The 1,070,641-nt window shown below is 36.2% G+C and overlaps 4 protein-coding genes, 1 long non-coding RNA gene and 3 pseudogenes across 47 annotated transcripts; 4 read left to right on the top strand and 4 right to left on the bottom strand.

The window, feature by feature from the left end:
- The first annotated feature begins 10,612 nt into the window (after nt 1–10,612).
- Nucleotides 10,613–176,009, top strand: LOC103564643 (regulator of G-protein signaling 22-like). 10 transcript variants are annotated; one of them, XM_070631852.1, is made up of 30 exons: nt 10,613–11,530; nt 13,722–15,201; nt 17,967–18,069; nt 22,125–22,328; nt 53,313–53,375; nt 65,720–65,941; nt 71,259–71,344; nt 71,991–72,159; nt 74,826–74,955; nt 76,818–77,433; nt 79,007–79,168; nt 86,616–86,790; nt 91,305–91,438; nt 96,095–96,209; nt 97,644–97,766; nt 98,569–98,670; nt 133,285–133,479; nt 135,646–135,738; nt 137,756–137,928; nt 138,908–139,070; nt 141,431–141,589; nt 144,117–144,185; nt 146,492–146,653; nt 150,714–150,893; nt 154,454–154,612; nt 167,254–167,352; nt 169,042–169,135; nt 169,252–169,332; nt 169,595–169,642; nt 170,478–176,009. In XM_070631852.1, exons 2-29 carry the CDS (start codon nt 13,739–13,741, stop codon nt 169,597–169,599), a joined length of 5,499 nt encoding a protein of 1,832 aa, XP_070487953.1. In that variant the 5' UTR covers nt 10,613–11,530; nt 13,722–13,738; the 3' UTR covers nt 169,600–169,642; nt 170,478–176,009. The 10 variants fall into 10 exon arrangements, with proteins under 10 accessions (XP_070487953.1, XP_070487951.1, XP_070487957.1 ...); XM_070631850.1 differs by having other exon boundaries at nt 78,983–79,168; XM_070631851.1 differs by having other exon boundaries at nt 10,701–11,530; nt 13,669–15,201; nt 78,983–79,168.
- A 22,984-nt stretch (nt 176,010–198,993) lies between these two features.
- Nucleotides 198,994–210,935, top strand: COX6C (cytochrome c oxidase subunit 6C). 2 transcript variants are annotated; one of them, XM_008540526.2, is made up of 4 exons: nt 198,994–199,122; nt 200,136–200,263; nt 202,575–202,703; nt 210,807–210,935. In XM_008540526.2, exons 2-3 carry the CDS (start codon nt 200,150–200,152, stop codon nt 202,686–202,688), a joined length of 228 nt encoding a protein of 75 aa, XP_008538748.1. In that variant the 5' UTR covers nt 198,994–199,122; nt 200,136–200,149; the 3' UTR covers nt 202,689–202,703; nt 210,807–210,935. The 2 variants fall into 2 exon arrangements, with proteins under 2 accessions (XP_008538748.1, XP_008538749.1); XM_008540527.2 differs by lacking the exon at nt 198,994–199,122 and adding an exon at nt 199,128–199,267.
- Nucleotides 210,936–211,901: 966 nt separating this feature from the next.
- Nucleotides 211,902–989,218, bottom strand: VPS13B (vacuolar protein sorting 13 homolog B). 22 transcript variants are annotated; one of them, XM_070631834.1, is made up of 62 exons: nt 988,927–989,218; nt 988,313–988,491; nt 972,091–972,234; nt 946,692–946,812; nt 935,276–935,443; nt 928,863–929,044; nt 925,119–925,293; nt 917,493–917,761; nt 914,533–914,628; nt 913,929–914,051; nt 913,325–913,462; nt 912,301–912,388; nt 898,668–898,859; nt 893,465–893,634; nt 890,088–890,282; nt 882,827–882,951; nt 846,657–846,838; nt 771,508–771,642; nt 770,558–770,731; nt 670,361–670,470; nt 658,529–658,676; nt 629,225–629,352; nt 619,036–619,270; nt 578,916–579,136; nt 561,516–561,716; nt 548,807–548,978; nt 548,160–548,274; nt 546,388–546,454; nt 542,051–542,459; nt 531,866–531,977; nt 491,273–491,476; nt 478,905–479,031; nt 476,702–476,845; nt 420,440–421,127; nt 399,520–399,657; nt 383,525–383,920; nt 366,179–366,381; nt 363,574–363,781; nt 356,743–356,927; nt 313,134–313,330; nt 303,938–304,119; nt 302,327–302,676; nt 296,957–297,118; nt 271,571–271,726; nt 262,949–263,212; nt 262,184–262,267; nt 261,831–262,006; nt 261,182–261,352; nt 260,630–260,831; nt 259,315–259,503; nt 256,288–256,434; nt 254,009–254,292; nt 251,725–251,852; nt 251,311–251,510; nt 237,881–237,999; nt 233,647–234,449; nt 229,402–229,578; nt 227,231–227,401; nt 220,604–220,780; nt 218,343–218,445; nt 217,646–217,895; nt 211,902–213,732 (listed from the first exon to the last, which is right to left on the bottom strand). In XM_070631834.1, the coding sequence occupies exons 2-62, from the start codon at nt 988,457–988,459 to the stop codon at nt 213,484–213,486; spliced, it is 11,976 nt and encodes a 3,991-aa protein (XP_070487935.1). In that variant the 5' UTR covers nt 988,460–988,491; nt 988,927–989,218; the 3' UTR covers nt 211,902–213,483. The 22 variants fall into 22 exon arrangements, 18 of the variants coding, with proteins under 18 accessions (XP_070487935.1, XP_070487936.1, XP_070487931.1 ...); XM_070631835.1 differs by having other exon boundaries at nt 383,525–383,917; XM_070631830.1 differs by lacking the exon at nt 546,388–546,454 and adding an exon at nt 545,696–545,837.
- On the top strand, nt 719,912–722,248 carry LOC103555139 (aconitate hydratase, mitochondrial-like; annotated as a pseudogene).
- An 8-nt stretch (nt 989,219–989,226) lies between the features above and the next one.
- LOC103555138 (uncharacterized) lies at nt 989,227–1,013,390 on the top strand. Of its 4 annotated transcripts, XR_011543463.1 has the most exons (5): nt 989,227–989,462; nt 989,893–990,090; nt 991,855–992,048; nt 998,079–998,178; nt 998,260–998,530. It is a non-coding gene; the product is annotated as an uncharacterized lncRNA (long non-coding RNA). The 4 variants fall into 4 exon arrangements; XR_011543464.1 differs by lacking the exons at nt 998,079–998,178; nt 998,260–998,530 and adding an exon at nt 1,013,170–1,013,390; XR_545926.2 differs by lacking the exon at nt 998,079–998,178.
- A 28,879-nt stretch (nt 1,013,391–1,042,269) lies between these two features.
- Nucleotides 1,042,270–1,042,739, bottom strand: LOC139085141 (bcl-2-like protein 13; annotated as a pseudogene).
- Nucleotides 1,042,740–1,042,850: 111 nt separating this feature from the next.
- LOC103555135 (bcl-2-like protein 13) lies at nt 1,042,851–1,043,586 on the bottom strand (annotated as a pseudogene).
- Nucleotides 1,043,587–1,055,922: 12,336 nt separating this feature from the next.
- On the bottom strand, nt 1,055,923–1,063,729 carry OSR2 (odd-skipped related transciption factor 2). 9 transcript variants are annotated; one of them, XM_070631825.1, is made up of 5 exons: nt 1,063,275–1,063,645; nt 1,060,485–1,060,621; nt 1,058,416–1,059,184; nt 1,057,254–1,057,353; nt 1,055,923–1,056,421 (listed from the first exon to the last, which is right to left on the bottom strand). In XM_070631825.1, exons 3-5 carry the CDS (start codon nt 1,059,069–1,059,071, stop codon nt 1,056,347–1,056,349), a joined length of 831 nt encoding a protein of 276 aa, XP_070487926.1. In that variant the 5' UTR covers nt 1,059,072–1,059,184; nt 1,060,485–1,060,621; nt 1,063,275–1,063,645; the 3' UTR covers nt 1,055,923–1,056,346. The 9 variants fall into 9 exon arrangements, with proteins under 9 accessions (XP_070487926.1, XP_070487923.1, XP_070487927.1 ...); XM_070631822.1 differs by having other exon boundaries at nt 1,055,923–1,056,503; nt 1,063,275–1,063,629; XM_070631826.1 differs by lacking the exons at nt 1,060,485–1,060,621; nt 1,063,275–1,063,645 and adding exons at nt 1,059,299–1,059,497; nt 1,059,783–1,059,861.
- Nucleotides 1,063,730–1,070,641: the final 6,912 nt, after the last annotated feature.

The raw sequence follows: 1,070,641 nt of genomic DNA, 5'->3' as shown, positions 1-1,070,641 counted from the left end.
GTTCGTTTATTCTTTCACAGTAGATATTTTACTTACATCAGAAGGAGGGAGAAGAAAATGAAGTTACTAAAATTTAGAAAATAGCCACTTGTTAGTAACTGTTATAGTTAATCGGAGAAGCCCACTTCTTTCTTCCCAACATGCACTACATCTTCGGTTTCTTATTAAGCAGGCTATACAGCTTTCCTCTCTTCCATCCAGCAACCTGAGAACTTTGAACTTCACCTTTCACTTCCAGAAGGAGTTCCAACTGATTGCACCTCCACAGACCGGCTTGAGAGATTTAACTTGATCTTCCCAGTCTTCCTAGCTGCCAAATTTTTTTTTCTTTTTCTCCCCAAAGCCCCCCAGTACATAGTTGTATATTCTTTGTTGTGGGTCCTTCTAGTTGTGGCATGTGGGACGCTGCCTCAGCGTGGTTTGATGAGCAGTGCCATGTCCGCGCCCAGGATTCGAACCAACGAAACACTGGGCCGCCTGCAGCGGAGCGCACGAACTTAACCACTCGGCCACCGAGCCAGCCCCCAAAGCTGCCAATTTTTAAATTTCCAGGGACACATAGCAGAGTTTCCTACTTCTTAGTCCACAGACAGGCTAACATAAAGCATAAATATTTTGACCATCAGCTCTCTTACAATGTACTTCTCTCAACCAAAGAGGAGAGGTAATCCAATAAAACAGTCCAAATAAGCTTCCCTACAAGAAGTATTAGATAATACCACTGTTATCATAAAAGAAATAAGATGTAGTGCTCCAGAAAGTGTAACTTTAATCATTGCAAGCTGTCCTGGATTCTGACTTCCAGTTGAGGTATCAAGATGATTCTGGTGCATAAGACAGTCTATGGAGATCAGAATGGATCAACACATGTAGAATACAAATGGGTCCTGGGACCCTACAGAGGGGTAGGGTAATGACAACTGGTAGCAAGGAGATCCAGAATTTCAACAAGAGTTCGTGTTGATGCTAGTTCCCAGTCCAACACCCTCTTTCCTATCAGCAGGAACCAGTAATTGTAGTATCACTATGCAGCATGGTCAGCGGAAGCTATTATCAATGGTAACAACTAACTTTTCTTGAGCACTTACTATATGCCAGATATCATTGCATTGCCCTCTCCTAATGAGAGTTTTTGTCTTGCCATCTCAGATGCTAGTGCTTTTAACTCCTTATTATATGGTTATGGAGATGCAAGTTGCTATTTTTCCCCTGTTATCTTTGTTTTCCTTTTTCCTTGATCAGATTCATTAAAGTATATCTGCATAGCTTGAAGGTCACGGTGTTGGAAAAGTATTCCATTATATTTTACTGGATATTCCCAAAAAGAAGCATTAGATCTTGTGGGAAATAGATGGGTTTTATAATTCTGAGGTCAGTAATGGGATGACACCCAATTTAGAAGGGAAGCAAAAAGGCCAAAGACTGTGGTGGGTAAAGAATAGGAAAATATATCTCACTGGTTTGAATTTGGGGAATTGGAGTAAAGCTAGGACAAGCTACATGTAACTAGGTGTCTCTTTTGCCCTTTTTGGGGGGAATGTAAAAATTATTCTTATTTGAATGATAGAAGGGAGTTATGCTCTTTTACTCTTCAGTCATAATAAAATATCTAAAGGAAAATAAATTAGCTGGAGAAAAGAAAAGGACAATGTTTAAATGGTGTTTGGGGTTGTGTAGATTTTATTTAACCACAGGCAAAATTCCTGCCCTGTTTACATTATGGTGGAATGGGGAGAGGACATTAAATAAAATAACTAAATATATTATATGGTATTTTATAAGGTGATAAGTTACACAGAGAAAATTCGGCAGAGGACGAGGATTGCAAATACTAGGCAGTGAAGGGAAAAATGGCTGTAATAGAGATTTGTTTGAAGAACTAGAGAGGGCACTATTCACTCTACCTGAGTGTGTGGAGGAGGTATCAGAGAAGAGCAGTCTTGGAGAACATGTGATTCACCAATTCCTCGCCTTAAGTCCTACAGGTAACACAAACTTAACAACCTCATACTAAATTCATCTTATTTTTCCCAAACTTCTACTCTTCACTCCCTTACCTCCTGCCCCCACGCTGTTGATTCTGCCAATTGAATATGTTGAGTCCAGGTTCTTCCCCACTCCTACTATTTTCCAGAGTAATGCAGTAGCTTCCTAAGTGGTCTCCTTGCAGACACCCTCATCTCTCTTCCTTCTGGCCTCCATTCTGCCACCAGGATGGTCTTTCTAAAATGCTCTGCATTGGCTAAAGGATAAACTTCGGACCCCTTCTTTTAAAAATGATTTTTTATTGCAGTAACACTAGATTGTAACATTATGTAACTTTCAGGTGTACATCATAATATATTTAGAATTCTATGTAGATTACATCATGTTCACCACCCAAAGACTAATTATAATCCATCACCACACATGTGTGCCTAGTGACCCCTTTCTCTCTCCTCCTTCCCCTGTTCCCCTCTGGTAACCACCAATGCAACCTCTGTTTCTATGTGTTTGTTTGTTTGTTGTTTTTATCTTCTACTTATGAGTGAGATCATATGGTATTTGACTTTCTCCCTCTGACTTATTTCACTTAGCATAATACCCTCAATACCTTGTTGTCACAAATGGCTGGATTTCATCATTTCTTATGGATGAGCAGTATTCCATTGTATATATATACCACAGCTTCTTTATCCATTCATCCCTTGATGGGCACCTAGGGTACTTTCAAGTCTTGGCTATTGTGAGTAATGCTGTGATGAACATAGGGGTGCATGCATCTTTATGCATTTGTGTTTTTCAAGTTCTTTGGATAAATACCCAGCAGTGGAATAGCAGGAGATCTATTGGTAGATCTATTCTTAATTTTCTGAGGATACTCTGTTCTGCTTTCCACAATGGCTGCACAAGTTTGCACTCCCACCAGCAGTGTACAAGGGTTCCCTTCTCTCCACATCCTCTCCAATACTTGTTTCCTGTCTTGTTAGTTATAGCCATTCTGAACAGAGTGAGGTGATATCTCATTGTAGTTTTGATTTGCATTTCCCTGATAATTAATGATGTTGAACATCTTTTCGTGTGGCTGTTGGCCCTCTGTATATCTTCTGTGGAGAAATCTCTGTTAGGATCTTTTGCCCATTTTTTAATTGGACTGTTGTTTTTTTGCTGTTGTTGAGATGTATTAGTTCTTTGTATATTTTGGATATCAATCCTTTATTTGATATATGGTTTACAAATATCTTCTCCCAGTTGTTAGGTTATCTTTTGGTTTTGTTGCTGATTTCCTTTGCTGTGCAGAAGGTTTTTAGTTTGATGTAATCCCATTTGTTCATTTTTTCTTCTGTTTCCCTTGCCTGGTCAGACATGGGACTTGAAAATATGCTGCTAAGACCAAGGCCAAAGAGCATACTGCCTATGTTTTCTTCGAGAAGTTTCATGGTTTCAGGTATTACATTCAAGTCTTTAATCCATTTTGAGTCGATTTTTCTACATGGTGTAAGATAATGGTCTACTTTCATTCTTTTGCATGTGACTGTCCAGTTTTCCCAAAACCACTTATTGAAGAGACTCTCTTTTGTCAATTGTATGCTCTTGGCTCCCTTGTTGAAAATTAGCTGTCCATAAATGTGTGGATTTATTTCTGAGCTCTCGATTCTGTTCCGTTGATCTGTGTGTCTGTTTTTGCGCCAGTACCATGCTGTTTTGGTTACTGTCGTTTTGGAGTATATTTTGAAACCAGGGAGTGTGATACCTGCAGCTTTGTTCTTTTTCCTGAGGATTCCTTTGGCTATTCAGGAGCTTTTGTTATTCCATATAAATTGTAGGATTCTTTGTTCTTTTTCCGTGAAAAATGTGTTGGAACTTTGATGGGGATTGCATTGAATCTATAGATTACTTTAGGAAGTAGGGACATTTTAACTATGTTAGTTTTTCCAACCCAAGAGCACAGAATATCTTTCCATTTCTTTGTGTCTTCTTCGATTTCTTTCAACAATGTTTTATAGTTATCGGTGTACAGATCTTTCACCTCTTTGGTTAAGTTTATTCCTAGGTATTTTATTCTTTTTGTTGCAATTGTAAACGGGATTGTATTCTTAATTTCTCTTTCTGCTACTTCGTTGTTAGTATATAGAAGTGCAACTGATTTTTATATGTTGATTTTGTATCTTGCAACTTGACTGTATTCATTTATTATTTCTAAAAGTTTTTTAGTGGATTCTTTAGGGTTTTCTATATATAAAATCATGTTGTCTGCAAAGAGTGACAGTTTCACTTCTTCTTTTCCAATGTGGATCCCTTTCATTTCATTTTCTTGCCTTATTTCTCTGGCTAGGATTTCCAATACTATGTTAAATAAGAATGGTGACAGTGGGCATCCTTGTCTGGTTCCTGTTCTTAGAGGGATAGCTTTCAGTTTTTCTCTATTGATAATATTAGCTGTGGATTTATTATATATGGCCTTTATTATATTGAGGTATTTTCCTTCTATACCCATTTTATTTAGAGTTTTTATCATAAATGGATGCTGTATCTAGTCAAATACTTTCTCTGTATCTATTGAGATGATCATGTGATTTTTATTATTTTTTATTCATTTCGTTAATGTGGTATATCAAGTTGATAGATTTGCGGATGTTGAACCATCCCTGCATCCCTGGAGTAAAACCTGCTTGATCATGATGTGTGATATTTTTAATGTATCGTTGTATTCGATTTGCTAGTATTTTGTTGAGGATTTTTGCATCAATGTTCGTCAGTGATATTGGCCTGTAATTTTCTTTTTTTGTGTTGTCCTTGTCTGGTTTTAGTATCAGGATATCAGGATAATGTTGGCTTCGTAGAATGAGTTAGGAAACCTCACCTCCTCTTCAATTTTTTGGAAGAGTTTGAGAAGGATAGGTATTAAGTCTTCTTTGAATGTTTGGTAGAATTCACCAGGGAATCCATCTGGTCCTGGACTTTTATTTTTTGGGAGGTTTTTGATTACTGTTTCAATCTCCCTACTGGTGATTGGTGTATTCATATTCTCTACTTCTTCTTGATCCAGTTTTGGAAGGTTGTATGATTCTAAGAATTTATCCATTTCTTCTAGATTATCCAATTTGTTGGTGTATTGCTTTTCAAAGTATTTTCTTATAATCTTTTGTATTTCTGAGGTGTCCATTGTAATTTCTCCTCTTTCATTTCTGATTTTATTTATTCTCTCTTTTTTTCTTGGTGAATCTAGCTAAAGGTTTGTTGATTTTGTTTATCTTCTTTTTTTTTTTTTTTTTAAAGATTTTATTTTTTCCATTTTCTCCCCAAAGCCCCCCGGTACATAGTTGTGTATTCTTCGTTGTGGGTTCTTCCAGTTGTGGCATGTGGGACGCTGCCTCAGCGTGGTCTGATGAGCAGTGCCATGTCCGTGCCAGGATTCGAACCAACGAAACACTGGGCCGCCTGCAGCGGAGCGCGCGAACTTAACCACTCGGCCACGGGGCCAGCCCCTTTGTTTATCTTCTTAAAGAACCAGCTCTTGGCTTCATAAATTTTTTCTATTTTTTTTTTTTTTAGTCACTATTTCACTTATTTCTGCTCTGATTTTTCTTATTTCCTTCCTTCTGCTGATTTGGGGCTTTGTTCCTCTTTTTCCAGTTCCTTTAGGTGCACTGTTAGATTGTGTATTTGGGATTTTTCTCGTTTGTTGAGGTAGGCCTGAATTGCTATAAACTTCCCTCTTAGAACTGCTTTTGCTGTATCCCATAGATTTTGGCATGTTGTATTTTCATTTTCATTTGTCTCCAGGTAATTTTTTATTTCTCCTTTGATTTCTTCATTGACCCAGTTGTTGTTCAGTAGCATTTTGTTTAATCTCCACTTATTTGTTGCTTTTCTGATTTTCTTCCTATGATTGATTTCTAGTTTCATACCTTTGTGGTCAGAAAATATGCTTGGTATTATTTTGTTCTTCTTAAATTTATTAAGACTTGCTTTGTGTCCCAGTATGTGATCAATCTTGGAGAATATTACGTGTGCATTTGAAAAGAATGTGTATTCTGTGGTTTTTGGATGGAATGTTCTATATATATCTACCAAGTCCATCTGTCTACTGTGTTGTTTAAGGCCAATGTTTCCTTATTGATCTTCTGTTTGGATGATCTATCCATTGGCGTAAGTGGAGTGTTAAAGTCCCCTACTATGATTGTGTTACTGTCTATTTCTCCTTTTATGTCTGCTAATAATCGCTTTATATATTTAGGTGCTTCTATGTTGGGTGCATAGATATTTACAAGTGTTATATCCTCTTGTTGGATTGTTCCCTTTATCATTACATAGTGCCCTTCTTTGTCTCATTACAGTTTTTGTTTCAAAGTCTATTTTCTCTGATATAAGTATTGCTACCTCAGCTTTCTTTTCTTTGCCCTTTGCTTGGAGTGTCTTTTTCCATCCTTTCACTCTCAGTTTGTGAGCATCTTTAGGTCTGAAGTCTGTCTCTTGCAAGCAGCATATATATGGGTCTTGTTTTTTTTAAATCCAATTAGCCACGCTTTGCCTTGTGATTGGAGCATTAAGTCCATTGACATTTAAAGTAGCTATTGATAAATATGTATTTATTGCCATTTTGTTACTTTTTTCTGGGTGTTTTAGTAGTTCTTCTCTGTTCCTTTATTATTCTCTTGCTCTCTTCCCTTGTGGGTTGATGGCTTTCTTTAGTAATATGTTTGATTTCTTCCCTCTTATTTGTTTATTTATTATAGGTTTCTGGTTTGTGATTGCCATGAGGTTCCTATATACTATTCTATGCATATAGCAATGTATATTGAGTCGATGGTCACTTTAGTTTGAGCTCTTTCTAAAAGCTCTACTCTTTTACTCCCCTTCTCCCACATTTTATGTTTTTGAAATCATATCTATTTTCTTGATTTGTGTGTGTCTATCTATTATCCTTTTATCATTGAAATAGGTAATTTTAGTACTTTTGTCTTTTAACCTTCATATTATCTTCATAGGTGGTTGATCTGCCACCTTTACTATATTTTTGCCTTTACCAGTGATTTTATTCCGTGGTTTTCTGTGGGGTTTTATGGATAATTTTCTTATCCCTATTTGTGGTCTTCTCTTTCCCACTTAAATAAGTCCTTTCAGCATTTCTTGTAGAACTGGTTTCTTGGTGAAAAACTCCTTTAATTTTTGCTTGTCTGGGAAGCTCTTTATCTATCCTTCCATTCTGAATGATAATCTTGCTGGGTACAGTATTCTTGGCTGTAGGTTTTTTTCCTTTCAGCACTTTAAATATATCATGCCACTCTCTTCTAGCCTGTAGGGTTTCAGCTGAGAAGTCCACCAACAGCCTATGGGCTTTCCCCTTTATGTCACTTGTTGCCTTTCTCTCACCACTTTTAGGATTCTCTCTTTATCTTTAATTTTGTACATTTTAATTATAATGTGTCTTGGTGTGTGCCTCTTAGAGTTTATCTTGTCCAGTGCACTCTGTGCTTCCTGTACCTGAATGTCTGTTTCCTTCCTTAGGTTAGGAAAATTTTCAGCTATTATTTCTTCAAATATATTCTCTGCCCCTTGTCTCTCTCTTCTCCTTCTGGGATACCTATAATACAAATGTTAGTGTACTTGATATTATCCCAGAGTTCCCTTAGACTGTTCTCATTCTGTCTAATTCTTTTTTCTTTTATCTGTTCAGCTTGGGTGATTTCCTCTAGTCCTTCTTCTAGCTCATTGATCCATTCTTCTGTCTCATCTACCCTGCTATTGAATCCCTCTAGTAAAATTTTCATTTCCAGTATTGTATTCTTCATTTCTGATTGGTTCCTTTTTATATTTTCCAGTTCTTTATTGACATTCTCACTGTGTTCATCCAGTCTTCTCCCAATATCAGTGAGCATCCTTACAAGTTTTTGTTTGAACTCTTTGTCAGGTAGATTGCTTATTTCTGTTTCATTTAGTTCTTTTTCTAGGGTTTTGTCCTGTTCCCTTGCTTGGAATGTATTCCTTTGCCTCCTCATTATGCCTCTTTCTCTGTGCTTATGTCTATGTATTAGGTGAGTTAGCTATGTCTCCTGATCTTGGAGAAGTGGTCTTATGTAAGAGATGCCTTTTGAGGCCCAGTAGTGTGCTTCCTTCTCATCACCAGTCCAAATGATCCAGGAGTGACCCCTGTGTGGGCTACTTGTGTCCTTCTGCTGTGGCAGGGTTGCTCTTACTGCAGGTGCCCACGGAGTCTATTCTTTCCCTCCTTGGCCGGCTGTTACTAAATCGGGTTTGGGGAGCCCCAACACCATTGTCTACAAGGTCTAATAGCACACTCTTGTTGCAGCTTTCCTATTAATTGGGTGGGTGCCCAGTGTAGCTGGTTGCTAGGCTCAGGGGCTTACTGTTGCGGTAGGCCTCAGGCCTGCAAGGCTGTTGTCAGCTCTCTTAGTATTGCAGCTGAGTGGAGCTGGCCCCAGGCATGGAGCACCCAATTGCTTCAGGCTGTGGAAGGTGGGGCCAATCCTCTTTGTGGCTGTTGTGAAGCACAGGTCTTCTGCCACTGAAGAGCCCCACTCACCACAGGTCCACACACACCATCAACACAGTCCTGGTCTGTGCACACTTCCTGACCCCCTGGAGTGTACCCTGTCACCCAACTGCAGAGGTCCCCACCTCTCCACCAACGCCCCCCACAGTTCACCTGGTCCTCACACAGGCCCAGTCCCACAGAGGCAGACACTCTGGCCTGCCTGTAGAGGATCAAGGCACCCAGTCTATGCAGGTCAACAAGTAGCCTGAGGGCTTGCTGTTGGGTGGGGCCAGTTCCTAGGGCAGGCTGCCTCCCCTGGCTAAACTGCATAAAATCTGCCCTCTAGTGGGTCTGGCAGACCCCTTGGGCTAACAGGCCAGGGGAAGAACTTCAACGGTGTCTGCCAGCATCTGTGTCAGCACACCTGTACTAGATCACAACAGTGGCTGCCACCAATGTCTCAGTCTCTGGAGAGGTCTCATCTCTCACTGAGATGCACCCAGAGCCTACCAGGTGAGTCTCTTTTCACCAAAGGTCTGTGCAGCCACCTTTCTGGTGATTTTGGGTTGCTCTCTGAGACAGGTGAATTTGTACATAGGCCTTTAAGAGCTGGGTGTTTTTTTTTGGCTTTTTCTCGATAGCATCTTCTGGGAGTATTCCCCATTGTAGTTAATAGCCAGCAAAGCCAGATAGTATAACCCTCGTCTCAGTTGTGCTGAGCCTGAAGGATGCTTATAGCGGTGATGGGCCCCTGCTAAAGTCCCTACTTCTCCAGGGAGGGCTGCCTACCTTAGGGTGCCTCCCTCCCTGCCAGCTGTGAAGCTCCACAGTTCATGAAGGTGGCTTTTTTTCTCTCCAGAGGAATTTATGCCTCTTCTGCCTCAGTCAGGACTGTCCCTTGTTGTGGGGGTTCTTTGTATCCAGTTTGCTCTCCAGGGTAATTTTTCCAAGAATAGTTGTAACCTGGTTGTGTTTGTGGGAGGAGGTGTGTTCGGAGTCTGCCTGTTTTGCCATCTTGATGAGATCCCCTAACTTCAGACTCTTAACCTGCATCCAAAACTCTCCATGATTTGGCTTCTTCCCTTTCTCAAGAATTTTCTTCGCCTGTTCCTCAAACAAGTCTTAGTTTCCAGCCACAACCAATAATTTACAGTTTCTCTAATGTGCCCAACTGTTTCAATTTCCCTGCTCTTGCACATTGTGTGTGGAGTTGGAATCACCTGTTATCTGCCTTTTAAATTGCAATTTGTCCTTCAAAACCCACCTCTCCTTATGGTCTTTATGAAGTTAACTCTGCCTCCCTCTTCTCCTGTAAGGTTAGTAGATCCGTCTTTCTTTTGCGCTACTACCATTCCTCTGTTATACAACTGAGCCCCTTAAGGGCAGTAACTGTGCCTAACTCATGTTGTATTCCCTGTTCCCAGCTCAGTAGTTGGCACATAGTCAGAGCTTAATAATTGTTAGTGAGTTTGACTTCGGATATATGGCATTTAGGATGAATAAAGGGCATCCAGATGGAGAAATGTTCAGTCAGAGGAGAGGGGTGGTGGCAGCTGTTACTGGCTTAAAAGTAATGGCTGAAGCTCTGAATGAGAATTATGAAAGCACAGAAGGTAAAGTAAGAAAAATGCTGAGGTAGGACGCCTCATTTAGGGACTACGCACCGGAAAAGAAGTCAGAAAAAGGAGACCAGGCAGAAGCTGCCAAGAGCAGAGGATGGAGACTGGCATATACTAGGTGCCCTGTAAATAAAATATCCCTTTTTAGATGCCTAAAAAACAAGCATAATCCCATCTAAAGATACTGTAACCAAGTTGTCATACCTTTCAAATCTTATCCTGTGTATATCTATACTTCTAACCTAAAAGGAGTCATTCGATTTGTAACCTGCTTTTTACACTTGATTATCTCGGGAAACATTTTCAAGTGAATATTCTCCTACACTATTTTTAATGGCGCCCCACTGTAGGACCTATCGGCCTTTCTATATGATGTTCTCCAAAGTGAGAATGGGGAGAGGAAGAGCCTATCACGTTAGGAGGCCCTCGCTGTGCTCTGGGACGGGTGGAAAGGTGAGAAAGAGAGGACTAGACCTCGGCGGGCCAAAGCGAGGGCCGGGGGCTTGCAGCTCGCGGGGCGGCCGGCGGGGGGCGCCGCGGGGCGGGAGGAAGGACGGCGCGGGGTGCGGCGGCGCGTAGCGGTTACTCAGGGCGGGCAGTTCAAACCGAAGGAGGAAGTGCGGCGGCCCCACGCGAACGCGGCGTGGGGGTTGCCATAGCCGGGCATCCCTGGGGGCGAGGCTGGGGCTCTTCCCCGGCGCGCCCGGCGGCCGCTGCCTCTCTCTCCTCCCGCCAGTCGGTCTCGGCGCCCCGCCTGGCCCGCCAGCGCCGTCGGTGCGGCCGCGCCGCGGTCTCCAGGTGGGCGGGAGCGGGGGCCCCAGGTGTGGGCCGGCCCCGCGCCCACTTTCTTCCCAGGTGCTGGGACTGGAGAGGCGCCTGGAGCCGTTCGCTTCTCCGCTCGCTCCGCTCCGGCTGACCCCCTTCCAGCCCTCGGCCTGTCGGCGGCTCTCTGGGCCCGGGGCCCTGGCGGCCGAGCTGAGCCGAGCCTGCCCCGGCGGCCTGGCCTCGGGACGGGCCGGCCGGGCTCACTGACGCCCGCGGAGACCGTTACCCACCCCGCTGGCCGCCGGCGGGGAGCGCTGACGGCGCGGCGGCTTTCGCTGCCGGTTCACAGCCCGAATCCAGGAGGGTTCCTCGGTTCCAAGGCCAGCTGGAGGAACAAGGATGTCGACGGTACTGTTGTCTGCAAAGCTGCAGGAAATTCAGAATGATTTAAGCCTTTTCAAATGTTAGAAATAACTCCTGCAGCGTGTCCTTTACGTACCCTTCAAATTTTAGCAGTCCTGGTGCTACTGCAGGTTTCAATTAATTGTTCAAACTAAAGTTTTCTTTTTAAGTGCTGTTACTTTGGCATGAATTTTAAAGGCAGTCAGAGATTTTCTTGTTTGGAATCCTACATAACTGACATCTAAGAGCTCAAGATTTCCTGATGGTAAGATTTTCCACTTTAACAAATGAAGGAAATTTGGTGTTGATATAGTTAAATAATAAGTATTTCATTCTCTGATTTTACAAGTCCTTTTTTTTTTTGAGCACTGAGATAAATGTTCTCAACTCTTTAATCAGGAGCCTGGTTTTAAAAAATGGATATTGAGGAGGTGGTTTGATTAATCGGTGAGCTGTTGAATCGGTAAAATTAGTCAACGGACATTCCATAATTTTCATGAATAATTTTAAATAATTAAAATAAGTTTTGAAGAACCAAGTTTTGTTTGAGACCAACCTCTTGGGGTAGTAGAAAGATGAACATGATGACAGCAGAGAAAGGACGTTGGAGTCAACTCCGAATGTGTAGGTGAACAGAAAAAAACACTAGAAAGGTTTTATGTTTGTAACAAGTGGCCTAAAGGATGATAGCAGCATCCCAGCTTTCTTTCTAACAATTTACCTCTCAGTTTCCCAAATTCTAGCATGGTGAGACACCTAGTGGTGAGGTATAAGAATAGTTACATTTGTTTTAACTTTATAAAGGGACTCCTTGACGCAATTTTACCATATGATGTGAGTGAAAACTGTTAATAGAATGATTCTCAGAGAGTGGGAAACTTTCGTGTGTGGAGATGTAATTTGAAAACATATTCTATCTCATTAACTTAATATTTTGAAAACAAAAATTGTTTTAAAATATAATACAAATTACAGAATGCAAAGTTTGATGATCTTGGCTAGTAGGCATGTCCAGAAGATATAGCAGTGAGTCTCACAATCTGAGGGGATGTGGATCAAAAGGGAACACGTGTGAGATTTACCAAAAAGGAATATAGGTTTAAAGATTGAAAAACACTTAGGTAATTTGCCCAGTAATAATGATCTTCTAATGATCATTATACTATAAAGAAACTATTTCATTTTGTGGTTAGAGTAAAAATTTTGTTGTTTAAAAAACTCATTCACTCATATATTTAACTTATGTAACTTAGGCATACATTACTTTCTTATTATAGTCACTAAAATATATCTTTCCAAGATCTTTTAATAGAGAAAAATTAAATGTATTTGTGGTCTGGAGAAAACTTTGAAAGAATGATAACTTTCTTAGTGCCCTTTGAGTAATCTAGAGAAATATCAGAAACTATGATAACTTTCTTATCTTGCTTCCTTTGAGTTAATATTTAATTTGGGTTTCTAGAAAGAAGGAATGTAATGATACTGTTGAAAAGGCTAAGGAGTAAAGTATTTGCTAGTGTCATTCCTTTCAAATATAATTACTGTCATATTTCTTCTTTAAGTGATTTACTTGAATTCTTTATTCACAATTTCAAGAATATTATAAAGGGGGAATTTCCCACAAATAGTTGCTTGTTACCTATTCAAGCCTGCAACTGGACCGTATGTCTCGAAATATTTAGAAGATGAGACATGAATGAGTATAACATGCCAAATTTGAAATGGCCTTATATCTGTGGGGCAGTGGTTCATTTTGGTTAGCGCAAGAAGAATGTGTAAGTAATTTATCAATGAGCCAACGTGTCTCTGCAAAGCTGTAAGTTTGGGAATCCAGATTTTGTGAATGGTCGTGGGGACTGGATTTCTGAGACAGGTCTGTGTTACAAGTATGAATAACATTATCCTGGAGTTGCTTAGCCAAATTGCTGTGAAATCTAGTGGCAGCGCTCATTTGACACATTTCCCAAAGACATGTTTAAAAATTAGTATGTAGTTTTTTCAAATAGCTTTATTTACATCCCAGAAGTTTGAAAGGAAATATCCGACTAACTAGATATAGGCCAGCACAAATAAGTTAGAATATTAAAACTACAATTATGTACTTCAGTGCTGTTAAAATCATAAGGTAAAAAATCATCTAAAAATGATGCTGCCAGATTTTTTATTCTCAAGTTCAATAAAATAATAATTCACTAAGTTCAAGAAAATATTTTTGCATGGGGCTTAGTCAAGTAATCTGTGAATATTTATAACTTGAAAGTTTTGTTTTTTATGATGTCAAGTTGTTTTAAGTAATTTACACATAAGTATAGAGTAGATTTGGTTTTTAAAGTAACTTTTTTTATTGCCATAAAATTTTCCATTATTATCGGTACTCATAACAAATCATGTATTTTGGTGTAGGCTGTCAGACTACCTATTTCAAAGGAAGAATAAAATTTGGTTTCACTTTGTAGAAACAGAGATTTTCAAGATGTCAGAAAGGCATTCAGGTCAAGCTTGCACTGCAGCAGGAAATGAGGTGGACTCTCCTACTGTTAATTTCAAGTACTCCAGCTTCAGAGATTTTTGTTCCACATCTTCATCTCAAGATAGTGGCTACAGTGAGTTGTTAAAATCTTGCAGCTTTGATAATACAGAAAAAGAGTATTTCGGAAAGAAAGAAAAAGGCCCAACATTAAGCTATGAACATCCCGAAACTTCAAATCTGGACTTAACACATCCTTTAGAGTCTCCCACTCAAAAAGAGAGATTTGTCTTCCCTAGGAAGGAGAAGGATAAAACCCCAGAACTCTGTGAAACTCCTAAAATCAGTGGGAAAAAACTTCTACCACGCAGAAGGTTGACCATATCCTTCTCTCTTCTAAAAGGGGACTTTGAATCACAAAATAATTCTCTAGAAAGTAGTTCAAGCCAAGCTCTCAACTTAGAAAAAAATATTCCAAGCAGTGCTTCAGGTTTTCAAGGGCGAAATAATTTTAGTTCTTTGGGTACTAGCACTTTGAAAACAGAAGAAGCAACTTCCAGCAGTCAAAAATTGAGACTAAATTTTTCTCAACAGAAGACTTCCACAATTGATGATTCCAAAGATGATTGTAGCCTATTTGAAGTTGAATGTATATCTCCAATTCCGGGCAATAATTTTAAAGACTCTATTACACGTGACTTTAGTGATAGCAGTGTGTGTATTAACGATGAGAATACATATCCTGAACTTCTGGGCTCCTCTGTTAATGGCACAACTTGTGGAACAGATGAGGACATATTTGTGACTCCAGTAAGTAATCTTGTAGCAAACATTAAATTTAATGCAAGACAAAGGCTTTCTCATTCAACTGAAGTGAGAGGCAATATTTCAACACCTGAAGACAGTGGTTTTAATTCACTTTGCTTGGATAAAACAGAAGATTCTCTCTCTGACCAGGAGGGTTCTTTTCAAGAACTACATAAGAGAACTCTAAAAGTAGGGGACACCATAAAAAAGTCAAGGCGTCTTGGAAGGTTGAGAAGACTGTCCACCCTTCGGGAGCAGGGCTCACAATCTGAGACAGAAGAGGAAAAGCAGACCGTGCATTCTGACTCTGAAACAACATCAGAAACTGTTTCGGACATGTCAGAGAGCCAGCTGAGCAGTGATAGTAAGAGTGAGGATTTGATTTTAAGCTTTAAGAATTTATCACAGACCCCAGCCTTGCAATTAGTGCATGAGCTCTTTATGAAAAGCAAAAGGAAAAGATTCCAGCAAAGCGGTGCACATGAATTCTTAGAAGAAAGGGATGAGGGGAAAATTGCTGTACTACAGTGTGTGCTTGCAGGACTAATTGGCAAGAAAATGGGTATAGAAAAACTGGACATCTTAACAGAATTAAAATATAGAAATTTAAAGCATATTCTTGCTATGGTATTAGATTCCTTGACTACAGAAAGCCTATGCAGGTAAGAAATAAAATTTTTTTTTCCGAAACAAAACTGCCTTTTATCACTTCTTTTTTAGTTGAAAAGCTTTTCTATGAGTGGAGTAGTTGTTCTGTTCTTTATTTGTTTTGTTTTATTATCTTTATCTTTGATTGTCCTACATTTTATCAAAGGTGGTATAGTGAACTTCTCAATAGAGCTTACTGGTATAGCTCCCTCTATTTAAAAGCCTGCTTTAGAAGCAACAATATAATCTTGTGGATAAGGTTCATTTCACTGTCATTTGGGAAGAGAGTTTCTAAAAGTTGAACTTTAAACTTTCAAGATGGCAAGCTCCACGAAAGTTACTTAATGATTTATTTAATAGTTCACATCCTGTTGTCAGACTGCAAATTGTATTAAAGTTATGACACTTGGTCAGAAATAATGTAAAGCATTATGGTGACTAAGGAATGACAACATATAAAGATACCATTTAGTTATTTAGTCTGAGTTCTAGAATCCAAGAACAGTGGTTAGCTTTCATTTTAGGGTTTGGTCTTTTCAGAGACCAAGGGCAATATGGATTATTTCATTTTCATTGCTAACACAGCAGTGAAAGTTAATTACTTGGTAGAATTTCAAGGAATTAGAAACTGAAGAATTTGTGTTCACAGAGATTTCAGTATATTGAGTGGTGCTACATAATTAAAGAGAAACTACATCAGATATTTAGGAGTATTGAGGGTAGGAACTATGGCTGCAAAGACTAAACTAAGACTCTTCATACTGGCAATTCTGGAGTTGCAGGGCTCTCAGAAGACAAGAGCCTTGGGAATGCCATGACCAGGAAGGAGGGAAGCCATGTGGAATAGGAGTTCTGTAAGGTGATGCTTAGAAGAGGACATGCTGGAGAGATAGTGAAGCTCTTTTTCAATAGGGTATATCAAGAGTTTGGTTCAGGGGCTGGCCCCATAGCCGCGTGGTTAAGTTTGCATGCTCTACTTCAACAGCCCAGGGTTTCACTTATTAGGATCCTTGGTGCGGACCTAGCACTGCTCATCAAGCCATGCTAAGGTGGCGTCCCACATAGCAGAACTAGGAGGACCTACAACTAGAAAATACAACTATGTACTGGGGGACTTTGGGGAGAAGAAAAAAATAAGAGAGAAAGATTGCCAACAGATGTTAGCTCAGGACCAATCTTAAAAAAAAAAAGAGTTTGGTTCATAGAGTCTTTGCTGTTTTGATGGCCACTGCTACTTCTAGTAAAGCCCCTCTTCACCTTTCCCCCATAAATGAGTTGTAGGCTATTGTAGAGAATTGTAGAATTTCATAGCTAGAATTCTTTTGAGATATCTAGTCCAATCACGTGTTTTGCAGATGAGAGAAGTGAACTCCAGGAAAATTAAGAGACCTGCCAATAGTGACTCAAGGAGACAGGAATAGATCCAGGTCTATGATTGAACCCTTTGATTTCTAATCCAGTACTTTTCTACAAACTTTTATAAAGGTTTAAGGCCTTTCTGAATAGATTTGATTGGGAATGTATTTGGTGTAACCCAAGTAGGATAATAAACAGATTAGTGCACCTATATGTGTGTGCCTTTAAAAAATGTTCAAACAAGATATTATTTGTTTAGAAAAATTAATGATATGGCTAAGATATAGGAATTTTACTTTTATGTGTCAGAGTATTTGGATACAGACCAGTTAAAAACTTGGGTGATAGTTTTGGGTGCTCACTTGTGGAAGTAGTTGATATTCAGTCATATTTCAATGATTACCTCTCCTGTCCAGGCCTCCAAATTTATAGTAGTTGTACCGCAGAATGCATGTATAATCTTGGTAATGTGAGAGATTATGGTCATTTGAAATAGCTGTGGCAAATACTCAGTTATATGTTTCATTTCTTCCCCATCAATGGATGACTTTCTGCCTATTCCTCTCCATCAATCTGATGTAAAGCATATGTATCAGTTTAGGGAGAGGCAATGGCAACTGAGGTGGCCATGGTAGCTGGAAGAATAGTAGTATTACAATTCAAGTATTACCTGGGGCCCTCCATAACCAGTGACTTTTTTTTTTCAACTGTCTGATCTTGTTCCCTTTGAGTGATTTGTGAAGTTAGAGTAATAAAAAAAGACCAGATTAACAGTTGAAGAAATACCTTTTCTTTAACAATTAGTACTGCCAAAGTTGTTAAATAAGCAATCACTGGGCATAAATTGCATTTTTTCCTTAGCTGCTTCATTCTCATAACCTTTGGTATATAAAATGGGACTTTGTAGTGTTACGCATAATAATATTTATTTGGCACTTAGTACATCCAGTGAAGGATTGATTGTTCTTGTGTTTGTTTAATCAAAATGACAGATATATTAAATACATTAATAGGAGAAATTGATTAAAAAAATCTCTTGTGCTGTAGATGATAATCATTTGCTGCATGTCATGTTCCAAATTTTTAATCTTAGTGTCACATTTGAAGTTAAATCCTCTTAATCAGTCTCCCTGTGGACTCATATTGGCTTTTATGAAACTATGTTTTTCCCTTAACCATTTATAAGATGATAATCTATCAATATAAATTCTGGCATATATTTAGTATTTTAATAAGAATTCTTTCATATGGTGAATCAATATGAAACATTGATGTAGATCAAGTCATATTTTTAATGTACATTTTTAGGCTTAAATTTACTTTCCAAAATCTTTAAAACAAGTTTTTCTTATTAATTGCTATATGCAAAAAATGTTAATCTTGTGGAATATATACAATATAAGGACTGATCTTTTTGTTATAGTGTTTGGAAAGTGAGCAGAAACTGGCGCGAAATTGTTGTTCAAGATAAAAAAGCAAATCAGAGGAGGAAATTTTATATCACAAAACTGAAAATGGATTCTGAGGTAATGTATATAATACTTTTCTAAAATGGATTTGTATAAATATCTGATGATCCCATATTGCTGGCCAACTTAATTTAGTTTTCCTGATTTCTTTTAACCTTTTCCATTTAGCAAACATTCACTCATAAACTCTTTACTTTTCCCAAACTCCATTTCCTTCCAGTCCATAAGTGGAGTAGACTACCTAGCATCAAGAACATCTTGTTGAGTTTTGTTGCTGTTTAAGTGTATGTACTGTTAGCAGTATTTGAATACCAGTGATGTGCTGGATCCCATTCAGAATTAGATATCCTTATAGCACTTTCTATCCTGTCTTTTGAGTAGATATTACTGTCACTTGCTCAGATTATGATGATGAACATTTCTGACATGGTCCCTGCTCTCTTGGAGTTCATACCCTGTGTGTGATAACAGGTTAACAGGTGATTAAAATACAGGTGTGTTAAGAGAAGCCCAGAGTTAGTTCTATTGGAACATTTAAAAGGAGTGTTTAATACTTGGGAATCAAGGGAAGGCTTCTCAGAAAAAGTGCATCTTACTGAGACCTGAATCATGAGTTAGCAGTTAGCCAGATGAAGACGGGGAAAAGCGTTTCAGCAGAGGGAATAACATATATGAAGCCCTGGAGGCTAGTGAGCATGGCAGATTAGTACTAGTACTAGTAGAGCATCATAAACCTGTACTCTTTTGAAGATTTGAGGTCCAGCTTTGAAGTTACAGGAAAAGTCCTACAGAAGCAGATTCGTTCTTCCTAGGGACGTACTTTGTATAATAGGCATCTGATGACTCTGGCCCCCCTATTTATTGTATATTTAACTTTAGACCTTTCTTAGACATTAATACCAAAAGAAACTCTGAGAGTTTACTCCCTTATTCTTGGTCTAGTGAAAAGTATTTAATAACATCTTATAAGTAAATTTCTAAGTTGAGTAAATATAATAATTGACATGAAGCATGGCATAAACAAATATGAATACCTAAATACAGATTTGTGGGTTTCTCATTACAATGAAATATGAGCGACTGATGTTAACTAAAATGTTGACTTTCTACTTTACTTTTAAGAAAAGTTTTACCTTTTCACTTGTGATGTTTCCTTACGAGTTACTCACAGCTCCTGGCTACTTACTGCTGCAGCTGCTGGCTCTGGGAGCTTATAATCCTGAAGATATTAGTTGCCTTCTTAACATTTCTTTTTAGAGTGCTTCCTTACATGCTAAGGACTTAAAAAACAGTTTTTTAAGCAAGCACCTATTAATATTAAACTTTTAGCTCCATGTACTCCTTACATCCTATAAGGAAGAAACAGGTGGTTGTGTTTGGCAACACCAGGTAATTCTAGATAAACTATTCTATCTTCTAGGCTGGCTACCACTTTTTTTCCTTCTAATTTGGTTTCTTAAAGGACTACACTTTTTTTCCTTACTTGAACTCTTTTTCTTATTTTGATTTGCTTTTTAAATTTTTTTTCAAAGAAGAACAAGTACATGGTTAAAAAAGTCAAATTGGACAATAAGGCTTATAACAAAACATGCATTCTCCTGCCCTGTCACTTCCTACTCTGGATTCTTCCCCATCAAGGCAATCACTTTCAACTCTTCAGCTGCTCCTTCTGATATGTACCTCTCCATTTCTAAATAGCATGCCTTTACTGCTATTTCTTTGCTTTCTTTCAACAAATTTAGAGATTGTTTGTTCTCTAACCTCTTACCACTACTACCGCTACCTGTCTACCCACCTGTCTCTCTGAATTCCTTTTTCCCTTTCTCCTCTTACCGTCCTTTGAAAGTGAATCTGAATTAGGTGCTGACATTATTAAGACTGTACTGAGATTGTTATGACTCTTGACAGCTGTAACGTGCAGTACAGTATGATTACACCTTTTTTCTTATATAACTTTTTTTTCCCCAGAGTTAATAATTGCCCAGTTTCTTTCTTTTTTGCTTAGTGTTTCTCTATAGAGATCCTTGATTCATCTCCCATTATCCACCAGAGCTGGAAACCTCCTCTGTGTAAGTCCAGACAAATCAGGTATTCTACCTGTTCCTTCTTTTCTCCGAGACGTCCTTCCTGGTGCCATTTGCCTTCCTATTCTGATGTGGACTGGTTGCTTTCTACCTGATTATCCTAGTGTATGTCATTAACCAAAACAGAAAAACTATAAAACAAAGTTTTTTAATGGTTTTCCTCACACTTGTATAGCATCACTGACAGCTCCTTAAGTGTGAAAATTAGAAGGCACAGATCGGCTACATGTAATAGGATCTCAATTTTTTCTATTTGCTGTGCAGCAGTGAGAATGAGCATTAGCATTAGGATACCATATCTTTTCCATTGAATTTCTTAATTTACTGTATTCTTCAGTGTTTTGTTATAATCATGGAAATGAACAACCATAAGGTGACTCCACTCTCACATTTAAATATTTTCTGGTAACATGATGGTGACTATGTTTTGAAAAATTTTGGCATTCATAAACATATGCCTTTGTTGACTGCTTTGCCTCCTATTGTTAAGAGATATTAGCACACATTTTAAGCCCCAGGAAGACAAGGATTAGACTGTTTTATTCACTTGGCACCTTCAGGTGTTCTATAAATATTTGTTAAATGAACAAATGTTTCTTCTGTGGCTGAAATTTGCTTCAAAATATCCCTATTTGTTTTTTTTCTGCATGCGCAGTCACTGTGTTTACCAACTGCCTTGAAATCCATTGAAATTTTAGTATGCTCTTTTGCCATGTGCATGGCCTAGGCTGCAAATAATTTATACAAATGTAATATAAGAGAGTATTGAGTCCTATATGAAACTGTAATACAGTTCAACTGTATTCATTCTAATTTCTGAAAACTAATATTCATTCATTATACTTATGCATATGTTGTTAAACTGTTAATCACATAATTTTTCATGACCAGCTATCCTCATTTCCTATACTTATCCTACTATAATTTCTCATGTTTTAGCTCTCCCCGCTGTTAGGAGCCAATTGTGGCAAAAGGAGACTATCAAGGAAGAGGAATCAAAATCATAGTTGGACACATGAGAAAGTTCACATTTTATTTTGATAATTGGTTAAGAATGCCAATTTGCTAAAAAAAAAAAAAAAAGCCTTACTATTTTTTTTTTCTCTTACCAACCTTAACAAAATACAAAGCTATAAGGATTAGTATTGAAGATAATACTTGGCTGAATATTTGAGTAATGTGGAAATCCAGTTCAGATACGAGATTTTTTTTCTCCTTTGAAAATATCAAAGCTGTTCAAAACTTAACTGTAAAAATGAGTCAAATATTTACAAGTATTGCAAAAACCAGTCGAACAAATTGGGTTTCATGGTCTACCCAGAACCATTATTCTTCTGACGTGTGGCTAAGGTGAGAAACGTTCAAGGAATTCCATGATACCCCATAGCAAACTTTGAAAAGATTCACCTCACGGCAGCCTGGTGGCGTAGTGGTTAACTTCCCACGCTCCACTTCAGGTGCGGACCTACACACCACTCATCAAGTCATGTTGTGGTGGCATCCCCATAGAAAATAGAAGAAAATTGGCACAGAAGTTAGCTCAGGGACAATCTCTTCTTAGACCTTGGCTTAAAACAGGGGTTAGCAAACTCCAGTCTATGGGCCAAATCCTGTCCATCACCTGTGTTTTTAAAGTAAGTTTTATTGGAAAACAGCCCTGCTCTTTTATTTATGTATTTCTACAGCTGCTTTTGCTAAAACAGCAGTTGAATAACTGCGACTATCTGGCCTGCAAAGTGTAAAGTATATACTATCTGGCCCTTTTTGGGAAAAGTTTGCCTACTCATGCAAATAACCAATCGTACAAACTTAAAGCTAGCATTTATTGTTTTAATTTTTTCTTTTTATGTTTCCTTAACTTTTAAATGTTAGATGAGAGAACATTTTTTTTCTAAAAAGGAATGGTTTAGGGAGAAAATTCTAGTGGTGTGAAACCACTTCCAAATATTTAAATCACACATGTGCATCAGAAAGCCGTCCTGGAACTCTTGATATCCTGGTATTGACCCCTCTTGTCTTTTACCACAGGGGGCTATATTAAATGTTGAGGATGCTGCCACTCGGCTCCATGTTTTAAATCGATCAGCTTTAAGATCTGTACAAGCTCAGGCTAGGACACCAGGTTCTCAGAAAGAACAAGTTTCAACATTTTCTCCTTGGGGAGAAGTTTTGACACCTATAGCAAGCTCTTCTATTACTCATTTAAGTAGTAAACAGGAAGAATATGTTAAGGTGAGTATTTATCATAAGTTATTAGAAATAAATATTTACAGAGTTTGAAATAAAGCAATTTCTCTATATGAAACTGGAAGATTTAGTGTGTATGCTTTCACTGCAGGTTGCCAAAACACTTTTTATTGATGAAGCATTAAAACCTTGCCCAAGGTGCCAATCCCCTGCTAAGTACCAGCCATATAAGAAAAGGGGACTGTGTAGCCGCACAGCCTGTGGTTTTGACTTTTGTGTGTTATGTTTGTGTGCTTATCATGGGTCTGAAGAGTGTAGTAGAGGAACAGCAAAGCCAAGAAATAGAAAAGATGCTCTTCCAGGAAGTGCCCAGAGTAAGCGGAATTTAAAACGCCTCTAAAGAGACTTTAAATATACAAGAAGCATTCCCCCTAAGCAACGTTTTGTCTGACTTAAAATTATGAATATTTTGAAAGCATGCAAATTTTCCCATTAATGAAAGATGATGATTTATTTCCTATTTTGTATATATATTATAATCCATGTCATTTTATGTTTTCTTTAAAGTGGTGAGTTTTGAAAAAATTTTATTTTACTATGTCACTTTTACCCATTTTAATAACTATGTTTTAAATAAAGAATTTTCCATGTTATCATATATATGTATTTAACTGTTTCGTGTAACATTTAAAAATTGTGCATTTCATCACTATGTGTTGAAATGTTCTTCAGTCACTTCTTAAAAATAGTTTTCCAAATAATATTACAAATTTTGAACTTGAGACAGATGGCCTTATAGATTTGCAAAATGAATATTTGATTGAAATGAAATATAAATAAAATGTTTTCAGAAGTTCTATTGAATTTACTCCATAATTTCAACCTTTATCTTAATTTAATGAGTGTCATTTTTGGGCAGACTTCTGGTTAAATAAAATTTACTTAATATTGATAACTAAGGATGTAAAAAGTAACTTATTAGACATATGTGGTTATTTACAATGGGAGTCTTAGTTAATAAACCCTCCTAAGTCACGCATTTCATGTAAGTACTTCTTAAAAGTCCAGACTTATAGTCACAGATTTCATTTGTTTAGTCTAGCTTGGGTAGCAATATTGTGACATATTTGGGCTGGTTGAGAAAGGTGGTTTTTTTAAATAAAATTTACTAAATTGTTTATAATGTACCTCTTTCCAAAAATGATTTGAGGTTGCATGTTCCATTTATAGAAGAGCAACAAGAAAGAGAGAAGTTCTATTGTTGAACAAATTACTAAAACCAGGGGAAAATTTGAAGATAGTTTCATAATTTCTTTGTGTTTAGGTAACTGATGTGTGCATATGTCTGTGTACACACTATACACATAGATTTAAAATGTCACTCTTCTTATATATTATTTTAATAAGACAATTTTAAAGTGTGGATTAGATGTAGATATATTTAGAAAAATTTCCCTTAAATTTTAGTTTGTCATTTAACTCACTAAAAAATTTTGATTAACTGCTACGTATTAAATTTTACCCGTATCCTTTGTAATTCCATAAAGAATTTTTGGAGCCTAAATATAAATGAGTAAATTGTTAGTTATATTTAATAAGTTACACAGTCCATAAATTTTATATCACATTTTCTGACTTATTTGATTCTAACCATGTTTAGTTCTTAATGTCTATTTAATTTCCTGAGATATCTTCCACATCAGGATCAATACGCTTATTAATTGTTCAATTAAGGCTTAACTTTTTTCCTCCATCAGAGAAGTTTCTCTGTCCTTAGGAAACTTATTCGCAGTCTTGATTTTCTTAATTTGTGAATTCAACTCTTTGATTTAATCCAAACTATTTGTCTTTGGCCTCCCTTCCTGTGGCTTAGATCAGATCATATCTTCTTCTGTCATGTGAACACCTTTGCTATTCTATGTTCTTGATTTCTGCCTGGCCTAAATGCCATTCCATAAGTGACTTTTTAGGTCTTAAAAATCACAGATTCAGTTCCATGATATGTTTTTTAAAAATGAAATGCGAGATTGTCTATTCTATATAATTTTAAATGTTTACATTTCCTGATATTATGAAATTTTATTATTTTATTACAGAATAATGGAAAAGGAAAGATAAGCATTTCTTTTACCTTTTTACACATGAAATTGTCAGTAGTGCAAATGTAGGAATCTGGAATCCTATTTCCAGTCCATTATGAGGCACGTTGTCATTGTCATGTGTATTGCAGTCAGAATGCCTTCGCAGTGTGATCACATTTGTCATCTTGTGGTTACCCACTCTATTAGGATGTAATATTTTAGTTCACTCTGGTGGTGAAGAAGTAAATTTTACCACATTTGGTTTTAGAAATCAATAAGCTATGTGTATTCCTTTCTACTGCAGGTACAGTTAACAATGGAAATTCGAATCTTTTATATCTCTGTTTTTAATTGGGATTTGAGTATTATGATCAAGCAGTTGTGAATGAAATAGTATAAGGACTTAATACCTTATATTTTAATGATTTTATAATAAAACTTTCTGAAGAAAAAAGATCAGAGTAGAAATTCAAAAGGAAAGCTTCTTAGTGATAGGTTTTATATTTGTGATGAGGTCAAGAGGTATGTAGGTTAACTGGAAGAAAATCATACAGTATTCATGAACAACTTTATTAAACCAAAGTTCCAGCTATCCAGAAAATAACCAACATTGTCCTAATTATTGTAAATTATTGTGTAGTATAGTAAGTGACTGGAGCAGTTACTCTAGCTATCTTCTCCCATAGCATCCTGTACTTACTCTGTCATGGCACTTAGTTCACTTTATTTATATTGCTTGTTTAATTTTCTTTCCCTATAAGACTGTAAGCTCTGCGAAGGCCTGGAGTATATCATGTTTGATTAGATACTGTTGGATCCCAGCACCTAGCCTAATGCCAGGCAAGTAGAAGGTGCTCAATAAATATTTATTAAATGAATAGATTTTTTTAGTGCTACTAGTAATTTTTATCCAAGTAAACCATTATAATTCTATCCTAATAATTTGTTAGTTTCTTAATATTTGATTTCAGTGATTAATGTTTCATTATACAAAAAAGTAGGATCTAAAGGATTGCTTAACTTGCTTTTAACATGTAATCAGTGGATTTGTTTGGTTTACTCATTCTCTTAGTTGATTTCTGTTACAACTAGATAAAGTGTAATGGAAGGAGCACTAGGCTAGGAGTCAAAAGCCTGGGTTGGTATCTTGAACTGCTTACCAGCTGTGTCCTTATGCAAGTCACTTATTGATTCTGAGCCTATTTTACCTATAATTAAGAGAAATTCAAAGAGATGATGTATCGTGAAATCACTCTTGAAACCTTGTTACACCAATCTGTGTTACTACATATTTGGCTGAATGTGAATAGAATAAAACAAAATAGCATTTGTGGGGATAGAAAATATGACCTTGATATATCATTAGCATTATGCTGAATGAAACTATAAAGTCAACTTCTAACTTGCTTGTAAAAAAATGTCTGGTTGAAAAAAAAATTCAACCAACCATGAATTGAGCATTTGCTATGTATAAGCACTGTTCTAAATCCTTTACATGTGTTAACTCATTTATTCTTCACGGTGACTCTATGAGGCAGTTATTATCTTATTCCTTTTATATGTCAGGAAACCAAAAATCAGGTTAGATAATCTGAGATCATACAGACAGCAAGTGAGGGGAGCCAGGATTCTAGCAGAGGTAGTCTGCTACTTGTACATGACAAAACTCTTTGCAGAACCCCTGTTGATAAATTCAATGTGCATATAATTACCGTGTCTTAAATGGGAGATTGTTTTGCCATTTAAGAAAAACCTATTGGTATACCAGGAAAAAAATAATTCTAATTTAGAACAATTCTGCCTGAACAGAGTAGTTCTTTAGCTCATGAGTGGTTTAAACAACTTTATCATTTGGAAAACTAAATGAGTTTCATGAATATGCTATAATCTGAGAGCTCAGTTCAAGAGAAAGGCCACTGCTCCAGTCCCAAGGTCTTTATAATCTAAAGACACAAGGCATGAAAACAAAAATAAGTATTATCACATTCCGGTAATTACTACACTCTTACAGGTTCTTATTATGGGGTGAGAGAAAGTAATAAGAAAAAGTTTACCAACACTTATTGATGAGTCTGCTCTGTGTTCCCAAGAAGAGTCTAAAAAAGAGAGATGATTAAATTTGGCATTTTATTTTTATATTTTGTTTCACTTTTTAGTAAGGACATAAGAATGAATGTTGATTCTGGGGAAAGCCAATAAATGCTTTACCTTCTACTGATTTGAGATAAGAACTTCTCTTTCTTTTCCCCCTGTGGTCTGCCCCTTTGACATCCTTGCTAACTAATGGGCCAGGAATATTTTTTCTATTTGACTTCCACTTGTTTCCATGAAGGACAGGTATTTCCTATTTCTGACTTCCTAGTTTGGAAAAAAAATGGTCAGAAACTTGCGATAAGTAATATAAAGAGAGACAACAGTTTAAGAGTTCTCTGATCATTTTATACTAGCGTTTCTATGGGCACAAATATGGATATTTAAATTTGTTCCAGCTGTTTAAATACTTAATAAAGCCATATTATAGGTTTCTTAGCAATAATTTAAAGGTAGAACTGCTGTTGAGAAAACATTTTTGATACTTACTTAGCACTGTGTAAAGCTAAATTTTTCCATTACCTTTGCTTAATTTATGACAAAAAGCAAAATTGTTGCCAATTTATGACACAAGAATTTACTGAACATTTTCAACATTTTATCTTTTATGTTCCTTGTTTGCATTAAGTTATTTATATGGCCTTATTTTAAATTGTGTCTCTTAAAAATAGTGTAACATCTATAGCAAATGTTTTCAATGTAAAAGAGAGAAATAGTCCTTATGTTTCTGTGTGGAGGAGGGTAATATTTCAAAGCTCACACTAAACCTTCCACAAGGGGGCACCAAAGACTCACTTATAGTGATTTTGGCTATTCTTCAAAAAAATAAGTCTAGGGTTTTTTTTGTGGAAGATTAGCCCTGTGCTAACTACTGCCAGTCTTCCTCTTTTTGCTGAGGAAGGCTGGCCCTGAGCTAACATCCATGGTCATCTTCCTCTACTTTACATGTGGGATGCCTGCCACAGCATGGCGTGCGAGCGAAGCAGTGCCATGTCCGCACCCTGGATCCGAACAGGGGAACCACAGGTCGCCGAGAAGCGGAATGTGTGAACTTAACCGCTGCACCACTGGGCGGCCCCTAAATTTAGTTTTTATATGTTTAATATTGATGTACTATGATATTGCCAGATAGGGGAAATGTTCCTTGACTTAATTTTTAAAGTATATATAGAATAAATTTTCGTAATAGTTATTACTCGGAGTTGCTAATTAAAATATTTTAGCTGACTTGCAAGAGTGCACTATTTTCTGGGGTGACTTTTGACAGAACACCTTGTTGGTGGCCAGGTCTGTGCCTTGGCCATCTGCCCTCCTGGCTCCCTCATCACCAAGAGTGGAGCCAGAGGAATGGAAGGAGCACGAGTGGTGGAAACATGGAGGTGAGTGCTGGTTATGAATGGTGGTGGTACGCTACCAATTATTTCCCTCTGGTATTCTCATTTCTGCAGAAAGATGGTACTTAGTTCAGGTCTCAATCACATCCTGCCTAGATTCTGTAAATACCTCCTAACGGGTCTCTTTGCTTTTACTTTCTCCCATCTGAATCTGTCCTAAATATCTATTGCCAGATTATTTGTACCAAAATGTGGCTCCAGTTACGTTGCTTCCTATTAAAAATGTAGCAGAATTTAGATCTCTTAATGGTCCTAACTTTCTAGCAATCTCTCCCACCATTCCATTCTGTACACTTTGTTCCAGCCAAACTAGCCTCCTTACTGTTTTCTAAACTTGCCCTGTGCTTTCTCCCACTTCCTTTCTCTCGTGCCATACTAAATCCCATCAAATCCAGCTAATCCTTAAATTCTTTCCATGAATCATTTGCTGATCTCTCCAACAAGATGAAATTTATACCTTCTTTGAATCTAGTGTCTATTTATACCTTTCTTGTGGTATTTCTGGCATGTCTTATTTGTATTAAATTCTTTACTTGTCTTCTGCCATTAGCAAGTTCCTTAAGAGCAGAACTGTTTTACTCACCTCTCTCCCTCCTTTAGTAGAGTGTCTTATGCATGATGGATAATGCAGCAAGTATTAATTGAATTGCTGAATTAATGATTGTCATCTGATATGACAATGAATCATAATGGTATGAATATGATAATGATATGTTGAATGAGAATGAAAATATGTATCTATGTATATGTGTATGTACACACACACATATGTTAGGTGTTTAGGGGCAGAGGATATTGGCCTTTAGAGGTGAAATATGCATCACTTGATGATTAAGTGGTATATAATTACATGCAGAAAATAAACAATATGACATTCAAATTTTTATGTGCTAGGGTGGCAAAGATATTTACATTTTTTTGTGTTGGCATTCAAAAGAGGGAAATAAATGTTTAAGACATAGTACTTATATTAAAGGAAGAAATGTAATTTTCTTTTTTTTTCCCAGCTTTATTGAGATATTATTCACATATAACTTTTTTCTGTAAGTTTAAGTTGTACTATGTGTTGATTTGATACACTTTTATATATTGCAAAATGATTACCACCAAAGAATTAGCTAATACCTCCATCCCATCACATAATTACTGTGTCTTTTTTTTTGTGCTGAGAACATTTAAGATCTACTGTCTTAGCAACTTTCAAGTATATAATACAGGAGTATGAGCTATAATCACCATGCTGTACATTAGGTCCCCAGAACTTGTTAATCTTATAACTGATGTAGTTTTGTTTCTTGAATGTTTTCATGCCTTTCGGCAAATATCAATGGCTTGAAGCGTAATTGAGTGTCACCTGATAAAAGCTGAATAATCATATATTTAAAATAAATATTTTAATTATAATAAAGTCAGGGGTTAAGAACAAACAAATTATGATCTGGGTGATCTTACTGAAGTACAAATCTGAGTGTGTCTCATTAGTTTAAAATCTTCATTGAGTTGCTGAATTAATAATTATTGGTTGTTATATGATACAAATTTTATCCAAATCTCAACTTTACTTTTTCTTCTGATATCATAGGCAACTTCAAATATAGTTATTTGCTTTTGAGAGAGCTAACATTGAAACACCACCCCCTTCATCCTCCCTTTGCTCCCACCCTCCAGGTACTCGGAGTCTGCCAATGCTACATTCTCCCTCAGAATGTCATTCTCTCCCTTCCCTATGGCCTCACTCCTACTTGCCTTTTGTGTGTGTGTGTGTGAGGAAGATTGGCCCTGAGCTAAAATCTGTGCCAATCTTTCTCTGTTTTATGTGGGATGCTGCCAAGTGTGGCTTGACAGCGGTGCTAGGTCTGCGCCCGGGATCTGAACTTGCAGACCCGGGGCTGCTGAAGCACAGCACGTGAACTTAACCACTAAGCCACTGGGCCGGCCCCCCTACTTGCCTTTTAAGATTCTGCTGAGTAGACACCCGGACTGATCACCTTCTTCTACCCGTAGCTGCTTATGTCACTCTCCAGAGCCCCTTTGTCTCTGTATCATCACAGCATTTATCAGAACTTTTGTTTTCCTCATTAGGCAGTGAAATCCTCTGACCTGTGGCTGGCCCCAGTTCTTAGTCTAGTGCCTAAACACTAAACAGAAGTTCAGTGTTTGGCAAATGTCTTCCCAGTCACCTCTGCTATGCCCAGCTTGGGTCAGGTATACATGGGGTGCAATGGGAGCAGAGAGGAAACTCCTCAGTCAAACAGTTCTTCTGTATCATTGTTAAAAATAAAGAGGTGTCAAGGCTGCTGACATGAAAGGCCTTTTTTCTTATTCTCTGCTGCCAGGGAAGTCTACACTGATGTCTCTCTCCTTATATACTGATACAGAGGATAATTTGCGCTCATTTTCAAGCTACTTTGTAAATGCTCTTGAATTATTTCATGAGGAGTGTAAATATCCCAAGAGCAGGGACTGCCCTTTCTTACCTCTCTCTAGTGCTCCAGTGTCTACTACTGTAATCATATAGAGACCTAGTAAATGTTGACTAAAAGGGCTGTGGAATCCTGAGACAGTGACCCCAATTTAAAATATTTATGGATCTTTATTGTTGGTGGCTAATATTTAATTTGGCCAGGAAGTGAACTATGTGTCTTAGACATTATCTCATTATATTAAGAGCAATGCTATGAGGATGATACCAATATTATTTGCATTTTTTCCAATATGAGACTTAGAGGACCTTAAAAATGTGTTTGTCTCACACCAGTGAATTTAGGACTAGGGTTAAAGTAGTAACTGTTTGACTCCAGTCTTGGCTTTCTGCCCGCTCACACTAACATGAGTAGTGCCTTGTCCTGTGGCAGCAAAGCTTTGAACATACATTGACACATCATAATCAACCAAAGTCCATAGTTTATCTTAGGGTTCACTCTTGTTGTTATACATTCTATGAGTTTGGACAAATGTATAGTGACATACGTCCACCATTATAATATCATACTGAGTAGTATCACTGCCCTAAAAATCCTCTGTATTCAGCCTGTTCATCCCTCCCCCCATCCCAACTCCTGGCAACCAGTGATCTCTTTACTGTCTCCATAGTTTTGCCTTGTCCATGATGTCATATAGTTGGAATCATATAGTATATAACCCTTTTAGATTGGCTTTTCACTTAATAATATGCATTTAAGTTTCCTCCTTATCTTTTCCTAGCTTGATAGCTTTTTCTCTTTTTTAGTGCTGAATAATATTCCATTGTCTGAATGTACCACAGTTTATCCATTCATCCACTGAAGGGCATTTTAGTTGCTTCCAAGTTTTGGCAATTATGAATAAAGCTGCTATAAATATCCATGTGCAACTTTTTGTGTGGACATAAGTTTTCAACTCCTTTGGGTAAATACTAAGGAGTGTGATTGTTGGATTGCATGGTAAGAGTATATTTAGGTTTGTAAGAAACCATCAAACTGTCTTCCAAAGTAGCTGTGTCATTTTGCGTCCCCATAAGCAATGAATGAGATTCCCTGTTGCTCCACATCCTTGCCAGCATTTGGTGTTGTCAGTGTTCCAGATTTTGGCCATTTGAAAAGATGTGTAGTGGTATCTCATTGTTTTATAACTTTCAATAATATAATCTTTATTTCTTCATAAAATATAGCTCATTCACTTAACACATATTAATTGAACACTTACCAGGCTTTGTTCTAGGTGCTGGAGCTACAGGAGAGACCAACACAGGTCAAAAAATCCCTTAGAGCTCAAATTCATTTTTAAAAAAATGTAGGAGAGGAGAGGAAGCAAAACAGGAGAAGGAGGAGAAAAAGAAACACATTCTCTACTTGTAAAAATTGCAACATCTTAGAGCAATATTAGATTTTTACAACTTTAACTAGGGAAGGGTTAAAAATTGAATTATCTCATCAGTTTGTGCAAGAAACAAAGTAATGGCATGGAATATATTGACAATTGGAATAAATCTAAACCAGCACATCCAGATAGTAGTTATCTTGGATAAATTAAGAAAGTGACATGTGGCTGGTCCCGTGGCTGAGTGGTTAAGTTCATGCGCTCCGCTTCAGCGGCCCAGGGTTTCACCAGTTCAGATCCTGGGCATGGACATGGCAATGTTCATCAGGCCATGTTGAGGCGGCGTCCCACACACCACAACTGGAAGGACCCACAACTAAAATATACAACTATGTACGGGGGGGTTAGGGGAGAAAAAGGAAAAGAAAACCTGACTAATGAATGCATTAAACTAATTATGTTCCTTCAAAAAATTATGAACTGTTAGGAAATAGAAAAAATGTTGTTTTCTACTTAAATGTGATATGGATATGTGTAGCTGTTACCTAATATAGATAAGATATGTAATTTCACAAAAAGAAAAGATAATCATGATTATCAAAAAAAGAATGGAAATAAACAATATATAAATTTTATAACCTTGTTTCTGATCTCCTTGCCACAACTCCAGTTACTTTAGGGATTGGAGTGGGGGATGGTATCATCCATCATTAGATGTTGAGTTGCCATCCGGCTCCTAGGAAAAACATTCTACTTCATTGTCATGTCATTCTGATTCATCTATGTGTAAAAATTAAAAATATAGTTTAGCTATGTGGAAATAAATGAAAACAACCCAAATAAGAGCAAGTAAAGGCTATTTATTCAGAGCTTGCTATAGGAAGGAAATTGGCCACCATCGCTTGCATTTGGCACAGACTAAAGGGCAGGCAAGAGAACAGGAAAGCTGTATAGTGAAAAGCAGGGAAGACTTCAGGTATGGTCCGATGGGAGGTTGTTGGCATGGGGAAGCTGGAAGCGGGCTAATTAGAATTGAATGGGCATCCTATGTGATTGGTTTGGGAAGCGTATTTGGTTTTCTCTGGTTGGTCCTGAGTTGGAAGTGGGGACAAAAATTAGGGAAACTGCTGGTTACTGACCAAGTCCCGACCATTCTGGGCCTATTGCTGCAGAGGATGTGGATTGGCTTCCAAGTCTGGTTACTGCAGAGGTTATGAGTGAGAGTTCTATTGTTGTATATGGTCTGGCCATTGTCCATGTGAATCTTCAGACTCTCAGCCATATAAAATATTACCAACAAAAATTAAAATCACAATAGTGATATGAATTTGGCCTTTGGTGCTATTCCTGTTCACACTCAGAAAAGTTTAGAACTAGGCTTAAGTTGGACCCTACCACACAAAAACCAAGGAAGGACTGGTACTTTTAAATCATTAAACAGGTAGAATGCTTGAAATTTTGCTCTTGATTGTCAAGGAGGTATATACCCATATACATGCTAGCCGTTTCTCCAGCAGTACTTGGGAGAATCATTAAATAAGTGTCTGCTGTTTCTCACCCTGAGCAGGGTACATGGAGCAGCCCTAATGCAAATTAATCCTTGCAGTTTAGGTTAGCCCTTGTGACATTTGGTTTGGGGCTCATATTTGAAACCTGATTATTGTTCTTTGTCCACAGCAGCTTAACATGATATCACCTCTGTCCTATTCCATGGTTATGTTGGTTTCTCATTCTATCACCGTTTTGGTTGGTTTCCAGGCAGACTGTCTGAGATGCTCTCCAGGGCTCCCCAGATTGAATTGCAGGAATACTACAAAGTGTGTATTTAAGTAAGGCCATTCAAACACATCCTTCATATTTGCTAACAATAATGTTCAGAACCAGAAGAGAATAAATAGAAACTTAATTCCTTATAAATATATGTAGATATATTTCCCATTATTAACTTTTGGTTTTGAACTGCATTGGTTTTCAACAATGATATAGACTAGTTGTAGAAAAAGGCTTTTTTGGAAAAACTAGTTAGTTTGGAGGCAGAGACAGAATAAAATGTTTTAAAAGGAAAATCTAGTCATCAGGGAAATGCAAATTAAAACCACAAAGAGATAACCACTTTACACCCAGTAGAATGGCTGTAATAAAAAAGTTAGATGGTAACAAGTGTTAGTGAGGATGTGGGGAATTCAGAAGCCTCATCCACTTCTGGTGCTAATTAATATAAAATGGGTTAGCCAATTTGGAAAATAGTCTGGCAGTTCTTCAAAAAGTTAAGCATAGAGTTGCCAAACAATTAAACATAGGATTACCTTTTGACCCAGGAATTCCACTCCTAGGTATATAGCCAAGAGAAATGAAAACATATGTCCACACAAAAACTTGTACATGAATATTCATAGCCGTATTATTCATAATAGCCAAAAGTACAAACAACCCAAATGTCTATCAACTGATGAATGGATAAATCATGGTATATCCATACAATGGAATATTACTTAGTAATAAAAAAAGAATGAAGTACTGATTCATGCTACAACATGGATGAATCTTAAAAGCCTTATGCTAAGTGAAAGAAACCAGTCACAAAAGACCAACATGTGATGTGATTCCATCTTTGTGGAATGTTCAGAATAGGGAAATAGAGACAGAATGTAGCTTAGTGGTTGTTTAGGTAGGTGGGAGGTGGGAATAGGACATGATAGCTAAGTATGGAGTTTCTTTGAGGTGATAAAAATGTTCTAAAATTGATTCTGGTGATAGTAGCACAACTCTGAATCTACTAAAAACCATTGAACTATATACTTTAAAGAGGTGAATTATATGATGTATGAATTACATCTCAATAAAGTTGTTACCCCCAAAATAAAATCACCAAAACATTAGAATAGTTTATAATCCATGCATTTGGGTTCAAGTTACCATCTTTGTGGTTCTTGTGTTGTTTTTTAAATCTCATGAGATGATTTTTAGAGACAGCCTGCACGGCATGGTTGTTCAAGAGAAAGGCTTTGGATCAGACAGACCTGGATCAGCTTGTGGCTTCAACACTTTTAAGCTGTTTGTCTTTGAGCAAATTATCTCACCTCCGTAAGTCTCAGTTTCCTAAACTGTTGAGAATAATAATACCAATCTCTTAGGCTTATTACTAGAGGCTCATAGTAAGTGTGCACTAAGTGTTCGCCAATTTCAATTGGCCTTAATGTTCAATTATTGACTTTTTATTGGTATAGTTATCTTTTTTTTTAAAAGATTGGCACCTGAGCTAACAACTGTTGCCAATCATTTTTTTTTTCTTTCTGCTTTTTCTCCCAAAATCCCCCTGGTACATAGTTGTATATTTTAATTGTGGGTCCCTCTAGTTGTGGCACATGGGATGCCACCTCAGCATGGCCTGATGAGTGGTGCCATGTCTGCACCCAGGATCTGAACCAGTAAAACCCTGGGCCGCTGCAGCGGAGCGCGCAAACTTAACCACTTGGCCACGGGGCCGGCCCCAGTATAGTTATCTAAAACAGGGATAAATCTTTTCTGTGAGAAGGGCACAGTGCAGAATGATTGCAATGGAGAGAAGATATTTCAACAAATATGTACTGAGTGGTAGGCACTCAGCAGAGGGTCTGGAGTTGGGGGTGGGGGATAAGATAAAGTATATCTCCTTCAATCTCCGGTTTACTGTTTGGTGGGTGACAGTGAGGAGGGATGGTGCACCTCCCTGTACAAATTACTGTAATATTAATATAATTTTCAGATATGAGTTTGTACCAGGTATACAGGAGCAAGAGGAGAATCCAATGAATGGAATTCATGGGAAAGTATACTAAAGACACCCAAGCTGAGTATAGTAGTGAAGAATGAGAAAATTTTGCCTGATAAAGGCCAGAAGGGCCTTCCTAGTGGCAGAAACAGCACAAGCAAATGCCTAAAAAGACTATTTATATGTCGACTCTCAAATTTATATCTCCCAAATTCCAGGCCCCTTTATCAGTTGCAAACTGAAAATCTTCACTTGGATGGCTAATAGACTTAAACTCTCCCCACAGTGTGGTCCACTCACAGCTTTCGCCATCTCCGATGATGGCAACTCCATCCTTCCAGTTGTTCATGCCAAAATCCTTCAAGTTATCTCAACTACTTTGTTTCATTCCCACATCCAACTTGTCAGGAAATCTTGGCTCTACCTTTAAAACGTATGCAGAATCTGAGTCCTTCTCAAAACTGTCACTGTTGCCAGCCTGGTCTGAGCCACCATCAGCCGTTGCCTGCTTCTACTTGTGCCCATCTACATTATCTATACAGCACCTAGAGTGAACCTTTTCAAATTAAAATCATGACACTTCTCCCTTCAAGACTGCCTATGGTTGCATTTCACTCAAAATGAAAGCCCAAGTCCTTTACAAGGGCCGGCAAAGCCCTTCATGATGTCCTCTCACACCTCCTCTTATCTTTCGGTTTTTTTCCACTGCTCTCCCCTGACCTCCTTTGGCCCTCTGATTTTGTTTGGCCACGGTAGTAGTTTATTGTTTTATTTTTGTCTTTGCCTATGTAATATTGAAAAGGCAATAAATATACTAACTAGGCAGGTGTTACGGTTCCTTGCAATACAAGCACCCATTGTTTTACTCCTTGCTTGCTTAAGCATTTACATGACTGCAGGCCCCTGGCAAGCCTGGGAACAGCTTACAGTGTAGGAGGCAAATGTGGAGCCACTGAAGGTTTTAAGTAGGTTAGATTTGCAGTTAGATTATTTTGCTTTCAGCATGGAGAATGGATTTAAGGGGAACTCCACTGGAAGCAAAGATTGGAAGAGGAACAAGTTAGGAAGTTTCTAAACAGTCCAAATGGAAGCCTGTGCTAAGGCTGAGGTAGGTAGTGGGAGTGGAGAGAAGATTCCAGCTTGACTGAATATGGGATTTCTGGCTTGAGTTACTTGATGAACATGGGATTTATAGAGGAAGATGCAATTTGAAGATAAGGAATGGGGGAAATGTAGATTTCCTTTTAAACATTTTGCTTTGGAAAGAAGAGCCACTGCTGTGTACCAGCAAGCAATTGGATTTAGGATTCTTAGGCTCAGAGGGAGAGGTCTGGGCTGGAAATTTGAGTTGGCCATGACTTTTCTAAATTTTTTTTTTTCCTAATTAGAAGTATCATTTTTCTTTTTCCAAATCTCACTTTTCCCTTAAACTCTTCCATCATAACTTTTTCCGGAATACATACTACGGGAATCTTCAATTTATCGTTCTCTCGTCAACAGCCGCCTCGGGTAATTTTTAAAGCTTAAATATTTTGAAAATGCAGCAGTCCTAGTCGATTGGAGCAAAAGTGTGGGGGAAGATCTGGTTCCTAAAGCACATGAATATTGAACTCTTGATACAGGCATTTCATACAGCTGGGAATGAGCTCAAGAGCTGTGTGTTGAACGTCCTCCATCGATAGCAAGAAAACTCTTGAGGCCCGACTCTGCGTCTTCCGTTTCTTCCTCTCTTCTCAGGACCAGCTCGCCCGGCCCCTCCCGCACCGGCTTGCCGGCGGGGCTTTTCTCACTGTGGGGCGTCAAATTTCCCGGGCGGGCGCCGTCTTGCCGAGGGAGAACAGGCCTGAGCCGCGGTCACCACAGTAACGAGTCCGCGGCTAGTTCGGTCTTTAAGGGCGACGCGCGTCTCCGGGGCCCTCCCGGGTGGCCGCGCCGGGGTCGGGGCGCGCGTGGTCCCCCAGCCGTTGGCGGCGGCTCACGCCCCTGGCCCGGAGGAGGACAGGCTGGGGCGGCCCGCGTGTCCCTTCCTCGGCCCAGGGGCCCCGAAAGGCGCGTGACCGCGCTGGCCTCGGGCGCCGCGCCCAGGCCCGGGGCCGCCCGCTGGTCGCATTGTCGAAGCTCCATAGCAACTCGGGCGAGGCGGGGGCCACACAGGCCGGCGCAGCCCAGGCCCGCGCGCCGGCCGCGTCCGCGTCCCTCCCGGGGAGAGCCGGGCCCTGAGGACGGGCGCTGGGCCCGCGCGCATGGGGCCCTGACGGCCCGCGCGGGCGCCGGGCGCGGGCGACGGCGGCATGCCCCAGAGGCGGCTCACCACCGGTAGGGGGCGGGGGCGGGGACGGGGCCGGGGCCGGGGCCGGGGCGCGCGGCCCGCCGCTCCCGTCGACCGGGGCGAAGCCCGGCCGGACCGCGCACTGCCCCCGGACTGTGCTGCTCGCCCCGGCGTCCCCTCTACCAAGCGTTCGAAAAACTGGTCCCTCGGCTCTGTCGTAGCATTTTATTACGCATTTCACCCCCACCCCGCCCCCCCATTTATACTGCCTCCTTGGCACCGTCTTATTTTATCTTGCTTAATTCTGCGTTTTGCAGCAGGAATAATGGAGGCCTCCATCTTTTAAGGTTAAGTCCAGGGTCACAGTGAATTAGTGACCAAGCTGGATCCAGAGGCCTTTCCTCCCCACTTCCACCTTGAATTCCAACTTAAAATTCAATCCATGTGCAGAGAATGAAGAGAGGGCCAAAATTTTACTGAGCTTTCCCATGCATGAAGCAGGGTTGGATGCTGTCTCAAATTATTTCATTTACTTTAAAAGGAAATCAGATTTGAGTGAGATAATGTAATATTTTATCTTGTTTCAGAGCCACCAGCTATTACAGAGGAAGATTTTGTAAGTACAATTTAGAGGGCTACTTATTTTTTTCCTTGGCTTTTTAAAAATAGCAAATCATAGATGGTAGAAAAAAAGCTGTGTATTTTCTTTTCTCCTTTTTGCCAGATGAATATAATAGAAGCTTTGGCTTAGTAACAACGGTTCTGAGTACAAGACTTCTTTACATTCTTTAACAGGTACATTTTTAAGAAGGAGCCAAGTGAATTTTATGGTGGATTCTATTCACTGTTGAGGTTCTTTTACATAAACGACCTCGTTTAATGTCTCTAAACTCTGTGAGGGGTAGGTTTTATCTCCATGGTTTTATTGTGATGTGGCTGTGCAGTTCCTGTTTGCAGTAAACATTGGTAGATGGCATTGATTGATTGATAATAAGTGGTCAATTTTTAGTTTTAATACCTTTAAAAATGTACTAAATATTTTAAGGACAGACTTCTGGAGAGTTGAATAATAAGTCCTTTGTCAAGAACATTATAAACGTTGTCATTTAGGCGAGTGCTATGCTTTGGGTGGGTTCTATTGTAATTCCTACTGTGTATTTAAGGAACTTTCCCAAGGTTAAACAGCCAGACAGGAGGGAGCAGAGCCTAATTCCTACTGAGGTCTGAGTTTGATCCCAAGAGCTCTAACCACTTCTCTGTATTATTTACTTATGTCCTCCAGCACTTCTCTCTTGTTAGCTAATTATCCTATTTGCTTTTGGCTATTTATTCAACAAACTTGAGTGCCTCTATATTCGTAGTGTGGTGCTAGATGCTGAGGACAAGTCTCAAAAAGTTCGTGATCTAGCAGGGGCTTTGAGAGGAGAGAGCTAATGCTGCATCTGCTAGCAGCTTCCACTTTCATCCTTTAAGACCTCTTGTCCACTACTGAGAGAGAGACCAAGATAGAGGCATGAAGAGCATGTCAGAAACTCAATCCATCTTCTTGCTGCCTTGGTATAAATCTGTGTAGTGGCAAATTTCTTTAAACTGCTTCATGAACTTTTCTTCATTCTAGCAGGAGGTCAGCATTTCTGGAGCCACCTAATCTTCTCCATAGAGTTCCAGCATAAACTCTCTGAAGAGCACTCACCAACATGACACTTAAAATTTGAGCAGTTTACTAACCTCGTTAGGTCTTTGCAACTGTCTGGGAACTCATAACAGCCTGATATCGCCACACCTCTTTCTCTTGATGTCTTTGATGCCACTGTCTCCCAGTTCTCCCATCTTTCATTTTTATGTTCCTTTTTCTGGCTTCTCTTTTTCTTTGCCTGTGAAAGTGTTGACCTTTCAAGATTCTGTTCTACGGGCTTCCTCTGGGTGAGCTCTGCTCCTATGCTAGTTTCAGCTACCCTTATTTCACAGGGCTTCCAGATCTACACACCTCCAGCCCAGACACCTCTTCTGATGTCAGAACTCTATATCCATTGGGTTATTGGGCACCTTCATCATCTGGATGTCCCTGCATCACCTGAACAGTCTAAACTGAACTTATTCCCCCCCATTTTGTTTTTCTCCCTCTTTTTCTTAATTTGGTTCATGTTATGGCTAGCCATTCAGTCATGCAAGCCAGAACCCTCCTTCCTTTTTCTTCACCTTCTGTGTGCAGTCATTTCCCAAGTTCCTTTCACAGCCAGATCTTTTTCTCCATCCTCACAGCTACTGTCTTATTTCAGGCCCTCATCCCTGGGCCTGGACTTTGGCAGTAGTCCTAACTGATATCCCTGCCTCCAATATTCCCTCTGCCAGTTCCAATTTTTCTTTGCCTAAAGCATAAAGTGCAAACTCCTGTGCGTCAACTGTGCTGGATTACTTGCTATTGCTTTGCTCTGTCTACCTTGAGATTTTTCCTTCTTCCATCACTCCACCCTGGCTATCAGGTTGCTGTTAACTCTTTTAACAACTTACCATGTTACTCGATTGCTGAGCGCTTTTATTAATCCTACTATTTATTGAATGCTGACTATATGTTAGTATTTAACCTCAAAACAATCCTATTAGTTAGTTATTAACACCCACATTTCATAGATGAGGAAGTCACAGTTCACAAATCTTGTAACTGGTAGAGCCAGAATGTCAAACGCCTCCCTTTAGCTTTCAGAATCTTTTCTGTAACTTTTCAACCTTCTTTAACGTTACCTCCCAATGCTTTCAGTGTGATAAAGACAATGTTCATACTGTTTTTGGTTTGTAAAGTACTTCCACATGCCTTCTGCTCCAGCCAAACTGCCCCACTTGCCTCCTTGCCTCTGCTGTTGAGTTTTGTCTCACTTGCCCTCCCCCATCTATTTCACAATCTTGCACATTCTTCAAGGCCCAGCTCATCTCCTCCTTGAAATCTTTCCAACCTAAAATCATCCAGACTGCCTTTGAGTTCTGTGCAGCTTTCAGTTGAGACCAGTTCGTGGCCAAATCCTCAAATTCATATATTCACCAAGCATTATCTGTAGATTAAATAATTCATATATCTTGCACATATATTTCCCTCTGTTTTTCAAAAGTGTAAACATATTTTTTCTCATTAATATTCTCAGAAAAAACTGTGTGGCAGAGATCTCTAGTTCCCCAAAATACATTCTACTCTTTTCTGTGATACATACTAGACATATTGCTCTCCAGAATAAAGACTACATTTTCTAGCCTCCCTTGCAGCTAAATGGGGCCATGTAACCAAATTTTGATCAATGGAATGTAAACAGAGGTGTCAGGTCCTACTTCTGAAAAGCTGATATTTACAGAGAGTGACTGACTGACCCCTGGGTCACACAGCTAGTAAGTAGTTGAGCCACAATTAGAACCTGGGTCATTCTGATTCTAATACTTCTAAGTGGAGAGAACTATTATAACAGGAGAGAACATGCCCTTTTTCTTCTTTCCTGCTGGCTGGAATGAGGATGTGATGCTTGAGCTGAAGCAGTCATTTTGGATCATGAGGTAGAAGTGGCATCTTGAGGATGATGGAGTCACAAGATCAAAGGGACCTGGGCTCCTGATATTTGGGAAGCCACAATGCCAGTCCTGAACTGCTTATGATTACATGAGAAGAATAAACTTCTGTTTTATTTAAAGAGTGTTATTTTGGTTTTCCATCGTTGGCAGCAGAGCCATATACTAACATAAAGTGCTCCTATATTCAAAGGAACTATTTTTGTATTGTATTTTCTCAGTCAGTGGATCTAAAAAGTACAATGCTGTTGTGAACATATGCAAAATATTTTAACCTTTACATGGGATCTTCATACTCAAAGGAGAGACTAACTCATTTGGAATAAATCATTTGTTGTCAAGGACACATTGCCTTGTGTATATTTTAACTTTTCATATGTAAATTTTGCAATTTCTTCACAAAATTATGAACTCTTACAGGGCTGGTGCCATGTCGCAGTACACCTTAATATTACCTCGAGTTTGAAGTACAATGCCCAGAATATGCTATTAGATGGTTAATACATTTTGGTTGATGGATATTTTAATATATAATAATTAGTATAATTTGTTTCACTTAATTTTTTTGCAAAGCTTTATTTGATATATATTCTTTATTTCTTAGGCACCTCTCTCCTGGCATTTTTCTATTTTAGTGTCTTTATTAACTTTGTATTTAATTGGTTTTTGATAATTCTCTTAGGGAAAATATATACAAAAAACTTAATATATTCAGTTCTTTCATTAGTTCCTTTGGACAATGTATGAATACATTCTTGTAAATAATTCAAACAATAAAAGTGGTAAAGTGAATACTTCTTTTCATTACTTCCCTCAATTCCAGCTTCTCTTGTTTTCGTATTCCATAAAAACTGAAATATAAATCATAGCTAGAATAGTAGAGTTTAGACTGCTTTATGATACATTGAGATTTGATTATGTGTTAAGTATATGTTGAGAAAAGTTTAAAGTGAGAGTGACTCTTAAAATTCTTTTTAACTTTTAGATAGAAAATAAATTAATATTAAAGACTTAAGTACTTGACTCTTAAATCCAAAATAATCGAATTTTTTTCTTGTGCCTTAAAAATTGTTTGAAACTATGCTGGTAGATATGTCATGCCTCAAAAGTAGTCTTTGTGGAGTAACAATTTTGTACTATAATCCATTTTATTGAAGGTTTTCTTTTATTTAAAAACCCCACAGTTTCATTAACTTTCAAAGCAGATGCCATTTAAAAAAAAAAGATGCCATTTATTTTAGCGTTAAATTGAGAGACTGTAGTTTCAAGCACTATTTACTGTATTTTACTTGTGTGTTCAAATTCATATTCTGTTATTTGTATATGTTGAATGAAGTTGTAATAAACTCAGAGCATTTCCCAAGGGTGAGGATATTGTTATTATTCTAATGTAATATGCAAAAAGATCCATATTTCCAGTCCTGATGAACAAGACTATGTAATTACATGAAAATTAATGACTACTTGGTGTTTATTTTTTCAAATTGTAACTATGGTAAACTGTGCATCATTTGGGTTAGAGGAACTGTGAGCATGCCCTTGGGTTGATGTACTAGGTGGCATTATATGGAAATGGTGGAGGGCAGGAGCAGGTGGATGTAGGCACCTCTTCCACTTTCCCCATGTTGCCTTTCTTTCCTTAACAGAATACAGAGCTAGATGCCAGAATTGTTTTGAACAAGTCATTTGGAAACTGAGATGGATCACAGAGGTCCTTTGGAAAGTGTTAGGCTATTTGGAATTCTTTCATCTCTATGGAGTCCAATTCTCTGGTTGGAATCAAATTCTTTGATGCTTTTTGAAACCGCAGAAACTGCGTTAGAAGTTCCACCAATAAGTTAGTCAACAAGTATACTAAGCAAGTACTTGCGCTAATTGCTGTATTAGGCACTGTTGGGGACATACATTGTCAGTCACTATTCTCAAAAGTAATATACCTTCTCATTGGATAAATGACCTTTAATGTGAAACATTAAGAGTATACATGGTTTGTATTTAAGTGTGCATTGTGAGGTTTGAACCACATGTTCATTAGGTCTCAGAGAAGTGTTTTATCCATAGGTAACGTGTAGAATTGGAGAAAAGGTGATAAAGGGTGTGAGATACTCTCTCTTTTAAATTAGAATATCGGATTGTAGGGAATTTTATACAGGAGAAAGCCTTAGGGTATTTGGCCAAATGAATGGACTGAAGTCAAGTAGGCTTCATCTAAACATTTCATGATTAGAGAGTATGATTAGACAGCAGGGAGTTAAGAGGTTCCTTTACCTTCCCCAGGCCTTTGAGAGCTTCCTCCAGGAGAGGAAGAATGGAAACCAAATGGAAAAGTACTGCTAGGTAGATGCTGATTGTACTATGTGATGATGACCCTTGGGAACAGAAGGAGGAGAGTCCATGCTTTTGCTCTTCATTGCATGAGCCACTCTTATTTTCTCCCTCCTTCATATATTCCATTCATAATATAATACAATTTTGTGAACCAGTGAGGATCTGATGAACAGAGTTTTGGCTCTTAAATTTCCCAAACTCCTTTGATCTAAGCAAGATATATTTCCCTTTTTTTTTTCTCCTCTCCAAAGCCCAGTATATAGTTGTATATTCTAGTTGTAAGTCCTTCTAGTTCTTCTGTGTGAGCCACTGTCACAGCATGGTTACTGACAGATGAATATTGTGGTTCCACACCTGGGAACCGAACCTGGGCTGCTGAAGCAGAGCACACTGAAGTTTAACCACTAGGCCATAAGGGCTGGCTCTAAGCAAGATATACTTTCTTTTTTTTTTTTTATTGAGTTAATGATAGGTTACAAACTTGTAAAATTTCAGTTGTACATTATTGATTGTCAGTCGTATTGCAGGTGAAGCACTGCACCCCCTGTGCCCACCCCCCACCCCACCTCTCCCCTGGTAGCCACCAATCTGTTCTCTCTGTCTACATTTTTAAATTCCTCATATGAGTGGAGTCATACAGAGATTGTCCTTCTCTAACTGGCTTATTTCACTTAGCATAATTCCCTCAAGGTCCATCCATGTTATTGCAAATGGAATGCTTTTGTTCTGTTTTACAGCTGAGTAGTATTCCATTGTAAATATATACCACATCTTCTTTATCCATTCATCTCTTGATGGGCACTTAGGTTGCTTCCATATCTTGGCTATTGTAAATAATGCTGCAATGAACATTGGGGTGCATAGGGCTTTTGGAATTGCTGACTTCAAGCTCTTTGGATAGATACCCAGTAGTGGAATGGCTGGATCGTATGGTAGTTCTATTTTTAATTTTTTGAGAAATCTCCGTACTGTTTTCCATAGTGGCTGCACCAGTTTGCATTCCCACCAGCAGTGTATGAGAGTTCCTTTTTCTCCACAACCTCTCCAACATTTTTTACTATTAGTTTTAGTTATTTTTGTCATTCTAATGGGTGTAAGGTGATATCTTAGTGTAGTTTTGATTTGCATTTCCCTGATGCACAGCGATGATGAACGTCTTTTCATGTGCCTATTGGCCATCTGTATATCTTCTTTGGAGAAATGTCTGTTCATGTCTCCAGCCCATTTTTTGATCAGGTTGTTTGATTTTTTGTTGTTGAGTTGTGTGAGTTCTTTATGTATTATGGATATTAAGCTTTGTCAGATATATGGCTTGCAAATATTTTTTCCCAGTTAGTGGGTTGTTTTTTTGTTTCAATCCTGTTTTCATTTGCCTTGAAGAAGCTCTTTAGCCTGATGAAGTCCCATTTGTTAATTCTTTCTATTGTTTCCCTTCTCTGAGAAGACATGGTGTCCGAAAAGATCCTTTTAATACTGATGTCAAAGAGTGTACTGCCTACGTTTTCTTCTAGAAGCCTTATGGTTTCAGGTCTCACCTTTAGGTCTTTGAGCAAGATATACTTTCAAAAAGCCACTTTGTGGAGGTTGTTTCACCTTGTGTTCTCTTTTTCTGACTGTTTTCATCTTTTGGCAATCTCTCTCCTTTTTATTTTATTAGTTTGTTTTATTAGAGTCTGTGTTAGGCCATCAGTCTTTTCTCTTCAGGTTTCATGTCCTCAGCATAATCATTCAAGCATTCATTCAACAAAAACTTTGTAAGCATCTATTATCTAAGGACATTGGGAATTTAAAAAATGAGTAAGAAACAGTCTTTTTCCTCTAGAAGTTCACAATCCAGTGGGTGAAACTTGTAAACAGATAATTATAGTATGAAGTGTCAAAGATTATGTTAGGGAAAACATAGATGACCACTACTACACCTTTTTGGAGAAGAAAAAGGATGGGTAGGTGAATAAGGGGAGAAAAGATTTCCCAGGTAGAATAATCAACATGTGCAAAGGTACAGAACTATAAAAAAATTGCTATGACTGGAGCGTGGTAGTATGAGATGAGAATAGACAGCTTGACAGGAGCCAAATTGCTTTAATCGTAAGCCCTTTTTGTGGTAGAAAAGGATTGGGGGTTGGGAGACAGGTAGACTTCTTGTATTAATTGACGTGTGGTTAGGAGACTGACCCATAATGCCATGTGGGTGAGGAGGGGTTGGAAAAATGAGGTTTGTCATCAAACCCGAGGAGGATTGAGGAGGGTGAAACAGAGGTCCCATGGGTCTGACCCTAAGTGAATAGGATCCTAGGGTGGTGGTCAGAAGATGATCAGGTGATCAAGGATTTATTCTAGAGTCAGTGATAGTAGTTTGGGATCTGTCACTTAGTACACAGGAGGCTAAGAAAGCTGTCCATAAGGTGCGAAGAAACTTGATAGTGTTTTCTTGTACATAAGCCCCCCTGCAATATTTTATTATGAAAAATTTAAACATATAAGAAAGTTAAAAGAATTGTATAGTGAATACCTGTATACCTACCACCAAGATTTCACAATTATTAACATTTTGCAACTTTTGCTTTTTCTTGTTTCTGTCCTTCTGGCTGTTGTGTCATCCATCCATCAATCCATTTTATTTTTTTGCTTTTCAAAGTAAGTTGCAGATATTGATATGATACACATCACCCCTAAACATTTCAGCATTACTATCATAAACTATTCAGTATTCAGTATTAGTTTATGATTCTTTTGTTGATGTAAAATTTATGCACAGTGAAATGAAAAAATTTTAGGTGTACCATTTGATGAATTTTGACAAATATATACACCTGTGTAATCCAGACCTCCATCAATATGTAGAACATTTTCATAATAGAAAGTCCCTTCATGCTGCTTCAGTTGAATCTTGCCCTCATTTTCCAAAGACAACTACTGTCCTGTTTTTCACCATAGGTTAGTAACAATAGATTATAGATTTAGCTTCATATAAATGGAATCATACAGTTGGTTTTCTTTTGTGTAAGACTCCTTTTTCTTAGCATAATGTTTTTGAGATCCCTCCATGTGGTTTCATGATTCTGGTGTGTACATACTTTTCTTTTTATTGTGGTAAAATATACATAAAATTAAATTTACCATTTTAACCATTTTTAAGTGTGTGATTTAGTGGCATTAAGCACATTCACATTGTTGTTCAACCATCACCACTACCATCTCCAGAACTTTTTCATCATCGCAAACTGAAACTCTGTACTCATTAAACAATAACTCCTCTCCTCCTCCCCCTCCCTCTGGTTATCATTATTCTACTTTCTGTCTTTGTGGATTTGACTGTTCTTCATACCTCGTATAAGTGGTATCATACAATATTTGTCCTTTGTGTCTGATCTATGTCATTTAGCATAACGTTTTCAAGGATCATCCATGTTGTTGCAGGTATCAGAATTTCATGCCTTTTTAAGGCTGAATAGTATTACATTGTATGTATATACCATATTTTGTTTATCCTTTCATATGTCAGTGGACATTTGGATTGTTTCCATGTTTTGGCTATTGTGAATTTTGCTGTAAATACAGGTATACAAATACCTGTTCAAGTCCTTGCTTTCAGTTCTTTTAGGTATATACCCAGAAACAGAATTGCTGGGTCATATAGTAATTATATGTGTAATTTATGGAGGAACTGCCATACTGTGTTCCACAATGGCTGCACCATTTCACATTCCTGCCAGCAATGTACAATTGTTCTAATTTCTCCACATCCTTACCAGCGCTTGTTATTTTCCTTTTTTTTTTAAATTGTAGCCATCCTCATAGACGTGAAGTTATATCTCATTGTGGTTTTGATTTGCAGTTCTCTTGTTGCTAGTGATGTTGAGCATCTTTTCGTGTGCTTATTGAACATAAGTAAATGTTCTTTAACAAAATGCCTATTTAAGTCCTTTCCCATTATCTTCTTTTTGCTGAGGTTCTAGAGTTCTTCATATATTCTAGATATTAAACCCTTATCAGAAATATGATTTGCAAATATTTTCTCACATTCTGTAGGTTGTCTTTTCATTTTCTTAATAGGGTCCTTTGATGCACAGAAGTTTTTAATGTTCATAAAGTTCAGTTTATTTTTTTCTTATGCTTTTGATGTCATATCTAACAATCCCTTGTGAAATCCAAGGTCATGAAGGTTTATCCTTATGTTTTCTTCTAAGTATTTTGTAGTTTTAGCTCTTACATTTAGGTCTTTGATTCATTTTGAGTTAATTTATATAAATGGTATAAAGTAAGGGTACAGCTTCATTCTTTTTCATGTAGATATTCAGTTTTCTTAGCCCCATTTTAAAAAGAGTGTCCTTTCCCCACTAAATGGCCTTGGCACCCTTGTTGAAAATCAATTGACTGTATATGAGAGGATTTATTTCTGGACTCTCTATTCTGTTCCAATGGTCTACATGTCTGTCTTTATGCCAGTTCAACACTGTTTTGATTACTGTCATTTTGTAGTAAGTTTTAAAATCAAGATGTGTGAGTCCTCCAACTTTCTTCTTTTTCAAGATTGTTTTGGCTTTTCAAGATCCTTGAGATTCCATATGAATTTTAGGATGTGTTTTTCTATTTCTGCAAAAAAAAAAAGGCCTTGGGATTTTGATGGAGATTATATTAAATCTGTAGATTGCTTTGGGTAATATTGTCATCTTAACAATATTTTCTTCCAGTTTGTGAACATAGTATGTTTTTCACTTTATTTATGTCTTCTATAATGTCTTTCAGCAGTGTTTTATAGTTTTCAGTGTACAAGTCTTGGCCTCCTTGGTTAAGTTATTCTTTTTATTGCCATTGTAAGTGGAATTATTTTCTTAATTTCCTTTTTGGATATACATAACTTTTTAGTATCAGGTTTTGTGCTTGAAATGACTATATGCAATTCTTTATTTTTTATTTATTTATTTGTTATTTTTTTAAAGATCGGCATCTGAGCTAACATCTATTGCCAATCTTCTCCTTTTTTTCTCCCTTTTCTTCTTCTCCCCAAAGCCCTCCAGTACATAGTTGTATATTCTAGTTGTAGGTCCTTCTGGTTGTGCCATGTGGGACGCCATGTTCAGGGTCGCTTGATGAGTGGTGCCATGTCCACACCCAGGATCCAAACGAGTGCAACCCTGGGCTGGCGACGTGGAATGCATGAACTCAACCACCCGGCTACGGGGCCGGCCCCTATGTGCAATTCTTAATCAAGACTTTTTAATGGTGATATCTTAAAATTCTTGAATAGTCTCTGTTGGTGAGAAACTATATCACCTAATAGGTGTTAAAAAATTTTAGACTATTTTTCACAGCCATTCAAACTTTGCAAGATTTGAAATTGAAGTTAAAATGTAACAAATATAATGTTAAAATTTCTTAGGACAGGGGCCGGCCCGGTGGCCGAGTGGTTAAGTTCATGTGCTCTGCTTCCGCGGCCCCGGGTTCGGATCCTAGGCGTGGACATGGCACCACTCATCAGGCCATGTTGGGACGGTGTCCCATTTGCCACAACTAGAAGGACCACAACTTAAAAAATATACAACTATATACTGGGGGGATTTGGGAAGGAAAAAAAAAAAGCAGGGGGAAAAAAGAAAGATTGGCAACAGCTCAGGTGCCAATCTTAAAAAAAAAAAGAAAATCTTAGGACAAACAGATTTGGAAATCAATAAAATGTTTCATATCAAGTATTTCAAAATAAAGATGAAGCTCTATATTGCAGTATGTACATACATTTTTCAAATGATCACTTTGTATCTAGCTTGGATACTACTGTAAGGATCCCTCTGTTGCTAGCAGACAGAGATAACTGATACATGTGAAGGAACAGATTTAGGGGCTATTATCTGTAGCCTTCCAGAATCTGCCCTCCTCCTTTCCTCCAAGCTGTTAGCACGTTTGGCTAAGCACTGTCTTGGACATCTCAAACAGAAACTCCTCCAGCAGCTTCATGGGGCAGTGGTATGCTCTGCAGCTGGTTAATAAATCCATTTCCAGGGGCTTGAGCAACTCCTCAGCTGTGCTCAGTGCCTTACAGAGGAGCAGTGGTGTGGGATGTGGCCCGTAAATCACCATCTCCAGGAGAGGGAGTTGGATTCAAAGAGTCACAAACAAGGTTACCCACAACCAGAGATCACCATCCTGGGAGCTTCAGCCAATCCTGGCTGTGCCTGGTTGCCTTGTGGGCTGAAGAGGTCCACTTTCACTTGACCCATTGAATTCCATTGTCTGCACACCACTACGGATCATTGCGCACCTGATGGGAAGCTCTGGTCTAGTGAGTGGCTTGTTTAGAAAGGAGAAAAGAAGAATTTAATGTATCTTAGGAAGAATAAGCAAAAATAGATTCATCCTGATAGGTATAATTTTGGAAATATGGTCTATCCTATCTTCTGATCAATTCCCAATCTAAAGTGTGTCAGTTTAGAATTCTGCATTGGAAGTTAGATGAATGGCTTTGGTTTAATGTCTGAATGTGTTGAAAGGAAGTTGGAAATTTGGATTGTTTTTCTACTTCTGCCATTAGCTAACTGTGATCACCTTTATTATGTTTTGCTTTCCACTCTCTTTGCTCACGCATTTCTCTGTATACTCTGCATTATTGCCTCTCATGTGTTTTTTTCTAAATATAGAATTTGAAGTTACTTGAAATGCATTTCAAATGCCATTTCCCCCATTTGAATCTCTTCTGATTCTTCCTACCAGGAGGATATTACCAGATAATATCTTTCCCTTCTTTTGGGAGAAAACAGTTTATATTATAATTTTCTTATAGTATTATATTCTTTCTTGGACTATGGTTTTTGTCTGGATTTATCTTATTTCCTCTTCCTTCTTTATATGGTCTTCTTAGCATTGTGAAGAAATTGTAGTTTATCTAATTTGAGGGTACAGTAAAATAATTTTTTAAGCAAAAAATTTTTTACCTACCATAATTAGCAAGCACATATAAACCATGCTGCTTAACCCTCTTTCATGAAGAAATATGAGAAGTTTGGACTGAAAATGGAAAAGCTGACTTCACTTTCACAGATGGCACACCTGTAATAGATGAAAAAACAGGTTTCAAGACTGTATTTAATTCAGAAAAAATGTTCCTACCTTCCATTGCATCATTCAGCAGAGAATATGTACTGCAAATTTTGTCAGGTTCATGGAATAATATAATGGAGGAATTGATGGTAACTCAACTTTCTGCTTGATTGTACCACTAACCAGTTTATCGATTATTTGGAAGATATTAAACATGGATCTGGAGACTTAGTTCGTTTTAATACGGCCATGTAACTAGATTGTGGAAACTTATTGAGAGTAACCGAGCTGCTTCTCCAGATCAAGGCCTTATTAAAAAAAATATTTTTTTAATTAAAGGCCTTTGAGAATAAAGGGTGTATCAGATCCTCATTGGCTCACAAGACTTTGTTACTGATGCGAAAAGATATCTGAACATATTGAACTAGAAACTGCAGTGGGAAAATGTGCTCGTTTATTTAGAGAAGTGCTGTCTTTCCCATTAAAGTGCAACGAGGGGATTGAGCAGATGGCACTTGGAAGCTACACTTATTTCCATTGCAGAGCTGCCCTGATATGAGCGGAAGCGCTGATGTTTAATATTGGTACAAATTAAGATACAATTTCAGAAAAGACATACACATTTTGATGTATTTGAATAATACTTTAAGTTTCCATGGTTCTAAGTGCAAACTTGAGGATGTGACAGAAGGCCAAGGAAATGCTCTCTCAGTGTGGTTCAGTCTCGGGGACAGAGGGAGCTGAAACAAACTGCTCATCAAGGGGGTGCTACTTGATCAGGCTCTGCGGACTGGTGTGCCTGAGACTCTCAGCATCCGTGCCGAGATGAGATCAGAAATTGAGAGAAAACGAGCAGAAGCTTTATGGTAATTTGGCAGAGTATGTTTATATCTATTGAATCTAATAGTGAAAAATTGGTTTTGTATTATGTATATCTTTTATTTCATTTTCTAGTAATTCATTCTTATTGTATTTTACCAAAGTTATCTGTCTGAAATGGATTAGGGAAAAAAACGAAACAAAACAGGTACTTCATCACAGATAGTTTAGAAAGCATTGAATCCAGAGTCTCTTAGAAGCATGAAGCATCTGGAAATGAATATATGAATCTGAGGTTTATCTAGAAATTTCTGGTAAGGTGGGTGGCCAAATTCTAAGGCAATATTTAGGTCCATCTGACTCTATAAAGTACAAATTCTGTTTTATAGCTAAAAATTAAAAATAAAATGCCTATTTTAGAAAAACTAACTAGGGACTGTATTCCACTATGTCGTTAATTTAAAATACTCACCCTTCCCATCTGTGCATTTAGGATCATGAGCCCAGTAGTGCAAAATTTAGCCACCCTTATTGTAGCACAATGCCTTCTGCCCAGGAGATACCAAAAACATTTGTTGAGTTCAGTTAATTTCTCCTAATAGTTAGGAGAAAGCTGGATAGTTCACTAAATAAAGTCCAGAAAATTAAAGTAACTTTGAAAGGTAAAATTTGAAAGGTTTTTAGCCTTATAGCCTCTACCAAATGTTATCTGCCTGGTTCTGCTTGATTAGACCTTTGCCAATCAGCACTTTGTTTGAGAATATGTTACTAAGGCACCACTATGAAGGTAGTAGATTTGTGAGAGTCTAAGTTTGTTATTGTTGTTGTTTTAATCAGTTGAGATTTTTAGTAAACTAAATCCTTAGTTTGTTGTTTTCGTAAGTTCAGATTTTTTGTAATTTTCTTGATATAAAAATTATAAGTGACTTCATAACTCTATTCTGATACAGCAATTACTTAAAGAACTTACCCTGAAGATCTGTTTTCCAAAGTAGATGTTAATATACTGTAGTATCTTCCTTATACTTTAATACTATCCCTCAATAAATTTTCAAAAGTTGGCCGATATAAGAAGAAAATAGTCACCCATATGGAAATAATAGCATTGTGTCATATTGTCAACTTTCATGTTAGATTTGCAAAATTGAAATATAATTATGAATAACAAAATAAACACATGTACTGTACAACAGAGTATGCCATGATGTGCTTTTGATACAATGGAAACAATTACTAATAAAATAAGGTGTTTTATTTGGAAGAGAGAATTTGTTCTTGGCAGTGGCTTTCCAATTTTACCAACTTTAAAAGTGACTATATTGGTGGATGAGATAGTTATGGAAAAAATGTATACAATCTTTATGCTTAGAACACATGCATTGTCAAAGTTTCTTCACGCAAAAGTTAAGCAGGACCCAGACTACCAAAGCTATCTCATTCTGAGGGGGAGGCCGTAGAATATTCTCTTTACTTAGCCTGTCACTTCCATTAGGCAATTTAAGAAATTTACATTCTGAATTTCATTTTAACGCCAAACACTGGTTCTGTCTTTATTGATTCTGCCTTTATTTTTATGAATATATGTGTATTTTGATATGTCAGTGGGAAATATACCATGTGTAGTATTTTTTTGGTTGATGTTTCATTTCAGTGTTGTGCTGTATTTTTCATGTGTTCTGTTTTCCAGCTAAGGACAGTAGCAAGGTCTTTTAAGAGTATGCTGCACTCTATTTTCTTATTTCTTCTTTCCAGAGATTGTAGAACTGTCTTCTGTTTATAGTGAAGATTCACTGTTGACTAACACAGATTTGAAGACTTCTGTTGTAATCTATTGATAGAAGATTTAGAGAATAATATTGGCATGTTTTAAAACATCTTTGTATAAGCATAATATTGTGTTTTGTATTTTTGCAGGAAGATTCTTTGGCAACAGATGATTTCCTTGTGGACTACTTTAATGAATTCCTAAGCCTTCCAGTGAGTGTATTATTATGTTCTATGGAATATATTATCAAAGCAAACTATTGTAATCACTGGATTATCTCGTAAGAAATTTATCAGGGATAATTTTTTTTAAATATTAAAGCATTGAGGTAAAGTTTGTGTCTTTTTGTGGAGTTAATCATTTGGGTTTGCATCATATTTAGGAATTATTCTTACTGAAGAAAGCTGGGTCAGTTATACCACAATAAAAAAATTTTAGGGGCTGGCCCCGTGGCACAGTGGTTAAGTGCACATGTTACGCTTTGGCGGCCTGGGATTCACCGGTTCGAATTCCAGGTGTGGACATGGCACCACTTGGTAAGCCTTGCCGTGGTAGGCTTCCCACGTATAAAGTAGAGGAAGATGGGCACGGATGTTAGCTCAGGGCTAGTCTCCCTCAAAAAAACCCACAACTTTAAAAAAAATAAATAAATAAACAAAAGGAAAAAAAAGAAAGCTGGAATTTTTCTATCCATCAAAAGCATTCTGTACAAAATCTCATACAGTTGTATTTAGCACCATTTCAGGCTTTGAACAGAGGTGATAAGGACAGAATATTAAAAAAATTAAGAAACTAAATTTCTTGCCTCTAGGCAGTTATTGTTTTCCTCTTGGACAAATATTAAAGTGGAATTTGTGTTAAGTCAACTAGAGTTTTATATCAATAGTAAATAAGACATAGGTGGATGCCAAATAATAGATTTTCAGTCTTAGCAATGAACAATAGTAAGTATTGAGGAATTTGGGAAAAGTGAAATGGGGGCACATAAAAGCACTTACATTGTTGTATTAAATAAAGTTAATCAGGAATGTCAGATAAAAGAAAGATAAGGTTTTTGTTATTGTTATGAAATCTTTTCTCTTTTTTTTTGTGAGGAAGATTGTCACTGAGCTAACATCTGTGCCAGTCTTCCTCTGTTCTATGTGGGATGCCACCATGGAGTGGCCTGACAAAGGCTGGTGGTAGGTCCATGCTTGGGATCCGAACCTGTGAACCCTCAGACCGCCAAAGCGGAATGCGTGAACTTAACTACCACACCACTGGCCTGCCCCCTTAAAACTTTTTAATTAACATATTTACAAGGAAAAATTTGGAATATAAAAGTCACAAGTAATTTTAAAGGGAGTGGACCATAAAATGTGAAATCTCTTAAAGCCTAAATCTGAAAAATGTCTTTTGAAGGGAAAGTACTAGAAGTACTTTCTTGCCTAGATTAGTTCTTGTATATATGTGTGTATCTATGCATGAATGTTTGTTGTTTTGTGATATTTTCTTTTTTTCCAAAAGAATTTGTGCTCTCTCCTCCATCTGGCACAGCTAGGTCTCTGGTTAGGTTGGGACACCAAGCTACCCTCTCCTTTCCAGCAACAGGCCTGAGCAACATGACCAGATACCCGGGGCGCGGAGGCTTCTTGTGTGTCTGACTCTTCAACTTTCATCATGCAATTGTATACTGTTAAAAAACCCAGCAGCATCACAACATTTTCAGAATTTTGCTCTTCCAGATTATGTAGTCTTTCCTCTAGGCTCTACAGTTTCCATTCTTTCTCCAAAAAAAGTATACTTTTGTGACATTTTAAAAAGAAAAATCCCTATGTTGGATCTGATTTCAATTTCTCAAGATTGACATTTCATTGCCTCAAGATTTGTGATTATCTTGAGTTTTACTTGCTCCAGAAAATAAATTCCCTGCCTAAATTTCTTTTTAAAAAAAATTTATTTTAATTTATGAAAGTAATATAACAATAGAGAAAATTTGCTTAAAATGTTAAGAAAAATTCAGTCATAGTCCTGTCATCCAGTCAGAAGAGATGTTACTATTTTTGTGTTTTATTTCAGGCTTGGGTGAAATGACAGAGTGTGATTTCTGTTGAACTCTGTCTATGCAGTCATGTATTCATACCACCCCAGCAGACACCTACACTTTGACCCTTTCATATCTCCCAGGCTGGCCGCCTGGGCGGCTTCTCCCCTCTTTCTGTGTCCAGATCCTTCTGCTTTCACATTCTTTCTCTGTCTCTTTCTGTTTTTAAGCCCCTTTGCATCTACATTTGGTACCACACAGTCTGCCTGTTAACTAACCATGCTTCATGCCACAAGATGAGAGAAGGGGAAATGTCACAGGTTTCCAAAAAGAATTTGGGGGCAGGAAGGAGATGGGATGATGGATTTTTCAACCTAAGTTCCTGGCAAGATTCTAGAACAGATTAGTAATGTTTGGTTTATGAGCACTTAGCTAAGAATTAGAAGCCAGCATGGTTTACTGAGAATTAGTATGGCAGATTAATCTTTTTACTTGGATAATTATGGACTGGTATTTTAGGGAACCATAAATTTAATTTATTATGATTTCAATAGAGTAGTATAATAATAATAATAATAATAAATTGAACCATGTTATTTCCTGCTCAAAACAGTGTTTAGTGACTTCTCATGACACTCAGAATAAAATCTAAAATGCTATATGATCTGGCTCTTGCCAGATAAAGATCTCTTTTGGTCTTTATTTCCTGTGCCTCTTCTCCTTGTTAATTCTTTTCCAGCCTAACTAGCCTTCTTTATGTTTCTTAAGCATGAATACGCCAGTGTATTCAGGGCCTTTCAGCCTGGAATGCTTCCCCCAAGACACTTGTATCACTTTCTCCCTGATTTAAATCACTTCTGTTTAGAAAGCCTTCCCTTCCAGCCCTATCTAAAACAATACACCCAACACATGCTCCACTTAGGCTGCTTTATTTGTCTCCAAAGCCCTTATCATTATCTGTGAAGTTAGTTTTCAAATATTTGAATGGGTTCACTACCCATAGCCAGTAGGGATTGACTATTAATAGCCTGTAGACTGAAGTCCAGATTCCTTCGTATGGAATTCAAGACCCTTTGTAATTTGGCCTCAGCCTGCCCCTTCTAGCTTTATCTCTAGCTTCGTACTTCTTGTGTCACCCTTTATACTCTTTCCTGCCTCCTCTAACCCACCCCTACCCACCTTGACCGCACAGTATTCTTCCTGTGCTCATCTCCCAGGGTAATGGTTAGTTAGTAATAGGAGTGAGACGGAACTGCCATTGAGCTCAGCTCCTCCACTTGTTCCCCATGTGATCTTAGACATATTCCTTGACTACTTAATTCCTTGATTTCTTTCTCTGTGAAAATGATATAATTGTTTTACAAGATTGTTGTGAAATGAGGTAATGTATATTAAGTGCCTGACACAGAATTAGTGCTTCTCTTTCCTTTTCCTTTACTAACTAGACCGTCTCATCTTTCATTCCTGAAACATGAGGGGCAGTCACTCTTTAGCTTGATTGGTGGATCATTGTCACTTTAGAGGATAATCTTCTGTGCCACACAAATCTGTCATTGGCTTTGAATTTTAAAAATTGTTTTTCTCAGAGACTTGAATGAAACATTGCAAGTGAACCAGTGTTTCTTCAGCTTAAGGTCACTTAGCTAGAAAGTGACAGAGTTCACCCATGTCCACATGGCTCAAAAACTTGTCCTACTACATGGTAATAACTATAGCACTGGCAGCAGAGGAATAAGCTGATAATTTGGATACAAGAATCTGGTCTCATTTTTATCATGATAATCTGAGATGGAGTAAAACAAACAAATCTAATGTATTTTTAAAGTGCATTAACAGAAGTTAAGATCAAGAAAAATATTAATCTGGAGCATAGAAGGCACTCAATGAATGCTTTTTTGAATTTGATTGAATTGTCAGACCACATTTGGGATATTGTTTTCCATTCTTGGTGCCACATGTTAAGAGCTGCTCTGCCCAACCAGACTTGGGGAGACTTAGCCAATGAACACTCTGAAAGCCACGTCAGATGAGGAAGGATTGAAAGAAGTGTGGGTGTTGAACCTGGTCAGGGAATAGGTAGAAGGGTTGGAATAGAGCATCTCTTTCCAAATATTTGAAGATCTGATTGAGGAAGAGGAGGTAACATATTCTATGAAGCTAGAGTGCAGAACCAGGGCCAGCATTTATGAGGAAATTGATTTTCGCTCACTAGAAGAATGACATTTAAAGTTTGTTTTCTAACAATAGAATGGGCTGGCTTGTGAAGGAATAAACTCCCTGTGATTGAAGATATTCAAGTATAGGTTAGGAAATCATTTTGGGGAATATTTTATAGGGGACATATGTATTGGTTGGGAGATTAGACTTTTCCAACTAAAGAAAATTTGATTAATTCATTCTCTGTTTATCTTATCTCAGGAGCTAAATTGTAGATTTCCTGTGGCCAAGGATAGGTCTCTTTCTTCTGTATTTCCCAAAGCTTCTTGAGGATGATTCTGTTTTTATTTTCACATCTTCCATGTAATATTCTTGAAATAGACAAATAAACCTTCTAATCTTTTCTTCTGTCTCCTCTCCTCTACCACCTGCGCTCCCTCCACCCCCCAAAAAACCCAGTAACCTAAGCCTGAGAGTGTAGAAATATAACATTCTCCGTCCAAAAGGGCCCTTAGGTAATCTAGATTTCTGAGACTTCTGATACTACTTCCACATTTATAGTGACGTGCCCAAGGTTTCATAACTGGATTGTGGCAGAAATGGGCCTAGGAATCAGGCTATCTGGCTCCTACACTATTTCTTTCCATTACACCATTACACCCTTGGGACACACTGTAAGATCCAGAAATTGATGGCTGGTAGCCTGCCTCCATGTTATTGTTTGATGAGGGGAATCCAGGACAGTTGCCACTATTATAACTGATTATGGCACTTTCCAAATCCTAGCTTTCATAACTTCATTCCGTTTGTTCTGGTGCCAGGTTCACATTCGGATACTGTTTTCATTTGGTGTCTGGGAGGTTTTTTTTGCTGTCAACTCTTTATGGACAAGTGTTTGCTTATTAAGTTTTCTTCTTTGCTATAGTGTGAAAACACTTTTTTTTCTTTTGGTTTTGTTTTATGTGTTTCATGCTCAGTGACTGTTGTGGGATTGAGTAGATGAGCCCATATACAGATTTAGGTTGGTCCTCTGTGGGTGGTTTAGAATGTTTGTGACATTTATGGTTTGCAGAAGCCGAAGGGGTGGCCTGTTCTATACCCTCTTTGCAAGGATAGGTATGTCATGTGTTTGCCAGACCATGCTTAGCTATGTGCCTTTGGAATTTTACCATAACTTCTTTTTTTGGACTGATTCTCCACACTTTTTAAAAAATCTGTAAACTATTATAATTTCTTGCAGGCTTATGAAGGAGTTATATGTTAGATGGATTGTTGGGTAAGGGGAGAGAGGAAGAGAGTATAGATTTGGGGAATGAGTGGGATGAAGAGGAATGAAGGCCAAAATTTAAATATTCAAAGATTGGTTTTTAAAGGTGTTGATGTAGCTGTAGGTACTGCTTAGTTCAGCCTTTATTCTTGTGGATGTTTTGATAAGACTTGTAGCTCAAACAATAAAGTACTCAAATTACCTAATATAACTCATTTTATTAACCAAGGATATTTTCTATGCATTTTGTGTGGCACCTTATTCCTTCCATTCCATTGGTGAATATGTCCAGTAAATAGTTTATGGTTAAACATCTAAAATGACAGTAAAACTTAGATTAAAAGAAGTTGTTACTGGTAACTGATTTGTTATATTCAAGTAGTCAGATGTTTTTCATTCGGCTGACTAGGATGCATGTTTAAAATATAGCTTTGGAGCTCAATTAGGAGAGACAGAGCAGAGATGAACATGTATTAAATTAATCTAGTCATTAGTTTTTAATTTAAATACTATTCAGCTAAATAATTTGGCACCTGGTAAGTTTCAGTGGTGCTGGGCTGGCAGTTTAAGCATGTCACTAATTATTCACAGGTTTTTTTTCCTCTTCTTTTCAAAGAAATGTGGAACCAGCAATTTATTGTGGTAAAAATATTTTCATGCACTTTTTCTGTGAGAATATTTTTCACACATGGATGACTAGTACTACAAAGTTAGCTTTCACCACCTTCAGGTCAATTCGTTTTAGAACATTTGGGAAATGATACCCTCGAAATAAGAAAATTAAGTAAGGGAAAGAGCAGTCTGTAACAGTTTGTGGAGGATTGGGTTTGAGGCTCAAACTGAAGACTTTTCCTGTCATATGAGTAAAAGCTGAGTGTTCTCTAAATCAGCCTAGTCAGCTTTCTGGGAGAAAGATTTCTTATATTGTTCATTTCTATCTCCTCCACCTATGTGTCTTTTATTGTCACATACTAAACTAATTTTAGGAGTTTTATAGATAAGCTTGGAAATGGTAAAAACACAGGACTAGATGTGTGAGAGAGTGTATTTTTAAGCAGACAACAGGACTTTGTGTAATAATTAAAGACCAGGGTCTTTCTCCTGTGCATACGATATAGGTGGCCAGCCCCCTCCACTACACGTATGTGGATACGAGAGAGTTGGCATGAAGTAATGGGCAGAGTGTGGGCTTTGAAATTATCTTAACCTGGATTCTGTCTCTCCCCAGCTGAAAACTCTTCAGTGGCTCCGCATCCTTCTAAACAGTGATTCTCAAACTTGAGTGTGCATGAGAGTCACCTGAGGACTTGTTAAACGCTGAATACTCGGCTGCACCCCTGGAGTTTCTGATTATAGGGAGAGGCCTGAAAATTTGTATTTCTGGCAAGTTCCTAGGTGATGCTGATGCCACTGGTTCAGGCATCGCACTCAGAACCACTGACTCCAGAGAGTAAGTTGAGAGTTATAGCGTATAATAGAAAATCCTTGATGAACTCATCCTCTGCTTTTCTCTCCAAGCTAATATCCTGTTATTCTCCCCTTGAATATTAAGCTTCAGCAATGTCCAACTGCTTGCAGTTCATGAAAGGTGCCCTATTATTTTGTGTTCCTGTGTCTTGATGCACTTGCAATTTCTTTTTCTTCTTCTTCCCAAAGCCCCCCGGTACATAGTTGTATATTCTAGTTGTGAGTGCCTCTGGTTGTACTATGTGGGATGCTGCCTCAGCATGGCCTGACGAGTGGTGCCATGTCTGTGCCCAGGATCCGAACCGGCAAAACCCCAGGCCATGGAAATGGAGCGTTTGAACACAACCACTCGGCCATGGGGCTGGCCCCCACTTGCTATTTCATTTGCTGAATCCCCTTCTCTCCATAGTCTGCTTGATGAGAATGCCTATTCATTCTTCAAGACCCAATTTTCTCTATAAAACTTCCTTAATTTCCTGAAGATAGTTAATGATCTTCTGTGCCATCACTCTACTTTGTAAACACTTCTATCGTGGTTATTATGTGTTAAAGTGGAGTTGCAATATACACACATTATTACTAAAAATGAATTGTTCGCACTCTGCAGAGACAGTGAGGATGATTTAAAGAGTAAGGATGGTTTTGTCTGTTGTACTAATGCATAAACCTACGTATACCAATCCATGAACATCATGGAGAGGATGTGAGATGGAAGATGAGAATCTGTCATTCCCTTAATGGGTCTCATCCCCCTTCTTCTCATAGTGTAGTCATATTATCTTGCTTGGAGTAATTCTAGTGCTAAACATATATTTCTGTTTAAGATTAACTTTAAACACAAGCGCATCACTTGGTCGTTAACTGAAGAATCAGTGACCCATTTTAATGCCAGAGGAAAAACTGACTAATCAACTTCGTGAGAGATAGGACAACATTGTATTTTATGGGTGTTTTCAAGGGTTTCAAGAGATAATTTTGACTAAATATGATTTCACCTTATGTACTGACTAGACTTTATTCTCTTTGTAGGGTGAGCCTTTATTGTCTCTGTGTATTTACATATCTTTCTTTTGTTAGATTAGCATACTCTGAGGCCAGGTCTTTGTCATGTTCATTTCAGTTAGGGTTTTGTGGAGGATGCTCTGAATCGGCTCACTCAATGGAGCAATATATCATCTATCATGATATCTCATTTAATAAGGATTCAGTAAATGCTAGTTGAATATATGAATGAACTAACAAAGGAACAGGGGAATTGGGTGATCTTATTGAAGAGCAGAAGATATAGACTCTTTTTTTCCTGGAGAGACGATCATGGACTGATGGAGTGTCAAACATGGAAGGCACCTTAGAATTATTTGTTAAAACCCCTTTATATGGTAAATCTCAGGAAAGCAAAGTAATTTGCCCAAGATTTCTTCCATTTATTCATTCCGCTTAACCTTTTCTAGATAGATTCTAGTTTAGCCAAATCCCTTTTAAAGTACAGTAACTAAACTGGATATAATATTCTAGTATTACTACTGTGGTCTTTGTGGACAGATTTTCTGTTTAGCATTTGCATGTTACACTAATTTTAACTTATTTCAGTATTTCATTGACTCTTCATCATAGAGAAAAATGAATGACTGTATACTTGTTCCTTCAAGGGCAGAAACAATGTTTTGTTCATCTTGCATCCTCTTTGCTTAGGACAATAATTGACACTTGGGCATTCAAAAGTTTTGTTGTTAAAATAAGTTAACTGGGAGAAGCTTTGAATCAGTTATTTGCCATTTTTATAAACTTAGAATCACAGTGCTATTAAGGACCTTCAGAGGTCTACTCCAACTCATGGCTTTTTATATAGAAAAATGCTTATTTACCCTTGGCAAAGACTCCATCCCATTTTAATTCCATGGAAATAAATTCTTAAGTTTAAAAGTTATAGATATTTTAACAAGTCATATAGCTACATTTCTTTTTTTATATAGGAATATTTCATGTTATTTTATCATAAACATGATTAATTATGGTTTTCTTTTTGTCTTTCTTTTTTTGTAAAGTACTTCTTTTTGACCAATTCTTCTCCTCACTTTCATATGTGTACATCCTTCAGCTTTTCTTCCTCAGAATGGATATACTCTGTCTCTTTCCCCACTTAACTCGGTTCAGAATTCCACTATTTTCGTGAGTGCCTATGAATAACAGGAACCTAAATCACATGCGAAACTGTAGTTACAAGGGAGTCTGGGTAATATAGTTTTTGGTTGTCCAGACTTTGCATTTCAGGAGGTTGGAATGGATCCCAAGTGAGCCACTCCACAGGATCTGCTGCAAGCCCTACTGAGATCATGTGTCAACCCTAAGTTTAAAGCAGTTTCATAGTCATAAATCTGGAGTTCTGGGGCCAGCCCCACGGCCTAGTGGTTACGTTTGTGTGCTCCGCTTTGGCGGCCCAGGGTTTCGCTGGTTCGGACCTTGGGCGCCAACATGGCACTGCTCATCAGGCCATGCTGAGGCGGTGTTCCACATAGCTCAACCAGAGGGACCTACAACTAGAATATACAGCTATGTACTGGGGACCTTTGGGGAAAAGAAAAAGAAAAAAGATTGGCAACAGACGTTAGCAAAAAAAAACCATCCAGAGTCCTGTAGTAAGCTCATTAGGGGCCTTGCTGTAAAGCCATGGAGAGATCATTTAATCTTTCTCAGCTGCAGTTTTGCTTTGTGAATTGAAAATAAAAGCAATTGCTAATTCCCTGCCTTAAAACCTACCCTGGCCCCTATGTGTAATGGGGACAGTAACCCATCCTGAGAGTTAATTACCTCACCAAACCTGGTTATGATAGCAGTAACTCTGAGGTAACAGCAAGCCTCCCCAGAGGGTGGTGATGGCTCTACTTGTGGATGTGAACAGTCTACCTCACCAGCTCATGAGACAGCAAGCAAAACTCCAGACTGCTACCAGGAGAATCTTCCTAAAACATAAATCAGACTATGTTACTTCCCTAGTTAGGATTTTCCTATTCCACCCTCTTTCCCAGAGGATCAGGATAAGCCTATGCTTCTTAAAATGGCATGTAAAGCCTTCCATGATCTGGTCTTATCTACGTCATCTATTGCAAGTCTTTCCTCTGTTCCTTAAACTATTCCAAATATAAACTATTCTAGTTATTTTCCAACTGCATTGAACCGCTTAAAATTACCCATATACATCATGCTGCTTCCATGCCTCTGTGCCTTTGCTGGTAAAACCAGAACACAGGCTTTGGGATCAAAACACTTTGGGTTTGAATCCTAGCTCCACTAACTTCATAAGGTTGTTACTTAGCACAGTGCCTGGCATAGAGAAGGTGGTCAGCACATGCTAGTTTTATCATATGTGAGGCAGTATAGTAAAGAAGGGGAAACGTGCTGTCATTGGGACCAGACAGACTTGTTTTTATAGCCCTGATCTAGCACATTATAATTCTGAGTCCATGGGCCATCACTTAACCATCCTGAGTGTCCATTTTCTGTAAAGAGCTTTCTCAGTAATGTGGAAAGATTCAAGATAGTGCATTTAAAGTGTCCGTCACATGCCTGGCATGTGGTAGATGTTCAGTAAACAGTAGTTCTTATCACGCCTGTTATTTCTACCAACTATACCTTAACTATTTACTGCTAGTTTAAGATTGGCTACTGAAGTCTCAGAGTATCACAGTCCCTCAATATTTTGTGTGTGTGTTTTTTTTTTTTGAGGAAGATTAACCCTGAGCTAACTGCTGCCAATCCTCCTCTTTTCGCTGAGGAAGACTGGCCCTGAGCTAACATCCATGCCCATCTTCCTCTACTTTATATGTGGGCCAAGGAATGCCATGTCTGCACCTCGTATCCGAACCGGTGAACCCCAGGCTGCCGAAGCGGAATGTGCGCACTTAACTGCTGTGCCACCAGGCCGGCCCCAGTCCCTCAATCTTTTTACTTGAGCATTTTTCACTTGATTAGCAGGAAATATTTTATTTGTCTGTAGAACTAATTGGCATTCTTTGCTTTGGACTATCACAGCTTGTGCTCCTCTGGCTACTAGGTGTGAGGTTAGGAGGCAGAAAAAAGAAAGGAAATAATAAATAAAGGTCAAGCTTGTTCTCTTGTTCTATGGATACTCAGAACAAGAAGAAATCTTTTCCAGATGGTCTTTCACATTATAAGGCTTCATTTACCCCACCCTAGTTAATATTTGATGTCCACTCTCTACCAAATTTAATTCAGTTCCTTTTCCCAACCAGATTAATCTGTTTCTGATATCAGCAGACTTATTTATTTGTTTAGTGATAGTATGATTCAGAGATAATATTTGACATTTAGGTGAGTGGTGCCTCTTTGAATCCTGTTTTTGAAAGACAGATGCATTGGACAACCAATGAAATATATTTATTGTGGAAACTTTATACACAATTTACTGCTAATCATTGTTACTTATTCATTGAGCTATACTTTTCATTTTGAGGGGAAATCTTACCCCTAAGGCTTTTTGGACTGTGAACTGACATTCACATTGAACTCTATTGTCCGTACACTTTAAACTCCTTAGAAGGGGGGACAGTCAGACTTCAGAGATGTGATATTATCTCACATGGCATATATATGTTTATATACACACACACACATATGAGTATATATACATATACACATACATATTTCTAACTAATTTTATGTTATCCTGCCATTTATTAAATTTTAAGTATAGTACATCTAGCAATGTCTTAGTAAAACTTGAAAGAATTAATGCTCTCCCTAGGGGAGTTCAATGTCTTCTACCTCCTGGCTAAAAATATGTAAATTAATCTGCATGAGGAGGCAGTTCACTGAAGGTATCCTAAAATAAATTAATATTCTGAAAAGGGGACCTGATTCTAGGTTTGGAGGGCAAAATGGGAAAAGACACAGTCAATCCACCATTTACTTGTTATGCACTTGAAGCCTCCAAACATGTTCAATGATTTACCCAAAGTCCCAGAGCTGCTAATTGGCAAGCTGGCATTCAAACTCAAGATTCCTGACTGTTGTATATTAACTGACTGACTTTAAGTAAAAGTTGGCAGCATTTAGTAATTAATGAAAAATCTCAGAAATCTTATTGTCTTTCACTCTTTATTTTTTTTTTGTTTGGTCACAATGAGAGGAATGGTGTTGAAATAGTCTTAAATGAATAACACATTGTACTCAATTTTCTCCTTTTGGGCAAGGGAGACTTTAGCTTTTATGGTTCCTGGGGATGAAAGAGATAAGAAGAGTGTTATTTCTTCTTGCTTTACTCATTCTTCCCGAGTATCCACCCCCTTCTAAGAGGATAGCATTGCTTCATAGAGACAAGGTGTGTATTTCTTTCCAATTCCAAAGAAGCAAAGAGGTTAGATGTTTATGCAAAGGGAATTTCTGCCATAACATATGCTGACACTTATCTCATGGTTTAAGTACATTGGGCAGGAAGAATTCAGTGCATTACCTTACCTGTAGTCAAGAGATTTCCAAACTCCTAAAAGGAAAGAGGTAATGATTAAGAACACAAAACTTTGTATGGGTATATATGCATATATGTCAGTATCAAGTCTTCTTGGAACAGTGAATTTCTGGTTTTTAAAAATTTTAAGATGTATTTCCACAAATTTATTTTACAGACCTTTTCAAAGGCAATTAGATTTAATGTGGATTATGGAGTTTTTGAAGTAGTTAACAATGCTCCACAACTTCTGGAAAAGCAACTGAAAAAAATTCTGCAAAACCAGCAACCTCGAAATCCCATCTATGATGTTGTAAGGAAAGGAAAGAATGATGTTAAACCTATTCAAATGAATGCCCCCTATGAAGATGAGACCATTAATGTCAACTACAATATTATGGTGAGAAAGTATATTTGGGTTTATGTCTTGCTAGATAGATAAAGTGTTAGTGAGATTAACGTGAGGTTCCTTGAGCTTCCCTTTCTGAAATGTAGCTATACTTATTAAATTTTAATTATGCTTAGACATAGTATTTGTTAGTTGCTGTATCACCTTATTCGTATCAAATGGTCGTTTTAGTCTAGCAGTTTTGTTGATGTTTAATTATGAATATGAGAAGGTTTGCACAATTTACTTTGAATATTTAGAATATCAGGTTAATTTGGGGCAGTATAAATATGTCTATCCTTTATAGTTTAGATGTGTTCTAGAAAATGTGGGTATACAGTGAATGTATTTCATTTGGGTTCCATCTTATCAAGTAGCTGGGAATTGAGATTTCTGACCCCAAGTTACGTTGTGTGGCTCTCACCTCCCTGGTCTTAAATTCAAACCTCAACTTCTGGATTTTGTCTCCTTAGTATGAGGTAAAAAAAACCTGGGTTCTGATATTGACTCTTCAACTGACTAGGCTGAAATAGGTATAATGCTTAAGACATAACTCTTCTCCAGCCTGAATTTTCTTCAATTCTTCTTTTACTGAATTCAGCTATGTTTCTATCTTTCTTATGTCCATCAAATTAAATGCATTAATAATAATAATAGTATTTATAAATCTTTTTATAAGTGCTAAAAATAAAAATAGTAATGATAACTATATTACAGAATTGTTTTGAAGTTAAAACAAGGAAATATATTCTGAACTATATAGTAGTACCTAAATTGTTAAAAAAATTCTTTTACTAGGTGTGACTGATATTTATTGGTTTATTCACTTCCTTTAGTGAATAGAAATTTTTTATTTCATCGAGGTCTTTATAGCCTATTTCTTTATTGTTAAACGAAAGCTATTTAGGAACTTCTTAACTTGAGTTATGTGTTTTGATGCAAGTTTCTCAAAAAGATCTACTAGGTGACCTTATTTGATTGACTTGAAGGTAGACTATGATTCATTAAATATATGCATTGTAAACAGCAAGGCAACAATGTAAATTTAAAAAAATAGATATAAATAATATAATAATAGTGCAGATAAAAAGGAATAAAAATATACTCAAACCAAAAATAGACAGAAAATGAGAAAAAAAGAACAAAGAATATATGGAACAAATAGAAAACAAGATGGTAGATTTTAAACAAATCACATCAGTAATTAGTAGCACATTATTAATATACAAAAATAATTACATTAAACTTAAATGGACTAAACACCCCAATTAAAAGTCAGAGTTAGATGGGATATGACAGAAAGACCCAACTATTTTCTGTCTGTAAGAAGTTCACCTTAAATATAATACATGTAATTAGAAGAATGGGGAAAGATATACTATGCAGTTACTAAGTTAAAGAAAGTTGGAGTGGCTCTATTAATGTTAGACGAAGTAGACTTCAGAACTGGTGCTCCAGTGGTTAAAAGTGAGCACTCTCACCACTGCTGCCTGGGTTTGTTTCCCAGTTGGGGAACCACATCACTCATCTGTTGGTTGTCATACTATGGCAGCTGTGTGTTGCTGTGATGCTGAAAGCTATGCCACTGGTGTTTCAAATACCAGCAGGGTCATCCATGGTGGACAGGTTTCAGCAGAGCCTCCAGACTAAGACAGACTAGGAGGAAGGACCCGGCCACCCACTTCTGAAAAAATTGGCCATGAAAACCCTTTGAATAGCAGCAGACACTGCAAAAAGACTGGGCAGGGTTCAGCTTTGCTGTACACAGGGTTGCTAGGAGTCTGAATCACCTCAATGGCACTAACAAAAACAAAAACTTCAGAATAAGAAATCTTGCTATGGATAAAGAGAGACATTGCATAATGATAAAGGGTGAATTGGTATTCACCAAGAAAGCAAAAAAACCCATAATACATACCCACCTAACAACAGAGTTTCAGAATATGTGAAATGAAAGCTGATAGCACTGAAAGGGGAAATAGACAAATCCACAGTTACAGCTGGAAACTTAAACACTGCTCTCTAAGTAATTTATAGGAAAAATAGACAGAAGATCAATAAAGATACAGGAGAGCTGAACAACACTAGCAACCAAGTCAATCCGATTGATGTTTATAGATCACTTCAACCCACAACAGCAGTGTACACATTCTTGTTCAAGTACCTTTGGACCATGTTCTGGGCCATAAAACAAATTTCAACAAATTTAAAAGATTTGGAACCATGAAAAAATGTTTTATGATCATAACAAAATTAAACTATAAAGTAGCAGAAAGATATCTGGAAAATCCCCAAATATTTAATTAATTAAACAACACACTTCTAAAGAGCCCATAGGTTAAAGAGTAAGTCCCAAGGGAAATCAGAAATTATGTTGAATTGAATAAAAATTAAAATACAACATAAAATTTGTGGAATGCAATTAAATAAGTATTTGGAGGTAAATTTATAGCATTAAGTGCTTATTAGAAAAAACTAAAGTTCTCAAATCAATGACCTAAGCTTCTATCTTAGGCAACTAGAAAAAGAAAATTAAGCCCAAAGTAAAGAAATAAAGAATATAATAAATGAAATTGAAAACAGCAAAATGAGAGAAAATCAAGGAAAATAAAGGCTAGTTCTTTGAAAAAATGGAATGAAATCGATAAACTTTTAGCCAGAGTGATGAGGAAAAAAATGAAAGAGTATATAAATGATTAATATCGTAAATGAAGGAGGGGACATCACTACAGATGCTACAGACATTCAAAGGAAAATACGGGCATTTTATGAACAACTTTATGTCCATAAACTCAACAATGTAAATGAAATGGATGTATTCCTTGAAAGATGCAAATTAATAATGCTCAATCAAGAGGATATAGATAATCTGAATGGTCCTAAATATATTAAAGAAATTGGATTCATAGTTAAAAATCTTCCCACATCATACTTAATGGTGGGAAACTCAAGCTTTCCCACTAAGAACAGGTATAAGGCAAAGATATCACTCTCACCACTTGTTTTCAACATCGTATTGGAAGTCCTTGCTGATGCAATAAGGCAAAAAAAGGAAATAAAAGTTATACAGATTGGGAAGGAGGACATAAAAATGTTCACAGATGACATGATCATCTATATAGAAGATCTGAAAGAATCAAAAAAAATCTAGAAGTAGTAAGCAATTATGGCAAGATTGTAGGATACAAGATTAATATACAAAAGTCAATTGCTTTCCTATATACTAACAATGAACAAGTGGAATTTGAAATTAAAAACACGATACCATTTACCATAACAATACCATCTACCATAATAATAAACACTACTGTTAGCACCCCCAAAAATGAAATACTTAGGTGTAAATCTAACAAAATATGTACAAGATCTATATGAGGAAAACTAGAAAATTCTGATGACCAAAATCAAAGAAGAACTAAATAAATGGAAGATATTCCATGTTCATGGATAGGAAGACTCAATAATGTCAAGATGTCACTTCTTCCCAACTTCATCTATAGAGTCAATGCAATACCAGTCAAAACCCAGCAAGTTATTTTATGGATGTTGACAAACTGATTCTAAAGTTTATGGGGAGAGGCAAAAGAATTGGAGGACTGATCCTGCCCAACCTCAAGACTAATTATAAAGCTACACTAAACAAGACAGTATGGTATTGGTGAAAGAATAGTCAAATAGATCAATGGAACAGAATAGAGAGCCCAGAAATAGACCCCCAGAGATATAGTCAACTGATCTTTGACAGCGGAGAAAAGGCAATACAATGGGGCAAAGATAGTCTCAACAAATGGTGCTAGAACAACTGGACATCCACCTGCAGAAAAATGAATCTAGATACAGACCTTACATCCTTCACAAAAATTAACTCAAAGTCTATTATAGTCCTAAAAGTAAAACACAAAGCTATAAAACTCCTGGATGATAATAAAGGAGAAAACCTAGATGACTTCAGGTGTGGTGGTGACTTTTTAGCTACTATACCAAAGACACGATCCATGAAAGAAATCATTGGTAAGCTGGACTTCATTAAAATTAAAAACTTCTGCTCTGCAAAAGGCAACATCAAGAGAATTAGAAGACAAGCCACAAACTTAAAATATTTGCAAAAGACCCAACTGATAAATGACTATAATCTAAAATATTAAAAAATCTCTTAAAACTCAACAATAAGAAAACAACCCAACTAAAAAATGGACCAAAGACCTTAATAGACACTTCACCAAAGACAATATAGAGAGGGCAAATAAGCATATAAAAGATGCTCCACATCATATGTCATCAGGGAAATGCAAATTAAAACAATGAGAGATACCACGACATACCTATTAGAATGGCCAAGATCCAGAACAGTGACACCACCAAGTGCTAGCAAGGATGTGGAGCAATGGGAGCTCACACATTGCTGGTGGGATGCAAAATGGTACAGCCACTTTGGAAGACAGTTTGGTCACAAAATGAAACCTACTCTTATTATTTGTTGTTGTTAGTGCCCTTGAGTCGATTCTGATTCCTAGCAACCCCGTGTACAGCAGAGCAGAACCCTGCCTGGTGTTTTTTGCTGTATCCTCTCACCTTCTGGTGCTACATAACACAATGCTCCACTGCTGTTAATATGGTTTTTGTGGCCAATTTTTTTAAGAAGTGGGTGGCCAGGTCCTTCTTCCTAGGCTGTATAGTCTGGAAGCTCTACTGAAACCTGTCCACCATAGGTGACCCTGGTGGTATTTGAAATAGTGGTGGCATCACTTTCAGCATCACAGCAAGATGCAGCCACCATAGTAGGACAACTGACTGATGGGTGGTGTAGCTCCCTGTGTGGGAAACAAACCCGGGCCGAGGCCAAATCTTTACCACTAGACCACCAGGATAGGCACACTTATCATATGATCCAGCAATTGCACTCCTGGTATTTACCCAAGGGGCCTGCAGTGACCATAGTGGCCTTACCAAGTGTTCTGGTTAGCTCTTTTTCTGTTTGCAATTATTTTTAGCCCATTTTATAAATGTGAAAATACTGAGACTGACTGACTTTTTTCTCATACCTCCTCCTCTAATAAGTTACTTAACTTTTCTGGATTCAGTTTGTTAATCTGTAAAATGGAGATAATAATTGATGCAGGGTTGTTGAGAGAATTAGAGAAGTACCAGAAGGCAAGAAGTGGCTTCAAATTTGTGACTCAGGGTTCTTGCTTTCTCCTGTGCAAATAGAAGGTAGAGGCAGGGCTCCTTGTACTAGCTAGAGGTCGTTATTGCTCTATTGATTAGGCCTTAGTTGTCCCAAAAGGTGATTTTCTTTGATGCTCTTTCTTTTTCACTTGTCCTCTAACAGTGTCTCAGTCGTGAACAGGGTATTCAGTGGATCAAAAAAGAAAGACTTCCAGCATTTCTGGAAAGCGATTGCTACTTTGAATACAGGTATTGTAAGCCTATCAGTATAGATATTTTTAAATGTCTATTTTTTTCACCTAAAATCATTTTTCTGTACTTTCTTAACAAAACTGTACATCTTTAAACTCATTGGAGTTTGTATTTCACTTGCTATATTATAAGAATGATAGAGCTTTGGTAAAAATCACTTAAGTTTTCCAAAGGTATTTCACAGAAACAGTACCCAATAAACGTACTTTAGTCGTGCTTCTTTGATCATTATATTTTAAAAATTATCTACTTGTGATGATGGTATTTATGTGCAGAGTGTTAAAAAATGAGTATAAGTGTGCTATGAAAAAGACAGATGTCATATTCCAGGGCCAAGTTTTTCTTTTATACTCCCTGACTTTTAAAGTGTTAGTACCTAAACATTCTGAAATTTTACTAAAATTTGACCTTTGCGTAGAACAACTATATTTTAAATTGAAATAAAATAAATTGAAACAGAATAATTATTAATTAGTAGTTCTATGAATAAACCATTAATTTTAGTAGATCCTAAGAGAATCATCCTGCAGAGTTAGGAGGGGAGATTGGCTTGAATATACAAAATAAACTTTTAGCTTTTTTTTTTCCTGAATTCTAGCATATTTGAAACTTATTTCAAGTTTGTATGGTTTCTAAAATGCAGGTTAGCCAAATTGGTCTCACAAGTAAGATGGAGTGGATCAGGCATGAATATCACACTAGGCACAGATTTTTCTCCCTGGGTCCTGAAAAAACCACCCAGTCCACCACCTCCTGCCATTGAAGAAGACAATGTTATAATTATGAAAAAGTTCTACATTTCTCTTGGCGAGGTAAAAGTATGAGTGTTTCTTCATGACTTGGCTCTTCAATGAAACTTCACAGAGAAAATGATTTCAAATACTTCTAAAGTAGATTTAGCAAAAATTCTTGTGGATTTGTGCTGAGTCATTTGCTCTGCACTGTTTCACCTGAAATGTAATTCAAATTATTATCCTTGCAAGATTGAAGAACATGCTCAGTGTTGCCTGGGAATCAAAGGTAACTTGAATTATGGTTTCATTGTGCATTACAAAATTTTTATTCTTTGGGTTCTGCACCTTTTGTGAAAACGATGATAAATTGGGTCTTCTCCCTATTGTCAAGATTATTCCTCAGTAGTAAAAATGCATTACTGTTTAACTGTTATAAATTTTTCCTCCATGATTGGAGAATTGTTGGGTTGTATGAGTGGATTTGAAGAGGTCTCAACTAGAATCAAATGTCCTTTGGTAGAGTCGTGGTGTAGTGAAAACTGTTCTTTGATCTTTGGCCTCTAATTATCAGATCTTCTCTCTGGGAACACATTTCTAATACAGAGTTCTGTACAAAATCAGGAATTGCAAGTATGTAGCCCATGTGTTACTGTTCTTCTAGTTTCTATTCATGACAGACATTGCTAGTCAATCATGGCAGTTTTCCTGCTGAGCTAGGCCTTGGCTCCAAGTTCTTTTCAACACAGCGCTCTAAGCAGGCACTTGCGATTGATCAAAGATGTCTTGCAAGGGGAAAACTATTTGCCATCATTGTTGTAATGGAGAGACATCATATCTTACTTGAACATTTTTTTTCATGTATAGTCCCTATTTAATTTTGTACTTTAGCATTTCTATCACTAATATTTGGCAAAAATGCTTAACATTATGCCAATCCCATTATTTCCACTGAATAAAGCTTAGAGATGTATCAAAGGCACAGTTTTCTTCTCTCTTTTACTTATTTTTAAGCATTTATTTCTTTTCTTAACTTATATATTATAGAAATGTCAGGAATGTTGTAAAAATATGTACTGATAATAGAGGTCAATAAATATGCAAAGGGAGGAATCAATCTAGGAGAATAAATTCTGATTCCTTACATGTAGATTTAATCAAATATAAGACAATAAAATCCAAGAGAGTTTACTTTTGCTGTTTTCAGTGGTTAAAGAACTCATTTCTCTCCACTTGATTAATACTTTAACTGTGTGTTGTGTTTTTAATAGCTTTTGAATTTTGAGAATTCAAAGTTCTTTGGGCCTTGAAATCATTTAAACCATGACTATAGATAGAGATTCCTCTTTATGCTAATCAGTAACATTTCTTTGAGCCTTCAGTTATACCATCTAAACATGGACAAGTGACCCATCTCTTAAGAGTATAAAGTGGAATAGTTAACTGCTTTTATGTCTGACTAGTTCTTTCTGCCCCATCTTCTACTCTCTTTTTTGTGCAGTTAAAATAGCAAGAACTCTTTCTTATTGGTCTCTCTCAATTCCTTGAAAGTTACTTAATTATTTTGGCCTCTTCTCAGTGCTTAGGATACTGCTTGGAATAGAGTAGTCACTCAATAAATATATGTTGAATGAATATATAATTAATAGTGAATGACTTGGTTTTAAAGGAAAGAAAAGAGGGAACAAAAGGAAATTAGAGTCTTTCAAAGCTTTTATCTACCAGGAAACCTTACCTCTAAGAGGGGCAGTGACTACACAGATGGCATCTCTCACTTCTCTCTTTTGCTTTTGAACTCATTGTGTGGCCTGACTTGCCCTACTAATTCTGCATAATAGTCAGGGAACAATAGCTATTCCATTTGAGCCCTGCTTCTTCTGTGAATGCTCCTTAGGCTAAGGGCCAACCAGCTGACTCAGTTGGAGAAAGGTAAAGTGAGAAATGAGAGTAATGCTGGACACTCCTTTCTCTGCTTCTGTTGAACAACTTGGATTATCTTAGAAAAACAGGTGAGGACATTACTGAGAGAGGCAGGCAGAGGGATTTTCCCAGGAAAGCTGAGATAGGGGCTTCTTAGGACTGGGGTTCTAGAAGCTGAGGTTCAGCTGGCTCAAGGATACACAAAGCAAAGGAAAAGCTGAAGGCTACGTTGAGGGGCAGGTAGAATCAGGAAACAAGTCTTCAGGAAGTATCCAATCCAAGCAAAGTTGTGAAAACTGAATCTAAGGCAAAGGGACAGTTGAGCTTGGAGAGGTTTCCAGTGCTACTGAGAGTAAGTCTTTGTTATATTAGGGAAGAGTTGTTAAAAGCACTGAGCCTGGTCAGACAGAATTGGGGGCCTGAAATAATTGGGAAAGTCATAAATGGGAGTAGCTGGCAAAAGATGCATCCAAGGACTGATGAGTCATGATGACTGCCAAGTTAAAGTTAGATGGCATAACTTAGTAGTGAAGCCAGAAAGTGTGGTTGCATGCCTCTGGTGGAAGAGTGGAGAATTTGATGGGTATTGAGCTCATTTTTTTCCTTTGGTCATCTAATATGAAAATGATCTGAATTGAAATTTCCTTCCCTTTATTCTGTTAGCTAATGAATTTTTCTGTATACAACATTCTTTTATTTCATGGCATAATTTTTCCTTTGCATATTGTACTATGCAAATTGAATATTATCATAATGATTTGTCCAGGTTTGTGATTGTAAGAATACTGCTAATCTTATGTTAAATGGATGTGTTTCTTTCTTCCTAGGCCTCCTATACTCAAACGAAAGATTGGTTTGCGTTAGCAAAACAAAGTCAGCAAACAGTATCCACCTTTTCACTTCCGTCTTGTGTATTCCACAACAAAATTGAATCACCAGTTATTTCATCTGTTTCTGGTAAGCAGAAAAGGATAAGAATGACTTCAGAACTCCTCCTTAAGTCATCTGTTGTTGTTATTCTAATCTTACAGTACAACACTTTGTGGTTGGGCAGAAAAAATTATTTCCTCCTCCTGACCCCCAATTCCACTTTCTACTGTTTTTTTGAGAGGCAGGTTGGTATAGTGAAAAGAGGATGAATTTAGAACCCAGCTCCCATACTTACTATCTGTGTGACTTTGGTACATTATTCTGCTTCTGGAAGCCTTGCTTCTCTCATCTGTAAGATTAGAATAATGGTACATACTAAATGTAGAGAAAATGCCTGGCCTCATGCTTGGTGCCTAATAGGCAGTCTAATAAATGTTCGTCTTATCTTTATTTCCTATCACAGTTTACAAATTCTTATTATTAAGCCTTTGAAATAAAGTGGGTGCAACATTTCTCTCCTCTTTAAAAGTCAATAGTCATTCCTGGAACTTGAGTTTTCCTTCCATTTTTAAGTTCAGACTATTTTTCACCTTGAAAGGCAGATAAATTTCTACTGTGGGGAACTTTTGTGGATGATGCCAATTTTACATAAAAAAAGAAGGAACCTTCCGGAAATGGGAGTCATTAACGTGATATTTCTAGAAGAAAACATCAAGCAATGTGATTCAGGAGAGGAACTCAGCAATTCACTAACAGTTCTTACCTAATTACGTTGAAAAGTATAAGCAACCTCTGGGGACAATAAATCTGGGTTCACTAGAATTGATTCTTGATTCTCTAGAAATCTGGGTTTACCTAGAAACTAAATCTAGGTAAAGAGGAAAATAATCTCCCTAATTGAAAATGGCTGAGTTATTAAGTTTCTTGCTGTTTTCCCAAAATGGTAAAGTGGAAAATTGAAGGATAAAGATAGTGAAGATAGGAAACAGAACAAGAAAGGGTAGCAGGAAGGTGGTAAGCAAAAATGCCAGCCTGCTCTCTACCTTCAGTTCTGTGGGATTGAGTGTATACACAATATCCTTTCACAGGTTTGCAAGAGTCCTATCTCTCAGTATTGGGGAAATTTGGTTTGTTTTCAATAAAAATTGTAATAAAACATTTCCAGCTCATTGAGATTTGAAATCTATTACTGAGAAAATGCCCATTGAGAGTGGGACACAGATGACAACAGAGTCTTCCTGATCCATGGCATTTCAAGGGGTAGATTTACCATGTGAAATCACTGACATCAGATGTTTAACTGATTTCTGAAAGAAAGAGAAAATAGGAGCTAAAGACTATATCTTTCGAAAATGTGTAAAAACAACCCATATGTATTTGTCAGCTTTCATACGTACTTTATCCCATTTTATAATTTTAATGATAGGTTGTAAATATGATAGTAATTGAATCTTTCTGATAAAATAGTGAATTTTTTTAAGTTACTGATATGACTCCAGTTCTGATCTGTTCATCTGTTGTCTCATCATCTATGGCAGCTAATTTTACTTTATCATACAACATGAAATAATAAAGCACATACAATAGTTTAATGTAATTCTTTAATAGACTTGGCCTATACATATTGACATTCTATATTAGCCTGAAATATTACATTTTAAAAGTGTATAAAGTCATTTTGAAGATCCTCTGTATTAGGGGTGTCACCTATTTAGTTCATCTGCCACCATTATCTCCTTACATGTCCAGGGGAGATATAGCTAATCCCTGTTGGCAATTTTTTCTCTACTGGTCCCAAATGTCGCTTTAGACTCCTTAAGACACTGGTCCATGCAGTCACGACCTTTGATTAAATCCGTTTGCCATTCTGTCTCTATAACATCTAGTTAATAATTAAAAAAACTTGTGCATTCGTATTTGATCTAATAGCCTTTTATGATTTAATACAGAGAGTTTTATCTTTGATGATGGAGTTCACCCCAGGACAAAAAAGGACTCATCTAAAACCACTAGATTAATTTCTGAATTTGAAGAAGAAGAAGATGGATCTATATCTCTACAAGATACTCCTTCTCAAGCTCTTCTGAGAGAATACCTTGAAAAGCAACAGGATGTTAATGAAAGCTTGACATTGCACTTTTCAACATGTGAAGAATTTTTAAAATCTTATGTAACCTTTATTTTGAGAGTAGCAATTTATCAAGTTCTTGGAGAGCCATTTAGAGAAAGCCCAGGATACATAAATTTCAAAAATGTAACAGAAGTGGTGTTTGATGAGCGTTTTGAGCCTATCCCTGGCAAGAATGTTTTGTTAAGTAAAACAGTTCAAACCAAAAAGGAAAAGTCAGAAGAGATGTTAGAACAAGCAAGTTCAAAGAGTGAGAGCATTGGGCCAGAAAGCAGGGCTGACTGGTGGATTTCTCACAAAACTTACGACATTGGCAATAGAAAGGAGTTTGAAAGATTTAAGAAATTTATAAAAGGCACATCAGGAGAGAGATATTGCTGGCTGTGGATGGATATTGAGAGGTTAAAAGTTCTTAAGGATCCTGGAAGGCGTCAAAGGTATTTTTCTATTTTTTATTTTTCAATAGTTTTAAAAACAAATTATGGAATATTAGTTTGGGTCATTTCAGCCCAGGCAGAAAGCCTGAAATAAATATAAAAATGTATACTTTTAGAGGAATGAATAACAGTAAAATTTATTTTATTATAATATTGATTTCATTGCTTCTATGATTTCATAGCTTTCAGATACTAATAGTAGCAATTATTCGGGTTTGCATAATGTTTCTTCCCATAGATTTTAAACTTGCTCTCAAATTAATTATTCTATTTTATTTTTATAACACTCTAGTGATGTATTTTTATAGAAAAAAATAATTTATCAATTGTATACCCATACTGGCATAAGCTACCTTATATAAAAGATACCTTATGCCAGTGTAAGGGCCTGCTGTTCCTACCAGTTTGCTCGGTTAACAAATTCCACGATCTTTAGTTGGATGCCACTCAGACATTCATATCTGAATGAGATATCCACTAGATATCACACTGGATACCCTCGAGAGCCTCTTAGAGGTCTGATTGGTTACGTGTCTCTTTTTGGCCACTCCATATGTTTTAGATTACTGTAAGTCTTAAGAACCTTAAAAAGACCTTGCTTTAGGAAAGTCCTTCTTGTGTCTGTATTCTCTTGATCTGCTTTGAAGCAGATCAACTATAGTAGATTGCAATTCCCATCAAGAGGTTGACTGCGTATGGTCTAGTGACTGGATTATTCCAATTATTTCAGTGGCTTTCAGATCATAGAGCTCATTGTTGTTCACAGTTATAAAAGCAGGGATTACCAAAGGGGTGATTATGAAACATGGCCTGATTAATCATGGCGTGGAACACCACTACCCCTTTTCAAGACATATTAGGGAAGTTATCTGCAAATAACCTACATAGGTTCTTCAGGATCAATACAGTATTAGTTTCTATTGTTGCTGTAACAAAGTACCACAAATTTAGAGGCTTAAAGCAACACAAATTTATTATCTTACAATTAGAAGGTTACAAGTCTAAAATGAGTATGCAGGTGTACATTGCCTCTGGAGGCTCTAGGGGAGAATCCATTTCCTTGCCTTTTCTAGCTTCTGGAGGCCACCTACTTTCCTTGGTTGGCGACCCCTTCCTCCCTCTTCAAATCCAAGAGCATAACATCTTCTCTTCTCTGACCTCTGCTTCTATCCTCACATCTTTTCTCTATGACTCTGACTCTCCCATCTCCCTCTTCGAAGGACTCTTGTGATTATGTTAGGATCACCTAGAAGATCCAGGATAGTCTTCTTAAAATCCTGATGACATCTGAAGGGATCTGCAGAATCCCTTCTACCATGTAAAGTAGCATTCACAGGTTCTGGGGATTAAGACATAGACATCTTTGCGAAGCTGTTGTTCAACCTACCAAAAATACCCTTCCCTTTCCCATAACTGTGAGAAACACTTTTATCTCCACGTTGGTACCCCTGTAATTCAGTGTTGCTTTTGAGATAGTTCATTACTTGTCTGAAACATTTTAGAAGTGAAAATATTTGGCTAGTTGAATATTGTATCAATGTGTGTGTAGATGTGTGTATGTGTTTTATTTCAGACATCTTGAGAAAATGAAAAAATGCTATCTAGTGAGCAGTGGAGATTACTACCTTTCTGCAGAAATCTTATCAAAATTGAAACTGCTAGATGGATCTCAGTGGAATGAAAAACACTTAAAAAATATTCAGACTGAGGTTTTAAAACCCTTACTTCTGTATTGGTAAGAAAAATAATGTTAATCAAAGGTATTTGTTTTCACTTTTCTTAGGGTAGTTACAAGTTATACTTTTTATCTTGTGGATATATAATTTATGGAAATTTAAAATGATAAGATTATTATATGTTTGGCCCTCATTAAAGTACTTATCCTTTAGATAATTTGTATGTTTAGGGGACTTAAAATCCATGATAAAGCTGGACAGTACTTAAGCTCCATTTTAACTTTGTGATCCCATCCTTCTACATCTGACTTTCTTATGGTTGGTATCTCATCAAATTGATGTGTGTGTGTCTGCATGTGTGTACATGTAGCTAGGGTTACAGATTTATTATCTAAAACTTTTTTTTTAAAGATTGACAGCTGAGCTAATAACTGTTGCCAATCTTTTTTTTTTCTGCTTTTTCTCCCCAAATCCCCCCAGTACATAGTTGTACATTTCAGTTGTGGGTTCCTCTAGTTGTGGCATGTGGGACGCTGCCTCAGCATGGTCTGATGAGCAAGCGATGCCATGTCCATGTCCGGGAATCTGAACCAGCAAAACCCTGGGCTGCTGAAGCGAAACTCATGAACTTAACCACTCGGCCCTGGGGCTGGCCCCTCTCAAACGTTTTTGAGCAGTTACTATAGGCCAAGTGTTATGCTAAGGATGTAAGAGTAAAACATGGTCAAATCTAGTGATTATAGTCTAGTGGGAGGAGCATATATATGAAATGAGTATAATAAAAAAAAGTATGGTGAATGCACAGATACAGAGAAGAAGTAGTATTTCACCTGGGAGTCGAGAGACTCTAAGCAAGGAAAAGAGAATGGACATAGTAGGAAAAATGCATGTCATTTGCGGATCAGTGAGCTGTCCACTCTGGCTCTGGTGGATCTGAGTATGTCACTTCTCTGCTTCAAATCTTTCACTATTACCCCAAAGTTTTCAGTGTAAAGTTCAGATTCCTTAAGTTAGCAAATAAGGTCGTCATGATTTGTCCCTTGCCCAATTCTCTGGCATCATCTCTCATCTAGGTGTTCCAGATTACTTGTATGCTTTGTACTTTTCCATATTGAGAGAGAATGTTGTTTTTCTCTTTCTTTCTTTAAAAACTTCTATTCTTAAATATTTAAGACATACAGAAAGGTATAAATTATACTACAGTGGACACCTATGTACACACCACCCAACTTAATAAAACATTACTAATATAGTAGAAGCTTTCCTTTTTTTAATTTAACATTTTGTTTTGAGATAATTGTAGATTTATATGCAGTTGTAAGAAATAATACAAAGAGATTTTGTATATCTTTCATCCACTTTCCCCCAATGGTAACATCTTGCATAATTAGTATAGTTTCACAATGAGGAAATTGGCACAACTCATCAATCTTTTTCATATTTTACCAGTTTTACATGCACTTATTTATGTCTATGTGTATAGTTAGTTCAATGCAATTTTATCGCATTATTTTTATTTTTCCTTTTTCTGTCAAAGCCCCCCAGTACATAGTTGTGTATTTTTTTTTAGTCATGGGTCCTTCTAGTTGTGGCATGTGGGATGCCACCTCAGCATGGCTTGATGAGCCGTGCCATGTCCGCGCCCAGGAGTCGAACTGGCGAAACCTGGGCTGCTGAAGCAGAGCTCGCGAACTTAACCACTCAGCCACGGGGTCAGCCACATAGCACGTTAGAGATTCATGCATTCATCACTACAGTCAAGATACAGAACAGTTACATTATCACAAGCATCCCTTGTACTGCTCTCTTATAATCACACCCACCTCCCTCCCTCCCGCTCTACCCCCATCTAACTCCTGGAAACCACTAATATAAACTAATATTATATAAATGAAATAATACAATTTGTATAATCTTTGGGATTATCTTTTTTCATTTAGCATAATTCCCTTGAGATCCATCCAAATTGTTGTGTGTATCAATACTTTTATTTCGTTGCTGAATAGTATTCTATTGTATAGATATTATACATCCATTTACCCATTGGAGGACATTAGAGTTGTTTCCAGTTTTTTGCTCTTACTAATAAAACTGCTATAAACATTCATATACAGGTTTCTGCATGAGCATAAGCCTTCGTTTCTCTGGAGTAAATATCCAAGAGTGAGATTAGTGGGTCATATAGTGAGTCTGTTTTCAGTTTTAAAAGAAACTGCCAAACTATTTTCCAGAGTTAATGTATCATTTTACATTCCCACCAGCAGTACATGAATGGTCCAGTTTCTTTGCATCCTTGCTATTGTTTGGTGTTGTCACAATTTTCTATTTTAGCCATTCTGATAAGTGTGTAGTGATATCTCATTGTGATTTTACTTTGCAATTTTCCAATGGTTAGTGATGCTGAACCTCTTTTCATTTGCTTATTTGCCATTTGAATATTCTCTTCAGTGAAATATTTATCTATTTTATCCATTTTCTAATTGGATTGTTTTCTTTCTTATTGTTGAGTTTTAGAGTTATTTTTGTATTCTAAATACTAATCATTAGTCAGATAATGGAGTTTGCAAATATTTTCTCCAAGTCTTTAGCTTGTCTTTTCAAAGATGAGCTTTCCTTCTTAAAAGGGTCTTCCAGAGCTTCCAGGTTGGTCAGCATAGGGAGATTTGGGGAGAGTGGCACACTCAGAGAGCATGGAATCTCCACACCCCTTCCCGCTTACCTTGCACTATACATCTCTTCCACCTGGCTGTTCCTGAGTTATATCCTTTTATAATAAACCAATAATTTCAATTAAGCAAGTAAGTAAAGATATTGTGGATATTGGGATCCAGAATTCTCATCAATGTGGAAGAAAGTTACAAATGTGGAAGCAGAGTGAACCCTGTGGTGAATGGACTGGAATTGGAGGTGGAAATGGAAAATGCAGCTTTCAGAAACTCAAGTTACCATACTCAATTATGGAGAGTAATTCACTGGGGAAAAGAAAAGAAAGGTCAAACCAAACAACAGAAGTTCATGAGGGCAAGAAAGAAAAGAACTTTCAGGAGAAATTCTGAAGTTAATCACATGTGGGATTTTCCCTGGGAGGGTGGTGTATTGCAGACTGTCTCTAAATGAATGGTTCCAGATAAGTTTTGCTCCAAACATTTCACTAGGGTAGGGGCAAATAGCTCTTCGGCCAAGTTGATTCAACTAATGCAAACTTTCCTACATCAAATATTACTGCCTGCACCTACTATTAAGAATAAATATAACTGTATCTGAAAGACCAATAAAAAGAGAGTCCTTCATAGAGCAAGATTTTAAAATTTTGAAGAGGTCCAATTTTCAACTTCTTTAATGGATTATGCTTTTGGTGTCAAACTGAAGAACTCTTTGCCTAGTTCTAGATTCTGAAGATATTCTATGTTTTTCTAAAAGACTTGCAATTTTATGTTTTACATTTAAGTCCGTGGTGCATTTAGAGTTAATTTTTGCATAAGATGTGAGGTTTAAGTCAAGGTTCAGTTGTTTTGGTTTCTTTTTCTTTTTTTCTTGCTTATGGATATCTAGTTGCTTATCCTCATTTATTGAAAAGGCTATTCTTCCTCTTTCCTTCTTTTCTATGTTTTACACTAACATATAGTAAAGTTAAATTGTATGGATTCATATAACCACCACAACAATCAGGATACAAACAATTCTGTCACCCCAAAATACTCTCATACTACCCATTACACTCTTCCTCCATTCCTAACCCCTGGCAACCACTGATCCATTCTTTGTCACTGTAGTTTTGTCTTTTTGAGAATGTCATATAAATGAAGTCATGAGTATGTAACCTTTAGAGACTGACTTCTGTTGGTCAGCATAATGCCTTTGAAGCATAATGCATAATGTGTCCCAATTGTTTCATACATCACAGTTCATATTTTTAAAATTTAGCTTTCCAGTTCTTCATTGTTGGTAAATAAAAACATGATTGAATTTTGTGTGTACTCGCTCAGTATCAGAGAGGGCAAAAGCCCTTTCAGTCTCAGCTGCTAATCTCAGATTGGCCTGCTGTTCTTCTCTGGCCATTTTGGTGCTCCTCCATTCATTCTCAGGTCCATCAGACTCTTCCTTCTTCCTTTCATCTACTCACTAATACCATGCAGGTCTTACGGCTGATAGTAGTCTGTACCCACCTGCTCGTATTTTGGTGTATGTGGGGATACCTTCTCACATTAACATTTTGTTGTAGATGTCCGTGAGTTTTTGGTTTTGCTATCTAGTTGTCCTGTCCATTTTTTTTTTAAAGATTGGTACCTGAGCTAACATCTGTTGCCAATCTTCTTTTTTTCTTCTTCTGCTTGTCCCCAAAGCCCCCAAGTACATAGTTGTATATTGTAGTTGTGGTCCTTCTGGTTGTGCTATGTGGGACGCCGCCTCAGCATGGCCTGATGAGCAGTGCCATGTCCATGCCCAGGATCCAAACTGGTGAAACCCCGGGCAGCTGAAGCAGAGCATGTGAACTTAACCACTCGGCCATGGGGCCGGCCGCTGTCCTGTCCATTTTTTATGGAGGGATTCTGAGAGGTAGAAAAACAATATTGCTGACATTGCCATTTTCCCAGAATCTTCTCTTCCATTTTTTTCTTGATCTAGCTAAATCCTATGTACTGTTTAAAATTCAAACCGAAACATAAATAGTTTAATGAATATTATCACTTTGTAACTATCACATGGATTGGGAAATAGAACATCACCAAGACCCCTGAAGGTCCCTTCCTGATCACAGCATTCCTCACTCACCCTCAGAGCTAACCACAGTCCTGACTTTTGTGATTATCATCTTGCTTTTCTTTCTTTCTCTCTCTCTCTCTTCCCCTCCCCATCCCTGTCTTTTTCTTTTGAGGAAGATTGACCCTGAGCCAACATCCATGCCTGTCTTCCTCTACTTTATATATGCAAAACCTGCCACAGCATGGCTTGATACATGATGCATATGCCTGGGATCTGAGCCAGCAAACCCCGGGCCACCGAAGCAAAGCCCATGAACTTAACTGCTATGCCACCAGGCCGTCCCCTCCTCTTGTTTTTCTTTATAGTTTACCAACCATGTATCCAAATAAATCCCTAAATATATACTTTCATCTGCCTGTTCTGCAACTTCATGCGAATGGAATCAGGTTGTATGCATTCTTTTGTGTCTTCTATCAACATTATATTTGTGAGATTCATCTGTAATTGCTCTTGAGTTTTGTTTTTTTTTTCTGCCTTATCTCCCCAAATCCCCCCCAGTACATAGTTGTATATCTTAGTTGCAGGTCCTTCTAGTTGTGGCATGTGGGACGCCGCCTCAAAGTGGCCTGATGAGCAGTGCCATGTCCGCGCCCAGGATCCAAACCAGCAAAACCCTGGGCCGCTGCAGCGGAGCGCGTGAACTTAACCGCTCGGCCACAGGGCCAGCCCCTTGTTCTTGAGTTTTATTAATTTTCATTGCTGTATATGGTATGCCGATGCATGAATATACCATAATTTGTTTGCCATTTTTTTAACATTTGGGTTGTTTCCTGCTTTTCACAATTACAGGTAATGCTGTAATGTACATTCTTGTACATATATCCATTTTTCCAAAGTAGTCATATCAATTCATGCTCCCACCAACGGAATATCAGAGTATCTATTGCTACAAATCCATGGTAACATTTAATATTGTCAGACTTTAAAATTTTTGCCTTTATATTTGGTGTGTCGTCAGTGTCTTGTGGTTTTAACTTGCATTTCCTTGATTACTAGTGAGATTGATAATTTTTTCAATGTTTATTGGTCATTTGGATTTCAACTTTCATGAATTCCTGTTAATCTTTGGCCTATTTTTCTATTGGGAGATACACACAGACACACATATGCATATATATACACACACGTACATACATACATGTATATTGGATACAGTTCCTTTAGTGGTAGTATGTGACAAATATCTTCTCCCACTCTCTAGAGCTTGAGAATTAAAAAGTGTACAATCAGTGTACATTAGAACTTATGTGATGGAAGCATGAAAAATAATACCAGTTTAGGATTGACTGTGAAATTTATTCCACAATAGTTGATGAATTTACGTAGTAGACAATAAAAAAATTAATACAATAAATGAAATAAGAATGCAAGATTAAAATGATAGGGGCAGGAGGGAATTATGGGGTCATATGAATATTCTGTAAAAAGGAGAATCGGAAAATTGAGACACCTAGATTTCCTGGCCAACACATGTATGATTTATTTGATAAGTATCTTGTAAATATGCCCACTTACTGGCTGACATGCAAATAAGAGGTAATTTTGGATATTTCCAAGACTGCAAATAAAGATTCTGAAATATGGTGTAGAATGGCCATCTAGATCTATATAGAGTGCTTTCTGACCCTAAACTGTTATGGACTTTGGATTCTCTTCCATCCCCAACCTTTGTTCACATCAGGGAGATGTCTACCCTCTTCCTATTTTAAAAGGAGGCAGTTTTCTACTAGGAACTGAAATATGGAGTGGGAATTAGTCTTTGGGCTGAGGCATCAGGAGGAGAACCTGGTCCAAGCAGCAATTAGCAGCAGGCCCTGACAGCTGGAGTTAACTCTATAGCCAATAAAGAGTTAGCCCACAGACTAATTACCAGGATTTCATCCAATTAACTGTGGCCTTGACATTGTGCCAAACATTTTTTTTCTGTTTCTGGCAGTAGTGTTGGTTTTCATTTTTATAAACTGTTCTGAAATTAATTGCTACCTTCAAATTTAAGGCTTGAAAATAGATTATATGAATCATAATCCACATTAGTAGTATATTTAAGCATTATAAAAATATTTATATATTTTAAAATTTTAATTTTATCTACCAGTTTTTATTTGGTTTCATAGATAAATACTAGACTGCCTTAAAATGATCACAGATGCATTTTATGTTCATTTTACTAGAATCCGTAAGTGATTTTCAAAAATTCATTCATTGAATAGATTATAGATTTCTTTTTCTTATCAAGCAGATAATAATTTGAATGTAACTTTATTAATTGTTTTTTCCTGACATATATTGCCTCTTTATATGAGTGAATGTGATTTCAGGCTGTTAATGTATCATAGAAAATTTTTTTTTTAAGATTTTATTTTTTCCTTTTTCTCCCCAACTCCCCCCCACCCCGGTACATAATTGTATATATTCTTCATTGTGGGTCCTTGTTGTGGCATGTGGGACGCTGCCTCAGCGTGGTTTGATGAGCAGTGCCATGTCTGCGCCCAGGATTCGAACCAAGGAAACACTGGGCCGCCTGCAGTGGAGCGCGCGAACTTTAACCACTCAGCCACGGGGCCAGCCCCTTTAGAAAAATATTTTTTTAAGATTAGGCAGCAGGAAAAGAAGTAGAAATTATTAGAGAAGGGGTATCACAAGACTGATAGTCGTGAGCTTGGATATTATACATTTTGTAGGCTTTTGATTTTTGAGGCTTGTTGTCTAGTTTAATCTTAAATTTGTTTTTCCTTTCACCAGGGCACCAAGATTCTGTGTTACTCATTCATCCTCAGCAAAACATGCTATTGCTGAACTGAAATTCTGGCACCTCCGTCAAGAGAAACCAAGGAAGGATGTTGACCCTTTTCCACAAATGGCAACCCTCTTGCCATTAAGACCTAAATCTTGCATTCCACAGATGTCTGAGATGCAGGTAGGATGTACATTGATACTTTGATCTCTTTTTTAAGTTGATATTAAAATATCCATGCTTGGGTTTTTGTATACTAATACTTAAGTTTCATCATAAGCTTTTTTGTTGTTGTTGTTAATGCACATGCTGCAACAATTAGGAAATAAGAAAACCTATAGTCTGTTCTCCATCAAGCAGCCAAAGTGATCCTTTAAAAATGCATGATGATGTCACTCAACTGCTCAGAGTCTTCTAGTGGCCTCCTCTCTCACTCAGAATAAAATCCAAGGTCTTTACACAGCTGTACACACCCCTGTTAACCTCCTGACCTCATTTCCTACCACTCTTCTCTAACTCAACTACACTCCCCTGCACTGGCCTCAAGCGAAAACCTGGGAGCACTGCAATTGCTGTTCCCTTCACTTGGAGCACTCTTCCTCCAGATATCCACATGTCTTTCCCCCCTCACTCACTCACTTTAGGTGTCTGCTCAAGTTTCACTTATTCAGAGAGGCTATCCTTGACTCTGCTATAGAAGCACACTTGTGTAGACTAACACAGATACCCTCCATCACTATCTAAGCCCTCTGTTCTGCTTTACTGTATTTATGGCCATGTGATTTATGTTTATTGTCTTTCACCTGCTACTAGAATATAAGGGACTTTTCTTTATTAACTGCTTATCTCCAGTGCCCAGAACAGTGCCTGGCACATAATAGTTGCTTAATAAATATAATTGGAATGACTGAGTGAGAAGTAGCAACAGCAAAATTAGAAGTAATGAGCATTCTTTCACCATGGGGAAGAATAAAATAGTACAAAAAGTTAAGGGAAAAAAGTCTAAAAAGAGAAGAAACGTTAACCAACTATAGAGAAGTAAATAACCGTACATACTTGCCATACAGTAAATGTAGCTAAGACCTGCATTTCAGAAGTAAAGAGCCTTATTAATCTCAGTAGACTTTAAAGATGTTACAGAATGTTGTGTTATTGGCCATAGTCACATACAACCCGTTCAAGAAAGATTACTTTTTCCTCAGGATCTCTAATTTTAAAAGGCAGGAAGATCTATAATAAAGTTTCTAAAGTTTTACTTCTACAAGTAGTGTTTTAGAGCTGGAGGGACTTTACGCTTGTTCTCTGTCAGTGGTTTCTTAACCCTAGATAGTTATTAGAGTCACATAGAGAGCTTTTAAAACATACCAATGCCTGGGTCCCACCTTCAGAGATTCTGATTTAATTGATCTGGAATGGGTCAGAGTCACTCTGTAAAATCAGGGGGTTGCCTTAGAACCAAGGTTCTCAACCTGCCTGAACATGAGAGTCACATTTAGAACCTACATTTTAATAAGATTCCTGGGTGATTTGTATGCGAAGCACTGCTATAGGCTGGTGGTTCTCAAGCTTCAGCATCCATAAGAGTCACCCAAAGAGCTTGTTAAAACAGATTCCTGGGCTCCACTTGAAGATCAAGATTCAGTAGATCTGGGATGTGGAGTTAGAAGATTTGCATTTCTAACAAGCTCTCTCCCAGGTGATGCTCTTGCTGCTCGTCTGGGGACCACACTTTGAGTTAGTGTCACTTTGGTGCACTAATGGTTTATTATCCATTGTTTTGACCTTTTCTTTTCTTTTTTTTTTAATTTTAATTTTTTTTGGATGTACATCATATTTTGAATTCTGTATACATTACATCATGTTCACCACCGGAACACTAATTATAGTCCATCCCCTCACATGTGAGCCTAATTACCCTTTTGCCCTCCCCCCTCCCCCCTTCCTCAAAGGTAACCACCAGTCCAATCTCCAGTGCTATGTGGGTTTTTTTTGTCGTTTTTATCTTTTACTTATGAGTGAGATCATATGGTATTTGACTTTCTCCCTCTGACTTATTTCACTCAGCGTAATACCCTCAAGGTCCATCCATGTTGTCACAAATGACCGGATTTTGTCATTTCTTATGGCTGAGTAGTAGTCCATCGTGTATAAATACCACATCTTCTTTATCCATTCGTCCCTTGATGGGCACCTAGGTTGCTTCCATGTCTTGGCTGTTGTGTAAACCTTTTCTTTTCTTTTTTTTCTTTTTGAGGAAGATTAGCCCTGAGCTAACTGCTGCCAATCCTCCTCCTTTTGCTCAGGAAGACTGGCCCTGAGCTAACATCCATGCCCATCTTCCTCTACTTTATATGTGGGATGCTTACCACAGCATGGCGTGCCAAGCGGTGCCATGTCCCCACCTGGGATCCGAACTGGCAAACCCTGGGCCACCAAAAAGTGGAACGTGTGCACTTAACTGCTGCACCATTGGGCCAGCCCCTTGACCTTTTCTTGACCTCCTTTGCACCTCGTGGCCTTTTCGTTTGCCACTCCACTGATAAATCGAATCTTCCCCATTAGCCAATGTGACTTAGTAATCCTGTCACCAAGTTAATACACATCTTAGAGGTGTAGTGTAGGGAACACGTCATGTGATAACGTAAATATTTGTACAAAGAACTTTGTACAACATTTGAGAGTTAAGGGAGGAGACAAAGTAAGTGGCATGGATAATGAAATGAACTTGAATAAGAGATCAATGCCAAAGGAGTGGGGAGAGATTGGCTTGCGTGAAAAAGTCTTATATACGTAATTATGACTTCTCATCTGTTGTCTTCCTTTGGCTTCCTGAGTGTCATTACTATATGTTGTCATTCATGTTTTCTAGTTGGATAACTCATTGTGCTCTCACTCGGTTTTTCTTTGGTAGAGAACACTCTAAGGAATGGAACTCAGTTCTGTTTTCTTTATTTTTCCTATTTTAAAATTAAGGTATAATTTATATACAGTAAAATTCACCCTTGTTAATGCACAGTTCTGTGTGAATGTTGACAAATGTGCACATTGTGTAGCCGCTGTGACAATCATGGTTGTAGAACAGTTCCTTTACATGCGCCCCACCCCCACCCCCGCCCCCACCCTCAACCGAATTCCAGTGCCCTTTTGTCAGTTTTTTTACCCATCAGTTATTTTTTGGCAACTCTTCCAGCTTTCACCCAAGCCAGAAAGCTCAAAAATTCTAACTTAGGCCTTTCTCTGTAAAATATACTTAAAATATTTTTATTTTAAGAGAACGTTTTATTGTGGTAAAAAACACCTAACATAAAAGTTACTATCTCAACTGTTTTCAAGTGTTCACTTTAGTGGTAAGGATGTTTGCATTGTTGTGAAACAGAGCTCCAGATCTTTTTATCTTGCACATTTGAAACTACATACCCATTAAACAGCTCCCCTTGCCTCCCTCTCACAGCCCCTGGTAACTACCATTCTACTTTCTGTTTCTACAAATTTGATTACTTTTGTATGATACATTTTTAATAAGCTCAGCCCCCGTGTGTGTTACCACTCATTTACTGAGTGTCGTTTAATGTCATGCTGTGTTCTGAATTACTAAAACAGATGTAAGCATTGATACTTAGGAAGTTATAGTAAAACGTACTTAAGTAATTAATTTTGGTTATGGAATTCTTAAAAATATATTAATAGTTAGGCATCTAAAGTGTATATACGATTTTATTGTTTGTTCTAGTTAATAAAACATCACAAATATATTCCTTGCTCTCCAGCAACATATGTTCTAATAGAAGTTGACATATAAGAAATGTTTATGTTTGTTTTTCAAGTTATAAAAATAATAAAACTACTGTAAATTTGGGAACTGAAGAGACAAATCACTTCTGAGCTCATGTACTTCTAGACAACTATTAATGTATTTTGTCTTAGGCTCATCGTGAATTTTTAGTTTTGATGCACTTATACTTTTGTATTCTGGTTATTTCTTTTAATATCTTCAACAACATTTTCCCGTGTGTTATAATTTTCATAATCCTTACTTTTAATTATTATATAATGCTACATTTGTGTATATCCAATTCTCAGATAATTGTTTCTTTCTCCTCCATTTGAACATTTAGGTGTTTATACTTTTTTTATTCATGCATGTAGCATCTCATATTCTGGATTTAAATAGTTAACTTTTACCAAAAAGGACATTTAAGAATGGGAATAATAACTATGAAAATAAAAATGTCCAAAAATGGAAGGAAAGTTCTGTTAAGATATAGGTCTCTATTGTGGACCAATGGTATCCTGCCTTCCTTTACGCACCCTGACACCATCTATTCCCCACCCTACCACATTCACGAGCACTAGCACTAAAACCTATTCAGTTACAGAATAAAGAAAAATTTTGCAAAGTTCTTCCTCCAGGAAAAAGTCTTCTTTCGCAATGAGTGAGTAAGGATAGACAAGCCTTCTGTCTTTCTTTCCTTATAGTCTAAATATCTGTAGGGGTTTCAGCCTGCTGGTTGCATAAAAGTGGGTGTTTGGGAAGCAGAATACTTTTAGTCTAGTGGGAAGCATAGTAGGTGGTAGAGTGAGGGAAAAAATTTTCTAGGGATCAAAACAAATTTGAGGTATATGTGCAGAGCTATGCTTTACTCTGTTGTTTTTTTTAATTGCTCATTTTTCACTTTGTTCATCTTACCACTTTTTAGAAAGAAGAATCCAGTTTATTACAATCTCCTAAATCACCTAAGAAGCCACCTAAAGTGAAAACAGCAAATCAAAGACCTTGGAAGAGCGAGTCTTTGTATCCATTTTCTTCTAAGGATGATGTGATTGAGAAAGGGTAGGTGCAGCTTTTTATGCGCCAAGTGCTTTTCTGCCCGTGGTAAGATTTTTGAAGAATTTAAAAATTAAATAGAAATTGAAAAGTAATACTCTGATTTTTTTTAAATGAGTTCTTCTATTTCAGTGATATGTATTAGAGGATTATATTTCCTATGCATACTCTAAATTAGTGTTAGAACTCCTGAGATTAGTAATTTTAGAGAAGTGGTGCCTTTGATCTCCAGCTTCTCATGAGCTGTGCCATCAAAAGACTTCTCTGAAATTACCCTCCACTTCTTACTTGGCCCTGTTCAATAATTCAGTATTTCTCAAATTTGAGATTTGAGAACTCATGATACTCTCAAGAATATTGTTATTAGTTAATATATTACTTTATTCATTTAGATTTGCCCGTTTATTTACCCTTTTCATTGTTCTTTTTTTCAAATGGGATTATTTTGCTTCAGCCTGAAAAAATATACTTTTGTATTAACTTTGGTGTAGGGTCTGCTGGTAAATAATTCTTTGCTTAATAATTTATTACTTCGCTTTCCTTCTTTTTTTATTGAGATAAAATTCACACAATATGAAATTCACCATTTTTTATTTATTACTTTTGATTTTTTGATTGTTGTAGGCTGTTTCTAGATCAGCCTGAGGTGTGAACTTACAACCTTCTCAGGTCTTTTCTAGCATGTGCCTTTCCCTGGGTATGTGTGGTCATTTTCTAATTTTTCCCTGTATATGTAATTCTTTTGAATTCCTAGCCTTTAATGTCTGGGTTCTAAAAGCGGGGGGGGGGGGGGGGGGGGGCGGGGAATGAAGGGATGGCTAAAAAGGGCACTTCTCTTTAAATTCCCTGGAAATCACTCAGGCTGAGGGAGACCGGTGCAACAAGATGGGGAGGTGCTACAACAATAGCCACCTGCCTCTTTGTTTGCACCTCTGTGATCTGAAGCAGCCATCAGAGATCAGAGCACAGATCCCTGATATTTGGAGAACAAGGTCCTTTTTGCTCACCCCGGTTCTCGCATGCTGTGTGCAAAATGCTCCTGGAACACATACCCGCTGTCTGCCACTGCACTAGGGGTGGGGGATGGGTAGCTGCTACTGTGCTAAGAGTTCTAATTGACCAAAATTAACCACAATTTACTGTCCAAGGCTTCCCCTGAAGCTGAAAGCCTTAAGTAGACTCCAGAGTTCTGTAACAGTTACACCGGGTTCTGCCGCTGCAATTGTTGTCTAGGTGGGGAGACAGGTTCCTGGTACTTCCTCCTCTGACATCTCCCCAGGATCCTCACCTCTGGGAATTTTTATCCTCTGAGTTTTGCCCCAATAATTCTTGTAACTACATTGTTAGCACTTTATTCCTTCTAGCAGATTAATTTTTTTTTGCTTACCTACTTGTCTTCAGTGGAAGAGTTCGTCTAAATCACCTTGTCTGCCATTTCCAAAAGTAGCAGTTAATGAGCTTTAGTGTAGATATTTGCTTGCATTTTATCAGTTCTTACTGCATCCCCATGAAGAAGGCATTATTCTGAGTTTTCAGGTGATGAAAGAAATGAAAAGACATATAGGTATGAGTTGAGAGAAAAGTTGAATTTTTAAAACTACACCAGGTTTTCATGTTTATGTTATGGCTAGAGTATAGTGTATTACAGTGAAAAGGCAAGATACAGGCTAAAACATTATGAGGTTCAGATAGTAAAATTTTTTGTGTCACATTATGGTATTTGGAGATTATTCGCTATGCAGTAGAGAACATCTAGAGAGTTTTTTGTGTTATTTATTAAAATTATTTTCAAAATTGGAAATATACATATAGTTCAAAAATAGTGGCATGCTATGAACTTATTCTGTCCCTTTTTTTAATATGTCTTAGATTTTTCATAGCAGTAATGTACTATAGTAATAGATACACAATAATCTATTTTTTCTGTTGTTTCTTGTTGTCTTGTCTCCTCTTATATCTGATTGTCTTTCATTTTATACCAAACATATTTGTACTCTATTGAGGGACATGGATATTATTTCCAATATTTTTTGTTATTACAAACAATGTTGCAGTGGATATTCTTGTCCATTTGCTATATTTTACGTGTATGCACATCTGCAGGATAAATTCCTAGAAGTAAAATTTCTGAGTCAAAGTTCATGTGCTTTTTAAGTTTTGCTAGATATTATCAGATTGCATTTCATAGGAGTTGTAACGATTTATACTGCTTTCAGCGTGTGTGACAGTGTGTGTTTTACAATACCATCAACAACACACTATGTTTAAGAATTATGTTTCTATGATTTTCTGTGAACTTATCTTCAGAAGGAGGAAAGGCAGGATTAGAGGAGGCAGATAAGTTCAGTTTGGGGCACTGCCTAGGCGAGTGCTCCAGTGTCTAGATAGTGTCTCGCACACAGAATGTGTTCAATTAATATTTGTTGAATGAATGAAGATAGATCCTAAGGTACATTTGAACGAAGAGATAAAACTATGTGGGATCTATGTTTCTCCACATCCTTGACTACACAAATTTTATGTTAAGTGAATTACATCTTAATTTTTAAAACTATAATAAATTATAAAACTATAATAAATTATGTGTAAAATTAAGATAATAACTACGTTGGGATATACATATCCAAAAAAGTTGAATATAAATCTGGAGCCCAGAAGAGAAATCAACTATGAGTAAAAAATTAGAATGAGCTGTGAAGTATCCCCTCCTCTTCTAATTTTGGAAGAATTTGGTGCCATTTGGTAGAATTCATCCGTGAAGCCATTTGAACCTAGCCTTTTCTTTTTTTTTTTTTTTTAAAGATTTTATTCTTTTCCTTTTTCTCCCCAAAGCCCCCCAGTACATAGTTGTGTATTCTTCGGTGTGGGTTCTTCTAGTTGTGGCATGTGGGACGCTGCCTCAGCGTGGTCTGATGAGCAGTGCCATGTCCGCGCCCAGGACTCGAACCAACGAAACACTGGGCCGCCTGCAGCGGAGCGCGCGAACTTAACCACTCGGCCACGGGGCCAGCCCCCAAACCTAGCCTTTTCTTTGTGGAAAGATTTTAAATTATTGATTTAGTTTCTTGTTATAGGTCTATACATTTTTGGTAATTTGTGTCTTTCCAGGAATTTGTTGATGTCATCTAATTATCTAATTTATTACCGTACAGTTGTACATAGTATTCCTTCATAATTCTTTCAATTTCTGTAAAGTTAGTAGTGATGTTTCCTTTTTATTCCTGATTTAAGTAATTTGTGCCCTCTATTTGGGAAGAAAAAGCAGAAAAAAAAACACAACACTTTCATCTGCAAATAACAGGAAACTTGACTAACAATGGCTTAGGCAAATTGAACTTATTTTTCTCACAGAACAAGAAATATGAGGGTAGGCAAATACCAGAATTGGTTTACCGGATCAGAAGTATTAGGCCTAAATCTTTGTAGTACTCTTGACCATTCCTTCCTAGTCAGTGGTATTACAGCTCCTGACATCAGGCTTTCAAATCATAAAGAAGGAGGAAAGGTGATTTTCATTAATCCGCTCCCTTTGGTCAGGAAAGCAAGCTTTCTTAGAATCTCCCCGTCAGACTTCATTTTATATCTTATTAGTCACAACTATGTCATGTGACTATCCCTCTCTGCAAGAGAGTCTTGCAAAGTGAATATTTAGCTTTGTCAGTATCTCAGTGGTGTTGGTTAAAGAAGCATGTCACTAGGAATGGGTGTTGAGTTAGCCAATCAATCAACAGTGTCTGCTTCATGGGGGAGTGGAAACTGAAGCATGTTGTACCTACATTTTCTCTAAGAAGAACTTGCAAAGTAATCTCCTGGTGGATTGGAGTGGAGAGAGATTGGTGAGGTGGAACAGGCGTGTTTTATGGACCTGGAAAATAAGGTTTGAGTAATTGCAGTGGGTTATGGGAAAGGGAGCTGGATAGGAAAATATAAAAAGATAGTGTCCAAAGTTGTTAGTCTAACTCCAAAGTGTTTCGTTATCTCACCCCAAACTACCATACATAAATCCTTGTGAATCCTACCTGTTGTGAGGATTAAATATGATAATATGAATTATATTTAGTATAGTGTTTAGTATGTAGTATGTAAGGATTAAATATGATAATATGAATTATATTTAGTATAGTGTTTAGTATGTAGTATGTAGTGTTCACTGTTAGTGTCCTCTTGCCCTAAGCAAATTAATTAATTTGCTACCTTTAAAACAAGACTTTCCCTACCCACCTCCATATATTGCTTACTATTCACACTATTCTCCCCATCTAAAGAACCCTTATAAACAAACACCCCCCCCCCCCGCATATATACACAAAAATACCTCATATTCATTTTTCAGGAAAGATCTCCTTTATTTAGTTACTAATATAGCTTAAAGGGACTTCTCATTCTTACACTCCCATAGTATTTATTATTCATCCCAGTCATTTGGTATCTGTAATATATTCTTGAATTCATTCAAGCAGCACATATTTTATTGAGAGTTATCTTTCTGTAGGACTGTACTTATTTTTCTCAACTACCTCTTGAGGGCTAGACCTGATGCTCATACGTTTTTTTTCTGATTCTCTCATATCCTCAGAAGCACTCTTAATATTTGGTGCCATGTATACCAAAGATGCTCAAAATATGTTTGTTGATCAGTTAGTTCTCATCTCTATAATTTAGGTCAAGGCAGAGGTCAGAAAGCAGCAAAGTTATTCGTTTAACATCTTTTGCTGACATTTCTGAATGTTTGAAGCCCCAGCTGGATAGAAAATATACTTATACAGAAGAACCTTTGGTAAGTATTTTGAGAAATGATTCATCTGATTCCTCATTTAATTAATCAATGTCCCCTGATTTTAGAGAATTTTTATTGATTTAGCATTATATTTTCTTCTAAATATAAAACTAAACACCACATTTTATTTTTTCTTTGCAAAAGGAATTTTACCCAAAAAATTAATCTGTGTTTCCTTTTGAAGTGCTATGTTGCTATATACTCCATTGATTACTGTTTTCAAAAACAGCTGTGTTCTGATTTGGTATAATGACACTTCAGACACAAAATAAGACCCTCTAGGATTTTTATTAAATTTTTAACGTTTTTGATTTAAAAAAATAGTGTTTGATGTCATGTTTGAGAAGCTTAGAATTTTTATAAAGCAGAGTATTTCCAGAGTGTGGTACCTTAATAATGTGGATTTCATACACCAGTTCTGGATGACATTTTGTATTCCCTAAGGATTATACTTTGGGTAGAAACCTTGGTAGTCCCAATATAGTCTGAACACTTAAATGTGAGGGTGTATAACAATTTATTTTATTCTAAGCACACAGTTCTTCTTTTCTTCTAATTAGGATTTTTTTCCTACCAAAATAAAGATTTTTTAGTTTTGGAATGCCAATAGTTAAATACAATAAAAAGATTATATTCTCACCTCAGGATTTGTTTAGTTGTGGATAAAAAGAGTGGCAGAGAGACACTGTAACATACACAGAGCAAAAAGCTTACTTAGACTCTAAATTGTTCATGCCACAATTATCTTAAGATTATAAGGAAGACTGAGTTCCACACAACAAATAGCAAAGAGTTCATGTGAATAGTGGATCCCCTTTCATATTCTAAAGTCACTCTTGTGCTTGGAAAAATAGCCAGCTTTCTGTGTTTCAAGCACAGTATTAGAGTTGCCAGCATTGTTGGCAGAGAAACCCATAAATAGCAAGTTTTATGAGAACTTATACTGCCATTTACAGTCTAAAGGCCATGACCTGTGTGGGGTGAGACTGTCCAAAGAGGGACCCCCTACGGACAGTTAATGAGCAGCACTGAGAGGCCTTGAAGATAGTTCTTTTTATAACTCTCTTGTAGCTATTATAGCAGCACCTCAAGGCTAAAATAACAGTAAACATGTAGGAAAGAGGCCACCAACAGAGATTTGGAAGACTCCTAAAATGGTATCACTGTGTCTGCAACATGAAAATAATTGAGGTTTAACATTTTTTTAAATCAGATTGGTTTATACTGGAATGAACTCTGCTGCAATAGTTGGCTCCATAAATTAATCTATATGACAGTCATATGCAAACATGCTGCATTAATTACATATTTGATACAAAAGAAAATGAAATAGTCCAGTGGGAGAATGACAGAATTTATGAACCCTGTTGTACAATGTTGTAAAAAAATTACAGTGTTTCTGGGTGGGTAATGGACTTCTGTTTTGCTATCTAGGTTAAAACCATGGCAGATGGTGCCTTGGGAGGATTTGACATGGAAAATTTGTTGCAATCTCTTTATGTAGAAAATAGAGCTGGCTTTTTCTTTACTAAATTCTGTGAGCATTCAGGAAACAAGGTAGAAAATAATTGTTTTAAATATAATTTTATACTTTTAACTTCATTTTAAAATGAGAGGTTGAAATAATTCAGTGCTCAAATAATTATATTTGATGTTAAAATTCCCATCTCCTCTAGTAAGAAATTTCATACTAAATATTTAGTAAGAATCTAAACATCTCAATTATAATTATCTTTGGTTCATTATCCTACTAAAATTACAAGTAAATAGACAAGGATTGACTTGCATTATTAACAATAGTTTATTATCATATAATTTTGTTTCAATGTAATATATAGTAAATTCAGAGTTGATTTCTATCAATCCTTTAATTTTTATTTTTAATAATTCTAATGATTATGAATTACAATTGATAGTGGCAAGCTTATTTCCAGTTTGTTTGTTTTTTTAATTACAAACAGTCTTCATTTTGCTCAAATGAAAAGTATTTCACTGGCTCAGTTATTACAGTAGTGTTTATTTCTGGTATGGTGTACATTTGCCCATATATATCAAAATACCTCCAGATTTTGGTTTCATACTAGAAATATGTGATTCCTCTTTAATTGTTAACCAGAACACTTGCTGTTTTAATGACCAATTATGTGAGAGGCATACATGCAAAAATGTAATGTTCTAGTGACAATACCAATAAATATTTTCTATGTTGCCAGTTTGTGATAGGAGATAAAACTGCCTTAAACTGAGCCTGATTTATGGTAACACCAAGGAGCTAAACAATTATTTATATTTGAAATTAGAGCTTTGTAGAGCTTTAGTAATTGGGTGGTAATAGTTTATGTACTTTTTCCATCTGCAGTTGTGGAAGAACAGTGTGTACTTTTGGTTTGACCTACAGGCTTATCATCAGCTTTTCTACCAAGAAACGCTTCACCCTTTTAAAGTATGCAAGCAAGCCCAAGTAAGTGGTAAATAACGTTGGTTCAATGTGAAGCTCTAAGTACACAGAGAAGTGAACAGTTGTGTTCAGCCCCAAATAAGAGAAATCTGGGAGTGGAGGCAAAAAGGCAGCAGTTAAATTGTTGCCATGGGATTACTTTATTTAAATAATGTCAGCAGAATATTGTTTTATAATCTGATTTGTGTATTCTCAGTTTTATCTATTTTATTTGGTTTGCTTTGTTTTCTCTTTGCTACCAATTACTTGTTTTTTTTCACTTGTTCTTCCAATAAAGGACATCCTGTCTTTTTTCTAATCTGTGCATTTTTGGTTTGGTTGTGAATGACTTAAGAGGGAACCCTAAGAGAGGACGTGTAATGAATCGTTGAAGTGATTGGGAGCAGAGGCATTGACCAAAGCTGTTCTCCGAGCTTTCTGCAGAAATCAATTGTTGGGTATACTTAGGCTGTTGACCTGTTGAAGGGGCGGGAAAGGATGTTGACTGACTGTGTGTGGTGTAGGCCCTGTGTCATCGCCTGGTCTTCTGTGCTACACACCATTTAAGACAGATTCTCAGAAGTGGAGAAAAGAACATCTGAAGACCACCCTGAAGCAAAATAAAGGAAGAAGAAAAAAAAGCAATATAGGAGGAAGAACAGAGGATTCTCTGCTAAGGGAGACAGAGAAAGTGGCCTGTTTTTGTCGGGAGAAGGAAAGAGAATAGAATTATGACTCAAACTGACTTATCTTTTCAATTTTTTATTCTGAGGATCTTTTATGGCGAGAAGTCTTCAAGCCTAGAAATCTGCTAATCGCTTCTATATCTGTTGACCACTTATGTGGTTCTTATAATCTGGAGTAACCCCATTCCAGAGACCCTCTCCCTAACCAATGTGGAGGAGATTAGCTTTGTCATATTATTTATTATCTTATTATAATCTTATTCAGGACATCAGAGAGTACTGCTGGATTTTTATTGTTACTTCCACCACCCTGACTCTGGCATTAATAACTACGCTTTGTAAATCAGCTGACAGAGCTTTGTACTTTTTACCGTGAGAATAAAGGCTTCAGCTCCTACATAGCCCCGATCTGGCTCCATGAAATCATATGTCTAATTTGCAAGTACCATTTTCTGAGACCACACAGTTGGCTCTTCTGCTTGTTAATCCTTAACCTGTTAGTCTCTACTTATCCTCCTCCCCCTAACCTATTGGCCCTGTCTGCTAAAGTACCATCTGTTATTTTTATTATGTTTTCACTACTACACAGTGTACTCCTCCAAAAATCTTCAGCTGCTCAATTACATGGGCTTTTTTTCTTCTTGTAATCACCATATTTTCATGCACTTGTAAAAGCAGAGATTGTGTTTGAGCTTGGTAGACTTATGCGTTCTCAGTAATGATGTTATTCAGCCAGCTATAAATGATTATGAAACAGGATGCAGTCAAGTTTTGGTTATTCTGAGATCGATGATTCTGTTTTGGGATTATCAAGGCCCATAAACTTTTTATTCTCCTCTTGGTTCTCTTTTGGTGAGTCAAAGCAGAGTAGGGCTCTGGGAGCAATGGAGACATTTGCTTTTAGGTGAATAGGGGGAAATCAGAGGAGCAAATCATGTGATTTTGTTTTACTTGTTTGCTTTTTGCACCTTTGGTTGCTTTATTTTATTTTTTGGTTAGTGGAGCATCTGTCTAAATTGGTTTAGGTTTTAATTATCTAAGATTTCTGTGCCTCCAGATATAAGAATTGCCTCTAATACCATAATCCTACAGATTTATTTTGCAGTATGAAATGCCATTCATTTCTTTATAATGGAAATGCTGTATGTCTTTCTTCAAAGGTACATTTACAATACAGATCCTTTGATTCATAATGCCAATGGCAGAATATAATCAGCTGGCACTATGTTAAAATTGCTATGAACTTGATTTTATATTGTTTTTATATATCCACCACGCTGTATGGTAGGAGATCAAGAGTTGATTCCAAGAGACTTATATGCTTTCCTGTATGCTAGTAGGCAAATTACATACCTGGAACTTTTATTGCCTCGTGAAGTATTACAGAAATATCTATAGGCAGAGTAGATGTTGGGTTAGTGACAATGATTTAGCATGACTAACTATGGTCCAAGAGTTTGAACTACAGTCTGGGCATGCCCTGAAGATTTCACTGCATGCCTTCCAGATCGAATAGTGCACAGGTAGAAACCAGTTGAAATGGTTTTGGAAGGAGAAAAGGGATCACCACCATAGTGCAGAAATAGTCTTTGACTCTAACAACAGCTTTCCATGGGAGCATCTATCACTGCTAAGATTTAGAGCCTAGATTGCTCACACATAGTCGTACAGCTTTTTTTTTTCTTGAGATCACATTGGTTTATAACATCGTGTAATTTCAGGTGTACGTTATTATCTATCAGTTTCTGTATAGACTGCATGGTGCTCACCACCAATAGTCTAGTTTTTATCCGTTACCATACATTTGTGCCATTTTACTCCTTTTGCCCACCCCCCACCCCCTTCCCCTCTGGTAACCAGTAATCTGTTCTCCTTATCCAGGTGTTTATCTTCTACGTTTGAGTGAAATCATACAGTATTTGTCTTTCTCTGGCTTCTTTTGCTTAACATAATACCCTGAAGGTCCATCCATGTTGTTGCAAATCGGACAATTTTGTCTTTTTTATGGCTGAGTAGTATTCCATTGTTTATATATACCACATCTTCTTTATCCGTTAATCAGTTGATGGGCATTGGGGTTGCTTCCACGTCTTGGCTATTGTGAATAATGCTGCAGTGAACATGAGGGTGCATAAATCTCTTTGTATTGTTGGTTTCATGTTGTTTGGAAAAATACCCAGTAGTGGGATAGCTGTATCATATGGTATTGCTATTTTTAACTTTTTGAGAAATCTCTTTACTGTTTTCTATAGTGGCTGCACCAGTTTGCATTCCCAACAGCAGTGTATGAGGGTTCCCTTTTCTCCACATCATCTCCAACACTTATTTTTTGTCTTGTTAATTATAGCCATTCTGATAGGTATAAGTTGATATCTCATTGTAGTTTTAATTTGCATTTCCCTAATAAGTGATATTGAACATCTTTTCATGTGCCTGTTGGCCATCTCTGTCTCTTCTTTGGAAAAATGTTGTTCAGATCCTCTGCCCAGTTTTTGATCAGGTTGTTTATTTTTTTGTTGTTGAGTTGTATGAGTTCTTTATATATTTTGGAAATTAACTCCTTGTCAGACATATGATTTGCAAATATTTTCTCCCAGTTGGTGGGTTGTCTTTTCATTTTGTTCGTGGTTTCCTTTGCCTTGCAGAAGCTTTGTAGTCTGATGTAGTCCCATTTGTTTGTATTTTTTTTGTTTCCCTCACCTGAGTAGACATGGTATTTGAAAAGATACTGCTAAGACTGATACCAAAGAGTGTACTGCCTGTATTTTCTTCTAGGAGTTTTATGGTTTCAGATCTTACATTAAAGTCTGTCATCCATTTTGAGTTAATTTTTGTGAAGGGTGTAAGATAATGGTCTACTTTCATTCTTTTGCACATGGCTGTCCAGTTTTCCCAACACCATTTGTTGAAGAGACTTTCCTTTCTCCGTGGTATGTTCTTGGCTCCTTTGTTGAAGATTAGCTGTCCATAGATGTGTGGTTTTATATCTGGGCTTTCAGTTCTGTTCTATTGATCTGTATGTCTGTTTTTGTGTCAGTACCATGCTGTTTTGATTACTGTAGCTTTGTAGTATATTTTGAAGTGAGGGATTGTGATGCTCCAGCTTTGTTCTTTTTTCTCAGGAGTGCTTTGGCTATTGGGGTCTTTTGTTGTTCCACGTACATTTTAGGATTCTTTGTTCTATTTCAATGAAGAATGTCATGGGGATTCTGACTGGGATTGCATTGAATCTGTAGATTGCTTTAGGTAATATGGACATTTTAACTGTCTTTATTCTTCAAATCCATGAGTATGCAATATCTTTTCTTTATGTCTTCTTTGATTTCTTTCAATAATCTCTTATAGTTTTCAGTGTATAGATCTTTCACCTCCTTGGCTAAATTTATTTCTAGATATTTTATTCTTTTTGTTGCACTTGTAAATGGGATTGTATTCTTGACTTCTCTTCTGCTAGTTCGTTGTTAGTGTATAGAAATGCAACTGATTTTTGTATGTTGATTTTGTACCCTGCAACTTTACTGTATTTGTTGATTATTTGTAATAGTTTTTTGGTGGATTCTTTAGGGTTTTCTATATATAGAATCATGCCATCTGCAAATAGTAACAGTTTTACTTCTTCCTTTCCTATTTGGATCCCTTTTCTTTCTTTCTTTCTTTTTTTTTTTTTTTTGAGGAAGATTAGCCCTGATCTAACATCTGCTGCCAATCCTCCTCTTTTTGCTGCAGAAGACTGGGCCTGTGCCCATCTTCCTCTACTTTATATGTGGGACGCCTGCCACAGCATGGCTTGACAAGCAGTCAGTAGGTCTGGACCCAGGATCCAAACTGTCAAATCCTGGGCAGCCCAAGTGGAACATGCGATCTTAACCACTGCCCACCAAGCTGGCCCCCGGATCCCTTTTATTTCTTTTTCTTGCCATTTGCTCTGGCTAAAACCTCCAGTACTATGTGAGAGTGGGCTTCCTTGTCTTGTTCTTGTTCTTGGAGGAATAGCTATCAGTTTTTCACTATTGAGTGTGATGTTGGCTGTGGGTTTGTCATATCTGACCTTCATTATGTTGAGCTACTTTCCTTCTGTATCCATTTTACTGAGAGTTTTTATCATAAGTGGATGTTGGATCCTGTCAGATGCTTCCTCTGCATCTGCTAAGATTATCATGTGATTTTTAGTCTTTATTTTGTTAATGTAGTGTGCCACATTGATTGATTTCAAGATGTTGAACCATCCCCTCATCCCTGGAATAAATCCCACTTGATTGTGGTGTATGATCCTTTTAATGTATTGTCACAGTTGATTTGCCAGTATGTTGTTGAAGACTTTTGCTTCTATGTTCATCAATATTGGCCTATAATTTTCTTTTTCTGTGTTGTCCTTGTCTGGTCTTGGTATCAGGGTAATGTTAGCCTCATAAAATGAGTTAGGAAGCATCCCATCCTCTTCAGTTTTTTGGAAGAGTTTGAAAACAATAGGTATTAAATCTTCTTTGAATGTTTGGTAGAATTCATCAGAGAAGCCATCTGGTCCTGGACTTTTGTTTTTTGGGAGGTTTTTGATTACTGTTCAGTCTCTTTTTTTTGTGATTGGTCTACTCAGGTTTTCTGCTTCTTATTTCAGTATTGGGAGGTTGTATGATTCTCTGGATAAAAATGATTTAAAAAATGGATAAAAAAGGAATTTATCGATTTCTTCTGGGTTATCCAGTTTGTTGGCATATATCTTTTTATTGTATTCTCTTATAATCCTTTGTATTTCTGTGAAATCCATTGTTATTTCTCCTTTCTCATTTCTGATTTTAGTTGGGCTCTTTCTCTCTCTCTTTTTTTTGTGAGAAAGATTGTCCCTGAGCTGACGTCTGTGCCAGTCTTCTATTTTGTATGTGGGATGCTGCCACAGCATGGCTTGATGACTGATGTGTAGGTCTGTGCCTGGGATCTGAACCTGTGAACCCTGGGCTGCTGAAGTGGAGCACGTGAACTTAACCACTACACCACTGGGCTGACCCCTGAGCCCTCTCTCTTTTTTTCCTAGTGAGTCTGCCTAAGGGTTTGTCAATTTTGTTTACTTTTCAAAGAATCAGCTCTTCTTTTCATTGATCCTTTCTATTGTCCTTTTAGTCTCTATTCCATTTGTTTCTGCTCTGATTTTTATTATTCCCTTCCTTTTACTGATTTGGGCTTTGTTTTTCTTTCTCTAGTTCTTTTAGGTATAGTGTAAGCTTGTTTATTTGAGATTTTCCTTGATGTTTGAGGTAGACCTGTATTGCTATAAATTTCTCTCTTAGTACCACTTTTGCTGTATTCTGTAAGTTTGGGTATGTTGTATTTTCATTTTCATTTGTCTTCAGGTATTTTTTTATTTCTCCTTTGATTTCTTCATTGATCCATTAGTTGTTCAGTAGCATGTGGTTTAGTCTCCACATATAATTGTGACTTTTCCAGCTTTCTTCTTGTAGTTTATTTCTAGTTTCATAGCATTATAGTTGGAAAAGATGCTTGATATGACTTCACCCTTCTTAAATTTATTGAAGCTTGTTTTGTTTCCCAATATACGGACTATCTTTGAGAATATTCCATGTGCACTTGAGAATAATGTGTATTCTGCCGTTTGGGGATGGGATATTCTATATATATCTATTAAGTCCATCCGGTTTAGTGTTTCATGTAAGGCCAGTGTTTCCCTATTGACTGTCTGGATGATCTATCCACACAATGTCAGTGGGGTGTTAATGTCCTGTGCTATTATTGTGTGGCTGTCAATTTCTCCCTTGCTGTCTGTTAATAGTTGCTTTATATTCTTTGATGCTCCTGTGTTAGGTGCATATATATTAATAAATGTTATGTCTTCTTGTTGGAATGTCCCTTTTATCATTATATAATGCCCATCTTTGTCTCTTATCATTTTTTATCTTGCAGTCTATTTCATTTGATATCAGTACAGCTATACCTGCTTTCTTTTGCTTGCCATTTGCTTGGAATATTATATTCCATCCCTTCACTCTGAACCTATGTTTATCTTTAAAGCTGAGATCTTTTTCCTGGAGGCAGCAAGACCCCAATAGGGTTTTATTTTTTAATCCTTCCAGCTACTCTGTGTCTTTTGATTGGAGAATTGAACCCATTTATATTTAGAGTGATTATTGATTATGAGGGCTTAGTACTGTCACTTTATCTCTTGTTTTCTGGTTGTTCTATATTTCCGTTGTTTCTTTTCCCTTGTATTTCTGCCATTTCAGTTTGGTGGTTTTCTGAGTTTTCTCTTTCTGATTTCTGACTCTGCTCTGATTTCTTGTTTAGTGGTTATCAAGAGGTTTGTATAAAAGATCTCTTGGATGAGATAGTCTATTTTCTGATAGCCTCTTATCTCCATTAGCTTATGCAGGTTCCATCATTTTCTTCTTCCCCTTCTGTTTTTGTTGTCACAAATTATTCTTTTTTGTGTTGTGAATTTGTGACCAAATTGAAATGTTTATAGTTATTTTTGATGCTTTCTTTCCCTTTATCCATTATGTTATAATTAAGTATTTGCTAAACTATTCTAATATAGAGCTGCAATTTTCTGACTCTGTCTATTTATCTCCTTACTCAAGGTTTTGTAAACCTTTGCTTTTTAGTTTCAGATAGGACGACTCCTTTCAATGTTTCTTGTAGGCAAGTCTAGTGGTGATGAACTCCCTCAGCTTTTGTTTGCTGGGAAAGCTTTTATTTCTCCATCATATTTAAAAGATAATTTCTCTGGGTAGAGTATTCTTGGCTGATAGTTTTTCTCTTTCAGTATTTTAAATGTATCATTCCATTCTTTCTTAGCCTGTAGGGTTTCTGCTGAGAATCTGCTGAAAGCCTGATGGGGGTTCCTTTGTAGGTTATTTTCTTCTGTCTTGCTCTTCTTAATATATTTTCTTTGTCATTGGCTTTTGACAGTTTTAATATTATATGCCTTGGGGAAGTCTTTTTGCATTGAAATAATTAGGAGTTGTATTAGCTGCAAGTACTCGCATGTCCAGACCCTTCCCCAGATTTGGGAAGTTCTCAGCCATTATTTCTTTGACTAAGCTCTCAGCTTTTTTCTCCCTCTCTTCTCCTTCTAGGGTTCCTATAATCCTTTTGTTACTTTTTCTAATCGAGTCAGATATTTCTCAAAGTATGTCTTTATTCTGTTTAAATCTTAGCTTTCTCTCCTCCTCCACCTGACTCATTTTTAGGTTTCTGTCCTTGAGCTTACTAATTCTGTCTTCCATATGGTCTGCTCTATTTTTTATGCTTTCTGCATTATTTTTCATCTCATTTATTGTGTTCTTCATATCCAGAATTTCTATTTGGTTTTTTTTAGAGTTTCAATCTTTTGGTGAAGTAGTTCTTCTGTTCGTTACTTTTATTCCTGAGCTCATTGAACTTTCTTTCTGAGTTTTCTTGTAACTTGTTGAGTTTATGAGAGCTATTTTGAATTCTCTGTCAATCAGATTGTAATCTTCTATGACTTCAAGTTTGATTTCTAGAGACTGTCATTCTCCTTCTCTTCTGCCATGTTACTGTAGGTCTTCATGGTATTTGATGAATTGAACCTCTGCTCCTATAATTTGTGGTAGCTACTACCTTTCTTATTTGAGTACAGCTTTGGTTTCTTTGGTTCTGTGCTGCTCCTGGTTGTTTTTGAGAGCCCATACTTTCCCCGCTCTCCTACCTCTGCCAGGAGCATCATCAGTGCCCTCCTTGTGCCACTTTTGCCTCTGGGGTTGCCAGTGCCTTCACTTTGCTCTCAAGTGTTGCCAACAGGGTCACCAGGCTACGAGCACTTCTGCTGCTTCTGGGGTCACCTGCGTCTTGTATTCCTCCACTGACTCTCCATGGGCTCTGCACGGGCTTGGATGCTGCTTCCCCATGCACCTGTGCTGCTGCTTCTGAGTTGTCTGAGGGTGCTCGTTGCCAGGGGTGCTGGGTTTACAGGTGTCACTGTCATTGCTGGGAGCTTGGGGACTGGAGGAATTGTATGCAGCCCCCTCCTGCTGGTGAAGCTCGTGTCAGGGATGCCACCACTGGGGGCTGGGTCACTGGTTCTGCTGTGATTCCTGAAGCCTCTGGTTGTGGGTTCCACCTGCCACTGCTGGCAGAGGAGCAGGGGCCAAGGATGAGGTTTTTGTTGTTGCTTACTGTGCAGCCTCTGGTCTCTGGCACTAGCTGGTATGCTTTGAAAACTCAGGTCATAGTACATTGCCCCAGCCAGGAAAACTTGAGTTTTGTATACTATGTCCACTGTTGGAAAGACCTTGTCACTGTTGGGGGAGAGGGCGTACATACTTGATCTGTTGGGAGATGGCCAGGTAGCAAGCTGGCCCACCTTCTCTGTCCCCACTGGGACTACTCACAGGTGAACAGGCTACATCGGCTGGGAGACTAAGGAGCAAGCTGGCCTGGCTTCTTCACCCCCACCAGGACCACTCTTGGGTGAGTAGTCTGAGTTTGCTGGGAGATGGGCAAGTAGCAAGCCAGCCTGCCTTCTCTGCCCTCTTCAGGACTACTCACAGGCAAGCAGCCAAGTCGTCTGGGAGACGGGCAGGTAGCAAGCTGTGCCTGTTTTCTTTCAGGCATGCCGGCCAGTGTGGAGAATCTGTGCCCTGGATTGCTCTGCCGGGGGATGGGGTAGGGGGCTGTTCCTCTAGTTCTACTGCCTCCTGCGAGTCCAGTCCACCCATCTGCAGCTGCAGTATAGATACCTGCAGTGCAGATACCTGGATCTCTTATGTGCCTTGTTATGCTGTGTAGGAAATCCTCTGTTGATCAATGGATGTCCAGTTGGTTGCAAGTTAGAGGGGAGAGACAAAGGGAACAACTCATTCACGTGATGCTGGCATCACCTCCCAAGTTTTTTTCCATCTTTTTTTTTTTTTGAAATTACAGTTGTACATTATTATTAGTCATGATATAGGTACACCACTTCACCCTTAGTGCCCTCCCCCCACCCCCCTTTCCCCTGGTAACCATCGATCAGTTCTCTTTGTCTATATGTTAACTACCACCTATGAGTGGAGTCATACAGAGTTTGCCTTTCTCTGTCTGGCTTATTTCACTCAACATAATACCCTCAAGGTCTATCCATGTTGTTGTGAATGTGAGGACTTTGTCATTTTTTATGGCTGAGTAGTATTCCGTTGTATATATATACCATATCTTCTTTATCCAATCATCAGTTGCTGGGCATGTAGGTTGGTTCCATGATTTGGCCATTGTGAATAATGCTGCGATGAACATAGGGGTGCATTGGACTTTTGGAATTGCTGATTTTAAGTTCTTAGGATAGATACCCAGTAGTGGGATGGCTGGGTCATAAGGTATTTCTACTTTTAACTTTTTGAGAAATCTCCATACTGTTTTCCATAGTGGCTGAACCAGTTTGCATTCCCACCAACAGTGTATGAGGGTTCCTTTTTCTCCACAGCCTCTCCAACATTTGTCACTCTTGGTTTTGGATATTTTTGCCATTCTAACAGGTGTAAGGTGATATCTTAGTGTAGTTTTGATTTGCATTTCCCTGATGATTAGTGATGATGAGCATCTGTTCATGTGTCTACTGACCATCCATATATCTTCTTTGTAGAAATGTCTGTTCATGTCCCCTGCCCATTTTTTTTAATTATTTTTATTTTTTATTAATGTTATGATAGATTACAACCTTGTGAGATTTCAGTTGTACATTATTGTTAGTCATGTTGTGGGGACACCACTTCCCCCTTAGTGCCCTCCCCCACTCCCCCTTTTCCCTGGTGACCACCGATCAGATCTCCTTGTCAATATGTTAACTTCCATCTATGAGTGGAGTCATATAGAGTTCGTCTTTCTCTGACTGGCTTATTTCGCTTAACATAATACCCTCGAGGTCCATCCACGTTGCTGCGAATGGGCCAATTTTGTCTTTTTTTATGGCTGAGTAGTATTCCATTGTGTATATATACCGTATCTTCTTTATCCAATCATCAGTTTCTGGGCATGTAGGTTGGTTCCACGTCTTGGCTATTGTAAATAATGCTGCGATGAACATAGGGGTGCAAGGGACTCTTGGGATTTCCAATTTCAGGTTCTTAGGATAGATACCCCGTAATGGGATGACTGGGTCATAGGGTATTTCTATTTTTAACTTTTTGAGAAATCTCCATACTGTTTTCCATAGTGGCTGTACCAGTTTGCATTCCCACCAACAGTGTATGAGGGTTCCTTTTTCTCCACAACCTCTCCAACATTTGTCGCTCTTGGTTTTGGATGTTTTTGCCAGTCTAACGGGTGTAAGGTGATATCTTAGTGTAGTTTTGATTTGCATTTCCCTGATGATTAGCGATGATGAACATCTTCTCATGTGTCTATTGGCCATATTTATATCTTCTTTTGAGAAATGTCTGTTCATGTCCTCTTCCCATTTTTTGATCGGGTTGTTTATTTTTTTGTTGTTAAGCCATGTGAGTTCTTTGTATATTATGGAGATTAACCCTTTGTCAGATAAGTGGCTTGTAAGTATTTTTTCCCAATTAGTGAGCTGTTTTTTTGTTTCAATCCTGTTTTCCCTTGCCTTGAAGAAGCTCTTTAGTCTGATGAAGTCCCATTTGTTTATTCTTTCTATTGTTTCCCTCAACTGAGGAGTTATAGTGTCCGAAAAGATTCTTTTGAAACTGATGTCAAAGAGCGTACTGCCTATATTCTCTTCTAGAAGACTTATTGTTTCAGGCCTAATCTTTAGGTCTTTGATCCATTTTGAGTTTATTTTGGTGTGTGGTGAAAAAGAATGGTCAATTTTCAATCTTTTGCATGTGGCTGTCCAGTTTTCCCAGCACCGTTTGTTGAAGACACTTTCTTTTCTCCATTGTAGGCCCTCTGCTCCTTTGTCGAAGATTAGCTGTCCATAGATGTGTGGTTTTATCTCTGGGCTTTCAATTCTGTTCCATTGATCTGTGGACCTGTTTTTGTACCAGTACCATGCTGTTTTGATCCCTGTAGCTTTGTAGTATGTTTTGAAATCGGGGATTGTGATTCCGCCAGCTTTGTTTTTCTTGCTCAGGATTGCTTTAGCAATTCGTGGTCTTTTGTTGCCCCATATGAATTTTAGGATTCTTTGTTCAATTTCTGTAAAGAATGTTCTTGGGATTCTGACTGGGATAGCATTGAATCTGTAGATTGCTTTAGGTAGTATGGACATTTTAGCTATGTTTATTCTTCCAATCCATGTGCATGGAATGTCTTTCCATCTCTTTATGTTGTTGTCAATTTCTTTCAAGAAAGTCTTGTAGTTTTCATTGTACAGATCCTTCGCTTCCTTGGTTAAGTTTATCCCAAGGTATTTTATTCTTTTCGTTGCGATTGTGAATGGGATTGAGTTCTTGAGTTCTTTTTCTGTTAGTTCATTGTTAGTGTATAGAAATGCTACTGATTTATATATGTTGATTTTATACCCTGCTACTTTGCTGTAGTTGTTGATTATTTCCAATAGTTTTTCTATGGATTCTTTGGGGTTTTCTATATAGAAGGTCATGTCATCTGCAAACAGTGAGTGTTTTACTTCTTCATTACCTATTTGGATTCCTTTTATTTCTTTTTCCTGCCGAATTGCTCTGGCCAACACCTCCAGTACTATGTTGAATAGAAGTGGTGAAAGTGGGCACCCTTGTCTTGTTCCTGTCCTCAGAGGGATGGCTTTCAGTTTTTGTCCATTGAGTATGATGTTGGCTGTGGGTTTGTCATATATGGCCTTTATTATATTGAGGTACTTTCCTTCTATACCCATTTTATTGAGGGTTTTTATCATAAATGGGTGTTGGATCTTGTTGAATGCCTTCTCTGCATCTATTGAGATGATCACGTGGTTTTGTTTTTCATTTTGTTGATGTAGTGTATCACGTTGATTGACTTGCAGATGTTGAACCATCCCTGTGTCCCTGGTATAAATACCACTTGATCATGGTGTATAATCTTTTTGATGTATTGCTGTATTCGGTTTGCCAGAATTTTGTTGAGGATTTTTGCATCTATGTTCATCAGTGATATCGGCCTGTAGTTCTCCTTCTTTGTGTTGTCCTTGTCAGGTTTGGGGATCAGAGTGATGTTGGCTTCATGGAATGTGTTAGGGAGTACTCCATCTTCCTCAATTTTCTGGAATAGTTTGAGAAGAATAGGTATTAAGTCTTCTTTGAATGTTTGGTAGAATTCTCCAGAGAAGCCGTCTGGTCCTGGACTCTTATTTTTGGGGAGGTTTTTGATTACTGTTTCTATTTCCTTACTTGTGATTGGCCTATTCAGATTCTCCATTTCTTCCTGATTCAGTTTGGGGAGGTTGTAGGAGTCTAGGAAGTTGTCCATTTTTCTAGGTTGTTCAATTTGTTGGCATATAGTTTTGCATAGTATTCTCTTATGATCCCTTGTATTTCATTGGTATCTGTTGTGATTTCTCCTCTCTCATTCCTAATTTTATTTATTTGAGATTTCTCTCTTCTTTTCTTGGTGAGTCTGGCTAAAGGTTTGTCGATTTTGTTAATTTTTTCGAAGAACCAACTCTTTATTTCATTGATCCTTTCTACTGTCTTTTTTGTTTCAATATCGTTTATTTCTGCTCTTGTTTTTATTATTTCCCTCCTTCTACTGACTCTGGGCTTTGTTTGTTCTTCTTTTTCTAGTTCTGTTAGGTGTCATTTGAGGTTGCTTATGTGAGCTTTTTCTTGTTTAGTGAGGTGAGCCTGTATTGCAATGAATTTCCCTCTTAGGACTGGTTTTGCTGCATCGCAAATGATTTGGTATGTCGTGTTCTCATTTTCATTTGTCTCCAGATAATATTTGATTTCTTCTTTAATTTCTTCAATAATCCATGGTTTGCTCAGAAGCGTGTTGTTTAGTCTCCACATTTTTGCACCTTTCTCTGCTTTTTTCTTGTTGTTGATTTCTAGTTTCATACCATTATGACCAGAAAAGATGCTTTATATTATTTCAACTCTCTTGTATTTATTGATGCTTGCTTTGTTTCCCAAAATATGGTCAATCCTTGAGAATGTTCCATGTGCACTTGAGAAGAATGTGTAACCTGCTGTTTTTGAGTGATGTGTTCTATATATATCTATTAATTCCATCTGGTCTAATTTTTCATTTAATTCTATTATTTCCTTGTTGATTTTCTGTCTGGATGTTCTGTCCATTGGTGTTTATGGTGTGTTGAGGTCCCCTACTATTATTGTATTGTTGTTGATGTCTTCTTTTAGTTCTGTTAAGAGTTGCTTTACAAATTTTGGTGCTCCTGTGTTGGGTGTGTATATATTTATGTGTTATGTCTTCTTTGTGGAGAGTCCCTTTTATCATTATATACTGTCCCTCTTTGTCTTTCTTTATCTGTTTTGCTTTGAAGTCTACCTTGTCTGATATTAGTATAGCGACACCTGCTTTCTTTTGTTCATTATTAGCTTGGAGTGTTGTTCTCCATCCCTTCACTCTGAGTTTGTGTTTGTCTTTGGGGCTGAGGTGTGTTTCCTGGAGGCAGCATATTGTTGGGTCTTGTTCTTTGATCCATCCTGCCACTCTGTGTCTTTTGATTGGGGAGTTCAATCCATTTACATGTAGAGTGATTATTGAGATGTGGGGGCCTACCACTGCCATTTTATGTCTTGTTTTCCGGTTTTCTTCAATTTCCTTTGTTTCTCGTCCCATGGTTTAATCTGTTCTGATGAAGAGCTGCTACTCTCTGTTGTTGTCCTTCTACTTATCTCCTCTGCTCTTAGTTTTGTAGCCCCTTTTCTTTTTTTGATTTTTCAGGAATGAGGGTTTTCCTGAGGATTTCCTGAAGAGGAGGTTTTGTGGCAGTGAACTCCCTTAATTTTTCTTTATCTGGGAAAGTTTTTATTTCTCCATCGTATTTGAAGGATATTTTCGCTGGGCAGAGAATTCTCGGCTGTAGGTTTTTGTCCTTCAGATTTTTGAATATATCATTCCACTCTCTTCTAGCCTGTAAAGTTTCTGCTGAGAAATCTGCTGATAGCCTGATGGGGGTTCCTTTGTAGGTTAGTTTCTTCTGCCTGGCTGTCCTTAGTATTTTCTCCTTGTCGTTGACTTTTGCTAGCTTCACTACTATTTGCCGTGGGGTTGGTCTTCTTGCATTGATAAAGTTTGGAGATCTATTGGCTTCTGTCACCTGAAGATCCATCTCTCTCACCAGATTTGGGAAGTTCTCAGCCATTATTTCTTTGAATAGGCTTTCTGCCCCTTTCTCCTTCTCTTCTCCCTCTGGTATACCTATAATCCTTACGTTGCATCTCCTAATTGTGTCTGATAATTCTCGGAGAGTTTCTTCATTTCTTTTTAGTCTTACTTCTCTCTCCTCCTCTGCCTGCAGCATTTCTATATTCCCATCTTCCAAATTGCTAATTTTTTCCTCCATATTATCGGCCCTACTGTTCAGTGCATCTAGATTTTTCTTAATCTCCTCTATTGTGTTCTTCATTTCCAGTATTTCTGTTTGGTTCTTCTTTATCGTATCAAACTCTTTTGTGACATAGCTCCTGAACTCGTTGAGTTGTCTATCTGAATTCTCTCTTAACTCATTGAGTATTTTAATGATGGCTGTTTTGAAGTCATTGTCATTTAGGTTATATATCTCATTTTCTTTGGGATTGTTTTCTGTGTATTTGTTATTTTCCTTCTGTTCTGGAGATTTAATGTATTTTTTCATATTGCTTGATGTTGTAGATTTGTGCCTCCGCATAGAGATAGAGTTTAGTTGCTCCTTCCACTTGTTTCTGCTGGTGTGGTGGGGGAGCAGCTGTTTATACTGCACCAACCAGGAACCCTATCTGCAGTTGCTAATTGGGCCTGGGCCCCTCCTTGTAGTCACAGTGGTCCTTTGGATTCCCTCTTCTGCCATGAGGGCCGTCACGGGGGAGCTTCAGGCTGCTGGTGCCTACTGTTGCAGCCCACCTAGACATGCTCCCTCCTTGGGGTCTGCAACGGTGTTATGGGCTTTTCCAGCGGCCAGGGGTAGGATCACTTATATTTGCCGCTCCATCACTGTCGGCACCCACAAAATCTCACTTGTCCACTATGGGTCGCAGCAGAGCTATTGGCATCTTCTACAGTCTGTGGTTAGCTCACCTCACTATGCTACTTTTGTCCCGGGGTCTTCCAGCCTTGTGGCTGTCGGATGCGTGCTCTCTACTAGTGCTGTGCAGAGGCTTTCGCTGAGGCTGCTGTGAGCCTGTAGGGTTTCCCCCTAGGCTACGGAGCCGGGTCACTGGAACTCCACCCAGCCCCAGTCCTGTTCCCCAGGAACTCGGGGAGCCCTTTGCCCTGTCTGGAGGATAGCCGGAGATCCTGATTTCAGTGGTAGCTGGTCGGCTGCTGCCCTGCCTGATATTCTCGTCTCCGGGACCCTCCCGGTGTTGTGGATGCTGGGCAGAGCCCCTCCGCTAATGGCAGACGGAGAGTTTTGTCTGCTGCCCCGTCGGAACTCTGGAGCTTGTCCCCCACTCCATGGAGCTGGCCTCTGGAACTCCACCCAGCCCCAGTCCTCTCCGAGATCTCCGGCAATCCCTTGCCCTGCCTTGCAGGCAGTGGCAGCCGGGGGGCCACCGCACCCTCTGTGATTCTCTCTGGGACCCTCCAGGTTCTGTGGACACCAGGTGGGATCTCCCCGCCAATGGCAGGGCGAGACTCTCCCCGCGGGCTCAAGTGTGTAACTCTGGAGTTTCCCTCTGCATTTAGGAGTAATTGCGGGGAGTTTAGGTAGGGCTCTGGTCACCTGTTTCCACCGTCGCTCTTCTGGTGTGTGCTCGCTCTTGCCCTAGGTGTGTGTTGATCTTCTGGGGGTGTCCGTTGGAAGAAAGCCGCTTGCAGGTACTACGCTGTTTGGTCGGGGTCGGAGAGTTTTCACCTATCTCCACCTCCTCCCAGAGGGAAGTCCGTCCGCCTTCCGATGTATAGTTGCGTGGGTCTCTCAGACGTCCTGAGATGCTATCTGGATATCCTTTGTTAAGCGATGAGTGTCCAAATAATGGTAGACTCGAAGGGGGAGAGACAAGGAGGACTACTCATGGCACCATCTTGGATCTTCTTCCCCATCTTTTTTTTTTTTAAGATTTTATTTTTTCCTTTTTCTCCCCAAAGTCCCTGGTACATAGTTGTATATTCTTTGTTGTGGGTCCTTCTAGTTGTGGCATGTGGGCCGCTGCCTCAGCATGGTTTGATGGGCAGTGCCATGTCCGTGCCCAGGATTCAAAGCAACGAAACACTGGGCCGCCTGCAGCGGAGTGCGCGAACTTAACCACTCAGCCACGGGGCCAGCCCCCCCAAGTTTTTCCATCTTTTAATGTAGTATACTGAAATAGATCACTTCCCTTTGATCTGTTTTACAGTTCATCTATTATTTCTTCAGCAGATTTCAATCTGCTGTTTAACCCATCCATTGAACTAAATCATTTTAGTAATTAAGTTTTTTGTTATTAGGCATTCTACTTGTGTTTTTCAAATCTTTCCACTGTTTTTTTGGTCTTACTTTTTTTCTCCATGTGTTTTATTTCTTCTTTTACGTCTTTAAGCATTTTAAACATGTATTATAATCTATAGCCGTGTTAGTAATCTATTCCTGCATAACAGTATTATCATAACTTTGTGGCCCAAAACAACACACGTTTATTATCTCATAGCTTATATGGATAGGGAGTCTGGGCACAGCTTTGCTGGGTCCTCTTCAAGGCTGTAAATCAAGATGTCAGCCAGGACTGGTTTCTCATCTGGGGCTCAAATGGGGAAGGATCTGCTTCAGTGCTTACATGTTGTTAGCATTCAGTTCCTTACCGGCCACTAGACCGAGAACTCTGTTTTTTGCTGGCTGTCAGCTAGAGGCCACCTCAGCTCTGTGCCATGTGGCCCTCTCCATCTGGCAGCTCACAATATGCCAGCTTGCTTCTCCAAAACCAGCAAGGGAGAGACTTTCTTAGTAAGATAGGCATTACCATCTTATGTAACATAATCACATACACACAATTATATAAATCTCATCACTATTGGTGTATTCTGTTGGTTAGAAGCAAGTGACACATTACGCCCACACTTGGAGGTAGAAGATTATGAAGGGGTTGAACACTAAGAGACACTGTGTTCATGGGAGCCACCCTAGAGTCTGCCTTCTACAGTATCTAATAATTCTGTGATTTGTAGTTCTTGGGAGAAGTAATTCTACTATTTTTTTATTTCTGCTGACATGGTGGATTCTTTCCTTGTGTGTTTTGTAATTTTGAATTATGAGCTCTTTAGTGAGGTTTTTATCTATGTGCTTCTGCTAGGCATGTTTTTAATGCTAGTTTTTCATCTTGGAGTTTCCTCATTTGCCAAGGGTTATCTTGAAAACCAATCCCACATGGTGGTAAACTCGCAATAATGAATTCTCAGGAGATATATTTTTCTTTTACATAGAGTTTGGGCCAAGACAGGCAAGCTTCTTTTTTATTTCCTGGGTTTGGTGGGTGTATATATGTACGTGTTTTTCCCACTCTATGTTTTGCTTTGTGTATACTCCTTCAAGGACCTTGGTGTATGTGTGGGTCTCAGTGTAACTTTTTCACCTTGTGAGGGTCCAATGCCTTGTCTCCTGTACTCCGTGACTCTTATAGCCGACATCCTTGGCTTCCCTGTGGTAGTCCCATCGTCAGCTCATGCTTATCACTCTGGTTTTCAGTTCACTGTGTAATAATTTTGGCCTCTGGTGATTTTCCTTACTGTGTCAACCATGCATTTAAAGGGATATTTGTTATACTTTATCTAATATTTCTAGGCATTTTATAGAGGAAGAGTTTTTAAGTAATCTAGCCTGCCAAAGTACCAGGAAAGGCAGTCTCTGTAAGAAGCAGTCATGTATTTTCTAGCTTAATACCCATCGTAAACATATGAGGCATTTTTATTCTATTTTTTATAGATAAAAGAAAACTAGATCTCTGAAATGTTAACCTTGCCAGGATTTTGTAGCTAGGAGTAAAATTAAGCTCAAACTTGAGATGCAGAACCCACTTCAGTGCTAAACTTTACCTCCTCTACCATATGAAAGTTCTCATGTCTACCTCATAGGATTTTTGTAAGAATTGCATAAGACATTGAGGGTGGAAATATTTCATAATATAATATAGAGCACTCTATGGAATAAGTAGGTATTATTATTATTAGAGTCAGTACTTAAGTTTCTGTCAATTACCTGGGTAGTGGGGAAGGAAGATAGGCATTTGGAAAACTGAAGAAAATAGGATGGAAGAACAATAGCTCCTAAGTCAATAGCTATTCATTCGACCAATACCATAACTTATTCTAAGTTTCAAAATACAACTTAAATCAAAATATACTTCATAGAATCACAGCCTTTTAAGAATATCTTTTGCAGTGTTCTGTTACTTATTAATTAACATTCACTGAGAGCCTGCTATGTGCCAAGTAATGTTCTGTGAATACAAGGATGATTAGGACAATTTCTTGGCTTAAAGAACTTACTCTCTGGTCAGGGAGAGAGATAATTACTGAGTTACTTCAATTACGTTTAAAATAAAACCAGATACTAGCATCTTAACTGGAGATTAAATAACTTCTTTCTTTACCAGCAGATAACAGTTGGTTATTGTTTTTTTAAATAATCATCAGCTTCTTTTCAAATACCTGTAGGAGGGAGGGAACTACTTTTTTCCCCCTCATTTTTAAGCCAAAAGCTTTCATCCTTTGGTCTTATTCCTGCCCTGTGAAGCAATACAAAATAAATCTCTCTCTTTTGGATGACAACTCTTCAACAAAAAAATCATACTGTTCTATTTTATTCATATCAACAACTTTAGACTAAATCTCAAATCTTTTCAGTATCTTTAACCATAGGTAGATGAAATCTTGACATTTGAAAGTGTCTTACTCTTCACATCTCCACCCAGTAATTTGACAACCTGGAAATATTCTGGCCTAATGCTCTAGTGAGAGACTCTTGTTGCTTCTATTTATGTACATTCCTGCAAAGAAACCACTTGATGAGTTCCATGGCAAATAAGTCAATCTAAGACTACTCCTATCTCTCCAGGGTCTAGAATACTGTCACTGGTTTACTCTTGTGTTAGTGAAATTTCTCAAGAGAGGAAGGAAACACAAAAACTGAGCCAATAAATGTCATCAGACCTATACCATGCATTGGTGGTTTTAGGAAGCCATAAATTATGTAATAGTAATGCCGAATTCATTAAAGTATTCATTCAGCAATTATTTATTGCTATCCTTCTCATCCTCTCTGACCCTAACTCATTTCAGTTTCCTGTTAGGTGATCTTAGACACATTGTGGATGCTAATGAAGTGCATACCAGGTTGTGCAGCATAGCCCTACCTGAGGGCTCTAGAAATACTGAGAAAGAAGAGACCACGTAGCTCTTTCCTCATAAAATTTGCATTGTCCTGACAGTGTTTTCCAATGATGTCTGAGCTAATTTTAGGTAACCAAAACCTTGAGTGTTACCTCAGATTCCTTTGAAAAAACTTTTTATGGCATAAGAAGGGCAGTGTTGAAGATTTTTCTGATAGTCATCTTAGTTTTTTTCTTTGCTTGCTGTCATCCATTACCTTAAGTGTTTAGCTCTGCTTCTTGCTTGGCATTTACAGGACTTCAATACTTCAGGGTGGTCCTGACATTTTCATTAAAGTTCTACGAGCTACGTGCCCCTTCTCTAGGCTGGTGGTGTATTTTCAGGTGCACTAACAGAGCTCATTATTTATACAGCAGCAGCATTAAGAATCAAGCTATGTTTCGTAAAAGATGAATGGATGTGAGTGAGGGGTGAGGTTGGGGTAGTGATTAAATGTGGAGAATCATATACCTCTTTATAGCTTTATGGTAAAATTCAGTGTCTTCATTATTAGGTTGTTTCTTGTGTGCTGGGCAGTTATTATTCAGGCTTTGCTACATTATTTGTTTTTGTTACCAGAGAGATGTCCCAAGTAGCAGTCAGGCTTGGACTTCTAAGCACAATGAATCACTGAGCACAGAATCAGCAAGGTTCTTGTCTTACATCCCATTTTGTTGTGTGTGCTAGTGAAGTGGATTTGGGAAGAACGCATATAGCAGCCAGCTTTCTGGCTTACAGTTATTCATTCATTTCTCCCATTCCTGATTTTTATACAAGCTGCCCAGATTTAGTCTTAAGATTTTGAATATTGTAGGTTTATGGACCAAAAATGATCTCTAAATACCCTCTTTTAATCTTCTTGTTTCCAGAAAAGTACATCTGAACTTCTCTAAACCACATTTATCATTATACCTGACAGTTATTTAATATTTACTATCTGTTAGGTTCTGTGGTGATCACTTTACATGGATAATTTTATTTAATTCTTGAAAATCCGAAGAGGTAAATATTGGCATTATCCCCATTTTATAGATTAGGAAACTGAGATTTAGAGAAGCTGAATACTTTCCTAAGGCCATCCATTTAGCAATTAGTGAGCTTGGAATTAGAACCAAGTATTTTGACTCCAGACTCTGTACTCTTAACTTCTAAGTCATTGCTTTTTTATTAATTGTCTCTAGAAAGAGGAGTATCTATCACCTTGTTTAATCTTTCATTTTCATATCTTAAAACATCTTTATGAATATTTAATATCAAATTTCACCCTTACCATTTCCCCCCACTGGGCTGTAAGTTCTATGAAGACAGTCTGCGTTGTATACCTTGTGTGTTCAGAACTGGAGGTGGCATATAAAAGGTGCTCTAAAATTATCAAAATAAAATGCTTTTTCGTTCCTTAGATTGCCTTAAACTGCTTAGTAATAACTCTTTTTTGTGTAGTTGTTTATTTTATTCCATCGTATATTAATCAGTTTTGCTTAAAATACCTTAAGCAATGGCCAAAGTCAGTCTTAAGCCTAGTCCATTTTGTCCCTTGAGTTTGTGGTTTGTTTTTGGCTTGACTTAACATGTTCTGTTTTCCCTTCTGATTTTTCAATCTGTACAAAGTGATTGAAGTTTGTTTTATTCTTTTATCCTATTGGCATTTTCTTAGGTTTTCTTTTGCATTGAGTTTTCCTCAGTAGAATCTGAATAATTGCCAGAAATTCTCAGTTTGATTGTCATCACGTTATCTTTTTTGTGCAACTCGATCTTGTGTTGATCTCTGTAGTGGTTTGCCTCTCAGTATCAGGATGTTGCAATCTCTAGATCCCATTTTTAAGATTTCCTAACTGAAAAGCCCCAAGGTCTTTCACATGAAAATCCATTTGTGGAAAGCTCCATCTGTAATTTATTCCTTCTCGGCATAGCTCCTGAGTAATGTTTTTGAGCTCCTAATGGGATATGAGAGGTCATTAAAAATCATCATTTTTTCCTCCTTTTGCAGAAAAAAGAAAACATTGGATTGCTTTAAGTTGCTCATTATTTTCTTTTTCTGCCTCATATGAACTCAGATAATGATGCTCTGTGTCTGCTAGAGCTGTGAATGGTTATGAAAACAGAATTTTTTTTTTTCTGAAGTAAGTATTTTGTGATTTCTGAAAGTGTCCTGTATCAGGGCATTTATATTCCTCTTATAAACCCCTCTAGGGACTCTGCCTTTAGCTTTTTGGAGCAGAGTTTCATCTTATTGTTTCATATAAATTCCGAGGATAGACTTGTCGAGCCTGGTTGAGAAGATCCCACATAAGTTGCTATTTGCCTTCAAGTATAGCAATATGTTTCCTTGTTGTTGTTACAGTGTAGTGGACATCTGTTCTGCTGTGTTTAAGATGATCTGTGAAGTGATTTTGGTCTCTTTGGGGTCCAGACACTGCATTAAGATCCATTAATACCAATTTTATTTCTCATGATGCTTTAATGTTTCTTCTTTGTAGCTGCTCCTTGTACTTTCTCATGAGGACAAGTTAACGAGTTTTTCCCCACTAAACTCTTACCTCTTCTGATTCACTGATCAAACTGAAGTTAAATTTAACATTTGAAGTTTAGCTTTGCCCTTTTCTGGATAAAGACTATACAGAATATAAATAAACAATTTCAAAGAAAAGCTCTTGTGCCCTCCTCTTGTAGTTCAGCTTTATCTATTAAAAGGAACTTTACTGTATTCGTATTTTAAGAAACAATGTCTGTTAAACAGTATTTAAGTGAACTGTGTTGTAAATTAGCATATTTTGGTGTGAATTGTTATATTCTGGCACATGGCTTTGTCTCCAGTAAATATTTGAATTAGTTGGTGTCATTTGCTTTTTTCCTACTTTATTTCTCTTTCTTTAGTGATCATGATAGGAAAAGAGAAATGTATTTGCCTTATAATCAGTGGTGTGATGATAGATGTTTAAAAACCAGCTCTCTGGAGAAAAAAGCAGCTCTGATTTGTAGGGTTTGCTGATCTCTGGGTGTAAATACTCTCACCATGGATTTCAAGCTGCCAGCATGACGTCACTGAATACAGAGTTGGGAAGAGATGTGCAATAGCACACCTTCATATAGTATTTCACCGTACAGACCCGGTAGAGGTAAATAACCTCGAGTATGGATAACAGTAAATCATTAGGAAGTGATGAATTTTGAGTATTCATGATCTTTGTTTTTAATATAATTTATTTAATTGTAAGTTTATATAATTTAATTTTTGATAATGACTGAGTTTAACAACCTGCTCACAAAATTCCTGAAAATTCATGAATTGGCTCTTGTGAGCTGGTACTAGCTGGTTCCAGCATACCATTGCTTGTAATGGAGGAAGAGAGAGAATGACAAGAGAACTATCATTCGATCTTCTCCATTTTGTTTCTCTAATGTTACGGCTGGAGACAGCTGACCCTCCACCTTCAAATTTTTCTCCTACCCTTTAGAGACTGCTTATGAACCCCTTGCTTGCATCTACCAAAGAAGGCACCTCACCTTTGCTCCAGAATCTCCAGGTCCTGCACGGTTTACTAGGAACTGAAAGAAGGCACTTATGAAAAAAACTTGGTGTATTTCAGTAGCCAAAGGCTTTTTTCTTCTTTGTCTTTAGAGTGTATGAAATAGTGTTATGGGTTTTATGAGGTATGTCTTCTTCCCAGTGGGCCACTAGGTCTTTGTTGATACCACCCTGTCAGTCCATCTGGCAGAACTCTAATGCTACTTCCCAATAAATAGAAGAAAATAGCAACAGCAGACAGCTTTATATTTCCTATACTCTAAGCGGGCATCTTGGACAATTACTAGAAGAATGTGAAAGATACATATCTTTCTCCAGCCTTACTAGTTACACGATTAGAATTCCTTCTTTTACCATTGCAGTGGAATAATGGATCTAGGAAAAGAGGCCTTGCTAATGACACCAAATGCTAAAGTGTGAATGTTTTCTCCTAATCTCTGGAATACTTTAATAAGTTATTTTGAAAATCTACTTTTTAAATGTCCCTAATTTCAGTTAACCTGGTGATATGCTCTGTTAGACGTCCCATAATCTAGTATGAAGATCTCACAGTATATGGGTTTTGGCACATTTTGTCCCTAGTTTACTGAGGGACTCATTTTAAGTCACACAGTTCCAAAGTTGAAGTTTTGCATTTCTCTTTCTTACTTCCAGTCCTGGCCTGGTGGTGACAGCAGAACATCATGTAATCAGTGTTACCAGGCAATCATAGAAAGATGCATATACATGATCATTAAAATGAATACATCAAAACAAAGTATGTGAAACTGTTCCATTAACATAAGTAACAGCTGAAATGTAACATAACAAATCAACACATGTGCTACAACATTTGGTATTATTCTTGACTTTTCTTTTTAAGGCTACGCAGAAATTGTTCCTGTTTTCATTGGAACACAGATGAGCATCAAGCTGCAGCTCATCAAATGGCCCCTTCTTATGGAAAAGATGCTTTCCCAGAGACTGTGCTCACCTTTAGCACAGTGAGAATACTTTACTGGGTGCTTCTACAGCATAATTGGAATCTAACCCCATAGCTGTCATCATTTAGTCTTTGGTACAAAGAGAAATTTAAATAGCACAAACAATTGTGGAAAATATTTCATTTTTTTTTGCTTTTGACACTGTTAAAAACAAGAATAAATTCAATAAACCCACCATTCTCCTTTTTCAAGTACGTTTATCGAGGCTTTATGATGCAGTAAGGAAATATCAATACATTCCAGGATCAATAAGAATGAATAAAATGTGAAAAAACTAAGCCTGGAATGCATTAGGATATATTTGAAAAGAGATTGGGATCCACTTCCATCCAAGAATATGCTCATTGATGTACACTTTCAAAATGATTTGAAAACTGTTAAGTGGCAATGATGAAATCCTGCGTGGAAAATATCTGAGGGTTGGAAAAAATATAATTTTCTTTGGGAAATGTCATATTTTAATTTGAGCCATTTCCTATGTAGTGCAATACAGCTGTTGTGTACAGGGTATTGGCTCTAACTAATAAAGCATCTGAGATTTCCTTAAAGAGGCAAGCATAGAAACATTTTTGTGTTTTTTTCCTATAATTCCAACAAGCTACTGTGTATTAAAAGTAATTTAAATTAAATATTGGTCATCATCTTAACATCCCTTAGAGAGCGAAATGTTTATCAAAATATTATTTTTCTCCTTTTTTTTTTTGGTCTTCATTTCTCCCAGTTTGTTTCTCTATTCCACTTCCCAATTCAGTTCTTCCTCCTGTCTCCATGGTATCCATCCTACGTCTTTTTCTCTTGATAGTCTTGTTAACTATCGTATGGTCTTGAAAGTTTAGTTAAACAAGAAAGTTAACTTCCAGAATTACAAGACTTTGCTCTTTTTCCCTTATACAGATGCCAAGAAAGTGAGTCACAGGCACAGGTGTAGAGTGGGCTGGGCAAACTGCCCACCGTGCATTTCCTGATTACATAACCTTTGAGTGTCTCCAGGAGAGATGGGGTTTAGAGCTGTGCTGTGTGCAGTGCCAGGCAGTCTGATCACAGACAGGCAGTGCTTGTATCCCTTCTTAAAAACTTTCCTGCTGGGTTGTTAAAGCATCATAGGTTAGTGTTTAAATTGGAATCATGTTGGCCACAGCTGTGCCTGAGTGAATCTCTGCTTTAATGTGAATCAGAGTGACTGACTGGGATATGAAGGGAGCATTTTATTCAACATTAGCTACATTGTTATTTACTCAGTGGCTAGAAGGGAAGAACTGGGTGGCCAATAAAAAAGAAAATGACCCAGGATACTTAAACAATGTTTCTAACCCACAATTAGGCTGTGTATTATTTAGCTATCATATAGCCTAATCTTTATATTACATCTTAAAGTCAATTTACATCAGCTTAAACATGATTTTCATCATCTTTATAAAGATTTTAAAGGTGTTTAGTTTTTTGATTTTGGTTCGTATATATGATTACCTCCCCTCCTGTTTGTTGTTATAGTCAGTTGTCAGTTATACACTTGTAGATTGTCCCTGGATTATTAGAAACACATATTAGAAAGACATTCTCAGATTTTAATGGCATAATTCAGTTGAACATACTATAAATTTACCGTGGGTCTAATAAAGGATTAACAATCAAATCAATTTTCTTCTCCTCACCGCCTTAACTACCTTTGTCCCTATCACCCTGGAGCTGTGACAAGAGCAGCGAGACCAGAGACCCTGGCCTCAAGGAAGACAAAAAATGTGCATATTTTGGGCTTGAGACACCATGGGGAGGATGATCTTTCAAGTCCCTTTCTAATGCTTCCAGTTCTGTGATTTTATAGTAAGACTGGTAAAGAATCAGGGAAATGGGGGGGAGTATACTGCTCTTAAGGATTATCCTGGTTATCATAGTGGGGGTCGATCCTTGACCAAAGAGAAATTACTTAGGTGATAATGAAAAATGTTCTGATAAAGTGGCTGTGAGGAAGCCCTGTACCACCACCAAAGAAAAGTGGGAGGGCAAAGGAATGTTTAAATTTAGGTGCAATCAAAGAGGGAAAATATTTTTAAATTTCTATTAAGGTTTTCATTTAGTGCATTTATTCACAGGGAAATCTGTGAAGCTTCAATCCAGGTTGTAAATAAAATATTCTTGGTGTGGGATTTTGGCTTTTGATAACAGCTATTCAATCCATATGATTGCATGTTAGGAGAATGTATGTTTCTTAGCTAGGAATATCTTCTGCTCTTCTTTTATTTTCAGCTTTAAATATGTACTGAGAACTTCTAGAAGTCTTGTTTTAGAGAAACTTCATAATTTTATCTAACTGGTGTCAGTTAAATATAGCGAGGCCATATAATTTATCATCTAAACTAAGACTCTTTTGAGAGAGAAAGGAACACTATTAATAATTATGCCAGGACAGTTGGCTTAAACCAGAATGGGGACCTAATTATAGCTCCTTAAGACTATGGGATATGCAGCTACATAATATGTGTGAACCCCTGTTGGCTTCATAGAGCAAAGAAAGAGCATGAGATCAGGAAGGAAGGTAGTAGACAGTAGCCTAGAAAGGGTCTGGCCTCACTTGGTCAGAAGACTGAGTTTTATTATATAGTTGTTGGGATGGAAGTGCTGCTGCTTACTTCCTCCTTATATTTTTATACTTGTTCTTGTCAAGTTTCTCCTTGCATTTGAGGAGGAAGGAAAAAGGAAAGTGGGTAAGAGTCAAAGATTGTGCTGTGAACGGCATACTATTAATGAGATCTGGAAACAAGAGGAAGGCAGAGGCTTGGGAGGCTAGGAAAAGATAATTCATTATATTACTGAGTCAATGAGTTTGAGGGTCTATAGGCTATCCATGTAGCTGTAACAAGTAGGCAGTTAGAAGTGACAATTTTGAGTTCAGGAAAGAAATCATGTCAAAAGCTAAACATATTTGGGTTTTTTCCACATATAGTTGACTGTTAAGTCTCTGGGAATGGATGAAGTCTTTCATTCATTCATTCTAAATTTAGCATTATGCTGTATGCTAGGGATAGCCAGCCCTGGTGGTCTAGTGGTTAAGATTTGGTGCTCTCACCGCCATAGCCAAGGTTCATTTCCTGGTCAGAGAATCACAGCACTTGTCTGTCACTTGTCTTACTGTGGCTGCTGTGTGTTGCTGTGATGCTGAAAGTTAGGCCACAGGTATTTCAAATACTGACAGGGTGACCCATGGTGGACAGCTTTCAGCAGAGCTTCCAGACTAAGACAGACTAGGAAGAAGGATCTGACCACCCACTTCTGAAAAAAGTGGCCATGAAAACCTTATGAATAGTAGTGGAACATTGTCAGATATAGCACTGGAAGTTGAGAGGATGGCACAAAAAGACCAGACAGGATTCCACTCTGCTGTACACAGGGTTGCTGGAAGTCGGAATCCTGACAGCACTAACAACAGAATATGCTAGGGATACAGTAATAAATAAAGTAGAACTATTCTCTGTCTTCATAGAGCTTATGGTCCAGTGGGAGAAACAGATGAGCACAGGGTCCCATGGGAGCATGTAAGAACAATACCTAAGCCAGACTTAGGAGTCAAGGAAGACCTAGTCCTTTAGGATGAATGTAAGCTCAGCAAAAAGGGGAAAGAGGATAAGGGTGGAGTACGTAGCAGGCATAGAGTGTTTAGTGTGTGAAAACCCTGCGAGAGAGTGGTTGGCATGTGAGAGAAACTGGAAGACTGTGAACTGAGAAGAAAATATAATTGACAGTAGAATGTATCCCCGTTTAAGGGGGAATGGAGGAAAAGGATTCAGCAAAGGAACTTAAGAATGGAAATAGAGAATCGGGAGAAGGTGTTGAAGGTAGAGGAGAGAGTCAAGAAGAGGGTAATCAACAGGGTTAAAGCTGCATAAGGAATCCAATAGGATGAAGATTAAGGTGAGAAGCTGTTGAATTGGTGATTATGTGCTTGTTAGTGATCTTAGAGATTAGTTTCATTGGCGTGAAGACCAGATTGCAGTATATTGAGGAGCGAGTGAAAAGTGAGTATGAAGATTTATAGAGAAGAGACAGATAGAAGTGGAGTGATAGTTTGTGGACAAAGCAGTCAGAAAAAATATTTTAGAATGACAGAGGCACTTCACTTGAACACTTTTGTAGCATAAGGAAGGAGATTGGAATCAGTGGAAAGGTAGATTAAGGAAACAAGGCAGGAAGGAAATAACCGATGTTACAAGGTTCTGGAGGAATGTAGTCAGGAGCACACATGAATGGTTTATCCTTGGGAAGGAATCTTGCTTTGAAACCTTAGAGAAAGAAAAAGATTTAGAAGAAAGCTCTTGAGATGAAAGTTGAGGGCATTCATCCCAGTGGTTTTTCCTGGGAGCTAAAGGAAAGTCTACTGAAAATGAAGAAGCATAAGGGTACAAGTGGGACCTTTAAAGAGGATGGCAAAGTGTAGAAATGGGGAGATGGAATTGATCAGAAATAAGCGAAAACTTGCCAAACTTTGCAGTCACAGCTGAGGACAGTTTTTTTTTTTTTTAAATCTGTTTATAATGGAGCCAAATATCATAGTTTTTGTTGAAAGCTTGGGAATAGAGTTAGAAAAATGAATGAGTGATTAGGCTGACCCAGAATTGGGCCTTGATAAGTCAGAAGATCAAAGAGGAAGGAATGAAGGATGTCTATAAGAGTGTAGGTGAAATGATGGACAGTCTTCAGTCCTCATTGTGTAAGAAAGTAAGGGAAACTAGGTGGTGCCTGATTTATTTAGAGGACACAAAGAAGCTGCAGATTGTGCTGAGGGTAAAGAAAAGCTTGGTGAGAGATATAAAAGGATGAAGAGTAATGATCAGAAAGAAGGTGTGCTATCAATGTAGTTAATGATAAAGTGAAGTGAAGCTCATTCTGAAGAAAATCATGAAGCAAAATTCCAGCAGGCAAGAAGCTCAAGCCAATTGGATACAATCACATACAGCAGTCTGGCTTTAACCTGGCATCATGAAATGTCCACCATGGCGTATGATGGACCGTATCAATAGCATCTAGAGTCTCTCATGGGACTGTGGGTAGCAATAAATCTTAGAGATAAGACATGGGGAGTGAAGGAAGACTGAGAGGGAAAGGGTAGGGAATAGATTCCACGTCCACCAAAAGCTGACAGTCATTATTTCTGTCACCGTCATTCTAGTCACCATTTCAAGTTCTTTTGTACTTTACCCTCTCACTGTTATCATGTTTTTAAATCAAAGGAATCATCCTGATTTCTATACAAAGAGTTTGGTATGTGGCACATCGTCTTTTTAAACTATAGCTTTGAATGTAGCCGACCCAATGACAAAGCAGTTGCTTCATTTTTCCGTTAGAAGATATTCCTGCCCAAATATAACCTGACTCCTTACTGATTTTTAACTTAAGAAATTTGAAGAGTCAAATTTACTTTCTTTTGAGGTAAATTTTAAATTATTGAAGCAAATTCTAGGATGTTTTTTGATGTTGCTAATACGATCGTTTTAATTTCTAGTTCCTTAATTTACCTTAGTATGACATTATTTTAATTAATGCGCTTTTTAAAACTTCTAACTTAGAAAAAGAATAGACTTGAATTTGGTACAATCTTAGCTTGTTAGACTTACTAGTTAGACTAGTTATATTTATAAGTCATTCTTCTAAATAACTCCCAAGGTTAGAAAAATTTGCTATGTGTGACTGTGTGTAAAGCAGATTTTCAATTTAAATATTATATAATCATTTGGTAAGCGTATGATTCACTTTGGACTATTCTACCCTGAGGACTATTTATCTATGCTTTAGGGAAGGAAGTTTCCAGGCTTCAGATTACCTAATTAAATAGAACATCCAGAAGGGCTCTTACGTATGCTCCTTCTCCCGTATTTCACAACATTTAGGAAGAAAGAGATATTCTCTGCTGCTGTTCAAGACTTATCTTTTTGCGGGGGGAGGGGGGGCAGGGGGACATGGGGGGGCACCTTAGCCCTGAGCTAACATCTGCTGCCAATCCTCCTCTTTTTGCTGAGGAAGACTGGCCCTGAGCTAACATCCGTGCCCATCTTCCTCTACTTTATATGTGGGACACCTGCTACAGCATGGCTTGATGAGCAGTGCGTAGGTCCGCACCTGGGATCCCAACTGGCGAACCCTGGGCCACTGAAGCAAAACATGAGAACTTAGCTACTGCACCACCAGGCTGGCCCCCAAGACTCATCTTTCACAACTTCAAAACTTGAAGTTCTGTTCCATCTGCTAATTTCCCCTCTCCTTAACCTCATTAATGTTATTTAAAGACGTTTTAAGTTCTCTTTTTCTTGCTAGAAATTTTCAATACATGACTCATGAAATTTTCCCTACCTTTTCTCTTTTATCATCTTAAAGCTTTTTCAACAACCACCCTACTAAACCTTATAACATATATGCTATAGAATTTCTTAACTTACCCAATTCCAATGTCTCGTATCTCCATTTCTCCTAAGTTAACTATGGGGATGGCCATATGTTGGAACCCATCATAATTTGGAATTACTTCAGCTTTAAGTTTTTGAACTCTGAAATTCTCCTTTCAGATTATAATTTCACTTTAGGCTACAAATCTCCCATTTATCCATTTAACAAATATTTATTGAGCGCCTATTATATACTGAACTTCATAGTCCTCCCTTTTAACCATGTCCTCCTGCCTTATCTTTACCTCTAGTTCTGTGATACTCCAGCCTGCATATTATTGTATTACTACCCTGATTTAACCTCATTTGCTTTCTTACCTATAATGAGCCTCCTGGTAGATCATTTCAATTGCACTTCAACCCATAACTTCAATTTTTTTGTTGTTTTAACTTCACCTTACTTGACCTCTTCTAGTTTTACATATATGTATATATATATATGTGTGTGTGTGTGTGTGTATACGTGTATGTATAAAACTATTGTGTATATTTTACATGTATATTTTGTTTTTATATATGTAAACATTTGTATATAAATATATATGTATATAAACACTGTTTATTACTGTCTCTGTCTTTAACCCTTCCTTTGGCTTCTACAGCATTATTCTGCTTAGGTTTACTTTCTTCTTCTGACTTCTCTATCTTAGGCTCTTTTACTATTTCCTCTGACTTTCTTCATTATTATTGTGTTTTACAATCAATATTTACCTACGTATTTATGCTTTCTGTTGTTCTCTGGTGCATCTTGCTTTTGTCTAGGACATCTCTTTAATTTACTTATTTTATTTATTGAGTGCCGGTCTACTGGTGAAGAATTCTGTGTTTTGTTGATTATGGCATCTTCATTTCATTTTCATTTTGGGAAGGTGTTTTCACTGGGTATAGAATTGCAGGTTAGCAGTTGTTTTGCTTTGGCACTTTAAAGACTCAAGGCTGGAGTCTAGATCTGGTCCACCCCTGCTCTCAGGGTGTTGTGAGAGCCTAGGGTGTTTACGGGGGCTTCCCCACAGGCAGGTCCTAAACTAGAATCCTTGTCCCCTCAGCACTGAGAAACTTCCCAGAACTCCACTTATAGGTAATTATAAGGACTTTGGCTTTTATTCTATGCAAGATGGGAAGTCACTGGAGAGTTCAAACAGACGAGAGATATGCAAAAGAGTTTTTCTGTTTGCTGTGGTTGGAAAAGATAATAAGAAAGCAAAGAGAAGCCTGGAAAGACCAGTTAAAAGGCTGTTGCAAAAAACCAGGCAAGAGATAAAGGTGACATATAATTTCTTCTCTGGCTATTGAAATAATTTCCAAACTGCTTGAAATCTTGATCTACTCAAACCATTTCTCCCTTCTAATGCCAGATTGATTTATTTCTAAAATTCATATCCATTGATGTCACTTCTCAGAGATTCCCCATTATATATCTTTAGGATTCCTTACCAAAGGATAAAAGCTCATATCTATGCTCTGGTGCCTGCCTCCCTTTGTAACATCCTCTTTTTATACCTCTTTCCTTTAGTCAGTGTTATGTACTTGGAGCCTAGAATCTCTCCATAGGTTAAAAAACTGCTTGGGCCTCTATGCCTTGGCCTATGTTTTCCTTCTTCTTGAACTATCTTTCTCATCAACTCCCTTCTCTTACCTGATTGACTCCAATTTATCTTTAAAGACTCAGTTTAAGGATTAAGGATAGCAGAAACTTTTCTTCTCTTGGAAGAGTTTGGATTTCTGAACCTTTTCTGTCCCCATTCCAAGACACAAATGAGTTTTTTCTGTGAATTCAGTACATTCAATAAACACTTGTGTCTTCTACTCTCTGCTAAGAATAGTTTTAGGAGTTGGAGAATCAGGTGAATAAACTGCCATATTTGCCCTCAAGGACCTCATTCTCGAAGAAAAGACGCATAAATACGTAATTGCATTATAGTATGATAGGTATAGCAGTAGAAAAGTATGATCTTGGGAGGAGCGTGTGAGTGAAGGCTTCCTAGAGGAAGAGGAATCCATACTGGTTTTTAAAGAATAAATCAGAGTTTGTCAAGCAGACAAGGTGCATGGGGTAGGCCGAGTATCCCAGATTGAAGGAACAATATGTGCAATAGCATAGAATGGCAAAACAGCAAGGTTTAGGCACATTACAGAAAAATTGCTATTTGAGTATAACATTTAAAAGGTGATTAGGAGGCTATCCCCGGGCCGAGTGGTTAAGTTTGTGAGTTCTGCTTCAGCAGCCCGGGGTTTGCTAGTTTGGATCCCAGATGTGGAGCTACACACTGCTCATTAAGCCATGCTGTGGCAACATCCCACTTGGAGAAACTAGAATGACTTGCAACAGGGATATATAACTATGTACTAGGGCTTTGGGGAGGAAAAAAAAATGGAGGAAGATTGGCAACAGATGTTACCTCAGGGCCAATGTTCCTCACCAAAAAGAAAAAGAAAATAGGAACTAAAAGGTGATTAATGGGAGGTGAGCTTGAAAAGAATGGACATGCAATCATTGAAGATCTTATCTGTAAGGCCTACCTCTCTTGTAGTACTTATCATACTGTATTTTAACCACTAGTTTTCATCTCCACGTCACCACCAATGGGCTTCTTCAGGGCAGGCACTGGGTCTTATTCATTAATCTTTGCATATGTAGCACCTGTTCAAGTGTCTAAGATGTAGTAGATACTCAGTAAATGCTTATGTTACTAATGTGGACCCTTTAAAACTTTTAAAAGATTATTTTACATAAGACCATTATTTGATATTTGGCACAAATCTATGTCTGTCTGTCTGTCTATCTACTGCCTGGGTTGAGTCTGGACATTATCAGAGCCAAAGTCTAAGTGTAAAAATAAAATAGAAATAAAATGCAATTAATTAGAGATTCTTAGTAAAACTACATTTAAATCTGATGTGCAAGGCATGATATATCCAGGATGTAGCATTTTAAAAATACAATGTTACTAAATTGCTTATCAGATTTAACTAGCTATTATTGACATAAGATAAATGACTAAAATGGAATAGACATTTATGCAGATTTGTCTAGGAAGATGGACGTTCCATGTCTATCTTTCCATTCACTCTTATTTCCTTCTTATATTTACCTTCTTCCATAGCACTGGACACCAGATGGAAACATTTTTACAGCAGAAAGGGATAATTAGCAGCAGTCTTAAGAACTCTGCAACTCAGTTAGGTAAAGCAGGTAGTCTGTTGGGTCTCTAGATTAGAAGACAAGAGTCAGTTTTCAGTCTAGTGTGTTCTTGCCTCTTGTTTCCAAAGGGGCCTTCCAAACCACTTTGGAAAGTAGCACAAATGGGTTAGAAATGTCATGAACATAAGGAAAAAAGGAGACATATAACCTGGAATCAATCATAGAAATAGTAGTAATCTGAGAAAAATTGGAATATCTAAATCACACACTCTTGTGCAAGATCCTCTGGCTAATTGACTAATTACTGTTGAAGAAATAGAAAAGAAAATGAAAAGCAAAGTCTTTTGGATAAACATATTGCTTTGTCTTAAGTAGTTTTACACATCTTCAAGAAAAAAATGACTTGAGCTTGTTTGCCGTCTCTTACCTTTTTTTAAAATGCCTTTGCTGAGGCATCTGCTAACCATTACTGGTTTCTCGTAACGATCTCTCTTTTCTCCCTTAGTATCTTTTTGCCACATACATTGCTCCTTCAGCCACTCTTGACATTGGACTCCAACAGGAAAAGAAAAAAGAAATTTATATGAAAATACAGCCACCATTTGAAGACCTTTTTGACACAGCAGAAGAATACATCCTTCTCCTCCTTCTTGAGCCCTGGACACAGATGGTAAAATCAGACCAAGTTGCTTATGGAAAGGTATTGTGGCACTGACAAATTGTTTGTGAACCATTCAGGTTTACTACAAGACTGATGATAAGCAGCATTGTTAACTCACAAGAGAAAAACAACAACAAGGGTCTCTCACTTGGGCCAGGGATTCAGAGTTAAGATTTGGGCAGGCTCAAATTTGGGGCAGGGAAAGTGTTTATTAACTTTATTTTTTTGCCAGTTTCCCTATTGTCTCCTAACAAAAGATATTTTTAACGTCAATGTCATTTTTAGTTCTCTGTACAAATATGTCAGCAGAGAGAAATCTGAGTTTTGGTTTCCTGTGAACCAACAAAATGTGCCATGATAATATACTGGCTTTGTCCCTTCTTGCCATTTCTCAGCAGTGGCTTTAATTTTGATTAGTGGAAAAAAGCCCATTTAGTTTTATACTTGATGAGTTACAGTAAATATTACACCCATGGAAAATATAAACGTTTCATTTGTATTGTGGAAAGCACATTGTCCGACTTCAGAGCTGCTTTTAAAGCAACTGCAGATGTTCGTCAGGTCGGACTGCTTGATTGGATAAAAATTTCAACACATCTTTTTTCATCCCAAAGAGGTTATTTTAAGCCTCAATGCTTGAATATTTTCACCATTCTTATTAATGGGTGGAGGAAATATTTATTTTGGATCATAAATTAAAACCATTCATGGGTATTTTTCATATTAAGTTAATGCATATACCCTGTACGGGAGGTTATTTGGTGGAACTCTGCTATCTTTGTGTTGCTATTTGTTTATATCTCCTCAACAACTTCTTAGATAGTCGTGTCTTCTACTAGAAAGCATAGGTTAGGTAATTAAGATAAAATTAATACCGGGGGCCAGCCCCATGGCCGAGTGGTTAAGTTCGCGAGCTCTGCTTCGGCAGCCCAGGGTTTCGCCGGTTTGAATCCTGGGCACGGACATGGCACCGCTCATTAAGCCATGCTGAGGTGGCATCCCACATGCCACAACTAGAAGGACCCACAGCTAAAAAAATATACAACTATGTACTGGGGGACTTTGGGAGAAAAAGAAAAAATAAAATCTTTAAAGATAAAATTAATACCAAAACACCCTGGATAGAGTTGCTTTATTGGATTTTAACTTAAAACAACCCTATGGCTTACTAAATTAAATGACCAAAATAATTAAATTTTTATTCCTGATTTCTCTTTGTCCTGAAAAATTAGCATTGCATCATTTCTACTACAAAAAGATATAATATTACACTAGGAAGATTAAGATATCATATGAAATTTTAAAAAATTCTTTCCATTCACTATTTTAAATAAAGTGTATGGTATAGAGGAAAATGGTCCTGAGATAGGATCCTGAAGTAATAAAAAAGATTAAAAATTATAACTAACTTCCCTAAACCAAAAAGTTTTGTCATTAGCAATGATTCCTATAAAATGCGTGGGACAAATTATACACTCTTTTTAATAAGAGGAAAAATAAATCTTAATTTTAGAAACTTGCTTAAATTCAGCCCAGAGGACTTCTCTAAAAGTTCAGCTGACTGGATTACGTAGACTCTTTCCCAAAAGAGACTACCAAAACTAGCTATTAAATGCAGAAAATTCTCAGTGAGCCAAACTAATTTTCTCTGCAATAGAGAAATGGAGAAAGATCCTGTTCTCCTGACTATGTAAAACAGTGCAATCTATCGAAGGCTGAGATCTAATATGAGGTTTAGATGACTGGCTCTCTCTTCTCTTGCTATAGCAATGAAAAACCTTTGCTCACAGACTAAGAAGAATGGAGTTCAGTCATTTCTTGTTCTTCTATGGATTATTTGGTCCCTAAAGCTGGCAGTGCCTGCCTTCATGACTAATATCGTGTCATAATGAATAGAAACTGAAAATGTGACCCAACAATGTTTGTTAGTTCACATGGGTTGTCCAGAAAGGAAGAATGATCTTTGGTGGCACTATATCATTACATAGAAATGTTTGTATTTTTTATTGCACGCATTTAAAGTCTGACTTTGCTGTAGCTAATATTTTTTTGCTATGTTGGTCTTCCTGCTTTAGCCTCCAAAATAATTTATTGGCAAGTGTATTTGGTTTTTAGCCCACTGTTACTGGCAAATTGTACATTCTTTCCCCACTTTTTCATAATGCCATTCTATTGATGTTACACACTTTATTATTATTGTATTAGGTGGAGCTGGTGGAAGAAACTCGACAGCTAGACTCTCCACATTTCAGAAAGCTACAGGCTTTGCATAAAGAGACATTTTCCAGGAAAGCTGAGGTAAGACAATGAAAAACTTTTTACCCTGAAGAGGATTACCACTGCATATATGGCAGGTGGAGGTGGGAATCATATATTGAGCATATCATGTATTAATAATGTAGGAGTTAGGCAGTTTCATTTTTCTGCCATTCCTTTGCCTAGCATGCTGCATTTGAAAGGTATTACATCTTTTGACACATTTAATAACAAAGCTGGAAAAAAAAAGCAGATAAGGTAGCATAGGGAGCCAAGCAACTCGCTTGCCTTAGCTGAGAGCCTTCAAACCGTATTATATTACTTTGAATGTTACTGATTATTTCCTGTATGACAACAGCTTTATTTGTTGTCAAGTCAAAAAAGAGTTAAATTGGGCTTTCCAAACAGAAAAGGAACTGTTGTGTGACAGCAATAGGCAAAACAATAAAGAAAAAAATAGGGAAAGGATTTGAAGGAGTCAGTAAAAAGATCGTAGGATATGCTAACATATTAAAATGTTATTTTGATTTATAAATTTGCAGCTTTTGTATTGGCTAAGTAATCATAATATATCCATAAAGTCGTAAAATTAGATGTGTGTGTCTTCATAAAAATGACAGTTTAGGTGCATATTTTTTGACATGGAAAATGCCCTGGACATATTGTATAAAAATATAGGGATTGGGGCTGCCTTGGAGGCGTAGTGGTTAAGTTCACACTCTCTGCTTCACTGACCCGGGGTTTACTGGTTCAGATCCCAGGCATGGACCTAGCACTGCTCGTCAAGCCACGATATGGCAGCATCCCACATAAAACAGAGGAAGATTGGCACAGATGTTAGCTCAGCAACAATCTTTCTCTCTCACACACACACGCAAAAATGTAGGGTATCGTATGATCCTATTTATATAAAATTATATGTGTATTTCTGTATGTATACACATATTCAAAGAGATATCTAGAAGGATGTTCACCAAAATGTTAAAGATAGTTAGCTTTGAGTGGTAAGGTTTCAGATGATCTTTTACTTTCTTCTTTCTAAATATTTGAAATTTTATTCTTTTAATAATAAAGTTTTATAAAAATAGTGAAGTTATTTTTAAAATGTAACCTTCGTGATCATTGCTTTATTAGCATAGAAGTTCTCTATTTGAGACACTAGTGATTAATACCTTGGAAAGGTTACATAAAAATCCATAAAGGTAGCACATTATAAAGTAGTATTTTAAACTTTAAGAGCTAAAATTTATAACACTCCCAATAATACTTCTACCTATGGAAAATTAATTTTTAAAATATTGGTAGTTTATCTCATGGTCTGACACTTTTCAAAAACGAGTAGGGAGATGAATTAATTGTGTAAGAAATTATATAAGGAAACGATTTTCAAAGAATAAGCATAAGCTCTTTGCCCTATAGGGCTTGTAAACTGTCCACAAAACATCAGAGGTCTTGAAAATACCTAAAAATTAACTTTATATGAAGGTGATTACATTTAAAGAATGTACTATTAGATAAATGTCTTGCATTACTCTATAACTTTTAAAACTAAGTTATAAATAGAAGAATGTTTTATGTTCATAATATATTATTAAGAAAAAGAATCAAGTTACAAAGCTATACATAGATGTAGAGTCCTATCTTCATTTTTAATAAACTACATTTGTGTATACAAGACTGGAAGGATATATATAAAAATATTAATGGTGGTTGGCTCTGAATGATAGTATTATGTATGCTTTTCCTTTTTGTCTTTTTATTACAAAAGACATTACTTCTGTACTAAGAAAAATTATAAAATTAATATTTTATTAACAAGTATATAGTAAATATTTACTAAATGTTCCTGAAAAGAAAGGAATGGAATGGAAAGGAGCAGAACAGAATTTGATATGAGTTAGAACTGGATCCTAGATTCTAGATTCTTTACCCAGTTCTACCATTGAATTGTTAAACAGCATTGGCCTAATAGTTACTTTTTATTTTAGTTTCTCTATTTAAATTTGGGGGAAAAATTGTTGTGTTTAAGAGATTTTTACAAAAAGTATTATTTCACTAGGACACTACTTGTGAAATTGGACCTGGTATTTCACCACTTCATGATGCCTCTAAACAAACAGAATATTGGAATAATGTTCCTGAGGAATATAAGCATTTTAACTTTAATGATCTGCTTAAGAACAAACTGGAATTTGAACATTTCCGTCAATTTCTTGAGGCTCATTCTTCAAGGTGAGGAACAGAACATTTTAAAACGTATTTCTCTCTTAAAACATCATTTTTCTAAGATACTTATTTTTTTAAGCTACTTATTTTGATTCAACATATTATAAAAGTGATTTAGTGCTAGATTTTACCCATCTCAGTAAAAATTAATGAGTATAATTATCTGAAATCTGTATGGATAACTTTTTGTTGCAGAGTGTGTTCTGATAATAGCAAAGTTCAGTTAAAGTGGTTAAGCAATATTTGTTGATAATTTTAGCGTTGGCTAAATTAAAACACCAGTATGTTTTATTCTTTCCCTTTTTGCTGTTTCTTTCTTTTGCATTTTTCTCGACAGGTGCTTTAATTATATTTCTGAGAAATGTCTCTTTTACATTTCACTAAGCTATTGAAATCACTGTAATATTTCATAATTTTTATTAGCTAATACATAAATAAAGCATTGTAGTTTTGCACAGAATCTTGGAACCTTATGACATATTTATCTAATGTAAACTGAAGTATTGACCGTGTTTTTTTACAATAATTTTTCTCCCAACAGAAACTGATTAGACCTGGGAGCCAAATTTCGCATACATCATTTCCCTTCTTTGTGATTAAGATTACTCTAAATTTAGCATGTTGCCAAGTAGACATGCAATAGGTGGAAATTTTCCAATATTTGAAATTGACAATGATAGTCCATCATTAATGGAAGAACTCTGAGACCCTACCAATAATGATGGTAGATTCTTTTCTGATCCCAGTACTTGTATTCATTTATATTTTTAGTCAGGATGAGGAATACAATAGAGTCAACCTAACTGGCCTAGAAAGGGATCAGAGACACAATATTCTACTCATTAGTTCTATGATCTAATCAGTTGTGCTAACTAGTCAACGCAACCACTTTCTAAGTTCTGTCAAAACAACAACTTGTTTGGTGTTTAGTAGAATTGAGAGAACAAATAAGAAGGACTATGCTTTGTTCTTGTTTTCATTTTAGCATGGACCTCATGTGCTGGATAGACATTGAGCAGTTCCGAAGAATAATGTATGGAGATCAAAAGCAAAGGGAGGCAAAATCTAGACATATTAAAAACAAATACCTTAATAAAAAATATTTCTTTGGACCCAACAGTCCAGCTTCTCTATATCAGCAGAACCAGGTATCAACATATAAATGTATTTTTTATAATTAAGTATGAAAACCAATAATTTATTTCTGTTTTCCAAGTCACCTTTTTTAATTTTCCTTTTATGACATATGTTAGACACTTTTGATATCTGATTTTGTTAGGTATTCATAATTATCTACAAATTAAGTATCTTTAAAATTCACTCAAGTATACATATTATAAAAAATGTTATTTTAAAAAGTAATTTATAGAATAAAAATAACTTATTCATCCACTCATCCATTCACTCAGCAAATATGAGTGCCTGTAATATGCCAGACATTGTTGTAAGCGCTTGGGATAAGTGGTGAACAAGGTGGACAAGGTCCCTGCACCTTTCAACAAGCAGAAAAACAGCCATTATAAGCCATTAAGCCTCATCTCTACCTCTTTTCTGTTCTTCTCTGAACTGATATTACTCCAGACATAATCAATCTTTGAAAAATCATTTGCCATTATATTGTTTCCAGAAACTATTTTCATTGACCAGAAACATACGTTTGGCCATTTTACTATACCAAAGTAAGATGGCCTTAATCACAACTTATTAATAACTACAGTGTCATTATTTACAGCAAAAATGTCAGATTGGATTTGAGTGTTCATGCTTTGAGTGCATGGAATATGGCTCAATTTTTATGCTTCTGAAATATAAATAATTAAGTATTATAATTTATTTAGTTTGAAGTTTGCTAGTACTACACTACTACCTAGAAATCAAATGTATAGCATTTGACTTCCTCATTTTGGTAGTTTAAAAGGATGCGTGTCCTATTGGCATACATTTATAAAATATGAATTTCAGATTAATGCTAAATTCAGTAAATTAAAGAAAAATTCAGAGGTGTTCACAAGTAGGGCATACCAAATTAAAAAGCTAGATCCTTGGGAAAATAAACAAAAGTCTTCGAGAGTAAGAGGGAGAAGAAATTCTAGAATTAAGCAACCTTGACAAAAATGTCTTGCCGTTAGTTCCGTCAGATACAAATCTGGGATGTATTAGCAAAAGTGGTTGGGTATCTCAATAAGCACAAATATGAAATAAACACATGGAAAGCGTTTGTTTTCTGTTTGGCTTGTGCTACGTTATGTGAGGTTTTGTGGTGTCTGATGCTACTGTGTGAACCCTCCATAGTATAATATGCTGGAATTTAAAATTCAGTGGAAAAAGTTACCCATTGCTATCATAACAAATGATTGTGCTTGCTACAGAGGAGTTTTCCCAATGACCCTGCTTCCTCACTTTCGTCTTTACTTTTATTTTTATTTACTTACTTTATACTTAAGGATATCCACATCACATTATGTTTTATATAGATTATGCTAGTTCTAATTTCAGTTGTGTGGTAGGTTCGCTCTTTCGTTAGCAAAACAGTCTTTTCTCTTTTTCTTTTTTCTTATTTTTTATACAAAAACAGTGTTATTGTTAATATTATTTGATTATTATTATTAAAGAATGACTAAGAGGGGTTCTCTTTTGTTTTCATGTAAAACGTATTATTATTACATATTAGTAGGATTTGGTTAATCTTATTAATCAAAGGAGAACTAAGAAGAAGGTAATTTTTCCATTGAGCAGTCCAAAAGTTTTGAGTGATGTATACACAGAAACAGGTAAAAAAAAAACCCAATGATTTATAGCAGGAAAGAGCCATTAGTAGCTTCTTGAAATCACAAGTTTTTCAGAAGGAAGATTTGGGCCACAAAGAAATTATGTTTCATAAAAGGTGCTACCTGTGCAAGTCAAAGACTATTGTTTGTATAACCTGACTTCCTGCTGCCTGTTTTCTTCTTAGAAGTTGTTGTAACAGCCCTCCATCATTACTACCACCATCTCCCACCATCTCCAACCCAATGTTTGTTGGTAAAATACACGTTTATAATATCTGAGTCAAGCTTGTCTCCTAACTAATTAACGCCTCATTTTCCTCATACACAAAAAGAAAATGCTTTCTCAAACAAGTCAGTTTGACCAGAATCACAGATTCATATTATACCTAAAGGGGAACTTAGAAAACTAAGAGACTAATGCTTTCATTTTGCAGTTGAAAATACTGAGAGAAGAAATGCCATGAAGAAAAATTTCATTCCTGTGTTCTTTGAAATATATCATAAGCAAAATCATACATGTAAAACAACTGTCACAGAAACCACAATTCTCAGTTTGATGTTAGAGGAGTTGTCTGTCTTTACTATACCAATGATAGCCAGGAGATAGGTTGTAGAAAATGAAAATCGTGGCACCTATCTGGTGCTCAGCAAATGGTTTTGGGGTGAATAAAGCAATGACCATTAGTGTTTCTTTGCCAAAACATAAGTTTGTAGTTTCCGTTTCATATTTGTTTTCTTAGATAATGAATTTAAGTGGTGGCTGGGGAAAGATTCTCCACGAGCAGCTTGATGCACCTGTTCTAATTGAAATTCAGAAACGTGTCCTAAATAGGCTAGAAAATGTGTGGTTGCCATTGTTTCTTGCAAGTGAACAGTTTGCAGCACGTCAAAAAATAAAGGTAGGTAAATTACTATAATCTTTTTTTTTTTTTTTAAAGATTTTTATTTTTTCCTTTTTCTCCCCAAAGCCCCCCAGTACATAGTTGTATATTCTTCGTTGTGGATCCTTCTAGTTGTGGCATGTGGGACGCTGCCTCAGCGTGGTCTGATGAGCAGTGCCATGTCCGCGCCCAGGATTCGAACCAACGAAACACTGGGCCGCCTGCAGCGGAGCGCGAGAACTTAACCACTCGGCCACAGGGCCAGCCCCAAATTACAATAATCTTTTGATAGCAATTGATGGTACCTCTCAAAACATCAGATGTGCATACCTGTTGGCCTAGCCATTGTTCTTCTATGGCGTGGTGGTTAAGACAGTGGAGTCAGACTTCCCAAGTTTTAATCTTAACAGTGCCACATATTAATTGTACAACTTTAATCTTTATAACCTTAGTTTCCTCATTTACAAAAAAATGGGGCTAATAAGGGTAATTGCTTCATAAGTTTGTTGAGAAGATGAAATGAAATGATGTAGCTTAGTTTTGTAGCATGCCTGGCACACAGCAAACACTTAAATATTATCTATTAATATAGTTATTTTTTTTTTTAAGATTTTTTTATTTTTTTCCTTTTTCTCCCCAAAGCCCCCCGGTACATAGTTGTATATTCTTCGTTGTCGGTCCTTCTAGTTGTGGCATGTGGGACGCTGCCTCAGCGTGGTTTGGTGAGCAGTGCCATGTCCGCGCCCAGGATTCGAACCAACGAAACACTGGGCTGCCTGCAGCGGAGTGCGCGAACTTAACCACTCGGCCATGGGGCCAGCCCCTAGTTGTTATTTTTTATATGATTAAGTTCTCACATAAATGGGAAGGATGTAAAAGGGGGAAGAGTTAAATGAATTATGATAATTTCATACTATGGAAAACTGTGCAGATTTCCATATAAAGTGAGATTATAAAAATGAGGTTAAAATGTAAAAATGAGATTTCCACATGTACTGATATGAAAGATGTTATTTGCTGAGTGAAACAAGCAGGATACAGAACAATATATAGAAGGTAATCCCATTACATACTCTTATATCTCTATATCTATTTATGCGTTTCTTTCTTTCTCTGTCTGTCTATCTATCTATCTGTCTGTCTGTCTATCTTTGTGTTTATGAAAAAAGACCTAAAAGAATCTGCCTCCTGGGAATGGGTTTGGGGAGTGAGAAAGACTTTTACTATGTAAAGTAGGGTGGTTTTTGTTTTTGCTTTGTTTTATTTTTATTTTATAATGAGTATATATTACTTTGATAATTTAAAATGTCATTATTACACCTGAAAACAGGCAAACCTAATCTTTACAAAATCACACAAGGGGCAGATAGCATGTAATTTTAGACTTTAGTATGCGAAGCACATGTCATTAGTATTGATCAGGAAGAGTCTAAATAAGCTGCCCTCTATATTCAGTTTATCAAACACTTTGAGCCTTACTTATCTGGAAATAGCATTAGTCTTCTGAGCATCTTGAGTTATGGAAAACACAGTACAGCTGGGAAATTATAGTGTGCTATAGAAATTACAGCATAGAGAAGAAGAGCTGACTTGTTTAGGCAAAATGTTCCTGGAAATAAACCTTGGGACAACTCAAATTTCATCATTTCCTTTCTTCAGGCTAACCCCAATTCTCTATCCAAAACCAAGTAAAAAGACATTTGGCTTACTAATATTATTTGCCACGTTTTCTCACTGTGTTTACCAAAATAATTTTATTGTAACTTACAGCCATTTCCTGACTTAGCATTCTTTGGGTGGCCAACAACATAAATTGATTTTGGCAACCTTAAGCTGAGGACATAAGTGACAGATTATAAAATGGTACTGAAGCATCTCACTTAGGGGAAGAGTTGACACCCAAGCTTTAGAATGGCCGGGGTCCAGAACAGCCTTGGGAACCCAGCAAGAAGAATTCTCAGATCTTTGCTTCAGGCTGTGGCTATCAAAAAGACTTAGCAGCTGTGATTCTAGTCCCTGTCTCTCTGGGTCAGCTCCTGGATCTCTCTGCTATGGACAGGGGAGATAGAGCCACATAGCACAGATTTGGCAGGAGTGGTTCCCAAGAAAGGGAGAATATTGTGAATAGGCAGGAACCTCAAGAAATAGCCACTGTATTTCCTCCCTATATTGAATAACTTTTGTGCTCTTCTAAAAATAGTTGTGGCTAGAAAGTTACACAAAAATCCAGGAAGTCCTAATTATCTCTCCAGCTGCAGTTTCCATGTGACCCAAAGTGAAACTAGTTTCTACATTTGGGGTAATACAGACAAGTATTATCATCTCCACATTGTAGATGAGGAAACTGTTCAGAGAATTTGAGTGACTTGCCCAGGGACCTGGGCAGCGCTTCCATTTCTAAGTCTGATTCTCTTTCTCCTGACCTGCAATATCCCTTCTCCATACTGACCTTTACCTCATTTTTTAATGCTATTGAATTAGTAAATGATTTCAAAACTTTAGACATTCTGAATAAATGGGATAAAATAATTGGTTTTGCTTGTAGGTACAGATGAGAGACGTAACTGAAGAGCTCTTACTACAGAAGCGTGAAAGGAAAATCGGGGTCTGGAAGGCAAGTAACATTTGGTATTTTCTTCCTCTTGTAAGTTCCACTCTGTCGAAGTATTATATTTTTCTTCCCCTTCTTGTTCAAAGACTCTCACTGTAGACACTGCTGTCTGAGCCACCAACTGACTGCCGACACTATTCTTATTTGTCTGATGGCATCTGGGGTAAAGCGATTCTACCAGAGCCCTCTTCTTAGAGTTCCTTGGCCTGTTCAACCCTAGAAGTGTTGATTGGACTTTAAATATGTATTTTTATTTATTTTGCTTATGATGGACTTATTGAGACAAGCTGTTCATTCTGCCATATGGTAGCTTATTTATTATTGAGGGTAAATTACACAAAAAGAATGAGAAACATGCAGCAGAATCAGCAGGTTAAATTATCTTACATTATCCTCTTTATTTAGAATTATGTTTTAGCCTTAAAAGAATTAAGATAACTGTAATTTTGGTGATTATTTAAACCAATATAATATGATACCTTAGTAGAAATTGCCTATTTTGTTTCTTAACAAGCGTGATAAACACAGTCGTCTTCTTGAGCCTACAAATTTATGTGTATTCGTCTTTCTGCAGGTCTTGATAGAATGTCAAAGTAAACCCAGGTGACCCCCTACAAACTAATAAAGATAAAATTTTATTTGACTGTTAGAGGAGTGTATGGCTCCGTTAGGATGCTCTTTTTCTGCATTTTTCTCTTGCAAGGAAATAAACCATTCTTATGTCTTTTGCTGTATATTTTTATTGAAATACTAAGTAGAATGGGCTTATATTTCATATTATTGTGCATTATATATTATGTTATTTTCTGTTTAGTTAAATTACAGGTTTTAGTTAAATTACTGCGTTTTAGTATCTTAAGATGCAGGTCTTAAAACATTATTTGCTGAGTGGGTTTTAAATAAACATCCCAGTCTAATACATAGTTGTTCCTATTTATAGGGCTATAATTTTAATATGGACCGTATGATAAGGGTCTTAACTTTTTGTCTGGAGAAGAGACATGTGCCTCACTAAAATAGTGATAGACACCTGCTTGCTTTATCTAGGGTACAGGCACCACTGTTCCTCTAAACTGCCTGGAGTTGCCTTCACTCTTCAGTCTCTGACTCAGGCATCATCCTTAAGGCCCTTCTCTGTAAAGCTTTTACTCCTCCAGGCAGAATTAGTTACTCCTTCTTTTGTGTTCTCATAGCACTTTTTGCATATTGATGATCATATACAATTTCTTTCAAGAAACTTACTTTATGCATTGTCGGTAATGGATATTTATCATGTGTTTTGATTGATTCTTACTATAATTCCTAAATTCATCTAAAACCGTGCTTTCAGAATGGTGCTTCCTTGCATGTTTGTAGGCTAAACTCAGATTTGAGGAACGTCAATAAAATTTGTTCCGTAAAAAAAAAAATCTGTTCAATAAAATCTCTTCCTTACGTTTTTGAATCTGAGAGGCTAAAGGGGGGAAATATGAGTAAATCTAAAATGGTCAAAGTAAAAAAGTAGACATCTTGTATTTCGAAATTGTAAAGCTATAAAATAAGTAATACCTTTAAGTATTACTAAAACACCATAGGTCCTTCTGGCTTTTTTGTTATGTAAGGTGAGTCCTCAGTCAGAGGAAGTTTATTATTAAAAAGAATGTATTAATAATTATTTCTTCTTATTATTAATAATAAATTTGTTATTAAAATCATATAAAGATGTCTCACCTAAAAACATAGCTTTTCCTGGATAGAATTATAGTGAAGCTCCACAGTAAATTTCCTACTTAAATTAATAGGATTAGTTGGTAATTTTTTCTAAAAATTTTGACAAAATAGCTTAAATGTTTAACTGCTTTTACTTTTTAACAGACAGGAGAATTATATATTAATATATAACATATAACATATATAATATGTGTAATTATAAAGTCAATAATAATTTAACAATATATAATCATAACATTATGATTACTTTTTCTGTTTAAGCACAGAACTCATACTGTACACTAAAATGTAGTTTTTCACCATATTCCCTAACTGTAATGACTGTTAACATTCTTAAACAATGTAGTCATGTGTTCTAAATCATCCAATCATTTCTTTTTCTCCGTACCTCTTAAAAAAACAATGCCATAGAAATATAAAGGAGACAAAGGGGAGAGGAACAGAGGGGAAAAAATTCTCAAAATCTATTGTATCCATTCCATAAATTTCAATACCTGAAAAGTAAAGGAGATAGAAGTTGGTAATTTTTAGCCTAATAAATGACTTTCTTATTACTTTTTAGAACACAACTAATTTTCTGTATTCTCTGTTTTGGACAGCCTGTGGAGAGTAAGTGGATATCTTCATCTAGTGACATCATTGCTTTTCGTAAAGCATTATTGAATCCAGTTACTGCAAGACAATTTCAACGGTTTGTGGCTCTAAAAGGAGATTTATTGGAAAATGGGGTACTCTTTTGGCAAGAAGTACAAAAATACAAGGTATTACATTGGGAGCTAGAGAAAACCACCTCTTTTTGAGGAGGAAATGCATTAACATATCAGATTCTTAGCTATATCTTTTGGACAAGATTTGTATAAGATATCCCCAGTTTTGCCATCTTCATACCAAAATGCAAATATTGAGATGTTTACTGGTCTATGTTAGATACATTTATTATTGTACAGTGAAGAGTAATAGTGAGCCCTGAAATGATAATATTAGGTTTTTCAAGGTATTCACATATATTATGATCAATGAAAACATTCCTGAGAAGAGTTTTAGCTATATTTTGCATATCACTTATCTGTAACATACCATACACATTTTTTCCTGAAGATATCCATATTCAGTACTTTAACCAAGACCTCTTTACAGGAATTCCTTCCAACCATATTTACAGCAATAGTAATCAAATATAGTGGATTATAGACAAATAAATCAAAAGAGATAAGAGAAGCTTTTCTATTAGAAAGAATGGCCAAATTGTTAGCAAAATAAGTAAGTGAAAGAACAAGTGGTTAGGTGCAAATTTTCAGGTTTAAGTGGTTAGTGGAACCATATAGAATCTTTGCATTGAAGAGGACGAAAGGACTTTCTAGGTTATATAGTCTAAACTTAATACAGGAATGTTGTCTAGAAATACCTAAGAGTAGGCATACAGCCTCTACTTAAATGCTCCCAGGGGTAGCAGGCTCATTTGCTTGCAAGCAGCCTATTTTATCCCGTTATAAAAGTAGGGAACAAAAATAAACTGAAATTTAAGAGGCTAATGCTCTAAATTGGCCTGTAAGTATGAATTATGCCATACTAATACTCTGCAGCATTATAGTCTATATAGTTAGTACTTGCTCAATAAAATCTGTTTCCAAACTATCTCCAACACCTCATGGAAACCTTTTCTGTTATTAACAGTTTTTATACTATTCTCAACTTAGAAATTTTCTCAGGGAAAAAAAATGTTTTGAGACAAGTTTTTTCAAAATCTGTCAGAAGATAAGTAATCCTAAAAATTATATTTTTCCTTTCTTTTCTTTTCTTTTCTTGAGAATTAGAAAGGAGATAGAGTCTGTTTTCCAGGATAGGAAATTATTATGATGGGGCAGATTGATCTTTAAGCTAATATGAATATGAGTAAGCCCAACCCTGCTAGAACAAGAAGTAATGAGATAAACCTTGCAAAACAGTAGTTAAAAAAAAAAACCATAGACTCATACATAGTCAACCCTTGGTTTTGTGACCATTTCTCTTTCAATGTTACCCTTGGTCTTCATTTAAATATCTTTTCCGTGGTATAGAATGTGGGACATATAATACTAAGTAGCTATTAAAAATCATGCTATAGGAGTGAATTTGTTCATTCACCAAGTGTTTATTAAGTATCTGATGTGCCAACCATTATGCTAGATTGTAGGAATAAAAAAAATGAATACAATGCATTGCCCTCCCTCAACGAGGGGGACATCCATGAAAACAAATATCATGAAATAGTGTCGATTATGATCCGTGTTCTGATTAGGTATCATTTTGGCACAGAGGAGGAAATGATACAGGGAGGGTGGTGGGTCAGGGAAGTCGCAGCAGAAGTGATGATAATTGAATTGGGTCTTGAGGGAGTTTGTCAGGTGGAAAGCATTCTACCTAGCAGAGTCTTACTGAGCTCACTTTTATATGACTTACTCTTATTGTTTACTATCTGCCAGATATTGTCTTAATACTTTTCATGTAATAAGTAGTTTATTCTTCATAAGAAGCCTATGAGGTCAAAGCCATTATTCTCACCATTTTACAGATGAAGAAGCTGGCACAGAAAAGTTGAGAAATGCTGACATCATACAGCTAATTAAGTGGTAGAGCTGGAATTTGAACCAAGGCATTCTATTGCTAAAGCTTGTGCCCTTAACCACTAAGTTATGCTCCCCCCAGCAATGATTGTGGTAAAATGCAACGAGATGGCTACAGGGATCTTAATCAAACATTATTCTGAATCATGAAAGATTGGAAAGAACCCAGATGTTCAACAATAGAACGCTGGTTACTTAGTTATGGTACATCTATACAATAGAATACTCTGAAGTCATTAAAAATTATGCTGTAGGAGAATAATGAATGATGGGAAAAGATATTCATCATATTGATTTTTTAAAACCTAGCTACTTAGAAAACATATGATTTAATCTAACGTGTGTGCTTGAGCTTGTGTGTGTGTCCGTAGAGAAAAGATTGGATGGATATATTCATCCAACAAATACTTATTGAGCACTTGCTAAGGGCCAGACTAAATCTTGAGGATACAACTGTGATCAAAACAGTCTTTCCTGTTAGACTTACAGTGTCATGGGAGGGACAAACACGTACAAGACAGGCAATTATGAGAGTGTGATTAGTGCAGTGGTGGATGGAGCACAGGATGCAATGGAAGTAACTAATGGACATCTCTCCTGGATGGAGGGAGTCACAGAAAGCTTACTAGAGGAAAGTATGCTTAAACTGCGACCTTGATAATAGGCAAAAGTTAATTAGGTTAATGATATAATAGGACAGAACAATTAGAAAAAAATATCACTTCTAATTCTGTCTAAATTCTATCCTTTCACTCTCAAAATTAAGACTATAGAACTTCACAAATTTCTTTTTATTGCACAAGCCTTATATTCCATAACTATAAACCAGGCTCACAAATAATTACACATGATAATCTCACTATTAATGGCAAAAAAATTACATTTTTGGTAACATACCAAATACATCGTATGAATAGACATTTTCTGAAGAGATGCTAAATTGAGTAAAAAGTACTAACTGTTGTTTCAATGTAACATTTATGTCAAGGTTTTTTCGTATATAACTCATGCCAAACTGTATGTAAAGTTTTACATGGTAGGCACTAGAATTTTTCTTTCTTTAATGGTGTCCGTAAGACAGTTATTACAATGCTCACCGTACAATGAGTACTAAATAAATGTTGGCTCATTTCTGGCCTAGAATTACAAATTTCCAAATTTATTTGCTTTCTAGTCACTTAGAGAACAATGTCTTTGACAGAGAGTGCCGTAATTCAAGCTAACCTACCTGTTTATTTTAAAAAATGATAGCCCTAGATCTGTGACATAAAACTGGGTCTTTTTAATGTGGAACCACTATTTTTAAAGTTCTTTATCTATGGAGAGGATAATGTAATAGGTTAACTTAAAAAATATAGATACTAAGAGGGGCTGGCCCCGTGGCCGAGTGGTTGAGTTCGCGCGCTCCGCTGCAGGCGGCCCGGTGTTTCGTTGGTTCGGGTCCTGGGCGCGGACGTGGCGCTGCTCATCGGGCCACGCTGAGGCGGCGTCCCACGTCCCACAGCTGGAAGGACCCACAACGAAGTATACAACTATGTACCGAGGGGCTTTGGGGAGAAAAAGGAGAAAAATAAAATCTTTAAAAATATATATATATATATAGATACTAAGAGAGATGTAATGACACACCTGTCACCATCAGCATTCCTGCTTATGTTGCTGGTCTTTTTGAGCCTAAATCACCTTGGTATAGAAGCAGTTCTGGTTGGAAAAGCTTTTGCATCTACCTGTGATTTGAGTTAGATGCCTGTTCTCAGTGCTCTCCTAGGACCCTGTGTATATGTCTATCATAGCACTTATTAACTATCTCAAATTGTAGTAACATGTATTCATGCTTCTCCTCCAGGAGAGACTGAGCGTTTAAAGGGTAGATACTGTGTCTTGGGGCTCAGTTCAGTGTCTGGGATATAGCAGGCACTCAATATAAATTTGTTAAATGGGTCAAAGTAGACACTAAAGCTGTCTCTTTGTCTAAGAGAAGAGGCAATCAGGATTAAATGAAACCTGTATTTGCATAAGGTATATGCATCAAAGTCTTCGTTTCCTCAAACCCAAGAGAAATAAAAGCTATGATTTTTTAAGATAGCCTTGACGTGTCCTAGTGCCCTCTTAAGTTAAAATGTATATATTAACTGAAAGATGTATGGACACGATTCTGTAAAGTGTTCTAATAATGCATTAATCATATATTCTTGTTCTATCTTTCCTCCTTGTTCAGGACTTGTGCCATTCTCATTGTGACGAGTCCATCATCCACAAGAAGATCCTGACTATTATCAACTGCTTTATTAATTCTAGTATTCCACCAGCTTTACAAATTGACATTCCATTAGAACAAGCGCAGAAGATTATTGAACACAGGAAGGAGTTAGGACCATATATTTTTAGAGAGGCACAGGTAAGAGATCAGGGCATGTGGCTAAGCATAGTTTAAAATAGATTGACAAGTTAGATATTCTTTTAAAGCTTTTGCATTATTCCTATTTGGCAGAGTTCCAGTCCTCCTAATACTGAGATTTATTCTATTTAATTAAAAAAATCTTTGCTTATGCCACAGAACATAAGAAACTAGTAACTTATTGTCTCGTTGATGATAATATACAGCAAATACAATTATTTAAATACTATACTTTGACTTCCATGATTATCATTTTTGTTTCTAACTTATTAAATTCCAGCTAATTCTTTATTCCTTTCCCACCATTCATATTTCCTTTTAAAATATCTGCTACCACAAAAATGTGTAAAATATGTGTGTCCCAAGATTTGTGTATTTTTAGAGATTTAAATATTCACATAGCTCATAAAATAAGTGAAAGGAGATTTAAGTACCCAACCAACATAAAGTACACAAGCTCAAGAAAGGAAAATCATGCCTGTTAACCTGCTCAAGTTACTTCTTTTTAAGATAAATAATAGAAAACAGTGATTTGGTGAACATAATTTATTTGCATTTTGAAAAGCCTTTTAGTCATGTTGTTCCTGAAAAATGATTAAGAAAAATAAATTATAATGGGGTAATAGGGAAGGCCATGTCATGATTTAAGTGATATAAACCAGATATTTAGGGTATGATTGCCCTTGAGCATGGAAAAAGGCCATTATTCCTTAACATTCATTTGTGAGCCAGCTGTGTTCTTAGTCCTGTAAGGAACTGAAAGTGAACTCACAATCCAAATTATGCATTAAAATAGGCAAAAATATAGAGGAGTGATTGAGGATGTGCTAGGGAGATACAGAGAAAATATGGTGCCAGAACTGTAGCGTCTGCTGATAAACAGACCTTAGAGATCTCTGAGCTTAGGTCTCCTGATAACCAGGCCAGGTCTTGCCCATCTAGATCAAAGGCTTTGAGTCTGACAGTGAATGTCTGGAGCTACTTACATTGGTTGGTTCCAGCACACTCTCCAGGGATTGCAGCCAGTGAACTTTATTGAAATCCTCTAGTTTACACCTTCTCCCTGACTTCCTAAAACCGAGTCCTAGACATATCTTAAATATGGACTTTGAAGCATCTGAAAATAAGGGAATCTTTATTTAGGGGCCTCATTCTACCAAATCAATTATTCCTCTTGTGTTTCCTGAGAAAGCTCAGAGAATAGCATCACCTCCTACCAGGGTATAGAAGCCAGAGATCTGGTTGCCATCTTCATGTGTTCCCTCTCTTTCATTCCCTTACCCCCATGTGTTCAGTCCTTAAACATATCCATTTGTCTCCTTATCTATCGTTCTATCTACTTTTCTCCAACTCCATGCACTACCTCAGTTCACATCTGCAATGTCTCACATTGATTACCAAAACTCCCTGCCTCTGGGCTCTCGAAACCATTTAGCTCACTGCATACAGAGCCATCTTTTTCAGAATGTCTTCTGGATCATGTCACTTCTCTGCTTTCTATTTCAATTGCGCCCCATTGTCCTCAGAATGAAGACCATACTCCTACATATCCATCTAGCCACATCTCTTACCACTCCCTGCCATCTATCTCCCAGTCTTACTGAAATATTTATATTTCCATAAAGGGGCCTTATTTTCTTCCCTCCTGAGCTCTTTGCAGTACTGTCTTCTCTCTCTTGTATTTCTATAATATCCTATATTTGTTCCCATCAGAACACTTATCATACAAAATTGGAAATGACTATTGTCATGACTGACTTTCCCATTAGACTGTAAGGTCTTTGAGGGCAGGGAATGTTTCTTATTTACCTTTGTGGCCTGAATTCCTGGCACAGAATAGGCACTCAGTAACATTTTTGAACACATTAATGAATGATGTGAGAAGAGATCTATCATGACAGAAAGGAAGAAGATCAAATTGGAAATGACAGCAAAGTTGAGTGAAAGGGCTGAAGAGTAAATAAAAAGCTGTTGCCTGTTTTAGTAGTATTATCAATGTGGCCTCTGCCTATCCCCTACCTGCATCCCTAATAGCTTGAAAGTTTTCATCATTCAGACAAATTTTCACTGGCTCTTTTTACTCAGATTTAAGTCATTGCCCATCTGCTGGCAGTGAACAAAGTAGCTCTATATTTGTTAAAACATTTTCTTACCCACAGTTTGGTTATCTTTTAAGGTTCTGAGGTGCAAGGTAATTTTCATGAATAACACGTATGTTATTCACCTGAAATCTTAATTGCAACTTTTAGGAATAGAACAATTTTATGTCTGCCATTGAAAAATTGTGTCGTAATTGAGACTTGGAAATAAATTTATTTGAGAGCTGAGAATGACTCAGGTTTTGCAGAGATAACTGAGAAGTAGGGTCGTTAGTTGGTAAATAGAGGAGGAGGAGGAGTATTTAAGTTTAAGTTCATATAAAGACTACTATGATCCCTTAACATTGAAACAGGGGATTACTTAATTAAATGCATGACAGGTAAATGTAAATGAAATTTTTTTAAAGCCTGCATTTCATCAAATAAAGTATCTCTAGCATTTATGTTCACAATCCCAAGAGGCTATAGAAATCAATGAGAAGATTGTATTTTAAAAGGAGTAAATAATTTTGGAATTACTAATAATGTTCATGTACAGAAAAGAGGAGCAATGAAATGTGCCAATTCAGGACTCTGTTGATCACTGCAGCATTTACTTTTTAAAAGTTCCTCTTTTCCCCTGAAGAGTTGGCTTAGAACCTAATGGGATGGTTCATTTTTCTCCAGGGTGTTAAGTAAAGGCTGTTCCTAGCAACAAGATGTTGGACTTGGTCTGATGTTAGAAGGTCCTACCTTCTTGAAAGTAATGTATGCCTCTGGAACTAATGGAAAAACTTGGCATGAGAATTTGAGCAACAATTCTTATCTCTGTAAATATCACAATGAATCACTTAATGTAGAGTGTCCTCATAGAAACCATTTGTCCAGGATACCACTCTGCTTTTTAAAAGTTACTTTTCTTGCTCTCACATAAAAGAGAGATTATATCATTTAAAAGTTACTCAAGATTTATTCTTAGATCTGCAGCTTTGTTTAAGAGCTTTTCCAGAGGCAAAATGGTATTTCCTTTCTCTAAAAGAAAGAAAAGGGGGAACAGAGAGGAGTTTCCCTTGATGAACTGAATATTTGGAATACTTGCATAAAACAGCAGAGTGTGTGGTGTGGCAGATCTACTAGTATATGTTTTAAAAGAAAACATAAATTTCTTATTTAAAAAGACCTAATGGATTCTTTATTAATACAATCAATTGGTTAGGGAAACATAAAGAATAAAGTGACTTTTAAGTGTATCTAAGTGTACTTTTTTTTAAAAGAAAGACTTTCTCATTGGTAGTAAAAAAAACATTGATGATAAGCATGTGCTGAGCTAAACTATACCAAGATGTCTGGAGACAATAAGTTGGAGGAAACATGCTGTATATTAAAGATAGAATAGTTAACCCATTATTATGGTGAATTAGAGTTTAAATCGGTACATTTGTATAAAATTGTAATCTGAGACATACTTTGTTTTTTATACAGATGACAATTTTTGGAGTTCTATTTAAGTTTTGGCCTCAGTTTTGTGAGTTTAGAAAGAACTTAACTGATGAAAAAATTATGAGTGTTTTAGAGAGAAGACAAGAATATAATAAGCAGAAAAAAAAATTGGCAGTCACAGAAGACGAAAAATTTGCAAAGGTGAGACAAGACTCATTTTGGGTTTAATCAGACTTTTAAAAGGTGTGTGATATCTGTGCATTTATAGAAGAATTTGGGCTGGGGAAAAATACAGACAAGTTATGGAATACAGATTTTAGTGGCTTTTAAGCCTTCAGTCAGAGGTTTCAGACTTGGTTTTGCATTCCTCAAAATGTCATCTCTTCTATGTGAAAGCTTTCTTGACCCTAGTAGGCAACACAAGCAGCTCACATCCACTGTAATAACATTCCTGCCTCTCTTGGCATATGCTTTCTATTGTCTTGTGAATGAGTTTTTGCATCTGTCATCCTCACTGGCCTGAGATCCTCCAGGATAGTATGTGTCTTATTCATCTGTGTCTCATAAGCACTTGCACTAGTGTCTCGCACATGTTCAATTATTATTCATTGTTTACTGAATAAATCAGGAATGAATGAATGAATGAATGAATGAAAAGATATTATGTACTGGAGGGTAGCATTTTCAGTATTACAATTACAGAATGATACATTGACTGCAAATTTGTAAACATGAATCATAGATTGCCCAGCCTGCCTGTTTGTTATTCTGTCCCTTTATTCATCCATTCATCTATCTTTCTTTCTATTTATTTTCTTTGAATTGAAAAGGGATAACTGCTCCCAAGTAATGTGTTTTATTTATTTATAAGCTTATAGTTATCCTATTTTTAAAAGAAATTAAAAATATATCAAAAGGTACAAATATAATAAGCACTCTCATTTGCACAGGATGAAATAAACACCGTTAACATTTTGCCTCATTTGCTTTATTTTTCCCCCTAGGAAATAAAATATTGCAGAAAGAGTGAACTCTCTTAACCCCAGCCCTGAGTTCTATTACTCTGCCCATCCCCATTAAGTTTGGGATATATTCTTCCAGCTCTTTTTAAAGATGGTGTTTTATATGTGTATATGTATTCATACACAATACAGAGGACTATTTTGTATGTATTTTAACTTACGTTAATGGTACCATATTGTATTAGTCCGCTTGGACAACCGTAACACAATCCCACAGACTGGGCGGCTTAAACAACAGAAATCTGTTTTCTCTCTCTTCTGGAGGCTGGGAGTCCCAGATCAAGGTGCCAGCTGATTTCGTTCCTGGTGAGATGTCTCTTTCTGGCTTGTATATGGCAACTTTCTTTCTGTGTCCTCACAAGGTGGGGAGAGAAAGAGATCTCTCTCTTTTCTTTTTCTTGTAAGGCCACAATACCTTCAGATTACAGCCCACTCTTATGACCTCATTTAACCTTAAGTACCTCTTAAGGACCCTCTCTTCGCATACAGTCATACTGGAAGTTAGAGCTTCAACATATGAATTTGGGAGGGGGACACAATTCAGTCCATAGCACATATTGTGCAATGTGTGTTTCTACATCTTGCTTTTTAAACTCAACTTTATGCCTTTTAATTCTACCAGCATTGCTATATTTAGATCTGGTTTATTCGATTTAATTGCTGCATACTATTCCATCATATGAGTAAATATACTGTTTTAATTTATTTCTCTACTGTTGGATATTTGTTTTCAGTTTTCACCTTCACAAATAGCACTGCAGACAATATTCCTGTAAATGTCTTCATATTCACATGTATAAAAATTTTTTTGGAATTGCAGAATAACAGAGTATGTGTGTTTTTAGTAGAGTAAGTGCTACCATTTTGTTTTCCCTGTGAATGTGTCAGTTTATATTCCTACTAGCAGTGTATGCGAACACTGCTTTTCCCCATTTGGTGGTCCCCATTTGGTATGTTTAGACTTTGAAATTTTTCCCAGTCGTATGATGACAAATAACATCAATGCATTTATTTACGGTTTCTTAATTATTAGTAACATGTTACTGACTGTTTAAATATTTTGGTCAGGATTGTAATGAACCTATAGATCAGGTTGGGGAGAATTGACATTATAACACTATTGTATCTTCCAATCCATGAAAACAGTATATCTCTATTTAGTTCTTCTTTAATTTCTCTCAGCAATGACCTGCAGTTTTCAATGACAGGTCTTGAATGTATTTTGTGAAATTTATTCATATTTCATATTCAAAATAGTGCTATTGCTATGATATTTTTTAAGTTTCAAATTCCAAATGATTTTTTATAAAAATTTTTATTTTGAAATAGTTAACATTCACAGGAATTTGCAGAGATAGCAGAGAACTCCCGTGTACCCTTCACTCATTTTCCCTGATGGCTACATCTTACCTTAACTATAGTACAATAGTAAAATCAGAAAATTGACATTGGTACAAGGTGTGTGTATAGTTCTCTGCCATTTTATCACATGTGTAGATTTGAGTAACCAACACTGCATTCCAGATATAGCAGAAACATCTCCCTGGTGACTATAAGTCATAGCCACCAGCACCCGCATTGTCCCTATGTCTGGCAGACACAAATCTGTTCTTGTTTCTATAATTTTGTCATTTTGAGAATGTTATGTAAATGGAATCATACAGTTTGTGATTTTTTGAGATTGGCTTTTTCCACTCAACATAAATGCCCTTGGGATCCATCCAAGTTGTTATGTATATCCATAGTATGTCCTCTTTTTTGACGAGTAGTTTTCAGTGGTACATTTATAGCACAGCTTAACCATTTACTCATTGAAGGACATTTGGATTGTTTCCTGTCTTGGGCTATTACAATAAATATTAATGCAAGTTATGTGTTCTTTAACAGCAGGGATATGTTCTGAGAAGTTGTGTTGTTAGGCAATTTTGTCATTGTGCGAACATCATAGAGTGTACTTACACAAACCTTCATATACCTAGTAGATATAGCCTACTACACACCTATGGACTAATCTCATGGGACCACCATTGGACATGCAGTCCATTGTTGACTGAAGTGTCATTATGTGGTGCATGACTCTATAATCACTCCTGCTTTCATATTCTTTTTTTTGTTGTTTGAGTACTTTTATTTATAACAGCTTTATTGAAATTTAATTCACATACTATAAAATTCACACTTTTAAAGTATACAATTTTTTTATTTTAATATATTCACAGAGTTGTACAACCATCACCACTACTTAATTTTAGAATGTTTTCATTACCCCGAAAAGAAACTCCATACCTATTAGCAGTCACTCCCTATTCCTCCATCCCCTCAGCTCCTGGCAGCCACTAATCTACTGTCCATATCTGGACATTTAATATAAATGAAATTATACAATATGTGACCTTTTGTGACTGGCTTCTTTTACTTAGCATAGTATTTTCAAGGTCCATCTATGTTGTAGCATTTATCAGTACTTCATTCTTTTTATGGCCAAATAATATTCCCCTATATGGTTGTACTACATTTTGTTTATCAATTCATCAGTTAATGTAAATTTGAGTTGTTTCTACTTTTTGGCTTTTATGAATAATGCTGCTGTGAAAATTCTTACACAACTTGATGTGTGGACATGTTTTCATTTTTCTCTGGGAACCAGAAGTTGAATGGTGGCTCATAGGGTAACTGTATATTTAACCTTTTGAGGAACTGTCAGACTTCTCCAAAACTGCAAAACCAGCTTACTCTCTTTTGATGTTTGCATGGTATATCTTTTTCTATTCCTTTACTACCTATATCATTATATTTGAATGAGGTTTCCTATAAACAGCATATAGTTGTGTCATGCTTTCTTGGCTTATTTTTTTTGTAATCTACTCTATCAATCTCTGTCTTTTAATTGGTGTATTTAGTCTGTTTATCTTTAATGTAACTATTGATATGTTAGTTTCCAAGTCTGCTGTGTTATCTTTTTTTTTGTTCCCTCTGTTTTTCTTTTTTTTTCTCTTTACTTTGTCTTGCATTCCTGTGGATTATTCAAACATTTCTTACAATGTTATTTTGATATATTTTTGTTTAGTGTTTAGTGTTTTAGTGGTTGCTTTAGCTATTACATTATACATACATAACTTATCACAGTCTATTCATGTTGACATTTTACCAGTTTGAGTAGGGTCTAGAAACTACCTCCCTTTAAGTCCTTTTCTTCTCACCTGTTTATAATTATTTTAAATATTTCCTCAACACATATTGAGAACTACATCAGACAATTTTATAATTTTTGCTTTAACTATCAAACATAAATTAGGAAACTCAAGGGGAGAAGAAAAGTCTGTAATATTTACCCATACTTTTGCTCTTTCCATTTTTCTTCCTTTCTGATGCTCCAAGACTTTTTATTTTGTCCTTTCTTTTCTCTATAGTAAGGTGTACTTACTGCTCTCAAGTATTTTGTCACTTACTGCTCTCAAGATTTTTTCTTTGTCTTTAGTTTTCAGAATTTTGATTATGATGTATCTTGTATGGATTTCTTTGGGTTTACTCTGAGTATTGGTCAGGTTCTTGAGTCTGTAGGTTTATATCTCTTTCCAAGTTTGGGGGCATTTATAAATGTATTACATATATGTGTATATGTGTCTGTATATGTACATGCTTTCTTTCTGATCCCTATATATGATTTATATACATATTATATATCATTTGTATAATATATGTGGATCAGAAAGAAAGCATGTATATATACATATATATATATGATACTATATAAATCCCCTATCTATCTATCTATCTATCTAGTCAAATCTCTTTTCCCTTTGGGTAACTTGTAGCTTCATTTCTGAGAGATTTTTGGTTTTTTCTTCAATCCTTTTTTTTTTTTTTTGAGGAAGATTAGCCCTGGGCTAACTACTGCCAATCCTGCTCTTTTTGCTGAGGAAGACTAGCCCTGAGCTAACATCCATGCCCATCTTTCTCTACTTTATACGTGGGACGCCTACCACAGCATGGCTTTTGCCAAGCAGTGCCATGTCCACACCTGGGATCTGAACCAGTGAACCCAGGGCCGAGAGAAGCAGAACGTGTGAACTTAACTGCTGTGCCACCGGGCCAGCCCCATTCTTCAATCTTTAAGTTCAGTAAACTGGCATTTTACATTTTCCTTTTTATATTTCCTGCCTATTTCTGTCCTGAGTTTCTACATATGTGTTTTGGAATATTATTTCTTATATGCAGATTTTTGTGTAGGAATATTTAATTCATTTTGGCTGCTCATGTTATAGTTTTCCTCTGATTCATGATTTGATTTCTTGGAGAGTACGGTCATCAACTAAAATGTTGGCGTTCCCACTTTCTGTTTTCTTCTTATAATGATTGTGACCTGCTGTTTTCTGCTCATTTTTAAGTGTCTTATATTTTCCTCAACCACCAATAATAGGGATGTGGAGCAGTCAGAACTCATATACTGTGTATGGGAATGTAAATTGATAGTCACTTTGGAAAACAATTTGAATTTATCCAGTAAATTAAAAGATGCACATAAACTTCTTCAACTTTGCAAGTCTACTTGTACATATATATACCCTAGAGCAAGTCATGGACACATATATCAGGAGAAATGCACGTGGTTTACAGCAACCAAGTTTTCAATAGCAAAAAACAGGAAGGTATCCAAATGCCTATTAATAGAAGATTGGATAAAAAAAATTCGTACAGAATACTGTGCTGTGATGAAAAGCAAATAAACTGGAACCACAATAATAAACATGGATGAGTATCAGGAGTATAATGTTGGGTGTAAAAGTTGCAAAAGAATAGAACCAGTCAATTCTACTTATGTAAAGTTCAAAATCATACAAAACTAAGCAATACAAATGTGGTAAAATATAAACAAGAAAAAGGAATGATAAATATGCAAAATTCAGTATAGTGGATACTTTTGTAGATGGGGTGGAGGTGAATGACACAAAGGAGAACAAAGGCATTGGTAATATTGTATTTCTTAGGCTTTGGTGATGTTGTTATTGTTCATATCTTATGTGTGTTATAAATATTTCTGTATGTATTTAATATTCAATAACATTTTTATATGAATGATGCTACAGAAAAAATAGATGAGACTTTCAGAAGCTTATCATTGGTTGGTGTTTTTATCATCTGGAGGTTGAGGGTATTTCAAGTACAGAGTGGGAATCAGGAGCCAAAAAATAGGAGAGGTGCCTGCAAAAGTTTGCTTGTCTCAAATCAGTTCTTCACAATGTGGCTTCATATATTTTTGTTGATATATTATGAGTTATGTAACCATGGGGCAAATTCAAGCTCATATATATAAATGAAATGTTATTAAAGTTAAATATAATAAATTTTGGATTACTTATTTTAAAAATTTCCACCATTATTTCCCTTCCAATTGTTTAGGTGATAAATGATAGATCAGATAATACCAAAGCTTATTTTCCCCTCAAACCAACTATACACCTGGCCCAATCTATGTAATCTGAAAAGGAACAGAGTTCACTAAATGAAAATCCTCACATTTACCTTCTCCAGTCCCTTGAGGTAAATCCATATCCAGCTGAACTGCATGAATGTGATCCTAAGATGGTAGGCTAAGGAGGGAAAGATATTTGAAGGATTGATTTAGGGGAGAAAAGAATGTTGTCTAACTTAGGTATGCTTGGAGCTCTTTTCTGATTCTACCTGTGGCACTTCACCAGTCGGATGAGTCTAACATGAGTCTGCTGTTATTTTCTACTAATGTGGCCTAAATAGCTTCTCAACAGAGTTTTCCATACTTATCCTTTTTCTTCCTTCTTTTACTAGACTTTTATTGATTGTCTACTACATTGAGGTTTATTGATCATCTATTACATACTGATCCCTACTACATATGCCAGGGATATGAGTATAATTTACATATAATATAAGGTAGATAGATACACATATACACTTAACTACAAATGATATAAGCAAAAAGACTGAAATCACAGAAAATTAGTGATTAATTATTTTATATTATTTACCTTATAGAAAAGGCAAATTTGAGTTAGTCTTAAAAAGTAAGATTTTAGCAAATGGTTCTAAATATCTATTTACTGAATGAATTAATATAGAAGTGAGGAGGATATAAAGAAGATCTCTGACTGTACCTCAAACTCTGTGGAAAAGCTTCAGAGCTCTCTAAGTGTAGTCCTTAGTATTCTCTATTTGCTTAGATATGTGGTAAACATATTGTCTGAAACAAAAGTTGGGACATATGGTATGATGAGAGTAGAGAAAATCTTAAATTGCTACTTCTCCAGAAAATTCAGGATGTATATTTATATCATCTGTATTATACTTTGGTTATAAAAATGCAGATGTCTTTAGTTGATCTTTTTGTCTGTTCATATCTGTTAACTGGTAACTACTAACAGGGTTAGATACAAATATTGACAATTGAAAAGCAACCCTTTTGTAGAGTGAATGATCCTAAAGAAAAAAAAAAAGGAATTCTAGCCGACAAATTGGGTAATCTAGAAGAAATGGATAAATTCTTAGAATCATACATCTTCTCAAAACTGAATCAAGAAGAAATGGAGAATCTGAATAGACCAATCACAAGTAAAGAGATTGAAACAGTTATCAAAAATCTCCCCAAAAATAAAAGTCCAGGACCAGATGGCTTCTCTGGTGAATTATACCAAACATTAGAAGAAGATTTAATACCTATCCTTCTCAAACTATTCCAAAATCTTGAGGAAGGATGCTTCCTAAGTCATTCTATGAGGCCAGTGTTAGCCTGATACCAAAACCAGACAAAGACAACACAAGAAAGGAAATTTAAAGGTCAATGTCACTGATGAACATAGATGCAGAAATCCTCAACAAAATATTGGCAAATCAAATATGACAATACATTAAAAGGATTGTATACCATGATCAAGTGGGATTTATTCCAGGGATGCAGGGATAGTTCAGCATCCACAAATAAATCGATGTGATATATCAGATTAACAAAATGAGGAATAAAAATCACATAATCATCTCAACAGATGCAGAGAAAGCGTTTGACAAGATCCAACATCCATTTATGATAAAAACTCTCAATAAAATGGGTATAGAAGGAAACTACCTCAACATAATAAAGACCATATATGACAAACCCACAGCCAACATCATACTTAACAGTAAAAAACTGAAAGCTATTCTTCTGAGAACAGGAACAAGACAAGGTGACAAGACACTCTTGTCACCATTACTCAACATAGTACTGGAAGTTTTGACCAGAGCAATTAGGCAAGAAAAAGAATTAAAAGGGATCCAAATAGGAAAGGAAGAAGTAAAACTCTGTTTGCAATGACATGATTCTATATATAGAAAACCCTAAAGAATCCACCAGAAAACTTTTAGAAATAATCAATAACTACAGCAAAGTTGCAGGGTATGAAATCAACATAGAAAAATCAGTTGCATTTCTGTACACTAACAACGAACTAGCAGAAAGAGAAGTCAAAAATACAATCTCATTCACGATCACAACAAAAGAATAAAATATCTGGGAATAAATTTAACCAAGGAAGTGAAAGGCTTATACACTGAAAACTATAAGACCTTATTGAAAGAAGTCAAAGAAGACTTAAAGAAATGGAAAGATATTCCATGCTCATGGATTGGAAGAATAAATGTAAAGTATCCATATTACCTAAAGCAATCTACAGATTCAACAAAATCCCAATCAGAACCCCAATGACATTCCTCAAGAATCCTAAAATTTATATGGAGCAACAAAAGACTCCGAATAGACAAAGCAATCCTGAGGAAAAAAAGAACAGGGGCCAGCCCAGTGGCATAGTGGTTAAGTTCGTGTGCTCCACCTCAGCAGCCCAGGGTTTGCAGGTTTGGATCCTGGGTGTGGACCTGCACACCACTCATCAAGCCATGCTGTGGAGGCATCCCATATATAAAGTAGAGGAAGAATGGCACAGATGTTAGCTCAGCGACAGTCTTCCTCAATCAAGAAAAAAAAGGGGGGAAGATTGGCCACAGATGTTAGCTCAGAGCCAATCCTCCTCACAAAAAAAAAAAAAAAGCTGGCGGCATCACAATCCCTGACTTCAAAATATACTACAAAGATATAGTAATCAAAACAGCATGATACTGGCATAAAAACAGACATACAGATCAATGCAACAGAACTGAAAGCCCAGATATAAAACCACACATCCATGGACAGCTAATCTTCAACAAAGGAGCCAAGAACATACAATGGAGAAAGGAAAGTCTCTTCAGTAAATGGTGTTGGAGAAGAGGAGTGTCAGAATGATGCAGCATAAGAAAGACTTGTTGATTTTAAAGATGGAGGAAAGGACCATGTGCCATGAAGTGCAGGAAGCCTCTAGAAGCTGGAAAAAGCAATGAAATGATTCTCTTCCAGAACCTCCAGAACACAGCCCTGCTGAAATCTTGATTTTAGGACTTCTCACCTTCAGAACTGTAAAATAATAAATTTGTGTTGTTGCAAGCCAAAAAAAAAAAAAAAATGATGTTGGGAAAACTGGACAGCCACATGCAAAAGAATGAAAATAGACCATTGTCTTACACCATACACAAAAATTAACCCAAAATGGATGGAAGACTTGAATGTTAGACCTAAAACCGTAAAACTCCTAGAAGAAAATACAGGCAGTATATTCTTTGACATCAGTCTTAGCAGTATCTTTTCGAATACAATGTCTACTCAGGCAAGGGAAACAAAAGAAAAAAATAAACAAGTGGGACTACATCAGACTAAAAAGCTTTTGTAAGGCAGAGAAAACCATGAACAAAATGAAAAGACAACCCATCAACTGGAAGAAATTATTTGCAAATCATATATCCGACAAGGAGTTAATTTCCAAAATATATCAGGAACTCATACGACTCAACAACAAAAAAGCAAACAACCTGATCAGAAAATGGGCAGAGGATCTGAACAGACATTTTTCTAAAGAAGATATAAAGATGGCCAACAGGCACATGGAAAGATGTTCAACGTCATTAATTATTAGGGAAATGCAAATCAAAACTACAATGAGATATCACCTTACACCTGTCAGAATCGCTATAATTAACAAGACAAGAAATAAGTGTTGGAAATGATGTGGCGAAAAGGGAACCCTCGTATACTGCTGTTGGGAATGCAAACTGGTGCAGTCACTATGGAAAACAGTAAGGAGCTTTCTCAAAAAATTAAAAATAGCAATACCATATAATCCAGCAATCCCACTACTGGGTGTTTATCCAAAGAACATGATTTCATGTATCCAAAGAACATGAAATCAACAATTCAAAGAGATTTATGCATCCCTATGTTCATCACAGCATTACTCACAATAGCCAAAACATGGAAGCAACCCAAGTGCCAATCAATGGATGAATAGATAAAGATGTGGTATATATATATACAACAGAATACTACTCAGCCATAAAAAAAGACAAAATTGTGCCATTCATGACAACATGGATGGACCTTGAGGGTATTATGCTAAGCCTAATAAGCCAGAGAAAGACAAACACTGTATGATTTCACTCTTATGTGGAAGATAAACAAACACATGGACAAGAAGAACAGATTAGTGGTTACCAGAGGGGAGGAGGGAGGGGGAAGAGCAAAAGGGGTAAAGGGGCACATATGTATGGTAATGGATAAAACCTAGACTATTGGTGGTAAACATGATGCAGTCTACACAGAAACTCACATATAATAATGTACACCTGAAATTCACACAATGTTTTTTACGCCAGCATGACCTCATTAAAATAATTTTAAAAAATAAAAATAAGGGAATTCTACATTTGAATATTCTTATTATATGCAAGAAACATATTGGTGTCACTTATTAGCACAATTTCACACATGCGTTTATTTTAACATGGAAAATGTAAGGTAAGAAAGACCAATATAGTAGAAGATGTTTGTTCCAAAATTTTATTGTCATTGAAGACATATGAGGAAATGCTGGAAAAAATGAACATAGGAAACCCACAACTTTTTTGTAACATAAAAATGTATACTTTGAAAAACATCAGTTACTGTGAAAAGCATTAGATTTCCTTAGGTGACCATGGGCATGGGACTCTTAAGTTTCTTAACCTCAATTTTATCTATCACCTAATGGTAATATTAATCTCACATGATTTTAGAGGGATTAATTAAAATATGTATAGAAGACCACGTGAGCGATTCCACTATGTAACTGTAAGGTTCTATTTGCTCTGGGACAGGATAGTGTGGTGGATAGGAGTGCCGTCTCTAGAGTCAGACTGCCTGGTTTTGAATCCTGGCTTACCGTTGATCAGTTGTAGTATCTTGGGCAGACCACTTCATTTCCCAAAACCTCATTTTTTCCCAGCAAAATGGTGATAGTAATAGAATTTACGTTGTGGGGTAGGATTAAATAAGACATATGAAGCACAATGCACATCATAAAGTGTTAGTTATCTTACTAATATTGAAGCAGTAAGTGTCCTTTTTAACACAAATACTAATATGAAATACATCCTCCTCCATCTCTTATTCTTATAAAGGAATCAAATGGAACTGATTAATCTGAAGAAAATTATGACAGGAGAAAGAGAATCTCATGAAAAACTTTCATGTAGTTTAATATCAACTGCTTAAAATGAACACTGGCAAATTATTATAGGATCAAAGTGATGTAACTAAATAAAATTTTTAAACTTTATTTAAATGGCAAAAAATAAAGCTAAAAGACAAACTGAGAAACATAAAATCTATGATGTAAGTTATAAAAATAAATCATAAACGAGATAAATACTTCTAACAGAAAATTGGGCAAAGGTGTTAACAGACAATTCACAAAAGAAATACAAATGATTAAAAGCATTAAAAGACGTTTAACCTCCCTTTTAGCCAAAGACATGCAGATGGGCAAAGAAGAAAATATCCAGTGTTGGTTAAGGGTGTGAGAAATAGGCCTACAAACTCATGTGTTATTGGAGAAAGTATGATCATATATTGTTTCAAATCTTCATTCTTTTTAATCCAGCAAATATACTTCTAGAGATTTATCCCAAAGGAGAGAGTTTGAAAAATGCACGAAGATGTATATACACAACATCATTTCTAATAGTAAAATATTTTAAATGACCTAAGTTTCTAATAGCAGGCATTGATTATATTATCTATGGTCATCCCTTTACTGGAATATTATTCACCCATTGAAATAATGATATAGTTTGTTCTTTTATCATTCAACAAATATTTGAGTGCATGAGACCATTCGTCCATTGAAATTGATGGTGTATTTTATTCATTTAATCATCCAACAAATATGCAAGTGTATCCTGTGTGTTCTACAGTAGGCATACTTGGTGAATGATACAAAGGCCCGTCCTTTGCATTCCTGTTCTACATTTATTCACATAGAAACATTGTTACAACATTTTGCCTGAAAAAGCAGATTTTAAAAAGAGTACGTATAGTGTGATTTCATTTGACTTAAATTTATGCAACAAAATATAAATATTAAAATTATAGATTATATCTAAGCATTTCCCTAGTGAGAAATTTGGATAGATGTCATGAAAATGTTTGTAGTGGTTTTTCTTGGATGCTAGAATTTGGGGGTGATTTTTACATTCAACTCCATAATTTCTGTCATTTATTTTTTAATATTTTTATATTAATATGAAATAAAAGATTTAACAGATTATGTCACATTAGTGATAGTGACTTGATGAAACTTCAGGTGTGGTGCCCACTGCAAAATATTTTTTCATATGATGTTATGACTCCCTAACTGTAAGTTTATATTAATACTGCATTCTGCCTTTTTTGGAATAATGTAATTACAGGATGGAGTCAAACAATATACAAGTACTTCAGGTTCTGCTGTCAAAACCTCTGCTTTAGTCGGTGACCCAGGTTTAGGCCTACAAGCATACAGCCGACAGGTAAGCAGGAAAGATGTAGAGATACCACTTCTCCTACAGACCATTGGATAGTAGAATGCAGTAACTCAGTCATTTACATTAGCAAAGATTGTTTGTTTGGTAATGAGGCTAAAATTGTAATAAGAGGAGAGATTGGAAGAGAACTTCCTTGACCCTTCATAGAACATTAAATTTCAGCTGATCTTGGACAGTATAATCAAGGAAAATAATTTCTTGGTACATATGAAGAAGATTTCAGTGGCAGAAGTTGAAATGGCTATCTTAGTGGAAAAGAGAGAATAAGATATAGAACAAGATAGAACACATATAGGTTGATGTATTCTTGGGTTAAGAGAAGAAAGAAGAATGTCAAATGCTTAGTCTAAATTTTTTAATTCTTTGAAGTGGTCATAAAATTGGCCAGTACATAACCATCAACTGATATATTTACAATTTGTATGTTTATATTTACATTTACAACTGTACATTAATATCGGTTCCCTAAAATTTTGTGGGTTTAATTTATGTCCATTTTTAATGACTTATAGTGAAAGTGTTTGCATCTTAGAATAATACTAGCTCAAGAAACAATCTTTTTGGTATTTAGGAATGGCAAATAAATTCAGCCACCCACCTAAGATAACTGATAGACTATGAAGCTATTGTTGAGAGAATAGAAATGTCCAATTTTGTGGAACCATACATTGAAAAAGATATATCTAAAAGTGTATGATACTTAATAGTGCCATTTGGAAGTACATTCATTAGCAAATGATTAGCATTACATTTCAGAAACATGGTGTAAAAATAAAGGGGGAAATGTAGAATTAGAGATACCAGGCCTTTAATTTTTAGGCTGTCAATTAGAAGTCAGTATTACCTTGAGTGGGGAAAAAAAATCACTTAATCTCCTTTGAGCCTGTTTCCTTATCTATTAGAAAGAGAAGAGAGAGAGAAAGGGATGATGATGATGATGATGATGTTGATGTTTTCCTGTCATATGTCTCAAGATTTTTGTAAGAAACTAAAAAGCTTTTGGAAACCAAAGCCATTTTATAAATATAAATTATTATTGTTATTGTTGTTGCTATTTAAGATACACATGCTGAATTACTCTAGAATTTGCTAAAATAATAGTACACTGCCATTTGGCAAGTGCACATGCTTGTATATGCATTTGTTTTAGATAGGTTTTGCACATTGAAGAATTGTAATTAATCCAAATGTAAAACTATCCCCCCCCCAACTTGGATCTTTTCTAAGCACCAAACTGCATAATCAAATTAAATATGTAAAAGTGACTGAATAGCTATCGAGAAGTCTATAAAGCTTTTGTGACATTGATTCACTGAGAAATAGAACATCATCACCTTCACTTCCCCCACCACACACACAAACTGGGGCCAGGGAATTAAAAAATCTAGGTGAAGGCTATAGAAAAAAGCACCTTTACTTCATCATAAATCTTCTTATTAAAACGGAGTAAGGTAGATCGGTAACAATTTGTGGTACCCAGGTAAAAGGTTAAATGAGTGACTTCTGTTTGTGAAAATTCATAGAATTATAAATTTATGATATGCGCACATTTCTCTGTATGTGTTAGACTTCAATAAGAAGTTTAAATGAAGGGGCTTATATAAGCCGTATTACCTTCAGTTTATTTCCTCGGGCAAATATTTCCAAAATTAACTTTAAAAATTGTCTTTCTAGCCAACCTGGTGCTACTCCAAGTACATAGAAGCCTTAGAACAGGAAAGGATTCTTCTTAAAATTCAAGAAGAATTGGAAAAAAAGTTGTTTGCAGGTAATTATTGCTTTTTGTTTACAGAGTTGCTATGTTATCATTTATCACAGATTAATTTTAGAGAACTTTGCCAATGATTACTGCACTGTTTTCCTTATTTCTCTATTTTTGTGCAGCCGCACCATCTTTTACAAATTTTAAGTCTACTGCTTCGGCTGCATCTCTGAAAAAGACTGTATCTTGCCACAACATCCTGAGTGAGTTTCCAGTGATAGTCTATCTTCAGTTGTTTTCCCCTTTTTGTTAGAATTCTGCCGCTCACCTGGCCATCCAGAACATACAGATACAGGGCAGAAAGGGATGAGGACTGACTCCCTCCCGACTGCTCTGACCCCCGAGTTAGGAGAATTTCTTTGTGTGTGTGTGTGTGTGTGTGTGTGTGTGTGTGTTTTCTCCTGTCTCTTTCTGCTGAGGAGGAAAGACTTAAGATGTATACCTAACACTTCATCCCCTTTCCAGAGTGAGAGCACTCATGTGAGCGTATATCCTGCTGCTGATAGGTGCAAGGTAAGACTGAAAGTTGATCATACCCTCTATATCCCTCTAAGACACACCCTCATGCACACTCACACATATGCACACCCTCAGAACACATGCACACACACATACATGCCCCGCTAACAAATTGATGGATAGGAGCCTCTTGCCTCCCTTCTGAATGGCACAGTCTCCTGAAAAGGAAGGCTTCTGGGGAATGATCATTTACTGCTGCTATTTACTCCTTATCTATTCTTCTCTTCCACAAAGAACATGTATGGAAGAATGGGCTCGAGCTCAGTTTCCCAAGTTTTCACAAGCTGAGATTTCCAAGCTCCACTTTCCCAAGTTGGGAATATAAGAAGGAACTGAAAATAACTGAAAATCAAACCGGGGTCCTTCTCTCATATGGATACTGATGTGATTTTATGGTTTTGATTGGATACTAATGTTAGAGTTTAACAATGCCCCCACAAAGGAGTAGTGTAGTATAATGTAGGGTAACCCATTGACCTAATGCTTGAAGAACCCAGTAAAAGTCTCCTTTCTCTTATCTTCTGTCCTTCAGCTTGGCTTTTTGTTTCCCCAAATCTTCAGTTTTCTGGTTCTTAGGTGGGTGTGATGAGGAGGCCTTTTATGTTCTTAGCCTGCTCATCTTTTTTCTCTTGTGGTTGATCCTGGCCACTACTCCCTTCTGACAGTTCCCCCACGCCTTAGACCAGCCTCACAGCAGCCCCAACATTTAGGTTTTGCTGACACATCTGTTAACTTTTTTGATCCTTATTACAACTCTGTGTAAGTTTTTTGTTGGATTTGTATTTTCTGTAGTTGCTTATGTTTTCAACCATTTATTTTTCTTTTGCAGAAATTTAAACCAAATTTAACTGTCATGGAAGCTCAAGTGATTTTGATGGTCTGCATTAGAGCAAGCCTACCATCTAAATAAAGTTTGGCTTGTTTTACTCCCACAGTTTTAAAATACAGCTATCCTATTCACATGACACACAAGACTATAAAATGTTTAAAAACTTATTTAGAATAAAATGACTTCTAGCTAGGTTAGAAGAATCAAAATGTTTTGCTTATCACAGACCTTAAGGAAGGATAATGTTACACTCCTCAAGTAATCTTTCAACAAATATTCCTTGAGCATTTACTATATTTGATTAGCAGATATATTCAGTAGGTGGTTAGGGGACTAATATTCCTAGCAATAAATTGACGCAAAAGATAATGGGAGGAGCCTTCCCCACCCCATCCCTATCCTCAACTCTAAAGGAACCATATATTAAAGCAGTGGTTCTCAAACTTGAGTGGGCATAAGACCCACTTGTGACATTTTACGACAATGCAAATTCCTGGGCTCACTCTCTGAAGAGAGTCTGATTCTTGGGCAGTAGTTCTTGAGCAGGCCCCAGGGATCTCCCTCTTTAAGGTGATTCTGATGCAGGTGTTCCACAGACCACTCTGTGACAAACTGTTAAGGCAGCAAGATAAGAGATTTAAAAAGTAAAAGCCCTCTTATTAACAGGAGTTAAACTTGTAGCAAAGAGAATCCAGACATACCCTCCTATCCTCTTTCCTGGAGGGAAAGGAGAATGTGCAAGAAATGACCTGGGAGGATGAACCTTCACCATCTGTAGGCCTCAGGACTCAGAAGCTCAAAGGACTATAATCTGGATTACTGGATTGGAAGCATTAGACTTCCCCTCTAATACAATCCCAGAAAGTATTTTCAGAGTAGAAACTGCCATTCCTAATTCTCTAAAGAGTGAGACATTTTAAAGGGGGAAAGCATCAGATGGCACTTCAGAGATCATTTTTTTCTAAAGTAGTGGTTTTTGGACACTTTCTTTTTGAAGCGTTGGAACCTTGTATTTTCCTCTGCTTCCATACTGCCTCATACAGCATAGCGGCTGTGAAGTTTGTATCTGTGTTCCATTCATTGCGCTTGTTCTTTGTTTCTTTTTTTGTATTCCACTTTTTTTCTGCCTTCTCTTGGTTTTAATTGAGCATTTTATGTGATTCCCTTTTGTCTCCTCTCTTAGCATATCAATTAGACTTCTTTTTAAAATTTTCTCATTGGTTTCCCTAGAGTTTGAAATATACATTTACAGCTAATGAAAGTCTACTTTCAAAATAACACTATACTGCTTCATGGGTAGTGCAAGTACCTTATAATAGAGTATGTCCAATTCCTCCCTCCTGTCCCTTATCACGTTGCTGTCAATTCGTTTCACTCATCCTAAGCTATAATCACTGAATGCATTATTGCTATTATTATTTTGAACAAACTGTTTTCTGTTAGGTCAATTAAGAATAAGAAAAATAATACATACTATTTTACCTTCATTTATTCCTTCTCCAATGCTCTTCTCTTCTTTATGTGTATCTGAGTTTCTGACCTATATCATTTTTCTTCTCATTGAAGAATTTCTTTTAACATTTCTTGCAAGGCAGGTATGCTGGAGACAAATTCCCTTAATTTTTATTTGCCTTAGAAAGTCTTTATTTCTCCTTCGCTTCTGAAGGATAATTTCACTGGATACAGAATTCTAGGTTAGTGGTTTTTTTCTCACAACACTTCAAATATTTCACTCCAGTCTCTTCTTGCTTGCATGGTTTCTGAAGAGAAGTTTGCCATTCTTATCTTGTCCCCCTGGCTTCTTTCAAAATTTTCTCTTTGTCTTTGATTTTCTGCAATTCAAATATGATGTGTGTAGGTGTAGATTTCTTGGTATATATCCTGCTTGTGTTCTCTGAGCTTCCTGGATCAGTAGTTTGGGGTCTGTCATTAATTTTGGAAAATTCTCAGTCATTATTACTTCAGATATTTCTTCTGTTCCTTTCTCTTTCTTCTTCTTCTGGTATTTCCATTACACGTATGTTACATCTTTTGTAACTGTCCCACAGTTCTTGGATATTCTGCCTTTTTCATTTTTGTTTCTCTTTACTTTTCAGTTTTAGAATTTTCTGTTGACCTCTCTTCAAGCTCACTGATTCTTCCCTCAGCTATGCTAGTCTATTGATTAGCCCATCAAAGGCATTCTTCATTTCTTTTATGGTGTTTTCAATTTCTAGCATTTCCTTTTGATTCTTTCTTAGAATTTCCATCTCTCTGCTTACATTACCCATCTATTCTTACATGTTGTATACTGTTTTATTAGATCTCTTAACATATTAATCATGGTCATTTTAAATTTATAGTCTGATCATTCTAAAATCTCTACCATATCTAGATCTTGTTCTGATGCTTGCTTTGTCTCTTCAGACTGTGTTCTGTTTTTTGTTTTCTGGGGCTTTTATTTTTTTTCTTTTAGCATGCTTTGTAATATTTTGTTGAAAACAAGACATGATGTATCAGGTAAAAGGAACTGAGGTATATGGGCCTTTAATGTGCGGTTTTATGTTTATCTGGCTAGGAGTTAGGCTGTATTTACTGTTTGCTGCAGTTGTGATGTTAGAGGCTGAAATTTCCTCTATGTCCTTGTTTTTGTCTCCTCTGTTGTTTGGGGTTTTCCTAGAGACTCCTTAATAGGGTCTGAGGCTTGCAGTTCTTTTAGCTGTAATCCCTGTTATTATATAGGAGCTTTGTTGATGTGGTGGTAGAATATGAGAGGAGAGGAAGACTGAGATTGGATCTCAGCCTTTTAGTAAGCCTGAGTTGAGTATTTCCCTTTCCCCAGGTCATTTAGGCTTTGATGAAACCCCAGCCTGTTACGCTGTGGTGAAATATCTTCCCTTTAGGGTGGGCCTTGTTAGGAAGAACAGAGAGCTCTGGGTGTATTCCAAAATGGTTACTTTGCTCCTCCCCCTGCCAGAAGCTGGAGGGAGTTTTTCTCTGATCTTTACAGTGAGAACGTGGTAGAGCTCCTGGAAGTAAAATTCAAGAATGTGGGGGCCCCTTGGATTTTTTAACTCTCAAGCTAGTCTACACTCAGGCAATTCATCAATTACAATTTAAAGTATTCCTGCCGAAATTAGCTCTAGCTGTTGGCTTCTGCTCCCAGTAACTGTAATTCTCTGTATCTGCCTGTCTGTCTCTGCAGTTTTAGGGGCAGCAGTTTGCCCTGTTAACACAATTCTTTGAAGGATCCAAGAAGACTTGTTGATTTTCAGTTTGTTTAGCTTTTTTTCCTTGTTGTGAGGATGGCAGTGATGGCTTTTAAACTCTTTACATATTGGGTGGAGGCCCTGAAGTTTGACACCAGTATTTTAAGGGATTCTGTAGTCAGTTTTATTAAGATAAAATTAAGAAAACTTAAAGTTTTTATTGTGTTATATGTATATTTTTAATTGATAATTTTTATTTTATAAATATTTACATGTTCATTTTTGACCTACCCTCAAAGCGTCCCACAGCATGGGCTAATCTCAATTTTTCCCACTAGAGGCAATTCCTTATATTAGTGTGCTCAGGAAGTGTCTTCTGGCTGTAGTTCTACTGATTCTTTTTAACATCTCTTCAGTGCATCTCCTTCTCCTTCTCTGTCCCCCATTGGACGACTGCCTTATTCTAGATTCTTATCATCTTGGATCCAAGTCCTAATTAGTATCTCTTTCTCCTGCCTGGCCTGCCTCCAGCTGTTCTCAGAGCTATCTTTCTAAAATGCATACCTTCCTATGTATTACCTTGCCTAAAGCCTTCATTGAGATGATTGGTAAACCTGTTATATTGGTAAAATAGAAGTTCCTTACTTAGCATGGCATATGCATAAGACCCTCCTGTCTTCTGATATAAACATTCAGATCAGGCATTTGTTCCTCTAGGAAGCCATCTTTGATATTCTTTTCTTGCCCTAGATCCCTCAAACAGCCACAGAAGTTATCACTCCCTCTTCTGTCCTACCACTCGAGCTTGTTCATTACTCTATAACAACACTAGTCGCCTTGACTGTAATTTTTTGTTCACATACCTATTTCCCTAATAAAACTGTTATTTGAATTTTCGTTCCAGCACCTTACACAGAACATCTAGAAAATAGATTTTCATTAAATGTTTGTTGAAAACATGAAAGAGGGGCTGGCCTGCTGACATAGCGGTTAAGTTCGTGCATTCTGCTTTGGTGTCCCAGGGTTTTGCCAGTTCGAATCCTGGGTGCAGACATGGCACTGCTCATCAAGCCATGCTGAGGTGGCATCCCACATGCCACAACTAGAAGGACCCACAACTAAAAATACACAACTATGTACCGAGGGGCTTTGGGGAGAAAAGGGAAAAATAAAAAAGTCTTAAAAAAAATAAAAAGAAAAAATGAAGGAAATATGTTCCCTGTAAAATCGTAGGAAGATAAAAATCACTGTTCATCTAACAAAATTCAATATAACGCTACTCACAAAAAATTGCCATTGGTGTTTTTGTAATTATAAATACATAGTAATGTGGCAATTTTATGTAAAGTATATAATCTCTGTTCTATCTACATCACTTTTCATATTTATGAAAATACATCTTTGTGTCATCATGTCTTTCGGAGAAGAAATTAATGCTTATTAAATCACGTTAAATCACTTTAATCACTTTAGGCCTGGGTTTCTCAACCTCAGTACTATTGACATTTTAGCCAGCTAACACTTTGTTGTAGAAGATTATCCTGTGCAATGTAGGGTGTTTAACAGTGTCCCTGGCCTCTACCCACTTTATGCCAGTAGCACCTCCCCAGTTGTGAAAACCCAAAATATCTCCAGACATTTTCCTAGTTGAGAACCACTGCTTTAGACTGCTGTTTTATTTTTTGAAATTTCTAATTACAATAGAACCTTTAAATTCCAGTTCCCTGGCATATCATTTTTTTAAAAAAAGATCACACCTGCTGGCTCCATAACACTACCAGCAGTGCCTTATAACTGATGATGACTTATTTGTTTTAGTGAGTATCTATATTACATCCACTTGAATAATTTCTCTTCTTTTACATCATCTTTGGAAATATAATGCCTAAAGAAGATGCTCAGCCAATGTTTGTTGAATTAATAAAACTTAAATTCTTTACTTACATTTAATGTAACATATACTATATTTTAGGTAATCTTAAAAGTAGCTTTAAATCTGACTTAGGTTTGTACAAATAAATAAATAAGTTTTAATTGTGCTATATGTTTGCATCTGATCTGTTTCTTGATTTTACAAGTTTTCATTAAAGAAAAGACAACTTGCTTTTTGAAGAGTCCTAGGTTTTAAAAATACCCAAATTACTATGTATATGATGTCAGCTTATACCTTTAAAAACATGAGAAAGTTGAGCTCATACTTTGTTTGCATTATTGTTTGGGGTGAATAAATGTATTTTGAAATAAATACAATAGTGAAATAATACAAAAGTAATTTGGCCAGTTGGGTCAGATTCAGCTTGTGTGTATTATTTTCTAATAAACAAATTTAATATTAGATATATAACCTAATTCATGTTATATTTCTTAAATGTGTGTCATCACTTATCATATAATTGAAAATTTCTTTATAGTACATAATCTGTGAATAATTGATTTTTTCTTAATTGGCATACTATTTTTAAAATTACAGTGACCTTTCTGCTTCAGAAATATCTCAGTTGGTATATATCCAATGATTCAGTAAGCTTTGGTTCTAATCTTGGATCTATTGCTACCTTTCTGACTGAGGGTCATTTATTTTACTTCCTTCAGTCTCGGTTTACTCATGTGTAAAGAACAGAGGTTCCCTTTGTTTTTTAGCTCTAATATTATGTGATTCTATGAGTTTCTAATATTGAAGCTTTTTAAAGTGTAACTGTCTGCGGAGGTTTGGGGTATTCCTCGATGATCAATTATTTCTATATTTTGAATTAGAACTTTAGATCAAAAGATGAAAAGTAAAACTATACTTCTATGCTATTTCCTTTTCCAGAGTCAAATACTCTAATACTATTCAGGCCTGGCCTGAAGTAGTTATTATTTTAGAAAACTCTTATTTATTGTAATTATTATAAAACTAATGTATGTGCTTAGTAAAAAAAAAAGATTTGGCCCTGTGGCCGAGTGGTTAAGTTCGTGCACTCTGCTGTAGCAGCTCAGGGTTTCGCAGGTTCGAATTCTGGGCACAGACATGGCGCCACTCATCAAGCCATGCTGAGGCGGCATCCCACATGCCACAACTAGAAGGACCCACAACTGAAAACATACAACTAAGTACTGGGGGGCTTTGGGGAGAAAAAGGAAAAATAAAATCTTTAAAGAAAAAATTCAACAGTACATGATGATGAGTGGTAATCTCCCTCCTTAACCCCATCATACAGAGACTGCTATTTCCCAACATCTATCCTAATCTTATTCCTTTTAGTAATGGAATCCCCAAGTTTTAGCTATTCCCATGACTACCTATCCTAATCTAGCCTATTGTTTTAGATGACCTTAAAATAGCCACCATTAAAATAACCGACAGAAATGGGCTAAGCACAGAAGTGAATAAATAAAACAAGAGAGTTGGCAGGTTTAAGAACTGTGACCAGAAAAAATTTTGACATGGAACCAACTGGTGGTAAATAGACTGAAAACTTACTAAATTTTAATGGAATTGTATTCTCAACAAGCCCACAAACCTGGCCTGAAAATGCCTGTAATTTTTCAATCTATAAAACAACCTCCAGGTCCCCAAACTTACAGGCTGTGAAATTTGTGCCATTTCCAAAGAGGCCTACTTTCCAATGCCAACTTCAGATGTGGCCTAGAGGATAATAGGTAAGGAAAATTTTCTCAGAAGGCAAAGCCAGGGGCCCCAAAGGACAAGGGAGTTTCTCCCATAGAGTAGAATCAGGATCTAACAAGGTGTCTTAGTTTGGGCTTGTATAACAGAATACCATAGACTGGGTAGCTTATAAACAACAGAAGTTTATTTCTCACAGTTTTGGAGGCTGGGAAGTCCAAGATCGAAGTGCTAGCAATTTCTATGTCTGATGAGAACCCACTTCCTGGTTCCTAGATGGCTGTCTCCTTACTGTGTGCTCACATCGCAGAAGGGAGAAAGGAGCATTTTGGGGTCTCTTTTATAAGTGCACTAATCCCACTCATTAGGGCTCTACCTTCATGACCTAAAAACCTCCCAAAGGCCCTGTCTCCTTTACCATGATATTGGAGATTTGGATTTCAACATAGGAATTTTGGGAACACATAAACCTTCAGTCCATTGCACAAGGTGTCTTCACAATTCCTGCTGAGAAGATGAACTGTGACTACTGGGTTGCCCAGTCTTCCCTTTTCAAACCATCATAATTGTGTTGTTTCTGTTCTCTGCTCTGGTTTATATGTCAACATGAGCCATCAGCTTTATGCTTTATAAATATTGTCAAAATCTCTGGTTCCTTTTCCATCTTCAATACTTTTAATACATTCATTCTCTTTGGGCTTCTTTATTATCATATCTGTGGGATTTTCAGAAAAAGGTATATAAAGCATATACTTAGTTTTGACATATCAAATTTGGTGACTTTAGCAACTTTTAAAAAACTGCTGAATTGCTAAATAGTGTGAGACTTCTAGAAAGGCTGAGTGAGAACTTCAGCAAATCGTCTCACCAAAAAGAGACAATCAATTTGGGCAAAATTGTCAAAACAACCACTTGAGAATTATAGAAATGGAAAGAGGTATACAATAAATTGAGAAGCATTTATTCAAGAAAAACTACTAAACCTAAGAGGAATAGTTAGGAATCTGTGGCATCTTGGTCTAGCATTGCTTCCATTCTCCTCCTCCTGTTCCATGATGTAGTGGTTCTACCAGAATGGGGCAGGTCATAAGGACCAGCAGCCTTGCTGCTAGAGGGGGCTGATTTGATTTAGATCAGAAGTTGGAAAAACTAATTTCCAGAAGTTTTGGCAAAACAGTGAGACTATCCAGGAACAATAGCAAATATCCAGGAAGGCCAACTTCACGGCTAAACTGTCATGCCTCTGATTGGGGCAAGCAACATACTAGCAGACCAGCCAGAAATGTAAGAGAAATCTGTGATGAGAAAGCCCTAGTGGTCACTGATAAACTTTTACATATCCCTGGTTATTTGGAAGCTGGTACGCTTGCACTAGCTACACACATGCTCAGGAGAGATCAGAGAGAACCCTAACTATATACTCATTGCCTGTTGAGTGTGAGGTCTGTTTACTCAGAATGTGAAAGTTGGGGCTACCTTATAGACTGCCTAAACTTTGAATGTGGTCCCTTAACCACACATCGATGCATCAGTAAAGAATGGAAACCTTACTAGCTCAAAGTGTTTAAGTGCAACTTCTGACCAATCATTGGCTGACCACTAAGTTGTGCTGATCCAGAGGTGACCCATAGGAAGAAACACTTAAAAGTAAAAGCAAGAATATTTTTAAAAACTGGGCAGAGACATAAGCAGCTGCACACTGGAGAGGAATCTCCCCTATAGAATTAGTCCAGGCAAGTCACTAAACAAATAAACAAACAAAACTACAGCAACCCCCTGGGGCTGGGGGAAGAATCAGAATCCAGAGATGCTACAATATATTATCTAAACTGTCAAGTTTTCAACCAAAAAATTACAAGACATGAAAAGAAATAGGAAAGTATAATCCATACAGAGGAAGAAAAGTAGTCAATAGAAACTGTCTCTGGGGGGTCCCACATGTTAGACCTTGCAGACAAAGACTTCAGATCAGCTATTATAAATATGCTTAAATAACTAAAGGGAGCTTTAAACAACTAAAGGAAAGAATGATGACAATAATTAATTACATAGAGAATATCAATAAAAAGAAAATTTTGAAAAATGGAAATTCTGGCATTGAAAAGTGCAGTAACTGAAATGAAAAAATTCACTAGGAGAGTTCAACAGAAGATCTGAACTGGCAGAAGAATCAGTGAACTTAGAGATACATCAAGACAGATTAGCCAATTTGAAGAATGGAAAGAAAAAAGAATGAAAATAAATGAACTGAGCCTCCAGGAACTCAGGAACACCATCAGGCACACAATATATGCTTAAAAGGAGCCATAGAAAGAAAGATGCATTAAAAAAAATTTATAGTGGCCAAAATAGTTCCACCAATTAATGGAAAACACTAATCTACACATCCAAGAAGTTCAAAAGCAAACTGGATGCAAGATTTGTTTAAAATCCAAAAATCATTTAGTGTGTAATACACTGTATTAATAAAGGACAAAACCACATGATCGTTTTAATAGAGAAGCATTTGACAAAATCCAACTGCCATTCTAATAAAAACCCTCAACAAATTAGGAATAAGAAGAGAACTTTCTCAAACTAATAAAGAGGAATCTACAAAAAACCTACAACTAACGTTATACTTAATGTTGAAAGGCTAACAGCTTTCCCTCTAAGACTGGAACCAAGGCAAGGATGTCTACTCCTGGCACTTGTCTTTATCATTGTGCTAGAGATTCTAGCCAGTACAATCGGATAAGAAAAAGAAAATGCATTCAGATTGGAAAGAAGAGGTAAAACTGTCTTTATTTGCGGATAGCATGATTTATGTGTAGAAAATTCTAAAGAATCCACAAAAACCAGAGCTAGTAAACTAGTTCAGCAAGGTTGCAGAATTCATGATCGATATACAAAATCAATTGTATTTCCCTATTCTAGTAATAAAGAAACCAAAAATGGGCACAATGAACACATGCTTTTCACAATAACACCAAAATGAATTAAATACTTTGGAATAATTTTAACAAAGGAAGTGCAAGACTTGTACATTGAAAACTGTAAAACATTGCCAAGAAATTAAAGATCTAAATGGAGATGCATGACCTGTTCATGGAATGAAAGACTCAATATTGTTAAGATGCCATTCTCCTGAAATTTATCAACAGATTCAACACAATCCCTATCAGAATTCTTCAGACTTTTCTAGTAGAAATTGACAAGCTGATCCTAAAATTTATATGGAAATGTAAAAGATCCATGCCAAAATAAATTTGATAAGAGCAAAGTTGGAGGACTTATACTTTCCAATTTCAAACTGTACTATAAAGTTACAGTAATCAAGGTAATGTGGTATTGGCATCAGGATAGACATACAAATCAGTGTTATAGAATTGAAAGTCCAGAAATAATCCATATATTTATCATCAACTGATTTTCACTGAAGGTGCCAAGGCAATTCAAAAACAAATTATATCATACACAAAATCTTACTCAAAATTGTTCATAGACCTAAATGTAAGCAATAAAACTGAAACTTTTTAAAGAAGATAGGAGAAAAATCTTCATGACCTTGGGTTAGGCTAAGATTTCCTCATACTAAATCAACTACATCATAGACCAATGAATGAAAAAAATAGATAAATGGCACTTTGTAAAATTTTACAACTTTTGTACTTCAAAAGATCCCATTAAAATAAAAAGACAAAGGACTGAAAGAAAATATTTGCAAATCATATACCTGCCAATGGACTTATATCTAGAATATATAAATCTTACAATTTAATAATATGACAACCCAACTTTAAAATGAGAAAAATATTGGAATAAAGATTTCGCAAAATATATGAATGGCTAATAAGCACATTGAAAGCTATTCAATATAGTTAGTCCTTTGGGAAATGCAAATGAAAACCACAATGAGATATGAACTCACACTCAACTATGATGGCTATAATCGAAAAGACAGACAATAACAAGTGTTAAAGGGTATAGAGAAACTGGAACTGTCCTACATTGCTGGTGGGAATGTAATTGGCAATTGGGAGACATTTGGCAGTTCCTTAAAAAGTTAAACATATTTACTATACTGCTTAGCAATTTGACTCCTAGGAATCTACCCAAGAGAAATGAAAATATTTCCACATAAAAAATTTGTATGCTAATATTCATAGCAGCATTATTCATAATAGCCAAAATGTGAATACTACACAAAAATCAGTCAACTGGTGAATGGATAAACAAAACGTTGTGCATATATACAATGAAATACCATCCAGCAATAAAAAAGAACGAACTACTGATATATGCTACAACATCCATGAACCTCAAACACGTGATGCTAAGTGAAAGAAGACAGGCAAATAGCACTTATTATATGATTCCAGTTATATAAAATATCTAGAAAAGGCAAATCTGTAGAGACAGAAATTAGATTAGTGGTTGCCTGGGGCTAAGGATGGAGACAGGGATAACTGTAAATGGGCGTAAGGGATCTTTCGGGGGTGATGGAATGTTCTAAAACTGGACTGTGGTGATGGTTGTAATACTCTATAGATTTACTAAAAATCATTGAAACTTAAAATGAGTGAATTTTATGGTATGTAAATTATACCTCCATAAAGCCATTCACAAAAAATTACTGAATTGCTAAATTCCATGCACCAAAGAAGTGTCCATCTTTATTTTTCATTTGTATATGAAGTGTTTGCTGGTATTATTAAAGGGCTATTACAATAATTCTCTTTCCTACAGGAGAAGACCTTAGGCCTTAGCATCAAGCACATACCCGTTTATTGTCTCACACTTCCTACCGTGTCTATCATCTCTCCTCATGTGCAATAAAACCAGAAAGTCTTAATGTTTTTAGTCTCAAGTCCCTTTTATGCTCCTAAAAATATTAATTAAATATTAAAGATCTTTTTTTTACGTGGTTTCTGTCTATTGATATTTACTGAACTAGAAATTAAAACAACTGTCAAAAAGATTTATTAAAATATCAATAATAAACATATTAAACATAAATGTGTTAGCATAAATTACACATTTTTAATTTTTTGTGTTTTTTGTGTGTTATTTTGTTTTTTGAGGAAGATTAGCCCTGAGCTAACATCTGCTGCCAGTCCTCCTCTTTTTGCTGAGGAAGACTGGCCCTGAGCTAACATCTGTGCCCGTCTTCCTCTACTTTATATGTGGAACGCCTGCCACAGATGGATTGCCAAGGAGTGCCATGTCCTCACCCAGGATCCGAACCAGTGAACCCTGGGCCACCGAAACGGAATGTGCGAACTTAACCGCTGCACCACCGGGCTGGCCCCCACATTTTTATTTTTAAAACCTGTTTTTGAAACAATGTAGTTTAGGGAAAGATTGTCATTGTTTTACATTTTTGCAAGTCTCTTCAATGTCTAGCTTAATAAAAGATGGCTGAATTGTTATATCTGCTTTTCCTTTCAAAGTGTTGTGATATGTTGTTTTGGTCAAACTACATGGAGAAAATCTGGCCACACACAGATATGTAGTTGGAAAAGGGAGAAGTATTTAAATAGCCTTCTCAGATAATTATGGGTATTCTTCTTTACACTACACCAACACTTGAACACTGGTAGATTCTTAAAGGTTAATTGCAATATGGAATCCGAAACCATATCAACACTTTCCATTCTCTGCTACGTGAAAATGCATCTGTCTATGTTGCTTGTGAAATGGGTCTTTTCATCCACGTGTGATTTTGTAACCTCATGCACTGTTCTTTTGAAAAAAAAGTGGTTCACTCTGAGTTATGCAGATGTTTCAAATGTTGACATTTTATTGTATAAAATCAAAAAATCACCACTGATCTCATCAGAAAAAATTTTAAGTATTGGGAAGCTGTCAAACTCACAGTGGTAGATTTAAGTTTTTCAGAATTCTGATTCTGGCTTGTAAGCTCATATTCTATCATTGGGAAAAATACTGTCTGTTGTATTCCTTAAAGTAACAGTCTCACTTTGTACGTTTTTGAGAAAACATCTGCCAGGTACCCAAATCTGAATAACTATAGTTTGTATGTCAACCCTTTCAAGTGAAAATGGTGTTCCATGAAGAAAGTGGGTAGGTCAGCTGGCAACTCAAACAATTGCACAAATGCTTTTTCTGGAGATAACCATTATACTTTGGTATGCTTTCTGTTTACTTCCCAATTCATCAATTAGAATATTAAAAAGATGTATACTCAAGGGTGAACATTTAATGACGCTAATACTTTTGGACATTCTTAAGTGAAACTGGCTTCTTTTTTTCTTTAAAAGTGAAGAATACAATCATTTTGGTGCCACTGCTTTGATACATATAAAGGGGCCAGAAGTTTTACCCACCATTGTATTAGCATCATCAGTACAAATATCAACACAGTGGGAAAAAAGCACGTAACATCTTAGTATTATTATGAAAATAGTTTTGACCTCATGGACTCCCTGAAAGAAGAATCTGCAGACCACACTTTGAGAACCATTGAACAGATTACTTACAGCTCACAAATAGATCATGGCAGTTTCACGCCTAGTCCATCTGCCTGGGAATCGCTTCCCTCTTCCACCTACCGAGCTTCTAACCATTTTTCAAAGGCCCAATTAAAACATTCTCTCCTTCTTAAAGATTTCCCTGACCCTTTCCTCCCTTCCTACTGAGTTGATCTTTTTCCCTTTTCTCTTGCCATGGTACCTTGCACGTGTCTTGCTATAGTACTTATCAATTGTGTTGAACTTTTTGTTTTACATGCCTTATTCATATCTTCAGCACTTATTTGACACTCAATAATTCAATGAGGCTGAAATTTTGTAATTGCATATCAGAAAATCGTAGCAATGACTTTTTCTTTTTACTCTTGCGGGCTATTTTCTAGTGTCTAAATACAAAAGTGCTGCCATCACATCACTCTGCACTGTATATGTGGCACACTCCATTCCTATATAATTATAGTTCTTAGTTGGGTGCTCTGATTTGTTAGTTATTCACATATGCATTCTATAAATGAATATAAACCTACCTATTCAATTCCAATCATAAGAACACTAAGACTATGTAGTGCTAAGACTATGTACAGTATTTTTGATCATCTGTTTTATCTTTTCTGAACCCTTCTTTTCAAGTTAAAGTAACATTTGTGTACTAAACTTCCATTTATCATCAAAAGAAGACAGTAGCTTAAGTTTCTTTCAAAGAATAATTAATTTGGCTCATATGAAAAACACTTTATAAGATAATGATAACACATTCCATGTGAGGATTTAAATGGATTGTTACAAAAAATCAGTGTGCATTTTTTTTATTTTGTGTACTATTCATTTTTAAGGCTTGTCAGCAGACAAGAAGAATGCATTTATTGGATTATGATTCTAATTGCAGAATTTTTTTGTCCATTAAGACTATTATGGGCATGGTCCTTTTATGCTATATGTATTTGAAGTTTCAATCATGCCATAACTATAATTTCTTTCAAATCAAGAGAATTATTGCTCCTCAGAAAAATATTCTTGCACACACAAAAGCAATAATCTCTTTAACTAAAATGTGAAATGAGACAAATGACAGGACAAAGAAGGAACAAACACATTGTCATACAGGAAGAATGTGCTAGCGTGCAAGAGCTTATGCATTACTGCTGTTAAGACAAATAATGTGCCGTATCAACAAAATGTAACATACTGTGTAATAAATTTTGTAAATGTATGTGGGGGTTGGTGTATGTGTTTGGAGGATGACTATTCTTGTTGATAAGTATTCATTATTATATTTCGGCCCAAGGAGAATGACGGTTTTAATTCAGATGTAATTCAGTAAAGACCACTGTGTAATCATTATCGCCATCAACAAACATGTGCAATTGGTCCAAAAGTCACAAAAGCTGTTTCTGAGTTCTTGTTTGTACCCACCATCTTAAGATTACATCAGAGTTAAAGCATGCAAGACTTGAACTGACTTCAAAGACTAAACTTAGACTTCTAGCTAGTTTAGCTTTTTTCTTTTATTGGTTCATGTTTTCCATTTGGCTTCCATATCCTGTTCTAGCTCGATGACCCTTCTAGAATTTCATTTACAAATCTTACAGCCTTGCTTGGTGAAACACACTAATTAATGTTGTGGTGGAGGCTGAGGATTTTAGCGATCTCATGCCTCCTGCTTGGAAAGATACCTGCTGTTTTTCCACCCACGTCTAGCACCATATTGAACATGGCAAATGCATCTTAAGTGGAACTCTAAATGCATTTAATCAAAATGCATTTAAGGAGGACTGTTTACATGATCTGCCGCCAATACTATTAATCATGAAGGTCAAACCTTTCAATGCAACAGAAACATGAGATCTATTTTTTCCTAATTAGATTTTTTCAAGAAAAAAACAATAAAGTAAAAACAGGTCATTTTATGATTTTTTTTTAAAGTCCCAAGTAAAGCTTAAGCCAACAGCATTCCAGCTTTATAAAATAGACAATTCCATGGATTTTGTAAATCCCTTATGAATTTATTCAGTAATACTACTTTAAGTGACAAATTCCAGTTCCATAGGTGTTTGGCTTGCCTGGCAATCCGATACAGGTAACCACACTCAGATTTGCAGCTTTATGCTTGAAGAAGCTTTGTCTGTGACCACCTTCTCAAAATATTTTTTTAGTGCATGGTATGTCTGTCATACTTTAGTCAGAACTGAATAAACCTAAAATTACTTGTGTTAATTTGCCTACTAAGCTTTTAGCAGATCCAGAAGGTGCCATATATTTTTGGTTGATTCTAAGGTCACCTTATCTGTATGCTGTCTTGTGTTGGTGCCAGTACACATCAACTCAGTGTTTTTGAGCAGCATGTAGGGGCCAGCCTTTTAGTAGGCTTAAAACATTTGAAGAAATAGCTGGGTAGTATTATAAGCACGGTACTTTGTAGCTCCTGAGTTTATGGTTAAGTTTCAACTCTTGGATTTCTGCAACCCTAGCTAACTGATGAAGAGGAAAAACATGTTACTCTTGAAACTCCAAATTCAGTGAGCCTGGAACATAACGCCCTTGTTTAGTGGGCTAACTTGGCCACATTAGTTGGCCATCTGTAAACCAAGGGAGATGGAAAGGATACTTTGTGAATCTGTGCTGTAGATGTAGCAGCCTACACTGCCAAATTCAGAGTTCTTTTTGCCAGGTTACCTTATTATCCAAATCCTCATGTATTTGAAAGCTTTATGTGTCCCTTGAGACCTTGTGATGAATGTGATTTCACCATACTTCCAAGAATCTAGAGATTCAGGATTAACTAATGAAAAGATAATTTATAATATATTTACCTTGAGCTCTGATTGGCAGTATTTGTGTTAACATAGCCCGTGTTCTGTCTAACGTGTGTGTGCGCAAACACAAAGGAATGACAAGTTGGTTCCAAAGCAACAGTTTAAAAAAGTATGAGGAAAAAGCTCATATGTGGCTTGCTTAAGCCTGTTTTCCTCATGATTTAAAAACATCTTTTCTAGGATGGCATGCTCTGATTTGTCTAACATTTAATTGAAAGTTTATTTTGAAATATAGAAAACTCTAGTTCAGAAATCCATTTCTTGACTTCTACTTTTAAAATACCTATCACAATTCTCTGGTACTTTAACACATATGCCATTAACAGTAATACTCATATTTTACTAAAAGAGGTGGGAAAAAGCTCTGAGTTAGACTTCAGGTACACTAGGACTCTCTCTCCTGGGGCTGTACCCATTTTCACTTGTCCTGGTTCAGTCTCTCTCTCTCTAGAAGACAGAGGGAAAAGCACAGATCATTGATACACTGACCTTAATTCTACCAATAATGAGAATAGCTGGTGATATTAAAGAAATAAGAAGCTTAGAGAACAGTGTTTTAGTGTTCAGAATGAGAAAAGAGGTGTCTGCAGGACTCTGGGAGCTCCCCAAAGTTTGGGACTGAATCATGTTCATTTTTGCTTCCACAGAAACTGCCACAAAGTCTGGCCCGTAGTAGCCTCTGTAAATATTTGTAGACTGAGCATCTTAGACTGAAAGAATTTTTATATTTCTTAAGTTATTTAGAGAAATGGTAGGTGTGGTCTGATTCCACTTAAAATGGGGTGGCCTACTATGGAAAACAGTATGGAGATTCCTCCAAAAACTAAAAACAAAAATACCACAGGACCCAGCTATCCCACTACTGGGTATCTATCCAAAGTACTTGAAATCAACAATCCAAAGTGACCTATGCACCCCTATGTTCATCGCAGCACTATGCACAATAGCCAAGACATGGAAACAATCCAAGTGCCCATCGACCAATGTTTGGATAAAGAAGAAGTGGTATATATATGTAATGGAATACTACTCAGCCATAAAAAAGGCAAAATCATTTCATTAGCAACGACATGATTGGACCTGGAGGGTATTATGTTAAGCAAAATAAGCCAGACTGAGAAAGACAAATACCATATGATTTCACTCATATGCGAAAGATAAACAAACACATGGACAAAGAAAACAGTTCAGTGGTTACCAGAGGAAGGGAGGTGGGGGGTGGGAATAGGGGGTGAAGGGGAGCATTTATACAGGGACAGACAAAAAATAATGTACAATTGAAATTTGACAATTATGTGAACTATTATGAACTCAATTAAAAAATTGGGCTGGCTTAAAAGGAATGAGAATATCAAAAAGTCAAAATAAAATAAAGTAAAAATTTAAAAATAAAAATATACTTATGGGGGCCAGCCCCGTGGTCAAGTGGTTAAGTTCTCGTGCTATGCTTTGGTGGCCCAGGGTTTCGCTGCTTCAGATCCTGGGCGCAGACATGGCACTGCTCATTAGGCCATGCTGAGGTGGCATCCCACGTGCTACAACTAGAAGGACCCACAACTAAAAAAATATACAACTATGTACTGGGGGGATTTGGGGAGAAAAAAAAAAGCAGGGGAAAAAAATATATCTACTTACGGATAATCTCAACGTGGCAGGAAATAGAGAGGCCAAACTGAAATTAATGTGGTTGTTCAGGTTTTAAATGCTAAACTCTTAGGTGAGTTTAGCATTTAAAAGCCTATATACAAAAAGCCTATATGTAAGCGCGACACTTATATACAGCTGCAAGACTAATGCCAAGAAGACTGAAGAGCACTGAGGCTTGAGAATAATACTAAAGACATTGACTTGTTTTAAATACTTTATTATTAAAAACGTGAAACATATGCAAAAGTAGAGAGAATAGTTTAGTGAACTCCCACATTAACTATCATCTAGCTCCAATAATGATCACTTTACCAGGGGTCAGCAAATTATGGCCCAAAGGCCAAATCCAGCCCACTACCCGCTTCTATAAATATAGTTTTACTGGAACACAGGCTTATTTCTTTATATTTTGTCTGCACTGCTTTCATATTACAATGACAGAGTTGAGTAGTGGCAACAAAGACCTTGTCCCACAGCAACTATTTGGCCCTTTACGGTAATAATTTGCTGACTCCTGACTTATTTCTCCATAATCAGCACAGCCCACTCCTGTCCACCTGCCTGCCAACCCCACTTACATTATTTTGAAGCAAATAATAATCATGTCATCTGATTGGGAAAAAGAGATTTCACAATAATTCCTTAACAAGATAAATAGTCAATTAGTGTTCAAATTTCCAATTACCTCCAGGTCATAAGACTTTTCAGTTTTTTTGTCTTTCCTCTTTACAGTTTGTTTGTTTGAATTAGCATCCAAATAAATTCCACACATTGGGATTGATTGACATGCTCCCAAAGTCCTGTTTAATCTACAGGGGTTTTTCCTGCATTTTTCACCCTTTCCCTTCATTTATTCCTTGCAATGAATTTGTGTGTGTGTGTGTGTGTGTGTGTGTGTGTGTGTGTGAGGAAGATTGGCCCTGGGCTAATATCTGTTGCCAACCTCCTCTTTTGCTTGAGGAAGATTGTCACTGAGCTAACATCTGTGCCAATTTTCCTCTATTTTATGTGGGATGCTGCCACAGCATGGCTTGATGAGCAGTGGTAGGTCTGCACCCTGGATCCAAACCTGTGAACCCCAGGAGCTGAAGAGGGGTGTGCAAACTTAACCATTATGCCACCAGGCCTGCCTGGCAATTAATTTTTTTGAAGCAACCAGGTTGTCCTGTAAAGTTTCCCATAGTCTGGATTCTGCTGATAACATCCCTGTGGTGGTATTTAACATGTTTCTCTGTCCCTTGTATTTCCTGTAAATTGGTAACTGAATTTAGAGGCTTTCAGAGGGATTTTAATGCTCTTCAAAGAAGCAAGACGATGGCCACTGCTTAGAGAAGGTAGTGTGAAGATAGGATTATCTGTTCCATTTTGCTCCCTTTATCATCATCAATCTAAGAAGGGTTAAAAAAAAAAGTACAAGCAATTAAACTTGAATAAAATTAAAATCCAAATAAAACCCAATTAAAACTCAAAATAGTTGATAAGGGAGTAAATGATAGATTGTGTTGTAAGAAGTGTTAACGTGAATCCTCAAACGTAAGCCCAATGGATACATAGGAAATGAACTCTAATTCTCTTTACTTTTCTCTAGTCAATCTAATTATAATTCCTCATGCCACTGGGTGGTGGAAATTTAACCAATCAGCTGGAATGCTCTCCCATCTGCTCAGTCTGATGAGCTAATCCTATTAAAAATCTTACCTCCTGAGTGAGGTCTCCTGGTTCAGGTGGGACCTCTCCCTCACGCTTACTCAGCTGCAGTCCCATTAGCCTTTTTGCTGTTCTGGAACACAGCAACCTTGTGCCACCTCAGTCGCTGTTCTCTTAGCAGAGAACACTCTTCTCCCAGATCTTCGATCTACTTCCTCACATCAGTAGGGACTCTGCTCAAAGGTCACCTCCTTGGAGAGGACTTTTCTGGCCCTTATCTAAAAAGGCACCCCACCAGCACACTGTTTCATTTCTTCACAGAACCTACCACATTAGAAGTTATAGTGCATATTTCTTTGTTTACTTGTGTGTTCTGTGTCTCTTTTGAGAACATAAACTCCATGAGAAGCAAGAACTTTGTGTTTTTCACACTATATCTCTAGTGTATAGAACAGTGCTTGGCACACAGTTGATATTTGGTAAATATTTGTTGAATGAATGAATGATCTCATACTGATCTCATCTTCCAGACTTTCTTCTGGATTCACTATTTCCATCTCATTTTGGTCCTGAACTCTTCTCTTGTATTGGGTTTCATGACTCTTCTCTTTAATGAAATTAGCAGCTACTGGAGCACAGATAATGAGTTTTAGAATTCCTTACCATCTCCCATAATAGTTGGCAAAGATCAGGGACTTACAAATAGTAAGTACTCAGTAAATACTTTTTGAATTATAATGAGAGGATTTGGCTTAGCTTGTTCTTTAAAATGAAGCTTAAAACATCACATAGATTTGTTCTCCTTCATATGGTATAACTGAATATTGAGTACATTTTAAATTCAGGATATTCATAATCCAGAGAAGCTAAAGGTAAATGTGAAGGAGGGGGTGTACAAAAAGAGACAGGTAGTAATGGGTGAGATTCTTCTTCTGAAAGGTTTGCTTGGGGCCCCCGATTTTAAATGTGGCCCAGTGTCAGGGAGCCATGCAGTCCTCTGACGGCTGTGTGCTGCTACGGTGACTGTCTACCCAGAGGAGCATCTGGATGCCAAAGACATCCATGTTTATTGGATTCGATTAGTTCACCACAACCATAAATTAAGTCAACACAAGTTCAAAGTGGGATCCCAAGTAACTACTAAGAGATCCTCTTTTTTCAAACCAGTTAAAAATTTATCATGTCCTATCTTAGAATGATAATTTATATCTTTTGGCTTTGTTGCGTCCTCTTAGAAGTTAAAATATGGTATTTCCCCCTTCTCTTGATTTGTTTTTTTTTCTTTCTAGTAAACTTTGATTTTTTTGCTCTCCCTGTGTTCTTAATGCATTTGAGTTTAACATGACTCATTTAACATCTTCATTTCATAAAGGCCTTTATCAGGCTAGGGCATGTCTGTGTATAGCTTCTGTGATTGATGTCCACTTGATTGTAGGAAAATTGTTTTTAATTACTGCTAGCTCTGAAATGGCCAGAGAAGCACCAATATCTGGCACTTAGTTATTGCACAGACTTCGTCACTATTAGTCTGAATAAATAGCCTCTTAGATTTTCTAGGTGGGAGCTAGGAGGATATATCTATTCAACTAAAGAGAAACAGAAGGTTATATAATAATCTACTGATGTGGAGAGTGTCTTCAGTGGATTCTTGGGACTATACTGTCAGCCATTAGGGACAGCAACACAGAGCACACAGTAGGTGCTCAACCAATCATCGTAGGCTAATGAGTGTGTCCACTGAAGTAGATTTGTTTCTCTGGAGGTGCTCTCCACAGCCCTGGTGTGGGAGGAATCTCACTCTAGATTCTATTCCCGGTTCTGCTATTTTTCTACCGTGATGACCCTCAGTTTCTTTATCTAAAAAACAAGAATCTCTGCTTGTCTCCTAGGATTATTGAGAGGACAAAATGAAAACACATATCTGAACATGTTTGGCAAACTACTAGATGTTACATAGGGCTTACAAATAGAGTGAGGCAACAACTCAGCCTTGGAGTGGCCAGAAAACATGTCCCTGATCCACATACAAATCTTGGGAGAGTCCAGCATCCCCTAGAATACAGTACTCTATCAGCCTAAGTCTTGGGGAGCTGATGCCTCAGGTACACACCTCCTGAGGGGCCCTAATATCCAGAGTTCCCTTGGGCCAGCAGCTGGAGGACTCTTTGGTAGCAGACAGGTTCTGTTATAAAACTCAGGGCTTCCCTGAATATTTCACAGCTTCTCTAGATGTCAGGTCTGGGCCCCAGGATGCCTGTACCCTGGAAGGACCATTCTGTTTTCAACCTAGGAGAAATTGTGGTGATCAACATAGTGTATTTCCAGTGCCACCTTAATGTCCCCATTTCTTTTCCACATTCCTCACTGTCTCTATCACTCATTTTATCTGTCTCAGCATTTTCATGTACCTCCCCCCAACTAAAACGGATGCATTTTTTTTTTTACCTCCTGTCCCAGTCAGGACAAGCGAAGTTTGTCTATAGAACCAAACAATTCCTGAATCTCCGTGGAATAACACACTACTACACTGCTCATTTCTCACTCCCTGAAGCTGGCCAGTGCAGGTTAGCAGGAGGGCTCTGTTTATCTCAGTCTCTCACAGAGCCAGGTGACATTGTGCCATCTCAATCAATAGTTCCACTATAACAAAGGCAGGGCAAAGAGAACATGGCAAACCACATCCTGGGTTGTAAAGCTGCTACCCATAAGTGACAACATGTCACTTCCACTCATGTTACATTGGCCAAAGCAAGTCATATGGCTGTTCCTAACTTTAAAGGGATCAGGGAATTATAACCCTACCACATGCTTTAGAGGAGAATAGAAATATTTAGACAGTACTAATCATGACCATGCCTCTGTGGTAAGCAGAATAATGACCTTTCAAAGATGTCCACATCCTAATCCCTATATTATGTTATGTTACACAGCAACGAGGAATAAAGTTGCAAGACAGTCAGGAAAGAGATGTGACATCAAAAGCGGGATTGAAGGGATGTAATGTAGCTGGCTTTGAAAATGGAAAAAAGGGAGTGTGAACCAAGGAATGCAGGTTCCTAGACACGAGAAAAAGCAAGGACACAGTTTCTCCTCTAGAGCGAAGGGAAGGAACGCAGCCCTGCTGACACATTGATTCGAGTCTAGTGAGATTTGTGTGAGACTTCTGAGTTATACGACTATAAGATAATAAATTTGTGTTGGTTTAAGCTACTAAATTTGTGGTGATTTGGTATAGCAATGATAGGAAAGTAATACACTTATCTTTTAAAAAATGACATTTATTATTCTTTTTTCTAACTATAAAAAAAGACATGAACAAACTTGGAACACAAAAAAGTAGAAAAATAAAATATAAAACTTATCCACAAGTTTTTTGTGTGTGCTCTTTCTATATTATTTTCTGCATATGCATACATACGTATATTTTCATGCATACATCATAAAATTAGATCACACAGCATAGTTTTACAGCCTGCCATTTCATTTATCAATAGATCTTGAAGATTTTCTTATGACTAAAATGTTCTAATTGTGCTATTCAGTTCAGTCACATTTGACGGCTGAGAACTAGAAATGTAGCGGTCTGAATTGAGATGTGCTGTATGTGAAAAATGCACACCAGATTTTGAAGAGCTCGTATGAAAAAAATGTGAACTCTCTCTCTAGTAATTTTTATATTGATTTCATGTTGAAATAATAATATTTTGGCTATATTGGGTTAAATATAATATTAAAGTTAATTTCACTCATTTCTTTTTATTTTTTTAGTGTGGCTACTAGAAAATTTTAAATTACCCATTTGGCTAGCTTTATATTTGTATTGGACAGCACTGTTCTAAAACATAATATTTTAAATGCAAATGCTTGTTCATAGTATAGCTGATTTAAGAGCTTATGTGGAACTTTCACCATGTCTCTCTCACTTAGGGTGAGGTTTAGGACTGTGGGGTATCAGAACTGGTCACCTCAAAATGTATCTCTTTGACTTGATTATTTTTAAGAACAAAAGACTCTGAAAGAAACCTCGACATTCCCCCTAACTGCCTAAAGGAATTTAAGATAGAAGTCTTGTCCCAAGCACAGGCCATCACCACAGATAACTCTGGGTATAGGTAGACTCTGAGGGTCCTTGCTAAGCCCATTCTTATCAAAGTTCTGTCTACCAAACATTTGCTTTTCCATTTCCATGTGACTTGCCTTCCTTCTCTTTGAAGTCCCAAACCACCCCCACCCCAACCCCCCAACATTCTCCTTTGTCTTTAGCTGAAGATGGTATTTAAGGTGGCAGTTTTGGCCATTCTGATGAGTTGCTCAGTTTTCCTGGGTTTCTCCCATGTATACACGTCATAAAGCTTTCTTTGATTTTCTCCTTTTATTCTGTCTCATGTCAATTTAATTCTTAGGCCAGCCAGAAGGATCTAGAGGGTAGAGGAATTATCTTTCTCCCCTACAGGACCATCTTTGAGGAAAGAGCTATATCTCTTCTGAACTGTCCCCATTGTTTGACATAAGCTGCAGTGACTCCATTTAGATATGGGACAGTGCTGCAGCTGATGAGCTTAGAACACTCAACCAGTTCCCTCCTTAAACCACACTGCTCCTTCTGTGACTCCCAAGCTCTGCCAGACAGCATCAGTGACAGTGAGGGATCTCTCCCGCAGAGGTTGCCTTTCTGGGAGCATGCAGAGCCAGCAAACTTCCAACTCATCTGGAACTATGTTCATCATTGTTAGTCTCTCGGAGCAAGAGGTCATTTTGTCATTTTCAGATGATCACTCACAGCATTTGCTTAGTCAATAACAATGTTGCTGAGAAGAAACCATAGCATCATTTTACCAGTCCCTAAAAGTTCCCTTGGATTCTTATCTACATCTTGAATATGGTCAGGTAAAAAAAGTACCCCAGACCCAAACTTTGTGATGATCCATATCTAACTCTGACTCAGCAATCTTTTATTATTTGTAAAATTTCAAAGTAGAAATAAGTTATAGGTAGAAGAGTCAACAGATCTACCCCTAAGGTTTGTCAAATACTGTAACTGCTCTATTTTACCTCACAGGGAGGTTGTTGTTTTTAACTTCTCAGTTCCTCACATTTTTCTTAATCCACAAAATTATTCATGGTCCTTCTCATTGATACTATATCACTGATGCATCTTACAGTTGAAATGGTTTTACACTTTTTAGGAAAAAGAGGCTAATTTGTTTCAGGGTCCATTCATTTCTTTTAGCTCTTGGCATTGTAATTTGCCTTTCTAGGTATTGTATACACTTTCCACACTGTGAGGGGCTGAGCACAGGTGAGAGGGCCAGGTCATCTCAGAAGCATCTTGAGAACAGAGTAGTAATGGGAGAGCCACGATAGAAGTTCCCCTAAGCCCTGACAAGAGGTTTTCACATATTGAGGTATATGGGGTAACTATTCAGCTTCAGGACTGGTTCAGCTTGACCTAGAGAGGCCTGATTTATGGCCTGTTGGGCATGTTTTGTACATCTGCTTTGACCATTAAAGTAAAGAATGCACTCTTTTGAGATAAGAATGCATACCTTCCCTCCTACACTCTATTGGTAATGCCTGTGTTAGTCCCTTTTTCTGCCATCAGGGTCATGTTGACTTGCTAATTTGCAACTGAATACCTCTTTGAAACTTTGAAAATATATCCTGGTTGTGTTTGATATATGTCCTTTGTTTTAAAAAGATATAAGTCTGTACTGAAAACCATGCTTCCTGGAATGTTTTCTAAGGTCTTCCTGGGTTATAATCCTGACTCTGACTCAAGTAAAATTCACCTTATTTCTTTTATCTATAGAATGGTTATTGGTTATTTTGCATTGAAAGCCCGTAAAGTGGCATCTTTTCAACACATTTTAAGGCAACACATTGACCTGGTGATTGTCAAGGCCAGGATGAAAAGACATAGGAGAAGCAAGACTGTTGCATCGTTTCTCTACCAATCAAAGGATCCTTGCCTCCTCCAACTAGATGTGTCTCTGGTTGAGGATCACCTTGAAGGGGACTGATTACTAGCCATTGTGAATACTTAACTGAAACGTAACTCCCAGTATCTTCCACCCAGCCATCCTAGTTTATTCCTTGGGGCCATACAGAACAAGCCCCATCCTTTCACTGAGCCATCTTTTACTCTGGTGTAGACCATGAGCTTGAGTCAGACTGACCAACTCTTTCTCAAACTTCCAGTATAAAACAGATACCTCTTCACACAGACTATCTTTATCCTTACTCTACTCTATTTTTTCCATTGAGCTTATTACTATCTGACATATTTTTGTTTATTGTCTGTCACTTTCTCCAGACCCACTAGAATGTAAGCTGCATGAATGTAGGTTCTTTGTGTTATTGGAACGGTACTTGGCACATTATAAGCACACAGTACTCTCTGTTCTCACAGTCTTACAGATCAGCAAGATGCCTACTCCATCCCAAACCCATTACATCCCCTGAAAGAAAGAGAGCCTTTTTCCCAGTAGTTTTTTTTTTTTTTTTAAGATTTTATTTTTCCTTTTTCTCCCCAAAGCCCCCTGGTACATAGTTGTATATTTTAGTTGTGGGTCCTTCTAGTTGTGGCATGTGGGATGCCACCTCAGCATGGCTTGATGAGTGGTGCCATGTCCACGCCCAGGATCTGAACCAGTGAAACCCTGGGCCGCCAAAGCGGAGTGTGCAAACTTAACCACTCGGCCACGGGGCTGGCTCCCCCCAATACTTTTAACAGAAGTTGTAGAATTGAGTTTCACTGGCCTGTCCAGAGTCCAGTGCCCATCCCCAGCAAATTGCTGTGGCCAAGGGGATGGGCTACATTGTTTGGCTACTTTTGGGTGATATGCCCAACTGGAATAGGGTTTGGCTCTTCTAGAACCACATGGCTGGAAGTGGGGAAGGGTTGGTTCCTGGGAGGACAATCAAGTACTGCTATTAGAAGGAGGAAGAAAGAAATTCAGGGCAAGCAAAAAAGAGAGAGGGAGGAATGCATATTTAGAATGTTTGCCAAGCACTATACATGCATGCGTTATCTCATTTAATTTGCACTACAACCCAACAAAGTAAAAATGGGTAACATTTTAGAGAGGAGAAAGCAGACTTAGAAAGATTAAGAAATTTGCCAGCTAGGGGCCGGCTCATGGCCAACTGGCTAAATTCTCTTGCTTCGCTTCTGTGACCCAGGGCCTCGCTGGTTCAGATCCTAGGCATGGACGTAGCACCACTCGTCAAGCCATGCTGAGGCAGTGTCCTACATAGCAGAACCAGAGGACCTACAACTAGAGTATACAACTATGTACTGGGGTACTTTGGGGATAAGAAGAAGAAGAAAAAGAAATTTGCCAGCCAGAAGGTTATGGGCTGGCACTTAAATCCAGGTCTGTTAGGCTCTAGAACAGAACCCACATATGCCCTCCCCTCTGTTTACCCTTATCATTCAGGTTCTATTCAGGTCATTCACCACGGGTTATTGTGATTGGCCCTGTGCTTGTCTACCCATCCGGTGTTCCCAAACAACCCACTCAGCACTCTATCCAGGCCAGGCTTTCTTCCCTGAGCGTGTCTATTGTTGCCACATTCTCATGACCAATGTTGTTTCTTAGATTTCTCCACTTCTCTAGGCCTCTCAATTAGACTGAGACTCAGTTCTGCTTCCATCTCTTCCATGAGTTCCTTGAAGCTTTCCCTGATGATTTAACACATAGCAATCAATCCCTGTGAACTCTGAAATTTACTGCTTGTTCTCTGGGTCAATCATGGGAGAGGGGATGGAAAGGAAATGGGAGCAAATCCCATGTAAAGATTTTTAGCTGGGTAGGCCCTTGTTAAGAGGGCTGAAAAAAGCATTGTCGAGGTACAAACCCACTTTGGCCCTCAATTAGCACCTTTTCTGTGTGGCTGAAAGTTTTCACTTCCCAGAGTGTTGACAAGTTGAGGATAAAGACTTCCTGACAAGAACACACTTCCTTGAAGATCTGTCCTACTATATAGCAGAGCCTCGTACATAGTAAATGCTTAATCAATATAAGTTGAATCAATATCACTATCTTCTGTGTCCCAGTGTACCTTCCACAGTGCTTGCTGAGTTGACTCAACATCATATAAATCTAGGTTATTTCAATGATAACCAAGCCCCTATTGACACAAAATAACCAATAACCATTCTATAGATAAGAGGGAAAGAGTGAGTTTTCCTTGAGCCAGGGTGTGGATTATAATCCAGGAAGACAGTTTCCACAAAGGAAGAAAGTGTTCCAGAGAAGCACCATTTTCAGTAGTCTTATACCTTTTTAGAACAAAGAATATATATTAAATACACCCAGGAAGCATATTCATCAAAGTTTCTAAGAGGTATTCAGTTGCAAATTAGCAGATCAACAGGACCCTGAGGCTCGGAAAAGGACTAATATGGGCGTTACCTATAGGGCAGAGGAGGGGAAGTATGCATTCTTATTTTGAGAGAGTGCATTCTTAAATGGTTAAAGCAGATGTACAACGTATGTTTGATAGGTCATAAATTAGGCTCCTTTAGTTCAATCTAAATCAGTTTTGAACCCAAATAGCTACCCCATATACCTCAATATGTGAAAAATGTCTTGTCAGCTTACATACCACTTTCCATAAACTTCCAGTTGTCTTCCTTTAAAACACTTGTCTTTTACTAAAAATCTCATCAAATACTTCCATCAACACTTGCTCAACTCTGCCAGGTAGGTAATTGCTTCTGCAGTAGCTGGGTCAGGTCTCTGGGGTGGCACCCACCGCTTGGGATTTGTAGTCATCTGTTTACGTCCGTCTCATCTGCTGGGCTCTGAGCTCCTAGAACTCTGCTGTCTTATTCACCCTTTACCCAAACCAAGCGGTTATTCTCATAAGGGTAGTTATAATGAAAATGTCAGCTTGTGCACATGGTTCCGGCAATCTATGAGCCCAGGATGATTTGTATTCTATTTGTAGAGAATTATTTTTTTTTAATTCACATATTAAATACCTTCGAATTCTCTAATAAATTCATATTAATTCTGTATATGAGCAAGATTAATTTCTCCAACATACTAAGGAAACCCACTCAGAAGGTAACCTAAATTGAAGGTCACCCAGGCAAGCTAACTAGTGGTGAACTTCAGCGGACTGGTGTGAAGCGCGCTGCAGGTCTCTTGAGCTCTTTCGGCTACCGTTGCTGGGTCCTCTGCGTTCGCTCTCCTTCTGCGCCTGCGCGCTGCCGCAGAGTCGTCCATTTCTCCGTCAGTCAGGAAGGACGCCGGTGTTAAGGTGAGCTGTGTTGCGTCCTTCGTTCGGGGACGCCCGAACCATAACCGCCACCTCCCGCTCCCTGCTCTCAGTCTGCCGTGGAGCTGAGTCGTGACTGCATCTCTGTGGTCGAGGAACCTCGGACCTCTCGGCTGCGTCGACCCCTGTACGCCCCCACCGCGACCTCAGGAGGGCGGCGGGCTGGCGGCGGGGCCCCCAGGAGCCAAGTGGGCTGCGGGGGCCTCGAGGAACCTACCGGGCTGCGGAGGCGGCCGGCCTCGGCCCACTTCCCGCTGCGTTTCCCCCTAGTCACTGTGACCTTGCTTAGGTCATTTGGCCCGTCTGGCCCCTGTTTTCACCCGCGGAAAAGGAGTAGGGGTTTCCTCCTCAGCCTGCCTCGAGGCGTAGGGGCCGGCGCTCGGCGGCGTTAGCTGTGCGCCAGCGTTTGTGACTCCACGAGGGAAGCTGGAGAAGGGCAGCCGTGCCTGTGGCGGGAGGGAAGGGCCGTCCCGCCGCGGCCTCCTTTCCGGCCCTGCCCGCCGCCGCGTTAGCCGGAGTCTGCAGGCTCGGCCCGCGCCGCCGCTCACTGGGCCTCCTGGCCCGCTTGTAATCCTTTACCGCGTGGCCTTGGACAAGTGACATAACTTTCGTGTGCCCCAGTTTTGTCATCAGTAAAATGGGAATGATGACTGTCTCAGGGGTGTCTGGAAGATTAAAAGCTGTAAGTGCATTGGCGCTTGTCGGTCTAGAGCCGCTGCCCAGCTTCCTGGGTCTGGGGGAGTCTTGTTGGTAGTTTCTGCTCCGCGGTTACTGTCGCGGCCGCAGTTCTCTCGCTTATTTAGGGTGGTCGTTCCGTCTGTGAGAGGGGAAAACGAGGAAGCAGGCTGAGCTTTAAACACGTTAGGCTTTGTGGGAGGAGGCCGTCGCCTATCCTCCCTCTGCCTTTCTAGGTAATAAATACATTATGCGGCAGAATTCTTTAGATATCTTACTATGTTCTAAGACTTCTCTTTTCTTACTATTTTACCTACCAGGGGGAATAACTACCATGGCTTCCAGTGCTTTGACGAAACCCCAGATGCGTGGCCTTCTGGCCAAGCGTCTGCGATTTCACATCGTTGGAGCATTCATTGTATCCTTGAGTGTTGCAACTTTCTATAAGGTATGTATGTTTGATTTTTACTCTGCGTATGGCCCAAATATGTCTTTTAAATTTAAAAATGTATTTTATTTTCATAAATAGTTTAGAGTCTTTTAAAGGAACTCCCTCTTTAGTATGCCTCCTTCCACTTACCTTTCCTCCACTCACCTCAGTGTGACAGGAAAGTACTTCATATTCCTGGGATAGCTTGTCCTTCGGTAAATGAAGCTAGGGCTGCCATGACAAAGTACCACAAACTGGGTGGCTTAAACAGCAGAAATTCATTGTTTGTTTGAGAGGCTGGAGATCTCAGATCAAGGTGGCTGCAGGGTGGATTTCTTCTGAGGCCTCTGGCTTGGCTTGTAGATGGCTGGCTTCTCCTTGTGTCTTCAGATGGTCCTCTGTGTCTTAGCCTGTGTCTGTCTGGATTTTCTTTTATCAGGATGCTAGTCGTACTGGATTAAGACCCACGCCAAAGACCTCGTTTTAACTTTATTACCTCTTTAAAGACTTTATCTCTAAATACTGTTACATTCTGAGGTGCTGGGGGATTAAGACTTCACACGAATTTTGGGAGAGAAAGTTCAGCTCATAGCACAGGCTATAATTGTTTTATTTAAGCAGAGGGATGGGGAAGGCAGTAGTTCTGTTTGGCACCTTGAAGAATTGTTGCCACAGAGTTGCATTTTAACTCTGTGCTTTCTATGGATTTTAGTGTTGTGCCTTTTGGTTTTTTTAATAAGTTTTTTTAAATTGTAAAATACACATAAAATTTAACAAATATTAAAGTGTGCAGTTCAGTGGTATTAAATACATTCATAATATTGTGCAACCGTCACCATCTCCGTGACTTTTCGTCTTGTAAAACTGAAACTCTGTATCCGTTAAACAATAACCTTCCATTCCCCACTCCCCATCCCCACCCCGCGGAACCACAGTTTTGCTTTCTGTCTTTGATTTTAACTACTCTAGGTATCTCGTATAAATTAAAAAAATATAAAATTCATTTGCTTTTATTTCTTGGGTTTGTTGACTGAGCCTTTTATGTTATTTCTCTCTGCCTTAGTGTTCAATGTTTTTAAAACAAAAAATATTTTTCTTGTTATGACAGAATGCTCACAGTTGCTTTGTAGGTAGGTAATGGGTCCGAGCAGACCTTGTTCAGAGGGTTGCAGTGGGGCTTATGCCTCTTGGTTTTACTGGAAGAAGTTGGGAATTCAAATAGGTGAAGCGGTAAAACTGGCCAGATGGAAGGCTCTTGCTGTGTTAAGATGAAGTATCATGATTCCATGTTTCTGCAGCACCTTAACTGATGTGGATTGGCACTAGGAGGAATTTTTTTTTTCTTTTGAGGAAGATTAGCCCTGAACTAACTACTGCCAATCCACCTCTTTTTGCTGAGGAAGGCTGGCCCTGAGCTAACATCCATGCCCATCTTCCTCTACTTTATATGTGGGACACCTACGACAGCATGGCTTGCCAAGCAGTGCCATGTCCACACCCGGGATCCAAACTGATGAACCCCAGGCCACTGAGAAGCGGAACGTGTGAATTTAACCACTGTGCCACCGGGCCGGCCCCAGAAGAATTTTTTACTGGTTTTTATATGCAGGATGGGATTTGAATTTAGATTATAATACACACATTGAAATCTTTTAGGCAGTGTTTTCTGGAGAATAAAACCTTTGCCAGATGACAGACCTGTGTGTGAATCCTGGTTGAGCCACCTACCAACTAGTGCTTCTCCCTAGCCCTTAATCAAGTCACTTAAACTCTGAGTCCTTTTCCTCATGTGTAAAACAGGTCAGTGTCTATTCTAAGGGCTTAACGTTGAAGTCTAAATCACCCAGGGCTCTTGCCAGATAGAAAGCTTCTGTGCCTTTCAGAGGCACATGGTTACAGAATCAATCTCAGACTCCTTTGAAATTAATAGTATAACTTAAATTGAATCAGAATATTTTAGCTGGTCTCAGCTGTGGAAATATTTAGCTTTGGCCAGAGGGAAGGCTGCAGTCTACCTTCTCCCTAAATCTTTTAGCTTTCTGGGTGTCTCCCTTTGGCTCTTACCAGTCTGTACACACCCCCCCAACACCCACCCACCCACGCAACAAAATCCATCCCTAGGCAAGGAGGGCTCCTCTTGCTAAGTAGTTTCCCTAAGGCTGCTTTTTCTTTCCTTGCATCTGTCTCAGTGCCTCCACCGTTTGTTTTAGGAAATAGAGGGTTCAAGTTAAAGGTGAACACACACATAATGTATTGTGATTTATGTTGTCTTTAGTATTGTTTCTAATAATCTAAAAAATAAGTTCTAATGGAATATGTTACTTTTTAGTTTGCTGTGGCTGAACCGAGAAAGAAAGCATATGCAGATTTCTACAGAAATTATGATTCCATGAAAGATTTTGAGGAGATGAGGAAGGCTGGTATCTTTCAGAGTGCAAAGTGATTTTGGAATATAAAGGTAATATGGCTATTTGAAGTTACTGTTTAGAATTTTTTTAAATTGTGGTAAAATACACATAACATAAAATTTACTGTCTTAACTGTCTTTTTCCCTTTGCTGAGGAATATTCGCCTTGAGCTAACAACGGTGCCAATCTTCCTCTATTTTATATGTTGGTATGTTGCATGGCCGCCAACAAGTGGTGTAGGTCCATGCCCAGGAACTGAACCTGGGCCCCCGAAGTGGAGTGTGCAGAATTTAACCACTAGGCCACAGGGCTGGCCCCCTGTCTTAACTATTTTTAAATGTACAGTTCGTTATTGTCGAGTACATTCACATTGTTGTACAGCCAATCTTCAGAACTCTTATCATCTTGCAAAACAAACTGTACTCATTAAACAACCCTCCCATTTCCTTCTATTGCATGCCAGCCACCATTGTCCTTTCTTATGAATTTGACTAGTTACCTCATGTAAGTGGAATCATCAGTATTTGTCTTTTTGTGACTGGCTTATTTCACTTAATGTAATGTCCTCAAGGTTCATCCATTACAGCATCTGTCAGAATTTCCTTTTTAAGGGTAAATAATACTTCACTTTATGTATATACCATATTTTGTTTACAGCCATGCATTGCTTAATGTTGGGGATACAGTCTGAAAAATGCATCATTAGGTGATTTCTTTGTTGTGTGAACATCAGAGTGTACTTACATAAACCTAGATGGTATAGCTTACTACACACCTAGGTTATATGGTAGTAATCTTATGGGACCACTGTTGTATATGTGGTGTGTTGCTGACCGTGATGGCGTTATGCCGTGCATGACTGTATTCATCTGTTAGTGGACACTTGGATTGCTTTCACCTTTTGAATTTTGTGAATAATGCTGCTATGATGTGTGCAAATGGCTCTTTGAGACCCTACTTTCAGTACTTTGAGTATATACCCAGAAGTGGAATTGTTGGATCATATAGTAGTTCTATTTTTAGTTTTTTAAGGAACCGCCATCCTATTTTACATAGCAGCTGCACCATTTTACATTCTACCAGCAGTGCACAAGGGTTCCAGTTTCTCCACATCCCTGTTAACACTTGTTCTCTCTCTTTTTTTTTTTTTTTAAATAGGAGCCGTCCTAACGGGTATGAGATGGTGTATCATTTTGGTTTTCATTTGCATTTCCCTAGTGGTTAATGATGTTGATTGTGTTTTCTTGTTCTTTTTGACTGTTTGTATATCCTCTTTGGGGGAATATCTGTTAAGTCCTTTCCCCATCTTTAAACTGATTGGTTTTTTGTTGTTGTTGAGTTGTAGGAGTTCTTTAAACGCCTTGTCAGATATATGATTTGCGAATATTTTTTCCCATTCTGTGAGATTGCCTTTTCACTCTGTTGATTGTATCCTTTGCACAGAAATTTTAAACTTTGATGGAGTCTAATTTATGTAATTCTTTTATTGCTTGTGCTTTTAATGTCATATCCAAGAAATCATTGCCAAATCCAATGTTATAAAGCTTTTTTTGTTTTCTTTTACGAGTTTTATCTTTCACTTTTAGGTCTCTGATCTGTTGAGCTTTATAGTAAGTTTTGAAATCAGGAAGTGTTAGTCTTCCAACTTCGTCTTCTTTTTCAAGATGGTTTTGTCAGGATCCCTTGATAGTCTATAAGAATTTTAGCATGAATGTTTCTATTTCTGCAGAAATACTGTTGGGATTTTGATAGAGATTGCATTATAGATGTAGATCACTTTTAGTATGGACATCCTAATAATTATAAGTATTCCAGTCCATGAACATGCAATGTCTTTCCATTTATTTGTGTCTTTAATTTCTTTCAGCAATGTTTTATAGTTTTCAGTATACCAGTCTTTTGCCTCTTTGGTTAAGTTTATTCTTAGTATTCTTTTTAATGCTATTGTAATTGGAATTGTTTTCTTTTCTGATTCTTCATTTTTAGTGTGTAGAAATGCAACTGATTTTCATGTGTTGATTTTGTATCCTATAATTTTGTTTGAGTTTATTCTAACAGTTTTTTTCTGTGGAATCTTTAGGGTTCTTTAAGATCTGGTCTTCTGCAAACAGAGATAGTTTTTCTTCTTCCTTTCCAATTTGGATGTCTTTTATTTATTTTTCTTACCTAATTGCTATGGCTAGGACTTCAAGTACCATGTTGAATAGAAGTGGTAAGAGTGGGCATCCTTGTCTTTTTCCTGATCTTAGAGGAAAAGCTTTCAGTCTTTCATCATTGGGTATGATATTAGTTGTGGGCATTTCATATATGGCCTTTATTATGTTAAGGTAGTTTCCTTCTCTCCCTAATTTGTTTCATGATAATTGTTATCATGAAAAGGTATTGAATTTTTCAAACGCTTTTATCAATTGTGATGATCTTGTGGTTTTTGCCTTTCTTCTGTGGTGTATTTCATCGATTTTCGTGTGTTTAATCATCCTTGTATTCCAGGAATAGTTCCGACTTGGTCATGGTGTATAACCTTCTTCAAGAGCTGTTGAATTCTGTTTGTTAAGAGTTTTTGCATGTATATTTATCAGGGATATTGTTTTATAGTTTTCTTTGTCTGGCTTGGGTATCAGAGTAATGCTGGCCTTGTAGAGTGTTTTGCATTCCTTAATGAGATGGTCAATCAGGTGTGGCCACAAGAGTAGACAGAGGCTTAGGAAACATGGTAGGGGCCATCTCTCCCCACCCCAGAAATGTTCTTCAAGATGTCAAAACATGTTAAAACACAGAAAAAAAAATATACACACACACAATACATACAGTGAATTTGGAAGTGTTCTTCCTCTACAGTTCTTTTGGAAGAGCTTGAGGAGGATTGCTGTTAATTCTTTAGAAGTTTAGTGGAATTTACTTGTGAAGCCATCTAATCCTAGGCTTTTCTTTGTTGTGAGGTTTTCTTTTTTTAAGGAGCATTAGCCCTGTGCCCTTTTTCCTCTATTTTATACGTGGGATGCTTGCCATAGCATAGCTTGATTAGTGGTACCTGTGTCTGTGCCCAGGATCTGAACTGGTGAACCCCAGGCTGCCAAAGCAGAACGTTCAAACTTAACTGCTACGCCACCGGGCTGCAAGTTGTGAGGTTTTTGATTGCTGATTCAATCTCCCTACTAATTATAGGTCTGTTTATGTCATCTGTTTCTTCCTGATTCATTTCTTGGTAGGTTGTGTGTTTCTAGGAATTAATCCATTTCATGTATGTTATCTAACTTGATGTACAGTTGTTTATAGTATTTTTATAATTCTTTTTATTTCTGTAAAATCAGTTATAATATCCTCTCTTGATTTCTGTTTTTAGTTATTTGAATCTTCTCCCTTTCTTAGTTGGTCTGGCTAAGGTTTGCCAATACAGTCAGGCGTTACTCAATGATAGGGGTATGATCTGAGAATGTGTCATTAGGTGATTTCATTGTTGTGCAGGCATTATAGAATGTACTTAACGCAAAGCTAGATGATATATAGCTGACTACACACCTAGACTATATGGTACTAATCTTATGGCACCAGTGTTGGATATGCAGTCTGTCCTTGACTGAAATGTTGTTATGCAGTGCATGTCTGTATTGATTTTTACAGATAAGCACCTCTTGATTTTGTTGATTTATCTCTATTTTCCTATTCTTTGTTTTGTTTATCTCTAATCTTTGTTTCCTTCCTTCTGCTAGTTTCAGGTTTAATTTGCTTTTCCTTTTCTAGCTTTTAGGTGTTAACTTCAGTTGTGGATTTCAGATTATTTCTTTTTAAATTTTCCTTGTGATAGCCTCTTTGACTCATTGGTTGTTAAAGAGTATGTTGTTTAATTTTAACATTTACGGATTTTTCTGTTTTCCTGCTGGTATTGATTTCTAGTTACATTCTACTGTGATCAAAGAAGATGCTTGTATGTTTTAAATCTATTAAGTCTTGTTTTGTGGCCTAATATATGGCCTGTCCTGGAGAATGTTCCATATGCACTTGAGAAAAATGTCTATTTTGTTGTTTGGTAGAACGTTCTGTATCTGTTAAGTCCACTTGGTCTGTAGTGTTGTTCAAGTCCTCTATTTTCTTAATGATCTCTGTGGTTTTAGCCAGAAAAAGTTGGGTATTGAAGTTGCCTACTATTACTGTAGGGCTGTCTCTTTCTTGCTTCAATTCTGTTACTGTTTGCTTCATATATTTGGAAGCTCTGATGTTTGGTGCATATATATTTATAACTGTTCTATCTTATTGGTCACTTGACTGCTTTATCTTTATACAGTATTGTTCTTTGTCTCTTCTGACATTGTCTGAATTAAAGTCTATTTTGTCTGATAGTAGTATAGCCACCCTTGCTCTCTTACTGTGTGGAATATCTTTTTCCATCCTTTCACTTTCAAACTGTGTATGTCCTTAAATCTAAAGTGAATCTCTTGTAGACAGCATATAGTTGGATCCTGTTTTGTATCCATTCTGCCAGTCTGTGTCTTTTGATTGGAGAGTTTAATCAGTTTCCATTTAAGGTAACTACTTATAGAGAAAGACATACTATTGCTATTTTGTTAATTGTTTCTATATATCTTAGAGCTTTTTTGTCCTTCATTTCTTCCCTTAATACCTTCCTTTGTGTTTAATTTTTTTTTGTAGTGATGTGTTTTGAATCCCTTCTCATTTCCTTTTGTGTATATTCTATGGATATTTTCTTTGTGGTTACCATGGGAATTACATAAAACATGCTAAAATTATAACAGTCTACTTCAGACTGATAATAACTTACTTTAATCACATATACAAATTCTACTCTTTTACAACTTTGTTACCCCCACTTTGTTATTAATGCCACAAATTACGTATTTATATGTTGTTTACCTATTAACAGATTTATTTTATGCTTTTAAATCCTACAAAATTAAAAGTGGAGTTATGAAACAGTTATAATAATACTGGCTTTTATATTTGTCCATATATTTGCCTTTACTGGAGAACTTTTTATTTGCACATGGCTTCAAGTTATGGTCTAGTTTCCACTTGAAGAACTCCCACTGAACATCTAGTGATAATGAACTCCTTATCCATTAGCTTTTGTTTATCTGGGAATGTCTTAATTTCTTCCTATTTTTGAAGGACAGTTTTGCTGGATATAGAATCTTGGTTGACAGGGTTTTTTTGTGAGCAGTTTAAATATATCATCCAACAGCCTTCTGACCTGCAAGGTTTATGCTGAGAAATCCACTGGTAACCTTACAGAGGCTCCCTTGTAGGTGATGAATCAATTTTCTCTCATTGCTTTCACGATCTATTGACTTTGGTTCTTTACAGTTTGATTATAATGTGTCTTGGTGTGGATCTCTTTGGCTTTATCCTACTTCGAAGTAATATCTTGTATTTGTTTATCCATTTCTTTTTCTCAAATTTGGGAAGTTTTTGGCCATTGTTTCTTCAAATAAGTTCTCTGCCCCTTCCTTACTTCTGCGACTTCCATGATGTGTATATTGGTCTTTTTGATGGTGTCCCCTAAGTCCCTTAAGCTTCTTTTTGCTTCTGAGACTCAGTAGTTCAAATGAACTGTTTTCAAGTTTGCTGATGCTTTCAATTCAGTTATTGTATTTTTATGCTCTGGAATTTCGATTTTTTAATAATTTCTCTTTGTTGATATTATCAGTTTGTTCATGTATTGTTTTCCTGATTTTGTTTAGCTGTCTGTGTGAGTTCTCCTTAGCTTGTTGAACATATTTAAGACAGTTTTAAAATCTTTGTCAAGTAAGTTGGAGGCATGTGTTTCTTTAGTATTGGTTTCTGGGGATTTATTTTATTCTTTTGAATGGGCCATGTTTCCCTCTTTCTTTCTATACCTTGTGATCTTTTGTTGAAATTTGGGCATTTAAATAAACAGCCACCTCTCCCATTCTTTGCACACTGGCTCTGTGCATGGGAAGATCTTCACCAAACAGCCTGGCATAAAAGCTCAGGTTTTCTGGGGATCCATCTTCCCTGAGCCCTTGCATGTGCTTTGCTTCTAGATCCCATGTATACTTGGCTGCTTTTAAGTGTTAATTTCCTTAAGAGTCTCGCCCCTGCTTCCTCTAGGAGCCTTATCAGCTGTCTGTTGTATTCCTCTGCCCATAATCTCTTGTCCATAGGTGCCCATGAGTCTGCAGTCCCTCTGCAGATCTCTCCTGTCATGGGACCCACCACTGCTTTTAGCATATCTAAACTATGTCACTGTTCCCATCAGTGCTCTGAGAAAGGCAAGCTAGAAAACAGTCCCTTGGGAAGCCCTCATACAAGTTGGAATGTTGCAAGCAGATTCCACTCTTTTCCTTCTGTCCTGAGGGAGGAGCCAGGAATTGGTCAGTTTCCTCCTGACCACACTGTGCTGCACTGAGGAGGGTGTGAGGCAAGGGTGAGGAAAAATTCGATGAAATTTTCTGCCTTGAGTGCAGCTTTTTCTTGTTGAGGTGTTTGCTTGGTTGCTGCACCTTCTTAACTGGTTTCTAGATTTCTTACAAAGACACTTTGGTCCATATGTTGTTGCGTTTTCTGTGGGGGAACAGGAGTCTGGAGCTTTGTAGTCCACCATCTTGTTGACGTATGAAGTTATTTTTTTATGTTCCAGGTTATTTCACGTTTTATGCTGTTATTAATTGCTAGATTGGCATTAGGAAAATCACACTTTAAGAAGTACTTTAAAAAAACAAAAGGATTTGACACCTTTTATAGTTTAGTTGAGTGTCCATTATTAGTGATTTTGTTGGCTTTCCCTGGATTCTGGTTTGGTCTGTCTTATCCACAAAGTCCTTGTGCCTTATGGATGGTGTAAATTAGGGTTCTGTGTCTAGAAAGGGACTGACTTGCATGCTGATGAAAGGTCATCCACTAAATTGACTTGAAAGCATGTGTCCCATACCCGATGAAAGTATTCATACTCTGGAATCTTATCATTCATGTATTTAAATTTATTCAAGGTCAACAAAAAAGCAAGATAGAACAACATAAGTAGAATTAAAGATTCTGTTGACCATCTCAGTCTGAGTTTGATGTGACAAGGGAAATGTGAATCTGCTGTTTTTTCCAGGCAGGCTGATCCTGAATGAGAATTCCAGCTGGTGGGTGGGTGGGTGGGTGGGTGGGTGGGTGTGTGTGTGTGTGTGTGTGTGTGTGTGTGTGTTCCTTCCCACGTTACAGGGGGTGGGGGAGACCTGCTGCATTGGACTTAAGATCAGTTTTCTAAAAGACTCAAGGATAATTTTGAATATAAGTAATTTTGCCTAATATAAGACTTATTCTATAATATTCCATTTCTATAGTTGTTTATCTTAAGAAAATATCTGAAATGCACATAGATCCATACACTAAGTAGCCACAGTATTACTAGTAATAGTAGAAAAAAATAGAACTTTATTTCCAGTGGTTGGAAAATTGATAAGGAGTTATGCTTTTTTCATACTATGGACTATTGGGTCCATTAGGAATTATATTCACAAAGTAACATGAAGAAATTATGTAATAGAAAATTAAGAATGTTTTATATAAAGGATGATCTATGTTAAATAAAAATTGGATAGAAAAAACAAGTGGAGGTTAAAGATCAAGAAAATAGTAGTTCTGTGTGGAATCTTGACGTTGCTGTTTTCTCATAACTTTGAAATTTTCACATTTCCCACAGTGGGTATACATTTCATAATCAGATGTTAACAGGCTAATTTTTAATATTTGTTAGACTTTTATCTTCTTTATTTATAAGAAGTTGTGTTTAAAAATCAGTAAGGAAAATCAGACTTGGAGGTAGGAATAGAAATATCATTTAGAATAGATTGGCTGCTAATTCTAGGAACAGTATGTGAGTATGAGAAGGAAATGGAGGGGGGTGGACCTGAGAGAGAAGAAAAAAGCATAAGTTGGTAAATGAAAGCAAGAAACCAGAGTAAGATGTGGTATGCCCAAAATGGAAAAGAGAGTGGTCAGGAAGCTTGGTGGAGAATGGACCCAGAGCCCAGGCAGCCTCAACTGGGCTTCTCCTGGGCTAATGGTGAGTGAGCAAAGTGTGGGCTCCACTAGTAGGAGTAGACCTCAGATGATCTCAGGGGTGGTGAGGTATTAAAAGAGATACTTAATGCTTGTCATTAACTTAGCCACTATGTTTTTCTCCACAGAATTTCTTTGGGTTGAGTTCCACGGAAGTTTGTCACTCATTGACCTGTGTTCCTGAACTATGAAACATCAATATTTGGGCTAAGGAATAGTTTCTCTTGATAAATAAATAAGAAATACATGGACAGTAAGTCTTTGCTCAGTTATTCTTACTGATATAATTCAAGGCACTTGCATCAGAACTGATTAGAGATTTTAACTGTGTTCATGAACCTTATGAAGATAATTTGATTTCACTATTATAAATTTCATCATTTTGGGACATTTTTGATTGCTCTGCCGTTTTGTCCATTTCACTGAGATACCACTAGGTGCAGTTTCTTAGTCCTAGGCCATGGATTTAAGGCCTGCATGAGCCTACATGACTGCAGTCATCCCTTGGTATCCACAGGGGATTGGTTCCAGGACATCCCCCCCCCCATACAAGAATCCAAGGATGCTCAAGTCCCTTAAACCTCCATATTGACACATTCCCCATCTGCAGATTCAACCAGCATAATCAACACAGGACATAATCCTTGGGCGTCACCATCACCGTTTGGTAGTTCTGCTCGATCAACCACCAGACAGATATAATAGATAATTGAAATTTAAGGATCTTTACTCAGTATTGCTTTACTAAAGAGTATGTATATGCATTTGCATTTCGGAATATGTATCTATCTAGTCCAGAAAAAACTGTTACTTAACTGGAATTAAGTAATGTCTACTAATGACCAACAGAGTATAGTAACTAACTAACTTTTTTTAGAGGAGGTCTTAGGACCTTTATTAATTATGCTTTTTTTTTGTTGAGATCAAAGTGATACCACTGAGAGCTTTAAAAATGGTTTATTTTAGGGGCTGGCCCTGTGGTGCAGGAGTTAGGTTCGCACGCTCTGCTTAGGTGGCCTGGGGTTGGCTGTTGGACCCTAGGTGCAGATGTATGCACCGCTTATTGAGCCATGCTGTGGCAGGCATCCCACGTATAAAGTGGAGAAAGATGGGCATGGATGTTAGCTCAGGGCCAGTCTTCCTCAGCAAAAAGAGGGGATTGGTGGCAGATGTTAGCTCAGGGCTAATCTTCCTTTAAAAAAAATTATTTTAGGCACAGCTAATTTAATCACTGATTGTCACTTTATTATTAGGATAACAAAAGCTGTTTCTTACCCTTTTTAACTCGTGCAAAATTCTTGAGTCCCAGTAAATAATGTCAGCTGTATTACACTCAGGTATCACTGAAAAACTGCATTTAAAAACCCTTGGTGACAATACACGTTTATGTGTGATAATTTAAGAATTTCTTTTATTTTAAGCAGTTTTATATAATAATAATTCTTAGAAGTAGTATGCAAAATTGCCATAAAAGAAGAATTAGTACATATTTACATTCTTAAAAGTAGTTACTCTTGAGGTTAGTTGACAAAACTGTCACTTTCCTAAATGAGTATGACACAACAAACTAATGGAGGAACCATTTCTTCATATTCAGCCTGAGTTGTCCATTAAGTCTTGCTTTCCAGAAACAATTATGCAGAGACTTCTTATACCCAATGACATGTGAGGCATAAAGATCAGTGGGCATGTGAAATGAATTTTCTTAGCATCTCACAATTGTAGGTTAGTTATAGGTTGCAGGCCCAAGTTTGGATGTAATCAGTAAAAATGTGTTTTAATAGGAGTATGAGGAGATATTTACTGAATATTAAGGATGATATCTGGTGACCCAGGGTGTTAAGCCAAACCCATCCTTAAATGCAAAATTATATCAGACACTGGGAGTATGTTTGTACTTTATCAAGTCAATTCAGCCAAAAAAAGTATTCGGACGGGTTCACTCTTAAGATCAATGCTGGGGTTCTTGACTCCCCTCCAGTGCACCAGGGCAGTATGAATTCTGCTCTACCCCTTCCACGAGGGAGTGTCAAAGTGAGTTCCTAGTAGTGTTTGTTTTGTTTATGAAACTAAAGAAACTCACCTGAGCTCTTTGGGTTTGTTTTCATCAGCAGACACAAAAGATTTACTCCAAGCTTGCCTAATAAAGCCTAAACTGGAAAAACATTTTTCCAGCGTGTACATGAACAGTCATCAGAATGTCCTGTAAATTTTCAGTAAAACGCAGACTTTAAACTATGAATATACATAGCAGCTTTCACTTAAAGAACAGCATCACATTAAAGTAACAAATTCAATAGGTTAAAAACAACAAAATCGTAAACATTTAATTTCATTTAAAGAATCTGAACCTTTGCAGACAAGGGTATTACTGGAAAGATGATGTCTTAGCCTGAAAACAGATATATCTGGGAATGAAGTTTTAATCTGTCTCTCTATTCTAAGGTCTTGACCACATTTTGCATTAGAGCAGAGAGTTAACGGATCCTAATTGTAGTTGAAATGTTAGCAAATATAGAGCCAAAAGGAATGCATTTTCTATGTGTGAGAAGACTACAACATATAGGATTCTATTAACCATTGTCCCCAAATGGGAAAGGAACAAGTTTTTAATCACTCCGTTATAAATTATCTCCTTAGTTTCAGGGAGAAGGAAGAATCTGAATTTTAGAAGAGGCTAGAAAATTACTCTACCTACAGCTGTAGATAAGTGTTGGCCTTGCGTCCATATTACATGTTAGAACTAGTTAGGTTTCTCTTTCAAAAATAAATTGCACAAGCAGGAATCAATACCTTAGAGGGGACTCAAGGGAACCCTTTCCTCAGGGCTTTATTTTTCACCATGGTAAATTTACTGATGAAGACTTGAGCAAAATGTGGATCAACCATGTAATGGTATGTTTTCATGGTGGAGGGGAGAGGTTCCACAGCCACCACAGGACATGGTGTCTGCATGGAGGAACAGCTGGGGGCCAGGTGACATGATGTCTTTGTGACGTAGTCTACAAGTCTGTTGTACTGTTGTTCTGACAGTCTCTCTCGGGCTCCATCCACCTGGTATGCAAAAATAAAGATTGTTTAGTTGCCAAACCATGAGAAGGAGACGTCTGTAACAAACTAACTTATTCTTTATCTTTTGCCTTGATACATTTGTACATTATGCCTTTTAGGTATCTAATAAAGCCATTTTATCTAAAACAGTGCTTTTATTTTCTTCTGAACTGTGGCAGTGATAACTGCAACTTCAGCAGTATAACAAAAGCTCTGCATGAGAATGTTAGGACAGCCTCCTCTGAATAAGCTTTTGCTGTTGTGTAAAATTCCCATGTTTGAAGTTGATGATTTGATAACACTTTACTCAACTATTAAAACATCTGTCACTGCTCTTTACTAACCAGCCCAGGAACAAAGGAGAAAAGCGTCTTTCCCTTGCCTAAATCTAATCAACATTAAACTCAGCACCCTGAAATAAAAGCTCTCTTTCCTGCTTCCTCAGACCTCTTCAGACAGAACCTCTTCAGTTGGATAGGAAAAAAGTGGAGAAGAGCAGCTCCTTCAAACTAGTGGCTTTGGACAGAGCATTAAAAAAAAAAAAAACCTTTTGAACTGTAACATTTTCTGTTTTTATAAATACTAGGATTTAAAGCCAGAAGAAATAAATAAAAAAAACTGGGCAGAGGAAGGGGAAATTTTTATGGAAAAAAAGGGAGGATGCAAAGTACATTTATGGTTCATAAAAGTCTGGCTCATCTTCAGTGGAACTCAAACAGGAGAACTGAGATATACTACCTAACTTCTTAAGTGAGATTTTCTGAGAAAGCACCCATCAAAGGCAGTTGGAGCTATAAATTCTTCCCACCCTGAAATTCTGTAGCTATCTAGTGTGTAGATCAAGTGGAGTGGGAAGTTTCTAATGTAAGCCACTGGATCTGTGGGAATCAGGTAGCCACTGACCTTTCAGTGGTCTTTACCTACCAAATGTTGGCAAGACCACTCCGGAAGAATTATAAACATTTCAACGAGTAGTAATATAAGGAATTTCTATGTATTTCTGTAGGGCACAGAAACAATGCAGCCAAAAGCACCTTAAAAGCTGCAGAAAGCCAGAGGGATGGTAAAGACACAGAAAAGGGGCCTGCCAGAGGAATGAGGGCATCTGTTCGAGTTCGGGTCTCATATTTTTAAGCTTGGGAAAGAAAATAAAGGCCCCCAAAGTATTCACTGACAGATGAAAGCTGTGCACCACCAGGCAAAAGCCAGAGCTCTGATGATATCATTTGATGGGGTCAGGATTCAGCTGGAAAGCTTTGAATACACAGAAAATCTTAATTGCTCCTCCTGAACAGCAGCACAGGAAAGCCTGTGTTGTGAAAGGAACCTGGCCAAGGAATAAATTGACCTTCTGACTCATTTTGAGCCTCTCATAAGGGATTTCAATAATGTGCCAGGCATATTAAGCAATTATTACCCTAAAAATGGCTACATTTAACCAAGAAAAGCAAACGCTAATTTAAAAATATCTGAATCCTGCCATATTTGAATATACTGAATGATGTCATCTACAAATTAGTTCCTTCCAAAATTCAAAGGAGCCGTGTTTCCTAGCATCTAAAGCAAAAAACAAGAAAAGCCATTTTATATAAAAATCTTAAAATACTGTTCTTAGTTTTCCCTGAAAGACAGCAGGTAGGCTTCTTAACCCAGCTTTATGTCTGAGGATTAGGTCGGTATGCACTGACATGAGCATGCAATTGAGGGGAATTCACTGTCAAGCAGGGTCCTTGCATGACACCTCCCCCCCCCCCCCCCATTTTGAAAATACATTGGATTACAGCCCTTTTAAGGAATGGTTTACTGTCTCAAACAAAAGAAATATGCATTTTGTTCTGCAGCTTGGGTATCCTTTGGGGTGAGTGGCAGAGGTTAGGGTTTGGACACAGGACTGAGTGGGCAGCTGTTTCTTATGAGGAGTCGAGGGGAGAGGAATAGTGGAATAGATGTAGAGAAAGACTTTGGAGGCTGAAGGCATACTGATATCCACCCTTTCTGTCCAGTGCCAGGTGCTCCTGTGAACGTTCAATATCTGTCTCTAATAGCTACCCTGCTCTCAGTCATCTTTTCCTCTCTGATTTAACCATCCCTTAATTCCAACCCTTTGTTATCCCTGAAACAACGGAAAACCAGTGTTGAGCATGATGTCCAGAGTATCAGTGCTTCTGCCTCTAACTCAGGGATCCTATGGTCTCAGTTAGCCTTGCCAACTTCTAGGGGTAGTGACTCCAGCTATCATCTTAACCCCTAGAGAAACTGAAGTCTGTTCCCCTCCAGCTATGATAATTCTCCACAGTACCCTCCTCAAACAGAAAAGCCAAAGAGAGAAGGATTGCAATTGAAGACAGTGGAGACAGTTTAACAGCAAAAGATGAATCTCTAGTCTCAACTAAGATCTCAAGTATTTTCCAAGCAGCTAAGGAATAATGGTCACAGATATTCCTCAGGGCCTTGGAAGTTTCTCTAAGGACCAAGGACTTGAAGATAATGATACTATCCCTTGCCAAATCTTGTAGCCAGATCACTGCTGCTTTATTGTTAACTGGATCAGAAGATTTTGGCAGATCTAATAAAGGCAGCCTGGACATCTGACCTCCGTTTATTCCCAGAAAGTCATCAACTTGAAGAGGCAGTGTAGTCCTAGTGCCAAGCCCCAGCTTAAAGCCTGACTGATTATGATCCAAGAAACTAGGGAAATCTCGGAGTTGTTGTGGTTGGCTGCCTTCCATCTTCTCAGATAATTTTACCCAAACAGTGGTGTGAGGGAGATGCAGGCTCCCATAACCAGGAAGGAAATAAAGGAGAAATGGGCAGGACCTGCTGGAGGCAGGTTTGCTGTCCTTTCCTGGGGCCACTCAGTCCCGAGGTTAGCACCAGCAGGCTCCAGCTTGCCAGGGATCCATCTTGCCGTGTGGGAAATGACGTTTGTTTCTGAAGTCAACACTGCCCGTTCAGAAGATCAACTGCCCGTTGATGAGGCAGTTACTGGGGAGGCAGGGACAAAGAGCAATTTTCCAGTGGGCACACCTGCTTACCGTGGGATAGAGTGCAGGAAGCGGTGCCACTCTTTTCAGGGCTCACCTTTGACCCCTGACAGCATGCCCCATCTGAGCATCCGTTCTACATCAACTTGTGTGTGGCCAGGAGCCAGCAGTCGGCACATCTCAGAAGCCATGTGGCCAGGGAGCTGTCTCAAGAGCCTAAGCAGCATCCCCAGGAGGTACCCTCTGGTACTTAGGGGATGGGAACCTGTCCATGGGAAAGGGAACATAGAGCCACACAGAATACAGGGCAGTGGGTAGGAGAGAGATCTGTTCACAAAACTTGGACCCCTGAAGTCTCAGGGGCTGGGAATGGCAGAGGCAGTGGGTTAGACCTCCTGATTTGTGAACTTTCAAAGGTCCAGCCTACTGCCTGTGCCTTGTTTCACTTGACACCCCTCACTTCTATGGTGGTCCTCTCCTATACTCCCAGACTGCTGCGGGCACTCTCAGGCCTCGTGTAGCCATGGGCCTGCTTTGTGAGTAGTTGCATGGAATTGCTGCCTTTGTCCTGGCTCTTGTACAGACCTACTTGTTTTGGAGCTCTACTGTCCTGTCCTGTCCACTCTAGCACTGCAGCCCATGATAACCAAGCCTTGTTCAATTCATACGGTTGCTTAGCCCCAGGCTGTGGGTCCATCTAGCTTACTGCTGGGCTCTCCTGTGGAAGGTTCACATGAACACCTATGTAAGGACTTCACAACCCCTTTCTGCAATGGCCCTCTCACCTCCCATACTCTTTTCTCTGGTAGCCCTCCTGGTCTCTGGCAGCCACTCCAGAGGCTGCAGGCTCATAAATGCCTGGTACCAGTGGTTGGCCTGCATCTTGACCTTACCAGCAGCTAGCCTTGGTCACCCCATTTTCTGAAATGTACCTCCACATCACATGCCACTCTTGGCTGCTTGAGCTGTACGATGAGCAGGTTGTTTTGCTTGCTGTCCTGGGCACAGTCGATCTCCGTGATGGGAAAGGCCTGCTGCTGTGTATCCTCGCTGACACTCACCACGAAGAGCACTTCCGATGTCAGCAGCAAGCACCCTTCGTGCTCCTGGCCTGAGCCCCTCACCAGAACCACATCCAGGGCCATGTGGACTTCTGGTCTGCCCAGAGACTGTAGCATTTTCCTGTTTCAAAGGAGAAAAGTAAGACCAGGAGCCAGCTTGGAAAAGATAGTCACATATCAGTGCTCACTGTTTGTACCAGGGGTTGGGGCAATCCTACACAAAGCTCCCCAAGGGCAAAGGGCCCTCACCAATCTGATTATTAATTTTAGCTTGAAATGTAATTGTCACTTTAATTATCAAATGCTCATTCCAAGGGAACGTCTGCCAATGTGCATCCTTCCCTGAGTGGCACACATGGGGCAAGGGAGTTCTGCTGCCAGTCCCAGATCTGGGGATGGCAGGCAGCCTTTCCTTGGCTCTAGGATGCCCTTGTGCTGCCTGAGATGCTGAAAATGGCTGCTCCTCTTGGGCTTCCCTGGAAGCATGACCTCTTAGCTTGAGAGCAAGCCAGGCCCTGTTAACATACAGTGTGCATGTACGGTTGACAAGCATCTAGATAAATTTTACCAGACATATTTGACATGGCCATTCAGAGCCTGGTCAGCAGGTAGATCACTTGGCTGATAGCGCTGTTTAGGAAGCTGAGAAAGTCCGGCTCCGTGTAGAATACCTGTGGTAAGAGAAGTAAGGGAGTTTTACTAGTTGCTTTCTGGAAAACAGTTCCATGCTATAGTGATGTCATCTGCTTAGAGCCATCCATAAACTGTTACAGATCCAAAATGATGTCATGTCTTTGGAAGCAAGTATATAGATAATTATTAAACATTGCAATGCTCTTAACCCTGGTGATCTTACTTTAGCTACAAACTGAAATATGAATGAGCTACAGTTCAAGCATAGACTGGCAATTAGAGAAAGCATAATGCTCCTGGGAGTAATTGGTCCTGAGCAACAGTTTACACATCATTGATAATTTATGTGACAAAAAAGTCAAGATTGTTAGTTGACTTCCTTGCTTAATATTACAATACTTCTGTATCTGTGCTGTGGCTGGTCAAATAATGAAAAATACAACACACACAGAAACACACAAAGGCACAAGTTTTGCCTAGATACATTATTTAAGTGACTTAATCCAGCTGTTAAAAATGAATCCAAATACATTTATGAGCACTCTTGGGGCCTCTGGTTTATTACATGCTCTCCCTGGTGCCAGCACCAAATGAGGGCACCAAGCAGCAGCCATGCAGGCCTCCAAAGAGACTCTCCAGAACCAAAGATGGTACAGCATGTGTGCTTTCTGAGGGCTTGTAAATGTTTATAAATGAAGCACAGTCATTAGACTAAGAGTTAGTGGTTTGTAAAACCTTCAGTGTAGTAGTAAAAGTTTTACAAGAATGATGGAAACCAACGAGGCCATGTGAAGCTCTGTTCTGAGAAGCTCTTACACAAGGGAGCGTGCCCCAGCCCTGGGAAACACACCGCGAGGGACAACGGCATTTCCAAAACTAAAGGAATTTATGAAGTATGACTTGACTTCACTGGAGTCAATAGCAAAAGGAATACTGTTTTTATTGATGTGTAAGCATTTGATAAAGGAGCATTTAACTTCGTCCACTTACAAGTTATAGCAGTTCTTTTAGTCAGTTTCCCTCTGAGTGAAAATGTCATTCACAGAAGGAGAGAGAGAGAGAAATGGGGAGGGAGGAGGCGAGGGGAAAAGCGAAGAGGAACACATGTTCATGTCTGTGTGGTCTCTCATAACCTCTCCGGATGGTTGCCTGAGTGTGGGCATTCATCTCCCGCTCTCTTCCTTTCAGACACTATTTTTATGCCCTGATCTGGCTGCCTCTTGTCAGATCTGCTGAGGTGTTGGATGCCTGCAGTGAAATGTACCCCACAGACTTTATGGCCAGATGCAGATGCAGAGCGCTCACATGTCTGACAAACGGGAGGGCTCTCCTGTAGTTTGCAGTACTAGCTAGACAGCCTGCTTTGTGACCAAAATGATGACACTGATTTTAGGTAATAAGGTAACAATTCCAGTTACCTGTTTATTTAAAATCACCTTAATGTGCTCAGCCAAGAATGCAGAAAATAAGCATGGGAAGAGGTGCTTCCTTTCACACCCACCCATTACTCCTGTGCACACCCACGCTTGGGGAGCGATCCTGGCACTCTGTCTATTTGGGGAAAGGGTTTTCGGTTGCAGATCATGCACCTTTGCTGCCACTGGCCAGGAGACTCGGCCTGGCTGTATCCGCAGCATGGAGTCTGCAGGTGAGAAAGCCACGCCAAACACAAAGCTATGTGGGCAAGTGTGTGCACACCCACATACACACACACATGCATGCTCCTCTCTTTCTCTCATTTTGTCCAAATACATACACGCTGTCATTTAAAGATAGCTTCCTGCCTTATAACCTAGTTTTCCTTTCAAATTGCTCACCAGAAAAAGTAGTAATTCTATTCTCTGCTTCGATATATTCTACATATTGCCCTCAACCTCTAATGGGTTATCTTTCATTAAATTGTTATTAAATGTACTGTAAAAAGATTCTGTGACATACGTATACTGAAATTACTAATTGATTTCCTGGTTCTATAATTTTATTATTATAATTTATTATTAGCACAATTCTACTTTTTGTGTAAATAAGCAGGAGGAGGTGAGAAAGATAGCTATTTATCTATTTATAGATTTATCCATTTTATTTTTCACTCCTTTGCCATGTGAAGGGCTACACTATCTTTGGGAATCGTTGGTATAATAATGCAAATTAACTGGTGATGTCTGAGTTGGCCTGACAGGATTTTCACTGACTCACCGTAGCCAGTCTGTGACACAAACTCAGCAGCTCCTCCGATGGGCTTTGTGAACACCCCCATGATTCCTTTCCCCACGCCTGAGATAACACCCTTGGCCTTGTGTCGTGCTGAAGCATGAGCCTCAGATGTTTTCTGGAAGTTCTGCATTGGTTGATCGACTATACCAGCAATTGCACCTGAAAAACAAAAAACCCCAGTAAGGACTGAGGCTTAAAATTCTGAGAAAGTGAAAATCTTCAATCTGGAACACAGTTTTATTTGGATTGAAAATGAAACTCCAGCCTCATTGTAAAGTTCTTTACTATACATGTATTTACCAATTATCTAAGTACACTGAGGGCTCTTTAAGGCAGTCATTTATTTTCTTCATCAAAGCACAATGTTCGGGCTGGGTTTGGTCCATCACAGTCAGGATCTGTAAAGTTCAGCTCAGAATGTAATAAACATGTCAGACTACTCCAAAGTGACATCCACACACCTTTCTCCCCAAACCAGGCAACACAGTTTAGGAAAGAGAGTAACAATTCCTTAGGAGGAGAGAGAGCCTGCTCAGCCTAATAAATTTTCACTGAATCAGGAGGATGAAAATACTGGAAGGGAGTAGCCCCTTTCTGGGTTCTCTCTTTTAATAATAATAAGATCAATTATTTAAGAACAGTTTAATATTAATAATTATTTAATAAAAAGTGGTGATATAGTCATTATTTCTATTATAGCTAATTTATTTTGAGTGCTTACTATGTACTGGTGACTGTGCTAAGAGCTTTACTTGTATGAGATCATTAATCCTCATAATCCTAAAAGTCAGGCATGATTTTTATCCTCAGTTCCCAGATAAGGCCACTGAGGCACAGAGAAGTTAAGGAGTTTTTCCCAAGGTCACGCAGCTGTCCTATGCTTGAGCCGGGATTTCAGTCTTGGGAGTCAGAGTCACAGCCTAGCTCTTAACCACCAAGCTATTCACTGATTCTGTTTATAAAATAGGCTCTTCCCTTTGCAAGTCTTGGAAAAACTTCCTTCTCTTTCACTTCAACTAAAGTTTGGCCACTTACTCTTCACTTGAGAACAGCTACAAAACCCTGCCTCACCACTCTCTGCTCTAACGGCGTTCTGGAGGGGCAGCCAGGTCATATACTGAGTGTAGGGTGAATCCCTCAGCCTCTTTTGTGGGTCCATCCTCCTTGCTCCTCTCACTCTGAGGGGCCAATGATGAGATCTAGTAAAGGCCCCACCAGTCCTATTTTTTTCCCATGATGGAGTAACTCTAACTCAGTAAGAGGTAAAAATTTCATTACAATTCTTGATAGAATTCTTTGTTTTCAACTCAGACCTGCTGGAATTAATGAAAATGCACAGTCCCCCTGGTAGAAATTTTAGTATATGTCAAATCTCATTATTCCAAATGCCACTAACTCAAAGTCTCTGGGGTAAACGGAGATTTCCAGGCCTCAGTTAATGACCTGCTAATTTCAAGCAATATTCCATTGAACAAAATCCAGTAAAACAAAAGGCCAGTTCCTTGAGGTCAATTGTAAAGGGAATGTTCTTCATGGATTCCATTCCTCTAAGATTGACAGAGCCATTTAAGTTTATGGATTGACAGATTAAGAATGATCTGAGGCAACAGGTCTGTTTCCCAGCCTAGACCAACGCTTCCCAAACCTAAGAAATGATGTGGGAGATGGAGGAAGCTGCTCACAGCCGGCCCTGGCGCCCTGCTCTCAAGGGCTGGGGAGTGCTGCTTCAGTGCCTCCAGGACACCTAGTCTTGGCACTCAGGCTGGGGAGCTCACCTTGCATTTTCAGCCTGAGGAATCTGAGCTCTGCTCTCCCCATCTATAAGGTCGGGAGTCAGAGAGCTGAGAAGTGTACAGGGAACCAGCCACACTGGGGTGGTGGCTGCCATCAGTGCTTGAGAGAGGCAAGAACCCTGGTGTCTTCTCAGCAAATCATTTCACAGCAGACATTCAAAGTGAATAGCATCAAACCAAAGAATAAAGCTTTTGTGGTTTCATTATCTGATTTCTTCGAAAGGTCTCCATGCTTAAGAGTAGAAAAACAGGGGTAAATAATTACAAATTCACCAATAAATTAAGTTATTGCCTGTATTTCTGGCAGAAATGTCTTTCTCAAGTACAGATTTCTATTAAATCTATTAAAATTGAGTTGGGGGGGCAGTGGTTAGGTCTTTGAGAGTCTACCATTTCCCTTTAATAGGCCAGGCCTAACCTGAACAAGGAACATGGAGCCTTCACGGCTGTGACTGTCCACACAGGACTCTGACTTCCGGCTGCCTAACTGCAAACAGGTATCGCGGTGAAGCTCCCCTTTGATCTTCCACTTTCTCCAGCCACCGGCCACAGTGAAGGCTCAGTTACTGTGGCTTTGATAGATAAACTATTGGGGCAGCCTGAAAAGTGGAAAGCCTGAAGCCCATGACAAGGTGTCAGGTTCTAAGAGGGAGAGAAGGAGCTGTCAGATCACACACCCTCGCCCACACCAGACCCTGGAGGGGGGAAAGCTGGCCCGTCACACACACCGGCACCTCACTGGTCACCAGGTGTGCGCTGGGGAACAGAGGCTGTGAGAGACTAACAGCCATTTCATGGTGTCTGCAGCCGTGCCGAGAGAGGCAGCTTCTTTAGGGCTCAGAAGGCTCTCTTCTTCAGTATAATCCAGCTAAATCCCTCAACTGGTAAATTATTTACTGTCATATACTCAAACTCTGCTCTAAGGCTTTAAGTAGTGGAAACCGATCCCAAAACTTGTATGTTGGCGTCAGGCCCATAGGGTGGGCGGCCACATGGAGACGGCTGTGATGTGATGAAGTGAGGCAGGAAGGAAAAGCATGCCTCAGCGGGGAGTCTCCATGGACTCTCCGTGTGCCAGGTGAGGGAGAAGTCGGGGAGGCGTTTCCCTTCGTGCCCTTCAGTTGAGGAGGAAGTCTTTCTTTGTGAAGCAAGGGACCTAAAAGGGCCTTTCCTCACTTCTTCCCTCACTTGCTCCCCAGCCTCAGGCAAAAACACTGGGACACTGATCTGTGAAAGCTCCTGCCTGGGTGGCTCTTTTGGTGCTGCCCTTACCACATGGTGTGATTTTTTATTTTGGGCACCTTTTTTTTATCACAATAGCAGAGGCGCAGGCCTAAGCTGGGACACCACTCACAGCTCACCATTCCAGAGACAAATGAGACCCACAGAATGTATTAGGTATTCCAGCTCAAGCCTAGCTTTTTTTGATCAGAACAGATTAGCAAAAATTATTAGGAAGCACTTCTGTTATTCCTGAATTCCCTACTAACTGCAAACCATTCTGCTAATGGCTGAAAGTGGTATCAGGGGACTACTTATAGCTCTGCACTTACTCACTTGAGGGCAACTGTCCTGATTCACCTGGTCAAGGCCTATTTTGTTAGGATTCCCAATGGCATACCAAGAGTGGCCGTGAAGACAGGGTGTGGCTGCTGGGAAATCTAGCAATGCTTCATAAGTCAGGCAGCAGCCCAAAAGAAGCGTGGGTCAGAGAAGCAAGTTCTGACGTCCTGCCTTTGGTATTCACGAGAGAGAAGTCACTTCTGGGAGGGAACGTGGACTATAGCCATGACATGGAGCTCATATCCTCTCTCAGCAGACCCAGGGTGTAGTAGAAAGTGGGGGTGTTTGGGGAACGGATCTGGTAAATGTGGGCAAGGCTGATGCCAATTCTGCAGGCTAAGCAGAATTTTTCCAAAATCTACTGCTTTCCAAAAACTGTTGTGGAGCTCATCCAAGAGCCTCTGCGGCATCCGTCTGCCAGCCGGCACTTCTCCTTGCTGACCTGGGCCAATGTGGCTGGGCATGGCAGCTCAAGACTTCCTTTGATTTTCGAGTGCCTCATAACGCTCCACAACGTCCCCATGAGAGGCAAGAAGGCCCCCAAACCCATAAACATTGTGGGAAATGTATTTTTCCTACTCTGGAACTTTCAATTGTTCTGTCTCCCTACATCCTGATTGTTTCCAGGCTTGGAGTGTGGAGAGGCCCAGCATCTTGTCCTGGCTGGAGGTCTGACCAGGGCGTCACTTAACCTCATCCATGCCTAGGGTTTGAAGGCCAAATAAGATGACATATGTGAAAATGCTTTGTCAACCTGAAATGTTCTTTAAATGTATTTTTACTAACTGAGTTGTTAATGTTTCTTTCTTGTAAAGGAAGAAACTGAGGAGCTAGCATTTTGATTTCACTAAGCGTGGGTTTCAAACTGTTGTATGATAATAGCTCTAACTTCAATTAGGCACTTAAGTGCATTTAGCCTTTTAAACACCATTTCTGGGGGATGGATCGAATGATGATGAATCTACACTTTCCCAGATGAGAGGACTGGGTTGGTCCTACTCTTCCTTCTCTTCTTCCTGACACAGATCAGGTAGTTCTAGGACCAGACATTTGAGATGACCCAGAGATTACGTGGGATAGAGACAGTTCTCGAACTCTCAGAGAAAAGGAAGCTGGTTTAGGCCAACCTGAGTCTAAGGATCACAGAAGTGGACATGCGGCTCAGGTGTGCTGCTGGGATGGAGTTCCTGGGGGCCCAGAGTCAGGCCAGCGTTTGCAGGTGCAGTCAGGACACACTGAGGAGGGATTTACATTACCCCAGAACTCCCAGGTTTTTGGAAATTACCAGAGATGCAGAAAGACTCGCTGAGCCCACTGCAGTAGACAGACTAAATGATTCCCTTGCATAGATGAGGATGTACAAGACACAATGACTATAGCAAAGATCGAAGCTTTATGACTTTTTACCCTGGCTAACAACAGGAGTCATGCTCAAAACGGCAACATCACAAAGGCAGAATCATGGCTCCTCACACAACTGATTTCTACCATCAGGCACAATTTGATACAGTGGAAACTGGGTAGTGGGTGTGGGCTTTTCTGGGTGAGAAGAGAATGGGTTAGTCAGGATGGAAACAGCCACATGCAAGCCAGCTCAGGTCTCCTCTGCTGAGCAACTGTAAGCTCCAAGAAGAACTTGCATGGAGGGAAGGAAGCTCTCCTGCCCAGAGTGGAGGGCATGTAAGCCCATAATTCGTAGCAAAAAGAGGTTCCACAGTCCCTAAACAATGACCTGAGGCCTCCACGATAACCTCATTGTCACTTCCGGTGGTTAGAGCAACTTAACCCATTGGACTAAAACTAAAGGAAAAATGCTCCTGCCATTGCTCACATGTCACTCTTTGCTGGGACACTCTGAAATCAGGCAACTCTTATAGTTCCTTTGCTATCATAATATAATAATGAGAGGTGCTGTTTACTAAACATGGACGCTATGTGCAGCACACTACCGACCATCATTACTTCCAATAATGGTATCACCAGCTCTAATTTACAAAACAGAAACCCAGGTTCAGAGAAGATAAGGACTCGCCTGATGTCACAAAGAAAGGACCTGGACACCCTAGCCTGGGGTCTGCTGGCTCCTGAGGAATGCGGCCCCCCTACATGACCTTCCCCAGAGCAGTGACCATTGCTTTGGGGGTTTTTCCTTTATCCAGCAGTTCCATCCCAGGTCATTAGGTTCCCAATTTCCATGCATTATCAAATGACAGTGCCCCACACCACCGAATGTTATGACAAACAATTTCTAGTAACTTAACGTGAACTTGTAACATCTTACTACTTCCTCTCTGAGCCTCAGCTGCCTGCTCTGCGAGTTGAGGGTTATGTATAGAACTGCAGACTCGAAAGAGGACAAATCCTTTCAAGCTCATCTTTTCTGACCTCTACTCTCCCTGCTTTGGGGCACTTTGATCTCTAAGAGATGCATACTCCTTCAGATGCTCGGCAGGCATGCTGCCAAGCAATACAGTTTTAAATTCCTTTGCAAACAAATAAACAAAAGATACCCTTGAAAATCCTGCTCTGCAAAATTTCAGCTCTGAAGCTTCCTTTTTATAGACTTTTCCAGAGCAATCTATTTTTTAAACATTTGTGATATTTGTAAATATCCACAGCAATCTTCATCTCTAACTATACTACCTGGCTGCACGACAAACGATAATTACTCTGAGTCATGCTGATCCAGCACTCTTAAAAAAATAAAAGGAAAAAGTGGGCTCCTCACTGAAGTTTACGTGACATTTGCACATTGCTCAAGTGCTTCTCAAACAAAAGCAAGCGGCCGCAGCGTCTGTGAGTGAAGGGCAAGTGCTGCAGGTTTGCCTGTTACTCACTTTCATGAGCAAACAGCTGTATGTCGCTGCCTCATGTTGACACCCCCACACTCAGGGGTCTGCCTATGGAATGATGCTTTTTTAGAGAGCCATGCTGAGGCCAGAGATACGTTTGTACTAGAAGCAATGGAAAGGCAGAACACAGGCATTTGTGCAGGGGAGCCTCCTACCAGGCTGGTCCTGGGATGGCCCCTGTCATAGCTGCACAGTGGCTCTAGAAGGGGGCTCCTGTTCCAGGGCCTTATGGATTCAGGAACTAGAGCGAGTGCCTTATCCTCTCTGAGCCTCACCTTTGTCTGCAGAAAGGATGTAAACTTCACAACCACCCCCAGTCCTGGGAGCCTGCACACCTGGGCCTGCCTGCAGAGCCAGTGTGCAGACAGATGTGAGTGCACAGGTCCCCGGCAGCCCCTTACCAAGCAGGCTGATGCCCAGCCGGGACAGGCCCTGTCGGAGCCCCTCGCCCAGGCTCTCCGGGAGCTGCCGCCGCCACTCCTCCTGCCGGTTGTAGTGCTCCTCATCCAGGGAGAGCCGGTCCATGTTCCGGGCCAGGCTTGTGGCCAAGTTGGTGATGGAGGTGAGGGTACCTGAGGGCACAAGAACATGTGGGTGGGTTGGCCTCCTGGTCACATACATGGTGGACCCCAGGGGAGTGAACCCTGGGGGGCGGTGGGGGAGGGGAAAAGGGTAGTGGAAGCCCATCTGTGCCTTCTGGACATGCCTAGGTGGTGAGTGATGGTGGCTTCCTCTTGGAAAGTTTGAAGCAACAGCCTTAAGAAAATGAGGTGAAGATTAGCATTTGCTCATGAGGGTGATGGCACTCCTCAAAAAGGGTATGATAAGAATCTCTGTCACCAGAAAAATGCTTAGAGTTTCACAAGAAACTGTCATTCACTACCATTTGATTGTCAAGGCTTGGCTAAAACAGTTAGTTTTGAAATCCTCATTAAGGCCCAGTTTTGAAGGTTAAAATTTTCCTGCTCTGATTTTAAAGGTTAAGGTTATGTTGCTGAATTTTTGACAGATTGTAAAGAAATGTTTCCACTTTAGGAATAAAGTTTACTCCCTCCTTATCACTCCAGTCATAGTAAAGGGAGACACTAAACTTTATCATTTGACATTCCGAGAAAATAATTATTGTGCCACAGCGATCACGTGCAATTTCAATGTTCAGGATGTTAACTGAAAAAAGTGAGGATGATAAAGGGAATAAATCATGAGAAAGCCATGAGTCTGTCTGGGTTTCCTAAGAAAGGCTATTTCAGAATCTTGCTCAAGACAGTCCTAATCTCCTCTAGCAAGTCTGCATTGGTCTCCACGAAGCCAAACTGGACAGCGGCGATGCACACATCCTGAAGCTAAGGAATTAGCTCCTCTGTTGCTGGAGGTCTAGCTCCAAGAAGAAACAGAAGATGTCATTTTTGCAGCTGTATCTTTATCAGTAATCTAAAAAGAAAAAAAAAATCATGCGCACACACACACACACACCAACCAAAGAGATTTTTTAAGAGAAGGAGAGAACAAGTGTAAAAAACATTCAGTCAGTCAGTATGCTACAATTACCACTGGAGTTCAAGTTAGCAGGTGTTGGGTGTATTATTTTAAAATAAAAACAACAGAACCACAAAGATTCAAGTGTCAAGAGTGAGAAATCCACCAGTGACTCATCTGAGTTCCTGCAGCTCAGCTCACAGGCCTCCTGGACGACTGGGGCTCGGGGGAGAGGTCCTGTCACTGTCCATAGAATTTGGTTTATTGCTCTTGCTGTTCTCTTGCCAGGCCCCATCTCTGGATCATGGTCTCATATTTCAAGCTCAAGTCTTCTTTTGAGCCTTCTAGAGACTTCTATAACCTGCCCACTCATCACAGAGTTGCAGCACTGTTGACAGTAAAAAGCTTTTTATGGGGGAGAAGCCCTTTGCCCTGTTTTCCCTGCCTCCTGCTGAGAAGAAAAAGGGACTCAGATGGCCCTTGTTAGTTCTCGAGTCACTGCCAACCTGACCAAAATATCGTCAAGCAAACACACGGATAAAAATGAAAACATTCTCCTTCTTGCGGGCAGCAGTTTGGCTTCTGTGCCTGATGACCTAGCTGGGCCACAAGATGGCACTGTTTACGTGGCGTGCAACAGAAAAGTTGGCTGTTTCACCTCCAACTCGGCTTCCATGTCAAAATGTATCCATATCCTTACAAAAGTTATGACAACTGTATCTACATTAAAAAAATATATGATGAGGCAACACAGTGTAGGGTTTCTGATGTTTAGCAGAAGTCCTGAACACCTTTAATATTTCTGTATTTATCACATGGACTAACAGTTGAGCCAATCCTTGTTTTCCCCGTGGGAGGTTTAAAGTTCTGAAGTTTCTGAAACATTTTCACACACTACAGCCTGGAGTGATCTGTTTAAAACATAAGACATTATATATGAGCTTTGTTATAAATCCAACATTTCACTGCAATTTAGCCAAACAAAGCTCAAGGCAAACTTAATGCATTTAAAACTTTAACACATTCTTTAAAAATAAAAAATAAGACAGGGAAGAAACGAAAATAAGGCATCATTACAAGGAAACAAAATAGCTACCTTTGGAAATGTGCTTTACAAATGATGTTGTCCCTCTGGAAACGCCACTCACAAAGGCTCCCGGGCCTCGCGTCAGCCCCTCATACGGAAGCCTGAAGAAGTCAGCGATCCCATTCCCGATGCTTCGCACCAGACTTGCCGGGCTGCCAAGGATTTCCAGAGATCCAACCACCCAGCCTGTAACGGACCAAAGGGAAAGGCTTCCTCATCCCTTGAATACAGCACTTTCAACATTTGGGAAAAGTGGCCCATTTTCCCTGCAATTCATTTTTCACACTAGAATTGAGAACGTAATAAGCTTCTTTGGAGCAAAATATGGGAAATAACTCATTCACTGTGAATTCATAAACGGCAAACTTTCATACTTTATAAATCAAAGTGATCCTTTTGGCAGCTTCACAAATAGCTTTAATATGATTTTCCTGCCTGCTTCCCATATTCCTGCTAAAAGGGACCCGTGTACGGGGGGATGCACATTCCCATCTGCCCAAGGAAAGGTGGTCCCTTAGGCTGCAGGTGTTTCTAGGCTGGGAAGTTACCCTCAAAACTTCCTTGGGGCAGTGGGGGCACCAGGATGAGGAGGAGATGCCTGGTCAGGGGAGGAGGGCAGATGCTAAATGGGGTGTTGCAAAGAGGATGCAAAGTTCTGACAAGGATGGAGGAGTTATTTTTAATCTTTCCCAATCCTACCAAGCTGAGTGCTTCTCTTTGGAGCAAAGCTGGAGCCAGACAAACATCTCCCCCTCAACCCCAGTTTCAGTTGTGTAAACATCGGGACATGGACACACTGATTAGGCTGGTGAGAGGACAGTGTTCCCTGAGAAGGTCCCAGGAGGGGAGCTTGGATCTGGTTTCCTATTGTAGCTGGAGTTTGCCAGGAGCTGGCCTGCTCAGTGGCCTGGTTGCCATGTGTACTGCCTCGTGGGAACGTGGCTGTGGTGTGGATTCCAGCAGTGGCTTCCCTTCGCCTTCCTCCCCAGGGTGGGGCTTGGGGCTCTTGGCCCAGATGCCTGGAGGTGCAGGCCAGGGCCAAAGGCTAAGGAGAGGAGGACTGCCAACAGGCGACTTCCTCCCGGAACCCACTGACCTCTCCAGCCTGGGGCTGAGAGCACTCTAATGGCGAGGCCGTGGGGACAGGACCCATGTGGGAGCCAACTCTCCTTCACCAGCAGGTTCTTGGAGTACAGGCCTGTGACAGAGATCCCCAGTCAAGTCACTGATCCCAGGGGACTGGGAAGGCCTGGGTGCAAGAGCTATGCCAGCACCCTGAAGGTTCTCAGGCCCAGCCCTTGTAAAGAGTGACATTCTTAAATTTTGAGCTCACCTCCCTTCTCTGATAGGATGATATCATCATCAGGATGATAACACTAGGGTTTAGAATAAAAGAGGGAATAACTTCCAGAAGGTGAAGATTATAAATGGGAGGGCCTATGGGTGCCTGGCATTTAACTTATTTAATTGTCACAAGAACTGTGCAAGGGAAGTACTATTACCTCCCTTCAAATAATTTCAGGTTAGCTAATGAGTGAGCCCCTCCCTGGGGTCAGCGACTGTACCGGGCATGCTCCTGACATGGTGTTAACGCTGTCTCCACCGTCTCGCAGGCAGGCAGGAAGGAGGAGATCATCTCCCTGCTGGTCAAGACATGTGGGCTGGGTTTCCAACCCAGCTGACTTGATTCCAAAGCCACCCCCCTACCCCCGTCATGTTTTCTGTGAGTCCAGGCTGCAGCAAGTAGGCAATGTACCCTGGAAGGTTGTGGAATATTCTTCCTTGGAGGACCCACTCTGGAGGTAAAGAAATAGCAGATTCTATTTAGCTTAAAATAGTTGTAAGGTTTGCTTGGAGGCAGAAGTTTGGTCCAGAAACATCTTAATTCCCCTTCATTCCAAAGATTCCATATAGAGATAAAGAGAGGAGAGTAGCTACTGCCAGGCAAAGACCGCTCTACAATGCACCCATTCAGGCAGAACGAGCAGAAACCACCCCGCCCGGTGATGCAGCTCGCCCCTGCCACGTGAGGGTGGGCTCAGGATCTCTCAGCTTGGGGCCACTGGCTGATGGGAGGCCTATGCGTGGACTAGAGCGACTTCTCAGTGGCATCTGAGCTGGCCAGAAACGGGCCCAAAGTAACTGAGGGCACTCCTTTTTAAATTATTTTCCTCCAAAAGCAAATATATCTTTTGCTTGCTTCTTTGGAAATTTTGTTGAAAAGGGGTGTTTGTCTGACTTCCCATCAAACTGAGACTTGTGGATAGAGAGAGACCCCAGGAAATTATAAAGCCCACATTCTTTTGTTCAAATAGGGTTAGTTCCTCATTTCTAATTACTTTACTATTTCTTTGTTTTTAAAAACTCTTCAAGGTGACTCCACAAACTTCCCTAGAAATGAGGTCAGGGTATTTTGAGCCTCCCAGTCAGGAACCTTATAACCAAGTCCAGTGGGTTCATCCTGACCCACAGGAGATGCAGATGCAACTTGATCACCCCCAGGCCAGCCCTCTCTCTTTCTCCACAAGAGTACTAGTACACCGTGGGCCGGTAACCTCCTACCATCTTCCCATTTCCAACTCTTTCAATCACCACTTTCCTCCAGATAACCTTCAGACTGTCCACAGATATTTAGCGACAGAATTCCCAACAGGTTCTAAAAACTTGGCCCTCTAAATTAGAATTTCTTGTCTCAGCATATAATAAGGTTGGGACAACAGCTTAGAGGATTTTTAGGTGGATTACAAAAAATCCAAACAGAATGTTCTTGTGAAAGCTCATTAAAAACATAAAACAAAACAAAGAAAGATCGTTTTTAGCACACAGGCTGCAGGGACGTGGTTCGCTGGTGCCACAGTTGGAGCTTCTCTGCCAGCTCATTACACAGTGGGTGCTCCCACACCTCAGCGCTGTGCGGTGCTGGGTGGGGCCTCTTCCCCCCAGGCCCCAGATCAGAGCTCAGTAACCTGCATGCCTGCTTCTCGTGTTAAAAGCAAAAACTGCCTGAAAGGGCAAGTTTCTGGAGTTGTTTATAAATATACCCATCTATTAAATGTGAAATGTTAACTGCTTATTTTTAAATGATTTCTTAGCAAGAGGGAAATATTTTCTTTATTGTTGTGCAAGCTATCAAAACAGTTCCGGCAGGGTGCTCTCTGAATCTTGTCATATTCAGTTAAGAGTTCGGGTAGCCCTATTAACTCTATGAATTACATTACAGAGAAAATGTAATCTTACCCATATGGCAACAACATGGGTCATTTGCTGCTACAATGTTAATCATATATGGGAATTCATTCACCAAATACAATGTTACAAAGGCTCTCTCCTTTTACTTTCAGAAAGTAAGACTTGTTTTTTACCAGAAAGGGCCCACAAGACCAACTCTGGCTGCTGTTCCTCACTTGAATTCATGGGAACATGAGGAGCCGCTTTATCAAATTGAAACTGCTTTAGAGTGAATTCAGGTCAGGAATGCGTTTTTTGAAGCCTTACCTTAGAGTATTCTGAGACAACTTGGTCCTCAACACTCAATCTTTAGCGCACAGGACTCCTCATACATTTTGCACACATATTCAAACCACCCCCTGCAGACTTTTCCAGCTCTGGTCTGTGGAGAGGCTGAGACACCGACAGCCTTCTCTCAGCAATCTGTCTAGACAGGCAGGGCCGCACTGGGTAGGTAGAAGGCTCTTTATGCATCTTATGAGCACACAAATCCTCTGAATTTCTCACCTACAGCTATTCATGGCCTGTAATGAAGAAAGCTAACAACCTAGGACTGGATTTCTTTTAGGCTCAGGGGCTCAGGGCCTGGGCTGGTTTTCCTGGCTGCACCAGAGAGCTAACATAAAGCCTTGTACCTGCAAGGAGCTAAAGAAGTGTTTGCTAAATGGAATTAAAATTCTAAGTTACCTAACAGTGAATATAACAGCTACTATTGCTTGGTTATTTATTAAGTGCCAAGTAGAATGCAGGGTACTTTACATACTTTCATTTCGCCTTCTCCAAATTAAAACCCATTTTATAGATAAGGACACTGAGACGTGGGGAGGTTCGGTAATGCTGTCAGCCTTATAGTCAGCAGTGGCAGAGCCTAGATTTAAATCCATTGCTGTCTAATGACAAAGCCCATGTTCTTCACCTCTCACCATATTACTTCCCTATGAATTGAAGTCAATAAGGTACTACCCCGAAGTATTTCCTTTTTGCCCAGGCCCTAGCTCATCACAGACCCTTAGCTTGTGTCCTCACCTGCTCTGAAAAGAGCCCCAGCAGCATAGTGCATCGCCAGGGCATGGACGAGCTGCCTGGCCGTGGTGAAGATGGGGCCTCTTTCAAACACCGAGAAGGACAGCGGAGTGTGGTCGGAGGCTATGTACAGCTTGAGGGAAGCATGGATGCTCACGAGGAGATTCACCGGCTGTATGACCAGCTTCCGTAACTTCACAGGATTCACCAAGGCCATCGCGTGCTGTCTGACCTGCATGGGCAACACCTGTTTGCCACCTGAGAGCACTGTGGGGTGACCAGCCGGGTTGCTGTTAGGAAGGTAAGTCTCAAACAAAGTTTTGATGTAGTACACAAACGTATCTTCCACGTATAACCGGGCAGGTTTCAATTCAAAACTGAACTCGTTAATATCAAATAAGCTCCTGCTCTCAGTTAAGGTGAGGCGAAGTTTGATAAAACAGTTTTCCTTGTATTCTTCCAAATCTTTGCTAGATATAAGGAGACTCTGCATTTTGGAACACTGGGTAGGTTCTGTTTTTTCTCCCTGGCAGACCAAGACAGCAAAGTGGAAATTGGACCTGTTATATAGCTGGTTATCCAACTGGAGGTCCCCACAGTAGACCTCCACACAGTAAAGCTGAAAGAGGGCTGCAGCTGTCTCTTCCCCAAGGAGGTGACCAGCCACTGGGGCCATTTGGAGAAAAACATTATCCAGTGTGAGTCTCAGAAGTTCAGATGATGCTTTGTGGTGGGTGAGGTCATCAAACACTGCCAGGCTCAACTGAGTGATGAACATTTTAAACGTCACAGTCTTCTCCAGAGTTCTAGAGGAGAAAGAGAAAAGACCATTAGTCTCCCCCTGCTTTTCTTTCTTTCCTTTTTTTTTTGATGACAGTGCCTTACTAAGCAACTCCTGATGTCCCTTCAGATTCTCAAGGAAACAAATAAGAACTCAACTTTCAGTACATTGTGTATGGACAGAGCCAGTCACACTCCAACAGTATTGGGAAATGTTCCCACTGGGACCATTACAAGTTCTTGCCACGTTTATGTGTTTCCCTTACCAACACTAGATTTTTACTGCAAAATCCCCCAAGTTTTTTGTGCACTAATTCTCTATCATGATCATCACAGAGCAGAAAGACATAATAAAATAACCAAGCCTCCTTAAATGGAAAAAGTAAAGCTAGCAGAAGAAAATCAGCAGGAACTCCCACCACAATGGCCCACTTACCAGCATCTCCGCCCCTGTGCTCTGCTCTCCCAACATTTCTAGGGCTCAACTGCCTGTGAACCCCTCTATTGTGCACTGCATCACTCTGCTCTCACCTCCTCAAGGTCATCACTCCAGCAATTCACCTCTCTTCTACATCATCATTGTTTTAGTCATTACTAGCAGCTTATAAACATGCTGTTATTGCTCCTACTTAAAAAAAACCCCCTTGTAACTCTACTTTGTCCTCTCGCTACCATTCATTTTTCTGATCCCCTTTACATAAAAACTCCAAAGCATTTTCTATACACTTTGCCTCCTATTCCTCTCCTTTCATTCTCTCTTAACCTTGCTCCAAGCAGGCTTCTGCCCCCCACCAGTTTACCAAAGCAACTCTTGTCAAAGCCACCAGTGACTTCCATGTGGCTAAATCCAATGGTGGATTTTCAGTTTGTGGCTCACCTGATCTACAATGGCATTTTGACACTGTCGATAACTCCCTCCTCCTGGAAACACTTTCTTTGCACACTCTCTCAGCTCTTCTACCTCTGGTCACTCATCCTCAGTCACTCAGGAGTCTCCCCCCTCTTCTCCCAGATCTCTTAAAGTTAAGGTGCCCTTGGTCCTCTTCTCTTCCCATCTCCACTCACTCTCCTTGGAGATCTCATCCAGTCTCATGGCTTGACATACCATCTATATGCTGACGGCATATGACATAGTACCATAATGTACCATAAATATACCTTCCACAGTCACATAATTAACCTGGAACTCCCCCTGAACTCCAATCTTACACCTCTAACTGCCAATCCACATGGTCACTTGTATGTCTAAAAGACATTTCAACTTGCCAGGTCTGTAATCAAACTCTTGATCTTACCCCTAAACCTACATATGGCCTTTCCCATCTCTGTTAAGGGCAACCACATCCTACCAGTTGCTTAGACCAAAAATTTTGGAGTCTTCCTGGATGCCTCTATTTTCACCCCTTATCCAATGTGTCAGGGAAGTCTCATTGGCTTTTCCTGAAAAGGCTATCCAGGATCTGACCATTTCTTACCACTTCCACTGATATCACTATAATCTAAGCCATCAGCATCTCTAGTGAGAATAACTGTAATAATCTCCTAACTAGTCTCCTTACTTCTACCTTGCTTCTTTACAATCTACTTCAGCAAAGCAGCCAACAATCTTCTCAAAATTCAGGTCAGGTCATGTAACTTCTCCACTTAAAATGCTCCAATGACTTCCTCATTTCACTCAGAATGAAAACTAAGCTCTACACAATGTGTCCCCTCCTTCCAGCCTTCCCTTTTGACCTCAGGTACTACTGCTTCCACTTTCACTTACCTCATTTTGCCCACAGCTGCCTTTTCCCTGCTCCTCCAATATGCCAGGCACACTGCTTCATACCTTTGAAGTGGCTGTGCCCTCTGTCTGCAAAGCTCTTCCTCCAGATTATTAACCCTCTGCTGCTTTCAAGTCTGTGCTCAAATGTCAATTTCTTGGTGAGGCTTACCTATACCTGTCTTTTTAAAACTGTGCTCTCTCTGTCCCTATGCCCTGGCACTCCTGATCCTTCTTACTGGGATCTATTTTTCTATTTGCAGAATACCAACCTCTTTTATATTTTATTATGATAAAATACATTTAGATTTATGATGCACCATAAAATTTCCTTTTTTTATTATTTTTGTTCTCTGTCCTCCCATTCCACACTTAGGAGAATGTGAGCATGGATTTTGGTCTTTTTATTCACTGATGTATTATCCCCAGAACAGTACCTGGCATCCAGGAAACACTTGAAAAGCGTGTGTTGAATAAACGAATTGAGGAAGTACAAGGAACTAATGAGCCTTCTCCACTTCTACTGCTCAGTGTGCAGTCTGTTGCTGTTGTCATCAACGATACCCTACTAATACCCTCGATAAAATGTTTCTAAAATGGTTGTGTAGGCTTGAAATTTTGTCTTATGCAATTTAAATTTAGTCTCCAATTTTGTTATACTATTAGTGTTTTACAAACACTTCTGGGCAAAGAAAACATTCTACTCAACCTTGTTTGAAATGTTATAAATTCAAATTAATAATAATTTGGCATGGTCCAGATTAATGAGTTCCTAACCATATATGAGAAGCAAGGAACTTTTTTTAAAAAAGGGCTTAGATAGCCCTTTTTTTAGCTCTCTACCCACATCTATTAACAATTTTGTTTCTTTCTTTTCTTTTTAGTCTTATTTCTAGGAAAGTTTTCTGTGTATGTGTGTGAGAATGTGCATGCATATATGTATTTATGTGGGTGTGTATGTATATATGACACATAACTAGGATCATATTTACATATTCCACTTTATATTGTTTGCTTTATTTTAGATTTATCATATGCATTTTTGCTGTATATGATGTATATGATGGAACATTACTGTTAATTTGATAAGCAATATCTTATTTAAATTTGCATTTTCTTGATTACTTGTATTTCCTCTTCCTAGAATTTTCTGTTGATGTCTTTTGCCCTTAGTTTATTTTTGGAAGGAAGGGTTATCTTCATATTATTCCTACTGAATTATACGAGTTCTTTTGAATTAAGGATATTAACTCTTTGGTTCATGTTTGTAAAACCTGATGGCAACAGTCAGGTTGAAGGGGGAAAAATGTGGCTCTAATAAGTGAATTTATTGTTGATGTAGCTCTAATTTTTAAGTCTAATTACTAATTACTAGGTTGTCATGTGGATACAGAAGTATTAATTTGCATTTCATGCTAATGATAATGTATAATTCTAAGATGCATGTCTTAGTTCGTAAATCAGTTTGTTAAACTTACCACAGAAGAACTGGAAGAGGTACCCACGGAAGATGATATATTGCTAAATATTATAGGTATGATTTAATGTGAATAACCATATCCTGATAGATTACACGATAGTTAACCCAAAGCTTTAATGGATACGTAGGGATGACAAAGAATGGTAAATAGTAGGTTTACAACTTTATAATGAGAAAGCTTACTATACTGCTACTGGGATAATAATTAAACCCACCTGTTGGTATTGGTTAAAAGGGGTCCTGCTTTTCCTTCTGGGGCCACAGTGATGAAGACTGTGCCACAGTGATGGCCAATGTCCACATATACATAGCCAAAGCCAGTCAGGAACACAACCTGCAAAACAACATTCAAAATCCGATTTTGAAAATCGAAAAGAAGTAAAAAACACTACTGAAATGGTTAACTTCAAATGTCTCAAGTTCTGATTCAATACCACAAACACTTCCTGGTTATATTTCTTTATATCCATGTGTACAGGCTATTCAGCTGACTTGAAATGAAAAAAAAAAGAAAGAAAGAAAGATCAAATCCAGATTTCTCAATATCCAGCTGTAAGGTTCATAGGAAAAAAAAAATGATGGATGACGGGGCATGAGCGTCTTCATTCTCTGCTTCTCTGGAATTGGCAAGTAACTCTGCATGGGCTGGAGCCCAGCCATGGGCCAGCTTTATGTCTGCATATGAATCTCTGTGGGAAAAAACTCTAAAACTCAGGACTTGAAATGCAATGTGCAAAAAACTTTCAGGCTCTTGAGTGTTGACTTACTACCACGAGGATGCCCTTCTGTGCTGGGGACACAAAAACACACCCAAAAACCTACCAACAAGATGTATTATAATCCAGGGCACTCACATCACTTGTAACAGGAACATCAGATAGCTTCATTTGCTTGGAGTCAAAATTAATTTTTCTACCATGAGAAGGTAGACTAAGACCTAAAAGCACTTCTATCTCAGAAGCCAAGTGCCAGGCCAGCAGAACAGATGTCCTTTCACCATTAAATACCCATGTTGCTTAAATGGAGAAATATTTGAAAACAGAACAGAACTATTTGAAAAACAGCTCCAAGAACATCGTGTTCACAGCCAACATTACCTGAGGGTAGGGGCAATAACCTCCTTAGGTTTGGGAACGTTGACTCTGAGCATTTGCAATATCAATTCAGTCCAAGTCTGGGTGCTTTATTATTATTAGGACAGCAAATAAAAGAAGAAAGACTGAAATTCCTGCATGAAGGAACAAAGCTAGGTGCCTGCTTGACAGGTAGTGAATGTATTTGCATTCTGAGCATACTAAGAGGTACCAGAAGGAGTGTACACAGAACCACAGGAGAGAGTTACAGACTCAAATTTGGATGAGACTTTGAAGTCACTGGGCTGTTTTCTTAAACAATAGCTCTTCCTTCAGAAATCCTGACCAACTTCAGCATCCGGGGCACCTGGATGTTATCTCTGCCTCCTCCCTCTCCTCACCCTCTGCAGCCCAGCAACCATTAGATCCTCCAGCTCTGCCGGCTCTTCCACTAGTGGCTTCTTTTTCTTTCCACAGCCACTGCTCTAGCGTAGGCCCCTGTCTGCCACTCAGTACTCCCTGTGCCTCAAATACAACTTTTCTCCATAAAGTCCTTTCAAAATCCAATGTTTCTTTGCATATACGGCTTAAGGACACCTTATTCCATGAAGGTATTCTATAATTTTTCTATTCCTTTCCTTGGCTTGATACCTACACCTACATTCCAAAGTACTTTAACCATATTTCTACTTGATCACAAATTGTACTGTTCATCTTATAGTCACCTATTTATATATCTGACTCAATCACTAGATTGTCAACTTCTTGAGGGCAGGAGTGGAGTCAATTTGTACTCTCTATGGACGTATTTCCTAAATGGACTGCTTTGCAAAAATATCTGTTTCAAAAAACTCTGTATCCTGAATCTGCCCTATTTGTTCCAAGGTAAGAAGTGAACTTGACTATGATAAAATTCAGAATGCAGCCAACTTGAAAAATGGCTTAGCTCATGAATCTAAAACAAACTGGTATTCTTTGAGGAACATTCACATTTATGAAAGCCATTATTTTGTATGATATGTAAAGTAAGTCAATTGGTCTTTTACTAGGCTTACAGACACGGGATTATTCACTCGGCACAAATCTTTTAAAGGCCCTATGCTCCCATCTATATTCCCTTCTCTCAATGACTGTCCATACTTCAGTGTGTACCCCAGGATTTTAGCAGAGTGTTAAAAACCAGAACTACCACCCCTCAAAGGAGGGAAGGAGGGGATCAGAAGAGGGAAATATTTATTTTCTGCTCATTCTCAAAGTAATCTTCAGACATTACGAAAGGAGGATACTTGTACTTTCTAAGATAGTAAAAATAAGCCAAGTTGATGGTTTCTGTTGACTGCTCAAGGGATTGTGAAAGAAAGCAAATTAATCTAAATCTTTAAGGTACTTCTTCTGCCCAAAAACCTAGACTCTGGAGAGAAAGTTTTGCTGGGTCCCTTTCACTCACCACTAGAATGGAAGAAACACAGATTGTAAGTCTTGGAGCCTATCATTGTCTCTTCACATATAGAGCAACAACTCACAACACCAAGCCTTGTGTACAGTGGCTCTAGGGATTAGGGAGTTAGGAACCTACGTGCCAGAGAAATTAGGCACCAATACCCAGGTCTCCCAGAAGTTTAAAGTAAATCCTTGTTTTGGTCTGATGGTTTGAACATTCAATCATTCAATTACTCAATACTCAAAGAGTACTTACAAAGAGTCAGTCACTGTATTAGGCACCGAGAAGATATAACCATACCCTCAAGTTGCTCACAGCTCAGCTGGTGAAAAAGCCAAGTGTGCAAATAATAGTAAATAACTAACAGTTCCAGGGCAGAGATATATAAAATGCTCCTCCCTCTTAGTGTACCAACCATCACGGTCTCTGAATAAGCTCATGAGGGCGATAGTTTTGTGCCCATTTTCTTCAGTACTTATAACCAGTGCCTGGTACTCAGTAAAGATCTAAATGGACATCATCTCAATGTGGGTCCTGTGGTAAAGACTTCTAGTGTCCACTCATGTCTAGCTGCCCTCTCCTTCCAAGCACAGGGCAGGATTATACTCCTCATCCCATTGCAGTTAGGTATGGCCACATGACTAGTTTTGGTCAATGGGCTAAAGGCAGAACTGACATGTGCTACTTCTGAGCCAAAGCATAAAAGAGCCAGCTTTCTTTCCTTGCTGCAGAGACTGAATAAAGGCTTTATGATCCAGATCAATGGTGGACTAAATATGATCTGCTGCTCGTTACTGTAAATAAAGTTTTATTAGAACGTAGCTACACATTTCTTTATATATTGTCTCTGTCTAATAGCAGAGTTGAGAAGTTGTGACAGAGACTGTATGGCCTGCAAAGTTTAAAATATTTACTATCTAGATACTAAAGAAAAAGTTTGCCGACTCCTGCTCTAGATGGTCATGACAGATTGTTACGCAATCAGGGAACTGCTCATCCCAGTATCCATTCCCTTGTTTAGGCCCTTCCTATACTGACACAAGAGCTTGGCTATGTGACTTTCTTCAGATAATGGGGTATTAGCAAACATAAGGCAAGAAGAAGCTTGATAAAGCTTCTTGGGTTTGCCTTCTTGCTACCATGTGAGGAAGCCTGGTCTAGCCTTCTTAAGGAGGAAAGATCACATGGCAAGAGAATTGCCCAGACTTCATCCCTCAGCCTACTTTCCAGCTGAAAGCAGCTGCATAAGTGATCCCAGACTCATCCTGCAGAAAAATCACCCAACCAAACCCTCAGAATCACGAGAAGTTAATTATTGTTGTTTCAAGCCTCTAGGTTTTGGGATGGTTTGTTACAATGGGGCAAATAGAACATGATGGAGCTTCCATCAATCTGGGTCCTTGAATGACCATGTAGAACAGAGCCCCCAAATGACAAAGACTGGGCACATAGCATGAACAAGAAGTAAATTCTAGAATTATGACAGGCAGAATAATCTAGCCTGTACTAGCCAATACAGATATTGGTAATAGGAGCAGGGTTCTAGCAAAAACCTAAAATATGAGCCCTTGGCTTAACAATCAGGCAGTAGAAACTGATACTGAAAACTAAAAAAAAGAAAATTCATGTTATGAAGTAGCAAGACATTTAGTAAAACCGTTGTCTGGGATTACTTGGGAGGTAGATCATAAACCAAATAAATTTGTAGGTCTGGAAGATGAGGTTTGGAAACAAAATATTAGTAGTGTGTTTTGGTTGCTGTTGGCTGTGTCTGGCAATGTATTATGAAGAAGAAGTGAGCTCAGGGAAAAGTTGGGCCAGTGTGCAATAAAAATGAAAGAGAATAGAGAGATTCCAGAAATTCAGGGCCTTGCAAACTTAGAAATGCTTTTAAACCCCAAACAGCAAGAGATAAAATTTAGTCTTCAAACATGAAGATAGATTAATACTCAGCCTTAGGGATATATATAGGCATTACACTCTCTGATAAAACTTCTTAATTGTTAAAGTGACTCAGGAAAATATTTAGATTAAGAGTATAACTTTCCCACAGAAGCCCTCTTAAATCCAGAAAGAGGTAAGGAAGCAAGATAGCACAGAAATATGTCTCAAAAAAGGACCATGGATGTGGTTATTAGTACCTGGAATTCTCTGGAATCAAATAAATAAGAAGTCTACTGAGTTTCTGAGAAATTACTACTGCCCAATAAACTCATGAACCTAGACTAAAAGAGACTGTCATTATTTGAGACTCAACATAAGCTTCAATTGCAGCCAAGGAAGATCTCTGAGGGAGATCCAGGAACTAGAAGAATAATGGTAAGAGAGCTCTTCCAAGAGCAGAACAGGGGTCGGAGACTTCATTGCTTCCAGAGTATAGACCCCGCAGGATGCACCCAGAAAAAACTGCAGAATTTTTATGGAAGAGAGGCTGCTCTATGTGTCTCATTCTTCCTCTTTCCAATTTGGAGGGGCTATTACTGCTATCCCATCCATTAACATGGCGAGGAGATAGGGAGCAGATGAGTTCATAGGTTTCCAGATGGAAAGAAGTCAGGTCCAGACTAAGAGACGAACACTCAGAAGTACTGGATTTCCAGTGCGCTGTGTTGACGGGTTAGGACCCTGGGAAGGAGATTTGTTTGTTGTGTGTATAGTTCGAAAAAGAATGAATGAAATGACTGATGGCTATGGGGATTTTTCCTTTTTTGAGTTGTTTGTTATTGCAGGAGGAGCTAGCCAGTCCTGATCAATGCGGTCATTTAGTTATTTTTTTACTTTCTTCACTTCACACTGGCAGTGTGGGGGTGTGTGTGGAAGGCTATAGGCAACATATAGTCAGACACTTGCTGCTTTAACCATAAAACATTTGGGGGATACTCCATTTTGCCATTTGTGTCTGTGTTAGAGCACTTTGATCAGTAAGACTTCCCCTTACATATGTGGGTATAGAATACCATTTGAGGCCAAAGTCCTGCCTTCCCCTTCCACACTGTCTTTTACTACAATTACAAGTAAAAAACACCTTAATATAACATGTGCTCTTCTGTATATTCAGTTATCTTTATTAAAATGATTAGTTATCGGGGCCAGCCCAGTGGTGTAGGGGTTAAGTTTACACACTCTGCTTCAGTGGCCCAGGATTCATTGGTTCAGATCCCAGGTGCAGACCTACACAGTGCTTAATCCATGCTGTGGTGGCATGCCACATACAAAACAGAGGAAGACTGGCACAGATGTTAGCTCAGTGCCAATCTTTGTCACACAAAAAAATTATAAATAAAAATAAAATGATTAGTTATCATATTTATGTTCAACAAATAATATTTTAAAAATTACACCAGTTTAATTTTACTGTGTAAATAAGTTACAAGGTGACATAGGAAATAATTGAAAGTACTCCTGAAAGTCTGTCTCTCTTGCTTTCTTTCCCTCTTTCTGCTCCCCCCCGCCCCCCTCCCCCCTGCCAAATAGGATACATGTGACAATCCAGGGATAATAAAGAAAGAGTTATAATGCAGCCCAGCATTGCAGCTGAGTTAAACTCAAATCACAGGTATCCCTGTTATTAAAAGTCTTTAAGCTGTCCCCTCCTCCAATTTTAACTGATTCCCTCTTCAAATGGGCTCCAATTCCCATTATGGTACCTCTTGCTGGGCTTCTCTCTCCAACTCTCTTTCTTCTACCTGACTCATTTTGCCCCCACCTTAAATTTTCACTTCCTTTCTTGATGGTTAATTCTGTGTCAACTTGACTGGCCACGGGGTGCCCAGATTCAAACACTCTTTCTGGATGTGTCTGTGAGGGTATTTCCAGATGAGATTAGCATTTGAGTTGGTGGACTCAGTAGACTGCTCTCCCCAATGTGAGTGGGCATTATCCAATCCGTTGAGGGCCTGAATAGAACAAAGCGGGGAAGAAGGAAGAATTTGCCCCTTTTTTTCCTGTATCACTGTTTGAGCTGGGACATTTCATCTTGTCTTCTCCTGCCCTTGGAACGGAATTTATACTATCAGCTCCTCTGGTTCTCAGGCCTTTGGACTGGGACTGACTTGCACTATGGCTTTCCTGGGTCTCCAGCTTGTCTACAGCATATCATGGGACGTCTCAGCCTCCATCAATTGATCTGAAGATATGCTAATTAAGCATCGTATTTGTTCTGCTGACTTTTGGCTAAAAATCAAAAAACATTTCAGTTCCTATTTTGGGAAGGAATAAATTTGAAATTTACTACTTATATCTGCAGACTCAGCAGTTTGTAAAATAATATCTTAAGAAGAAAAACCATGATATGGAAGAATTCAAGACTTAGACTTTGAAGGGAAAAAGAGATTTCCATGTGTGCTATGGGATTGAACCCTAACCTGTAGAGGGAGTAATATGTAGCCTGCTTGGTCTCAGGGAGTGGTCTGTTTTAAGCAGTCTACTGGACTAGAGAACCTTTTCTGGGCTGGACTCTGTGTTTTAGTAATCACTTTGGTGATAGTGGTGGAGATAGACTTGAGGGTGGAGAGGCTGACAACAGAGACACACTTTAAGGGGCTACCACTAAAATCTAGGAGAGGGATGACAAATAAAAGGCCTGAAGTAGACCCTGGTCAGAGAGAAGGGGTAGATACAGAGACATTTCTGAGGAATCTCTCCCAGAACTTGGTGACTTACTGGATGTGAGGGTGAAGAGAGAGAAAGGAAGGCAGTGGGATGCAGTCAGAAAAGAAAGGCTTCGAAGCAAGACCGTTGGGTTTGAATCCCAGGTCCACTTGCTCTGTGTAAGTTCACCTCTTTGAGCTTCAGATAGCATCTGCCTTTAAGGGATACGATAGGACTAATGACAATATTTGTAGAGGACTGGACATAAAGCAGGCATTCAATATGAATTTATATCAATATTATGTAAAGTTTTTACACTGGGAAAATGGTGATGACATTAACTGAAGTAGAGACTCTAGGAGAAGCTGGCTCAGGGAATAGAAAAGGATCACTTTGATTTCAGTGTGTTGAGTTTGAGATGATCATAGATCTTTCGGGTGGAGATGTCTGGTGGGAAGCTGGAAACACAAATTTGGAGTTTGGGAGGGATGTGGGGACCAGAGATACATCTCTGGGGGTGAATGGGTGATAGCTGGTAGCTAAAGCTATTAGATGAATTAGATCTCCCAGAAAGGAAGAGAAAGGAGATGAATTTCTAAGATGACCAAGTTAGAAAAGGTTGGATAAGGATGAAAAGAAAATAGCAGATATTCTGGATGTAATTCTTCCCTCTGTACATTTACTGAAAAATATTTTAGGGGAATCCCTAAACACAGCACGTTCTCTTTAAGCATTAACGCTCAGTGTTACTTCTGTCTGATCTGCACCAAATGGACTGATTACATATTTAAGTCCTGGTTCATCAAGGCACTTACCAAAGTGTCTCATGACATTCTTGTAAGCAAGATAAGAAATATCTTATCCAGTATAGTTTAAAAAGTGCTTTTAGATGCATTTTCTTATTTAAGAAATGTAGAGTTTGGTGTGTTAGTGGCTGACTGAACCCACGCATTAGGGAAGTGTTTAGTGATTCACTACAGCACGTAGACCTTGGACTTGTCCTGTTCAACATGTTATTAACGACTTGGATGAATAAGTAGAATGCATGCTTACCACATCTACAGATGACGTAAAGCTACCAGGGAGGGATACTTCATATGTTGGATGACAGCATCACAAATTTTTTTTAAAAAGTGATTCCAACTAGCTGGACTAGGCCAATAGCAACAAGATTTAATTTATTGGGGATAAATGTAAAGTCCTGTCATAGGGTTCAAAAAGTCAACTGTACAGCAAATCATATGATAAAGATGTGGGGGATGTTGTTGACCACAGTTCTATAATAACAAAGTCTCAACTCGTTAATAAAATGCTAACTCAATCTTCTACTTTATTAATGCAAGCATAGGGAAGTAATAGCTGGTTAGACCACATTTAGAATACTATGTGTAATTCCGGCTGCCAGATTTTTAAAAGGGAACATAACACACTAGAGTGCTCAGACAAGGGTAACTTGGTGATGGGTCTGGAAATCACATTTACTGAAGGAATGATTCAAGGAACTAGAAATGTTTGGCCCAGATAAGGGAACACTTGGAGAAGATGTTGAAGCTGCCTTCATGTAATTGTAATATTGCTGTATTAAAGGGGAAGTAAATAATCTATGATGCCTCAGAGGGCAAAACAAGGATGAATGAGTGGATGCTACAGAGGGAGATATGAGCAGAAACTTTCTGATAGTCACTGCTGGAATAAGCCATGACTATGACACTGGGAGTCTTCTGAGGTGAGACGTCATGGGACTCTTGCACAAGGTAAAGGGGGAAATTAGAAAACCTCTTCTAACCTGTGCTTTCATGAACTTCCAGGTAGCAATATTTGTAGCTAGGGCGGGACTGCAAAGGCCAGACAGTGACCCAGCTTGGTGTAGGAAAAACAAGACTGGGCCATGTGTGAGCAGATCCAGGTGCCAGCTTGATCTTACTTAGTTATAAAAGACCCAGCTGATCACTCTTTATGCCTCAATCCCCTCATCAGTAAAAGAAACACGAAAATTATTGCCCTATCTTAGAATTTTTGAGGTGATCAGGGGCTCTATCTTATGACTTACTACACTTGAGTGCATTTATTTAGTCACTCAGGTCCTTGAAGGCAGGAATTAGGCCTTATTCAGGGCAAAGGGTTTGGCCCTTGATAGGCCCTCAATAAAAGTTTGTTGAATAAATGAACGCAAGAATGGAGACTGTGGCTGTGAAAGCACTTTGTAAGTGGTACAAAGCTAATACAAACATGGACTGTCATTCCCCAGCCCCGCCACACCCCCTACATTATTTGAGATGAAAACTTCAATGACAATGACCCCACTGAACACTTCTGCTAAGAGTCAAAGATCATGAGAATTTACTGGATCTTTTTAGAAGAGAATTCACCTGCAAAGGGATAATTTTAATTTGCTTTTTGGGGTTCAAACAGCTCATTCTTATTGCTATTTCAATGGCTCAGAAATTGCTTTTCATAAACAATTCAATGACTTCCCATGGCTCTTAAGATAAAAACAAAATCCTTGATTGGAGATACAGGATCTTGCCAGGTTTGGCCTTGAATTACCTCACTAGTGTCCTCTCCTACCCTCTTTTCCTTCATCTGGCACTATGGCCACACTGGCCTTTAGATCCTCAAAAGGACCATGATCCCTCTCTGAGCACCAAAGTTTCAAATATGTTGCTCTTTCTGCCAAGAAAAATCTCCCACTCTCTTGTCTACTTAATGCCTGTTCCTCCTTGAAGGCGTAGATGCCAGGTCTCATACCAAGAAACACAACCTTTGGCCTCTCAAACTAGTCTGCTGTACACTCTAACAACACAAGTGTGTCTTTCCTTCATAGCTCTTATCAGAGTTCACAATAATACAATGACCTATATGATTACTTTCACTATCTCCTCCTCACATAATCTCCTTGAGGGCAAGAGCAGTGTTTCACATTGTTCACTATATTTTATGGAGTCCCAGCACTAAGTTATAATGTCTGGCACAGATTATAAACTCAGTAAGTATTTGTTGATTGAATAAGTAAAGTGTGCTTCACAATGTTTATATTAGTTAAATAGTAACTACTATGTTTTTATCTTTTTGTTTTGAATTTTTCATAAGAATGTTGCCTAACTTTGATAAAAATAAGGCTTCTGACTACCAGAAATTGAAATCCCATACACTATAACAGGATTCTAAACTATTTCCCTGATAGGATCAAAATTATGACTTAAAATGAACAATGTAAGCTTATTTTTTATGCCTCACTTATTTATTGACAATTTTTTCCTCCCTACAGTCAGGCTACCACCCACTGTCAAATCATGGATAAGAGTACCAGCTACCACTTCAGGGCCTCTGGCTGAGATGTCTTCTAACCAGATGCAGGCCAGGGACACAACCCCAGAAAATCCATACCAACTTTACAATCAGAATTTTGTGATTCTTACATGCTATCAGGTCTTCCCAATAACTCTTGATCCAAAGAAAACTTCTTTGTGTGATTATAAGGTTATTTTGTGCATATTCCCTCTCATATTCCATTTCAAAATTATATAACATGACACCTGTCCTATTTATAAAATCGAGGCAAGGGGTATATCTATGGCTGACAAAAGCTAAAGGAGTTTTCTTCCTTGTGGCATAATAGGGATTTTACGATGTTTTAAGTCTACTTTTTTAGGTGAGCTTTGAAATTCACATCTCGTGCCTCAGACCCAGGGCTGAGGAAAGGCTCCTGGCAGACAAACTCACTCCTACAGGAGGTGCTTCCTTTCATCAGAGGACACAGCTCCCTTCACTCCCCAGTGATTTATATGTCCTGGTGTATTACTGAGAAGATGTCGATGAGGGTCTGAAACAAATCTTCCTCCAGAATAGGAAGTAAACCATGGTCTGCAGGACATATGGCACACAGCTCCTCCAAGATTAATGGGAACATGAGATTTTGCTGGGTCCTCAGATGAGGGATGATAAAGGTGTTGGAAAGAGTAACTCCCCTTAGCTTTGAAGTATTCCTGACTACAGAGATTTGAAGAAATTTAGAGTGAATGGGAATCCCCCACATAAGGTTTGGCAGGCAGAATGCCTGTGGTAAAGAATTCCCTAGACATATATAAGCACGGTTTCAAAAATCTTCACACTGATGCAGGAGAGTTCAGGGACGCTTGAGAAGCTTGCAATATTTATTTGTAAATTAGTATTGGAGACCAGGAACATCTCCTGAGGCTACACAGATCCATGAGATTTTCATTGTTCATTAAATGAGCACTGCGGATGGAAATCATACCCCTGGATAGTTTGGGACCACTACAAATGCAGGTCTCCAAGGTGAGCGTGGCCCCCAGGCCGCTGGGCCATTCTTGTACCTGTGCCTGGCCATGTCCTTCACCTGTTTCCAGAGCTACTGTTCTCCCCAGGCCCCCACCCCTTTCCCTCCCTCTCTTATAGATGATTCATTCCATGCTTCACAATAAACTTAAAGCCACTGAGTATCAATTCACGCAATTTTCCAGCCCTATCCCTCCAAACATCTCTACCTACACCTGTGCCCATCTCCACCTCTTTTCTACTGTCAGACAAGAGGACGTGGCCCTTCTGTTCAAGCAGAATTACACTCCTTGTGCCTTGGATTTGTCTCTCTGGGCAACTCCCTGACTGACTCCTTTCCTACAGTATATAAGTAACTTCCTCCCCACTGATCTCATTTGCTTCATGGCCACACTCCTTGAAAGAACAATTCTCACTTGTTCCTCCACTTCCTCACTTCCATTCACTCTGAACTTGTAATTTAATTGTTACCTTGCTTCCGTCTTTCCACCATCTGACAGCCTGTAAACTTTCTCTTTCAGGGGCTTCCACATTTCGACCCTGCCCAGGTCCTTTCCCTCCCACTCTGCTCGTTCCTTCTCAGTCTCTCTTACTGCAATATTTACTTACATGTTGGAGTTTCCCAAGGTTAGGCCTGGGACCCTTCTTTCTTCTTTTACATGATCTCTCTTAGTAACCTACCTTCTCATTCATTCATTCAGTCATTTATTTATTCATTTGATATCTATTAAGATCTTACTGTGTTGACAGGCACTCTGCTGTAGGCTGAGGATGAATAAGGCTGGTATCTGAGTGCCAGGAATCTTGACTTGGTAGGAAATCATTTAAAGAAATAAGTGCAATTAAATATCACTAATATTCTATGAGTATGTAGAGGGTCCCAGGGGTGGGGAGGAGACTTCACAGGAGTGAAAAGAGAGACTCTCGTGAGAGCTGAGAAAGAACGTGCCAGCATTACTGGGGAAGAAGGGAGGAATCCCAGGTAAGGCAGTAGCATTCAGAGCACAGGCTTTGGAATTGGGTAGGTCTGGATAAAACCCTAGTTCCTTCTCTTATAATATATGGGAATATATTAGGCCATGTTACATCTGGAGGTCTCAGTTTTCACTTCTATCACATAGAGATGATAGACTTATCTTGTATGGCTGTTGTCAAGGTTAGAGAAGAATGACTGTAAAGTGCTCAGCACAATGCCTGGCATATAGTTAAGTGATCATTAAATGACAGTCGTTATTATTACTATAAATATATTTATAAATTTAATATGTGTGTTGTAGCCAATACAATGGGACCTATTTCACAGGCTTGTTGTGAAGATCAAATGAACTAATAGATGTGAAAGAACATTGAAAAAGTACAGAACAACATTATTCAGCCATAAAATGGAATGAAGTTCTGATACACGCTACGACATGGATGAACCCTGAAAATATTACACTAAGTGAAATAAGCCAGACACAAAAGGACAACTATTGTTTGATTCCACGTATATGAGGTGCTTAGAATAGGCAAATTCAGAGCCAGAAAGTATAATAGAAGTTACCAGAGGTTGAGTGGAGGGGAGAATGGGGAGTTATTGCTTAACGGGTACAGAGTTTCTGTTTGGGATGACGAAATAGATCGTGGTGACGGCTGTACGACACTGTGAATGTACTCAATACCACTGAATCATACACTTAAAAATGGTAAATTTTACCTACACAGAAATGAAGTGCTAGGTTTGACAAAAATAATACCACTAACATCCAGAGTAAGACAGAGACAAATCAGAACATTTAATCTGTTCAAGTTTTTAAAATTGTACTTATATTTCTAGAGTTCTATGTACTACTAGTACAAGTATATATATTTTAAAATTAGTAAACTTTCAAAAGATAGCATTACTCTAAGGTTGGTATTATGATTGTCCTAAAATCTGGACAGACTACCTTCTATACAGAGAAGTCTAACAATTTTATTTTGTTTTTGACCTTGGATTAGACCCAAGATGAGCTTGCTTTTACCAAGTGCTCCTCTCTAGTAAACAGTTGTATAGTATACTTTGGAGATACATACTTGTGTTTGAGAATTTCTAACATAATGAGGACATTATGGATAATATAAAAATGGATACACACGAACCCTTGCAAAGAGACAAAAAGTTCAGCATTTAGAAAACTATGCTTAAAAACAGACAATCAGCAAAATTTTAGAAAAGGGAGTTTTTCTGTGGGCCTTAGCAGGACACACATGGCTCACTGACCTGTGTTCCCTGATTATTGATGTCAATGGCATCACTCCACTCAGTTGTTATTTCATCCAGCAATTCTACTCTCAAAAGGAGGCTAGGAAGTAAGTCTCTGGTCTTGCAGTCTGGATAACTGGAAATCTGATGATACAGTTCATGATGAATTGAGCACTCAGAAGGAATTTTTCTGCAATAAACCTCAAACTTTGGAATATCTAAAATTAAAAAAAAAGGCATATACAAACTTAGGCCTTGAAGACAAAGACTTAGGAATATTAAACATAATGTGGCAAGAGAAACTTCTCAAAGAGGGATGAATAATACTTTTATTTAAACATTCTTCATAGGATCACAGGTAACTACTGAATCAAAAATCTCTGGAAAAAACATAGGTTTTGTATTATTTAAATTAAATGCTATAAAATATACCTCTAATATTTTCCCTTATAAGTATTGTTACTGGACATCTGTTGTGGAAAATTATTCGAGGACTAGGGTCTTCTGAGAGGGTTAAATAAATCACTCCAAAATGTTCTTGATATGTCAGTGCAATGGCCCTAGAAGAGAATCAGATTAAATGACAGAAATGGTTTAGAAAAAAATGAATGCTTTCTCTCATGGTACATGCTTATTTAGGTTTGCAATATTCAGAACCCTATGACAGCTTCTCTTTCACAGATCAGAAGAAACGTTTTCCAGAGAAAGGAGACCATCCTCTCATCTACTAACTGCTATATACTAATTATATGGTTTACTGATTTTTTCCAACAATATAACATATATTTATCAAAAAATATTCAAAAAGTGGGGAAATTATTTAAAAGAAAATAATGCATAACTTCTACTACTCAGAGAGAGTTACAGCTAACCTGTGCTAACTTTTCCTCCTGCTGTTTTTCCCTCTATGCATATGTGCCTTAAACTCTTCAGATAGGGTGCCTTCTTCCTCAAAAGTGCTTGATAAATTTTGGCAAAGGAGGAGCTGATGTGCTTTTAGAAGGACTACTAGAGAATTTGGGTACTTGCTCTTTTTTTATTCTAAAGGCTTATAATGTTTGTTGTTAATTTTCACAAGATCATCATTCTTTACAGGATCTCCATTTTGACTACCAAGAACAAACCTGTATTGTTTGGCATTAGAAAAACTGCTATCTAGGCACAGGCTGCCCTTTACAATGGAGAGAGAGAAATTTTCCAATTCAGACCAATAGACTGCCAAATAATATTCCATATCAAAGCCGGAAAAACAAATTCTCTCTGAAGTTTCAATTACATGGACTGATTGTTCCAATTAATCAAGCAGATTAGGTATTTGCCAAACATGGCCCTCAGTTTAAAATGCTGATTAAAAAGGGTCAATGAAGCACTAAAGAATTTCTCATTCACCATTTATCCTGTTCACCAGTGTGAGTCCTTCCCAAAGACTGTATCTGTCTGAAATCTCAAAGTGAACTGTCCATTAGCATTTGGAGAAATCACATTCATCATATCATCAATGTACACTATTGGGCTGAGGGGAGAAGAGAGGAGGAGATGGGACAGTAGGAAGTGAATTCACTTTCAGAATGCAGTCCTTGGATTAACACCAAAGTTGTTTCCCCAGCCTAATTTTGAGAGAGCTGGGCAAGCCACCCTTAGAGAATTTCTTTTCGATAGCCAAGAAAGCTGGGGGCCAGGACTAACATATGGTGCTTTCAATCTAATAACTAGCTTAATGTTTATAGATAAGATTAAATTATATTAATGAAATCCTGTCCTATAATTCTTAGAATTTTAAACATAATTTCCAAATGAAATTTTATTTTAAATTTTGTCTTTCAGTTTTAAAACTAAGTTTTGTTTTTTAGACGTAGGTTCACATCACTTTGAAAAATACTTCCTTAAACTCACCACACTTAAACTCTCCAATCAGAATATAGGGATAACCACTTCTCTCCAGAGTTAGGGATAAAAAGTGTATAAAATCAGGGATGTTTGTGAATGTTGTGAAAGAAGAGAGATGCGTGTAGCAAACAAACCCTTATGATAATGTTATCTTTTAAAACATTACTATTAGAAATCTCTGTATACATCAGCACGTCAGGATGGCTAAAATCTCAAATGAAACCTATAAATTCATAATCACGAGAATAAGGTACTTCTCATAACATCACAATATGTTTTCTATTGCACTTTTTACATATACCATAAATAAGGTATTCCTGACAGCTACAGAAAGGATATACTGCATGCAAAACAACCACAAAATTAAAAGTCCAGTATGAACAAACCATTACATGTCTCTGGCTTGATTCTGTGGTTGTTACTTGCATAACTGGTAATTGGTAATTGGAGTAACTTGCATGAAGGAACAGCCACAGAATAGAGTCTTCTGTGACTTGTGTTTATCTAAGTTATCTCTCTTAATGACTTTTTGAGAAAAACTCCATTTTGAAGTAAAAGTAAAATATGGGGGGAAAAAAGGTTTTCCAACTTAACTCTCTCATATTTTAACCCTTACTTCTTATCATCTGACAACGGCTAAGAAATCGTAAAAGAAAGGTAACCTTTTTATTACTATATATCGCTGCTATTCTACAGTCCAAACATCATCTTTTTCCCCCAATATATGCTGCACAAGAGAAAATCTCATCAGTAGTACACTGGGGCAACCCATATGTGATCATAACATTTGCCCAATTGTATACAATATCCTAAGCCATTAAAAATGTACCTGGTACAGAATCCATTTCCCCTACAATTCCTGAAGGGCACTGCCACACTCTGTCTGGGAAACTCTTGTCTAACTATAGCTGGCAGGCTCCAGCACTGCGAGCTGTCGGCACCTGCAGTAGGAGAAAACGCCAGCAGGATCTGTTTTTGAAGCAGAGATGCATCCAGTGGTGACTGACTGATGTCAGGCATTAAGTCCCAGCAAGGAAGGGAGCTGGATTTCACAGCAGGCTGCTCACCACCGGGGCAAATGCTGAAAGTAGCACTGTCTGGAACGTGAAAACACTGAAAAAAGAAAAGACAATATAGAGAGAGAACATTCACTGCAGTAATACAGAGAAGTCAAGCTTTTTAAAGTACAACTTCTATCAAGCCATAACTATGTATTCTCAGGAGGTGGCCAGGTGGGGGACATGAGAATATTAGAAATCCTGTTCCCATGAGAAAGCCCTAATGACACAATTATAAGCAGTGAGAGCAGGGTCTGCTTTTTTAGGCATAATGAAACACGATAGTGCTGAGGTGGTTTAAAAGGTGATGCAAAGTTCTCAATATCCCTCAGGTATCACAAAACCCTAGATGCTGAAGGGGTAGAAATGCCATGTGTTGGAGAGGGAGTCCTCTTGGGCAGGTATGGCTGAACTGAAAGGTTGCAGCACCCTGGGGAACCTTGGGAAGAGGAGATCTGATTGGGATATGGAACTCAGAAGACTAAATTTGTTGAAGGCCCATCCTGAGGAAGGAGGAAACTCTGATCCCAACTTTCAGCTGGAATTCCACCTGGTTTCTAACACCTTAGGGAGTGTCAGAATTTGAGACTTAAAAAGGACCTTTAGAGACAGTTTACTTGAACCTCCTCTTTCACAGCTAAGGAAGCTGATTTCCAGAGAGCTGATGACTTGTCCAAAATCAGAAAGCCAGTGAGTGGCAAAGCCCAGGCAGAAGCCAGGCCTCCTGCCTCCTGTTTAGTGTGTTTCCCACTGCCTCACACAGTCTTCCTAAGAGGCTAGGGATTCTCATGTCTTTAAAAAATTCCCACACCTGCCTGAAGCAGGTCAGGGCTGAAACAGTGGACACTCCTCGGCTGCAGGGAAGAACATGGGCCTTCCCCTTCTCTCCAGGAAGCCGAGGAAATGAGGAGTTCATTGTGATGCTGGTGTTGTGGTGGCTGCTGGCGACTATCATTTCCTGAAAGCCTAGCCTTTTAACTCATATTTTCTCATTTAATCTTCACCAAAAACCTGCAAGAATACAAAATTATACCCATTTTCAGATGAGGAAATGTCAGTGTGGAAAGCCCTGACCCAGTGTCTCAGGAAGCCCCCCGGTGGGGAGAAGCAGAACTATCAGGACACATGCTGATTCTCTGTTGGGTCCTCACTACGAGGCAAACACTGTTGACCTGCGTTTCCCAACTGCGTACTGCTGGTCACCTATTTATTTTATTAATACTTCAATGAACCAAGATGAAATTCTACTGTTCTGACATTTTTGTAAATACTACAATGCACTCTAAGTTCAGAAGAATGAGATTTTTATCCTATTTTATTGTTCTAATGTAATTTTGGGGGGGTGAGAGTAAGGGATAACAATAAACACAGACAAAGTGAAAGAAAGATAATACTTTCCTATATGAGAGTTTCAATAGCATAAAACAATAGCATCACTTAGCATATTCTGTTTTGAAGTCCTTTTAAAATATCTCCTTACTCTCTCAAAATTTAACGGTTCACTTTAATTGTATAAAGAACTGAACCAAAAATCCTTCTTGGATTCATTTTCCGTGTATTCTGCCATTGAGATGTTAATATAAATCAGCTGGTACATTTTCATATTACTCTCCTTGTGGACACAGAGCTCAATGCTCCCAGATCTGTGGCTCAGTTGGGGCTGAGCTTTCTGTCCACGTGGCTCCTCCAGGCACCTCTGCCTGTGAGGCAGATGTTCTTTTCCACGAGACTTGAGACTCAAGAACCAGTCCTCAGGACCACTTCCCTTTGGTTTAGTGAGCATGCTGCAGCCTCTGAGCAGATGGAGTGCAGGCAGCACTAACCCAGCACTGTGTCAGGATCTGCTGCTTTGTAGAATTTCTGCTCATTAGTTACCTTGGAAGTGCTGATGATGACATCCATGGTTTTAATTAAACCAAAAATAAATGAATTTCTCTTTACCTATATTCAGTGTTAGCTTTTTATTTGTTCTAGGTTAGAAAAAGTTTATGCTATTTATTGTTCATGTATCAAAACTTACGAAAAATCAGTCATGTTATGAATTGCTTACCTCCTTTCCAGAATGGGGTTTGGAGACAGATAACTGTGGTTTATAAAATATTTGATATGGAGTATTATTGACTATTGTAGTCTTGTCTTCAATCTGAATAATTTGTATACCTTGCTGTACCATGGAGGAAATGCAGAATTGACACAACTGCAAGACAATTGATGACAGAGTAATTTTTAAAATATTATAAGGCATATAAAAACCTCTTGATTACACAACTAAAAATATACAACTATGCACTGGGGGGATTTGGGGAGAAAAAGCCAAAAAAAAAAAAGAAGATTGGCAACAGTTGTTAGCTTAGGTGCCAATCTTTAAAAAAAAAAAAAACCTCTTTATTTTTCTTTATTTTTCAATGTATTTATTATTTTTATTACACACACACACACACACATATATATATATATATATTTTGTTTTTGAGGGAGATTAGCCCTGAGCTAGTATCCACTGCCAATCCTCCTCTTTTTGCTGAGGAAGACTGACCCTGAGCTAACATCCGTGCCCATCTTCCTCTATTTTATATGTGGGATGCATGCCACAGCATGGCTTGATAAGCACTGTGTAGGTCTGCATCCGGGATCCAAACCAGCAAACCCCAGGCTGCCAAAAGGGAATGTGTGAACTGAACTGCTGCGCCACCTGGCCGGCCCATAGAGAAAAAAAAAAAAACCTCTTGATTACTTTTAAAAGGTCATTTTATCTATTAGTTTGCTCAGGACAGTACCAATTTTACTTCTTGTTTCAGAGTACTCAAAGTCCCCTTTCAGTCTCAAAAATGTCCTAACCCCTAAACGGGGCCACTATTTACTCTACAACAGGGTACTTTACAAAGAAGTTACTTTCACTGTTACTCTAGAGTAACAGAGACTTGTTTTCAAGTTATTTAACCAATTCTCTCACAAAATACTTATCTATAAAGCACTTATAATGTAAACAGATGCCAATCTTTTTTTTTCAACATAAAGAATTCTGTTAAGCATTCCTCCTCCTCTTTCTCATGCTCATCACGGCAGCTATCTCACTGAATGTCTAATATAGACTGAGGCGAGTTCTGAGAACTTCAACAATGATGATGACGATGAAGAAAACAATAATGATGGACCCTCATATATTGCTTTCTCATGCTCCACATGTGTTAAGTGTCTCATGCATATTAACTCACAGAATCCTCACAACACCCAAATGGGGTAGCTACTATGACCCCCATTTTACAGAAGGTGAAAATGAGGCACAAAAAGCTTAAGTAACTTGCCCAAGGTCATAAAGATAAAGCAAAGTATAGTTGGGGTTGGAAATCACGCAGTCTGGTTCTATGGTGCTGCTGTTTATCACTAATATGTATTATCTCATTACCTTACCACGTTACAGGAGGAACTGATGCTTAGAGAAGATATTACTCCCCTAAAGATACCCATCTAGTAAGTGGTAATGTCAGGTCAGCAGTTCTCAAAGTGTGGTCTGGGGACTCTTGGGTGAGGGGTCTTTGAGATCCTTTCATGGGGTCCAAAGGTCAAAACTATTTTTATAATAATAATAAGATGCTATTTGTCTTTTTCACTCTAATTCTCTCATGAGTGTACAGTGGCGTTTTCCAGAGGTTATATGATATATGATGTCATCGTTCTCACAGCTAATGGAATGTATGTTTATCTATTCTTGTATTTTAAAAGTTTTTTGTTTTAATTTCTAATTTGATAAATATCAATAGATACAACCCACATTAAAAAAAAAAAAGGTTTTCGGAGGTCCTCAATAATTTTTAAGAGTATAAAGGGACTCTGAGACTAAAAAGTCTAAGACTCACTACTAAAGAATAATGAGATATAAATATATAATAATATATACATTTTCCAACAGTTCATTCATTCATTCACAAACATTTATTCAGCACTTGCTGTGGCCACTTGTGAGGTGTTGGAGGTATAGGCTGTTTGTATATCATAACATTCTTTCCAGGTTTTGATGGTAGTTCTCAACTTACAACTATTCAACTTTGGGTGATTCACAAAGAGCTTACAGCTCTTTGCCATTTATACCCATGTTACAGTATTTTGGCCAGCAGAGCATAAACATGTGTTGCCCAGACAACTTTGAGGAAATGGATACCAGCCTTGAATACTAAAGAAAGATCAACTTCTTTGTATCAGAGAAATTTATTTTTAAAAAGTCACCAAATGACCCTAACTTTTCTTAAGAGGTTCTTCAAAGATGCCTGTCAAAATCTAACTTCTCCCCAGAGAAAGGCCATTCTGAATTATACTACTCTGATGTCATATCCCTTCTTTTTCTGATTTGGGACAGTTAAAATAATGAAGCTATTACTAAGCACAGCATGAGACCTCTACATGGTACACTATGATACTGTACTTTCATACATACAGTTTAATGTGATTTGTTACTATATTATTCAGCTTAATTGGTTTTCATAGACTTCAGAAAAGATTTATGCTGAAAAGCACACACCATTCATATTAGTTAAATAACTGATTATGTTTTTTGTATTCCTATCTTTAAAAACATGGGTACCAGTCCCCTGTTCAAACATACAACTCCCTCTTTATAACACTGGTTCTATGGGAAAATCAGAATTGATCCACATCATTTTGCTCAGGATGCCCTTTCCAGGAACATAAACTTTGCTGCAGGAGTCTTTGTCTTTTTACCCAGTGCTCAGAATGTTAGCAACTCTACTTCCTGCTCTTAAAAAAGGAGGCCAAGTATAATTTGTGGATATTTTGGAATAAGTTCATTTTTCCCCTCACCTATGATATATCAAGTGACTGCTGAGTGTTTTGAAATAGAGCCGTTATTGGATAAATTATGTGACACAGCTTTTGTCACTGTTAAAGGGAAAAAAACCCCCTGTAAAACAGAGAGGTCTCAGAAATCATGTGTTTCACTGTTATAAATTGTCTAGAACAAGTAATACCAAAAAGGGATTAAAAAAGAAAAGGGTAGATTCATTTTATATAGGTTGAGGGGATGGTATGCTATTTCTTCCGAGCCACAGAGACTTTGAGCCTACCTTCTGATGTCCTGGGAAAGCACCAAGTCTTATTTCGGCATCAACAAACCCTTCTTCGTCCAATGACACAACTTCACCATTACCTCCATCTTTCCACTTTGGAGATGTCAGGTTATGGACCAGTTTAATTGCTACTGACTTGTGCACAGTGTTGGTATTTGCCCAGTATATTCCAATTTGAAAAGCTTCCTGGAAAAATAATGTTTCAATTATGAAATATTTTTCTTAACTTTGATATTTTTACCTCAATTCACAGGAAATTTTTAAAATATTCTATAATAGGTCTACTTAGGCAACCAAATCTATTATTATTATTTTTTGTAATGGCAATATATATTTTATTTTAGACCCAAAAGTTTCCTTTGATTCACAATAGAACTCATATTTATGGAAGGGGGAACAAAAACAAACCCCAACTGTGACTACTCTGTAAATACCAAAGATTTAAAAACTAAGTTTCATTTCATTTGACAAAAGAATAATATGCAACATTAGGTCCATGTAGGTCAACATTCCAGTTCCATAAGGTAACATCATCTGATTATTTTTTTAAAAAAAGGAAAAATACAATTGAATAAAGATGTTTATGAACTGGAGCTCAAAAAAAGACTCTCAAATTATTCTATATCAGGAAAACATTTTGTGTAGGAGTTCCTTGTACTCTATTTTCTTATAGATTTATGTGTCTTCTTAAAATGAGCCAGGCTTATCAAGAAAATTCTCTTATGATGGAATATAAAATCTTCCTGTGAAATTTTGCTTTGCAATTAGGTTTCCCCCTTGAGTCAGTAATGATTCCATGTCGTTATTATTAACAACTGGGTAGACATCATGATTATGGACATCCATCCAAGTTCACATATAAAGGAAAGAAGGCCCTGACAAAAATGGTTGCTCAGAAATCCTCAATTCTTACCCATCTTGCAGATCTCAGAGAATTTCTGTAGGAACCACAAAAATATCTAGGAGATGGGTAAGCACAAAATATGGATGGCTCTACAACCTTACTATATCCTGAGTAGACCGGTCCTAATGCACGTCAAATATCCTGTATACAATGGAAATGAGAATGTAACTAGTACAAGTTACTGAATTTAACAATAACTCAAACGTGAATACTGCTGATGGGCAAAAGGAAAAAAAGACATCTGAAATGTCTTTGAATATCAAAGAACATTCCATACCCCTTACATATGCATCTAAGAGGACAGTTTTCCACAACTGATTCATTCTGTTAAGAACATAAATGCAACCTCAGAATAAAAGCTCGTTGTTGAAAGAAAAGAATTCATATTAGTTAAAAAAATTATAATACCTGAAAATTAGGAGGGATAATAATTTTGCCAGCAGGAACCTGCAGAACAATCTTCTCTCCTTCAAATAGCCAGAGGTCCCACTTGGACAGATTGATAAGCAGGGCCCAGGGTAGAAGTTCTATCAACAAGGTTCTAACATATGGCTTCCAGACTGACAGCTTCACTCGCATTGGGCTATCCCACTGACTCAGCTGTTCATTCCTGTTCAAATAGCACATCCAAGAGACTCAATAAAATATGATAACTTCAGTATTCATGAAATATGTTTAAGGATTCCACACATACCACGCTCCTATCTGACACCTCTTCACACCAGAGTCATCTAATGCTGAATGTGCATCCAGGGGAAAGAACTTTTCATGCAATTATGTTCTAGATTATGAGTAAAGCAATCCAACATCTACTAGATGGTAAAAGGTCAGAATCTGATATAACATACAAATATCTTCTTTTTTTAACCACTTTTTATGGTAGCTAACATTTTTGTGAATCGTCATTTATTTCTTAATATTGAGAAATGTTTGTAGAAAAATAATGCTGGAGAACATTACCTGTCATAATCCTTTTTATTATAGGGCCATATGGGTTGAAGGGACTTTTCCGGCCCATAGAATTCATCCAGGATCTGATTAACTGTGCCCCTAGGATGTATCTTAGTGGCTATTTGCTTAATGAGGGATGTTGAGATGGGAACGGCACAATGTGAAGGATCTTCTTCTTCTCTAGGAAATGGAAAGAAAAAAAAAAGAATAAATATTAGACTTCTAAAGTGGTCTACAATTTATTGAAAAAATCTGACTACAAATGTATTATAGACCGATACTTTTTTGAGATTGAGTCCACTTTTGGTGACTTAGGGATTGATAACACAGTTTTTGGATCTGGGCCCTGGCTTTTCCCCTTTTTCCCCATTTCTCCCCACCAAGCTTGGGTGAGATTTCTGTTCATCTCTTCTTCCACAAAAGAAATTGTGCGAATTACATTTTCTGATGATCTCTCTTGTTTATTTCTAAGCTTAATGAAAGAGGCTGAATTTTATCTAAAACTATAGAAGCGAATACTAGGCAGGGCAATTAAAAAATAACATTCTCATAAGATACGTCATACAAAAAAAACTCTATCCTCCCCCTCCCCCTCAATAGTACAAGGTTACTTTTCTACTGAATTTCTCTTAGGAAAATGTAAGGACTGTTTCAGTACCTTGCTTGAAATGTCAGGTGATGTACAAGGTCAGGTTCTATGTTTTGCAGTGGTTTTTCCTGCCCTTTTCCTGGAATAATTTGTGTTTCACTCAATCCCAGACTCCTTTTCTCCAAATGTATGATAATGGGGTCTGGAAGATGACTCCTCATGATAAAAAGAGGGCTGAACACAATCTATAAAAATAAAAAGACAGAACAACTTTCATATTTGCTCTGTTGCAGTATTCCAGCTGTTTGAAGCTGAAACAAACTTGTAATAAATCTCTTCCCTGGGTCACTCTGACCTTAATTTATTTCAGAACAGGAAGGGTCAGGGTCATATACCATATTTTAGGATTGGAAAGCACTCACCATTCGTTGTTGCACTTGAGAGTTGGGTTCTAAAGTCAAAACTGTGCACCAGACATAAATAATGGAACTGTTTGAAGTTGGCACCTGCACATGATAAAGAAAAGGGTCCTATTAAATACTAAACAGTTTACTAATTAATCAAAATAAGGCACAGATACAGTATCAGTTTAGAGGATTAAAAAGTTTGAAGTTATAGAAAAAAGCCATTAAAAAAAAGAATAACTAAGCAAAAACAGACTTCATTATGGCATAAAGTGAATGTATAATGAGTCAATGGGGCCAGTTCTTTCCATAAAGACAAAAGGATTTGTATGAGGAAAAACTGATACAAGACTGAGTGGGAGAATGACAGAGAGGATCTGATCATTAAGGGAACAAAAGTGATGATAGTGGAGATTAAGGAAGAGATAAAAAAGTAACAGACCATCACAAAAATTCACAAGTGAGGATGACTTCCTTCACCACTGCCCTCACCCCCCCAAGCCCTGGTGCATCAGAATCTTTTTCAAGATATAGCTTGCCTCCTTCTGGGAAGGACAGTATCTTGGCTATAAGAACTACTGGAACTGATACAACCGTGTTGTCATGGGATAGGGAGGTAACAGTTTCAGAAATAATGTTCAAAGCCTTTTCATACCATTTCAGGTCTCCTCTCTTTTGTATATATCACATTTTAATAAATTAAGTGCTGTACTGAATAAAGAACATAATCAGAAATTTTTAATTTTAAAGCTGCTCTATTCTAGACTGTGCTACTTCTCATACCTGAATGACAATGCTATACTCAGGGGCTTTGGATTCCAGGCACACGTCTCTTGACCAATCTTCATCTCCTTTGGCCTTCACACACAACTCTGTCAGTTCACTGTTTTCTAGTATGTATGAAGGCAATTTCTGTTTGGCTGTGAGGCAGTCAAAATGTTCTCGAACCACAGCTTGTCCATCTTGACCAAAGTAATGCTGAACAACTTTTAGTTCTATGCTTTGAGACAAGTAACTACAGATGATCTGTCTTCCACAAATGATAATCTAATAGATAAAATAAATAAGGTTTCATCAATTCAGAATTCACAAGTTGGGAATTGTGCAAACAGAGTAAACTATGTTGATTTCAATGGAAAGAAAATGAAGTCATTAGCTTATTTAGAGAGTGCAAGAAGAAAAAGAGGCTTGGAAGGAGAGGAGGGATTTTGCTCTGGTCATGTTGAATTTGCAGTATTCAAAGGACAGACACACAGGCAGAGTCCGTGCCCACCTAGAAATTACTGGTCACGTGTTTGAGAGCGAAGGTGCGGCTAGAAATAAAAGCCTTGCAAATGTGCACAGACAGAAGATAGTTTACCTGGAAGAGAGGGTGGAGGTTCAAACCCAGCAACTGAGTAACACTTCAGGGGCAGAGGAAGGGTGAGAAGCCAGAGAAGAAGGGGTGAAGGAGTCTGGAGGTGAATCAGGAGAAGGTGTTGCTGAAGCCATAAGAGAAAAGACTGACCAGGAGGGGTGAACTACCAGTATCAAATAATGTAGCAGTCAAAAAGGATGGGGATGGAAAACGAGACTTCATCTCTCAAAGCCAAGAGGACAATAGTGATCAATTTATTTCCTGAAGCTGATTTCCAAGGGTTTATCGCACACTTACGCAATAAGAGGTCTCTACATAAACTGATAATACAAACAAATTTTAACTTGGATATCTAACTATATTTTATTTTATTCAGCTTTTTCTTACAGTGTGGAAGCATGTATCTTTATAAAACACACAGAATTATCCATTAAACCCAGGAATTATCCAATTTTTTATCCAGCTAAGAGTATAGTTCATAGAGGCATTAAGAAGTATCTCTTAAATTGGTTGAAATTGAAAAGATAATGCAAAATTTATTCTCATGCAATAAATACTTTTAGAAAGCAAATCCTTCTGTAATATGAATATTCACCATGATTGGGGAAAATAGGACGTTCACATCTGGATTTCCTTATTTGTAATATTTTTCTGATGATAAAATAAAAATAACTAATATATATATATATAATATATTTACAGGTCTAAGCATGTGATGGTTAATTTTCTGTGTCAACTTGAAGGGGCCACGGGATGCACAGATACTTGGTCAAACATTATTCTGGGTGTGTCTGTGAGGGTGTTTCTGGATGAGATTAACATTTGAACTGGTAGACTGAGTAAAGCTGACTGCCCTCCCTGATGTGAGTGGCACTCATCCTATCAACTGAAGACCTGAATAGAACAAAGAGACTGAGTAAGAGAGAACTCCTGCCTAATTGCTTGAGCTGGGACATTGGTCTTTCCCAGCCTTTGGACTCAGACTGAAACATCAGGTCTTACTGGATCTCTAGCTTACTGGCTTTTGAACTGGAACTACACATCAGCTCTTCTGGGTCTCCAACTTGCAGATGGCAGATCTTGGGACTTCTCAGCCTCTATAATTGTTTGAGCCAATTTATAATAAATCTCTCCCTCTCCTTCTCTATGTACACATATGTGTGTGTGTGTGTGTATATATATATGGTATACACACCCCCACACATCCCACTGGTTCTGTTTCTTTGGAGAACTCTGACTAATACAGAGCATTTTCACAAATTAACTCTTTTAATCTCACGGCAATGTTATAAAACTGGTGCTACTATGATTCCTTGTCTTAACAAGGGGAAAATAGGCACAAAAATATTGAATAACTTGCCCAATGATACCCAGACTGTCTGGCCCAGAGTCTGTGTTGATATCACCCTGACAGTCTGTCTCTCATTAAATTAATACCTACTAATTAAGAAAACTTAGAAATCATAAAAAAGAGAATAAAGTCTGCCCTTCATAAGATAAATGTGGCAGACACCACTGGTTCCATTCCAAATAGCTGGTCCTTTCTTTTCCCTTGCTATTAAAAACTCTGATTTGGTTTAGGTCTCAAAAAGCAGCAAAGTACCCTGGGAAGGTGGACACTGCCCCTGGCTCCCAGAGGCTGTACTATAACTGGTACAAGCTAATTTTGGTAATTCCATTTCCCTTTTGCCAATGATTAGTTTAGGGGTGAACATGGAACTCTGTTTTGGCTAATAATATGAAAAGGGAAGACTGTTAAAAGGCTCTGGGATAGATTTTACTCCTTGATAATAAGGGAGACAATTTGAGAATAAAAAGCCCTCCTTCCTTTCTCTCATGGCAGATGTTATGAAAGGATATATATATCCTTTTGCAGCCGTCTTGAAACCAGGAAGGCAAATCTAAGAGGATGGCAGAGAAGCAGATATAGCACTGAGTTGCATGACTAACCAACACCAAACCTGCCTTCTTCCTTCTTGTTAGGAGATAGTAAATGTAAAATAGGAATAATAATAGCATCTGCCTCATTAACTTGCTATGAAGATTAAAAAGCCCAATTTGTAACTTGAAGCTGAAAGCATCCTAAATGAAATATTTTCCTATATCATTAAGAATACTTTGTAATCCTCATTTTTAACACATCTTTACACAAATAAATATTAATAACTATTTATGAATGAACTATGATTTACCCAAAACAAACCTGCTACATTGATAGATCAAAAATTGTCATTGTTGTTTCAACTTGCATTATTTGAATAGTGAGGTTTAGCATTTTATCAAAGATTTATTTTCCAATGATCTATTCTTTTGAATTTTCTTTAGAAGGAACACATGTATAAAAATCAAGCTGTGCTTAACTGTTATATTTCCCCTAGATACTCTGGCCATTATCATCTTTAAAAACAACGTTTTCACAATAACAAAAGTCAACCAAACTATGAGTCCTAAATTAGCAGCAAGCTTTTCTTTAGTATATGCTAAGGGTTACTAGACACTCAAGATAAGTCTTACCATGCCAGAGCATCGCCTAAATTTAAATAAACATTTGGAAGCTCTGAGGCAGTACTTCACTCTGTTCTGACTCTGGATATGCCCACTCCTCTTGCTTCAAAACCTTTGGGCCCCATGAGATTTAGAAGAGAATTTTGCTGTCTCTCACAGAAACCACAGAATCTGTGCAACCATCTGGGACTCACTTTGTTTAAAGACAAAGATCCTCTTGGTGGGTTTTTATAGTTTCATTTTCAACTAAAAATCCTGTTAAATAGGTTTTCAAATTTGATAAAAAGAAAACCCTTAAAAGTGGCCAGGGAGGGAAGGCTACTTAGATGAAGGAAAATCCAAAATGGCTACTTCCTCAGAGTGGTGCTCTTCATGGCTGCTCCCACGTAGGGTTCAGTGAGAACCATGTCTGCTTTTCTTCAAAGTGGCAACACTCACAATACCTTTATTTTGAAAATTATGGTTAGAATTTCAAGATTAATTTATCAGTTGAAGACAGCTACTTAATTTTTTCTAATGTAGGGTTTCTCTTTAATACATATTTCCAGGTTTCACACTAATTCCTCTCTTTCCCCAAAGCCACAAAGATGTGTATTGAAGATTTCCACATATGATTTTACTTAGCAGGTTTCAGAACTCTTATTAGATCAGTGCCAAGAGTAGTAGTGATATTAAAGAATAACTCCAGAGCACCAGATGCACTGGAAAATGATACCTTAACCATGATTAAAAGTGTATGTATAAAGATACAAAAATATATATATATATACATACATATATACATTTAAGTTTTTAGAGTGGTACAGCTTTCTTCAGTGAAGAGATGGGAAACATGGAAGCAAATACCTGTACATGAGTAGTTGTATAATGTACAAAATTCCTGAGAAATTTTATATGTGATCAATTTTCATTCAATTGGAGAAATGAGAGAGGTATAGGAAAGGCAGGGTACAGATAACCAAACGTCATTGTTCACATGAGCTTTAGCCAATTCTCCACTATCCAGGGGCATACTACTGTGGTTAAAGTACATCAGGGAGCTGCACACATTCACTTCCCCAAATGGGGCTTGGTAATTAATTAGGCAGCTGTGGTTTATTGCAAATTTCCAGGCCCAGGTGGGGTAGAAGGAAAGAAGCCAAGATATGAGGGAGGCAGAAATCCATGAAGCTCTTCTGGAAGCTTGGTTCCTGTCTTCCTTCCTATCCTGACTTGTTGAGGAGATCCTATGTCTCTGATGTACTCTAACTGGAGCTAATCTGAATATTAGTTAATCTACCCTGACAATAAAAAATTAAACCCAATTCAAAAGACATTATAAATTTTTGCTTGTGTGTGTGTGTGAGAGAGAGAGAGCGACAGAGAGAGAAAGACAGACACAGGAAGGGGAAAGAGAGAGAGATGAGAGACTAAATATCACTGACTACAAAGGTTTTTCACAGCTTGGATACATGTGGCAGTTGTCTTGAAGCTGGCATGGCGGCCTGCTAAACCTTTCACTATTACCTGCATTCAGTATACAGCACTTTCCGTTTGCTTCATTCTAGTTTAACTGAATTGCTGTTTCTCTGTTCCACTTTTCAGTACTCTGCTAAGGTTTCAAATGGCCCTAATATAGAGCTCAATCTCATTTGACTAGGACAAGAAATGCTAAAACTCACAATATGAATTGTGTATGTGCCTTCCATGATAGTGGGAATGAAAAATGGACTTTCCCAGCTCTTGTGGGAGAAGAGGACACTTCCTTTTAGAAAGGTAAATACAATGTGAGGGCCACTTATGCTGCTATTATTGCTCTTCAAATAGTCCTTTCCTCTTTGGCTAGATTCTACCTATTACTTTTTTTTAAGAGTATTTATTATAAATAGGGTAGAAGCAGTGAAAAATGTGAGAGGCAGTCCCTATAGAAAAGGATTATTAACATTCAACAGTACAAATAACATTTGGAAGAATCCTGAAAGTGATTTGGCACCAGATGCCTTAAAATCTGTGTATTTGACAATAACAGAGAGGAAGATTAAAAAGATTCCTTAAACTTGCAATGTATGGAAATTTTTTGTTTTGGTCCTGCTCTGAACCCCTCTTTACAAAATCAAGATTTAAAAAAAAATGCTAATGGTTTGAAAAACTCAGAAATTCAGCAGAAGTTTTGGGACAAATACATATTTAGTTATTTGAAAGATTAGTGTAGCCCTAACAAGAATTTGGTGAGAAAAAACTATGAATTTTGGTTAAAGAATAAAATACATCTTTTCAGTTGGGGAATATGCATCAAGCACTGCAAAAACACTCATATCCTTTGCTCAATAATTAAATTTCATAGCAAGTTATTTTAAGGACAGATTCAGAAATTGGGACATATATTTATACACAACGATGTTTATTTAAGGATTTACTATAGCAACAGATTAGAAATTATCTAAAAGCCCAACAAGGGAACGTCTGAATGTGTTTCAATATACCATATGGTAGATTATTATGTAACCATTAAAAGGATAATTTCAGGAAGTTTAGATACCATGAGAAGATAAGCGTTATACAGTGTTAAGTGAACACAACAAGTTGAAAAACATTTCAAGTAGGTTAAAAAAATATCTGCATAGAAAAAAAGAGTAGAAAAAGCACACAAAACTAACAATAGTATTTATTTTTGGGTGGCAGAATTAAGGGTAATTTTTATTTTCTTCATTAGACTTCTCTGTGTTTTCAGAAATATTTTATAACAATTAACAAAAATAATAGTAAACTAATATTTATTGGGTGTTTTCTTTTACAAAAGGAATATGAAGCATGGAAAGGTTAAGAAATTTATTTAAGATCATATAGGTAATAAGTACTAGGGCTGGGAAATATTTTACAATCAGAAAAAAAAGGTAACATTTTGTGATAATTAAAAAAAAATTTTTGCCCACCACTAACTCTTTCCATTTATGGTATACTGTTGCAATGTATAATATCTGATCAGGAACACAATATATATTAATTTATTCCTGAAACTTAATATCATTCCTTGAAAATAGATAATATCTGTGCAAAAATGAGGCCCCATTGTTGTTACACAAAGAAGTCCAACAAGTGTTAGTCATGTCCGGGAATATTTCATTATTGTACTTGTAACTAAAGTTTATTGGGTTATGATAGTGGGCCAGGCAGACTGCAAGCACTTTACACATTCAAACTCATTTAACCCTCACACTAACTTGGTGAGAAAGGCATTATTACTATCCTGATTTTACCTATGAGGAAAATGATTCACAAAGGTTAAATAACTTGCTGAAGATTACACAGCTAGCAAGGGGATAGAGCCAGTTGCCCATGATCTTTACCATATGACTTACCATGAAAACCATTTCTCCATGGAAGGACTCCGCCATTCTACTAATTGGTAAATGTTCTAGCAACCACATGCAAAAGAGTGGAATAAATTGGCAAAGTTTAGACCAGAGCTATGGCAGTCAAAGTGCGGCCCCTGGAACAGCAGCATCACCATCCCTTGAGAACTTGTTAGAAATACAAATTATCACGTAACACCCAAGACCTACTGGATCTGGAATTCTGGGGGTGGGACCCAGAAATCTGTGTTTTAACAAGCCCTCAAGAGGATTCTGATATACGTTCGAGTTTGAGAAAAACCACTGGCCTAGAGAGAAGAAAACTAAAGGGAAACATCCTAGCTTCCCTCATGTTTTTGAAGGGCTGTAACATAGAGGAGTAGAGGCCTCACAATAAGTGGTTGTGTGCTTGTTGTGTACATTTCACAAGTTCTGAGGAATCGTAAAAACTGGGTGAATGGTGATAGATTTTAGCTCAAAATTAGGAGAGAACTTCATTAAGAGCTGGAAGTAATCAACAACGGAAGGGGCTGCCATGTGAGGGAATGAGCCTCTCATCTGGAGTATTGAAACAGATGCTGAGTGACCATTTCTCAGGCATGCTGTTGAATGGGAAGGTAGATAAGACATTCTTGAAAGACCATGAGTGACAGAATCAGAAAAACAGCATGTATTAACTGGCAGATATCTATTTAGAGCATATCCATGTAAGAGAGTTCTGAGGGCAGATGGCAGTCAGTGATACTTCTTGTTCTTATGACTTTCCAGCTCAAAGCTCACACTAGCTAGGCTGGTCCCCTCATGAGTCCTTGAGTACGACCCATTTGTCCCACATTTATATCTTTGTTTATGGTATACTGCTACTTGGAATGCCCTCTCTTAATCCAAATTCTACTTTTTCCTAAGCTCAGTTCAAGTCATATTTTCTTAGTGAAACCTCTAAATTCCCTTCACATTTACTGTCAATTGTATAATCTTGGGTTTATATAAATTTACAATTTAAGAGCAAAGACTGTGTCACATACTTAGTGTCTTTCATTTTACCCTGTTCCACTGCAGGCAAAAACCAAATACTTAGAGGAATGGTCAGTTGATTAGGAAGACTCATAAGCTTCTTTTCTGAGACTCCTCTGCTGTAGTTCTCCTTTCACTTGCGTTGCCCACAATAATGAGAACATGAAGTCCAGCTCCCTGATTAGGTGCAGACCAAGAATGCACATGGTACGGGTCCTACTGTTCACCTCACCAGTTGCTTCCTGTTTGTTCTGGCATACAGCAATGGAGTAGCCCCTGCTGCTCCATACGGAAAGCTCTCCTTTTCCTTTTCCAGGGACCAAGTGCTGTTTCTATCATGTCCTCAGTTCACATAAACTCTGAATAGACTGTTACAATCCAGATGCAGATGTGTATGTTAAAACTCTTATGACAAATCCAGCTATTATGTGTGCAGGGAAGCCAGTTTTCAGATTTTAATACTTCCTTTTTTTCCCTACTTTTGTCATATGCTCCACGCTTGAAAAACATCTTTTAAAAACCACATTTTCACATCTTAAGAACACAAAAAAAGCGTCAGATACTTTTTTTCCCCTTTGCAGTCTTAGAACTTCAAAAACAGCCAAAAGGAAGTTTTATAAAATACGTAAAAATATGTGCTGAGAGCTGAGGTTTTATATGCCAAGAGTTAGACTGCAGCGAATTTTTACTGCAGTTAATATTAACTCCTAGGAAAAGAAAAGCTTGCTGGAGACCCAGGCCCACTCCGTCATGGGTGAGTATAACACTTTCTCACGGATTATTCTCACATGCATGAGAACCTCCTCCTGGTTATCCGCTGTTGGATTATCCAGAGTCCCCACCATCCTTTGCTTCTTTTCCTTGTCAATAAAGGCCTTTTGGCCATTTCACAGCTCGTTAGCACCTCCACCAGAAGGTAGGTGGTGACAGGGAGAAGAGGTGAAACTAAAATCAGTAAATTTTACTGCTCGTTAGCAGCTCTTGTAAAAGATGTGGGACAAGGGATTTGAAGCCATCGTGATCATCAGGATCATCAATAAGCTCTACTAAGTGCTCATGTGCATGGTAGTAGTAGGCATATCTAGTCATACCACTGTAATTTTTATTATTAATTATTTTCATTTCTTTAAGTGTCCCTTCCGTTAACTACATCAAATAATTAAGTGTTGTCCAAGTTGTGAACACAAAGGAACGTACCTGTTTTTGCACTCCACTGAGTTGCTGAACCTTGATGATGAGTGAAGCAGTTCGACCCTTGTATTGAATAGTTCTAATAAAAGTCCCAGCATGGTCCACACTGAAGGGCTCTGACCAACGCCAGTTGCCCCAACCTTCAATACAGATGTGTAACAGCTGGAGAGAGAAACAATAATCGTCATAATGCCAAAAGTGCCAACAAAAATTTAGTCCTAAAATGAAAGTCTCATTGCTGGAAAACCTTCCGATTTGTAATATTTAGCATCTGTTTTCTTTCTAACCTGCATTATTCATCCACTTCCAGCCTATTCAACCAGGCTAAGAATAGCAAATATGCCACATAGAGTCAATGTGATTTTCCAGATTGTATTTTTAAACCTTCTTAAAAATAAGTGTCCTATCAAATGGTAAAAGGCCTGTTAAACATTTGAGAAAAGATCATTTCATTCATCTGGAGGACAAGAAAGTTGAAAAGTAAGAAAAAACCTTGGTCTTGGCTGTTAGTTTATTCCTTCTTATGAGAAGACAGTAATTAAAGTTAAATTTGGTTTGTGGCATTATTTTTGACCCTAAATTGCCATTCTTCATGTTTTGTTTCAATAAAGAACAAAATAGCAATTTGAGAATGTAGTTCATTTAATATATTCTCCTTATGAGCTCATACATCAAATTAGAAATACCTTCAACATGTTGAATGTACAAGAAAATGTCTTTGTTCTTTGTAGTTTTTTCCCCCACTTATTGTAACTTTTACCAGTTGAGTAACGTGATTCATATTCATATTTAACCATATAGAATTGCCACTGTTGGTAATATTTGGATTTCTTTCGCGGTCATCAAATATTTCCTCTTTCCACTTCTCCCAACTAACTGCAACTAAGAAAATCAGTTTAACTGAACAAGTATTCCAAAACAACATAATAATTACTGCTTCTTTAGGACACATGTTTAAATAAAAATAAACAGTGTTTATACAATTACTAAGTATAAGGAAATAAAACTGATATTTTAGGAAAAATATTTACATGATACAAAACATACTTTCCTTCATATCATATATAATTTTTTAGAAGAGCTAACTAAAGGCTAATTGTATGAAACATTTTTCCAATTAAGAGAATCAATAAAACTGAAAATGTTCTGTAAGGGCTATCATAATAGGTCCTTAAAATAAATACATTAAGAATTTACATGGGAATTGCCATAATAATAAAAGTCTTTTGATGGAAAGATTATTTTTTAGTTTTAGCATTAGGAGGAGCACTTATAAAGTGTTTAAATTTAAAAATTTCCCAAGGTCATTGGTTACCACAATATGATTTTTCATGCATAATTAAGGGAGGGCTTTTTTCAATTTTTAAATATCTTAATAAAATATTTTTTAAAAACCTCCTAACTCATCTCTGTGTTTTTAATATAGCCCCATTCCAGTATAGCCCCCTCCACATAATTGCCAGTGATCCTATGAAATCAAAAGGCTACCATTCAGATGACTTCCAAAAAGAAAGCTAATGACTAAAAAACAAAACAAATACAAAAAGCATACTGGACAGCAAATACCTTTAGGGAAAATTTGGTCTTATATGCACTCTACAAGATAAAAGCATCAGTATATCTTTGATGTTTAAATATCAGTTATAGGAAAAAAAAAACACTAGCGGTGTTTGGAATCATTTCAGTTTTTTTGTAGCAGCCATTGGGAATAAAGCTCAGGGCACAGACAAAACTAAAAGAAACAAGAAAGTTGTTTTCTTTAGAGAGACTAGTAGCTGGGAGTGACAAAAAAATAATGAGGCAAGGTATTTAAGGTCAAGCTCAGCTACATTTTTCCTGAAAATTCCATAGCCTCTAAAGAAAGTTTAAATATACACAATGTAATTTGAATTGAGGAGTGTTCACATTTGCATATGAGCTCAGTTTTAAGTAGCTGCTCACACTGTGTAGATAGCTTTTAATGACTGAATGCCACCAAGGAATATGCTGTCAGGTTTCAGTTGGCAGCTATTTGTTCTCAGAATGTTGGTGCAGATATTTTCTTTGAATTATGAAAATTCAGATAACTTGTTCACATAGAAAAGTTAAGTGGGAGAAAAACATAACTTCTCCCCACATGCATCATCAGTTGAGTATTTTCATTCTTTGGTCTACTGTTAAAAAGCATCTAAATATCATTGGCAATTAGATGTATATAATTTATTAGGAAAGGCATCATATTCCTAAGAGAGGAAATCTACCAAAAGGAATTCAGGAGGCGCAGCAGTACTTGGTCTTTCTCATGGTGTAACTGATTCAGGCACTAGACAGCCGTGCTCAGGCACCATGGACATCAAGTGAGGCTGGGAAGTTTTGTTCTTACTGGACCCACTGACTAAATTTCACTGCCACAGCTTCTGAAAAGTTTTTATTTAATAACAAACACTCATATCTATTTTCATTTCTATGTCAAAGGCATGAAAGTGTGAAATTTGTGTTGGACTACCTGATCATAATGAGATTTCTTTCTATCATTCATCCAATATATTTTTATTACTCAGGTACTACAAGGAAGGCACTATGCTAGGCGGAAACAAGGAAGAAGAGTTGTTCTTTGCCCCACAAGGAGTTTAAGATTTTATAAGGAAACTGAGATGTGCAAATAGCTAACAAGGCATTAGGAGAGGTACAAAAGTGATACTGGAGTCTAGAGAAGGGAGGGCTTGTTCTAGGCTGCTGTGATGAGGAAAGATTTATGAAGCAGTTGAGTTCAGAGTTTGGGCAGGAGTTCAACTGGCAAAGAGATGACCCCTCATTTCTGGGCCAAAGTGGCAATCTGAGATGTGAAAGTTTGAAGGTATGCTTGGGGCAAAGTTAATAGTCTCGACTGGTTGGAGAAAAGGGAATAGGAAAAAAGAAGTGAGGGATAAGGTCAGATGATAGATCTAGATTGTGGCCAGCCCTGCTTTACTAAGCTAAGTCATTGTGCTTCATTCAGGAATTAGTGGGTAGCCACTGAAGCCTTCTGTCTAGGCAAGCGATGTGTTGAAAGGATGGTCTTAAGAGTGGAGTTTGGAGGTGGGAGGACAACTGCAATAGTCAGGCTGAGAGGTAAAGTGGGCCAGAAAAATGGGGGGGAGGAAGCAATGGGCTTAGCCCAAAATCACTATCCCTTCGCCTGGAGCCCAAGGTATTTTTATATTCCTTATCAATTTGGAAATTTTCTTTCCCTCTTTTCTATTAAGTTTCTCTTACTGACTCACTTCCTTTACCATCTTTTCCATTAAGGCTTTTCATTCTCCTTAGCCTACTTAACTGGTGCCTAATATCTTCCACTGGGGGAAAAAAGTCAAATAGGAACCGCTCTTGTTCGAACTTTTCAATGGGAACTGAACCTAAGTAATAAGGCAGGTTGTACAGTGGCCACACTTGTTGGAAGATCCCAAGGGGCTACATTTTCTTTTTCTCCAGCAGACCCCCCAGTGCTGCAGTGGCAGCCAGACTAAATTTGTAGTTTTTCCACTGAAGATCTCAAATGGGAGCATATACAGCTTTCCATTCATTTTTTTTCAATACAAAATAAAACTAAATTACTCATCAGGGGATTTGGGATCAGCTCTCAGGACCACCCACAGACAGATCCAAAGAGAGAATTCCTGATTTGATATATTACAAAGGAAAGAAAAACAAGATGAAATCTAGGAAAACAGGGTACAATAAGGAAGAGAAAGTGATGGTTAAGAAATTAAAAAAAATTGTGTCTTAAATATAAATGAAGGTACCAGATCCTTTTCTGTTAACTTTATTTCACTACTCATTTTAAAACTGTTATCAAGATTATTTCTACCTATACAACCATAAATTAAAAATTTGTCTTCAGATTCACATGCATTTTTTTGCATTTCATAATAATTTACTGTGCAATAATATGTAATGTTCTAAAAAAGAAACTGAAAATTTAAATAACTTCAAAAAATTTCCCATTCCATTGTATTCTTTGTAGAAATTTTAGGAGTTCTAAAAAATTAACATGCAATCCAAGTGAAATAACTACTGAATATATGTATATATTAATATACATTAATATTTATCTGTTATGCATTACCATACATATTAAAGCTTAGGCACCATATTTATTTTTTAAATTTCTAAAATTATCACTATATCCCAAGAGCCCAGTGCATAGGAGGCATTCAATACTTGTTGAATAAATGAATTAGGATTATTAAAAATTAACCCAAAGTTGATATTCAAAAATTTCAGTGGTTGTATTTCTGCAGAAAATAGCATAAAATGAGTATCAAATCCAAATATTTAGGAACAATTCCTATTTTGAATGATCTTTCAACACAGGAGATTTGCTTTATTTATGCAGATAATGATACTAAATTAAACTACAAATTAATGTAATCCCTTAGAGCCATAATTCAGACATTGCAATATTGATATTAAGGCATAAAGCAGACCTCAAATGATATACTAGGTAACCATCATGAGTGCAAATTCAGTTAAAATATTAAAAAAAAATTCTTGTCTATCTGGAAAGCTATAGACCAAATTAAACAGATCAAAGTTAAACTGCTATTTTGGAATGCATAATTGGAACTGATAGTACATTTTATACCAATAAATTAACATAAAAATAAAATGAAATATGTCATCATGATTGTTTTTTCAAAGCAGTTGAATTTCAGGATGTTCAGAGTATCTGAAATAATGTAAAAAGCAAGTAGAAAAATCTCTAGATAATGGCCAATGCTTGGTGTCACCTTGATTCACTTCTGGATCTCTTAGGACCCTACATATCCTTTCACATTTATAGAATACAATCTTGCACCTAAAAGAATGGTAAAGTGGAAAAAATCAAACAATTATTTTCTAGTGGATAACTTGGACTCTTTGATGCAGCGTATTCTGAAAGAAAAAAGGAGAAAGAGAAAGAAAGCTTTCCAAATCAATCTTTCAGGAGGTGATAGAATGGAGGCTTTACTGTCATCACACAAGTGTCGGGCAGTTTATTCATCCACAAAATATGCATGCTTGTAGGTTTCCCCTCAAGACTGTGTGAATTCAATGAAGGCCACAAATACTGCACAGTCAGCATAAAACAACCTCTTAGAAAAGAAGGAAACCTGGCGCACTTACAAAGTGTTAGTTAGAAGGAAAATTGTAGCTGGAGAGTAATCCTTGTATCAAAAATCTTAGTTTCAGATATTCATTAACTCATCAATTCTACATAGGAATTTATTCCAAGGTAATAATTATAGATATGTGCAAAGATTCACCTAGATGTATGCTTATTCCAGCACTGATTTAGTAGTGAAAATTTGGCATTACCAGGATATTGGTCAAATAAAATACAGTAAAACAATAAGAGCTATCAGTTATTATACATACACTCTGTGCCAAGCACTGGGCTAAGTGCTTTTTATATATTTCCTTGTTTATTCCTTACAACAATCTTACAAGCTAGATACTTTTGTGTCATTTTATAGATGAAAAAACTGAGTTACAGAGAGGTTGAGTGACCTGTTCAGGGCTATGGTGCTGGGGAGGGCAAGGTATAAGTTTTGAACTGAGGTCTGTTTACTCAGACCCTCTATTCTTAACCACACTTATACTGTAAAATCCTCTCAAGCCACTGAAAAAAAATCCCGGGACAAAAAAGCGTTAACAGTATTAGTTAGCAATAGATTAACTAAAAAAAAAAGCAGACTACAAAAAGATACGTAGGTATATATCCCAACTTTTGTACAATGAACAAAAAGTATATATGCCTATTCTTAAGGGAGAAAATGGCTAGAAATATGCCAGAATGCTAACAGCGGTTATCTTCGGGTTACAGATTATGTGTTTTGTTTCCTTTTTGTGTGTAAGTTTTGTGTGCTTTTATGTAATTTCCAAATTTCATACTATAAATATGTATTATTTTGCAATCAGGTAAAAATTAATATTACTAAAATGAGAAGTATCTAATAGAAGACATACAGCACTTGCTTTTCAAATAAAAAGAAATACATTTCTGTTTTAAAAACTCAAATTCAGTCTGCTGCATGAAATCTCCCCATATGTCCCAGGCAGTGGCACAGCTTTCCCATGTGCATTGCTGGCACATTCCTAAAAGGGGGACAGATCCTCAGTTCGTCTCTGTAGCCTCACCGCTCCTTGCACAGGATCTGGCTTGCTATATTACTTATTCACATGATTCTTGGAGCAGTTTAATGTAATTATTTGAGACTTTTTCCTAGGGCAATAATTTTTTTTTTCAATTTAGCAAATATTTTTAGGGTCTACATCTATTAAATGTTTACCATAAGCCAACTAACGATACTACACATAGTGGATATAGAGACAACTGGGACACATTACTTGCACTGAAAATTCTCACAACATAGTGGAAGAAACAGATATTTAACAAGAAAGTTATACTGCAAAATTTTATGAGAGGAAGAAAAAAACTGTTGTAGGACTCCAGACGTATTCTGCTTAGGGAAGTTAAAAGATTGACCAGAGGACATATTTTACTTATTCCCAAAAAATAACATGAAAAAAGGCACATTGAAATAGAGTAAAAGACATAGGGGACTGTGATTTCTGATAAAAGCAGGTGACAGCCTAACTTGGAGTCATTCTTTCCGTACAAAATTAATGTCTACAAAGCACACTGATTCCATTACAAAGACAAGTCGTAGCAGCAAGCTCTGGCTTCAAATCATTTGTGCAAATAGCTTCTCATCAACGTAATTTGGAAGATTAACTTTATATTATGAACGCATTAGCTTACATGATTCTAATAGCTTTGATCATAACCCAAATGGAACTTATTGAATTTTGATCCTGGCAAGGAAAGAGTCATACTGCAATAAAACCACTGTTTCGGATGTCAGATCTTGGTCTTGGGGAGCCAAGAGCCATATGTATAGATTCTTAGGGATGAGGAGAGGTGAGAGTTAGGGAGGGGACCTGCCCTAGACAGAGTGGTACAGAAAGGGAGGTTGAAGAGGCAGGGAACTCTTAGGTTAGTACCTGCCATTTCCCTTTGGAGCGTCAATCATCAATAAACAGCAGGGACTGAAGGGTTAAAGACATCAAAACAAAGTATCTGACAATTGTTGGGCTGTTTGAAATAATGCTATTCACTACCTCTCTGGTCTTTCTACATCTATTCAGAGATAATAGCTTGTAGGAAACAAAAGATTCCAGCAGCAGCCACTGTTTTTTTATGAGTGGTCATCACAAGACAAACATCATAGATGAACTTTCTTCAGGAAAAACAAACAACAAAAACAGTAGCTGTGAACAAAAGAAACTAGTTTTCTTGGATTTTGACAGTTTGGGATAGCCGAGAAGCATGAAAGGATGCAGGAGAAGCTTTCACCTCTGTATCATTGAGAAATATTAGGAAATGCCAGCTAAAAAATGGGAAGTGAAATAGGAACTGACTTTATCATCCTGCCCGGTAGCTGGGGATACGAGAATAAAAATCTCACCATTCCTCAAGTGATAATAGAGTCTAACCAAGGGCAATCCTTGTAATATAATCATTAATAAACAGCAAAAATGATATGAAAATGAGCCATGAGACCTATGAAAAAACACTGCAAAGAAAAGGAAAGAGAATATCATGTTAAAAAAAGAGGGAAAGTGGGGCTGGCCCCGTGGCCGAGTGGTTAAGTTCGCGCGCTCCGCTGCAGGCGGCCCAGTGTTTCGGCGGTTCGAATCCTGGGTGCGGACATGGCACTGCTCGTCAGACCACGCTGAGGCAGCGTCCCACATGCCACAACTAGAGGAACCCACAACGAAGAATACACAACTATGTACCGGGGGGCTTTGGAGAGAAAAAGGAAAAAATAAAATCTTTAAAAAAAAAAAAAAAAAAAAAAGAGGGAAAGAAGCGCTGGCCCTGTGGCCGAGTGGTTAAGCTTGCGTGCTCCGCTGCAGGTGGCCCAGTGTTTCATTGGTTCGAATCCTGGGCGCAGACATGGCACTGCTCATCAAACCATGCTGAGGCAGCGTCCCATATGCCACAACTAGAAGGACCCACAACTAAGAGTATACAACTATGTACCGGGGGGCTTTGGGGAGAAAAAGGAAAAAAATAAAATCTTTAAAAAAAAAAAAAAGGGGAAGAAGAGACTAGTTAATGTAAGCACACTGTTGCAGAATTCAGGAAAAAAGTCTCAGGAAAGTTTTTCATTTTCTCTAAAAATACATGATTTCTATAAAACTGTAGAAAAATATAGAGAGGAAAGAACAGTCTGCTATAAACAGAAAACAGCCTGAGGTTAAAAAAAACTAGATGATAGAAAAAGGGAATTAGATAAGAAATAAATGCAAAGAAACTGAAAATGCATTGGCAGAATAGCAATCTACACTGATGGAAATAGAGCAAGTATGAATAACTGTTACAGGATAAAAACTTGAAAACCTTTACAATTATGCAGAACAAAAAGACAACTAGATGAAGAAACATGGGAGAAAATGTCATAGGTATGAAAGAAAAACAACATACATATAATCAATATAAAAAAGAAACAATGTCATTCATATCTTATAAGTGTTCATAGTTTTAAAACAGTGCATTGTGTCTTTTCACCATATAGTTTATGATACATCATTTGAATTTCTATGGGCAAACTGGATGTTGAATCTTACACATTTCTAGCAAAGATTAAGGCTTAAAATGTTTCAATATATCTATAATCAAGTCATAGAATCATTTTAAAATTAAAAAAGATTTATTTTTCATAAATAACTATGAACAGACATCTGAAGTCAAGAATTAATTTATGGTTTTTCACTGTTCAGGCATTAGTCTCTGTTCAATCTCTGGCTGAAATTTACATACTTAGAGAAAAATAATTTAAAAAGAAGCAAGAGTAGTATGAAGAGTATGGCACTTTTGACTTACACATTATCTACAAAACAATGGGATGCTTAATAGGTATTCTTTGCTAAAAAATTATCTAAATCTAAATTATCTAAATTAGGGAAAAATAATTTACTTCACAAAAGTTTTTGCAGAAAGATTTAATGAGCAAATTCTCTCATATATTAAAACATATAATTTTATGCATAACTTTTTTGGAACATATCAATCACGAAATCAGATATAAATGCATACAGCAAAAAAAGTATGAAATGATATATAGGCTTGTTTTAAAGAGATCATTTCACTACTACACATATCTATTATTTTCATGCTTCTAAAGGGTGTGGGCTTACCTATATTTAAATGACACGTGGCTGAAAAAACATGAGCTGTGATATTAACAGCTGCCTTACGTCTAGAATTGTGTAACAGTCTTTGGGACTGTTCACCTTTGATACTATCACCAAGAGTTGAAAAGTGAAAATTCAGAGAGATTTGATATGTATGTGTATGTGTGTGTATAGAAAAGGATGGTCTGTCTATAAAATATGAAATAATTCATATTTCTTTTTAAATAATTAAGTAAGATAAATAAAAACTTTAACTGCTTAATTGAGTTCCACTAACAGCCAGGAGACTTTGGTGCTGTGTAGACACACTCTCCTGACAGCATGATAGTCCATGGTCATCATGTTTTTGGTTGGACCCAACTCTTCAATGGAAGAGATAAAAGTATGTTGGATGGAAATAATAAAGAATAATTTAATGAGCTGAGAAATGGAAGCCAGTAAGATAAGCAACTGGAGACACTCTTTGATAGTCATTCAGATTTGGAAAAATATTCTGAGTTTGTAAGCCAAATTGTCAGGTTTTGTTTGTTTGAAAAACAATTTTGACTAAACACAAATATAAATAATAGAGAAACCTAACCAAAGTTTGAATAAAATTTTTTTTAAAATTGTTCTCACATGTAACGTTCATCATTGAGCAAAATTTAGTTGAATGTAAAACAGAAGACACGCCAACACGTATCCTAAGAAGAAATCAAATAGTTTTATGCAATCTTTAATTTATTTTTAGTCATTATGGCAATTTAGACAATTATAATTGTTATCCCTAATTTTTAATTAGAAAAAAAGAAGTCAACAGATAGATATAAAAGAAATCCACAATTTTTACAGTTATTTATTTTCATTTAACTAAACTGCCTTGCCATACTAAGAAAACATTTTTGTAAAGGTTAAATAAAGTATTTCATGGCAACCGCTGCTTCTTAGGGCCTGTATAACAAGAAACATGACCCAGCCAAAGTTGTGCAAGTTGGTTTTCTTTCCCAGTAAGGGAATGTGGTATCTAAGACCTTGTCCTAACTCATTTTATCCCCAAGTGTAAGTCAAGCAAGTCAAATATGAACTAATGCCTGAAGGGAAGTCCCTGACTCCAAAAGTATGGATTATTTCACATTTATCTTAAAATCTGCTCTCAGAGTTCTTAAAATTCACTAACTTGGCAAGTGAGGAATTATCATGAGAAATGAAATAATTTCATAACTATGAAGTCATCCAACATTCCATGCATCTGACACTCATTGGGCTTGGCCATGTCTTGGGCATTATTCTGACCTTTAGATAATAAGTTCTTCAATATCCTGTTCAGCATGGAAATAATTTAAAAAGTGCCACAGTATAATAGGTATGCCATTGTCTTTAATAGAGCTAATGCTTTTGTTTCACAGACTTGCGGTAATAGGTTATGATTAAAGATAATCACATTATGTACACTGAAATCTTTATAACATTCTTAATCAGTATTTCCCATTACTTAAAAATGGCAAAATACCATGCTTTAATGGTCCAGCTGCATTCTCTTTCTCCAAGTACTCCGTATTAAAAATCACATTTAAAATTAGTTCAGTAAAGGACCTTTATGTTTAGACATCAAGAATTCACATTTGCAAAGCACTGGCTTGTGAAAAGCTTTTGAGTGTCTTGTAAAAAGCTTAAGGAATCTTCAGTATATTTTCCTCCAAAGCTATATTCCAATATCTAAAATTTATTGCCAGAGGAGGGACAGAGAGACCATTAGCAGCACCAGCAGCATTCCTCTGGGTGCTTCATAGCTGAAATAATCCCCAGTCACTCCCTTTCATTCAGGTTTGTAGAAAACTCCAGAAATCAGCCCTGGGACTGGGTAAAGTGCTCTATCACAATCCTTTCTTTGCCATTTCTTGTGAAAGACTTAAAAAGTCTTAACCAGGTCACATTGCAAACTGTTTTTAAAAAGAAATTTTGCAATATACAGGAAAAAGAAAACTCAATTCCAAACTTCTGCCTCTCATTTAAATAGAGAAAACGTATTTCCCAACAGAAAATGAAGAAATTCCAAATATGCTCTATCCACTAGATACTTAATGACCGAAACTGTTAGGGCCCCATTTACTTCTACTGGTGACTTTATAAGGCACTATAAGCTTCCTCAGAGAATGCTAAGTTTCTTGGAATCTCTCACGAAACTAAAAATATTTTAAAAGAGAAAGGTAAAGGGACCAAGTCTACAGTCTACTATTTTGCTGTTTCAATTACTGCTTAAAACTGAAATAACAATGCAGTTAATAGAGACTGGACAGTAGGTCCTGGGTATTCAAATGGAGTCAGTGTTTACAGAATATTTTGGATTAAAAATCCTTGCCAGATGGTCCCAAGAACTGTTTACCTCACTGTTGACTTTAGCTATCTTAATGTCAGCAACAATAAAAGAAGCTTGTTATTGCCACTGGGGAGCAAAGACATACAATCCTTCCTCCCCAAATGGAATTGCTAGTTGCAGACAGCTGTGATCTACACAATACTAAGGGTGATATTGTTGGTTTCTGGGAATGTATTTTCATGATTAAAGAAAGAGACAGTATATGGCAAACTTAACTTCAATGATGTCTACTTTTTTTTTTTTGAGGAAGATTAACCCTACGCTAACTGTTGCCAATTCTCCTCTTTCTGCTGAGGAAGACTGGTCCTGAGCTAACATCCGTGCCCATCTTACTCTACTTTCTATGTGGGATGCTTACCACAGCATGGCCTGTCAAGTGGTGCCATGTCTGCACCCGGGATCCGAACTGGTGAACCCCAGGCCGCGGAAGTGGAACGTGTGCATTTAACTGCTGCACCACTGGGCCGGCCCCGATGTCTACTTTAAATCAATAATATTTGGTAATTGTATGATGTACTTTCAGTTTATGATAGTAAGAATTTTTCACAGTTAAACAAGTGTGAAGAGTTGGACACACATCTGGATCTGAAAGTTGGTCTCATGTGAAGTATACTGCTAATCCCATCTTGTAGCATTCTCCTATTTTATAACAGTTTTCATTAGAGGCCATCAGGCGGCCAAAGGCGTGGAGAGATGGAGGCCAGAAGCTACTCTTAATTAAGATGCCAACTGTATTGACAGTATACTGAAAAATACATTTTTGAGATCAGAGGACCTTTTTCTGTGTCTATATAGTATACACAATAACATCCAACATCATGCAGAGAATACTGTTTATAATTTCCATATTATTAAAATAATTAAGTTTTTAAATTTATCTTCTTGAGAAATGCCAGAAACGTTACGAGAAATCTCAACATTTACTCAGTGAACATTTATCAAATGCCTATTATGAATAAGATGCAGGATTAGGGGCTGGCCCGGTGGCGCAGTGGTTAAGTGCGCACGTTCCGCTTCTCGGCGGCCTGGGGTTCGCTGGTTTGGATCTTGGGTGTGGACATGGCACTGCTTGGCACGCCATGCTTTGGTAGGCGTCCCACATAGAAAGTAGAGGAAGATGGGCACGGATGTTAGCTCAGGGCCAGGCTTCCTCAGGAAAAAAGAGGAGGACTGGCAGTAGTTAGCTCAGGGCTAATCTTCCTCAAAAGAAAAAAAAAAGATACAGGACTAGACATGGTAGAAAACTACTTGTTTAAAATCCCCTACTCTTTTTTCTTCCTTTTACTTTCAGCAAATACCCACTACAGCCTCATCTACATTCACACTCATCCTCTTTCTTTCTCTCCTATCTCAAAGAACGAGGTTGCAAATGGCCACAAATTATCTCAGCAACTCTCACCAAGAGGTAAAATCTAGTTTCTTATCCTTTCTGGGCTAGCCTACGGGAGAAGTCGCATGGAAGAGAACCAAGAGTACCCTGGCCAACAGCCTGGCAGCTACCAAATATGTAGGTGAGGCCATCTTGGACCACTCAGCCCCAGCCTCAAGAGTGAGCCCAGCTGGGTCTGCCAGAAGAACCTCCTAACTGAGAGCACCTGCATCTCTGACCAACAGAGTCATGAGCTAATAATTTTTTTTTTTTAAGTCATCAACTTTTGGGGTAGTTTGTTAAGCAGCAATAGATATCTGGTATAAACCTCTTCTCATTCAGGGTCAATGCTTCTACCTGCAATCTGGATTCCTTTCTCTTCTCCCCTTCTAAGATCCTATGCCATTAATCATTATTCCTCCCCTCTGCATCATTATCTCTGCTACTTATTTCTTCTCATATATAAACATGTCTACGTTTCTTCCATTTAAAACCCTTGCTAGACCCTGCAGCTTTCTCTAGCTAACATCCAATCAAGATTCAAAAAGTAAAATTCATGTTCATTTTCTCCATTTCCTCACCTCCCATTCATTTTTCAACTCACTTCAATCTGGCTTCTATCCCTGTCTTGCCCCCCAAAATGCTTTCCTTGAGGTATCAGTGAACTCTCAATTGCCAAATACAATGTTCTCTTCAGTTCTTGTCTCACTCAATCTTCTTAAGGCATCTGACATCACTGATCATTCTGTCCCTCTAGATATACTCCTTTCTTGGCTTTTAGAACACTATTATGTCCTAGTTTTCCTGCTGTGTGTTAGTTTTCCTCATAACTCTTATTCCTCTTCAACAGATCCCATTCCTCAGCCTAACCCCTAAATTCTAACTATTAGTCCTTATGGTAGCCTGCCTTCAAGGTAGCCCCAATGATTTTGCCTCCCGTTCTCTGTGCCTTTGTGTAGTTCCCTCCCACACTGAATAGGGCTTATCTGTGTAACCACTAGGATATTACAGACATGACAGTGAATGACTTCTAAGCCTAGGTAATGAAAGACACTGTGGCTTCTGTCTTATGCTATCTTGGGTCACTTGATCTGGGGGAAGCCAGCTGCTATGTCACGAGAATACTCAAACAACTCTATGAAGAGATCTTTGTAGCAAGGAGCTGAGGCCTCCTGCCAAGAGCCACGTGAGTGAACCATTTTGTAAATGGATCTTCCAGCTCAGTCAGGCCTTTACAGCTCCAACTGATGTCTTTACCACAGCCTTATCAAAGACTCTGAGCTACAGCCACCCAGTTAAACCACTCCTGAAATTCCTGGCTAATGAAACTGAGATAATAAATGTTTGTTGTTTTATCTACTCAAGTTTTGGGGTAATTTGTTAATCAGCAATATGTAATTAACAGAGATTTTGCTATCTGCAAGTGGGATGCTACTGTAACAAAAGCCTAAAATGTGGGAGGGGCTTTTGAGCAGACAACTGGGCAGGAGACTTGAGGAGAGCGTTAGTGAATGTCTAAGGTGCTTCAAAAGATAATAATAGAAACTTAGATGGCCTTAGATGAGGCTGCCAGTGAGAAGTGAGGAAAATGTTACTGGAAACTGGAAGAAAGGGGATCCTTGTTAAGTAGTAGCAGAGAGTTTAGCAACACTATAACCTCTGTTATAGTAACATGGAAAGTAGAAAATGTGCCTAATAAACTATGTGATTTAGCTAAGGAGATTTCCAGGCAGTGTTGATGTGCTTCCTGGCTTCTATCTGCTGCTTATATTAAAGTCCAAGATGCGCGCTATAAGATTAAGGAAGGATTTTTAGACAAAAAGGAGCCAGGACTTGCTAGTTTTGAAAATTCCTAGCCTTTCAGATGGCAAATGATGCTAAAATCAAGAAATGGATTTCAGGCAAAGATCAAATCCAAGAGATAGCCAGGAAAGCTGGGTTTAGGGATGAACCTAGGGATGTGGCTGTAAAATCTTTTGTAAAGATCTCAGAAAGATCTAAGCTGGTGTCTCAGTAAACTATTCAAACAACAGGGCTTCTAAGACATTTAAGGGTGATGTCCCTCAGCAGTGTCAGCAGAATCCCAAAGAAGAGAAGGAATTATCTTGAAGATGTACATGGGTGTGATTTTGTCTACTGTAGTGAACCTCAATAAGACTAACGAGAGATCCACAAAGTTGTTTAAAGAGTTACATTGGCAGAAACACTGCCAACTTATACTGAAAGAGACAAAGATAGCACAAAATGTAGATGCCTTTGGACCTTCAAAATTCTACTGGTAGAAAGCAAGCTGAGAAAACTATAAAGTGCAAACAAAGAATACTTTTTATGGAAAAGGATAGATGATTCAGAGGCTTGAACCAAGCGTCCAAAGCCATGAGCCACAGAGAATTATTCCCAAGCAGGAGTATGAATGATTATTAATCAATAAACTTCCAACATTTATCTGATTAGATTTCAGAATTTCTATGGAGCAGTAACTTCTACACGTCTCTCATTTTCTCCTTATGTGAATGAGTGTTCACAGGAGTTATCCTATGCCTGTACCACCATTGTACATTGTTCTGCAGTGAGAGATAACTAATAAAATCTTCTTCTCTTAGCATTCTCTCCTTAGGCATTCTTATCTATTCCTACTGCTACCTAGGCACTGATGATAGGTCAAATTTTTACCTCCAGGCCAGACTATTCTTTTGAGCTCTAGACACTTACATTCAATTTACCTATTCTACATAACCACTTGGATGTCTGATTAGAAAGGGAAAAAGGAGGGAAAGGAATCTTTGGTTATGGAGAGCCAAGTTCTTTACTAGGCACTTTATACATGTTATTTCATGGAATATTCACAATAATCTCTTAATTTTGTGGAAGAGGAAGCTGAAGCTCCAAGTGATTAAGAAACTGTGCAGTCTTACACAGATAACAAACCTTAAGAGTGAAACCCAGGTATTTATGGCTTCAAATTTGTGCTTTTTTCTAATACATCATCCTTCCTGCCCTCCAAAGTTACCTAAAATTCAATGTGTCCAAAATGGAATTTAGGATCACTGTGGTGTGCTCGCACATCCTCCCTTTTGTCTCAAAAACATTGCCCTTCCATTCACTTCCCTGTCTTGGCCAATAGTAACACTATCAACTTGTCCCCTAAGTCTGAAACCTCAGAGTCAAACTAGGCCCTTCTCTTCCATGATCAATAACCAAATCCTGGTGATTACAACCTTCTAAATATCTTCCAAACAGATCTCTCCCAATCTAAACCTCTCAGCACTTTTAAGATTTTGTTCCACTGTCTTCTAGTCTCCATTATATCTAAAGAGCAGTTAGTAGTCATTTAAATCATTGTTTCTCCTATAGTTTTCCTCCGGCTGCTTTCAAGATTTTCTCTTTATCTTTGGTTTTTAATAGTTTCATTATGATGTGTCTGGGTATGAGTTTCCTTGAAACACCTGTTTGGAATCTTCTGAGCTTCTTGGGTCTGAAAATTCCTCCCTTTCACAAAATTTGGGAAGTTTTCTGGGATTATTTACTTTTTTTTGGCTCTATTCTCTCTCTCCCCTCTCATTCTTGGTTTGCAATTACTTATATATTATAGACTATTTGAAATTGTCCCACAGGTCCTTGTGTTCTATGTATTTTGTCTCCGCAGTTCTATTCATTGTGTTTGAACCTTTTTTTCTCTTTCTTCTTCAGATTGGGTGATTTCTATTGATTTATCTTCAAGTTTGCTAACTTTTTTTCTTCTGTCATGTTGTATTACATTTTTACTGCTGAGTAACAAATTACCACAAATTTAGCAGCTTAAAACAACACATGTTTACTATCTCACAGTGCCTGTGGGTCAGGAGTCCAAGCACAGCTTAGCTGGGTCATCTGCTCAGGGTCCCAAAAGACTGCAATTGAGCTGTCAGCTGGGCTGCAGCCTTATCTGGAGGCTCGACTTGGGAAGAATCTACTTCCAAGCTCACTCAGGTTGTTGGCAGAATTTATTGCCCTGTGGCTATATGATGAAGGCTCTGACTTCTTAATGACTGGTGCTGGCAGCCACCTACACGCCCTGGGATTTCCTACAGCTCCCTGTCCTATGGCCCTGTTCATAGGAGGTCACAAGATGGTTATTTGCTTGTTCAAGGACAGTAGGAGTGTATCTGTCTCTCCTCACAAAAGGGTCCAGTCCCTCTTTTAGGGCTTTTACCTGATTAACTTAGGCCCACTCAGGAATTTCTCTCTTTTGATTAACTCATAATCAACTAGATTGGGATCCTAATTACATCTGTAAAATCTCTTTACTTTTACCATAGTTACTTTAAAGTATATGTCTAATAATTCATATGTTAATTATCTTTCCCTTGAAATTCAGTAATTTTTTTTATAGACTTCTGAGATCTGTCAAGTAATTTAGGGTTATATTGTGGACACTGTAAATGTTAAGTTGTGGAGACTGTAGATTCTCTTATAATTGCTCCATAGTGTTAACGTTTCTGACTTAACAGGTAATTAACTTGTTTAGATTCAAACCGAAAACTCTCACACCTGCGTGAGTGGCAGCTCAGATTAGTTCAGTTCTTTAAGCCTTGGGTACAAGCTGCTTTCATTTTGTCTCACGTATATGTGGTTCAGTAATCAGAAGACAGTTGGGCCAAATTTAAACATATTATCTTTCCACTGTCTGGCTTTCCCTTTTCCAAAGTTTTCTTCTACTCTCTAGCAGCCTTGGTTGCTTGAGCTCTTTCCCCTGGTGCCTCGGGCCAGAAAGATGATGGCCACTGCTGCACTGCTACCACTACAGTTGCCCTCAAGGCAAAGCCACAAAAAGTGGGGAATTCACTTGGTGCAGATCACTTACTCAAAGTTTCAATTCTCCAACAAAATCTGCCTGCCTTTGTTCAGTCTCCAGAGGTAGTTGTTTTTGTGTTTTACTCAGAATTTATAGCTGTTATTCACAGAAAGATCAGTTTGTCAGGCATTTACACCACACTATGACTTCTACTCTGTCTTGGGTCAGTTACTATCACCTCTCTCACTCCTGGACTATGCAGCAGTGCCTATGCTACTCTCTGCTTGTATTCTCAATCTCCTCTAGACTGTCTTTTCAACTACATCAAAGAAATCTTTCCAAAATGCAACTGTGATCCTGTGACTCCTCTACTTAAAACCCTTCAGTAGCCAAAAGCTGCCCTATCACATATAGGAATATCTCCTCAAAATGGATTGCCAGGTTATTCAGAACATACCTCCTCCAAACACTGGTGGGCCATAGCGGGCTTGGACTTGTTTATGAAAAAGAATTGCTAAATATTCAGAACTTTTGCAAGCTGGTTGTTAAATCATTGGTAGCTTGAAATCAGCTATGGTGGGAGTATTTACACCAGGATAATTGGCTAACCCTACAAATCAAGGCTTCCCCACCACCACCAAAGAGCCAGTTTACTAGCACACACCACTTCAGCATGGCATGCGATTTTTATGCCTGAGTTATTCTGAACAAAACCTGAATTCCCTTAAACGTGACAAGCTGTTTATCGGTCTATGTATCTATCTACATATGTATCTTTCTCTCTCTCCCCCTGGTTCTGCCTTGTGTGCTTCTTCCACTATTGTCCTCTAGCCCAACTTCTACTCATCCTTCAAACCCAGTCTCTGTGGAAAGCCAACTTTGACCTCTCTAGGTATGTAGTTTAACCTGCCTTTGTGTTACCATTACCTCAAGACAGCATTAAAACTGCTTACCACACCACAAGAGCCCTCAAGGCCTTGTGTACTTTCCCCTGTTGCAGGTCCATAGATGTACTCTACATTGTAGCCAAAGTGGTCAAGTTGTCCTACCATGCCATGTTGTTTCATGCCTCTGTGGCTTTCACATATGTTGGTTCCCTTCTCTGGAACACCACACCTACTCTCACTTCATTGGCCTAACTCTTATTTAAACATTAAAATTCAAAACAAACATCTCTTCCACCGGGAAGCCTTGCCAGATTCCCAACCTCATGTTAGATTTAGAAACATTTTCTTTGAGTTCCATTAAGACTTTGTCCATATCCAGATGGAACTGATTTTACTTCCTGACTCTCTTGCTTTTCTTCCCTATGGCCAGTGTTTTAATTCAGTTACCCATCATTTCTCCCTGTTTTGAACTACTGCAATAATATCCTGATGGATACTGATCATGTCTATGATAATCTGTTACTTTTCTGACTCTCCCATTAGATATAAGTTCCTTAGAAGAATGTACATATTTAATTACACACAGTAGGTCACAATGAATGAACATTTATTGATTAAAAATGAATGGGGGGGGGGGCTGGCCCCGTGGCCGAGTGGTTAAGTTCATATGCTCCGCTGCAGCCGGCCCAGTGTTTTGTTGGTTCGAATCCTGGGTGCGGACATGGCACTGCTCATCAAACGACGCTGAGGCAGTGTCCCACATGCTACAACTAGAAGGACCCACAACGAAGAATATACAACTATGTACCAGGGGGCTTTGGGGAGAAAAAGGAAAAAATAAAATCTTTAAAAAAAAAAATGAATGGGAGGGAAGGAGAGTAAATAAGCAGCTAGAGAGAAATAATGGCAGACAGGAGGGCTTGTGGACTGAGTCAGGCTTTGAATGCCAGATAATTTGGATATATTTAATAGATAATGGAGGAGGCTGTGAAGATTTTTGGACAGGAAAGTGTAATAATTAAAACACTATTTAGGAAAATTACTCGAGATATAGTATGCAAGATAGAGAGGGGCAAAGCTGTAATTAAGAGAATAATTGAGAAAAACTATTGTAATAGTTCATATGATAAGTAAAAAAGATAACCATTCTTGCTATATCATTACACTTGCCACTATTCTACTTAGCATTTCAAATTCCTGTCTTTCAGTCTGTATATAAATTGTTTCAGGGTTTTTACTTAACTTCTTTCCAATTTAATAATCCATATCCCTTATTTTAAAAAGTTGAGAAGTATATAAACATGTAATCAAGTAGAAAAATATCACCTTAACCCACCACTAAGAGGCAACCACTGGTAACATTCTGACATATCTCCTTCTCATATTTTTCTATGCATTTGTTCTTATTGTTAAAATCATTATATATATGTATATATATATATATATATATATATATAATAAAAAATGCTTTTCTAATTGATATGTGGTGGCACTTCCCTTTTCTATGTCAAAATTTAAAGGTCCCATAATAATTCATCTTACACATATGCCAGATTTTACTTAACTATTTCCTTAAAAGTGAGTATATTGGTTTTTAACTTTTTGATAGTATAAATACAATTTTGATAAATATTTTTGTGCATAAACCTTTGTTTTAATTTGGATTGTTTCCTGAGAGTGGATTACTAGTAGGAGATTTACTGGTTCAAAGGCTATGACCATTTTAATAGCTTTGATGCTTCATATCAAATTGCTTTCTAGAAATGAAGGATCAATCCCACTGCACCTTCAGTGCGTAAGAGTGTTGTTTCACTTGCCCTTTCTAAACAAACTGTAACGTGTATGCCATGTGCCATATAACAGCAGAGGCAAATGCTTGACAAATTTATCAGTTTGAACAGTTTTGCCAACACAGAATATTTCCTTGCCTCCATAAGTCTGCTTTTAAATTTTTAAAATTGTGACTGTGGCAAAAGGAATGTGCTGTTTCTCCAGAGACATGTGCACACATGCATTATCTAAATGGATATGGAAAGAGTGGTAACTGAGTAAGAATTACAGTCTAGTTAATGGAACTGACAACTGGCTGGAATTATCATAAGATAGGTAGATACTCAAAACCCGTTACTTTCCCTTTAGACAAGAGGAAAAATGATCAGATCTCACTTAAAACATTTTTACATTAAAAAGAGAACTGGAGAACTTTCTGTTTACATAGGCCCACAACGAGTACAAAAAAAATATTTTACTGTTATGTGGTGAGTACGGGTTGATTATATTAGTGTTAGGTTTAAACTATTACCTGTCATTTCTTAACTTGTGAAACATTTTACCAAGTTTCAAGTGATAGGAATACCACTTAGATCAGAGGGAAAAAATTTTAATATCAAACCTTTAGTCTCTTGAATTTTGTTAATTGAGAGATCTTAAAGCAGGGGTTAGCAAACAATTGCTTGTGGGCCAAATTTGGTGCACTGCTTATTTTTGTATAGCCTGTGAGCTAAGAACGGCTTTTATATGCTTAAATGGCTAAAAGAAATCAAAAGAAGATTACTATTTCATGACATGTGAAAATTACTGAAATTCAAATTTCATTGTCTATAAAGTTATTTTATTTTTATTATTTTTAAAATACAGTGGGAAGTCTTTTTTTAAAAAATTTTTTTTAAAGATTGGCACCTGAGCTAACATCTGTTGCCAGTCTTGTCTTTTTTTTTCCTTCTTCCCAAAGCCCACCAGTACATAGTTGTATATTCTAGCTGTAGATCCTTCTGGTTGTGCTATGTGGGATGCTGTCTCAACACGGCCTGATGAGCAGAGCCATGTCTGCACCCAGGATCTGAACTGGCGAAACCCTGGGCCATCGATGCAGAGTCCAAACTTACCCCCTCGGCCACGGGGCCGGCCCCTGTCTATGAAGTTCTACTGGGACACAGTTGCACTCATTCATGATGGCTGCTTGTGTGCAGAGTGGAACAGCTGTGAGAGAGACTGTAAGTCCCTAAAAGCCTCAAATATCTGCTCTCTGGCCCTACACAGAAAAAGGATGCCAACCTCTGCGTTAAAGGAATGTATGACATATTTTTCTTCACTAAATCTGATTTCTTTAATGACTATTTCCCAGATACTCAGCTGCTCTACAAAATTAATTCTTACCCTGTTACATTTTGCACTTTTAAATATCTGCCATTTTTCACGAGCTTATGGAACTTCCTATTATATCCATTTTGGAGAACTATTTTCTTGTTTTCTATATGGGCTCTGCCTAGAGCCCATTTTCACCTTGCTTGATGATTTGATTACAAAAATTAAGTCACTGGTAGGTAGAATTCTGCAACTCTAAAAAAAATGCATAATCTACGAATTGTGCATGCTTTGAGGGTAAAAGCAAATGTAATTCCTTACATACAAGTTAGAGGCATTCCTATTTCAAGCAGTTTAATTAGCCAACAGTGCTCTCTATTAACCAGAAAGTTAACTTGAACAGCCTGTAAACAAATCCTACTAGTTGATGGAAGTGTCACTATGTTTGGTTTGGCTAAATTAAATAAAACTTCCCTGACTCTGAGCTGCACATACTGCCCATATTCTGGGGAAAGATTCCATAAACTCAAATTTCCAGTCTTTAGATTCAACTTCAGATAATGTGAAGCACTTCTTTGAAGACCAGTCCCTTGCTGGTTATTGTTCTCATCCAACCTGATCTTAAGTCTACTGAATTGGAATATTTAAGAACTCTTTGTCGTGGCATATATGACTGTGTAGCTGAATATGTTCAATTATTGCCTAGGAAATAGTTTTGTTCTCCCTTTGTTTGTTTAGGCAAGCAACTGTTGTGGGATATCCAGCATTTGAAGTGATTCTACCTCAGAGCATGTGTTAGAAACTATAAGGAGAGTTTATAACTTTTCAATTCTAAAAGATTTTTCAGCTTTGGATTTCTGGAATTGGTTGTGTCCATGTTTCTTCCCATCCTGTTGGGACTTACTGTTGTTAGCAACCTCCTGTGTGGTTCTAAGATATGTTGACCTCTTTGAAACCTTTCCAGGTGTCATTGCCACTTTCTTGATCTCTGCAATATAAGCTACATTGTTTAGTGGAGTTAAGTTCTATGAACTTTAGAAATCCTCCCTGAGACTATGAATTGACTAACACCCAAGGTAGCATAAACACGCAGACACAAATGTTCCTAAAGCCCAGCCTGCTGGGCAGTGCAGGATATGACTTGGAGTCTGGAAAAAAGAACAGTTTGCTCACTTGTGAGTCTATGACTACCTCCAGGTGCAGTTTGAAGCTAAGTGGCTAGTTTTTTGATCCTTAGATGTAACCTCTCATTAGAACACAGCAGAATTTGCAATTGTGGATACAAGGAATTCCACAAAGACCCTCTGGGCCCATTAAGACTCTGGCTTCAGAAGGTTCTGAAACACACTTCCTTCAGCATATGTAGCTATAGTAAAGAGACACTGTTTTTTACAAATTTGACCTAAGTTTTAGCCTAAAGAATATAATGACTACAGTTCATCTTAAAACTTATATCCAGAGGATGCAATTACAGATTAAAAAGAAAAAAATAAAGTTTAACAGATACCTTTCTTATGTTTCTAGTTTGTCATTAAAATGTTCTTATTGTTTTTGGTAATATAGTTAAGGCTTTGCAAGGGTTCATACTTGGACTCAGAATCTCATATCAGTCTAGGTTTAAATGTGGAGTATTATATTAGTGATTTCTCAGCCCTTCTCTCAAAACCTCATGGGTTGGCTATTCTTACAGACAAATCAAGCTGCCAAAACCTAGGAGAGTTTGACAATGTTGTGGAAATAACACTATATTGAGAATCAGAAGATACAGAATTCAGTCTCAACTCTACCAGTATCTTAGCTTAACATTTCTATTTGTCTCCTTATCTATAAAATATGCACAACAAATAATACAAATCACACAGGGATATTGTGAAAACAAAACTAGTAGTAATACAAAAAGACCTTGAAAAAGTGAAAAAGAGTATAAATATGAAGGGTGTTGTGGTGGCAGTGCTCGTCCATTCTTTCCTGTTGATCTCCTTCCCACTCAGAAACTGTATGTCTACAACATGAAGACTACTGTTCCTCCACACCCCTAAGCCAGCTGTGCTTATGATCACTCTTCCCATCTTGGCTCCAGTGTCCAGGGAATCTTGAGGGTCACTGAGGGCCATGTAGTCTATGCATCTTAAAATGACTGTGAGGGGAGTTAAGCTTCCTCAGCTTTGCTTTCTTTTGCTAAGGTCTTATGTGTGAATGGGTGAGGTGGCTACAGGCACAGTGTATGATTACACCTTAGAGCAGCTTCTCAGAGGTTTCTTTCCTGTCACTAACAGTTCATTGCTGGGAATGCAATTACCATGGACACATTTCAAAGATCTGAAAGGCTATACAAGTATTAATACAGGTTGTCTCTGGGTGGTTGGAATTATAGGTGGTCTTTTTTTTTTTTTTTTTGGTCTGTATATTTGTAGGTTCTCACTTTTGCAATTAAAAAGAAAAAATAACAAAGAAAAACTTAATTTTGAAACAAACAAACAGCCCTTTAACTATGTTAGAAGGGGCATACAACCAAACGACTTAACAACTCTCTAACATGGAAATTTCTCAAGAGGAAAATTAGAAAATAAGGGCAAGTCATTTACTCCAGAAATATGACTGCAATATTATATAAAAGAGAAATTTTTGTAAGAACTTTTATTAAAAAAGGATTTATGTAGTTTTAATGTCCTGTCAGATTAACTAGAATTAAATAAATATACCTAAATAAGAAGAATTGCACTGTATCTACTTTTCCAAATTTTTTACTAATCGTGTGGCAATACGATGGAAAAAGCAAGTAAAAAATCAGAATCTAGCTATGGAAAAAAAAGAAAGACAAGAGGGAGTCTGAGGGTATAACATATTCTGAAGCTGGTCAATAGAGCGGATGGGAAAACTTGTTCTCTAATCTAATGACTTTCTTATAATCACAAGCAGACAGTAGTTTCCTTATTACCCAGAGTTTTAGAAATACATTATTCTTGAGAATACTTCCTAGGATTTCTTTCACTCATTTGAGACCACAACTTTGTATTTAATTCGTATTATTCCTGCCGGGCACATCCCTCTAATCATTCCCATCTAAAGTGACAGGAAAATGGAATTATATTACTTGGAAAACACACATCCTTTGGTATATCTTTTCCCAGTGCTCCTTTGGGCATATCTTGTCATTGTAATCACATCATCACAGATCTTGAGCTGTCCCTGACTTTGAATTTCCAGCAGCTAGTAGTACCTGCCTGGCACAGAGTATGTACACAGAAAAAATCTGAAAAAACGAATGAATAATACCCAACACATAATGCTTACAGTACATCAAGCACTATTCTAGTGCCTTATATGTATTAACTCATTTAGTTGTCACAACCCTAAGAAACAGGTACTATTATCATCCCCATTTTGAAGAGAAACTGAAGCACAGAAAGCAAAGCAAACTTACACAGAGCCAGAATCCAAGCCTATGTACTTGGACTTTAGAGTCCAACCTCATAACCAGCACACCATGTAGCCTCAACAGCACCCAAGCTACACAGGAGAATGTTCCCTTTCAAGAAAGGCATGGGTGCACTGTGTTTCTATCTCTAAACATTTCTGGGTTTCTGTCAGATGTAGCTACACTGTGTGGTTCCTTGGGAGACTTAAAAAGAGAAATAACTGGACACAGGCACACAAATGCAGAATAACTGAATCCCCAATCTTAACAATTGCTGTGTTTGTAAGGCTGTTTCTTTTATACCTGTGGGGATTTGTGCGAGCGCCAGCTGTACTGGTGACCGTGGAGACTCGCCAGCAGAATATTTTCATCAGTATCCACCTGGCCAAACCGCAGTGTCTCCTGTGTGTCATTACAGATCACAAAATGGCTGAAGACCAACTCCTCTACCTCAGGGCATTTGTTCTGAAAGAAAAAGAATATGAAAGCCAATGTGCATCAGATTAATTGCAAGATGTTTGGCAGCTGTCTGCCCAGTGGCGATTGTTACAACAGAGAAACACACTAAAAGATCTGTTGTCATTAGCTCTGGTATACAAACTATTCTATACTTCCAGGATAAGCACAGAAAATACCTTAAAGAGATCTGAAATGTTCCAAGAATATGTTTTGATTTATACTCCTGCAAAATAAATCACACACATGGAAGAGTAAAAGAACAATGAGATCCCTCAAACTTTTAACATTTTAAAATGAATTAACATGCTACAAAGAATGCTGTACTGGGTAGTGCATGTTTTTGAGCAGAGTACTGGAGGCTAGAATTACCATGTTCCCGGTCTTCTAAACTCAACAATCAGGACCAATTACCAAAGCCACAGCTTGTACCCTACAGAAAGTAAGGATCACTTAGGTAATACATCCCCAGATCCCTTAAGGGGGAGGGGGTGTGTGTGTAAATCTGCTCAGGGAGAGATGTAAATAAAACCATAACTTTCCCTCTATTGTTAAGAAGCTGAACACAGAAAACAGATCAACTGCAGAGTCAGTGTAAGCCAAGTTGCAGTTTTCAAGAGAAATAATGTTAGTTGAAAAACGGTTGTTGGTGTCTATTTCAGCTAATAGTCATCAAGCAGCTAATGTCTTCCGTTAATCTGCTAAAGCTCAACAAATTAGTAATACATTCTTGTGTTGATATCTCCTTCTCTACTTAATGGTGTCTCCATCGGCTGCTGTTATATCAAAACACTGGCAAGTGACAGAGCATTTCTGTGCTTACTCTTTTATCACTCTGGTTAGGTTATGACTTAAAAATCGATAAACATATTTGTGGTAAACTAAATGAATAGCTAAATAAACGATTAACTTGAGAATGCAAGAAAAAAAATCTTAATTAGCCAATCAATTGGCAGACAATGGGAGGTAATATGCAAGTGATGCTTCTCCAGTTGGCTTCCACTTGGCTGTGGATCTAAATAATGCAATGCCTCACTCCATTGTTAGCCATTTTACTGAGGGGAGGGAGAATAAAAGGAACTATCACTTATGAGCATGGTAATTTAAGTGATTATGAGGCCTGAAGCCAAGAAGTCTATGGATGAACATACCTAGACCAACACCAGACTTAGAACCTCATCTAGAACAGTTATCTCGGGAGGCAGAATTTGCTTCTAATTTATCAGAAGGCCTCCAAAGTGGGTGGGAAGTGCTCCGTGGTTGAAGTTGGGATAGAGACCTTGAAAGACTTCATTTTTCCAGCATCCCATGAGGACTTCTAAACCCTCTCTCTATCATCCATCTATTCTCGTCAAACCTCTCTATTCTCACAGAGCGGAACCTTGCACGCTAATCACAAGCGTCTCTGGCCAAGTGAGACCAAAGCAATTATAGCCAACAATTACCTGTTGTCTAACATAATCGTCTCTGTTGTGGCTTTTAATCATGAGCTGAATTCAAAACTTGACTGCCGGCAGGTTTTAGAAGTTCTGCCTGATCTGGCCCCTGCCACATCTTGAGCCACTCTCCACCTGCTCACCACACTCCGGCTCTGCCAGCCTTTTTCAGCTCCTCCAATACTACACTGGCCCCTTTCAACTCATCCAATACATCAAACTCTTTCCTGCCTCAGTGCCTTTCCTCTGATTGGACCTCTTTTCATCCATGCCTGACTAATTTCTTTCTACTCTGTTTTCAGTTCACTTCCTCAGAGTAGCCTTCTGAGATCCTCCCCAGACAAGGTTAGGTGCCCCTATTTTATGCTCACATAACACTTTATATTTCACCTTCACAGCACTATCCCTACTGGGACTAAGTAATTATTTATATGATTATGGGTTCAGTATTGTCTCCGTCATTAGACTCTGTGCTGCATAAAGGCAGGAACCAGGTATGTGTTATTTACAACTTGAATCTCCAGTAATCAGCATAATGCCTGATGTGTAACTACTCAATAAACACTTAGGAAATAAATAAATGAGTAAATTTAATTTTTAAAATTATAACTGTAATATATGTTCACAGTAGAAAAATTAGAAAGTACTGAAAGCATGGACTTTATTTTTTAAAAGTCTCTAATTTTACACTGTGAGATAACTGCTATTAAGACATTTTGGTGAATTTTCTTCCAACAATTTTTCTCTTGTGAGTATCCTGCCTGTTCTTATTGTAGTCTATCCTATTGAATTCTATCTTATATATCTTATATATTTAAAGGTTTGTAAACCTTCAATCAAATTGGAGTCACAGCATATAATTAGTTTTGATGAAATTTTTCCATTAGTATTATATAATCAACATAGACTGCTCTTCTTATAAACATTTTTCTCTCCTATAGGTCCAAGAATACAAACGTGAAGAAGGGGATACGATTCCAAACTCCCACTTAGATAGACATCCTGAGATTAAAATTCAGTTTTCATAATGAATTGGGATCAATCTGCTGGTAACACAGAGGTTAAGTTACCAGATGGGGCTTGAGTAGAAAAAAAAATCGTATTACTTTCTTCAACTCTAAAAATTGACCTTTAATAAATGATGAGGGTTTTAGGAAAAAATGTAAATGAAAGAACACAAGGGGGTTGTTTACATTTTTCTGAAGAATACTCAAAGTCCTCAGGGAACTGTTTCCCTCCTGCTCCTTCATCTGTGGAGTTCATTAGAACTGTTGTAAGTTTAAGCATTTCTTGGAATGTCTAAATGTTGCTATACTATAAAAAAATTCATACACATATTATATGACATCATGTAGGCTAAACCTCAGAAAGCTCACTCAGATTTGTAATTAAAGGACGGCTTATTTAAATTTAAGATTCATGCTGAGTGTTGCAATTAAACATATATATCATTTTGGTGTAAGATAAAACACATGAGCATAACCTTGATTTTTAAGTAAAAATTTCCATTAAATGCTATTTTGTCCAAATGTGGGAATGTGACATAGAAATATAAAGCAAACTGTAAGAGCCATCTTGGGTCCTTAATCTGGTTTCACAAAACATTAATCATTTACAAAAGAGAGAAAAAAGTCTATAGCCAGAAAAATCAGACAATGATGAAGGCTCTGTCAATCTTGAACTCGTGACCTAAAGGTGAAAGGCCAAACTGTTTTATGCTTCAACTGTCTGCTCCATTCACACTGAATACAAATGACTTGTCTCAGATGTGAACCCAATAAAAAGTATGTGGAGAACTCAAATAACTTATCCTGCTTATTAAATTCATATTTCTCATTGGGAACAATTTTACTGTATATGAGCATTATACACACAATAAAATCCAAGCTTGGAAAACTAAGCTTCTCCTCTAAAGGGGATAAACCACATTCAGAACATCTTAGAAACAAGAACTTAATAACATTCTGTAAGCCCACTGTAATGTTAAATGTCCTCTAATTTCAAAGTAGTGCATTTTTGTATTTACTTTAGAATACATAGGGTTAGATGCCTACTACATTAAAACTTGGTGGCAAGTACCCTTGACATGGGAGGAAACAAGAAAATTACAGCAACAATTACAGAAGTATATCCTCTTGTGGCTCATGTTAACATTGCCAAATCCCTGTATAAATCAGAACCAACTATTCATAGAATGTACCTGTCAGCAATATGCTACGTGACATATGGCTCTACTTAATCAAATATACAATTCCATTTTTAAAAAAACTTAGAATATTCCTTCAAGGCACTGTGTTAGCCAGTCAGTCATTCACACTCTGATGTGGTTAAAACATTTAAATATTTATGCACCGTATTTTATTTATATGTATAGCTGTGTCTAAGAGAATACTTTTACCCTGGGAGGAAACTGGTATTTCTGAAGGCCATTTTGCAGTAGTTGCTACACATGAGTCCTCTTATAATGGCCCTGATACCAGGACAAAAATATCCTGGGCTTAAGTGCTCTATCAATGACTCTTTTATATTTTCTAGGTTTGTTTTTTATTAAATGCATTGTCCAAAATATGACAAAAAACAGAAATTGGAGCCATGGAGGTTTTTTTCACATTGCTATTCAAACCAGCTGCAAAGATTTAGATCACACTAGCTCTTATTCTACGCATGTCCTTTGCAACAAGAAAACCATGGAATGCCCTTAAAAAAGAATTTTAAAATATAAAACAGATGTGTTATCTTTTTTCCCTTTGCTATTGCAGTGCCATGTTAGGTAATTAATTCCTTAGTCTAGTATAGGTCTTCACGCATATAAAGAAAAGAGTTTATTCCCATAAAAATTCCTCAGTTAGAGAATCCAAGCCCCTCCTCCACTCCACTGCCACTGTCCCCACATGAGGTCAGTGTGGGATGAAGGACCATTTCTCTTGGTGAGCCAGCCAGCTTCACACAAATGCATGTAACACACACAACATGTGGGGAAAGGTCTTGGCTTAAATAGCAACACAATACTATGGAAATACACTATTCTACTGAAAATCATTAAGGGAAGCAGAAGTGATTTGTTGTTAAATCTCTGAGCATATTATTATCCAAACATTCTGTGAAATTATTTTCATGACAGTGTACATGGACAGGTTCCTCATTTTAAATATGCTGTTCAGCATAGACTTATATTTCATCTCTTTTTTGATATGGTTAATTTCTGACAAGAGATAAAAGTAAAAAATTATTAATCAAGAGTCTTTAACTGATTAAAAAAATTCATTATCAAGTGCTTTTTAGTGAATCACAATGGCAGAATGGTAGTAAGGGGAAAGACTAAGACGATATGTGCTCACATATTTCCTCTCACTGCTTTTTCTCTTTGAAAAGACGAAATGCTTATTTTCAGAAAGGCTCACATAGGTTCTTCGTTTCTGCAGCGGATGCTTAGACAATCCGATCCATAGCTAAGTTCAAGCTTTGGCAAACTAAAGCCATAATACTTGGAAAAAATTTCTGGGAATATGTTACTTTCCACACAGATGTGGTACATTAGTCACAAAAATGTGGGCATGATCTCCAATGCCTGTGTAGAGAACCCATATTCTCCAAAGTTTTTAAAAATAACATGCATCACTTCGCCAAAACAGAGAAGGTCCCAAATATTATGGTGCCCATCAAATTCTTCATTCCCTCACCTTTTTGTTTGTGCTTAACTTATTACTAGAAGTGATAACATAGAGTGCCTAGTAAAAGATCACACGCAGACAAACTGTAAACCATTCTAGAATGTTCATACCTGTTGCCAAGCTTGTATTGCAGTGTTTAGAGAATGAACTACGTGTTGCCCAAAGTTTACAAATACAGACTCAACCATGATGGTGCAGTCAAGCAGCTTTTCTACTGCATCGCTGGAAACCGCAATCTGTCCAAAGATGCTGAAGGGTTTCACCATGCTTTGCATTGTAAGATTTCTGCATTCCAGAAGTTTACAGTCTGCTTGAGCTGAGAATCGGATCTCCTGACAGACAGAACTATTATTCCACTGTCGAAGATACATGTGTGGTTCTCTGAAGGAAATAATCATGTATTCCAGTTCAGATGGCATATTTTTATCAGAAATAAATGGCTGTAGGTGTTGCGGTGGAGCTGTTGAGAAAACAAAAGGAAAACAGCAATTGAGATGAGCCAATACTTTATGGAAATAAAGAGATGACATTTAAATCATTAAACTTTTTGGTTACTGAATTTGATATTTGCTGTTTAATAAATTCAAACATTCTCTTTAAGATATTACAATATCTGAATCACCATTTTACATTTGCAAACAAAACTGTTTTGTTCAGTCAGCAGGTCTCTTAAACATATATTGTCCAAAGGTTACATTCACTTTCACAGACAAAAATTTGATCACAGGAGACAACATATAAAATGACGAGGAGGTAAATATCTAAGGAGAGTTTTATAGAAGTGCTCTGTATCTACCAACCAAATCACAAAAACAAAAACATGACTCAAATAGAGTTAGAAAAAAGCAGGTTAAACTCCATTTTTGCTGAAAAGGCAAGATGCTTAACAGCAGCTGTGTTTAGTTTTAATCTGATTTTTTTCCCTTTTTCCATTACGTGTAGGTTGAAAACCTAATACCTGAATCAAAACGTATTAACTAGAAAAGGCTCAGCACAGACTTTTAGGAATGATTTTTCATGTAACATTAGTAAATTCATAAAAGGCTACTCTTGGTGTGTGGAACAATTTAATCTTCTACCTTACAAACTTGTAAAAATGCTAGTCCTTTAAATTATTGGCAAATTTGCCTATCTTTAGTAGAAGGTAGTCGTACTTTTGAAATCAGGTAATATCAACTACTTTTGGAATCTATTGCCATTAATGTGATGGCTCAGAATACAGAACAAAAACAGACACATTTCTTTCAAAAAGATCATAATTGGAACAACAGTAAAACCTGCAATTTTGTAACTTCCTTGAAAATTCTCATTGGGAAGCATGTAGAATCATGTCAGTTCAATACAACTGGTAACCCATATAATAAGTCCACAGCATGGTTCAAAAATAAGGGGTGCATCTGTTATACGAAATCAACTTGTGAATAACTTTGCCAGTGCTCGTTGTTACAGGAAATGAATGCTGCTTCTAAAAATTTCCACGGCCATATGGGTGTGAGTGGTGATTAGTAGTGAAGGAGCTTTGGGTGGGGAAAGTGATTAGCAACCATGGAACTTTGAGACATCACTAATATTGTAAAACACAGAATAGAAACCCCTCCAAGCCTTTTTACTTCCTGAAATTAAATTATCTGGGTAAAAATTGATGAATTGTGTCTGAGAACACTCAAGACAAAACACTAAGTATTAAGTGGACGTTATTTTGATACTAAAATAAAGAGTACCTGTGCCTAGTTGGTCAAGGTGATGACAAAGATGAAACTCCAGGTGAGCAAACTGGAAGGAAATGCAAAGAGATGGGACAAACCATGGGGTAAAACAGGAGTCGACTCTGGTACAGGCAGCCAGGGCTGTGGGAGTTACAAGTTGGTCACAAGCGCTTTGAGAACCAGATTCACTTGCAGAACTATGGGAAATAAATAATAAAAGAAGTTCAATAACCTGAATTTCCCAATATATAAGTGAAATCTCTTTCTATAAGAGTTTTTAAAGCTGGCACCCACAATCCTATAGTCAATATGTTATCATCAAATCTTCTATATTTACTCACATAAACTAGTTGTTTTTAAAAATTAGGTTCATGTTGATTGTTTTCTATAAGTTATTAGCAGAAAAATTTTGAAAGATTCCTCAAACCCCAAGCCATGTTGACCTACCTCCAACCCAATTTTCTTCCACCCACATCTCACGTACAGACAACTTGTTCTCATATCAGTTTAAGACCAACACAATTCAGAGCATGATTCTGCTGGTCAAAAAACTCAATACTTTCAGCGTCACCGTAAATGTTTCACTTTTGTTTTACTTCTCCAGATTGTCCATATCCATATTTCCATATGAATTGGTCAATACTCTTTATGAACGCCCAGTGAATACTGTACGAGGTGCCATAAAAGTTATGACCATGTCCAGAAGAACCAAGGTCCCATGGGCAATTACACTGCATAGGTCCTCTTTTCACTTGCCCACCCTCTTAACACCATTTTATACAATATCTGATTAAATGGAATAATGAAGGAATTCACAGGAGGGGGGAAGTTTGTACCTGGTGGCTACTGGTGTGCATGAGAAACATGCTACCTAGTTTCCTTGCTTCAGTGCTAGTAGAAGCATGAGAGCTGGGGATTGGGAGGGGGCAAGGTATATATCCTGGTGACTATAGATCACTGAACAAATGCTGCCCTATTTCCCCTCAGCATCCTTCACCCTCTTCTTTCCAAATCTGAAATTTGCTCTGACTCCCAAATCCTTGAGGAGCCTAGAGAAGAAACACTGTAATTTACAGTACCATAGGGAGAACTATGACAGGAAAAACTAAAGAAATAAATCCTAGGTTTTCACAGAACTCACAGTCTAACTGGTGATATAAAATATGTAGACATTTAGAAACATTATAAAACAGAACAACCACGCAGGAATAGGAAAATTGGAAGGGCTGCCAGAGGGGAAACATTAAGAGGTACTCAGAATGGTGTGGGGTGAATCATGGGAGGTTCTCACAGTGCGAATCTTCAGCTGAGTTTAGAAAGAAGTTGTGAAAAGGCTGGTGAAAATGAAAGCTAGGAGCATTCCAACATGTTTACTGAGTGTTTAACTTGAAAGAGTTTAGTTTTGTGGTAGTATTTACTGCAATGTTAGTAAATCTCCATCACATACAAAGAAAACACAAACTCTGGTGCAGTATGTTATTGACTAAACGCTATGTGCAAAACTGCAGCTAAGCATAGTCTTAAAACTTTCTATAAATGGACATACTAATCCAAATAGCTTTCTAGGAATTTCTGTGGAGTTACAAATAAAAGATTTCATTGGCAAGGTAAAAGTTAAAGCTTGCATTTATTCAGAAAGAGCAAAATGTATTAGTTGCACATGTGTTTTACACATATGAATTCTTTTTCTTATACTACTTTAAGAAGTTGTTAGAAATATGGTACAGTGTTAGTCAAGATGTTATTAAAAAGCCAGGTAAGGGTTCTATGAGATCAGTTCTAAAACAGCGAGTACAAAATTTGAGGTATTTATCTGAAGCATTTTTCTTGCCAACTACGATTTTTGACACTCTTGAGAGTTTCCAAAATTTATTTTTCTCTCTCTTGAGAGTAGCAGATACCATATCATATTAAAAAAGGTTGCTAAAACATCATGAGTTTGTGCTGCCAACTTTATTTGTAACAAATAGATTAATTCTTCATTTTTCCTAAATTAAATGCACAAATAAAAGGTTAAAAAGAGTATTTTTAGGTATATATAGTAACTCCCAACATACTCAAGTGGTCAGCAATACTCTTTCAATCTTGAAATCCTGACTACAATGGTTAGTAGGTTAATCCATATTTAAAAATTTAGACTTTTATATAAAAACTGGAGTTATATCAAAATAAAAATTCCTTAAATACAAAAGTAACATGGTATATATAATCTGACTATCCTTAAACTATCTTTTGAATCACTAAAATTACAGAGTTTAAAAAATTTTTTATTATTTTTTTTTACGGGAAGCTTAGCCCTGAGCTAATATCTGTTGCCAAACTTCCTATTTTTGCCTGAGGAAGATTGTCACTCAGCTAACATCTGTGCCAATCTTCCTCTATTTATGTGGGATGCCGCCACAGCATGGCTTGATGAGCAGTGCTAGGTCTGTGCCTGGGATCTGAACCTATGAACCCTGGCTGCCTAAGCAGAGCACATGAACTTAACCACTATGCCACCGGGCTGGCCCCCAAATTATAGTTTTTTGATACTTAACTTAATTTGATCATCATTAGATACTACAAAAGTAGTATACATATGTTTACCTTTTACATAAGGATTAAAAAGATCTAATTGGATTAGAGCTAAACAGTCATAAATATGAGAGTGATGACTCTGCTAGGGACACTTATGGAAGCTGCATGTGTGTAATTTCCTCACTTAAGTACAATGGAGTTTGCTTTGATTGAGATATCAAAAGGAAAAACATAATTTATGAGATGTGCATTAAGCAGAAAGAGGAAAGTAAAAATGGCTCCTAGGAGCAACACCTGTCAAATAGCAGTACACAGAACTCAAGATTCAGTAGTTAGGTCACATATCAATAAGTTCCTAATAGAAATTCAAATTTTTAGAATAGTGGAAATATCCTGAAAAGTGGAAAGTATGGCAGGAGTTTTACATATCCATACTTTCATTTTACCTAAAGCATACTTATCAAATGTCCTGAGTCAACTGCAGAGAGGTATCAATTCTTAAAACAAGGAGTGTTTTAGTTAGTCTAGATCTTGATTGACCCATAGGCTTTACAGGGACCCAGGCATAATGCTTAAAGATTCACCCCCGGATGTCATTCTGTGGTGAACTCCTAAAGCACTGCAGGTATTCAACAAGGATCTGACTTGTTGATGAAGGCTTGAGTTTTTCTCTGGACTCTTCTGTGGTAATAAGAGTTTTATAATATAGTATAGCATACCATAGAGATTAAGCAGAGGATGACTAGGGTGAGAGAACCAGAAGAAAACACTTGCACTGCTCTCACTTATATTGCAATCGTGGGCAGGTTATTTCATCTGGCTAAATATTAGTTTTCTCATCTGTAAAATGAGTATAGTAATTGGACCTATTTTTTGAGTATTAAATGAGATACTGCAAACAATCTGCTTAGCACAATGTCTAGCACTCCATAATAAAATCCCATCCCTCTTTTTCTGGCTGGCAAACAGAATACACCATACTGGTTACATAATTTACGTTAATTGTTGGTGATTACCTTTAGCACCCAAGAGGGACTTCACAATATCGCACTGACTCTCACCTCAGGGTGGCATTGTCTCTCGGCACTGGTTCACCTAAACTCTCTCCTGCCTAGTAAACAACGCTGCTTTGTCCACCCTGGGAGAGTGCCGTGCGGGTGAACAGACTGGCAAGACGGTGCGCCTGCTGCACCAAGTTCTCTCAACTTTTTAATTAATTAATTAATTATTTTAAAGATTTTATTTTTCCTTTTTCTCCCCAAAGCCCCCAGTACATAGTTGCATATTTTTAGTTGTGGATCCTTCTAGTTGTGGCACGTGGGATGCTGCCTCAGCGTGGCTTGATGAGTGGTGCCATGCCCACGCCCAGGATCCGAACTGGCAAAACCCTGGGCCACCGCAGCAGAACGCATGAACTTAATCACTTGGCCACGGGCCGGCCTCTGTCTTAACTTTTTAGAATCACCATTTTGTAAATGTTTTAACTCTAACCCCAAATAAGAAATAGACTTTTATCGTAATCTAGTACACACACTAAACGGGGCAGGGGTTACTGTAAATATGACACACTCTGATATTTTAAAAATTGTGGTAAAATATACATAAAATAAAATTTGCTATTTTAACCCATTACAAGTGTAGAGTTCAGTGGCATTAAGTACACTTAACAGTGTTGTGCAACTATCAACACAATTGATCTCCGGAATTTTTTTATCTTTCCAAACTGAAACTCCATACCCATTAAACAATAACTCCCCGTTCCCCTCTCGCTCGGCCCCTGGCAACCACCATTCTGCTTTGCCTCTATAAATTTGGCTACTCTTGGTATCTCATGTAAGTGGAGTTACACAATATTTGTCCTTTTCACACTGATAATTTCTATTTTTTTAAAAAAAATTCTAGCTGCAACTTGCTACATTGATATCATGACCCACTAATGGGTTGCAATCTGAGGTTTAAAAAACAGGCTTAAGTGGGCCCTCAGGTAAAACACTCCTTTATATATGACTTTAAAAAACAGAGACAGAGAAGGAGAAATCTCCCATGGTTCAGAGAATAAGTGCCATAACAAAGAGACTTCATTAATACCATCAGCCTAGAACTTTAGGTGAGACTTGAGGAAGGCTCAGTACTTTGGGGAATGTGTATGGGGAGAAGGACCACCTGGCAAAAGACTAACTCTCTGGAGGGGTTGTTCTATAGAGTTCAATCACCAACTAAAAGGAAACAGTAAGAGGCTTCAAAAAGACACTTGGGGAAAAACACAAGAATCCCTTCTACCCTAGGGGGAGAAGGCAAAAACTCACATTTAGCCCTAGGAAAGAATTTTCTGGATAAATCCTGGATTATATCATTGTATGACTAGAAAGATAGGTGACAAAGTGGTTCCAAATGTCAAGATTTCTATCTGAATGGTTTATGAAAGTCAAAAGATTTTAAAAAATGGTACCCAACAAATTTGGGTACATCTAAAAGTGCAGATCCCAGTATTCAAATGGAGGGGAACAATATCTGGAGGCCAGAATCACCTTCTGGTAAGAGAAGGTTCAACCAGTGAGAGAAAAGAAAGATGGTCCAGGGACTTGACCATCACAACGCTCTTTATCTGATCCCTCCACTGTCTCTAGACGCAAGAATCAAGGCTTTGGGAAATGAAAAGTGTCTGCTCTTCAAAAAAAAGCTGTGGACCACTGTCTCAAAGACAACCAAATATGAGCAATGACTCCTTTTATAGCATCTTTAGGGAGTAGGAGAAATTTTTTTTTTTTGGCACATACAAAGATGAAACTACTCCAAAAAACTCACCAGGGTTTCAAATTTCATTGTATGAAGAAAAAGCCATATACTCTTAAGCCACTTCTCTTTCCAGGATGCCTTCTTCCACGAACCAGCATTTTGGGGAAGGGGATAAAAAGTCCCTAGAAGCAATCTGCTCTCAGATGTTTAATGTTGTGAGAAAATGATAATGCAATATGGACAACAAACCACTAAAGACTTGGCACAGGCGAATAGAGCTTAGCATTGTCATCAAACCCCTTGTAATAAAGATTAACTGGACATATATATATCAAGATCTGCACAGTAACTATTGTGCTACATGATAATTTGCCTGTAATTTGGGTGACTTTACATAGTCACCTACTTCTGAAGTTAGCCATTTGGGGTGAGGTTAAGAGAGGGAAACAAAGTAGAAAGTTGTTCTGGTATTTCACAAGACATCTGATTGATACCAGACCCAGGGAACCTAGCAGGGTGGCCCGAAGACTGAGGGTTGGGCCCAATACTCTGTTTCCCTTTTTTTCCTCCTAGGGCTAGTCACTGGGTAAGAAACTATAAATTCCAAATACAGTGAGTGCTTGCTGGCTATCTTCTGCCTGCTCTCTAGATCTACTTTCTACCCTTCCCCATTTTCTTCTCTGCCACTGGACAGTGTCAACAAGCTGCTTTGTGCTCTGACCTGTCCTTTGGTTCAGCCAGTGGGAAGTACTCACCAGAGATTAGAAGGTGGGAGGAGAGTGGGGTAAGGATATGTATTCCCCTGGCTCCTTCTTGGCCATATCTCTGTACATTGCTGTGTCCCTTCAGCAAAAGCAGCTACAATTACCCACTCTGAGTTACTTTTGGTAATGGCTCTATCATCTGGCTCCTTCAGGCCTAAGAATGGGATGGTTCCCCAGGCTTCCTAGCCCCAGGGTACTGAACCATCCCTTAACCCTGCCCACACTTTTCTAAATAGTTCTTTCATTAAATTCTTCTCAACTACCCAGTTTGAGTGTGCTGTTTCTTGTCAGGACCTAACTGATAAACGGGGTTTATTTAGGCTTTGGCAATAAGCAATGGGTGGAGGCAAATATACATATGGTGAGACTAAAGATAAATAGCTGAAATGGATATCCTGATCAGGGCTTATATGTTGTATCTCTTGCCTCCAGTCTACTGCACAGCAAACAGAAGTCTCCTATAGGTCAATACTGTTGTAGAAATTAAGCTTGAAGTTACTCAACTTCAAATGCTACCTTCAAAAAAACATAATCATTACCAATCATTCATGTTCATATGATCAAGCAAACCATTAGTTAAAGATGGTAGAAAGTAATTATTACAAATACACAGGGACTGAATTAAAGATAACACACCTGTATGGGATAAACAGGCCAGGGTTTAAGAGAAGACTGAATCTTTTGTCTCCAGTCTTTTCTATTGAAGGCTACCTGCCACCCCTTGGACTAGTTAGCATCCTATTCTTAAGCAAGACCTCAGATTAGAAATCAATTTCTCAAGGCCAAATAGTTACTTGGCGATAAAGCTAGGACTTAAACCTAGGTCTCCTAACTTGAAATTCTCTATTACATAGTGCTTCTATTTACTTACACACAGTGATGCTATTACTACTCAGCTCCCCACACTGTTGCAACTTTATGCCAATTACGGGCAATATGTTCCGTTTGTTTTTTTTAAGATTAAACTTCATGGGACTTAATTTTATGAGCTTTCTTTCAGTAATATATAACAGTCTGATACATATCCTTCTCAAACTAATGAGACGACTAGTTATGATAAGACAATCTCTAATCATAAAAGTGTCAGGTTTTTGTCCAGTTCTAGATTTCTCATGACAGAATATGCTAAAGCTAACTGTAGCAGTTTTCTTTCTGCATGAAATGTTGACATTATCAAATCACTGATGTTTTCTTTCAAGAAATTGGATGAAATTTATTTACTGTCCCTTTTGAAAAATGTCTTAATAGTATTTATTTATGTTGACTTTTAAACCAACTCTTTAAATTTACTTCCATTAATATCAATTTCTACACGAAAAATGACTAATGTCAAACAATTTAAAGCAAGATCAATTGGGAAATATTAGGTAAATGGAAAAATCCCAGGTGAAGACAAAAGATCTGTGATTACAATGTCAAAAGCTTGGTGAAAAATTGCCTGAATTTGATTGTCGGCATAAATTTCCATTCCCTAAAGGTTCCACATTTCTGTAGTGCTAAGCTTACCACAAAAGTAATTTTTATGAATGTTTCAGATTCAGAAGAATTAACTTTGTCTAAAATGCTTCTTTCAATGATGAAAATGTATTCTTTCATAATTAGAATCGAGAAATGATTTCTAACTCGATACTATTAATGAAATTCAGATTTTAAAAAATAAATTTCATTAGCCATAGCTCTATTTTCTGAGATTTCCTGGTTTCTGATTAGGTGATCTATATCAAGAATAGGCAATCTTTCTATCTATCTGCTAACTCATCACAGGATGGGTGTTCTTTTCATTGCTGCATTACATATAGATAAAATCAAGATCCCACTTCTCTAATATATTAATTGTATACTACTAGATAACATACTAGGAAGGTAATTATTTTTAAAGAGTCCAAATGATCTAGAAATAGAATATATAAAGTATAAAACATATTATTAAGCATACAAAGTAATCAACGAAAAAGACTGTGAGGCTACAGGCTAAAATGTTGACAGACGTTATCTCAGTATGGTATGATTATGGGTGGTGTTATTTTCTTTATTTCCCAAATGTTCTCCAATGAACACATATTATTGATAAATAAAAAAAAAAGCATTCACAGCTATTTATAACATACAGTTGGAATCAGAACACAAAATGGTGTGCTATGATTATAACCTTGAAAAGGCATACAATAATGGGCAAACATAAAGGTAACATAGAAAAGAAATAGTTGATTTACAGGATGTTGGAATGGTGGATGTGTTTTTTCTCTTGTTAGTCTGAGAATGCTGTTTGGGGAAAAAAAAGGAGAGATTATATAAAAAGAATAAGATAATGCTAAAGCCAACTCATCAGGAGAATCTGAAGGTAAGACACTGAAAGTGATGGATAGCAAGATGGGCACAGGCCCGCAGTATGCATAATATATGACAAGAGAATATTGTTCTACTGATTGTGATTTAGTATCTTCTAATATCTGGATGTTTGTCTTTTAAAGTTTTCTTTAAACCATGTAAGAAGGAAATATCTCCAAAATTTAGAATGAGATAATTCAATTTATTAACCTTTCTTTAAATGCCCCAGGGCTATCATTACATGTATTGATTACTGTGTCATTAAGAGTCTATTGAGGTGTGTATGGCTCTTTTCTTCTATAGTTTTTGGTTCAGGATGACTGAACTTTTTTTGTGGTTTGTATTTTGCACTTTTTCCTTTTTATATTTATTTATTTATTTATTTTTTTTAGGAAGATTAGCCCTGAGCTAACTACTGCCAGTCCTCCTTCTTTTGCTGAGGAAGCCTGTCCCTGAGCTAACATCCGTACCCATCTTCCTCTACTTTATACGTGGGATGCCTACCACAGCATGGCGTGCCAAGTGGTGCCATGTCCGCACCCAGGATCCGAACCAGCGAACCCCGGGCCGCCGAGAAGGGGAATGTGTGAACTTAACCACTGCACCACTGGGCCGGCCCCCCTCTTTTTATATTTAAGCAGCAAGTTCGTAGTGGGGGCTCACAGGGCCGTATTATGAGTAAAACACAGGACTTTTAGTATACAGACTTTGAAACATGAGCTTCTGTCTTGTTTCCTGGTTATTATCTGTTCAGACAGATGCAGCTACTCGGCAGCGGAGAGAGAGCTAAGTGAGGGTCACTAGATGAGATGACTTGATGACTGTTTCCTAGAACAGTGTCACTATTTCATTTTTCACTAAGTTACCTTTGGTCATCAGCTCCATTTTGACTGCTGTTCAAGACAATTCTCCAAAGATCCGAGGATACTAGTTTCTTCTGGTCATTCACAAGATTGACATCTGGCAATTGCAGTTCACAAACTTTACTTTCAGACAGACTAAATTCTTGAAATGCAACAAAAATCTTCTGGAGTTCATCCCAGTATTCCAAACTACAAGGAATCTATATTAAAATAAAGAAGATTTTAGAAATTGCAAACAGAAACTATGTTCCTATATTTGTTGAAATGCAAATTAAATCTTCATAAAAGTTATAACATTAATTAGACTTTTAAAATGGAATAAGGTTATAAAAGTAGTTTAGAATTTCTTTCCACAGTTATACTCATCCTGTTTACCTACTTTATTTTAAAAGATCCATTCAAAAAAATAAATAAAAACATAAAAGACCGATTCAAGAATAATATGTAAAAACAGTCAGGAAAGTTTGTAAATAAAAGAGAAACAATGGGGAACAAATTCTACCAGGTGTTAAGTGTATTATAAAGCTACTGCAATTAAACGATAAGGTTGGAGTAGTAACACACAAATAGATTAGTAAGACTAGAATAAAAAAATAGTATAAGGGGCCAGCCTGGGGGCACAGCGGTTAAGTTCGCGCGTTCCACTTTGGTGGCCCAGGGTTTGCCGGTTCAGATCCTGGGTGCAAACCTATGTACTGTTTGTCTTGCCATGCTGTGGTGGGCATCCCATATATAAAGTAGAGGAAGAAGGGCACAGATGTTAGCTCAGGGTCAGTCTTCCTCAGCAAAAAAAGAGGAGGATTGGCAGCACATGTTAGCTCAGGGCTAATCGTCCTTAAAAAAAAAAAAAAGTATAAGATCTAAGTACACATAAATTTTAGTATGTTATGAAGGTGGTATTTCAAACAAGTAGGGAAAAGGTGGGAAAAGAGGTTGCAGGAACTGGATAACCATTTGGTAAAATCAAAGTGAGTCCTTACATCATTCCTACATGAAAGTAAATTCCAAAAGGATCAAAACGTTAAAGGCTAAAAACTGAAAGCATAAAAGAAAAAAATCAGTTAATATTTTTATCATAATAGGGCAGCCCTTTCTTTGTATGGCATGAAACCCACGTATGGGAAAAAAAAATCCCACAACTGACAAAATCATATTTAAAAAAAAAAGGAGGGCCAGCCCTTTGGCCTAGTGATTAAGTTTGGCACGCTCTGCTTTGGTGGCCCAGGTTCAGTTCCCAAGCACAGACCTACACCACTTGTCAGCTGTCATGCTGCGGTGGCAACCCACATACAAAATAGAGGACGACTGGCACAGACGTTAGCTCAGGGCCAATCTTCCTCAGCACACACACATACACACAGAAGGAAAATTAGGATAAGACAGGTAACGTTAAATGATAGATCTAGGAATAATTGTTGTGATAGCAGACAGCTCTTAACAAATCAATGAGAAAAAGGTAACCATATAGAAAAATAAGCAAAAACAGTTGTTGGAAGAGGCAATTAGCCATGGACCCTGCATGTCCCTGCATGTTCCTGCTAGGTAAGCAAAGGATGCAGGGCTCTGAAAGCTGTTAACTGGGGCCATTTCTCAGGTTGTGTTTGCAGAGAGCAGCCTTGAGGGATGAGGTCCCTCCAGGACAAAGAGCAGACTTGCTCTAAAAGAGGTGGATTTGACAAGCTCTATGTTCCTCAGCTGTGTCATTTCCCCTGGAGGCCCTTCTGCATCACCTCATGGGACCTGGGAGCAAGAGGAACCAATGCAAACATGATGCCCATGCTGCTTGCCTTGCCATGAGCAATAACGTTTTTTGTTTCTGAACCAAGAGTCTTATGTCTTCTGCCAGTGCCCATGAAATGCTAACAGGCTAATTTATTAGTTTCCAAAAGGTAAAATCCCAGACTCCGACAACAATTAGTTCAGAAAAGAAATATAACCAGACAGTAAACATGAAAAGATCTTCAACTTCACTAAAACAAAGAAATTCAAATTAAAGCAATAATGTAGTATTTTTGTTTATTAATCTAGCAGTTTTAAAAGACTGACAATTCCAATTTCTGTATAGGTGTGGGAAAAAGCATGTTTACCCAATATTTTTGGAGGGTAATTTGGCACTATCTATTGAATGCTTGGAAGTATACATCTAAGAATGTTTTACAGAGATTCCAATGCCAGTGTGTGTGTGTTTGTGCATATTTACTTCAGCAAGAAATTGGTAACAACTCAAATATCCATCAATAGGGGATCAGTTAAATACAGCATGCAGATCTATAGAATGGACTATTGTACAACCATTAAAACGAATAAGGAATAGCTATATATACTAACACAAAAGACAACCAAAATTTATTACTAAATTTAAAAACGTAAGCTTTAAAATAGAACATGTGAGCTGATCCCATTTGTCTTAAAAAGAAAAAAAAAAAAAAAGACTGGGCTCAGAGGCATCTGCTTTTTTGGGAAGCATTCCCCAATTACCATCCTTAAAGCTTATCCCTGCCTCTCTTGTGTCACTTCCATATCTAATAAATTCCTCTATCGTAGAACTAATTACACTTTGCAATTGCTTATTTACATGTTTGCCTCCTTTAGCTGACCCAGAGGTCCCTGAGGCAAAAATGGCACATTATTCTTAGCATCGCACACAGTTTTAGGGACATAATAAGATCTTGATAAAAAGCTCCCTGAATGAATAGATTTCTCCTTAACTCTTCTTTCCTAAAAAAGTGATTCTTAATCTTTCAATGGGAATAAATTTTACCTCCACCTATAACAAAGTTTCTTTTCTTTAAACAGGGACTTGAACATCCATATGTAGAGAGATGCTAGATAGAAGAAAGGGGAACAAAATGGACATGCATAAGAGGCTAACAGTGTGATGAAATAAAAGCATATGTTCTGGTTAGTGATAAGGACAAGTAACACATAATATTCCACTTTTGGCCACATTTCTTGAAATTCTCTCTCTTCTTGCTTTCTATGATATACTTTTTTCTAACTTTCCTTTCTCTGGGTCTTTGTTCCTATATTCTCTTTCAGCCTGAAATACCCATACATTCTCTAGTTTCTCATTGTCTCATGTTTAAATCTTTCCCATTTATCAAGGTCCAAATGAAATACCACCTTTCTTTGAGCCTTTTCAACTTCCCAGATGGGAAAATTCTCTCCCTTTTCTGAACTCCAATAGTTTTTTGAAATGGGAATCTGTTTCATAGCTCTTATCACTGTATACCTCACGTTACAGTTATTTCTATACATGACATCTTTCTTAGTAGACACATTCCTTGAGGGAATGATTTCCATTTGGCTAAGCTTTGGATTTTCAAAGCACCTGGCAAAGTGTATACAGAGAGTGTTCAAAAAAAGTCGCTGAATGAATGAATGAATAATTCATGAATGAATGAACGAATATACACATACTGGGTGATTCAGCCCATTTATGGCACATTAAAAATTCTCCACAAAGAAATATACAAGATGAAAGCATGAACTTTGCAGTTAGACCTAATGGGTTTCAAATCCTAGTTCCATTAGCTATGAGTTCTTGGGCAAATTAATTTCTCTAACATCAGTTCCCATTATCTCTAAAAAGGGGATGATAACAGAACTACTCTCATGAACTGTTGTAAGGATTAAATGAGACGTTTTGTTTCATTTAAAATCACATAGCAAAAGCTTAAGAAATGTTAGCTACTAATTATTTATCCTTCTCATGCTCAAAGAACACTTCTGAAGCTGGAAGTTGTTACCAGAATCAGGAAGGTTGTGATAGAGTTCTGCTTGTTAGATTTCTTAACAACGGGTTGGACTTGTGGGACGAAAATAATAAACCTTGAACCTGGACGTTCAGGAACATTGTAATATAGTTTAATATGGTTTTGTGCTGCATACCTATTAAAATGTGGCCTGCTCCCATGTTGGCTATGACTTGAGAGAGAAAAGAGTATCTCATTGTTTAACTCCTCTCTTGACTGCCAGTGAGTTCAGTCCTTTGGATGAGGACACTCATAACCAGAGGTAGATAAGATATGGGAAGTGGGATAAGACATATAAGAATATAAAAATCTCAGTGGAAGAGGGCAAATGAGTTTAGAAAAAGTGTATTTAAATACCTATTTTTTTTTGTAATACAAATAACAGAATGTAAATTCAAAATTATCTTCTTGGTCGAGAGGTTACACAGAAAATAGAGCGAAAAAATACTTGTTTCTGGTATTGTCTCCAGAAGTTCTCCATTAAAATTAATATGAAATAGCTTATGAAAATTATCCGTCACACTGGAAAGCAGAGTGGGGCTCTTGAGGAAAAAGCACTAGTAAATTTTGATGTACAAGGCGAGGGTTGGAATAGGTCCATAATATAAGGCAATCCAAGCTGCGAACCATTGTGGGAAGCCATTACACAGTTTAAGGGCAACGAAAGTGGACTGTACCAACACTGGGGCTTAGGGAAGGAGGAACTGAAGGAGTTCAAAAGGACAGATTTGGAAAAAAGCCAAATCAAAACTTTATTTGGTTCACAACGTTGTGTGAGGTGTGTTCTGTGGTTATATACTTCAATTGGAACATTCCAGGCTACTCTGAAAATTCAGAAAGCAATAGAAAACTAGTATAGAAGTACATCCCAAAACATAGTCAGTTATATGTTTGTCAGGATTTTCCTTTATACACCTTCTTTTCCTTGGTTAATAAAGGAGTATTAATAAATTCACTCCAAATAAAACTTCTCTTGAAAAAATTTTAAATTGTATGACTGTAAGTGTGTTTGCAAACGTTACATATTAATCCTTTCCCCATTATAAGAATATATTTGACTTAAAAACTTCAAAAGAAAAGCTAATAATAACACTGAGTGCAATTAGTATTTAGTCAATTGTCCATTCAAATGTACATTGAGCCATCAATTTATAAAAAATATAGATATGATCTGTTTTTTTTTAGATTGATACCTAACAACTGTTGCCAATCTTCTTTTTTTCCCTGCTTTTTCTCCCCAAGTCCCCCCAGTACATAGTTGTATATTTTAGTTGTGGGTCCTTCTAGTTGTGGCATGGGGGACGCCACCTCAGCATGGCCTGATGAGCGGTGCCATGTCCACATCCAGGATCCGAACCTGTGAAACCCTGGGCCGCCAAAGCGAAGTGCGCGAACTTAACCATTCGGTCATGGGGCCGGCCCTGATATAATCTTTATATATTCTTATTTCTCCATCATAAAAAAATATTGTTGGTATTGCACTCAGGATAAAATCTTGATTCTGACACTTAAATCACTGCTCTACAACCTTGAGCAACTTATTTAATGACTGAGCCTCAAGTCTCTCATTTGTGAAATGCGGGTAATTAAAACTATATTGTTTTTAGGCTGCGTTAAGGATTTTGGACTTTATCTTAATGTCAGTGGGATATCTTTGAAGTGTTTTAAGCAAAAAAAATAATACAGTCAAATTTATCTTTTTAAAAGCTTTCGGATACTGTAGAGAAAGGACTAAAAGGGGCAAGCATGGATGTGAAAAGACCAATTAGGAGCCTAGTGCAGTGGTTTAAGCTAGAAGTGTAAATGGCTTAGAGTATGGCTGGTGTCAGTAGAGAGGTATGTAGGAGATTCTTGGGACATAAAAACTTGTTAACTGATCAGAAACGAGAGGGAGGTGTCAAGGATGACTCCCAGGTTTCTAGCCTGAGCAACTGTTTGGATGCTGATGTCATTTACTGGGATGGGTAAGAATGATTTGTCTTGCTGGGGAGTAGGTTTGTGGTATGTGTGGGGTAGAGGAGGGTAGATCATGAGTTCATTTTTAGACAAGATGAGTTGGAGGCACCAATGAGCCATCCAACTGAAAATCTTGAGTAAGGAGTTGGCTATTCTGGAGAGTGGGAGAGGAAGTTAACCGTGTTGATACATAGCTATAGGTTTGTCTAGTTTTTGTCAGGAGAGAGTAATGGAAGGACAAAGAGCAATGAAGTTTAGGGTAATTATTTGCAAAAGGGTGTTTTAAATGATGAATTAATAATATAAACTGGCTAAAAGGGGATGTGAAAACAGAGTAAGCTGATGGATATGGAGAAAAAAGAGAACTATAGGTCTACATATAGTTAATAAATGACTATAGTGGGGCTTGTTGAGTAAGCAGGCTAGAGAGACTGAGAGAGTGTGAGGGAGATTAGGATGCTGGAATGAATGATTTAAGAGGCAGAGCAGTTTTGGATGATGACAAGGTCCAGGGCTTGTGTGGAGACATGAGTAGTTAGATGCAGTGGAGGTGAAGATCAGTAGTGTAAAGAGATCAAGCTGGGGTTTTGGCTGGGTCATTTACGTGGATGTTGATGGCAGTGAAGAAAAACGCTGGAAACCATGAGCCAAAGGCTTCTGAAATGAGGGAAAGTGGCCAAAAAGTTAGTAGATGGCCACAACAAAGAGAGGTGAGGATGATATAATTAGATGGAGTGAGTCTCAAAGAAGCAGGAGGGTTTTACAGGAGGGTAGATGGTAAATGGCATTGGTGAGCAAGAAGAACATCTCATCTCCTGTCCTTGAGGTAAAAGGGATGTAAGAGAATAAACAGCCTCCATCTCAGAGGGTTAAAATGGCGCAGAGTTCCAGGAGACAGCAGGATTTCATTTAAGGTTAAAGGGGTAAAGGAAATGCTTGAAGATGAGGTTGAGGTTTAGGGGAGTTCACTAATCACAGAGCAGGTGTTCCAGAGGGCTCAGTGGAAGGGTTCGGGAGGTAGAGGAGGAAGGTTTGTGAGAGGAGGAAAAAGGGATACAAATCAGTATCTAGACAAGAGAGGATAAATCTTATAGTTTGGGTAGTGACTAGGAAAGAGGGAAGCGAAGCATGTGTTGGAATTTAGTCCTAGTTTAGGAGGGGTAGGGACAATGGTTGTGGTTCTAACTTAAGTAGCCTACTGCTCCTTCCTGAGGCCTGATTTACATTCTGTGTGTTTTCTGACAAGTATCCTTAAAGAACTCCAGCTATATCTCCAATAAACTCATAGCACAGAGTCCTGTATGTGGCATATGCTTAATAAAGTTTTAAAATTAATGAATGAAGATGAGTGCTGAAAAGACAACGATCTTACCTTCTTTAACAGTCTTCTATTAAAAAAATATCTTGTTTTATATACTAAGTCCTTCCTTCAAATTATTTTACATTCACTTCCACTTTTAACAAACTTTGCATTAGCTTCACTTTCAGTTAGAAGCTGACATTGCCCAGCTAATCTCTAGCTTAGCAGTAACATCATTAAACTAAAAATCTAATGCAGTCATATTGTGCTTCATATGGTAGCAATTAGTTATTCTCAAGGAATAACTCTGAACTCTATTTTGTGTGATCTATTTAAAATAACTTTATTACATGCTCTTACGTTTGAAAGAGATGATGTGAATGATCTTTAGTTACATATCTATAACTGAGGATTTATTATTAATGCCTGCACTGAATAACTTGAAGGAAAGATAACTATTCCAAGAAAGTCTGGTTAGCAAAAAATAGTTTATAAAGCCTGAATATCTAGTACTGAGTCATGGGAAGTGGGAACAAGTAAATTGGTTTCATTGGAAAACATTCCACATGTAACACATGGTACATTTCAAACGACTGTCAAGATTATATATATTTTTATTACATTTTGTTTTCCTATCCATTATTTGACAGGACTTAAAAAAATTAGCCAGCCATACATAATAAACTGTACTCTAGGCATATGTGGTCTTTGTATATGAATGTATTTTAGGTTGTATATCTGCCAGTTGGTAAGAGCATATGTATTTTTGCATTTAAAATGTTATTTCACAATTTGTTTCCATTTAATGGCTAATTTGGGAAGATTTGCATGTGTGTTGGCCATTTAAAAATATTTTTGGTACAAAGAATATTCTGGCACTTAATTTGTTTTTATTACTTAACAGTACTGCCAAGACTATTAGCAGAGTTGCAAGTGCCCATCTGTCCTCATAGATAAATAGCTCTGATTTCTCTGTGCAGGGGCTGCTGAAGCTGGGCCATTGCCTCTTTGTCCTGTCAGTCCTGTAAACAATGCAAAAAAAGGAACACTGAGGAAGTGTTTTCCCTGTACTATGAGCATAATAAAGAGCCGGTAGGTAGGGAGAGGAGAGATCTAGCAAGAGATATATTCTATCAGTCAGCTTCAATTGTCCTTTCCTATATGACAAAATAGAGGCAGGGTAGCTTACTGTAGGGCTAGTTAGTGAGTACAAAGCTACAGCTTCCATTCAGGACTAAGTTATTAAAGTCTGGTTACAGCAGAGGATGCCATCTTTATCACTCCTCCCATCACACTTCCAGATTTCCCAGGATGCCAAATCAACAGGTAAGTATAGTAGTGGGGGAAGAACAGCTGCTTTCCCACAATCACCCATGTTTTTTGGATCAGCAGTAATAACAGCACTGATGGTAGCTGTGGTAGAAGAAACTATCTTGTGAATAGGCCTTTACAATTTATAAAGATTTTTCTTATACATTACCTTAGTGAGGAGAATATTATTTCCATTTTACAGATACATTAACTGTGCTTCAGAGAAGTTAGGTAATGTTTCCAAGATTATACATTCAGTAAGTGTAACCTTTTGGCTATAAATCCTATGCTCTTTAAGCTAATTACCTTTAGATTTAAAAATATAAACATAGCCCATAATGTGTCATTTACAATTTCCAGTTCCAGTTTCTTTAAAGTGAATTCTCAGGAAGAAATCTGAATGCAGAATACAGTTTGATCTTTACCATTTATCCCAGCCATGTACAGTTAGTTAATTTGGGAAATTTTTGGTTTAGCAGCCTTTTTCTTTTAGCACTTTGAAAATGTTATCTCTCTCCCTCTGGCCTGCATCATTGCTGATGAGAAATCGGCTGTTAATCTTATTGCATATTTCTTACATATGATGAGTCAGTTCTCTCTAGTTGCATTCAAAATTGTCTTTTGACAGTTTGATTGTGTTTGGTGTGGAAATCTTTGAGTTTATTCTACTTGGAGCTCACTGAGCTTCTTGGATGTGTAGATTAATGTTTTTCATCAAATTTGGAAAGTGTTCAGCCATTATTTCTTCAAATATTCTTTCTTCCTCTTTCTCTTTCTCCTCTCCTTCTAGGACTCCTGTCATGCATATATTGATATACTTGATGGTATTCCACAGGTCTCTGAGCCTCTGTTTATTTGTGTTCATTCTTTTTCTTTCTGTTCTTCAGACTCAGTATTCTCAATTGACCTATCTTTAAGCTTACTGATTCTTTCCTCCACCTGTTCAAATCTGCTGTTGAGCCTCTCTAGTGAATTTTTTATTGTGGTTATTAGATTTTTCAACTCTGGGACTTCTATTTAGTTATTTTTTCTTTATAATTTCTATCTATTGATATTCTCTATTTGGTGAGATGTCATTCTCTTATTTCTCTTTAGTTCTTTAGACATGGCCTTCCTTAGATTCTTTGGACAAATTTCAAATAGGTGGTTAAAGTCTTTTTCCAGTAAAGTTAACATCTGGGCTTCTCAGGAATAGTTTCTAGTGATTGCTTTTTTCCTTTCTATGGGCCATACATTCTTGTTTCTTTGCATATCTCATACTTTTTTTGTTGAAAACTGGACATTTTAAAAAGACATATTTTAGGAGTGATGTCAGTGACATGGCAGATTGAGCTCACCCAGGACTCTATCCCCTCCAAGTTACAACCAAAAACAGCAACCGCTTTCCAACCAAAAACAAAATCCTAAGAACAGAAATTGTCAGAGACCCACAGCAGCCAAACGATGGAGGGCGGAGAGGCTCAAGCCCTTGCAGAGCTGGGACAGGTTAAGAGAGAACTTCACTCCCTCCCCTAGAGACTGGGATTGCTGCCGCAGGTGAGGCAAGGAGTTGGGGAGGGGCCAGGTGTCCTCGGGATCATCCAGGACTCCCACTGCCCATGCAGTGGAAACCCTCTAACGGAGGAAAGCTTTCGCGTGGCAGGACCCCATCAAGCCAGGGCCCCAGGAAACCAGAGAGTGAGAGCTGATCAGAATCCAGGTCGGCGCTTGAGAGAAAGTGTCCCTTCTCCCTCAACCCACGCGGCGTGCCGCCATCGCAGCAGAAGGTGGAGGGCTTAGAACGCATGGTTCTCGATCCCCATCTAGTGGCAGCAATCTGTAACTGCAACTGAATAACAGTATCATGTGCAAAAACCGCTCCTCTACCATCCAGCAATTTATAAAAGCTCGAATCCTCAAGGAAAACAATAAAAACACAGAAGTATGTCCTGAGGACTTGGAAATAGGTAAACTAAGTGAAAATGAGTTCAGAAAAGCTATCATCGAAAAACTCAATGAGGTAAAGGGAAATACAGAGAAACAAGTCAACGAGTTCTGGAGTTACTTTGCAAAAGAGATTGAAACTATAAAGAAGAATCAATCAGAAATACTAGAGATGAAAAATACAATGGGCCAGATAAAAAAGAATAGGGAGTCCCTGAATGCCTGTGTAGACACCATAGAGGAGAAAATTAGCATAATTAAAGATAGACAGGCTGAATGGCTCCAGACAGAGGAAGAAAGAGAACTAAGAATTAAAAACACTGAAGAAAATCTCTGAGAAATAGCTGACTCAATGAGAAAATGCAACTTAAGAATAATCAGAATTCCTGAGGGCGTGGAAAAGGAAAATGGAGCAGAAAGTGTGCTCAACAAATTATAGAAGAGAACTTCCCAAACCTAGGGATTGAGAGAGAAATGTCTGTGGAGGAAGCTTTCAGATTTCCTAGATTTGTCAACGTAAAAAGACCTACTGCAAGGCACATAGTAGTAAAAATGGAAAAATGAAGGACAGAGAAAGAATACTCAGAGCAGCCAGGCAGAAGAAAATAACCTACAAAGGAACCCCATCAGACTTTCAGTGGATTTTTCTACAGAAGCCTTACAAGCTAGGAGAGATTGGAATGACATATTCAAAACTTTAAAGGATAAAAATCTTCAGCCAAGAATACTCTATCCAGCAAAAATACCCTTCAGATATGAGGGAGAAATTAATCTTTTCCAGACAAACAAAAGCTAAGGGACTTCGTAGCCACAAGACCTCCACTACAAGAAATCCTCAAGAAGGCTCTCATACCTGAAAAAAGAAAAAAAGGGAGAAAGGGGTCACAAAACACAGACTAGGGAGACAGACAGATAGAATCAGAATAGGATAGCAAATATTTAACTATAGCATTAGGATAAAGGGAAGGAAATCAGCAAAGCAAAGACACTCTTATCACTCTAACCACAAACTCACAACACAAGTTGGAATAAGAGATGAAAATAATAATTTAGGAGGTAAGGAGGAAAGGGACTGAATCAGTCTAGGCTAAGGAAGTAAGAGACCACCAGAAAATGGACTATGTTATACACGAGATTCTGAATAAAAACTTCAGGGTAGCCACTAAACTAAAAAACAGAACAGAGACACAAAACATAAATAAGGAAAAATCTAAGAAACCCAGCATAAGAAATTGCAGAAGTCAATGGGTAGGCTAAAACACACAGGACAAGAAACAAAGGAAACACAGGAAAACCACAAAATGAGCAAGAGAATGATAGCATTATGCCCTCATGCATCAATAATCACCCTCAATGTAAAAGGGTTGAACTCTCCAATAAAAAGACACAGAGTGGCAAAATGGATTAAAGAACAACATTCAACAATTTCTTGCCTCCAGGAAACACACGTCAGCTCCAAGGACAAAGACAGGCTCAGAGTGAAAGGGTGGAAGACAATACTCCAAGCTGATAGCAAACAAAAGAAAGCAGGTGTCGCAATACTTATATCAGGCAAAGCAGACTTCAAGATAAGGCAGGTAAAGAGAGATAGAGGGCCAATATATAATGAACAAAGGGACACTTCATCAAGAAGAAATAATGCTTATAAATATCTATGCAGCACCCAACACAGGAGCACCAAAGTTCATAAAGCAACTATTAACAAACCTAAAAGGAGATATCAAAAATAACACAATAATAGTAGGAGACATCAACACCCCACTCACATCAATGGACAGATCATTCAGACAGAAAATCAACAAAGAAACAGTGGAGCTAAATGAAAAGCTAAAACAGTTGGACTTAATAGACATATATAGAACACTCCATGCCAAAACAGCAGAATACACATTCTTCTCAAGTGTACATGGAACATTCTCAAGGGTAGACCATATGTTGGGAAATAAGGCAAGCCTCTACAAATTTAAAAAAATTGAAATAATAACAAGTATCTTCTCTGATCATAATGCTATAAAGCTAGAAATTAATTACAAGAAAAAAGCTGAGAAAGGCAAAAGGATGTGGAGACTAAACAATATGCTATTGAACAAGCAATGGATCATTGAAGAAATTAAAGAAGAAATCAAAAAATACCTGGAGACAAATGAAAATGATAACAAGCCATACCAACTCATATGGGATACAGTAAAAGCTGTATTAAGAGGAAAATTCATCGCAATACAGGCACATCTTAACAAACAAGAAAAGTCCCAAATAAACAATCTTAAACTACAACTAACTGAACTAGAGAAAGAAGAACAAACAAAGCCCAAAGTCAGCAGAAGGAGAGAAATAATATAAATCAGAGCAGAAATAAATGCTATGGAAAGAAAAAAGGCAGTAGAAAGGGTCAATGAAACAAAGAGCTTGTTCTTTGAGAAGATAAATAAAATTGACAAACCCCTAGCCAGACTTACAAAGAAAAAAAGAGAGAAAGCTCAAATAAACAAAATCAGAAATGGAAGAGGAGAAATAACAACAGACTCTGCAGAAATACAACAGATTATAAGAGAACACTATGAAAACTATATGCAAGCAAAATGGATAGCCTAGAGGAAATGGATAAATTCTTGGACTCCTACAATCTCCCAAAGCTTAGTCAAGAAGAAGCAGACAATTTGAACAGACCAATCACAAGGACAGAGATTGAAACAGCAATCAAAAGCATCCCAAAGAATAAAACTCCAGGACCAGATGGCTTTCCTGGGGAATTCTACCAATCTTTCAGAGACGATTTAATACCTATCCTTTTCAAGCTATTCCAAAAAATTAGGGAGGATTGAACACTTCCTAACACATTCTATGAGGCCAACATCATGCTGATACCAAAGCCTGACAAGGACAGCACGAAAAAGGAGAACTACAGGCCAATATCACTGATGAACATAGATGCAAAAATTCTCAACAAAATTTTGGCAACCTGAATTCATCAATTCATCAAAAGGATCATACATCATGATCAAGTGGGATTCAGACCATGGGCACAGGGATGGTTTAACGTCCGCAAATCAATCAATGTGATACACCACATCAACAAACTGAGGAATAAAAACCACATGATCATCTGAATAGATGCAGAGAAAGCATTTGACAAGATCCAACAGCCATTTATGATAAAACTCTGAACAAAATGAGGACAGGAGGGAACTACCTCAACATAATAAAGGCCATATATGACAAACCCACAGCCAACATCATACTCAATGGGAAAAAATGAGCGCCATCCCCCTGAAAACAGGAACAAGACAAGGATGCCCTCTATCACCACTCTTATTTAACATAGTACTCAAGGTCTCGGCCAGAGCAATTAGGCAAGAAAACGGAATAAAAGGAATCCAAATAGGGAGGGAAGAAGTGAAACTCTCACTGTTTGCAGACGACATGATCTTATATATAGGAAACCCCGAAGAATCCATTGGAAAACTTTTAGAAGTAATCAACCACTACAGCAAAGTTGCAGGGTATAAAATCAATTTACATAAATCAGTAGCATTTCTATACTGTAATAACGAACTAACAGAAAAAGAACTCAAGAACACAATACCATTCACAATTGCAACAAAAAGAATAAAATACCTTGGAATGAATTTAACTAAGGAAGTGAAAGACCTATAGAACGAAAATTACAAGGCTTTTCTGAAAGAAATGGATGATGACATAAAGAGATGGAAATACATTCCATGTACATGGATTGGAAGAATAAACATAGTTAAAATGTCCATTCTACCTAAAGCAATCTACAGATTCAATGCCATCCCAATCAGAATCCCACTGATATTCTTTATAGAAATAGAATAAAGAATCCTAAAATTCATATGGGGCAACAAAAGACCCCGAATTGCTAAAGCAATCCTGAGAAAGAAGAACAAAGCTGGAGGCATCACAATCCCTGATTTCAAAACATACTACAAAGCTACAGTAATCAAAACAGCATGGTACTGGTACAAAAACAGGTGCACAGATCAATGGAACGGAATTGAAAGCCCAGAAATAAAACCACACATTTATGGACAGCTAATCTTCGACAAAGGAGCTGAGGGCGTACAATGGAGAAAAGAAAGTCTTTTCAACAAATGGTGCTGAGAAAACTGGAAAGCCACATGTAAAAGAATGAAAATTGACCATTCTTTTTCACCATTCACCAGAATAAATTCAAAGTGGATCAAAGACCTAAAGCTGAGACCTGAAACCATAAGCCTTCTAGAAGAAAATGTAGGCAGTACACTCTTTGGCAGCAGTATTAAAAGGATCTTTTCAGACACCATGTCTTCTCAGATAAGGAAAACAATAGAAAGAATAAACAAATGGGACTTCATCAGACTAAAGAGCTTCTTCAAGGCAAAGGAAAACAGGATTGAAACAAAAAAACAACCCACTAACTGGGAAAAAATATTTTCAAGTCACACATCAGACAAAGGCTTAATATCCATAATATATAAAGAACTCTCACAACTCAACAACAAAAAATCAAACAACCCGATCAAAAAATGGGCTGGAGACATGAACAGACATTTCTCCAAAGAAGATATATGGATGGCCAATAGGCCCATGGAAAGATGTTCATTATCACTCATCATGAGGGAAATGCAAATCAAAACTACACTAAGGTGTCACCTTACACCCATTAGAATGACAAAAATAACTAAAACTAATAGTAACAAATGTTGGAGAGGTTGTGGAGAAAAAGAAACCCTCATACACTGCTGGTGGGAATGCAAACTGGTGCAGCCACTATGGAAAGCAGTACGGAGATTCCTCAAAAAATTAAAAATAGAACTACCACGCGACCCAGCTATCCCACTACTGGGTATCTATCCACAGAGCTTGAAGTCAGCAATTCCAAAAGTCCCATGCACCCCAATGATCATTGCAGCATTATTTACAATAGCCAAGATGTGGAAGCAACCTAAGTGCCCATCAACAGATGAATGGATAAAGAAGATGTGGTACATATATACAATGGAATACTACTCAGCCACAAAACAGAACAAAATCGTCCCATTTGCAACAACATGGATGGACCTTGAGGGAATTATGTTAAGTGAAATAAGCCAGATAGAGAAGGACAATCTCTGTATGACTCCACTCATATGAGGAATTTAAAAATGTAGACAAAGAGAACAGATTAGTGGCTACCAGGGGAAAGGTGGGGTGGGGGTGGGCACAAAGGCTGAAGGGGTGCACCGAGAACACGACTGACAGACAATAATATACAACTGAAATTTCACAAGCTGGTAACCTATCATTAACTCAATAAAAAAGACACATTTTATTCTATTAATGAATATTAACTATATTAGTATTATTGTATTATTAATAAATAATGGCAAATGTGGAAATCAGATTCTTTCCCTTCCCCAGGGCTTCTTCTTGTTGCTGTCTGTTGTAGTCGTTGTTTGTTTAGTAACTTTTATGAACTAATTCTAAAAAGTATGTATTCTTTGTTGTGTGGCAACTGAAGTCTCTACTCTGTGAGCTTAGTGGTCAATTAATGATTAGACAGAGATTTCCTTAAAAGTCTGAAAGCAATAAGCCCCCCCCAGTCTTTGCTGAGGGGTTCTCTGTGCCTGTTGAGGCATGCCTTCAACTCTGCCTTCGCCTTCCCCTTCATGCTTGCGCAGAGCCTTAAGTCAGCCAGAGAGCATAGAGCCTCCTTAGGTCAATCTTGAGCACGTGCAAAGTCCAGGGCAAGTGAATAGCCCTATGCATGTGCATGTCCTTCTAGTTTCCCAGGAATCTGGTGGAGCTTTTCAAAGCCTCTGTGGACATCTCATTCTCCAGCTTTTCCTTTTAAGCTTTACATTTAGCTTAAAAGTTTATCCATTATCCACTGCCTCAGGCAGCCTTAAAATTAATCAATGTCCTTGAATTCTTTCTGACATACACCCCTGAGGGGATGGCTTTTCACACTGGAACATTCCTAGTTGTTAACTTCTGAAAGAGTAATTGTGAAACTCTTATTTTGTTAAGAGAAAATTACTTTACCTCATTAACCAAGTAAAAGTATACACTGCATTTATAACAATGTCAAGATGGTAATAAGACCAAATATATTCCCCAGTAGGGAATGCACTGGCAAGATTAGAAGTAAACAGTTTGAAGAGTTTTTAATAATGACTGGAAGAAAGTAGGTGAGTGGATAGTTAAAACATAAAAAGTGAAGTGCGAGCATGAAATAGTGGATTGACGGGTGACTGAAGGAGACAATGTACACGTAGAAATTAGGATACACGAAGAGCAATATAAACATTAAAACCTAATAAGTGAAATAAATAGCTTTGCCTCTCTACAATACAGAAGAGATTTCTATTTACAATTGTGATTGGCCTTAACTGTCCTTTTAAACATGAAGAACATTTCTTACAATCAGTTATTTATAATTACAACAGGAGAAACATATTCAACACACAGAACAAATTCAATTAAGACGTTTCAGTAGTTAATAATTAAAAATAAAATGTATTCTGATAATGGCATTTGTTGCTTTTTTGTGTGTTTCTACTTCAAAGTATAAATCTACCATTTAATAAGGACATGAAATACAAATGTGTTTACAGTCTCAAGTGTTTTAGCTTATATTATTACTTCTTTTTATATATATATTTTGAGTTGATTTTGAGGATGGAAAATAAAAGCTTCTATACATTTTCAACTAATAGAAGTCATACCAAAAAAACCCCAAAACTGAAAATATTGGAACCAGTTGAGAAACCACAAGCATTCAAATGCAGGAAATCATGATTTTATAACATTTTAATGTGATCTACTCTTGGGAAACACAGTTAACCAAAGCCTATTTCTGTACAGGAAATATTCCAGCATACAGTTGTAATACATTGTGGTGAAGGGGTACAGCTGCAGATTTTTCACCTGTAATGCCCCACTGGTATTGTGGCTTACTGCATTGCATCAAGACTGCCTTCCTGTCCGGAAAACCCTCTAAGTACAAACAAGACTCTAAGTCCAGATTTTATTTTCCCTTGGTATCAGAATATGGTAATTTAAGAGCCCTGAGAAATACTTTTTAGGCTTTAAAAGGAAATACGTAACATTCTTTTATTAGGATCTATGTTTGGGTTGGTTTCTCAAAAAACAACATCTGACCCAGTTATCTTATCAATTAATCAAGCTACCAAGTTTCAAGTAAATGCAGGTGTGTAATATGACATCTTTCAAGATAATATTTTCCCTTAAAGAGAAATAATAAAAATACCTTAAGAAGTTCTGAGTCAAAACTAACTTAGAGTAGGGACAACTTTACTACTTTATGGTTTCTTTTAATGAGACTACAAACCCTAAACTAAATATTGTGTTCTAGTCTCATTTCTAACTATTCAGGTATTTACTCATTTGTATGAAAGAGTCAAATGTATATGGTATACTGCAAAGAACACTAACTGGGAATCAGGGAGAGCTTAACTATAGTCTAAATTTAGTTACCAACTAATTTTGTCACTTTGAGGTGAAGTCACTTAACCAATCTGAGCCTCAATTTTCTTTTCCACAAAAAATTAGGAGGATGGGATAAGATTACTCCAGCTCTTTCCAACTCTAAAGTGTTATACAAATATACATTATGCTTTTTTTAAAGTCCATATTTTAGGAAGAGAGTTTATATTTTAAAGTGCATACTACACACCAAGATTTATATTATTTTATTTAATCTTAATGGTAATTCTGTAATTAGTAAGAATATATCTATTTTACAGATGAGGACAATAAAGCTCAGTCAGCAGCATTAAACAACTTTCTAAGGGTCTCAATGACAACAGGTTATAGAGCCTGGACTGTTGGATTCTAGAATCCAGGGAGCTCATCCACTTCATTATACTGACTTTCATATTTTTTAGTAAGCTGATTGTGGCAGGGTTTCAAAAGTATGCAACCTGACAAGTATTGTTCATAAACCAAATACTTATAATGCGATAATTTGCTATATGATTGTTTTAAAACTAAAAAAGTTTAAAATACAGGGGCTGGCCCCATGGCCGAGTGGTTAAGTTCGCGTGCTCCACTGCAGGCAGCCCAGTGTTTCGTTGGTTTGAATCCTGGGCGTGAACGTGGCACTGCTCATCAAACCATGCTGAGGCAGCGTCCCACATGCCACAACTAGAAGGACCCACAATGAAGAATATACAACTATGTACCAGGGGGCTTTGGGAAGAAAAAGGAAAAAAAATAAAATCTTTAAAAAAAAAAAAAGTTTAAAATACAGAAATAACTGACAACAGCTCTTAACAACTCTTTATAATAAGAAGGAGAACTATAGTACAGATAGGGTAACCCTTAATAGTTGAGAAGAAGTCAATAGAAATTACAGAATAACTTAAAAATCTGAAAATATTTTAGAACACAAAGCAAGTTTATCATATTTTATAAAGGCTGTCATAAAGTTAAATGTTTAGACTAGATCAGGGGTCAATCAACTTTTTCTGTAAAGGGCTAGACACCAAACACTTGGGGCTTTGTGTGCTATGTGCTCTGTGTTCTAACCACTTGACTTTGCCTATCATTGCATGTAGATAATACCTAAATGTATGCCTGTGTTCCAATAAAATTTTACTTAGAAAAACAGGTGGTGGGCTGGATTTGGCCTGCAGGATGTAGTTTGCTGATGCCTTAACTAGATGAAAAGTGTTACCCCTTTAGAGGCCCTTTACAGACTATGTCTATTGGGAGATAATTCTCCATGGGTCTATCACATTTTCACACATCTTAGGTTAAAGGGCATTGTTTTTGTTTCAGACTATCTTTTCAAAAATATATGTACAGGAAACAACTACGGAAGACAGAGAGAGTGTCTTCCTACAAAGAAAAGAGCAGGCATGCTTATTGCCCATTATAAAAGATTCAGGTTCCTCAAGTTCAGGGTTCCTTCCCTGTAATGTAACTCACTGTGTGTGCAAGTCTCACCGGGTTCTCTTCTTGTCACCCTAAGGGAACTGAGGATTGGGGAACTGGCACACATGTAGACACTCTGTTGGAGGTAATAAACTATCCTTCATCTATGATCAAGAACTCTCATATTATCTATCAGCATCCACAAGATTGTGGCAGGTTAAGTTGTTAACTTGCAAATGGGGTAAAATTCACGTTCTTCACAACTTTTGACAATATCCATACTTTATTTAATACATATTTTAAATGTAACATGTATATCACACACATATATAAATCTATGTATATGAATGAGATTATTTAGCTTATTGATTATACTTAATTTATACACCAAATATTTATTGTTTCTATGGTAAGGGCAAGCTAGGGATACAATGGTCAGCAAGATAGACAGACATGGTTCCTGACTTCACGGAACTTACAAATAATACATAAATAGTTACGTACCTGGCATTGCCAGAAACTATTTAAAGTTTTTTAAAAAAGTATACATATATTTTTCACCAATTACTCCATACTTTTCTGTAAATTTGAATCTATCTTTATAGTTCAAATTAATGTGGCTTAACAACTTACCAGGAGAAGAGTTCATTTTCGCAAAGCATAAGTCCATAATTTCATACTATCTTTTCACCAAATCTTCTATAGAGCTGCTAATACATAGGCAAGAGTGACTCATGTGATTGTGACTGTGATTGAGGTATGATGGAAGGACAATTATTTGTAGGCAGATAACAGGAGGAAAAAAGAAGAAAAAGTGTGAAAAATTAAGCCTGCCTAATCAGGCTCTGAGTAAGGGGCAGACTGTATAGTGTAGTTTTCAAAACAGTAACCTTGGTTGAGCTCTGGTATTCTGGATAAGCGTCCTAGGAGAATAAATTTCAGTGTGGTAAAAATGAAATTGTATGCAAATTCTATTAATATTCCTAAGGAATTAGCTCCTAATTCTGGCCCCTCCCCACCTCCGCAGACTAACCTTCTATTTTTATATACAGAGGCCTTTAGCTGCCATCAGTTTGTCTCCACCAGTGCTTCTTGAAATCTCATCCATCTTTCAAAACTATTCTTTTCACCTCCTCCCAGAAAAACAAACAAAACAAATCTAACAAAAAGACTCTCTCTAATCATCCAAATTAGAAGTGATTTCTCTTCTGAACTCCCCAAACACACACGGCTCAAACTGTTCTTATGGCGCTTAGTAACATTATCTTCTGTTGTCATTATCTGTGCGTATCTGTGTCTACGAAACTCCAGCTTTGTAACTCTCTACCTCTCCTCAATGGAACCCTATGCAGAATAAGCATTAATCCCAGCTGCTACTCTCTTTCTTTAAACCTCTTAACAGAAATATTGAAAGAGTCTCCTTGTCTTCAGCCTGCTCATTCAGTAGGCTTTACAGGTCTACAAAGCAGATCATGACAGCACTATGTAAAGCCCAGACTACAACGAATATGCAGGCAGGGCCTTACTTTGGCAATTACCTTTAGGAGAGTCAAAATGCATTAAGCTAATCTTATTCTATTTCATTTTAAGCTTTCACACAGTCACAGTCAACATCCACTAAGTAATATGTTAGGCACTGGAAATCAAAGATAAATATCATACAAACTCTGCCTTCAAGATGCCCAAAGTGAAGGAGTGAATCAGTAATATAACAGGCCCAGGGTAATATGGGGGTCCTAAAGAGGGGTAACTTTTCCAGCCTGGGTGGAAACAGACGATATCAGGGAAGGCTTCCTGGAGGAAGGGTCAAGAAATGAACATATAAAAACAACAAATTCATACAGGTACAAGATGTGTTTTATCTTTTCAGGATTCAACTTAAGGCCCTCCCTACATTGCAAATATTAAATTATGAATGAATACAAAATACATACCATTAAACTAAATGTTAACTGTCATATTTCCAAATATACATAAATCCAACTGATAAGAATAAGCATGTAATTGGCACACACCATTGTGGAGTATCCATTTTAAAAAATATATAAGATGTATTTGAATATAAACTTGAAAATCAGGAAACATTATTTTTGTCATTATGTATATAATTAAGTGTTCACAAAACATAAAACTATTTGGAATTTCAAAATATATGTTCAAATCTGATAAAGCAAACATGAATAAAGTGTATAGTTTCCAAAGATAATCATATTCTCAAATGACCACCTCAACACTGTAGCCTCAAAGAGGAATGCAAAAGAAAAGTAGTCAGGCACATCTATGACACATATCCTTACAAGGAAACATGAATGTCTTTGACATTGATTATAACTCTTTTCCTATTATCTGTCATGTCAAATTTGCCTGAAATAATGACGTACAGTAGTTTAATGCCAATCACTTTTAACCTTATACTTCCCTGATTTACCATTAAGAACTGCCACAGGGTGTTAGAAAACATGTCTATTTACCTACTAACTGAACATATCAAACCACAGCTCTGTTCATGTGGTTTGTTTTCAGGTTTCAGGTGGCTAAGGAAACAAAGAAGGCTCTCACAGATATCTATAATTTTCTAAGTCTTGCAAAATCATCTCTTAGAAGATCTACAGAGAAGCAAATTTCCTGGGCTGGAATGACTGGCTCTTTCTTCATGAATTTGCAGATAGAATTTCTGGCTTTACTGACTACCATTATTTGGTGGTGACCTATGTCCTGTTAAGCGAATCATCATGTAGAAAGAATGTAATGTGGAAAAGATGAGTTTTGGGAGTGCTTTTTAGACAATTTAGTTAAATTCATAACATATCATAGATTAGAATAAAAGCCACAGACACCTAATTTGTTGTTTAGGGGTACATTACAGACTTTATGTGGCAAATTTTTCTCTTGGGATTCATAGAAAGAAAAAAATAAAAATGTAAAATAGAAAACTAAGAAATAGTACGAGCAGGGGTTAAAAAATACCCAACAACCAGTTTTGCCCATAGATCAGTTTTTATATTCACACAGAATGATCAGGAACCTTCTTGGGTGTTCCCTACTCTGATCCTCTTCCCCTGACCCTGTTGCCCAAGGGAAAGAAGTATTCTTGGAACATGTCATGCTTCAAAAAGTAAAAAAACACAAGGAACAAATTCTTTTATATTCCCCAATATACGCAATTCTTAAAAATTTAGTAAGCAATGAAAATAAATAGCATTAATTTTAGAGACTTTTCCACCAAAAATAACATAAAATATGTTTTAGGGCTAAAAATTATAAACATTTCTGCTATATCTTATATAATTATTCAATATTTTAAAGATTTTGACTTTCATTTATAATTCTTGATATGCAAAAACTGACAATTCCAAAGAGCATCAGAATGATTTTATTCCTGAATGAAAAATATAGGATTATAGATTCTCTAAAAGGTACAATCTGGCACAGGTCTGAGGAGCTGAGAGCTGGTTTGTGTTTCCTTGAATGTAATGAACTATGATTTTCTTTTCAAATATATGTCCTCAACCACAGGACTTTATTGTACCTCAACTGAATCTGTGGATTAATAGTTTGACCTAAGTATTCAAAAAAAATTCTTCTGGCTAAAAGCCAAATTCAAAACTTTTTTTTTGGTACAACATATCTATTTCTAACTTCTGGCCTGCTTCTCCCTTTGGACCTCATCCCTGACAGACATCTGTATTTTGTAACTTTTCCTACATTCTGGCTCTGAAGACACTCTGAGTTTTGGCCCAATAATCCTTTTCAGTTTGAAATCATTAGCGTGAGAATCACAGGACTGGAAAGGACTTTGGGAGGTCATATAGACATCAACTTGTTTCTCTGGATAAGACTAACTCCAAACAATGAAGACAAATTATATTCAAAGACTTGTAGAGGAGATCTCAAGATTTCTCTTATCAACATGGTAGTGCTTAGCATGCCTCACTATTAGAAAATGCTTTATGATATAGTTTTCATTTTATAAAAATGTCATTTGGCAGATATGACTTTCTATAAATGAACTACCATATAGCTTATATTTTTGGTCCATTAAAGGGATATTTAAGACTTAAGTAAATTATTTGCTGGGCTCCAATGCTCCAGAATTGAGAGAAGGCAAGTACTTAGCTATATGACATTAACATCACTTTATCACAGTAATACAAAAGCTACAAATGTTGTTACTCTCATTAGTTTTGAGTTACATCTCAATTTGGTCTTTAGTTTTAGGATGTACGTTGGGGAAATTGCTGACAAACCATGGTACACATCAATGGATGCTAAAACCAATGTGTCAAAGGTTAATGGAGGACTTTTCATGATAGATCAGACTGACACCACCTGATCAATTTTAATATTGCTAAAAGTAAAATAAGCAGACAGCATGTGCCTCCTGTTGTGATGCAACAGGAAAAATATTGTGTCATTTGGGGAGTATTTTTGTTTTTTAAAAAGCACAATTCAAATCTAATCAAGCCTTCATATCAACTACTAGATTACAGAAAATATGAGGGATAGAGGAAAATGTTAAACACTATTATAAGGATAAAGTGAGCCAAAATTCAGAATGCAGGAAATTCTACAGTTCAAATGATCTAATTTCTTCAATAAATAAATGACATAGGTGAGGAAAAAAGAGAAGGAACTGTTATAGAGTAAAAGAGACTTAAGAACCATATTTATCAAATGTAATGTGTGAACCTTAGTGGGATCTTGATTCAAATAAATCAACTCTAAAAAAATATTTTTGAGACGATGGGGAGAATAAAATATAGACTATTATATGATATTAAAGAATTATTATTAATTTGTTGGCTATGATAGATATTAAAAATATGTTTAAAAATATTTACCTGTTAGCAATGCTGACTGAAGTATTACGGGTGAGATAATATGTATCTGGGACTTCCTTTAAAATACTCCAGAGAAACAATAACAGCATCAACAGAAAGTGGTGAGGGGAACAGATGTAACAATGACATCAGGATACTGATAATTACTAAAGACGTGTGAGAGACACACAAAATTTATTATACCGGTCTCTCTGCTTTTTTATATTTGAAATTTTTCAGGACAGAAACTTAGAATTTTTTTCAAGGGGAATCATCAGATTTTTTTCCCCAAATAAAACTGATTAAATGATAGAAGTCTTTGTTAGAAATAATAGCATATCAATCAAGAAAATTTTTAAAAATTGCTTGAAGTTTCCTTCAAAATTAGTTTGAGAAATTTTAGAAGGTGGAGCTCATATAAAACAAATAATTGCAATGAAGCCATGCACATAACTTAGAAAAGGCCAGATTTGTATGGAATAAAAAAAAGGAAAAAGGGAAAAAAGAGAGCTAAAAAAGCACCATCAAGGGAGAAAATATTTTGAAGGCATATATCTGATAAGGGGTTAATATCCAAAATGCATAAAGAACTCATACAACTCAATAGCAAAAAACCAAACAACCTGATTAAAATATAGGCAGTAGATCTGACTAGACATTTTTCCAAAGAAGACATACAGATGGCCAACAGATACATGAAATGATGCTCAACATCACTAATCATCAGGGAAATGCAAATCAAAACCACAATGAGGTATTACCTCACACCAGTTAGAATGGCTACTACAAAAAAGACAAGAAATAAGTGTTGGTGAGGATGTGGAGAAAAGGGAAGCCTTGTGCACTGTTGGTGGAAATGTAAATTGATGCAACTACTATGGGAAACAGCATGAAGGTTCTTCAAAAAATTAAAATAGAACTACCATATGATTTAGCAATTGCACTTCTGGTTATTTATCTGAAGAAAATGAAAACACTAACTCAAAAAGATATAGGCATGACCAAAGACATGGTCATTGTAGCATTATTTACAATAGCCAAGATACAAAGACAACCTAAGTATTCATTGATAGATGAATGGATAAAGAAGATGTGGCATATATATATATATATATATATATATATGGAATATTATTCAGCCATAAAAAGAATGAAATCTTGCCATTTGTGACAACATGAGGGCATTATACTAAGTGAAATAAGTCAGACAGAGAAAGACAAATACCACATGATCTCACTCATATGCGGAAACTAAAACAAAACAAAACAAAACCAGCTTCACAGATCAGAAAACAGATGAGTGGCTGCCAGAGGAGGTGGGTGGGGGTGGGCAAAATTGATGAAGGGGGTCAAAAGGTACAAACTTTCAGTTATAAAATAAATAAGTCATGGGAATGTAATGTATAGCATAGCAAAAATTTTCCTTGTAACTATGTATGCTGATGGATGTTAACTAGACTTATCGTGCTGATCATGTCACAATACATACAAATATCAAAGTGTTATATTGTATACTTAACACTAATATAATTTATACGTCAATTATACCTCAATAAAAAATGCCATCACCAATAGATATGATAAAAATGATATACTTTAGTATACTCACAATATATACTTGAATAATTGCTTGATAGACTGAGGTTCTTTGCCTTCCCATTAGATGACGGCGCTGACACTAGTTATTTGGTTATTTTATTGGTCTATGTTGACTATATTAATATGATGGTATTTCTGAAGGTCTATTTTATACTCGATGGCAAAACAACTAGTGAAGATTTTCAACATAGAATATGAATGTTAAAGAGATCAAGGTATTGCTTGGGGAAAAATGTAAGGTTGCGTGTCTAGATGGAGCTCTATCTACAACAGGCTAAACAGTGGCAAAGTTGATTCTTCAAGACCATTTTTTAATTTGAATATACTAAAATACACTATAACAATCATTAAAAGTACCTTACATTAAATTTCCTCTGAATTTTCTTATTGTGTTCAATACAAAAAGATAAAAAATTCAGTAATTTGAGTACTCATCTTTTTAGATAAATTTTTAATGAAATAGGAAGCAACTTTGAAAGTTTACTATTTTACACAGATGTGCTATGACTTAGAAAAAGATACTGGTCAATGTTCATAATTGACTTTTCCTGATGGAGAACAAAAGGATGTCACGATAAAGGGTAAAAATATGGGTAAAATTAATGGAATCACTGCTTATTTATTTTTTTTCCTAAAGATTCGCACCTGAGCTAACAACTGTTGCCAATCTTCTTTTTTTTCTCCCCAAATCCCCCCAGTACACAGTTGTATATTTTAGCTGTGAGTCCTTCTAGTTGTGGGATGTGGGACGCTGCCTCAACATGGCCTAATGGGTGGTGCCATGTCCGTGCCCAGGATCCGAACCCTGGGCCGACGAAGCGCAGCGCGTGAACTTAACCACTCGGCCATGGGGCCTGTCCCTCACTGCTTATTTTTAAAGAATTGTTCAAAGTTGGCTTATGTAGCAAACGTTTTTCTAAGGCTAAATATTTTTCAATCAACAAATGTGAGATAAAACCGTGAATGCACTTTATGTAGATTTCAAGATCACTAGAGTAAAACCAAGTTTGAAAGCTGTGTTAAAACTGGTTGTGGTGAAAATGAATCCTTTGAGAATCTTGGTTCAGCTTACATATAGCAAGACTCACAAAAGTAAAGGACAACCACATCAGTCATGTTTCTTCACTGAAAATGCCCTTCGATGAATATTATTTCCCTGAAATAGTTAAAAGAGGCTGTCTCCTGTATTACACATTGAATAAGTAACCATTCTGGTTCAATGTATGATACAAGAGAACTGTTAACAAGAAAACACACTTATCAAAATTTCTTCTAATAGTAGCTTGAAACCAACATATTATTTAGCTGCTTTGGCAGCACTGTGAGTATTTCTACTTAGTGATTCACCACCATGTGGTTGATAAAGCAGTGAAAAAATGGTTGTCATCTACAGTTACTTATTTACATAAGTCTAGGCTTTCAAAACATCATGACACCAAGATAGAGAAAACTGCCTGACACATACTTTGGTTTAGATTGATTTTATAAAATGCAAGAGGATTTCTCCCATTAACTAATAGAATTGGTAATGAGATAGACAGAATACTCTTTTGTAACAGTAAAACTAATAAAAATGCATTATAGAATAGATATAGAATTTGGATGGAAAACGAGGTGATTTCAAAAAACGTTTGTGCTCAAAGGAGGCTGCTGCTTTGGATCATATCCACAGAAAGGCAAAATTTAAGAAACACTGATTATATGTGAAAGCATTTTTCACGAAGAACATCTTCAATAGGACACCCTGAAGTACCTCAGATTCAATATGACATAGACTTTTTTTCATCAGTCTACAAGTATATATCCTTCCCTGTAGTTAAGAATGTAGGTTCTGGAATCAGAATGCCTAAGATTCTTGGCTTTACTATTTAGTAGTGGTATGCCCTTGGGGAAATTATTTCAGCTCTTTGAGCCTTAGTTTCCTCATCTGTAAAATGTGAACGACAACAGTTTTTGTAGCATTGTGAATATTAAGTGAGCTAATCATATGATGCTCTTAGCACAATGGCTGGCACTAAGTTAGGAAACAATATATGAGGGAAAAAAAGGTAAAAAATTACCTCTTCTAATCCTGAAACCTTGGGTCTTTGCCCAAGTTTGTTTTTTGTCCTTGGTAGACTACCATTTATCAAGGTTTGTTGGCTAGTATACAACAGCATATGGATATAGGCCAAACCTTCATTAAGGCCTTGTCATTGTCATCTTGTGACCTTTTGTAAAAAATTGACATCTTGCCTTAATTTTTTCTATCTCTAAGGAACGAATCTTACCACTTAACTCTACTTATAAGCTCTCCTACCAATAACTTCCTCCATAGAATCATATAAGCTAAATTAACAACTTCTTTTCTAATTCTTAACTTCTTTCCATCTTTCAATTCCTTCCACAAATACTTACTGAGCAACTACCGTGTTCAGTCTCTAGACAACTGAGAAACATTGATGAACAAGGGATGAGGCTCCTGTTCTTACGGGACTTACAGTCTAGTGAGGATGTCAAACAATGAAGCCTAATGTGATGCAAACGTGGAATCCAAGAAGTGGACAGGTCATTGGAGGAGAAAGGCTTTGCCATGGTGTCCTGGTGACTAAAATTTCTCTCCAAGTCAACAGTGACCTCAAGGTCGTCAAATTCACAGCTCTCTATTTTCCCAGTCCACAATATACTCTGTCTGTTTGTAGCCATGATGCTGCTGAGTTCCTCAAGCTTCCTAAAGTTTTCACTATGCCTGGATTTGCTGACACTGTACTCTTCTGAGCCTTTCTCTCTGACCACTCCCTTTGTTGATTCCTGTATGAGTTTCCTACGGCTTCCGTACCAAATTATCACAAACTTGGGGCTTTAAAACAATAGAAACTTATTCTCTTACAGTTCTAAAGGATAGAAATCCAAAATCAAGATGTCAGCAGGGCCATGCTCCTCTGAAGGCTCTAGGGAATCCTGCCTTGCCTCTTCCGAGCTTCTGGCAGCTCTTGGCAATCCCTGGCTTTCCTTGGCAGGTAGCTGTATCCTTTCACTCTCTGCCTCTGTCTTTTCCCCTATGTGTCTTTGTCTCTGTCCAGATTACTCTCTTCTTATAAGGATACAAGCCATTGGATTATGGATCATCCTAATCTAATATGACCTCACAGTAACTTAATTACAGTTGCAAAGACCCTATTTCCACATAAAGTCACATTCTAATGTTCTGAGTGGAAATGAATTATGGGGGGACAACTATTCAACTCACCAGAATTCCTTATCTACTATTTAATTACTGAACGTAGTGAGATTCCTCATGGTTCTATTCTCAGTTCTCTTATCTTTGAACTCTTCACTCTCTCTGAGAGTGAGTTCTCTCTATTCTACTTTCATGGCTTCAATTTTTACTTCTATGAAGATGATTCCCAAAACCATTTTTTAAATAACCTGACCCTTTTCTGAATTGTCAGCCTATATTTCCAAACTTGTGGTAGGCATTTCATAATGATTATTCCTCTAAAATCTTAATTTGTAAGTGTTCAGTGCAGAACTTAGTATCTCTTCCACACAACCTGATTACCTCATGTTTTCTCTGACATTTCCAGTTTCCCTTAATGGTGGTTCATCTATCCAGTCACCTAGGCTAGGGGCACAGAATCATTTAATTTTCCCTTCTTATCATCCCCATTCAAGCATTGAAATCTATTTATTTTACCTCCAGATGTCTCTCTCTTACATTCATTTCCTTGTTCCCTTTGCAACTTTCATTCTCATTGTGCTGAGTAATAGTGCTCTGAATAGGTCTCCATACAGTTGACCTATAGTATCCTCTAATTCATCCTTCCTTCTATAATCAGCCATGGTTGTTGCTCAGCCCAATAACTTTACTGACTACCCTCACAGCATAAAGTGCTTATGGAATAAAGCCCAAATGTCTCAGTGTCACATTTAAAATCCCCCACTATCTGGCTTTAAGCCTACTTTTCAAGCTCATAACTATTATACAGTCATGTGCCATATAACGACATTTCAGTCAACAACAGACCTCATATATGACGGTGATCCCATAAGAATTAGGACCAGATAGCCCAGGTGTGTAGTAAGCTATACCATCTAGGTTTGTGTAACTACACTTTGTGATGTTCGCACAACAATGAAATCACCTAATGACGCATTTCTCAGAATGTATCTCCATCGTTAAATGACGCACGACTGTATTAACTTCCTTCTCTGAACTTCCATGAACACTTATTGTACAATACTGGGTGATGGTTGCCTATGTATTTGTTTCATGAAGCTTGGATTGTAAGCTCTTTGAGATAATGCCTGTAAGAACACCTTGTTAATAGTATTAATCATCATCATTACCTTTTGGTCCTTCCCCTCAAGTTTGCAGGACAGAACTAAGTAAAGCGGGTAAGGATTCAAAAAGTGCTAACACCCAAATGTCCAACAACTGATGAATGGTAAGTAAGTAAACTGTGGTATATCCATACAATAAAATATTATTTGACAAAAAAAAGGGAATGAAATACTGATCCATGACATAACATGGGTGAACTTTGAAAACATCATGCTAAATAACAGAAGCCAGTCACAAAAGACCACAAATTATATGATTCCATTCACATGAAATGTCCAGAATAGGTAAATGTATACAGACAGAAAATAAATTCGTAGTTGCTTAGGGCTGGGGGAGGGGGTACTGGGGGTGATAGCTAAAGGGTACCAGGTTTCTTTCTGAGATGATGGAAATGTTCTGAAATTGATTGTGGTGATGACTGCACAACTCTGTGAATATACTAAAAACCACTGAACTGTACCCTTTAAATGGGAGAATCGTATGATATGCGAATTGTATCTCAATAAAGCTGCTAAAGGAGTGCTAATAGCATAAGAGAACAAAGATTCTTAATTTTGATGTAGCATTTGAAGATGTTGCTACAAAACATTTAAGGTTCTCAAGTTTGATTTTTTTCCTAACTAGGAGTTGAATACAAAGATTGGGAGGCATGTATCCTTGAAAATATATGACAAAATGAAGTTTTCAGATCAATGCCTTTATGAAAAGCATGGGTAAAGGGATAAAGAATTTCTTGTAATCAAAACTCAGTTTTTCTCCAACTTCAAAATCTAGAGCAGAACAAGAGGCAAATTGGCACCTGGAGACGATAAGCACTTCAAGGAAAGTAATAACTGATAACATTTATAAAGCACTAACTATGTGCTAGTCACTGTTCAAAGGGTTCTGTACACCTAGCAATCATGTTTTCTTCCCAAGAATTTAAAGAGGTATGAACTATTATTTTTTATTTATTTATTTTTTTTTGGTGAGGCAGATTGTCCCTGAGTTAACATCTTCCTCATTTTTTTTTGTATGTGCCTCAGCATGGCTTGATAAGCAGTGTGTAGGTCCACGCCCGGGATCCAAACCCTTGACCCCAGGCCACTGAAGCAGAGTGCACAAACTTAACCACTATGCCACTGGGCTGGCCACAGATGAACTATTATTATGCCTAATTTACAGATGAGAAAGCTGAAGCACAGAGAAGGTAAGTATCTTGCCTGAGGTCACCCAGCAGACCCTGGATCTGGACTCAGAGACTTTAGTCCAGAATCTTTGCTTTAACAACTGGGCTATATTGCCTCTCTGTACTTCATGTTTCTCCTTCTATTTGTTACTCTCTTCAACAATGTAGCTTTCAAGAAATAACTTACACATCATGAATAATGGTTTTTACTGTGACTCTCATGGGGAAAATACTTCACTCATGGAGGAGAATAACTCACAAAAAGATGATCATAGACCATCAATTCATACTTACCATCCTTTCATTTTTTTTGTACCCCAAACATTTTTAATACTGAGCAATAAACATCAAACACATTGAATTCTAAGCACAGTTTCTTTGTTTCCAGAAAGAAATGTCCCCCCCCCCCTTTTTAATACAAGAGTGTTTAATAGGAAAAGAGAAATAGGCTAATAAAATTTCTACCACCAAATAAAGTGACAGGACAAAAATGACTTCAGTATTCTTCCAGTTTGCAAACGTTTTCCATTTACTTTAAAAGCATGTCTTATTGACAGATTCCTTCCCCACCTCTTACTTTTTTGAAGGGCAAAGAATGCTAGCATTTCAAACTATTTACTTATTTATATTTCAGAAATCTCATTTGCTTTTTAAGTTTTCTCTACGAATTCTGCTTCAGCATACCATTCACTAATGACTAGAAAGTGAGTTCTCTGACTGCATCATAGGCTAAATGACGAATTTCACAGGCAGGCAGGGAGCAGAAATGGGTCACAGCAGAGACTGTGGACACTAGCTCTTTGGGAGCCCCTGGCTGTGAGGCCAGCAGAGACTGCTAGCCGTTTCCCAATAGCTCTCCTTCCCTTCTGCCTCAGCAAATGAGTCCCAATTTCCCCTTTAACTAAGCGTATCCGTGAGACACAATTCTCAACTCTGGATGTTGGCAGCAGTGTGCAGGGTGTGGATTCCAAGAAATATCCTTAAAGGGTGGGGGTATGCTCTTTTTTGGTCCCTTCCTCTTTCCACGGCTAGAATGGGGATAAGATGCTTGAAGCTTGTGCTGCCATCTTGGACCATGAAGGAAAAGCAAATGCTGGGGACAGCAGAGCAGCAGGAAGCAAGAAGGTATCCGGGCCCTCACGACTTTGAAGACCATACTTACAGTCCTAGACCGTCTACCTTCAGACTGTTCTCATGTGTGACAGGAAAAGAAACTTCTGTTTTGTTTAAGCTGCTGTTATTTTGTAGTTTCTGTCTCTCATATCTGAACCTAGTCTCAATTGACACAGAGCTCAGTAGCTCTGGCAGCGTTTCTTGCATTGTTGGGATTCTTCATCAAAGATCCATAAATAGTTTCCAGGAATCTGTAAACTTCTTTCAATTTTAAGTTAATCTTGTGTGCATTCGTCCACTTTTCTGGGAGAAGAGGCCCATGGCAACTCATTTAACTTTTCAGATCGTCAGCTTGCTTGTCTGTAATAGGGGAGAACAACACTCATCTCTGCAGAGTTGATTTCAGGAGTAGGTATAACCTGGATACAGGGGTGGCATAGTGAATAGTGCCTAGCATAAGAGGCACTCCTCCTGATTTCCAGAATTTTGTAACTAGTCTCATCATACTTCCCATTGAGCTTAAATCCAGCACTCAGCTGTGACTTCTCTTACTCCCTCTCATAAAATTACCATATTAGCTGTCAGGAGCATAAATTTTTCCTCTACAAAGTCTCCTTCATTCATTTCTTTTTACCCCTCCCCACCCCCTACCTCCAGCTTACAGGCTTTGTCGTCTCCTCTCTGAGACTCCTAACAGGTCCTGAAGTCCTGGCCTGCCAACGGTTCTCCAGTGTCCATCAAACGAAATACAAACTTCATACTATAAAAGTAATCAACGTAGCAAAACACAGAAGAAAAAATTATGGACTCATACAAACCTAGGTTTGAGTCACGTTTTACCTTTCTCCTTGCTTTGTGATCTTCGGAAAATTATATACCTTTTTAGAACTTGAGTTACCTTAGCTCTAAAGTAGAGATAATGGTACCTACTACACAGGATTATAGTGAGGATAGAAGAGACATGACATATAAAAGGGTAAGTTTGGTGCCTGGCACATACTAGGTGCTCAATAAATGTGTTACCTTCTTCTTTCCCTCCATGAAATGGATGCAGACTAAAAAAGCCGTGTCGGTGGCTTATCACTCTTCCGTTCATCCCTTACTTGTATAACCTGTACTAGTCAAACAAGATTATTTGCCACTTCCCAGACATATGTTCTGTCTTCTCTTCTTCAGTTCTGAAATTTTGCTCAGACTGATTTTTTCTTCATATACCCTTTGCCCCCATCTTATCTGTTGAAATTCCACTCAACATTCAAGAATCCCCTCAATTGTCATCTCCTCCATGAAGCCTTTTTCTGCTGTGTCCAGTAAGATGTACACTTTCCTTGTTTAAAAAGGCATTCTCTGTGTGCTTTCTGTGGCACTTCACAGCCTGCCTTGCCTTAGTTTGTGTACTGGTTATCTCTTGTAAAAACTATAGGTGCCTTAAGAGCAGAACTAGAGCCCTATCCACCTTTGTATCTCCCATGGCCCCAGACCAGGTCCTTTAACCTCAAAATTCTCAGGCAGAGCTCTTTTCAATATAGTCCTAGATCCTTTTTTCATACTTTTACAACACTAAGAAGACAGAATGATTAAAAGTGTATTCAGGGAATACTCTATTTTAGGCTTCCCTTCATTGTCCAAAAAAGGAGGCAATGGCTTCTGGACACAAAACACTTAGTAGTTGATCCAGCATTGTTACCCATCATTCAAAACCATTTATTCTTGTGTCCATTGGGTACATAGGACTTCTTCCTTTCCTGTATTTCCTAAGAGTCTGGCCCTGCCTCTTACTTCTCCAAAGCTCCCAAGACTTCTTTTTCTTTTCTGCATTTCAACAGCAATGAATCTCGTATCTGGCTCTGAGCACTTCTCCTACAGATGATGGATAGGAGCAAAGCCTTCTGGGACACATTAGTACAGCTGCCAGTGGGCAGGAGGTACTTATAAAATAAAAAGGCTCAGGATTCTGGGAACATATTTGCAGCTATAAGTGAACCAACTAACACAGCTGAAAAGAAACACCCAAGAATACTTTTTATTCTGTTTAAGCTGTGCATGGAAGAGGCATATTATATTGGTTTGCAAGTCACTCTCAGAAGGATTTTCTTTCTGTAGTGTCAGCATGTGCTAATATCATAATCTTTGCCTATCAGGTCCATGTGCTTTAGAATTATAGGAAGCTTGTAAAGTCAAGTTTAAAACAGCAAAAGTCTAGTTTTTAATTTATTGGGTAATATCGAGTATTACTATCTGACTTGGAACATTTTTCCAAGTAATTATGAAAAAGAATAAAATCAGCACAACTATAAGGTTCAATGAAGCTTTAGCCCATGAGAAGACAAAATTTATTAGAAAACTAAACACAATTAAATCACCACTAAGCTACAGACATTAAGTATCACACTGTAAACAATTTCAAAAATAGAAAATTATTTTATATGTAAAGCTCTCATGTATTTATAGAATCTGTGAAGTTGCTAATATGCTATACTGTCATTGCATTAAAAAGGAGGCACTGACCAAGAAAGGTATTGATTTTAAGCATCTTGGGGACAAGAAAATATCTCATATGTGTCAGCAAGACATAGGAGCTTGCCTAACCTATATTTTGGGAGGATGCTTGGGGAGGACAACGAGAAGATTTAAAAAGTGATATGAGGCTTTTATCCAGATGCAGACAGGCTTTGATGTGCAGAGAGGAACAGCTATGCAAGATATTAGCAAAGGGAAAAGCTGGAAGAACCATAGCAAAAAGGACCAAATTTTTTTAGTGAACCAGTCTTTCTAGAGACTCTCTGACTGTGTTGATTCTTCTCCAAAAGCACAGACCATATACAAAAGGCTTCCCTCTTGGAAGAGCAGAATACGCTGTGCAGACCTTCAGAGTCAGGCCAGAAGGAAGCAGCTGACACTGTGAGGCCAGTACTGACCATGTTTGGCTAAGCTTGCCAGGGTGGAAAACGAGAGCAGTAAGAGAGGTAAGATACAGAATGGATCCTTTTGGGGGTATCTGCAAAGCTCACAGTGACCCCTAACTCACAGCCATGTTGGTGAATGTGACTCCACCCGATAGCCATGGTTGAATGGGCCTAGAGCATCTGACACCACGCTAGGTCAATCAGGAATGCGGAACTGAACTGGAGGTTGGACTTGTAAATGTGACTCTGGGAGCTCTGGGAGTTGTAGAGAGACTACCGGGTGGCCTGAGAAGTGGGGGGAGGTGGGGGCGGTTTGGGCGCAAAGCTAATCTATTGAAAAGGAAGAGTAAAATGAATATGGAGAAAGAAGCAAAGAAAAGAGATAGTAAGTACTCTCCTTGGTTCCTATCTTCCATTCCTGGCCCCGTCCTTCTAGAGGCCCAGCTGCATTTTGCCCTTGGCCTCTAGAACTCCCCACTGGATCTTGATACTACATCCCTGTATTTTTTGCTAAGCCAGCTTCAATGGGGTTTCTGCCACCTGCAACCTAGAGGACATACTGACATACCACCTCAGAGGCCACTGACTGTGTAGCTGTGGGAACGTGGTGTCTCTTATAGCAGCTGTTCTCAGTTGTTGGAAACATTCCATTAATCACATCCAGAGCCAGCATTCATCACAGTTATTATGACATTAACAGACTATAAACACAAAAAACACCTTTCTCAGAAAACAGGGCTTTCTTGGTCTAATACACAGTAGGATCCAGGTTCTTTGATCAATTGATAGAATTACGATGATGATGATAATGATAGCAGCTACCATTTATTAAGTGTCCTAATAATAATTTACTAAGACTTTAACTATGTAAGGCACTATGCTAGGTGCTTTACATACATTATCTCTACTCCTTACAACTCTTCAAGAGAGTGAGAGGAGAATTTTGTTCGGAAAGAACTTTGTTGATGCGTTGCACAACAGAGATATCATCTGGGAAAGGCCAGCATTCTGGGAAGGCAGGTAGCCACAAGAGGGTACTTAGTGTGATGGCTTCACCATGATTCAAGATCTTACTGTTGGTCTTACAGTCTCAAAACATTTCCATGGTGTCCTAGCACTGAGTAGACTTAGGAATGCTGAGTCATGCAACAAAGTTCACTAGAGATTGATATATAAACCAGATGCCAAGCTATTAATTTACCATGAGATATAAAACCGCCAAGCAGCGTGGATACTGGTACTGGGCTGAGCAGTGTATGATACTTTCTCAATTGACAGACTGCATTGGCAGTCAAACTATTAGAAGGTTTTTTGGTTGTTTAGATGATTTTAACGTTAGACACAGAGATCTGACAGCTGCTACATTCATCTTCATAAAAGGGATTTAACTACCAGGTGAACCAGATATTTGGACACCACTTCTTTGGATGCTGCCAGGAGGGCTTCTGCCAATAAATGCTTCCGTGACCCTCCTAGGTTTCTAGAGCTGACCGGTTCTCCTTGTGAAGGAAACATTCTTTCTTTAGATATCTTAATATTCAGTCTGTCTTGTGTGTCGATGAGTCCTTTCATTTATTTAAGATTATTTTGCATATCTCTGGTCTGATTAATTATTTCATGATTTAACAGTTTGACGTAAAAGGATAATTTTATTTTCCTTCTTTCCATATTTCTCAATATAGTAGCTCACTATCACCCAAATGTAGCATCAACAATATTATCCCAATGTTTTACAATTAGGGTAAAGAACATAGGATTTGGAGTCAGAAAGACCTAGGATGAAATTCTGGCTCTCGTTTTTTAAGTGTTATGACTCAAGATCAGTTAATTTCTTTTGGCCTCAGTTTCCCCCTTATAAAATGAAGATAATGCCTACTTCACAGAATAAAGTGAGATTTAATGAGGTTATGCATGCAAAGCACCTAGCACAGGGCTGGGTGTAAAACACAAAGACGATTGCAACACATTAGAGCAAAAATAACAGATCTCAACCATTTAGATTCTCTTTGGTTTCCAAGTATGCAATTTTTTGTTCATTCTTCTTCCAATGTGGTTTCACTTTGATTTTTATAATCATATTAATGTTATTTTAAAAACTAATTTCCTTGACTTTTGAACTGGATAAACAAAAGTGAATTAGTCTTGAGTGCATTGATTTCTTTGGCTTACTGTTCTCCTTCTCCACCAGAAATAAACAAATGACACAGTTTGCTTTTGTCTTTTTTCTTCCTGTTATCCTTGTGAAGATGTCTTTTTAAGGACTCTAGTCATGATTTTTTCATATTAAGAAATCTTCACCAAATTCTGAAGCTTAAAAATGCTTTTGTAACTGAGAGAGTGCTATGAAATCATACAGTTTTAGTAACAAATTTCTTTTTTTCCAATTAATTCAACTTACTCTTCAGATGTCAGAATTCCCCAAGTTACATGATTCCTCCTAAATAAATATATATTCATATCTTAATATACACTCAGCTATTCTATCTTATGAGTTTGCATATGCAATTATGCCCTCTCTTTTCAAATAGATTATAACTCTCAAGGGCTACTCTGTGGCTGAGTGGTTAAGTTTGTGTGCTCTGCTTCAGCAGCCTGGGGTTCACTGGTTCGGATCCCAGGCGTGGACTTACACACTGCTCATCAAGCCATGCTGTGGCAGCATCCCACACAGAAGAACTAGAATGACCTACAACTAGGATATAAAACGATGTACTGGGGCTTTGGGGAGAAAAAAACAAAAAAGAGGAAGATTGGCAACAGATGTCAGCTTAGGGCCAAGCTTCCTCACCAAAAAAAGCATACTTAAAAAAAAAAGACTCTAATTCCATGAAACTTAAGTCCTGATGAGTATGTCCAGGGTCTGAAAATCCAGCCTGCCTTGTAACCTTCATCATCTGCCAACTTTAAAAACAAAACCCAAAAAACCTTATAAGAGTAGGAACAGATCTATTTCTTTATATCCTCACTGTCTATACATTGTAGTACCCTACAATGACACTGAGAAGTATCCTACACGGATATTGATATTGAGAAAATATTCAATAATTATTTGCTGATGAGAAATGCTATGAAGTGGAAATAAAAATAACAGATATGTTTCTCTCTTCATAGGTTAACTTACATTTTATGAAGGTGTAGATCTGATTTTTTGTAATGTAAAGTTTTGTGAACCTGTGTTAACTTTTCCCCAAATTACTTAAACATTTTCTTTCCTGACTTCAACAACAGGAATTTTATGTACACCCTAGATATTTCTTGCATTAGAGAAATTCCTGACTTTAAGTCTTATATCCTTCCTTTTAGTCCATATAGTAGGTTATTTAACTTTGCTCCCCATCTGTTTATATTGCTTCAGTGATCCCAATCTATTCAGTGTTTGCCTTGAATTGTAATGCTCAAGCCTTATACTCTTCAGATCCTTGGGGAAGGATGATATTTAGTTTGGCCTATTATCACATACCAAATGAAGATATCTAAAAATTTAGTGCAATATACGAATTAAAACAAGAATAATATAGTATTGAGAGAACAAGACCAAGCACCATGACAGATCTGTGTGAGAATTAAAATATCCATTATCAATTCTACGACAAAGGATGGATTAAAATTTTATAATCTGGGAACATAGCTATTTCTAAAATGGAATCCTCCATAGGGAGTGTACACAATAGGATGAGGAGAGGGGAAAATCTGGGATGTGCCAAACACAGTGCCAGAAATTTCTTATATTTAAACTCATTTAAAGCACACAACATTCCTTCTAGGTTAATGGCATTATTCTACTTTACAGATCCAAATTTTATTGACATCTAAATATACTACCAACACTTAAAATTTAACATAATAAAATTATAAACTGACCACAAAATAAGCTCCTTTTGATTTCTATGAACATTAACTTAAGGGTCTTTATTCAGAAGCCATGGTTAGTTTAATATTATAGACACGTTTTCCAAATTTTTCAGTACAATTGCAAAATAAACCCCATAAAATATGGGGAGCCTGTTTATAAATCCCATTACTAATCATGGAAAGATATATAAGCAGACAAATTTGAGGGTTCTGTATAAGTGAACTCTATACGGTCAGTTTTTTATGAACCAAATGGTCCTGAAGGAAAAAGTTATCCAAACTCAATTCTGTTTTTAGGACTGAAATCAAGGAGATCAACTTATCTTTGTATTTAAGAACTAGCCTCTGACTAGGGGGCAGTGGGCTTGGCAGAATATTCAATGATCTCACCAAGAGCCCGTGTAACGTAATGACATTAGATGGTGTATTTATGTTAGATAATATTACTGAAGCATAACACAATGCATCCTGACATAATTCAGTTTGTAAAACCAAAACTCATTCAATAGTGTCATAAAATAATGACAAACAGTTTTGAATAATACAAAATAGGAACATGGACATTCATGCATTCATTCATTCATTCAGTATACTGAGTATTTCCACTTCAGTAGATACCGTAAGGGACATAATGAAAAACTACATATGATCATTTCCTTTGGAAATCTAGAGTCTAAGGGGGAGACAAGATATGGACACATAGATAAAATGTGAGGAATAAAGTGAGAAATAGCATAAAAGTGGTGCTATGAAGTGCTGTTATAGGACTTCAGAGGAAGGCAATATCATATTTGGAGACAGTGTCTGGGAAAGGCTTCATGAAATAGATGGCATTTGAGCTGTTTGGAAGTGTGGATAGGATTTCAGCAGAGAAGAGAGAGATTCAACTGAAGAGGGAGTGGTATGGAAGTGGGATGTCATAGGCTGGCTTGGGGAATGCTGAATAGGCCAGTTTAACTAAAGCATAGATCATGTATAAGGGAGTGAAAGGCAAAACTGGGTTAGGGGTTGGGAAGGTTATGCAGGGCCCTCAAGGTCAGTCTAGTAGGGTGATAGAACCACTGAAGGTTTTTCTCAGGGAAGTGATACAATCTACTAGTTCCTTTAAGAATTTATTAGGATAGATTGGAAGGAAGAGATTGAAGAATGGAATTCCATTTAGGAGGCTCTTTTAGCAGTCCAGGCACTAGCTTGTGTAGGTGGAGCACAGAGGAGGAAATTAACATTTATTAAGAATGCACTATGTGTAAGGCATTTGATTGATTTAGCTATAATACTTCATCTAATTCTTGCAACAACTCTGAAAGGTAAACAACATTAACTCCAGTGTTCACTTGAGGACATTAAGGCTCAAGAGATCAGTTTGCCTAAGTTCACTGAGTCAGTAAAATAAAAAGGGGAGGGGAGAAGTCAGCAGCTGAGACTTCAAAGTCTACATTATCCGCACTAAACCATGTTGATAAAGGGCCTTCTTTTCATAAGCTCCCTGCTATTCAGGATAAGCAGTTCAATATTTTAGCTCTGCCTCTGGTATAGACCTAGAGATAATCACATCTAGCGGGAGAACGAGTCTGACAACAGAGAGGTTCTCCTTGAAAGCTGAAATTAGGGGGACTCTTCTACCCCCAACCAACCAGAGAAACTTCCCTGCTAGAGTGAGAGCTTCTCATCAGTGGACAGTGTCTCACCTGTATCTGAATCCCCAGGAGCAAGCCCACGGTCTGGCACTGCAAGTGCTCAAAAAAAACCAGCTGTTGTATTGAATCAAACCTGTGATTCATGCAACATATCTTCTGTTCTCAACAAGCTCCAAGGAAACAAAATAGTTTGTATGGTTCTAAGATTGTGACCCAGAGAGTTATTTCCACAGATGGGGCTCACCTCAACCCCTGGGACAAATTCTGCTCCTAGTCAGGGGAAAACAAGGATTGAACCAGGAGTTCAGCAGCACGGCAACCTTCTGCCAGTCCTGCTCTGTTCTTTCATCCCAGTTGTCGATTCCAGGTGTTTCTTCTCACCACTGGGATCAAGCTCTCCCTTTCAATTCACAGTAGGTACAACCCTGTCTTTCTTGTTAGGCCAGTATCCCAGCCTTTGAACTCTGCCCACACCTAGCTCCTATTTCTCCAACAAGATATGAAACATAGCAGGACCTCTCTGACACCAACTCTTTGCTGTTGAAACCTGCCAGGCTTCCTTCATGCAGTGCTTTGCTTATGTGCCAAGTCCACTGTCTAGGCCCCAGGGACTGTCCCAGATCTCTTGGACTACTCCAGCAGGTCTGTAGAGTCATCACACACCAGCTCTCTCTGGTCCAGCCTGTGCTTCCTCTTCATGAAAAGAGTTTTGACAATGGTCATCATAGGAGTGATAGTATACTCATACTTATGTAGTACTTGCTATGTGCCAGGCATTGTTCTATGTGTCTTACAAATATTAATTCCTATAATCATCACATTATTAATATCCTCATTTTATTGATTAAAAAAAGCAAAACAAAAAACCTGAGACTGAGGGATTAAGTTACATTTTTAAGGTGACAAAGTTTGCAAGAGGCAGAGCCAGAATTTGAACCCAGGCATTCTGGCTATAGTTCATTCTCTCAACCACTATATTCTCTGCCTCTCCAACAGCAGTGAGAAGATAAAGAACATGTCACTAGTGAATGTACTTACCATTTTAAATGTCCTATTTAATACATCTAGCATAATACTGACATTAGTAGTTAGTTATTAGACTTATGTTAAATGTATTAACATGTACCTATAAGTCTGAACCCCAAAATCAGAAAGAAGCCCTTACATGATGCTCAAACACTGATATATGAGTATCTTCATGTTGACTGAAAATACTACAGATGTTCTGCATTTAGGCAAGTCTAATAAGACAAGGAGTCAAAGATACTGTTATTTTACTTAGCAAAAATAATCCAAGAATATTGGTAGAGAAGATAATCATGAACATGATCTTGATAGGTTGGGAAACAACTCTGAGAATTTAAGAATCAAAGTAGATTTGCCGTGAGAGTAGACCTTAAAAGTTTTCATCACAAGAAAAAAAAAAGACTATTGACATTTGGCAAATTGGATAGTTCTGCACACTCTAGTTCACTTGACAAAATGACACATTTTATTGTTATCAATCCAGAAGGTAAACATCTGATTAAATATATTATGATAAGAAATTGAAACAAGAATTAAATAAGACTATAATTATACCTATGTTAATGTGCATCTTGGATTCTTCTGATTTCTATTATTACTCTAAATTATTAAGTATAAAGCACTAATTAAAAAAAAATTGGTGAACATCTCTACATACCAGGTGCTGGAGATAAGTGATCAAGACATAGAAGAAGCTTATTTTCTAACAGTAGAGAGACAAAGACCATAAGCAAGTAGTAAATAAACACATGGCATAATTCTGAATAGTGCTAAGAGCTATGAAGAAAGTAAAACAAGGTAATGCAATACAAAATAAAGTAGTGGTAGTGAGCGAGCAAGGATATGATGTGTGAGCTAGTACCTGACTGAAAAAGATAAGGGGCAGAGCAAGAGAAATGACTTTGAACTGGTATGCACAAGGAGAAAAAGGAGGATGGTGTGGCTAGAGTACAGTGAGAAATGGGGAGACTGGCATGAGATCAAGTCAGAGAGGTGGGCAGGGCAAGGTCATAGGTCCTTGTAGGCCACAGCAAGATATTTGAATTTCGTTCTTTCTAAGTATAAGAGGAAGCCATTGTCAGGTTTTAAGTTAGGAAAGTGATGTGACCTCATCTCCATTTTTAGAAGACCGCTTTAGCTGCTATTTGAAAAATGCATTACAGGGAGTCAAGAAGGGAATCATAGAGACCACTTAGGAAGCTACTGTGGTAGGGAATAGAAGATGGTGGCTTGGACTCAAGTTGTACCAGAAAAAACAGAGAGAAGTAGATGGAATAGGGAGATATTTTGGAGGTAGAACTGACAAGACTTGTTGATGAATTAGATGTGGGGAGTTAGGGAAAGACAGCAATCAGGAATGACTCCTAGGCTTTGAGTGGATAGCTGTGTGATATAGTAACAGATGGAAGACTGAGAGCAAAACAAATTTTAGGAGAAATTCAGATCCATAGAATATTAACAAGTAGAAGGACAATATACCAATACCTCCAACGACATTTACATCAAACTCAGGGAAATGAAAAGAAACAAACTTTCACAAAATCATATGGAATATGATCACTGGTTAGATGGTTCTCCTATCAGCCTACCTCAAGACCCCAGACCATTTTCAGCTCTGGAAATCAAAGGAAAACTCAGGCCATTCTGGCCTTCTGTGGATATTTTATTTCATAGAGCACTTCTAGAAATGCTGTGCGAGCACTCAAAAAATGTGTGGTAGGTACTCAAAAAAAAAAAAAAAGGTACCGAATGACACCTGTTTGTTCCATTACAGTTAGAGCCCATGTAACCTATCTACAACAGGAGTAAGAGTAGAATTGAGAACTCTCAAAATTGCCATGTACCATGAATCTGAATTACGTTATTTCCATATTTTAAAATTTCTGTTGTGTGTGTGTATGTATGCACGCATATGTACATATGTGCGTATTTCTCTCTAATACTACTGATGGGAAAAATAAGTATGCTCCAAATATTTTTCCTAGTATATAATCAGCGCTTTCCCACAATGTTTTTATTTTAAATGAATAGTCATTACATACCTGTAGCATATCACCAAGGTCTGCTGTGCTAATATCTGGATCTTCTGTGGTGTTGAAGGGCACCGGAGTTATTCGTACAAGGGTGAGCACTCTTGGTTCTGGATATCTCCATAACATCATCCCTGGGCTATCTTCAGTTTCATTGTAAAACAAAACTTCATAGACACCAGGCATTTTCAAAGGTTCTGTTAAATGAAAATACCGTTAACTGTATGCTTTTGAAGGAGAACATGTTGCTTTATTACAACAAGAAAAAATTAGGAGGATAAAAGAAAAGATCATGAGGCTGGACCCAAGGCCGAGTGGTTAAGTTCGTGTGCTCCACTTTGGCGGCTCAGGGTTTCTCTGGTTCAGATCCTGGGCGCGGACATGGCACCACTCATCAGGCCATGCTGAGGTGGCGTCCCACAGAGCACACCCAGAGGCACTCACAACTAGAATACACAACTATGTACCGGGAGCTTTGGGGAGAAAAAGAAGAAAAAAAGGAAAAGAATATAAAGAAGCTGGTTGATCATTTTATATGGTTTGAGACAAGAACAAACTAAGAATTCTCCCTTATGAGACTGAATGGTAATGTATTATTTTTTTTAATTGAGGTAACACTGGTTTATAACATTATATAGATTTCAGGTGTACACCATTATAATTTGACTTACATATACATTACATCAAATTCACCACCAAAAGTCTAGTTTCCATCCATCACTGTACAAATGACCTTCTTAACTCATTTTGTCATCCTCCTATCCCCATTCCCCTTGGGTAACCAGTCTGTTCTCTGTATCTATGTGTTTGTTTGTTGTTATCGTCTACATATGAGTTGACGCATATGGTATTTATCTTTCTCTGTCTGACTTATTTAACTTAGCATAATACCCTCAAGGTCCGTCTATGTTGTTGCAAATGGTAAAGTTTCATCTTTTCATGGCTGAGTAGTATTCCATTATGTACATAAACCATATCTTCTTTATCCATTCATCCATCAATGGGCACTTAGGTTGTTTCCATGTGTTGGCCATTGGAAATAATGCCACATTGAACATAGGAGTGCATATCTCTTTTCAAATTAGTGTTTTCATATTCTTTGGATAAATACCCAGCAGTGGAATAGCTGGATCATAAGGTAGTTCTATTCTTAATTTTCTGAAGAATCTCCATACTGTTTTCCATAGTGGGTGCACCAATTTACATTCTCACCAGCAGTGTCTGAGGGTTCCCTTTTTCCCACATCCGACCCAACACTTGTTATTTCTTGTATTTGTAGTTAACAGCCATTCTGCCAGGAATGAGGTGATAATCTCACTGTGGTTTTGCCTTGAATTTCCCTAATAAATAGTGTGTTGAACATCTTTTCATGTGCCTGTTGGCGATCTGGATATCTTCTTTGGAAGAATGTCTATTCAGATCCTCTGCTCATTCTTTTGGTTGTTAAGTTATATGAGTTCTTATATATTTTAGATATTAATCCCTTATTGTATGTATGATTTGCAAATATCTGCTCATAATTGGTAGCTTGTCTTTTTGTTTTGTTGATGGTTTCCTTTGCTGTGCAGAAGCTTTTTAGTTTGATGTAGTCTGATTTGTTTATTTTTGCTTTTGTTTCCTTTGCCTGAGGAGTCATACTCAAAAAGATATTGCTAAGACTGATATGAAAGGGCATACTGCCTGTGTTTTCTTCTAAGAGTTTTATGGTTTCAGGTCTTACATTCAAGTCTTTAATCCATTTTGAGTTAATTTTTGTGTATGGTGTAACATAGTAGTCTAATTTCATTCTTTTGCATGTGGCTGTCCAGTTTTCCCAACACCATTTATTGAAGAGACTTTGCTTTCTCCACCGTATGTTCTTGCCTCCTTTTTTCAAAATTAGCTATCTATATATATATGTGGGTTTGTTTCTGGGTGTTTGATTCTTTTTGGTTGATCTGTGTTTTTTCTGCCAATATCATGCTGCTTTGATTACTATGACTTTGTAGTGTATTTTGAAATCAGGGAGTGTGATAGCCCCAGCTTCGTTTTGTTTTCTCAGAACTGCTTTGGCTATTCAGGGTCTTTTGTCCATACAAATCCTAGAACTCTTTGTTCTATTTCTGTGAAAAATGTCATTGGGATTTTGATAGGGATTGCATTGAAACTGTACATTGCTTTAGGTAATATGGACATTTTTAACTATGTTAATTCTTCCAATCCATGAGCATGGAATGTCTTCCCTTTTCTTTGAGTCTTCCTTGATCTCTTTCAATAATACCTTATAGTTTTCAGTGTACAGATCTTTCACTTCCTTGGTTAAATTTATTCCTAGGTTTTTTATTCTTTTTGTTGCAACTGTAAATGGGATTGTTTTCTTAATTTCTCTTTCTGCTAGTTTGTGGTTACTGCCCAGAAACGCAACTGATTTTTGTGTGTTGATTTTGAACCCTGCAACTTTACTGTATTCGTTTATTATTCCCAATAGTTCTTTGGTGGATTCTCTAGGGTTTTCTACATATAAAATCACGTCATCTGCAAATGGTGACAGCTTTACCTTTTCTTTTACACTCTGGATGCCTTTTATTTCTTTTTCTGTCTAACTGCTCTGGCTAGGACTTCCAATACTATGTTGAATCAGAGTGGTTAGAGTGGGCATCCTTGTTTTGTTCCTGTTCTTAGAGGGTTAGCTTTCAGTTTTGCACCATTGAGTACGACGTTGGCTGTGGGTCTGTCATAAGTGGCCTTTATTATGTTGAGGTACTTTCCTTCTATACCCATTTTATTCAGAGTTTTTGATCATAAATGACTGTTGAATCTTGCCAAATGCTTTCTCTGCATCTATTGAGATGATCATACAATTTTGGTATTTCATTTTGTTAATGTGGCATATGATATTGATTGGTTTGCAGATGTTGAACCATCTCTGCATCACTGGGATAAATTCCACTTGATCATGGTGCATGACCCTTTTAATGTATTGTTGTATTCAGTTTGCTAGTATTTTGTTAAAGATTTTTGCTGTATTTTATCAGTGATATTGGCCTGTAATTTTCTTTTTGTGTGTTGTCCTTGTCTGGTTTGCGTATAGTTAATGTTGGCTTTATGAGTTAGAAGGCATCCTCTCCTCTTCAATTTTTTGGAAGAGTTTGAGAGGATAGGTATTAGATCTTCTTTGAATGTTTGGCAGAATTCATCAGAGAAGTCATCTGGTCCTGTACTTTTGTTTTTTGGGAGGTGTTTGATTACCATTTCAATCTCCTTAACAGTGATTGGTCTATTCAGATTCTCTATTTCTTCTTGATCTAGTTTTGGAAGGTTGTATGATTATAAGAATTTATCCATTTTATTCTAGGTTATCTAATTTGTTGGTGTACAGCTTTTCATAGTAGTCTCTTATAATCTTTTGTATTTCTATGGTATCTGTTGTAATTTCTCCTCTTTTGTTTCTGATTTTATTTATTTGAGCCTCCACTCTTTTTTTCTTAGTGAATCTAGATAAAGGTTGTCAATTTTGTTCATCTTTTCAAAGAACAAGCTTTTAGTTTCTATTGTCTTTTTAGTCTCTATTTCATTTATTTCTACTCTGATTTTTATTATTTCCTTCTTTCTACTGACTTTGGGCTTTGTTTATTCTTTTTTGTGCAACGTTAGATTGTTTATTTGAGATTTTTCTTATTTCTTAAGGTAGGCCTGTATTGCTATGTACTTCCCTTATAGCACCACTTTAGCTGCAGCCCATAGATTTTGGCATGTCATATTTTCATTTATCTCCAGGTATTTTTTTGATTTCTCCTTTGATTTCTTCGTTAACCCCAATAGTTGTTCAGTAGCATGTTGTTTAGTCTCCACATATTTGTGACTTATCCAGCTGTCTTCTTATAGTTGAATTCTAGTTTCGTACCTCTGTGGTTGAAAAAGCTGCTTAATATGATTTCAATCTTCTTAAATTTATTGAGACTTGTTTCATGACCTCATGTGATCCATCCTGAAGAATGTTCCATGTGTACTTGAAAAGAATATGTATTCTTCAGTTTTTGAATGGAATTTTCTGTATATATCTCTATTAAGTCCATTTGCTCTAATGTGTCATATAAGGCCATTGTTTCCCTACGGATTTTCTGTCTAGATGATCTCTTCATTGATGTAAGTTGCGTATACTTATTGTATTACTGTCAATTTCTCCTTTTATGTCTGTTGATATTTGCTTTATATATTTGGGTGCTCCTATGTTAGCTGCATACATATTTATGAATGCTATATTCCTTTTTTGGATTATCCCTTTATCATTATGTAATGTCCTTCTTTGTCTTTTGTTACAATCTTTGTTTTCAAGTCTATTTTGCCTGATTTGAGTATCGCTACCCAGCTTTCTTTTTGTTTCCATTTGCATGGAATATATTTTTCCATCCTTTCACTTTCAGTCTCTGTGTGTCTTTAGATTTGAAGTGAGTCTCTCATAGGCAGCATATAGATGGGTCTTGTTTTTTTAATCCATTCAGCAACCTCATGTCTTTTGTTTGAAGCATCTAGTCCATTTACATTTTAAATAATTATTTATAGGTATATATTTATTGCCATTTTGTCAGTTGTTTTCTGTTTTTTTTTTTGTAGTTCTTCTCTATTCCTTTCTTCTTTTCTCGGTCTCTTCCCTTGTGGTTTGGTGGTTTTCTTTAGTGTTATATTTGGGTTCCTTTCTCTTTATTTTTTGTGTATCTATTGTGGGTTTTTGGTTTAGGGTTACCATGAGGTTCACATATATCAACCTATATATATATATAGCAGTCTATTTTAAGGTGATAGTTGCTTAAGTTCAAAGGCATTCTAAAACCACTACACTTTTACTCCTCCCTCCCACATTTTATGTTTTTGATTCATATTTTACATCTTTTTATTTTGTATATCCTTTAACCACTTATTGTAGTTATAGTTAATTTTACTAGCTTTGTCTTTCAACGTTCATATTGGCTTTTTAGTGGCGATCTATTGCCTTTACTTAATATTTGCTTTTACCAGTGATATTTTTTCTTTCACATATTTTCTTATTCCTAGTTATGGCCTTTTCTTTCCCACTTAAAGAAGACCCTTTAACATTTCTTTTAAGGCCGGTTTAGTGATGAATTTCTTTAGTTTTTACTTGTCTGGGAAACTCAATCTCTCCTTAAATTCTGAATGATAACCTTGACGAGTAGAGTATTCTTGGTTGTAAATTTTTTCCTTTCAGCACTTTAAACATATCATGCCACTATCTTACGGCCTACAAAGTTTCCACTGAAAAATCAGCTGGTAGGCCTATGGGTTCCTTTGTATATGACTTGTTTTTCTCTTGCTCCCTTTAAGATTCTGTCTTTATTTTTAACTTTTGCCATTTTAATTATATCATGGTGTGAATCTCTTCAAGTTCATCTTGTTTGGGACACTCTGTGCTTCCTGGACCTGGATGTTTGTTTCCTTCCTCAAGTTAGGGAAGTTTTCAGGCATTATTCCTTCAAATAAGTTTCCCGCCCCTTTCTCTCGCTTCTCCTTTGGGACTCATACAGTGCTAATGTTACTGCGTTTGATGCTGTCTCAGAGTTCCCTTAAACCGTCCTCATTTTCTAAAATTCTTTTTTCTTTTTGCTGTTCTGACTGGGTGATTTCCACTATTTTGTCTATTCTTCCTTATCATCTAACATCTGTTATTCATTCCTTTTAGCATAGTTTTCATTTCAGTTATTGTATTTTTCAGCTCTGATTGGTTCTTTCTTATATTTTCTAATTCTTTGTTGAAGTTCTCACTGTGTTCCTCCATTCTTCTCCCGAGTTTGCTGAGCATTTTTATGATCATTACTTTGAACTCTTTGTCAGGTAAATTACTTATCTCCATTTCACTATGGTTTTTGTTTTCTGGAGCTTTATCTTGTTCTTTTGTTTGGAACATATTCTTCGATCTTTTCATTTTGTTGGACTTTCTGTGTTTGTTTCTATGAATTAGGCAAAACAGCTAACTCTCCCACTCTTGAAGGAGTGGCCTTGTGTGGGAGGATCCCCTGTGTAGACTGCATGTTATGGGTGGCTTTGGCAGAACAGCTTTAGCTGGAGTGGGGCCCCAATCAGGGAGTCCCAGGCTGCTTGATGCCTGGGGATGTCCCAGCAGTGCAGCTGGAGTGGGGCACTGGCAGGAGATTCCCAGGCCCCTGGGTGGCTGGGGGTGCCCCAGCGCAGGGGCTGGAGCTGGACTGGGCAATGGCTGGGGTCTGTGCCTGGGGGTGTGCTGGGGCAGCCTTAGTAGGCTGGCAGTATCTGGACCATGCTCCCACCCTTGCTCTCAAGGTGGAGGGGGGATGCAAAGAACGGCGCCCACCAGCACTTCACTCCAGAGAGAGTGCTAGTAGTTACCTGCTCATTCAGCTAATATTCTAGGGTTAGTAAATGGATTTCCTGCCTGTAGAGTCTAGGTGCCCTTTAAATCACAGGTTTTTCACTGTGCCCCAGAGCAGGCAAGCTTGTGCACAGCCCCTCAGTGTTATCCCTCCCTACAGCAGGTCATCAGCATTGGGGGTGGGTGCCTTCAATACCATGTCTCTGTGTCTCCTACCCATTTTTATGTGGTCTCTCTATGTGCAGAATCATTTTAACCATCCCTCAGCTCTTCTTCAGGAGGAAGTGCTCTATCCCTAGGTGTAGATCCAGTGTGTTCTGAGAGGAGGTGAGTTTGGGGTCTTCCTACACCAGCGTCTTGGAGCCTCTGACAATGAACTATTTCTGTACTGCAGGTATTAATGTACTTTTCAAGTGATCTTAATGTGTTACCATTTAATGACTGTGCAGTTAAAACAAACACACATGCACACACACACTCATACTGAAGCTGTTGCTACTCACCAGCATCTTGTATATACTGAAATAGACCTGTCCGTAGGTCATCTGAGCTTTGCTCACTTTTAAACGTCAGAGTCTTTTCCATAGGAGATGGCATTTGTGGCACTGCTTCACAAGTTTGTACTTCAAAGTTTTGCTCTTCATTAAGGTATCCACTGAGTAATTCATGTAGAAGAACTAAACAATTCAAATGTTCTTGACCCCAGAAAACCTTTAAAATCATATGAAAAATTTTAGTGGCTTTTAAATACAAATATTTCATGAGGATAATTAGGTACAATCATATTTGAATTACTGCAAGACTGTAATTACATTCAGTTTAATTACTGACAATAACTAAATTATAATTTCTAAGAAGTAATCGACCTGTGGGATAAAATTCTATTACTTGAGTAAATATATAAAAATAAAAAAATCAATTACATCATAGACTGTGTGAATAACAGTCAATTTTAAAAGCTGAACAGTGATGAAATTATGTTGATGTGAAGTAATGTTTATGAATTAACTTAGGTAAGAGGGAAAAGAATACCTATTATGGTCTGAGAGAAGGCAATGAAGATCCTCCAGACCAAAATATTTATAAAATAACAATAATCACCTTGTGGAATAGCTTCCTACATTTTGTCATGGGATTAAATAAACATGTCTTGATTACATGGTTCCTTTCTTTGCACTTTTACTCTTCAGAGAGAAAGAGAGGGAAGATGCTCAATGAACATGAATTTAGAAGGCTCTCAACTTCTGTGTTTAGTGAGAATGTGCCAGCACACAGTTTTCCACAGCCCTTGAGAATCAATTGTACAGTAGCTACAACAGAGTTTCACTAAAAGGCCTTGGTGTTTCCTCTAACAGAGAAAAAGTTCTGCATGGGAAGAATGTTAGTCTCTAACAGAAGTATGACCGGTGGGTATTAATGATTAATGTCAGAAGACTCAAAATTTCAGTAATGCTAAATTTCTCTGAATATATTGGATAAAGGCAATACAATCTTTACGTCTAAGAGAAACAGAAAAGAAAAAAAGGAATATATGGAGGCAGAAAAAAATAACTCTATACTTTGTGGGTAAGTTTTAAACCCTAAGCTTAGATCCTACTCTCTGGAATTAAGGCATCTCAGAAATGAAGGTAAGAGATATGGTACTAAATCTACTTTTATTCTCATTAATCTTATTTTTATTGGATCCTGAAAAAATAGAGATGGGTGAAAAGTCAAGCTGGGGAATGGAACACTGCTCCAGCCTTTAAATTGTCAAGAGACAGTCAGTGACTGAATAATATAGAGATGATATACTTTGTTTTTTCTCTTACTGTTGTTTTTAATGTAGCATTACTTTGCTGCATTGGAAAAATGATAATATGACTAATATTCTTGATAAAACAACACGATACCATATGCTTATTGTTAAATGTATGAAGATTTCTGATAGATGCCAAAAATCTCCAAAGCAATACAAAGCAATAAATTATTAGGATACCCCCACATCTAGCTCTGTGTCAGTAAGAAAATTGGTAAAAAAACTTGACGCAACACAACTTTTAGATGAAAAGAAGAAACTTATATATAACATGTATCCATTATTAAAAAATTAGTTGTTTCCATTTTCTACAACTGTGAATTTCTCAAGTTTTTTGGGTTCATGTCAAATTTGGGGGACATTAAATCATATAAAGAATACAGTCACATCTATCCAAATAGAAAATTATCAAGAAATAAGTTGGATACTCTCACACATTCCATACTTGGGTGTAAATCAAATGCATAAAAGGTTGCAATGTGATCATATGTCAAGTGTGTCTTCAAACATCACAATATCTAAGGAATCTGCCATTAGGAAATTGTTCTTATACATTACTGATGACACTGTGCTTGAGACAGACTGACTGCTTTGTAACTAGAAAAGTCTATACATTAGAAAAGGTTTAATAACCCAGCAATTCCACTCCTAGTCATATATCCAAGAGGAATGAAAACACAGGTCCACATAAAAAACTCGTACACAAATATTCATGGCAGTATTATTCATAATAGCCCAAAGTGGAAAGAACAAAAATGTCCATCAATTGATGAATGGATAAATAAAATGTGGTATAGCCATACAATGGAATATTTAGCCATAAAAAAGAATGAAGTACTGGCACCTGCTAAAACATGGACGAACCTTGAAAACACTATGCTAAGTGAAAGAAGCCAGTCACAAAAGAGGACTTATTGTATGATTCCATTTACATGAAATATCCAGAACAGTCAACTACGTAGAGACAGAAAATAGACTGGAGAGGAGACTAAAGGATAATGGGGAGCAAATGCTAATGGGTACAGGGTTCTGTAGGGGGTGTGTGTGTGTGAAAAATGTTCTAAAATGGATTATAGTGACGATCACATAATTCTGTAAAAACTGAAAAATCATTGAATCATATACTTTAAGTGAATTTTATGGTATATGAATTGCATTTCAATAAAGCTGTTAAAAACAGTTTAATAAGACAGCAATCTGACAATATCCTTTCTTACCACATCATAATTTAAAATTTAGTGAAACAGTTCAAAAAATGAACAAAGGCGAGTTAAAAACTTATGGGAAAAATGCAGCCAATCCCCACAGACCTGTAGCAGACCTCCTCTTAAATCGATGGATATTTTTGGTATGGACTGTTCTGGGCCTGGATTGCCACTGTGTTTACACCATTTAGCTTCCAGATTGGCAGTAGCACAACATGGTCCTAGGAGAATTCGACTTCTTTCTTTGAGACTTGTTTTAAGGAGAAAATCATTTATGCTGAGTAGAAATGATGACCCAAGAATTATGCCTGAGGAAAAAAAAGAAATGGAGAGAGGTACATAACTCCTCCTTGTCAAAAAACTATATTTAGACAAGAACTATCTATACTTTTTAAGAGCATTAGTTTACCCTTTGTCAGAGTCTTTTTCAGTTGGCTTTTCCCCACAGTTTTATGCCATTTCTATAGAATTCTAGATATGAAGCAGGTATACCTCATTCACATTCCTAACAAAGCAATATTTGCCAAAACATTATGACTTTCCATGTGTGAGCATTTTAAGTTTTATGAGTAGAGACATTTTCATTAAATTGTGCAAGTTTTTCAAACAACTACATTAAGAATAAGAACAGCTGCTTCATTTGTCTATTGTTAACATGACGGGAAAGGGAAATTTTCTGTGATTTCTTACAGTAAGAGAGTATAGTATATTACTTTGCTACACGCTCAAGTTTTTGACTGGCTCATGTTAAAATTCAAAACAATCAAAATATATAACATGTGTTTTCTAAAAATTTTAGTTTAATCCAAACTTCACACATCATAACCACTTGAAGTTTACAAAGTCTTAAAAACAGATAGTGGCAGCTTAGATTTATGAGAAAAACTATATGCTATAGTTCAAAGTAAATATACTCATGAAAGGAATACACTTTAAAATGTAGGTTTTCTTTTGAACTTAAACTAGAAGTGCAGATCAAAACCTTTTCATAAAACCAATGGCACACTTTAAGATATTTGGATGCAAAGTTAGAGTGGTGGCTTAATTTTCCCCTAAGGACCTCATATTCCGAATTGTCATTGTGAATATTGAATTTCACCAGACCACGTTTGCAATGCCCATGGCTCATTTTTCTAATGATATTTGACCCTTAAAAGAGATGAAAGATTAAGAAACACCTTAGGCCCACAGTATACATGTTTCAAAGTATAGTACCCACATTGACTTTTCAACTTGGTGAAGACTTGAAAACTTCATATATGTTGTATATTCCTACTGCAGAAATAAGATGCATTACTTCTAATCTTCCACAGTGACATCACACCCCCAAAAGGGTTTGGGCTGACTTTTGTTAAAAATTTTGATGGTGAAAATCAGTTTCTTAAATTTTTTCATCAAATATATTGTAGCACTAAGACTTCCATTTCATTCACACAATTTTCTTGATTCAAGGCTACACTTCACTTAGACTAAAAAAAAAATAAATAAACAGAAAATAGAAGAATAGAAACAGACCCCAAATACCCAAGAATCAAAAATCATCTTTATTAATGGAGTTTAGAACTTAAGTCATAACTTCCTGACTTAGCTGCATTACATTTTCTGAAATATTTACTTCTCAACACTAAACATCTGCTAAATGAAACATGCCAATTCATTATTCAGAAATTTGCCGTAATAGGATTATAAGAGTATAGGATTAACCCAGTACAATCATCCAGCAAATTAGCATTAAGGGAATGTCAGGATTGCATCACCCTTTAATCTCAAATACATGCATCTTCATACTACCCTATAACAAAATACTCAATTATCTGGTGGTAATTTTAATATGAACATCCTATTGGTCACTAATACACAGTGTTTAATACCAAAGGCCTCCTAGGTTGCTTATCTTATTTAATGTTTACCATTATCTTGTCAGGCACCCAGATTGAAAAATCTTGAGGCTCTCTTTAGGGGCTCTTACTTTCTTGGATATATTTACAAGATTTATCAATTTCTCTATCATTCTACCCAACTCCATTATTTTATTTTTTTTTTTTGGAATTTTTTTTTTTTCCTTTTTCTCCCCAAAGCCCCCCGGTACATAGTTGTGTCTTCTTCGTTGTGGGTCCTTTCTAGTTGTGGCATGTGGGACGCTGCCTCAGCGTGGTTTGATGAGCAGTGCCATGTCCGTGCCCAGGATTCGAACCAACGAAACACTGGGCCGCCTGCAGCGGAGCGCGCGAACTTAACCACTTGGCCACGGGGCCAGCCCCCAACTCCATTATTTTAAAACATCAAAGAAGAGAGACCTTAGTAATCTAAGTGATTGAAAGGAAAGACCACATCATCTTCAAGCTCCAACAGACTGTGAGCATCCTGGAGGCAAGGACCATCTTCTTCCGTATAGTACTGAGCACAATAGTAGCTATTCAGGACATATCTCACTGAACTGAATCAACAATTTAGAATCTGATCCTATTTTCAGCTGTCTCAATATATTTCTAGATAGCTAAAAAAGTGCTTAAGTCTTTGCCATTCTTCATTTTGCATCACTATGTCACAGAATAATAAGGCTGGATAGAAGAGACCTTAGAAGCCATCCCAAGTCCCCTTCCTCTAAAAAGTCACACAAAAACCTTTTTATTTTGAAATAACACTAGACCTACCTAAAAGTTGCAAAAATATACAGAGTTCTCATATACCCTTCAGCTATGTAACCATAGTACAAATATTGAAATCAGGAAATTCACATTGATATAATACTATTAAGTAATCTACTGATCTTATTTGTCATTTTCTCCACTGAGGTTCTTTTTCTGGTCGAGGAGCCAACCTAGAATCCCCACTGAATTTAGTTATCAAGTCTCCTTAGTCTTCTATAATCTGTGACAGACTCTCCAGCTTTGTCTTTCATGACCCTCATACTCTCGAATAGTCCAGGTCAATTATTTTGCAGCATGTCTCTAAATTTGGGTTTATCTGATGTTTTCTCATTAGAATGAGGTTATGCATTTTTGGCAAGAGTATCAGAGAAGTGATGCCCTTCTCAATGCATTATATCAGAGTAAGAGATATGCATGTTTTATTATCGGCAATATTAACTCTGATGGCACGGCTAAAGTTATGTCTGCCAGGTTTCACCACTGTAAAGTTATTTTTCCGTTTGTAAATATCTTGTGGGGAGATATTTGGAGACCATGCAAGTATCCTCTGTACATCAAACTTTTACCCACTAATGTTAGCACCCATCAATGGTTGTTGCCTACAACGATTATTAGTGTGGTGTGTGATAATGCTGATTTCCTATTTCTCACGTTCTTCTACATCTATTAATTAGTATTCTATGGTACATTAAAAATCATGAATTCATACTGATGCTTCTGGTTCTAATCCAACACCACAGGGTGGTTTCCAGCTTTCTGCCTTTCCTTATTTGTAATCTCTTCCTACCTTACCAAGTACCCCTTCTGATGTGTTGATTTCTAATCATCCCTAAAACATCACTTTGAAGCAAATGGTAAAAATTAAAGCAAAATAACTAAGACAGACATAAAGGACAACTTTATGGAAGCAAATGTAATTATCTATCAAAGAAAAGACTATCAAAAGAAAGGGCTGACTCACTAGAAGTCTCGTTAAGGATGCGTTTGACAACATTTTGTCTGGAGCATAGAGATGAATGAGATTACCTTTCTCACTCTACAGCAGCTTTCATTTATACAAAGAAATTTGTAAGCATATGATAAAATCTTCTTTGTAGAAGTAATTTAATACATACAGAATTTGGATCTTACTAGATATTTCTACTATGCAGGAACTACTTCAAAATACTGATATTGTACTGTCTAAATTAGTTTCTGAAGTTTTGCCTAAAAAAGACTAGTACTGGAATGGCAAAATTTGCATCATTATACTTTATGAATATTCCTCAGAAAGTGCCCATCTCTTCTCAAAGAATAATTTAACTAGGGTTGATGGGAGGATCTTCTTAAACTCCCAAAAGTTATATAATTAGAAGCATTTATTGACTGGGGTGAGGAGGGATGTAAGAAAAAAATTCTAGACTTGAATTATTACAAAAACAAATATAGAAATGTTGATAGCTTTTGTGTCACTGTATACACTGTTTAACACATGGACATTTCCCTCCTGTCATACAAATCCTATTCTATTCTTTTCTTTTTTTTTTTGAAGATTAGCCCTGAGCTAACATCCGCCACCAATCCTCCTCTTTTTGCCGAGGAAGACTGGCCCTGAACTAACATCCATGCCCATCTTACTCTACTTTATATGTGGGACATCTGCTACAGCATGGCTTGAGAAGTGGTGCACAAGTCTGCATCCAGGATCTGAACCTGTGAACCCTGGGCAGGCTGGCTTCCAAATCCTAATCTTTTTTCCTTGGGTAGAGAGAATAGGATACCTCAAATTCTTGGGAGAGTAAAGATAAAGGTGGGGACTGAAAGCTCCAGAAAATGGCCTAGAATTAGGAAACCAATGGTCAGGCCAACATTTGGGGGCCTGGAACAAGAAGAAGAAAGAAAGTGGGTCAGACTCAGGTGAGCACTGGGAGGGCAGGAGGAGGCACAATGTACCTGAGATACAAAGAGCTTGCACTTGCAGCAGGCACTGACCCAACTATGGCTATCTTCCAGCAACAGCAGAATCTAAAAGACTGGTTTTCCAGTAAATAGACTAGTAAGGCTGAGAACTTGCCATACTTCCCAGATTTTCATGTTTGATACTCTCTGGAGTTTGATTTGGCTTAGGAATGAGCACGAGATCCAATGAAAGCCAGTGAGGTACAATAATGCTTTGGGAAAGTGACTTTTCCTCTTGCTCCCTGGTTTTGAAGTTAAGAAAATGAAGGTACTAGAGCTGCTTGCAGCTACCCTGAAGAGCCTGAGGCTCAAGCTGTGTAATACAGAAGGAAGATCTAATGGATTCTGCCATGGCTAAGGACAGCACTGGTCCCAAGCTTTTCACTTACATGAGTTAAATCAGTGTAGGTTGGATTTTCTACCATTTATGATCCAAAGCATCCCAATTAATATACATTCTCTAACTAAAGGGATTTCCAAGGGCAATCCTCAGTCTTCTATCTACAACCCCCACCCTCCAATCTCTTATCTCTGTGAACTTCTCTACTTTCACTGCTTCAAGGGTAATTTTTTTATGACAGTATCCATAAGCACACCTAATTTCTTAACCAAGTGCCACTCCCACGCCTCTGTCTATAAGGAAATCTGGATATCTTGGATCACCTCCAGCTTAATATTTATGCATGCATGTATTCATTATTTGACCAACATTTACTGGTTATCTATCATATACTAGGAACAAAAAGGTAAAGTGAATAATACGTAATTTTCTTTCACATCAGATTTTTCCCTGGCAACCGTTAGCCTCAAGTTATAAGATCTCAGTAAATACTAGGGGAAAAGAAAAGACAACCAACAACATTTATAATATTAACTCTGTTAAGCAAGTGAGCTGTTGAAAAACATGAACACTTCCCTGTTACCATACAAATCCTATTCTTTTTTTTTTTATTCACTTTATGTGCTGTCATTTGTTTCACTCTAATCAAGTATTTAATTGAGCACCTATGTGTAAGTCACCTTTCATTTTTTCTTTTCTTTCCCCTTTCATTCTTTTTCCCAATAGCCTACCCCTCACTCTAGTCTTACCTTTTCTAATCCTTTTACAGTTTGTACTTGCCTATAACTTAGGTCTACCAGCATTGATCATGGGCTAGTTTAAACACATAGGTGGCATTGAGAAATTAAGATGCTACCAGTTGGCAGTGAGGAGAAAGGAACAGGCACTGCCTGTAGGCATTAAGGAAACACATGACCTATAGAGATAAATGTGCCCTGCCTGGTCTCTTTTGTTCCCTTTCTTTCCTTTTGTGCCATACACCTACAAGGAAATTAGGGGTGGTTCATTTTTGAGACTTACACAAATAACTGAACTCATCCCCTAGTGCCTACCTGCCCACTACAGTTGCTACACACACCAGTCTGCTGTGGCTTTGCTCCTCAATGAGGGGATCCAGATATCTGTGGCACCAAAGTAAGGATCACTCCCAAGTAACAGGTTTTAAGTTTGAAATAGAGTATCCATTTCCTTTTGAACATTTCCTACTACATTTTTAAAAAGCTACAACAAAATAATAGAAAAACATGTTAGTTCAAATGGTTTTAATCTTGGTGTAAATGACCAGCAATAAGAGATTATGGTGGTCACTTAATAATAAAGGGTAGTGATGAATTTCACAAAGGGTCATTTACAAATGATAAACCAAACTTTACACTTTTACCAAAAAATATGAAAATAATCCCTGGGACTCATGACAGGGTTATTAATTCTCCTTTCCCCTTTCTTTCACTCTGTGAGAAGCTGGCCTATGGGACATCATCCCCTCCTTTTAGTTTTTTTCGTGAGGAAACATACTAAATATCTTCCTTGGGATAAAATGAATCTTACCTTTATATATCACCACACACATAAACCCAGGGCCACAGAGAATACTCAGAGTTCATGTAAGCTGGATACTTATACATTCAAAATCCAGTATAAATGGCAATAGAAAACGAGTTAAGACTTGTGTTCTTCTTCTTCCTAATGGACTAATGCACTGTTGGACAAAAGTACTACAAATGAAAATTATAAAGAGCTATCTTCTTAGCACTGGAACATTGGAAAAGGTTGAATAATTTTGTGAAGTTTTATCTCTATGTGTGTATATGCATTGCAAATATGACAAAATGTTTACATTTGTTCTAGCTGGTGAGAATACAGGCATTTGATATGTTATCCTTTACATTTTCTTTACTTTTAATTTTTCCCCTAAATTTCCAAAAATAAGAAGGAGAGAAGAAAGAAAAAAATTCAAGAAATATGCTGTGAAAGTGTAAGATTTAAATGTTCACTTAAACTTTAAAAGTATGAATATGTATTATTAAAGTTATTTACTCAATCACTCATCAGGTTACTTTTTAAAAACTTTAATTTTGAAATAATTTTAGGCTTTCAGCAAAGTTGATATCCTCACCCATCTTCCCTTAATGTTAACAACTTACATAAACTATAGTATGATTCCCAAAAGCCAATAAATTAACATTGATATACTACTACTAATTTATAGACTTTATTTGAATTTCACCAATTTCTCTCCTCATGTCCTTTTCCAGTTCCAGGATCTAATCCAGGACTCCACATTGAATTTAGTGATTGTGTGATCAGGTCATTTTGACCAAGTATATAAACTGTTCTCTCTACCTCCTTCCATTCAACACACTGCTTTTCTGTGGATTTTTCCACTGGCCTCTTTCAAAAATCTGTGTTTATATTTTTAACTTCAGCTTTAGCAAACTAATGGCAGATATTTAATTAAACTAAATGAGGTGTAGCAACATTGAGAAGCAATTTCAGAGACAACTAGGTGATACACAGAAAAAATCTTGCTTTGCATACTGACGTAATTTTCAGTGAGTGTAAAAATTTATATCAAGGAATAAATAGTTTCATGACCATTAAAGTACTCTTACAGAAGACTAATAAATGCAAACCACTTGTTTTGGAGAATATTTACAAAATGCTGCCAGTCCTACATCATCAGTTTCTACTAGACCCTTAGTAAAGCTCCTACTCTCTGCATGCTGACTGTGCAAAATGCAATCTAAATCATGCTTCTGTATGTCATTAGAAAGAGTACTCAATGATGACATATGCTAGCAAAGCACATCCAGGTATTTTCTTATCCAGCTGGAAACAATCTAAGACTACTAGAAAATCAGCAAGCATGTGTTAGATACATTCACAAGTCAATTTGCCTAACAGTGAAACATCAAGATGCCTCAAAAAGTGAGGAAGAAAAAATTTTTATAAGTATGATCCATAAAGAGATGACCAGAAATATTTCCATTTCTAGTTCCTTCAATTAATTATGTTGAAGCACATAAAAATGGCACTTGGATATTTTAACCATGAAAAAAAACTTATCTTTCTCTCCTTGATCAGAATACGTCAGTTGATCAGATCCTATTTACACTCTATTTTGTAATAAGCCTATATAGTTGTATCTATTCCTACAGTAAAGTAAAATATAGGACAAGATTAACATATGGAACAAACCATAACAAAACTATCAGAGAACAACATGGATATCGATGTTTAAGCTGAAAGGGAGGCCAGCGCTCCCCAACAAATTTACTGAAAAGTCTAGCTGTCAAATGAGAGCCCAGTTGGGTGATCCACCTGCTAACACGTGTCCCTTCTCTAAAGCACCTAATGATTTCTCATAGGTGAGATTTCCAGTCTCCAGGAACTCTTATCCACTTCTCAAGGTGAGACCCATAGTCCAATCCAAACCTCTTCTTTTGGACATAAGAAAATGAGAAGTATCAGGAATAGGATTTTTTTTTCTTTCACAGAAAGAAAGGGAGAATTACTCATGAAAGATGAAAATGGCTACTGAGTTGGCTATTTATACTTATACTTGGCCCTTGTCTGGGAAGGGTATTTTTTAAGAAGAGTTTTAAAACTCTTGGATCCTAGAAAAACTAAACTAAAAATACCAAACAGTGACTGAGGATATGCTTTGCCTCTTTCTTCCCCTCCAATATGCCACCGTACTTACTGTTATTACAGTTGTGTCAGTTTATTGGAAAAATAAAACTTGATTGGCTCTTGCGGCTATGTTTAAATAAAAAAATCAGACTGGCAGATCTGACTGCGCATATTGGAAAGTGTATCACAACCTTCCTACAGAGGAAAGAACAACAGTAAATACATACTTCAAAAGTTTCTTAGATGGATACAGTAGCTGCTTAATTTAATTACACGAGGAAACTGCAGATAAATCTATCCTTATTTTAAGTCACATGGATAGAAGAATTGGTATAAACTTAAACAATGATGAAAGCAAAATGACTTGCTAACAAGTAATTTACTGCAATGGCTTAGAAACAAGTCTTGATCTACTCAATCCAGGGTTTTTGTTTTTAAAGGAAGATTAGCCCTGAGCTAACATCTGCTGCCAACCCTCCTCTTTTTGCTGAGGAAGACTGGCCCTGAGCTAACATCCGTGCCCATCTTCCTCTACTTTATACGTGGGACGCCTACCACAGCATGGCCCGCCAAGTGGTGTCATGTCCGCATCCGAAGCGGCGAACCCCAGGCCACCGAAGCGGAATGTGAGAACTTAATTGCTGTGCCACCAGGCCGGCCCAATCCAGGATTTTTAAGATTGGTATAACAGAAAGACCAGAAGCCAGAAGATATGTGGTATAGTCCCCTCCCTATCCTTGCTCAGAATATCTCTGGGCAAAAGCACTTAATCTCTCCACCCTTAACTCAATCAGGGAGTTGGGACTAGCTCAGAGGGCCTCAACCCAGGGTTCTTTGACACGTAGGGAGTCCCACATAGTAATAATGTTCCAGGAGGCATTTTCAGTATTTCAAAGAGCCAGAAAGAAATCATGAATTTGTCTGAGACAGGGCTGGGGAGGCATACTAAAGCTTTTATTTGGGGTTATAGTCATATTAAGTTGTGTAGTCATATTAGCTATCTAATCCTAAATGCAGTGTGTTTGGATCATGAGGTCCATGAGAGAAAAGGATAAAAAATGTTCTTGATAAAGAAAAGCATGATCCTTAAGACAGTTTTCAGCTCTAAAACTTAGTGATCTATAACCTCAGTCTCATAGGGTATGACTGAGTTGGGAGAGGAAGAGGGAGGAAGATATAAAAAGACCAATATTTACTGAGGAATTTAATACATAAATTTGTGCCATGGAATGTGTAGGGTACTCTGCATATATTATCTCACCTAATCCTCTCAACAGCCCTGAGAATTAAGTATTTTTGCCTTCATTTTGGAAATGAGTTATGTGGTAACTTTTACCACAATCAACTGCCAGTAAGTAGCTGGGCTGGGATTCAGATTCTGTCTGCCTCCTTCCAGCACCAATGCTTTAGAAAAACTATTGCTATTAGTTAGTTCTTAGTAATTTCATTTTTCCAATTGGTGACAGAGTTGTGAATAAATGCTTTTTCCTGTCCCCAGCTGTCTTGCACAGCCTCAGTATGTTATGCCAACATAGCCTTCAGGTCCAGGGGCCCAGCCAGAGAGGAAAAGAACATCTAAGATGTGTCTTCAGTCACTCATCACTGACAGGGTTGCTTTGCCAGAAACTTTCCTAGCAAATAGCCTCTGGCTGATATGGATGAGAGGGCAATTTGCTGTGATCACAGGCAAAACTAAATGCTGTCATAAATTAAGTAAAGTGGGGAACAGAGATCTACTTCTAACCTTCTCTTTTTCTGCAGTCCCAGTGCTGGGGGCTACAACAATTCTTGTCCACTTTCCCTAATACTAACCTATAAGGTGCTATCATCAGGATACAGAGGAGAAACTATTAAGAAAAAGACCTCTAGTATTTAATTACTAGGACTGGAAACTTTCTTCTCCAATGGCACTTTGCACAGTGAGGTATCTTCATGTTAACTGATAGCATTTTTGTTGTCTCAAAGGTCTTTTCCTCTCCTGCCCAAGGAACACTCTGTTTTAATATGTGTATATGTGAAATTTTTATCAGTTGTCCTTTTTCTCCCCTGAATGTATCTGAAACTAGAGAAATGGTTCTTTACCATACCTTTGTTAAAACTAGGAGAAGAAATAAAAAGAACTGACTTTTTTCTAGTACGTAAGACACACAAAGTCCAGTGCAATGATACACAATTCTAAAATATATAACCCAAGGCCAAAAGTTTTCTAGTAGTTTAGATTAAGTTTGGAATTTGGTAACTAAAAACAATATGGAGAAACAGACTAATTTAGATAAAGACAAGATCTGAAGGCAGATATACTTGGAAGAGCATAATAACTGTAGTGGATTTCTCATTAGAAGGGAACAGAGCCTTATGAAGACTTCAAATTCCCCAGGAGAACCATATTTACACAATTAACAATTCTTTTGTTGAAAACAAGCTTTCATTATTGCATGTGGACACACGTGGGCTGTGTAAAAATATAAGAGATGAGTAACACACGTAAACAGAAAGTAATGATCTTAAACAGGCCAAATCCTTGAACTCGTCATTAATAAATGTCTCTCCTGTATTCAGCTACCCGGGCTGCTGGGAGCCTGTTTTCTTCAAGTACTTCAAACACTGAAATCCAGGAACATTTATTATTTTAATCCATCACAGGCAGTGCTTGATTTAACTTTATTGGTTGTGGTGGTGGTAGTAGTTATAAGTGGGGGTACAGCAATGTTCTTTTACACATCATTTCAAAAGGGCTTAATTATATTTTATAGTGTGGGCCAGGAATTCTGCTTGTTTTTTGTCTAACAAGGTTCAAATGGAGTTCAGGTCAGTGATGAATCAGAAGAAAAAGTCAGAGATGGTTATCTCTCTGAGATGAGCTCATCTCCCTCTACGAAAGGCTGGGCAGGTACACCATGTTCACTACACCACAGCGCAGGAGAGCGCTCTCACAGCCTAAGGTGGTTGATTTTTAGATGATTTTTACTTTTCATGCAGCCTAGACATTAACACATCTGAAATTCAACCTAGTGGTTATCTTCTAAATTTCCGAAATTACCATCTTACGTATTTTAAAGGCTTCCCATTGGAATCCAAAACAGCTATAGTAACTACACAGCACTGAAACAAAAAATGTACATGAAGAACAATAATCACATAACAGACATTTAAAAAATTGCATAAACCCTTTATCTCAGAAAAATTTAAATATCCCAAATGCAAGATGTAGAAAACTGAATTAACATAATTTAGTTAAATGAAAGAATAAGTGACTACGTAAACATGGTGTGAGCACATATTTCTACCAGTGGGGTTTTTTTAAACCTTCATAATATTTTACCTCTGTTTTTGAGGATGTGAAAAAAGATCATTTCTAAGATATTAGTATTAATATTGCTTATTATTGTCCTAACTTCTATCTAATCATGTATTCAATAACAATCACAGCAAAAAGAATAAAACTTATATGTTGGAATTTCTTCTTCACTGCATACGATTTCTAAGAAGAATAATACAGCAGAATTACTCCCCAAGTGAGTACCTTAAACATTTATGGGATTTATTTCCAACTATAATAGAGAAATAACACGGGACATTATTTTGAAAAAAAAAGTTAGTAGAATTTTACTTTTTCTACTTATTTCCCATTCAATTTTTAGAACTTCCTATTCCACTTTTTTTTTAATACCTCAATAGTCCACCAGATAGAAAAATATCACTGTTGAAAAACATCAAGTGATCTACGGGCAATTTAAGAGTGAAAAAAGAAGGGCATGCCAGTTCATCAGTAGCAACTTTGGACCTTGTTATAAAGTAATAGGAGGGAATCTGACCAGGATTAATAGTGGTACTCAGTTCTGGGATGAGGGGTGTCATGTTTCACGGACTCTAGGCCATCTGTTCTGCCTGCCTACATTTTACTTCTGCAAAACTATAAACCCACCTCTACCTCTGGGACTACAGAAAGGCATTAGAATTCCTCTGCTTTTCATTATCACAAGATTCAGTAACTCATTTCATTGTCAAGATAATCGCCTTTTACTCTTTCTTTTGCGCTTGCAGGGTATGCCAAAATGACAAATAAAATCCCAGATGTTACACACCCAATGAGGTCTCCACCTTTCCTTGAGTGTTGGGTTTAAGCTACTTGGGACACAGTGTCAAAAATGACAAGACCCTAAGGCCCACACCCAATATTCATTAAGGTTTGTTAGTGATTTGTATAGCTGTCTACAAGCTGTACTTCCACTTCAATCCTCAGTGGCTGCTTAAAAGTTAAAGTTTGTCCTCTGGCTTTAACTGTCAAAGAATTCATTTCCTATTGTTCAGGCATTGGAAAGAGACCCTATTTCTTCTAAAAGTAACAGAAGTCTTTGGGGTGTTGTAAATGGCTTGTTATTGCAACATATTATTTTAGGTAGTCATATCTAATTTAATGTTTTATTTCCCCTTAGGCTTACTTGCATTTCTGCAGCATCCAACAGCTATGACAACGCCTTAAGAAATTTTTCTCAGGAGATCCAGTTAACTATGGAATGAAAAGCTGGAGCTCCACTTTGTATCAATTAACGACCTGGTTTCACTTTCCAGTACATGAAAAGGAACTTTAGGTTCTTTACATTTTATTGGTCCTGAATTTGGTGTACATGAGAAGAGGCATTTGTATATGTGAAAAATAATGTGGTTATGCCTTCTTGCTCTCTACTTTTGTTTATACACAAAGATAAGTACATCTGGATCACAGAGGCTTGGGTAGTGAAAGTTATTTAAACCACAGCTCTCTGACTAGAAGGAGTTCAACTTATTGTTTTCTGCATGGATGAAAAGTCCCCTAAGTCCCTATAAAAAGGGAATCCTTGCAACTTTTTCCCAATTCTGATTAACATGCCAGTCAAGATGGCCTCACTTAGGCTCTTCCTCCAACCCTCTGTGACACCTAACTTGCTCATATCCCATTTCCCTTTTCCTTTTCCACATAGAGGTGCTAATCTAAGTGCCCCTGAGAAACAGCACAGCAGCCTAAAGTACACCTATTTCACAGCCTAAATTGTGTACCCTTGTTTGCCGAAATCTAAGGAGTGCCGCCCTGATAGAGCCATAATTTACTCTGACAAGGGGAGCTAAAGTCTGCAGCTCACTCCCCACCCTGCCTGTGGAAAGTGCTACACTGCTAGTTCAGAATTTATAGCTACACACTTATGGTTTCTCCAACGACATACTTCAAACAGCAAAAAAGATTGTGTTGCATGTGTATGTGGGGGTGAAGGGGTTATTTTTAAAAAGAACATACTACAGAAAGGGACGGATTTAATGGATAGCAAAAGAAATATTATCTGCCTTAAAATGTTTCAGAAAATAAGATATAATTTCTAAATGAGATTAATTTTGTTATTAAAAGCACAATCATAAGGTTTCTTGCAATATTATGCCAACTTTAAAAATATAAGCATTGCTGTCTACTAAAATCAGAACTTTAGAACCATTTTACCAAAGACATATGGGAGAATGTAAGTATTCTAGCAGAAATACAAGTTGGGTTATTATAAGTCACTGTTATACTAGCATCTGCAGAGTGGAATTAAATAAAAAACCACGTCCCTTGAAACTCTCATAGTTTAGGGTCGCAGAATAGTACAGGAAGCTAAGAAGAACTTGTAGACTCTTTCTTTAAGTAAAAAATATTTAACCATTTTGTTTCAAATGATGAAAACATTTCCACAATAATCTGTTTATATTTAGCTGTAAAAACCAGTAAATAAATATGAAAGCATTTCAGATTTAAATGTATTGACAATGTCTTAGGAAGAAAATTAACTTTCTCCTTTTACTCTTTTATTATTCCCTTTTCCCATACACTTCTCGTAAGCTAATGACAGTTTAGATAATAAAAAATATACTCATTAGGCGAACTCAAATATTTTTTGTACCTTTCGGAACTGAGGAAACATGCCTACAACACATTCCCAATTGTGTTTCTCTAAATATTACTTAGAACATAGATTCTTCTAGCATTACAAATCTATTTCAGCTCCTAAATTAAAACTCATCTGGAAAGGGCCATTTTACCCTGTTTATATAACATTGTCACATAAAGAGTGTTAAAAAAAATATTTCACTAAAAATAGCTTGCGTAAGTTAGGGATTAGAGTAGTTTCTGCTGCTATAATTGTGCCTTTGTAGTTTTTTCCATGATGTTTTTGCACAGTGTTTTGGACTGTGTTTATTAAAGTCAGCACATCAAAAAGGATCAAAGAGAAAGTAAGTGAGAACCAAAGAAACCCCAAGTGTGTTGTCTCATTGGGGAGTTATGCAGATTCGCATAAACAAGTGCAAATTGTTGAGGTTTTAATGAAAATTTTCTACAATTATTTTATCTTGAGTCATTCTATACAACAACATCTGTACAGCAGATGGCTATACTGTACCAAGGCAATGCTCCTTTTTCTTTCTCTGTTTAATAGTACATCTGAGATGACTACTTTTGTCACTGTGCTCAATTTGGTTCAGCAAATAATCTGAAAAGTGCAGCTGCTGCAGATGGTCACAATAGTTATATAAACTGTAAAATCAAAGACACAGTTAAGTATTTCTGTATTAGATTCAAACGGTAAAAATCTGACATTAGGTCCGTTGAGCTCAAAGATATACTATAAAATTTTTGGTTGAATCCAGAATGTTGCCACTTGAAAGACACAAAAAGAAATATGACTACTGGTAGGAGGTTTCTTTGCAGGGGGTGGAAATACTTTTTACCAGTTACCAAAAACACACCTTGAACATACATTTGCATATACTTCATCTAAGTTGCAAAGCATACATTTTTAAGATTCAACTGTACAATGAAATTAATGCTCAAAGCTTAAATTATATTTTACTTTTACAAAGTTTTGCTTAGTTAAAATTTATTTTTGAAAATTATGTAGTAATCTCTCAATTACAATTTCTTAGAAATCAGCCTTCAGCAATAACTAGAACTTAACACAATCTTATTTCACTTAATTATAATTTTTTATTATTATTTTGCTGACTTTATCTTCTTAAACTGAGCAATGTAGAAATGTAGAGAAAACAGATTTGGTGTTCACCATGCTCTCATAATAAAATTGTTCCTATTAAATGGCTAATTTCAACTTGATTTGTTGACACAACCATTTTAGAATGTTTGCTGGACCCTACGCATTTGAGTTGTATAAAGTATATCTTAGTCAAAGCTATAGTTTCTATTTCTGTGTTTAACTAGATTTAAGAGCATAATTGTAAAAGGACTAAGACCAAGAAGTTTTTCTAGCACGAACAGAAAAAAAAGTTACAAAAACAGAATAAGTCTACTACCATGTATAGCTCAGTGAGAGGATTTTAATTATATTTTAGAGATGTTTAATGAGGACAGACACCATTAAAAGTGGATAAAATATGAGTGGTAAATGAATAAAACAAGAAATGAGGATGAAAAAAGAAAAGGGCCTAGAATTGAGTACAGTACACTTAAATCCTTTCATTCTGTTTAACCTTTTCCTGCTATGATTAAGATACAACTAGAAAGGCATGGGAACCGGCCCAGTGTTGTCTGGGTAGCAATTTATTTGTGGATAAATCAGACATTGTAGCCTCCAGTGTTTTACAGGCTTTCATGTCCCACGGACCTTACATTTTTCATTTCTAACTTTTAAGACAATAAAAAAAAATACAGTGCTTTTAGCTGGCTTGGTCACAAATATTTCTAGTGAGAAAGAAATAGTCTATTTTTTGGCCTAAAATTCATACTTCTTGACTATAAACTTTTTCTTTCTCTCTTAAACTACTGTGACCAAGCTGGCTACTTGGAACAAAGCTACAGTCTCCAGCTGCCACTTAATTACTTTTTAGTAAGCAACTAAGTTGCAATAGTTTCAGGATTTACTTTATCCCCTGTACTACCCACCTCTAGCCCCAATTCTTTCCTGCAAATTAAAGTGGAAAAAAATTTTCCCTTTTGCTTTTACTTTCAAAGTAAAATTTCTGGCATTGTGCCCTGAACTTTTACAGTAGCAGTTTCTGTGATTGAAAATTGTTATTTCCCTCCTGAACCTTGTCTTTTCTCTTCTCCTTCTCATATTCCTTCTGCCTACCCTTTTCGATTCAGTGTGAAAAAGCACGTAACAATTTAGCTATGGTAACAAAGAGGAAAATGAAGATGTCACTGCCTGTTAATTTCTCACCTCTCCACCAATCAACAACATTCAGTTTGGAGGGTCCACACCTCTCCTTGCTAGGCTGGCACAGAAGCACAGCCTTTTCTTGCCAGCTCTTGCTGCCTGATAATCCTCAATGGCATTGTCCTAGAAAAGCTGAACCTTGGCTTTTATTACACTTTGTGCAGCATGCCTGCCACCAGAGCAATTTTTCTTTTTAAAATAATTAGTAACCAGTGACTTAATTTAGTGCATCGGAATCACCTGTAGGGCTTGTTGGACACAGATTTCTGGGCTCCATGCCCAGAGTTTCTGATTCAGTAGGTCAGCGTAGGGTCTGAGAATTTGCATTTCTAACAAGTTCCCAGGTGATGCTGATGTTGTTGGTTCTGAGACCACACTTTGAGAACCATTGCTCTAAAGGTTCACAAAACTTGATACTCCATTGTTTCAGTACAGCAATTTTAGGTGAAAAGAAATTTAGGAATGAACAGTTCTACAGACATTTGTAGGAAGACATTTGAAGAGGTAGATAGAACAGTTTACTTTCAGGCATTAAAATAGGCTCAAAGGACTGTTATAAAATGATCTCTTAAAGTCACAAACCAGAAATGTCCTCATCTCTAATGGCCCTTAAAACTTTTAACCTCTACATAATATAAATCTTCAAAATTACACATTTCCAGTTGTTAACAAGTCATATCGTCATCTCCCTCTCCCCTTTTCTGTGACTTACCAGGTACTTTCTGTGCTGCTTTGACGTTAAGGCTTCCATGGAGGGTTGATAAAGATGCTAACAGGCATGGTTTATTAGGATGAGGGACAGTTTCCATGGAGACCACAATCTGAGTAGTATGGACAGAAATTTTTTGAAAGCAGGAAACAGTTCTCCACACGTTTTCTTGAAATGGAATCTTTTGTGCTCCATCACCATGAACTTTAGGTTTAGACAACTTTCCACGGTAACATTTGGAGGCTGGTAACTCATCCTTATTCAGCATGGTGTATGACAGGGCCGAAGTCTCTTTGTTGTGTACACTTTTTATCTTTTTTAAAAAATGGTTTATCTGATCCAGCTTAGTAAAACTCAGGTTTGCTTTCAAAGGCTTTGATATATCCAAGTTGATGTCTGCTATAGAATTGAAAAAGAGAAGAAAATCATTGAAGCTCTCTTATCGAATATAAGCCTTTACTTCCCTGTCAAGCTCCTATTTAAGTTTCCCAACACCTGTATTATGGACTCATTAGGATGCCAGATGTTGTAATTCTTTTACTCATCACCTAACTATTCTTTCCATGTAAATTACTTGAAGAAATACTTTCCCTTTACTACTTACATGACTTCATTCCCATCTCAATCCATGTGACTGTCAGTTTCTGATAGAGCAAAAGCCACACTTGGACATTTACTTCTGCCCTCCCACCTTGAGGCAAAATCAAATAACCTTTCCAGTTTGTTACTGGAACTGGCTTTCTTTCTTCTAAGGTAAAAGTACTTCCCCTAGTATCTAGCACAGTGTTTGACACAAATATCGGTATTTATAAATATTTGTCCAACCGACTAATTGAAGTAGCCTCCCCTACCACTCTCTGATCAAGTATATGTAGAAAATGTTTTCCCTTTGTGACTTGCTAAAAATCAGAAAGGTCCCTATATCTTTACCTACATTTGCATTGATAAAATTCAAATACCTCATCCAACATAACATGGGTAAAATGAGATTTCTTAAAATCTGCAATGTTCCCTGCTCCCCATATTTTTTAAACAGGAAAAAGTACCCTAACTTAAAGGAATTATTATTTTAAACATCTCATTGACATATTAACTCACATACCATACAATTTACCTATTTGAAGTGTACAATTCAATGGTTTTTAGTATACAAACAAGATTGTGCAATCACCACCAGTATTTAACGCCAGAACATTATTATCACCACAAGAAGAAATCTTACACCACTTAGGGGTCACTCCCCACCCACTTCAGACAACCAGTAATCTAATTTCTGTCTCTATAGATTTGCCTAGTCTGGACATTTCATATAAATGGAATCATAAGATATGTGGCCTTTTGTGTCTGGTTTCTTTGTTAGCATAATAAAAGTTTTTAAGGTTCATTCCTGTTGAAACACGTATCATCAGTACTTCATTCCTTTTTGTCATTGAATACTACTCCATCATATGGATATACCACATTTTGTTTATCCATTATCAGTTTCTAGACATCTGGGTTGTTTCCACTTTTTAGCTATTATGAATGATGCTGCTATGAACATTCATGTGCAGATTTTTATGTGAACATGTTTTCAATTCTCTTAGGTATTTACCTAGCAGTGGGCTTCCGGAGTCACATTTGATATAGCCATCCTAGCGGGTATGAAGTGGTGTCCTATAGTGATTTTGATTTTGACTTCTCTAATGACTAACAATGTTGAGCATTTTTCATGTGCTTATTGGCCATGTGTATATACATATATTCTTGGAGAAATGTCTATTCACATTCTTTGCTCATTTTTAAATTGTGTTGTCTTTTTATTATTGAATTGTATGAATTCTTTATATATCCTGGATACAAGTCCCTATCAGAGATAGGATTTGCAAATATTTCTTCCCATTCTGTGGATTATCTTTTCAGTTTTTTTGATGGTATAATTTGGAGCATAAAAGATCTTAATTTTTGTGAAATCTAATATATCTACTACTTTGCTTGTGCTTTTCGTGTCATATCAAGAAACAATTGCTTAACTCAAGGTCACAAAGTTTTACACCTATGTTTTCTTTTATGAGTTTTATAGTTTTACCTCTTACATTTAGGTGTATGATGATTCTTAATTAACTTCTGTGTATTGTGTGAGGTAGGGGTCCAACTTCATTCTTTTGCATGGGGATATCCAATTATATCAGCACAATTTGTTGAAAGGCACTTTTTAAATTTTTTTTTATTGAGGTTATGATAGTTTAAACCTTGTGAAATTTCAGTTGTACATTATTATTTGTCAGTCATATTATAGGTGCACCACTTCACCTTTGTGCCCACTCCCCACTCCCCTTTCCCCTGGTAACCCCTAATCTGTTCTCTTTGTTCATGTGTTTCTTTATCTTCTACATATGAGTGGAGTCATACAGAGATTGTCTTTCTCTATCTGGCTTATTTCGCTTAACATAATAGAAAGGTATTATTTTTGACTTGTAGAATTTGGGGTACTGAAAGAGGCTGGCGGGAAAAATATTTTAGAGAAATTGAATGGTTCAAACAACCCACACATTTACCTGTTTTGCCTACATACCCTTTTATGTGGCCTTCCAAATTCTGTGGCCTCAGAGAAAATAACACCACCTTATACTACAATAATAAAAAAGGAACCATCTTAACAGATGATAGCAACAACAGAAAAACAAAACAAAGCTAAAGCTAAAAAAGAAACAAAAAAGCTAAAGCTAAAAAAGCTTTAGCTTTTAGCTTGAAGCTAAAAAAGAAAATTATTTCAATCACTTTGTCGTACGAAAGACAGGATAGTTTTTTCCATTCCATTTCATTATTCTTTACCCTCACATGTGTTTCTCAAAAGGATAAAAGGGCTTGCGTGTGTCCATGGCTCTTCTAAGTAGGGAAGCCCACTTTAGGCCTAAGTGTTAAATAACTGTGTTTACTTTCCACTCTCCGTAGCCCCTCCAATAAGGGAGTAGAACATTTATACTAATACCTTTATTGGTGAAATCAGGGTGGCCCCTTCCGTAGAAGGTGAAAAAGATGGAATGTTACTCCTAAATATTAGGGAAGCCACAGATAATCCTGATCTTATTAATATCAAACATTGTGATCTAATTAATATCAAATAAAAATTAGGGTCTTTAACAGCTAGACTAGAGTCAGTTAAGTCAGTAAAACTCAAAGCACAAGTTAGTTTGGCACCATCCAAAGTAGTTTAATTACAAGAGAGAATATATTCTATTATATGACTTGGCTTGTATTACAAAATAAATTTTTAAAATAAGGTTCCTTTTTACCAGTAGAGGTCAAATGCTGATAATTCAGAAAAAGAAATGTGTACTAAAAATCAAATCATATTGGTGAATTTCAACCATGGATCTATTTAAGTTATTAATCTTATCCTACCAAATGTAATTTCTTTGAATAGTCTGAAATCAGAAAGATCCATTTCCCAAAGCTACATCAAGGAGAGCTCACGATATTTATTCAGTACAAGTCTAATACCTCAAAATGGAGACGGCAAATACGTAATTAATTACAGTTGCCTGTCTTGTTCTGTCTTTCAGAGTCATGAATCTCTATTAGGCCACTAGTTTGTACATGCATAATGATTAACCAGGACTCAACACATTTTAGGAATAAGAAAATCTGAAGCAATTTCTTGGATCTCCCTTTCTTGTACAGTTTATCCCAAAGAGTGTCAGTGTGATTTTAAACTTTAATAACTTCAGAAGTATAAATGCTACAGAATTATTCTAAAAATAATTTGAAACTTTAATTATTTAAATTTCTTATACATTACTTTTGTTTCATGAATTTGAAATATGACTTTTTAATGTTAATTTTTTGGGATTTGGTTTCTGGATGACTCTTTCTCAGACAAGTAGATTGGTAAAGGAAGTCGTCTTATTTGGATGCTTCAGTCACTTTCCTGTGGAGTTATGTCAAAACTGTTATGCATGCATCAAAACTTCATTCTTTGGGTGATTTTAAACCTAGGAGTACAAATTCAATCACTCAGTCACTGAACAGCAGCTGATGAAAGGTTTTAAAAAGTTCAAAAATCTAGTAGAGCTATATACTTAGCACAAGACAAGTGTTAACTTTTATAAGATACAAATTGATATTAAAACATTCAAATAATTTACCTTTTAAATGTTTTCTTGTACGTTTGTTTGCATATAGTGCAACCTCTGTGTAACGTGCTCTCCACACAGCCACAGAGTCCCTCACTCCCTCTCCCCTAGAGCTAGAGTGTTGAGCCACATTCCTTGCAGAACACATCCTATTCTATGTGTAAACTGAAGATCTGGGGCAGTCTCCTTTGGGTAAGTTGGACAATACTATATGCCAAGAGCCCAAAAAGCGAGTTGAAACAAGGCTATACTGTAATACTACGTATTCGTTTCAAAAGTACCAGGTCGATGGGCCAGCCTGGTGGCATAGTGGTTGAGTTCGCATGCTCTGCTTTGGCGGCTGGCCCCGGGGACCTACATACCACTCATCAAGCTATGCTGAGGCAACATCCCACATACAAAATACAGTAAGATTGGCAGAGATGTTAGCCCAGCAACAATCTTCCTCAGCAAAAAAAACAAGGAAGATTGGCAACAGATGCTAGCTCAGAGCCAATCTTCCTCACTTAAAAAAAAAAAAATGTACCAGGTACATCAAGAGACAGGAAGCATGCACCAGAATGAGAAACATTACAAATGAAACAGTGTCCTTTATTTGCTGCATGAAGTCCATTAATATGTGCAAATCCTTCAACTAAAATCATGAAGTCATTTGTCACATCTGATAAGTCAACATATCTGTACTACTACTTTTATTATCCAGCATCTCTAGACTTTCCCATCCTTGAGCTAGCCAGGCACTGTTTTTGGCAGAAAATTAGTACCTTTATTGTAAATATTTTCAGTCTCATAACGATAGGAAGGTTATTTTTATAAATGGGAAAAATTATGCAACAAAAAAACTCTGGCATTTTTAAATATAAAAAATAAAAATAAAAATTGAGCAATGTATTTTCTGGTCTTCTTTTATGCTTTTAAAAATAATGATGAAAAACCTTAACCTTATTATTAAGATGAAAACATTAAAGAAATAAACTAGAAAAGTTTTATTCAATAGAGACAAGTGGGAGCTATATAAAATAATGTCTTACAAGAACTGGAAATACATGGATAAAGAACCAGGCATAGATTGTTAATATGGATTTAGTCCGATTATTATCAGATTCTTATTTTAAAGGGTTCAGACTTTTTTCATAATCCTCACTGAACTTTAATAAAGGGATGATTTTCAAAGTTTAGATTTTAAGAATATGCAGTAATAGAGAATCTCCCAGCTGAGTCACCTATTTCTCTGCCAGATCTAATTTCTCACCATCCCCAGAACATATTCTGTATCTTTAAGTTACCAAGTAAACACTGCCTGTCAATTATTAGATTCTAATTACCCTTCAAAACTTTCAGAACAGTACCAGGAAACAGAATGATGGAATGACTATTGAGTTAAAAGGAAATTAGATAAATACAAATAAATTACACTTATTTTATGTCCCCATCACCCTAGGAGATGACTTAATAGTCAAAGAAAAAGAATCATATTGTAGTAATGAAATCAGAGAGGGAATTCAAGCCCCAGAGGTGATTCCCCTAAGTTTATGTTAATGCACACCTTGTAGGGGACGAGACATCAACTGGAAAAGTTTCCTGAAAACTGTTCCAGCTATTTTCTCATTTACAATGTTCCAACTTTACTTGACCCATTAGTCATCATATTACTTACTTTCATAATGTATTTTGAAATCTATTACCAAAAACCCAATGGATTCAATATGGCTTGTTATACCCAAATCATAACATTTATGAAAGAAAACTTCTTTGTTAAGTGTTTCTTCCTTTGGAATTTTATTTGTAAGAGACAAAAAATTTTTTAGACAAGGAAGGCTTGCTAGGAAAACAGTCAGTGGCTACGGGTGGCTATGTATAGACACAGGAATGATGGCGTTCCCCACCCCCCACCGGCTGCCCAACCTTGGAGAAGTAAACGCAAAACACAGAACAAATCTACAATCAAGCTTGACTTGACGCATTATAGTAAGTCTAGTAAAAAAAAATCTTTTTATTATTAGGTATAGTACATTTTTTTCTTTTATTCAGTAATTCAAATTCGGATTTTTGTTACAGTGTCCAAGTAAAGGTATTCATGATGACGGCCAGTAGAGACTGAGTATTCACAGGTTTGAGAGCTAGAAAGCCTGGAAAGTTGCCCATGACAATGAGATCAACACGTTCTCATTGAAGGTGTGAAGTGTAAAGACCTCAGTGGTAGGGGACATGAGTGCTAATTAACAATGGTGTACCAAGTGGAACTGGGTATAAGCTGTCCCACCTGCTGCTGAGGCTCAGCGCCATGAACCGACACAAACCCTTGACTGGGTCAGCCAGTAGCAGTTCATGGTGCTTATCTCTGGGATTTGGGCATCATCAATAACTAGCATAATTAGTCATGCACATATTCTTATGATCAAGCATTGATTTTTTTGACTACATTGTATCCCCCAAAATCACAGCATAAAAGTTCTGATTATAGGGTAATTGTACCGGTTTTCTAAAATGAATGTACTGAACTGAACTCATCTAAATGAGCTTTTCTTCTAAGTAGTCATCATAGAAGGCTAAGTACATTCCACTGGTCCAACAATTTTGGCAGCGTTTTTGGTGCCTATGTCCTCCTTTTCTGGCTATTCTCAATGGCATATACTCATTCTTGGTTGGAGACAGTGGATCCAATTTTTGGCAACAGTCAAATGTTTTTTGAGATAAGGAAGCAAGGATTCCAGAGTGAGGGAAAATTAAAAACACGGAGAAGCCAATTTACAGAGCCTCCCACTGCCAACGATGAGACAATTTGAGCATTATTAAAAATAATGAGTTCAAAACAATATCAAACAACAACTAACTGACCACCATTCGAATATGCTAGAAAACAACTCATCTTTTTCCAGCTTTACTGAGGTATAACTGACAAACGAAATTGTAAGATATTTAAAGTGGACACTGTGATGATACATGCATACATTGTGAAAAAATTGCTCCCACCTAGAAAACCAACTCATTTTTCAAAATAGGTAAATAAAGAGAAAGAATTAAGTTATCCTACCATTCTTAGATGACCAGTATTACTGAGTAAACAGGCAGGAGATGAGGGAATATTTTTCTTTATAGAAGTATTCTAGCTAATATATGAAACAGGAATACTAGAATTAAAATATTACTGTTTTCAACCTCCAATGAATTTAGGCATTGAGCATCAACAGCTGTTAACATCACAAAAAGGGACCTTCAGAAATTCTGTGCCTCCTGATGGAACAATACAAAACCTTAACAGTCTTGCTAAAAACAAAACAAAACCAAAAAACAAACCTGAATAGATTAAGCCAACTACCAATTCATATGTAGGAAATATAGAGAACAGGGGCACAGACAAAATCCAAACTGTGGTAAACTCTATGGGGTAAACGATCTGGTTTCTTCAATAAATTACAAGAGATGAAAAAAGATAAGGAGGGGAAACCTATTGATTAAAAGAAACTTGAAAGACATATCAACCAAAAGTGATGCATAGACCTTATCTGGCTCCCAGGTCCAAAAAAAAACCATGCATACAAACACCCACACTTCCACACATGTTATGATATTCATTGAGATCACTGGAAATTTGAACACTGGGTATTTGGTGATATTGAAGAATTTTTAGGTTTAGGTTTGATAATAGTATTGTAGTTATGTTTTTAAATGTTATCTTTTAGAGATACATATTGAAATATTACAGATGATATAATATAATGCATGGGATTTGCTTCAACATAATACAGGAGGTGAGGAAGTAGGACAGGGGCATATAAGAAACAATATTGCCATAAGCTGACAATTGTTTAAGCAGGAGGTTCCATATAATATTCAGTCTACTTTTGTATATATTTAAAATTTTCCAGTTTTGTCTTCCCAATATCTACCAGATCTTTTACTTCTGTCACCATTCCCTGATCCAACTTACCATTACCTCTTACCAGTACAACGGCAATATTCTCCCAATTGGTCCCTTGCATCTACTCTATCCCCTCTTATTTATTCTCCATCATGCAACTAGAATCATCTTTTCAAAATGCAAATATAACCATATCAGCGCACACACACACTTCCCCCACTCCTCCACCACATACATGTCCTGTGTAAAGGTCCTCAATGGTTCCCTATCACTCTTAAGGCAAAAATCCTAAAATCCTTTATTATGGCCAGCAAGGCCTGGCCTATGCCTCTCTCTACAGCCTCAGCTCATACCACTGTTCCTTCATTCTTCCCTGTTTTCACTTCCTTCAATGTGCCATGATCCTTCTCCCTACAGCGTCTTTTGCACACATTCTCCCAGAAACCTACCCTCCCGTCCAAGGTTAACTCCTTTTCATCCTGTGCAATTCAGCTCAAGTGTCAGTTACTCAGAGAAGCTTCCCTAACTCTCTACTCCTTTATGAATCCACAGAAATTCATGACACTTATATTAACTTACATTACATATTACTTTGTGTGACTATTTGGTAATCAAATTCTGTCTTTTTCACTAGACTGTGTACATTTCTTCAGAGAAGCAACCATCTATCTTTTGCTCAACACCGTATTTCCAGTGCTTAGAACAACACTTGTAAAGTGGTAATTGCTCATAAATACTTGTTGTGAAAATAAATGAAAAGTTCCATTGGGAATTATAGCCATCATTTTAGAACTTGAAGGCATCTTAGAATACTCTTATGTTATAGAAGAAAACATGGAAGCTTAATGAAGTACAATGATCTTACTTAGGATCGCTTACTTGGTGACACCCAAGCCTGGATCGTCCACATGACATAAGATTACAGAGAGTCTTGAGGGCTGCGGAGAGCTCTGTCTTGACAAACTGAGGGAGGTGAGTGGTCAAGATTATATGAGTTTGGTAGGGGAGGCTAATTTAGCAACGGCATAAGGGACAGGATTATTGAGTAAAGGAGAATCTGAAATGAGGCTGCCAGTAGGCAGGCTGAGGAAGTAATCAAGGCATACTAAACCAGGGAGGTAGTATACATAATGGAGAACCATTTCAAAGGAAAAACTGAAAGGACCTGGAATAAAAAGAAGGATGAATCGAAGGTGATAGTAAAATTGTGAGGACATGATTGGAATAATGTTGCTATCACTAACACATGTAAAAAAATGGGGTGAATAAGGAGAGGGGAGAAAAATGGTTTAATTTAATGTGAGTGTGTTGAATTTTACATAACTAAACATATCTAATAGGCAGAAGGAGAAATGGCCCTGGAGTTGGATAAGTCAAAACTAGAGCTAGACATTTGGGAGTTGTTAGCAGAAAAGAGACAGCTGAGGTTACTGTTTGTACAGAGATATGAACAGAAGGCTCAAGACTGTGTCCTTGGGAAGGCAAAGGGCTAGAAAGTCAGGGAAAGGAGAGCTGTATGCAAGCACAAAGGTGGGAAGTTAGAGTTAGGAGAAGCCAGATAATCTTCTTTGTCTCTTCTACCTCAGCCTACTCTATGTTCACAGAAAGACACCGCCCAATTGCCTTCATTTTCTTCTGTAGAGGAAACAATTCTGACAGAATTAGACCACGTGAAGAAATAAAGAATCTAAATAACTGCCAGAACACTGACTTCCCTGCAGCAGACTTTCTGCTGGCCTCTTACCGTCTCGCCACGCCCGCAAACCAGCTTCTCTAACTCTTTGGGTCCTTGTACTTAGGCAAGTGTAGTCCCCTGGAGGCACCACCATCAGCCAGACCTTCAAAGAAGGTTTAAAGTCCCTTCATTCTACAGTGCTAGAAAGTAATGAGTATGGCTTACTGATTCGACAATGACAAATTTGGTATTAAAATCAGGTTGTTACCTGAATAAAAAAGTTTATTAAAAAATAAATTAGTTGGGGCCGGCCTGGTGGTATAGTGGCGAAGTTCGTGTACTCTGCTTCTGCAGCCTGGGGTTTGGAGGTTCACACCCCAGGTCCGGACCTATGCACCGGCCAACAAGCCACACTATGGTGGCATGCCACATAAAATAGAGGAAGACTGGCACAGATGTTAGCTCAGTGACAATCTTCCTAAGCAAAAAGAGGAAGATGGGCAACAGATTTTAGCTCAGGGCCAATCTTCCTCAAACACACACAAAAAGCTAGTTAAAAATCATCCATTTCTCATTTCTTCCAAAAATATGTTATAATTGAAAAAATAAGGTTGAAATAATGAAAGCCTTTCCCGCATTTTAAAATTCTTGGTCCATTCCCTATTTGACATCCTGACATCAACTTTACTGATTCATGTTGATAAATCATGGAGAAAATAAACTATGATAATGTAATGCTGACACTGCAAATTGGAACCCATAAAACTCAGGAAATGTAAAAATCAAGGTTCTTACAGTTTTATAACCTAGTTTACATTTCTTAAATGTAGAAGATAGCCTGGTAGGATGGCTATAAAACTGAATTAAGACAGAGACAGGACTCTATGATTAGGGTATGGGACTTGGCCTTATTTCTGAGAAGAAAAGAGGCAAAGGTTAACTAGTGGGGCAACATTGTGATAAATAAATTCATTATAATTAGCTTCTTAAGATGCTTTCATTCACTTTGAATCTTCTTGCATTTAAAAACTGTATAACTTATTCCTCATTTTCCACTCCAGAGAATGTCAGGAGGTATTTGGGTCATTTTTTTCAGGTATCTTAATTCTCCTGAACCAATCACCTTCAAGATATGCCTGAATTAATCCCCACTGAGTAATGAATTCAGTAATAGAGCATAATAGCAGAGTTCACCAAGAAAAGTAAAAACTTTAAAAAATACACATATCTGGCAGTAAACAACTTAAAATTTCTACATTATATTCATATAAATAAATATATTTGAATGGTGTGTTATTGTATCTGAGGTGTATTTGTGTGTGTGTGTGTGTGTGTGTGTGTGTGTGTGTGAGGAAGATTGGTCCTGAGCTTACATCTGTTGCCAATCTTCTTCTTTTTGCTTGAGGAAGATTGTCCTTGAACTACATCGGTGCCAATCTTCTTCTATTTTGTACTCGGGATGCTGCCACAGTGTGGCTTGAGGAGCTATGTGTAGGTCTGTGCCCACGATCTGAACCTGAGAACCCCGGGCCGCCAAAGCATAGTATGCGAACTCAACCACTACAACACCAGGCTGGCCTCATATCTGTTTTTTAAAGTAATGCTTTATTTAGGTATATATTTTCATTCAAATCAAGATGCTTGTGGAAATGGGATATTCTAGGATACTGAGGGTTTTTTTTTTCTTGTGAGGAAGATTGGCCCTGAGCTAATATCTATTGCCAAACTTTTTCTTTTTGGCTTGAGGAAGATTGTCACTGAGCTAATATCTGTGCCAATCCTCTATTTTGTATGTGGGATGCCGCCAGAGCCTGGCTTGATGAGTGGTGTGTAGGTCCGCTCCTAGGATCTGAAGCTGTGAACCCTGGGCCACTGAAGCAGAGCGTGTGAATGTAACCACTATGCCACCAGGCCAGCCCAGGAATTTTTTTTTTAAAGCAATTTTATTTTTTAAAGATTTTATTCCTTTCCTTTTCTCCCCCCAAAACCTCCCGGTACATAGCTGTACATTCTCCGTTGTGGGTCCTTGTAGCCGTGGCATGTGGGACGCTATCCCAGCATGGCCCGATGAGCAGCGCCATGTCCACGTCCAAGACCTGAACCAACGAAACACCAGGCCACCTGCAGCAGAGCGCGCGAACCCAACCACTCAGCCACGGAGCCAACCCCCAGCCCAGGAATTTTTAAAAGTAAAAAGAATTAAAATCATTGCAACCTATAAGACAGTAAGTTAATTTATAAAATATAAGAAGAAAACAGTATTCAAAATAGGATTACAGCAATTAAAAGTCAAATAAATTTTTAAAATGAAAACCAAAATCAGAGATGAAAGCCATCCAAAGGTAGAATGAAATCAGAAAAACTGAAAACTACATACGTAAATTAATGAACAGGTTAAACAAGGAGAAACTAAAGAAATGATTTTATTAACAGAAAAAAAATATCAGTGGCTTTGTGTTTCAACCAGAGACACAAAGTATACTAAAAGAAATGTGAAATTGCAGTTATAACTTTGTTTGATATAACCACATTACTTAAATTATATGAGGATTGTGTTATGCTAATTAATTTATAATAAAACATAAATGATGTGGGAATGTTCTCTCAATTTGGCATATTTTTTTCTTTGTTGTCATTTAAATGTCATTTCATGGCTACAATGACAGTGTTCAAAAATACATCTGCAAAGGAACAATGAAAAAATACCAGGGAGCTCAAACGTTTTTGCAAATGACCCTGAGTTAATTAGAAAAATCTGCACCCTTCCCAGTTCTTCTTCTCACGTGTCAATTCTCATTAAATTTAAAAAAAAAATTCTCATTTCAAAGTTAAGAAATCCTATGGTTAACAAAACTTTTAAACTGGGATCAAGTGGGCACATTCCTACATCTCTGTATGATGTCATACCAACCAGTTCACAGCTGAATTTGAATTTGCAAGAAGTATGAATGATTTTTCAATCTACGAAGTATCTGATCTAATGCTAATTTTTTCTCTATAGGCTGACTGTGCTGGGAACAGGTGGCCCTGCTTTCAATTATGGAGGGCTAGCATGCCAGTGTGAGGCCTGGATTAGTTCATCTTCTCACGGGGAATTTTCCTCGGTTGGGAATGGATTTATTATGGCTTCACACATGGAATAGAGCTCATGTCAGCTGAGGGCAGTGACACATCATATGATTCAAATTAACCTGCTGTGGACTGTTCCACAGGGCTTAGATTGTGTATTAAAATGACGACATTTTAAAAACAGCTTGAAAGAAACCAGGATTGCTGAATTGCAATGGTTCCAATTTGTTCCAACTAATCTATCACCTGCTGGAGATATTATTCTAGTGGGTTTCTGGTAGCTGCTGTTTTCCAGGTTTCTCCAAGCCACTGACCTTGCTAATGGGTACAATTCTTGCCTCTGAAGGAAGGGGGTGGAAGTTGAGAGAACTTTGAAGGCGTTTTTGATGTAGAAGTTGGGACCTACCATTTGCTCTAAGGTACTATTAAGTGAACAGATGAAACAAGGGAACACTCAAGAACTTTGAATTATTTTTCCAAAAACAAATGCTAAAGAGCAGAATTTGTATCACCTTGTTTAGGTAAAATAATTCCTGAAAAATAATTCTGAAAGGCTGAATTCAAAAGCTATTAAGTTTGCACTTTTATGAAGAAAATTTAAGATTAGGTAATTATAATCAGTATTTCCTCTACTCTTCATGGTCGCAACTTTTATTGTTACCGCAGTCTTAATTCAAGAGCAAAAAAGTAATCAATGAAAATATACTATTTTAGAGATGTAGCATAAAACATTCTTTGGGAATGATACTTAGATAAGATGTGCATATAGTTTAAATTAATGGTAGCAAAAGATTCTTAATACTGCATGGAAGTTAGAAGCATTATTTGCAATACTAAAAAAGTCTCTTTATTTTTCAAAGGAAAGGAATAGTATTGGGGAATACTATAAAGCTGAAGTTTGTGCCCCCAAAATACCTGCAGTTTGGCTCTCACTAACTGTAGCTACTGGTGTTAAGAAAATCATATATATATATTTTCATGTATGAGCCATATAAAACCTTGGTAGAAAAAGTTTAGTCCCCAGACCAATAGCATCCACTTCACCTTGGAGCTTGTTAGAAATGTAGACTTCCACCCCTACTTTCTAGAACTATTAAATCACGTTTGCATTTTAACAAGCTCCCCAGAGAAGCTTCACATACACACTCAAGTTTGAGAAGCACTGCTGTAAAATACTACTTCAATTCATTTATTTAAAAGTTTGAATCTCTAGGTAGATTTATCACTATTATTTAATGAACATAAAATTAGAAATGGCATATATGTAATTTCCAATTTAAAAAAGTATAAGAAACACAAAGGTACAACTATTTAAAAAATCACATTTCTACTATATAGTCATATTAAATGCTAGAATTATAAACACCTAATTTTTCTTTCATTCCTTGACATTTCTCTTAAATTCAACTTATTTGGTTGCCATGAAAATATGGTACACAACTTATCAATGATTTGCAGATCCCATCCCTTTTAAAAACAAATCAATCAAATATAAACTAAAAGAGAACTTTCTAGCCAGAGTAAGTGAAAGACTTCCAAAACACAAAAGAAATGTGAAACTAGAAAAGAGAAATAAGAGGTAAACCCAAGTTTCCCTGTCACATCTCCATGAACGAACCATGTGTTCTTAACCTATTTCATCCATTCTAACATGTTCAGTCTTTACATGTGAACAACTCTGAAGTCAGGAAGTATCCTACAACTGATGTAAGAAGATGCACTGTCTCATAGTTTAAATAGCAGCTATTTTTTCTTTTTTCTGAGTGGTACATAAATGTTTTTTCCTACAATAGATGGTGGCTTGGATTCAGTGAAATATGGTACTTCACATCACTAACCAAGTAATGGGACTCTTACTCCACTCAATCCATCCATTATCTCATTCCAAAGGCTTCTTCCAACATTAATGACTCCCTTAGCCTTCATCATCAGCTTCTCGCTTTCCTTTGAGTCTTTACAACTATGTCTGGATAATTATTATGATTAGAAATAGTTCATACTTCTATACCTTTTAAATCCCAGCATTGGAGAAACATGCTTAAGAAGATCTGGGCCCCCGTAAAAGGGCCAGTGTAGGTGGCTTCAGACTCCGTGTACTCCAGCCTTGACGATGACCACCTTCTCCATGTGTAGTCGTGGATCATAAGCACATTGGCATGCCACGGCACACAAACTTAACCAGGTCCACATACGAATATTTTTCACTCATCAAAATTCATGCCTTGCAAAGTATTGTTAGAGATCTTAAGACAGTGTAACATCATTGTTTTAAATTTTTAATGAAGAAACTAGCATTCCTTTTATGAGTAATATATTCTAAAGTACTATAAGTATAAAATAACAAAAGAAAAAGTGAAATGTAGTAATTTCTGTTAAATAAATAGCTAAGATCTCACTGAGGTGAGGAAAGAATAATAAAGAGGAGAGGACGAGGAAGATGAGATGAAGGAAAATAAACAGAGCAGGAAAAAGAAAGCGGAGGAAGAAGATAAGGAGAGGAGAGGAAAAACCTTGTGTGATGCTAAAATTAGTGTAGTACAAAAGTGACCTAGGTCTTTGGAGTCATAAAGACCTAGGTTTGAATGGTTCCTCTGCCACTACGACCTTGGGTAATTTACCTCACTTTTCTAAGTCTTAGCTTCCTCATTCATAAAATAGGGATAATTATAGTGCCCACTCCTTGGATCTATATGAGTACGTAAAGCACTTAGTACCTGGGACACAATTAGCATTCAATACATTTTGATATCTGTATTTATCTATCAAACCGAGTGTTGGTGTATCTCAAACACTTTGCTAAGCATTTGAAATAAGTGTATTTATCTATCTAATCAAATCTATCTACAGATACTATCTATTGGATGTATATCATGTATCACCTATCCATCCATTCATCCCATCCATCCACCCACCCACCCATTCATTTTATTCTCTTCACTTATAGGTAAGGAGACTGATGTACAGGAGATTAGATCAACTGCCTAAGATCACACAGTCAATTAGCAGAAAAGGTAAAAATAAAATCTTGGGTCTTTGGCTTACAGTCAATTATCTTTAAGTGATAACTACTTTTTGTAAGACTAAAGGTAATTTTAATGCATATTAATATTTTCCTTTTGATCTCTGGAGTGGGCAGCCTGAGAAGAGTACACTTCTGGAAAAAAATGAACTGTTCGTTTTCGGCAGGGAATGTCAAGATTACTAACAGACTCTATGTACGTGTTAATATACTCACATGAAAAAAAATGTATGCACATTTGAATTATCACTCTCTTACCTGGTCCATTAAGAAAGTCTTTAATTTGTAGCATTACAAGGGAAGGTGGAATACCACTTTTGCTGTCTATTTCTCCAGGCACCGTCTGCAGCCAAACTGTGCAGTAATCAAGGGCTTCAGGCAGAGTCTTCCCAGGATCTGAAGTGACAAAATTGAAATTAAAAATGTCAATTACATCACAACATCTCATTTTGGTGTAAGATAAAAAAGAGGAAAAATTATCATATGTGACCTTCATTGATTCATTTGTTTGTACACATACAGTACACAAGCACTTGTGTGGAGAAAGAGAAGCTCTCTCTGTACAAGGTGGAACGATGAAACCATGTTTTCCAGAACCAGGCCAAAAAGGAAAAGACATTTCAAATCTTGTAACATCTTTGAGTGAAGGTAAAGCTTCCGTACTCTGAACCGCTGACTGTTAACAGTTGAATAGTTGGATTTTTTTTTAATGGGGTGTTGGAAACAAATTAAAGAAAAAAAGGGCAACCTTTTCAGCTTTAGAAAAGGCATATACATGTTCAAAGATGCAGTGGATTAGTAGTACTTATGGGCTATTTGATCTGTTTCAGAGTTTTACTGACATTACAATCACTTTTTACCACTAGGCTTTGGAATTGAACTTCAGTAGCTTTCCCATAACCTTTAATGATAAAAATTGGTCAATCTTTTAACAGTCTCAATCATGACTAAAACTTGACTTTTTTCTGTTTTGACTTTTTATATTAAATACTGTGTAGTTTTTTACTTTTTTCTGGTTAATACTGTATATTTTTTTAAAAGTATTTTTTAGCTATTGGTGATGGCAAATGGAATTTGCTTTTTAATGCTTAGAAACCCATAGTTTTTATTGAAATAGCTCTTTAAATAAAAATGATCGCTGTATCTTGGCATACAACATAGAAGGTTTTTTTAAAACTTCTAAATATTTATAGTTTTCTTTAGTTTCAAAATTGTTTTTCTCTCTGTGTTTTAATGGCCTCTGAATGTCAATTTTATAGGGATGTTCTTGCCATGGAGTCCATCTACTCTATTTTCAGTTGATTTGAAACGTGTTATTAAAGTGTTATTTATTTTAGGTTTTACTGATTGGATTACTTTCAAGAATAGCATTTACATGTAGTGTATTATATTCAACATATGGTTATACAGTATTACTGTCATATGTGAACCGGGCATATAAATTTTGCCTTGGAATTTGTATTTCTTGACCTTATCATGTGATCTTTATGAAATTTGGCACATATGAACCCTTATGTGATTTCAAAGAAAATATTGAAAGCAATTGATCGTGACGTTAGATCTATGTGGTAAAGATCAAACACTAGGCTAGTGCATTCTTTTCTTTTTATATGATCAGTGAATTTAAAGCAGTGAGAATATGCATAGTAGATCCATTACATTGTAACGCTACACTATTCTTTCACATATAATAGTCAAGTCTGGTGAAAGGATGGCTAAAGTCTGTTTGGTAGGATCTATAATCAGCTTGTAGGAGCTACATAACCAGACAGCCAGGACCTGACTGGTTATTTCTAGGGTCTCACCTATTTAGCCATCATCGAGAAGCTGTTATTATTAAGTAAAGGTACCGTGCCAGACCTATAAAAGGGACATAATTCTTCATTTTGAGGAGACTACATACAATCTAGAGAGAGAACAGTGATCTAACAGAGAAAACAGATATAAGTGATGTAAATAAGTAATGAACAGAAATGAATTAAATTGATATAGAAATATTAATGTGTAAAAAACTGGCAAGTATAACTTAGGATAAGTAAAACAAGTTATAGGAATCACATATTCAAACTTTTATGACAGAAAGTGGATATCATTAATATATAAAGAGTTCATATAATCAATATAGATACTAATAGAAAAATGGGTAGAGGGTAGAATGAGCAATTATTAAATGAAGAAAATTAATAAAAAAGAAGTAATTAATAAATGAAGAAAAACAAATGGCATATAAACATTTAAAATATAAACACTGAGACACTAAATCTTAGCAATAATCAAAGAGAAAAACCTTTTACAATAAGAATTTTTCACCTATCAGGCTGAGACTAAAAGATTGATAATGCCTGTGTAACACACACACACACATTGTAGAATTGTTTATCAGAGCAAAAAGTAGAAAACAACCTAGATGTCTATCAACAGATTAAAAGAACCAAGACAATTTATATGTATTGACATAATAAGATAGGCATCTTATATTGTTAACAGTAAAAAACAAAGCAGGTTAAGCATCTTTTCATTTATTGGCCATTTAGAACTCTTCCACAAAATATTTCTTTACTCATTTTTAATGTCTTTTAACCAGATTCTGATGCTTTTTGCATGCATACTTTTTTATAGATGTGGTAAAAAATCTATTAACTTTTATTTTATGGATTTATCCCTAGCTGACTATATATTTTCCTATAGTTTCTTGAAGCATTTTTAAGATTGTGTTTTCACCATAAGCTGTTTAATCTTTCTGGGGAATATTGTTTTATGAAAAATAAGAAAAATCTGCTCAGCCTATTAGTCAAGCATATACAAATTAAAACAAGAAATACAATATTTCATTCATCAGATTAGCATAAATCAGAAATATTGATAATATTTTGTATGGGGAAGGAAGAGGAGAGACAGATCCTCCCATGTATGGTGGATAAAAGTGGAAATACAGTATTTTTGCATGGGTAGGACAGAGGGTTGAAAATGAGTATCTACCAAAATTCTAAATATCCATGACCTTATAATCAGAAAGGCCATATGTAGGACTCTATCTTTAAGGAATACTTAAGAATACATAGATAAATGCCCAAAGAAGTTGACTGCAGCATCATTTGAAATATTAAAAATCTGGGAAAAATAAAACTAAATATCCATCTATAGAGAAATGGTAACATAAATTATAACTATACTAGAATACTACGCTACTGATAAAAGGGACTGAATTTGATATACTGATATCGAACTTCAAAATATCTTGTTAAGTGAATAAAACAAAGAAATAGGACATTAGGATTAATAAATTCAAACATAAAACAAATCTATCTGCAAACATACATACATATACACATTTTTTTTTTTAAGTAATAGCGGATGACCATCTTTAGAATGATCCTAAGCACAAACTGACATATGGATCTATAATATATTCAGACCTGAAGAAAAAATAGGACTACACACCAAGCATTTACAAAAATTAAAATAAAGGGAGAGAAAAAAAGCACTTCAAAGGATATTTGATTTCTTACCTTCATCAAAGTATAGACTAGGGGAGCAGAAAATTCTGATAATGTGAATGAGAGTTTTCCAAGTAGGGGAGATAGGTTTTGTGCAGCTTGCCTCCTTTTTGGTAGAAGTTAGAGGGCCTGGCCATCTGGCCCCCCACCTAGGAGTCTGCACTGGGGCAATTACAGGGGAATATGACATAACAGAGATAAAATAGACAGGCAATAGTAAGAAGCTGAAGAGGAATTAGGAATTAAAGAAAATGTAAAAGTCTAGGAAATCTATCCAAGGAAGTCAAAATTTCAATGACTATTTCCCAAGAAAATATTACTAGTGTAACGATATTATTGGTTTAATATTACTACACAATTGGTTTAAAATGTTCAGCTATATTTATAAGGCTGACAGAACAAAATAACTGAAATCAGGAATATCCAGGAAAATACAGATTGTATGGTTGATGAATATCAAATGTATGACACACTAGTGGCTACGCCCCCAGTTTTAGCTAAAATTTCTTTGGATACGCCTGTAGTCACTGTGGTTAGATGAAGCAGCAGTAGTAGCAAAAAGGTTATGTCAGAATCCCAGAAAAATAGCTCAGGTGTGCAAGTTACTATTCAGTCCCTTATGCTCCAATAGTTAGAAGATGAGGGGCATGACCTCTAGACTTTCTGTACTGTCTTCAATTTAACTCCTCCTTACTTCCATCATCAGGTCTAGAAAATAGAATTCATATTACACATTCCTCAGGGTCAATACAGCTGGGAAAGCACCAGAAAAACTAAAACTAAAGGAGCCTGTAAATATAATATAAATGAATTGACAAATAGGGATGACTGTTTCATACTGGAAGCTCCTTCAGACTTTGCTAGCTTTCTTCTCCATACTTATCAAACACCTACTTGAGTAGAGGAAGTTCCCAAAAAGAATAAGCTCCCACTCATGTTGATAAGCACATTTATGCTCTTGTCTCTAAGCCTAAAAAACAGGAGAAAGTTTTGTCTTGTTAGGAGTAACAGCGTGGGAAATGGGTCAGAACAAATGACAAACTGCTCATAGCCATGAATCTTTTTCAAAGTCAGTTAGAATTCACTTCATTAAGACACTGGTACTGACAAAGTTATAATATTTGTTTTTCTTCAAGGTTGACCTGGCCTCCAAAAGAAAATACTTCATTATATCACATCACAAGGAATATCCAAAGACAAGATTCAGAAAGTCTCAAGTCTGTTCCCAGATGGATCAAGGTATTATTGGCTTTCATAGAGACTTGATTCAGACTGTATTCTTTGTGCCTGTAGATTACTTTGTTCTTCTTCAAAAAACTTTCATTTCACTTAACTGCTTGGGAGATCTTCCTTTGAATCTGATAAAAGTGGTCTTTGTATTGCTGCTCATTATTATTATTTTTTAACTCTTAGCAAATATCCACAGAGTTAAGTATGTCTTTGCTTAACATTTGAATTATATAAAATATAACATGATTCACTGTGGCCAACTCAAAATGTAACTTTGAAAATGAACTCGTTTACTTGTTTTGCAATCCTCTACTGAAGAAATTTATTTTCCAAGCTCATATGGAACAGCTGAATGCTACATATTTTGTAAGCTTTCTTACTATTCTGCTTTGTTCTACTATGTGACAGGGTATTTCTTTTTTTTTAAAACTAAGTTGAATTTTTACTAAGGTCCCAATGAGAAGACATTTTCCCACAGATTTCACTGATAACTTTCTCATTTTACGATTGATATAACACTGAATATATAACGAAGTCCAGTTACTTTTATGTCAGGTACTTCTAAGTGCTTCCCATCTTAGAACCAAAATATTTTCATTTCTTTTGCCAAATGAATAAAGAACTTTGAATTCTAAAAAGCCTAGTCCATAAGAATCTGTTTATTTGAAAGCTAAATATCTATTATAAAGTGGATGAGAGGAAGACCGTAAACACACCACTTTCTTCCTCACTCTTCCCTCTCTTCTCTAACAGTTACTTTTATCAAGCACAAGTTTACAAAGGAGTTGATAATTTGTGCCTTTTTCTGCTTTCTCTTGGCCACTTTTGTGCTCAAGAATACTTCTACACGTGGATTGGTTAAGGAAGGTCAGAAAGAAGAGTTAGCCCAAAAGTTATTTTCCCTGGCAGTTCTAGGCAAAGCTTTTGCTTTGGAAGATGCAAGTTAACTAAAGTCACAGTGTTTTTGACCCTTTGATTCAATTTTCTCATAATACCCTTGTCTTTTACATTTCTGTGGAAAATGAGTGCTTACTTAAATATGGAGCAACGCCAAGGAAACAAAATTTTCCCATGATGGAGAGTTCTTGTAAACTTGGGTTACTGGAAAAAATCTTATTAATTGAAATTTGGGGGATGAGCCCTGAAAAATAAACTTTTGATTAACTAGATTTTGGTGCACCTCATTTTAACCATGTATTCTTCAGTGAGCAAATAGTTTGTCATCTTGTGAAACAGTTTGTCACTGACCCAGGATTTACCAAACACACCTTTACTTTCATGGTGCTTTCTCACATTTCGTTATATAGGAGAGTTTATACCAGTTTATAACACAGGAGAAAATGCAGGGTAACGAAAAGAACACAGACTTTGGAGGTAGACAGATCTGGGTATAAGAAATGATTCCTTTTACTGGGGAAATTTAATTTTAACCTCACTGAGTCCCAGTTTCTTTATTTCCAAAATGTGGATAATAAACTAAATTGTGGGGCTGTTGAGCATATTATATCAGATAATATGTGTAATATGGTTTGTATGGGACATGTAATGGTATGAGTTCAATAGGCAGTTAGTATTTGTTTCTTAAACACAAACTCTGAACAAAATAGGAGTATGTGTATGTGGTATGTCTTTCAAGAGTCTACTCTTCCTAGTTTTCTGGTTTTGTTTTTTAATTAAAAAAAATCTTTTTTATTGCCAATCTAAAATAAGAGGAATATAATATAAAAGGTAAAAAATAAGAACCTTTGCTTATTAATGAAAATTATACCCAATTTTGATTTTAAAAACTAGTAAGTTTATTTATATTTAATTTTTAAAATAGTAATTATTGAGGCTTGAAATAGTAGTCAACAAATTTTACTTCCCTATTAAATACTTCTGGCTGGGGAGAAATTATAGACCAGATAACTTACCTGCACTTCGATTCTGATAATTATCAAAATTATATTTTTACCTTCTTTCCCGTCCCTTAGAAATATTTGGCCTACATACGAATCAAGGAAGTAAGTAATCTGCAAGCCAAAGCAGGCTCCTTTCCATTTTTTAAACTAGAAGTTAGAGGAGAGACTCCTTTTACAAAGGTGTTTGGGTATATCAACCTTTATATAAAGAAGAGACTGAAATGACACTTTAAAATAGTCTACAAGAAAACATGGTGAGTTTATCAGGATTTCAATTTCACACAGCTTTCTCTTTTAAGGAAGATCAAGCCAAGTTCACAGCTAGCCAGAGGAGAGAGGGAGAAACTACTTAAAGAGGAATCAGGGCAGCAGGTGAGGGCTTAGATACTCCCTACTCTCCCTTCCTCTCTCACTTCACTGACAAGATGTTCCTAGATGGTCCTTCAGCTTCATCCTTCTATGCCCAGCCAAGAATACAAAAAGGTATTTCTTAATAAAGCCTGAATAAAATTTAAAGAAAAGCATTTTGAGAGGATTTATTGTACTTAGGTCTATTTGCCTCTATCTATGAAACTGCTATTGTTAAAGCTCCCAAGGGGCTTCTTTGGGAAGCCATGGTTGTGATTGGTTTCGTCTATGCTCAATGGCTGGAAGTGTAACTCCTGCAATGAGAGGTCGATATCAGGACAGTCACCTTCTGATCTCCAGATACGTAAAAGGCAAAGCTACAGGCCTACTGGGTTTCTTATATTTTTCTATATTTCTTTTACGATCCTTAGTTTAAACGGCTTTTTCTTTTTCTTTTTTTTTTTCAGTGTAGCCATGGAAGCAAATGTAGTTCCATGAGGCCCCTACAATGTCTGAAAATTACATCATGAAGGAGCCCAGATCCATAAAATACAGTAACAATTCATTGTCAGGACAGCAAAATCAACCAAGAAACCAATTCTAAGTTGCCCTGGATGCAAGGTAAATACCACCATCTCCTTATTGATATTCAGGCATTTGGCTAACTCCATAAGCATTTTTTCCCATGCTATGTACCCTTCACCTCATAAGATGGGATGGGAAGGGGAAGAGGAGATTTTCTGGTCTGAAGTCCCAAGCCTGGAGCCTATAGAAAGAGGAAGAGGAAAGGATTAACGTGGCTGCTGGGATGTGTGATCATCAGTGTTGGCTGGCTCTTACTTTTAGAAGCAAGTCTTCTATATCTTGCTACAAGGAAGTGCATTCTTTCTACTTAATGAGGCTAACCAGCAGATAATATGTGAAATATTATTTCAATGAATTCTTTTACATTTATCTTCTATGCTGTTCTATGGTGTTCTTGATCTCTTTCCTATTTGGTTGTTTTCATGTTAAATTCTAATGTAGGTTTCAGATATTTTACAGGACACCATTTGACTAAGATTCAGTACAAGTAAACACAGGATGCTGTCCAATAAAAAAAAAAATGTAGTTATATATATCTAAGGAAAATTTACTTAATCCCAATTGTAAGCCTCTTCTCTGCTCTGAGCAAAGTCTGGGTTCTGTAACATTGAAAGCCAACTCAGTGGCTTTAGATGATTCCTCCCATTTTTCATTCATTTTAAATAAATGCTGATGATTAAAATGTGTCAAAAGGGCCAGGGCACTAATCTCTTCCTCACGTCCAAAAAGGAAGATCAATTAACCTCTCCCTTCTGCTACTAATAACTACAGAAGTCCCAACTTACAGTTGAATAATATTTCATAGTTCCAAGGCATTTCATAATGTTACCTCATTTGGAGCTCAGATTAAACCATTAAACTACAAAGACCAGATATTATTAAACCCATTTTAGAGATAAGGAAACTAAAGCACCAAAAAATTTAGTTATTCACATTAAAAGTCTTGACATTATAGCCAAAACTAAAACTCAAAATTTCTGACTTCCATTCCAATACCCTTCCCCACACGTTAATTCCCCCTTCTGGCTGGGCCACTTCTTATTTGACCTTCTCACCACAACTCTCCCTGAGCAATGCACTAGAGTGCCTCTCATTTAAGACCTACTTACTTGCTGATTCCTGTCAAAGTAATAATTTCATTTTACATTATTGGCCAGCAAGAAATGTTCCCAGCAGCTAAATTTTCAGATAAATGTTCAAGTTGTGATCATTATGACATTAAAGTCACAGGTTAATTCTAAGCCTTTCCAGGGACATTAGCAAAACCTTTAATTCTAAAGAGAAATGTAATTCAATCCTTCTCTTAAAGTCACAATAACTAAATGAAATCAAGATATGATTTATGAGGTGTAAGAAGCCAGTTTATGATTTTCCAACTGTTGGTTTACTCAAATGTCTTTGGCACATTTTCTGTAGACCTATTCATGAAAGGGTAAAGAAGCCAATTTCTGTAACTGAAACTTTTCAAACTACACAATAGCTATAATTGCATTGAAATGATGTGAATTTTTTTACATGACAAGCTGATTACAACCGTTACTTTAAAATTGGCTTAAAGAGATTAATGATGATAAAAAGCAACAACAACAATATTAACATTCACTGAGCCCTGCGCTACACAGTTAGCTAAGAGCTTCATATACATCATTTAATTCTCACAGCAACCCCAGGAGACTGCTACCCATATTATCCTCATATGATAGATAAGGAATTGAAGCTTAGAGAGATTAAATAAGTTGCCCAAGGTCACACAGCTGTAAGTAGCAGACCTGGGATTAGAACTCAGGACTGACTGACTCCAAATCTTGAGTTCTTATTGAACTCTAGTCCATGTTTGCCTCTTAATTGGACCTTAAGTCATATCTGTAACATTTACAAAACATTAAAATCGAGAAAGTGTCCCAAACTAGAGATATTATCTCATGGATGTTTCTGTCCTATATAGATGTGTATTATTAACTGCTTTTTTAGTACGATAAGTTCTAATCAACTTTAATTTCTATATTTTTGTCTAGCTGATGCTCAAGAAATTACAATAAGGTAAAGAAGTTGCAAGAGGCAGAAGCAATTGTTTGAAATCGGTTTATTAGTTCCTAGCACACAGTAATGAGTAATAAGATACTGGACTAACTGTGTACTGAGGAAATACGGGGGTTAGTTAAATTCCCTCAGAATCGTTCAACTCCATCACAATTGACCAGATGGTACAGTCATTTCTTCAAAAACAAACAAAAAGCCCCAAACAAACAAGAAGAAAAACGACTTTTTGAGACTGCCTTGGGCTGCATAGTCAGGATATGAGGCAATTTCAAATCTGGACTCCATTACCTTAAACAAAACAAATACCAATTTTTAAATATTTATAAACACAACTAATACGACTATGTTAAAAACAACTACATACATCTTTATTTAAATGAGAATTGCCAATAATACAGCTGCTACATATAAAGGTGCTGGCAGAAGATCTCATTCCTGTTAGAGGTTGCTCCAGGTGAGAAAGGCATAGAAAAGCCCATTGCCACATTATTTTAGTATTTTAAGAAGAAACCTGTTAACTCACAGACGTATTATCTACCTGGACTAGATGGAAAATAATTTATATGTTATTAATATTAATAGTCACAAAAAATTCAAGTTGATAATTTAGTCTTTAAATAATCTGCCATTTTTTAAATTAAAGAGAGTAAAACAAAGCACTATAGATACACTTACAAGTATAGCTGGCATAATTTAAGATCACTAAATTATACAGATTGGAAATCACACTTTATTAATAACACTTTCAAAATTATGAGCAACTGTCATCATTTTTACTTTGCTTCAGGTTTCTAAAAAAGATGTAAAAATAGGTATAAATATAGATTCCATTTATCATCTATTTTGGGTAGCATTTCATATAGAATTCCAGTTTTTTAATATACATGCATATAAATGGTATATATAATACACACACATATGTATATATATATCAGTCACATGTGCTGAGAAGGCAGATTGACATGAGGGACAACGAGTTTCACAGCATTTCCCCTTCTAATTTGATTTTATAATATATGAAAGGATATCCCCAAGGAAGACAGAGAGAGAATGCTATTACCACCCTTTGAGTATTTGGGCATGTTCGTTGCTTAATGCTGACACGGGCAGAATCAAGTTAATGCCGACAACTCCCTGGGAGCAGTAATTATTCATTACAATATATTTAACTGATCTGTGCTCATAGATGTAAAGATACTAAAGTAACAGTTTCGGAGGAAATCCTGTATTAAGTTTCTCAAAAAACCATGTCTCGGCTAATGGACTAGAAAACATTTTTATTACTTTAAAACTGCAGGATTTCTGGTGCCAGCCAAAATTGGAATAAGCTCACTGCAGCCTAACTCTCATCCTGCTTACAATTAAAAACTCGAGAAAAAACACAAAAAACAAATGCCTGAGGACTCAGAAGTAAACAAGAACAATGCGGACTGGGGAGGTGAGTCAAACTTGCAAATATGACCCACACAGTGGTGAGTTTCCCATTTTGTTTTATTTTATATTTCCTCTTTTCTCTTATAACTTTGACTTGAGAATGAATCCTAAGTTGTGGTACACAGTGAAGGCAAGAAGAGCCAAAAGTCCAACAGAAACCCTGCCTGGGAAATAAGGCCCCTGTGTTTTAAGAGTGTAGGGGAGGGCCAGGCCAGGTTGCCTAGTGGTTAAGTTTGGCATGCTCTGCTTTGGTGGCTCGGGTTCGATTCCTGGGAATGGACCTACACCATTTGTCTGTCAGTGGCCATGGTTTGGCGTGGCTCACATACAAAAAGAGGAGGGTTGGCAACACATGTTAGCTCAGGGTGAATCCTCCTCAGCCAAAAAAAAAAGAAAAAAAAAATGTGTGGGGGAAAACTGCTTTTTCTTTTTTTTTTTTTCCTGGTTTTTCCCCAAGAATGGACTCAATGTGTGTGTGTGTGTGATGTGTGTGTGTGTAATGACAGGTAGTACAGTGGCTGTGCTGTGGTGGCAGTGACACAAGCATTTAAGACTTTAAGCAGGTGTTACAACTGTTTCCTGAGGTAAAGGTGAAAATGCCTGAAATGAATGGAAATATAGAAGTTCTCAGAAGAGAAATGAAAACTACAAAAAAGACAAATGGAAATTTTAGAACTGAAAAATTCAACAGAAATTATTCAATATGAAGAATAGAGGGGAAAAAAGAAAAACAAAGGAATTTTAGAGATCTGTGGTACAATATAAAAAAGTTTAACACTGGAGTCCCAAAAGGAGAGAAGAAAGATTGGTGCAGAAAAAATATTAAAAGAAATAGCCAAAAATTTAATAAATTTAGTTTTAAAAAACCCATATATTTACAGAGCCAGGAAGTTCAGGGAACCTCAAACAGGATAAATTCAAATAAACCAAGTTCAGACACATCATTATCGACCTACAAAAAATCAAAGATAAAGAAAAAGATCTTGAAAGCAGCTAGAGAAAAACAACACGTTACATACATGCAAACAAGGATTGGAATTGTCATGGATTTCTCATCAGAAAGCGCAAAGAATAAAAAACAGTGGAACAATATCTTTAAAGTGCTGAAAGAAATGTCAATCCAGAATTCTCCATAAAGCAAGAATATCCTTCAGAAATGAGAGAGATGGAAAAAAACACCTTTCAGATGATAGAAAACTAAGAGAATTCATTGCCAGCAGGCCTTCTCTAAGAAATGCTAAAGGAAGTTCTTAATGCTGCAGGAAAATGTACCAGAGGAAAACCTAGAACTTCAGAAATGAAGATGAGCTCTGGACATGGTAGATACTTGGGAAATATAAAAGACTAGGTTTTTCCCTCTCCAATTCTTTAAAATATGTAAGATTATTGAAACAAAGATCAAAATTTTATCTGGTAGGGTTTTCAATATATGTAGATATAATATATACAATAATTATGACATAAATAGGGAAGGATAATGGGACCAACATGACTGTAAGGCTACATTTTACTTTACGTGATAAAATATTACTGCTAAATGGACTGTGAAATATTAGGCATATACATTCAAAACCCCAAAGCAACCACTAAAATACATTACAAATAGCCAAAATGCAAATCGATAAAATAAACAGAATACTAAAAATTATTCTGAATGACAGCTAGAGCTCAATCCACTACTAATAAAAAAAAATAAATTTGAAGAGTAGTCCTATTTCATTCCTCTATACTCAGGCAGTTTTCCATAAACCATTCCATACAACTGACACTAAGCTTTTCTAAATTGCTTCAATGGAAGTAGAAGTTACAGGTTTTACTTTACACATTTCAGTGTTTCACAGCCCTCCATTTCATGAAGATCCATACTCTGCTAAACTTTCATCATTAATCACCGTAAGTAAAATATTAAATGAGGAGAGGTGCCTGAGGGCAGAAACTGGGTCAGATTACTGTTTCCTCAGCATCTTGAACATGTCTGACGAATAGCTGCTGTTCAAATGGAATGAATGAGTATTCCCAAAGATTGTCTGAATGAAAGCACAATAGGGATAAGAGGTTCATTCTAAAATAATGCCAAGTTGATTGTACAAGACAGGAGGGTAAGTGTGATTTTAAAAACCATGTTGATTAATTTAAAGTAGTCAGCTTGAGATATTACACCATATTCCAATAATGCTCAAAGGATTTCTAGTATTTGCTTTCAGGGTCTTCACTGCAGTTTCCTGAATATGCCAAAGGAAACCAAATCTTCATAATTTAATGTTAAAAATATTTCCATCTTTCTAGATTCACCCATAGCCACGCTTTAACACTAAATAAAGTAAATGACCAAGTGGCTCTTACCATTTTTAGGACCCTAATGAATTAGAGCATCAAAGTTTCTGAGATAAGCAGGGCCTTAGAGGTTTCCCGTGTATGAATTCTTTTTTAACATTCTTACTGGTTCCTTTACTAATTAATGAGTTTAATAAAATCTTTGACATGTTTATCTTATTTTTATATAAGAATTAAGATTTTTTTTGAAAACTATCCTCTGAATAGGATGTCTTTTCAAAGAGAGAAACAAAAATCCTTTGTTTACTTTTTGTTATATATGATTTCCATACAAAGGAACATGAGCACATGTAATAATGGTTTATGACTTGCATAGACAACAGTAAACAACTACAAGTCACGTTGTACTAGAAATTTTTTTTCAATAAAATGTTTTTCTCCTCTCAAAAATACAATCCATTATCTCTATAACAACCTCAGGCGCATGTGAAATGATGAATTAAGGCAATCATTGAGATGCACACATATGCTAAAACTAGTATTGGTTGGCTGCCACTTGAATTACCTTACAGAAAAGGACTAATTTTAGTATCAAGACAAAAAGTATGAACACTGCAGAAGGACATAATATGTCACTTATTTCACTTTTAACTTATGATGCCTTTAACTTTTCCTTGATCTTTCTTAGAAAGTTAGCTTCATGGCAATGCCCCTTTTTCATCTCTCCAGTTAAGACATTGCAATGACTTCTCTGTCACTTTAGAATCCAGAAATGGAACTGGCCACCTCCAGCTTATTGCTCCTCATCCTCATGAATATTAACATTATAGCCATTCATATTTTACTCTTTTTCTTACTCACACATTTACTATTTCAGGGCTTCAAAAGAATCCTGGATATGGAACAGTGCTTTCCTCAGGACGGAAAAGTGCTACATGAAGTGTTTCTGCGTAAATAAATTGGTAATGGGACTTGAATAGTTCATTCAGGTGGACCAATTTAAAACAGAAGTCTCCCAGATCAGTTTTCAAAAAAATAACTTCATTAACATTTAATAAAATTTATGTATTTAAAACATTGAATAAACTAATTAGTGCTCCACTAGAAGATCAAAAGAAAAGTTGCATCTTTAAAAGAAGTCGAAATAATTTTTTTTTTTGGCGAGGAAAATTGGCCCTGAGCTAACATCGGTTGCTAATCTTCCTCCTTTTGCTTGAGTAAGATTATCCCTGAGCTAACATCTGTGACAATTTCCTCTGTTTTGTATGTGGGACACCATCACAGCATGGCTTGATGAGCAGTGTGTAGGTCTGTGCCCGGGATCTGAACTTGCAAACCCCAGGCCACCAAAGCGGAGAATGTGAACTTAACCACTAGGCCACTGGGCTGGCCCCAAAATACATTTTAATCTGATAAGGTAGTGGCTTACAAATGTCAACTCCCTGAGGACAAAGCAGTATAGTTTAAATATTTTTAGAAAGGTGAGTGTGCAGAGATGAATTCCAAATTACAGAAAGATAAAACTTTATACTAAAATTACCTATTTCAATAATAAGAGGGTAATGGATATACACACACAAAACAAGAGATTAGATATGATTTAAAAAACATAAAATGTGGGAGGAGGGGAGTGAAAAAGCAGAGCTTTAAGAAAGAGGTCAAGCTAAAGAGTCTATCGACTCAATATAGACTGTTATATACATAGAATATTATATAGGATCCTCACGGTAATCACAAATCAGAAACCTATAATAAGTAAGAAAATGAGTAAGACAAAAGAAATCAAAGATATTACTAAAGAAAGCCATCAAACCACAAGGGAAGAGAGCAAGAGAAAAAGAAAGGAAAAGAGAAGAACTACTAAAGCACCCAGAAAAAACAGTAACAAAATGGCAATAAACACATATTTATCAATAGCTACTTTAAATGTCAATGGACTAAATGCTCCAATCAAAAGGAATAGGGTGGCCAATTGGATGAAAAAACAAGAACCCATATATATGCTGCATACAAGAGACACACTTCAGACTTTAAGATACTCACAAGCCGAAAGTAAAAGGATGGAAAAAAATACACCATGCAAATAGCAAAGAAAAGAAAGCAGGGGTAGCAATACTTATATCAGACAAAATAGACTTTGAAACAAAAAGTGTAACAAGAGGCAAAGAAGGGCACTACATAATGATAAAGGGAACAATACAGCAAGAAGGTATAACACTTGTAAATATCTATGCACCCAACATAGGAGCACCTAAATATATAAAGCAATTATTAACAGACATAAAAGGAGAAATAGACAGTAACACAATAATAGTAGGAGACTTTAACACTCCACTTACACCAGTGGATCCAAACAGAAGATCAATAAGGAAACACTGGCCTTAAACGACGCGTTTGACCAGATAGACTTAGTGGATATATATGGAACATTCCATCTAAAAACCACAGAATACACATTCTTTTCAAATACACATGGAACATTCTCCAGGATGGATCACATATTAGCCCACAAAATGAGTCTCAATAAATTTAAGAAGATTGAAATAATACCATGCATCTTTTCTGACCACAAAGGTATGAAACTAGAAATCAACTACAGGAAGAAAACCAGAAAAGCCACAAAAATGTGGAGATTAAACAAAATGCTACTGAACAATGATTGGGTCAATGAAGAACTCAAAGGAGAAATCAAAAAATCCTGGAGACAAATGAAAATGAAAATATGACATGCCAAAATCTATGGGATACAGCAAAAGTTGTTTGGAAGTTTATAGCAATTCAGGTCTACCTCAACAAAGAAGAAAAATCCCAAATAAAGAATCTAACAGCGCATCTAAAGGTATTGGAAAAAGAAGATCAAAGCAAGACCAAAATCAGCAGAAAGAAGGGAATAATAAAAATCAGAGCAGAAATAAACAAAATAGAGACTAATGAAACAATAGAAAGAATTAATGAAACCAAGAGCTGGTTCTTTGAAAAGATAAACAAAATTGACAAACCCTTAGCTAGACTCACCAAGAAAAAAAAGAGAGAAGGCTCAAAGAAATAAAATCAGAAGAAGAGGAAAAATTACAATGGACACCTCAGACATACAAAAGATAATAAGAGAATACTATGAAAAGCTATACACCAACAAATTGGATAATCTAGCAGAAATGGATAAATTCTTAGAAACATAGAACCTTCCAAAACTGGACCAAGAAGAAGTAGAAAATTTGAATAGACCAATCACCAGTAAGGAGATCAAAACAGCAATCAAAACCTCCCAAAAAATAAAAGTCCAGGACCAGATGGCTTCCCTGGTGAAGTCTACCAAACATTCAAAGAAGACTTAATACCTATCCTTCTCAAACTCTTCCAAAAAATTGAAGAGGAGGGGAGGCTTCCTAACTCATTCTACGAAGCCAACATTATTCTGATATCAAAACCAGACGACGACAACACAAAAAAAGAAAATTACAGGCCAATATCACTGATGAACAGCGATGCAAAAATCCTCAACAGAATAATAGTAAATTGAATACAACACTACATTAAAAAGATCAAACATCATGATCAAGTGGGTTTCATTTCAGGGATGCAGTGAAGGTTCAACATTCACAAATCTATCAATGTGATACATCACATTAATAAAATGAATAATAAAAATCACATGATCATATCAATAGACGCAGAGAGAGCATTTGACAAGATACAACACCCATTTATGACAAAAACTCTAAATAAAATGGGTATAGAAGGAAAATACCTCAACATAATAAAGGCCATATATGACAAACCCCACAGCTAATATCATTCTCAATGGAGAAAAACTGAAAGCTATCCTGCTAAGAACAGGAACTAGACAAGGATGCCCACTGTCACGACTCTTATTTAACATAGTATTGGAAGTCCTAGCCAGAGCAATCAGGCAAGAAAAGAAATAAAAGGGATCCACATTGGAAAAGAAGAAGTGAAACTGTCACTCTTTGCATGATTTTATATATAGAAAACCAGAATGGCTATAATTAACAAGACAGGAAACAACAAGTGTTGGAGAGGATGTGGAGAGAAGGGAACCCTTGTAGACTGCTGGTGGGAGTGCAAACTGGTGCAGAATCCACTAAAAAACTTTTAGAAATAACAAATGAATACAGTCAAATTGCGGGATACAAAATCAACATACAAAAATTGGTTGCGTTTATATACACTAATAACGAAGTAGCAGAAAGAGAAATTAAGAATACAATCCCATTTACAATTGCAACAAAAAGAATAAAATACCTGGGAATAAACTTAACCAAAGAGGTGAAAGATCTGTACATGGAAAATTACAAAACATTGTTGAAGAAAACACAAAGAAATGGAAAGAGATTCTGTGCTCTTGGATTGGAAAATTAACATAGTCAAAATGTCCATACTTCCTAAAGCAATCTATAGATTCAACGCAATCCATATCAAAGTTCCAACAACATGTTTCACAGAAACAGAACAAAGAATCCTAAAATTTATATGGAACAACAAAAGACCCCAAATAGCCAAAGGAATTCTGAGGAAAGAGAACAAAGCTGGAGGTATCACACTCCCTGATTTCAAAATATACTACAAAGCCAGAGTAACCAAAACAGCATGGTACTGGCACAAAAACAGACACACAGATCAATGGGACAGAATCAAGAGCCCAGAAATAAACCCACACATTTATGGACAGCTAATATTCGACAAGGGAGCCAAGAACATACAATGGAGAAAGGAGAGTCTCTTATATAAATGGTGTTGGGAAAACTGGACAGCCACATGCAAAAGAATGAAGGTAGACCATTCCCTTACACCATGCACAAAAATCAACTCAAAATGGATGAAAGACTTGAATGTAAGACCCGAAACCATGAAACTTCTAGAAGAAAACATAAGCAGTACGCTCTTTGACATTGGTCTTAGCAGCATATTTTCAAGTACCATGTCTGACTGGGCAAGGGAAACAAACAAACAAAATGAACAAATAGGACTACATCAAACTAAAAAGCTTCTGCACAGCAAAGGAAACCATCAACAAAACGAAAAGACAACCTAACAATTGGGAGAAGATATGGCAAACCATATCTCAGATAAGGTGTTATTATCCAAAATATACAAAGAACTCATACAGCTCAACAACAAGAAAACCAACAAACCAATTAGGAAATGGACAAAATATTTGAACAGAGATTTCCCCAAAGAAGATATATGCATGGCCAACAGGCATAGCAAAAGATGCTCAACATCATTAGCTGTCAGGGAAATGCCAATCAAAACTACAATGAGCTATCACCTCAATCTGGTCAGAATGGCTATAATTAACAAGACAGGAAACAACAAGTGTTGGAGAGGATGTGGAGAGAAGGGAACCCTTGTAGACTGCTGGTGGGAGTGCAAACTGGTGCAGCCACTATGGAAAGCAGTATGCAGTATCCTCAGGAAATTAAGAATAGATCTACCATATGATTCCACTGCTGGGTATTTATCCAAAGAACTTGAAAACACAAATGCATAAAGATACATGCGCCCCTATGTTCACTGCAGCATTATTCACAACAGCCAAGACTTGGAAGCAACCTAGGTGCCCATCAAGGGACGAATGGATACAGAAGATGTGGTATATATACACAATGGAATACTACTCAGCCATAAGAAATGATGAAATCTGGCCATTTGTGACAACATGGATGGACCTTGAGGGTATTATGCTAAGTGAAATACGTCAGAGAGAGAAAGTCGTGTATCATATGATCTCACTCATAAGTAGAAGACAAAAACAATGACAAACAAACACATAGGAACGGAGACTGGATTGGTGGTTACCATAGGGGAAGGGGGGAGGGGGGAGGGCAAAAGGGGTGATTAGGCTCACATGCGAGGTGATGGAGTATAATTAGTTTTTGGGTGGTGAACATGATGTAATCTACACAGAATTCGAAATATATTACAATGTACATCTGAAAGCTATATAATGTTATAATCCAATGTTACTGCAATAAAACAAATAAATAAATATTTAAAAAAAAGAAAGTATGTAATCCTTTTTCCTTCCACATGTAATCCTCTATATTGAATCTGGCCCATTGCTTTCACTCTAAGTTTCATCTACTGAAATTAGGTTCCACATTGGTCTACAAAGAAGGATTTTTTATTAAACAAAAGTACTTTATTATTTCAATCTAGGAAATGATTATAATTCAAATACGCATCTTTCACATGAGCCCTGATAACTTTGCTGAACTTCATATCAATATTTCTTAATAGAGGCCACTGAAGCCACCCACGTATAAAGTGACTGCAGCCAAAAGAACTTAAAGAGGGGTTTGGAATTAAGATTTGTTCTCCCAATCCTGCACCTAGTTTTGGCCAATGCTAAGCAGACCCTGTAACAGTTATCAGGTATACAGCCATGAGTCCTTCAATCACATAACATCAACTACCTCAGCACCACTCCCATCTCCAGTGCTCCTAAAGTACCTATTTTATTGCAGGCACTGATAAATGAGAACATGTTTGGGGAAGGGAGGCAGTGGTTACTGGTAAATATTTAACTCTCAGAATAGGAGAGCTGGCTGATAGCATTTGCCAATATCTGTGGCGTAAATATTCACACTATGGCCAATTTAAACTACCAGTGGTTTAACAGCTGTCTTTCAAAGTTCTTAAAAATTTAACAGTTGGCTCTTGAGAGTCAGTGTGAGCCAGTTCCAGCACACCAATGGAGACAGGGCCAGCAGGCAGTCTAGGAGGTAACCCCAGGTTACTCCTCCTCAGCAACTGGCCAGTTACTCCTTTCTAAAGCACAAGACTTGCAGTATACCTCAGCAAGAGCCAAGGGCTCCTTTGATCCTACTTCCTTAGGCTAAATCCTGATCCTCACACCTGCCACCTACTCTCCAGGAGTCTGCTGTGTAAAATGGTTCTCCTTAATGCCAAGAATGAACCAGCCTGACTTCCAGATTGGACAAATTCTCCAAATGCCTCATTGCTGGCTTCCATCTGCTAGGTGGGATCACCTGATAGCAATTAAATGCCTGCATTATACCTGAGCTTGCTAGGGCCGGCTGCCAATGCCAAGTCTTAGATGACCCATCTATCCTCTGCAGTCTTTCTGGCCAAATCTCTAATTCTCCACTAACTCAGGGAAAAGGTCTCTATCCTTTGTTTGACCCTGTTTCCATTAGCCCTTGTTACTTAATAGCTAGTATGTCTTAAATCTGAACCCCTGATCACTTTCCTAGTCTCAGAAGAAGTTCAATAGAATTAGTATAATGGATGCTCTCTGGTTATAAGGAACGTATGGGTGGGGCAACAAGAGTCAGTTGGCCAATACCACTAATAAATGTGTTTGTTGTAGATGTATAAAAATCTTTACATCATCTTACTTTACTAATAAACCTTCTCAAATACATTTAGTATCATGCTCCTACAGCAAGATGATTAAATCAAAAGAATATCGAAACAAACTTCATTTTCTAAAGTTTTTATTTTTTTAATCTAAATTGCTAATGCATAAACCTGGAAAGTATACCTATGGGCCAATAATATGAAAAAAAGCTTTGCTTCCCAATCATTGGAAATTGTTAAGCATTTCTATTGTCCAGAAAGAGTCCCTGTTTCATTCAGCTCCTGAAAAAAAAAAATATTCAGAGGCACGGTAAAAATGCTAAGGCTAAACCTTGATACATTTCAAACATTTACTTAAACACGATTCAGCTGTGGGACATGAACTTTACATATTTACATATTCTATACAGAAAAGAAGGCTTGTCTGGTCTGCCAGCTGTTTTCTGTTTGACCAATCTTGAAACTTCGGGAATAACATTTAATATGTAGTAATAATTATTAGCATTCCAGTAAATTTGCTCTTACCTGTGCATTTGTAGTCAGAGGCGACCCCTTTAAGCACAGCATCAAAAATGGATATTTCCACTCGTTGCTTTCTGTGATGACAACTCAGAAGCAAAGAAGGTTGGGACACAATAAAGTACAAAAACGGTTCTAGCTGCAAGTCACCAGTTCCTCTTCGTCCAGGCTGCCGAACAATCGTTATACCAAGTGCTTGTCTAGCAGATGACCTTGTGGATGCATGAAGACTTTGAAGAGAGATGACCCCTAATTTTTTCCCTGAAGGAAAAGATACGCTACTGCTTAAGAGATCTTCTGCTGTTACCGTGGAAATACATGCCTGGCTGGGCTTAGCAACATCTGCATCAACTTCTGGGAGATTTAACGAACTCTTGCCTATTTTTTCGTTATCCTTCTGTTCTTGTGATTTCGACTTGGGCAAGGCTGTACAGGAATAGGTCATTAGTGAGATTCTACTTGCAGTAATAAATATGTCAAAAGGAATAAAATTCAGATTTTTTACAATTGATGATTGGCGTGAAGGACGGGCAATGCGATGCTGACTGGTACCACTGTGCTGCTCTATTTGCACTATTCTGATTTTAACGCTGTCACTGCCAATTCCACTATCTTGAGCACCACTGTACCGAGATGAGGTTTCAGCCATGCTTCCATCAAACGTATCCATTTTTTTCTGTTCTTGCTTAGAAATCTGTAAGGAAAAATTATAAAATATTTTAAACTAGTTACATTCCCAGTATTACTGTATAAATGATGTTATGCAAATATGTTAAAAATGGGTCTAGTATAACCTGTAACACGGTAATCATAAAAACAAAGTAGGTGCCCATTCAAGAAAATTATTCATATTAAAATGCCAAGGAAATACTTGAGAAAAAGCATCAAATGTGCATTTCTTTTTAAAATTTTTTTAAAGATTTTATTTTTACTTTTTTCTCCTAAAGCCCCCAGGTACATAGTTGCGTATTTTTAGTTGTGGGTCCTTCTAGTTGTGGTATGTGGGATGCCGCCTCAGCATGGCTTGATGAGTGGTGCCATGTCCGCGCCCAGGATTCAAACTGGTGAAACCCTGGGCCGCTGAAGCACAGTGCGCGAACTCAACCACTCAGCCACGGAGCTGACCCCTCAAATGTGCATTTCTATCTTTAAAATTACTTTTGAGTGTCCGACTTTCTTTGGACTAATACAAAGTAATGTATAATTTAAAAAATGCCTCTTTAAAGAATTATACTAATTAGCATTCTTTACAGTGATTTTCCAAGTAGTACAATAAACTGTTTCCAAATCATGATTACTATTAGTTGAAATTATATTTTAAGTAGGAGTAGTTTACATTGTTTACCTTTATCATTATAAAATTGATTTTCAGGTTTTGGATAGTAAGAAAGAGAAGGAAAACTCAGTAGTCCTAAATTATGAAGGACAAAGAAAAGTAATCTAAAATAATTGTATGCCATTCAAACTGATGTTTATTTTCCTCTACTACAATAGGTTTGAAACAACGGTAAATGTAAGTGATCAAGCAAAACATAAGTAATTAAAGTCCTTGAAGGTGGATTTTTCCTTTGTACACTAAAGGCTATTAGTTCTCAAAATTTCCCATCAATGACTCCCTATGTAGAGAACAAAGAACAACGTGGTAGCAGTGGAAGTTATGATCATTTTGGCAGCACAACTCCACAATCTCCAGTTTGATTCTTTGGTCTCCCCCTTTCTTAGGTCTCCTAACCATCAGTTTGCTATTTAAGACCTAGATCTTTCACTTGTTTTTTTCTTGAAGTAGTAACACAGATTCACTAAAGAAACCAAGGAAACTCTGAGAAAAAACCAAAATCCCCCCAACTCCCATCTTATCACCAAACATAATCAATGGTAATATTTTAGTGCATTTCCTTTTAGTCTTTTTTATCTACCTGCACATAGGTTCCCTCCGCCCTCACCCCTTTATGGTTATAATCATACTGTAGAGACAAATCTGTAACCCTTTTTACATACTAATATACTCTTCATAAATGTCATTTTAAAAAGATGTATAATATTTCATTTAGTGTGTTAGAAACAATTTTTTCAGCTATTTCCATATAATTGGACATTCAAATTTTTAATTTTTGCCAACAAACATCTATGACAAACATCTAATAATATTTCCTTAGGACAGGCTCCTAGAAGTGGAATTACTAGGTAAATGGTATGAAAAAGTTTAAGGTTATGGAAAATCTCCAACACCTTTCCAAAAATGCTACACTAATTTTATATTACCACCAGCAACGGAAAAATATTCCCCAAAGTACTAGGTATTGCTTATCATTTTTCAGGCTCTTCCTTAATTTGGTTGGTAAATATAGTATCATTTTCCCACATGCTACAAATTATTATAGGTTTCTTGTGAAAGTGTTAAAGGACTGTTAAATAATTCAAGACAATGATCTGTCATTAAAATTTTTCAAATAACATTTGTTAATTGATTTAAAGTTGTTGAGGAAGATACATTGTTGTTAGAAAAATCCATCATTAGCTATTTGAAACAAAAACAACTTGTCTGTGTTCTGTGAAGATACCACCTTTTTTAAAACACCTCTATCTATACTATACCACTTCCCTGCCTGGAGCACCCCTTCTGAGCTTGCTGTAGCTGGCAACCATTTAGCTATCTATCAAAACTCAGAACCATTTAGCTATCTATCAAAACTCAGAACAAACGAACTCTGAGAAGTGTTCTCTCACTCTTTTACTTCTTGGTGATCCTAGTACTTTACTCATACTTCTATTTTAGTATGTTTTATTTTCTATAAAATGTTTTGTGGTGGTAGTATCAGATAGTGTTAAAATAACCTATAGCCTTTGGAGTCAGACAGAGATGGGGTCAAGTCTAACACTTTCTAATTGTATCATTTTGGACAAATTAAACCTCTTGAAGGCTACATAATCTCACGTATAAAATACAGATAATAAATCCAACCTGAAAGGGTTAGTATGAGGATTCAATGAACTAATCTACCTAAAGAAGTCAGCACAGTGCCTGACATATAGTAAATACCCCAAAATGGGCAGCTGTTATGTGTGTCTCTTTTACCAGTTGAAGGGCTGCTGGAGGTACTGGGCCATATCATTTTGCTTCTGAGTATCACTAAAGAGTAGTGTAGTGCCTGCTACACTGAAGAGAAGTTCCATAAATGTTTGATGATATGTTAGTTTCTGATACAACATTAAACGAAAAAAATTGCTCTGCAGACTAGAAATACACGATTGCTAATGTGTAAATATACATGGACACAGACTTCCCCGTATACTGTACTCTTTAAGGTCTTTCGAGACACATGCATGGACTTTTTACTGATCTGCATCCTCCACCTTGGGGGCTTGATCACACTTCAAGCAATTCTCTCAGTCTCTGATGGGTTCTCATCCTCACATTGGGAACATTAATACCCAACCCACAGAGTTCCTGCAGCATCAAATTAGTTAACGTATTGAACACACACAGTAGGCACTCAACAAAGGGTAAGTTAAAGAAAGAAGTCACGTTCTCTGTGAAGACTTCTTCAACCCTTCCACATGGTGCTAGTCTTTCCAGCTTCTGTGCTTTTATAACAAACTAATATTATTATAGCATTTTCACACTGTGCTCTGTCTCAGAGATTGCGAGCAACTGAAGATTAAAAAAATAAGATACCACTGAGTATGTTTATTATTTGCCAAACATTGTTAGCACATTACACACATTTTCTTTACTAAGTGTGGCAGTCTTTTCAAGGGAGTACTGTTACCTCCATTTTATAGCTGAAGAAACTGAAGCTTGGAGAGATTAAACAACAGGTCCAAGGTCAGACAGCTAGTAGGCTATGGGTAAGAGGGAATGCCATTACTGTTCCTAGCACACATTATACCGCTTGTTATATAGTAGATTTCAATAACTGTGTGCTGACTGAATAAATGAATAAACATATTTAATTTAAAAATTCAGTAAAATAAATTAAGGCAATTATCAAAATGACAGTTTAATTTTAAAGCTTTCAGTTATTCCTATTATAAAAATTTCAAATATACCTCCAAATCTATTACCAACTAGGAATTATCAAGTAATATGTGAAAAAATAATAAAATCAAGTACAGAAGTAGTCTAGGATTTATTGCTCACATTTTGAGGCATTATAAACTAAATATCTGTATACAGCATAACTAAAAAAATCCTTTAGGTTGAGTTCAATGGCAAAGCTCAAATCAAGAACTCAACTAGTTTTATTCTCTCAATCAGTAGAGGCAACCACAATTAACTATATGAGACTATATTTTACACGCACGGAGCATTATATTTTCTTCTGATTTACATATTTGTATTTAAAATCTAGCCTCTCCTTCTTTGAAGTGAATTGTTTCCCCCTTTGGTGTTAATGTGACAAAACCAAATACCTGTAGGTAAAGATAAAGAGATTTAGTTGTCCAGCCCTATTCCTTGTTGAGAGTGACACATTAGACTCTAGTGAATGTCAAGTGGCCCAATTTTGAGATATAAATAACCAGCAGGGGCAGGATGGCAGCTATCAGCTCAGGTCATGTGGGTTACTGAACAGAAGTCAGATGGTAACTAATTCTAGTCACTACTGAGCAGAATGGAATTTGAATCAATGACCCAGAGATGAAAGACTCTGACCCTTACTGAAAGGAAAAACAAAACAAAACAACTTTCCCCACACTAGAAAACTAAATTCTAAAAATTGGGTTAAAAGCAAACATTTCCTCCACTTTTCTAAGCTTCCACACTATTCGTAGAACTGAAATAAATAAGCTGGTGATTTTTCAGACATATTAAAAACCCACTGGTTTGTCACCAGTCTACTGCAGATTCATCTATTATATTGAAGAGTATCTGGCCTGCTATTGAGAGAAGTTTTATAATTAATTATATGTGCTAAACTCTAAACTTGGGCATCAATTTACTATTCCTTTGTGGAAAGAAAAGTTCACAAAGTACAAACTCTGAAAATAACTTTTGCTTTATTACTGTCCAAGGGGACTAATCATTTAAGTTGTCAAAATAGCAGTGTCTGCTAGCTCTTAGTGACTGCAGAAGAAACGTGTATCTCTGGTCAGTGCTGTTACATCAGCTCTCCTACTCTTTACCTAACTCATTTAAAATGAACAATAAAAGTTTTCTTTAATTAGCTACTGGTGTGCATTAACATGATCATGATTAAACCATAAAAACCAACTGTACATTACTCTGGTCCCCTCTTCCATATGTTTTAAATTATTCTGTTTGAAAATGTACTTTGCGTCCCTTTTAAAAGTTTGACCTTCTCCTTTCAGAGAATTAAATGCATATTACTGTAGTGAAGAAGATAATGTTTCAGACCTCCAGGCATATATTAAACACACTGGCAGCACTTGAGACAAAATGCTTTACTTATTAGATACTTCCTATTCTAAACAGTGTCATCAAAGGCTAAAAACAAAATCCATATAAAAGCTGCACAATGCTTCCACACAGAACCTGTGCCAAAATCCCTGTACTTTCCAACTAATGAGGAAAGGATGTGTACTCTTAACATATGAATGTAAGATTTTCCAAGCATTCACTTTAGGAAACTGGGCTATTGATTCCATATGGGTTATGTTAAAAGAAACTGTATTGGTAAAATAACCTTTAAGATATCTGGCATGATAACTATAATTAAACAATATTCAAAAGACTAAAACAAAAGGGAATTTGGTTCCACAATGGCTAATTAAAATAAAATGAAAAAACACACCATGCCATCTATCAAGATAAATTGTTATTGTTTAAGACCTATTTAAATACTGTTAAAATATACTTTTAGATAAAATCTGAAAGAGCGGGAAAAATATTTGTGGCTTAAAAATGGATAGTTTGGTGAAGAAAAAAGTTTAGGACTCTGAAATTTTATGCAGAGATAACAGCTTTAAAGCCTTGAGCACAACCAGATGGTACGTAAATCAGAGGAATTCTACAGTTTCACTATCAATGAGTTTCAATATGAGAAGGTTTTCAATAGCTAGGAAAACATGTCAAGTTGATAGTTTACTTCTTAGATCATTTCAGCGCATTTTCCCATCCTTTCACAGCCATGTATGGCACAGATAGAGCCACCACGGAAAAGGCGCTGAAAGCCGTACTAGTAGCTAGGGAACTGTAGCTAATTCCTCCTTTGAATGTATCGAGATAGGTAAATTTACTAGCTCACCCTGGAGTCTGGTAAGAACCAAAGTATTTCAGGAGTTGTGGCTAAAACCACACTTGAATATGTGACAATACCAAAGATGCATTAAAATAATTTCAAATGACATTAATTAGACATCCTTCAGTAGCATTTTAGAATGGAGAAAGATAAACTTGATTGATTGAAACTTCTTGTTTGGCCATATCAACATTTTTATGAGTACATGAAAAAGTCATTCTCATTAATAAAAATGCTGCAAATAAATGGCTATTTAAATTTTAAAGAAAAATACGTGGAAACCAACCTCTTGAGAATTAGCAAGGGCTAAAACAAATACAATTTTTGTTTTGATGGCTGACAACAAAGGATAATTCAGCATTTATTCCAGTATGTTAATTCACATGATTTCTTTTAATTTCTCTGTCTTTTTAAGGAAACCTTAACTATACACCAAACATGAACATATCTGCATATTTTTCCATCCTCTTATCATAATTATGGTTATATAACAGCAACACTGAAGTAATATTTCCAATGTGCAACAGTTATACTGTAACCTTGACCAAAATATCTTCTGCCAATCATGAGATCCTTTTTCATATCTTATAAATTATGGAAAAGTGTGAAACCACAAAATCAAAGTGACAATCACATCTGTATATCACTGTGACATTTATTCTAATTTTTTACTGCTCTTGCAAAAATGTAGTAGTGTTTTCAAAGGACGTCTTCTCTATCTCACAAAATTAAATACAATAAAAAAATTGGCTACAGTATTTTAATGGTTTCACATATTGGAATTACAAAGGAGAATTTTTATAAATGAAAAAATTACATGCCTCATTGATTAAACATTTGCAAACATACTTGTCTAGCTGTATCTTTTATAAGTTTGGTTTTGGGGATGGGGTGTGGTGGTACTGCTGGGAGAGGGTGTTGTTTGCCTTTAGCAGAGACACATTCTACACTGGAAGCTTTACATAAATAGCAAATTGTTGTAACAACCAGAAACAATTTCAATAGATAATTTAATCAAGTAAACAAAAAAAGTATATTTTTAAGTCTCAAATATTCAGTGATTTCAGCATTACGCTTCATAAACTTTTATCATTTTATGCATGAATTACCACTGTCAGTGATCTGTTAGGTAAAACTTATCTAAGTACATTAAGTTAAATAAAAAACATCATAAAGAACAAATTGACTTCGATATGAAACATCTCCTTCAGTGTCAGCAATCCATTATTTTTTATTTAAAAAACGAACTTGAACAAGCACTGTATGCCTTTGGGTATTACAGATACAGACTGCTAGAAAACAAGGCCTTTTTATATTTTATTCTCTAAGCCAAATGTTATACAAGATCCCACACAATATAATTGTTCCCAGTTGGATGGCAAAAAAAGTTTTCACAAGACTGCAGTAATTATGCAAAAGAGCAGAACTAATGATACCCATCACTGCTTAACAGATAGAACGGTAAAGAGAACTATAGTTTCAAGTTTTCCCTTTCATGAAGTTACTTTCCGGCTCTTTGAAGTAACAGTGTGAGGCCACCACTGCCTGCTAAGTATCAGTTCAAATATTCACATTTCAAGAGCAGTGCTAACTGCAATAAAAGCAGCCTGGAGAGAGTTTAGGCAAGATTGTGTTTTACTGTAGTCCGTATTTGGTCTACTGTTCTCATTTGGGTGGCAAATTACAAAGAGAGACCAGTTCTAGTGCTAAACTGACTATTACACCTCGATCATTATCAGTGTATGTTTCAATATGAGAAACCAAACAAAAAGAATAATACACACCAACCTTCCCACACAAGTAAGTTCAGATCCTACTTACTGAGATTTTATCTGTAGTTTTGACCTTTAGACTTTTGTGTCTGTCTGTCCTTTGATACATATATGATTTCACAGCATAAGCTTATTTTCAAGGGTTTCTAAATTCATGGAAAAAAATTAGTTCCAGGCAAAACTTTGCATACAAGGTCTTAACTCAGAAACAGTTCTCATTCTTTCCCCCTTTCTTTTTCAACGTTGCTCATATATAAAATCGGAAGAGGTTGGTCATTTTTGTTCAAGGACACTAAATCTAATTGATTTATACTAACTTCCGAGTTTAAGTTTGACTTGTTAGCTTTTTTGTAATGAATTCAGTTTTAAAAAAATAAAACTTGACACACTCCAGGAACTTGGATCTTAATCAAAACAGATGCCTCTACATCAGAAACAACAACCTGCTTTGAAATGGCCATGATGTTCATTCTTAAAAAGTGGCTACTGTGTGTACAAGGTAACTACTCTTCATACTGATGAAATCCAAGGTTCATTCCACTGATGTCAATGTGGAAACCATTTTGTCTCATGGCTGCTTGAAGATTTTCAATAGGATTAAATCAGCTCCAAGTCCTCATTATAACAGGGTTTACAATTGTGTCTGAGTTGGAGTCTGTTTCTCATAGAATTTTACTAAGAGACTGACTTAGATTGGCTCCTTAGAGCTAGCCTGATTTTACTAGAAACAACTGTATCGCATCAGCCACTCTCATAAACTTGCCGTAAGATTGAATCAGCCCTGACCCTGAAGCAGATGAAAGTTTACCAAGGCTATGCATTCTCTGTAAGAGTCACAGAAAAATTTGCATTTAGTTTCTGCAGCAATGCAGAAGCAGAATATGCTGATTACTATTCCAGTGGGCCTTCGCGTTGCAACTATGAACCTGATATTCTGATAAGAAAACTACAGCTGAACTTGGAGAAATTTCTATCGATAAAAATACAAACAAATCCTTATTTGATTATTTTATTCCTCATATCACATATGTTCTTTTAAAGAGACTATGTAGGGTTTATGGAAATGAATCAAGAACACGCTTTAAAAACTAATTTTTCCCTAATATTCAGTGCAAGTTGAAAAATAATGAAAATGACTTAAGTATATCCATAATTATGCAGTAGCTGGTTTTCACTGGCAAACAGAATATACTTATTTAACAAAAACACTGAGCTGATTTTCATTATTATATATTTTATTTACTAAATCTAAACAAACCTGGTTCAGTTAACGGTAAATTCTCTTCAAAGTAAACCTGAATCTAAGCATTCTCTACTATGTATCTGATTTTATTGAAGTCCATCAAGACATTACAGAATAGAGGGTCATTTACAAACTTTTATTGACTACCCTTGAACTTCACGTGGAGATCAAATTCAAACTGAAATAAAGCTACATACTGATTCTCTGTGTGTCACATGTTATCAATACCTTAATGATGCAATGGGCTTGAAATGCAAAATGGTCAAGAAGTTAGCGAGAAACATTTGTTTCTGCCCTGCAGCCAATTCTTCTTCTCCATTAGAAGAACTTTGTTCTTCTCTACTACTCCATAAAAATAATCACTAGGCCAAAATGACCTTCCACACAAACTGCTTTGATCATGTCAACCCTCTCTCTTCAGTCCTTAGAAATTTGAAGTATTCTCTAAATCAGGTAAATATCTCTAATAGCAGCTCTGGTCAGCTAGCCCTACAACTTCAGTAAATTTTCATGTGCTGATATGCCCCAAATAATTCTTGCTGGTCTAAGAAAGCAACTTTCTGAGTATTAATGAAGGTAATCCAACCTATACCTTAAGAATATTCTTGGTCACATAGGACTGCTCGAATAAAAGTTTAAGTCAGAAAGAAAATGTAGATTAGCTCCTCCTAAATATCAAGCATCATCTCTACAAACATTAAAATAGTAACCACGTCTGAAAACTCCTGAGAAGACTTTCTCAAAAAGCTATGAATGAGAAAATAAATTTTAATCATAGCTGGTATGTGATTACTAGCTGATCTTATCAGAACGTCTCTTGTTAACACTAAATTTTAGAAGATCACATTCACAAGTGTCATCAAATTAGCATTATTAAAGAGAAGAGTTCTTACCCTTTAAAACTTACATCTCTCTAAACTAAATAAGGAGTAAAGTTTCATTTTTTAAATGATATTATTTTTAAGGTAACATTTTCAGTCAAGTATGGTTAATGTTTGGACTTTAGCTATAATAATTTTATTGGGATAAAATATTTCTTAAGCTTCTTAAAGACAGAGCCAATGTCAAAATTGCTGAGCAAAATATGGAATAAAATTTTATTTCACATTATCCATTCATACAACAAATTCTTACTGAGCATCTACTATGTTCTAGGCACTCGCTGGAGATATAGCAGAAACAAAGCCTTTGCCTTCATGGAATTTACATTCTAGTGGGGAAGTCACACGGTAATTTTTGTTTGTTTGTTTTTGGTGAGGAAGAATGGCCCTGAGCTAACAGCTGTTGCCAATCTTCCTCTTTTTTTTTTTCTCCCTAAAGCCCCAGAACATAGTTCTATATCCTAGTTGTAAGTCCTTCTAGTTCTTCTATATGGGATGCTGCCACAGCATGGCTTGATGAGTGGTGTGTAGTGCATGCTCAGGATCCAAAGCTGTGAACCCCGGGCCACCAAAGTAGAGTGTGTGAACTTAACCACTACACCATGGGGCCGGCCCTTAGACAATAAAATTTTATATAACACATACACACATACAAACCATTTTTACCGATGAATTGGATGTGTTATAGAGAAAGACAGAAGTAAAAAGTGATTTTTGAGTTTTGTGGCCTGAGCAGCTACAAGAATGGAGAAAGATGATTTTCCAGGCTATGCAAACAGCTTCCCAATCTGTCTATGTGTTATGCCAATGCTTTACTGATCTTTCTTTCCAATCTTTGCCTGTTTTTTTTTCTGCTTTTTCTCTCCAAATCTCCCCAATACATAGTTGTATATTTTAGTTGTGGGTCCTTCTAGCTGTGGCATATGGGACGCAGCCTCAACGTGGCCCAACGAGTGGTGCCATGTTTGCGCCCAGGATTGGAACCAGTGAAACCTTGGGCCGCCTCAGCGGAGTGCGTGAACTTAACCACTGGGCCATGGCACCGGCCCCCAATCTTTGCCTGTTTTCTGAAGAATCATAAATAACCACAGTGATCTTCACATAGAGAGATGATGACACTCACCACGATACTCAATTTTAAAAGACTCTCTAGTTCAATTATGATGTCTTCCTAGTTCCTCCAGCAAGCCAAACCCCCAATCAGCTAAGATCCATTCAAGTGAGGTCTATGATTAATGATGGTTTTCTGGGGCTGGGGCTAGGCCTCATTCTAAACAAACACTTGGAGAACAGAGAAATGGGGCCAAGACATGGAGTCATGCCACATCTCCAGAAAATCAAATGAATGAGACAGAATATTTCTTGGGAGGATTTTGGCCCTGGAACAGCTAAGATTGACAGAATACTGTGAGTTGAGCTGGAATGGGAAAAAGGACAGGATTGGGCTCTTACAAGACCTTCACAGCTCTAATTGCTACTGAGCATTTCTATTTGGATGTTCCATTACCAACATCACCACCCAAAGCATCACCATAATATTTTAAAATATCTTTTCCCAAAAATAACACCTCTGGGGCCAGCCCGGTGGCATAGTAGTTAAGTTCATAGGCTTTGCTTTGGTGGCCTGGGGTTCATGGGTTTGGATCCCAGGTGCAGATCTATATATAGATCTATATATATAGCTATGCTTCATGAGCGTCCCACATACAAAATAGAGAAGACTGGTACAGATGTTAGCGCACAGACAATTTTCCTTAACCAAAAGAGGAAGACTGACAACAGATATTAGCTCAGGACCAATCTTCCTCACCAAAAAATTAAAAAAAAAAAAACACCTCCACATCTTAACTTTTTATTTATGTGTTCCCTCTCAAAAGGCTCAAACATTAAATATACCTTCCTAGTCCCTACCGAGTACTGCTGGTCATTCCTTCATTTCATTATTACTCTTGCTCTTTCTTTCGTATTTTCTATTCTTACTGACCCTTTCCATTCTTCATTGGCTGATTACCAGAGTTCCTTAATTAGTATCTTTCACTGGTCTCTTTCTTTCCTAACCTATCCCATACAGCACTGCCAGGTTACTCTTCTCAAAACACTTTCAATATTTACTTACAAACATTTGTCCCACTAGAATGTAAGGTCCATGAAAACAGAGACTTTTGAGTATTTTGTGTTTCTACTTTATCACCAGCACCCGAAACAGTGCTTGGTACCTAGTAGGCACTCAATAAATATTTAACGAATGAGTTACGGATGGAACAAATGAACTGAATCATTTGCAAGGTGCTCATTTAGGTCCCTGGGTGGCAGAGCGGATAGAAAGATTAGTTAAAGTTGCCTGCCTTCTAGGTTAGAGATACTTATTTACTAAAGATGCTTTCAGGACACATCTGAACCAGGACTGAAAGAAGCCAGGATCTAAACTTGTTGAAACGGCAGTAAGGACCCTGAGGCTGAGGGAAACACATAAATGAAACAGAGACACAAGACAAAAAAACAGTATGGGTAAACGTACGGAAAAGGAAATGTCCCATTTGGCTCAAACAAAAGATGTATTAATGGGAATAGTGGAAGACTAGGTTGAAAAGGCAGGATAAAGGAAGATTCTAGGTGGCCGGTTAAGAAATTTGAACTCTTAGTTTTAGGCCAGTTTTCCTCAAAGCAGAGCTGCTTGACCACCTGAATGAGAATCCCACTTACTGGATGCTAAGAATGTGTCAGGTACTTTGCTATCTGCACTTAGTATATGTTAGGCACTTTTCCATATCAACTCATTTAATCCTCGGAACAACTCTATAAAGTAGGTACTATTATCCCCATTTTAAGATAAAGATACTAAGGCTCAGAGAAATTAAGTAACTTGTTCAAAATCACACAGCTAGTAAATGGTGAAGTTGGGATCTGAACATTAGCAATATGATTCCAGAGCTCATTTTAAAATCACAACTACATAGTCTCTATCTCAGAACATTATTTGTTTCTTTCACAGCCCTTACTACAATTTGAAATTTTAAAAATTTGTTGTTGTTGTTGTTAATATATATCTTCCTACTAGATGGCAAGATCCATAATTGTGGGGACTAGTTAATTTTGTTCACTGCTACATACCTAGTGCTGGGCACATCGTAGATGCCTCAGAAATATATGCTTTGTAGATAAATAAGCGAATGAAAAAATAAGAAAAAAGAACAGGAGAAAGGAGTAGAGGAGTAAAGAAACAGATACCATTATGAATATCTAAGGGACTAGGAAAGTTTTTTATTACTGCATATTTCAGACAGATGGCTTCCCAGAGAAAGCCTTCATCAGTATATGAATGTAGTTTGAAATGCTGAAAGGAAAAATCCATTTGCAAGGTGCTGGGACCAGGTGTCTCTATTTCAGCAATCACTGTATTCAAGGACAGGAAGCAGAGCCTGGAGAAAGAGCACTACACCAGGGAACTGAAGACCTGGCTGAGGGCCACAGTTTCCACTAAGTCACACCTGTGTGCAGCTACGTGGGGGAAAAACTCTTTGTTCACAGCTTTCCTTTTGTCGACATGAAGTTAAAATGGAGTAATCTAGGCCAAATTCAAATTCTCAGTTCAATGCATCAGAATCATGGCTTATTAGAGCTGGAAGAGGTTCTGGAGCTCATTGTTTCCAGAGATTTTCAAGCTACTTTTTAGATGGGGTACAGCGTAAAGGGCAGGTGGGGGAGTGGGGATTTACAATATATAAAACAGATAAAAGCAAAGTTGCCATAGGATGTTTGTGTCATGAATGTGTATGCACGTGATTTGAGGGCCACAAAGCTCAAATCTGCTACAGGTTCCACCACTTCTTGATATAATTTTTAACTATATGCTTTCTTGAGATAATAATTCACATACCAAATAATTAATCTATTTAAAGTGTACAAATCAATGTTTTTTGGCATATTTACAGAGTTGTGCAACCGCCACCACAATCAATTTTAGAATATTTTTATCACTCCCCAAAGAAACCCCATACCCATTAGCAGTCACTTTCCTTCACTACCTCACTTTCCTCCCTCTCCACCAGCCCCTAGCAACCATTAATCTACTTTCTTTCTCTCTATATTTGCCTATTCTAGACATTTCATATAAATGGAATCATACAATATGTGGCCTTTTGTGACTGGCTTCTTTCACTTTGCACAATGTTTGCAAGCTTCATCTATGTTGTAGCATGCATTAGTACTGCATTCCTTTTAATGCTGAGTAATATTCCATTCTATAGATATACTATATTTTATTTCTTCATGCATTAATTGATGGACATTTGGGTTGCTTCCACTTTTTAGCGATTATGCAAAGTGCTGCTTTAAATATTCAAGTACAAGTTTTTGTGTGTACATATGTTTTCATTTCTCTTCATTATATACCTAGCAGTGGAATTAATGGGTTAGATATAACTCTATGTTTAATCTTTTGAGGAACTGCCAGACTGTTTTCTGAAACAGCCTCAACAGTTTACGTTCCCACCAAGCGTATGAAGGTTCCAATTTCTCCACATCTTCATCAACACTTGTTATTATCTGTCTTTATCATCACAGTCATCCTAGTGGGTGTGAAATGGTATCTCATGGTGATGCTGATTTGCAGTTCCCTGATGGCTAATGATATTGATAATCTTTTCTCATATTCATCAGCCATTTGTATATCTTCTTTGGAATCTATTCATATCTGTTGCCCATTTTTAAACTGTCTTTTTATTATTGTCTATTTATTATTGACATGTATTATTTATATATTCTAGATAAAAGCCCCTTAACAGACACATAATTTGAAAATATTTTCACTCGTTCTGTGGGTTGTCTTTTCACTTTCTTAATTTTGATGAAGTTCTATTAATTAATTAATTAAATTGCTTGTGCTTTTTGTGTCATATCTAAGAAATCATTGTCTAATTTAAGGTCACAAAAATTTACTCCTATGTTTTCTTCTAAGAGTTTCATAGTTTTGGCTCTTACATCTAGGTCTTGATGTATTTTGTGTTAATTTTTGTATATAGTGCATGATAGTATTTTCTTCTAATCCTTTTTTTCTATAAGGTTGATATTAATTTCTCCTCTTTTATTTCAAATTTTAATAATTTGAATCTTCTTTTTCTTGGCCAATCTAGCTAAGGGTTTGTCAATTTTGCTGATCTTTTCAAAGAACCAGGTTTATGGTTGTGTTGAGTTCTTCTACTGTTTTTCTATTTCCCGTTGACATTTTACAGAGGCCTTAGAAAAAGTTAAGCGTTTGGGGGTGAAGCAATAGCAGTTTCCTACCCATCCCTCCATTCAAATGATCACCTGTCTGGGATGGCCTAAGACAGTCCAATGTCACACCTATTGTCTTATTTATTATTAGTGTCCAGTGTTACTCTCAAAATTTTCCCGTTCAGATGACAAATTACATGGTCACTCTACCAAGATCCCTGGTCCGAAACAGGATTTCCTATAGGTTCTATTCAGCTTCCTCCAAGCCCCTTCTGTTTGAGTGTTCCTTGTGGTTCTGGCCTCAGGTATAAAATAAATTTAAAAAGTGAAATAAGGACAATATAAACATCAGATCAAAGAATCAATACACTTGACAATCCCTTGCCATCAGATTGGTAGGAAAAAGAAGCTTTTTGAGAATGCTCACAAACTAAGAAAAAAGTAAAAGAGTTAGTCTTCATTTGTGTCTCTCTCTTACTCTGTTCTCTTATTCTTTTATAAACAAGTAAAAACTGTGGTAGAGATAGTAGGGAAATATTCCCAAGAACTGTTGTGGATAAAGCAGCTTGTGATGGGTTACTGACTTTCCCACGGGGCAGGGCTCTGTATTGTATTCTCCAACTATGCCTGTGCACACACTCTTCCTCAATGAAGATGGCATGCTCTAGCACAATGCCTCTATTGAAGGGGAAGGAATATCCCTTCCCTCAAAAGAGAGGTTCCAGGTCCAAGGGCTTTTTAAAAAAAAAAGGGACCACACCACTTCCTTTTGCTACCCACCTCCAACATCCTAACCAGTGTACCCAAATCTATCAGATGCCAATACTTCACTTTCTCTTCTATCTGTCTGTTCCCCATTCTGCTCCAGACACGTACTCTTCCAAAGAGCAGGAGACGGTTCTGGGATTCCACCTACTTCAGCACCTGTGCTTCTCCTAACACAGCTCAAGCACACATGAAAACAAACAAATACATTGTACCAATTATTGAGGTATACTTCATTCAAAAAGGGAGTCAGGGAATCGTACATTCAATATTTCTAGAAGTATCCTGCACTGACCAGGGAGAATTAAACATATTTTAATATACTTTGAGTTCTAAAATCTTTTTTTTGTACTTTATTAGTCTAGAAATCTGATCTGTTTTGTTGGCCTGATTATTGCATGTTACTCACGAAATTCCATTTCATTTTAACCAAACGTGCTTATTTTTTCTCTGCTATATTGGTCTGTAGATTTTATTTGACAGAGGATATTTTAGAAACTGCAGGTTTAAAACACTTTACGAGAGTTCATCTGTTAATAAGAATTTGGTTGATATCAAAGTTAAATCATAATGAAAAATCTGGTAGGTTCAAGGTTTTCACTGGAAAAAAATACTCATTAAAAGTCACGGAAAAATATCACTGCTGTTTTTGGAAATAAAACACAATGATGAAACAAAGCTTCCTTAACAATGTAAAGACAGTGGGACAGTGACTCAAGGCCCTGGCAGCTATTTTATTTTGATACTTAATGTAGTTCACAGAATACCAGTTGACTTTATTCTTAGGAACACATTTAAAAATGGCAGTGATGGATTTTCAGGCCTGGTTACACCTACCAGGAAAATGACGCAACCATTATTCACCTCTTCCAACTATGGTTTTTACTGGCATCTTCTATGAGTTACACTTTGGCACTCTTCTAAACATCATCAGGCCGCAAGCTTAGTCTAAATCAAATATTTTTACAAACTAAACAACCCAGTGCTAAAAACTACCCGAGTTACAAAGACCTAATGCTGTTTCCGTTCTAAAGAATGGCCTATTTTATAGGGGAAAAAGTGCTTACTACATTAAAAGGGAAATGGAACTTTAACCCAAAAGAACTGGGCTGGCCAGAGTATTAGAAAAACACTGTTAGGACCAAACTGCACTGGCCACCAACTGACACACATAACCCACTAGTGACCTTTTCCAATCTCTGTATCTCATGATCCCATATAATGGATTGCCTAAGCAAGTTAGTTCATTCAGAATAAGGTCAGTTAAGTCAGCTTTATACAGAAAAAAATTCTGTTTCATAGCCTACACACCCTAATTCTGGCTAACACTCTTGCAAATGCAAGGCACTATTCACATTATTATTGCAAAAGAACAATTCCAAGTCCTAGTGCACGTCCTACTGATGACAGGTGAGTTGCATGTCCTACTGATGATAGGTGAGTAGCATTATCTCCACAGGTGCAAAGTATCTGATTTGCAACACGCTGAGGGAATATGTGAAAGCAACGCTGGCAAGCTAACCTAACAAATCAGTGAAAATATTTTCTACATTAAATATACATATACTAAAGCATACTCTTTGTAGTTGCTGCAAGTTTCAACTTGAAATTAGTTACATAGTGCCTGGCACATAATAGGTATATTGAAAGATATGTGAATGAATAAATGCAGATTATCTGGTTCCCTTACTGATGTGCGAAAGCCATATAATGGCAAGTGCTATATAAGTAATATTTAGGAAGCCACAAGCAATTTCATTATACATCTCCTTTCCCTTTAAAAACCATGACCATTAGTCTTTACTTGAGCAGTTTTCTAACTGGACTAACTCTGTTGAACTCTATTGTCTCTCTCACTTCTATCACGTCTATCGGTAGTTTTATCACATAGAGCCTTATGTGGGTCAACTGCTGTCGGAAACAGCATAGTTTTACCTCCTCAATAACTGTCAAGTCTTTGCTTAGAGGCATTCATTAAATATATCCATTGTTTATTCATTTAACAAATTGGTACTGACCTCCTACTACGTGCCCAGAAATTTTAGGCACTGGGGATATATCAGTGAAGCAAAAATGAAAACAAAACAAACTCCAGAAACTTGCCCTTGTGGAGCCTATATTCCGAGAAAGTGGGAGAAGTAATAAACAGAAAAAATAAGTAAATCATACATGCAAGTAAATCACAAGTGGTATGAGAAAAACAGGAGCAGGTTAAAGGAGACCAGGAGTTCTGAGGAAGGACTGCAATTTTAAATAGGGTAGTCATGGCAGGCCTCATTAAGGAGGAGATATTTGAGTAAGGACTGAGGAGCTGCTGGGAAAGAGCCCCTGCAAAGGCCTGGTCACAGGAATCATGCCAGTGACGCTCAAGAAACAGCAAAGAGGCCAGTGTGGCTGAAGCAAAGTAAGCAATGGGGAGTGCAGTAGGATGGGAAATCAGAGAGAAAGGGAGGGGCCAGATCTTATAGGACCTGGTAAGATGTCTTTGTAAAGACTTTGGCGTTTCTCTGAGAGAAATAGGAGCCAGTGAAGAAAGCTTTCGAGGAGACGACAGAATCATTTAGCTTAGGTTTAAAAGGATCACTCTGGCTGCTGTGTTGAGAATATGAGGCAGGGAGAACAGGGTGCAAAAAGGAGATGAGTCAGGAGGCTACCTACTTAGTAGTAATCCAGGTGAGAGATGATGGTGGCTTGGGCCAGGGCAAAACAGTGAAGGTGGTGAGAAGTTGAATTCTGGATATATTTTGAAGGTAGAGCCAACAGGGTTTCCTGACAGATTAGATGTGACGTATAATAGAAAAAGAGGTGAGCATGACTTCATAAATCTTCATAAATCTTGCTTTAGCAACTGGAAAAATGGGAGTTGTCAATGACTGACATGAACAAAGACTATGGGTGGAACAAGTTTGGAGGAGGAGAAAGATCAGGAGTTCCATTTTGAACACGTTAACCTTACACAACGAAATGCCATAATCCTTACATTACAATCTCAGTTCATTCTCCATCATACATTTATTTGTAGATTAAAAATAAATCCATGGCCCTTTATTTTTTAGGCATTCTAGCTAGAATTGTCTTGGAGATCTCATATTAAATAGCTTTTATTGTTTAGAGCCAACATTTCTCTCACTGCAGTAGCTGGAAATTCTAGTCTACCAAATAAGAATTAAGAAAAGTTCCTGCCTGTCTTTCACTTACTAAAAACAAATGTGTTTATAGCTTCTGGTTCCCTAGATTCAAGAACAATTTGGGCAGAATAAAATGGCTCTGGAATTAGAATAAGAAGATCTGTAGGTCGAACTTTGGCTCTTCCACTTACCTATGATGGGAACTAATATCTTTGGATCTCACTGATGACAACATAGAATGGAGAAAATATCTACCTTATAGGAATGGTGTGAGATTAAATGATTCAAGTGAAAAAGTTTCAAGGATTGTAAAGAGTTATACTAATGTTAGAACCTAATAATATTATTGTCCATAGCTTGCCAAAAAATTGGGACATGACTTTTCTATTGTTTTTGCTCATTCATTTATTCACTCATGCATCTCAACGTCTTACAAAAGGGAATGAATGTAGATAAAAGATCTTTGAATAATCTCTTAACAAACTGCTGAAAGACTTCTGAGAAGGTTTTTCACCTTTTTCACCCCATGCCCTTCTAAGAGCTGCCTAGACAATGGTTACAAAAATGACATCTTATAGGTCTAATTCCACTATAATGAGTTTTGCAAGAAAACATTCACTAAACTGAAAACAAAAAGCCCTTGCAAAGGAATAGGAGGCAGCATGGTAAAGCAGAAACAGCAACGAAAAGTGGGCCATGTTATATGTTACTAGAAGAGTCAACTGGACTGTTTCAACGTACTGGGGTCAGAACAGAGCAGGCTCTTAAGATATAACCTGTAGGAGACGAGACTGATGACACATGGCAGGAGAGTGAAAAGAGAGGGTGGTGGAGATTAATGTCAAGGTCTTGGCCTTGACTACTGTCATTTTATTTTGTAAGAATTATGGCCTGCCCTTGATGGCCCTTCAATTTTATTTATGGAGAAGGGAGGGTATGGTGGTAATTTTTCTCAACCATATTACCACATTGCAGGGAGACTGGGAATTCTGTTGCCAAAGGAAGGTAGGTGCCCAATTTTTGGAGGTAAAGTCTAGGTTTCTTATGAATCTTACTGAGTTAGTAACAGAACAGGCTAGTGTACTCTTAAACAAACAACAAAACTGCATGGGAAATAATCTCAAACTTTTAACAGCTTTTCCCTAACTAACTGACGGAGTCTGGAAGACCTATGAGGATCCCTTAGTAATTCTTTCTCCACTATGCTCTCAGATACAATTTATTATGGTGTTTCTTGCTGTGTACCATAATTTACTAATGGGAGTAGCTCCTGACATAAGGTGTGAGCTCTCTCAGGGTTGGGAAGATATTTATTCATCCTTGTAAACACAGATGTAAACATCTGGCATAGACATAACAGAGAGTTAATAAAAGTCACTTTGCTGATTCTCCTTCTCTGTACTGCTTTCCTCCAACCCCTTTATTTCTGAATGGTTAACTCCAGAGCTCTTTTAGTGAGACCTCACATGTACTTCATTATCCTTTTGTGTTACAGGCTTCTCACACAAAATGGTTAATGCCAAGCAGTTTCATGGCAGGACACTCAGTATTTCAGACCATGTATTTCCTCATAAAGAAATGGAATGCTTGAGATGTAAGAGGACAGTCTCATTCCAGCAGCAATTTACCAAAACTGTCATTTAGGTTATACTAGTGCTGTCATGAGAAGAGGAATTTTGGCTTCTAGTTCTTCTGAGTCATCCTTAGTGGTTTTTATTGCAACACTGTCATTCTTATAAATTCATTTTTTTTTAACATCATCATTAAAATATTCAAACACAAAAAAAGATGAAAGAATTTTATGGTAAGTATCTATATACCTACCATCTAGATTCTCTAATGAACATTTTCTTATTCACTTGTTTTAATAACTATCTAGGGATGGAATGGGTCTCAGCAGGAAAAAAAGGCACTTTTATTTCACTTACTGTTTACAATCCAAAAAATTAACAAAAATGTTATTAACAACCATACTTATTTATCGAGTCCTTATGTGCCAAGCCCCTTACCTACATTATGTTTAGTCATTACAAAATTCCTACAGGGAAACTGAGGCTTAGAGGGTTAAAGAACCTGGCCAAGTGCCAGAGAAAGTCTCTGAAAGCTCAACTTACACCAAAACTCTCAATTGTTAATATTCCAGGCTAATCCTAAAAGCCAAAAGAGGAAAAAACCAAAACAAAATCAAAGAATTGAAATAGACATTGGTCACCTGCCCATGATCCATTCTAATTTTCCCCATTCTAAGAGAAATCTCATTTTTCACAAGCCCCCTCAGCCCATCCTGTGTGTCTCAGAGAAAGTTAACCCCAGTCCTAGGATCCAGGGGCATAACAGGTCCCTTTCTGTGATTGGTTCAGAAATTTAGGTCTAAGCCAACCAGAGTGGAACTGTATAAATCATAGGGCTTGGTTCAGGAATGGGCATGTAACCCAATTTGGTCTAATAATTCATGGAAAGAAATTTTCTCAGGGTTTCTGAGGAAAAGCTTCCTCACCCCTATAAGCTAGCTTTGGGAAACAAATGGATGCCATGAAGTGCAGACATGTAGCTAGGAACTATTATAGCCACAATGCCACATGAGGAAAGCAGTTTAAGGATGAAGCCAAGGAGAGCATAGGAGAGGAAGTAAAGAGAAAAGAAGCTGTATTAGACTGAGATAACTCTCAAGTCTCCCCTAAGTCTGGAGTTCAAGTTATGAGAGCCAATAAATTTCCTCACTGTATAATACTCTTTAGGTTTTCTGTCATTTACAGCCATAGACATCATAGCTAATAGGGAAAACCAGTCAAAAGAATAACCCTTTAAAGAAAAAATTAATAGCTAAAAGAGTACACAGTTAAAGAGCTATATGCACAGAGCTGTATGAAGGATCCACTGAGTTGAGGAGGCTGCAGTGAATAGTAAGTTTTCCGTGGAAATTCATTCCCAACGTTGGGTTTAGCAACAGCAGCAGCAGCAGTTTCCTGAAGTTGTTCATGCACAAAACTCTTAGGCCTTTCTTGAAGTGGAGACTTTGTATTTCCATCAAAGATTATAAAGGAATGAATTCTAGTCAGACTTGAAAAAGTCTAGATGAGTTCTTGCCAGCAACCCCCCACATGCAGCCAACCCCTCTATCACCTAATCCCAAGACTTTTCCTTCTGCTTTTGGGACTACAATTAACTAGGGGTCAACGGACCTAGGTTCTAGTTCAGGTTCTATCTGATTAACCTTGTCATTTGCCTTTCTAGGTTTCAGTTTCCAAACCTAAAAATTCCTGGGATTATTCTGAGGAGCAACTGATACAAGACTTGTGAAATACAAACAGGAGAAATTATTATTAAGGAAATATAATATGTTAGCTACTTCTCATTAGTATAAGAGTTTTTTATCAGCCACTATTAAATAAGAAAAAATACTAAGGAGATTGCCAAAATAACATGCAGTGGAAGAAGTAAATCACTTTCTCTTTGCCTTTTCTCAGCAGGTTGGCAGATGGTGCTGATGGAGCAAAGTGCAGTTCTCCAAGGAGCTATGTTATTAAGGTTATAACTAATATTTACTACATTGGAAAGCAAAGTGCAGCTTACCAAGATGGGTACATTGTTGGGGAACACAGCATCAGAAATAACACAGTGCAACAGCTGAGAGATCATGGATCAGCTGCCAGGAGTGAGTATAAAGTTGGTAACCAACAAAAGTGGGAGAGGAGAGGTAATGGACGATACATTTCTTCTGCTTAACAATTTTGCCTGCACTGGGACTGGCACTATTTATTTACTTTCCCTTCTTAAAACAACAAATCCTAGCAGAAATGAGGGAAGAAAAGTTGTTTATAAATCTTTCAATGTGATTGATATACAAGTACAGGCTCATATAGTCCTCCTGTTTCTTATAGGAGTTAAACCCAACTCTATCCAAAGCAAGTTACGTGTTAAAAAAAAAATCTAGGTTTTACTATTTCAAAGCAATATTATTTGTAGATATACAAATATCTAGATATCAACCTTCATTTTTAGTCTCAAAATAGATCAAATACGTGAGGAATCATTTTTGAGATATAGGAAAGATGTAATACTTCACTCCAAATTTATTTACCCATCCAAGTTGTCAAATCTTATGACTCTTCAACTGCTATTTGTATGTATCTGTGTTGAAGTTATTTTTTAAAATTTAACTTATCATAATCTGCCTTCAAGTAATTTATACCACTTTGCATACAGTCTAAGAAACTTACAACAGTAGACTTCCATTCCTCTTCATTCAGCTTTGTGTCATTGTTGTCATACGTTTTACTTCCACATATGTTATAAACCCCCTACTACACTGTTATTATTTTTGCTTCAAATAATCATCTGTCTTTGAAAGAGATTTAAAAAGTGAGGGGGGAAATCTTTTAGAGTCACCCACATGGTTATTATCTCCAGTGGTTTCATTCTTTTGTGGAGAGACAGATTTCTACTTGGCTAAAGAACTTCCCTTAACATTCTCTGCAGTTCAGGTCCGCCAGCGATGAATTAGTTCAGCTTATATGTATGTCTGAAAAAACCATTATATTGCCTCAGTTTTTAATTTTTTATTTATTTATTTTGGGTGAGGAAGACTGGCCCCGAGCTAACATCTGTGCCCATCTTCCTCTACTTTGTGTGTGGGATGCTGCCACAGCATGGCTTGACAAACGGTGCATGGGTCTGCACCTGGGATCCAAACCCGTGAACTCCAGGCAACCCAAGCATAATGTGTGAACTTAACAACTATACCACTGGGCCAACCCTATGCCTCAGTTCTTTAAAAGATATTTTGTCTAGATGTAGAATTCTAGGTTGGCACGTTTTGTTTTTCTGTGCTTCAAAGATGCTGCTCCACTGTCTTTTGGCTTGCATTTTCAACAAGAAGTTTGCTGTCCTTATTATCTTTGTGTCTTTTTTTTCCTCTGGCTACTGTAAAGATTGTTTCTTTATCAGCGGTTTTAAGCAACTTGATGATGGTACAGTTTTCTTCATGTTTCTGGTATTTAGGATTTATGAACTTCTTGGATTTCTCAGGTTTATGGTTTTCATCAAATTTGGAAAATGTTCAGACACTATTTCTTCAAAATGTTTTTTCTTTCTCTGCCTTTTGGGTATCACAATTACACATCTACTAGGCTAATTGAAGTTTCTCACAGTTTATGATGCGGTTCCTTTTTTTTCTCTCCCCTTTTACTGTGTGTTTTATTTTAGATAGTTTCTATTGCTATGTCTTAAAGATCATTAATATTTCTTTCTATGTACCTAATCTGCTGTAAATTCCATTTATTTTAGTTTTTTATTTCCAATATTGTACTTTTCATCTCTAGAAGTTCAATTTTTAAGATATCTTTCATGTTTTTCTTCAGTGTGTTCATGCTTTCCTTTACCACCTTGTACAGATGACATAAGCTATAATAACTCTTTTAATGCCTGTCTATAAATTTTATCACCTTTGCCATTTCTGGGTCTATCTGTATTGACTAATTTTTCTCATTATGGGTCATATTTTCTTGCTTGTTTTCATGTTTTTTTTTTTTTTGGTGAGGAAGATTGTCGCTAACATCTGTGCTAATCTTCCTCTATTTTATGGGGGATGCTGCCACAGCATAGCTTGACAAGTAGTACTAGGTCCATGCCTGGGATCTGAACCTGCAAACCCCAGGCCACCGAAGTGGAGTGTGTGAACCCAACCACTATACCACCGGGCTGGCCCCATGCCTCATTTTTTAACGGATGCTAGATATTATTAATTTAATTTTAATTGAAGGAAGGTATTTCTGTATGCTTCTAAGTATGGATATTTTAAAAAACATTTCTTTACATATTTGTGCTGGGATGCACAAATATTACATTACTTGGAAATAGTTTGATCTTTTAGTTCTTGCTTTTAAACTTTTGTGGATGGGACTAGAGCTGTGTTAGACTGTGGCTAATTTTTCACCACTACTGGGGCACATATCCTTTGGAGTACTTTACTTGCTGCCCCATGTACTGTGAGATTTTCAACTGTGGCTGGTGGGAAACAGAAAATTCCTAGCCCAGTATGGGCTCCAAGGAGTGTTTACCCTGGTCCTTTCCAGCGGTCATCCCCAACCTCAGGTAGTTTCCTCACATTCACACTCTGATCAGCACTCAGCTGAAGATTCTCCACTGGATTTAACATCTCCAAGCTCGCATAGTCTTATGAGCTCTCTCTTTTTCTCTCTGTCTCTGTCCACCTCCATTCTACCTGTGCAACTCTTTCCCTCCAGTATCTGTTCTGTGAATTCTGGCTATCTTGGCTTTCCTAAATTCTCAACTCTGTTTCCTCAGGGAGACAGCTGGGCTCTGTTTGGGTTCCTTCACTTTCTGTACCATGGTGTGGAAACTCTCCTGGCTTACAGGGCTTATCTCCTTTGATCTCTTTCTCTCAGAGGTCACTGTCCTGAGCTGCCAGTTGTCCAATGACTCAAAGCTGTTTTTCATGTATTTTGTCCAGGCTTTCAGTTACTTAAGGAAGGAGAGTAAGTCTGGTCCCTTTTACTCCATTGTGGCTAGAAGATGAAAACAGAAGTCCTCCCTTTTTTAAAAAAATGTAGTGGTACTAGTGCTAAGAAAGAACTTGAATCAAGAGGTTCAAGGAAAAAATACATATTACAAAATATACCAAAATGTGGTTTTGTCCTTAGTGCTCCATTTATGGAGCATCTGCTATGCAATACCACTACAGGTAGAAGATTTTTTCTTTTAACTTAGTTTTCAGGATAGAAAAGGGTACCCCAAGTGTGAGGTTTTAGAAATACCGGGAATCTTTACTCCAGTGACTGAAGCAGCCACAGAAGTTTCTCTACTTTTATAGTTCGGATGAGTAATGAAAATTTTCCCTTAAATAACTGAAATTCCTTCTTAAGATTCTTTATAGTTTCACTCCACCTATATAGTGTTTTCATGCTCTGAAAAGCCAAATATGGGCTGAAACAAAAATATGATGCTTCTTTCCTTTTACCAACTGTCTGTAGCTTTTGTCTTACCAAATGGAGGCTGAAAATAAGGCATCTGTGCTATTGGGGAATACAAAACACTTGAAAAACTAACATAGTATTTTGTTTACCCTGATTATCCAATTTTGCCTTATTAAAAAAAGAGTGCCAGTCTTCAGTAAATTAATTCAATAGCTAGGTGCAAATAAAATTATACTGGCTCACTTTTTATTTTGGATGGATGGATGTACGGACAAATGGATACATGAACAGATATATGATAAGGCAGAGGAGAATCTGGAAGGAAATATATGAAAATATTCTAATAGTTTTCCAGGGGAGGTAAAATTATAGGTCATAGTTTCTTTTTTAAATTCCCTGAATTTTCAACATTGAAATATACTGTGCTGGTTGTTGTTTCAATAAAGAAGAATTATCCTTTAAAACTCTCATTGCCAAATTTTATTTTAACGAGCCATTTCAGTGTACAGATTTTACCTGTTTTATTTCCAATAAATACTTGTTAAATAAATTTAAATTATATTATGTGTTTATATATATTACATGTATATGTACATATATAAATTATTTAGTTAATCTACTTTCTATAATGCATTTGAGCACTTAATATGTACTTATATTAGGGGCTGGCCCAGTGGCTGAGTGGTTAAGTTTACATGCTCCGCTGCAGCGGCCCAGGGTTTTGGGGGTTCGGATCCTGGGTGAGGACACGGCATCGCTCATCAGGCCATGCTGAGGTGGCGTCCCACACAGCACAACCAGAGGCACTCACAACCAGAATCTACAACTATGTACTGGGGGGCTCTGGGGAGAAGAATTAAAAAAAAAAAAAGAGTGGCAACAGTTGTTAGCTAAGGTGCCAATCTTAAAAAAAATACATATATATACATTTTTATATATAAATATAAACACATATTGAAATAGTATGCTTTGTAAATACTTTATAAATGATAACATTATACATAAACACTTTAAGCATAACTTTATACATAAAAACCCTATATTTCTAATTATTGCTTAAGTTATTTTCTTGGAAGCAAAATTACTAGACAAAAATATGAGAATTTTACTGCTCTTGATACACTACTAAAATACATTCTAAAAAGTTTGTACCAATTGATATTATCACTTGTAAGGCATGATTATTAGTTAGATCAAATAGCTTTTTTATATATTTACTACCTACTTTTATTCCCTCTTGCTTTTGCATATCTTTTACCCATTTTTCTATTGGGGTCATGACGGATGTTTATAGTTATATGAACTCTATAAAGAATGCTATTAACCCTTTATCATACTGTTTGTCTATTTCTTTCCATGCAGGATTTCTGGTTTTCCTCAAATGTTAGGCTCGTTGATTAGAGAAGAGTGTTCCTTGGACTCAGAGCACCTAGACTCTAGTTCTGCATCTGTCCTCAGTAGCTGTAATAATTTTTAATTTGTAATCTCAGTGTCAATGTCTTCATCTGTAAATAGAGCATTAAATTAAATATTTAAGGGTTCTTCTAGTTCAAAGATTCTAAGAGTTTAAGAATAACAATAATTCTCAGGGTAGTTTTAATAATTAAATTAGTCTAATAAAATTTTCTCTGAAATAGAATGTGATTGATGGTGCAGCTGCGACTCTATGCAGCACTGAACACATGAGCTAACGTGTTTATGAAATATCATTTTTTTAATGAAATATCATTTTTGAATGACTGGAACGTGCTAGATCGTATCCAATCACTCAAACTAAAAAACTTGATTATCTTTAACTCATCTGTCCATCAACCTTCACATATTTAAAATATCACCAAGTCCCTGAAAATCTGTTCTTTGTTACTTTTACTTCTTTTCTTTTCTTGCTTCCTCTAGTCTAATCATGGCCCTTATAATCCTGAATAAACAACAGCAACAACTCTAATGGCAGCAGGTAACATGACCAAGTGTTTAGTATAGGTACCATTTCAAGTGCTTTAAACATATTATCTTATTTCACCCCTACAAGAACAAATTACATCCCAGTTTATAGATGAGAAAATTTAGGCACATAAATATACAGATGAGAAAATTTAGGAATCTGCTAGTAAGTGGCAGAATGAGAATTTAAGGCCAGGCAGTCTGACTCTAGCGGTTGGGCCCTTCGCAATAATTAGTACTGCTTCTGGTAGAGACTATAGTTGCCTTGTAACTGGGTCTTCTTGTTTGTTGTCACTCCTGAAATGCACACTTCACACCTGGGCAGAGGGAACTTTAGAAAACACATATTCCTATGCACCTCTCCGTTCCTCCCATCACACTATCCTCAGAATGAAGTCCAACCCTTTTAGCATTATATTACAGCCCTTTCTACTCTGAAGGCCACTTTTCCTCCAGCCTATCTCTCCTGTCCCATCTATCTTATTTCTCAACAATGTCCAGCTACATCTGGCATTCTTACATCTTCTTGTTCACACTGTTCTCTCTTCCTGTAATATCCTCCCTCACAGTTTCTGCTGAGGAGATGTCTATTTATCCTTCAAAGTCCACCCCAAGTGTCACTTCTTCTTACAAGTTTTAGCCCGGCAGCTCTTCCACCCCTATAAGCAGAACTGATTGCTTCTTTCTCTCTGCTCCTCATCCTTTTTTTCATACATCTATTATTCACTATCCTGTAAGTTTTTTAAATTCTCCAACTAGCTAGCACACTCCTTTAATATATGGCACTATAGATGTAAAATAAACACTTTTTGAATGAAGTAAATGTCCACAGATTGGATCTCAGCATCCCCAAATATAGAATCTTCCTCTTCCCAGAAAAAGAGTAGAAAATTCCAACTAGCTTTTGGATAAAATATAGTAAAAGAACACAGCAGTTTAAACTTGGTTGGTGATAATCACCTGGGAAATTTATTAAACTAATGATTCCTGGGGCCCTCTCCAGACCTACTGAATCAGAATCTCTAGAGATTTTTAACCAGTTTTCATGAGCACCTCTGGTGATTATCATTATCAAGTTTAGAAAACACCTATTTACACATATACATATATGTATTAAGTATAATATACGTATATTAGCATCAAATAAAAAACAAGGACAATAGAAAATTGAAAAGAAGTTGGACTTTTAGAATGAATCAGAATAATGTTCTAAAAATAATCACTGAATTCTAGAACTGAAGGGGGCTTTCATTTCATTTATCATTGCTTCCTTGCCTTAACTCTCCCATTTTATACAGGAGGAAACTAAAGCCCACAGTGGTAAAGTGAAATGACCAAGATTCTGTCCCTAGTGGTGAAGCAAATTTTACACCAATTTCCCTGCTGGCTAATTCAGATTTATTTCCATAATATCACAGTGTGCAAGCTCCAATTTAGTTTAGATTTATGGAAAAATCCAGAGGAAATTTAGAAAATTATCAATTGTAAACTGCCTAAACATACTTAAGTGTATATTTTTTCTTATCAAAGGAATAAACCTTTGAAAAAACTTTTAAATTAACCTAAGGTAGCAAATTCCAGCAGTGATAACTACTACAACATTTGAGAGGTATCTACCAAGAGTCAAGCTTACGTGTTTTTGTTTTTGTTTTAATCACATAATTCACCTAGGCCTCACCATAAGATTAAGAATTAAGGAGAATTATTCCAAATGAAGAAACAGGCTCAGAGAAATCAAACAGTTTGTCTACTTTCAAAGCCAATAAGTGGTTGTGCCAGGATTTGAACCCAGTTTTTCTGACTGTAGAATGCTTTTGGCATTATGCTGTATTACTTCGTTTAGAAGATGACTAATAATATAATTACTAATATAATAAAAGGACTAATTATTGAATTGAAACAAAAGCAAATTTCAATAGATCTAAAAAACATCCTGATATTGATTTTGGCAAGCAAGAATTTTACAATGAAACTTAGTAAAGGCATCTGCCTTTTTTTCTAGACTATCACTTCACTATGAGACAAAATAAAATAAATTTATATGTAATACAAACAATGAAAGCACAAAGTTCTGTTTTAAATAATCAAGCTATTTTTAAATGATCTGGATCAAGTCCAAATCCCCATATAACACTCAGGTTAAAATCACCCTAGCCCATGAGACTTCTTTCCCATATCGAAACACTTTTAAAAGAATAATAATTTAAAACAAGATAAAAGATTCTTTATGGAGTTATTTTTCTCTAGTGAACTCATATTAGCCTACAAAGACTTAAGTGATCTCTAAGTGTAAATCTATGTATTCCCTTGAATTTGTCATTTAATTTACTCTTGTTTATGTGATTGAGGAAGAGTAGAAATTAAGTAAGTACTAAAAGGCTCCCATATACATACAGACAAAGCCAATATTTTCTTGGGTCTTTTTTTCTAGGACAAAAAGTGGTTTGTTCAGAGTATATACTTTTTGATAGGATGCCAACATGTTAAAATAAACCGTATCCAGCTTTACATTTACATAACCTATCATTCAGGTCCTGAGGTGCTTTGACATCCATGGTACTTTACCACCAAACAGTATGAAGGCATGGAAACATTTTCACCTTTAAATTACGCTCCAGGCTACCAACCAGCCCATGCAACAAAACATATTAAGCACTTAGTAGATAAAAGGAATTATGCTGTCTCCTGCTTGATAGACAGAGTGAAGTAAAGATGCTGCTCCTGCCAGCATTTTCAGTCTTGTCTGAATGAAAAAGGAGATGGGTGAATGGATAGATAGTCAGAGAAGAATGTAAGTAAACAAACAAATAATAATTGTTGCTTTCATTGCCTCAAAAAACTGCTAGTCTATTAAGAGGAGAACATCAATTTAGAAAAACATGAATTTATCACCAATTATTGGCCTGGTTCTATGCAAGGCACCAGCAATGCTGAAATAAATACGGTAATGTTTATTATCCCCCAAATTAAAATAGGGTCTCTACCCTTCAGAAATACCTGCAAGGTATAACACACAGTGCTATACATTTCGAGACACTCGAAGATGAATCAGACTTTGAGCCCGTCTTCAAAAAGAGGTTGCAGGGTAGTAAATGATCTTCTTCACTAAAAATAATTATAGACAGGTGTAAAGAGTAAAGAGGTTTAAGAAATAAACATTTAAAAAATATATGGGTTCAGGTAGAAACTGGAAGGATCTGGGAATATAAGTGATATTTAAGCTTGGCCTTGAAGGCCAGATAAGATGACAACAGCTGCAGATTTAGGAGGAGAGGCAGAAAATCTCAAATAAATATCAGGATAAAGGAATGATGATAGGAAAATAGGGAGTGCACTCAGGAAGCAGGAGGTAGAACAAGTTGTCTACCTACATGTGGGTGAGCCCCTTTGTGTGTGAGACTGTTACACTCACGGAAGGACTGGGAGCATCCCTGGCCCCAGCACTCTAAAGCCAGGTTGTGGATCCTTAGTAACTCTGACAACCTCAAATATTTCCAAACAACTCTATCTCTACCCCAAATGAGAACTACACAGGTTCCATTGTAGGAAAGATAAAGCAAGACAGATAAGCTGGAGCCTTCGGTATCAGGTTGAGTTCTTATTTAATTCAGTAGGCAAAGGGAAAGCACCAAAGGTTTTCAAACAAAGGAGTCGTATGACCCTAAATAAACTTCAGGATAATTACACCTGGCTGCTGTGTATATTGGACTGGCTTAAAATGTGATAGAAGGCAGAGTCAGTTAGAAGGATATTTAGTATTGTTGCACAGGAGTAAGGGTCATGTGGCTGGAAATGAGGCAATGAATAAGAGAGATTTTATTTCATTATTATCATTGCCATAGACATTATCATTTACTGAGCACTTCTATGTACCAAGAATTTTGCTGAGCACTTTACTTTCTCATTTATCCTCACAACAAGGCCCTAAAAGCCCCCAGAACAAAAAGTGACCGTCAAAAAATTATGAAAAGCTAAGACCTTCTACTCTTATTCCTATTTTATAGATGTGGAAATTGAAGTTTAAAGAAGTTAAGAAACATGCCCACGGACATGATTAGTAAGTGGTAAAGCTAGGATAAGGAATTCAGACTGCTAGCCCAATGGCAAATGCAGCAAGTCCTTTGGACACACAATCTAGGTTAGAATCTGAGCTTCATCACTTACCAATTATATGATCTTGGGAAAATAACTTTAAAAAAATATGAGCCTCAGTTTCCCCTTTTGAAAAATGGGAATAAGAACAGTACCTATATTTTATGGGGTTATAGAGAGAACTGAGATAATGCTCATATAGTACTCACCATACTTAGCTAATAATAAGTATATAATGAGCAACTGTCATCATCACCATTTTTATTATTTTGAGTTCTTAGATAAGGACTCCTAAAATTCTTACACATCACATGTTATCTTTCCTCCATTTATATTTCGTATGGAAAAATTCAATCAAACTCATTCTATAAGAACATTTTTCTAAAACGAAAAGAAATTTTAAGTTTATAGAAAGGCTAGGAGACTTTCCAGTCCATTTTTCTAGTGTTACAATAGAAACTAAAGTCAGATGATGCTAAGAAACTGACTTAGAAAATTAAAAAACATCCACCACAAAACAATTCCTGCTCTCAAACAGAAGACTGCTTAGAAGACTGCTTAGAGAGTCAAAAGCATGTTTGAGGGTAGTGAAATTACTCCTATGACAAATAAATATATGTCAGTGATTACCAAACCCAAAGCTCTTTTTTTCAGTCTTATTATTCTTAGTAATATAAGTATCTTTCTAATGTAAGAATTTAAGAATTAAATGAGATAATGAATATAATAACACAGTATAGTACCTGGCACATGGTAAGTACGTAATGAATATTATCTATTGCTATTATCTTCATCATCACTACTGATAACATGCGATCCTTGAGAATTTTAAGATATACAAATATGCATTTTAAAAGTCTTCCCAGTAGCATCATTTCTGCCAAAATACAACACAAATAAGGCACTGACAAAAATCAATCGGATTTCAACCAGCTAATAAAATATTTACACGCAATTTATTTGATGTTTATTATATTTTATATTGAAAGTTAACTTGTAGCTTTTTATATAACTAATTCATTCAGCTTATTGCAAAATGTCTTAAGTATATTTGCAGTAGTAAGAGGTTTTATAATTAAAGGTACACCTCATTCTTAAAATATTTCTTTAATCTGTTTAAATGAATTCATTTCCCATCGAACATGGTTAGACTGTCAGCATAATTCATATCCAATTTTTAACCTAGGAGTATTTTTCCAGCTTAAGATATAACTGACATTATCACATTGTGTAAGTTTAAGGTGAACAATTAGAGGATTTGATACACACACATATATAATGAAATGATTACCACAATAAAGTTAGTTATCACCTCACATAGTTATCAATTTTTTGTGTGTAATGAGAACACTTAAGATCTACTCTTAGCAACTTTGTAGTATACAATATAATATTGTTATCTATAGTCACCATGCTGTACATTAGAGCTCCAGAACTTACTCATTTAATAACTGTAAGTTTTGTATCCTTTGACCACCATCACCCACTCCTCCCAAACCTCTTCTAAGAGTATTTATATAATCCCTTTTCAAGCCTGAAAGACGATTATCTGAAGATTATTCAATATGACAAACAAATTAAGCCTACACTTTGGACTTTACTAAAGTATCATGATATTCACATAGATATGCCAGTAAAGTAGCCTATAAAAGCTAAAGTACTGGTGTTAACAATCAGAAGGCTTGGATTTCAACTTAAAATGTACAGCAAGTTAACTGGTCAGCCTTAGGCAAATAAATAAAAACTGATTTCCAATGTTTCCCCATTTTAAAATGATGGTGAAGATTATTTACTTTCTGAATTTCTTTAAATTATGAAACTACTAAAAGTAGTTCAGATAGGAGAAAAAAATTTAAAAAACAGTATATTCCCAAATAACAAAAATATATTTGTTTCTGGCCAAAATGACATATGATTTTTTATTAATCTTAACATTTCTGGGAAATACTTTTTGAGACAGAAACAGTTCTGGGCAGTGTCTGAGCAGCAGTACTCAAAGTGTGGTCCACAGATACGTCAAGGTCTCAGAGACCCTATCAAGAACCCCTAAGGTCAAACTAATTTTTTAATAACACTAAGACATAATTTGTCTTTTTCACCATGTTGACATTTGCGACGATGGTGCAAAAGCAATGAGAGCCTTAGCATGAATCCACAGTAGCACCAAAATGAACTATACACTTACAGTTCTCCACCATACACTTAGAGTAAAAAATGCATCAAATGAGTTTCAGGTAAGAATGTTCTTGATAAAATAGTAAAGTGATTAATTTTATTAAATCTTGACCACTGAATAGATATCTTTTTAACATTCAGTGTTGACAAAATGGGAAGCGGGTGTAAAGCACTTCTGCTGCATACCACAGAAGGACAGCTGTATTGAGAAAAAGCAGATATGCAACTGAATTGCAAGTTATACTAGTTGATTTCTTTATGAAAAAATATTTTTATGTGAAGTAGTGACTGACAAAATTATGGTTATTCAGAATTGGATATTTCACAAATATTTTATCTAACATAAACTATAACTTCAAGGAAAACAATAGACAGTATTTATTGCCAATGACAAAATTTAAACTTTCAAGCAAAAATTAGCATTTTGAAAAACCTGTATTTGCTATCATGAACCTGACAACTTCTTGATATTTAGACTTTTCTGATGAGATCAGCAGTAATATTAGCCAATGTGAGTTTTGATGTTATGTAACAAAATGTGTCAACTTTTGGAAGATCTGCATAACTAAGTAGACAAATATTTTCCAAATGACCAACGTATGATGTTACAAAATCAAGCACGGGTAAAAGATTCATTATGAAAAGTCTAGACAAACCAATGAATTGTAACATTACAGAATAAGAAAAGTCCATTGTTATGGTTTCAAATTTCACATTGTAACTCACCTCTTAAGAAATTACCATGGTTAAACTTAGAGTTACCATATGATCCAGCAATTGCACTCCTAGGTATATTCTCAAGACAAATGAAAATACCCACAAAAAAAGTGCATGTGAGTGTTTATAGCAGCACTATTCATAATAGCCAAAAAGTGGAAACAACCCAAAGGTTCATCAACTGAATAATCGATTTTTAAAAATGTGGCGTATGTCTATAAAGTGGAATATTATTTAATAGTAAAAAAGAAATGAAGCACTATTACAGGCTAAAATATAGATGAATGATATAAACATTATGTGAAGTAAAAGGAGCCAGTTATAAAGGACCACATACAGTCTGATTCTATTTATATAAAACGTCCTGAATTGACAAATCTGTAGAGAAAGAAAGATTAGTGGTTGCCTGGGTCTGCAGCGGATGGGAGAATTGGGAGGTGATAGCTAAGGGGTGCAAGATTTCTTTTGGGGTGAAGAAAATCTTCTAAAATTGAGTGTGGTAGTGGTTACACAATTCTAAATATAGTAAGAGCCATGATTTGTATATTTTAAATGGGTTAATTGTACAATATGTGGATTATATCTAAAAAAACCTGTTAAAAATATAAAGTCAAGGGGCCAGCCAGGTGGCATGATGGTTAAGTTCACGTGCTCTGCTTCAGTGGCCCAGGGTTCACATGTTTGGATCCCAGGTACAGACCTACACATTGGTTATCAAGCCATGCTGTGGTGGCATCCCATATACAAAGTAGAGGAAGACTGGCACGGATGTTAGTTCAGGGACTATCTTCCTCACAAAATAACTAACTAACTAACTAAATAAATAAATAAAGTAGATAAAAAAAGAAACATTGTATACCAAAGAAGAATACCTACAATTATCTTAAAGGTTATTAAAATACTCCTTTTCTGACTACATACCTGTGTGAGGCTGGATTTTTCTTCCTATATTTCAACCAAAACAACATATTGCAAAAGTTTGAATACAGAAGTAGATATGAGAACCTAGCTGTCTTCCACTAAGCCACACATTAAAGAGATTTACAAAAAATAAGGCAATGAGAGTAAACACTTTTGTTTTGGAAAATATAGTTATTTTCATAAAAACTATTACTTTAAGTCAAGGGCAAACTGCTACAACAGCCTAATACTAACTTCAAAATTCAAACTGGATATACAATAAGTGATCTCTAACACTTTTCTCTGTACCATGTCTTCTCCCAACAGATACACTTAGGCTTTTTATTGTGTTTGACTCTGGACAAGATGCCTAGATTTGTCTGAGTTTGGTAGCTCACGCTGGCTTTTTGTTCATAAGACTATCATTTGTCATTATCATTCAGTGGAAAGAAGACAGAGACTATACTCCTATGTTGTTGTGTTAGGCAGAATAATGGCCCCCTGAAGATGTCCACGTCCTAACCCCCAGAACCTGTGAATATGTTACCTTACATGGCAAAAGGGACTTTACAGAAGTGATTAAGGTTACAGATCTTGAAATGGGGAGATTATGCTGGAGTATCTGGATGGGCCCAATCTAATCACATGAGTTCTTAAGAACTGACAATTGTTCCTTGCTGAGGTTAGAGAGAGATACAATGACACAAGAAAGGCCATAGAGATGTGATGTAAGGATCTGATCGACCATTGTTGGCATTGGAGATGGAGGGAAGAGACTATGAGCCGTGGAATGCAGGAGGCTTCTAGAAGCTAGAAAAGGCAAGGAAATGGATCCTTCCCTAAGACCTCCAGAAACAAACAGCATGGCTACCACTGAAGGTCATTCTTGGGCTTTCCCTCAGGTCACCAAAAATACCAATGAACAACTAGAAAGGGAGGTGAAGGCCAACTAGTATAGTCCACATCTCTCATTTTGCAGATGAAGATGCTAAAGCTCTAAGAGACTAAAGAAATGCTTGGCACATAAGAGATTAACTACAGTTGCAATCCATACTATTAATTGATTCTTACAATTTTTGAGTGTTAAAGGGACATCAATTCTCTTTATAATATATATCCTAAATGAAGGAGGATAGACAAATCTCTTGTACAGAATTCCAAATGATTTATGTAGATACTCGCTCCTCAACATCAGACAAATCCAAATTAAAGGACATTCTAAAAAACACCTGACCAGTACTCCTCAAAACTATTAAGGCCATCAAAAACAAGAAAAATATAAGAAACTAGAGTCAAAAGGAGCCTATGAAGACATAACAAATGTAATAACAACTCAATGGGACCCTGGAACAGAAAAAGGACACTAGTAAAATGTTCTTAGTAAAACTGAAAAAATCTGAATAAAGTATAGACTTTAGTCAATAATCACGTATCAATATTGGCTCATTTGTTGTGACAAATATACTATACTAATATAAGATATTAATAATAGGTAAAACTGGGTGCAGGCTATATGGGAATTCTCCATACTACTTTTGCAACTTTTCTGTCTATCTAAAACTATTTAAAATTAAAAACTTATTTAAAAACATCTATACATTCTAAAAATCAGTAAAACCTTTAAACAATTTAGTAGTATCGGAATCTCCCTTTTTTTTTGACTGCCAGGATGTTAAGAGCTAAATCTGAGGTTCAGGCTGTGTCGCCTGAATTTATGTTGTGTTTTTGTCCCTCTGGTCTTAATTTTTAGAAATTTTTATATTTTACCATTATTTATGGGCATCCTTTTAGATTCCAGTCTATATTTACTAGGTAAAAAATTAAAATTTAAAGATAATAAGCAGCTTCTTGTCCCCCATCTCAAATTTCTGAGCCCTATACTGTTCCTTAATAGATGTCCTTACATCCTATTTTATGGAGTAAAAAATCATCAAACGGGCACCTCCTCAACTCCCTATTACTAAACTCTTGAATCTACTTGCATCTGTGACTATCCTTTCTTTCTTCCCTTCTGTTACATTAGAAGAGATGTCCTTCATGCTAATGTCAACTCCTCTGCCTTTTATTCATGGAATATTACTTTCTCATCATTTGGGGAATGTTACCCTACTGATTTTTCCTTCTCATCCCAATATATTTCAACCTCTGTTCCAACTGAATCCTTCTCATTGACATTTAAACATGCTTGTCTTTTCTATATTTAAAAATAAAACCAATAAACAAATAATAACCTTCTCTTGAACCTTTAAAAAGACAACAGTTTGGTCCAACATTTTTATTTGGGGGCATAAATGAAATACTGAGCTGATGAAGAGTCAAGAAGGTGCAAAGTGCAGGGAGTTCCCAATCTGTGGCCTTCAAATTCGGGAATCCTTGATGCTGATAAGCAAACATGTAGCAGGAGAGTCACTGCCTTTGTTATCCAATTTAGAACAGCTGGGTAAAGAGCGATCTAGAGCACTATCCTTCAACACGTGCACTGAGATGAACCAGCTCATTTATCATATTTTTACTCAGAAAGGATAATAATGAATTAGTTACAACCTATTTTCCTAGGGCTTTCCTCCTTATATACATCCTTTCAAATAAGTGCAGTTAGCCCATTATTGGTTTTCCTCCTCTTCTTTCCTAAATCAATGCTTCAAATTAGGCTCTCATCATGTGCATTACTGCTAGAGCTTCCAGTGGTCTCCCTACCTGATCTGTCAGCCACTATTCCAAATGTGAATCTATCATCTCATGCTCTTGTTTTAGATCCTTCGATGGCTTACTACTCCAATACAATAAAAGGTAAATTTTATATAAGAACAATTAAGGTCTTGTATAAACTAGTTTTTGCTTAATTCTCCTGTGAAACACCCATATCCATACCAGTTAGGTCACTGAACTACCTCTAACAGTTCTTCTAACCAATACATTCTCAGGGTGGGGGAGTAGGGAAATAGCCTGGCTTTGGCACTTATGAACTATATAACCTTGGGCAAATTACGGGACTTTCTTTAGACTCAGTTTCTCTATCTGTACAATCTGAAAAACAGCCCCCAACTCAGAGGGTTATTGTGAGGACTAAAGGAGTTAAACTATATAAAACACTTAGACCACCTGGCACACACTGAGTGCTCAGTAAGTGTTAGCTGGTGTTAAAGATTCTGGGTAGCTACCTCAGTAATAGACACTCTGACATTAATGGAAATCACTGTTGCCAGGGGACTTTTGCGTCTTTTAGAGGTGTGATACTGAATGGTCAAACATTTTTTTAGGTCAGGTTTACTGGACTATATGGAAATAATAAAATTCACTCTTTAAAAATGTACAGTTGGATGGGCTTTGACAAATGCGTACAGTTGTGTAACCACCACCACAATCAAGACATAGAATATGCCCATCTCTCCAGTGTACTTTTGTGTCTTCCAAAGGTGCATTACTGAATTGATCAATTTTTAGAAAGAAAGGTGGTAGCCACCTAATGGCACATTTGCTTAAGTCTAGGAATCTTAAAAAATACAGAAGGAAGATTATTGGGCTTAGACTTTGGTGTTTATTTTATATACCCCCATATTCTGTGAGAGGAGTTTTAGTCACTTGCTGCAGAAAACCTTTGATGAAGAGCCAAAGTTCTAGAAGTAAGCAATTTAAAAATATATGAAATCTTAGATGAGAATTATATACATTCCCAAGGCTCTTATGTTAATATTTTTTAAAAGTTGATTCTTTTATGTAATAGTAACTGAAAACCCAGAAGTTTGCCTCTTAGAAAATTACCAACTGTCAGATAGGAAACCCAGTAAACCATGGGTCCTCAGTTATTTTGAACAGCCAACTCATCTATTATATTTTTGCTGAGAAAATATAATAATGAATTAGTTATGAACTATTTTCCTAGAACTTTCATCCTTATATACAAGCATTTTTGTTGGTCACAAGGAATATGGTATTAAAAGACAGCACTGGAAATTTGAGAAAAATAGGTAAGAAAGGAGCAGTTATGGAAGAGCCAGAATTCAAGGTCAGAGAGAAGACTTATGACTTACCACGGACAAGAAGTATAAATATAGAAGAAAGATTGGGGAGGCCTGGGGAGAACAGATGAGAGGGGACAGCAGTCTTGAGAGGACAGGAGCTGACTAAAGACGGAGATGTAGCTGGAGCTAAGGGGGTTTTACCTGTTCTGACCAGCTTGATTGTAACATTATTTTTTTTTTAATGTAACTATCATGCTTCGTAGACAGTGGATATAGTACTTTATGTAGTTCTTTATTCTTTAGATAGTTGTAGAGAAGCCAAATACAATAAACAATAGTGAAAAGTCTGGGGAAATAGAAACCTTACTTTGCTGGAAATATCCATTACTTTAGAAATATTGAAGAAACATGGAATAAGTACTGCATATTTTATGATAGCTAAAGTAAATTTTTTGTAAGTGAGATTTTTTTGTAAGTGAGATTTATATATATAAAAATATACAATTTTTAGCTATTAATGAGAGTATAAGAACAGATACCAAGCATGCCTGGGACAGGTTACCAAGTGAGTCATTACCAGAGACGAACGGAAAGGAGAGCTAAGGAAGTGCCTAAAACCAAGTGGTTAAGTGGAGGAGGAGCAGGAAGGAGAGAAGGCAAAGGAAGAAATGCTCAATTAGTGCTATAAGTTGTCCACATTCTTCTCCAGGATATGTAGTATGTGGATCAAAGAACTCCCACTTTCAGATCATCAATGATGTGGTTCTATTCTTTGCCCCTAAAAATATGGTTTTTATTTTGCTACAAAAGTTTTATTTATTCTAAAACACTGATTTGAAAATGAGCATGTGTTACTCCTTACATACAAGACCTCTGTAAGCAGGCTTAATAAGATGATTACTTGCTATTCAGGAATAACAGGGTAATTACTGTAACCAAATGAACATAACCCAGGGCAAACTTAGCCCTCTCACACTTCTATTTAGTCAATTTTAAAAGTGTGTCATTGGTTTTTTTTTTTTTTTTTTTTTTTAAGTAGGATTGTAGCTTCTGGAAACAATGGGTTATATTACACGCTACAGATATTTCAAATCCTAACAGATAATCTGATACTATATTAGAATACAATATATTCTATTAGAGTAGAGGAAAATGTAACTATGATTTTTATGTTTGAATATCATATACCTACTACCAACGTGTGAGTAAAACTGAGAGGTTCAGTCTAAAATGGATCTGAGCTTCAAAGCACACCTAAGTCATGCTTTAGTTCAATTAACTTCAACTCCTCTCCATTGCCTACCTACTTAAACAAAACATTTCATACTAGTATTCAAAGCCATGTATAGTATGCAGCCAACCTGTCTCCATCAAACATACAGTTAATCATCAATTTCTTCCAAATTTTTTGAAGTATATGTTGCATACATCTTTTCTATTTCTTGAACAGAAATGGGAATTTCTATGACTTAAGGAATCCATTTATTAATTCACACTGCATGCATTTATTCAGAATCAAATTCTATTGTGCATATAGCACTTTTCCTAGGTTTTATCACTTTCATTTTAGAATACTCTACGTGCCCATATCAATGAGGATTGTGTTTGGCCTTATGTAATAGAAAGCCAAATATTAATGGCTTAACAATTTGCTTATTTTCCTCATATAACCTAAATTCCAGGGCTGGTTGCAGCGGCTCCATGATGTCACTCACATCACAAGATCATTTTATCTATCCACTTTGCTATCCTAAGTATGCGGCTTTTGTCTTCATGTTTGTCATCACATGGTTGCAAGTGGCCAGTCACTTCCATAATTGTTATTCCAAGAAGGAAAAGGAAGATAGTGAAGACTTTCCCAGAAATTTGTAGAAACACCTCTTTATATCTCATTGACTAGAACTGTGTCAAGGGAATTGGATGATGTCAGACTCTCCATCTTTCAGCTTTGATTATTTCTGTGAGTTCAACTCTTTCTCTTTTTTAACACAGACTGGTTTTCTTTATGTGATAGTGGTGAAGGAGAAGAGTGGGGTATAGTCACAGAAAGCTTCAGTATGACAATATCTAAACTTAATGATCCACAGGAAAGAGAGTTTATTCTTCTCAGTGTCTTCACATGAAATACTCCTTGCCTAAGTAGTGTGTCCATATCTGAACCAATAACTGGGTCGGGGGATGGAGTACAATGACTGGACAGGCCTGTGTCTCATGACTACCCTGTAATAGGAATCCCCATCGAAACCACATAGAATAGGAGAATGTTGTTTAGCCAAAGGAAGGGCAGTTCTATTATCAGATGAAAAGGGTTAGAACACGGGGCAACGACAATATTTGTCCTGATAGCAGCACTGAACAATTTACAAAGCTAACATTATTTCTGCCATATTATACGGTACAGAACTTTAGGTTCTAATTGAGGACATGTTCAAAGTATTGAAGAGAGAGCCAAAGCTGCTTTCTGAGGAATATCCTAGCTTTGGCTACCAGGTAACCCTGAAGTCTCTGTAGTTGAGGCTGTCAGTTGTAACTCAATATTCATTATCCCCTTCTTTCATAGTAAAATAATTTTTAGTGGGGCACATAGCCATGTATTAGAAAGAGTACACTTCTCAGCCTCCCTTGCAGGTAGGGTTGACCACATGACTAACTTCAGGCTAATGGAAAGTGAACATAACTGATGTACACCACTAGTTGTGTGTATATATATATATAGTGTGTGTGTGTGTGTACATACTGATCTAGCTCCAATTATTTGTTTATTATTGCCTATCTTCCTCATCAAACATATGAGCACTAGAGCACGAAAGCAGAAACTTCATCTCTCTTGTTTAATTCTGTCACCCTAGTATCCGTAATAGTGTTTGACACATAAGAAGGGTTCAGTATTTAACTGAGTAAATAAATAGGTCACTCTTCTCTGCCTATTCAATTCCAACTTGTCTGTGAAGCTAGATCTCTGACCACCTGGCCTACAGTCTTTTCCTCCTATTCTAAATAGTTTGTATAGCACTAATTTTCCACAGAGCATATTTAACACTTTTCATTTACTGCTCAGAGTTCTTAGTTATAAATTCATTTGTCTAGGTTTTACTTCTCACCCAGATTATAAAATTCTAGAGGGCAGGATCACAGTGAATCTATTTTTCATACCTCTGTCAGTCTGTAGCCAGTATATCTGGTATATAGTAAGCCCTCAGTGAAAACTGCTGAGTAAGAGTAGGAAAGACAGTTGAATAGTGCCTTAATGCATTCACTGGATTTCTGGTCAAGAAATCTATATGAGATAAACATCGGCAAGACTGGAAAATTAAATTTTTTATTGTTTTCTTGATGTTTAGCATCTATCTTGAGGCAACTATTACATGTTTCTCTCTAAGCATAAGCTTGTTTATCAGGAGAAAATAATACTATTTTTAACATTTACAAGGCCTAATGAAAACTCAGACAGGTATGACAGTTCAATGTACCTAAGAAGTCTTTCTCTTCGAGAGGATAAATGGTAAAATACTTAACATCTTTTCCAGGTCTAGATTTTACTTCAAGGTATTTCCTCACAGACTCTCGTCCACTTAAGACTCTGCTTGAATCTATATTTTATTGGAGCCTGTGTTTATTGCCTGGTTACATGTAGTTGATCCATGTGTCACTGAAGGGAAACAAATACCCAGCATAGCAACACCGATGGAAAGTCACCACATGCACATTGTCCAAAATTCCCAACTCCTTTTATAAATATAGAAATATGTAACCTCTGATACAGCCTCTCCTATTCATGCCTACCTCAAGATAGAAAGCATTGAGATAGACCAGAACATCAGCATCCCTCTCCCATACCAGTTTCATTTCCTGCTTTCAAACTTTATTCCCACTCATATGTGTTCTCAGGGTATACTTTGCCTACTTTCCTCATCTCTCCAAAAAACATCTCTACTACACCATGACTTAAAGTCCCTTCCCCTCTTCTTTACTCTCAAGTTCCTAGTTCCAATTATTTGTAGCAATCCTTAGGTTAGTCACATATGCCCTGCAAGAATTTTTCACCATCAACTAAAAACAAGAATTTCCATTCCTAAAATGAAGCACAATTCCAAAGGAGATTATTTCCAAGCTAAAAAATAATAATATCACCAAAAAAAACAACCTCCACCACTGCTCCATAGGGCACACACTCAATCACAGTTCATAGCAATAAAATACAACATATTCTATTCTATTTCATAGCAAACTGTAAAAACACCCAAGCACACTATAATAGTCATGTATAATAAACACTATTACAACATTTTCCTATACTCTTATACTATTTCTATATAGGAACTCAAAATCCTTAGTATTTTAGAATGGTAGGACAAAGATATTGAAAATTTTACGAATTTATATTGATTAAAAAACACTACTTAACTTGATATCCTCTAATTTCTCCAACACTCTTTACATTAACCTCAAAAATCACAATATTCTTTCATCTGGCTCTTTTGTGTCAAGTGTGCAACAGGTCTAGAAACCTACCCATCAGTCGAGACTAGAGAAGGCTAAAAGAAGATATGAGGAAAAACGGTTCCGAGGTGAAAAATAGAGTTGACATTATTTTATAAGTTTCAAAGTGTGAAAAATTAAATTGCTGGGTATTATGTAGAGTCATTGGTAGGCATTGAAAATGAGGTAGAGAGAAAGAGAGAAGCAGTAGAGATTAAAAAGAAACTGAGCAAATAAAGAATGTGGCAATGATTAACTTCAGGAAAAGCAAGAGTATAAAAGACAGGAAATATAATCACATATTACCTGACTAAGCAATGAACAATATTTACACAGTCTTTATAATGAAAACAATTTATATTGACTTAAAAAATATGATACAAGGAGCTGGCCTGGTGGTAGTGGTTAAGTTCGCATGCTCCACTTTGGCACCCAGAGGTTCGTGGGTTCGCATCACAGGTGTGGATCTACACACTGCTCACCAAGCCATGCTGTAGTGATGTCCCACATACAAAATAGAGGAAGACTGGCATGGATGTTAGCTCAGGGACAATCTTCCTCAAGCAAAAAGAGGAAGACTGGCAACAGATGTTAGCTCAGGGCCAATCTTTCTGCCCCCCAAAAAGAAAAAAAAAATGACACATGAATGAGTGGAAGGGAAGTGTAAAAGAGATGGAATCCTCATCTACAATAAATATCAAGTTAATAGGTAATAATAAAATAAATAAATCAAGAGAGAGTAGTCTATTCATTTCACTCAGAAGTATGGCGTTAACTCCCAGAAGCAGCAATGGCTGGGTAGAATTAGGCGGGAGTATTAGAGGACTGATACTATTTTGATATATTTAGTTGAACAACATTAGCAACATTTGGTTGTTAAAATTCATGTATTACTTTGATAAAGATAAAATTACATTATAAAAAACAAATTAACCATTTCAAGTTAACAGGCTAGTTTTAGTATGTTATCTATATTGTTTATGATTTTACAGATTTCAGACAAATTGCTCACCTTTAATATTCTCAGTTTAAATCACTCATACTTTAAAAATTTTACACAAATTATCATTCTTTATATTGTATTTTTTTGTGTGACTGCAACTGAAATAAAATGATACAAAGGTAGGATTTCTTGCTTGTTTTGTTTTTGAACAATTCCTTATAATGTTCTGCATACCAATAGCTGTAGGACAACTTACAATGATTTTTAGTTTTCTTTTCTTATCATATAAAAGTGGCTTGCATGATTACCCCATAAACAAACTTACACAAATTAAAACTCCTTAACTCTTTATTTATTCACATTCTCTTTCAAAAGTTTCCTGACATTTATTAGTACATGTAACTAAACTATCTCTCTTGTTAATTCTTATTGCATGAACGTTATGATTATATTATGAATAACTACTTTCATATAATTGGGCTTTATGGAACCAAGACCATCTTGTAAGAAGGTAAAGAATCTTCTAAAGAATAAACCAACTGTGTCAATCACCACAGCCCTGCTCAACACTGGGAAAGAAATCAAGGATGAGTAGTGGAACTCTATTTTTGGAGAGAAGTTAGAATTGTACATTTGGATTTGAGTATGAAGTTATCTAGGAGGGTGACTCCCACCTCATGTAAATGACAGGGAACTAAGATGTAAGAAATCCAAATGACATTCCTGTTGTACTCAAACTATAGAGCCAGATGTTGTAATAGAGACATGAACTACAAAACGGAATATGGAAAGAAATATACTTTGTAATACGGAACGCATTTTGGCTTTTTGATTATTAAATGTGTATTTCTCTTATTTACTTTCTCTATACATATCATGTATAGAGAAACAGAATATGTATAGAGAAACAAGAAAAGGTTAATGTAAAAGGGGGAACTGAATATTCTGGGAGCCAGCAATCACAGAAGACATAGTACTTGGAGACACTGAAAATCAAAGAATACGAATAAATGCTGCTTGATCCAGTGTCTTTATCCCATCTAGAGTACATTTATCTGAGCAAAAATATTGGGAAACTTATAATCAACATGGGAGGCAATGTGCCTAAACCACCAGCTGGTCATTTTGTTACCTGAAGTGCTTGTATTCTAGCTATGCACTTGAAAGTTTCATTATGTGTTAGTTGTCCATATAATTAAAATTAATATTAAATGGGTCTAGTAATAGTCCTTAGTTTGTTCCATTGTTTTCACTTTCATTTCCAAAGATCTGCCCATCTTCCTTCCCCTTTGCTTATGGTGTAGACATGTTTCCTGTACTAACAAAAATCCCCCTATCGCATTCCGGAATAATTTTTAAAATTAACCTTTCAAATGAAACCCTTGTCAAAGATAGTATGAAAATATTGACACCATCCAAAGGAAGCAGAAGAAAAGAACTACTAAGAATTAGAGGAGAATCATTGAAACTGAAAACAGAAAATCAATGAAAACAAAAGCTGATTCCTTAAAAGAATCAATAATAAGGTCTGGCCTGTTGGCATAGTTACTAAGTTTGTGTGGTCTGCTTTGGAGGCCCAGGATCGTGGGTTTGGATCCTGGGCATGGACCTACACAGCACTAATCAAGCCACGCTGTGGTAGCATCCCACATGCAGAATGGAGGAAGACTGGCACAGATGTTAGCTCAGGGATAATCTTACTCAAGCAAAAAGAGGAAGACTGACACCATAGGTTAGCTCAGGGCCAATCTAACTCAACAACAACAACAACAAAAGATCAATAATACTGATATGCCTCTAACTGGGTTAACTAAAAAAAAAAAAAAGAAGAAATCAAATTACTAATATCAAAAATGAAAGAGAGGACATTACTACAGATCCTATGGAAATTAAAAGGATAATAAATATTATGAACAAGTGTATTCCCACAATTTTGATAAGCATTTCAAGGAAAGGGACCCAATTCCTTGAAAGACACAATCTGACAAAACTCACACAAGAAGAAATATGGGATCTAAATAGGGCTATATCTATTAAAGAAATTGAATGAATCAATAACCTGCCAAAACAGAAAGCGTCAGCCCTAAGAAGGTTCACTGGTGAATTCTAGCAAACATTTAAGGAAGAAATTATAACAATTCTCTACAATCTCTTGCAGAGGATAGAAGCAGAGGGAATACTTCCTAACTCATTTTATGAAGCCAGCATTACTCTAACATGAAAACTGGAGAAACACATTACAAGAAGAGGAAACTACATAGATATACACACAACATTCCATCCAAAAACTGCAGAATACACATTCTTTTCAAATGCACATGGAACATTCTCCAGGACTGATTACATATTAGGACACAAAACAAGTCTCAATAAATTTAAGGAGATTGAAATAATACCAAGCTTCTTTTGTGACCACAATGATATGAAACTAGAAATCAACTACAGAAAGAAAACCAGAAAAGCCACAAATATGTAGAGATTAAACAAAATGCTACCGAATGATTGGGTCAACAAAGAAATCAAAGGAGAAATCAAAAAACACCTGGAGACAAATGAAAATGAAAATATGACATGCCAAAATCTGTGAGATACAGCAAAAGGGGTTCTAAGAGGGAAGTTTATAACAATACAGGCCTACCTCCAACAAACAAGAAAAACCTCAAGTAAACAATCTAACAGTGCACCTAAAGAAACTGGAGAAAGAACAAACAAAGCCCAAAATCAGTAGAAGGAAGGAAATAACAAAATCGGAGCAAAAATAAATCAAACAGAGACAAATAAAACAATAGAAAAATATCAATGAAACCAAGAGCTGGTTCTTTGAAAAGATAAACAACATTGACAAACCTTTAGCTAGACTCACCAGGAAAGAAAAGAGAGGAGGCTCAAATAAATAAAATCAGAAATGAAAGAGGAGAAATTACAATGGACACCTCAGAAATACAAAAGATTTTAAGAGAATACTAAAAAATGTTATACATCAACAAATTGAACAATCTAGAGGAAATGGATAAATCCTTAGAAACATACAACCTTCTGAAAGTGAATCAAGAAGAAATAGAGAATGTGAATAGACCAATCAACGGTAAGGAGATCAAAACAGTAATCAAAAACCTCCCTCAAAATAAAAGTCCAGGAACAGACTGCTTGCCTGGTGAATTCCACCAAACTTTCAAAGAAGACTTAATACCTATCCTTCTCAAACTGTTCCAAAAATTGAAGAGGAGGGGAGGCTTGCTAAATTCAGTCTACTAAGCTACCATTACCCTGATAGCAAAACCAGACAAGGACAACACACACAAAAGAAAATTACAGGCAAATATCACTGATGAACAACGATGCAAAAATCTTCAACAAAATACCAGCAAATCGAATACACTAATACATTAAAAATATTATACACCATGATCAAGTGGGATTTATTAAAGGGATGCAGGGATGGTTCAACATCCATGAATCAATCAATGTGATACATCACATTAACAAAATGAAGAATAAAAATCATATGATCATCTCAATAGATGCAGAGAAAATATTTGACAAGACAAAGCATCCATTTATGATAAAAAGTCTGAATAAAATGGGCATGGAAGGAATGTACCTTAACATAATAAAGGCCATATATGAAAAACCCACAGCTAATATCATTCTCAATGGAGAAAAACTGAAAGCTATCCTGCTAAGAACAGGACCAGACAAGGATGCCCACTTTCACCACTCTTATTTAACACAGTATTGGAAGGCTTAGCCAAAGCAATTGGGCAAGAAAAAGAAATAAAAGAGATCCAAATTGGAAAGGAAGAAGGGAACCTGTTACTATTTGCACAAGACAGGATTTTACATATAGAAAACCCTAAAGAATCCACTAAAAAACTTTTAGAAATAATAAATGAATATGGTAAAGTTGCAGGATACCAAATCAACATACAAAAATCAGTTGTGTTTCTGTACACTAGCAATGAAGTAGCAGAAAGAGAAATTAAGAATACAATCTCATTTACAATTGTAACAAAAAGATTAAAATAGCTATGAATAAACTTAACCAAAGAGGTAAAAGTTTTGTACACTGAAAACTCTAAAACATTGTTGAAGGAAATTGAAGAAGACACAAAGAAATGGAAAGAGATTCTGTGCTCTTGGATTGGACAAACTAACATAGTTATAATGTCCATACTTCCTAAAGCAATCTATAGATTCAATGCAATCCCTATCAAAGTTCCAACAACATTTTTCACAGAAACAGAACAAAGAATCCCAAAATTTATATAGAACAACAAAAGAGCCCAAATAGCCAAAGGAATCCTAAAGAACAAAGCTGGAGGTATCACACTCCGTGATTTCAAAATATACTACAAAGCCACAGTAACCAAAACACCATGGTACTGGCACAAAAACAGACACACAGATCAATGGAACAGAATCGAAAGCCCAGAAACAAACCCACAGATCTATGGACAGCTAATTTTTGACAAGGGAGCCAAGAACATACAATGGAGAAAGGAAGATCCCTTCGATAAATGGTGTTGGGAAAACTGGACACCACGTACAAAAGAATGAAAGTAGACCATTATCTTACACCATATACACAAATTAACTCAAAATGCATTAAATACTTGAATGTAAGACCTGAAACCATGAACCTTTTAGAAGAAACCATATATCTTATAAGTGGTTAATATCCAAAATATACAAAGAACTCATATATCTCAACAACAACAAAAAAACTAACAACCCAATTAAAAAATGGGCAAAAGATCTGAACAGACATTTCTCCAAAGAAGATATACAGATGGCCAACAGGCACATGAAGAGATATTCAACATCATCGACTATCAGGGAAATGCAAATCAAAACTACAATGAGGTATCACCTCACTCCCATCAGAATGCCTACAATTACCAAGACAGGAAACAAGTGTTGGAGAGGATGTGGAGAGAAGGGAACTCTCAGGCACTGCTGGTGGGAGTGCAAATTGGTGCAGCCACTATGGAAAACACTATTCTCAAAAATTTAAGAATAGAACTACTATACGATCCAGCTATTCCACTGCTGGTTATGTATCCAAAGAACATGAAAATACGAATCTGTAAAGATACATGCATCCTTATGTTCATCACAGCATTATTCACAATAGCCAAGACTTGGAAGCAACCTAGATGCCCATCAGGGGACTAATGGATAAAGAAGATGTGGTATATATAATACAATGGAATATTAGCCATAAGAAATGAGGAAATCCAGCCACTTGTGACAACATGGATGGACCTCCAGAGTATTATGCTAAGCGACACAAGTCAGAGGGAGAAAGTCAAATACCGTGTGATCTCATTCATAAGTAGAAGATTAAAACAAGTACAAACAATCACATAAAGAGCGAGATTGGATTGGTAGTTACCAGAGGGGAAGGAGGGGGAGGAAGTGAAAGGCCTGATTAGGCACATGAGTTTGATGATCGATTGTAATTAGTCTTTGGGTGGTAAACATGATGTAATCTAGACAGAAATCGAAATATAATGATGTACTCCTGAAATTTAAACAATGTTATAAACAAATGTTACCACAATGAAAAATAAAAACAAATTAAAAAAAAGAAAAGGAAACTACAGACAAATATCCTTCATGAACATAAATGAAAAATATTTAACAAAATACTAGTAAATATAATCCAAAATGTATAAAAAGAATTATACACCACTACCAAGTGGGATTTATTCCATGCATGCAAGGCTGATTTAACATTCAAATATCAATTAAAGTAACCATCACATCAAGAGACTAAAAGAGAAAAATTACATGGTCTTATCAATAGATGCAGAAAAAGCATTTGACAAAATCCAAACCCATTCATGAAAATAACCCTCAGTAAACCAGGAATAGAGGGGAACTTACTCAGCTTGATAAACATCATCTACAAAAAATCTACAGTGAAAAACTCAAAGCTGCCCCACTAAAATCAGGTAGAAGGCAAGGATGTCCTCTCCCACCACTAGTTTTTAACAACATACTGAAAGTCCTTGCTGATACAGTAAGTCAAGCAAAGGAAATAAAAGTATACATATTGAGAACGAAGACATGAAACTATCTTTGTTCACAGATGACATGACTGCCTACATAGAAAATCTGAAAGAATCGACATAAAAACTCCTGGAATGAATAAGAAATTATAGCAAGGTTGCAGGATATAAAGTTAATATACAAAAGTCAATTGCTTTCCTATATACCAACAATGAAGGAGTTGAATTTGAAATTAAAAACACAATACCATTTACATTAGCACACCAAAAAAAGAAATACATAAATCTAACAAAATATGTACAAGATCTACGTAAGGAAAACTACAAAATTCTGATGAATAGACTCAAAGAAGAACTAAATAAATGGAAAGCTATTCTATGTTTAGGGACAGGAAGACACAATATTGTTAAGACGTCACTTCTTTCCAATTTGATCTGTGGATTCAATTCAATCCCAATCAAAATCCCAGGATATTATTTAATGGATATTGCCAAATGAAATCTAAAGTTTATAGGAAGTGGCAAAAGACCCAGGATAGCCTATACAACATTGAAGGAGAAGAACGAAGCTGGAGGACTGACATTACCAGATTTCTGGAGTTACTATAATGCTATAGTAATCAAGACAGTGTGGTACTGGAGACAGAACAGAGAAATAGATAAATGGAACACAACAGAGAGCCCAGAAATAGACCCGCATAAATACAGTTAACTATCTTTGACAAAGGAGCAAAGGGAATAGAATGAAGCAAAAGACAGTCTCTTCAACAAATGGTGCTGGAACAACTGGATACCCACATGCAAAAAAAAATGTATCTACACATAGACTTTACCCCCTTCACCAAAATGAACTCAAAATGGACCATTGACTTAAATGTAAAACACAAAGCTATAAAACTCTGAGAAGATAACATAGGACAAAACCTAGATAATCTGATATGATGATGCCTTTTCAGATACAACACCAAAGACATGATCAATGAAAGAAATAACTGATAAACTGGACTTCACTACTGAAATTAAAAACTTCTGCGAAAGACGTATCAAGAGAATTAGAAGACAAGACTGGGAGAAAATATTTGCAAAAGACACATTTGATAAAGGAATGTTGTCTGTCCAAAATATACAAAGAACTCTTAAGACTCAACCATAAGGAAACAAACAACCCGATTAAAAAAATGGGCCAAAGACCTTTATAGCACCTCACCAAAGAAGATATACTGAAGGCAAATAAGCATGTGAAAAGATGCTCCAAATCATATGGCATCAGGGAAATGCAAATTAAAACAAGAGATACCATTACACATCTATTAGAATGGCTAAAATCTGGACACTGACAACACCAATTGCTAGCAGATGTGGAGCAACAGGAACTCTCATTCATTGCTGGTGGGAATGCAAAACGGTACAAGCCAGTTTCGAAGACAGTTTGGTAGTTTCTTACAAAACTAAACAAACGCTTACCATATGATCCAGCAATCACACTCCTTGGTGTTTTCCCAAAGGAACTGAAAACTTATACGTACACAAAAATCTGCACATGGATGTTTAAAGCAGCTTTATTCATAATTGGCAAAACTTGGAAGCAAGCAAGATGTCCTTCAGTATGTGAATGGATAAAAAACTGGTACATCCAGACAATGGAATGTTATTCAGTGCTAAAAAGAAATGAGCTATCAAGCCATGAAAAGCTATGGAGAAATATTAAGGGCATATTACTAAGTGAAAGAAACCAATCGGAAAAGGCTACATACTATATGATTCCAACTGTATGACATTCCGGAAAAGGCACAAATAAGAAGACAGTAACAAGATCATTAGTTGCCAGGGGTGGAGAGTAGGGGGAGATGAATAGGCAGAGCACAGAGGATTTCTAGGACAGTAAAAATACTTTGTATGATATTGTTACGAGGGATATATCATTATACATTTGTCCAAACCCATAGAATATACACCAAAAGTGAACCCCAAGGTAAAGTATGGACTTTAGATGATTATGACGTGTTAATATAGATTCATCTTTGGTAAAAAATGTACCATTCTGGTGAGTGATGTTGATAACGGGGGAGATATGCACGTGTTGGGACAAAGGGTATTTGGGAAATCTCTATACCCTCCTCTCAATTTTGTTGTACACCTAAAACTGGTCTAAAAAAATAAATTCTTAAAAAAATACTAACACCCTCAAAAGATAGCAATAAATATATATGATGTCTTCTTATTGAAATATGTTACATACCTACTGCCATCAATAAGTCAGATGGTAGGCTTAGAACAGATATGACATTTACTGGTCTGTAATTCAGAGTTCTTTCTAGATTCCTGATGAATGGGATTTCCATTATTATCATTCTTATGAAATAGTAGTTATTCATAATGTCAGAATATACATTTTTAAATAACACATACCCCTTCCTCCACTTCCCCAATAACTGAGCCATATTCAATTTTTCTATTCTTTAAATTCTCAAATAGAATTAAAACAAAATTATAGCAGTGTGATTGCTTTAAAGATAACCACAAGTGAAAGGGATTAAGACGCACAAACTTCTAGTTATAAAATAAATAAGTCATGGGGATGCAATGTACAGCATAAGGAATATAATCAATAATATTATAACAACTTTGTTTGGTGAAAGATAGTAACTAGACTTATCGTGGTGATCATTTTGTAATGTAGACCTGAAACTAATATAATATTGTATGTAAATTATACTTCAATTAAAAATAAATAAATGAATAAAGGTAACCAGCTATTTCCAAATATATCATGACTTATTATAAGCAGCATATTCTACAGTTAAAATGTCTTTATGTTCTTAGACTATCAGATGTAAGTTCTGCTAATCATTTATGAATGGAAAATTATTCCTCCAGTTCACTGATGGTCTTTTTGTAATACTGAAATTTTCACAGACATACCTCACTGAGGCTGGGGATAGGGCCAAATTGTCCTCCCTCATTAGAATCTGTACTGTTTTTTTTAAATTGTGGTAAATTGCACATAAAATAAAATTTACCATCTTAACCATTTTTCAGCGTATTGTGTATACTGTTAATATCATCTCCAAGAAGAAACAAAGGGTCGCAGACACATTTTTTAAAACAGCAAAAACAGTGCCTAGCTCATTTATGGAACTCTGAGGGATCACTCAACATTCAGGTAGGGGTTGTTAGTAATCTAACTCTGAGTGTCCCTTTATTTACTGAAATCAGCTCCTACTAATAGGCATTAGAAGTAGGTAGGTAAATAGTTAACAATCAATTTGCTAAGTTGTATAAATTCCTAAAATGCACCAGAAATCTATGATTTAGATTTCAGTGAGGTGAGAGATTCATAAAATTGGCACAAATAATATAGGAATGTAAAATACTGTTTCCAACCCAACTTACTCCAAGGACTTCATCGAAAATGCCATGGGGAATTATTTTTTGCTGTGCTTATTTTTATGTCACATAATTGTATTCTTATGAATTGTCTAAAGTATATTGGGAAAAAGATGATATTTTGGAGACTATATAGCTCTATAGTCCTTTTAAAGATTTTATTTTTTTTTCCCTTTTCTCCCCAAAGCCCCCCAGTACATAGTTGTATGTTCTTCGTTGTGGGTCCTTCTAGTTGTGGCATGCGGGACGCTGCCTCAGCGTGGCCTGATGAGCAGTGCCATGTCCGCGCCCAGGATTCGAACCAACGAAACACTGGGCCGCCTGCAGCGGAGTGCGCGAACCCACCACTTGGCCACGGGGCCAGCCCCTCTATAGTCCTTTTAAAAAAGATACTGAGCAAACAGAAATCATGGATGGTAAAAGATAGCTAGTTAGAGGATCTTCATTTATGAAAGTTAAGAGCTTTATCATTTTTAAATAATTTTTTTAAAATAAAGAAGATTGAGAAACTATTGTAAAAGTTATGGCACATGAACTGTGGCAGAATGGAAAGAGCATTGACTTGAAAAACTTAAAATCCCAGATCCACCATTTTTTAGATATATATATACGATTTCAGGCAGGTCACTTACCATCTCTGAGAGCCCAAAGATCCTAATCTGTAAAATGGTGTTAATTCCCATATCTACTTCACAGGGCTGTTGTGATAACATGCTTGAAGATATATGAGTTAACTTACATAAAAATACCTGGCACACTGCCTATCATCAAGTGGCTCTCAGTGAATATCTCTTCCTTCTCAATAAACAGAACTTAGAGTCTTCTGCATAACTCAGGACAAAATAAAAGCAACGTCGTTTTCATAGATAAATGGTTTCTTTACTTGAGTTTTTATAAAAGGTTTACTCTAAGTACAGATACGTTTACAGAAGTAGGAAAACAACAAGCAAAGAAAACATATCTTGAGAAGCATCTAACAAGCAGCTTTCTTTGTTTCACGCTGACATGCTTTGTAGTTACAATGCAGGCTTCCAGTGAACACTGGATTAAAATTAAAATTCTAGGCAGTCATTCAACTTTACAGTTGTGTCCATTCTTCACTGAGCATGGGAAACGAATGCCTTAGAAGTTATTTATTGAAGATATCCCCATAGTACTCTTACAAAGTTCACTTTCAAAAGAGGCCCTATCCCTGTTAAGTAACTAAGTGAAAGCTAGACCAGGTTTCTTGCATTACTTTAAAAATTGCAGCAGGCTAATAAAATCATGTTTTTAACAGAGGCTTTTCTGAGGGTAGGCTACAGCAGTTTTGCAAAGGTGCATGATAAATTATAGGAAAAGAGACCAAAGAAATTTCAAAAATAAAGAACACCAATCCAAAATGACTTATGACCATACTTTGAACAAAATTAAATGTAGAATAACTAGCAAAAAGCATTTAATTTAACTATGGTTTTCCTATAATGAATGTGAAGTTGGCACTAATGCAGCAAGCCTAATCAAAATCAGGTAATAGTTACCTCTGTGGCCTTGCTTGATGGTTCCAGTCCAGTCATGTTTGCTACTATTAACTGATGTAAGAGTTGAACTTGAGCCACACTTAGGAAGAAGTCCAGGTTTGTGGTTATATTCACTTCCAAGGAATGGCCACACACTAAAATCTCCTGAAAGGGAAAAAAGGTTGAATACAGATAAAGAAACATGATAGCCATTAGACAATAATTATCATTCTTACTTATTTGACCTTTACTATGTCGATGAATTCTCCTGAGACTCAAGTTCATATGTTAATGAGAATAGCAGAAATGGTGAGCACAGCCCCTCGACATAGTTTTATGGATTCATTTAATAAACATTTATGAGGGCCTGTTGTGCACCAGGCCATGTGCTAGCTACAGAGCAACAAATTAACAGTAAGAATTTTTCACCATTTCATATATATTTGGCTTTTGTATATCTCAAACTACTATCATTGTTTCAATATGTACGGGATGATGTAATTCTTTAACATTATCTTGATCACTCATTTAAACTAATAAATATTTACTGAGCATCTTCTAAGTACCATGCACTAGAGTGCTAGGAATATCACAAAGAATAAGGTTGGCCTTAAAGGACGCTCTTAAGGAGGTTACAATCTAGTTGTGCAGACAGATGGAAACAGGCAACTCTAGGCAGGCAATTACAATCACAAGTGGTGTGGCCTGAGTATTCTCCAGAGGACATACTCCAAATGATTTATGACAAACTAGAGTGCTGAAGCCAAAGATAGCTAGACTAATTAATTTCACTTCTTCAAACTGCTAAAATCTTGGCAGCATTAGGTAGATGTCCACTACTTAACTGGTGCTGTTCTGCATAACTGAGTCACTTGAACACTCATGTTGGAAAACCACTCAGAGAAGCAAAACAGAGATAAAAAACAATCCAGAAGCTTCACTTAATAAGCAGAAGTCCTGCCTCTTGTCGTGAAGCTCATGTGGACAATGTTCAAATGCTTTGAAACGTCCAACAAACCTTCTCCTCGTCATCCAAGGGAATGGATTTAAGGAGACTTACGACTGGTCCAAATACTAACTACAAAGCTTAGAGCAGCTTTTAATAAAGCCATAAAGAACAGCATGTTGGAAATGATTATCCTTATTTTTTGGATAAATAACTTTTCCCCAACAAGTTCCCTGAACTTACTCGTGATAGGTAGAATTCTTATTTTATTCCTCAAGTAACGATGAAAAGGAATATATATGTGTATTTTAAACCAATTGTGTTACTAAGTAACTGTAAGATATTAGTAGACAATTTTTATACACCTTTTGTGGATATCTAAGATACCACGCCTAACCTAACTTTCCCTATAGGGTTATTATAAACATCAAATAAGATAACAAATACAAAAACACTGTTTTTTAAAAATTCAGAGAAGGAATGTAAAGTTTTATCAGATTGGATTAATACATTAATCTTTACCTAATTTTTCTGAACTTTTCATAACAACCGCCTATAACTCTGTGAATAATAAAAAAAGTTTGTGATTTTTAGCATAATAAATTTCCATGAAGAATAATTTTTAAGTAATGATGGACCACATTATTATTACATTTCTATTCTAGGCAGGCATGGAGGCAGAATACCATAGTGATCAGACTTGAAACCTGGAACCACTAGAAACTGGCCAGTAACATTGGTCAAGTTACTTAATCTCTTTTCATCTCAGTTTCCTCAACTATAAAATATGGCTACTAATGATATCCATCTCACAATGATGTTGTGAAGACTAAATAAGGTAATCTACGTAGAACTCTCTATGTAAGGTAATCCACATGAGAACTGTGAGTATTATTGTTGCTTTCATTATAAAGAGGTTTTAGAGGTTAGGAGTGTATCGTCTGGAGCCAGACCAGTTGGGTCCCTACCATGGTACTTACTACTTGTGAAAATTTGGACAAGTTATTTGGGTTAGCCTCTTCATGTTTCAGTTTCCTCATCTATAAAATGAGGATAGTAGGAGAAGCTAATAGGATTATTATGAGGATTAAATGCAGTATCACATGAAAAGCAAAAACTGAACAATACTGGAAAGTGCTGAATTATTAGTTATAATAGTAACTTATTAATAATAAACTAACTTGATAACCTGTGCACCGAAACTATGACAACCCCTAACATACAAAGAGAAGGTGCTCCATTATTTAGACCAAAATGAAACTTAAATTAAATTCTAACCTCAGTCTGCAGATTTTCTGGAGAAATTATTTTGGTGAAAGTGATGGCAGGTGCTCCAGTTATTCGGACAGAAAAATCTGTTAAAATGGGAGTCAAAATTGCTCTTCTTTCTTGATGTCGCCGTATGCTAAAATATAAAGTACAAAATTATTAGCCAGTTCATTTTTTTCAAGGATAATTTTCATTAAATTTGTACAAATCTTTGTACTACAAACAGGTATGACAAAATTACATTATTACTTTGAGAGTGCCTATTTGTACATTTACAGTCATAATTTCGTAACTTTAGCTCTTAACTTCAGATTTCTGGAAGATAGCAAAAACATCACTGAGAAATTCAGATGTAATTAATCCATTTCATATTAGTAGCATCCTAGGGACCTTCCAACAAATTACTTTGTCTGTTTTTAATTCCTTTTGTTCTCGTAAATAGTTTAGTATCTCTTTTGTTACCAACAATAATTTTACTATTTTGTGATAATTTTTAATTTTCTATCTCTAATATTTCTGACCTTCTACTTGACAATCGACATTTTTCCAATCTCATTAGGTTCACAAATGTACTGTCTTTATAGTTAGTGAAATGGCTTTTGTGACTTTAATACTGAATGCTTCTTCACAAAACCCTGTATGTGAAGTAAGGATCATTACTAGCCCCACATTACCTATGGGGAAATGAGGTTCAGGACAGGGCTAAGGCTACCCAGTGGGAACAAAGGTTCCAGAATTGGGCCTCCGGGACAAGTTGATACCAGAGCAGCATTTGGCCTCTACTTTAATTCTTCTTTATACATTCTCACCTTTGAGCAGCTATTTAGCATAATATTTCTACTCTACATTCAAAGTTGCTAATTGCTAATAATTTCAGAGGACATATTGCATACATGGTAGAAGATGAAATTGGGAAACATCAGAGAGAAGTCAAAGCTTGTGCTAGTGCAAATCTTCAAGTCTATTATCCACATTCTTAGTTTCATTTTATAAAATAATATGGTTCTATGCTTTACTAGCAAGCTATACCTCAAAAGTTTCTTGGAACCATTAATTTAATATTCCTTATAAATATGTCCCTATTAATCCCTTATATTCTAAAATGATAAAGTTGAGATCAGAAAATTGGCATAAGTTATCTCATCAAGAAGCCCAGATAAAACTCAAGACTTTCTATATCCCTGTTTACCAGAGTAGTCCAGTGAGTACTAATATCTTTTGCTGAACTTTGTAATGAGCAGAGCTTTACATGGTGTCTGCCAAAAAAGCAAATTGGATCATCTGTGACACGTAAGTATTGGATTTCAAGAAAGTCAATTTTAAAGAATTAAGAGATCTGGTGAATAGAGGGTAAGAGGAAGAAGTATTAAAATCTATGAATACAGAGGAAGGGCTGAGATCCTAAGAGAGACCATAATTACAGCCTAATAGCTCAAATTCCATAAAATGACCAATGTGAGAAACATGTAACATCTCATATGCTCTCATAGGGAGTGCTAAAATATATGATGTCTTAAAAATACCTTAAAATGGAAAAGATGGCAGGGAACCAAATAAAAGAAAACATTAACTAAAGCACTGATGGGGAAAAAAAAGCACTCATCCATATCATATTCTTTCCCCATTATGTGATGAATTAAATCAATAACACCACATGTGAAAGCTCTATGACCTTAGAAATTAAAAAAAAAATTAATAAGTCAACAGTACTATAAACTTATAACTTATCTGGTACATACTGCTAACTTTTCTTTCGTATTAGCTCTGAATAGCACTTGGGGTGATGATACGTACTGTTAAAACCATTAAAATTTTTTGTAGATTCAAATATTTCCAAGGATGAATTCAAAAGAAAGAAAAAATAAACATTGAAGAAATAGCTACAACAAGAACTAAATTCTGCCAATATTTTACTAGATAATAGTCTACGGTTTAAAATAACAAAAGAAGGAAGTAAAACTCAAAGTATTAACTGACACTATTAATGATTTCAGGGTCTTAGCCACTCTCAGTAAACCAAGGGAATTGATTTTTAAGATACTGAGACAGCAAGCTAATCCTTATACCCCTGATAGAGAAGGATGTTGAAATGAGCTGCCTACCTAGATCTGGGGCCGTTAAACGGCTGGAAAAACATCTTCCTATCTGCAAAGCGGAAGAACAAGAAAGTTTGTCTGTCTTGGCAAGGGAGCTAGTTCAAAAAACAGAGATCTCCTTGGAAAATTTAAAATAATGAGAAATCCCCCTTTGTGTGTTTGGTAGCTATAATTTATATTACCTGTGATGGTCTAGAAATAACCATTTTGACTTATATAAAAGTTGCAACAGACCTTTCATAACCCTGTGGCATTCTCAGGGACAAAGACCACAGAAGACAAGCTCCTAAGCACAGATTATTTTATATTACCCTCCCCCCGAAATAATTCTTTATTAGCAAGAGGAGAGTTCAACTCCATTATAGAAATCATTACCAAGAAGTTTGGATAATGGGAATACCACATATGGACAATATAATAAATTTGTTTAAAACCATTAAAGACATATAGATTGGAATAAAAACACACAGAACTTCTAGAAATGAAAAATATAGTTACTAAAATTGAAGTGCATAATAGTTGGATAAACAACATTTTAGATACACCTTAATAAAAAATAAGTAAACTTGGAATACAGATTTGAGAAAATTCCTAGAAGTGAATTTTAAAATGGAAAGTTTAAAAGAAATGAGACACAGAAGGGCAAGTCTGACATTTAATTGGCATTCCAAAATGTGAGAACAGAAAGTAAGGAAAAGGGACAGGATTAAAGAGATCATGGCTCAGAATTCTCCAGAACTGATGAAATATGGGAATTCACAGATTCAGCAAGCACAATAAGTCCTGGTTCAGATAAATACAATAAAATCCACAATTAGACATATCTTGGTGAAACAGCTGATGACCTATGATGAATAAAAGATATTAAAATTAGCTAGAAAAAACATTATCTATAGCACGTTAAGGCATAAGAGGTTAGGAGATCTGTGGAAGAAATATTTTTCTGATATACTCTAAAATAACAACAATTTAAGGTATCTCTACATTGCCCATAGAAACAAAGAAACGGTACAGTGATTTGCACCTATCACCTAACATGGAAGATTAAATGCATAGAAACTTATTAAACACTCTTTGAAGATTAAAAAAACACTGAAAATCCTAAGGTGCTAATGAACTAACAGAAAAGTAATCATATGTGTTAACAAAGCTATTCTGCTACGCTTTGGGAGGAGTAGATTATAAATAAGGAAAGGTATAGTTCTCTGAAACTGTTACTAAGCAAGAAGGTGTAGGTAAATGCCACACACACTTATGAAAATATATGTTTCGGAAGGCCGCGGTCATTTTTCTTGGGCTCAGCATATATATGCTAAGGTTCTTCTGCCCATCTTCCATACATTTTGGCATGACTTTGTGGGAAATATTAAAGCAGTGTAAGAAGGCTACTTTAAAAATTGCACATTATGAAAAACTGGAAGTAGGAATAATGGTGCTAAGGTTTCCAAAATATTCCACCAAAAAGACAGAATAAAAAGTGCTAGACGGTCTGTGTGTGCACCTAACATTCCTTATGTAACATGAAGACTTTCTTGGTATGGTATTACAGCTGAGCTTCAGATAGAAGATACTTGACCAGAAGAAACTTAAGACTTGTGGTAATCAACTGAGATAATCCCTTTCAGAGGATATTCCTAAATAGGAAAAACAGTAATATTCACAAACATTTATTATAAACAATCTGCTATTTGGAAAATTATTATAATTTGATTAACTATGACTATTTATTTTGATTTACTCCTCCTATTTTTAGATAGACAGTCATAAGGATAATTTGAATTCTATAGTAACTTTAAAAATCAAATATTTAGTTTCAAGTTTAAACCTATTTTTCCCCCAAGAGGAACACTATCCAGTGACTTTCTAATGCAATTAAAATGACATCCAAATTCCCTTTGACCAATAAGACCAGTCATAATTTAGTCCTTCTCTACCCAAAACTTCATCTATTATTTCTCTCCTGCCAGCCAGGTATGATCCTTAAATGTGCTAAACTTATTCCTACTCAAGGGTCTTTGCTCTGCCCAGAACCCTCTTGGCAGAAAGACTCCATGAGTATTTGCATGGTTAGCTCCTCCTTGTCACTCAAGTATTAGAAGAGTCCTTACCTGTGACCTAATTAAGAAAATCTCCCAGTTACCCATATCACACTATACTGTCATATCGTTTCCATAAATTTATCACTCTGAAATTTTGAGAACATGGACTGAGTGTCCACCATTATGGCAGGCCTTTTGCTGGGTGCTGGGAATACAATGGCAAAGACGGATGCATGGATCTCAGTTTGCAGAAAAAATAACTAAACAAAAAATCCTAAGGTAGGACAAGTATAATGATAAGGAAAGTACAGAGAGGTATGGAAATGTTTGATAGAGGACATAATCTTTTATCAAGGTTCTAAACTTACCCAAGAAATTAATTTGTAAAAACATATAAATCTATGAACAATGCTACAAGAACTACAACTTGAAATAACGATGATTTTTAAGGTACATTTAAATAAAATGCTAGTGCAAATTTAGATCAGCAAAATTAAATAACGTTAAAATATTCTCATTATTTTAAAAAAATTCAAAACAAAAAATCTCTCCCAAAAAACAAACAAACCCAAACTATGGTTAATGGTATATCTGTGATGGAGATCACAGGTGCTACCTTTATTACAGCCTCTAAAAGAAAGTCTTACGGGCGTATCTATATTGAAATATCAACTCAGTTGAACTGAGATGGTCAATGGATAATAGCTTTGGTTACAGTTTCCAGTTGTTTATATCTATAGTCTGGAACTCCTGCATCTAATTCTACTTAATAGCTCTTTTTCCAAAGAAAAACTTCAAAATGCAGTTCATGGAAGAGGAGAAACCAGGGGAATTGCTGAAAGTTCCTCAGAGAAAGGACATTCAGAAATTGCATGTTGAGAATATATACACAAATCCACCAAGGGACAGATGGTCAGAAAATTTACTCCATTTTTAAAGCTGTGATAACAGGTATTGATGTATCAGGCAAAGTGCTCAGAGATTTATACAGGATAATATATAAAAGTTACGTATTGTATACATACTTTTAAGTAAATTTTGATATAATCTTCTTTGGGGGCCAGCCCCGTGGCCGAGTGGTTGTTAGTGCGCTCCACTTTGGCGGCCTGGGGTTCTCCAGTTTGGACCCTGGGCGTGGACCTATGCACAGTTCATCAAGCCATCTGTGGCGGCATCCCACATAGAAGAACTAGTATGACTTACAACTAGAATATACAACTATTTACTGGGGCTTTGGGGAAAAAGAAGGAAAACAAGAGGAAGATTGGCAAGCGATGTTAGCTCAGGGCTGATCTTCTTCACCAAAAAGAAAAACACCTAGTTTGGCTCCTTCTGTTAAAAATAAAATGTTGAAGAAGGGTAACCTGGCTATTTAGGGCTTGGTCAGTTGGGTTTGGATCAATCAGGGCATTATTATCTATACTGATATATTTATAACAATTATGATGTTATGCGCTATAAGAAGACCGCAAAGTAACTGAAGATATGGGAGGTTTTAAAATTTTATGATATACTATTATAATGATTATATTCAATTGAAATATTTTCTGATTTTTTGAGTACCTACTGTCCGTCAGTAACCATGCTAAGATACAAAGAAGAATAAGACCCGCCAAGATCTTTGTCCTTTTATATCTATGCCATGTTTTCAGCTTGCCAAGAACACCCTCAGCCAACAGGTAACGAACGAAATATTTGCTGGCTGCTGGGAAGGAAAAACTGACTGCTCTTTCCTGCTGCATTAGGATGGCTTTTCTCTCCACACCCAGTTCCCAGGTACTTTTAAGCAGAAGGAGAAATCACATACTCTCGTGTAAAGCCATGCCAACGTTGAAGGGAATTATTACAAAATCATAGAATTCAAGTAGGTTTAAGTCACTCCAGGCATTAACCTATGAGCTACGGGAATTAGACTAACTTGTATAATTTTGCTTAGGAATTCACTCGACATCCTCACAAATTTGTAAGACAAAAGCGACGGTTTTCAGGTTGAAGAGTATAAACAAAGAAAATGCTTTCCTCTCACATACCTGTCTATGATTTCAGGGGCAATTCTGGAAAAATCTCATGTATCATTAATCACAAATCAAAATATTTAAAGGACCCTGTGAATATCTGAGTAATAGTTCACTTCAAAAATAAAAATATAAGAGATCAAAAGACAGGTGAATAGTCACAATCTCTCAGAATTAAGGCCAATGATACATGCTTCAGGGACTTCAATATCAACACAAAGCCATACTTCCACATAGTCAACGTTACCAGTCCTGTGAAGCACAGAACTGATTGATTTTAGGAATGTGTCAAATTCAAATGCAGCCTGCTAAGCAAACATAGCAATAAGAATTTAAAAAGATCCCATGCATGGGAAAAAAGGCCTCAGAGTGGTATATATAATTTGGTACATGTCATATCAAAATATTTAAACAAATAAGCTGTAATTATTTCTTTGACAATAAAGTCTGAAAGATAAATTACCCACGGAAATCAAAAATAGACAGTAATAGGGACAAATAAAAGTACTGTGATAAAAACTAAATTATTTATTTTTCAAGTGTAGTTTTCAAGTCCATTCAAGTTATATCTTTAAATATTACAAACAAGAAAGTTATATTAATATTAACTTGGAGAATTAAAGCGTACTGGCATTTTCAGGAAATTACAAGATAAACTTTCCACCACTTCCCTGCACACACACACAAATCACTAATCATTATGTAAAACAGCAATAGTGATTTGAAAGTGTAACCTGCATATAGCAGTACAGGTTATTTTAGTTCTCAGCACTTCATTTCTTCTGATTATAAAATAAACTCAGATGTGGTAAAAATGATTGCTAAGAGAAAAAGAAAAAAAGGTATTAATTAACAACGAACTTTAGCATAAGTGCAAGGGTTCAGAGCATTGAGTAGAAACAAAAAGTAGTAGATTAAGAGGAAGCAAACCAGGCTTCTATTCTTAGGTCTATTTTCAAGACACATTGGACAAGCCAAAAACCCGCCTCAAACTTAGTTTTTGTAGTGGTTTTGTTCTATAGCAACTTGCTAAGGATGGTTCAGAGTTTAGAGAGAAATTTGCATGAGATTTGGAAGGTGGAAGGGAAATAGTGGCTAATATTCTCTGAAAGTCATGCTGTTTAAATTCAGTGAAATCCTGATGCAGAGATGCTGGAAGATTCCAGCTTGCCCTCACTCTTCCCAGCTCTGTGACCAGTTCTTCACCTGGCTGATCAACAGCAACTGCAGGTTCACCCTCAGACACAGAGCAACAGCCTCCCATGGACTTCTCTACCAGCCTCCTACGATCCCTCCAGCTGGACGTGTCTGGCTTCCCAGATTCCCGAGGAAGCTACAAATTTTTTACCCAGGTCACCTGGTCAAGAGAATTTGGTAGTGACATCTCTCTAATCCACCACCTCCCTCCTTTAGATCCTTACTTCCCAGCTTATTCCATAATTGAATAAGGTCTTATTCCTAAAATAAACCCCTTATACTACAATACTTACAGTGGTTCTGCTGGCCTGACTAAGCCCTGATATATTTCCTCAGCTGAAAAATTAAGGGATTGGAAGAAGACCTAAAGTTATAAAATTTGATGATTCTTTATGCTTAACTTCCCTGCTCCCCCTGCTCGAGCATATACACAGAAACACATGATGATTAAACACAAAATTTGAGTAATGTACCCAGGAAAAATGAATGAAAACCATTACAAAGGCTGCCATTTAATACTGGTCAGGGGAGGGAGCAAATTGTTCTTCACTGTGTATCTTTTGAATTTTACCTGCAATACCTATTGAAAAACAAAAATATATTAAGGTTCTGTTTATATTTCTGTCAAGATTAATCAACAGAACTAAGCTACATAAGGTCTCAAATTTCTCCTCTTCATTTGAACGAATCTCTCCCAGAAACACATTTGGACACATGATTTGCTAGCTCTACTTAATCATCTAATCATTCAATCTCACATTAATTCACCCAAATCTTTATTAAGTACCTATTATGTACCAAGCATATTACGTGCTGGGTATTCAAGTGAATAAAACACACAATTTTTTTATACTCCTAGCCTTTGGATTTATTGCTTTCTTAGTTCAAAATGCTCCCTCTCCTGCCACTCATACTCTGTGGAAACAAATTCAGAAGCTACGTTCTCTGTAAAACCTTCCCTGAAAACCCAGCCATAGAGTTAATCATTCATTTCTTTCTTTAAATTCTCTATTTTGTACCTATGTTGATTTTAGATTATTGTTCTCTTCATGTGTCTGTCACATCTATTAACATGAGATGTCCTATGTGCACAAGAATGCGTTTATTCTGATTTTGAGGGTTTCTTCTTTAATCCTAAGTATCCTGTATTTATGTCTATCATAGCACTTTCCACATTGCACTCTAACAGTTAATTAATTACTGTCTCTTTTGATTGGATGCTGTGCTCTGTAAGGGATAGGCACATATCAGAAATTATTTTGTTTTGTTTCTCTACTGTAAAGGCATTTCATGGCATATACTGAACATTCAGAAGTCTCCTGACTTTCAACAAAGGTGCTAAGACCATTCAATGGTGAAAAAACAATCTCTTCAACAAATGGTGCTGGAATAACTGGATATCCACACGCAAAAGAATGTAACCGGACTTTTACCTCATACCATATACAAAAACAAACAAAAAAAGCAGACACAAAAATCCTCGAAATGGATCAACAACCTAACTATAAGAGCTAAGCCCATAAAACTCTTAGAATAAAACAGGTAAATATCTTCACGACCTTGGATTTGGCAATAGATTCTTAGATATGATACCAAAAGCACAGGAAACAAGAAAAAATAGATCAATTAGACTTCATCAAAATTAAAAACTTGTGCATCAAACATCATTATCAAGAAAATGAGACGATCATTTATATATCATATATCTGATGGGGTATAGTACCCAGAATAAATAAAGACCTTCAAATCTTCAACAAAAAGACAAACAACTCAATTAAACAATGGGCAAAAGACTTGAATAAATATTTTTACAAAGAAGATATACAAATGGCCAACAAGCCCATGAAGAGTCGCTCAGTATCAGTTATCACAATGGAAATACAAATCAAAATGACACCCAGTAGGATGGCTATAGTCAAAAAAATGGAAAATAAGTATTGGTGAGAATGTGGAGAAATAGTTCAGCTGCTGAGGAAAACAGTTTGGCAGCTCCTCAAAGTTAAACATTAAATTACCAGATGACCCTGTAATTCTACTTTTAGGTATATATCCCAAATACCTGAAAACAAGTACCTGTACACAAATGTCCACAGAAACCAAAAGTGGAAACAGCTCAAATGTCCAACAGATGAATGGATAAACAAACTGTGGTATGTACATACAATGGAATATTATCCAGCAATAAAAAAGAATGAAGAACTGATACATGCTACAAGGTAGATAAACGTCCAAAACACTATGTTAAGTGAATGAGCCAGACACAAAAGGTCATATATTATATGATTCCATTTATAAGAAATATCCAGAATAGGTAAATCCATGGAGACAGAAAGCTCACTGGAGGTTGCCAGGGGCCATGAGGGGCTGGGAGGGGATGTGGACAAACTGCTTAGTGAGGAAGAGGTTTTACTTTGGGGTGAGTAAAATGTTTTGGAACAAGATAGAGGTGGTGGTTATAGAAGTGGTGGTTACATAACATTATGAATGTAGAAAATGCCACTAAACTGTTCATGTTAAACGGCTAATTTTGTGTGAATTTCAACTCAATCAATTATTAAACACGCACGCAAACTATTTATTAAATAAATTAATGAATAAATAGGAGAGATATAGCTGAGTTAAGCCCAGATGATCATAAAATTTCCTAGGAAAATAAGGCTCATCATCTTTGTTGATGATGGAATTTGTAGTTCTTAAGAAATGATGACCTATAAGTTTTGCAAGCTGGTACTTCCTAAATCTGAAAACTGAGTGAAGTGGAGGAAATGAGGGGACTTGATCCTGGCTGATATCATGTGATGTCTGGAGATCAGGACTTGAGTAGTGGATGTGTGGTGTGCATCCAGATGCTTCCCTCAGGGCCAAATCACCACTCATCGCAGCTGCCAGGACTATTGCCTGCTGATGGCTCGATAATTGCATCCTGCTCCTGAAACGTACCTTGGCCACCGGTGGGAGATTTGTCACCCAAATTTATACCCTTTCCTCAGGGGCACATTTGATCACTTGTCAATGAAGGGCTATGCTAATATATTTTATCATAAAAGTGCTTTGCGTTAGGGATAAGTTGCTGGACAGAATGGTGATGATCTCTGCCCTCAGGACCCAGACAGAGTATACAGACAAATTAAATATGCTAAGTGATACAATAAGAGCACACAGATGGGAAACCTAAGCTACTCGGTGGTTATTCAGAGAAGACTTCCTGGAAAACGTGATGTCTACTCTGAGATTTGATGAATGATAAAAGTTAGGCAAATGAAAACAGTGGGTTAAAGAGTTCCAGGCAAAGAGAAGATCATATACAAAGGCCTACTAGCAAGCAGTGAATCATATCTGCAGGAAGCTAAAAGAAGCTTATAATGAATAAAGCACATGTTAGAAAAGAATGTGGGTACTTGAAGAAGAATCTTATAAGGAGTACAAACTACCACTTAGCACTTGGTTTCAGGCAAATTATTTACCTTGTCTATGTCTTAGCATGTATAATTAGGGAAAACAGTTCTTACCTCATAACATTATTGTGAAAATCAAGTTAAATAAGTCAGGTAAAGTGATAAGTATTATATAATCTATTGTTAAAGTTGTTGCTATTATTAGCGCCAAGATGTGGTACATACAGCCAGCCATGGTGGGGTAGTGGTTAAGATTCAGGGCTCTCACTGCTCTGGCCTGAGTTTGTTTCCCAGTCAGGGAACCACACCACCCATCTGTCAGTTGTCATCCTGTTGTGGCTTTGTGTTGCTGTAATGCTGAATGCTATGCCACTGGTATCTCCAATTCCAGGAGGGTCACTTATAGTGGACAGCTTTTCAGCAGAGCTTCCAGACTCAGGCAGACTAGGAAGAAGGACCTGGCCACCCACTTGTGGAAAGATTGGTCATGAAAACCCTATGAAAAGAAGGGGAGCACTGTCTGATATAGTGCTGGAAGGTAAGAGGATGGGGTTAAAAGACTAGGCAGGGTTGTGCTCTGCTGTACACAGGGTCACCAGGAGTTGGAATCAACTCGATGGCACTAAACAACAACAAACGGATAAACACAGTTTTGGTGGTAAAAGGGCAGAACCCCAAAGCAATCAGCATTGTGAAAGGCATATAATAAAGTCTACATACAATGTTTTAAAGAAATCCAATCAACAAACCACCATGGTGTTATAAGCAACAGATGCTACTGAATCTTATAAAGAAAAAAAAAGGATTAAAAATAATTAACTCTTCCTTAAAATAATAAAGATCTCCAATTTTACAATATAAAAGTATCTTTAGGGGCTGGCCCTGTGATGCAGTGGTTAAGTTCATGCACTCTACTTCAGTGGCCCGGAGTTCATGGGTTCTGATCCCAGGAATGGACTTATGCAAAGCTCATCAAGCCATGCTGTGGCAGCGTCCCACAAACAAAAAAGAGGAAGATTGGCAACAGATGTTAGCTCACGGCCAATCTTCCTCACCGCCCCCTCCCCTGCCCCCAAAGTACCTTTAATTCCTAGTACCTTCATTCTAGCAAACAATCCTAATTCACTGATGAGAACCATGAATAGCCTGGGTAAGATGGCAGCAGCCCTTTACAAATATTATAGTTCACATTCAAGACTAATTCCTTTAAAAATGTTCTCTGTGAATATAGCTGCTTTTAGTTAAAGTAAACTAAAAAAATCCCAGAGCCTTTGTTACTTTTCTCTTCTTTATAAGTAGAAAAGAGAGATTAAAAAAAATCTGACCTTGAATACAATGCATTTCAAGGGAAAAATGTGACTGTATCCTTAACTAGAAGAGGAACCTTTCATCAAATAGCAAGCTTTTCAAAAAAAATGCTGACATAATCTTAAATTTGTAATAATTAAGGTGTAACAGTGGTAAGACTAGCAGGTTTCCAAGTAAAACCACCAGCTATAATTACAAAATATATTTTATGTTTGACATGAAATGCAGAAGCAATACCAAAACACTTAGGTTGCAAAAGATTATATCACCTCCTGTTCTGGCAATGAAATATTAGAAAGTGTAGAAAGTTTCTCAGTCATTACTCACCTGCTGGCCATATTCCATTCAAGGGCTGGATTTTGAGAATTTCTTTCACTCTCTGTTAGCACCCCTCCTGTGCCACTTTCCTTCTCTGGTTTTAGTTGATCCCATTGTGCAGTACCAATATTGATGGACTGCAGGTCTATTTGGTATTGTCTATCTTCAATTTCTGATCCAGGGTCTCGAAGAATTCCTAGGTTCAAGGCTCTCCTGTAAAAGCAGTGAAAAAAAGTAAATAGATTATAAATAAATATTCCATGTTTATTTTGTTCACTAACATAGTATAATTACCGTTTTTTTCTTTGAATTACTGAAGAATAAACTGGGTTAATCAAATCTATGAAAATTACCACATATTATGACTTGAAAATGTATCCAAAACTTATCACTTACAGTAATCTATACTATAATGATTTCTTGTGGTGTCCTCAGCATTGTACTGTCTTTCTAAGTACTTTCACATACATGATTTCAATCCTTGAGGTGCTGTGAGGTTCTATTATCATCTCCATTTTTACTAAACAGTAAATAATTCAGAGAGGTTGAAAGATTTAGCCAAAGTTACGGAGCTAGTATGTGACAAACAAAACTATAACTTAAATCCAGGTTTTCTGACTCAAAACCTAGTCTTCTTTCCAATGCTAATCACCGATCTTCCTCAGTCCTTTGCTGTCTTGTTAGGAAAGGTGATAGAGCCTTGTTAAACTATTTCACTCCCCTACCCCTTGTCTTTGGTTCTTTATATAAACCAACTGTCACATAGACTAAATTTTTGAGAAGACTACATTGTTTACTGATGTATAAACACAGTGATGATTACTGGCCCACATAGAGTTGGAACGTTGATCTTCCTAGACCCAAGGCTATGCAGATGAATAAAATTAGCAGTAGCTTAAAGCTAAATTAGAGAAAGTAAATGGTTAAATTTTTAATGAATCTTTTAGAATGAAAATAGCAAGGTGGTATGGTATGGTAGTAAGAACAGCATTCAGAGTTCTGGAGCCAGATAAACCTAAGTTTGTGCAAGTTTGGGAACTTTTTACAAAGTTCATTAATGCTTTAAAGTGAGTTATCAAAAGGATACTAATATTTGGCTATGAAAGATTCAATCAACACAAAAATTGAAATAACACAGAAGATAAAAATAGTTTTACTAGTGGAGATACTGAAAAAAGCTACAATTGCAGATATTAGAAAAAATACAATTAAATTACTTATATCAACTGAACACTAATGAAACTAATTAGTCAGGGGGGTTAACTAACTAACCTAATTAGTTTGGGTCCCAGTGTGAAAACTACAGAAAGAGGTAAGAATCTGATTAAGACTAGGCTTTGGCTAACCAAGCAGTGTAAGTCAGACCATATGCAGAGTCTGGCCAAATACTGATGGAAGGTGGAAGACTATTGACACTCAAGATGGCAGATGTCTGGGCCAACGCTCAGGAATGGAGATGGCATGCATTGGGCCAGGCAAGGTGAGGACTGAGGCTAACAAATTCAAGTGAAGAGGGGAGCAGGGAGAGGACTGGAATTGAATGAGCAGACAACTGAGGTGGGGAAGTATCAGAGGGAGTCAAAATAAGGTAACAGGGAAACAAACAAGCATTGGTCAAGAAGACATAGTAGGAGCCAGAGAAACAGAGACAGATGAATTCTCATTATTCCTAAGATAACAGCTGAACCTGGTTTTCTTTTTCTCTTTTCTAACTCAGAAAAACTACAGTCTAGGAATGGGTATGCAAAGAAAGGTGGCCTAAAGAATTACATGAGCCCAAGAATTGCATTAGAAATAGGGGCCATAAAATTGAACCATTTCAATTTGCCCTAATGAAGATAAAGAAAACAGAAATGAATGACGGTGCAGGTGGGAGGGAGAAACATTTTGAGTGTCCCTATTTTGGGAGAATGCTCTCATTTCATTTGAATATTGATGTAATTCTGCTGATTCTTAAAAGCCCAGCTCAAACTTCACTTTCTATGAAGCCTTTACTGACCACCCTTTTTCCAAACTCCCTCTCTCCCAAATCGGTGCTCTTAGGGTCTCTCTATACGTATAAGTCCAATAACTTGTCACTCCTTCCCAATATACCATAAATTTCTTTGAGTTGAGAACTAACTCTCCTATCAAGCAATCAGTAAACTCTGTTTCAATTCACTGATTTGAACTGACACAAGTGGAGAACCTATCTGCTCACAGCAAAAAGAACACACAGTCTTTAAACAGGAAATTTTTGATTCAGGTCCACATAAATTCTGACACACAGCAAACATCTTAGACAGTGGTGGCCTAGCCTATATTCCTAGATTACTATTCCCCATATAAAAGTTATGTTTACTTATTTAAAACTAGGCAATGCTTTCTACCTTTTAAACAAATTCCCTAAACACATTTTTAAGGTGAACTAGAATACTTTAAGAACCTTAAAGGAAGGAAAAGTATGTTTGGAAATATAATTAGCGTTATATCAAAAGGCAAACAAAGCAATTTAACCCAGGATTAACATCAGTCTTTCCATTTCCCTTGGCACATGGAGAAACTGCATAATCACAAGATTACAACCACAAAAACGCGGAGTTTCATCAGAGTTTTTCATTTAGGCTTGAAATTCCCCATATTTTGTCTTGGCCTTAAGTTGAGCTATATTCCTCCTATCATCTATCTGTGGAAAACATGACTTCCCATAGGCTCTTCCCTATGCAAAAGGAGTTTGTATATTGAGCAATAGCCAGATACTTCTAAACATGCTAATTTTAAAATTTCAAACTTTCTAAAAATCAAAATTGGATTTTCTTTTCTCTTTTTGTTTGCTTTTGAAATTAAATTATATATTTGCCTTTTTAACCTGACTTGAAAGATCAGAGAAATTTATAATAGTTGGGTGTATAAATCCAACTTAAAAGTTAATTGCAAAACCATTTAAATCTGAGTTGTAGAAAACAGGATAAGATTATAGCAAAAAATTCATGTGAGCTTTGGTCTCAGACTTTCCAATGATTATGAGCTTGGGGAAATTATTTAACTTCTCTGTGTTTTAGTTATTTCAATATTAAGATTAGAATAGAGACAAATAAAATATATGTCTAAAATTAAACTATTCATAAAGAGGCCCATTATAAATTGTATGACCATTCCTGAATTACATTATCTTACATGGTTCCGTATGAAAAGCATATCTAATCACGAACTAATCATAGGTGCACAGGCACCAAGATAAAACAAAGTTCACTTTTCTAATTACAAAAAAACTATAATGAAAACCATAAAGATAAATGTTCTTTAACATGTCCAGAGTCAACTGTTTCCAAAACATGGCATATTAGAAACCTTGAATGAACCTTCTGACTGAAACAACTAAAAGGCTTGGAAAAAACTTAAAATACCTTTTTAAACACATCTAAGAGCTGGCACCAGAGAAGAGAAACTGCAAAATCCCCCCAAAAAAGTAAAACCAGGAACACTAATAAATAGGCAGCCGTCAAAGCCAGTTTTTGCTCTTAAGTGTTCTGCTGAATCCTGCAGACACTGATTTTCTGCTCTGATAACTCCACAGGAGGAGATAAAGCTCAAGGCCCACCCAAGGTGATGAATCTACTCAATAGGAGACCCTGCATGTAAAGTGGGGTCATGAAGGGCTACCTCAGCAGTGAATGGGTGAAGTAAAAACAGTGCTAGTAGGGAGCCTTTTGGTGGTAGAACAGTTCTGTATCTTGATGGTGATGGCATTACATGAATCTACATATGTGGTAAAATTGCACAGAACTATACACACAAACACAAATGAGTGCATGTAAAACTGGTGAAATTTGAATATGCTGTGGATAGTAATGATGTCAATTTCCTGGTTTTGATATCGTGCTACAGTTATGCAAGAAATTATGCAAGACCTGAAACCATAAAACTCCTAGAAGAAAACACAGGCGGTAAGCTCCTTGACATGAGTCTTGGCAATGAGTTTTTGGATTTGACACCAAAAGTAAAATCAACAAAAGCAAAAAGAAACAAATGGGACTACAGTGACCTAAAAAGCTTCTGTTTCGCAAAGGAAACCATCAATAAAATGAAAAGGCAACCTCTGGAATACAAGAAAATATTTGCAAACCATATATCTGATAAGGGGTTATATCCAAAATATACAAGGAACTCATACAATTCAATAGCAAAACAACCAAACAACCCAGTTAAAAGATGGGCAAAGGATCTGAAGAGACATTTTGCCAAAGACATATAAATGGCCAACAGGTACATGAAAAAGTGTGTAACATCACTAATAGAAAATGCTAATCAAAACCACAATGACATAGGACCTTAAACTGTTAGGATGTCTCTTAGCAAAAAGACAAGAGATAACGAATGCTGGCAAAGATGTAGAGAAAATGGAACCCCTTACACAACTGGTGGAATATAAACTGGTATAGCCATTATGGAAAACAGTATGGAGGTTCCTCAAGAAATTAAAAATAGAACTACCATGTGATCCACCAATCCCACTTCTGGGTATATATCCAAAGGAAACAAAGCACTATCTTGAAGGGTCATCTATAGTCCAATGTTAATTGCAGCATATTCACAATAGCCAAGGTATGGGAAGAACAATGGTGTCCTTGGGCAGATGAATATATAAGAAAATGTGGTGCATGTGTGTGTATATATAACGGAATATTATTCAGCCTTAGAAAAGAAGGAAATCCTGTCATTTGTGACAATGTGGATGAACCTGGAGGGCATTTCACTAAGTGAAATAAGCCAAAGAAAGACAAATACTGCATAGTATCACTTATACGTGGAATCTAAAAAAAACGTCAAAACTCATAGAAACAGAAAACAGAAAAGTGGTTGCCAGAGACTGAGAGGTGGGGGAAATAGGGAGAGGCTGATAAAAGGGTACAAACTTTCAGTTATAAGATGAGTACGATCTGAGGCTCTAATGTAAAACATGGTGACTAGAACTGATAACACTGTATTGCGTAACTGAAATTTGCTAAGAGAATAGAATTCAAACATTTTCACCAAGAAAAAAAAGGTAAATATGTGAGGTGAGGTGATGAATGTGATAATTAACTTGATGGGGGAAATCCTTTCACATGTATATGTATATCAAGTCATCATGTTGTACACTTTAAATATCTTACAGTTTTGTCAATTATACCTCAATAAAGCTGGAAAAAAAGTTATATTGAGGGCAACTAGGTAGAGGGCACAATGGACTTCCATTTATATATTTATATATTTGCAACTTCCTGTGAATGTGTAAGTATCTCAGATTAAAAATTTTTTTTAAAAATGCCTTTCTAATGCCCATGCAGAAAGGGACAAGGTAACTTACCAAGTTATCTATCTTGACCTTTGCCTTAGCAATGAGTGAAGAGGAAAAAGAAAATCCCCCAATGATTTTGCAATCTCAAGGTATCACGTGGGGTTTGAGTTTCAAATCTGGTATGAAATCTGGAGAGGTAGATAGTGCCACCAGATGACAGGTAAAAGCAAAGGTAAAAGAAAATTCTCCTGAGATGAACTCAATTTCCACTCAAAGAATTTCTGAAGATTAAGTTCCAAGCAAAATGAGAGACTAACAGACAAAATTCATAATTCACACAAGATAATATAGCATCCTGAGTGAGACACAGCAGAAACAACAGACAGAAGAAATAGATCCTCAAGACTTCACAAACTGGCTTAGCACAAATGAAATACAAAATACTTGTTTGAAAGTTAAAAAAAAATCTTCAAACTACGAGCAGGACCAAAGAAGATATACAGATGGCAAATAAGCATACGAAAAGATGTTCCACATCAGGTATTAATAGGGAAATGCAAACTAAAACAACAAGAGATACCACTGAATATCTATTAGAATGGCCAAAATCTGGACCACTGACAACACCAAATGCTGGTGAGGACGTGGAGCAACAGGAACTCTCATTCATTGCCAGTGGGAATGCAAAATGGTACAGCCATTTTGGAAAACAATTTGGTGGTTTCTTACAAAACTAAACATACTCTTACCATATAACCCAGCAATTGTACTCCTTGGCATTTATTCAAAAAAGTTGAAAACTTATGTCCATACAAAAACCTGCACACAGATGTTTCTTGCAGCTTTATTTATAAGTGGCAAAACTTGGAAGCAAGCCAGATGTCCTTCAGTATGTGAATGGATAAATAAACTGTGGTGCATCCAGACAATGGAATATTATTCAGCATGAAAAAAAATGCTATCAAGCCAAGAAAAAACATGGAGGAACTTTAAAGACATATTACTAGGTGAAAAAAGCCAATCTGAAAAAGTTACATACTGTATAATTTCAACTATATGTCATTCTGGAAAAAGTAAAATTAAGGAGACAGTAAAAAGATCAGTGGTTGTCAGGGGTTGGTCAGGGGAAAGGATGAATAGGCACAGCTAAGAGGATTTTAAGGTCAGTAAAAATACTCTATATGATACTATAATGATGGATACATGTCCTACTTTTCCAAAGCTACAGAATGTATAATACCAAGAGTGAACCCTGAGGTAAACTATGGACTTCGGTGATTATGATGTGTCAATGCAGGTTCATCAATTGTAAAAATGTACTACTATGGTGGGGAATGTTGATAATACAGAGGCTATGTACGTGTGGGGAAGGAGGCATAAGGGAAATCTCTGTCCCTTCCCCTCAATTTTGTTGTAAATCTATAACTGATTTAAAAAAAAAAGTCTTTCAAAGAAAATATAAGCAGAGATCAAGATTTTAATAAGAACCACATAAAACTACAAATGAGAACAGAATTATTTACACTTAAAACTCAAGCAGACTAAACTTAACTGAAAAGATAATTAGCTAACTGAAAGAAAGATCCAAAGAAATCCAGAGTGTAATCCAAAGTGACAAAGAAATATTGTAGATGAAAGAGAACCAAAATACATGGAGGACAGAGGGAGAAAGTCTAAACTATACCTAATTGGAGATTTCAGGGAGATAATACAGTGAATGGGGAGGAGGCACTATTTGAAGAGATAATGTTATTCTACAATTGTTGAAAAATGCCACACCTTAGATCCAGGTAGCCTGAAGAATCCCAAGAATTAACGATAAGGAAGAAATTGCTAAATATGTGGGTAAAGCTAAACAAAAATTATCTTTAAATATTAAATGATGCCAAAATTGTGAGGAGAAAACAAGCTAAAAATAAGACACTGGACAATGATATACATAAAATAGAGGACCACGTAATTTCAGGTAAAGTGTTCTAAAGTCCTCATATTCTGGAGGAGGAAAACAAAGATATTGATTAACTTCAGACTTTAAGTAAGCACATTAAAATAGCTAGAGTAACTACTAAAGTAACAGACACTGAACATACAGCTTTTAAATAAATACAATAAAAATTAGAATGCAAGAAAAGAAAAAAATTTTTTAAAGTTGGAAGAATAACATAATAAAAAGAATAAATCCAAATGTAACTATAATCATAGTAAATATAAATGATTCAAACTGTTTGGTTAAAAGATAAAACTATGAGAATGGATTTAACAAATCACAGTTTTATTGTTTTTTATGAAACGCACCTAAAACTTAAGTGCACAGGAAGATTAGGAGTCAACAAATGGAAAAATATATACTAGGCAAATTGCCAAAAGACAGTTGGAGTAGTCATAGTGATATTTGACAACATAGACTTCAGGAAAAAAATTATTAAAATAGAGTTACTACCTGAATATAAAAGATCCAATTCGCCTACAAGTTAAGACAATCCTAAATTTATCTGTAATTATAACATAATCTCGAAACATATAAAAGAAAAACTGACAGATCTACAAGGAGAAATTGACAAACATATCATTCATGGTGGAAAATTTTAACTCACCTCCCTCAGTAACGGATTAACTAAGCACATCAAAAAAAGGATATATAAAATGTGAAAAAGATAATAAATATGAGGAAATGGACATTTATAGAACACAGTATCCAACAACTGGAGAATATATATTTTTCTTAAGTACATAGGAACATTTATAAAAATTGGTCACCTGATAAGCAATAAAGCTAGCCTCAACACATTTCAGTGAGTTAGTATCCTGTAGACTATATCCTCTGAGCATAATACAATTAAGTTCGATATTTTATTTAAAAAGAGAACTTGCAAAACTGCCCATTTTCAGAAATCTAGAAACATACTCCTAAGTTAGTCACTCACTGGTTAAAAAAAATCATAGTAAAAATTAAGAAATACTTAACAACAAAATGTTATGCATTAAAGGTTGTGGGATGCAGTTAAAGTGACACTTAGAGGGGAATTTATTGTCTAAAATGTTTGTTTTAGTAAATAAAAGAAAGGTTCAAAATAATAGGCTAAACATAAAAAAGGCAGAATAAACTCAAAAAAAAAAGGAAAGGAAATAAGAGCAGAAATTAATGAAATAAAAATGACAGAGAACATCAACAAAGCCAAAAATAGACAATCCTCCAGCATTCAAGGGAAAAAAAAAAGAGATAAAGATAGAAGGCCTAATAAACTATATTTGCAATAAAAAAAGGAAATATTAAGTATGATGCTGTGGAGACTGAACAGATAATAAGAGGCTATCAGGAAGATTTATAGGAACAAAGATTTTACAATTTATTGTGGAAAAAAATCTCTCCTATACTTACCACTGTTCCTAGAAGACATTTCTTATCCTTTTCACCATGGGATTAATAGAAAAGCTGTCCTCTCATTTCTTCCACCAAATATAACATCACTTCTCCTTTTATAGCTCTTTTTCTACATAAAAATGACTATTTAAAAACTATACTCTGACAGTATAAAACTGTTGGCAATATAACAACTGGTGAAAAGCAACCAAGTTCTTCCCTATTCCTTGCCTCAGTCAAGACTATGAAAACTATATTGCTCTCTCTAAATAGTCCTTTCTCCAAGGAGCTAACTTGCATCCCTTCAAAGGATATTTGGTGGGCACTGCACGCTAGGCCTCATGGTGACAGGCCTTAGGGATACTGGGTCCCTGTGTAGTCCCTGCCCTCATACAGTTTACTCACAGGCAATTGCAAAACAGTTCAACTATACAAGGTTAGGTATAGAAAGCAATTGGAAGCACACAGTAGGGACACCTAACCCAGATCTGGAGAGCCCAGGAAAGAAGAAGCAATGTTTAAAAGAGTTCAAAAAAGCCCAATCTCATTTCATACAATGAAGAAAGTATTTAGGCAGGGAAAAATGGGTTCAAAGGCCCAAAGGTATGAGAGAACAGCACATCCAGAAAACTTGAAGAGGCTCTAAATGGTTGGCATGAAGAGAGGCATGGAAGGAAATACAGCCATAAGCCTAGTAAGGCTTCAAGCCAAAGACAGGCCCTTCTTCACAGTGTCAGAGGCCCACACTAGGCCAAGCCTCTGGGGGTGAAGGGGTGTGGCCCACAGCTCAGGTTCATCTGGCAAATTAGCATTTTCTCCTCTGCCAAAAAGGTTACAGAAATTAGGTAGGCAGCACAGTAGTCAAGAGTGAAGAAAGAACTTTATGACTTCAGTGAGGACCAAAATGCCTAATATTAACAACGTCCACCTTAAAAAATACAATGAAAATATCTTAACAATAAGAAAAGCTTTACATTGTTTCATTTCCTAACTAAATTTTTCCTAGAAATGTTTGATATCACAAGCAGCAATCAAATTTTCTTGTCTCAAATTCTCTACTTCTAAAAGCTCTATGAACTTCGCTCTCCCTCCTTACTGCAGTCTTTAAAACCTTTTAGCAATTCAAATCAGGAAAGGGGGTGAGTGAAGATACCCATAACTTCCTTACCATTAACACAAAAAGCTGCTTTATTGGCTAAAATGTAGGAGTTATAATTGTAATTGCTTTGCCCTTCCGAAACTCATCTCCCATAGCATTTGAACCATTCAGCAGGTGGTGTAGGAGGAAAAACTAAAGTCTGCAAGAGTTGGTCAATAATATAATCATAAGGAACCAAAGAAGACTTTAAGTATATAACAGGAAACATAGCTTTAATGTTTTCCTTTTTAAATTGATTTAGTCTGGGTCAGGCCTTTTGTATGTTTACGTAAGGAACAGCTCATGTTGAACCATTTACTGCTCACTGCTGAACAGGCATATCTCGGAAACTCACTGTAAAGAAGTAAAATTCATTACTTACAGCTCAATTGAGATCTACAAAATGTTAAACAAGCCAGAAAATAGGAATGTAAAAAGAAGTAAAATTTATATGTCTTGATTAAATTAAATGTCTACACTTTTATTAGCTGAGTCTCCAAAAGTGACAGTAATTTTGAAAGTAAAATACGGCAGTGGATACAAAGGGTTGACCATTAGGCTGAGACCTAATGCCGATTTCCATGACCAATGACTTAGGGCAGGGTTCTCATCTTAGAGTGCAGAAGAATCACCTGGGGAGCTTGTTAAAAATGTTAAATTCCACTTGCAGAGATTCTGATTCTGCAGGTCTAGACTATGGCTGAGGAATATGCCCACTCCCTTATTTGTTTTTTTAATCTAAACTAGCAACCTTATGAATTCTAAAAACTGCTTTCTGATACTTAGAGCGTCACATCTCTTTGATTTGGAACATCATATCTCTGCTATCCAAACTGAGGGTAGCAGGGAGAAGGACGAGTAAATCTAGGGCTATTTCACTTATGAAACAGAGAAATTAATACTTGTCCAGCCTCCTTCACTGAGATGTTTAGAGGAAGAATCTCTCCTATTCAAGGCGAAGATCTTTGTTAATTCACTTCACCCTTGAAGGCTGGGTCAGTGTCCGTTTTCTCATCTCCATGTACTTAGCCACAGGCTTGGCACATGGTGGGTTTTTATACATGAAAGTTGAATAAATAACAAACATTCTTCTTTATTCCCTTCACTTCCCTTGGGGACTTTACTCAATTACTTTTTCTTTTCATAAGACCCTGCATCCCCCTCTAGCTACCACCTTTTCTGTCACATTCCCTTTTAACCAGAAGCTTACTTTTCTCGCAGTTTCTACTTCCTCACAATTTATTTTCTCCTCTTACCAAGAAAAACCAGGTGTCATTCCTACTTCTCCGCTGAGATTCTCCTGGAAAAGATCTCCAATTAATTTTCTAATTACTAGATCCAATGGATGATTTTTCAGTCATTAACTCGCCTGACGTTTCCGGGCATTTGACAATTCAAAATGGCAGTATTAACATGCTAGTGAATAGCACAGACTGCCCATTTAGCCTCGCTGGATCCATAATTCTAGCTGTCCACCTACCACTGAGAGCCTTCTAGGAAATTAAAGTTTTAATGCTTCATTTTATTCATCCTAAAAGTGAAGTCACTGAGGGGAGTCAAATGAGTTAGTGCATGCAAAGCAGTATCTGACACAAAGTAAATGATTAATATATTTGAAGCTATTATTATCACAATCATTTCCTTTTTTTTTTTGAGGAAGACTAGCCCTGAGCTAACATCTGCTGCCAATCCTCCTCGTTTTGCTGAGGAAGCCTGGCCCTGAGCTAACATCCGTGCCCATTTTCCTCTACTTTATATGTGGGATGCCTACCACAGCACGGCGTGCCAAGCAGTGCCATGTCCGCACCCGGGATCCGAACCGGTGAATCCTGGGCCAGCAAGAAGCGGAACGTGAGCACTTAACCACTGTGCCAGCGGGCCAGCCCCTCACAATCTTGCTCATTCTTGAAATTTTCCTCCTTGAGCTTGTGTGGCTCTACACTTCCTCAACTGTCCTTCTTTGATCCCCTTTAAAAAATTCCTTTGTTCACCCCTTTAATATTAGTGATCTTCAGGGCTTCATCTTCAGTTTTATTTTATGCTTTATATGCATTAAGTTGCACAACTGATTCACAAATGCCAGTATATGTACTTCTCAATTATATCTCCAATGAAGGAGATAGGTTTCCTAGGATTCCCTTACATTTTCTGGCCCAGTCCATTCCATGATGAATGGCACACATCTGCAAGACAGTTGGCTACCATTAAGGTTCCATGTTCAAGGACAATGCAGCATAATAACACTGTATTAAGAGCATGAATTTTAATGTCACAATTATACTCAAATTCTGGTTCTACCACTTATAACCTTTGTACCTTGGAGAAGTCAACTAATTCAATGCATATCAGGTTCCTCCATAAGGGATAATGGTACGTAGTTACATAGGTTTTCTTTGGGAGTAAATGTGGTAACTTTAGTCAACAAGCTTAGTATCTCTAAAATGACACCTGGTTAGTGTTATTACTACACTGGATAAGAAAGAGGCTGACTTGCCTGCTTTTGGACTGAATCCAATGGTCTTACTCTGTACTATAAAATCCAAAAGTACACTGAGGATACAGAGACTTCATTCTAAATAAATGGGCCCTATAATAAATACTTGAGTTGAAACAGAACATTATGTAAGAAAATGGTCTCTCTATATTTCTAGTCTAAGTGATAAATTAATACTAAAGCATTCATCATATATTTCACATTCTCAAAAGAAAGTTTATAAAAGTAAAGTAGCAAAAATAGTTATCCAATTATTAAATTATTTTATAAGAATTTCATACCTTCCAGAAACTAAAATTAATTTTTAATTAATACAAACTTTTCAATAAACAAGCAATTTTACATTAAATGGTTTAGGATGGGGCAATAATAAAACTCACCAATTTTTCAGTTATACAAATATTAAATGGTTCATGTGTACAAATCTACATGAGTATAAAGTAATAATGACATAGCAGTATTTACCAATTCTTTCCTTTTTGATGGCTGAATTATAGGCAATTTGATTAGAATACAAAATAGTCATCTCTTTCTGCTTGAAAATTCTCAAAATCTTCTCACTGGTTAACCAAATAAGAAACTAGATTTTCATAGCCTATCTTCAGGAAACAGGAGCTTTGAAAAAGTTTTTTTTTCTTCAGCAAACAGTCACAGACTTGAGATGGTAAGTCCTCATTTGCTCATTAATGTTATAAATGGGGTAATATTTGCAAGATGATTGAAGAAGATATAGCGTATACAATGTATGGTCAGTGTGAAAAGTATACCAAACTATAACAAACAACTGTCATCTCATTAGAAATATGTTCAAAAGAAATGTACTAACTGAATATGCACTGTATTGAAAAGTTTGTTGATGTGATCAAAGAAACCATGTGTGGTCTCAAAGAAATTACTGAGAAACAGACGTATTAGAATATGGAGACATGGAAATGCTATTTCAGTTTTGTAAAAAATTTCATTATGATGTTAATCTTCACTTATCAGAAAGTTTTTGAGAGCTTAGAATAAAAAGTAGTATGTATTAGGAGTCATATGAATTAACTAAGAATAAATCAAGCCAAACCAAAAAACCATTTCACTTTTTGGTTGTATTACCATGATAACAAATGAGAAAACAGCATCAATATTATGGAAATTGATAATATAAGATACGTATATGACTAAGTTAAGATACTTTATTATAATAGAGAAATACGAACTTGAAGAAAACATAGTAAAATGGATTTAGAGCTGGTTTAATACCAGATCCAAGTATTATCTATTTGAAGTCAGGTCTCTAGTAACATGCCAGAGGATTTGGCTCTATTCAATAGTTTTTATCATTAATTCAAATGAATTCATATAAATCAGTCTCACTAGATTTGCAGATGACAAAGTTGGGAAGTACAGCTAAGATGGTGAATGAGAGAATCAGGATTCTACAATCTAAAATATTGGAACAAAGAGTCAAAACTAATAAGATGAAATTTAACAGGAACAAATGCAAAATTCCACATGTAGGTTCAAATAGCCAACTCTATAAGCATAGAATGTGAAAGAGATGGCTTGACAACACTTCACATTAAAAAAGAAGGATAATGACAACAAAAGAAGCCTAGAAAAGGCAGGCTCCCTCATGAGAAAGAAAAGAACTATCAAAAGCATTGTCAAAAGTCATTTCCATTTTTAGCCTTTAAATTTTTAAATAACATAACACACCCCGCAACACATAGTATAAAGTTTCACAGGATTAGGCAATCTCTTCCTTATTACACTAATAAAATAGGCCAATTCTCAAATACTATTCTTTCATTAATATTCCACCATTATGTTTTAGAATGAGTGCATTTTATTTGCATAGACTTCAAATAATAATACATAGTAATTCATTGACAAAATGGGATCACAGAGATTTTTTCAAATTATTTTAACAATATATTACAGGTGTGTTTACATAAAATCCTCATGGATTTCTAAAACAAGCAAGTACTTGGCGTAAAAGTTAACTTCTTATATATATTAGAGTCCAGAATGGTCTCACTTAGCAGTGAACTTTATTGCAATTCCCACATAGGTGACTTTGAAAGACTAACTGTAAATTTAGTAAAACCCCTGCATTCTTTAGGTTTCTGAAGATGGTGATAAAATAAATAGATCAAATTTATAATGTGTCCTTATTGAGAGATTGTCAGACCTCCTACCTGCTTCTAATGTTTCTGTAACATATCTTTGGCACCACTCCTGATTTAGGATTCTTCTATAAAATCTACCATGGCTGCAAGTCAACTCCTATTATATAAATCATGAACCACCCAGACTTTATTCCAACTGTGCTAGCATCCGTTCTCATTCAGCTGTTTTTTTCATATCTTTAGTTTTTCTCATTTCATTTACTCCAAGCAACTGGTTTTGGTAGTTAACAGTCTCCTTATTCATTTCCAAATCCAGTTTGAGTATCCTATTTGAAGATTGCTATGAAATTCTCTTAGTGTTTGTACATTCCCTCTTTTTATACTTAGCAATCAATACTCATCATCTCCTACTCCTAAATTATGTTTACAAAAAAGACTTCCTTTCAGAAATTATCAGTTAAATCAGGATTCAGAATTGGCTCCCTTTTATTCAAAATCTCAGCTAAAGATTGTCAGCAATAATAATGGTATTTAAACACAATGGTGAGTAATTAAAAATGAGGTGTTAAAAGACTATTTAATGACTTGGAGAAAAAAATGTTTATAGTGTATCATTAAACAGGAAAGGCAGATTCTTTTTAATTTTCAAAATACCTTCTATAATAAGAAAAAACACTATAACTCTATAAAAGTATTTATAAAATGCAAATTGCAGCTGAATTAGTTGGACTACATGTACACTAGTCCTAATTCTAAATTCCCTGGGAAAATTTTAATAAAATTTTACCAAAGATATCTCCCTTTATCTTTTACCAAATTTATTTTTATTTAGTATTTCTCTAATTTAAACTTTTTTCTTTTTAATTACATTCTTTTATTCCACATTTCAATTCTCCTACCAAGTATAAAGTGCTTTGTAATGCAAAATACATAAATATACACATGATAGTAATATTAATACTACTACTTTAAATTTGTATACAGTTTAATGGTTTGCAAAAAACTTTCCTATATCATCTCAGGTAAATCACCACCCATAGGGTGCATTAGGTAGACTCCATTTTACAAATGCTGACGCTTTAGGTAAGGAGGTTGAGAAACAACCAGAGTTCAAACTGGAAACCACCCCTTCTGACTACAAATTCAGTCCTGTCTTGTCTCTTGTCTACACTTAACAATACGAGAACTGGTTTTCAAAATAAAACATAAGATTATACTTTATTAAAATGTATATGTGTGATACATAGTTGGGTAAAAAATGGAGAGATTGCAAATTAAACTTAATAAAGATAATATTTCGGAGAGTGCAGACTAGAGTGGATTTAAAATAAGAAATTTGATAACTTTAGATTTGGTACATTACAAGTCAACTCCTTTGTTAAAAAAATGAATCACTTTATATAGTTTATAATGTATAGAGTTGCTTCAGATCCACAAATATTTCAAAATTGGTCAAAAAGAATGGGGACCAGAAGTCAAATTTACATACAATAATCATTAACTCTGTTTATTTGTAAAGGAAAATAGTAGTTTTTAAAAATGCAGCAATAGTTCAGGAAATCTCAATTCAGGGTGATAAACATATGAATATCTCAACATGTAAAATAATCAGAATAAAGATGGTTTCTTTAAGCAAAGGAACCAATCAAGAATGTTATGGTGTTAAAAATATGAATATCTCAACATGCAAAATAATCAGAATAAAGATGGTTTCTTTAAGCAAACGAACCAATTAAGAATATTCTAGTCAGCAGTAAGTACATAGTATAACATTTGATTTAAAAATTTGGTATATTTTCTCTATGGTACATATAGTAGGGTAGTGTTTGTCTATCACCATACATTAGAGGGCACATATCTATATATCTAATTATATTAGGGCATCACAGTATTAAATTATTGCCTCCAGTTGTAGAGAGCAAATATTTTTCCTAAAGGGTCTTCCACTCACATCCAGTCATAAGACAATCCTGATTGTAGCGTCTAATACAACAGTATTAATGTTAAGTGTCTGCCAGAATGTAAAGCAATGACAACTCTCACACTCTGCTATTGGGAATGTAAATCTGATAGAATCATTTTGGAGAACCAATTGGTGACAACTAGCAGTGCTGAAGGTACGCATAACCTGACTTAGCAATTCCACTCCTATATATATCCCCTATAGCCATGTTGACCAATACAATAGCCACCAGCTACATGTGTCTATTGAAAATTAAGTCACTTAAAATTCAATACAATTAAAAACAGTTTAGTTCCTTAGTCACAGTAGTCACAGTTTTAGTGTTCAATAGACACAGTTGGCTAGTGGTTACTGTACTGGATGGTACAGATATAAAACATTTCCAACATCGCGGGAAATTCTTTTGTAAAGCACTGCTGTAGAGAAACTATTATATATGTCTACAAGGAGAATGTTGAATATTCATTTTAACACTATATGTGATAGGGAAAAATTAAAAACTTAAATGTCCATTAATAGAAGGAAAGATAAATAACCTACTATATTCATGCAGTGCACTACTAAATAGCAGTAACAATCTACAAATGGGGTTATGAATACCCCAGTGATGAGTCTTAAATGCACAAGATAGAGTTAAAAAAGCAAGTTGAAAAACAGAGATAGCTGGTAGGTATAGGATGTATTTTCTTATTCTCTACATTGTTCTGATACAGTTGTTTTAATAAAAAGGCTAAGAAGGATTAGAATGTAGTGGTTCTCAAGCTAGCTCTGTGATCATGGGCAACACTGATCTTCATCTTTCTGCTATAAAATGTGAATAATAGTACCAAGTAGTCCCTAGAGCTGTAGCAAAATCTGAAGGAGGTAAGATATGTGAAAGTACTCTGTAAACTAGAAAATGCTATGCAAATGTTAAACAGTATTTAAAAAGGGCTTAAAACTACAAACTGAAAATTATCTGGGAATTTTAACTGATATTACCTCTTGGGATAAGGTAGAAAACGTTTTTTTGCGCTACATAAAAAATTACAATTTCTTTAGTTTGTAATATTTTACCTATTTAGTTTTGCATAAGCAAGGACTAGAGGTGGAATCCTTTCCTCAATTTAATCAATATAGTAGAGCTAGACTAAGTAATTATTCCAAAAATATTCATCAATTATAATAATTATGACAGCTAATACAAATAGGTATTCAGTAAATATTTCTGAATACTTCTATGTGCCAGTCCAGTTCTAAATACTCTACATGCAATAACTTACATAATCCTCATAACGACCCTATGAGGTAGGTAGTATTATCCCTACATTCAGATACGGAAATTTAGGTAGTCAAGTATCTTGTGTTGGCCAAGGTCATTTGGCTATTGAGCAGGAAGGCTGGAACTTGGATCCAGGCAGCTTGGTACCAGAATCTGTGCTCTTTAAGTATGCCTGGCACTATATTTAATCCCCCTCACAAAAAATTGAAACTTGATAAAAAATGCTCAGGACCTCCCCATTCACCCAGGCAACAAAGTACAAATTCTTTAACCAGGAATTCAAAGCTTCCACAATCTGATCTCAATCACTTTTCCCCTCCTCTCTCATTATGCCCCTTTAATCATTTCTCTGATACAGAGAGAAGCCTGCTCAGGTCTCCAAATGTACCTGCCTCTCTTCATTGACCCCTTCTTACCCTGCACCTTGCAAATTTGCTACAATTCAACATATCCTTCAAGGGTCTTACCCAGTTCTAACTCTTCTATTGAGATTCCATCTGGCTACCACAGCCCCAAAAGACTTCTATGAGAAAAATCTCCCTTACCTAACATCTACAATCAAGATGTGATTAATTACATGGGTACGAATTAGGATACTCCTATGATTCTAAATAGCAATGCTATGACAAAAATTCTGAGGATATCCCTGTCAATAATAAATGTACTTACTGTCAAGCCATGTGCTAACTGTCTTCCAAGGTTTGGTATTAGAATTTTCCTCTTTTGAAAACTTTCCCCTACGGAAACTTCATCTCGTGAGATGATGTTCTAGAAAGACCTCCATTAAATCTAGGATTGAACACCATCCAGATTTCCAGAAATAATTAAGTTTAAAAGATTATACAGTACTATAGATAATAATTCCAAACAGTATTTTATCCACGCAATCAGGAATTAATGAAGCTGAAAATAAATCACCACCTATTTCACTCAGGAAGTGAAACCCTCATGCCATTCCAAATACAAAAATATTTTTCTTCTTCAGGGTAATAAGAACATAAAAATCTCTCCCCCTATCTTATTCTCCAAAGTATGGAGATTTTTATTTATTTATTTATTTATTTTGGTGAGGAAGACTGGCCCTGAGCTACCATCTGTTGCCAATCTTCTTTTTGCTTGAGGAAGATGTCCATGAGCTAACATCTGTGCCAATCTTCTTCTATTTTGCATGTGGGACATTGCCACAGCATGGCTTGATGAGTGGTGTGTAGGTCCATGCCCAGGATCTGAACCTATGAACCTGGGACACTGAAGTGGAGTGCGCAAACTCAACCACTATGCCACTGGGCTGGCCCCCAAGATATTTTTATTTACTTTGGGCATCAATGTCTTAACATGGCAAGAAATATAAAAATATGGGGATAATAAATGCAATATGCTATACTTAATAGTATACCAAAAGTTAAGCATCATGCCATAATAAGTGTTTACTTTAGAAAGCAAAATATAAATTACTTGACCAAAATATTTGTTATACTGTTTATTCTACTAATAAATTTTATAAAAGCTTTAATTGATACCAGAGAACAATATTCTTTTATAATTTTAAAATCAGATAATTAACATTAGTATGCAGTATAGTTTCTAAGTACCTTATCCCTCGACATTTTGTCAGCTATAATTAAAACAGAAAAGACAAAAGAGAAAATTAAGGCAACATATAAACAATCTAACAATGTACATTTGGCACCTTTTATAAACAAAATAATGACTACAAAATATATTTAAACTTTTGTATTTATGCTTCTATGCCATGGCATTTTAAGAAAATAACTTTGTAATAGAAAAAAAACTGTTGAGTAATAGCAGAGACAAACATATAAAAGTATAGTTATTCAAAATAGAGACTCAAGACCACAGTAAAAATTCAAAGAACAATTACATAATTTTTAGATTTTGGTGACAAAATAAATATAAAAACAAAAAAGTTTTTGTAGCATTCAAAGGGAATACAAAGAAATTGATTTAGATAAAATAAAATTTTATTTTACCTATGAATTCTTCAAATTCAAAAACTGAGTTCTGAAAAAGCCATGGTCAAAAGTGGGAGAAGAGCCAGCAAATATCTTCCCAATAAAACTGAGACATGAAAGCAGTAGGAAAAAAGAGATATTTTTCACACCTTAGCATGTGTGTCGAGGCAAAAGCATTCAAAATAAAATTTATGAACTGAGAAATAATGAGGTCAAACAGCTGTTAAAGAGATGCTACAAAAATGACTCCCAACTTAGCTAGTGATGAATTTTAAATCTCTTCTCTTTGTGAGAACACCATAAAGCATTCCTTAAAAATACAACTGTTTATAGAATTAAAGATGTGTTTTCTGCTTTAGAGTACCAAAAAGAAGACACAATATACCTTCACTAGGAGTGGCTGCTTCTCATAAGAGGAGGCATATTATACTTACTTCTAACCATCTTTTCTATCGCCAATTCCTCTAACAATTATCTACTACATTTATTCATTACATAGGTTTTCTTTTTTATGTATAAATACTTCCTTCTCCGAATGTTCACACTATTTGCTATTCATATTTTGTGTGTATTAATAAAATATACTTTAACAGAGTTTTCATTCAATATTAAGACATTTTTGAATTACACATGCTGTATATCTATATCTTAACATGTTGCAAAAAATGCAAGAGAATGTACAGAAAATTATTGCACTTTTTTGTTAAAGGCCAACTGAATAATTGTCTACAAATTACTGGTGAAAGTTCTTAGTTATTTAAAAAATTTTTTTCACTTTGTACACTGTTATGCTTACAATATAATTATGATTATTTTGACCTTAAATATTAACATCATAAGCCATGACCTGAAAATGAGTGAAGCTATAGTGAGAGTAACTTTAACTTACAAAACTAGTGAAATATTTTCTTATAAGGTGAAATAAATGCAGATGCTATATTAATGCACTAAGAATATAAAAAAAAAATTCAGTGAGCTCTTCCTTTATATTTTAAATGTACCTTATATTTTTTTACCTAGAGAAAATGATGTTTAAAAAACCAACCAATTAATATACTTTAAGTATAATTATAAAGATGATTTAATTATGTTTCATGATGGTAAAGACTGAATATTTTTATCACCAGTGCAGCCCTACATCTAGCAAATAGCTGGTAAATGGTAAGCATTCACAAATATTTTTGAGGAAATAAATGATATAATAAGACTGATTTACTATGTAACGAAGAAGGACAACATTATTTCACTATTACAGAAAAAGGCTGTTTGGAAGCTAGCACATGCTTGTAGTCTTAGTCAAATTAATGTATTAAAGATTAATTCAGCATCAGCACTGAACAGAGATGAAAGACAAACACTGAAAATATCCAGTTAGTCATATGAGAGGAAAAGATGAAACTGGTTCCTCAAATGAATAGACAAAATAACTCAACATTCACCGCATACACACACCACAATAGCGCGTGTATTTCCTTAGAACCACCACTGTCGAGTGCTTAATGACTAACGGGTGAGCTAATGAAGTCATACTAAAAAAAATTTTAAAACATTCACAAAGTAAATATAAAGGTCATAGAAAAGATGAATATGAAAGAATAAAGGACCTATTTTCACATATTTTACACTGAGTAGATAGGAAAAAACTCTAAAAATTTAATACAGTATCTGAAGACTTAAAGATATCATGAATACAAAACTGCCATTTTTTCTACTTTTTACAACTGCAATTACAGAATTCAAATTTTCAGACTAATTCAAATTAGTCTGAAAAATCTAGAAAATATCTACAGAGAAAAACAACTTCTCGTAGACTGATAATCACAGGTAACATTTGACAGTTTGGTGTGTAACCATCGAAGCTATTTTCTGTTCACACGTAAACATGTACAAAGATAAGATCATACTATACATGCAGTTTTTAAAACCCTTTTGTTCATATTTCAAGTTAATAAATAGGCACACATATCACCTCTGTGATGGTTGCTTAGAATTTCACTGTATGGATATACCATTATTATATTAACCGATCCTCTATGGCTGAGCATTTAGATTGTCATCAAATCTTTGCCATTATATATAATCAGCCACTATTGCTCATTTACGTTTAAAAAACAGCCTAAACGTATAGTAGTTTAGCACTTTGCTTTTGACTATGTGATCTTAGAATAGTAAAGAACATGTGTAATCGTCAACTTTGTTTCATCAAAGGTATATAATATTGCTGATAGCTTTTGTCAATACTTACTGCCTTTAAGACTCACACAGCCTGGAAAACTACACTGTAAAGCTAGTTTCCACCTTGAACTATATATGCCCACAGGAGACTGTGGGAAGAAAACGCTGATTTAAAAACCAGGTATACAAGGTAAAGTGAGGGAACCTAAAGAGCATCTACCTACAGTAACGTTAGTATTGGCAGTCTCTAAACACTGAATCAGCTCCTTCATGAAGAGTCACAGTCTCTAGGAGGACTATCCAATTACGAAAAATAAATATTTTAATGAAAATAAAGGCTGCTATTTAAAAGAAAACAGTATCCTTAATTATAATAATGCTGCTAGGTATAGTTAATGACCCTATACATTAAGGAAGGTCGAACTTTAATGACCTGGACCACACCAGGGTCACAATTGGTAGCAGAACATTGATCAACATATAAAAGCCACTGAACACATGAAAGGAATTACAGTACATCACACATCAAACATTTTGGCCTGGTGCTTCCTTCCTCTAATCCTCCTGGCAGGAAATGCTCTACGTATCCTTTGAGGTGACCAGACACATTTAAAAGTAGTCCCTGGTTAAAAAAGCTTGTGGATACTGCAGTTTTCTCCAAAGAGGAGAGCAACTTCTGCTCAGCACTGCTGCACTACATGTCTACTTGCAGCACAGAAACGGAGCTCCACTGCTGAGGTACTGTAACCGCATACGGCACTTTCTTCTCTGAAGGGTTCAAGAAGTATAGAAGATAAATCTGGAAAATATGTTTTCACGTTTGATATGACATAATATCAGGTAAACTAACCCAGAAATGTTATAGATTTAACTACTTTATTATAGATATACGTAAGCAAAGTTAAAATTATATAAGTAAACATGTTTTGACCTACACTACTCCGTAAGTTAGCTTTTCACCAGAATATATTTATGGCACTAAGAATAAATTTTAAAAGAGTCTCTTTTTAATATGCCCATCCTTCAGCTGGAAAAAGTACAAATGATTCTAGCACACTATTCAAAATGAAGGCTGCTAAATTTTTGAGGATGAATTGTTTTCAAATAAAATAATTAAATGAGGTTGTAAAAAATTAGTGAGAGATTCAGATTGAAGGATAACTTTCCCAGGAGAATATTTGTTGTGATATGAACTAGAATAAAAAAAATCAAAACATACCAGATTTTATTGTTTTATTCTATAGGATAAATATGTTTCCAGCATAATTTGACACTGTTTACCAGAATGACAGAATATTAAGTACTGTTTATTTCACTAATATCTATTCTGCCATCAAACTGAACAAATGACATTGCAATTCTATAATTCCATGCGTGTTATTTCTTTCCTAGTTTTTGGATAACTCTTAAAGTTTAGTGGTACTATACCTCAGTTTTATCAGGTGTTCTTTAAAATCACCTGGAAATACTGAGGTTGCGTTTCACTGAACATGAGCTTCGTGACTTCTGTTCATAACTTAAATGACTGGGAATGTGTTCACTGCCACAGACATGCTGTCCACAGTGTGTTTGATAAGCTGACATGGGACAGGGACTCTTTTCACTGTTGTGTCAGTTTATCAAACCCATACCTGGACGACTGTCAATTCAGTTAGAGGACAATGGAGTCCTGGAATACAAAGTGTTATTTCCCTTTGAGAAGCTAAGTACTCACATAATGTACAAACACCACATATATACGTATATGACAATATGACCTAAATAACTGTAGTAATACATAAAATTTATGGAAATTGGTTCCAAAGCTCAGACTATAACCACAGTTATTAAGATATAAGCTAGGAATTTGTCTAATACATAGAGATGTGTATTAATGAAATTTTTAATCTTCATATATGGAGTTTTAACTTTTTCCTCATATTCATTAGAAATTTACATGGAAATTGTATAGCGGATGAACATACTATTTGATATTAAGGGATGACCAACTGAGGTTAGAAATTGCACTTTAATTCTGATCAAATTCATTTATATTTTGAATCGTATAAGATTTAACATTGGCACAGAAATTATGTCAAGTAGACTTATAGATGATAAATTACACTAAGAAAAGAGTTTTCACAACTTAAAAATTCATTTTAACATTTAGTTACGTCAAAACAAATCCACGGTTTTAGAGGTCAGAATAGTGGTTATCTCTGGAGTGCAGGGTACTGGTTGGGTTGGGAATGAGGACGATTTCTGGGGTGCTGGGTGGTGGTAACATGGCTATATAGATACATAAAAGTTCACTGAGCTGTAATACAAATAATTAATGCACTTCCTGGTATGTAAGTTGTAACTCAATGAAAAAATTAAAAGATACGAAAAAAATACAAACCAGAAAAAATCGCTATGTGCTGATTTGATTTTTATCTATTTTTGCAATCACATTTGTATTTTTCATCACCTTTGTCAATGTGGAATGATTTTCAGGTATCTAGTTTTTGCTCAAAGCTCACTGTTAAAAATGATGGGCGAGAAAAGTATTTCAGATTAAGGAAACGTGTCTTCAACACAGAGGACACATGGTCTCCAAACAGAGGATAAGTATTTCTAGCACATAAAATAGGTAAAACTGTCCTATTTTAGGAGAGTGACCTCAGGAGACACAGAATAAAGATATAAAGATAAGTATGTATATTTTATAGCTATTGTTTAAATTGGCACTTCAGAAAATAATAATTTACTTGACTTCATGCAAAAAACCAAGGACCTTTTTGTTAGTAGCATCTTATTAGTGGTCAGGAAGTACTCTTACACAGTGTGTGGAGGTAACATTATTAATCATACATATTAAATGAATGCAGAGATGCTTGCTTCCTATCTTGCTTTCTGATTAGCTTCTATATTTGTGAAGGGGATGACAAGGGCTTGGCTGAAAAGAGACACCAGTCAACAAAGGGTAAAATGGGTCTTTCTCAGATTGCAATTACAAAGTCAACACTGCAGCTCACACTAATTTTCTTAAATTCAAAGCAGGTTAAACATTTTTTGTCCATCCGTCTGTCCATCCGTCCGTCCGTCCATCCATCCATCCATCCACCCACCTATCCACCCATCCATCTCTCTCTCTTGTTTAATCCTTTTAGGATGATGAGTAGGGCACCTTATACAAATAACTATAAGAATAAACATGCAGGTTACTCTTTAGTTACAATATTTAATTTTCGTTATGAATGAGAAAAAACAATTTTTCCTTTACTTCAGACACTTAAGAGAGTAGCACAATGTTTTACTATTTCTTAAAGAGTTGTCTTGTTTGTCAGCTCTGGTGAACAGCCATTATATTCCGGAAACTCTGGAGATGTATCTTAAAGGTACACTATGCTTTCTCTCACTTGTCTGTAAGTCCAGAGGTGTTTAGATAATAATTTCACATAATGTTAGTGCCTCAACGAAAACACACAATCAGGAATGCATATAATATTACATATCTAGCATAGTTTATACAACCAGAACATTTTTGAAGGAAGTATAAGATAGGTTTTCCAAGTTCACAATAAAAACTATTCTCTTATTCTGCAGCTTCTTTCCAACATGAACTTCTAGAGGGAAGCATCAAAAATATCAATAAAAAGAGTTAAGTACTTTTAATATAACATTCCAAAATTTATGACAGTAGAACTTATAGTCATTTTCAACATTGTTATTGAGGTAGTTTTTGGCAGCAAACAGAAACACATTCATGGAAACCTACATCCTGCTACAGGAAGCCGCAAAAGACGCAGTTACTTTGGTGAGGGCCAAATATAAATCCAAAGCCTTCACACTAGATCAGCTGAAGAACATGACAAGGACCAAAAGTCGGCCAATAGTATTTTCAAACAAAGCTTTTAGGCAAGTTACTCTAAACGCCTACTATCCCAATCTCTCTGATTTGCTAACAGGGAGTTATGTGAAACCAACACTAAGCATTATAGGATTAAGGACATAAAGTCACTAGATATGAAACATACCTTGCCAAAAACCAACACAATGGTTATTTTGAGAACATTTATACAGAAAGAAATTTAGGAAGAAACTAAAGGTCAGAAGGAGGAGAGTATAGTTTTGTGGAGATTTGTAGACTTTAATCTTTACAATGTATCTGGAAACTATAGAGCTCAGTGTTAAAGTAGATGACAAGCTAGGTTTTAAGAGAAACTGCAAAAATATAGAGACGAGAATTGCCATACTTTGAACTACATATGCATCAGGAATAAAGAAAGGCTATTATTAATATTTACAGAAAAAGAATAATCTTCCTGTTTTTAAGATAAATTTTCAAAGCATACATGCACAATTGTTAATGATTTAAGCTCATCTGTGAAAGGATGCTAATTTCATCTATGAATTTCTATTGTTCATATGCTTCAATTACCAATTGTTTGAGCCTATATATATTGTTGAAGTATACACATGAAACAATATAAAAAATTAGGCAATCTCAACCATGAATTTCACCGGTCACATCAATTAAATGTTAGTATATACTGGTAACATTAACCCTTTGAGAAGTCAGGACAACCATTAGGAGATTAAAAATTAGAAAAAGATACTGCCAAAGTTTTAATGTATGAAATAATTTTGTTATTTGAAAATATCTATATCTTGGATTGCATCAAGGTTGATTTATTTCAAACCTGAAACAAGATACTTGTTTCCTGATTTATAGTAAACTATGATTTAAAAAATCTCAGTAAATTGACTCTACATCAAAGTCAATAAAAAAAATTAAAAGACATTTTATAGCGGTTTAAAAAAATCCTACTTAGTTTAACAAGCATTCAGTAAAGCTTCCATTTAGGAAATGTGCATTTTTTATGTTGAACATTCACGCTACTGAAATATTAGTCATAAAGTGAATTTTTAAAATGAAACTAAATTTTCTCATCAACTATATAAGAACAAAGCATGTTTTTGCACTCTCCCTGTGACTCATGGTGTCACATCAGGCTCACAGTGAGAAATGGAGAACAATCCCTGTTGCAAAAGATGCCCATAAAAAGGCAAGAACCAGGTAGAAAACAAATTCTGTATATAATGCTAGAAGAATTCTACTAATGCAAGTCTTGTAAGAGTGAAAATGAATCAGCTTTAACTTTTATAACTCTTTAAAGGTAAAATTCCATGAATTAAACTGCCCCAGACAGGGTACACCTGTCAGAAGATTCATTTATAGAAGATGTCTTTAAAAAGTTTGCCAAAATTACCACGGACTTTTTATATTTTAAGAGAATAAAATTCTCTATGGAAAAAACCTGAAACCCAATACTAGATTCAAATCTATTAAGTACTGAATGCACTAAAAAGGATTAGCAAATGTCTGCAAAAAAGAAATGGCTGAAAAATTCAACTGACAAAGTTCCTAAAGAGCTATGGGATAAATTAGTCACAGATAAAATCCCAAAAGCGACATCAGAAGACCCACAAATATTTGGCATGAACCGAAAACTATATGCAGAAGTTGACAAACATCCAATTACAAGAAGGATATAATTCTCTCAAGCAAAAGATGAAAATTAAAAAACTTTGTAATTAAAAATACTATAAAAGAAAAAAGTTCCGTTTTGAATATTCTAAAATTCTTTTAACACATAAAAGATTTTGAAAAAAATATGAAGTAAATTTTGTCACAATCACTACTTTATTTTTAAATCTTTTAGAGCAGATATTAAAAGATTTTGAGAATTCTTAGACAATATGACAGAGTAATGCTATAGGGAGTCAACATACAATCTTAAATGGCTTCCAAATTTACATCTAACTCTATATGCCTATTTTCAGATACATAGCTTAAACACAATAGTTCTCAACTGTGCAGGATTAGGGAGAAAAAGTCCAAGTTACCAGAAAGTTTCATAACAGGCTTATATTCAATTTTGACATAATTTTGGTGTATGAAAAATACATGTAAACAAATAATGCTTAGTTGTTTGAAAATAAAATCAGTATCTTCTTCAACACAATTTAGAGAAAAATAATGATATGTAAGAACACTCCGGGAAAAATAGAAATATAACAAAGAAATTTTAACTTATCTCCTTTTCTTTCATAACTTTGAGATAGGACTAGAGTAATAACTAAATTATAATAAAGTAAAAAGAGGAAGAGCTTTATAAATATTCATATTTGATAATTATTTAAAATATCTCTTAGGAAATAAAAATCACAAAAGTACACTGAGATATTAATGAGACAAATCTGTTAACATTTGTTTATAATAGCTGAAGAATATTTAAAATAAATATTTAATATAATATTTAATATTTATTAATCAGACAAATCTATGTTAATATTTATATCTGGTCATGACTGACTTTGGAGCTTATAATAGATGTGAGAAGAAGCTTGATGACAGTCAAAATCATTAGCTAGGGATCTATTTTCTGCAGATTAAATGCAGTTATTAAGTATATCCTAATGCGAAAATTCTTTTAAAATATATTGTATGTTTAAGTACCCTCAAAGACCAACGAACTCAAACACTAGAATTATGAATTTTCACCATAAATTATGACTCTGATGTCTACAATATTAAGTTCACCCAAGCTTAGAATATTTTAGGGAACCTAAGGAAACTAAAATTGGTACCTGACAGTTCAAGTTATTCACTGTTAATAAGAATGTTGTTAGAAAAAAAAAAATCTAACATATAAACAGTAATAAAATGTAATGGAACAAATGTGAAACTTCAGAAAACGTAAGTTTCAAACAATGTTATATGTTATATACTGGTTAACTGTAAGTTCGTTAAATTAAAACCAGTCTGTCTTACAAGAAACTCAGTTACAAGCAGGAAGATGTAGTGATAAAGAGCATAGGCAATGGGAACTGGTTCCATCACTTATTTTATGTATAACCCAGGAGAAATTATTTAATGTCTATAGATTCAGGTTTTGTTTCTAAAATACAGATAATCATAATACCTGACTCTTAGGTTATCATGAGGTAAACACTGTGAAAGCATCAAGTAGAATCCTTGACACAGAGGAAGCACTCAAGACGTTAGCTTTTACTGCTGCTGCTACTACCACTACTATACTGCAATTGCAGAAAGGTAAGTCAGACACTGGTATAGAAGGCCAAAGAAAAGGGATATTACTTTTAAGTAAAATGGCTATGAAAGGTTTCAAAAAGAGAGCAAGAGTTAAGTGAAACATTAAAAGACAGATGTTATTCTTATGAATTTTTTTAAATTAATAATGTTGAACACCAAAGAATAAGATTTTTAAAAGATCCCTAACTTCACCAATGTAAAGTTTTTATAACAAAAAAAAAGGCTGAGCTGCAAGAAAGCTGTATTTCAAAAAAGTTGAAAATGCATATACAAACAGGGCCATAGAAAAAGAACATACAAAGAATTACTGGGACAAACAAAATATTTAACTTGAACAAGTGTCTTATGTAAGAAAGCAATTGGTGATAAGATTTGAAGCATATATTGAGGTCAGATCACAGAGAAAGATGCATGTTGGGTTAAAAGGTTTTGTCATGTTAAAAATTAAGCACTTTGACAGATGTTGAACAGAGAGTTGCTATCATCAAATAATGTTTTAAAGTGGTACATTTAAGCCAAAATGCCTACAATACTTTAATTCACACAGTAGTGTTGAATTGTGAATTATATGGCCTTTACAATTCAAACGGTAACAAAGAACACTTTAGCTATAATAATCTCAGTTTCCTATTGGTACTGATACATTTGTTTCTCAAGGAACACCCCAGTAGATATCTCAGTGAAGGAAATAACTGAGTTTCCTTTTATAGTTTCTCAGGTATGATAATTGTTTTGAAGTCTGGGAAGTCTTGGTCACAGTACGTTCTACAAAAGTTTTTGTTTTCATGGAGCCTTTTATTAATGGAGAATATTTTGTTGGTTAGAAACAAAAAAGTAGTCTTTAAATAGTCTTTTGATCTATGCCGTCTAAAACCATTAGTTCAAAAACAGGCAAACATTTCTGAACACGATGACACTGAAGGATGCCCACCATGTATTACTGAGTTAAAACAAATGCAAATTGCAGAACACTATGTAGAGTACAATCCTATTATTTAAGACAGAGACAGTCACACACACACCCCACAAAGAAAAATGGTCTAAATGAGTGTCAACCTAATTATTAACAACAGTCATAGCGTAAGGAAGTGCCTGGCACCGAGGGTAAGCCCTGGTAGGGAGAGGAATTCTATTTTCTATGCACATACTTTGGTACTATTTAATTTTTAAAAAATGAACATGACTACAATTTTATTTAAAAAAATCTTAGTAATATGGGTTTATTAATAGATTAAAATAAAGTTAGATTTATTATAAAAAAGGTGTCATTCTACCAATTTACTTATAATTTTTTAAAATCTTATTTTAACTTTTCGTATTTTAACTTGATAACAAGATGAGTGAATAATTATAAACTAAATTGTAAACAATATTTTTTAAAACTTGGATTATAAAAAGAATTTTACAAAATAGACCATTAAAATGTACTTAAAAAGCAATGCATTTACTTAAATACACTCCCGAATAATTAATGTTAACATTTTCACTCACTCTGGTACTTTTAAAAAGAAAAAAATTTGAACAGAAATGAAGTTTTCTCTATTCCCTCTTGTGAAAACTGAAAATTTGGATGGAACTTCTGGAATCATTCTTTCCTCTTATAATAATTTTCAGAAGACATAGGATGCAACACTGTAAGGACACTTACAATAAAAATGGAACCACAAAAAAGCTTAGAGTGCAAGTTCATAACTTCTGATTTTGCTTATTTCATCCATCTAAACATTGTGTGAGGCGTTGTAGAGAAAGCACGCATTATTATGATCTGGAATCTATCAGAACTTCACAATGTAATTTCACTGACTCAAATGATGTGGTTGAGGTCTTGAGTTCCATGAAGGGAGGTAGCATAAGTTCTAGTCAAAAATAAATATCTATCATTAGTATTTAGTACATTGTAGGCACTCAATAAATATGTGCTGAATAACTGAAATAATTAATGTATACTTAATAAACAAATGAATTAATGCATATATGCACATATGCAATGGAATGGCATAAATGTCTCAAAGATCCCTACAGTTCTAACGGCTGATATAGGGCTATTTATTCTATTTCTCATATAAAAAGCCATTTTTAGGAAATCATTTAAAACAATGAAAATCAAGTCACACTACTTATAGATAGTATTCAGGATCACAGTCAATGAAATTTTTAGACAAGTCTTAGGAATAGAAATAATACAAATCCAAGGTAATCTTCAGATAGCAATTATACTGTAAAATAGCTTATGGTCTTCAATAAATAGAAACAACCATAAACACTGTAGTTAATGAGCTGCAGATGATGCACCAGCATTTGTATAACATAAAGTTTCTAAAAAGTATATAAATCATTTACATAAAAGTGTAATCAAATTTATTAGGTTCTTAATATGCTTAAGTTAAAAACATATTTAAACATTTTAATTTTACTTTTTTATAATCCCTATTTTAATTTCCTTAAATCAGTCTATGAAGGAACACTTTCAACATAGGTAATTTAAAAAAATTTGCCTTTATACCTTTTATCCTTAATTGTTTCTCTGCTTCTTTTTTAGCTTGAGACAAGAACCTGAATCATCTCTCAGGAGAAGAGGTTGTGTAAGATAAAGGAAAATCAGGTCAGATTGTGCTTCAGAACTATGGTATAAGTCAGGGAAATGGTTGAACACATCATTGAATAGGAGACTCTCAGACTGAAGTGAAAGGAAACAGAGAGATCATCTTGTCCAGGAATTAGAGTTGTAAGCTACGTAAATCAGTAACAAGGAGGAGGCAGGTAAAGAGGGTAGAGGGTTAAAAGAGGGGCTAATGATGATATATAGCTGAGCATAAACAACGAATAAATAATATGGTGTATATGACATATTTCACTGTTTTCTAGTGGATCAGATGCTTTTGAGAGTAATAAAGTACAAATTCACATAAGGTTTTAGTAAGTTAACAGAACTTTTATTATTTTACATTTTCTGAATCATAGATTCCAAAAGTAGCAACCACTATGATCTAAAAGTTTATGAAAAATCTGAACTTAAAAAAAAGATTCCTCTGAGGACGATCTTGTTAGGAAGGGGGAAAGCCTGGGAAAGGAGGATACTCTCTTTTTGTCCTATCCTTTTACAATGTTTGGATTTTTAGCATTAAAATTTACTAGCATTTTTAATTAATTAATTTAATTAATATTTTTATATAAAATCTTCTCTTTTAAAAAGGTTTGGAGGGGGCTGGCCCAGTGGCATAGTGGTTAAGTTCGCATGCTCTGCTGTGTTGGCCCAGGGTTCCTCCGTTCAAATCCTGGGCATAGACCTACACACCACTTATCAAGCCATGCTGTGGCAGTGTCCCACATACAAAATAGAGGAAGATTGGCACTGATGTTAGCTCAGTGACAATCTTCTTCAAGCACAAAGAGGAAGACGGGAAACAGATGTTAGCTCAGGGCCAATCTTCCTCACCAAAAATAAATAAATAAAAAGGCTTGGCAACCAATGATCTAATCTGCTACACATGGTGTGGTCCTTCACCCAGCACATCAGTATCACTCAGTATCAGTGTTCATACCCAATCACTCAAGAGGTTGGTAGAAATGCAGAATTTCAAGCCTCCTCCCAGATCTCCCAAGTCAAAACTTGCATTTTTACAAATCCCCAGGTGACCTGTACACATATGAAATTTAAGAAGCACTGATCTAATTCAACATAAATCACAACCCCCTCTAAACCTTCTAAGTGGGTTTCAGCCTCTGCTACAACAGTGATGAGCAGCTCACCACCTCCTGAGATAGTCAACATTTTCAAAAAGAAACTCCTGCTATCCACCTGCCCAACTCCCCAAAAAACCCTCCCAGTTTTCCTTCCCTCAGTTAATTTCTTCCTTCCATTTGCTCAGGCCAAACAACTGAATTATCCTTATCTCCTTTGTCTCAAACCCCACATGCAATCCATGTGCAAATTCTCTTGGCTCTACCTCTAAAATATTTCCAGAATCTGACCACTTCTCATCACCTCTACAGCCACTACCCTGGGCCAAACCACCATCACCTCCTGCCAAGATTATTGCAATAGTCACAAACCTTTGCCTTTCCCTGCCTGCAGTTTATTCTTTACGTCTTGGCCTGAACTATCTGCCTAAATATAAATTGAGTCATGCCATTTCTCTGCTCAAATTCTCTGAGGGCTTCTCATTTGATGAAAAAATCAACCCCTCAATAATCAAAAGAATTTCGTATCACATATTTGGTTAAGTCAAATAGTAGAAATAATCCTTAACATGACACTTTTAGAGATCAATAGGAAACTCCCATTTGTTCTTCTGAACTATGACTCCCTTTGTTTTTAAGTGCATATCTCACCTCTTTTCAAATGTATATCTTTAGTCCCTCCTGTTGATCCCTTCATTTCTTTATGCGGGTAGATATTTAGTAAACAACAAAAGCATTACTCCAAAATTATGCATGTGTGGATTATTTTCCCCCACCACTACATCTCACTTAAAATAAGAGCCAAGGTCCTCACAAAGGCCTACAAGGCTCCTCCACAAAGTCTCTTACCTCACAGCCTACTACATTTCCCTTGGCACATACTGCTTCAGCTGCCACTGGCTTCTTTTGCACACTTGCTTCAGGATCCTTGTGCTTTTTCAGTGAGGTGTCCTCTCTTATTAGGCCATGTTATCCACCTCTAACTCCCCATTTTCTATCCTGCTGTGTTGCCTCCATAGCACTTATTGCATTCTAATATACCTGAATATTTATTTATTTGTAATTGTCTTTCTCCCCCATCAAAAGCAAAAAGTTCCATGACAGCAAGGATTTTTGTCTTGTTCACTGATGTACACTCAATACCTAGAATAGTACCTGGTGACCAGCAGCTTCTCAATAAACATTTGTTCAACAATGAATAATGAACCAATAGCCTCTTTTATTATTAGACTTTTATAATTTGACAGATCTTCATTCTATGGAGCTCCAACTAGTGTCAATGTAATATCCACTAATTTAATGGTTTAATAAGCTACTGTTAGCTTCAGAAGGAATGAAGCTATTCCCTATGACACATGATAGGCCAAGTATTTGAAGAATGGTCCCAGGTCCCCTAGGAGTTTTCTCACAGTCAAAATTTAAGATCTTCAGTTATTTTAGTCTTACTATTGTTCCTTCAAAGGTAATATGTCTTTTTTTACTGGCTGTATTTAAGATTTTTCTCTTAATTTTTTTTTTGCTGAGTAAGATTACTCCTGAGCTAACATCTGATGCCAATCTTCCCCTTTTTTTGCTTGAGGAAGAATAGCCCTGAGCTAACATCTGTACCAGTCTTCCTCTATTTTGTATGTGGGTTGCTGCCACAACATGGCTGACAAGTGGTGTAGGTCTGAGCCAGGGATCCAAACCAGCAAACCCTGGCTGCTGAAACAGAGTGTGCCAAATTTAACCACTAGGCCATGGGGCCAGCCCCTAATGCAATTTTTTTAAATCAAAATGTAAAACTTTATTAAGGATAAAAGATTCTCTTCTTTTCTGAGTACTGTCTTAGCCTTAAAACCTGTGTTGGTGGAAGCAGATATTTTTGCATTCTCTGTTTGCTTAGCATCCCCCATCAGCCCATCAGGGAGGAGTCTCTTTATCTTTGATTTTCAATAATTTGACCACCTTGTGTTTAGATGTAGTTTTCTTTGCACTTATTTTGCTTGGATTGAGAACAGGATACTGAGCTTCCTGAGTCTGCCAGTTAATGGCTATGGTTAATTTTAGATAAGTCTCAAGGGCTATCTCTTTAACGATTCCTTTTGTTCCACTCTATCCTTCTTCTACTCCTTGAATTCTCATTACACATATGTTAGACCATTTGACAGTGCCCCACATATTTTTATGTTTGTTCTCCTCCTTGATCCTTTCTTTCTTTTCTACTCTTTTTTTCCCCTCTCTGTGCTTCAGTTTGGGTAATTACTCTTCAGCTATCTCTAAGCTCACTAATTCCATCTTCTGCTTTGTCCATCTGCTATTATGGCTATCCAATGAGTCCTTAATTTCAGATATTGTATTATTCAGATTTAGAGTTTATTTTAAATAGAGCCCATTTTAATGAAATCCTCCATCTTTTAACATTTTTCTTTAAAATATTAATAACAGTTATTTCAAATTCCTGTCTACTAATTCCAACATCTCAGTCATCTGTGAATCTTTTTCTACTAGCTAAATTTTCTCCTGATAATGGGTCAAATTTTCCTGCTTCTTTGATATCTTATAATATTTTATTATATATCAAACATCATGTATAAAAAGACTTAGAAAATAGAATGTTATTTTCTCCCAGAGAAGGCACACCTTTTCCTGCCAGGCAGAACGGGTAAGGGGTGCATCATTTCAATCTAGTTAGAAATTGAGCTAGGCTGGGATTTGCAACTTTCATTAAAACTCAATTCACCTTTGGTTTCAAATGTCTCAAGAATGAAACTTGACGTGTTTGTTGCAGGCTTCTTTGTTCAACAGAAATATAACACCAATCACAAATGTGAGCCACCTATGTAAATTAAAATTTGCTAGTAGTTACATTGAAAAAAGGTTTAAAAAACAGTGGAAAATGGTCGTAATAACATATTTAATTGAATTTATCTAAAATATTGTCATTGCAATGTATAATTGATATAAAGATTATTAAAGATATTTTACCTTGTTTTCTTCCCAGTTCATCAAAATCCTGTGTATACTTTATACTTATAGAACATCTCAGTTTGGACTAGCCACATTTCAAAAGCACAACAGCTACAAGTAGGGAGCGGCTACGGTATTGAACAGTGCATCTCTAGCATGGCTTTATCTTTTAAGGAATGTGAAACTTTGAGAAACTCAACTTCTTCTTGTCAGCTTAACTTCCTCTCCTCACCCAACACTCAGAAAAAGCACTATGGAGAACTGACTGTATGCTTGACGCTCTTCCAGATTCAAATATGTCACTCATCACTCTCAATATGTCACTCACCACATGACTGATAAAATGTCTCTTGGTTTCTCCTTCCCACAACAAAATCCCTCTGCTTATAGCCAGACAAAGCAAATATCCAGAGTTGAAAGAGCACCCAGTCTCCACTCACCTAGGAAGGGTATTTCTCTCTCTGGAATTTAACTCCTCTGGACCTCTTTGTGACACCAACCTTTGATTTTTTTTTTTTTTTAAATCAGCTTTATTGAGATCTAAGTGACATCTCATAAAATTTACCCTTTTGAGGTATACAATTCAGTGTTTTTTGGTATATTCTCATTGTACTCACTATACATCATTCATTGTATAATTACGCACTGTACATCTCATTGTACATCACTACTATCTAATTGCAGAACATTTTTATCTCCCCCAAAAGAAATCCTATGTCATTAGTAGTCATTCTTCTTTCCTTTCCTAGCAACCACTGCTCTACTTTCTATCTCTATAGGTTTGTCCATTATGAACATTTCATATAAATGGAATCATATAATATGCGGCTTTTTATGTCTGGCTTCTTTCATTTTGCATGTTTCCAAGGTTGATCCATGTATATTTGATTCCTTTCTATGGCAGAATAATATTCTATTGTATTGGGTACACCACATTTTGTTTAGCCATTTACCACCTGATGAACCTTTGAGCAGTTGTCACTTCTTGGCTATTATGAATAACACTGCTATAAACATTGGTGTACGTGCTTTTATGTGGACATATGTTTTCAATTCTCCTTGGGAACATACCTAAGAATAGAATTGCTGCATCATATAGCAACTCTATGAGGAATTGCCAAACAGTTTTCCATATCATCTGCACCATTTTACATTCCCACTAGAAATGTATGAGGTTCCAATTTCTCCACATCTGTTGTCTTTTTGATTATAGCCATTCTAGCAGGTGTAGTTTTGCCTTGCATTTCCCTAATGACCAATTGGGTTGAACATCTTTACACACACTTACTGGCCATGTTTATATTTTCTTTGGATACATATCTATTCAAATTCTTTGCCCAGTTGTCCTATTATTGAGTCGTAAGTATTCTTAACATATTCTGGATACAAGTCTCTTAGCAGATTTGTGATTTGTAAATATTTTCTCACATCCTGTAGATTGCCACTTTCTTGATAGAGTCCTTTGCAACACAAAAGTTTATAATTTTGATAAAATCCAATTTATCTATTTTTCTTTTGTCTCCTGTGCTTTTAGTGTCATTTTTAAGAAACCATTACCTAGTTCAAGGTCACAAAGATTTACTCCTATGTTTTCTGCTATAAGTTTCAGAATTTTGGCTTTCATATTTAGGTCTCTGATCCATTTTGAGTTACTTTTTGTGTATGGTGTCAGGTAAGGGTCCAGCTTCATGTGCATATCAAGTAGTCTGACAAGCATCTGTTGAAAAGATTACTTTTTACCAAGGAATTATCTTGGCTCCTTTATCAAAAACCAATTGATAATAAATGTGATGGTTTATTTCTGAATTCTCAATTCTATCCTTTGATCTATATGCCTATCTTTATGCCAGTACTCCACTCTCTTGATTACTATTATTCTGCCATAAGTTTTGAAATCAGGAAGTATAAGTCCTCCAACGTTGTTCTTCTTTTTCAAGATTATTTTGGTATTCTGGATCCCTTGAATTTCCATATGAATTTTAGGATAAGTTTGCCAATTTCTGCAAAGAAGCTAGGCTGGAATTTTGACGGAGATTCTGTTGACTCTGTAGATCATTTTGAGAAGCACTGCCAACTAACAATACTAAGTCTTTTGATACATGTACATAGGGTATGATTCTATGTATTTAGATCTTCTTCAATTTCCTTCACCAATGTTTTGCAGTTTTCAGAGTGTAAGTTTTATACTTCTTTTGGTGAATTTATTCATAAGTATTTAATTCTTTTTGATGCTATTATAAATGGAATTGTTTTCTTAATTTCACTTTTAGATTGTTCATGGCTCATTGTTATTGTGAACTGATTTTTAAATAGTGATTTTGTATCCTGCAACCTTGTTGAACTTGTCTATTTGCCCAATAATTTTTCAGCGAATTTCTTATGATTGTCTATATACAAGATCATGTCATCTGCAAAAAGACAGTTTTATTTCTTCTTTACAATCTGGTTGTTGTTTATTTTATTTTCTTGCCTAACTACCCTGGCTAGAACCTCCAGTATACTGCTGAATAGAAGTGGTGAGAGCAGATATCCTTGTTTTGTTCCTGCTCATAGGGGAAAACCATCCAGTCTTTCACCATCAACTATGTTAGCTGTGGGTTTTTTATGAATGCCACTTATCAGAAGAAGAAGGTAGAAGAAACTAGAAAAACCAACAGAGAAGAAACACAAAGAGCAGACTAAAAGAAAGAGGAAGTAAAACATATGGAAAGGGGGGCCGACCTGGTGGCACAGCAGTTAAGTTCGTGCGCTCTGCTTTGGTGGCTGGGGGTTCACCAGTTCAGATCCCGGGTGCAGATCCACACACTGCTTATCAGGCCATGCTGAGCAGGCATCCCACATATAAAAAGTAGAGGAAGATGGGCATAGATAGTAGCTCAGGGCTAATCTTCCTCAAAAAAACCCAACAAAACAAAACATGGAAAGGGAGCAGGACAGTGAAATGACTAAACTGCATAACCAGGGGGAAATTAGAAAAATGAATTTAAAAAGAACTCTGAAAGGAATTAATAAGAAACAGATTCGGAAATGCTCTGCCATTAGTTAAGTATATGCTTTTGGCAAAACATGTAAAAATTCTGTGTGCCTTGGTGTTGTCAGTTAAAAAAAGAAAAGGCTGGCCCCGTGGCCGAGTGGTTAAGTTCACGCGCTCCGCTGCAGGCAGCCCAGTGTTTCATTGGTTCGAATCCTGGGCGTGGACATGGCACTGCTCGTTGGGCCATGCTGAGGTGGCGTCCCACATGCCACAAATGGAAGGACCCACAATGAAGAATATACAACTACGTACCAGGGTGCTTTGGGGAGAAAAAGGAAAAAAAATAAAAACCTTGAAAAAAAAAAAAGAAAAGACATTTATTCTACAAACACACAGTACTTCTTATATACTTTTTGTGTTCATATTTTTATGTGTTTTGTGTAAGGCAGGATGTGAGACACTGAAGATCTATAGACAAAATACATGATTTTCTTTACACTTAATTTACTTTTTGGCATTATATTTCTATATTCTATAAAATAAATCAAACAAAGTAGTTAGAGAAGGAAATAAAATAGGGAAAGAAGGTAAAAAGTAAAGAAAAACATAGAAAATAGGTAAAGAATGAAAGAAGACACAGAAAGGGAAGGAAAAACTAGTTACAAAGAAAACAGGGAAAGTAAATAAGAAGAGAGACTGAGAAAAAAAGTTCAGGAAGGGAGCAGGGAAGGAAGCAATGCCAGCAGGAATATGAGAGCCACAGCTCCACAAATGACTGCTGAAGAGGCAGAGAGTGGAAAGGACAGAGGAGGAAAAGAAGTCTCAGTGGTTCACTTTATTGATGGTGATAGGCTTTTTTAATATGAAACATATTTCTTTCACCAAAAGTGAAAGAGCACCCTCTTTGAGGACCACTATTTCTGAAGTGAAAAGAAAAGATAAATATACCTGAAAGAATTTCCAAATGTTAGAAAATTAAATTATTTTCATCCAGAAAGGATTCTACTGTAATCTTTTCCCTGGATACTGAGGGAATCAGAAGATCTGAATTCTGGCTCTATCTTTATTTGATTAGAGACAACTACTCTTTTAGATCTTCAGTTTCCTAATCTAAAAATAAGGAAGTTGGATTACATAATTCCTAAAGCCTCCTACACTTCTGACATCTAAGATTTTACATAAGCTAGCAAAATAAAAACTTATTTAAGGGATAAATACTATAAGCTACCAAAAAAATTAATATGAGAAAGAGTATGATATATAATTCACAGGAAAAAATATAAACTCAAATATCAGAAAAATTTGAAAAAATAAAATCCCCAGGTCCACTTAAAGTAAAAATAGCTGTCACCCTCTAGGTGGTAAATGCATTAAAAAAATCATAATCTCTTCCTAGCAGCAACATCTATTAGAGAACAGTAGGAATTTATTTTTTAAAAGAGTGAGCCTACGACATCTGAAAAACAGACTAGCACAAAGAATAAGATACTTGTTCATCTGTATTTTTGCGACTCTTCTCACTTGGTTTATTTGCAACTGTACTTTTTTGTCTGGCAGCAGTGCCAACTTCAGTATGAATGATATATTATTTTTATCATGTTGATTACATATGTTCACCAGTCCAGTTGTCCATGTATGCTTGGTGTGGTTTGCAAATACTTGGTGACAAAATCCAGAGCGTGGCATTTTCACAGAAAGTGTTTACTGTGAAATTTCTACTTAGAAGTTTTGCTTTTCTTTACAGCTTTGATCCACATGACATGCACAGTTCTACATTTCAAATAACAGCTTATAGTTAAATTAAGAAAATGCTTCAATTTGCTAGAACACGAATATAGTAGGATATGGTAGTGCTAGAGAGAACCTCATTTTCTTACGTGATTAGAGATTTGGTCAAATTTAAAGTCTGCTAAAATTTTCCAAACTGTGCTTCTTCAGTTTTATGGTGACTTGTTACTTACATTCTGTTATTCATCAACACTTCACAGAAATACTTGATTTGTCTGAATGAATTTAAAAACCCACAACTGAAGAAAATCAGAAAAACCTGGTTTTAAATATCAAAAGATTCCGAATGAAAACTATTTCTACAGGCCACATTAAGCAAGTTTTATTGATCAGTGTACTTCTTTGCAGGATGAAATTGTTGCAAGATTGAGCTTAAGAAAATAAACTTACTGGTAAATATCTTTCCTGAGGACAGATCTGCCGAGGGGATTGTCAGCCTGGGGAGCCATAGCAACAGAGCCAATCTTCAAAACCATGGTGTCTTCTTTTGCTGCCTGATTAACTGTAACAAAAGAAATAGATTTATGAGGTATACAGTGGATCTGTGTGTAACTTCATGCACAAGGAGATCTTTGAGTAATGCGGTAAAGACATAAAAGATAAGACTAATAAATGGGGAGAAGGAAAAAATTGTTTAAAATAAATATATTTGATGATTTTCTTTACTATTTCCTTTATATCCCATTAAGTAGTTTTTTCTTATACACAATTAAAATGGCAATAAAAATAACTCCACCCGAACATTAAAATATCTAATATTAAACATATGTAAGTAGTACTGAAGTGGTATGTTTATCTAATTTCATAATGCTTTACTGCTGCATCTTTCTCTCAAGTGATTTTCAGCCCTGAGTTTTTAACACTGCACTGCTGCCTATATATACATATTAAAGGATACCACAAAGTCAGCAACAAATTCTCAAAGCCACTTAAATTTACAGGATTAATAATAACTAAATACAACACACACACACACACACACACACACACAGGATAGGAGTATAAGCTGTAACTTGTCAGAAAATCCAAAACAAATATAATGCCTACAATAATTTAATAATTTCTACCATGAAATTGCTTGAGAAATACTAATTTCACACCTGTCTAAAAGTTCTACCTCCTAACGCAATCTAAAACTAAGGTAAGCAATCTCAGAAAAGAATAGAAGGTAAAAAGTTACATCAATCAATTCTAATTCTCTGTACTAAATAAAACAATATTTTACCATAACATTCATCTTATAAAGTTCAATAATTTTTCTATAAGTCACTGGCTAATTCAATGTCTTTTCTAAGGACTGTTTAGAATGGACTGGGGTTCTTGATAGCTCCATTAATATAGATTAAATTTTACTCTCTCTCCTACAATAGATGATTCTACGGTAGTAGCTGTTTAAAATTGTTTAAAAATTGTAAACAATGTACAACTTTCGGGATTTTAAAGAAAACATATACTAAAACTCATAATTTCTCTCAAGGAACTATTATCTGCCACAAATGGAACAGAAAAGGACTGGCTGCAAGACCTCAGGAATATCCTGAACAGAACATGCCTACAAAGGTACACAATCCATATTTCCCAAACTGTGGTGCCCAAAGAATGCAAAAGCTAAGAGATTATTTCCAGCTGCTTCAGCAGTACACTCAGTATGGTCTGACTTAGATTAGTCTAAAAAAGAAAGTCAGAATTAACAAAATCAGAAAAAGCAAAAAGAAAGATATTCAGTGAGGAAAAGAAGGAACCAGAGTAAGACGTACATAAAGGGAGTGGAAAAGGGCAGGGGGCTGGGGGAGGAAGGACAGCAAAAGGGGGAAAAAGAGATGAGCTATCATTGTAAATATTAGCATGTGGATGCCACAATAAAGACAGTACTTTTAAATGTCCACAGCAAAAAAAGATCAAATAGAAAACTACTTCTTATGCAGCTGCACTATTTTCAAATGACTAGAGGTCTGGCTTGATTATAGGTCCTTATACTATGAACATTGTTTACATTTCACAGATCTTGCATTTTATGCCAAGCTTATCAAATAGTTCCATGTGGGTAAAACCTCTGATTAAGCAGCAGGCATCAATTAAATCAATAAATAGTAAGCCTGGAGAATAGACCATACCACAAAAGTGCAATTAGTGTACTTGCTAAGTGTCCTTCCAGGCTACAGATACTACCCACCATATGAAAGTCTGAAATATAATAGAAACACTACAGTAAATGAGGTACATATGGAAGAAAAATGACGTACTTGGTGTTACATACAAAGCCAGACCCAAGAACAGAATTCTGTTTCTGCTAGAGCCAAAAATGTTCTCACTAGATTACACTGACTATGAAGTTATAATTTTAAAAAAATCACTTAATGTAGATCATTTACAAACTAAATTAAAATAATCAATTTTATTATAGAAAGTATTCAGCTTATCAAAACGTATCTTTGAGATATAAGAAAAAGTAATAAAAATATGTATTTATACAAGAAAGTGCCTTGAGTCATTTCTTCAGTTACTTTATGGTTGGAAAAAAACAAGCTTCCTTTTTTGGTTTATTTCACCTGCATTTAATAGTCGGACCATATGAGGAAATGTTCCCTCTAAGAAGCATTTTCAACACGAAAATGAATGCCTTCCTTCTTTGTTTTAACTGTATTTAAAAAAATTAAGCCTCACGAGGAACTACTCATTCTAGAAGCAAATCTAAAAAACAGTCCTCTATTCTGAAATAAATAGCTTAAGCTAGAAGTAAAACACCTGTAGATTCAGAATCTTGATAATAATTGCACATAACGCAAACAATACTCAAGTTGAAAACCAGACTTTCAGGACACTTCTTTAAATAAAATATTAGAATGTCAAATATATTTTTCTTATCGTTATTAACTAAATTTTACACAAGAACTATTAAAAACTTTTACATTTAATGTAACATGAAATATAAGTCTGAACGATTTTATTTTTGGGGGAGGGCAAGACGGTGCTGTATTGAAAATGAAAAGACTATAAGCAACTTTGAAATTTTAAGCTTATATAAGTAACCAAAAACTTAAATAAAGAACAGAATTTTCATGCAATAATTGTCAGATAATGTAAGACTGTTGCTTATAACAAAGTTTTCTTAAATCCAACATGAAATAAAAGTGTTTTGGAGACTTCAACTTTCCTTTCCTTTAAGATTCTCAATAATAACTCGATATAGTAAAATATCTAAAGTCTCAGGTTATTTGAACTTGCCACTGTGCAATCTTCTACTTTCACAAAGCTGTAACTGTAGACACAGACCTACATAAAGCTATTAACAAAAGGTTTTATTATTTATTGCCATATTTGCAGTTGAAGACAGGAAGAAGGTTCATAAATGTGTAATCTAATGACTGTTACATATATTGATGGGAAATACAGTTGCATCTAGTTTTCCAATCATCTCTGACCTACAGGCACAAATTGTTTGGAGTTATTTTATAATACAGTTTATTCTGAGAAGTAAGACATAGCAACATTTAGCCATGCTATCATACTCATTAAGACAACTTAAAAATACATTTTCAGTTTAATCTGATAAAAATATCACTCAAGTAAACTTTGCAGAGTCTTACTGGAGTAAAATGAATACTATGGTTTTGACTCTTACTAAATCTTACTGGAGTCATTTAAGTAATCATATTTATTTCTAATGGAATTGCTCCTTCAATTATGTTTCTCTTATTTAATCATATTATATATTTTAAAATGTATTAAATGGCAACATTTAATCTTCTATATAAAATATACATTTAAAAATTTGTCTATACGTTGAAATGGTTAAAATGGTGAATTTTATGTTATATGAATTTTACTGCCAAAAATAATTTTTCATAGGTGAATTATGATCATTTCAATTAAGAGTAGCAATGATCAAAGATCAAGTGTTAAAAAAATCTAACACAATAGGGGCTGGCCCTGTGGCCGAGTGGTTAAGTTCACACGCTCTGCTGCAGGCGGCCCAGGGTTTCGTTGGTTCGAACCCTGGGCGCGGACATGGCACTGCTCATCAGGCCACGCTGGGGTGGCGTCCCACATGCCACAACTAGAGGGACCCACAACAAAGAATATACAACTATGTACCATAGGGCTTTGGGGAGAAAAAGGAAAAAATAAAATCTTGAAAAAAAAAAAAATCTAACACAATATAATGTGCCAAAACTTTTGAATTTTTAGCATGCATCTTTGTATTTTATGGACAAGCACACATTCTGGCAATTCATAACATCTCAGATAGACATATAGATACCAAAGTATAGGTATAAGTAAAGATATATACATGTAGATATAAAAATAGACATAGACTGACTGACACACACAGGCAGAGGGCAAAAAAACAAAATGAAAAGATGTATGCAATACAATGTAGGTAAGACAAAAGGCTTAATACCCAAAGAGCTCTTATTAATTGATAAGAAAAAGACGAGCAGCTCCTTAAAAAGAGTGCACTTTTCATTATGAGACAGACAAAAGACCAAAAAGTTTGATAAACTTCTGTTAGGATGAGAGTGAGGAATCAGTATAAACTGGTGCAGCCATTTAAAAGTGCAATTAGACATCCCCTAATATTTGAAAGCTACATGCCCTTTGATCTAGCAGTCCTTATGCCAGGAATTTATTCTATACATATAATCACCCAAGTCAGGAGAAATACGACTAAAAAGGGGTTTATGGCAAAAGTGTTCATATAAGCAAAGGATTAAAATTAATAGAAATGTGGCAAACTGTATTTTCCACAGATGGCTATAACAATATCTCCCCATCCCATATGCTTGCATTCAAGGTGATCTACTTAGGAAGTACTCAGGCAATTGAATTTTGGAATTATACCTTAAAAATCCCATCACAACCACCACCAAAACAGGGGGGAAAAACAGCTTTAAAAATAAGACAGCAAGGGGCTGGCCCCATGGCATAGTGGTTAAGTTTGGTGCACTTCACTTTGGCAGCCCAGGTTCATGGGTTCAGATCCCCGGCTTGGACCTACAGCACTTGTCAGCAATGCTGTGGCAGCGAACCACATATAAACTGAAGGAAGACTGGCACAGATGTTAGCTCAGGGCTAATCTTCCTCAAGCAAAAAAAAAAAAAAAAAAAGAGGAAGATTGGCAATGGATGTTAGCTCAGGGCTAAACTTCCTCAGCAAAAGAAAAAAAAAAAAGATAGCAAACGGCCGGAAATATTTTTGCAATTATAATCAATTGGGGGATCTTCCTAGTTATAGCAGCCAAATGGGAAATTTAAAACAACATCAACAAAACTATGTGCTTTGTGTATAATACAATAAGCCAAAAACAATAAACAAACAAACCAACACACACACACACACAGAAGAAATAAAGTGGTTTTTTTCTTTCCCTTTTCTCCAATAGCCAGATTCTTACTCCTGCTGACATGTACACAAATCAATGAAGCACGGAACCTGTTTCAATAAGCCACTGCTGAGTATGATAGACAAATAAAACTAGAGTTAACCAATGAACCTCTGACCTCATTACAGAGGTGCTCAGGTACTCAGGGTACAGGTGGTACCACTGCTCTTCTCATTGAATAATGCCTGCACATTAGTGTTGTTCAGAAAATACCACAAATCCTGCCCTAGGCAAAATGGCTTGCAAGCAGATTGATGGTTCCTCACAAACAGAATTCTACACATAGAATTATCATATGACCCAACACTACTACTCCTAAGTATATACCCAAAAGAACTGAAAACGAGCTTGAATAGACACTTATATGCTAGTGTTCATAGCAGCATTACTCATAATAGCCAATCCAAAGGTAGACACAATCCAAATGTCTGACAGATGAATGGATAAACAAAATGTGGTACATCCGTACAATGGAATATTATTTAGCCATAAAAAGGAATGCAGTTCTGATATGTGCTACAACATGGATGGATCCTGAAAACATTATGCTAAGAGAAATAAACCAGATACAATGGGACAAATATTGTATGACTCACTTATATGAAATATCTAGAAAAGACAAATTCATAAAGACAGAAAGTAGATTAGAGGTTACCAAGAACTAGGGGGAGTTATTGCTCAATGGGTATGGAGTTTCTGTTTGGGATGATGGAAACGTTTAGAAATAGATAGTGATGATGGTTGCACAACATTGTAAATGTAATCTCTGCTATTAATGTACATTTAAAAATGATTAAAAAAATATACATTTGTTATATATATTTTACCACAATAAAAATAATGGGGGAAAAAGACTTTCGATTCAGTATTTGAGACATTGTACATTTTATAGGCAAATTCTGCCTTAAAGGACACATTTAACACCATAAATAACATCCTTCTAGTGATGCCACCTAAGGGCTACGACACTGACACGGATTGTGAAAATAAGTTAGTCACATAAGTTTTTCTCACACATATGGCCAATCTCAAGAATTTCATTCAAAGGAGTTCTGCAATGAAAATCTAACTAAAATGAAAGAGGAGTTTTCCCAGCACCATTTACTGAAGAGACTTTTCCCATGGTATGTTCCTGGCTGCTTTGTCGATGATTAGCTGTCCATAAATGTGTGGGTTTATTTCTGGGCTCTCAATTCTGTATGTCTGTTTTTATGCCAGTAGCCATGCTGTTTTGATTACTACAGCTTTACAGCATTATTTTGAAATCAGGAAATGTGATGCCACTAGCCGCCTTCTTTTTTCTAAGATTGCTTTGGTTATTTGGGGTCTTTTGTTGGAGACAATGCAGAAAAAAGGGAACTCTCACACACTGCTGGTGGGAATGTAAATCAGTGCAGTCACTATGGAAAACAGTATCGAGATTCCTAAAAATTAAAAATAGAACTACCATATGATCCAGCTGTTTCACTTCTGGGTATTTAACCGAAGAATACAAAAACACTAATTTGAAACAATACATACACTCCTATGTTCATTGCATCACTATCCACAATAGCCAAGACTTGGAAACAACCTAAGTGCCCTTGATAGATGAATAGGTAAAGAAGATGTGGTATATACACAATGGAACACTACTCAGCTATAATAAAAGATAAAACCTTGCCATCTGGGACAACACAGATTTAACTTGAGGGTATCATGCTAAGCAAAATAAGTCAGATGGAGAAAGCCAAATACAATATGATCTCACTCATCTGGAAGATAAAAAAACAACAGAAACACACACAAAGATACAAAGATTAGACTGGTGTTTACCGCAGGGGAAGAGGGTGGGAGGAGGGTAAAAGGGGTAAAGGGGCGGATGGTAACTAGACTTTTGGTGGTGAACATGATATAGCCTACATAAAAGTCAAAACATTGATGTACACCTGAAATTTATATAATGTTATAAACCAATATCACCCCAATATAAAATAAATTAATTAATTTAAAAAATGAAAGAATACTTCACTGTAAAAATGTCCCCTCTACTAAAAAATACTAGTCAAAGACAACAGAAGTATTCTGCATATCAAATAGATAAAATATTGTAGTATAAATGAGCAAATTTTGAATGCACATCAAATACCTACATTGAGGAACAGCTATGTCTGATTCAGGAAGATTTGCCAGTATAAACACTACTGTATACCTATTGAAAAGTCAGAGCTGACTGGCTCATGTAGGGAAAGCAACATACTGATATTGCTTTATATTGTAGACCCAACTTTAAAACTTAATAAGTGGGAGATGAAGCATATATATTTGTTGTTTTCTTTTTACTTGTATTTGTGACCAATATTGATATTTCATGGTGTGAAATTTAAGGTGTGTAACCTTAAATTAAAACAGTAGAGGGGATATTAAAGAAAAAAGGACTCAACTTAGGGTTAAACAATTACTGTCTAAAGACAATTAAGTCATATAATTTGAGGATCATTTGTAATTCCTGAACACTTCCATATTACTACAAAAGCACAATCAGAGATGTTGCCTTTCTTTCTGATCTGTCTGCAAGATCTTTCCCTGTCTTTTCATAGAGCATTCTCCCTGTATTTTCCTCCACCTCACCCTAACCTCTCACTTCCAATATCACTTTGTTTCTTATGTTTCAATGAAATTTTGGCCTTAGCAATTATTTACAATCAAATGAAAATAATTAGAAAATTATGGAATGGAGAACATAAAATATATGTTACAAGGAATTTTCAGGAAATCACAAAAGCTTACTAACATATCTTATTTTAATGAAATTACAGGAACTCACTCTATTTAGGAAAATGAATGCTTTTATTCCAACCAGAGAGATGTTTATGGAAAATATCTTTGTTAAAAAACAGAATTTTTAAAATATAGATATCATAAGCTTTTGTTTATTCTTATTTTTCTCTAGATACAAAATATCTGTAATTTTAATGGAAAAAGTTACAGATAACACAATATGATGCTTTTCAAATGTGATGTACTACCCTAATTCTTTTCCCAACATAAAAAACTTTCCATAATAAAGCCGAACTGCTTCTGTTTCCATAGTGTTTTCCCCCTATTCTCAGCTGGAAGATCAAAAAGATGGTTTGAAAATCTCAGTGACCTTATGCGTCTGTTCCTCTTCTCTTATGGTTATGAGAAAATGTTGACTCTCAAACTGGTTCACAGAGAACTATATTGCATAAAAATGTAGGTTTCTTTTTTTACCCTATGTAACTTTAATATGTCATATTACCTAAATATTAGATATTTATATAATAAAGGATAATAAGGAAAAAGCATAAAGTTCATTGGCTCTGCAATGAATATGTAGCCTCTTTTCTGGTTAGTGGTTTGTCTCTCATGTCACTTGTAATTGCTCGATAAAGACTAACTCTTTATTCTCTACCATTCATGTGTTTCCACAAACTATCTGAACAGATGAAAACAACTGTGTAGTGCTGTCAGAATATAGCATATGCAGAGAATACTAATTTCGCATCTCAAAGTAATCAATTTTATGACAGTCTCTAGCAAAAATTAGAATGAAAAGAACAGGAACTGGTTTGTATTGAGAATTCATAAGTATAACACACTGAATTTATCTCTAGACATCTTGGTAACTAAGGACTACAAAACTCTACAAAAATTTCTTATTTAAAGAAATGTTAAAAAAGAGAACCATTACTTTGAATAAAGCTTAATTATTGATAATATTAAACAGAATACCTTCCCTAATCAAGATCATCTGTCTACGGGAGACAGAACAAGAGACAGACTAGACTGAGAAGAAAGAGAATAGAACCAGGTGCTTTTCTTTTGTTATTTACCATCACTGACCATTCAACGTCTTCTTCCTCCACATCATAACTAAAAGAAAAAAGTTATGCTGTTTTCATGAGTCAGTCATAATCATCTATCCCTCAAATATCCATTCTCTCTTCTCTCTCAAATTCACAGGCACTAATTTATTAGCTGGGTACACTACCACATAGGTAAACATTGTTACTCAGCCTCTCTTACTAAGTTTTGGCCAGTGAGGTGTTAAGCAGTAGTGAAATGTGAGACTTCCAGAAATTCTACTTGAAAAGAAAGGGCACAACCTTCTCCTGGTAAGACCTCCATTTGCTGAGAGCTTACTACGGGACTGGCACCACGCACATAGTCTTCAGGTAGTCATCACTTGAAAGTAAGCTATCAGTAAGGCCTACTACCAAGCTAGTTACTACTATTATCGATTTATACATAAAAACTTAGATTAACTTGCTCAAGATTTCACAGTTCATAACTGGTAAAGCTGGGATTTGAACTTAGGTCTGCGTAACTCCAAAGTCTATATCATTAACTACTCTGCTATAACCTCACTTAAAATTCTTTTTTTCTTTTTTTTTTTTTAACAGAGTAAGCCTCTGCTTTATTTTTATTTTTTGAGGAAGATTAGCCCTGAGCTAACTACTGCCAGTCCTCCTCTTGTTTGCTGTGGAAGCCTGGCCCTGAGCTAACATCCGTGCCCATATTCCTCTACTTTATATGTGGGACACCTACCACAGCATGGTGTCCCAAGTGGTGCCATGTCTGCAGCCAGGATCCAAACCGGCGAGCCTCGGGCTGCCGAGAAGCGGAATGAGTGAACTTAACCACTGCGCCACGGGGCCGGCCCCTTAAAATTCTTAAAGTTCTTCATTTTTTTATAGCATATGGAAAACTAAAATTTTAAAAGTCACTCTTGTAGATGGAGGCAGTGGCATTATCAATTTGCCTCATTTTAAAACCTAGAATAATTTCAGAGGACACTGAAAAGCCTGGAAGAAGCCACAGGAGCCTTGATGTATAGACTAATTTTTTAAACTAATTTTTAATTACCTTAGGTATACAGAACCCAACATATGAATTTAATAAAACAAAAGACAGAAAGAATAAGGTTTATTAGCAAAAACCCTGAAGAAAAAAATCTCATATTTCTTACTCCAGTAACTGAGTCAGAAACATACCCAATATTCTGACATAACTACTAAAGATTTAGTTGTAGAATGACTACAACATATTTGCTCTTCCTAAAACACATGAAACTGAAACTACAACCAGCTATCATAGTAAAAAAAAAAAAAAAGGAGAAAGAAAGAAAACTAAGATCTCTAGAAGAAAGTTACTTAAAATCAGACCAAAAAAATTATGAAGACAATACCTTCAATACTTGGCTGCATTTCTTCTGTTTTTGGAACAAAAATTCTGATTATGCTTGTGTTGATATAAATCAAGGGTAAATTGCGTGAAGTCAGTGTATGGGTCCTCATGGGCTGACCAGGAGATTTTGTTTTCTCCTTTTGGGTCCTTGGTAGTTTTGCTTGAAATATACTTGCAATGGCATTAAGTAAAGGAAAACAAAGGACAATATCAAAAGCTTGTGCTGAAAGAAGAATTTCATGAAGAAAATGAGGGGAACCATCCATTAAACTCTCAGATAACTTATGAAAACTTCTTCGTTCATTTCTTGATATTAACTTGTGGCGGACATTTTTTGTTACGGCTTTTGTATATGTCAAAGAGAGAAATCCATGCTGCTGATGAGCGCCATCTAGAAGTTTTGCAGTTGTCTGTTCCAGAAAAAGGAAATGACAATACACATTTCATTAAAAAAAGAAAAAAACAACTATTTGAAAGCAGAAATGATTTCAGTTGGTAGTATAACCTTTTATTATATCTACACCTCTTAATGACTACAATACTGATGAATTCTGCAGATGGGGCAAAAGCTTCTAAGACTGTTAGAATGACTAAACTGTAAGTCAGGAATCCTGAGTTCTAGATCCTGAGAGAGGTAATTAACCTCTCTGTGCCTGTTTCTATGATCTACCTTTTCTGCAAAATTCAGAATTAGGAACAGATCATCGTTAGATTTTATCTTTTCATTTTTCATAATTTTCCATTAAGAGTACCAATATGCTGTCATAATATGGGTCACAGAGAGTTGCTTAAGCAGGTGAAATTGAAATAACCATGTTACGTATTTTCATTTGTGAAGCCCATAAAAAGAGCCTCATTGATACCATACTTTGATAACTGAACTATTTAATGCATGTTTCTTGGAAACGGTAACATGACATAAAACTAAAACGTGACTTTCAGAACTTTCCTATTTTCAGTGGCTATCATAATTATCAAGTCTCCTAAAAATCACATTCCTTGGATTTAATGCTTGATTAATATACACACAACATCTGATTAAGACTAAAAACTGTATCATTGTAATTTCAATATTTCTGACAAAACTTGTCTAATTAACTCTCATACCCCAATTGCACAGTATAAACAAATTATGGTAAGACCGTATACTTGTAAGATTAAATTAAAATGCATACTTTTTATTGCTCAACACATGAAAAGGATAGCTTTTGAAAAAAGTTTTCCAGAACCAATTTTATGTGCATAAAATTCTATTTTGCAAATTACTCAACACAAACTTAGAGTAAAGTTGTTATACTCCACATTCCCAACCCCTCTTCCCAAGGCCTGATAAAGTTTTTTAGTTATTAGGGTTCAAAGAATGATATTAAGAAAGGAAGTGAACTGGGGCTGGCCCCGTGGCCGAGCGGTTAAGTTCGCCCGCGCCGTTGCACGCGGCCCAGTGTTTCGTTAGTTCGAATCCTGGGCGCGGACATGGCACTGCTCATCAAGCCTTGCTGAGGCAGCATCCCACATGCCACAACTGGAAGGACCCACAACGAAGAATATACAACTATGTACCAGGGGGCTTTGGGGAGAAAAAGGAAAAAAAATAAAATTAAAAAAAAAAAGGAAGTGAACTGAGGGAAAAAAAAGAAGGAAATATAGTCACATAAACAGGCAAAAAGTGAGAGGTGGCAAAGCAGCAAGGGGTCTGAGCCTACACTGTCCCATTACTAGTAAACCTCTTTTGCTTCCATTTTCTTCCTCTTATGTTATTGCCTATTGCCCAATGACATGGTGGGAAGAAAAAAGTATGCCATTCAGCTATCACTGTTCATTTTGTTTTTAATCTGAACTTTACAATGAAGAAAGCTAAGATAAAATTTACCTTCGTATTTGTTCTTTTTTAAAAAGTTAACTTTCTGACCGTTAAAAAAAAACTTGGAAAGTAGGCATTAAATAGATGTGCAATATAATCATTTTTCATATAATTATCCTGCCTTCAGAATGTATTTTATTGTTTCCAACTTTCTCACTGCCTCTCATCTGATTTCCCTTTCACTTTGCTTTCTACACTCAACACAAAAGGACACATGGTAAAGCAAGAAAAAGTGCTCCCAGTCTTATCACCACGTTGCTGCAACAGCGGATGGAGAAGGGTGGCTATGGTCTGGCCCCAGCAGAAGAGGCCACAGCAACACTGTCTGTCTCTAGGTGCGCAAACTGGACTTTGGGGAAGGGAGTGGAATCAATCACTAATCTAAATAACCCAACTCAAATCTTCATTAATGGTAACACTTGAATGCCGGAAGTAGTATAAAAGGGGTTTCAATGTATAAATGTTTTGATTTGGAAAAAATATTTTTAAATATATTGAATGTTGGTACTCCTGAAAGGTAAACTCCCATGAGAGAAAGTTTGTTTGTTCATCCCTCACTCCCTTAATATAAGGGGAAAGAAGTGAAATGAATGGATACCAGCTGGAGTTTAGATAATATAAATATTACTTTTTATGAGGTAATAAAGAATCTTTTGTACTATTTAAAATAAAGAGTTAGAAAAAAGCTGATAATAAAAGAAATGTTAATAAAACAAAAAAACGTAGAAAAATTGCTGAAGAAAAATTTTAAAAAGCAATAATAATTTTGGGGTTTTTCACAAATAATGTTAAAATTGAGAATGTTTCTCATGGACACTAATGAACATTCAAAGAGAAGAAAATAAGTCTAAACAGAACTTCCACTGACATAAAAGCCACATTTAGAGACATCTTTTTCCAGACAAGGCTAGAAAAAATTCAGAAATCAAATCAGAAACTAGCACTTGCTATGCAAATACTATAATAAACATTAAATCTAGGAACACAATTATTTAAAATAATTGGGTAATTTTTATAATGCTAGAGATATATGTCTCAAATTCCTTTTGAGCTATAAAAAAGAATAGATAAATAATAGTTCACACATGCTGAGAAAATATCTAATAATGTTTGCAATGATTTAATAAATTAAGAGAATCGCTATTACTGTTGTGACATGTCCTTGATATTTTAAAATTACATGCATTTTTATTGACTTTAAGAATGGCACTTAAAAGAATTAGCTTAATAACGCGTTCAGATATATTGTACCATTAGAAAAAACAAAGCTCTAAACTTCTAAAAGCCACTGCTGTACAGTAGTAGTGCTCATCTTGTATCCACTCAATGACAGATGTACAGCCTTGTCTAGATTCAAGAGGGCACCAAATAAGATACTTTGAATTAGTTGTTAGAAGGAAATGGAATAGAAAAAAAAAAAGGCAATCTAAGTAAGATTCATAAAAGGAATGACAAAAGCAGCATGGTCAACTCTTGATCATTCAATACACGCACAATTTAAAAACGCTATATTTAACGTCGCACTTTGATTTTCTTATGCTGACGGTAAAATTAGTTTGTGTTCACAAAACCAGAGTGACAAATAGCATACGCAAGTAACCCAGAAACAAATTAGAGTACAGTGGAAAACCAGTCTATAATTTAAAAATTCATTATAGTTCATTTACAAAGTGGATGATACAGAGGAAGATGAAAATCAAGAGTTGACTCTATGGATAGTTCAATTCCGTCTCTGGGTTCTTGTTAATGGGAGTTCTGTAGCATAATTTAAAAATGATTTCTTACAGAAGGAAAGAAGCCAGAGCAATTACTGAAAGGGTCCTGCTTGCTGATGGGTCGAACCAACAAGGTGCGTCTGTTCAGCTTGTCAGTACAGGAAAGGAAGACACCTCCACATTGCCCCAGAGACCAACACTCTTCCCCAAGGCTTGAGGTGATGGACAGGAGCAAAGAAGGTGAAAAGACAAAAAGCAATAAAAGCCATAAGCAAAAAACTCTAGATAGTTTTAATTTTGCTCAAGTTTGCATAGGTTTAGGTTTGAGCCACTGCAGGTATGGCCTCTGTTGGGAATATCTTCTGCAAAAGCATTGTTAATGGAAGTAAACAAAAAATAATTGCTTTCAGTGTAAAATGACTACACTAGTTTATGATAAAGGACAACCCACATGAACTCACTTATGAATGGAAAAACTGCTAAAAAGTCAACATAATACATTAATGATAAAGTATAATAACAAAAGAAATCCTACCTTTGCCTTTTTGAAACATGTATTTAATTGCTATATAGGAAAATGGTTACAAAACACAAGCAGCTTAAAGAAATAAATAGTTTTATTTTATTAAGTAATTTTGGAAGTATAAGTCAAAAAGAATTTATTATGAGCTCTAATTCTTGTAACCATTAGTCCTATTGCATGAAAGAACAAAAATAAACAGTTTATATTTCCAAAAAGCATAATTACTAAATGAATCTCACCACAGGTTTTTCCTTGCACTGTAGAAATACTCCTTCAAAATGTCCTGACTGCCAACCTTCCCCTGGCCTGGAAAACATAAGTTCACCTTATCTGTTCTCTTCAATTTTTCTGAATTAAAAAATTGAGCATATAAAACTATTTCAAATAGTTATGATGTAAACAACACCACACTAAACTAAAACATGCATCTGACAATGCAATCAATGGAACCATTTACATTAGCACTAAACCCTGGTAGTTCTGCATGGAAGTGTTTGTCTTAATGGTAAATTGTATATTTAATTTTTTGTTTAATTCTGTCTTACCCATGAGACTATGAGGTCCACAAGGGCACAATTTATGTCTATTTCTGTTAAACACTATATCCCCAGGGCTTAGTGTAGTGCTTGGCACATAATACTCAATAAATATTTTGATTAAATGAATGAATAAATAATTATCCAATATTTAAAACTTACATAAACTTAACAGTAAAGTCACTGATGATCTAGAACACAGATTGTAATATTCACATCATCAAGAAATTAGTTCATCTACAATGTAATATTCATATATCACTTGCAAGGATCATTTTGAATATAGACATATACCATTCAAAACAAACTAAAGAGCTAAACATTCCATTATCAAAAATCAATTAATGGTCCACTGTTAATACAACAAAATCAATTATCATATGCTTGGTAAGATAAGACTATTACAATAGGTCTTAATATATATGCAGCAAAATATTTTGAACTTCACGATTATGACAATTTTTTGGCTGTGACAGATTTGATATTTACTGACACAAGCAATATGATATATGCAATAAAGGATAAAAATTCAAATGTTTTTAATGTAGAATTAGAAGCCTTTTTTAAATAAAAAAAAGACTGTTTTTAGGGTATATAATGCATCACTAAAGGTACAGATACATACGTGCATCCGCTGGCACTCAATAAATAATTGTTGAATGAATATTATGAATCCAGAAAGAAATGAACTTTAAGGCTCTTTCTATGCCAAAATAGTATGAAGTTAAAAATACGATGCCATTTAAAAAACAATTTTTAAAAAGTATGTGTGAGTTTTACGGTATGTGAATTATATTTCAATTAAAAAAACTCCAAGGTAGTATTATAAAGCAAAAAACCCAAAAAGTATTTGTGTTTTTATTTGGGAAAAATTAATGACAAAATTGCTATATAGCTTTGTAAAAATATCTAAAACTTTACTTTTTTACTACCATTACTTGTTGTTATAAACAAATCACATTTGCTTATAATCATACTTTTGATAGAAATTTATTAGAGATGAAAAAATACGGTTCTAGGAACATTCACCACACGTATATCAATCATCTGTGAGATAAGAAAGTCTGCAAAGTGCAAAGAGACAGAGATGTTGCTCCATTTCAACCTATGTTATACTGGCATAGGGAGTAGATGGCGAGCCTACAACAAAAACCAAAGCCATCAACCGTGTTCCAGGCATCTTAGCAAATATACAACGTTTGTAACAAATTGTGGGAGATGATTAGTAAAAGTAGCTGATTATCATTTAATATGGCGTTGTGGATATTTATGAACAGATTTGCCACCTTATAAAACAAAGCATTATATTCCATATATAAATGTATACCAAATAGAATTAATCAATTTATCTGTTAAGAACTCTGGGAATAAGTATAGTATTTTTTAAAAATAATTAATCAAATTAAAATATAAAAATTCTTATATAGGCTTTGTTCAAAGAAAATATAGCTTTTCCCATATTAATTATTATTTACCTGCTTCTATAGTGATCAATATTGAAACTTTCTACTTTACATTTCACTTTGGTATACACATCCTGGACATCTATGGATGCACTGAGATCTTCTAGTTCACTGACCATACAAAGCTCTGCAAGAAGAAGCAACATTAATACCAACATAGGGCCTACAATCAATATTAAAACTTTCCATTTTACATTTCATGTTGGCATATATATCCTTGACATCTACAAAGGGACTGAGACTTTCTATTCATTAACCACATAAGATTCTACAAGAATAAGCAAAATTGATATCAATATGGGCCTCACAATTAAGATAGGATATCTATTTCAAGACAGGGGAAATTCTAGTTAATATGTGAAATGCTATATCTGATAGTCAACAAACTCTGCAGTACTTTTAGTGACAATGATATAATGCATCAATATGACCAGTGAAGAAATTAGCTCATGGCTTTTGGAATGAATTTTAATACAAACAAGACAAAATTTAGGTATTACGTGTAACATGCTGGTATTGCCAAGAGAAATCACTTGAATTAGATCTAATGTTTACTTAATTTAAATGACAATGATAAATAAAACTAAGTCTACTATATCTTCTAAAAATAGTCTTTAATATTTTTATCTTTTCAGTAGAGAAGACAAGTCATCCTGTACCTGTGCCTTTATTTTCAGGATCTGGAGCAAAGAGCTTTATAGTAATTTTGGGGAGCACCCACTGCATCCACAGACTAACACGTCCACTGGATCCACCAATGTTACTTGTAGTTTGTTCCAAGGTAACAGAATCTGAGAATGGTGAATCATCACCTGCTTGTACAGAATCTCCCTGGGTTGAGAAAAAACAACAATACAACACTTTGTAACTTAAAGAAAAACAAATAAAAAATTATAATTTAAAATGTGCAATTATTACTTATAGCTTCTCTATATTATACATGCTAATCATATAAATGTTTATGCTAATACATACTGCTAATAATATAAACATATACTAAACAAATGGTTTTTATGGTTACAACATACGTGCCATCTCAATTTCCTCTGAAAGTACATAAGATCCAGAACAAGTTAGGGTCACACCAACGAGTATTTCCTTCTAGAGTAGGGTCTGCAAACTATAGCCAAGGGCCAAATGCGGCTCCATTTTTGGAAATAAAGTTTTACTAGATCACAGCCATGTCCATTATTTTGTCTGTGGCTGCTATTTCGCAGGGTTGAGTAGTGCCTATAGAGATGCTACGGTTCACAAAGCCTAAAATATTTACCACCCTGCCATTTACAGAAAAGTTTGTCTATTTCTGTAGAGTATTTACGTATGAATGTATAATAACCATAGAAAAGTGATTAGCATAATTAGCATGGTTGAAGAAATAGCAAAAACATTCATCATGCCTCATATATTTTAATATAAAGACATTAAAAAATTAGTAGATTTGATAATAGATTTTTAAAGTTATTTGTGAGGTTAAAAGTCTCTTAATTAGAGGTACAGAGCATGAGCCTATTCAATTCAACAAATCCCTACTGAATTCTGGATATGTACAAGGTCCTAAATTTGGTACTAATAAACTTTCTGTAAAAGATTTGTTGGGTTGTTTTTTTACCTTTTCAGGGCTTTTAGTGGCCTGGGGAAAAATAAATCCTGATTTGGAGTGGAATAGCTTTAGTCTCAAAGGCAGGAAGAGATGGTGCCAGAGATAGTGATCACTCACTCATGTATTCTGCACTTCTAGGATTAGCTACCAAGTATTTGGGATTTTAAAATGCCAAACTTTGCTATCTATTTAAGACTCCCAAAAATCTTGGAAGCCTAAACCCATTCCCTGAGAACTGACCAAATTAACTACAGCATGCTTATTTCTTTAAAAGATGTGTATATGTATTTAAACATAAATTATATGTACTTAAGCTTAGTCTGGTGGGTAGCAAGATGTACCAGGTTAAAGACTTCAGACACTAGCCACGTGACTTAAGCTCTCAGCGTTTGTTTTTTCTTCTAAAATGATTATCATAATGATGTTTATCTCTTAAGAGCTGTTAAGATTAAATAAGAATAAGAATGCAAAGTGGTTACACACAATAAATAATTCATAAATAGTAGGTATAATTATCACCATCAAGGTGAACCACTACTTAGAAATTGTACACTAACGTTCTTACAGAATTTGGTGTCTTATTACCTTTTGACTTTCTCATTTTGTCATCTAACTTTAACACATTTTCCTTTGCCATATATTCTCAATTTCTAACTTCTAACTTCTTCTATGTTAAGGCATCATGACCAGCAGTCAACAGTCAGAACAAAACATCCCTTAAAATTTAATAGAAAACAATACAACATGGTCACTATACCATTTTGTATGGATAGTTTCTCAGAGTAGAAGCCACTAATCTCTTAGCCTATTCATGAGCCTGGTACCTAAAAGCAGGCAACATAAGTAAAGCCTCATACAAAACAAAATAAAAAACCCTGCTCTGATTACCACAGACATGCTATCTAGACTGAATATACTTGAATAGGTACATTCAGTTCCTATATTAAGTTTTTACCTTGACCTCAGTTTTACATCTTTCAATCAGAAGAAGATTTAATTTCCTTGAATCCTCAGAGGGAGAACAAACAGGGAAGATTTTCACAAAACAAGGCAAGTATTTATTGTTGAAATTCTTAGGTACTAAGCACAGCAAAGCAATAGTGTCCTGTGATTGACTGCAACAGAAAATTATACACTTAAACCTGAAGATAGTACAGTTCTTCCTTGTTCTAATTACATCAAGCAAACTACATCACAAGCTCACTGCCTGTGATGTTTTCACATAAATGCTTCTCCAAAATAAGTGGTCCTAAATCTGCTATAATTGAAATTCCTAGAATTTGTGAAGCTATAAAAATTCCAGGTTTTTGGTTAGCTGTCTAAAGTAATACAACATCTAATGAAAAGCACAAACTAATCCCAGAAAAGGATGCATTTTACGAAGTAAAATTCAATAAAAGACAACATAATATAGTAAGTGTGCCTTTCTTTATGAATAGGTTCTTGGGCAGAAGCATTTATAAATTAAATTCTCCCTCCAACAGTGGGAAGGAGCTTAAGTCACGTGGCTAGTGTCTGAAGTCTTTAACCTGGTACATTTTTCTGCAGAGAAAACAGCAACTCAAATCAATGAGACTTCAATTTTTAACACTATTAGCTATATTCAGTAGGAATGCTAAGAAAACTGTGGCTTCAAATTTAGTCTTAAGTAAGCACTCCTGAGAAAACATTTTGCTCTCCTTCTTCATGCAGTTTCAAGTTTCATTTTAGGTTTACAACATTTGGTGTGGTGTTGTTAAATATGTTTGTACATTAATTTTCTGCTCTATTTCCAAAGCTATAGCAAAAATCAAGCCAGAATTGGAGATGCTGAACTATTTTCCCATACCTCTTTATGCCAAGTTCTAAAATATACAATTCAATTCTTTCGCCATTTTGTTGCAAATTGACCAAAATATTGAGTTTATTTTCCTAGCTGAATTTATCTTTGTTCATCTGGAAGAGCAAACACTTCAGCCCTTCATCCTTGGCCTGCTTCAGAGCTCAGGGATGATCACAGTTTTGGCCACATTGCTACTCTCCCTTATCAAAATAACTCCAGCGTTCTTGTCCAATCACAAAACTTCCCAAAGGGCTAAACACTTCCACCACTGTTTGTACTTAAGTCAACAGTAACAAGTGGCCTGCTGCGGTTTCCACTACCTTTACTCTCACTATTTCAGTACAAGGGCGGGAAAAATGATTAACTGTTTCTAAGCTCAGTACTTAAGCCTCTCACTCATATTTCCCCCTCTATCACCACCCAGATTCGTACTCAGGAAATTAAAAGCTGTATTCACTGAAAAGTATGGAGCTTCCTATCAACATGCTGACATGAAAAGAATTACTCATAGTTTAAATTATAAACATCCAAGGATCATATAAGCAAATAATTATCTTCTACTTAATACAAACAATTGTTGAGAGGGTGCTTTTTAAAACTATAGTCATTTGTAGCAAATTCTTTTTAGTTGAAACAGTTTAAAAATAATAGCTTTGAACCAACTCAGCAAGAAAAACAATACTTTACATAGCATATGTTTCAAAATTTTCATGAACTTTTTTAAAGGCTAATATTAATTAACAATTTAAAAAATTCAAAATTTCAGTGGTTCCCAGATATATAATTGACATAAAAAAAAGCACCACAAATGTAAAGTAACCTCAGATTAATAGGATATATTTACACAATAAAAACATTTGAATTTTAAAAACAAAATCAAGTAAGCCAATAATTGAGAACTAGAGAAATTTTATGATATGACTATCTTGAAACAGGAAAAGCATTACAAACAAAATATTTTGTTGATTGGTATTTGAAAGTAAACAATAACCTTCATTTCTCTAACCTACTTTGAAATATCTTTGTTCTTTCAACAGCTATTCAATTGATTAGATGACAATCTAAATGCCAAGATTTCCACATTTTGAATAAAAGTTTCTTTCTAAATGTTGAAGATAAAACCATTTAAAGACAAATATTAAATGAAATAGTCTATTTTCAGGAGGAGGTATAAAATTATTATAAGACATTTAAAATAGTAACTAAGTAAAAAGTTCAAAGTAAATTTACTTTCTAAAGGATCGTTTAGAATAATAATTTGAGGTAGATTACTGCTTAGGTTAACTACCCTTGAATAACTGAAAAACTGACAAAAGTTTTGCTATAGCAGTTCATGCCAAACAACTTCTTAGTCTAATATTCACCTTTTTTTATTGAGATATAATATAATATATAATATATTATAATATATAATGTATTATAATATATAATGTATTATAACATTATATATAATATATAATGATATAATATAACATTACATTTGTTTCAGGTATAGAACATAGTGATTCAATATTTGTATATATTCTAAAATGATCACCATAATAAGTCTACTTAACATCCATTGCCACACAGTTACAAATTATTTTTTCTTGTGATGAGAACTTTTAAGATCTACTCTGTTAGCAACTTTTAAAAGTACAATACAGTATTATTAACTATAGTCATTATACTGTACAGTACACCCTCATGACTCATTTATTTTATAATAAAGTCTGTATCTTTTGACCATTTTCACTCATTTTGCCCACCCCCCATCCCCCAATATTCACTTACAATTTCACTGAAAATTAATGGATTTTAAACAATTACTGGACACTAAGAAATGAACCACTTTATGCTGGATTTTTTTGAGAACTAGTATGCCAAAAGCAACTTTAATTTCTAAATCAATAAAGACCAAGGCAAATTTTGCCTGGAAAATAAGATTCCAAATATTGGGGGTTAATCTGTCAATTTTTACCTTAGGTTGAGCTGTAAATCAATATTCTAGCTTTCACTCAGCATTTCAGATTTTTCTAAAGCTTTAAAATTATTTCCTACACCAATAATGCTATGAATAAGGATGGCAATATTAAACATATTATTCATATATACGAGAATGCTAAAATGCAAAAATGCTAAATGGTTTGCCTATAATCACAACTAAGCTGGAAGGACTTAATTTCACGAGGGCGATATAGCCACCCATAATAACTGTCCTTTCTATATCAGCTTTATGGAAACTACCGAAAATCCAGAAGTTCAGAATATCATTTTATGTAATTACAACAGCTTCCCAAAGTCTCACAGTTTATGAATTTGCCCTGAAATGGAAGTACGTGAATGTGCATATATTTGTGTATGTGTATTATGTTTGTTTTGTTTATGTGTTATGAAAACAAATCATTAGGTGTTATGAAAACAAATGTTAGTGCTTTCAAAGATAGTTTTTATTGTTGGGCTGTCCTGTAAACAAAATAACATAAAAATTTTAATGAACACAATTATATAATGCTTCGCTTTCCTGAATATCAACCTGAGAACAAATATTTAACAACCTTAACTAGCTGAAATACAGTGGAGTTCTTCAGTGTACTTCAGCGTACAGGTAAAGTCTTATTTATCTCTGGGCCCATGATAACAACTTGCGTGGCAGAGACAGCATTGTGTATACCAAAATTTTTGCTCCTCCTTCCATACAACAGAGAATTGTCTCTGGGAAGCAACAATCCAGTTATGGGCTAAATTTCCCAGCCCATAACTGGATATATATATATATATACACACATATCCATGCCCCAATTCAAATATTATAAATTCTTCTAAGGATAAAGGCCTGTGTCTTAAATGCTTACATTTTTTAAAAAGCTGAACATGATTAAGCTATGTGTCCAATTTAAGAAATTAGAAAAACAACAAAATAAACCTGAGAAAAAAACATTATATATCTTAGTAGACTAAGATAGACGGGAAAACAGTTACCCTTGAGACTTTTTAAACAGAACTCTGTGGTACATGTAGGTTTGAGGGCTTGATTTTATACTGCTGTAATGTTTCAAAATACTTATAGCTATGAAATTAACAGGAAAGGGGTCCCAAGATAGTGACGATAGCCCCTGGAGTCCCTCAGAGAAGCAAACACATAAAATCTCTTTGGATAACCAGGCCATCAATCACTATGTGAGAGTCTCATAGATAAAGTTCCACTAATGAACAACTCCCAATATAAAATTATGTAACATATAAGGAAACAATCTACTATGAGCAAGAGTTAAGAACACCACAAACAGTAGGTCTCAAGAAATTCAGATAACAGATCTGATAAAAAATATAAAATAATTATGTTTAAAACAGTTAAAGATATAAAAACAAACCAAAAATATAAACTCAAATATAGTTTTATGTATTTCCATCAAAACGTATTTGTAGTGATTTAATAAACATACACATTTCTATGTCCTGCACCACAACGAATCAGATTAAATTTAATCACAACGTGAGTTGATAGTCCCAAATCATTTAACAACCATATATTCAAGAACAATATGTTTAAAATCTACTCTGTACCAAGCACTGTACTGGCTGCTTAAATTAGGGTTATCCTTTGATAATAAGGATAACAGATGAGGGATGGTGGTGGAAAGTTTAAATTTCACATCCAGTATGGCATTGAAGCAATATAATCATTACCTGACACCTTTACGTTTGAGCCAATGGAAACCACTCAGTCTAAATCATTTTACTTCTAACATGTTATGTTTGACTTCACATGTTTTTCAGATGAAAAACAAAGGGCATAAAAATACAACTAATATGGAAATAGAAAAAAGCAATAAGGGATCAATTTTTCATCTCTTGCTATTTGTACAAAATTTATTAGAGCTGAAACAGTGCTAGAAGTTTTCCTTCACACAAAATTTTTGTCAAGAGAGAAATTTATATTCAACTTAAAAATACTGCCTAATATTTTAAAAATTAAGTGGCACATTTACTCAGCATAGTACTAGAAGTCCTAGCAAGAGCCATTAGGAAAGAAAAACATAAAAGGCATCCACGTTGGAAAAGAAGTAAAACATCTCTGTTCACAGAGAATTGACCTTATATGTAGAAAACCCTTAAGATTCCACAAAAAAACTGTCCGAACTAACAAATGAATTCAGCAAACTTTCAGGATACAAAACTACAGGCAAATATCAGTTGTGTTTATACACACTAACACTGAACAATTCAAAAAGGAAATTAATAAAACAATTCTATTTACAACAGCTTCAAAAAGAATGAAATACCTAAGAATAAACTTAAGAAAGGAAGTGAAAGACTTGTATGTTGCAAACTACAAAATATTGCTAAAAGAAATTACAGAACACGTAAATAGATAAGAAGATGTCCCATGTTCATGGATCAGAAGACTTAATATTAAGACAGAGAGTTATCATTCAATCCGTAGAGAAGTTCAGTTAGGGAAGATGAAAAAGTTTTGGAGATGGATGATGGTGATGGTTGCAAAACAATGTGAATGTACTTAATGACACGGAATAGTACACTTAAAAATGATTACAAGGGCAGTTTTACGTTGTGTATATTTTACCACAATTAAAAAATGGACATAAAAAGTTAACTAAAACATAAAATCATAATTGCACAGTAACAAAAATATGTTATATTTATTTAGCATCTATAATAAATATGTTCATTAGTTTTATTTGATATAGATTGGGAGTGGGATTCAAATCTTTATTTTATCATTAAGTATTATTTTGTCAATGAGTAATATAAAATTCTCTTTCTTGGAATACAGCAATACTAGTGTTAGAGTTGGGAGCAGGATCAAGGTGCTTGCCTGTATTCCCTTTACATTAATTACACGAGTGTCCTTTGTCCATCCGGTCCTTACCATTCATTCTCCTCCTTTTCTAATAATCTTCTAATTTAAAACTTGTTCCATATCCAAATAACACCTAAACCAACCCCCTCCAATTTAGATGAGATATGTGTTATACCCAAGTGCCGTTTCAGTTAGAATTACCTTGTTGATTACCATAGGAATATATAATGACTGTGAGAATTTTCATATGAAATGTATACTTTTCCAGAGAGGAAAACAGGAAGAAACACTTGACATCTCATTTTATGATGACAGTATATTCTTGATGCCAAAATATAACAAAGGTATGGGAAAGAAAAGTTAAAGACCAGTATCGCTCATAACTATAGATGCCAAAATCCTAAATAAAATGTTAGCAAATACAATCCAGCAAGAAATAAAATGGAAAATATATCACAACCAAGTTGGGTTTGTTCTAGAAATGCCAGATCGGCTTAACATTTGAAAATCAATCAACGTAATTAGCTATATTAAAAGAATAAAGGAGAAAAAACAACCAAATAATTATCTCAATTGAATAAAAAGTATCAAGTATTGAAGAATACATCTATTATAAAAGGGGCAAGACCGCTTAAAAGAAAACTAAAATCTTATTGAAATTAAAGGACACAAATAAATGGAAGGATATACCACCTTCACAGGGTATATGGGCAAATTGTTACATACATAGTTAATATTTGTACTAACATATTGAGATGGATATTAATATTATCCCCATTTTTACAAATGATGAAGCTATGGCAAAGAAGTTAAATAATGTGATCATAAGTTGCAAAGATAAAAACTCAAGTTGTCTGACTCCAGAGTCACTTCCACAGCTCCATTAACTTAGAATCACCCTAGGATAAGTTGGCCCAGTCCCTACTTTTTGCGACATTAACTCCAATTTACTATGTTTCACCTTTCTAGTACATAAAATGCCGATGCTGGTCTAAATGATCTCTCCAACAACTCCTTTCAATAATATAGCTGTAAGTTGATGAAATTAAGGGAAACATCTTTGCTCATTTGTCAAACTCTGCAAAATTATTATACTAAGGCAGAGGAAGGCAATTCTTAGGGCTGATAAAAGAGTCTATGACAAGGAGTTGGGGAGTAGCAGACACAATTTAGCTATTATTTCACAGGAGGAAAAAAAAATACACCTTAGAGAAAATAAACTACTAACATTTCATTTTTCTGTTTGAAAGGTTACTATGGAAACCAAACACACTACTCTGATTTTCCCTTTTCTCCCTTTGGTACCCACATTCTCTGCCAAAACTTTGAAATATGCTTGAACACATTTGGGGATAATATTAACTGTCACTCTGCTTCTAGACCATCCACACTAGTACTAAGCAAATCACACTAAAATGACAGACAGTGCTCTTCTGAGTCAGAAAATCAGCACTGAATAAATTATCTTGAAAGACTCTGGATTCACTTTCTTCCTCTTACCCTGTAGTTTTTATACCAAATACTTCGGTTATCAACATATTTCAAGAGGTAAAGAAAAATTAAAATAGAATTTCTGGTATTACATTAATTTTGAAATGAGTTGTCAGGCACAAGTCATATTAGATGCATATAATTTCTTCAGGGCAAAATTATTTCATTAAAAGTTACTCAACCCCTGTACACCAATGTTCACAGCAGCATTATTCATTATAGCTTAAAGGTGGAAACCCAGATGACCATTAACAGATCAATGGGTAAAGAAAATACGCTATATACATATAACAGAATATTAATCAGACATAAATTCTGATACATGCTATTACATGAATGAACCTTAAAAACATTGCGCTAAGGGAAATAAGCCAGACACAAAAAGGACAAATATGCTATGATTCCTTTTATGTAAGATATCCAGAATAGGCAAATTCATAGGGACAGAAAGTACATTAGAAGTTACCAGGGACAGGGATGAGAGAATGGATGGATGGTGAGTCTTTGTTTAACACGTACAGAGTTTTGGTTTGAAATAATGAAAAAATTCTGGAAGTGGATAGCAGTTACTTGCACAACACTGTGAATATACTTAACATCACTGAGCTGTACATTTAAAAATGGTTAAAATGGTAAATTTTATGTTACTTATATTTTACTACAAAAAAAAAATCACCAAAAAAACCTTAATTAATGGTATTGAGAACCTAATATAATATGTACAAGGCAGAGTGAGCAAAACAAAGACTGATTCAACAGTCAAAAGACTAGTTCTTAGTACTCAATGATGTTAAAGAAATTTTAATTCAGGCAACATGGCAAACTAAGCTGAAATGAACATTTTCCTTTTCTACTACAAAAGCACAGAAATTCTGGATAAAATATAATAAGAATTTCTTTTAATACATTAAAGTGCTGTCTATCTTCTCTTTGGCCTTGTAGATCTACTCTCCACCCTTTACCACCCCACCTTCTGTACCTGAGAGGCTAACCAGTATGAACAATTTATACAAATACTCTTGCCCTCTGGTTTCCGGTTGGTTTCAGCTAATGAGGAACAGTGGCAGGAGACAGGAAGGAGGGAGAAGAATGAAGTCAGGGTATTTACTCCCTGTTCTGATAATTCCCTTCCCACCTTTAAGCCTATTGGTAGCAAGAACATCCTAGTGTTACCAGTTCCAGGTACCCTACTATCTCCTGTGGTTTCCCTTTTCGGTCAACACGTTTGCCCTTTTATTAAACTCTCCTAAAACTGCCCAATTTGAGAATGTCATCTTTTTCTGATTAATAGCATAGCCAAATTTGAAATACATAAAGGCAAATCTCGAGGTGTCAGAAATGAAAAGAGAAATGAAAAGGAAACACAGTCAGGGTTAATGAGTAGAAACTGAGTCCAGGTGGCAAACAGAGGTGTCAAACTCAAGTAAGGGTTTAGAGGTCAGCAAAGACATTTGAACACTCACTTAGGGGCTTGAGATAAGGCTTAGAGCCTGAGTTAAAGAGCCCTTTGCATGAGAGCCATAAAGAGCTGCTTCTTCAGCAAAAGAGACAATCCACATAAGGCTTCATCAGACTGAAGAATGCCATGGATGCCTTCCAGATAGGGCACCAAAGTAGGGAGGGAACAAGAAAGGAAAACACCAACCTCTCTCTCCTCTCACACTCTAATCTCCTGTTTTTATTACCCACTGATTGAAGTCAAGTAGATTAGAAATAGCTAAAGGAAGAGTTTATAAAATGGAATAAAGAAAGGGAATTGAAGAAATAACCTGCAAAGAAAACAGAGAGAATTAATGAGAATGGAAAAAAAGAGGGAGGGGGGCAGAAAAAAGAGCAAAACAAAAAAGCAGTCCAAAGACATGGAAAGAGAAAACGAGACAGGGACAACACTAGGATTTATTCAGAACTGAGTAGAGTAGTCGGTCACACGTGCCACAGCTTTCACAAAGTACCAAAGTACTTCACAAAGTGTATTCTGTGTAATATTAATATGTAGGTCATGAAAAAACGGTCTTTGGTTAAATAAGTTTGGAAACTACTGTATTCAATACAGTTAAATGGTTTTCTTTATGGCAGCAGCTTTTTACTCTAACAACATTAGGAATCTCCAAGAAAGAATTCACTGCTTTTATCCTAGCAGGGGTATGCCTCAATGACTTCATAAGGGCACATTTCTGGATTCCCCACCTTTGTCTCATTTAGGAGAAGAAAAAAAGTAATCCCATCACTTAGGTCACTGTATTTCTTAAGATCTGTAATGAGCAGGGATAGAAAAGGAGGTCAAAGAGATCTACAACGTATGTTGAAGCCTCAAAGCAAGTAAAAAACAACTGCCCTTTTAACTGAGTTTGTTTGCCTTTACTCATTTGTAAGAAAAAAAAGTTAACATCCTTTTTACTCGATTCTTTTTGCCATTCTGTATTTGTTTCCAGAGGAAATTATGCCTTCATGCAAAAACAAAAACAGAACTTCTACTTCCATCGATTATAGTAGTTCTCAGAGGTGAAAGTTCAGTCCCTTAGGGTGTGTTCTGGAAATGTATTAGGGTGTCTTTGGTTGACTCAATAATCGGGTGTCACTACTAGCATTTAAGGGTTAGGAGTTAAGGAACCAAGTGGTCCTATGATGAATAGGACAATCTTGAAAAATGAAGATTATCTCACATATTCACATAGATGAAAATCCTGTTTATAAATATTTGGGCATAAAACTGAATTTTAAATTAAATCTAAACATAATTTTTTTTGGCATTTCTGCATGGTTTTATTATACACTGAGTGTTCCAGAAATACAAGCACTGAAATAAAAGGAAGATTGAATTTTGTTTTGTTTGAAACTTTACCAAGAGTTTGCCACTATTTCAGAAAATCACACCACCACCAACAATACCACTTGGGGTATTTAACAGGCCTGCACAAGTCTATTTGTATCAGTCACATTCACAGTAATTATATTCACCTGACTACTTCATTATATCTTCTAAGACAGTCATGCCTGAGCATTTATATATTGAAATATACATTATTAAATCTTAAATTACTTTCCTTTTATCTTTATACTTTAAGACATAGATCTTTGAAATTATATGTATCTAGGTTATATTATTTTTTATTTTCATTTCAGAGTAGTAAAGGAGGCATTACAAAATACTTGTTATAAAAAAGGGGCACTGGCATGTGGTGTGATGTTACAGTGTTAAAAATGAAAAGAAAGGCTTTTATAATCAGAAGGAAGGAAGAAGACTTTGAGTCCAACAGGACTGAAAAGAACTAATCTAAAGAAAACAATAACACTCTGGTTCAAAAAACGGGTAGAGGCAAAGAGGGTAGGGGAAGGAGGAACATGAGCCACTTTTTCACTCAGCTTCTAAGTTTCCATACTTCTGAGGAAACATACCTTTACTGTGTCTCAGTTTTTACTATTTCACAGAATCCCACTGTCCTGAACTACCCCACTACCTACTGAAAGTGATTAAAATACTTGGTAATAAAGGTAACAGTAATACACAGCCACTGCTACCACAGTTCCTCATGAGCCTTCTGACCCTGCCAGCTTCCAGAGGTGAGGTCATCCTTGTTTTCAATCCTAATACGGAATTCTGTGGTATACATCACTCTTCACGTGGTAACAGAATGCTGCAGAAACACTTACCTCAGTCGTAGTTCCAATGTCAGCAGATGGGCTGCATGTGCTGGTGTCTGGAGGAGCTGTGCCGACACTGCTTCTAACCGGAGAACCAGGGATAGGCCCTGCCAAGGCCTCTGGATAGGCTGAAGGACTGAGACTGCCTCTCTTCTGAATCTTATTCCAGACCTTATTCATGTTATCAGTTAGTTCATATAAGAGCTGCACCTGAGCAGAAGGGAACAAAAGGGAAAATAAGTTTTTCAACTTCTAGTCACAATTGACTAAAATACTAAATGTGAGAAAATTAAAACAACTCTTGGCAAACAAGAATATATATGGGAAAAAATCTATCAGTGTATCAGTGATCATGATATTACATCATGATTTATAATGTACAATACATAATTATTATATATTACATATATAATTATTACATACATGATGAGGAATATTTTATCATGACACTATGATACTGATGAGATATACAGAGAAAAAGAATTCATATAACGAATTTACAATTTTAAGTATTTTATCATTTGAATTTGAAATAGATATGAATTTATTCACACTTGAAATTTGTCACATATTTACAGTGTGATATTTCATAAGCAATTTAGCATTTCTGTGGGAAAATAATGCTAATATGATAATATTTCTAATATAACATTACTATGGGACAGTAGACTTCTTTTAATATGAATAATAAAACAAACACAAAGAAATGCCTCAAACAGAGGTCAGGATCAAAATTATAAGTCAAATATATCCTAGTAAATATGATTATTTAGTTACATATGACATAATTACCATTCTTATTTACAAATGATTTAAACATTTAAATTCTATTTTTCTGAGGAATAAATGTGAAACTGGATTTATTACTCAGCAAAATAAAGTGAAAAAGAATGATACAGAATATCAGACTTTTTTATAGATAAAGAACATAAACCATTCAACCTACTATTCCCCTCAGATTTGTCATTCCAATATTCAGAGAAAAAACTATTTAACTTGCTACATTGTTTGACTAAGTTCTAAGATATTTACACAAGATTTCATAAATAAGCATTAATCATGGAAATTGTATGACAACATATTGCCATATACTGTATAAAACAAGCCCAGGAAAAAAATGCAAACACAATATATAAGCAAATCCACAGCTGGATACCATATTCTGCTTGCCATTAAAAAAAAAAGTGAAATTCTCATATTTATAAGAAGTTTCAGCCCCAGGATACATCCAGATGATAAAGCTGGCTTCTTATGTGGGCAGAACAGATGCATAAAAACACTGTTGTCAATCCTTACTTGATAGAAAACAGTACTTGGGTTACAGTTTTCTCATGCTTTTTGTGTGATGAAGTCTCAAATCTCAGGTTATAGTTCTTTTGATTAAAAAGAAAAATCTAATGGCTAGAAATCTTAGAAAAAACTTCTTAGAAAAATTTTAGTTCAAATTCTTTTGTCCTTCATAATCATCAATAAGTTCTCTCTGAAAAGAAACAATTTTATTGTAAGCCAAATTTTTTAAAAAGGTTATTTTACTTTTTCTTAAACAACTAGAACTGACACATAAAGGAAGCACAAACCAAAGAAAACAGGTTCTAAATATTGCTAAGAGCATAAGGTTTATTTACTTAAGAGAACTGATGATCTTATTGTCACTACTTCTGATTTTCTTTAATTGTTACCATTGAATAATTGTGTATGAATATCACCAAGCACATGTGTATTTAACATGCCAAGCAAACAGTGACACAAACTTTAAATACATTTTAATTTTCACAGAAGAAAGTTGCTATTGCAGAATGCAGACTTCCCAAATACAGAGGTTTAAAAAAATAAGGCAAACAATTTGAAGATAAATGTCCAACTCTTAGCCTTCAAGCTGTACTGAAAACTATGCCAACTAAAGTCACAATTAGCTACCACTACAGATCTCATAAAATGTCTAAAATTAAAAAGCCTAACCATACCAAGTGTACTGGCGAGGATGTAGAACAACTGAAACTCTCATTTACTGCTGATTTGTTGTTAGTGCTGTTGGGTTGATTTTGACTCCTGGCGACCCTCTGTACAGCAGCATGGAACTCTGCCCAGTCCTTTTTTGTGCCATCCTTTCATCTTCCAGCACTGTACCAGATAAAGCTCCATTGCTATTCATAGGATTTTCATGGCTAATTTTTCAGAAATGAGTAGCCAGGTCCTTCTTCCTAGTCTGGAAGCTCTGCTGAAACCTGTCCACTATGGGAGCACCCAGCTGGTATTTGAAATACCAGTAGCACAGCTTTCCAGCATCATAGCAACATGCAGCTGCCATAGTATGACAACCAACAGTAACTGCTGATCGGAATGCAAAATTTAAACCTAACATATGATCCAGTCATTTCACTCCTGTTTCCCCAAGAAAAATGAAAGTCTGCGTACACAAAGACCTGTATACAAATACTTATAGCAGATTCATTTGTAATAGTCTAAAACTAAAAATATATTTCAAATGTTCATCAATTAGTGGATGACCAATTTATAGTATATCCATACAACAGAATGATACTTAGCAATATAAAGAAACAAACTATGGATTCATGCAAAAACAAAGATTAATCTCTAATTATGTTGAATAAAAGAAGCTGGGCAAAAAGAGAAAGACAGAGAATATAACTGTATGATTCCATTTATAAAGAATCCTAGCAAATGAAAACTAACCTATAATGACAGAATGAGTGGTTCCCTGGGATGGAAAGGAGGAATGAAAGGGAGGATTACTAAGAGGAACAAAGAAACTTTTGAGGAGGATGGATTTATGCATTATGTGGGGGATGGTTTCATTTCATGGATGTACATATGCCAAACTTTATCAAATTAGGTAATTTAAATATGCGCAGTCTATTATATTTAAGTATGACCCAATAAAACTTACAAAAAACTCTAAAAAATGAATATCTTGTAAGATAGCTTTATGTGGATTATATATGAAGGCGACTAAATATAAATGATATTTTGAACATCAAATATTGATAGAATACCAAAAAAACATAACATTTTATTGTTTAAAAATTAATTTCAAAAACATTTTCTCATTTAATCTATGACCAATCAGAAAGGAGACTTAATTGGACTGGAGAAGCCAAGATAAACCTCAAGAAGATACATTCCTAAAGGATGGACAGGATTTAGGCAGGTGCAAAATGTCACTCCAGTCATAACAATAGCAAGAGCAAAAGCTAAGAGCAGGAAATGATCAAGCCATCATGTAGAGACAATGAAAAGTCCTATCAAGTTAGGGAGGAAGAACTCGTTTTGCAGGATATTATGAGAGTGAGTCAGAAAAGTAATCATAAAGGTAGAGCGGAAGAAGAAAGACCATGGATATACAATGTCAATGGAAACCAAGGAGGAATGGAATTTCAACAAGCAATTTAAAGGCAACCCTGTATCTGTAATACAGCTATTTGCTTTTTAGAGTATAAGGGAAGCTCTTCAAATTGCTAAGAAATTTAATAGAAAATTGGGCAGACATGACTTATTGTCAATTCACAAAAGAGCAAATTCAATGGCCAATAAGCATTTGAAAAGATGCTCAAACATCTGGTTTCACTTCCCTTAAGCATGAAGGACCTCCTTTAGGAATTCTTGAGTGCACTTCTACTGGTGATAGATTCTTCTATGTAAAAATGTCTTCATTTAGTCTTCATTCATAAAAGCTACATTTTTTGTAAATTTAGAATTCTGGTCAGGAGACTTTTTCCCCCCACAATTTAAAGAAACTGCTATTCTGATCTCTAAAGTTTCTTATGAGATGTAAGCTAATAATCAAATCTAGATTCTCTCGCATGTAATGTGTCATTTTTCTCATGATACTTTGAAGATTTGCTCTTTATCTGTGGCTTTCAACAGTTGGATTATGATGTGTGTAGGCACGGCCTTCTTTGTGTGTTTATCTTATTCATCTTTGTTTCCCTCATCTCCGGCTGATAAGTACTACACAACAAATCTTTGCTGAATTCACTTGGGGAAAAACAATCAAGTCATCATTTGTTATTTTGACAGAATCCGGCGGGAGTCTAGAAGCAGAGGCTAAAGCAACCACTCACAAGAAAGATTTATTTGGAGTTTCATGTTTTATCTTTAAAATTTAGGTTAATCTGGCACACAAGGATATTAACTCCTTACCAAATCTTTGAGTACACATGGATTCTTCAAAGTGCTATATTGTTCTGTGGCTTCCTATCCCTTCAGGAATACCACTACATTCTACCAAGGAATTCATTCAATTTGCAAAGAGGGTCTCATCTCACATTTTATATGAGTCAATCTAAACTAAGAAAATGACATTCATATAACATTTCAGAGTTTACAAAGTATTTTTCTAAATATTTCACTTAAACTTCCCAACAACCTTGTGATCAACTTTGGTTATAGCAGCTGGTAATAATTTAACAGAAGTTGGTTTATGAGGACGTCTCAAGAAGATAAAGTACAATTAAGTGAACAGGTAAGAATTTATTACATTTTGGGTGAAAAGGGATTCTCGGGGCATGAGGTTCACTCAGCCTTGGTTTAATTCTCAAAAAAGGTCCTTATTATATGTGGAGCAGCAGCAGTGAGGCCTTGGGAGGTAGGTGTTGGAGGAAAGGCTAAAAGTAGAGAGCAGACACAAGAAAATAACCAGGCTCAACATAAGCTCTATCTTTGTGAAGACTTTGCTTAGAACTAGTTTATATTTAAACAACAACAAGAAAATCTGACCTTAGTTCCAAACAAGGTAGATATTGGAATACAATTCCATAGAAATCACAATACTGTTGAGTATCTCAAAGGAAAAGAAAAATTGTTTTTAAAAATTAATAGAGTCCCAGGCTAAAACATTCACGGCTCCAGAATTTATTTTCAGCTGGGATAGCTATGGATAACCAGAACATGAGGAGTAGCACAATCCGCCCAAGGCTATAGTGATCTTTCATAAATCCCTAAAATAGAAGGTCTCTGGTAGAGAACCCCAAGCAGCAGTTAGCTGTCTGTTAGAGGGATTGCACTACTACTGCTAAATATAAACCAGGAATAAAAAACTTCTATTATCTCCCGAAGTTTCTTCTTATCACTTTATAGTCAGTCCTTCCCATCACTCCCTGATCCTCCTCTCTCCTTGTCCTGCCTCCAGGCAACAAGGAACCAGCTTTCTGTCACAAGGTAGTAGTTTGCATATTCTAGCATTTTATAGAAATAGAATTACACAGTAAGCAGTCTCTTCTGTCTGGGTTCCTTCACTCAGCATAACGATTGCAATATTCATCCCTGATGTGGCATTTTATCAATAATTCAGACCTTTTTACGGCTGAGTAGTATTACATTATATGAACAGGCCATAATTTGTCTAATTATTCACCTATTGATGAACATTTGGGTTGTGTTCAGTTTTTAGCTATACAACTAAAGCTGCTAAAACACATCTGTGTAAACGTTTCTGCATGGACATAAACTTTTGTTTCTCTGAGAAAATACTTAGGAAGGAATAGCTGGGTTGTATGGTGAGTGTGTGTTGTTCTTTTTCAGAAATTTCCAAATTGTTTCCAAAGTTGTTGTGTAATTATTACTTTCCTACCAGCAGTATACAAGGAGTTCCAGTTGGTTCCCAATACTCAGTCTATTTTATTTTAGCCAATCTAATAGGTGTACAGTGGTATGTCTTCATGTTTTAGTTTGTTTTTCCCTGATGAGTAATAATGTTGAGTATCTTTTCATGTGCTCATTGACCAGTCACATATCTTGTGGGATGAATGTCTGTTCAGATCTTTTTTCCATTATCTATCTTCACGTCATTTTACTTATGGTTTTTGTCTTCATGTTATCGAGTAGAAGGAATTCTTTAAATATTCTGGACAACAGTTTGATAAATGTGTTGCAAATACTTTCTCCAAGTGTCTGACTTTCTGCTACCTTAATGTGACTTTCAAAGAGAAAATGGTTTTAAACTTGGTTATGCCCAATATAAAGAGCAATTTAGGGAGAGCTGTCATCTTAACAATATTGAGGCTTCCAATCTATGAACAGGTGTAACTCTCCAGTTAGGCGTTCTTTAAGTTCTCTTAGCAATGCTTCGTGATTTTCAGGGTAGAGATATCGGACATCTTTTGTTAGATTCATTTGTTTATGTTTCTTGGCACCAACATAAATGTAACTGATTTCATGCCATTTTCCAATTGCTTGCTGCTAGTATATAAAAATACAATTGATTTTATACATTAATCTTATTTCCTGCAAGCTTGATAAGTATATTAGTTCTAGTAACAGCTTCTTAGATTCCTCTAGAATTTTTTTTTTTTTGAGGAAGATTAGCCCTGAGCTAACTACTGCCAGTCCTCCGCTTTTTTTTTTTTTTTTTTCCCCGAGGAAGCCTGGCCCTGAGCTAACACCCATGCCCATCTTCCTCTACTTTATATGTGGGATGCCTGCCACAGCATGGCGTGCCAAGCAGCCATGTCCGCACCTGGGATTCAAACGGGTGAACCCCGGGTGCTGAGACGCAGAACATGCGAACTTAACTGCTGCGCCACCAGGCCGGCCCCTAGAACTTTCTATAAAGTATTTTGATACATGCATATAGGAACAGTTTTACTTCTTTTCTTATCTTTATGCCTTTTATTTAATTTTCTTGGTTTATTGAAATGGCTAGGATGTCCAGTATGATATAGAACAGGTGGTGAAAGCAGGTATTCTGGGCTTTTTCCTGATCTCAGTAGGAAACAATTCAGTATTTCACCAGCAAGTATGGTATTTGGTTTCTCATATATGTCCTTTGTCAGTTTGAAAAAGTTCTCTAATACTTGTAATTCGCTGAGAGATTTTATTACAAATGGGTGTTAAATTTTGTCAAATGTTTTACCTGCATCTATTGAGATTACGATATTTTTTTCTGTTGTTTTTATTTCTATGATGGATTACATGATTTTTTAATATTAAACCAACCTCCATTTCTAAGATGAATCCTACTATTATCATTTTTATTTATTGTTATATTGATTTGCTAACATTTGATTAAGAATTTTGACACCTACTTTCATGAGGGATATTGATTTCTAATTCCTTCTGTAAAGTCTTTTTCAGGATTTGGTAATAGGATTACGCTGGCTTCATAAAACAAGTTGGGCAGGAATCTTTCAGTCTTTATTTCTGGGGAAAAAAATGTTAAAATTTTCTATTATTTTTTTCCTTGAGTATTTGATAGAATTCACCCATCTGGGCCTAAAGTTTTCTTTACATTCAATTTCTTTAGAAGATATATAGGACTATGAGATTTTGTATTCCTTCTCATATGATTTTTTGCAGTTGTTTTTCAATAAAAATCTCTATTTCACCTAAACTATTGCATTTCTTGGCATAAATTTGTTCATTATTCTCTTATTATACTTTTAATGTCTGTGGGATCTGCAGTGATAACCCCTGTCATTCCAGATATTGGTGATTTGTATTTCTCTCTTTTTTTTTTTTTGAGGACGATTAGCCCTGAGCTAACATACACTGCCAATCCTCCTCTTTTTTTGCTGAAGAAGAGTGACCCTGAGCTAACATCTGCGCCCATTTGCCTCTATTTTATATGTGGGATGCCTGCCACAGCATGGCTTGATAAGTGGTGCATAGGTCTGCACCCAGGATCCAAACTGGTGAACCCTGGGCCGACGAAGCAGAGCACGTGAACTTAACCGCTAAGCCACTGGGCAAGCCCCTCTCTCTCTTTTTTCACTGTTCCAGTCATCTCTGCTCTTATATTCATTACCTTCTTCCTTTTATTTACTTTGAGTTTACCTTGTTCTCTTCTTAGCTTCCTAAAGTAGAGCCTTAAGTGATGACTTAAGATCTTTCTTTCTTTCTAATATAAGCATTTAAAATTGTTTCCCTCTAAATACTACTTTAGCTGTGCCACTTTTTTAATTGTCATTCAAACAAAATATTTTCTGATTTCCAAGTAATTTTGTATTTGATTCACAGATTTAGAAGCATGTTGTTTAATGTCCCGATATTTATAATTTTTCTAGTTAATTTATCATTGATTTTAATATAATTTGACTGTGGTTAAGTAATACACTTTATTGATTTTGATCCCTCTTAAGCATAACGAGACCATGTACACCTGAATAAAATGTGCATTTCATGGTTGTTGGTTATAGTGTTCTATAAACGCCAACTAGATAAAGGTGACTTCATAGTATTTTTCATATCTTCTATGTTGTTGTTAGTGCTGTTGATTCCGACTCCTAGTGACCCTGTGTACAGCAGAGTGGAACTCAGCCAGGTCTTTTTGCGCCATTTTCTCACCTTCCAGTGCTATATCAGACAATGCTCTGCTGCTATTCATAGGGTTTCATGGCCAACTTCTTCAGAAGTGGGTGGCCAGCTAGGTCCTTCTTCCTGGTCTGACTTAGTCTGGAAGCTCTGCTGAAACCTGTCCACTACGGGTGACTCTGCTGGCATCTGAAATACCAGTGGCATAACTTTTAGCATTATAGCAACATGCAGCTGCCACACTATGACAACTGACAGATGAGTAGCATATGGTTTCCCTTACTGAGAACCCCAGGCCAGGTGGTGAAAGCACAGAATCTCAACCACTAGACCACCAGGGCTGGCATCTTTTATATCTCCAATTATTTATTTATTTTTCCAGTTATTTTATCAATTGCTGAGAAAGGTGTTAAAAAATTTCCTACTATGACTGTTATTATCTACTTTTTTCAGATCTTTTATATCTCCAATTTTTTATTTTTCATCTAGTTGTTTTATAATCAGACAGGGATGGTATAAAAATTTCCTACTATGATTGAATAGAATTATCTATTTTTTTCTTCTGTCCATTTCTGTTTCATGTCCCTTTTTATCTCTGGTAATACCTTTTTCTTTATGTCTATTTTATTTGACATTAAAATAAGCAAGTGCAGCCTTCTTATACAAACTGTTTCCACAATATATTTTTTTCCTATGCATTTATTTATATTCTGTTCCTTTACATTTCAGGTGTTTCTCTTTTATGTAGTCTTGCTTTTTTCCCCGCTTCATAAATTGTTGCCTTGTAATAGTAGTATTTAAACAAGGGGTCAGCAAACATTTTCCGTAAAGGGTCAGATAGTAAATATTCTAAGCTTTGTGAGCCATATTATTCTCTGTTGCTGCTACTTAGTTCTGCAGTTGTAGTACGACAGCAACCTTAGAAAACATGTAAACAATGGACTGACTCAATTTGGCCCACAAGCCTCGGTTTGCTGACTCCTGCTCTAAACACTCCTAGTTAAGATCACCAACATTTAATGTAATCACTGATAAAGCTGGCTCAGCCCTACCATTTTATTTTTTCTTTCTATTTCTACCCTGTTTTTTGTAATTCTGTTACCATTTCTTGACTTTAGATTATTTGATTATTTTTTAGTATTTCATTTTAACTTATCTATTGTATTTTTGGCTATATCTCTTTGTATTTTTGCTATATTTACTATATTTACTCTTTGTGTTTTATTTTTAGTAGTTATTCTAGGAGATTATAATATTTATAGAAAAACTTTTACAGTCTAATTAGAGTTTAAACTGTAACACTTCAGACGGTATTTAGAAATCTGGCGACCATGTAGGTACCTTTAAGGAATCTCTCGCTAACATTAATGATATAGTTATCTTGTATATTAAATCTAGTTACATTGAAAGCTCCAGAAGACAATGTTTTCTATTTTGCTTTCCACAGCCATACATAATTTTTTTATTGAGGCATAAATGACATATAACATCATATTGGTTTTGGTTATACAACATATGACTTGATATTTGTGTACACTGCAAAATGATCACCACAATAAAGTCTAGTTACCATCCATCATCATACAACGTTAACTTTTAGGATTTACTCTCTTGGCAAATTTCAAGTATGCTCTAAAATATTATTGACTATAATCACCATGCTGTATATTACATTCCTAGGACTTACTTATTTTACAACAGTAAGCTTCTACCTCTTGATCTCCTTCACCCATTTCGTCCAATCCCCAACCCCCATCCCCTCTGGCAAGCACCATTATGTTCTCTGTATCTAAGATTCTGGTTTTGTTTTGTCTTTCTTTTTACATTCCACACATAGGTGAAATCATACAGTATTTGTCTTTCTCTGTCTCACTTATTTCACTTAGCAGAATTCCCTCAAGGTCCATGCATGTTGTTGCAAATGGCAAGATTTCATTCTTTTTATGGCGGAGTAGTATTCCATTACGTATATACATTTTGTGTGTGTACATATACGTGTGTGTGTGTGTATATATATACATTCTGTATACATATATATACATTTATATGTATATATACATACACACTCTAAATCTTCTTATCTGTTTTTCCATCAATGCACACAGGTTATTTCTGTATCTGGGCTATTGTAAATAATGCTACAATGAACATGCGTGTGTATGTGTTTTTTAGAATTAGTGTTTTTATATTCTTCAGAGAAATACATAGAAGTAGAATTGCTGGATCATATGACAGTTCTATTTTTAACTTTTTGAGAAACCTCCATACAGTTTTCCATATTGACTGCACCAATTTACATTCCCACCCACAGTGCATGAGTATCACCTTTTCTTCATATTCTTGTCAACACGCTGTTTCTTGTCTTTTTGACAACGGCCATTCTAGGAGGCTTCAGGTGACATCTCATTGTGGTTTTGATGATGATTAGCAATGTTGAGCATTTTTGTGTGTCTGTTGGCCACCTGTAAGTCTTCTTTGGGAAATGTCTATTCAGATCGTCTACCCTTTTTTGGGCTTGATTGTTTTTTTGCAATTAAGTTTTATGAGTGCTTTATATATTTTGGTGGGCTTTATATATTTTGGATATTAAGCCCTTATTGGATACATGATTTGCAAATATTTTCTCCCATTCGGTAGGTTGTCTTTTTATTTTATTGATGGTTTCCTTTGCTGTACAGAAACTTTTTAGTTTGATGTAGTCCCACTTGTTTATTTTTGGTTTTGTTGCCTCTGCTTTTGGAGTCAAATCCAAAACTTAAATGCCAAGACCCATGTCAAGTAGCTTATTGCCTATGTTTTCTTCTAGGAGTTTTATGGTTTCAGGTCTTACATTCCAGTCTAATCCATTTTGAGTCAATTTCTGTATATGGTGAAAAATTTTTTCATTCTTTTGCATGTGGCTGTCCAGTTTTCCCAACACCACTTATTGAAGATACCATCCTTTCCCCACTGTTTATCTTGGCTCCTCTGTCATAAATTAATTGACCATATATGCATGGGTTTACTTCTGGGTTCTCTATTATGTTCCATTGATTTCTGTGTCTGTTTTTATGACAATGCCATACTGTTTTGATTACTAAAGCTTCATAACATAGTTTGAAATCAGAGAGTGTGATGCCTCCAGCTTTGTTCATCTTTCTCAAGATTGCTTTGGCTATTCAGCTATGTATTGTGGTTCCATAGAAATTTTAAAATTGTTTGTTCTATTTCTGTGATAAATGTCATTGAAATTTTGATAGGAGTTGCATTGAATCTGTATATTCCTTTGGGAAACATGGACATTTTAACAACATTAATTGTTCCAAATCATGAGCATGGAGTTTCTTTCCATTTTTCTGTGCCTTCTTCAATTTCATTCATCAATGACTACACTTTTTGGTGTACAAGTCTTTCACCTCCTTGGTTAAATTTATTCCTAGGTATTTTATTCTCTTTGATACGATTGTAAGTGGGATTGTTTTCTTAATTTCTCAGATGATTCACTGCTAGTGTATAGAAACACAACCAATTTTTGTATATTGATTTTGTACCCTGCCACTTTATTGAATTTGTTTATTTGTCTTAACACATTTTTGGCAGAGTCTTTAGTATTTTCTATATACAGAATCATGTCATCCATAAATAGCGACAGTTTTACTTCTTCCTTTTTTCTTGTTTAATTGCTCTGGCAAGAACTTGCAAGACTATGTTCGATAGAAGTTGGGAGTAGGCATCCCTGTCTTCTTCATGATCTTAGAGGGACAGCTTTCAGCTTTTCACCATTGAGTATGATGTTAGCTGTGGGCTTGTCGTATATGGCTTCTATTATGTTGAGGTACATTCCCCCTATTCCAATTGTGTTGAGAGCTTTTATCATAAAGGGATGTTGAATTTTGTCAAGTGCTTTTTCTGCATCTATTGAGATGATCTTATGATTTTTATCCTTCATTTTGCCTGTGTGGTATATGACATTGATTGATTTGCAGAGGTTGAACCACCCTTGCATCCCTAAATCTCACTTGATTGTGGTGTATGATCCTTTTAACATATTGTTGAATTCGGTTTGTTAATATTTTGTTGAGGATTTTTGCATCTATGTTCTTCAGGGATATTGACCAGTAATTTTTTTTTATGTCCTTTTCTGATTTTAGTATCAGGGTAATGCTGGCCTTGTAAAATAAGTTTGGAAGCATTCACTCTTCTTCAATTTTTGTGGAAGAGTTTGAGAAGGATAGGTATTAAATCTTCTTTGAATGTTTGGTAGAATTCACCAGTGTAGCCGTCTGGTCCTGGATTTTTATTTGTGGGGAGGTTTTTGATTACTGATTCAATCTCTTTACTAGCAATTGGTCTGTTCAGATTTTCTACTTCTTCCTGATTCAGTCTTGGAAGATTCTAAGATTCCAAAAATTTATTCATTACTTCTAGGTTGTCCAAGTGGGTGCTGTATAATTGTTCACCGTAGTCTTCTCACTTTTGGATTTGGTTGTTCTTTTTCTAGTTCCTTTGAGTATAAAGTTAGATTGTTAATTTGAGATTTTCCTTGTTTCTTCAGGTAGGCCTGTGCTGCTATGAACTTTCCTCTTAGAACTGCTTTTGCTGCATCTCAGATTTTGGTAAGTCATATTTCCATTTTCATTTGTTTCTAGGTCTTTTTGATTTTTCCTTTAATTTCTTCATTGACCCAATGGTTGTTCAGTCGCATGTGGTTTAATCTCCACATATCTGATTTTTCTAGTTTTGATATTGTAATTGACTTCAAGTTTCATACCACTGTTGTCAGAAAAGATGCTTTATATGATTTCAATCTTCTTAAATTTACTGAGACTTGTTTTGTAGCCTAACATGTAACCTATCCTGGAGAAGGTTCCAGGTATACCTGAGAAGAATGTGTATTCTGCTGCTTTTGGATGAAATGTTCTACATTTACATATTAAATACATCTGGTCTAATGTGTTGTTTAAGGCTGATGTTTCCTTATTGATTTTCTGTCTGGATAATCTATCCGTTGATGGAGCCTATAGTTGTCTTTCCAACTTTTACAGTCCTATGGAGCCCAAGAATGCAAGTCCCCTTGGCCCACGGGGCCAGGTGATCAAGGAGTGTCTCCCTGTGTGTAATGCATAGCCTCCTGGCTTTAGAGAGGCAGCTGGAGAGTGTAGGGAGTGAGGCATACTTGCCAGCTTCAGAGGGGAGTGGGAAAATGTCTGGACTGTGTATGTCCACCAGCTTTAGCAAGAGACTAGGAGGATGCCATGGCCACTTGCACTTGCTAGTCTTACTTTAGCAAGGCAGTGGGAAGGTGTCATGTTTGCACACACTTGCCTGTGCTAGGAGGGTAGAGGGAGAGTGCACAAATGATGTCCACTAGTGCCTCAGTCCTCAGAGAGTCCAAACTGTTCCCTGCTCCTCCAGCAGATGTTTTAATACTAGCAAGTGAATCTCTTTCACATATAGTCTAGGTGCTTTTCAAACTGTTGCTTTTGTGCTGTGTCCCAGGGCAAGTGAGACCACATGCGAGCCATTTAAAAGGAGAATCTCAGTTCCCTATTGCCCTTTGTGTCCTTTGGATGTAAACCATATTTATTTTCTAAACCAGACAATTTGGGGGCTCATCCCTCTAGTGCAAATCACAAGGGTTAGGGTGACTGATGTAGGGCAAAAACTCCTTGTTCCTCTAGGAGAAGCTCTGGACTTCTGAGATCCCTCCCTATTGTGAGGTGCTATGCTAGGGATGGGGTTTTGGTGAGACTGCATCTCTGCCTCTCCTATCTCAATGTGGTCCTTTTATTTGTTGTTGCAGAGGAGCAGTTTGACTAATTTTCAGTTCTATTTCAGACGGAATTGTCCCATATGTAGTTGTAGATTTGGTGTGCCCATGGGAGGAGGTGAGTTCAGGCTAAGACACCATCTTAGACAGCTCCCCACTCATACATATCTTTTTTAATAGTTTTTTAAAGAAAACTTACCAAGCTATTCACCATTTCTATTAGTTTTCCTTTTTTTTTGAAGATACAAGTTTTCATCTGGTATCATTCTCCTTTATCCTGAAAACTTCCTTTAGTATTTCTTGTGAAACACAGCTGGTCATGACAAATTCTCTTAGTTTCCCTTCATCTACAGTGTCTTCATTTCACTGTGATTTCTGTGGGATATCTTCACTGTCTTGACATTTATTTTCTGTTAGCATTTTAAAGATATTGTTCCAATGTCTTCCTCTATGGCTTTTAATGAGAAATCTGCACTCATTCAAATGATCGTAAACCTACGTATCGTGTCTTCTTGTAGCTGCTTTCAAGATTTTTAAAAAGTTATCTTTGGTTTTCAGTATTTTAAGCACAATGTGCTGAAGAATGTTTTTGTTTGAGTTTATACTCAAAGATAAATATGCTTTGGATTCAGTGAACTTCTTGAATATGTAAAAGCCTATCTTTTTCTGCAAATTTGGGAAGTTTTCTGCAAATATTTGTTCACCTTTTTTGCCCCAATCTTTTTCTTGTTTCCTTCTGGAACTCCAATTATACATATGTTAGAGTATTTTGTTCTCACAGCTGCTGAGACTCTTGCCATTTTTAAAATACCTTTCTTTCTCTCTGTTTTTCAAATTCAGTAATTTCTATGCTCTATGTTCAAGCTCAGTGACTCTTTCTTCTGTCATATGCAGGCCACCACTAACCCCATATGGCATGGTATTTTTCTTTCAGGTATTGTATTTTCAAATCTGAAATTCCATTTCATTCTCTTTATACTTATTATTTCCCTATTGAGAATTCTTATCTTTTTCATTCAGCGTGCTTTCCTTTACACCCCACGAAAAAAATTATAGGAGCTACTTTAAAGTCTTATTTGTAATTCAATTACAGTCATTTGTCACTTAATGATGGGGATATGTTCTGAGATACACGTCATTAGGTGATTCTGTTGTTGTGTGAATATCATAGAGTGTACTTACACAAACCTAGTTGGTACAGTCTACTACATACCTAGGCTATATGGTACTAATCTTATGCGACCACTGCCACATATGCTGTCTGTTGTTGACTGAAACTTTGTTATGTGGCACATGACTGTATTTTAAAACAAACTGGGAATGTTCATTTTGTAGTTAGCTTTTGCTTTTTTCCCCCAGAGTGTATAGAAATAATCAGTGGGATGGATGGGCTGAGGTGGGCTTCAGCTGTTATGTTAGAACTGGATTTCTTATGCTTTCCTTTCTAACAACTTCTGTGACAAAGGGTCAAAAGAAAGTGAATCTAATTTCTCTGCAATCTTTTTGACAGAGCTGCCATACAAGGGTATCATAATCTGGGTGTCTTAAAACAACAGAAATTTACTGTTTCACGGTTCTAGGGTTTAGAGTCCATAATCAAGGTATCAGCAGAGCCATGTTCTCTCTGAGACTCTTGAATAGAATCCTTTATTGCCTCTCTTCCTGGCTTCTGGTGGTAGCTAGCAATCCTTGTATTCTTTGGTTTGAAGCTGGATCAGTTCAATTTCTGCCTCCATCTTCACATGACACTCTGTGTGTCTTCACATCTACTTCCTTCTGTGTGTGTCTGCATCCAAAGTTCCCCTTTTCATAAGGATATCAGTCACATTAGATTAGGGATCACCCTAATGGCCCCACTTTAACTTGATTACCTCTGTAATGACCCTGTTACCAAATAAATCACATCCTGAGATACTGGGGATTAGGAACTCAACATATCTTTTGAGAGGGACACAATTTAATCCATAACAGTTTCCCTTCCTCTTGGAAATGTTTTTCAGCAACCATCAGCAGCAGCATTCAGAGAATAATCTAAGAGAGAGTAAGTCATTTCAAGATTATCCTCTTTTATACCACTATGCGTCATAAGAGAAAGGTAAATGGCCATTAAACTGGAATATTAATATTGTTCAAAAGTATTTACTACTAATTATAAAAGAAATGATTTTTATAATAGAGGACAAGCTTTCAGATGTTACAACAGTGTTCATTTAATGTAGCTGCCTCATCATAATTCTAATTATATGCATTTTTACAATAAGGCCATCCCCAATATATTAGCAGGTCCAATCTTTTCACAATGAACAAACATATACTAAAATTAAACCAAACTGCATAGTATACAATAGGGGGAAGAGGCAAACAGAAAAGGAGAAAGAATAAAGATGGTAAGGAGGCTCTATAAAATATGGAATAGTATTTGAACCAACTTGAAAAAATACATTTTAAAAACTACCTTGTAACCACTAATGCTGGGATAAATACAGATTATCAACATTGACCTGTCAGATTTAATAATATTCTAAAAAGTACTGTTTTAAAAATATAATTTCGAATAGTATTCAACATTGACCATCTATGTAGAAAATATACTACAGTCTGCTTAAGGTCAGAGAAACAAGTATTTAATTGTACGTGATTAATAATTTGTACAAAATTATTAGGTGATCTGAATTCATATTAAATTGTAAAACTGCAGAATACAACATGTTTGGCTTATACCAACTGAAATGTTATACAATTAACAAAATGCCTTTTTAAATAGCAAACAGCACTATTTTTAAAAAAATATTACATGTTGAGCAAAAGAAGTTCTGAGAGACAATCTGAATGGAAATTACATCTGATCACTTACACAGACTCTTCCAGTCTGACAGGAAAGCAGTTCTTCAGCATTTAAAAAACTCTACATCTGCAACTGATTTCATTCCATCGGTCAAAAGATGCATTTATACTGCCACCATTACATTTTCAGAAGAGTTTAAAGATTCTATTTTTTTCCTTTTTCTCCCCAAAGCCCCCTGGTACATAGTTGTATATTCTTAGTTGTGGGTCCTTCTAGTTGTGGCATGTGGGACGCTGCCTCAGCGCGGTTTGATGAGCAGTGCCATGTCTGCGCCCAGGATTCGAACCAACAAAACACTGAGCCGCTTGCAGTGGAGCGTGCGAACTTAACCACTCAGCCACAGGGCCAGCCCCCCTTCAGAAGAGTTTAAATTACAAAACTTGAGAGAGCTTCAAAGCAATTCTTAATCTAACCATTCTGATCTTGATGGCACTGTTCAAAATAACTTAGGACACTTAATAGAAGAGAAATCCTGCAACAAAATGGATAACAATTGTTCTTAAATCACATCATTTTAAATTTCCTTTCAAATATCAAATGTACCAACCTGCGGGTTCGAGCATTTTATCTCAAGTGACTCCAGGTCAACATGGAGGCAAACAACAAATGAATGTCTTGTATCAGGTCCTGTAGCAAGTAGTTTTTGAGAGGTAACAGCTAGTGTAGAGGTGCAACCCATAGGTTCCACTAGGCAAAGTGTCACCTGTTTTCCAAAAAGGGTATATACGCTGAAATGATGCAAGCTGACAGTCCAAGGAAAAGCATCACCTGATGAAGGGAATGAAGGGGGTAGGAAAGCACAGATATAAAGATTCAGTTCATTGTCACTTGATACTAAGTTGTCTATTGTCTAAATTTGAAATATAAAACATTTAATATGGCATCATAAAAAGTGAAGATAGTATCCCAGAGACCAATGTGCTAAAAAATTTACATACTACTTAAAAGCTATCTTTGAAAAATGTTTATATTTGTGTTTATTATAATATACTACTATATCAATAATTATGTATATTATAAAAATACAGAAATAGAAATTAAGGAAATGACATAAAATATAAATAGAAGTTCTAGCTTTCTCTTCCCGTACTCTAGTGGGTTGTGCTGTGCAACTGCTGGGGATGTGTGCAGTACACCTTGCAGACCATAGAAAATGTGTTAAATTAGGAAAATGCAACAATCTTTGTATGGACTGAAGGTGACCACAAATCTGAGTGAAGAATGAGACAGGAAAAGAATAAACAATCTACTATGGTCTGTTGGACCACCTGCACCAGAATCCTCTGAGTACTTATGTAAAATACAGATTCTTGGTTTCTACTTCAGAACTACTTAATCCGAACCTCTGGTGGTAAAACCCAGGATGCATTTCGGTCTTCCCTTGGTGATTCCTATGTATAATATGTTATTTTCAAATAAGTATACTTGATTAAAAAAATCACTCATAAATTTCAGGATTAAAAGCAATATTCTTTTCCTCCTTTATAAATTTATTAGAGATGAATTCATTAATATAAATTTATGAGCTAAAACCATCTTATGTTTTCTGGCTATCGATAAAGTACTTTGCGAAATAATTTTTAAAACCATACTCCATATTACAATACAGTAAACATTTACTATTGGGAAGCCAATTTGATGGAAAATATGTTCCTATGACTTATATTTTGACTTTGCAACTCTAGTAGCACTTATCAGTATAGACTGTACAGTATCAACTTCTTTTTAAGTAAGTTTTTTTTAAGTTCTTTTTAAGTAAGCTACTTTTTAAGTAACTCAATTATTTTAAAACAAATGAAAATATTTATTTATTTTCTAATTAGAGAGGTACTAGTACCGTACTGAAGATAATTCAGAAAACGTAACATACGAAAAGGTCAAAACCAGTCATAATCTACCTTTCACCCTGCCACTCACGATAATAAGCACTATACATTGTGTATTTCCTTGAAGTCTTTTTTTTTCCCCCTGTAGTTTTGGACATGCCCTCACAGAATCAGAACCAGGATGACATTGTACTTTTAGCTTCACATTATTTTTCAGGAACAAAAAAAATATCAAATAAATTACTAAGTGGGTCATACTACAAATATATATATTAAAGAAATCTAAAAATGCATTTGAATTGTGAATGGTGATACTTAGTGGGTACAAGGTAGAGTATCATAAATTCCAAAATTCAAAATGTCTTGACCAAATATAGTTAATAAAATCAAAACAGAAACTTTGAAATTGAGACTTGAATAACAGAATCAATCTAGCTACATAGTAGTCCACAATAACTTGACTGGAAACAATGAAAACTGCATAATTATATGTGGTCAGCATTGTGGTACTCTGTCTGTTTTAAGACAAAATATTTTGCCCCCAAGAAAGAATGACAAACTTTAAATCATCTGTAACTAATTCTAAGATTATTTTTAAACCTACACAAAGTTCCATGCTATTTACAAAACAAAGGCTTTGCCAAATTGGTCTTAAAATATTTTGGAATGATTTCAGGTTACATATTTTAAAACTGGTAGTGAGCTATATACATAGTTCTGCAAATTTTATGTTATCCAAGAAATGCTAAATGGTGGTTAGGCTGGATGAAGAGCACCAGATTTAAATTTGTTAAATTAAAAAAAAAATCACAAATAATGTTGGTACTATCTCAGATACGTGTCTCTGCTGCTTCTTTGTAATCACACCAACAAATTGAAATTGGGTATATCATATTCTAAGTGTTGAAAAGAACCTCTTAAGGTAATATTTTATGTCCATTTACTTAGCATGCAGACTGTTTTAAAAAGCACATTCTACCTAGAAGACAAGATCTTAACAAGTAATGACAAAAATTCTCAGAATTAATCATTATGAAAAAAATTACCAAAACACAGCAAATCATTAACTACATACTCTTTTCAAGTACCTATCAACATACATGAGCTCAAAACAAAATAAAAACACCTTATCTCCTGGTAATATAATGTTCTGGGGACTTCCTAAAATATGCTCGGGCATGCATGACAGGCTAGAACAGGCTAGAACTATGTACTATTCTGAGAGCTTGAAGATTAGTATTTTTACTCTAATTGGAAAGTTCTAATGCTGTAACATGGAGTTGTTTATTTTAGAGAAACTATTTATTCCGGGCAGAATTCAGAAAGTTTCAGATTCTCTAAAGAACAAAAATAAAAACAAAGCAAGGAGACTGACAACTCCACTTGTGAACCCTCTACACTATCAAGAGAAAAGAACATCAATAAAATAATTCTCAAGAAAATGATAACCAAACACTGCTGTAACTCAGATGAAATAATGTGCAACAGAGCGAATATGACAGAGCTTTGGGACAAAATGAGCAAATAAAGAAAATTCAGTAAGACTATGCTGCATGTGTCAACAACGGAGGGAGGGACTTCATTAGCTAATATTAACTCACAACTGAGTGAAATTTTAAAAAATGTATAGTGTGGATTTCCTTACATGTTACTGATTTTGTACAACACTAGAAGCAGAACATAAATCACTGGTCAATATTGGAGATACTGTCCCTCAGTTTTCTTTGCCTTTATAGCCTTAGTCATTAAATGTCTTTAGAAACAAACAAAAAAGTGCCTTTCTCTTCTCACTAATATTTTCCCCTCATGTTCCACAATCCAGTATGACTCAGGCAGGGTTTTATTTCAAATACGAATTAGTGTAACCAGGAATATTTTACCACCTATTACAAGAGTTAACACTTTGAGACAGATATACTGTATTCTACAAATACAAATGACCCAAAATTGCTGACATTGTTTCCCCAAACCACTCAGCACTTAATTGATTTAAAGATAGCTAAGATAAAGGGTTCTTTAATTCTAAGTGATATTAATTAAGTAATGGGTACTTTCAAGGAATTAAGGCATTCAAAATAATGTAAAGTGTAATCAATTTTCCTGACAGCTGAAATGCCTAAAAGAGAGGAAAATGAAAATGAGCAACCTATAGTTTTATTTGCTCTGTAACCACAATTCTACATTTGGAACAAAATACTGCTTTGTGTTAGCAAATGTGAAATGTATTGCATGTATAAAACTTAGCAATTGTGACAAAAATAATGGATAATTGATTTCAAACTTGTGAAGTATTTTCTTCACATCTAGAAACATAAGTATTTACTGCTAAAACTACTGTTCACTTCTGAAAGTTATTACTGGTTTAATCATAACTTAATCATCAAAATTTCATTATTGCATAAAGAAATATAAGCTAGTTTTTAAGATTCTCTGAAACTTATTATTTCAATTATAAACAATGCAAAACTAGAACATTTATTGCTTTAAAAACTAGAAGGGACCTCAAAGAATAGCACTATCCTTCAAGGAATTAAGGTATTAATAACCACTTTACACTTTTGAAAGAGATGTCAACATTATAACAATGCAGGACTTATTTAGGGTCATATGGTCAGCTAGCAAGAAACACTTTTGGTTTCTATAGGTTGTCTTAGGACTATTACAATTCCACATATTTTTTAAAGGAACTTCCCATTAATTAGTATCACTCCTCACCTTGCCTAAACTATTATATGAAACTTCTACACAATTAATAAAACATTATCATAACCAGGAGGAGGGAGAGCGAAAGGGGGTAAAGGGCACATATATATGGTGACGGATGGAGACTAGACTATTGGTGGTGAACATATGTAGTCTATACAGAAGTTGAAATATAATGTCGTACACCTGAAATTTACATGTTATAAACCAACGTGACATCAATAAAAAAATTAAATTAAATTAAAAAGAAAACATTATCATAAAAATACTTCTTGTTTTCACAGCTCAGTGATATATGAGTTATAACTAGGAAAAGAAAACATAGGGTATTTTAAATATTTCTATTTAAAAATGCTGTTTGTTTTTGTTTTTTGATTATGTACCTTAGCTTTTTCTTAAATAACTGAACAGCAAAATTGTCCCTTGTTAAGCTATGTAATTGAATATGTATTTTATAAACATGTCAAACTTTAATAACAGATAAAAAACATGCTTAAGACACTAATCCCTTTCCAAAACAATTTCAGCTATACACATTACATTTATAACAGTAATAAAAATACTTACAAATGTTTGCTACAAAAACATCCTACATATTAAATAGATTTAATCATTTTTCTTAAATGCATTTTTAACATGCTGCATTTTCTATGCAACACAGTACATGTAGTCATTTTAGTCAATTTGAGTCAACTCTATTACCTTCCAAGATTTCTAACAAAAGAATTGTTTATAGCTGTTCAATGAAACTCAGGATTAACTAATGACATAAAAGCTTTGCAATGTTAATTCTCCTAATAAATGAGTATTCTTTAGGAATAAAAGATATACATTTGTACATTCATTTTATATTATTGACAGACAATACTAATTTACTCAAGTTTATAAATTAATTTATTGAGTGCATCAGAACACTATGACACTGCCTGGTACAGAAAAATGAGCCTGGATTTTGCATCAGGTAGATCTGGGTAATAAGCGTAGCTTTACCTGTTCTTTAGTGTTAGGGGAGAAATGCTTATTCCTAAATCCTCTGCTTTTCCACATGAAGTCTTTAGCCATTTCAGGCCTTTTCTGTCAGCAAGAATTAAGTGGAATATTTCGTTATGGTGAAAGAACCAACTTAGTGACAAAACGAAAAAGATAGGAACAAAGAGTAAAGCAAAAAGTAAAAAGTAAAGCTGTGATGAGTTTCATTTTTTCATTATTTGGTTTTATTACTTAAAGAAGATATTTGAAAGGTAAGAAGTTCATGGATGGCCCTAGGGCTCTTTCAGTTCATGAAACTATTCCAAATTCTAAATGAAGGAGTTTGAATTAATGAATTCTACTTCCTGAAAACCTCATCTAGATGGGAATTGGATGGGAGGAAACCTGAGTTCTGGAGATCATGTCTATCTATAACTTAGGAAAAGTGTGGTTTCATGCCCTGGGGTTCAGATGACCACTTCAAAGAATTCTAACGCTGACAAGTGTTACCTGAAAATTAGGAATGAGCAATTAGGAATTAAGAAAAAAGCAGTTTTTGGTATTGAAGATTCCTGCTGCTCTGTAACACAAGATTCTATCCTATTATCAATGCCATATGATGGACAGTCTAGGCCAAACAGTACCTGGGCATATAAGAAAGAAGCCAGGTAATAATCTTATAGATTTGTAAGTCATCAGTGAAAAACTGATAGCTAAAACATAAGTATAGATAAGTCCAGGGGAGCTATAAATATGAACACCTATATTTAAGGAAAGGGCGGAGGAAAAGGAGCTCACAAAGGATATTCAGAAGTGGCCATGATCCACAGAAAACAAACCAAAGAGAATGGTTATCCAGAAGTTAAGAAAGAATCTCAAGAAGGAATCAACCAACAATGCCAAGGATTAAAAGGTTTCCATTGAATTTGGCATCTAAGAGGTGTGTTTTGTAACTTAATATGATGAAAAGAAATGTTAGCCTTTTTATATGTCAACCAAGGGTTACATAAAGAGGTTATAATTGAGGAAGCAAGCTCCTTAAAAACACAGTACACAGCATAGAGTATATATTCAATATATATTTGTTTTATGAAGGAAGGAGGGAAGGGAGGAAGGAAGATGAATGAATGAATAGTAAAACGGCTGGGTCCTAAGCACTGGAAGCAGAATAAAGACTACTTCCATTAAGGTAGATTCATTTGTTCAACAAATATTTACTAAGATAAAAACTATGCTAGAGATTATTCTAGGAACTAGGGATAGAACAGTAAATAATATAAACTCACTATTCTCAAGGACCTTGCATTTTAGTTGTGGAAAGAAATAAATTAATAATTAAATGATACATAGTATGTTCAAAGTGCACTGAACAACAATTAAGCAGGGTAATGGAACAGGTGATACTATCATTTTAAGAGAGATAGTCCAGTAAAGCCCTTCTGATAAAATTATAGTCTGCAGAGCCGTAAGCCATGAGGCTATTAGGAAGAAAAGTGTTCTAGAAGGGCAAGAGTAAGCACAAAGGTCCTGCAGTGGGAACATGCTTGGATGGGACATTGTCAATGCCTTGTTAAAGTAATAAGGAGGTTGTATGTTGAGTAGAAGAAATAACAGATAACCTTGAGGAAAGAGATGCAAGTTTATAATAGCTATTATGAATTGAAAGACATCAAAGGAATTATAAAAAGCTTATGAAATTACCAATGAGGCCAGAAGTAATTTTTTCCAAAAAATTGTCAGAAACTTCAGAGAAGCTCAGATGTCAAATAGTTGGAATGATCCAAGACTGCATTTCATTCCCAGAAACTGAGAACCCATGAGAGTATGTAACTATACATTTGTCTTATTAATTATACACAGACTGTGTACTAGACAGTGATTAAAACTCTAATTGCCCTCCACACTCACAGTCTTCTTCTGTAAAAAGCAGTCATTGGTAATTCTCTTTGCATAAGTCACAATGCATTGTGTTGTCTGACTCTTAATGGGGCCAAACTAAGGAGATAATGAAATGCAACCACCTCCAGGCTAAATACGAAGAAAATTAGTAGCCTATGAAGTGGCTTGACAAAAGAAGAGAACCTGGGAGTTAGGACCAAGATGGCGGCATGAGTAGTCTTCTTTGTCTCTCCCCCTTCGAATCTACAACTAATTGGACATTCATCGCTTCACAAAAGGATATCTATATAGCATCTCAGGATGCCTGAGAGACCCGTGCTACTATGCATCGGAAGGCGGACGGACTTCACCCCGGGAAGAGGTGGAGATAGGTGAAAACTCTCTGACCCCAACCCTTGAACAGCCTAGTACCTGCAAGCGGCTTTCTTCCAGCGGATGCCCCCAGAACATCGCCACACACCAAGGGCAGAAGGGTGCGCACACCAGAGGAGCGACGGTGGAAGGAGGTGACAACAGACCTACCTAAGCCCCCTGGGATTACACCTAAGCCCAGGGGGAAACTCCACAGTTCCACACCAGAGGCGGCAGGGAAAACCTCTACTCGCCATTAGCAGAGAGGCCCCACCCAGCATCCACAACGCCGGGAGTCTCCCGGAGAGAATCCCGAATGGGGGAGCAGCCCGCCAGCTGCTGCCACTGGCCTCACAGACTGCAGCTGTCACCCGGTCAGGGCATGGGGCTACCGGAGAGCTCCTGGGAGAGGACTGGGGCTGGGTGGAGTTCCAGCGGATGGCTCCGCGGCCCAGGGGGAAACTTCAGGCTTCCATCCTGGCAGCAGGCAAAGCCTCTACCTGCCATTAGCAGAGAGGCCCCACCCAGCATCCACAACACAGAGAGGCTCCTGGAGAGAATCCCAAATGGGGCAGCAGCCCGCCAGCTGCTGCCGCCGGTCTCACAGACTGTGGCCGTCACCTGGTCGGGGCACAGGGCTACCGGAGATCTCCTGGGAGAGGACTGGGGCTGGGAGGAGTTACAGCGGCCAGATCCACGGCCCAGGGGGAAACTTGAGGCTTCCGTCCCAGAAGCAGGCAAGGCCTCTACCTGCCATTAGCGAAGAGGCCCCGCCCAGCATTCAGAACACCAGGAGGGTCCCAAAGAGGAGAATCCCAGGCAGGGCAGCAGGCGGCCAGCTGCCACTGAGCTCACAGTCTCCGGCTGTCCCCCAGACAGGGCAAGGGGCTCCCACAGATCCTGGGGGAGAGGACTGGGGCTGAGTGGAGTTCCAGCAGCCAAGCTCCATGGCCCAGGGGGAAACTCTACAGTCTCACAGCAGCCTCAGCGAAAACCTCTGCACAGCACTAGTAGACAGCCCCCGCCCGGCAACCACAAGGCTGGAAGACCCTGGGACAAAAGTAGCATAGCTAGGTGAGGTAACCACAGACTGCAGAAGATGCCCATAGCTCTGCTGTGACCTATAGTGGACAAGTGAGATTTTGTGGGTGCCGACTGTGACAGAACTGCAAATATAGGTGATCCTACCCATGGCTGCTGGGAAAGCCTATAATACTGCTGCAGAACCTAAGGAGGGAGCATGTCTAGCTGGTCTGCAAAAGTAGGCATCAGCAGCCTGAAGCCCCCTTGTGACTGCCCCCACAGCTGAAGAGGGACCCCACAGGACCACTGTGACTACGAGGAGGGACCCAGGCCCAGTTAGCAACAGCTCATAGGGTTCATGGTCAGTGCAGTATAAACAGCTGTTCCCCCACCAGACCAGTAGAAACAAGTGGAAGCAGTAACTAAACTCTATCTCTATGCGGAGGCACAAATCTACCCCATCAAGCAATATGAAAAAATATATTAAATCTCCAGAACAGAAGGAAAATGACAAATACCCAGAAAATAATCCCAAAGACAATGAAATATATAACCTAAATGGTGATGAATTCAAAACAGCCACCATTAAAAAACTCAATGAGTTGAAAGAGAATTCAGCTAGACAACTCAACGAGTTCAGGAGCTATGTCACAAAAGAGTTTGATACCATAAAGAAGAACCAAACAGAAATACTGGAAATGAAGAACACAATAGAGAAGATTAAGAAAAATCTAGACGCACTGAACAGTAGGGCTGATAATATGGAGGAAAGAATTAGCAATTTGGAAGACAGGAATATAGAAATGCTGCAGGCAGAGGAGGAGAGAGAACTAAGACTAAAAAGAAATGAAGAAACTCTCCGAGAATTATCTGACTCAATTAGGAAATGCAACGTAAGGATTATAGGTATACCAGAGGGAGAAGAGAAGGAGAAGGAGGCAGAAAGCCTGTTCAATGAAATAATGGCTGAGAACTTCCCACACCTGGGGAGAGAGATGGAACTTCATGTGACAGAAGCCAATAGATCTCCAAACTTTATCAATGCAAGAAGACCAACCGCAAGGCATATAGTAGTGAAGCTAGCAAAGGTCATCGACAAGGAGAAAATACTAAGGGCAGCCAGGGAGAAGAAAATAGCCTACAAAGGAACCCCGATAAGGCTATCAGCAGATTTCTCAGCAGAAACTTTACAGGCTAAAAGAGAGTGGAATGATATATTCAAAACTCTGAAGGACAAAAACCTGCAGCCAAGAATACTCTACCCAGCAAAAATATCCTTTAAATACGATGGAGAAATAAAAACTTTCCCAGCTAAGCAAAAATTAAGGGAGTTCATTGCCATAAAACCTCCTCTTGAAGACATGCTCAGGAAAATCCTCATACCTGAAAAATAAAAAAAAAAAAAAAAAGCAAAGGGGCTACAAAACCAAGAGCAAAGGAGATAAAGAGAAGGACAATAACAGAAAGTAGAAGCTCTCCATCAGAACAGGTTAGCAAAAGTCAAATAAAACATTAAAGATTAAAGGAAGAGAAACAGCAAGAATAAATATAACCCTGTCATTTGAACCACAAACTCACAACACAAGAAGGGGAAAAAAAAAATCTGACAGTAACAACCTAGAAGGGGAAGAGAAAAGGAATAGAAGGTTTTAATTTAAGGAAATAAGAGGCTATCAGAAAACAGACTATCTCATCTATGAGATGTTCTATACCGACCATATGGTAACCACTAAACAAATAACAAGAATAAAGACACAAATTACAAATAAGAAGACACCCAATACAGAAATTTACATGCCTGAATTAGTAATCCAAAAACCAAGGGACGAGAAACAAAGGAAATGCAAGAGAACCGGAAAACAAGAGATAAAATGACAGCGGTAGGCCCCCACATTTTAATAATCACTCTAAATGTAAATGGATTGAACTCTCCAATCAAAAGACACAGCGTGGCAGGATGGATCAAAGAACAAGACCCAATAATATGCTGGCTCCAGGAAACAAACCTCAGCCCCAAAGACAAACACAGACTCAGAGTGAAGGGATGGAAGACAATACTTCAAGCTAATAATGAACAAAAGAAAGCAGGTGTCGCTATACTAATATCAAAGTAGACTTCAAAGTAAAACAGATAAAGAAAGACAAAGAGGGACAGTACATAATGATAAAAGGGACACTCCACCAAGATGACATAACACTTATAAATATATATGCACCCAACACAGGAGCAGCAAAATTTGTAAAGCAACTCTTAACAGAACTAAAAGGAGACATCAACAACAATACAATAATAGCAGGGGACCTCAATACCCCATTAACACCAATGGATAGATCATCCAGACAGAAAATAAACAAGGAAATTATATAATTAAATGAAAAATTAGGCCAGATGGACTTAATAGATAACACTTCATCCTAAAACAGCAGGTTACACATTCTTCTCAAGTGCACATGGAACATTCTCATGGATAGACCATATCTTGGGAAACAAAGCAAGCATCAATAAATACAAGAGAGTTGAAATAATATCAAGCATCTCTTCTGATCCTACTGCTAAGAAACTAGAAATCAACTACAAGAATAAAGCAGGGAAAGGTGCAAAAATGTGGAGACTAAACAACACGCTACTGAACAAACAATGGATTATTGAAGATATTAAAGAAGAAATCAAATATTATCTGGAGACAAATGAAAAAGAAAACACGCCATACCAACTCCTTTGGGATGCAGCAAAAGCAGTCCCAAGAGGGAAATTCATTGCAATACAGGCTCACCTCATTAAACAAGAAAAATCTCACATAAGCAACCACAAACAACACCTAACAGAATTAGGAAAAAGAAGAACAAACAAAGCCCAAAGTCAGTAGAAGGAGAGAAATAATAAAAATTCGAGCAGAAATAAATGATACTGAAACAAAAAAGACAGTAGAATGGATCAACGAAACAAAGAGTTGGTTCTTTGAAAAAATTAACAAAATTGACAAACCCTTAGCCAGACTCACTAAGAAAAGAAGAGAGAAATCTCAAATAAATAAAATTAGGAATGAGAGAGGAGAAATCACAGCCGATACCAAAGAAATACAAGGGATCATAAGAGAATACTACGAAAAACTATATGCCAACAAACTGAACAACCTAGAAGAAATGGACAACTTCCTAGACTCTTACAACCTCCCCAAAGTGAAGCAGGAAGAAATTGAGAATCTGAATAGCCCAATCACAATTAAAGAAATAGAAACAGTAATCAAAAACCGCCCCTAAAATAAGAGTCCAGGACCAGACGGTTTCTCTGGAGAATTCTACCAAACACTCAAAGAAGACTTAATACCTATCCTTCTCAAACTATTCCAGAAAATTGAGGAAGATGGAGCACTCCCTAACACATTCTATGAAGCCAACATCACTCTGATCCCCAAACCTGACAAAGGACAACACAAAGAAGGAAAACTACAGGCCGATATCACTGATGAACATAGATGCAAAAATCCTCAACAAAATTCTGGCAAACCGAATACAGCAATACATCAAAAAGATTATACACTATGATCAAGTGGGATTTATACCAGGGACACAGGGATGGTTCAACATTCGCAAATCAATCAACGTGATACACTACCTTAACAAAATGAGAAACAAAAACCAAATGATCATCTCAATAGATGCAGAGAAAGCATTTGACAAGATCCAACAGCCATTTATGATAAAAACCCTCAATAAAATGGGTATAGAAGGAAAGTACCTCAACATATTAAAGGCCATATATGACAAACCCACAGCCAACATCATACTCAATGGACAAAAACTGAAAGCCTTCCCTCTGAGAACAGGAAAAGGCAAGGGTGCCCGCTTTCACCACTCCTATTCAACATACTACTGGAGGTGTTGGCCAGAGCAATTCAGCAAGAAAAAGAAATAAAAGGAATCCAAATAGGCAATGAAGAAGTAAAACTCTCACTGTTTGCACACGACATGATCTTATATATAGAAAACCCCAAAGAATCCATAGGAAAACTATTAGAAACAATCAACAGCTATAGCAAAGTTGCAGGATATAAAATCAACATACATAAATCAGTAGCATTTCTATACACTAACAATAAACTAACAGATAAAGAACTCAAGAACTCAATCCCATTCACAATTGCAACAAAAAGAATAAAATATGTTGGGATAAATTTAACCAAGGAAGTGAAAGATTTATACAATGAAAACTACAAGACTTTCTTGAAAGAAATTGATGACGACATAAAGAGATAGAAAGACATTCCATGCACATGGGTTGGAAGAATAAACATAGTTAAAATGTCCATACTACCTAAAGCAATCTACAAATTCAAAGCTATCCCAATCAGAATCCCAATGACATTCTTTACAGAAATTGAACAAAGAATCCTAAAATTCATATGGGGCAACAAAAGACGGCGAATTGCTAAAGCAATCCTGTGTAAGAAAAACAAAGCCGGAGGCATCACAATCCCTGATTTCAAAACATACTACAAAGCTACAGTAATCAAAACAGCATGGTACTGGTATAAAAACAGGTGCACAGATCAATGGAACAGAATCGAAAGCCCAGAAATAAAACCACACATCTATGGACAGCTAATCTTTGACAACGGAGCTGAGGGCCTACAATGGAGAAAAGAAAGTCTCTTTAACAAATGGTGCTGGGAAAACTGGACAGCCACATGTAAAAGATTGAAAATTGACCATTCTTTTTCACCACTCACCAAAATAAACTCAAAATGGATCAAAGACCTAAAGATTAGGCTGAAACAATAAGTCTTCTAGAAGAGAATATAGGCAGTACACTCTTTGACATCAGTTTCCAAAGAATCTTTTTGGACACCATAACTCCTCAGATGAGGGAAACAATAGAAAGAATAAACAAATGGGACTTCATCAGACTAAAGAGCTTCTTCAAGGCAAGGGAAAACAGGATTGAAACAAAAAAACAGCTCACGAATTGGGAAAAAATATTTACAAGCTACTTATCCAACAAAGGGTTAATCTCCATAATATATAAAGAGGTGACACAGCTCAACAACAGAAAACCAAACAACCCAATCAAAAATGAGCAGAGGACATAAACAGAAATTTCTCCAAAGAAGATATAAGGATGGCCAATGGAAACATGAAAAGATGCTCATCATCACTAACCATTAGGGAAATGCAAATCAAAACTACACTAAGATATCACCTTACACTCAAAATATCCAAAACCAAGAGTGACAAATGTTGGAGAGGTTGTGGAGAAAAAGGAACCCTCATACACTGTTGGTGGGAATGCAAACTGGTGCAGCCACTATGGAAAACAGTATGGAGGTTTCTCAAAAATTTAAAAATAGAAATTCCATATGACCCAGCCATCCCACTACTGGGTATCTATCCTAAGAACCTGAAATCAGCAATTCCAAGAGTCCCATGCACCCCTATGTTCATCGCAGCATTATTTACAATAGCCAAGACGTGGAAGCAACCTAAGTGCCCAGCAACTGATGATTGGATAAAGAAGATATGGTATATACACACAATGGAATACTACTCAGCCATAAAAAGGACAAAATCGTCCCATTCGTATCAACATGGATGGACCTTGAGGGTATTATGTTAAGTGAAATAAGCCAGACAGAGAAAGACAAACTCTGCATGACTCCTCTCATAGGTGGTAGTTAACATAGACAAGGAGAACTGATCGCTGGTTACGACGGAAAAGGGGGGGGTAGGGGGAGGGCACAAAGGGTGAAGTGGTGTTCCCACAACATGACTAACAATAATGTACTGAAATCTCACAAGGCTGTAATCTATCACAACCTTAATTAAAAAAAAAAAAAAAAGGAAGAGAACCTGTGTGAGATTTGCAGTTATAGTCAAATGAGGAGGTTAACAAATCCTCTTCCCAAAAATAAACCATAAAGCTGGGCATAGTTGATTTAAAAAACAAAACAAAATATTTCAGCACTGTGTAAACCAAAGAAGGGAATACAACCATCTAAAAACCATTTATGCTTAAAAAACTACTGAACTTTGGGTAAGAAGAGTTAGAGTCTGTGATATTCTTGCATGAGGCCACACCTATCTTCTCAAGAGATTGCTCAGTATGGAGGTTCTAACAGGGCAAGGAAGATCACAAGGACTGGAAGCATTGCTGCCATGGTCATAGAAAAGTCACTTGTGTGGTGAACAACAACCACATCAGCAGTGCTGTCAGTGAAATGATGATCTCAGCTTGGTTGAACAGGAAGAGCCAACAACTCTACTAGCCTGAGACTGTGGATGTGATTGGGGCAATCATTTTTCTGACTGACATGGCACACATGCACAGGGGACGCAGAAGAACTGAGTTATCAGATACTCCTGAGTAACCTTGAGACTGCACATATGTACAGAGGATGTGTGGAAGGGCTCAGAGGAAAGTAAAAGTGTGGCAGATTTGAAAATGGCCAGAACACTGAATGCACAGTTTTATACAATAGAGATCCATCAGTAGAGGATAAAAGCCTTACTTGAAAACAACCTCTGTTCAAATTTTGGCTTAATACTAAGACAAGACGACACAGGAGTGATACCTAAGAAGTCAGGGTTAAAAATAAAACCAAGAATAATAGGAACAAAACAAAATGGAGCAGAGACATCACTGGTCACACAGTTGGGAAGAAACAGATTTAGCCTAAGGAAGTCACCATACAAAGAAGTAAACAGGTGCTGGCCCCGTGGCCGAGTGGTAAAGTTCGCACGTTCTGCTTCGGCAGCCCAGGGTTTTGCCAGTTTGGATCCTGGGCACGAACATGGCACCACTTATCAGGCCATGCTGAGGCGGCATCCCACATGCCACAACTAGAAGGACTCACAACTAAAATATACAACTACGTACTGGGGGGATTTGAGGGGAGAAGAATGAAACAAAAAAAAGGGAGATTGGCAACAGTTGTTAGCTCAGGTGCCAATCTTAAAAAAAAAAAAAGAAGTAAACAGACATAAAAGAACAACAACCTATAGGGGAAAAAAAATATATGCACTTAAAATGTTCAATATTTTAAAAAATTTAGACATATAAAGAAACAAGAAAGTGTGCTCTATTTCAGAAAAGGGAAAAACGTAGTCAATAGAAACTCTGAGTGTCCACAGATGTTGGATGCAGCACAACAAAAAACTGCAATGAAGCTATTATAAATGTATTCAAAGAATTAAAGAAAAAACCATTTTTAAAAATTAAAGGAAAGTATGATAACAATGAATCAACAAATAATCTCATAAGAAAGAAAATTAGAAAAGAAACAAATCAAATTTTAAAGTCAAAAAGTACAATGAATGAAATGAAAAATTTAGTAAGTAGCTCAACAGCAGACTCAACATGGCATAAGAAAAAAAATCAATGAACCTGAAGACAGATCAATAAAAATTATCCAACCTGAAAAACAAAAAGAAAAACTAACAGAGACACAGAAACTTGAAGAACAAGATCAATGTACTAACATGAATGTAATGGAAGTCCCAGAAGGAGAGGAGAGAGAAGAGCAGAAAAATATTTGAAGAAATAATGGCTGAAAAATCCCCAAATTCATAAATAATATTAATACTTACATCCAAGCAGCTTAACCAAGCTTAAAGAGAATGAATACTAAGACATAAATACCTAGATACATTATAGTTGAATTGTTGAAAGCTAAAGAACAAGAGAATATCTTGAAAGCAGAAAAAGAAAACTAATTCATCACATACAGTAGAAAAGTAATATGTTTAAAAGCTAACTTTTATGTGAAATAATGGAGTTGATAAGTCAGTAGGAAAGCACATTGAAATACATGAAAGGAAAAAATAAACTATCCACAAAGAATTCTATACCCAGAAAGACTATATTCCAAATATTAAGGTAAAATAAAAACATTCTCAGATAAACAAGGACTGAGAATTCACTGCTAGCAAAGCTGCCTTATGAGAAATATTAACATCCTACAGGTGGTAATTCAAACACACAGAAAGAAATGAAGATCACTTGATATGACAAATATTTGGGTTAATATAAAAGAGTCTATAAGTGTGTTATTTCTCATTTCTTCTCTTAAGTACTTTAAAAGGAAATTGATTATATAAAGCAATAAATATAACTGTATTGTTGGGTTATGATATATAGAGATGTAATATATGTATGAATTAGAAGGGGGTAGAGAAAAGAACTATGCTAGAACAAATTTTCTATCATTTGCCAGAATTAAGTTAGAATATATCTGATGTAGAGTGTAACAAATTTAGATGCGTAATATAATCCCTAGAGGCATCACTTACAAAATATATAACAAACAAATCAGTAAAAGAAATGAAATGCTACACCAAAATACACATTTAAAACAAAGGACATAGTAAATGAGAAACAGAAGAATAAAAAACACAAGAGACAGAAATAGCTAATGACCAATTTAATTCAAACATATCAATATTACATGAAATATAGATACTCTGAACACTTCAGGTTAAGAATAAGAGATTGTTAGACTACATAAAAAGGCAAGATCTAACTAAAGACTGTCTAAATGAGAAACACCTTCATCCTAAAAGACAACTATGTTTAAGTAAAAGGATAGAAAAGATATACCATAAAAACTATAACCATAAAAAGCTGGAGTAGCTATAACAAACAGATAAAAAAGATACAAAAAAATTAAGTATTATAGAGACAAAGAGGGACAATTCATAATGGCAACAGGGTCAACACTTTAGAAAGGTATAACAATTAAGTGTACATATACATCTAACAACAGAGCTTCAAAACATACAAAGCAAAAATTCACAGAATTTAAAGAAAAAATAGACAACCAAACAATAATACTTGAGTATTTCAATACTCCACTTTCAATAATAGATAGAATAACTAGACAGAAAGTCAGTATGGCTATAGAAGAGGTGAGTAACAATATCATCCAACTCTAAAATATATAGAATGCTGCACCCAACTATGGCAGAATACACATTCAAGCACATATGGAACATTCTTCCAAATAGATCATACACTAGACTATAAAGTAAGTCTTAATAAATTTAAAAGGATTAAAGTCATACAATCTATGTTCTAAACCACAAGGGAATTAGATCAGAAAACAGAAACAAAAAGAAATCTGTAGAATTTTCAAATATTTGGATTTAAACTATACACTTGTAAATAACCCAGGGGCCAGAGAAGAAATCATAAGGAAAATTATAAAATATTGTGAGTAAATGAAAATAAAAACATATGAAAGTCTCTGGGATGCAGTTAAAGCAGTATTTAAAGAGAAATTTATAGTATTAAATGCCTATATCATACAAGAATAAATTTCTCAAATCAGTAACTGAAATTTTTCCCTGAAGAAACTAGAAAAAAATAAGATGAAACTAAAACAAAGCAAGCAGAAAAAAAAAAAATAAAGATTAGGGCAAAAATTAATGAAACAAAAAGCAGAAAAATAGGAAAAAAATCAATGAAACTACAAATTGGTTCGATGAATAGATCAGCAACCTGACAACACTTTAGGTAGGCTAACCTTGAATAAAGGAGAGAAGCCACAAATACCAAAATCAGGAATGAAAGAAGGAATATTACTATCAACCCCAGCGAAATTAAAAAAGATTAAAAGGCAGTATTATGAACAACACTATACGTCCCAACAAATTAGACAACTTAGATGAATGGATAATTTTAAATTTAAGTTGACATTATTATTGGGGAGATGATGTTAAAGGGAACAGACTTGCAACTAGAAGATGAATAAGTTCTGGAGATCTAAAGCACAGCACAGTGATTATAATCCACAATATTGCACTGTATATCTCAAAGTTGCTAAGAGACTAGATCTGAAATATTCTTGCCACAATAAAGAAATAATTATGTGATATGTCAATTATATTTCAATAAAATAAACAAATTTCCTCTAATGAGAACGTTACCTTGGTATCATTTGAAAATCAAATTTTTAAGATCTTAAGACAATATAAATTACATAGTTTATTTAAAAAGATGATCAGGAAAAATACGACAGCCTATCAGATCTGTCATATTGGTTTTTGTTTTTAAAATAAGTGTGTGGTGGGAGATGGGAAATGCAAAATTGATTAACAGGAAATAAATAACGTAAGGTTCCTTTTCCAGCCTTTAAAAATCACAGACTCCACAGATAAACAGCTGATGGAGCAGGCCAGATGTGAGCTACCAAGAGAATCATGTCTACAGCAACTGCATTAACTACGTTTAGGCAGTTCAACAGCTTAATTTCATGTGTAATACAGATATGATAGCTTCCATGAGATTTATTTAAAAACAACATCATCACCAAGAACAAATCTGAAGCTCTTTTCTGAGCTTCCTCTTTTCCCCAAGAAATCTCATTTACATATGGTTTAAGGTTTAAATTCAAAGGCATTGGGTAAAACTGGAAATAAACTATTGCAGTAGTACCTCCCCATCTTTCAGAACAAGTGGAAATTATGATTATCAAATTATGATATCAAAAAAATCTAAAATGGAACAATACATATGAACTACTAAAATGAATCAGAATTATATGGAAAAATAGTCCTGATGTTTTTCATAGATGCTCAACAATTTTCACCTCAGTTTCTATTAAAACTCACTAAATCCAACAACAGCAAAGTTTCAATTTATAAACAATCTCAATATTCCATTTCTGTCAAAATATTTTATTAAAGTTGCAGATAACTCTTTCAAAGAAGAAAAAACAAACCTCTGTTAAGCAATGTAGAAATCCATCTGCTCAGAGGTGTAAGCTGGATGTAGCAAATTATATCTGCAAGCCTCACTACAAGTGTTTCCTAATGAAACTCAAGATGTTGATTTTTACTCAAAACCCTACACAGATTGAATCTGGCTATATTAGAGTATATTAGAGATCATCTCTCCTCTTCCATGGCAATTGAAATCAGATGACACATTTCAACAAACGGTTCCTCATTGTGAACTTCAGAAGTCCAAGTTCAGTACACAAGGAGCCTCAAATCCATCTTGCTCATCCTATTGATCACCTTTGTAATGATGGTTGGCTTTCTTTTTTCCATGTTTTTCATATCATAATGACTAGGAATTCTTTTTCAATTGTTTATGAACCTGAAGATAAGTCAAAAGTTGACCTTTTCATTTTTAAGTTTTTTCTCCTATAGTAACCAACAACTACTTACTGAAGAGTATACTCTATAATTATTTAGTGAGCTCTAATTGTACCATGAATTGTGCTAGATGACAGGAATAGAACACTGAACTAGACAGATATGTTTCCTGCCCTTTTCACTCTACTAAGGGAATGTGCTGCTAAACCAAAATTATTATCGGGCTAAGGGCAGTGAAAGTGATGAGTCAAGTACAGTGAGAACAGAGAACAGGGGGATGTGGCATGTGAAATACCCTGAAGCCTGAAGGATAAAAAGGAGAAGGAAGCCTAGAGAGGAGCTCAAGAAGGAGGAAGTCACATTTGTATCATATGCTAAAGCTTTGTGATAGGACAGAGCTGTGCTCGTTCAAGGAACACAGAAAAGGCTACTGGGGCTGGAGTTGGCAACAGTTAGCAGTGGGGAGAGTGGCAGAAAGTAAGGCTGGAGAGGTGGGTAGGGCCAACTCATTCAGGATCTTGCTGGTCACGTTAAGGAATATTTACTTACTTACTTACTTACTTATTTATTTATTTATTTAGCTGAGGAAGATTCACACTGAGCTAACATCCACTGCCAATTTTGCTGTTTTTGGTATGTGAGGTGCCACCACAGCATGGCCACTGACAGACAAGTGGTGTTAAGTCCATGCCTGGGAACCGAACTCAGGCCACTGAGGTGCAGTGGGCTGAACTTAAACACTAGGCCACTAGGGCTGGCCCTGGTCATGTAAAGGATTTTAAAATTTACCCAAAGATTGATGGGAAGCCATGAAAGGGATTTCAGTCAAAAATAACTAAATTATTCCACCTGACAAATGGAGAAGAATTTGAAATTCCTTTGGTCAGGAGATCAAAGAGGGACAAAACAGAGCCTGGGAGAGAAACCTCTTCTGGCAGTGTTGCTAAGTAAGAATTTTAAAGCACAAAAATGTCTAAGAGACTAATAGAGATTTAAACATTGTTTGATACAGGGTGTCCCAGTACCACGTTTGCCCTTAGTAGGAAATCTTCAGCAAACTCTACTTTATTCTTTAATGCTATTATGTAACTGGATACTATAAGACAATTAAAAGAAGTGAAGAATTTTAAGTCTATTTCAGAGATAGGGTCCCATACATGGTTCCAGGAACACAGCAGCAGAAGAAACCAGGAAGGAAAACTCTATCTGGAAAACAGCAGAGACTGGAAGCCAGGCCATAGAATTTGGAAGTCCTACTCAGATATCAGTAACTGTAAGCTTTTACTGAGCACTTGTCATTTACTGAGCACTTGTCATCTGACAGACACTTTTTAAAGTGCTCATACATTAACTGATTTAATCCTCACAACCTTTTCAAAAAGATACTAAGTTTGTTTATGGCACTATCCCCCTCAATAGCTTGTAAAATACGAGAGAGGAGGCACCACCTATCTGTCTGGTTCAAATCTGTATTCTCTGTGTCTGTTACATGGCAAGTGCTCAATACATATTTGTTGAATAAATCGGACAGATATGGAGACAGACGGAAGATGAGGAAATAAGAAAAGAGTCTGGAGCTAGACAGCAAGGAGAGATGATTGATGAAAAAGTCAGCCTAGGTTTTAGGAATTAAAAAAAATAGATATCTTCAAAATGCTGTGCCAAGTAACTCCCTCATCTATAAAGATGCACATTATGTTTCAAGGCTTACTAGAGTTAACTTTATGTCTCTTTTGGATGTCTTAGAACATTGAGAAAGCTTTAAGGCACCAGGAAAAAGGTCTCATTTTACTTTTACCCTGGTTGCATTTTAATGATAATCCTAAATTGAAGAAGACACGAATAAATGGAAAGATACTCTGTGCTCATGGGTTAGAAGAATTAATACTCTTAAAACATCAATAGCACCCAAAGCAATCAACAGAGTCAATGCAGTTCCTATCAAATTTCCAATGGCATTTTTCACAGAAATAGAATAAGCAAGTCTAAATTTTATATGGAACCACAAAGGACCCCAAATAGCCAAAGCAATCTTGAGAAAGAAAAATAAAGCTGGATGCATCATACTTCCTGATTTCAAACTACATCAGAAAGCTACAGTAACCAAAGCAGTATGGTATTAGCATAAAAACAGACACATAGATCAATGGAACAGAGAGTCCAGAAATAAACCCATGCATACAAGGTCAATTAATTTACGACAAAGAAGCCAAGAATACACAACGGGAAAAGGACAGTCTCCTCAATAAATTGTGTTTGGAAAAGTGGACAGCTACATGCAAAAGAATGACACTAGAACCCTATGTTACTCCATACACAAAAATCAACTCAAAATGGATTAAAGATTTGAACATAAACCCTGAAACCATAAGACTCCTACAAGAAAATGTAGAGGGAAAGCTCCTTGACGTTGGCCTTGGCGACCACTTTTTCATCAAATTTTTTGATTTGACACCAAAAGCAAAGGAAATAAAAGCAAAAATAAACACATACAGCTAAATAAAACTAAAAACCTTCTGCAAAGCAAAGGAAACAATCAACAAAGTGAAAAGGCAACCTGTGGAATGGAAGAAAATACTTTCAAATCATGAAACTAATAATGGGTTAATACCCAAAATATAGAGAGAACTCATACAACTCAATAGCAAAAAGCCAAACAATTCAACTAAAAAATGGGCAGAGGATCTGCATAGACACTTTTCCAAAGACAACATACAAAGGGTCAACAGGTATATGAAAGGATGCTCAACATCACTAGTTATCAAGAAAATGCAAATCAAAACCACGAGATTATCACCTCACACTTGTTAGGATGGTTATTATCAAAAAGACAAGAAATAACATGTGTTGGCAAAGACACGCAGAAAACGGAACCCTTGTGCACTGTTGGTGGGAATGTAAATTTGTGCAGCCGCTAAGGAAAACAGTATGGAAGTTCTTCAAAAAGTTAAAAGTACAGAGCAACATGGTGGAGTGAGCAGTTTTCTTTGTCTCTCCTTCTTCGAACTACAACTAATTGAACATTCATTGATCAACAAAGGATACCCACACAGCACCTCAGGATGCCTGAGAGACCCATGCTACTATACATCAGAAGGTGGATGGACTACACCCAAGGAAAAGGTGGAGATAGGTGAAAACTCCCTGGACCCCAGACAGCCTAGTACCTGCAAGCGACTCTCCCCCAGCTAACATGCTCATAGCAGCACCACGGGACCAAGGGTGGGTGTGTGCATCAGTGGTGTGACTGGAAACAGATGACTACAGCCCTCAGGCCCCCACGATTGCTCCTTAGTCCACTGGGAAAATCCATGGTCCCACAGCAGCCACAGGGAATCTCTGGTTGGCCCTAGTGGAGAGGCCCCGCGCTCCAAACACAAAGGCTGGGTGGCCCTGGGGCAGAAGTGGCTTGGTCAGTTGAGCAACCCACTGGCTGCATTAAACACGCACAGCCCTGCTGTGGCCTGGAGGGGGTAAGTGAGATCCAGCAGGACCATGCAAGTGGGTGGAGACAACCTGGAGCCCCCCGTGACTGCTCCTTGGTCCAGGGGAAAATCCATGGTCCCACAACAGCTACAGGGAAAGTCTCTGGTTGGGCCTAGCAGAGAGGCCCTGCCCTCCAAACACAAAGGATGGGAGGCCCTAGGGCAGAAGTGGCTAGGCCAGTTGAGCAACTCGCCTGCTGCATTAAACACACACAGCCCTGCTGCGGCTCCAAGCGGGCAAGCGAGACCAGTGTGAGTGGGTAGTGACAATCCTGAGCCCCAGTGTGACCGCTCCTTAGGTCAGGGGGAAAATCCATGGCCCCACAGCGGCCACAGGGAAAGACTCCGAGACTCTGATTGGCCTTAGTGGAGAGGCCCTGCACACCAAGCACAAAGGCTGGGCGATCTAAGAGCAGAAGGGGTGTGGCTGAGTGAGCTAACCAATGGCTGCATTAGGTACCCATAGCTCTGCTGTGGCCCAGAGTGGACAAGTGAGATCCTGCGGGACCTGACGGTGGCAGAGATACGAGTCTAGGTGAATCAGCTCAGCTCCTGGCTGCAGTGAAAGCCCATAACACTGCTGCAGACCCTAAGGAGGGAGTGTGTCTTGGTGGTGTGTGAGATCAAGCACCAGCAACCCGAAGTCCCCTTGATATTATTCCCACAGCTGACAGGAGATCTCACAGTGCCACTGTGATCCCAAGGACAGGCCCAGGATCAGTCAGGAACAGCTGACAGTGATCCTGGTTGGTGTAGATTACAAGCTCCTGCCTCCTCCCCCCACAGTGGAAGCGAACCAAAGCAGTAATCAAACTCTATCTCTATGGAGAGGCACAAGTCCTCACCATCAAGCAGCATGAAACAATAGATTAAATCTCCAGAACAGAACAAAAATGACAAGTACCCAGAAAACAATTCCAAAGACACAGAAATATACAACCTAAATGACAAAGAATTCAAAATAGCCATCATTAAAAAGCTCAGTGAGTTAAAAGAGAATCCAGATAGACAACAAGTTCAAGAGCTACATCACAAAAGAGCTGCATACTATAAAGAAGAAACAATCAGAAATGTTGGAATGAAAAAGACAATGGAGGAGACTAAGAAAAATCTGGACTCTCTGCACAATAGGGCTGATAATATGGAGGACAGAATTAGCAATTTGGAGGATAGGAATAGATAAATGCTTCAGATAGAGGAGCAGAGAGAACTAAGACTAAAAAGAAATAAAGAAACTCTCCAAGAAATATCCGACTCAACTAGGAAATGCAACATAAGGATTATAGGATCCCAGAGGGAGACAGGAAGGAGAAGGGGGCAGAAAGCCTGTTCAAAGAAATAATGGCTGAGAACTTCCCAAACCTGGGGAGAAAGATGTAAATCCATGTGACAGAAGCTAATAGATCTCCAAACTTTATCAATGTAAAAAGACCAACCCCAAGGCATATAGCAGTGAAGCTTGCAAAAGTCAACAACAAAGAGAAAATATTAAGGGCAGCAAGCCAGAAGAAAATAACCTAGAAAGGAACCCCCAACAGATTGTCAGAAGATTTCTCAGCAGATACCCTACAGGCTAGGAGAGTGGAATGATATATTCAAAACTCTGAAGGACAAAAACTAGCAGCCAAGAATACTCTATCCAGTGAAAATATCCTTCAAATATGATGGAGATATAGAAAATTTCCCAGATAAACAAAAGTTAAGGGAGTTCACTGCCACAAGACACCCCTACAAGAAATGCTCAGGAAGACCCTCATACTTGAAAGAAAAAAAAAAGGAAAGGGGTTACAAAACCCAGAGCAAAGAAGATAAGCAGAAAGACAAAAGCAGAAAATTGTAGCTCTCCTTCAGAACAGGTTAGCAAATGCTTAAGTATAACATTAAAGAAAAAGGAAGAGAAACACCATGAATAAATATAATCTTGTGATTTTAACCACAAATGTAATGGATTGAACTCACAACACAGGAAAGAAAGAAAAAAAAGGATCTAACAATAACAACCTCAAAGGGGAAAAGGGACGGGATGGAACAGCTTAATCTAAGGAAATAAAAGGCTATCAGAAAATGGACTACCTCATCTATGAGATGTTTTATACAAACCACATGGTAACCAATAAACAAATAACTAGAATAGACACACAAATTATGAATACGAAGAAAACCAACATAGAAAACTACCTACCTGAATAGGTAGTCCAAAATTCATGGGACGAGAAAGAAAGGAAATGCATGAGAATGGGAAAACAAGTGATAAAAAGGAACATTAGGCCCCCACATTTCAATAATCACTCTAAATGTAAATGGATTGAACTCTCCAATCAAAAGACACAGAGTGGCAGGATGGACTAAAGAACAAGACCCAACAATATGCTGCCTTCAGGAAACACACTTTAGTCCCAAAGACAAACACAAACTCAGAGTGAAGGGATGGAAGACGATACTCCAAGCTAATAGTCAACATAATCAAGCAGGTGTCACCATACTTATATCAGACAAAGCGGACTTCAAGGAAAAACAGGGAAAGAGAGACAAAGAGGGGCAGTATACAATGATAAAAGTGGCATTCCACCAAGAAGAGATAACACTTCTAAATATATATGCACCCAACAGAGGAGCACCAAAGTACGTAAAGCAACTATTAACAAACCTAAAAGGAGATATCAACAACAAGACAATAATAGTAGGGGACCTCAACATCCCACTAACACCAATGGATAGATCTTCCAGACAGAAAGTCAACAAGGAAATTGTAGAATTAAATGAAAAACTAGACCACATGGACTAAATAGATATATATGGAAGACTCCATCCAAAAACAGCAGGTTACACATTCTTCTCAAGTGCACATAGAACATTGTGAAGGACAGACCATATGTTGGGAAACAAAGTAAACCTCAACAAATTCAAGAGGATTGGAATAATATCAAGCATCTCTTCTGGCCATAATGCTATGAAACTAGAAAGCAATTACAAGAATAAAGGTGGGAAAGAGGCAAAGATGTGGAGATTAAATAATATGCTAATGAAAAACCAGTGGATCATTGAAGAAATTAAAGGAGAAATAAAACATTATCTGGAGACAAATGAAAATGATAACATGTCATACCAACTCAGCTGGGATGCAGCAAAAGCAGTCCTAAGAGGGAAATTCATCACAATACAGGTTTACCTCAATCAACAAGAAAAATCTCAGATAAGCAATCTCAAACTACACATAACAGAATTAGAAAAAGAAGAACAAACAAAACCCAAAGTCAGTAGAAGGAGGGAAATAATAAAAATTAGAGCAGAAATAAATGAAACGGAAACAAAAACGACATTAGAAAGGATCAATGAAACAAGAGTGGGTTCTTTGAGAAGATAAAATTGACAAACCCTTAGCCAGACTCACTAAGAAAAAAAGAGAGAAGATTTGAATAAATAAAATTAGAAATGAAAGAGGAGAAATCACAATGGACACCACAGAAATAGAAAGAATTATAAGAGAATACTATGAAAAACTGTATGTCAACAAATTGGACAACCTAGAAGAAATAGGCAAGTTCTTAGACTCTTACAACTTCCCAAAACTGAATCAGTAAGAAATAGAGAATCTGAATCTACCAATCACAAGAGATTGAAACAGTAATCAAAAACCTCCCCTAAAATAAAAGTCCAGGACCAGATGGCTTCTCTGGAGAATTCTACCAAACACTCAAAGAAGATTTAATATCTATTTTTCTCAAACTATTCCAGAAAATTGAGGAAGATGGAGCACTTCCTAACACATTCTACAAAGCCAACATCACCCTGTTCCCAAAACCAGACAAGGACAACACAAAGAAGGAAAACTACAGGCCGATATCACTGATGAACATAGATGCAAAAATCCTCAACAAAATTTTGGCAAACTGAATACAGCAACACATTAAAAAGATCGTACACCATGACCAAGTGGGATTTATACCAGAGACACAGGGATGGTTCAACATCCACAAGTCAATCAATGTGATACAACACATTAACAAAATGAGAAACAAAAACCACATGATCATCTCAATAGACACAGATAAAGCATTTGACAAGATCCAACATCCATTTATGATAAAAACTTTCAATAAAATAGGTATAGAAGGAAAGTACTTCAACATAATAAAGCCCATATATGACAAACCCACAGCCAACATCATACTCAATGGGGAAAAACTGAACACCACCCCTGTGAGAACAGGAACAAGACAAGGCTGTCCACTCTCACCACTCATATTAAACACAGTACTGGAGGTTTTGGCCAGAGCAATTAGGCAGGAAAAAGAAATAAAAGGAATCCAAATATGCAGTGAAAAGTGAAACTCTCACTGTTTGCAGAGGTCATGATCTTATATCCAGAAAAACCCCAAAGAATCCATTGGAAAACTATTAGAAATAATCAACAACTACAGCAAAGTTGCAGGGTATAAAACCAACTTACATAAATCAGTGGCATTTCTATAGTCTAACAACTAACAGAAAGAGAACTCATGAACACAACCCCATTCACAACTGCAACAAAAAGAATAAAACATCTTGGAATAAATTTAACCAAGAGAGTGAAAGATCTATACAATGAAAACTACAGGACTTTCCCGAAAGAAATTGATGATGACACAAAGAGAGGGAAAGACATTCCATGCACATGGATTGGAAGAATAAACATGGTTAAAATGTCCATACTACCTAAAGCAATCTACAGATTCAACATATCCCAATCAGAATCCCAATGACATTCTTCACACAAATAGAACAAAGAATCCTAAAATTCATATGGGGCAACAAAAGACCCCAAATTGCTAAAGCAATCCTGAGAAAAAAAGAACAAAGCTGAAGGCATCACAATCTCTGACTTCAAAACATACTACAAAGCTACAGTAATCAAAACACCGTGGAACTGGTACAAAAACAGGTGCACAGATCAATGGAACAGAATTGAAAGCACAAAAATAAACCACACATCTATGGACAGCTAATTTTCAAAAAACGAGCTCAGAATGGAGAAAGGAAAGTCTCTTCAACAAATGGTGTTGGGAAAACTGGACAGCCCCATGTAAAAGAATGAAAATCGACCATTCTTTCATGCCATTCACAAAAATAAACTCAAAATGGATCAAAGACTTAAAGGTAAGACCTTAAAGACTTCTATAAGAAAATATAGGCAGTACACTCTTTGACATCAGTCTTAAAAGGATCTTTTCAGACACCATGTCTTCTCAGACAAGGGAAACAATAGAAAGAACAAACAAGTGGGACTTCATCAGACTAAAGAGCTTCTTCAAGGCAAGGGAAAACAGGATTGAAACAAAAAAACAACCCACCAATTGGGAAAAAATATTTGCAAATCATATATCCAACAAAAGGTTAATCTCCATAATATACAAAGAGTTCACACAACTCAACAACAAAAAAATTAAACAACCTGGTCAAAAAATGGGCAGGGAACATGAATAGACATTTCTCCAAAGAAGATATACGGATGGCCAATAGGAACATGAAGAGATGCTCATTGTCACTGATCATCAGGGAAATGCAAATAAAAACTACACTAAGATATCACCTTACACACATTAGAATGGCTAAAATAACAAAAACAAAAAATAGCAAATGTTGGAGAGGTTGTGGAGAAAAAGGAACCCTCATACCCTGCTGGTAGGAATGCCAATTGGTGCAGCCACTGTGGAAAACAGTATGGAGATTCTTCAAAAGATTAAAAATAGAAACACCATATGACCCAGCCATCCCACTACTGGGTGTCTATCCAAAGAATTTGAAATCAGCAATTCAAAAAGACCATGAATGTTCATTGCAGCATTATTTATAATAGTCAAACCTGGAAGCAACCTTAGTGCCCATCAACTGATGACTGGATAAAGAAGATATGGTATATATATATATATACAATGGAATGCTACTCAGCCAGAAAAAAGGATAAAATTGCCCCATTCACAACATGGATGGACCTTGAGGGTATTATGTTGAGTGAAATAAGCCAGATAGAGAAAGAAAATCTCTGTATGACTCCACTCATATTTGGAAATTAAACACGTGGACAAAGAGAACAGATTAGTGGTTACCAAGGGAAAGGGGGGGTGGGCACAAAGGGTGAAGTGGTGCACCTACAATATGACTGACAAATAATAATGTACATCTGAAATTTCACAAGGTTGTAAACTATCATAATCTCAATAAAAAGTAAAAAAAAAAGACTGTGAAACTAAAAAAAAAAAAAAAAGTTAAAAATAGAACTACCATATGATCCAGCAATTCCACTTCTGGGTATATATCTCACAGAAATGAAATCACTATCTCAAAGAGATATCTGAACCCCCATGTTCATGCAGCATTATTTACAGTAGCCAAAACACAGAAACAACCTAAGTGTCCACTGTTGAATGAATGGACAAAGAAAATGTCATACACACACACACACGTGCACGTGCGTGTGCATGTGTGCATACACTGGAATATTATTTATCCATAAAAAAGAAGGAAATCCTCCCATTTGGGACAACATGGATGGACCTTGAGGGTATTATGCTAAGTCAGACAAAGACAAATACTATATAATCTCACTTACATGTGGAATCTAAAAAAAACCAAACTCAGATACAGACACCAGATTCGTGGTTGCTAGAAGCAGTAGCTGAGGGCGTCAGCAAAATGGCTGAAGGTGGTCAAAGGGTACAAATTTGTAGAAAGAAGATAAATAGGTTGTGGAAATGTAATGTACAGCATGGTGACCAAAGTTAACAATATTGCATCATATATTTGAATGTTGCTAAAAGAGGAGATCTTAAAAGTTCTCATCATGAGAAAAAAATTTGTAATTGTGTGTCATAATGGATTTTAACTAAAGTTATTGTAGTAATCATTTTGCAATATATACATATATCAAATCATCATGTTGTACACCTAAAACTAATAAATGTTATATGTCAATTATAACTCAATAAAACTGGAAAATATCATAATCCTGAGTAATTATTTAAAAGGTTAGATTTTGTGCCATATTTCCTGTTTAAGAAGGCAAAGAAATATCTACTATATATGTTGTATATATGTATGTATATACACATACAATATAGTAAAATATTTCCATAAAAATAAAAGGTTTGAAGTATAAAACCTTAGTATATAGGAAACTTTATTCTTTGTAGTTTATTCCATCACGAATCTAAATAAGTGCTTTCAATAAATTATGGTTTTAACAGGAATTTACAACTCCAGAGTGATAACCAAGCAATACCAAAAATAAAGAGCAAGAGAAAAATAATTTCACGGGAGTTGTGAGGACAAGTCAAAAAAAAAAGACAAAGAAATAAAAGCAAGCTTTAATTGAAAACATGGTCTTCATAACCACCAGAGTCAAACGGAATTAATATAAAAATTTTAATTAAAAGTCAAAGTTGTTTTCTATAGTAGGATATAGACAATGAGTCATTAAATTCCATTCTTGCTTAAACTCTCCTGCCTTGGTTTCTGTTGCTTGCAACCAAAGAATATCAAGGCATATTTACATCTGAATACCATCCTCTCTCTGCTGTCTTTCTCAAATAATTTTTTAAAAAACACTGTAGATTTGTTGTGTCAATTCTTCATTTTCTCTTTAGTCCTTAAGTTACCATTATCTGACTTGTGTTGACATCATTCTTCTGAAAGTATTATGATAAGAAACCAATCACCTAAAATTGTCAAATTCCTTTCACACCTTTAAGTCCTTATCTTATTGGGCATCTCTGCTATATTTAAGATGATCTAATCATTTGCCTTCCAAGATATTATTTCCTCATGGCTTTTCCTTTATTTCCACTACCTTTTATTTTAATTTTTTTCTTTTTAGGAAGATTAGCCCTGAGCTAATATCTGTGCCCATCTTCCTCCATTTTATATGTGGGACGCCTGCCACAGCATGGCTTGATAAGCAGTGTGTAGGTCCACGCCCAGGATCCGAACCAGTGAATCCCGGGCCCAGAAGAAGAATGTGCAAACTTAACTAGTGCGCCACCAGGCTAGCCCTACCCTACCTTTTATTTGCAGTTTCTATCACAGATTATTCCTTTCCTTCTCATCCAATAAACATTAGTGTTCCCCCCCCTTTTCTATCTGGATTTCACTTATTTCTCACTATATAAGTGACGTTAGGAGATCACATCTTTTCTCCTGGTTTGTCCTGCTGTCATGATGTATCTCTAACAATGATCCTTCTTTTGAGCTCTAGACCCATATAAGCAACAGCTCATTAGATAATTTTACCTGAATGTCCCACAAGCACTTCACAATATGTTCCAACCTAAATTTGTCCTTCTCACCTTCCACAACAAAAACTGACCCTCTTTCTTAACTCATACTAACAACATTAACTATATAAATGTCTACATAGACCTCCAAGTTAGGAACCATGGAGCTATTCTACACATTTATTTCTCCTCTACTATCCATAACTAATCCAGTGACAAAGTTTTGCCAACTTTTTCTTAACTGTTTCTTTATTCTTCCCAGTATCTTCATCCCTATCATCACTACCCTGCTTTTTTTAATTTTTTATATTTTATTCTCTGTTTTGAGGAAGATTAGCCCCGAGCTAATATCCACTGCCAATCCTCTTTCTGCTGAGGAAGACTGGCCCTGAGATAACATCTATGCCCATCTTCCTCTACTTTTTTGTGGGACACCTGCCACCACGTGGCTTGCCAAGCTGTGCACAGGTCCGCCCCCCGGGATCTGGGATCTGAACCAGCAAACCCTGGGCTGCTGAAGTGGAACGTGTGAACTTAACCACTGCGCCACCCTGCTGTCCCCCATCATGCTCCTGGTTTTGACAGTCACGTTTCTTTACAACTATAAGAGCTAATCATAATGCCTAATTAATTTCCTTGCGTCTAGTTTTCCTACCTTCCCCTATGTTCCCTGCCCCCGCCACCAAATCCATCTTCTATATTTATCAAAAAACATTTACTGAACAAAAATGAGCTACATATAAAACAATATTATCAGAGAAGGAGACTAGAAAGGAGTACAATGGGATGGTAGTATGGACTTGGGCATATTTCATATCTGGTTGAACATAAACGACTGAAGATATTTGTCTACGTTCTAAAACCAGCAAAATGACAGTGAGAAAGTGAAAAAGCATTATAGGGGCCGGCCTGGTGGCCCAGTGGTTAAGTTCGCACGTTCTGCTTCTCGGCTCGGGGGCTCGCTGTTTCGGATCCGGGTGTGGACCTGTGTACCGCTTGTCAAGCCATGCTGTGGTAGGCATCCCACACATAAAGCAGAGGAAGATGGGCACAGATGTTACCTCAGGGTCAGTCTTCCTCAGCAAAAAAGAGGTGGATTGGTGGCAGATGTTAGCTCAGGGCTAACCTTCCCCAAAAGGAAATAAAAACCATTATAAATGAAAAAGGACTATGACAACAGGAGAGAACATGACAGCAGATAAGAAATACCACAAAATTTTTAAACATGAAAAGATAATAGATTCACAGCGAGTGACTGAGGCCCAGAGAGGTAAGCTATAAAAGATCGATCTGATTCATGGCATCCATTCTCAATAGGTTCTAATACTCAAGTATGTTTGAAAAAGACCATGCAAAGTGACACTGAAACCAGCAGGACTAGTTGAAAACTGATAAAATGAATAAATAAACCTTCAGATTCTTTCTCCATCTATGCACAGGTGTAAAGACAAAGAGTAAACTGCTCTTTACACATATGCATCAATTACTCAAATATTTTTACAAACAACCTTTAATATGAATAAAAAAATTAAATTTCATTCCTTCATTAGAAGTTAATATCTATAATTTTTAATACATAAAGAAGATTTAAATATCTTGAAATAATCTTTCCTCAGGTAAGGTTTGGCCAATGAAAAGAACCATAACGTTAAAAAATTGTTTCTACTTTAGGTTTCAATGTTGATTATACAGTCACTCTATATTCTCCTAGGGAGTATGAAAAATAGACTTTAGAAGCTTCTATTTGAATCTAGCTCTCTCCATCTGGTATGCAATTTTTTAAAAAGTTTAAAACAAACTTTTGCTATGCTAACTCAGTTTTAGAAGAAAAACTTCAGAGAATATAACATCGTATGCTTTAAAGATGGAGACTTCTGTAGTTCTTAAGTCATTCATAATGTATTTGAAAAACAAGATGAGAATAAAATAACTTATCATATGAAAAGGACAAACAGTAGAAGTTGGCATGAGTGTTTTAGGAATAAGAGAGATTTTAAATGAATATTGAAGAAATAAAGAATAGTAGGGCAGTATATGTTAGTCCTTTCATAAAGTCCATTAGAAAAAAGGAGGTATAATCATATCACAACATCTTTAAATCACTGAGGGATTCTATTTCCAGCAACATGGTAGAGTTAGTGTCCTGAATGACCCTTGTAATAAAAACAAATAAAAATGATGAATATATTTATAAAATGTTTATATATAACACATATTATGAATAAATTTTATATAGATTGGTTAACACACACACGATATCTTCTTAAATTCATTAATGACTAATGATTAAATTCATTAATCTGGTGAAATTAAACATCCTTGTTCACAACTAAGGCTGATAAAAGATAAAGCCCTAGGCCTATTAGCGGTGTAGAACCTAACAGAAAATAAGGCTCATGTGCAAATGGCTACAATATGAAGGGTGAGGGTAACGTAAGGGTAAACTAGAAACAAAACTGCCCTGTTTTTCCCCTGCCTACATAACCCTACCATAAACTCTACCAGAAAACTGAACACTGAACGGAAGAACAAAAATACTCATAACCACAAGCCAGGACTCATACGAAGCTGTAACTTGAATTTTATTATCTGAGTGGCATAAAAACCTCTAACCAACAATTTAGTTTCAAATGGTCCTAAAGTGGTAATTCTCCCAATATGTCAGAAGTAAACTGAAATGTGCACAGGAGGAATCTTTTGGTCTTCGAAAAATTTCTAGAGAGACATTGCCAAGGAAAGTAAGTAGACGCGCCACCGCCCCCCGCCCCCAAAAGGAAGGAACAAAGAAACAAAAATTGCACAAGGAATACGAGGCATAGTAGGCAAAAGTCAGCAGGAATTAGACAATAATATAAAATAAACGATTCATCTATCAAGAAAAAGAAGCCCTGAAAATTATTAGTAAAAAGTAAGGAGTTTCAGAAATCAATCAAAGTGAAAAGAATATCATAAGTAAAATTTTTAACTTAATACAGGGGCCAGCCCTGTGGCATAGTGATTAAGTCCGGCACGGTCTGCTTCAGTGGCCCAGGGTTGCAGGCTTGAATCTCAGGTGTGGACATATACCACTCATTAAGCCATTTTGTGGCCGCAACACACATGCAAAATAGAGGAAGACTGGCACAGATGTTAGCTCAGAGCTAATCTTCCTCAGCAAAAACCCCCAAAAAGTAACATATAAAGTATTATAAAAGTTAAAAACGAGGAAAATTAATTTATGGATTTAGATGTCAAGTTTGCCTCTAAAGAAACAGTGGTTAGCAAGGGGCCAGAGAAAATCTCCTGGGTACTGATGATATTCTTGATCTTGATTCAGATGCTGGAAACACAGGTGGGTTTATTTCATAAAATGTATTAATCTGTACACTAAGAGTAGTGCAGTTTTCTGTACAATGTATTAGAATTCTATAAAGCTTATTAAAAAAATTCAATTAACTTTAACAGCATATTAGACTCAATTAAAAAAAAATAAATGAATTGGAGGATCCAATTAAAGAAACCGCTCAGAATGTAAGTCAGCAAGTTGAAGAAAAAAAATACAAAAGCACAAGAAGAGACCAAAAAAATACAGTAAAAAAGCAAAAAGGTCTAACGTACATAGAAAGAAGGCGGCAGAGGCAATATCTGGAGATAATGCCAAAAAAAGATGCAGAACTCATAAAAGACACCAGTACTAAACCTTTAATAGACAAAGATCAAACAGATTCTTAAAGCTGCCAGAGAGAAAGGCAAAAAAACTTTATGGAAACACAAACTAACAGTGGATCTCTCAAAAGGACAATGAAAAGCAAGAGTTAGCACAACAGTATCTTTAATGGGCCAAACAAAAATAACTACCAACAAGAAATTGTATACCCAGCAAAATATCTTTCGAAAGGGAAGGCAAAATAAAGACATTTTCAAATAAACAAGTCTGCTAACAGACTTCATCACAAAAAGGCAGAAGGAAAATAATTTGAGATAGAAGAAAGGATTGAGCTGTGAGAAGGAATGACTAGTAAGGCACTAATATATGAATCAGCAAATATGGTCCATGACCAAAACCAGTGGACTATCAGATTTTGTGAATAAAGTTCTACTGGAATACAGTCACACGCATTCACTGATATACTGTCTATGGCTGCTTCTGCACTACAAAGTAGAATTGAGTAGTTGTGACGGAAACCATATAGCTGATAAAATTGAAAATATTTACTATCTGGCCCTTTACTGAATAACTTGTCCAAACCTTGCCCTAGTTACATATATGCAATATATCAACAATATAAATAAGCAATTATTTTTTAAATGATAATATCTTATGAAGTGTAAAGAATAAAAGATAGAATTACATATACAATAATAATAACTGGTTAATCTGGAGAGGATGATTAAAGTATTTTAAGGCTTACAGCCAGAGCAATCAAGCAAGGAAAAGAAATAAAAGGGATCTAAATTAGAAAAGAAGTGAAACAGTCATTATTTGTAGATGAGATTTTTTTTTAAAAGATTTTATTTTTTCCTTTTTCTCCCCAAGTCTCACCAGTACATAGTTGTATATTCTTCGTTGTGGGTCCTTCTAGTTGTGGCATGTGGGACACTGCCTCAGCGTGGCTTGGTGAGCAGTGCCATGTCCACGCCCAGGATTCGAACCAACGAAACACTGGGCCACCTGTACCAGAGCATGCGAACTTAACCACTCGACCATGGGGCCAGCCCCAGATGTGATTTTATATACATAGAAACTTTTCAAAAGAACAAATGAATAGAGGATACAAAGTCAACATACAAAATTCAATTGAGTTTCTATACACTAACAACAAAGAGGCAGAAAGAGAAATTAAAATACAATCCTATTTACAATTGCAACAAAAAGAATAAAATACCTAGGAATAAACTTAACCAAAGAGGGGAAAGATCTGCACACTGAAAACTATAAAAGATTGTTGAAAGAAACTGAAGTAGACACAAAGAAATGGAAAGATATTCTGTCTCTTAGACTGGAAGAATTAACATAGTTAAAATGTCCATACTTCCCAAAGCAATCTACAGATTCAATGATATCCCTATCAACGTTTCAATGACATTTTTCACAGAAATAGAACAAAAAATCCTAAAATGTATATGGAACAACAAAAGACCACAAATAACCAAAGCAATCCTGAGAAAAAGGAACAAAGCTGGAGGTATCACACTCCCTGATCTCAAAATATACTACAAAGCCATACTAACCAAAACAGCATGGTGCTGGCACAAAAACAGACACACAGATCAACGGAACAGAATCGAGAGCCCAGAAATAAACGCACACGTCTATGAACAGCTAATTTCGACAAGGAGCCAAGAACATACAATGGAGAAAGGAAAGTCTTTTCGATAAATGGTGTTGTGAAAACTGGACAGCCACATCCAAAAGAATGAAAGCAGACCATTACCTTACACCATACACAAAAATTAACTCAAAATGGATTAAAGACTTGTACATAAGAACTGAAACCATGAAACTTGTAGAAGAAAACATAGGCAGTAGACTCTTCAAGATGGGTCTTAACACCATATTTTCAAGTACCATGCCTGTTTGGGCAAGAGAAACAATATAAAACATAAACAAATGGGACTACAGCAAACGAAAAAACTTCTTAACAGCAAAGGAAACCATAAACAAAACAAAAAGACAACCTAAGAATTGGGAGAAGATATTTGCAAATCATACATCAGATAACAGGTTACTATCCAAAATATACAAAGAACTCATACACCTCAACAACAAAAAAACTAACAATCCAATTAATAAATGGACAAAAGATCTAAGCAGATATTTCTCCAAAGATATACAGATGGACAACAGGCAAGTGAAAGGGTGTTCAACATCATTAACTATCAGAGAAATGCAAATCAAAACAACAATAAGATAGCACCTCACTCCCATGAGAATGGCTATAATTAACAAGACAGGAAACAAAAGTGTTAGAGAGGATATGGAGAGAAGGGAATCCTCATACACTGCTGGTGAGAGTGCAAGATGGTGCAGCCACTATGGAAAACAGTATGGAGACTCCTCAAAAAATTAAGAACAGATCTACCATATGATCCAACTATTCCGTGGCTGGGTATTTATCCAAAGAACATGAAAACGCAAATGCATAAAGATACAGGTACCCATATGTTCAGTGCAGCATTATTCACAATAGCCAAGACTTGGAACCAACCTAGGTGCCCATCAAGAGACAAATGGATAAAGATGTGGTATATACACACAATGGAACACTACTTGGCTGTAAGAAAGAATGAAATCCAGCCTTTTATGACAATATGGATGGACCTTGAGGGTATTATGCTAAGTGAAATAAGTCAGAGGGAGAAAGTCAAATATGATCTCACTTATAAGTAGAAGATACAAACAACGACAAACAACCACATAAAGACAGAGATTGGATTGGTGGTTAACAGAGGGGAAGAGAGGAGCAGGGAGGGCAAAAGTGGTGATTTAGGCACATGTGTGTAGTGATGGATGGTCATTAGTCTTTGGGTGGTGAACATGATGTAATCTATGCAGAAATCAAAATATACAACGATGTACACCTGAGATTTATATAATGTTATAAACCAATGTTACCGCAATAAAAAAAATAATAATAACTGGTTAATCTGGAGAGGATAATTAAAGTCTTTTAAGGCTTGTGTGCTGTTCAGGAGCAGAGTAAATAAAGTAAATGTGCATCTTAATATTTCCAGGACCAGAGTTTATTTTGTGGAAAGAGCATTAATTTCTAAAACTAAAAAAAACAGAATAGTGAGTAATTTCCAATATAGCAGGGGAAAAACTGGAATTAAAAATATACTATGAAAGAAACAATCAAGATAATGAAAAGATAACCCGTAGAATGGGAGAAAAAAATTTGCAAATCACATTTCTAATAAGGGTCTAATATCCAGAATATATAAAGAATTTCTACAACTCAACAAGAGGAAGACAAATAACCCAACTAAAAATTGGGCGAAGGATTTGAGTAGAAAAAGAAAATACAAAATAAGGTCCATAAACGGCCAACGAGCACATGAAAAGATGCTCAACATCATTAGACATACAGGAAATTCAAAACAAAACTAAAAGATACCACGTCAAACCCACTGGGATGGTTAGAATCAAACGACAGACAAAAACATATAGTGACACAGATGTGCATAAATTATAACCTTCATACATTGACGTAGGACTGTAAAATGGCAAGGACATTTTGGAAAACAATCTGTTAATTCCTCAAAATCCTAACCACAGAGTTACCACATGACCCAAAATCTCTACTCCTAGGTATATATCTAAGAGACATTAAAACATACATCCATGAAAAACATGCACAGGAATGATCATAGCAGCATTATTCAAAAAAGCCAAAAAGTGGAAATGACTCAAATGTCCATCAACTGATGAATGGATAAAGAAAATGTGGTATATCCACAAAATGGATTATTATTCAGCCATAAAAAGGAATGAAGACATACATGCTATAATAAAAATCAACCTTGAAAATACTGTGGTTAAGTGAAAGAAGGCAGTCATGAAAGACCACATATTGTGGTATTCCATTCATATGAAATATGTAGAATAGGCAAATTCATAAAGAGAGGAAGATTACTGGTTACTAGGGGCTGAGGAGAAGGGGGAATGAGGAGTAACTGCTAACAGTCTAACAATTGTTTGAAGGGCAACAAATAAAACCAGTCTAACATTTAATAGTGGTGATGGTTGCACAAAACTGTAAATATACTAAAAGTTATCTAATCGTATATCTTAAAAGGAAGAATTTTATAATATACAAGTTAGATCCTAAAAAGTTACTATACAAATATTGAGTTTTAACAAAAAATCAAGGTAGAGACCATTTTAATCTCACAAAAATTATTCCAAAGTTAAAACAACAAAAAAAGAGGGAGAACCCCTCAGCTCACTTTATGAGGTCAGCATATCCTTAATATGATACACAGTGCAATTGTGATAATAAAGAATTCCCTATAACCAAAAGTGAATAGCAAAAAATGGATATGTCCAATATGCTAGAGAAAGGATCCTTGCACCAAGGATCACACAAGAAGAATTCTAAGTAAGTTCCTTCCAAACCTTAGAATTCTACGATTTTATGATAATGTTATTCATATTATTAAATATTAATATTAATTTCTGGCAGTAAAATCACGTTTACTTCTGACAAATCTAGGAAAACTAGATTTCAATGTAAATTTCAACACAGAGAAAAGGAGAGAGAAATAAACATAAAGCCAAAGTTAAGAGTTGTGCAGACTGTATCTGCTTTTCAATAACAGTGTGCAATAATCTGAATGATATCAGGATTCAAATACTTACATCATAATAATATGAACAAGGTGTTGACCTGTTTAGCACTGTCAAAAATTTGAGCCTTGTTATTAAAATATAGATTCACATTATTTATTTTGCGACTCAAAACTTCTCCAGGTTCACATATTGTTTGAAATGAATATGTCAAAGTTCAAAAGGGTATGAATTTGCAACTGAAAACACTGCAATATTAGAAATCAAGTATATATATTAAAGAAAGAGTCATGGCTCCAGTTTTCACATAATTACTTACTTTATTTAAATAAATGAGAAATCTAGAAATATACTATGCTTGATGTAAATAATATAATTATTTGATTATTTATATACGTTATAATACATCCACTCATAACTCAAGTGGCTTAAATTAAAATCTACATATAATTCTTCGTTCAGCCTAATACAAACATCTGAACCCAACTTTCTTCCAAACAATTTTATCTATGTTTAGCATTTTAGTAATTGTTCTATGTTGCACATGATCTTTTATAGATAGTCTTCATTTATATACAGATATGAATATGATTAAAAGGTGTGGATGTCAATAAACAGCATCACTTAGTTCACTTACATTTAGGTCTCTCCTTTTAGATCTACTTTGTGGATCACTTAGTTCATTTTCATGTAGAGCTTTCAAGGAGAAGACTGATTTACAGATGCATTGGCATATTATTAATAGTAAAACTATCAATACAAAATATAATAACCACAGGAAGAATTTTTTTAAATGTACCTTCTTCAAGAATGGGTCGTGGGATGACAAAAGGAATCTCCTGCAGGGGTTCCATATACTTGTGGCCAGCACTAATAATCTTTATTTGAGGCAAACAGAGGACAAGTGTTCCTGGCATGCTGGTTTGTCCGTGGTACCAGCTTCTCACTGTTCCAGGAATGTCACCAGATACAATTGTACTCGGGGAAGGCAGGCTATTGTTTGGAATGAAGACACAACAAGATTGTACTTCAAGCTAGAAAAGAAAAGCAGAATTAAAATATTTCGATCAGACTTCATTTGAGAGTAAACATACCCTCAAATACTTAATATCTTTACGAGAACAAACAGGCAAGCCAAAAAAGAAAATGTCCCATACTTATGTCTCTACGAGTTACTTTTACCAAAGAACACAACAAATACTTTAAAAGGTGTTGTTTCTTGCTATGAATTTGATCAAAAGAGCACAGTGACTTGAGAAGAAAACATATCTGCCTTTCCATAGTTCTTTCCAAGAAATAGGATTGAGTTAGAAAATGTGCTGGCAAAACAAGGTGAGAAAATCCTCCTCCTTTCGCAGTTCATTAGATTTTGTTAACACCAGCTAAGGCCTTAGAACTGACTAGCATTTTATTGCCTTTCCTTAAAAAAAAAAAAAAAAAAAAAAAAGCAAAACAAAAAAACCCCATAAACAGCTATTTCCACACGAATTTGGATCTTCCTTTTTCACCTTATAGACTAAAATAGAAGAAAAAAATGTTTAACATGTTCAGATTATATCTCTAGACAAACAGTAAAGGAGAACATGTTTATGTTACCTACTTTCTCTTTTTTATATACATGTATATTAAGATTTAAATGTGTATGTGTATGTGTGAATATATATACATATATACAAGGTTCGCTGTATTTAAACAGATGTATGGTAATGAAGGTAATTCAGAAGACAAAAATCAGTGTTATTCCTTGCTTTTATCATGCTTCAAATTATTACCTAAATTGTGGTTTCATGCGAAAGTTTTATGTTTCCCTATCCCCAGTGTAATAACTTAGGTTGCCAGGCCCTTACAGAGTTAAAATAAGACTACTCAAGACCAAATCAAAAACTGAATCCATTAAGAGTTCTTAGTTCAAAACCAATGTAGGTTAAAGTCTATTAGTCTTCGTTGGCTTTTACAAGGTAACAGTCTATACCTGGCTAGTAAAGTGCCCAAACAGCCTACCACACTTGAATTATTTTTAAAAAAATAAGAAATATTTGGCATACAAACGTATTATGTGAAAGTGTAATAAAAACTAAAATTTGTTTGCCTGATAAATGCTTGGATATTCTAGCAAACTATATTCCTTAGTGAGACCTTAATACGTAACAGGTCTGGAATTCCTTGAAACAATAAATAATTTGCCAGCCGTATAAATAAGCAACTATTCATCTTTGCTTCAACATGGCTCTGCATAGACAAACTTCTGAATTCAGTGAAAATAATCTAAGTAAAATTCTGCAAAAATAAATACACTGGTTCATAGAGTATGAACTCACTTTTTAGTTCTACAATTTTATCTCGCAGCTTAGATAATTTAAGCATGTATACGCTAAAAAATTCATTGATCTAAGGTCACAACATTTTAAAATTCTGAAATAGAAGTGTCTATTGTCTTAGGTGTATTACAATTATGTTTTCAAATATTTAACATAATTCATTAGTGATGTTCAAGTGCACAACTTAAAGTGGCACCTTGAGAGCATGGTTTTAAGGTCAAACTATGAAGAGTCATATTTAACATTTCATGTAGGTATTGATCCTATGTTGAAAAATGCTTTCAACAATGTGAGGTAATTAGTTTAATATGCCACAATTGAGAAGGAAATTTAAATTGCGTGAAAATTTGATAATATATTCCAAAATTCCACTAATTCTGAAATAACTTCATCAAGTTTAAACGACCTGAGCAATGTATACCGAATCAACACTGTATTAGCCTGAGATATATAACAAGTCTAAAAAATAAACTTTCTAAAATATGATATATGCTGAGAGGATTCCTTTAATGATAAGAACCAAAACATATACATAATCCAAATTGCTCAAACTTATTATAATGTTACACCTATTATATATAAAGCTATCATATAAATCGTTTTACACTTTTAAAATGACTGTTAAACTGTATGTCTAAAATTGTGGTTTTAATGTAAAATGTTGAGTGATTTATGTAAGTGAATATAAATCTGCAGCAGTAAATTTTGCATTAATGCACGGATCTGACAATCCAAGGGAAAGAAAATGAAGTAATCTGCCAGTAAGAAGTCCTCCAATCGGGGGTCAGATCATGTTCATGGAAACCATCTGGTTGGGACCCTCTGAGCCACACCAAACACAAATGATCTTTTAAAAAAATATCCTATTCATTAATGCATCACAGCTGCACTGAGTGTTACTTCATTTTTCCATGGCAACATCCTTTCTGTTTCAAGGATCTAATTTCAGTTTTGGTAGCAACATGTTCTTTTGCCAATATTGAACACATTCATGTGTTAAAGTGAAGGGATTATTACAAATTCTTGAAGTAGAACCACCTCTATTTTGATTCCTATTAGGTCAAGGGTTACATATCTAAGTGAGATATACTAAGGATAAACCAATAAAGTAGAAATTATTTGGTGTTCTTATTTTAATAAATGAAAAGATTGTCACGCATTTTTTTTTCTGAAGTTTCAAGTGCCATTTGAAAAGCTATGTGCCGTTGTGTTCCCTCCGTGCCCCATATGTAAGGTTTGGTAAACTGGGATTTTTCTAATTTGGGGACTCTCTACCTGTAATCACAACTCAGTTAAAAAGAAGAGACTAAGATAGGTTTCTTTTATACATTAATATAAGCATTTTAACTAGCCCACTGTCTATCATATAGAACACTTCATAAAAAAATGCTTTAAAATGTTGTACCACATTTTCTGCCCTTTTAAATAAGGTTGCTATTTCCTATTCCCAAATAACATGTTTTCCTTTTTTTAAAACTTGAAACTTTAATGATAATTACACTATTTTGCAAAATTTCTACAGAATGAAATGTTCTCTGTATCAATGTATTTTATTCTTCAGGAAACAGTTTCAAATAAAATTTTAAAATGAGGAAACACTGCAGGTTGCATTTTCATTCATTTTTCTTTTCTTCATGCATTCTTTAATGTCTACCATGAACTGAGCTGAAAGTCAGGAATACAGAGACAAAAGACATAATCTTAGTGCTTAAAAAACGTGAAACAAAAGGGTTTTGAAATACTAATAGCCTTACAGAATTTTCACTAGAACATAAGGTCTATAATGCCAGACACTTTGCCTATTTTGTTCAGTCTACAGTCTTAGGACATAGTACAGTACCTAGCATGTAGTAGGTACTAAATAAACAATTATTAAATAAATGATGTTAATAAAAATAATTGTTTAATGCGTGTTGTTCAGCATTTCATTCCACGGAGACAAATTAGTAGGGTAATTAATGAAATTGACTTGTCAGCTAGATGGGTTCAATTCCAGCTGTGGAACCTCTGACAAGTTACTTAATCTCTCCATGAGTTCAGTTTCCTGATCTGTAAATGGGGGAAAACTGGCTTTGACATTAAGATGTAACACATTAACTGCCGCCTAAATGTTTGCTAAATAAATAAAGTCAGTAAACATACACTGACTATCTATTATATGCCAGATCCAAACATTAGCCCTCATGGATTTATAAAAGATATTCACAGTCCTTTTATTGAAAATGCTACTGCTTATGGTTTAATGACCTGTGTATACAGAGCCCACCAAAACAAGCACTATATTAATTGCACTATAAAATATGTCCCAAATCACAGTTTTCCTATGCTACAAATTCTCAATACATTATGAAATATATTATGAAAACAGTTTAGCTATCTTCACATGTAGTAGAAATCTAAAGATACTCAATTTAGGGCATTAGTTAAAAACCTCAGAAGTAAACCTTGGTTCTCTTCTTTTCCAGAGTAAGTGTTATAAATCTCCACGCTTTCCCCATAAAAACTTGTCAAGGGAAGACACGAAAAAATTCCTAGATTTGTATTCCAGACTTCCTCCTTCTAAAAACTACCATGATATTGCTGTCACTTTCTCAATGTCTATAAATAAAAACATGGTCCTATGTGCAAAATTTTAAGCATTAAATGTAAATAATTACATTTACAATTAAGGTGATTGACAGTTGCTCTGTGTAGCCTGAAATGTCTGTTCTTCAGAAGACTTCAGAAACTACAACAGGGGCCGGCCCAGTGGCGTATTGGTTAAGTTTGCACACTCGGCTTCAGTGGCCCAGGGTTTGCTGGTTCAGATCCTGGGTACAGACCTACACACGGCTCATCAAGCCATGCTGAGGCAGCATCCCACATAGAAGAACCAGAATGACCTACAACTAGGATATACAACAATGTACTGGGGCTTTGGGGAGAAAAAAGAAAAAGAGGAAGGTTAGCAACAGATGTTAGCTCAGAGCCCATCTTCCTCATCAAAAAAAAAAAAAGAGAGAGAGAGAGAAACTATAACAAACACCCAGGAAATGCCACTGGACAGCAACATGATCTTGAATGTAAAAGACAAGAAAACTGAGTTTGGCCAAAACCAGGGTAACACTCTCCTTTACTAGTGAATTCCAGGCCAGAGTATTCCTATTTTGTCAACTGCATGCCATGGCCAAGTACGTGCTTCTGAAATAAAAACGTAGCTTTTTGAAGTTTAATAGACAGGATCTTTGTTGATAAGAGAAAAGCTGCAAAGAATAATGGAGATTATGCTAATCTATTGTGAAAAGGCCCCCACACCAAGTTCATATTAAAAAAAATTGTTCAAGACTACATATAGTACTATAAAATAATCCATTACAAAGAAGTGTGGAAGTTCCTTTTTCTATTGAAAACAGGTTATAGCAAATACTGTCTATGTCCTTATGCAATGGTAGTCTTTCTATCATAAGTGAAAAAGAAAATGGACTTAGCAAATACCAACTTTGGCTCCAAAATCAACTTTCCAGAAACTCTGATTCTAAACACATTTACCTGCTCAAACTTCCACTAAAAGAATAATCCTTTGATGGCTTTAAGTTATGATGTTCTGTTTCATCTGACGGCAACTTCAGGTTTTTCTGTTTTACATTTTGGTTCATAAAACATCTTGGAAAATGGAAACTAGTTTTAAAAAAACTCAATTTTAGGGCCTAGATTTTAATCATTTATTCAGAACGTAGTTTTATCTTGAAACTTTTTCAGAATACATTAACATCTGGAAATGTTTAAATATATAGCATGTATAACACAGGATTGGGACTAAAGGTGAGGCAAGCAAGGTGCCTAGATAATATTTAAAATAAGCTATACAAAGATGAATCATTTAGTACTAGTGTAATCATGTATTAATTTATACTCAATATGCTTAGTCAAATGAGGAACATCAGACTAGACTGTACACTTAAAAATGGTTAAGATGGTAAACTTTATGAGTATTTTACCACAACTAAAAATAAAAAAAGAGGGGCTGGCCCAGTGGTGTAGTGGTTAAATTGGTGCACTCCACTTCAGCGGCCAAGGGTTTGTGGGTTCAGATCCTGGGCACAGACCCACACACCGCTCCTCAAGCCATGTTGTGGCAGTGTCCCACATACAAAATAGAGGAAGATTGGCAACAGATGTTAGCTCAGGGCCAATCTTCCTCACCAAAAACATTTTTAAAAAAATAAAAGAAGAAAGAAGAAACAAATTAGGAACATCAGTATCTCTACTTATAACTAATCTATAATGTCATATAAGATTAAGTTCACTGTTGGTAATAAAGCTAATGAAGGTACTGCATCATTATAAAACAAGCAAAAGAACCAAAAGAATCACATAAGAATGCCAGAATTGGAAATAGCCTCAAACATTATTTAATCTAACCATTTCACATAGCAGATTAGTGAAGTAAAGTCCATAGTTAACATGCAGTTTTGATACTGCTGACCATTGGCTCCTTGAAATTCTATACATCTTGGCTTCCATGAACTCCCCAGCCTTTCCTCCTATATTTTGGATAACTCCATTACAGTTTCCTTCCAGGACACTTTCTCTTCTACTAACCACTTGAGAAATGGTATTCCCTTTGCCCACTGCTCTTTCAACTTAATATGTTTTTTTTTTTAAAGAAGATTAGCCCTGAGCTAACATCCACCATCAGTCCTCCTCTCTTCACTGAGAAAGGGTGGTCCTGAGCTAACATCCGTGCCTATCTTCTTCTACTTTATATGTAGGATGCCTGCCACAGCATGGCTTGATAAGTGGTGTGTAGGTCCGCGCCCAGGATCTGAACCCACAAACCCCAGGCCACCAAAGCGGAGCACACGAACTTAACTGCTACGCCAAGGGGCTGGCCACTTAAGATACTTTTTGAACGACCCATTCATAAAATGTCTTATGTCACTTGGAATCTTAAATTGGAAGATTTTCCTAGAGCTGTCAAATACTCACGTAACCTAATACTATTTTCTCATCTCATTACACAACTATTCAAAATGATATCAATAAAAGGTAATTACACTAAATTAGTCCATTTGTTTTGTGAAATGGATAAAAGAGAATGAGGTTACTTTTAATATAACTATTAATATCATCATGAAGTAACATTTAGGACCAAAGTAAACTTCAAACAGCTAAATATTCTTGATAGCTATTATATTCTAAATAATGCTATGATGTCATCTAGTTCTTGTACAAATCAATAAATAGTAATCAAGGATAGTACCTAAATTCATCATGAACCAGGCAGTGCATACCCTGGAAATCCTTCAAGTAAATGGCATTTACCTTGATATCCCCATTTCTCTTTTGGATCTTAAGAGTTTTCTAAAAGATGTCTCTAAGAGACGTTCCCCACAAGATGCTTCACAGAATGGCTGTTTGCCTTTTTCCTGCTAGATCAAAAGAACTATTATGTTTCTTTTGTCTTCTTAGTATCTAGCATGATATATAAATAAAACTAAGTGCTGAATGTGAGAATGGATAAAAGAATAATAAATGGGGGGAAAACAGCATTCTGTAATGCATTACTACATAACTAGCAGTTTTAAAAAATAAACAAGCTTACACTAGGGTATTAAAATGTTAACATGCTTATGATTATTCAGTAAACACGTATATTTTAACAGGATGTTTTTAGAAATGTGATATTTGTCAGAAAGGATATAAGGAATTTCAGAAAGCCAAGGAGGGTATATTAAAGGGCAGTGGGGCTTTGGAGCAATCCCTTAAATGATAGTCTACATTATTCATAAACTCCAGGACTATCCCTGAGGAAAGTACAAGGCAATTAATTTTAAAAAGACACATAAGCTCCAAGAGATCTGCTATATCCACTAGAGTAGAACTTTTATATATATTTCATGCATATGAAATGAATGAATGCTACAGAAGCTTATTTTGGTATCAAAGCATTTTCACTAGAATAGAGAAGGAAAATAGCGCAAAAGAAGAAAGGAATTCTGTTGCTTAGAAGACAAAGCTGTAAATAAGTTAGCTTTGTCAAAAAAGGGCAAATTTTGTGTTAAGAGGTTAGACATCAAAATTCACGGGAGATACTGTCCATTAAGATCTATTTTAGAATAAATAAGTCTCAGAAAAGACACAAAGAAAAATATACCCTCCTGCCAAAGTTCTTAGTTCCAATTTAGTGAAACCAAAATACCACAAACTCCTGAATACAGCTGGCTTAAGGCAAGGTGCTAAAGAAAAGCACGATATATAAGGTAATATGCTAGAGAGAGATCTGATAATATTTGCATTATCCCTTTTTCCATAAACATTATTTGTGTCAAGCCATAATTCAGAACTTCAGATTGTACTATAATCAGATAAATTCATTATTATTTATGCAATCATTAGAGTAGAAACACGTGCTCTTAAGTAGTTACTCATCCTAACTACTTACTAATCACTTTAGTATTTACGTTATTGATACTAAATACACCACAAATTACCTCTTTCTAGATGATTACTAAAATAATATACAATAAGCTGATGGGTAGTATTCATCATTTCTTTTATTGGTGACTTCAATGGTAGAAACAGAATGCATTAAATCAGTAAAATGAGAAGAGTGCATAGGTCAGTAAGGAATTATGTAGAAACACAAGAAATAAGAAAGAAAACTTCTCAAATTTATGTTCTTGTGACCACACATTAGAATAAACCAAGAATACAGACTGAGTTTAATGAAATTGAGAAAGAGAATACAACTGAGAATTACCCATGTACCATTCTCATTCCCATGAATAATGGGTCTCCCCTGAGATTAAAAATTTTATCATAAGAAAAGCTACAAGCAATGAAGTGAATAAATATAAATAGTCATCAGGAGCACAAACACACATAATCTAGTTAGCTCTACCACGAAGGAGGGCATGGGTAAGTGTTTAGAGGAGGACTGAGTGATACACAGGAAAACCATCATAAGGAGACAGAGTTTTATATAGATTAAAGAGACTAACACTGAACATAAATGTTTAGCAACATCTTGAAAGTACTGTGTATTTTCTGCTTCTACAATCACAGACAATGTAAAGGCACTAAATGTTCCTGCATTCATGTTGTCTCATCTGTCCTATCTGATGCCCCCACAGCATAAAAGGAAACGCTACAGGAGGAGGATAGGTGAGTCAACACAAGCAACAATAGGGTAATATTAATAGTAAAAGGCCTCATCCTGACTGAGATTGGTGAGACACAGCTGGTATCTGTGAAAAAGTCATATTTCCGGCCAACTAAGAGTTAAAACAACAACAAAAGAATGACAAGACATGCTCTCTGTCTCCCACTCTTAATTTTCTTATAAGCTGCCTGCTCAGAAAAGACAGGCTGTAAAGGAATGCCAAAATCCAGGTTACTGACTCTTGTATTAGACAGCATGTATTAGTCAATTAATCACATTCACTGACTGATACTAAGCAACTAGAGCTGTTTGTAGATATATTTCTAAAAACTGTCTTTGTTCTGTTTTTTTTTTACTGAGGAAGATTTGCCCTGAGCTAACATCTGTTGCCAATCTTCCTCTTTTTGCTTGACAAAGATTCACCCTGAGCTAACATCTGTGCCAGTCTTCCTCTACTTTGTATGTGGGTCACTGCTTCAGCGTGGCCGGCAACAAGCAGTATAGGTCCATGCCTGGGAACCAGACCCAAGGTGCCAAAGAAGAGCACACCAAACTTAAGCACGAGGCCATGGAGCTGACCCCTAAAAACTGTTTTTGACAGGTAAGTGTTCATTATACTGATCACACTATATTATAGCCATGCATAAGATGTCTATATCTGTCTGTATTAATTTTCTATGTTGTGTAACAAATTATCACCAATATAGCAGGTAAAAACAGTACATATGTATTATCTTGCAGTTCCTGTCGATAAAGTATCCTAGCATAATTTGTACATCATCTACCTTGCTCTTGTTCTTAAAGTGGGAGCAACTTTCCTTCACAATTTTCTACAACTTAAACAGAAGTGAAAGGCTCCAGTACTGAGATATTACTGTCCGGTACAGACAAAATTCTATAAAGATGCCTCTAATATCAGTCTTTTACATCATATTTCAAAGAGGAAAAATTCTACACAAAAACTTAAAACTTAAAAATTGCTGAGTTACTTTTACCTAAATCCTATGAAATTAGATAAGCATTTAATTGTGTATTTTCATCAGGTAAAATAAGATTGGGGAGGAGGGTAATTCAATAAGATTAAATTATGTGTACTTTAAAGTGAAAATAAGTGTGAAGAAAATTTAATAACAATAAAATAATTTTCATATTTAATTTGTGATTAGGTATGGAAAATAAGTAAGTAGATAATCCTTTTAATTCCAACTAAGATTTTATCTCAGCAGTGAGAGAAAAATGTGAATTATATGGTGAACATTTAAAATCTTTTAAATAATGCTTAAAAGAAACAAAAAGTAGAATTAATTTTTTTAATTCAAGGAACATCTCAAAATTTGTGTATTTTTATAACTATATCAGGAATAGCATATAATATGTTTCATATAATTTTGTTAATAATATACAAAGTGCACCAACAGTTTTCATCTAAATTATGGAAATGAGATAGTATACATGCATGTTACTAGTGAGAAAATTAGAAAGGATGATACAAATTAAAACCATGATATTTTTAACTTTTATTTTACCTGCAGTGTGAGACTCTTTACCGCATTCCATATTACTCCAATAAATTCTTTCATTCTTTCTTCAGGACTTCTACCTCCTTCAGATATATTCAGCATGGCTTTAACAGGAACTGACAATGGTCTGGATTCTAAGTATGAGAAGAACTAGTTATTTAACAGAAATGTACCTTAGAGTTTCACAAATATATACAGAAAATATTTTCAAGACTATTTCTTTCCTCGCTTAAAATTAAAACTTTTATATGAGATTATAAAATATCATATTACATTGTTTTATCTTACACAATTACTGATAAGCAAAACTAATCTGTTAAAAGTCAGGAGCGCACTGGTTACTCTTGTCAGGGATAAGTGATTGGGAAGTGGATTTGTGGAGCAAAAGTAATGTTCTCCATGTTCACTTTGTGAAAATTCATAATGTTGTAACCTAACAATCAGTCCATTTCTCAGCATAAAGTTAATACCTCAATAAAAATTTTACTTGAAAAAAAGGAAATTCATCTACAAAGCACTTGATTCATCCAAAATTGATAGGAAATGGGTTTTCTCATATGTGAATTTTCCTGATAACAAAAGCTGATGTAAACAATTTCTCAATTTTAAAAACTGATTTTGATGGTACCCAAAAGAAATATGTCATTACATAAAAGAAAAAGTTATACAGTAAAAAAATCAAATTTTAAATTCCATTCTCTACTGTATTTATTAAAAATTTTGCTAATTTAAAACAAACTAGAAAATTAATTTTATAATGTAAAATCCTGCCACAGTTCTTAGTTGCAATTTAGTGAAACCAACAATCATTTCTTAGGCATGCACCAACCAACTTGATATCACCTTATTCCTTCATTTCTGTGCCATGGAAAAAGCACAGTACCAGAAGTCAACTTGAATTAATACTCTAGCTGTGCCACTTGCCATATGATCTGGGGAAAGCAATTCAATCCAAGTAACAGAAGTTTATAATACTTCTATCTAAAGTCAAGAATACTATTCACTTCAAATGTTTTAATGTACACAAAAACAGTTCATGAAAGTACTTCAAATACAAGGAATAGTGATCATAAAAATTAACTGATTATAATGTATAGAAACAAACTTGAAGGTTACTAGATCTGAAACACAGTTACCCTCCTCTTCTACCACAATCAACCTATTGCTTTTGTTCTACCTTAAATGCCATTTCCTCTGAGAAATGGTCACTGATTTCCCTAAATTAGACTTGGTCCTTCCTCTCTAATCTCACAGAATTTTGACATAATTCTGTATAATATATTTAATTCTTCATGGTATAATATTAAACATTTGAATATTTGTCTCTCCAAAAGTAACAGCAGACCATAGTGATATGGTACAGCAGTAAGTGGGAGTGGTTAATGGTGGACCTTGAAGATACATTCTGGGTTCTACCTCCTACTAATCTTACTCTTCCAATAAGAAATAACCTTTATGTACGTATTTATTAACATAACACCAATTAGACAGAGTTGACTGAAAAAGCCTAAAGCTAGAGACCCCAAGACACAGAATTAAATGACTATATTTTTTGTCTGTACATATCAATCAATGATTTATATCAGACCATTCCTTCACCTTCTTATGGTAGAACTGGAACCTGGTAACAATTACTCAATGACAGTATGTCAAAAACCTCTGTTCTTATTTTGAAGATTTGAGTAATAATGTCATTGGTTAAATGATAACTTCTACAGTATGCATGAACCAATGGTACCAAATACTGACATTTGATATCGAATGGCTTATGTTCTTGAAGTTCAAGATTCTCACAATAACAGGGTTACTTCATGATATGCAAGAACCAAAAAACATCTGTTCAGCTACAATAATAAAATTCAGTTCTCATAGTAAGTGCTTCTCAGAATTAAGTCCTTTCTATTTCAGGTTTTTAACATCTGCTGTGTAAAAGCTTATAGAGGTGCTATCGTAAAAACAGGTCCAGTTTAGTCCTTGGTCAATAGGGAGGATAACTTCTAATAGGAGAGTAACAAAAAAAAATTCCTATAGCAATTTTTCCTTTAAACATAAGACTTCTAACAATAAATTTATATGTTTATGCACTTTATTCAGTATAGTGCTGACACCAGGATAGTATTCATTTCACTGAAAGGACAATTCAGGTTTACTTTGTCTTTTTATTTCATGTAGCACCTTGAAATAATATAGTATTGATAAGTAAATATTAGTCGAATCAATCAATCACTATCTTTTAAAAAAGAAAAAAAGTCATATGTGTACCTTCTTAAAACCATTCCTTAACAGCACATTATTTGACATTTTTTTTAATGAGTTAATGATAGGTTACAATCTTGCGAAATTTCAGTTGTACATTAATGTTTGTCATTCGTGTTGTAGGTGCACCACTTCACCCTTTGTGCCCACCCCCCACCCCACCTTTCCCCTGGCATCCACTAAACTGTTCTTAGTCCATAATTTTAAATTCCTCATGTGAGCGGAGTCATACACAGATCATCTTTCTCTTGCTGGCTTATTTCACTTAACATAATTCACTCAAGGTCCATCCACGTTATTGCAAATGGAATGATTTTGTTCTGTTTTGCAGCTGAGTAGTATTCCATTGTATATATGTACCACATCTTCTTTATCCATTCGTCTGTTGATGGACACTTAGGCTGCTTCCACGTCTTGGTTATTGTAAATAATGCTGCAATGAACATTGGGGTGCATAGGATATTTGGGATTGCTGACTTCAAGCTCTCTGGATAAATACTCAGTAGTGGGATGGCTGGATCGTATGGTAGTTCTATTTTTAGTTTTTTGAGGAATCTCCATACTGTTTTCCATAGTGGCTGCACCAGTTTGCATGCCCACCAGCAGTGTATGAGGGTTCCTTTTTCTCCACAACCTCTCCAACATTTGTTACTATTAGTTTTAGATATTTTTGTCATTCTAACGAGTGTAAGGTGATAGCTTAGTGTAGTTTTGATTTGCATTTCCCTGATGATCAGCGATGATGAGCATCTTTTCATGTGCCTATTGGCCATCTGGATATCTTCTTTGGAGAAATGTCTGTTCATGTCTCCAGCCCATTTTTTGATTGGGTTGTTTGATGTTTTGTGGTTGAGTTGTGAGAGTTTTTTATATATTATGGATATTAAGCCTTTGTCAGATATATGACTTGCAAATATTTTTTCCCAGTTAGTGGGTTGTTTTTTTGTTTCAATCCTGTTTTCATTTGCCTTGAAGAAGCTCTTTAGTCTGATGAAGTCCAATTTGTTTATTCTTTCTATTGTTTCCCTTCTCTGAGAAGGCATGGTGTCCGAAAAGATCCTTTTAAGACTGATGTCAAAGAGTGTACTGCCTTCGTTTTCTTCCAGAAGCCTTATGGTTTCAGGTCTCACCTTTAGGTCTTTGATCCATTTTGAGTTTATTTTGGTGAATGGTGAAAAAGAATGGTCAATTTTCATTCTTTTACATGTGGCTTTCCAGTTTTCCCAGCACCATTTGCTGAAAAGACTTCCTTTTCTCCATTGTATGCCCTCAGCTCCTTTGTCAAAGATAAGCTGTCCATAGATGTGTGGTTTTATTTCTGGGCTTTCAATTCTGTTCCATTGATCTGTGCACCTGTTTTTGTACCAGTACCATGCTGTTTTGATGACTGCAGCTTTGTAGTATGTTTTGAAGTCAGGGATTGTGATGCCTCCCGTTTTGTTCTTTTTTCTCAGGACTGCTTTAGCAATTCGGGGTCTTTTGTTGCCCCATATGAATTTTAGGATTCTTTGTTCTAATTCTGTAAAGAATGTCATTGGGATTCTGATTGGGATGGCGTTGAATCTGTAGATTGCTTTACGTAGAATGGACATTTTAACTATGTTTATTCTTCCAATCCATGTACATGGAATGTCTTTCTATCTCCTTATGTCGTCATCCCATTCTCTCAGAAAGGCCTTGTAATTTTCATTATATAGGTCCTTCACTTCCCTAGTTAAATTTACCCCAAGGTATTTTATTCTTTTTTTGCGATTGTGAATTGTATTGTATTCTTGAGTTCTTTTTCTGTTGGTTCATTACTGGAGTATAGAAATGCTACTGATTTATGCAAATTGATTTTGTACCCTGCAACTTTGCTGTAGCTGTTGATTACTTCTAACAGTTTTCCAGTGGATTCTTTGGGGTTTTCTATATGTAAGATCATGTCGTCTGCAAACAGCGAGAGTTTCACTTCTTCCCTCCCTATTTGGATTCCTTTCATTCCTTTTTCTTGCCTGATTGCTCTGGCCAGGACCTCCAGTACTGTGTTAAATAAGAGTGGTGATAGAGGGCATCCTTGTCTCGTTCCTGTTTTCAGGGGGATGGTGTTCAGTTTTTGCCCATTGAGTATGATGTTGGCTATGGGTTTGTCGTATATGGCCTTTATTATGTTGAGGTAGTTTCCCTCTACGCCCATTTTGTTCATAGTTTTCATCATAAATGGCTGTTGGATCTTGTCAAATGCCTTCTCTGCATCTATTGAGATGATCATGTGGTTTTTATTCCTCAGTTTGTTGATGTGCTGTACCACATTGATTGATTTGCGGATGTTGAACCATCCCTGTGTCCTTGGTATGAATCCCACCTGATCATGATGTATGAATCTTTTGATGTATTGCTGAATTCTGGTTGCCAAAATTTTGTTTAGAATTTTTGCATCTATGTTCATCAGTGATACTGGCCTGTAGTTCTCTTTTTTCGTGGTGTCCTTGTCTGGTTTTGGTATCAGCGTGATGTTGGCCTCATAGAATGTGTTAGGAAGTGTTCCATCTTCCCTAATTTTTTGGAATAGCTTGAAAAGGATAGGTATTAAATCCTCTCTGAAAGTTTGGTAGAATTCCCCAGGAAAGCCATCTGGTCCTGAGGTTTTATTCTTTGGGATGTTTTTGATTGCTGTTTCAATCTCTTTCCTTGTGATTGGTCTGTTCAAATTGTCTGCCTCTTCTTGAGTGAGCTTTGGGAGATTGTAGGAGTCCAAGAATTTATCCATTTCCTCTAGGTTATCCATTCTGTTGGCATATAGTTTTTCGTAGTATTCTCTTATAATCTGTTGTATTTCCGCAGAGTCTGTTGTTATTTCTCCTCGCTCATTTCTGATTTTGTTTATTTGAGCTTTCTCCCTTTTTTTCTTTGTAAGTCTGGCCAGTGGTTTGTCAATTTTATTTATCTTCTCAAAAAACCAGCTCTTTGTCTCATTGATCCTTTCTACTGCCTTTTTCGTTTCAATAGTATTTATTTCTGCTCTGATTTTTATTAATTCTCTCCTTCTGCTGACTTGGGCTTTATCTGTTCTTTTTTCTCTAGTTCAGTTACGTGTACTTTAAGATTGCTTATTTGGGATTTTTCTTGTTTGTTAAGATGTGCCTGTATTACGATGAATTTTCCTCTTAATACAGCTTTTGCTGTATCCCATATGAGTTGGTATGGCATGCCATCATTTTCATTTGTTTCCAGGTATTCTTTTATTTCTTCTTTAATTTCTTCAATGATCCGTAGCTTGTTCAGTAGTGTGTTGTCTTTGTGCCTTTCTCAGCTTTTTTCTTGTAATTAATTTCTAGCCTTATAGCACTATGATCGGAGAAGATGCTGGTTATTATTCCAATTTTTTAAATTTGTAGAGGCATGCCTTGTTTCCCAACATATGGTCTATCCTTGAGAATGTTCCATGTGCACTTAAGAAGAATGTGTATTCAGCTGTTTTAGGGTGAAGTGATCTATATATGTCTATTAAGTCCAATTGTTTTAGTGTTTCATTTAGCTTCACTATTTCCTTGTTGATTTTCTGTCTGGATGATCTGTCCATTGATGTGAGTGGGGTGTTGAGGTCCCCTACTATTATTGTGTTGTTTTTAACATCTTCCTTTAGGTCTGTTAATAATTGCTTTATGAATCTTGGTGCTCCTGTGTTGGGTGCATAGATGTTTATAAGCGTTATTTCTTCTTGATGAAGTGTCCCTTTGATCATTATATATTGTCCCTCTGTGTCTCTCTTTACCTGTCTTATTTTGAAATCCACTTGGTCTGATATAAGAATTGAAACACTTGCCTTTTTTTCCTTGCTATTAGCTTGAAGTATTGTCCTCCACCCCTTCACCCTGAGCCTGTGGTTTGTCCTTGGGGCTGAGGTGTGTTTCTTGGAGGCAACAAATTGTTGGATATTGTTCTTTAATCCATTTTGCCACTCTGTGTCTTTTTATTGGAGAGTTCAATCCGTTCACATTGAGAGTGATTATTTATGCATGTGGACTTAATGCTGTCAATCTGTCGCTCATTATCTTGTTTTCCTGTGTTTCTTTTCCTGTGTGCTTTAGACTACCCATTTAATACTGCAATTTCTTATGCTGGGTTTCTTAGATTTTTCCTTATTTATGATTTGTGACTCTGTTCTGTACTTTATTTTAGTGTCTACCTTGAAGTTTCTATTTAGAATCTTGTGTATAATATAGTCTATTCTCTGGTGGTCTCTTACTTACTTGACCAATACTGATTTAGACCCTTTGCTCTTCCCCTCCTAAATAATTATTTTCATTTCATATTCCAACTCGTCTTATTAATTGGTAGTTAGAGTGATAAGATCATCCTTGCTTTTGTAGTTTCCTTACCTTTACCCTAATGCTATAGTTGAATATTTGCTATCCTGTTCTGGTTCTACCCATCGGTCTCCCTAGTCTGTGGATTGTGACCCCTTTCTCCCTTTTTTCTTTTTTCAGGTATGAGAGACTTCTTGAGGATTTCTTGTAGTAGAGGGCTTTTAGTTACAAATTCCCTTAACTTTTGTTTGTCTGGAAAAGATTTAATTTCTCCCTCATATCTGAAGGAAATTCTTGCTGGATAGAGTATTCTTGGCTGAAGCTTTTTATCTTTTAAAGCTTTGAATATGTCACTCCATTGTCTCCTAGCTTGTAAGGTTTCTGTAGAGAAATCCGCTGACAGTCTGATAGGGGCTCCTTTAAAGGTTATTCTCTTCTTTTTTCGTACTTCCCTGAGTATTCTTTCCTTATCTTTCCTTCTTGCCAATTTTACTACTATGTGCCTTACAGTAGGTCTTTTTACATTGGCAAATCTAGGAGATCTGAAATCTTCCTTTACGCACATTTCTGTGTCTGTCCCTAGATTTGGGAAGTTCTCTTCAATAATATCGTTAAGCACACTTTCTGCTCCATTTTCCTTTTCCATATTCTTGGGAATTCCTATGATCCTTATGTTCTTACTCCTCATTGAATCCACTATCTCTTGGAGATTTTCCTCGTTTTTTTAATTCTTAGTTCTCTTTCTTCCTCTGTCTGGAGCCACTCAGCCTGTCTTTCTTCAATTATGTTAATTTGCTCTTCTATGGTGTCTACATGGGCATTCAGGGAATCCGTATTCTTTTTTATCTGGTCCATTGTGTTTTTCATCTCAAGTAATTCTGTTTGATTCTTCTTTATGATTTCAATCTCTTTTGTGAAGTAACTCCAGAACGTGGCTTGTTTCTCTATCTTTCTCTCTACCTCATTGAGTATTTTTATTATAGTTGCTCTGAACTCATAATCACTGTTTACCTAATTCCAAGTCCTCAGGACTTAATTCTAGGTTTTTATTGTTCTCCTTCTGGTCTGGGGCTTTTATAAATTGCAGGATGGTAGAGGAGCAGTTTTTTCGCATGGTGGTAGAATTCGGTTGCAGTTACAGACTGTAGCCACCAGATGGTGGTCGAGAGCCACATGTTATGAGCTCTCTGCCTTCAGGCAAGATGGCTGCGCCCAGTGGCTTTGCCGGGAGGGAGGGCCTGCTATTCTCCAGCGCTGATCTGGATTCAGATCAGTTCTGTTCTCTGGTCTCCCGAGGCCCTGGGTTTATGGGGTCCCCACGGCCGGAAGCTTTCCCCGCATAAGCGGGTTTCCACTGAACCAGCAGCAGGAGTCCTGGATGATCCCCGGTCGCGTGGCCACTTCCTCGCTCCTTCCCAACCCATGCAGCAGCAATCGCAGACTCTAGGGGAGGGAACGATGTTCTCTCCTACCGTTCCAGCGCCTCTGAGGCCGGAAGTAAGGTTTATGATCTCTGCCTTCTTGGTATTGTAGGTCTCTAACGTGTCGGCATTAGATTTATTCTCTGAAATTCAGTTTTTCCAATCCTTTGTTGTATTTTGGAAGGGAGAGAATCCCGGGTCAGCTCACCCCGCCATTTTGCTCCACCCCTTCTATTTGACATTTTTTTTAAAAAATGTACCTTGTGTAAAGTACACATTTATGGCTTATGTTTTTGAAATTGTCAGTAATCACCAAGAAGAAAAGTGTGCCAATCTTTATTTCTCTTTTATATTCATGGGAAATCAAGCTGTTCAGCCATGTATTCATAGCCAAGACAACATAATGCCAGAGGCCAGGTGCCTTAACCAAAGTTGAATTACCTAAAAGGAAACTTAAACAATAAAAATAAAAAACCTGAGAATAGGCCTTGCAAATTCAAGTTGTAGATCATCCTGGAGAACCAGCATGCTTTAAACAATCATAGGCAAAGAGAGAAGACGACTATCAAAAAGAGCTCATAAGAGAAATTGAGGCTTACTAAGAGATAAAGAGTTGTAAGCTTGGGAAAGAGAGAAATGATTTAGTGGGATCTGAAGCAGAGCTATAGAGTAGTTTCATCGCAAGTTTTCAGAAGCTATAAACTGAGTGGTGGACCCTAGGCTGTGTAGAAAGGCATACTTTCTCAGGTTTTGTGCAGGCATCTGAAGGAGAAAGAAGGGTAAAGCCCTTGAAGAGAAACCAGGCCTTGGCATGAGTGGTATGCACCATCATATTTCATGATCTTGTTTACAAAGATGTCATAAAAGACTAGGATAAAGTGTTACTTGTTCATGGGCTTAAGGTGTTCTCTTGCCAATGTATGGTATATTTTTTGAAACACTTTTATTACAGAATTAATAAATGTTAATAGGGAAAAATCAGAGAATTCTGCTCACCAAAAAAGGAAGGAAGGAAGGAAGGGAGGAAAGGAGGGAGGAAGGCAGGGAGAAAGGGAGGAAGAGAGGAAAGAAGCTAAGGAGGGAGGAAGGCAGAAAATATCTCAATTTCAACATGCAAAACAATCATTCAAAAACTACTTATGGAAAACCTACTATGTTTTAGAGTCCATATTAGGAAGTGGGAGTTCCATGGTGAACAAAATACACATGGTCTCAGTCCTCATGGAGCTTACAAATATATGTGCAAAACTTTAAGATTTAAAAAACAAAACAAAAAACTCTCTAGTGGTAGAATTTCAGACACCACTGGGATAAATACTTTTAATAAAGTTTCCTCAAAGCATGAACTAGGAAGCAGGAAAGCTAGGTACTGTTTTTTATTCTACCAATTCAGGATATGTGATCTTAGAATCATTTCAGCTATTCAGGTTTCCATTTTCTCATCCATGACTTCCAGAAGGTAAACATTAAAGGCTGCCTAAATCTCACTGGAAAACCATGGGCTGGGGCGGGGATTAGACTGTCTCTTAAGCAAGTATAAAGATGAAGAAGGAAGAAGAGAAAAAAAGAGAGAGAGGGATCACTGATCCATCTCATTGTAAGTAGTAAAGCAAAGATATGAATGTCTCCAGAATCTACCCTTCAGGTTATATATAGATTACCACATTGACCCACTGAGACCATTAACATTCTTCCACCCTGGCCTCAATTCCAAAATAAAACAACAACAAAAAGTTTGAACTTCCCTAACTTTCTTAGTGTGTGTACACCCACAACCAACACTATCCACCACCAGAAATCACAGCACAGGGCAGACTAAGAGCTAAAGCTCTTCCAGATAATGTCATAAGGTCTTGGACGAGCATCAAGAATTTTTAGGTTGAAAGAGGTAGTCTTTCTGCATATAGCTGCAACTCTTGCCCAGACTGGTAGTGTTTTCCACATATTTTACACCCAGGACTAAGGTTCAATAAAAAGATCAAATTATTCAAAGTTCAACTCTAAAATAATGAAGCTGATTTTCACGTAGTACTTTGAAACTAGTGTCGATATTTTGTTCACCATTCACAGGTACCTTCACACTGTTTCCCCTTCTGCAGGTAAGTCCTTACCAGAACTTCGGTCTTTATACTTATAAGAGTTCAGAGAGAAACTGAAGATGAGCTGACCAGGGGGATTATAGAAAAATGAATTTTAAAAGGTGGTTAATCAGATTGCTGCTAGAATTTGAACCTTCACATATATTTTGGAAAGTGAAAGGAGAAAAAAGGGAAGAGAGAAGGGGAAGGAAGGTGGAAAGGAATCTTCATCAAAAACTCAAAAATTTTATTCAATGTCCATTTACTAAATACCAGGGCACTGTAGTAAGGTCTGAAAAAAATGACACAATCCCTGTCCTCCAAGAGCTTACAATCTAGGAGGGAGACACAGACTTAATTAAATAATATGATTATCATAGAGTATGATGAATGCTACACTATAAAATATTCTCGGAACACAAGACTGACTTAATTCAATCAAGTATCAGCAGGAAAGCCTTCACAAAGGAAGTGACACAGGATTGGGTTGGGGTGGAATTCTTAAATCAAAGGAGGAAGGAATTGCAGGCAGAGAGAACAGAGGCACAAAGTGCATGTCAAATAGTTTGGTGTTAGTGAAGTATACTGTACATCAAATGAAACTAGTATACTAGAGGTAGTGCTGGAAAGGTAAGTTAAGGCCTAGTTGTGAAAGACCATAAATATCATGCTGAGAAACATAAAGTTTATCCTGAAGATACCAAGAAAATGGTGGAAAGTTTTAAGCAGGGAAGTGTAATAAAATTTTGACTTTATAAGTGAAAATTCTGATGTTAACAAAGAATATATCATTGGAAAAGGGAGAGAGTAAAAATATAAGACCAGGGGCTGGCCTGGTGGCTCAGAGGTTAAGTTCGCACGTTCTGCCCAGGTTCACCAGTTCAGATGCCAGCTGCGGACCTACACACCGCTTATCAGGCCATGTTGTGGCAGGCATCCCACATATACAGTGGAGTAAAATGGACACGAACGTTAGCTCAGGGCCATTCTTCCTCAGCAAAAAGAGGAGGATTGGCGGCAGATGTTAGCTCATGGCTAATCTTCCTCAAAAAATAAATAAATAAATAAATACATAAATAGATAAATAAATAAATAAAATACGACCAATTAGGAGCTGTTTTGCTAACACCCCAAACTCTTCTCATTTTATTTGATTGCTGGTACAGAAGTTGTCAGTTGATCTATTATGACCACAGTACATAGTCTGAATATTAACATAAATAAATTCATGAAATGTATTTATTTGATCTGCATTTGATCCTTTTTCCTTTAAGTGGAGAGCAGGAAAAATAAGTTCTGATCCTTGACTAATCTGTGGGGGTCCTGCAGTGCAAAGAAAAAAACTCCAGGCCTAAAAATGTCATTATTCTTTTGTCTGGTGACTTAGGTTGGCATATATAATTGCAATCATTTTAAGTACCCACAAGTACTAACTTTAATTATTTATTGAATAGATCACTTAAGTTTCATTTCTTCAAATTTGTTTCAAATACTCAGAGAGAAAGAGATCAATTCAGGTTCCCACTTCTAAAGATACTTCCAGCATTCCACTCTCACTGCCTGAGAGAAGGGATGATGCCAGAGAACCCAGTAAACAAGGGTCAGCTTCTTTTCTCAATATCCTCCCCCTGAAAAACAGACACAACTCTAGGCAACCCTGAATTGACTTTCATTACTTTATTTCTTTAATCCAGCAGAATTGAGGATCAAAAATAAATTCTGTATCTCTGCTACAGAAAAATAAAGGTACATTTTGCACACCTGATTATAGACTGAGAATTGTACCTGATACACATACATATATTATAAAATTGGAATAATACTATACAACCTGAGTGATCCTGGAAAGACCATGTCCCTCCTGCCCCCAACACTTAGAGCTTTGCTACCTAAATCTGCCTGACAAACTCCAGGGTTAATACCTTCACACCCTTTATCTCCATTTACACCAGCCACCAGGAAAAGCAAAAATTTCTAAGAACACTCCTTATCATCCAGACTCTTATCACCAAAAAGATCTGTACAATCCCTATGTAACTCCATGTCTTATTCCACAATAACACTGAAATCTCTTCCCATTCTGCCCTCTAGAATACATGATACATCATTAGCAAAATCTCCTGTATCTTCCTAAAACTTTTCCCTGAATTTACTCTTCATCTTCTTGTTCTAAGCAATCTGAGGACACTGCTTTCTGCGGAGTCCACTTAAGTAGCTGATGTTTTCTCTCCCATAACCCTGCACAGAATTGCACCTGGAAGCGGGGTATATGGCTTCCCTGATCCTCGTTGCCATCTCCAGTCTATTTTTCTACCTCCTCCCTAAAAAAAGAGCTTCATTTTGAATTTCATGTCATCCAAGAAACACACCCATCATCCCATCTTATTGCAAAAATCTATCTGATCCTGAGGTCAGCACTTTCACACTTTCATTCTTTGAAAATTTTTAGTTCCTGGATCACTGTCACTCTGTAAGTCCGACAATAATGCCCATGAAACAGTTCTCCTGCTCCCCTATATTACCCAGTCTGTGGCTAGGCAAGACAGTGTGAATGATTCTCAACAATAAAATGTGACCTAAACTGAGGTGGTGCTTCTAAGTTTTGGGGACAAGTAAGAGCAGGTGTGCTTTTCTCATTTATCTTTCTCTTTGTTTATCTGCTGGCTGGAATGCAGAACATCCAGATCAGTAGTATGACTAAATGGAAAGTGCCTGAGTTACTGACTGGAGGAGAGGTACCGAAATGTGAATACAACAATGGATTTTCCTTGAACAAGAAATGAATTCTATTGTGTAAACTCTCTTCTTAGATGATCTCACTCAATGTCATGGCTTTAAGTAACCTCTACATGGTGACACTTCCCAGGGAAGAGTCTGAATCTATCCTCTAAACTTCAGACTATTTGTCCAACTATCCACTCAACATCTCCATTTAATAGGAATCTGAAACTTAACATGGCCAAAGCAAAACTGAAGTCTCCATCTGCCCCTACACCTTGTCTTTTATATTCCTTCCTGTCTCAGTATATAGCAAATCTACCTTTCCAATTGCTCAGGTGAAAAAACCCAATCCTTCTCTCTCTCATAGCACCCATCCAGACAATTGGCATAATTTGATTGGCTCTATCTCAAAATACATCCTGAATTTGACCATGAGTCCTCTAGTGATACTATCCTAGTCCAGGTCACCAATATTACAGGCATACATTATGGCAACAGCCACGTGGCAACTGGTCTAGCTGTTTCTATACTTTCCTCCCTAGAGTCCATTTTCAACACAGCACCCAGAGTGATAAATACTGTTAAAATAGCCCAAAAAAGCCATATCTCTCCTCCTACCAAAACTTTTCTATGGCATCCCATCTGACTCACTTTTATTGGTCAAAGTCCTTACAATGGCCTAGAAGCCCCTACAGGATCTGGTTTCCCCATTGTCTTTTGGACTTCCCCTTCCATCCCTTTTCCCAGTGCTCTTTCTGCTCCATCCAGGTTGTCCTCCTTGCTGTTCCCTGAAGGCAAGAATACTGGCAAAAAAACTAGGCTGAGGAACACAGTAGAAGAGTAATCACATCCCTCTACCTTTCTTTCAATCCTCCATTTCCTCGAGTCTATAGGAGACACACAAGGATTTAGGTAATTGCAGCAAAGTAGGAATAAAGGCAGACAGATGCCAATTTGTGAATTTTACTATATTGCTATTCTTCCATTCAGTTGGTGTGGCTTGGAAAACCTTAATTTTCGATGAGTAAAGGAAAATGCTGGCCTCTTCCAAGCCTTACAAGCTATGGAGAAGCTGCTTAGTTCAATTCAGTAAGCATTACTGAGTGCCTACTTATGCTAGGACCTAGGGAAACAAAGAGGTATAAGACTGGGGTCACGTCTTCGAGGAGCTTACATTCAAAAGCGGGAACTGCATGAGTAACAGATTTACTAAATGGATAGGTCGCAAAGACCTGTTTTAGAAAATTTTATCATAATGTGGAGTGTAATAATTGTAGAAGCATTGTCTTATAGTGACTTTCACTCTTTTCTAAACAACATATGTATAGCTATGGAAAAGAAGCTATTACTCATTCAAATCCTAATAATGATTTTTGGTATCACTGGAAAGAAATATAAACATACCTCTTGCAAAAGGTAAGGGGAAAAAAGGGTCGATTTTCAGGTTCAAAAATAATCTAAATCTGTACTTTTTTCTCCCCATTCCATGGCCACCAATCTGTTGAAAATCTGCATCACTATAGAGTAACTCACTTTTCTGCAAAGGGTCTTCCTCTTTCAGATCCATCCTACAGACTACTCTCAACCATAGGATACTATTTAAGAATGAAGAGCATCTAAGATAGAAAACCTAAGTTCCCTATCTGGTTTTCAAAGCCCTGTATACTCTGGTCTTGCCTCTCTGAATCTGTTCAGCTTTGTTTTCTACTACTTCTACTAAAGAAACTCCACTCCAATTCAATGTCTTCCCTCTACTGTTCCCATCCAAGTAAACTGCTCCCTCTTGACTACTGCCAATCCTATTTAAGATCTACCTCAAGTTGTACCTCTTCAATGAAAACTTTTCCAATTCCTAAAGTCTATAGTAATTGCTCCTTTCCCTAAATTTTCCTCAGTTCTATAATGCCTACCACACTGCACACTACTTTTTTTCTCCTCAGTTAGAACTAAAGCCCATCAGAACAGAGCTATGTCATGTCATATACTATTTTCAATTTCTCAAAGCACTTAGTACAGAGTTAAGAACACTGCAAGAACTCAAGGTTATATTTACTGCTTATCTGACTAAAGATAAAATTCTACCTCAATATCCTGGGTTGTACTTGGACTATTATCATAATTCAATATTTTAAAACACACCTAAATGTCTAACATAGCAGGAATACCCTGAAAGATTATGTGTACCAATTTAAAATGTACCACAAGCTGCTAACTTCTCCTAAACATTTGATCAATATCCCTGGGAAATCTGGACAGATACGAAAAGTTAGAGATCAAATTAAATCAATTAGAGGACAAGAGGCAAAAAAGGTGAAGAAATGTGATTGTTAAACCTCTAAATAAAAATAACAGGAGAGAAAAAGGTTTTATTCATTTGTGCAAAACTTATTTACTACATATTTGCTCAAGACCAACAACAGTTGTTAGATCCTGGGAATACAAAAGTGAGCAGTCAGATATAGTCCTTGACAAACATTCTAGACAAAGAGGCAGAAAAAAAGAATGGAAAACAATGATAAAAAGACAGGTGCTAAGGCAGAGAATCCTGGGGGGCGGTACAGGCCTATTTTCGAAAGACTGAATAGGGAAGGTTTCTTTACCAAAAGAGGAACATCTAAACTAAGACTTGGACTATAAAAAGTACATAGCTATGAAAAGAGCAATAGAACAAGTAGAAACAGCATATGCAAGACTCTAGGCAACAAAAAGCATGGAGTGTGTGAAGAAATGAAAGAGGATAAGTGTAAGGAAAAATGATATAAATAGAATGAAAGAAACTGACAGACCAGCTAGATCGAGTCAAACTTTGTAGGCCTCGGTAAGAAGTTTGGATTTTATCTTGGGTCCAAAAAGAAGTCACTAAAGCATTTTAAACAGGGAATAAAATGATCCAATTTAGAGTTTTAATAAGATGACTCTTGCTGTCATCTGGACAATGTATTAGGATAACTGATATCAGAGATGAGATAATTTGGAAATAACATCAGTGAGACTAGTTAGGATACCCTTACATTACTCTCTACTAGAAAATTATGTGATTCTGTCTAGGGATGCAGCATACAAACAGACTGAAAGAAAAAGATTCAAGATATAACTTGAAGGCAGAATGGACAGGAAAAGGAGACTAAGAATGAATCTTAGGTTTCAGTCTTGAGCAAACAGTCAACAGTGGTGGGGAGAGAGGTACACAGGTGTGCTGATTTGATACATGTTAGGCTTGAGCAGCCTGTAAGATACCTAAACAGAGATGTCTACGCAATTGGATATGAGATACCTCTAAAAGAAAAAATAAATGACTGGTATAACAAAGCATGTCATAAATCTATCTTATTATATAGCCATGAATGGAAATATTGGGTTTTAAGATAGCTTTAAAATGATTAAGATCAAACAGAGAAAAGAAAGATAAAATTATCCGGCAGGGTTAGGAGCTAACAGATAAAATAAGCTTCACCTCGCTTAAAGCCTATAGCTTTCCTTTTAAAATGCAAACATGGGGCCAGCCTGGTGGCGCAGCAGTTAAGTTTGTATGTTCCGCTTTGGCGGCCCAGGGTTCTCTGGTTCAGATCCTGGGCGCGGACGTGGCACTGCTTGGTAAGCCATGCTGTGGTAGGCGTCCCACATATAAAGTAGAGGAAGATGGGCACGGATGTTAGCTCAGGGCCAGTCTTCCTCAGCAAAAAGAGGAGGATTGCCAGTAGTTAGCTCAGGACTAATCTTCCTCAAAAAAAAAAAAAAAAGCAAACACATAAAAAATGTGCACTTTACTTTCTATCTGAATTGTATTTTATCATTTTATAAAACTTTCACATATTTTATTTGTCTTATTATAAGACTTATAAGTCTTTTAATAATAAGACAAATCTGTGAGATATTATTGGATATACTTATTAACATTTTATAAATGAAGAAACTGTGGCTGTCTGAGGTTAGCCTGACATGAAAATGCAGATAGGGTCAAAACCTAGGTTTTTCGGTCCCTAGTTTACTGGTTTTTCTATCAGACTTTCCTAATTCTTGATCCATATTTTACACTGATCATTATTTTTGGCAACTTTATTTGGCAATATAAATTTAAATAACTTGAAGAAAAGAGACTTTTACATAGTAATACTATTTTTAAATTTCTGGAGTTTAGATAATATATAAAACTTTAAGTAACCTACAATAACGTCTGAGACTTTTCATCAAAATACAAACTACATTTGATACTATCATCCTGAAGCGCCTTGGGAAATAATGGCTTTTGGATTCTGCAAGTCAGCGTGACATGGCATGCAAAATTGTATCTCATGCTGAGCCAACCAGGAAAATATATGTCATCACTATGTGACATTCAGAATTTCATCTGGAAACTATAATCTTATTCTGACTGCTAAAGGGGGTGGGGGATGTGGGGAACGCTGCATATAAAACAATTTGGTTGAATTTTTGCTGAATTATTGCCAGTTCGTATAAAAACTAGAATAACTTACTTATTTCCAAAGAAAAATTCTATATTCCAAAGCCTTTCAATGTACTTATTAATATCACAATGTTTTTCTCAAAGAACTCTAAAATTAACTGACATATTTTAAACCATGTTATGATAACTCAAATTAATGAACCTCTAGAAAAAATTCTTATAATAAAACAAAGTTACAAAATTAATAAGTGTAAAGCAGAAGTGTTTTGCTCAAAATTGTATGCAACAAAAACACCTCCTAATTCCTTTCCCCCAACTGAACAAACTCTAGGTCAAGAAACAAACAGACAAAAATCTGTTGTAAAATCTGCAATCTGTCTTATGCACCCCATGTCTTTCTCTTCTAGATTCTTTTTCCCTCTGCCTTCTAGTTCATGTGTGTAATACTTTCATAATCCATTTACCTTACTCCTATCAAAATATAAATGTGTAAATGTAATTTAGTCTAAGTGTTATATAATCAACATGTTGTGTTTTAAACCTGCTGTGACTAATTGTAAAATGAAAACTTATTAGACATAATCAGGAATAGCTGACTGACTCTCAAAAACTATCCCCAGGAGCCATGCTTCTGCTATCCCTACATTTTCTGGTATCACATCTCACGCCCCTGAACACAGAGGTGGATACATAATCCAACCCAGGCTGTCATTGGGCTAATCATAGTAACTAACCTCCCTGGTCACAGTGATTGTCTGCGATATACACACGATCCAAGACAGGCCAAACAAAATCCTTCTCAGATATGTTTTCAACAGATAATGCACCAGATCTCTTTCTCTTTGATCACAGAGAGTTAAAAATGTGAGTCTAGAGGTACCACAGCCATGTACACTGCTAAGTCAAGAAACCTGTGTTCAGTAAGAGAAAGTTGAAAAGACAACACAAAAAGACAAGAGTCTTGATGATGTGGAGTCTTTGGTTCTAAGTCATTCCAAAGAAAAGATCTATCTTTGCCTTTTTTTACCATTTTGACTATGGGAATCAATAAATATTCCTTTTTTTAAAACTTAAAATCATTTGAATACAGTTTCTATTTCTTCTGATCAGAGAGGCCTTTCTAATTCAGAAATGTAATCTTCCCTAGTAAAGGAATCACATATCAACTAGGGGGAAAATCAGGGAATATATTAGTAGCTGTACCTGCTCAGCCCTCACAATACCGTTACACAGCCTGTATAGGCTCCAAAACGCCCCCAAATGTTTTAAGCATATCATGGGGCTTCCCAATTTCCCAGGCTTACTTCCTCAAGAACTGTTCAACTTTAGTGCCTGCCTAGCTCACCTGGCTCTCATTCCTTCCATTACCATATTCGCTGGTCATTATCCCAAGGACTCTCTTGCCTGAGCCTGCATATTTGGAAATGCTATTAATATTTTATTCTTCTAATCTTTTCTCCACCTCAGATTTCTTAAGTTGCATTACCCAATATCTTCCTCAGTTTAACCTGGCTTTTTGGGACCCTCCTACCTGGGCCCTATATGAGGGTCTTTCTCTAGGTAACCCTAAGCTTCCAGATAACATCCCAGTACAGCAGTGACCTCCAGAAAAGTAGTGAACAAAACTACAAGACTATCCATCGAGCTGTTGGGACAAATATGAGATTTTTTACTTTTATTCAAAAATGAGAAAAGACACAGTTTGTTAATGTTTAGTAGAGTAGAATGACATTGAGGCCCTTCTCCATGTCAGAAGGCCACAGATAATACTATGGTAAGTATCCTGAAAGAAGAGCAGACAGTCAATAATAAGAAGGAACTGGAGGGGCCCTTCGCTCTTCCATTTGTTTCCAGTTAACTGCAGCATATTACAATTTACATAGACACAGTTAATCAGATTATCTTCTACTTTTAACTGAATTAATCCTCACAATTTGGATACACACTTTTAAAAGATTCCTGTAAAAAACACATACCCAAACATATGGATTAAAGATACTACTAATTTATTTAAAAGAAAAAGGCAACACCTTTCCATTAATTTGGAAGAATATCTTATTGATATAAGGAATATGGAAATTTACTAGCCTGATGTCAACAAGACCTTTGAAAAATGGATGGGATTGAAAAATTAAGTCCCCTGAGTGCATCAATTATGCCCTTTCCCCTCTTAGATCTACATATCTCAGTGAGGTGGCTTTTCAATTATGATAGCCACTAAAATCAACTATTGAAATAAACTTAAGTACTAAACCTTTAAGATATCATGACAAAGTATTAAACTGTATTTTAAAAATGAGGCGCAATAATTTATTCTCACTGAAACATTGATATGATTAAAATTGTCAGAATAAGATTTCACTGTTAATAAAATTAAAAGTATTTTGCATGCTTTATAATATATTAATATAGTGACACACATATTTAACGCATAAATCAATAAATGATAGACTACAGAAGCTTACTCAAAAATTTTTACTGATAAGAATACACTAAGAAAAAAGATTGAAGACTACTACTTTGAAGATTAACTATTTTCAAATAGTTTGTGTTCTCTGTACTTGTAATTCATTCTCTCTCACTATTAAGTAATACCTTTAAAAAAATGTGAGCCTGCCTCAGCTGTGCTCAAGGAAACCAAAAACAGTGGTTATGTTTTTTTTTCCTTTGTTTTGTTTTGTTTTGTTTTCATCCAGGCTTGGGCTAAGACATCTAATAAGGGGAAGGAGTGAGATAGTGGTACAGTAATAAAAGAAGAATAACTCCAACAGGATGTAGAATTTAAAAGTAATTTCTCAACATTAAAATAATTTACCTTGCAAAGCTACCTCCACTGAGAAAATTCAGTCAAGTCTATATACTAATTTCAAAGCAAAATGAGAGTAAAATTTGAACATGTTAAAAGAAACCATACATAAATAATTTTATGCTGGGGCTGGCCTAGTGGTTACGTTTGCATGCTCCACTTCAGTGGCCTGGGGTTCGTGGGTTTGGATCCTGGGTGTGGACCTACACATTGCTCATTAAGCAATGCTAAGGTGGCGTCTCACACAGAAGAACTAGAAGGACTTACAACTAGGATATACAAGTATGTACTAGGGCTTTGGGGAGGGGAAAAAAAACAAAAACAGGAAGGTTGGCAAGAGATGTTAGCTCAGAGCCAATCTTCCTCACCAAGAAAAAGAAAAAAACACAAAAGCATACCTTTAAAAATAAATAAATAAATAAATATTCTGCTTTGCAGTCCTAGAGAAATAAAAAACGAGCAAGGAGGTACAGGAATAAGAATTTTTTTTAAATTAAATATGAAATAATTACTGGTCTAATTCTAGGGAATTAAGGTTCCAAGAAGAAAAGATATTACATACATGCTATACAAATTGTAGTGTATTTAAAAATAAAAATCATCCCACAACTAGAAGGACCTGGAAATAAGATATACAACTGTGTACAGGGGGGGTTTGGGGAGATAAAGCAGAAAAAAAAATAAAAATCAATAAACCTAGTTTGCTTAACAAACTGAACACATCCTTGGAATTAATCAACAAACTAACTGTAAGACATTCTGCCAGACAAACTGGGAGACACTAAAAAAGTATAAATTACATTTCTTTATGACCTCATGATTTACTTGAGGGGTCTTCATATGAACACTAGCAATACAAGAAATTCAGGTATGTGGTAGAGCCAAGCGAGTACTGCAATTATCAGACATGCCAATAAAAGATTCTCATCCAATGATCTAGGGATGTTTCATGAAACAAACAAAAAAATCAGTGTTAAACTCTGGTCTATGGCTACAACCATGCAGCCTATGGCTAATACATCAAATGATCATCCGGCATCTGTTGAAATCCTTTAGAAAACTAAGTTTAGAAATGTTGTCTGACTATAAATTATGTTCATTGCCCAGAACAGTGTAGAAACAAATTATAAGATAATTTAAATATTAAGTATCATTTTAAGCTCTGTAGACTGCTAGTACTTTTTCCCATAAATTTTAGGTTTAGAAATAAAAATAATTTTCTTATAAAGTACAAAAAAGAAAAAGCAATTTATTAAATCTATATTTCCATTAAGTTCTCTGATTACTTTCTGAATATTTTCAAATTTTTAAATTTTAGACAGACTTCATTAGACATACTTCATTTTATTTTAAACCTTTTTCTATTCCAAAGGGGAAAATATTTTCTAAACCACATTTTATCCCTGAGAGAATAAAACCAATTGCATATTATGCATTAGTGTCTACTCTCATGCTTTAATATTTTCTACTGAAATTAAATATCTAATCACAAAGGAATGGAATTTTATGTTAAACTACATGATTAAAGTGAACAACTTCGAATATACATAAATCCACAAAAAATGTATTTCTTGTACATAATACTAATTCCACATTGTATTTAGGAACATACCTGCTCAACATCCAAATTTAATCAAATTAAGGATGCTTAAACATTTTTAGATGAGTAACTATATTGGTGTGAACTATTTTACTTACAACCCACAATTCTTAAAAATTAAGAAATACATCAGTGCCTTTAGGAGCAACTATTACTAGCAAAAATCGGAAATCTCCCTACTTAAAACCATCCCACAATTTATACTGCCTGTGGTAGAACGATTTTTTTAAAGACTTGGAATTTCAAACTTGGAGTAACATGTTAAACTGATTAAAAAATATAAAAACAACCCTGAAGGTAAAGTGTAATGTCATGTCTTGCTTTCTTAAAAGGAACATATTCCTTGTACATGAAAAACAAGGGGCTTGCTTTGAAAAAATTATACATTTCCTAATCTCTTACATTCTCTGAAACAGTGCAAGGCAAACAATACTCATCCTGCATAAACACTTGTTTACACAGAGAAAATTAACTCAACTGACCTATAACGGTACATACTTTTATCTTCTTACCTCTAACTCAAAGAAAGAGGCAATTCTCCTGTTAAATCTTAGACCTGTTTATAAGATCTTATATTCTGCTTCACCTGTGATCTCACTGTATAAATTATCTCCAATTTTATTGTATCTCCAAGTTTTCCTTCTCTCTTCTTTACCTCTCTACAGCTATTGACATACCCAAGTGTCTGTACAGTCAAATTTCTTGAAAGAGTGATGCACACAGGCTTGTCTCTATGTGCTCAACTCCCATTTATTCCCCAACAATTAAAGCTCCTCTAGCCAAGTGACCTTGCCAACTGAAGTTTTTCAGCCTCATTGTCCATGATGACTCTACAGCATATCATACAGTTACCCACCCTCATTTTGAAACTCTTTTCAATTGTGTCATACGTATAGTACACATGTTCCCTTGTTGCCTACTTTTCAGAATGACGCTTCTCAATCTCCTCCATTGCTTCCTTCTCCTTACTCTTTACAGAAAAAGTTACTCAGAATTAAATTTGGGGCTTTCTTCTCGTCTTGCTGTGTATGGTCTCCCTGAGACATCACGCACTCTGTGGTTCTGACTATGATCCATATGCTGAAGACTCCCAAACCTGTGTCTCCCATTGTGAAAAATCTAAGCCACACCAGAGACGTGAAAACACTTTGACCAGCTTGGTCTTCTGACATCCCCACTTAAAAGGAAAATTTTTATTTCCTAATTTACTTCCAAAACTCAGCTTGTGACATTCCATTTTAAGTTACTGTAGCAGAGATTGTTAAATAACCGCTAATATCCACTCTCTCCTTTTTTCTTAGAACCCACACGTTTTGACTAGACATATGGACTTAAAGATTAGAGACTACATTACTGAGACCCTATACAGTTAAATATGATAAAGTGACTAGCTGCTGGCGGAGGGTTTATAAGTAAAAGTGCACAACTTCTGTACAGTTTTTAAAGAGCCAGGGAATTCCCTTTTCTTTACTCATTTCTGCTCACTGAAATGCAAATATGATAAACTGTTGAAGCACCCACTGTGGATCATGAGGCAAGCCTGGCAACAGAGGCCAGTAATAGCACAGTAAAAATGTACCTGATCTTAGAGGACCGTAACTCCTTGGGGTGCCTACCCTAAGCTTTCACATGAGAGACAAAAAGCAATTCCATCTTGTTTAAACCACTGTTATCAGGAGTTTTCTAATATTTTTAGCCAAATGTAACTCAATCTTAAATATTATAGCTACATTATTGAACTCTTCCTTAGCTTAAAAGTACTATATTTTGAAATGAGGTCAGAAAAAAATGCAATTAGAAATAGTCTACCTAATAACCTAAGTGCATTGTCAAAAGAAAGATTCTCTCAAAGGAAAAAAAAAGTCTGAAACCTTTCACTATCTGTAGTATAAACAAAGTCCTTTTTAAAATTTAAGGATTTCTCATATTTAATTCTCTTTGAGAACTAAATAAGAGAGAATTTCCATATGTCTGACCAAAAATTTAAACACCTGAAACATCATAATTTTTTTTATTTTGTTAGAAGCAGCAATGACTCTGGGATATATTTAAGGATATATAAGAAAAGAAAAAATATGTCAATAGTACTGGTTCACTTTTGAGTTTCATACAGAAACTTAACTGCATCATCGAAGTGACACCCAAACAAAGTGTCAGAACCTTTCGTGTTCATCGCAAAGGTTAGGGGTGGCCCAGTACAGCCATGTTGGTAGCTCTAATGCAAAATTCTTCGCTATCTTAGTCCTGTGGGACTCAACTGAAAATTTAGAACAATTCCTTGACCAAAAAAAAGACAGTGAAGTTGGCTGGTTATATATTAGATATTAGAGGGGAAATAACAGATAACTGAATTTGTATAGACTTGATTTTTAGAGCTGTTTATGCCACTAAGGAATGAAAGAAGGCAACTAATAATCACAGAATTACTACAATAATCTGGAATTTTCATTTAAAAATAATCTCATTAAGTATTTTTTAACCTTGGCTAAGTTGCTTGACCTCTTTTTGACTCAATCTCCTTAGTTATAAAGTGAAGGGATTTAATTAGATAGTTTATTCCTAGAAATACGTGTGCGTGCGTGTGTGTGTGTGCGTGTGTGTGCGTGTGCATGCACGCGCATAATTCCATATAATTTTTCTACAGATATTCACATGGCTCACTCCCTCACCTGCTTCAAGTGTCTGGTCAAATATGAACTTGCAGTGAGACCTACCCTGACTACCCTAATTAATTATCATCCCACAGTTCACTAAAGCTCTGTACATTGTTTTCCCTTTATTCTCTTTGTGTTTCATTTTGGCAAGTTTCTTTTTTGTTTTTAAAGACTGGCACCTGAGCTAGTTGTATATTTTAGCTGTGGGTGCTTCTAGTTGTGACATGTGGGATGCTGCCTCAACATGGCCTGATGAGTGGTGCCATGTCCGCACCCAGTCTCCGAACTGGTGAAACCCTGGGACGCCAAAGCAGAGTGGGTGAACCACTTGGCCACACGGCCGGACCCCTCATTTTGGCAAGTTTCTATCTCTTCATCTTCAAGTTTATTGATTTCTTCTTCTGCAGTGTCTACTCTACTGCTAATTCCACCCAGTGAGTTTCTCATTTCAGATATTATATTTTTCATCTCTAGAGTTGGGCTTCGATCTTTTTTATATCTTCCATTTCTCTCCAGAATGTATTCATCTTTCCTTAAATACCCGAACATAGTTTAAGCCTATTCTAATGTTCAAGTATTTAATATACCTGACAATTCTATGTTATTTCTCAGTATATTTCTATTGGCTAGTTTTTCTTCTGGTCAAGGTTTCCTGAATCCTTGTATACCTAATAGTTTTTGACTGAATGCTTGACTTAAGTTGTTACATGTCTACATCTTGTTGTATTTCTCGTAATAGTGTTAGGCTTCATTTTGCCAGCAGTTAACTTACTCACTGTTTTGGTTCCTTCAGAGGCTTTTTTTAACCTTGTTTACAGCAGGTCTGGGGTAGCCCTTACTCTACGGACAGTTTAGCTCCACTACTGAGGCATGCCCTTTCTGGGGTCTCTGCTGAATGTTCTGAATCCTCAATGGGAATTTTATAGTATGGACAGTAGGAATCTGAATCCCTTCCAGTCCCTGTTTTGCTGTGTAGTTTTTCTCTCTGGAACTTTGTCCCATAATTCCTAGTCATCTCTCTGCTTTCTTATACTTCAATCTTTCTGCCTCCCTGAACTTCAATTCAGTAAGACAGCTGAGCTTACCTTGACATATCCCACCCTGCTCTGTGGTCTGGAATGTGCCTTCAGCCAGAAAGCCAGGGCAATCCTAGGGCTCAACTCACTTGTTTCCGTTCTTTGAGGGATTACAGTCCTGCACTGCATATTGTCCAATGTCTTGAAACTTTTTTTTCTCTCATACATTTTGATCAGTTTGTTAGTTATTTGCATCAGGAATATAAATCTAGTCCCTGTTACTCCATCATGGTCAGAAGCTAAAGTTCCATACTTTTAATCTGGGGCATTATCTACTAAAATTTACATCATTAATCATCACGTTTTTTATTATCTTGGTAGTATTTGAGGAGTCAAATTAAAAAGCCTTCTATTATTTTAGCTGTGTACTTATACTGCTTTAGACTTTAAAAATAATATATAAACATGTAAGATAAAAATGGCTACTACTTTTTAAAGAGCTATCACTTACGGAGTATCCTGCTTTTTAAAGTTTTCATCTCCATTACAGACATTTTCATCGAGTTCCAAATTAATGTTCTTAACATTTCCAAAACATAGGGTAAACAGATGTTATAGCTTTTAGAGGTTTCCTTGTTTTGAAGGATATACAGATTCCCTAGATGATTATTTAGAATTTCACATGATAATATATTATCTTCATGTAAAACATGCTTTTATTCTGGCTTAGCCTGCCCTATGTGCCTGTATCACTGAAATAGTGTTGTTCTGCTGTCGACACATTCCCAGCCATCATGCACATGTTCTCCCTGCAACCACCTACTTAACACTGTTTAATTGAGACTGGAAGAGGAAGATGCCTGCTTCGTGTTGAATAATTAAAAAGAAAAATCAAGCCCAGTGCAGTATCACCAAGCCTTGGTTTTCATGTGTCAAAAATACTACATATGGGGCCGGCTGTGTGGCCGAGTGGTTAAGTTTGCGAGCTCCGCTGCGACGGCCCAGGGTTCAGATCCTGGGCACCGACATGGCACCGCTCTTCAGGCCACGTTGAGGCGCATCCCACATCCGACAACTAGAAGGACCTGCAACTAAGATATACAACTATGTACAGGGGGAGTTTGGGGAGATAAAGCAGAAAAAAAGAAATACTACATAACTTGTTGGGGATGAACTTCAGACTAACATTGGACCTTAAGTTAACAATATAAAAATAAAAAATTATTTTAATAAGAATTCAGGCATAAATTAACACTAATATTTCTCCACTGTAAGTTCAGTTAAAAAATTAAAATATGCATTTCACAATAATATGAATATACTTAATACTACTGAATTGTACACTTAAAAGGGTTATGATGGTAAAAGTGAAACAAAAACAACAAAAAACATGGGTAAAAGGCTGTGAATACCTTACCAAATTCCTTACAGTTTATCATGCAGTGTAAATAATAATTAAAACAGGGATAACTACATTTAGAAGTAAGTACAAATTCAGAGGACTCATAAAACATTTTTCAAATTAAAACCAAAACAGAAACTGTATAGTCTAATAAAAAATAAAACAAATTTTCAAAACAATTCTAAGTACAGAAAATGGTTAGCAAAGATCATTCTCAAGAAAAGAGAGCACTACCACCTATGTTTCCAGACAAGTGAAAATGGTGGGCATCCAAGGGGGAAGATATGTAAGTCATAAAGAATAAATTCTGCACTCAGGGCTTTTTACCTTCTATAAATCTTACAGTCCCCAAACAAGGTAAGCACAGGCATTAGTCTGATAACCATTCATTGTTATGCTAGCTTGAGTGAGAATTTATATTTGGTGAAATAACTTATTTCTTACCTAGAAAGAGAATACATATAGGGTATGTAACCTAAGGGCTCTAGAGATGGGGAAACTCTTAAAACAGAAAAAGCAAATATCTACAAGTCAACAGCAAAAAACACAGTTCACATTTGTAATTTGAAATAAAGAACAATTTGTTATTTGTATATGTCTTCATAGTTTATAATGTAATAATTAGTGACGGGAAATTATGTTTTCAGGTTTTAATACTTTCCTCAATATAAAATTAATATTAATTTCTTATAAAAAATGGGAAAGTATAGGAAAGCAAAATAAATCTCAGATCTTAATTGATATCATTTGCGAATTGATATGTAATTGTTATGAGATATGAATTTATATATAAAACTTCTCAAGTGTATCAAATACATTCTAAAATGTATGATCTTATTTTCTATAGTTCTATGCCATACAATTTCATTTAAATCATAAACATCTCCTGTCATCTTTACTCATTCTTAAGAATTACTTTAAATCAATTATCAAGTACAATTTAAAGAAAAGGACTAAAGAGTAAAGCAGAAGGTCAGAATATGCGGTTAATATACATATTGAGATTAAATTTATTTTAATCAATTGACAGTTGGTGGATATTTATTTTATTTTATTTACAGGTGATCTTTTAAACCTCTTTATGTAAATTACCAGTTCAAAAAATCTGAAGTCTGAAACTCTAGTATAGTATCTAAAGGAAATAATATCTAATTTTATACTAAAAACTCAATACAAGTTACAGATCATCTTCCTATGATACAAAAACTAAGCATAGGCATTTTTGTTAACTGATAAAATCTCAACAAAGTAAAAGGCTTGTGGATGCTGACAGGTGGAAGTCTAATGATTCCACAAAATAAACATAGCACCACATTTTAGGAAAAGTAAGAGCAGAGAAGAATAATAGTTATGTATAAAACTCCAGGGGCCGGCCTGGTGGCGCAGCAGTTAAGTGCACACGTTCCATTTCAGCAGCCCAGGGTTTGCCAGTTCAAATCACAGGTGGGAACATGGCACTGCTTGGCAAGCCATCCTGTGGTAGGCGTCCCACATATAAACTAGAGGAAGTTGGGCAGAGAGTTAGCTCAGGGCCAGTCTTCCTCAGCAAAAAGAGGAGGATTGGCAGGTGTTAGCTCAGGGCTAGTCTTCCTCCAAAAAAACCAAATAAAATTTAAAAAAAAAAAACTCCACAAAAACTTATGTTAGCATTTTTATTGCTGCTATTGTTAAATATGGTAAGGAAATAATACCAAGTTTTCCTCTAAATCACAAATTTTAGTTGGAACTTCCTTATGATCATATTTTAAATTCCTTAGGGAAGGGATTATGTCTTAATATTTCTACCCTCAATATCAATTACAACAGAGTCTTGCCCATTAAAAACAATTAATAAGTGATTTTTGATTTACTGAAAATATAAAACCTTTTTCAATATGGTTGGGAATATATGAGTTATACGAAATAAAGCTGAACATCTAAGGAAAAATATAAAATCAACTGAAGGTAAGTGGCCCATCATCACAAACATTAGAAGTTAAAGAGAAGAACACCACTTAAAGTGAAATCATAAAGTATTTTTTTATTACACAAAAACAAATAAAAGAAATTGTCTTATGGAAGAATATTTATGTTCTATATTTGCACAGATGATCTAGCTGAGAAAATGAGAGAAGGGGGAGGAAAGAAGATTGAGATGTATTGTGGTTTGCCAGAATTCACTTTAAGAAAGAAGATACTATTAGCAGACATTCTTCATGGGTCTCTTGTGTTTTTGTACGTCTTTCAAGTAGAGACAGTGAATGCCTTTGTTCTCAATTGTGTTTTCAAGGGTATTGACAGTGTACAGCCTCAGAAGGTAGAGATACTGTCCTCCTCCTGAGCAAAGGGCAAGTTTACTTTCAGTCTTGCCAGGTACATATAGTGTACCTTATGCTTTCTACCCATTACGTTTAAAAGGTTCAAGTTCTCTAAATTGAGGGCTCCTCTCCTGTAAGAGTATCACCTGGCCCTCTTCATGCCACCCTGTGGGAATCAGGCTTAGGGTAGGGACAAAAGAAAACGCTAATACTCATTACTGCTAATGCTGTAGATAATGAAGTCCTTTGTCTCCATTCTGGGAGTCTCGTGTCTTTGGCCAGCACTCATGAAATTGTGGCCTGGCTAACTTGTTAGCTTAAAGGCAGGTTAAAATCACAGACCCTTTAGAGTTCTTGACACTTACCTGTTACTGTTTTTGTTTTTACAGGGCTGCTGGCATATTCAGAGGCCTGATATGACTGTTGCTTTGCCAAGGGTGCACTTCCAATGGACACCTCATCGTCTTTCCTTCTGCTAATTGGCATCACAAGAGGAACAGCTATCACAGGCTGCTGGAAAAAGTCAAATGAAAAACTGAATTATTTAATTTCTTAAGCAGTGAAGATTAAACATGGCATCACTGAGGAAAGTCCTTCAGAAGTTGGAGTTGAGGCTTTATTATTTTAAAGCAATGAAAGAATGAATGAAGGCTCTCTAGCCTTCTCCATCTCTGTCTCTCTCACACACACACTCACATAGGGAAGCTTAATTCAATTTTAAATTACAATTGTATATGAAAACCAAGAGAGCTTGGAAATAATTAAAATTTAACATAAATTTTACTAAGAAGTATAAAGATAATATGTTAAGGACAAATCAAAACTAAAATTGACTTTGAAAATTATGATTACTAGAAAATAAAAAGTTATGCTTATAAAATGATATTTTTAGGAGGCTGGTTAGCTTAGTTGGTTAGACTGTGGTACTGTTAAAATGACATTTTTAGCAACATACTTCTAGCAACTGATTATGTACATGTTAATATGGACAGTCCAATTTTTGTTAAGAATTACTAAAAATCTCTATATTTTATCTGACATAGTGATATCCACAGCATATTTGGAAAGCACAGGAAAATATCTATAGTTATAGAAAGCTGGAAAACATGATCCTATATTGAATGCATGAGTGCTGAGCTGGACAATAAAGCAGCTCTTTCATCTTTATTCACGGAAATAAAGTGTGATGTTACTGCTGATGACACCCAATACAATCTTGTCAGATTTTTGGCAAAAAAAATAAACAGGTATTTTTAAGTTTGCTACACGATCAAAGATCAATGTTGAACTGAGTAGAAAACAGTCATCAAATGTTGGGTTTTAGCCACAAATTGAGAAGGAAATTACAGCTGGGGTAACAATAGATGATAACTATTATACAGCTGCATCAGATGATGAATCTGGAGGGGGCTGGTCAGGCAGCAGCGTGGTGTAATGTTACCCTCAGCAGCACAACAACCACAGTTTTAGAGACCTAACTTTAAGCCTCACCCAACTTATAATACATATTTAATATTATTTAGATTATGAAACAATTTCAATTAGAATATGTGTACATTACATAATTAAGTAATATAATCAATCAAGTTATGAGCTAGAGGGGAAAAGGCATATTATTTTACAAGTTGCTACTTAGCCTGAGTAAAATGACAAGAAAGTTGATAAGAAAATAACAAGATTGGGAGTGGGCGGAGCAAAATGGCAGGGTGAGCTGACCCGGGATTCTCTCCCCTCCAAAATACAACAAAAGATTGGAAGAACTGAATTTCAGAGAATAAACATAATGCCAGCTCGTTAGAGACATACAATACCAAGAAGGCGGAGATCATAACCTTGCTTACACCCTCGGAGGCGCTGGAACGGTAGGAGAGAACATCACTCCCTCCCCTAGAGTCTGCGATAGCTGCGGCGTGGGTCGGGAAGGAGCGGGCGAGGGGCCGTGTGACCGGGGGATCATCCAGGACTCCTGCCGCTGATTCAGTGGAGACCCGCTGATGGGGGAAAGCTTCCGTCCCGGGGACCCTATAAATCAAGGGCCTTGGGAGACCAGAGAACAGAACTGATCTGAACCCAGACCTGTGAGAGTGAGTAACAGCCCCTCCCCCCCAGCAAAGCCAGTGGGCACAGCCATCTTGCCCCAAGGTGGAGAGCTAACACGCTGCTCTCGACCCCCATCTAGTGGCGACAGGCTGTAACTGCAACGGAATTCTACCACCATGAGAAAAAACCGCTCCTCTACCATCCCGCAATTTATAAAAGCCCCAGACCAGAAGGAAACCAATAAAAATACAGAATTGAGACCTGAGGACTTGGAATTAGGTAAACTAAGTGATAATGAATTCAGAGCAGCTATAATCAGAAAACTCAATGAGGTAGAGAGAAAGATAGAGAAGCAAGCCAAGTTCTGGAGTTACTTCACAAAAGAGATTGAAATCATAAAGAAGAATCAAACAGAATTACTTGAGATGAAAAACACAATGGACCAGATAGAATACAGATTCCCTGAATGCCCGTATAGACAACATAGAGGAGCAAATTAGCATAATCGAGGACAGACAGTCTGAATGGCGCCAGACAGAGGAAGAAAGAGAACTAACAATTAAAAAAAATGAGGAAAATCTCACAGAGATAATGGATTCAATGAGGAGTAAGAACATAAGGATCATAGGAATTCCCGAGAATATGGAAAAGGAAAATGGAGCACAAAGTGTACTTAACAAAATTATTGAAGAGAACTTCCCAAATCTAGGGATCAATGGAGAAATGTGTGTAGAGGAGGGTTTTAGATCTCCTAGATTTGTCAATGTAAAAAGACCTACCGCAAGGGACATCGTAGTAAAGTTGGCAAATAGGAATGATAAGGAGAGAATACTCAGGGAAGTAAGGAAAAAAAAGTGAATAACCTATAAAGGGGCCCCGATCAGACTGTCAGTGGATTTCTCTACAGAAACCTGACAAGCTAGGAGAGAATGGAGTTATATATTCAAAGCTTTGAAGGATAAAAACCTTCAGCCAAGAATACTCTATCCAGCAAGAATTTCCTTCAGATATGAGGGAGAAATTAAATCTTTTCCAGACAAACAAAAGTTAAGGGAATTTGTAACTAAAAGCCCTCCATTACAAGAAATCCTCAAGAAGGGTCTCATACTTGAAAAAAGAAAGAAGGGAGAAAGGGGACACAATCCACAGACTAGGGAGACCGATGGATAGAACCAGAACAGGATAGCAAATATTCAATTATAGCATTAGGGTAAAAGTAAGGAAACTACCAAAACAAGGACGATCTTAGCACTCTAACTACAAATTAATAAGCTGAGTTGGAATAAAAAATGAAAATAATTATTTAGGAGGGGAAGAGCAAAGGGTCTAAATCAGTATTGTTCAAGTAGGTAAGAGACGACCAGAGAATAGACTATATTTTACACAAGATTCTAAATACAAACTTCAAGGTAGACACTAAAATAAAGTACAGAACAGAGTCACAAATCATAGATAGGGAAAAATCTAAGAAACCCAGCATAAGAAATTGCAGTATTAAATGGGTAGTCTAAAGCACACAGGAAAAGAAACACAGGAAAACAAGATAATGAGCGACAGATTGACAGCATTAAGTCCACATACATCGATAATCACTATCAATGTGAACGGATTGAACTCTCCAATAAAAAGACACACAGTGGCAAAATGGATTAAAGAACAAGATCCAACAATTTGTTGCCTCCAGGAAACACACCTCAGCCCCAAGGACAAACACAGACTCAGGGTGAAGGTGTGGAGGACAATATTTCAAGCAAACAGCAAGGAAAAAAAGGCAGGTGTTGCAATTCTCATATCAGACCAAGTGGATTTCAAAATAAGACAGATAAAGAGAGACACAGAGGGACAATATATAATGATCAAAGGGACACTTCATCAAGAAGAAATAACGCTTATAAACATCTATGCACCCAACACAAGAGCACCAAGATTCATAAAGCAATTATTAACAGACCTAAAGGAAGATGTTAAAAACAACACAATAATAGTAGGGGACCTCAACACCCCACTCACATCAATGGACAGATCATCCAGACAGAAAATCAACAAGGAAATAGTGGAGTTAAATGAAAAACTAAAACAATTGGACTTAATAGACATAAATAGGTCACTCCACCCTGAAAGTGCTGAATACACATTCTTCTCAAGTGCACATGGAACATTCTCTAGGATAGACCATATGTTGGGAAACAAGTCGAGCCTCTACAAATTTAAAAAAATTGAAATAATAACAAGCATCTTCTCAGATCATAGTGCTATAAGGCTAGAAATTAATTACAAGAAAAAAGCTGAGAAAGGCACAAAGATCTGGAGACTAAACAACACACTACTGAACAAGCTACGGATCATTGAAGAAATTAAAGAAGAAATAAAAAAATACCTGGAAACAAATGAAAATGATGGCATGCCATACCAACTCATATGGGATACAGCAAAAGCTGTATTAAGAGGCAAATTCATCGCAATACAGGCACATCTTAATAAACAAGAAAAATCCCAAATAAGCAACCTTAAAACACACCTAAGTGAACTAGAGAAAAAAGAACACATGAAGCCCAAAGTCAGCAGAAGGAGAGAATTAATAAAAATCAGAGCAGAAATAAAAACTATTGAAACAAAAAAGATAGTATAAACGATCAATGAGACAAAGAGCTGGTTTTTTGAGAAGATAAATAAAATTGACAAACCCCTAGCCAGACTTACAAAGAAAAAAAGGGAGAAAGCTCAAATAAACAAAATCAGAAATGAGGGGGGAGAAATAACAACAGACTCTGCAGAAATACAACGGATTATAAGAGAATACTACGAAAAACTATATGCCAACAGAATGATAACCTGGAGGAAATGGATAAATTCTTGAACTCCTACAATCTCCCAAAGCTCACTCAAGAAGAGGCAGACAATTTGAAGAGACCAATCACAAGGCAAGAGATTGAAACAGCAATGAAAAACATCCCAAAGCATAAAACCCCAGGACCAGATGGCTTTCCTGAGGAATTCTACCAAACTTTCAGAGAGGATTTAATACCTATCCTTTTCAAGCTATTCCAAAAAATTAGGGAAGATGGAACACTTCCTAACACATTCTATGAGGCCAACATCACGCTGATACCAAAACCGGACAAGGACAACACGAAAAAAGAGAACTACAGGCCAGTATCACTGATGAACATAGATGCAAAAATTCTAAACAAAATTTTGGCAACCAGAATTCAGCAATTCATCAAAAGAATCAGACATCATGATCAGCTGGGATTCATACCAGGGACACAGGGATGGTTCAACATCCGCAAATCAATCAACATGATACACCACATCAACAAACTGAGGAATAAAAACCACATGATCATCTCAATAGATGCAGAGAAGGCATTTGACAAGATCCAACAGCCATTTATGATAAAAACTATGAACAAAATGTGCATAGAGGGAAACTACCTCAACATAATAAAGGCCATATACGACAAACCCATAGCCAACATCATACTCAATGGGCAAAAACTGAATGCCATCCCCCTGAAATCAGGAACGAGACAAGGATGCCCTCTATCACCACTCTTATTTAACACAGTACTGGAGGTCCTGGCCAGAGCAATCAGGCAAGAAAAAGGAATGAAAGGAATCCAAATAGGGAGGGAAGAAGTGAAACTCTCGCTGTTTGCAGACGACATGATCTTACATATAGAAAACCCCAAAGAATCCACTGGAAAACTGTTAGAAGTAATCAACAGCTACAGCAAAGTTGCAGGGTACAAAATCAATTTGCATAAATCAGTAGCATTTCTATACTCCAGTAATGAACCAACAGAAAAAGAACTCAAGAATACAATACAATTCACAATCGCAAAAAAAGAATAAAATACCTTGGGGTAAATTTAACTAGGGAAGTGAAGGACCTATATAATGAAAATTACAAGGCCTTTCTGAGAGAATTGGACGACGACATAAGGAGATGGAAAGACATTCCATGTATATGGATTGGAAGAATAAACATAGTTAAAGTGTCCGTTCTACCTAAAGCAATCTACAGATTCAACGCCATCCCAATCAGAATCCCAATGACATTCTTTACAGAATTAGAACAAAGAATCCTAAAATTCATATGGGGCAACAAAAGACCCCGAATTGCTAAAGCAATCCTGAGAAAAAAGAACAAAACGGGAGGCATCACAATCCCTGACTTCAAAACATACTACAAAGCTACAGTCATCAAAACAGCATGGTACTGGTACAAAAACAGGTGCACAGATCAATGGAACAGAATTGAAAGCCCAGAAATAAAACCACACATCTATGGACAGCTTATCTTTGACAAAGGAGCTGAGGGCATACAATGGAGAAAAGAAAGTCTTTTCAACAAATGGTGCTGGGAAAACTGGAAAGCCACATGTAAAAGAATGAAAATTGACCATTCTTTTTCACCATTCACCAAAATAAACTCAAAATGGATCAAAGACCTAAAGGTGAGACCTGAAACCATAAGGCTTCTGGAAGAAAACGAAGGCAGTACACTCTTTGACATCAGTCTTAAAAGGATCTTTTCGGACACCATGCCTTCTCAGAGAAGGGAAACAATAGAAAGAATAAACAAATGGGACTTCATCAGATTAAAGAGCTTCTTCAAGGCAAATGAAAACAGGATTGAAACAAAAAAACAACCCACTAACTGGGAAAAAATATTTGCAAGTCATATATCTGACAAAGGCTTAATATCCATAATATATAAAGAACTCTCACAACTCAACCACAAAACATCAAACAACCCAATCAAAAAATGGGCTGGAGACATGAACAGACATTTCTCCAAAGAAGATATCCAGATGGCCAATAGGCACATGAAAAGATGCTCATCATCGCTGATCATCAGGGAAATGCAAATCAAAACTACACTAAGCTATCACCTTACACTCGTTAGAATGACAAAAATATCTAAAACTAATAGTAACAAATGTTGGAGAGGTTGTGGAGAAAAAGGAACCCTCATACATTGCTGGTGGGCATGCAAACTGGTGCAGCCACTATGGAAAACAGTATGGAGATTCCTCAAAAAACTAAAAATAGAACTACCATACGATCCAGCCATCCCACTACTGAGTATTTATCCAAAGAGCTTGAAGTCAGCAATCCCAAATGTCCTGTGCACCCCAATGTTCATTGCAGCATTATTTACAATAACCAAGACGTGGAAGCAACCTAAGTGTCCAGCAACAGACGAATGGATAAAGAAGATGTGGTACATATATACAATGGAATACTACTCAGCTGCAAAACAGAACAAAATCATTCCATTTGCAATAACATGGATGGACCTTGAGGGAATTATGTTAAGTGAAATAAGCCAGCAAGAGAAAGATGATCTGTGTATGACTCCACTCATATGAGGAATTTAAAATTATGGACCAAGAACAGTTTAGTGGATACCAGGGGAAAGGTGGGGTGGGGGGTGGGCACAAAGGCTGAAGTGGTGCACCTACAACATGACTGACAAACATTAATGTACAACTGAAATTTCACAAGATTGTAACCTATCAATAACTCAATAAAAAAAATTGAAGAAAAAAAAAGAAAATAACAAGATTAAATGTATTGTACAAACCTTCACAATGCAGAATATCTGCTTTTATATTAAATAGTCAAACTGATAATATTTATACAATTTGAAACAGGAAATAGTATTTAAGTCCTACATGAGAAATGCAGAGCATAATCTAAGTTTTGATTCATTTAACTTCCTCATCTATAAAATAAGGGAGTTGAGATGTCTACTAGAAATCCCCTTTATGCTGTATCATTTAGTGATTCCATAATCCCTTAAATTTCTTGGCCATCATTTATAAACCTAGAACATGACCACGCACTCTACGAAATTAGAACCAAGTTCAGGATCAAAACTAAATTACAGAAAAATTATGTGCTGCATAGTGTGATACTGAATTCAAGCACAACGGTGGAAAGATGAGATTAATGAAAGCAATGATATTGACAATACCCAACAACAAACAAACAAACAAAATCTCCCTTTTGATGGCTCAAACTCTGGGTGCATTTTCACATAGGTAAAAAAACACAACAAAAACAAACAGAAACCCTTTCTAACAAGAGATCAAGGATCTCAAACGTCTTCTACAGAGTTGTATTCCAAATACTTACAATGGTGTCCAACAGATCCTTGATAAATATTTGCTGAATGATTGCTAATATAGGTGCTACGTGTCAGGCATGAAGAGATACTGCACGAAGAGGAAGATGAGTGATTCCCTCCACTTTTCTGGAAATATGTTTACTCCAGCCAAAAACATCAAAATAAGCAGTATTCATATTTAGCAACCTCCCATTGCTCTGTTTACATTCTTCCACCTTTTGGTGCTGGATATTCTCTCAAATTTCAGTTAATCTCTAGCCCAAATGTGTCCTGTCCCATGATTCTCAAGTACCTAAAGCCTTTGGTCCCTCTTCCTATAAAATTTTCAATCCTTTAATTTATTATTAATTTAATAAATGTAAAAATACAGAAAATTATAAAGAATAAAACAACATCCATATTTTCATTAGGACTAATACTTACTGGCTATCAACATTTTATCATATTTGCTTTTTTAAAAAAAGGAGATAAAGTATTGCAGATAAAGATAAAATTCCCTCTGACTGCCAACCAACTGCACGTTCCTCCCAGTCAACCACTATTACATTACTGATACAATCCTTCAAATTGATTTTCAACACCTATATTTAGTTACACATATTGCATATATGCATTTATTTTTTTTTTTTTTGAGGAAGATTAGCCCTGAACTAACATCTGCTGCCAATCCTTTTCTTTTTGCTGAGGAAGGCTGGCCCTGAGCTAACATCCGTGCCCATCTTCCTCTACTTTATACATGGGATGCCTACCACAACATGGCTTGCCAAACGGTGCCATGTCCATACCCGGGATCTGAACTGGCAAACGCTGGGCCACTGAAGCAGAACGTGCGCACTTAACCGCTGCACCAGTGGGCCGGCCCCTACGTTTATTTATTTTAAGGGTGGTTTTGGAAAAATACACATAGACACTCATATTGCACATATCCTTGGGAAATTGGTTTTTGTATGAAATATAATTTTGAGATATCCATATTAAGACCTATTGTATACTTTTTAACAATAAAGTATTACATCATGTGACTATGCCATGCTTTACCCACTTCAATAGAGACAGTAATGTAGGTTGTCTCTAATTTTATACTATCACAATGACAGGCTTGTACATGACTCGTTATGCTCATGAGTGTCACTCTAAGGGAACAGCTACATCAAAAAGTGGGATTTGGCGGTCATAGGGTATTATGCTCATTTTCAATTTTATTAGGTATTGCGAAATTTCTCAATTTTCACTTACAACAGTAGTATATGAGTTCATCCATTTTCTACATTTTCATCACTACTGAATATTGGCATTTTTTCACACGACAGATTTTAAAAGTGAAGATGATTAGTCATGAATTGATAAGTATTGAAGCTAGGTGACAAGGTCACAAGGTTCAACTATACTATTCTTCCAATTTCCATGTTAAAGAAAATGTAAGACTAAAGTGGTAGATTACAGACTTTTAAAAAGTATATTTTTGAGATATGCTGAACTATAGTAAAATAGTAATACTATACAGTGCTGATGAAAATGTAAACTGTACACCAATTCTAGAAGCAAACTGGCAATATAACAAAGGCCTTAAAATATGCTAAACTACACGCGTTGAACTACTAATTACACTTTTAAAAATAATTCTAAGTGAATAATTAAAGGAAAAGTACAAAGATGTAGCTATGAAGATCTTTACCCCAATATTATTGTAACTCTGGATGAGCAGGATTATGGGTATTTGTTAGTTTGTCTTTTAAATAAAGCTACTACTTTGGAAGTTATAAACATATATTTAATTTTAAAGTAATTATAAAACAATATAATAAAAAAATTAAAAATAATCTTTGAAAGTGCTTGCTATCAGTCAAAAGAATGTTTAATTTACTTAAGGTGCTAGAATACTATTTAACCTTCAGGGATATCTATGGTGTACTGGAGATAAATGCATCACTTATAAAATAACCAGTGAAGACCTTACAATACAATGGAATATGATTCAGCCATAAAAAAAAAAGAAGAAAATCTTGCCACTGGCAACAACATGGATGGACGCTGAAGTCACTATGATAAGTGAAATAAGTCAGACAAAGATAAATACCATATGATCTCACTTATATGTGGAATCTAAACAAAACAAAAAAGCCAAACACAGAGACACAGAGAACAGATGGGTGGTTGCCAGAGGCAGAGGGTGGGAGAAATGGGTGAAGAGGGTCAAAAGTAAAAACTTCTAGTTATAAAATAAATAAGTTATGGGATGTAATGTACAGCATGATGACTATAGGTAATAATGCTATATTGTATGTTTGAAAATTGCTAAGAGTAAATCTTAAAAGTTCTCAACAGAAGGAAAGAAATGTGTAACTATGTGTGGTGATGAATTTGATCTAGACATTGTGGTGATCATTTTGCAATATATACAAATATCAAATCATTATGTTGCAGACCTGAAACTAATATAACATTATATGTCAATTATATCTCAATAAGGAAAAAGAAATTTACAACTAAAATGTTTTTCAAATGGTCCCTGCCACTAGTCTTACTTCCCCATCACTCACACTCTACATTCTGCTAGAGTAAACTTTCTAAAATCCAAATCTATTTATATCAGTTTCCTGTACTTCCTCTTTACCCTTCAGGATAAAGTATCAAACACTTAGCACCATAAATAAAATCTTTTATAAATTGGTTTCTAATTTCTATCAGTTTCTAAAGGACTCTTGCCTCTAGTCTGGAAAAACTGAAGGTCCCTTTCTTGTCAAGTGTTTGCATATTCTTTGCCTCTGCTCACACACTTCAGTCTAGAACAACCTTCCCTGTCTGGCTTACTCCTATGATGCTCAGCTCAACTGTCAATTCCTCTTTTTAACACTCTTATCTGCTTGTGAGAACTCCTCCTCCTTTTTGTTTCCATATAATCCTATACATACATCTAATGTAGCAATTACTAAGAACGGCATTACTATATTCCTTCATATTCTCAAATACGCTAAATACCTCTAGAGGGAAGGATATTCTCAACCATGAGTTTTATTTCTGTAGCCCCAGTATCTAGCATATTGCCTCATATTCTGTATCTACTTGATAAAAAGGAAGGAAGGAGTGGGGGAGGGATGGCAGGAGTTTCAAATTAAATTAGGAGAAAGTGAAGAAAAAACCTTTAAAACATGCTCCTTGAGACATGGGTTGTAGTTTTTGGACAATTTTTTATATTCTTATGTAATTATATAATTGTGTATTTTTCTCCTATCAACTAGCTTAAATTTACTTAGCAAAAAAGATATAATGCTATTCCAAGTAGAATATTACAAAACCACAATTAAGACAATGGGAAAATGCAATTCAATATAGCATAAATTTGGCCTTAAAAATTCTTAGTTCTGCCGTTTACTACATATATGACAACAGGTAAGTAAATCTCAATAAGCATCAGTTTCTTCATCTTTAAGATGGGAATAATAAACCCATCTATCAGAATTACATTTAAGTGACATGACGTAGAGAATTATATTTAAGTATTCTAGAAAGTACAGTTAGTTACTTTTTATTTTGTAATTTATATTCTTTTAAACTAACAAATACCCCAACTCTCTTGCACCAACAGTCCCAATCCCAGAGTTAGGCACACAAAGCACATCCGTTGAATAAACTTAAAGATGAAGAGGAAATATAGAGATAATAAAAATGAAAGCTAACATTTACTAAGTAATTCTTACGTATCAAATACTCTGAGAACAAACATGTTGGTACTATGAGGGAAAACAGGCCAGTGAACCAGGACTATTTAAACTAGGCCGTCTTTTGGATCTCCTTTACAAGCAATTGTACAGAAAGCCCCTTTAATAGTCAATGAAACTCTACTTTGAGCTATAATTTCTTATACAGAAATTAAGGAATAGAACTGCTTGAAAGGGCAGAGTGGGGGACCAAAAAATTTTAGCACATCTAAAAATAAAATCAACAGAAGAAATATATAACTCTAATAAATGAGAAAAGGATTTTTTCATTTAGAGAATAAATTATAAAAATTTCTCACCTGCTGCATATGTCTATTGGTTCGTTTCTGAGGCTGATAAATGAGCCAAGTGTATAAGACTGGATCAATATTAACTGCTAGTCCTTGTACACTACAAAGAAGTACGGCACCTAAAAAACAAGATTTTAAATTCTTATAATTCGTCATTAAAAATAATAAGCTTGATGTCACTTCAAACCAATTAGGATAGCTATAATAAAAAAGACAACAACAAGTGTTGACGAGGATTTGGAGGAACTCAAAGCCTCATACATTGCTGGTGGGAATATAAAATCGTGCAAATACTTTGGAAAATGGATTGGCATTTCCTCAAAAAGCAAAACATACAATATAACCCAACAATTCTATTCCTAAGTATATACCAAAAGAACTGAAATCATATGTCCACACAAAATCTTGCACATAAATTTTCAGAGCATTATTCATAAAAAAAGTGGGAAGAACATGAATGTCCATGAACAATATGAACTGTCCATGGGTAAACAACATGTAGTCATAGAATGCAAACTTATCTGTAAAAAGGAATGAAGTATGGATACACGCTACAACATGGATAAACCTTGAAAATAAGCTAAGTGAAAGAAGCTAGTGACAGAAAACCACATATTGTATGATTCCACTTACATGAAATGGCCACAACAGGCAAAACCATAGAGGAGAAAAGATAGACTGGTGGATGCCAGGGACTGGCGGGAGGGAAGAATGGAAAATAACTGCTAATAGATGTGCAGTTCTTTTGGGAGTGATGAAAATTTTCTGGAATTAGAAAATGGTGACCGTTGTACACCCTGGCAAACACATTAAAAACCACTCAATTATGCACTTTAAAGTAATAAATTTTTTTGAATGTGAATTGTATCTCATCAAAAGTGCATTCATCTTTTAAAAATAGGACTAAGCTTAATTTTTTTTAACTTTTTATTGAGATTATGATAGTTTACAACCTTGTGAAATTTCAGTTGTACATTATTGTTTGTCAGTCGTGTTGTAGGTGCACCACTTCACCCTTTGTGCCCACCTCAACCCTCCCTTTCCTCTGGTAGCCACCAATTTGTTCTCTTTGTCTAGATGTTCAACTTCCACATAGGAGTAGAGTCATACAGAGATTGTTTTTCTCTATCTGGCTGTAGTAAGTTTAATTTTTTAAGCAAATAGCAATTTCTATACTTGCCATAAGAACGGAGTATTATCTTCCTTTTGTTTCTATTACAAAACTAATTCATGATGTGAAAGGAAACATTGTTATAACCACTCAACGAATCATTGTAAATTACAGCTTTAAATGTTAGAAAGCAAAGGGAGAGAGCTGCCTAGAGGAAATGCAGGCTAACATTCTGACATAAAACAGAAAGCTGAAGTGTAACAAGTTGCAATTCCATCCTACTAAAATGTTTTTGTCCCTCTCTAATAAAAAGCAGCTATCATAGAACTTAACTAAGGCAGACTATCCCATTCTTAATTTATACGCAGGTTACGTATATCCATAAGTAAGTTTTTGGATTTCTACATATATTTTTGATAAAAATATTATTGGCACCACCAGGATGTATGGAATATGAAGGGAGGGGTATTTGCCAGTTTTTCTCTCAATTATATCTCCAGGATCTAGAAAAGTATCTGTTGCATGGTAGGAGATGAAAAAAAAATTCAGAATAAATGGTAGATACGTTCTCAGGTTAGCTGAAAAAAGCCCATTTGTTCTATAATATTGCAGATTATTTAAACAATTAGTAAAATTAGCATTAATACCAGATCCTATGAAAAGTGAACTACACAGAGATGGAGGTAGAAGGATGGAAGAGAAGAAAGAGAAAAAGAAACTTCCCCTTTTCTCAAATCTTTGCACAGAATTTTCAAACAAGTGAAACCATGTATACTCCTATTCCACCTTACAGTGCTCCTTCTCTCAGGGACCCAGATCAGTACAGATTCCTATGCAGAATGCTAAGATAACATAAGCAATCCCTCCTTCATGTACCAATGCATGTGCTGGTGAGCAATGATTTGCTCAAATACATAACAGCAGGGATGATGGGGAATACAAGATGATTGCAAAAGAGGAGTCATAATTGAAGTCAACTGGAAAATAGAATTTAGCATATATTTTAAATATATATATTTTCCTATAATAGAACACAAATTCCTCATAAGAATTTAAATTCTTCTATTTCTCAAATACCACTAGTGTACAGAATAAAGGCTTAAAAATGCTATGTTATATTAAGGGAAATAAAATTGAACCTTCCCAAAATAATATCCAGTTTTTAAACAATTCTAGCAGCTCTCCACAAACCAACAAAAATACAGTATTACAGTATGCAGCAAGAGTTAACTTGAAAGGTGTTCTTGTTTTATAAGACCTCATTCTCTCCAAAAATGTTATTAGGTAAGAAATAGAATTTGTCTCCAAACATGAAAAAGTATTTATTAAAACCTTTTTATTTTAAAGAAATAAGTTGCACACATTTAAATGGAGAGTTTTAAAAATTTATTTAAATTCAAGAATATATAATTCAATCTTAAAGGTTAAAAGGCTTTTCTAAAATCGATGCAGAAATGAAATTCCAATTAGATTTAAACTACTATGGACTGTTTCCTGCCACATGAGCCCACTGTAATAGAATTTGTTTTATAATTAACATCACATAAATATTAAAGACACCACAAATAATATATGATTAACAATAAATAATGCCTTCCACCAAAAGAAGGAATTACAAAAAGAAAGAAGACACTGGGATCCTGAAGACAAAGGATCCAACACAGGAGGAAAATGATGGGAATCCCCAAGACAACAACAATTAATTAGGGACAGGTATAGGGAAAACCTAGTAACAACAAACACAATTATGAAATACAGGAAAACTAACGTTATAAAGGAAAGGATAACTGATCATAAAATACAACATGACTGTGCCATGAACAACATATATAGACAGACTATGTCAATTCTGAAAAAATAAATGAGTTAATCAAAGTTATGATATAAAAATATTGGGACTATACGTATATAAAGAATGTGTGATGGGAGCTGGAAAAGGTAAGGTTTGGCCAATTGTCATTTTCCACAGTAAGACATCAATAAACAATGCTCCAAGATGAACAATCAAGAAGGAGTAAGAAAAGCTATGTTATTTAAAAATACGGAAGTAAATACCAAAATAATTACTGAAAAGATGTGAAACTAGCCATCTCTTGAAGATGGAACATTATAAAACAGGTGCAGTTGCTTTGAGGAAGAATATAATTAGGATTCTCAAACTAAGGACAACAGAAAAGAGAGGCAGATGAGTCTTAGATTTTCTTGCTGAGGAATATCCCTCTAGCTGCTAGCAAAAAGCAGAAAATTTTCTCTTTGAAAAAGTCTCCAATTAATTGTCATGTGACAGCCACAAATGAAGATCTGTGAATGGTTCCCATAACAAAAAATCAGCAAGCAGTGCAGAAGGCAAGCTACATTAAGTGAGAGTCCAAAAAATCAACAAACAATAAATTTCGACCTTCAAACACTGGAAATATTTGAACACAGAACACAAAACAAACATGTATAAAATGTTTAAAACACAAAAGTATAAAAGCATGAAAACGAGCACACAAGGAGAAAGAACCAGCAAAGAACATATTTTAAAGAAAAATGGAAATTATAGAAATGACATTTAATTGTTCAAGTAAAAAACTCATCAAACAGGTTAAAAACAGCAGATTAGATATAGTAGAAGAGAAAATTAGTGAAATGGAATAAGCAGAATTAGATAACTTAGAATACATCTGAGATAGAAAAATGAAAGTACACTATTAAAATGAGACTAAGAGATATCAGAACTGAGTATGAACACCAAACATATGTCTAATTAGATTCTAGAGGGAGATACTAAGGAATGCAGACGAGGTAATACTGTGAAAAAGATAACAGCTGAGAATTTTACAGAATTGTTGAAAGAGAGCAAGCATCAAACCCAAGACTCCCAACAAATCCAAACTTCATAATTAAAAATAAACCTATATTAAGCAAAAAAAACCCAAAAGCTACAAAACACTTAAAAGAAAGAGAAGATGAGAAAAGCACTCCAAATGAAAAGAAAGATCACCTATGGAATAAAAAAGGAAATAAACTGACACTCAACTCCTTAGCAAATAGTCAATGGTATTCATTATATGATTTTACTTCAAAACATACATAGATATTACACATATTCTTTTGTATGTACCAAGTTTTATATTTAAAAAATAATAAAAAGAAATTAAATGGATTTTTTAAAATAAATCAGAACAAGTTTTGCTCTATTATTAAATATCTCAAGTCCAAGCCCCAATTTTTTTTCAGTCACAATGAAAAATACACATAACATCTATATAAACAAAGCACTATATGAATTTAGAAGCATGCAAACTGAAAAAGACAAAAGTAAACTAAGAAATTACAGACATTCTCCATTTGGGGGAAGTTATTATAAAAGATTTTTCAGATGTGCCAAAAACTAAAAGTGTTGACTAAATTTTTAAAAACCTTCTCAGTAAGTTATCATTACACCTTTTTAACTGAAATTTTAGAGAAAGAAAAAGGAAAACAAATGTAACAAATATGTTCACATAGAAAACCTAATCTTAAAAGCCTTATTTTATTATAATACAGTTAAAAAGTATTCACAAACATTCCTATTAACTTATATAATTACATTATTCCAAATATGACTAAGTGACTTATAGCCAGGCTTAAACTTTATGAATGTTAAATAGGTGATCAAAGAGAATAATCTTAATTTAACATCAATTCAGTTGAAATTATAATTTAGAGATAGTGTTCTTTTAAATTACAATTTAGAGATAGTGTTCTTTTAAATTTAAAGGGATATTTTCATATTATACTCAATTTAAGAGACACAGCCTTTAAAAATAACACAAGATCTGACATATAAGCATGTAATTAGTCTGATACTGAGTTGACTCAAAACAGATCCCCCACAAATAACTAAATTTTCGCAAAAATATTATTCTGTTCAATTTTAGCTGGGAGACAACTAATGAGAAAATTGTACTTTACTTCTCTGTTCACTGCCAAAATGGGTCACTTATCCACATTCCACTCAGGCTTCACCAATTAGTTAAACCAAGGCATTACAGTCATTTGCAGTTAAATCCCAAGCTAAAGAATGAGAACTGAAATTGGGGTTAGAGAAAAAGTTGCAGAGCATTAAAATTAAACATACATGCTTCTCATCACCTATAGAAATCTTGTCAACCGATGAGATTGTCTTGTAAAATATCAAGTCATAAACAGGAAAAAGTGCCCTGCACTTTATCTTGAACCAATGAATGAGATAAGAAACACAGACATATTAATCTTCATGTGAGTAGCTAAAACTCACTATTTTTCTATTATGCAGTTATAGTAAAGTAAGAAGTTTTTAGATTCGTATAGTTCTTAAGAAAATATTTGCTATTTTTATTTTTAAGAATAATTTCAAGAATTTTGGCTAAACAGTTAAGTAAACAAAAAAGGAAGAATCAATATTTCAAAAACAATGGTGGAGAATAAAGGAAAGACACAGTAATCAGAGGCTAAGAAATAACAGAGCAGAGATGAGCTGACAACTATTGGCAACTTTAACAAAGGTAATCGTCAAATTTAGTATAAATGACTCTGATTTTTAGGTATGTGTGTACGGGAGCTCATGTTACTTAATTAACAATTACTTCCCCTTCTCTTAGGATATAGAAAATCACAAGAGAATTCTATTCCATCATAACAACAAGAACAAGCCATATAACCTATCGAAGCTTTTCAATTCATCAGACAGCAGTGTTCACAAAGAAACCTAATGAATGAAAATACTAAAAGTGAAAAGTCCCTCACAGGAGAGAAGGAATGAATAGAGGCTTTCATTCTTGGCACAGCAGTAGGAGGAGAAGAAAGCTGATAAGAAGAAAACAAGTGAACTTTTAACAAATGTTTAAAGACATTTTGGGGGCTGGCCTGACAGCTTAAAATCTTTGAGAACCCTAGACACAAGAGGAGTCCACTCACCTTCATCTCTTTTCAACAAGCCTCCATCAAACGCTCACGAGATGACAGGAGACAGGACTGGATGAGTAAAACCCCTCTGAGCTGGAGGCACATGGAGCCTGATGAAGTCTGAGTGTAAAGAAGGAGAACTGAAAGCAATCTCACGAGGCACTCTTAAGTTTTCTGTGAGCACCAAGCAGGGCAATCTGTGACTAGGAGAGGGGAAGAGAAACTAAGAAAGATCCCTCCATAAGGACAGGTGAACAAGGCCTGCTGAAGTCTGAGGGTAGGTCAGGTGAACTGAGAGAAAATCACGAACCATACTAAAGGAAAGATTCTGACCCTGCTGTCCAAAAAATTCGAAGGCTGCAGTAACTTAATATAAGCAAGCAAGAAGCAGACCCAGCTCAACCACCCAACAGAAAGCAAAGGCCAGATTCAACTCAACTATTCCAATAACATGACAAAAGAAGAGGTATGCCCTTTTGTGAACATAAACATTATTTACCATAGGCTTTATTATACTTTTTACACACAATGTCTCGTATTCAATAAAAAAAATTATGAAACATACAGTAAAACAAGAACTGACTCATTATCAAAAGAGACAAGAGTCAATAGAACTAGTCCCAAAGGTGATGCAAATATTGGAATTATCAAACAGGGATGATAAAACAACTCTGATAAACATGCTAAAGAACATAGTGAAAAAGTTAGGCCACAAGCATGAGCTGAAGAGAAAGTGTAGCAAAGAGACAGAAACTATTATCAAGAGCCAAATGGAAATAAAAGAACTTTAAAAATACACTATCAGAGGTGAAAAAGTCTTTCAAGAACTCTTTCCAAAACTGATGAATGTTATCAACTGACAGATTAAAAAAACTCAGGAAATTCCAAGAAGAATAAATAAAAAGAAAACTAGATGTAGACACATCACGATCAAAATGTAGAAAACCAAAGGTAGAAAAAGTTTTGAAATTACCCAGAGCAAAAAGAGACACAATACATATAAAGGAACCATGATAACGATAACTTCTCACCAGAAATAATGGTGGTCAAAATACTATGGAATGACATCTTTAAAGTGCTAAATAAAAAAACAACCTAGATTTCTATATCCATTGAAAATATCCTTTAAAAATGAAGGCAAAATAAAACCAACAAAAACAATTTGTCTCCAAAGACGTGTACTACTAGAAATTATTAGACAAGTGCTAAATTCAGGCCAAAAGAAAATTATACCAAATAGAAACTCAATTCTAGAAAAGGAATTGAAGGACACCAGAAAGAGTAAATACATCGGTAAATAAAGAGGACTTCCTAAAAATATTCTTTCTTTCTTCCTTACTGTATACATACAGTCACAGTTTTAAATATATATAGGCATATATATGTGTATTTTTTAAATCTCTTTAAAAACACTCTTGACTGTTTAAAGTAAAAATAACTACAATGTAATATAGGGTTCATATTGCATATACAAGTAAAATACATGCCCACAGAGAAGAAAGAACAGGATGGTGGTAACTTGAAGTAAAATAGTGTAACAATGTATTCATCTTATTTTTTAGCTCATCAATTCCTTCCCTGTCCTCTGAACTTGCCATTTTACTGTCAAGCCCAATTCAGATCTGACACAAAATATTTACTAAATACCTATTTATATACTTTCTTCTTTCCATCTATCCAAATTCTGCACATCCTTTGATTCAAATTAGCCTCCACCATTAAGACTTCCTACTACCATTGATCTTTCCATTCTCTGGCCAACTACAATACTGAGTATTACAGAATTCATTTTAGCTACTGACTCAGTTTAGTTTTCTCAGTAAATAAGAATGTCATCAACTAAGAATAAGAATGACAGAGGACGTTATGAGTGCTTTAGGAAACTGCAGAATGTGCGAAATAGTGACATTGTTTTACAACATTAAAGACCCATCTGTGCTCCTTGGTCACGAATTCAAAGGGAGTCAACTCATACTGGTTGAGTACTTTTTTCCAGTCCAGTTCAGGCACAGAGAGGGCAGAAGATTTGGATTTCAACAAGGCTGTGTGCTTCTTGATTTTTTCCTGCTGTTGTTCTTTCTTCTCCCCAGATCAAATAGTTAATCAGTTTTATCAGATATTAAGTTAATAATTAGTCTCTTTCTACCTTACCCATGTGTATTATTTGTTAGTTGGCCCAGAATACACAAATGAGATTTAATGGTAACTCCAAACCATAAGTGTCACTAATTAATACTTTGTGCTGTTTCAAAGTTTTCTCCTCTAACTTTATATTCATGACATAAAACCTAAAACCATAAAGATAATTATACACAGCTTTGACAATGAAAAGCTTAATTAGAACTTCTAAATGATAAAAGATAACAAACACAATTAAAGCAAAAAGTCAGACTAGAAGAAAATATTAGAAAAACACATAACAAAGATAATATTCATGGCATAGGATGATCTCCTAAAACTTACTAAGAAAAAAAATATACACTCAAGGGCAAACAATATAACTAGACAAATCACAGAATAAATACAACCAGCTTTCACTAATGCTCAGCATCACTAGGAGCCAAATAAGTGCAAACTAAAACAATAAGATAATTTTTCAGTGATAGATTAACAAAAGCTTAAACGAATGAAATTCTACTAGATTAACAAAAGCTTAAATGAATGAAATTCTACTACTGATAAGGCTATGAAGGATAAAGCACTCTTAGGCTCTGCTGAAAGAAGTGGAAATTGGTACAATCTTTTTGAAGGCCATTTTGGAATTACCTATTAAAATTTTAAGTACACAACTCAATGACCCAGCAATTTTAGTTCTTGTAATCCTACAGTAACACTCATAGATGCTTTTAAAGGTATATGGACAAAGATGCTCATTTGTAGCACTATTTACAGTAAAAATATGTAAGTAACATCAGCATATATGGTCAAATTATGATAATTTATTTAATGGAACACCATTCAGCTATTAAATGATGAAGTAGAGATGTACGTAATGACACAAAAATAAGTGCAGAATAGCATATTTAAAGTGAAAAAAGTAAAGTGCAGATACAAGTGTACTGCACAGAAATTTCAGGTATAACAGGTATGTATGTATATTTTAACATAAAATATGCTTATATACAATATACATGTATATTTACACATAAAATAGTGATATGTCTGAGTGTATGTGGGTGAATATACAAATGATAATACTATAGAAAAAGATGTGCAAGTATATGAGTGATGCTGGATACAAGGTAGAACAAACATATCACTTAATGATTTAAAAACATTACTATATTATTATTTATATTCTAAAATCAAGAAACTATTTCAAGCAGTTTTCCTGATCAGAATTTTGAATTTCAATGAAAACTTTGATTCATATAAGAAACTAAAGCAAATACTTTATTCATCACAAAGAAAAATCATTTAGAAAATTACCAGATCTCATAAAAGTCTTTTATTTATCTTTATTTGTTACTGTTCTTTATTCAGAATCCTCATCCCAGTGATCCTGCACCAAATCAGTATGAACAAATCTAGGATCCATAACTAAAAAATAATTTTTAAAACAAATTCTTCAATTTAAACTGAACTTAGTTTTATAGGAAAATATAATCAAAACATAGATTAAAACTCAACATTAATCTTACTTATAATAGTTATTACTAATTGACTCATATCACAGTAAAATATTTTCTGTCTAATATTATGATACTCATAATTCCAAATATTTCTATATATCTTTTGCAAATAGGCCCCAAACTCACATATATATCTCAAATGTATTTGCATATATCAAATAACTTAAGGCTCTGAGCATTGTAAAGACACTGTAAACAATATGACAGAATTACGTTTTGAATTAACGATGCATAAAATAAGAACTGATGTACAATAATTTGGAATAAACCAGTATTTAGTTTGGTTTAACTAACTTAAAGCCAGTACTAACAATCTCTAATCATGCTTAATTCTAAATACTTAATTTATAATGTACTAAGCATTTTAATTTTGCTGACTATATGAATTTCCACATATGGCTTAAATTTTAAGCACACAGAGTAAAGGATCATATGCATGTATTTTTCTTTATAGATTCTAGCAGGAAGCTTAATAAATGTTTTTTATTATAATGATCCTTAAAATGAAATGGAAGAAGAATCTTCAGTCATTCACACTAGACGGTATCTGTGGTTTTTAAATACCACATACTAGTAGAGGTGGGAAAGGACTCTTTCAAAACCATGATAATATTCAACAGACTAACTAGGAGATAGAATATACATTTTGACTTAAGTATGAAATCTTCAAATACTAAAATTTTTACTACTAATAATAAATCTTAACTTGGAAATTAAAAGTAATGCTTTTTTAATCAAGACCAGACAAGCATGCATTTTCTGATACTTAACATCATTACTTCTCATTTCATCTGAGATCTCATATCATAAATCATAGGATAGATTTCTAGCATTCCTAACTTGAGAATACTGCCCTCCATTCCACCAGTCATCCTTCTCCAACCAAGTTATTTCATTCAATTTTTCAAAAATTAAGGTTGTTTTAATACAAGAATCCTAGGATCACTGCATTCCAAAAAAAAAAAAAAAAATTTAGAAAACTGCTTTTCTGAATGTACCCAAAAAAAAGCAAACAAAAAACACCCATTATTTATGTTTTTCACAAGTAAACTGAAACTAAAATGACTTTTTCCCCTAATGTGGCTTGCCTTTGTGGGGGGAAAACTGATGGCTGAGGCAAAAAATAAAACTGCATGTTTAATTCACCTCACTTACTATTTTCCAAAAATACTTACTAGAGCACCTGATGATTATCGAGAATCTTACTCTACTTGCACCATATAGAACACCGTAAAGAGGAACAGATCTCTGAAACATGCCAATGCTTTATTCTACCTGATCACGGTTCCAGTTTTTCACATCCTTCCTCTGTAACACAGGCACAAAACACTATAAGATACATGTATATCGAAGAGCAGGCTATACTAAGCCTATGCAGAGTTCTCAAGGTTACGAAGTTTACATGAGTTGACAATTAGTTGACAAAGTCAGAGGCTTTAAAACTCAAAGAGTCTGGTTTCCGAACAGCATCCAGTATTAAACCAAATTCATGGTTGCAACTATTAAAAGGGTTAAGAAGTTATTACCATTCCCAGAGTTCAAATTAGATTAGAGTCTTCTGTAACATCAAAGACTAATATGGAGCAACCATACAGAATATAGAACATGAAGAAAGTTAATGAATTACTGCTATAGCTATTAAAACCAATCACAATTATATGCTTATTAATTTCTACCTTACTTTAAAAAATAACAATGGAGCTTTAAGTGACATGTGATTTAAAATTATTTTAAAGTTTGTCAAATTTATTTAATTTTAAAACTCCTGGACATACAGTTTTAAAGGGTTAAAGCCAAATAATACCAAGGCATAATTAATAGTATAACACAGGCTTCAGTCCACAAACTGTGAGATATTTTTGTAAAATTTTTTTAATAAATAAAGTATTTTGGAATACAGCCATGCTCATTTATTTACATTGTCTATAGCTGTTTTTGCACTGAAACAGGAGAACTGAGTAGTCCCCACAGACATTATATGGAGCACAGCCTCAAATACATCCTACCTGAGCTTCTTAAGAAAAAGTTTGCAGGGGCCAGCCCAGTGGCATGGTGGTTAAGTTTGTGCACTCTGCTTTGGTGGCTGGGGTTTGCTGGTTCCGATCCTGGGTGCAGACCTACACAGTGCTCATCAAGCCATGCTGTGGTGGCACCCCACATAGAAGGACTTAGAAGTAGGATATATAACTACGTACTGGGACTTTGGGGAGGAAAAAATAAATGAAAAAAAGAAAAAGAAAAAGTTTGCAGACCCATGGTAGGAGTTTAAATTAACATAATAGTTTTGCATACAAATTTGGTAATAAAAAGTTACTACTTTTTAACTAGTTAATTTCATTTCCAAAAATCTATACTAAAGAAATACAGGAGTTGCTTAATATTAAGAATTTCATGTATAGTTATTTATAATAGAAAATATTTGAAAGGCTCTATCTCCAAAAATTAGGAATGGTTAAGCAAACTATGATGTATTTAAGCGATAAAATAGTACATAATCTTTAAAATGATGGTTATGAAGGCTATGTGATAATGGGAAAATTCTTATGATATAAACAAAAATTTTAAATAAAATTTAATACATGGTAAAATAAAAGCAGAGAAAAAGCTAGAAGGATAAATGAAAAAATTTTAATGGTTTGTGATTGTGTTAAATTTTTTCTCCTGCTTTCTAGACTTTTTAACTTTCCAAATTTTACTTATTAAAGATACAATTACTTTTATAAGAAAAACTTAAAACAACATATATAAACATCTAGAGTTTTCACGTGTTTAGGTGATAAATCAGATTATGTTACTCCTCTGCTTAAAGACTGCCTTACCAATCCTGTTTGAATTAAATCTAAAGTTCCTCTCACAGCCGACAAAGCCATGTCCATCTGACTCACCTCTCTCTGCAGTCTCATCTCTTGCACTCTCCCTCTGGCAACTGTACTCCAGCTACCCTTGAACACATCGAATTTTTTGCTATTCCTTCAGTCACCTCTCTGTTATCCCTCACAGAGGCCTATCTCTGACTGCCCTATTAAATTAGGTTTTTCCACTATATTTTTCATCACAATACCTTTGTTTTTTATTTAACATTTATGACTATATATTTTATTTACTCATCATCTACCTCCACAGACGGAATGTAAGCTCATGACTTCAGGGACCAACTCTCTACTGTTCACATATGTCCAATTCCAAGCACAGTGTTTGGTACATGGAAAATACTAAATGTTATGAATAAATAAATTATTACATTTATCTTTAATCTTTCAAGCACTTATTATAAAATGTAGCTTCATTTCATCCAGAAGCATTTATTTGAAAACCTGCTTCAAATCAAAGAATACTCCAAATACTTCTCAATATAAGACACATTTTGATTACTCATAACAAATAGATGTTTCCTGGCCTGGCTTCCAATATTCCAATGTGATACTATTTCACATATGCTCTTTGTGTTTAGCTTTTTAACTGACTATATAAATATAGGATAGAGACATTTTATAGTCAACAAAGAAGTAGGAAGAAGAAAATATTTTTAATCAATATTTACACTTTGCTATAGATGAGACTCCCAATATTTGAAGACTTAAATCCCACCTGTTTCAACATGTCTGTCTATACTGTAGCCACAAGAAGATGGTATCCAAAACAAGTTTATTTTCTAAAAATATAGTAATTGGCATCACATTCTATATACACTTTCGCTTTAATGTTTTATGATGAGCCTTTTCCTGTGTCATTTTTAGTGGATAGCTATTGATTTTTATTCTCTAGCATTCCTTTCTCCTATCTCAGATACGTCTAATTCTCCACTTGAGCCTAATTGTCTCTTCTTCCAGCAGTTGCAGTGGTGACCAGTTCTACGCAGGTTCTCATCAACTCTATACAAGGCCAAACTAACAGAGCCTAGACTTGTGCCCATCCAACATGTCTTTTGCCTCTGGACCTGGAGTCCCCCAGCTGACTCCTGTGATATGGAACAGTAATACCTCACTCAGTGTCCACAAATACATGCATGAGCTGGGTGAGCAGCAAAGTTAGCACCCTGAGGAGTGGAACCTCGACCAATGGAATATGGAGCTAGCGGAAACGATCTTTCCCAGAAAGAACTGTCCTGGGAATTAGTGTTGGGCCAACTAGATGATACACATCTCTATATAGCTCTCACTCCTTTCCTAACTCATAACCTTAATCCTGAGACTACAATCCCTAATAATAGTCACATAAGCCTTTCTCTTAGGCTATGCTTTCTGAGAAACCCAAGACACTCCTCTTTTGTTTCTTTTGGCAAAAGCACTCCAGTTGCCTTTGGGTAATTATCACACTTCCCCTGAAACCACATATGTAGTTTAATGGGATTATCAATTGAGGTGTTCTATACTTCCCTGACAAAGGATATGCATGTGACTGAAACCAGGTATATTAAATTGATCTTAAATTGCCTATTTAAATCTATGTCTATTACACTTTTACCTCACGCATTTAATTTGGTCAACACCACCCTCTCTCCTTCCCTCCCTCCTTTTCTTCCATTCTTTAGGTATCATTTACAGACCTAATATGTACAAGATACTGTACTAGGTACTCAAGGTGCAGAGATAAAAAAACAAATAGAACTCTTAAGATGTTCAGGATTCTTGTAGAGATGGGGTGGGAAAGAGGGAGAATAAAAAACTAACAACTATAAAAAAGGGGAAAAGTAACAGTTTTAGAAATATGGAAAAAAGAAGAATAAATGTTTCAAAATAAGAGGGAAAGCTACACAGTACACGTGATTTCTATGTGGAATTCTAAACAAGGAGTAGGATTCGGCCAACTGGACAAGAAGCTGGAAAGGACATTCCAGGAACAGAGACCAAGTTGTGCAAAAATATGTATAAGAAAGAATATGGTATATCTAGGAATATACAAGTAGTTTAAAAAGGCTGGAGCTGAAGATATGTAGAGCGCATGACTAGATCATGAATGCCCATTCTAAGGAGTGAATATTCTATTCTGAGGGTGTTAAATACCACTGAAGACTTTCAAGCTGGAGAAAGTGGTGCATTTAAGAAAGATCAAAATGAATGGAGCACAGACTAAGGACAGGGGGTTGAAGGCAAAATAGGTAAACAATACTATTTGGTAACACTACTTTTCGTATTAGTCAGGCATTCAGGACATAAACCACAAAGGCATACCTCAGACAGTAAAAGTCAGATAGAAATATTTTACTTGAGAGATAGAAATAACATTTCATAACTAAATTAGATGTCAGACACAGGAAAGACTGGTTTGAGCGACTTAGAGGATATCATGGTACAATTATTGATGAAATGGACTAAAATAAGAAATGGGTTTGAAAAGAAAGATGAAGACAGCAATTTGGAAAATGGCGAATTCGGGTGTCTATAGGACACCAAGGTAAAGACATTTATTAGCAGTCAAAATATATAAGGTAATATTTTTTGTGGGACTCGTGGGGCTAAAATTGTAATTGAACTAGAGAGAAGGAAGAGTTATATTAATCAAATTACAATCATAAAGTAAAATAAAAATAGACGCAAATTTAAATATGCTACAATAAACAATTAAAGTAATGAATACATATATTCATATATAGAAATGAACATGTATATAGAGCTAAGACTGTGGCCAAAGAAAAAAATAACCTAGGGACTATATTCACCAAGAAAATGAGATGGCTATGGACAGAACACCAAAAGAAAAGAGAAATTTGAAAAGGAAATTAAAGAATGCTCTGAAAGATAGAATCAGGACACAAAAAAATCAAGACATACCATATCTCTTTTTCTTCAGCATTTAAAGGGAATAGTCCAAAGCACCAAATGCTGATCAAATCAAGCTTTCAAAAACATTTGATTTTATGCATATAACAACAGTCTTACTGAGGTTTTATTTCTGTTGGTTCTCTTTCCTCTAAACTAATGTCATTGTTCTCAGGTAAACTCTTATAATAAACAGTGGCAAGTGGCTGCAATACAGTTCACGATTATAACCTACTTACTTGGAAACACAGTGGTAGCTTCCCTTTCCCAATAATTTCAACAGAAGCCTTGGAAATAAATCTCCTTGGACTGGTTTAGTTCTTATGATCATCCCTGAAGCAATCACTCCAAAAAAGGAACAAAATAGGACTTCCAGGCATGACTCACAGGTTCAGTCCTAGAACTATCCTGTGAAATCAATCTCACCTGACTTGTATGGTCTAGAGCTATTATCAGATAACAGAGCTATTATCAGAACAGGCAAAAACAAAAGAAACGTCAAATGACATCTAATAGTCAGTACAGTAACTGATCATGATACTGTTATTATTTTAAATTTGATAACTTTTTAATTTAATATAACATCAAACTTCAGTGTCACAAAAACAGCGCAAAGAACTCCAAAACACCCTTCAACCAAATCCCCCAATTGTCTAAATTTGGACCCAATTGCTTTGCACACACCAATGCACACACACATCTGTGTATGTGTGTGCCTGCATGTGCGTGTGTAGAATCTTTTACTGATCCATTTTGAGGGTACATGGTGTCCATTAACCTCTAAATATGTCAGCATGTATTTACTAAGAACAAGGACATGCTCTTACATAAACGTTGTGATTTTGAAAAAACGTTGTGAATAATTTTAAAATTTTTCCTAATATTGAAAGCTTCTTAATTAGAAAGAAAAAAATGTCCATCTCACAAAATCTCTTAATATTCCTGGAAAGAAGAGATAGTTCCATTACAAATAAAGAGAAAATGCAACATCACTAAAACAATGTAAGTATTCTCATTCCATTTCTTTTAAAACATGTGATTTTCATTATTGAGAATGTTTCAGTTCTTGCCAGTAGTCATTGAAGAGATTCAAATTTCATTTAGAAAGTTCTCCACTCCCAGGTGAATAATAATCAATGTCCACAATCCCCGACAAAGTAAACCAATTGATTACACATCCTCCCCCACCCCCTACACCTACAGAGTCAGCCAAGTCTGGCCAGTAGAATGCCAAAGCACTAATGTTTAACATCCAAGATGGTGACGGTACATGGAAAAATAACATGAATTCTTCACATGAATCTCAGCAGAGTTCATTTGAATTTGGCATACTCCAAGCCTCATTTTCTCCATTTTAAAGATGAAAGGGTTCCACAACAGGCCAAGATAGAGTAACAAGACCAAATTTACCCTCCTTTTTGAAACAACCAAAATATTAGGAAGAAAAATATATGAAACAAAGGTACGCAAGACACTGGATATCAAGCATCAAAGGACTGTAGACCTTGACATATGAAAACAAATGAGGTAAGCCCTACAATTGTGCCAGCTTACTGCCTTGAGAGAATTTCCAGGATATGGTGCAGAAAGAGTAACCAAGCAAAGCCCAGCACTCTCTCCAAGTAGACGAGACAAAGCTGAGACTACAAGGAGATCAGAGAGGCTGAAGTTCTCAGGTAAGGGTACCAAAGAGGAGAGACAGCTGCAGAGATAGAGAACTCCATAGACCTTCAAAGGGTCTCCTCAAGTATCCAAGAAAGAGAAGAAAGAGGAATAGATAAACAAATGGCCAATAAACACATGAAAAACTGCTCAACATCATTAATCATTAGGGAAATGCAAATCAAAACCACAAAGTAGTACCACTTCACACTCACTAGGACGGCTATACTCATTAAAAAAACCCAGAAAATAACAAATGTTGGCTAAGATGTGGAAAAACTGCAACCCTAGTACACTGCTGGTGGACATACAAAATGGTTCAGCTGCTGTGGCACCAATTTGGAGGTCCCACAAAGAAATAAACATAGACTTACCATATGACCCAGGAATTCCACTCCTAGGTATATTCCCCAAATAACTGAAAACAGGTAGTCAAACCAATATATGTATACACGTTTAGAACAGCACTATTTACAAGTACAAAAAGGTGGAAACAATTCAGATGTCCATAACAGATGAACGGATAAACAAATAGAGGTACACACATACAATGGAATATTATTTGGCCACAAATATTATTTGATATATACGACAATGTGAACAAACCTTGAAAACATGCTAAGCGAAAAGAAACCAGACCAAAAAGGTCACGTATTTCAAGAGGGAAATGAGGAGGAACCAGACAACAAGAAAGAGAAGCACTCAGAGAAACAGAAACCAAGAGAAGAAGCAAATGGAAAAAAGTATTCAAGGAACAAAGAGTGACAAACTTTGTTAAATACTGCTTCCAAGTCAGATAAAATGAGCATAGTGAACTGCCAATTGAATATAACAATGTTTGGATCACTAGTAACCTGGACAAGAGCAGTTTTAATCTAGCTGGAGGAGCAAAAGACTGACTGGAGTGAATGCAGAAGCAAGAGGAGAAGCAATGGAGACACAAGGTAGAGACAATTCTTTCGACAGGTTTTACTATAGAGGACAAAGAAACACAGTGGTAGCTGGTGAGGGGAAAGTGGGATCCAAGGAAAGTTTTATTTCATTTTTTTAAGATGGGAGAAAAAAACAGCATGTTTATAGACTGGAGGGATTGATCAAGCAAAGAGGGCAAAGTGAATGATACAAGGGAAAGAGTACAGATTTAAAGAAGTGAAGTCCTTGAGTAGGGAGAAGAGATGGGATGTAGTGAACAAGCTTTAGATGAGAGCACGGCTATTTCACCTATAGTCACAGTTAGGAAGGAAAAGTACTGGTATAGATACTGAGAGGTAGGTAAAGGTGGTTGTGTGCATATAGGAGAGTCTCTTCTTATCACTCTTTTCAGAGAAGTAGGAAACAAAGTCATCATCCATGAAATGGCTTTGAAAGATCTAAGAATTAGGATGGGAGAGGATTTGAAGAGAGGATAAAGTGAGAAAGAGTGGTTTAAAATGCAGTGCTTCACAGGGGCCGGCCCAGTGGCATAGCGGTTAAGTTCATATGCTCAACTTTGGCAGTCCAGGGTTCGCGTGTTTGGATCCTGGGCACAGGCCTCCACACAGCTTGCTGAGCCATGCTGCGGCAGCATCTGACATACAAAAGAAGATTGGCATGGATGTTAGCTGAGGTACAATCTTCCTCAAGCAAAAAGAGGAAGATGGGGAACAGACGATAGCACCGGATCAATCTTCCTCACCAAAAACAAAAAACAAAAAAAAGGACAGTGCTTCTCAGAGATTTCTGGGAAGACAGCAGCATAGGAGGACTCTGAACTCACCTCCCACAGACACAACAAATTTACATCCATCCTTGGAACAATTCTGCCTGAGAGAGAACTGGAACCTGGACAGAAAGAATCCTCACAACAAGGGACATCTCTGACTGAGGTGGAAGAGGCAGAAATACCTTTCTAGAAAGGAAAAAGGCACATTCTACTTGTGATGTTTCATGGCCAGGAGCAATCCCAAGGTAGGAAGGTTTTCCTGGAAGAGCAGAGGAACTGACAAGGAGAGCTTTGCCACAATAAGCAGCTTTTGAACTCAGCACAACTGAGATGAGTGTCATAATATCTGGCTTTGCTGGCTATTAAAAACAAGGGGAAAGGCCAGCCCCAGTGGCGCAGTGGTTAAGTTTGGCATGCTACACTTCAGCACTCCAGGTTCAGTTCCCAGGTGCGTACCTACACCACCTATCCATCAGTGGCCATGCTGTGGAGGCGACTCCCATACAAAAAGAGGAAGACTGGCAGCAGATGTTAGCTGGGGGTGAATCTTCCTTAGGAAAAATAAATAAATAAAATGAGGAATATCCCCAGAAAAGCTCTCAAACATATGAGAAAGAAAAGCCTGCTGTTAAAGGGACCAAACACAAATACACCTGTTCTGGAAAAGAACACAATCAACAGAAAGAGGGGCCAGCTAGGTGGCATAGCAGTTAAGTTCGCACACTCCACTTCAGCAGCCCAGGGTTCACCGGTTAAGATCCCAGGTGCTGACCTACAGACTGATTATCAAGCCATGCTGTGGCAGGCATCCCACATATAAAACAGAGGAGGATGGGCACAGATGTTAGCCCAGGGCCACTCTTCCTCAGCAAAAAAGAGGAGGGTTGGTGGAGAATATTAGCTCAGAGCTAATCTTCCTTAAAAAGAAAAAATCACCAGAAAGACGCATAGTCCTTTGATGAAACCTACAGCCAAGAATATTCTACACAGCAAGGTTATCATTCAGAATGGAAGGACAGATAAAGAGTTTCCAGACAAGCAAAAATTAAAAAGAGTTTATCAACAATAAATCAGCCTTACAAGAAATGTTAAAGGGACATATTTGAGTGGAAAAGAAAAGACTACAAAGAGGAATAAGAAAAGTATGAAAAAATAAAATAAAATCATTGGTAAAGGCAAATATACAGTAAAGGTAGCAGATTAACCACCTATCAAGCTAATATGAAGGTCAAAAGACAAAAGTATTAAAATTATCTATTTCCATAAAAGGTTCATGGATACACACAGACACAAAAGAAGTTAAAATTTGATATCAAAAACATAAAATGTGGTGGGGGGGAGTAAAAGAGTAGAGCTTTTAGCAAGAGGTAAAACTTAAGAGACTATAAACTTAATATAGTTTGCTATTTACATAGGTTATTATATATGAACCTCACAGTAATCACAAACCAGAAACTTGTAATAAATACACAAAAACTTAAGAGAGAGGAACCAAAACAATACTAAAGACAGTCATCAAATGACAAAGGAAGGGAACAAGAGAAGAAGAAAGGAAGACAAAAAACTATGAAAACACCAGGAAAAAAATGTTAGAATATGGCTATAAGTACATACTTATCAATAGCCACTTTAAATGTCAATGCACTAAATGCTTCAATCAAAAAACATAGGGTGGCTGATTGGATAAAAAAACAAGATGTACATATACACTGCATACAACAGACAAATTTCAGACCTAAAGACCCTCACAAACTGAAAGTAAAGAGATGGAAGAAGATACTAGATGCATATGGAAATGAAAAGGAAACTGAGGTAGCAATACTTACCACACAAAATAGACTTTAAAACAAAAACTATAACAAGCGATAAAGACGGTCAGTACGTAATGATAAAGGGAACAATACAACAAGATGATATAACACTTGCAAATATCTATGCATCAAACATAGGAGCACTTAAATATATAAAGCAATTATTAACAGACATAAAAGAAGAAGTAAACAGTAAAAAAATAATAGTAGGGGACTTAAATACTCTACTTTCATGAATGGATAGATCATCCAAACAGAAGATCAATAAGCAAACATTAAACTTAAATGACACATTAGACCAGATGGACTTAGTAGATATATACAAAACATTCCATCCAAAATGCACAGAAGGGCCGGCTCCGTGGCTGAGTGGTTAAGTTGGCGCACTCTGCTGCGGCAGCCCAGGGTTCGGATCCTGGATGCGGACATGGCACCGCACGTCAGGCCACGTTGAGGCGGTGTCCCACATCCCACAACTAGAAGGATGTGCAACTAAGATATACAACTGTGTACAGGGGGGGTTGGGGGAGATAAAGCAGAAAAAAAAAAAAAAGATTGGCAACAGTTGTTAGCCCAGGTGCCAATCTTTAAAAAAAAAAAAAAAAAAACGCACAGAACACACATTCTTTTCGAATGCTCATGGAATATTCAGCAGGATAGATTACATATTAGGCCACAAAACAAGTCTCAATAAATTTCAGAAGACTGAAATAATACCAAGCATCATTTCTAAGCACAATGTTATGAAAGTAGAAATCAATTACAAGAAGACAATTGGAAAAATACGTGGAGATTAAACAAAATGCTACTGAACAACTATCGGGCCAACAAAGAAGTCAAAGGAGGCATCAATAAAATAAGGAGGCATCAATAAAATACCTGGAAACAAATGAAAATGAAAACACAACATGCCAAAATTTATGGGACACAGTAAAAGGAGTGTTAAGAGGGAACTTTATAGCAACACAAGCCTAGCTCAACAAAGAAGAAAGATCTCAAATAAACAATTGAACAGTGCCCCTAAAGGAACTATAAAAAGAAGAACAAAGCCCAAAATCAGTAATGGAAGGAAATAATAAAATCCAAGGCAGAAATAAATGAAAAAGAGACTAACAAGCAACAGAAAAAAATCAGCGAACCTAAGGGCTGGTTCTTTGAAAAGTAAACAAAATTGACAGACTTTCAGGTAGATTCACATACACACAAATAAAGCAAGAAGGCTTGAAAAAGTAAAAACAGAAAGGAAAGAGGAGAAATTACAACAGACACCTCAGAAATACAAAAGATTATAAGAGAATACTATGAAAACCTACATGCCAACAAACTGGCTAATCTAGAAGAAATAGATAAATTCTTAGAATCATACAACCTTTCAAAACTGAATCAAGAAGAAACAGAGAATCTATTTCTCGATCACCAGTAAGGAGATTGAAATAGTAATCAAAAACCTCCCCAAAAGTAAAAGTCCAGGACCAGACGGCTTCTCTAGTGGAGTCTACCAAACACTCAAAGAAGGCTTAATACCTAGACTTCTCAAACTCTTCTAAAATACTGAAGAGGAAGCTTCCTAACTCATTCTATGAGGCCAACATTACCCTAACACCAAAACCAGACAAGGACAACACAAAAAAGAAAATTACAGGCCAGTAGTACTGATGAATATTGATGCAAAGAAAACACTAGCAAATTGAATACAACAATACATTAAAAAGATCATATACCATGATCAAGTGGGATTTATTCCAAGGATGCAGGGATGGTTTAACATCCACAAATCAATGTGATATAACACATTAACAAAAATAAGGGGGAAAAAATCACATGATCATCTCAATAGATGCAGAGAAAGCATTCAAGAAGACACAGCAACCATTTATGATTAAAACTCCAAATAAAATGGGTATAGAAGGAAAGTACCTCAACATAATAAAGGTCATATATGACATAATCCACAGCTAATATCATACTCAAAGGAGAAAAACTGAAAGCTATCCCTCTAAGCACAGGAAGCAGACAAGGATGCCCACTGTCACCACTCTTATGTAACACAATATTGGAAGTCCTAGCCAGAGAAATCAGGCAAGAAAAAGAAATAAAAGGGATCCAAACTGGAGAGGAAGAAGTAAAACCGCCACTATTTGTAGACGACATGATTTTATTTATATATAGAAATTTATATATAGAAAACCCTAAAGAATCCACCATAAAACTATCAGAAATAATAAATAAATACAGTAAAGTTGTAGGATACAAAATCAACATATAAAAAGCAGTTGTGCTTCTATGCACTAACAATGAAGTAGCAGAAAGAGAAATTAAGAACATAATCCCATTTACAATTGTAACAAAAAGAACAAAATATCTAGGAGTAAATTTAACAAAAGAGGTAAAAGACCTGTACACTGAAAACTATAAAACATTGTTGAAAGAAATCGAAGAAGACACAAAGAAACAGAAAGAAATTGCATGTTCTCGGACTGGAAGAATTAACATAGTTAAAATATCCATACTTCCTAAAGCAATCTACAGATTCAATGCCATCCCTATCAAAGTTCCAATGACATTTTTCACAGAAATAGAACAAAGAATCCTAAAATTTATATGGAACAACAAAAGACCACAAATAGCCAAAGCAATCCTGAGAAAAAAGAACAAAGCTGGAGGTATCACACTCACTGATTTCAAAATATACTACAAAGCTATAGTAACCAAAACAGCATGGTACTGACACAAAAACAGACACAAAGATCACACACAATGGAACAAAATCGAGAGCTCAGAAATAAACCCACACATCTAAGAACAGCTAATTTGTGACAAGGGAGCCAAGAACATACAATGGAGAAAGGAAAGTCTCTTCAATAAATGGTGTTGGGAAAACTGTGCAGCCACATGCAAAACAATGAAAGTACCATTATCTTATATCATATACAAAAATTATCTTGAAATGGATTAAAGACTTAAAAAGAAGACCTGAAAACATGAGACGTCTAGAAGAAAACTAGGCAGTATGCTCTTTGACATCAATCTTAGCAGTGTATTTTTAAATACCATGTCTGACCAGGCAAGGCAAACAAAAGCAAAAATAAACAAATGGAACTATATCAAACTACCAAGCTTCTGCACAGCAAAGAAAACCATCAACGAAATGAAAAGACAACCTAATAAATGGAAGAAGATATTTGTAAATCATGTCTTATAAGGGGTTAATATCTAAAATCTATAAAGAACTCATACATCTCTACAACAAAAAGACAAACAATCCAATTAAAAAATAGGCAAAAGATGTGAACAGACATTTTTCCAAAAAAGATATACAGATGGCCAACAGGCACATGAAAAGATGTTCAACATCACTAATCACTAGGGAAATGCAAATGAAAACTACAATGAGATATCACCTCACACCCTTCAGAATGGCTATAATTAACAAGACAAGAATTAACAAGTGCTGGAGAGGATGTGGAGAAAAGGGAACTCTCATACACTCCTGGTGGTAATGTAAACTGATGACGCCACGATGGAAAACAGTATTGAGATTCCCCAAAAAATTAAAATAGAACTACCACATGATCCAGCTATTCCACTGCTGGGTATTGATCGAAAGAAAATAAAATCACAAATGTGTAAAGATATATGCAACCCTGTGTTCACTGTAGCATTATTCACAATAGCCAAGAGTTGGAAACAACCTAAGTGCCCCATCAAGGGACAAATGGATAAAGAAGATATGATGCATATACACAATGGAATACTAGTCAGCTATACAAAAAGATAAAATCTTGCCATTTGCAACATAGATGCACCTTAAAGGTATTATGCTAAGTGAAATAAGTCAAATGGAGAAAGTCAAATACCATATGATCTCAATCATAAATAGAAGATAAAAACAAAAACAACAAACAAAGACATAGATACAGAGATTAGACTGGTGGTTACCAGAGGGGAAGAGGGGAAGGAGGAGGACAAACAGGGTGACTGGGCACATGTAGTATGGTGATGGATTGTCATTAGTCTTTGGGTGGTGAACATGATGAATCCACACAGAAGTTGAAATATAATGTTGTACACCTGAAATTTATATAATGTTATAAACCAATGTTACCTCAATTAAATAATACATAAAATAGATAAAGACAGTGCTTCTGAAACTTGAAGGTGCATAAGAATCACCTGGGGAATTTTATTAAAATACAGATTGTGATTCTATAGCTCTAATTAGTGGAACCTGAAATGGTGCATTTCTAACCAGCTCTCAGATGATGCTAGTGCTCTGCTCCAAAGTGACCACACCTGGAGTAGCAAGGGTCTGTAGAGCACAGGACAGATAAATGATTTAGAGAACAAAAGGATGATTGCCAATAAGCAGTAAGAGCCTGCTTTTAGGACAGTGGTCATGAAATTACCAGTAAGATCAGTCAACAGGACTATGTATTTTTCTGATCTCAAAAAGTTATTTTGTTGCCTGGGACAATAAGGATCTCACCTTAAACTGCTGTTGTTTTTATCATTATATCTCAATGCAAAAAAAGGGTAATCAAGCTATGGTTCTTATGATCTTCTTGAAGGTTGCAAAATAAAAATAGTAGCACTGTTCACGTACTAGGCACTACTCTAAACACTTCTAAGACTTTATCTCATTAATTTTAACAACTCAAGGAAGTAGGTTATACATTAAACTCATTTTACTAGATGTTAAAATTGAGCCCTGGAAAAATGAACTAACATGTGTAAGATCATAAAAGCAAATAAGCTTAGTAGATAGGATTCATAACCAAATGTGTTTGACTACAAAGCCCTACACTTATAACTTTTGTTCTATAATACCTCTCAAAGAAGTTCTCTCTCTTCAGAGTACCCACTAATGGCTTTTTATAAAACATGTAATTCATGTAAATATCCTATTCTCCCCATACCCCTTAATGTCTCAGTCTTATTATTTCTTCCATTTATACTTAAATTTTACTGGAACCTTTTTTCATTGCCGTCTTTTAACTTTATGACTATTCACATTATTTTCTATCATCTAATGCTATACAGCAGGCCGTGACTAGATGTTTATTAGTTATCATAAAGAATGAAAAAAGACAGTGATAGGACTTTTCCTATTTTGGAGTCAGAATAAAGTGAAAGTCAATATCTACTTACTTTGAGCTAAAAACCTACATTTAAACAGTCTGTTATACTATAATTTGTTTCTTTAGAGCAAACTAGCTTAATTGTGACTGGTAAATAGGCAATGATATCAGCCAACACATATAACCATAAGGTTGTGCTATGTTGTATTGACTCAGATACAGCTTTTCTCAGCATATTTTGAAGCTATCAGCTTTCTCACAATTAAAGCTTTTGCAATATCTTAAGGAAAAGGCTGAACATCTCATAAAAGTGCTTTCCTTCCATGCAAGTAGTGACTGATTCACGGGATTCATGAATCACTACACATCCCATATGTCAAGCTATCTGAAGATGGGAGTGCAAATTAAGAAGATACTAACACATTTACCCTATGTTTAAAAAAAACTGATGAAAAAGTCCATACACTGGTTCATATTTTTTTCATTTTAATGAAACTGATCACTCTTAAAGGCAAATTTCCTCAAAGATCTACATCTCAAACAAATCATGAGCCCAGGATTTAAGGCCAACCTGACAATGATGCTGACTGCAACTGCCAGAGGAGATTTAACTGTGCTAGTATTTTTACTAAAAATGCTATTGTTTTTCTTAGTACTCTGGTTATAAAGTTCCATATGTTTTGAGTAGTAACTGTTTCTAACTCCATTTTCCCTATAAGCTCTGTTAATTTTATGTGCCAAATGCAAGGATTTTCAGGAATGGCATTATTGGAGAAATGCTTGTAATATAGAAAGCCTTTACAATCACACACACACACATATGTATGTGTGTGTATGGGATACCATTCACAGGATCTTCTCACAAAGTTTCAATGCATATCTTATTTTAATAATTGTGACCTATTAATTTTGTACTGCTTATAAGCTTAAGTATATACATATATATGCATATGTGTATATACACATAAATACAGAGAGAGAGAAAAAAGCGAAGTAAGAAGGGGGAAGGTGGGCAAGAGGACACTTATCATGTACCTGGCACTCTCCTAAGCCTGACTGTGACTCATCTACTTCAAAAGGGTATAATAAAAAAAAAAAAAAAATCACCTAGAGTGATAACTTTAGAGACCTAATGATTTGATGATAGAAATAGTCTTAGCAGAAAATAATGATATATAATGCCACTAGAACTCTTGAATGGGTCATAGGAAAAACCCAGTTTACATTAAATGCCCCTCTTTATTCATACTACAGAACTAATGGAGACTTCCTAATTTACATGAGCCCATTCTTCCCTTACTTAACTATTATATTGAAGCTGTCCTCAGTCATTAAATCATTACTTCAATCAATATTCCTGAGGCACCTACTATAACAGGAACTGAAGGTAAAAAGACAAATTAACACAGAATCACTGCCCTTATCAATATTTATTTAGTAGAGACCCGGAGGTAAATAAATAAGAAAAGAAATGCCCTAGACACATACAAAATTTATAGAAACACTGAGGGGCAAGAGGCTTTGGAGTCAAAAGTGAAGGTCTGGATGTGACACTGATACCGACATATCACTGACCATAGCATTTCACTACAGATTCTCAAATGTAAAATGAGACTAACATGATCTAATTTAGAGCTGTTATAAAGACTGAATGAGACAATATTTATAAAATGCCCATTCACAATAGAAACTTATAAACTGAAAGCTGTTGCAATCATCACCATCATCATTATAATATCTTAGAGATGAAATTAGATGAAGAACTAAGAATAGTTCTGTCTTTAGATTTCCTAGAACTAGAAATGTCATTTAACAGCACCAAAAGTTTGTTGAATTATCTGGCTAAGATAACCAATCCTACAAAACGGTCTTCTAAGAGATAGATCTAAGGGAAGAAAGATTCGGCATCCTGTCGGGGAGATGATACAGCGATCTGACAGGCATATTCAAGAAATGAAAATCTAGTAGAGTTACAATGATAGACAATAGTGAGGTGTACCTTAATCAAACAGGCCTTTGTAGGAGGTCTTTGAGAACCCTGGCTTCTACATATATGCCTAAAGAGAGCCACGCCAAATAGCACACCCGTTTTCCATTTATGTATGTCTTCATGACAGTTGACAGAGAGAGAACCACTCTGTCCCTAACTGCTAATATCTGAGTAGGATTAATTCTGCACATTAGGCACCCAGTGTAAAAAAACTCATTTATCTAATAACCCAAGGAGGCAAGACTGATAATTATGTGTGACATTATTCTCCAACTGCTGTCTTAATTAGGATCAGAACACTTAACAGTTGCACCAAAGTACAACTCTGATATCCCTCATTTATGGGAGATAATGTCTCTGATGCTGTCTGAAGACTGTCCTGCTCTCACGTGTTTCTACTCTAAGAAAGGGGTCAGTAAATCAAGTCTGCAGGCCAAAATCAGCCTATTGTCTGTTTTTATACAGATTACAAGCTAAGAAAGACTTTTATATTTTTAAATAATTGAAAAGGATCAAAAGAATGATATTGCATGATGTGAAGATTACATTAAATTCAAATTTGAGTGTCTATAGATAAAGTTTTATTGAAACACAGCCACATTCTTTCATTTACATATTGTCTACAGCTGCTTTCCTGCTACAACAACAGAATTAAGGAATTGAAACAAAAATGTATGGTCTGCAAAGCCTAAAATATTTATTATTGGGCCTTTTATAAAAAGTTGGCCAAATCTTGATATAAGACAATGTATGAGAGGTATGGCTGCAAGCCTCAATACTGAGAACCACTGAATGCCTATCAGTTTCATAATAGAGTAATAAGTGTCTAATGGCGTTTTCAATAAGACTTTGTCTGGTAAGATCACTCAGAAGTCTGTTTCTGGTGATAATACCAGTAACAGCCATTTTTACTAAGAGCTTATTATTAAATGCCAGGTATTATCATCTTCATTTTACAGATGAGGAAACTGAAGATCATTTAGAGGTGGTAACTTGTTCAAGTTTACTATTGCTAGTAAGTCAATCTGAATACTGTCTCCACCAAAGCCCATGGGTGCAAACAATACTGCCTGGAAGAAGACTAAAGAGAATAAAAGAATTGGAAATAATGATCCCCTTCAAAAGAAAATAACTTTCCACAGTGAAATGGATTATCAAATAATAAACACTCTACAGAAACCAATGCCCTAAGAGGAAGGGATAATTGATCCAAGAAAACCTTGTGAAAGTGGCTAACAACTTATTTCCCTGGCTTCTGTCAATGGTACCACAATTCTCTCAATTTTCCAAGTTATGTAATAGACCACCTACACTACCTTCTGTTCTTGTCAGTAGATCATATTCAAACAGGCATAAATCCATGAAAAAAGTATAATTAAAAAACATTATATGTCTTTATTCTAAAATTATGCCCCTCCTATTTTTAAAATGTTAGCATGTCCTTTGTTTTTATGAAATGAAGGGAATTCTAAATAGTGAAGATTTTTAAAATTTCTGTACCTGACAAAATAAAGTTAGTATTCAAAAAAGGACAACAGGAGTGATGTCAGCATCATGGTGGAGTGAGTTGTTCCCTTAGTCTCTCCCCTTTAAGTTACAATGGACATTCATTAACCAGCAGAGGATTTCCTGCACAGCAAAACAGGACATCTGAGAGATCCATGCAGCTAAACATCTGAAGGTATGAGGACTGGATCCCCGGGAAGGCAGTGGAACTAGATGAGAGCACCCCTCCACCTTCCAGATGGCAATGAGCTAGGTCACAGATCCTCACACAGTAGCTGGCATGACTGTAAGAGGAGGCAAAAATAGCCCAGTCTCTGCAAATGCCTTGGGAATTACAGCCTCACCTGCAGAAGGGCCCATCAAGCTGCAGCAACCCCACTGGTCGGAACACTCTACACCGAGTGGCAGCAGCTCAGCCCCTGCAAAGGCACCCGCCAACTGAGCACAGCACAGGCAAGAAGGTGCCCCACCTGCTCAGAAGGCACCCCTGGCCTGCAAAGCACAGCAACCCACAGGAACAACCAAGTGGGAGCTCAGCCTCTTCATGGGCACCCCTCGTCTCTAGTGCAGCACAGACAAGAAGGCATACAGGAGCCCATGGGATCCATGGAGTGGTGGCTCAGCTGCCACGTAGGCGCCCTTCCCACCTAGCGTGCAGCAGCTCACCCTGTCCCCTCTCAAGTACAGAGCCTTGGCCTATGTTTCCTGACACACCTGCCCATTACAGAGGCCCTGACCTCATGAGCACAACCTGTAGAGTAGCTACAGCCAGCCAGGGCAAACAAAGAATATCCCTACCCACTCAACTTTCAGCAGACAGGGTGGGATCAGAAAACACATCTCCTGCTCCCCAAAGTAGTGACAGTTGGAATCTGCAATCTGATACTACCACAGATACGTTAGCCAAGGATCAATTTATCAAACAATATGAAGAACTACAGTAACACTTCAGATTGGAATGAAAATGACAAGTCTCCAGAAACAAATCCTAAAGTCACAGACGCTTAAAATCTACATGACAGAGAATTCAAAACAGTTGTCATAAAGAAACTCAAGTTAAAAGAAAACTCAGAAAAACAGTTCAATGAGCTCAGGAATAAAATTAATGAGCAGAAGGAATACTTCACCAAAGAGACTGAAACTTGAAAAAAACAAATAGAAATTCTAGGTATGAACATCACAATTAATGAGATAAAAAATAATTTAGAAACCATAAAAAATAGAACTTATGGAGGACAGAATTAGTGAATTAGAGGACACAAACACAGAAATGTTTCAGGTAGAGGAGAGAGAACCAACATTTTAAAAATAAAGAAATTCTTTGAGAAATATCCGACTCAATTAGGAAAAGCAATATAAAGATTATACGTATTCCAGACAGAGGAGAATGGGAGAAAGAAGCAGAGAGCTTGTTCAAGCAAATAATAGCTGAGAAATCCCCAAACATGAGGAAAGAACTGGACTTACAAGCACATGAAGCCAATATAACTCCTAAATACATCAATGCAAAAAGACCTTCTCCAAGGCATATAATATTAAAACTGGCGAAAGTCAATGACAAAAAATATTAAGGCCAGGAAAGCAGAAGAAAAAGAACTGCAAAGGAACTCTAATCAAACTTTCAGCAGATTTCTCAGTAGAAACCTTACAGCCTAGGAGACAATGGAATGATATATTCAAAAGACTGAAAGAAAAAACTTTCAGCCAAGAATACTCTATCCAGGGAAATTATCCTTTGGATATGATGGAGAAATAAAAGCTTTCCCAGACAAACAAAAGCAGAGGGAGTTCATTGCCAGTAGATCCCCCTTATAAGAAATGATGTAGGAAGCCCTCCTAAGAGAAACAAAAAGGCAAAAGTTTACAAAGCTTTGAGCAAGGAGATAAATAGATAAACAGAACCAGAAAACTACAGCTCTCTACCAGATAAGGTTAGTAAACACTTAATTATAAAAGATAAAGGGAAGGAAAGCATCGAAAATAACTATAAACACTTCAGTTAGGCCACAAGCTCACAACACAGAAAAGAATTTGTGACAACAATAATTAGAAAGAGAAAAGGAGAGGGATGAAGTCTGCTTAGGCTAATGCAGATAAGAGGCTATAAGAAAACCGACTGTCTCATCTATGAGATCTTTTATACAAAGCTCAGGATGACCACTAAATAAAAAATGAGAATATAGTGACGACTCATAAATAAAGAGAAAACAGAATAACATCACAGAGAACCAACAAACTGAAATTGCAGTCAGAAATACAAGGGAAGAGAAACAATGGAAATTTAGAACAGGAAAAAGATAAAATGGCAGTATGAAGCCCTCATATATCAATAATCACTCTAAATATAAACAGATTGAATTCTCCAATAAAAGACACAGAGTGGCTGGATGGATTAAAACACAAGACCCAATAATATGCTGCCTCCAGGAAACACATCTCAGCTCTCAAGACAAATATAGGTTCAGAGGGAAGGGATGGAAGATGGTACTCCAAGCAAATGGTAAGCAAAAGAAAGCAGGTGTCACCATACTTATATTGGACAAAGCAGACTTCAAGATAAAAAAGACAGTAAGAGACAAATAGGGGCAGTATATAATGATAAAAAGGACATTCCACCAAGAGGAAATAACACAAGAATATATATGTCCCTAACACAGGAGCACCAAAGTATATAAAGCAACTACTAACACACCTAAACGCAGAAATTCACAGCAAGACAATAATAGTAGGAGACCTCAACACCCCATTTATATCAATGACTAGATGATCCAGGCAGAAAGTCAACAAGGAAACACTGGCATTAAATGAAACACTAGAATAGATGGACTTGATAGATATAGATACAACATTCCATCAAAGAAAGCAGAATACACATGCTTCTCAAGTGCACATGGAACATTCTCAAAGACAGACCATACATTGGGAAACAAGGTAAGCCTCAATAAAGTTAAGACAACTGGACATCATAGCAAGAATCTTTTCTGACCAAAATGCTATGAAACTAAAAAAAACTACAAGAAAAAAGCTAGGAAAGTCACAAATACGCAGAGAATAAACAACATGCTAGTGAACAACAATCGGATCGATGAAGAAATCAAAGGAGAAATAAAAAAACGCCTTTAGACAAATGAAAAAGAAAATACAACATACCAACTCTTATGGAACACAGCAAAAGCAGTCCTAAGAGGGAAATTTATAGCAATATAGGCCACCTCAATAAACAAAAAAAAACCTCAAACAAGTAATCTTAAACTACACCTAATAGAACTAAAAGAAGAAGAACAAAGCCCAAAGCAGGCTTTGTTTTCTTTTCTTTGGCAGCAAAAGGAGGAAAATAATAAAAATTAGAGCAGAAATAAATGAAATAGAGACTTAGAAAACAGTACAAAGGATCACTAAAACTAAGAGCTGATCCTTTGAGAAGATAAACTAAATTGACAAACCCTTAGCCAGACTCACTAAGAAAAAAAGAGAGAAGGCTCAAATAAATGAAATTAGAAGTGAAAGAGGAGAAACGACAATGGATACCACAGAAATACAAAACATTATAAAAGAATAACATGAAAAACAATATGCCAACAAACTGGACAACCTAGAAGAAATGGATAAATTCTTAGATACTTACAACCTCCCAAATCTGAATCAAGAAGAAATAGAGAATCTGAAAAGACCAATCACAAGGAGCAGATTGAAACAGTAATCAAAAACCTCCTAAAAAACAAAAATCCGGGACCAGGTGGCTTCTCTGGAGAACTCTACCAAACATTTAAAGAAGATTTAACACCTACCCTTCTTGAACTCTTCCTAAATATTAAAGAAGATGGAACAATTCCTAACTCATTCTATGAGGTCATTATTAACCTGATACCAAAATCAGACAAGGACAACACAAAGAAGGAAAATTACGGGCCAATATCAGTGATGAACATCAATACAAAATTCTCAAGAAAATACTGGCAAATCAAATACAGCAATACATTAAAAGGATCCACATAATGGTCAAGTGGGATTTATACCAGGGACACAGAGATGGTTCAACATATGCAAATCAATGTGATACACCACATCAACAAAATGAGGAATAAAAATCACATGATCATCTCAATAGGTGCAAAGAAAGCATCTGACAATATCCAAAATACATTTATGTTAAAAAAAACTCTCAAATAAAACGGGTATAGAAGGAAAGTACCTCAGCATAATAATGGCCATGTATGAGAAACCCACAGACAACACCATACTTAACAGTGAAAAACTGAAAGCCATCCTTCTGAGAACAGGAACAAGACAAGGGTGCCCACTCTCACCACTCCTATTTAACATAGTACTTGAAGTTTTGGCCAGAGAAATTAGGCAAGAAAAAGAAATAAAAGGTATCCAAATTGGGAAGGAAGAAGTGAACTTCTCACTGTTTGCAGAAGACATGACTCTATATAGAGAAACCCGTAAAGAATCTATTGGAAAACTATTATAAATAATCTACAACTACAGCAAAGTTGCAGGGTACAAAATCAATTTACAATAATCAATTGCATTTCTATACTCTTAATAATGAACTAACAGAAGGAGAACTCAAGAATAATTCCATTTACAATCCCAACAAAAAGAATGAGATATCTAGGGATAAATTTAATCAAGGAGGTGAAAGACTTATACAATGAAAACTATAAGACATTACTGAAAGAAATCAAAGATGACATAAAGAAATGGAAAGATATTCCATGCACATGGACTGGATGAATAAACATAGTTAAAATGTCCATATTACCTAAAGCAATCTACAGATTTGATGCAGTCTCAATCAGAATACCAGTGACATTCTTCATGGAAATAGAAAAATTCTTTTCTATCTAAATTTTTCTACCCAAAATTGATATGGAACAACCATAAACGGCAAGTAGCCAAAGCAATCCTGAGAAAAAAAAACAACAAAGCTGGAGGCATCACAATCCCTGACTTTAAAATATACTAAAAAGCTATACTAATCAAAACAACATGGTACTGGCACAAAAACAGACACAAAGATCAATGGAACAGAATTGAAAGCCCAGAAATAAAACCACACATGTACAGAAAACTAATCTTCGACAAAGGTGCCAACACCATACAATGGAGAAAGGAAAGTCTCTTTAATAAATGCTGTTGGGAAAACTAGAGAGCCACATGCAAAAGAATGAAAGTAGACCATTATCTATGCCACATACAAAATTAACTAAAAATGGATTAACAACTTGAAGGTAAGACGTGAAACCATAAAACTCCCATAAAAAACATAGGTAGTATATGCTTTGACGTTGGTCTTAGCAGCATCTTTTCAAATACCATGGCTACTCAAGCAAGCAAAGTAAAAGAAAAAATAAACAAATAGGACTACATCAGGGGGCTGGCCCAGTGGCAAAGCGGTTAAGTGCACACGTTCCGCTTTGGCGGCCCGGGGTTCACCAGTTCTAAGCCCAGGTGCAGACATGGCAACGCTTGGCAAGCCATGCTGTGGTGGGCGTCCCACATATAAAGTAGAGGAAGTTGGGCACGGATGTTAGCTCAGGGCCAGTCTTCCTGAGCAAAAAGAGGAAGATTGGCAGCAGATGTTAGCTCAGGGCTAATCTTCCTCAAAAAAAAAAAAAAAAAAAAAGAGACTACATCAGATTAAAAAGCTTCTGCAAGGCAAAGGAAACTATGAAGAAAACGAAAAGACAACCCACCAACGGGGGGAAATATTTGCAAATCATATATCCGATAAGGGGTTAATTTCCAAAATATATAAAGAACTCATACAACTCAACAACAACAAAAAAAACAACCCAGTCAAAAAATGGGCAGAGGATGTGAACAGACATTTTTCCAAAGAAGACATACAGATGACCAATGGGCACATGAAAAGATGTTCAACATCACTAATTACTAGGGAAATGCAAATCAAAACTACAAAGAGATATCACCTCATGCCCTTCAAAATGGCTATAATTAACAAGTCAAGAAATAACAAGTGCTGGAGCGAATGCAGAAAAAAGAGAACCCTCGTACACTGCTGGTGGGAATGCAAACTGGGGCAGCCACTACGGAAAACAGTATGGAGATTTCTCAAAAAATTAAAAATAGAAATACCATGTGACACATATATCCCACTAGTGGGTATTTTTCCAAAGAACATGAAATCAACAATTCAAAGAGATTTATGCACCCCTATGTTCATTGCAGCATTATTCACAATAGCCAAGACATGGAAGCAATCTACATGCTGGTCAACTGATGAATGGATAAAGAAGATGTGGTATGGATATACAATAGAATACTACTCAACTATGAAAAAAGACAAAATCATCCCATTTGCAACAACATGGATAGACCTTGAGGGTATTATGTTAAGTGAAATACTCCAGACAAAGAAAGACAAACACCATATGATTTCACTCATATGTGGAGGATAAACATATGGATAAAGAGAACAGATTAGTGGTTACCAGAGGGGAAGAGGGCAGGGTGGGTGAAAGGCATAAAGGGGCACATATGTACGGTGACACATAAAAATTAGACTATTGGTGGTCAACATGATGCAGTCTATATAGAAACTGATACATAATAATGTACACCTGAAATTACACACTGTTATAAACCAATATGACCTCAATAAATTAAGTGGAAAAAAATTCTATAATAAAACAATATAAAGCTACATTAATTAAGAATTCAGCATTGTCTTAGTTATAATACCTACAAGTTTACAGCATAATGTTTTGAAAGAAAAAAACTTTTTCCTTTGTAATCAAGCGATACTAATGCAAGGTTTTCGTTGTACACTGATTCGTAACCTAGAGGACACACTTTTCAATTAGACTGAGCACACTGCTTACTGCTATGTGGTTAATCCATGTATTGAATTAGACAAATTCTATTTAAGTCTACACGTAAGCTGTTCTTTAATTTTTATTACAAATATTCAAGGTTGAGCAATACAGTCAACTTTGGAAATTTACATTTTTTTTAAAGTGGACATTTTTTAACTACATGGAAGACTCAGGATATGTGGTATATTTTCCTTTATTGTCTAAAATAAAAAATGTCTTCATTATGATATGCATATTATTGTGCTTACTATTCTTTATATTTGTCCATCACCATTAACACTGAATTCTTTTTTAGAAATTACATAGAACTCATAATCCTGAATATAACTGATATATTTTGCTTTCCAGTCAAATTAGAAAAACCTAAAATTATTCTAATGAAGAATAAAATTAAAGAACCATGTGTTTGAATTATAAAAGTATAAAATTAACCCTTGAAAGAAAATTAATACTGACTTTTATGAAAATGTGGCTTTTAAAAGTCAATGTTATTTTATATGACTACAAAATTTTGTTCAAGAAATACTAAAAATGTATTTTAAGGTTATTTGCAAAGAACTATATTTTAAAAATCAGTTTACATACTGTATTACAACAGCAATCAAGACAAAATTCAACAAAATATTTGTTTCTAAAATAATTTTAAAATACGAAAGGACTTATTTTACAATAATCTTATTAATTCAGAGGAAAACAAAGTAATTATCTTCCAGAGTAGTCTCAAATATTATTCCTACACTTTTAAAGCTATCTTGGTATATATGCCTAAGAATTTGAAGCATGTAAGTCAATTATTACCATAATAGTCAAGATCTGAAATTGAAAATCTTATGGAAATGTGAAGAGTTCAATAGTAAACAGTGACCAATGATCAGAATGTGTATGTGCTCTGGAAAGATAAAGACAAAATTGAGGTCTTCCTTATTTTTCCTTTCCTGATTATCAAGATGTGTGTAATAATGTCAGGGCACTAAAAGTAAATGGCAGGGTATGGCAGACACCACAAGGTGGTGCTAATATCCTCTCATAACTGGCTGGATAGACCAATGCTGCTAGCTAGTCTTCAGAAGTGGCCTAAGGTGAAACTATGCAACCCACAAGGTAGATACCCAACTATAACATTCTCTCGTGTAAGAGAAAAAGCAAACCAAAAACAATTTTGGGATGTTTGATTATTTGTTGTAGAAAAAAATGTTTGAATTTATAATTCTCTAGAATTAACATTTGGTTTGCATCAACATTCTTCTCATGTAGTTACAATATTTTACATGAAAAGAAGGTAACTCTATAAGCAACTGTCTTCACACTACTGTCAGACGAAATGATCAATTTACACTCAATGAGTAAACTACCATCATGACAAATCAAGACTTCTTTATCTGGTACAAGTGATAATAAAACAGTCCAATATTATGAAACCTATATTTATACTGCCAAAATCTGTTTCCCAGATTAACATCTTACTCATTTCTTTATACTTACTCATATTCTGAATGTAATATACTCTTAGGGAAACACGTTAGTGTATCCTACAATTCAGGTTCTAAAGGCACTAAACCAACTGCTAGAGGCATCTTTCCTTGGGTTGATTTTAGTCTCTGTCAGACAGACACACAGATGGATGAATGAATGACTGTATGGAGGGAGGAAGGGAGGGGAGGAGAAAGGAAGGAGGGAAGGAAAGAAGGAAAGAAAGAAGAAGGAAAGAGAAAGAGAGAAGGGTGGGGAGGGAGGAAGTGGTCTTGCTCTAGAAATACAACAGCAATTGCATTTGTTGAGAGTTGCTCAGAGTGTTAATATACATACATATTAACTATACGTAATACATATAAACTATATATATGTATAATATATTAATTATATATAATATAATACATATCACTTCTATATGTGCCCAGTGCATATATATTTATGTTGTATGTATATGTGTGTCCGTATATGTATATATTCATATATATAATAACATTTAATCTTCAAAACAAATAACCCCTATTTTACCAATGTCCAAATTAGAGAGGTAAAGACAGTTGCCCAAGGTCACATAAGGACTATCTGACTTCAAAGCCTCTTTCCACAATGTCATAAAATAATCATGCTAATATTGATGAGGATAGCTAGTATACACTGAGTGGCAACTATGTGCCAAGCAATGTGTTAAGCATTTTATATCTATTTTCTCAGTTAATACACATGACAATCCTAAAAGGTATTATTTTCTTCATTACAGATGAGAAACTGAGGCACAGAGAGCCTGAATGACTTTCCCAAGGTCCTACAACTATCAAGTGGTAAAGCTGAGATTCAAATCTAAGCAATGTGGCTGTAATAAGTCTGCCACTTAACATAACCACTTCACAATATTGTCACTCATAAAATACACAACTATCTCCTTTGGAAGTAAAATAAATGGCTATTTAATGAGGAGTAAAAAACAAAACCAAAAAACTTTAAGCATATAGAATGAATAAAAATGCTATAGCAGACACCACGGAAAGAGACCTCAAAGAGCTTGAAACCTAGATAGAAATGTACAGTTCATTAACTTGAAAGATATAATAGTTACAAACCACAAAATAAGATAGTAGAAAAGGTAAAATGATTACCAATGACTAAAGAAAAGAAAATAAGATACTATAAAGGGTAAAATATGATAAATTACAAACAATAGCTGACGTAAGATTTAAAAAAATAAGCAATCATTTCAGATACAGCAGGTTGGGAAAGTCACTAGAAAAAAGATAGATTTTAACTGAATCTTTACAGAGAGATAGGTTTCAACAGGTGGAGGAGGAGGAAGAAAGGGCATCTGAACAGTTTAGTGAGGGATCAGTGAAAGTGTGGACTCGGGAAAGTGCAAATTGGTGGTCAGGAGTTGATGAATGTGACCAAATATGGCTTTGAAGTCAGAAAAAATTAACTTAGAAAACCTGAATGGGCTTTATTCTTCCACAGTCCTCGAAGCCTAAAGATGAATAACTATATCTGTTTCTAGCTAGTTAATTACATTTTCTATAATATATATTTCAAGAAGTGAAAAGGAACTGGATTTCAAACTACATGAAGAACCAATCCAAAGGAAATTGGCTGATTGTGACAGAAAGGAAAAGAAGAAATACAGCAATGAAAGAACAAAAGGGGAAAATGTTGAAGAACTTTTTCAACCAATTTGCAATTTATAAAATATTCAACAGCAACACTAGAGATTCTCTAAGGTATTTAATTTTAAGTTACACCTCTGTATAGTACATGTAGTAAAATTATAATATAAAACTAAGACATCTTTTAAAATTACTTCATTATTAAAAGATAGGTAAAAGTATTTGATTTCTTTTGGGGAGGATAAGGGAAAACTTAATCTGTATAGTGCTCATGAAAAACTCCTAAATATACCAATTCATTTAAACCTCAGAATACCCTAAGAGAAGTTACACCACAGAAGAAGGAACACAGTCACAGAAGTATAGTGACTAAGCCTAATTTATATTATACCTGAAAGTGCTAAGATTCAAACCCAGTTTTTCAGACTTCAACCTGAAAATTCTTTTTCACTGGAACTATTAGGTCTCTATTTTCATTATAATAAAACTTATAGTGTAAACAAGTAAAGTTTCTGAAAATTATGGGCAGTATTACTTGGACCAGATACACTGATATTACATGGGTAGCATACCTTCACCCAACAAATATTGAGCGCCAATCATAGGCCAAGCACTGTTCTAGGCTCTAAAGATACAGTAGGTAGTAAAGAAATAAACAAAAAGGCAGGCACACAAGAAAACATCAGATAGTGGTAAGTATAATGAAAAGAATTATAATACTGTAATAGGAAAGAGAGCGACTGGGTGACTCCTTAATATTGGGTGGTCATGAAGACCTCTCGGTGAAACCGACATGTAAGCTGACATAGAGCCAACCACATGCAAAGCAATATGACAAACATTCCAAACAGAAGGCACGGCTAGAACAATAGCCCTAAACGGAAACACAAATACAGTGCAGCCAAAACATAGTGGGAAAGGGGTAGCATGGTAGATTAAGTCAGAAAGGTAGGTATGGGATTTTGAAGTTAGGAAAAATAGTTGGAACTTTCTGTTCTCAACACGAAAAGAGAGGGTAGGGAATAACATAAGCTTATGTATATTACAGAAGAAAAACATCACTCTGAATGCGATGTAAAGAATACAGCAAAGCAAGGTTGGAAGCAGAGACACCAATTAGAGTTAAAGTAGTCTAGCAGTTTGTATTTTTTTATAAAGATTGGCAGCTGAGCTAACAACTTGCCAATCTTTTTTTAGTTTGTTTCTCCCCAAATCCCCCCCAGTAGATAGTTGTATATTTTAGTTGTGGGTCCTTCTAGTTGTGACATGTGGGATGCCGCCTCAACATGGCCTGATGAGTGGTGCTATGTCCACGCCCAGGATCCGAACCGGGGAAACCCTGGGCCGCCATAGCGGAGCGCACAAATTTAACCACTCTGCCACGGGGCCAGCCGCCAGTCTAGCAGTTTTTAACCTTCTCCCCACCCCAAATACCTGAGGGAAATTACACTCTCCAACAAACAACAGCAATGGAAAGGCGGTTCTGATAAAACTCCTTGCCCTTGTTCGGAGGTTCTATTCTAGGACTATGGGCAGCATTCTTCTACTGCACACTATCCAACTTCCCTTCTTCCAAAACTAGACATTTTTTCCTTTCTTTGTTCTATTCTTTTTCCTTTTCTCCTGCCTAGGATAAAAGTCCACTCTGGATGCTACTCATTCGGAGGTGGATTTCTGTCTCAAAAGATTATTGACATTGCCTGAATTAAACATCTTGATACTTTAAATAAAACTTTGATCTGGATAGAGGCAACTAAAAAGACATCTCCACAAATAAACAGATTTCTGAACAATATGATTTGGCCTATATTAAAAAACTCTAAAGATAATCTAGACTACAATAGGCAATTTCCATTAAAAAATCCAATTTTGACATGCTTTCTGAATGTAGGGAAATTTTTATACAGTTTGAGAATAAACATTTAAAGATATTCAAATTCCTAGCATGTGAACACACAAAAAACATCTATGGAAAATTAAGGCCACTCTCTGGAATCTGATGAAATGTCCAATTTTAGTTTAAGTTTCATTTCTGTGTATTTTGGGATATTTCTTCTCCATTGTTTAGAAAGCACAGACTTTGAAATACAAAAGGGAAAAAAAGGCCTGGAGTAACAAGCTCATAATGATTTCCCCCCAAAGTTATAAGTTTTCAATTAAGACTGACAATTAAAATTAATTTCTCAACTTAACCAAATGACTCCCAAAACTGTCTGAGTCTCGGAAAGCAATCTGTGCTGCTATTTTTATTCCTCTAAAAAAGAATTCTTCATCATTACGGCATGTTGGAAAATTAGAAAATAAAACAGTAAGTTGAAATGACTTAAGTCACATCTCATTTTCTCAGAGAAACAAGGGTAATACATAGGAAGTTATTTTCTTAATCATGGATCTTTATTAATTTTGGAAATCAATATCATCAAATGTAATCAATTATTAGTGACACTCCTATATTCTACAAAATAAAGATTTTTAGAATTGAAAAAACAACCACATAAAATCATAGATAATATTACACAATAATATAGTGTACTCACGAAAGTTCTTATCTTGTCTTTCATAATTGTTTTAACTGTACAAATCATTAAGAAGCCTTCCTCAAGGATATGGAGTCCAGGACTTATTTGGAAATACATTCAATCACTTTTTAAAAAGAGACTTTGGAGGAGACTTAGGTCAATTAAATGGAACGACATGAGACAGATCCAGGATGCCTCTACTGCTATCATTTCTTAACAAGTGATAACATTAGCAAACAAGTGCTGTGCATTCTATTGTTTTGAAAGAAGCTTGCTATATTAAGAACGCATCTCCTCAAAATGAGCAATTCAACTTACACCTGAGGTATGCCTGCCTTTAAAATCATTTTTAATCTTTATTTGTCCTAAAATTCATCTTTTAACCCCTCACTACATTCTGCTTTACAATGTCAAAGGACTACAGTACTGAGGTTATTTCTTATAACTTTGCTTGATTAAAATGCTTTACTATATAAGCTTCTATCAGGCAATTTTCCTTAGCATACTCAATAGAACCGCTTTTCCATTTTATCAGTTTTTTTTCCCCAGGACTGATACATGTGTGACTATCAAAAACAAAGGTTTTTTGTTTGTCTGGTTTTTTAGCTTTTAAGTAAATTCATTAGAACTTAGAATTTGGAAGAAAAAGCATTTAATTAAGTTATGCTCTTACTGCATAAAATTTTTAGAATTTGCCTTTAGGAATTTCTTAAAAGAAAAATCTGCTCTTCAATCACATAAAAAGTAACTCTCTTTTACTTCTTAGCCAAAGCCCAAGTTTTCTCGGTCACATACAATTTTTCCTTTCATCTTTTTAAATTTAGCTTCTTTCTTATTACTTATTTCTTGGAATAGCCTCTATGGAGATATTTATGAACCAAGAGATTTTTGTGCTGAGGAGGAAGGCTGCAGAAACAAACTAAGGTTGGGAATAAGGTGGTGGAACTCTTCAGAAGACACTGGATGAGATCATTTCATTTGTGTAAAGCCTGCCTACCTCTCAGTAACAGAATTACAGCATGGTATATAACCTGTCACCTTCTATACATCTGAAATTATGGGAAACAAAATTACTTAAGGGGAAGACTGCCTGTAATCTAATGGTATAACTTGGAAATCAGTGGTTTTAAAGTAGGGAGGTAAATTCATTTTAATAGTCCCTACTCTATTTCCTTTATAAATGTTTGGGAATGCCAAGATTCCACAGAAAGAAGGTAGGAAAAAAATAATCCATCTGAGATAACAGAAGCATGATGAATAATAACCTTACATTAAAATAAGTTAAGATCAGCTGAGCTCCCTATGAAGACGAACCGATCCCCCTAGTCAGAATTGACCATTCCCTCTTCCACACTCCCAAGAATATTTTCATCCCTTATAATACTACCACACTGATTTGTAATAAAACATGTCTATGTCTCTTTTCCCTCTAGAGATTAAGATATTTGATGACTTTTTCGATCTTTTTTTCTTTTTTAAACTTTATTTTTCCTTTTTCTTCCCAAAGCCCCCTGGTACACAGTTGTGTATTTTTAGTTGTGGGTCCTTCTAGTTGTGGCATGTGGGATGCTGCCTCAGCATGGCCTGACGAGCGGTGCCACGACCGCGCCCAGCATCCGAACCGTGAAACCCTCGGCCGCCAAAGCGGAGCAGTGAACTTAAACCACTCAGCCACAGGGCCGGCCCCTGATGACTTTTTCAACCCCACCCTTACAACAGGACTCATATGTAACAAAGGTTAACTGAACAACCATCATATGCCAGTTTCCTTGAAAACTCACATTTAATGGGAATAAATATTTAAACAAGTCATTAAAGTACGTGTGATATTATGAAGTACACATATAAATAAGATGCTATGCAATTTTAGAGAAATATGACAGAGGAAACTGCTAAGTCTCCTAGGGAGTGGCCATGTTCTAAGAGAGAGAATGTTTAATCTGGGTCTAAAAAGTTCAGTCAGTATTTACTAGACTAAAAAGAAATTTCAGAAAGAAAAGTGAGCAAACTCAAAGATACCAACGCACTAAAACACACACATGATTCAGAAAAGGAACCATGAATGTAAACTAGACAAGAGGTGGAAGGTGATGCCTCCCTTAAGTTAAGTTTAAACTTAAGTCTTGCGGGCAATAGGGATCCATAGAAGATTCTGAAGCAAAGGAGTTTACCTGATTAGAATCTGTGTGGGAGGATGGATAAATAAGTGAAACAGGTTGATTAACTGGAGACAGAGAAACTCAACAAAAGGCTACAAATACTATAGAATAAACAAGAGAATGAATACATTTAGGATTCATTAGTTAACAAATGGTCTTATTTAAGAACAGTATTTTCAAATCAAGAATCTATTTTTCCAATAGAATAAATTATTAAAAGTAGAGATGTCTCCCTGGGAAAAGTTGAGAAGAGACCTTCAACTTTTTATTTTATATTTACCATGATCATAGTTCTCTTTTTTCAAGAATACTGAAATATTTCATAATTTAAAAAACTAATTTAAAATTGGATCTATTTGAACATGAATAGAACTACTGGATAACCAAAGTAATTTCAAAATATGTAATTCTTAAAAAGACATTCATATTACAATCTGTTAATCCACCTACCTCCATATATAATTTCACTTTGAGAAAACTCTCCAGGTGATTTGATTTTAATTGCTAACCTGCCTTTCTAGATAACTATTTTAAAATTTGTATTAGCTTGCTATTATTTTTAATTGCATCTACTGTGCAATCAGAAACCCAGATGTAATCCTTAATATTTCCCTCTTGGTGACTGCCATACATCATCACTAAACATTGAGAATTTTAGCTCCTAAATAATCCTCAAATTTTCTACTCCTCTCCGTCTTCAGCCTCCCTAACAAGATCAAACTCCTAGTTATCTTTCACACGAACTACTACCATATCCCAACACCACCAGTACTGAGCCCTTCAATGGCTTCACATTGCTTTAAGGATGAAAATATGACTCCCTACAAGGAGTACAAATCTCAGCAACATGGCCCCTTCCTTTCTCTCCAGCTTCATCTTGCACTATTCTCCCTCTTGCTCTCTCCCCTTCAGTTTCTCCTACTCACCGGATCACCCCTCAGACATCATTCTGTTAGAAAGCTATCCTCTTGGGAATGGGGAGAGACTGCCTATGGAGTTTCTTTTTGGGGTGATAAAAATGTCCTAAAATTAGACAATCATGATGGTCACATAACCTTGTGAATATACCAAAAACCACTGAATGGTACACTTTAAAAGGGTGTGCAACCATCACGACTGTATATGAATTACATCTCAATAAAAGTAAACACACACACACAAAAAGAAAGCTATCCTGTTTACCTAGTTAACACCTATACTAACTTCTTCACATCCAGACTCAAACTTCACTTCTTCAGGAAAGCTTTCTGATTTTCCAAACCAAGTCAAATCCTCCTATTATATAATCTCATAACATTATGATTCTTTCTTCTGTGACACTATTGCAATTTCAATTTCATATTTATTTGTGTGATTACTTGTCCTTTCCACCTGTAAGCTAAATAAGAGTATCAGAAATATTTGTGATCCTCTGTATCTTTACACTTCAACCAAAATTTGTTAAACAAATGTATGAACAATAAAAAAAAAAATACATGCATGCCGCAATATATTAAAACAATAGAGAGAGCATAAAGAAAGAATTCAAAATCTTCCTTCCTTCCTCTAGTCAACAAAAATAATAACTATTAACACTCTGTTGTGTTCTTGGAGACTTTTTTCCAGAATTATAGGAAAGTATGTATCTACAACTATACTTTTCACAAAAATTGAATCATATTTAGGGCTGCCAGATTTAGCAAATGAAATACAGGATGCCCAGCTAAATTCAAATTTCAGATGAACAATGAGAATTTCTTTTAATACAGGTATGTATCAAACATTACTTGTTCTTTATCTGAAATTCAAATTTAATTAGGCATCCTGTATTTTATCTGGCAACTCTAATCATATAACATACATTATTCTGCATTTGATATTCTCCATTATGGATTTTACATTCTGTGTCAGATATATTCAAAAGAGGTACTGAGTTGTATCTCCAACAAGAAACTATTAGTCTAAGTAATAATAAGAAGAAATTAAAAAAAATGCTATATTCAAGTATGAAAAGTGTCTCACATCCTCTAAAAATAAATTTCTGCTCTCCTTTTCATCAGACAGAAAATAATCTATTTTAAGTATGAAAAACTGGCAAGATTTGAGAGTTGCAAATTTTCTCTAAACAACATTCAAAGATGGGCTTTTGGCAGAATGATGTCATCCTATGAAAAAACTCCTCTAATTCAACTTCATGTGCACTTCAAAATACTTAAACTATAGATTAACATTTTATCATTAAAATTATGGGAGAAATACAAATAATTTATACTTAAGAACAAAACATTCTATGAATAACTGAAAAAATAAAGGCATTTTTCAGAAGCTTCCACACTACAAGTAGTAGATCATGATGATTATACTTTATTATTCCATGACGATAAAATGATATGGCCATTCTTACATCATTTAAAGCAAATTTTAAAATGTGTAATGCCAAGCCTAGTTCTCTGATCAAAATCAGCTTATTTGAATTTTAGAACAGAGAGTTGTTTTAAATGGTTCCATAGGTGAAATAGCATCATCTAATTTATGTCTGTGGTGTTTAGCACTGCAGAAGTAAAACAAATAACTTCTGCACGTCATCTTAAAAAGTTTATTTTCGTGATCGCCTTATTTAGCAATATGATTTCATCTATAATCAGAAATGTGGTATGCTAAACATGGGCTAGAAACAGGGTTTATTTTGCTAGCAACTTAAAAACATAAGTCCATTTATTTGTTAAATTATACTTCAATAATGCTGAGGGAAAAAGCACACAAGGCCATAAAATTAATCTTAGTAACACATAGAGAAATCTTATGACATGCAACTCAAAGGCATTATAGTTCAAGTTTTACCACAGTTAGGTCAGTAGATTATAACAATAAAATGACAATTGTCTGGTATAAGCAATAGCACCAGTTCAGCCAACCCAAACTTACTGAAATGAACAGAAGCAAGTTATATCATGATCTGAACAATATTTCCTAACTTATAAATGGAGTTATTTAAAAATGAGACTTAAAACTTAAAAAATTATTGAAATTTTTGCACATGTGTATAAGGAGACATGTACAAGAATGTTTACAAGAGCGCTATTTGTGATAATTTTAAAAAATGGAAACAATTAGTAAAAGAAAAATGAAAACACTGTGGTACATTTATATAATGGAATAATATAAGCAGAGAAAATGAATGAACTACAGTTACACAGCTATGAGATATACATCATAAGATGAAAAAAGGAAATGAAATTGGAGAAAGAATGTAAATGGCAGGACACCTATAACAGCTAATTCTTGATACGTGACACACCACCTCAAAACTAAGAAGCTTAAGACAGCTATCATTATTAGCTTATTATTCTTGAGGTCACCCATTTGAGGTTGCCCCAGATGAAAGGTCCTCGTGATAGCCTTGGGTGATCTCAACTGACGGTGACCCTGACATGTGCAGTCAGTTGCCAGGTCAGCTGGCATCTTAACTCTCAATATGTTTTCCCATATTCTAGCGCAAATTTGTTCACATGGTGGTGCCAGAGTTCCAAATGCAGCAGAAAAGCAAGCTCTAAAATGCAAGTCTTTTCAAACCTCTGCTCTGTTATTTGCTACTGTCTTTTTGGCCGTGGCAAGTCACATGCCCAAGACAAATTAAAGGGATAAGGAAAGAGACTACACTTTAAGGGAGGATATATAATGTGACACTGCAAGAGTCACAGGAAGCAGAGAAATTTCTATCAATTCTTCTACTCTACCACAATATCACTTCTAAAATGCTAAATCATGCAAAATAACACTACGTATATGTATTGTTGAATGAAAAATACATATATACACACATACCAAAAGTATGAAAATATGCATAGTAATGGTAAATGCCAGGTTCTGGATGGTGACTATCTCTTGGTTTGGAGAAGGGAAATGAGAAAATGGAAAAATATAGAAGGAGCTTTAACTACATTTGTAGTTTTTCATTTCATTAGCGGAAAAAAGGGTTTATGGGTGTTCTTATAAAATAAATTGTTATGCCTTTTAGCGTATCTAAATTCATAGGAAAAAATAACAAAGGAATTAAAAGAGAATTCCCAGAAAATAAGGGTATTGTAAAGGGCCTTCAACATGTTACCAAACATAGAATGCAAAATACAATCTGGCATAAATTTTTAAAAGCCCAGTGAATTGGAGGATCAATTTTACATTATTTGCATAATCAGAAAAAGCAGAAAAACATTGAAATAAAAAGTAATTGGATTGGTAACTCTGGTATGTGGTAGGAAGTAAAAAAAAAAAACTGGTAAAAGATATATATGTTCAACACAGATTACAAAATACCCATTTAGATATTGCAGAAACAGACTTGCCAAAACTTTCAATAACAGCATTATTAAATGTAGACTACAACATAATAATGTTTGGATTAATTAAAGAATTAAAAGATGGAATGCAAACCTTAAGAATCAAATACAGGGGCTGGCCCTGTGGCTCCGTGGTTAAGGTCGCATGCTCTGCTTTGGCGGCCCAGGGTTTGCTGGTTCAGGTCCTGGGCACAGAACTGGCACCACTCATCAGGCCATGCTGAGGCAGTGGCCCACACAGCAGAACCAGAAGGGCATACAACTAGAATGTACAACTATGTACTGGGGAAACTTGGGGGAGAATAAGAAAGAAAAAAAAAGATTGGCAACAGATGTTAGCTCAGATGCCAATCTTTTAAAAAAAAAAAACAATCTAAAAATACTAAAGAGCTAAAAGAGGTTCAAAATGAACTGTTTTAAAAAACATATTCACTGAAATTACAAGCACAGTGGATAAGTTAAATAGCAATTATACAAGAAAGAATTAGTGAACCCAAAAAGATACCAAAAGAAATCACTGTGTAACACAAAAGGAAAAAGAGATTAAAAATATTAAAGAGGAGGGGCTGGCCCCGTGGCTGAGTGGTTAAGTTCGCGTGCTCCGCTGCAGGCGGCCCAGTGTTTCGTTGGTTCGAGTCCTGGGCGCGGACATGGTGCTGCTCATCAAACCACGCTGAGGCAGTGTCCCACATGCCACAACTAGAAGGACCCACAACGAAGACTATGCAACTATGTACCGGGGGGAGCTTTGGAGAGAAAAAGGAAAAAATAAAATCTTAAAAAAAAAAAAAAAAAAAATTAAAGAGGAGTGCAGAGACAAGAATGATGGAATGATAGGATCCAACATACGTTTTATTAAAGTTTCAGAAGGAGAGAAGAGGGAGAGAGGACTATTTGAGGAAATAACAGCTGAGAATTTTCCAGAATTGATGAAAGACGGAAATTCTCAGATTCTGGCAAAAAAATGATTCCCAAGTCAGAGAAATAAAATAAAAACCACAACTACATGAATTGGGCTTAAATTACATAAAATAAATATAAACAAAAAGATACAAAGGCAAGTAGAGAGAACAGAGAAATTAACTAAAAAGGAAGGACAATTAAACTAACAGCAGACTTCTCAAATGAAAAAAGAAAGTAACTATTAAGGCAGAATTTAATATCCAGATAAACTATCAATCAAGTCTGAAATAATGATAAATTAAATAAGGCAAAACTTTCTAGACAGCTTTCTAGAAAAAGTAAACATCAAAACTAACTCAACAAAAAGTAGGAAGTATAAATATCCTAAACCTATTAGAGGAATTGAAACAGTAGTCTAAAACTCTTTCTAAAAGGACAAGGAGGAGGGGAAGGAGAAGGAAGAGGGGGAAAGGGCAGAGGAGGCTACAGTGGTGGAAAGGAAGAAGCACAAAGATAAGTTTTTTTAAAAAAGGAAGGAAAGAGGGAGAGAAGGTAAGAATGGTAGGAGGAAAAGTGAGAGGGAAGGGGAGGACCAAATAGTTCTAAGGAAAATTCCATGACAGTTTTAAAGATCATTCCTATCTTTTACAAACTCTTCTAGAAAGAAAATTTTTTTTACCATGTAAGTTAACTTTCAAGCACTATGTTAGCTACCTTTCACAAAATTTGACATACACCATTTCATTATCATTTAATAATATAAAAATAAATTAAATCATGACTAAGATAGCCTTGTTGCAGGACTGCAAATATACTTTAGTAATAGAAATTCCTTAACCTGATTAAGATATTTGCCAGATAGATACTTATCACATCATATTTAATATAATAAAATATCACAACTAATGAGGAAACATTAGGATTTCTTTTAATCATGCAAAATAGAAGATGCTGACCATCACCACTATCCATGCTAAAGATCTTAGCCAGTGAATTAAAACACAAAAAAGAAATAAAAAATATTAAAATTATATGCATAGGGCATGATAAAATGGACACTCACACACACACTCACATACACATAAGAGAAAACACAGACAAGGTTGGTAAAGTTTCAATTAAAATCCAAATACATATTCTCCTGGAACTTGAAAACTTAACTTAAAAAAAACATATATGTAAGATGTGACCTCATCTTTGTGAGTCCACAAAATAATGCCTAAAATTGGCCTGGCCACAGAAAGCCCTGGGTGTGCTGCCATTGCCATCAGTCCTGTGCTAAGAGGACAAGGTGGCCATGAGCCAATTTGAGCCCAACAAGTACATCCACTCTGACCTGATACAGAAGAACACTAATGCTGTTCACAAACGACTGAACTGGTTCCTCATCCTCTCAAGAAGACTGTGTATGGAAACCTAGATGACCCCAGCCAACTAGGAGATTGAGTGGGGCAAGATATATCTGTGGCTGCAGCCCAACTACAAAGCTATGCAGGATGTCATGGCCAATATGGTCATGATGCAGTTCATCAACGGTGGGGTGCCCAAAATGGCTATGCCATCTACCATCCACTGTAACCATGTGATCAAGGCCCAGCTTAAGGGAGAGAAGGATCTATGTCAGGCCAAAGTGTATAACTTCCTGGCAAGTGAAGCTTCCAAGTATAGCATGGGCTTCTGGAGACCTGGATCTGGAATCATTCACCTTATCATTTTGGAAAACTATGCATAGCCTGGGATTCTTCTGATTAGCACTTACTCTCACATCTCCAATAGTGTGGCCTGCAGGGCATCTGCATTGGAATTGGGGGTGCTGAAGCTGTGGATGGCAAGTTTGGGATTCCTGAGAAGTTAAATTCCCCAAGGTGACTAGTGTGAAGCTGATGGGTACACTCTCTGTCTAGACCTCACCCACACATGTGATCCTGAAAGTGGCAGGCATCCTTGCTGTAAAAAGCGGTATGAATGCTATTTGGAGTTCTATGGGCCCGGTGTAGACTCCGTCTCCTACACTGCCATGATGACAATTTGCAACATGGGCACAGAAATTGGGGTCATCAGTGTTCTTTTACAAGCACAGAATGAGGAAATATCTGAGGAAGACCAGGCAAAGAGACATGGCCAATTTGGCATATAAAATCAAAATTGCGGTGATCCTGAACCTGGCTGCCATTATAACCAACTGATTGAAATTAACCTCAATAAGATGAAACAGCATGTTAATGAGCCCTTTATCCTGACTGGCCCACTCTAGAGCAGAAGTGGATACTGTGACAGAGAAGGAAGAATAGCCTCTGGACATCCAAGAGGTCTGACCAGCAGCTGCACCAACTCAAGCTATAAGGACATGGGGTGTTCAGCCTGTGTGGCCAAGCAGGGCTGGCTCACAGGCTCAAGTTAACGTCCCAGTTCACCACTGCACTGGGATCTGAGCAGATCTACACCACTATTGAGCAGGATGTGGGTAGCACTGTCTAAGCCAACGCCTGTGGCCACCATATTGGCTGGTAGAACAGAAAGGACATCAACGAGAGGGAGAACACAATCGTCACCTCCTACAACAAGAACTTCACAGGCCACAACAATATGAAGCCTAAGATCTATACCTTCATCACATCCCCAGAGACTGTCACAAACCTGGCTATTCCTGGTGCCCTCAAGTTCAACCCGGAGACTGACTTCCAGACAGGCAAGAATGGCAAGAAGTTCAAGCTGGAGGCTCTAGATGCAGATGAGCTTCCCTTAGTGGAGTTCAACCCTGGGGAAGGCCATCTACCAGCACCCTCTCCTCAAGGACAGCAGTGGGCAGGGGGTGGATGTGAGCCCCACCAGCCAGGGCATGCAGCTCCTAGAGCCTTTTGACAAGTGGATGGCAAAGACCTGGATGACCTATAGATCCTTATAAAGGTCAAAGCACAGGGGCTGGCCCTGTGGTGAAGTCGTTAAATTCAGCACATTCCACTTTGGCAGCTTGGGTTCGTGGGTTCGGATCCCGGGCGCCAACCCACATCACTCATCAGCCACACCATGGCATCAACCTACATATAAAGCAGAGGAAGACTGGCACAGATGTTAGCTCAGGGCTAATCTTCCTTGGCAAAAAAAAAAAAAAAGAAAAAGAAAGGTGAAAGGACGGTATACCTCTGACCACATCTTGACCGCCAGTACCTGGCTCTTCTGCGGACACCTGGACAACATCTCTAACAGTCTGCTTACTGGTGCCATCAACATCAAAAAAGAACAAGGCTAACTCCATGTGCAACATCGTCACCCAGGAGCTTTGTCCTCTACCTGACACTCCCCACTACTACAAGAAACATGGCATCAGATGTGTCATGATCAGGCACGAGAACCATGGCAAGAAAATAAACTGTGTATTCATAAAAGAGATTACTACATGGCAGTTAAATGATCAAACAAGAGTTAAAGGAATAAAAACTTATTGAATAAAGAGGGCAATTTTCAAAAAGCAAAAACAAACAAATCAAAACATGCAAAACAATATGAAACAAATATTTTTTAAATGATACATATATATATTAAAACCATAAAGTTATATGACGGGACAGGAACAATGATCACTAACTTTAGAACAATGGCCAACTCTGATATGGTAGAGAGGGAGAAGAATATGACTAGAAGAGAGAAAACGGAGGCTTAAAATATATTTGTAATGATTTTGATTTAAAGCTGGGATACGCAATATATTATTCTCTCTTTGTATGTCTGATATATTTCATAATGAAAAGAAAAAGGAATAACCATTGATCTATTACAGATAGAGTAGAATAATATATGTCTTCTGGTCATGGGTCTCATTATTAATCAAAGGTATTAAAATGCTATCATGGTAACAATCTAGATCAATTGTTACAAAGTAATGGAACACCAGACCTTCAAAAATGATAAAATTCTGCAATACAGAAGTTTGAAAATCATTATCAGGAGACATTGGATTTCAAAATAATGTTTCCATGGGAAACTATAAATATCATAAGGTAACAAAATAATTTGGCATGTTATTAATTTCATTTACTAGCTCTAAATTTGACCTCATTTTTTTTTTGTTTTTTAAAGATTGGCACCTGGGCTAACAACTGTTGCCAATCTTCCCTTTTATTTTCTCCCCCAAAGACTGGCACCTGGGGTAACAACTGTTGCCAATCTTTTTTTTTTCTGCTTTTATCTCCCCAACCCCACCCCCCCCCACCCGTACACAGTTGTATATCTTAGTTGCACGTCCTTCTAGTTGTGGGATGTGGGACGCCGCCCCAACGTGGCCTGACGAACTGTGCCATGTCTGCGTCCAGGATCCGAACCCTGGGCCACCGCAGCAGAGCGAGCGAACTTAACCACTCAGCCATGGAGCCGGCCCCCAACCTCATTTTTATATTCTAAGCAAAATAAAAAGCTTAAATATAAAGTACATAGAATAGGTATTTTTTAACACATGAATCATATCTTCAAAACTATCAATTCTTGTAACCGAAATCTTTTTTTCACTAAATATAATTATAAATTTGAAATACAAGTATATCCTAATAGAAAAATATTCTGTAGGTGCTCTAACAGATTATGAAATAAACAATTAGGAGAGGAAGAAAATACAATGTAGTCAGGCAAGAAATAAGTAGAAAACCTACTGAGGAAAACTAAAGACCTAAATAAATGGAGAGAGATACTACATTCAGGGATGAAAGACTCAATATTGTCAAGGTGTCAGTTTCTCCCCAAGTTCATCTACAGATTCAGTGAAATCCCAATCAAAATCTAACAGTGTTTTAAACAGAAACTGACAAGTTGACTCTAAAATTTACATAGCAAACAAAGAACTTAGAATAACCAAAACAATCTTCAAAAAGGACAAAGTTAGAGGACTCACACTATCTGATTTCAAGATTCAGGATACAGCTACAGCAAACAAGACCAAGAGTACTGGTATAAACATAGATAAATCATGAAACAGAATAGACATTACAGAAACAGATCCACAAATATAATGTCAACTGATTCTCAACAAAGATGCCAATGCAACTCAGTGAGGAAAAAAAGAAGTTTTTTCAACAAATGGTGCTTTAACAACTGGTTAAACAAATGGGGGGAAAAAAATCCCAAACCTTGATCCCTACTAAACACTATTCATAAAAATCAATTTAAGATGTGTCATAGGAGCCGGCCCAGTGGTGCAGCGGTTAAGTGTGCACGTTCCACTTTGGCAGCCCAGGGTTCACCAGTTCAGATCCCGGGTGTGGACATGGCACCATGTGGCAAGCCATGCTGTGGCAGGTGTTCCACATATAAAGTAGAGGAAGATGGGCAAGGATGTTAGCTCAGGGCCAGTCTTCCTCAGCAAAAAGCTAAGGACTGGCAGCAGATGTTAGCTCAGGGCTAAACTTCCTCAAAAAAAAAAAAAAACATCATGGACCCAAAAATAAAAGCTAACCTAGAAAATTTTAGAGGAAATTATAGAAGACTATCATAGATTTCTTAGAAAATCTAAAGCACAAACAGCACTAATTATTTAAAATACTGATATATCTGAGTTCATCAAAATTTTAACACTTATGAAAATAAAAAACAAGGCCAGACTAGGAAAAAGTTTTTCCACACATATATCTGACATATCCAGAACATATAAGGAACTCTTACAACTCAATAAAAAGACAAACTACCAATATAAAACAGGCAAAAGACTAGAACAAACATTTCACAAAAGAAGGTATCAAATGCCAAAAAGTACGTGAAAGATTAATATTATTAGTTATCAGATTAAAACAAGTTAAAATCAGAATGACATACCATTTTTCAATTACTAGAACAGATAAAGTCAAAATGATTACACCAAATATTGACAATGATATAAATGTAACAACTGTAACTTGCATACATTGTTGGTGGGAGTGTTACATCACAAAACCACATTGGTAAAAAGTTCCCTTTCTTGCATGAAATAGCCATTTTATGAAAAGACTAATGAGGTACCTGTAAATCTTAACCTTACTGATTTCTGATTTGTCTATTTCCTTGCAAATATTTGAGACTTGTTAAAATAATCTTTTAATCCAATCATCTCAGGTTTAAAATTTAGCCATTTCCTCTGTGAATCACAATACAATACTAGAAAAAGGGTAAGTCACAGGCTATTATTTAAGTGATCCAATGAGTCTTTACGTTGAGTTTCACATAATTTCATATGTCAAAATATAAGATGGGACAAATTTCTTCCACTTGATTTATCAACGTTGTTGAAACTCAATTAAATATAGAACTTTGTTAACGGACAAGAAACAAAGCTCCATTCTAATATAGGTTGTTTGTTGGAGTTGTCAAAATGCTCCTATAAAGATCTCCAAACTTCTAAAAAATGACTGTGAAATTAGGTTTCAAATACTTAATAATCACTGTTTTTGTTTAGTCCTCCCAAAGGGGTCAAAATGTAGTAAGAAATACATAAATGAAGACTTGTTAGCAAAAGAATCAGGAAAAAAGGGTAAGATATTCTAATTTTGCCTTTTAATTACCTAATTGTAGAGCACAAGGAAAAGTATATAGCTTCTTATCTCAAAATTATTTCTAAGATGACTTAACAAAAATCTCACATAGGCTTTAGGATGTTAACTTTTTTTGCCTTAAAAAAATCATTTTAAATAAAAAAAAAACCCTTAAATAAAATGGAATTTAAACTACATATACTGTGTTTATTATTCCTGTCCCCTAAATTGTTAAAGTTACCCTTGTGGTGAGCTCAAACATTGACAATTTCTTGTCAATCACCTATAAAAATGTCATAAGATCACTCAATGTATTCTTCTGCCTCATGTACACATGCAATACTTTAAATGAAATTACATTATTTCTATAGCAGCTTTCATATTTCATTTCCATCCTTAAATTAAACAATTTAATCTACATAAAACAAACTTCACTAAAGTCAAAAGGCATTAAGAACTTTGTGTTGGATTTGTACAAAAACGCACAAATACAATCCAGATGTTTTATATGTTAATAACATAATCAACTCTTACAGATTTTATTTCTTAATTTTCTAGCAAAGTATCACTTTTTAGCAATTCAGAATTTTAAAATTCATATTTCAATATAACTACTAGTGCCATTTATGCTAATGAGAGCATAAATCTATTCAAACAGAGAAGTTCCTCATAAATCTTAGCGGCCCTATAGCTGTAAACTGCAAGATTCTAGAATTAGGCCACAAATAATGTTGCTACATAGTCTGACAGTTCTATTGTTATTTAGCACCCATTGTTGTAATTTCTGTGGTAAATGACTAGCTTGCAATGCAATGGTAAAAATCGCTGCTTAAAATGAACAAAGTTGATCACTACAATAGGTTCAACCAACATCCTATTGTAATCATTCCACAATATATGTAAATCAAACTATCATGCTGCATGCCTTAAACTTATACAGTGATGTAAGTCAATTATTTCTCAATAAAACTGAGGAAAAAATGAACAAAGTTGATCCCTGAAGTAAAGTTTTCAGGGCACTTTACAGAACTAATCCATGACCAAAAAACAGCTAAGTAAATTGTTAGCACTTTTCACTTAAGTTTAATTTTTCTTCTGTTGGCCTTATCCCCTGTCACAAACTACATAAATAAGAGTTTAGCGGAAACATCTATCCTTATTCCGAAACAATATTAAAAACATTAGAGGAAGTACAGTGGATGTGCAGTAAAATAATCTATGATTAAAGAATCTGAAGGAGCATTTTTAATATATATGAGAATGAAAGCTGAAAAGTAATTGCAACAATCTTTACCAGGAATAATATGAATCTTCTTTAAGAGAATGAACTCCACCAAATACTTTAATTCAATACAGGACTAAATAGTCCTAAATTGCTTTAATACAAGGGGGAAAAAGAATAAATTTTTGACTAATGGCTTTTAGATACTAAAAGAAAGTTACCATGGGAACTTGGAGACTCTGTGAAAGCCACTAAAAAACAAGATAGTGATGGTCTCAGTCCTATTTGGGGACAATGACTAGGTCAATTAACTTCTTAAGGTAGCCCCTCATACCACTATGATTTCCTTCTAACTCCTTCACTTTTCAACCCAGCACTCAATGTAGGGATAAAGGAGAAAATACTTAAGAAGTACAATTAATTCAGACTGAGGGTAGGGGTAAGGGTAGAAAGAGGAAAAGACAACAGGAGGAATAATGCTTGTGTCCAGGGGTAAGAAATAAGTATTTTAAGTGACGCTCACAAAGTGCAATACTATTCTTTGACTTTGTTTACTCAGTACTTGATTAAATTCCCCAAATTTAATTCTTCTTTCTCTTCCAAAGCCCCAGCTTCAAATTAAGAAGTTGATTAAACATACACACAAACGCCGTAACTGGTCCCTGACTAGGACTTCATATTTTCTATGAATGGCAATAATAATACAATAATGAGGGCAATACTCTTATTGTTTAGTATTCCAATGTGACCAAAAAGTTTTGATAAGGGGTACTTTGACTTTTATAAAACAATTCTAATACAGTGCATTCTGAAAAAGTAGCCCCAAGAAACTACTCCAAATAATATGTTCATATTTTAAACTCTTTTCTAAAATCCTAGGGAAACTCTTCTAAACAGGCATCTCTTAATGGGTTAACATAAATTACAGAATAAAACATACACACTAAAGAAGTGGTTCTCAAACGGAGGTGATTTTTTTGGCATTACCTGGAAACATTTTTGGTTGTCACAACTTGGAGGGTACTACTGGTATCTAATGGGTACAGATTAGGGATGTTGCAAAACATCCTAAAATGCACAAGACAGTCCCCTACAAAAAGTCCAAAATGTCATTAGAGCCGCTGTCAAAAAAAATTTTTTGCTCTAAAGGAACACTGAAGGTTAGTAAATTATTTACTGTTAGAATTTCTGTGTTGTAGTTTGTTATCAGAATCTGTCAAGATGATAAGAAAGACTATTCAGTGAAATCCCAGAGGGAGTATTGTCATGGCACAGAACAGGAAGGCAAAAATCACTGAGAATGCTTAGTGGTTATGTTTAACGTAATCTACTGCAGCTGATGGCTCAGAAAGAAATAAGCTGCTTTAAAACTGAATTGCAAAATTGCAAAAAGATCAATTTTATTTATAATCTGAAACTAATAGAGTTTCCCCCCTTAAAGTACATGGATTTCCTTGAACCACTGACAACACGCACTGGATGTCACAGCAAAAAATACAGACATAAAGTTTTGATCAGCATTCTGTAAGGTGACTTTGTCAAACAAGATATATATAGAGATCATACTGTCCTTCCAGAATACCTTAAAAATATATCTTTTCAAAATTAGTTGTTCATTTTACTAAAACACATGCATGGAAATAGCATACATTCTAATTCACAGTAGTTGCTTAAGTAATGCTTATTGAAATGAATGTTTAAAACAATATGCCCAAAATGAAAATACAGGGTTTAGACCTCTCAAAAAATGCCAAGAATTAAAATTTCACTATGTTTCACATAAAAACTGGTAAGGTAATACTTCACAAGTAGAAAAGTCCTACAATCCAAGAACAGCCAAACTGTTAGAAATCATCCTGAGCTGATCCTCTCAAAGGAGGGTATTTAAACTCCTAGGCACACACAATGATAAGCCAAGGAGTACTCAAAGTGACAAAATAGAGACTGTAATTTTAAGTCAGGAGCAACCTAACCTATTAATTAAACAGAATGGCAAAGGTAGTAAATCCTTTGCAGTAACCTACCACCCCACCAGTGCCATTCCACTGGATTGTTTATTTTGGACTTCCTTCCCTCCACCCTTCAGAGGTTCTAGATTACCTAACAATGACCACTTGGTTTACTGTATACCAATCCATTCTCACTGCTGTGTTCCCTCCTCTGTTTGGGATTTGTATCTGGTTAAAAGCATGAGCACTGCTATTAAACTTCCTAGATTAAAGTATTTATCCATAACTGACTAGCTATAATTTGACCTCAGGTAAGTTAATTAGCTTCTATGTGCCATAGTTTTCTCATCTGAAAAAAAAGAAGAGTGGGCATACCTCACAGGATAGTTGTGATATTTACATAATCTAACATATGCAAAAAGCATGGGATGGTGTCTGGAACACAGTAGTGCTCAATAATAACTACTTGTTGTTGTTCAAAAAAGAACTGAATCAATTTAGAAAAATTTAATTTCAAGTAGAACATTTGGTGGATCTATGTCAACCTAAGCTAGAACTATATTTCTTAAAATTCTCTTCTCTGGACAGCTCAAAGTTGGCCTTGGCTACCAAAGATGTTTTCAGCAAGACTTGGAAGGTGGAAGTGGAGTAGCAGCCATATTCTTTTCATACCCAGAATGTCAGCATGGTATGAGGTGATACTGCTGTTCATGCATGTTGCTGCTTATCTGCTGGCCCACCTAGTTGACACAAGTAGCAGCCAGCCTCGTAGCAACACCTGCTTTTGCCAAATCTCCTTCAACTTTTCTGACTCCTGAGTCTGGAGCATTATTCATTGTTAGCTTTGTGATGAAGGATGCTATATTCTCTCACGAGATACCTACATCATCAAAGTTGGAAATAGCGTGAGACCAAGTTCCACTAACCCTCACAGGTTCCCGTTTGGCCTTGCTTCCCCCCTCACTTCATGTCCATCTTCCCTTCTTGACTTTCTGCCTTGCTAACTTCAAATAACACTACCAAACACAGAAGAAACAATTCCCACAACTGAGTATGAAGAAATCTCTATAATAAAACTCTTACATGTATATCTCCTAGTGGTCTGCTTCTCTGACTAAACCTTGACTGATACAGAATTTCTTCAAGATGCATTTTTGTATTCTTTGAGAATATTCAATATAAATCAAGAAAAACAGGATGGATAAAACTCATAAGAAGTGTTAACCACAGACAGTAAATTAACTAATATCTTATGAGATACAGGTAGAATTCACAAAGTGTGAGTAAGCAAGCAGCTTATGAAACATACGTAGGATTCAAAAAATGTATTAAATATACATAGTAAATCAGTAATCTGTAAGGACGAGGGGAGAGAAACATAAACATTGCATGCAGCAGGACGCAGGTAGTTTGATCTGTCTTGCTTGCATTCTATCCTCAGTGTGCTGACTGTCTTTCTCTCTTTCCTCTTGCTTCTCACTTGTGTTGTGATTAATCTTGATTGCGCTCTGATGCAAATTTTTGCCTTTACTTGACTTACAACCTGCTTTAGAGAGTTAGTGATTTATTGACTATCTTGGAAGTAAGTCCACGACACGCAGTATTTTAAGGTGAAACTGTAGTGCGAGGATTTTGTTAACCTGACACTTTATGAAAAGATTAAGTATACACTGTAAGACCCTACTTATGTAAACAGTCTAACCACCAAGTTTCTAAAAAGTTTGATATGTCTCTTTCATAAAATAGGGGAGGAAATCAAAAATAAACACAGCCATGACTTTTTTGTTCCTCTTTATTTCTCAAGGGGTCTACTACTATTACAGAAGATACAAATTTATCAGCCAATCCTTAAAACATATTTATACCAACTTAATTTATAGTATGTGAAGCTCAACATGTATTTAGGATCAACAAAATCAAAATAGAAAGGTTCAGTACTGATATTACACCACAGCGAGGGGGCCAGCCCCATGGCTGAATGGTTAAGTTCGCGTGCTCTGCTGCAGCGGCCCAGGGTTTCGCCGGTTCGAATCCTGGGCACAGACACGGCACCGCTCATCAGACTATGCTGAGGCGGCATCCCATATGCCACAACTAGAAGGACCCACAACTAAGAATATACACTATGTACCAGGGGGCTTTGGGGAGAAAAAGGAAAAAATTTTAAAAAAAGAAATTATACCACAGCAAGAGACACAATTAAAAGAAAAGTCCATATCAACTAAGAGTGTTTAATATTATCTAGAAGATGGTAATTTCTTCAAAGAAATTTAAGGCAGTGAAACAAAGTGTTTATATAAGTATTGAGCCCTTTACAGGATCCCTGGTTCCTCTCCAGTAGCCACTCTCCTCTTCTTCCTTCTGAATAGAATCCCCTTTATTCAGAAACGAAAAAGTTAGTGCAACCTCCACTCCAAGTCCAAGCTTGTCATGGTAATTCCATCCCCCTCGACTGGTCCAAGAACCAGAACTAAAGCCAATCAATATACAGCATTTCATGGCAATTGTTCCTGATTCAAAGGTGGGTATGAGGCCTAAGATGTCCCAATCACACTGAATGAAAGAAGTTTTTATTCCACAGAAAGAAAACAGTATCTGTTTCTGTCTATCTAGCATACACATGATGTTAATTTAAATTAACAGAAGTTTCTTATATTCAAGGTAATGGTTCTTAAAAAAATTAAGACTTTGTAAGAAAATTATTAAAGGTACTAAAGCAAAATTTATCTGGAAAACATGAGCTATTTCAAATAATTGAGACAATATTACTTTTTATAACTAAGGATACAGTTAATACATCAAGTTTAAAGACTCCACCAATTTCCATCTTGAAAGAGAAATCCCAAATAAAAAGATCACTATTCTTTAATAATATTTGCATTTCTAGTGATTGACAAACTTCAAAATTCAAATTGAATTGGGCTGACTCAATTTCACACTGTTGCCATTTTACCCAATTATGTTGATTATAATGCTGTATTGCTTCTTATTAAAGACACTAGCAGGGGCCAGCCCCAGTGGCCTAGTGGTTAAGTTCAGCATGCTCCTCTTTGGCAGCCAGGGTTTGGTCCTAGGTATGGACCTACACCAGTCTGTTAGTGGCCATGCTTTGCTGGTGGCCCACATACTAAAAATAGAGGAAGATTAGCACAGATGTTAGCACAGGGTGGAGATTCCTCAGTGAAAAAAAAGACACCATCAAGTATAACATTACTTCATATGTGCATAGAATTGGAACACCCCAGAAGTATACCTTTGTGTAAGATTAAAGACAAATAAGCCCTTCTGGTTGATGGGAATAGCAACAAAACTCATGAATTAACCTTTGCCCTGGGTGAAAGGTGGGGGACAAAACCTCCCCAAAGAATTTAAACAACTCAATACTCACACAGTTAAGGCAGTCTAAATTCACACTAACAGTAAAGTCCAAATATCATCTAACAGATAACTTAATTCAAAATGGTGTCAGGTTGATGGTATCTGAGATGACTGGCAGAAGCAAACATGAACTCCCTCTCTAAGATCAGGACTTCAGCTAAGGCCAAGAGTAGTAGCAAAAGGCCATTTATTTTAAGATGCAGGCTAATTTCAGAAACGTTAAAACTGGGGGGAAAAATGTACCTCAGAATTGACAAAAGATGCTATAAATTAAATATGATAAATGATATATTTTAAAGAGAATAATAAATACATGAAATTTAATTATAAATATGGGGAGGAGCCCATAAAAATATTTTTTAATTACTGCAACATGTAGTTTTAAATCTGGCTGCTGATGAAATCACTCTCTCCATACATTCAAAACAAACCTTTTGAAATACATGAATTTCTAATACATCCAATCCATCCGAATCTTCGTTTTAACCATCTTAACACTTTAACACATGGCTAAAAGCAGCTTAATTTTTATCCTATTTGTTCTTCTCTTTGTAATCTTAAGATTCTGGCCACAGAAGAGAGTAAAGCCTTAGGCATTTATTTGTATATAATTTAATTGTACTATACTTTCGAGATGTCCACTAATCAGAATGTATTGCATATCAGAAAATTTTAATATCTTAAGTTCTTTTTCAACTCTTACAAGTAATATTTTTGTCAAACTGTCAACTTCCATTTTGAGCAAAATTACTTTCACAGTCTAATCTTAACCAATGGGGTAGAAAGAAATTCTGCCTTATTCCAAATTATTTAAGTTTATCATAAACTATTTACTTACTCAACAACTGGAAACATTCACATACCAGAAGAAGACATTGTCTTACCTCTCGTGAAGCTTAGAAGCTAGTTGGAAACAAGATATACATCTCAAACATTAAACGTGAATAACACAAGTTTATTCATCGAATTTATATACTGAGTACCTGTTACATATGTCAGGAAACATGTAGTCTTTTCAACCAGGGTTCCTCATTTGAACCATAAAACACAGAAAATGACTTTGGTAATTATTTTCTCAATTCTTCGAGATGTGGTACATAATTATTATTCTAGATGCACAGGATAAAAGGGATCCCAGAAGAGAATGGATGAGAAGGAAAAGTGATGAGTAAGATATAGATACATATATTTGTGTGTGAGTGTATGTGTGTGGGTGTGTGTGAGGAAGACTGGCCCTGAGCTAACATCTCTTGCTAATCTTCCTCTTTTATTTGCTTGAGGAAGACTGTCACTGAGCTAACATCTGTGCCAATCTTCCTCTATTTTATGTGGGATGCCACCACAGTGTGGTTTGACAAGCAGTGCTAGCTCTGGGCCGGCCCCAGAGTAAGATGTATTTTTTGTTTATAATAAACAAGTGGCAAAGATAAATAATTAAACCAGTCATTAAGGTACAACTATGGAAACATACAGTAATGGCCCCCAAAAGCCATTTCCTATGGGGAACAAATAAATAATTTAATGAGGGCAAAAAATCCAAATAAAGAAAATATTATTTTTGTTGAGATAGAAAGACCTTGAAAAGAACGCATGATTTAAATATTTGAAAGTAGATACAGAGGGATAATATAAAAAGTATTATAAGAGTTGATAGGCATTGGTATAAAGACCTAACCAGGAAATTGGCTGATACTTCAAAGTCGATAGACCTGTTTCCTACCAAAAGCAACCCTTTCTCGATGAGGAACTAACATCTTGATTAGGTCCTTGCCAATCATGTAAAATCATGCTGTTAAGAGAACTCAATCACAACTCTCCCTCACCCTCAAGATAGCAGATTTATGTTGATTGAAATTTTAACCTGAGCCATACAGACAGACAGATCAGAATTACTCTGTTAAGGTTTCTCTTAACAATAAATTTTACGAAACTGCCTTTGAGAGGTAGGCTAAAGTGTCAATACTTTTTAGCCTAGAAGGTAATATTTTGAAGAACAAACAAAGTAGTTAAACAGTTTATTTCACTACATTAGATAATACATGAGCAGTTGCAAAGACTGAAATATTTGGATTTCATCTGATAGACAATAGGGAATCTCTGTGGGGTTTCACACAAAATCATTTGGCAATTTATACAGCATAAAATAAGAAAGAAGGCAAAATTAACAAGAGAACATTCAAACTATCCAAACCATTCTGTGATTAATGCTGCCCATCTAGTCTAAAATATGGGAGGTGGGAATAAACAGCAAGAGATAAATTTAAAAGAAACTTAAAAAAAATTTAAGACCTGTTGACTAATTAAATAAGCAGTAAAGGAGAGAATAGATAAAACATACGTCATTAGCCATTTGAGAAGAACAATACTAGTTTACATGTTCAGGACCTAAATGAAAATGAGAATGGTTAAAACAATGTTTCAGATTTGATATCTTAATAGCTTATCTAGTGGAGGGAGAAAGTCTTTAATTAAATGTAAAATATCAAAACATAAGAAAACAATTATTTTTAAAACCACTTATAATCTCTGCAACTAGAGATAATTCTACAAAACTGATTCTATTATGGTAACAAGTTTCAAAAATTCCCCTCAACCTATAAACAACCATTTCTCTTCTTTAGAATAAAAGATTCAAGGTAATCTACACCCTTTTGCTCATCACTGGAAATACATGAGCAGAAAAACTGAAAATATATTTTAAAACTAATACGCTTTCAAATTAAATAGCAGCTGAATATATAGCTTTAAAACTTTCTTAGGAGCAGAACCGATTTTTCAAACAGAATCTTTCAGGGTAGTCCAACAAACAAATCAGAAAAAAAAAGTTGCTCTTATGGAAGCTAGAAATGAGAGTCCAGAAACCCACCCTAATGGCAACTCTAAAAAACCTTTGGGCTCTGCAGAACACAGTTTTAAAATAAAATTAAATGGAAAAGAGAACCGTGTATCACTTTGGTCCAGTGAAATAAAATCCGCACAACTAACACTAAATTAAATTAGTTATCTTATTGACAGATTGAGATATACAAGTGAAATAGGCAGTACTTAAAAACTGAATGGAATAAAAAGGCTAATATTTGGTTAAAAGAGAAGGCACTCAATAATTATTTACTTCAACAGCTTGAGAAAGTAAAAAATTATCATGAGAGATTATACTTGCTTAACTTTAATAACTTTCCCAGGTTCATACTGATGCTTGGTTTCTAAGCCTAAATTTCAGAAAAACGGTTTGATCAACTGCTGAGTTAAAAGATCTCCTACTGCTTTTGTCTTTTAGTCTCCTACTGTCTACAAGGACCTCCCCCAAGAATCATGGAGTACGAACTATAGGATTGCTCATGTCTGGTTGCTTGTCTCCCAGCCTGCACTCATTACTTCACCCCATTAACATTCCATGCTGGGAGTCCTTTGCCAGTTTTATGAGGCGAAACCACAAAATGTCAGGTTAACCAAATCCTCACACAGCAATTTCACCTTGAAATACTGCCTGTCAAGGACTTGCTTCCAAGATATTCAATAAATCACTAACTCTATAAAGCAGGTTGTAAGTCAAATAAAGGCCAAAATTTGCATCAGAGCGCAATCAAGATTAATCACAACACAAGCTGATGATTTAGAACTACAACCTAAGGGGGAGAGAGAGTACAGCAGTATGATTTCAAGTGTACCTGGTAGCCTATGTCAGTTTTTAGTTGCGCTTACAGTTATACTTACCTCTCTATTATAACCATTTCCAACCATTCAGATACCTAATTTGAGACAGTATGTCATAGAGAGCTTTGGAGACATGAATATACTGGCTCAATTCTTGGTTCTGCCACTTACTATGTGTCTTTCAGATGGTTAATACCCTCCCAAGCTTGTTTTCTCAACGTAAAAATAAAGCAAGTAATTCTTTATTCATAGGGATATTCTTGTTTTAAAAAGATGTAAGACAAAAGCACTAAGCACAGAGCCTGATAATAGTAATTATAATAAATGTTCAGTAATAGTAATAATAATAAATGTTTAATAATTGCTAGTTATCTTCCCTCTATCCTTTGTAGAGACAGAAAATTGCCAACTTTAGTACGAGTTACTGTTCAAACTCTCTACACTCTCTAAGGAGATCATAAGTAATAAATCTCACCTCTGCATGTACAGTCATGGAGTTAAGAAAGTCAGGGTGGGTAGGAAAGGGAAAAAGAAAGTGAAACGGACAGTTTGTGGCATACACATAAGTGAAAATACACCCATTAAACACATCCACCTGCACTCCTTTATCCTTTGCCCAACAGAAACAACAGAGTATGAACCATCTGAGTTGATGCTTATTGTCATTGCTAGTATTTGGCTCTCAGGACAATTTTAAACCATGTCAGATAACTATGTTCTAAGCAAGATCTTAAGTAGAACAGCCCATGCTTGAATATATCTTTACACTCTCTTGTTGACCATGCTACAGACCTTCTGAAGAAGCTTCACAGTAGACTTTAACTACTCTCAGACTGCCAAAATGAACAGAAATTAATCCCAGTGAAACCTGAAACCTACATTCTATTCTGGGCTGGAGTTAGTTACCAAAGAGCTCCCTCATTAAATATTTACTGGACAATTACTGAGTACCAGGCATACAGCTTTCTCAGAAAATTTCTCAGAATTGTCATCAAGACTTGGAGAGGATGACCACTTTTTCAGGTCTGAAACTGTCTCTACCAGAAAAATGCATAGGAAAGGCAGGGACCCAAACCAAACAATTTGTATAGTCTAGGGAACTGACATGAGAGCAGGTCAAGTACACACTGTCCAACACTAGTTTCCTAAAGCAAAGTTAACTCGTACTCTGATTCTGTTCCATCCTTTTCTGATAAAAAAATTATTTCTATAGGTCATGTTAATGACCTTTGTGACTTAGTACAGGGTGCAGAGGATAACAAACATCAGGGTGAACTATCAAGGAATTAAGACAAAAATGTTTAAGAACCATTGCTGTAGGTTTTCCACATGTCCTCATTACCATCCTAATAATTATCACTATTCCTTTTCTTTGAATAGATTCCAATTTCTCCAAATCCCTTTGTAAATGCAGATAACAAACAGAACAGGGAAAGGAACCAACATAGGACTTTTCCAATAGCTAAAGCCTTTGCCTATTTATGCTTCTTGCCTCCAGGAAAAAATACACAAATCTTTGACACAAATGTGGATTCCATTCAAATTAAATTCTCAATTCAAAGAATTAAATGAGCATTCATGTTCTCAATTTCATAAACAAAACAAATTTAAAGGAAAATTGCTTAATATTAAAAATTCAATTAAGACATTGTAATCATTGTCCACTAGACTAATATGACCAAAAACCATGACCAATCCTCAAATTAAAAATTTACTTTAGATTTTTTTTTTTTTTTGGTCTCTTTTTTCTCCCCAAAGTCCCCCAGTACATAGTTGTATATTCTTCATTGTGGGTCCTTCTAGTTGTGGTATGTGGGACGCTACCTCAGCGTGGTTTGATGAGCAGTACCACGTCCGCGCCCAGAATTCGAACCAACGAAACACTGCGCCACCTGCAGCAGAGTGCGCGAACTTAACCACTTGGCCACGGGGCCAGGCCCTAAAAATTTACTTTAATTGTTCTCTTCTGTTCTCTTCAGTAAAGATTTGGAGACCTTTTTTTATGCAAATTTACATTTATAAATCCAGATCAACATAAACAGCAGCAGCATAGTCTTGGGTCCTCAAAACCTCAAAAGACAGAGTCTCTCCTCAGGAATAAACTGTTACCTTTATTAAGTGAAAACACTAGTGATCAAGTTAAAACTCTAAATTGAACACTTCAATTTGATCTTATTAACTGAATATATTTTAAGAGAGCACCTATACATTTTAGTGGTGTAGGAGATCTCAAGCATCTCACAAAAAAAGATAGTTATTTTGCTCTATACTATTAGTAAAGAGCAGTAACAACAAACGGCTCTAAGATAAGAACAAAGTTTTATAAATAAAGACAAAAGCAAAGAAACCAACAACCAGGTCTCTCATAGAATCACACAACTAAAGGAACACACAGTCTTTGGACACAGGCAAATAGGCCCTGATTTTATTGTGTTTTCCAACACTTGAGGGCAGCCTGTTTGGCTTCCTACAATAATGTAACACAGAAGGCAAAGAGAGCTTCCTAGGAATTTACTCTTTGATCAGCAACTCAAAGAATACAAAAGTCTCACCTTCTTTCCTGCATATTCAAAAGAGATCTAAGAAGTCTAGAAATCTCTTGCATTGAAAAGAGGAGAAATGAGATTGAATAAAATTAATTATGTATTATGGCTGTCTTAATCCTTTTGCTATCCCACATCACATGTCTTGTATGACAGAAGTTAAATGAATGGTCCATAACCTTACTAAACAAAAAAAGTTATTTGCAAGTAAAACAAAATTATAAATGCTTTCAAATGAAAATTTTAAATTTACCATTTCAGCACTGGAAACGAAGAAAAAGTTTATCTGATATATGTGTAATAGAGAATAGATTAAAAAAATTTTTTAACTTTTTACAGGAAAAAAAACATGGTCATTAATATAGTCATCAATCTTAATTATTTAAGCAGATTCAAAAAATTGTGCATAAAAGAATCTTCAGTTTTTAAGATAACCTAAAACCATCTGAACCAATCTGAATTATAATCAGATAGGTTTTCAGCAATTTTATAGAATGCTTCAGAATTAGACTTTGAGAATGGAGTCTGTAACCGACAATAGTTACTTGTGGAAGTGACTGAATGTTTATTTAAAGAGGACAATTTGTTAAATCACATGAATGCTAAACATTTATTTAGTTTTAAAGATTTCAGCACTCACTGGCTCAGAACCAAACTTAAACTCTGAATAATCAAAGGCCAAGAGCAAGCAGATTTGCAAAAGCAGCAATGCTTGACCTAAAGGTGAGCTGGTGGAATAAAAGGGAGAAAAAACAGAAAAATTTAGCTTTTTCACACTGTAAATGTCAAAGCAAAGTGACTGCTTTAAAAATTTTTGTTCATAATCATCATTATATATTTAGGTGAGTTGCAATTTTAATAAACATTTACTTGAGGAAAACCTCAATAGTTGTTAAGATTCACCATTCTATAAAATGTAGAGCAGCATTTGCAAATTAAATGCTTCCTCTTTTAAATAAATTGTATGGCAATTTAAAAAGGAAGACTAGGGGTCCCTTCCAACATTTTCAAAGTAATTAGTCTCATTAAAATTGCCAGAAGTAATTATTCTATCTTAGTCTATTAGTAAATGGTTTGAATTGACTAAGATGAAAGTTAAACAAGTCAAATAACAGGACAAAGATAGCAAATATTTACTGAGAAAACACAAAGTGTAAACTTTAGTTGGCCAAAATCACAGAAGGAGGAAACAGAGGGTTGAAAAAGAGGAAGAAATTATTGATGCTATATTTTTAAAAATCTATGTAACAGAAAAACTATTAGAAATAATCAACAACTACAGCAAAGTAGCAGGGTATAAAATTAACGTGCATAAATCAGTAGCATTTCTATACACTAACAATAAACTAACAGAAAAAGAACTCAAGAACTCTATCCCATTCACAATCGCAACGAAAAGAATAAAATACCTTGGGATAAACTTAACCAAGGAAGTGAAGGATCTATACAATGAAAACTACAAGACTTTCTTGAAAGAAATAGGCGATGACATAAAGAGATGGAAAAACATTCCTTGTACATGGATTGGAAGAATAAACATAGTTAAAATGTCCATACTACCTAAAGCAATATACAGATTCAATGCTATCCCAATCAGAATCCCAAGAACATTCTTCACAGAAATTGAACAAACAATCCTAAAATTCATATGGGGGAACAAAATTCCGCGAATTGCTAAAGCAATCCTGAGCAAGAAAAACAAAGCCGGCGGAATCACAATCCCCGATTTCAAAACATACTACAAAGCTACAGTGATCAAAACAGCATGGTACTGGTACAAAAACAGGTCCACAGATCAATGGAACAGAATTGAAAGCCCAGAGATAAAACCACACATCTATGGACAGCTAATCTTCGACAAAGGAGCAGAGGGCCTACAATGGAGAAAAGAAAGTCTCTTCAACAAATGGTGCTGGGAAAACTGGACAGCCACATGCAAAAGATTGAAAATTGACCAGTCTTTTTCACCACACACCAAAATAAACTCAAAATGGATCAAAGACCTAAAGATTAGGCCTGAGACAATAAGTCTTTTGGAAGAGAATATAGGCAGTACACTCTTTGACAACAGTTTCAAAAGAATCTTTTCGGACACTGCAACTCCTCAGCTGAGGGAAACAATAGAACGAATAAACAAATGGGACTTCATCAGACTAAAGAGCTTCTTCAAGGCAAGGCAAAACAGAATTGAAACAAAAAAACAGCTCACTAATTGGGAAAAAATATTTACAAGCCACTTATCCGACAAAGGGTTAATCTCCATAATATACAAAGAACTCACACTGCTTAACAACAAAAAAACAAACAACCCGATCAAAAAATGGGCAGAGGACATGAACAGACATTTCTCAAAAGAAGATATGAATATGGCCAATAGACACATGAAAAGATGTTCATCATCGCTAATCATCAGGGAAATGCAAATCAAAACTACACTAAGATATCACCTTACCCCCGTTAGATTGGCAAAAACATCCAAAACCAAGAACGACAAATGTTGGAGAGGTTGTGGAGAAAGAGGAACCCTCATACACTGTTGGTGGGAATGCAAACTGGTACAGCCACTATGGAAAACAGTATGGAGATTTCTCAAAAAGTTAAAAATAGAAATACCCTATGACCCAGCCATCCCATTACTGTGTATCTATCCTAAGAACCTGATAACAGATATCTCAAGAGTCCGTTGCACCCCTATGTTCATCGCAGCATTATTTACAATAGCCAAGACGTGGAAACAGCCTACATGCCCAGAAACTGATGACTGGATAAAGAAGATGTGGTATATATACACAATGGAATACTACTCAGCCATAAAAAAAGACGAAATTGGCCCATTCACAACAACGTGGATGGACCTCGAGGGCATTATGTTAAGCGAAATAAGTCAGTCAGAGAAAGACGATCTCTATATGACTCCACTCATAGGTGGAAATTAGTATATTGAGAAGGAGATCTGATCGGTGGTTACCAGGGAAAAGGGGGGGTGGGGGGAGGGTACGAAGGGGGAAGTGGTGTACCCACAACATGACTAACAAAAATGTACAACTGAAATCTCACAAGCTTGTAATCTATCATAACATTAATAAAAAAAAAAAAAAAACCCAAAAAAAAAAAAAAATCTATGTAACAAAGATCAGGATTAACAAGGGAAGGAAGGTCCTTAGTTTTTTACCACAATCCCAACTAATACCCTGACATTAGCAAAGCAACATAAATAAATAAGAAAAACATTAGGATTCTGAGAAAGGAACAGCTTACTGATGTAGACCCTTATCCTACAGGTCTCTTTCAAACAGAAAGAAAACTATCATATTTCTAATTTAATACTCTCTGGGACATTGGAGGCCATAATCCTAAAGAGCTAGCATTCTCAGCTAAGATTCACAAGTTACAAAACAGGAGAGAAAAGACACAGATGACAGTCCTGGTCTCTATAATAAGCAATCACTCTCTCACATACTTTTAATATTGGAACATAATGTGACACACAAGAGTTAAATAATAGTAAGAGTAAGCAAGTATTTATTAAATGCCTACTAGTATTGGACAATAAAGCGGTGAATAAAAAAGAGTTCCATCCCACATGAAGCAAGTGTCAGGTACCTAAAATATATAATAATATTTTATCTACTCAACAAGTCTGTAAAATATTATCTTCCCAGTTTTACAGAAAGGAAACTGAGGCTATGAAAGGTTAACTAACTTACCCAACATCACAAGGTCAATAAGAAGTCAGTAAGCAGAAGAACTTAGAATTGAACCCAAGACTGTGACTCCTGCCTACACCTGTGCTCTTTGTCCTAGAACCAGCAGCTTCTATATGAGAGTTGCACCACCCTCTAGAGGTATTTTTGTAAATCATCTTTCTGGTTGTCACAATGATTAGGTGACACTACTGACATTAGACATCAACTAAGAATGTTAAAGTTGTTCAATACTCAAAACAGTCCCTGCACAACAAAGAATGGTTCTGCATCCTTCACAATTTTCAAATACCCTGCCAGACATTCATGAGTGAAAAATTTGTCCATAACTACTTGAACCTAGAATCGAACTCCATTTTACATCTAAACACACAGTGGTTTTCACCCACTTCAATAAACCCCAAAGTTCCAGAAATTTAGCTATTAAGAATATCGGAGAAATATTATGAATCATTGAGAATTTGACCAAGAGCTATTTATCATTTCATAAAATCACATCACTCATGGATACTGCATTTGAGTATTTGCACTGCCAATTTATCAGACATGTAAGCAGGCAAGATAGGTAATTGTGCAGAGGTGGCAGGCTCAATGTCTTACCTGAGCACTTCATCATGTCTTCTAGTCATCAAATTACACTCTAAATATTGAAAATATATGTTTCTATTATAAATTTCTGTCCTCTTATTTCTCCCTTACTATGATTATGGCATTAGATTGCTTTCTTCATAAGTAATCAGCTTAAAAAGGTATATTAACTATGAATTTCATATTGAGATAGTAAAAGACCATTAGAAAATAAATGTTTTAGAGAGGAGCACTAGATTTGAGAGGGTTGAGAACCACTACACTATATCATTGTGCCCCTAACTGTGAGACTATCCAGGCTATATCCTTGGCCTTAATATAACACAACTGAAACCAACCCAATTATAAGATTCAACTCTACTCATGAAGACTTTCATATAGGTTACTCTTGATGGCAGGATTTCCTTATATTGAACTAAAGTTCCTTAATCTACAAATTCAAATTTGTTTATTCTTTTCTTTCTCTTAAAATAAGATTACTATGCAGGACAGGATTAGCTACACCAGAAGTACCATTTGGAGGCTATATTTTATCATTGAAATTTATTTATCAATAGCTCTCTTTTATTTACTATATTTCCCAGTAAGCTCAATGAATGTTGGTTCAAAGAATGATAACTGATTCTTTGTTCATGTATGTTCACAAACTGAATAATCCAATACATCAACCATTTTATAAATGTTTTCTGCTTATCATTTTTTGTTTCAGTATATAGAGTCAATATTACTCCCATCCAATAGGAAAATTCACAAAAAGAAGGCTTAATTTGCAAAGATAGTAAATTAGAGCAGGTATCCAATGGCATTAGTTTAATATCTGAGTTTGAAAACTAAAATTAAGGTTTAAAATGTTAATTGTTAATTCAAGTTTTCCAAGGATACCTAATTTTCCTAACATAAAACACAATAGTTGTTTGGAAAATAGGAAACAGGTATCCTCTACTAGCTTATGTACTGTATGGACTACACAGTACCTTGACGCATGCACCTAGATTCATGACAAAACTCTTTTAAAAGAATGAGTTGGATAATTCTTGCCCCACTGCAAATCCTTTTTAATAGTGAACAAGCCCTCCAATACCTCTCACCTCAAAGATAAGACAAAGATGCCACTGGTTATATAATAACTGAACGCTTCAGCTTCTCTAGACCTTTTTCTAAAGTTCAGGTCAAGGGCTGCTCACTAAATGATTATGCAAGATATAACACTATGTTGGACTGTCAGATCTAGGATAATGGTCAAAGAGGTCTTCCTTATAAATATGGCAAGCAATACAGCAGATGAATTGATTACCACTTTTAGCCACAAAAGATGGCCCTACAAAGTCCATTCTATACCACCTGTGAAGTAGCTCCAAGGGTATGTACCATTTCCTGTTGCCTACATGCAGTTGCTTTTCAGTTACATCACTGCCCCTACATTTCATTATATCTAAGACATTATTAGTTATAAGACTCAGAATTATTTAATGTATCACTAAATAAGAAAAAAATTCCCAACAAAAGTCTAATAGGAAAGTCCTGCATAAAGTTGATACATCAAAGCTGTCAGTGTAATGAGAAATAAGAAATAAGCCACACCAAGCAGAAAGGTAACTTGTTTGACTTAAGCTTTACATTGGGTAGAGAAACAAATAAAAATCTTTGGGAATTTGAACCATCAGCTGATATTCATTTAGATTTGCCGTCTGAATCCACATTATCAATGAAGTCCAAAAAATTCTCAAGCAGATAATTTAACTTATGGTAGTCTCAAGTTCTAGTGACACCAGATGAGCAACAGAAGCAAACAGATATCCTCTCTGATAGAACTTGACCTCAATTCAGGCCATCAGCAACTGTAAGATATCACTGACTATGCAAGAACTCCTAATTTCAGAGATGTTAAGATATGGAAAATTACAAAACTAATAATCAACGAACTAGCATAGAAATGCTTTCAGAATTAACAAAACAAATGAAATTATACTTAGGGAATAGAACAAAAAGGATTCAGTATCTCAATACTTTCAAAGAAGAAAAAAACACAAAGTTTTCAAATGAGGCAAAAAAAAACAGTTTCCAGCTGGGGATTACAGCTTCTTGCTCATAAACTGGAAGCACCTCTTTCTTAAGGAGGACTTGAAGTAAGTTTCAAAACTTTTCTTTGCTTTTACATGTGTCACTAAAATTATATAACTGCACAAGCTGTAAAGCCCAAGGATAGTAATTACTAATATTTTAAAAGAGCCGAACTAACTGAAAAGTTAATATTTTCAAATATAGTTAAAAAGGAAATTTAAAGCTTAATCCCATTACCTCTGATGTCAAATAAATAATACAAACATATATAGACATATACATACAGATATATGGAACCCTGAATTAGTGTCACTCTTTATCAAAACATTAAAGATGACAGGTGAATTTTTGTATGCTCTTTGATGTTAACCAGATTCAGATTCACAATTTTATCAGTACTGAATCCATTAGTACCTCTTTGACAGATCCATAAGAAAGTATACTTTTTACTCATATACTAATACTTGTTTAATTGAGTTAATTAATCACAGCCTAACCAAAATATCTCAAACAGACCTCACACAGCATTCAAAGTGTAGCTTGAAATCTAACCCTCCCTCCCTTTCTTTAAACTAGCTTGGGGGATGAAGTCAATAAATTGCCAATTAATAACATACTTGCTTTGATGATTCTTCAGTAATTTACTGTCATCCCACTTCATAAATTTTTTAGTAAAAGTTCTGGGATTTCAAAAAAGATATCGTTTCCATGGGAAAACTCAGTTTAAGAATTTTCTGCTGCCAATAAACCAATAAGACAAACTAGCTGATAATCCTCCCACACTATACTGTGTAAGTATAAGCACTCAACCAGTGAAAGTTTAATTTGTTCCGCCAATGGCACAGAAAACTACTCAAATATATTCACTAAATAGATCTGAACATTAGTCTCTTGCTTTGGGGTAAGGCCTAGGTTAAACTAGGTTGTTCACAGGCAAAAACAAATAGTCTTGAACCTAGTAGTGTCAGTGCAATAAACATAACTAGTATCCCACTACCAGAGCCAAAGTGCTCTGCTCTTTATATGCTCTATCAATTTCTAATGAGAATTCATTGCTACGCAAGGCCAGCCTCCCCCAAACAGCATTCTCTTCTCACTTAAAAGTCAGATACCCCTAAACAATGAAGGCATATAACCCCTACCACACTAGCCTTGCTGGCACTCTAGATATCACTTTTACCTCCTGTTCACATAGTCCTGACCTCTGTATAATTAGATTCTTGGTCTCTTAACTAACTCTCAGGGAAAACTCCCTAACTGACATATTTATCCTGTCCACCCAGGTCTCTGGCCTCTTATCCTGTGAATGACACATTCCTGTCTTCATGCCCTCCAAGCACTAGTCCTCCTAACCAATTTGCCAAATGCCCTTAAATCAGCTCACTGAACCTACTTCACATTGATTACAATGAGTATGCAAAAAACGGGGGGAAACTTTTATATTTCTAGTTATCTGATAAAACAAAAATAAATAGTATTAATAAAATAAAACATTTAGAACTAAAAAGAGTGCTGCCGTAAGCAGGTTAAGTGAGAGGCAGGCACTTTTTGACATAGTGACTAGTACAAACAAGAAAGAAGACAAGAGTCAGGCCTGTTTGCCTAGTGGTTAAGTTAGGCAGGCTCCACTTCGGCAGCCCAGGTTGTTCCTGGGCACAGACCTACACCACTCTGTCAGTGGCCATGTGTGCCAGAGGCACACACACTAAAAAATAGAGGAAGACTGGCATGGATGTTATCTCAGGGTGAATCTTCCTCGGAAGAAAAAAAACAAAGAAAGAAGACAAAACCAAACAGTTATCGCCAAAGTAGTAAATACATAAGAGGAAGAAACTAGCAGAATGACTAATGTCAAATAGGTAAAAGCTTGGATTTCAGTCCATTTCCTTATTTTTGCCTTTTAAGAATAATTATTAACAATTAATTCTCATTCTTTACCATTAAATACAGGTTTACCATGTGACTGTCACCAAAGATTTGGTTCTCATTCAAAACCATTTATTAATTCAACAAACTTTTATTGAACACCAACCATACGTCTAAAACCAAATATTAAGCATTCAAAGATAGATAAGAAATAGTCTCTGTATTTGAGCTGCTCACAATTTAGTGGAAGACACTGACAAAAATTAATCATCAAATTTTGATAAGCGCTTTAATAAAATATTCAAAAGAGGTTATAGAATGCAGAGAAGCAAACATGAGGGACACCTAATTTGTCTTGGGAAGGAAATTTGCAAATGAATTTACAATGGAAATAATGCTTCAGTCAAAAAGCATGGTAATGTTTCAGCTTAATAGTGGAGAGGAGAAAAGCAGGGAGCTTCCTATGCACTGAAATTTGTATACATGAATGGAAATGGTAAGAGAGAATGGCATGTTCATGGAATTGAAAATAGTTCCACATAGTGGGAGGATAGTGTGCATATGATAACACTACAAATGCTACATGGTAGCACAAATTTAACACTTTATTTTTACAGAACTGATTGGAACTATCCAAAGCTGGGCACACTATATCAATTTCTTTTCATTGGGTATGATGCTTTATTCCATTTAAGAAAAAGTTTTCTTTTAAAGCAATCACATTTGCCAACAGAAAATATGAACTTCATCAAAATTTTCCTTCTTTCCTTATATCTGAATATCCTCTGATAGGAAAGTAATTTCTGATAAACCAGAAAATAAAGATTACTTTATTTCTGTTTTTTGGGTTCCAGTCACAAACTTTTGCCATTACAATAACTACTAACATTTTTATGTGCCAAATCTTATTCTAAAGGCTTTACTCACATGAATTCACTTAATCTTCATGCAAATTCTATGAGACAGATACCATTATTATTCCCATCTTACCAAAAAGATAACAAAGTTACTGATGAGTCCAGAAACTTGCCTATGATCACAGACGTAATATGTAGTGGAGCCAGGAAACAGTCTGATTTCAAAGTTCATGCTTTTAACCACTATACTATGCCATCTGTCATAAATGATATTATTCTAACAAAGTATTATTATGCAAACATTTAAATTTATTCAGAAGCTGTGGAGAACTACAGATAGAAACAAATAAGTGGATATGAATGTAAGTGAAAAAGCAGATCTCCTTAGCGTGACTTCTGTAGTATAAATTTCCTTTCAGACACTGAACCACACCCTGCACTAACTAGTCACACAAAATAAATAAGCATGCTAAAGATGCATTGTGGGGGGCTAAGCACAGGACTTCTGAAGCTGCTTCAAAATCTTGTTATTACTGGAATTTCACTTTTGGATTTACTGATCCTAGCATGAACCAGCCTTTAAAATATTTGAAATATTCTTCATTCCTAATGTCACCTCAATTCCTTTAATGGTGGTATCACTATAGAGACAATATAGCGGGTTAGTTACAAAGTTAAGGCACAGTATGAATTACAGGGAAATCTGAACCATATGAGAAATGTGTGCCTATTGCCTCTAGCATCAATTTTGTGAAATAATGACGCTTTATCTCTTCTCTTTCTCAATTGCTTAAACAACAAAGTAAGACCTTTTCATCATGTTACTCAGGTAACAAAATTGCTACTGGTATTTAGCATCAAAATGCTGAAGTGCTAATCTGCAGCACTAGGGATTGCCCTAGTAATCTGGCTAGAGAGCATAAGGCAATAGCTAGATAACTCTAGTAAGAGGCATAAAATTCAACATCTTCAAAACCCTGAATGATGACTTGATAGCAGCCTGGGTGCAGCAGAAAATCTGGATGGCCCTGCTTTCTTAGACCGAGTCCCCTTAGAGACAGCCGAAGCAAGGAGCTATAGAGAGACAGAACTACAACAGAAGCCCTCTAATTTGACAGTACGAGTACTGTCTCAGTTAATGGGGAAAAAAAACAAAGTGAGAAATCATAAGAATACATCTATACCCTAAACATTTTCTTTAAAAATAAGACACAAATGCATATTCACTCACTGATCTTTTTTTTTTCTTTTTAAAGATTTTATTTTTTTTCCTTTTTCTTCCAAAGCCCCTCGGTACGCAGTTGTATATTTTTCAGTTGTGGGTCCTTCTAGCTGTGGCACGTGGGATGCCGCCTCAGCATGGCTTGATTAGTGGTGCCATGTCCGCAGCCAGGATTCAAACTGGTGAAACCCTGGGCTGCCAAAGCAGAACATGCGCACTTAACCACTCGGCCAAGGGGCTGGTCCCCACTAATCTTTTGATGTAGATACGGCCAACAACTTCGAATTCAAGTTCTGCCTCATCTTACATAACCACCTTTAATGGATCATCTACAATAACTACTTTCAACTTTTCAAAAAATAGAGGAAATTGCTGTTCCACAGTTACTGTGAGGATACAATGAGACAGTACCCTTAAAACAGTGCCCGCCACAAATGAGCACCCAGTAAAAGCTAACATTTTCATTACATGCCCAGAACTTAATTTACAAAAAATGACACCTATATTAATTCATCTGATCTTTTAAATAACCCTATGAGGGAAACTAGTATTTATTAATATTCCCATTTCCCAAATGAGAGTACCTAAGATACACAGTACATAAGTGACAAATATCCAATAAATGATACAGCTGAGACTTGAATCCTGCTCGAGAGTAATGCAGGCAATCCCTCTTGAATAGCTAAGTGAAGGAAAAGGAGAACTAGTGAGGGAACACAGGAAGACTCACCACATCTCCCAGTAAATGCCCTTGTACAACTAACACCAAGGCTGGAAGGAACAAAGCAGTAAGGACCTGGAAAACTGTAATCTTAACCAAACATGTATTGGGGCTGGTCACAGACTGACTTGGGGTTATAGCAATAACTTTAAGCTCCTACCCATTGAGTTCAGAAAGGTCTAAGCAGATGTTAAGGAATCATTGGTTTAGGATACAGAAGACACCCCACATAGCAATGTTACTATGTTGCAGTTGCACGCTTTTACAGTATTTACTCTACAACCAATGTTTTCTTGAGAAATATATTTTTGTAAAACTGACAAATTATTTTTCAAAAGTTGACAGGAAATTATCTAGAATAAGTGAACTACTGTTTATCAAAGAGCAAACTAATGCCATATGTGCTATTCACTCAGGTTTAACCAGAAATAAAGCAGCCCAGGTCGTTATTTCGAAACTGGAGATAAGAAAAGGACATATGAAACAAACAAGGGCATATGAACTAATATTATGCTGGAGGGGAGCCCAGTACGACTGTGCTCACCCTTGGCTTTACAGACAGACACACACACACACAATGGTTTGCACAAAGGGGTCTAAATAAGGCAGCTGTAGGGAAGGACATCAAAAGATAGGATTAGAAAGAAAGATATTCAAAGATTTAGAAACATACACACGTCCCATTTGTAAATAAAACTTTTCTTTGTGGCACATGCTCCTTTTAGATGAGCAGGTTGTAGTTATACAATCATATATCAAAAGACAGTAAAGTATACTACTTAGCTCGTGTTGATGATAAATTTATTTTTTTATATGTAAGGATAGACAAAGAATCTTTTCTTTGAAAGCACAATAGAACAATAAACAAGTGAAACATAAATTCATATTAAGTGTGGATTCATTCTGCTGATGAAAATAAAAATACTAGTAGTAACAAAAAAATTATTTGCCAAACTGCACTAAGTATTTCACATACATAATTTCATATAAGCCTACAAAAACTTAAGTGGTAGGTGCTAGCTCTTTACCTTGGCTACCTTTAATCTCTAAAACAAACCCTATAAGGCAGTGGATTTGTTTTACAAATTTTACAGATGAGAAAATGAGACTTGGAGATTTAAGTAAATTTCTCAAATCACAAAGACAGTTAAAGCCAACAGTTATTTGAAAACAGGTTTGCCTGATTCCAAAGTCTAATCGCTTTCTCCTAAATAGTGTTAAGCAAACGAAATTGAAGAAATGATTTGTGAAATAATTTTGAGAGTAGAATTAAAGCATTAAAACCTTCTAGGAAAAATAAACTTACATGTCAATGACTGAGCTATTCTCATGACATCTCAGAAATTTCCAAGTAAAGAGAACCTTACTTTTAAACTAAAATGTATTAATTATGATACACACAGGAAAGACCCATTTTAATTCTCTACAAAGTTAACCATTTGCGTTTTAAAATTTGTAGTTATACTTGTTTAACAAGAATTAAGTAATTGAAAAATAAACTTTAATGGTTCTCAAGTGCAAAACAACACAGCAAAACATGCTTTAATAATTTATTTTGTTAGGCAAGTTCACAAAGATGAATGTTAACAAAATTGTTCACATCACTTTTAATATTAGTAAAAAATAAGAAAAATCCTAATATCCACTAATAATAATATCCACTGAGAAGACACTTATATTCATTTCAATGTAGGCACACAACAGAAGGGTACAGTGTCATTTAAAATTAGGATGAAAAGCTGTATTCATTAGCATACAAAGATGGCTTTAATACACTGGGGAGTGAGAAAGCAGTTATATAAGAGAATGTATGGTATGAAATCATTCATGTACGATTGTATATTTATATATCTAAGCACAGAAAAATTATCTGAAAGGATGTTCGCCGCAATATTAACACTAGTTAATCTTTAGGTCATAGTATATCAGGTGAATGCTAATACTTCTGTATATTTTTCTGCTTTGCTTGAATTTTTGCATTAAGCATTTATCATAACAAGAATAAAAGCGTATTCTCATTTTGGAAAAAGAAAAAAGAAGAATGAATCAGTACATAATTTTACATATTATTCAATATGAACATGGTGAGTAATGATGTCTGTTATGTAAACCCTTAGAAACCTAGGTAATCCGTACACCGATTTTTTAAAAAAACCTGTTTAACAACAAAAATAGCTGGGAAAGTCTCCAAATTTTCCCAAAACAAATTTACAAAGACAAATTTACAAGTTTATTAAAAATTTATGGGTACTAGAACAACATATGCTCTTCATACCCTTGACTTGGTCTGGCACAGAAATGCTATGTGCACATGTAATATCTGAATACATAATTAAAAGAGTCACAAAAAAGGCAAGTGAATCAACTCTAAACCTATTTTTAGTCTTAATAAATAATTACACTCTGCACATATATCAGTGTTTTGTTCCTTTTATTTTAACATGATTTATGACCACTCAGATTCTTCCTCTTTCAAATTCAGAACAGGTCCCTTCCGATCATAAAAATCTATTAATGAACCTTTTTTATAACACATTTAAAAGTACACTTCTCTCATTACCTCTTTTCCAAGTACACTGTTCATAGGTATATTATTAATCTATGCATGAAGTTACTACATAAGTAAAAAACTACAAATGTATTAACAATGTACTAAATCCTGGTATATCTCCATAATTCTTTTTCTATGGCTTAGTTATGAATATCTGTGAAATCTCAGTATGTCGCCAGCATAATGTCTCTAAATATATGATCATTAATTGTTTGTCAGTGAGGATGCTATCTTATACTTTTACCATGAGAAATATTTTTAACACATCAACTTAAAAAAAGAAACTAGTCAAATATGGTATCATCAATACTGCCTACAGCAATTAACCAGCCACATGGTGCTTTCCTCAATTTTACTTCCATCCTTCTAATGCTGTGATAATACACCAATTTTATTAGAATAATAATTTTACTGTCACCAGCCTGAAAATCACTGCAATAAATAATAACAGTAATATTAATGAACATATTCACTTGGTTCATGATGTGACTGGTGACCTCTTTATACAATGGACAATCAATATAAAAGTATTCTGTGCCTGGTATTACACTTATTTAATAGATTGAGAAACAATCAAAGTGAGATCAAGTGATTTATACAAAGATTGAGTTCCAGAGTTAAAATTAGAATTCAAGAGTAGCAGGCTGGAAGTTACAGACACATTTCTTCCTTCATAACATGAATCTTTTCTCAGTTATGCTCTATTATTTCATGACATTTCCTAAAAATCCTCTTTGGACATCAAAATGGTAGAGAAAATAAACAAGAAGCACAAATAATTAGTTGCTTTCTTTATAAGTAGTTGTGATTCAGAATAAACCACAGCCTATATTTTAGGAAAAATATAAAAAGTTTGCACATGAATCGATTTAATATATAAAATTTACCCCAGAACAGCAATATGTGGAGCATCATATTTTGTGACCCTTAGACATAAACACATTTTAGACTTCATTTAAAGAAGACAAATGAATTTCTATTATATATAGAAATTAGTTTATATTTTTAGTGATCTCAGCATATGCAATAAACTTAAGCAAAGTAAGTCTATGTGTTTAATTTTTGTAAATTTAAATATACAATATCTAAACACGATCTTTTAAGCTATAAACTTCAGAGGCTTACTTCAGAGGCTATAATCATTAAAAGTAATGGACAAAGCTGTTCAGTAATTAAATTGATCACACCTCCCTGAAGGCCAAAAACCTAGTGGATGACAACAGAACTCAACATTTTCCAGCTGCTGGGGAGTCAAGGCTTTCAACATTCGGATGTGTGCAGGCATCTTATTTTCCCAGGATTTCAAAGTACACATGCAGGCTGCTGTTCAGCTATTATAAATGAGTAATTCAAGTAGGGCATGGCTGCTTCTTGTCTTAACTTGATAAAGACGTTTCACTCTAAATGCATCAACAGTTAGGTTAAGTCATCCTTTCACAGGCTGACTGAGACTTACTTATGCCATGCTTTGTTAACAATGAATCGAATAAAAACAGGTTTATTAACATGTGCATCTGTTTTTCTAAGGCTAAAAATCAAGTTCTACTTAATAATTAACTCCAAGCTAAACCACATAAACTAAATACAATCTAACAATCCCAATATTTATTTTAATTTTAAAAATTTGGCTTAGAAAACAAAAGCAGTAATAACAAGTATTCCAAATATTTTATATTTTACATCACATTGTAAAATTTTAAAATTTAATACAATTTTCTGATTACACTTATCTGAAAATACTGAAATATTTTGAAGCGAAACTACCTTAACATAAACATGTACTAATTGCTTTTCAAAAACAATTATACAATTTATACTTTTACAACAATATGAACTTGAACTAATAATTACTAAACATTTAAAACAAAATAATATAAGCCAATTGAAAGTATTTGCAATGCTTAAATACTAAGAATTTCCAACTCAAATAGAGTCTTTTATCATTTCAGGCTTAAATATCAATGCTTCTCTGAGAAAACTTTCCAGAAACATTCAAGCCTCCCTTCTTCTATTGAAATTAATCTCGCCCCTCCATTTTCAGATAGAAGTACTTTTCCCCCAATCAAATATAGCATTTGTTAAAGCTAAGCTGGTTTCTAGAATTAGCTGTATGTGTATACTGCTCAATGGGGACCTGCATTGAATACCCTTTTACACCAGCCTCTAGCAGTGTCATGCCTGCAGCTAGCAGCCAATAAATAAAATTAAATAGAATTCACTGAACTGAATAATCAACGATTTGGTGTCTGAATTTCTCCAGTCTTTGCTCTTTGTTGTAATGGTAAAGAGCATAAGTTCCAGAGTCAAACCAACTGGGTTCTATTTAAAACACTTAGAATAATACCTGGCACATAGGAAGAACTAGAAAAATATTAATATTATACTGATTGCCTCTATCACCCTAAATAAAACTGGCTTCTTATTCCTTTGTTTTTCATCTCAGTGAAAGGCATTCCACTGTGTACCCAGCTCTCCAAACCAGAACACTGGGTACTTGCCTCTGTGCCCTTTCTCTTAGCCATCATATTTAATTAACCATCAATCCTGTTGATTCTAACACACTACAATCCCACAAATTTGTGTAATTCCCTCCATTGACATTATCATTTTTTTCACTGCAACATGCTCCTACCTGATCTTCCTGACTCCATCCGGTCTTTTACCCTCATCCACACTGCTGCCTAAGCTGGTTTCCAAATCATAAATACGAGGATAGAAACTTTCAATTGCTCCATTTGGAACTCAGTACAAAACTTTTAAAATGACTTTCAAGGCCTTTCATAATCTGAGGGGGCTTGCTGATCTCATCAGGCATTAACTCTTATCATGTTCCCATTCCATTCTAAACTGCAGGTGTACAGAACTTATTTGCAGTTTCCCCAAACCTGACCCATTGATCTCCTCTAGCTCATAATAGAGGTCTCAGACATCTGGGACGTGACTGATTCCAGGAATCCTTTCCCAAGTCTGGGTAAAGGGTTTCCTTCAATGTGAACCCATGCTACCTTGTTTTATGGCAACATTTTAACTATCTTTTGGTTATCTGCTTACCTATATGTCTCCCTCAATGAACTGTAAACTGATTGATAAGTAAAACGGTCTTTTCTATCTTTATATCCCAAGGTTCTAGCGCAAAAAAAATAAGTGCTGAATGAATGAAGGTAACTACCAGGTTACCTGAAAAGGGTAAAGACTTAAAAGAATATACATAATGCAAACAACAACAGACAAGAAGAGTCAGTCTTACCTCTTCCATTCACTAGCTGCTTGACTCTGATGACAACATTTGACCAGCTGTAAAACATTTGCTTTATTCTTTTCTTCTGAACTAGAAATGACCTTGAAAGTCTCTCCTTCTTAAAATATTTGTATTCTTCTACACAGGATTAGTAATTACAACAAAACCTTATTTTAAGGATAAATGGTAATTGATGATTTAATAATATCAAATTGATTTTTTCTTAAACTTTTACCCAATAACTGCTAGTTTAATGTTGCCTATTCTTTCTTCCCTCTTTCCTCTCCATTCAGTGGCTGCCCATAATCCTGTCAGAGGGTTTTAGATGCATCATGTCCTTTCTTCCCCCAAAGATGATTCACTAAGCTCTGCCTGCCTTTCATCATCTATAACTCATTATTTCAGAAAATTTCATGCCCACATATATAAATGAATACTCTTTAAATTCTTGACTTTACTTCTCCTGTCCCTCTGTCAACTCTTATCCAATCACCTCAAGAAAATGTTCTGTTTCTCTGCTTGAGTCCAGAAGTAACCCTAATCATAGCAAAAAATCATAAGTACTGCTTGAATGAAGAAAAAAGGAGCTATTTGGAAATGAGAGTAAAAACAAGAAACAGCAGCATTATTATCAACCTCTAATGTCCTGGAAATGCCAACAAATATCTCTAAGTGTCTCTAAAAGTATCTCTTTACTATTCCATTCTCCAAAGTCTACTTTTATCTGAAGTAGAATAATTTCACATATTAAGTTTATTGATTTTTTACTTATTCTTCCATTAAAGTACTATTTTTTTACTTATTCTTCCATTAAAGTACTATTTCTAACATATTACCCCTTATTAGTTTTCATTTAAAATTTAGCGTATTTCAACTTCATTGTGAGTTCAACAAAAAAAGAATTTTATCAGTTGGCTTTGGATTTTAACTGTGACAATTCTTTGTTCCTACATAAAAATGCATTCAAATATTCAAAGAACTAACTTTCAAGTGAACACTTAAATCAAAACTCATTGAAGGTTTTCTGTTTTGTACTATTCCAAATAGTTGACCAATGATAAAATAAAATTTCAAACTATATTTTGAAAAGACATATTTTAATTATAAATAGAAAACAAATTAAAGGAAAAATAAAGTCTTTTTTTTTTAAAGATTGGCACCTGAGCTAACAACTCTTGCCAAAATATTTTTTTTTCTTTCTGCTTTTTCTCCCCAAATCCACCCAGCACACAGTTGCACACTCTAGTTGTGGGTCCTTCTAGTTGTGGCATGTGGGACGCCGCCTCAATGTGGCCCAATGAGTGGTGCCATGTCCGAGCCTAGGATCCGAACCAGCAAAACCCTGGGCCGCCACAGTGGAGTGCACAAACCTAACCACTCGGCCATGGGGCTGGCCCCAATAAAGTCATTTTAAATATTTTAGTCACTAGACTAACACTATCTAAGGAGAAATGAAAATTATGCTATCTTGAAATCTGATATTTTATTCAGATATGCACTAAGACCCCAAACAACTTTAAAAACTAAGCTGTAGATTCTGTGGCTTTCAGGACATATGTGTTTTCAAAGTGAAATTTTATTTAAATATTAAAGGTTATATAAGAATTATTGTACAAGAATGCCTACTTGTGCTCAAAATAACCATAATAATCCATAAATAACTTAGTTAAAAATAAGTATTTTGGAAAAGAAATAGTTAAAAATGTTTATATTTGCAGAAAATATCAAATACCACAGAAGAGTAAAAATATGAAGGGGAAATGACTCATTCCATCAAGCACTGATAATCACTGTTAAAAAGGAATTTCTTGGGGCCAGCCAGGTGGTATACTGGTTAAGTTTGAGCACTCTGCTTCAGCGGCCTGGGGTTCATGGGTTTGGATCCCAAGCATGGACCTACACACCCACTCATCAAACCATGCTGTGGTGGTGTCCCACATAAAAAATTGAGGAAGATTAGCACAGATGTTAGCTCAGCAACAATCTTTCCCAAGCAAAAAGAGAAGATTGGCAACAGATGTTAAACTCAGGGCCAATCTCCCTCATCAAAAAAGGGAAAGTAATTTCTCAAAATAAAAAGTAATTTTTCCATGAATACATAAATATATATTAAATATACATTCATACACATACATTGAAATTTTGTAAAACTAGAATATTAGATGTAAGTTTATATTTTTATTTTTTCACACAAGCTTTTAATATGAACTTTTCCTATGATATATATTTTCTATTGGCTGATTTAAAAAATGCTCTTCCTATGAATATACACTAATTTATTTTATAATTTGTCTATTATTGGACAAAGATGATTTGTGATTATTATAAATAAGCTGACATGAATACCCTTACATTTTAAATAAAAGCCTTTAAATGCATCTCGTGTTATTCCTTTAGGATATAGTCTTGAAAGTGGGATTACAAAGAATGACCACTCCTAAGGTCTTTAATAAATTTTGCCAAGCTGATCTCTACAGAGTTTGTACTGATTAAAAGTCCCACCAGACTTTTCTGAAAGTGCTTATCTCATAAATTCCTCAGCTTTTAGTTTTATAATTTCTTAAATATCAATTTCACAGATAAAAATTCTTCCTTATTATTGTTTTAATATTCATTACTTTGACTACTTGTTAGTTTGAATTTTTTTATGTGTTTTTGATCATTTATATTTTTTACTTTTGCCTCCTTTGGCCTTTTTCCTGTGATGTATTTTTATTTTTGTTTCTATAATTGAGTTCTAGACAACTTTGTCTACTATATTCTTGCAAATACTTTCACGGTATTTTAGAATTCCATCTTTTAAGTGGAAAAAAATCAGGTAAGATGTAACTTTTACATTTGAAGGAAAGCTTCTAATAGTTTAGCTAATACTACATAAAGCATTTAATTCTTGTAAGAAATATAATAAATTATCCACTAAAATAAAAATGTCATAATCAAGAAAATGTTACTTTTGTGAGGTTTGGGAACGCCTCTTTCTTGTGTGTACCTAAAGCAGTGCCTGATATAGAGTAGGTATTTAAATACTTGTTGTATGAATACTTTTCCCAGGAAAGCTTTTTTTAAGTTACAACACATTATTTACTTAAAAACCAGATTAGAACATTTTATTTATTTACTCAATAAAAAACAAAAAGGCTTTTTCTGGAAAGTTGTAGATACTGACAAAGCACCTGGCTAAAGGGAACTTAATATCACAAGATTTCAAAAGTTAAACTCAAGGTCTACAGAAATTAGCCCAGAATTATTCAGCAATCAATACCTCCTTCAGACATGAGGAAACTGTTACTTCATCACTGCCCTCTGCCGGTGGTATTATTTCCCTCTAATTTTCCCTCCATGTACTGAATCTCTGTCTCACAAAATTACTTCTGACCTGCCACTATATTTAAACCAACCACAGCTAAAAATAGCCTTACCATCTGGAACTTAGTAAGGTTTATAGGAAAAAAAATTGTGCTTCAATGGAAAGTTCTGCATTGTTTAGAGTACACCCTTCCAGGTTATGAGAGATTCTAGGGGAACTCTGCACCTTTCATTGTCTTTGAGCTATCTTACAAATCTGTAAGTCGTAGATAACTGATAGCAAGGCAGAGTAATTCTTGACTATAGATGCAAATAAATTCTGTCAGGTATAAATTCAATTGACTTCCCTTCCGCACTGTAGAAGAGGCTGGTTTTGAGTCCATTTCCAAGTTTGTTACAGTATTACTGGTCTATAAATGTCTTTTTGTGTGTGTGTGTGAGAAAGATTGGCCCTGAGCTAACACCCACCAATCTTCCTCTTTTTGCTTGAGGAAGATGGCCCCTGAGCTAACATCTATGCGAATCGTCCTCTATTTTTCATGTGGGACACTGCCACAGCACGGCTTGATGAGTGGTGTGTAGGTCTGTGCCAGGGATCTGAACCTGCAAACCCTGGGCCACTGGAGTGGAAGGCATGAACTTAACCACTACGTCACCGGGCTGACCCCAATGCGCCCATTTTTTTTAATTCTCCTTTGATCTGGTTGTAATATCTGCCTGGCTCTCTCACTGATAAAGATGTTACTAATTTTTAACATTTGTCTATTTTGTATCTGTAAGAGCAATGATTTTACTTTTTTCTTTAAATTATTCCTTATCAGGCTGAAGTCAGAGTACATTTTTCGTCCAGAGATCAATTGAGAAATAAAATGATATGGGCCTGTAGACAATAGGGCTATGCCCAAATGACAAAAATCATTTTCTTTGAGTCATCCTGTATCTACCAAATACTTATCATGTGCTTGTCATGACTCCCTGCCCTTAGGAACTCCTAGTTTCATGGGGAAGGAATCTATAAACAGGACTGTTTGCCATGTGATATGGTGAAAGTGCTGTGGTACTCCTTAGAAGGGAGTAATCACTTGGGAAGGGAGAAGAAAGGAAAGGGAGGATGAGGAGGAAGAGAAGGGAGAGGAGTAAGGTCGAAAGTCAGAGGAAGGTGAAAATAAAACAAACAAAAACACTCTCAAAAAAGTGTTTAAACTCTTACATGTTAATGGACAACTGACTCACATCGTTTATTTACAAAACAAAGCAATGGCACAAGGATAATTCCTATGTACACTATACTGACTAAAAGGGAATGCAAAACCTATCAAGTTTCTTCTGGAAGAGATAAAACAATTAGGGAAAGAGTCAGGTAGCCAAGACTGATATGAATTCCACTCATAAGCGTCTTGTAAATCAACTGCTACTGGTTCAGTAAGGCTTCTACTTCTCTTTTGGCCCATATGACAGCTACTATACAGCCAACTTCAAAATCTGGACAGGAAATGCAAAAATAAAAACTCAGAAGACGTATCATTTTCTAAAATAGAAAACAAACTGAAGCAATAACGGTAGTTTTTTGATCCATACAAAACTATACAAAACATTACATATTTTATGGTGAAGTTCACTTGAAGCCCATTACAATCTGAAATACTTCTTGTATAATAATTTACTATTGACAAATAAGCTACTACTTACTTACTTACTTTGAATATAAATTTCCTTTTACTATAAAAACAGTATATATAAAAAAAAAAGCAAAAATTTTGGCCTTGTGCTATAAATGAGGGAAACAACTGGGTCACCCACAAGCCTCAAGAGATTTCTCCCATTGGCTCGCTTCCAGAATCTGGGACCTTTCAAAGGAGCAAGCTAAGTAATTTCCTGTTGCTATTGAAACTGTTCTTGACTCCTAGCATCATGGCATTCAGGACAAAATCTAACCTGGAAGGAGGTTAGATTCTGGGACTAGGTAAAGGATTTGCTCCTAGTTTCAGAACTGCATATCCACAGGTTTATAGAGTTAACTTGAAGAAAAACTGAAAGTGGATAGGGATCAGTTAACACATAGAGAACGAGGTAGGAAAGGAAAGGACTCAAGAGAAAAACCTTCAGTTTTGAATGAAAAAAATGATTAATATAGGGAGTATTTTGGACGGAGTAATTAACACCTAAAGTTTACATTCTCTTTTATAGTTACAGTGTACCTGAGGGTAGAGTATTTATATAACAATCGGAGCAATCCATAAGAATATCCTCATTTTACAGGTGAGAAACCAATATTCACAGAGGTTGATTTGTTTAAAGTAATATAGCTTATAATGGATAAAGTTGAACTCAGAATATAAGCCTTTTCATCATTCATTCATTCAGCCTTGGTGTTTATATGCCTATCTCCTCAATATATTAGAAGTTTCTTTACAGAAGAGACTTTGATGTATCATTATATTTCTACACAAAGAAAACTTGCAATAAATATTTGTTAAATGAACGAATAAATGAATGATCGTACTAAAAAAAAGTGGCAATAAAAATATTAGAATGGCTGAGAAATACTGAAAAGTATTGGGGCTGGCCCCGTGGCCGAGCGGTTAAGTTCGTGCGCTCCGCTGCCGGCGGCCCAGTGTTTCGTTGGTTCGAATCCTGGGCGCGGACATGACACTGCTCATCAAACCACGCTGAGGCAGCGTCCCACGTGCCACAACTAGAAGGACCTACAACAAAGAATATACAACTATGTACTGGGGGACTTTGGGGAGAAAAAGGAAAAAAATAAAATCTTTAAAAAAAAAAAAAAATACTGAAAAGTATTCATTTACTTAAATAAAGATGAATTTGAGAATAAACCACAACACAAAGTAACCTCATGATCTGGAAAACAAAAAATGTTTCAATATGTATCTGCGTTAATATATATGAATATGTTTTATATATCTGTAAATTCCCTTAATTACTATTCTACGTAGAAATTTATATTTCTTGTACTTGAAGACATTGTGCTACGTTATTACAAGATATTTATTATTTAAACTTCTTCCCAAAAAATTATAATCGAAATGCACTTGGCAAATATTTTACCGAACCTTTTGTGTGCGTATGTGTATGTCTAAACGGAAATAAAAACAAATAAATAAAAAAAAATTTTGAACTAATTGGTAGGACAAGAAATTCTCTGTGCTACAAATGCAAAGTTCTCAAAAGGCTATGTCCTGGTAACCATCATAATCTTTTAGAAATTGTTTACATTATGATTAAAAATCACTTTGCTCCTATATTCCCAGAACTAGTTCGTATGGTAAAGAGATCAGTAAACTTACTTTTATGCGTAACATCTTTAACATTTGCTCCCCTTTCTGTGCTTGTGATTAAATGTAACATTTTGAAATCCCAAAGTTCTGAGAAAAACATAAATCCTTGTCTCACAGCTGCTGTTTGACTCTGGAAACACATGCATTTTCTTTTCAAGCATCTAACATCAAAACTCCCAAAGGGCTTGGACTGGAGAACACCTGCATCTCTTCATTTAGTTCCAATAACAGAGCCTAAACTCCAAAATTACAAAAATAGACTCTCTGTTCAGCTGTAGTTACATTTTGCCCCTAATTCCCGTGAACAAAAATGCTAGGAGCATGAAATCATTCAGGCAAGCTCTGTCATCAAGAGGATAAGATTTTTTGCACCAGAAGCCCAGTGGGAACATGATAGAAAACTGGCAACAATTACAGATAAAGTATATAGTCAAGTCCTCAGGGAGGAGAAAGGAAATGTAATAAGATAGATGGGTATAATTTTTACACATTTATGCCCAAACCACAAATGTGAATTGTCTTTAATTGCTACAATATATAAGCATTCTTATTCATGCATCCTGTCAAAAATACGAAAAACATAACTTCAAGGCAATTCCCTTAATTCTACATTATGAAGAGAATTTTTCTGAACAAAAAACATTTCCCATAATTTAAAATTTACAATCTAAAATACGGTTCCCATTTTAAAAACTCCTTAACAATTCATATTCCAACCAACCAACTCTGAATGGTGAAATAAGAGTGTGTGTGTTAGCTGGTCTGTTTTAATGAAGAGAATTAGCCCCCAATTTAACTATGAATTTTCAGACAGTAGAACTATAACTCTGACTTTCCTTGCCAATAATGATCAAAAGTTGCCTATATTTGATGGATAAAATATAAAATAACTTTTACTATATGACAATTCAGTAAAGTTAAAAACTTCGTATTTCTGAAACTGATTACCCCAGGGAATAGGAAGATTGACTTAAATTGTATTATATTTAAATGACATTTTAAGAAGAATACTTATTTTACATTATTTTAAAATAACATCATAATCACATAATTCTATTTTTCTAGTCTTAGGAAGAAAAAGTTACTTTAAGTTTTATTTATTAAAAGCAAATACAGCACATTCATCTTATTTGCACAAGCAACTACAGCCAAACAGATACCTTAAAAGATACCTTCTTTATTATTGGTGGACCAAAATCAATTAGATGAAATTTCATAGGAATAAGTGTGAAGTTCTTCAAGTAAATTCATAAACTAATGTAGACATATAAAATATGCAAAACTGTCTTAAGAGTAGTTTATGTCAAAAAGAACTCTGGTTTCCAGTGGCACATAAGCTCAAAACAAATAGTAACTAAATAGGAGTTCACTACTCAAATCTGGGAAATACACTCTGTACTTTGTGCTATGCAGAAGATTGTGGTAAATTTTAAAAGAGACGTTTTCAAACATGTAGTGGAAGTAATCAGTACGGCAATGCATCTGAAGACAAATCACATGGGAAATGACTAAATCTATTATGTTTAGCCTGGACTATTCAGTTTTTTAAAAAAAACACTTTTGAGGAACATCTACCATATACAAGGGAGAAAAAAGGAGCAATAGAGCTAGTTCTAAAATTTACAGCATTAAGAGAAACGCAGCACCATTAATTGAAATAGTGAGCAATAGAATACAAAATGGGGTAGGGGAGATTACATTGAGCTTCGTTGTAAACGTGTTAGGCACCGGTAAAACATCCATAGGGAAACAGTCAAGAAGTGGCTGAAATCTGGAATCTGGATTTCAAAAGAAAATAAATGTACACAGAGATATAAACATACGGTTGGTTGCTACAAACAGGACTGCTGATTAGATCATCCTAATAGTAAAAAGAGGACCAAGAACATAATCTCAGGAACAATGTATATTTAAGGCACAAAGGAAATAAATGTAGGGTAGTCCCCCTTATCTGAGGTTTTGCTTTCTGTGGTTTCAGTTTCTGGCAGTCAACCATGGTCCGAAAATATTAAATGGAAAATTACAGAAATAAACAATTTATAAATTTTAAATTGCATGTCATTCTGAACAGCATGATGAAATCTCACACCATCCCACTCCATCCCAACAGGGACATGAATCATCCTTTTGTCCAGCCCATCCACTTAGTCACAGATAACCATTAGTAATCAGTTCGACTGTCATAGTGTTGCCATGCTTGTGCTCAAGTAGCCCTTATTTTACGTAATAACGGCCCCAAAGCTCAAGAGCAGTGATGCTGGCAATTCCAATATGCCAAAGAGAAGATGGAGTCCTTCCTTTAAGTGAGACGGTGAAAGTTCTCAACTTAAGAAAAAAATCATACACTGAGGTTGCTAAGATCTATGGTAACTTTCATTACAGTACATTGTTATAACTGTTCTATTTTATTATTAGCTATTCTTGTTAATCTCTTACTGTGCCTAATTTACAAATTAAACTTTATCACAGATATGTATATACAGGAAAAATAGTATATACAGGGTTTGGTACTATCCACAGTTGCAGGCATCTACAGGGGGTCTTGGAAAGTATCCCTCATGAATAAGGGGGGACTACTGTATTTGAGGAAGGAAATGAAGATGGTTCAGCAAGGAGAACCAAGAAACTACATTGTTCTGGTGTCAAAAATTGTGAACCTAAGATTTTACTCTATCACAGTTTCATGAATGATATAGAAGACAGCAGACTCCTGAGTCAGAGACAAAGGACTTTATTACTCATGGCATAGCAAGCAGTATGAGTATCAGCATATTGGCATCAGTTCCCTTTGCCCCCAAGTTCCACAGAGGTGACGACAAAGATGTATCCAATGGATGCCTGCACATGCAGTAGGATGTATAATAAGAGATGAACTCTGAGTTGAGGAACCAAATTTTTTACAAAGGGCAGTAAGCATGCCTTTTATTGGCTCCAGAGGGACAGTAGATTTATCTTCCAAGTCTGTTCACCATACAAATTTCCTTGAAAAGACAGTCCAGAACAAAGGGCAGTCAGTGCCTCTATTCACAAGATGAAAGCCCTATAGAGAGTGATCTTAAAACTTGGAGGCCAAGAGAGACTAAAGTTTCAACAGGAAAGGTATGGTTATACAGTAAATGCCAAAGACTAAAGAGGAGGAACACTGAGAAAAGGAAATAAAATTAAGAAACATAAGAAAGTAATAAGTTTTATCAGGTATATTTAGGGCTAATATATTATTTCACATCACTTACAAGACTAAAACCAGACCAAGAAATGGAAAGTTACAGTCCAACAAATAGAGGATCTAACAGTAATTAGAACTGTCTAACAAAGAAAGATACTGGTAGATATTGTCTCCAATGGAAGATATGTACATAAGGGGAAGAAACACAGGGAGAGGAAGGAGAAGGTGGCTAACACATATTAAGGACTTACTCTTTATCTGTCAAACACCTGCATACCTTTGACCATCTGTCATAAATGTTCATTTATTCATTCATTCAACAAACAATTTCTCAAGCATGCCCTGTGTCAGGCAATGTTAGGCCCTAGAGATAAAATGATAAGCAACCAGTGACTAACTCTACCCTCCTGGAACTCACTGTCAAGTGGTGAAGATAGACAGTATTCAAATCACACAGCTATATAAATAAACACTGTCATTAAATGCTATGAAAGAAGAGCACAGTGAACTATGAACATGAATGTAACAGAGGTACTTAATCAAATTGGGTGGTGGGTGATAGGGTAAAGGAAGGTTTCCTTAAAGAGGTAGTAGATGAGCTAAGAGCTTAAGACTAAGCAGGAATTAAACAGGGATAAGGTAAAATGGTAAGGATAGTTGTAAGAATCCTAGTCAGAAAAGAACAAGATATGCAAAAGTATAACCATCATAGAGAAAATGAAAGGTGGTCAAGAGATTTGTAGCACACTGAGAGAGGGAGACATATAAAAAGGACTCCGAAGACTGGCTTAGAAATTGAAATGGAGGGCCTCTAAGTTCCTTTGATTCTAAGTTTATAGTACTTTGTGATCATTCCATATTCCTAAATAGCAGACCTCCCGAAATTTATTTATACATTAATACCAGGATTAACAGAGACTCAGAACTTTTTAACAAGCAGAACATGCTATAAATCATAGGCAAAATATAGCTTATGAAGAAGAGCCAAAGTCTATACTTAAAAGGGAAGAAAAATGTTTAGAACCCATTTTAAAATATTTTACATATCAGTTATAGTCACCCAGTGCTCCTATCTCTGAAGGAGCCAAAGAAGCATCTAGTTTCTCTATTTGACCCCTAATACCTACATAAGTATAAGAAATAGAAGCATCAATAAATGGTTCCCACGAATAGTAACAATGAATACAGAACATGGGCTGGCACACTGAAGGCTCCCACAAGAGCCTTCAGCTACTTCATTGTAATCAGAGTCAGTCAAGTAGAGAATGCAATCAAGGAGGGGAGAGGAAAAAATGCAAAGGGAGTTGCTGTGATTCCAAACACAAAGCAATGCTGTGACATCATGAAAGTGTGGCTCTTTTCACAGTGCTTAATATGAAGAAAGGAAGGAGCTCCTCATAGTTAAGGGCTTTTAGGGCTGGGGGATGCAATGTTTAGCAATATGGACCGTAAGTTTAAGAGACAACGTGATAAATAGCCTAGGACTGTGGGAAAATGTTATACAGTTAGAAGCCCCAGGTTCAAGTTCAGAGTCTGACTTGCTGGGCAACTGGACAAGTTCTGGGCCTCTATTTCCTCCTCTGTAAGACAGAAATAACATTTGCTCTGTTGGAAATGGTCTTGTTTTCTAAACAAATAAAAGAATTTATATGTAAGTGATCTTTAAATTGTAAAATACTATTTTTATAATGATTTTTACTAATGCCATTAATATTTCTCTCAGTCACATTAATACATAATTCCTATTAACAAAGCTGTCCATTCCCTCACATTCTGCAGTCAGAGTCAAAAAACTCTGCCTCTTTATCTAACTGAGCTTCTCTCAAAACTCACTTCCTAAATGACTTCTATATAATATTCACAACATTTGCTGGTCCCCAGTTTTAATCTCCCACCTTCGGTTTGGGAGCATACGCACAAAGCCAGCTGTCTTCCACATGTCATGCCCTGATATTCAGAAGCCAGTTAGAACGATCACTAAACTCCTCTGAAACACACAATTTGCCTCAAATCACTTAGCTGATCACTTACTACTCTACATTCCAATACTTCCCATTCAAATTCTATAAACCTATGAAAAACGTTCATTAACAACTTCATCTGGATATCTGTTTGAAGAAAAGGCAATAGGGATTATTTGTGCTTCCCTTTAATTGTTCATCTAGGATTTAATTACCCAGCATCATTTTTATTAAACATCAGGAAAGACTCTTGTTCTCTGTCATTTCCCTTCAGTGCTCCAGTCTCAAAACGAAAGAAAAGTAAATGTAATCATCACTCACTGGCTCATTCATTCACTAAATATTTGTTGATAGCCTACTATATGTGAGATATTGTTCTAGATACTAGGAATACAGCAGTGAGCAAAAAAGACAAAAATTCCTGCCCCAATGAAGCATAAATTCTAATAGCAGGAAAAAAAATCAACAAGATAAATCAGTAATATATATAGTATGATAGACTGTGATAAGTACTAAGAAAAACTAAAGAGTAGAGAAATAAGAAATACGTGTGAATGTGTGTGTGCATGTGCATGTGTGCAAGAAAGAGAAAAAAAATTATATACAGTGGCAAGGAAAGTACTTGCTCAAAGGACGATATTTCAGTAAAGTGTTGAAGGATTGTTACGAATTGTTTCATTTAAAATTCATTTGTTTATAATTTGTCTATACCATCAGTCATACATACACACACACACACACACACACACACACACACACACACACACACAAACATCTCCACTTTAAATCTTGTTACAGGAACATAAGATTAATCAGTATTATTTTAAAACTGGCTTTAAAAACATAATACATATGAGCTCTCTCATAACCATATCATAAATACCATATCATAAATTCCTAAACCATGAATGTGGGTGGCAGTTCAAGGTGGATGGAAAATTTAAATTTAAAAATGCCCTAAAGTATGTGAATGTAGTTTAAGTAAAAACACATTACAACTTAGGATTAAAACATACCCAAAGGAATATTTTCAAAGCACCAAATACATGATCATATTAAAATTTTACACACAAATCCATAAACATACCACTAAACGTAACACTAATGTTGAAGATTAGGTGAATTTCCTTAACAGCAAGAAAAAACGTAAAACTTTATCCTAGAAATATCACAGGTATAATTTTTTTATAATTGGTTACTTTAAGGCCCATATAAAAGGTTAAGAAATGCAAACATATTTTTGTGACCCTAGAAATGCATTTAAATTACAAAGAATAATACGAATATTGTTATAAGAAAGATCAGATTATTGTTTAAACAAGCTAGACTCATTAATTCATTCTGTGTACATCGCAAAACAAAAAAAATGAGACTGTAGAATTTAAGAATATGTAGTAGATTCAAATAAGCTTAGTTATTTCTTAGGTGTCAAAATTCTAACCAGACACTTTGGTCATTTTAGGAACATTTTAATGATGTGATGATTTGAAGACAAAACCTACCAAAAACTACTATATGGATAATTACACAATGGAGTTTACCAAACAACATATTAAAGGAATATGATTAAACAGCCATTAACAAAAGCATGATATTTATTTAATCAACAATCCCTTCTCTCTAAAACAAGGGTAGGCAAACTACATAGGCTGAATCTGGCCCACCTCCTATTTTTGTGAGTAAAATTTTATTGGAACACAGTCACATCCATTCATTTACATATTGTCTATAGCTGTTTGTGTGCTATCACAGCAGAACTGAATAGTTAACACAGAGACCGCATGGCTCACAAAGCCTAAAACATTAGTTATCTTGCTCTTTATTAAAATGTTTACCAACCACTACCTTAAAAGATTGGTAAGGGGCCAGCCAGGTGGTGCAGTGGTTAAGTTCGTGCATTCCACTTTGGCTGGTGGCCCCGGGGTTCACCTGGGTGTGGACCTAGGTACTGCTCATCAAGCCATGCTGTGACAGACATCCCACATATAAAGTAGAGGAAGATGGGCACAGATGCTGGCGGATGTTAGCTCAGGGCCAATCTTCCTCAAAAAAAAAAAAAGATTGGTAAAATCTTTTTCTTTCTTTCTTTCTTTTTTCGTGAGGAAGATTGGCCCTGAGCTAACATCCAGGCCAGTCTTCCTCTACTTTGTATATGGGATGCTGCCACAGAATGGCTTGATGAGCAGCACGTAAGTCTGTACCCAGGATCCGAACCCACGAATCCCAGGCCGCTGAAGCAGAGTGCATGAACTTAACCACTACACCACAGGGCCAGCCCCAAAAGATTGGTAAAATCTTTTACCCATAGTCACAGTCTTAGTCCGTTAACATTTGAAACCACTTCCTCACTGGCCAATTAATTCTAAAGAAAAAAAATCAGACCCCTTTCCCTTTTAAGAAACCTGTAAATAGCCATCTTATTTCTAGCCTCAGTGAAGGACCATCTTGGCTTTACTAACCTCATACTGACTAGGAAACTCATTGCTGGTATTGGTCTCTACTTGCCGTACATTTTTTACTCTTCCTTGATCCTTCTGGTATCTCCTCTCAACATGAGAGGTGTGGCTCTGCTATTAGGGTGTGAAACAAAATGAGACAGATTCTAGGCAAAGTGCTATTAGATAAAAATATAACTCTAAAAAGTAGCATCTTGACCTCAGAGTTGTCTTGGTTCCACCATCAACATCTTTTCTTTTTTGCAAAACTACAGAAGGCCCAAATATCTAATTTTAATAAGGCAAACTGTGGGTCACAAGGTGCTACTATTCCAAGAAAAATATTTTCTCTTTCCAATGTTTTAAATTTCTTTTACTCCTTTCTATGTATTACATGATACAGTATATTTTAAAACTCAGTTGGATTTGGTAGATATGAATCTCAGATTGTTATACATACAACAAAATTATCTCTCATAATTAATAAATACCTCTCATAATTAATTATAATAAAATAGGGGCTGGCCCAGTGGCACAGCAGTTAAGTTCACACGTTCTGCTTCGGTTGCCTGGGATTCACCAGTTTGGATCCCTGGTGTGGACCTACACACTGCTAGTCAAGACATGCTGTGGCAAGCATCCTACATATAAAGTAGAGAAAGATGGGCACGGATGTTAGCTGAGGGCCAGTCTTCCTCAGCAAAAAGAGGAGGATTGGCAGCAGATGTTAACTCAGGGCTAATCTTCCTCAAAGAAAAAAGAATAATAAAGTAAAATCATTATTGTTTGTAAACAAACGTCCATTTATCAAAAATGATACAAAAATGCTTCATTTGACTTCCCAAAGGGCACAACTCCAGAGATTATCCCAATGGATACAAATTGTTTAAAAAAAAAAAAAAAAAAAAAGGAAGAAAAAAAAAGTCCAATTTTAAAAGCCTTACTGGAAAAGGAAATGCAAAATAAATGAATAATGATAAGTTTGTACTTACCGGAATTGTGGCAGTAGTCCATATACTGTGGAACTTGGACTGTGAAGGCTAACAAATCTGGAGCTAAGAGAGATTCTGGCTTTCTACTCTCATTGAGCCACTTGCTGCTATGAAGATCTTTAGTGTCAGAGGGACCCTGAAGCAATGGAATCAACTTCTCTTTTCCACTATCACCTGAAGAGAAACATTTAGGAAAAAAATCATAAAATAAAATATAGGAGTAACTTGAGGAAGCTTGATCTTAAAATATTTTACTAACATTATAATATTTCAACTATATTTGGTAATTTTAGCTGTACATTTAGCTATAGTCTAAAGAGTATGACTGATAAAATTAAAAGCACTTTAACTCTTAAGAAATTAAGCTTTAGTATCTAGCTAATGAATGTACCACATGTTCAGAAAAGCTTATAAAAGGAAACAACATGAACACACTGTATTCTAAACATTCAAGGGAATCTATACCTCTTTAAACTTATCTAGAAATTTAGTTTTGCCCTGGAAAAAATTAAATTACAAATAGTTTAAGAAAAATATTATGAAATAAAGTTTTCGTAGAAAGGTGAAGTCAATTACAACCTTAAATTGAAAAACAGCTGGGTTTTCTGTTTATTATACTAACAATATTTTAATTTAATTGTTAAGTGTCATATATATCTATATCTCCTATTCCCCAAAAAAGTATGAGAATAAACTTTCCTTTAATTTTTATCCCTCATAACCACTCTTAAAATCATGCAGTTTTTTTCCTTAAATACAAATCAATTTACTAAAGTAAAGAAGTATCATCCTGCCACAATTAAAATTTTTTTTAGTAAAATAAAAAAATTTAAAACCTCTGATTCATAGGAACAATGAGTAAATTCTTGTTTCAGTAACGCTCCTTGTAAAACGCAAGGCCAATTCTCCTATACAGGCAATAAAGTTTTACACGGTCCAGCTGCACATACCTGGGGCTTTGGCACCAATTTTTATTGATCCCAGGGTCCCAGAGGCACATCTGACCAACGACGTGCTGCAGTACTTCAGCTCCACGTTCTGGACTGAGCCCTCAAGAGTTGGCAGCGGATTCTTAGATTTCACACCTAATAAAAGAAAACTGCAAATGTACTAGCCGATTGAATTTAAATAATTTTTATACTCCTTCACCAAGGCATTTAAACTTAATTATACTTTAATTATCTACCTCAGATGTTCTTACAGTATTTGTGTTAGGTTTCATAGTTTAGTGTTTAGGAGGTGAAAGGATGCAATTTTAAAAGAAATGGGCTAAACTCTCATAACTATATTTATGCAGTCAGCTCTTCATTAGTCAAGCTCAAGAAATAAAAGTAAATATTTTAAACAAATATTTGCTTAAAAAACAGGAGACTTTAAAAAATATTTGGTTTTAGAATATAGAATAAGATTTTCATTTCTGAAACAAATTTAACTTATAAATTGAGTTTCATTTAGGCAGAGACATTTAATTTAAACAGTAAACTTCTTAAATAAACAGATCCCTCAAAACATCTTGGTCAGGTAGAGTGGGGAGAGAGAAACAAGATAGCTCGAAACAGCTCCTAAGGTTAAAATACAATAGCTTATAAGCAAAACTGACATGCCACATATAGATAAAAGTCAAAGGGATTCTATATCAATTAACCAAAAAAGTGAATACTAACGTCTCTACTCCATGCTACTTGCTGAAGAACATAAAAGCACAGAAGGGAACAATTACCATGAAATAAATGGTAGGGAAATTTAATTCAAAAGGGAGAAATTCATTTTGGCCCTGGAGAGTAGGTGACAATTAAACAGGCAGAGAAACCTTAAGAACATTATACCCACAATATTGCGAATCACTAAAATGATAATGACGACGATGAAGAACTCTAATCAACTAACATTTACTGAGGACATACTATGTGTTATGCATGTTATTTCATTCAATCCTCACAACAGGCCTATAGTAAAGATGTATATTATCCTCATTTTCAGATTAGGATACATGGATTAGAAGAGTTACGTAATTTTCTTTTTTTTTTTGGAAGATTAGCCCTGAGCTAACTGCTGCCAATCCTCTTCTTTTTGTTGAGGAAGACTGGCCCTGAGCTAACATCCATGCCCATCTTCCTCCACTTTATATGTGAGACTCCTACTACAGTATGGCGTGCCAAGCGGTGCCATGTACACACCCAGGATCTGAACCGGCAAACCCTGGGCCACCAAGAAGCAGAACGTTCAAACTTAACCGCTGCACCCCTGGGCTGGCCCCAAGTTACATAATTTTTACTCAAAATCCTACAGTTAGCAATCAAAGAGTTAGAGTGTTTAACACAATGTGACCCCATCACAGAACACTGTACAACTCATTTTGCCTATATTCGTACATCTACCAACATAATTTCCCTTCTTTTACCCATTCCACACTTTGATCAAATATATACTATCCTTCATATTTGAAACTCCTTTCAGCAAAACTACATGTGAATAATTAAGAAAACCATAAACTATGATAGCTATATTAAACATTATTAGGAAATCTTTGATCTAAACTTTAGTGTGCTCAAGAAGCCCCATAATCCTCCAAGAGTCTTCCTGAGTTGTGGCCCAGGAATCTGCAGCCTGGTTAAATGGTTTGCAAACGGTTAGAGGACATCATCTTAAGACACCTTCTCACACAGTAAGCCTTACTTCAGAAGGACCTACTATTAATTTACTAATTTCCATTTGGCTGTTATACAAACCTGTATTCATTGGTTAATATTTTCCAACATTCACTACTTAGGTTGTTTCCATTTGAAGTGGTATCCGTTATCCTCAGAGTAGGAGTCTAAAATGTGTATTTTACATTTTTATATATTTTTCTATGTTTTTATCAAATTCTCAAAATCCCTAACTCAAAAAACTTAAGAGGCAGTATCTCAGAAAATTTGAGGATGCCAACAATACTTATACAAACATAGTAGTAGTAATAATAGTAGTAGCAGTGATACTAGTTATCATAGCACTAGCTATCAATGAGCACTTACCAAGTGCCATGCACTATGTCTAGTTTGTTATTTTATTTATTCATCACATGGGGAAAAAAAAACCCAAGGTGGTAATTACTATTCCCATTTTACAAACGGGAAAACCAAGACTTAGAGAAATAAGGATTTTGCCCAAGGCTCAAGTTAGAAAGTGGCAAGGCCTGGATCACATTTCTTCTTATAAGAAAGGAAGCTGGGGCTGGCCCCGTGGCCGAGTGGTTAAGTCTGTGCGCTCCGCTGCAGGCGGCCCAGTGTTTCGTTGGTTCGAATCCTGGGCGCGGACATGGCACCGCTCATCAAACCACGCTGAGGCAGCGTCCCACATGCCACAACTAGAAGGACCCACAACGAAGAATATACAACTATGTACTGGGGGGCTTTGGGGAGAAAAAGGAAAAAATAAAATCTTTAAAAAAAAAAAAAAAAAAAAAAGAAGGAAGCTGAGCTATCCTACATCTACTGAGGTTGCAAGAAATTACCATCAGTCGGTAATTTACCCTGCTCCGATCATTACGTTAGATGATGATGTTGTTAGTGCCGTCAAGTTGATTCTGACTCCTAGCGACCCTGTGTACAGCAGAGTGGAAAGCTCCGGGCAGTCTTTTTGCCCCATCCTCTCACCTTCTGGCACTTTGTATCAGACAATGCTTCACTGCTATTCATAGGGTTTTCATGGCCAATTTGTTCTGAAGTGAGTGACCAGGTCCTTCTTCCTAGTCTGTCTTAGCCTGGAAGCTCCACTGAAATCTATCCATCATGGGTGACCCCGCTGATATTTCAAATACGGGTGGCACAGCTTTCAGCAACACGCAGCCACCACAGTATGACAACTGACACACAGGTGGTATAAAACCTGAGCCTCAGCAGTGAGAGTGCCAAATCCTAACCACTAGACCACTAGGGCTAGCTATCATTAGATGAGGACAGGGACACAAACTGGAGTACTATATTCCCCTAGCCCTCAAGTCCCTCAGTCAGACTCTCATTCTATGCCAATTTTTCAAAAAATATAAAGAGCCTACACAGCAGTCAGCAGACAAGAGCTACTGAAAGATGCTCTCAAGGGTTGCTGATAGTGTTCAGAACCAAAAGAATTGAATTAGTTTTTGGTAGGTGCAAAAAGCAAAAGAATATAAATAGGTCAAAATGGCTTTGCTTTTAAATTATTTTATAGCACTGCTCTTTTACAGTTTAAAAAGTTTGGGACTCTATCGTGAATCACAAATAGTAGGTCTGTGTTAATATCTAATGAATGCTATATATAAGACTCTTCTCAGAAGAAGTTGCCTGAAACTTCTTCTAATAAAAATCTCATATCCTTAAATAAAGCATCTTGGTTTAGACTAATACTATCAAGAACTTAGTTCACATTTTTATGATCACTACATTTCTCATATATTTTAAAACTTGTTTTAATAACTACAACGTCATTACACATAATTTCTTCAGAAATTCTTTATAAAGTAATTAGTTTTTAATGCCACAAGCTCAGATTTTAAAAAAATTATAGTTATCTCTTGATAAATTTCAACAAGATTGGTACCATATTATTTTTTACTAGTAAAAGTAATATTGGTACCATAAACTATGGACTTTGGGTGATTATGATGTGTCAACATAGGTTCACCAATTTTAACAAATGTACCACTCTGGTGGGGGATATTAATTTTGGGGGAGGCTCGAAGGTATAGGGGCAGAAGATATAAGGAATATCTCTGAATTTTCCCTTCAATTTTGCTGTGAACCTAAAACTTCTCTAAAAACAACAAAGCATTTATAAAAAAACAATCTTGTTTACTTCCCACTCCACCTTCAAACCAAAATTTGTAAAGCACCCCACACATAAGCACTAGGAAGGGAGAGAGGAGAGGTGTCTTGGCAATACACAACTCAGGGCACCACTCGCATTGTGCTCTACATGAAAGCTGCTTTCTGAGACTGTGAAAGGAAATTTCCTGTTAGGGACACAACATGGAGAAACAAAAAGAGCAATTGCTCTGAAACTAAAAAAGCATGGCTTTGGCTATAGGCTGCATTAAGTATCTAGTAAGTAGGTAGCTTAAGGCAAGCTAGTATTTAGTATTGTTACATGTGGAGGCCAAAATACTGTAAACACTGTAGCTACTGTTTAAGGTATTTAACTCTGAGAAATCAGCTGAACTTTATACAGAACTTAATTTAGAGAAGAGGTGGAATATTTTGGTAAGAGGTACACTCAGCTGACATGAGTCAATAGGACCATTACAAGGCATTGACAATATCTTACATTTGAAATGATGCCTTTACAAAGCATTGTTACAAATATTTACTCAAATCTTGCTGTTACAGTCCACTAGAGGAAGAGAAAAGGGAATCCCTAAGGCACTGCAGTTGAAATACAATTTAACATTGTACACACTATCGATGGAATAATTTAAAAGAATTTTTGTGTTACAATTTAATATGAAATAATGTACTGCTATTTCTTCTCCTTGTAGTACTTTTCTGAAAAATATCAACTCCTAACAAATATTCTTAGCCCTATGGTGCACCATTAACCCTAATTCTTTTTCCACCAACTTTCTTCCCTGCCATAATTCTTCCATCCTCACTGAGACCTTAACCCTCAACATCTACTCTCCAGTGTTCAGTCATCAACTTATGATCACTCCTATAATTACCATGTACAAATTAAAAGACAAACTAACGAGAATGACCTGTACATCTGTGTGGAAGTAAAAGATTAAGGAGTCAAACCATATGTAAGTGTACCTTTGTTCCTTCCTTAACCACCACCAAAAGACTGTTAAGAAAAATTTTTAGGGCTCTAAACCAATAAATAAATAAAAATGAAAAGACAAAAGCTGAATGTGCAGCTCTCGAAGAGGCAGGAGCTGTCATAAAAATTTTGGAGGATGGATATTTGATGAACAAGTAGCAATGAGATGACTTAGTAGAACACAGAAAAGTGTCCGTGAGTAAACTAAGAAGCAAGTTGATCTTCAGTAAGCCCTGGAAAGATAAGATTTAAAGAAAACAGGCAGATCAGAGGGCATGAATGCAGATGAGGCTAAAAAGATGAGTAACTGAAACTCCAATGACCACAGATCCTTTGCCTCAATCCATGCAGCCATGCAACTATCCCACACTCATCCTGGCAAAAGACTGAGGGATTCACTCTGGAGAGGTTAAAGCAGAAGGACTTTGGACTAAGGGATACAACCAAAGAAGAGGGTGCAAGCTAAAACATGGGAGATTATCTAAAAAATCTATACAGAGTATATGTACTGGAAAGAAGATCTCCTTTTCTTTTACTCTCTAAGAACTCTGTACTTCCAAGAAGGAAATGGAAGGATTTCCTTCTGCTGAAACTGGCCACTCCAAGAAAAGGGAACCAGAGATACTGATAACTGATAATCCCCCAGCAAAAAATGGGTTAGTGCCCAATTTCACGACACCAGTCATTCAACAAGCTCCAGCATTACACACAGGTTCCAACTAGTTATTTAGTATTTTATTCTACAATATGAAGGATCATCAGATATTAGGTAGAAATCTCTAATATGAAAGGTTGAGATTAAAAAAACCACACACATACACACACAGAAAAGGACATTGGGATAAAGAGACAATGTCAGGAAGAGAAAACTTAAAATAATAATAATTACTACCTTCAGGGAGACTACAGAAGAACAGGATGATCAGTTAAAATTTTAAAAGAACAAACAATAGCTCTTAGAAATTAAAAACATGATGTTAATTCTTAAATTAATAAGAAGATTGGAAAATAAAGTTGGGAACTCCACCATAAATTAAAACAAAAAATCTCAAGAGATTGAAAATGGGAGAGAAATAACAGTAAAATGAAAGGATCGACCTAAACAATAAAATATCTGAAAACCAAAAGTTCTACAAAGAACTTTTGAAAATGGAGAAAATAATCAGAGAAATAATTCAAGATTTCCCCAAACTGAAGAATAAGACTTTCAAATTAACAGGTTATACCATATATCCAGCACAACAAATGAAAAAACATACACATAGAAGCCCACCACCTGAACATCAGGACTAAACAGAAGCTCCTAAAAGCTTCTGAGATTAAAAAACAAACAGATACATAAAAACAGAAATATGTCACATATAAACAAACAGAATGGCATCAAACTCCTCAAGAGCAATACTGGAAACAATAAGACAAAAAAGCAACACTTTTAAATTCTCTAGGAAAACAATTCCCAATCTACAAATCTATATACATGCCAAACCATCAATCACATATGAAGTAGAATAAAAATTCATTCAGACACGCCAGACCTGAAAAATGTTTACTTCCTGTCCGGGAAAGATAATTAGAGAAATTGTGCTCCACCAAAAAGAAGGAGTAAATCAGTGAAGAATAACATATGTGATCTAAGAAACAAGGGGTCCAACGTAAGAGAAAAGGGAATTCCGAGGACAATGATAAAGGAAAACTTTAAGACATTTCTATAGTAGGATTAGAAGCAAATGGAGATTGAAACAGGAGGAAAGTGCACTAAAAGAATAATGATTACAGAAATTAAAACTAATTATCTCATGGATTAGAACATATTGAGAGAATACATGCTTCCGTAAGCGTTTTGGCGAATTAATTAATAATAAGTACCTAGAACACTAATCAAACCAAAAAACTCAGTTATTAACTCCAAGAATAAAAGTTGCATAAGAAAAACATATTTAATGATAGTATATTATTATTAATACATACGTGGTCATAATATATGAATATTAAATATTAAGCAAACCTTAATGTTAAGCAAAAATTGTGATATATTAGATGATTTGGGAGACTAAAGATAGAGATAGCGAGTGTTGGCCCTAAAAGCTAAATCCTCTGTGGTAAGCAGAATAATGTCCCTCCCCACAAAGATGTCCACATCCTAATGCTAGGACCTGTGAACAGGTTACCTTACATGGCAAAAGAGAATTACGTTGGAGATGGAATTAAGATTGCTAATCAGCTGATCTGAAATAGGGAAATTATCCTGTATTATCCCGGTGGACCCAATGTAATCACCAGGGTTCTTAAAGAAAGAGGCAGAAGAAGAGAGAGAAAGATGTGTAGTGACAGAAGCACTGTCCGAGAAATGCTATGCTGCTGGCTTTGAAGATGGAGGATTAGGGCCACTGGCCAAGGAATGCAGGTGGCCTCTAGAAGGTGGGAAAGGCAAAAAAACAGATTCTCTCCTATAAAATTCAAAAAGGAACACAGCCATGCTGACATCTTGATTTTAGTATGAGTCTCATTTCAGACTTCTAAACTGTAGAACTGTAAGAAAATAAATTTATGTTGTTTTAAGGCACTACTTGTGGTAGTAGAAAGTATGTAAATAATATCTAAACACGGAAGATAAGAAAATTGCACTATAAGCATTTCACTTAAAAATTTGCAGGTAAATATCTAAGAATGTGCTGAAAATAACTGTCTCTACAAAAGCAGTGAAGATGACAGGGGCCCAGAGGACTGCCCTTTTTTGTTGCAAGCCTTTCAAAACTATCATTTAATAAAATAAAACAAACATCATTCAGGACACTCAAGCAGCCAAGATCATGCTACAGACACAAAAATAATAAAGTCACAGGATAATGAACCAATGATAAAATTTTCTGAAAGAGGGAAGAGGTAAATTCTTTTAAAATACACAGTGAAGGGACAGCCATCTTAGCAAAGTTATTAAGGAACATTTAGACAAAATAACAATAGTGAAGAGCTTCCAAACAGTTGATATTATAGTAAAAAGTAAGCATTATCCTTTCAGGGGAAGAATAAAGGGAGAAAGTGAAATGAGAGGAAGATTGATCACATAAGAAGAAAATGGAAGTCTGAACAAGAGAAGCTGGGTAGGCAAGGACAAATAAGATAGGCATACCAAGAAAACAGGTTAGTTCTAAAACTCAGTAAGTGACAACGACTGCAAATGGCTCCCTCTAATAAGACAAGCAAATAGAAGATAGCAAACTGTAAAAGGTAGTGGTTGTTTTGTTATTGTTGATGCTGATAAACAATTTTGTTGTTTTCAACATGGAAAAGCAAATGAACTACCATTTTAGGGTTGAGTTAAGCCAAAATATCTGGGGAAAAAATCACAATATTTTCAACAGAATCTAAAATTGAACTATAACCAATTAAACATCATGAAATAAAAAGTAATCTCAGAAGTGTGGCTCACAGTGATAACTGACAGAATTGAACTTTAAATATTCACAAGGAACAAAACACAAAGTCTTCTATAGCAAGACCTTACTTTTCATAGTTCCACCCTCACTTGCCTCTCAGCAATCCCTGTCCACGTTGCTGTAAATACCAGCCAAAATAGAGTCAACAAGCATTTACTAACCAAGATGTATCTACAGAGCTCCTTCTCTGTTAACTTTTTTTAACATCAACAGTGGCAAATAAATATTTGAAAAATAAAGACTCAGATTCATACTGATAGAATGATAAAAAGAGATGCCTTAATTTAAAGCAACATATTCTGCCACCTAGTTTATGACAACTCTTGATATATAGATTAACAAAATAACATTTGCTTCTAACTCTAAATTTCTGTGAATCAGAGTCTGATTTCTACATGTCTTTGTCATACTAACCACGTACATTCTTGGAAGACTAATTTGTGTTATTAAGAATTAACCTGCTCCTCTTCAAGCTTGCTTACTTAACTTTGATAGCTGTATGTTATGATCACAGGTGTGGAAATTTGGACATTTCTAGGTAGTATCAGGAACTAGAACAATAAATCTTTTCATTTGGGAGGGGCAGAGCGTGGTTAAAATACTGAAGAACCTGCAACTTCCGGATATAGTCTGAGAAGAAGATCAGTAACTCATTTTAGTTGGAAAGGGGAGGGTTACAGTCTAGTGATTGTAAGCGGTTAAAAGAAGAGAATTCCAGATAGCTCAGCACACTGCCTCAAATATAACAGATGTTCAAGAAGAAATAATTTTCTTTATCCTTCACATCTTCATTACCAAGTATGGGAAACTAAATAACTAACATCAATATTGGCAGATCATGTTACCAATTTCTTTTCCCTTGGGCTGCTTTTAAAGGTTTATATTTGTCTTTAGCACACTGGGGTTTCACTTAGAGAAACTACTTAGAGATTTACCTTAGGGATCTACTTAGAGATTTAGGTTTATTTTTCCTGTTAGGGATTTATTATTGTTTTTTCTTTAATGTTTTAATATTTATATTTTTAAGATTGGCACCTGAGCCAATATCTGTTGCAAATCTTCTTTCCTCCTCCTCCCCCTCCCCGTCCTCCTCTTCCTTCTTCGCCAAAGGCCCCAGTATATAGTTGTATATTCTAGTTGTAGGTCCTTTTGGTTGTGCTATGTGGGGCACCGCCTCACCACGGCCTGATGAGCGATGCCACGTCTGCGCCCAGGATCCGAACCTGCGAAACCCTGGTTGGCCGAAGCAAAGCGCACAAACTTAACCACTCAGCCACAGAGCCAGCCCAGGACTTATTATTCTTAAGTCTGAAGACTTGCATCTTGCATCAGTTTTGTGGAGTAAAAACAGTCTGTAAATATTGCCTCTCTCCTAGATTCTCATTCTGAGAGTCTTATTAGACATACAAAGAATCAATTCATTCTAGTGTCCAGATATACTGATCTGTATTTCACATTTTCATCTCTATTTTCAGTGCTACATTCAGTATAATTTCTTTATGTCCATCTGCAAGTTCACTAACAGTGTCTTTGGCTGTGTCTAATCTGCTATTTAATCTACTCAATGACTTCTGACTGGTTCCAAAGATATTTTTCTTTTTCACATTCTCTAGTCTCTATTGATAATATCTGTCCCTCTCTCATAATTTCAACTCCATCTTTTGCTTCTTTAATAATTTTAAACAGTCATTTTATACTCTGCTGATAACTATATTATCTGAAATTCTAGGAGTCTACAACGGCCATTGGAGGTCTCTGCTAACTCTTGCTCTTGGTGGATTATTTCCAAGTTCTGGGTAATTTTGGATTCTGAGTTTACATTTCTCAAGGCTTTCTTTTTCAAATATATTGCCAGAGTTGAAGGTATATGTCACAACAAATACCTATGTTTACTACTAGATATCCAGAGATGTAACCGGTCCACCCAGGATCAAATTTTAAGATAATTTATTGGTTTGATGGTTCCTAGACCATGAAAGAAATTACAATCTGAGCGATGAGAGGACTGTGGTGACAAATTCTAAGGGAACGCAGCCCTCAGCCTCGTCATCAAGACCAAAGCAAAGAAGCTTCTTTGTCAAATTAAGAGGAGGGCAGGTTTTTGAAACAGTTCACCTTCCACTAGTCCTTAGAAGTTACAAGCTTAGAGAAATGGAGCATCACTTCTCAATTCCTCTCTTCTTGTTCTCACCCTTTTTTGGTAACTAAAAGCCAAGACCAAAGATAACTGAGGTTGCCAGAGCCCACTACAGCTAAAGCTTGAGGGCCTGCTTACCACTCTGGTTTTCGGTTTCCTCCTTGTTTTGGACTTTGTTTTTTGTTTTCTTGCAGGTTCAGCAATTCACTTAGAACTATACGAGTTATATACTATCCAGCATGAATGTTTATAGAGGAAAGGTTTTCAGGTTAACTAGTATGCCATGCAGCCAGGCAGAGAAGTCATGTCATGCTATGCTATATGTTTCTTAAGTAAATGTAGCTTATGAATGAATTTTCTCCTCCCTAACATTTCATCCATCAAAGACAAAGAAGCAACAAGTATTTTTTTATGTTAAGCAAAGCAGAGTATACGGAGATATTAAACACATTATGAACCCCAAAGTGTACTTAACTACATTGCTTCAGGTACCTTACAGAGTAATCATGAGCATTGAAATGATAAATGGACAGTGGTTAACAGACCATTTGGCATGTAAGCATTCAGTAAGTGTTAGCTAATATATTCTCATTATTGTCATTATTATTATAAACAACAGAAGCTCATATTGGGGAAGTTCAATTTACATATATTAAGAAGTAATAAGGGAGTTTACTGAAAGATACAATAAACATTAAACCTTTATTCTAGTATAAACTCTGCCATCAAATAGCTGTGTAATTTTGGATTTAAAAGCTCTGTGGCTCAGTTTCTTCATCTGAAAAAAGTGTATGGTTGGACTTGATTATGACTAAGATCTCTTTTAGCTCTAAAAGCCAATGATTAGCTGCAGTGGAAGGAGATTAAATACTACATGATCAGATACAGAAAAATGGCCCTTGAAGGAAGCAATATTGTCACATACCATTAGTTCTTTTTTAAAGGCAAAGAAAACTTAAATTAACCAAATGAAGCAGTTATTATGTCTTTGTAACTATGGTAGAAAAAGAATAGAGATTCAGTAAAGTCAATTAGTGACTTTAGTGAAAGATAAAAAAAATTAAAGGAATAACTATAAATCTGTTTACAAACTGATATTGCAAGGATAACTTTTGAAATCTTTTTATATCTCCCCCTAGCCTTTAGAGCTATAATACCAGGTGAAGAATGATAATTATTTCTTTGTGACAAAAATTAGAAAGTAGTGCAATATTAAAGTATTTTTTCCCTGCATATAAAAGTTCTTGGTTGAAATAAAACAACATCTAATTACTAATTATGATAACTTAGTATTAGCCCCATACATGAACTTAAAAAAATAATACTTAGGATAAGATATGAAAATAAGATGCTTAGCAAAAACAGAGTCCCTGCTTCTTAGATTAGGTAGTTTCATAACACATATGGGAAGGAAATATATGAAACTTAATTCTCAGTAATAACCACTGGTACAAATATGCGAAGGACTACCATGTAAAAGTTGTACTATATGAAACCCTATATTCTGACAGCTAAAGTGGGAAAGGGGAAGAGGAAGGCACCACTCTTAGGCACTAAATTAAGCAAAAAACAGAGCAACTATGTAGACTTTATGGCAAAAATGAAATGAGATCACTTAAAAATACCACACAGGAAGTCTAGAGTCTATTTTAAAATAGCTTATTGCAAACCCAAGAGGGAAATTGTGGCAGAGATTTTTAAAAAAATTTTTTTAACGTGGATAAGGATGCTAAATGAAGCCATAGTGGTCACAGTAAAAGGCAAACTATCTTTTAAATAAAGGAAGCATCGTGTATGTCTATGTGTGTGTGCACATGTGTGTGTGTTTAGAGGGAGTTGGTAAAGGGCACACTAGAATAAAAATAAAACAGCATTCACTCACTCTGCACAGGACAAGATCACTCTTCTTTCCTTAGTTTAATTCACATTCTGCCATAAGGCACTCTCAATTCTACCACAAGGTAAAATTGCCAACCTAATTATTTGACCACTATGAAACCTTGACTCTGACTGCATGCAACCAAGATTCAGTCTCGCTACTTCAATCACTGACCTCCAACAATCCATGACAAAAATCAAAGGCCCACTGCATATATCTCTGGACTGTTTCTCAGTGTGGAGAGCTACTGTCCTGGTTTAAAGATGCAAGTTTTTGTCTACACTTAAGCATGATCATCTGTTGATGGTCCCGGTCCCTCGTGCATACACTAACTTTGATGTCTCATTCTTTCACTCACTTATTCATTAAGTTTTTACTATACACTACTATATACCAAGCACAATCTGGGGCTCTAGGGGTGAACAACACTGATTCAAGCTCTTCTCTCATGAAGTCCACAATAATTACTTATGGGTCATTAAACCAGTAACTACATAAATATGTACCTACTTAACATTGTGAAAAATGTCAAAAAACAGAAGCACAGAGTGCTATGAAAATATAAGGAAGGGAGAGATTGAACTAGTCTGGGGAGTCTAAAGAAAACATCACTTAAGCTATGACAAAGCAGTTAGCCAAAGGAAGGAACTGGGAAGAATGTTTCACACTCAAGGAATATTGTCTCTACCAAGACACAATGTCACAACCCAGGATAGCTAACAGATGGCCAGTGTGGACATCATTCACTCAAACGGTCATATACCAAAGTTTCATTTTTATAAAGGTAATAATAATAATAGGTGAGGTCACTGACTATTTAGTACACAAAACCTGTTGGGAAAAGTTATTGTGTGGCCCTCTTTGATACTTTAACATGTCTTTATTTATTTATTTATTTTTTTTTTTTAAGATTGGCACCTGAGCTAACATCCATCGTCAATCTTTTTTTTTTCTTCTTCTTCTTCTTCCCCTCAAAGCCCCCCAGTACACAGTTGTATATTTTATTTGTAGGTCCTTCTGAGTCTGCTACGTGGGACGCCACCTCAGCATGGCTTGATGAGCAGTGCTAGGTCTGCGCCCAGGATCCTAACCAGAGAAACCTTGGGCTGCCAAAGCAGAGCGTGTGAGTTTAACCACTTGGCAACAGGACCAGCCCCATGTTTTTATTTTGTTTGTATAAAAATTGACAGAGTGCAGCCCAAGACTTTAGTTTACAGAAACCTTCAAAATTTATTTACCAAATACACTATGAGTTTAATGAATCATTTAATAAAGCACTCAGATATCTGTTGAATGAATAAATAAATCCATAAATCAGTGAATGGTAAAGAATACAAAAGAAGGGGGCCAGCTCGGAGGCCGAGTGGTTAAGTTCATGTGCTCTGCTTCAGCAGCCCAGGATCTCGCCAGTTCGAATCCTGGGTACGGACATGGCACCGCTGGTCAACCCATGCTAAGGCGGCATCCCACATGCCACAACTAGAAGGACCCACAACTATGTACTGGGGCCTTTGGGAGAAAAAGGAAAAATAAAACCTTAAAACAAAAAAAAAAAATACAAAAGCAAATTCACATAAGAGGAAATATAGATAATAAAGAGATATATGACAAAAGATCAATTTTGCTGTAACTAAAGGAAAGTGATTTAAAGGAAAAGTGAAGCATCATTTATATGTACAATCTACAATATTTAACGTTTTTGAGGCTTTATTAAAAGTCATTAGCCTTCATCACCAGTTATATTACATATTCATGGAATGATTTGGGAAAGCAACAATACTATATGTTATTTTTAAAAGTTTATAATCCATCACCAAGTTATTCAGTCCTACGAATTCATTTCAAAGAAATAACCAAAAAAAAGGGGAAAAAATGCTTATAGCAATATTAATTACACCAGCAAAAATCACAAAACACTTTAAATGTCACAGACGAGGAGAATGGTTAGGTGCATTATGAAATATCAGCATCTTATTATTATTAAAAACCTGTTACTTGATGTTTATGTAAAAAGCACAAAAAATGTATTTATTAAGAAATATTAAATCAAAGAACAGAACATAAATGGTATATGCAATATGGTTACAACTATGTGAAAACTACACATTGAAAAATATTAGAAATTATAAATAAATTGTCATTAATATAGAAAAATAAAATTTTGTAAAACTTCATATATAATCTAAAAATTGACTTACTAATAGTTTGGAAACTTAAATACTATTATATAATAAGGTTTCACATTAAAGACTAAAGACAAAGAATGTTCTGTAATCACTGTAGGTAGAATCAGGAGGCAACAACAAAAACTCCCCATTAATTTTGGTATATACATCCAGACTTATAAATGAAACAAAAAAGGACAAACAGAGTATGCTCTATAAATTTAAAAATAACACTAAGCTTTTCCAATAAATCACCCAAATATAAAAATAAAATGGAGTAATATCTGAAGACTCTAATATATTTAAAAGATATGTGCAAGGAGAGGAAGAATAGAAATGATAATGCAATATATACACAAACTGAGCTCCAAATTATTCACAAGTCGGTGCAAGCCACATCCCTAAAAAACAAATGCTGTTAGTACAGCCAAATTCAGAGTAAGATACCATTTCAGGTAGCTTAGGTATGGTTAAGCTAAGAAATAATAGTATCAAAAAAGAGAAGACTACTCAAAGTCACTGTCACCCTTACTCTAATCACAGAGAAACGTAATTAAGATTTTTAAAAACCCACTTTTTCTCAATTTGATGTAGAAATAAACTAGGTCCACTTCCAGGAAGACAGGGTAGACTCTTCCGTATTTCTCAAGCTAACTACAACTAAAAACCCAACATTATGTATAAAAAAAAAAGGCAAATCTGATGGGGGAAAGAAGGCAAACCAGTTAGGGACCTCAGGCACCAAAGAAAGACACAAGGGTGAGGTGCATAGGTTTTGTTTTTGCCTAATATATCCCAGACTTAAAGCTGAAGAAGCCAGAAATCCAAAAAGGCCAACAGGTACAGACATAAAAAGTCCCAACAAAAGCCAGTTCTCCCTAGCCAAAGGACCTAAAAGAGGCATTCCAGTAAGACACAAAATTTTTAGACAATAACTGTTCTACTCCATGCAAAAAGTACACAGAAAACTGTGGTCATACCCCAACCAACACCAGCAAAGATCAGCAGGAAGCCTAGACTTCCACCTTCAACATGCTCTAATAACGAACCCCAATACCCACACACAGCTAGTTGACGAGGCTGAATAGAGAACCTGGACTTCCAACCCAACCTGGCAGTAAGGAGACACCCCTCAACCTTCCAGCTGGGGTGGTGTCAAAGGAGGCCTAGTGGAGAGTCAGGACCTTCACCAACCCCCAGCAATAATGAGCCACGACCCCACCATCACCACCATGGTGTCAGCAGAGACCTCATGGGGAACAGTAATGAGGCAATATAACCACCTCAAGCCAGGGAGGTATCAATGGAGGTCTAAATGAGAGCAAGAATTTCCACCACTGGGCCAGAAGTCACAAGGAACCCCTGCCCTTTAATACAATGGAAGCCAAGCGGAAAATCTGGACTTTCACCTCTACCTGGCAGTAACAAGGGTGCATGTTCCCTTCCACTGCTGGGGCATTATCAGATGAAGCCAGATAAAACAGAAGGTTTAAATAGGATCCAGAGTCTCAAAAAACAATATCCAAAATATCCAGATTTCAATCAAAAATCACTAATCATACGAAAAATCAAGATCCCAAACTGAATGAAAAAACACAATTAATAGATGCCACTGAGATGAAAGAGATCTTAGAACTATCTGAAAAAGACTTTTATTTTTTTTAATTTTTAATTTAATTGCAGCAACATTGGATTATAACATCATATAGCTTTCAGATGTACATCGTAATATATTTCAAGTCTGTGTAGATTACATCATGTTCACCACCCAAAGACTAATTATAGTCCATCATCTCACATGTGAGCCTAATCACCCCTTTTGTCCTCCCCCCTTTCCCCTATGGTAACCACCAATCCAATCTCCATTGCTATGTGTTTGTTTCTTGTTGTTTTTATTTTCTACTTATGGGTGAAATTATACAGTCTTGGACTTTCTCCCTCTGACTAATTTCACTAAGCATAATACCCTCAAGGACCATCCATGTTGTCACAAATGGCCAGATTTCATCATTTCTTATGGCTGAGTAGTACTCCATTGTGCATATATAACACATCTTCTTTATCCATTCATCCCTTGATGAGCACGTAGGTTGCTTCCAAGTCTTGGCTATTGTGTATAATGCTGTAATGAACACAGGGGTGCATGTATCTTTATGCCTTTGCGTTTTCAAGTTCTTTGGGTAAATATCCAGCAGCAGGATAGCTGGATCATATGGTAGATCTATTCTTAATTCTCTGAGGAAGCTCCATACTGCTTTCCATAGTGGCTGCACCAGTTTGCACTCCCACCAGCAGTGTACAAGGGTTCCCTTTTCTCCACATCCTCTCCAACATTTGTTGTTTCCTGTCTTGTTAATTATAACCATTCTGACCAGGGTGAGGTGATACCTCATTGTAGTTTTGATTTGCATTTCCCTGATAGCTAATGATGTTGAGCATCTTTTCATACGCCTGTTGGCCATCCGTATATCTTCTTTGGAGAAATCTCTGTTCCGATCTTTTGCCCATTTTTTAATTGGACTGTTGGTTTTTTGATGTTGAGCTGTATGTGTTCTTTATATATTTTGGATATTAACCCTTTATCTGACATATGGTTTGCAAATATCTTCTCCCATTTGTTAGGTTGTCTTTTTGTTTTGTTGACAGTTTCCTTTGTTGTGTAGAAGCTTTTTAGTTTGATGTAGTCCCATTTGTTCATTTTTTCTTTTGTTTCCCTTGCCCGGTCAGACATGGGACTTGAAAATATGCTGCAAAGACAGATGTCAAAGAGCATACTGCCTATGTTTTCTTCTAGAAGTTTCATGGTTTCGGGTCTTAGATTCAAGTCTTTAATCCGTTTTGAGTTGATTTTGTGCATGTTGTAAGGGAATGATCTACTTTCATTCTTTTGCATGTGGCTGTCCAGTTTTCCCAGCACCATTTATTGAAGAGACTTTCCTTCCTCCATCACATGCTCTTGGCTCCCTTGTCGAATATTAGCTGTCCATAAACATGTGGGTTTATTTCTGGGCTCTCCATTCTGTTCCATTGATCTATGTGTCTGTTTTTGTGCCAGTACCATGCTGTTTCGGTTACTCTGGCTTTGTAGTATATTTTGAAATCAGGGAGTGTGATACCTTCAGCTTTGTTCTTTTTTCTCAGGATTCCTTTGGCTATTCAGGGTCTTTTGTTGTTCCACATAAATTTTAGGATTCTTTGTTCTGTTTCTGTGAAAAATGTTGTTGGAACTTTGATAGGGATTGCGTTGAATCTATAGATTGCTTTAGGAAGTATGGACATTTTGACTATGTTAATTCTTCCCATCCAAGACCATGGAATATCCTTCCATTTCTTTGTGTCTTTGATTTCTTTCAACAATGTTTTGTAGTTTTCGGTGTACAGATCTTTCATCTCTTTGGTTAAGTTTATTCCTAGGTATTTTATTCTTCTTGTTACAATTGTAAATGGGACTGTATTCCTAATTTCTCTTTCTGCTACTTCGTTGTTAGTGTATAGAAACACAACCAATTTTTGTATGTTGATTTTGTATCCTGCAACTTGACTATATTCATTTATTGTTTCTAAAAGTTTTTTAGTGGATTCTTTAGGGTTTTCTATATATAAAATCATGTCGTCTGCAAAGAGTGACAGTTCAAATACAACGATACATTAAAAAGATCACACATCATGATCAAATGGGTTTCATTCCAAGGATTCAGGGATGGTTCAACATCCGCAAATCTATCAATGTGATATACCATATTAACGAAATAAAGAATAAAAATCACATGATCATCTCAATAGATTCAGAGAAAGCATTTGACAAAATACAGCATCCATTTATGATAGAAACGCTAAATAAAATGTGTATAGAAGGAAAATACCTCAACATAATAAAGGCCATATATGACAAACCCACAGCAAATATCACCCTCAATGGAGAAAAACTGAAAGCTATCCCTCTAAGAACAGGAACCAAACAAGGATGCCCACTGTCACCACTCCTATTTAACATAGTATTAGAAGTCCTAGCCAGAGCAGTCAGGCAAGAAAAAGAAATAAAAGGGATCCATATTGGAAATGAAAAAGACTTTTAAAGAGTCATCATAAAAATGTTTCAATAAGCAATTATAGGCAAGCTTGAAACAAATGAAAACAGAAAGATTTAGCAAAGAAATAGGAAGTTAGGGTAAGAGAAGAAGAGGAGGAAGAGGATAAAGAAGAAGAAAAAGACATAACAAGGAACCAAATAGAAATTTTAGAATTGGAAGATGCAATAACAGATATAAGAAAGTCAATGGATGGGTTCGATGGAATGGAAAAGACAAAGGAAAGAATCACTAAAGTGGAAGACAGAACAACAGGAATTATCCACTCTGAACTTAGAGAAAATAGAAAAAAAAATGAACAGAATCTCAGATATCACTGGGAGCATAACAAAAGATCTAACATTCACGTCATCAGAATCCCAGAAGCACAGGAGAAAGGTGTGGCTGAAAAAGTACTCGAAGAAATAATGGCTAAAATCTTCCCAAATTAGGCAAAAGACATAAACCTGAAGATTTAGAAGCTGAGCTAACCTCAAAGAGACTACTCAAAGAAATCAAAACACAGTATAGACAAATTTCTGAAAACTAAAGACAGAGAAAAACTCTTGAAAGGAGCAGAAGAGAAATGACACCTTAGCAATACAGGAAAAACAATTCAAATGACAGCAGATTTTTCATTAGAAACCATAAAGTTGAGTAGAAAGTGGCACAAAATTTTTCAAATGCTGAAAATATCCTTCAGGATTTGAGGGGAAAACCAGATGAAGGAAAACTAAGAAAATGTGTAATACTTTGATAAGTATTTAACTTAATGGAAGTTTTAGGTTTGGAACTTTTACTCCAAAAGAAATGAACTTTTAGGTAGCAGGCTTACCCTAAAAGAATAGTTGAAGTAATTTCTCCGAACAGAAAGGATAAAATAAACTCTGGAATATTAGAAAAAAAGAAAGAATACAATAAGTAAAAATAGGGTAAACATAGACTTTTTTCAAGTTTTCTAAACTATGTTTCATGTTGAAGCAAAAATAAGAATATCTGATGTGGTTCACAAGACACATAGAGGAAATATTTAAGACAATTATAAACAGAAGAAGGTAAAGAAACAAAGGTATTTATGGTTTCTATATATAACGAACTGGAAAAACGATGATACCAGTAGACTGTAATAAGTTAAATTTATGAAATGTAAACTTAAAACAATCACTAAAAAAGCTTCACAACAAGACACATACAAAACTACACATAAATCAAAATAGAATTCTAAATAATGTTCAGGTAACCAACAAGAAGGCAGAAAAAGAAAACAGAAATTAAAAACAGAGAGATAAAATAGAAAGCAAGAACTAAAAATTAAAATGGCAGACTTATGGCATACCATACCAACAGTTACAATAAATGTAAATAGTCTAAATCCAGCAATTAAAAGACAAGATTGGCAGACTGGATTAAAAATATGACCCAAATATATGTTGTTTACAAGAAACTCACTTCAAATATAATTATGTAGGCCAAGTTGAAAGCAAAAGTATAGAAGAAAGCTTGTTGTTAGTGCTGATGAGTTCATTCTGACTCCTAGTGACCGTGTGTACAGCAGAGCAGAACCCTGCCTAGTCTTTTTGCACCATCTTCTCTTCTTCCAGTGCTATTTCAGAAAAAGCTCTGCTGCCATTCATAAGGTTTTCAAGGCCAATTTTTTCAGAAGTAGGTGGCCAGGTCCTTCTTCCTAGGCTGTCTAGCCTGGAAGCTCCACTGGAACCTGTCCACCATGGGTGACCCTCCTGATATTCGAAATACCAGTGGCATAGCTTTCAGCATCACAGCAACATGCATCCACCAAAGTATGACAATGGTGAGCTGGTTCCATGACCAGAAAACAAACCTGGGCCAGGGCAGTGAGACCACTGAATCTTAACCACTAGACCACTAGGGCTGGCTAGAGAAAAAGGCAGATTCTACAAATTTTAATCAAAAGAAAGCAGACCATAGTAAGATATCACTTCACACCAACTAGAACAGCTATTAAAAAGAGAGAGACAATAACAAGTATTGGCAAGGATATGGAGAAATTGGAACTCTCACCCATTGCTAGTAGGAATGCAAAATGGTGCAGCGGCTGTGGAAAACAATTTGGCAGTTCCTCAAAAAGTTAAACACAGAGATACTACATGACCTGGGGACTTCCACTCCTAGTTAAATACTGAAAATATGAGTCCACACAAAAGCTTATACAAGGATGTTTATAACAGCATTGTTCTTAGTAGTCAAAAAGTGGAAAGAACTCAAATGTCCACAAACTGATGAACGGATAAACAAAATGTAGTATACCAATATTATGGAATACTATTCAGCAATAAAAAGAAGTACTGATACATGCTACATGTATGATCCTTGAAAACATCACGCTAACTGAAATAAGTCAGATAAAAAAGGTCACATATTGCACGATTCCACTCAGAGGAAATATCGAGAATAGGTGCATCCATAGAGACACAAAGCAGATTACTGGTTGCCAGGGGTTAGGCTTAAGTGGAAATGGAGAGTGACTAATAAATAGATATGGGTTTCTTTTTGGGTAAAAGAAAATGTTCTAAAACTAGACAATGGTGATCATTGCACAACTTTATGAATATAATAAAAACTCCTGAATTGCACACTTTAAAATGGTTAAGTGATAAACATTTTGTTATGTGAATTTAATCTCAATTTTTTTAAAAAGCAGGAATGGTTATTTTAACATCAGAAAAAGTAGACTTAAGAGAAAAGAAAATTACCAGAGTAGATACTCCACAAAGGCATAGCAATCCTAAAAGTGCACAGAACTAATAACATAGCTGCAAAAGCCATAGCTCCTAGCTGATAAAAAGAAATCAACAAATCTACAATTCTAGTTGGAGACTTCAATACCTCACTCAGCAATTGACAAAAAAATTAGACAAATTATCAACAAAGATATAGAAGAGGTCAAAAACACTAGCAACCAATAACCTCTTCTCAGTATTACAAAACTACAACAGAATATACAGTCTTTTCAAGTGTCTACAGAACATATAACAAGATAGAGGATATTATTCTGGGACGTAAATGAACGTCAACAAATTTAAAAGAACTGAAGTCAAGAGAGTTTGTTCTCTGACCACAATAGACTCAAATTGGAAATCAGTAAGAAAAAGATAACAAGAAAATCTCCAAATACTTAGAAATTAAACATACCTAAATATTCCACAAGTCAAAGATGAATACTCAAGGGAAATTAAAAAAAAATACACTGAACTGAATAAAAATACAACATATCAAAATTTATGGAACACAACTAAAGCAGTACAGAGAGGAAATTTTATAGGACTAAATGCACACGTTAGAAAAGTAAAAGTCTCAAGTCACTAATCTAGGCTCTCACCTAAAAAACATATAAAAAGAGCAAAATAAACCTAAAGCAGTCAGAGGAAGGACATAATCAAGATAGCAGAAATCAATTAAATTTATTTAAACTGCTTTTTTTAAAAAAATCAATAAAATTGACAAACTTTTAGCAAGACGAGCAAAGAAAAAAAACAGAGAGAATTCATAAATTGCCAATATCAGGAATGAAAGGGGATACCACTACAGACTCTGCAGACATCAAAGGGTAAATAAGGAAATACCAAAAACAATTCTGCTCACAGAATTTGACAACTTTGATGATATGAAGCAACATATCAAGAAAAAACAAAAACACTTCCAAAAAAGTAAATCTCCAGCAACAAATGGAGAATTATACCAAATCTTTAAAGAGGAATTAATAGCCCTCCTACACAATCTCTTCCAGGACACAGAAGAGGAAGAAACACTTCCCGTTTCATTCTATGAAGCTAGAATTACCCTGATTCCAAAACAAAGACACTACAAATAAGGAAAACTACATACAAATATTCCTCATCAATATACATGTAAAAACACAAAATATTAGAAAATGTAATTCAGCAATGAGTTTGTGTGTGTATAAATATAAATAATACACCAGGACAAGCAGGGTTTACTCCAGGAACAGATATTTAGTTCAATAGGAGAAAATCAATGTAATCCACCATATTATCTATCAATGCAGAAAATGCATTTGACAAAATTCAACTTACTCATGATAAAGACTTTGAATGAAGCAGGAATAGAGAGGAACTTCCTTAACATGAGAAAGAGTATCTACAAAAACACCCAAAGCTACTTGATGGTGAAAGACTGAATGCTTTCACACTAAGATTGGGATAAAGCCAAGGATGTCAGCTCTCAGTGCTGGTACTCAACACAATGCTGGAAGTTCCAGCCCATGCAATAAAACAAGAAAGAGAAGTGGGAATTACACAGATGGAAAAGAAAAAAAAACAAAGAACGCTATCCCTCTGTGCAGTTGACATAATTTTGTATAAAGCCCAAAGAATCTTTTAAAAAACTTTTAGAACTAGTAAGTGAGTTTAGTAAGGTTGCAGGAAATAAAATAAAACTTTTAAAAGTCAGTGTATTCATATATACTAGTAATGAATATATGTGCACACTAAAATTAAAAGTACAGTATCATTTACAATCACTGAAAAAAATGAGATAGGAGTAAAGTTAATAAAACACATACAGAACTTATATGCTGAAAACTATAAAATGCTGATGAAAGAAATCAACAAAGATCTACATAAATGAAAAGATATAGAATGTTCATAGATGAGAAGATTCAACACAACAAAGATTTTTTTGTAGATATAGGCAATATTTTTCTAAAACATTTATGGAAAAACAAAGGAACTAGAACATCGAACAACAATTCCAAAAAAAGAAGAAAGTGGAGTCAGTCCACCTAATTTTAAGACTTATTATACAGATACAGTAATCAAGACTATAAAGCACTGATGGAAGAATAAACACAAAGATCAGAGGAAAAGAATGGAGAACCCAGAAACAGACACACAAATATGCCAAATAACTTTGATACAGCTGCAAATACAAGTAAATGAAAGAAAGAGAGCGTTTTCAACAAACGGTGCTGGACTAGGTAGACATCCACGGGCAAAAAAATGAAGCTCAACTTGGGTCTAACATTTCATAAGAAAATAAGTCAAAATGAATCACGGACTTAAATGCAAATGTAAAACTACAAACATTCAGAAAAAAGACAGGAGAAAAATCTTTGGAATATAGGGCAAGACAAAGAGTTCCTTAAATTAACAACAGACGCACGATCCACAAAAGAAAAATTGTGCCCGCATCAAAATTAAAAATTTTGCTTTGTGCAACATCCTGTTAAGAGGATGAAAAGGAAAGCTACAGATTGAGAAAATACATCTGTAAACTACATACCTGACAAAGGACTAGTATTTAAAACATATAAAAAACTCTCAACACTCAAGAGTAAAAACACAAACAACTCAATTAGAAAATGGGCTAAAAACATAAACAGCCATTTCACTGAGGGGATAGACAGATAGCAACTAAGCATCTAAAAAAATATTCATGGGGCCGGCCCCATGGCCTAGTGGTTAGGTTCACACCCTCCGCTTTGGCGGCCCAGGGTTTCGCCAATTCAGATCCTGGGCGCAGACATGATACCACTCATCAGGCCATGCTGAGGCAGCGTCCCACATAGCACAAACAGAGGCACTCACAACTAGAATATACGACTATGTACTGGGGGACTTTGGGGAGAAGAAGAAGAAGAAAAAAAAGATTGCCAACAGATGTTAGCTCAGGTGCCAATCTTTAAAAAAAAATACAAATGCAGCATTCAAGTTAATAAAAGATAAAAAGATATTCAACATTATTTGTATTGCCATAAGGGAAATGCAAATTACAACCACAATGAGATATCACTATACACCTATCTAACAAGCTAAAATAAAACACACTGACAAAATCATATGCTGGTGAGTATGTGGAGAAAATGGATCACTCATACACTGCTGACGGGAATACAAAATGGTTCAGCCATTCCTGAAAACAGTTTGGGAGTTTCTTTCAAAACTAAACACGCAACTACCATAGAGGCCAGCAACTACACTCCTGGATTTTTATCCTAGAGAAATAAAAACTTATGTTCACACAAAAACCGGTAAACAAAATGCTTATAGCAGCTTTACTAGCAATAGCCAAAAACTGGAAACAACCCATAAGTCTTTCAACAGATACACGGCTAAACAAACTGTGATATATGTATACCACGGAAGACGATGCAGCAATAAAAATAAACAAACTATTACACACCACAACTGATAGATCTCCAGAGAATTGTGCTGAGAGAAAAAAGCCAATCCCAAACCATCACATATTATGATTCCTTTCACATAGTATGTCCAGAAGAGGCAAATCCACAGAAAGAGAAAGCAGATTAGAGGTTACTAGGGGGTGGGGCAGATGAGGGGCAACTGGGGAGTGATTACTTAAAGGGTATGGGGATTTTTAATGAGTTATGAAAAGGTTTTTAAACCACAGAGTGTTGGCAGTTACATCACATTGTAAATACACTAAATACAATTGAATTGTACACATTAAAATAGTTAACTGTATGTCATGAGAACTTCACCTCTAATACAGAGAGAAAGAAAGGAGAAGAGAGAGAATTCAATCAATCTACAGCACGATTAAAAAGAAAACCCACTGGTTCACATATTTAAAACTCAAAACAAATCTGAGCAACACCTATTTTTTACCCTTTCAATCTCCCTTTTGGGTCATGTTTATGAAAATTCATTTGTGGAAGAATGTTGTGTTTAAACTATAAACAGGTGCCTGTTCTAAAAATTGAAGGGAAGAAATATATAGGCACTTGTATATGTAGGTGGGACCACAATAAACCTTTATGGACTAATTAATATACTTTTTAATTCTTCATGATGTTCATCAACTAATTGCAGAGCTATCTTAAAAAGAGTTATTTTACATTCCAAAGGTTTATCCAATCTTAATGCCTATAAAATACTCCATAGTTCTTGGAGTACAAATACTGAAAACTACAAAGAAATATTATTTAAGAAGTTCTTCAAAAATATCTTTAAATGTATATATGTATCTTAAAAAGAAATTCTGGTAAGTGGCATTTCTTGACCATTAACAAAGAAAAACTAGAAAACTATTCATGTGTCCCTGAAAACAATTTTTCATAACCAAGTCACAGACAAATTTCATATACTATACAATGCTTATCGTGACAGGTTATTACACCAAGAGAATATTAACCTTCAATCCCTGAATGATTAAAAAAATGTCTGCAAGAATACTTTTAGCCTCTTTATCTGGTCAAAGCACGAGAAGCTGAGTAGTGTCTGTACAAACCAATCATTTCACCAGCAGTTTTATATTTCTTTAAAGCCTCATATAAAAAGCACCTGCCTAAAGTGAGTAATGGAGTTTTATATTCATTGCACTTAGGAACAGCGTATGTAACCTATTCCGTTTTCCTCCCTTGTGGAATATATTTCAGCTTATATTGCACAACACATTACCAATGCATATAAAGACTCTCTGATCAGCCATTTGGACTGCAGTCAGCAACCTGCCTGAGTGCCTCATTTTTTTTCCTTGCTCTAAATAACATACTCACTTCATTCAACAACTCAAATGAAAAAATCTTTTTAAAATGGTGATCCTAACTTTCTTAATAAATATATAACACATGTACGTGTACTAACCATATTTGGCTAACAAATACTGAGACACAATCCTTGAACAAAATTTCTGCAGAAATAGTTGAAAACTAGTTGGACACCTCATTCCAGGGGAAGAAAGCAAAAGCTATGTCTATTCTCTCCTGAGCAACCTACAATTAAAAAATTATTGTAACTACACTAGCAACAAATACTAATTTCGACCCATTAAAGGCCTAGAAGTAGGGCAAAACTATTGGCATAAATACCCCAGTCAACGCCAAGACTTCCTGAAATAGGAAAGAAGGCAAATTTTAAAAAGAGTAATGATGAAAATGTGGTATGCTATTCTGTAGCTGAGATAGACCCAAAAATTAAGTATAACTGATAAAAAGAGTAACGAAGATTGAAGGGAATTAAAGAAATAGAAAAGATTAGGAGATTTGCCATAATCATAAAATTATGGCTTTTTAATATTGTAAAATACTACAGTATCTATTTTAACACATGGTAATATTACATATCAATGAAGAAAAAACAAATAACTGAAAGTGTGCAAGGGAAAAGCTCCATGCTGCCCCTTGCTGGTACCCTCATGCAATGACCTAAGGCCAATAGCTAGCATCAATTAATGAACCTTTACTTAGACCCAACTTTGCAAAATTAACTACATTTAGCACTGAGGTATTCAAAGAGCTATAAAATACAGTGCCTGCTATCCTATAGCTCACAATCCATTAGGAAAGAAATAAAAAAGATAATAAAAAATCTAGCTAATTCAGCAATAGATTACATCAAATACTAACATGAAATCTAGGAAACCGGCAAAACTGTGATAATCAGAGCTCAAACCTAAAGCAGAGGTTGGCAAACTTTTCCTGGAAAGGGCCAGATAGCAAATATTTTAGGCTTTGTAAGCCATAAGGTCTCTCTGGCACTTATTCAACTCCATAGCTGTAGTACAGTAGAGCCATAGACAATAACTAAACAAATAACCGTGGGCATGTACCAGTGAAAAGCAGGTAGTGGGATAGATTTGGCTAGTGGGCCATGCGTTGTCAATCTCCGTTCTAGAGCAGCTATTCTCAACCCTGGATCCACATTAGATTGACATAAACAGTTGTTGTTGGTTTTTTTTTAATGACCAACATCCAGGCCCCACCCTTAGATATTTCAAAATAAGAGGTCTGGTGTAGAGCCTGCACATCAGTGCACTTTAAAAGCTCTAACTACTGTTCTAGAGACAGAGAGGTTTTGAAATGAGAAACCTTCAGAACCTCAAGTTAAGGCTTGTATTCTTACAATTTTTGTGTTCTATAAACTTTGGGCCTAAGAACGGAGAGAAAGAGGAACAATGCTGGGCCAGTCTGGAGACCAAGAGGCTTATATTCACAAAATAATCTGGCATTAAAAATCAATGATATTTGAATCAAAGACATATCTGCACTCTCATGTCCACTGCAGAATTACTTACAACAGTCAAGATCTGGAAACAGCCTAAGTGTCTATCAATAGATAATTGGATAAAGAAGATGGGGTATATATATACAATGGAATATTATTCAGCCATAAGAAAAGGAAATCCTGCCATTTGCAACAACATGGATAGACCTCGAGGGCATTATGCTAAGTGAAATAAACCAGACAGAGAAAGAGAAATACTGCCTGGTATCACTCATCTGTAGAATCTAAAAGAAAGTCAAACTCAGAAACAGAGACTAAAAAAGTGGTTGCCAGGAGTTGGAGGGTGGGGAAAATAGGGAGAAGTTGGTAAAAGGGTACAAACTTGTAGCTGTAAGCTGAATAAGGTCTGAGGATCTAACGTGGTAACTCTAGGTGATAACACTGTATTGTATAACTGAAATTTGCAAAGAGTTGAATTTAAATGTTCTCATGCGTGTGTGATTAATTAATCCTTTCACAAGGTATACGTACATCAAATCCTCACAATTTTCAAATATACGATATGTCAAATGTTACTATTTTATTTCAATTATACCTCAGTAAAGTTCAAAAACTGACATTTGAAAAATATCTACAATCAAGAATAATTTCTTAGTGTTAAGTAAACTGAAATAAGAAAAATTAAAATATTCACATCCCTTCATTTTTTTCTGTACTCAAAAATTAAATCAGAATTGTTCTAATTTCTAAAGTCAAGGTCTTTGGCAAGTAAGTAGAGAAAATCAGCAAAGTGGACTCTGAAATTTACAGAACCAATTATAAACTCATTCTGATTAGTTACTGAGTTCTTACAGCATTCAAGGCATGATGAAAAATGCTTAGGAAGCACCCAGGAGCAAGACAAACATATTCCCTCTCCTTGGGATATTTAAATTCTAGCAGAAATTAGCTAAGGCTTATTGAACCTTTAAATATGTTCAAGGCACCATGCACAATGCTTCACATTATTTTTTCCGAAATATCACAAAAACAACATGAGTTAGATAAATAGTGCTATCATCACTGAAAAACTGAGGATTTGGGAGGTTAAGTAACTTGTCCAAGGTCACACAATATGACCGAACTGGGACTTAAACCCAGTTTGACACTGAAGACTATATTCTTAAACACTATGTTCAAAGATTCATTATCCATTAAAAACAATCACAATACTAAAGTGATTGTGAAACAAGAGAGAAAGCACAAGAGACCCAGAGAACAAGAGAGAATAAATCAGTCACATTAATTTACAGTTGTTCTCTATATCACAGACATCAGTTCTGGTAGACAATAACAAAGAAGGACTAATCTTTGACATCTCATATGCTACACACACATGCAGACGTGTGCACGCACACATATATTTTAAATATTTGAATGTCTGTACATACCTTCTCCAGCAGTCTTCCATGATAAAGTATTCATAAAGTTAATGTAATATAGTCCTTCTTCCTATTTATTTTAGTGAGTAAGCACTCATACTGACAAGTAATACACTGCTGATTTAGGATCTTGTGAGACAGTTTACCAATTTTGAGATACATGGATAAAATGATGAATATTGTTAATGCTATTGTGGAACAATCTTCTAAAATGTGACTATCTTACAGATAGATTAAGAAATCTTTCAGAGTCATACTCTAGTAACTCCCAGGAAAATAAAATGTGAGGATAACTTTTTTAAATGCATAAATCCTTGAAAATTTCTTTCTCCATAAGAATGTTTGTTCTGTAACCATGATAGATCCTTATGTACTGAAAAGTGTGATATATCTGGCATATGCTACTTTTAAAACCTACCTTAATAAAGTTTCAAGGGAAACACTAAATCTATGAGAAAAGCAAGTTATAACATTCACAAATTAACAAATAACTCTAGAAATCAAAATACTTATTATAAAAACTGTATGGGTTCAAGTTTCATTGTTTTTTTAATATCAGTAATTCTTAATGCAACTTGAAACATTTATAATCTTGTAAGTTTCAAAGAATTATTTTATAACTTGGCTTAATTTGTGAGAAAATAGCTTATATGAATATGCCAGTTGTACTTCTTTGGAAAGACAAATGTAAACCTATTTAGTGATCTGATTTTCTCTTTCATCTTGTCTCCAGTTTCTGTGTAGATTTATAATGTTCATTGTTTCCAATTTTAACAAATCACCTAATGGCAGAAAGGAAAATATGTTAACCTTGGAATTATTTGCAGTTGGAGAAATCCCTTTTGTCTGGCCCATACAGGGCCTGCAATCTGTTTTAAACACAGATTGTCTGTCTTTCGTCTGACAGCCACCAAGCTGCACAAATTACTTTCTGCCTGTTCACCTGTTTGCAGCTGCGTCTGTAAGCTAAAGATTCTGCAGTTTGACTTGAGCAACCACTTCAGGATTGATGACATGTGCTGCTGATAAAGTGAGCAATTTGAAGAAATTACTGGCTATAGTTATTGAAAGACATCTGGGCATGAGCTGAGAACTAGAGCCTTCAATCATGTGCTTGCAACCTGCAGTGGCGGCAGCCGTGTTTGAAGTGATACCCTACTAAAAAGAAGTTGGCCCTGGCACTAAATAACCAAGCAAAGTATGGAACATAATCTCTCAAATGAGTAATAAAAGGTTCTGTCTTGTAGCTGTAAAAATTTGAGGTTTGGTTCTTTCTTTAAAATATTCTTTGAGAAAAAATATAACGCAACAATTAATCTTTCCTCTTTTTATTCTCTTCTGAGTTAACTTTACATAAATCTCTTCTTTCCTATGTAATTAATTTATTTCAAACTACTACTACTACTACTGCTATAAAAAAAAGTCAACGTTTATTGAATACCTACTACACGCTCTACACTCTAACCCTAAAATGAGCTTTATGTCTATCATGTTAGCAATACTCACATCAACTTTACTAAACCAGAATTACTATTCTCTATCTCCGGTGGAAAAACTAAAGCTCCAGGATACTAGCCTAATGTCACACAACTGTAAGTAGCAAAGCTAGGGTTTGCCTCTGCCCTGATCGAGAGCTCATTCAACTATACTAACTGCCTTTCTGCTCTGCCTTTTTCTGGAATTTTCTGGTCTCTTGATATACTTCGGATGTGTGATTAAGTATACATTTTGCCAGAACCATTCTCTCTCTCAAATTAGCCTTTAGGAGATGTGGTTTCTATTCCACCTTTCTGTCTCATTACATAAAACTTATTCTAAATCAAGCTGTCTTTATGAATTAAGAAGCCTGACTCAATCAAAATTCATACTTTTAAGGCTAGGCGACAATGCTAAAAGTGCAGAACTTTCCTATATTTGTTGAAATCAGATGACAGTAAAATCTCAAGTAAAATTATGCCGGAAATAATAGCAAATGCACATCCTTTTATGAAGAAATAATGTCTTTCATTGAAGAAAACAAAATCTTGCCTGCTAAGGTGCTACTTAATTAAAAAAAAGGTATTATCAAAAATATTTACCAGTTTGATGTTATCAATAACAATGAATAATGGGTAATTAGTAAGGCATAAAAAACATTAGCACAAATATAATCAAATAAGGAACTATAAGAAGGCAGTTTTAGAAATACAAAGTTGGAACAAACTTATAACTTTACATCAATGCCAGATGAAGAATCAATTAATATATTTAGACGTACATGTGGGGAACACATTTAGTGTGTTTCAAATGCAAAATTGGATGGAAGATTATAGGTCAAAATATTTATAGCATCATTAAATTTTTCTAATTAAAATTAATATGATTTTGGATAAGCACTTGAACTCCTTCTCTCCACTTGCAAATATTTATAAACCTGTACAGACCAAGTAGAGTGAGGTAAAAACCATTAGGAAATCATAGGTAAAGCAAAAACAAATATAACCATCCAGATAACCATTTCTCATTGTGCAACGTCCAAAAATTCTTAATTTGTACACATATATCAAATATAGTAAAAGTCAATACTTGTGAAAATAGTTCAATTGAAACATGCCTATTAATACCAGAAACTATATACTGAGAAAATTCATTAGCTAGTAAGCTGATAGTTCTTAGAGAAAATGACTATATCAAATACTAATCAAAAGAAGAATTCCAACTCTACAAGAAGTCTGCAGTTAAGTAAAAGATATGAGAAGTCTAATTTGCAAATATTAATTTGAAAATCAATTTTCCAACTATCAAATCATTCTTCTTCCTTAGGGTGGACACATTAAATAAAATGGATTTCTTCATTTGGTTACAGGAGATATGCAAGGAAACAAAAGAAAATTGCCTCTTTCAAAGGTTCCTTTAAACAAATGGCTTTTCTATTATTTTCATGTTCATGTTTAAATTTCCACAACCTTGGAAAATATTATCCCTGTAAATACTGCTATTTCTTTTAGAGAAAATTTAAATACTTTGGTAAAAATGCTACCCAAAATATACTATCACTTCAAATTGCTAAAATTAAGTATACTGAAAAAATAGAAAGGCTAAAGCCATCAAGTTAAGTAACTACATAAACTTGGCTTTCATATTTCAGTATTCATAAATTGGATTAAACACAGACTCGATTGACTCTAGCCACAAAAGAGGATATATACCATTGATTATCATAAATCAAGCCTTTAGTTATTTATATAATGATATAGCAATAACATTCTTCCACACAAAGATAATAGTCAAAAAATACCATCTATGTCACTATCCCCTTTCCTAGTCATGTCATGAGTTCATATTTTTAACAGCACCTTTTATTTTAAAAAACCTAAATCGTGAGAACATTCTTATGTACCACTTCATAACTTTGACACAAAGTACGTATAAAAAGATTAGACTTTATTTGGTATAAAATCAGTTGGCAGTTTTACATCTGTGCATGCAACATAAATACACCAGCTGGCATCTCAAGCACACACACATATGGACTTCAAAACAGAAACTTCCTTATTTGCAACACTGCCAGGGTAATTTTGTATCCTCTGCATACTACAGCTATTTGTCAGGCCCCTGCAGGTGTGCACTGCACATAAACACACAGCTGTAGTCCAGCAAGCCAAGTGTTCCATCAAACACATAAAGGGAGACCTCAGCAGTTGGATTCGTCATCTCTACAACAGGTCCAGGGAGAACAATATGGGTTAGTATTTTTGGAAAAAGCATGGATGGGAAATTTATGATTATGCTAGTCTTACCAAATAACTGGTGGATTGTGTCATTTTTAAAGCAATGCCTACTTATTAAGCTTTTGTTAGGATAGCTGGAGAAAAGTGAAATTTGTTTTTCAGTTTTTAAATATAAGCAATAATCTATAAATTAGTTTACAGAGTACAAAATGTGAAAAGGCTTTCAAATTCACCTTTGGTTTTGAGAAGTTGTTGCAATTGCATGCCTCAGCTATAATATTTACAAATCATAATCAGTATACCTCAAAATATTTCTATATTACATTTTATTGTATTTATAATTATACATTTCAATTCATATACATTTAAAATGAACTTGCCAATGCAAATTATTTTGTTCAAAATTATGTATGACAACTTTTAACTCTCAAAAGTTACATGCTATCTTAAACTTGAAACAAATACTTAATTCTAAAATATGATATAAAAGTACATTAACCTACAAATGCTTAGCAAAATCAATGAAAATATAAGACAGGATCACTTTGCAATCATGCGAAAGCTCCCAACCAAATTAAATGTGACCTTATTAATATTCTTTAAAATAGCAAGTAAGCACTTCAGGCGATTGATAATTATGACTATTTTAACCACATTTCCCCCTAAATGCTCAAAGTCCACCTGGCAGTTGACAAAACATGAAAGATAACTTAGAAAATGAGCTTGAATGCATTATGCCTAATATACTAATCTTCAGTGAACTTGAGGTCAAAGAGTTAGTAATCAAGAAACACTAGCAGTCTCTGACATCAGGGGATTCATGTTTTATTGTATCTGGAAGGTATAAAGGTACTTAAAAATTATGTTAGTCTGATACAAATCCCACCCTTCTACGTGAAGCCTAACTTTATTAAGTACTACTCAACTTTAGTTGAGCCACAAAAATAGGATATAGATATAAAGTAGGAAAAGATAAAGTAGGGGGAAGGAGTGAAGGGCTTATACTTATTTAATTAGATTCCTTTAAAGTAAATTATCTCATGTCTTATTTTGTTCTTTTATGTAAGTATATATAGGAAATATTTAGAATTAAACCTGGATCCCCATATTACTGATGGGTCCCTGAGGTGTGATTCATAGCTCTTTAAAGCTTTCTAGTAGCCTTAAATGCTCTAGGTTAGATCCAGCTGAGTTTTGATTCTGAACTTCAGAATGTCTTTATCGGCAATCTGTCTCAAACATTTACATCAGTGTCTTCTGACCCAAAATACTGTCATCGAGAAAGGTGTCAAATGGTAAGGGTGAGTAGAATATCTTGGCCTTTAATGTCCACAATAAAACACATTTAAAATAAATTTTAGTTAACAGTTTCTGTTCCAGTTATTTATTGCTATGGAAATACTCCAAAACCTAATGGCTTAAAACAACAATCTGTTTTTATCTCTTACAGTTTTGTGGATTTTCTGGACTCCTCTTGGTGGTTCTTGCTCGGGTCTCTCTCATGCAGCTGCAGTCAGATGGTGACTGGGGCTGGAATCATCTTAAGTCTCAAATGAGCTACAGATCCAAGATAGTTTCATCACTCATATGTCAGATCCCTCAGCTGAGATGACTGGGAACAGCTGGAAGCTAGATAAGCATCTCTCTCTCTCCTCCATACATTAGCCTCTCTATGTGCCTAGCTTGGGCTTCCTCACAATATGACAGTCTCAGGGACACTGGACTTCTTACATGGTGGCTAGCTTCACCCAGAGCAAATATTCCAAGTGACTCAAGCAGAAGCTACAAAGATTTTTAACACCCAGCCTCAGAAGTCATACAGTATCACCTCACCACAATCTACCAGTCAAAAGCAAGTCATCACCTAGCCCAAACTCAAGGGGATGAGCCTACAGAATGATATAAATACTGAGAAGCATGACTCATGGCCACCTTTGGAGACTAGCTACCTCAGGATAGTAATAATATCATTTTTAAAAAGACTTTTCTACTTTTTGCTAGCAATTAATCTGTTAATGATTTAATTTTTTGTAATTATTTTCCTATTTACTAGTGATATAAATATGCATGGATTTGATTATAAACTACAGTCACTAAGGGATAGCAAGGTATGATACACATTTCATTTTTTCAAGGTGGTTACACTGACTCCTTAGAAATTAAATCTTTACCCCAAACTAATCCTGTTTATATTTTTAAACATCCAAATACAAACACTGGAAGTTTGCCCTCTACAAAAATGATCAATCTTTAAGAGTTTAAAATATTCACTACCACCCAATATTGAAAAGTTTGTCATTTACCTAAATGAATTATATCTCCCTTGCTTAAAAGTACTATACTTATTAAATAATTACTAGGACTTTTTAAAGACTTCTTAAAGAAAATGAATTGGGAGTCAGACGGATCAGGATTAATTATAACAGAGAGAAACAGCCAGCTATCTACACACACATACCACACATGCACAGACAACACACACACAAAACCACAATGGGCATAATACTCTTGTTTATGGAAGGTTCACAGCAATTCTTGTAATGACAAGAGCCAAATAAAAGGATACATTTCCCCATACAATTAGAAAGAATTTTCAAGAGACAGTAGAATAAGGGGGAGAACAGGAGAAAAAAAAAAAAGAGGAATCTTTAAAGTTTTTGTCTATTTGACATGGGGATATTTTACCCTCTTCCCATTTAAAAAATACTAAAGAAAATAAAAAGGCATAACTCTCCATAATTACATGGATTTTTTTTTTTTTGAGGAAGATTAGCCCTGAGCTAACATCTGCTGCCAATCCTCCTCTTTTTGCTGAGGAAGACTGGCCCTAAGCTAACATACGTGCCCATCTTCCTTTAGTTTATATGTGGGATGCCTACCACAGCATGGCTTGCCAAGCGGTGCCATGTCCATACCCAGGAGCCTAACCAGCAAACCCCGGGCCGCCAAAGCAGAATGTGAGAACTTAACCACTGCACCACCAGGCCAGCCCCTACATGGATTTTTTAAAGTTTATAAAGAAGTGGGCCTAACATACTCCATTCTCCATCTCATTCATGCCCTACACTTTCCCAAGAGGTAACAACTAGCACTTATTTTATATGCAAAAACTTTTTCCCCACAAAACTATCAATCTACCTACCTATCTGACCTACCTACATATCCATTTAACAATAGACACGCGTGCGCACATGCATGCACACACATAATGAATACACACATCCTTCTCTTAAAAATAAAGGTGTTGTGGTGCTGTACAAATTGATCTGCAACTTACTTTTTACTTAGAACCTATCAACCTATCCTACATATTTTAATTGATGACTGATATTAAGTCGCACAGCATAATATTGCATAGCATAGATATATAGTATACTCATACAACAGCATCAATGAATCACATAAACATTCTGTTGAAAGAAAGAAACCAGATACAAAAGAGTATATACTGCATAAAACCACTTATGTAAATTTCAAAAATAGGCAAGACTCACCTATGGTAATAGAAATCAGAACAAGAACTGCCTACAGGACTGACTTCCAAGGGGGCATAAAGAAACTTCCTGATATTGAGTCTGAAAAACTGAAATTATTTCTGGTCCTAAGACATTGAATAAGACCATGTATCAACAGACCATTTAATATCTCTGCTTCTTTTTCTTCAACTGCAAATAAATTAACTCTCTCAAAATACTAAGTCATTATGTTCCACATTTGGAAACAGTAGAGGAAACTGAGGTTCTGAGACGTCAAGAACTTAACCAAAGTCCCATGACTAATCAGGCAGAAACCACATCTAGAACTCAAGCTTTCTCAGTCCTAATTGAGAGCTATCGTTCCTTTATCTTTTAATAGTGTACTTTCTAGATTGTATTACAAATTTTACTGGAAGTTTTCAGCTGTTCTCTCTAAGCAAAAGCAGTAGAAAAAAACCAAAGATAAATCTACGTTTAAAACTTACGGGTCTTAAAAGAAAGAATACCTATAAATTAGGAACTTGAAATTACTCTACAAAATCTTCCTCCTGAGGTAAGAATAAACCTTAGCTGCTTACAACACAATTGACGTAATGAATTGAAAAAACTCGATAATGAGAAAAAACAGTTAGAAAGTTCTGTTTCAATTTATCACACTGATAATGTTTTGATGGTAGACTTATGGATGATTTTTACTTCATCCTATATGTTTTCTATTAATTCCCATATTCTGCAATCTATTTTTGTAATAAAAAGGTATATAAAATGTTATATATCTTATAAAGGAAATTCATGAAACTGAAATACACATTCTCTTTGACCTAAAATCCCACATTTTAGATCCACCTTATAGAAATAAAAACAAAAATATGTAGATACTTATATGCAAAGTTATCTGTTGCACAATGATGAGTAGTGGCAAAAAGGAGTAAACATCCTAAATGTTCATCAAAAGGGGAATGACTCTATAATAGTATTCCTATACTATAAAATAGTATGCAGCTATTAAGAAGAACAAGTTATATTTGTACTATTATGCTGGAATAGTAATCATAACATGGTATTAAGTGATAAGGGCAGATTCCAGAATATGCATACAATCTCACTGAAATACCCATACATACTCAACACAAATCTACAAATGTGTTTATTTCTGTACAAGCATAGAGAAAATGAGGGAGGGGAGAAGAAATGGAAAGGAAATTAACTTTTTAAAAAATACCTCTTTACATATCCATAAATTGCTTCACAAGTTAAAGTGAACGTGTATTACGTTTTTAACTTAATAGAAAATTTAAAGATAAAAAAGAAAATGTCTAAGCTTTGTATCTTTTACAAGCAATATATAATCAAAGAATAACCAAGATTAAAAAGTAAGTTATTCTCTTACAAAGTCAGTTAGGGAAATAATGTACTATATTACAACTTTTTTTATTGATTATGCTTAAAAAACCAAATTGACAGTTTATCACAGAAGTTAAGATATACTTACTATCAGGATATGGCATAGGTGGAATGCCAGAAACACCCAAGTAAACTATACAGTTAAATAAAGATAAATTATTATTACTTCTATTATTCAGATTATTGAACATTTTAGACATTAATAATAATATTATTCATTATTTTTCCACAGACTATAATAAACAAAACTGCTTATAACACAGTTTATTTTGCAAAGTTGGTAACACGCAGTATGAGTATAAAGTAATTTGACTGATTTTATCAATCCATATATAAAGCCTCATGCATTCAAATAAGTAACATCCCATTTAATGTACCTTCTAGCTTTCAAAATTCATGACAGAATGGATTTAACTGCTCAAAAGAACTTCAGATTTATATAGATTGTATCAGTCCTGCCACTAAATGGTCAGGAGAGTAATAGTCAATCACTAGTATCAAAATCATCTGGATGCCTATTAAAAGTCAGATGCAAAGGCCTTGCCTATGAAATAAGATGGGCCTGACAACCCGCATTTGAGCAGCACCTCCAAGTGATTCTGATGCAGATCAAAGTTTGAGATATTTTCTCCCTGAGTTGAATTTTTTGAGAGGAAGAGAAATGTATTGTAAAATCCTAAAAACAAGTTTTATCACAGAACAAATATATCTAAAACATACTGTTATCATTCACAAGACTAAGCAAATCATTATAGAACAGCAAATAGCCACCACAAGGCACATTACGTGTCCTGTAAATAATGCTATACATTCATCAATACCCAGTTAATCTTAGTGCTTAAGTTAACTGTTTTAATTCTTTTCATTTTACTACGAAGTGAAATAAGATAAACTGGCCAATAACTATCAGTATTAATATGAAGCATCTGCACACTTTAGACTCTGTTTAGATTTTTCATATGAAATTAATTTCTTATGAAATTTTAATTTTTTCCAATATAAATTTTATTATAGTCTAACATCCTCTCACTTCTTTTTTATTCTACTAAAAAAGTGCCAGAATACACAGAAGGAAAAATTTCTACGAAAATTTAATCTATTTTTACCAGCTACCAAGTCCAGATTCATGCATCCTTCAAAACTCAGTACAAGCATCATATTTGCACCTAACCTTGCCTCATGGCCACTTGTTCTCCCCCTCTCCCCACCAGGCTGGCCTAAAAGGTAATATTTAAATATTTAATGAATGTTTCCTAAATTTAAAAACTGGTAAATACTAGAACCAGAACCCAAGCATTGATTTTATGCTAACCACAGACATCGTCTTTTCCCACAAAAACTATCTTAAACTCATTTAGGGAAATGGATAATTAAATAAGGAATTACAGTAAAATGTGATAGGTACTATGACAGGAGAAGTATAGGGTACTTTAAATATATAAAAAGGAGCCCCTGGACTGATCTAGAGAAATGAGACTAAAACATAAAGTAAACCAGAAAAAGGAGTGAGGGTAGAGTGAATTGGAGTACTCCGGGCAATGAAAAAACATGAGCCACGAACCCAAGGAAAGAACTAAGACTGTTTACAAGGGCTATTATAGAAGCTCAGTCGGAGTGGAACCTATTGGAGGATGGGTGTGAGATTGACAGGAGACGAAACTGGAGAAATGGGGACCATTAAGAGTTTTGTAAGAGGTTTAGCCATTCCTAAGTAAAAGATAATGATCACCCAAAACTTCATAGTGTAGTCAAGGAACAGAAATATTTCCTAAATTACAGGCATACCTCAGAGATGTCACAGGTTCGGTTCCAGACCAGCACAATAACGCAAGTCACATCAATTAGCTGGTTTCCCAGTGCATATAAAAATTATGTTTACACTATAGTGTAGTCTATTAAATGTGCAATCACATTATGTCTAAAAAAACAATGTATATACCTAATTAAAAAATACTTTATTGGGGGCGTGGGGGCCGGTCCTCTAGCCAAGTGATTAAAGTTCCATGCTTTGGTGGCCCAGGTTCGCAAATTCGGTTCCTGGGCGCGGACTTACACATCATTCATGAAGCCATGCTGAGATGGCATCCCATATACAAAAAATAGAATAATGTTGGCCCAGATGTTATCTCAGAGACAATCTTCCTCAAGCAAAAAGAGGAAGATTGGCAACAGATGTTAGCTCATGACCAATCTTCCTTACAAAAAAAAATACTTTATTGCTAAAAAATGCTAACCATCATCTTTAAGCCTTCAATGAGTTGTAATCTTTTGCTGGTAAAGGGTCTTGTCTCAATACTGATGACTGCTGACTGATCAGGGTGGTGACTGCTGAAGTCTGGGGTGGCTGTGGCAATTTCTTAAAGTAAAACAACAAGGAAGCTTGCCACATAGATTGACTCTTCATTTCACACATGATTTCTTTGTAGCATGCAATGATGTTTGGTACAATTTTACCCACAGAAGAACTCCTTTGAAAATTGAAATCAATCCTCTCAAACCCTGCTGCTGCTTTATTAACCAAGTTTATGTAATATTCAAATCCCTTGCTGTCATTTCAACAATCTTCACAGTATCTTCGCCAAGAGCAGGTTCCATCTTAAGAAACCACTTTCTTCTACACATCCATAAGAAGCAACTCCTCATCCATGAAAGTTTTATCATGAGATTGCAGGAATTCAGAGACATCTTCAGGCTCCAATTTTAATTCTAGCTCGTTTGCTATTTGCACCACATCTACAGTTCCTTCTCCACTCGAGTCTTGAGTCCCTAAAAGTCATCCATGAGGGGTGGAATCCACTTCTTCCAATCTCCTGTGAATGTTGATAGTTGGATCTCTTCCTATGAATCACAAATACTCTTAAGGGCATCTAGAATAATGAATCCTTTCCCGAAGGTTTTCAATTTACTTTGCCTAGATCCATCAGAGGAATCACTATTTATGGCGGCTATAGCCTTACGAAATGCATTTTCTTAAGTAATAAGACTCGAAAGTTGATGATATTCCTTGATCCATAGGCTGCAGAATGGATGTTGTGTTAGTCAGCATGAAAACAACTTTAATCTCAATGTACATCTCCATCAGAGCTCTGAGGTGACTAGGTGCACTGTCAATGAGCAGTAATATTTCGAAAGGAATCTTTTTTTCTGAAGAGTAGGTCTCCACAGTGGGCTTAAAATATTCAGTGAGCCATGTTAGAAACAGATGCACTGTCATTCACGCTTTGTTGTTCCATTTATAGAGCACAGGAAGAGGAGATTTAGCATAATTCTTAAGGGCCCTAGGATTTTTGGAATGGTAAATAAATGAGCATTGGCTTCAACTTAGTCACCAGCTACATTAGCCCCTAACAAGAGACTCAGCCAGTCCTTTGAAGCTCTGAAGCCAGGCACTGACTTCTCCTCTCTAGCTATGAAAGTCCTAAATGGTATCTTCTTGCAATATAAGGCTATTTTGTCCACTGAAAATCTGTGGTTTAGTGGAGCCGCTTTCATGAATTATCTGAGCTAGATCTTCTGGATAACTTGCTGCAGCTTCTACATCAGCACTTGCTTCTTCACCTTGCACTTTTATGTTATGGGGATGGTTTCTTTCCTTTAACCTCATGAACCAACCTCTGCTAGCTTCAAACTTTTCCTCTGCAGCTTCCTCACCTCTATCAGCCTTCATAAAATTGAAGAGTTAGGACCTTGCTCTGGATTAGGCTTTGGCTTAAGGGAATGTGGGTGTTTTGAACCTCTATCCAGACCACTAAAACTTTCTCCATATCAGCAATAAGGCTGTTTCACTTTCTTACCATTTTTGTGTTGACTGGAGTAGCACTTTTCATTTCCTTCAAGAACTTTTCCTTTGCATCCACAACCTGGCTAACTGGCACAAGAGGCCTAACTTTTGGCTTATCTTGGCTTTCAACGTGCCTTCCTCACTAAGCTTGATCATTCTAGCTTTTGATTTAAAGTGAGAGATACACATCTCTTCCTTTCACTTGAACACTTAGAGGTCATTATAAGGTTATTAATTGGCCTAATTTCAATATTGTTATGTCTCAGGGAACAGGGAAGCCCGAGGAGAGGGGGAGAGATGGAGGGAAGGCCAGTCGGTGGAGCAGTCAGAACACACACAACATTTACCAATTCAGTTCACTGTCTTATATAGTGTGTTTTGTGGTGCTCCAAAACAACTACAATAGTAACATCAAAGATCACTGGTCACAGATCACCATAACAGATATAATAATAACGAAAAAGTCTGAAATATTGCGAGAATTACCAAAATGTGACATAGATATGAAGTAAGCAAATGCTGTTGGAAAAATGGTGCCTACAGACTTGCTCAACGCAGGGTTGCCACAAACCTTCAATTTGCAAAAAAATAGTATCGGCAAAGCTTGTAACTCCATATCCCTATAGTGTAGCCTATAGTCCAAAGACATTCGTGGTATTTTTCTGTTTTAATCATGACTTTTTATTAAATATTTATTTATTCAATTCTCATTTCTCACTGACAATACATTTTCATGTCCTGTTTTTCTATTTGCCAAAATAAACCTACGAACCCGGTCGCTTACACCCACAATTTTCACCGAAGACCTCAATTGTTAACCTTCCATTGGCAACATACTGAAAGCTAATGGTGATAGAACGTCAGTTATATCCTCTATTTTCATAGCAATTTTTAAAGTTCTTATCAAGCAATCCAAAAAGCACCTGTAAAAGCAAACACTAAACATTTAAGGGCAAAAGAAATTACCATCAGGTATCTCATTTACTCCAAAAGTTAAAATATGGTTATAGAACTGAAATTTTTTATAAAACTGCTAAGACAGTTGACACAGCACTATGAAATGGTAAGAATTTCCAGAATATTCTACACATAAGAAATGCCATTCTTTCTTCTCCATTCTCCACTTGTCTTCTTTTAGCAATATAGACTATTTTATAGGGTAAATGTAATAGATCATGATGATCATTGCTGACAGTAGCTAGAAACAAATCCTCTAATTCATCTGCTCTCTGCTTCAGCAAACATGGTAAAATCATTACAGTCTCATACTTAAAAGTCATTAAGAACAGATTTTAGAAATTCCACTGAATTGGTATCAACAAATGAACTATATATTAGACTTATTATTAAAGCAAAATCCATGAGAACTGTTTTCCAGACCTTAGATAATGCCTCTAAGACTCATTTGGCTAAAGAAAGTGGATGAAAAACAGTAGTGCTTTGAAGCATCAGCCAGTAAATGCCACTGTGGTTTACCATGAGTGGGATGTACACCATATCAGACCAAAGTTAATTATATTAAACCAGTTCTTGTATTGTTAATATGTGTCCTGTATTACTTATTTAAATACTACACAGCTGCTTTTAAACTTTAAAGTCTCCATCCCCCACAGATAGTAAACACTATTGTGTTTAATCTATTGGTAACGGAATCAATAAATGATTACCACAGTGTTCTACTGTAGCAAAAACAAAAAGGCAAAATTTTGTTTTATTTATGTATCACCCTCTATTTCATAGTAAGTGGTTTTAATAATTCTATCTTACAAAAGAACTGAGAGTAAATATTGCATGCATTGACCTAAGGGGAACACGAAATAACACATATAGAAAACGTTTACATGGTAGTATTCTTTGTGTAGAAATTACATTGGAAAGTACTTCAGTTTCTTTTTTTAATGTGGATTTAACGTGATGCATTACTTAGATAAGAAGAAAAATATTTGGCAAGGTTCTGATTGTACATGTTGAAACCTGTAAGAAATCCTTCAAATTCTATACATAATATTCAAACTACTGAGTTATTAATTAAAATAGAAACTAGTCTTTGAAAAACTTTGGGATAAAAATGCAAGATTTTGATGTTAAAAATCCTTTCTTCTAAAATTACCCAACATTCTATATACTTTGGGTAAACTGATAAAGGTTAGGCACACAGAAGGCAAAAAAAAAAGGATTTTACTACTCTCCTATATTATTAAAATATAGCATACTACTCAGCTGTGGCCAAAGCCAAAAATCATCATAATATCATGAATTTCTGGAATATAAGAGTAAATATACATTCTAATAAAAAAAGTAATTATCATTATAAGTTTTTATTAAGCATCTTAAGAGCTGACTTTTAATTTGACAGTACGGTACACAAACGCTTTCCCACCTATTGTTAGCTGCTAGGTTATTTCTGTAGTCTACAGTCTACACATTTGCAATACTAAATAACTGCTCAATTCCAACTGAAGTAGATGGGAGAACAAGACTTTTTTTTGGCTAATATTACTGTTGCTGATGTTTCTACCAAGTTATTAAGTTTTCCTTCCTCTATAATAATAATTAATTTAAAACCTCCATAGGAATGGTAATAAAGTATTCTTGTAAAAGTCTTTAATTTTGACTGGGAAAATACAATTTGTTCTAGATATCTCATTTTTCTCTAACACTTTCTTCTTTTCATCATTCTCTATATTTTTTATATTTGAATCAAAGATTCTTTTCTTAGGTATTATTGAACATCATTTTGAGTTATCCCTTCTCAACCATTCTAATTTCTGCCTTTAATTCAACCTTATAAAATATGAAGAATTCCCATACAGGAGCTTATCTTGAGAGACCTGTTGCTAAAATAAAATTAAATAACTAGAAAATGAATACAATTTTAAAGTTTTATTAATGCTAGCACATTAAACAATTCTATAGATTCTACAAAGAATGAGAATATAACCCAACCTCTATTAATGTCTTTTATTTTTATTTAAATGTTTAAGAACATTTTTAACTTAAAAAAATTATAAAGACCTTCATAAAGCTATCCAACTAAGGTATTCTGTTAATATTTATGTTAACTATCAATTTCTTTACCCAATCACTGAACTTTTGAAATAATAATTACTTTTGTACATAAAATTAACAGCTTTTACAACTATTGGTATTTCTAGTATTTTACTCTTGTAATAATAAATACTTATACTTCAAGTCACTGACAGAATTTCAATACATAAAACCTATGAGGAAATGCTCATTCTCAGTTACACAGAGAATGCTTACCTGTAACTGAAAGTTAAAAATGACACAATAATAAATCCAAGTGACGTGCCTCACTTATTAAACTGATCCTGTTAGGCTATTAGATATGATCATAAGCATTTTTACACATAAATTCAAGGATGCCAGAAATGTCACTGAAGTGGCTATTCTGCTTTTCAATCTCTCAAAGGCTGAGGCCAGAGCTGAAGCCAAAAAGCAGATTTTAGATGAATCTGTACTTTCATATATCACTAATAAAGTAATCATCACATTTAAAGTAACAGTAAAAACTGCAACAATTTTCATTTATAGAACAGTCATGGTATGCCAGACATTCTATATTACTTCAGTTACTTCTCACTACAGACCTGTAAAGCAGGTACTACTGGGCTTCCTCATTCTATAGAGAAGGAAATTAAGTCTTAAAGAGGTAAAGAGACTTGCCTAAGTCACATGGTTAATAAATGGTGAGGCCAAGGTTCAAACTTTAGCATTGAAAAGACGTTTCTCAGAATGGGAACTTAATTTTCAGTAAACAATACAAAAGCCTCAAATAAGAGTCATAGATAACCAAAATCATTCTCAATCAGGAAAGTCACTATTTGGGTGGAGACAGAGTCCTGAAAATTCCTTTGGGAAGAGGGCAAACTTCTGATCTCAAGAAAAATAAGAGCAGTTCTGGAAGCCAGCAACGTGCAGGTCTCTGATGTATGCAAGAAACCTGGGATCTTTAAATTTTGTCCTGCACTACACCAGAGAGCTGAATGGATTCAGTGAGGGACTAGTTAAACTTTAAAGACTCGCAACACATTCTCATGAAGGGTTTTAAATGCCTAAATAAAATTCCTACAAAGAAGTTTACCTGCTTTTTTCAGAGCTAAGAATAGGCCAAAACCCAAAAAAGTTCTATAAAGTCCACTAAAAATTAAAATGTGGTTCTTGCAATTGAGTAATGAATAGTTACTAAAAACAAAGGAATTGATTAATGAGTTACTATAGAAACATGGGACATGGGTAAAATAGACTCTGATAATGGAATTGACATACATGTGTATGTGTGTGTATTTTTTTCTGCAGATGTTATACTATTGCCAGCAATGTAAAAGAATTCTCCAAGTGACTACATAGTATATCCTAAGTCAGAAGTCAAATCATATTTGCATTGTGACTATTAAATGTGGAAACTGGTAAGCAGGAGCAAACTTTCAAACCATAAAGTCAACTGGTGTCACTCCTCTGGCTAACACCCTCCAATAAGCTCCCATTGCAACTAGAATAAAATCTCAAGTCCTTACTGTGGCTTGCAAGGCTCTCGTGCTCCCATCAAACTCTCTGACCTCATTTCCCTTCTTCTCTCTCTCTCATCCTCTCCCTCTCTCTTTTTCAGAACTCTCCAAAGTGGCCTTTCTTTCTCTCCTCTTTGCCAAGCTGTTGCCTATAACAGAGCAACCCAAAGTTCCTTTAGTTTGGAATATTCTTCCTCCAGATCTTTGCCCTACATGAGAACAGGGACATATCTGCTTTGCTCACATCACCCATGCCCAGCATTATTCCTAGCACATAGTAAGTGTTCAGTGATATTTATTGACCGACTAAATGAATGAATCATTAGTATCATCCCAAGGTCCATGCCACTCAGATTTCTTATGGCAGACACATTATTATGCCCTTAGAACACCCTTCAACAAAGGACACACTTTCCATCTGCAAGGAATGTGATTAGCTGACAGCCTCCAGCTGTTAGCTTCTTTAGAATTTGCCTCAGCTTTCCACCCAAGGACATGCTCCTCTCAGGGAAGCCCATAGCCAATTCCCGAGTAATGGTGGCAGAAAGGCCTAGTCACTTCCACCCAGTGTAGGACTCCTCCAACAACCTTTGTTCCACAGGTCCCTGTTGGGTTGGCAGAGACTTTGTCAAGTCGGCTTCACAGTGTGATGACTGCTCTGACCAATCCTACTCCCACTCTTTTCTTTTCACAGTTTACTCCCCAGTAAACTGCATTCCTAACTCCATCTCAGTATCTGATTCCGGGAGAACCCCCACCCAGAACTGTTTCCATTCAAAAATCACTCCTTATGCCTAAAAATTAAAATGGCCATTTTTTTTCTTTTCAAAATAATTTTGAGAGCCACCATTTAGGATCCCTTTCTCCTTAAAATCACAGAGGGTCTGTGATGCAAGTATCTCCAAAGTCACCTGGTCCAGCTTCCCTCTTTGTTTTTTTTTTTAGGAAGATTGCCCTGAGCTAACATCTGTTGAAAATGGCCATTTTTAACAGTGCACAGAGCATTCATTATACATCAAGAATCTGATTAAACAGCTACCACCACCCTCATTCCCCATAAACATTCATGTACACACACACACTACCCCAAACTCCTAACCACACAGCACTTAGTAGATCCTTTCTTTATTTATATGTGTCTTAATTCAAATGTTACATCCTCTGTGAAGCCTTCAAATAGAATCAACTGCTCATTTTTTGTGGCTCCCTTTGAACACCTAGTGATGAGGATTTTTAGGCTGCTTAATTTTAAAACGGTTTATGATGAGGATCTTTAGGCTGGTTACTTTTAAAACTGCAGATGAGAAGCAGGCTCGGAGGACTGGAATTTTGCCTGCCCTTTTGAGAGACTTTTGCGTTTGTGAAGGAAGGGGGGATGACCTTGTAGGGACCTGAAATTGGCCACCCCAGGATGTGTCTCTTTGGCATCAGGACTGTTTGGGGCTGATTGCTTTTGATAACAGGGACAGGGAAGGAGGCTCTGGGGAATGGAACTTGCCCTTGTTGGGACACATTTACATTTGTAAGGTAAATCTCTATCTGTAAAAGATGCCTCTCTCTCTGTACCAGGGAGAAAAAGGGAGATGACCTTGTCCCTAGAAACTCTTAATGGGGAAGGCAAGAACTTAAGCTGGTTGCTGTGTGGCAATCTCATGTAACTGATATACGGGGGTGGCTTCTAACCTTTCTAAGCTTTACTTAATCCGATTTGATTCTTGTCTAAAAGTCATGGGATCACCCAATGACCAGACCCCACCTGCACTGATACCATTTTAACTTTTTTCATGTTCTTTCCTTTGTCTTGTAAAGAGATGAATCACATACCTATGCCTTAAATTTAGCTCTAACCCTCAACTTGGGGGAGCAGAAGCTCTGACTGCCCATGGCCCCTGTCCCCATGCTATTCTATACTATTCTCTAAATAAAAGAGCACTACTACCAGATCTTAAGAGTCTAAGAAATCTTTCTTTCAACTCCTCAGCTCACCGACCCCGCACCATTAGCAGTACCTACCATACTATATTATAATTATGTTTTATATGTCTGTTTCCCTACTATGGATGGAGCTCCTTCAATCTGTGCCTGCCATATTAATAACCCCAAGAGCCTTATAATGCACCTGGTTCAAGTAAGATGTTCTATAAATTTCTGATGAAGAAAGGAAATGAACTAAAATAAGAGTAATTTTTTTAAAAAACACCTTAAAAACATATGATTTTTACATAGTTTTATCTGTAAGGTTGAGTAGCTAGGGCCAGCATATTCAAGCCCCAAATATTCACATATTCTAAAAATAAAATAACTCTTCTTAGTGAATAAACTTCATTTTGTTTTCAAGAGTCAGTTATTAATGTTAAAATTGAACAACTAGTAGGCAATTTAGAGGCCTACTCACATTTTGAACTTTTTAAGACACTACCTTATAAGTAACATATTAGCTACGAAGGAAAAATGAAGCACTGGTTTTTACAACTCATTAAATTTCTTTTCAACTTCATATAATCTGTCAGTTCTCAATTACACCCTCCTGGGACAAAAATAAGGCCAAACATTCCTAGCATATATGCATAAAATAAAACTAAATCATGAAAAACACACAGAATAAAGTGTCTACTAAAAAAGCATTTTATTTTTATTTTGAGAATTGTTTAACACCAATGTTGTTAAGCCATACTAATTTTTTTTTTAATTCAGGGAATTAAAATGGGCAAGCAGCATTTTTCCTCTACTGAGTAATCAAAGAATAGGTGAACAATTTAAAAATCCTAGTACTTTAAAGGAAGGCTAAGCCTCCCATAGGAAATAAAAGTGGAAATGAGTCCAAGGGAGAAAATGGCTTGGTTCCACACCCTTAAAATTGCCTACAGCAAGGCATCAAAAAATAAAATAAAATAAGCCCCTAGAGTCTGGGTCAGCAGCATAGTGTTACAACTTAAGCATTGGGTCATCAGTGGCAATGGTAGCCTGATTAAGGGGTGAGGTAATATATTTACTTACTGCAGTAAGGAACTGTGTAACAGTAACACCAACAGTATAAAGAGTTCTTATGTGGACATCATATACAAAGAAATACTACAAACATCTGCTTATATATATGTGTTTTTTTTTTTGGAAGAATAGCCCTGAGCTAACATCCACTGCCACTCCTCTTCTTTTTGCTGAGGAAGGTAGGCCCTGAGCTAACCACTTTGCCCATCCTCCTCTATTTTATATGTGGGATGCCTGCCACAGCATGGCTTGATAAGCGGTGCATAGGTCCACGCCCAGGATCCGAACTGGCAAACACCTGGCTACCAAAGCGGAGCACATGAACTCAACTACTACGCCACCAGGCCAGCCCCCATCTCTTATATTTTAATATTGAAATACAAAACATACCAGGACAACAGTTTAAATAATGAAATAAACACAGATAAACTACGTTCTAAATACTAATAGTTCAACTTACTAAAAAAACTGAAGTTCATTCAGCAATCTATTAACTATATTTTCCAAGAAAAAAAATACTTTTCATTACTCGTTAAAATCTGATCGCAATTGAAACAACCTTCCTCTAATATAAGGGATAAAAGCAAATATACAATGCTAATATGGAAAAAGGTAATTTTTCAAGTAATGAAGCCACTCTCAACTATAAATAACAAAATTTGTTAAACTTATGTCATTAATAGGTAACTTTAACATTGATTTGTCTTTATATTTAACAGGCAGCTCCAATCAGTGAAGCAAATGTGTATGAATTATATTATGCATATTACTGTTGAAAGCTCTCAGAAAATCTATTTTGCAATTAAACAAGAAAAAAATCAGGGAGGAGAAGAGACTTCCCACATTTGTGTTTCCAGTGCCTGGCACAAAGAGTAGCATACAACAGCACCCCCTATGTTTACTAAAAGCAAAAATTAATGACTATCCTAAGGTCAGTTTTTTTGGTAAGGATAAAAAATTTCTTCAAAAGGAGAAAATATTATCAGTACCAATAATCTTGATTTCTGAAAAACACTATACCTATCCTATAACATATATTCTGGGAAAGACTGATACTAAGAATCACTACCCAATGGATGATTTCCAAGAATCAAAGAAAGTGTACCTACCTTTGATTCAATATTTCTTAGGATATTTTTGCAGGGAAAAGAACTTTTAAAAATATTAACATGTGTGAAGATGCAAAATGCTTTATTTAATATAAACAATTATTAATCACCTAAATTCCAAGTGTTAATGAATTCCCAAAAAATTAATTCAGTAGAATATTTAATAATTCAATTTAAAAACACTTTGAGGCATATATTAAATATCTGGCATCATGTTAGACAGCATACTCTAGGAATATAAAAGATCTAATACACCTAACTCAAACCAAAAGATATAAAGCTTCACTTAAAGGAAAAGTAGTTAAGCAGACAAGAGGAGGAAACACTTATTAGGGTAGGAAAGGTGTTCCAGGCAGATGCAAGCAATATTATGTGCACCAGCAAGAAGGTATGAGAGAGTATGTGTGTTTGGGAACCCAGAAGTTCAAAACAGCTAACGGAAGAGGTTTGAAGAAAGTTTCCAGAGATAAGTCTGAGAGATCGTGAAATAATCTTGCACTGACACGCAAAGAAGTTCCAATTTTATCTTGAAGACAAAAGGGAAACCACTGAAGGACATAATCAGAATTCCATTTTATAAAGATTACTGAGACTGCAATGGAGAGAAAGAATTGGAAAAGAACAAGAGAGGACTGGGAGATCACTTGGTAAGATACTACAACAATCCCATTTGGAAATAAAGACATGGTAACACAAAGTAGAGGCCAGAGGTCACGAAGATTTAAGAGGAAAAATTGACAAAACATGATGACTCCCAGGTGTTTTGCATAAGATACTGAATGAGTGGCGATACCATTAGCCATGATTAGAGGCAAAAAAAAAGCTAAGTTTCATTTTGAATAGAGTATGTTTTAGAAACTTTGACATATCCAAATGAATGTATCAGTCTCAGGAAGAGGTTCTGAGCTAGAAAATTAAATGAAGTAGTTGTCAGTGTATAGGTGGCAGCTGAAGACACAGAGGCGGAAGAGATTACTCCAAGTACTGCCTCAAGGTCAAGGAGAAAGGAGAAAGGAGATGAGCCCACAAATCAAGAAAACAGTTCTCTGTATATCAAATACGTAGTCAAGGAAGATAAAAACTACAAAATATACACTGATTCAGCATCAAAGCTAAGTGGAAAGGCAACAGATATCATTCTAAGTTACTACTCTGTGAAGGAAAAGAAAAAGATAAAATGAGAGATTGAGAGAGACTTAGAATCTAAGGAAATTTTCTTTGTATACTTTTCACAATGGGAGAGACAAAAGTATGTGACCACCAAAAAGAAAAATATTTTAATGTCACGTTATAAAAGAAAAGCATAACATAAAATGGTATATACATAATAAAGAGAGCAATGTAAAGCTTCACATACAAGGACATGGGTTAGAAGGAAACACGGAAAATTAAAAACAGCCTTATTATACTCGTGGTATTTTTTTCCTTTTACGAGTTCCGTTAATGCTGTCCTAAGCTTTTATAATTTAAAAATGAATAAAAAGAGAATAACCACTCTATACATCTCCTCACCAAATCCCATCTTAATGTTAAAATAATTAATTAGAGATGGATAGCCTTATGATTAATAATTTAATGAAAAATATAAATGTGATTCAATCCTAATTTTCTAGTAATTATCTAATTCTAAAATGTGCATTCCTAAAAGTGATCTGGTCGTTTCAAAACATACCAGTTCTATAAGACTTCCATGTCTCACTAAACTTGGAAAATATGAGGCAAATGACATATTAACTTGAACAATCATAAAAATGTTTAGAAAGTAAAAGGCTCATTTAACGAAAAAAACTTAGAAATGTTTCCATATGTTTCTATGAAGTATTCTTTCCCCACTAAATGAACACATTCAAGATTTTGTTTCTGGCTTTGTTTCAGAAAAAAACCCATCTGCATAGTACAGCACTTACAAGTACATCGCAGTCATGCAACAGTTATGTCACAGCTCATATATCAAATAAAAATCACATTCAAGCCCACACAACCTCACAGACCCAAAGTCTTCCTTTCTATTAGGAGTATTCCTGAGAGAGCTTTCATTGCACCTCGCCGCTGATGTCACATGACTTTTGTTAGGAAGTTAAATCCTGAAACTAAAATATCAAACAGTTTGGAGTACAGTTGTGAATGATCTAAAACACCAACTTTCTCCAGTTATAAACTATGAATATTTCCTTTTCACAGAAACAGGTGCAGAAGTGGTGAAAAAACTGTTACTATACTTGACCATACTGTGATTTTTTTTAATAAATGATTATTTTATTACATTAAAGATGATTAAATGGTGCCTCATTTAATACTTAGAATAACCTTGATAGATATTTTGAATGCATCTCTATTTAATTCCATATGCGTATATGGAAATATATTCATTATAGATTAAAAATATTTTATTACCTAAAGCAGTTTCATAAACTTCATGTATTTGTGTACCAACGTGATTACTGCTACCCTATCCATGTACCATTTGTACTATTATTTACTTAGTAAAGTAAAGAAGCAGCAGTATTGTACAATGGCTAGCTGTCAGAACACACGGATTGTGCTCTCCCGCTTACTAGAGCTATAACCAATCATCTCTCTGTGCTTCAGTTCATTTGTGCAATGAGAATAAGTATCTTCTTCTCAAAACAGTTGTGAGGATTAAAGGACTCAATAGATAGCAAGCATTAGAAGAGTACTTGGCACAGAGCAAGCACTAAGTAAGTAATTAGCTAATAGTATTACTAATTTTCTTTAAATTTACCCACAATTTTTTAATTTTACTTCATGATAAATTTATTTCACGAGCAAACTCTTATTCTACTACTATCTTAAGCAATAATATCTGAAATCATGTGTATAATGTTGGATATATTTTTTCCTAATACTCAGTAAAATAAATAATTTTCATAGTTAAAAACAAAGTTTCCAACATCCTACTTAAATTATCTCCAATTTCAACAGTGATACTGCACCAACAATGAACACTTAATTATATAAGGGCCATCTTTTATAGCAGACATAAAAACTATGTGCCCCAGAAAAAAATTAAAAATCCATAAAGAAAATGGAAACATTTAAATAACTGACATCCTATGACAAGTACATTGCTAGGTATTACAAGAAAAATACACCATGCTTTCTGTAGGGAAAAAGTATTAGAAAACAAATAAATAATGCAATGTTATTCAATGAATAACTGTCATCCTGTTCCATTCTAGTTTCAGAGATTTAAAAATTCCACTGGTTCTTCTTTCCATCAAACTGAATTCCTCCTAGTTTTAGCTCATTTCTTTCCTCTATAGAATTAGAAAACCCTGTTACCTTTCATAAAATCATGAAATAATCCAAGATATATTTTATCATTGCTGTCAATATAATTAGTAATAGTAGCCACCAATTATCAAGCCAGGCACTGTGATGCATGTAATTCATCACCACAAAACCATGAAAAATGTATTATCAACCATATTTTACAATTAAGAAACCGAAACTTCAAGAATCTAAGCAATATGCCTAAGCTCTCAGAACTAGGAGACAATGTGAAAGAGGGGGATGCATGGGAGCAGAATTTAAACCATAAGGCCCTGACTATTCTACAGTGAATTAGCAGACAAACAGGAACTGTCCTTCAAAGTATTTATAGGCTAACTACAACAACGTTTCATTGATCAAAACATTTTTGGTACTCCTCATTTACAACCACATCTGTGGCCTATAAGTCATTCTTCTGAATTGCCCCAATGATGACAAATCTTGATCATTTGAGGGATGACTGAATGTTCGAAAGAAATAAATACCACTCACGGTGAAAGGTGAGTGACGCTGAATCTCAACAAAGCTTTATATTCTAACACAAGGAAGGTTCTAGATACATACTCAAAATCGCATTTTGTTTCTCTCTCTGACACTCAGTCTTTAAAAGAAAAGAAAGTGTGTATTTAAAGTTAAGGTACTCCTCATGTTTGCTAAATTGACTACAAAAACAATTCCAAAGAAGTTTTAAAAATCTGTGAACAGGGCAATGTCTAGGATTGGAAAGCAATGGCCAAAAGAATTACTTAGAAAAGCAAGAGTCATTTGGATATACAAGTTTTGTTTTCAGTGTAACAGAATAAGCTTCAAAGATATTCTTTAGAGAATCATCATTAAAGCCTCTCTTTGACTTTAAAAAACTGTAACATTTTCCTCATTTCATAATTTTCTTCTTCTTCAAATAGCTTATCTGAAAACTGTTTGGTATTTTTAAAAATATTTTCTAATGTGTAATCAGCAATACTGCTCAAAATTCTGATTAGTAAAGAATAAAATTAAGAGTTTCTCAGTTCTTCCTGGTGAATCTTTCAATTTAGAATCAATCCAAAATCATGTTAGCTCGCTTACCAATGTACTGACTCATGTTCAAGCTACAGATTCATATTCCCTAGGTGTCCAGTATAACCCATAAGTTTTCTTGTTTATTCCAATAAAATGTTTGCTTTCTAATTTTATTATTTTTAATCCAAAGCACATTTTAATCTTTTATACTTCTTCCTGGTCTTAGAGATTCACTTTGTATGAATAACAGCTCTGACCAACTAGGGATAACACTTAGTTTATAAATATTTGTCATTCCTTCCTCCATGACATCAATATAAACAAACAGAAATGGATCTAAGTGAAATACCAAGTAATATATCTCCGATGAAAATGCCAAAGCATCAGTAATCATACTTTGCAGAAGACAATGATATGCATTTCTTAGGACTTATATTGCTCAGAAACAGAAATCCAACTTAAGCTGGCTTAAACAAAAAGCTGGGATGAATTAGCTTATAGAATACAAAGAAGGGATGAAAATCCAGTGTTGACATGGAAAAGACAAGGCCTCAGAGACAACTGGTACCTGAGTCTCAGAAAACTCCAGAATTCTGTTTCCTTGTCTCTTTAGATCACTTTAATTCTCTGCAGACCTGATTTCTCATCATGGCAGAAAACATAAACAATGATAACTCCCAATTTCTACATTTTACGTGTTTTGCCTTTAAAAAAAACTAAACTCATTTTCTCTGGTTCCAAGTTCAAAAATCCCAGAGAAGGATTCTGAATGGCCCAATGTGGACTTGTGGACTTTTAACTCACAGGTAGGCACCACAACTGACTCAGCTTGGGTAAGGTGCCTCCCCTAGTCAAATGAAAACAGCCAATTAAAGAGCATATCAGGCTTGGGTTTTGCAGCATTTTGGATTTACATGAAAAAGTGGCAGCTACCCCTTGGGGGGAACCTTAACCTCTACTCTACCACTTGAAGCAAAGCTGCAGGCTGAATGGGGCATTTGATGCAGAGAGGCTCCCCGGTTCCCCAAAATGCCTGGATCTGATGCACTGATAGTTCAACTAACCTGAAACATAATGGTGTCCACTCTGCTACTGCTGCTGTTCAACCTCAGCTACAGCAATGTGTAAACAACCTCAGTGGGCTGAATTCAAGGCCATTCTCATAATTCAGCCTAATACTCCCCTTGACAAATCTTGTTTTAATTTACTGACCCTTGGGCTGTTGCCAATGGCATGGCTGTTTGATCTGCCACTTGGAAAACTACAGACTGAGAGACTAAAGACTAAAGATCAGGGGCCACAAACTACAGTAACATGTTGCTTAACGATGGCGATATGTTCTGAAAAATGCAGCATTAGGCAATTTAGTCGTTGCGCGAACATGATAGAGTGTACTTACAAAAACCTAGATGGTATAGCCTACTACACACCTAGATTATATGATACAAATCTTATGGGACCACCGTCATATATGTGGTCTGTCATTGACCAAAACGTCATTGTGCGGCACACGACTGTATAGAAAAAAGAAACTATGGGGAAAAAAACTGTAGAAAAAAATCACAACCGATCAAATCATCTAGGTTACTCACGCTGATGCCCACAGCAGGGGCCCTTTCTCTGATCAAACCAACTGAAATCAAACTGCACCACCCAGATTGCCACCACTGCTGCCTGCATCCATCATTTTATCAAACATAGCAAAACATCCATTACAGATTGGGCATAAAGTAAAGGACTCTGTTTCTGATGCAGAGGTTGCCAGAGAATGGCCAACTCATGACTACCGAAAGTCAACCAGTTTATAATGTGGTGAAGAAGACCGCATTGCACTTGGCATTGTCACCTCACCTGTCTAGCCTACTCCGGGCAAACTCACTACATCTGATCTTTAACCCCTACCTTCCATTCAGTCTCATCAGCTAACTCTGGTCACACCAATGTGGACATCAAAATTAAGCTGTTACATATTTTTGGCCTTTTGAGACCATTTACCAGCTAACAATGGTGTGCCTTCTATTATAAAGGGCACACAACAGGTCAAAAGTTAGAATATTTGATGGACATTCCATGCTCCCCATCAAATCCATAGGCATCTAATAATGTTGCCTAGCACTTGAATCGCCTCCTAATAAATCAACTCAAAGAGATTTCTGACACTACCTCTCACTTTCTTTTGGTCCACATAACTCAGTGAAGTAGTAGGGTACTAAATGCAGCTATCCTAACAAAGGATTCATCTCCTCTTGGCTCCCTCCAAGGTAATGGTCAGGAAAAAAGCAGTGGGGATTATCAAGACCAGGGGTCAGAAAACATTTCCCATAAAGTGCCAGAAAGTAAACATTTTAGGCTTTGTGGGCTACATATGATCTCTGTCACATTCTTCTTCTTGTTTTCAACCTTAAAAATTGTAAAACACAGTGTTAGCTGGTGCACTATATAAGAACAGCCACAGGCGAGATTTGGCCTGGGAACTTTAGTTTGCCAATCTCTAGTATATACTTACTTTGAAACCTCAGGATTCTATTCTGACCATTTCTGAGCAGGATGCACCTTACTTTCCCCTAACAGCTATCCCAACCAAGCATAATTAGCATACCTTCCAGGTAGCAGCCCAGCCAAAGGAAACCCAGGATTCAAATGGTCCAGTCACCAGGATTCTCTTATTGGACTGATATGATCCTGGATCAGGAGTTGGCAAATATTTTACGAAAAAGACTAGATACTAAGTGTTGTAAGCTTTGTGAATCAAAGGATCTCTACTGCAACTAGTCAAATCCAGCATCATGGTGCCAACGCAGCCACAGACAATAAGTAAACAAATGGGTACAATTAGATTTGGCCTAAAGCAAGCCTAGTAGCTTTCTTTTTCTGTTGTGCATTTTTTGGTTTTTTTCTTTGGTAATAACAGCAGCTCTATTTCTATCCTGGAAGGACTTGCCTAGAAAAGGAGTCAACTCATATATCTTTTATAATAGTAAGGCTCATAAGTTTCATATTTGTGTTCTTTTGTATTCTGAGATTGAACACTATATTATTAAGAATAAAGGAAATAAAAACACCCACATACACTATAGCTGAAAAGTATAAACTAAAAACTATATATAATCAATTTGTCTCAAATTAAAACTACTTGGGGCTGGCCCCATGACATAGTGGCAAGCTCCGCTTCAGCAGCCCAGGTTCATAGGTTGGATCCTGGGTGTGGACCTACACCACTCATCAGCCATGCTGTGGTGGTGACCCACATATAAAGTGGAAGAAGACTGGCACAGATGTTAGCTCAGGGCTAATCTCCCTCAACCAAAAGAAGAGGAAGATTGGCAACAGATGTTAGCTCAGAGATAATCTTCCTCAGCCCCCCCCAAAAAAAAATACTATTGAATACCTGGTATGTGGTAAGCCACATGCCAGAGATCTGAAAGTATATTATCTCATTTAATCCTCCAAATCACCTTCTGAGATACTATCACTACCAGATCTGGAAATTAAGATTCAAACATGCTGTCTTCTTGAGCTTATTTCTTAATGTCTCTGTGCCCTAGTTTCCTCATCTGGAAAAAGGGAATAACAATTGTATATCTAAGAAAAGAGTTATTCTAAGGATTAAATGAATTAATATATATAAAACACTTAGAAAATTGCTAGGCACACATTAATCACTTGTATATTAGCAATTATCATTATTATAAATATTATTAAAGGTGTTATACATGGACTACTACATTTTAATAAACCTGCCAAGTGACCCCTTATTATTGTTTTGATCATTTACATAAATGGTGGAAAAAGTAAGTAGCAAATTTTGTGTCAATTTTGCCCCCAAACTAATTCCATTACAATATTTTTAAAAACCTCAAGTGTTCTTTTTCAGTTAGTTACTTTTTCTTGATAAGAGCCAAACGTTTAAACTCGTAAGACCCCACACTAAGGTAAAACATCTATGTCTCACGTTCTAGCAAGTGCTAATAGAAATATAATTTAAGCCACATATATAATTTAAAATTTTGTAGTAACCACATTAAAAAAGTAAAAATAGACAAATTAATTTTAATATTTTAATTTAACCAAATATATCTGTTATCATCTAATATTTAATTGATGCAAAAAAATTAATATTTTACATTCTTTTGTTTTATAATGTGTTTGACCCCAGTAAGTATTTTATACTTATAGCCATCTCAGTTCAGACTAGCCACATGTAAATACTCAATAGCCACATGTGGCTTCCAGCAACTACCATACTGGACAGCACAACTCTAGAGTTATTAGATACATGATTCTCAAAAATGTTATACAAATTTTAATCTCTCCCTCCCTCCTCCTCCTTTTCCTCCTCCTCCCCCTCCTCCAGCACTCTACTTTCCTCCCCCACTCAAATTCTAATTCATTCATTCATGTTATGTGCTGAGAATATATTCCTCTGAAAAAGGAGAGAGGCAAGTAAACAATCTTAACACAGTTGAAAAGTGATCAGGGAGCAGCTACCCTAAGAGATCTAGGGGGAGAAGGTAGTGAGGTACAGAGAGATGAAATCCAAATTAAAACACAAAAGATAAGTGGGGATAAGACAAGCAAAAAAAAAGGAAATGACATGACAGGCAAAGAGAATAAAAATGGTATAACCCCTGAAGTAGAAGAAAGGTTGGTGTATTTGAAAAGAAGAATGAAGATCAACGTGGCTTAAGCATAGTAAACAAGCAGGCATTCAAATTTTCCCTAGGAGGGTATAAAAAAAAAATCTTAGAATAAAGGATTGGTAGCTGTCCACCTAAAACTCATTCCCCTTTCTTAGTTATTAACAGAACTCTAACTGTGTTCAGAGTAGGAATATATCTATCTAAAAATAAAAGGCTAAAAAGCACATATTGTTACCTAACATAAATATTGTTTTAAGAACTGTGCAGAAAAGACTTAACAATAGCAAGCCTAAGGCAGCTATCCTTAGAAAGGCCCACTTAGAAAGTTGGCCCTTGACTGGCAGCATCTGGGAAACTGGCTTGCCTCCATCCTCTAACTGATAAGATGTGCTAAGACTTTTGTACAAAAAATTTGGTTTACACTAAACATCTACTTTTCTTCTAGGAGTCTGGAATTTTGGTATGTGCTAGGCAGAGGTTGCTTACATGATCAGCCCCTAATAAAAACCTGGGCATTGAATCACTAATGGACTTTCCTGGGCAGAAACAGGACATGTTACTGTATTTTTTGTTGCTGGAGAAAAGAGCACGCTCAAGTTTATCCCCTTACAGGAGGTAAGGGGCATAAGGAAGCTTGTGTATGGATTTCTCCAAACTACCTGTGTCTTCTCACCTCATGATCTGATATGTATCCTTACTACCTTGGTATATAAATCTTACCCATGAGTACAACCATATGCTGAGTCCACTGAGTTCTTCTAGAGAATCTCCAAATGTAGGGGTCTTGGGGACCCCAGACATGAGAACCCAAATAACAATTCTATTTTAACAATTTTTCATAGGTAACTTAAATCACAGTATTTTCTTACTAACAATTATCTCTCATAATTTAATTAGATCCTTTATTCTAAGTGGTTGACTTTGCTCATTCACTAGCAAAGACAGATCTCCTAGCTCCCATCCAATATACTGCAGACAGTATCAGAGTGGGGGGAAAAAGGGGGGTAATCTTAAGAACTGCTAGAATTTGTAAACCATTTAACATTCTGAATGTTCACCACAAAAAAAGGAGACATACAAACACTTGTCATCTTTACACATTCTCCAAAGTAAATATTAGCTTACTTGTTGTTAGGGATATAGCAGGGGACTAAATGAGACATGGTAACTGCCCTTGTGGAACCTATTTTCTACATAAAGAGGGATCCTCTGAGGAACTAACATTTGAACTGGGCTCTGAAGGATAAGTTGATATAAACAGGTGAAATAGAGTGAAAAAAGCATTGCAGAAACATGGAATAGCTTGAGAACAGCCCTAAGAGGAAAAGCAGCACAGTTCTTCAGAGAAGCTGAAAGGTTAATGGAATACAGAGCCAGATTTGAGTCTTTATCCTACAATTAACAGGAAGTCAATGAAGAGTGTGTGCTATGATCACATCTGAATTTTTCAAGCTCACTCTGGTACACGGCAGACAATGGATTGGAAGGGGAAAAATAAATCATGGAGTTGCCCTAGAGAGATAAAGTAAAGATGGAGAGAAACGGAAGTATTGTAAAAACATTTAGAAAATAAATTTGATAATACTTGGTAATTGATTTACTATGGGTATGTGATTAAACACAAGTAAAAAGTGTCAATTACCATTATCGCTTAATCCTATCTATTTCAGATGAGACACTTTCATTTAACAAAATGATGGTTAAAAAAATGAAAAAAAGTTAACAACGATGATTATCTAAAGTCCAGGATCTCTTCTGCCAAGCATTTAATTAAGTGAACTGAAAAATTACATTGAAATCACATGAATAAATATGCTAATTTTTTCAGAAAATCTCTAAAACATGAAAAGTACAATGTTTTAAATAGGCACCAAATGAGAAGTACACAGCTATAAATTATACCAGATGTTGGCAAAATTTTTCTGGTAAAGGGCCAGATAGTAAATATTTTTGGATTTGGTCTCTGTTGCAACTACTCAGTCCTGCCATTGTAGGTCAAAAGCAGCCATAGACAATATTTAAAGGAAGAAGTATAGTTATGTTCCAATAAAATTTTATTTAATGAAACAAGTAGTGAGTCAGATTTGCCAACCTCTGACCTAGGAAATGGGAAAAATGCAAAAGTTGAGACAAGTGGTCAGATCAGACACCTGTCCAATAAGAAACAATGCAGTAGGTATCCCAGCAGGTAAATGTAGTATAATCAATAATTACCTTTAAAAAAAAAGGTAAAATGTAAAATGGGAAGTCAGCAGGTAGATGCCTTTAAGTAGGTCTAACAACAGTTAGTACGGAGTGCCACATCCACAGGGCTGAAATTAAAGAAAAGCTTCCAAAATCTATGGCAGTCTGGAAAGGGAAATTCATGATCTTGGTTTCTGATGAGACAGGAAATGTGGCCCAGAAGAACAAACAGGAATCCAGCATCTGAAATGGAGTTTAACATGGCAGCATGGTCAACTCAAGTAGCTCAATCAACAGAGCTAAGGCACTCGGTCAAAGAAAAATTAACTACAAAGTTGAGTAGATATTCCTGGGTTACCTGGATGTCTATTTCTTAAATCATCCCCAGATTAATGATAGGATCAGACCCAGACCCAGAGCCTGAGGGAGGGCTGAAAAAACAGGCAGAGATCAAGTGGTTCCAGGTGTAGACAAGAGTAAGGTAGGTATGGAGTATCAAGGAGACTCTTAGAGAAATGGAGAATCACTAAAAAAAAAAGTGACTACTTCTTATGGGAAAAGATCTACAAAAGCAGGTAAAGTCAAACAGGGAAGAAATTATTAGCTATTTTACTGATGAGTTCTGCTTTCCAATTTACAAATCATATTAACCTAAGATCACATGAAATTTTCTGTTTTCTTCTCATAGTCAATTAACTTTTAATAAAATAAAATAAAGCCATTTCTAATTACTTACTAATAAATATTTTTGTCTGAGGACTATCTATTACTTACTTTTGACATTGAAATCTGGAGCAAATGTTATTGTATTTGATAATTAAAACCAATGACATTGAATTTATTTTAATTGAATATTTCCAATACATTTTTAATCCAGTTATTACGATTAAGTAGTAATAACTGAAAGATACTTCATAAAATGTGTCTAAACAGTATGATCTATTACAGCACACTAGATTTTATCAGGAAAACCTCAGTACAAAAGTAACTACACTGTAGAATGACATGTGTAAACAAATATTAAATACTACATTTCCCAGGTAGACTGACAGATCTTTGAAAACAGGGTCCAAATCTAGGGGTTATTAGGTACTAAATATCTGTTGAACTAGCTGAAGTATTAAACAAAATGATATCACAAAGAGGAAAATAATTCTGCTTGGGTGAATGAAAGTAGTATTTGCAGAGGAAATACTAAAGCTAAAATTACCATCATATTTCAAATAGGAAAGAGGTAATCAATCAGCGTTTTTTTGCGGGGGGTTTTGGTTGGTCTGTTTGTTTGTTTGTTTTGCAAAGGCAAGGAAATATGAAGAACAAGGCATGCGAGATTTGATTTAGCCAGAGGTGAGGCGGGGGAGGGCCCAGGTCCTAAAGGACCATGTCAGGTCCTTTAGGTCGTTTAAGTTTATCCCTAGGGCAATGGGGAGCCACTGACAATTCTTAAGGAGAAAAGTGATGGGATCCCTCTTGCCTTCTTGGTGCAGAGCTTGGCAGGAACATCATCTAAAGGATGAAGGGCTTCAGGGGAAGGGGGGCAACAGAGCATGAGGCCACCTCCCCAGGAGTCTTCCAACCCCAATCCACTGATCTGCTCCCAGCCGCAATCCCACCACCAGGGTCTGCCACGGTCTTGTCAAGGGGCCCCATAGGACATGATTTCGGTTACTCAACTTGCTCAATGTCTTACTGAACCAAGGCCCTAATTTATATGGAACCACAAAAGATAGTGAATAGCCAAAGCAACCCTGAGAGAGAAGAACAAAGCAGGAGGCATCACACTTCCTGATTTCAAGCTATACTATAAAGCTATAGTAATCAAAACAGCATGGTACTGGCAAAAAACAGACACATAGGCCAATGGAACAGAATCGAGAGCCCAGAAATAAACCCATCCATATATGGTCAACTAATATTTGGCAAGGTAGCCTAGAATACTCAATGGGTTAAAGATAGCCTCTTCAATAAATGATGCTGGGAAAATTGGATAGTCACATGTAAAAGAATAAAACTAGACCCCTATCTTACACCACTCATAAAAATTAACTCAAAATGGATTAAAGACTTAATTGTAAGACCTGAAACCATAAAACTCCTAGAAGAAAACTTAGGGGGGCAGAAAGTTCCTTGACATAGATCTTGGCAACAATTTTTTGGATATAAAACCTCAAATAAAAGCAACAAAATCAAAAACAAGTGGGACTACATCAAACTAAAAAGGTTCTGCACAGCAAAAGAAATAACCAACAAAATGAAGAGGCAACCTACAGAATGGGAGAAAATACTTGCATGTCATCTATCTGATAAGGGGTTAATAATGAAAATATATAAAGAACTCATACAACTCACCAGCAGAAAAACAAACAATCCAAATTAAAAAATGGGCAAAGGACCTGAAGAGACATTTTTCCAAAGATGTACAACTGCCAATAGGTACATGAAAAGGTGCTCAACATCTCTAATCATTAGGGAATTGCAATCAAAACCAAAAGGAGATAGCACCTCACACCTGTTAGAATGGCTATCATCAAAAAACAATAGATAACAAATGCCGGCAAGAATGTGCAGAAGAGGGAAACCTTGTGCACTGTTGGTGAGATTGTAAATTGGTACAGCCACTTTGGAAAACAGTATGGAAGTTCCTCAAAAAAATAAAAATGGAACTACCATATGCTCCAGCAATTCCACTTCTGGGTATATACCCAAAGGAAACAAAATCCCTATGTCAAAGAGGTATCTGCACTCCCATGTTCACTGCAGTATTATTTACAATAGCCAAGACATAGGAAGAACCTAAGTGGACATCAACAGATGAATGGATGAAAAAAATGTGACATATGTATACAGTCATGTATCACTTCATGATGGGGAAACATTCCGAGAAATGTGTCTTTAGGCCACTTTGCCATTGTCCGAACACCATAGAGTGTACTTACACAAACCCAGGTGGTTTAGCCTACTACACATTCAAGCTATATGGTACTAATCTTTTGGGACTATCATCACATATGCAGTCCGTCATTGATAGAAACATCATTATGCAGTGTGTGACTGTATACAACACAATATTAGTCAGCCACAAAAAAAGAAGGAAACCTTGCCATTTGCAACATGGATGGACCTTGAGGGCATTATCCTAAGTGAAGTAAGTCAAACAGAGAAAGAGAAATACCATTTGGTCTCTTTCATATATGGAATCTGCAAAAAACAAAGAAAAAACACACCAAACTCATAGAAAAGGAGATCAGATTTGTGGTTATCAGAGGTGGGGTTTGGGAGGGTGGGCGGTATTGGATGAAGATGGTCAAAATGTACAAACTCCCAGTTAAGAGATAAATAAGTACTGGAGAAGTAATGTACAACATGACAATAGTTAACCCTCCTGTATGGTGTATTTGAAAGTTGCTAAGAGTAAATCTTAAAAGTTCTCATCACAGGGAAAAAAATATTTTTTTTTCTATCTATATGAGGTGATGGATGTTAACTAAACTTACTGTGGTAATCATTTTGCAATATAAGTTAAGTCATTATGCTGTACACCTTAAACTTATACAGTGCTATGTGCCAATTACATCTCAATAAAACTGAAAGAAAAAGTAAAATTAAATGAGAGGAAAAAAATCACTGTACTAGCATATTAACAGAGAAGTCCCATAGCCTTCATACATCATACAAGCATATCTCTAAAATTACCTTTTATGTGATAAAGTTAGTCCTTTTTGCATCTGCTGACTAAAGATAGTCATCTAATTCGTTCTATGGCAGTGGCTGTCACACCTTATAATCTAGGCAACAAGGATGAGAGTAAGGGTAAGAACCAATGGGCCTGTGGGAAATGGAGAGATCTGTCTGGTAGGTTTCCACAACCAAGCACCAACTTCCTGTCACTTAGTCACCTGAGACAGTTCTCACATATACTCTTAATTTCCTAGCCCAAAGAATGCCATACCTATAGGAAAGACAGTTAAGCATTAAGTTTTATTTTTTAAGTCCTTATCACATTGAACTTTATTATTCAAATTCCAGACATTCAATTTTCAAACAGTTTCAGGTATGCTCTATGTCTAACATCAGGGCACTGAATGTGACTTGTATAATATGTGTACACACAAACACTGTAAAAACAACTTGAGATCTAACCCAGGGAAATCCAATGGTGGCCAAGATGGAAATACACTAAGAATAATGTAGAGTGCTACTGAAGTATATCCCAAGAGAATGTAGCTCAATAAGAGGTGAGTCTCAGAACACCACGGTTAATAAAAGAATTCTGTGACTGAAGGATTAGAGGTGAGGTGCATAAATTTCCTAGTGTAAAATGAGCTTCTCTGTTTAGGAAAATTACTCATAGGATAGGGAACGCTGATTCCAAAACATATATGTACAAGTGAGACTAAATAAAGCAAATGGGATTCTGGTGGAGTATTCATCTGCCCTCTTCTTTTTATTCACTTAAACATACAGACCATCTAATTTATTACTCAGGATTGTGCTCATATTCAGAAAACATCTAGCACATTCTTAATTCATTAAACTACAAAGAAAAATGAATGACTATGCTTGTGGCTATTCTTTTCTTAATAATTATCACATATATTGTAAATAAGCTCAATACCTTGACATGAATTCAAGTGAAATGGATCTTTAAATTCAACAAACATTCATATTACACAAAATTCAAATAAGGGTACTTTAAATCTCAAGATTTGCAAAAGTAATATCTTTTTACTCCAATTTAAATGTCAAGAAATTTGATTGGTAGTTCTTAATGCAAAATCTAACTCAACTCATTTTTACTTTTAGACAAGGACAGATTTCTAGTTAATGCCTCTATCTGGAAAGAAAATTTTATAACAGCTCAAAAATATATATTTTAGAATATATTAGAGGTGTTTTTCGAATGTGGGGAAAAAAAGTAGTTTAAAAACAGAGGAATATAAAAAGCACATTACAATACCTCAATCTTTTTCCTAAATGGTTAAAGAACTATTCCACAACTCCAAAACCCTTTTTATATGCACACCTGGGAAGAATACCAAATCCGTAACTTTGCTCAGAGTTACACTGATGTGGTTTTAGACCAGATGTTTAAATGTTACAGTATGTACATTTTCTTTCCCTCTTCTAAGGCAGAAGTAAAGTAAGAGGAATATTTGACTTCACTCCACAAGAGACCTATTTAATAGTTTGGCGGTTATGTAAGTAAAGGTAGCTTGGCTAAGTCAATGTTGACGACATACAGAACGACATGATCCTAATGAGTTGGAAAATATTGGCTCTCACGAGAATAAACCAGATGCTACTGAGCTGAGAAAGCTACTGTATTATTGAATTTCATTTTTATGAGGTAAAATTTATTATTCAACCATTAAGGTATCCCACATGAAATCTTGCATAAAATACTTTTACAGTTACATTCTGGAAAGTAGACTTTTATTTTAACATTAAGACATCACTTAAATGAGGGATTCAAATATCCATTTGATCACCTTCAGCACAGATTTTAAAGTAATTTCCCTGCAAATACCAGATTAATGAAACTAGACTGTCAACAAAACAATGAACTACCTAACAAGGAAAAAGTGGTAGCAAGTCCTGTTTTCTTGAGCAAAGACCATGTGTGACTTTGTATTTTATCTTCTGGCAAAACAACAAGGGTTAGAATTTCTCAGGTTTGAGAACTATCAGAAAAATGAACAACAAAAACATGTAATTCGATAGTCCCGATTAATAATATATATTTAGTCCAAACTTTAACCTCTCCGCTTTATTCTTTATAATTTATTATTTTAAATGAAATTTCCAATATTTGCTATTCTTTCAATACATAATTTCTAATGAAGTAGCAAACCTTAATTATCTTACTCTGTTTCTGGTCCCATTCACCAGAGAGGTAGTTTGAAGTAGCAGAAATAATAGTAAGAGAAAGGTCCAAAGACCTGGCTTCAAAAGCCACCTTAATCAGTGACTATCTGAGGGATGATATTTAAGAAAAACGCTAAATTGTTCTGAGCATAAATTTTCACATATATAACACAGGATATATAACCTGCCAACATCAATACTACTGGTAAAAAGCCAGTGAAATTAATGCAAGAGAAACATCAACCTTAAAAAGGTGAGCCAATTTAGACTATTCAAGTAAGCTTCATGGATATTTGTATTATCCCATTGCATTGCAACATCCATTTATAGGTCTGTTGCCCCACTCCCCGTTGGAATCCCTAGCAGAAGATAGGTATATGGTACAACATAGGTTTCTGCAAACCTGGTGTGGCCCCTTATAAACAGCTATATTAAAGGGGCACAATGCACAGTTTCTTCAATAAGTCCAAACAACTAGACCTAACCAATGTCTTGAATTTTGTTCTTCTCTCATCACATTTGCTACTCATTATCCTATTTACCTTCTTGCCTTACCACTTGAATTTATCTTTGCCCTATATCTTCTCAGCTAAAAGAAGATCACTGAGACTCCAATTCTGACAGAGGTGAGCTCAGTCTCCAAGAAACTCATACCCTAGAACCACCTCCATAGGTGATAACCCCATATGTATGATTCCAGCAGGATTCTATATTCAGGAGAGGAACAACAAATCAACTCCACAAACAATACTATATTTGGCACTCAAGAGGAATTCTATGAGTAGCTATAAAGATATTATCACCATTTTACAGATGAGAAAGGTAACTGAAATTCAATGAAACAAACAGAGCTTCCTTTAGACTTGTAACTAGTTACTAACAGAATTTCCACACTACAATTCAATCCTCTTTCCTAAATTTCCATAGTTAAAAAGGGAAAATAATCTTATTAACTGACAGAGATAGCAAGACATTCATGAATCATACCAATATCTACATGTAACACACAGATTAATAAAGTTCAGTGCACAAAAATAAATCTAAATGAAGCATTAGCATAGAAGATTTTTATAATTTTTCTAATATCTTTTAATTTTAGTTTTATTTTCGCCAGAGCCAAGGAAGAAAAAGTCAACACTGCAGCTTTAAAGAACATGTAATGTAATTCAATATTCACATAAATATTCTCTTAAAGCTTCTTAGATAAACTCAGTCACAAATAGAAACTAATAATGGATTCAAACAAAAATTATCTCAGTTTTGTGACATTTTTATAACAGTTTATTAAAGAAAACATCTTTTCTTCCTAAAGGCATTTTGTAGTTTTGATGCTTGAAATTAAACTTGATATCACATTTCTGAAGCACCATTTTTAATCCAACATTTAGATTGAGAAGACTGAAGCACAAAGTTGTTGCATATTCTGTTTTAAGACTCAATGAAATCCAATGACCTAACATTACTTGATTTTATATACACAGAGCTGTTTAATAGCTTCAGTTATTAAAAGGAAAAAATAAAGTAAAATAAATATGTATTTTAAAAAACTAATCAAGTTAATGAAATAGTGAAATAATTCTGTACCTGTAAAACAAGAATAGAAGATCTTTCTGTGCATAGTTTTCCTTATATAAAAATGTAGCATAAATAGGACATATATAAAACTTAACTGTCAAATTAATTTATTTCCTTTGAATGGCAAAATTATTTAATTATTTCACAACTTGATATTGGTCACTCTTCACTAAGTCTTGTGTTATTATAATCCACGAATCAATAACCATGTTTTCTTGGATATCAAGATTTCAAAATAAACATTTTTCACATTTAAAATTTTACAGGAGTGTCTTATGCTTTACATGTACATGTATTTTGCCAGTCACCTTGTGCCATCCCCCTGCTAGAACATCTAAAATGGCATAAAAATCAATGCTGCACCTTCCAGCTAAGGAATTTTAGAATTTGAAAAGCACATTATAATTATTTATTATCAAATTCTTTTAGTTCTCTTTCCTTGGAGAAAGACTAGATTTTCTCCTTTTTGTTATTCAGGCATTTCTCACATGCTCTCAGTTTCTAAAACTCAAATATTCAAGAAGCAATTGCACAGAATTTTAATTCCTATTCTCACCAATAAAAAAAATTGGAGTAATACCTATATTTACTAACAATGTACACCTTTCATGTTTATAAATATAATAAACAATACTTTCTCTTACTATATTATATACATTCTATTTGATTCTTTTCAGATACTTAATAGTAATGAAGTTGATCTCAAATCCCACTCATAAGTCACAACCCACAATTAATAAAACAGTAAAATAGGAACTCAATTATAAATGAATTTTTCTAAAAATATCAAAAATTAGTAACAGTTCAGTCCAGATAGAACAGTGTTGTTTTGTTGGTAGCAGAGGTAACAGATACAGAAATTTCTTATTTGCAAGCAGAACAGGCATGGATAAAACAAAGATGAAAAGAGAAAGGAAGAATGAATCTGGAAGGTCAGCATCACTGAAATTGTTGGCCTTGGGAATCAAGTTGAGTAATAAGAGTAGGAAGGATTCTGTTATACAAAAAAATCTGAAAATGGGGCCAGCCCCATGGCGTAGTGGTTAAGTTTGCACAGTCTGCTTTGGCAGCCCAGGGTTCATGGGTTCGGATCCCGGGCATGGACCTACGTATCACCATCAAGCCATGCTGTGTCAGAGTCCCACATACAAAATAGAGGAAGGCTCACACAGATGTTAGTTCAGGGACAACCTTCCTCAAACAAAAGGAGGAAGATTGGCAAGAGATGCTAGCTCAGGGCCAATCTTCCTCATCAAAAAAAAAAAAAGTTTGAAAAATTAAAAGGGTTAAAATTAATGATGAAGACCAAGAATCAGTAACAAAGACTAAACAAACCATTTCTAAGTGATAACAAAGTCCAATGTAAAGATGTACTTGAGGCTACAATTTAGGAACAAATTAGACAAAAAGTCATCACCAGGAAAGTGAAAAGACAACCCACAGAATTGCAGAAATCATTTGCAAACCAAATATCTGATAAGAGCTATGTATCTAGAATATAGAGAGAATTCTCACAACAACAAAAAAAAGATAAACAGGCCAATTAAAAAATGAACAAAGGGCTTAGATATATAAATAGCAAATAAGCACATGAAAAGATGCTCAACATCATTAGCCATGAGGGAAATGCAAATCCAAACCACAATGAGACACCACTTCACACCCACTTGGATGGCTAGAACCAAAAAGACAAGTAAAAACAGCATGTTGAGGATGTAGAAAAACTGGAACCCTCCTACACTGCAGGTGGGAATATACAATGGTGCAGCTGCTTTGGAAAACAGCCTGGCAATTCTTCAAAAGGTTAAATATAGTTACCATATGACCCAGCAATTCTACTCCCAGACACACACCCAAGAGAAATAAAAGCATATGCCTACCCAAAAACTTATACATGAATGTTTATAGCAGCATTATTCATAACTGTCAAAAGAATAAACAACCCAAACGTCCGTCAACTCATGAACGGATGAATACAATGTGGTATATACATACAACGGAATACTACCTGACAATAAAAAGAAATCAAGTACTGATACATGCTATGATATGGATGAACTTAGAAAACAGTATGCTAAGTAAAAGAACTCAGTCACAAAGGATTGTATTTTACATGATCCACTTAAATGAAATGCCCAGAACAGGCAAATCCATAGAAACAAAAAGCAAAATTAGTGTTTGCCTAGGGCTGGGGAGATGGAAGACTTGGGGAGTGATAGCTAAAGAATGTGGAACTTCCTTTTTTAGGGTAATGAAAATATTCTAAAATTGTGGTGATGGATACAGAACTCTGAATATAGTACAAGCTAAATACTGTGTACCTGAAAAGGATGAATTGTTTCGTACGTGAATTATATCTCAATGAAGCTGTTTTTTAAAAAAAGATTGGACAGAAGGAATGGGAAGGAAGAGGGAGATCAAGATAAAGCATTCCTGGCATGCAGGAGGGGGATAAACCTAGGCAAGCATAAATGTGAAAAAGAATGTAATTTTTTTTCAGGAACAAGTAGACCACAATTAGTACAGTGTTTAGTCTAAAGGAAAAGACTGATGTTCACTTGCGTTAAAGAACTAGTTATCAAAGAAAAGAGGATAAGGCAGGAGAGTGTTATCAAATCAGAATTATGTTCAACAGAGACAGAGGGAAATGCCAGTAAGGTAAAGAATATGAGAAAACTGGATGCTGTGGGTTAGTAACTATCAATAATAAGACAGCAAGAACTAGAAAGGTAGGCTAGAGGCACAAGATTATGATGGAAGGTGAGGCAGGAACATTGAAGAGAAGTGTTTGGCTTACAGTCAATTGCAGAATAGAAGAATAATGGTTCTTGTTCCACACAATATCAGAATAGAAGTCTGAGAGGTCCAAGAATGTACATAGTCTGAATAATCACTTCATTAATGCAGTAAATGAGAACTAGGTATAATGTAAAGCAAAGGATCACATGCTTAAACCAAACATATTAAACAAAGCTTAACAGAGTTGAGTATCGTCTATTGACATCCCATAGATGGAAGATAATAAAATGCTGTAACCTTACACCTTAAATATATACTTCTTGCATCTTAAGACAGAAAATTTGAAGACACAACACTATAAGCACTCTACTAAGAAGAAAACAAACAGAATGATTTGTGGGGAGCAAAAAAAGATAAGAAAATTGGACGGTTGGAAAGTTGGCTTATTTTTAAAAAGGCCCTAATCCGCTAAAAATTAGTTCACTAATTTTAGGTTTCTCAATAATAGAACATCAGGTTATGAATCACTTAATCTGTGGTTACTTGTCTGGTCCATTTTTTTAATATGTGTGGCAGCATTCTGTTAGGACAGAATATTTCCAGAATAAAAAATTTTAAATAAAATGTTTTTTCATAGCACAGTCCATTTGATAAATTTAGAAGAGGAAATATGGAATTTCCGGGCTATCTAAGCCAGTTGGGTAAAACAAAAATTTAAAATAAGGAAAGACAGATTAATATTGTGAGACAGTAAACCAAAAGAACTCTGAAGAGAACATCACAGGAAACAGAAATTTGACAAATAAACAAAAAAATGAACTAGATAATTTCAGACAGTGATAAATGCTATTGCCAATGAAGGCCTCACTAAAGGCCTTATGGATGAGGATCTGAAAAAAGAATTTATATAATAACTCCACATAAAACAATGGCCATATGAATGGCAATAATATAATGTCTTGGTCCATTCAGGCTGCTATAACAAAATACTACAGACTAGGTAGCTATAAACAACACAAATTTATTTCTTATAGTTCTGGAGACTGGAAGTCTAAGATCAGGATGCCAGCATAATCAGGTTCTGGTGAGAACCTCTTCTGGGTTGCAGACTGCCAACTTCTCTATGGGTCCTCAGATGGTGGAAGGGGCAAGGAAGCTCTCTCTGGCCTCTTTTTATAAACAAATTTTTCTCATTCATAAGGACTCCACCCTCATGATCTAATCACCTCCCAAAGGCCTCATGTCCTAATACCATCACATTGGGCAACAGAATTTCAATACATGAATTTTGGGGGAGTACAAACATTCATATCATAGCACATAATTTACTCTACTTAAATATTCATCAATTAAAAAGTTTTTTTGGGGGGCCAGCCCAGTGACATAGTGGTTAAGTTCACATGCTATGCTTTGGTGGCCCAGTGTTTGCAGGTTCAGATCCCAGGCATGGACCTACACACCACTCATCAAACCATGCTGTGGCAGCATCCCGCATATAAAACAGAGGAAGACTGGCACAGATGTGAGCTCAGCAACAACCTTCTTCAAGCAAAAAGAAGACTGGCAACAGATGTTAGCTCAGGGTCAATCTTCCTCGCCAAAAAAAAAAAAAGAAGTTTTTTGAATGAGATAAAAAATTCACATAACATAAAATTCACCCTTTTAACGTGTACAATTAAGTGGAATTTAGCATATTCAGAAGTGTAAAAACATCACCACTATCTAATTCCAGAACATTTTCATCACCCAAAAGAAACTCATATCCATTAGCAGTCACTCCTCATTACTCCTTTTTCCCAGAATCAGGCAACCATTAATCTACTTTCTATCTCTATGGATTTGCCTGTTCTAATCATTTCGTATAAATGAAATCATAACATGTGACTTTTCTGCACCTGATTTCTTTCACTTAGCACACTGTTTTCAAGGTTCATCCATACTGTAGCTATCAGTACTTCATTCCTTTTTATGTCTTAATAGTCTATTGTACACATATAACACGTTCTGTTTATGCTTTCATCAGTTAGCAGACATTCGAGTTGTTTCCACCTTTTGGCTATTGAGAATAATTCCATGCGATCTCCTTTATATGTGGAATCTAAAAAAGTTGAATTCATAGAAGCAGAGAGTAGAACAGTGGTTACAGAGGCAGGGAGGTGGGGGAAACGAGAAACGCTGGAAATTTGCTAAGAGAGTAGATTTCAAGTGCTCTCACTACAAAAAAAAAAAGGTAATTATGTGAGGAGATACATGTTAATTAGCTTGACTGCAGTAATCATTTCACTATGAATATCAAAACATCATGTTGCATACCTTAAAAATAAAAATTTCTGTAAAAAAATAAACACGCTAAATGCAAAGAGAAAAAAAGAATAATGCTATGAACATTCAGGTACATGATTTTGTGTGAGGACATAGACTTTCAATTCTTGGGTGTATAACTAAGAGTAAAATTGCTGGGTCAGAAAATAACTCTACATTTTACTTTTTGAAGAACTACCAAATTGTTTTCCAAAGCAACATCAGTTATTTTTCAAGTTAGTAATTCAATGAATATACAAATTCCAAACAAGTAGAAAGAGAAAAATGAAATAAGAAATAATAGCAATTTTTTAAAGTAGCATATCTAAAACAGTATAAAAGAAAACAAAACAGTTAGATGATAGAAACAAAGGCAAAAAACAACAATCACACTAATATAAATGGATTGAATTTACTAGCTAAAAGGCAGATTATAAAACCTGACCTAAAATATCCACTTATATTGCTATTTCCAAGACATATACTTAAAGCATAAAAACAGACAGGTTTTAATTAAAGTAATGCAAAAGGAAGCAAAGGCAAATACCAACCAAAAGAAAGTTAATTGTAACTATGTTAATATAAAAAAAATAGATGTCAAAAGATTATCTGAGGGATAGACTCACTATATGTAATAAAAGAATTCAAAAAGTGAATATAAATATTTATACGTATATTTTTATACATACACTAAAATTTGCATACTATTTCCGGGGATTCAGAAAATTCAAAGCCCTTTCATAAGCCCCAAGTTAAGAGCCTCTAGGCTAACAAAACACTTGTCTTATTCTTTATAGAATCCTAAAACTTGACACAAAATAACTATAAAATTTTACATTCATCACTGGCTATACCAAATAAAAAGACTAGTTATAATGCACGTTTTTAGAATTTATAATATATTCCCCATAGTAAGGTATGAAATTAAAATCTTCAAAAGCATCATATATGAGAACAAAAAAAAACAATGTTTTTAATAGACAAATGAAGTAGAAGATAAAAATGTTATTTTAAGCATGATTACACTTAATAAAAAATATATCCTTCTCTTAAAAATTATTTTGTTACTAAGTAACATGATTATTTTGAACTGAAACAACTACAAAAAGCAAGCCTTCTGTAAGTTTTTTTGTTTACATGCAAAATAAGTGAAAAGATGAAGACACTATCTCTTATACTGGCATCAAAGCAGATTTTTTATTTTTAGTAATTCATTCATTCAGGGTATAAGAGTAATGTTTTCCACACAAAAAGGATAATTTGCTTACCAAGTCTTAAAGTATTATGATCAAGAATTTTATTTCACTTTATCAGCATAATCAAATATACTGTATTTACACTTGACTTGGTTATCATTTCAAACATACACATTGATACCGTCAAAAGTTATCCATGTAAGGCCAAATGGTCAATTGTACAAGGAGTTGGTGGAAAATAATCTCCTCCAACTGTAAAATACATCCAGAAATTGGTAGTGGGGAACAAAACTGAATAGTTTAACTCATATCCTGGATTTTACCCGGGAGCCATAAAAATCCACTCTCACAAAAATATACTACAATTTAAGTCGGGCATGCTATAAATATGAACTTGAATGAAAAAATATTAGTCACCTCTAATAAGAATTTTCCATGTACCTGTCAAGAAGGCTGTTCTCTTACCTACAGTTTGGAAAACTTCATTCATCAAAGCTTCATTCACTGCTGAAGAGCTGACATTTCCAATATGAGACCAACTTTGACATATTGCTTGCAGCAGAAGCGTCTGTGCTCTTGTAGCTTGAATTGTGAGATTTGGAAGTTCAAATATACCCTCAGTTACAGAAATCTGAGATCTTTTGGTCCTGCATAACATAACAGAAAGAATAATAATAGAGTAAACAGCATTTACAAACAACAACATATAAAATGAATTAGTTTGCAAGGGGAGAAATATTTTAAAATAAAATTACCTCAAGTAGATATGCAGTTCTACTAATTTTAAATAAGTTTCACCATTTCAGAATAGTGAATAATGAAATATACAATAATAAATTACAATAATACAAAATACAGAACACAAAAAATAATAAAAAATAAAGACAAACTAGAATAATGTCCATGCATACACAATTATATACATATATTCTGCTCAAGCTATTACACTTTTCCAATCAAGTCAATCACCAAAAATAACAATGAAAATAATACTAGTTAACACTTAAAGAGAAATCACTAGTAGATCTGCATTGTTCTAAATGTCTTGTATTTATTAACTCACTGAATCCTGGCATAATACTCTTTGAGTGAGGTATTATCATTACCTTCATTTTTCAGATAGGGAAACTAATACACAAAGAGAGAAATTAACATATCAAATATCATACAAGTAACAAGTAAGAAACAAAAAATCAGAAATTTAAGTCCAGGCAATCTGATCCAGAATCCTCTATCCTATACTTCCTCTCTCATGAGTACTTATGAAGTATTTACATTACACTCAGGTTCCTACTTGACAGTAACACAGAACAATGATTTTTACAATCTCTGCCCTGGAAGATCTAATTCATTGACTCCTTATTCATCTGGTTCTGTCTCTCAAAGAGGTGCCTTACCTAAATTTTCCAAAAAGCAAAGCTTCAAAGAAAGGAAACATTTAAATGTCTGTGAGCAACAAGTTGACAGTAAAGATTAATGAAATATGCAAGATAATGTGGACAAAGAAAAACAAGAGACAGGAAAAAGAAATATCAGGATGCTACTATAGTAGATTCAGTCACCTCGCTCTTACCCCAACCTGTAAACCTCCAACTTTTACCGTTTTTCCAACCATATCCACACAGAGAGTATTGGACATCTCTTATATATCACTTCAAAAGCCTTTCAACCCCACCTCTTATTCCAGCCACTGCCATGGAGGCCAATTCAATGCAGATTTTCACTAGCATTGCCTAAGCCACTGTACACCATGAGACTCTAATTGGAACTATTTTGTGTTCATGTATGCAAAATCAGGACATATAGGAATAAATGCTTCTCTCGTTTTGCTTTCCTGGCTGACAACTTTGAGATGCATTTCGTAAGCCTCTTGGAAAGGTCCCAGGAGATCGAGGATAAGGAAGGGAAAAAAGACCGGAATAATTGGAAAAAGCCTTAACGAGCTTTGGGACAATATCAAGCAACCTCAAACATGTGTAACCGAAGTTCCAGAAGAGAGGAGTGAAAAAGTGGAACTGAGAAATATTTAAGGAAATAATGGCCAAAATTTTTCTCAATTTGAAGAAAACTATAAACTCAAAGATCTAAGAAGTTCAACAAACCCCAAACAGAAGAAACTTAAAACCATACCAAAGGCACAATCAAATTGCTGAAAACCAGTGTTAAAGAGAAAAATTCTTAAAAGCAGACAGACGGTAGAAAAATACACTCCATAGAAAGAAACACAGATGAAAGCAGACTTCTCATCAGAAATCATGCACAATAGAAAACAACAGAATAAGGTTATTGAAATGATGAAGCAAACAAGAAAAACTGTCAATGTAGAATTCAAAATTTAGAAAAAATATCTTTCAAAACTGTAGGCAAAATAAAGGCTTTTCCAGACTAAAAGCTGGGAATTTCTCACCAGCATACATGCACTACAAAAAATGTTAAAGAAAATTATTCAAGCTAAATAAATGTGATATCAGATAGAAGTCTTTGTGAATCTACACAAAGAAATGTCAAGAGTGCCTGGAATGGGTATGAGTGCATTTTATAAAAAACAAAAGGAGACATTCTTTCTCAGTATCTCCAAAGACATTTAAAGAGTAACTGATTAAGGCAAAAAATAATACACTTTGGGGCTCAAAACACATGTAAAAGTAAAACAGATAACAATAGAATAAAGAACAGAAGGGAAGAAAGGAGAAGGATACTACTAGGAAATTCTTACACAATGTGTGAAGTGGCATAATATTATTTGAAGGTAACTGTGATAACGTAAAAGATGTAAACTCTAAACTTTAGAACTAAAGCCATAAAACAAAAAGGTAGAGCTAATAAAGGGAACAGCGGAGACAGAATGGAATCATAAGAAATATTCAATCCAAAAGAAGTTAGGAAAAGAAAAAAAGGGAACAAAGAACAGATGGGACAATTAGAAAACAAATAGGAAGATGAAAGTCTTAAGCTCAAAAATATAAATAATTACATTAAATGTCAAAAGTCTAAGAATATTGGTTAAAGGCAGAGATTATTAGATTGCATTAAAAAACCAAGACCCAACTATATTCTATCAATAAAAAACCCACTTTAAACATAAAGAAAATAGGTTAAAAATAAGGGATGGAAAAAAATATCCCTTGTAAATCTAATCAAAAAAGAGTATATGTTAATATCAGACAAAGTAGACTTTAGAACAAGGAATTTTACCAGGGATAAACAGAGACGTTGCATTATGATAAAAGGATTAGTTAGGTTTCTATGCACTACAGGCCTTCAAAATATATAAATCAAAATAACACATAACTGAAAATAGAAACATAAAGAAAAAGTGAGTAATGATAAAAAAGACAATACAATCAACTTGGCCTAATTGACATTTATAGCACACCCCTCCCATCAGCAGCAAAATACACATTTATCAAGGCAGACTACATTCTGGGTCACAAAAACAAGTCTCAATAAAATGAAAAGGACTGAAATCATACAGACTATATGTTCTGATCACAATGTAATTAAACTACAAACTAATAAAAGGTATTTGTTAAATCATCAAATATTTGTTAATTAAAGAAAACATAACTCAAAATACAGTCAGAAACAGTAGATAAAATTCAGATAGTCACACAAAATGAAATTTTTGAAAAATTATAGTTATTTTACAAAAGGATATTAATATATAAATAATGTGATACACTCTATTAACAAAATGAGAAATACAAATCACATGATCAGCTCAATAGACACAGAGAAAGCATTTGCCAAGATCCAACAGCCGTTTATGACAAAAACTCCCAATGAAATGGATATAGAAGGAAAGTACCTCAACATAATAAAGGCCATGTGACAAACCCACAGCCAACATCATACTCAACAGTGAAAAACTGAAAGCCATCCTTCTGAGAACAGGAACAAGACAAGGGTACACTCTTGCCACTCCTATTCAACATAGCACTGGAGGTTTTGGCCACAGCAGTTAGGCAAGAAAAGGAAATAAAAGGTATCCAAATTAGAAAGGAAGAAATGAAACTCTCACTGCTTGCAGATGACATGATTCAATATATAGAAAACCCTAAAGAATCTATCAGAAAACTATTAGTTTACTTACAAAAATCAGTTGCATTTCTATACTCTAATAACGAACAAGCAGAAAGAGAACTTAAGATAGAATCTCATCTATAATTGCAACAAACAAAAGAAAATATCGAGGAATAAATTTAACCAAGGAGGTGAAAGACCCATATACTGAAAACCATAAGACATTATTGAAAGAAATTGAAGATGACATAAAGAAACGGAAAGATATTCCATGCACATGGATTGGAAGAATAAACATATTTTAAAAGTCCATATTACCTACAGCAATCTACAGATTCAACGCAATCCCAATCATAATCCCAATCACATTCTTCACAGAAATAGAACAAAGAATCCTAAAATTTATATGGAACAACAAAAGACCCCAAATAGCCAAAGCAATCCTGAGAAAAAAGGACAAAGCTGGAGACATCACAATCCCTGACTTCAAAATATACTACAAAGCTATAGTAATCAAAACAGCATGGTACTGGTACAAAAACAGACACACAGATCAATGGAAGAGAATTCAAAGCCCAGAAATAAAACCACATATCTGTGGACAGCTAATCTTCCACAAAGGAGCTAACAATATAATATGGAGAAAGGAAAGTCTCTTCAATAAACGGTCCTGGGAAAACTGGACAGCCACATGCAAAAGAATGAAAGTAGATCACTTACACCATACACAAAATTTAACTCAAAAGGGATTAAAGACTTGAAGGTAAGACCTGAAACCATAACATTCCTAGAAGAAAACACAGGCAGTACACTCTTTGACATTGGTCTTAGTAGCATCTTTTCGAATACCATGTCCTTTCAGGCATGGGAAACAAAAGAAAAAGTAAACAAACGGGACTATGTCAGATGAAAGAGCTTCTGCAAGGCAAAGGAAACCATGAACAAAACAAAAAGACAACACACCAACCGGGAGAAAATATTTGCAAATCATATATCCGATAAGGAGTTAATCTCCAAAATATGTGAAGAACTCAGACACCTCAACAACATAAAAAGCAAACAACCTGATCAAAAAATGGACAGAGGATATGAACAGACATTTTTCCAAAGAAGATACACAGATGACCAATGGGCACATGAAAAGATGTTCAAGATCACTAATCATTAGGGAAATGCAAATCAAAACTACAATGAGATATCACCTTACACCTCTTAGAATGGCTATTATCACCAAGACAAAATATTAAAAATGTTGGAAAGGATATAGAGAAAAGGGAACCCTCATACACTGCTGGTGGGAATGTAAACTGGTATAGCCACTGTGTAAAGAGTATGGAGATTTCTCACAAAATTAAAAATAGAAATACCATATGATTCAGCTATACAACTACTGGGTATTATTTATCCAAAGAACTTGAAATCAACAATTCAAAGAGACTTATGCACCCCTATGTTCACTGCAGCATTATTCACAATAGCCAAGACATGGAAGCAACCCAAGTGCCCATCAACTGATGAAAAGATAAAGAAGATGTGGTATATATATACATATACAATGGAATACTACTCAACCATAAAAATAGACAAAATCATCCCATTTGCAACAACATGGATAGACCTTGAGGGTATTAGGTTAAGCGAAATAAGCCACACAGAGAAAGACAAACAACACTTGATTTCACTCATATGTGGAATAAACATGGACAAAGATAACAGATCAGTGGTTACCAGAGGGGAAGTGGGGTGGGGGGTGGGCAAAAGGGGTAAAAAGGGGCACATATGTATGGTGACAGATAAAAATTAGACTATTGGTGGTAAGCACAACGCAGTCTATACAGAATACTAATAAATAATAATGTACACCTGAAATTTCACAATGTTATAAACCATTATAACCTCAATAATTCAAAAAAGAAAAGAAAAGGACATGGATATAGACGACAGCAAAGGGTAATCTAAAATATATACAATCAATGTTCCTAGAGAAGACAGCAAAACGAATAGAAAAGAAATAGTATATAGAAATACCTAACAAAATAAATCTTCCCTAACATAAAGACTTAAATATACACACAAAATGCACAATGCATATAGAAAACATTAAGAATCATCATTATCCTAATAACGTTATACCAAGAAAGACAAAGAAAAAAGTTCTATGAGCAGTTACTCAGATAAAGTAATGTGGAGGTACCAGGATTTCTCCAGAATTCCCCCTACTTTCTATTAACTCCCTAACCTGTCCACTACAGTCTAGTAAAAACAATCAACATGTGTATACAACTCAGCATTAGAAGAATATAAAGGGATTTCAAGCATTGGCCCTATATAGTTGAGATACTGATAGAGTCTCATGCCAATTAGTTACCTTTGTATTTTCCAAGCATGCTTTTATTTCAGTCATCTTTCTAGTCAATTGGCTCCTTTTCTAGCCATTGGTAGTACAGCCAGGACCACCTTGCTAATAAACCTAATATCCCTCAAAGTCTAGACTGGGTTTTTACTTTGCAGTTCCTAGGTCTATAAAAAATGAGCTGTAATGTGCTGTGACTTTAACTTTATAGGTCCCAGATTAGGCCTAATTGTCTTCAAGCTTCATGTTGAAGCTGTTCTCTAGAAAATCTATAAAATCAGCAAATATTTATTAACTGCCTACTCTGTAGCAGTCATGTACTGGCTACTTAGGAAATATCTTAGCCATTTTAAGCTATCAATAAACAAAACAGAAAAAGTAAAACCTCAGTGTCCTCATAAAGCTTACATTATAACAAGGAGGGGAGGAAGATAAAAATCAATAAATACACTAAGTAAGTAAATAAATTATATAATAGCAAGTTAGAAGACAAATGCTACTGGAAATAGAAAAAGTAGAACATGGAATAGGGTCTGTGGAAGAGGGGGAAATTTCATATCCAGTGGGTAGATCGTATTAAAAGGATACATTTAATTCCAAGCAAAACTTGAGCAGGCTCGAAGGAGATAAGAGACAGCTATGTGAGTATCTCTGGAAAGTGACTCAGGCAGATGGAACAGTCTGTGAAAAGGTCCTGAGGTAGAACTGGGCCTGGTAAGTCCAAGCAATGGCAAGAAGGCCAGTGTGGCCGCAGCGGTTTGATAATAACCTAATTCACTAATTCACTTGGTTTTCCATGCATTCCACCCACAACAAACATCTGAACAGGGTTTACACAGCCTTCATCCGCGATTCCATCTAAGTCAAACTCCACAGGGTTCAATTTCCCAAATTTATTTATATGTTTAAATCTCTTATCTTTTTCCCTACTTTCAGAGTTTTTCACTTAAGGTATGGGATGTAGGACACAAAATTTTAAAAATATAAGTTCCACTTTTGGCTAAATCATTTATTTGTTTTATGCTTTTTTTAAAAAAATTACATAACTTTTCTGAGCTTCACCTTCCTCTTTAAAAAACAAGTGTAATAACCCCTTCCCAATCTACCACAGATGACTACAGTGAAAAACAATTACACTGAATATTTAAAGCTTAATAGATACAAGGTTCTTTGCTAGAATCTGAAAAGAAAGGAAGTGTCTTCATACTCAAAGAATTCGGAGGCCAGTTGTGAGACAAAGTAAACCGATAATTATAATTTAACATAGTAAGTGCTAAAACAATATTATGTAGAGGTTCCTGTGAGATACACTGAGCAGAGTGAGGAAAAAATGCAGTTATATAATTAAGTTGAATCCTGAAGAACAAATATGAATCATTTCAGGAAAAAAAATTTTATAAATCCTTTAAGGAAAAAAAGATAACAATATAAAAATGTTCCAAGAACATAAATAGGAAACTCACAGAATATGAAAACAGAAATGACCCATAAACATGAAAGACTCTAAACCTCATCAGCAAAAAAGGAAAATTCAAATTCTAACAACATATGATTCTTAACCTCTCTCAGATTAGCAAAACCTCTCAGCCTCTAACTCATCTTGAAGGAGCCTATCTGAAAGGAATTCTCATGTAAATCTGAAAGAATATTTAATACAATGACAGTGTCTGCAGCATTATTTAAAACAGCCTTAACCTGAGACGATCTCATTGTTGAATAAATTCTGGTACCTTGACTTCATGCAAAACTACTCAGATTTTAAAAGAATGTAGGTAGATGAAACTACCGACATGAAAGGATACCATGAAATATGGATGAGTAAAAATATATATTGTTGCATTATGATATGGTCCAACGTAATGGCAGGAAGTGGTGGGTTACCCACACATAAAAGTATGTCTGCATTGTGTTTGTATGTCAAGATAAAAGTTCTGGATAGAACTATTCTTAGTAATCATTCCTGGAAGACGAGACTAGGATGACTTTTATGTGATCTTTTCCCTTTTTTCCCTATATAAATGTCTGTATTGTTTTGCTTGGTCCTTTGAGAAATCTCTATTATTTTTTGAGAAATCTATACTATCATTTTTACAAAACATTTTAAGAAACTGCAATATTTTAAGAATGAACTAAGGAAACCAGAAACTATGTCAAATTAATTCCATAAAGCATATCAAAATGTTAAGGTAAGATAATCAGCATTATCAACGTATCCAACTACTTTCCCTCCCTGCTCTGAGACTGGAATATCAAATGATTTCTTACTTCTTTGAAATAAACTTCATTTAAAACCTCCCTATAGAGGAACAACGTGAGCAAAATTGACAGAGTAAAGGTACCCCAAAAGTCTGTGCCTCCATAAAAGCAACACAAAAGCTGGAAAAAAACTGTCAAGAATTAACTTTTTCAGAATTCTGAAAACTAATAACCAAAAGCCTGCAGCAAAGGGGAATGCTTAATTAAAAAAAAGAAGACAAAGGGGCCCACCCAGTGGCATAGTGGTTATGTTCGCACACTCCACTTTGGTGGCCTAGAGTTCACTGGTTCAGATCCCAAGCGTGGGCCTACACACCGCTCATCAAACCACACTGTGGCAGATGTCCCACATACAAAACAGAGGCAGATGGGCACAGATTTAGCTCAGCGACAATCTTCCTCAAGCAAAAAGAGGAAGATTGGCAGCAGACGTTAGCTCAGAGCCAATCTTCCTCACCAAAAAACCCCAAAAGAACAAAAAACAAAAAGGCAAAAAAACCCCAAGCTGACTCTCAGTAGGAGCAATAAGCTCTGTGGCATTTTCATTTACCCATGCTGCATCCCCTGCCCCCACAGCTCAGCAGTGGGCTGAATAGCCCACATTCTCAGTACAGGTAGCAGTAACAGAAAAAGCAAAACAGACCTTATTCACAAGGAACCATGGTAGTATGTTTTGACCTGTCTGCTGGCTACCTAGAACACGTGCTTTCTCTCTCGTAATTCAGAACTTTCCCAATACTAAAACAACTACCCAGAAGCATTTGTAAAACACATTTACAGGTGAATGTATTGCTTAGTCCTTGCTGCCTGGAACAATGGACAAGAGAAGGGGCAAAAGGCAGACTAACCAAAATCTTGGAAGGAAAGTCTGGAAAATGATAACTTTGGGGAACAAAACTGTTGAAATGCTCCAAAATCTTCCTGGGAATACAGAAAGCCATACACATGCTCAGGGAGCACTTGCAGAGGAAAGAACAGAGAAAGGCCTTAAGCTTTTACCTCTGGCTAATTTTTAGTGTCTGCACAACAAGAAAAAGAGGCAGAGTCTGCACAACAACAAAAGAAGCCGGTAAACTGCCTGGTTGAGTTTTGAAGGCATTCTCTATCAGAAATCATGGAGACAATGCAGCTGTGGGATGAAATATTCAAAGTGCTGAAAGAAAGAATTGTCGATCAATAATTATAATTCTGGCAAAACTGTCCTTCAAAAATGAAGTAGAAATCTCCAAAGAATGAAAAGTTCAGGACCAGAAGGCTTCACTGGTGAATTCTACCAAACATTTAAAGAAGAATAAATACAAACCCTTTTCAAATTCTTGCAAAAAAAAAAGAGGAGGGAATCCTTCCTAATTCCTTCCATAAAGCCAGTTTTGATACCAAAGTTTTGAAACCAAAACCAGAGAAAGACAACACAAGAAAACTACAGAACAATACCCCTTGTGAACAAAAATGCAAAAATCCTCAGTAAAATACCAGCAAATCAATTTCAAAAGAATATTAAAAGCATTATACACCATGACAACTGGAATTTATCCCAGAAATGAAACAGTGGCTCAATGTAAGAAAATCAATCAATGCAATACACCATATCTATGGAATGAAGGGGGGGAAAAAGCATGTTCATCTCAACTGACACAGAAAAAGCACTGACAAAATTGAATACTCTTTCATGATAAAAACACTAGACATACTAAGAACATACTAAGAATAATAAGAACTTCCTCACTATGATATAGAACATTTATGAAAAACACATGAAATCATCCTCAGTGGTGAAAGACTGAAAGCTTTGCAAGATCAGGAAGAAGAAAAGGATGTCTGCTCTTGACATTCTATTCAACACTGTGGTAGAGGTTCCAGCCAAGAAATCAGACAAGAAAAATAAGTCCAAGGCCTTCAGACTGCAGAGGAAGAAGTAAAGCTATCGCTGCTCACAGACAACATGATCTTATACACTAAAAACCCTAAAGAAAGCACACACACAAAACACTACTAAAGGTAATAAACAAGTTCAACTAAGTTGCAAGATACAAAGAAATTACAGAAAAATCAGTTTCATATGTATATACACTTACAGTGAACAATCTAAAAAGGAAATTAAGAAAATAACTCCAAATACAATAACAAAAAGAACACTTAGGAAAAACTGAACAAAGAAGTGTAAGACTTTTACAATGAAAACTACCAAACATTGTTGAAAGAAATTAGAGAGCTAAATAAATAATAAGACATCCTATGCTTATGAACTGAAAAATTTAATATTACTAACATGGCAATACTCCCCAAATTGATCTATAGATTCAATAAAATCCCTATCAAAATTCCAGCTATTTTGAATAAATGAAGAAACTAATCCTAAAGTTTATGTGGACTTGCAAGGGACCCTGAATAGACAAAATAATCTTGAAAAAGAAGAACAAAGTTGGAAGACTCACACTTCCCAATTTCAAAACTTACTGCTAAGGTACAGTAATCAAAGCATATCATACTAGCATAAAGAAACACACATAAATCAGTGCACTAGAACTGAGAGTCTAGAAATAAACCCATACATCTACGGTCAATTGATTTCTGATAAGGGTGTCAAGACCAATCAATGAGAAATGAATAGTCTTTTGAACAAATAGTTTTGGAACAATTAGATATCCAAATACAAAGGAATGAGTTTGGACCTCTACTTCATACCATACACCAAAATTAACGCAAAATTGACCAAAAACTTAAAACTATAAAACTCTCAGCAAAAGATAAAGAAGATACACAAATGACCAACAAGCACATGAAAAGATACTCAATATCATTAAGGAAATGAAAATCAAAACCACAATGAGATACCACTCACTTCACATCTAATCAGATGGCTTTAATAAAAGGAAAAAAAACAAAACAGCAAGTGTTAGCAAAGATGGGGAGGAGCTGGAATCCTCATACATTGGAAGTAGGAATGTGCAATGGTACAGCTACTGTGTAAAACAATTTGCCAATTCATCAAACAGATAAACAGAAAGTTACTATATGACCAGCCAACTATATTGCTAGGTATATACCCAAAAGAATTAAAAACACATTCATATAAAAGCTTATACATGCATAAATCACAGCAGCATTATTCTTAACAGCCAAAAAGCAGAAACAACTCAATTGTACAACTTTATGAATGGATAAACAAAATGTGGTAAATATTATTCAGCCATAAAAAGGAATGAAGTACTAATACATGCTACAACATGAATGAACCTTGAAAACATGCTAAGTCAAAGAAGCCAGGCAGAAAATGCTACATATTTTATGATTCTGTTTATATGAAATGTTCAGAATCATAGATAGAGACAAGGTTTCTTTTTAGGAGTTTTGAAAAAGTTCTGGGATTAGATAGTGATAACTGCACAACAATGTGAATATACTAAAAACCAGTGAGTTGTACAGTTTAAAGTAATTAAAATGGTGACTTTTACGGTATGTGGATTTTATCTCAATTAAAACAAAATATCTTCCCAAAGTATTCAGAACTCCATTCCTAGGAATACTGGTCCAAGTGACTAACCATTGCCTTCTCTCACTCAAAAATATTAAAACAATAAAAATAAAATCCTAGGATCACTCGTCTCTCTTAATTAGCATGTCAGGTAATTTAAATATACAGTTGCACATTAAGACATCTGCCACCTTGTCCATACAACTTTCAAATATTTAATAGCAATATGTGGCTCCACGTAGATTTATCCTTCAATCCACAATCCTGGTCATATTTTACCATAAAACAAAAGGAGTGGAATGAACAGACCAGGAAATAAATATGCAATGAATAAAAGATTCTTTAAACCAAACAGGTAAAATAGTACAGAACAAAAAAGACAGGAGGAAAAACAAATCGGACCAAACTCATAAATTTATATTTCATTATCATTATTGTTTCCTTTCACTTTTCCAACATTGCAGCCAAATCATTTTCTTTTTTTTATTAAGGGTTTAAAAATTGAGAGGTAGTTCTCTACTATGTTCTCAAATTTCTGTTCAAAATTCGTGACCAAAAAAAATCAGCTTATTAGTAGTGATAGTAAGTAAAGAAAACAGACATTTGGAACACCTACAGTATAAAAATGTACAGTTAACCTAGCCACTCTATCTTCAGCCAGATACTCTGTGGCATATAGGAAGTCCTATGGTATAGCAAGAGCCATGTTCTTATAACTATGGCAATAATTATTTATAAAGTCAAACTATAGTCAGGATTCTTTTTATAAGTGGGTCTTTACTATCTCATAACAAATTCAGCTACTGTATATGGTACTGTAACTTTCATGCAATCATATGTCACATAAAATAGTTCCCAAATGGATAACAAAGACTTGAATAAAAACTTAAACATATGCAAATTCAAAAAGATTAATTTATTCTACATTTTAATAATGCCCAAGGGTAGGGGGCAATTCTCTCCTTCAGATTCAATTTAATTTAACATCAAAGGAAATAATTCCCTTTGTACAGAAGCCAGAATTCAATAATAAACAAGTAAATTCTATCATACACATAGGACATATTTTTGTGGTTTTTCTCTTCCAGCTGTAACTGACTACAAATAAAAGTACATTTTATTACACTTCTGTTAAGTACTCCAGCAGCATTTGAACTAAAATAAACCATTTTACAACGATTTGGTAATAGGTTGTAGCTTACATAACGTATCTGTTAGTGAAATGATACCAAAGAAGAGGATTTTTCTTTCTCTTCTTTTTGTCAATTTGGAAATAGTTCCAACAGGTTAACACGTATAGGAAATAATAAAGACCTTTGTATCCAGTTCATCAAACCATAACATTATACCATATTTGCTCAGAAATTTTTAAATAGATAAATAGTTTTTACAACTTTATTTAAGCTATTTGGGGGGCTTGTTAAAATGTCAATGAAAATGCACAATAAAAGTATAATTTTCCTTGTGATTTATACCACTACAAATTTATTTAAACTTTGTTTAAAATAAAACAGCTCAATAAAATTCATACTAAAAACATCTAACTACTTCTGGACTTACCTACTTTTTTTGAAATATCACTATTCCTACATTTTAACAATTAAGATGGTAAAAATAAAATAATTTCTTTGACAAATGCCTATTTCACATATCCAGAAGTTCTAGTCTGAACATATGTTCATTTTACAGAATAGATTTTAAAACTATCAATTCAAACATTTCTCTAGGGAAAAATAAATCCCAATGTAACTAGTGGGATAAACAACTCATTAAAACTCAACTTGGACAAACTCCAGGATAAATTTAAGGAAACAGAAACAAGCAGGTCTTGATTGTGTAGTAGCAAAGACTAAAAATGAATATGCCCTAATTAACAAATACTTTAAAAGACTCTGCTTGTACCATCTGCTGACAAATTATAATACAGACCTGATGAAGTTTCTAAACCAGTCTGGAATTTCTATAAAGAAAATTCTTCCTTCAAATTTTTAAATAATAAACATGAAAATGGTTCTTACTACTCAATGCAAAGGAGTTAACTTAAACTATCCGATCGTGTTCATAGGAATAGCATAAAATTTTTGCCATACATACACTTGAGGAACAGCCTTCCATTCTTTTAAAATCAACACACCTCACAGCAATTGAAAGAATATCCTCAACAACAGCTGGATCTAAAGATTTATATAAAGTCCCCAAATGCAAAGTTTAAACCTACAAATTGGTTCCAAAAATGTATTTTTGTTATTACTCATATCCTGTACAGTTAAATGAGATTAGATCACTTTTTCCAAAATAAAATGAGTACAAAACTTCACTAACTCAACGTAGAAATGGAAGCAATTTAAAAAGCTAAGAAAGTTGCATTTAGTTCTGTATACGACTCTTTAACTTATGCAATTCATCAATACTCAATGAAAAGAAAAAAAATTTTTAATTGAATGGTAGATAAAATGAAAGGCTAAAAACCCTCTTTTCTCGTTCAGATCCCACTCCACTACCCACAGATAACCACTTTTTATGAGTTTAGCATACACACCTACAGACCTGTCTATTAATTTTATGCATTCATAGGTACACATAATTTTAACGGATATGTATATGTATGTGTATATATGTCTACAGCCTGCTTTTTATGACTAAATGACATATCTTAGAGATCATCACTATCTTTCCACATCAGTACACATGCTTCTACATTGGTCCTTTGCATGTATGCTTGATATTATACTGTTTGAATAAAGTTTTACATTCATCAGCACTGTATCAGAATACTCCTTTCTCAACATCCCCACCAGTATTAACTATTATATGTTTTAATTACAATGATTTTAGCATTTGTAAATAGCTGTAAAATACAAACTATATACTGTTATGTTGAGATATAAAAATATTTCACTATTTTTCAAATTTCTAAAATAAATAATATTGTTCAAACTTAAACATCAGACAACAGATAGAGAAAATGGGAAGTAAAACTTGCCTATCACTAAAATAAAAATATAATGAATATCTTGATTATTATAACATATAAAGTCCAAAATCTTATAATGAACTATGGGTGGGAGCAAATAAACAAAATATAAAAGGAGCAAAATGTTGTCCCTTCATTTATCTCATCATCTCCTAAAGAAGTTACTCAATATAGATAATTTATCTACGTAAGGAAAAATGTTTACCTAGTCAGGAAAAAAGACAGAGGAAGTGTGTTTATGCAATATATTTTATATTTGTACTAAATAACATTCATATAATTTTGAGAATTCTGCTTAGGAAAATCACTAAAATTTTAGCTCAATTTCAGTAATTAATTATTAAAGTCACTGGCTTTTCCTTTGGCCAAGAGCACATTTTACATGTATTATATAAGTAAACAGGAGACAGATTTGGTTGTCAAAAAAAAGTATACAATCTAAAACCTCATCAATCAGACAACCAAAAAACATGAAATCGCAGAAGTAATTACCAGCTGCATGTCAATAAAGACTTCTGCCTACCACAGATTCAAAGTTTTGAAGATAAATGTCTTCTATAGAAAAAGAAATGGTCCTTACGGAGCTTAAAGTAAAAAGAATGGAAAAAGCTACTAAATAATCACATGAACCAGTGTAAAATCATTTGTATGAAAAGTACAGTGAAAAGCAGGAACAATATCCCATAGAAGAATATTTTAGGGAGATACGACCTGGACAGAGCAAGTAGCAATTGAGCCAATATCTGAGGGGTCAGTAAAGATTTTATTTAGGCTACTGACTAGTGAAACAATACGGTGAAAGACTTAGCTGAAAGAAGACAAACTGAAAAAAGGCAAGAAGGTGGGATAGGGAGAAAGATATTCAGATGAATCTATACAGCCAAGAAGGGGCCAGACCATGGAGGGCATTGCAGAATGTTTTAAAGATTTTAATCTTTACTGTAAAATCTATGAGAAGCAAAGTATTTTAGGCAGGAGAAGGGCATAATTAGAACCATCTTCCAAAACCAAACCAACCAAACAAACTGGCTGCAGATGTATAAGATAGCTGGTAATTAAGAACACCTCTCTAAATACATAGAGAATCAAGGAAGAAAAGCAAAGACCACATCTTATTCATATTGAAACTCAAAAGCCTATAACACAACAGTTTTCACATGAGAGGGCCAAAAAAGTATTTTTAAAACAAATGAACGACTCACTAACATATTGAAACTTGAAAAATACTAAGTCTTAACAGATTCATCTAGGAAACTGGTAATATTTTTTGAAGTTATAACTCATAATGAAGAATACAGGCAAAGTTATTATCAAGAACTCGAGAACAGTTACCAACATACAATTAACGGCTCTGTCAAGAACTAATTAAAAGATGTCTACAACAAGTGACTACATCTCTCTAGATCCACCATATCATCTTCCCTAATCCTCCATTTCCACATCCATAAAATAGAGATGATAATAATATCTGACTTGTTTATTCCAAAGGTTGTTTGTGAGGTTCAAATAAATCCCTGTACGTAATGGAATTAGTTAAGTACAAAATGCTAGACGAGAGCATATGCTTTCTTAGAGATTTCCAAGAGATGTTTTCCTTAGCCATTTCATCTGAAACTAAATATGCACTGCATGATCTTTTGAATATGGAGATCTCCAATGATTATTTGTTCCTAAATTTCACGTTAATTTATTAAAAAGAGATTAAATCAAAGGAGAGGGGGTGGAGCAAAATGGCGGGGTGAGCTGACCCGGGATTCTCTCCCCTCCAAAATACAACAAAAGACGGGAAGAACTGAATTTCAGAGAATAAACATAATGCCAGCTCGTTAGACACCTACAATACCAAGAAGGTGGAGATCATAAACCTTGCTTGCACCCTCGGAGGTGCTGGAAAGGTAGGAGAGCACATTGCTCCCTCCCCTAGAGTCTGCAAACGCTGCGGCGTGGGTCGGGAAGGAGCGGGAGAGGGGCCGCGCGACCGGGGGACCATCCAGGACTCCTGCCGCTGATTCAGTGGAGACCCGCTGACGGGGGGAAAGCATCCGTCCGCAGGGACCCCATAAATCAAGGGCCTTGGGAGACCAGAGAACAGAACTGATCTGAACCCAGACCAGCGCGTGTGAGTATTACCCCTCCCCCACAGCAAAGCCAGTGGCCACAGCCATCTTGCCCCAAGGCAGAGAGCTCATAACACGCGGCTCTTGACCCCCATCTAGTGGCGACAGGCTGTAACTGCAACTGAATTCTACCACCATGTGAAAAAACCACTCCTCTACCATCCAGCAATTTATAAAAGCCCCAGACCAGAAGGAAAACAATAAAAACATAGAATTGAGTCCTGAGGACTTGGAATTAGGTAAACTAAGTGATACTGAGTTCAGAGCAGCTATAATCAAAAAACTCAATGAGGTAGAGAGAAAGATAGAGAAACAAGCCGAGTTCTGGAGTTACTTCACAAAAGAGATTGAAATCATAAAGAAGAATCAAACAGAATTACTAGAGATGAAAAACACAATGGACCAGGTAAAACAGAATATGGATTCCCTGAATGCCCGTGTAGACAACATAGAGGACCAAATTAGCATAATCGAAGACAGACAGGCTGAATGGTGCCAGACAGAGGAAGAAAGACAACTAAGAATCAAAAAAAATGAGGAAAATCTCCGAGAGATAATGGATTCAATGAGGAGTAAGAACATAGGGATCACAGGCATTCCCAAGAATATGGAAAAGGAAAATGGAGCACAAAGTGTGCTTAACGAAATTATTGAAGACAACTTCCCAAATCTAGGGATCGACGGAGAAATGTGTGTAGAGGAGGTTTTAGGTCTCCTAGGTTTGTCAATGTAAAAAGACCTACTGCAAGGCACATAGTAGTAAACTTGGCAAAAAGGAAAGATAAGGAAAGAATATTCAGGGAAGTAAGAAAAAAAAGCAGAATAACCTATAAAGGAGCCCCTATCAGACTGTCAGCGGATTTCTCTACAGAAACCCTACAAGCTAGGAGAGAAGAGAGTGACATAGTCAAAGCTTTAAAAGATAAAAAGCTTCAGCCAAGAATACTCTATCCAGCAAGAATTTCCTTCAGATATGAGGGAGAAATTAAATCTTTTCCAGACAAACAAAAGTTAAGGGAATTTGTAACCAAAAGCCCTCCATTACAAGAAGTCCTCAAAAAGGCTCTCATACCTGAAAAAAGAAAAAAGGGAGAGAGGGAACACAATCCACAGACTAGGGAGACCGATGGATAGAACCAGAACAGGATAGCAAATATTCAATTATAGCATTAGGGTAAAGGTAAGGAAACTACCAAAACAAGGACGATCTTAGCACTCTAACTACCGATTAATAAGACGAGTTGGAATACAAAATGAAAATAATTATTTAGGAGGGGAAGAGCAAAGGGTCTAAATCAGTATTGGTCAAGTAAGTAAGAGACCAGCAGAGAATAGACTATATTATACACGAGATTCTAAATACAAACTTCAAGGTAGACACTAAAATAAAGTACAGAACAGAGTCACAAAACATAAATAAAGAAAAATCTAAGAAACCCAGCATAAGAAACTGCAGTATTAAATGGTAGTCTAAAGCAAACAGGAAAAGAAACACAGGAAAACAAGATAATGAGCAACAGACTGACAGCACTAAGACCGCATGCATCAATAATCACTCTCAATGTGAACAGATTGAACTCTCCAATAAAAAGACACACAGTGGCAAAACGGATTAAAGAACGAGATCCAACAATTTGTTGCCTCCAGGAAACACACCTCAGCCCCAAGGACAAACACAGACTCAGGGTAAACGGGTGGAGGACAATACTTCAAGCAAATAGCAAGGAAAAAAAGGCAGGTGTTGCAATTCTCATATCAGACCAAGTGGATTTCAGAATAAGACAGGTAAAGAGAGACACAGAGGGACAATATATAATGATCAAAGGGACACTTCATCAAGAAGAAATAACGCTGAGAAATATCTATGCACCCAACACAGGAGCACCAAGATTCATAAAGCAACTATTAACAGACCTAAAGGAAGATGTTAAAAACAACACAATAATAGTAGGGGACCTCAACACCCCACTCACATCAATTGACAGATCATCCAGACAGAAAATCAACAAGGAAATAGTGGAGCTGAATTAAAAACTAAAAGAATTAGAATTAATAGACATATATAGATCACTCCACCCTGAAAGAGCTGAATACACATTCTTCTCAAGTGCACATGGAACATTCTCTAGGATAGACCATATGTTTGGAAACAAGGCAAGCCTCTACAAATTTAAAAAAATTGAAATAATAACAAGCATCTTCTCAGATCATAGTGCTATAAGGCTAGAAATTAATTACAAAAAAAAAGCTGAGAAAGGAACAAAGATGTGGAGACTAAACAACACACTACTGAACAAGCTATGGATCATTGAAGAAATTAAAGAAGAAATAAAAAAATACCTGGAAACAAATGAAAATGATAACATGCCATACCAACTCATATGGGATACAGCAAAAGCTGTATTAAGAGGAAAATTCATCGCAATACAGGCACATCTTAACAAGCAAGAAAAATCCCAAATAAGCAACCTTAAAGCACACATAAATGAACTAGAGAAAAAAGAACACATGAAGCCCAAAGTCAGCAGAAGGAGAGAATTAATAAAAATCAGAGCAGAAATAAATACTATTGAAACGAAAAAGGCAGTAGAAAGGATCAATGAGACAAAGAGCTGGTTTTTTGAGAAGATAAATAAAATTGACAAACCACTAGCCAGACTTACAAAGAAAAAAAGGGAGAAAGCTCAAATAAACAAAATCAGAAATGAGCAAGGAGAAATAACAACAGACTCTGCAGAAATAGAACAGATTATAAGAGAATACTACAAAAAACTATATGCCAACAGAATGGATAACCTAGAGGAAATGGATAAATTCTTGGACTCCTACAATCCCCCAAAGCTCACTCAAGAAGAGGCAGACAATTTGAAGAGACCAATCACAAGGAAAGAGATTGAAACAGCAATCAAGAGCATCCCAAAAAATAAAACCCCAGGACCAGATGGCTTTCCTGAGGAATTCTACCAAACTTTCAGAGAGGATTTGATACCTATCCTTTTCAAGCTATTCCAAAAAATTAGGGAAGATGGAACACTTCCTAACACATTCTATGAGGCCAACATCACGCTGATACCAAAACCGGACAAGGACAACACGAAAAAAGAGAACTACAGGCCAGTATCACTGATGAACATAGATGCAAAAATTCTAAACAAAATTTTGGCAACAAGAATTCAGCAATTCATCAAAAGATTCATACATCATGATCAGCTGGGATTAATACCAGGGACACAGGGATGGTTCAACATCCGCAAATCAATCAACATGATACACCACATCAACAAACTGAGGAATAAAAACCACATGATCATCTCAATAGATGCAGAGAAGGCATTTGACAAGATGCAACAGCCATTTATGATAAAAACTATGAACAAAATGGGCATAGAGGGAAACTACCTCAACATAATAAAGGCCATATACGACAAACCCATAGCCAACATCATACTCAATGGGCAAAAACTGAACGCCATCCCCCTGAAAACAGGAATGAGACAAGGATGCCCTCTATCACCACTCTTATTTAACATAGTACTGGAGGTCCTGGCCAGAGCAATCAGGCAAGAAAAAGGAATAAAAGGAATCCAAATAGGGAGGGAAGAAGTGAAACTCTCGCTGTTTGCAGACGACATGATCTTACATATAGAAAACCCCAAAGAATCCACTGGAAAACTGTTAGAAGTAATCAACAACTACAGCAAAGTTGCAGGGTACAAAATCAATTTGCATAAATCAGTAGCATTTCTATACTCCAGTAATGAACCAACAGAAAAAGAACTCAAGAATACAATATCATTCACAATCGCAACAAAAAGAATAAAATACCTTGGGGTAAATTTAACTAAGGAAGTGAAGGACCTATATAATGAAAATTACAAGGCCTTTCTGAGAGAATTGGATGATGACATAAGGAGATGGAAAGACATTCCATGTACATGGATTGGAAGGCTAAACATAGTTAAAATGTCCGTTCTACCGAAAGCAATCTACAGATTCAACGCCATCCCAATCAGAATCCCAATGACATTCTTTACAGAATTAGAACAAAGAATCCTAAAATTCATATGGGGCAACAAAAGACCCCGAATTGCTAAAGCAATCCTGAGAAAAAAGAACAAAACGGGAGGCATCACAATCCCTGACTTCAAAACATACTACAAAGCTACAGTCATCAAAACAGCATGGTACTGGTACAAAAACAGGTGCACAGATCAATGGGACAGAATTGAAAGCCCAGAAATAAAACCACACATCTATGGAGAGCTTATCTTTGACAAAGGAGCTGAGGGCATACAATGGAGAAAAGAAAGTCTTTTCAACAAATGGTGCTGGGAAAACTGGAAAGCCACATGTAAAAGAATGAAAATTGACCATTCTTTTTCACCATTCACCAAAATAAACTCAAAATGGATCAAAGACCTAAAGGTGAGACCTGAAACCATAAGGCTTCTGGAAGAAAACGTAGGCAGTACACTCTTCGACATCAGTATTAAAAGGATCTTTTTGGACACCATGCCTTCTCAGAGAAGGGAAACAATAGAAAGAATAAACAAATGGGACTTCATCAGATTAAAGAGCTTCTTCAAGGCAAATGAAAACAGGATTGAAACAAAAAAACAGCCCACTAACTGGGAAAAAATATTTGCAAGTCATATATCTGACAAAGGCTTAATATCCATAATATATAAAGAACTCTCACAACTCAACCACAAAACATCAAACAACCCAATCAAAAAATGGGCTGGAGACATGAACAGACATTTCTCCAAAGACGATATACTGATGGCCAATAGGGCACATGAAAAGATGCTCATCATCGCTGATCATCAGGGAAATGCAAATCAAAACTACACTAAGCTATCACCTTACACCCGTTAGAATGACAAAAATATCTAAAACTAATAGCAACAAATGTTGGAGAGGTTGCGGAGAAAAAGGAACCCTCATACACTTCTGGTGGGAATGCAAACTGGTGCAGTCATTATGGAAAACAGTATGGAGATTCCTCAAAAAATTAAAAATAGAACTACCATACCATCCAGCCATCCCACTACTGGGTATTTAGCCAAAGAGCTTGAAGTCAGCAATCCCAAAAGTCCCATGCACCCCAATGTTTATTGCAGCACTGTTTACAATAGCCAAGATATGGAAGCAACCTAAGTGTCCAGTAACAGACGAATGGATAGAGAAGATGTGGTACATATATACAATGGAATACTACTCAGCTACAAAACAGAACAAAATCATTCCATTTGCAATAACATGGATGGACCTTGAGAGAATTATGTTAAGTGAAATAAGCCAGCGAGAGAAGGATAATCTGTGTATGACTCCACTCATATGAGGAATTTAAAATTATGGACTAAGAACAGTTTAGTGGATACCAGGGGAAAGGTGGGGTGGGGGGTGGGCACAAAAGGTGAAGTGGTGCACCTACAACATGACTGACAAACATTAATGTACAACTGAAATTTCACAAGATTGTAACCTATCAATAACTCAATAAAAAAAAATCAGTGACACAAGCATCAAAAAAGAAAAAAAAGAGATTAAATCATCAAATACAATTAAGTAAGAAATTCAGAGGCAATGATAAAAAAAAAATCTTAAGCTAAATTTAGTGATTTCTAACCAAGACATTTCCCTTTTAATAAATATACTAGTAACTTAGAAATTTTTTTGAATATACTGAAGTTTCAGTTCCCAAAAAATAGTGAAATAGATGTATTTAAAAGATACTGTCACTAGAATAAAACATTATCACAGGATAATATTCTTCCACTATTGTACACAGACAAAAGTAAATACTGAGAAAAAAAATTAGTATAATTCTTCTCACAGAAAGAGACATAGGTCTTATAATAATATTCTCCAATATTCAAAAACAGATGTAAAGGCAAAAATCTAAGACTGAATTATAAATGTTCTTTTGGGTACCACTAAACTATTTTACTAAATTTAAAACTTTTAACGAGGGAAATAGATGGATCATATTTGCCTATACAACTTCACGCCCAACTGTTCATAAAATTGCTCGTGGAAAATATCAAATTTTCCAAAATCAAAATCAAAGAAAATCTTCTGTTCTCATTGGACCAACACTGTCTCTAGTTGTTAACATGTCACTTGCTCTTCCTGCCCTTACTAAAAAAATCAAAGGGAAAAATCTAACTGATATAAAGATAGATGCAATAGTTGTGTTCTTCACATCTTTTTTTTTTTTTTAAAGATTTTATTTTTTCCTTTTTCTCCCCAAAGCCCCCCAGTACACAGTTGTATATTCTTTGTTGTGTGTCCTTCTAGTTGTGGCATGTGGGACGCTGCCTCAGCGTGGCTTGATGAGCAGTGCCATGTCCGCGCCCAGGATTCGAACCAACGAAACACTGGGTCGCCTGCAGCGGAGCGCGCGAACTTAACCACTCGGCCACGGGGCCAGCCCCTTCACATCTTTTTAATTCCATACACATACACACTCTATAAAAAACTATAAAAATAGGTATTTTTCAACCAGTCATTTATTTAAACACATTATAAAATCAGAACCAAAACATGATGAAAAACAAAAATTGGTAGGACTATTAATATATACAAAAATTGGTCACTCTTTCTAGGGAATTTTTTTCAAACAATGCACTAATATTCTAAATAAATGTACTTTATTAGTAAAATATAAAAGCATTAGTAATACAATGATTGACAATATTTATAATTTCATAACTGAATATTTTTACCTACAGTGTGGCAAAGTGTTGAAAGTAACCAAACTAAATCCCAAAAGAGCACAACTAGAGACTTTAAAAGTTAGTACTAAGAGACAAATAGAACATCTGAGAAAAACATGTTTAGAACCACTATTATTCATATAAAGATTATTTATGAGGTATTATTTCTTTAAAATTTTAAAATATAAGTGTTATTGAAAAATCATTCAATCAAGACAAATTCACAGAAAAATCAATAACACATTTGGGAGGAAAACATCGTTAATCAAAATAAAGCCTAGGGGCTGGTCCAGTGGTGCAACAGTTAAGTTCGCACGTTCTGCTTCTCGGTGGCCCGGGGTTCCCCAGTTTCGATCCCAGGTGCCGACAAGGCAGCGCTTGGCAAAAGCCATGCTGTGGTAGGCGTCCCACATATAAAGTAGGGGAAGATGGGCATGGATGTTAGCTCAGGGCCAGTCTTCCTCAGCAAAAAGAGGAGGATTGGCAGTAGTTAGCTCAGTGCTAATCTTCCTCAAAAAAACAAAAAAAAATAAAGCCTAGATTAATTTCTATTCTATATTTCCCAACTCTCAAAAAGAAATATAAATTTAAATAGATATATATGCATTTATATATTAAAACTATTCTTTCTGATATGAACAAACTGGTATTTCAGACTTGGAATACAATTTAGGTAAAATTTTCACCTTGATACAAATACAAGGCTGTAAATAAATTAATCAAATTAAATAAAATGCAAAGAACAACAGTAAAATAAGCTTTTAAAAAATGTTAAGTTAATCTTGTTTAAGAGTTAGACCTCTAATGCTTGTTGTCACAAGATACATTAGAGTCCTACGATATCTCACGTTAAAATTACATTTCTATTTTCCTATTTTTATTACTTTTTAAACTATCTTTTAAAAAAGTTACCTAAGCAAAAGACGCTCAATAAAATAAAATGAAAATATGTTAATGTGTGTATATAAAATGTAGTTACAAAATCTTTTATTATGCAACCGAAAATACTACATGCCTCAGCCCTGTAGGTGAAAGAAATCCCAGAAGCCCTAGTGAAGAGAACCAGTCATCTGATGTGTTTGGGTGAAGGATGGAACAACAACACAAGGAATAGTAGGTTGCTAGCTAACAAGCTGCCAAGCAGTCATTCCTTGCTCACCCTACAACTGGGGAATCGAGATAGGCATTACCTTTACCAGGGGCCAAATCCCCTCACCAAGAGCTGACACACTCCAGGAGGATGGAAAGAGACTGATTGCAATGGGACAAGAGAGAAATTTGGGGGGGCAACAGAAATGTTCTATATCTTGATTCTGTTTTTTGGTTTTTTTTTTTCAGGGAAAGATTTGCCCTGAGCTAACATGTGTTGCCATTCTTCCTCTTTTTCTTTTTTCCCTCCCCAAAGCCCCAGTACTTGGTTGTATATCCTAGTTGTAAGTTGTTCTAGTTCTTCTATGTGAGCCGCCACCACAGCATGGCAACTGACAGACAGGTGGTGTGGTTCTGGGACTGGGAAGTGAACCCAGGCCACCAAAGCAGTAAGCGCCAAACTTTAACCACTAGGCCATCAGGGTTGGCTCTCTATATCTTGATTTTGATGGGGGCTCTATGACTGCATATACCTGTCAAAAATCATTGAGTTGTACACATAAAATTGTTAAATTTTGCTATATTTAAATTATACTCTAATTTTAAAATGAAAACAGTGTTACTGAAAACACTGGTATAATTCATATAATAAACCATTATGGAGAACTTGATAAACCACATTCTACACAACTTTAAAGTACTATGAAAGCTTGCTATTGTTATATAGCACTTTCAGGTGTAGCCAAGCCATTAAGTACTCTTGTAATTTTTTAAATTATTCATAGGATTTTATGAGAATAAAATAAGAACACTTTGAGAAATAAATTAAATATAAAAAATTAAGTATGCACCTTGAAACATTATTCCTCTCAAAAAAAATAGTAATGAGAAAGAACACTGTAAGACTAAAGAAACAAACATCTAGAAGAAGAAACCCCAAAGGCACTCATATATCTCAATATTTGCATTTATTAGGATGAATTAAAATTGAAGATATTCAAGAATGGTACATCTAACATATTTCTCTTCAGATGCTAGAATATAAGAGAATACTTGCTTTAGAATATTAAAGCTTCATTTGTTAAAAAAATTAGATTAACAAAAAAGGAAACTGAGTTTGGGCACTTTAGCTACCTTTTCTTCCTTAAACATTAATATGATTGAATATATCTGTTCTTTTTCTAAAGTCTTCAAAATTTAAGTTAGCTTGTCTAAAAATGTTTACAGAATTAATTAAATTCTAGTTCTGTTCATTTTAATTAACATTTACTAAAAACCAACTATATGCAATATCCTGGAGCACAAATGCAAATGTGAAAAATAAAACTAGTCAAGCTGCAAAAATGATAAAGTCCTATAAAGATAAGACTAGACATTTCCAAAACGAGTTAATTTATCAAAGATTTAAATTTCAAAAAAGGCCCAGTACCAGCTACTCATCTTCCTGAGAAAGGCAGATAAGTCTAGAGTTAAATTCTGTTTAAATGAGTTTTAATACCAATAATCATAGAGCAAGAAGGAGCTCAAACACCATTCCCACCCCTCTAATTTCTCAAAAATTATGGCAAAAGCTTATGTCTATTTGAGGTTGAAGAAGGGGCTAATGACATAAAAGGATATTCTTAGAACATCCTAAGACACAGTTACAGCAGCAAATGTAACAAGATTTGGAAACCCCTCATGCAACTCTGGAATTTAAACATCTCTGGATAGGATTAAGGATAGTTATTTGTAAGCATGAATACATTTACTCCATTAAGGAAAGCCACACACAGACGTAGAATAAAAAAACAAATTAGCTACTAATACATGCTATGTCAAGGATGAACCTCAAAAACACTATGCTAAGTAAAGAAGCAAAACACAGGGTACCACATACTGTATGATTCTACTTATATGCCATAAAACATAAGTTTACAAAGAAAATAAAGTAGTGGCTCCCTGGGGCTAGAAATGGAAATTAACTGTAAATGGTCATAAAGGATCTTATTGGGGGAATGAAAATGTTCTAAAACTGATTTACAGTAACAGTCGCATCACTGAGTAAAGTTACTAGAAAACATTGAATTGTACACTTGGGCGAATTTTATGGTACATAAAGTATACCTTAATAAAGCTGTTTATAAAAAAATACATACAAGTTAGCAAAGCTATTCCTATGGAAGAATGTCTAAGGACACAAACTTAACACCAACTTATAATAACACTCCCTCATCAATGGCGGAAGGGACTGCTAATCTTGGGTCTTGATTCAGACAGACAGATCTAAAAGTGAATTCCAACTTCACTATTTATTATATGTTTAAGCATCAATAAGTTAAGACAAAGATATGCATAAAATGGGTATAACAGTATCTCTCTCATAAGGTTATTAAGAAGATTAAACGAGATAATGCACGTAAGATTCCTAGCACTATTCCTGGCAAACATATGCTATTACTATTACTAATATTAATCCTGTATTATTAAAACTCTCCTCACAAATTTCTCATATGTCACGTACAGAAGTTGAAAAATAATTCTGTTCATGGGTTTTTAAAATATAACTTACATGCAAGTTAGAAATATAAGTATTTCTCAATGAATATAAAGAGTTAACCTCTATAAATATTGGAGATTGTAATACATGTTAAAGTAACCGCCGAGAAGTCAGTCTTTAGAAAAGCTTACATTAAGTCCAGAATTACCAAGTATGTTCTATAAAATCATTCAACAATAACTAGAAAACGTTTTCAAAAATCTGGAAAATCAAACAATAATATATTTAATTGATTTATTCAGTGAATTTTCATTAATCTGTAGGAACCTATATTTCAGTTCCTAGCACTTGGCATACAGTAGACAGTCATCACATATCTGTGGAACAGATCTGAACGAATGAACAAAGAAGAATCTCAAGTGTGTGAAAAGGCTGACAAATATAGTTGAAAAAACTCACTGGAGTTTAAAAAACAAAAATTGAAACTGACTGGAGAACACTCTTCACAAAATTAAAGAAAATATGCACCTGGTCTATTCTGGTCATCCTCCTCTGCTTTAATCATCCTAAGAAGTATACAAAAGAAGAATAAAGTATGACAGTTAGAAGACTAAAACAGAAAGTATGAGCAAAACAAAAAAAGGTTCTAAGCAATACGCAAGGAAATGCCTGATTAATAATGGAAAGATAGTTTCATTAACAAGACAGGGCAAGTGTGCCCCAAGTCACACAACACACAGTCCCATAAGATGGAAACTAAGTTACATCATGCACAGAGCCATCTGGTTTTTGGTCCACTGTTGTATGCCTGACCTGAGATTACAACTCAAACAAAAATTTCACATCTTAATAGACAGCAATACTAGTAAGGCCTAACCATTTGCTTTAAAAAGTTTGGTTTAAACTGAACTAATTTGCTACAAAGGGAGTTATTACAATATAAAAGGGAAAAAAATACTTCAATAACTTATCCAAATCAAAAGAAAAAGCTGGTAAGAGAACAGTTTGCACTATGAACTTTCCAAATCAAATTTACTATATGATGTAATGGAGAAATTGACCAAGATGGGATATTCTCATTTTGATCATGCTTAACCACCTCTAATGTGTAGGCTAAGGAGATAAAATAAAGCATGCGTATTTTGTCTCAAGGCAGTAAAATCTGGACTTAACATCCCACCCTTAGAGTCTCACAAGATAGCACATTCTTACACGTCCAATCTAAAGCTTTGGGTGGGCAAAAAAGAGCATTTTTTAAGGAAATTCTAGTTCAGGCATGAAATGGATATATGAATTGAGCCAAAAACAAATTAAGATTGCTGTTTTTCTCACTCTCAACTGCCCCTAAGCTTCTTTAAAAGATCTATAACTTTTTAAGAACTATAGAGCCATTTGATTGAAACAAGGCCACACTTTCAGAAATCATTCACACACTTTGATAAATGAATCATTCTTTGATTCATCTATCTTTGAAGTAGAAATGTGCACCAGTAGTGTATGTCAGTTTCAAGAGAATGTGACTGAACTAAAAAGCAAAAAATGCTGACTTTTTCAGACTAACATATGAATCCCAGTCTATCCTGAAATGTCTAGCTATGCGACCATACACAGAACAGTGTTCATATCTGCTTCTATTTGTTAAAATATATTTTCTTTCATCAGATTGTTAAAATTAATGTTAACATCTATCATTAGAAAAATAATCTTGTAACCAGAACAATAAGTGCCTGGGCTGAATCGATTTACCACTTAATACCCCAAGAGTTATATTTCAGTATTCTCTTAGATTTCAAATTGAATATCAGTGAGCACTAGGCCTATGATAGTATATTTTTAATGAATAATGCTTCCAAAAATAATTTTAGATTCCTTTAGTATTACTGCTTTTTTAAAAAAATCCCATTTTCAAATAATTAATAAGCACTATTGCTAATAACAAAAAGGTGACAAAGCCAATATGTACATGGACTTCAAAACATATATATATATAAATCAGCCCAGATGTATGGGGACCATGAGGTGTTTACAAATTCATGTCACTTTCTAATGTTTCCGAAACCTTCTATGTCCTCCTAAAGTCTATCCTGAATAAAACAAAAGAACCAGGTGAATGGTCATTTTATTTAATTGGTTGTTCATCTGCTTTAATTTTTATTCTATTAAGTAGTATTGAACTTCTCTATAATCTAAATACTGTCAAGTACTATATCTAGCCTCTGAAGAGTTTAACAGATATGTATTTTTAAAACATGTTTAAAATGAGAAGAAAATTAAGCAGGAAAATATTTCCCTATACTGTAGAAAGTCACAAAATCTTTCTGCAGAAAAACAATCTCTTATAAGTCAGCCATCCCTGTAAACAGCAAAACAAAAACTACTGTGAAGATAAACTTGTAAGCAATCCGAAGAATTTTAACAAACTTGCCTTTCTCTTCCTCTCCAAATGAAGGAGAAATATTATAAACATGCACTTGACCACTTTTTTCATGCTCAAGCTATACAAATGTTTTAGAAAAACTGTGTCAAATCTAAAGGATAACTACTTCAAACAAACAGCAAAAAATATAAAAGAGGTACACTCAGATTCTGGCTTTGGAGTTAGATTAAGATAGAGAGACAACATTAAAAAGCAATGTGGTCCCACGGAATTGGAGAAAAAACTTGCAAATCATACACATAATAAGGAATTAATATATAGAATATATAAGGAACACCCACAACTCAACAAAAACAATCCAATTTAAAAATAGGCAAGGGACTCAAATATATATTTCTCCAAAGGAGACACATAAATGGCCAATAAGTACTTGAAAAGATGCTCAACATCTCTAATCACTAGAGAACTACGAATCAAAACCACAATGAGACACCATTCCATAATCGTTAGGATGGCTATTATCAAAAAAAACAAAATAACAACTGTTAGTAAGGATGTAGAAAAACTGGAACCCTTATGCATTGTTGGTGAGAATGTAAAATGGTACAGCTGCTGTGGAAAACAGAATGATGGTTTCTCAGAAAACTAAACATAGAATTACCATATGATGCAGCAATTCCACCTCTAGGTGTATATCCAAAAGAATTAAAAGCAGGGACTTGGACAGATATTTGTACACCCATGTTCATAGCAGCACTAGTCCCAACGGCTAAAAAGTGGAAACAACCCAAATGTCCACTGATGGATGAATGGATGAACAAAATGTGGTATATACATACAATGGAATGTTATCCAACCTTCAAAAGGAATGAAATAAGGGAAAGAGGGAAGAAAGTGAAGAAGGGGAGGAGGGAGGGAGAAGGGGAGGAGGAATTCTGATATACCCTACAGCATGGATGAATTCTGAAAACTTTACGCTAAGTGAAATGAGCCTGACACAAAAGGACAAATATTGAATGATTCCACTTATATGAGGTACCTAGAATAGTCAAATTCATAGAGAAAGAAAGTAAAACAGCAGTTCTGAGAGGGTGAAGGTAGGGAGTAATGGAGATTTATTCTTTTAAGGGGTACAGGATATAAAATATATGGAAATGAATAGTGGTGACAGTAGCACAACAATGTGAAGTAACTAATGCCACTGAATTGTACATTTCAAAATGGTTAAAATGGTAAATTTTATATTATGTACATTTTACCACAATAAAATAATAATAATAATTTTTAAGGCATTGTGGTACAGTTGAAGGAGCCCTGAATCAAGAAAATGAGGATCAAATTGAGGCACTGCTACTAATCAGTATGCCCTTAGGTAAGTAATTTGACCTCTACAATAAAAAGATTGTAATAGATGATGTCAGTGTTTCTTTTCAGTTCAAAACATTCATGAAAGGACATTCCATATGCCAGATGAACCAAAGCTGAAAATCAGGCTGTTGCCACTCAAGTGAAGAGAATTAACATCCCAGTTAAGTCTTACCAGTTTTAAGAGTTTCTGTTAAAGAGAATGTTAATCATAAAAGCAGACAGCTGAAAATAAACATAGCTTTGGAAACAAGGGAATTAAAAAGATCTATTTCCAGGAGGATTAAAGACACCCAACTCTATGTTCCTGAGGCCTCAAACTGTGGAGTTATAAAGGAGAGGGCAGTTGAGCAAACATCATTCTGAGCCCTGTGGGGTGGGTTACTTATTGCTAATAAACAAACATTACTGGCAATTTTGTTAGACTTGAAGGGCCTAGCTTCCATTAAAGCTGAAAGCATTTACTCTGGTGTCATTCTGAGCTAGGGCAGAAAAACGGCTGCTTCAGTTTCTGTTTCAGGCAGGCAAAACGATCAGTATCTACCTCACCTCACCTTTAGACACCACACCATGCCACGAGCCTACTAGCACCAAATCCTATATTTCCTAATTAACACAATTCAAACACAGATTCCACAAAAGCATCTTCCTCCCACAAATGAACTGTTCAATAACTTCACTAGTCAAAAATCAAGCTGGCACCATGCTAAGTAGGGAATGGATACTCAGAGGGATCCCTCAATCTTGTAAAGAAAGATGTATTTTCCCACATTCCTATGAGCATGAAAATGGCTCACGAAACATATAAGCAATAATTATGAAAGAGAAGAAACATGAAAGCAGATTTTAATTCAATAGAAGAAGGAACTTTAGAGCTGCCCAACAATGAAGCTGGCTGCCTCACAAACTAGCTAACTTCCTGTCAATAAAATGTTGATAAATGCCTATAAATCAAAGATGTCTTAGACTCAGAAATTGAGGTAACACCTAAGAGTCCACCTAACACTGTATCTACAATTTTATGAGAGCAGCATCACAATAACATCCATATACTATTAACTGATACTACGAGAGTTCAGATTTATTAGCTGTACCATCATATAATTAGCTTCTCAATACATGGAAATCCACTTTTACTATAAGGCAAGAAGCACACTGAACCCTCAAAAATGATTAACAAAAGATAATGTACGCCTTCACTCCTTCAGGTAAGAAAGTGATCAAGGGTTTTAGAATCAGTTAACCCTCCATCAGAATCCCTGTCCAGCCACTGTGTGACTTTGGACAAGTTATGTAACCTCTCTGAGTTTTAGTTTTATAGGAAGGAATACTATCTTACCCCACAGGCTTGTTATGAAAACTTAAACTACCTAATACTGTATAAAAAAAGTACAACACCCTCTTTCAAATCCTACCCATTCTTTAATAACCTGCTTTAAAAAGTTACCTTCTTCATGTTCTCTGTGACTTTCTAAGCCAAAGTAATTTTTCTCTGAACTTCCAAAGTATGTTGCATATCTCTATGAAAAGGATCACATCTTTGAACCCTCAATTATAGAAGAAAGTGAACTTGAGACAGACTATGGTTGCAGTTTAACAAGCTTCATCAGGAAGAAATGGGGTTAATGAATACTCGATCAACTGGTTTAACTATTTTTAACTATTCATATTAAAAAGCTTAGACATCCTTATTCATGTACGAGTCCAAATTCCTCCCCCACTGTATCCACTCACAGATCCAATGGACTAACTCTGACTTTATTCAGACAATATTATGTATCCCCTAGAAGCCTCCACACCCCAACCAACCTCTTGTTCCCTGGATATCTATCTGATTCAGCCAGTCAAGCCCAATTCTAATGTCACTTCTTCTCTGAAGCCATCCCAAATTTTCTACTTTCTTTAAACTAACAGGATATTCCACTTAAGCCTCAACTTGGTGAAGACAACTATTTTCATATATGTCTAGTGTCCTCCTCCTCCTCCACTAGACTGTAAGTTTTCATGGTCAGGGAATGTCTCTCACCCTCACTGCATTCTACTTTATTATTCCCCCAATCCCAACACTGAGCACAACGCCTATCAAAATAAAGAAAATCAAAAAATATTTCATGACTAACATCTAATCTCCCCTAACACAACTGAAGCTTCTTAAGGAAAAGGGAAAATGCCAGGGAAAATGCCAAAGGAATAAAAAAGAAATTCACATAAACTTCAGGTACTTATTTTTAAATTAAAATTGCACATCAAAAATGTATAAATTGTCAATGTTCATATAATAGAATACCAGATAGTGACAAAAGCGAACAATCTAAAAACGTCATTCTACACTATAAATGAATCTCACACTGTTTTCAGTGACAGAAGCAGTCAAAAAGAAATATATCTTGTGTGATTCCATTTATATTAAATCTAAGAACAGAAAAAACTGTATCTATGCTACCAGAAATCACAATAATAGTTAACCTTGGAGGAGGGTGAATGAGAGAAGCTTTTGGGATGCTACTCTTTTCTTGATCTTTCCAGTTGGTTACCAAAAGTTTAGTTCAGTTATGAAATATCATAATATATGCACTTTTCTATAAGATATTACTATTTCAACTAAAAATATAAGAAACAGAGTTAAAATATTTATCATTTCTCTGTTCTGAAAAAAAATGTTAAATGCAACAATATATCTAGAAGCCTAAAAGCATTACCACTGTGGAAATTCTAAAAATAACTATCAACAGGAGACCAATGTTTAATTCTGCTGGTGATAATAAGGTTATAATACGTTCTTACTCTTTAACCAATCCCTTTACTGCCCCTTTTTAAAACAACTTCTTACTAAAAAAAGAGAGGTAAATTAAAATTTAAATTAATTGCTTAAGATTTCTTGTGTCTTTCCCACCATATCCTACATATTTCAATCCTGTTCTAAGGGACTAAAAGAACTAAATGTTAACCTGATGTAAAATAATGAGGAAGAAAAAGTTTTTGAAAAGTTTATGTTTGAAAACTGTGTAATACAGAATGAAAGATAAAATATAACCAAAATATTTTGAAAGAATAAATTCTAAGAAACTGGATTGTAGTAATATAATAGCTTGCTCAGTGAGGCTAAAATATATTAATAGAAACATTTAAATGTGAGAAAAATAATTTATTTTCAATGTTACTTAAACTACGTATTTTTAAAAATTTGTTAGCAAATCTGATTAAAGTATGTTAGTTTGCTCAATTTAGAAATACTTTTAAACAAAAAGTATAAACTAATTTGCTGATTTATATAAAATCTAAAATCTAGATTTTCATTGTTAACTCAAACATACCAACTAAAATTTTTTTCCAATGTGCTATAAAATGTCTTTTTGAAAAGCTGTGGACTGTAATTACTATACTCTTCTCATTATTGAATGAAATATATACATAGCATCAAGAAACTCTGGAATGTGAATTTTAAAAATCCAAAGGAAACAGCTTGTATAATTTGAGGAAGGGAGAGACCATGAATGGGAACAGAGTTGACATTTAATGACATAACCATAGTGCCTTACTAAAATAATCCTCACTCACTGCATGGGTTAAATAAAATTCTCAGTTCTCAAGTGATTTTGATTTAATTAAAGTGCTATATAATGTATTTTATCTAGTATTTTATTCATTTAACTAGATACATCTCAATTTCTTGAGTTTTGTATTTATTTAGAGTCACAATTTAGAGTCACTAAGAATGGATTAATTATAGTTTACTTTCTATTTATTAAGGAAAACAATTTAAAGAAACTATTTTCAAAGCAATACACTTCTGTAAAGTATAGCAAAAATATCTGAAATAATGCAGAAGTGGTCTTAACTACAAAAGAGCAAATCATATCCAAATAAATATTAGAATTCTGTGATCTCATGCTTTTAGTATTTAATTGGAATATTTTCTTTTAGATGTTAGCAGACATATTTTAAATCACATTTGACAATATTTATAGTAAGGCTTAGACATCCTTAAAATAAGCCTTGCCTATATAAATATTCAATTCTTTTCATATGAAGGCTATAATTCATTTTGGAAATTTTGGCTTTTTGTTTTTAAAAAAGTATTAAGCATTTTCTATAGTAAACTGTACTGTTTCCAATAAAATTTCAGTGTCATGAATGACAAGTAAATCAGCACATAACTGAGATAACAGTATTCACAAATATCTATTAAAGTTGATAGTGACATATCAACTGGGACATATCCCATGGTATTACTTAATAGATCAGAAAATAAAACTTGGCTCAAATGCAACATCCTATGTATACACAAAGAAAAAGGTAAAAAGTGAATCTCTACACAACATAATAACATACGGATGACTAAGGACAAAATTAAGCATATCAAGAGAAATTAAGAATAATCATTTAAATAATGGTTTCATTTTACATAATAACTGGTTCCAAAACTTAACTGCAACTTCTGTATTTTTTAATTTTCTAGATCAAAAGGCAAACTTCTTGGAAAATGTGAACATTTACTTTACAAATTTCATTTTAAAATGTGTATATTACTAAAGGAAAGTATTTTTAGCAGAAGAAGTACTTTAAAAAATATCTATTTCCTGAAATTTATATTGCTTTACATAAATAACTAATGGAAAACATCCTGTAAAAATAAGGTTTGCTAATTAGGATGAGAAAGCAAAAGTATATTCCAAATAATTAAATCTACATTTTAAAATGGAGAAATATTTCACTAGAATACACTTTAATATATTTAAACCTTATTATATGTATTTAAATAATGATTTCTTTAATATATTAAAAGTATTGCTTTCAACTAAAAGAAAGGTATGATTAGTAACTATTGGCTTTCTTTCTATAAATCTCTTTGAATTTAAGGAAATATGACCCATAAATAAAGTAACTCAATACTGAACAAAAATAAGAACTATAATCAATTTCTTCCAAAATGCAGCCATTATACATAGACTTGTCAAATATTCTAAATCTATGTCATGGGTATATTTTTCTCAGTAGCTATGAATACACATAAAATTGTTATTTAGGTAATAAATACTTTGGCCTTGATATTAATTTGTAACTTTTAAAAAAATCTTTGTCTGTATCCTCTCAAAAAGGAAAAAAGAGGCATTTGCCCTCACAGTTCCTATTACAGTATGAGGCAGAAACATTTTACTATATCTCCAACATGGGTTAACAGTTATTACTCCAATAACAGTTATTACTATCACAAAAGATTCTGTGACTTCAGACATTAAAAAGAGATTTTCAGTGTCTAAGTAAAAGACAATATAACATCAGATATTTTTCTAAGGTTTTGCATTAAACTAACACACTGGCATGAGACAGATACAATTGGTCTTTTCCCCTCCTAAGATAATAAACGAAAATTACCAAAAACCATATTTTGACATAATACTTACCAGCATGCGGGTAGTTTCAGAAGTTTACCATAAAGAGCAGTGCTGAAAGAGGGAATAATCGGGACAGGTAAGGAGTAAGATCCCCTACAATCCAAAGACGTCAGTCCTGCCTGGAAACCAAATATCTGAAACAAAAAGAAAAGATCCAAATGTTCACAGAGACAAAATTTTAATAAGCACAGGATGAAATACGTCAGTTTCAATTTGCTCTACAACAGCTGCACACTAAATATGTTCCAATGCCTTTTACCACTTCCCAAACATGAGCATTTTCTTTTATTCAATTTGACATTAACTAAATCAGAATTAAGAGATTTAAACATACAGTATTTCTTTCACATCCCAGAAAGATCATTGCTTTTTTTTTACTAACTTTATGTTTCACATTTTATTTGTATACATAATTCTCATTTAGTGTTTCGTCTGCTAAAACACACATATTTTATTTTAATATAAGCCAACTACATTATATACATTGTAGATACTAACTTTAATAAATTACTGTTAATATTATTTTATGCCTAAAAGAACACTCAGTACAACAAGAAAAATCTTTAAAACGTATTTTACCCTCAACTAACATTACACACACGAAGAAAGATATCCAAATATATCCTAAAATGTTACATCTTTTCCCTTTCTTTCATGAAAACAATTGTAGGGCTGAGGTTTTTCACCCCAGGAAATTTGGTACATGGCATAAATTACTCTGCATATGTTTATACTTAAAATGAGCAGATTACACTCAAAAATTTTACAAGCATTCCCTGAAATTCCTGAACACTGTATTTGCCTTAGTAGGAAGAATAAATATAACATCACACTTTATATGAAACATTGCAGAGAACTGAATATGATATTTCTGTTCCAATTATTTCCAATAAGGTAGAAGATAAACATCTCAAACAGGAAACACTAACACACAGGGATACAAAAAAAAGGAGATACTGTTTTCCAACAACATGCAAAAGCAGCTCAACCTCAACATTTATCTCTCATTATTATTTTTTATTTCTTGAATTTATAAAACACTGACTTTCCTATCTCCAGGATTAATATTAACTTCCAGTTCTACAGTGAAACATACTGAAAATTTCACAGTCACTAATTTTCAAAGCAAAATACTTCCATTTAATAAATACAAACTAATGATCAATTTCTTAGAAAGTATTAAGCTACTTCCAAATGGTTTCAACAAGCTATTATGCCCCTATCATTCATCAAACTGATAATGTTAAATCCTTTCCTCTAAAGTCAGTTTTTAGTGAACAAATAATTTTGTGGAAATAAGACATTAGTTAGAATTATATATTTTCAGACAAAATTGCATTTCAAAGAACCTACCTACCTAATTACTATCAAGAAAAATGAAAGTGATATACTTATTAATTCCTATCAGTTCTGCTATTAACCAAGTGGCAGGAAATACAGAATTGAGAGGAAAAAGAAAAAAATCTAAAAACATGTTTCTGATACTTTAATGGTTGATCTTAAAAATTAAGTTATTCCACATTCATTCTCTTTGAAGATTTGTTATGAGCAATACTCTATAAAAAGAACTTCCGGGCATTCTGAAATGTGCAATTTCAGCATTTCATATTTCCTCTCAAAGGCCCATTATCTTAAAAATTCTGAAATTTACAATTATTAATACCACTCAATATAAAACATGATTATTAAAACAATGCCCAACCTCCAAGTTTTTCTAAAGTATGAATAAAGGTAATATTTTATCATATAGGATTATCTACCTTCAACTAAGCACCCTCTCAAGCCACTTTCTAATATTCTATAAAATTCTCCAACAATATAATCACAGACACTATCATTAACTGTACTCAGATGGAAATTGGGTGTAGAGGAGATCCCCTGCTGGTTGTTTGCAGAACTGCAAAGGACTTTGGGGAAATTGCATATCATTCTGTAATTTTTTTTAAACTTTTACTAAATTTACATGTTGTCCCAAGATGCTTCTAAGAGAACAAAGAAGTACAAAGTATAATGAAAGATGTCCTATCTACCACATCAAAAATAATTATTTCAAAATAACCAATTTTCAGCTCTCTCTTTTCAACTACAGCAATGAGATACACAGATTTACAACACCTATATAATCTAAAAACTTGTCAACAGCCCTTAGCCAAGATTACAAATACTTGATCTAGAAAAAGAAAAACCAGCACAATATGAATTTAGGTGCTTTTGCCAAGGATAGTTCATATAATCAGAAATAGAATAAAAGTACACTGCAAACTGACGGTCTGAAGCAGTAAGAATGTATGAAGCAGTAACTACTAATATAAATTTTAGCCAAAGCAAATGTCAACTTGAACAAGATGACTTACACATTATATTAAATAAAAAGTTAAACGTGTAGTGCCGCCTTTAAAAAATCCAATTAGAAAACAATAAAAATAAGTACATCATCTATATTTTAACACATTACAACAAATGTTCTTGAATTAACATCTCAAACAGATGAAGCCATAGTAGATTTAGAAACATAAAACAACTTAGTTCTAATAAATTTTTAATAAAAATTAGTTTGCAAAGTTAGGATTTGCAATGGTAGAAAGACAAAAACTATAAAAAGCACAAACCGTAAAACAACAATGAAAACACATAATTGTGATGTAAAATAAATCATTTTATGCTGTTGCCATTATAAGACACTCAGTATAACAGTATAACCACATCCTAAAGATGTGTCCTTTTCTTAAAAGAACAAAAAAAAATCAAGCATTACTTTCATGTAAAAAATTAATCTGTATACAGTAACATATTGGAACATACAAAAATTGAAGAAAGAATTATTCTAACTGCAATTCTACAGCATAATAATGAACATTTTAGAAAGAAAAAGCCATCAAGGGAAAAGGATGGAACCGATCTAGTTGATAAAAATTTAGAATTTCAGAGCTAAAACTGCTTTGAGATTATTTAACTAAATCACCTCATTTCACATATGGGAAAAATGAAGTATAAAAAGGATAAAGAACTTCCTCAAAATTACATATTGCTAGAACAGCAATATCATGCTTCATTTGATTTAGAGTTCATCCATTAGCTCACAATTTTTCACTCTGCCTTGCTTCCTTCCTCCATTTCCTCCTTCTTCTCTCCAAAAAAGTAAGGTTGATTCTCTCTACTTATTCTTAAAGAAAAAACAGACAAACAATCTTTCTCACCACCACCTCTCCTCCAACCATCAGTAAAATTCTACTTCTCACCTTGATCAGCAAACATCTTGAAAGAGTAACCTGGAGAATGCTACATTTTTTTTCATTGTCTAGGCATTCCTTAAACCTTCTAAATCTAGTTTCTGTTCGTGTATCCATTAAAACAAAAAGAAACTCTGGACTGAAACTGATACTTACATTCTTTTCTTATGGAAAGAAATTAAGTATTTTCTCTTGATTTTTTTTTCACTAACAATTTAAGCGAGGAAACAATAAATAATAAACGATTTTTCCATCACCCAGAATTTTCAAAATATGAATACTGTGATTCCGTCACCTATACTTTTAAAGAAATAAAACCCTCCAGAATACATAAGGAATGCTTACAGCTGAACAATAAAAAGACAAATAACTCAATTTAAAAATAGGCAAAAGATCTGAATAGCTATTTCTCAAAAAAAGATGTATAAATGTCCAATAAGCACATGAAAAAAATGCTCAATATCATTAGTCTTTTTGGAAACATGAATCAAAACCACGAGATAGATACCACTTAACAACCACTAATATAACCAAAATCAAAAACACAAACAAAAACAAGTGTTAGTGAGGATATAGAGAAATAAGAATCCTCATTTGCTGCTAGTGGGACAGCAAAACAATGTAATAATCCCTTTGGAAAAAAGTTTGGCAGTTCCTAAAAATGTTAAAAATAGAGTTACCATATGACCAGGCAACTCCACACTTGTGTCCACACAAAAACCTAATCACAAATGTTTGTAGCTATATTAATTCACAAGAGCCAAAAAGTGGAAACAACACAAATGTCCATCAACAGATAAAGAGAGAAACAAAATACAATATATTCATACAATGGAATATTATTATTAATATGGAATATCAAAAGGAATAAAGTACTGATACATGCTACAACACGAATGAACCTTGCAAATATTACTAGTGAAAGAAGTCAGTCAAAAAAGACCGTATGTTGTATGATTCCATTTATATGAAATGTCCAGAATAGGCAAATACATAGAGACAAAGTAGACCAGTGGTTGCAAGGGGCAGGAGGAGAGGAGTAAATGGGGAGTGAATGCTAATGGTAGAGAGTTTCCTGTTAGGGTGATAAAAAAGTTATGAAAGTAGATCGTGGTGATGGCTGCATTAACTCTGTGAAAATATTAAAAGTCACTAATTCTATTGTTCATAAAAGGTGAATTTATGGTATATAAATTATCTCAGTAAAGTTGTTATTTAAAAAATAAAAAGCCTTACAACATAGCTAAAGTCTATTTTAACCATGACCCTCACACTAGTCCTACTGGGCCAACCTCAACCATGTCCAGACCACATAAATCCACTTTCAGCAGTTTAGAATGTATCTTATCCATTTGTTATACAAGTATAGACCCTTTCTTATCTGGGAACAATCTTTAGCATTATTATGTTTTCTTAATTTACATAAATGGCATAATACTATATATACACCATTATGCTTCCTGGTATTCCCACCAAAAATTATGTTGTAGAGAGCTATCCATGTAAGCATAGATAGACCTCTAGTTGTATATATCTCCTTATGCAAAAATTTCTCTGGGGCAGAGATCAGCAAATTATAGCCCAGAGGTCAAATTCTATCATGGTCTGTTTTTGTATTGTCTACAAGCTAAGAATAATTTTGACATATGAACATTTATAATCAATTTGATGCTAGGGAATACTAAGTTGGAACCCCAATGAGGTGAAATATTATCCCAAGAAAAAGAATACCACTCTTCTGATTAGTAAAACTGTATTACAAAAAATGAGTACTCTATTATATTTTGAATCTCATCAACTCAAATGATACCAATTTATACACCCACCAACTGTGTATGAAAGGACCATTCCTCCAAATCTCCAGGGAAAATTGTTTACTTGAGGTCAAAAATTGCCAAATCTAAAAAATCCAAAGGGCTTTGATTCTACTACAACCTTCTTGATCTCTCTGAAGCATGTGCCATAGCTGAGCCTTGGAGTAACAAGGCCTTAAATTTACAAATACTTTTATAGTTTAAAGGTATTTTCACTAACTTATTTTCTACATATGTTTCAAACACCAGATGCTTTGCAATGCCTTAGCTACTTGATGCCATACATATTCAAAGGATGAGTTTGGCAGTTAAATAAAGAGAACTTTGGTTAAGATATATGAAAGTTCACCTGCATGTTTTCTTCACATATCCATGACAACTCTCTTACATAATAAATTTCATTACATGAAATAGGAACTACATATTATTTCATCGTATCATCAATACAGTCAAATTTAGGCACACAAAATTAAAACTTGAGCATTTGTTTGAGTATTCAACTGAAAATTACTTAGGGTCCAATACTCCACACACACATGAAGTAGACATTTAAATCCTCTACTATTCCCACTCTGTCCAACACCTAACTTCCTGGGACATTTAACGTGCCCATTATAGCAACAGTCAAACTAACCAAAATATAAAAGACAACTAGACAGCATGTGTAGCAAAAGTCCTTTTCCCAAAACATAACTTTATTGGGACTACACTGTAACTAACTTTGACATTACCCTGGAAATTTAAGTAGCTTTTAACATGCTAACAAATAGTAGTGGTAAACAACTATTCCAATAACTTTTATGTCAGTATGGATGACAACCATATTGGTGACCAACAGCTTTGGTGACCATTCTCCTTGAGGATGGGGTATGCCCTATTCATCTTTAATGCTGAGTGTCTGCAATATGGAAAGAACTTAATATTTGCCAAATTGATGAATCCTACCTGAGTAGAATATCTTGGAAAGATTAGTGAACTGCCTAAAATTAGACCTGTTTCAACAAAACAAGGCATATATCTTAACGTTACAATCTGATATTCAAGTTGCATCAACATTAAAAAAAAAAATACACCTCAGTGTACTAATTGTGGTAATGAATTAAAAAACATAAGTGTAAAATATTATCTAAATATCTAGCTTTCAAAAATATCTTCTGGTACTCTCCACACGACATAAAACACTATGACAGATCATTATAATAACAGCCTAATGAATCACACTTCCCTGTGTCCACACCCCTTTGAAACATCATACTGTCACTCCTCCATCCTCTTAAAAATGGGCTTTGCATGGACATCTAGGAAAACATGTTCTAATACCCTACATGGTTCAAAAGCAGTCAAATTTTAACATCTTAAAAACCCCTGGAGACGATCTAAACTGGTATGTCCTTTTACTTTACAAATAAGCAAATAGATAAGAACTTTAAAACATCAAACAATAAAGTATGAACTAATAAACTCAGGAGTCTATTTTTGGAGTCCTCTAATTTTTTAGTACTTTACATAAAATTTAGTGCATTTTCAGTACTTATTCTCGAATTCAACTTTGTATAGTTGCCTTTAGTCCATAAAACAATTTGATTAGGTATACACTGTCTCTATGTAGACTACACACTTGTGTTTGCTTAGCAAAAATACTTATTACTCAACATTTGAGTTTATCTTTTTGTATGTAGCTATACTGGGATGTATTATTTATTTAAAACAAAAGATATGGAAGAGTGAGTAAAGCCTCCAATAATTAACTTTACATAACGTGATTTAAAGCAATAAGAGAGTTTTCCCTTTGTATCAAGAAATTAACATGAATTCAATAAGAGGAAAGTGACTAAAAAGCAGATGTGTTAAACTCTTTATAAAACATTGTCTCACATAAACATTCACCTCAAAGAAATCAGGAGTCTTTTAAAGCTTCCTTATAAACTAGGTGCTTTTCATACTGCTTATAAATATCATCATGGATGATACATAAAATCTTCAAAAATTATAATTACCATTATCTTATAAATAGCAAGCTATTAATCCCAAATAATTGAAGAAATATCTTTAAAATAGATACTTTTATTTATTTTAATTATAATGAGTATCTCTCTCATATTTTACTTAAATCTCACCATATGGGGTACTAATTCTGTGAAATTACAACTCCAGGATAAAAGAGATCTATTTAATTCTCCCAAAGCCAACCAAACACTAATGAACAAGAAAATTCACTTTTCATACCTTAAGGTAGCAGTGTGCATAGCAATAATGAAGCAGATTATCAGAAGGTTGAGTAAGGCTGCTGACCACACGCACCAACTGTTCAGCATACATTGGAACAGAATGTTCCAGATTAATTTTATCCACCAATATCTGAATAGATGGCAAAGGCCGAAGAGACTGGAAGTTTGTAGTATTCATGAAGTTACTTGAATTCTGGAAAATAACAGTGTTCACTTTATACTTTAGGAGAACAGTGACTGATGTGCAATGCCCTCTATACAAGCTTCAGACTGGCACATTTTGTAGCGATAGCAAACCAATCTAGAAATGATGACTTTATGTGGGACTCTATTACCACAACCAAATACAAACAGCTTCTGCATATTTTTTAAGTATGTTCCAGATTTCAAAGAATGCATATTTACTGCACAATTATCACTGCCTTTTTAGCTAAAGCTTTTTATTTCTTCAATCAACTAGAATAGTGTCTTTGTGTGCCTCAGTACATTTTCTTAAACTCAATCATTCCAAAAAAATTTCCTAGATAATCTCAGAGCCAGCCACCCTTTATCTTCTTTCCTTTAACTCACATTTAGATGACTAATAGACTAAATGCACCACTCCAGACAGTTTCAAGATACTCACAAAAAGCAAAGTTTGCAGGATAAAAAAATTTCTGATCCATATCACATCTACTAAGATACATGCTAAAGGTTCATAAAGTCCTAAGAATTTCAAGGTGGGCTTGATATTTTCAGTGTTACAGAACATTCCTAAACTTCCAAATAAATGCTTCAAAATAAACTCCCTTAAAATGCCATACCTGTAGTTCTCAATGAGGAACAGTATGACCTTCCATCCAGAAGTACATAAAAATATGTGGAAAGAGCAGTTTCTTTGGGGTTTTTTTGCCTGTCTTTCATTGTCACAATAATTGGGGAACAGTACTAGCCTTTAGCAAGAATTAGCTGAAGATGGTAAATCCTACATAATACTTCTCCAGCCCCAAAAGACAACAATGCCATTATTGAGAAACACTGTGCCTAAAATTGACTAAGCTGAATATATAATCCTGCTTTTTTGACTCCTTATTAGCAATTTTTAAACCACCACTTATTAACCAATTACTTTACTTTTTTAAGAGACTTTATTTTGGATTATTGAGGTACAACACATAGTAGAACACATAAATTTTAACTGTAGAGCTCAAAAAATTTTTACTTCTGTAACCATCAGGCATTTCAAGCTGAAGGCTATGAAGGCCTAGAAGGCTATGCCCCTTTTCAGAAAATGCTGAATCCCCACCAGCAGGAACCAATATTCTCTCTTCAATCACCATAGATTAATTTTGTCTGTTCTTGAACTTCATGTAAATAGAATCATACAGTATATTCTCACATCTCCCTGCTTTCATTTAACTTAACATCTGGGAGAATTACCAATGTTGTTCATTCTTTGAGCTGACACTTTTGTCTTTATGAAGTGGCTCTCTTTATTTCTAATAATACTTTTTTTTTTTAAGCAAGGCCTGTACCTGGTTTTTGTTGTTTTGCTTTTTTTTTAAGATTGACACCTGAGCTAACATCTGTTGCCAATCTTTTTTCCCCCTCCTCAAAGCCTCCCAGTACATAGTTGCATATTCTAGTTGTAGGTCCTTCTGGTTGTGCTATGTGGGACGCCGCCTCAGCATGGTTTGATGAACAGTGCCATGTCCGTGCCCAGGATCCAAACTGGCGAAACACTGGGCCACTGAAGTGGAGCACGTGAACTTAACCACTCGACCATGGGGCTGGCCCCTCTAACAGTACTTCTTGTCCTAAGCTCTCTAGTTTCTGGTATTAAAATAGTCACGCTATCTTACCTTTGATTAGTACTTAAATTGCATATCTTTTTCTATGCTTTTACTTTTAACCTGTGCCATAGTTTTCCATTCCAGAATTTCATTTGGTTCCTTTTTCATGGATTGAAGTGTCTTTTAAAATCTTCTACCTTTTTGTCTCTTTCTTGAACTTATTAATCACAGTTACTTTAAAGTTCATGTCTAATGCTGACATAATTTTTATTTTCTCCACTGAAATTTTCCCCAGATGATCTCTTAACCCAGCAACGCAATAATTATGAGTGGCCCATAGAGGGTAAATATACAAAATGAAACTACTGCATCATAGTCAACTCCCTGCCATACTTCCATAAGTTCATGTTATCTAAAGTTAGGACAGTTTTTACTTCTATAATCTTCATCATTATGCAGATATCAAAAGAAATATTACCAAAAAAATACTAAATTAAGGAGACAATACCCTATATGTATACAACAAAGTCAGAAAGCAATACATTGTATATGAACCTTAAACAAATATTAAGCATCTAGTAAGTCCTCATTAACAATAACAGCAGTAACCACTGGGTTCCTAATATGGGCAAAACGGTTTACATGCATTATCTCATTGAATATTCAAAATAATTCCAGAAGCTAGGTACTGTAGGGGACTGCTCTGTGCCAGCACCCTGACAATCTTACACAAATCCATTTAGACCACCAAAGGCAAGGCCCAACCACAGCAGACCTAATTCTTGGTAGAACATCCTTGTGATACTCTCAGGGGAAGATAAGTGCTCTTGTGAGGAGCTGCTAAAAGACCATTTCTGACCCACCATCTCATTTTGAGGGAGGCTGCTATGAGACATCTTCTCATTAGCATCCCTCATGCAGGTGAGATATGGGGCTTTCAACCCACCCATCTTAGAGTACAGCTGTAGGCTATATAACTGCTTAGGTGCAGTGTGGAATTGAATCCTCGCCAACAAGGTACCCTACCATATGTATTGCATGTCATTTGGCCTTGGGTTGTCCTGAAAGGGACATGGCGAGCTGACACCATTACCAATTTGCTTTTGCTGTCTATGTAAAACTATCTGAATCTATCTGGGTTTCTTGCTTCTTTACTGGCTGAATCTGTCAGCCCACTTGAAAAATATAATTTTCTTTTGTTTTTCAGAAAAGGAAAACAAGGCTTAGGGATATAATGCAAGGTATCATAAGGTGTCTAGTTAGTATACGGTCTGACCTGTAGGCCCATGCTCTTCAACATTTCTTTACATAGCCTTAGTTTGAGGTTATTTTACTTAAAAATATATTTTTATACATGTTTATATGTTATATAATAATAATACAAAATTTATAAATCATATCTTTATATAATTTTATATACTATAAATATAAATAAATATAAATTATTTTCTAAGAATTAACAATCATAGTTACATTGCTTTAACTTCATCACAGATAACTATATAAGCAGATATCCTTTTACTTAATCACATTCCTCTTACAATATCATAGAACCAACAAATATGCATAGATGAGAAAACAAGTAGTAAATTGCAAAATATACCTTATCTCCCATAATGACAGGTAGCAAATGATCTAGCAAGTTGAACTCAGCCATGAAAATCGTGCAGGTGCATTTAAGGAGAGTAACACTTGTATGTCGAGTAGGAATATATTCCTCCAAAGATGCCACTTCTTCAGGATTCAGTATTGTTTCATTTTCATACTTAATATCTAAAATGAAATGATGAAAATTTAATGAAAAATTATTTTTAAACAATTCACTTTATTTTTTAAAATTTTTCCTACTTCTCCCCAAAGTCCTCAGTACACAGTTGTACATTTTAGTTGTCAGTACTTCTAATTGGCTTGATGAGCAGTGCTAGATCCGTGCCCAGGATTCAAACCGGTGAAACCTTGGGCTGCCAAAGAAGAGTGCACGAACTTAACCCACCTGACCATAGGGCTGGCCCCAATAATTCACTTTCTTAAATAACCTAAAAACTAATTAATTGGTTCCCCAAATTTTAAGGTCAAATTCTATTTTTTTCAACAATGAAGCAGTTGTAAAACAATGTGTTACCTTTAACAGATACAAATTACACCACTCCAGAATGTATATGTATGTCTTTACTATACAAAAATACACATTTTCTATTTTTAAATATTCTAAAGAAATTCCTAATCTTTTTCATTAAAAGAATAATAGATTCTGTTCATACAAATACCACTAAAGTAATGTAAAAGCAAGCCACAGACTGGGAGGAAATATTTGCCACAGATAGATAAGATATATAGATATAGATATCTCCACAAAGAACTTGGACCCACAGCATTTAAAAAAACAAAATTTAAAACTTCTTAAAAATCAATAATAAATAATTCAATTTTAAAAAAATGGGTAAAAAAAACCTTAAACAAGCAAAAGATAATATATCCAAATGGCCAAAAATTATATCAAAAGATAATTAACATCACTAGGCATCAGATAACTACAAATAAAGTCACAATGTGATAACACTACAGACCCACTGGAATGGCTAAAATAAAAAAGACTAAGAATATTAAATGTTGACAAGCATGTAGACCAAACATCAGCAAACTTTTTCTATGAAGAGCCATAAAGAAAATATTTTAGGCTTTGTGGGCCAAATAGTCTTTGTCACAATTACTCAACTCTGCCACTGTAGTACAAAAGCAGCCACAAACAACACATAACTGAATGAGCACGACTATGTTCCAATAAAACTTTATCTATGAAAACTGAAAATTAAATTTCATATAGTTTTCATGTGTCACAAAATATGATTCTTCTTTGTATTTTTTTCAAACTATTTATAATGCAAAACCCATTATCAGCTCATCAGCTGTGCAAAAAGAGGCAGTGAGTCTTGGTTTGCCAAGTGCTGGTCAAGAGCAAGTAAACTCTCCTACATTGCTGATAGGAGAGTAAAGTGGTTTGGGAGAATAAAGTGGTTCAATCACTTTGGAAAACAGTTTGGAAATATCTACTACAGGTAAACATCTGCAATCCTTTTACCTAAGCGATTCCAGTCTTAAATATCCAAAAGAAATGGTACATATGTTTACCAAAAGGCATTTACTAGATTGTTTGTAGCAACACTACCACAATAACTAACAACTAGAAGCCAACCAAATATTCATCAACAGTAAAATGGATAAATAAGTTATGGTATATTCACACCATGGGATACTACACAACGAGAATGAATCTCATAAACATAATGTAAGCTAAAGCCAGAGACCTAAGACTACATACTATGTGATTCCATTTGCATGAATTCTAAAATAAGCAAAACTAAATCTGTGATATTAGAAGTAAGGACAGTGGCTAGCCTGGAGGTCAGAGTAGTAACCAAAAGAGGGCACAAAGGGGAGTTCTGAAGTGCTGGTAAGGTTCCATTTCTTCAACAGTTAGTTACATAGATGTGGTTAAGTTTGCAAAATTCACAGAACTATACCCTTAGGTTTTGTGTGCTTTCCAATATGCATATTAGACTTCAGTAAATAGTTAAAAAAAAAAAAAAAGAGTAGAGCAGAACTGCTAACTGAAGATTTAATACATACGCACCCATATATATGTATATATGTATGTACAGGAGCTCTCACTTTGCACAGTTCTGATATGCATGAATTTCAGTTATCTTCTTTTAGTTAAAAAATGCCAGTTCCCAAAAAACACAGTTCAAATATCAGTTACCACAGTATAATAACTGTAAATAACTGCATGAAGTGCAAACTTCGCTGCTAGTTCTTCAGTCCCAAAATCATTACATAAGTAAGAGCTGAGCATCACAATCAGTGACCAATCATGTCACTTCTTTCAAAGTCTGTCAGGTTTGGTTACTGGTTACTAGTATCTGTTATTTAGTTCATGCATAGACAGCAAAGCATGTACTAGTTGAACTGGCTCCTTGTTTAGTGGTGATAAACTCATGTGACGTTTTACAAAAATGGATAATTCAAACAGAGAATTGGCAATCAAAGATGAAAGTGCAGCAAAGAAATAAAACTGCTAATGCTGGAAGTGAAATTCTAAACAAACATAAACGGAGTTACAGAAGAAACAGCTGACCATGGGAATATAAACACTGCACCTCTGGAGAGACTCTCGATATGCAGCCAGGGAAACATAGTAAAGATAAACTTATCAATGTAGGTGAGGAAAGTGGTTGTGACAAAAAGGATGAAGCTGTCTCAGAGGAAGCGATGCAAGCCAAATACTTCCTATTAAAGGAACTCTCAGAGGTTTTCACGCATTGAAAGTGTATAGGATGAAATGTTGGAATCTGATCCAAACTTAGGAGTATGACAATTTGTCAAAGCATGGGAAAGACACCCTCACTCCATGATGTAAGTTATATGAGGAGACAAGAACTATTCAAGCTACTCGATAAATTTTTTACAAAGAAATAAAACCTTTAACTTTTTACTATTCCTTTTACTATTATTTTCATTTCTATATACATTTATATCAAGAGTAAGAGGAGTTTTTAGTGTTTTGACAAAAATATCGAAAAGTGTGGAACAACTGCAATTTGTCCCTCTGAATATCATCACTTTGCATAATTTCAGCTTGCACATTTTTATGGTCCCTAACTACCATGCAAAGTGAAAAGTGCCTATATATTAAAGTCAGTTAACAATAGTTTCTTTATATATATCACATTTTTGACATGAGAAACTGCTTCAAATAAAAATTCATGTTATATGTTGGACTCTGACATGAGAAAAACAAATTATGCACTGTTTTTTGTGTAAACATAAATTTTCATTTTTCTGGGATAAAAGCCCAGGAGTACAGTTGCTGGGTTATATGGCAGTTGCATGTCTAGTTTTCAAAGAAACTACCAAACTGTTTTCAGGAGTGGCTGTACCATTTCACATTCCCACCAGCAATGAATGAGTGATCCAGTTTCTTCACATTCTTCCCAACATTTGGTGTTGTCACTGTTTTTTATTTTAGCCATTCTGTACGTACCATTCTATCACTTACAGGAGTGTCTGGCATGGAGTACGCATTCAAGCAAGGTGCAAAAAATGAATGCATGGGGGCCGGCCCTGTGGTGGAGTGGTTAAGTTTGCACACTCTGCTTCGGCAGCCCAGGGTTTCACAGGTTCAAATCCTGGGCACGGACATAGCACCGCTCATCAAGCCATGCTAAGGCGGGATCCCACATGCCACAACTAGAAGGACCCACAACTAAAAATGTACAACTATGTACGGGGGGGCTTTGGGGAGAAAAAGGAAAAATAAAATCTTAAAAAAAAAAAATGAATGTATGAACATGTCAAGCACTTATTATGCACTACCCACTCTGTTACATGTTTTTATATGCAATAACCTTTAGGAGGTCCTATTAGTGTATCATTAAGAATAATGGTAAATTTTCTGTGACAAAAATAAAATAAAAGAAGATTCAACAAAAACAGCAGCTTATTTCTCTTTCACATAATCTGAGTCTAAAGGCTCCAGATCTGACATGGTGCTTCTACACTACCTAAGACCTAGGTTCTTTCTATCTTGCTGCTGTGTCATCCTCAGAATGCAGTTTTCATCTCAGGGTCTAAGATGAGACCCTGTCTCCCGTCCTGTCATTATAATTGCTTTCCAGCCATTATAATGCGGGAAGTGGAGGAGAAGGTATGCTCTTTTCCTTTTAAAGTCATGGCCCAAAAATTCACATTAAGTTCTGCTCCCATCACAGTAGCCAGAACCTAGTCATATGACTCTACTTGGGATGTGTATTCTTTATTCCCATGATGAAAATTTCTATCATGGAAATTTCTATTACTATAAGAGAAGAATGGATATTAGGGAGACAACCATTCCTGTCACAATAATTAAACTTGTTATACAGATAGAGAAATGAAAAATCAGTTATGTTAGTTAAACTTCCTAAGGTCAATAAGAAGTGGGGAGTCAGAATTCAAACCACAGTCTGACCACATAGGCTGAGTTACCATCCTATTCTCCCTCATTATGCTATCATGTCCTACTCTACAGGACTTTATTGCATAAAAAAGGAATTTGCATTTTATGAAACTGTGATAACCAAATCTTCATACCATGAAGAAAAAAATTAGTTGTACACCAAATTCTTTTTTACCAGTAAGACCTAAGTTTTCTTGAATGTTAAATTTGTATGTTTAGAGCCCATCTTCATGGGGTTCATGTCTCCTCCTTAGAATCCACTAAGGTGGAAAAATGGTCATATTTCAAGAGTATATATTAGAAAAAGTATCAAAAAGGTGTGACAATAAAATACTGCCGGTACTGGGCCCGGCCCTGTGGCCAAGTGGTTAAAGTTCAGCATCAGTTAGCTGGGTTCGCAGGTTCAGATCCTGGGCGCAGACCTACTTCACATATCAGTCAAACTGTAGAGGTGTCCCACATATAAAAGAATAGACGAGGATTGGCACGGATGTTAGCTCAGGGCTAATCTTCCTCAAACCAAAAAGAAGAGGATTGGCAATAGATGTTGGCTCAGGGCAGCTCTTTCTCAGAAAATACTGACAATACTGGCAAATAGCTTCTAAATCTTGATCTCTCCCATAACTTCCACACACAAGTTTACTCTCCCATAACTTCCACACACAAGCTTATTCTTTATATTAACAACTAAATACATGAAAGTCAGACAGGCAAAATATACTACAAAGTATAAGTTGGCAAAATACAACAAATTGGATTATATACTTATTCAAATCAACTGGTAAGAGATTCAAAATTAAGCCAAACAGACCTGGTTTTAGCCTGCTATATGGTTCATATTCATGTTCCAAGGCACAAACAATCATTTTCAAAATTCTGTGTACTGCACTGCTATCCAAGCGAAAATCAAGAGGACCTATAACAAGGCTTTTGGTAGACCTCTCCTGAACGGTTCCTAAATCTTCACTTTTCCCTGAAGAAAAGTCTTGTTGATTTGCAGAACCTACAAGAAGCCAAATTTTATGTTAATATTTTAAGCATCAATCAGACATACCAAGCATATATTTTAATATTACTCTTTTCTCATCTTTTCAGCTTTTAGCTTAATGCCTTAAAACCAATCCACCATCAGCTGGATACACAGAATCCTGCCAATCTATATTTTTCTCTCTGCAGATGAGAAGATATTATCAACAAAAAACAATTATTCCTATTATCCATTTAATGTTATAAGAAGTGCTATACAATTGAAATGGTCATTGTTGGAAAATTATTCTGTAAAATCTAATTGTTTAATATTCAATAATTCTATACACAATGCTATTAAGTTGACTTGGAAGAGGAACACTGGAGGAAGTTACACTTTACTACTATTTTATCTTAAAGTTCCACAGAAAAATCGATTGTTTAAAATTACATGTTCATAGGGTGCCTTGAGAATTTCATAATGACCACGAAAGTGAAGAGCAGGTATTATCTTCTTTGAACTTTTTCCAGAATTAAACTATTATGGCCGCGCTCCATGGTGCAGAACCCAAGTTCTTCAATCCCTTATCTGCCCATATATTGAAGAGAAACCAAGGCTATCTTCTAACGGAAATCTTGGCCCTACCTACAGGTATTTCTCCTTATCTAATATGGACACTCTATATTAGAGACATGGTTTTAATACATAAATCTACTACTATAATTGACAACATACAGTAATTTTTAATTCTTAAGCCATTTTGTTTACTTAAACAAAAGCAGAAAAGCAAGGCTTTCCAGCATTTAATAACTTTAGAATCTAGGAAGGCCCAATTAAACACAAAAATTCTATATCTAGACCTTCTAACAACTTTTTCAGAAATATATTTCCTTCATTTCAAACAAAAGAGTTCAGTTCAATTTTTAGTCTTGATACAACAGACAAAAAAATAAATTTATTATTCATATATTCTTAACAAGATTACCATACACAGACTTAAATATCCTACCAAATAAAACAAAGTTAATCTTATACATATTTTATGACGCACATAAATAACACTCAGTTGCATTAGAAATCGGGTATAAATAATGTACCATTCACACAAAACAACGTTACTTTCCACAGCTAAACCAGGCATTTTTAGAGTTACCTGTTAGGATACAGTAACTTGAAAACAAGAACTTCAGGTGCAAATCACAACATTCAAAAAGAAGGAAAATGCCCTGCTTTGAATCCTGTAGGGGCTTATCAGTCTTCCTAAACAAATGCCACTTTATAAGAAGACCTTTCTTTTAGATGTCAAATTGTCTCTAAAATAATAAAAGCCTACGGGGCTTCTATTTTTTTCCACAGATAATGCAACTTAATTATAATGCAGTTTAAATTTAGATGCCACTGGCTTGTCAAATGAAATATTGCAACTGGCTTTAGCCATGTCTTTTCAGCAAGGTATATCTACTCGTGCCCACCCTTAACATGTTTAATCACTCCAGCCCCCTGAATGTTTGACTGCTCTTATTAAGAGTCAGGACAATATCCAGGTAGCCTAATAAAAAGGAAGGACTTGTCAGTCTCCCCAGGACAACGAGAGACAAAAGAACCTACACTGCCCATATCTCCCTGTACTTTTATACCTACCAATAGAAAATTATTCTTCTTCCTATCTGAAGAAGAAACCTGAAAGCTATCAAAACAACTCCACCAACCATGTGTGCTGTCACTGTGCAAGGAAGTCTGCTTTCATTGGTGAGAAACTATATATCCCTAGTTTTCCTCTTTGACTAGAGATTTCTCTCTCCCATTGGTTCTCATTAAAGTTTGCTTGTATAACTTAGACATTATGAGTCTGAGTGTCTGTATAAAACTCATAGCTTTAAAGAAAAAAAGAGTCTGCTTTAGTTCTATTCCAGGAACTAGAAAGTTAATCCTTAAACAGAATAAGGTAAGAATCAAGAATCCTTCTATTCCAGTATTCCCCTAAATTGACACCAACTCTCTCCCCAGACATCCAGATTCAAAAGGGCAACGACACCCAGATTCAAAAGGGCAATGAACCATGATACCCCTCTCTCATCTTTTTACTCAATCCAATAACTGAATTGTTTCAATCTGATCTCTTTTTATGTCTCTAAAAATCTTCCTATTGTGGATTACATTTTCAGCTATCTACTTTAGGTCCATAAAAACATTTGCAATGACTTCCTAAATAAAAAGACTAGAAAAGTAATAGTTAGAACAATAGCAAATATTTAAAGTTATATTAATAAGAACTATTTCAATTCCTTTTTTTTTTTTTTTAAAGATTTTATTTTTTCCTTTTTCTCCCCAAAGCCCCCCGGTACATAGTTGTGTATTCTTCGTTGTGGGTTCTTCTAGTTGTGGCATGTGGGATGCTGCCTCAGCGTGGTCTGATGAGCAGTGCCATGTCTGCGCCCAGGATTCGAACTAACAAAACACTGGGCCGCCTGCAGTGGAGCACGCAAACTTAACCACTCGGCCACGGGGCCAGCCCCCTCAATTCCATTTTTAAAACATGGTTTGAGTGCTTTCAAGTAGGATAACAAAAACAAAACAATTATCAGAAGATGTCTATCAATATCAAGCACTAGCACAGAAAATTTAACTAAATTTTAATTTATATGCCATTTTATAATGTGAGTAAAGCACTATATCACTTATCACAACAAAAATAAATAATACAAGCTCTTTTTCTTAATGCATTTACTAGTTTCTTACATTAATTAGGATACTATCATGAACTTAAAACACAGCAATCAAATCTTTCAAAATTTCAGAATTCACTACAAACTTTGTGAAATTATTAGTTTAATATGCTTTTAAATACTTAGATAAAACTTAGGGCACTTTTTGATAATTTGGTCTATGGAAACAAATAAATGTCAAGTCACAACAAGCCAAGAATTTTAGATAAAATATTTCTTTAAAGTATTTCAAATAAACCTCTTATAAAATTTGAAAATACCTCTCTCAGGTTCATAAACACTAAAACTACTACAAATTTCTTGTTTCAGGTAATCAAGAAAGAAGAAAATCTTAACACAGTAGTTATGAATGCAGGCTGAAGAGTTAGAGTGGCTGGGTTCAAATCCCACATAATACGTGTGTGATCTTGGCCAAGTTACTTAACCTGTACAGGACTGGCTGATTCCTCAGCTATAACATGGAAATAATGTTATCTATCTAATAGGGTTATTATGAGGATTAAATAAGCTAGTATACATAAAATACCTAGAAGAGCGCCTTGCAGTTAAAACCATTCCATAAATATTAGCTATTATCACATCACTATCACTGTATTACAAGTGAATATAGATTCACAATGAGAAACACATATGAACACAGCTACCTAAGAGCAGGCAAGGAATAACTGAACTGATTATTGAGTGAATGAATGAATACATTTTTAAAGTACATGTGACATTCACAATTTAAATTAACGATGGAATTTTATTATTTTCTCAAAAAAAATTATCTGCTTGCACAATTGAGAAAGTAGATGTGTAAGTCATGAAACAAAAGCAAGAAAGGGATTAACACAAATCTCAGAATAGCAGTTTCCCCTAGGGAGGGAGGGAGGAGAGTGTGATAGAAAAGGAACACACAGGGGCCACCCCAGTGGCACAGCGGTTAAGTTTGCATGTTCTGCTTCTCGGCAGCCCAGGGTTCACCAGTTCGGATCCCGGGTGCGGACATGGCCCCACTTGGCAAAAGCCATGCTGTGGTAGGCATCCCACATATAAAGTAGAGGAAGATGGGCACAGATGTTAGCTCAGGGCCAGTCTTCCTCAGCAAAAAATGAGGAGGATTGGCAGTAGTTAGCTCAGGGCTAATCTTCCTCAAAAAAAAAAAAGAAAAAAAGGAAAAGAAACACACAGGAGGCTTATCAGATGCTGACATTGTCTTATTTCTTGGCTTGTGTAGAGAATACATAGGTGTTTATAACTTTTTGTTATTCTGTACGTAAATATATAGAACTTGTCTGTTTGTATGTTATGATCTAACATCTTGTCAAAAAAAACCTTAAGGACTAAGATATATACGAGATTGTATACTATTCACAGAAATGGAAAATGTGATAAACTTAAAAGCTAAGCTATCAGCCTCTCAGATAGAAAATATATAAGCATCCTAGCAAATGTAAATCATCTTTCTATCATTTAAAAAGCGTAGAAGCAGGAGAGATCTCATCCAGATGGCAGCATAGGCATACTCTGAACTCACCTCCTCCCAAGAACACAACCAGGTTACAACTATTCTTGGAAAAATTACCCTGAAGAGAACACTGAAAACTGGACAAAAAGAACCGCCATAACAAGGGACAGTCCTGACTGAGGTGGAAGAGGCAGAAATTCCTTCTGGAGAGAAAGAAAGCCACCTTTGTGAGCCACGGAGCTTCACAGCCAGCCAGGCAGGAGCCACGCTAAGGTACACAGCCCCCGCTGGAGAAGTGGGGACCTTAGCAGGGGCACATTACCACTATAAGTATCCTTCAGACTCAGCACAACTAAGACGACTGTCCTACTATCTGGCTTGGCTGGCTATTAAGTGCAATGGGAATACCCCCAGAAAAGGTATCAGATGAAAGCTGATAACATTCGGCTCTTAGAGGGCCCATGCACAAATTCATTGGTCTCAGAGAGCAACCTAAAATCACCAGAAAGAAGGCTGCACAGGCCTTTGGTGAAAAGAGACTCACCGGGTAGGCTCTGAGTGCATACCAGTGAGAGGTGAGACCTCTCCAGAGACTGAAACATTGATGGCGGCTATTGTAGTGATGTAGAACAGCCATGCTGACACAGATGCTGGCAGACAACATTGAAGTTCTTCCCCTTCCAACAGACCAGGTTGGCTCAGGGGTCTGCCACATCAAATAGAGCACAGATTTAATCCAGTTCAGCCAGGGCAGGCAGCCTGCCATAGGGACCAGCCCCACCCAACAGCAAGCCCTCAGGCTACCTGTCGGCCTGCATAGACTGGGTGCCTTGATCCTCTACAGGTAGGCAAGTGTGTCTGTCCCTGTGGGGCAGGGCCTGTGTGAGGAGGAGGTGAACTGTGGGAGGTGTTGGTGGAGAGGTGGGGGCCTCTGCAGTGGGACAACGGGGTAGACTCCATGCGGTCAGGAAGTGTGCACAGACCAGAGTGTGCTGATGGTGTGTGTGGACCTGTGGGGGGTGGGGTTTATCAGCAGCAGAACACCTGTGCTTCACAAACAGCACAAATAGGACTGACGCCACGTTCCATATCCTGAAACAATTGGGTGCTCCTGTGTCTAGGGCCAACGCAATTCAGCTGCAACCCTAAGAGAGCTGACAACAGCCTTGCAGACCTGAGGTTACAGCAACTGTAAGCACCTGAGCCTAGCAACCAACTCCACTGGGTAACTACCCAGTTAACAGGAAAACTGCAACACAAGTATGCTATTATAGACTTTGTAGACGATGGTACTGGGGCTCGCCAAACCTGATTTATGAACAGCTGGCCAGGGAGGGAAAGACTAGACTCCTTGGGTACCTGCAGTAAGAGCAACTCTGCACCAGCAGAAGGACACAAGTTAGCCCACGGGGTCACTCCTGGGTCATTTGGACTGGTGACAAGAGGAAAGCACATTGCTGGGCTTCAAAAGGCATCTCTTACATAAGGCCACTTCTCCAAGATCAGGAGACATAGGTGACTCACCTAATACATAGATATAAGCACAGAGAAAGAGGCATAATGAGGAGGCAAAGGAATACACTGCAAGCAAGGGAACAGGACAAAACCCCAGAAAAAGAACTAAATGGGAGAAAAATAAGCAATGCAGACGACAAAGAGTTCAAACAAAAACTCATAAGGATGCGCAACAATATTGGGAGAAGACTGGATGAACACAGTGAGAAAGTCAACAAAGACTTAGAAAATATAAAAAAGAACCAATCAGAAATGAAGAATACCATACTGGAAATGCAAAATTCACTAGGGGGACTCAATAGCAGAGCAGATGATACAGAAGAAGAGATCAGCAAGCTGTAAGAAAGACTAGAGGAAGTCACACAAGCTGAACAGATAAAAGAAAAAAGAATTAAAAAGAATGAGAACAGTCTAAGGGGACTCTGGGACAATATCAAGTGCACTAACATTCGTATTATAGGTGTCCCAGAAAGAGAAGACAGATATAAAGGGGCAGAGAATCTATTTGAAGAAATAATAACTGAATACTTTCCTAATCTAAAGAAGGAAAGAGACATCCAAGTACAGGAAGCACAGAGAGCACCAAACAATATAATCCCAAAGATACATTATATTTAAAATGTCCAAAACTAAAGATAAAGAGAGAATCCTAAAAGCAGCAAGGGAAAGGCAACAAGTAACATACAATGGAAAGTCCATAAACCTATCAGCAGACTTCTCAGGCAAAACTCTACAGGCTAGAAGAGAGTGGCATGACATATTTCAAGTGCTGAAAGGAAAAAACCTACAACCAAGAATACTCTATTCAGCAAGGTTATCATTCAGAATGGAAAGAGAGATAAAGAGCCTCCCAGACAAGCAAAAATTAAAGGAGTTTATCACCAAGAAACCAGTTCTACAAGAAATGCTGAAGGGACTTATTTAAGTGGGAAGAAGACCACAAATAAGGATAATAAAGTTATCAAAAAAGAAAAAAACAGGCAATAAAATTACTGGTAAAGGCAAAAATACAGTAAAGGTAGCAGATCAACCATCTATGAAGATAATATGAAGGTTAAAAGACAAAAGGACCAAAATTACCCATTTCAATGATAAGAGGGTAATGGATAGACACACACAAAACAAGAGATTAGATATGATTTTGAAAACATAAAATGTGGGAGGAGGGGAGTAAAGAGTAGAGCTTTTAAAAAGAGGTCAAGCTCAAGAGACTATCAACTCAATACAGACTGCTATATAGGTAGAATTATTATACAGGAAACTCAAGGTAATCAAAAACCAGAAACCTTTAATAAGTAAACAAATAAGTAAGAGGGAAAAAATGAAATATATTACTAAAGAAAGCCATCAAACCACAAGGGAAGACAGCAAGAGAAGAAGAAAGGAGCAGAGAAGAACTACTAAAACACACAGAAAAAAAGTAACGAAATGGCAATAAATACATATTTATCAACATCTATTTTAAAGGTCAATGGAATAAATCCTCCAATCAAAAGACATAGGGTGGTCGACTGAATAAAGAAACAATACCCACATATATGCTGCATACAAGAGACACACTTCAGACCTAAAGATACTCACAAATTTCAAGTGAAAGGATGGAAAAAGATACTCGATGCAAATGGCGAAGAAAAGAAAGCGGAGGCAGCAATACTTATATCAAACAAAATAGACTGTAAAACAAAAACTGTAACAAGAGACAAAGAAAGGCACTTCATAATGATAAAGGGAACAATCCAAAAAGAGGATATAACACTTGTAAATATCTATGCACTCAACACAGGAGCACCTAAATATATAAATCAATTATTAACAGACATAAAAGGAGAAATCTACACCAACACAGTAATAGTAGGGGATTTTAACACCTGACTTACACCTATGGATAGATCATCCAAACAGAAGATCAACAAGGAAACAACGGCCTTAAATGACACATTAGACCAGTTGGACTTAGTAAATATATGTAGAACATTCCATCCAAAAACCACAGAATACACATTCTTTTCAAATGTACATGGAATATTCTCCAGGACTGATCACATATTAGGTCACAAAGCAAGTCTCAATAAATTTAAGAAGATCGAAATAATACCAAGCATCTTTTCTGACCACAAAAGAGTGAAACCAGAAATCAACTATGGGAATAAAATAAGAAAAGCCACAATTATGTGGAAATTAAACAAAATGCTACTAACAACAATTGGAGTCAATGAAGAAATCAAAGGAGAAATCAGAAATTACCTGGAGACACATGATAGTGAAAATATCACTTGCCAAAATCTATAGGATACAGCAAAAGTGGTTCTAGGAGGGAATTTTATAGCAATTCAGGCCTACTTCAGCAAGCAGGCAAACTCCCAAATAAACAATCTAATAGAGCATCTAAAGGAACTGGAAAAAGAAGAACAAAGCCCAAAATCAGCGGAAGAAAGGAAATAATAAAAATCAGAGCAGAAATAAATGAAATAGAGACTAAAAAAAATTAGAAAAAATTAATAAAATCAAGAGTGGATTCATTGAAAAGATAAATGAAAGTGACAAGCCTTTAGGTAAACTCACCAAGAAAAAAAGAGATAAGGATTAAATAAATAACATCAGAAGTGAAAGAGGAGAAATTGCAATGGACACCTCAGAAATACAAAAGTTTATAAGAGAAGACTATGAAAAGCTATACACCAACAAACTAGATAATCTAGAAGAAATGGATAAATTCTTAGAATCATACAACCTGCCACAACTGGATCAAGAAGAAGTGGAGAATATGAATAAACCAATCGCCAGTAAGGAGATTGAAACAGTAAACAAAAACCTCCCAAAAAATAAAAGTCCAGGAACAGATGGCTTCCCTGGTGAATTCTACCAAACATTTAAAGGAGACTTAATACCTATCTTTCTCAAACTGTTCCAAAAAATTGAAGAGGAAGGGAAGCTTCCCAACTCATTCTACCAAGCCAAGATTATCCTGATACCAAAACCAGACAAGGACAACACAAAGAAAATTACAGGCCAATATCACTGATGAACATCAATGCAAAAATCCTCAACAATACTAGCAAATCAAATACAATACATTAAAAACATCATACATCATGGTCGACTGGGTTTCATTCCAGGGATGCAGGGATGGTTCAACATCCACAAATCAATCAACTTGATACACTACATTAACAAAATGAAGAACAAAAATCACATGATCATCTCAATAGATGCAGAGAAAGCATTTGACAAGATACAGCACCCACTTATGATGACAACTCTAAATAAAATGGGTATAGAAGGAAAAGACCTCAACATAATAAAGGCCATATATGACAAACCCACAGCTAATATCATTCTCAATGAAGAAAAACTGAAAGCTATCCCTCTAAGAACAGGACCAGACAAGGATGCCCATTTTCACCACTCTTATTTAACACAGTATTGGAAGTCCTAGGCAGAACAATCGGGCAAGAAAAAGAAATAAAAGGGATCCATAGTGGAAAAGAAAAAGTCAAACTGTCATTATTGGCAGACGATATGATTTTATATATAGAACACCCTAAAGAAACCACTAAAAACCTTTAAGAAATAATAAATGAAAACAGTCAAGTCACAGGATACAAAATCAAGATACAAAAGACAGTTGTGCTTCCATACACTAACAACAAAGTAACAGAAAGAGAAATTAAGAATACAATTCCATTTACAATTGCAACAAAAAGAATAAAATATCCAGGGATAAACTTAACCAAAGAGGAGAAAGATCTGTACACCAATAACTGTAAAACACTGTTGAAAGAAATTGAAGACACAAAGAAATGGAAAGATATTCCGTGCTCTTGGATGGGAAGAATTAACATTGCTAAAATGTCCATACTTCCTAAAGCAATCTAGACATTCAACGCAATCCCTACCAAAGTTCCAACAACAGTTTTCAGAGAAATAGAACAAAGAATCCTAAAATTGATATAGAACAACACAAGACCCCAAATAGTCCAAGGAATCCTGAGGAAAAAGATCAAAGCTGGAGGTATCACACTCTCTGATTCCAAAATATATTACAAAGCTATAGTAACCAAATAGCATGGTACTGGTACAAAAACAGACACACAGAACAATGGAACAGAATCAAGAGCCCAGAAATAAACCCACACATATATGGATAGCTAATTTTCAACAAGTGAGCCAGGAGCATGCAATGGAGAAAGAAGAGTCTCTTCAATAAATGGTGTTGGGAAAACTGGACAGCCATACGCAAAAGAATGAAAGTAGGCCATTATCTTAGACCATGTACAAAAATTAACTCAAAATGGGTTAAAGACTTGAATGTAAGACCTTAAACCATAAAATGTCTAGAAGGAAAAATAGGCAGTACATTCTTTCACATTGGTCTTAGGAGCATATTTTCAAGTACCATGTCTGACTAGGCAAGGGAAACAAAAGAAAAAATAAACAGATGGGACTATCAAACTAAAAAGCTTCTGCACAGCAAGGGAAACCATCAACAAAACGAAAAGACAACCTAACAAAAGGGAGAAGATATTTGCAAACCATGTATCAGATAAGGGGTTAATATCCAAAATATACAAGGAACTCATCCATCTCAACAACAAAAAAACCAATAACCCAATTAAAAGATGGACAAAAGGTCTGAACAGACATTTCTGTGAAGAAGATATACGGATGACCAACAGGCATATGAAAACATGTTCAACGTCATTAACTCTCAGGAAAATGCAAATCAAAACTACAATGAGATATCAACTCACTCCCATCAGAATGGCTATAAGTAACAAGGCGGGAAACAACAGGTGTTGGAGAGGATGTGGAGAGATAGGAACCCTTGTCCACTGTTGGTGGGAGTGCAAACTGGTGCAGCCACTATGGAAAACAGTATGGAGTTTCCTCAGAAAATTAAGAATAGATCTACCACATGATCCAGCTATTCCTCTGCTGGTTATTTATCCAAAGAACTTGAAAACACAAATGCGTAAAGACACATGCACCCCTATGTTCATTGCAGCATTATTCACAATAGCCAAGAGTTGGAAGCAACCTAGGTGTCCATCAAGGGATGAATGGATAAAGAAAATGTGGTATATATACACAATGGAATACTACTCAACCATAATAAATGATGGGGCTGGCCCAGCAACGCAGCGGTTAAGTTTGCACGTTCCGCTTCTCGGCAGCCTGGGGTTCACCAGTTCGGATCTCGGGTGCGGACATGGCACTGCTTGGCACACCACGCTGTAGTAGGCATCCCACATATAAAGTACAGGAAGATGGGCATGGATGTTAGCTCAGGGCCCAGCTTCCTTAGCAAAAAGAGGAGGACTGGCAGTAGTTAGCTCAGGGCTAACCTTCCTCAAAAAAAAAAAAAGAAAGAAAAGAAATGATGAAATCCAGCCATTTGTGACAACATGGATGGACCTCAAGGATATTACGCTGAGTGAAATAAGTCAGAGGGAGAAAGTCAGATACTGTATGATCTCACTCATAAGTAGAAGATAAAAACAACGACAAACACACACATAGCAACAGAGATTGGATTGGTGGTTACCAGAGGGGAAGGTGGGAAGAAGGAGGGCAAAAGAGATGATTAGGCACAAGTGTGGTGATAGATTGTAATTAGTCTTTGGGTGGTGAACAGGATGTAACCTACACAGAATTCAAAATAAATTAAGATGTACACCTAATAAAATAAAATAAAATTCAAGAAAAAATAAATTTTAAAAAACAAATATAGAAGGTGCTTAAATCCATGGAAAAGAATGAGATTACTTCAGGAAAGAGTTTAGGAAAAGAAGGGAATCCAAGGTTTGATCAGTGAGAACGCCAACATTTAGAAATCCATTACAAAACTGGTGCAGCCACTAAGGAAAGGAGTATGAAGATTCCTCAAAAAATTAAGAATAGAACTGTTATATGATCCAGCTATTCTACTTCCAGGTAGTTATCCAAAGAGCATGAAAACATGAATGTGTAAAGACGTTTGCATTCTTATGTTCACTGCAGCATTATTCACAATAGCCAAGAACTGGAAACAACCTTAAGTGCCCAGTAATGGATGAATGGATAAAGAAGATGTAGTACATGTATACAATGGACTAATATTCAGCCATAAAAAAGATGAAATCTTGCCATTTGGAACAACATGGACGGACCTTGAGGGTATTACTCTAAGCGAAATAACTGAGATGGAGAAAGTCAAATATTGTATGATTTCACTCGTAAGTAGAAGATAAAAACAACAACAACAACAAACACACAGATACAGAGATTAGATTGGTAGTTACCAGAGGGGAAATGGGGAGGGAGGAGGGAGAAAGAGGTAGTAGGACATGTGTACAGTAACAAATGGTAGGTAGTTTTTGGGTGATGAACACGACATAGTCTACACAGAAATTGAAATATAATGATGTACACCTGAAATTTATATAATGTTATAAACCAGTGTTACTTCAATAAAAAAGAAAAAAATTTACAAAAAAGAAGGAAGCAGCAAATTTCTTCTCTTTTTTCTCTTTTTATCTAAAAAAACTTAATGATCCTTCAAGGTCAACTCTTCTGTAAAGTCTTCAACCACACAGACAAAAGTAGTCACTGTCTTACCTGTACCTCTCTTAGCTCTCTATTAATACTACTGTTCTTAATGTGATGTATCATAATCATTTATTTAAGTGCACAGTTAAACATTACTTATTGGTTTCTTGAGAAATGCTTTGGTGGTCTTTGCATTCACAGTATCTACCTCATCACCTAAAACATAGTAATCATTTATTAAAATATTAAAAATTAACAAAAAATGGCAAACCTATTTCACTAAGTTTTCAATATGAAAAAAGATTGGAATAATAAGCACAACATAGTACACTGATGTGCACATAAAATATCAAATAGTCAAGTTTTTGAAAACATCATTTGATTGCTAACATAATAAAATAAGGATAAAACATGTAATAAAATAATAAAAGACTCTATGTTCATATCCAGCCTTGGTGGTTAAGATTTGGTGCTCTCACTGAGACCTGGGTTTGTTTCCTGGTTATGGAACCACTCCACCCATCTGTCAGTTGTCATACTGCGGCAGTTGTGTGTTGCTGTGATGCTGAAAGCTATGCCATCAGTATTTCAAATACCAGCAGAGTCACCTATGGTGGACTTTCATGGGAGCTTCGAGACTAAGACAGACTAAGAATAAGAACCTGGCCACCCACTTTCGAAAAAGCTGGCCATGAAAGCCCTATGAACAGCAGCGCAGCATTGTCTGATACAGCACCAGAAGGTGAGAGGATGGGGCAAAAAGACTGGGCAAGGTTCTGCTCTGCTGTACACAGGGTTGCTAGAAGTCAGAATTGACTCCACAGCACTAACAAAACTGTGTCCATAGTTTCCAGAAGAATTTATTTCCACTTTTCTGCTTGAAACAACAAACTCTTTTTTTAATAAAAAGATCTACATGACTTTCAAAATGTATTTAATAAAGAAAAGGAAAAGTTTATGCTTTTTGACAACTTAACGTAATATGAAATTTGATGTAGCACAATTTTAATATTTGGTACATATTAGAACTAATATGATTAGATAAAATGCCTTTTCAATCAGCCACACAAAGAAAGGATTAAAAATGTCCAGAATCTAAGGAAATTCTAACATGACATTAAAATTAAACCATAACTCAAAGTAACAGAAGGTAAATCTGATGCAACACAGCACAACAAGTCAAGGACCAACTGATTCTGAAGAAGCCTTTGTTTCTGTTGTTCAAGGAAAAGCAAACATAAAGGAAAGAAACAAGTACCTTTGCAACCGTTATTCTCCATCGTATACAAGTAATCCATATAAAAAGCCCCAAACCTCTGCATTCCAGCTATCTCAGTGTATGTCTCCTGCCAACAAAGCAAAGCAAACAGAACACATATTGGATAGAAGACACTTTTGAGTGTAAAACCTGATAGGTCAAGAATCAGATACACATCCTTACGCAGAATGTGTACCAACTCAAAGGATTATCAAAACAAAAGAACGTAGGTTATTCAAAGAATTCACTTCTAAGCAAAGGTAATGTTACCTCTACTATAGACCACACAAAAGGACATCCATAATTCTACTAGACATTCTGACTACTTCATCAATAATGTCCAGTTAATGAATACCTATAATGGAGTAGGATAATACACTCCTGACGTTTATCACCATCACAAAACTGTCTAATAATGTATACTCTCAAATAGAGTTAATCCTTAAATATTTAAGTAGACTTATGAAACAAACACTAATATATACTAAAAGATCTGAAATGTATGATAGTTATGCAGGTCAAAATTAAATTCTTTACTTTCAACTATAAACCTAAGTCTGTAGTGAAAAGACTTAAAATGTAAATTATTTATTCTATTATACTAATCTTCAGGTACATTTTTTCAGTTTTTAAATTTATTCCATAAAAAGTTCATTAATATAATCTTACATGAAAAATTTAAATAATACCAAGACATATACATAGTAAAATGTGAAATTCTTCATCTCTTCCCATAGAAGTAACTGGAATTAAGAGAGATAACTCTATGTTTCTTCCATGACTATTTCAAAAGTAGAGAATGCATACACAAACTAACTATGGTTACATGCTATAGAAAAGTAGAGAACTTGTGCATTCCTCAAACCTCTAGATGTAGAAGCTGGATGAAAATACTCCAAACGTTTGAATAAACAACTAGCACTCAGAATATATTATTTGAGAAGAAAGATGGCAATCATAGGTATTCACATGAAGTGTCTCCCCATCACAGCCTAGAATTTGGCTCCAATTTATATTCTCTCACCTTATGATGAGCTGCATCCAAGATAAATTCTGCACGAGTACCATTATTTTCTGGGCTTCGGTAATCAAACAACGAATTTGTAAGGTATGTCAAACCTTTCATACTCAAATTTTCACCACAAATGAAGAAACAGGCTTCCTGAAAATGAATGCAAAATTTCTGAACAGGAGGAAAAATCATTAGATTGTTAAAGAAAATAAAATCTTGGTTTTATAACACCCATTCAGTAGTCCATAGAAATCACTACAACTTGAAGTCCTGTAAAAAGACAAGGAATGCTGTCTCCATTTTCACTGCCTATTTTGGCAAAGAACATTTTAACAAACCAAAAAGGAACTCCAAGTAGCTGCCATAAACAAGAAAGAAGAACATTTATGAATTGGAAAGTATTTGAAACTACTGTCCAGGTGTTAAGTGCTACCAACTTTCTAAATTCCCCTAAGCTCTATAATTTCTTACAGGGGAAAACAGTAAAGTTCCTCTCTGAAGCCAAAGATATATGAAGTCTAACAGATTTTTTGGTAAGGTTAAACACTTCAATAAGTACTTCATTATCCCCGCATTCTATCCAAAAAAGGGAGGAAAAGGGGAAATTTTGACTTACAGTTTCACTTCGACTCATATTCTCTTCAAAATCTTTGACACCCATAATTCCTTTAAGGCACATGGCTCTGCAACCTACAAAACCAATCTGGCAATCAAAGAAAGGCTCTCCCATCATAAGGGCCTATAAGAGAAAGGAAACATTAGAACTAAGAACTTGAATTTCATAAAAATGTTACAGGCCCTCCTTTTAGAATTTCTAAAGTCAAAACATCTTCAGGATTATGGCCTTTGCAAATTTATTCTCCTAAGATTATAAGCCCTATTAAGGTAAGAAACATCTTACTTGTCTCCATATCCTCACATCTTTGTATCCTCAATGACCAGCACTTCATGAAACATTAATTCACACAAACATATGAATGCACATATGAAACATACGAACATAGGAAAGTTAAATGAAAGAACAAATTGATGTTGCATATTACTGTAAAACCTTTGTTAACGGAATAATTATTTCAACCAATGCTACTGACCACTAAAATACAAATATAAAACTATAAATACATTTTCAAACATAGTAATGATAAAAAACTGTTTATTAAATATTAATTTTAAAGACCATTCAAAAGTTTAAAAATATATGTTCAATGTTGAAAGATTACCTCAACTGTAGTTCCTTCTTGTTCCCAACACAATACTTCTTTAGATTTGACTTTCTGAGGGCTGTAATAACTACTCTCAGCTTGCATTTCAGTAAGCTAAGAGACAACATAAGAATATTAAGAAAGTCAAATTAGTATTAAATGGCAATAAACTGTCATTATTATGATGAATTGATGGAAACAAGGCCAAGTTTAAGATGCCGGAAAATTAATTACTAAGCAGGAAAACAGGGCAACAAAAACAGCTGTAACAGATTATCCATGGTATAAAAGTTGAATACACTAGTCTAAGCTGATATAGAGAATTTAAATCCCACCTTATTTTATTTAACTACTTTTTCTTAACAACATTGCTTTAAAAAGTGAAAGCTGTGTAGCTATAACAGACTCATAGTCATAAAATGGCTCAAATATCCTGCCAAAAATTTACATATGTTTTAACCTCATCTCATTTTTCTATCCACTAATATATTCAGCCAGGTTTAGTTTAATCATTTCAAAGTAATCAAACAGAAAACTGTGAAGAAAACACAAATAGATTCAACAAAACTTTTTCTAGTTCTGAGGGGAGTAGCTTCACGAGTGTTTACTTACAAAGTATGCATCTTGTATTTCTCATAGATTCATTCAATAATGCAAATATTGAGTGTCTGCGAGATAAAAGTACTAATCTAGACGCTGACAAAAAAAAAATTCTTGCTCCTCTGAAGCTTACAACGTATTATTTGTATGTATCCAAAAATTAGATAATTTAAATTATTTTTAGAAGATACTTTTCTAAATGCAATGTGGTATCCTGGTTTGGATCATGTTACAGAAAAAGGACATTATGAAAAACTCAATTAAAGTCTGGAATTTAAAAGTAATCCACCAGTGCTGGCTTCCTAGTTTTGACAAATGACAGTGTAAGACATTAACAATATGGGATACTGGGTAAGTAGTATATGTGAACTCTCTGCACTATGTTTGCAACTTTTCTGTAAATCTAAAACTATTCCAAAATAAAGATGTTATTTTTTAAAAAAAGGTATTCTGCCCATGTTTGCTATGATTCAGCAACCCTTATTCTTATGAAATGGATATATTCTTCAAACTTAAATAAAAAGTCAAAGATCACATTTTTAAAAAAACAATAACTTGGGTTAAATACAACTTATTGAACTGAAAAGTTATAATTTTAAGCATGATAATCTCTTTATACTGAGAATCAACTAATTATTCTCATTTTTTCTAACAGTTTTTTATATAAGCTCTATTTCTTGGATGCTTCTAGAAGTAGTGCACACAATGTTGCTGTTTTAAAGAACAACTCTATAATCTAAAATGCTACAGTAAAATTGAGTATTTTAAACTTGATCACCCCTCAGCTGTCTACAATTATTGTAGAGAAAAAGCAATTAATTGATTAAAAGGACTCAGGTATTACAAGAATAATTTTCAACATTATTGAAAAATGCTACATATAATTTGGCATGATTTTGTTGGATTGGTATCAACTGTTCAGAATGCTAATGCAGAAACCTGACCTTATTTTCTGACCAAAATACGAACCACAAATTAATTCCATACATTCTTCAAATCCAAGCTGAACAATGAATTCTAATGTTTTCCTCCTAAATATCAACATATTTCCCTTAGAGAAATCTTAGAGAGATCTAAATGTTTCAAATTTTTAAAAAGATGTATTAACTAATGACACGGTTTTACAATTTATGGACCTCTCCCAACTGTATTATCTCTCTGACCTGATTTTGTACTACTTCCACACTAGCTCACTTTGCTCTGACCCCACTGGCCTCCTTGCTATTCCTTGAACTTTTGGAGCCTTTATATTTTCTATTTCTAGAATGTTCATTACCACGTATCTACAAAGCTTCCTCTTTCACTGGTCTTTGCTTCAATATCCCCTTCCTATTCAGGCTTTCCCCGATCACCCAACTTTAAATTGCATAATCCCCTCCCCTCTAGTGGTGGCATCCACTATTCCTCTTCCCTCTCTATTTTTTCTACACAGCCTTTGGTACCAATGGGTATACTATATATCTCATTTGTTTATAATAACAATTTATGTTTTAAGAGGCAGGGCTTTATATCTGATCTGTTCACTGTGATATCTCTAGAGACAGAACAGTGCCTAGCACATAGATGGTATTAATATACATTTGTTGATGAATTAGATACTGTTCAGGAATATTACATGTGTAGTAATACTATCGTAAAAAGCCAAGGAATAAATAACCCCAAATTAAAGTTGGAGTGTATTTGAGGGGCAGAGAAGACAATATATAATCAAAGAACAACACATAAGGGGTAGCAAAGTACTAGTAATTTTATATTTCTGAAAATAAAAGGGTAATAAAAAAAACTTTATTAATCTTTAACCTGAAAATAACTATTACATAATCTCTTTTGAGCATATATTTTACACGCATTGTTGACAGAGGAAGTGGTCAAAGTAGGTTATGCAATGCTGAAAAACAGAGCTAGATGAGGATCTGGATAAGAAACTGGACTGTCTTGAAGAGTGAAAGAGAGGTGAGGAAAGAGAGAAGCTGTATACGAACAACCCTTTAAAGAAATTCTGTAATGAAAGAGAGGACAGAGATGAAACAGTAGCCGGAGGGGTGTATGAATTCACAGGAGATTTTTAATGTGCATTTCTTTTTTAATGGAAATATTAAGGCATCTTTGTATGCCAATTGAAAGATCAAGTAGGGAGAGAAAAACTTTCCGTGAAGCTGATAAAAAATGAAAGTAGAGAAAGCCTTAAGAAGATAGGAAGAGATCAGAATTCAAAGATTTCAGATGAGGGGACATATAATTTTATAAAGTAATGACCGTAAGACTCTATCTTACATCTACTGAGCAAAAAACAAATTTTAAGCTAGATCCTTACTAGAAATCAAAATTTAAGCATTAAAGTTCAGAGAGACATGAACAGCAAGAAAAAGGAAACCTACTTTGAAAGTCACAGTTGCCTTTGTACAATAAAATCCTATAGAAACAATAGGATCCTTCAACGTCTGTGCTTTTTGCTGATGTGTGGTTGATGTAGGATCATTCCCAAGGTGGTCTTCCTCACCATCATCATAACTCACAATTGCAGGCACAAATGACCAGGCCCATGATACCCATCCCTGTGGCTGCTCATCCTCTTGCTGTGAATATAGCTCTTGTCCTTTGTACTGAGAAGGATACTGCATATCTATTCTTGTTTCATCTTCAGCACCTATCAATCAAAATAAAGTCATTTTAAATAAATCAAGAGGATTTAACTAAGAGGAAAATTAGGAACATAAATTCTATAAAAATGTTTCTCCCACCTCCTTCTTTCTACATATAAAGTATGAACAAATCACACATTTGGTTGTTATTTAGCATTACCACTTTCAAGTGTCTATACGTTGGACTGTGTCAATCTCCTTTCATAGGCCATAATTAAGGTTATATGGGGAGCAGTTTATCACACAATTTTAAATGTATCTGATAAACACAAGAATAAATTCATTCCTTAGCATTTTACTCATTAATTTTAAAAATTTACACCAAAGAAACCACCTCCCAAAAACAGGGCTAAAGTGATGAAAAACTGACTTTTCTCAGAAACATACCATCAGAAAGATCCAAGAAAAGTTCTTGATTTCATGATGCACCCAAGGGAGAAAGAGAATAGCAAGTGCTCCTAGGCAAAATGCACCCCCTCAAAAAAAGAATTAGCCCAAAGGATGAAAGTAAATATTATAATAAAACTATTTTTATATATAGTTAAGAAAAACAATAGTGTTGGGGACTCTTTCTTATTGGGAGGTGACATAAATTAGTATCTTTCCTAGTCTATAGATAAAGAAGTTATAGCAAAGAACTTTTATTTGGTTACAAAATTGCAGACTAAGGATTTAAATTCCAACCACTCATTTCATCTTTGTAAAAACAAACTCCATCAGAATTCCTTAACATTATTCTAATGATACAAACAAAAGAGGCATATGATCATGGAATTTAGGGAAAAAATAACTTTTTAAAAAATTCAAGGTATAAGTGGTCTCTAGTAGATTAAGGCATATCTACTCTTCAGTGATAAATCTATAAACCACATATTCTATTAAATATTATCCTCATTCAGATCCACTTCTAGGTTTTCTGGCTAGAAAAACTTCATAACTTTTTTAATCTTTATGACAGAAGACTCTTGGAACATCCTACACTTACAGGTTACAACACATGGCCATTTACCTTCTTTCGTCTGGTAAGGAAAAGACTTTATAAGTAGAAATTAGAGTAACTGGTACTAAACTATAGTACCAACAGACCTCAGCCATCTTACTTCAAAATAAATTGTAAAGGTTACAAATCCAGAAAATTGTTTACATAATCTTTATATCTTGCTGTTTAACCATAAACATAGAAGATTCTATTGGGGAATAAATAAAGCCTATTATTAACCGTCCCTAGTAAGAGCTCGAATTGGACATGATTAGTGAATATCATCTTGGTTATAAAACAAGAACTCAGGTCACCTCAACCCAAGAAGCAGCGTCCAAGCTGGGTCCATAGAGCTGGACTCTGGACCCCTTGTCTAAATCATTAAAACAGAAGGGGTATCCACTGCTTCATCTTTTGAAACAAAAGAAAGAAACATCACTAAGAGAGGTCTGAGAAACTGATCACTATAATTTATACTTAATATTAATTAAAAAGAGGGGTTTTGATGAAAGATGCTTTAAAAGTTCCAAATCTTTGTTCACTGCCTTGTAAAAAGAATGAACTAGGGCCTGGAAAATAAAAAAGCATTTCCTTGATCTCTGGTCAGAATTTCCTAAAATACTCTTTTCCTTTGGAACAGTGCATCTTAATCTGGGGCCCTTTAATAGAATTCAGGAACTCCATGAATTTCATTGGAAAAATATATGTTAAGTACTTAACTAAAATGTAGCATTCTTTTAATTATGAATGTAGATAACAAACCACAGTTGCATCAGCAGTACCTTCAACTCTAAAACCTACAGAAATCACAAATAAATCAAATAACAGCTGTGAAGCTATCTCAAAATAGCATCTACACACATTACATATACTGTGAAACTATGAGAGCTATTAGAATTCCTGCTATTTCATTATGTAACGTGTTAACATAGAAGCACATATAAAACAACAATAAAAAAATACATGAAATAATGGTTTTCAGACACTGGATATCAGGCTATGGAGACCAGTGAGTCCAGAGAAATGGAAAACAAGAGAAGTGAGCTCTATGATTGCCCCAGCTTACTCCCTGGAATGAGTTCCTAAGCCACAGCCAAGAAAGAGGGAATCCAAGAAGAGCTCAGCAGACTCCTTATATGAGAAGACAGGAGTGAATCCAGGTAACCTAAGGTGCCTAGAGTTTGCAGGGCAGAGCAGCAAACAAGAAAGACTTGCTCAGAGAGAGCACTCCTGAGATCTGTAGAGGATCCTGCACCAGTCCTCAGCTGAGTATTAATCAGTTTCATGTAAGGAAACTACTGAAGCCATGAAAAGAACCACCACAAAGGAGCAAAGGGACAATCCCTAAGACTCAGAATTTGGAATAGTCTGAGTCCCCACCAGCAAACAAGAAAGAAACCTTTAATTCACAGGGCACCTGGCAAAGTACTCAAAAGGATAATTGTCTCTGTAGTGAGACACAACTGGGCTTAACCTAATGGTTGCTCTGATCCCATCTGAAAAACCTCTAAAGCAAGACAAGTTAATTAAATTGTTTCCAAGTAACTAAACTGTTTGCTAGAATACAAAAACATCCAGCACCCACAAGATAAAATTCACAATGTCTAGCATCGAATTAAAAATTATCAGGCATGTAAAGAAGCAGGAAAATACAACACGGAATAAAGAAAAAAGTTAGTATATAGAAAAAGACCTAGGAATGACACAGTTCATAGCATTAGTAAGGAGGACATAAAACAGCTACAGAAACAAAATGCAATATTCAAGAAAGCATAAACAAGGAGAGATATGACAGATATACATTTTAAAAAATCCAAATTGAAGGTCTAGAGAGGAAAAATACAGTATTCGAGATGAAATATAAACCAGATGGGATTAATAGCAGATTAGATACACAAGATTAGTGAACTTGAATAGAAATAGAAACTATCAAAAATGAAACACAGAAAAGGAAAAAGAAAAAAAAATGAACAGAGCATCAGAGAGCTCTGTTAAACTTCAAGCAGCCTAATATATATGTAATTGGAGTCCCCATAGGAGGAGAGAGAGGAACTGAAAAAGATATTTGAAGAAATAATGCCCCCAACTTTTCTAAGTATATATGAAAACAACCCACAGACCTAAAAACCTTAATGTATTCCAAGCACAAGTAACATGAAGAAAAGACACGAAGGCATATCAAAATTAGGATGCTTAAAATCTTCTACAAAGAGGTTCACAGGGTTTACCAGAGTGTCAAAGGACTCCACAGCACAAACAATAAAAGGTTAAGGATTCCTGCTTTAGAGAGATGATAAAAGTAACTCAGACTTCTCTGGAAGCAAATAGTGGAGCTGCTTCCTCCCTTTTTTAATACACACAAAAAATGACCTTCTTAGATCACAGAAAGCAATAGCCATACAGGAAAAATTTGAAAGTCACCTTTCATCAAAATTTAAAACTTTGGTCAAGAGACACTTATTAAAAAATGAAACAGGCAAGTCACAGACTGGCAAAAAATATTCCCAAAACTTGTATATGACAAAGCACTTGAATTCAGAATATATAAAGAACTACAAATCAGGAATGAAACCAAAAAAAGGTTTAAAAATAGGCAAGTATTTAACATATACTTCACAAAGGTAGATATATTAATAACCACATGAAAAAGTTCGAAATAATTTCTTATCAGGGAAATGCAAATTAAAACCACAATGAGATACCACAACGTGTCTACCAGAATGGCAAAAAGTAACAAAAAGACTGACAACACCAAATGTTGGTAAGGATGTGGAGCAATTAGAACTCTCATACATTATTGATGGGAATGTAAAATGGCACAACCACTTTGGAAAAAAGGAGGAGTAGTTTCTTTAAGAAAAAAAACTAAGCACACAATTCCACTCTTAAGTATTTACCCAAGAGAAAGAATAGCACATGTATACAAGACACTTGTAGAATAATGTTCAAAAGAGCTTTATTCATAATAGCCAAAACTGGAAATAGTCCAAGCATCCATCAATAGGAGAATGGCTAAATAAACTATGGTATATTCATACAATGTACCTAGCAATAAAAAGGAAAGAACTACTGATATATGCAACAACACAGATGAGTCCCCAAAATATTATGCCTTTAGGGCAGCGAAAATACTCTGTATGATACCATAATGATGAATACATGTCATTATACATTTGTCCAAACCCACAGAATGTACAACACCAAGAGTAAGCCATAAACTATGGCCTATGGGTGATAAAGATGTGTCAATGTAGGTTCATCAATTGTAACAAATGTACAACTCTAGAGGGGATGCTGACAATGGGAAAAGGCTATGCATGTGCAAGGGCAGGGAGTATATGCGAAATCTCTGTACCCACCCTTCAATTTTGCTTTGAACCTACAACTGTTCTAAAAAAATAAAGTCTTAAAGTTTAAAAAAATCAAAAGTAAAAAAAAACATTATGCTGGCACTGGCCCCGTGGCCATGTGGTTAATAAGTTCACGCGCTCTGCTTCAAGGCCCAGGGTTCACCGGTTCTGATCCTGAGCACGGACCTACACACCGCTCATCAAGCCATGCTATGGCAGCATCCCACAGAGAAGAACTAGAATGACTTACAACCAGGATATACAACTACATACTGGGGGTTGGGGAGAAAAAAAAAAACAAAGAGGAAGATTGGCAACAGATGTTAGCTTAGGGCCAATCTTCTCCACCAAAACAGCATACCTTAAAAATAAAATAAAATTAATGTTAGCTATTAATATAAAAAGAAAAAAATATTATGCTTAATGAAAGAATCCTTTCACAAGAAGTACATACTGTATGATTCCATTTATATGAAATTCTAGAATCAGCAAAACTAATCTACGGTTTCTACAAAAAATCAGAACAGTGTTTTCCTGAGTGCAAGGAGATGGGGAATGACTGGAAAGGGTCATGAGAGAATTTTTTGAGATGTTAATGATCTATAACTTGATGGTATTTTATATGACACAAGTGCATGCATTTCTCAAAACATGTTGAATAGTATACTTAAGATTTATGCATTTCACTTTGTAAATTTAACCTTCAAAAAAATAAAAAGAACTATTAATAAATATAAACTCCAGTTAACAATATGTTGCTGAACTCCAGGTGAAGTGTACTGATATCTGCAACTTACTTTGAAAAGCATCAAAAACACTGGTTGAACTGATGAAGAGAGAGATGTTAGACGAACAAAAATAGGATAAAGCAAATGTAACAAAGTATAAATTGTAAAATCTAGATGATGAGCATGTGGGTGTCCACTGTATAACACTTTCAACTTTTCTATATACTTAATTTGTCATCTGGAAAAAACTGAATTTAGCACCTTACATGTGCTAGGTTTTGTTTTAGGTATTATATATTGCTTTGTCTCAGGAGTTCATTGCCTAACATGAATTCACTGTCTAACATGATATAAAGGTATGTTTTATACCTACATATGCTTATTAATGTTCCCTAAGCTTTTTTTTAAGGTGAGAAAATTTTTTAATAAGCTATAATTGAAACACTATAAAATTTGGTCTTTATAAACATTTTATTTTTCCTTTTTCTCCCCAAAGCCCCCCCACTACATAGTTGTGAATTTTTAGTTGTGGGTCCTTCTAGTTGCAGCATGTGGGATGCCTCCTCAGCGTGGCCTGATGAGCAGTGCCATGTCTGTGCCCAGGATTTGAACTGGCGAAAACGTGGGCCACCACAGCAGAGCACACGAACTTAACCACAGCCACAGGGCCAACCCCTTTTTTTTTCACTAAAGATTTTTAAATTTGGTCTTCAAAAGTAAAGAATTCAGTGGTTTTTAATATACTTATAAAATTGTGCAACTATCATCACTATCTAATTTTAGAACATTTTCATCACTCCAAAAAGAAAACTTCTACCCACCAGCAGTCACTTCCTATTCCCTCCTCCCTTCTGACACTGGTTACTATTCTACTTTCTGCTTCTACAGAATAGCCTATTTTGGACATTTCATATAAATGGAATCATACAATGAGTTCATTTTTGACTGGATGCTTTCATTTAAGATGTTTTCAAAGTTCATCATGTTGTAGCATATATCAGTATTTCATTCCTTTGTATGGCTGAATAATATTCCAACGTACAAACATACCAGAATTGTTTATCCATTCATCAGCTGACAAACATTTAGCACTTTTCAGTTATTACGAATTATGCTGCCATGAACATTTACATACTAGTTTTCATGTGGACATTTATTATCAATTCTCTTGTATATACACCTAGGAGTGAAACTGCTGGGTCATATAGCAACTCAGGTTCAACTTTTTGAGGACCTAGATTGTTTTCCAATTTACTATACCATTTTACATCCCCAAGCAACACATATGAGTTCCAATTTCTCCAGATCCTTGCCAACACTTGTTACTTTTGTGTCTTTTTGATTTTAGCCATGCAAGTGGCTGTGAAGTGGTATCTCATTGTGGTTTTGATTCACACTCCCCCTCATGACTAACGATTTTGAGCATCTTTTTACATGCTTTTTGGCCATTTGTGTATCTTTTTTGGATAAATGTCTATTCAGGTCTTTTGTCCACTTTTCAATTGGGTTATTTGTTCCTACATTTTAAATGCCCTTCTCTAAAGACTCTATGGAAATTCTCCTCTCCAAATTCTTCCTGAATCTCAGGCCCAATGACAAGTCAAAGTCAATCATTCCTTTCATCATCTTTCTACTTCAGATCATTCACATCTATTTAATCAAATATCCTATCATTCTACCATACATCATAATTAATTAACTGTTCACATCTCTGTCCATTCCATTGTATCTCAAGATTTTATGGAAAGAAAACACATCTTTTTATCTCTTAATTTTCCCACAATACCAACAGTACTGTCTTAAATACAGTAGGCTTTAGTAAAAGTACAATGAATTGAGCAACTGAAGTTAACCAACCAGGTATCCTTCAATGAAGCATATAGTTAATTAGTTAAGTATAATTAATTATAGTTGTTAATTAAAATTACATATAATAAAGTATTAAGTACACATAATTCAATTAATTAGTTATAATAACTCAGTGATGCTTTGCAGAAAAATTACCAAAAGTATAATTTACCAGGAAATCTTGAGGTTACACTCCCTCAATGTTTATATAACATACATTCTGAACATTTATACCTACTAGTAATATTATTTTTCACATGCACAAAAAAGAATATCAGAATAGTATCCAGCATGTAGAAAATAAAAAAATCAAAGTAGCATCAAACAACCAAAATAAAATCATCCCATCACATTAGAATACTGCAAAACTAAATCTAATCTGTTTTTTTAATTTTCACAATGGTGAAAATACTTTATAAGAACAATAGTTCTAAAATAAAGTTTTTGTTATATTTACCTGTAATGTTTCCTAACATATCTTTATTGTGACAGGGAGGATCTTCTGTTTCTCCATCTTTACAGTTGCCTATTTCACCATAGTAAAGAGCAATCCCAAGCTGCATAATACGGATAAACATAGGCAGCTGTTGATCTGTGATAGAAAGTTTCAAACTCTCTACTAATGTATGAATCTGTATTTTGAAAAAACAAAAACATGAACAAAAGCATGTTCAAAGACAGTACCTTTTAACACAAGTAGAGAAATGTTAAAAGTTTTAAAATGGAATAAAACAGTAATGTCCCAAACATTCCTAATATTTAAGCCAAAATAATAGTTTACTCTAAAATCTTAAGAATTAAAATAAATTTTGCTATGATGATCAACAAACTTTAGAGAGAAATTATACTAAGCCAAATTATACAAATGCAAACAGAAACAATAATGAAAAGATATAGTCACACCAAATCTCTAGGCAACCTTTCCATAAAGTTATGTAACCTAAATACCCACTCTATAACATTAAGAATATGATAGTATTCACCCACAAAGCAGAAAGATCTCTGTCACAACCAAGAATAAAGTTTCATGATGTCATTTTAGTAAAACTTTAATCACTATTTCCAGCTTTACTAAACAAAAAGAATACATACACATCCTAAAAACATATGTTAAGTGGGAAATTACTAACATTATAACTATGGAAGTATGGGAATAATAAACTTTTTATTGTCAAATATGGAAAACCACATGGAATATATGTTCGGGAAAGTTTTTAAAACAAATTTTAAATAAAAGATTTAAACATGTCATAAAATTTATAACACGAATCAATAATAAGAAAGAAGTAAGATTAACTACTAGCAAATAGGATACATAGCAGGCAATCAAAGTTCTCCTTACAGAAAGAGACATCAATGGAATATAAACACAGCCTCAATGTAATGTTTTCCTGCTGTTATATAAACATGGAATAAAACCAATTAAGCCATAAAGTCAAGTGTCTTGGAAGGTTTATTTTGACTATCTGGTATTTGAGTGTCTATGAAACACGAAAAAGAAGTAATGGCAGTCATCATATTTTTAGGGTTAAAGGCACAAAAAGTTGTATTTGAAGGGGAAGAAAGTTATATTGTGGGGAAAGGGTGTAAAATGCCATAATCAAATATGAATACAGGTTTCCTAAAAGTGACATAAAAATCATACACTAAATAGACCGTGAAGAGGTAAGAAAATTGGAGGAGGAAGGAAGTGAGGGAAGGAGTGTGCAGTGCAAGCTTACCAAGCTCTTCTTAACTTGAGATTTCTCTGCCACATCCTTTTAAATATTGTGTGGCACCAAAAGTACCAGTAATAAACAGTCTTAGCAAAACCAATGACAAAGAATCAACCCTTTATATATATACACACATACATATATATAAAATTATATACACAAACACATACATATCTTTAAAATGTATGATAGTTTTATATATGATATATATATATGTATGTATATCTACAATACCTTTAAAATAAGATTAATTCCCAACAGAACAATGGGCAAAGAACCTGAATGGATTTTTCAAAGAAAAAATGGCCAGTAAACATATTTTCAAAAATCTAACTTCACTAATAAGCAACAAAGTGTTAACTAAAATATATACAATCGTGTCAGTTAACAACGGAGATACAGTCTGAGAGATGCATCATTAGGGTGATTTCATCCTATGTGACCGTCATAGAGTGTACTTACACAAACCCAGATGGCATAGCCTGCAATGGACCTAGGTTAATGGTAGTAATCTCAGGGGACCACGGTATAAGTGGTTCATTGCTGACTGAAACATCATGATGCAGCACATGATTGCATTATATTTCGCTCAACGAGTTGGCAATTTTTTGAACACGATCCTATTTAAGGATAGGAAGAATATAATACAGGCACTCCCCTAAATGTTCATGAGCAAGTACACTGGTTAAAATTTTCTGGAACCAATTCTGCAATACAGATCACAGGCCTTAAAAAAGTTTAAACACACTAATAAAAAATTTGCAATTACAAAAATCTTTCCTAAGGAATTAACCAGAGATATGGTCAAAGATTTATATGCAGACTTTCATTCCTCTGAAAAACTGTAAAAAAAAAAAAAAAAAAGGAAATTTTCAAAAATAGGGGAAATATGAAATAAATTATGTACCCATATGATCTATATCTCAGATGACACAATCTCTAAGACATGTTTATTTCTCACAAAAGATAGAAAATTATAAAAAGCCTACCTAAATATAAATAAATAAATTCAAAAATCCCACTTAGACGAACATACTTGACAGTTTGCTTAAACAAATAATTACGGTATCTGGAACATTTTGGGAAATTCCCTGCCTTTAAGGCAATCAATGAGGTTAACCATGTCCATTTAGTACATATTTTCTAGGACTAGGAGTTGAAAGAAAGATAAGTCTATCTCAAAATGGCAAATCTTACATCACAACGGTATTAATAAAAAAACTTAAAATTGGTTTTCAGTTGAACATAATGGTATCTTATATTTGGTGATTACCAGAGTCAAAAACCATAAGTCAACAAGCTTATTTATATTAAGGTGCTTTTTACAATGAAATGTCACAGCTAATCAATTTTAAGAACACAAACCTATAAGACAACACTAAGTTTTCAAGTTCATTTATTTTTACTTTCCTCTAATTTAGCCACATCCTAGAACGTATAATTAAATTTATACTACTGATCAATATGATTATTTTATATAGTAAGGCTTAAATGTGTCCATTACTTGTTTTCAAAATATATCTTGAACTTACCCTTAACATTCCTCAACTTTACTAGCAGATTCAGAGCTAAAGAAGGAAAGCAAGCCCATTATCCTGAGACAGAGGCATCAATATTGTTGAATTAATACTCTTCCATGCTTATCTTTGCCAATTCAAAGCTAATTCAAACAGCCACAGTAGCCAATATCAGTGTTAGGGCCAACTTTTCTATTACAGAACGTTAGTATTGAAAGTATGTAATTCAACAATAAAAATTCATTCTGCATTAAAAGTTATTTAACAAGACTGCAAGTGACTGTGTGAATTCTTTTTCAAAGATAGATGTTTAGAAAACTGTTATGTAATAAAGAACACAAGATTTACACTTAGAGACTAACTTTACACACTGAAAATATATACCAATACCTTGGAGAACAACAAATTTTCACATGTATCAAAAGACATTACCTGAAAAACTCCCATGGTCTAAGATTTTAAGTGCATTTTGAAACCACAGATCAAAAGTTAAAATTTCCTGAACCAATACACTAAGATATTAGGTTAGCAAATTAAGCCTTAAAAAGTTATCTAAGAAACAGAAGGGACAATAACTATAGTTATCAGATCATGCTAAACAAATTACAAGGGTTAAAATATAGATGGATATTCAGTCCACTGTGGGTATAAATATACTTTTTTATATGATCTCTTCTAATCACTTGAAGAAAAAAACACACTAATAAACAGTTGGACAAACTAAAAAGGAAACTACAGTCACAGAAAAAAACAGTTGTCCCAAAAATATCTCTACTAGAATACATAAGTTATAAATATAATAATAAACACAGTACAAGTTGTAAATATAAATAAAACCTTTTTATAAAAACTAACGGTATATATATCTGAGGTTATGTCTTCTTTGTTTTTAATAATGATTAGCATACACAAGAGCCAATAAACAAAATAGAGACACGAAACTCAACTACTAGAAAAAGAAACACCTACTTTAATAACAGACGGCATCTTGGAATTTAGGTTATCATACGTAAAATGCAGACGAGTTCTGAAGGAACATTTGTACAATAAAGGATCTTGGTAAAATTCTATTTTACCACTAGCATTTCGTTTATCAAGGCAAACTGTACAGTCGGAAAAATTGATAACCTTTCTCAGCACCAGATCAGTTGCTAAAAAGAAAAGAAAAACATTTTAAGTAAAAAGTAAAGTTAGAGAAAAAAGGCAACTATTATTTATTAGTACAAAAATTAATAGAAACAATAACAAAAATAAGATTAATAGAGCATTTAATACATGATGCTGGAACCTAAGCAGAGAACTTCTCATTGATTATATCATTTAAATCTTCCAACAACCTTATGAAATAGACACCATAATTCCCATTTTATGTATGAAGAATCAAATAGAAGCCAAAGAAATGAAGTAGTTTGCCCTCAATTTGGTTGACACCTACCTACAGATTTAAGACAAACTTTATGAAAAATTTCACAACATTTTGCTCTGCAAGGAGATATTAAATAACAATAAAATGAAATTCTTGAGAAACCAAATTAAAAATAACATTATGAGTAATCGTCACTCATTTAATATTTATTTTACACTAAAAAACTTACTGCTACTCTCTAAACCTGCACTCTCCAATATGGTAGTCACCTGTGATATGTAGCTACTTAATATTATATATGAATTAATTAAAATTATATAAAAATAGAATTTCAGGTCCTTGGTTGCAATAGCCACATTTCAACCGCTCAATAGCCATATGTGGCTAGTGGCTATAGTACTGGACAGTAAATAAAACATTTCCATCACTGCAGAAAATTCAAGTGGACAGCACTGCTCTAAATGAAAAACTAATGAAGAAAGTACCAAATTAACAATAACAGTATAAAGTTTGGTGGTTTTTTTTTTCCTTCTTCTCCCCAAAGACCCCCGATACACAGTTGTATATTCTGGTTGTGAGTGCCTCTGGTTGTGCCATGTGGGACGCCACCTCAGCATGGCTTGATGAGCAGTGCCATGCCGGCGCCCAGGATCCGAACTGGTGAAACCCTGGGCCGCCGAAGCAGAGCACGCGAACTTAACCACTCGGCCGTGGGGCCAGCCCTTGAAGTTTGTTTTTAAGATAAGAATAAAAATGCTAGTAAAGTAGCAAACTAGAAAATGAGATCTTTAGCAAATGAGTAGTCTTATTCCTAACTAATAAGCAATTTCTAGGTAAATAACAGGCCCAAATATACTTGGTCAGTGATTTTAAGTTATCAGCTACCCACATGTTATGGCCATGGGAATCTTCAAATCAATAACATACGCTTTAACCCATTCTTTGATAACACTATTTCTGAGTATATCCTGGCAACCTCTAATTAATTCAACCTTAATTTTCGTTTTTTGCATTTGAGTTTTTAAGTAGTAAAAATTAAAGCATATGTACATGTGTGGAAACAGTAAAGTTTTATTAGCAAAAAAGTTTCAAATTTCTTACTGGAAAAAATACACAAACTTACCATATTATTTCATTTTACACAGTATATAAACAAATGATTTAGCTACTGATATTATATAGATGTACACAAGTTAAAGAAATTATAATAGTAGGACTAGAAATGAAAAAAACCCACTAGATGCTTCCTTACCTCTCTTTATGATAATGTTATAATTTACTGAGTATTTGCTATTAGACACTACACTAAGTCTTTTACTTCCATGATCTCTTATAATATTTATATGGCTCTGTTTAAAAGATGTGAAAACTAAGGCACAGTAAGGGTGAATAATCTTTCTAATGTTAGACAGTTTATAAAGAACAGAGTTGTAATTCAAATTCTATCAGCCTTACTCCAGAGTGCATGTTCTTAGTCATTATGCTACAAACATAAAGCAGTCATATTTTAAGGAAATTCTGGAAAATTATTATTCGGTAAGAGAGAAAATTATTAAGCTTTGAAAACATTTTTTCTTAAAAACTATTATAACAGCAATTACCTTTTAAAAACTTACAAAGTGAATTCTAGTTCTGGTACTTACTTTAAATAATGTGCTGCAATTTAATCTATTAAATGGGGATAATAATTATCTCTACCTAACAAGCACTCTGGAAAATGATTTGCCATTATTTTGAAAGTGTGAACATTTGCATATCTTCCTATCTAACAAACCCACTCCTAAGCATATGTCCTAGAAAAACACTTACACTATCACAATCTTTGATTTCAAAATATACTGCAAACCTATAGTAATCAAAACAGCATGGTACTGGCACAAAAACAGAAACACAGATCAATGGAACAGAATTAAGAGCCCAGAAAAAAACCCACACATCTATGGACAGCTAATTTTCAACAAGGGAGCCAAGAATATACAATGGAAAAAGGAAAGTCTCTCCAATAAACGGTGTTGGGAAAGCTGGACAGCCACATGCAAAAGAATGAAAGTAGGCCATTATCTTACACCATACACAAAAATTAACTCAAAATAGATTAAAGACTTGAATTTAAGACCTGAAACCAAGAAACTTCTAGAAGAAAACATAGGCAGTATGCTCTTCAACATCAGTCTTAGCAGCATATTTTCAAATACCATGTCTGCCCGGGCAAGGGACACAATAGAAAAAAATAAACAAATGAGACTACATCAAACTGAAAAGCTTCTGCACAGCAAAGGAAATCATCAACAAAACAAAAAGACAACCTAACAACTGGGAGATGATATTTGCAAACCATATATCTGATAAGGGGTTAATATCCAAAATATACGAAGAACTCATACATCTCAACAACAACAAAAACCTAACTCAATTAAAAAGCGGACAAAAGATCTGAACAGACATTTCTCCACAGAAAATATACAGATGGCCAACAAGCACATCACTAATTATCAGGAAAATGCAAATCAAAACTACAATCAGATATCACCTCACACCTGCCCATGAGAATGGTTATAATTAACAAGACAGTAAACAAGTGTTGGAGAGGATGTGGAAAAAAGGGAACTTTCATACACTATTGGTGGAAGCACAAACTGGTGCAGCCACTATGGAAAATGGTATGGAAATTCCTCAAAAAATTAAGAATAGAACTACCATATGATCCAGATATTCCACTGCTGGGTATTTACCCAAAGAACATGAAAACACAGATGTATAAACATATACACACCCCTATGTTCATTGCAGCATTATTCACAATAGCCAAGACTTGGAAGCAACCTAGGTGTCCATCAAGGGACGAATGGATAAAGAAGATGAGGTATATATACACAATGGAATACTACTCAGCCATAAAAATCGATGAAATCTGGCCATTTGTGACAACATGGATGGACCTTGTGGATATTATGCCAAGCAAAATCAGTCAGAGGGAGAAAGTCAAATACCATATGATCTCATTCATAAACAGAAGATAACAACAACAACAAACAAACACATAGAGACAGAGATTGGATTGGTGGTTACCAGAGGGGAGGAGGAGAGGGAGGAGGGTGAAAGGGGGTGATTAGGCACACGTGTATGGTGATAGACGGTAATTAGTTTTTGGGTGGTGAACATGATGTAATCTACACAGGAACTGAAATATAATGATGTTCACCTGAAATTTATATAATGTTATAAACCAATCTTACCACAACAAAAATAAAATTAATTTAAAAAGCACACATACACATCAAAAGATATGTACAAAAAGATTCACAACAGCACTGTTTGTAATAGTAAAAATCTGGAAACATCCCAAATACCCATCATCAGGAGAATAGATAAGTTTTGGCATATTTAAACAGTATAATATTATTCATAAGTAAAACTCAGTGATCTACAACTACATGCAACAATATGGAAAAATATTAAAAGCATAATATTGATTGAAAACAGCAAATCAAAATCAAATCAAAAATCAAAAGACAACATAGAGAATACTATTTTTATAAAGCTCAAAAGCATATGTAGCTAAATATATTATTTATGTATACATTCACACTTGATAAAACTTTTTTATTGAGGTAAAATTCACGTAACATAAAATAACCAATTTAAAGTGTACAACAGAGTGGAATTTAATACACTGACACTGTGTAACCATTACCACAACCAACTTAAAACTTTCTCATCACTCAAAAAAGAAACTTCATATTCTTTAGCTATACCCCTCCATTCCCCTCATTGCCTTCTCCCTTCCCCAGTTCCTAAGCAATCACTAATCTACTTTCTGTCTGTGAAGATTTGCCTATTCTGCACAATTCATATAAATGGAATCATACAATATACACCTTCTGTGTCTAGCTTCTTTCACTCAGCTAATGTTTTCAAGGTTTATCCATGTTGTAGCATGTATCAGTACCTCATTCCCTTTTAGAGTACAACTTTTCTTTCAGCAATTGAATAACAAACAACATTTAATATAATAGTTCATTCTAAGAGGAAACAAGAAGATGGGATACGAAAAAGCACATTGATGACAGTAAACTACTAATAATGTTCCAGGTACTCAGAGGGTTGTTTTCTAACAAATATATCTTACAAAACTCCCTTTGTAAATATCAAATGTTGCATTAAAATTTAATAAAAGGGAAAACAGTCTCTACCTCAGAACGTTAAAGTATTAAAAGAAGATAATTAACATAAAAAACATAGCATCAGGCCCAGCAGTTAACAAGTACTCAATAAATGGAAGATACTATTTTTTGCTGTCTTTATTACTACTATCATCATGAGCTTTCATGTGCTATAATACTGGATTCTCATAAATACATTGATAGGTTGGCAGTAATAATAATTCACATATGACTCACCCAAGGTTGCACTAGGTTAATGGTAGAGGAAAAATTCGAACCAAGATCCCTTAACTCTGAATCCAAGACTCTTTCTAATTTTACTATGAATAATTTCCCAAAATATTATACAGTACTTCTACATTAACACTATAAATAAAATTCCTTCCCCTAAAATGTCAACTTATTTTATTGGATTTTTTTTAAAGATTGGCACCTGAACTAACATCTGTTGCCAATCCTCCTCTCTCCCCCTCTTCCTCCTCCTTAATTTCACTTTGCTTTCTTTTAACTAGACTTAACATTAGTAAGTAAATATACGACTAAATGAATGAGAAAGATTATCACTTTATGAGAATGTGACAAAATGAATGTAAATGACAATAATAGCTGCTCATTTTCTGAGCAATGACTATGTACAGGACACTTTTATAAGTTCTTTCAATGCATTAATATATTTAATAAAATAATTCTATAAGGTAGCTCCTATTTTATCCCTATTTTACAAATGAAGAAACTGAGAAACAGTGAAGTGAAGTAACTCACATCTCCACTAAGTGGGAGAGCCAGGATTCAAACTCAGGTAGTCTAATTTTAGTGCTAGCACTTTTAGCAAATACTACCATGACAAACCACAGATAAAAGGTGCTCAAAATAGTCTTCTTGCTATATTTTCCAAAAATATCTACTCCTTACTCTATCAGAACATGTATCAACAAACGTTATGACTTATTTAATATCTCTTCTAACAAAACTAAGAAGCAGTGTCTATTTCTTTCACAGCTGCATTTTCAATGCTTAGCACAGTGCCTACCATATAGAACATAATAAAATAGTAATAAATAAACGGTAGCTATTAAAATTATATTACTACTTAACAGTTCTTTTAATATAAGCAGAATGAGAATGCAGTATGTAATAGTTAAGAGAGGTTCAGGATTACCCAAAAGTCCCAAATACATTCTAGGATATACGAACCTAAATCAGATATACTGTTTTGCCATTGCTGAGCTATGCAAAAGCAACATGTTCCCTTTCCTCTTTCAAAAACATTAAAAATCTTAACTAAATATTACTTAATTTTTATTGCTACAATCCATAATATCGTGAAATATTATATATCACATTTGACACAACCATGTGATATATAAGAAAGAATAAAAATAAAGAATGTGAGGGGCTGGCCCCGTGGCCGAGTGGTTAAGTTCGCGCGCTCCGCTGCAGGCAGCCCAGTGTTTCGTTGGTTCGAATCCTGGGCGCGGACATGGCACTGCTCATCAGACCACGGTGAGGCAGCGTCCCACATGTCACAACTAGAAGAACCCACAACGAAGAATACACAACTATGTACCGGGGGGCTTTGGGGAGAAAAAGGAAAAAATAAAATCTTTAAAAAATAAAAATAAAAAAAAAAATAAAGAATGTGAAGAAAGAAGTCTGGGATTTCTTAATCTGAGGGTCTACTAACCTACTGTAATTGTGCGCTACATTTTATATACGTGCATTTTTCCAGGCTGAAAGCTTTATAAAGGTTTCATGAGATTTATCAAAGAGCCAGTTGGCCCAAAAAAGGTTTAGAATCCAAGACAAACGTTTCAATAATGGAAAAATCTATACTATTCTTGACATTTACTCACCAGAAATATCCATAAATGCACGATCCCATAATTCACCGACTGTATAGCATTCTGCAGAAGTGATGTTGACTGAAAGAACAATATCATCTTCAACGTATTTTAATATGAGATTATTTATAACAATATTTACATTATTTACAACTCTTCTAATCAGACTCTGCACATAACCTACAAAATAGAAAAAAAATTCAATTAGCCACAAGTCTGTCAATACATAATTATTTCTTAAAAAGTTACTGAACATTTTATGATGTTCATGTATGTGAACAATGTATGATGTTCAATGTATGCGAAAGGTATATATTATTTAGCATATTTTGCAAAGACGAAACTAAGATTCAGATAGATAAATAGGCTTGCCAAAGTGACAAAGCTAATAAGTAGCAGATCTAGCCCAACAAAAACCATTACCAAGAACTTCTATATAATGAAGTGTTCATGTACTAAGAGAAACCATAAAGACCTTACCTTTTTAATAACATAATACTAGATCCCATTCAATGATTATCCGATAACTATAAGTACTTTGTCTGGTTTCTGCCTATTTTCTAAACATTTTCCCAAATGAAACAATGTTACTATATGCTGATTATACAATATATTAGAAAAATAGCTTCTTTAAGCTTCTTTTTGAACCAGCTGCCATCTTCTCTTCCTACTTTAAATAGCCATAAAAATATTCAAAAGTTAGGCCTAGAGGAAGAAAGATAGGAGAAACGTGACCATCATAATGGATACAACTATGTCCACTTACTAATATATAATCCTGAAACAGGGTAGAGGAGAGAATATGAATGAGAAAGATATGTAGACAGAAAGAATTAAAGAAGAGGCAAACAACACAATGAAGAAGACAGGAAAAAAAAGTATGAAAGGAAAGAGAACAGTTTTATAAAAGCATAAGGAGAACACAGGAAATAAGAAAGACAGAAATAATTATTTTTTTTAAAAAACTCAAAACAAGAAAAGTAATTAGTGAACACTACTTTTCTCCATAGCTTGCCTAGAATCACCAAAAATTTTCTTTTAATTTCATGCTACTATAGAATACTCTGTAATCTCAGAAGTTTGTCACATAATAAATGTGTATATAGATACATTATTGAGGAATTTAATTGAAAATATAAGTAAAACTAAACACAAACAGCATTAAAAAAGATATGAGAGAAAAAGATTAAAAACTCCACTTTATTCAAATGCATTTTCCACTATAAAACCTATTTAAAAACTAAAACTTTAGCTATCTCATGAAATAACAATCTGCTTGTATTCTTTAAACCAGAATTTTACTGGACAACACAGAATCAACTTCTGTCAGCAACTGACATTGTTAACACCTACACTAAAGCCTGCTAGGAGAAAGCTTATTTAAATCTCTTCAATCATACCGTGTTTGCAAAAACCAACCCTTTCCTTCATTCCCAAGGGATACAAATAGGAAAGAAACATAAAACAACTAAATTCAAGTTTTTCTCATATATGGAAACTATTAGCAACTTTGAGAGTGCCAATTTATCATATGCTATAAAATTAACATGCAAAATATCAATAAATTTAAGGTAACAAATATTCTTACGAGAGTAGATGCTAAAATAATGCTTAAACTTCCACAAGAAATTTTAAGTATCAAAATTTTCAAACTTAGAATGTATATTCCTCATACATGCTATTATTACTCAATTCAGATCTTAAAAATAAAAATAAACATCCCGTTTCTAAGAAGCAACATGACTAATATTGGTTTTCCTATTTCTGAAAAACCTGTCACCAATAGGGAATTCATTAAAAACCTCTTAAGAGTTCATGAGTTTTTATTATCTTCAAAATAAAAAATAAACTCTCAAAGATAGAACTGGAGAAAAGCTATAATACAAAGTAATAGAAACATAATACTGTAAATGTATATTAACTGACAAAACAATGGATTTTTCATCTTTTTAATATTTTCCTTCAATTTCTCATTATAAAACTGACATGCCAGCTGAGATGAATCAGTCAATTCACCAAAATAAAAGAATCAAAAACATAAAAGAACTACTCCTATAAGAAGACTATTTATGTTTCCTTATTAAAAATTCAATGCCAAAGTAACAATGACTAACCAATGGAATAAATAAATGATACACTATCTCTTTAATCCCTCATAATGATTTAGTTCTAAGTGAGCTACAGAAGAGTGTCAAACAGCATATCAAATAGTTCTCATTCACTCCAAATTTAGAGATTCTCTGAGAGTATGTTCAAAGGACATAACAGTAACCCAGTCTATTCCACAAGCATCTGCAATTGCAAGGTCACTCTGGGCATAAGAACCTAGAAGATGTCATATTAGATAACTCTAAAACAACAGTCTGTTACTAGTCAATCTTTCCAGAAATTTCTATCTTTATCCAACCCTCTCCCACCCACAAACCCCATTCCTCTAAACACATACATTTATGCCCACAGGGCCATATAAAACATTATTAATTTTCATTAACTTTGCTCATGTTCTTCCTTCTGTTTAGAATACTATTTGTCCATTCTCCCTTCTTGTTCAGGCCCAGTATGAATGTCTTCTCTCCTATATCCTCTTCTCCAACATCCCCCATCCTACACATAAACATTAAAGGAGACAGTCTCTACCACTTTTCTTGGGCTCATCTCCCTACTGCCATTTGTACATGTTTAGGTATACTTACCTTCTCCGTTAAACTATGAATTCCTACAGGGCAGAGATTATATCTTATTTCTCTGATATTCTTTTCTTTTATTCAGGTAAAATTGGTATATAACATTATAGAAGTTCAAGTGTACAACATTATAATTCAACATCTGTAAACACTATAAAATGTCAGCACCAAAAGTCTAGTTACCATCCATCACCATACAATTAACCTCCTTCACCCATTTCATTCACCCCACAACCCTTCTCCCTTCTTGGTAACCACCAATCTGTTCCCTGTATCTGAGTTTATTTTAGCTTTGTTTTGTTCTGCTTTTTTTTTTTTAGATTCCACATATGAGTGAAATCATTCGGTATTTGTATTTTTCTCTGACTTATTTCACTTAGCATAATACCCTCAAGGTCCATCCATCTTGTTGTAAATTGCAAGATTTCATTCTTTTTTATGGCTGAGTAGTATTCCACTACATATATATACCATATCTTCTTTATCCATTCATCCATTGATAGACACTAAGGTTGTTTCCATATCTTGGCTCTTGTAAACAAGACTGCAATGAACATACGAGTGCACGTATCTTTTGGAACTAGTGTTTTCATATTCTTTATATAAATACTCGGAAGTGGAATTGTTGGATCATATGGTAGTTTCAGTCTTAACTTTTTGAGCAATCTCCATACTGTTTTCCACAGTGGCTGCACCAATTTACATTCCCACCAGCAGTGTACAAGAGTTCTCTTTTCTCCGGCTCCTCTCCAACACTTGATATTTCTTGTCTTCTTGATAGCCATTCTGACAAGTGTAAGGTGATATGTCATTGTGGTTTTGATCTGCATTTCCCTAACAATTAGTGATGCTGAACATCTTTTCATGTGCCTGTTGGCCATCTGTATGTCTTCTTTAGAAAAATGCCTATTCAGATTCTCGGCCCATTTTTATTGGGTTGTTTGCTTTCTGTTGTTGAATTGTACGAGTTCTTTATCTAGTTTGGATATTAACCCTATTATTGGATATATGATTTGCAAAAATCTTCTCCCATTCACTAGGTTGGCTTTTTGTTTTAATGAGGTTTCCTTCGCTGTGCAGAAGCTTTTTAGTTTGATGTAGTCTTACCTGTTTATTTTCGCTTTTGTTTCCCTTGCCTTTGGAGTCACATCCACAAAAACATTACTAAGAACGATGTTAAGGAGCTTATTGCCTATGTTTTCTTCTAGGTATTTTATGGTTTCAGGTTTTACATTCAAGTCTTTAATCCATTTTGAGTTAATTTTGGGGTATAGTGTAAGATAACAGTCTAGTTTCATTCTGTGCCTGTGACTGTCCAGTTTTCCCAACACCATTTATTGAAGAGACTGTCCTTTCTCCATTGCCTATTCTTAGCTCCTCTGTCAAAAATTAATTATCCATATATGTGTAGGTTTATTTCTGGACTCTCAACTCTGTTCTATTGGTCTGTGTGTCTGTTTTTATGCCAATATCATACTGTTTTGATTACTACAGCTTTGTAGTAAAGTTTGAAAGCAAGGAGCATGATACCTCCAGCTTTGTTTTTTTCCTCAAGATTGCTTTGGTTGTTTGAGATCTTTTCTGGTTCCATATAAATTTTAGGATTATTTGTTCCATTTCTGTGAAAAATGCCACAGGAATTTTGATGGGGATTGTTGCATTGAATCTGTCAATTGCTTTGGGTGGTATGGACATTTTAATAATATTCTTAAATTAGATAGCATGTATCAAACAATTTTGGTTACAAAGAGACAACATCTGCAATCAATTTATCCTGATGTGGTCACTAGGAAGCTAAGTTGCTCAAAATCAGAAATTTCATGGTTGATGACTTGGTTACAGTACCTAAAAATGAACTGGTCAAGCCTTTGGTATAAAATTTATTTGGGGGTTATAAAGCATCAAATAGGCAACTTATGCTCAAATAGTTAAAGGAAAAGTAAGTTCTTTATAATGTTCTTGCCTTTTTTGGAAGATTGAAATTATTTCAAAATAAAACTTTTTTAAAAGGTTAAGAAGAGAATAAGGATTTTTTATTGTCAGTGTGGTAGAGAGGTTCAACAAAACATGAATTAAAAAAGCATCCATCAGATCTGGTAACTAGACAGTAACTTAGAGCAGTTACTGTAGGAGGTAAAAAAAAATAACTGCGAGTTGAGGATAGTCAATATCAGTATTATCATTTAAGATGGTCACAAAAGTTCTAAACAACTAAATAGGGGTAAAAAAGGAAATATAAGTACTGACAAGGAGAATACAAAATTATCATTACACGAAGATAACTATATTTTGTATATAAAAAACCTAAAAGATGCAACTGAAAAATACTGAATATTCATTAGCTAATAAAATGTAAAAATTAGCTTTCCTACATAAAGCGCTGGAAAGAGAATAAAATGGCAAAATATGGCAATCCCAATTAGCAATAAAATATATGATAACACTTTTCATCTATAACAGTTTCAAAGATCCAGTTTTGGGATTATTTTTGTCTGCTTGATCTACATTTCAAATAAATGTTTTTTAATAAGAAGAAACAGCATTGGACCAAAAATGTGCTTGGAAGAAACTACTGTTAAACTTTTCACAGGGTAATTTGGCGATCCATGCCAAAATCTTAAAATTACTTATAAATTTTAATTCTATAAATTGGTAAGAATTTCTCCTAAGGAAATAAACAGAAGTGTGTACAAAGATTTACCTACCAGTATGTTTGTTAAAGCATTTTACACAAAACTGAAAATGAAACATAACCCAAACATCAAACAAAAAGGGCTTGGTTAAATAAACTATGGAAGAGTTATATAATGTCATACACGTCAATCATTAAAATAACAATGTAAAAAATATTAATGTGCTAGAAATATATTCTGAACATTAAATAAAAGGTTCAAGTTACAAAAGAAAATGTACATGTGGATGTGTATGCACACATGCGTCCACAAAAAAAACAGTCTCTAAAAAGTTGTACATCAAAATGTTAACAAGCTCCAGTTCTGGGTAAGACACACTTAGTGCCACTGTCTTTCCCACTGAATGTAGCCATAAAACCTGGAAAGAATATATGGAGCAGCTATTTCAGGACTCTGAAAAGTAAATAGTAGGCCTGAAAGGGAAACAGAAGAATGAAAATCAGAGCTTACCAAGATAAAACAAAAAATAAAACTGAATGATTCAAACATATCATTAATTACATCCTATTTAATTGTATTGTGGTCAGAGAGGAGGGTCTTTATGATAGTGATTCTTCAAAATTTGTCAAGACTTCCTTTTTGACCAAGTCTTTTTCAACGTCTATAGATATCCAATGTATGCATCAAAAGAATGTACACTGTCTTATCTGATAGGTCCAGTTTTACATGTATCTACCAAAACAATCTTGTTAATTTTGATATTCAAAGATCCAGTTTTGGGATTTTTTTTGTCTGCTTGATCTATCACATTTCAAAGCTAGGTTGTAGATGCATACAATGTCATCATATATTTTTTGGAGAATTCTACCTTTTATTATAATTTAGTATCAACTACATATGTCCATTAATGCATTTTCCGTAAGTTTTATTTTGCCTGATTTGTATGCTACAAATACAGACTTTTATTTTTGGCTGTAACATCCATTGTCAATCCTCCTCTTTTTTGTTTGAGGAAGATTAGCCCTGAGCTAACATCTGTGCCAATCTTCCTCTATTTTTTTGTATGTGGGACACCGCCACAGCACAGCTGGTGAATGGAGTAAGTCTGTGCCTGGGATCTAAACCTACAAACCTGGGCCACCAAAGCAGAGCACACAGAACTTTAACCATTTGGCCACTGGGCCAGGCCCCAGACTTATTTTTGAATAGTATTTGTCTGTTACACCATTTCCCATCCTTTCACTTTTAATCTTTCTTGCCTCTTCGTTTTACTTGTGTGTGTTGGAAGCCATACACACCTAGACATAACCACTCCTTCATTTTAGCAACTGAAAAACATCACTTGTGTTTTCTTAGAACTCCTCCTTGCTCTGGCTTTGCACTGGTAGTAGTTTACAAAGTCTCCTACACTTTAAATCTTTGAAAGCAAAGACAGCCTCCAATGAGCTGCTCCAGCATACTCTCATTCACACAGCAATAAAGATTTAGGGAATCGAACAGCTGCTTCCACTAAGCAATATTTTCAAATTCAGTCTAATTAGAATGAAATAAAGGTTCTCCAATTATCACCTTTTCTGTAATAAAATATAAACGTTAGATATCTTGAAGGCTATTGACAAAATAATAGTTTGAAGCATAACCTACTTTTAAAAGAATCAATATATTAATGAGAAAGAACACCTGTATGGCAGAAATGGCTAGCTATCCATCAATATTTTGCGCTTCTTCCAGAATGAAGAATTGTTACTGAGATATGACTATAAGCCATACATAATGTTCATGCAAATAGGTTTCCTCAATAAAATTTGAGAAGAGTAGGTATCACTTCCAGCCAGGGGGCAGGAAGTAGATAGGTCTTCTCTAGGCTCTCCTCCTGAAAAGGCTGAAAGTAGTAAAATTCAAAGTCTGGCTTAGAGGATAGCAGAGCCTCAAGATAAAAGAAGCCTGGGCTCCTGGTAGAAAATTGTCTTTGGACTGGTACATCAAGAAAACATAACACTTTTGCTGTGTAAATCCACTGAAATTTAGAGGTTAATGTGTTCACCAGTCAACAATAACTTAACTTACACAATTTGTCACATTATTCACATTATTATTTTTAAAAATATTTTCCAGAAACTGTTAATAGAAGATGTTCAAACAATAAACACAAAAATAATGATGTGAAACATGCTATGCATTTGTTTTTCATTTGCAACAAGGTCTTCTCTACTCTTAAATGTTCCAGAAAGGAACAACTGGATAGCTTTAAATTCTATGTTCCCCACTCAGGCAAACAGAAAGGAAATGATTGTGCTATCTTCTATAACAATACATTGCCATTTTGGCTCAGGTTCTTGAACACTTGATACATTATAAACATTCTTAAATTAGCTGATATACTCCCCAACTATTATTAAACTTCCTTCAAGAGATTTTTCAGAAAACCAAGCCATAACAGGTTAAGATGGCAAGCATTTAAGCATACACACACACACCACACACACAAACTATATCTTCCATTTCATATTCAATATTTTCTGCAGAAAACAAAATTTTGAGTAAATGACTACTACTAATTTAATAATGTCTCTCCTCATGTATACCAAAAAAATCTGAGTTTCCATTTTCTCACCCACAAAATGTGGGCTAGATCAGAGGCTTAGCTGGGACCTGCAGATGGACTTCAGCCGGTATGTGAATACCCTAAAATAATATTCAAATTTTGAATTTGCATATATGGGTCTGTAACTTTTTCAACAGATTTTCAAGGGTCTATGTCCAAAAAAGACAGTTAGATCAGAAAATCTGAAGTAACTTCTTAGACATTTCAATGACTCTATAACTCTGATTATCAAAGTCTGAAGAAAACACTGTGATTTTGTGCAGTTCAGTTTTTGTGCAGTGCAGTAAATTATAAGTGCCTATTGTGAACCAGACATTATATTAGATCAGAGGCTCGCAAAATGAGGCCCGTGCCATCCGTTTTCATAAATAAAGCTTTATTGGAACAGCCTTGTACATTATTTATCATTTATGGTTGATTTCACACTACATCAGAAGAATGGAATAGCTGCAACAGAAAATATATGGCTTGCAAAGCCTAAAATATTTAATAACTGGCCCTTTACAGAAAATGTTTACTGATCTTTATACTAGATGATGAAGATCAAAGATGACTAAGTCATAACTTCAGACCCAGTGGGCAACATAGTTTTCAGTTTGTCTATACCCTAAATATGTCCACTAATTGTGTATGTGTGTATACATACATATACATATATATGTATACATATATTCTGAGTAAAAGGGCAAGGAGAAGAAAATGAAAAACATAATTATATGACAAGACCAAGAAAGAGGAAGCTATGCAATAGAACGCAAAATTTCTCTCTAAGCTTCCTAGCAAACAAGAAAAGTAGGATTTTTTTTTAATGGTAACTACTAAATAAGAAAAAACATATCAGTTAATTAAGAGACCTTGAATAAGTTAAAGGACAATACCCTCTAAAGCCATTTTAGAGAAAATGCAGAAGCTGCTCACAAAGGGCTGCTTCCGATAATGACCTTCAACAAGAGCCCAAGGCTATTCACTTCAGAGAGCACAGAACTGAATAATACAGGTATCTAACTTAGAAGTAATCTTGCTTTACAGAGAGATCAAGTGCAGAGAATACTGAGGAAAGCATGAATAAATAAGGAAATCAATCAAACATCCTTAAACTTTCTCTCTGAATAGGAACTGTCAGCATATCGTACAGGATGTGCTAAGGCCACAATTCATAACTGTTATTAGTAGCAGTAATTGAAGATCCTGGCCTATACATCGTTAACTGAAAGAAAATGCGTATGCTTCAGTCAGATTCAAACTCTTTTGATCCCTCTCCCAGGAAGAAATATTACATTATAACCCAGCACAAATGCACATAAACACATATACATATACAAGTTTCGTGAAATATTGCTAACCTTTACTACATGCCATATGCTATGAAGTTTCCTATTCTATGCTATATATTTTTTAAATGCTTGCCATGACTCAACTAAATTGCTTTCACAACGCACTCAACGCAGTCAAGATCCACAATCTGAGAAAGACTGTTCTGCATACCAAGAATTGAGATTGCAAAGAGGATATTAGATATCTACTTGAATTCTCTTTCTATCAGAGAACCACTCATCCTTCAAGGGTGTAGGACAAACAACTATTGGCAACACCAAAACTTTTCTCAAAAAGCATCTCTAGATCTATGGAAATGTTCAAACTCCAAAACTGTAACCACAGCTCCTAGAAGAAAAAACTTTGCCCTAGAAAATTTGAGAGCAAGAATTCATCTCTACCATGAAAGAACCTTAATATGGTTCCCAGGCAGGACAAGGTTGACAGAAACGAGTCCTCAAATAACCATATAAGTTAACCTTTAAATAAAATGATTTACCATTATCCAACTGGATTCTCAAATTATTCCTTTTTTTTTCTTTTGGCAAGATTAAGTTTAGCTGCTCTGCCTCCCAGTAATTGCCCAACAAGTTCAGTTACTTCCTAAAGCAACTCCTTAACTGTGATTTATGTCAGCATAAAAGAGGATATGAGTCCTCCTGCTGGGTAAGGCAGAAAAGCAGATGTTAATCCAAAAGCTACCTCAACTAGTTCAGGTAGAACACAGCTCTGTTTTATACCACTAAAAATAAGATGTTTTATGTTACATTTATGTTTTATGTCCTAAAAATAGGCCAATTCTCCCAATTCTGAATATCAGTGTAAATTCTAATACAGTCTCTAAAGAATCATTAAAAGTCTGGGACCTGTTTAAGTACACGCAGGTTAGCCCATAGAAGATTTTTATCTGTGAAATTAACAACTGACAAAAGCTTTAAATTTTTCTTAAACAAGTTCTTTCTTTAGAGGAAAAAAACGTAACAAGACAACAGTTAAACCCAAAACTGATGACTCTTTGCCAGGATATTGATGGAGAGAGTTCTATACAATGAGCTGATGTAAGAAGTTTTGAGGGGACATGTAGTCAGAAATTCGAAGGGGGAAAGGAGTTGCCTATTTAATAAATAAAAACATTACAGTTTAATTTACAGTTTAATTCACCAGAGATATTTCCCAAAGGAGTTAATTAGTAAGAAAAACTTTAGAAAGTTCTGGAACCATCATACTACTCTAACCAGAATCAGAAACTTTCAGAAGTAAAATATCTTCTTCTGGCACCTTCTCCAGCTATAGCAATTAATCTATTCTAAAGCCAAAGGGATTACAGAGACCTGTTGGGTAAAGTTTCAAAGAATACAAAGCATCAGCATTAACATCACTATAACACTAGTTAAAAATATTCAATTCAAATGTAACTTAGAACATATATTTGAGGGAGGAGGGCTATGAAATGTTATACTAACCCTAGCCTCTTACAAGTAAAGTAGATGGTGCCAAAAGACTCTCAAATATTAACTAGGTTAAAACCAGCAGAAAACCTACAAAAATTTGATGCAGAAAACAAGTGTATACCAATGTCAACTACACCTCAGAAAAAGGAAGTAACTGACAAATAAAATCAAAAGAGAAGTGACTGATAATTCCTAACTCTACAAAAGCAGCTATACACTTTGGCCACAGAGCTGACACATAACGATCACTGGTTTTTCATCATTAAATATTTACCAAGGAAATGTTATTTCTAAGCCACAACTGTTTGGGGTAAATAAAAATTTCAGGAAATGAAAGAGGAGAGACAGTCTCTCCCACTTAAAAAATTCTGTGATTCTGTTAGTGAATTTTATAGTTTCCAGAAACTCAGAACCCTCTAATGTCTTTCCTCTGTTTATCAAGAAGTAAACGGAACAAAAAGACTATGAGTGGGAAATTACAATCAAGTCTTTGCTTGGAGAGGATGTAAGAAAGAAACTTAAGGAACAACCTGCTGCAAAAGAGCATCACAATGTGAAGCAGACATTTGTGAGGGATCTGGACTCAATGTGTTCTGATGTCATGCAGCAAATGCCCATGCACATACAGTTTAAATATTTTATGACCCTACAGAATACTGAAAGTGTATATTCTACAACGGGCTATAAACAAGGATTAATAACAATTGAAATTTTGGCTTTATCAATCCCATTAGAAGTTACCTGGTGGTAAATCAGGATCTGTGGGAGCAGCCTGCTGAATTCTTCGGGGTTTTACTGATGATTTCGTGTTCTCTGTAGTACTACGGTTGGTAGAATTAGAACCACAGCTTTCATGGTCATCCTATTTTCATTTTAAACAAAGAAAAGAAAAGCATCAATCACCATTCAAGGATTAGGAAAAGTTTTGTTAAACATATGCAGTTTACAGTTACTAAATGTGATTAGATAGACTCTTCTAATTTTTTTAGCTCTAGAAATCTATATAACCACACAATCTTCATAATTTGCATTCTCAAACAGCATTTTAAAAGTAACTAGTAGTTTAAAATCACAAATTCTTCCTTTCTTTAGTTGGTATCAAAATAAACCACTTAATAATGTCCAAAAAATTCTTATATAAGGATTCAGCAAAAGACTAATTAATTGAAGCTTTTAAACACTTTCCGTCTCTATCTGAATGCAAAATAAATGGAAAGGGTCTTAATTTTCCCCTATTTGTTGTTTATATGTTAAGACCCTCACTATTTTATGAATTAAATTAAGAATATAGCTGTCGTCTTAATCATCTTTAATGATTAACCTTAATTATCCTTAGAATCTTTTGCATCCTATTTAACAATATTTATTGAATTGAGTATTCAGATTAGATATAAGGTTTAATTGGGTTTTGACAAGGATAATACAGAAACTTCAACAAATCATACACATTTTTGAAACTTATTCCTTTATACAATGTATGCGAGTACTCTTTTCCTACCTTGATTCAACAAATGTTTATATAATGTGCCTACATGCTAACTGCTGGATTTACAAAGGCAAATAAGATACAACACTTTTCCTCAAGGATTTCATAATCTATTAAAAACCTATATAACCAGTTCTACAAGAGTACTTTTTGTTGGTTTTTAAGTAATAGGAGAACAAAGAGTCATTCTATTTGGAAGAACTAGAGAGGTCAGGCCCTTAAAACTCAGTGTAGAAATGTTTTAGGTTAAGACTGTAGGAAAAATCAGGGAAAAACTAAAAACAAAAGGAAAACAGTATAAATGTATGTAGCACATACAAGGAGTGATGATTAGTCAAATAAAGCCAGAGTATACAAGGTTTAAGATGGAAGAACAATACCAAAAATTAAAGGTATGTACCAGTTCAATAAAAATGGAGTAACATTAAGAACTATAGAGATGTTCTGTCTTCATTCCAGTTGACACGTTTCAAGATTTGGTAATTAGGAGGAGGATGTCAATAACCTACAAGAAAGGAGATTTCTGTAATTCCACTACAGGACAGGGGTGGGAGCAGTAAATGAGTAGTTCAAAGAGTGAATGAGAAGTTAAGGCAGGCGCCAGCCTGGTGGTGCAGCTAAGTGCGCACATTCCACTTCAGCGGCCCGGGGTTCGCCGGTTCGGATCCCGGGTGTGGACATGGCACTGCTCGACAAAAGCCATGCTGTGGTAGGCGTCCCACATATACAGTAGAGAAAGATGGGTGTGGGTGTTAGCTCAGGGCCAGTCTTCCTCAGCAAAAAGAGGAGGACTGGCAGCAGATGTTAGCTCAGGACTAATCTTCCTCAAAAAAAAGAAGTTAAGGTAGATAAGCATACATTGCTCTTTCAAGAAGACAGGTATTACAAGGAGGAAATAGATGGCGTAGTAAAATGAAGTGAAAGCATCTGGCTTCTTCTTATTCCTTTTTTTGGGATAAAAGAGAACATTTTGTTTGAAGGAAAGATGCACATGAGGAGGGAGAGATCAAAGATACCAACACAAAGGGTAATTGATGGTGTACTGTGTTAATCAATAATAAAATTATTTTATAATATTTTCAAGAATGGTGATAAATTTAGTTTTTCTATTTTATATATTTGAAGAGAAAACTTCAAGAATAAATAAGAAGGATAACCACTAAATTTACCAATCTAATGGGGTACTAGAGGCAAATAAAATGATAAGACCTCCTTTAGAAAACAAAAATTCTTATTCGATACCACATTAAGAGAATTATACAATAAAAGATGATCTTTTACAGGATAGCATGGCTTCAGATGCTAGTGATATATTAACAAAAGGAAAAATTTCTGTTTGAAACTGCATTACAAGAAAGAAGTAAAAGTTTGCTGTGATAAACAACAAAATTTTCGCATGAACTTATGAGATATTAAGTTAACGCAAAACAAACTTCACAGTGTTTCATTCCACAAAATAATTTCACTATTTAATCTTTATAATGACATCTTCTGTTACTTAGAGGGATGTTACAGTCTCTAAATACTAAAAGACTACTACTGTGAATAAAATCTTACTGTAATAACTTTTAGTTCAACTTGCATCCTTAAAAATGTCTGTAGTCATACACTTCTGCACGTTAACATTAAAAGCACACTATTAATTTTCCAAACATATGGGTGTCTCAAAAGCCCAGAAGTAAAACATGTTCATTAAAGAGATGTGAAAAAGTTCCAAGTGAACTGCCAAAACTAGCATAATTATGAAAATATTCAACCCTGAAATCACATACTGTATATAGATTATAATGATGTCATCATAAACATTCCAGCCAAAACGCGCTAAAACTACTGCAGTCCAATAAATCTGGCATACACGAGATGACAAACATTTTAAAGCAAAAGAAAGAACAAGTTATTTTTATTTTCAAAAAGTTATTTTTATTTTCAAAAAGTTAGCAAAAAAGGATAAAGTATATAGACTACATATTAGTTTTCAAATAGTTAAAAAAAGCAGTGAATAAAGCTTCCCTACAAACTACATGATTTTATTATTTCAAAGAAAAGCTAAATAACTTGATTTGCTTAAAATTTATAATAAACCTGAAACTTTAGTATGCTTTAAAAATGAGCATTAATCATGGTACTCATAGGAATATATACTATGGAACAAACATTACCAAATGTGTAAACACTTCTTTCTTAATTATGGTTAGGAAATTACGGTTGCATATATCTTATAATTAGAAAATAATCCTTCTGATAATTCGAACTTGTTTTCATTTCAATGACATTTTAATTGTATCAATTACAAGTGGGCTTCCATTCAAATCCTCCCCCAACTAAATTAAATGAAAAGCAAGAATTATGATATTTACTATTGAAACTAGAATTACTTCCATCACTAGTTTGAATTCATCATCTGCTTTAACCACTATGCATCACTTCGGACTACATCTTACTCCATTGAAACCCTCTAATTTCTAACAAAAGAAACTCTGTTCTCAAAAATACTAGTTAAAATGTTTTCAGATAATTTTTAACCTCAAACACACTACAGTTATATCTTTCTTATTTAGACTGCAATTTTTCCAAAATGTCTAGTAAGTATATTTCATGGCAAAAGAATGTTTCCTCTTGGGGACTGTAGAGCTATTTCTGAAAAATACTGCCCTTTGCTCCTCAAGAAACAAGCAACAATGTCATTCCTTACAAAAGTTCCTAACAGAGGGAAAATGTGACAAACGCTGTATGTAAATAGATCCATTACTTTCATACTGACAGATCACATGATCATGCTGCCACTTTTCACCTTAGCCCTAATAGGGCTAGTCAGGTAAAACCTGAAAACCACCAACTCCCAGATTCACAATGGTAGGACAAAACTTAAAACAGGTAACCAAATCATTCCAAGTCCTTGTTTAAAAACAGATAAAGAGGTTAAAACGCAAGAAAGAATTGAAGGAGAGAAACTGAAAGATGGAACTAATAAGTGATGTCATCTATGCTCTTCAGCCTTGTGGCACCAAACTTGGCAAGAGAAAAGGACTAGGCTCACCTGGCAGCTCTGGTCACCAAAAGCTCCTGAAACAGAGGGCCTTGGAAATGAACTGCTACAAAGCTCTTAGGGACAGTCACCTCTATCTCCTCCAGTAGCAAGTAGAATGGCTACTGTCAGATGCAATAAAGAATCTCTAACAGTAACACTGTACTTCCAAGAGTCAGAGACCCAAATAAATTCACCAATGCAGAGGCACACTTAGAGAACACCAGAGTGAGCCAGGGAAAATACACTCATTAGTTTTCATGGTAAAAATGGAAATTTCTGGCTCACCTCTACAATGACGACAATATTAATAAACTTAATTTTAGTCATTTTAAAAAAAAGCCAAGCATGTTTAAGTGAAGGAGGGATGTGTATGCCCCAAATCTCTTCACACATCAACTTTAGCCCACAGCGGAGACTACTTCCATTTTCTCTCCCATCAAGTATGAGGATAAGGGGTTATGATAGGCTGGGGAAAAAGAGAAGAGAGTTGATGTTCCCTTGCATTCTTTTACCTGACCCTCCCAAAAGGAGGAATAGCTCACCAGACAGGCCAAAGTTGAATATTCATTAGGCTATATTTTAATAATGAAAGAGATCACTGTATTAACCGTAAACACCTGTGTGGTGGGGCCATTCTTCCATCTCTGAGATTCACGCTATTCAGTAAAAAGGAACAGTCATTTTCCTCAGATGATGCAATCATTAGCCATCTCTCTTCTGCCTTTTCATACACATAGCCACCTGAAGCAGGATACTGCCCCAGCCAGAGAACAATCAAACTATGCCACATAACAGCAACACACGTTAGAAAAAATTTGTTCTTTATTAGTGCCTATGACATCACTTTCCCTTGTATCAGTAGTTGGATATCATATTGCCAACCTCTCTTCTTCCTCTCTTCTTAAACTACTAGATTGAAGTGGTTAGATCCATTCTTAGATTTGGTAGGTGCAATAGGCAGAAATTAAAGGAGGAAAGAACGAAAGTATATACAGAGGCATTCTGTCCTAAGCCACATTATACCATCTAATTTTTACTAGAATTCACTGGAGGGAATTGGGTGCTCAAACAGATTACGAAAACTGTACTTTGTTTTCTTATATAACTTCCCTCAGCAAGGAATATCTGATCAAAGAAAAGTATGTGTTAGGTACTTTGACAGAAAATAAGTAGTCTAAATAGATGGTACCTTTATCCAGGTACTCTATTAACCTACTTGAGGAATACTGTATACACAAAAGTATTAAGAGTAAGTTAGTCAGCAATTATGTATGTCACAAAGAAACAACAGTGACCTTCATTGAGCACTTACATATGCCAAGCCTCAAGTATTTTAAGGATGAGGTAATTAGGGCGTAAGAGGTTCCATAGTCTAAAAGAGAGGAAGTGACAGAGCTGAGATGAACACCCAGATCTGTCTGACTAAAAAACCCCTCCTATAATCGAAAGAAGAAGGAAAGCAGGGAGAAAGGGAAGGAAGAAAAAAGGCAAGGAGGGAGGAAAAAGAGACAAAGAAAAAAAAATTTTTATTTGTAGCACTTCCAGTGGGTCAGCTGCTAGACATTACACTCATATCTTAGTCCTTTTAACAATGCTATGAATTAGACACTATTCCCATGCAAGAGTATTCCCATTTAAAGATGAGGAAACTATTCAAACAACCCGATCAAAAAATGGGCTGGAGACATGAACAGACATTTCTCCAAAGAAGATATCCGGATGGCCAATAGGTACATGAAAAGATGCTCATCATCGCTGATCATCAGGGAAAGGCAAATCAAAACTACACTAAGCTATCACCTTACACCCATTAGAATGACAAAAATATCTAAAACTAATAGTAACAAATGTTGGAGAGGTTGTGAAGAAAAAGGAACCCTCATACACTGTTGGTGGGAATGCAAACTGGTACAGCCACTATGGAAAACAGTATGGAGATTTCTCAAAAAGTTAAAAATAGAAATACCCTATGACTCAGCCATCCCATTACTGGGTATCTATCCTAAGAACCTGATATCAGATATCTCAAGAGTCCGTTGCACCCCTATGTTCATTGCAGCATTATTTACAATAGCCAAGACGTGGAACCAGCCTACATGCCCAGAAACTAATGATTGGATAAAGAAGATGTGGTATATATACACAATGGAATACTACTCAGCCATAAAAAAAGACGAAATTGGCCCATTCACAACAATGTGGATGGACCTCGAGGGTATTATGTTAAGCGAAATAAGTCAGTCAGAGAAAGACGAACTCTATATGACTCCACTCATAGGTGGAAATTAGTATATTGAGAAGGAGATCTGATTGGTGGTCACCAGGGAAAAGGGGGGGTGGGGGGAGGGTACGGAGGGGGAAGTGGTGTACCCACAACATGACTAACAAAAATGTACAACTGAAATCTCACAAGGTTGTAATCTATCATAACATTAAAAAAAAAAAAAAAAAAAAAATTAAAAATATATATAATAAATTTATTTTTCAGAGCCCACACTCCTTAACAGTTTAAATTCTGTCTCACTTGTATATAAGAATAATGATAATTTATTTAGTTTCTTAAAGCTATATCTAATCTCTTATTGGCTTCTCTTTTTGAGGCATATGAAAATCCTCTATTAATGTGAACTACTTAATAGAGAGAACCCTAAATGTTAAATAACATTTTCCCCTTTTTGTGGCTTTGCCATTCACATTATATATATTAGAACAATTTTATTTATAGTCCACTATGATATTTATCTTCCCTATAAAACAAATAAAATTCAGAGGCAAATCATGGTTCTACTATAAGATACTGAAGCTGAAAATGAGATCTAATTTGGGGGGATGTTTGCATTTAGACAAGTTGAGGCAAATAATAAGACATGCCAGGAGAGCTCAACAGCACACTGTTGGAGATACAAGCCTAGACTTTAGGAAGAGTTCAAAAACTAAGGAGTACTGATCATCATAAGCTCCTTTCCATATGCAGATGCACAAAATAACCATCCACACCAACCAATATTCACTCCTTAAAATTATTCCATCTTTCAGGGCCAGCCCAGTGGGATAGTGGTTAAGTTCATGTGCTCTGCTTCAGCGGCCCAGGGTTCACAGGTTTGGATCCCGGGCACAGATCTGTGCACCATTCATCAAGCCATGCTGAGGTGGCATCCTATATACAAAATAGAGGAAGACTGGTACAGATGTTAGCTCAGAGACAATCTTCCTCAAACAAAAAGAGAAAGATTGGCAACAGATGTTAGCTTAGTCTTCTTCAACAACAAAAAAATTATTCCATCTTTGGAAAATGTGAGAAATTTAATTCTTCTCCAAAAAGATAACAAATCTGAATGTTATCATGTTTACAATCATTATTTATTAGCAATACTAATAGATTACTACCAAAGTTTGAAAGAACAGTTCTTTTAGGGTGGTGAGGGAAGAAGCCAGATTACCTGGAATAAGTGGATGTTGAGTAAACTGATAAGATTCAATTAAGTCTGGATAGAAAAAAGGACCTGAAGATAGTAAAGTAGTATGAAGGTGGTACAGGGTCAAGAAAAGCACCTGCTAATATTCAAGATACTGTGCACAGTGCAGTGCAGGAGTTAAAAGTTGATAACTGTGGGAGAAGAAAGTGTCCTCAACTTCAGAACATTGATTATTTATAAAGGAATTTTTTTTAAGTAAACAAATAAGTCATACTGTAAAATAATATTCTGAGTAAGTAACTATTATTGGTACAAACAATACAAGAAGCTTTATGTTCATTGTTCATAATCATCACAAACATCCTATAAGATATTGTCATTCTCATTTAACAAATGATGAAAATAAAGTTCCTGAGGATAAATACATTATCTAAAGTGAAAATGTGACAAATAATATTGGAGAGTTTGTTAACAAAGCATTGAAAGAATTCAGAAAAGGAAGCATTTTAAGCTGTTTTTATTTCTCTCACTAACATCCTTACATCTTCTAACAGTTGGCCATCTTTCTCTCATTCCAACTCCTGCTACTTCTTTTGAATACAAAGTAGATACAGCTGCTATCAGAAAAGTCCTAGCAATAAGCAGATGAGCAGGAATTACTCCAAAGGTTAAATCCAGAAATCAAAATTCTTAAGCAAAGAAAGTAGCAAAGACTTTTTTCAAACAAACAAAGCTGAAAGAATTTGTAGCAAGATGAAATTCCAGGACTACAAAAAATATTAAAGGAAGTTCTTCAAGCTGAAGTAAAATGCTACTAGATGAAAAACTTCGATCTATAAAAAGAAATGAAGAGTGCCATAAATAACTATGTGGGTAAATACAAAGATACTTTTTCATTTCTTAAAAATTAGTTGTTCAAAGCAATCATAATAATAATAATAATAACATAGTGTGAGTTTGTAACATATATAAAAGACATAACAATATTAGCACATTAGCAGGGGATAAAAAGAAGCATACTGTTGTAAGCATACTGAAGTAAAGGATAATACTTAGATCATCCATTAAGCGGTATATTATTATTTGAAAGCAGACAATGATAAGTGAAACACACATATTGTCAATCCTAGAACCACCACTACAAAATAAATAGGTATAGCAAATAAACCAATAATGAAAAAAAATGGACTACTAAAATATACTCAACTAACACAAAAAAAGTCAAGAAAAGAAGAAAAAAGGAAAAAAATTAGATGGGACAAGAAAAGAAGAAAAAGGAAAAAAATTAGATGGGACAAATAGAAAATAAAAAGACATTAGACTTAATCATATTAAAAATTACATAAAATCTAAATAATCTAAAACACTCCAATTAACAGGCAGAATTTGTCAGATTAGAAAAACCCAACTATAATCTGTCTACAGAAAACTCAGTTTACATGTAGACTCAGTACAGTTTCAAAACACTATTACCCCAAGCTTCAAAAGGAAAATCACAACAAAATGAACAAGTTCAAGAAAAAAGAAAATTAGCAGTATCTAATCATCAAAACACAAATCAGAGAACTACTGCATTTTATGGATTGAAAGGAAACGAATAGAGCTTGTAAACCAAACAGAAATAAAAAAACTAGAAGTTCAGTCTGTGTTCTTCATCATCTTTAATGCCAGATAACACATTTGGGACGCCTAAAGGGGAAAAGAAAACTTGTAACCACCAGCAAGCTGCAAAGTCTCAAACCAGTATTTTTTTTCTGTTTGCGGTATTTGGACACATAAATTATAGCATCCACAGCATTGAACACTATAATTAAGGTTATACTGGCACTTCTAATATTACAACCCCATATTTTCATTCATTCAAAACATTCTTAGAAAGTTCTTCAAGAAACTAAAAGACTTCCTTACTTGTCTCACTCCAAATGTGACTTTTCATCTTCCTAAGATAGAAGAGCTATGAGAGAAGAAAAATATCTTTTCCAGCTCAAGAAAAACACCTTTCCAAGGGTAAAACAAACACAACAGAATCCCTCAGAAACATCCAAGATGGCAAACAAGAATTGAAACTTCCTCAATAACTTTAAAAAAAAAGTTAACCAAAAATCCAAGTTTATGCCAAGTTTGGTTTTCACATGGCAAAAAAATTGAAGCTTATACATGACATAATAAAAGATTCGACGATTTAAATCAATATATGTGTTTTTTAAAGAAATAGATCTTTGTAACATATGTAATCTTCCCAATAGCTAACTAAAAAGAGTCCTCTTTCAACTACTTCTGACTGAGAGGATGTAGACACAGGTAGAAGTTCAAGAAACTATGATTTCTTTTGTTCCCAAACTTTTAAGGCATAGCATACAGTTTGAAATAAATTTACCTTCATTTTCATCCATCTACAAGTTCTCTGTTCGTGGTTTCTGGGTTTTTATTTCCTTTTCAATAATGTTTTAAATTACTCAAGTTACTTGAGCTCAAAAACAAACCTAAATCGAAAACAAAATATATCACCTTCTGATGGTTCTAAGGCTATAAACAATATTTCTAAGCTAAAATGAAAATCATAAACCACTTGTGACATATCAAATTTTCCTTAAAACAATCAAAAGGAGAGAAAGGTTTTGTCTCTCTCATTAGCTCCTAATTGTCAGTATTTAGGACAGTACTATGGCACTCAGTAAAGATCTGTGGAACAAATGAACTTTTCAACTTTTCCTCCAAATAAAGGAAATTAAGCACTAGAATGATAACTTTGTATGTGGCTTACCCATAATGAATAATGCCCACTTCATACACTAATCTTCAGTGAGATCTAATTATTAATTATGTTAGCATATGATGAGCTTGACAGACAAGTCTTTAATCTCTAAAAAGAATCTAAATTAACAGCAGCATAATCCACCCCAATTGTCCTAAACCCAAATTCCAGAAGTTATGCTAGAACTTCCTCTCCGCATTTCCTCCAGAAGCTCTTCCCTGCTCCACATGCCCACTGCCAATGACTTAGTTCCATCTAGGCCCATAATTTTTCTCCTAGGAATAAGGTAAAGTGAACCTAAGTAATTATCTAAAATCACCTCCTCCATTCTATTCCTCTACTCTGAAAAACCAGTCAACTTCCTAAATTACAAATTCAAGCAAGTTGCTTTACTACCTTAAAACAATTCAATGGCTCTCTACTCTCTACACAAGTGGTCCTCAAATGTTTTCATCTAAGGCCCTTTTATCCTCTTAAAAACTACTGAGAGGAGTGGCGTCAGCATCAGGGGGGAGTGAGCTTGCCCAGGACTCTCTCCCCTCCAACATACAACAAAAAGGAGCAACCATATTCCAACAGAAAATATCCTAAAAGCACAGGTATCCATGAAGAGTCACGGCAGCAACACGAGGGAGGGCAGAGAGGCTGGAGCCCCCCTCAGAGGAGATGCAACTGGGTAAGAGAGAACTTCACTCCCTCCCTGTGGTGGCGATCCCTAAAGACTGGGATCGCCACCACAGGAGGCTCCATGAGGGAAGGTGCAGTGGAGGGGTCGCACATCTGTGGGATCACCCAGGACTCCCTAGGTCCCTTGCAGCCTAGAGGGAAGCCCTCCAATGGCGCAAAAGCCTTCAGGCCGGGTGACCTCATCAAGCCAAGACCTCAGGAGACCAGATAGTGAGAAGTGATCAGGAAACCCGGGACTGCACACAGGAGAAAGTGCCCCTTCTCCAACCTGTGCCACATCACGCCATCTTGGCTGAAGGCAGAGAGCACAGAATATGCAGCTCTTGAGCCCCATCCAGTGACAACAGGCTGTAACTGCATCACAACGGGAAAACCCCATTCTTCCAGCATCAGGCAATTCACCAACTCTCCAGAACAGAAGGAAAACAATAAATACACAGAATTCAGTCCTGAGGACTCAGAAATAAGTAAACTAAATGACAATGAATTCAAAACAGCTATCGTTACAAAACTCAATGAGGTGAAAGAGAACATAGAGAAACAATTCAACAAGTTCAGGAGCTACTTCACAAAAGAGATTGAAACTATAAAGAATCAATCCGAAATACTAGAAATGAAAGACACAATGGAAGAGATAAAACAAAATGCAGATTCCCTGAACGTTCGCATGGACACCACAGATGAGCGAATCAGCATAATCGAAGATAGACATGTTGAATTGCTCCAGACAGGAGGAGAGAGAATTGAGCCTAAAAAGAAATGAAGAAAGTATCCAAGAAATATCCGACTCAATGAGGAAATGCAACATCAGAATTATAGGTATTCAAGAAGGTTAAGAGAAGGAGAATGGAACAGAAAGCGTGCTCAAAAAAATAATAGCAGAGAACTTCCCAAATCTAAGGAATGAGAGGGAAATGTGTGTAGAGGAAGCTTTCAGATCTCCTAGATTTGGGAATGTAAAAAGACCTACTGCAAGGCATATAGTAGTTAAACTGGCAAAAATGAATGACAAAGAAAGAATATTCAGGGCAGCAAGGCAGAAGAAAATAACCTACAAAGGAACCCCTGTCAGACTTTCAGCAGGTTTCTCTGCAGAAACCTTACAAGCCAGGTGAGAATGGAATGACATATTCAGAACTTTAAAAGATAAAAATCTTCAGCAAAAAATACTCTATCCAGCAAAAATATCCTTCAGATATGAGGGATAAATTAAATCTTTCCCAGACAAACAAAAGCTAAGTGACTTGACAGTCACGAGACCCCCACTACAAGAAGTCCTCAAAAAGGCCCTCATACCTGAAAAAAGAAAAAAAAGGAGAAAGGGGTCACAAAACACAAAGTAAGGAGACTAATAGATAGACACAATCAGAATAGGATAGCAAATATTCAACTATAGCATTAGGCTAAAGGGAAGGAAAACACCAAAATCAAAGACAGTCTTGTCACTAGAAGTACAAACTCAAAACATAAGTTGGAATCAGATATGAGAATAACAACTTAGGAGGGGAGGAGGATAGGGACTGAACCAGTTTAAACTAAGGAAATAAGAGGCCATCATAAAATGGACTATGTTATGTACGAGATTCTGAATACAAACTTCAGGGTAGCCACTAAACTAAAAAGTAGAACAGAGACACAAAAAATAAATAAGGAAAAAAACAAAGAAACACAGCATAAAAAAAACTGCATAATTCAATGGGTAGACCAAAACACACAGGACAAGAAACAAAGGAAATGTACAAAAACCAGAAAACAAGTGATATACTGACAGCATTAAGCCTTCATATATCACTAATCATGCTCAATGTAAAGGGATTGAACTCTCCAATAAAAAGACACAGAGTGGCAAGATGGATTAGAGAACAAGATTCAACAATGTGTTGCCTCCAGGAAACAAATCTCTGCTCCAATGACAAGTACAGGCTCAGAGTCAAGGGGTGGAAGACGATACTTCAAGCTAATGGCAAACAAAAGAAAGCAGAGGTCGCAATACTTATACCAGAGAAAGTAGACTTCAAGATAACGTAGGTAAAGAGAGACAAAGAGGGGCAATATATAATGATCAAAGGGACACTCCATCAAGAAGAAACAATGCTTATAAATATCAATGCACCCAACACAGGAGCCCCAAAGTTCATAAGCAACTATTAACAAACCTAAAAGAAGACATTAAAAACAACACAATAATAGTAGGGGACCTCAACACCCCACTCACATCATTGGACAGATCACCCAGATAGAAAATCAACAAGGAAACAGTGGAATTAAATGAAAGGCTAAAACAGTTGGACTTAATAGACACCTATAGAACACTGCATCCAAAAACAGCAGAATACCCATTTTTCTCAAGTGCACATGGAACATTCTCAAGGATAGACTATACGTTGGGAAACAAGGCAAGCCTCTATAAATTTTAAAAAATTGAAATAATAACAAGCATCTTCTCTGATCATAATGCTATAAAGCTAGAAATTAATTACAAGAAAAAAGCTGAGAAAGGGACAAAAAAGTGGAGACTAAACAATATGCTATTGAACAAGCAATGGATCACTGAAGAAATTAAAGAAGAAATCAAAAAATATCTGGAGACAAATGAAAATGATAACATGCCATATCACTTCATATGGGATATAACAAAAGCTGTATTAAGAGGTAAATTCATCGCAATACCGGCACATCTTAACAAACAAGAAAAATCCCAAATAAGCAATCTCAACTGAAGTAGAAAAAGAAGGACAAAGCCCAAAGTCAGCAGAAGGAAAGAAATAATAAAAATCAGAGCAGAAATAAAAGCTATTGAAACAAAAAATGAAGTAGAAAGGATCAATGAAACAAACACCTGGTTCTTTGAGAAGATAAATAAAATTGACAAATCCTTAGCCAGACTTACAAAGAAAAAGCTCAAATAAACAAAATCAGAAATGAAAGAGGAGAAATAACAACAGACTCCACAGAAACACAGCTGATTATAAGAGAATACTACAAAAAACCATATGCCAACAAAATGGATAACCTAGAGGAAATGGATAAATTCTTAGACTCTTACAACCTCCCAAAGCTGAGTCAAGAAGAAACAAACAATCTGAACAGACCAATCACAAGGAAAGAGATTGAAACAGCAATCAAGAGCATCCCAAAGAATAAAACCCCAGGACCAGATGGCTTTCCTGGGGAATTCTACCAAACTTTCAGAGAGGATTTAATACCTATCCTTTTCAAGCTATTCCAAAAAATTAGGGAGGATGGAACACTTCCTAAAACATTCTACGAGGCCAACATCACTCTGATACCAAAGCCTGACAAGGACAGCAGAAAAAAGGAGAACTATAAGCCAATATCAGTGATGAACAGAGATGCAAAAATTCTCAACAAAATTTTGGCAACCCGAATTCAGCAATACATCAAAAGGATCATACATCATGATCAAATGGGATCCCTACCAGGGACACAGAGATGATTCAACATCTGCAAATCAATCAACACGATACACCACATCAACAAATTGAGGAATAAAAACCACATGATCACCTCAATAGATGCAGAGAAAGCACTTGACAAGATCCAACAGCCATTTATGATAAAAACTCTGAACAAAATAGGGATAGAGGGAAATTACCTCAACATAATAAAGGCCATATATGACAAAACCACAGCCAATATCATACTCAATGGGCAAAAACTGAGCACCATCCCCCTGAGAATGGGAACAAGACAAGGATGAACAGTATCACCACTCTTATTCAACATAGTACTGGAGGTTTTGGCCAGAGCAATTAGGCAAGAGAAAGGAATAAAAGGAATCCGAATAGAGAGTGAAGAGGTGACACTCTCACTGTTCGCAGATATGATCTTACACATAGAAAACCCAAAAACATCCATTGGAAAACTAAAAGAAATAATTAACAGCTACAGTAAAGTTGCAGGGTACAGAATCTACCTACAAAAATTAGTTGCTTTTCTATACTCCAATAACAAACTTACAGAAAGACAACTCAAAAATATAATTCCATTTGCAATTGCAACTAAAATAATAAAAGTACCTAGGAATAAATTTAACCAAGGAGGTGAAGGACTTATACAAAGAAAACTATAAGACACTACTGAGGGAAACTGATAATGACTTAAACAGATGGAAAGAGATTACTTGCTCATGGATTGGAAGAATAAACATAGTTAAAAAGTCCATACTACCCAAAGCAATCTACAGATTCAATGCAATCCCTATCAGAATCCCAATGACATTCTTCATGGAAATAGAGCAAAGAATACTAAAATTGGGGCAATCAAAGACCCCGAATTGCGAAGGCAATCCTGAGAAAAAAGAACAAAGCTGGAGGCATCACAATCCCTGACTTCAAAATGTACTACAAAGCCAGAGTGACCAAAACAGCATGGTATTGTTACAAAAACATGCACACATATCAATGGAAGAGAACTGAGAGCCCAGAAATAAACCCACACATCTATGGACAACTAATTTTCAACAAGGGAGCCAAGAAAATACAATGGAGAACGGAAAGTCTCTTCAATAATTCATGTTGTGATAACTGCACAGCCACATGCAAAAGAATGAAGGTAGGCCACTATCTCACACCAGACACAAAAACAAACTCAAAATGGATCAAAGACTTGAAGATATGACCTGAAACTATAAAATTCCTGGAAGATAATATTGGCAGTACACTCTCTGACATCAAACTAAAAAGGATCTTTTCAAATACCATGTCCTCTCAGACAAGGGAAACAAAAGAAAAAATAAACAAGTAGGAATTCATCAGACTAAAGAGTTTCTGCAACGCAAAAGAAACTAGGATCAAAACAAAGAGACAACCGACCAACTGGGAGAAAATATTTGCAAATCATATATCTGACAAGGTGTTAATCTCCATAATATATAAGGATCTCACACAAATGAACAATAAAAAAGCAAACAACTCGATCAAAAAGTGGGCAGAGGAGATGAACAGACATTTTTCCAAAGAAGATACAGAGATGGCCAATAAACACACGAAAGGATGTTCAACGTCACTAATCATCAGGTAAATGCAAATCAAAACTATACTAAGATACCACCTTACACCTGTTAAAATGGCTATAATCACTAAAACTAAAAATAACAAATGTTGGGGAGGGTGTGGAGAGAAGGGAACTCTCACACACTGCTGGTGGGAATGCAAACTGGTGCAACCACTAGGGAAAACAGTATGGAGATTCCTCAAAAAACTAAAAATAGACCTACCACATGACCTAGCTATCCCACTACTGGGTATCTACCCAAACAATTTGAAATCAACAATCCAAAGTAACATATGCACCCCTACGTTCATTGCAGCACTATTCACAATAGCCAAGACATGTAAGCAACCCAAGTGCCCATGGACTGATGATTGGATAAAGAAGATGTGGTGTATATATATATATATATATATATATATATACACACACACACACACACACAATGGAATACTACTCAACCAGAAAAAAAGACAAATTCATCCCATTTACAATAACACGGAACGAGTTAGAGGGAATTATGCTAAGCAAAATAAGCCAGACTGAGAAAGACAAACACCATATGATTTCACTCATATGTGGAATATAAACAAGTACTAGGACAAAGAAAACACTTCAGTGGTTGCCAGGGAAAGGGGCGTGGGGGGGGCCCTGGGGGTGAAGGGGAGCACTTATGTGGTCACAGTCAAGAAATAATGTACAACTGAAATCTCACATTGATGTAAACTATTATGAACTCAATAAAAAAAAATTTTAAATAAAAAAAACTACTGAGAGCCCCAAAGACCTTTTGTACATGTGGATTATATCCACCCATATTTACCATATGATGAAAAAGAAGAAAAAAGTTTAAATATATATCTTATGTATATATTCTTTTGTAATTATTTTAAAACAAGAAACCCAGGGGGCCAGCCCCGTGGCCGAGTGGTTAAGTTTGCACATTCTGCTTGGGTGGCCCAGAGTTGCACTGGTTCATATCCTGGGCGCAGACATGGTACCTCTCATTAGGCCATGCTGAGGTGGCATCCCACATGCCACAACTAGAAGGACCCACAACTAAAACATACAGCTATGTACTGGGGGACTTGGGGAGAAAAAATGCAGGGAAAAAAACAAAGATTGGCAACAGTTGTTAGCTCAGCTGCCAATGTAAAAAAAAAAAAAAAATCCATTATGTTATAAATATTTACAAATAAGTTATAAAATGTTAAGTTTTCATGTTTTATGAAAAATAGCTATATTTTCCAAAACAAAAAGAAAATTAGTAAAAAGAATGGAATTATTTTACATTTTTAAAAACCTGGTCTAATAGATAGCTGGATTTCTCATATCTGTTTCTGCCTTCAATCTGTTGCAATATCATACATCAAGTAGCTTCTGAAAAATTCCACTCTACACTCATGAGAGAATGATGGTGAAAAAAGTACATCATGTCTAATACTATTATTATAGGAATAGTTTTAACCTTGTGAATACCCTGAAAAAACCTGGGAAACTCTGAGGGACTTCAGATCATACTTTGAGAACCACTAGATAACAATAAATTTCAAACTCTCTTATGAGTTGCACAAAAGTTCACGATCTGAGAAAATTACTGAACTAAAAAGGAAACAGATTTGAGGAAATTATCCACAGTACAGCACAAAGAGACAGAGATATAGAATATAAAAGGTTAGGGATGTGAAGGATAGACTGAGGTCCAACATACGTGCAAATGGAGTTTTAGAAGGCAAGAAGAGGCAGAATAAGACTAAATTAACATTCAAAGATAAAGTGGGGATTTCTCAGAAGTAATCAAAAACATGAATCCATAGATACAGGAAACAGAATAAATCCCAAGAAGGATAACAAAAAAGAAATTCACTCCTAGAGGCACTACTGTGAAACTCAAGAACACCAAGGACTAAAAACAAAATATCTTAAATACAAATAGAAAAAATATACCTACATTTTACAATAAAAAGACAACATCACTAACAGACAAAAACCTCAAGAGCAAAAACAGAACCAATTCAATAGCGGAATAATAATTCCAAAGTACTAAGAGAAAATAACCGCCAACCTGATGTAACCAAATTAACTATCATTCAAAGACTGAGAGAGAAATAAAGATGTTTTAGACAAATCAAAACTTAATGTACCAATTACTAGTAAGAGGATTGAATCAGTAATCAAAAACCTCCCAACAAACATACATCCAGGATCAGATGGCTTCACTGGTGAATTCTAACAAACATTCAAAGAAGAATACCAATCCTTCTCAAACTCTTCCAAAAAGAGAGAAGAGAAGGGAACACTTCCAAACTCATTTTATGAGGTCAGCATTACCCTGATACCAAAACCAGACAAGGATGACACAAGAAAACAAATTATAAGCCAACATGTTCATCAATATCCTTGATGAACATAGATGTGAAAATCCTCAACAAAATATAAGCAAACTGAATTCAACAATACATTAAAAGGATTATACAGCATGACCAAGTGGAATCTACTCCAGGGATACAAGGATGGTTCAACATGAGTAAATCAATGTGATACACCATATTCACAAAATGAAGGATAAAAGTCATTGATCATCTCAATAGATGCAGAAAAAGCATTTGACAAACTCAACATCCATTTATGATAAAAACTCCAACAAAGTGGGTAGAGAGGGAATGTACCTCAACATAATAAAGACCACATATGACAAGCCCACAGCTAACGGCATATACAATGGTGAAAAGCTGAAAGCTTTTCCTCTAAGATTAGAACAAGACAAGGATGCCAACTCTTACAACTTTTATTCAACATAGTATTCTAAGTCGTACCCAGAGCAACAGGCAAGGAAAAGAAAAGGAATAAAATTGGAAAGGAATAAGCAAAATTACCTGTTTGCAGATGACATTATCTTAGATATAGAAAACCCTAAAGACTCTGACAAAAAAACTGTTAAAACTAATAAATTCAGTAAAATTATAGAATACAAAATCAATATACAAAAATCGATTGCATTTCTATGCACCAATAACTATCGGAATTTACATTTACAATAGCATCAAACAATAAAATATTGTTTAATTTTATAGTAATAAATTGAACCAAGGAAGTAAAAGATCTGTAGACTGAAAACTACGACATTGATGAAAGAAATAGATGAAGACACAAATAAATGGAAAGACATCTCATTTTCTTGGATTGAAAGAATTAATGTGTTAAAATGTACAATACTACCCAAAGTGATCTACAGAGTCAATGCAATTCCTATCAAAATTCCAACGACCCTTTTCACTAAATAGGAAAAACACCTCTAAAATTTATATGAAACCATATAATACAATACAATTCAAATAGCCAAAGCAATCTTAAGAAAGAGGAACAAGGCTGGAGGCATCACACTTCCTGATTTCAAACTGTATTACAAAGCCACAGTAATCAAAACAGTATGGTACCGGAACATGGATCAATGGAACAGAATTGAGAACCCAGAAATAAACTTACACATACATGGTCAACTAATCTTTGACAAGGGCACCAAGAACACACAATGTTTCAAGAAAGGATAGCCTCTTCAATAAATGGTGCTGACAAAACTGGATATCCACATGCAAAAAAACGAAACTGGACTCTTATCTTCACTACTCACAAAAATTAACCTAAAATGGATTAAAGACTTAAATGTAAGACCCAAAACTACTAGAATAAAACACAGGGAAAAAGCTCCTTGACATCGGTCTTGCAATGATATTTTGGATATGACACCAAAAGCATAAGCAACAAAACCAAAAGAAAAAACAAGTGGGACTCCATCATATTAAAAAGCTTCCACATAGCAAAGGAAACTATCAACAAAATGAAAAATTTACCTATGGAATGGGAGAATATATTTGCAAACCATGTATCTGATAGGAGCTTAATATCTAAAACATAAACTCATAAACTCAACAGCAAAAAGCAATCCAATTTAAAAATGCACAAAGGGAAGGAATAAACTTTTTTCTAAAGAAGATATACAAATGGCCAACAATTACCTGAAAAAATGCTGAACATCCCTAATTATGAAGGAATGCAAATCAAAACCACAATGAGCTATCACCCCACACTTGTTAAGATGGCTATTATCAAATAGACAAGAGTTAACAAATGCTGGAAAAAGGAAACTACCATATTATCTAGCAATCCTTGGATATATATCCAAAGGAAACAATATCACTATCACAAAGAGGTATGTGCACTTCCATATCCATTGCAGCATCATTCACAATAGCCTAGATATGGACACAATCTAAATGTCCACTGATGGATGAATGGATAAAGAAAATGTGGTATATACATATACAAAGGAATATTCTTCAGCTATGAAAAAGAAAGAAATCCTGCCATTTTCAACAATGTAGATGAAACTGGAGAACAATATGCTGAGTGAAATAAGCCACACAAAGACAAATTCTTATGGTATCACTTACATGTGGAATCTGAAAAAAAAGTCAAACTCATAGAAACAGAGCAGAATGAATGGTGGCTGCCAGAGCCTGAAGGAAATACACAATATAGGTCAAAGGGTACAAACTGTCAGTTATAAAATTAATAAACAGGATCTAATGTACAGCAAGGTGACTATAGTTAATAATGCTGTGTTGACACTTGAAATTTGCTAAGATAGTAGATCTTAAGCATTCTCACACACAAAAAAAGTAACTGAGGTGATAGATGTATTAATCAACTTGATGGTGTGAATCCTTTCACAAGGTATACTTATATCAAATCACCATGTTCTATACTTTAAATATATACAATTTGTCAATTACACCTCAATAAACATGGAAAAAATAAAAATAAGTTAAAAAAGAAACACAACCAATAACAAATATATATACACATATATATACATATATAAGTAAATAAAATGTTTCACCCCAGAGTGAAACTCAAAAGTATCTATTTCTCTACTACAACATCTGAAAACAGACTTAGAAGGTAATCTCAGGTATTTTTAAAATTAAACATACTTTGGAAGATTCAAGATACACAATAAAAATAGACTAGGGCTCTGAACCACCTTAATGCTTGCTGCACCTGACTAAACTGAATACTTCACTTATTAGAAGAGTTTGGTACAAATCCATTAAGTGCAAGTAAATTCAAGATCAGATTCACATATTTAAAACTTCTTCACCAAAATGCATAATATTATATCATACAGAAACGGTGATTTGGTTTATTCTTTTCTCAGCTGAGGATGTAAAGGGACATTTACAACCACTACTATCCCTTCTCTAGTACTGTATGTTACTTGGTTTTGATACCGTACAACTTCTCTTTCCACGCCTCTATCTGGCCCACTACCAGGGCAGATTACTTACTAAACACTGTCAGGGACTTCTGGCTCCCTTTCTGCAGAATGCTTCATTCACCTTCTCTACACAAAAGGTCAGATGGCCCACTTGCCAACCCTATTTCATCATTCCAGTTACAATACTAAAAACAAGAACTCAAACTTAAGGCCTGAAATTTATAGGCAGAAGATATAGCCAATGGCTGGAAATTATTTAACCACACACTCCATCTAAGACATTCTTCCACTACATCAAAATGATATGAAATTATTATAACTAATTTTATTAACAATTAGGTAGCTTTTCTGACTGCTACAAAGGAAAAAGACCCAGGGTATTCATGCTCTTCACAACATAAAGTGTTTCCCTAGTAGGAGTAAAGACAATACCCACAATTTATAGGGAATTCTATTTCTCACTATTTATATGAAGAGGCTACAGACAGAATCTAAACTATGTTATCTGCTACCAGGATCACCAGCATCAGTAACCTGTACCCGTGGAAGTGAGGGAATCAATAACAGCACAATAAATTCCACAGACTAAGTCAGCTTTTCTGAGCCCCACCTGAATTTCTGAAAAGGTAGCTGTCTCAGTCTGTTTGGGCTGCTGTAACAAAATACCACAGATTAGGTAGCTTATAGACAACAGAAATTTATTTCTCCCAGTTCTGGAGGCTGAGAAGTCCAAGATCAAGGTGCCAGCATGGTCTGATGAGGGCCTTTTCCTGGTTCATAGCTGGTGCCCTTACACCATGTCCTCACACGTCAGACAGGGCTAGGGATCTCTCTGGAGACTCCTTTATAGGGCAGTAATTCCATTCATGAAGGCTCCACTCTCAGGACTTAAGTATCTCCCAAAGACCCCACCTTCTAATACCATCATCTTTGGGGATTAGGATTTCAACACATGAATCTCAGAAGGACACACTCAAACCATAGCAGCAGTCAATCAGATTAATCCACCCTCATTTAAGAGAATGAGAGAGTTTAAAAAAAAAGCCGCATAAATATTGTTAACAGTCCTACCAACACCTCCTTGAGCATAGCGGTGCTCAAGCTTCAGTGAGAGGATATGATACTTCTCTATTATCTCTGAGGCTACCGAAGCCAATAATGGATTTCCATAGCACATAAAAAGTACATACATTTAAAAGTACATACAGTAACAAAAAGCTTAGTTCTTTATCTCAAGTTGTAATGGTAGTTTAAATTTTGGTTTAGGTTCAAAAGATTTTTTTAATTTTTTATGAATAATAAATATTACTTCTACAAACAGCCTTGCAAGTGGTTACATCTATTAAGTCAAAAGATTTTAAAAGTTTAGTTTTTCATAGTACAAAGACCAGAGTAAATACGTACTTTAAAAACAAATTTACTACTCTCTTTAGGTTGAAGAAGCTTTTTCCAAGACTTATTAACACAAGGAGCAGAGAAAGCATATACAATCAGAGAATAAAAGAACTACGTAGCAAATTTTGCTGTATTTTACAAATGAGGCCCACAGAGGCTGAACAAGCAAAACTGCCCAAAGAGAGGCACACACAGTTAAATGCAAGTTACTGGTAATGTTTTTGTTCTTGAGCTGTGTGCTGGGTCCACAAGTATTTATTAGAATAGACTAGAGCAGACTTAACTAGCTAAATAAATAAGTCAGACCTGGACAACTGGTGATGGTGTGTCATTAATTAAATACTGTATCTGAAGTCCAAAAGAGAAAACACAGTTCACCAGTAACTAATCTGTAGGATCTGAAGGTAGGTATTATGACTGACATAGATATGCCTCTCAGCGTAAATCCCAAACAGTTAATACATATTTTCTGAGTGAAATATCAACGTAGTAAAAATAATTCAGGGGCCGGTTCAGTGGCACAGCAGTTAAGTTCGCACACCCTGCTACAGCGGCCTGAGGTTCATGGGTTTGTAGGCCAGGCATGGACCTACACACCACTCATCAAGCCATGCTGTGGCGGTGTACCACATATACAATAGAAGAAGACTGGCACAGATGTTAGCTTGGGGATAATCTTCCTCAAGCAAAAAAGAGGAAGACTGGCAAAAGATGTTAGCTTGGGGCCAATCTTCCTCACCAAAAAAACAAAAAACAAAAACCAAAAATTTAGAGTGAACATCAAGGTAGCCGTTAATAACCCAACACAACTTGGTCAGCTTCTCATTGAAAAAAATCTCAATAATTAAAACTGATTATAAAGACATGTTAAGGCTGCATATTCTAACTATTATCACTAGAGTCACACTCAAATCCTTATAAATCTAAGTATCTTTCACAGCAAAGATTATACAAATATCTTAGCAATGCTTTTCAGTGCTTTAAAGAGTAGGAAATCAACAACATTGGTATAATTAAATTGAACTTTGCAAATTAGGCATGTCTTCTTAACAAGGCATTTAGCAATACTGTGTTTTTGTAATGATCTTTTCTGAATTAAACCTCAGATTTCTAACTTTTAAACTGTACTTTATTACATTCTCATATATTAACAGTATTATTTTTAACAGATTCATATTTATAACTCTAAAAGGCTTTATTTAACCTACCATCCCACACTAGTTTTGAGAAAATAAGTCTTTTCTTCATTGTGATTCTATAATGTAGTAACTTGAAACAATTTAATTCAAATATGAGTTTATTCAGTTTTACTAGTACACATATAATTTTTTAACATACAATTTTTTAACTTAATTTCCTACTTAACAAATCAAAGCTTAAAATAGGAAAATAAACTGTTTAAAAATGTGTTTCATCTATAATGTTCTTATTGAAAAATTAATTCCAATCACTAACATAAACCTAAGTATTACTCTCCAGGGCTGTATACTGCTGAATAATTTGTCCAAATGTCAACTGCAATTTTCGAAAATCCCTTCTACCTCAAAATTTTAAACATCTGTAAAAAATACTTGTTTTGAGAGTGGTTTACATTCATGACACTTGACCTTTTGCTGTACACACCACAAAATTCAAGTCTCAAATACCATGCAAGCAGGAAATCTGATCATTCCTGCAGTAGCCATCTGCATGGTCCAATATTAAGTATTAGTTCTCGGTTGCACTAAGTCATGTGTTACAAATCTTTTTCTGCAGCCTCTATAATTAGTTGTAATTTGCCTCTTTTAAAATGTGTTTCTTATGGGACATCTGGCCTTGAAACTTCACCTTCCCATTGAAAAAATACTTAATGTCTGGATTTTTTTCTCCTAATATAGAGCACTGCATGGGGGGTATAACCAAGTCCAGACTTTTAAAAAAATAATTTCCAAGAACACATGATGATTAAGAACCATTTAAGTATTATCAAAGATAAGTGTAAAATAAAACTTAGTCACAATATAACTATCTAAAGATTTTTAAATCAATCTCCCAAATATTTAAAGTTCACAAAATAAATTTTCATGAGAATGTAGCACTAGTCTACTGACTTACAGGAACTCCATTAGTTAAGACAAATTAGACAATACATGTTTAGAATCAAAGATTTCATAAAAGGAAAAAACAGATTTGATCCCAGTGGGATGATGTGACACTCAAAAGTATTGACTTAAAACAGGAAATGATTTTAACAATTCACTAATAACTTTAATTTCACAGAGATTGAAGTTACATTTAGGATACACTAAAACTGCCTTAAGGTTCTTATAAAAATAATCAATTTACTAATACTCATCAATTCAACTGGTTCTAGAAAGACTTCCTTAAACTGAAAGTTAAATGTGGGCTAAGGAAAAAGTAATAAAAATGAAAGAGATACTTCTTTTCTGCAAGACGAAAGTGGAAAAATTCATCACAATATGCAGCCGTCCAGAACTATTTGCTTCCTAGATTAGAAAATTTTTTGTAGAAACTCCTTAAAATCAATATTACGCTTTTACAAAAAACACTAACAAGAAATGTACGACGAGGCAGAGAAGAAATAAATAAGTTAGGAAAAAATCACTTTCTGATGCCAAAACTTCAAAGGCAACAATGAAATTTGGTATAAAGGTAAATTCAACATATTTTAATCTCCCAAAAAATAACTCGAGAAATGTTCACTTCATTTAGAAACGTCATGTAAATAAAAAATCATGCAGGTCCTTTGCAAAAATTTAAAAATCTTCACCTGAAAATTGGACAGTCAGGCCCCACTTCTAGTGGATATAGGTAATAACCACTCTACATGATCACTATTATAGGGCTACGATCAGATTAAGTAAAATTAGTATCAAAATATTCTTTAGGATGTTTTATCCAAATTTAAGAACTCCCTTTTGTAATTAATTATGCTACTTTAATAGGCATGTAAAAATAGCAAGTATACAAGCTAAGATTTACTTACGTAAAAGTTGACATACCCCAGAAGTTAAAGAAATATCAAATACTAAAAACGATTAAAATTGGTTAACATAAACAACTAAGCTCAATAATTTCCTACCTGTATTCCATCTTTAAGTTTCAAAATACATTCCATTGTATTGATGGTAATTACCACTGCTTCCGAACCCAGTTTTGTCCAAGGTACATGGATCCTCAACTCATGAATATGTCCACTTAAAAAGGTGAATGGTAATTTCAATTCCTTAAAACACAAAATATTAAAATAAAAGTTAGTATTTAATATTTTTTCATCATAATATCCAAATTACTTCCTTAAAAGAAAAATGAAATTCTTAATACAAAAATATTTGGGGAATTATTGTTCATCAAAAAGTAGCATCAAATAATTTGTTAAACTACAAAAACTTATTGTGCAAGTTACATTTAATAAGCCTTAGTTTCTTACTTTGCTGAATGGAAATAATATATGATGCCTGGTACATAATAAAGGCTCAGATATGGTACTGGTAGTAGTAGTCACAGTAGGCAGCAGCAGTACTTGAGATAACTAAATGGTATATTGTTCAAAATCTCCACCTAAAAATATGTATTTAAAATGTGTTTTAAACTAACAGGATAGTTAAGGCAAATTGAAAGGAGGGCTGAATTGGAGATAGAAGAATGACCTGACAAAACAAAAATTGCCCAACCTTGAAAAAAAACTTATTGAGCTTTACCTAATTAAAGATTGTACCTGGATCTATTTGGTCATAAATTTTAAATGTTTTCTGACTGGTTTCCATTATTATTAGGAGGTTAGAAATGAAAACATAAACGTCACCACAATCACCTTATTCTAATTTGTTTCACTTTCAGATAAAAATTTTTGTTACAAATCAACAAAGGAAGAAAAAAATAAAATGTATTTAGATTACATTTCAATAACATTCTTACAGTTGTTATAACTCAGTGAAAGTTAAGACAAATAGTAAGCTTATTCATTCATTCAACAATCACCCACCTACTTGGTTTAGCAACATAGTAGCAAGATAGCTAAACATACATGGTAGTATGACAAAGTGGTTAAGATCAATAACTCTCTGAGCCAGCCCTGGTGGCCTAGTGGTTAAGTTCAGCGTGTTCTGCTTCAGCGGCCTGGGTTTGATTCCCCAGCATGGACCTACACCGCTCTGTTATCAGCCATGCTGTACTGGCAGCCTACATATTAAAAAACAGAGGAAGACTGGCACAGATGTAGGCTCAGGGCGAATCTTCCTCAACAACAACAAAAACATCAATAACTCTGGAATCCCAGCAGACACGGATTTAAATCCGACCTCTGCTACTTACTACCATAATGACACTGGGTAAGTTGTTTAACCTATCTGTGCCTCAGTTTCTTTATCTGTAAAATCTGGATAATAATAGTATCTTTGAGAATTGAATTAATTTATATAAAGTGCTTAGAATAGTGTCTTCCTTAAAGAGCAATCAATATAAAGATGCTATTATTATTATTATTAAAAACATGTATCATATATGTCTTCACAAGTTTTTGTTCGTTTTTGAGGAAGATTAGCCCTGAGCTAATATCCACCACCAATCCTCCTCCTCTTGCCGAGGAAGACTGGCCCTGAGCTCACATCCGTGCCCATCTTCCTCTACTTTATACATGGGATACCTACCACTTGCCAAGCGATGCCATGTCCACACCCTGGATCCAAATCAGTGAACCCCAGGCCGCCAAAGCGCAACGTGCAAAATTAACTGCTGCACTACTGGGCTGGCCCCTTCACAAGTTTTTTTAAAAAAGGGCAGAATACTACAAATCTATTTCTACTATTCTATTCTAATGGAATGTCACAATTCTTAAATTTTATTTAATATTACATTATTACATTATTACATACATTATTATTACATCAATTTTAAAGATGCAGTAATTTCTTCAGGCATTAATCAACTGAGACAGATTATATTTTGATCAGTGTCTATAACAAAGACAACATTTACCGGGCACTTACTATGTACTAGCCACTATTCTAAGCACTTCATCTTCATGCAATTATTTAATCCTTGTAAGAATCCCAAAAGGTAAATATTATTATTATACCCATTTTACAGACGAAGAACCTGAGACATAGAAAGGTCAAGTAACTTTGCCAAGTGAATCATCTAGGAAAGCCAGAACCCCAAACTGGAAAGTATAATGCCCAAGTCCTTGCTCTTAACCACAATTACACTACATCTACACTTTCGTTACAGGTATTGAATATGTTTCCATTGGTTATGCATCTATTTGGACAATTAGCCAATGACATTCCACCTCTACCACCCTCTGACTTGTGTAACAATGATACCTTTGTGAAATGTCTACCAAATTTCTAGTCTATGGGCACAAACTGGATTTTCTCAAGAAGTTAAAAGACATCTGAATCAAACTCAAGAACTTCGTATCAGCAGAATGCTACTAATCATCTGAACTACTAACTAAACACTAACACAAGAGGTATCATTCTATAGTAGAAGACGGAATTTTGAAGCACACAGCTCATGTTGGAGATCCAGTTAAAGTTCAACACTTATTAATCACCTGAGTATAAGCAACATCATTTCTATTTTCTCATCACAGAGTTGTTGTGACAAACAAATGAGAGCAAATTTACACCTTGTAAAAGGCAAAACACAAATGTTGACTGTTAAAATAAACGGATCATTCTTTAAGTAACCACAAATGATTTTTCATTCCTTTTCCTTCTCAGAATATGTTGTACAACTTAAAAATATTTTATTCACCTGAAATTATTCAGAAGTACATTGTGAAAAATGTATCCCTAAAACCAGAATATCTATGGCTCCACAAAGGATATTAGTTGAAAAGAATTTAGGAAGGTTGAATTGCTCTCAAAAATCTAACTCTAAGCAAGCTATTACAAAATATTCTAACATGGAAAAAAGGGATACTTTAAAAATGAATATAACAGGCAACAAAAGCAAAAATAAACAAACAGGACTACATCAACCTAAAAACTTCCGCACAGCAAAGAATACATTCAACAGAGTGAAAAGGCAACCTACAATGGAAGAAAATATTTGCAAACCATATATCCGATAAGGGGTTAAAATCTAGAATATATAAAGAACTACTACAACTCAACAACAACAAAAACATCCAATTTAAAAATGGGTAAATGACTTGAATAGACATGTACAAATGACCAACAAGCATATGAAAAGATTCTCAACATCACTAATCAACAGAGAAACGCAAATCAAAACACAATGACATCTCATCTTACACCTGTCAGAATGGCTACTATCAAAAAAACAAAATAGAAAGTAACAGGTGTTGGCAACTTTATGGAAAAACTGGAACGCTTGTGCACTGTTGGTGAAAATGTAAACTGGTGCAGTAGCTAGAGAAAACAGTATGGAGGTTCCTCAAACAATTAAAAACAGAATTAGCATACGATCTAGCAATCTCAGTTCAGGATATGTACTAAAAGGAATTGAAAGCAGGATTTTGAAAAGATTATTGCACAACCATGTTCATTGCAGCATTATTCACAATAGTCAAGAGGTGGAAGAAGGGGCCGGCCCCGTGGCCAAGTGGTTAAGTTCGTGCACTCCATTGCAGCGGCCCAGGGTTTTGCCAGTTTGGATCATGGGCACGGACATAGCACCGCTCATTAAGCCATGCTGAGGCAGCATCCCACATGCCACAACTAGAAGGACTAGAACTAAAAATACATGACTATGTATTGGGGGGCTTTGGGGAGAAAAAGAAAAAATAAAATATTTTAAAAAAAAAAGAGGTGGAAGCAGCCTAAATGTTCACTGAAAGATAAATGGATAAAGAAAATGCGGTATATAAACACAATCAAATATTATTCAGTCTTTTAAAAGAAGGAAATTCTGTGATATGCTACAACATGGATGAACCTTGAGGCCATTACGCTACGTGAAATAAACTAGTCACAAAAAGACAAATATTGCATGATTCCACTTATGTAAGGTATCTAAAGCAGTCAAATTCTTAGAAACAGTAAGTAGAACGGTGGTTGTCAGGGGCTAGGGAAAGAGGGTAAAAGGGAGTAGTTGTTCATGGGTATAGAGTTTAAGTTTTGGAAGATGAAAAAGTTCTAGAGATATACTGACCAATAATGTGCACAGAGTTAACACTTACTGTACACTTAAAAATGGTTAAGGAGCTGGCCCCGTGGCCAAGTGGTTAAGTTCGCATGCTCCGCTGTGGTGGCCCAGGGTTTCGCCAGTTCAAATCCTGGGCATGGACATGGCACCACTCATCAAGCCATGCTGAGGCGCCATCCCATATGCCACAACTAGAAGGACCCACAACTAAAAATACATGACTATGTATCTGGGGGCTTTGGGGAGAAAAAGAAAAAATAAAATCTTTAAAAAAAAAAAATTGGCTAAGATGGTAAATTTTATGTTATGTGCTTTTGACCACAAAATAAAAATGAATACAGGACAGGACCTCAAGAATTCTGAGTTAGGAGGTTGGCAAATCCTCTCCCCAAAAAGCAATGACAAAACTAGACAAAGTTTTCAAAAACAAAAGAAATCTCATGGGCAATAAGGGAAGGCTAGCCTGAGGTCACAATATTGGTTGGTGCAAGCAGCAAAACATCAGACCAGCCAGAAAGTTAACAGAGAGATCCAGAGAACAAGACAGCCAAAGACAGATTTGTTATAACCTCACACATCCCTGGTAGCGTGGAAAACTATATACATGTCCCAGGTTGTGCTTGCTTAGAAGACACTGGAGAGGGCCCTAACAAGCTACTCATTCGTGGTTGACCAAGAGGCTTTGTAAACACAGTAAGCAAAACAATGGATCACACTTGTAAACACCCTGAACTTTGAAAGCATCATCTAGTACATGTATATATCCCATGCCAAGCAGTAGAAGCCTTACTTGTTCAAAGGTGTAAACAACCTCTAATCAATCACTGACTGATGGCTAAGTTATAGTGACCCAGGGGTAATCTCTGGAATGCTAGGCCTAAAAACAGAAAGAATTTGGGGGGAAAAACAAAAGAGCACAGACATCAGAGGCCACACACTACAAGGGAAATAGACACCACAAATTTAATCTAGGCAAGTTACTAAACAAATAAATCAGCAACAACAACAACCATCCCCTGGAAGGAGGAAATCAGAATTCAGAGTTGCTACAATATATTACCCAAAATGTCAAGTTTTCAACCAAAAATTATGAAACATGGAAAGCGTACAAAGTAATCAATAGAAACGACCTCTGAGGGTGCACAAATGCAGGACTTAGTACACAGACTTCAAAATATCTATGATTAATTTTTTTTTAGGAAGATTAGCCCTGAGCTAACATCTGTGCCAATCCTCTTCTATTTTGTATGTGGGTCGCCGCCACAACATGGCTGACGAGTGGCACAGATTCATGCCAGGAATCCAAAGCCACGAACCCAGGCCACCAAAGTAGAGCGCACTGAACTTAACCACTAAGCCACAAGGCCAGCCCTCATAAATATTTTTAAAGAAATAAAGGAAATCATATGTAAATAAAAGAACATATGATAACAACATATGTTACCATATGTCAACAACAATGATTCACCCAAGAGAAAATATCAATAATAAGATAGAAATTACAAAAAAGAACTAAATAGAAATTTTGGAATTGAAAAGTACAATAAATGAAACGAAAAATTCACTAAAAGATGAACATCAGATTTGAGCAGGCAGAAGAAACAATCAGCAAATCCATGCCCAGACTCATAGTAAAAATGTTGAAAGCCAGGGAAGAAAAGAAAATCTTGAAAGCAGAAACAGAAAATCAACTTGTCGTGTACAAGGAAACTTTAGGAGATTAACAGCTAACTTCTCATTACAAACAATAAAGGCAAGAAGGTAGTGAGATGGCATATTCAAATAACAAAAAAAATAACTGTCAATCAAAAATTCTATCTCCAGCAAAAATATCCTTCAAAAATGAAGGTCTACTCAAATAATCAAAGACTAAGATAATTCATTACTAATACAATACTAAAAGAAGTTCTTCACGCTGAAAGGAAGTAATACCAGATGGTAACTGAAATCCATACAAAAAGTACCAATGAAAGTAGATAATTATTAAAGGACAGTACAAATGTATTTTCTTCGCCTTTTCCCTTCTAACTGACTTAAAAGGCAATTACATAAAACATAATTATAAAATTGTAATGTGGGGCTTACAATATAAACATTCAATATGTGTGACAATAACAGCACAAAGCAGGGGGAAGAAACGGAGCTATAGTAGAGAAAATTTCTGTAGTTTAATGAAATAAAGTTAGAAATAATTTCAAATAGACTGATCAATTTAGATGCATATTGTAATCTTTTGAGCAAACAGTAAGAAAATAACTCAAAAATAATTTGAAAATCAAAGGAATTAAAATAAAACACCAGAAAATATCTACCTAATATAAAAGTAGGCAGTAAAAGCTTACGAGAGGAACAAAAAAGACATGAGACACATAGAAAATACCAAAATGGTAAATAGAAATCCAACCATAAGAATAAAAACATTAAATGTGAATGGATTAAATACTCCAATCAAAAGGTAAAGACTGTCAAACTAGATTTCAGAAACTAACAAGATCCAATTATATGCTCTCTACAACAGACATACTTTAGATTCAAAAACACAAATAAGTTAAAAATAAAAAGGTTAAAAAAAAATTTTTTTTTAATTTTTAAAGATGTATCTTTTTTCTGTATAGATACAGAGAACAGACTGGTAGTTGCCAGAGGCATTAGGTGGAGGGGTGGGCAAAATGGGTGAAGGGGGTCAAAAGGTACAAACTTCCAGTTATAAAATACATGAGTCATGGGGATGTAATGTACAGCATGGTGACTATAGTTAATAATACAGTATTGCATATTTGAAAGTTGCTAAAAGAGTAAATCTTAAAAGTTCTCGTCACAAGACAAAAACAAATTTTTTTAACTATGTTTGGTTACAGATGTCTAACTGTGGTGATCGTTTTACAATATACAGTCATGTGTCACTTAACAGGGATACATTCGGAGAAATGCATTGTTAGGCAATTTCATCGTTGTGCAAACAACACAGAGTATACTTATATAAGTCTAGATGGTATAGCCTACTACACATCTAGGCTATACGGTACTAATCTTATGGGACCACCCTCGTACATGTGGTTTGTCATTGACTGAAATGTCATTATGTAGCACATAACTGTATACAAATATCAAATCATGTTGTATACCTAAAACTAATATAATGCTATACGTCAATTACAGCAACAAAAGAAAAATGAGATCGCAGCAAGTCATGTGATCCAGTTTCTTGCCTTAAATACTTTAAATCACCACATTTTCTTGTTATTTAGAGAAAAGATATAGGATACTATTTTAGGCATAGATGGAATTTTAATTTCTATGATCTTACTTTCCAGGAGTATTTTCCTCTACATGCTTTTCAAATGATTGTTCTCCAATGCAAATAAGCAGCAATTAAAAATAATTTATCCCAGTCATAGGTTGAAATTACAATTAACAAGATGAAATTTGAAAGAGGTAGTTGAAGCTATATAACATGCCTGTAAAACTTTCAAACAGTATGGTACTAGGCTTGAAGAAACACAAGGCAAAAGTGGTAAGATAGGGGCTGGCCCCGTGGCCGAGTGGTTAAGTTCGCACGCTCCGCTGCAGGCGGCCCAGTGTTTCGTTAGTTCGAATCCTGGGCGCGGACATGGCACTGCTCATCAGACCACGCTGAGGCAGCGTCCCACATGCCACAACTAGAAGAACCCACAACGAAGAATAAACAACTATGTACCGGGGGGCTTTGGGGAGAAAAAGGAAAAAATAAAATCTTTAAAAAAAAAAAAGTGGTAAGATAGTTAAAAACACAGTGTACTGAGGAAAAAAAGTATCGTGCAAACAGTAACCATTAGGAGAGCTGAAGTAATTATATTATTATCAGACAAAATAGACTTTAAGGAAAAAAATGTTACTAAGATAACACAGGACACTTTATAATGATAAAAGGGTCAACTGAAGAAGAAAATATAAAACATATGAGCACAGCAACGGAGCCCCAAAATACATAAATCAAAAATTGATAAAAGTGAAAAGAGAAATAGACAATTCAACAATAATCATGGAGACTTTAATACCTCCCTTATCATAATGAATAGAACAATATAAAGAAAACCAACAAAGTTACAGACTGAACAATATTATCAACCAATGAGACCTGACATCTAATAAACCACTCTATCCAACAACTGCAAAAATACACAGTCATCACAAGGAAAACCAGAAAACACTTGAACCCAATGCAAATGAAAATGCAACACAGAAAAATTCATGGGATGCAGCTACAGAAATTTATAAGTGTAAATCCCTACAATAGAAAAGAAGAAATATTCCTCAAATCAATAAACAAGCTCCTACCTGAAGACAGTAGAAAACAAACTAAAACCAACTAAACAAAAGCCTAACCCAAACTAAACAAGCAAAAACAAGGACCACAATACCAAAAAGAGGTTGGGAAGGGGGAGGGCACTTGTGGTCAAACTGTAGTAAGATTGTACAGGAAACAGTAAAGGACTAATTTAAGGTAGACTCTAATAAGTCAAATACGCATTTTGTAATCTTTAGAGAGCAACTGAAGTAATTTTTAAGGGTATAATTTAAAAAACTTTAAGGCAGTAAGAACCACTAGAGTGAAAGAGGGCCACATTTCAAAATAATTTTAAGTATATTCAACAATTAAGTTATCACAGTATTAAATTTGTATGTACTTAATAAAGTAATTTCAAGATATACAAAGCGAAAGTTGATAAAACTGAAAAAGTAGACAAATCCACAATCATAGTTGAAGACATTAACACACCTCCCTTATTAATTGATGGAACAAACAATGAAAATCCCTTTGGGTTTACAAGATTTGAAGGACTCCTAACGAATGTGAATTAATTGACATTTATGGACGAATACAACAACTGAAGAATACACATTTTTTATCAATTTCACATGGAATATTACAAAAATAGACCATATACTGAGTCATAAATTATGATGGATCGAAATCACACAATGTGCTGACCACAATGGAATTAAATTGGAAATCACTAACAAAGATAATTAGCAATTCCCCAAATGTTTGCAAATTAAGCAACACACTTCTAAATAACCCAAGGATCAAAAAAGAAATAAAAATGGGAATAAAAATTTTTCAAACTGAATAATAATGGAAAGACAACATATAAAATTCTGTATGATAAAGCTAAACAGGTGGTTAAAGAAATGTAGCATTAAATGCATATATCTGAGCAGAAAAAGGTTGAAAATAAAATCAATGACCTAAGCTTCCAGCTCAGGAAGCTAGAGAAAAAAACAGCAAAGCAAATTCAAAGAAAGTAGAAGGAAAGAAAAGATAAAAATGAGAGCAAAAACATATGACAAAGAAAGCAAAAACAGAAAAAAAAAACCTCAACAAAGTCGGTTCTTCGCAAATATTAATAAAATTAATAAAACCCTAGTAATATTGATGAAGAAAATACAAATTAATATCAGCAATGAAAAGAGGATATCACAGCAAAATAAGTCAACTTTAAAATGAACAAAAAAATCCAACTTTAGGCTTTCAATATGACAATTGAGAGCAGGGACAAGCAAACTTTTTCAGTAAGGGCCAGACAGTAAATATTTGAGGCTTTTGCAAACCATCTAGCCTCTGTGCCAGCTACTCAACTCTGCCGTTTTAGTTTGCAAGAGGAGCCAGTGACAACATGTAAACAAATGAGGATAGCTGTGCTCCAATAAAATTTTATTTATAAAAGTAGGCCCAGGCCATTGTTTGCTAGTCCCTGATTTTGAGGAAATGGAGAAACTCCTTGAAAAATATAACTAACCAAAACTAAAAAAATAAGAAAAATCCAAATAGTTCTATATCTGTTAAAGAAATTAAATCAGGAATTAAAAACTTTACAACTAAGAAAACTCCTGATCCACATGAATTCACAATTAATTTTTCCTAACATTTAAAAAACTAACAAAAAAAGAAAGTTGGAAATTTCACACTTCCTGATTTCAAAACTTATTACAAAATTACAGTAATCAAAACAATGTGATACTGACATAAAGAGAGGCATACACACCAATGGAATAGTACTGAGAGCCCAAAACAAACCCTCACTTCTAAAGCGAATTGATTTTAGAGAAGGGTGCCAAGACCATTCAATGGGAAAGGACAGTCTTCAACAAACAGTGTTGGGAAAACTGGATATCCACATGCAAAAACAAATGAAGCTGGATTCTTATGCCATATACAAAAATTAACTCAAAATGGATCAAAGACCTAAATGTAAGAGCTAAAACTACAAAACTCCCAGAAGAAAACATAGGGGAAAAGATTCATGACATTGGATTTGGCAATGATTTCTTGGAGCTAACACCAAAAAGCCCAGGTATCAAAAGAAAAAATTGGTAGGCTGGACTTCACCAAAATTTAAGACTTTTGTTCATCAAAGGACATCATCAGAGTGGAAAGGCAACCCACGATGGGAGAAAGTATTTAGAAATCATATCTGATAAGGGATTGATATCCAGAATATATAAATAACTCCCACGGCTCAATAATTAAAACAACAACCCTATCAAAAAAACGGGCAAAGCTGCACCAGGCCCGGTGGCCTAGTGGTTAAGTTCGGCACGCTCCACTTCGGCGGCCCAGGTTCAGTTCCTGGGCACAGACCTACACCACTCTGTCATTGGCCATGCTGGGGCAGTGGCTCACATACAAAAAGAGGAAGATTGGCAACGGATGTTTGCTCGGGGCCAATCTTCCTCAGGGAAAAAAAAAACGCAAAGGACTTTAAACAGATATTTCTCCAAAGATAAAGAAAATAAACAAATGGCCAATAAGCACACGACAAGATGCTCAACATCACCAATCATCAGGGAAAAGCAAATTAAAACCACAATGAGATAGCATTTCACATGCATTAGGATGGCAATAATCAAAAAAACAAAAAATAACAAGTATTGGTAAGGACATAGAGCAATTAAACTCTTGTGCATTGCTGGTAGGAATGTAAAACGGTGCAGCCTCTGTGGAAAACAATATAGCAAATCCTCAAAAAATTAAACAGAAGTATCATACAATCTAGTAATTCCACTTTTTGGTGTATAACCAAGAACCGAATGCAAGGACTCAAACAGATATTTGTACACCCATGCACATAGCACATCATTCACAATGGTCAAAGGGTGGAAGCAACCCAAACGTGCATAGCCAGATGAAGGGATAAACAAAATGTGATATATACACACAATGGAATATTATTCAGCCTTAAAAAGGAAGGAAATTCTGACACACGCTACAACGTGGATGAACCCTGAACACATTGTACTAAGTAAAATAAGTCACAAAAGAATAAATATCGTATGTTTCCACTGAACCCTGAACACATTGTACTAAGTAAAATAAGTCACAAAAGTCACAAAAGAATAAATATCGTATGTTTCCACTTATATAAGGTACTAAAATAGTCAAATTCATAGAGACATAAACCAGAATGGTGGCTGCCAGGGGTGAGGGGGAAAGAATAAGGAGCTTGTGTTGAATGGATACAGAGTTTCAATTTAGGAAATTGAAAAAGTTCCAGAGATGGATGGTGGGGATGGCTGCACAACAATGTAAATGTAATCAATGACACAGATCTGTACAATAAAAAATGGTTAAAATGGTACATAGCTAATTTTCGACAAAGGAGCCAAGAACATACAACATACAACAGAGAAAGGAAAGTCTCTTCAATAAATGGTGCTGGGAAATCTGGACAGCCACATGCAAAAGAATGAAAGTAGACCATTATCTTAAACCACACACAGAAATTAACACAAAATGGAAAAAAGACTTGAATGTAAGACCTGAAACCATAAAACTCCTAGAAGAAAACACAGGCAGTAAGCTCTCTGACATCAGTCTTAGCAGTATCTTTTTGAATATCAGGTCTCTCTCGGCAAGGGAAACAAAAGAAAAAACAAAGAAATGGGACTACATCAAACTAAAAAGCTTCTGCAAGGCAAAGGAAACCATCAACAAAATGAAAAGACAATGTAGCAATTGGGAGAAAATATTTGGAAATCATATATCCAATAAGGAGTTAATATTCAAAAGATATAAAGAACTCATACAACTCAACAACAAAAAAAACTGGATCAAATAATGGGCAGAGGATATGAACAGACATTTTTCCAAAGAAGATATACAGATGGTGAATAGGCACATGAAAAGATGTTCAACATTGCTAATTATTAATGAAACGCAAATCAATACCACAATGAGATGTCACTTCACACCCTTCAGAATGCTATTGCTAAAAAGATAAGAAAAAACAAGTGCTGGAGAGGATGTGGAGAAAAAAGAACCCTCACACTGCTGGTGGGGGTGTAAATTGGTACAGACACTATGAAAAACAGTATGGAGATTCCTCAAAAAATTAAAAATAGAAATAGCATATGATCCAGGTATTTCACTTCTGGGTATTTATCCAAAGAACATGAAAACACTAACACAAAAAGATATATACACACCTTTATGTTCACTGCAGCATTATTCACAGTACCTAAGACTTGGAAGCAACCTAAGTGCCCATCAACAGATGAATGGATAAAGACGTAGTATATATACACAATGGTATTACTCAGCCATAAAAAAAGACAAAATCTTGGGCCAGCCTGGTGGCGTAGTGGTAAAATTCACACACTCTGCTTCAGGGGCCCAGGATTTGCAGGTTTGGATCCCAGGCGCGGACCTACATACCACTTATCAAGTCATGCTGTGGTGGCGTCCTATATACAAAAAATAGAAGAGGACTGGCACAGATGTTAGCTCAGGGACAATCTTCCTCAAGCAAAAAGAGAAAGGTTGGCAACAGCTGTTAGCTCAGAGCCAATCTTCCTGACCAAAAAAAAAAAAAAAGAAGACAAAATCTTGCCATTTGTGACAACATGGACAGACCTTAAGGGTATCAGGCTAAGCGAAATAAGTCAGACAGAGAAAGACAATTACTGTATGACTTCATTCCCACATGCAAGATAAACACATAGATATGGAGACCAGATTGGTGGTTACCAGAGGGGAAGGGGGCGGGAGGAGGGCAAAAAGGGTAAATGGGCACATGTGTTCAGTGACAGACGGAAATTGGACTTTTGGTGGTGAACACCATCGAGTCTATACAGAAGTCAAAATATGATGCAGACTTGAAATTTATAGCGTTATAAACCAATGTGAAATCAATTTAAAAAATGGTTAAAATGGCAAATTTTATGTTATGTATATTTTACCACAATAAAAAAAAAGAAAGAAAACTAATAATACCAATCTTATACAAACTCTTCCAGGGATTATAAAAAGACAATATACTTCACAAATAAGGTAATGAGGCCAACTTATCTATGACAACCAAAACCTGATAAAGACATTATAAGAAAAGAATATCACAGGCAAGTATCACTTATAAACATAGATGTAACAGAACTAAACAAAAACTTAAATCAAACTAAACCATATATAAAAAGGATAATAATAAGAGGAGTTTATTCCAGGAATGCAAACTCCATCTGAAAACTGAATATAATTCACCACATTAACAAAATGCACTATCAACTCATTAAATGTAATATTTGATAAAATTCAACATCCATTCATGATTTTACAAACTTCTTGGTAAACCCCGAATTGAAGAACCTTTCCTTAACTCAATAAAGAATATTTACAGCAAACAACATACTTAATGATAAAATATTGAGTGCTTTCCCACGAAAGTTGGGAACAAAATATAATGTCTATTCTCAAGATCTCTACTCCACGGTGCAATAACAAAAGAAAAAGAAATAAAAGGTCCAAGAACTAGAAAGAAAGATGAAAAATTGTCATTATTTGTAGATAACATGATTGTGTATGTAGACAATCCAAAAGAATCCACCAAAAAGTATTAGACAAGTTAGAGAGACCACTGGGTGGAAGGTCAATATACTAAAATCAACTGTATTACTATGTACTGGTAACAATTAGAAAATAAAATTTTTAAAAAATAAATAATGCTGCTTATAACATAAAAAAAAGAGAGATATAAAATGAATAAATATGTAAAAACCCTCTCTGAAAACTTCAAATCACTAATGAGAGAAATTAGAGACCTAAAAATACAGAAAGCAACGTCCTATACATGGGTTGAAAAACTCAATACTATGTCAACACAACATACATTAATATGTTAATTCGTCCCAAATTAATCTATGGATTCAATCTAACCTCAATAAAAATTAAATAGGTTTCTCTTTTTTGGAGAAATTAATTCCAAAATTTATAAGCTGTAATTAAAATGTACATAGAAGTGCAAAGAACCTACAATAGTTGTGACAACGTTGAAGGAAAAAAGATCAAAGTTGTACAAATTACACTATGAGATATTGAGGCATCGTAAAAGACAATATAGTAGTGACACAAGACTAGACAGATAGACCACATGCATATGACAACCTGATTTACAATAAAGACTTGCTGCAATGCAGTAGGCAAAGAGCAGTTCAACAAATGGTGTGGATCAACTGAGTATCAATGGAAAAAATGAATCTCGATTCTGCTTCACATGTGCAGAAAAATTAACTTTAGATGAATCACAGAATAAAACCTCAAAGAAAACACAGGAGAATGTCTTTAAGTCCTTGGAGTAAGCGAAGATTTCTTAAACAAGATACAAAAAGTACTAACCATAAAGGAAAAGATTGATAAACTGGACCACAATAAAATTATGAACTTCTAGGGCCAGCCCACTGGCATAGCAGTTAAGTTCGTGCACTCCACTTCAGGAGAACTCTCATATATAGTTGGTAAGAATGTAAACTGGTACAACCACTCCAGAAAATTATTTGGCAGTATCCATTAAAGTAAACATATGCCTCCCTCCTAGGAATACACCTAAGGGAACCTAATACCTATGTCCACCAAAATACATGTTTAAGAATATTCATAAGAGCTTTCTTCGTAATAGCCAAAAGTAGAAACAATCCAAATGTACATCAAATGTATATTTAGGAAAATAAATAACTAAATTGTGAATCTTTATACAATGGAATACTACAAGGCAATACAAAGAACAAACCACCCCTCATGCAACAACATGGGTTAATCTCAGCCATAATGTTGAACGAAAGAAGCCAGACACAATTTATTCCAATTTATTTAAGGTTAAAGAACAGGTAAAATTTACCTATGTTGACATAAGTCAGAACAGCAGTCACTTGTGTTAGGGGTGAGGTACCCGTTACAAAGGGGGCACAGGGAAGCCATTTGGGGTACAGGAAATATTCTGTTTCTTAATCTGGATAGTGGTTTCACAGGTGTATACATATATAAAAATTGAGCTGTATACTTAAGATTTGTGCTCATTAAAAAAATGAAAATATTAAGATAATTAACCTTGGAGAGAGGAAGGGGGAGGATCCAAGAGTTATTATTTCTTAGTAGTAACTAAGTGTTAACTATTATTCAATAGAGGAACCAGTGGAATATAACTAAAGATTATTGATAACTCTCACCATCAGATTAAGTCTTACCTTATCTCCTAAAAAGCAGTTTGGTCTCTGACTCTTCTGAGTTTCCAAAGATAATTTTTGTATCCTCAAGCCTTACAGAGTTGCCTGGCATATGTTAATAATAAATGTACTAAATGAATTAACAAGTATATGAACTTTGAAGTTACAGTTCATTTGTATCAGACCATTCTCATGTTAAAAGAAAGAAAAGAAACTAAAAAGAAGTGATTAAGAAAAGTTTTCAATCTTGTTGGCATTCACCAATCTGTGTCTACTCAGCACTCAGGACGCCATGGGCAATGCCAATCTTTCCTAAGAGTCAGAACTTTCCTCAAGATCTGACCTTGCTCTCTTTCGGACTCCTCCATTCGCTAAAGAGGAGAACGGCAATGTAATATTTTCCAGCATAATAGAGAATCTTAGCAACGTAAATTAGCATATTCGGTAATACTTAAGAATTGAGTAAATAGGCTGAACAATTCTGACAACAACGAAATTGTTTTTCTATCTGTTGAGACAACTTTTGGGAAGCCGATTCTAACAAACTAGTAACAAACCATAACAAAATTCTGTGAAGAAAGGTCTCTAGTTTCAGGGTAGCCCAAAATACGTTAGCAGAAAAACTAGGTTTTTAAAGCATAAAGTCAAAGTGTAGGAAACAACAGATTACTTCTAAACAAGCTGAAAATGTTTCCAGTGACAGCTACGCAGCTTACCTGTTCCAGCACATCCAACTTTAACTCGAGCTTGCTGAGAACCACGTCTCCACCCCATAGTGAAAGCTGTAGATCTGATGGCTTTAAGTTCTTGATGTAGCGATTCACGTAGCTCATTAAAATTGGAGTAACATATGACTCCAGCATCTTTTAAGGCGCAGAGGAGTCAAAGTCAGAAGCTGAAGGGGGTAAAGATAGAAATATTAGAAGTAATTGAGTCGGTGGTGCAGCGAAGGAAAAAACATTTCTCAGGAGGGGTTGAAGAGGCGGAAAAGCAACAGTCCCCACCAAAGTGGCCGCTCGCCTCCTCCCAGAAGCAGAGAAAACTCAAGCGGATTCTCAGCTCCAGATACGACTTTCTCCTAGTACAACTCCCCTCAACTCGTCTGGCTACGAGTGGGAGGAAGAGGTGGTGATCTGAAGACAGCGGGTCCCCTGGAGTGGGAGAATGAAGCGAGCGGGCTCCCCTTTGGCCACCGCACCCCTTCACCAGCCTAGCCGCCCCACGAGGCCCTCGCCTCCCAGAACCCAGCCGGATCTACCACCATAAAACCAGAATCAGAAGCAGGCCGGCTCCCGCCTCCCGCCGTACTGTATCTTCGACTGACACTCACGCCAAAGAGTACCGTGGCGTCCCCTCCACCTCCGGGTACCTGGCCCCCGCCCCAAGCAGCGGCGCAGCTCCTGTACGGAGCCACTTCCGGGTGCGCCTCACTCGGTGCTCAAAACAAACTGTCCCTCCACCGCCACCACTCGACTCCACAGCAAGGAGTTCTGCGGCTGGAGAAGCCACTCGGGGCCCCTTAGATCTAGGAGGAGACCTCTTAGGCCTGGCTAGCCTGCGTCTCCGCTCGACCCCACCGGTAGTTAGGACAAAGCTCTAGGAAGTGCCTCGGAGAGGTGGGCGGACCGGTAAAGTGGGGACACCGCAGATCCGGAAGTGGCGCTGTGGAGAGAGAGTGCCTGCGGGTGGAGAAAGGTCCACTCGGGTGGAAAGCACCGAGGGCCCCAGGTCCAATGAGGAGGAAGAAAGAAGGTCCTAATATTTAAACGCCTGAAAAACAAGTGGTTATTGTTTTTCTTGGGAAATGGAAGGCCTGGAAAGCGGAACTTGGGTTCAGTGGGCCGGGCAATAGCAATAAGGCGGCAGGTAGGAGAAGCGAGGGGTGGGAGCAGGGGGCAGACTTTAGATTTAGATCCGAGGTTCGCTTGCTGGAGGAAGGCTGAATGTGGAAAGAGAAATTGAAGGGATTAGCATGTGTCTTTTAGGGGGATGCGTTTTGACCAAACTTGTGGTCAGCCTCTCGCGTTATTTTACTTTGGCGAAGCAGTGGTTAAGTATTCCCAAGTATACTGATGCCAAATGGGGAAGGAATGGTGAAAGAGAAGATGGTGGAGAACCATTGGATTACAGTCTGATAGGGGATTTCAGAAAAGCGACAGGTATATTGGAAGAAGGAAATGACACTCCTAGAGACAAAGTGAAAAATAGCTGCTAAGGAATGAATTTAGAGTTTTAAGAGTCAGTGTTGGTTTTCTTAGGCTGACATTAATGTATAAAATATTTCCTTTTCTTTTAGTAAATTGCAACCAAAGTCAAGAAACTCAAGCTCCTAATTTCGGGAAAATATACACTGGGTTTAAAGGAATAGCATAGGACATGCTGCCTAATTTTTGACCAGTATCTCTTATTTTTGGTAACCTCTGAAGAAAACACCTACTACTTCGTTTTGAAAATAGACTTTCCTTGTGAAGCTATTAAAATGCTCACTCACGGAGTAAGTTGCATTTAATTGAAAATGCTTCATAAATTCCTAAACCTCTTTCCTGGAATTCAAGTCATGATTTCTTGAAAGAGTTTTAGAAAATGTGATAGAAAAGAAGCATAAGTGAGGATGCCAAGGTGTTTAGATTTATTTCGGTAATGAAAACAATAACTAAATGCCCTCCCCCCACCCCCACATCCCCACCCCCGCAAAAACAAAGAAACAGAAGCAGGGGCAAGATAAGGTTTCCCGCGTTCTAGTTTGGAGGCCGGGTTCACAGGTTCAGATCCCTGGCACGGATTCACTCCACTCATTGGCCATGCTATGGAAGCATCCTACATAGAAAAAATAGAAGAGGATTGGCACAGATGTTAGCTCAGGGCTAATCTTCCTCAAGTAAAAAAAAGAAGATTGGCAATGGATGTTAGCTCAGGAAGAATCTTCCTCACCAAAAAGAATAAAAATGAATAAAAAATAAAAAAGAGAGAAGCAGCTTATTGCTAAATCAGAGCAACTGTCCCCTCACAAAAAAAGCCTTAATGAATAAACCAAGTAATTTGGGTGTTATGAAAATCTACTAAATTGGCCAAGTAAATTAAGTAATTTCTTAGTTATCTGCTTCATCGGAAAAGCAAACAGGTTGAAGCTATGACTCAGAAGATTTAATTCATGTAAGAGAATGATTCCTCTAATTGTATGAAAGCTTTAGGTGGTCTAGAACAGGAGCCCCTAGTCTTGCTATTTTTCTAGAAAAAGAAAAAGGGCCTAGTCTTATTTGTGTGGCAATTTAATAAGAACAGTGTATTAAGATAAATTAGGCAGATATCTAAATTAAACAGATTTTTTACTATGATTTATAAACAAAATAATCATAGAATGCTAAACATTTTTTGCTCTAGTATGCCATTTTTCTCGTGGAGCTAACAAAACAATTGCCAAATTTCTGCCTTGGAAAAATTATTTTGGCACTGGTTTGTTTGGTTTTAAGAGTCAAAAAATAGTGATTTTTAGCGTGTTCTTTTGTGCCCTGTTCTATAAGCAGTCAAGATAAATTTAATTCCTTTTCACTGTTTCATTCATTGCTTATGGTTTTTTTAATGTCAAATGAGTGGCCTTTTCCAAATCTCCTACTTTTATATGTCTTTTTATTATAAGATTTTTACCCCCCAAAAAACAATTTTAACCTTCTCAAGGAGTCTTTGAGACAGGTTGGTTATATAGGCAATAGTTCTTCAGAGTCAGGTGAAGTTTTTTGCTTTTCTTTGTTAATAAAGTTTATTTAGAGCAGTGTAGGTTCACAGCAAAATTGAGCTGAAAGTACAGAGTTCCCATAAACTCTGTCTCCACACACACACACACACACACACACCCTTCCCCATTATTAACATCTCCCACCACAGTGGCACATGTATTACTATTGATGAACCTACATTAACACATCATTATCACCCAAAGCCCATAGTTTACATTAGGGTTCACTCTTGGTGTTGTACATTCTGTGGATTTTGACAAATACGTAATGACATACATCCACCATATACAGAATCGTGTCACTGCCCTAAATATCTCCTATGCATATTCATCCCTCCTTCCCTACCTCCACCCTCTGGCAACTACTGAACTTTTTACTGTCTCCATAGTTTTGCCTTTTGCAGAATGTCATAGAGTTGGAATCACATGGTGTATAGCCTTTTGAAATTGGCTTCTTTCACTTAGTAATATGCACTTAAGTTTCCTCCATGTCTTTTCATGGATTGATAGTTCTTTTCTTTTTAGCACTGAATAAAATTCCATTCTATGGATGTACCACAGTTTATCCATTCACCTATTTGACGGACATCTTGGTTGATTCCAAGTTTGGACAATTATAAATAAAGCTGCTATAAATATCCACGTGCAGGTTTTTGTATGGACATAAATTTTCATCTCATTTGGGTAAATACCAAGGAGCGCAACTGCTGAATCTTAAGGTAAGAGAATGTGTAGTTTTGTAGCAAACCACCAAACTGTCTTCCAAAATGGCTGTACCCTTTTGCATTGCCACAAGCAATGAAGGAGAGTTCCTTTTGCTCCTTATCCTTACCAGCATTTTGTGTTGTCAGTGTTCCAGATTTTGGCCATTCTAATAGATTTGTACTAGTATCTCATTGTTGTTTTAATTTGCAATTCTCTAATGACATATGACGTTGAACATCTTTTCATATACTTACTTGCCAGCTGTCTATCTTCTTTGGTATGTTGTCTATTCACATGTTTTGCCCATATTATAATCAGGTTGTTCATTTTCTTACTGTTGAGTGCTGAGTTCTTTGTATGTTTTGTATAAAAGTGTTTTATCAGATGTGTGTTTTGCAAATATTTTCTCTTAGTCTAGTTTGTCTTCTCATTCTCTTGAGATTGTCTTTTGCAAAGCAGAAGTTTTTAATTTTAATGAAGTCCAGCTTATCAATTGTTTTTTCATAGATCATGTCTTTTGTATCTAAAAAAAGTCTTCAGCCTAACCAAGGTCATCTAGGTTTTCTCCTGTTATCTTCTAGGAGTTTTATCACTTTGTGTTTTACATTTAGGTCTATAATGCATTTTGAGTTAATTTTTGTGAAGGGTCTAAGGTTTGTGCCTAGATTAGTTTTTTTTTTTTGCATGTGGATGTCCAGTTACTCTGCACCATTTGTTGAAAAGATTATCTTTGCTCCATTGTATTGCCCTTTTTTCTTTATCAAAGATCAATTGACTATATTTATATGCATCTGTTTCTCCTAGCAGTTCTATTAGTTTTTGCCTTATATAGTTTACTGTTTTATTGTTAGGTGTGTATACACATTAAGATTTGTTGTCTTCTCAGAGAATTGACTACTTTATCATTATGTAATGCCCTTTTTTATCCTGGTAATTTTCCTTGCTTTGAAGTCTGCTCTGTCTGAAATTAATATAGCTGCTCCTACTTTCTTTTGGTTAGTGTTAGCATGGTATATTTTTCTCCATTCATTTACTTTTTTTTTTTCTGGTGAGGAAGGTTAGCCCTGAGCTAACATCCACTGCCAGTCCTCTTTTTTGCTGAGAAAGATTGGTCCTGAGCTAACATCTGTGGCTATCCTCCTCCATTTTATATATGGGACGCCTGCCACAGCATGGCTTGATAAGCAGTGTGGAGGTCCACACCCAGGATCCGAACCTGTGAACCCCAGGCCACTGAAGTGGAGTGCGCAAACTTAACCACTACACCATTGGGCCGGCCCCATCCATCCATTTACTTTTAATCTATATGTATCTATATATTTAAAATGGGTTTCTTATAGACAACATACAGTTGGGTCTTGTTTTCTGATCCACAATAGAGGGGCGTGGAGTTGGATATTCCCTTCCCCCATGTGGAAGGCCAAAGGGAGTTGGACTTGTGTATTTCTCCTCCCCAAGGTAGATTAGGCTCTGGTAAAATACCTTCTCTTAAGGACAGGTCTTGTTAAGAAGAACAAATTACTCTGATTATTTCAAAATGGCTCCTTTTCCTCTCCCTCTTCCAGAAACACAAGGGAATCTTTCTCTGGTATTCACTGTGAGGACCTAGTAAAGGTCCTAGAAATAAAACTCACAAAAATATGGGGAACTCCCTCTGCCTGGGTCCCCCTGGAGTTTTTAACTCTCAGACTTGTCCACACTGAGCCTTCAGCAATTTGTCAGTTAAAAATTTATGTTTTCCTACCCTGGCATTGGTTCCTAGGAGATTTCTGCTCATGGGTTTCTGCTGTGGTAAGTTGTGATTCTCTTTTTTCACCTGTCTCTCCAATTTGGGGAGCAGTGTTTTGCCCTGTGATCTCACTTCTCTGATGGACCTAAGAAGAGCTGATATTTCAGTTTGTTCAGCTTTTTACTTGTTGTTAAGACAGAGTGGCAACTTCCAAGCTACTTATATACTAGACCAGAAACCAAAAGTCTCAGGTGAAGTTTGTAGATACTTGAGTGGTGTTTAAAAGATTGATAAAGCTAGAGAAAGACTCCTTTAATTTATTTTTTTATTAATGTGTAGTGTATGTGACATCTTCAAATACAGGGACTTGTATTCCTAGCACCTTGCGTATCGTGTGTTTCTTAATAGTTTGTGGCAGTGATTGACTTTAACAATTATTCAATAAATCTGTTTTCCTTTTCTTCTTGTGAACATGGTTAGATTATTATTCAGGTTCTCTGACAGTCAGGGATTGTCAAGTAACTGCATTCTGACCACCTGAATGTGGATAGATGTGATTTAGTTACAGGCCTGGCTCATAAAAGGCTTCCACACAACAGCCTTACTCTTTCCCCCATCACCAAGCTAGAGAAATTGAATGCAACAGAGGACTCCAAGGTCCAAGGGGATGCCAAGGACAAAGAAATAGGAGACTGAGTCTTTGAATTACTGCCTGGAGGAACACAAACTACTGATTAGTAATATCCTTTAGAATTTTGCATGATTGAAAAACAAACTGTTTACATCATTGAGATTCAGGGATTTATCTGTTATAGCAGGAAGTGTTAATTTAACTAACGCATAGGTAAATAGATAATAGACATGAGCTGAACTTAATCTATTCAACTTTGTTATATTAGGAACATTGAAATTGTAACTTGGTTTACTCATTATATTATCATTCTTTGATTAAATTTTAAAATTTTATTGATTAAATTTTAATAGAACTTAGCTAGACGATCACTGAATTACTCATTGAATACTCTTTACATGTTATACCTCATATCTTTTATGACAAAAGGTATGGCAAGATGAGGAAGCTCAGACATGGAAAGGTTAAGTGAAGGTTAAGGTTAAGTATGACCTATAGTCACAGCAAATCAACCCAATGCTTATGACTTCAAGTCTCCATTTTCCCCCTTTTGAGAAGGAAAAAAGAAACAGAAAAGAAAAAACCATTAATTACTATAATAATAGAACAACAAAGGAAGTTTTCTGTGTTTAGAGTAATACATATAAAGGAGCTGCACAAAACACTTCTGACTAGCTTCCTAAAGAGTTACAGCACATAAAGATTTTTAATGTAGCCTCAGAGTTAACTGTAAATAAGTCTCTGTAAAGTCATAAAGGTGTTATCTCACTATGAAAGCTGGGCACAGCGTAGTTGTAAGAAGTCCAATTGGTAGGATATCAATAATAATTATGGTTGCTAAAAGTTATTTAAATATATTAGTTTCGTATTCTGAATTTATTCATTAAATCAGACACTTTTTGAGTGCCCACTATGTGGTATACACCATGCTAAACAGCTTCTTTCTACATGGAAGAAGCTTCCTACATGGAAGAAGCTCAGTTTCCTTGGGATCACAGATATAAATGACTAATTAAAATATTGTGTGATTGAGTGAAATATGTACAAAGTGCGGTGGGACATGAAAAAAATCATTTAGAACTATGTGAGAAAATCAGTCAAGGCCCAAGAGGGGAGTTACCAGCTACAGATAATTTCTAACGTTACCTCCTATTAAAGTGCTGTGATTCTCCAGAATGTCAGACTAGGAGAACTAGGCAGAGTTTAACTTCTACCCAACTGCAAAACAATGTACTTTTTCCATTGACTTAAGTCTTTCAAAGGAAATCAGGACCTCCTTTTTTGTAATTCTCACTAAAATAAATGGATGCTAACACAAGTGGAATGCCCTGGTTTAAGACCCCATCTGGAGACAGAAACAGTCCTACAAGCCTCTACTAGATAAAAATAAATTGGAGGGATAGGCAGGTACACCAATGGGACTGAATAGAGAGCCCAGAAATAAACCTCCTCATTTATGGAATCTTAATATATGACAGAAGTAGCATTACAAATCAGTGGGAAAGGGTTTGCATATATCAATAATTAGCACTGGGACAATTAATATCCATATGGAAGAAAATTAAAATTAGATTCCTACCTCAGACCTAGGAAGGAATCCAAGTTTTATAGGGCCTGAAATTTATAATTTGAGGATACCTATTTAAGAAAAACAAAACATTTTACATTTGCAAAATTTTATAAAAACATACAACCCATATTGAACACATTACTTGGGCTTCTCCCAAGGCCTTAGAAATGGTTTGTGAAAGTACTGGTCCCTGCCGCTTAAACTTGATTAGGTTCCTGGTGAATCTACCTCTGTTCACAACCACTACAAAAATAAATTCCAGTTGGATTAAAAACTAAAAGTGAGAACGAGAATTTTTTAATTTATAGAAAATTTATAGGAGAAAAATTGTTATTCCTTAGACAGAAAGGATTTTTTAAATAAGACAAAAATACATAAAGAGGACAAACTGTAAAGGAAAAGTTTAGTAAGTCTTATACATTAAAAATAAAGAAGTTGTTTATTAAAGAACATGCTGAAGTAAAATACAAGCCACAGACTGGGTGAAAACATTTGCGATATATCTTAGTTGACAAAAGGTTAGAACACGGATTTTATAATGAACTATAAATTAATGAGTTAAAGACAATCCAATAGAAAAATGGGCAGTTCATAAGAGAGGAAACCCAAATATCTAACAATCACAAGAAAACATTCTTCACTAATATTTAGAGGAATGCAATTTAAAACAATAACTTGCTATTTCTTACCCATCAGATTAAAAACATTTTTAATGTGTGATGTCAATGATATGGAATGATTGGAACTAGTATACTGGTAGTGAAAACTCCACATGGAGAGGAATCTAGCAATATCAAGCGTAGTTGAAGATAAATATACTCTAGCAATTCCACTCATAAGTATAAAGTCCCGCATATGTGCACAAGGAGACATGTTTAACAGTATTTTGCAGCATTGTTTGTGGGAATAAAACAGTAGAAACAATTGAAATATCAACAGGAGAAATGGTTAAACTGTGGTGTATTCATATAATGAAATGTTATAGTAATAAAACTGAATGAGTTAGAACTATGACTTTCAAATGTTTTACCGACAGTTAGAAATATAGTTTATACCATGGCTCGATATTCATAGAGAGAGAGATCCCTCACAAAACTATACTTAAATTGAGTACATGTGATATATTCTATTTTCTCTGTTATTCTTTTTCTTTTTTTTTCTAAAGTAGTTCACGACCTACCAAATTGACACTATGAGCTACTAATGGTTTGCAATTCACCGTCTGAAAAAACACTCAACAAAGTTACACATTTACCAACATTAATAAATCTGAAAAACATAATATTCAGAAAAAATAAGTAACAGAGTAAATATAGCATATCATATATATATAGTGTGTGTGTATATATATATATATATATACACACACATATATATATATACACACACCCACAAGCATCACTTAATAACAGGGATACATTCTGGGAAATGCGTTGTTAGGAGATTTCATTGTTATGCAAACATCATAGAGTGTACTTACACAAACCTAGATGGTACAGCCTACTACATACCTAGGGTATAGGGTACTAATGTTATAGGACCACCGTCATATATGCAGTCCATCATTGACTGAAATGTCATTATGTGGCACATGATTGTACATGCATATACATATGTACATATTATATGCCATTCCAATAAATGCTATATATTGTGATAACCACATATATATTTAGCAATAGTATTAAATACTTTCATGACAAAGATAAACACCAAATTCAGGATAGTAGTTATCTCTGAAGAAAAAGAAATAAAAGAATAAAACAGAGGAAGGGAATACAGGGTACTTCAACTATATCTGTAATGTTTTATTTCTTATAAAATAAGGCAAAATATTAATATTTGATAGAGTTAGGTGGTGGGTAAATAGGTGCTTTGTGTTTTTATATATGTACAAAATACTTGATAACAAAAAATTAATCAATTAGACCAATATTTCTCAACTTTATATCACACCTTCAAGGAATCATAAATCCCACTTTTTCCAAGAAGTCATTTATGTATTTATAGACATTTTATTATCTTAATCATTTATGGTAAGTTTTAAAGACAGAAAGTTTTAGTCATATTTTAGGGGGTATCTTAAGGATCTTTTTGTTCTCCTATTTTCCCAGGCTATATTAATAGTGATACTAAATAGTGGGCTGAATTGTGCCCCAGCGAAAGATAAGGCCACATCCTAATCCAGAGAACCTGTGGCTATTACCTTATAAGGTAAAAGATTGAAAACTACCTTAAATGGCAAAATATGTGATTAAGAATTTTCAGAGGAAGAGCCTCTCCTGGATTTTCTAGGTGGACCCTAAATCCAGTGACAAGTGTTCTTATAAGAGTGAGACAAAGGAAGATAACAGACAGAAAAGGAGGAGGCAGTGTGACCACAGAGGCAGAGACTGGAGTGATGCAGCTATGAGTCAAGAAATGCCAAGAGCCTCCAGAAGCTGGAAGAGGCAGAAACTGATTCCTCCTCTACAGCCTCCAGAGGGACTGCAGCCCTGCTGACGCCTTGATTTCAGACTTCTGGCCTCCAAAACTACAGGAGAATAAATTTTGTTGTTTTAAGCCACCCAGTTTGTAGTAATTTGTTACAGCAGCCACAGGAAACTAATACACTAGGTCAGATTGGCAGGGGAGATATTCTTCATGTAACATGAAGATTAACCCTGAGCTAGCAGAAGAACATGAATTAAGATCCTTATCTTGAATGGCCAAAAGACTTAAGACAGAAACCCAATGGGGACTCTTTTACAGAGAGAGTCTAGATATCTCTCCATGAGGTCAGGATTTTATGATAACTGAATAATTGAAACATTTCTTTACCTGGGGTGGACCCGATACTTTAGGAAAAAAACTGAGGGGAAATAGATTTGGTGTGATAATTTTATAGGAAACCAGAAACCTGGTTAGGGGGATGAGGGCTGAAAACTTTTCTTTCCTAAGTCAGCAACATCAGAAACATTCTTAAAATCTTCTGTGCAGATTTCTTTGTTGGTTGCAGTGGTTTTAAAATATGTCCACAAATTCTTTAATAGTACCCCTTTTAAAAGGTGGAGCCTAATTCCCCTCCCTTTGAGTATGGGTTGTATTTAGTGACTCACTTTTAAAAAAAAAAGCAAGGAGGCAAAAGGGACAATGTGCGACATCTGAAATATGACATACAAGGCATTGTGACTTCTTCCATCCTCTTTCACTTGGGTTATTCTCTCTAGGAGAAGCCAGCTGCCATGGCAAGAGAATACTCAAGCTACACTAGGGAAAAGTCCACATGGCAAGAAACAGGCTTTCTGTCAACAGCAAGGAAGGGACTGGGCTTGTCTGTCAACAGTCAGCCTTAAGATGACAGCAGGCCCTGGCTGATATTTTAACTGCAACCTCATGAGAGACCCTGAGCCAGAACCAGCCAGCTAAGCTGCTCCTGGATTCCTAAACCATAGGAGAAATCATGAGAGAATAAATATTTATTATTTTAAACTGCTAGATTTGGAGGCAATTTCTTACACAATAGATAACTAATACATTTATGCACCTTCCAAATAAAGTGCCACTTTTGTTCAGGATGGCTTAATATAATGAATATCCCAATTATCCCATAAAGCACTAGAAGTTGTTATGTAATAAATAATTCATAATATCACTATTGTCACATAGTGAGCTTAATAATAATGTTATTTGTTGAGTATTTAACATGTACTGTGAATTTTAGTGAGAAAACTTAGACAGCCTTTGAGTACCATGCCTAATACCACATAGCTGTTAAGAGGAATAGCCAGTGTTTGAATCTATGTCTCTCTGAATACACATCCCATGCTCTTAACTATTATTCTCTTACTCTGCAAGACCTTCAAATTTTTGAAAACTTCTATCTGCATTTAGTCCTTTCATTTCTAGACTATCTCAAGTTCCTTCACTCTTCCTTTCTCAGTCTCTTACTATCCTAATCTACTTCCTCTGAATGCACTTAAGATTGACAATGTTCCACTTAACATTTAGTCCCTAGAATTTAAAGTAATAATGTGATATGATCAGTACAAGTACCATAAGATTGTTACTTCTCATTATCTACAAAATCTATTCATAAATGAAGCCAGAGTTCATTAGCTACATCACACCCTTAAGTTGTATTAAGAATACAATCAACTAAAACTTGCAAGTCTTCCACATGAACTATGGCCATATGAAAGTTTCCTTCTTTGTCTACATGGAAACCTTTAATTTAATAAAGACACTGCTAAGAAAATGTAAATGCAACCACAAACTGAAATACTTTTAATACATGTATCCTACAAAGGAGTTTTATCCAGAATATATTGAGAACTCCCACCCCTCAGTCTCAATAATAATGAAAAACAGGAGCTGGCCCCATGGCTGAGTGGTTAAAGGTCTGTGCTCTTGGCTTCAGCAGCCCAGATTCACAGGTTTGGATCCCAGGTGTGGACTTGCTCTGCTCATCACCCATGCTGTGGAGGCATCCCACAAACAAAATGGAGGAAGATTGGCACAGATGTTAGCTCAGGGCTAACCTTCTGCAAGCAAAAGAAAAAGGAAGATTGGCAATGAATGTTAGCTCAGGGCAAAACTTCCTCACCAAAACAATAATTAAATAATGAAAAACAAAAACCAATTTAAAAATGGGCAAAAGATTTGAACATGTACTTCACCAAAGAAGATTATGGATAACAAATTAGCACATGAAAAGATGCTCAACATCATTAATCATTAGTAAAATGCAGTATAAAACTACAATGAGATACCACTATACACACACTAAAATGGCTAAAATTAAAAAGACTGATCATACCAAATGTTGGTAAGGATGTAGGATAGAACTCTCAAACACTGCTAGTAGGAATGTAAAATGATATAACAGTTGTCTATTGTTGGAATGGCTATTGTTTTTCATTGTTGGAAACAATTTGGCAGTTTCCTAAAAAAGTTAAACATACACCTACCATACAACCCAAGCATTCTACTCCTAGACATTTAACAAAGAGAAATGAAAGGATAAGTCCACAAAAAGATTTGTACAAAAATACTGAAACAGGGTCATTCGTAATAGCTAAAAAGGTAGGACAAAAAATCCAAATATCCATCAACAGGTAAATGGATAAACAAGATGTGATATAGACATATAATGGAATACTACTCAGCAATAAAGTGAGGAACTGCTGATACATGCAACAACATGAGAGAAAATCAAAATAATTATGCTGAGCGAAAGAAACCAGACAAAAAGAGAACTATTGTGTTATTCCACTGATATAAAATTCTAGAAAATGAGAACTAACATTTAGTGACAGAAACCAGATCAGTGGGTGCGGGCAGACCAGGTTGTAGAGTTGAATGGGATTACAAAAGGGCAAGTGGAAACTTTTGAAGGTGATGAAAATATTTGTTTTCTTAATTATGGATATAAATTCATAGATTTATATATATTTCAAAACTCAAATTTTAAATATATGCAGTTCATAGTATATCAGTTATATATAAATATGTCTGTTTTTAAAATAGAAATGAGTTAGATCTATATATACTAGCCTAGAAGGTATCCACAATGTCATAGTAACATTACTCATAAGAGCCAAAAAGTGAAAGCAATCCAAATGTCCATCCACTGATGGATGGATAAATAAAATGTAGTATACCAATAAAAGTAATGAAGTACTGATATATGCAATGTGCATGCCCAGAGCCTGATGCATGCTAAGAAAAGACCTGAGTAGACCCTAAGCTTGCACCTCTGGCTGATCTTTAGGTTTGCACAAGCAGGAAGTGAAAGCTAAGGTAGAATCATAGGTGGGCTGTCCAAGCATTGAAGGATTGCCTCTGCTCACAGCCAATCTGCAAAAATAGACTATGTTTTTTTCTTTTTGGCTCCAGGCACTTAAGGAAATCTCTGTAAGGACTGGCTGACCAATGAGATAATGCAACAGAGACTTAGGTAACCATACACAAATAAGAAATACAGTCTTTGCAAAAACAGTATGGGAAAGTCACTAGACAAATGGATGACTATAGCCCTCAACAAGCAACAACAAAAAACTCTGGGGAAAGGGAGAATATGATTTCCAGAGTTAATAATATTCAAAATGTTCAGTTTTTCACAAAAAATACTAAGGTATACAAAGAAACAGTTAAGTATGGCCCATTCACAGGAAAAAAGTGACAGAAACCATCCCTGAGGAAGCACAGACACTGGACATACTAGGCAAAGACTTTAAATCAACTGTCTTAAATATACTTAGAGAGCTAAAAGATATAATGGGGAAAGAACTAAAGAAAAGCAGGAGAACAATATATGAATAAATAGAGAATATCAATAGAGAGAAATTATAAAAAGAAACCAATTAGAAATTCTGGAGCTAAAAGTACAATAGATAAAATTCACTAGTGGAGTTCAAGATCAGACTTGAATAGGCAGAATAAAGATCTGCAAACTTGAATATAAGACAATTGAAATTATCTGGTCTGAGGTGCAGAAAGAAAAAAAGAATGAAAAAAATCAACAGAGCCAAAGGGGACATATTGTGGGACACATTAAGTACCTCATTATTGTGGGAGTCCCAGAAGAAGAGAGAGAAAGGGGCATAAAAAATATTTGAAGAAATCATGGCCAAAAACTTCTCAAATTTAATGAAATACATGAATCCACACATCCAAGAAGCTCAACAATCTATAAGTAGGATAAAGTCGAAGAGATTCACACCAGGACACATTATAATAAAACTGTCAAAAAACAAAGAGAGACTCAGCAAGCAGCAGGAGAAAAGTGACTTGACATGTACAAGGGCTCCTCAAGAAGATTAACAGTCTATTTCTCACCATAAACCATGGTGGCCAGAAGGCAGTGAGATGACATATTTAAAGTGCTCAAAGGAAAAACATTGCCAACCAAAAATTTTATATCTGGCAAAACTATTCTTCAAAAATGGAGGAATTAAGACATTCCCAGATAAACAAAAGCTGAGGGAGTTTGTTGCTAGTAAACCAGCCCTACAAGAAATGCTGAAAGGACTCCTTCAGGATGAAATGAAAGGACATTAAACAATAACTCAAAGCCATATACAGAAAGAAAGAATGCCAGGAGAGGTAACTACATAGATAAATGTAAAAGCTAATATTATGGTATTTCTGGTTTGTAACTCTTTTTTTATTTCTTATGTGATTTAAATGACAAATGTATAAAACAATATTTATAAATATATGTTAATGGACAATAATGTATAAAGATATGATTTTTTTAATATTCACAACATAAAATGGGAAGACAAAGATGTATAGTAGCAGAGTTTCTATGTGCTTTTGAAGCTAAATTGGTATAAATTCAAACTAGATTGTTATAAATTTAAAATGTTAACTGTAATCTCCAGGATAACTGCTAAAAAAGTAACCAAAAAATAGACTTTAAAAAAACGGAGGGGGGCTGGCCCCATGGCCGAGTGGTTAAGTTCACACACTCCGCTGCAGCGGCCCAGGGTTTCATCAGTTCAGATCCTGGGTGTGGACATGGCACTGCTCATCAGGCCATGTTGAGGTGGCGTCCCACATGCCACAACTAGAAGGACCTGCAACTAAGATATACAACTACATACCAGGGAGATTTGGGGAGATAAAGCAGGAAAAAAAAAAAGATTGGCAACAGTTGTTAGCTCAGGTGCCAATCTTTAAAAAAAAAATGGAAGGGGGGTCGGCCTGGTGGTGCAGTGGTAAGGTCATGCACTCTGCTTTGGCAGCTCAGGGTTTGCCGGTTTGGATCCTGGGCATGGACCTGCACACCATTCATCAAGTCAAGCTGAGGTGGTGTCCCACATACAAAATAGAGGAAGATTGGCATAGATGTTAGCTCAGTGGCAATCTTCCTCACCAAAAAATAAATAAATAAAGGAAGAGAGTCAGAAAATACAATAAAAAAATCAATTAAACACACATGAAGGCAGTATTAAAGAAATTGAAGATCAAAACATATATGACATTAAAGAAACAAATAGCAAAATGACGGAAGAAAGACCATCTTTATCAGTAACCACCTTAAATGTAAGTGGATTAAATTCACAAATTAAAAGACAAGGATTTGCAGAATGGGTTTTAAAAAAAGCACAATCCAACTATTTGCTTTCTATAAGAGACTCACTTTAGATCCACAGACACAAATAGGTTAAAAGTGAAAAATGGAAAAAGATATTCCATGAAAATTAAAAGAGAGTTTGAATGGCTATACTAATCTCAGACAAAATAGACTTTAAGTCAAAACTGGTACAAGAGACAAAGATGAATATTATACATTGATTCAAGGATCAATTGATCAAGAATATATAATAATTACTTCCCTGCAAAACAGCAAAAGCAGGTGTTCATGAATGGGAAGACTTAATATCGTTAATATTATTAATATTGTTAAGATGACAAAACCACCCAAAGCAATATACAAATTCAATATAATACCTATCAAAATCTCAATGGCATTTTTGCAGGAATGGAAAAGTCCATCCTAAAATTTGTGTAGAATTTCAAGGTACCCAGAACGGCCAAAACAATCTTGAAAAAGAACAAAGTTGGAGGGCTCTCACTTCCTGATTTCAAAATATGTTATAAAGCTACAGTAATCAAAACAGTGTGGTACTGGCATAAGGAAGACATACAGACGAAGGAAATAGAATCAAGAGCCCAGAAGTAAACTTCCACATCTATGGTTAATTGATTTTCGACAAGAATGCCAAGACTACTCAATGGGGAAAGAATAGTCTTTTCAACAAATCATGCTGAGAAAACTGGATATCCCCATGCAAATAATTGGAGTTAGACCCCTATCTCAAACCATGTACAAAAATTAGCTCAGAATGGATCAAAGATTTAAATTTAAGAGCTAAAGGATAAAAATCCTAGAAGAAAACAGAAACAAATCTACATGGCCTTGGATTTGACAATGGTTTCTTAAATATGGCACAAGAAACACAGGTAAAAAAAGAGAAATACATAAATGGCACTTCATTAAAATTTAAAATTTTTGTGCATAAAGGAACACTATCGAGGAAATTGAAAGACAACCCAGAGGATAGGGGCAGATATTTGCAAATCATATATCTGATAACGATTTAGCACCCAGAATACAGAAAGAATGCTTACAACTCAACAGCAAAAAGATAAACAACCCAATTTAAAAATGGGCAAAGGACTTGAATAGATATTTCTCCAAAGAAGATATACAAATGGCCAATAAGCACATGAAAAAATGCTCAACATCATTAATTGTAAGGAAAAGGCAAATCAAAACCATAAGGAGATACCACTTTACAACAATTAGGATAGCTATAATTTTTAAAAAGTAAAATAACAAATATTGATGAGTATATGGAGAAATTGGAACACTTGTACATTGCTGGTGGGAATGCAATATAGTGCAACTACTGTGGAAAACAGTATGGCAACTTTTTCAAAAAATTAAACAAGGAATTACCATATGATTGAGCAATTCCACTCCTAGGTAGATACCTAAAACAACTGAAAACAGAAACTCAAACAGAAACTTTTATACCTATATTCATAGCAGTATTGATCACAATAGTTAAAAGATGGAAGCAACCCAAATGTCTTTCCACATATGAATGGATAAACAAAATGTGGTATATACATACAATGAAATATTATTCAGCCATAAAAAACGACATGCTGACACATGCTACATGGATGAACCTCAAAAATATTATGCTAAGTGAAAGAACACAAAGGTCACATGATGTACGATTCCATTTATTATACATATCCAGAATAGGTAAGTACATAGAAATAGAAAGCAGATTCGTGGTTGCCAGGAGCTGAGGGAGTGAGGAATAGGAAATGACTGCTTAATGGATATGAGGTTTTCTTTTGGGGTGATGAAAATGTTTTTGAACTAGAGATGATGTCTGCATGACTGTTAATGTACTAAGTTTCACTGAATTGTACACTTTAAAATGATTAATTCTATGTTATGTGAACTTCACCTCAATAAAAAAGAATATACATTACACTTGTAATATAAAACTAATAAAAGAACTTTAAAAAATACATACTGAATTAGAGTTGGAGATATCAGTATGAACTCCTGTTTAGCTTAATATAGATACAGTTGACTACATAAATATTTATAGATATATGTATGTACATGGGCTGGTATGCACTTATATATTTCCTTGCTTTGTCAGTTGAGAGGGCCCAGATGCAATGATACACCAGAAGCAACAATCATATCTAGTGCCCAGCTCCTGGTTTCTAACACCATTCTCCAGTAAAAGGACCCAGAGCTCCTTGGAGACCTGACTGATTTTAGGACTCAAGCAGAAAATATACAAGATGAGCCTGGAGCATCTTGTAGTGCCAGAGAGTAAGAAGTGGTACACATACGCACACACATGCATGCACGCCCGCACACATACACACACACGCAGAGTGATAGGGGTATGTCTAAAGGGCATAGGAGCCAGTTGCAAGAGCTCCCGATGACCAAAGCTGGAAAAATTTGAGCAAAGATCTAAAAAGTAGTACTGGATTATAACCCAAAGCATAAATAAATATCTTTGAGTCCATACTGATTTTAATAAATAATTGAATAAATTAATGAGGAAGAAGAGACAAATCTCCTTTGCAGAATTGCAAATAATGAATGCATATTCTCCATCCTCAAGAAGTTGGAGCTTAACTCTTCACTCCTTAAGTGTGAGCTGCACCTAGTGAATTCTTCCAAGGAGTATAGTATGAAAGGTGAAAAGGGCTGGAAGAGAGTAACTTTAGAGTGGAAAAACCTGGCAGACACTACCAACTGATTAATGTCAACATCAAGAAGTGATGTCATGTTGATAGTAGGTACCCTTGATACAATTGATGAAACTAGCACTTTATCTCTGTGGTTTTTCTCCAAAAAAAAACCCATAATCAGTCTAATCATGAGGAAAACATCAGACAAATCCAAAATGAGGAACATTCTACAAAATACCTGACAGTATTCCTCAAAACTGTCAAAATCATTGAAAACAAGGAAAGTCTAAGAAACTGTCATAACCAAGAGGAGCATAAGGAGACATGGCAACAAAATATAATGTGGGATCCTAATGGAATATTGAAACAGAAAAAGGACATTAGGTAAAAAGTAAGGAAATTGGAAAAGATATGGACTTTAGTTAAAAATAATGCACCAATATGGGTTCACTGATAGTAACAAATGTACCATATTAATGTACGATGTTAATAATAGGGGAAACTGGGTGCGGGATATATGAGAACTCTCTGAACTATCTTCAGAATTTTCCTGTAAATCTAAAACTGTTCTAAAAAATAAATATATATGTATATAATTATTTAGGACAATATTTAACACAGATGGGAAGCAAATTAGACTTAGAGATCTGAGTCCCAAGCCCGACTCTACCTATGATTGGCTTTATGATTTCAGTAAGTCACTTTAAATCTCTAGACATTAGTTTAGTTACCTTATATTTCACAGACTGAGAGACATGAAGTCTCTTTAAAGTCTAAAACTCTATGAATCCATGATTCTATTACTGCATTAATTCAGTTATACCTGAAAAGAGCACATGGGAAAATGAAGCAGCATTTAAATTATTTCTTAATGCTCAATAAAACTTCAAGTTCGCTAAAATAAGAATGATTTTTTAAAACCTACCATTTCCTTATAATAACTCAAATGTTATCACACAGAACTTATGAGGCTGTGCAAAGTGAAGGCAGAACTCAGTAACTAAAGACGGTGAAAGCTTCTTATAAATTACCTCACTATGTCACAGAATTTATTTTATTTACACTTATATCATCCCTCATTGATATGTAATTTTTGTACATAGGAGGTGCACAATTTTTTCCATATTATTTCGAAAACCTATAATGTAATATTTTACTCTCCTGATGTTAGAATTATTTGAGGACCCTTAATTAATATTAGTGTTCATTAACTGGTCCCAGTTTTCCTGAAAAAAAAATCCCACATTTTTTAAGATTAGCATTTCACCAAAAGTATTTAATACATTAACTTTGTAAATGAAAAGTTTATTTGAGAGAAATAATCAAATTTAGGATAAGGGCATCTTCCACAGACGTTACATACTAGTAAACATACCATCAGAAAAATTTGAGGGGAAAACATTTTGTCTAATATGCATGTATGCCAAATCAAAGTAAAAATTTTTTTTTCAGTAACAACTAAGTAACTTATAAAAGTTCATTCTCAGGCCTGCTACCTGTGATAAGTCTGACCTCATGAGATGCCCATACGGTGTATATTAGATTAAAATATTTGATTTCTTATTCACTCTGACAATAATATAACAACAACAAGACTCTGAGGCTTACTTTGGCCTGAAAGTTCAAGGATATGATAACCCTATAACCTGAAGTATACAATAATATTTACCAGGTTTTTCTTACTTTTTATATGAAAGGTAGGCACAACATGCCTTTCTCATATTTGAAATTACCATAACTAATAAAGGAAAATAATAAAGCAACCAGAGGTTAACTATAGCTTTATATATAATTATAACAATTTCTTCTACTACTAAAATTTTTAGCATAGAAAAAGCATCACAAATAACACTATATCAAATACTCTTGGGGAAAAAGGAAACATCATCATATTTTATTATTTAGCATGTGACCCAAAAAATTACCTTCCTTGAGCTTCCAATAAAATGAAGTCCAAACCCCAAAGTACCTCTCATCTCTCTGAATAAAAGTTTTAAAGTTATCATATTTTCTTAGATTAAAAGCTTTTAAGAGGTAAAAATTGCATTTGTGTTTTTTCTCTATACGCTTCTACATTTAAAATACTATTTTTGCTAGATTTTACCTGACAAAATAATTTCATTTTGTATCTTCCAAAGCATAAACACTTTTAAAGTTTTGTTAATATTCTCATGGCAACATCAAAATTTAAGGAACTCTTTTTATAATCAAGGAGTGCTAGTAATACTTGTTTTGCTAGGTTTGCAAACTTTTCTTCATATTATTTGCTCTTCCGTCTCCAGCCTTTAGTTTTAGTGTATTTTAAATTTCTTCAAAATGGTGGAATGAAAGGAAGTAATGTGTGTATACGTTAAAATTTTAAGTATCCCTCTCCTTAACCTACCAAAGTAAACTTTCGTCAAGGCATTTTGTACTAATAGTATTTTACATAGAAAAAATGGTAGGGCAACAATAATATGACACCCTTCAAATGTACTTTGAACTGTGTTGGTTTAGTGTCAGTTATTGACTACCTGAGTTGAGGAACCCCGGCCCATATCAGTAACAGCCGGTAAAAACTACATAGTACATTTAACATCAAAAACACAACCCAGGGATCACTATCATTACTTATTGATAGGAAGGAAGATTGCACAGAGAGATGATGTCTTCAATAGTGGATTGCGTTTGGTGAAAAGAAAATTAAAATTTTAAATAGTAAATCCAAAAGCCATTCCTTTCAAGGGAAGTTTAACGTAGTGTTTCCTCCTTTCAGAATCCTTTCATCATTACAAGAGTTGTTTTCTGGTTCAGATCTTGCTTACCTCCTTTTTAAAGTTATTCCTGAAAACATTAGCCCTAGATGAGCTAGTTTCAGATGGCTTATTTACCTGCTCATAGATTTTATATGCCACCTGCTTTTGCTTTTTCTACAGATGCAAAGTCAACCTCTGGGGCAAAATTCCGCCTTTCTCTTTCTGCCACACAAGTGGTAAATAACATTACCCAATAAATTTTAGCATTTCCCCAAATGTGTAGGATACAAAAAATGTATTCATTCGTGTGAGATATAAAAATGTACACTCACACTTCTGAAATCAACAGCCAGCCATTTCACACTTGGGCCAAAGGCAAACAAACATAATTCTCAGTGGCAGCTGGACAGCATTCCAAGCTGCCACCACATTAATTAACTCACCTCAATCAGATTCCACTTCAACTTGCACAGCTTGCTGCCAGGACGTCTAGCAATAAATTGTTAGGTTAAATACTGAGCAAGGTAGGGAAATAGCATATGGTATGTTGTTATAGAGGGTGGGATACTCTTGTTTAACACTAGTAGCAGGATTTTCCGTTTACTTTTTGTTGTCTCTTGTTTGATTTGAAAAAAAAGGAGTACATATTCTTGTTGATAAATGATCTTGCTTGTCTTATTGTGATGGGAAATGGGAAGGTAACAAGATAAAATCCCTTTGTCCACAGCTTCTGTAGTTGATAGTCTCTAAATTTCAAGGCAGCAGCTTACTTAGAAACTACTGGGAACCCACTAATGGTAAATTATGGGTACTAAATTTAAGGAGAATGTCAGGGAACAAAGAACTCAGATAAGTTCCCTTTTCATTGAGGACTATTAGGAATTTACAAATAAATACAAACTACTTATAGTTGGAAAAACTCTAACCTAGGAATCAAAAGATTTGACTCATTGAGTTTCTGCCTCTGACTGGCTGTGTCACTTTTGCCAAGTCATTTGACCTTTCTGACATTATTTCTTCATCTGTAATTCTAAGCAGTTTGACCAGATGAGTGGTTCCCAAAACTTAATGTACATATCAGTTTAAGGAGATTGTTGAAAATGCCGATTCTTGGATGCCACCCTTAGGAATTGAAATTTATTAACTTTGATGTGGAGCCCAAGAGACTGCATTTGCAATAAGCCAGAAATTCTGCAGATAGAGAATCCACATTTTGAGAAAAAGTAGACTATATATTGACATCTAAGATCCCCCACCTCTGACTATGCATTATTTTACTTACCAGTCCACATCACTGCTTTTATAACTTGTGTGATTTTGGAAAGAGGTATAATTGAGAGTGTTGATTCAGGACTTACTCTGTATGAGCTAGTTCAAATACCTAGTGAGAAAGACTGAAAACATCAGAATATGACTACCAAAGTCATGTAAGAATTTGCCGGGGGTTGTGGGATAGGTGATGGGGTGATAGCTGATTGGCTACTCCCCCTAAAAATCCTGCCTGTATATATAGGAAGACCCCAAATCTAGACAAAGAAAAACATTGAAAGCCATCCTGCAGATCAGCCTTATTTATACTCTTTATCACTTACCCAGCAGAAGTCTTTCTTTGCTCTAAATGTGTTGTAACAGATGCTCACTTCATTTATTTTGTTTCTTGAGTATCTGGTGCATTCTGCTTCTATTTTAAATGCTAGAAATCAGAAAAATATTTTGTACTTGTTTGCAAGACTATAAAAGGCTGGGAACTTTTGGAAACCTCCTTCCTCCTAGCTTCTGGGACATGATTTGATAAGGAAAGGAAAAGGCTCTTACTAGTATACACTTTGAGTTTATTTCAAATAGTGGTATGGATTTATACTAAATCATGTATCTTCTTCCATCTGATCCCTCTTATGGCCAGCAGAGAGCTATCCCATAAGACAGTGTTCTGGAGATAGCCTTAAATTAGGAAAAGAGCAACCTAGGCCTTGCTCAACGTGTTACAACCTCAGCAGACTTGAAGCCTCAAAAACAGAATTCATTACTTCACTACTTGAAACTGTGAAATCACCTTTGTTGTTAGTTTCTGTCAATGGAGCACGTAAAAAGGCAATGCAGTGTTTGCTGTACTATTCAATCTGCACAGAAGAGACCTGATTCTCTTAGATTTATTCAGTTCCTGCCAAGCTACTCCAATCACCACAAAAATGCCCAATTTCTAATAACGTTCCTTAGCATATGGGTGGATGGTCTCTCATTGATCTTTGTATTCTCCTCAGCTACTAAAATCAAGCTCTTTACTTAGTAGATGCTCAATAAGGGAACGTTGGGTTGAAGTTATTCTGGCAGAGGAAGTATTGAATCCTGTTGCAGACTTCTTCATCCCCTGCAGGTGGTGCTGGGAGACAGGTTCTTTATTTGTTTGCTTATTTAATCATAATTATCTGGGCTAGACAAGGTGTTCTCAGTACTTAGTTTAAAGCTGTTGTAATTATCTAAATTTCTTCCTCCTCTTCACTCTGGTTAGAGTCACAGAGGAGAACAAAAGAGACTGAAAACAGTGATGCAAGTGAAGAGAAGAGAGACATTAAGATAGTTAATGGTGTCTCCCTGGCCAGGAAGGATTCTCTGGGGCTTTAGAGGAAAGAGACTTTGTATACTTGTACTTTCCAAAAGAGAACATATATTCAGGAAATTATTCTACAGTAGTTTCTATGTCCCAGGATCTACTGTATTAACTCTAGTACTGTATTTGTCATCCCTGTACTTTTAGTATTTCTCACCATGGTTAGATATGACAGGTTGTTGGTATTTGGGACTTCACCGTTTAAGATTTCCTGTCCATCCCACAACCTGTCCACCACATCTCCCAGTCAGAGTTAGCTGGCCTCTCTTCTGTGTTCCTCCAGTTTAAGGAAATTATTACTAATCTGTTTAATATCTGAATTTCCCTCTTTTTTTCCTTTTTTTTTTTTTTGAGGAAGATTAGCCCTGAGCTAACTACTGCCAGTCCTCCTCTTTTTGCTGAGGAAGACTGGCCCTGAGCTAACATCCATGCCCATCTTCCTCTGCTTTGTATGTGGGACGCCTACCATAGCATGGCTTTTGCCAAGCGGTGCCATGTCCACACCCGGGATCTGAACAGACAAACCCTGGGCCACCGAGAAGTGGAACTTAGTAACTTACCCACTGTGCCACCGGGCCAGCCCTGAATTTCCCTCTTAATTGAGAGCTGCTAAAGGGTAGAGATTGTGTCTTTATCATTTTTGTCTCACAAGTTCTTACCTTGAAGCTTGGAATGTAGCAGATACTAAATAAATTGAACAAATAAAGCAATCAATAAACCAATCAGAATATTACCTGCCATATAACTTAGTATTGCCTGGAACCAAGTAGGCATTTCTCTTCTGTCACTCCTGCCCTGAAGCTTTCTGAAACCAAAAATAGAGGTCAGTAACTAGTCATAAATAAGGAAGCTTATTTTTTTTAATTGGCATAATGTGACTCCCCCAACCTACATTTCTAGGCCTATCTCTCCCACCTCCCCCGTATGAATCTTCCACAACTGCCAGATTGGTCTGCTCACTCTCTCTGATAGGCCTTTTGCCTTCCCACCTCTGAGACTATGCCATCCCCTCTATTTTGCCCTCTGTCTATTTTAATCAGTAATTCTCAAAGTGGTTCTCAGGGGACGCACAACATCAACACTATGTTCATAATAATACTAAGATGCTGTTTGCGTTTTCATTCTCTCTCACAGCATACGGTGGAGTCTTCCAGAGGCTATATGACGTGTAATATCACAACAGAAGCAGATATGAGAACCCAGCGGTCTTCTGTTAAACCACATATTAAAATACAAAATGTAAAACAATAGCACTTGCCTCACTAAATGGCTGTGTTTTGGAAAATATAGTTATTTTTCATAAAAATGTTTATGTTAACATGCAATTTATTTTAAAATAAATTACTAAATATTTTTAAATTTTCTCAATTTTAATTTCTAATATGCTAAATACAGATAGATGTAATCCATATAAAACAAAAGCTCTTTGGGGTCCTCAATACTTTTGAAGAGTATTCTAAAAGGGTCCTAGAGCCAAAGAGTCTGACACTGCTGATCTAGATCTTCCATGTCCTTAAAGTCCAAATGAAAACCTTCCTCCTAATGAGCTTTTTGACCACTGCAACCAGAGAGGATCTCCTTCTCTGTCTAATCTGAATACTCAGGGCGCTTATACATTTATGGGTTTTTTGCACCATCACCTAATACAGAGCTTGTGCCAAAAAGGAATTAATATCATTATACTGATTAAGAACGATAATTAAAGGGGCATGTTGGTTAACTTTACGTGCTCCACTTCGGTGGCCCAGGGTTTGTGGGTTCGGATCCCTGGCATGGACCTGCACACTGCTCATCAAGGCATACTGTGGTGGTATCCCACACACAAAAAGATAGAGGAAGATTGGCACAGATGTTAGCCCAGGGACAATCTTCCTCAAGCAAAAAGAGGAAGATTGGCAACAGATGTTATCTCAGGGCCAATCGTCCTCACAAGAAGAAAAGAAAGAAAAAGATGAAACAAAAAATTAGAAATTAGAAACATTAAATTCACCCACAATGCCATCATCCTGAGGTAACAAGCACTAACATTTTAGTGTATCTATCTCCAGTCCTCTCCTATATATATTTTTTCTCACTAAATTTAAGTTATACTGAACAAACTATTATTTTTATATACTGTTTTCTAAGATGCTTTTTGTTTCTTGCCCTTACCATCATCTGGTGTCATATGGGGGATTTAAAGAGACTGGTAATGTTTATTTTAATAAGTGGGTGGGAGATACATATGTATTCATTCTATTTTTTTCTTTAAATTAAATATATATATTCTCTTGTATCAAGGACAACTTTATAATAAATGATTTTCATAATAAATGAATTTTAAAAATAATATATGATGAATATTTTTCTATGTCATTAGTACTCATTACCTTACTTAACTCTATAATAGGCCATTATATAATATACCTTCTAGGATTTATTTAAGCTATGTTTAACCCTACTGTTAGGCATTGAAATTATCCTAATTTTTAAAAACTACAAATAATGTTTGGATTTTCTCCCTTCTATATACATTTTGCATGCATCTCTGATGATTTCTTTAGATTACAAGGTCAAGAGATATGAACAGTTTTAAGACATTCAATCCAAAGATACAATCATCTTTTGATGCCACTTCTGCTTTCTCACTAAAAGAAAAACAAAACTGTGATTTAGGAGAAAAGAAAAGAGTTTTAGAGGTAGTGAGAGAAAGCTGGGAAAGCCTATGGAAGGAGGAAAACTCATAGAGAAAAATTGCTGCTGACAAGAAGAGAAGGGGAGAAGAGCAGGAGGCATGAATAGAGTGGAAGAATGCTGACACAGGCATAAAACAACACACTAAAGAGCTCTTGGAGTCGGGCAGGTTTGGATTTAAACCAGCTCATCCATTAATTATCTTTTGGACCTTAGGCAAGTTACGTATCTTCTCTAACCCCCATTTCCTTATCTGTAAATGTGAAAAGCAAGAGCTCAGCAAATAATGGGCACATAATAAAAGTTCGTTTCCTTCTGAGGAAATAGAGTAAAAGGTGGAGAGAGCACGGTGGGTGGGTGGGGGGGGGGGGGGAATGGAAATGAAAAAAATAAATAACTGAATATATGGAAAAACAAAACTTAAAGAAAATAAAATTTCATTTCACAAATTGCTACTTTTGTAAAACATTCTGATGTAACATTAATGATGAAATAGGGAAATGAAAGAAGCCAAAGCCATACATAAGTGTATGGCTTGAAAGGAATGAAAATTTGCCTATGAGAGGAGAAAAGTGGATTAATATGTGATAACAAATAAAAAGAATGCCAGATCTAAAAAAAATCAAAAGTTGACTCAAAATATCTGTAGAATGTTTTTGGCTTGTATTTGCTGCTTAATAAAATCCTTGTTGTAATTTAAAGAAAAGATGAGTAAAAAGGAAATTATGATTTGGAGTACTTTATATTCATGAAACTATTTTTAAAATTGGAAACAAATTGGAAATTGGAAGTAAATCAGCTCCAATACGCTTTTTTTTTTCTTTTAGTGAGGCAGATTGGCCCTGAGCTAACATCTGTGCTAATCTTCCTCTATTTTGCATGTGGGATGCCACCACAGCATGGCTTGATGAGCAGTGAGTAGGTCCACACCTGGGATCCAAACCTCAGAACCCTGGGCCACCAAAGCAGAGTGCATGAACTCAACCACTATGCCATGGAGCTGGCCCCATCCAACACTCATTATTTTGACTGACCTTGAGCCCCTGAAGGCCTACATTTTATACCTGTGCTTCTGCATGCATGCACACACTTTATCTTTCTCTTCTATCAAGTGAAGAAGCAGGTGGCATCCAAAAGTGGCCTTTTACCACTCTACTTTCTGTTACTTAACTTCTGGTCTTTGGTTTCTCTTTCACAAGCTAAAGATACTACTTGGAGTTAAGAATCTCCTCGTTCTTGAATTTCCCTAGCTGGACTAGAAATCTTGAGAAAACAGGTTCTCTTTTTCTCATGAAGTTTTTTGCCACTTCATGCTTCTAACAGTGCCAAGAATGTCTTGAGACATTTTCTTTGGCTTTTCCACTAGAAAATCTAAATAGAACCTGTCTGCTCGGAGGTACAAGCACATCACCGAAAATTTAATATGACTGAAAGAGAAAGTCAATCAAATTTTAAATGTTTTATTTTAATTAAAGGTAAAGATGAATCAGTTTTTATTTACTCTGCAGTAATGCATTTCTACTGTTTTTAATGGCTAGCTTAGTTTTAGATCCATGGAACTCTCACCTCTATGGGTGGTGGAAAATTCACTGTAATTGGTTTCCTCATTTGACTCCTTTTGGAGGAGGGTGCTACAGATTAGGGTGATAGTGGCTTTTCACATAGCAAAATTTCTTTAGGCACCAACCAAGAAACATTAAAATGTTATATAAAAACATATCATATACTTTAGTTGAAGACAGTAATCTACAAAATGGGATAATAAACAAATAGTTGAAATAAAGAATGGGGGACAATTAAAGGCGATTTTAATCCCAATCTAACAGAAGCACTAAGTGGGGTTAGATCACGCTTCTGATTTACTCTGGACTGCTCAGACTATCCGTTAATCTCTTCTCCTCCCACTCAGCAACAATATCTTCCAGGCAATTTTTCCTTGGCTTCTCACTTTTCTAATATTCATTTCCCCAGAACTCTGAAGTAATTGGGGATTCACAATAGAGACTAGTTAAAAATCTGTGCACATATTCAAGATCATTTCAGAGTCCTTAAGTCAAATTAGTTTATTTACCTCATTCCTTCCTTTACCCTTGCCCTTTAACTTCCTCCCTTTGGTAATTCCCTCAACTCTTAACACCAATGCACAGACTTCAATTTAACAAAATTGTTTGATTACATCCTCATAATGGTGAAATTCTTAGATGGTGATTAGTATGTAAAATTTCTGGCTCTCAGTTTTACAAAAATGTTAACCAGGTCTTAGAGAGTCTCAGAAAATATAATGAAAGAATCTTACAAAAGGCGCCAATTAGTCTATACTAAAATTCTTAACGTGTACAGAGTTAGCACCATTCATTGTCTTTTCTGTCCTTAGATTATAAGTCCCTTGAGGATAATGATAGTATGCTTTTAACATGTCCAATTCTCTTAAATATATCAAATACATTGAGTTTTTCGGGCCACAAAGATATTTTTGATACAAAACTTTGCATCTCTCTAAAAGGAAGAAATATAATCAGCGTTATATGTTATGGATCAGCTGATTATGGATAATATCTTCCTTACACCCAAAACCAAATAGCTTAGACCTGCACTGTCCAAACATGGTAGCCACTAGCCACATATGGCTATTTAAATTTAAATTTTAATTAATTAAAATTAAATAAAATTATAATTCAGTTCCTCAGCAACACTAGCCACATTTCAAATGCTCGATAGCCGCATGTAGCTATTAACTACCATATTGGACAGCACAGACAGAACATTTACATCATCACAGGAAGTTTTGTTGAACAACACTGGTCTAGATGAATTAAATATAGCATCAGATAATAATCTGTATAATTATTAGCCAGTCATAAACAAATTTTAACTATATCTAAAAAGGTAATTATTTCTCTCTTACAACAACATGATAAAATGACTTCACATGCTCCTAATGAGGTAGGTGAAAAAATAGTGTTAATTGAACAATGTAGCAAAATGCACTGTAGAATTGTTTTACTCACATAAATTATAGAACATTTCTTACTTTCACACTTCGTGTTATAAATAAATTGACAAGTGAATGTGTACCCTACAAAATGTATATGAGTCTCATTCATTTTAAAATGCTTATTTCCTGGGCCAGGCCTGGTAGCCTACTGGTTAAGTTCAGCATGCTCCACTTCTGCAGCCCAGTTCAGTTCCCTGGGCAGGGAACTAGACAACTCATCTGTCGGTGGCCATGCTGTGGCAGAGGCTCACATACAAAAAGAGGAAGATTGATAACAGATGTTAGTTCAGGGTGAATCTTCCTTAACAAAAAGGGGAGGATTGGCAACAGATATTATCTTAGGGTGAATCTTCCTTAACAAAAAAAAAAAAAAAAAAAAGAAAAGCTTACTTCCCATGAATTCCAGGGAAATCCTTCTCCCAGAAATATATGGGGAATGAGTCAAGTTCTATGAGAATGGATGGAAGTAGAGATTAACATTAATATTCTTTCTTGAATGTGTTTAAATTCTGCTGTCTTTTAAAAATTTTTTGAGAGGTTAAACTTCACGAACTATAGAAATGTAAAAAAATGGCTTGATGAAAGCAACTTTTTTCCTATTGCCATCTTTCCAAGACCATGGACAGTCAGAGCATTCCAATATATCTCCTTCCAAAGGCTTTTGGAGAATGGCTATAGACTGAGGTTGTGCTGGAGCTAGAATAAGCTAGCTGTATTTTTCTTTCTGTTGTCAGCATACACTGGGACATACACTTGCTACACAGAGGTTATAATTTCTAAAATGATATGAGAGTTTATTACTCATGCCAAAAACAGTCCAAGTCAGACAGTTCCACAAAGCAAACAGAAAATTCTCTTGATATAGAATTTTCAGGGTGTAGTGCGTGGCTTACCCTCTCATTGTGAATGGATTCAGAATAGGAAAAAGTTAGAAGTTTAGGCTATTGGATCAGTTCCCTTCTATCAGTAAGGCTATCAGAAACCTATAAAGTGCTTTTGTGTTTGGCATAGTTTGCTCTTTTGTCAGCACCTTTCACAGCATATTCAACTTTTTTTACACAGAGTTGAGAAAAGTTCAGTTCAACAGATATTTTTACAGTACTTTCAGTCACAAAGCCGACTACACTTTAGCCCATGCCCTCAAAGAGCTCATTCTCCAATGAATGTTAGCAATGGACAAAGAGGTCAGTGCTATGACAGAGTTAAGCAAAGACTGCAATGGAAAAATCATGTGACTAGGTAGTAAGGTCTCCTAGAAGTAATGATATCTAAGCAGAGTCTTGAAAGATAAAAGTCTTTCTTCCTGTGAGAAAGAGAAAAAAACTTAGGCAAGGAAGAACATAAGCCAAGGCACAGAGACGAGAAAACAGCATAGTAAATTCTGGGAATTATGTGTAGTCCCAAATTGCCAAAATAAGTGTCGGGGAGGTAGGTGGGGGCTAGATCATTATATTCAATGCTAAGATTAATTTTCTCCTGTAGGTGATGGGAAGTTAATAAATGGTTTCTAAGGAGGAGTGATCTGTTCATTGTTGTGCTTTAGATGGATCACTTTGTTAGACTCTGGAAAACATACTGATAACGATATGGAAGGGGTAGACCTGAGAAATGTTAGGAATAAAGAGAGCATGACCTAGGGGGATTAAAAGAGACTCCAAGTAATTTTTTAAAGTAGTAATAATTGAAGAATGAAATAAAAGGAAAACTAAATATGGAGAGAGTCAAGATTTTCAGGAAGGGATTTTTTTTTGGTTTGGTTTGGTTGGTTGCTTGGTCAGTTTTTACTGGCTCTTCTATGAAAGATAAAGTAACTAGAGAACAGAAATGGGAAGATACAATACAAAAATTTTGGAAGAAATTTTCACATGAAAAATAAAGAAATAAAGCACTGATAGTACAGTCAGAAAAATCCAGATAATGAATCTGAGCAAAAGAAAAGTCAAGTACTAACCTGTACCAAGGAAACACAACACACAAAGATCTTCATTAATGATACAGATCTGAGGAGCAGACAGCCATTCTCCTGGTTAAGGAGATGATGTAATTATACTGAAGGAAATAGAAATACATGAAAAATTAACATGTTTAAGAAGTCAGCAAATAAGTAGGTGAAAACATAAGTTAACTCAAAATTAAGCCCTAGATCTCTATGTCTCCAAGAGCTGTGGTATTCAAACCTCAATCTACTGGAAGCATTGTTGTTGTAGTTTTTTTCTATAAATCAATGCCGTAAAACTTCTCTTGCTTTTAAAGTCAGGTACTTTAAAGAGGAGGAAAAAATTTATTTGACTTAAAAATAAATAGAATTTCTTAAAATAGGACTGTATGGTTTCCTGCCTTCAAAACATTCATGACATGCATAGCAAGGGTTTGGACAAGTATTTTTACTGCTCTTGTAGATGCTCCAACAACATATCACACATACACAAGCACACAAAAATTTTTCAAAACTGTTTAATTACTTATTCTTCCAAAATGAACAGATTAATGACAGAAAGAATGAAAAGAAAGTGGTGCTGAATAGGAAATGTAATGTGCAGGAACTGGAAGCAAAATCTTTTCTTGTTCTTTCGAAAACACAGCCGAAAAACTTAGGCTGATGTTGGATTATTTGTGCACAAACAGTTCCTGACTCGTTCACCAAGTGAAACACAAGTTGCAAATGTTTTTCTACCCTTCTTCTAACATTTTGGGAAGGTCCCTGAAAAGAAAAAAAATCTTAATTTAATTAAATCACATACACACACAGCAACACACTTTTTTGCCTCTTAAGGAAGAGTTTAAAAGTATTTGAATAACTTCCATGTATGTAGTTTTGAATTGCAAAAGTATAAATTATCTTTAATGTTTAAAGAAAGGAGACTTCAGCCACATCATAATGGGGTCACATTTTTTGATAGAAAATACAATAAAACAAATAATAATTTGAAAAAAATATGAAGGAAGCCATAGAAATATTATAAATAAGTAAAATATAATTACTTGTATGAAATCTAAATTGTTAAGTTTAAATTGCTTTTGTACCTTTTTATTTTCAATTGGCTAAAATTTCCCCCTGTGAGTAAAATATCTATTCTTATAAAAAATAATGCAATATAAATTGTATTTATCTAAAACAAAATATAATTAATCAAAATTGTATAATTCAAAGCAATTGCTATTACTCAAATAACCAGATGTCCTGTTATAACATGGTTATATACTGAATAATTCAAATAGTCATAACTCAGAATATTCAATCCCACAAAATAACTATCAAATTAAATAATTACTTTGAAATTTTTATTTTTAATTATCCATTTATAAATTTTAACTTTTATATGTAAAAACTTATAAAATGACAAGTAGGTATTAAAAAAAGTCCAATAAATCAGACTTTGGGGAGGAGGAGTATTCCAGTTAACAGAACCAAAAAAATGAGAAGTATGAAGAATAGATTTACAAAATAGCATTATTAGACTCTATTAAATTTTAAAATGTGACAAATAAAATAATTGAAATTTACAAGTACATATGTAAGGTTAAATAACGTTAACAGCAGCCACCATTATTAAGTGCTTACTCTGTATTAAGCACTATACTGGTCATTTTACATACATCATCTTGTTAGATCACAACCATTCATGAAGGCCTCACTAACCATTTATACATGTAGAATACTTTTAAATTTTCAAAGAACATTCTTATAATTATCTGATATGCTCTTCACATTACATTATGAAATAGACAAAAGACAAAAGCAATTTTAGCCCTATGTAAATCACAGATAAGAAAATAAAAGGACATAGAGATTAATATCACTGAATTAGTAAAAAAAACGGAATTACAGACTTAGTTTTCTAATTTCTAACCCCAATTCATTATCCACTTGATAACACTAATATCAGAGAGACTCAGTGATCCTAAACTTTTTAGGAAATAGCTTAAAGTTAATCGGCAAGCATTCAATGAGTTTCCGTATTGTATAAAGCACAGAAGTATTTGTGTGATACAAAAAGAAACAGAAAAAGAAAGGAAATAGAAAGAAAGAAAGGGAGGAAGAGAAGTTTCCATTGAAGAACTTAGTATCTGGCTGAGAAGAAAATATTAACTTTTAGAATAATTACAAAATAACATATCATTAAGTGCAAAATAACATTGTGAAAATTCTCCGATCTATTGATGTAATTTAACCCTGCTAAAATCTGATGGTAACAGAATATGTATCTTTTATTTATTTGGATTAATCCCGGAAAATTTTGTTTAACCTAATTCTTTGGCTAAACAGAAACCATATTATACAAATTATTATAACAAAGAAAAAGGTCCATAGCTGAAAAATACCAGGCAATCTTTCAGTAATTTCTGTTCTAATAATATTAGTTATAATAGAATTGTATTTGAGTAAAACTTATAAGGAACCAAAATATTTGTCAAAATTCCCTTAAAAAGTTATTAATGAGTATGAAAGGAAAAGTTTAAATTACTAATGACCATACTTAACATAAAAATTAAATAAACATTTCTATGGGAATAAAACTTTGTGCTATTAGAAGACAAAAAGAAAAAAATGTGATTTATACACAAATAGTATGGCTCAGAGTATTGTTTGAAGAATGGTAATAAAGAACAAGCTAAACAACATTTACAAGATGTAGATCTTATTTTTTGGAAAAATAACACCTAATCAAAGTTAAGCTTCACACACACACACACACACACACACACATAAAAGCAGTTAGGAGAAAGTCACTGTATCATTGTGAGTTGATAGTTTCAAGATAAAAATTATTAGAAGAATGAATACTGAGTTTAAAATTGTGGTGTCCAAAAAAAATACAAGTCAGCACTTGATTCCACAATGTCTTACAGAGAACCAACACGTTGTTATTGTGGGATTTTTTAAGTGTATGGTGACTTTTGCCTCTTCTCATATATGTTTTACCTTCATCTTCTAACTACTAATAATTGTCTTCTAATCTCTTTCAACAGTTTCATGCAGCTGCCTAGACAAACCTCACATTTCTGAAACTAGACCAAGAAAAAAGCATTCAACAAACATTATTTGAGTACCATCTATGTGCTTGGCACAGACCTAGGCACTGGGGAATAAAAGTTAAATAGAACATAGTAACTGCCCTCCGAAAAGAGTTTAGCTCAAACTTTTCACACTTCAGTTTATGACCTTTTATGATTCAATTTAGTGGGTTTCTGACCAACTATTTTAAAAAAATAAAATAGAACAGAATTTTAAAAAACTCATTGTGTAGCACATGTAGTAAGGTAAGCATTGTTGCATGAAAGTTTTGTTTCAGTTACCTATATGTGCATATGGGTACGGAGTCACACTGCAAAATTTATTTCATACTGTGGACCACAGTCAAAGTTTGAAAAAAACCTTTGTTTAGGAAAATACCTACAAGAAATTTTCACAAAATGGTTCATTCTATAAAGATGGTAACTTCAAATGTTCTCGTCTAAATTAACTGACAAGACTGAATAAAAGTCTTATAGAACAGATAGTCAAGCACCAGCAATGTCCCTTTTTGAAAAATGTTATCTTTATTTAGATCTCCTTTGTTAAAATGTTCACCAGTCAATCAAATGCTATGCAGTCTCAACCAAATATTTTTGCCATTAGTTAATACAACATAAAGTGAAATGAATATGATACTTCTCTAACATGTTTGGAACTCAGAAGAGGAGTTTTGGGGATATAGTTATATTATCCTTGATGATATTCAATTGGAAACATTGCTCTCTGAGTTGATTTGTAAGGGTCACACATTTTCTTCAAAAATGGTAAACCACGTTCATATTAATCAAGGAGTGCATGGTATCAAAATATTTACATTAGGAAATTCTAAGTAATTTAAATAATCCCAACAAAAGGTTGAATAGCCAGTTATACTACACTTTTAGAGCCTGATTCATTCCACCTAAACATATCTAAGCTCCACAGAGCTTATGTTTACTTACTTTTTTAACTATTTAAACTCTTACTAAATCCTAGACAACTTGAAGTCCGAGAACACATCTTATTCAATGCTTTGCAGTTACATAGTGTTTAAATGACTATTGTTGAACGTACTGTTGATATTAATTTCTTTTGTGTTTTCATTTTACCAAAATATCTGAATCAATATTGCAGATACATTCAGATCTCTCTCTCTAGAGAGAGAGAGATTCCCTGGAAAATCTAAATCCATATGACCTATGCCTTTGTAATCCTTAAATAATTAAGTCCAGTAAATGTTAATGGCACTTATTTTGTCCTAGCAAATACAGACACAGACCTAAATTACAGAATAGGAGAGTTTTAAGGTCACATGATTCTACCCTTTTTAAAGATGGAAATTGGATCTCAGAGAGGTTCAGTGATTTGCATAAAGTTATCCAGATAATCTGTGCAAAGCTAGAAGAGAACTCAGATCTTATGATTCCTAGTGGTATTCTTTCCACTATAACACACACTTCTTTTTGGTCTGCCTCCACTGCAATCTTTTGTTTTTTTAATTCTATACCATAAGCAAAACACTTCCTCGGTAATCTGAGGATTTACAAAATTAAGACAATCCTTGGCACTGAGGTACTTAAAACACAGACACACATTCAGAGATTTATAGGGAATTAATTTTTGGCAAACTACTATAATAATTCAATTCAAACCTCATATCCTCTGAAAAGTCATCTATGACCACTCCAGACTAAAACACTGTCTCTCTATGGTAGTAGAAAGAGCGCTAGACAAGCAACACAAAACCAGGATTTGTGTTGAAAAATTATTTTTGAATTTCAAAATACTAATTTGTAAAAGAGGAAGAGGGTGCAGGGGTAAAGGATCTTCAAAGGCCCCTTTCAGATCTAAGGTACAAGCAACAGTTGTCTGCACCAATCCATTCCAACCCAACACTTTACATCAAAGCCATCCACTTATGCAGCATAGGGTTGCAGATCTATCCTCCCTGGTTGTGGCAACTGTCCAGGACTGTCATCTTACCTTTAACTCCTCCTTCTATTCCAGTGTCTCTCTGTCTCCTTTTTCATGCCACCTCTTATCCCTTGATCACTGAACTTGGTTTCTCTGGTTTTGATCCTCAGTGCTCTCTAAAAGACTTGCTTTGTACAGACCCTCTGGCTCTTCTTATGCCTGGACATGTCAGGAAAACATTCCCATGTCATCTGCCTCTGGCCCCTGGGATTCAAGAGTGAATACTTGCCCATTGCAGGGGCACCCAGTAGAGACGATCTTTCAGGCAATTTTCTAAGTACTGATTTGAGATATTTCTACTGTTATTATATTAGCGTTATTTAAATATTTTATCATTTAACTTTTTGTATGTTATACAGATCCACAATCTCCAAACTCTTGAGGTCAGATGTATTTGGAAGTCAGAATTTTTCAGACTTTGAAAGGTAGTATAGTAATAATATATACCACTTAAAATATAACACCACCATAATCAAAAGCATTAATATTTCTGAAGTGAAACATGAATATTCCTCTTAAGTGGAATAAATGAAGACAATAAATAACTTCACACAAGTTCAACTCAGGTTTTTCTGCCAAATGAGTTAATCTTGGGTTAGATTTTACTGCCAAATACATTACCAAAAAAATAACAAAATAAGTTTTCTGGAATTTTTGAATTTCAGAATTATACATAAAAGATTGTGGATCTAATAAATAATGTGGACCTTAGTATGACTGCAGATATTAATAGGGGCAGAGATCATGCATTTTAATTCTTCACATTTTTAGAAAAGTGCCTTGCACAACACTCAATAAAACCACTTCGTGTTTATTTGAAGAATTCTTCACTGAGTGCATATCATGTGCCAAAACTATACTCAGGAGTTTGAAGCATTAAAAAATCTTATAATACATAGAACCTTCCCTCTGGGGCATTATAGTCCTAAGAGGAATAAAAGATAAAACAAATGTTAAAGTGAAAGTCTGTGATTAAGCACCAAAATTAGTGATTCAGGAAATAAGGAGGTCAGAATTAGGAGTAGTAAGTTTAAATGTGAAAACCATAATTTAGTTTAACAGTCAGGAGCTATCAATATCTGACAACTGTCAAAGTTGGCATAATGATTTACAGTCTGGAGAGGAAGTAGTGTGTAATTCGGTAAGAGAATTCTATTAGTCACAAAAGGTTATGCTGAAAATCACCATAACTTTTTGCTTTAGATATGTGAATTTTCAGGCAGAGTTTCATTCACACTGATTTGAGAAATGGACACTTATAGGGATGACTTTACAGACTTAAAAATGTAGGAGCGTGAGACCGTGGAGAATCAGCACCATACCACTACACAGAACTGCCCTAGATGAGACAACCTAATTCTGTGCAAAGAGGAAATTATTTTTGATAAAATGAAGTTTCAACTCAACTTGGTTTTTTTGTCAATTGGGCCTAGTTTGAAAGGGGTGGTAGATTCTGGTAAAAGTTAGTATCTTCTTGAGCCAAGAACAAACCGGAGAGGAATGAGATACATGAACTCAGACCACACATTATTTGTAAATCACTAGGCAACTTTAAAGATACAAGTGATCTAATAATTGATTGTAATATATTAAATATATTTTTATGATAGAATTTACCTGGCATCTCTTAAAACAAAATGTTAAATATTCCTCAAAGGTGATAAATATTATGATGTTTATTTTATAGATGAAAACCTCAAACCTGGTGACATTGAAAGGCTAAAGTTCAATTAGATAATCAGTACGTTATAATAAGTTTTAAATACAAGAACTTTAACTCCAACTTCACTGAATTAACCACCACCAGTAACCAAAGCTAGACAAAGCAATTTGAAAATTCAATGACCTTTTTCCCCAATTTATACAATTACCTTAAGTAGTCAACGAAGTAAAAAATGACATTGATTTGTTCACAAAAACACTTCTGAAGGCTTACTTGTCAATTCTTTCAGTCTCTGGAACAGAAGTTCCAGTCTCTGGAACTAGGAATAAGCAAGTTATCAGACAAAGGTAAAGTTCTTTCTTGTCATATCCCTTACATAGATGATTTTCCCGTACGTAGTCTTAAAGTAGTGAAATTCCAGCGTGAAATTTACGAACCAAATAATGATCACTTGTTTTAGTGATCTGATTATGACAAAGAAAAATTATCTTTGTGTTATGATCCTCTTTAGGAAGCTGAATTTATTATCTGATATCAAGTGAATTGTGAAGTACTTTTAGATTTTCTTCTATTGATTGAAGAAAAGGAAACATCCTAGCTGTCTAAATGGGAAGAACAACATGGCAAAGACTGTTACTGGTAAAAGTGAAAGGAAGCCTATAAGTGATATCAGATGACATCTTCTATGGGGTTATTTTAGTGGTGATATCCTCTGACATCTTCTATGGGGTTATTTGAGGTGAGTGTGACATTTTCTTAATGAAAAGATTAGGAAGTTGCCCTAAAAGAGCCTTATATAATGTATAAGGCCAAGGAACATATGGATAAAGTGTTGCTAGAGAAGTGTAAGTACGACTCTTTATGTAGTAAATGAAGGTTAAACATTAACAGCTGGTCCAGGGAAAATGAAGAGGGAAAAAAAGGTAAGCTGTCTGTTTTAGGCTGGTTTTTCACTAACCAGTAAGTATCTTTACCTGTTTTCTATTTCAAGTCATCTGCCCAAAATATGTACATTTCAAAGTTTAAGGAAATAAACATTTTTTTTCTTTTCAATAATTTTGTTTCTTCTTTTTCTGAGGAAGATTCTCCCTGAGCCAACATCCATGCCAATCTTCCTCTATTTTGTATGTGGGTCGCTTCCACAGCGTGGCTGGCAGTGGTGTAGGTCCGTGCCCAGCATCCCAACTGTGAGCCGCCAGCCAAAGCGGAGTGCACGGAATGTAACCACTAAGCCACCAAGTGGCCTGGAAATAAATTTTTAAAAGTTGCTTTCATTTAGTTAAATTAACCAAAAAAGACATTTTAGGACTGTGACTTTAAATCTTAAGCTGCATAGGATTTTTTTCCTTTTTAAGAAAGAAGTACTATTTTAGCTGTAAATGTATTACACTACTGCATTTTAAGGACTCATAATTTGTACTTTTATATGATAAATCTTAGACTAGAAACCCCCTCTCACACACCCCTCCCACTTGAAAGCTATGTCACAACTTTGCTTCTGTATTCTCTGGCTCAAAATACATTCATTTGGTTCAGGGACACCAAGTCTTCCATGCAATTTGAAAACCAAGATATTACTAGTTGCTGGTTACTCCGGTTGCGTGGCAGAGTTAACTGAATTAAATGTAAGAACCAAATGTCTCAACAAATTTACTATTGAATACTATTCCGAAAAGCCAGCTTGCAGTGCTCATTCTGCAAGGGTATGGAATAAATTTCAGTCAATAAGTATATCAATACCTGGTACACTTCTGGTAACAGTGTATATTTAAAATTACTGGTGTGAAAGCCAAGAATTTTCCACTGAGACCAAATCATATCCTCCCCTTAAGACCAAATCATTTCCAACTTTGGAAGCAGAATAAATCAAGCTAAGAAGCTCTTTTGCCTCAAATTGTTTTCTAGGGGGAAAAAGTAGTTGCTTATGACTCAGTTTTTTAAAAATCTTGCTATTAAACTGCTGATTTCTTTCTAGAGCTAAAAAGAAATTACCATAAAAACACCAAATGTTAATCAGCCCTCCATCTTTGAAAATATATGCAATGATCTTGTCATAGCATACTTCTCTGCTTTTTATTTATAGTCTGGTGAAGAAGTAGTGTATAATGTAATTTGGTAAATAAATTCTATTAGTCATCCCTATAACTTTTGCTCTAGGAATATGGTTAATGTTAAAAGTTGCAGTAACTATAATATTAAATACTGGTTTTATGTCATAAAGTAAAAAATTGTAAACTATCTCTAATGAAAATAATTATGACCAAGATTGAGAATGTAACTTATTTTGCTAGGACAAATTTATATTTGCTTATAAATTTTACCATAAAACTTATAATCAAGTTATAAAAATTCATATTGGATAGTACCTGTGGACATTTTGGGTTTTATTCACTTAGTTAAACATTAATAGAACACCTGGTACAAGGCATTATGCTAGGTAAGGTGTCTTAACCCACAAGAAGCTTACAATCTAGGAAGCACGATAAAAACATGTACACAAATAGGAAGCAATTGGAATAGATGAATGCTGTAAATGAGAGACACACAAAGCACCGCAAGAATTTACAGGTGGAAGAGATTAGAGAAGGACTTCACAGAAGATGTAGCATCTGAGTCAGGCTTTGATCATTTATTTATCACATATTTATTATACCCACTAAATTCCAAGCATATGTAAGGTACTAAGGATACATCTATTAACCAGATGGATAAACATATTCTCTGCACTCATGGAATTTGTAGTCCAGTGAGATATGTATTCCAAAAACTAAACAAAAATAACACTCTAACTTATATAAAACCAACAAAACATGAAAATAGTAGGAGGGGTATTGCAGAATTAAGCCTATTTAACACAGAGGGTATTTAAGTGTTGGTTAACCCAACTGTTTGACTCTGAATTTTTGCTACATTTCAGTCACTCACACCTCTGTTCTGTCTTTACTGAAGTAACATAGATCAGCCAATAATCTAGATGGAGGAATTTGAAAGAAACTTTGATTAGGAAGTGTAAAAACATGTGTTTAAAGTGTACCATTTAAAAAGTAAACGTATAAACAAAGAAATGTCTACCCATATCTGGGGTCTGAGTCCAAGCTCTGCCACAAACTAGCTTCGTGAACTTGAGGCCACCACTGTGAGCCTCAGTTACCCCAATTGTAAAACCAACAAAATGGTATCTACTTCAGAAGTTATATTCTGAGAATTAAATGGGATAAATGAATCATAAAGCATTTTATAAGTTACAAAAATCTACACAGAGTAAGATAATGTGATTATTATATATTTAGCTTACCATAGAATTTTACTACTTACCTATCTAACGTAATCTTTACAAAATAAAAAGAACTATTCTATTTAACCAGGGTTTATTTTATGTCTACTTTGAGGTTAACCTGTTTAAAGAAGAGGTAGAATCCCAGTATCAAAAACTTGCACATCAAGTTGAAGCACTGTATTTAAGCAAAACTGCGAAGGACTGTCTAGCCAGGTAACAATTCGCATCTGTTTAAACCATAATCTCTTCCTTTTCCCAAAAATTTATGCAGAGTTTAATATCCTGAGGTACTGAAATAGTTATCTGTTAGCTAGAACAGCATCACTTCCAAATCACACTACCATAAAACAAATGATAGTCTTTTTGAAATAGAAACTTTGTTTGGAAATTAGTTCTTCCATGACTAATCATTAACAGAGTATAAAATGGCTCTTTATATTCCAGGCATTTTAGTCATTTTGCATTTATAATCACTACTGAATAATTTCCAAAATGGCATAAATCACTTTTGAAAACCAAAGTCCAGGAGTGCCAGCTTCTATCAGGAGGCCAATCTCTCTGAGGCTGAAAATACATATAGAATAAGTCATCACTATTTAACCTGTTCATTAGTCACACTATTTATACAGAACTCTAGAGTCTAAATTGGCCATATATATAATGGGTTCAGGGACTTCCCTTTATTTGTTTTTTGAGGAAGATTAGGCCTGAGCTAACATCTGCTGCCAGTCCTCCTCTTTTTTTGCTGAGGAAGACTGGCCCTGAGCTAACATCCATGCCCATCCTCCTCTACTTTATATGTCGGATGCCTACCACAGCATGGCTTGACAAGCAGTGCTTAAGTCCACACCCAGGATCAGAACCAGCGAACCGGGCCACCGAAGTGGAACGTGGGAACTTAACCTCTGCACCACCAGGCCGGCCTGCCTGTCTATTTCTGACCCGAGTTTTCAGAAGACTATTTACTGGTATGATTTGGTCCTATGCTTAAGTATGATGATAAATTAGACAATACATTTCATTTTTGCATAACTGCTCCAATTCCAGTGGATTCACTAATGATTCACAGTACACTGTATACTCACACATAATAGGAATTTTATAGTTTGATAAAGGCCATCATAAACACAATATTTTTATAATTATATTGGAATTTCAATCATATATTGGAATTACTTCCTTGTTCCTGTTACTGATATGTGGTCCAATAGCAATAAACAAAAATAGTCTTCTATAAACCTTTATTTCAATAAGACTTTGAACCCAACCCTACGCATTTGTGTGTCTTATAAAAGCGTTAGATCCTTAGGATCTTTAACAAAGGGCAGTGACAGACGATCCCTTTATAGATAGTCAAGAATTAGAATTTCTGCCGTACATCTCCCTTTTAAAACGGTCAGCAAATCTGAAATTTTACGATTTTCTACTTTTCAGCCTCTTTCACTGACATTTCATCCTCTAACTCAACACACACACCACATGCATTTTAAAGAGGAGAGGCAGGAAATGAAGAAGGCGAAGACCTGAATCGGATCGCTCAACTACCAGAGCCCTGTCCCAGGATGCGAAAACGCCACCCCTAAAATCCTTTAAATCTTAACTCATCCGCACAGCGCCTCCTGCCGGTCCCGAAGGCCGCCGCTGGCGGCGGGTCCCGAGGGCGCGGAGAAGGGCGGCCTCCGGGGACGGCGCCGCCCGCCCCGACTTTGCTCTCCCCCCGGGGGGACAGCAGGCGCTCTCTGGCCCGGGCTGCGCACGGAGAGCGAGCAGGCGCGAGCGGCCTCAACCGGGAGCAAGAGCCCGACGACGGGCCAGGCGGCCGAGCTCCCACCTGGAGCTGGAGCAGGGGCCCTAAACGGCCGTCTGCGCGCCAGTTATCCCGTCAGCCCGCCGCTCCGGCCAGGGCGAGGAGCCGGCACGCAGCGGCCTCCGCCTGGCCTTAGCTGCGCCCACCAACGTCAGGCCCGCGGCCTCCCCGGTCCACCCCAAACGCCTCGCCGACGGCGCTCCGCGGCCCGTTCGCTCTGCTGGCCGTCCGCGGCCGGCCCAGCCCTCGCTCCCTCAGCCTGGCGACGGTGCCCCGGCTGCCAGCCCGCCCTGAGGGCCGAGTGAGGGCGCTGCTACTGCCCCAGCCTGCCATAGGGGACCACCCATGCCAAGGGTTCAGGGATTTCCTGAGCCCTAGCAGCCGCGAGCCGTCGATATTCCTGTCCGAGTCTTATCTCTTCTCTGCAGCCTCCTCGGGGGCACTGCCGGGCGCGTTCGCTTTTGAATCTCCCAACGCGCTTATCACCGAGTAAACAAACAGAAGTAGCTCAAGCAAGTGCTAACTGACAGGAGGAACCAGCTCCCGACCCGGTCTCCGGCCGGCGTGTCCGCAGAGCTCGAGCGTTTCTCCAAGAGCTGGGGCCAGCGCCCAGCGTCGCCGCAGGCCTTCCTTTGCCGGCCCGGCTGACCCGGCGCCGAGACGCGGGCACCAGCGTTCGCCTGGCTTCGGGTGTTCGCGCCGCGCGGAAAGCCGTCGAGGAGGGCCGACTGGGCCCGGGCGGGAGACTGTCGGGCCCCAGACTCGGCGCGCGCCGGCGAGCGTGGGGGGCGCGCCGCTCGGCTGAGAGGCCGCGGTGTGAGTGGCGGTCACCGCTGCTTCCTGGGCGCGTTATTTGGGGGCTCGAGAGACTCTTCTAATGGAAGAGGGCAGCGAGGAGAAGCCTCCTGGACCCGAACTAGGCCTCTCCCGCACCTTCATCTCCTCGCCTACCGCCCCCACCCCCGGCAGCCTAGGATCTCCTCTTCGTCCTTCCCGCACCCCGACCCTGTTCTCCTCCTTGCCGTCTCTCCCTCCTCTTGTCCGCGCCTCTCCCTCTCCTCCTCCCCTTTTCTCCCCTCTAACCCTCTCCGCTGCCCGCCTCGCGCCTCCTCCCCCTTCGCCGCGGGCTCTCCCCCGCCTCCCGCGTGCAAATGGCCCCGGGCGCTCTCCTTAGACCTGTTTGAGCCCTCACCACCTTATAACCGAATAGTCTCTTCGTCTATATGGAAATAAACTGTGCCCGCATATGAGACCAGTTTCATCCTTTTTACCTACAGTACCTAATACGGTTTCTGGTATATAAGAGGCTCTGTCTAAATATGAAACTCTTGAAAGGAATGGATCTCCGCGAGCGGGAGTTTTCCGCCGTTGGTCAAGTCGAAAGTTCTCTTTCGCCGTCGGTGAAACAGGAGAGTTCCACCTCGGTTGTAAGACAAGAGCATCCATTCTGTTGATCTCTGACCCGGGCACCGCCCGGGCTCTGGAGCTTCAAAGACAGTGCCAGGCTGCCTCTTGGAAGTGGCGCGCGGGCGGTGAGAGCCTGGGGACGGGGTCGAGGCTCGTGAGGCGCCCCATGCTCGAGCAGGGCGCGCCCGCGAGTCTTCCCCCGGGAGGCCGCGGGGGGCGGCGAACGCCCAGGCCCGCCGGACCTGCGCCCGGACCTCCACCCGAGCCCCGAAGGAAGCGGAGAGCTGGCGCTCGAAGGGGAGGCCAGCCCGGCTCTCCGCAGACTTTTCCTTCTCGCCGGTTCCCGGACGTTGTCTCGCACCAGGCGCCGGAGTAGGGCGCGCCTCCAGGTTGCTCAGTTGTGCTCCCCCAAGACGCTGCCCTGGCTTTCCTTCTACGCGTCAACTCATTCTTGGGAGAAAGACCCGAGAGGAACAGCGGCTCTGTCCAGCCCGAGGCCCGTGGTGTCTGCGGGCCTGGAGTCCCTTGGCAACTTTTCATACTCTCCCAAGGGCAAAATATAGAAAGCCGCGTCCGAGCCTGCGCGTCAACCACGTGGCTTCTCTCTGCTGTGTTAGTGTGTTAACCTTATATATGATTTTTTAAAATTGTATATAACATGCATTATATATCATTAATATATTCTTACCCATTACCCGGGCTTGCATAAACCGAAATGTATTCACTGTGGCCACAAGTAGAGAGGGTCTTCAAGGAAAACAAGACTGCTAAGACTGCAATGGGGTCGGGGGACAGGGCCACAATACAACTCTTGCACTCAACTAGTTAAGTGGCTATGGGCAAGTAACTAACTCCTTCTTTCCCTTCATTTCATCGTTTACTAAATAAAGTTGGTAAGCTATATGATTCCTATGGTCTTTTTCCAATGTAGAGACTCTCTCCCACAAAGAGGTTTTTAAAAAAATTCAGTTAGCTTTTGAATTACTAGTTGGTTTTGCTTTTCTTCTTTTTAACCCTTGTTATCTCAATTACATTCAGAGAAGAAGAGGTGGGAAACAGCCTAAAATTAAAAAGGAGTAAAATTCAGAGAAGTCTGAAAAAATGCAGAAAGAGAAAGCAAAGAGATCAATTGATGTAATTTTTAAAATATCCAATTTTCCCAGTGAAAATAAAACCAAACGGAGCCCTTTAGGGCACAGCCTCCGGTTCAGGTTTACAAAGAAGCACTGAAGCTCAAGTTTGCAGAGGGCAAGGTATGTATTGGCTTGGTAGGTACCAGTCACACTACGTCATCTCCCTAGGCTGCCAAATGGATGCTCTGGGTCTTAATTGCTTGTTCCATCAGGTGAGTCTAAAAACTGTTGTGTCTTAATGTTCCTAGGGTAAATGGTGTAACCCGGCTGTAAGTAAAATGAGGAAGAAACAACTGAGAGGGGAACAGAGAAATGAGATTTAAGGAATCTCCAGCAACATGCCACCTTAACTGAAAACCCTGCTTTTCTTTTAGCTTCTTAGGTTTACACACAACATAGTCAAGGATTAAAAACTCTCTTCCTTTTTCAAACACATAGAAATAAAGAGTATAATCATGGTCACCAGTAGCTGAGGGTGGGAGAAATGGCAAGATGTTGGGCCAAGGATACAAACTTCCAGTTATAAGATGAATACGTTTTGAGGATCTAATGTAGAGCATGGTGACTACGGTAAATGATACTGTATCAAACATTTGAAAGTTATGAAGAGAGTACATTCTAAACATGCACACCTCTGGAATAAAATGGTGATTATGTGAGGTGATGGATGTGTTAACTAACCTTATTGTGGTAATCATTTTGCACATATATCAAATCATAACACTGCACACCTACTCAATGTTATGTTAATTTATCTTAATAGATCTGGGAAAAGATGAAAGAAAATGTATAACTTGTAGATTTGAAAAAAAAAACCACCACTCTTCCTGAATTCACTCCTTCACTAACCAACAGTCTGCATCTGTTATGAGCTAGGCACTAGGGGATAGATGCTAGGCAAGTTATATTGAGCAAACTTTAGGGTTCAGTTTACAGACTAGTAAGACAGACGTGTTGTTTGAAAAGTGCTGTACATAACAATACCTGGGTGTCATGGGATCATTAAGAAGAAACACCAGAGTCAGGATCAAGGAAAGGCTCTCCAGAGGAGAGCCCCTTAAGCTGAACTTTAAGGAAAAGGTTGAAAGGGGGCAGTTGGGTGAAGGGGAACAATGGATGGGCATCCAAAGGACATGCCCAAAGGCCCAAGGCTAGAAATAGCTTCCTTTAGAGAAGGTTAAGTAATCTTTTAAAGCAGAAACAAATGGTAAAAATGAAAAATAAAGGAATAGTGAAATACAGCTAAAGAAGCATTATCTTGAAGGGCCTTGTGTACTGAATTTGAACTTTATCCTGAAAGCTATGGAAAGCTCTTGAAAGATTTGAAGTGGGAAATAAATGATACAACTTACTTTTTACAAAGATAATTTTGACAGTAATGTTGAGGACACATAGGAGGGTTGGGTAGATTGTAGGGAAACCGGTTAGAAGACTACTGAAGTAATGCCTGATAGAAGTGATGAGAGTCTGAATTTAGGCAGTGATAGTGGCTGTAGAAGTGAAATTGAGGGAGGATAGGAAGAGAGGGAAGGACTGATACAAGAGATAATAAAAGGAGATTTGAGAGAACCTGATGACTAATTCGGTGTGACGGATAAGTGAAAATGAGGAGTAGAGAAAGATTCCTAGGCTTCTAGCTTAGGTATCTGGAGATTTGATGATGCCACTTACTGAGAGAGAAGCCAAGATTGGAACAGAAAGATGATGTGCTCAGTTTGGGACATGTTGAGCTTGGTGTGTCTGTGAGACATCCAAGTGGAGATGTCAGATGAATGGATATCTGGGTCTGGAGTTCAGCAGCGGTCTAGGCTGAAGGTAAATATTTAGAAGTCACCAGCATAAAAATAGTAGCTGAAACCCTGAGTTTGGTGAAGTAATTCAAGGAGAATGCTTAGTTAAAAAATAAATTTAGGAAACACCAATTTACCAGGCCATCAGAGGAAGAGGAAGCCTTGAAAGATACTAAGAAGGAATAGCCAGAAAGGCAGAAGGAAAATATAATAATAAGCACCACTTTGGGGATACATATTATCTTCTAGTCAGTGGCCTGGGATCTTTATGCACATTATTTTATTGAGTCCTTACAGCAACCTAGAAGATAGATGGTTTCAAACAGAAAAACTTAAATTCCCGGGGCGACCCCATGGCTGAGGGGTTAAGCTCCCACATTGTACTTTGGCGGCCCAGGGTTTCACCGGTTCGGATCCTGGGCGCAGACAGAGGACCGCTCATCAGGCCACGCTGAGGCCGCATCCCACATAGCACAACCAGAAGCACTCACAACTAGAATATACAACAATGTACTGGGGGGCTTTGGGGAGAAGAAGGAAAAAAAAGAAGAAAATTGGCAACAGATGTTAGCTCAGGTGCCAATCTTTAAAAAAAAAGAAAAAGAGAAAGAAAAACTTAAGTTCTGAGAAGTCAAGTAATTTGACTAAAGTACATTCAGCCTCTGGAGTCAGGTTAAACCTAGATTGAAATTCCATTTCCCAGTAGCTATGAGATGAATGCAAATACTTTATCTCTCTGAATCTCGATTTCCTCATCCGTGAAATAGAACTAAAATAGAACCTACCTCTGAGGGTTGTCGTGAAGATTAGATGAGACAGTGTATGTAAAATGCCTGGCACAGAGTGGGCACTTGATACCTGAGAGTTATTATCCTTATTAGTAACCATAACCACATATCACTATGTTAATTTGAGTGGTTACTGTCTCTTCTTTAGCTTTTTGGCCCAAACATAGACTTCAAATTCTCACCTAAGGTCCTTAGTGCATAACTGAGACTAAAGTATTACAACAAGCGTTTGCTAATGACTTGGACATAACCAGATGGAAATGAACACAGAGACAGATAATCTGAAAGTGTATCACTTCGTCTTAGGATCCCATACAGGGGTACCACCTTCCTGCTTAGCCCCTGAGATAAGCCATTTTTCCCATACGACCATGGAGCATCCTCAAACAGTCAATATAACTTGAAGTTGAGTAAGAGTGTGATCACACAAGGAATCAGAAGTTCTTGCTCAACTCCAAGACCCACCCTCCAAGATCCTGTTATCTATCTGAGGACTGCCACTTCCAGATGATTGATATGAGAGATGCCTACTTTCTCCAGAGAGGGTTGTGTCTACCTCTAGGAGTGTGGCCTTATACTATGGCCTCAACAGTACAGCTTTATTAGAATACAACAAAATAAGCCCAACATTCATATAAGGGTTACACTCTTTTCATAATTCCTAGAAATGATGAGACTTCTTATATGAACTCTTAATTTTTCATGACCCTTAGGCCTTCCGCTGCACAAAAGTCACTCTGATAAAGCCAGAAACTGACAATAGTCCAAATACAACAAAAAGACATATAGCAAAAGGGATCTACCAGAATGATAGTAAGAGAAAGATTTTGTTGGTATAATTGAGAAAGAACCACAAATTTATGTTTTCAAAAGTAAAAGATGTAAGTAGATGTAGAAATGAATAAATTATTGCTCAGCGTTCACTCATGTGTTTTTAATCCTGTAATATGATTAGGTATTTCAAAGTATAGAGACTTTTGATCATGGCTTTAGTACAATTCATAATGGCAGTTCTTTTATTTGTTTCTTCACACTTGTTTCAAGGAATGTAGAGACATATTCTGCCCTAGGGCTTCAGTAGGTTTACTTCTAAATTGAGGATCTTACGCAGATTTTTTGAGAGCTAGGCACAGAGCTTCAGTAATCAAGAGCCCCCAGACTGTGGTCCAATTTGCCCATTCTAAAAGCTGTCTCCGTTAACCATTTTAATGGTAATAGTTAGCTGTGAAGCATAGAAAATCTGAAATATATTTCATTGACCCTCAGCATCCATTTTTCATGGGAAATTATCCTCTTTAGGTTAAGAATTATAATGGCATCTGTCAGAATGGCAATGTCTCCCCCCCCCCCCAAAAAAGAAGAGAGTTGTGGTCAGAGCTGTATGGGAAATGCTGAGTTATACTTTGTTAATTAGGTCTTTTTACTACTGGGCTTCTCAGAGGCCTTAACTGTACATGTGCATTGTGAAGTTTCAAGTGTATTTGACTACAAAATCCTTTTTGTCTCAGAGAGTCTAAAGAGACTTTTGTGTCATGGATTATACTTTAAAGAAAACTATTTGCCACTACTATCTGATCATTACTAGGATAGCATACTTCCATTGGAGACAGTCATATAAATGCTATCTCATCATTGAAATCACATTCACTTCCTCAGAGTCCTCCTTAACCCCTCCCTTCCTCCCTCACTGGCAAGAGAACCTTCTACATACTGCCGTAGAAGCCAACACACATCGGGGTCATAAAATATTTATTTCTTTATTCATGTTTTTCATTTTCTTTATTTTTCTCTCATACTAGACCAATACAGTGCCTAACACACGGAGATACTCAAATATTTGTTGAACAGCTATCAAATGAATCAGAAGTATATGGAAAAATACATAAATTAAATCAGAGGAATTTCTTGGTTATCTGTAACCAAGGGTTACACGCCTTAGGGTCCGTGCTTCATCAGACCTCAGGTTGAAAGATAAAAAGGACCACCCCGCCACCTCCCCAAACCCCCCCTCCCCCGCACCGACACACCCACTAGGCAAACACCTATTCCATATTCTTCTGTCCAGGCAACCTTAATCATTACCAAGAGCTTCTGTGAGTGGAACCATAGCTGTGTAATTCCATTGGATTGTTTCCATAAGGTTTTAGCTCAAGAGAGAAAACATGAGTAGGGAAAAGGAGTCCTTAATTACATCTTAAAAATATGATCAAAAGCAACATTTAAGAAAAGTGTTTCCAGGGAAGAGCTGAGGATGACACTCAGTTTGTAATAATTCATTTTCCCAAACCTCAGAACGTGTGATCAAAGCTGATATACATTATCTCAGGCTTGATATCAGGGTGGCTCATTTTTTTTCCTTACTTTTTTTGAAGTTATTATCTGGATGAATATATAGATGAGGAAAAGCCAAACCTGGGCCAGCCTCTGAGAGTCCTGTTGCCTAATCTGTAATAATGCCTTTTTTTTTTTTAAATGAAGACGCTGTGGCTTTCGGCATTTTGAATTCTATCACGCGATTCAGGCTCTTTTTAATCAAGATAGGGATATAGCATGTTAGAACTTGCAAGAGGATGACAATGGAACCTCCTCGTTAAATGTGAGGAGGTTATAAATAGATTAGTTATTAGGCAAATTAGTGGATGCAAATAATCTTAACAACCTCTGTGCTCAATACTGAGATCACTCAGTTAATCCGGGCCAGGGATTTAAAAGACTCATACCCAGTATGGCTTCAGCTCTAGCCAGTTAATCCTCCTTCCTACCACACCACCAGCGGAGGAATTAAAACTATGAAGCTCCTAATTCCTTCTTCCTCCTCTCATAAAGTATGCTAACATTGATTCATTGGTAATGGTTGTCAGATCTCCCAGGAAGACTGAAAATTTAATAAATTCACTGGCGTATTTGGATGAGAGAGATGAAAACTTCCTAGTCTAGAATCCAAAGAAGAATAAGCAATATATTTTTCTGAGGACCTGACAATATGGTGACACCATTCCCTAACAATTCTAAACATTTTACAGAGTTCAACTCAAACATCTCATCTGTTTATATAAGAGGAATTCTCCTCCCCCTCCCCCAAGTTTACAGGTTAGAGAAAGTAGAGGACAGGACTGAGACCAATCATTAGAAGGTGCAACAAGGTGGATTTTTGATTGAGCATAAGATTTCTCTAACTTTCAGAGTTATCTAACAATGGAACCTGTGATTTCACAATATACTGAATGCACTTCCCATTAGTAATATTATATGAAGGATGGACAAAGATATTTCTGAATTTCCTTCCAAGACGTAACTATTCTTGAAGCATAATGAAGATTATAACTTTGAGAATATGCTAGCTGTCTTGACTAGCAAACTAACGTCCCATCGGCTCTGGTCCTTACCTTCTTTAATAAGTAATGTTCCTTCTTCATTGGTTCTGAGAACCTGAGAGGAAAGTAGGATTGAAATGTAGAAAAAACAACACACCTCCTGAGCAACTAAAACACTTTGAACTACATAGTCGCTGTTGCATACTTTAAACAGAATGTAAAAAAGTTGCTCTCTGTTTCCAAAAGGAGGAACCACATTGGAATAAATACTCTTTGGTTACCAGAACTGTGAGATCCCTCTCATGAGAAGAAAGCTGACTGGGAATCATGATATTACTCCACAAAACTAATCTTCAACTTCTATCTAATAATAGTCTTCTAAGAAAGGATAAAAAATGAATTTTTAATCTGATGCTTTCCAAGCCTGTTACTTGTGTATTTCTAATTGTTATTTCTAATATCAAAGAATAAGATTTTTTTATAACTTTAAATTGGCTCCTGATTATTTTAGGCACAGGTTAAATTCTTCTAGTCCTTAAGTCCTATACCAACATATATGACTTGACTCTATCAATTGTACTTTAACTTTTTTTTTTTAACATTTATTTATTTACATGACAGCCACAGTGCTAGAAGCTTTCACATAATCTGTATTTGGATAAATAGTTCTAGGACAGTGAGTTATCAGAGGAGTTTAAATTATTCATTTATTGGAAGGCTTCAGAGAATTTGTAAAGCTAAATAGTGCATGTAAGAGTAATTATAATAATGATAAGTATCTAGGGATCATTTTGCAGTTTATATCTTTCAAAACACCTGCACATAAATTCCTTTGCTTTATTCTTTTTTTTCTTCTGTTTCACTGTTTTCTGTTTTTTCCTTTTTGGTGTTTTGTTTGTTCTTTAGGTAATTTTATTACATATTTCAAGATCTAAAAAGTAACTTGTTACATTCACTAAGATAAATCTGAGATGACTTGTACCAAGCATGTGTGTCCTGCATAACGGCACTGTGATCCTCACATGTGAGAAGACAGTTCCACTCCGCTTTAGGGAAGAGATCAGTCAGATAAAAGAAAATTATGCTGATTCTCAACTAGCACATACTGATTAAGATCACTTTGGTTTATCACTTTGGTATTTGGACTGTGAAGAGTTCAGCAAAGAAGGCTCCATTCTTGAACTCTGAAAGCTAAACTAGAATCTCCAGGGTAGCCTCAAGAAATTCAGGCTTCTCTTTTCCTACTTTTTATTTCAATGATATTTAGGAGACTTTCTGTATTTAATGAGTTATGATTCAATCGGTCTATAAGCCCAAGTTTGAAAATTCTTACCACATAACAAGAGACTTAAGAAGGGCTGGTTGATAAGTTAGAAGACTGAGGCTGGGTACTGGTAAAACACACTAGCCCAGGTTATAGACAGTGACCACCCAGCAACAGATGCTGGCAGTAAGTAATCATAAACTCAGTAGGGTGGCAAACACAAAAGGCCACAAGAGACCTCAATAGGTCATCTAAGCCATCCTCCTGCTTCTAAATGAGACAAATACCTTTCTCTAGCCAGAGTTACTTGCTCTTGTACTCACAGGCAGGGAACCCTAGATATCTTTTATATTTATTTTTTTTGGAAGATTCCTAAAGGTAGCACCTTTACAAGGTGGAGCTGTAGGAAGCATCAGGGACTTGACAGGTACAGAGTGAGGGCTCTCCCATGGGATCTTAGAAGGAAACTGGGGATGAAGAGGAGCAGTGTAGTACCTGAGAGGCAGCTGAGACACAGGGGGGAGCACCCTCACATTAAAGGACTAAGAAGACGGGGAAGAAAAGAAGCGCCAAAAAGGAATGGCTGCAAAACACAGCATCTTCATCAGGAAAGATGAAATTCCAAGGGCAGGAACAAGTCAGTAGCTGAGGAGCCCACAGCTAAGCCCTCTTGCCTGGGAATTTCTATCCCAGATTCTCCTAAATTAATGCTCTCCCTCTAAAGCTGTGGCTTTCAAGTGGGAACAGTTTTACCCCCAGGGGACATTTGGCAATGTTGGGAGACATTTTTGGTTGTCACAAGTAGGGGAAGGGTGCTACTGGTATTTAGTGGGTAGAGGCCAGGGATGTTGCTAAACATTCTACAATACATGAGACAGGCTCCTGCAATAAAGAATTATCAAGATGTCATTAATGCCAAGGTTGAGAAACCCTATTCTAGAAGGAGTACTTTACTCATAAGATTCTGAATCTAGCATGATTCAAGGCCCTTTGGAACTTACAATCAGACAAACGTGAACACCCTCTACCTCAAGCCCTGATATGTGGACCAATCCACTGCCTTGTTGAGCAGAAGTCCCCAGTTATCCCAGAGTGTTGTACAAATGTCCGATCAGTTGCTGGTGGTTCAAATTCAGTCAGTACAACTAAAACTTTACATCTTTTTTGTCTTCTTTCTCTTCTGAGAAATTTCTGTCTTACTCAGAGCCAGTCCTACCCCAACTACCACTGCCAGAATGGCAACAGTGGCAGCCCCTCCAAACAGTAGTATAGACTTGCCCTCAAACAATGGGATGGCCTTCTCTTCTCTAGCAGTGGAGGTCTCTTCTGTGAGACACTCTTTTCTTTCATTTATCTCCTCTCCACTCAGCAGCGTTTTTGTGAGTTGCAGCGGGAGGGGATCACCTCCTCCTCTAGTTCAATATGTTGAATTGTTGCTACTTTCAGCTCTTCTTCATCAAGTTCCGTGAACAAAGATATTGCAGGGCTGATTTTCTCAACTGCAATCATTTCTGTCTTGGGTTTCCTTGTCTCCAGCATGCAAATGTCAGGACTAGATGAATTATCCTCACTCTTCTCTCCAGCCCTATTGCTATCTAAGCTTTTGACTTCTTTAAGATCCATTGCAATCTGCTGCCAGGACTCAGGACCTAGGGACACTGGTAGGCTTTTCTGTGTGCCAACTCTTGCTGGCTGACAGTGAAACAGGTAAGCTCTCTGATTGCCAAAAAGTGGTCATAGTTGGAGACTCTGGAGGACTGACTTGTCCAGAGTTGTCACTGGGCAGGATGTAAGTGTCATTCCTACCTTCTGCAACGATTCCAGGATATTCCTCCTCCTCTGACTCAAAATTAAAGACAGTGCCCCAGCCACTTTGCTGAATAATGTACTATGCTACATAGTCCTCCAGATACATCACATCAAACTGCAGCATGGCACACAAAGGTTCTTGATGAGGTCTTGTCAACTCCAAAAGCATTTGTCTAGCAAAATCAGAGACACCAAAATCTTACTCCAGCCACTGGCATGAAATGTGGTCTCCAGTGTACATTCCTGATATGCCTGATATGTCACTGGTTGGCTGAGGAGCATTAGCAGCTCCTCATGTGGAGCCTCTTTCAGTTCCTGCAACACTTTTTCTTGAAGATGAGTCAAGCAATCTTCTACTGAGCTTTCTGGGTTAGCAAGGTTCAAAACTGGAGATGTGTGACTGGGTCAAAGCCTGTGCTAGTGAAGGCTTCAGAAATTTCTTTGTCCAGAGATTTTAGCTCTTATTCAATTTCAGTTTTAACTTTTAATAAAACTTCTTGATCAGAGATTGTGAAGCTACATCTTGTTGAACTCCTTGGGGTGAGGAAAGACGTGGCTCTTGCAGCTTCTCCTGAGAGAAGACTCCCAAGTAGCTGAGAACAACATACTTTGTACTTTCATGCTAGTGAAACCCTAGAGGCACAGTAGTAGAAGATGCCATTGATTTGGCTGGCAGAGCAAGAAGGCCTACTTACAGATGAGTAAGACCTGGCCCTGGCCTTGGCCCCGGCCCCAGAAGAAGTAAAAAAGGCGGTGGCGGCGGTTGTTTCTGACAGGGTGCAACAGCGGTGGCGGCTGCTTTCACCCTGCCCTAATCTACCTCCGCCGCCATGTTGGAGGGTGAGGTCCGCCCTGGCGTGTTTCCATCATCACCCGCGTGGGGGCAGCCCAGGTCTGTTTTCTGTTTTTTAAAATAGCAGCTTTATTGAGATATAATTCATATACTATGGCCTATACTCATTCTTAACCTTGTTTAAATACTAAGAGAGAAACTTTATGCTAAAAAACAGAAAAAGCCTGAAATTTAAAACAAGCAACTCTTCAGGAGTCCATGTTTCACTAATATTTAAATTTACGTATGTTTTTAGGACAGATTGAAAAGAAGACAATATTTTGAGGCAAAGTTAGAGAGAAAGACAAAGTTTGAGAAGAGAATAAAGGCATCTAAAAAATAATATAAGAAAGGAGAGGTTGATGATATACAGTATACATATCAAGGGAGCGCAGGGGGACAGGGGAGTATGAAGCCAGGAAACTAAGTTTAGTTTAGTGAATATCAAAAGGGCTGATCAGGGCTTTTGAGAGAGGATGGGAAAGATGAAAAGACTAGCCAAGTTAATTTGGAAACAAGCCAGGTTCACTTATAGTAAGCTAAAGAACTGTCTGAGAAAGGTAATTCAAGAAGGTGACCAAAGTCAGCTTGGTACATAAGGAGCAAAGATAAATCAAAATAGACTGATGTCTGAAGTTTAACTCAAGGGAAAAAAGAACTTGTATATGTTTTTGTCATATAACACAAAGACAAGTGGCAGACAGACTTAATCAAAGATTCATCCTGTGTTTCTGCATTCTGTATTTTGATTCCAGTCTGAAGCAGACAATTCACCATGAAAACCATGAGGTAGATTCTCCCTGAGCTAACATCTGTGCCAGTCTTCCTCTATTTTGTATGTGGGATGCCTCCACAGCATGGCTGGTGAGTGTAGTAGGTTGCACCCTGGCCGTAAATCCCGTGAACCAGGGCCACTGAAGCTGAGCGCAGGGAACTTTAACCACCAGGCTAGGGGTCACTCCCCTACATAATCTATTTTTAAAGCCAAATGTAATTATAGGATCCAGTTAAAATAATGCTTTTAAAAAATCACATGTAGGGCCAGCCTGGGTGGTCTAGTGGTTAAGTTCAGCCCACTCTGCTTTGGGGCCCCCTGGTCGGTGCCCTGTGGGGACCTACACCACTCTGTTAGCTGCCATGCTATGCTGGTAGCCCACATACTGAAAACTAAAAGAAGACTGGCACAGATGTTAGCTCCTGGTGAGTCTTCCTCAGCAAGAAAAAAAAAATCACATGCAGAGAATAAATGATGTATTGTATATGAACTTAAAACATGACCTTTTAAATTTTACCAACTGTGCCAAATATAAATGTAGCTAGAGTTAGTATAATGATGATCAGTTTATTTGGTATTCACTTTAAATGTTACAAAACTTAAAAACACCCAGTGGATTTTTCACGTCAGAATTTATTTTGCTTAGAGTTCTTTATAAAAAAAAAAGAAATTGCTGTTTTTACTTAAAGTGGATTTGAGTCACAATATAAATTAATTCATGCCACTTTACTATATTTAAAGCATAATTAAACAACTAAACAAATAATATTACTACTACTACTACTAAATGTAATGGAAAATTTTCAAGCTACTTTGTTTTTTACCACTTTGTGCTACCAATACAACATATTTTCACTTTTCAACCAAATTACTCTATGTTTTTATTACAAATAATCAGTCATGTTACTTTTGTTAAACCTGGTTGGATAATAGTATGTATGCAGGTAAATTTAGTCAGAATTGAGATTTCATAGATTACCAAAGTTCTAATCATTTGCTAATATTTAAAATTAGTTTACCTTATTAGCGTTTTAAAAGTTATGTACATTTATGTGCATTATGTACTCTTAGTAAAAAGAGAAATTTAAAACTCTGCTCATTTAGATATTTTGAAAATTTTAAGATACCTAAATATGTATGAAAATAAACCAATATTTCTTAACCTCTTTTGAATCACAGATGTCTCTGAAAATCTGATGAAAGCTACAGCTTCCTCTTTCCAGGAAAAAAAAATCCACATGTGTATATGCACGTGAAATTTTTCTTACAATTTCACAGAGTTTATGGACTCTCTGAGGTCTGCCTATGGACTCACTAGAAGTCCGTGAACTCTGGGTTAAGAACCTCTGCAATAAACCCACACTTTGCTTTGGCAAGATGGCAAACTTACCATTAGAAAATATGACTTTTTAAGCTTTCATTCTTTAGGGGCATGTATCTGAAAGGAATGATTGAAAAAAACCTCCCTAGAAAACTTTGGCTCAGTTATCCCTCCTGTTTAGCCTTAAAATGAGGACCAATTTCCTTTGGGTCAAACCCCAAACTCTTAGTGTCTTGACTTTCTAAATGCTTGACAACTATAGACACTTTAATGAAATCCAAATGGGTGAAATTCAACACTTCATTCTGATGCTCTTTACAGATGTTCTTAATAAGGACACTGGAGAAATCCTTAGAAGCCTAGCTTCACACATCAGCCAAGGGAAGAAAGAATTCATTGGAAAATGAAGATAATAAGTAATTCCAGAGTGTTCCTGTACCAGTCAATATTGAGCACTTACAACATAAACCTATAATCAACTTTGTAGGGAAGTATGTAGTGCACAGGGGCAAAGTCTGCTGATAGACTCCTGGGTAGCAAGAGTGTTAGACCATACTACCTTCTGATGTTGAATATTTAAATTCTGCTCAGAATAATTTTACCCATAAGGACTTCATTTGTACAGGTGACAATTTTTTTAAATGAATATAGGAAGAAGAAGCTGAAACAATCACCTTTGGCTAACATAATATTAAAACAATTATTTTAATAGACAGAAATGAAGACAATTACTTTAGTAGAAACTTCATAAATGCTAGAATGCTATAGTAGAATGGATATCATAACACCATCTAGGTAGATTAGGTCACCATAATCATTTTGTTCTTCTGCTCCATTTTCTTGCCAACAGTGGATAAAAGCTCACCTGAAATCTGTCTTCAAAGCTCTGAATAGAATAGTTGCAGTCTGGGAAATTATTTCCCTGAACATTCTTTAAGACCATCTGGAGAGAAGGGTTTGCACACTTATGTGGACATAAAAGCTTACATTAAACATTTTTATCAATGAATTTGCAACTTTGAAGGTGAAAAAATGCTCCATTCTTCTGACAAGATATTGGTATTACTAGGCCCTTTTCTTACAATTTTCAAGATTAGTGTTGGCTTTAGAAGAATGTGTGGAAGTGAGGCGCGTTAACCTGAAAGGAAAGATCAGAAAGAAAGGTACTCAAGATTTTGCACTAGATTAGTCAGAGTTCTAAATTCTGGTCCAGAACCTGTCACTCTTATTTCTACAGAGCCTTAGGCAATTCTACTTCACCCTACTCCTACTCCCCCATTCATCTGTTTCTTCATCCATGAAGTAAAGATAATGTTAACCTACCTAAAAAGAAAATTGTGTAAATTTAATGTCATGTTCAACATAGTCTAATAATTTTATTTTTAAAGATTTTATTTTTTTGCTTTTTCTCCCCAAAGCCCCCCGGTACATAGTTGTATATTCTTCGTTGTGGGTCCTTCTAGTTGTGGCATGTGGGACGCTGCCTCAGCGTGGTTTGATGAGCAGTGCCATGTCCACGCCCAGGATTCGAACCAATGAAACACTGGGCTGCCTGCAGCGGAGCGTGCGAACTTAACCACTCGGCCACAGGGCCAGCCCTTAGTCTAATAATTTTAAAGCTTATTTTGTTAAGTTTTAACGTTTGATAAATTTGTACCTTTTGCCTTATATATTAAATTAGAGATGGCTACAAAACAAGTGACACATTATCAATGTGTTTGTGCCTAATACCATCAACAATTAGAATAACATGAAGTTAGGAAGTGACCAGGGGAAAATAGAAGTATGTGGGAAGGCAGAGAGGGAAAGCAAGGTTCTAGAACTGGCTTGCATCTTGGAAAAAAATCACTTAACGTTTCTTCACCTCAATTGCCTCATCCTCAAATGGAATGAAATCCTCTGTGTGGTCCTTATTAATATATGTTTTTGTATATTTACATGTTTATTTTTTAATTTGGCCTCTTTTCAGTAGAATGTAAGCTCCAAGAGGGTAAAGAACATGTCTCTGGTATACCAGTGTATCTCGTGCATCACAGAGTAGCTGCTCATTAAATATCCAATAGTAGATAGTTCCTAAAGTCCCTTTCAACCCTAAAATATGATTCTTTTTTGAAAAAAAGGTTTATTATGGAAAATCTCCAAAGCATATAAAAAGTATAGAAACCAATATAATAAACACGCTTACACGCATCACTCAGTTTTGTCAAGTCTTAGCAATTTCTATATTTGCTTTAGATATGTTTTAAGAAATGAAATATCAGAAATGCAACTGAAGTCCTCCCTCAAAGTGTACCACTCTCTAATTTCTTTCCTATTTTTCCCCAAGGTAGCTACTATCCAGACCTTGGTGTTTATTATTTCCAATAAAATTTTATACTTTTACTACATTTATATAAACTACACATTGGCTTCAGACTTTACGTAAATGATATATACTTATCATTCTGCAACTTGCTGGGGTTTTTTTTCACACAACATTATGTGGTTGAGATTAATCCATGCTGAAACATTTAATGCTAATTCATTTTAACTACTATTCCATTGTGTGAATATTCAAGATCTATTTATCCATTATTCTGTTAGTGGACATTTATATTCCTTTGAGTTTTCTCTAATATAAACAATATTTCAAACAATATTCTTGCCCAAGTCTCCTTCTGCAGATGTGCTTGAGTTTCTCTTGTGGAATTGCTGGGTCGAAGGGATATATATCTTCAACTTCACTAGTATAAGCCACAATACTGATTCACTTGCCTCTATTTCTATGGAGATAGTTGGTCAAGTTATTTCCTTTCCCCCTTTTTTTTGAAGAAGAAATGAAGTGTTAATCAAGTTGACAAGTGCATGATCTTTCTATTTCTAACCTTTCATAGAAATGAGGAAGAATCCTTATAGAAGTCAAGAAGATTAGTATAAAATAAAAACTTTCAGGTGGATCTAGATCAGAACCATATAAAAACACGACCATGCCCTGTCATCGCATTATGATATTTACAACACAGCACTGTCGATATGTGATGTTGCAAAAACATGGTGCCACCTGGTAAATATTGCAGCGCCCTGTGAATAAGTCCCTCTGAGAGATTACAGCTATGACCCAGTTAACAAGTGAAATAATTTTTAGGATATAGAAGCACTGACTTTTTAGACCATAGCAAAATAATGGGAAATGTTAAATTCTGATCCATAACACCAATTGGACTACTGTCTTAACGTTGTTCTTAAATAGGCAAAATATCAATTAGTTTAACTTGATGTTCCAAATGCTGGATCTTGTGCAATTCATTTAGCCTTGAATTTCAGATGATCTATTTGGAAAGGTTAGGTTATGGGAAAAGTTTCTCAGTCTCACTCTCTACAATTAAACAACTACTATATTTCACTAGATATTTTTTCCTCATTCAATAAATATTAAAATATAATAAAGACTGTGAGAGCATGTGTATTATCTACTTAATATAGTTTTTTTCCCCTAGATTTTCTTGTTTAGATAAAAGATGTAGGGCAGGAACAGTACAGTTTCGCTGGGAAGTTAACCTTGGGTAAATAGACAGGGGCTATTACATTCTATCTTGTCAATGATCCATGGATAATGGGTCACCAGGGGATTTAAGAACTGTATCTTTCAGTTCTTGCCAGGAAGGTATATCAGTGTGCACTGACGTGAACCATAATATGACACACCTTGAAGAATCTTTAAAACCCTCAGGCACTCTCTTAGCTGCTGTCATGAAGATAGGGGACTAAAGGTTGTCAGTTAAAAATAGCGTTTTGTAAATAACTTCAGGAACAGAATGATTTTCCCACTTCTTCATGTTAAATTCTATTGGAAAGAATTAATCCTCAGGTTTAAAAGTCCTTAGAGGGTTTTTTTCCTATTACCTTAGAGGAATATCTATTTATGTTGATACAAGAAAATAAACCCAATATATATATATTGTTTTATTAAGTGAGGGGGGAGAAAATTGCAAAATAGTATTATAATATGATCCTGTAAGTGTGTGTATGTTTTTAAGTGTACACTTATATTTGCATATCCACATCAAAATGTCTAGAAAGACATACCAAAAATGTTAATTGGGGCTACCTCTGGGAAATGAAATTAAGAGGGTCATTAATGAAGAAGGGAGAAATAAGAGACTTTTACTTTATACACTTATTGTTTGAATTTTTTATAATAAGCATGATTGTTATCATCTAAAAAATAATAAAGAAATACATTTACTTTTTAATTTAAAAATATTGCTTTTAATCAGCAGTCTTCTAAAGAGCCTCTAAAATTTTAATAGTTTTAGGAAAATAGATGATAAGACAGTTTTAAATAAAGATTAATTAGTAAAATCGTTAATAAATCCCAAAACATTTATTTTTACTGAGTTTATAAAATTTCTTATTGGAGAGAATTGATATGATTTCTTACTGTTTTCTAGTTTTTGTGAAGTCAACAATACTTATCTAACAAAGCATTTATGCTTACCTCACTGAGAACCATAACTGTTACAAGCTAGAGAAGACCTTATTATGTTGCACAAATTCTCATTTTACAGATGAGAAACTGAGTTTTGGAGATGTTAGAGGTCTTGTCTGTAAACAGTTCCAGAGCTTAAAAAAAATTAAATCCCTCTTCTGACTTTATGTCCATGGCTCTTTCATCACAAAATGGCCTCCTCCTCTGAAATTTTAGTATAATAATAATATAAAGAATCTAAAAATCAATTTCTTTTAGCTCTAATCTTAAAACCAGCATACACCCACACCTCCTTATGTAAAGCATAACTCATAGCAAATTAATGTTCTTCACACAGAAGCTGAAGTAACAAGTTATTTGGTGACAATATTTCAATCTACAAATTGAAAAGAGAATTATTTTTCCCTCTATGATTTTCTCATCTTAATCAATTATTACATTCTCTTCCTTCTCCTACCTCTTTAAATTAGTGAGTGGATTAAGAGAACAAAGAAATAAAATAGCAAAGCCAAAGATGTCTATTAAGGAGAAAAATCGAATTTGGGGATAGCAATAATAGAAAATAAAAGTAGATGGAGAGACTATTGAAGAGTAGTGAAAACCAAGACAGAGGAAGATTTGACAACTTCAAGGACAGTGAGTAATTAAGCAAAGAAAAGTGGGTTGAGATTTGTTTCATGTTTATTATGGTAGGCACATAGTAAATGGCTGATGGATAAGATAAAGGGAATGTTGGTGTCAAAGGCTAATGCAGAAGTTCTCAGTCTCCACTACACGTAAGAACTACCTGAAGTGTTTGCTTAAAATACAGAGTCCTGAGTCTTTATCACTAGGAATTCCAATTCACCCACAGGATTAGGGAGAGCCCAGAAATTAGTACATTGGATAATTCTAATGATCAGGCCTGGAGGAACACTCAGCTAGAATTATTGAAGCTCCTAAAAGGGAGAAAATGAAGAACCAGGGTGCAGAAACCTAGGGAAGAGAAAATATAGGAAAAGATTTGGATAGAAATCAAGGAAGAAAGAAAAAGAAACTGAAAAGTAAAGATGTAACTAAATTAAAGGAGTGGTTTAGAGGAAGCATGAAGGTATCTGTGGGTGTGTGTGAACAGAGATAAGCAAATACTATTTAGAGGCAATGCAGCAAGATGAAAAATAAAAATATTGAGGAAATTAGGCTTTATCTTTAATTTAAAAAGGAATGGTTATTAACTTTTTCCTTTATAAAAGTAACAAATGCTCATTGTGGAAGAGTTGAAAAATGAAAAAAGGAGAAGAAAAATGTACCCTTAATTTGTTACTCATGAATAGTTGCTATTAACGTTTTGGTATATTTTCTGCTAGTCTTTGTTTCTGTTTAGGTTTTTGAAGGTTTTGTTTGTTTATATAGTTTGGATAATACTGTATATGCCATTAAATATCTTGCTTTTAAAACATAAGCATCTCCTAACATAAGGTTATTAATGGAAACTTCATTTTTAACATCTGCTTAATATTCACAGTAGTCAGTTCTCCTTGCTCCCTTGCTAACAGAACCCAGGTTTTCTCAGGCAGTCAAGGGCTTCAGGGAAACCTGGCTCCATTTACAAGCATAGAAGGTGAATTTTATTTATTCTAAGTCAGCTATGGTATAATTCTATTCTCCTTGGCAGTAATTAGCTGAGGAAGAAGCAACTGACCTAATTCTGGCCAATAAGATATTAGGGCAAGTCTACAGGTCGGATTTATGGAAGAGATTCTTAGTTCTTAAAAAGTGGTACAAGGAAGAGATAACTCTTTTTTTTTTGTTTTGCCTATGGAACGCGTGTGAGAAGGAAGCACTAGAGCTGATGGTTGGAGCTGTTGCAGCCATTTTGTGGCCATGAAGGCAGCCAGTCTACACACTGAAGATGAAAGAGGAAAGTAGGAAGAACTGGGCTGTGGATGATTTTATCACTCCAGTTAGTTACACATCCCTGGCTCTACCTTGAGACTTCTTGTTATGTTAGAAAATAAATTCCCTATTGTTTAAGCCCCTTTTAGTCAGGTTTTCTCTTTATTGCAGTAGAAAGCATCTAACAGATACAGCATTATAATATACCTAACAATTTTCCTCTTTTAGGCTATTTGTGTTACTTACAGTTTTTCACTATCACTATTTTTTGCCTTGGATAGTTTCAAGAAAAAAGTTACCGCAGCTTAGATAATAATGTAATTTCTTTTGGGGGGCAGGGGAACAAGCAACAAAGAAAAGAAACAGGAATGAACTTGAACTATCTCAGGTCATCAAAGCTGAATCATTCTGAATCTCCACTCCCTTTATTGCTCATTGCTGTCAGCAGAGGTGGTTATCAGTGGCAAGTTACATTTCAGAATGAAAAATTGTGAAATACAATCTCAATATAACACACTAATAAAGGTGAGCACAAATAGTCCACCTAAAAACAAAAGCCATTCCTGTTTACAGTGTGTTAGATGGTTTTGTCAACTTTTTCTCTTTCTGTATTACAGTAATTTTAAAATTACTTTGGTAGTAAGAAAGGCAGCCCCTTATGCCATGGTGATATCCTCCTTGTGTTAAAATTTCATACGTAGATTCTATACTGTGTTTAATCCACAGGTATCGAGTCTATCATGTTGACAATATTCAAGAACTCATGTTTCTCCAATGCTTTCCAGAGATAGGTTGCCCCTCCAGAATGAAAACCAGGGCGAGGGTGCCTGATTGAACAGGAATTAAGTTAAGAGTTTCAAATGTCTATGCTAACATCTGGTAAATGAAAAGTAGGAGAAACTCTCAATAACTGCCTCTGATTTCATCGCTAGTAGTAGTTAGGCCTATTTATAATTTGAGATTTTAGATTTGTTTACCTTTTAAATATTTAGTTGTCTTAGAGTCAAATTTTGGAAAGTTTCCTTATGTACGAGAGGAGATACCTGTGCAAAATAGCAATTTTAATTACTACAACTATAAAGCTTGTGTACTACAATAACCTACATTTCAATATTAGTATCAAAAGGTGCACCTAACACACATTCATAATTTACCTTAACAATTGATTACAGTGAAATTCATTTTTAGAAATTATTTTTAAGATCCCACACATTGATTACAAAATGAGATTAAAGTCACAGCTCAATCCTTAACTGTTGTTTGTGAAGTTCTTCAGTAATGTGGTTATGACTCGTGATACTTCCCACTCCTGGTCTCTGGCCAGGAGTATTGATTCATGAGTTGACTATGGTAGAGGGTGTAAGGAAAACACAGGCTAATCTAAAACTCAAATAATGACTCTTCTCTAAACCAAAAAAACAAAAAACGAAACCCAGCAGATCAATTTCATAAGATACAAGATATCATTTTCCCTATGATGTCTCATAAGTTTGTCTCATGTCAGACTCACTTCCTGCATACTTGGACATTCTAAAAAAGAAGAAAAACAAAACTCATAATTTGGAGAGGAACCCACTATACGAAAGTTCACCTGAGAGCATGAAGAGCGTGGAAAGAGTCTACTCTGAGGCTAGATCCTTTCTGATTCTACGTGGACACTGGATTTAAGAGTCCAGATTGAGGGGAGCTGTTAAATTAAGCCCTATCATAGATTTTTAAATTATCTACGTAGTCAAGATTCCAAAAATGTGCCACTAGATATGAAAGACAGAAACTGATCATGAAAATCATTGGAACCTAGCACGGGGCTTGGCACATGAAAAGCACATAATAAGCATTTATTAAATCAATGACTACATAAATAAATTATAAATAAATTAACCTTAACTTTTGAAATAGTGTGTATGTGGGAAGACGAACTGCTTTCTCCATTTTCTTTTCTGTTTTTCCTCATTTGCTTCCTATTGCTATTTTTTCAACTAAAATAAATGGAGAGAAACAGTGTTCTGGTTATTTCCTTTTATATATCCCTGTGACAGGGACCTCAAGGATATGCCTGAGCTTGATAGCGAGCAAGGGTCATTCTTTGATAATCTGACTCAACCCTGTGCGATGGAACTGTGACACTTGTAGTCTGTTGGGATGGGTGGGGCAGCAAGACTCACTACATGGAAAAAGCCTGCAGCATTAGGGGAGCTCTAGGGACAGTCAATGTGTAACCCTGCCCTAAAGTATTCAAATCTTCTGTGCCAATGTGGGCAGGATCTTGAGGGAGTAGGGGTAGGGAGGTCACTGAGTTAATTCTGTACAAGCAAAAGAAAACAACAGTTTTGTTCCTCTAAATACCATACACATATGCACCCCCGCACTCCACCCCTGCCCCCTCTCCTCTGTGAAACCTTTGGGCCCATCCATGGTGGGAAATGCATTTGTGTGAGCATTGGACACACGGGCTTGGTTAGTGGACATTTTGCTGGAGAGAATTGATCTCTCGTGAGAAGCAGAAGAGACTTCCAGCCAGCTGCCCTGAGAACAGAGTAAGCAGTGAGTCTGGAACACTTTTTGGAACTTCCTCATAAATTGTATTGAACATGCACTGGTGAAAAATTTCTAATCTAGACCTCAAATCTCTACCTAACCTTCTGAAGGATTCTAAGGTACAAACATAGGACATGTTGCCTGGTATCACCTTGAAGATGAAGCACACCATCCCCACACAAGTATACAAAAGAAAAAAATCTGACAATACCTAATTCACCCTGTTGTTCAGTATTAAAGTTTGTGAGAATCTCCTGGGCTACTGGGCCACAGGTTCCTCTGATGTTCCCTCTTTAACTTCAATTATTTCCCTTCCAGGATCTGCAGAGTACTACTGTTTATCTGTATCCAAAGCTTTCCACCCAAATCCTACACAGGGTTGTCATTACACTAGTGTCATATTCCCCAGGAACCACTTGGGAAAGGTAGAAATGCCTCAGAAGGTGACAACATATTTGCCATGAGCTCTGTACACAGAGTAACCTATACTTCTGGCATTTTCCTAGGGACAAAAGGCCAACCAGTGACGGAAACCTGGCTAGTGACCTAACTCAATTTTCTTTGCAGAGAAATCTGACCTTCTAGAAGAAAGGATCTCCACCCTTGGAAAGAAATATTTTGTGCAAACAGAGCTAAGCAGTTTCACCTTTCTCCTCTTGTGTCCCATCTTCCGAAGATTGGACCTTCCTGCACTGTTCTAGGAGGATTTTAGACTTTTCCCCTGAAGGCAGGATAAAATCCCTGTCTATAGTGATAAATCATAGTGTTCAAAGTCTAATGGTATGAGAAGTTGCCCATCATAAACTTTGACAATGGGTCAAGGACTTTTAAAAAATGAAGTGGTGAGAAGTTCTCTTCTCTTCTTTTTTCTTATGTTTCCTCCCACCTTGTGCTTTCAAGTGGATCAGTACTGGAGTTGCATGTTATTAATAATGATTATTATATTGCTTTTATCTGAAGGAATAACACACAAGGAACTATAATAAACAAAAGGGGGTAAAGCCTCAGGGGTATCAATTTTAATATCTTAGAAAAACAAAAAGACAGTACAATCATCCAATTCAAAAAAACTGAGAAGTCTTATTTTGATACCCTAGGGATAAAGAATTCCCTTCCATATCAAATATTTTAGAGGCATCCCACTCTTCCAGGATCCAGATGAAAAATAGAAGTTAAATAGCAAGACACTTTTGTGGAAGTGTTGAAACAGACAAGAAAAAGTTTTATTTTGAAAATACAGTCTTTAAAAATAAATTTGGCTTCCATTTTCCATATCTAGGTGCATCCAACAAGATACGAAAACAAAACAAAGACCCACGACACTATGTACAGAGCTCTAAAATGAGCTGTGAATATCTACAAGAAACTAGCATATGCTCTTGGTGAAGGGATGTACTGTGTGGCTTTCTACAGTCCCCAGTCCTTGGGAAGAATTAACTCCCTGCAGCTGCAGGTGCGGCTGCAGCAGGGGAAGCGCTGGGGTCAGTGAAGGATTGGGGGTGGAACCCCCGGTGGGGGCGGGGGCAGGCGAGGAGAGGTGTCTGGGGAGGGGAGCAGCGGCGGCACGGGACAGATCCTGGGCTTCTCTAGAAGTCCTGCCGCGGAGTGTGAGTCAGGCTGTGCCGCCGCAGATCACAGTTTCGCCTGAACACTTTGCCGCACTGCTCGCAGCTGTAGGGCTTGATGTCTGTATGGGTGAGAAGGTGAGTTTTCAGATTACTTCTCTGATTAAAGGTTCTTCCACATGTGGGACATTTGTGTGGAGATTCCTGTTCAGATGTGAAGCAAGCAAAGGATTAATCCTTCACACCACTGCACCTTTCTCAATAGTTTCTGTCTTATCGGTATCACAAGCGTTAACATAATATCAGCACGACAACAAAAGAGGACTTGCAGGAACAAATCTGTGCTGCCAGTCCTCCAATCACGAAAACACACGCGCAGACACACACAGAGGCCCCATTACCCCGATAGCTGCCGGTGGCCACTGTGGTGGGCTTTGTGATTTCCAGCTCTTTACATTTCATCACCATGTCACAGGCAGGAAAAGGAGGAAGGAAAAACTCTAATCCTCTCTTAAGGAACGACATTCTCCCGGGTAATAAGGCTCCTCTTTGCTGGAAAATTAAACTATTCCTCAATGTTCTGAAAACTACAAATTATGAGGCCCCTGGGAGAGAGATCGTATGGGATTTCACCATGCCTCTATTATCAAAATTACCTTTATTTCCTCCCAAACATGAAAGCTTTAAATGCAGGGCAGGTGAAAAAAATAATAATTCTAAAATTAGGATTTAGAATAAAGAGAGTGGCCTGTTCTTTAAGAAAAATATTAAAATGTTTATGTTAAATAAGATTAATTTTATGTATGACAAAAACTCAAGAGAGCTGCTTTCCCCACCTCGAAAACGTCTAAATGGAGCCTTTTAAGAGAAAGACCCTGCCATTGAACACCTTTTGTAGAGCAAAAATGATAAAACAGAACCAGTAACTGTTTTTAAACAAGAAAACAAACTTACCTGCATATGTAAAGTTTTGTGAACTGCGAGAGTTCTAGACTGACAAAATCCTTTCCCACACTCCTGACATTTGAAGGGTTTCTCTTTGGAATGGATATACCTGAAAATCAGTAGAAGGCTTCATTGAAATAGCTTTAAAACCACGGTGAGGAGTTTCTCTTGACAATTACTCAAAATGAAGTCGTGAAAGGACAAAAGAAACAGGATTCCCATTATTTATGATTTTAGACTGCATTTTTTTCGCTGTATAATTCTGTTTCTGGTTAACCTCAAGTAACTGACTCTTCAAAACATTCACCGGACGCCGGCTGTGTCTACACTTGATCGCCCTCTGCGGCGTACTCTGGAGCTCGAAATCGCTCCGAACGAGCCCTTCCTGGTCTCTAAGGTTTTCTCTGGGATTTAAACTGGCCAAATCAGGATGTAAGGCAAGGCTGAGTTTAGGGGGACTGATTTTAGCGAATCCCTTAACAGCCGCGGAGGATCGGTACAGAAGTCCCCCCGGGGGAACAGCAAGTAGAGTCCGGAGAGAACATACCCCCACCCCCACTCCTGGGAAGTTTTTACCGGGTGAAAACACTTACGCTACAGTATTTTTTCAATGGTCGTTTATTAATGCAGAGTTTAAGGTCATGGAGGGGAGGCGGGAAGTTGCTTCTAAATTCAGTGATCTCAAGACCCACGCAAATAACTTTAAAACAAGGGTTGCCATGGCAGGCTCTGGGGCGCACCTGGGGATGGGGTGGTGGGGAACGGAAGGAACGCGGCGCAGATGGCCGGTGTAGATTTCCAGAAACGGTCTGAGCGCAGCCAGGACCGGGACCGCAGTGGGAAGGTCTTCGGGGTCCCTCGGCTTTACCTGCGCCACCCCGCAACGGCAACCCGGAGGAAACTGGGAAACAGATTCCAGGACCGAGGCCAACTCAGATTTTAACTGCTTAAGGATGGGGAAAGGCCTTCCTGCGTCCCAAACAAGAACGCAGCGGGGGCAGGTTGAGTAGAAAGGTAAATATTGGGGGTTAGTTGTTGCTGGCTCGGAGGGCCTTTGGGGGTATATGCTAGTTCAGAGGGGATTTTAGTGACACTTGGAATGTCTATCAGGACTCAGTATTCTGGAGAAATTCTCCTTCCTTTCTCCGGCCAACCTCTTTCTCCACCTCACCTGTGATCCCGCAGATGATCTTGCCTCCGGAAGGCCTTGTGGCAGATGTCACACGTGTATGGCCTCTCGTCCGTGTGGGTCCTCTCGTGGATGAGTAAGTTGTAGGATTTGGTAAAGTGTCTGCCGCAAAACTTGCAGATAAACTCTTTTTTCGTTTTGGAGGGCAACCTCCCTCGGGAGGGCTTTCTGTCCGGAGTCAATTTACTGAGGCCCGAGATGGGGCTACCCAGCCCCGGGCTCAGCTTGGTCAGGTCTCCCATCTTAGGGGGGTCTTCTTGCGTGGCGGCCACGGCCAAGTTGGCAAAGTCAAAACGCGGCCGGTCCTTGTGCAGGGCTGGGATGACGTGGGCAATGGCTCCCTGCTTGGGGTGGAAGAGGTGGGTGGTAAAGGGCAGAGCCGGGAAAGGGAAGCGCGCGTCTACGAGGCCCTGCGCCGCCGCCATCTCGGTGATGGTGGACCGGGTGATCTCGTGCACGTTGGGGTACCCCAGCGTCCAGTGGTTCATGTGCATGGTCTGCACGGCGCTGAGACCGTACAGGCCCTGCAGGTGGTCCACTGCGGCAGGGAAGGTGTTCACGGCCTGTAGGAAGGAGTAATTGGTGAGCTGCAGCGACGGGTGGAGCGGGATGGGCGCTGGCAGAGCCTTGCTCCCCATTTTCCGGGGCGCTGGGGGGCGAAGGGAGCCGCCCCTTTCTTCCAGGACTCAGAGGCGGGTGGGCGTGGGGCTCCGGCGAAAACCCAAAGAGACAACAGCACGCAGAGAGAACCCTAAAAATGGCAGGGGGAGAGAGGGAGAGTCGTGACTATTCCCAAGCCGGCCTGGTCCGCCCCTTGGCGCCGGCGCAGGGTTACCACACCTTCCTTCTAAGTCCTCCTCCCTACCCTGCTCCGGGGTCCCCAAAAGGAATGGTGAGGAAACTGCGTAGCGCCCGCCCAATGAGTCCTCGCCGAGATCGGCTCCGGGGCCAGGGTGTCAGGCAGGGCAGGAAGTAGTCCCCTGGCGAGCGGGGCGCCCCTGCGGCTCCTCTGGGCGCCCACGGAAAGGTCGGATTCCGGGCACGCACGGAGCGGAAGACCCGGCCTGGGGAGAAAGACCCGAGCAGGGGGTTCCGGTACAGACAGCACCCAGTCCAGCCGACCCACCCACACCCTGTCCGGCGAAGCTCGACCAACCGCTGCAGCCCACGACGCCAACACCCGCAGGCCGGGGACCGCGCTTCTACAGCCGCGGCGCCTCAGAGCTCCCCGCGGAATGACGGGGCGTGGGTCCGGGGCTTGAGGGCCGGGCTCAGCCCCTGTGCGGCGGCTCCTCACGCTGCGTCCCGAGCTGGCTGCCCTGCCCTGCGGCCGCCTTTCCCGCGTTTACCCTGGCCATGCCGGGGGTGCCTGAGCGCAGCCGGGCGCGCTTCGTGCTCCTGGGCCGAGGGCCCTCGGAGGGACCCGCCTCGCCCCGCGCTGACCTCGGAGGTTTTCTTTTTCCTTCCTCTGCCCCAGTGCCATTTATCAGCGGTGACGGGCCGCAGGAACGAAAAGTGACACCTCGGGGGCCGGGTTCGGCCTGGAATCGCCCCCTCCTCCTTCCCAGGGGCCATCCCCTCCTACCCCCCACCAAGATCCCTTCCAGATGGTTCAGGCTGCCGGAGGGGTGGGGGGGGGGGGGAGTGAGCGGAGAACGTCCATGAGGCCAGAACCCCTTCTCCCAAACTGAGTGCCAAGCTCTCCGGAGGCCCGAGAGGCTTCCTGACCTGGCACCAGGAGCGGCTTCTACACTGGGGAGGCCCCAGGACTAGAGAAGACAGGAAAGGAGAGAAGAGAGGGCTCCCTGGGGAGAGAAAGGGAAGGAGCAGCAGCGGAACCGCAGCGGGCCGGGTACAGTGCGGCCCAGCCGGCCTGGAGGAAGCTTGTTTATCTGCCTGGAGGTGTGTGCGGCGGCGCTCCTGCCACTGGGAAGCCCGGCGCGGGGTCTGCGGCCTGGGCCTAAGCAGGGCTCACGCACTCTCCTCTCCCCGCGCCCCCAGTGGCAACACAGGGGTCTGCTTTCAGACTCAGGCTCCCCAGGGCACCTCACCTGCATTCTGAGTGGGCCCACCTTCTCTGTCTGCTAGCCCTTTTCAGCAGCGGGTTCTGCCAGCTCGGCGGGCCTGGGCCTTCCCTCTCTCTGAGGGCGGCTCCTCCAGGTGCGAGACTCACAGCTAAGCGCTTTCCCTGGAGAGGGGCAGACAGGCCAGCCTGAGCCATCAACCTTTAAGCCTGGCTTTTGAACACAGCAGGAAGGTGGGAGTTTGTCCAGCCTTCCCTCCCCACCCACCCTTTTCTGAGCCTGAATTTTCTTCTCTAGGGTGTTGTGAAGTGTCGCCTGTGGCTCCATCTGAGGGTAGACTTAAGGGCCTGCGTTAATGACACAGCGCTCTGGCAAGGCAGAATCTGGCTGCCTCCGTGAGGCCCACACCTTCCCTCCCTCCCCCTCTGTTAGGAAAGGCTCGGAGACAGGGATTTATTAATGAACCGCTTCTGCCTGGTGGTATGCGGTCTGGGAGTTCAGGCCGGGAGTTAATGAGAGGTGTGTAAGAGTCAGAGGGTCTTAGACCATTCAACCGAGACTGTAAACCTCCATTAGTAATAAACTTTCCCACCACAAATCACGATTCATTTTTGTTCAGTGGCAACAAGCCCTCTGCTAAAGAGGACCAAAAAAGGATTCTACTAACATCCCTGGTAATCTATTTGATTATTTCCTCTTCCATTGAGAATAATAAATTACACCTTTATTTCCTTCTTTTTGCATAATGAGGCTTTTACAGAGACTCAAAATATTCTTTTTCCCCTAGTGTTAAGAAGCAGCCTCCCCCATAGAGAGGAAACTGAAATTACTATTTGGGTGTATTCCCAGACTAGATTTCTTAGAAATAAATACAGGAGGCAAAGTACAACTCCCACCAAGTGGTGTGGGTGTGGGTGTGGGTGTGTGTGGGGGGTGTTGTCAATTGAAGGAATACCATGACCTGTGATTTTGATTCCAAATGCACAAAGTGAACTCTGCCATAAAGGTTACATATTAATTCTTCCAGCAGCAAGTTGAGTGCCATCTTCCTTCCCTTTTCTCCCAAAGATTTATAACACAAAAATTAGCCACTCTATTATAATTCAGCTTCATGGTGGCACAGAAGTGCTATTTCATAGCATATATTTGTGTTAATTTGCAGGACAGATAGTTTCTTCACAGAGGAAAAGCAAACCACTGGTAACTTCTGAAACCCTTTTACAAACAGAACAACACTAAATACCCACCAAACACTTTTGCCATAAATAATAAGGGAGTTTAGATTTCCACTCTCCCACTGAGTTGCTGGAGATATGTGTCAAAAGATATCTTAAGTCAATGCAGAGATCTAAAGTACTTTCGTTTTGACTAGAGTTGAGCATGTAGTTCCTATACTCAGTTGCAGGCAGTAAGAGCCATCACCATCTGCTGTCATTTCTCCACCATCCCATTTCGGACCATTGGTTACTTTTAATTTTGCAAGGAAAGAAACTTAAACCAATGAAAAGACATAAATATATCAGTGGAGCAGAAACTAGTTTTCTTTCATCAGTCTTCTTCAACAGGAATTTCTAGGCATGCACAGAAGTTTCGTAAAATTTAGTTCACTGGCTGTCAAGAAGTGAGATGTGTACATACTAATTTCAGTTCAGTGAAGATTTCAAAACATTGGAGAAAAAAGTTACGTGGTAATTTGATAAAGAATTTGGCTCTTTAGTAATGGTATTATTACACTGAATTATCTAAAAATAATATACAGTCAGGGATCATCTGCTAAAACCTGTGCTGGTGTCTGAGAGAAATGACGGATGGATCGATATGCTCGCTGAATTTCAGCCCAAGCCACAGTGGAATTTTACATAAATCAGAGAGCAATAGTCCAAGTGGATCTAAGGAGATCATTTTTAAAAACAAATGAAAATGGCCAGACTGGATCAGGTGAACAGAGAAAACCGCCGCTAAGTTCCTGCCCCTTCGCAGCGCCTCTGCCTTCCCAAGGAGTTAATTAAATTAAGATGCCTTCTGCATAATCTGGGTTCTGTTTCTTTCTGCTCCCTCGCTCCCCCAGCGTGAGTAATTTTTTTGTTCTGCTCGGGACTGCAGTTTGTTTAGCAGAGAAAGTAGCTGTCTGCGCCGTTCAGCTCCGGGAAAGGCCAGCCCTCTTTTGTTCTCTGCTAACAGGTAGGGAAACAGATCCAGCGCTCCCTCCGCAAACACCTTCTTCTCCCTCCTTGTTCCTACAACCGCAATTCCTTTCTCTGTCGCTATTTCTCGGGAGTCCAAGGGTTTAAACCCTGTGGGAATTTGCCTTTTGCCCTCTTCTCCAGGACTGGAGGGTGGGAGGAAAATCAAAAGGCCTGCACAAAGTTGGAGAGTTACCTAGGATTGAACTATTATTTCCCTCTTGAAACGCGCTGGCTTGGCAAGCACTGTGCGTCCCGGCCCGTCCGCACTGCGCTGCCGCGGCTGCCCCCGGACTGGGGGACCAGGAATTCTATGGCAGGGTCCGAAACACAATGGGGTTTGTGGAGTTTTATTTCAGCGTCCGTCGATCAGCTGAATGCTTAGATTAAATGTTGCGAAACAAAACTAAAAACAGTACATAAAAGCGTGTGTCGTTGGGCGGTTAGCTGAGACTTGCGTGCCTGGGATCCGATACAGTGAGAAACACAATGCCTCGGGATTGCATCCCTACGATTTCTTTTCACTATTTCTGAACTTGTGGCACGCTGGATCGAGAATCTGAGCGCCCCCTGAAACCCCTGCACCCCTCCTTCCTTAGGGCGGCTGCAGCCCCTTCCCAGAGCGGACACTCACCTCCTGCGGAAAGGTCCGCCTGGGCAGCGCCTCTCAGACCCGGTCCAGGCAGTGAGGCGCACAGCTTGGAAAGGTCATTGGATCCACGCCGGGCAAACTTCTTTTTCCGCGCGGAGTCCCGGGAGCTGCGGACATGATCTGGAGGACGACGAGGAGCAAAACCAGAGCCTTCGTCCGAGTCTGTGGACGTGGATTGTGTAACGACCCGCAGTGCTTGCAGCCTGCGCTCAGCGATCGCCCGGGACCCCACGCCTCCGCAAGACTCTGGCCGCCGACTCCGGGTGAGGTCGGAGCCTGCAGCCTCGCAGGGCCATCACCCTCCAGCAGCGAGCGCGCCGAGCTCTGTCCCCGCCCGCGTCCCTCCCCAGGCTGCTCGCCGCCGGGAGTCCAGGGCTTTAGTAGCGGCCCCGCCTCCCCTTCGGGCGGGCGTCCCGCGGCGGAGCCTGGCCTTCTGCGCCTTGGCTCCGCCTCCGCGCCCGGCGCCCGCTAATGGTCCGCTCTGTTTACTCGTGTTTAGATAGCAACTGAGTCTTAAAGGCACAGGTTTGCTCGAGGTTTCCCTGCTACAGAGACAGAGCCAAAGTTGACTCAGTTCAAAACTCACACACAAACACAACGTCACCCCCTTCCTTCTTGGTGCCACTTTTCCTTATAGTGTTAGGACAACTGGTTCTCTGCCTCCCGAAGACTCCGCAGAGAAACCCAAAGGGCATTTTGTAGTTTCACTTGGCGCACTCGCTGGGTTAATTTCCACAGCTTAACACATTTAACGTAACCATCTTTTTCTTAGGGTAAAATCAATCAGTTCTAGATTGTATCCTCCAGCATATATTTTAAAAGACCCCTTTAGGGCCGGCCGGTGGCGCAGCGGTTAGATTCGCACATTCCGCTTCTTGGTAGCCCGGGGTTCTCGGGTTAGGATCCTGGGTGCAGACATGGCACCGCTTGGCACGCCATGCTGTGGTAGGCGTCCCACATATAAAGTAGAGGAAGATGGACACGGATATTAGCTCAGGGCCAGGCTTCCTCAGCAAAAAAGAGGACTGGCAGTAGTTAGCTGAGGGCTAATCTTCCTCCAAAAAAAAAAAGACACTTTTAAAAGACAGTTTTGTACATACTTTTGGTCCAATTATGACTATATGTGTCGTCTGCTTTCGCCTGCTGTTGTCAAGCCGGTTTGTTTATAGAGGTGACAATTGACTAGTTTCGTAATTACTGCAAAGACATCTGTGGACTGTCCCAGCAGAAATTTGTTCCAATATTTAAGCTTTAATGAGCCAATGTAGATTTCATAAGCAGTTAACCAACTTGGTTGAAGAGGTGGTCATCTGCAACCCATTGGCAAGCAATAAAGCATCCATCTGGAATGGGTGAAGAATAATCATTTTAAAAATTCAGGAAAATACGATTCTAGCTTCTCAAAACATGAACATCTTCATTCCTAGTAAAAGCAGAGTTCATTGATCCGTTGCCAGGAAACTTAATTGAATCTGAAGTGTAGTGATACATTTTTCAGGTTCTTCTAAAAGTTTGGTCCTGTGTGAGCGTACTTGCAGAACGCACTTCAGCTACTCTGGAAGTAGGGTGACCGAGTGACAGAAAGGAATAACACACGCTCATTTTAAACAGCCTTTTCCTAGAAGACATATTCGTGAGCAACCCTGAGCAAAACGCCCTTCGTCCCAGACGAGACGCCAGAGGGGATTTGGCTTGGCCCTCCGCCCCCCCAGCAAGTCCTCCCTTTGAGGGGCGCAGATCTTGCAGCCAAGAGGCTGTATAATTCAAAAGTATTCCGCCAAAAGGTGGCTTTGGATGTGCCGCCCCGAAGGACAATTAAAATAATCTCCATCGTGAACAAATATAAGTGGACAAATATAAGCAGAAGGCTAAAAACTGTCAAAAGGTTATTAACCAGTGATTGGGGAGCCAGGTAGAAGCTACGAGATATTATTTTATTAAGATAAAATTCCTTCTATTTGATTTATGCTGAAGTGTATAGAATTTTTCGTTCCTTTGGTAAAACATAATTCAGGGATAGCAGATCTTTTCCTTTCCTTCTAATTTCAAATTCGCAAAGATTAAAGAGTGAGTTTGGAACGGAGACCAGTGTTTAATATCCTTCATTATTTAACTGCTTCAAAGTAGATTTGACAAGCATGGAAGTAGCAGAATGCCTAAGAGTTCAAGGGTTTTAAAAAGACATTTTCCCTAGTGGGATCTACAGGGGTGGTTTCATTTTAGCGCTCAGTCCTGAGCCCCAGCTACGGGGATGCTTGCGGTCCCCTCTCTCTAACCGCCTCATTCCTTCCGCAGCTTTTCTCAATTTGGAAGATTTGGAGGGAACTTTCTCTTCTTTCAGACCTCCAGGACACACAGTCCCGGGGTGGTGACCTGAAGAGTTGTTCCTACGCTTCGTATTTCCTTTTCATCAAAGTGGGGGCAACTCCCGAGCGGCGGGCTTCACACCTTCCCACCCTGTGTGTGCGCGTGTGTATATATGTTGTGTGCGGAACCGCCTGCTTTTCTCGCAGGGTGGACGGAATTTCCAACCACCTACGAGCTGAGCCCTCTTTCCGCAAACCTCCTGAGCCCAGGTTTTTCCATAAACGTGTTTACTTCGCCCACCCCAGCCTCCGAAGTTCCACAGTGGAGTCTGGGCCACGCTGGCCCGAGCGCTGCGGTCTTTGAAAGGTAGGGAAGAGTCGGCGAGCTCCAGGCTTTGGGGGAAGCCGCGTGGCCGGGCAGCCCCTCGGCAGAGTCCAAGCCTGGCTGCTGCAGAGGGCAGGTGCGTGCCCCACGGCCAAAGGGAGACCCAGGCTGAGCGCGGCGCGGCGTTGCATGCAGTGCTCTCACGGCGCCTCAGCGACCGCCCGGGAGGGACCGTTGAGTTTCTCCACCCTCAGCCCAGGAAACTTCCCTTGCCTACGCTGGCGTCTAGAGCGCACGCATTGTGGGGGCCCACCTAGGAACAGCACAGTCGGTCGGACACCCCGGGCGCCAACGGCCGGCATGGAAGACAGGCCACTGGGCCCACGGCGAGTTGCGGGGTCTGGGTGTGAGGAGAGGGAAGTCCCAGAGCCTACAGGACCCAGCTGCGCTCAGGGCACTGAGTCTGTGCTCAGCTGTCCCACTCCCAGTGCGCCATCCGAGAGCTGCGCTGCTGGTTCACTCGGACATTTCCGCCGACTCGGTCATCTGCTTCCTCGCGGCTCTGGGCTTTCGACACCAAGGACGCTTCCAGGGAAATGGCTAACACACTGACGAGGGCGCGCGAGCAGTTGCTACCCAAACTCGAACCGCCGAAAGTTTATTACCCTTGAGGACCGGATGAAGATCTGGGAGAAGAAACGCGGAGGAGCTGGAGGAGGAGGGGGCCCGCAGCGTAGGCCCTTTCCCCGCCGGCCCACCCAGAGGGCTCTGCCAGTTAAGCAGCGAGCAGGTGTCAGACAGACTTTCCCTGGAGTTGAACCCGAGCCTCTCCCACTCTGTGCTGCGGATATCCTAAAATCTTTTACCCTGTAGGATACAAATGATGGAAATGCCATCTTTTCTCAGGAATCCCAGCTGCCGTTACCTCTGAGGACTCGAGTCCCTTCTCCCCAGCTTTCCCCTGCTTCTGCAGGACGGGGACATTTTGCATTTGAACTTCCCGCACTGTTTGCGGCTTCGCTGGAGCCCGGAGGAGTCGGGAGCCCAGCTATTCTCTGGGCGCGTGCACTCCAGTCCAGGAGTAGCGAGGAAGCCCACGAAAACCTAGGGGAGGATCGCGGGCACTGGGCTCAGAACTGACAGTGCTGAGGCAGGGGCCAAAAGACTAAGAATTTTGTCTTTTGAAAAAGTATGTTGGAGTCGACGCTCTACACAGGGATGGGCTAGGAAGAGAAAGCGCAGCCGCGGGCGGGAGCTCAGCGGCCCGCGGGAAGAGCCGCAGCGCCCCCTGGAGGCACCGACCGAGCACTGCGTGCGCGGGCGCGGGGGGCGGTCACTCCGGAGGCTGCTCCCAGGTGTGAGTGCACAGCCGCGAGTGACCCTGCCGGCCGCTGGGTTCCTTTCGCTTTAACCCCGGCCCCTTTGCTGCGGAGAAGAATCGTGTGTGTGGCAGGGGTGCTGGGGAGAGGGTCTGGGCCTGTTGTCAGGGCCAATAAGCAGCACCAACCCCACCGCTGAGGCCTTTGTACGCACCCCACGCTGTGGTCCCCCAGCGGCTCCTCTCCTGGAGGGTTTTTCTAAGACGCATTTTCCGACTCACGACGCGGCTCAGGGCGGCTCTGACTTCCGCAGGGTAGGGCAAAGACGCTAGTTCTGACCCCAGCGCAGGGAGTTCGCGGGCAGTCCGGTGCTGCTCCACTCAGATTCCAAGGCCTTGGACCTTGTCCCTGCGGGAGAAACGAGAGGTTTCTCAGGGGACCGCATTCGGAAGGGCTGTCCCACTCCCCACGACTTACCTCTCACCCCACCCCAGCATTTGACGCCCTGTCAGGAATGGATCCCTGCCCCGGCTGTGCTCTCCTTAAGCCTGAGAGCGGCAAGAGGCGCGTCGCGAGGCGCGCGGGTGGCGCGGGAGCCTCCCCGGGGCTGGGGAGCCTGAGGTCTACCCCTTGCCTCCAGCCGGCCAATCCCCCGGCCGAGCCACCTCCAGAGTTGGGCCCAGCCGGACAGCCTCAGGCCCCCGAGGCCGGCCTAGCCTGGTCGGTTCTTCCTTGAGGTCAGGGAGCGGGTGAGAAGGGCGTGTGGGGCCCAATGGCGCTCTCCCTGTGTCTGCGCCCCTCGCTCTGCTTCATTCCGCTGGAGGCCGCAGCGGGCGCCCCTCCAGCCACCAGCGTGCCGGGCACCGAGTCGCCGGGAAAGGGCAGATGCCAGTGGAGGCCGAACACCGGGTCGGAGGGTTAGCTACGTGGCTATGGCCAGGTTGGGCAAGCCCAGGGGCAGACCCTCTCGTGAGCCCGGGTCCGTCTGGGTTTGGCTTTCCCAAGAGAGGCCTTGGGCCGCTGCAGCAGCGAGGCCCAGAGCTGACTCGAGGCCGCCCGGCGATCCGTCAGCCCCTCGCGAGTCGCGGGATGCCGCGGCGGCGCTGGAGCGGGAGCGCTGCCCGTTCCTTCACGCCGCCCCGCGTCTCGAGGGGTCTCAGGATGGCGCCAGCAGCGACGGCGAGCTGGCTCTGGCAGGTGCCGGGCGCGGGCTCCCAGGGTGCGCCGGGACCCGCGCGCTTTCGCCTTCAGTGCCCCTGGAGAAGCAGATGTCTTGCGGTTTGCCTCGCCAGAGAGAGCCGGGTCAATTCCTGTGCTCCCCCATCAAAGGACAGCTTGAATTCAAGGTGCGTTTCTAACGGAGCCCTTTCGTGTCGGTGACTAGGAAGACGGGGCTTTACAGAAGACATCAGCGGCAGGCTACGAGACCCAGGCGCCTCCCAGGAGGGAGGGTCCTGCGGATGGTGCCCCTCTGGCGCAGCTCCACCTGCCCAGCGTGGGACTGCCTCAGTGCCCGCGCTCCGAAAAGATCATCCTCAGAAAAGACTAGGGCAGAGTCTGCAAACCTATTTTTATTGGGCTTTCACTTTTAAAAAAATTACTTGCCAACGCTTAAACATCGGGAAAATTCAAACGAAAATCTTGATTTCCAATGAGCTCCTGTTCCTTCGCGGCAGTGAGCTAGCCGTAGCTGAGCAACTTTGCTCTCCCTCCTCTGCGGTCTGTTGTAAAAATGCCGGGCCTTGGATTGCCTTGGAGTTTCCAATTCTCTTTGCGGGGGTCGTTTCTCTGGGAAGCTGAGATCGGTCCGGAGTTCCCTCTAAAGCAGAAGTTCTTAAAATGTATTCCAATGGCATTAGCAACGTCTGGAACTTGTTAGAAATGCAGATTCTCTGGCCCCACCTCCTGAGTCGGAAACTCTGGGAGAAGGGACCGGCGATCTGCGTTTGAACAAGCCCTCCAGGTGATTCTGATGCACGCTTAAGTTTGAGAACCATTGATCCAGATCAAATTGACTTTTGGGGCAATCGCGGGCGGGCGAGATTTATCTTTCCGGCTCTCTTCCTCCCTTCCTCCCTCCCTTCTTCTCTCCCTCTCCCTTCCCACCAGAGAACGCAGGCATAAACTTCTGGCCTAGGACAGCTAATTCATTCATTCACTCATTCATTCATTCACTCGCTCTCTCATTCATCTGACCTTCCAGAGGCACCTCCCAAGTCCTCGGAGAAGTGCTGAGGATCCCTAGGTGAGCCAGGCGCGACTCCCTTCAAGGAGTCAGGTCAGGATGTATCGGGAAGAGCTGGGGCGGGGAGGGGGTAGAGAAAACAGTACAGGTGCCTTCCCGTTTCATGGCCAGTTTTGTTCTTTGTTTTGTTTTGGTTTTGGTTATTAATATAATCCAATAATAGATCTGATCTGATTTCAGGAAATGTCCCTGTTAGGGACCAAACTGGAGTATCGCACCAGAAACTTCACAGTTTCTGACCTTTGGGAACCCTGGACTCTCTTCCTTGCCCAGGCTGATGTTCTTCTCTTCCTATTTTCACCATATTCTAGGGATTCTGTGTGGCTGCTGCATACACTTCCATGCAAACCTCGACACGTACTGCCCACACCCTCCCTCTCCTCCCCGCACTGGGTCAGAGTGCGTGGCACCAGCGGTGAGGGAGTGTCACAATCATGTCACATTCGGCAGCATCGTGTTTGGACTGAGGCTGGAAGCCTCTGTGCCCTTGGATTTCCCTGAGGCTGCACAGGATGCTCTTAGGACGGCGGAAAGTCACACGCATGTTCCACTCACCGACTGCGCTCGCTGGCTCTCACCGTCTCCCATCTTGCATCCCGCTGCCGCAACCAACCGAGCTCCCCGAGGTCAGCTGTACCCGGGCATTGACGTCGTGATTCTCCACCTGCGGATTTATCACCTTGAGATTGAGTCAAATCTCCTTATCTTTCACTTGGGAGTACAAGAACAGTCTATTTTTCCCCCTCACAGTGTATCTAAAAATCCGAGTGAAACTCGCACTTTCTAGTTTTCTTATGCCAAATCAACCTCTCTTAATCTTTCACTTTGTACTTTCTCTCCAAAATCTTGACTTGAACATCTGTCCTCGGCCAGTCAAAGAGCCGCCTCCACTGGACCATTTGCTTCTGCAAGATTTTCTGGTCGTGGGCAGTGAGAACGATAGAAGGCACTTTGCCGCACAGGCAGAGTGGCAGGTTCCTCAAAAGTTGGACTCAACTAGAAATCTCTTGTTGGTATCTATTTTCAGATTCAGAAAAAAGGTTTCATTTTAGTGAACAAGTGCAGGGAAGACACAAAGAAAAGCAAATTTTCATATTGACCATGGTCATAAATTGTATAAAAGCACTCAGCTCCACTTGAAAAAAGAGTTGCTA

This window comes from Equus przewalskii, chromosome 8 (assembly GCF_037783145.1).
Source record: "Equus przewalskii isolate Varuska chromosome 8, EquPr2, whole genome shotgun sequence".
Lineage (NCBI taxonomy): Eukaryota > Metazoa > Chordata > Mammalia > Perissodactyla > Equidae > Equus > Equus przewalskii.
The sequence above is the reverse complement of the archived record's forward strand: the minus strand, read 5'-3'. Positions and strand labels throughout refer to the sequence as shown.

Excerpts from the sequence above, each read along its gene's own strand:
- LOC103564643 (XM_070631850.1), top strand. The coding sequence starts at position 13,739 with ATGTCAGAAAGGCATTCAGGTCAAGCTTGCACTGCAGCAGGAAATGAG. Across the intron at positions 18,070-22,124 it reads AACTGAAAATGGATTCTGAG|GGGGCTATATTAAATGTTGA; the intron begins GTAATGTATATA and ends CTTTTACCACAG. Across the intron at positions 86,791-91,304 it reads CACAGATGTCTGAGATGCAG|AAAGAAGAATCCAGTTTATT; the intron begins GTAGGATGTACA and ends ACCACTTTTTAG.
- VPS13B (XM_070631830.1), bottom strand. The coding sequence starts at position 988,459 with ATGCTGGAGTCATATGTTACTCCAATTTTAATGAGCTACGTGAATCGC. Across the intron at positions 383,921-399,519 it reads AGACTTTCTTAATGGACCAG|CAGACATCAACTTGGATATA; the intron begins GTAAGAGAGTGA and ends TCAATTCTATAG. Across the intron at positions 363,782-366,178 it reads TAAGAGGAGGTCTGCTACAG|GTTTTCTGGGGTCAAGAACA; the intron begins GTCTGTGGGGAT and ends ATGATTTTAAAG.
- COX6C (XM_008540526.2), top strand. The coding sequence starts at position 200,150 with ATGGCTTCCAGTGCTTTGACGAAACCCCAGATGCGTGGCCTTCTGGCC. Across the intron at positions 200,264-202,574 it reads GTGTTGCAACTTTCTATAAG|TTTGCTGTGGCTGAACCGAG; the intron begins GTATGTATGTTT and ends GTTACTTTTTAG.
- OSR2 (XM_070631821.1), bottom strand. The coding sequence starts at position 1,059,071 with ATGGGGAGCAAGGCTCTGCCAGCGCCCATCCCGCTCCACCCGTCGCTG. Across the intron at positions 1,057,354-1,058,415 it reads GATCATCTGCGGGATCACAG|GTATATCCATTCCAAAGAGA; the intron begins GTGAGGTGGAGA and ends ACTGATTTTCAG. Across the intron at positions 1,056,504-1,057,253 it reads ACAAAACTTTACATATGCAG|GAATCTCCACACAAATGTCC; the intron begins GTAAGTTTGTTT and ends ACATCTGAACAG.